The sequence below is a fragment of the Ceratotherium simum genome, chromosome 18, assembly GCF_057802395.1.
Source record: "Ceratotherium simum simum isolate JZ-2026a chromosome 18, ASM5780239v1, whole genome shotgun sequence".
NCBI lineage: Eukaryota > Metazoa > Chordata > Mammalia > Perissodactyla > Rhinocerotidae > Ceratotherium > Ceratotherium simum.
Window position 1 is genome coordinate 9,273,162 of NC_141917.1, and position 1,153,433 is coordinate 10,426,594.

The 1,153,433-nt window shown below is 38.6% G+C and overlaps 1 protein-coding gene across 12 annotated transcripts; it reads right to left on the reverse strand.

Moving 5' to 3' along the window:
* Window positions 1-36,187: 36,187 nt before the first annotated feature.
* On the reverse strand, window positions 36,188-915,280 carry CTNND2 (catenin delta 2). Of its 12 annotated transcripts, XM_087443130.1 has the most exons (24): window positions 914,792-915,280; window positions 907,649-907,929; window positions 752,616-752,752; window positions 582,620-582,732; window positions 436,196-436,230; window positions 435,690-435,806; window positions 421,099-421,271; window positions 408,058-408,625; window positions 383,809-384,003; window positions 372,113-372,368; window positions 272,019-272,151; window positions 240,541-240,754; window positions 198,484-198,667; window positions 163,591-163,708; window positions 158,227-158,412; window positions 146,211-146,384; window positions 131,268-131,342; window positions 129,897-130,047; window positions 82,166-82,376; window positions 76,801-76,885; window positions 54,320-54,446; window positions 50,170-50,301; window positions 44,695-44,768; window positions 36,188-37,354 (listed from the first exon to the last, which is right to left on the reverse strand). In XM_087443130.1, exons 3-24 carry the CDS (start codon window positions 752,745-752,747, stop codon window positions 37,094-37,096), a joined length of 3,714 nt encoding a protein of 1,237 aa, XP_087299256.1. In that variant the 5' UTR covers window positions 752,748-752,752; window positions 907,649-907,929; window positions 914,792-915,280; the 3' UTR covers window positions 36,188-37,093. The 12 variants fall into 12 exon arrangements, with proteins under 12 accessions (XP_087299256.1, XP_087299253.1, XP_087299251.1 ...); XM_087443127.1 differs by lacking the exon at window positions 907,649-907,929; XM_087443125.1 differs by lacking the exons at window positions 907,649-907,929; window positions 914,792-915,280 and adding an exon at window positions 894,039-894,114.
* Between the last annotated feature and the right edge of the window lie 238,153 nt (window positions 915,281-1,153,433).

Consider the following 1,153,433-nt stretch of genomic DNA (forward strand, 5'->3'; position numbering starts at 1 on the left):
TCCAGGTGAAGTCACAGCTCTACAACAGTTGTTACTCTTGCAGTAACTTGAAGGCAGCTGTAATTATTAACTAATTAGGGGGTGGAAATGGAAACTTGTCATTTTCATTATTCTGCTGGTACATGTTGTTCATCATTTTTTGGCATTTGGCATAGTGATAAAGAGTACTTCAGTCATGGTTTAAAATGGGAGTGCATCTTGGAGGTAGATTAAATCAAGGTTTAGTTTTTTTGCCTCAACAGTGATATGTGTCATCTTCAAGCAAGGCTCATGACCAGGGACGGGGTTTATGATCATCTCTATAGTGTGGTCGACTATATGCCAGATACCATTCTAAGCTCCGGGCACAGCAGCAGCAAATCAAATGGATGAGTTCCTACTTTCCTGAAGGTCCTATTCAAGTGAAAATGCTCCAGGAATGTTAACTAATACGATGTGGTTGACATTGGACAGGTGGGAGGTGTCAGAAGTCCAGGGATGAAAGGCCATTCTGTGCTGGGTTCTAGTCTGCTGAGTTGGCACTCACAGGTAGCCCCAACTAGGTGGCTCCACGACCGTGGCATTTGTAGTTGTGGAACCTCAGTCACTCCTCCAAATACACTCAGTTATTTCTGGGAGCAAATTCCTTGAAGTGCCTCTCATGTGTCTGCACAGATTTTCAGCAGCCAGCCCCATGCCATCTTTACACTGTTCTTACTTTCTTATTACGGCCCAGTGTTCCCAGCTGCCCATGCCATGGCCCAGCAAATCCTAGGAAAAGCTGCACTCTTGCCCCACCATTCAGTCCTTGACAAGATGGGGTAGGGGGCTGGGGTGGTGGTGGTAGAGGGGATATGATCTCTCCTGAAGTTTTGGTACTGAACCTCTTAACCTCAAATTTGTGTGCCCAATGTGCAATAAGCCAATCACTGAGACATCGGTGCCTGGAGATGGAGAAAGTTTTATTAAAATTGGCCAAAACAAGAAGGCAGGAGGATAGGTTCTCTCACATCCACCTTCTCATTTTCTGCCTTCTCGTTTCCCTGCAGAGGTGGTCCAGATGCAGAAACTGCTAGCTTCCTGCCCATATAATCTTTATACTTCCCATTCCAGAATATGCCAGTGGGGCCCCATGTGAACATGTGTGCCTTAGCCTGAAGGCTTTCTCTTGGCTCACCTGTGCAGGTCAGAGATTCTGGGAGTAGATGGCCCAGGGGCAGCTCTCAGTTGATGGTGGATGGGAGGGGAGGATAAATACCTCAGCTTCTTTGCTGCTTAGGTATTTTGCCCTGTAAATTCGAACTGCTCTGGATTCTTTGGACCCCAGCCTTGGTCTTCTCAACTCAGGGAGACTGCTGGGCTTATTTGGGTCCCATCTCCTATACTGCAGGCTGGAAACTTTCTAGGCAGTAAGCTGGCACGATTGTAGAGATACCTCATTTGTTTCCCTTCTCCCATGATCCCTGTCCTGAACTGCCTATTGTCTGTTGTCTCATTTATGTTGTCCAGTTTCCTAATTATTTAAGAGTAAAGCCATTCTCTATTACTCCATCATGGTTAGAAGTGGAAGTCCTCAGTGTCAACATAAGTCAGCGGAAAAACCAGAGTCTTTTCAACAAAAGGTGCGGGAACAACTGAATGTTCATATGGGAAAAGCTGAGCTTTGACTCCTACCTTCCATCATCAACCAACCAACCCCAAACAAGAAAACAACTTAAAATGGATCAAAAACCTAAATATAGTAGTTAAAACTATAAGACATTGAGAAGAAACAGAGAAAATCTATGCAGCTTTGGGGTAGGTAAAGATTTCTTGGGATACAAAAAACACTAATCATAAAGTGAAAAAATTGATAAATTTCACCAAATTAAAAAAATTTTGCTCTTCAAAAGACACTGTTAAAAAATGAAAAGACAAACCACAAACTTGGAAAAAAGATATTTGTAATATATTTATTATATGTAATATTATATATTAATAACTAATATATATTATTGCATATACATATTTATATATAAAAATATAATATATATATAGCAAAGTACACTCTTCCAGAATTTGTAAAGCACTCTTATGACTGACTCAATAACAAGAAAATAACCCAATAATGTCAAATATTTCATTAGTCACTTAAGAGGAAAAAAAGATATTATAAGAGCCAGTAAGTACATGAAAAGTTGCTCAACATCATTATTCACCAAAAAAGCAAATTAAAACCACATGAGATAGTACTATTCACCCACTAAAAAGGCTAAAATTTGAAAACTGATAATATCAAATGTTGATGAGGATACGGAACAGTTGGAACTCTCAGCTATTTCAGGTGGGTGAGTACACCGGCAACCTCTTTAGAAAACAGTTTGGGAGTTTTCCTATAAAGTTACACATGTACTTCCTATAAAACCTTGAAATTTCACCCCTAGGTATTTACCCAAAAGAAGAGAAAATATGTGTTCACCTGCCCTCTACTCACCCCCCCCAAAAAACCCCCTAGCATACAACGTTCAAAAATGTTTTATTCATAATGGCCCCAAACTGGAATCAACCCAAATGTCCATCAATAGGTGGGTGGATAAACAAATTGTGATATATCCATACAATGGAATACTAGTCAGCAACAAAAAGGAATGAAATACTCACACTTGTGTTAAAGAAAAACCAAAATGGAGGCCAAGTTTGAGTATACCCCTAAGCCAATCACCCATAGCCACATCACCAAAACTTAAACTGTCCTGATTTCCCCAAAATGCTGAGTCTGACTTTCAAAAAACTTAAACTTTCGTCATTTCAGCGTGACCTTGCAGCTTCCTGGCCAATTAGCTACAAACACGTAAGTTTATGCATTGCTACTACCCTGACAGGGATGTACATTTCTAGAAACCAATGATAACAAAAAACAATGCCCTTCCTCATTCGTGCTTTGTAAACTGGGCTGTAGCCCTGACAGCCAAGCTTTTACTACTTTCAGCTTTGAAGTTTCACTGCTAGCCAATAGGTTTTTTTTTGCTCAACAAAATATTCATATCAAGTAAAGCTCTCTGAATTTTCTTTTGACACATGTAACAACATGGGTGGATCTCAAAAACAGTAGGCTGAGCAAAGGACAGGAGGCAAAGAGTACATACTGTACAGTGTTATTTCTATGAAATTCTAGAACTGGCAAAACTAATCTTTAGTGTCAGATCAGTGGTTGCCTGGGGTTGGGGGTTAATGGCGGATGGATCATAAAGGAGCAGGATGGGTCCTTGGCTGGGGGGATATTTTGTATCTTAATTGGAGTAGCGATTACATGAGTGAATATATTTCCGGAAAGGTACTCAACTATACACTTAAAACAAGTACAATTTTATTGTATAAGAATTATACCTAAATAAAGTTAATTTTAAAATAAAATGTGTCCCTCTTTTTTTAATAAGCTCAAATAGTTTTATTTGTTAAAGATAGTTAACTATTTATCTACTGTTTACCAAGAGTTGGACGCTAGAGGTCTTACATTAATTATTGTATCTAGGATGTAAATAGAGAAACTGAGCCTTCAAGAGGCAAAGTAATGACAGAAACTAACCTGATGTCATTATCACAAGGGTGGGAGACAGGATTTGAGCATGGCCTTTCTAATTCCAAGGTCCTTGTTCTTGTCTGCTCTGTGAAGCAGACTCTTTTGTCACAAAGGTTGCAATTTTGCTTCCTTGATAAAATAAAAAAGAACTCACCTGTTTAGCTTCCCTGTTCTGGGGTGCTGGTGTGAGGGTCAGGTCATGGTGCAGCCTACTGGAGTGCATGACCCTTACTCAGAGTCCCGCAGGAGTGGACAGCCCACCTGTAGCCCAGGTGTCCCAATTGCTGGCCCTTCCTCTGGAGCAGGGGTGCTGGAGTTGGCCGGCCAGACAACTTGGACACAAACAGGACACACAGTTCTGACACTGCCTGAGCCAGCTGGAGGAGCCACAGGTCACTGCACCTGAAGGACCTCTTGGGCATCGATGCTCAGGTGTTCTTTTACACCTGAGTCGTCTCCTTCACCTTAGTGGCATCATTTCCTCACCTGTGGCCAAAGCTGCCCTGGACCATCCCTCAAGGTGGAGGTGGGATTGGCCTGCCATGCTGGTGGGAAGCTCAGTCTAGCGTTTGCAGGCTCTGCTTACTTCACTGATCTCCCTGTAAGGTCATGAGCCGGCAGGCAGTTGTCACTCCTGGGTGGAGAGATGGGACAAGATCTGGAGCGCTCTTCTCCTTGCCCACCCCAACTCCTACTTCCCATTCAGCCCATCCCCAAGGTGGGCCAGAGAGCAGCCACATTCTGCAGCCTGAAGACTGAGGCCTCCCCCGTTAACACCCATGAGGACCTGAGGGGTGATTTGAATTGAAATTTGGTTGGATATAGAAACACTGTCACCATTCTTGAACACCCAAGCCTATGGACAAAGTCATCCATCTCTAAATACTTAGTGGTCTGGTGTGCTGGCTTTGGATTTGGGTGGACAAGGGAGGGTCAGGCCTACTATGGTGCACTCTCCTTCTAGGTTCTGGAAGAGAAAATGGGGCAGGAGGATGTTGGCCCCTTGGATCCGTTACAATGTGGACTCTTGTGTGGCTATTTGCAATAGCTCTGAGCCCCACGCAGGGGAGACAGGGGAGGTCTAGAGGAAGCTCAGGGCTAGGGAGAGAAGATCAAAACTTCTTTAGTGACCCCCAGGGTGCACAGGTATTGTGTGTGCTCCCAAACCTGGAAGCTCGCCCTGCACCTAATTCAATGAGAGACACAACAAGGTATTCCGTAAATGGGGATCTAAGAGGATCTGACACAATTTTCCAATGTCTTTTGAACTGTTTTTCTGCATCCAACCTAATTTCAATTGAAAGCGCAATGTACTTCAAGTACACTAAGATAGAATTACTTCTAAGAGAATATTGGCTCCGACTGTTACTATTCCTCTCAAGGCAACGTTAATATGGGAAAATCCATGATAATTTACCTCTGCACCCCACCTCCCAACCTTCCACTTTGTATCACAAACAGTGATGGAAGAAGGAAGGGAATGAAGAATGAATTAAATGGTAGTTGAGTACAAAAGTGAAGGTTAGAAAGAGGAGAGAATGAAAGAGAAGAGAGATTTTTCTGGGATTGAGGGAGCCTGATGAAGAAGGCTGTGGTTTAAGAGGAACGAAATTGTGGTCTCTTCTGGTCTGCCTCGAAAGGGGTCATACGTTTCCCTCTTAGGTCCTTTTCCTGGCAACCCCTTCCATGCAAAACTCATTTGCATGGGCTCATGTTTTTTCCTTTTTTTTTTTAAGAGAACCACATAACTCTTCCATAATGGTAGAGGAAGAAGACAGGATTGCTATAGAGCTCTAACTGTTTAATTATCAGACCACTTCAGGTATTTCAGGGTTTCTGGTATCAGCAATTGTGAGTACATGTTGCTTTTCTCACCAGAAACTCTTTTTTAATTAAGTTAAAGTTGTCCACCGTCTCACAGTTGATTTTCATTTTTTTAGTCGTGCAAGACCTTCCTGTAAAGCAACTTCAGAATACCCTCTTTTCACATCTAAGGCGGCAGTAATTAGGCCCAGATTTGCTGAGGCTGTGGGAATCTTACGACCGAAGTGATCTTAATGGTGTTTTAATGTGTGAACTCTTCTGCTCTTATGTGTGAGGTTACCAATTGGATAAAAGAAATGGCTTTGACATCCTGGTGGTTATTGGAGTTTGGAAAATGCCCCTGAAGGATGGAAGGTTTGTGATTTTTCTTTACTAGGTGAGAAACAGTTAAACCACTGAACCTGTATGGGTACCCACAGTACATTAGGGTTTTTTTTGGTCTCTTCTTACTTTAGGTACATTGAGATATTCTTGGGTAATGCTTATGTCAGAGGAAATAAAGATCTTATGGATGACACTACCTTGTAAATCAGGAAACAGTAAAAAAGAAAAACAAGGAAACTTTCAATGGTCTCTAATAGGAGAGATGTTATGTCTTCAAAGGAGAGGTTTGTATCCTTCATATACAGGCACAGTAGTATTTTGGGCTTATTTGAGAAAACTTCACATATATTTATTACTTTATAGAGTCTTGTAAAACACTCAGCTCATAGAATAGAGATCGTTTTTTTTTTTTTTTTTTTTTGGTGAGGAAGATTGGCCCTGAACTAACATCTGGGCCAATCTTCCTCTATTTTGTATGTAGGACACCGCCACAGCATGGCTTGATGAGCAGTGTGTAGGCCTGTGCCCAGGATCCGAACCCATGAACCCCAGGCCACTGAAGCAGAGTATGTGAACTTATTCACTATGCCACCAAGCCAGCCCCAGAGGTAATTTTTATTGGTGTTACCTCCACATGTGACTTCTGATCAATATCTCAGTAAAATGGAGAATGCATCAAAAGGTATTAACCAAAGTATTAAATCATCATTTTTACAGACTGTTACCTTGCTTAAAATCTCTCCTATTTTATGGGCCCAAGAACTGTCCTCTAGACAATTTCCCTGTCAAATACTGCTCCCATTCCCTGCATCCTAGAGACTTCACTTTCAAGTCAATAATAATAAAATTCCCTGCAAGTTAGTTCCTTTGATATGTCCCAGCCTTTTCCAAGTGTGAGATGATTTCTGAACAGAGATCCACCTCACCATTTTTGTGTAACCAGTCCATTATCTCAATAACCTCCCCCCCGAGAATTACACAGCACATTTTTGTGTCACCACATTTATTGAGCACCTATTACATGCCAGACATTGTGCCAGGAGCTCAAGACCTCAAGACGCCCAGAATGGACCTCAAGCTTCCTTCTGTTTTGGAAACAGCAAAACAAACCAATGATTACGACACAGGATGGGGAGGACATAACAGAGGCATGCAGTAGGTACTGTGGGAGGTGAGGAGAGGAGTCCAAATCGGACCACGGCATCAGAGAATCCTTCCTAAAGGCAATGGTACTTAATCTGAGCCTTGAGGGATGCGTGGGAGTTGATTGGTGGCAATGTGCTTTTCAGATATAAAGGAAAGCAGGTATGAAGACTTTGTGTGATGGCCAATTGACTGGGATGGGAGGAAGGACAGGTAAGGTAGGAAGTTGCAGGAGCTACTGTGGAGGCAGTTTCTGATTGTGTAGAGTCTTGAAATTCAAACTTTACGCTGTAAGTTCTCAGAATGGAATTGAAGTAGGGCAGCAGTATGAGTGGATTTATGTCGCAAAAGGATAGATCTGGCTGAAGTACAGAATATAGGTTGGAGAGAGAACATTCTAGAGAAAAGGCAGCCGATGAGGATGCTGTTGCAGTATTCCAAGTGAGAAGCAATAAGGACTTAATAAAAGCAGAGACAGTGGGAAGAAAAGGAAAGTGTAGGACTGAGAAGTATCCAGGCAAGTGAATTGGTTACTGATACGGCAGAGGAGAGAGGAGGAAGGGTTTAGAATGACTCCCACTGCTGCATGGGCAGTGGGGCCATCCTCCAAGCTGGAAGATGGAGGAGGGGAGGTTTACAGGGGGTTTCAGGAAAATGAATCAAGGTGTACATGTAAGAGATTCATGGGAGAAGTTATGAAGGCAGCCGCACGTTGGAGTCTGGACCTTGGGGCACAGGTCTTGACTGGAGATATGGACCTGTGGGTACTCAGCCAACAGCTGATGGTTGAAATCATTGAGTTACATGAAGGGAGAGCACAGAGCAAGAAAAGAAGAGGTTTGAGGATGATCAACACTTAGGGAGTGAACGAAGGAAGAAGAATCCAAGGCGATACTAGGAAAGGAGTTGTCAGGGCGATGGAGTCAGGATTGTTCCAAAATCTTCACATTACACTCCAGATGGATCCTTGTGGAGTTAAAGTGCCTCTCCCCACTGCTGCCAGCTCCGTTTCCTTTCCTCTTGTGAGTTCCCCAAGAACAAGAGAAATATTTCCTTTCACTGTACAAGCCCCTACCTTTGGTTAACATTCTCTGTACTGACAGACCCTGTCTCTCAATGACCTAACAAATATGAAGCCCCATACACCCTTCCATCTTTTGGTTCTATGCCCTGAAGAAAGGCTACTACTGCTTCTTAGACTTGGGTATAATTACATTATATAACTAAAATTACTTTCTACAGGAACAAACTAGGCATACAAACTTCTGACACCAATAAATATTTTTAAAGAATGGAGCACAATTTAGAGAAAATTTGAACAAATAAAAACACTTGGGTACAGGTAGATATCTTTCCTTAACGTATAACTTTTCTCAGTCACTGCTCAGCATGATACTTATTTTCACACAAGTTTATGGAGAATTAATTCACTCTGATGTGATTTTATTCCTCAGCACTTGTCTTTTATTGAACAACCCTAAGCCGTTTTTTTCCAGGTGTCAATGCTCTTGGAACCTTTCTTTTGCTTTCATTTTGCCCCAATTTTTACTACATCAGGGAGCTCTGATTACTTTACATTGCAAGCTCCTTGAGAACAGGTATCATTCTTTTACTTCTTTGTACTTACCTAACCCTTTCTATGCAAATTATTGATGAATATATATTGACAAATTGATTGCTTACAGGGAAATGACCAGTTGGCCCTCCGAGATTCCAACTCTTTCTCTGCTAGTTTGTTCACTTTCAGACCCAGCAGAAATGGAAAAGAAATCATATGCCAATAAAATCATATGCTAAGATGTGCTAGTTTATATGACCATCTCGAGAGGGTCTCTTTCCAATAAGAAAGGAACCTCACACAAATTTCACTAATTGTTATAAGGTTTTTGTCTCTATATTAAAAAACTGTGCAATGTTGGCCTTCATCTTTGAAATCTATTTTTATGGGCTACATAGAGGACTAACTGACTTGGAGGCTGTCTTGTTTTAAAGATAGTTCCACTGTTTTCAGAAAACTTACTCTTCAAACATATTTAACCTGAACAGACCGAGTTAAATAAAAATATTCCCCATTATTACTCAGTGTCTTTTAACATCCACTAGGTAAATTATTAATTAAAATCAGCACGTGTGACAGAAGGAGATCTAGCGGGCCCAGATGGGATGGAGTCTATATTAGTTTCCTGTTGTTGCAGTAACAAACGACCACAAACTCAGGGGTTGAAAATAATACAAACTGATGAACTTACAGTTCTGGAGGTCAGAAGCCTGCAGTGAGTCTTACAGGGATGAAATGCATCAGTAGGATTGCGTTTCTTCTGGAGGGTTTAGGTGGTAATCCATTCCTTTTTCTAGCTTCTAGACACCAAGTACATTCTCCATCTCTGTCCTCTTCTGCGTTCTCCTTTTGCACATGCCCTAGTCTGACTCCAGTCATTGTAAAAGGACTGAAGCAGGAGTAATGATTATATACCTTTAATATATCAAGGGAATATACGGCCTGTACACGATAGCACGAGCTCTCAATTCTGGATGAGCTATGAGACAAGATAAGGGAGGATACACGGAATTGTGGCAGCCTGAAAAATGCCCCATTGTGCACTTGGCAGCAGGCGTAAGTAGCACAACGCTCCATCTCCATCGCAGTCCCAGAGCAAATGCATTTTATTGCTTTTTATGTTTAAAACTCTCATCTGTTCAAGTAGCATATTTAATGTTACAAGTACACTGAAATAAGTTAAAACTCCAACAGGCAAAAACGAGTCCTACAATATATTGAAAAAATTGTAGCAAACTGTGTAACTCTCTACAAGTTTATTTACAGATTAGGTGACTTAGTCATTATTCCTGTTTCTCCCATCTTTTAGTAAACAATATAAGTGCTCTGGTTCGATCTAAGGACAACCACTTTTAAAATCATACAACAGCTAGAGGCCAGGGAAACTTTCTTCCCACAGTGAATATTTGAAAGTGCCAATTCATTTATGAGAGTTTCTATTGGAATGGGAAAGAACTCTGTTAATAAAAGTTTTTTTTAAGTCATTTAAATTCAAATTGAGAGATGCTCATCCCATTACCAACAAGTATTTAAATCTCCATTCATCTACTATACCCAAAGATTGTTCTAATTTTAAAGTGTTTCACCACCTCCCCGTTTCCTGCTCTTTCTGACTGTTGCTCACCCTAATTCCCACTTCATCGGATGCCTACTGTTATTATGCAGTTCCCAGACTCTCGAAAGCCCCCTGATGCAGAGCCTCACCTGAGCTTTCCCTCCTTACTGCTCTACTCCCTTCCGGAATCTTCCATGAAGCTTTGAAGATCTTTTCCTGAGAACAGTGTCATCAGGTTTCTCCCAGTTATCATATGTCTGATAACCCAGTTCCTGCAAAGTTACCTTATTCTGTTATTCTCTCTCGGATGACCTGAAATACAATGTTTTTTTTTTTTTTAATTTTTTGTTTATTGCAGTAACATTGGTTTATAACATTGTATAAATTTCAGGTGTACATCATTGTACTTCTATTTCTGCATAGATTACATCATGTTCACCACCAAAATACTAATTACAACCCATCACCACACACATGTACCGAATTATCCCTTTCACCCTCCTCCCTCCCCCCTTCCCCTCTGGTAACCACCAATCCAATCTCTGTCCCTATGTGTTTGTTTATTGTTGTTATTATCTACTACTTAATGAAGGAAATCATACGGTATTTGACCTTTTCCCTCTGACTTATTTCACTTTGCATTATACCCTTAATGTCCATCCACGTTGTCACAAATGGCTGGATTTCATCGTTTCTTATGGCTGAGTAGTATTCCATTGTGTATATATACCACATCTTCTTTATCCATTCGTCCCTTGATGGGCACTTAGGTTAAATACAATGTTTTAATTAGAATTCTTTAGAACACAAGTTTTCTAGCACATAATAGTTGCCACGTGAAAAATATGTTCAATTGCCAAATAAACCTAGGAAATTCATAATGCATATTGGCATGTGTGAAAACAAAATACCCCAAATAACTTGTCTGATGTCCTTCAGTATTTCCCATCATATTGTCCACAGAACCAGGGATGACCTGAGACCCCACCCCTGCTAAAAGAAAGGATCTTTAAAAATGAGCTGTCTTCCTCAGTGATGGGCAGGCGGTAGAGCATTTGGGGAAAGAGCAGCACAAAGTGAATCAGAGAAGTTACTCGGCTGGTGTATCAGTTAGGAGGATTTTAATAGCAAGTACTGGAAGGCACAACTTAAACTTTGGCAGAAGAAGGGAGACTATGGGTTCATTCCTTAAAAAACTTAACAGTAGGTCTGCTTCAGGTGGGGCTTGGCCCTTCAAGTGATAGGAAAGTCAACTCAAACTTAAGCAGAAAGAGAGAAATTATTGGTTCATTTACTAAAAAACTCAAGGTGAGGCTTAGACAAGGCACTCCACCATGGTCGTTGGAGCTTGGTGTCTCTCCATCTCCTGGCTCTGACTTCAGCCTCTTTGACTGCATTCTCAGAATTCCATGAGATGGTCCTTGCCAGCAAACAACTCTTATCTTCCTTATTGCTAAGGAGTAGTCAGAAAAAGTCTTCTTGCATTTCATTGGTACTGATTGGATGACATCGTCATCTCTGAACCAATCACAGTGACCAGGGAGATACCATACTCTGATTGGTCAGAAATGAGTCCTGGGGCCAGGGGAAGGGCCAACTTCACCCAATGCATGGGTCAGAGGGTGGGGGAGGTAGTGGTGCCCCAGGGGAAAGTTGTGTCATTGTTACCGGAAGCAGAGTGAGTGGGTGCTTGGTGGCCAACAGATATCCACTTCAAGGAAAAGGAAAACATTAGCTGGCATGTGTCTTGGTCTCCATGTATTTAAAAACAATTCAATTTTATAGATGATTACAAAGTTGTTACTGAAAATCTCAAGAGTGGATTAGTAGGTTAGTGACGCAGATAGTCAAGATGTCTGCAGTTATCAGAAAATGCTAGAGAAAGAAGATGTTCCCAAGGTATGCAGGAAAAGTTGCCCTCTGAAAATATGACCATCCAATTTTCTCCTCATAGGATGTGAGTCAGAGCTCTGTTCCTTACTAGGCTGCTGTCCTTAAGGGTGAAGGAGGTTATTTTAATCTCTCCACCACTTAGCATAATGCTTGATGCAGAAGGGCTGATTAGAAGACCATTTTAGACTGGATTAATTAATACATTTGCAGAAGTAACTCAAAAGGTAATCTTTTTTTCCAGTATGTGCTGCGATGCTTGGGAAATGCCCATGTCCTGTCAAAAGGTTGTACTGTGTCTGGACCACTGTGCTAACTGAGGAATCTGTAGCCTAATAGCTGTTCCCTAACATGTCTGAAGATTGTGTGAGAATAAGGGTATTGGTCTAGGAGGAGTCTAGGAAGGGAGGAGAAGGGCAAGGACTTTTCAGTATCAATGGGAGAGGGGGACCTGTCCAACTTAATTCTGTGCAGCTTCTGTCTCTCCTGTATCTGTCCCATAAATTCCAGCCTCTTTGGCCTTCCCAAACTTCGAGCTTTCCTCAACTCAGCCAGGTTCTCTTCCCCTCTCTGCCCCCGGCAGTGTGCTGGTGCAATCGCTGGGCTCACCTTGTTGTTTCCTTCCTCTCATGGACCATAATCCTGTACAGGCTTTTGCTCAAACTTGTTGCATATATGTTGTCCAGTTTTCCAGGTGTTTAAGGTGGTAGTGGGGGTGGTAAATCCAGCCCTGTTAGTCCATCTTGGCCTTTGGCATTTGAATCCATTGCGTCTGGCTGGAGGTGAGGGTGGACCTAAGGAGGACATGTGGAATGGACAGAAGAAGCAAGAGGATCTGGCTACAGAGTTCTGACTGTTGGATGTCTTCCTCACAGATTCTCCTGGTTCTCTGATGAGTGACGACGGGTAAATGTAATTTTAATCCTTGAGGATGACCTAGTGGGCGTTTGTCATATTTTCTGGACATCATGTTTTCTTAGGACATCCTCGCTTGAACTTAGTATAAGTCCAGGCTTCCCAAGGCAGAGACCAGAACGTCTGGATCCTGAGCTGTCTTTGAGGCATCAATGCAGACACATGACCTGGGTTTAACCTGCCAGCCTCCACCATAGGATATTTCAGTTGGGAAGTGAGTGACTCAGGAGGAAGTTTCTGGGCAGAATCTATTCTCCCAGAGCAGGTGGTTGCACAGCTGTCTGGCAAGATCTTTCCTTGGTGCAGAAGTAGCACAGGTGGGTGACATTGGGGCTGTTTCCTTGTGCCCACAGGCAGCAGCAGAAGCACGGGTTCCTCGAGGAGAGGGAGTCAAGATGGCGGCGTAGGCAGACTCTGAACTCACCTCCTCCCGTGGACACAGCCAATTTACAACTACTCGTGGAAAAATTACCCCGAGACAGAGCTGAAAACTGGATAAGAGGAACTCCTGCAACAACGGACAATCCTAACTGGGGTGGAAGAGGCAGAGACTCCCTTCCGGAGAGGAAAAACGCCACCTTCACAAGCCGCCAGCTTCACGGCCGCCGGGAGCAGCTCACAGGTACGCAGCCTCCCTGGAGGCGCGGGGCTCTGAGCCGGGAGCCCCAGCACAATCGAGACCAGCGGCATAATATCTGACTTTGCTGCTACTAAAGCATTGGGTAGCATGCCGGTAGAAAACCCGGCTCACAAAGAAACTAAAACTGGCTCTTAAAGGGCCCGCGCACAAACTCACCCGTTCCAGAAAGCATCCTAAAATCACCAGAAAGAAAGGTGCACACTGCTTTGGTGACAAGAGACTCACCTAATAGGCCCTGAGTGCATCTCGGTGAGGGGTGAGACCTCTCCAGGGACTGGGACATTGGCGGCCATTGTTGTGGCCTGGTGTGGCGTGCTGACACAGGCGCCATTGGAGTTTTCCTGAGACCTGCTAGCCCAGGGTCTGCTCCACCGCTAGAGCACCCGATTTAATCCAGCTCAGCCAGGGCAGGCAGCCCACCTAGAACTGGCCCCACCCAACAGCAAGCCCTCAGGCAGCGTGTGGGCCTGCATAGATTGGTGACTGGATTTTCTGCAGCCTGGCAACTGAGCTGACTTGGCGGGGCAGGGTGTGCACAAGGAGCGGAGTGGAGGTGTGGGGTGGTGGCGAGTGTGTGGGGGCTCCGCCGTGGAGAGACTGGGTCGCTTAGGGAGGTCGGGCGCTCACAGGGCAGGACTGTGTTGACTGTGTGTGTGGACCTGTGGGCGGCAGGGCTTGTCAGCTGCAGAAGACTTGTGCTTCTCAAAGACCCACATAGGAGGTTTGCCCCACCTTCCAAAGCCTGGGAAACAATTGGGTGCTCCTGTGCCTGAAGGCCAGCCCCACCCAGCTGCAATCCTCAGAGAGCTGACAAGAGACCTAATAGGCTAGAGGTTTTACAGCAATTCTAAGGCCCTGAGCCTAACAACCTGCCACGCTGGGGGCCTACTCACTTAAAAGAAATGCTGCAACACAGATGTGGTATTAGAACTTGCAGCCAACTGTGCTGGGGCTCCTCACACCTGATAAAGAGACTGAAGGGCCCACAACAACTACAAGCAGCTGAGCATTACAACAGCTGGCCAGGAGCATAACTCAGCCTCCCTGGGCACCTATAGGGAGAGCTAACAGGCCACAATAGAAGCACACACGTAGCCCACATAGGGGCCACCCTGGAACATTGAGAACTGAGGAAGCACACTGGAAGCCTCCTAAGCCATCACTTACATAAGGTCACCTATCCAAGAGCAGGAGGCGTGGCTGACCTACCTAATACATAGACACAAGCACAGGAAAGAGGCAAAATGAGGAGGCAAAGAATACATTCCAAGTAAGGGAACAGGACAAAACCCCAGAAAGGAACTAAGTGAAACAGAAATGAGCAACCTACCCGACAGAGAGTTCAAACTAAGAGTGTTAAGGATGCTAACTGATCTGGGGAGAAGAATAGGTGAACTCAGTGAGAATGTCAACAAAGAAATGGAAGATATAAAAAGAACCAATCAGAAATAGAAGAATACAATACTGGAAATGAAAAAATTCATTAGAGGACTCAAAAAGCAGAGTAGAGGATACAGAAGAAGCGGATCTGTGAGCTGGAAGAAAGACTAGAAGAAATTACCCAAGGTGAACAGGTAAAAGAGAAAGAATTAAAGAGTGAGGACAGTCTAAGGGACCTCTGGGACAACATCAAGCGCACTAACATCCGTGTTATAGGTGTCCCCGGAAGGAGAAGAAGCGAGACAAGGGGGCAGAGAATCTATTTCAAGAAATAATAGATGAAACTTCCTAACCTAAGGAAGGAAACAGACATCCAGGTACAGGAGGGACAGAGAGCCCCAAACAAGATAAACCCAAAGAGGCCCACACCAAGACACATCATAATCAAAATGTCCAGAATTAAAGATAAAGAGAGAGTCCTAAAAACCACAAGAGAATGTCAAGTTACATACAAAGGAAACCCCATAAGGCTATCAGCTGACTTCTCAGCAGAAACCTTACAGGCTAGAAGAGAATGGCACGATATATTTAAAGTGCTAAAAGGAAAAAACTTACAGCCAAGAATACTCTACCCAGCAAGGTTATCGTTCAAAATGGAAGGAGAGATCAAAAATTTCCCAGACAAGCAAAAATTAAAGGAGTTTGTCACCAAGAAACCAGTGTTACAAGAAATGTTAAAGGGACTGATTTAAGGGAAAGAAGACCACAAATAGGAAAAATTATCTATTTCCACGATTAGAGCGTAATGGATACAAATGCACAAAAAAGAAGTTGGATATGATATCAAAAACATAAAAGGAGGAGGAGGGGAGTTAAAGAGTACAGCTTTCAGACAGAGGTCAAACTAAAGTGACCATCAATTCTGTATAGAAGAAGTAAGGAACAGAGAAGGACTACTAAAACACTGAGGGAAAAAAAAAAAAAAAAGTTAAAAAATGGCAGTAAGTACATACTTATCAATAGCTACTTTAAGCGTCAATGGACTAAATGCTCAATTAAAAGGCATAGGGTGGCTGACTGGATAAAAAAACAAGACCCATATATATGCTGCATACAAAGAGACACACTTCAGACCTAAAGACACTCACAAACTGAAAGTGAAGGGATGGAAAAAGATACTCCACGCAAATGGCAATGAAAAAGAAAGCAGGGAGTAGCAGTACTCATATCAGACAAAATAGACTTTAAAACAAAAACTGTAAAAGCAGAGACAAAGAAAGGGCATTACATAATGATCAAGGAACAATCCAACAAGAGGATATAACACTTGTAAATATCTCACACCCAATGTAGAAGTGCACCTAAATATATAAAGCAATTATTAACAGACATAAAAACAGAAATAGACAGTAACACAATAATAGTAGGGGACTTTAACACTCCACTACACCAACGGATAGATCATCCAAACAGAAGATCAATAAGGAAACATTGGCCTTAAAGCGACACACTAGAACAGATGGACCTAGGAGATATATACAGAGCATTCCATCCAAAAACCGAAGAATACACGTTCTTTTCAAATGCACATGGAACATTCTCCAGGATTGATCACATATTAGGCCACAAAACAAGTCTCCATAAATTTAAGAAGATTGAAATAATACCAACCATCTTTTCTGACCACAACGGTATGAAACTAGAAATCAACTATAGGAAGAAAATCAGAAAAGCCACAAATACATGGAGATTAAACAAAAATGCTACTGAACAACGATTGGGTTAACGAAGAAATCAAAAGAAGAAATCAAAAAATACCTGGAGACAAATGAAAATGAAAATCACGACATGCCAGAATTTATGGGATACAGCAAAAGCAGTTCTAAGAGGAAGTTTATAGCAATACAGGCCTATCTCAACAAACAAGAAAAATCTCAAATAAACAATCTAACAATGCACCTAAAGGAACTGGAAAAAGAAGAACAAACAAAGCCCAAAATCAGTAGAAGAAGGAAATAATAAAAATCAGAGCAGAAATAAGTGAAATAGAGACCAAAAAAACAATAGAAAAATTAATAAAACCAAGAGCTGGTTCTTTGAAAAGATAAACAAAATTGACAAACCTTTAGCTAGACTCACCAAGAAAAAAGAAAGGCACAAATAAGTAAAATCAGAAATGAAAGAGGAGAGGTTACAACAGACACCTCAGAAATACAAAAGATTATAAGAGAATACTATGAAAAACTATATGCCAACCAATTCGACAATCTGGAAGAAATGGATAAATTCTTAGAATCATACAACCTTCCAAAACTGGATCAAGAAGAAGTAGAGAATTTGAATAGACCAATCACCAGTAAGGAGATCGAAACAGTAATCAAAAACCTCCCCAAAAATAAAAGTCCAGGACCAGATGGCTTCCCTGGTGAATTCTACCAAACATTCAAAGAAGAGTTAATACCTATCCTTCTCAAACTCTTCCAGACAATTGAGGAGGGAGCTCCTAACTCATTCTCTGAAGCTGACATTACCCTGATACCAAAACCAGACAAGGACAACACAAAAAAGAAAATTACAGGCCAATATCACTGATGAACATCGATCTGAAAATCCTCAACAAAATACTAGCAAATCGCATACAACAATACGTTAAAAGATTATACACCATGATCAAGTGGGATTTATTCCAGGTATGCAGGGATGGTTTAACATTGCAAATCAATCAACGTAATACACCACATTAATAAAATGAAGAATAAAAATCACATGATCATCTCAATAGATGCAGAGAAAGCATTTGACAAGATACAGCATCCATTTATGATAAAAACTCTGAATAAAATGGGTATAGAAGGAAAGTACCTCAACATAATAAAGACCATATATGAGAAACCCACAGCTAATATCATCCTCAATGGTGAAAAACTGAAAGCTATCCCTCTAAGAACAGGAACCAGACAAGGATGCCCACTGTCACCACTCCTATTTAACATAGTATTGGAAGTCCTAGCCAGAGCAATCAGGCAAGAGAAAGAAATAAAAGGGATCCAAATTGGAAAGGAAGAAGTGAAACTGTCACTATTTGCAGATGACATGATTTTATATATAGAAAACCTAAAGAACCCACCAGAAAACTTTTAGAAGTAATAAACGACTATGGGAAAGTTGCAGGATACAAAATCAACATACAAAAATCAGTTGCATTTCTGTACACTAACAACGAAGTAGCAGAAAGAGAAATTAAGAATACCATCCCATTTACAATTGCAACAAAAGAATAAAATACCTAGGAATAAACTTAACCAAAGAGGTGAAAGATCTGTACACGAAAACTATAAAACATTGCTGAAAGAAATTGAAGAGGACACAAAGAAATGGAAAGATATTCCGTGCTCTTGGATTGGAAGAATTAACATAGTTAAGATGTCCATACTTCCTAAAGCCATCTATAGATTCAATGCAATCCCTATCAAAGTTCCAACAACATTTTCACAGAAATAGAACAAAGAATCCTAAAATTTATATGGAACAACAAAAGACCCCGAATAGCTAAAGGAATCCTGAGAAAAAAGAACAAAGCTGGAGGTATCACACTCCCTGATTTCAAAATATACTACAAAGCTATAGTAACCAAAACAGCATGGTACTGGCACAAAAACAGACACACAGATCAATGGAATAGAATCGAAAGCCCAGAAATAAACCCACACATCTATGGACAGCTAATCTTCGACAAAGGAGCCAAGAACATACAATGGGGAAAAGAAAGTCTCTTCAACAAATGGTGTTGGGAAAACTGGATAGCCACATGCAAAAAAATGAAAGTAGACCCTTACCTTACACCATACACAAAAATTAACTCCAAATGGATTAAAGACTTGAATGTAAGACCTGAAACTGTGAAACTTCTAGAAGAAAACATAGGCAGTACACGCTCTTCCACATCAGTCTTAGCAACATCTTTTCAAACACCACATCTGACCAGGCAAGAGAAACAATAGAAAAAAATAAACAAATGGGACTACATCAAACTAAAAGCTTCTGCACAGCAAAGGAAACCATCAACAAAACGAAAAGACAACCTAACAATTGGGAGAAGATATTTGCAAACCATACATCTGATAAGGGCTTAATCTCCAAAATATATAAAGAACTCATGCATCTCAACAACAAAAACTACCAACCCAATTAAAAAATGGGCAAAAGACCTGAACAGACATTTCTCCAAAGAAGATATACAGATGGCCAACAGACACATGAAAAGATGTTCAAAATCACTAACTATCAGGGAAATGCAAATCAAAACTACAATGAGATATCACCTCACGCCTGTCAGAATGGCTATAATTAACAAGACAGGAAACAACATGTGTTGGAGAGGTTGTGGAGAGAGAGCAACTCTCATACACTGCTGGTGGGAGTGCAAACTGGTGCAGCCACTATGGAAAACAGTATGGAGATTCCTCAAAAAATCAACGATAGAACTACCATATGATCCAGCTATTCCACTGTTGGGTATTTATCCAAAGAACTTGAAAACACCAATTTGCAAAGGTACATGCACCCCTGTGTTCATTGCAGCCTTATTCACGATAGCCAAGACTTGGAAGCAACCTAAGTGCCCATCAAGGGACGAATGGATAAAGAAGCTGTGGTATATATACACAATGGAATACTACTCAGCCATAAGAAACGACGAAATCCAGCCATTTGTGACAACATGGATGGACATTGAGGGTATAATGCAAAGTGAAATAAGTCAGAGGGACAAGGTCAAATACCGTATGATTTCCTTCATTAAGTAGTAGATAATAACAACAATAAACAAACACATAGGGACAGAGATTGGATTGGTGGTTACCAGAGGGGAAGGGGGGAGGGAGGAGGGTGAAAGGGATAATTCGGTACATGTGTGTGGTGATGGGTTGTAATTAGTATTTTGGTGGTGAACATGATGTAGTCCATGCAGAAATAGAAGTACAATGATGTACACCTGAAATTTTTACAATGTTATAAACCAATGTTACTGCAATAAACAAAAAATAAAACACAGAAAAAAAAAAAAAAAAAAAAAAAAAAAAGAAGCACGGGTTCCTCATCAGGCAGCTCTGTGGCCAGATTTTAGACATTGGGTCTGGACCCTCAGCCTCAATTCTGTTTCACTGGTCCTGTAAGTACCTCCTTCTTCTTTATCAGCCAGAGTTGGCTACTCTCATTTGGAAAACTCACTGTCTTTGTTGTATTATTATTTGATTGCATAGCAGATTATCACCAAGGATGTACATAAAAAATTGGACATCATTTTACCAAATAAAGAAAGGCTAAATTTAAATAGCTTCTTCCAAGTAGATCAGAGTCTTTACTTATATGCCATCTGTGTATGTCATGGACCGATGCTGAAGACTAGAAGAAGTGAAGGCATTAATTTTTCTGGGTCTTATCTCTTGCTATTGTCAATTGTATTAATTTTTCTGTTTGAAATAAAATCTCCTGTTAGTCAGTGATTGTTATTCGATATTTTAATGACCTGTGTCAGCAGTATACAAATCATAAATTTTCTGAACAAGTTTCCAGGCTTCATCAACATTTCCATAGATGGACATTTGTAATCAAAGTATAGGAGGTATTCAGTTGACAAATGGTATTCTCTAATAGGAGATTTGGAAACAGCATCTGGTTTCATTAATTTTGTAACTTCTCATTCCTTTACATTCATAAGCTAAACATGTACCCACTACACTTGTAATTCATTCTTTGGAAAGATAAGTATACATGGCATGGTGCAGAGGTGAGGGCCATTTTTATGGATAAATGCTCATCCTTTTAAAGCAGGATGCATAGTGGTGGCTTAAGTGGAACTCCTGATAGCTTCTTAAATGTGTCAGCTGAGCCAGGATGCTAGCAGAGAAAGCAGCTCCCAGGAGTCAACAAGACAAGATGTGGTCATGGAAGATAGGAAATACTGCTTTAATAAAGTATCATTGACTCTTTGTCTTTTTAACAGAAAATAACCTCTTCCTGGCCTGTAATCAAAAGCATATCACTTGGAGTTTCTGGTGGGAATTTCTTAGAGCAGAGGTATATATTCAAATGTCTGGATGGTATACTTCACTCATCACCAAGAATTACTCAGTGAGATGTTTATGGACAGGCGAGAAGCTCCTTTGTTGTGCAGACCTTTGAAAGGGGATGAGAGGAATGAAAAAATTGATAAGCAAATCAATGGATGGGCTATGAACGTAATAGGTGAGACATTGAACTAACTGTTGTTTATCCTTGCAGGAAATTGAGGGTGTTTTAAAAATAGTGTCTAAATTCAAAACCAAGCCATTATAACAAGAAGCAAAAGCTCTGTTGAACTTTTTGTTGTGTGAGAAGCAAAACCGTAGATATCAGAGAATAAATATGCTGGAAGGAACCTTAGATAGTTCATCTAGTACGATACTCTTATTTTGCTAATGGGGGAAACTGAGGCCCTGACAAGAAAGTGGCCTGCCCTTGGTCACTTATTAGGTAATAAGAGAGTGCAAGTTTAGAAGGCTGCCTCATTAAAGACAGACCTCTGTGACAGCTTGAAGACTAATACCTCTACGATGTGTCCATTGTGGTGAGCAAAAATCTGGGAGACATTTACAAGCTAGGGAGCACTTGGCTCCCCCATGCTGCAAACATCAAGTTGAATAATATCCTCTGCTGATAAAATTGCTTGACTCTGAAAAGTGCCTCGGTTTCCTTATACCGGAACAGGCTCTCTCCTACTGAACATGGGACCTGAATGAAGCCCTCCCAAGTCAGGCTCATTGCATTGACAGGAGTCTCAGTGCTGAATCAAGATGTAAAAAGGGAGGGTTGAAACAAACAAGATGGGGTCCAGATGCAGTTGAAAATATCAAGTACGTAGATGCGAGAAGAGAGGGCCCTGATAAAGGGAATTCATGTCTGCAAAAACGAAAACAAAGCCCCCCAAATAAAAAAGACCTAGAGTTTTCGTTGATTCAAGCTTAGGATGCACCAAGAGTGTGATGTGACTGTTGAATAAACTAAAAGAAAACTTAGGTTGAATTAATCGGGCTCAGTGTCCAAGAGACCAAAAGAAAGTACGTACAAGGGGAAGAGATGCAAGTTCAATATAAGATGGAACTTTCTTGCTACTTATTGTATTAGATTGGGCTGACTTCATTCGGTGTGTGTCCCTGCAAGGGTGTGAACATCTGGGTGAACGTCTGTCAGGGAGGCTGAAAACCTGATTTTGCTTTGGACTAGATGGCCCCCTATCCCCGCTATAAACTCAAGTGTACGAATCCAAAGGCCAGCATAACTCTCCAATTCCCACCACTTACTGTGTGACCTTAGACAAGTTATTTAACCTCTCTGAGTCTCTCTTTCCTTGGCTTAAAGATAAAATATTTTAAAATATCAGGATTTAAAAAAAAATCAATTTAAGAAATGTGCAACAAAGCCCCTTGTGTGGTGTTTGGTATGTGATAATTTTTTAAAAGTTCATGTCTTCAGAGCTTTCCATTCTTTGACCTATCATAACTCACTCAGGGATGAGCATGTGACCCCATAATGATTAATGAGATGCCCTGAGACTCGCTGAGGCTTCTTGGTGTTAGTATAGCTTAATAGTTTTAAAGCTGAGAGGACAAACATCCTGGAGATTTTATGACATCTGAACCTGGATATTACAGCCAGGACAACTGGAGACAGAGTTGAGAGATGGAGAGAAACAGGCCCAAGATAACTTTATCTGGCCCCTGAATCCAGCCATGCCTGAAGCCTGCTGACTTCCGGACTTTTCATTTATATGAGTAAATTAATTCCATTTTGCAAACTGCAGCCTGGGTCAGATTTTCAGTCACATGCAACAAAATAATCGTGACCGATGCAGTCCTCAAGAGACACACTCTCATGTCTTTACAAATTTATTGTTATTCCTTAATGTGAAGATTCAACCTGGCAGCTCGTCCTTTCTTCCATGTGTGGACCTATGGAGCCGTTGAGAGCACTGCTTTCCATCTCTGCTTAGAGCCCAGGGCAGCCGACTTTGATATGTCAAGGACATATTGACCTGAAAAGTTTACTTGTTGCTTTTGGCAACTCTCAGCTTAGAGAAGGTACCTTTAAAACCACAACTGCTGCTTCTTTAGTTCTCCCTCTACGTGCCAAAAGCCCAATCAATAGTGAATACCTAGAATGTCTTCACACTTAATTCAGCATCTGGCCTGAGGAGGTGAATGCCAACTCTGGTCTCATGGCAAGCAAAAGTTGGAACCAAAACAGAAATGTTGAGAAATGCCTAGTCACACAGATTCACATGAGTTTTTCTTTCTTTTTTTATGTTACGTTGCTGCCATCATCTGCTTGCTAATTATGTTGACCTTGTCAAAACCTGCTGAAAATTGGGTTAAGGCTGAAATGAGATGACACGGAATCTGTGGTGCCATGATTGGACAAGGTTGTCGGAGTCACTGTTCCAGTTCTTTTTGATGTCAGCTTGTCTTCATGACCTCTGGACTTCTTCTCATGAAGGTTGGGGAAAGAGGTGGGTCTGCCGATTGACTTGAATGTGAAGGTTGGTGGCCCAGGAGCTGGAGGAAGAGCCCTAGGGTCCTATTGGTTTCTGTAGAAGTCAGTCATTCAACACTGGTCTCTTTCCCAGAGGAGCCTCTTCCCTCTGTGAGTGTTGTCTAGTCCCCCCGCAAAAGCAGCAACGCCCCCAACCAAAATTTAGTTTGGATATTGAGGTTGATGACTCCCCGGGCACGAGAGAATTTGAAAGAAGGTTTATTAGTCACTCAAAGGACTTCTGGGGAGAGCTGGGCGGGCACAAGCAGGTCCAGGCTGAGTTGGGCAGAGCAGAGGGAGTGGGTTTATATAAGTGGCTAAGGGGTGGGACTGTGGAAAAGTTCCCAAGCAGGGGAGGTTTCAATTTTCCCTGGCTCTAAAGGAGGATGCCAGCTCAGGGTCTTCTTATCAACCTGTCTAGATGTAGGGCCGAAGGGGAAGGGAGGGCGAGACTAAAAGAAGTGGGCAGTGAAAGATCAAGAATGAGGTCAGACTCTTTATTGCAATCAGAAGTCATCTTATCTAAACAAAGTGTTTCCCAGAGCTGCAGTAACATAGTACCACAAATGGAGTGCCTTAAAACAGTAGAAAGGTATTCTCTCTCAGTTCTGGAGGCTAGAAGTCAGAAATCAAGGTGTCAGCAGGGTTGGTTTCTTCTGAACGCTCTGAGGGAGAATTTATTCCATGCATCTTAGCTTCTGGTGGCTGCTGGCAATCCTTGGTGTTCCTTGGCATGTGGATGCATCTCTCCAATCTCTGCCTACGTCTTCACATGGTCTTCTTCTCTGTGTTGTCTGTCTTTTAAAAGGTTGTGCTCATTGGATTTAGGGCCCACCCTAATTCTGTATGACCTCATTTCTATCCTTACTCTGAATTATATCTGCAAAGACCTTATTTCCAAATAAGGTCACATTCTGAGCTTCCAAGTAGACATGAATTTTGGGGACACTATTTAACTTGGTACACAAAGTTATCACATTTTAAAAATTACATTCTTTAATCACATTTATTAGATTGCTGAATTTGTGCTTACCCAAATGGGTCTGGAGAAAACCTTCACAGGCTCATGGGGTCTCCAGGAAAGGCATGATCCTTCAAGAGGACTGAAACCTAATGGAAGAGTTTGCTCAGAGGTGAGCAGAAAAAGAGAAGGGAAGGGATGGGGATGCTATCTGCTCAGCATTTGCCTGGGGCAGTGGGTGGAGAACATCATTGACCTGGCAGACCTGTTTCCTCAGCAGGAACAGGCTGAGTCAGGAAATGCAGTGACTTTTGGGGAAGGATAATGAAGCCCAGTTCGGGAAGAAGGGATATCTTTCTGTCGCTTGCTGAATGGCCTCAGGAAGAGTCATCACCAGTGCTTTTAAATACAGTTCTCACAGTGAGCGCCCCATCAAGACTAAGAGTTGTTTGCTGGCATGTTCGATTTAAACATTTTCCATAGGTTGATTGGCTTCCTATTGTTTGACCCCTGTAATACTCAGCTAGGGCTGCCCTAACGAAATCCCGCAGACTGTGGCTTAAACAACAGAAATTTATTTTCTCACAGTTCTAGAGGCTGGAATTTTGAGATCAGTGTCAGGATGGTTGGTTTCTTCTGAGGCCTCTCTCCTTGGCTTGTAGGTGTTGTCTTCTCCTGTATCTTCACATCACCTGTCTTCCGTCTGTGTGTGTCTGTGTCCTGATCTCCTTTGTTTTAAGGACACCAGTCATACTGAATTAGGGTCCACCCTAATGACCTCATTTAAACTTAATTATCTTTTTAATTATCCTGTCTCCAAATAAGTTTACCTTCTAAGGTACTGGAATTTAGGACTTCAATATATGAATTTGTAGGGGGATACATATTTTAGCCCCAAACAATCCATTTCACACTTTGGTGAAGCAAAGCATGTGCCTTTCTTTGTTTACAGATTTCTCCATCTGAAAGTTATGATTGTCTTTTTTTTTTTTTTTATTGATGTTTTAATGGTTTCTAACATTGTGAAATTTTGGGTTGTACATTTTTGTTTGTCCATCACCATATATATGTCTCTCTTCACCCCTTGTGCCCACCCCCCCACCCCCACTGCCCCTGGTAACCACAGTCCAGTTTTCTCTGTCCATGTGTTGGTTTATATTCCACATATGAGTGAGATCATACAGTGTTTGTCTTTCTCTTTCTGGCTTATTTCACTTAACATAATACACTCCAGGCCCATCCATGTTGTTGCAAATGGGACGATTTTGTCTTTTTTTACGGCCGAGTAGTATTCCATTGTATATATATACCACATTTTCTTAATCCAATCGTCAGTCGAGGGACACTTAGGTTGCTTACACTTCTTGGCTATGGTGAATAATGCTGCAATGAACATAAGGGTGCATAAGCCTCTTTGGATTGTTGATTTCAGGTGCGTTGGATAGATTCCCAGTAGTGGAATGGCTGGATCATAGGGCATCTCTATTTTTAATTCTTTGAGGAATCTCCATACCGTTTTCCATAGAGGCTGCACCAATTTGCATTCCCACCAGCTGTGTATGAGGGTTCCTGTTTCTCCACATGCTCTCCAACATTCGTTGTTTTTTGTCTTGGTGATTATAGCCATTCTAACGGGTGTGAGATGGTATCTTAGTGTTGTTTTGATTTGCATTTCCCTGATGATTAGTGATGTTGAGCATCTTTTCATGTGCCTATTGGCCATCTGTATATCTTCCTTGGAGAAGTGTCTGTTCATTTCCTCTGCCCGTTTTTTGATCGGGTTGTTTGTTTTTTTGTTGTTCAGTTGTGTGAGTTCTTTATATATTATGGAGATCAACCCCTTGTCAGAGGTATGTTTTGCAAATATTTTCTCCCAGCTGGTTGGTTGTCTGTTCATCTTGATTCTGGTTTCATTTGTCTTATAAAAGCTCTTTAATCTGATAAAGTCCCACTTGTTTATTTTTTCTTTAGTTTCCCTAGTCTGGGTAGGCATGTCATCCGAAAAGATTCCTTTAAAACTAATGTCAAGTAGTGTGTTGCCTATATTTTCTTCTATGAGTTTTATAGTTTCAGGTCTCACCTTCAGGTCTTTGATCCATTTTGAGTTAATTTTTGTGAATGGCGATAGCAGATGGTCCACTTTCATTCTTTTGCATGTGGCTGTCCAGTTTTCCCAACACCATTTGTTGAAGAGACTTTCCTTTCTCCATTGCATGTTCTTAGCACCTTTGTCGAAAATTAGCTGTCCGTATATGTGTGGTTTTATTTCTGGGCTTTCAATTCTGTTCCATTGATCTGTGTGTCTGTTTTTGTACCCGTACCATGCTGTTTTGATTACTATTGCTTTGTAGTATGTTTTGAAGTCAGGGATTGTGATGCCTCCTGCTTTGTTCTTTTTTTTAGGATTTCTTTAGCTATTCGGGGTCTTTTGTTGCCCCATATAAATTTTAGTATTCTTTTTTCTATTTCTGTGAAGAATGTCATTGGGATTCTGATTGGGATTGCATTGAATCTGTAGATTGCTTTAGGTAATATAGACATTTTAACTATGTTTATTCTTCCAATCCACGTGCATGGGATATCTTTCCATTTCTTTATGTCATCAAGGATTTCTTTCAATAATGTCTTGTAGTTCTCATTGTATAGGTCCTTCACCTCCTTGGTAAGATTTATTCCTGGGTATTTTATTCTTTTTGATGCAATTGTAAATGGTATTATCTTTTTGAGCTCTCTTTCTGTTAGTTCATTATTAGCATATAGAAATGTAACTGATTTTTGTAGATTGATTTTGTACCCTGCAACTTTGCTGTAGTTGTTGATTGTTTCTACTAGTTTTCCAACAGATTCTTTAGGGTTTTCTATATATACAATCATGTCATCTGCAAATAGTGAGAGTTTCACTTCTTTGTTACCCATTTGGATTCCTTTTATTCCTTTTTCTTGCCTAATTGCTCTGGCCAAAACCTCCAGTACTATGTTGAACAGGAGTGGTGAGAGTGGGCAGCCCTGCCTCGTTCCTGTTCTCAGAGGAATGGCTTTCAGTCTTTCCCTGTTGAGTATGATGTTGGCTGTGGATTTGTCATATACGGCCTTTATTATGTTGAGGTACTTTCCTTCTATTCCCATTTTATTGAGAGTTTTTATCATAAATGGATGTTGTATCTTGTCAAATGCCTTCTCTGCGTCTATTGAGATGATCATGTGGTTTTTATTCTTTGTTTTGTTGATGTGATGTATCACGTTGATTGATTTGCGGATGTTGAACCATCCCTGCAACCCTGGTATAAATCCCACTTCATCATGGTGTATGATCTTTTTAATGTATTATTGTATTCAGTTTGCCAATATTTTGTTGAGGATTTTTGCATCAATGTTCATCAGCGATATTGGCCTGTAATTTTCTTTCTTTGTATTGTCTTTGTCTGGTTTTGGTATCAGGGTGATGTTGGCCTCATAGAATGATTTAGGAAGTGTTCCATCTTCCTCTATTTTTTGGAATAGTTTGAGAAGGATGGGTATTAAATCTTCTTTGAATGTTTGGTAAAATTCACTGGAGAAACAATCTGGTCCTGGACTTTTATTTTTTGGGAGGTTTTTGATTACTATTTCAATCTCTTTACTTGTTATTGGTCTATTCAGATTCTCCATTTCTTCTTGGTTCAATTTTGGGAGGTTGTATAAGTCTAAGAATTTATCCATTTCTTCTAGATTGTCCAATTTGTTGGCATATAATTTCTCATAGTATTCTCTTATAATCTTCTGTATTTCCATGGTATCCATTGTAATTTCTCCTCTTTCATTTCTAATTTTATTTACTTGAGCCTTTTCTCTTTTTTTCTTAGTAAGCCTGGCTAAGGGTTTGTCGATTTTGTTTATCTTCTCGAAGAACCAACTCTTTGTTTCATTAATCCTTTCTACTGTTTTTTTGGTCTCAATTTCATTTATTTCTGCTCTGATTTTTATTATTTCTCTCCTTCTGCTGACTTTGGGCTTTGTTTGTTCTTCTTTTTCTAGTTCTGTTAGGTGTAATTTAAGGTTGCTTATTTCGGCTTTTTCTTGTTTGTTAAGGTGGGCTTGTATCGCTATGAGTTTCCCTCTCAGGACCGCTTTTGCTGCATCCCATATGGTTTGATATGGCATATTTTCATTTTCGCTTGTTTCCAGATAGTTTTTGATTTCTCCTTTAATTTCATCAATGATCCATTGGTTGTTCAGTAGCATGTTGTTTAATCTCCACATTTTTGTCACTTTCCCAGTTTTTTTTTCATGGTTCATTTCCAGTTTCATAGCCTTATTGTCTGAAAAGATGCTTGTTATGATTTCAATCTTCTTAAATTTATTGAGGCTTGCTTTGTTTCCCAACATATGGTCTATCCTAGAGAATGTTCCATGTGCACTTGAGAAGAATGTGTAGTCAGCTGTTTTTGGATGGAGTGCTCTGTATATGTCTACTAGGTCCATCTTGTCCAGTTTTTCATTTAAGTCTACTATTTCTTTATTGATTTTTTGTCTGGATGATTTATCCATTGCTGTAAGTGGGGTGTTAAGATCCCCTACTATTATTGTGTTGTTGTTGATTTCTCCTTTTAGGTTTGTTAATAGTTGCTTTATGTGCATTGGTTCTCCTATGTTGGGTGCATATATATTTATAAGTGATATGTCTTCTTGATGGAGTGTCCCTTTTATCATTATATATTTCCCTTCTTTGTCTTTCTTAACCTGTTTTATCTTGAAGTCTACTTTGTCTGATATGAGTATGGCAACACCTGCTTTCTTTTGTTTGCCATTAGCTTGGAGTATTGTCTTCCATCCTTTCACTCTGAGCCTGTGCTTGTCTTTAGAGCTGAGATGTGTTTCCTGGAGACAGCATATTGTTGTGTCTTGCTTTTTAATCCATCCTGCCACTCTGTATCTTTTGATTGGAGAGTTCAATCCATTTACATTTAGGGTAATTATTGATATATGAGGGCTTAATGTTGCTGTTTTGTCACTTATTTTCTGGTTCTTTTACATTTCCTTTGTTTCTTGTCCCATTTGTTTTGGACTGCCAATTCAGTTTGGTTGTTCTGTCTTATGACTCGTCTAGTTTTCTCTTTGTTTATCATATGTGGTTTTGTTTTGATTATTTGTTTAGTGGTTACCTTGAGGTTTGGGCAAAAAATCTTGTGTATGAGATAGTCCATTATCTGATGGCCTCCTATTTCCTTATACTAAGTCAATTCAGTCACTTTCCTCTTCCCCTTCTAAGTTGTTCTTGTTATACCTTATTCTATCTTGTGTTGTGGCTGTGTGTTTACAGTGATGAGGTTAAATTTATTTTTGGTGAATTTCTTCCTTTGATCTTTGAATTTAGTATTTAAGTGGTTGCTAACTTATTCTGGTAGAGATCTACTATTTTTTCTGAGTTTGTCTACCTACTTTTCTCCTTGCTCCAAGCTTTGTGTTCCCTTACTCTTCTTTTTTTCAGGCCTGAGGGCCTTCTTGAGTATTTCTTGTAGTTGGGGGTCTCGTGGCCATGAACTCCCTTAGCTTTTGTTTATCTGGGAGAGTTACTATTTCTCCATCATATTTGAAGGATATTTTTGCTGGATAGAGTATTCTTGGCTGAAAGTTTTTGTCTTTCAGTATTTTGAATATATCATTCCAGTCTCTTCTAGCCTGAAACGTTTCTGTTGAGAAATCCGCTGAGAGCCTGATGGGAGTTCCTTTGTACATTATTTTTTGTTTTTGTCTAGCTGCCCTTAATATTGTTTCTTTGTCATTGACCCTGGCTAGCCTTACCACTAGGTGTCGTGGTGAAGGCCTTTGTCTGTTAATATATATAGGTGTCCTGTTGGCTTTGCTTACTGTTATTTCCTGCTCCTTCCCCAGATTTGGGAAATTCTCAGCTATTATTTCCTTGAATAGGCTCTCTGTTCCTCTTTCCCTCTCCTCTCCCTCAGGAATACCTATAATTCTTATGTTACATTTTCTAATAGAGTCAGATATTTCTCGGAGTCTTTCTTCATTTCTTTTTAGTCTTAGTTCTCTCTCCTTTTCCATCTGGAGTATATCTGTATTCCTATCCTCTAAAGTACTAATTCTTTCCTCCATATTGTCAGCTCTGTTCTTTAAAGATTCCAGATTCTCCTTTATCTCCTCCATTGTGTTCTTCATCTCCATCAGCACTGATTGGTTTTTCTTTATGATTTCAATCTCTTTTGTGAAGAAACTCCTAATCTCATTGAATTGTTTGTCTGTGTTGTCTCGTATTTTGTTGAGTGTTTTTATGATAGCTATTTTGAAATCTCTGTCATTTAGTTTATGGATTTCTGTGTCTTCGGGGTTGATTTCTGGGTGCTTGTCATTTTGTTTCTGGTCTGGTGATTTCATATATTTTTGCATTGTGGTTCCTGTGTTGGTTTTGTTTTTCCTCATCCTGGAAATCTCTGGTTGCAATTTCCACCTGCCGCCACTGTCTGGTGGTAAAGGGCTGTGTAGTCTAAGCCGCCTGCACTCTGCCCCAGTTTTTCTGCTGCGATCCGCAGTTTTGTTTTTTTTTTCCTGCTGCGATCCACGGGTCCAGTCGTTTGATCAGGTCTGCCGCGGATCGCTTGGTCTGGTCTGTCACGGATCACTTGGTCTGGTCTGCCGCGGATCGCTAGGTCTGGTCTGGTCGGTTGAGCTGCAGAGTCCGGTTTGCGGGGAGGGGGGAGCTCTCTCTTTTGCCCTCTGGGTCCCTGACGTGGGAGGCTTCTCGTTTGCCCCTCTTTATCCGCTCTCTGGGGTGCTCAGATGTTGATGGTAGCCCTGTGGCTCCTCTGAGTCCTCTGTGCGGGAGTTTCCCACTGGTTGAGAGATTCCGAAGAGCCACGGTTTCCCCGCCAAGGGCCGCCCCTCCCCCCTCTCTGGGAGCCACTCGGACCGGGCTCGCTGATCTGATGGGGAGGGAGAGGAGTTCTCCTTGCCTCTCCCCACTTCCTCCGGGGGCCCAGCACGTTCCGCTCTCAGATGTGCGGCAGTGTGGATCCCTCCGCTCTAGCTTTTCACTGTCTGGGATTCCGTTGTTGGTCTGTGACTGTTCCTTTTGTTGTATCTTGTCGGGGGAAGAGTTCACGGGAAAGCTCACTCCGCCATGAAGCTGACGTCACTCCTCAAGTTATGATTGTCTTTTAAGGAAGTGTTTAGACAGGAGATGGCTGGGCCATGAGGCAAAGCCGGGATGAGCCCTAGAACCGTGACTCAGGTCAGATGTCATGGGCCTTCGTGAATGGTGAGGAGGGATTAGCAGGTGGTGCTGTAAGAGCAGCTCCTTGCCATCCTCCCTGAGAGAATCCTAGTCTCTAGGGATCCCCTTCTGGACCTTAATACCTTGACTTCCACCCACGCTGGGAACTTCTAGCCACCTCTGCAATCGACAGACCACATTGCAAATAAGCCTATTTCTTTGGGACTTAAAAATATAAGGACCTTATTATAATTGTAATTCCAGTTACAGGGCAGAATTTAATATAAGCTGGATTATTTTAGGGCCTTATTCTAGGAATTTAGATCTTGATACAGCAAGAAGCTATTTTAAGACTGTTTTTTGCATGGACTCTAGGATAACGATATAGCAAAAGCCAGGTGTGGTAGACAGAACAACAGCCCCCTTCCCCTAGGATGTCCACGTCCTAATCCCCAGAACTGGTGAATATGTTACCTTATGTGGCAAAAGGGATTTTGCAGATGTGATTAAATTAAAGAGTTTGAGTTGGGGAGATTATCAATGTAATCACAAGGGTCCTTTTAAGGGTTGGGGATGCTGTTAAGTATCCTACAATGCACAGGACATCATCTCACCCCTGCCTCCAAACAAAAAATTATCCAGACCCAAAAAGTCAATAGTGCATCGGTCGAGAAACCCTACACTAGAGCAGTATGTGTATCTTCTATCTTCTCTAACAATTGTTGTTACGGGGTCCTGTCTTTGTTATGAATGCTTGTTCTAGAACAGAGTACCAGGCATTTTCATAAAAGCTTTTGTCTTCATTTTATTGAGGAACCAAGCAATCAAATACTGTAAAAATTATTTCAATGTGTGATGTTAATGTGGTCCTGAAGTTTATGTCAAGAATTCCGTTGTCTTAACTGAGGCCCAAACCCTTGACTTAAAACCCCACTTTCACCATTTCCTACTGTGTCTGGGGAGTTGGGAGTGGAGTTTTTTTCCACTATATCCTCTGTGGCTGATGAAACATTAGATGCAGCCCAGTTTCTTATTACTGAACTGATGAGGAGACTGGGGGTCAAGTGCCTGCCTTGCCAGTTCTGAAGTGGGTATTTGTGTTAGAACATGGGTTTGGAAAACAACACAGGGTCATTGCTTGGGAGTGTTCTAGTCTGTAAGCAGCTGGACTTCTTGGTTTCCTGACTTCGTAAGGCCCAGGGCTGTCCAGCACACCCCAGCTTCTTCTTGCTATTTAATTCTACAGGTTACAAAACGATGTGCTGCGTTGAGAGGAGGTCATGAGCTTACCCCAAAGATCTTCTTGCCCGAAGAGCCCTCTTCGAGGGACAGAGACTGGCTGCACACTTTAATGAAGACCCTGACCTGAGACAGGCCACTTTCCCCCTAAAAGGACAAAATCACAGGGCAGGAAGGAAAGCGATTCTAAAAGCTGATTCTAACAAGGCCTTAGGAACTCACGAGTCAGTTCTCGTATCAAGCACTCACATACCAATTCCCTTGTATGAAACTCTTGAGGCAAAATGAACTCCGCAATTTTCAGATTTTACAAGGTAATTCAGGCGTGCACCGTAAATTACATAGAGCCCCCCACCCCAGCCGCGTCTGGGCAGCACCTGGTAACCGCATGCAGTATGTATGAGAAATGTCTGAGTAGTCACTCTAGGTGTGATCAATAAAGGTGACTAAGAGCTTTGTATCAGTCAGGTCAGGCTTTGCCATCATGTGAGTTCTGAAAGATCTTTTGGTTTTAGAGATTTTGCGATTTAGAGAGACCTAGGGTTACTAAGCTGGTGAGAAGATGGAGATCATTTTGGTCTTGATTAGATGGTCCTTCAATATGAGTTTCGGTCATAATGTGTCCTGACCACATTATGTGTCCTGACCACAGTCTGAAAACCGAATGTCAGGTGCTGAGGAGGCAGCAGGCTGAGCAGGGAACCTCTGAGTGGAAGCCCTGCTGGGAGTCAGCAGGCTTTGCTGTAGGACATGCAGATCTCCAGAACGCACTGTGCCTTCCCCCTTTGCTTGAGTTATGTTTTGCTCTTTGTCATACAGAAGTTTCAGAGTGGACCTGTGGTATTGAGAGAAAGGCTGGGCTGGTGAGGTCAGGTTTCCGTTAACCGACTGGCCACGGCCTCTCTTCTCCTTGTGCCAAGATGGGGATGAGCCGAGTTATCTCCAGTTCTCATGTTTGGTTGGTGAGAGACATCGGCAGCCTGGAAGGAACCTTTCGTAAACAGCAGTTTCTCAGACCAGAGTCACTTTCCTCCATTCCTGAGTGAAAACACTCAGTGTCTTCAGTTAGCCACGCCTGACTTCTCAGGGGTACAGTTCTCAAGGAGAGGGGACAGTATCAGACTCTAAATGGAGCTGAAGTAAGCGAAACAAACAGACCAAATAAATTGAGATATATATTTTTTTGCTGCTGAATTTAAACACTGCTTTTTTTAATAGCAGCTTTCCATAATGCATGAGTCTCATTAATATGAAATGGGTCATCATTGGTTAACTTTCACCTAGTTACCACCAAGTATGATATGACACCATGTGTCACCCTAATTCTTATAAGCCTGTCTGATATTTTATTGTCTAACTCATGATTGATAATGAGGATTGAAGCATTAATGTGTGGCATTAAAATTGAATCAATATTAAAAGATCTTATTTTTCAGTGTTAATATTGTTCAAGGTGGTATAGTTTAAGTGTTTTTTAACCCGTCCCTGGTCATCAAAACTCTCAAGTGAAAAAAAAATGGGTCTGTTTTTCATACATAATGTTTTGATTTTACATCTTAAATGCATTGGGTGTATGTATGGTCCACATAAGGACTGAGGGTAAAAAGAAATTTTCTAGTTTCTTTTCTTGCATCCTTGCATCTAAAAAACACCATTCCCATCTCAGTAGACAATCCAAGATCTGGAGGCTCTTGGAGACCCAAGAGGCAGCCACTTGGTGGGGGGGTCACACTTGGTCACTTCAGCACAATGAAAGCAGAAACAAATAAGGGTTTCCTGCAGCTTGGGGCTTTTATCCAATACATCCCATGTTATGAATGATAAATCACCTGCTGATCAACCTTTATTGGCAAGGGAGGCGGGGGGGCTTTAGGCCATTTCACAGTTCAAGTAAAACTTTATCTATATCTATCTGTCTGTCTATCATCTATCTATCTATCTATCTATCTATCTATCTATCTATCATCTATCTATCTATCTATCTATCTATCTATCTATCTATCTATCTCTCCTTCCTTACCTGTTTGTGTATATGAAAAGGATAAAAGGATTGGCTTGAATAACTAGGAACACTATTAATTTTCTTTCTCTTACCTCTACCCCTGATGCCAGAGGCTCCTGGCTGAATTAGTTCGCGGCACAACATGCTCTTAAAGAATCACAGGCAGCAGAGACATCCTTGGTTTTCACGGGTTGCGAATGTAAGGCATACATAGACACAAAAATGTAGAGGAAATATAAAGTTCCTGCTAGGAGGACTTTCTGACACATGCATTAATTTCCTCCTGCACAACTCAAGCCAGGGAGTGAGTCCTATTGTTTACCTTTGGAAAAGTTATGCCAGCTATTAGGTTATGGACAAGTCATGTCTATACCACAATCTCTGCCTCAATGAACTTTACTGTTTCATTCTATGACACAGATGAAGTGGAAACACTGTCCTCGGTGCTACGTATTTCTCTCTCTCTATAGGGGCTGGAGCATTCCTGGGACGGAACCCAGAAATGCGGAGTTCTTTAGTAAACAGCACAACAAGATCCAACTTGTATGTAATTTATAGGACAATTCATATGGACATTTCCATCTATTGCTCTATTCTGGAAATTAGCTTTTCATTTGCAAAAATATGCATGAACAAAGAATCTTTTGATTGTTGTTAAATTTGGAGAAGGAACCATTGATTTTAGACTTTGAGCTGAATTAAACTATGTAGAGTGAAGGGGAGCAAGTTTTAAAGGAAGATGGCAGCCAATTTCTTTTGTTATTTAATTTTTTATTTTTTCCAAGAACAATTAACATTTACTAGGCACCTATTGGCCTCAGTCACTTGCGTCTAAAGAGCAAAGCTAATTCACCCACAGCCTGTGTTCTTTTAAATGGTTAGCCTTATTTCTTAGCTCTGTTAACCACTATTCTAACATTCGATTCAAGTTCAATTTTAATAATCTAATCCATAATTGTCTACTGCTCCTTGCCACATGAACAAAAACGTTTGAGGGGGAATAAGGCGAGCAGTTTACATTTTCTGTGGATAATTCAAGTTAATGGCCCCAAAGTGAAATTATTGAGTTGGCTATGGTTTATCATGTTCAGAGGGCATAAAACACGGAGGGGAATGGACCTGTTGAAAGAGTTGGTATCTAAGAATGTGTGAATGTGTGAAAATCCTATAACTTCACTTCAACTGGCCTAATATCCTGAGTCACTAGATGGTCAGAATAGAATACGAAAGGAACAAACTGATGTACATTGATACTAAAAACCAAAACAAAGTTTGTACAGGATGAACAGCAAATGAAATAGCTTTTATCAAAATAAAATCTCACACAGGTCATTTTTATACATACATGGACACACACACACCCACACACGCACAGACACACGAGCAAGAATGTGTATTTTGTAAGATAGGTCCTTGGAAATAGACATTCTTAGCAAATATGGATGACAGATCAATTGTAATTTATTTTCTTTTAACACTGTATCATCATAAAGAAAACTGGTATAAATGAAAAAATCTATTTCAAATATCTACATCTAAAATTTTAGGCAGTGAAAAAGCACTTTGTTGACAAGGAGTGTGGAACGATGTATGTTAATTGTCAGAAACTGCTGAATGCCTTGCTTAGTTGCCACAAACAAATTCACATATCAGAACGAACAATACTGCTAAATATTCCTTTTTTTCCCATTTTTTTGTTAAAACATACTGGGAGAAAGAAAAGAAAAGAAAAACTGGAAATCCATACATCTTTCAAAAGTTTGAAATGGGAGCAATATTTAGAACCATAGATGAGGAAACACGGCAGCATTGGTGTAATATACACAATGCGCTTTTCTTCTTTAATCTGTAATGTACATCAAATACTTTACAACAATGCATTAACAAAAGGCAAGAAACATCTTGCTGTACAGAGGAACCCCAATGCAACTTGAAGCCTAGAATCACAACGGATGAAGAGAGTAAAGAAAGCGTGAGAAGCCGTCCCCCTAAAATGTGTGACCTATGCTGCTCTGTGCTTATAACCTCCACGCCCCACCACCCCGACCGTCTCCTCTGCTGCCTCCAGCCACATTCAATATAAAGCACTTTTTAATACTCTACAGCTCAAACTAGAAAGGTGCTGCACAATGTCAGATTTAGGATCACTTTAGCTCTCTATTGACTTTCAAGTTAACTTTCGATTCATTTAGCTTTCTAAAATAGCTCTTAATATTTCCTTACTGGTTATCACAGCCTTCCTATGGAACAGGCTTTAACAAACTAAATTTGTAGGGGGAAAAAAAAAAGCAATGTCTTGTGTATGCATGCACATGCACTGTTCCCGGAGCGCCTCGTGTTGCCCGCTCCTCACACCCAGGAGTCGGGGGAGGCGGGATAGTGGCTCGTTTCATAGTTCAGTTCACTGTAGGGACGGGCAGCTGAGTAGAAGTCGACATAGTTGCCGGTGGACTTGAGTCCCAGGTGCATGGTGTACTCGCTGGCGGGAGGGCGATGGTGGACCTGGTCCTCGAAAAAGGACTCGTCATAATTTCTTGTGGAATTCTGAAACGGCTGGTAGGTCTCGTAATCTTTTCTGCTGGGTTCCTGCGGGACTGGCTGTGCTGAAATCTGCAAAGGAAAGAAGATTCAGCTGGCTTAGTTCGTCTCCCTTGCTCATCCTCCCCCGCTGCCAAGGCACTCATCCCTCCCTCAAAGCAAAGGCTATGAACATCACCCAGTTATTGACCAGAGTGGCACTTCTCTGAATATTGCCAACTGCTGATTGACTTCCCTTTTTTAAATTGGTTCATGGGTCCACATGCCATCATTCTGGATAATGTTTTTAAAAAATTACTATTGTAAAATATACACAACATAAAATTTACCATTTTAACCACTTTTATGTGTATAATTCAGGGGCATTAAGTACATTCATAGTGCTGTGCAACCATCACCACTATCCATTTCCAGAACCTTTTCATCATCCCAAACAAAAACTCTGTACCCATTAAGTATAATATCCTATTCCCCCTTCCCCTAGCTTGTGGCGACCATGATTCTACTTTCTGTCTCTATGAATTTGACTAATCTAGATACCTCATACAAGTGGAATCATGCAATATTTCTCCTTTTGAATATGGCTTCTTTCATTTAGCATAATATCCACAAAGTTCATCCATGTTGTAGTATGTGACAGGATTTCCTTCTTTTTAAGGCTGAATAATATACCATTGTATGGATCTGCTACATTTGTTTATCCATCTGTTGATGGGCACTTGGGTTGTTTCCCCCTTTTGACTATTGTGAATAATGCTGCAATGAACATGGGTGTACCGGTATCTGTTTGAGTCCTTGCTTTCAATTTTTGGGGTACTTAGAGATGGAATTGCTGGATCTTATGGTAATTCTACGTTTAACTTTTCAAGGAATCATGAAACTGCTACAGCCAGTGCACCATTTTACTAGATAACCTTTTTAAATTGAAGAGGTCTACTCTAGAAGCTATAGAACACAAGTAGTTGATTTTCATCTTTCTTGCATTTTCTCTATTACCCCTAGGTGTTGCAGTCTCAGAAGAAGAGACAGTGAAGATGTACAAGGTCTAATGGTCACTCAGGCATCTTCCTGCCAGTGCGGAGGGCTGTGATCAATACCTCTCCGGAGGATTAAGGCTTCCTGGTGGTAGGGTCATTTCATCACACCTGCCTAAGTGACCGGGTACCACAGCCTTAGAAGGATACACAGAGAAGCACCTAATGAAAAGAGGGAATCCACTCCAAATATAACATACCCCAAAGGACCAAAATGTTTCCCAACTTGGTTCAATTCAGAATTGATGGAACTCAAGGATGCTGTGGGATTATGAAGTCTTTAATTAGGGGAGGGGTCTTCAGTATCATCTGGTGTCCCACAGCCCAGCTCATTGCTCCCTGTTCCCGCTCTTGTCCCCTGCAGGTTACTGTCTGATGTAGGGCCTTAACGGGTTAAAAGGATCACAGAGCCTTTGAGATATGGGAAGTCAAGAATTAGTTCCTTCTGCTTGGCTTTAAGGACAGTAAGACAAAGAGTGTTCAGGGCTGCTAATTAGCATTTGTATGTGGGGGTGTAGTTATCCCCTTCCCTCTGACTGCCTCTGGGGTCCCTTGCCAAGCACAATGCCCCTGAAGTGAGCAGAACCTCCCAAGGCATGAGGTGAGGGCCATCCCCACAGCCACTGCACGCAGGCACGCACAAAGCTTGCTCAGGTGCAGTAATCGGGGAGGAGGTCTGGTGTGAATGATAAAACACTCTTAAAGAAACACAGTTTGATCACTTTCCAGCAGATTCAGTAATTCCCAATTAATTTAACTAAGGTTCAGCATGGAAACATCCTGTAGAAATTTGTCTTTGTTAATAGATAATGATTTGTAATTAGCACTTTGTGTGTAAATGAATGCTTCTAATGGCCTGCACATAATTCTTCTCTCAAGTAAGTGAAACTCCCTCTTTTATATGTAATTGATTTACACTCAATCCACCTGTTCTTCAAAGAAGTGGTGAACTTTATCATAGCTGCCATCCAGTATGTCCCATACTTCTAGTTAGTGGTGGCTGAATGAATGAGGTTTCTGTCTACCTGTGAAAGTCCCTAGAGTGTAAACGTTTGTCAGCCATGGGAGGGGCATTTGGACCTAATCTGCAATATGTGCAATTAAAAGTTGCTAAGACCAGATCTACCAAATTGCGTTGATAGGCTAAGGAGCCCTATGCTGTTCTTTGAAGAGTTGTGTGCTATGTTGAACTTCTCCACTCCAACTCTGTGCTGTTGGTCCCCAAGCGCAGAGCAGACAAAGGCTTAGAGTTGGGAGGTTTGGGAAAATTACACAGGGAGGGGACTAGAATTTGCTGCTTCTATTTCAGTGGACACCATATTTAACATTTAATGAATTCTTCTTTGTTTAATCTTCAAACATATATGTATGTATGTCTATATCTATATACCTACCTACCTCTCCCTTCCTTGCTTCCTTGCTTTCTTCCTTCCTCCTTCCCTCCCTTCCCACCCACCTATCCACTCATCCCTCCATCCATTCATCCACCCATCTGATTCTCATTTTTTAGATGAAGAAACTAAAGCTCAGAGAAGATAAAAAAGTTCTCCAGGATGTCATGGCTAGTGGTGTTGTGAAGCTGGAATTTGAGCACATGTCTGGCTGACTCCAAAGTTGACGTTCTCTCCACCATACTAGCACAGTGTCAGTTGAGCCAAGGTGGCCAAACCACAGAGGGTCAGCCTCACTGAGCAGACTCCAGGCTCTATGATAAGGGAGGCCAGTGGACAAAGGGGACCAAGAAGATGTCTGACTTCTCTGCACTGGTCTCAGCGGCCAGAGGAAGCAGAGCTGGAGACAGGGAGGTCTTCAGGGGAAGTCACTCACAAGGCTTGTGGTTCTCCTCCATGGTGGCTGCTTCTTTCATTTTTTTGCACAACCTGTTTCAAATTTCTTACCGTTGCCATGTTCTCCCTGGTTGGTGGACATTTTGAGGTTGGGCACAAGCTTACTTTAGTCTCTTACCTTGGGGAATTACCTTCTTCAATTCATCTGCATTGTTCAGAAAGTCCCATATCTAAAGTTTAGTTTTGCAGTTCTGAGAGTGTGTGTAAACGAACTACCCAGGACGTGTGGCAGGTGGCACTGCTGGATTTGGAGGAACTGAATTTGCTCCCGGGCCTGGTGGTGTGGATATCAGTCAGCTGTGGATGAACATTCACAACAGAGGAATGTTGGCTCTATTTTATAATTTACTCTATGGGAATATCTGACAGTGTTCAAAATTAGGCAGATGAAATGCTCCTAAAGATAAGCCCTCCACACAGAGGAGCTAAAAATAAGTGCATTTTTTTATGTTACACAGTTTGCATAAACAAGACTTCTATGAAGGAAATAGAATGGTGTTCACATGTAGCAGTGGTGTATTCTGAATTCGAGCATCTGTTGTTGTCCAGAGAAGCCCTGGCACATCCAAGAGCCTGAGGCTGTTGCCTGCTTTGCCTTAAGGCAGTGTCCTCTGGGAAGGGGAGGTGCGACCAGCAAGCTCATGTGGGGATCACTGGGGCCCACACTCTTGGTGCCCTGTCCTGTGGCTCCTGCTCCCATACAGTCATCTTTGCTGAGCTTTTTCCTCAATAGTAGAATGTTTGGTTTAAATTAGAAAGGACAGTGCCACTTCTCCACTTTCCAATTTGTTAGCATAATGATGGAAGACTTTGTGTTTATTCCTCACCGAGTTTGCCCACAAACTGGATTTATTTCTAACACAAGGGAAATAGCTGCCCATAACAGATCTTCAAACTTTACTACATGGTGAAAGCTGAAGACTCAGGGTGTTAAATTACAATGAAGGAGGCCATGTGGTAAGGGTCAGTGGTTCTCAAAGTGTGGTCCCAAGACCAGCTACATCCGCATCACCTGGGAACGTGTTAGAGCTGTAAACTTTTTGGCCTCACCCTAGACTTACTGAATCAGAAATCTGGGAGTAGGGCTCAGTAATCTGTGTTTATCAGCCCTCCAGGGGATTCTGACTCATGCCAAATTTGAGAATCATTGGTATGAAGGAGGCAAATGAGTCAAGAAGACAGGAGAACCAGGTTTGAGTCTTTGCCTCTTCCTAGCTAGGTGACTGAAGGCAAACCCTTGTTCTCCTTGAACCTCAATGTCCACATCTCTGGGGCAGTTTTATCTGTCTTTCCTACCTTGTAGTGGGACTCAGGACACCAACTAGGAACTCACGATGCTGTTTATGTTGTCATCAGTAATGATTTGAATACTGGTCATTGAAGCACCAAACTCCTTTGTTTATAGTTTATGAACAAAAATTCTGTTGCCAGCTGGATATACAGTTAGGTATGATACTTTTCTTTATAAGTATGGGATGGACTGGTAGAAGCTGAATAGGACTTTTGGAGAGTTTAAGTAGTTAATTCTCAAAATGATGTCTGTGACCTTTTGACCCCAGACATAAAAACCAAGGATCACAAACCTTATTTCACACTAATGGTTGTTTCTTCTAGGAGGCCTTAAGCTCAGAATTTACTGAAAATGAGACTGGAGTCCCAGGTAGTCACATGAGGAGCGCCATAGCTGAGCAGGCACTTGGCTTCTTTTCCCCTGAGTCAGGGGAAGCCTGGCTCACGGCTATTGCCCCGGCTCCCAACCTCCCTTGGCTGTGCATCCAGGGCTGTTGCCTCACTCTCAGTTCTCATTGTCTTCTGCCTCCTCTCGGAGATCTACCTCAAACCAGTTTCCCTCAGTGAATCGCTTCTTCTCTGAGATGAGTTGCTGTCCAGCCTCCTCTGCGAAGCTCGTGAGGCCTAGCTGGTGACTGAGACACCCAGGAGATGGGACCGCTCAGCAGAGGACAAGCTTTGACACTAAAACTGAACGGACCCCGGCGCATCCCTCCTGTTTAAATTGTTCAAGCTGGGCTTTTACTAGCTGTGAGGATGAGAGGTCACTTTTGGTCCAGAAAAGTCCAAAAATGAAAACATTCCATCTGGAATAACCGGCCATGCCCACCTGGCCAGAGAATCTGAATCATGGATGCTGTTTACAAGGTCATCTCTAGAACCAACCAACTGGAAGAAAATCAAATTGTCTCCTCTTTCAAATGGTTAGGATGGTCATACCTTATTGAATTCCCAAGAGGGAAAGCTGAAAGTGGAGCCAAATTTTATTCCAATAACATAGTCCAAAGTAAGTAAAATGCTTCATTCTTTTCTCCCCAAGTTCACCGGAGTGTCATAGTGATTTCCTCAGAAATTTCTTGGGGGAAAAACAACTCTCTTTGGTGGACATTTAAAAATGTTGCTTGGTATCAGAATGGAGTTAACAATCCAGTAGCCCACCTCCCTTTGCTGGACCCGGTCAGGGAATAATGAAGGCACTGAGCTATCGCCACAGGACTCAGCTTTGCCCGTCGCCTGTCCGCAATGTCTCCCCTGTGCTGACAAGTGGCGCAGACTTTGCTCTCCATGCCAGCTGGGTTTCAGCAGCACTCTCGAGACACAGTGGCCTTGACATCCACACTGAGGCTGTGTTGAGTGCCTTCTGACGCATGCTGGCGGAGAGGCTACAGCTGGCTGTGCTCACTCTCGCAGGAGGAATGCCATCTTAGCGCATTAATTCTAATTTGCCTAAATGCTCAGAAGAGGCTTATGTGAAAAGAATGTGCCCCTAGAACCACTCTGTACTGTCCTCTAATCTATATTACAAGCAGATCTAGTCTGCAGCCACACTGAGATGCCAAGGACCCCTGGGCTAACAATAGCAGAATTCCCTGGAGAGAAAGGCCAGTGTAGAAGAAGCCAATTCTGGTGATGAGCTTCTCTCGACCTACAGAAACTAAAGACTAATCTTATGCTCTTGGATGCAAAATCAGGGTCCTATTACTTCATGACAAGTACCTTTGAGAGCTAGAGATATTTTGCTCACTGTACCTGGTACTTGCTAAAGGAAAAAGGGTTGATTTCCATAAACAGAGTTGGCATTTCCAATACATTTTGTTTCCATGTTCCTTTATGTTTGGGCAGGCATGTTGACATGTGAATAGTGGGGGGTCACCCCTGGTGATCTCTTCTCTAGAGCTCATGCCCCTCTTTATTTATTCATTGGCTTTTTTGCTTTGAGCAAAGACCAGAACTGAAGGAGGCCAAGTAGATGTTAGCAACGTGTCAGGCAGGCTGTGGGGCTTGGGCGTTCACCAGGGGCCTCAAACAACACAAGACATCTTCAGGAGTGGCTGCACATGGACTGGAAAATTGAGGGCAAAGAATAACTCCTCTACCCACTATCATTTCTCCTGTTGAAGGCCGATTAGAGAAAAAAGTAATTGAAGGTCAAGGAGATACCTTTCACATCTCCTCCTTGTTCTCTTGGAAATGGTCCTGCATAGGACATTCTACTTGCTAGAAGGGGGTCCTTCTCCTTTTCAAAGATGCTGCCCTGCTGGGTGTTGAGTGATGTTCAAAAACAACACATTTCTTTTCCAGGTTTACTTTTATCTGGTTATTGTGATCAAGCAAACAGCTTTCAGGTTTATCTTTTCAGCCCAACTTTTCTGACGTATGGCAAGAATCTAGAGCATCAGCAGAAGCCAGTTCCGGCAATGGTTATTAGCAGCCAACGGTTATGAGGAATGTCAGTCTTTTCATGATGACCAGACTGGGGGCCCTTTGCTTTTATACTTCTCTCAAAACCACAGAGCAAAGGAGCCTTCAATGAATGTTTGTCGAATAAAGTAAACACACACACAAACTTAGATCAGTTGTTTAAGTGTCTACTGTCCAGCACTCCTCAAACTTGAACATGCACATGAATCACCTAGACATCTTGATAAGATGCAACTGTGATGCAGAAGACCTTGGACGGGTTAGTGTTAGGGGCCAGAGAAGAATCTCTTCTGCATTTCTAACAAGCTCCCTGTGATGTTGATGCCGCATTCCCCAACTAGACTGGATAGCAAGGCATTCTACAATGCACTCTATTTAGCTGCTTATATTGAATGTGATGTGTCTATTTTATTGATAACTATCACGTATAATGAACGCTTTGTTCTGAATGAGAGTTGGCTGAGTTACAAGAGCTACTTAATCCCTGTCTAGCAATTAGACAATTTGTCTAGGAACTGGCATCTTACACTTGTAGAATTGGGCTTTCTTTTAGGTTTGCATCATAGCACAGAACTTGCTTTCTACCACCAGATGAGGCACGTGGTTGTAGTGAAATCAAAAACTATTTTCAAATTTGAGGCCGTTCTGACGACTGCCACCACAACATGTATGTTACGCATGAGTGGAGAGCAGCAGGGAACATTATTTTCTTTTTCAGTTATTTCTGCATGTAAGATAGAAGTTAACTTATTTTTTACAATTCCAGGAAATTTCACGAGTCAAAGGGGAAAACAACACCAACGTGCTGCATCTCCCTTACCTGGTTATGTTTGATGTCTTCAGCGGGCGCACCATATGAATTCCTATACAAAGTTGAAATTCCAGTACTTGGAGCTGAAAGCAAAAGGGGAAGAAAAGAATTAGCAAAGAAGGCAAGATTTCAAATGAGGAATACTGGTTACTGAGGTGAGTTCTTGCCCTAACAAAGCTTGGTTTCTCACGGACCATTCCAAGAGGAAAAAATTCTTTGGCCCTGAACACTTGATTTTACATAGAGATATTAAGAAAGAAGAAGAGTTATTCTATAACCCCCCCCAGCATGTTGGCCTCTTGCAACAATGTTCAGACTGTAGACAGGGTCAGGGCAGGTGCAGCAAACAGACGGTCATCTTGCCAGCTTTACTGCTTTCTTTTCTGGTGAAAACCAGAGGATAATAAAAGCTTGTCACCTGCACTGAAGCATGCAGGAATCTGTATCAGCAGCTTAGTTTTTAGCTGGAGAATGACAAGAATGAAATTTCTAATTTGAGGTCGCAGAAGTGCTTGATCATCTTTCAGACAGTGCATTTCTCAAAGGCCAGAGGATGGGCCGGAAGCACCAGGCATCTGCCCTGCACGACTGGGCGGCTAAGGCTTTGGAATCCTGCTGAACACAGGGACAGGTACCCCCCATCTGTCTTGTGACCAGCCTGTGGTATAGATGAAAGGAAGAAAGGTCTCCTCCAGTTGCCAGCAGCTTCCAAAGTCCTGGGAAGGGTGCCCATGTACCTGCTTCCTCACCTAGAACCCTCGAGGCTCATGCCACAGGCCCAGAGGAAGGGCCCAGGGCATCCCTCCCCTCATAGCTGCTAAAAGGTCATGGTTTAAGAAAGCTCTGGAAAATGTTATTGAGTGTCAGTGGGGGTATAAAACACTCTAGAAATAAAGAAGGGCTTATCATTTGCTTCCGATGTCTACAGGATAATGAAATAGGATGATACACCATACATACTCTCTCATAGATACAGGCCGCTCTAGACACAAAGTCAGAATAATCTGTTACTCCACTCATGATTATTACTAAAAGCACATAATAGCTGGGCAATAAACTCCTCTTGGGATATTTTGCTTAGAAAGTGAGAGCTGAGAGCCCATTTTCAATTTTAAAGATCACTCTGATATAGTCTCTGGTCGAATGCACATCACTCCTGTCTCTGTATTACTGTGAAAACCACCATCTCTTGCCTGGACCACTGCTACAGAATCCTCCTCAACAGCCCAGCTTTCACTCTGCCCGACCCCGCTCCTCCATCCATCCTGTTCCCAACAGCTGAGCGACTGTCCTGTTAGACAAGCTGGATCATGTCCCTTCCTCTGGTTATAATACACCAATGCCCTGCCCACTGTGATTATGGTGAAACCCGAGCTCTCCATTATGGTCTACGAGGCTCCGCATGATCTGGCCCCTGCCTAACTTTGTGCAGCATCTCCCACCCTCTTCCCTTGTTCAGGGAGCCCTAGCTATGCTGGCTCTCTTTCTTTGCTTGAGCATGCCAAGTTTGTTTTGCTTCAGGGATATTGTATTACTGATCCTTCTCCCTGTAACTTGCTTCCCCCAGACTCTGGACTGCCTCTCCTTGTTGGTGTTTAGGTTTTGGCTCAAACGTCTCTTCCTTGACCATGTTGGTTAAAGTAACCCCCGCCCACCTGGCACCCTCTGTCTCATTAACCCGTTCAATTTCTTCATCATACTTAGCACCATGTGGTAGTTACCTTGTTGGTGAGCTGCTTCTGTTGTTTACCTTGTGTATTATCTGCCTTTGCCTACCAGAGCAGAAACACAGAAGGCAGAGATCTGCCCTGGCGGGCAGAGATCAGCCTGTCCTGCCACCGTTGTAGATATCCCCAGCATCTGGGATGGTGCCTGGCCTTGGTGCACTCTCATAGAATGAGTGCTTTATTTGCTGAGCAAATGAATGAATGAGTGAACCTTAGAAAATCTGCCTTCAGAGCTATAATTTCCTGTTGGAAAATGTCACTGCAAGGACAAGGTGAAATTTTGTTTTTTTCTGTTACTCAGAATAAAATGTATTTTTTTTTTTTTAGAACATAAACTTTTATAGTGTTGGCCTCCCTGTCATGTTTGTGGCTTCTGAGCTAAAGAGGTTTCTACTGGAAGTTCCTTCCTCCTGCTCTTTGGCCCACTTCACCTGTTTAAAGGAGACTGTGTGGTTGAGATTGAACTTGTGGCTTTTGCAGACACATGAAGCAGATATCTTCGTGGATGCTCTGTCTGAGCTCAGAGCAGACTCGTAGGGAAATGCCTTTCTTTTTTTGTATAGGCCCCAATTTCCAACTGAATCAACATACTGATGATTAGAACAGCTATAAAAGGCATAAGAGAGACACTGACAAAAACGGAATAGAGCATTTGATGTAAAGGCATTTGGGAAGATCAGATGGGAGGGCAGAATCCCTTGCATGAATTTTAAAGTTAGGCCATGTAGCTGCTGGGATAACACAGCCCTCCTGTGATGCGTGCTTCTAAACACGTAACGCTCCTAGAGAATCATGACCATAAGAAATGGCTCCAACAGATCTGCATGCCTGGATGAATAGCTGCCTTTGGCTTTCTGAGGGCTCCTCAGTGGCAGAGAAACACTAAGGAGAGAGGACATTTTAAAAGATTCCATCTAAACTAGAAAATGAATCCAGAAAATGTGGGTGGGGGAGGCCTGGAATAAAAACCTAACTGGATCTGCATTTCTAAGAGCCCAGTAAAGGAGATTATAACCCACCAAGGAACTGCTTTCACTTTCCCATGTTGCATTTTAAGGGTGAAGCTTCCCATGGTTTTCCCACAGCAGAGGGAATGTTTCTTTTGGGGGAAATGGTAGGATGTCCTCTGATGCCTAAGAAACAAGGAAGATGGCAGTTTTTTAGATATTTTTCAATGCACCGTACTTCAAGTGTCCCCTGGATTTATTTGTGAATGAGAAAAAGTATTGCTCTTGATGTGGAGATCACAAGAAATCTGATCTGCAAGTAAACACTGGAATGATGGGCACTTGCTAAAGTGCTGTAGAGCAGGGATTGGCAATCCATCCTTTGCATCCCTGTATGAAATGTTGGCTCCTACCTGGCTTCGCTGGGGACTTATTCATACCACTATAGAACACTATAGAACGTGGCAAACACAACCACCAGGCTTACCACCACCACCAAACACTATTATCTCCACCACTCTCACTACCAATACCCCCACCATCACCACCTCCTCTGTCACCACCTGCACCATCACCTCCACCACCACCACCACCACCACCATGACCCACCATCACCACCTCCACCACCACCTCACCACCTCCTGCATGACCACCACCATCACCACCACCACCATCACCATCACCATCCCTGTGATATTAACAACTCTTACACAGTACTTGTTGGCTTAAAGGGAACCTTCTTGTATAAACATATTATTCAATAAAGATCTCACTGCTCTTCTAGGCTTGCTACATGATGGATAGTGTAGTTTTGAATTTCATTTTTAAGTTAGAGCAAAGCTGTTTAAGCCTTTAAATAAATTTGAAAAATTACACAAATCTCAATACCGGTGTTGTCAAAATCCCTGCATTTTCTAGGAAGATTAAACATCGGAAACACTGTAGATTTTATTATGTGTGCAGGGCATGATCATGTACCATTGGAACTATTTCAACATAAACACACCCACATTTAAAAGCCTTTTGAATGAGTTGACTGGGCAAGAGAGTTAAAGAGAAAAGTTAAATAACAATGCAGTCAATTTCACAATTATTCTTGTAATTATAATCCCAATTTGTCATCCTGGACTGCCATTGCTGTGGCTACCTAGGGCAATAGCAATAGCAAAACGAATGGGTCAGGTGAATTTGGTGTCATTTCTGCTCTGGAGTAAATCAGTACAAATTAGATTCTCCGAGGAATGTCTTGACTCTAGGGATTCAGCATTTAGATTCCTAACTTCCTTTGTTCTTGCTCATCTACAATGGTGGCAACATGTATGGGGACAAAAGAACCAGTGAATGAGAATAATAAGGGGTGTCCTATGTCCTGTGTAAGGAGTTCAGTTCTCCCATTCAGGAGACATTCAGGTGTGAGTGTGAGACATTCTCTTGTAGGGTCTGTACGTAGAGGCAGAGTACTGACTTGGGGTGAGGATCCTCAACATCTGTTTACTATGCTTTTCTTATGCAGCTGTGCAGCTACCATGGAAAACACTGCCTCTGGGGTAAATGCATTTACCATCAGAAAAATTTATCTTAGACTTCCTGGGTCTGGAAGGCATCTCAATAAATCATCCAATTTGTCTATTCTGCTTCTCTGCAGGTCTACACCTAAATCATATGAGAGAAATGAGCCTCATGCTTTTAAGATTCTTTTGATAAGAGGGTCTCAGTGTCTGCTTAGGATTTCGCCCTTCACATCCCAGTTTTATGAATGACCTAATCTGGCCCTGTTCTGTTAAAGATCTATTCCTCATGGCCTGTTTTCAGGAGGGACCCATCTCTGCATCCATGTGCAAAGAAGGGAGCGGAATCCCCTGTGAGAGATTCTGAAGGCTCTGGCAGCTCTGCTTACAAGGCATAATCCCCTCTACATCAATACCCCCAAGTCCTGCTTCTTGGAGGAGGGGTGAACTGGGACAGCGGGGAGTGTGTGGAGAGCCTGGAAGGGATGATGAATGGGAGCAGCAAGCCCTGCCCCAAGAAGAGTAGTACAGACTTAAAGGAGAGTTAAGGTCAAGGCTGTTTATTAGACAGGCTGGGAGGGCATGCTGGAGGGGTGGTGATGGACACCCATTTTGGCATCCACTGAGTCCCAGCTGATGAGAAAGGAGACACAATGGATGACTGGGGTAGTGAAGGATGAAGGCCATATAAGATCAATGCCTCCGTAGGGAAACTGTAAGATTTTAATGAATCTTGGGATTTTGTCATGATAAGAGGTTGGTTTCATGGCAAGAGGAGATGTCTCAATGGGAATTCTGTGGGTTTCCCTGAAATCCTCCTCCTTTGCTTGCATCCCCTTTACTCCCTCTCCTCCCCTTTCCTTCTTTTCTTATCCTCTTTCCCTTCCCTCCATTCCTAATGAGCAAAGCTTGGTTATACTGCATCCACCATCTTGGATCCCTACACCCTGGATTATGCCAACTAAGAAGAAATCTACAGTGACTTCTTTCTCCAATTTGAGGGAATGTTATGAGCTGAGCAAGAAAGAAGGAAAGGGGGAGGTAAAGAAGGACTGAGGATGAAATGTGTGTAGAGGACATTTTCTCTTAGCTATTTTCAGGAATAAGATGCTCAGTTTTTATACCTTTGGCTTAATCTCCTCATCTCCTGGGAATCTTTGTTGTCAAGCTCTCAAGTGACCCACTAGCTGCTAAGTCCTGCTGAGCTGCCAAGCTTGGCTTGAAATCTGATGTCCCAGCCCTCTGCCCTGTCCCAAATCCAGTCACCAGCTCTGAGGAGGAAATGCACAAAGCTGAGCTCACCTGTCATGGTGTCTTTCCTGGAAGTGTGTTCTCCTTTAGTGCCGTGGTAAGTGGCATTGCTGCCAGTGGACTCATAGTCTGTTTTCCTTTCTTTGAGGCTGATCATTTCCCGAGGAGAAGCTGGGGCACTTGCTACATAAAGAAATCAAAAGGATGACTTTCTGTGTGTCATTCCACAGCATGGATGGCTTTTCACACCAACAGCTAAGGTCATAAGGACACCTTAAAGCTCAACATATGTCAATCTGTGTGCGTGGACCTGGGGATTTTTTTGTTCTTTTTGCTCTTGTCTTTATCCTCTTCCCTTAACCTGTGTCATTTGGTGCTTTATAGTTCAGGGGACATGTGACTTGGAGGCAGGTAATTAAGGACTATATCCTGGGGCCATCTTCCTTAGAGAGACATCCTGGTGGGGACATGACCGCCCAAGGTGTATGGGACAGATTTAAGAATGAGGTTGGTCTTGATTTCTTTCTTCCTCTTTCTCTTCTCTTTTCCCTCCCTTTCTTCCTTCTTTCCTTCCTTTTTAAATTAGATGTATTTCAGAAGGGATATTACTGATATTGAAGAATCCCTTATTAAAATAAATGCAGTTTTACTTAAATATTGAGTCACCCAGAAACTGCCCTAAAGGCAGAGAAAGCAACTCTCCACCTAGGATGATTTGTGGGGCTGAAATAGCCCAAACCACAAGATCTTCTCCAACACTCTGCTGGGGTGGGCTGGGTGCAGGGCATGCGGAGAGCCCCTTTTTCCTGATGGGGCATCTTTGCTCCAGCTCTTTCAATGAACACTCCCAACAATCTCTCACCTACACATTACACTTCAGCCACACGCTGCCTATTGGACCCAGGGAGTGAATCCTGTTATCACTTTGTGTCTCCATTTCTACAATGATGGGTATAATTAAAGCGTTCCCCTGGGAATCCACAGTTCTTTAATAAACTGGTCCCAGAACAGAGGAAAGGCTGAATTTGGATATAAGGAAGCAAACAAAAAGAGGTTTAGTTTTCTTAAAAGATCAGATGGATTGAGAGCAACAGAACAGCGCTGTCAATACAGAGATGTGTTGGAAGAAGTGGAGTAATAAGTATGTGCGCTGATAATAAGGCAGCTAGCTGTGCTCCCCACCCTGTGGGCTGTCCTCATATTGATCTCCATGCTCCTCAAAGATGCCACTCATATTCAGAGCTTAGGCAATTGCATCTGACTCAATATGAGCTCAGCAAAGTACTCTTCTGCCCCAAAGCCTTCTCCAGCTTCCTATGCCAGAGGGCAGTGCTTTGTATACTTATTTAACCTTAAGACTCACCTGAGAATTTAGGGATTCCAGGACCCCAACCCAAACCTTGTGAATCTGAATTTTCAGTGGATGGGCCTAGAAATCCACATTTAATAAGCATGCTTGGTGATTACTAAGCCTTGAGGAAGTCTGGAGAACTCAGATTTTTAGGATAAAGTCCTCTTTCCTTGGCTAGCGTCCAAATCCCTCCCCAATAAAGCCTCAGTTTACCTTTCAGCTTATTGTTCATACCCTCTGCAGGATCCCTCAGCTCCAGCCCACTAGGTCTGCTTGCTCCCTGAACGTACCTCTCCTTTCATGGTCTGAGCCACTTGATTCAGTTCATCAAACTTAGTATCGTCTATGTGCAAATCCTTATGCTAGACACTGGGAGAAAGAAACATGAGTCATGTCTAGACTGTCTGAACTAGAGGAGCTCTCAATCAAGCCAGGAAATGGACGTGGAAATAAACCAGAAATAAGAGGCAGAGTGCTCGGTAGAAGTCATAGCCAGATGCTGGGAAGGTAAACAGAGGGATCCTGTGCTCATCCTCTCCTTGTCTCCTGAAAGGCCCCCCACCCACTTCTCAAGCCTATCAAAATAAAATTGAGGCTCACTGCCTAGCTCTTGAAACTCTCAGAGGATGCCAATGCTGGCTGCCCATTAGAATTAAATAGCTGGAATACTTCAAAAAATACTGATGCTTGAGCCCCACCCAATACCAGCTGGATCAGAATCTGTGGGTATAAATTCAATGGGAAGGCAGGGAAGCAAACCACGTTTGCTCTATGTAAATCAACTGGGCTCTGTGTCCAGTTACTGCGTGTTTTCAGAATGTCGACTGCTGCGTCTCACTCACCTCCTCTACCCTCTGCCCCTCTCTTCTCTCTTCTGCTCTCCATCTTTCTCTCCCAGGAGAGTCCCTGTTGTGCTCTTGCTCCTTTGCTTCTAGGTATTCTTGCATAAAGGCTAGCCTTTTATTAGTCACTGCCAGGCAATCACGAAGGGACAATGTTTTGGAGCCTCTCGACCAAAGCTTTCAAAATTAGAATCTAATATTGCACAGATGGTGGGGTTGATTAAACGACGTCAGGTGTGTAATTATCTCCTGAGACCTCACGCACAGTGGTCCGAGTCCCCGGTAAACCAGGATGACACTCCGGGAAAAATCAAATCATGCAAACAAGTGTTGATTAGGTGTCTTCTATGTGCCTCTCCCAGGAGATAATCAGGCAGCACTCTGGCCAAATGGCTGGGATGTGAACATCCTGAGGGAGTTCTGCTTCTCCCTCTGGGCACCTTTCAATCTATTACATCATTAGAGCTTTCACAAAGACACCATCCTTGTGCTTCCCAGACTCAATGCTCTTTATCTTCTTAAGGACTATGGAAATAAGACGTGTAAAAGGCCATCTCCGTGCTTCTGAGACAGGGAGAAGTTTCTCCTGATGAGGGGGTTCCTGATTCTCTCGTCTAGTGTGGGACCAAACGTTACAGCAATAACACCACACTAAAAATAAAAGCCTTCGTGGGTCTGGGAGAGAGTAATTTATTTCAGTCAAATATTCCCCATTCATTTCTGACTTTCCTCATCATTCTGACAGTAAAATGTGGTGTAAAGTTTTACGACAAACATCTTCAAGGGCAGAGGGGCCATTCTGCTGGGAGTGCTCTCTACCATACCCTCTGAGATCAGTTCCAGAAAATATTACTTCAACAGGAGGAGGGCAGCAAAGAGCAAGGAGAAACTTTCTTTAAATACAATTCTATATATATGGGGGGGGTGTGTGTGTGTGTATGTCTGCACTCATATCTAATTATTTATCCACCCTTCCTTCTCACAACAAAAACCAAATGCAGAATGTTTTACTTTGATTAAAACAACACTAAAATCTATGCCACTTATATACTAAATGATGTGCCCATATTTTGCCTTTAATTTTTTCTCTAATCTTTTATTTATTTTTAAATTTTATATAAATTTATATAATGTAGGTGTAAAAATAAGGGTGTAAAAGTAAAGGGTGTAAAATTAAAGTATCTTTACAAGTAAACAAGGGAAGCTAGTTCAAAATTTAAGCAATAAGGTGACAAAATTAGAAAAAAAGTAAATTGAATGACTTAAAAGTTACAGTTGGTTGTACTAAGAATTTATCAGTGATGTATCTGCTGATCTAATGGTAATAATAAAAAGCCAATCAGATAAGGAATAGTAATGAAGCCCTGGATGAGGTATTTCAAATGTATGTCATTCTAAAGGAAGAAACAGTACACCCTCTCTCCCCTCCTCTGTTATCCCAATTATCATCAATAAAATGCAACTCAAATACAGCATCTAGAAGGATGTGCAACTATGTCATGCAACTATCTACTGGGGCTTTGGGGAAAAAAAAGGGGGAGGATTGGCAATAGATGTTAGCTCAGAGCCGGTCTTCCTCAGCAAAAAGAGGAGGATTAGCATGGATGTTAGCTCAGGGCTGATCTTCCTCACCAAAAAAAAAAAAAAAAAAAGCAACTCAAACTATTTTGAGTTGGGAAAATGTGCATGGAAAAACCCTGATTTACAAACACTTGACAATTTTCTTTATACTTGTTCCTCACTGGATGTGGGTCCACGACGTGCATTGCATGCACATGACACCTATTAGAGATTTTTAGAAATCTGTTAGAAAGAGAGATTTGTTCTGAGTCTGTGTATATATAACACAAAGTCACCACAGCAATAAAACAGAAAACAAATTCATATGATATTTCTAGCAAACTTTGGAATCGGGATGGCTCTCTCACTGTAGGGGTCAGCTATGGGGCTGGGAAGGAGGGCTTTGTCTCCAAGGGAACAGGCCTGGCTGGCCCTGGGCATCTCTTACCTGAGCGGTTGTTGGGTGACACGCGCACAGGGGAGATGGAGGGCGTGCGGGAGGAGGAGTAGGGTCTTTGCCGATCCCTCTCGATGGTTGAAGATGAGGCTACAAAGTGATATTGTGACCATCCATCCTGCAATAGACAGCATGCTCCTATTAAGTGGGGGAAGGCAGAGCGATTCTTCATCTCCTGACACTTTGAAGTTCCAAGCATTTGAATTAGCAAAACATTTCTACAGTCTGTCAAAAGACATCATGAAGCTCTGTGCCATCATCAAGGTAAAAAGAGACGAGTGTGAATGGAGACTTATCTCCTGCTCCCTCCAGAAAGCCCCATGGGGGAGGGCCTGCTTTTAGTGCTTGCTTTCCTTCCAATATGTGGCATAAATGGTCTCTTTGCAAACCTGCTTTGGCCAGAAGCTTTCATTTAAATAAAAATATGATGCTCAAAATGTTGGGTGAGCCTGAAACTGTCTATTCTTTGCATACCTGGTTCCAGCTCTGTCTGGCCCTCTTTTCGACCACCTCAAAGGTTTACAAAAGTGTTCCCTCTTTTGTTCCCAGAACCAATCTGTTAGTGATCAGAATGCCGAGCAGCAGCCTCCCTTCCCATCTATCTCCCTTACGTTGTTTCAAACCTCCTTCTCTGCCACAAACACCCCCTCCCCACCTGCTCAAGGCCTTCAGCACATCTGGACTGGTATTTTCTCTGGTTTACCCCAGAAATTATATTTTTCAACTTAGAGCATATTGAAAATGCATCCTACCAATTAGTCCTTCATTAGCCTTCCAATATCTAGTTAACATAAGAAAAGCGCAAATACTATTTTTCATTATAAAAACCACATAAATACATTATGGATCATTTTGTGAATTTAGACAGCATAAAGAAGAAAATAAAAATAGCCAATAATTCCACCCTCTTCCTCCCCAGAGAACTCCTATTAAGATGTCATGGTATTTTCTTCCAGTCTTTTTTCTTTTTTAAATCAAGTTTATTTCCATCGAAGTAATACGTCAAATAGTACTGACATCATAACAAAGAAAACAGACACCAGCCTCAGCCCCACTCCCACTTCCTGCTTCACAGAGGCAACAATTTTCGACTCTTTAGCTTTTTCTTCTGAAATATTTAGACTTTTAAGGGACTCAATGCTCTACAAAGAATTGTTGCAAACATAAATAGATGAAAGTTAAGAACAGAAGTCATACTCATTTCAGTATTTGTGTTTTTGTTTATCTAATTCTCATTATTCCCGTTCTATTTGACTGGTAAGATAACGCCAAGATTAGAAATATGCTATTTTAACAGCTATTACCTAGCACTTATTGAGTGCTTACTACAAGGCAAGTTTTTCTCAACAATCCCATGGGCTGGATACTATTTTTATCCCCATTTGACAGAGGAGGAACCTGAGCCTGAGAGAGTTAATAGGCCACCCAAAGTCAAACAGGAGGCAAGTAAAGAAACATATTAATACAAAAATGTGGTATAATGGTAAGTACTTGAAAGGAAACATAAAGCAGGGTTAGGGGATGGAGGAACGCAGGTATGGAGTGCTGGTGTTGCTAGTTTATGGAGTGTGGTTGGGCAAGCACTCTGGGAACAGTTAGCATTGTGGCAGGGATCTGGTGGACGACAAGGAGCCAGACATTGAAGACATAGATGGGTTTTCCAAGCCATGGGAAGAGCAGATGTGAAAGCCCTGGGGTGGGAATGGGTTTGGCTCGTGTGACAGCAACAGAAAGTCCCTGTGACTAAAGAGGAGTGAGCAAGTGGGCACCAGGGAGACAAGAAGCCTTCTGAGTATCTAGGACAGTTTGGGGAGAGAATAGTAGAATCAGGGAGACCAGTTAAGAAGCTATTCCACTGGAGAGAGGGAGAGAGGACCCCGGCTTGGATGGGGGCTGGTGGCGAGCAACGGGCGGATTTGGCATTCATGTTGGAGGATCTGCTGATGACTCAGCTATTGGGTGTGCGAACCACCGGGCCTGGAGGTGCCATTTACATAGACAGGGAACACTGGGAAAGAAGTGGCTTTAGGAGGTGAAACCAATACTATCATTTGGGACATGCTGGGTTAGAGATGCCTATTGGACATGAAAGAGAAGATAGAGAATAAAGCAGAATCTGCAAATCGTGATTTCAGGAGTGATGTCCGTGCTAGAGATAAAATTTTGGAGTTCAGCATACAGATATTATTTAAAGCAAAGACAATGGATGGAAACCTTGCACGTGAATGCAAATAGAAGAAGCAGGGGACACAGGGTTGAGCCCTGGGACACTCCAATATTTAGAGGGTGTGAAAGTAGAAGATTCAAAGGAGACTGGGAAGGAACAGAGTGAGCTGGGAGGAGAACCAGAAGGGTGTGAGGTCAGGCAAGACTAGGAAAGAAGATGCATAAAGGAGGAGAAGGGGACCAACTGAATGATAAGGAGGACCAAGAACAGACTACTGGCCTTGGGAAGACGGAAGTCATTATGACTGGGACAAAAGTACTTTCTTCGGGCAGGTTGGTAAATGTCTAACTCAGGTGGGCTCAAAAGATAACAAGAATTGATGAAGGAGAAATGGTGAGTACAGACAGCCTTTGGCAAAGTTTTATTATTAAGGGGAGCAGAGAAATGGGGCTTGAAGAGATTGAGTGACCAAGAGATGTTCTAATATATCACCTGGAAGATACTGTAGCATTCCGTCTGCTGATGGGAATGACTCAACACAGAGGAGGAAAAAACTGGTGATGCAGGAGAGAGGGGGAAAAATTGCAAGACGAAAGTTCTCAAGAAAGGAGGGGTTGATAGGATTCAGGGAACAATGGGCTCATCGGCCACGGAAAGAGGAGGGAGGACAGACAGGCTGTATAGCTGCAGACGTGGCGAGGAGATGGGTAGATTTGGTGACGGGAAGATGAGGATGTTCTCTTGTTTTCTTACATTTTCTTGGGGTGGGGGATGAGAGTGAGGTCATCTGCTGAGAGTGAGAGGGAGTTGGAGTTTAGAGAATAGAACAGCAGAGAGGAAGGGAAGGGAGGAGAGAGGAAAGAGGAGAAGAAGAAGAAAAGAAGGTGTGAAACGGTACTTGAGGTAAGTAGGGAGCAGGTTGACTATGGCCTGGTGGTCGGGTGGCCAGGGTGCTGAGAGGTGACTTGAGGCGTGTGGCAATGAATTTAAAATAAGACAACTAGTCAGCATGGTTGCTTGTTTTTCTTCAGCCACGTTTAGCTGGCCTGGGCAGGTATGGAGCAGGTGGAATTGAATAGAAGTGGTCAGGAAAGTAACTTGGTGGGGGACAGGAACAAGGGAGTGCAAAGGGCATGTCACGGAAGCTCATGGAATCTAAGCCAGGAAGAGAGGAAAGTGAAGATGTGGTGGAGGAGATGGAGAGTGAAAACCATTCAGTGGATTGAAGATCTGAAAAGGGTCATGGACTGTTGGAGAGAAGGTAATTATTCACAGATGCCCGGGCTTTTCTTGAGGGAGGAGAGGGGAGAACTTTCTGGAAAGAGCAATGAGGAGCAAGGAGGATTCCTACTCCACCCCCAACTCTAGAGATGTGTGGGGAGAGGGATGGGAAATGAAAGTGCCACCACTTCAGAGAGCTGCGGCGGGGGAGGGGTAGGGGGTGGGGGTATCTCCTTAGGGACAGCCCAGTGTCGGAGCAAGAAGATTAAAGAAAAGAAGGGGCAGGTAATGCATACAGGAGATTTTGCTGATAGCAGACAGGTGGGTCAAAGTGGGAAAGGATGGGAAGTGGGTAGGAGAAAGGTGGAATATTAGGGCAGACTACTGGCTATTCAGAGCCTTTGAGTGACAAGAGTCCAGAAACAATGGATGACCCAGGAGGAGTCTTGGGCAATTGGTGGTGACTGAGGTAATGAGGGATGAAGGGCACACAGCACAAATCCTCCTCAAGGGAAGGTGGGAGTGTCATGGTCAGGGGCAGGTGTTAGGGCAGGAGGAGAAAATGTCTCCATGGGATTTCTGTGCATTTCCCTTCAATTCTCCGAGGGTTGTGGCAAGGACAGGGAAGGAGCCGTCTTACAAAAGCATGTGCAGGATGGAAAGTATTTCAAAAGTGCATGCACCATTACTCCTGTGTGGGAACAACTACAAAATCGTTTAAAAAAGATATTCCTTTCTTTTGAAGGCAATGCTTTGTGGACAGCAAAATCTTTAAATACGACCAAATAGAGGCAGATCATTTTATGCTTGTCTCAATTGCAATTTAGAAGATATACTTTGGGGTTCTAGGTAGAGGCTCAGGAAATTGCTTTCATCAAAACCTTGGTTTCTTTGGTGATGAATAAGTAATAATATTCTGTATGTCTTTAAAGGAGAGCAAGGTACTTCACAGTAAGACTGTTGGATACTATTTGATACGTTCTAAGACCAAAAGAGACACCAGACATAAATGTGGCACAGACTCTAGATTTGGTTTTACTTGGTGAGATAGCGACGGATTGCTTAGCATCTCTGTCTTCTGCAGGTGACTAGAAATATATTTTGCTCAGCAGTTCAGATTTCATGATGCTTAGATTACTTTGGGACTATGTAAGTATTTACATCTCCGGAAATGTCAGGGAAGTGGATGTAATAATAAAACTGCTTACGAAGGAATGAACTCGTATAACATACCAAAAAAGCTTTCAAATCCTTCATAAGACCCAATTCTGAGGATGCTAATGCAAGACAGAAATGTGATCTCACAGGTAACTTGGCCATGGGTGATGGGATTAGCTGATACCTGAGATGATGAAGAGCGTGTTAGAGGCTCCCAGAATGCCACCTCTCAGTCAGACACTGCATGTGGCCAGCAATTGTCTGCATGTGGAGCTTTGAATGGAGATCGGAGAGGGGGACTTTAGGGAACAGGGCAGAGTGGAAACCCAGTTAATGCTCTTGAGTGGAGCAGTTTTCCGAGCCACAGCCTGGGAACCCCTGAAGGAACAAGGAGAGGTGACCTGGCTACTGCTCCATCTCCATGGTCCCTCTCATTCACTGAAGCAAAATGAAAGGTGCGATGACCAAAGAAGAACCCCGACATCGCTGTGTTCAAAAATGCCTAGAAGGGACCTTACAGTTTTACTTCTTATGGTACATACTTCCAAATGTCATGGAACAGAGTAACATTGGATGCTAGATCAATCCACACTCATTTTAGTTATGCTGAAAAATTAATTACCTCGATAAATCTCATGACCCTCTGCATCTTTTATTGCATGAAATTTTTCATCATTCCATTGAAAAAAATGTTTTTTTTCCTCAAGAAGAAGGGAAATGAAGATATATTTTCTCTGGGAAAGTAATTGCCAAGCGAACACTCCTTTTATCCAAATAGTCATGTATATACTTGTTCTCTGGCCAGCTTGCAATCAATTTATTATTCATTTGCTTTCCACTGTCACTCAGAAAGGCTTGAAAGTGGTTTACATAAACACATACAACTTAGGCATGTAGCTTTTAAATCATTAGTTGCCTCTTTGATTACTCCTTTTTCTTCTTAAAATTTTAACTCACTGTAGACCAAAGGCTTTTTCCTGAATTCTATCCTGCTGGGTGCTTAACCATGGTCTCCCTTCAGGTCATCCCTTTGGCTTCTAGGCATTAGATAAGAAAGCTCAGGGAAGAAAAACAGAAGGAAGAATAGCCAGAATAACGAGGGAAGGCTGTTAATCCTTAACATCGATGATAAGGAGCTCATTTAATGTCTGTCGTTCACCTCCAGCAGAATGACTGAGAAGTTGTGCCCTTCAGCTCAAGACCCAGCCAAGCTGTCAAAAATGTGATATGACATCTACACTTCAAATTGGTTTTTATTTTTAACACATTAAACTTAAAATTGGAGGTTGTTAAATTGTTCCAAATGTATAGAGATAGAAATCCAAAAGAGAATAGGAGTTCAAAGTCATTGAACTTTAAATTGCCACCAGGAACAATCTGATTTTCTTTATCTTACCCTTTTACCGTCCTTCTACCAGTTTTAGCCTCTGTGTTCAAGTTCCTGACCTGTATGTTTATGAAACTGTATTATTCCCCAAAGCTACTATCATCCACATCGGTACTTTCAATGGCCCAGAATGCACGAGAATCAAGGTAACGTTCTTCTTCACAGCCTTGAGACCATTTGGTCTTCAGGGTATGTCTACATGGTGGTCACTATGTTTAGTTCCTACAGATCTCCTTAAGTATTTTGAGGTCCCTGAACATATAACAATCTCCATTTTGTACTTCTGACCTTCCTGTAAACAGCTCCAAGACTGTGTTACTGGAGAGACTTCCACTAACAGTGTTCAGAGGAAAGGACTAAGTGGCTTTCAGACTGGTCTACATAGGTTAGCATAACACACTCGCTCCATAGCTTCTTATTTTGGAAATTGTGCAGGACATTCAATTCAGATCACCACATGAATTTGTTAGGTTTGTGTGCAAAGGATGAGCGAGGGCTGTTTGTCAAGGCTCGGAACTGTGCTCACCTTGGGTCTGTCCATAGAGATGTGGAGTTAGGAAGCTGCCGGGTGTCAGCCGTTCCCTCCCAGAATACATTAGCATTATAATTACTGGTGAGCTCCGTCTCAGCTTTTTTCCCATAAATAAAGGGCAAAATGACTCAATCAGTTTCGGGAGTTTTAAAAATAGTAACACCTGGGCCTCAGTCCCTGAGATTCCGTTTAAATTGTTCTGAGTAGGGCCTGGGCATTGGTCTTTTCAAAAGCCCCCAGGTGATGTTAATGAACAGCATGGTTGCGGACCACTGGCTTGGCGTTTCTACGCAGCAGTGGTGGCAATGACTAATAGGGCTACAGAACGCATTTTAAAGTGCTAAATCTTAGGAGGCCCTTAAGTCTGCCACTCCATTTGGGAATGTCACATCAGGCATTCTCAAGGTTGACTTCTATAGGAACAAAAATAGGTCCCAACCTCAGAGCAGAGGTGCCCCCCACACACTGAGCCCCAATCACACCTGATTACCAGCATTCACTGGCTATGTGATTCAATTTCACACGCCTACACCTTTGATCAGGTAGCTCCATGACCTGGCATAGCACCTTTCCCTTTTTCTACTTGTTAAATCTTACTTTTGCTACTCAGTTCTGTGCTAGGTCAACAGGAGGCAGGCAATACTTGTTCATTAAATCACTATTGCTAAATGAAGTATGCCTCTGAGGTTGGGGGGAGCTCCTAGCAATGTTGATATGGTTTTCTTTGCCTGCTACAAACCAAATGTGATGATGTCATGCTCCAGACTATTGCAGTCCTGCCCATCGCCCCCACTGGGAGGCAGGGCTGGGGCCTTGTTTATTTCTGAAGCCCTGGCTCCTAGCATTGCATCTGCAGCACAGAGACACCTAATAAATGCTAGCTGGATTCAATGCTTTAAAGATGCTTGTATTCATTATTGCAAAATGAAATGATAATCAATGTTATGGGCTTTACAGCAGCCTCTACAGTCCTATACTTTATATTTTCTATAACAAATGAAGTTTATCAGAGCTTTCTGTTTTTTTATTTTAGCTTAGAGCAACCTCATCAGTATCATCTTCTTCTGCTGGCATATCTGCCTTTTATGACATACTTGCAGCTAGGCTGAAGGCAGTGTTAGTTTAGGTAAAATGGTACCTAAAAAAAAAAAAAAAAGTAGTGGTCTACGGCTTGCCTGCTCCATTCTAAATGATAATTGCTCTCAGCTACCCATGTTTCAATGTGAGGTATATAAAACCGCATCGTCTTTAACCAGTCTTGTAGATAATTTGGAAGTATTATTATACCTGCCACATCTGGCCCTGGATGGGTGCTGATTCTGTACGTAACTCTCAGAGCACGTACTTCGCCCAGCACCACTGCCCCATCTCTACTGCTTCTTGCATCCTGCAGCTCAGAAAACACAAGCACCTGTCCATACACTGTGGACACAGCAAAATTAGCTGTATACACAGCAAACACACTCAGTTCTCCCCAAACACAAAACCTTAGGAGAGCCAGGAAAAAAGGAGTAGTAGGGAGACAGCATCGATTTCTCATTAGATATGCTCCAATTTCTTTTAGGGTTGGGTACAGGAGCCCACACCTACTGCTGGAATGTGCCCCCCAGACTGAAGAGGCTGGTTTCCCAACGGGTCACCTTGTGGGAACACTACTGGGCAGGGAACAATGATGACCAGAGTTCTGTGCGTGCCCACGTGAAGAGTGTAGAGCACTTAGGTGTGATGGAATGACACTGAGCCACGCGGGAGTGTTCACAGACTTCCTCTTCTCCTGACTCCCAGAGAGCATCCTGTCGCTGCCAGCTGAGCCATGGAGTGCACTCTCCCCCCTCAATGCTGAATCAGAGAAGGAATGGAGGACACTGCTGATGGAGGAGGAGGGGAAGGAATTAGGGAGAGATGATGCTCAATGTGTATAATAAAGACCTTAGAGAGACGGTGGAAAGAAAAACTAAATATCTCAAGGGCTGTTCAGAGAATCTGGTGATTAGGGAGAGAGAAAAAGCAGTTAAATACCAAATCCTTATTAGCTGCTTCAGGAGATGAGATTAGCAGGGAATGGAATTGTACTTACATTGTGATCTCTGACTCTGGAAGAGGGCGCCCTTTCCGGACTAGATAACAGTGGGGTGGAAGGTGACAAAGTTAGTGAATATCCACAGCTGTGGCGATAAGTTAAATGGTGACATTCCCATTAACAGCTCTGTTTCCAGGTGAGTTTTAGAAATTTTATCTTTTATACTTAGAATTTAGATTTACCAAATCTTTGCTAATGACAAGTGACATTTCTTTCTTTCTTTTTTTTTTTTTTGTGAGGAAGATTAGCCCTGAGCTAACATCTATCACCAATCCTCCTGTTTTTGCTGAGGAAGATTGGCCCTGGGCTAACATCTGTGCCCATCTTCCTCTACTTTATATGTGGGACGCCTGCCACAGCATGGCTTGATAAGCAGTGTGTAGGTCCCTGCCTGGGATCCGATGGCCCTGGGCTAACATCTGTGCCCATCTTCCTCTACTTTATATGTGGGATGCCTGCCACAGCATGGCTTGATAAGCGGTGTGTAGGTCCATGCCTGGGATCCGAACCTGCAAACCCCGGTCCCTCGAAGAGGAGTGTGCGAACTTAACCACTACGCCACTGGGCCAGCCCCACAAGTGACATTTCTGAATCGGACAAAAGCTTCAACAAATAATTAACTTTGAAAATGGAGAATAGTTGTTTATTTCCACTGGGGATACAGTTGGAACCCAAAATATATACTAGGACACTGTGAGTCAGTGTATAGTCACTGGCGTTTTTTCCTCCCCTTTTTAAAACAGCTCAGGAACTTCCTTAATCTGATAAGATTTAGTTGGCCACTAGACAAGTATTTCTCAGTAGGCATACAGAGACTATTCGGTTGTAAGTAACAAATACGGGTTTTTTTGCCTTAGTGTCATTGAAGGCTCTCAGCCCATAAAGCTTGTCAATTCTAATTTGTTTTGAGTGACTTGAGATACAAAGAAAATGTGGTGAAAATCCTTTGGGCTTTTAGCAACCCACTCATTCAACCTAGAACACTTACAGCTTGTTACTTGCATTCACTAACCGGACTTCTTCATCAGGAAACTATATTTCTTGTTTTTTTCTTTTTTTTTTTTGGTGAGGAAGATCAGCCCTGAGCTAACATCTGCCAATCCTCCTCATTTTGCTGAGGAAGACTGGCTCTGGGCTAATATCTGTGCCCATCTTCCTCCACTTTATATGGGATGCCGCCACAGCATGGCTTGCCAAGTGGTGCATCGGTGAGTGCCTGGGATCCAAACCAGCACACCCCGGGCCGCTGCAGTGGAGCGTGCTCACCTAACCACTTGCGCCACCGGGCCGGCCCCAGGAACCTATGTTTCAAATGAAAGTCAAAACAAGAATTATTGCCATCATCTGAAAAAAGTAACCAGCTATGATGTTACTGCTCACTTATGAAGAACTTGATTGCTCAAAATTTTGCCGGTTCTCCAGTCATTTTTAAGTGGCAGCAACCTATTAATGTAATCACATGAAGCAGAGAAAGAACATTCCAAATTAGTGGTAGTTATATATAAAATCTCCTTATTTCAATAAAAGGTATTAGGTAGAAAACATTGAAGTAGCAGAGTCATACTTGTGATTGAAGACCAAGCCAGATTTTGCATGTCAATGAAACCTCAGCTCCTCTTTGCTGAATAAAACAAGGTTTCATTTATTTTTAAGGTAAACTGTTTGTTAAAGATTCATTAAAACTAATTCCATCAACAATTCCAAAAGCTATTAGAGTTAAATATTTAAACTAAATCTTAAGGGCCAAAAGGGAGTATTTACAGTTTAATGCAGAAATAAATACCACCTGACATACCAGTTGCTTTCATTAGTTTGTTTCAGCTCTGGTGCTTCTAATGAAATTTAATTAAATTGATTTGGATACTTAAAGGTACAGTATATATGAGAAGAAGGATCTTCTGCAGTACCACCTTTTAAAAGGAAATACCAAGTAAATCCATTTCAGGAATTCAGTTTACTGCCACTGGCCTAATTCTAAAAAACCAATATCACCAAGAAGATTTGACAAGTTGGAAAGAAACTTATATAATTTAGTCCAAGAAAGTATACCATTATTAACTACTAGTAGTTAATTGGTACCAATGGAATGCAGAAAACAGCTTGAAAAGTTGAAATAAGACCACTTCAGTCCTCTTGTTTTCCTGGTGTCACTTTTGAGGCCTTAAAACAAAGATCTGACTATCTTTAACAATGGCCTTTGTGTTCCAATTAGTGCTGCAAAGTTAAATTCGGAGAGAAACTGAACAAAGTCTAGTCTTCAGGTTTACAAAACCAAATGTCTAGCTTCCAGTATGGAAGCCATTCTGACATCTGAAAAGCCAGGTATTTTATGTAAATACTCTGCCAGTGGTCAATAACTTCAAAATTCACCCCGGATGCCAACCTTGAGGTCTCCACATTCCATCCATATTCAAAACGCTTCAGATTATGGAAGTGGAAGCAGTCATTGAATGCACCTTCTGCTAAGCTTACATTCTGGGGTGGTTACATTGTTGCATTTATTTAATAAACATTAATAAGTACCTCACACTGTGCTGGGCACAGAGGCGAGAACAGACAGGTAGGCATGGCTCCTGAGGGTGAGATGGAGGGGAGATACATGTTTAAAAATGATCACATCAGGGCCGGCCCCGCGCAGAGGTTAAGTTCACGTGCTCTGCTTCGGTGGCCTGTGGTTCGCTGGTTCGGATCCTGGGCGCGGACCGATGCACTGCTTATCAAGCCATGCTGAGGTGGCGTCTGACATAGAGCAACTAGAAGGATGCACAACTATGACATGCAGCTATCTACTGGGCCTTTGGGGAGAAAAAAGGAAAAAAGGAGGAAGATTGGCAGCAGATGTTAGCTCAGGACCAATCTTCCTCAAAAAAAAAAAAAAAAACTACTCTAAAATGATCACATCATATCACATTTCTGTAACAGCCATGAAGGAAAAGTACAGGTTATTATGAGGGATGGAGAGCTGAAGAGAGTCAGGGAAGTTTCCTTGAGGAAGTGACAGTTAAACTGAGATGGAAATAGCCATGCTTGGTGGGAGAGGAGGGAAGCCATTCTTGGCTGAGGAATAACCTTTGCCCATGCAGTGCAAAGGCACTGTGGCTGGCACAGCCTTGTACCTGCAAGGAAGAGCAAGGAGGAACTAGGGGGCCAGTGTGGCTGAAACAAAGTGATTGAGGGGAGGGTAGAGGAAGGTGAGGTTAGAGAGAAGGATAGGATGTTATCCTGAGAGAAACTGGAAGCTACTGAAAAGTTTTAATCAGGAGACTGACAAGGTTAGATTTGGATTTATAAAAGTGTATCCTGAATGCTTAAGGGAAAACAGATTGAAGATAGCAGATTGCACACAACCAATCAGGTAGCAACTGCACCAGGACTAGGGACAGATGATGGTGGAAGTAAAGATGGGAGAAGGAGTTGGATTTGAGAGGTATTTAGAAAACAGAATCAACAGGGCTTGGTGCTAAATACAGTGGAGATAAGGAAGAAGGGAGTATTAATTGGATAAGTCCTGGATAGTCTGGAAAGAACAACCAGGTGGGTTAGGTGCTCTTTACTGAGATGGGCAACAATGGAGGAAGAATAGATTTGGGGAAGATATCGAGAGCTGCCTGTTGGATGTGTGGACAGTTAGAGCTTGTGAGCTACCTAAGTGGACATGTCACACAGGTAGTTGTCTACATAGGCCAAGAGTTCAGGGGTGAAGATCATATAGAGAAATCAATGTGGATGCCAGTGGCTTTAAACTGTATTTAAAAACCATGGGAGCAGATGAGAGCCTCTGTACTAGAAGGTCCAGGGTGAAAAGCAGAGATGCCTCAGGGAAGACCAGGAGTCTTCGAAAAGGACTGAGAGGGAGTGCTTTGCAAGGTCAGAGAAAAACCAGGAGAGAGTGATGGCGGAGAAGCCCGAGAGAGATCATGTAAGGGAAGATGTGGCAGGGACTGCGAATTGGTCTCCCAAATCCATTTCCTTTTCTTCTGAACATGCACCTAGACCACAAGTCCCAGCCTCCCTTGCAGTTTTGTATGGCCATGTGATGGAGATCCAGCCAATAGGGTGTGAGGTGATGGGGATGTACCATTGCCAGGGATGGTGGTAGGCCTTACAGCATGGTGGAGCCACAGGTGGAAGGAGTCAGCTCCTGAATGTGCCCCTGGAGAAGAGCTGACCTGCCCACCCGAACTCCTGTCCAGGGTGGTTGCATAAGCAGGAAAATAAACTTCTATTGAGTGGGATCGTTAGATATTTAGATCTGCTTGCTACAGCTGGGAGCCCTCCCTGACTCATACAGAAAATGGGACTGGTTGAATGCTGCATTTAGGAGCAATTTCAACAGAGGTATGAGGACAGATGCTGTGTCTGACTGCAGGCAGTTGAAGCATAAACTGGAAAGTGAGAAAACAGGCACGGTGCATGAACTCCAAACTTTCTAGAAACTTAACTGTGAAGGGTGGGAAATGTGAGGGCAGAAAGAAGATGGAGGAGGGTGGTTGGGAGAGGACATTTCTTTTTTTAAGTAGAAGCACAAAGAGAACGTGTATCTATAGAGGAAGAATGACCAGTAGGAGAGGTGAAGAAACAAGAGGAAAACTGACATCATAAGGTTCTTGCTCAAAGAGAAAAACTTTACAAGAAACTTGGATGATTAATAGGAAAAAATATATATTTATATTTTAGAATAGAACCCAATAAAGATAAGTATGAAATACAACAACCAAGAAATAACTGTTAAAATGGCCATTATGTATTTGGGAAAGGTAATCCAATATGTAGATAGTCACTTCTGTATTTGCAGTACCTAAAATGAAGCCAAGGATATAGTAGGTACTCAAGAAACGTGTCGATTTAAATGAATGAATGAAGTAACTAGGAATGGCTATTTGCTAATTAAGATTAAGAGGATGGTTCCAAGAAAAATCACATGCTATTAAGCAAGGAGAGTGAGAAAATGGGAGTATTATAGTATAGACTGGCATAGAAGAAAAGCCCAATTGATGTGCATTTTATATTTTCAATGCTACGTATTCTACCAGTGGTAAATCTGTCATCTGGGTAAACGGGTCACTTCTGGTGAGCACAGTGTGACTGGCTCTCAGTGGAGTCATGGGTACTGTGAATTTGTCAAGCTTCATCCCCGGGAACTACGGACAGCCTGCTATGGGCACAGAGCTATGCCAGGACAAGGAGCTACAATAAGATTCTCCTAGTGTCTCCACATTCTATAACCTCCTCACTTCTTCCCTTGGGGGCTGCAAATGTTCTTGATATTGCTCAAGCTACAAAAAGTAGTCTGAAAACTTAACAGTCCTTCCTCTTTCCCCACTGAACTGGCCTCTCTCCATAGGACTAAGGAGTCACGGACTTTGGACAGTTTTCAAAATTGAAGCTAAGTGGTAATTCCTGTAGAAGCATTTTCAATCACATGCAAGCACTGTGGGATCTCTCAAGAATGTGGCTTTTATAAAAACTGAGCATAGATATCAAAAGGAATACTGGTGGTGGTGTGTACCTAACATGAACGTTGTGGGCATAAACATCTTGGTAACCTCTTTCATTTCTCCAGAAACTCTGTTTTCCAATTAGGCCCATTTCTCAGCTCCCCTGTGGAAGATCTGGCCACGTGACTGAGACCTGGAAGTATGTACAAAGGCTTGCCCCTGAAATAAAAAGGCTTGCCCTCCCCTGCCCTGTTCCTGTCCAGTTGCCTAGAATGTGGACGGATTCAGGGCCAACGTGGAGTATGCAGACGAGGGCAACTCTCCAAAGGTGGTGAGAATCGAGTCAGAAGGAGCCAAGTCCCTGGTCTGGGAGGCATGATATCAGACCTGGACGATTACACTCTGAGTCTCATGTGAGAGGGAGTGTTTGGCTGAATAATGGTCCCCCGAAGATATCCATGTCCCAATCCCCGGAACCTGTGAATATGTTACTTTACATGGCAAAAAGGACTTTGCAGATGTGCTTAAGTTAAAGATCTTGAAAGGGGGAGATTATTCCAAACTCTCTGGGTGGACCCAATGTAATCACAAGGGTTCTTATAAGAGAGATGCAGGAGGGTTGCAGTTAGAGAAGGTGACGTGACCCTGGAAGCAGAGAAAGAGATTCAAAGATGCTATGCTGCTGGCCTAGAAGATGGAGGAAGGGGCCACTGGCTAAGGAGAGTGGCAGCTTCTTGAAGCTGGAAAAGGCAAGGAAATGGATTCTCTAGACAGCTTCTGGAGGGAGCACACCCATGTCAAGACTTTGATTTCAGCCCCGTGAGACCCATTTTGGACTTCTGACTTGTAGAACTGTAAGATCATGACTTTGTGTTTTTTAAGCCACTAAGTTTATCGCGATTTGTTACCACAGCAACATAAAACTAATACAGAGGGTAAAAAATTTCTAATTTTTTTAAAGCCATATTTACTTTGGGTTTACTAGACAAAATTGATTAGAATTTTGGACAACTTGTAGATGATTACATGCCTATAATAAGGTACTATGACAGGACATTAATGTGATTTTTCCCTATTGTCTCCATTTTGGCTGAGGTCCCAAGGCAGGGAGTAATAGATGCCCCACTGCTCCACATTCTGGAAGTAAAGTATCAGGTCATTCATTCACAGCTGCGAAGGCGGAGGACAAAATGTTCTGCAGTATTAGCACACGACCCATCTCTAGGTTACATAAGATTAGGCTGAGAATTCACTAGAGGGTAAAAGAGGCTGGTGGTGAGAGCTTCCCTGGACGTAGTCAATGGGCTGGGCATTCCCCATCCACCCCTCCTGAAGCCCAGGGAGGGAACTACTTATTCAGCTTAACCATAGGCTCTCTGGAGTTTAGGGGTTGCAGGGACTGCTGTCTTCAGTGACATTAGCAGGACGATACACAGACTCAGTGTCAGAGGTGGACTGACCACGGACCTCCAGAAGCTTCAGTTTCAGGCCTGTCCACTGCGTGAGCCCCTTCCAAAGCCTGTACAGAATTTTATATTCATAAAGTGGACTCTTCTTCTTAAACAGGACTTCCAAAACCGCCTAAGCTACAAGGGCACAGGATCTGCATCCACCCTGGTCTATGTGCAATGGAGTAGCAGAAGCCTGAGGCTGATGGAGAGTTCCGAGCAGTTGGCTGGAGGAGGTCAGGTCCAAGTCAGGGGTCCTCAGGTTGGGGATGATACCTCTGAGCAAACCACACCACTGCCTCCACGAGAGAAGGAGCTGGAACGTGGGCATCTCCCACAGGCAGAATGGACCAAGGCCAGGCTACAACTGCATTCTGCATTGGCCAGGCTCTGCTCGGCTTTTGTCTCATCCCCTTTCCCTGCCAGAGCCTGGTGGGTGGGGGGTGTTGAGACAAGGGAAGGAACAGCTTATGAGAGGGGGAAGGGATGGAAATGGGAAGAGAGAAGAAACTGAACACTCTCTTTTTGCCCAAGCAAATTAAGGCTCTCACAGATGTAATATCATCCCATCTACTGGGATCCACTGAAAAAGGAAGGGTATGTTTGATTTAATTACCCAAAGTAAGTAACAAGAATGGTGACTTACATTAAACTTACTGAGTTTTCTAGTTCCTAATACAAACCCTTTTCCCTGATTTCGTCTCTGGGATATTTTTGTAGGTTTTGATTGAAAATGTTATGGGTAAAGCCTTGTGAAAGAGTGAAGGTACAGAGGAAGCATTTAGTCTGGCCACTGACTGCGCTGTAGGATTTTCCCTGACTTGGGGATCCGTCCCAGCAATAGCCATAACTTAGTCACTTCTTGTTTAGCAGCTGCCATGTGCATCGATTTCCACTTTTGCACAATTGATTTTTGCTTCTGTTCCCATTTGTGCCTTTGTTTTTGGACAGATATCATATGATGAGTGCCTGAGAATTGTCTCAGAGAGGTTAGGGGACCTCATGAAGGAAGATCTTATTTGTCAATACAAACATCAATGAGTGAATGCCCAGATTTACGGAGGAGACAGTATCATAGCTGAATTTAACCTCAGCTTTTTTTTGTTTTCTACTTCAACTTGACATCAAGTGATTTAGAAAAGAAAGAACTTGAGGAACTACAATTGCAAGTCCTGAGGACATTAGACTTGGAGTTGTTTTAGAATCTGGCAAAAAGTCCTTACGTCCTTCCAGTCATCTCTTGGTGAAGAATTTTCCAGCACAGTAGAAAGATAAATAAATTCCTGGTAAGCAATTTTCTTGATAAAATGACAGCTCTACATTCAGTAGTTTAAATTTATTTCTATAGAGGATTTACTGCTTTTCCATCACCATCTTAGATACTCACAAAGTAAAAATCTATCAATTCTCAAAACAGCAACATGCTAAGGCAAGTATTAAGTATTTCTTGCCTTTCTTACTACAATGCTTAAAGATCAAAATTTTGAATTTTGACCATGTTGTTTTTCTTGATAATATTTAAAAATATCTTTTAAGTTCTCATTGGAATCCAGTATTGATTTTTAAATGTCCAGCAGATGAGGGTGATGAAGGGATGTTAAGCATGAACCCATGACTTCTGTTTGCAGGACTTCTGGCTCATCTATGTACAGTGTCCAGTCTCTCGAAAGCAGTGAAAGACAGTATGAGGGCTATGTCCACTCTCTCATCCACTATGGTTTGGCCATTTGAGGAAATCTGCAGGCATCCCTTACCTATCCATAATTACTTATTGATTTCTTGTTTTGTGAGTGCGATGGTGGAAAGAGCCAATGAAATGGATACAACAGCAGTAAGAAAAGAGAGCCCCGTGTGAGACAGGCCATGAAGGGCATGACACCACTTCTATCAAAGCTCATTATTCACTGGCTGAAGGGTATGCGCAATCTGAGAGTCTATCTTCCTGACAATAAAAGGAAGGACATTTAAAGATGAGTTTTATGTTTTGCTTCTCTCATCAAAATGGCAATAGTGAATAAATATCTCTATCCAGAGAAACAGGGCAGTATTCAGTTTCAAGCACAGGCAGTTTGGCATTTTTTGAGACACCAGCTCGTTGTGCAAGATACTGACGTTTCACACGGCGGGTGGGAGGGTGAGGGACACTATAGGAACACAACTGTGAAAACACAAGGCCATGAATATTGGTAGGGGAGAATCAGTCTCATTTCTAACCCGGATGATTGTCAACAAGAGTTTGATTCTGACATTTGATCTGTTTTTGATTTGATCCCTGCATTTATGAATGAAGGATTTTAATTCACTCATAGAGATGTTACAGCATTTACTTCATGGGTGAGAAAACCAAGGGACAGGGAGGGGACTGACAGAGAGATGCCCGCAGTCTCCACAAAAGGATGTGAGGGTTCTTTGATACAAGGGTTCAGGAAAGTTCCAGACTCTGACACACAAAGCAGAAGGAAGGCAGGATGGAGGCCCAGGCCTCCCAAACCTCTAGGGCTGTGAAGGCATGTCCAACCGACTAGAGAGAACATTCTGCCAGGTAAGAGAATGGCTATGGACCATTTTAAGAGGTTACTTACTTTTCTGGAGACTCTGTGTTAGGAATGTCTACTCACCAGGTTCAGATAACTGGATACAATACAACCCCAGCCCATCTCTGAGTGTTGACTGTGAGACCTGGTGAATGGAAGCTCTAATTACTGCCCCTCAGCAGGAGCGGGCCACAGATCCACTGTAAGGTCAGTTCTTACACTGATGGGCAGGGGTCTCAAGTCACTTGCCCAAGGTCAGGCTGCTAGTAAGGGCAGGCTGTGCCTTTAATCTCTCGCCATTTGATGTTACATCCTATGCTCTTTGTACTTCACCAAATAGTATGATGAAACTCTCAGGCACTATTATGCTCTCAAGTTTTATTAGAAGTTGCATGCCCAGCACCAGGGAAGCATAATCTCACTCTCTTTCTTCTGCTCCAAATAACCTTGGAGGACTATATTCATTTTGGGGTGCTACATTACAGAAGGGATGCTGAGAAATTTGCACGCATGTGGAAAAAAGTGACAGCAATGGTGAAGGGTATGGAAACGCTGATATATTTAGAACTGAGCACGTCTGGCCTGAGAAGGGATGACCTTGTGGAGACATGACAGCTAGCTTCAAGAATGAGAAGACTATCACAGAGAAGAGAAATTGGACTTTTCCAGAATGGTGCTGGAGGGCAGAAGTTGCAGATAAAGAGATTTTTGCTTAATGCAGGTAAGAAGTTCTGAATGATCACAGCCACCCTAAAATGGAACAATATGCCTCATTAGGTAGTGACTGCAATTGATATTAAGGTATTTGAAGAAAAGGAAATGACTATTGGAGCTGATCTGCCTTTCGTTTTTTGGTAAAATAACTACCTTCCTCCTGCCACAAAGGTTTAGCAGAGATCATGGCTGCCCAATTTTCCTGTTCTCCCTTGCAGCTGGGTGTGGCCATACAACTGAATTCTTGGTCCTGCGATGTGAGCAGGCAACTTTTGCATCACTTCCTGGAATGAGAGGGGAAAAGCCAGGGAGCTTTGCCCACACAGGCAAGGACAATACTTGAGTGCAAGGCAAAACAAGATGGGTCCTGGGATCACTTGCTGGCCCTGGGCCACCTGCCTGACCAGGTACAGTTCCATGAGAGGGAAAGAGACACCTGTTTAACTTGAGCTTCTGTATTTTTGAGTCTCTCTGTTAGAGTGGCTTAGCCTGTGTCCCAACCAATATAACTATTTCTTGGAGATGTGCAGATTATTAAGGTATTATATAAAGATTTGTAAGCAATGATTTCTATCTTATAATTCTACATCCCAACCCCCCTAAAATTTATCTCCTTTCTTCCAAAACCAGCTGTCCCAACAGTCCCCACCATAGTCAAACATAAGCACTCTATTATGTTGGTGACCTTGTTTTTTAAAGTACCAAGGTTGAAAAAGTCAAGAACTTTTGATCTGCTTCTCTTTTATCCCTTTATCAAGTCTGATCCTAAGGCTCACCTGCTTTTCCTTCAGAAAAACATCCTGTGCAATGATACGGATGGTAAAGAAATTTTAAAGTTCTACTTGTGGTTATCAAAACTTAAGGATTGGTTAAAAATAAAGGTGATCCGTTATTTAGCCTGCATGTGATAACATTCTCCTGCAACTGTTTATTTTCCCTTAGGGGAGAAAACCAGAAGTCCAGGCCTCACTGAAGTTGAAGGTTCAGATAATACAAATATGTTTTGGCTCAAAATGTATCAGGAATCAAATATAATTTCGTATTGGTCAACACACCCAGCCAGAAGAATATTTTGATTTATTAAATGTGTCTCTCTCTAAATAAAATAAAGTGGTTGAGCTAATGAAATGAGATTCTGCCTTCTGTGCCTGGGTTCTAGGAGGAAATAAGCCAATGACAGATAGACCTTTATTTCTGTCCCATAGATATGCCACTTTCATTTCAATTTCTCTCTCTCTAGTCATGTTTGTCCTCTGATCCATAATGCCCTTACCTCTTACCTCCTAATTTATGCAAACTCTATACATGCTTCAAGATTTTGCTCTGTAATTTTCTTCTCTTAATTCATCCAGTAAATCTTTAGTATATAATTCCAAACCAAATGAGGTTTCCGATAATTGTTCCATATTGCATTTTTACCCACCGGAGCTGCTCCCTATGTCTTATGTTTTCTCTGGAACTCTTTCTTTTCTAAGCCTAAAATGATGTTTAATAAATAGATTTGAAGCATGGATAATTAAAAGATATGTATCAGACATTTTTTCATCGATATGTAAATTGTGAGTGAAGACCAAAACAGAAATCTATTTCCCCGCTGATTAAAAACAATTCATAAGGATGAATGAGTTTGGTTTTCTCACAAAATGACTTTTCAAAAAGAAAAGCTTTTGTCAATTTTGAGCTTTGCTATTAGCAGCACTTATGATATTGAGCATAAAGGCCCTCATTTCATTTCACAATGGCATAATTTGGAAATTATTAAGAACAGCTCTTTCTCAATATTTTTTAATCATGAGTCAACTAAAAACATCACCGTCGGTTTCTCCAGTGGATCCTTCCTGAATCTCCTCACATGAAACACATTTTAAACCACCTTTAGCTCTTGAGTTTTAGCTCCATTAAATTCTTGTCAGCACATTCTTTTTTTTTTCATGGAAATAGACGATTACATGTTTTGAACTCTACTACCAACATAGAAAAAAACTAAGATGGAAAACTCATACCACTATTCAACAAATAACTTGTAGAGTCTCTAAACGCAGTTTCCCTTCAATGCACAGAAGTATGAGAAGGTGTATTTCAGCAAAGAAATGTTCAGGATCTGAGGGGAAGTGGAGCTTATTGGAGGCAGTAATATTTCATTGAGTTTCTGGAGCCACTGATTCAGAACAACCAGCTCCTTTCTAATTTATAGCGTGTTCTTTACGTCCAGCTGCCTGTTTAGCTGAAAGATCCTGTCCTGGGAGAGAATTCATTTGGCTCTTGGAGGAGTCCAAGGAGGACTGGGGTGCTGGGATATGAATTTCAAGCAAGACAAAATGGAACCCAAAAACTTTTTAGATGAAGGGCTTGTACTAACGTGCAAAATACTTAGAAAAGGATATAATTAATCTAGAACGCTCCTCTAACAGTTAATTTTCCAATCTCTGTTTCAATTTAAAAATACTTCCTCTTAGGGAACAGGAAAATCTTGAAAGAAAAATATATAGGTTATACTTTATAAACTTAAAGTGCAAAGTAATGAATGCTTACGGGAAATAGGAAGGCCTTGGGGAAATCTAGAAATAGGCTATAACTTAGTAGAGCCAGTTATTAAATATTTACTTTTTCCTATTGGCTTAGAAAAAGACAAATTTTCCCTCTGCCAAGGTGGGTCTCACTCCCTCTGATATGAGCCTCTGCCTGCAGCCCCACACCCACACCCCAAGACTGAGAGGCTGGGCTTGAAGGCAGCAATGACTTTGGCTCCCTCTCCCCTTCCATGCAGGTAGCCAACACGCTGCAACAGGTGCTTGGAGCAGTTGTTGATGGAAGCCCATGCTCCCTCCCCCAGCCCTGTTTATGCTTTCTGAGTCCCTACTGACATCAATGCCTAAGCTATCCTCCTTGTGTGTCAATGATGTTCTCTACCCCTATTTATTAACTTAAATCTATCGTGGGATCACCAATTGTTTAAACTACCCACATTTGCTGGTCTGGTAACAACAAAACAACAACTTCTGGGAGATACTGTTAAAGAATTTTCCCCTCCTAACCAAAAAAGAAAAGTTATGCATCCTTTATTTAGCAGCACTTGGAAATAAGGTATAGAATCTAAATTTCTAGATGTGACATTTTTCTCTAAGGTTTTATTTTTAAACTATTTTGGGAATGAAGATTCCTTTGATGTGTTTGACGTAAATTCCTGCCGGCTTCAGGAGAGTCTGCTGAACGTATGCCCAGCCTCTTCCTCATGATCTATGATCAACATGAGGAACATCAGCCCTTTCACCCTCTGCAGTAACTCAGCGAGAGTCTTGGGCTAGTTAACCCGAGTCAGGCTTTGGGTCTTCTACTCAATGTTCCTGGGCTGCAATACTTTTCAATTTCCTGATTTTTTTCTGTCTCTCTCCTCTCCACAATTACTTCAATTACCTGTTGACATTTTTTGAGCCTTTTTTTTTTTTTGGCAAAAGCCCTCAGTTCATTAATTTTTAGTCCATTGTACAATATGGAAGCTCAGGAAAACAAGCTTCTTTTCTTTTCTATAAGATGTTCTAGGGTAAGGCCTGATGAGTGTGGCTCTATCCAGTCCAGCAGTTCATGGCTCTTAAGTGTATATTCAGAGGACACTTAGTGACCCCTTTCTTCTGCTTCTTCATCGATTCTCTTATTGCAGTTGTGTTTCAGTTACTCAGACTGTTGGACAAGTGCCCTCCATATCCATGATGCATCTTGTTATGACCAAATACTGTGTCTTTGGGCTCAGGGCCCGTGTGTAGCTCATGAGCCAAGACGGCAAAGCAATCCTTACCTTTTTGTAGAGACTCCTCAGATCTCGGTACTGCCACATGCTGTTTAGGACCTGAGATGCGGCCTTGACCACTTTTGGAGAGTGTCTGAAAAAGAAAAGACAGGACATTCAAGAGGGTGAGCGGGGCAGCTGGGCTTCAAATTGACACTGACTTGGCAGGAAAACAGCAAGAATAAACATCCTCATGGGGTTTCTAGCTCTTTTCCTCTCAGCCCGGGGAGTGCAAGGGATGGTTCTACCAGTCTCTAACCTCGTTCTCATCAACACACCCATGAGGGTGACAGACAGGAACGCGTCCCATTTTGGCAAAGAATTTTCAAAATGCAAACCAAAGAGCAGTGCATTGAGTCAGAATGCATATTTAACGTTTGACTACAAAATAGGACAGAAAGAAGACAAAAATAGCAATTAAGAAGGGCCAGATTCAGGGTTTTTAATGGTAGTGTTGTGCAACACCTGTGTAGTGAGAAGAAAAAATATATTCATTTTCTCAACTGAAGCATGAGAGCATATACCGTGCTGGCTCTGCGTGCCTGCGTGCTTACAGGGAGCTGCTCTCTGCTTGCTGCTGGTGCCAAGCTCAAGAGACTGGCAGTGAAGGCAGACGTGTGCACACACTGGCACACACACTCTCTTACATTTATATAGAGGAATGAATAAGCATCTATAAATAAAGTCCTTCATACAATTAAAGTCCCATCCTCTGGACCATAGTGAGAAACTAAGGTCACATAAACCTTTGGACTAGTGGTTTTTAACATTTTTTTGAGTCATGGCTTTGAAATCCCTATGAAACAATAGCTCCATATTTTGCCTTGTGGTTCAGCGCCAAGCTGCATATCAAAACAGACACCAGGTCAATAAATCCGTGTTGTTTAATTCAATCAAATTCTTGGAAGTCACTTTGACTAGTGGTGAGGGAAAATATTAACTACCTGCAGATCCTTTGTTTCAACGGGCTGGTTCCACAGCCGGCTGCACAACTCCAGTGGCTGCCACCGATACTGTGCCTAACTCAGCGGCTGGCACGCTTTTTCTATAAAGGGGCAGGTAATAAATATTCTTGGCTTTGGGCCATATGGTCTCCATCGTAGCCACTCAACTCTGTCAATTGTAGGATGAGAGGGGTCATACATAATACATAAACGAATGGCTGTGGCTGTGTTCCAATCAAATGTTATTCACAAAAGCAGGGAGCAGGTGGGATTTGGCCGGTGGCTGTAGTTTGCTGAGCCCTGGTCTATGGGAATGGTGACTCCTGGAGCTGTGCAGGACATAACGATTCACGAAGATGCCAATGTGAAGTCCACGCCTGAAGCTGACCGGTGGTGCAGTGGCCCATAGATCCCCTAAGAGAACATCTGAATTGAGACCAAAAATGCTTTTGAAGTAAAATGGCCTTTGAAATAGAAAGTGACAGATGGTTAGATGAGATCAGGTTGAGGCTGAATTTGAGAGACAGAGTAAATGAATGTTTCAAGAGCACGCATTTTGTAATGAAATTATGGGATGCTAATACATGGTCAATTAGATGTCAGCTATTTCCTGGGTCTTCATGTTTGCAATTTAGACCAACTAAGTTTAAGGTTTCTTCATCCGTTTATTTACTGGTAACAGTAATAGTCACTTCCTATTATTATTACTGAGATGGAATTCAATTTGTGTTTGAAATCTATTAGTTATATCATGTACTTCTAAAAGAAGTGTGAAAGATGAGCTATATTTAAGCAACATACATATTTTCTTTTTCTAAAATAGGCAGTTGCTAAATAATTTCACAATTTATGTTAGCATCATGCCTAAATGTAATATTACATTTCTTTGACTTAAAGACAGAATTTTAGATCTTTACATGGATATAGATCAGGTACATTTTATTCTTATATAATCAATGCTGAACAAAGATTAAGTGCTATGTTTTGCTGTATTTTATCATTGTTAGCTAGATATATGGCCATGGCAATAGTCAAGCAACTCTAGAGTACATATATTAATATTCAGGTAGTGACAATGTAGTTGAAACATATTTAGTAAGCAAAAGTTCCTCTGACACACTGTAATTTTTTGTTTCTACTTCTGGCTTAGTTACAAAATAGAAAGAGACTGTGAATGTGTAATGAGTAGCAGGTTTGAACGTCTCAATTAAAATGCCAATACATCACAGTGTTATAATAACATGTGAAGGTCAAAGAAACATTGCTTTCTTTTTAGACTTTAATTTTGATCCATACACTAGACTGGTACCATAGCAACTTCTATTTGAAAAACTATAACTATTGATTGAAGGACTTGAACAATTGAGGTTTCTAATGTGACCAGTCATTATAACCTAAGCCACAATACACTGTTCCTTACTGACAAGTAACAGTTGAGACTGTTAATGGCTTTTCTGTCTTCTGACAAAATACAGTGACACATTCAACACTATTTTCTATATAACTGTTAAAATTAGAAAAAAACCCAAACAAACTTTTGAAACAGATGGACGTGACAGAATGACCATAATGGATGTTTAAAATGATGTGATGTGAAAAGACTTATATAAGTTATCAAGACTTCAAAATGGTAAGTATAAGACTCCTATAAGAGTCATTAATGATTACACAATGTCTGATCTTCACTGGAGTTGTCAAATTAGGGATGGCTGAAGATTTCAGTTGGTGCAATTCATTTTGGGTGTTCAGCACAGCCATTCCATTCAGCAGGACCACAGAACATCAGTCCCAGTGGTTGTGTTAGCAAGACACGGTGAATTATACAATTCAAACAGACTGTGAATGGTAACTTGACAGTCTGACCAATTAATAATATGGCATATTTAAGCTTATGCATATTTAGATGTATACATATATAAAATGTATAAATACATAAAATGGAGAATCATAGCTAGGCACATTTTTCCATCTGTGTTTTCCCATGCTACCTCATATTTAAAAATCAGATTTGAACTAAACTTATTTCTGTAAATACTTTTTTAAGGACAATTTAGGGAGGGCAGATTTGCAAGCATTACATAAATTAACCAGAGTGAATTGATATTCCTCCATTTTCCAATTATTAAATCATCCCTAATTCCAAAAATTCTATTTTTAATAAAGAATTTCTATTTATTAAAACATGTCTAGAAGGCCATGGGAATCCCAGTGCCTACTGTTATAATAGAATTGAGTGATAAATGGCAAGTTTATTGCTAAGATTCAAAGCAATTCTCCTAGATTCATTTTGTTTTAAAAGCAGTGAGAAGCATAACCAAATTGAAGTGTAGGTGGCAGATGAGTATATCTATAGTTATAAAAACCTCGTTTTGATCCTCGAATTAGTCACTATATAAAAAAGAAATAAACTACATGAAAGAATGGATGAGACAGACTAAGCAGGAGAACTATAACTGGGAGGATGCTTGACTCAACCCAATTCAACACATTGTATTAAACAGGTAAATCCAGACCTTTACATTAGAAAAAAAGATAAAGGAACTATGAGATGAAAACAAGTGATTATTCCTCAAAGAAATTTTCAATCAAATTAGAGGACATTTATGAGATCATTTGCAGTGAAAGAAACTTCCCATTAACAATAATCAAGATCGGATCAGACCTAACAGGACCATTTTCTGGATTGGCAAAGTAAATGTATACTATTTCAAAGATGGCTTCCTTAAACGATTTTTTAACTGGTTTGGCCAAATAATTTTCTTTGACCATAGGACTGATAAGAGCATCTTTTCTCTTGAAGGCCCATTTACTGATGCTTATTGCTATAAGGATGCTCACACAGTTGGAAGGAATGAATATAGGCCAAACTACCCCCAAAGTTCTCTAGTCTTACAATTTAGAAAAAATACTTGAATCTTTGAATGTCTCCTGGTTATAGACAAATATGCCAGAGTGTTTTTGTGAGCTATGGTTTTACTCTGTGTGTATGTGTATTTGCTTAAAAAAGCATTAACATATTAAGCTCATAATGCTTAAAACAGGTAAGCATTTCAATGAGAGAGTCCAAGGGTCTACTGAAGCTGTATGAAGAAGAAAACCATGTGGCTTTCTGCCTATGTAGAATAGCACTTTATTGTAAGTACAGTAAAATAAGGTATAATTCAAGCCAACCATCCACATTGCAGAATAATTACCTGAGTCCAACAGGGCTTCTCTACTTGATGTAGGAAAGTATTCAAATCCTAATACTGAATTCTTGATTGAACCTATTTGGAGGTCTCAGGGTGCTTAAACAGAAAACCTGAAACTTCTTTTATAATACAATGGTAATATCCTGAATTAAATGAAATAATGAGAGAATTTCCAAAATGTCTCCAAGTGCATCCCTCACAGCCTTTAATAACAAAAGAAAAATTATTTAGCATTTAGATGTAAAGGAATGGGGGAGGGCAGAGAATGAAAAGTCAAGAAGCAGACCTTTCATAACAAAAGGTTTACCCTTTTAATCTTATTTGATTACATTGAGGGACTTCCAGGAGGAGAAATTTAATTAAGGTTAGTGAGTGTTTCTGTAAAACTCACAGCTCGCTGATACACTGACACTCTGGCTTGTGAAGATATTTTTCGGTTGCACACAGTAAGATACCATTGATTCTTAAATCAAACTGGGGACATTCCTATCTGTGGTGGTGCAGTTGCTTTCACACGGAGCCTCCTCTCTTTTTATTCCATTCACATAAAAGCTTTCCTTCCTCGCCACCATCTTGTCTGCTGGGAAATTTCTATTCGTCCTTTAAGATTTGGTTATCATTTCTTTCAGGGAGTCCATTATGACAGCCCCTGTCTTAGTTTCAGATTGGAAAGTACAGGCATAGTGACTTGTTAAATTAAATAATTTGCCCCAAATCCACAGCTAGTAAGGGAGGGTGCTGGATTAGCACTGAGTTCACTCTGGCTCTATCACACTCTATTTTCTCCCCCATCCTCCCTGCACAATGACTTGCTAGGCAGCGTGGAAGAGGCACAGAGAAAAGGATGTGACTACATCATCAACACTTGGACGTGCAGCCACAGAGGAATGACCACAAAATACCTGACTGTATCCAGGTGAAGCTGACTGTCTCTTCCCTGTTGGAGGAACACACTAGTGTACGCACGCTGGATTGTCAAGTTTATCTTACCAATATCAAGGTAGTCACCAAGTCATGAGTTAGTCATCAAATTGAAATTCCCAGTAACATCAGCTTTCATTATGGGGTAGGAAGACTGGAAACCATTTGCTGTTTCCTTGCTCTTTCCTTCTCTTGATTATCAGAGACAGATGCAGTGACATTCAACCGTGCTACCCATCGCCAGGGGTGAAGGGCACACTTAGAACAGATTCTACCAACACCAGTTCTACGTTGATACCAAGTCATCATCTGACTTACTTATCTCCTTTGCTTTTGGAGATGCCAACCAACTTCTCGATGCCGCCAGCATCTCGTAAGGCCTTGGCGTTCTCCATGTTCTTGGTGATCACTTCATGCAGGGTGCAGCAGACGGCTGTCACCGTGTCATCCGACATGGCCTTGCTGGCTGTGTTGTTGCTGTTGTTCCCGCCTGGAAGCCTGTGGACGAGGTCTCGCATGGCATATTTGCCTTTGGAAAAGAAAATGAAAGAAAGAGTCAAAATGAGGCCAAAATGGAGGAATAAAGCAGAGGAGATGTAGGGCAGGGGAGAAAAAGCAAACACAAGAGGCCACATTAATGCAATGTTGTCTGTTTCCCATCACTGAATAGCCTTTATTGGGTAATTCTGAACATATATACAGAGAAAACAGTATGTCATCATGGCGAATGCATAGACTTGGATGCTACATGGATGTGGAAGTGAATCTCTGGGCAAGTTATGTCATGCCTCTAAGCCTTAGCCTTTTTAATCCATAAAGCAAGAACAATAATGGTACCTATCTAACAAGTTGCTGTAAAGATTAAATGAGTAACTGTGTGAAAAGCATTTAACATACGAGGATTCCCGAGGATGTAGGATTCAATAGATGTTAGCTATCAGTGGATTCCTGCTTAGTATTCACAGAAGTCAAGAAAACATGGTAATGGTAATTCTAACGTAACCTCAAAAATGCCTTGCCAGGAGCTATGTTGGGACCCGTATTGTTTAACAAGTTAGAGTCAAACCACAAATATGTGGAGAACATGATCATATAGATGACTTCTGAGTTCTGGCCCCTGTAAAGCAAAGAGAAACATTTAAAGCAGGAGAGAGAAGCTTTACGAACAATATATAACTAGGTGTCCTTTGAACTAGGGTAAATGGATGATCTGCTTGTCTCTGATGGGATTTTATTGTATGGTTCTACCATATAACACTTACTAATTTGACATATTTGTCTTTGTGTAAAAAAAGTAAAATCCAACTTTGCTCCCTAATTCCCTTTATCATTATTAATCTTGCTACTCCCAATGATAAAGCTACTTATAATGACATCTTTATGGAGTCCTTTTAGTTTACAAAGCACTTCAGGCATTACCAATAACCCTGCAGGACAATTAATTCATCCCACCTGCAGCTTTCGAGTCTGTTCCATTAATTTACTCTGGAACTAAGTAAATGAGAGCCTGTAGCAAACTTGGCTGTTCTTAAATTCTTCGGATGGAACTGGCATGTGTCCAAAGTTACATCCCTTCCTTGTGTCCCATCCGCCAATTAGATATATTTAGCTAGCTCCCAAAAGCCATATGAAATATTTTTCCTCCACACAAGTCTCTAAAGTATAGCCTCTTTGGCTGTTTAATTATCTAGTGCTTGGTGCCTGGGGGTAGAAAAAGGAACCCCCTGGGAAGAGGTGATGATATCTTAATTCCAGACAGTAATAAATAAAACATAGACCCTGGTAATTTTGGTATCTGCTCTTATCCTATGTTTATGTGGCTTATTTTAGCTTGGACAAAAAAATGCTGATGTCTAAATTACTGAAATAGGAAAGTGTCTTCATCACTTGATGGCAGCTGAAAATGTTTGATAAAAATGGTTTGCCTGAGAACCCCCAAATGTAGCATATTTATTTTCTAATGACAGCACTTAAAATAGAAGAAGATCCTTTGTACATGGGTAGTCCTCTGAGCAACTTGCTTTATTTATTTATCATTAAATTGCTCTCAACTCTAGCTAAGAGTTTACTTTTGTTGAGATCAGGACGCTGGTGATTTTATCAGTTCACTAACCCCCCAAAACCATTGTAAGACAAACTTGAGTTCCATAGAAGAGAGAAGATGGACTTTTCTTATAAGGTAAGTGATGGAGGAAGGAAACAAAACTATTTCAATCATTGTGCCTACAGGGACATTCACACTCCTGATCCCGTACGAAAGATTGATTTTGTGACCTTGGACAGCGTCAAGGTTGAAAGCAAAAACGAGGAGAGGGGGAAGATTTGGCGGCAGCATTTTTTAGTTTTTGTAATCATCATTTTAAAAATTATGACAGACAAATTTGAAGATTTGGTCTCTTTCTGCATGGCTTCCCAACCCATGAGCCCTGAGTGAGATACAGGATGTCCCCACAGGTTGCAGGAACAACCACGTCTCCCGGGAGCAGCCTCTTCGACTTGCCCCAGTGTGCTACAAAAGTATCATTTTCCATGTGCTCCACGGGGTGGAAAAGAGCAGGAGTCACTGCCATATATAACCTACAACAACCTGTTGAGGAAAGTCATTGGAATAATTTTATTTTATTTCTAATATTTCCAATATAGTTCACTGACATTTTAGTAAGCAAGTGGGGATTTTTCATGTAGTCTATTTATCAGCCTATTTGGAGGGATACATTTTAGTCAATATTTTTGACCATCCAAGTGGAAAAACAAATCAAGTAAAAGTATTCCATAGAGCAGAAGACCTGTGGGCAAAGTGTGTTAATTCTATTAAGGGTATACAATTGTTTTAGCCTTTGATTATGTTGCTGAGAAAAGCTGCCTTCTCACACTGGAACTTGAATCCTATCTTCACGTGATATTTGAGTTGCAAGAATAGATTTTTAGGTCTTTCTTGTGTTTAGAAACTTTGAGGCTAATTGGGGGGTAAAAACAAAATATGGAACATAGAATAATTACAGCCACAAGCAACCTCATGTTGGATGCTAATAACAGAAGTTCAGGGGCCGGCCCCGTGGCTTAGCGGTTAAGTGTGCGCGCTCCGTTACTGGCGGCCCGAGTTCGGATCCCGGGCGCGCACCGATGCACCGCTTCTCCGGCCATGCTGAGGCTGCGTCCCACATACAGCAACTAGAAGGATGTGTAACTATGACATACAACTATCTACTGGGGCTTTGGGGAAAAAACAAAAACAAAAACAAAAAAACCAGAAGTTCAGGGAAGAGAGAAATCTGATTAGACTGGGGTTGTAATGGAAGGCTTGATATGGGAAGTAGACATTTAGGATTTGTTCTATAGGTAAGGGGAACCTAAAATCAAGCTGATATTTTACAAAGAGAATTCTGGGGCATCAAGAAGAAGGAAGGTTTCAGAATAGTAAGATTGAAGGTGGGAGAAACACATAGTCTTTTTCTTGACAATAAAGCGCTCTCTCTCTGAACTTCTAATTATAAGCATTACAACTCAAGGTAGCTTGTGCCTATAATTGTTCTATGTTCCATATTTTCTTTTTTCCCTAAGTTTCTAAACAATAAAAAGAACAAAAAAGCTATTCTTGCTGCCCAATAAGAGGACTCTTGGCACCCCCCCCCCTCAGGTTTTTGAGTCCTTGAGGTCTGAGATTTCTTCGGAGACGAAAAGAGTTAACCTCCTTTTGGAGGAAATTCTCTTTTTGTGTCACAGTGGTGATGACAAAAAGTTGCAAGGTGGGTGGGTCAAACTTTAATTTTCACAGCCTAACATCATCAAGGCGATCAAATTGTTTTTTTGTTTTCTTTTGTTTTCAGAGAAAGAAATAGATGGAGGTAGGGTTCTTCTTGGGCTAAGGAGTGGAGTGGCTGGACCACCAGGTGGACGCTGTCTCTTTAGGAACGTGGAGGAGGAACAAGTTGGAGGTTCTGCACGGGCCCAGGGACAGCAAGGGCACCTGGAGCTCAGCAGTGCCCCTGTGGTGCATTGGGACACTACGTGGATGCAGGAGAGATCGTAAGAACACTCACTCTGCAGCTGAGCCTGGCATGAGGTAGAGGAGCTTCCTGTCTTAGAATAAACAGCTGAGGCTCGCAAAAGGGACTGTGGCACCAGCAACCACTGCAGACTGCAGACTGCTCCTCCTTCTGATGCTGGCCCTGATACCAGTTCCCCTACATTAAGCCCAGCATATATGGGTTAAAACCAAAGGCACTCATCCTCTATCCCTGTTTCTCTAAGTTACATTCATATGAAAATATCAGTTTTTTAAACCTTTGTACCCCTGAACTTCACAAGGCAGGTAGAAGTTCCAAATTGTTAAAAGCCCAGGTGGCCTCAAGCTGGGCTCACACTGAAGTTTTGGCTAATGATCAGTTCTTGAGGTTTGTTACAGGAAAATTGATATTAAGAAGCTAAAGCTTCTCAGACCTCAACTCCTTGGCTTCCCGGCGCCTGAATCCACCATCTACCAGGGAGACAAAGACGGTTGAAGGACACCCAACTGCAATTCCCTTATCTCGCCATCCTCCTCCCTGCCAGCAGCCTCACGAGGCCAAACGTAGGCTGATGAGAAAGTGCTGACCAGCAAGGCCACAGGCTCCCCCTCCCTATAAGCAGCCACATTTCTCACAACCTTTTTTGTTTTGTTTTGTTTTCTAACGAGCTTTTATTTTATTTTATTTTTTATTATTTTTTTATTTTTTGTTTATTGCGGTAACATTGGTTTATAACATTGTATAAATTTCAGAACCTTTAAAATCCTTGCCTCCCATCTTTCAGGGAGACGGGACAAAACTTTGACATCATCTCCCAGCAGACGGCACCCGAAATAAAAACTCTTTCCTTGCCATAAGCCAGGTGTTCTAGTTTTATTTGGTCCCTCTTGTGTGGTGGGTAAAGAACCCGGGTATGTGTCCATGTCTCCGGTAAAACTTTCTCTAGATTTCATTTGGTTTAAAAGTAAGTAAATGCTATGACACTGAAATGTCAGACAGCAATTCACAGAGCAATTCATGCTGATGATACCACTTAGCAGGCAACAGTAATACTTCAGGACAAAAACAACCAGGTCTTGTGACCATAAAGAGGCAGCTTTGGGGGGCTGGGTGTTAGGGACAGGAGAGCAGCCATGATGGAGATTCCTAGGGTGAAACTGACAAAGTTGGAGTCCAGTGAAATGTTGGGAGTAATGGAGGGAAAGAGGATTCAGAAATTTCTAGCTGAGACAATGTGGTGGATGGTGAAAACCAAGTGAATTTAAAAATTTAATAATAGTGACAAGTTGGATTTCTATTTTATTTTTTCACACAAAGAAAAACATGCAAAATTAGTAAACGTTATATGAGAGAGCCATAAAGCACAATCCCATCAGAAAGACAAGGTCATCAGGTTCAAAACACACCCAGATTTGTGAAAGCAAAATGGATACCTTGCCCCACCTCCATCTAAAATAGATGTGCTTCCCATTATCCACTATCATGGAATCACATGTTAAACAAGAAAAGCATATGGCTCCCTCAGATTGAAACAAAATGAAACACAACTCTGCCACCACCACCACCACCAACAAACAGGTCACTTTGTTTTGCTCAAGTTCCCAATAGAAACGAATCCTTGGGCCATTTCTTCAAAGTTACTTAGTCTCTAATGAAAATGACTTTGTCTCTGACTTTTGCAATACTGATATGAGATGACTATCGGAGGTATTATAATTGTGTACAAAAACTATCATGTTTCCATTAACGATTAAGTGTAATCTTGTAACTTTGCTACCCTTTCCTCTGTGTATGCGTGTATATCCCTTAAATACTTTTATGTAATATTTGTTGAACCAGTTTTCTAAATTCAGAATCTCTGAAAAATTGCAAGTAAAAATTATTTTCGCTTTATAATGCTTCTATGTGGGAGTCTTCTGTTTAGAGTGGTTGGGCACATGAAGGTGCCTAGATGGACTCAGGAGACCTACCAAATTCTATTGCCCAAGAAGGGCACTCCTTGCAGAGTTCTTGTACAGACAAGACCCAGTGGGAATTTCACGGTGGGGTAACAGAGCTTTGCTCTTGCTGACTGCTTCTGTTTCTGTGTTGTTTGTTTGTTTGTTTACGACTCTATTTCTATTTCTACTTCAGGACTAAGCCTATTTTTGGTATTGATTTGTGCACTACCACTTAGTTTCCCCATTGGTGGCAGCAGTATTGAGTAGTGGTTTTACGGTCTAACCACCTGTGCTCTGTAAGGTGGCAGACAACAGAGAGGTCACTTGAGTCCCTTCCTATACCAATTATGTATCTCTTTTGATCATTGATAGAGTCCTCTGTATAGCTCGTCTTTGTGATGCACCATTATAAACTCAAATCTATCAAACCAAGTTTAAAGAAAATATATTAAAAAAAAAAATGTCAGCTGGAATGGAGAGCAGCCCTGGATCAGGAACATATGACTCCTTTGTCTCTGAAGTCTTCAAACCTCTTTGGTTTCCCTGTTTCTGGAGCTGCTAAAACTGACCCGTGATTTTTCACTAAGATGCTCTAAATTTACTTCTTTTTTCCTCCATTTTTTTATTGTAGTAAAATATACATAACATAAAAATTACCATCTTATCCATTTTTAAGTGTACAGTTCAGGGATATTAAGTAAATTCATATTGTTGTGCAACTGTCGCCATCATCCATCTCCAGAACTCTTTTCGTCTTGCAAAACTGAAATTCTATTCCATTAAACAATAACTTCCCATCCGCCAACCCTAACAACAAACATTCTACTTTCTATCTCTTTGATTTTGACTACTCTAAGTACCTCATATAAGTGGAATCATACAGTATATGTCTTTATGTGACTGATTTATTTTGCTTAGCATAATGTCCTCAAGCTTCATCTATGTTGTAGCATGTATCAGAATTTCCTTTCTAAGTCTGAAATATTCCATTGTATGGATAGACCACATTTTTCTTAACCATTCGTCTGCTGGTGGACACCTGGGTTGCTTCCACATTTTAGTTATTGTGAATAATGCTACTATGAACATAAGTGTACAAAAATCCTTTCACTTTCAACCTATTTATGTCTTTGGATCTATAATGAGTCTCTTGTAGAAAGCATATAGTGGGATCATGTTCTTTTCTTTAACCTACTCTGCCAATATCTGTCTTTTGATTGAAGAATTTAATCCATTTATATTAAAAATAATTACTGATAAGGGACTTCCTTGTGTTATTTGCTATTTGTTTTCTATATACATGGTAGCTTTCCCCCCCTCATTTCCTACATTACTGTCTCTTTTGTGTTTATTTGATTTCTTGTAGTGAAACATTTGAATTCCCTTCTTATTTCCTTTTGTGTATTTTCTATAACTATTCTCTTTGTTGTTACCACAGGGATTACACTGAATATTCTAGAGTTACAACAGTCTAATTTAAATTTATACCAGCTTAACTTCAATGACATACAAAAACTCTGCTCATTTATAGCTCCATCCCTACCCATTTCAGTTATGGATATCACAAAATTACATCTTTGTATATTGTGTTTCCAAAAATATAAAATTATAATTTTTTTTTAATGCATCAGTCTCTTAAATCATGTAGAAAACAAAAAGTGGAGTTACAAAGTGTTGTTACAGTACTAGCTTTTATAATTACTCATGTATTTACCTTTACTGAGATCAAACTGCAGGATTATCTTTACTTGGAGGGCAGGTCTAGTAATAACAAAGTCCCTCAGCTTTTGTTTACCTGGGAATGTCTTAATTTCTTCTTCACTTTTAAAGGACAGTTTGGCCAAATACAGGATTCTTGGATGACAGATTTTTTCTTTTAGCACTTTGAAAATACAGCCCATTGCTTTATGATCTCCGAAGTTTTTGATGAGAAATCTGCTCATAATCTTATTGAGGATCCCTTTTATTTGATGAGTCACTTTTCTTTTTCTGCTTTCAAGATTCTCTTTGTCTTTGGACAGTTTGGTTATGTGTGTCTCAGTGTGGGTCTCTCTGCTTTATCCTACTTGGAGTTTGTTGAGCTTCTTGGATGTTTATATTCACGCTTTTATCAAATTTGGGAAGTCTTCAGGCATTATTTCCTCAAATAATCTCTGCCCCCTTCTCTCTCTCTTCTCCTTCTGGGGCTTCCACTATGTGTATGTTGGTCCACCTACCAATGACCAACAGATCCCTTAGGCTCTGTGCATTTTTCTTCAGTCTTTTCCTTTTCTGTTCCATGGACTTGATAATTTCAATTGCTCTGTTTTCAAGTTCACTGATTATTCTGCTTGCTCAAATCTGCCTTTGAATCTCTCTAGTGAATTTTTCATTTTAATTACTGTAATTTTCTTTTTTGTTTCCATTTATGTTATCTATCTCTTTAATGATATTTCCATTTTATTCATACATCATTTGCTTTTTTCCACATCTTCTTTTAGTTCTTTAGCATCTTTAAGACAATTGATTAAAGTCTTTGTCTAGTAGGTTTGCCATCTGATCTTTCTCAGGGACAGTTTTTGTTGGTTTATTTATTTCCTTTGAATGGGCCATACTTCCCTGTTTCTTTGTATTCCTTGTGATTTTTGTTGCTGTTGAAAATTGGACATTGGAATCTTACAATGTAGTAACCCTGGAAATCAGATTCTTCCCCTTCCCCAGGTTTGCTATTTTTCATTTTTTATTGTGGCAGGACATCTCTGTGCTGAAGATCATCCTGAGGCGTAAACTTAAGGTCTTCTTGGGTCTTTTCTGAACTTGTGCCTTTCCCTGGGCATGCATAGTGACATTCTAATTTCCTCCATATATGCATTTGCTTTTGCATGTCCTAGTCTTTAATGTCTGGCTTCCAAAGGGGGAAAAAGAGAAAAATGAAGGGGGAGTGAAGGGCACCAACCCTTTAAGTCCCCTGGAAGTCACTTCAGCTGGAGTGGGAGTGGCTTGCAACAATAAGAGGTATGCAAAAATGGCTGCCTCTGTGTCTGCAACTCCAGGATCAGTAGCAGCAATCAGAACACAGATCTCCAATATTTGGAGGACAGAGTCCTTATTGCCCCTCCTGGTTCCCACCAACTGCATGCAAGCTGCTCCATGAACACATGCATAGCTGCCTGTCAAGAGGCTGGGGGTAAGGGATGGGTAGGTGCTACCGTGCTAAGAGCTAAAATAACCAAAATTAACCATAATTTGCCATTAAAGCTCTCCCCTGAAAGTTGCAAGCCTTCATTAGACTCCAGAGTTCCAAAATAGTTACATCAGACAGATTCTGCCAATGCTATTGCTGTCTCTGTGAGGGGACAGTTTCCTACCCATCATCTTCCCCAAATCCTCTCCCCACTCTGAATTTACTTTGATCAGTGGTTGAAGACATAAAAGTGAGGTGCTGATTTCCTTGTGATCGTGTGTCTATAGGTGAATGTGAAAACAGCCTTTCCTTCCTTTGCCAAAAGAAGGTCATTAGTCTTTACAAACGGTCAGCAGTACAATGCTCTGTTGGTCATCATAGCTCTTTCTGTAATGTGCCTAGAACCTTTTCTCTTTCCTTTGTCTTTTGGGAAATGTTAGGAGCTGAATGTATCATAAATATCTGCAATTGTGGACACTTTAAAGACATCTAATATAAACCGACAGTTTATCATGCAAGGAATGAGAGCATATGCAAAAAAGTCTATATTTTGAAACTAGTTTATGTGGCTTACAGACCAAAGAGGTGAAGCCTTCGAGATGGTATTGTTTGGTTATTGAAGAAGTCTGGATGCTTGTTTACATGGGAAAGTTCTGAACCAAGCTGCAGTTATTTCTTGTCTTTAGGCACTGAGGACTTATACTCATATCTTGTGTCCCCTGATAACTCTTTTTGAAATTGCCTTCTCTAAATCTATACCCCATCGTCAAACTAATAAAACGTAAAAAATTGTCTTTTACATCAAAACCATCTTTGGGGTTTCCAGATTGCTACTGGGTAACATCAAAGAGTTTTCTTCCTCACCTTATGAAATAAGGGATGCTAGAAATAATTAGGTATGCTTGGCATTCTGCAGGCTTTTATTTGGTTTAACACTATCGTGAAAGCTGTCCTGTTTACCCAATATAAAAAGACCTGGCAAAGGAAAAAAAGAGAACCTCTACTTAATCAAGACAAGTAATATGATTAGGCTTCAGCAGTTACGAACCTTTCAGTTTGGTTAGAAGCATGCTTCCTGCGGAAATTAATTAAAAAAACCTTAACTAGGGGCCGGCCCCGTGGCTTGGTGGTTAAGTGAGCGCGCTCCACTGCTGGCGACCCGGGTTCGGATCCCGGGCTCGCACCGACGCGCTGCTTCTCTGGCCATGCTGAGGCCGCGTCCCACATACAGCAACTAGAAGGATGTGCAGCTATGACACACAACTATCTACTGGGGCTTTGGGGGAAAAAATAAATAAATAAAATCTTTAAAAAAAAAACCTTAACTAAATTGGAGTCAGAACAGCCTGTAGGGGGAGCTCTCACACCCTATCATACATCATCAATTACTCCAAACAGGAAGAGACTTATGCTTGCAACTTGGACAGGAAGTAAAACTACTTTACCACTGAGGGAAGATTTCTCTCCCCACCCAGCAACAGGCCAGCCAATGAGAAATGCTGCAGTTCAGCCAATGAGAAGCCTTTGCCACCCTGAACTGTTACTTTCCCCCAATGGACTTTCCTTTAGAAGAGCCCCTTCATATTCCTCTATAAAAGTAAGCTCCCCTCCTTTGTTTTCTGGATTTGCCTATGGTTTGCCATAGCATGCACATGCTGAATTGCAATTCTTTTGGCTATTCCTGAATAAACTCATTTTGAGGGTAAAATAATAGGCGAATTTGCTTTTTAAGTTGACTTCTCTTTCATGTAAAGGAATGGCACAATGATGGTCAACAAGTTTTTAAAAGAAAAATTCTGTTTCTAGGTTTAAGAGCCCTTTCAGTTGGTGGTAATCCTAACACACTCTATGTGGTAAATGAAAAGATCCTGGAGATTTTTAGTGCCCTCACTGTCCATACCATGTACTTACTTTCATGGCAGTCACTGACTAACTCCTTATAAAACTAAATTTATCTCAATTTTGATATTACTGGTTGTGGTGAGTAAATAAGCAGAGCTATTCAGCCTTATCATCAACAGGTGGTTTCTGATTTTCTCTCAAACTCGCTTAAAGACCCCTGCCAGAGACACAGATCAGTAATCGGGTCTGTTGAAAGAAACATCAAAATAGCCTGATTAAAGAACCCTAACAGGTACTCTTAACAGTTGTCACAAGGAAAATAGGCTCTTGGTTATAGGCACCCTGTAAAGGTGATATCATCACAAATGAACATCTCTCAGACTACCAAGGGACTGAGTCAGGATTTCCAGACCTCATTCACTTTGAGAAACTGGACTGCTAAGTAATCCAAGATCAACAGAACAAGGATTAAATACCTAGACTAAATGAAACAAATTTAATTGTGGTTAACATTCTATTTTGAATTGGGTGTGTTATAAAAGCGTTTTCTTTCTACTTCCTCTGTCTTTAATGCCTGATTCAACAGGTTATGTTTATAAACACTAGAATGAAACCTTCTATAAGTAGAATCTTGTTCTAGCTAATCCTTCAGAATTCAGAAAAAAGAACTTGAAAATTCTTAAAATAGATAAGATTAACTATCAGGAAAATAATAATAATAATAATCCTGTAATTATAACAGTATATTTTGATTGGTCTTATTTATACAACTTAAACAATAGTTAAATAATATTAAAAAATGCCTTGACTAATCTGCTTACTTTCTTTGACCATAGGTTTTCATAGATTGAACTAGAATGCGTCCTTCTTTCTAGTAGAACATAATTGAAAAAGTCAAATCTTTATCTATGACCATGCCAGAGATGTCACGTTTAAAGGCAAATATAATTTAATTAGGCATGACATACACATTAAAAAACAAGTGCATTTCATATGTAGAATTGATGTCTACAGCATCCTCCCAGGACACTGGCTTGGCTCGTGCTGTATGGCTTCAGGAATCCCAGGCCTACAGGTAGCATGGCCAGGAGCACTGAAAAGTTGGAGCTCAGAGAGATGGAATAATCCTTGAGTTAGAGGTAATGGACGTGGAGCCTGGCAGAAATGACTCCGACAGTCCTGGGTTACTGATCCCAGTAGATTAGATGAAAACAAATAAAATATTTCTGCTACATGAAGGGACCAAAATTACAATCCTAGGAGCTATACAGACAACAAAAGTTTACTCTCAAGGTTTATTATCATATAGGTCTAATTTTGATAACTGTGAAAAGAGGTCTTTGTATATGAATCCACACAGCTTGCCATATCTATGTCTGTACAACTGGTCAAATAAGGTAAACCATTAAATTAGTGGTCACAAATAAGAAAACTGCTAAACAAACATCTGGGATTAAATCTGCATCTTAGGGGCAGGACTTCAGCATTAGGAAGGGTCATGAAGGAAAACTGGTATCTTGTTCTACCTTCATCATGATTGTGTGCACATCGTGTGCTTGTCACAGCAAAGAGTCAGAGAAACAGAACGAAACAAAAAATCAGCCCAGGGAAACAAATCAAAAAAAGAAAAAAAAGAAAAAGAAACACAGGATTGCCCTTCTAGCCCTAGTCCTAAATAATGAATCTTTGAATCATTCCCTGGCAGTTGCTGACTCCCCAAGCAACTTTATCACTGATATTTACAATACTGACATGGGACAGAAAACGTGATTGTCTTGTGAGAAAAAGGCTGTTTGTCCGTCATGAATGGATGAAACGTAATCCTACAAACCATGGTAAAATTGTGCTTTTTTATTTTAAATGTGGAAGGCTGGTTCTTTGTAAGTCTGGATCCCTTGCAACAATTTGTAAGTAAAAATCCCTTTCTCTTGATGCTTTTGTCTGTCTTCCTTTCTCAGATTGGAAAATGGTTGGGGCCACAGCAACTCTCTGGTCAATCATGCCAGCCCCTTTCTCCCAGAATGGGACCCACTCATCTCCACATCTGCCCCTTTGCTCCTGCTGGATTAGAATAAATATTTAATGAGATGCACTGACTTTTTAAAAAATGAACCTTCTCCTATATATCTGCCAGTTGCTTTAATTGATTAAAGATTTATCCAAATAGAGAGAGACAAGAAAAAAGGAATAGTAAGAAGGAATTAGCTGGAGGCAAGGAATCAGTGGTTGCTGTGGGCAGAGGTTGAGACAAATTCTAGAAGGAACACCAAACTTTCTTATGCTTTTTTCTAATAACTATGATTTTCAAAAACAAGGACAGACTTATAACACATACAGGAACCTATTTCACATGCTGGAATCGGTAAGCAGTTGGTCTAAGAAAATGATTCAAACGGTAACTCAGCTCTCTGAAGAGAAATAATACTGAACAAAGCAGAATCTTACAGCTTCATGGTATATGGTTTGCAGTTCTTTAAGAGTTATTACTTCTAAATAAATAATCTATTCCATCTGTTTGGAAGACAAAAAGAATTGTATTTTTCAGCACCTTGAGATCTTATCCAGAGGATTTCACTGAATTAGATTTTGAGAAATTCTCACATTGTTGAAGTGTCAAGAAGTAAGGTAATGAGTAAAAATACAGACAAGAAGGTGGCTAAGACATGCATATTTAATTTGTATAAGAATCACTCTAAAAATAAAAATGGCAGTTAATTAGCAGGAGGTTTGCTGAAGTACCTTTTTGAACTAGAAATAAATTGACTTTTGGAAATATTGAAAATGAGGCAAGCAACCAATATGATACATTTTAACAGGGTTTAAATAATTTGATTAAATATTAAGCATGACAGACAAAAAAAAATTATCATCTCAATTCATTGCCTACTTTTAGCAGAGAGGAAATAAAGGTGAAAATTTAAACTTACTGATTCTAGCTTCAGGGGAGAACCCGAGGGAAGCTTTTTCCTTTTTAGGTCACCATTGCTATCTAACAAAGACCCAAGAACTCTTATGTGATGAAAATTTCAGAAGACAATAGTGTGTCTGAGACAAGATGAGATCAGTATTTCTATAAGAAAAGTTTGTTTTCAGAATAGAAGCTGAGGTTAGTCCTCTGAGCCGATATTTGCACACTGGGATAACAGTAATATACTGATTAATGCAAGTAGTCTAATGATGAATTATAACATTGCCTTCCCTTGTTCTTGCTTTCTCAAATTGATCTACCCCTCTGCCAAAACAGAAATCAGTCTCAATAAAGGGCACAAAGAGAGAGAATCAGCTGTAGGTTTTCTTCATATGCTATTACTCATGGATTACATTATAGAGTGGTTTAACTTTTCAAGAAAAGTTACTTCTACTGTTTCAGTTTCTGCTTTGCACCTCCCTAGGGGTATAAAAAATGGCAGGTACAGGGCCAGCCTGGTGGCTTAGCGGTTGAGTGCGTGCGCTCCACTACTGGCGGGCGGGGTTCGGATCCCGGGCGCGCACCGACGCACCGCTTCTCCGGCCATGCTGAGGCCGCGTCCCACACACAGCAACTAGAAGGATGTGCAGCTATGACATACAACTATCTACTGGGGCTTTGGGAAAGAAAAACAGGAGGAGGATTGGTAATAGATGTTAGCTCAGAGCTGGTCTTCCTCAGCAAAAAGAGGAGGATTAGCCCTGATGTTAGCTCAGGGCTGATCTCCGTCACACACACACAAAAAAAAGCAGGTACAATTTCCAACTTGCACAGAAGACAAATGCAGTCCAAAGAGATTAAATGACGTGTGTAAGGCTGCAGAGGCAACTGTCTCCAGGCTTTGGTACTTTTCTGTGAGTCTCTTGGTCAGAAACTCCTCTCTCCAACCAGCCCTCCTCACCCCCTCCTCTGAGCTCTTTTCACAGTTTAATCCTTACCCCCGTAAGGCACCTACACTGTAACTCATTTATTGTCAGTCGTTCTAGACATTCACTGAAGTTGCATCTAGTTAGCTTACATATGTAATTGATCTTTCCAACAACATAAACTGAGGACAAGATGACATCCAAGAACCTTATATTTACTGATAAGTCCATAAACAATTTACATGGGCTCTTTGACCACACAATGTAAGAAGATGCAACAACAGCACTTGGATAAGAATTGCTTTGACATTTATCCTGCTGCTATTGTTACCTTCCTCTAGGACAGATTCCTGGAATATTAGTTCTACAGGATGCTGTGTTCTAACAAGGGTTTCACTGTAGCATAAGTGTAGGAACTGCTGTACTTGATACTCAATTTAGAGATTTGCAATGTATATTAGCAGAGTAAAGGCTCTGTGTGGTCCTGCAGTTAGACAAAATGAAACCACTTGGTGAACTTAGTTTAACCTAGAGTTTCCCAAATTTATCTGAATAGGGAAACTTTTTTGTGCATGACACCCATTCCCTTCCCAGAGAACTGGCATTCTAGGGACTCACTTCGGGTGGCCCTGCTGAATAAGGGCAGCTATGTTACTGTCCCTCTTATTACGCTTATAGGTCACGGGTACCCATAGATCTTTACCGTCAAAGAAATCTTAATTTCATAACAACTTGATTTAATGTTGATAAAGATCGCTTTGACTCTGCAAAAGGGATGGCCAGAGAGAATGTACAGTAGTATATTTTAAGCACTGGCTGATGGGAGTAGCTCGCCCTAAGTACACCTTGTTCCTAAATGCATGTCTTGTTCTGATTTCACACACACCCCACCCCTATACTTTGTTCACAGAGGACTTCATAAAACAGAGAGATAAATGTCACAGAAGAAGGATATACAGTTATTTGCCTACTATTCCACCTTCCTCTCTAACCAATGAGCTGCTTGTGGAGGAATTCCCAGCGCAGGTTCTCAAATAGAGAAAATTCATTGATTGAAACTCACTTAATTTTGTTTCCCAAGTTGATTTCCTTCCTAGTACCTACCAGGCAAGCCAAACACTGGTTTCCACTAGGCAATTCTAATTCTAATTTAAATTACTGAACTGAGCTTTGGAGGCCAATGTGTCTTACCTGGCTTTGGGTGACTGGTTCCCCAGCGTCTGATTTTGCTTAGACAAAACCTGGACATGGAGGATCTACCCTCACAGCTGAAATAAACCTCAGACGTTACGTAACTCTAGGCAGCTTGCGGCTGTCTGGACCATCAATCCCTATCCTTGTAACACACATCGTGGGGCTCTAAATTATATGCCAGGGGCCTGAACTTGTTCGAGATCTTATAACATCCCTGTATCCCTTATGCTTAGGAGATAATCTCCTTCCCTAGATACAAGAGGATTTACAGCACTCCTTACTAACAAAAATAATAATACCTTTTCTTTAAAAAACAAAAAAACAAAAAAACTTCTCATTATTTGTCCTCACTTTGAGATTGATTTTTAATAGTATTAGTTTATAAAACTTGATGTCTAGGTCAGAGCTTATTTTTTAGTTTCTGTCCATGGATTTTTACATTTTTTCAGAATAAAGAAATGTGGCATATTTTGTATTTTTTTTTTTTTTTTTGTGAGGAAGACCAGCCCTGAGCTAACATCTGATGCCAATCCTCCTCTTTTCTTCTGAGGAAGATTGGCCCTGGGCTAACATCCATGCCCATCTTCCTCTGCTTTATATGGGACACCGCCACAGCAGGGCTCGACAAGCAGTGCGTCGGTGCGCGCCCGGGATCCGAACCGGCAAACCCCGGGCCGCCGCAGTGGAGCGCGCACACTTAACGGCTTGCGCCACCGGGCCGGCCCCAATGTGGCATGTTTTGTGTTTTTATAGTACACAGAACTCCAATTCAAAGACAAAGAACATCAGAACCCAAAGATATGACAAATTATTTTAACAAAAATTGGGTTGTGTTTTAGATATTTCTTTAAATTCCCTAGCTAGTGAAAACATTCCTCTTATGAACTGTAAAAATATCTCAGGCTATATAATATTGCCTGTTATTAATTAACCACAGTGGATATTTCATATGGAATTGTTGGCATTATTAATGTATCCAGAATTCCAGTGTTTATATTGTAGGCTTGCTGAGTGTTAAGACTAAAACTTAATAGGATTTATATTTTGATGAGTTTAAAACATTGGTGAGTAAGTTTATGCGATACTAAAAAAATCAAAAACTGTTAAAATTATATGGACTAATCACAAGATGATAGATAGAAAAAAGATAAGGCATGAAGGTAAAGCATAAAAAGCGACCAAGCAGATACAAAGGCAGAAGCAAAAAATGAGCCTACAAGGCCAAAAATAGACCAAAGTTTATTTCCGCGAATCCCACTCAATCAAAACGACTAAATATTAGATCTGAGCCTGGCTGATGATACATTTATTACAAGCAACACTTAATACTGCAAAATTCTAGGAAAAGAAAAAAGCTAGACAGTCCTTTGGCAATTTCTTTATTGTAATGGGATTTCACTTGTAGCAAAGGAGAAAGATACAATGAATGGAAGAGATTGCTTGGAAGATTAGAAAAAGAAGAAAAATATTAGACACAGAGTTTCTGTAGATCAGTTGCCCTAAAGCCCAGCAAAGTGGCTGGTGTTTAAGTTTTATCTAAACAGTGCAGTTTTTGAAAACTTCTAGGTATGTATTGGTCTTGCACACTATGGAGCCCAGACAGTGGAGAGAGGCTGTCGTGCACGTTTGTCTGAGAGTGACCAGTGTGTAGGCACCGGCCCTGCATTGTCTTGCTGGTTGTACAGTGAGATCTCTTATGCAATGTGATTTTCCTGGCTGTCTGCTCCCACTGCAGTGAGGTTTGGTGACGAGAAGGTCCATTCCCTTGGTAAGGATGACTTCTTATGAGTGTCATCTTCTAAAACGAGACACCGAGCGTGCACTGCAGGCTCTGTCCTGGCACTCCATTGAGCCTGATTCAGCACAATCTAAAAGGATCACCCCAGAGCCTACACACTGGTCCACTAACAGTTTAATTATTATTATGCAATGATCGTGGTCAGCACCATCAAACCAAACCAAACCAATCCATACCACGCAAATCCAAACCGAGCATCAAGCAAAAACAATTAGGAGTCTTCATATTATAGAAATGCTTTCCATGTACCTCTTGTAATCCAGTATAAGCAGTCCCTGCTACCTTATTTTCAAAGTTGACAGAAACTTCGAATGTACTTCCAAGAATTAAGGGGCTGCTAGTTTGTTTGAAAGCGTGAAGACTCAGTGGTGTCCGTTTGGCCTGACATAGTTCCACTACCTACGTGGAAGTCTCACAGCAAGTGCTCTCCTGCCAGTGACAAATTGCAAAGGTCAAGTACAAGAGCTGAGAGGTGGCAGGGACTGAAATAAATAGTGATGCTCAAGGAAGGGAAACCACGGCTTGGGAAAGGGCACAGAATCATCTGGTGGTTCTGCCCTTCCTCAAGGAGGTGGGGCCTGACCAAAGCTGCAGAGGAATTCAAGACTTCAGGGTGGTGCCCCCTCAGTCCCCGTTGGTGACACTCAGGGTCCCTGCAAATGGTGATTTTTTTCTTTCCTTCTGCATTAGTTTCCTGTACCTGTTGTTCAAAATGACCACAAACTGGCTGGCTTTAAAAACAAGGAATTTATTTTCTCACAGTTCTTGAGGCCAGCAGTCTGAAATCAAGGTGTCAGCAGGGCTGGGCTCCCTCTGAGGGCTCTAAGAGAGAAGCCTCTTCCAGCTTCTGGTGGCTTCTGGCATTTACTGACTTGGGGCTGCATCACTCCTATCTCTGCCTCCCACTTCGCATGACCTTCTCTGTGTGTCTGTGTCATCTCCGATTCTGTGTCTTACAAGGACACTTGTCATTGGATTTAGGGCCCACCTGGGTAATCTGGGATGATCTCATCTCAAGATCCTTAACTTAATTAACACCTGCAAAGACTCTTTTTCCAAATAAGGTCACATTCACACGTTTCAGGGATTTGAACGTAGACATATCTCTTTGGGGGCCACCATTCAACTCACTATACCTTCCTTCCCTTCTCCCTGCCCTTCATTTTTCTTAGAGTGTTCCCTTTCCCCTTTCAGTCTTCTCTCCTTTCCTTCTTCTCTTTAGTCGGAGACTCAGGATGTCATCCTTGCTGGTTTTAGCCAGAAAAATTAAGTGGCAGACCCGCATCCTGTGGTGAAGGGCAGAGTGGCTGCTTGCTTAGCAGTTGACAGGGCTACTTGGGGTGGAATGGGGTGAAAATGGAAATGCTGCTGTTTACAGGTAGAACTGTGCCCCTAATTCATATGCTGAAGTCCTAGACCCCATTACCTCAGAATGTGGCCTTATTTGGAAATGAGGTCATTGCAGATGTCATTGGTTAAGGTGAGGTCATACTGGAGCAATGTAGGTCCCTAATCCAACATGACTGGCATCCTTCTAAGAAGGAGAAATTTGGAGACAGGGATACATACAAGGAGAACACCATGTGAAGATGAAGGCAGAGATTAAGGTGATGTTTCTGCAAGCCAAGGAACACCAAAGATTACCAGCAAACCACCAGAAACTAGGGGAGAGCATGGAACATTCTCCCTCACAGCCTCTGAACGAACCAACTCTACCAACACCCTCTAGCCTCCAGAACTGTGAGACACTAAATATCTATTGTTTAATCCACTCAGTTAGTGGTGCTTTGTTACGGCAGCCCTAACAAAGCGACACACTGCTCAATCCTTGGGTTTAGGTCTAAGTTTAGACCAGCTACTTTGAAGAGGAGACAACAAATAACAGTTAACTATCTTTTGTTTTATTTGACAAATATTCATGTATTATCAGTCACATAGAATTCCATGTAATTTGTCACTCCACTTGTAAGCACACTTGGAAATCTCCTTGAAAGACATCCCCACCTTCTAGGTCTCTAAGAGTAGTGTTTAAGACAAATTAAGCAAAAGCAAATATTACTTAAATAAAAATGATGATGTTTCAGCCCATAACATTGGCTGTGATCATTGGTGTCATTACCACTGGATTCTCCTTTGTCCTAGTCCCTTAAAAAGAAAATTCACTCTGAATTCCCTGGAGTCAACTACGCACAGACCCAGCACTGACCAATTTCTCTAGAAAGTCCTAAACAGTAACATAAAGCCCAGGTGTTTTCATCAGGATAATCTCTAACATTATTGGAAACAGAAAATGAAGTTTAAAATTCTGTCCTAAGTTACTCCTCTCAACTGAGTCTCCTCATGAAATTCAGGAGGGTTAATTAGATGGGTTTCATTACCGCTAATACCTCTGTCAGGAAGGCTGTGATTCTCTCAGGGAAGTGAGTGAATGCACAGGATCTCTACTTTGGAAATGAAAGATTACTTGCATGCAATGCTCTATATGCTCCAGAGAAGCTGAGGAAACTGACAGGACACACCTCTACCTGTCCAGGAAGATGATGTCACAGGAAGAGGGCTGAGACTTTGATTCTGAAGGAACAGAGGAAATACATCACGTCACATATAGTCTCCCACCAATAGCAATGATAAAAAAAATTGCTTTCTGTGTGTTTCCATGTAAAAGGCATTGTTCTGGGCTCCGGGTTTACAACTAGGCAACCAATTATCCACCAAGGTGCTTCTTGTCTACTGGAAGGAGGAACAGAATATATGTATATTTAGGCATATGGAGAGTACGGAAGCATACATAAATACTGTGACTTTCATTGGGAGGTCAGTAAAAACAGAAAAATCAATCTATTTCATTGCTTGATATTGTGGTATAGCTCTGGAGGTGCCTTAATAAATGCAAATCAATTATATTTTCACCCTAGCAGAACTAAACTGGGAGCACGCAGGCCACTCTCCTGCTGACCACGTATGTGGCCCCTCTGGCTTACCAGATAGAACACATGCTCTTTGGGACTGGCCAACAGGACCCCTGCAGGTCCCAGGAGTCTCTCTCCTCCTACCAGGCAGCCCTGCTTGTATTTTGTGAATATTGCACCGGAGTTGGGGTGCTGGGGTTTAACTCCTGTTGTTCTTGCTTCCTCCATTGTTCGATCCTTTGTCCGGTTAACTCTGATTTCTCCAGGCTCAGCTCAGGGGTCACATCATTTAGGAAGGTGCTCCTATATCCTCTTCTCCTGAAGCTGCTTTAGCTGCACCCCCGTGCCCCAATCCAGGCCTATCTCTGGCAAAGCGCGAGGGTCTGTTCACCTCAATAACCTCTTTGAGGTCAAGGGTGCTTATCACCTGAGCTCCTAATACCTGGGACTGGCCTGGATCAAGGTAGGTATTCCACAAACACTGCACTAAACGATGCATCATCCAGTCTCTACTTCTCAAAAGTAGCCCTGAACAAACAAACCAGAACCCCACCCAACCCGAACCACTGAAAACATCAGTCAGGCACCCCAAGACGGTATTTAAAACTGAAGCATAAGCTATTCCCCAAGTCAAGGTAGCTGCTTTCAGAGATATGAGTGATCTCAAATGTTAGCCCTAAATTCTTGTTTTATTTTCACCATAAAATCTTGCATGCATATATTTTTTGGTAATGCATTTAGTTGCCTGGGAAACCAAAAGTGTCTATGCAGAGTGAGAGAAATGGTTTGGAGACCAGCCACAGAAGTGTTTCTGGACTATTCTCTCACAGTGCAATCATCCGCCCCACAGATGCACATTGTACACAGTAGAGTTGCTGGAACTCCTCCACACTGCCTGGCTCCTGTGGGGGGCTGACAGGGAGAGGAAGGTGTGGTGATTCAAGCACGGATGAGAGGACACAGCACCCTCATTTGTAGGGGGTCACACCTGTGCTATTTCCAGCTCATGTCATCTGGCCCACCAAGTAGTGCTTTGATGGGTTTCCTAGATGTGTTGGTTTTTAGAATCACTAGAAAAAGATAGGAAATCATAATACTATTGGAGAGAGACGAGATTTTTCAGGTTTCCAGGGCTTCTTGGGAAATGTCTGTACAGAATCTGGAGAAGGGGTCCTTTGGCACTGTTGATATTTTGGGTTGGACCATGCTTTGTTGTGGGAGGCTGTCTGTGGGACAGTTAGCAGCATCCCTGGCTTCTACACACCATATGCCAGTAGCAAGCCCACTATACCAAGAAAAACTGTCTCCAGACATTGCCAAATACCTACTGGGGGGCTAAATTGCCCCTGGTTGAGAGCAGTGCTCTAGAGATTCACAGTGAGGGAAGACCAAGTGTCCTAGTCATCTCGGGCTGCTATAGCAAAATACCACAGACTAGGTGGCTTAAATAATAGGCATTTGCTTCTCCTAGTACTGGAGGATGGAAAGTCCAAGATCAAGGTGCTGGTGGACTGGGTTCCTGGTGTTCCAGGCTTGTGACAGCATTTTCACTGTGTGTGGCCTTTCCTTGGTGCACATGTGTTCTCTTCTTATAAGGGCACTAATCCCATCATGAGGGTCTCATCCTCAAGACCTAATCTAAACATAATCACCTCCCAAAGGCCCCACCTCCAAACACCATCACATTGGGGGTTAGGGATTCAATATATGACTTTTGGGGGGACACAAACATTTACCTCATATCACCAAGGGACTAATAAAAATGGGTGAAGGTAACTCACTTTCTGAAAGTCATGGGACAGTTGTATCAAAGAGCTGAAGGGAAGTTTCTTTTTGCTAGTCTCCCATGTCTATTCTGTACTTCTCTCTTCACCTCAGTAACCTCCTAAACTCCTGGAACTTCACGCCTCATAGGCTTTGTGAGGCTTTTGTGTGATTAGAGGGACAGACAAGGGATGTGATTTGGTGTAACTGACATAGTACAAATTGCCTGTCAAATTTCCTCTCTCACTTCTCTGCAGAGTGCAATGGGGGGAACATGCACGCAGAGAAAAATAAATGTCTAAACATGCATTGGCATGGGTGGTGTACTAACTTTCAACCTGACAAATGAAAATGTAAGACTTGTCAAATGTGTTATGATAACTCCCTTGCTCACCGGCGGCAAGGAAATAGCACCCTCCTCAAGCAGACCCTGGGGACCCCTTGAGTATATACCACTCATGAGGCGTATTTACCATCGGCCAATGCATTGCAGATGGATGTGTCTATCCCTTACCTACAAGGCTTCCCAAAATTCTTTCAAGTCTGGAAATACTTTCCATCCCAACCAACCCAGTCCCTTGTGCATGGTATGCTTTAAATAAATAATTGGTTTCAATACCACTTATGCAAAAGTAACATAAAGAGTGCTTTTTCCTTAAGGAGGAAATATTTCACCAGTTATATTTCTCGGTAGTTAGTCATTTCATTTAAATACTAAATTTGTAAGCCACAAGAAATTCACTGTCTTAGTGAAGATATATACTGTTTTCCCCCATGTGTTTACAGGCTATTGTTAACAAATAATAATGGAGATATTTGCAGTTCCAGGCTCATAGTAGGGCCCAACAAATGTTCATGAGAGAGTCTAGCAAGTTGAATAAAGCGCCACTTCAATAATCTATTCTTAGCAATTTGTTTTTTAAATGGTTTAGATGATAGAATTCTGTATGTGTTATTTAGCGCATGGAATTTTAACTAGATGCTCTTTCTTCTTCCCTCCTCACCAATCTCTGATATACTTTCCTTCTTCTTTCAAGTCATGTTCTTTTTCCACCCAGGTCTGTTGGTCCCTGTACCTTTAGAGCAAGAGTTCATGAACACTTCCTTGCAAGAAACACACTTAAGGGTGCCCACCAACTGAGATCCAAATGGAAAATAGATCCAAGGAGACACTGAGTTCTGTTAAATATCTCCCATTGGCTAATTCCCTAGTTCTTATATTTCCACGATGCTTTCCTTTACAATGAGTGCCCACTGCTACAGACTGGCCTATATACTTAATACCAAAGAGAGAAAAACCTAGATAGATAATTTTTAATTTCTCCAAATTACCTAGCTATGTTGAGTTTTATTACAACTGTAACTAAAAACTAATTTAAGATAAAGTACTTTTTAGAATTAGAGCTCTGTTATATTTTAACTTTCACATATATCCCCATGGAGAGACTGAATACACAAATGGACAATGGCCAGACCATGTATAAAAATGGAACGTTGACTCACAACCTCTGTGACCTGCCTGGGAAACCAGGCCCTTATCTACAACAAACCCAAGAAGCCAGTCTGCTTTAAGTCAGACTTGTAGGAAGCCAGATTGCTACCTCTAGTGACAATCCAGGAAGCTAAACAATAACTTCTTTAACAATTGGCCCCAAATGGCCGGGACTTGCTTACTAACTGGCAGCTTCCCTAATTTAGGGGAGCAATTTAGGACCAACCAGAAAAAGCCAAATATGTACTCCTAACCAATCACAGTAGGGTGTCTCGCTTCTAGTTAGCCCTTCTCCAGCTTCCCCAGGCCAACAGCCTCCAATCAGGGCACACCTGAGCCTTTCTCTTCTCCACTATGAATCATTTACTCTCTCCTGTCTGCCTTGGAGTCTCCGCCAAATGCAAGTGATGGTGGCTGACTCCCTTGCTATAGGAAGCTCAGAATCGACAGCCTTTGCTTTTTTCATTTAGTTGGTCTTTGTTTATTCACCCACCATCCATCCCATTAGCATGAGAGTGTGTGCATTCTTAAGTAAATTGCCCAGATTGGCTGGTGGCTTTCCTTCTCCGGGGTCTCAAGGAGGCTCTTTAGTAAAAAATGCTGCCATCTCTAGGATAGAGCACAGCATCTGCCCAATGGGTAAGAGCACCAGTGGGCACCCATGAAGAACAGAACACGCAGAGAGATACAAGAGCTAATGGAAATTTAAGAGAATTCTGGATGGGGGACAAGTGATCAGCCATACTGGGATTTGGCCTGGGCAAAACTTCTCTTGGTCATGTCTACCTCTAGTAGAAAAAAAGCAAGAAATAGAGAAATATAGACATTTGACACTAATAAATAAGTTTGTGGGATATATGAAAATGTTCTTCTAATAACTGGGAAATCAGAATTGCAAACGATTCATTTTATGAGAATTGAGACATTTCCCCCCACTTTTTTAGAATTAGATTTTTTTTTAGCTATAGACCCTGTAATGTCTGTTCTTTATGAACTTAAAGCATGAATACAACTGTTTGCTCATTGAACAAATATTTATTGATAGTCTGAGATTTTGATGGCCTTGGACTTATTTGAAAGGCAAATAGGAGTGAGATGGTAAGATCTGTGTCCCAAAGCAACTGAGAATAAACTGCAAAGTAAATTTTGACTTTAAAAATATTCAATTTTTGCTTATTGTGTCTATACTGATTAAAGCTATGCACTTAATAAGCAATGTCACCCTATTACGTTTTTCTTCTGTGACCTCCCACAGCACTTAAAGTGTGCACTGTAATCTGAACGTCTGTGGACCCCTAAGTGTGGTTTCAAATGGGCCAGTGCTTGGTCTCCAGCTGAATGACCCAGTCCGAGAGCAGAGGTCCCCTGTCACACTTTTCATGTCAAATTGGGAGGGAGTAATTGAGCGTGGGCGGAGAGGTGGGGACACTGGAAATGAATTTTGGATAACCGATAGATTTGCATTACCTGTGCATCTATTTCCTCTCAATGTCCCCTGGCTATCTGTCCACGACGAAACAGAGCAGTTTTCCAGATGCATGTCTCCTTTCAGGCCAAGGAGAACTGAAACCCTCTATCCCCAAATCTCCACCCCCTCCCCCAAATTTGGACAAGAAGGATACAAGCACAGTTTACTCTTGTTATTAACATCACTTTATTGGCCTCATGTCCAGGAGATTCTTGCCCAGGCCAATAACTTGACTGTGCAATACAGAAACTTGTGGAAAGACCCATTAAGTCTTCAGCGGAAAACATTAACAGACAGTTTGTGCCCTACGACTGTAAATCCCTGTTTCTACCAATCCTGAACTGTGGCAAGTGCCAGCATTGAAAGACTCGCCTTAAACCAGACTTCAAGTTCTCAACAAAATTTGATGTCACCTCGCCCCTATAAGTCACTGACAGAGCTCCGCTGGGTGGTGGTGTCCCTCACCACGGTGGGCAATAAACTCAGCTGTGTTTTAGCAACAGGTTGTGCTGATAGTATCTCGGAAGTCAGCATTGGACACCATTGAGGACCATTTTTTCTCACTAGGAATTCAAGTAGATAAGTGCATTTGAGGCAACTAGACTTTTGTGCTTGCCCATCATTAGATATGCTATAAAAATTATTGTATAGCACTTAAGGTTTATATATTTTAATTAATATATTAGTTTTGGTCCATGCCTATAATGCCATTTTTTCCATGGGCTAATTTATTTCTTCTTATTTACAATGAACAAGACTCAAATAGGGCAATGGCCAGTTTAGTTGTAGATTTAATCAGCCCCTCTTAAAGATATGACTGAACGTAGGCAGTTAACTGAAAGTTTCAAAGAGAAATTAGAATAAAAAAAGGATGATCGACATGACTTGCTGTAAGCTCACTGCCAGGCCAACTTAATCTTGGATGACTAATCAATTTAGTCTCATCTGAAGCTTAAACTAAAGGTGCTTTTCTTTTTTCTCTTCTAGTAATTTCTTTCCAGGCTTTGATGTTTTCATAAGTGGAGGCAAGCTTATCAGAGAAGTTTCAGAGGAGGGAAAAAAAGCTTAAATGGTGCCATGAGTGAAATAGATGAATTTCACTGTCTGTAGGAAGACGTTGAATTCTTCATTATAAAGCAAAGCATATTCAACACCAAGGAAGGAATTCAACTACACTGGGTAATGGACTCAAATCCTACTTGAGAATCCTCATCTCAAAGGATTTGCCTAAAAATGTACTTTTTACCTGAGATTTTTCATGGTTCACTGGAGACACCGTGAGATGGCTCCTTTTGGTGCACCGTTTAGACAGTGCAGTGTTAGTGGCATATCAAAGAGAGACACGGTTACCTCGAAAGATAGAACCCCATGGAGGGAGTACATGTACCGGGTCGCAAAACGTATTTGATCTTCTACTTTGTGTTCGTGTGTCTGAATTCGTTTCAGGCAAGCTTGTTCTGGTAATTAAAGCCTAGAGTTCTTGGCAGTTTCTTCCTCTTGAAATTAAGGAATAATAAAACAGGCTCTTTCTTTTTATCAAACTCTGCACATGTGGAGGGGATAATTATAGGTACTTGATTGCAGCTACTTGTGTCATTCGCAGACAGCTCTTTATTGCCAACACGTCCCTCATTGTTCCATTATTTACCAATGGGCTTCTCAGAAGAATAGAGATATGATGCCCAAATATAAAGTCTTGGTGAAAGAAGTACATTTCTTATTGAGGAAATTTTTAAGCATCTGCATAAAAAGGATTTGTGCCTGCAATAAAATGAAAAATGGGCTTTGGGGAAAAGGCCTCATCACAATAGGCTTGAGATACTTTAAATATATTGGAAGGTTTTAATCTCTTTCTCACAGAACAGAGGCACTGAATGACCTTTGCCTGGGAGCCTCCACTGAACCGAGAGAAATCCATGCAGGAGAAGAAGAAAGTAAGAAACTACTACCAGAACTAGTTCTGCTACTATTGCCGTGAAGCGTAAAAGTTAAGGACAGCAGTGAGCATGAACTCAGGGCCTGCCATGTTCCAAGTATTGTTCTAAGGACTCTGTGTGTCTTCATTTATTTCTCACGACAGTTCTATGAGGTCAACATTATTATTATCTCCATTTCAAACAAGAGGAAACAAAGGCACAGAGAAGGTAAGTAACTTGCCCAAGGGATTCAAACTAGAAAATACAACACCACCCATCACTGAGCCAGAAATAAAAGATAAGCAAGGGGAAAAGAAACTAAAAGGAATATCAGAGAGCCCAAGGATGGGGCTAAGAAATACATTTCCCATTACCTTCATCAGTGGTTCCCTGCAAACCCACCTCATAGTTCTGCCCACTTATGTCTACTCTCAGCCTCAACCCTACAGCTCATCCCCATCCTTGACTCCCACCCCATGAACCACATCTCCAGCTTCTCCGTGAGGAGAGCACTTGCCCTTTGCCTAGCACTGCTGTAAGTGAAGTTTTAGAGCATTTTCTCTATAAAAGTTGGCGTCTTGCTATAGAGTAGATATAATTTAACATTTTCTTGATGACTCAGGGACTTTGTTGGGAGGGGCGTCGATCATTTTTCTGTATTATAATAATATTCCCATGAAGAGCTGTTTGCCCCACACTAAGTGGTCCCAGACAGTTCTATGCTTATAGGTATATGAAGAGTGGTTACATTTCCATCTTCTAATATGGCCTATTTCTGGTTTATTACTTTTTTTATTTTTGAGAGGAAGATCAGCTCTGAGCTAACATCAGTTGCCAATCCTTCTCTTTTTGCTGAGGAAGATTGGCCCTGGGCTAACATCTGTGCCCATCTTCCTCTACTTTATATGGGATGCTGCCATGGCATGGCTTGACAAGCGGTGTGTCGGTGCATGCCCGGGACCCGAACCTGCGAACCCCGGGCAGCCGAAGCAGAGCGCGTGTACTTAACTGCTACGCCACTGGGCCGGCCCCTGGTTTATTACTTTTAATATACTCTTTAATGTTTAGCAGTAGACTGAGAGCCTTGATGTGCTTTCTGAGAACAACATATGGGCTTCACGACAGCTATTTGTCTGTCTGGCTGCAGCTTAGCAATGCGGAGGGTCCTATTGTCCACCTGTCAGATGAATGCTTGCTGGAGGTCTGGCAACACCTAAATCTTTTCTTTTATACCATAGGCTTGATTAAGAAATGAGGGAAGTAAAAAGTCTGAGAAAAGAGGGTTAAGGTCATAGGAACTGTAGTCATAAGCAAGACTAAACCAGTACTCCTCGATCTTGAAGGGACTCAACAAAATGACATAAAGATTACTTTAAACTCAAGACATTTGAGATACAGCAGATGCAGAAAGTCTTTTCTGAGCTTCCCTTATCTGATTAAAGGCAGAGCTTTCTGAGAGCGAAGCTGCCATAAATCCTCTCTCTGGGGAGCTTCCAGCCAAGGAGACTGCCCATTAGTACGGGGATGAGAAATTACATAAATAAACTTTATAGAAGCTGCCATTCCCTCCATTTGTTTCCCCTAGAAGCCCTGTCTATCCCCCCACCCCCACCTTCCTCTATTAAGCTTATATATAAACCATTACTCCTAGCTGTTCAGCGTATTACTCATATTATTGAGTATCCCGCACGTGTGTGAATAAACTTTGTCTTTTCCCCTGTTAATCTGTCTATTGTCAATTAATTTGAAAACCCCCCAACCCCCCGGTCACGGGGACTCAAGTTGGTATCTCAACAATCTGAAGCCAGGAGCTGAGAGTGCCAGGGCATGCACTGGTCAAGGTAGCCAGTGCTGGGTTGTTTTAGAGATAACCTGTGCTTGGTGGTACTGTGCTATGTGGTCTTTGGCTTTACAGAGAGAAAACACATGTAGGGAAAAGCAAAGGACAGATTGAACCTCTACTGGCCTACACTTGAGATTTTTGTCGTTGGTGATGTGTGACAGGAACCACAGTGGGGAGTGCCACAAGCCACATGGCCAGACAGGGTTGGCTCATGGTGGGATATCTGCATGTGGTGAAGACAGGGGCGGTCCACCTGCAATACCAAGTTGGGTTTGAGCTGGTTTCCTGGCTGCAGAAAGAAGTTGGCTCCCATGATCACAGCCCACTTGGTGGTCTTAGATACCCACTCATGAGGACTGAGTTCTATGGTGGGACCCTGAACCATGCAGGTGGAGCAGGAGTGTCTCCTACGATTAAGCCTTTGCTAGATACACACTTGAATCAGAATTACGTGTTTGAACAACGGCTTTCATTTCTGAGAATAAGTCCTCCACATCTCAATACTATTAGTGAGTCTTCTCTTAAGAATCTAAACAAACACCCATCATTGAATCACAGCACCTAACATGATGCCTTGAATATGGTAATCACTCCACTATGTTCACTGACTGAATTATCTAGGATTATTACTAAAGAAATATTGACAAACGAGATGTAGAATAAATGAATTTAAATGAATCCGGAAAAAATTTAGTTTTATCTCTCTTTTTAGTGTATAATAGAACCTGATATAGTTCGTATAGCTTACTTTAAAATAATGACATCGTTTCCTCTCCAAGTAGCTTATATATTTTAAATTCACGGATTCATTGCACAATCTTAGTGGCACTTGACTTAGGTCTTTTGAAGGTGCTAGAACTCTGTGGAAATAATAATTGAGAGCTCAGTAAGAAGTAGCCCAGTAAGAGTGAAAAGGGCAGTATGCGTGCATAAGAGGAAATGGCTAACCTGGTAAGAACCAACACGATACAATATATATGATGCTCAGCGTCGACTGTGTCTCAGAATCAGCTGTGAAGCTTTGGAGAGAGAGAGATGCTCAGGCCCCATGCCAAAGACTCAGACTCAGGAGGTTTGAGGTCAGGCAGGACATGTGTTGTTTTGAATATTTCCGAAGGTGATTCCCTGCTGAACATTTTTCACTTAATCACTGTGTGTGGAATCCCTGCCTTGTGCTATATTGCTGTGACATATGTCTATCTATTTAATTATTACTGTCCTTTAATCTGTATTCTAGAAAGTCACATACCTTCATCAACATTCCTCCTCCAGCTCTTGCTTCTAAGTATAGAACAGCTGTCCCAGGACTGGCATCCTGGGCTATCAAAACCAAAAAACAGCCTCTTTGATGGAGCAGCTAGGAAACCAGAGGAAACAGGAAGCTCACAGGGGGGATATTGATTGTTTAATGGGGTGGGTTGTGTAGATCATCAATACTACAGAGCCGGGTCTCAGTTATGAGCCAACAAATGTAAGACGTCTGCTGGGAATTTGAAGGCAGAACCACCACAATTTTTCATTTTGCATGAGTCACATAAATCTTTAAAAATGGCTTGGGACAAAAATCACATTGCTTACAAAAACTCTGCTGGCATACAAGGATCCAGTTATATATAATATTAAGAAAATCATTCACTCATATCCAACTAAAATTCAAATGAATGAAAAACAGTATTCAACTTATAGGAAACAGTATCACAGAAATTGTTCTTATATCTATATCTATATATCTATATCTATAGTTACTGAAATGGAAAAAGAAATAGAATTGTAATTTTGTTGAGCCCTACCTAGGATTGAAAAAGGAGGAAGCAAAATATTTTTTTCCTACAAAATAAGGCAAGTTTAACTACAAGATGTCTCTAATGGTCCTCTATCAATTAGATTTATACCTCCTGGAAGCATTTGTCTCACCTCAGGCTATTCTCACTTTAAAATGTTTGACAAAGTCTCCTGCCAAGACCTGCACGCAGCTGAAAAATGGAAGATAGGTTCACTAGCAGAGCATTTGTATGAGTGGTGTGGAGGGGAGGTAGCTACCCCTGCTGCGTGTATTTATAAATGTACTAGCAAAGAAGCTCCTCCATTCATTTTCATTATAGTATATTCCATGGATAAATAACTTGGCACGTCACATAGAGACCCCTAACACAATTTCTGCCACATGGAAAATTGAACAAGACAGAATGACCAGACATGCTGTTCTGTTCAGAGGGATTCATCAATTCCCAGAAACACTACAACAAGAGATGAGTACACACACACACAAATTACTTGACAGGTGAAAATTTCACTAGTAAAATGGGACCATGTAGAATAATGAGCCTAAGGAAATAAAAGTAAAACCAATAACGCCCAACAACAAAGTCTAGACCAGTGGATGGAAATCCAGACTGCTCATCAGTCACAACTGATTGATTCTCCCCCCACCCCATCCCCATATTTTCTCCTGGGGCAGATCAACAGGCATGATGCCTCAACTGTAGTGTATGAATAGGCTGCTGTTAAGCGCTGTACTTAAACAAGTAAGACAAACTTAAAAGTGCTTCACAATATGACCTATAGATAATTCTAAAATTGTCTGAACATATGTGGTCTTACATTTTCAGTAGCACTCACACAAAGAAAGTACATTATCTCTTGTCTGCTTTATTCAAAGGAAAAAAAAAGAATAAAATTATATAAGAAACATATCTTTGGTTAATGAGCCAAGAAATGCTTCTCTACCTGTGGCTAGGCATTTTATTTTAAGATTAAGCTTCCTGCAGCTGTTTCTGTATTTAGAGAATTAAAATAATTGGACCATGCCATAACTTTAAATATCTTTTTTGTTCATGGATGATGCACCAACTAATATCTCAGTCTTGAGCCTCAAACCATTATTTCCAACTTCCTACTGGGCATCTCCCCTTTAATATCTAATAAACATTTCAAACTTCCAGTCTCAAACCAAACTCCTGATTCTACCAGCCCTTCTCTTCTGTCTTTTTCCAATTTGTAGAGTTCTGTACTCCACCCACCAGCAAGTCCTGCTGGCTACACCTTCAAAATACTTTTCCCACCACCTCTGCTACAGCTCTGGTCCAGCACAGCATGATCTCCTTCCCAGATCCCTGAAATCAAGCCTTCAGTGGCCTTCCTGCTCCCCTACAGTTTAGTCTCAAGCCAGCAGCTAAAGAGGACTTTAAATAACATAAATACCGTCATGCTGTCCCTAGCCAAAACCTTCAGATTCCTTATCCAGGCTTAAAGGCTTCTCTCTCCACCACTGTCTCCTACCTTTCCTGCCTTGTTGGCCAGCTGCAACAACAGTGACCTTATCAACATTTCTGCCACATGCCAAGCTCCCTCCTGCACCAGCATTATTGCTCTGGCTGCTCCTTTTGCCCAGAAAGCTCTTTTTCCAAATGGCTTAATGTCTGGCTCTTGTCCATCACTCAGGATTCGCTTGGATGTCACCACCTCCCAAAGGCCTTTCCTGACCACTACATTCAACATTTCTCTCCTCTGGTCGCTCTCTAATCCCTTAAACTATTTTATTTACATCCAAAGCAGAAAGGACATATTGTTTGCTTCCTTTTGAAACTGTTTCTACCACGAGACCATAAGCTCCATGAAGCAGAAACTTTGATGCTCTACTAGGATTGGTACACAGTAGGCACTCTATAAATATTGGTCAAATGAACGAATGAATGAATGAGGAGATAATTAATTCCACATCTTCAAAGTCAACAGACAAGGGGAGAATTATGCTAACCCCTTGAAATCTCCAGCTATTTCTTACTACGATGTCTTGGCAACTGTATTAAGCAATCACATTAGACTTTTATGGTATGAGAACTGAATTGTGGAGCTTCCTGTCTGAAAGCTGGACTTCTTTATATTTAATTAGTCCCCAAGAAGTTTTAAATACTCTACTCATTGTCTCAATAATGACACTTTATATGTAGATAAGAAATTATGATCTAGCATAAAATTCATACTGTAGTCTTAATTAGCTTCAAATGTAATCCTTAAATCTTGCCTAGTGTTTCTCACCATGCAGTTGGCTGCATTTCTCTATGTAGTAAGCTCCCTCTGGGGAACTGCAGCTCAAAAATGGTACATGTGGAAATGGCTTGTGGAAACACAGCTAATCCATCAGAGAAGCACGTTCATTCTTCTAACATAAACCCCCGGCCATGGGGGAACAATGTGAAGGTCGTAGCTAGAGTTCCATCAAGGTCAGATCACCCAGGGGCAGCGGTCTCCAAACTGGGCACTGTGTGCCCTGGGGCTACATGACTACTTTCCAGTGGGAATGTAGGCTTGGCGTTTTAAGGGAATCTATTCTCAGATCCTCAATTTCCCTATGCACTCATACGACAAAACATGCCTGTGTGCACTTTCACAGCCTCCCTTCTCTCATCGTACTAAACTAAGTCAATTCCCTCACTGCTCCAGAATGGCAAACGTTCTCTGAGACCCAACGAATGGTTTTACAAATTGTTAGTGTCTGGGTTAAGAAGGAAACAACTCTAACAACGGGCAGTTCATTTTTTTTTTCCAACAAGGTAGTTTCCAATTCTTAACCTTCTCCAACACTGAAGGAGAAGCTAATCAAGTCGTCAATTGATAGATAATTAAAAATAACTTCTGATGATGGATCCCAATGAGATTTTGAAACAAAATGCATAAGAAGTTCACAGAATCAAGTGATATTGCTATAAGGAAAGATCTTCTACTCCCTTCACTGTATATATGTGAGTGATGTTTCTCAGTATTTAAATCTATAAAAACAAAAAAAAATGAGAATAGAATGATGCTGAATCCTATTCATTTAAGCAACAAAAGTAATTTTAATTTTTGAATATATGAATTGACTGGGGGGAAAAAAGGACTCACCCATCTGAGGAATACATTTCCAACACAATTTTGCTTTTTATACAAAAAATGTTAATCAAGATGTAGGATACAGATGTTGTTTTGATCAATTTGCATTCTACTAATAACTACAGTAATAACTTAATCCATAAGACAATTTTAACTTAAAGCCTAATACCATATGAAATATTTAAGAACTAAATTTTAATTTTTATGTATCTTATTTGCAGAAAGAATGATCAATAAGAGACTTTTTTTGTGTGTGAGGAAGATCAGCCCTGAGCTAACATCCATGCTAATCCTCTTCTTTTTGCTGAGGAAGACCAGCTCTGAGCTAACATCTATTGCCAATCCTCCTCCTTTTTTTTCCCCCAAAGCCCCAGTAGATAGTTGTATGTCATAGTTGCACATCCTTCTAGTTGCTGTATGTGAGATGCGGCCTCAGCATGGCTGGAGAAGCGGTGCGTCGGTGCATGCCCGGGATCCGAACTCGGGCCACCAGTAGCGGAGCGCACGCACTTAATCGCTAAGCCACGGGGCCGGCCCCTATAAGAGACTTTTAAGCATAAAATACATCAATTAGGGTAAAACTCTTGAAGAATGTGGAATGACCACATGTTCAAGGAGCAAAGGAATGATGTACAATTTTTAACCTTAATGAAGAACCTACTCACGTATTATTAGAAAGGATGATGGTGGATATTAAACCACTATGGTATTCATTTCTTAGATATATTTAAAAGAAGGATTTGTCAGTTTTGTTTTTAAAATGCCACACAGGAAACTACATCCTTGGCAACAATTTAAAAGTGTGAGAGGGGGTAAATAGTTGTCCAAAAGTTTTTTAGAAAGTTCACAAGCAAAAATAAATAGCAGACCCCTGCTCTCAATAATTCTAGTAATGATTTACAATTATTGATTTTATCAATAAACTGACAGAGACCTCCTCCAGGTCCTGTAGGATCAATCCTTCTATCAAGGAGACCACCAGGCAGGCGGGTAGACCAGACTCAGGAAACACCATGCCAGTAGGAAACAGGTAGCAGCAAAGAACAGTATCTTGGGAAGTCATAAGTAGCTTTAGTTCAAGACAAGTAGCTCTCAGAAAGGTAATGCTAAGACCTTAGTATTTCTGAAGGATGGTTGTGAGGCAATGTTATATCTCAAAGCATTAAATTGCGTATTTTCTGTTTATCTTTCTTCTCCTTTGCTTGCTCACTGGTACTCTGAGGGCATTTTTTTTCCTTCCCTAACCCACATCTAGGCAGAGACACAACCTCAAAGAAGCCATGGGCCTATGTAGGAGAGGGAACATCTGGATGCTGCTTGAAGGAGCAGAATTTCAGGATACGAAGACTCATGAAGACTGGAGCCAAGGGGAGGTGGTACTACAGAGGAGAGACACTTGCTTCCCAAGTGGTGGGGAACTCAGACACCCTGAGTGGGGAAGGATGGTGTCGGGGAAACCCTGTCCCCATCAGAAGAACTGAGACACTCCCTGTAGCCTTCTCAGCACTGAACTCTACTGTCAGTCTTACACTCGCATTTGATGTTTTCAACAAGCTTTTTACATTCATCCTCTTGATTAAATTCGTCTTTAAACATAAGGGGCTTTATTAGATGGAAAGGTAAAGTTAGACTCCTTCGCCAAACTGAAGAGGCTCACGATATGTTTATCTAAGTGTGCGTTATGAAGGATTATATTAAAATAAGGGACTAGTATCCACTTGATATTCCTACTATATATATATGTTTGCGACAATTTATGCTTTGTTTTTACTCTAGATATCAATACCGATAGTGGCAATGTTAACTGAAACTGGCTACTTCAAAACCATTATCCGTTACATACAATAACGTAAGGAGGAACTTCGGATCAGAATAATTTCTGGAGAAAATTTTTGCGACTGTTCCAATCAAAGAAATAGAATGTTTTAGAGAAAAATACTTAGGTTTAGACTGTCATTATAAAATATTTCAAAATTGGAAGAAGACAGTTTTCCAGATTAGCAGGCTGTTTTTATTTATGATGGGTCTTAGAGAACCCTAAAGCAGTCGTTCTCAATCTTGACTATATATTACAATCCCCCAGGGAGCCTCAAAATAAGTGCTAATCCCTGAGCGTCTCTGGGGATGGGCTCTGGTGATTCCAATGTACAAACGAGATAATAAATCATGTTCTAAAACAGTGCTTTTCATCTGCTTTAGTTTGCAATATAAAAATAAGGCATGCTGCTCTATTTTGAGGGGCACAGTGGTGGTGTGTTTGAGGTGAGGAAGGTGAGTGAAGATAGGCAGGTCTTGACTGTCAAAGATGCTGTGGTGTAGTTTATAACTGCAAACCAATTTTGAATAATTAGGAAAATCTACATATGACAATGGGAATTTGGTGTAAGAAACCACAATACTATGATTTCAATCTATTACGCATTCAAATAAAACTTAATAAGTATCTACCAGATGCTGGACGGCACTGTTCTGGGGGTTCTAGCAGCAAACAAGGAAGATACTATTCCTGCTCCCATGGAGCTCATGTTCTGGTAGAACGATGCAACACCTCCCTGTGGCTGTCATCACATTCACACAATGCTAGGCATTGTCAGGACTTTCAAAAGAAGCGTAAAAAGAGAAAACAGAGAAGATGTTTTTCTTGTTCCTAGAGAACTATCAGCTTGGCCTAGGAGATGACACTACTACCTCTGAAGTGTTATGCACTAATACGAGCCTTGTACACAGCGTTCCTTATATGATAAATTTGGGGGGTGAAGAGATAAACATGAAAGAGTTCAAATAAGGCAAAAACTTAAACACAGAGTTCTCAGGGAAGCTTTGGGGAAGGGGCGGAACCTGAACGTGTCTTGGAAGATGGGGAGGAGTGGATAGGAAAGAAGGTGAAACAGCACCTAGAGTGGGAAAGAGAAGAGCTGAAGCGATGGGGTTGGAACAAGAACAGTAAGAGCAGGGACAGTAGGGAGAGCGCCCAACGGGAAGCAAGGCTGTGAACTTAGGCACAATAAGTACTGAGGTTGGACAGAGACAGTGAGAGTAAAACTATCTGAGAAATGTAGGCAGTGCAATGATCCAAATGGTTGGCAGCTGAGCTTCACAGGAGAGAGAGAGGGAAGGAGAGAGGGAGAGGGAGGGAGGGAGAGAGAAAGAGAGAGCTCTTCTGATTCCGAAAACTGATGACTGGGCTCTAATGCATAGAGAAATCTCTGGACTCTGTAGGTGATCAGCTTCCAAGCTCAACCGTAGATTAAATACTGATCATGCTGTTGAAACATTTGAACTCAGTGGTAGAAACTGAATTTAACTAAAGCTGCAACTAAGCTGAATTTAACTAAAGCCCAGATAGAGTTAAAATACATACTAGATTAACTCAGCCTCCTACTTTAGCAACCTGATAGAAGAAATGGGGTGTTCCTTTTTTGGAAGCATGCATTATCTACTTCAGTCTATTCTAATATTTTAACACACTATGTCTGGCATAAGTAACAAATCACAAGAGATGCACAGAAGCAGACAATGTTGCCAAAAATTAAGAGATAAGATGGTCAAATAGGCAAATCCACTAATAAACCCAGATGTTAGAATAAGCAGACAAGGACTTTATCTGTGATACATACGTTAAACTAGTGGGAAAATGGACAACACGCATGAAAAACAAAAGGACAAATTCAGCAGAGAAATGGAGACTATAAGAAAGAGCCAAATGGAACTTCTAGAACTGAAATATAAAATATCAGAAATAAAGAATTTGTATGATGGGCTTTACAGAAGATTGAAAGAGGCTTGAGGTAGAGTGGAGGAGAAAAAGACAAAAGAAAAAACAAAAAAGAAGCACGAAAACTAGGAAAATTTTATCTCAGATACCAAGCTATATGAAAATGTCAAATGCTGCTGGAAGGTTCCAGCAAGATTAGAAGAGGTTCATGCCCATACTAGGAAGCATGGACACTCTTGCGGGCCTTAATAAAAACTTTTATTGAAAAAAAAATCAGGCAGCAGAGTTCATTTTGTGTCATTTACATCACAGAAACACTGACTATCCTTAACTGGAGTACTTTACAAAGGCCAGGGTGGCAACAGTGATGTGGTGGCAGGATTTTAGAAGGGTGAGGGGGCAAAGTGACCCAGGTAGGAAGCCACAGGTGTGCACTGGACTTGCCATACTATAGGCTGAAATTGAAAGGTGAGATGCACACGAAAAGCAAAAAGAATTCAAGAGACTTCCTGAAGAAGTATCAACAAGACATCACGATGGATGTACTGTATAAGGATAAAAAAAAAAAGGAAGAAAAAAAAAACAACCAAAATTTCTAACCATTTCTATCACTGGAAAAGTGGAGGCAAGTAAAAAGCTAAGGTTTGGGTTAGTATTTGAGGAGTAAATGAGATGATGACTTGAATGTTCAACGTTTTGAGTTCCAGATAGAGTGACTGAGTGAAGATGTCTCCTACTGGGGCATGCAGGTGGGAGGCCTGTCTTGGGCAGGCCTAAATTGCTTCCTTGGCATGGCACACAGCACAAATAGTAAGACCTGTAAGGTGTCTGGAGTTAAGAGCTGCGCCCTGTTGGGGGCTATAGATCCAGGGGCTTGGGCAGACTCAGGTGCTCCCCAGACCTTCCTGAGGGCTGAGGGTGTCAAAATTTCAGCACACTTGTGACCCATACATGGCGCACTGTGTGGGGAATTCCAGTCTACAGGCACGAGTTGAGGCCGTGTTCACTCATTATCCCCGGTGGTTCCAGCACACAGTGGCCCTCCATAACTATCTGCAGATGGGAGAAGCCTGCTGGTCATCTCTCACACACACCCTGGATTCTAACATTTTAAGAGTAACAAGGTCACTCTTACAAGGGACCTGAATAGCGCTAGGCAGACGCTAGACAGTATTAGTCTGTGCAGTTAATATTCAATTAAAAATTTTAACATCACCACTTTCATTCCATGGCTATCACACTCCTTTCTGATGAGTAATTAAACTGTTCAAATCTCAAGGTGAAGACCGTGGGAATGTTTTATCTTTTGATCTGTCTTTCACATTGAATGCCCTCTCATGTTGATGCTGGAATATTAGTAACTCCTAATTAAAAGCAACACATTGCACATTATATATGCTTGCATCAGCCTAGTTTGTACTGTCTCAAGTTCTGTTGCCTATATTAAATTATAAGGACGATAAAATTTGGGATCCAAAGGATATTATGTGACTTAGGAAACAAGCCACTTGTCTTTTATCATTCCACTCCAAAGACATTCATTATACCTGACATTGTTCAAAGACATTAAAATACACAAAACTGAATAGGGAAATTCCATTTTAAATTTTAAAAAACAGGCTTTTCCGATAGTAAATTTTCATGAAACTTCTTGGTTATGAGAGAAGAAATCTTTGAATTTCAACTAAGTTTCTTGAAGGAACTTTCAGGACATTTCGATGAAGAGTTGTTGAGCATTGCCTGATACTTCATCTCTCCTCTCCTCTTACCAAATATCCCTTTGAGCCCAGTCTGGCATCTCAAGAAGTAGCTTGCTTCCTCTCAAGGAGCAAAATCGGCTCTTGCTGCTTATGCCATTTCACAGACCAGCACCCCAGGTCCCGGCCTCAGGCTGCCCAGATGCCAGTGGGGCTGCAGCTCCAGTCTTCTACCTGCCTCCCCGGTCCCTGGCCTCTTGCCTGGGACTTGTGTGTCCTTCTTCCTGGGAGGGCTGCCTCACCTCGCTACAGTGTGCACCTTCTTCTCTTACTGCCTTAGGCACTCTCAAGAGCAGAACCACTGGTCCATCTGATTTATGGCGCCAGCCTACATTCTTTATTTTAGCAGAACCCCCAATTATGGCTGTCCTTGCCTGCTCTGCAATTCCTCAAGATCCAGCATAACAATACAATCAAACAGAAGCCCAGATGGCTACAAGGGGATTCATCTTTAAACTTTTAAACTATTTTCTAATCCATTATTTTTAGTATTAGAGAGTAAAAATAAATAAAAAAAATTCTTTCAACATGATTAAAACCTTTTTGGGGGCAAGGGGAAAATATGGCAGTCAACATGTAGAAGGAACACAATTTAAAACCATTATCCTGCTAAAATCCTCTTTTCTATTTTTAGCTTCTCAAGATTTGAGGTATTTGAGAAGAGCTATTTCATTTCGCATGCATTTTCTTCTCTAAAGCTTTTCTCCTGAAATTCTTTGGCCAGGCATAAAATGAATACCTAGCCAATCAAAATAAAATTAGGTGGGTTTTTTTTTTTTTTTTCCTTTTCTTTGAAGTGTTTAAGCAGAGGTCCTGAATTTGAATCAACTGGAAATTTCTCAGTTTTGCCTTTTCCCCACATGGAGTATTTCCAAGGCGAGAATCATTACATCTTGTTTAATAAAATAATTATTGGTTCTTCCATTTATTTACAACTCCTCTTCCAAAGAATTCTTATCTGCCAGATCCAGCTGCCAAAATTCCCCAACAGGTGTCCAAAGTTAATTAACAAAGAACCTATGGCTCTGCTGGAAAGGGAGGCAGCATTCATGAGATTAGGCTCTGGAATTTGGGAGATGAGCGCTCTAGCACAGGGCACCTCATCTGAAGATACAGAGTTGTGGCCAAAGCACAGAGCTTTCCTGCTACCTGGAATTTGCCTTGTGAAATCAAATCGTTAAAGTGAGCCAGCAAAGAGTGCTCCTCCAATAAACCACCTTGTCTGGGAAATCAGGCTTCTTTTTAAAATACTAATTGAAATTGCATGCGTTTTAATTAAAACAACATCTGCCATGGTCTGAACAAACATATTTTGAAAAGCAGAGAAAGTGTGTCTCTAAAACATCCTTAAACTCGCTTAATAAAGTGAAGCTCACACATTCCAAAGAACAAAAAGAACACATTGCTTCCCTAGGTTGCACTGAGGTTTCCAGAGCCTCAGTCTGTCCACGGGTGCAGGTGGGATTGATTCCCCAGGGTCAAGAAAATAGGTCAAGAAGATGCCCACAGTGCTCTGTGATGAATGACCTGTGAGGGGTCTGCTCTCCATAATGGGGTGCCCATATCCCAGAGGGTCCTGCCACATGCAAGCCATTGGCATGAGATGAGAAAATAATGACACACACACACGTGTATATTTTAACTGATGGGTGTGCCATACAGTTTTGGAGCCCTCTGTTCTCCAGTTTACTAGGAGACACTTGAGCTCCACTATGTGGGTGCAGAGCACTATCCTAAGGACAGAGAGGATGGTGACCAGGATGTGTTTCAATCCTAGGCCAAAGAATTTAGAGAAACTTGGAGGAATGACCTTCTGAGTAGCGTTTGGAATGCCTCTTCATGGAGATGGAGACACACCTTCACGTATCTCTTTATTCCCCAGAGAACATGCTCTCATGATTAGAGAATTGGGCAAAAACGGACCAAAAGTTTGGATGAAGATCATTATTGCCATGTCTAGAATTCCAAGGATACACATCTCAAAAATTCAGCTCCAAGATCACTACATAAAAAGCAAATGTTTACAAAGACTCCTTCAGGACAGTATGGATATAACGAAGATTTTTTCCTTCCATTCTCCAAAGAAAAATACATTTTTCCTGTCGTGGGGGCCGGGGCGGGGGGGTGGTGTGTGGTGACTGTCATTCTATCAGCAACAGTACTTTATTCAGTCTTTATTGTCACTTCAAGATAGAACATTTTTATGTTGTCCTTTAAATATAACCAGCAAACCATTGTCTAGAAACAGTCATTATAAACAGACAAAATCTTTTATCTGAATATTTAAAACAGATTGTAGCAAGAAAAGAAAGCTAAGAAGGGAATACCCTCCTCCCACCCCCAGAATGAATCAAAGGATGGCCTGAAAACCCCGTGCAGGGAGGGAAATAGCACTGGATTTACTGCTTAAATCATAATGAACTCCCAGGTAAGAAACTACCCTTATTTTGTTCATGATTTCACTATAGTGTGGAAAGTATGAGATGTGCAGTGCTAGGTACACCTGGAGGTCTGGGGCTCCTTTCTCTTCCATCTCTCCTGGGGGATAGCTGTATTTGGGAGCCAGCAGACTCCCCTAGAAAATGGCTCCTTCCTGACCCCGAGAGAGTCGGAGGCAGTCTGATGCTCCCTTTGAGGGTGGAACAGATTGAAAGAGTGTTCCCTGGATAGAAGCAGCACAGCTAGTTGACAAGGTGAAAGGAAGGTCAGCAGAGTGCAAAGAATGGATCATATAATATGAACATGCGGGGGCATCAGCCAAAGATACTTACAGATCATTTCAAGTGTGGTGACCCAACCACCCAGATGAGAATAGTGTGCAGGGAAAGGGTCATGCAAAGCAGAGAGGATGAGGCAAAAGGACCGAGGTGAACTGGATGGGCCAGGTTCACAAAGCAGTGGAAGGTCCTTCTCTTCAGTCCAGGGAGCAGCACAGGGGAGCCAGGAAGATGCTTCCAGCATCCTAGACCTGGCTCGCCTGCAAAAAAGTGTGGCAAGCAGCCATCACCCAGGGAAGCGAAGGGAGGGTGCTCTGTTAGCTCTGCCAATACTACCCGCAGGGGTGCAGCGGCTCTGCCAACTTTGGAAATGATCGAAGCACACACAGAAAGCGTCACTATCTCCTACCCAACCTCAAACCTCTTCCAAAGTGGCAGCAGAATGAGTTGACTAGAGTCCTGGATTTGAGGGAGCATCTAAGCTGTCTGTCTTTCCTCTATTCCCTGGATGCTGTGGGAAGAGGCTGAAAGAGACATCACCTCGATGTCTTCCTCTCTCTATTTGGGATTCCCCAAACCTCCTCTAGATCTGTTCTTCAGCATAAATATCCATCAGTTAATTAGTTCAGCAAATATGTACTGAGTGCCTGTTATGGGCATAGCAAAGAGCTATGCATTATAGGACATAAAAATAAATATTTTACCTGATCTGGGCTAATCATCTCATTGGGGGAAGATGCAACGCGTACACACAAAAAAGTAAAAGACAATACAGGAATAAAATTGCAGAATGGAAATCTAAGATAAATTAAAAGACTTCTTATCAAGTAGGTGCTACCCACCTCCACTCTCAGTTCAAGGAGTAGCCTTCAAAACAGCTTGGGTGAAGGTTTGTAAGTGGGAATGATGGTACGTAAACTGGTATGGCTGAAGAATTCATGAAAAAGAGCAGCGAGAGATAAGAGGCAGTATGAGATGAACAAGAGCAGGGCTTCCAATGAGACCCCAAGGCATTCCCAGAACAGAGAATCCTGCACGTTGGGAAACTTACTCGCAGTGCCCATGTCATACTTAGTGACTGTTTTGATATAGTCTTTTCATTTTCTATGCTGTCTGCAAATGCAGCAAAAAAAAAAAAAAAAAAAAAAAAAAAAAATAGCACGTGTGATGAAATTACTCTCTTTAGGATTATTTTCCATGGATGGGTAGCAATGAGTTAACAACTAATGTTTGCCAAGTGGTAGATCTCTCTCTTGTTTAGTGTTTATGTGTGCTTTAAGTTTTTTATTTTGTTGGAATTTTGTTTGTTTATTTGCTGACAAAGAGAGTAGAGATTTGGCTAAAATAAATATCTGCCACCTTCATCAGGAACTGTCGACTTGCTGAAATGGATGGCATTTTGCTAATTTGTGAAAGCAATACAATACAATATTGTTTGCTCAATAAAATACTGTTGGCTCTGAAGCTATTTATTAACACTCTCTTTTTTTAAAACAAAAAAAAAAACCTTTCTAAATGATGAAATAACACTTTACTCTGAAGGCTAAGTAACATTTTTGGAAGGTTGAGAAGAAATGTATAGATGTTCATCAACCCGGACGACTGTACCACGTCATTCAGAAGAACACAAAGATCTATAGCAGACTTATTGCCCAATGGCAGAGACATATACAGAGCCATGGAAATTGAAATGAAAGACACAGGAGAGGCAGAGTATGTGACACTCCTTTTAGTGCCACTACACGATCCTCATTACAGCTGATGGGGCAAGGTGATTGTTGTTCAACAGCCTATTGGGAGTTTTCTCGATAATGGAGCCCAAGGAAGATGAACCATTCCTTAACCAGAGTGTGGTAGCTGCTCCTCCCCTACCCCTAACTAAAAGAATGATCTAAGAAGAGATGTAATTTAAACTGAAATCCCAGAACCAACGATGGAAAAAAAACTGGATTCCTTCTGAAATTCTGAGTGTCTGCATACCTGCAATAAATTTTAGGAGGAAAATGAGCTGGCTTTCTGATGATAATATTTTATTTAATTTGCTTACATAATGTTTAGCTAATTTGGAGTTCATTTTAAGACAAGATAAAAATTTAGTTCAGTCATTCATTCGGCAAATATTTCTGAAGTCTCTACTATGGACCAGGTGCTGTTCTAGGTACAGGGGCACTGTCAGTGAACAAAGAGAGAAACTCCTGCCCTTCATGGGCTTACTTTCCAGTGGTGGAGATGGACAAGAAATAAGATAAATAAGTACAATGTTGTATATGAGAAGGTGGCCTGTGCTGTGGAGAAAATAAAGCAGCGAAGGAGGTAGAATTTTAAGATTGGTGGCCAGAAAGGGTTCTATTGGGAAATTAACACTGAGTAAAGACCTGAGAGGGGTGAGGTTTGAGGAGCATGGACACCTGGAGGAAGAAGATTTCAGGCAGAGGGAGCAGCAGGTTCAAAGGCCCTGAGGTAGGATTGTGGCTCATGTGATAAAAGAACCACAGTTAACCAGTGGCTACAGCAAAGTTAGTGACGGTGAGAGAGGAGAAGGTGAGGCTGGAGAGGGAACAGATAGCTAGATCGTATGGAGCCATGTCAGCCCTGCACAGACTTCATTTTACACTGAGAGAGATAAGGAGCTGTCAGAGGGTTTCGAGTGGAGAAATGACATCCTCTGACTAAGGTTTCAACAGGATCTCTCTGGCTTCTGCATTGAAAGTAGACTGTAGGGATGAGGGTAGAAGCAGGGAGACCAGGTAGGTAGCCCTGGTAATAACCCAGGTGAGAGATGACGGGAGTTTGGGAGAAAAAGCAATGAAGATGAGAACTGTCAGATTCAGGGAAAATTCAGAAGGAAGACCAGATTTGTTGATGAACTGGAATGAGGGCTGAGGAGTCAAGACTGCAAGTGCCTGCTCTGGACCACTGCAAGGACAAACTGCCATTTGCTGTTGTGGGGAAGGACTGGATTTGGGGGAGAAGACAAGGGACTCAGGTCTGGACATGGTATATTTGACATGCCTGTTAGACATCCAGCAGAGATGTTGGACAGAGAGTTGGACACAGAGATCTGAGCTCCATACCAGACATATATATTTGGGAGTTGTCAACATATATATGATCTTTAACACCATGAAACCATATGAGGTCACCGAAGCTTTGAGTGAGAGTTGATAGAAAGGAGAAGTCCAAGTTTAATTTTTTTTCATTCTTGGTTCAAGGTCATTGCAGCTTTCTTTTCAATATATAAAGTTCTATATAGCCTTTTCCTGTAAAAATCACTACTTTGATACAATATTTAAAGTAAAAGGGTTAGCAAAGGCCATGTTTCTTTTCTCCTAGATAGAACAGAATGGTATGGGTTTTTTGTTAAATTCTGCTTTTCTCATTCAAGAAAAAAGTTATTAACTCCATAAAGCCCATGACTTAGATATTTTCACTTCTACTTTTAAACAATTGGCTCCCTTTCCTGTCTGGTGACATTTGCTAGTAAAGGCTTAATTTAACATGGGCAGGACGGAGCTCCAAATGTCTCTGCCTCAAAGTACTAGATAACGGGCTTCCGAGAAAGAAGAGATGCCTAGAAGCTAGAAAACCAATCAATAGTTCCCTATTTTGTTATATTTTAATCCACCAAAAGAAGTAAAACACACAAACACACTGTACCTAGTAATTAGTATCCAGGCAGCAGACTGATTATCTATTGATTTTTCCTGCATTTTCTAGAAGAGCAACAGGATTTTATTGGAAGCTCTATCTTGTCTGAAACAACTGCAGAAGGAAAAGGAAATCAGATATGGAGAAGGTGTCTTGACCTTTTAGCTAATGGTCTAGTTTAAATACATGAAATCCACAAACAACATTTAAATTAAATTCAAACTAAGTATAAATATCAAATTGTGAGTTATTTCATGCCTTATAACGTATTGTGAGTATAACAAATAACTGCATTTATTGGATACAGCTTTGCTGGTTTCCTGTGAATAAATACACGGCTGGAGACCAAAACCTTTGGTTTTTATTGGAGGATATGATGGGTTTTGTGAATGGCAGGAGGAAGAGTGGCTGGTTCCCAGATCACAAACAGCTTAGTACGTCACGCTCAGGAATGTGGATAGCAGGAACAGACCCATGTATCTATGAAAATTTATGTATGAAATTTGGACTCACACCTGGTATTCCAGCTGCCCCAGGAATGGAATCTTGCCCCGTTGCCCACTCTTGCCTCCTTTCTCCCCTTTCCCCAGGGGCTACATAACATGAACCTTTGCCAGAGTGGGCAGTCCGGCTTCCTGCCGCTTGACCTCCACTGACACCTGTTACCTACAGTCAGGCTTGACAGGCTTCATGCTGCAATGACTGACCAACAACCCTCCTGGAGTCAGTCATCACTTTCATCTCAGATACCGACCCAGTAGGACAATGGTCTGTGGGTGGCTTGTGCTTCTCCCCGGGCAGGTCCCTATGGTTCATCCGTTCTCCAGGCATCCATCAGCCTTGGCCTGGGCATCTTCCCACCCAGAGAGGGAGAAACCAGGAGGGCTCCTCCACCTGGGCTCCCAGCACTCACTCTGTGCCAGGCACAGGAGGCCCTTTGAAGGCCTCGAACCCACTGGTTCGCTTCCAGCTCCCTGTCCAGGGGGCCGTCTGAGGGGCTGCTCCTTCAGCTTAGACGTTCTTCCCCCCAAATATCTATGTGGCCCACTCTCACCTCCTTCAAGTCTTTGCTCAAATGTTCCCAATAACTCCTATCTTGACCTTGACCTCCTACATTTAAAATTACAACTCCCTATGCCAAGTGAAAGAAGCCAGACACAAAGACACAAAAGCTCACATATGATATGATTCCATTTATATGAAATTTCCTAAATAGAAAAATCCATAGAAACAAAACACATATTGATGGCTGCAAGAGGCTGGGAGGAGGGGGAAACAGGGGGTGACTACTTAATGGGTGCAGGGTTTTCCTTAGGGTGATGAAAATGTTTCGGAACTTGATTATAGGTGGTGGTTGTATTACAACATCATAAAAATGCTAAATGCCCACTGAAATGGTATGCTTTAAAATGGTTAATTTTATATTATGTGAATTTTGCCTCAATTAAAAAAAACTGCGACCTCACTAATTACACTCTCCTTTACTCAGCTCCACTTTCCCTGCAGAACGTTTCTGACACATCATGAGATTCATGTGTGTCCTTTGTTGATTGTCCATCTCCCCTCTCCCGAATGTAAACTCCACAAGGGCAAGGCTTCCAGTCTGTTTTGCTCATTGGTATAATCTCTAGATTATATCTAGAACAGGCCTGGGACAAGATAGGTCATAAATAAATATTTGTTGAATAAATAAACGAATGTATGACCTCTTTAATGCTTCATTAACAGAACACCCTCCTAATTTCTTGAATACCAAATTAAAGGGAAATTATTCTTTAAAAGACAGGATTAAAGAGCCAGAATAGTCTAATCCAAAACAAATTTTAAATTTTAAAACAGAGAGGCGTGAATCCCATGAGAATTCCAATTCATCAAGTGGAAAGCAAACAGTCTGACAGGGATTTAGCGGATCAGGACGATGGTATCCAGTGATGAGCATTGTGGTCATTTTTAATTTGCAAGGATTAGAAATGTCAACAAACATCGCATTTTCCTCTAAATTCTAAAAGATAAATCAGCGCATTGGATTTACACTAGAAGGAGGGCTGGAAAAACGAGGCCTCTGATACATGCACGGGCATTTGCTCTGCATATGGATTCAACCACACACACCATGCCAGGAAATATTTTCGTTTAAAAACTGAGAGGCTGTGAATCAGAGAGAACGTACCAATGAGCTCCTTATTTCTGACGTCCAAGGCCATGTTCCGGAGCGCCGTGGCCACCGCGCACACCACACGGTCGTTGTCTATTCGGAGCAGCTCCACGAGGATGGGCAGGCCTTTTTCTTTTCGGACAGCAGCTCGGATATATACTGACCACTGCAGAAAGAGGGACGGCAAAGACGTTAGAAGCAGAGGCAGAAAACCCTACAAGCAAACAGCACGTGTGGGTTTTCAGACTGCTGTCTACAGGAGCCAGAAAGGTTGAATTATCAAGACCTAGCTGTAGCGTGGGTTGAATATGTTAGACAAGTATTTAATGTTTTAACTTTATTTTTTGCCTTCAGCATATGATAAAGGTTTCAATCAACTGGATTTCATTTCTCTGGTGCCAGCGTTTTTAGTCGTTCAGTTGGAAAGCCATTTGCATGATGTGTAAACCAGATGCTGTAAGATATAGAGGCGTGGGACAGGAAGGGCTGGCTATTGACACCACGAGGAATAATAAAAGAACCCTGGAAAAAATTAGAAAATGATAAAAGGTTGAGTGTGGGTGATTTTTTTAAAAGAGATTTGAATTTGGAGGTGGGGCATAGCAATGAGTTACCTAATAAACTGTTAGTAAATTGTCTGCTGAATAATAGAGATTAAGTGAGTTAGAAAAAGGTAGGGGTGAGGAGAGGTAAATATGACATTGAAAATCCACAGTAAAATTGTAAAAACAATTTTTTTAAAAAACATTAAGGTCAAAATGTATTACACCTAGGGCCATAATTTTTTTTTTAAACCTTCAGTGCCTAGTTGTGTATCCTAGTTGTTAGTTTTAATTCTCTGTGTGAGCCGCCACCACAGTATGACAACTGACAGACGGGTGGTGTGGTTCCACAGCCCGGAAACAAACCCGGGCCACAGCAGTGAGAGCGCCTGATCTTAGCCACTAAACCACCAGGGCTGGCTCTAGGGCCATAATTTATAAGGTAACTAATACAATTTGTTTTGGGTTGACGGTTGTTGGTCTTAATGAAACACACCTAATGCTTACTATCAAAATGTACTTGCAATATCAGAATGATAAAGCATTCAGATTCAACAGAATGCAGGTAGGCCCAGATTTTTCAGACATTTGCATATATACTTTATATTCTTGTACGGTGTTCCAAAGAGTATGCATTATAAAAATCAACCAATGTAAGGGTTTAATCTGTTACAATTTCGTTTACTATGTAACAAAATGACATTCATGACACAAAGTTTTGGATTCTTGTGGTAGAGTCCTCCTGGGGACCACCAAAGGTGGAGCAAAATCCCCATCCCTTCCCCGCCGGGCCCCTCCACCCCCCCTTCCCCATTGGGGCAGGCACCCCAGAGCTGGCTCTCACCTGTGGCAGGCAGGGAGCCCCCTCTGGCAGTGAACGTAGGGCATATGCCATGCCTGCCACATCCTCAGCCCAGCCCTGCATGAAATACGAGATTAAGAAAACACACAACTTCATCCTGTCCTATGTTAGAAGTCACATTCACATAGTTTCTTATCACCATCAACTCATACTGTTGGCTTTCCTCCTGCCTTCACTCTGTGCCTCCAGCTCCAGGGAGCCTGAGGGGGTGGGGAAGCAGACAGAACTCACTAGAGCATCCCTTGATTGTGATGAACTATTTCACAGCCCTGCCCTCAGGGAGCAAAGAAATGGATGGTCAGGGAGTCTTAGACATGGAGATACATTGAGGTTTGGAAGCTGCTCATTGGAATCTAGATGTGTGGATGTCATACCCCTTCCCAGGGAGGGAGGTGCTTCTTGAAAACGATACAAAACCTCCTTTATGTCCATTGGACATTTCATTTGCAATTTGTCATGCTGAGACATGATTTTCATCTACCTCCTCTACTACTTGTGAATCTTCTGGTCTCCAGTGCCCAGAAAAGACTGGAAACCTGAGCTTATGCAGCCCATTCATTGTTGGGTTCTTCCCTAAAACTAAGGAGGGAAGCTAGAAAATGGAAAAGAATGGAAACCAGAGTGTGGGGTCAAGGTTTACAAATTGTAAGACGAATATCAACAAGAAATTTTAACACTGGGGAGGTATTCTGGATCTTGTGAGAGACTGTAGGAAATGTTCTTGGAAACTTGGGCAGGCTGAAGCATGGGCCCTAAAGATGACCTCTTTTCCCAGTACCACCTCATTCCAGGTTTGTACATTAGTGATCTCTTCTAATTCCCCAAGGTCCTGAGGTCAGCATTAGTATTCTTATTTTATAGATGAGGAAACCTAGACACAAAGATGTTGAATAACCTGCCCACAGAGGTCACCTGTGCCCCTGACTTACAGTCCTGTTACTTCAAATATTCTCTTTGTGATGCTGACAGTATCATCATTTCATTCTCTTTCCCCTAATCCTCTCTGCTCAGTTTCCCAGACACTGCCTTGCCCACCCCTCCATCCTCCCAAACATTGACAGAGGAGAATCTGGCCCTACCTGAAATGAGCCAAGAAGGGAAGGATATGACTTTGTTTTTCTTTCTTAGGATTCCAGCTATTATATCCCTCCCATGTTAGATGAAAATATGATTTGGTGTTTGAAAAATAATGAGAGACCTTCAGCTTTGCTGGGAACTGATTTGAGAGTAAAAAAAAAAAAGGCTATGTATGGCCAAAAATATGTATGAGTTATAGATACACATTTTTGGTAGGAGAATATGGCAAACAGAGAGATGCTCTCCCTAAGATAACCAGACAACAGATTTGATCTTATATTATTGATGTGTAGAAAATAACTTTTATTTTGAAACTTTTAGGTGTGTGTGTGTATGGAAAATTCCCAGTATTAGCTTAGCATATGACAACTTAGAATAAATAATTTACATTTCACTCAAGAGATGTTGCAAGTTTCACAAGTTTTATGGACATGCAAAGATACGTGATAGTGATGTTTTTTAAGTAGCAGCCGACCAATTGACCAGTCTTTGAGTAGTTACACGTAACCCACGTGTGAAAGCTATGTGTAACCCAACAAGAAGGAGTAAAAGACAGAAGTTGAAAGGAGGAAGGCATGATACAAAGTTATTTGGAAAATCAGGAATGTTTCCCAGGTGCATTCAACACAGGAACATGAGGCTCATACAGAGTTTTTCCAAAAGAGAAGTGAGTTGCGCTGGAGAGCAGAGCAGCTTCTGTGGTGGTTAGCAAGGTGTATGGGTTGCCAAGAGTTTTGTAATCAAAACAAACGTAGCTGTATCACTGGCATAAAAACAGAGGAACAAGAGAGAAAAGTGTACCATAACTCATCGTGGTTGAGGAAATCTTTGGATGGAACTTGACTTTTGCAGACAGAATGAGAGCACCATGCACCAGAGAGGGAAGGGACAAAAGGCATGGATCAGGATGCCTTTAAGACGAATGGGCCATGAGCTGAAGAGAGGATGCTTGATGATTCAAAATGAGGACAAGGAAGACAAAGAAGAGGAGCAGGAAAGCGGGAGGATGACAAAGAGGAGGAGGAGGAGCTGGAGGAGGATCAGGTCCAGGAGAAAACAGCACAGAGACGTGACCCAAACTGTTCCTGGTGACGTGCTTTTCCAATGGGGACCTCAGGAGAGTTATGAGCCCTCAAAACAATCTCAGTTAAAACAAACCTAACGCTTAAACCAAATGCCAGGCACTGTTCTAATTTTTTTTTTACAAGTATTAACTCATTTAGTCCTCATCTCAACCCTATGTGGTAGATATTATTGTTACTCGCATTTTACGGATGAGAAAAGACAGGCACAGCAAGGTCACACAGCCTGCAGATGCTTGACCAGGTCTTGAACCCAGGCAGCATGCCCCAGAGTTGGTGTGCCCGACCACCATTCTCTTCCATCTCTTCGAAAGACAGTATAAGTTATACACATCTGCACTCATAGTGGATACAATCCCTTGCAAATTCATCAATTAACCTTGGCCTCATACTTCATGTTGTTATTTTAGGCTTCCAATAACCCATCTGGCACTCCTCTGAACTCCTGAGTTAAAGACCCTTGAGTACTGTCAAAGGAGCTACTGGACATTCCAATCTAGTCCTGAGAACAACCTTTCCAGGTTTAGCAGACCTGATTAGCAAGAAGTTAGCAAGAAGTCGTGTCTAACTGAAATCTCAAAGAGAATAGCCTTGTTTGTGTCAGGAAAGGATGGCTGCTATTTGGGACAATTCGAAATAGTGAATGCTGTTCCTTCTCCTCCTTCTGACCCATGGCTCTTCCTGGGGAGAGGCTCCACCATTATTTGGCTGCGGACAGAGCACAAAGCAGCAAACCTTTAGTGTTTAACGCTAGAGGGTGCAGATGCAAGTGAAAGATGGGATATACTTGACAGGGGATGAGAATGGGCAGAGAAAAATTTGCCTTCTCGGAGTCAACACAGAGCCTTGGAGCTGGAGACAGAAAGGATCCAGGCTGGAGAGGAAGCAGGAGGTGTGAAAGCATCATAGGGGGCTGCCACCTGAAGTGCCCCTGGACAAGTCCACCTCTGTGTGAGATGCTGATGATAAAATCCCCCTTGAAGACGGCAGAATGGAGAGTTGACAGAAGCTCTGCTGCCCTTCATGGACCTTAGCAGAGTCTATGTAAGACTCAGGGAAGTCTCCTGCGCCATCATGGAGCAGGGGCCACACAGTAGAAATGGCAACATGGCTTTCTGGTTGGGAGAGGGTTCTAGCGTGGCATGGGGTAGCCCCTGAGCATTTCTGTGGTCTTGAGTGAGTGGGCTGTGTAAGTTAGCTGAGGAGGAAAGGCTAAGGACCCAGGGCTGTAGAGGGGTTACTTGACCAGAAGGCGGGGGACACATCAAAATGGCAGGTGTGGATGATGCCTGTCTGGGTTAAGGAGGGGATGTGGCTGCATCTCAGGGGAGATCAACAGTGAGGAGAGGCAGGTGTGGGCCAGGAGAGCACCTTAGACCAGAGACAGTCCAATTACCAATCACCAGGTCCCAGCTGAGAACCCAGCAGGACGAGGAGGTTCGTCCTGGGCAAGAGGCAGCATAGGACAAAAATGACACCAGACTGAGGAAATGGACACCCTGTCCCCACCCCTGCAGGGACATGCCTGTAAGACCCCCAGGTTTAGCATCAACTGCAGGGGGCGGGAGAGGATGAAGCCTGACAAACATAAATGTGGTCAAATTTTAAGCCTGAAGGGACTGGGAAATACTTGAATTTGATTGAGGTTACCTAGAGATGTTTAGGTGCAATTTTTTTTCTTTTTTTCCTCTTTTGCGTCAGGCAAAATGAGGGCTCAGAATGAAACTAAATTGAATTACACAAAACAAAGTTACTTGCACACGAGTTTGTGTCCAATAATGTTTTTCACTGTCTGTATTGAGGGTTTGGTAATATAGTGAAGGCAATAACTTTTTAACTCTTTCGACCCAGGCTACCTCATTACAGCTGTACCTCATCTTCCAGTGTGGATTCCCAGGGACTTAACTTTTAAAGACCCCAGTCCAGCATAAATAGGATTGATGGCTATAATTTTTCCAAAATTTCTCCCCTTCTTAAACTAAGGTGATTCCATTAAGGATGATTTATGTTCCTAAAAGGAGATTAATACTGTAATTTAACTAGCTTTTCTCTCTTGAAATGCTAATAATTTGTTAAATAATCAGAACGGTCTCTTTTAAGTACTAAATATTCTATTATGAGGCTGAACCCATTGTAGTGCTAAAATTCTGAATTTGTTGATTAATATCTCTAGACTTTAAAAGTTCTGTTGCTTTAGAAGGATAGTCTGTGATTAAATGGTTTTGTTACTTGATTGTTTTCCCACTGACTTCTTTTATCAAATTAGCCATTGCCCTACTCTTTGTTTGATATGGTAAAGAAAAGTTACATTTTCAAACCAAACTCTTCCAAATATAATTTCATCTTTCAGGAGCATTTTAGCATCTTATAGTGTCACGGGACCACAATGTACGCAAATCCTACAGCTGTAAAATGAGTGATACATTGCAATGAATTTAGTACAGATTGCACAAGATGCTGAAACTGGTTTTGGAATTCATTTACAATGCCATGTTATTTACGATGGTATCTCATTCTCATGATAAGAGGGCAGAAATTACCACAAAAAAAAAAAAAAGCCTACTTATTCAGTCTTATTTTAACTGGTGGTTTACTTTTAAAAAAATGTTTAAAATATTCAGGAACTGTGTGGCTTTCGCTGCATGCCTCCATTATTTTGTCTAGCATGGATTATTATCTGAATTACCAAGTTCATCCAGTCACAGAAAACTGGTTGATGACTGCCCGATGATTTATAAAGAACCGGACAGTGTCAGCACAAGGCCCTTCAAATGCTGGGGTTCCTTTGCAACAGACATAGGATTTAGGTGTCAGCTCTTTAAATTCAGAGCTATGTTATAGGATTATATATTTTTGTTTTCAAAATCTATTTTGAAAAGTGGTATCTCTAATCAAGAGGACTAGTGAAGAATTCCCTTATGTTAGTAAAGCAATACATCAATTTAGTAAATAAAAATTTAGTTAAGGTAAGCGCAGCTATTGCACGTTTAAAGTGTTTTCCTGTTTGTATTTTTGAAATGTGAGTCAGGTAGTGCAAAGATGGAATTTTACTGCATCTGTTCATGCAATGCCGAAAATTTTAATGTCCAAGCCAGAGAATTTCCTGGGGGAAAAAGCATCTACACTTTTGTGGTAAGAACAAATAAAAAAGGTCAAAGCTCAAGTAAAAGTGACATAGAGGATGCATGCACTAAATAAGTGGTAACAAGTACACCTGTCCCCCAGCTCTCAGGCTAGCTCAAGGATCAGTAATTTTCAATGACCAAACATGCCTTTAAAAATGAACCTCTCTGAACACAGATTTTTTTTATTGTGAATGTTATCCAATATTAGAGATGTCATCACTGTAAGCGATTAGCATTTAGAATTGCTTTCTGGGGAACCACATATGACCCTGTTAGATCACAGGCATGCATGGTCTGAGATGAGGGCTGTGATAGGTCGTCTTCTGAGGCTCCTGCGTGTTCCCCAGTGACGGGGCTGGTAAACGTCCCACTGAGAAGGGAGACTGACAAGAATGAAGGTTCAAAATGAAACTGTTGACCCCTCTGCCCTCTAGACAATGAGGATGGTGATCAAGAAGAGCAGGCATAGCACATTCAGTGATCCTTTATTCAATATAAGAAATGAAAGTAATTCAGTTGTTTTTGTTCTCACTTATTAGACACCAAGTCAGAAAACTTCTCCTTTAATATATACCCCCTTTTTTAATTTTTTAAACATGATGCTTCATGGGGAGAGGGGACCAGACCTCCTATTTTTCTTTTGGAGCCAGAAAATATTCCACTTTGGGCACATTAAGCAATTTCTTCCTTTTGGTGATGGGGGGTGGGAATCTGAAATTAGTCTTTAGGGAAGAGTCTGGAGGGTCCATGTTGATATGAGCCCTTTCAGTCGTGCAAGTATAAGACAGGTTTTGTTGAAGCCTTGGGTAGTAAGCAAACTCAAGTGCCATTACTTTTTACTAAGATATTAAGCATTTTATTTGTAACATAAATTGAATATATTAGCAAATCTTTGTCCCCTTAGAATAGAAAATTTTATTTTCTTGAAACTAGATTTAGATTACCTCATGCTCACAAATTATTATCCATTGTTGGTGGTGTATGAGTTTATGGAAGCATTTATCTACTGAGGCTGGGAGCTGAGCCCAGATTGTGTAAAAGGGACACATATGTGTGATCTTGACTTTCATAAGAGAATATTTCTGGTTGAGGATTTGTGTTCCTTTTCTGCTTCCTGCTGGTGGATGGTGACCACAAGAGTAGCCTGGGAAGTCACATGTTGAGGATGGCAGAACAGCTGACAGCCTGGGTGAATTAATTCATGGAGGAGGGCTTCCCTCCTCACACACCTGCCCTTACCTGTTACATCAGGAGAAAATAACCTCTATCTTGTTGAGCCCATGCACATTTGGGGGTCTCTGCTATAGCAGCTAGCGTTCCTCTAAATAATGAGATATGTTAGTGTATTAAAATGAACTCTCATCATTGACTCCTAGCCCTAAGGTTTTAACTAGTAATGCCGGAAATGTGCTTCCTAATCCCTGGCCTCTTCCTTGTAAAAACGATCCCTTGGATGTCCTTGTGCCTTGTGTATACATACACCCTTGTGTATATACTCCTATCATAGCATCTATATTGGTTTTTGAACTTTTTGTTTACATGTTTATTATACTGGAAGGTACCTGAGGGAAGGTACCAAGTTATGTTCATCTCTTTATGTCATTGTCTTCCAATTTATGGCTCACAATTGGAGATTAAAAAATGTTTAGTTGATGAAAGAAAATGTCAGATTGATTTCTAGCATCAAGTGCTTATTAAGAACAGTCTTTGCCATTGAATGGAACTCTGCAAAAACGATCAAAGCCACTGCAATTTTTGATAGGGCCAGCAAGTTCTAACCACTTCCACAAAAGTGCTGTTAGGGTTTAAAGTGATCACAGCTCCTTTGCTAGTTTTTCCTAAAGCCAAACTCATCCTTTAATTCTGTGGTCCCTGTGTGGGATGCTAGAACTTTTGATGCAGGGCTTAAGAATACTTGCTTGTCCTCAGGACTAGAAGAACAGAATACTCAGGGTCATGTCCTGGGCCACCATACTTCTGATCATGCTGGCACAGTTAAACTGAAGTTTTTATGTTAGAATTCCTCTTTGACCTCACTGCTCAGGTAATTAACCATGCCAGTTCTCAGGTTAGCCCGTGTCTTAAACTGGGCTCCGAAAAGTTTCTTCTACAGATAGTTTTACAACTGCTTTAAGTATAATTGGTGTCCTGGGAGTTTCCTTCACGGACAGGTCGGCCCTGCTAGACACCAAGCAAAACCAACTTTGTACACAACTGGGCCCAGCAGATTCAGTTGTTTCTCTCAATGTTTCAAGATCTTGCCTCACTGTCTTCTCACTGGCTGTGCCGCTGGTGAGAAATGAGCTGTCATCCTTATCTTTGTTCCTCTGGTTGCTTTTAAGATTTTCTCTTTATTACTGATTTTGAGCAATTTGATTATGATGCACCTTGGTATAGTTTCTTCATTTTTCTGGTACTTGGGGTTTCTTGAGCTGCTAGGATCTGTGAGTTTATGGTTTTCATTAAATTTAAAGAATTTTAAACCATTATTTCTTCAAATATTGTTTATATTCTCTTTCTTTTTGTTTTCTCTCCTCTCCTTCAGGGACTCTAAGTACACATAAATCAGGCCACTTGAGGCTCACTGATAATCTGTACTTTCTTTTCTTTATTCTCTGTGTTTCATTCTGTATAGTTTCCATTACTGCCTTAAAGTTCATTAATCTCTTCTGTAATGTTTAATCTGCCTTTAATCCCATCCCATACATTTTTCATTTCAGACGTTGTATTTTCAACACCAGAAATTTTATTTGGGTCTTGTATGTATTTCCCATGTTTCTACTTAACTTTTTGAACACATGGAAGACAGAATAACTGTGCGTCTGCTGACTTTAACATCTGTTGGTTTTTAATGATTGATTTTTTCTCCACATTATGAATTGTATTTTCCCGTGTATTTGCTTTTAGGTTTATTTTCAGTCGGATGTCAGACATTCTTAATTTTAATTTGTTGGGTGCTGGATATTTTTCTGTTCGTATAGATATTTTTAAGCTTTGTTCAAGGATGTAGTGAATTTACTTGGTAACTATTGATCCTTTTGGGTCTTACTTTTAAGATCTGATAGGAAAGACTAGATCATATTTAGTCCAGGGCTAATTATGCCTCAGTACTGAGGCAAGACCCTCCTAAGTACTCTTCCCAAGGGCCCATGCAGTTTTCCTGTCTGGCACTTGGGAATGCACACTATATCCACACTTCTGTGAGTGCCAAGTTTCGTTTTCTCTAGTAATTTCAGGAGATTCTTTCCTCAGCCTTGGGTATTTCTCTCATATGCGTGCACTGATAGTTCTCTGCTGAATATTCCCAGGGGGACTCTCTGCAGATCTCTAGGGTTCTCTGTATGTGTGGCTTTCCCCTTTTTGGTACTCTGGCCTATGAACTCTAGTTGCCTTGGCCTCCCCAGATTCCCAGCTCCATCTTCTTAGCTCAGAGAGTCTGCCAAGCTCCTCCTGGGTTCCCAATCCTTGTGCCACAGTGAGCTGGGGCAATCATGGGGCTTACCTTTTTGTTTCCTATCTCTCAGAGATCAGTGTCCTTCACTGACTAGTGCTTAGTGTCTTAAAAACCACTGTTTCAGATATTTCTCTCTTTATTGTTGTTGTTCCTTAAAGGAAGGTAAATCCTTTGGGACCTTGTCACTCCATCTTGGCTCGAAGTGGAAGTCCCTCAGGTTTAGCTGTTTCTACAGCTTCATAATGGAGTTCTGTAACTTAGGGCTTTGGAAACCAGATCACTCAATGACAATGATGAAAGTAATGCCGAACTATCAAAAAACGGGTTTACTCCACAGTCGATTTGGACACTTATGGCATTTACAACACAGGTGTAGCCCTTGCTATCAGTACTACTCACTGGGGTCTTAGAAGAAGTCAATAAGTCATGTGTGATTAGGGTCCGTGACTTGGTTAGGACCCTGCTCCTCTCCATCTCCTTCTCCTTAGGTTGAGCCTATCCTTGTCCTGCCTCAAGCTAGTCATCATGTCCAACTGAATGCATGTCTCTAGGAGCCTGCTGATTGGGCAGAGTCCTCAGATAACCTCTGTGTTTATGCTGGGCCAATTTCTAACCCATTAGGCATCATGCTTCATGCCCCATTTTCATCATAATCTTTCAAAACTCTGTTTCTTTGCATTTAAACCTTATGCTTTACATCACACCATTAACTAGGGCAAAGACAATTCCTTTTGTCTTAGATGTCAAATAACGATTTTACTTTTATTTGTTGCACTCCATTAATCTGCCCTGGTGCACTTTTACACGATACACTAACTGTTAAGCTACACTAAATTCAGTGCCCTTCTCAGAGCTGTTGTCCCTGTCTCTAGGGACAAGTCTCAAATTTCTCAGTTCTCTTATTTTTTATTCATTTGGGCCACATGGCCAGAGATTCCGTTTCTTTCTTCACTACATCTATGTTGCTATCATGTTACCTTATTAAATATTAACAGATTAATGTCCAACTATCTCTTTATTCTATCTTATCTTAAAAATAAATGGCCAAATAACAGACTCTTTAAGAATTGTCACATTTAAGGAGGAAAATTGACTATACAAAGATATCTAAAATGTTTAGCTTAATAGCAAGTACAGATAATATTTCTATAGTTCAAACTCTGGGGTCTCACAAAGTTCAATTACAATAGAAATAACCCATAAATGGGAGTTGAAAGAGCATTCCCTCACATTTTGGAAATCGTCAACCTACTATATACAATTGTTTTAATATTTTGTGACAAACAAAATCACTGTACTTAAATGAGAAAAAGGTAATTGAAGCCCATGTTGGCTATGAAAAATATTTATCACTTTGCTTCTGCCATAATACCATTATGTTTTTTGATGCTCATAAACCAAGTAATGAGTGTTTTAAAGTTTAATAAGTGTTTGGGACCATTATGAGATCTCTTGCTAGTCAATTTGTCACAGAAAAAGAGTGTGCACGATCTTCTCATAAAGAGAAGTTATGATTTCAGATGATGATGTCTATAAAAAGCTGTCTCCATGCAAAATTCTGGTGTTTTACTTCCACATTTTTGCTTTTGTTTGGGTCATAAAAAGTTAAGGACACTAAAAAACAAATGCTACTAAATTTCAACAGTTGCTATAAAAACACATTCTTAGAACTCTAGATTTCAGATGGTAACACATCCAGACGAAACTTGATGCTGTTGTGTATCCTAAGTCAATCTTTTAATTATTCAAGAGTTTTTCTCAAATCAGTTTCTGTGTGTGTGTGTGCGAGGAAGATTGGCACCTGAGCTCTGTTGCCAATCTTCCTCTTTTTGCTGAGGAAGACTAGCCCTGAGCTAACATTCATGCTCATCTTCCTCTATTTTGTATGTGGGATGCCACCACAGCATGGCTTGATGAGCAGTGCGTAGGTCCACTCCTGGGATCTGAACCTGCAAACCCTGGGCCGTTGAAGAGTGCATGTGAACTTAACCACTATGCCACCGGGCCGGCCCCAAATCAGTTTTTTTTTTTTTAAGTAAGGATTTCTCTGTTCGTTTTTTTGTACAAGTAATTCTCAATCTCTCAAAAATTATAACAATTTATCAGTGTTTGGCTTAAAAATGATCTTCTCAAATCATCCTTATGGATTGGCTATGTTCCTTTCCCACATAGTCCCTTACCATTTAATATGGTAAATTAATAAATTATACAATAGATGATAATAATGTGATTGACTTTTATGCTTGCTTGTGTATTTGTATTTTGATAAGAAAACTCTTATATAAGTATTTATATTTATAGCTACACACAAATATTCCTTAGTGGCCCCCTGCCCTGACTGAGGATTATTTCATTTGTCTTGGGTTATTAGGAAGGCTAGTGCTTCTTATAAGTAAGGTTGATATCCTGACAGTCAAAATTCTACTTTAGCCATTAGGATAGAAATCTTTCTAAAATGTTTTCTGTCTTCTAAAATTATTAGTAATAGTTTAACCTTTTCTTGATGACAGAGGGTCAGTATTATGATCACCAGTTATTAAAATATAGGAAACAGCTAAAATGTTGAATGGCCTCTGACAGTTTTTCTTTCTTGCATCCCAGTATTTACTTTTCCTAACTCTTCTATCTTTTCTCTTTGCCATCAGGGTATCTACCCTCCCTTCTTACAGCAGATCTATGTGCCTGCTTATAAGAGGCACTTCTTGCATTTTTTAATTTGTTGCTTGAAATCTGATGTGGACTGGGAAATCCGATGGTCATAGTCATTAAACTTTGTCTAAAATACAGAACAGCTTTCGTGACATCGACTTCAGCTGTTCCAGACCCTCTGCCTCCTTCTTGGTAGTCTCTACTCTATTAGTAATGTAAAAATTTACCAAATTAATGCCTTCTAGATATGTAGACATAAATTTTACACTGGAGATAACTGTGCTGAACTAATGTACAGGTTTATGCGCTGAAAACAGTCAGCAAGACGTTATTGTCAGAAATCATTGAGAACTTTTATCATACTTCTTCCATGATTCTCATATAATCCAAAAGTAGGAGAGAATTTTTGATTACCAACATAGTATGAATTAGTATAAAATAAATTAGTAAGAAGTAGTATAAATTATAACCTATAATTTTATTACTCCAAATGCCTAAAGAGCCAGACATATCTCAGCAGCTCTCCCAGCTGACCTGGTTACCTCTGAGACACAGAGCCTCATAATTTAAACAGAAAGTTCAACACTAGGAATTGTGGAAGTGGGCAAAGCTATCAAAACCTGCAGCCTGCAAAGCATTAATGAGTCTGGAAACAGAAAAGAAAACAGTTCTCCTATAATTCCTTTCTATCAATTTTATATTATATTAACCACATATTCCAATCTGAATCAAAGAACCAAATGAAGAATCATAAAATGTGACCATCTGAACACGGCCTGGTCATAAGATGTGCTTTTAATCTCTTAGTGACTGATAGATGTATATAAATATGAAAGATTGCTATCCACAGGAAAGACATGTGGCTATAGATGCTATGTCAGTTAAATGCTTGTGTTTGAGTGTTTTCACTCAGCCAAGCACAGGGCTGAGCAGTGGGGTACAAAGAAATAAATGGGACTGGGCTTCTGTCCTCAAAGGGCTTACAGACCAGATTCTCTTCCAGAGGACATTCTTAGTAGCTCAGAAAGGACTCGTACAAATAAATGAATAATTGGTGACACTGATCCTTAAACTTGGTGTTTAGATGTGGTGCAGTTCTTGCTATAGAACATGTCTTTTTTCCTCTGGCTGCTTTTAAGATTTTCTCTTTACTACTGATGTCGAGCAATCTGATTATAATGTACCTTGGTATAGTTTCTTCATGTTTCCTGTGCCTAGGGTTCCTTGAGCTCCTTGGATCTGTGAGTTTATGCTTTTTCACTAAATCTGAAAAGTTTTCAACCATTATATCTTCAAATATTTTTTTCTGTTCTCTTCCTCTTTTCTCTCTTCTCTCATTTAGGGACTCCACACATACATCAGGCCACTCGAAGCTCCCTGATGCACTGTAAATTTTTTTCTTTTTTCTCTGTGTATCATTTTGTATAGTTTTCACTGCTGTCGTCCAGTTCACTAATCTTAATTCCACAACGTCTAATATGCTGTTAATCTCATTTCCATGTATTTTTTGTTTTAAACATTGGACTTTAAACTCTAGAAGTTTTATTTGGGTCTTTAATATGTTTTCCATGTTTCTGATTAACTTTTTGAACATATAGAATATAGAGTTTAACGTTTAAAGTAAAAGTTGTGGTCTTACATTTAAAATCTTCTAGGGCTCAAAGACATTTCTCCAGTTTTAAATTGTTATGATAAGAATCTAAGTATTTCTCAAGGAAAATAATAATTCACTAAAAAATCACATTTTAAGATGGCAAAGTTGATTTGCCACCATCTAGATGGCGCTGTGCCTCAGGTCAGACTCATGCAGTGGGCCTGCAGCCCAGAGCCCACTTTCCCAGGCCCATCTAATCAGTCCTCCAAGTCAGGGGAGCTCGGTAGGGACTTGCAGCAACACAGTACTCTTGGCCATATATAGCAACAACCTCTTGGCCTATGACATCCCACTTCCATCTTTGCATCCAGTGTTGTGATTGATCTGCATGATGTGATATGAAGCAGCCACAATATTCTCTGTTTTAAGATGACACATCTGAGACATATGAGGTGCTATAATTTGCCCAGGGTCAAGAAGCTCAGGAATGGTAGAGCCTGGGTTTGAATCATGATTTGAGTCAAACCTCCTAAATTTAGAGGGAGATAAGATCTAAGGATTAGTTCACGGAAGTGATATCCATTATTATCTCTTTCCTAGTCATGCACGGCTATTGTCTGGAATTCTGCCTGGTGTGAGTCTACTTTTGAAGCTTTTCTCTGGTTGAAAGCAACAGACAACTTCACTTCAAGCCTAGTCCAACCCGAATTCTTTCAGTACATTAGGGATACCTATGGGCAGGGGAGGAAGGGGACAATTATGCTCATTCCTAAGACTCTCTAAAGAAGGGGTGGGCTGGCCCATGCATCAGTAGCCAACTCCTGAGAAGTAGTGTCAGGGATTGGGCCCCAAGAGCTGGGATGTCACACTCGAGAAAGAAGGCAGTGCTGCAGCTGGGACTGTAGCAGTGGAAACAAATGATAACAGAGAGAGAGAGAGGTAACAAGAAGGCAGATATTGAAAGGTATAATAAGAAGGGAGGGTATAGTTACAAGATAATACTGAAGCCAGTACATATGGTACCTATGGTACTGAGATTCCGAGAATTATCTGTAGCAATGCGTCTATATTAACACTGGTTTGAAGAAAATGAATGTTAAAGAAAAGAGTGATTTATGCATATCTCAAACCCCAGGCTCTGATAAAATGAATGGAAAGTGGATGGTATAGGTCCAAACTTCCTCTCCTGATATTTTCTCTATACGCTCCCATTCTTCTAAGAGGTTACACTTTTTTATGCAATGAGGCAAGTTAGTTCCTGTAACTATTAGCAACCAAACTCAAGAATTCTTTGCTATGGTCAATCCCTTTCTACACAAAATGAGGGTCATGGAAATTTTCTGTGAAAACCCATAAGTGGAACAGTGTGTGTTTATAAAGACTCAGAGAAAAAGGCCCTCCTAACCTCCTTCCCAATCATACATTTGCTTTACCGTAACATTTTTGCCAAAGATGACTAGCAATACTAGTCTTCTCTGTAAGCCCATAATTTAAAAACGCAAGAGGTTCTTTTCCTTTGGAGACAGGATGAGCTACAACATTATAGGGATTCACACGGGTTTTTATATAAAGTGTTTAGGTATTAGCTCCCTTAACAGTCAATGATAGCGCTTTGAAAAGCATCAACATGTCACAATTTCCCTTGAAAACTAAGTACCTCAGCTATACAAACAGAATGGAAAGCATATCACAGCATTTTCATTGACTATACTTACATCTCTTCACCTGTGTTTTGTAATGATCTTCAAGGACCCCTGAGCCCTTAAGCAGAATTTAAAAAAAAAAAATACCTTTCTAAGTCCAACAGTTCAATGTAACTGGTCTTTCTCTGATGTCCTCAAAAACTTGATTAGAACTGCATTTCTCAAAATTGGACTTGTATTACTTTCTAAGAATGTGCTCATAATTCTAGATTTCTCTTTTATTGTAACAAACTAGTCATACCTTCCAGCTCCCTGCAGCCAAGTTCTGCAGGGCGCCTGCCGCCCCTTCCAGCGTGTCTGCATTTGAGCACTCAGAGAGCAGTGTGAGGTAGGGTTTGACTATTGATGGGTGCCACAGCATCTGGATCCCTTTTGGTGGTTCTGCACAGTCTGGAAGAGGTCCTACTCCATCCCACTGGTGGAAGAAAAATGAGAGAGTAAACATCTTTAACATCATTACACTCCCCGGTACTGCCTTCTGCAACAGTACAGACGAAAACAAAAGCAGCGAGTCCTAACATTTGGTGAACATCTACTGCATGTAGGTAATGCATTAGTTGTCCAGGGGCCACTAAAAATAGGAGAGCCATTCCCGCCCACTGAGAGCTTATGATGGAGGGTGGAGTATATACGTAAGTGAATGTAACTGACAGTAGAATGGATAAGCTCTCTGAGCATGATTCTAGCACATTGCTATAGGAAGGAAGGAGAAAAGATGGATTAATTTTGATTGGGCAGGGTGGAAGAAGGCTAAACAAGGTAGCATATTTTACAGTTGGCATACTATTGGCATAACACAGTAGTTAGTAACAAATGTCCTCGCTTCTTACGCATAAGTGTTAAATGTTATAAATTCGTATATAACTTATAAAATACATATTTGTTTGATTTTGAGTACTATTGTTGCATCTATGGGCATCAAATAAATGACAGAATGGGCAAAAGAGAGAAAATTGCTATAGTTTATTAGATTCATTGACACAAGCTATAGGCAAATCTAGACTTCCAGCAATTCTCTTAAGTTTGCTTTGAAGTAAATCTAACGAATAACAGGAAAATGTGTAATTAAAAATTAATTAGATAATTTAAAAATTATGGATTATATGCACAAAAGAATATCAGTAGACTATTAAAAATGATAATTGTGAAGATTGTGTAGTGACTTGGACAAATTATTATGATAAAAGTTAAATGAACAAAGTAGGATGCAAAGTGGTATATGGGGTTTGTGCTTTATACCAAGTAAAATGCATCACAAAAAACCTGCAATGATAATAAAAACTTATTAACAGAATGTTTATATCTTTCATTTTGTTCTATATTTCAAATTTTCTGTTGTGTTACTCATAATTTAAAAAATATTAAAAATTGTAATAATGATTCTGATCTTTGATCACACACAGCCTTTATCTTTTATGAAAAATAAAAACAATGAGTATAAGGAGGGTAGAAACGAAGTAAACTGTATGTTTAGAAAAAATATTCCCATATTCACTTTTGAGGAAAATCACAGCAAAACAAAACAATTCCTTTCTAATTCCTTTAGTACTAAGTTATTTAACTGCTTATTTGTGTTTAATAATGATTGTTTAAAATAAATACAATCTAAATGACATACACTAAGCTTTCTCACAGATATTCTATGTATATGCATATGTATGTGTATATATACGTATAAATAGAAAACAAAACTACATTTCAGAATCTGTGTAAGTTCCTTTGTTCTGAAAATTTTACTGGAAGAAAACACAGGCTTACTTTGTATCCTTGTAACGTAAAAGTGGAAGTGTTGTTAGACATAATATAAAGTTATTTAACTGTAACAAATAATTTCAAGAATTTCATCATTCATTTTCCAAAAGAAAAATTAAAAACTCATGCCTTCTTTTTCTCAATTATGATATAGCTCAGTTTAAGTCAAGGCTAAAGCTCAGAGATGAATGACACCCCGTGGATGGACATGGGACATCCCATTAAAGGTCATTTTCAATGAGAGTGTCACTCAATTTCAACTTTATAACAAAGACACTCAGTGTGGGAATCTTCTTGTGCTTTTAACCAAAGCCACTTCTAAACCGTTCAAAGATGACTTTGCACCTGTGCACAGCCTGTCAATGAAAGCAGTACATCTCTTCTCAACACACGAAAAAACAAAATTAAAAGTGAAGCAGGCTTGTCACATTGCTCTGGTTCATTATTTGAGACTGGCTCACTGCACTGGATAGAAAGACGGCACTAGAAAAAGAGAACAGTCATTTTGTAGGTTTGCTGACTTCAAACATGAAGCAGGGGAAATACTGGCTTCTCAAGGAAACCAGCTTGGGGTACTGAATCTTACTGCTAGTGCAATAGGAAATGGAAAATTATTTCATTTGTTTTTTTTTTTCATTTTTTTATTTTATCATCTCCTTAAAACTTTTATGCTATCATTTTCATAAAAAGATTTAACAATATTCAGAAAAATCAGACTATGAAATTTAGAACCCAACATGGATGAAATTTCCCTCTCATATGTGAGCTAACAGAACAGCGGGAGGTATATAGAAGCAGTATTTGCATGCTCATTACAAAATGTGACAGCCAAACTATAAAAAGAGCAGAAAGCAGCTGTGTTATCATTTGCTGGGTTTCATCTTGCTCTCCTTTTCTAACTTCTGTGCAATAAAACAGGATAAATGGCTAAATCAGTAGACAATTTTCTTCTGCTCTGACATGTGATCTATGTAGTTCTTAAATACCTTTTATTACAATCCTTTTTTAATGGCTACAGAGAAAATCTGAAGGAAATAAAAGGAAAACTGATGTGAATACTGATAATCTTTGATGGCAAGTAAAAATGGGGTTCAAAGGAGATTCTCTGCTATTTCAGGACGTTGACAGCACCTGGCGTGTCAATACCGAAGAAAAAGAACTATTTCAAAGCCAGCTAATGTATTTGGCCTTGATCTGGCTACTTCATTCAAACTTTTATTGAGTTAATGGGGAAAGAAATATCAATTGTCCATTAAAAAATATATTTTCATCCCCTATAAAAAGACCAGAAGTCTTCTTTAAGAGTTGTGCTAACATACTAGACGTATGTTGCCTAGGAAATCAACATCAGCAGGAGTACATGACAATGGTGACATCAGGACCAGAATGAAGCTGTGAAACAGTCCTGTACATGCAAATTTCAATGCAAACCTTCTTCTACAGTGAGGATCCACGAGAGGCCATGGGATACGCAACTCTTTTACCAAAGTGGGAATACGTCATTTATAAATTTAACAATAACATGCATCTACCCTGAAATTTCTACAGAACTGCAATGGACTGGAGGCAAGCAGTGGCTCAATCTTTAACACAGAACACTGATCATCCAGCTCTTCAGTCCTAAGAACACAGGACTAAATTTACAAGCCTTACGAAAATCGTATTTGTTTTGGACTGTTCCCAGATTGTGACATACACATACACAAACATGTAAGTGTGCATTTATATATCTTCATTCATCAAGTTGAAGTTTAAAAATCAAGCAGAGATTAGATAAAGGGAAAGGAGAAGAAAAAGGAGAAACACATTTGTAGTTTAAAAAAGTTTTATTCCAGCTTGGGGGAAATTGTCAGTGAAAATATCCCTTCCTCCTCATGCTTACAAAAGTTCTAGCAGGTCTTGATTCCTAAAGGTATTACTTAAGTGTTCAAATTATACTTTGTGCAAGTCATTCACATGTTGTTAAATAGAAAAAAATGCCAGAGAACATATTTCTAGTGTTAAAGCTCATCTTATTCATTGTCTTGTTTATAGGAATTTAGAATTTTACATATATATTTAGAGTTCATGAAGCTAAGGATTGAGTGGGTTATACTAGAGTTCTTAAGGTTTTTTTTATGGATAATACTATGGATTAAATGTTTGTGTCTCCCCAAAATTCATATGTTGAAGCTCTAATCCCCAATGTGATGGTATTTGGGGGGGGACTTTTGGGAGGTAATTAGGTTTAGATGAGGTCATAAAGGTAGAGACCCCATTATGTGTTTAGTGCCCTTATAAAGAGATAAAGGGATCAGAGCTTTCTCTTTCCCCCAAGTAAAGACAGAGCAAGAAGGCGGACATCTGTGAACCAGGAAGAGGCCCTCAACAGACACCGATCTTTGCCAGCCCCTTGATCTTGGACTTCCAGCCTCCAGAACTATGAGAAATAAATGCTTAACACCCAGTCTATGGTATTTTGTTATAGTACCCAGACTACAGCAGACTAAGACGGTAATCACAGGGAGGACTAAGACAACTCAGTGTTAGTGGGGCCTTCTAGCTACATGACTTTTCGGCCATGGCACTCTCTTGGGGACAGGCTGGCAGCAAAGCAAGGAGAGTGTGGCAGGATTATGTTGACAGTAGGTCACAGAGAAAACCAACAGATTGATTTGTCAGCCCAGATAGCGCCACACTCAATAACATATCAGACATTCATAACAGAACATAACATTTCTTTACTAACTTTAAATGAATGACTGTATGAATAATGTCAATAAGCAAATCAGTGAATAATTTATACCATTCATTTTTTAAAATTGTGTAAAATTTAAAATATATATTCTCTCTCCAAGAACGTAATGCTCAAACCTTCTTGAAAAGGAAGTGAATAACACGTTCCCATGTTAGAAGCCAACGGGCTGCTGAAATTTGGACAGGATGCTTTTTGATACCGTCACGGTCAGGGAAGAAGAGATACATGGGCCACTGTAAGAAATGCCTGCTTAGAAAGAAAATCACATAGATGTGGGAATGTGTTCAATGTGTAGGATAAAAAAAAAGAAAAAAAAGCCTTTCTTTGGACTTGTTTTTAATACTTTTGCTTCCCCATAGCGCTTAAATTCTATTTAAAAGATTTCTATCTTAGTTGACTTGAGGATGGAATAGTGGAAGCCATTTGCTCCTTAAATGAAGAGAAAGATGTGCCTTAGGGCTAAAAATCAGAAAGTTAAAAAACCAGAACGTAAAGATGTCCATACGTTTTACAAAGAGACTTTGTAAACGTGGGGTTCTTTAAGGGATGGTGGCTCACAAGACTACTCTGATTATTACACTCATAAAAGACCCTACTGAATGAGAAGTTAACAAGAGACTTCAGCTCTGCCCCTCTGTAGGGGCATACAAGTGCCCCAGTCTCCATCTCCAAGGCAATGGGCTGGGTACCATGGAGATGCGAACAAGAAGTGCTCGCCTAAGGGGAGAAATATTTACATTTCAGGATAAGTGCTAAAATATGCCACTGTTCCTCTGATATATGTCACAGCCATCCATGTTTATGTAAAGAAAAGAGCTTTTACTGCTGGGCTGTATCTTCAGAACACAAATAGAAAAGGCCTCTTCACCAGCGGAATGCATCTCTTTTGCCTAGATATCTCCCCCAAGGAGGGGGCATCACAGTCATTACACATGTGCAAGCTTTTCTTTTTAAGGGAGTTCAGTGAAATAAACAACAGTCCAGAGATACTGCAAGATAAAGGGAGTGGACCTGCGGTGACAGGGAAACATCTTGATTTTAAAATCCCCCTCCTCCCGCTCAGCTGAAGTCACATGTCACAAAATGCAGGAAGAGAAGACAGCTTTAAGATGTTTCCAAGAAGGTAAACTGTCAGGGATGTTCTCTCATGCAGCGTTTGGTTTAATTAGGTTGCAGCCAGTACTTTAAAAAGCAACAACCTGGGGGCTGGCCTTGGGGCATAGTGGTTAGGTTTGGCGTGCTCAGCTTCAGCGGCGTGGGTTAGAGGGTTGGGATCCCGGGCGCAGACCTACACCACTCATCAGCCATGCTGTGGGAGCAACCAACATACAAAATAGAGGAAGACTGGCACAGGTGTTAGCTCAAGGTGAATCTTCTTCAAGCAAAAAAGAGAAAGATAGGCAACAGATGTGAGCTCAGGGCGAATCTTCCTCAGCAAAAAAAAAAAAAGCAGCAACCTAACCACAAGTCCATCCACTGTCTGTCATTTTTGCTTGACTTGGTTTGAACAGCAGAGTCACTAATTGATTTTCCCTTTACAGCGTTTCATTATCACTTCCAGCTTTTGGGGAAATGGGTAAGGGAAGTGGAGAATAGAAGTGGTGTTTATTTAAAAACTCCAAACAACTGTAAAAACCCAGAAGAGAAATGATTACTGTGTTGACATTTGGGGAATTCAAAGCAAAGGGTAGCTCAGCTTTCTGAATTCCCCTGGAAGCTGCTCAGAAGACACTGACTACAGGGGGTATGAGCTGTGCAAAGAGCAGCAGAGGATGAAGGCAAGAGGTGATGGCCAATTAGCTGCATGTGTGTGCCACACATTGTCTCCAGGTTCTCCTTGCAGAAGATATGAGGGGTTTTGCATTTGAGAGATTAGAAACCCGTATTAAAGCAGGGGCAGGGTATGGTGTTTTCCGAACAAAGCATCAGAGCAGAAGGCATTCAGGGACAGGCTTGCTGATTCACCTCCATGGGTGTGGGACCAAGGGGCTGTGCGGGCACACATCCTTTAGGAAGAGGTCAGAGGGAGGCTGGTGGTGCTGCCTACTCCAGAGATTGGCAAAATGAGGCCGCTGTGCTGTACCCCACAGAGGAGCGTTATCAAGGCTGGTCCACATCACCAGGCTGGCCTGTCCCTTCCCCAAGTCATCGTGATGGAACCTAACTTTCATCTAGAAGTCTCTCTGCTCCTAACTTCCCATCCACCTGGGCCATGACTTCCCCATTACCCGCCTTTTAAAGGGAGGTCTGTCCCTGACATGCCAACCTCCTTCAGGTAATCCTGTAGTTTTGTTTGTTTGTTTATATCTTTGGTAATACATCCCTCAGAGATAGTCTAGTATAGTCAGTCTCAGCTGGGGCAACTTTCCCACCCAAGGGGACAATTAGCAAGGCTGGAGACATTTTTGTTTGTCACAAGTGGGGGAGGGGACCCTATTGGGATCTACCGGGTAGAGGCTAGGGATGCTGATAAACATCCTATAATGCACAGGCCTGCCCCCACAACAGAGAACTATTCAGCTCAAAATGTCAACAGTGCTAAGGTTGAGAAACCCTGGCCTAGTAGTACAAAACACAGAGTATTTATTAACGGTGTGGTGTACTGAATACTAAAATGTAAATAAGGAAACTAAGTGAGACACCTAAAATAGAGTTTTAAGTCTGTAAACTTGCCAAAAGCAGAAGAGCAGCATTTTAGGTGATGGGATATATTTTATACGAGAGGTGTATAAGAAATAGGAGAAGAATCTCATTCATTTATGGGTAGTGGCAAAGGAGAGTCATTACATAAAAATGTGCAGCCGTGATCATTGCAGGCTCACGTGATTTATTGCTTTGAGGACAGTAAATAGCATGTCTTGAGTCACCAAGCTCCTGGCATATGGTGAGGTGAAGGCAGAGGGAGACTATACCGGAATCAGCTGTGAGGAACGAACGGCAGCTGAAATAAGCAGATGGTTAGAAAGGAAATGGTACTAACCAGCAAAAGAAAAAGTATGGTTACTATTAAGAAAATGAAAACTGTCTGGAAGAAAGAAAAACAACCTGTGATATTAGGAAATGAGAACTCAAAAGCATCAAGAATAATAAAGGGCAGATCCATCAAGTGATAATAAATCAAATTAAAATGTGCTTAAACTGTCATCAGCATCTAGGGTGATTAAGATACATTTTGGCTTATGTATCCAAAGCTTGAAAAACATTCTTCTGGTCTAGATATTTCACTTCTATGAATTCATCCTTGAAACGTGATTAAGGACGTAGGGGAGATTTAACTGCACAGATGTTTACTACAATTTACATTAGTTAAAATTTGGAAGCAACCTAATTTTCTGATAATTGATATTGTTCACACATCACAGTATACCCTTACAATGGAATTCTTGGTAGCCCTTCCACATTCCAGTGTAAACGACTATTTACTGCCAAGAAAAGAGGTCATGCTGAGTCAAGAGATAATAACTGTGTACAACAGCGTGCAGAGTGAGGCAGAGTGGGCAATGTGCCCACACCTGTTCTTCCCTACAGTGCTGTGCCAAGGCGGGCAGTGGGTGCAGTCACCTGGGTGCAGGTAAGCAGGTGCTGCACTGTTTGCAGAGAATTTCCAAACAGTGAGATGAATAAAAGTCAGTCTTCTTTTAACTACTATGTGCAGACGATTCTAAACAATTTCAGTGATAAACTATCCCCCCTCCAGGGACCGAGAGCTCCTACTGCACCCCCTTAGAATGCCAGTGCACCCTTTTTTCCTTTAGCTAAGAAAATGTCCAAAGTTCACCTAGGGTCTTGGTTGCCCCACAAAAACACTGCATTTCCCAGCCTCCCTTGCAGCACAAATGCTAACGTGACCCATTCAGAGCAAAGGGGTGTGAGCAACAGATGTGTGTGACTTTTTGGGTGGGCCCTAAAGGAAAGAGCACCGCCCGCCCCCTGGTCTTCTTTGCCCCATTTCTGCTCCTGGACTGTAGATGTGAAGAGCCTCACGTTTCTCCTGGTAAACTCTTTGGTTCCTCTGTCCTGGGAAGTATCTGTTGTGGATTAGATCTTTTCATTTTACACTGCTCGTTATGCCTTTCTCAGAGGCATCTTACATTTAAGAGAAGAAAACATACATTTTTATAAGCAAACATTGACTTAGTGCCTTTTTGAATATTATTTTCTAAATGGCATTTGAAAAGATTACAAATGCATGTCCCTTGTAGAAAATCTGTAAATACATAAATACAAAAAATGAATCATCTTCTGTCTTTGATGTTACCTCGCTTTTTCTAGAAACACATACATTTTTATATATGCATATATTTTATATTTGCATATGACACATATTTTACAAAACTGGCCAGGTTTTATCTACATTCTATCTGTATCTATATACACACCTGTTTTTATATTTCTTTCTTCACTTTACTTTGTATTATATATTTTCTCTAATCACCACAATTTCTTTAAAAACCTGACTTTATGAGCAATTCCAGGGGAAGGATGATATCTGACCATTTTTAAAGCTATAAACCTAGAACTCTCTGGAAGCTTCTAGATGAGTTAAGTCAGTTTGCAGGCTCGGAAGGTAACCTGTTGTTCTGGTGTTAGCAGAGATGCGGATGCTTTGTCCTAGAGAGGTCCAGGAACATTTCTCACCTTGCTGCAACCTGTTTACAGTAGGGTCTTGGCTCCTCCTCTCACTTGAGGACTTGAAATCCTTTAGACTCCTTGGACTGGCAGCCTGCTTTCCTCAGAAGCAAAGTACTTAAGGAAATCCTCAGGGTGAAGCACTTTTTCCCTGCTGAGACCCCAGGGATGGGCTGGCTCAGATGCCCATCTTTCCCAGCAGGTGGTGCCATCTTAACTCAGTTATCTCCCTGGGACTGACCGCCAAGCCAGGAGGCCCACTGGATTGGTGGTGCCTTCCTGTTCCTCCTCTTCTTCATTTCATCTTATATTCCAACTTTGTTCTCCCTTCTGCCTCCAGGCCTTTCAGCTTTGCCTCCCTTCTATCAGTCTTCAAATGCAAGATATTTTGAATATCTTGACTTTTTTGACTTTTAAATATTTTGACTTAAATATTTTGAACTTGACAAAACATACTAAATAGCTTTTCGAACAAGCGTTAATTGTTATCTGTTTACATCCTTAATAAGCTTGATAGTGAATTTTTTGGCACTTCAGAATATTTTTGTACTATATGAGAGCCCAGTTAAAACACTTTTTAAAAAACTGTCATTTGGTTGAAATCATAACTTTGAAGTTTCTTTATAAACAACAACATTCAATTGTGTTTTAACTCATGGTAGCTTCAGCAAAACTTTCTTAAAGAAATTCTTTTTATTTTCCCCTTAAAGAATACTGTAAAAGAAATGGGACAAATGAACCATATAAATTTTCATTAAGACTTTGGCAAAAATCATAAAATGCTATTAATCACTTCATCTTACTCAACTTAAGAAAGAGCTCATCGAAGTCATAAAATATGGTTCAAAGTACAGTGTTCTAAGCCTGGAAAACCTCTCACCAGAAAGTTTCAAGGAGGCAGCTAACACCATGAAAGAAGGCCTATATCTTGGGGTGAAGTTCATGAATCTTCTCTTCTGACCCCTGACTTCTCTGGACCCAATCACCCCTCATCTCACCTGGAACTTGGAAGACTTCAAGCCACATGAGTGCACCTTGGCAGAGTTGGAGAAAGGGTTTAGAGCAGAATCTTACAAAATGAGACATCAGTGAGAGGCACAGGGGCCATCAGAAGGATGTGTTTCAGAATCTGAGCAACAGATTGGAGAGAAAACCTTGAAATCAGAGTGAATTCAATCTCAGCTTAAAGTGTTGTAGCCAAGGCTAATGTTGTATAGATGCAATTTCCAAATCTGTCTTCCAAAGTGGCCTGGGGCCCATCCAGGAGGTTCTGAGTCCTTAGGTGGGGGGTGAGACCAGGGGATTATGATTGGGCAGATTGGAAAGCACTGTATTCCTGCCCAAATGTTGTTCTTCTTCTCAACCTTCATTATGTTGGCTCATTTCCCAGGATAAATCAGTGTAGGGACAGGGCCCCATGGTATATAATGCTGCAAAACGAAACCATGAGAAGAACCCATTATACCTTTGTTAGGCCATGTTTAATTTATTTGATATTGAAAATGTGCAGAACCCACAATGGTTTGGCCCCCTTAAGTACTGGGTAGGAAACCTGAGTTATCTGACATCACTTAGTATAATGCCTGGCACGTAGCAGGTTCAATAAATACCTGCTGGCTGACCACTACATTCCCCTGGTGGGATGGTTTTAAGTGGCTAAATTAAGAACCACAGCTCAATCCTCTTAAAAGGCTACTCAGATTCAGGGAGAGGACAGGAGACGCAGAGCGGAGACTCACAACAGGAGAGAATGCAGGGCTGGGAATCTAGTTCTCAGAGCGGGAGGTCGCCATCAAAGAGGCAATGAGCATGGATCTCCTAAATTACAGGCATGTTTAAGCAGGAACAGACAGATCTAAATGTTGTAGAAGTATCTGGGGCAGCCCTCAGGGGCAACGAACAGCTAGAAAGCCAGAACCTACAAAAAGTGCTAACACTGACGCAGTCAAGTTAAATTTAGAAATTGTATTTAAGAATGCATTCCCATTAATCCTTACTCTAAATAAAATAGTTCCTTTAACCCTTACTTGAAGTAAAACTATTTCTAACACAGTTTAGAAAATAGTGTCCTATGATCTAAACAGATACTTTTGCATTTTTACTTTGAATTAAAAACCTGGCAAGAGAGAGTGTTGTGGGCTCTGTCCCTCTTTCTCAGTCATCCACTCCTGAGGACAGTCAGACCTGGGGTCTGTACGACCCTCAGCAGCTGGAGATAGGTCCAGTGTCCAGGGGAAGGCTGGACACACGACCACAGAGTCCAGGGGAAGGCTGGACGGGTGACAAGTGTCCAGGGGAGACGGGAAAACCTCAGTGGCAGGGTTTCTGGCCGGCGGCAGGATGAACACTTCTTTACCTTACTCCCTTCCCTGGGGGTCCGGTGGGTGAGGGGTTCTGCCTCCCAGAGGCTCCCGGGGAGAGGGGTGGAGGTTGTTCTGATTCTGCCAAGGCTGAGAGTCGCTGCCTGTTGGCCTTTACATCCCTGCAGGGTAACCTATGTACAGTTGCTCAAAGTAAAGTCCTTTCCATCCTGAAGAGGCCTCCTCAGCTGGACAGCTTTCTGAATTCATCGAGATTGTCCCCCAAGGCCAAGCTTCTAATGGCATTCTGTTGGAAGGGCTGTGACTCTCAGACTGCTACTCCTATTTCCAACAATAAGTGCAAGACTGCATATTCAAACATTTCAAAATGTGCCATAAAATACATGTTGGATTTTTGTGCATCTCTCCTCGGCTTTCCTTCTTAGACAACACCTATTCTGTGCACCTGCATGACCTGCAAGGCACCCCACCTGAACCCCACAAGGACCTCGATAAACGTGTGAATCAACCCACAGAAGAAGCAGCAACCGGCTCTGACTCGACTCTACCAGCTGGTACCTTACAGCTTGCCCGGGACTCAAGTGGCTCTTTCTCTTTTGGAAATTTCCTATCTTGGCTCAGCTGCGGGACATGGGGGGAGTCACTTAATTTTCCACCGTCTCAGCTGTGCAATTCCCACAGGAAAGCTGTGCAGATGCGTGAGTGATTTTACCGCGCGTTGAAAATGCAGAGCCCTGTACCTATATATACAGACGAGATATTAATGCTGTCATTAGGGAAGGGGATAATTGCATGCAGCTGCGAGTCGCCCGCATCACCTGATCTTGGGATTTCTTTTTCTTCTTCTTCTTGCCCCAGCACCCGGAGCTCTCTGTGTCTTTGCCATTGGCCTCACCACAGAGCAGCCCGTCAAGCTCATCTGTGCCCATGTGCTGTCCCTGAGACGTTTCTGCTGCCAGCCGGTACGAGAGGTTCCTTAAGATGCACACACAGTTTTCAACGGTCTGGAGAACCCAAAAAAAAAAAAAGAGGAAACAGAGGAGGAATGAATAAAAACTAACAAGCTCTCCTCCACCCAGAAAGGCAATCAATCTCCACGTACACATTTCTCTTTGGATGCATTCAGCTGCTGGCTCCTCAAGGGTCCCTTGGCAGCCACAGTGGAGAGAATTTAAAGAAGCTTGGAACGGTCATCAGACCGTTTCTCCCCCCAAAGAAACAACTTATCAACAATAGTTACTTCTATAAACAGCTGTCATTGTTGATTGAAATTCACTTATGAGTAGAGAAGAACCTATAACCACAAGAGGTTCCAGATGTCGTCCACCTACTTAGAGACAACTCCCACTTGGGGACTGGGGCTCAGAATCACCAAGAGCACGGATAACTGGATTTCCGTCAGCCTTGGGAAGGTGACATTAATATTCACCAACCACCAGAGCACTTTCTGGGAGTAAAATGGGGCAAGAGGTACAAACCAGGGTTGTCCCAGGCAAGCCAGGCGCTATGGTCACCTGGGACCATGAATATCTCCATGTTACTGATTTTCTTTGAGATGGCTGGCACTCTTGTTTTCTTAGCATGGGGGTTAAACCATGGTTAAGGACACACAGTGTAGAGCTGGACCCCTGTAGAACCCTAGGTCTCTGACTATTGGCTGTGTGACTTGGACAACGCACCCAACATCTCATGACTCAATATCCTCCCCTGCAACGTGGTCCTAATAGTATCCACATCTTAGCTTCCTGTGTAGATTAGGTGACCTAGAGTATGTATGTGTGGTAGGCAGAATAATGCCCTCCCAAGATGTCCAGATCTTAATCTCTGGAACCTATGAATATGTTAGATTATGTGGTGGGAGGAACTGAGGTTTCAGATAGAATTAAGGTCGCTCATCAGCTGACCTTCAGATGGGGAGATTATCCTGGATTATCTAGGTGGGCCCATGTAATCATGAGCATCCTATAAGTGAAAGAGGGAGGCAGAAGAGTGAAGCCGTGTGGAAAGGACATGACCCACCATCAGTGGCTTTAGAGATGGAGGAAGGGGCCAAGAGTCAAGGAACATGGGAAGGCTCTAGAAGCTGGAAAAGGCAAGGAAATGGATTCTCCCTTAGAGCCTTCAGAAAGGGATGAAGCCTTGTTGACACTTGGATTTTAGCCTAACGAGACCTTTTTTGGACTCCTGATCTCTAAAATGGTAAGATAATAAATTTGTGTTGTTTTAAGCCGTCATGTTTGTGGCAACTTGTTACAGCAGCAATGGGAAACTAACACGGTATGTAAGTACTGAGAAGAGTGCCCGGCACATGGGAAATGCTATAAGAGGGTTCATATCATAAACAATGGCAGAGACAGCACTGCCTGGAGGTCCGGAACATGTGACCTAGAGCCGGTCAGTCTGGCTTCAAATCCTGACTCTGCCATTTAATGAGCTGTGTGACCTTGCTGGGTGCAAAGTGCTTAATCTCTCTGTGCTTCTATTTCCTCCCCAAGGCCCCACCTCCAAACATCATCACATTGGAGATCAGGTTTCACATAGGAATTTTAGGGGGACGTAAACATTCAACCTTTTGACCTTTGTTCTGGATTTGTGGAACTCTGAGAAGAGGAAAAAAAATACCCAATTTTAAAAAGGGACAAAATAATGATGGAAAAAAATGGAACTGAGTTAAGTTTTATTTTTAAAAGCATGCCACCTTGGCTATCATTTTACAGACACCTAGAGTGTGACTGCCACTGCTCAAGGCAGGGAACATCATTCCATTTTACCGATGAAGGAAATGAGATCCGAAGCTGTAGGTAACTCATACCAGATTGTGTCACTTCCCTCTACGCCTAGGTTGGGACCGGAAGGGGCAGGGGCTGCCAGGGTTCCAATCCTGCACTGCTCCCCACCTATGACTGGAATCTGGTAAAAGGCAGCATATCTTTTACTTGACTAGTGGGGGCATGAAAATCAGCTAGGAAAACCAGTTTTCAGGATAGATCTCTGGAGCCTTTGCTATTCCAGACCTTTCTTGTCAGCTTTTCAAGGTTTCAGGGGCTGCTAATCCCACAGGCTTTGAGTCAACTTGATTTTCTATTTCAAGCATCCTCTCAGCATCAAAAAAGGAACCACATGAAAGCAGGTAAACACAAGACGAGGCATGAGAGGGAGAAAAGTCTCTCCCTGAAAGGAAAATGTTATGGCATAAGTCAGAACGATTTTTAAATCATCTCAAACTGATTTTTCTTACATCAAAGGCGGGGGAGAATAAACTCTTCCTCATCCCGCTGTTCGTCTTCCCTGGGGGCAACTCCAAGACTCTACTGAACAAACGACTACTGGGGAGTAAATCTGCAGTTTGGAGAAACGCTTTATAACCTACCTGTGGCTGGGGAGAAGCTGGACGGGAGCGAGAAGGTGGGGATGAGGAGAGTGGGGAGCGGAGCGGGAGGAGGCGTAGAGGGAAGCATGGGGCAAGGGAGGTCCCAGGGATTGAACTGGGTTATGCTTGGTTTGGGAGGGTGACCAATTTAAGCACTTTTCTCTTGAGGGGGTGGAAAAAGAAAAAAAAAAAAAAGGCAGCCACTGCCCTTCTTTGGGACACCAGCAGAAGGCGTGTGGCAGCTGGTGGCTTTGCGTTTCACATCCCTTGCTGTCAACAGCGCTTTCAGCACTTCCTCTTGGTCACCAGGGTCATTTTGACTCCTTATTTTCTATTAGAAAGGGCTAATTTGGAAGTCGCCCCTAGACTGCTCTACCATATGTTACCCCTTCAACAAACTGTCCCAGTTATAGCAGCTGAGCTGAGAGCTTGCATGGAATCCAGGCTCTCTTGTTCACCAACTTCACTGACTTGAAAGAGAATGTGTACTCATTTTTTTTCCCTTCTAACTTGTCACTGTGAAAACTTGGAAGTGGCCAAGCAGAGGGCTGCATGGAAAATTATGGGACAAAAATCATATGTTAAAACTCAATAGCACATTCTGTCCAGCAAATCACTGCTGAGTAATTTATCACATCTGAACTTTTCATCAGCGATGATGGGCCTCTGTGCCACAAAGCTGACATCACTGGGCGTGGTCCACTAGTCAGTGGGAGGTGGAGGTGGCATGTCCACTAGCGTGCCCTGATGCCAAGGTCAGTGCTCTTCTATTCCATCAGGAATATCTGAGTCTTCTGACTCTAGCCATAAACAGGCCCAAATAGTCCAATTTCCTCTTTTGAGGGAAATGTGGAAATTAAGAGAGATGATCCCTAAGGTCTCCCAAAAGTTTGAGAAGTCTAGCCATTGGATACATCAGCAGAAGACATGGGTGCCTCGCAGCACTCATGGTGGGATCCCACTCCTGAGGCTGCCTTACCCACTACAATGTGCCATGGGCACCTGGCCAAGGCAAGAGGCTATTGACTTATTTTATTTTCAACTGCAAGGCCCACACAGTATTAAAGCTCTTCTGGTATCCGTTAGAGTAAGAGACTTAGTGTCCCAATGCCTTAGTCTTTACTGCTCTGAATATTGAGATCCTGGGCAGTGTGGCTTCAGAGAATTACCTTCGGCAGCTCTTCGAAAAAAATCATGTGTCTATTATGTTAACAGGCATCTGTAAATACTCAAGACATCTTGACTGGTCACTTCTTTAGGGATGTAATTTTCCTGTCAATGATATTAAAAGGTCTAAAATGGCTGTCAAGGGCATTTACAAGAGGGGATGATTAAATCTTGATTACACCATAGTCCATCTTTGAAATTGATAACACCACATAGTAAATGAATGGATGCAAACACAACTGAGTGGCAGTGATAAGGTGACAAACAGTGTTTATAACTGGAGTCAAGTAGTACTCAAAGGGCTGAAGTCCCAGAAGATATCATGGATCCATGACTTTAGTGAGTAGGGCTCAGGCATCAGTAATTTTCTCAATTTCTCAGTCACTCTCATGTGTGGTCAAGGCTGAGAAGCTCTATGCTAAATCACCCCCCATGCCAATTAGTAACTAAATGGATAAAATCACTCATATTTGTTCTTTATCTGACTTGATGACTAAATTACACTATACCATATTCCTGATTAGAGTCCATTTCAAAGCCGTATGTACTAAGGTGGGCTCACCTGATGAATTTTTAAGGCTACAAAAAACAAAGACCACAGTTAGACATTCAGCTTCAGAGGGTGATGTTGGGGTCTAGTCATATGTGTTTATTAAATGCTCCAAAGGCAATTCTGAAGGAGAGTCAGTGTTGAAAACCATGGGATTAAGGTTGTGGTTCACAACCAGGGCCAATTTTGCTCCCTGTGGGAACAAGTTTGGCAATGTCTGGAGACATTTCTGTTTGTAATGACTAGTGTGTGGGTGAGATGCTACTGGCATCTGGTGAGTAAAGGCCAGGGATGCTGCTTAACATCCGACAATGCACAGGACAGCCCCACAACAAAAAATTAATTGGCTCAAAATGTCAATAGTGTGGCTCTTGAGAAACCCTTATGAAGGTATCATATTTATCACACGTATTACTTTAAAAGCATCAGTAAAGTCTGCATTTATATCAAGAAATTATGAAATTACCTTATGAATTTATATTTAGAGTGAATCAAAACTAGTCAAAAGACAAATTAAGATGAAACAAAATAGGTCAAACACTGGAAAAGCCCACCCAATTCTATTTTTGTCTGTGAACTAAAACACGGACTAGACACTGATGATTAATGTGTTGACAGCCTCATTTATTTAGCATTTTGACAGCATTTAATTAGACTTCATCGGGCATTTTTTTAAATGGCATTTGATACAATTAACAGTTGTTGAAAAGCTAACTTGTAAGAATATAGGATTATTCAAATCTCAGGTAGTTTTAACACTTTTTTTTCTTTTGCAAGTGGATTTTATAAAATAAAACCAGAAGCTTGTGGGTAATGTGATATGCCAAAATTTACACACTTATCTGGAACACCTGTGGTTTGAGTAACTTAAAAATCTAAATTTTTACTCATTACTAATCAAGACTTAGGTGTCTAGTTCTACGCTAGGATTAGAAGCCCTCTCTAGAAAACGCTGGATTCATACAAGGAAACCAACATAGACTTCAGAGTGAAAGTATTAAACTTCGTATTAGCTCCCCATCGTCGTTAGCCACTGTTCAGTCCCTTGCGTGTCTTTATTCTCTAACATGCTTAATCTACGCAAATACAACAAACCTTGCTATCGATCTCACTACTCCCCAGCGCAGACTGGATCACGTAGAGCAGCGCATCGGTGAGCCCATCGCATTCCCGCATCCTCCTGCGGGCCTCCTCTCCCGCCGAACTAACATTCCTGCAAAGCAAAAGGACCCGTCAGCAACCTTCACCGTGGTCACCCAAAGAACGTTCTTCCACGCCAACCTCCTCTCATAGTTTTAAAGAAAACATCTGCTTGCCTTTTCAGATTGTTTACCAAGAATATAGCTCTATTGAGTACGGATGGCTCCAACAAATGCATCCTAGCATTGGGTAAGTCACAGATTTCTGTAACCCAACTCCAGAAGTGGAGAATGCAGAATTCCGAACAGGTGATCTGTGATGATCCCATGACGGCTGAGAATGAGTGACTTTCCAAAAGTCTTCAAAGTTTACTTCATTGACAATCGACGAGGGAATTGGAATCTCTTTGATTCAAAGGATTCTTCTTCTTTGAGAAGTTTGAAACATTTTTCAAAGACAGAGCTTCCAACTTACTGAAATATTTTAGAGATCTAATTTCACCTGCTTCAGAAATATAACTACTTTGGCTCAGTCAGAAGTAAACTTCTAGAAATTTATTCTAAGAACATAGTTAGGAATTTCTTTGAAGATTTAGCCATTAGGATGCCCATGATACCTTTTATGGGCAGGAATTGCCCAAGACCCTCCTGTACTGGCATGTGCTGACCTAACACCAGCAGAAGGGGCCTCTTGTAATGGAATGCACAGCTGGGAAATAAAGAGATCTTCCAGATCTACCAAAGACGAGAGATAATCCTAGTTGAAGGTTAATCTTTGGGATCTTTTTAGTTACTCTATCACCTGAGAGTGTGTCCTTCCTAACCATGGCTAGGATTTGGTTCCAGGAGAGAATTTCTGCAGTGACTGACTCACGGGCAACACAGGCTTTTGGAGGGATGCTGGAGGAGGTGAGTTCATGGAAGGTACAAAGGGACTGAAAGAATTTAGAAACAGTGGGGAAGAGGGATGGAAAGAGAGAATAATCTAGGTAGCCCAATGGCTCTCACACCTTGGCTAGCATCAGAATTACCTGGCAGGCATGTTCAGGTAGGGCCCCACCCTGGGGTCTCTGGTGGAGTCAGATAATTTGCATATTTGATGGTGCTGATGTTGAGAATTGTGCTCTGGATCTAGCTCTAGAGGAAGGGTTTGGGTAGGGAGGGTAGCAGTCTTTGCTGACTGCTGGGGGCAGCCACGTGGCAGATCCCAAGAATCTGTGGCCCCGGACAGAGCCTACAGGAGAAGTTGAATAGAATGAATCTCCATGCCCGCACTGTAATTGACAGAGGTATTCTCATTTCATTTTCACAACATCCTTCACTGTTACACTTCATTCTATTTTACAGATGAGAAAACAGGCTCAGAGAGGTTGTCCACAGCCACATGGGCAGTAAGCAGAGAAGCTGGAACAAAACCCAAGTCTGTGAAGGAGAGGAAAACAAGGGCTTGATGTATAATATGGATAGACTATTTTTTTTTTTTAGGAATTAGAATAAAATTGGCCTAATGCTAAATTGCTACTGAACATAAAATTTTTTTTGATATCTAAAAAGTTCTGTGGAATGTGTTTAAATAGGATCTATCAGCATTTTAATGTGACATTGAGAAAGGTTATTCAATTCAAATTAGTATTTTTGGCATTTGCTGATCTTAAAATATAAACAAAATTCTTCAGTTCCTTAGACAATATAACTGGGCAAATATTGACAGCATTTTAATGTAAAGTGCTATAGATTCTGCCTTAGAGTGGCCAACCCTCGTTTCTGACAGGATCCCTGGGAGGGAAGAAGAACTAACTTTCTGCTAGGGAAAGAGTGGTGAGAGGCATACTGGTCTGACTCTACACTAGAAGCGTGGCCTTTGTAAGAGAGCATTTTTAGACCACTTCTTGAAACGATTTTCACCAGGTCGAGCTTTGAGCTTTAGAGTAATAGGTTTGTCAAAAATTCCAATCAGATCTCTTTGGCCAGGAGAATGCTGAGTGCAATGTGTGATTGTGTACATCTTGCCTCTTTGTACTTTGATGAGGTTGTGTTTCCAAAGAAAGAATGAAGGAATTCAGACTTGAAAGAGCCTTAAGGATAGTTCATGTACACCTTAGTATGAGATATCCTCTACACTCTTCACTTAGTGATGAATGCTCAGTCTTTCCTTTGAGTAGCTTTATGATGGGGGCGGGCTGCCTCCTGATGCACAAAGAAACTTCATAATGATCTGCCCCATTTTCATTGGTGATCAATGAATGGGCAGGACCAACCAATGGAAAGATCAGGAATTAACAGCTCTGTCAACATTATAAGATGTCAATACTAATCTGAGCACTTCTCTTTATTCTAGTTTCTGTTCAATTCTAGTCTAGTCTCTTCCAAAATTAAAAAAAAAGTTATTAACTGGCTACTATATTAAAATGTGTGAGATATTGAGAAATGAGAAAGACTGATAAGTTAAGGTCCCAGGATGGAAGAGGCAGTGACTGGGACACACACACACACACACACACACACACACACACCCCTACAATCCAGAGGGGAGAAGTGATTTACTACAGTGTCTGCAGGTATGATGAGGCTCAATATATATATATATTTTTTTTATTTGTTTTTTTTTTTTTAATTTTTTGTTTATTGCGGTAACGTTGGTTTATAACATTGTAAAAATTTCAGGTGTACATCATTGTACTTCTATTTCTGCATGGACTACATCATGTTCACCACCAAAATACTAATTACAACCCATCACCACACACATGTACCGAATTATCCCTTTCACCCTCCTCCCTCCCCCCTTCCCCTCTGGTAACCACCAATCCAATCTCTGTCCCTATGTGTTTGTTTATTGTTGTTATTATCTACTACTTAATGAAGGAAATCATACGGTATTTGACCTTCTCCCTCTGACTTATTTCACTTTGCATTATACCCTCAATGTCCATCCATGTTGTCACAAATGGCTGGATTTCATCGTTTCTTATGGCTGAGTAGTATTCCATTGTGTATATATACCACAAGGCTCAATATATATTTTTAAACAGGTTGAGGTGTGTGCATGTCTCTTTTTCAATGGCTAACCATGTCCTATAAGCCCTTGGGGTTGGGTTTCCACTTTTAATTGACTATTCCTAAATGAAACACATCACAAGAGTACCTTTGGTTTTCCCCTCTGGAGGAGAGGAGGGTTTCCCTTTCCTCCGTTTTCCCCCCAAACACAAGATCTCCTATACTGTGCATGTTTCACTGTTTAAAAATAAAAAACACAGTAACCTTGTGTGTTGGTCACTGCACAGTTAGTTGTAATTATGTAAGTGTTTGACAATGAGCCAACGTCCAACCTACAAAGTTCTTCTCTCCTATTGTACTTAAACCATCTTCTGCCCATCTTGAGGGAGGTGATTTCCATGTCTGGCTAGAAACTGGTGCAGCAAAATTCCATGCATAACCATAACACTAAAACAAATACTTGTACATTATTTACAAAAAGCACAAAGGTGATATAATATCTATTCCTTAGAAATAATCTTTATAATCCTGATTGAATTGTCAGTTGATATGTCATTTGGAAATTTCTGCTTAAAATAGATTCTATAACCTTTTTATCTAATACGTAAAAAAGAAACACTATTTTTATATCTTACGATTAAAAGATATAAAATCTCTTACAATCTCTTTTATTCAAATGCAACTAGTTAAACTCCTATATTTCCTCTACCTTCAGAGCTGTTTGACATCTCATTTCTCTGAGCCTCCCTCACTGCGCTTATTTAAAACAAATTCAATGTACAGTGCTCTCATAGGATCCCAAGCGGCACTTACACTGTATGGTGAAATGAATGACTATAGCATATCACACGAAAGACTTCATTTTACGTGTCTCCATTTCAGATGGTCAGGATATGGGAGACCAAATCACAGAGAAAACCAGAGACTTTTAGCAATCAATCTATTTGAAATTAGCCTTGCCCTTCACCACACTCCCTTAGCTCTTTGAAACTCTGTTATTGGTCACCATTGATTTTGTATTGGAATTATTTAGGCTGTGACTCTATTGCTGCACGGGGACCTTCTGGAGGGTAGAAGGCATGTCATCGTTATTTGTACACCCAGCACTCAGCTGAGCACCAGATACATCGTACGTGCTCAATCAAGTTGGCTGCTACATGTGCATTCAGCTCTTCAGTGAATTGGGAATCACACGTAGTCCATGACTGATTTGCCTCTGTGCTCTCTACTCATTGGATAAGTACCAGATGTCTGTTACGCCATTCAAATGCAGGCTTCTTATGCTATGGTTTGTATTCTGCCACTACAACCCCCAACATGGATTTTCCAAGGAAGTCTCAATTTTCAAAGAAAGAAAAAGCAATTGAATATAGGGTATAATATGGGGACTAAACTGTTTAGTTGAGATATGAACTTCCTTATGATTGATGATAATATTGATTATACATGTTGTGTGCTGGAGAGAGCTGCATAATTTTGTTGCCTGGAGCCAATTAACGTATTCCCCAGTGTCACACCAATCTTCACCTCAGGCTTGTAGGAAGAGTTTTCTGGTTTGGGACTAGTTTGTCTTCCTGTGCTCTCTGTTACCTCCTCTCCTCTCCCCCCAACCTGCTCCTTGGCCTTTATGCTGTGGCCTCCATTGGGGTCATCTCAGACCAGGCTCACTCCATCCTCTTGAGCCCTGGGTTCCAGCCCTGCTCCAGTTCCTTACAGTCCTTCCTGCTGGCCCAGCCCTGCACATCTCTGGGCTGGTGCTTACTGGGCTCCTTTGTCTCGTCTCTCAATTTATTATCAGCAAAGCCCAGAAGCTGGGTCTCTGCAGGACCTGGGCTGGGTTCCTGAGACTATATACCAGTGTGAGGAGTGGGGTGGGGCTGCCAGTGGGCTTCAAAGAGCAGAGCTGAGATTATTTCAAGAAATACAGGTAGTCCTGAGGCAAAGGTGAAATAGGAGGCCAAGTGCTCAGTAAGGCCTTGATGCCAACCCAGGAGGGAAGGCAGAGGGAGAGGCAAAATCCACCACAGATGTCAGCACAAGGCAGACCAGGGGTGCCAGACCCAGGCCCCTAGGGGTCACAAGCCTCCATCCCCTCAACCACAGAGAAGGAGACGCTGTCCAGGGTGCTGAAGTTGCACTGACCCCTCTGCCTGGAATGTCTTCCTTCTACATCTACGCCCATTGACTCTGAGAGTCACAGCTACCAAGGCTCAGTCAGAGCTCTGTCTCACCCACCTTCTAGCCTGGTCTCAGAGCCTCCACTCTCTCCTTTGTAGCTCCAGGCACAAGCTCTCTTAAGGCACCTGTAACACCTGAGGCTCAAGGCTGGTCCTTCCAAGACATGGGGGTGGGGTGGGAGCATCATGCTATTTTGTTGTCTGCTCCTTACCCCCCACTGTACAGCACTTAGGAGAAACTCAGTGAATAATTCCTGAATGAGACACTGTACAATTGTTTTCAGGTCTGTCTCCTTCTCTACTAGTGGTGTTTAACTGGAGTGATTTTGTCCCCAGGGAACATTTGCCAATGTCTGGGTGTCTGGGGTCATTTTGGTTGTCACAACTGCAGAGGGAGGGGATGTTGCTGGCATCCAGTGGGTGGAGGCAGCCAGGGCTACTACTAAATATCCTACAATGCTCAGGACAGGCCCTGCAACAAAGAACACCAACAGTGTGGAGGCTAAGGAACCCACTCTAGACAGCTGGGCTCCTTAAGGGCCTAATTTGCAGGTGTATGCTCCCCCTACACCAAACACATGCTTAGCCCAAGGGTCCTCAAACCTCTGCTGCATCCGAATCATGTTTGGAACTTAATAAAAATGCAAAGGTCCAGGCCTTTCCCCTACTTGGATGAGCCTGGGCCTCGGTGTGTTCTATTAGCTCTCTGGTGATGCCAATACACACCAGAGTTGAGAACCACTCCCTTAGCCCACAGCAGGAAATTCAACAGCAGGAAATTGAAATATTTATTGAATGACCATGCAATTGTCTACTGTGAGCTAATGACATACAGCCTGTTAACAACTCGTGGTCATCTCTTTCTAACAGGGCAGAGGCATCGTGGTCCCCACACCCAGCAGCGATGCATTTGGACCAATCACCAGAGGCTCCTAACAGGCAACCTGTGAAAATCTAGAAACAACACTAAACTAGTGAGGGGAAATCTAAGTAGCATACAAATGTAGATCATCTTTATTTCCTGACTATGTAATTACCCACTCAGAAACCAGTGAAATTAGTAGCTTATCATACATTATCTGATCTGAGTAAGCGTGGGAATGGGAAATTACACCAATCATGCTCAGGCCTTTCTCCCATAAAGTGGCTTGTTTTGCTTTAGTTAAAAACACTAAATTTTAAAGAGGTCTTTCTATCTGTGAACATCTAAATCAGGGGTCGGGAACTTTTTCTGTAAATGGCCAGAGAGTAAATATTTTAGGGTTTTGGGGCCACATAGAGTCTCTGTCACTTATTCTCTTCCTCCTCCTCCTTCTTCTTTTAACAACATTTTAAAACATAAAACCCATTCTCATCTGCAGCCATACAAAATAGGTCACTGGTGGGATTCGGCCCATGGGCCATAGTTTGCCGACCTCTGACTTATATTCTCCTTTGAAGTCTGGTTATAGGCTTCAGGCGGGCTCTCTGAACCCCTGATATTTTGCTCAGAGTTTTATGTATATATATACATATTTTTTTTTCTTTTTGAGGAAGCTTGTCCCTGAGTTAACATCTGTGCCAATCTTCCTCTATGTTGTATATGGGATGCCGCCACAGCCTGGTGTGATGAGTGGTGTATAGGTCCATACCTGGGATTTGAACCTGCAAACCCTGAGCCACCGAAGCGGAGCATGTGAACTTAACCACTACACCACCAGGCCGGCCCCTGAAGTTTTATATATTTTTATGTGTATGTTATGGGTATTTTTTCTTACAATAAAGGTACAGAACTTTCATCATATTCTGAGGCCGGGACCCAAAAACGTCTAAGAACCTCCAATCAAAATCAGCAGTGCTCGTGGTCTAAGCAGAACATGGTTCTCCTAAATCGTGCTTTAGGAATCAGATGTACCGCCTCTTTAGTAAACAGCAGCTATGCCTTGTGCTCTCCCATGAAAGACCTTGGGAGAGCTTGTCTGTCAGTTCCAAAAAACTCGAATTGGCCAAAAAACTTGAATCTTTGCCTCCATGTGGGAAGGTCCTCCTCTTCAGGTGAGTGTGCAGCGTCGGGGAGGAAGAGGTCTTCTACCCAGCCAGTGGGGCCAATGCAGTGACAGCTGTCCAGCAAGATCTCCTCACTCCAGGTGCAGTGGTTGTACGGTCTGGGGGCAGCACGAGCCCTGCCAAGTCCATTGTTGTCCCCTTTTCCTTCATTCAGAGAAGCTACCACCGCAAAAACCATGAGGGCTCATCCTTTTGATTTGTAGCTTCTCTGTGGAAAGAGAGCAGCTCGTTTCCTTCTTATCATTGGATAACTTCAACAAAGATGGATTCTGCTGTGTACCTGGCATGGTGCTCACAACTAGGGCTACCAACGTGTGAAGGCACGTCTTGCCTCAGTCTCCTCATTGGTGACGTGCCAATGGGGATGGTGTGACATCACCGGATCGTGCAGTAAATGTGCACGATTGTGCACCCAGCCAGGTGCTCAGGGCCTGGCATGGAGTCTTTGCAGTAAATGTTAACTGCTCCAGCTGCTTCTCACCCAGAGAGAGACTCCTGTCCAAGAGGGAAAGAGACACCAGGCGGGGAACTGCCATGCCATGTGGAAGGTGTGTGACCCAAGTGTGCAGAGAGGGAAAGGGGTGCACAAGGGAAAGAATGGAAAGTTTCACAGCATCACTGACAATCTCATCTCGCTTTTAACTTTTATCACTGATTTTTTACAAATATAGAACTAATGTAAAAATACTAAAACAATGGGGGAAATGAACACACAAGTAAAAGTGAACATCTCCTCAGTCTAAGAAAATCACTGTGACCATCTGGTGTTTATCATTCAAGATGATTTTCTTCTCACACAAACAAACTGAGTAGGCATGTTTCTGCCTTTTACCACAGTGGATCCTCAGGCAACTTGCTTTTATCTCTCAAAAGTGTATTGTTGCCTCTTTTCACGACAGTACCTACCGATCTACCTGATTCACAGAATGATTTTGGATATTCCATGTATAAATATATCACAGTTCATAATTTTAAAAATTATTACCCTCTTCATGGACGTCCAGGTTACTTCTAATTTTTACTGTAAGAAGGAATGTTGAGCGGAAATTTGGAGGAGTTACTGGTTTTGCCAGAGGGACCCTGCAGAACCATTCTAGAAAGAAAGGGTTACAGATACATCAGTTCAAACCAACAAACCAGCCGATCTGGACCGGGCTCCTACTCTGTTCCACACCCAATGCCAAGTCTTGGGATAAAAAGAAGAGGATCCCTGGCTCTTGACCTTAGGAGCTCACAGTCCAGCAAGGTAAATGTTAACTGATATTATCTAAATCTGACATCATCAGCACCAACTAGCAGTATGAAGAATTTGGGAACCAATCTCCCTTGGAAGCAACGCCTGGATGTGCCTAGAAAATAAGCACAGGCTGAAACAGGTGGGACTTTCACTATTCACCTGTTTCAGTAACATCTTTGCTTAAGTTGTAATTCTTTAAATTTGGATATCAATTGTTTTCCTTAATCTTTATAGCAACAAGTCATGAGTTGTGACTTAAGAACAGAACACAGAGGACAATAAACATGTTCTTAGCAAGAAAGCATTTCATGCAAATTCAGTGGACAGTACCTTCAAATTTGAAGGGCAAGGCATAAACCACAAATATGGGTTTGGAGACAGTTCCACGTGAACAGCCTACGTAAACACCAACCATGCAGAGTTGGGGTCTCCAGGTCACCCTTGGCATTAACAGAGGATAGGACCTGGCAAGGAGAGGTGGCATTCTGTGGCAAATGCCAATTCTGGCACATATTTCTCCATTTTCACTAAGCCTGGCATCCTAAGCCAGCCCCTTTTGTCTACTAAAACCATGGAGGGTTCATGGTTCACCAGGGTACATCTTGTTGGTTCTTTTTTACCAAACCGCATTACCAGGGCTGAGTCCTTGCTGACATGCAGCTAAAGGGCAGCCCAGGCGGGTTGCATGAATGTCAGGTAGGACATCACCAGAGGGTCTCCTCCTGCCTACTGTGGCTCTGCAGGAATGTGCAGGTGAACATTTATGATATTTGAGCAACAACCAAGAAGGAACTGAGGCGAGGCTCCCCCCACCCACCTGGGGAATTCAAGTCATTCAAGAGGCACCTCCAATGTTGCCTCTTCCTGCTGACTTATATAGAGGGCAGAGCCAAGGATAAAAGCGGATAAGTCCCTGGCCTTCAGATCTAATGGGGTTTGCTGGGCTGGATTTCCAAGCTGCTTGGACCAGTACTCCATTTTATTTTCTATTTCTCCCCTTCTTGAACTGGAATGTCTATAACTGTAATCCTGTGCCTGTCTCACCACTGTATATTGGGAGCAGATAATCGTTTCTTTAGTTTTATAGGTCCCCAAGTGGAGAGGAAAAGAGCTGTCCTTCATGGAGTACTCATCCACACATGATTTAGAATATTCTGATTTTGAACTTTTGAGCTAAAGAGATTTAGGACTTTTCAGTTGATACTGTAATGGGATGAAAACTTTGGGGGCCTGTATGGGATGGGATGAAAGTATGTGGGATGGATGTGAATTTTGGGGACCAGAGAGAAGATTGTGGTAGGCCAAATAATAGCCCCCCAAAACGTCTATGTCCTAATCCCTGGAACCTGTGAATAGGTTACCTTGCATGAAAAAAAGACTTTGCAGATGGAATTTAGATTATAGGCTTTAAAATAGGGAGATTGTCCTGGATGATCCCTGTGGGCCCAATTTAATCACATGAGCCTTAAAAGCAGAGAACATTCTCTGGCTGGAGTCAGAGAGATGCAGCAGAAGGGAAAGTCAGAGACATCTCAAGCATGAGGACTCAACTCCGCATTGCTGGTTCTGACATATAGGGACCATGTGCAAAGATGAGAGAGAGGCTGCTAGCTCTCAGCTGACCACCAGCAAGGAAACAGAGATCTCAGTTCCACAGCCACAAGGAATCAGATTCTGGTTCCAACCTGAAGGAACTTGGAAGCAGATTCTCCCAATAGCCATTAGTAAGAAACACAACCCTGCCAACACCTTGATTTTAAACGGGTGAGACCAGTGTCAGACTTCTAACCCACAGAAACCGTAGGATAATAAATTTGTGTTGTTCTAAGTCACTGTTTGTGGTAATTTGTTGCAGCAGCAATGGGAAACTCATTTACAGCCTTTAGCTTGTGTTAGCTAAGGGTAAATGGAATTCTTATAAACATCATCCCTAAATGTTTCACACCCAACCCCTTCCCTGGCAAGCTGCTTATCTGCACAGTGGGCTCATGCAGGTTTCAAGAAGATATTTCTAGATGATCAAATAACTGTGTTGATTTGATCAAGACCAAAATGCCACATATTTAAGAAAACCAAAACTCTTCCTAGGGGCGTGTGTGTAAGAGAGGGGGAGGGGAGGGGAGGGTGGCAAATAAAGCACGTGCCCTCAACTATGCAAGGTCAGGCCACTGCTCAACGTGACTCAGAGCACCCTCTGCATAACGAACATGGATGTGACGTGACGACGCACTTTTCGAGGCAAAAGTATATTGCTTTCATTTATTTTGGCCCGTCCCTGATCTGCTGAGCCACAAGAGTGCCACTGAATTTGTGGGGGTCAGCTTGGTCCAGATTGCTCTCCTGCTTGGGTGACATCTTTCACTTCTGCCAGTCCTCTTTCTAGCAGAAGGGGCCCCTGAAAACCTGTCTTCACAGCTTCCAGTGAACACAAATGCAGCGGCTGGTATTCGGTATCTGGGTGGGAAATGAGGACGCTGGATTATAAGGGAGAGAAAGGAGGCAGCTTCCTAGCTCTGCTTCAGTGAAATCTGTAGTGCGGCCTCATTACTTCAAGTGAATTTCCGGAACATTATCTGAAACGCCAACCATAAGTACCCAATGGTATGAACAGTCACTAGGATTAGCCACACCTCCATAAACTTTTATTGGATACAAATGATGGAAGGCTGAATTTACTTGAAAAGCTCTTGACTTCTCTCTTTACGTATCTGCTTTTAAAGCTGGTGCTTCATCACAGCCCAGTCAGAACAATTTCTAGAGAAGTAAATTTCCCTTTTTTTTTTTTTTAACATTAGCACAGTCTTGCTGTTTGGATTCCTGCTATGTACCTTACTGTCTTCTCCCAAGGAAGGCAATTTCTTTATAAATCAGGACAGTGATGGCTTGATAATTACTTTGCTGAGCTGCAGGGATGGAATGCTTCAGTGGCCTAAAGAGCAACTGCCCAGCAGGCCGGCAGTGAACACTGCTGCCATGCTGTCCTCAGAGCATAGCCCCTACGCTGACATCCCCACCTCACTCACAAATGTAAACCAGCAGAGAGAGACGGATAAGCTCCGCTGTTGTTGACACTTGGACGCTGCCCCTTGTAAGACTGTCTAGATCCGTGCCTTCTGGAGTTAGCCATGTATTAGGACACATTGTTCCAGAAAGCCCAGAGCAGAACCAGAAATACCTGAGTTAAAAGACAACCTATGGCTGTCAAGTACTACCTAGGGATTTAGCGACACGATTCCAATTAAAATTGATGGACACCACAGAGTTAACTACTCTGTGAAATGTCTGCTGAAAGTTTCCCGTTGGGCTAAATTACAAGCAAATCACAGGAAAAAAAGGTGAATACTGCGTGGCTAAAACATTAACTGTGAACCTAATTGTGCCTGTGGTCCTTTGTGCTCCATGCACATCCACCATTGTTTTTTCCTGACTTGTGGTACTCGGGAGTGAGCTGTACTCACCGCGCCTTGAGTTTTTAGTTACCAGACCACATCTCGAGCTTGGAGCAGTGCCATGTGGCTGAATCCCCTCCTACCCTGCATTCTACTAACGCCCGAAACATTTCACTCTGGCACATATGTGGTGGGCTTTTCTTTCTTCTGTGCTGACTCGGCATCACAGTGCATCTCATGTTGGCAGCTGCCGTATCCAATCTCAGTCCCGGCACCTCAGCTTCCTGCCCAGGTGGCTTCCCAAAAAACCTACCCACTACCACCACCACTGCAGCAAGCATTGCCACAGAACAAAACCATCTGCCAGCCAGGGCCCAATTACAAATGCAACAACGGCAAAAAGCAAGTGTTACAGGTCAAAATGCAAATTAAGTTAAAAAATGAATAAAAAACCGTGTTTTCTTCCTTCTTGACTAAACTAATTTATTTCTTGTCAACCAGACACATTGTAATGTACATCACAAAACTTGAGCTTTAAAATACATATAATACATTGATATGCTAGGAAAGATTGAAACATAGAAATGCAACATTCACTTCACTAAACAGGTGCTTCCAGGAAAACAAGCATCATGGTTAAACAAATACTAAGCAACGTCGAGGCCATCCAATTCCTTGTATTTTGAGTCCTCTGTCTTGAAGTAGGACAACAAAGCTGACTAATAAGGGATTATAGGTAATTGGCCACTTGCCTTTTAAATTTCAGGTTGTGGACTTGAAGACTTTCAAGATTTGGCATTATGTTGTGGATTATTAACAGCTATTATTAAAAAAGCCCTTCTACTTCCATTTCAATTCATCACCTAATTCCCCATATGCAGTCATGCAACCTTTCAATTTATTTACTTGCAGGAAATTTTAACAAATCGTACTTCAAAGACTTATTAAAGCTGGGAATCAATGTGACTTTTAAAAGCTCACCTATCCAGATGATAAGCTTTCCTCGAGGTGCATATCTTGTTGTCCTGATGGCTTTGATTGTTCACTGATACCTCACTGAGTACCAATAATGACCGCTAAAAACTGAAAGTATCTTCGGAGAAGCAACTACATGTACTCTATGTCCTGTCCCTTCTCTCTGCTCTACCCCATCATGCTCTGGGAAATTCCCCAGCACCTCCCAAATGTGGTTTTATTCTGGGTATTCATGTTGGACTGCTGCCACCAGCATTTCCCTAAGCTGACCACTCAATGACCTTGCCCACCATGGTGTGGTTAAGTGACTAGAATAGGTAGCCACCAGGTGGTGAAGGAGGAAGAAGAAATCCCTATTCTTCCACTGCTCCAGGCCAGCTGCCTGCTGATAACCATTCTTCTCTGATTTTTTTTGGTCCTCTTACATTTCTTCCTTGGGAAAAGTCTCCCTAAATTTGTGGCAAAAATGATAAAAAAATAGTCCCTGGGTCAAAACAGGTTAAGCCCCACGTCCAAATAGGAAGGAAGTGATTAAAAATAAAGACTGTCTTTCCTTTAATCTCTTAACAATGGACCCATCTCTCCTAATTGGTATCTCATGAACTTAGAAGTTTTGACGACTCACTTATTCATTTTTCAATTGGGCCAAAGAATATGATAAAGGATAAAAAATCCAGATTCCAGTTAATTTAGCCAGCGACTATTGTGTAGTTCTAGCTAAGTAAAACAAACAAACAAAGCCAATCTTTGTTTGGCCAAAGATTAATTCAAACTGCAGAGGGCGTCTCTGGACCACTCTCTTCTCTTCTTGTTTTAGAATGGAGATATCCATCCCATTTGCAACAACATGGATGGACCTTGAGGGTATGATGTTAAGCAAAATAAACCAAACAGAGAAAGACAAACACTGCATGATTTCACTCATACATGGAAGATAAACAAACACACGGATAAAGAGAACAGATTAGTGGTTAACAGAGAGAAGGGGGTTGGGTGGTGGGAGAAAGGGATAAATGGGCACATATGTATGGTGACAGATAAAAATTACACTATTGGTGGTGAGCATGATGTAGTCTATATAGAAACTGACAAATAATAATGTACACTTGAAATTACACAATGCTATAAAGCATTATGACCTCAATAAAATATTTGAAAAAAAAAAGAATGGAGATATCTAGTGTAGGGGTGACAGGTGACAGGAAAAAGGAAGAGAAACTATATAAATACATATATACTCTGTATAAGAAAAAAATATACAGAAAATAGTAAAAGTAAGATCACTTGGCCTTTTTTTCCTGAAAGGAAGAAGAATATACATTTAATCTTAATTATTGAAATATATTTTTACATTTCTGGAAGAAACTTCTGAAAGAATTATTAAAAGAAAGCAGGAGCCGGCCTTTGTAAAGAGAAGTGTCAACGTGGTCTTTTAGGTTTAGGCATTGGTCTTAATTGCAATTGAGGAATAATGTTGGAAAAGTCGGTATCAAGCAGTTCAAAGGGTCTCTTTGCATTTTAAAATCAAGGCTGCTTTAGCACCTATATAGTTTAATTGTCTGCCTCCATTATTGTCATGACTGGACTTTTTCTTATTTGTTCTGGGAGGGAGAAGTCAAAAGATGTCCCTTCAAGATTCCTGTCCCCTGGTTGTTCGAACACTCATCTAGGCACCGCTGTGAAGGGGCTGTGCAGATGGAATTAAGGTTACTAATTAGCCGACCTTAAGACAGGGAAATGATCCTGGATTATCCTTCTGGGCCCAATGTAGTCACATGAGCCTTTAAAAGCAGAAGAGGAAGCGGGGTGGCCCTGTGGCTTAGCGGTTAAGTGTGCGTGTTCCGCTGTCTGCAGCCTGGAGTTCGGATCCCCGGTGCACACTGATGCACCCCTCCTCAAACCACGATGTGGCGGCGTCCCAAGTAAAGTAGAGGAGGATGGGCACAGATGTTAGCCCAGGGCCAGACTTCCTCAGCAGAAAGAGGAGGATTGGCATGGATGCTAGCACAGGGCTGATCTTCCTCACAAAAAAAGAAAAAATAAAAAAAATTAAAAAACAAATAAATAAAAAAGCAGAAGAGGAAGGCAGAAGAGTCAGTCTGAGAGATGTGGCTGAAGAGGGAGCAAGAGAGATGAGGAAAGATGAAGGAAGAGGGCCTGGCATTGCGGGCTTTGTAGGATGAAGGATGGGGGCCACAAACCAGCACATGTGGTGGCCCGTAGAAGCTGAGAACAACTCTCAAACTACAGCCAGCAAGGAAATGAGGCCCTCACTCTACAACTGCAAGGACACGAATTTGGTCAACAACCTGAATGAGCCAGGAAGCAGATTCTTCCCAGAGCTTCCTAATAAAAGCCTGCTGGGGGACACCTTGATTTTAGACTTGTGAGACCCCAAGCAGAGAAACCAGCCAAGCCCCCTGGACTTCTGATGTACACCACTCTGAGATAGTAAATTTGTGCTGTTCTAACCCATTAAGTTAGTGGTAATTTGTTACGGCAGCAATGGAAAAACTACTACATTCCCACATCCACGTAAGACAAAAAAAAATCTCTAAAAAACTCAGCATAATATTTTTCATAAATGTTCATTTTAATATTTGTGCTAAAGTATTTCAAAACTTTTACATAAAGTTTTTGCATCTTCAGTTGGAGGCATTTTAAATGCTCTGAATAACAACATGAGATGTAGTCATTAGGATTTTTAGATGCCTCTTGTTGCAGGCATGGTAAGCTAAATGAGATTCTCACCAACTCTAGGTAACCTAAGAGTGACTGTTCTTGCTTTACTGCCACCAGATGGTGGGCACTCAATATGAGTATAGGATAATGGCACCACTGGGTGTACAATTTCCTTTGACTGCTTTTAGCTGAGGGGAGCAATGCTTCAAAAATCCAAGAATTATAACGCTGCATAGAAAGGTCACAGAGCAAGGACACTTGGAGGAGCCACAGAGCATCATTAACAACAGGTCACAAATTGATTATGAAGAGTTGAGTTTCATTGTCTACCCTCATCACACTAATCAAAGAAATTCTCATCTGTTATGGTTCTCGTGTCACTCTCTCAATGTTGAGTGAGTGGTAAGGTTTTATTTAAAAACTATACACTTAACCAGGCCACCCTGAGAATAACCAGAAAACAAGACAGAAGATGCCTTCCACCATCAGCTCAGGGCACACCTGCCTTTCTGGTTTCACTGCTCTCTGTAAATGATATGGTTCTGGGAACTCTGGCACAAACTACATAAAGTTACTTCTAGGGAAAAATGTTCAGGAACCAATGCACCATAAAAATAATCTAGAAAACATAATCCAGAAACTCAAGTTTTTTCTGAAGCTCATAGTAATACAATTACTCTTATTTTCAATCCTTTGTATGTGCTAATATGGAAAGGTTTTGAGATCTATTCAACAGTAAAGAAAAAAGTTACAGAAAATACAGAATGATTTGATTTTTGTACAAAAGGAAAGCAGGGAGAGGATCCTTATATATTATAGAAATACAACCACTATTAGACCAGTAGATCCAGTGATCAAATCCAATAGTTCCAGTAATCCAATATTTCCCTAAAATTCCCCAATAAACACAAGGTACTATTTTAGTCACAAATACTCACTATGGAATATGTGTTAGAGGATGTGCTAAAAATCAAATATATAGTTTTAGTTTATTCCAATGCCAAAGAAATTTAGAATTGCTGCAGTCTTAGAATACAGTTCCCTCTTTTTTTCCCACGTGGACACACCTCAAGGATAGCATGCCCATGACTGTCACTCTCCCATCAGCACGCCACTCGCATTGCGGTGAGATGTGGTGGGCTGTGGGTTACAAGCAGTTACGAGCCAGCCAGCCACAGCCCTGCCCTGCTGTCCATCTGGTCTGCATCACAGTGGGTGGGTGGAGACACCTCTAAATTAGTGTTGGTTAGTTTTTTTTGTTGGGTTTCAATTCTGAATTTCCCTTACCATGGAGACCCTGAATTGCATCGGGGATGAACAGAATAGGAAGAATGAGGGTGACAATGGACCTTTACAAAGCATATTTGTGGTCGGGGTGATCAAGAGAAGTGAATAAGAAGAAAATCTAAAAAGGAAAGACAAAAAAAAGTGAAATGGTGAAAAAAAAAAAAAAAAGAAATGCTAACTGGAACCTGCTTCGGGGGTTTCCCTAAAGGCTATTTTGTTGTGCATCAAAACACTTTAACTCGATGGATAAATATGGTGTTGCTCATCCTTGACTCCTGTCTTTTCCACACACCTACATCCAATCAGTCAGCATATGGAGTCAGCTCCAACTTCAAAGCATCTCCAGAATCCTCCTCCATGGCCACTGCCAGGTCCACACCCCACTCACCATCTCTTGTCTCTTAATTGGTCTCTCTGCTTCTGCCCTCATTCCACCACCTCCCTAGAAAGCTCCTGTGATTCTTCTAAAATGTAGATCAGAGTGCGAGTCCTCCTCTCCAAGACTCTCCATTACACTCGGTCAAACTCAAAGTCCCGGCCACGGCACACGCCTGGGACATTCTTCCTTCTTGTCCACTTGGCCAACTCCTACTCATCTTTCAAGTCTTTTTCACAGGAAGGCTCTCCCTACTCCCTTAAGCAGGTTAAATCCCTTTGTTCCATGCTTTTTCAAGGTTCTCTTTCATATTCTCACTCACTTCCATGACTGGCTTACTGCTCACCTGCATCCTGCACTCAGGTCACCGAGCATCACTCGGCTTCGAGGAGGAGCTACAGAATGGACAGCTGGCCTGCAAGAAGGCAAGCTGTGGGAAGGATGGGCAGCCATGTGAACTGACAAAGTGAGGACAAACTCTAATTAGGGTTAGGAGACACCAGACAGGTGCCCTGGGCCAGCTGTGTCGGCACTCAGAAGCCCAGGCTGGCAGCAGGCAGCACTCAGCGGTTCCACATCTCCATCCAGGGCCAATTCTGGTCTGTGACTAAATATGCATGATGCTTGTCGTTGATTTCTTTGCTTGTCAAATAGATGATAACTTGCTAGAATGGAAAGGAGACAGAAGGACTAAGTGACACCAATACTAATGTCCTCTAGCCACAGAAAGGAAATAAAATCGAAAGCCAGCAAGAGAACAGCCTCCTATTGCCTGCTCCTTTTCTAGCCCTATTCCATACAGAGTTTAGAGACAGACCAGATGACATTCTTATCTCAAGTATGTTAAAGGAATTTCAAGCAAGAGACTGCAGTTGAAGGCAATGGCCATTCTTGAAGAGCCTGGGAGAAGGATATGAACAGTGAAAGGAACAAACCAAGAATACCTCCACACCCCTACCTTAGCAGATCCTGATTTGTGTAATATACTATTTGTGAATATTGGCATTCATTTGTAAAGAAGGGAAGTATTTTATTCTCCAAAAGACAGTCTAGGGCAGTAGAAAAGCTCTGATATTATCTGCCTGGTCTTGGGCAACACATTTAACTTCTCTGACCCTCAGTTTCTCCATCTGTAAAGTGGGCAAATGTTTTGAGAGGATTAGATGAGGCAGTCTGTGAGATACCTAGGAGCCTGAAGGGGCCCAATGCTTAGCCCCTCACTCTCCCTTGATCATTCCCAGTGGCTCCCAAGACTTCCATTACAATTGTGTGATGGCCATAGCAGAAAGACTGTGGTCCAGAGTCAGCAGCCATCAGTTAAAGTGAGTTTCCTGTGGGCCAGGCCCTGTGCCAAGCAATGTATGTGCATGACCACAGGGCAGCATGAGGGTAAGATGAGCAAGGCCTTCACTCAGGTCAAAATTTAAAGGGGGGCCAAAAAACCCATTAATCATCAAAAATAATAGATATGTTTCAATTGTTGTAAAAAATGTACGTGACAAAATTTACCATCTTAACCATTTCTCAGTGTACAGTTCAGTAGTGTTAAGTACCTTCACACTGTTGTGCTAAATAATATTTTAAAGTAATTTTTCATCAAAATTAATGCAAAAAATCCGTGACGAACAAAATATCAAAATTTTATATAAAGGCAGATCTGACCCTGCACAGCTCAGTCTCACTAGCCTCACCCCCGTCTCAACCCTGCATCACCGCCACCATCGCTATTTACAGATGGAGAAACTGAGGCTTGGAGAGGCTACCTCAGTTACCTGAGATCATACAACTAGTGGGTTTCCACTCAGATCTGGATTTGAAGGCCAGCTCCTCTTGGTTTGGATTTTACACTCACAATGACATCCCATAATAACATCACACTCACCTCAAAGACAGTGTGTCTGGAGCTTCTAGTGCAATGTCTGGACACAGTCCAGACTCAGTAAATGGAGCCAGTGCTATCACGGCTTCCACCTGCCCCGCTGCCGGCTCTGCTACCTCCTCCCCTCTGTCTCTCCTCCATCCCTCTAATCCAGCCTCTGACCAGAGGGTGCGGCTGCATCTCTCTGCCTGTTTACCAAGCTTCTGTGGTTCCACGTAGCCTACAAAAATAAAGAAACCTCCAAGAAATGACCTTCTTTCCCCAACACTCTTAACAGTCAGCTCCCAATAGATCTTTCCCCTCACAGGGACCTCTCAGGTCCCTCCCCACCAACCACGTCCTGGCTAGCCACACTGAGTCACTTGTCCATCCCCAAAAGTGCCTCGTGGTGCTCCTGCATATGAATCCTTTGGCTTGGACAACATGTCTCCTCTGCCCTTCACCTGTAAACTCTCACTCATTCCAGGGCAGGCCTCTGGGCGGTCTTCTTTCAGTCTTTCAAGTGGAATCCATGATTCCTTCACTCGGAGGCCTTCTAGCAATTCTGCGTGGACTTTAAAATGACCCTAAGCATTAGGCACCATGGCTCAGATAACCCTCTCTCCTTTTAAGCCATAAGTATCATGTCTTACTCATGTTTGTTTCTCTGGTACCTAGCAGAGTCCTGAGCACATACTAGAAGTTCAATATATGTTTGTGTGAAACAAGAGATGTCATCCATTTTATCTAAGCTGTTGATTTAGCACTTGGCCAAGGAGGAGACGACGAGATGGTTGTGGCTGTTCTAATTATTTTTTTAATGAAAGAAAATAAAGGGTAGGGGACGAAAGGATGGGGAGGTGGGGGTCAGGTAGAGTCACAATAGAGTCCCCTTGGTTAGAGGGAGGCATTTTTGCTGATAGTCAGATTGACCCCTGGGCCAAATTAATCTGATCTTTGCAGTTCATTGTGTTTCTCCGCCTAAGGCTTCACTTAAATGAAAGCCCTCAAAATATAAACTGGTTCTAAAGAAAGAGGAGGAAGTTTACAGGCCCTGAGAGGTGAGAGGTAAGAACCCCCCATTCTCCAACAGCGTTCCTGTCTCAGTGGCCACGTGGGTGCTTTGGACCCACAGCTCTGCCTTTCTGAGCTGTTGCCTCCTGCGGGCCTCTGTGGGAGGATGCTCAGACAGTCGTCTTCCGAAGGTCTCTGTCTAAGCTTGCGGAAGATCCTGGCTGGGTGCTTGAGAGGAAACAGGAGGATAATCTGTCTCAATTATCTCCCCTCAAATAGGAATGAGCCCTGAAAAATCATAATAAACCCCAGCTTCAGTTCCTTTGTGAGCCTATTACTGCAGGTCCCGGCTGAGGACACTGTGCTCCATCTGATTCTGAAAGCACCAGCCTCTTAATCTATTTCAGCTGCTTAGAAGTGACAGGGGTCAAGGACAAATGACATTTAATCATGTTTGCTAGTCAGGGTGACAGTGCTGCCTGCGGAGGAGAAATAAAGTTCCTTTATGCTCTAGGAAGAACTTATCAGCACTGCTTTCATACATGCTAAGGAGAAATACTGCCCTTCAAGTCCTGTCAAGATTCTTAGCAAAGGACTGAAACCAGTTTCCTCCAAAACATGCGAGCACTCGCTCCATGCAACAGACCACAAGCCAGGCTTCCTGGCAGGGCTTAAAAAGACATGATGTTTTTTCTTACTTGAAATAATTATTTTTTGCAGTAAGCTTCATTGGCTTCAACCACTTGACCCAAACTTGTGCAAAATAGAGAGCTCGTAGAGCAGTAAGTACCAATCATGGTGATAATGCTTTCATTTAGCAGGACCCTCGTTTGTTTATATAAATTAGCCCGCAATTACCAATTACATTGTTGGTCCAAAATAAGGTCAGGCCAAATGTAACCCTGGGAAGAACAATGGTGTGGACTTGAAAGTCCAGACAGGACTATTATGGAGAATTATAGGGGATGATTAATCAGCTGGCCACTTCCTGGGTAATGCCACTCACATAAAACCTTTGTGCTAACACAGCTACTTTCCAGTAATAAGTTACCTTAAGAGAAATGTCATTCGTTGTTGGGACTCATTAGCTCCAGTCAGTGCATCCACGGCACAGCATCCTCCTTGATAGACGAACGCTTGTTAATGGGGAATAATAATGTATCTGTCCCTCTACAGGACAATAATGAAGGACGTCGGGTTAATCTGAAGTCCCGGCATGTCTGTCCTTTTACTTAGCAGACTGAGAAAGTGAAAATGAATTTATGACACAGGCAGAAAAGCACGGTGTCCTGAAAATCCAGTCTTGAAGGCTGCCAATCCATTAGCACTTGTTATTACTAAATATTGCTTCTTTTGCTCAAACCTTTCAGAGGCAAGAAAATGTAGACTATGCATGAAATCTAGACAGAGCTGCACTCCCTTTGGCTCTTCCTTGCTTAGGGAAAACATTTTAGTTGGTACTTCCAGAAGGTTCTGCCAGCTCAGACTCTCTAATAAGAACTAAGGAATAATGATTTTTACTTTCAGTAGCTTCTCCAATTCTCTGTTTCCAGAACGAGCAACTTTCTATGAGATGATGAAGATCCCTTCACAGGGAGGCAACCAGGAGCTCCGTGATGCAGTGCAGGGATTCAAGTGGTGATTCTCTCTATTCACCCCACCTGCTCCTCTGCTTCCTATGATCTCCACGACACAGTAGCTCTCAGAGTTCAGAGGCTCCATTTCTCCATCCTCCCTATAACAGCTCCAAGAGGCAATGGAGAGGAACCTAGGGGAACTGGACACTCCAATCAGCCTTCACCTGCAGCTGTCCGTCAAACGCCCTAAAGAAAATAGTCTTGGATGTCTCTACATACCTGCACAGCAACATAAGTCAGGAAAGGGGGTCGGTGAGACTAGAATGGCGATCAAACTGTTTCTACTCTTTTATTTCAAATATTCTTGATCAACTAAGGAACAAATGATTCTTGGTGAATTAAGCAACAACTAGACAAGAAAAAGAAGAATGAAGGGAGTAACAGAATTAAGAGACAGACTGCACAGAGCAGAGCTGTGCATCTGGCTCTTCACTGGGAATTCACAAGATGGTGGGAAGGAGGCGTGATCTCTGAATTGGTGCCTTTGGAGAATGTTATCTGGAGCTCTCATTGATTATGTTTCTCTTTCCTCCAAGGGCAATCATAACTGCATGCTGGAGATCTTCATTGAAGGTTACCGAACGTGGGTTAGCCTCCAGGCGTGTTCTGCTTGTCCTTCTTGAGGTGTAATCATCTCACTGGTTGGTTTGTCCCAACTCTGGTAAATGCTGGCTTTGTTTATTTTAAACTAAGTGCTGCTTTGAAAAGGGAAAGCAGAAATGTTCTGAAAATAGATGTGTTAAAATATTGGAGAGGCTTAGTATGTAAGCAATAAGTGAAACTGTGTGGCGAGCTCTTTCTTCTTCAATTTATGGTTAATAGACTTGCTTCTTTGCTTCTCCTCCAGGGAAGCTCCTTCTGATGCAGTGTAATATAATTTGGGAGGCAGCAAGAGGAAAAATTATATTTTTAATATCAAGAAGTTATGAAAGATTTTAAAAATGAACCAGCTCTTGCAACTTGCTTTTTATTTATTGGGGAACTAATACTCTATAACCCAATGTTTTATAGAGATAAATCATAAACACCATTGTCTACCAATTGGGAATTAACTAAACTTTTTCATTTAATCTTTTGTTAAAGGAAGTAATTTGTCTGTACTAATGGAAAGATTTGAATATTCATATTCTAATAGGAAGAATAACTACTCATACTGAAAAGATAAAATTTAATATTTGTTTGTCCTTTTAAAGAAGCCCATATTTGCAACCAAATTATAGAGTAAATAATTTAAAGCAAGTTTTAGTCAGATCCTGTAAATTTTCATAATTAAGTAGATCAAATTTTGCAGAAATAAGTGATGGAAATTATAAGAAGGAATAGCATGATGGGGTATTTTATATTAATCATTTATATTTAAGGTGAAATCATTATACTCTCACTTTTTCTAGCTTACGGAAACAAAATAATGTTTGGGAGAAATGATACCTATTACTACTTCATGGTACATAAATGCCAGGAGGAACTTTGCGAAATTACAGTTAATCCTCCTCAGGGATAGAAAGGCCTTATGAAAGAATTGAACAATACAATTTTTTCAGACTTTTCCTAATAGAAAAGATAAGAGAAATGCAAAATTCTGAAGCGATAGAAAGCTTCAGGGCTACAAGATGTAAAAGTAAACCAATTTAAGGTAAAAAGCTTTTTGTATGTAAAGAAAGAATGTTATCGGTAAGAGGGAGGTTGGTCAGCCCTGAAAATATTGAAAAAAAGGAATATGGCCTTCTGAGCCATCATTTATGAAAAGCACACTCCGACTTGTCTAGTCTTGAGGCAACCTAATGGGACCTAGAGGCATCAGGCTGTCTTAATGACATTATGCATTGCTTTCGACTGCAAATTCCATAGACTGTGTCTATTTGCTCTTCATTAAAGTCCTCACACCTACCACAGGGCCTAGCACATAGTAAGGACTCAAAAAACAGATGTTGAGAGAATGAAACTTTCAGTCAATATAACTATCCCCCTTTTTGGATTCCATACCACCAAGTGATTTTTGTTACAATGTGGCTTTTTAGTGCCTAACCTATAGAGAATGAAAGGGCTGGGAAAAGATTAGGCTGTGTCATTGACTGGCGGTCCAGCTCCTGTGCACTGAAATCCATCACTGTGTTCGCCTTCATGCCGAAGTCTCGTTTCCCATGGAGGCTCCCAGCCAGCGACTGAGCTCGGCAGCAGTGATAAGGCTAGCCCGTTCCTGGGAGATGCAGGATTCCTTGGAAGGATGACTCAGGCTCAAGAATTCTCCAGCAGTCTTGCTGAACTCCCTTAGGGTCTAAGACATTTTCAACCAACCAACCAACCTTCCTTCCCTCCTTCCTTCCTTCACTTGGGGTCAGATCTGTGTCATGGTTTGATGGCTCTCCCAGTTCCTCTGGTCTTTTCCCAGGTGTTGCCCCTAATTAAATATTTTGCATAGATTCTAATTCCATCTTGATATCTGCTTCTCATAGGATCCCAATAAGTCAGCATTCTTTCCTCACTGTAAATAAACATAAGAGTTCTTGGGCTGCTTCTCATCTCTGTCTTACGGAACATGGTGGAGTGGGAGGAACACAGCTGTGGCATCACACAACCTGGGATTTACATCACCTTCCTTCTCTCACTAGCTATGATGTGGGGCAGGTCATTCTTGCCCTTATGAGTATCAGTTTCCTGATCTGTAAAATGGGACAGGAACTCCTACCTCACTAGATTATTTGGACAATTGTACTAAACAGCATGCACATTAAAGAAGCATAGCATTATAATAGACTTTTAGTAGGTGGTAAACCAAGAGCTGATTTCCTCCTGATGATCTTGCAGCTTTAAGTCAAGTTTCTTACCAGGTAAGGTGAGGCCCTAGAGCCTGTGGTAGTCAAGGGTGATAGCCCACTTGGGGATGCCTCATTTGAGGATCCCAACTTGAGGTCAGCTAGCAAATACCCTAACCATGCTTCACATTTTCTTTTACATCTCATCAAGGACATCTAGGCCAAATCTGTCCTTTACAGCTGTGGAACTTGAGGCCAACATAATGTAGCCTAGTTTCCCTCAGGACAATGGATAAGATGGAACAATGTTGGGGCTCAAATGCAGATCTCTTGATTCCAAATCAAAGGTCATTTCACATACATTCAATAATTAGGATTTAAGACAAATTTGTGTAAAGATTTTCTAAGATCCCTCTTTGATAGTTAAGTCAAGTTATTGATTTCATCCAAGTACAAGAATTTAATACAGTTAACTACGTAAACTCCAATCCAAGAACAAATTCATTAATTGGCTTTTATAAATTCTTATGTTGCTATATAGAGAATTTCCTGAAGTTCCATTGGTGACTATTTCTCCTTGGAGGTAAGAAATGGAAAGTGTCAGCCTGTAGAATATTTTTATGATTACTTCCACTTGACCCTGCTGGAAGAATGTTTTAATTTATTAACAATTATTTTCCAAGGTGAGAACAAACAGTGCAAGCCAACTATTATAGTATTATTATGGGCTAAATTGTGTCCCCCGCAAATTCAAATGTTAGGTCCTAACCCCGAGTACCTCAGAATGTGATTGTATTTGGAAATAGTGTTTTTAAAGAGGTCATTAAAGTAAAATGAAGTGTTTATCGTGGGCTCTAATCCAACATGACTGGTGTCCTTATAAGAAGAGGAGGTAGGACACAGACAGAAAGAAGGAAGACCACATGAGGACATGGCGAGAAGGTGGCCACCTGCAAGTTAAGGAGAGAGGCCTCTTAGGACCAGCCCTGCCAACATCTTGATCACAGAGTTCTAACTTCCAGAATTGTGAGACAACAAATTTCTGTTATTTAAGTTACCATGTCTGTGGTATTTTGTTACGACAGCCCTAGACAGTATAAACCATCACCTCCTTCTGACTAAGCAGGAGGAAGTGAGCTAGAAGCATTGGGGTGCACTAAGGAAATTGGAACCCTTGCCACCAATGGAGCTGCTGAGATGGGCAGCCCAATCATCCTCTCTGATGGGGTCCTATGACCCCCCTACTCCTTCTGTCATCCCCCCCTTCAACCTCTCTGTCCCCTTCCTTCAAAGAAGACTTTCATTCCTAGTCATGACCCAAGGAAACTATTCACTTTGCATCTGTATTAGACACAGTGACAAGGAGTGGAGAACGGCTCAGGTGAGAAGCATCCTCTGCTTTAGGGTGGGTGAGGGAAAAGGGGGGTGTGAGTGGGGTGAGTGGTGTCTCATTTGCTCACAGCATCCACATAGACTAGGTCCTTCGCTTTTTAAGTACCTGAAAGAAGAGTGCTCAATTCAGCTGCAACACAAGGCTGGGATAAATCCAGAGCTCATTAGACAAGACTTAAAAAATACTTCTAAAAAAAGATTCTTCTTAATAGATGAATGATATTGCAACCAACTGAACTTACAATGAAAATAATAATAATTCCTCTTCTTACCTGTGGCTAAGGCACAAGCAAAGCAGATAAAATAAATGTCCTCGGAGCTTTCCAGCCAGAGTGTGATGATCACTAGTATTACTTTGTGACGGGGTTTTCTCAAGGTGACTCTAGAATTAGTGGCACCGTGGGACTAAGCGCTCATCCATTATATGGGTTAAAATGACTAATTGAGGGTCTGAGTTTAATTACACTCATAAGCAAAGGCACAGTGCAGCTCCTTTGATGGGCTGAATAACATTCTCATGTACACAAAGATGGATGGAAAAAATTAGGGTTGTATATTGTTGTCCTTCAGGACAGATGCTGAAGTGGGAATAGAATAATAAAAATAAATAAATGACTCAGCGGCACCAGGAAATGAGCTGTGGAAGTTAGCAAGGCCAGCCCTACGCAAATACTTCAGCTGGAGACCAAGTCTTAAGTATGCATGACTAGATGTACCACAGCTACACAGTAATGTAGATCAGAGTCGTCTTAATGAGCTGGCAGATTAAAGGTAAAAAAAGGATACTCAGCAAGATTTCACCTACAGTTCACTCCGAAATGATGATAATGGCTATGACAAGGATCTTTAGGGTATTGATGTGTGATATTTTAAGTGGGAAACACAGTCATGTTTTACACTAAATCCAGAAAGCATTCATTCTGTACGCAGCTGCTGGGGCCAACTTCCTTAAATGGTACTTATGTCACGTGCCCTGCTTGAGAACCTAGAATGACTTCTGGCTGTCCATAGTATCAAGCAAATCCACGCAACTTTCAGAAGCGAGTTCAAAGTCAGGAGGGAAAGGACAGCATCATAAACAGGAGCAGAAAACACAGAAACCGGATCTGCACATGGAAGATGCTTATTTAACAGACACCCAGTCCAGAGGTTGGATTTGAACCTTCTTTGGCTGAGGCAGCCACATCTGCCTCAATCCTGCTACAGGGGATGTTCTCCCCTGCACCTGAGCTATGGAGGTGAACAGCCTTGTGCATAGAGAAAAACAGCTCCCTGTCTGGATGGTTTGTTCCAGTGTGTGGGCACTGGTTGGGGTCAGGCAGACAGTGTTATTTGCCCCTTTTTCTCCCTGTGCTGTGTCTTCTGGTGGCTCCCTGGCATTGTAGGTCCCCACTCAGTTTCTTTTTTTTGGTGAGGAAGATTGGCCTTGAGCTAACATCTGTTGCCAATCCTCCTCTTTTTGCTTGAGGAAGATGGTTGCTGAGCTAACATCTGTGCCCATCTTCCTCCACTTTATATGTGGGAAGCCACCATAGCATGGCTTGATGAGCAGTGCGCAGGTCCTTGCCTGGGATCCAAACCCGCGGACCCTGGGCCGCCAAAGTGGAGTGCGAGAACTTAACCACCATGCCACTGGGCCGGGCCCTCCCACTTGGTTTCTTAGTAGGGTCACTGTACGAGGTTCCTATGGCTGCCAGAACAACATACCACAAACTAGGTGGCTTAAAACAACAGTGATTTATTCTCTCATAGTTCTGGAGGTTCGAATTCCAAAATCAAGGTGTCAGCAGTGGCATGTTCTCTCTGAAGGTTCTAGGGAAGAAGCCTTCTTTGCCTTTTTCTAGCTTCTAGTGGCTTCCAACAATCCTTCGCATTCCTTGGTTTATAGCTGCGTCACTCCAATCTCTCCCTCTGTTTTCACATGGCCTTCTCCTTGTGTATTTGTGTGCGTGTAAGTCCTCCTCTTCTAAGGACCCACTCTAATCCAGTATGACCTCTTCTTAACTAATTATACCTGCAATGACTCTATTTCCAAATAGGGTCACATTCTGAGGTTCCAGGTGAACATGAATTTTTGAGGGACACTTCTTCAACTCACTAGACTGACCTCAGCCAAAATGAGCTTGTCCGCAGGTGGAGCCAGTCCGACCTTCCCTAGTGAGCATTCAGGCTGTGGCTGGTCAATACGGTAGGTAAAAGTAAACTGATGGTGAAGATGATGGTGAAGGTGATGATTCAGTCGAAGGTGACGATTATTCCGGGCAAGGGTTAAGAAAGGTATTTGATTACATGTTGTGCAATGACACAATGAGCACAAAACTGAATCTCTTTCAAGGTCTGAGTTGCCTGACATAGGCCATAGGAGAGTGGTCTCCCTGGAGGACTCCTTAATCACAAAATGAAGAAGAAAATACTAACACATCAACTTCACGCATACTTGCATCCTGAGCCTTGCTAACATTTTGCCACATTTATTTTAGGCCATGCTTTAAAATGGTTTTCATTAAAAATTAAAGCTTTAATTGGGCATAATTGGAGCAAAGAACAAACTAGAAAAGGAGAAGAAATGAGGAAGAAGGTGAATATTAGCGAGTGTCTGGGGTGGGGGAGGGAGGGCGTGGGCAGGAGGAGGAAGAATACAGAGATGAAGGTCCCCTGCTAATCACCCCCAGCTCTGACTTCCACCTTCCCCACCTGCCACTGCTGCCTGGAATCCTACAGTCTAGCTGCCATCATTCTTATCAACTCACTCCTCCAACAAAATGTAAGAGAGTTTTATTTTCATTTCTGTCCTCTCTCTTCAGTGACAGATAGATACTTCAGGAACAAATAGATATATGTGCTTTTGAAAAATTCCATTTCCTACCCCAAAATGAATTTTAAATGGAAAAGGACTAAGGGCATTAACTTTCATTTTATATTTCATAGGTGCTTAAATTTTTGCTATGTCAATATGATATGACATCTTCTCATGAAGATTTACCATGCCTTTTTAGAGAAGGCAAAGGCAAGAGGCTCTTCTCTTTAGAATGCTCCCGTGAGTGTGCCCTGTGCTCGAGGCTGGCACGGGGGCCTCACCATTGATATTGGTCCAACTGCCAAAGGAAGGCTTAAGAAACTGGACAGAGTCTATTAAGAACGTGTGAATGAACTGTCTGAAGATTGGACAGTGTTAGCATTCCGGGTTTTAGCTTACTAAGACTTAGGCCTTTTTTCTAACTTAAATTTCACTATAATAAGCTTTTGAAACTCTTATAAGAGTGGTACAATTTGCATTTATAACATTTTTTTTCTTTCTGAAAAATAAAAGGTGATCTCCTTTAAGATAGTAATTGCTTAAATTCTTAACCTCGGCTTCCCACCCCGAAATGCCGTAAACAAATTTGAATCCTGCTAGGAACAAAAATTAAGAATAATGATCTCCAATAATAATCTGATCAATTTATTTTTACCTACCATAAGCTCCTATTGGAGTTTTGAGCAACACTGGGCTAGGAAATATTGTCCTAGGAAAAAAGTGGAGCCATCAGTAAAAGAAAACTAAGTCATCAGTAAAAAAAGTGGAGGAATCTGAGTACTAGAAAAATGTCAACTTTATTAGCTGGGATATGCCTTAAAATATAGTCTTATCTTAAAAAAAAAAAAGCACCCATTGCTCTGACTGATTGTCTAAATTAAGATTTAAGATGGAGGTGGACAGAAGGGACTTACATGGGGCTACATGACTAACTGTCCCACTCCACACCTGAGGCCTTAGAAGAGAAGAATGGCAAGTAAGGAAGGAGGCGGAGGGAGAGGACACCTGGCAGTTAAAGGAAAAGGGATGTTGGCCAAGTGGATGCCATTCAGCAAATGTTGAGAAGCAAATTAAAGGAACCAACACAAAGGAGAATGCTGTCCATTTTTTGGTTGGCTGGTTGGGTGGTCGTGTTATTCTAAGCACAGAGCTGTTCGTCTCATCTCACATGACACTGTATTGCCTCTCTGTGTGACAGAGTGGGAATGAATGGTTTGGATCAGGAGTTAGGATGTGGGTGCAAGTACTGGCTTCCTGACTTACTAAACATGAGCTATTGAACTTACAATAAATCAAGAACAAACAATGTATTTGAAGCTGAACTTTCTGGTCCTTAGAAGACAGAGATTTTATGAATAAAAATACTCATTTTAATTTTGTTTAAAAATCTTGTCTCCATTGACAATGTACAAAATGATTTAATGAACATCCATTATGTTGCCAGGTCATACCTTGGAATGAATGAATGAATGAACAAATGAACGAACACGCACACACCCACACACCCACACCCCCACACACACACAGCTCCATTCTTCAATTTCTCTACAATTCTTGAGAAAGGAGTTTCCATTCCAACTCAATATTAGGGAAAACATCACCTGAGGACAGACACTGAATCCAATGTAACTGACATCTCACATATTAAAATATATTTAAATAGTGACCTCATGCTACTTTGCTGCTTGTAATTTTTTTCATCCAAAGTTAATGAATCGTAATGCATAAATCAAATTTTATAATGTATAATTTATAATGTATAAATCAAATTTATAAAATATATAATTATGGCAAGGACTGAATTTTATTTAACTCCTAGCACTTAAAGGCTATGGACAATTTCTGTAAGTTGAAGTATAGAAATGGAAATAATTGAAAAGAATTTTAATACAACAGAATGGTCCTCAACAATAGTCTTAGTTTTTAAAATGCTTTCCTAATAAAGAATAAGATCTAAAAAAGGAACAAAAGTTTGCTAGTAAGAAATGTTTTGTACATATTTTATTTCATTTTTTTTGAAGTTACTATTTTTCTTTGCCTCGACACAGTGGAATATCCATAAATCACACCAAGGGAAATGAATTGTTTGCTATTTGTGACACTTAGTTTATTCTGAACTAGTCAATTATCTCCAGAGTTTTCTGTAGAATTCCTTAAACACACACACACACAGGCACACACACAAGCACACACACAGACACAGTTGAAGGCCAAATGCGATTTATTGTCTCTGTTACCAACTAAACAAGGTCCTGAATCAAATGCTTATGTTTTAGCCTGATTTCATGGAATATGATAGTCGTGGTTATGATACATTCGAAAAAATTATAACATGTATATTTGGCATTTTTACACAATTTAGGTAACTTTCAAGAGTAAAGCCATAAATTAACGGAGCAGATCAAAGCATGCAGATGTTACACAAACTCACTATATCATCTTGTACAAATTCACTACATCATTTTTTATATATCATACGCATTTAGTACATAAAAATTACTAGAAGAACAATTGCCGTGATCTTTTTCTGTTGTAAGAAGAACCGAAACACCAAATTCTTTCTAAATATTTTGACAGAAAAAAATGTTCCTTGCAAAGGTATAAGCCCAGATCTGATTTACAAATTGAGACGATCTGGTTGTTAATTTACATTTTAAGGACTACATTCAAATCAACTTCTGCAATTCCAGGAGGACTTTTCTGAGTCTATTGCAATATCCATAATCGAGCACAGTGATGTGTGCTTGATACCCTCGTGCTTTGGAGGATTTGATTTATTGAACCTCAGTTGCATAAAAATAATGATTTGTGCCATGAAACTAGTCTAAATAATTGAATAAGATATTGAAACTATCATTTCAATAAGAATATTATGATTGAAAAGAAAAGAAAATTCCAAAATGAAAAGCAGAACTAAAATGTAAACAGCTATGGAAATAGTTTACATAGCTTCGAATTAGTGACAGTTAAATTTAATCGAATGGAACAAAATATTGATATTTACTGCTGTCCACAGGAGGTATCTTAAAAACGAGGGCATCCCTGGTAAATTCACAGCTCCACTCTTCATGTCGCTTCTCCTCTCCCCGCCTGCCTCCACTCTATCTCCTACAATTGCTCCCAGATACGGCTGACCATTGTGTTCTCTTGGTCAAAGATTCACCATAGCTCTCTACTCCTTACAGACTCAAATCTATTCTCCTTAGCTCAGTTTTGAAGACCCTTCATCATCTGGAATGGAACAACTCTGCAAGCTGCATTTCCTGAAGTCTCCTAGGGTTGTAGACCATGTACAGATCCTGGAGTTCTCTCATGTCTGTGTCAGAGCACGGCTGCCACTCTTTCTGGCCATAATGCACACTCTCCCACTGCATTGATTGGTGAAGTCCTTTCTTTGCTTAGCCCCAATCTCTTCTGATCCCTGAAGTTTTTTGTGACCTTACTGGCTGAGTTAGCCACTCGCTCCCCAGTTTTTCCTTCTGTACCATCCTGATCATTACATTAAAAAGCCACTGAAATATAATACTAGGGCTAAGTATTATGGGTACCATTTTCTTCTACTAGATTATGAGTTTCTGAAGGACAGAGGCTGCCATGTTTATGTCTGCCTCCCTGTTCCCTCCCTGGCACATAGCAGGCACTCAGCAAATGCTCAGGGATAAAACTGTTGAAAGGCAGGAGCAACATATGCAGTAATTTCTTTAATGTAAATAAAGATTTAAGCTTTAATGGAAAAAATCAAGCATATAAATAACCTCACATTCTAAAATCTAGAATCTTCTATCAGGATATAAACATTTGTGACTCTTTTGTTGTGTTGTCAACATTGGTTCTAAGTAAGTGGCAAATGACAGTAGAAATTTCTTGAAACCTTTCATCCACTGAGTCTTTATTTGATAAATTCCTTTTAGCTCCTTCCCAGGGCTGTTTTCTTCCTCTCTTAGTCCAATCTGCTCATTAACGTGGAATGATTCATAAACACATTAGAATAAGACAACAGAAATTATATTTCTTTCCGTAGAAGGGCAGGAGTTTAATGAAATAGGGAGGAATTAAATATTCACATATATATTGATGGGTTTTGCTTTGTCACTCACATGATAAACGCGGAAAAGCGGGAAAACCATAAACCTGGTTGTGTCTTGACTAAGGAAACCTAATTTGGCTACATAAAACTCTTTCTAAGTCAGATGTCCCCCTTTTCTATTTCCTATGGTGTGGTCACTCCTGGACAGCCCCAGAAGCATGGATCAAGCCTGTGTGTGTGAAAAGAGAGGGATGGGTAGTCATCCTGGTCTGACCCAACTTGGCTCTATGTCATGCCCCAGACTTTAAACTCAGCCAGATCACCTACAAAGGGGACCTGTGAACCTGGTCTGGCTTCTTCATCTGACTTTTCATCAAATGATGTTGAATGTACACTCATAATGATGGTGGCCTATATCCTGAAGTCAAACATCATGAATATATAATTATGCTACTATATTATTCAGAGAGAAATTTTTTTTTTTTTTTTGGTGAGGAGGATTGGCCCTGAGCTAACATCTGCCAACCCTCCTCTTTTTGCTGGGGAAGACTGGCCCTGGGCTAACATCCATGCCCATCTTCCTCCACTTTATATGGGCCGGCACCACAGCATGGCTCAACAAGCAATGCGTCCGTGCGCACCCGGGATCCGAACCGGCGAACCCCGGGCTGCCGCAGCGGAGCGCATGCACCCAACAGCTCGCGCCACCGGGCTGGCCCCCAGAGAGAACTTTTAATGGACAGAGCTAATCAGGTCATTACTGGCTATACTTCTACAATTGATTCTGGCACTTCCACAATCTTCGTTAGGAATGCTGACACTCTATACAAGTCAAGGAGGCTAAAAGGGGAAAAACTATTTGTAAATAACTGAAATAGAGAAATCAGGTAAAAAGGGTCAGAAGTGCCTACAGTTTTAGCTTTGGAAGAGTTATATTTCTTCTGGTGGGGCAGGAGGTTTCAGAGGGATAATAGAATTTAAGAGGCTATAAAATGGATGTCTCAATAGGGGATTTTGGAGAACTGTAAATTTGGCTTATGGTAGAGTCTATCCAGAGAAATCATGTCAAAAGATCATTATTTCATGACCTTGAGAAAAATCAAAATCGTCAAAGGATTTCCTATTCCTTCCTGTGTGTGCACATCGATATTTATGGAGGCTGACTCTTTATCTCCTTCTGCGCACACATATTCACAGAAACACACACACCCCTCTCAAGACTGGAGGCTAAGAGCATTGTTATAAATATTCATGAGATAATTATTATTAATGTCACTGAGGTGATTTTGTTCCTTCTCAATAGAGACTGGTTTTTGTACCTAGAAACTTATCAACTGTAGGAGAAATAGCAGCTTTGAGGCAGCCCAGCTAAAGCAATCCTGTACATTTTATTTTGGAAATATAGATTATTTGACTAGGTATTTTAAGTCACCCTTTTGCCCCCATCCCATGATTAAAGTTTATCCAGTAGAGATTTCCAACTTTGGTACACAATACAACATCCTCGAGAACACAGTTTCTAGAGTTTGAAAGAACTATTCCTTGATTATTATGTTCTTTTCTAAGAGTAAAAATTAAACAAAACCTAAAGATGATTCTCAGACATCTCAAGAGATTTCTGGGGGATGATTTTTGTATACATGCACTGGGAGATAACTACAACACATTTGCTACTTTTATTATTCAAAAAAACATTTCATACCACAAGCCTTATTAATAAAAGAGCTATTTCTAAGAATTGTAGGCTCTTGCAGTCACACAGAAAACTTGTAAAAACCAAAAAAAATAAAAATAGCTTCTGGTGACAGTGAATTAGATCCCTATGTATCTGTCATAGACTCTCCCCTACCAACTGGCCTGCCTGGTTATTCTATGTGCATGATACAACATAATATGGGAAATTACTGTGAACTATTGTTTTCCATCAAAGAAAGCTAATTATTTTTGTTTGGAATGAAAATGTTTATTTTTTGCCTAAGACCTAAGAAAACAGGTTAAATAAGTCAAATACCGCTGTAGGTACAGGATAGTGGAAGAGGCCTGTATCTCTTCAGTATCTCATTAGAAATGGTTTTGGCTAGCTTCTTGCACTCCATTGCCATATCAACACTCATCTTTCAGAACACTTTAGTAAAACAGCAATTAAAGACACAGAAAGAGAGAGTTCATAATGATAGGAGGAGGCGGCAGTGACATAGGACTCACCTTAGGCAACCAGTGGCATTTCGCAGCACCTGTGAGGAATGCAGCTGTATTTTCCGATCGTCCTGAAGCGGTGAATTTTCCCAGCCCGAGTGGGGGATAATCACGGCGTTAGTCAACACTGCCAGGGTGTCCTGGATGATGGGCATTTTGAGTGCATCGCAAGACGAGAGGTTCCAAAGGACTCCTGTAAATGACAGAGAGCAGTACAAAGTGGAAGGCATGTCTACAATGGACAAAGCATAACTCACTGATTTGGTAAAGCAAAAGCAAAATTTTTTAGGACAGATGGAATGTTTCAGGCTTTTAAATATTTTTAACAAGACTGTAAAATGGAATTAATTTTAGAAAAGGTCGTAAGTATTGCATATATGTTATAATACCATTTGAAAATGCTTTTAAAATAATTATTCTTTTTGTTGTTCAGAACAGTATACATAAAGGCAAAAGAAACAGAGAACAATATTTTATTTTCTTATGAAAGAAAGACAGTATTTCCCCTCAAGACTAACCTAAATAGACATCATCCCTGCAGATATTGGGCATAAAGTACCTTAGTTGTCTTCAGAAACACAACTTCCAGCTTACTTGGTTAACAAACTTTCAATATATTTTAAGATGTGATTGTGTTTCAGCTATTGTGCTATGAATAGAATAAACAGAACACACTTATTTCTGAAATTTGTTTTATTAGTTTCTCGCATTGCTCATGTTGAACAATCCAAGGGCATTAATATTACTAATCTGAAAGTCGACAATGTTTGATTAATAACTAAAGTGACTAACAGTTTTAAATCAGCTCTATAAAAATGTGACTATAGAGACAAACTCTTCCCACTGTCTTTCAAAACAACATTTACTGGGAATTTCATTTAAGTAAATGCAAAGGAAACAAAATGCTTTTGGTGCCCAGTATGTATAAATCGATCCTTTAGTGCAAGGGGTTGGCTTGAGGGCAAATTCTGCCTGCCTGTTTTTGTAAATAAAGTTTTATTGGAACATAGCCCTGCATGTTCATTTACATATTGTCTATGGCTGCTTTTGTCCTACAAGGGAAGAGTTGAGTGTGACGGAGACTATATGGTCCACAAAGCCAAAACAATTTACCATCTGGCCCTTTACAGAAAAATTTTGCCCACCTCTGATTTAGCACATCAACCATTCTCTATTCACCTCTGTGTGCATGTCTGAATTGCTATTAGCATCCAAAATTGAGAACACAAAATATGCTCAATGGTACACAGAAGGGTGCTCAAAAATATATTCCGATTTGGATGAATTTGAAATGCTAGGAATATTATCAGATGCATTTATCTTGTCTTAAATAATATGCAAACCTGTTTATTTATCTCATTAAGAAATGTTTTACTAAACTTTGGATAATCTAAATAATCAAAACTGCTACCTCCAGTCATTTGCAGTCTTGCAAAAATATCCTTTTTTCTAGTAAAATAATTATTTTTTCAGTTTTGAAAAGCACATTAAAGTGAAATTAATATCTACCCTAGTATTTGAGAATAACTTTTAAGAGTATCACATTAAGACATCTGTTCTTTTAAGTATACAATGCAAGTATACGGAAACAAAACATGAACTTTTTCATTCTCAGTCCTTGATTTGAAAATATCAATACATGAAAATTGAGGTTTGTAAATGTTTTAAAATATGAGTGATAGGTTTTGCTGTAAAATATATTTCCTATAAAAGCTAAATAGCAAGAGAGAGACTTTTGTATTTTTACATGCAATAAATCTAAAAGACTCTAAAGGCATTCTACGATAATAAAGGAATTTTTACTGTTTTTAAACAAACAGAAAAGAGGTCAGGAAAGGGGAAAACCACAGCAAAGGTAAAGGCCTCATATAATATCTGAAGGATGGAAGGTTGGGAAAGGAGATGCCATCTCTTTACTGGACTGTTCTCTCCTTTCCTTTCTCATTAATTCATTAATTAGAGTAAGCTAATTCAGAATTGTGCTCAGACAGAAGTTTCCTAGTTCACATTCATTCCACCTCTCCAGGCTGGCTCCACCTGTTCTTCACATTTCAATGAACATATCACCGTGCTTGATCCATATCTCTGAACTTTCTGTCTTAATTTATACCTGCAACCCACAGTGCTTCCTGAACTGATGACACCTACAGTGGATCTCTGATCAGGGACGGCTCCACCACCTCTGTTTGGATGAGGACTTGGCAAAGTGGATGTAATGTGGCAGAATTTCTTTTGGGGGAATTCAGCAGCCACTTGCAGGGGGCTCTCAAAACTGTGAGTTTTGGTTAGAGTATCTGGACAGAGACGAACTCGAGTGTACTGAGTGTAGAATCAGCAGTCTCTGGGGACATTTGAGATAAAGATTGATATATCTGGCAGCAGTCAAAAGTGGGGAACAGCTGGGGACTCTACATCTGTCTTGCTACAGACACACACACACATACACTCATACACACACGCACACTCACATACACACGCATATCCATTAGATCTTGGCTGAAGGGAGAGAGATTAGTGGAGAAAAATGGACGTATCTAGACATTCTCTGTGAACAAATGAGCAATGGGTGTTCTGCTCAAATTTCGCTTCATTTCTTCCTCTCTTTCTTCTGTGGTGGTTTAAGGTATGTCCACACATTTTTTGACAATTCCCATCAAACGGTGGAGCCCAAACCTTCTCTCCACGAGTGACTTGCTTCTGACCAACAGAATATGGTGGCAGTGACTGTGAGTAACTTTTGATACCAAGTCATAAAAAAGGTACTGTGGCTTCCTCCAAGCTCTCTGTCTTAGATTGCTTGTTTGAGGGGAAGCCTGTGTTATGCTGTGAGGACCCTCAAGCAGTACTATAAAGAGCCCATGTGGTGAAGAACTGAGGCCTCCAGCCAACAGCCATGTGAGTGAGCCATCTTGAAAGTGGATCCAGTCAAACCTTCAAATGACTGCAGCATCATGAGGGACCCTGAGCCAGAACTACCCAAATTTGCCATTCCTGGATTCCTGACACTCACACACCATGTGAGATAAATGTTTGTTGTTTTAAGCTGCTAAATTTTGGGGTAATTTGTTATGCAGCAACAGGTAATTCATGTCCTTTCCCTCTCAACCTCCCACTCTCTTTTTTCCTTTCTCCTCCCCTTCTCTTCCCTCTCCTTTCCGTTTGTCTACTGGACTCATTTCTTCCCCTGACAACACTGTTTTCTTAGCTACTCCTCTCATTCTAACTTAGATCCACTTGTCCTCCTATTCCCTACAACTCTCTTATCCTCTTACATTAGTAAGTCTATTGTGAGAGTACAGAAGATTCAGGAAGAAGGATCCAGCTAAACTTTGTAACTAAATTTAAAATGCACTTTAATTTACATTACAAATGGTATTTAATTTTAAAAAATGTATCATTCTTCATGTTTGCAACTTATTAAATGGCCAAACACTTTCTTTAATTTAGAATAATCTTGTATTAGTTTCCTATTGCTGCTGTAAAAAGTTACCATAGAAGTAGTGCTTAAAACACCACACATTTATATACAGATCTGGAGGTCTGAAGTCTAAAGCGGATAAGCAGGGCTAGACTCCTTTTGGAGGCTCTAGGGGAGAATTTTCTTGACTTTTAAGCTTCTAGAGGCTGCCTGCATTCCTTGGTTTGAGCTCACATCACTCTGACCTCAGCATCTCTTGTCACATCTCCTTCTCTGATTCTGATCCTCCTGCCTCTCTGTTATAAGGACACCTGTGGTTACACTGAGCCCACCTGGATAATCCAGGATAATCTCCCCATCTCAAAATCCTTAACTTAATCCCATTTGCAAAGTTCCCTTTACCATGTAAAATGATATTCACAGGCTCCAAGAATTAGGAAGTGGATATCTTTGGGGGGCCATTATTCAGTCTACCACACATCCCCTTAAAATATTCTATGTTTAAGATAAAATTAAACATCTCATTGTAGCTTCATGATCAAGCCTTTCCCTAAATCTCTAAATTCACCCTGAATCAGATCCTTTCATTCATTCATTTATTTACTCCATACATATTGAGGACCAGTTACTATGTGCCAGGTTCTATTTGATACAGTGAATACATTAGTCAATATAACAAGAAGTCCCTGCCCTCACGGCTTTCCCATTATTGTAGCTCTGTAATTATGCTCCAGCCATCATGGCCTTATTTCTTTTCCTTGAACACACAAGCTTATTTGTAACTCAGATCTCTTGGATTTATTGCTCTCTTAGTCTAGAACATTCTTCCTCAGACCTTTCCAAGACTGGTCCTTCTTTCCACTTACATGGCACCTTAAATGTGCTAAACTCAGACAAGCTTTTCTGGATCAGTCTAAACTACCTTCCCAGACACTTGCTATCAGATCTCCTATTTTGACTCCCAGCAGAGACCTTATCACCTAACTCATATTTCCCATGCTTTTTCATTACTTGTTGATTTTCTCTCATTTGCTCACTATTTCTGCCCACAACAAGTTTCCAGCTGTGAAATGAAGGCAGTGACCCCGTCTGGGTGCTCACAGCACACAGAACACATACAGCACACAGAAGATGCTCTGACACACATGAGGTGCGCACCAAACAGGTGCTAAATAAATACAAGAATTAATAACTGGATGATATGACCCTTATAGGATGATGTGTGTTCTAAGCACCAAACATTTTTTAAGTATCATAGTGCTAGCAAAATGAAGTAATGATTTGAAAGGATCAAATAGACACAAGATATAATGTTACAAATAACAAATCCAACTGAGAACACAAAAATGTTATTTAAATAGGATTATAACCCTTGACTCTACAGAAATTCTACTTTTAGCTAATATAGAAAATTTATATTACTAAAAAACGTTAATCGGTTTAGCATTAGAAGGCTTATCTCCAGTGCTTCATTTGGGTAATTTTCTTATATTAACTCCCTGGTAATCCTAAATTAGCCAAGGTAATACTGAAATTTCAATCCGTGGAAAAAATGTGGAATAAACTGAATTCACAATGGTATTCAACATCTGTAACAAACTACCCCATTTATTCCTATCTGAAAGTAATGTAAAAATGTTTTAGTATTTTGGTTGATGGTCACCAGCAAATTTTAATTTACTTCATGAAAATATGCTAATTTCTTCCAGATTATAATCTGTAATAAAATTGTTTTATAGCATCTCTCCTTTAATTGTGTATATTCAATTGCTTTCCTTTATCAGAATAAAATTGCTGCTGTTCCAAATATTATTGTGACAGCAGGTTTAGTTGAGAAGACATTTAAATAAATAATTATGTATACTAAATATATTTAAAATATAGTTTATTTTTATTTCAGGCTCTTTTCCGTGAGATTATCCATTTTTATGAGCGGTAATCGGTTTATTAAAATTTCTTTAATAAAATCTTAATTACTTTCATTGGACCTTGACTTTGTTTTAATAGAGAGTAATTGTGGTTTTTTTTTTTCCCTAAAAGAGATGAAGACTATCTAGAAAAAAAGAAACTCAGATTGACAAAAAAAAAGCATTTTAATAATCACAAGTCTTAAATCATGATAAAATCAACCACTGCTTGTGTTTATGCAAGACTTTCCTATGATCCACTCATTTGCTTTTAATCTTAGACCTAAAACACAATCCCCGAGAAAGAGAGATTTTGGCCATTAACTTTCTAAAAGTAATTAATAGAATTAGATATTTACTTTAGAATTAAAATACAAATCAAGCCAAAAAAAAACCCACAATCCCCGAACATAAGTGAGGCTCAAACCAAAGAAATGTTGGGCTGAATTCATTTTAAATGAACGCTTTTAAAATTTATTTTAAATTAATCAATTAATTAAAAATTAACTTAATGCATATATGAATATTTATTTTAAACAAATCTATCATTATCTTATTCTGTGAGTGAAAATTTGTGCATCTGGGGAAGAGAGAGAAGAACAGAGAAGAATGGGGGCAAACAAGTTTATCTTACAAAAAAGTCAAGAGCAGGCCTGTTGGGGGGTGGGGATGGGATGGGGACTGGTAGATGCCCATCACTACCTTCTCCACACCACCCATTCACACCTTGAGTTGTGAGTGGGTGGAAGGTGGCTGATGAAAATCTGGAGGTCTGTGACATTCTTGACTTGTGCTGTGTGCATGTTTGTGTAAGCATTTGTGTGTGCATATGCACGACTGTGTGCACATATGCATGTGTGTATGCATCTGTGTGCGCACACGTATGCCTGTGTGCATACATGAATATGTGTGTCTGCATGTGTGCATGCACACTGTACATGTAAGTATTTGGGTGCATCATATAAACACTTTCAATTTGTCCCTGAGAAGTCATGACCCTCAAGGTGCAATTGTGAATTAGGATTGTTTTAAGAGTCCTTTGGATGGTACGTGTGATAGCCTCAAAAAGATTTGCACACCACACTCTTTAATGCTTTTAAAAATAAAAGCATTGATCTTGAGTTGATGCTAAAATTTACCAAAATGTTGCTATAATAATGGGTAGTTCAAAGCAAAAATCAACAAGTGGAAATACATCAAGCTAAAAAGCTTCTGCACAGCAAAAGAAACAATCAACAAAATGAAAAGGCAACCTACAAAACGGGAGAAAATATTTGGAAAGCCATAGATTGGATAAGCGGTTAACATTCAAAATATATAAGGAACTCATACAACTCAATATCAAAAAAATAAACAATCCACTTAAAAAATGGGCAGAGGGGGCCGGCCCCGTGGCTTAGTGGTTAAGTGAGTGCGCTCCACTGCTGGCGACCCGGGTTCGGATCCCGGGCTCGCACCGACGCACCGCTTCTCCGGCCATGCTGAGGCCGCGTCCCACATACAGCAACTAGAAGGATGTGCAGCTATGACGTGCAACTATCTACTGGGGCTTTGGGGGAAAAAAATAAATAAATAAAATCTTTAAAAAAAAAAAAATGGGCAGAGGAACTGAATAGGCATTTTTCCAAAGGAGACACCCAATGGCCAAGAGGAACATGAAAAGATGATCGACAACACTAATCATCAGGGAAATGCAAGTGAAAACCACAATGAGATACCATGTCACATCTGTTAGAATGGCTATCATTAAGAAAACAAGAGATAACAAGTGTTGGTGAGGATGTAGAGAAAAGGAAACCCTTGTGCAATGCTGGAAGGAATGTAAATAGGTTCAGCTACTACAGAAAACAGCATGGAGATTCATCAAAAGTTTAAAAATAGAACTACCATAAGATCCAGCAATCCCACTTCTGGGTATATATCCAAAGGAAATGAAAACAGGATATCGAAAAGATATTTGCACTTGCAGGTTCATTGTGGCATTATTCACAATAGCCAAAATATGGAAACAACCTAAGTGTCTGTCAATAGAGGAATGGATAATGAAGATGTGGTATACATCTTGGTATACATCTACAATGAAATGGTATTCAGTCATGAGAAAGAAGGAAATCCTGCCATTTGCAACAACATGGATATGCCTTGAGAGCATTACGCTAAGTGAGCTAAGTCAGACAGAGGAAGACAAATACTGTATGATATCACTTATATGTGGAATCTAAAAAAGCCAAACTCATAAAAACAGAGAGTAGGATGGCAGTTACCAGGGCCTGGGGAGTGGGATAATCGGGCAGATGTTGTTTAAGGGTACAAACTTGCAACTAGCAGATAAACTGGAGATCTAATGCACAACACAGTGATTACAGTCAACAATACTGTATTATAAACTTCAAAGTAGCTAAGAGACTAGATCTTAATTGTTCTCACCACAAAAAAGAAATAATTATGTGACGTGATAGAGGTGTTAGCTAATGCTATGGTGGTAATCCATTTGCAATATATAAATATTGTACACCTTACAGTTATGCAATGTTATATGTCAATAAAAAATAAAAATTATTAAAACAAGAATGCTACAGGCATGCTACTTTGAGAAAAGTGTTATTTCAGAGAATGGATGTGACAGCCATTCTGTAATGCATGCAGAGAAGTGTTTAAAAACACATGTAATACAGACGGTTATAAGAGGGCTAAAAAAATTTATTTTAATACTTAGTGTCTTGCATCATAGGAAATTTTTAAAATAATTGTTTATATTATTGTTTTAGAAAATTAAGATCAGATGATGGATACTGTGACAGAGCCTTAATGGATTTTACCAATAGAATATCAGTATTTCCAGCATATATGTGGGGAAAAAATTCTGTGTTAAGATTTGAAGCTCTGCCTTACTTTTGTAAATCTTCCCTCAAGACTAATTCATTCTTTGACAATAAGTGATCCCATCACTCAATTTACAACGAATCTAAATTGAGACCATTACAAAATAATACTAATAAAAAATTTTAAAAAGGTGTTGGGAAAACTGGATAGCCATATGCAAAAAAATGAAAGTACACCCTTACCTTACACCATACACAAAAATTAACTCAAATGGATTAAAGACTTGAATGTAAGACCTGAAACTATGGAACTTCTAGAAGAAAACATAGGCAGTACGCTCTTCGACATCGGTCTTAGCAACATATTTTCAAGCACCATGTCTGACCGGGCAAGAGAAACAATAGAAAAAATAAACAAATGGGACTACATCAAACTAAAAAGCTTCTGCACAGCAAAGGAAACCATCAACAAAACAAAAAGATAACCTAACAATTGGGAGAAGATATTTGCAAACCATACATCTGATAAGGGGTTAATCTCCAAAATATATAAAGAACTCATGCATCTCAACGACAAAAAACTAACCACCCAATTAAAAAATGGGCAAAAGATTCCTGTACCAGGAATAGGAAGCCTCTTAACAATTCTTATCAATGGAGAAGGCACCCACTTAAATCTGCATAACCAATCTTACTAAACAACCCTTGTTTAGCATCCTTTTCCTAGTCACCTTTCCATAGCTTGTCTCCCCACCCCTCAGAAGCCCAGAGCCCTTTTCTTTGTTTAGCCAGGATGGTAGAGAAACCCAAGTTCTAACCACCTCTTTGAGTTACTCATCACTGGGTGCTCTCATGTGTATGCACCATGCACATGTGAATAAACTTCTGTTTTTCTCTTGTTAATCTGCCTTTTGCCCATCTAAATTACAGGACCCCAGCTGGAGAACCTAAGATTGGTAGAGGAAAAATATATTTTTTTCCTCCCCTACAGATGTCAATGTCTGATAGTAACCATCTGTGAAAGTCATGGGTTCATGTTTGATCACAGCATTTTCTGAATGAACCATAGAATTCTATATTTCTCAATTCCCAAGAGATCAAGAGTTAGGAGTATAAAATTAAGCTTGCTTGAAACTATAGCCATCATCAATGACCTTGGATACGTCAGAACCTTGAAAAAATGTCACCAAATCAACGAGGCTGATTTTTATAATCTCTGGAAACTGGTCCTGGACCTTTTTTCCTAAAAGTGACAGCAGTTAAAGATTAAAGATTAAATGTTCTAAATCTTTAAATTTAAAGATTATGTCCTTTTATCTGACAATTGTCATATTCTTATATGCGCTAGTAAAAATGATGTTTTATATTTTGGTTGTGTTTCTCGGCAGTTTTTTCTCCCTAAATTACAAGTATTCGATAGAGTAACTTAAGTTTGTCCCTTTCATAAATGATTGAGGGAGAGAGAGAAAGAGAGAGAGATTCAAAGACAAACACCCCCAATATATAATGATTAAAAAAAAGAGGGGGGCAGGAGGTAAAACCACTATAATTTCTGACCCTGGGTTACACGATACTGGGACACACTTATCTAACTGCTTCCTCCAGGAAGCACTTGCCTCTGGAAGTTCAGACTGTGAACTGATCAGTTTGCAGACCAAAAGTAATAGTTCGCTCTGCAAAACTCATTTTAAGACCCTCACTTCACTGTGCCACCAGTCCAAAGTTATTATATTGTAAACTCTGCCCAATCCCAATTGTTTCCCACTTTGCAATACCCACCTTAAAATCACCCAGCCAAGGACCTAAGGCCATGTAAATTTGTTGTTGTTATGTGTCATCAAGTCGGCTCCAACTCCTGGCAACCCTATGAATGAGTGATGTCCACAATGTCCTGTCCTCAGCAGCCTTACACAGCTTCTGTAGACTCATGCCTATGGCTTCCTTTATGGAGTCAATCCATCTCATATTTGGTCTTTCATTTTCCTGCTGCCTTCTACTTTTTCCAGCATTGTTATCTTTTCCAAAGAATCCTGCCTTCTCATCATGTGCCCAAAGGAAGACATCCTCAATTTTATCATTTTTGCCTCCAGTGATAGTTCAGTCTTAATTTGCTCTAGGACCCACTTGTTCATCTTTCTGGCAGTCCAGGGTATCCGCAGAGCTCTCCTCCAACTCCATATTTCAAATGAATCAATTTTTTTCCTGTCAGCCTTCTTTACTATCCAGCTTTCTCACTGGTACAACGTATTTGGGAATACGAGGGTGTGGATAATCTTGGCCTTTGTCTCTAATGACACTTCCTTACACTTGATGATCTTTCCTAATTCTTTCATTGCTGCCCTTCTAGTCTCAGTCTTCCCTTGGCTGTAGTCTCCCTTTAAATTGATGACTGAAACAAGGTAAACAAAATCTTTAACAATTTCAATGTCTTCATTGTCTACCTTAAAGCTGTGTAATTCTTCTGTTGTCATGATTTTTGTCTTCTTGATGTTCAAATGCTGTCCTGCTTTGGCACTTTCTTCTTTCATTTACATCTGAGGTCCTTTCAAGTCATTGCTGCTTTCTGCCAGTAAGAGGGTGTCATCTGCATATCTTAGATTGTTATTTCTTCCACCAATTTTCACTCCTCCTTCATCTGAGTCTAGTTCAGTTTTTTGTACGATATGTTCTGCATACAGATTAAACAGATGGGAGATAAAATGCACCCTTGTCTGACACCTTCGCCTATAGGAAACCATTCTGTCTCTCCATTTTCTGTCCTGACAGTGGCTTCTTGTCCACAATACAGGTTACACATCAGGACAATCAAGTGCTGAGGCACGTCCATTTCTTTCAGAGCAGCCCATAGCTTTTCATGATCAATGCAGTCAAAGGCTTTACTGTTATCGGTAAAACATAGACTAACCTTCTTCTGAAATTTTTTGGAGCACTTTGGTAGCCCAAGAATAACTGCAATTAGATCTTGTGTGCCTCTCCCTTTTAGAAATCCAGCTTGGACATCAGGTATCTCTTGCTCCATATAAGGTAAAGACCTTTGCTGCAACGCCTTGAGCATCACTTTACTTGCATGGAAAATTAGAGCAATGGTCCTATAGTCACTGCACTCCTTGGCATCTCCTTTCTTGGGGAGTGGGATGTATATTGAGCATTTCCAGTCTGTAGGCCATTGTTTTGTTTTCCATATTTGTTGGCATATTCTTGTTAGGATTTTGACAGATTCATTCTCTGTGGTTTGACATAATTCTATCGATATCCCATCTACTCTTGGTGACTTACTTCTTCCCAGTACTTTCAGGGCAGTTTTCACTTCCCTCTCTAAAATTATGGGTTCTTCCTCATAGGAATCTTCTTCAAAGGAATCTGCCATCCTTTTGTGTCTTCTGTATAGATCTTTAGTACACTGTTTCCACCTTCCCCCTATTTTCTCCTGGTCAGACAGTGTGCTTCCCTGTTGGTGATTCAGCATCCCTGATCTAGGCTTAAATTTCCCTTTGATTTCTTGAATCTTCTGGAAGAGACCTTTTGTTCTTCCTTTTTTGTTGTTTTCTTCTCTCTCCATATTGGCCATTATAGTGGTTCTCTTTATCTCTACATGATAAGGCCATATAAATATCCTGCCTCATTTCCCCTTTTGACTCTTGCAAGGTAGTGTCCTCCCTTACTGTAGTAACTCTAACAAACTTAGTTTTGCTTGATCAACAGGTTTTTCTGGTGGTTTTTGGGGGAGCTGACAGTTGACAAACCAGGTGAATTTCTGAAAATGAGTAGATAGCTAGTTTCATCTTTGGTAAGCAGAGACCCTGGCAAATTCCCGAAATTGCAGGGCATCCACCAACTGTTAAGTCATGACTTTATCTGTGTGGATGACAATGGGTGTTAAGCTGTTTGCAGCTCTATTAAGTTCTATAACCTAGAAATTAAATAGTCCCCACACTTCTTGGCAGGGTCCCAGGCTGCCATTTCAAACTCTCTGGGCCTAGGGTGAGGAGGCAAATATGAAATTACATAACCTCGTACAAAGATGGGGTGGTTAGCCAATTGAGGATTTCTTTTTTACACTACAGGTGGCAAATCCCCCTCATTCCTCCTGCAAGAATCAACATAAGGAGTTAAACTGAGTTTGTGGGAGCATCCTTAGCTAAGAATCCCTGGAAGGAGGACAGCTGGGGAGACTCGTCTACACTGGGGCCATTTTAAAGCAAACACTTGGTTCCTATGGCTCTCAAAAAAAAAGCAGCCTTGATGAAGACATATGGTAGAGTGAAAACAGTGACAGTTGGAAATCAGAGACTGAGCTTTTAATTCAGCTCTCACACAATCAGGATTAAAAAGAGTTTAGCTGTCAGTAGGCCCTCAATAGGTGCCTACTGAATGGGTGAATAATTGAGTGAATGACGTTGATGAGTCATGATGATGCTAAAGTACAAGGATCTCAAATTTTCACAGAGCATGGCTGAGCTAGGCATCCACAATAAAATCACATTGAAAAAACACAAAGAAAAAGAGACAAAGATACCTACATTTTTGAGTTCTTGTTATACACTATGGTCTTTGCTAATCACCTTGCATGTATTAACTCATGTAAACCTTCCACCAATTCCATTTTACAGATGAGGAAACTGAGACAGAGAAGTTGAGTCACTCAACTAATGGCATTACACTTGTAAGTGAAAATGAAGGTCCAATAAGTCTGATTGTGATGTATATGAAAAATCAGACAAATGTCAGGCACGTAAATTAGCTACTTGAAATTGGAGAGAAGTGATGTGGCTTGCAGTCCTTTGAAGCAGAATACATGAACACAAGAGAATGTTCTGCTTTTCATCTTTTGCCAGTTTCTTTTTAGCCTCAGGTCATGTTGCTTGAGAAATTTCAACAAGTCATTTGAGTTCATAGAACGGAGAACATTCGGTTTTGAAACAACTTTTACAAACAATTTTTCTTGCAAATAGTTAATTCTGCTGACCTCTACTAAAAAAATATACAGCTACAATATTCCATGGAAAATACTGGACAAAAACCAGATTGAGATGAAGAGTAATTTTAAAACACAATACTTTCTCTGTCCACCACACTAATTTTAAAACTAGGTCTTATTTTCAGTTAAATCAAAACTGTCTGATACTGTCGTTCCATTATCACAATACTAATGGTAATCATAAGCACTTATTTATTGAGCCACACATGTCACATGCACTGTTTTATTAAATTCTTAGCCCAACTCTGGGAGAGAAGCACTTCTACTGATTTCATTTTACAGATTCATAACTAAAGATTTAAGAGGTTACAAAATCCCCCAAGGACAGGTAACAAACAAGAGAGACAGAGCTGGGATATAAATGCAGGCTCTCATACGCCAAATTATCTTGACTCTTAGACACTCCATTCAGAGGTTATTTTTCATAGAAAATATGAAGAAAGTACATAAGAACATTAAGACTCAACTATAACCTCTGCTGATCATTCTTTTTTTTTTTTTTTTTTTTGTGAGGAATATTGGCCCTGAGCTAACATCTGCCAATCCTCCTCTGTTTTTTGCTTAGGAAGACTGGCCGTGGGCTAACATCCATGCCCATCGTCCTCCACTTTATATGGGATGCCACCACAGCATGGCTTGACAAGCAGTACATCGGTGCGCGCCTGGGATCCGAACCGGCAAACCCCGGGCCGCTGCAGCGGAGTGCACGCACTTAACCGCTTGCGCCACCGGGCCAGCCTGTTGATCATTCTTGAATTTATATTTCTGAGTTTCATTTCCATAACTTCAAATTTGAACATTTATTATTGCAGATTTTCCTCCAAACATATTTTCTTCCCCCTCATATTCCCCAAGCTAATCTACTACCTAAATTAGAGATTGGGGGAAACCTGCACATCCTTGTGCCATGTCTACGGTTTTAATTTTTCAGCAGATATTTTTGTGAGTGCCTCTGAAAACAAAGTATTGCTAGATACTCTTGGAAATATATAGTAAATTAAGCAGAGTCTACTTGGAGAGATAAAACGTGCACTTGCCCAATGAAAAATGAAATTTATGCTATGAGGCTGTATGTGATAAAATCCATTAACTGTTGGGATTGGTTTGCCCTGAGATTTCGGGTAATAACAGATCACCGAGGGAGGGGATCACAGAAGGCTATATGGGAGAGGGGGTCTTGACCGGCTCTTGACGGATAAGAATTAGCCAGGGAAAGAGAGTGAGGCATCCAGGTGTCCAGAGAGAGCAAAGCCTTGCAGATATGAACGGGTAACGGATAATAGTCTTAATGTCCACAGGCCTAATTGTATAGTAGATGCCCACTAAAATGTCAATTGAATAAAACAATACATTTATCAACAATCAAACACTCATCATTTATACAATCATAGTCTTACACTAGAATAGTAGTTCTCATCCTATCCACCATAGAGAAATGAATAAAAATATCAATGCACAGGCTCCATCTCTGGAAATTCTAATGTAAATGGTCTTGGGTGGGCCCTGCCACTAGCATTTTTTTCAAGAGTAGCCAGAGTCAAGAACCACTGGGAGTTATGATATCTTAGCCCTGGTTAATTTAACTGAGTTAAGGTCAGTTTCTTCCGTTACGACTTCTCTGTGATGAACACAGAAAAACTACCAGTTATGGCTAAAGGAAAGTGATTAGTGAGCTTCACGATTCGAGATCTTTGTACTTTAATGTTATCATGACCCAACAGCTTCATTCAATCCTTTATTTGTTCATTTGATTATTTGTCCATTCAATAAAGAATATTCTTTGTCCAGCAGAACTGTTTCAAGCCTTAGAGCAAGCAAGCTACCTAAGATTTCGATTCCACCAACGTTCAGCAATTTGGGTGCAGTTCCTCTGCAGAGCTGGGGAGATAGTGATGAAAAAGGGACAGCAGTGGTCTCAAGCGTCAAGGAGCTTTGGTGGAGCTACTGAGACCAGGATGTCAAAAGGTCTTGTAAAAGTCAAATCGGGCAGAGAGAACGTCCTATTTAGGAAATATAAAAAAAGACAGTGTTTGAAGTAGTATAACGGGCACTCTGCTTGCTCTCTCCACACTTGGCTGAATTTTCAGCAAGGAGTATATAGTTGAAGTTAAGACTTCAAGAAGAGAGCAAGGTATAGGTATTCAGTGTTTTGGACCCAAAGGAAACACTTCTGCTTTTGTTTCTAGATGTCTAGATAGGAAAACTGATGTTCAATTATAAATTCAAGGCATTTGATATTCAGTTTCCTACCAACCCCATGTCTACAGCACTGTGATGTCACTAACACCATCTCTAGTCAGGACTCACACTGCCCTTTAAAGAAAAACAACTGTGCCCTTGGGCTGAATTTCCCAGGCACCCAAGCCTTCAGGCTTGCAGTTGAGATCAGCCAATGGAGGAATCTGTGGGAGATCAGATCATGAGGAGAGAGCTGGGATGTATCTGCTCCCCTGGTTCCCACTCCTCAGTTATGCCCATAGGACTGAGACCCTTTGTGGCCAGAGCACCCCTCTCCATGGCTCCTGACCTCCTGGGCTCTGGAAACACTGTCTCCTCCCACTGCTTCCACTGAAGACAGTCACTAGCTGCCTGACCACCTCTGGCTTAGTCCTTTAGCCATGCCAACACCTTGGAAAAGAGTCCCTTCATTAAATTCAGCTAGAATTCTAGCTGTGTGTGTTCCAGCAGCCTTTTGTGTCCTGCTAGATCCCTGATGGGAGCGGGTTAGCAGGGGGCACACCCTAAAAAGGGCCTCAGAGGCCACAGTAAGAAGTTTCTGTTTTATCCACAACGCTGTGGGGCATCATGAATCAGGTAACTGTCATAACATGTTTTATAATGTTTCATTCCTTCCTGGTGCACTGACAGCACTGAAAAACACAGTACCAGATAAATTCCCCACTGGTCACCCAGCTACAAGGGTAATTTTTTTGATCTTTTTTTAAATTAAGATGAAATTTACATAACATACAATTTACCATTTTAAAATGTATAAATCAGTGCCATTTAGTACACTTACAATGATGTGCAACCATCCTTCTATCTAGCTCTGAAACATTTCCATTACCTCAAAAGGATAGTTGGTTTTTAAAGACACCCTTCTGGAGGCTTTCAGCAGAGAACGAGCTGAAACGAAGTAAGAAGTGAGGAGACCAGTTAGAAGGCCACTTCAGAATTCAGGGGAGAGACTGCTTCTCAGCCTTTTGGCTAAGATCTAGTGCAGAATTCAGGGGAGAATGACGAGGTCAGCAGAGATGGAGGTGGTCAAGCATGACATGCAATGTCTGGTCTGGCAGATAGAAGGGATGCAGGGGTAGAGGGAAATGAAGAAGTTCCAGCCTTGAACAGCAGAGGTGAGGAGGACAGAAGGAGAAAGAGGTCTGCAGGGAAATCGGGGATTGTAGTTTTGGATGTGCTAACTCTGAGATGCCAATTAGACAGCCAATGGAGATGTCAAGAGGCAGCTGGATGCGTGAGTCTGGAGCAGAGCACTAGAGATATAAATTTAGAGTCCTCTGCATTTAGGTGGTATTTAAAGCTGTGGGACAGGATAAAGTCACAGAAATAGAGTTCAAATAAAGAACCAAAAGGCCTGGACTGGTCCTAAGCACGCCTACATCTAAAGTCTGGTGGTGAAGGCAGTTTGGCATAAAGAAGAAAAGCACTGTAAAAAATTTAGTAGAATAAACTGCTAACCTTGGGAAACGTTGTTCCTCTGAGCTGATGCCTGTCAGTTGCTGAGGTTTTATATATATATATATATATATATATATCCCAGGTCATCTGAAAATTCAAGGTCTCCTTTTACTATGCACGTTCATGAAAAACTGAGCTGCAGTTCTCATTTAAAAGCATCTGTTTTTGGCCCATAAGTGGGTTGAGTGAGGACAAATGAAAATGAGTTATCCAGTTGATCATTATGGCACGTATTCAGTGACCACAAGCAGTACAAATGACATGAAAGGATAAAATCACTTATTTTAGGTATTTCCCGAATCAAAGTAGCAACATAACCAGAGCTTGGCGGAACACGCATAACGGCAAAGCCTCTATTATGATTGGAATGTAAAGTGTAATAGAATTTTCAGAAAACAATTTAGGAAAAGTGACAATCTTGCTTATTTAAATGCTATGTGACATTTGGCATTACTCCTTCAGGTAAAATTACAAAATTGATAAAAATGACTTTTAGAGATATTGTTGAATATGCTGAACACATGTAACACATTTATCTGTTGACTAACCCTTAGGTTAGTATAAAAACTATGTTGTTTCCTGATTGAAGGCGACTTTTACTGAATCATTATGTCAAAACTTTGAAATTTCTATGCTGTGTCTATTTCAAACCAAATTTTAGAATGCATCTATTTTTTGATATCAGTAATTTCTCTGTACGGATATACAGAGTATAAAACAAATTCCCTTTTACATTATAGTTAATTTTTATCAAATTTTAAGTTTCCCCAAAGTGCATGTTTTTGGCATATATTTTAAAGTTTTCTAAAATAATAATAGTGTTTTTTTCCCCAATTATACAATTAACCAATGGTAACCTTAAAAATATCAGTCTATTAAAAGAGACAAAATAGAGGAAGATTGGCACAGATGTTAGCTCAGGGCTAATCTTCCTCAAGCAAAAAAAGAGAAAGATTGGCAACAGATGTTAGCTCAGGGCAAATCTTCCTCAGAAAAAAAAAAAAAGAGAGAGAGAGAGAGACAAAGCATAAAGTAACCAAAAAAAGAAAAAGAAATCCACCCAGAGATAATCAGATTTGGGGGAACATGCTTTTGTACATCTCTCTTTGCTTATCATGCACTCACCTGTGTCATTTTACAGAAATAGAACCACAGCACACACTGTTTAACTTGCTTTTTGCATTCAACATATATATGTTAAGGATATATTTTGATATGAACAATAGCTAGCCACACCTTAATTTTTAATGCCTGGAGTTTTCTATTTGATGGACTGTTTTCATCCAATAGTGTACTGATGGACATTTAGGTTATTTCTAATTTTTTTTTTTTTTTGCTGGGAAGGATTCGCCCTCAGCTAACATCTGTTGCCAATCTTCCTCTTTTTTTTTTTTTCTCTCCAAAGCTCCAGTGCATAGTTGTATATCCTAGTTGTAAGCCCTTCTAGTTCTTCTATGTGAGCCACCACCACAGCATGGCTACTGACAGATGAGTGGTGTGGTCCCACGACCAAGAAACAAATTCGGGCTGCTGAAGTAGTGAGTGCCAAACTTTAACCACTAGGTCAGCAGGGCTGGCGCATATTTCTAACTTTTTTTTGCTGACATTGGCTCTTACTGTGTGCCAGAGAATGCTTTAAATGCTTTCCATATATTAACTCATTTGATTTAAAGGTTTTTCTTAATTGCTCCTCAATATAAATTTATAAAACTTGAATTGCTGGGTAAAGAGTCTGCACATTTTAATTATCGAGGCATATTGCCAAAAGGCTCTCCAGAAAGATTGTACTCATGACACTTTCACCAAGGGTGTCCGCCTTGCTGCCTTTAGCCAACGCTGCACGCCAGTAATCAGTTTCATCTTTGGAGATCTAATACCAGACACGGTGTCTCCTTCCCATTGGCATTCCTTTTAATTAAACTTCTTCTTAGGAGCATATTAGGTGCCTGCATGTTGTTTTATGAAATGTCAATTCATATTCTTTGTTACTTATTTCCCAATTGGGTCACGCATGGGACCCACATAAAATAAAAAAAAAAAAACACATAAAATAAAGCTACTAAAAGTCTTAAAGTTGTGAAGACCCTGAAGAATTTAGAAGCCATCAGAACTAGGATTGATGCCCATAGTCATTATTTACTTATCCTACTTCTAATCTTCATTTTGTGTGACCCTTAGTCTACTGATACCTACATTTCTCTTTTAATGGAATCTTGCAGTTCATTTGTTTTCTATGACTAATCCTTCTTTTTAAAATCAGGTGACATTTGTCTTTGCTGTTTCCCACTGACATAATTCTTCTACCTTGTGTCCTGGTAGAAGTAAGCTTAAATAATTATAAACAGAATGTGTAAAAAGGCTTTGGGAACCTGCAGTCAACAGACATATAGATTATTGTCAGTGGATATTAACATTTACACACTGTTTCAATGGCAAACTCTTTTCTCTGTTGCCAGACTCTAAGGGCATAAAGCTCCAGCCATTCACTATGGTAAGTACATCCGTCATACTGTGTTTGTAGGCTGAAGGTGGTAGCACTGACGTGGTTGAAGAGCAGGACGAACTCACTCACGGCATGGGCTCCTACTCATCTCTCTAGTAATTTCTACCCCTTTCTCCATACTACATTACTTGTGATGCACAGTCTCCTTACCCCAACTTGCAATAATGGGAACTCAGGATCCAGTATCTTCCTAACTGGACTCTATTTTCATGATTCTGATTCATTGTTTCCAGCTTAAAACACCACATCATTTCTAGCTTGAAATAGCACAATAATATAACTGTTCTCACAACCTCTGTTTATCCCAAACCAGGCTATCTATTCCAATCCATCATGTCATTGCTGTCAGATTAATGTTCCTACCCTGCAGCAGGGATTCAAGTCACTGCCCTACTCAACAACCATCTGTTTGTCCGCATCACCAATAGATTTAATAACAAATGACAAAATAGAGAGCAAATGACATAATAAAAGACCAAGGTGGTAGGAATTGCTGAAATGTTTTTCATACAAGCTTCTTAGATAATCTCTTAATAAGAGTAAAGATAATAACATTAAAATATAATCTTTCTTCTGGGGTCTGAGCTAATGAGGTTCAAGTACACAATCTTGTGATAGAATGTTATAAACAGATGGCATTTATAAACATCAGTGAAGATGGATGAGTATTAAACCCCTTAGCTAACCTCAACAAATCCCCAAATACTTAGATTTTCAGCAGACTAAGTCCAAGTTAGGGTTCTAGGAAGAGAGTGAGTGGCAGACATTCTGCGCCTCAGACTGAAGGTTTGGTTGTGCTTTGGTTTTTAGGTGTCTAGAGAGCAAAACTGATGTTCAATTACAAAATTCAAGGCAGTTGATTTTCAGTTTTCTACCAACTCTATGTCTGCAATATGGTGCTAAGTAACACATTATCCATAGTTAGGACTCATATTTTTATTAAAAAATAAAAAAGGAAAACAGCAAAAAATTCTTGGTCTACTCAAGGATCTAAGGCACTACTTATTTGAGACTCCAGAGTTTTTTAACAGAAAAATTAACCAAAATATATGTACAAATATATGTACAAAATACATGCACTGCAAATGATTAAGAACAGCTTTTACCTATCATCTCCTGGAGACAAAAAAAAAAACAAAAACTAGTGGCAGTGAGATTTTGAGGGGCATAATTTCTTTTCCTTTTGCTCAGAGCTATTAGACCTACAACATGCCCTCATTAAACTACATGAAATTAACTATTAAATGCAGATGTTTGTCTCATCCATTTAAACTCTGAAAAATATCTTGCAAAAACAGTGTTTGTGTTCTTTGCTATTAAGTTGTTCTTTACGGCAATAATTAGACAGGATTGTCAATTATTTCTTCAGGTGAACTATGGGTTTTGATGATAAAATCATATCATTAGATGGAAAGTATCCTCAATTCTCTAACAGGAAAACATGCATCAATTAATTTAAAAACTATGTCAAGTTGTTTATATCAGATAAACGTACATAAGGTAAGACATCGATTCCTGGTAGTTACTGGTACACTGGTGGTGGAGGTGGTAGAGGCGGTGATGGTGGTGGTGGCGGTAGAGATAGCGATGGTGGTAGTGGTAGAGGTGGTGGAGGTGGTGATGGTGGAGGTGGAGGTGGTGATGGTGGTGGTGATGGCAGTGGTGGTGGTGGTGGTAATGGTGGTGGAGGTGGTAATGGTGGAGGTAGAGGTGATGGCGGTGGTGGTGATGGTGGTGGTGGTAGAGATAGTGACGGTGGTAGTGGTAGAGGTGGTGGAGGTGGTGATGGTGGAGGTGGAGGTGATGGTGGTGGTGACGGCAGTGGTGGAGGTGGTGGTAATGCTGGTGGAGGTGGTGGTGGTGGTGGTGAAGGTAATGAAGTAGAAAAGGAACAGTTGAAAAAGACAAAAAGTTGGCCTATAATTCAAGCTAGGTTTGAGAGGGTAATGAGATCTCTCATTGCCCATTCCAATCCTTGCAATTGTGTTCTGGTATTCTCTACAGAAGCACTAACATACTGTCACCTAGGACAACTCACAGAGGAAGCTCTCACTATGAAATCAGAGACAGAGGAGCAGGCGGTGAACAGGAGCAAGTCTGCCACTGTTCTAATCCTCTCTCTCGGGAAGCTAAAAGGAGGACAGAACAGTGGTTATTAGCTGAGGAGTATGTCTGAGACCTAGCTATGCAGCTCAAGAAGGGGAAAACCGGAATAGAGTTTCCAACAAATTAATCCAGGAGGGATTTATTGAGCTCCAACTATGTGCTGGGTTGAGCACTGGGGATACAAAGCTGGCTGTGACATTGTCCCCGCCCTCAAAGAGCTTATGGGTTAATGTTCACGATAGAGGGAGATGATATTCAATACATGCTATAAAACGTGAATGGGAAATCTGTCCTGTCAGCACTGGTGGAGGAAGTATGATTAATAACGCCTCAGGATGGGAGATGGTACAACAAAATGAAGGGCAAATGAGGAAGCCTGGAATATTTGAGATGAGAGAAGTCAGTAGAGCTTAGCAGAATTTTACTATTTTTAAAAGTGTATGTAAAATTAGAAATTTATAGTATATACATTTTTTTCATTAAAATTAATTAGACCCATAGGAATCACAACATTTAATCATTTCAACCTGGGAAAGAATATAATGATTGTTAGCAATTTAGTGTACAAGGAAGAGAGGTGCAATATATTGTAGATCTTATATTTAATTTAGCTGTTAGAAAGACATATGTCTTATAAAAAAAAAAAAAAAAAAACAAAGACCTATGTCTTACCGGTCTTTTTGAGACTACATAATTACAATAGTTCATAATTCAAAAATTCTTATCTAAAATTATCCCACCAAGATGACTTAACTCATATATTTTATAATTACTTATTAATTATGGAGTTGGTATATTCAGTAATAAGCAATTTTTCATAGCTTGATTAAATTTTCTCAATTTCAGATGGCCACATTTTCCTGGATGGAAACATTTCAAGATAAATCACATGGACTTTTTTGTGTGTGTGTGTGAGGAAGTTCAGCCCTGAGCTAACATCCATGCTAATCCTCCTCTTTTTGCTGAGGAAGACCGGCTCTGAGCTAACATCTATTGCCAATCCTCCTCCTTTTTTTTCCCCAAAGCCCCAGTAGATAGTTGCATGTCATAGTTGCACATCCTTCTAGTTGCTGTATGTGGGACGCAGCCTCAGCATGGCCGGAGAGGCGGTACATCGGTGTGCGCCCGGGATCTGAACCCAGGCCACCAGTAGCGGAGCGCGCGCACTTAACCGCTAAGCCATGGGGCCAGCCCTCACATGGACATTTTTAAAGATAAAAGCAGAGCACTGTACTATATTTTCTAAAACAAGGCTATCATTTAAATATGGACTATGCCTTTAAATATACGTGTTTACATATACATCACACTGACAATCTATAATACCTCCAATTCTTTTCACAAAGGGATGTTTTGTTACAGGAGATGTGGTTTTAAAAAATCATATTCTGATCTCCACTTCTAAAAGTTAGAAAGTTTGAGGTCTGTGGACATTTCATTTAATTTACACCCTCCCATTAAAGGCTGAAATTATTCCCAGAATAAGTACGCCTGGATAATCTCTAACATATATATACATATATATATGTGTACGTATGTAATTGACTTGGAGAAAGCATGTATTTGAATTCTAAACTGATTCTGCTTCAAAAAGGAAGAACTTTTGGTTTGGGACACATGATGTTAGCGTTTTGATGTTTCCTTCTCATCCCAAAGTGGGGACGATGACAACCACACACTTTTCACTTGCTGGGAATAACGAACTAAGGACACTGCTCTTTGAGGAAGTAACTTACAACATTGACCTTCACGGAAAGAAGGCTGAGCCTAGAGCACTAACTCTGTTACTAGCAAAGAAAGTAGGAAAATGTGGGCTTAAAACGTAACACCTTTATTTTGAAGCTAGAATTCCAGGTTAATATTTAAAGCATTAAAAGAGAAAAAGATAGGGGCCGGCCCCGTGGCGTAGTGGTTAAGTGCACGCGCTCCGCTGCTGGCGGCCTGGGTGCGGATCCCGGGCGTGCACCTAGCCACCGCTTGTCAGGCCATGCTGTGGTGGTGTCCCATATACAGTGGAGGAAGATGGGCACGGATGTTAGCCCAGGGCCAGTCTTTCTCAGCAAAAAGAGGAGGATTGGCATGGATGTTAGCTCAGGGCTGATCTTCCTCACAAAAGAAAAATAATAATAAAAGAGGAAAAAATAACTGTGATTGGTCGAAAACTCACTTTTAAATTTTACACACTGAAGCATAATTGATGCTCGTGTGCCTCACATATTGTAGAATCTCCGCATCATGGTGCCTGCAAGGAGGCAGGCTGACATGTCGATGCCCTGACCTTCAAGGCAGGTACCACCAGTCCCTTCTTCACTTTTGCCCGGGTCTCAGCTGGGCAAGACCTTCTTGGTCCTGCTACTCCATAGCAAACATGGAAATGTGAGCTGGTTCCTCAAAGAATCACACTGAAATATGCACACGTGTAATGATATAAACTGGCAATTGCCATAAAGGATTCATGTGTAGCAGGGATGCCGGCTCAAATCTGAGCTAATATTTCTGTCCACTACTGAGTTCAGACAGGACTGAGCATTCCTGGCAGCCTGGAGACATGGGGCTGGTAGAGTCTTTAGTATGGGAGCCCAGGAGCTTCTGGGGGAGAACTCAAGCCCTGTGTACTGTGGGGACCTGGACATATCTGGGGAGGTCAGGCAAGCTAGGCAGTGACTGACAAGTGCTCCTAGGAAAGCCTTCTGGGAGAGAACTGATTTGAGTGAAAACCAGCCACCAGGTACCATGAGCAGGATGCAGTGATGGGGAGTGTGGACTCAAGGACCAGACTAGAAGCCATTATTTGAATCTGTCCCCAGCCCAGCAGTCAGAAAGGCATGGAGATAAAGATGGAAAAAAGCTACTTTTGCAATGCCTCGGGCATAAGAAACACTGTTGAGGGATTCCAGAACAAACTGTAATGCAAGGGGCAGTGGCCCATTCTTCCTCTCTGGGTCACATACTACCTCCTAGCTCCAGCCTCCTGGGGGCTCAGGGCAGACACCTGTGGGGGCACTTTGCCCAGAGAGCAGCAGGTAAGACTGTGACAACCAGCAGAGCAGTGCACGCCTTGCCCAGGGGAGCAGCAGTGACCAGCAGGGGAGAACTGCAAAGCCCTGTTGGAGCACTATGGAGGGTCCAGCCAAGCACAATGTATAAAATAGATATACACAAAGGAAGCTGGGGACAGCAGTCCCTCTAACGCAGAACAGCACCTCGCAGAGCGGCGGATAGGTCTGTGTGAGGGGCGTAAATGTGCAACAACTACAGGGGCTCCTCGCATGATGTGTGCGTGTGAGCATGCAAGTGTGTGTGTGTGCGTGCCAACGTGTGCGTGTCTGTGTGGGCACGCCTGCATTGCACAGGCATGCTTGCATGTGTGTGTGCATGCCTGCATGCGCAGTCCGGTGCCTTTTATTTTTTGGAGGAGAGAGATGAACGAGAGACAGCTGGCATTTTAAGTAGATTTGCCTTGACTTCAGCCTCTCTTCCCGCATCCATGTCTAAGTAGCTTGATTCTTCCACAACCCACAGATGCCTGCAAAACTCTTACCGCAGGTGATTGCCCTCAGCTTACTGACTGCAACTCTTACTGTTGGTGACCTCTCCCAAGGATTCAATGGTATTTGTATAAAACAGATACAGCAAAAGAAATTGGGGACAGTTAAAGAGGAGACACAATGCCAAGAGTAGCTGTGGGCTAGAGTCTTTGCAAATTTCATATGTCAGACAGACTTTCTGTGGCCTACCGATTTTTTAAAAAGTAATTTGCATAGATACAGCTGTTTCCATAGCAACTCAGATAATGTTACATTACATCGAGGCCCTAATGGAAGCTTTAGCAAAGCTACCTAGAGATGGCGAGGGGACTCCCTAGAGGTAAAAGGACTTTTAATAGGACCGTGGTGTTTGGAGGTTGATCAGCAAACTGTAGAGAGGTATTCCTTTCCTTTTACTGCTGGTGTGACTTATTTAATCAGACGTAGTGCTCACTTTTGGGAGAGTTCCCATCCTGGGAACACAGGATCATTTCTTTCTTTTCAATCCCATTTTCATTAGGTTCAAGTTATAAATATCAAGTTGTGCTCAATGTGAAGTTTATACATGACAATAAGATTTTATGTGTGTGTTTACATACTCCAGTAACTAAGTTAATAAGAGGGCAGTTTTGCAGAAAATTATTAAATTGATAAACTGTTTGAAAATCCTAAATGATCCACGTTCATCTCATAACCACAATGTGTGTAAAATACACACATTAACTTTCTGTTAATTTAACAAAGCATTAGGAAATCTCCTGAAAATGGCATGGAAGGTAAAGCAAATTAACATCATCCTGCCCGTAAATGTCCTCAAGGAAGGATGCACGTGATCAGGTGGGTATAAGTGACCACACATATCAGAAAACGCCTCCAGGGTCAAAATTGAAGAGAAAAGCATGGAGGCTCACCCTCTCTCCAGGAAAGACACCCCAAAGGTGAAGTTTCACTGCCAGAGAAAAGCAAACGGACTGAGTTTTCTTCTAATTCTGTCTTTTCTTTCATTGCCCAGAGCATGCTTGGAACCAATACAAAATTACACGTCTGCTCCATCCAGACTCGAAAATCACTTAAAAAGCAAAGAAAGAACTGAAGCCAAACAGAAACTGCTACAGTTAATATCCAAGACCTCTTTTTATTAATAAAAGTGTTTTCTGACTGCTCTGGAATCTATATTCCTCAGCCTTACATTTCCAAGCTTATTGTTGCCTCTCACTGACTTTGGAGGGAAAGAGTTTTTTTTTTTTTTTTTTTTTTTGTGAGGAGATCAGCCCTGTGCTAACATCCGCCAATCAGCCCTGTGCTAACATCCGCCAATCCTCCTCTTTTTTTTGCAGAGGAAGACGGCCCTGGGCTAACATCCGTGCCCATCCTCCTCCACTTTATATGGGACGCCGCCACAGCATGGCTTGCCAAAGCAGTGCGTCGGTGCGCGCCCCGGATCCGAACCAGCAAACCCCGGGCCGCCTCAGCGGAGCGCGCGCACCCAACCGCTTGCGCCACCGGGCCGGCCCCTGAATGAAGAATAAAAGATGGAGGATAACGTTTTTTAATCTAAAAAAACTCAAAAAAGAAGGAATGGAAGTAGCCTTTTTACTTCTGGTACTTGTGAATGCACAATATGGTTAACTGTGAACTCTGCCTGGAAACCAGATTAGGGCACATGCTCATGTTTGCTTTTAATTAAGTAACTGCACAGATAAGCTTCGAAACTATATTTGTGAACAGAGCCACTTGAAAATGGAATTGAGTTTATGAATCGAAATCCATTTTCTCAAAAAAAAGTCTAATATGCATGAAAGCCAAATGGAATGCAGGGCAAGTGGCTCTCTTAGCTAATGTGTATCATTATTTTAAGTAATAAATGTGTTTGTTATGGGACTGCTGTAGGTGAAGCACTGAATGCTTTAGTGCTCAAGTTTCCATGTTTTTAAAATTATTATTTGAAAAAATTTCCAAACTTTGAAGTCGGACAACTGCCATTTGCACAGTAAATTAATCCTGTTCGCTCTTGTGAATTAATAGTATGTGCAAGATTTTTCTCATGGAAGAGGACAATGCTGAGCCTTGGAGTACTCGCAGCAATAGTTGTGTGAAGTGAATCAAGTTATGTAGAGAATTATAAAATCTCTACAGAGAATTATAAATTCTCTACATAAATTCTGTAAAGGAATCATTATCCTCATGATTCCTTTCCCTCAAAAGGTGCTTGGCTTCTAGAAGAGGATTAGATTAAAATGCAGATATGGGGGCCGGCCCAGTGGTGCAAGTGGTTAAGTGCGCGCGCTCGGCTGCGGCAGCCCAGGATTCACCGGTTCGCATCCCGGGCGCGCACCGACGCACCACTTAAGCCATACTGTGGCGGCATCCCATATAAAGTGGAGGAAGATGGGCAGGGATGGTAGCCCAGGGCCAGTCTTCCTCAGCAAAAAGAGGAGGATTGGCACTGGATGTTAGCTCAGGGCTGGTCTTCCTCACCAAAAAAAAAAAAAAAGAAAGTCAGATATGGACGGAGAGAGAAGACCCAAACTATTTGAAGCAGGCAGTGTTGGGCCTTGATGAAAGGAAGCTGTCAGCAGCAGCTATGCAGAAGGGACGTACTTTGCATGGGAGTGTGTGTGCACGTGTTTGAGGGTGTGTGCACGAGTGCACATGCTCCCCCATGCATGCATAGGGGCAACACAATTAAATTCATTTTTATTAAAGAAGAGATTCTCTGAGTGTGTAGTGGGGACTTTACCATCACCACTTTCTTGATTCATGTTTTATTCTCTTACTACCATTATCTGAAAGCCAAACTCGTGTCCATCTTTAAAACCCATTACAAACAATACTTTCTTCATGAAGTCTTACTTGATCTCAATTGAGGATTCCCTTTCCTCCTCTAAGCTCTTCTGGACCCTGTCTCAGTGCTTTCTTTGTAGAACAGTTATCCATGGGTACCCTCTCTCATACTTGATTGACAACTCCTGGGGACAGAGCTCATGTCTACATCATTTTTATATTTTATAGGTCCACTGCATTTTGCACATAGTGTTGCTCAGACATATAGTGGAGAACACAGGAAAGAATGAAGGCTGACAGGAAGGCGAGCTGCTAAGGACAATTTCTCTGGAATTACAGGTCTCTGTGATACAGGTCCCTTTGTTAAGAAATCATTTCCTAGAAACTCTTCTTATGGGCATCCCCTTGGGAGGGCACCTGGTTGTTGGCACACAGCTGCTGTGATGGCAAATCTGCCATCAGTCACAATGGCAGCCCGTTGGAAGAGTGAGTAGCTAGGTGAAAATAGCTTAGCACACGCAAGACAAAACTGAAGCTTCTCCCCAACCAGGCTGAGTTTCATCCTCTAAGGGACAACCAGGAAGGAAGTTTACTTTGAACATTTCATTCGGAATAACAAATAAAAACATCTGTTTGGAAGGAAAACAGGTGTTGGGCAGGGGATGCAGACAGTCTTTATTTCTCCCCTCTCCTCCAGGATCCGGTGGGGATTTTGATGCTGTGTTCGCTAACACTAGTTAATGTAATTTTTGTGATAATTGTAGAGCAAATAGAGCAAACTCTCAAATATAATTAGAGAAAAGTGCTTCTAATTAACTTGTAACTCATGAGTGGCAAAGTAGAGCCACAAATCAGTTATGCATTGTCAGACCTAACAACTAAAATGCACTGTTCATTTCCATCTGGACTAATAAACAAAACAAAACAAAACACCCCTGGCAATACTTTCCTTTGAACTTCTACAACATTTCGGCATGCTTTGAAACTTAATTGTAGATAAGCACAGGTACGTTTCACATCACCAGCACGGGTGATCATGGAGATGAAAAACGAAGACAACTTCAGACAGTCCAGGAACATTCGACATGTCACCTCCACGATGTGTAAAATGGATGACACTCATGCAGTACGCGCAAATGGGGATACAGAGGTTCTGATGAAATCCCAAGAGGTTTTGTAGGGAAGTCAAAGACTGTGATAGTTGCAAGCCCCACCCCGGCTAACAGAACCATCAATAACAGCTGCTCACTGCTGACTGTAAGGGGGCTGTTACAGGCAATTTCTGCTACATTTGCTAGAACTCACTCCACTTTGCAAGCACATTGGAATAAGAGGTAACCTCAAATTCATTCTAATTTGCAAAAATGATAAATGAGCCACATATTTTCTTTGGATAATTTGCTACTCTTAGCAATAAATTATTTTGGCATCTTTCAAAACACATTCATGCCTCCTGACCCCCCACCAGTCTGCTGCCCACTGTAGTAATTGCTGGCTGGAGAGAGTAGAAAGTGATGTTCCTCAAGCATGCATGATCATGAGAATTGCCAGAGAGTCTTGTTAAAAATGTGGATTCCCAGGTTATTACCATAGAGATTTTGGGCCCGGAAATCTGTATTTGACTGGGGGAATTGGGAAATCATTGGTGTAAAGCAGACAGGGTTTGGGACCAGAGGACTAGGAATGTACCCCACCCAGCTGTGACTCTGAGCAAAGTCTCTTAAATCTGACCTCAGGGGACCACTGGGCATATTCAGGGCACCCAGCACAATGACTGGTAAGTGGTGGGTATTCAGGAATATTAGTTTATCCCTTCTTGGGCTACAAAAGTGGAGAGAATATCTTGATTCTCAAGTTAGACACATTGAGAAGCAGCAAGAATGTACAACATAGGAAATAATGTGACATATCAGTTCTAGAAATAGCCACCAGTGTCCTACTCTGTGGCACAGCTAATAAGGCAGCGATACAAGATTGATTAACACAGTCAACAAGTCTATATCTTATCACAGCATACACAACAACTCCTTTAAAAACACTTTATATCAAAATGTCTTGCTCACTGGAACACAGGTGCCACCATCTCGTCATTAATAAGAGAATCACACCCTAGAGAAGGATGATCTATGACTGGAAGGAGCCTGGGTTTCTGAAGTTGCCATGGGATAGACCTGCATTGTCATCCTGAAACACTTAAACTTCCAGACTTCATTTATGGGAGAGAGAAAGAAACTCACATCTAAGTTAACACACCATTATTTGGGGCTTTCATTTCTTTAAGCTGAGCTTCATTCTAAGTAATAAACCTCCATCACTCTCTAATCTCTTTAACATGCTTTATTTCTCATCATAACACTTGCCACTCCCCGAAATGATACGTTTATTGTCTGTCTTGTCCACCACAACACAAGCTCTATGAGGGCAAGTCTTTGAGCTTTAAGCTTGAAACATTCCGCAATGGTTCTGTTAATGGATATTGAAATCACACGTAAAGTCTTGATATAGTTCACCACATATAAATCAATTGAAATCCAAGAGCCCTTCCAACTGTGCCCTTTCTTTCTCCCTTCCTCCACCTGGCTCCCTGGAACACAAGCACCACCATCTTGGTCATTAGGAAGAGTGTCACACCCTAGAGATGGTCTATGGCTAGAAGGTACTTGGGTATTCACTGCTGTATCCCAAGAACCTAAACCTCACTGCCACATAGTAGACACTCAACAAACATTTGTTTAATGAATGAATTAGATCTGCAGCCTACTGAGCTGCTTCAATCTCTAAGACTAACAGTGGGAGTGGGCAGGAAGTTAATGATGTGAATTTTCTAATTTGATTAGACTTGCCCTGGTTGGGAAGGAAATTAGAAATCAGAACTAGGGACAAGGGTTATAAGTTTTTGCTCTTTGCCTTTGGATATAACTGGGCTATCTGCTATAGAGAGATAATCCTAAAATGGTTAAAATGACAGGAGATCAGAGCAGATATTTCTATGAAGAATGTGTGAGATACAAAGCTAGTTAGAAGATGAGTTGAGGTCAAGAGGCAGACCAAGCACAAACACATCTCTTCTCCCCTTCGGGGACGCATTAGAATTAGCAGCAATGGATTGGTGGGGAACGATTCTTCCCCAGGCCTGCTGTTTCCTTCCTATTAATGGAGCACAATTAATGTCTCCCTCTCCCTCACTCGTTCTTCCCCTGGGAGGTGGCGGGCCTTATCCAAGTAATCAGCGGGCGTGCCTGGCTTGGCCCAGCTCTGTCCTTCCTCCTCTTGGGAATGAGAGATCACAGGGAACTCTGGTTCCCCTGGTCTCCACGAGATGTGTCCCAGGGAGCTGGCAGAGGAGGAAGAAGGCTTCCCTGAGCTGCTGCCTGTGCATTGGTGGATGTGTCTGCCCAACTCCAGGCTTCTGTACTGGCAAACCCACTTGGCAAATGGGCCTAGAGCCTGACCTCTAACAGTAATGAGTAGATAATGTGGTTTCCGTCTTTATTTTGCTCAGAACTTGGCTATGGAAGAGAGTGTGAAATAGAGGGTTCTATAAACTATGGCCTGAGGGCCAGCCACCTGCTTTTATACATAAAGTTTTACTGAAACACACCCACATCCATTTGTTTACATGCTTTCATCTACGACTGCTTTCATCCAGTATGGGTAGAACCGAGAAGTTGTAACAGAGACCCTATGGCATACAAGGTCCTTTACAGAAAAAGTCTGCCAATCATGTTCTGGAATCCGGAGGAATGTGAGAAAAGCATGTTGCAGCTAGAGCAATGGTTCAAGAGCAAAGGAAAAGCAAAGGGAAGGCAGGACTCAATTCCAGCAAACACCGGTATCCCTATAGACACTAAAAAGCAGAGTGTCCAACTGAAGAAGCAGGTTCAACAGGTGGAAACTCAACGAAGCCTTCCCCAAAGTTGCAGGGGACTGGTAGAGGGAATGAATCACAGAAGCGCATCCCACCACAGCAGTAAAAAGAGGAGACAGGAAGACACGGACCTCAGGGCCTGGAACACGAGCAAGCTGAGACAGTGACTTGAGGAGCACAGAGCAGAGATGCTCCTGGATATGTGCGTTTCAGCAACATCAAGAGCAGCTTCAGTTTGGGAATCTGTTGATGGTGATTCTGCAGCCTTTGTGGAGATAGGAGATCTCATGATTCCAGAGTACAGAGCAGAGAAATAGCTGTTGTGGCCCAGGATTGAGGGATGTCTGTTAACAAGTGATAGCAGAAGGCGTGTCATCAGATAGCATGCACACCCTCCATGTGGCACTGCAGAAGCAAGAAACCCGACTCCCAAAGAGGAAAATAAAAATCAAAGGTTTCAGATACACAGGAAGGGAAAGAAGTCACCTCCGATATGACCCCATGTGGTGGGTTTGCGCTGCGTGACCCTAGCTGAGCTGGAACTTTGCCTCCCAGAATTCCCTTCCCTGCGAGGTTCCAGGTTAAGGATGTCCACAGGAGAGATGTGCAGGCAACCTGTTAGGCATGAGGGAAGCAGCAGGCGTGAGCTCTGAAGGCTGCAGGCCCAGGGCATCAGGTTCTGCTGCAGCTTGGGTGCATTTTTGCTGGGCGCCTGCTTCACCTTCAGAGTGTGGGGCAGCAGCTGAGCCGCAGCTCCGCCAGCTCCCACCACTTCTCCTCTTTCAGCCTCTCCTCGCTCTGGAGCAGGCACGTGTGGGGCGCTGTGGCAAAGCGCTTTTATGTGTCTCTCATGCAGCCAATATGCAGCCAATGAGAGGCAGAAGAAGGCGCCAGTCTATCCTCACAGGAGCCAGCTGGTCCGTGCTCTCCCCTGCCTCGTATCCTGCTTTTCTTCCTGATCTCTGCGTGCTGACCTACGTCAACTTCAGGCCCAGTACCAGACGCAGAGGCAAAGCCTTCCTTAAACTTCTTCCCCAGCTCCCACCACAAGGTCAGGTCTCATCCTGATAATAAGTCCCTTTTCCATATCACTCATACTGCTCAAGCTTCTCTGCTCAAACCACAGCTAATATCCCTGGTGATGGGGTTACCTCCACTGCTAGCATCTAAATGTTGCAAGACGGCAGAATGTTTACAATTCTACTTCCCCAAAGAGACAACATGCATGAATGGATTCATCTTCCCTTCAACTGGAAAATGCATAATACCAAAATTAACCTTTTGCTAGGATTTTTTCTCCTGATTCAATCTAAATTCACGGATTGTGGACTCTGGAGCCAGGCACCACTGGACTGGCCTCACCTGACTGACTAAATCCAAAGAGATCATTTACTCATCTTCCCTCTGATATTGTGGTTGGCAGAATAATGGCCCTTTAAAAATGTCCACATCCTAATCCCCAGAACCTGGGAATATGTTACCTTATATGGCAAAGGAGACTTTGAAGATGTGATTGATTTAAGGATCTTGAGATGGGGAGATTATCCTGGAAAGTCTCCTGGATTATCCAGGTGGGCACAATATAATCACATGGGTGCCTAAAAACAGAGAACCATTCATGGTGGCAGTCAGAGGGAAATGGGACTATGGAGGACTTCATCAGAGATGTGACGTTGCTGGCTTTGAAAAGAGTGGAAGTGGGTCACCAGACAAGGAAGGTGGGCAGCCTCTAGAAGCTGGAAAAGGCAAAGACTATCCCCTAATGTATCCAGAAAGGAACTTTTGTTGATACCTTGATTTTCACCCAGTAAGACTTTTGTTGGACTTCTAACCTCCAGAACTGGAAGATAATAAATTTGCATTGTGTTTTAAGCAGCTGAAGTTGTGGAAATTTGTTGTAGCCACAATAGGTAACCAATACAGACTTCACTGAGTGGGTGTCATGGCCTCAGCTAGGGCTGGTCTCTGGGTACACACCTGTGTCTGGGATACCTGCTCTTAGGGCTTGGGTTGGCTTCTTTTCTACAGGTGATGGGCAGAGGCCAGGGGTCACACCCTTGAACAGTGGGCATTGACACTGAAATAATGCATCTTCTGAGACTCTGAAAGTATGTCACCAATTCCACTGTGAGGCAGCCGCAGTTTCTGAAGAAACCAGACCCCAAAGAGGCTAGGGAGAATCCTTATGTTGGAGACTATGTAGAATTAAAAAGTTGAGGAGGACGGTTTTTACACTTTAGTTAACATAAGAATTGTGGACTTTGAACTTTAGCACACAATAGCAAGAGATATTGATTTTTAGACTTCAATTCCTTTGAACTTGAATGTCTTTGGACTTCAACATAAAAGTGGATTTAACCTTTGATTTTTAATTTCTCCTTGGGAATTTGATATTTGGTGGGGTTTATATTAAAATTCGAAGCATCTCTACATTGCTGGCATTTCATTACTGGAATGTCTCTATTCATTTTTACCTCTATGATGCTGTTTAATCTTATTTCAGAACCGCTGATATGCTATGTTGGACAACAAGGCTGGACATTATTTGGGATAAGAAATAAATCTGAGACTTAATATAAAATCTTGGGAACAGAGTGACCCTGGATTTGACTTAAATAATGTGCTATTCTGACCCATTTCAGCACTTCTTGGTATAATATAGAAAATGCCCACCAGGAGTCCCACATGATCACCAAAAAGCCCCATGAAGATGGAGGAAAGGCTGTCTTGACAAGACGCTTGCTCCTGCTTTGGAGAGATGAGCCCTGCCTCTGGGTGATCACAGCAAATAGCATAAGAGAAAAAACCAGGCTGGAGGATGTTAGTGGGGAAAATGCTTCCCCTCTGTTCCAGTGTCTCCTTCCATGATGGATGTTTAATTAATGTTACATCCCAGACTTCTGTTGAAATAGTAAGCTCACTTGGCTAACAGACCTAAAGTAATGTTTCCAACCTGGCTTCTGTCAGCAGTAGAGACAATATTTAGTAATATTTACACTTTGTCTTATTTATCAAAGTGTTTAGAATGCATGCAGGGAAGAAGATGTTATTTATTAGGGACATCATGGAATAAAGAAGAGAATGACAGGAGTAACTCAACAGATAAAAATTTCATCACATTTCTGCAGGCTGTAAAACAGATGGAGGTAAATTGGCCGGTGAAGTTGAAGGAGAAGCCAGCACAGCCCAGGATGTGCACAGAGGGGACTCCAACCCGATGACCCAATGAGGTGGCTGACTGTCCTGGTGGAACCCTAGGAAAGAATCATGCTCAGAGAAGGCAGGCATATGGGATGTAGAAATGAGAAGGGAGGCTACAACAGGGTGATGGATTGAAAGGAAACAGTTGCTTGCCCTCTCATTCTCCACTCCTACCTAGGTGAAGAGAACATCCAGCAGCCAGAAAATTACTGACTCCTCCCTCAAGACCAGACAAATAAACAAAACAAACAAACAACTCATAAGAATATTCTCCAAAGAGACTAATTGCACTGGGGGAGAACTAAAAGCTAATACGGATGTCTGAGCCTTAGAGAAGAGCCCTCCTCATTAAGATACTTAAAAGACTCCCCACACAACAGCTCACCCTACCTGCTCACCTGATGTCAAGCTCACAGTTAACGAGCTTCACCAATGTGCACAGAGCTCAGACAAACTCTCTACTCTTTCCATCTTAAAAACAAGCAGAGGGGCCGGCCCTGTGGCTTGGTGGTTAAGTGCGCACGCTGCGATACTGGTGGCCCGGGTTCGGATCCCGGGTGCGCATCGAGGCACCACTTCTCTGTTCATTCTGAGGCCGAGTCCCACATACAGCAACTAGAAGGATGTGCAGCTACAACATACAACTATCCATTGGGGCTTTGGGGGGAAAAAATAAAAAATAAATAAAATAAAATCTTTAAAAAAAAAAAAAAACAAGCAGAGAACTGAAGGTCTCCACACATTTAAAGTAAGCCTGTAAAATCAAAGAGAAAGACTCCCATAGAAACAAAGAGAAAGAAATGACACCAGAGAAAAGTGAGATGATTCCTGATAAGAGAAAACAAACCTAAGTTCTAAATAATATCCTTAGAGAAATTTGAAAATAGTTTACATTCATAAAACAAGAATAGAGGTTATAAAAAAAAAACCCAAAAGAGAGTTCTTAGAATTAAAATAATAATAGTAATATCTCCTTAGATCCTTGCAAAAAAAAAAAAAAAACCCTCATAGATAGACTGAGAGAAATGTTGGATACTGGAGAAATCTCTCAGAATGTATGACAAAAAGGCAGAGAGTTACAAATTATATAACAAAATATAAGGCAGAGGAAAAATCCAAGAGGTTCAAAATCTGACTAATAATAAATCCAGAAAAAGAGGACAAAGAAAATGGGTAAATTAAAAAAGAAAAAAATAACAAGATAATTTTCTGGCACTGAAGAAGGTCATAAGTCTTTAAATTGGAAGTGTCCAATACCACTGAATTAAAAAAAAAGGCACATACCTAGGTATATCATCACATACTTTTATAGTATCAAGGACAAAATTAAATTACAGAAAATATCCCTGGGAAAAATAATTTTCTATCCATCCAAATCTAGTAAATATCAATCATGTATGAGGATTAATACTGACATTTTTTCAGAATTTCATCTCTTAAATATCTTCTTATAAGAAAGTATCTACTTATAAGAAAGTAAACCAAGGAAGAGGAGAGCATGGGATCTAGGAGACAGAAGCTCCAACCCAGGAGAGCTATGCAGTAGGTCTAGAGAGCAATCATCCAAATCTGCCCCAGAGATGGAGGATTCTGGTAGTGAGATCTTTGGAAAACTAGGGAATTAATGATGATTGAAATTATGGACAAAGTTGAGTTGGTGGGCATCGTAGCTGATGGAGGATCCATTCAGATATGATGCTAGAAATGTACCCTTTGACAAGGATCCTTGCTTTGGACCTACGGGGAAATAAGTGTGATTGTAGGGCACCACATGGGTCAGCTCTTCCATCGTAATGCAAAAGCTGATCTCTGGCTTTCAACTTTTTGAATCAAGCCATAGAAAACTCGAAAGATTGACTATGGTTAAGAATAGATTGCAAACATATTTAACCTCGACAATGTAAAAGTCAGGTATGATGACAGAGGCTGTGAAGGAGAAGGATGAAGACTTAGAAGCACTAACATCCTTATCTTACAAAATCGGTGATAAGAGATAACGCCTGTGTTAGACTAAAGAAGTGGAAGCTTAACTTTGAAGTTACCGATTGAATTTGCAGAGGAACCAAGAATAATGATCTCACCACTCTAGAAAGAAGGAAGAGAAGGCATGAATGGTGAAAATGCAAAAAGTCCTCCTCTATGCTAATAGAAAATTGATAACTGATTGATAGAGTGAAATAAGCATATTATTTAAAGGCATGGAATAACCATGAAAAAGCTAAAATCAAGGCAAACCAAAGCAAAAGTTAAGGCTGAATGCCTCTGAGGGACTGGGAGGAGGATAGATGAGGCCGGGGACTATTGTTTTCATTATGAGCATTTTCATACTATTCTATTTTTTGACCATATACATCTATTACTTTGATTGAAAAAATTAAAAGACAATGCATTTAATTATCATCCTTGCCACTTCCCATCCTTCACAAGAAGATGCATTAAAAAATCAGGCCAATAGGGTCCTATTTATTTTAAACACAGCAACACTATTTAGCCCTCATGGTTCTGCATTTATTTGCCTTGCTTTATTTCCCTGACCAACAAATGTGTTTGCTCACACCTGGGAAAAGGTGAAGGACAGCATGGATTTGGGTACTAGTTTCCTGGGACTGCCATAACAAAGCACCATAGACTGAGTGGCTTAAACAACAGAAACTTATTGTCTCACAGTTCTGGAAGCTAGAAATCCAAGATCAAGGTGTCACCAGGATTGGTTCCTTCGGAGGCTGTGAGGAAAAACCTGTGTACTAACGCTCTCCCCTAGCTTCTGGTGGTTTGCTGGCAATCTTGGGCATTCCTTGCCTTGCAGAAGCATCACCCTGATCTCTCTCTGCCTTAATCTTCACATGGCCTTCTCCCTATGTGCGTTTGGGTCTAAATTTCTCCTTTTCACAAGGACACCACCTATATTGGACTAAAGGCCCATTCTACTCTAGTATCCTAACTTAACTAATTACATCTGAGACACTTTTTGTGGGAAAATAGGTTAAGATTTCAACATACGAATTTTGGGGGGACATAAGTCAAAAAATAGAGTCCTTTAGAGACTAGGCATTAAATCAACTGACCTAATGCTTATAAGTAAAATAGCTAAACTGAGGCCTGTCTCATTAATTGAAAGGAAAGACTATTTGAGTATTTGAAGCCTAAGAGGAAAGGACATACTCTGCCCTTGGAGACGTAGAACTCCTAAGGACACTTGCTTTCAATCGAAATAAAACTTATTTATTAAGTTTTATGGTTTAATAAAAACTGTTTTATTATGATTTGTAAAGCATTCTGAAATCTTTACTTGGGCATTTCAAAATTTAGGTTGATTATTTCCATATTTAGAGAGAGAAAAATTATATTCGTCAAGCCCAAAGGACATACAGCGTTTCTAATCAAAGTTTATTTGCTTAAGAGCATTTCAAGTAATGGCTAGCATATAATAGCTTCAACTGGATTTAAATAAAATTCTGATCATCATCTCACAGTAATTATGGCATAGGAAGGAAATTATTTATTGCAAGGCCCAACAGGCAGTGGCAAAAGATATTCTGCTGTGAAGAGATACTGTGGTGCAAACACGCAGCTGTTTTTTTAAGCATGCGTGTTTATGTGTTGAATGTAAATGCATGTAAATACCTCAATTTTAACATTTTATTATTGTTCAAATAGTTTGCCAAGGAATACTCAGTAAATAATTTAACGCTCTGCAAGATCATTTCTTTCTTTTAGTGTTTTATTGTTCATAATTTGGTGCTCTAGATCCTTCTGGATATGTAGCCAAGGTCTAATCTAAAATCTGGTTTATAAACATGCTTTATTGTTTTTTAATTACTAAAATGGTTCTTTCGAATATTTGTTTACAAAACATCCTAGTTTGTAAACATCTAGAGAAGAATTCAAAGGGTTCATCACCGTCCCCATAATTTTTTTTCAACACCCTTGTGTTTTCATGCATTTGCCTTTAAGGCAGGAAAGAGACGGCAACAAAAAAAAAAACCCTTCTGTGTACTGGGGGGGCTCCTGAGTTGTTACCCCTTGCCAAACTCTGTATTAGGTCCGTTGAAGAATTACAAACGAAGGAAAAGCCATAGTTGTTATGTTTAATTCACTGTTTTATTTATTCATGCATGAATACCTAACGTAATCCCAAAAAAGATTTGAGGAGCGTCCTTGTGACAATGGAAGTGAAGTGAGCCTTTTATGCTTACACTCTACTCCACCCTCCTGAGCCATCAACCTCCTTGTTGCTCACCTAGTTAAGTTTCTAAAATATGGACATGTTTGTCAGGGATGTTTCTTTTAATTTTTAGCAGCCAGTAACGCACGGGTGTGACAATTCAGGATAGGGCCCCAACCACGGCAGTGGTGTAAACATCAATGCAGCTGTGCCATGTGGGTCAACTGATCACCAGCCCTGCATATGCAGATGTCCAAGGCTTAGCACCCACCTGGCACCTGTAGAAATTCAAAATCACTTGAGAAATGAAGGAGTAAGGAAATGAATGAAGAGCCTGGACTCACATAGAGTAGTAAAGAGTTCATCAGACTTGGGCAGAGACAAGAAACTCAGAGGAGGAGTGGAAAGAGAATAACCGATAAGAGAAATGAAGGATTTGATGACCTTGAGGTTAAATCCAGTTAGCTGTACTAAAAGACTGGACTCCCGAAGGCAATGGAGTCAGCTTTGGCTAGATTTGCATCATTGATATTCTGTCTAAACAGAAGTCAGCAGAGCCTTTCAGGTTTCCAGGCACCCTCAGATTTCTGCCAGCAGGGAAATTTAGAAGGTTTTGTTACTACAGACTGGGTCTACACCAGCAATTCCTTCCATGCTGGCATGTTCTCGTAGATGCTTGCTTCCAGTTTCCTTTTCTAGAGTGGTAGCTTGGCCCAGGTGCTTGTTGTTTTTCAATAGTATCCATCATGGCAACTCCAGAAACCATGAACTGCATACAGTCAAAATGTTCTGACATGTTTTTCTTTGAAAAAGGTGAAATTCATGCCTGAAGTGCCTCAAGCCAAGCACAATAAGACGCTGCCTCTGTAAAGGCAGGAAACATCTACTGAGGTAGCAACCACTGTCACCTGAATGGATTTGGCTCTGATGGCTTGGACGGCGTCATGGCAGACGACAGCATTCCTTCTAGGAGAGGAGGTGGAGAGTCTCGGCCACCAGCACATGCTGATGAAGAAACATTAAGTCATGACATGACCATGGGGGCAAACCTGCATTCTTCTCAAAAGGAGCAGAGTAAGAGGTATATGTACTCTCTCTATATCAAGTACTAGCATCTTTCCTACAAAGTTTCACCAGGAAAGGAAACTTCTTGACATTCTGAAAAAGTTATTTGCCTTTGTTGTTTCCAAACAAGGCTCACATAGAAATTTTTGATGTTGCCCAGCTGCATATAATGGGTGACACCCAGCATCTGTCAGAAGCAGTGCTAAAGGCGAGGGAGTAGCCGGCTGTCAGTTCCTTCATAGCAGCTTCAAGTATCAGAAGAAGCACGGGCAAGCAGCACTGGACGATGTCGTGGGACAGAGGCACTGCTGTCATTTCTTCTCTAGTTTAAGCCATCAATCACCTCAACCTTTTCATGCTGCTGAGTTTCCTTGGCAATGAGATAAGCCATCACAGAAGGTGCTTCTAGACAAGGGTTTTGTGTTGGGGAAAATCCAAATTTTAGTAAATTCTGATTCTTTTTAAATCATGAAATGGATGCATAAGGTATACAGCAGAAGGTGTTCCTTTAGTTCAGTTGGCCTCATGCACCCACTGGCAAGGTCTTAATGCACAGAAGCACCATGATGTTTGTTTTCTGTCACATGCATTGAGTCCTTTCTCTTGCAGGTATTTCCGATTTAAACACGACTCATGAAAATAAAGATGGGTTCATAACTATAATGGCAGGGTATATTTTCAGTTATTATTATATTAACTGAGTTATTATTATTTTAACTCATCCTAAAACTATCCTACACATCATAATCTGTGCATAATAATAGTTTTACCTTAACTGACCCCTGTCACGCCATGTTAGTTGAGTGTGAAACATTACTTTAATAACGTTGTAACCCTTAACCACTATTTTATTTTTTTCTACAAAGACAATTCTCCACTTAGAGAAAGAAAAAAACAAAGGAAAAACAATGAGGTCTGATACTAATTTCGCTAAGAGTGTGAAAGAGATGTGACAATAGTCTTAAAGGGTGTAAATTCAAGAAAATACACTGAAGCTGAGAGTATTGACCCAAGACTGAACAAATATTTATGCCTTTCTAGCTAGAGTCATGTATTCTCTTAAATAAACAAGTTCACACACACTTCATCAGCATAGCTACAAGGAAATTTTAGAGTTCAGACAGCTGGTTAGCAGAATCATGGATAATGAAAAGATCCTTTTTTGAGAGGCAACCTTGCAACCCCTTTCCCAAACACTTGCTTGAAGGGGTACTTTGATGAACCCAGACCCAAACACCACCTAGAACAGCAATGTGTATAATCAAGAAGAGTAATTTGAAATCCCATATTGAGGCCACTTCTGTTGTTAGGACGCCAACCAGTAAAACTGCACACTTAAAAAATGAGGGACGAGAGTGGCTAATATTTCCTGTGTTTGCACATATTGCAAAAAAGCATGTGCTAAATGCTTTACATGTTCTCATTCATTAAATCCTCACAGCTCTATGAGGTAGGGACTATAATTATCTCCATTTCACAAAACTCAACAGTTCTATGTTCATGGAAAGGCTTTCTCTCATGTTTGCTTTGAAAAATTCCCTAATATGTAATTCTATAACCTGGGGACTTTTAGTAGGCATAAACATTTAGAAATTAATCGTTAAATATGATAAGATAGATCTCTGTTGTTAACCACACTATAAACCAGAATATACACCTTATTAACAATAACTCACATACCTTGTCCTTTCATCATTATTAATGCCATTCTAATGATGCCCCGTGGGTATGGTAAGATGCTGAGCTACTTCTAAATCAAATGCAAAAACTGAAATATGGTCATAGAACTTTAGTGAGGGTTAGGTTTATTGGATTCTAATTATTTAATTCAATTAATTCACGTGTGTTACATTTGATACCCTTTTATTCATGTGTTTAGTCATTTGGAAACACGTATGGGGCCTGCCTATGTTATTAGCCCTCTGAAAGGCCTGGACTGTAATACTTCATGAGCACATCTGAAACCATGCTGGATAACGGAAATTTTATCTTGAGAGTCAGTCGTGCTGTTCATAAGGGTTCTAACCTGTGACCAGCTCCCGGATCTCCAGGTCGGTGGTCTTGCGGAGTAACCTCACCAGCGCTGGGATGCCGCCGCAGTTTTTCAGGGCAATTTTATTATCATCGTTGGCCTTCCCATACACCAAGTTTCTCAAGGCTCCACAGGCACTGCGGTGGACTTCCGTCATCCGATGATCCAGCAGGTCCACCAGGAGCTGAATGCCTCCTTGTCGCCTTATCTGAAAAAGCAAAGGACACACCTTTTGCCTTAGAGAGGAAGTTTTCACTATTTAAACCAAAACAGGTTTCTCATATGAAGTAGCTGCAACAATCAATTGCACTGAACTGAATTAAGGCATACAAAGGGAAAAGAAAACAAATTAGCGTTCTGCTTAGATTTTATTGCCTTTACTTGCTTTAATATCCTACCAATAAAAATTCAGATGCATTTCCTTTCAAGCTACGGAATTTTGGAGAGGTAATTTTAACTTCCTAATGGGTGTCTCAGACATTTCTCTCTATACAAACATGCCACACTCTCATGGCATGAAGCAGATGGGGGAGCAAAAGAATGCTTCTCACTCCTAAGACTTATTAAATTTAACCACTGTCTTAAAGGGCTGCAGGATTGATGTACAAAATTACATTAAATTGTGGTATTGTTTTTACCCAAAGAAAATTTTGATTTTTTAAATAAGTGAATGGAAAAAAGCCTTGCAATATGTTTCTAGATGTGTGTTCTCCTTGCTGTCCTTAAATTTTTAGACCAATTTTAAAATTCAAACTGCAAACAAATTGGCTAGTTAACATACAGACCATTTCATGGAATTTTCATTAGCAAAGCCGTATTTGAATATTTCTGCATTAACATGGAAATATAACACGATTCGTTAGTAATATTCTTTTCTTTTTTTAATTTCAATGTCCCTCAGGGATCAAAGGATTATAATTTGGTATGAAAGATTATAATTTGGTACCTTCCCTACTTAGTTTTCCTATTACGGAAAATGCATTTACTCCACTGATGTGCTGGGGCACGTGGCTAAATCCCCCAACTCTTCCAAGGGATTCAAATGCCAGTTTCCCTATGAGGCTGCTCCAACCACACTATTTAAAATTGCAATCTGACCCACACCTCTTCCCCAGTGCAGCTACGATAAAGATAATTAATCTGTTACAGAATTCTTCATAGCATTTGTCATTTCCACCTGCTTTATGAATGCTTATTGTTACTGTCTGTCTTCCACTAGAAGGTACGCTCTTGGAGGGCAAGTCTCTTTGCTTGTTCACTGACATATCCCTGTCCCTATCCCCAGGGCAATGCTGGGCACAGAGTAAATGTGCAACAAACATGTGTTGAGTCAACGGGGAGGGAGAGTGTACTACTTGTTACAGTTGTGTTACTCAGATTAGCTAACACTCAGCTTTTCAGAATTGAGTAATATCCTTCTTTAAAGGGAAAAAAACAAAACCTTTTGTGAACAGCTAAGAGTGTTTCCAGGGGGCTACAGCAGCTCTTCCCACAGTAGCTTACAAATAAAATAAGGGCATGCATCATTCATATAAGGCGGGACACCTGATGATTCAGAATATGCCTCTTGGAATTATTTTCATCCATCAACAAAATGCAAAGAGAAGAAGTGAAATCCTCACAAAACTCACGGACTCTGAGTCTCTATTTGGAAAACATGAATGTGGTGTTTGCAGATGGCACCTCCTGGGAGAATAGCACCAGAGAAGGAAGAGGGAAGGACACAGAGGGACAGGGTTGTTGAGCAGGGCGGTCACTTCCCCAAGGTGCCTGCGTAGCCTGCGGAGGTAAGAGAGCCCAGAAGGTGGCTAAAGGGATTATTGGGTCAATTTAAAAAAGTGAGAAAGGATTGGAAAATAACTTTTGCCCAATTTACAGTTTTACCCTGCTTGGCACCCATCCAAGAGAGATAAAGTTTGTATCACTATATACGTGTGTCCCGTACGTACATCTGGGTTATAACCACATCCACTTTATTATAATACTGCAGAAGAGACATTCCATTTGCACAAAAAGGTTAAACTATGAATGTCATTTTCTCTATGTGTGTGTATTTGCATGTATGTGCTTTACCTTAAAATTCTCTGGGTTTAATTATTTTAGTGATGATGAAACCATTAAAAAAGAGGTAATAAAGCCATTCTTACAGTTCTCTGATTGGTTATATGTTAAAAGAAGATGGTATAGGGCTGGCCCTGTGGCTTAGCAGTTAAGTGCCTGTGCTCCGCTGCTGGCGGCCCATGTTGGATCCCGGGTGTGCACCGACGCACCACTTCTCCGGCCATGCTGAGGCCATGTCCCACATACAGCAACTAGAAGGAAATGCAGCTATGACATACAACTATCTACTGGGGCTTTGGGGGAAAAAATAAATAAATAAAATTTATAAAAAAAAAAAGAAATGGTATAGTAAATCTATCTATCTACCTATCTTCCTATCTATCTATCCAAGTATTTTATCTATATCTATATATTTTAGCTGTATTGTATATTATAATTAATATTTCTAATTTATGATAATATATTTCCCATTCAAAGAACTTAATGAATGAAGCTATTAAAATATTATTGCAAAGCATTAAGAGGGAAAATGAATTCAAAATGAATGCAATATCAATTCTTAATGGTATAATGAGAACACAATATTTTCAGTGTGATCCTAATTAATGCCATATATGCAAATTTATAAGGAAATCTTAAGTTCTATTTTAATCTATTTAGAGAAACACAAATAAGAAAATAAACTTTTTCTTCTGCCCTTATTTTGGGGTCACTGGATCATCTATATTAAAAACTTTTGTTTTCTTGAGGTTGAATTTTATCTAACAATGTTAGACAATCCTACTTCAGTTTTCTGAGGCCAAACATTAGCAGAGTTGATATTTAAACATTCACAGATGTGAAGTGTGAGGGTCAGGTCCTTGGCTCCTCCTCCTCCCGTTACCTCCCCTCTCCCAACAGGACCAGAGGGAAGCTGTGAGGTGGACTTTCAATTCTCTTGTAGGGTCTTTATTCTGGGTGGCTGAGGATGGGTCCCAACGCCGTCCTCTTCACTTCCGCTCTGCTTTTCTCCTAGATCCTCCCCCGCTTCAACTTCTGCTTACACCCAATTCTTCCAGTTTCTTCTTGTATCCAATCTTAAATTCTTATAAGACTCCAAACAAACTTATTTTAAACATTAATAACGTACAACTTCTCTTTGAAAAACTACCAGGGGAGACTCTCTTCTCTGAAATGGCACCTTTACTGTCTCTTCCACTAAATGGCCAGCCATCTATTTTCCATGTACACTCCCTGTTGGTCACTCCACACCCAAAAGGGGGAGCCCTTGTTTCAGCCCACACACTGTAAGTTTAGGCCAGTTTACTCTCTCTCCTATTCCCTTTACCATCTTCATGCAGAATTCTTCAAAAGTCAAATCTTAAAAGATTCTAGGTTTAACATTATTAAAACAAAGTTAATAAAATGCCACATAATATTGTATCTAATATATGTAAAATATAATAAAATGCCCTAGAAGAATGTCTGTCACATGGTAGTAAATTAATAAATATCAGATGAATAGAATGTGGTGCAGTTGGTTGTCACGCGTTAGGTTCTTTCTCTAGCTCTCTTTTTTACTATTTTAAAATAGACATTACTTTTTAGAGCAGTTTTACTTTCACAGCAAAATTGAACAAAAAGTACAGAGAGTTCCCATATACCGCTGCCCTCACACAAGCATAGCCTCCCCCTTTATCAACATCTCCTTCATAGTGGGACATTTGTTATAATCGATGAACCTACATTGACATGTCATGATAACCCAAAGTCCATAGTTTACATTATGGTTCACTCGATGTCGTACATTCTGTGGGTCGTGACAAATGTAGAATAACACATAGCCACCATTACAGTACCATACAGAATAGTTTCACTGCCCTAAAAATCCTCTGTGCCCCACCTATTCATTCCTCTCTCCCCCCAACCCCTGGCAACCACTGACGTTTTTACTGTCTCCATAGTTTTACTTCTTTCCAGAATGTCATAGAGTTGGAATTATATGGTATGTAGCCTTTATAGATTGGCTTCTTTCACTTAGTAATATGCACTTAGGGTTCCTCTATGTCTTTTCATGGCTTGATAGCACATTTCTTTTTAGCACTGAATAATATTCCATTGTATGTATATAGCACAGTTTATTTATCCATTCACCTACAAAGACCATCTTTGTTGCTTCCGAGTTTTGGTAATTATGGATAAAGCTGCTATAAACATCAGTGAGCAGGTTGTTGTGTAGACATTAAGTTTTCAAAACCTTTGGTAAATACCAAGGAGCACAACTACTGGATTGTATGGCACGAGTATGTTTAGTTTTGTAAGAAACCAGCACACAGTCCTCCAAAGCGGCTGTACCATTTTGCACTCCCACCAGCAGTGAATGGGAGTTCCTCTTGTTCCTCCTGCTCGCCAGGATTTGGTGTTGTCAGTGTTTTGGATTTCGGCCATTCTAATAGGTTGTAGTGGTATCTCATTGCGTTTTCTTCTCTTTTAAGAGTGTGTGATTCAGATTTATTTACATTAACACACATCATTGAATAAAAACAATGTTGAAATACATATAGGAAAGACAATAGCTTGAATTGGATCTGGACTGAACAAATCTCATATCTGCTACTTTGCTGAACTTGATAGAATCAGGAATGACTGGAAAGGGCTTTTCATACATAACCTGAATAGACAGTCTCAAATTCATTTACTAATGATTCTTTGATAGATGGTCTACTTTAGTCAATTGTTCCTATGTCAATAGCTCACTTTTATTTTTCTGCTCAGCTGTGAATTTCTGGGATCTAGATGGAGAGAGTAGTCTACAAGAAGTAAGGAAGGTGGGGGCTGATGAACCTCACACCCCGGGGAAATAAAAAAATGGATTAACTAATCAAACAAAACAAAACTATGCCCTACTGCCTGTCCTCTTAGGTTGTTTACAGAGAGGGCGTTCTTTAACCTGATGTGGACAGTCTCCTGGGGATGGAGGCTGGGATGCGTGTGCACAGAATCAGTGAAGCTCACTCAGTTTGTGTCAAAGGAGAATGAAAATGGCTTCCACACCTTTGCCATACAACCTACTGTTTTAAAGTGATTTTACAATTTAAACTCTAGAACTAAAGGTATCTAAAAATCATTCACGAGTAGGATGCAATGATTTTCTTCCTTGCCCTTTCATTACAAGGCAGAATATATATAAGCTTCTTAAACCAGAAAACAAATGGATGGGCAATTAAATTAAACACAAGAGAAATGCAAGTAATGCAATATTACCCATTGCAAAAATGGGGCCTGACCACTTAATGGATCTCTTACTCTTAACATTATCTGCATTTATGGAGAGAGAATAAAATATATTTACCAATGAGTTAGCTATTATCATTAAATTGATATCAACATCATAAATAATTTAGAACATATCCAATTACAGCAGTGTGCATATGTTCATATCAGCTTTCATGAAATTATAATGATAACGATGATGTATGGTGGGTTAAAAAATTAACAAGGAATAGAATTCTCTTCAGGAGGTACCTGAATTCATATAGAAAAATACTATGAAAAGTTGCTTTGAGAATAATGAGACCCTGAGAGCATGGGCTATAGGTGTTCTTTGCAATAAAAGAGATTGCTCACCTGCTCTGCCTCTGAAAGGGGCAAGAGTTTGGAGCTTGAGGGGGTGAGGTTGGGGGAGAAGCTGGAGTAGCCTATTGTTAACACACTGTTGATGATATAAGGACCTCAAACAGCTAAGTACCTGGGTATACATTCTATACCTCTCGAGGGTTTATATACATAAATGGCTATGCCTTTGGGCTTCTGATTTAGTCTAAAAGAAACTAGACTGGACCTAAAGTCGAGGTATGTTTAACAATAAATTTAATAATAGTCTGCAGGACTAATAATATACAGTACTTCCTTTTGCTCTAGACATTTATGAACAATCAAGTCACAACTTCTGAGAAGTAATTTAGAGAAAGCTGACTACAAGGTACTTTGGATTCAGTGATTTTAGTAAATTTCTGAATAACTTATTTTTCAAGGGTGCTGGTTTGAAAAAAATAAAAAAATAGAAACAGTTGTTTTATATTCCTTACTAATGATTAAAAATTAAATAATTTTCTCTGTTTAAAAAGCTCCTGGATGATACAAAGTTTGCGGATCAAAAACCAGAGGTTTAATCGGAAGTAACTGAATCTCACTGTTGAACTTTAATGTAGAACCTGCAAAGTCATCAGTTTGTAAAATACATATTTTACTTCACTGAATTCCATCCTTTACCCTTATAGTAAGGCCAGTTAAACAATCAATGTTTCCATATAATTTGAATTTATGTGTGTACATGTAGTTGCCTCTGAGTAAAATAGAAGTACAATTCATAAAGGCCAAAATCTTTTTTAGTTTTATGGTAGAAATTACTTTTGAGAATTTTGAGAGAAAAATCTCTTTCTCTCTACAGTTGTGCAAAATGATCTACTTTCTCCATTTAGTGGGTGAACCAAGATGGATTATGTTTCTTTTAAAATTATGTTTTAGAGACGGGGTATATTGTAGTGTTTAGGGATGCTGGCTTTGAAGCCAGAGCAACTGGGTTACGGTCATTCCTCTTTCTCTTAAAACCTGTGTCCCCTCAGGCAAGTTACTTAAATGTCTGTAAATTATGAACAAAATGTAAACCTGCCTCATAGGGTTGTTTTTAGAATTAAATGAAATTTCAAATGTGAATTGTTTAACAAAGTGCTCAATAAATATTATCTCATGGAATTACTCAGTATATTGACTTGTTAAAGGATATTCTTAATTGACTTATTACCTGGTCAATATGTGAATTATCTTAATAATATGCTGATATAACACATGATAGAGTCAGTGAAAGGTATAAAATTCAGAGTTATAATGTCATAAATTTTATTTAGTGTGTAAACTGTATATTACCTAATAGATCATTAATCCAATCTGGTATATAACTAATAAGATTAAATAAGGGATATATTTATTCTAGAATGAACTGTATGGATTGTATTAGTCATTTAAAAAATATCAAAGTGTGCTGTATCAATATTGCACCCATGAAATATTTTGCTAGATATATTTCCAAGGCAAGTACAGTAAATTAATTAATCTATATTTTTAAAAGGACAGGAATGTAATGGTTTTTATTGTTATGTTAACTTAATTGACTGAAAAAAAGGTATTTAAAAATAATTTTGAGGTGATACTAGTTCTTGGAAAAAGAGAAAATGGTTTTTTGAAATATAGAGAGAGTTATCAGGCAAAAAGAGAAAAGAACAATGTTTTGATTTTATTAAAAACTTAGCTTCTAATAAACAGACGAAAAAATGCAACTATTAGCAAATGATGCAACCAGTAACAAAAGGTATAACCAGTAACAAGTTAAATGACTCAGAAGGTTCTAGTCTCATGTAGATTTTCCAGATGCTACTCATGTGTCATGATGTAACACGTGTAGGGGTTTTGGTTCCATCTTTGCGTCTAGCAGAAAGCTATTGAGTTTTTGAAAATCATATGGAAAAGATAAAGAGTAATATGTTACTATTATCATTATTTGAATTCCCTTATTCTTTCCAGTCTAAAAGCCCCCACATTCCTAGAATCTTGTCACCCTGCAAAAATTTCCAAATCCAGCCCCCCCACCATGCAACATGTCCTCAGCTGGCACTGAAGACCATCACAGAGGTCACTGCATGGACATATAACAAAATGAACTTCTTAAAGGTGAGAATCTGAACATTTTTTTCTTTTTTTACTATCCTCAATTTAAGAGAAGTAGCTAGTATTGTACTAGTTAGGTATTGGCAATAGGATCCTGTCCTGTCCATATCTCTGGTTAAAGAAAACCATTTCCCATGAAAATCTCTGAAGTGATCTATTTTACAGCACTTGGAACTTTCAAGTTCTCATCACTCTCGTGATCTCACCATTTAAGGAGATAAAGATAAGAAGGGAAAAGCCCCTTATTTTGGTCTGAATGTAAATCATTATTCCACGCAGCGATGCATTTTCCAAGACGCTTTAAAAGGAACAAAGCATCTGAAAAGTCACAAATTACATAGACCACCATCCTTGGCCCTTGCCATTCCCCTCTTGCTAACTGTGATCGTGAGCAGTGAACTTTCTAGACGCTCAGAATGAAATTCCATCAGTCTGAGTGGAAGAATGGCAGGCAGTAGGATTCACTATTGAAAATCTTGTGCCTCCCAACAAAGCCAGCGCGGAGGCCAAGGGGGCCTCAGAGCTGTCCATCTGGAGGCCGGGGGCTGACACCCTCCGAAAACACTCCTCAGCACTCAGAATTGAAGCACACCAAATGCTGGTTTCAACACCACTCTTTGCGAGCACCCAGAAAAGGCCCCCTCTTTTCTTTTTTTAACAAGAAAGAATGTCAAGTGATTCCATAAATTCCTTTTTCTAAAAACACCACTCAGACACACTCATCGTTTTCCAAACAACTGTCATGGTTTCCATTATCTGGCGTAAGTTTTGAGCTGTTCTTGTAGACACAGAATACAAAATCACAGAGTAGTGACAATCACACAGAATGTCTCCAATAAAAGTCTCCCTTACTGTGTTCCAAACTGAACTCAATCTGACATATTTGTGTGTGGCAAAGCTAAACTCATATACCATTCAGCATCTCAAAGAGAATTTTAGGTGAGCGCACATAAATTTTGGAAACACAGATCCCGTAAGACAGATATATAACTGAACGATTTGAAAATTATTAAAATATCTCAGAATGCCCACAAATATTACCCCAAAAGCTTTCATTGTTGTATGGATTGGACAGTCCTTCATTGACTAATGTTTATGGATGCTTAGTCTGTTCAGGCTAAGCTGGGCTCAGAGGCAGATGAGATTGACCAAGCTCCTCTCTTAAAGGAGTCCACATACCTGTAGAGGAGCCAGAAATTAAGTAAAGAAACCAGCAAAGAAGCCAATAGGACCATTTCAAAAGTGAAAAACAGAGGCAGCTTTATCTGGAGGAAGACCTAGCAATTTTCTAGTTATAATTTGGATCCTTTAAGAGGATCCATCAAACTGTGCAAAACTTAAGCCCCTCAAAACCCAGATCCTCCCCAATAATAAGAACCACGGAGAAGATACAGCAGGAAAAAAGGATATAGCTTGTGGGATGATGGTGCAGACAGGGTGTCAGGGTATCATGGTCAGGGAACATGTGAATAGAGATCAAATGCTATGAGGGAGTAATCGAGGGTCCCAAGGAAGAGCAAGGAGGCCAGAGTGGCTGGAGCAGAGAGAAGGAGAGGAAGGAGAGGAGAGTGACTGCGAGGTGGCACAGGGCTGGAGCTGTGGCTTCTAGCCACTACGAAGGCAATGGGTTTACTCTCAGGAATATGGGATTGAAAGTTGACCTAACACACTTGTTTAAAGACGGCTGTAAGTGCCACACGGAGAACAGACTGCAGAGACACCAGTAAGGGACACTGAGATTGTCTAGGTGCGAGAAATGTGGTAGCTTTAGATCAGACTGATGGGCACCCAAGTGCTGGAAATGGCCAAATTCTAGATCTGTTTTTCAGGTAGTACAGAAAATATGACTGAAAAAAAGAAATCACGAGTGACTAAGATTTTTGGCCTTTCATTTTTAATAAACAAGTGCATTGATAATCATCACGATAGTAGGTTTTGGTTGACTGACAGATGGTAAAGCGTTTATGAAAGACACAGCCCTCATTTAAATTTCGATTTCATTGGCATTATGAAAGCACACATTTTAAAAATTGCTCTTCTTTTGTTATTGCAAAGTGAAAAATAATATCTTTCTAAAACATAAAATTATGCTAAATACAGACATAGAAATAATAGAGAAATTGTCTTGTATCTTAGATAGCCCATGGTTATTACAAATAAAGCGTATTAAAGTAAAGGTAATATATATTCCACCAAAAGGAGTTATGATAGATATGTAGGAAAAACTTTCCTATGCATTTATTTTAAAGTTAAATATCTAAATTTTTAAAAATTTAAACTATCAAGACTATCATTATACCTATAAAATTGTACAGAATATAAAATTTGCCGGTGCGTTTTCTTGTTATGCATACATCTTTTTTCCTATTTTTTTATTTTTATTTTTGGTGAGGAAGATTGGTCCTGAGCTAACATCTGTGCCAACCTTCCTCTATTGTATATGTGGGACGCCACGACAGCATGGCTTGATGAGTGGTGTGCAGGTCCGCGCCCAGGATCTGAACCCGAGAACCCCAGGCTGCCAAAGTGGAGCACGTGAACTTAACCACTACACCACCAGGCTGGCCTCCTTTATTTCCTATTTTAGGTTATGAAGTTACCTATACGTTCTGAAGATCTATCTGCCCACACACTCTTTTGTGGTAGTAATAGCCAATATTAACTGGACCAAACACTAGTTGAGAAAAGAATTTCAGTTTTGTTCAGTTCCACTGCTCTTTAGTAAGCACTGTTCTGTGTTCCTTGAGGATCTCCTAGACTACTAAAGAAGAAACTCACAGGAACAAATGAGGTGCGATGAAGCCCACAGGAATGTCATGAAACCAGCATCCTTGTGAAGTGGAGTAGGGTGATTAGTTCTGGAAGAAATTACAACTGAACTGATTTTAAGAAGTTTAAAAACTGGTGAGCCATACAATGTAGAATATTATTAAATTCTAAAATGTTTGGGGTGCAGTAGGTCCGTGGTTTTTAAAGTGGGGTACACATCTGGTAGGGTTGGGAGGAAAGAGTAGGCATCAGTGTTTTAGACAGTGGTATATCTTCTTGGCTCTTAAATTTACCCAAAGATTGGGGTAGAGAGAGGCATCATTATTATTATTTTTTTTTTTAATAATCAGACGTGGACACTTTAAGGAGTAGAATATAAAATTTGTGAGACTTTAAAGAAAAAGCACAGAATTTAAGGGAATGTTTGTAGAAAGCTTCTTTGGCCAACAGCCCCCAACTGCTGCTGCCCATGTGGATGATGGCTCTGAAAAGGGATCAGCAGTGAGAAGTTGGAGAGGATAGGAGGCACATGGAGAGGGGCATCTGCCTACATAGGGCGCCTCCCAGAGGCAGGGCGCAGGGAGTGCTGTGGGATGCTGGGAAGAAACCAGAATGGGGCTGGCACTGAAAAGCACGCAAACAAGGAAATATTTGAGGCAATAGGGCTTGGGGACCCACTCATGGTTTCCGAGCAGAAGAATGACATGGGAAGTTATAGCAATGAGGCAAGAGAAATAATTTGAGAGACAGTACAAAAGAAGACATGGGTCATGTGGAAGTATATCTTAGGTATGAAACATTCTCGACCATTTTCCTGGCATCTGGGAATTTATAAATAGTATAACATGCATGTGAAGTCTTCCACATCTCTCAATCCTTTGTTTAAATTAACTTTGGTTTCTTATTCCGACAGCTCTGTGCTCTGAGCCCCAGTAAGATAACTGGTGAAGCCCATCTTGTGATTCTCCAGTTATCTCTGCCCCCAGGATCACAGGTTAGAGGCTGCAGGTGGTCCCAGAAGCTGAGCAAAAGGGAAAACCATAAGTTCCACCACTCAGAGCTCCCTGGAGCTCCCCACAGACGCCTGTCAGATCCAACCACTGTGACCAGCTCTTTTGAGAATCCACAAAGTGGAACATGTCAACCTTATTTTCCCACATGTTTCTGTTGAACCCAAAGAAAGCTGCTACCAGGGAAATCCGTCTGCAACATGGCATCTTGAAATATGAGTTATTCAGTGGTACTGCTCAGCTGATTAAACGTTATTCACTCCTCATTTTGTCCATCAGCCCAAGCAGAACGCTTGGATCTTGGTATAATAAGAAACTACACTTGTTTGTGTATCCGTGACCTCTGAAATTTTGAAAATTATGTTCTATGAAATTCCATCAAGTGCAATGCAGTGCATCCTAAACCTGTGTGTTGTCCTTAATGGAGAAGGAAACTGTATTCTAGGCGTCACGTGGACAGTAATCTCAGAAAGTCTGACGGCAGAACAACTCTCTTAGTAATTTTAGTAAGCTACTAGGACTAAATCACACACATGCCTAACTTTATATGCACATGTACTGTAATGTTATACATATATAATAGCATATAATAAACATATGTATAAATATATATGTATAAAGAGATAAATGTTTATACAAACATACATGCGCACATTTAAAAGAGAAAGCAATTAAGAAATGTCTCTTCCCCCTTTGCCAACCAAAATGAGAGGCATTCGGTTCTTCCAATTATTTTGTTCCAATTTAAATTTTGTAGCATTAATTTTCTTTTTTCTTATAACTCATCGCCTGTGGGTTCAAAGGACCTGCCCTGTAGGCATTCTGCCTCCCAATAAATAAAATAGCCATAGAAATCGAGAAGATAGTTATTTGTTTAAATTAATCATTTCAGTTCAAAGATCTTCAGTTCTGGAGTGTACCAGATTAAATGGCTGGGACCCCAATTATAAATAACAAAATGCTCTGATTTCACTCTATTTTCAGACTCTAGCTCTCAGAATAGTTTATCACTTACACTCTTTTAAAAAATCTTCAATGTATGAAATCTCAGGTTAAAAAAACCAAGTCTCCTTATTTTCTGTATTATTTATTGATTTTCTAATTATGCATTTAAAAGAATACTGGATACATTAAATGCCTTGGTTTGCATTTTTAATTCTTTGAGAATTTTCAAATGAGTGTGTTATTGCATAAAACTTTTTTCCAGACTAGAATGAAGGCAATGGTTACACCCTCAGTTTTTAACAGGCTGGTAAATGTTGAGGACTGATAACAAAGCAGGAACTTAGGGAAGAACTCTGTTGTTTTTAAATTCTGATTGTTTTTTAAACAAACATAATCGATCATGTCACTCCTGCTCATAATCCTCTAATGAGCCCCATCACGTTCAGAAGATCCTTAACCTTGGCCTTCCATCCTGCATGACCTGCCCCTGTCTTCTCTCTGCCTTCACTGCTCATCATTCTCTCTTACTCACTTTTGGCTCCAGTTCCTCCGGGTTTCTGGAAGTTCCTGAGCAGCCAGACATGTTCTCCTGTTCTCTGTAGAGTGGCTTCCCTTCCATCACCCAGGGGTCCACTCAACCTGCTTAACCATGAAAAATAGCACATCCACCCTGCACCCCTTCCCGTCCTCTCTCGGTCCCCTCCCCTTCTCTGGATTTCTCCTTTGCTCCCTTTTACCATTTGATATATCTCATATACTTATTTGTTGATTTTCTGCCCCACTCCCACCCAGAGGGATTATAAGCGCTGTGAGAGCAGAGATCTTGCTTGACTTGTCTCAATGCTGAATCCCCAGGGCCGAGAAGTGTACCTGACACACAGCAGGTGCTCCATATTATTTTTTGAGAGAATGCAGTTTTGACCATGAACTTTGAAATTTTGAAATAAAGCCAATTTTCACATTCCACCCTTCAGGAGAAATGTCATATGCCAAACAAATTAGTATTTAAGAACAAAGACTTCTGATGCCTAAGAAGAGATCTTAGAACCTTAGAATATTATACAACTCTGAATATGATACTAGTCCAGCAAACTTCATGCACATTTTAAAAATGTTTTTCTATAACTTTATCTTTTCATTTCAAGAAGTGAGAGTAATTTTTCCCACAAATGAAAGCCAATACTATGTACAAAATGCTTCTGCACTACATGCATCTGTATCTTGTTTATAGGAGACAATGCTGAATATATTAGCTAATTATAGATATGCAGATGTCTTGTTTTCCTTAATGCAAAAAATATATGAAAACATGTGAAGTGGTATAGTCCTCAGGCCCATGGTGGAATATCCAATTTCCATTAGATCAACTTGGGCTAAATGGTAAAAAGATACATGGAAGTCAGAACAATAAGGAAGATTATTCATAATTCAAAATCGTCACATTCTGCTATCACTCTTCAGGGTTTAAGACACTAAAATGGAAAAATCTAAATTGTAAAATAAATTATCATCTATTGATTCATTTCTTAGGGTGTTTATTGCAGAAAAATTAAATCTAGATCCTAGGAGACTAGCAAAAAGGGGGAAAACATCAGTTTTGGAAACTCTGCGAGATAATATGATAAACTGTGAGGTATTTATTAATATAGATATCCATGCTTCCAGGGGTGGGGAAATGGCAAATCTAAATGACAAAATGAAGGAAATTATCATTTACTTTGAAAATTTTGAAAGGGGATTTTCATAATTAGAGTTGGCACTTGCCCAACATATGATCAATACACTTGCTTTCGAGATCATGAGGTCATCAAGGTGGGATGGACTGATGTAATAAAGCCAACAACTAATCAGGGGAACAATCCTCTGCTGGTGGAAAGAATCCAGAACCTTCTCTGCAGGCAGACAGCTCCACAGAGTAGGAGGTAACGTGGCGTCCTTCGGTCAGAGGTGCAGCTGTCCAGGGGTCCTAAGTGCTGAGAGAGAATTTTCCTTGTTCTAACGGGCTGTACAGGCAGAATAATGCCCCCACCCCAACCCAAAGATGCCCATGCTTAGTCTCTGAAGCCTGTGACATGTATGTTACATGCTGAAGGGGAATTAAGGTTGCAGATAGAATCAAGGCTGCTAATCAGCTGACCTTAAAATAGGGTGGGCCCAGTGTCATCATGAAGTTCTTTTAGAGATGGAAGAGGGAGACCAAAAAGTCAGAATCAGAAAGACAGCAGTGTGAGAAAGACTCACCCAGCTATCATTGGCTTTGAAGGTTGGAGGAGCCATGAACCAAAGAATGTGGGAAGCCTCTAGAAACTGGAAAAGGCAAGAAAATGAATTCTCCCCTAGAGGCTCCAGAAAAGAACACAGTCCTAGATTTTAGCCCAGTGACACCAATTTTAGACATCTGAGCTCCAGAGCTATAAGATAACAAATTTATGTTATATTAAGCCACTGTTTGCGGTAATTTGTTACAGCGGCAATAGGAAGCTCACACATAGGTAGACTCAGTCATCTATTGTCAGGTTATGTGTTCACGAGCAGCCTTCCAGGCTTCGCTGGATAACAAGGCAGCTGCTCTTATCAGCCCACTTGTGGAAAGCAGAGACTTAATAATATCCCCAAATATGAGATATGATTTCCCCAGGACCCAAGGAGTTCAGCTAAGTATTATGTTTTTTATTCATTACAGGACGGCATCAGGAGAATAGTTTTCATCAGTTGAGAAATATCCCTGATTATTCAGCTTTTCCTTTTTGGGTCACTCCTTATAATTCTGCAGAACTTACAAGCCAGCCTCACTTTTGTCAGAGTCACATTAGTTTCAACTCTGTCGGCCTGCTCTTTTGTAAGTCTGATAATCATTACACCATCCAAGTCGTGTATCAGAGTATCTTTCATCATCAGTAAATTTGAGTCCCTTCACAGGAATTTTGGACATGAGTAAGGGAATTAACATATCCTTGTGTGAGAACTGTTAAAATAGATTGTATGGTCTCTCAGGTAAAGACAAATCGAGATTGGCTTTTTCTCAGAAATTGGGATTGGGAAAAAAAAGTTTCCAGATCAATGACAGCTCTGAAATCTCCAGTGTGTATCGAGCTTCCCTATTAGCTTGAACTGTATGGATGCTGTCAAAGCCATAGGGAGAACCACTCTATTTAGACCCTGACAATCTATATAGTCTACCTGGAAAAGCTGACTGCTTTGGTCAAATAAGTCTTTTGTAGAAGGAGGTGTCGTGAGCCAGGGGACCAGTCTCTACTACCGCCTTTGTTAATATAGATATTGTCAGCACCTCCCTTGGAAATCTATCTTGTTCTAGTTTTGAGAATGTTGGATCTTGGCTGGCCGAGGGGCTCTCACTTAGTTTACACAATCATAACTGGCTTATGCCACCATTGTCACCATAACCCTTCCTCTCAAGTGTTAGGGGAGCATAAAGCTCACTTATGGCCTGCACATGTGGTGTGTCTGGGACAGTTAGATATGAAAAATTACCTTTTGTTTTTGGACAGCTATCTTTCCATTCTCTCTCCAAGCAACCTCCAATTCTTTAGTACAATGGCCAGGTAGAATTACATTGGTTAAGTCCAGAAATATGGTTTCCCAGCCTATTGCCCATCAAATAAGCCTCAGCATTTGGCTTCAGCTCTCCTACTGGGAGTGTTACAAGAGTAACCCAGCAACGCCCCCAAGTCCCCCTCAACACAAGCAGTGGGGTCACCAGGCCACTGCTCCTCACCCTAGTCACACCACAATTCCTCCCGCCCGTATCTGCTCCTTCCACTATTACATGAGTTGAATCAAAACCTTTTTCCAAGATCTCTGTGTCTCATCTCTTTCTGAGCCTCCATCACAGTCTTTTTCATATCGGTGAAGTTAGGCATAAATACTTTAAATTTTCTAGAACGTTGTAGGGGAGGGGAAAACATCAATTCTAATGTTTTTTCTTCCAAGTTATTTAAGTTTTTCTTTCCAGTGGACAAGGACTTACACGGTAGGCTGAATAATTCCCCTCCCCCAAAGATGTCCACATCCAAATCTCTGAAACTTGTGAATATATTACCTTACATAGCAAAAGGGATTTAGCTGCTGTGGTTAGATTAAGAAATTTGAAACTGGATTATCTAGCTGGGCCCAATGTAATCCCAAGAGTCTTTATAAGAGGGAGGCATGTGTGTCAGAGTCAGAGAGAGGAGATGTGATGATGGATGCAGAGGTTGGAATGATGAACTTGGAAGATGGAGGAAGAGGCCATGAGCCAAGGTGCCCTCTAGAAGCTGGGTGCCCTCTAGAAGCTGGAAAAGGCAAGAGAACAGATTCTCCCCAAGAGCACAGCCCTGCTGACACCTTGACTTTAGGCCAGTGAAACTGCTTTCACACTTCTGACTTTCAGAAGTGTGAGACAATAATCCTGTGTTGTATTAAGCCGCTAAGTTTGTAGTACTTTGTTACAGCAGTAAGAGGAAACTAACAACCTATATTCAGTGTCCTCTGACCAACTGTTTTTCCATTTCTTCCTTTAATGACCATACAAACACCTCCCTAATCTAATCTGTCCTGGGCTGCCCTACCCCATTTTTGTCCAGCCTTTCCATGGCCTGTGACTCCCCATTTTCTCATGGCTGTTTGCGCCAGCTTAACCACAGAATCCACAAACCCCACTTACGGCAAGTCAGGCAAAAGTGCCCTCACTTCCTCTTGGACATTTTCAGCTAATTATACAATTAAGAAATATGAGGGTCCTCTCAGAGAGAGCTCCCCAAATCACCATACCATCCATTGTTTGAGTCAAAAAGATATTTGGTCCCATTCGATTAGGGGCACAGTCACAGATCAATCCAAGTTGGTGTCAGCTCTCAATATTGCCACTCTTCAGAGGCAACTGAAAGGGTTGGAGGTGATATAGATAATTCTACCTTTTGGGGTCAGCCTTACACACCATGTTTTTAACTTAGGCCAGAGGGACATAGCCTTGGATTAGAGGCAAAAGTGTTAGACTGCATAGCTACTATCTGTGATCAATTCTTACTCTACATAACCCTGATATCACTATTATTCACTGGGGACTTCTAGTCTTTGGATCATTCTATCTCAATATCCCTAGTAATAATTTTTACCTGAATCCTTGCCTATATTCATTGGAAAAATTGCCCAGTTCTTTTGCCCCTAAACCTCTACAGTCCCACGTCCATGGCCCTCTGGACATGTCTAGTTATTACAAACGAGACTAAAGGAAGACAGATTACTCTTTGAAGAGAACATTCTACCAAGAGGCAAGTTCACCCATTACATCTCTGCCCCACCTGTCTGCAATGCAGATATTGGCATTCCAAGTTCAGTTTTCATACTTTTTATATGTCAGAGTTTATTTCATTGTTAAAAGCTTCAGTTGTCTCTGCTTATTTGGTGAAAGCCAACGGAAGTAACCCTTTTTTTTTGTGGATTATATTTCTACACAATATAATCCAATTACAAATCACCCTGAACCAAGGGGATAATGGGCATATTCCTTTCTTTTACGTAAAGTTGCGTATCGCACCAAGAATCGTCTTGCCACAAAATAGTTTTACAGAATCATCTCCACCCCTTTCAGTTTCTATATGTTTGCCCCAAGCCATCTTAAGAAACTGAGTGTGGGGTCTGTGTGTCAGATGGCTTTTGGACACCTATCTGCATGGTTGATATTAACAGTGCTGTATGTTCCCATGAGAAACTGAAATGCTGGGAAGCTTAGGAACAATCACCACCCCCTAGAGGTGAGACACGTTCTTCTACTCTGTATAGCAAGTTTCTCTGTAAATTAAAGTAGATGGCAAGGGGTTTGAGCCTAGATGGTGTAACTTCTGTTCCTTAGATATATTTGGGCATGTAAAACAAGCTTTGGGGGCTAGATTCCAGAAATTTGTTTGTAGGAGGAATTGAGAGACGGGAGAGCCGGGTAGCTAGACCTAGTAGCAATGACTTAATGGTTAGGAAGAAGAATAAATCTGGGTAGAGCATGGTTTTTAATTCTTGGATCAATTGGTCTCCTTTGGAGTCCTATACAGACCATGCAAAATGTGGAGGCTATAGGAAAATAGGTGGTATCTGCTTTATTTTGTCATTTTTTTGATCCATGTGAAAAATAGAAACATTAAACCAGGAGTGGTACAAAGGCATTCTCAGCACTTTCACCATGCTTCAGGCTTTGAAAAATCTAACACATGCATGGTAGGAGTGACAGCTGATGCAAGGAGATGGTGGTACACATTAGAAAGGGCAACAGTGCTTAACAAAGGCGGCAGAGCTTGGTGAAATACAGCGATGGAGAGTGTTAGATGTGCTTGGCAGGCCAAGTCAGGAGGAAACAGTTGGAATAATGATAACAGCCAAGGGTGGCTTGCTTGTGGGCACCACCATTGCCTCCTGTGGGCATCACACACCCTCTCTGTGTAGCCATCAGCAGCAAGAGAGGAAGGAAATGGTACCCCCTATGCCTGAGCTGACAGGCATGTTTCTGAACAGAGATACCTTCCAGGTGACCACTGGAAATAACTGGATGTGTATGTGGGGGAAGAGAGGTGACTCTGGAGTATCTTTATCAACAGAAAGAGGAAATAGCCTTAGAAAGAGCAGAAAAGGGGATAGCAGAAAGAGGAAACATGAATTCAGATACATCTTTTACTAAAAGAGCTTTGATGAAACTTCAGAGTCTCTGTTGATAGCGAGTTCTTTCTCCTGTGACCTAATTTCAGTATCTTTTAGAATAGGGTAGGGTTATTCCAGCCTGCAAATACAGGGCCCACTTCTCACCCCACTTGCCTGGCTCCAACCTGCTTCTCACCAGGAGTCCCCCAAACAGCTCCATCTTGAAAGGAGAACTCTATGGGACAACCTGAGGGAAACTTTCTGCTCAAATGTACAAGCCACCATTTTACATTTATATGTGACGTTATTTGCATCTTCAAAAGGTAAGAGAAAAATAGAAGGGTGATATTTATGAGGGAAACATTTTATTCCTGGTATGCTTCTCCATCACCTATGAAGGCAGTAAAAATCTATATAAAACATCAAAATTGAGTGTATTTGCACTACATACAAAAGAAGAGGGGACAGATCGGAAGATAACCCTATTCTTCCCTAGTGGACCAGGAAAGAGAGAAATTGGCTTAAAAACTACAGGTGGTAGCAATAGAAAGGACAGTAGTTAAAGTAGAATTAAATGAAGGGACTGTCAGGGAGTTGGTGAGGTCTGGAGAGTTCCATTGGGATTAACGGTAATACAGATAGGAGCTTCCACTCTCACATGTTTTTATTTTCCAACTTCCTCCAATCTAATTTCTGACCTTCATCTCCTAGACCTCCTTCATTCAGTCCACAAGTGGAGTCTCAAAGCGTACCCACCCCTCCCAATAATGGCACTGTCACTGTCTCCTTGCTCCCTTTCATCTATCTGTAGTTTTCTTGAGCCCCTGCCCCAGACAGCAGATTCCATCACTTGTGGTTTGTAGCAAGGATGGTTTCCACTCCCACCCAAAGCCCACAGGGAAGGTATGGGGAATACTGCCTTCCAAGCAGTAGAATGCTGGAGGTGAGTTCCCAGCATTCCAACTGGTACACTCTTTGCTGTTCCCCATGAATACAAAGACACTGGATATTACAGTATTATTCACCCACTGCTATAGTTTCTCCCACTGCTATAATTTCAGGGACCTTTTGGGTTAATTAGCTGTCCTGGGGAGCCTGGTCTCCTTATGTACCACTGTTTCCGGGGAAAATACATTTTCAATCATAAGATTGTTTCAAACAATCTTTGGAAATTGAAGCCTGTATGGATCCAAAGGAAATGCAGAAATTGGTCCATATATATAATTAAATACAAATAACAAAACAGTTAATGCCTACCCAGTGTTTTACTTTTTATTCAAGAGGCAAATTAATTAAGAAAGATTGTAAATGCAGAAGAGGAATTTGAATTTTCAAGAGCTCTTAACAAAACAGATTCTTTTTCTTTCATTTTTACTAGCGGTTGGTTAAAAAGTGCACTGGGGCTAACAAACAAGAATAGTCATCATATAATTATCATCTATAGCTTTCCTAGAAACATTTAAAAAACATTTGTCATAATGGAGTGCAGCTAATGGGGAAGAGATGTGACAAAACATCTCTGGGATAGTTTTGGTATAAAGACACATTTCTTCCAATAAGAATCTGATTTTGAATGCCTAAAGTGTGGCTGAACTAGAAATTTGCATACACTTAAGTCAATTGAGGCTCTTGTTCAAGTCAGGGAGGCTCTTGTCCTCCATGCTATCCAGTTCCATTGGTGGTAAGAGGTTCCAAGATGGCGCAGGCAAGCACAGACAGCAAGGTCATTAATGCATTTATAAGTGCCATCGGGTTAGGAGGTCTAAAACTTTGGATTTAGAACGAAATGGAACAATAACCTTGGTGAAGATGGAAAAGTAGTCAGAGGCTCAAAAGGGGTAAGTGCAAGATCATTTGCTTAGAGTGGATTAACGAAACAGAGATTGTGGAAATATAGGAAAGCACGGAACTGCAATGAAATCAGAGAAAGAAGTGTGCATTATCATCTATGTACGGACAGAACATGATATGGAGGCCTCTTGTGCTGTTTCTATCAGTATTTTCACAAAATGTTCTCTCTAATTCTGTGTGCCAGGAAAACCTAGAGAGTGTTTGGAAGGGAAAAATCAAAAGGATGACAGACAAACAAGATGCCTCTTCCTTGGCTCAACAATTTAGAGATTTCTCACTTGGAAACAAGGCCTAATGGTGGTGAATGGGAAGCCGTTTTAGCAGGAGGATGGAGGCCAGGGTTTTTCTGCCTTCTCTCCCAAAGATAAAGAAAAAGAAATGTGTAAATGCTAGCTGAAGAAGTTTAGGTTGGATATAAAGTTGGATTGTGTCCCTGAAGGAGGAATTAGCTCTTCAGGGATAGGTCTTCCTTTCTAAAATATGCTCTGGGAGCTCTCATGCAGAAATGTGTTAAGAAAACAAAGCACGGTGAGAAATCTCTAGGTTAGAACCAGGGTCCCTCCACCTGTGATACAAATGCAAATGGACTGACATTTAGATAGGTCATTTGTTTCTTTCGTTAATTATTGGAAAGAACACAAACCATTTCAGGGAGTGGGCAGATAAAAAGATAACCCATTGAAATAGAAGGATAACATGGCCCCAAGAAGAAATAAAGTTAAAATAACCCAAACTGAGTTTTAGTGAACCCAGCAAAGAAACTTCAAAGAGATTAGAAGAACGCCTGCTGCATCATTGTTCCCGAGTCCTGATTCACTTTCAGAGACTGCTTTTTGACTCATCACTGTCTTGCAAAGAGAATCTTCTGTACCTGGTGGTTTTAATCAAGACACTGCTGCAGGGTGGCTACATTTCAATCCAATATCAGTCTGATTCCTTGACTTGCATTTACTTTTGGTTATTAAAATGGTCTCATTCCAGTTACAAAGAATGAAGTCTGTCCATGTTACAACTTCAGTCCTTGCCTCCTTTGCATCCTTCAACATCCCACCCTCCTGGAACAGGCTGGAGGTAAGTTCCAGCAACTTGGTGTGTTCTTCTCACCCTCCGCCTTCCTCCTTGTTCTTTCTCCTTTGCTGTTGAGGTGGGAGGAAGAAGAGATGTTTCCTCACACAAAGGCAGGCCCCAAGCCTGTCTGTGACTGTTGGTTTTTTCTCTACCAGTATGGCTCTTGGTTCTGGAAGTGGTGCAGCCAGGTGGCTATAGTTCTCTGCTGCCCCAAGCTGCATCTACCAATGCCCACACAGTCCCATGGGAACATGTCTACATCTTCTACACCATGAGTCTCTTCTCTCCTGCCATGGTCCATCTGCCTTGAAAAGATCTCAAACTTGAGGGAATACAGTCCTTGCTCATTAAGTCTGACTGTACCTCTTTTCTCTCTCTCCCTTGAGTTCTTGCAGCACAAAGCAAGTCACCAGCTCAGAAGCTCAGCTGACAGCCAGTCTGGGAAGGAGATGGCAGTCTTCCTTTTCTGCTGCCACCTACAAACTATAGGCTGATCCTATCCTTATGTCCAGTTTTCCCCAACACGATTTCCTTCTCTCTCCCAGTGCTCCTGTTAAACGTCTCAATGGAAGAGGCCATCAATCCAGTGAGGTCACTATGGCTTCTAGGAAGACTAGAGTCTTCTATCAAGAACTAGGCCCTTTTTGAACTTGGTCCTGGTAATGATCAATTCATTTCCTCCTGGAGAGCTATATCTGCCGAAGTCTCTATTCAGTGACCTCCGGGGCCAGGAGGAAGCACTTACTTGGTACATCACACAAAAGTGTCAGGCTGACATCTGATCCTCCCCAGAGGCCTTTGCCAGAAAAGCCCTCAGTCTCTTTAGCCCAAGGCCAGGACAAGCCTCTGGATGGCTAATGGATGCCATGATAGGCCCAGGTTTAGGAAGGAAAAGAGAGAAGAGCTAAAAGGGCAGGAGATGGAGACAGAAGGGCAGAGAGGTGTAACAGCAAAATGTGGAAGAAAGAGATGTATATGGCAGGGAGAGACAGAGTGTCACTAAGGCCCAGGCATCCCTGCCATTTCATCAGTCTGGTTTACCCTTAGGTAATAAAGGCTGCCGAGGGGCAGGCCCGGTGGCGTAGTGGTTAAGTTCACACGCTCCGCTTTGGCTACCCGAGGTTTGCAGGTTCAGATCTTGGGCATGGACCTACGCACTGCTTATCAAGCTATGCTGAGGTGGGCGTCCCACATAGAAAATAGAGGAAGATGGACACAGATGTTAGCTCAGGGCTAATCTTCCTCACCAAAAAAAAAAAAAAAAAAGGCCGCCAAATCATCACCATGTGGTGTCTCTGGATGCCTTTATCTTTGCTTCTTTCTCCATATTCCCAAAGACCGTGATTCTGATTCCCCCTCCCATGCATGGGAATAGAGCCGCCAGGTTGATATATACTCAGTGGAATCAAACTTGCTCTTTTTAGTTGTAATTCTGTCCCAGCCTGTTAGCACCATTGCCCACTTATTATCTCCTCCGCTGAGGATGACTCATGGCCCTTTCTGCTGCAAGCACTGGTCCAATAACTCTCTATTCTGCCTCTTCCATCATCTTTCATGCCTGAAAGACCAAGCCTTCATGAAAGTAAAAAAAATATATATATATTGGGCCATCTTCTTCATTCGTTCAGTTTTAGCTTCCGGTTGTAATGGAGTTCAGTGTGGATCACATATAGCATCTCTCCTGTGTTCATAAAGGTTGTATTCCCCGAGAAGCCTTAACTTCTCCATGGAGCCAAAAACTCCCCCAGACCTAGAACCAACCTCCCTCCTCCAACCAGTAGTCCTGGCCCTTATCACGCTCCACACTCTTCCTTCTGCCCTGGGGATTTAAACATGATGAGATCACATAACATTCTGGAATATGAGTCTTACAGCTGTTTGTTAAAGTCACTGTCTTCCTCTTTTTCTTTATGCAGACCTAACTGTCACTGTCACCAGCTGTTTCCTATGCACATGGACATTACTATCTTCCTAGTCACCAATCTCAGAGGAGAGCTCCCTCATCTGCCTCCTGGCTCCTGGTCACTTCTCCACAGCATGTCCTGGAAGGTTCTCAGTCAAAGCCTCTCCCTCCCCTCCCACTTACAGAGATTCTCTCATTTCTGAGTCTTTCTCCTTTACCTCAGAATCTTTCCAAATGCCTCCACGTCCTCTCAGAAACTACCCACATTTCCCTCATATTCAACAGCCACTCGGTTTTTATCTTGCATTCTCAATCACTTTGGGATCACCACAAGAGACTACCGAGGTCACGTGCCTTCCTTTTTTGGTTTCTTCTCAGAGTGTACCCTTTTACATTTTCCAGGGCAACGCTACTCACTTCATTTCTCTATTCACCTTCTCCTCAGGGCTTCTCCCATCTTCTTTCATATCAACAGCTACTCTCTCCTTTGACCGTTTAATGGATTCCAAAATCTCTCTAAGCATTCTTTCTTGAAATGTGCTACTTCCCAAACCACCTTGCCAAGGAGCAAGCCCAGATTTCTCTTCTCTGAAGATAAGAACTTTGGCCTGCGAAGCCTACACAACCCAACCCTGGACACTTACCTCTCTGATCTCATCTTCTACTCCTCTCCCTCTCATTAGCTAGGTCCCAGCCACCCTGCTATGGGTTGAATTGTGCCCTCCCAAAAGATATATTGAAATCCTAACCTCAGGTACCTATGAATGTGAACTTATTTTGAAACAGGGTCTTCGCAGATGTAATCAAATTACGATCAGGTCACTAGGGTGGGCCATCATCCAATATGACTGGTGTCCTTATAAGAAGAGGAGAAGAGACACAGAGAGAGACACATAAGGAGGAGAAGCCCACGTGATGTCAGAGGCAGGGATTGGGGTGATGCATCTATAAGCCAAGGAACGCCAAGGATTGAGGGCCACACCAAAAGCTAGGAAGAGGTAAGGAAGCATCCTCTCTGAGTCTCAAAGGGAGCCGGCCCTGCTAGTACCTTGACCTTGGACTTCTGGCCTCCAGAATTGTGAAAGAATAAACTTGTCTCATTTCAAGCCACCCAGTTTTGGTACTTTGTTACAGCAGCCCCAGGAAACTAACACATTACTGGAGCACAAAAGCAGCACACCCCTGTTTCAGGCTTGTTTGTTGCCTTGGGCATGGGAACACTCCTCCTATGAGAACTGACTATGGCTCTCTCTCACTGCCTTCAGGCTCTGCTCAAACGCTGCTTCTCAGAGACGACTTTCCTGACCAACCGTATGTAAGATAGCAGTTGATCCCTACCCCCCACACACTCATCACTCTCTACCCCCATTACCATGCTGTGTTTTCTTCATGGCCAGGATCACTATCATCTGACACAGGATAGATTTATGACATAGGATAGATTTATGTCTTTATTTGTTTACTGTTGCCTCCTTCCTATTCATCTGTGTCTAGTTTATTCACTGCTATATCATCAGGGTGAAGAACACAGCCTAGAACTTTTTGGCTAATCCATGACTATCTGTTGAATGAATATATCCATTAGTTCTGCTTTCACCTAATATCAGTGTATTAAGCATTTGGACGTGTTTATATATGTGTTCTTTTATGTTGGCAGGTGCCAATGGTTCTTTGATTCTAACTTCCTAAAGGCAGTGGGTGAATCTGCTTGTTTCAACAATGGCTCAGCATAGAGCCACACATAGCACGTGCTTTCAATGCCTGCTATAGCTGATAATAGATTTCAAAATGTGAATGATGAACAAGTAAAGCAGAATACGTACAATTTCCTTAACTTATATTTTCAACATATACTAACAATAACCACACTTCTTAACCATTTCCTCTGGCTGGCAGTCTACGTGCATTATCTCTGCAGTGATGTGAATTCTCCTGCCATTTTAAAGTCTGGGAGATTGAGGCTCAGAGAGGTTAAGAAACTTGCCCAAGATCATGGAGCAAGAAAGCAGTAGAGCAACCAGCCTGGCTCCAGAGCCCGTGCCATAAGCTCAATGGTATACTGTCTACTGATGTCTAGCAACTAATATAGGCTCTTTTTCAAAAAATATGGAACAATTTATGATGAAGGAAAGAGGTAATCAACTGAAAAGATGGATAGTACCTTCTCTTGAACTATATGAGGTAGAAAGAAGCAAGAATAAAATAGAAATTATGAAACACTTTAAGTGTAGTAGACAGGAACAAATCTGAATTTTTTTGAACATGTGGAATGCTCTAAATCAGTCTGAGTAAAATAAAAATTATGGGGGAGGGCAAAAGTATACATATTTTAATACACAGCGGTCAATTTCTATGTTCTAGTTAGCATCACTAAAGAATGATAATGCCAATTTGGAAAAAAAAAATTAGTGTAAATGGTACAAATATATTGAAACTATGTGGACATGTTCACAGACACACACACAGAACCTCCAAAGGACTGGTATTCTGAAATCTGAGTCCTCTTCCCTCAATTCTAAGTGAGTATGGATTAGGCTATATTTTTCTGGGAACTTCAACTTAAAATTCAACAGTCATCACCTGAGGAAGCAGGAAGCTTTCTCTGACTCTGCAGGCTGGGCTTTAAGCATTTTGTAAGCACTGTCACAGACTGGGGCCTTGCCCTTCCATGGTGCTTACCACATGGAGTCACATTGCCCTGTTTACATACTGTCTGCCCAGGAGGTCGTGGATTCCTTAAAGGTAAGATCTGTATATATTATTAATACCTGATTCTCCTACTAACACAAAACAGGCTGTCGATAAACTCTTGTTTCCACTAGAACTAAAGATTCCATTTCTTTAAAAACAAAAAAATGTTTTATTGGAGTTAGATGGTAAGGCAATTGGGAAGAGGCTTGTCAGGAGTTAGGAAAATAAAATCAGTGTTGGTTTCTCAGAGAAATTGTTGTTATCTTCAAACTGCATAAGTTTACTGTATAAGATCTTCAAACACTTTGGTTGCATATTTGATAGCCGAAAAAGAGGCAATCAGGCCAAAATCGAAACTAAATCTTCACCAGCTATTTCCATCATAGGGAAGTGAATACAAGTCGGTCCTTCTCACAGGTAACATTAAAGTTTGAGTTTTTTAAAAAGGCATGCTATTTAAGTGTCTGGTCCAATGTTTAAAAAAATATATTTTAAAATTATTTAAAAATTTTAAATTTAAATTTTTTATTAAATTAATTTAAAACTTTATTAAATTTAATTTATTAATGTATAATGAAATGAATTAAAATATTAAAAATTTTACATTTTAAAAATAATCACTTCTTATCACTTGAAAATGTGCAAATACTTTTTAATCTCCAGGCGAGACATTACCTTAAATGCCACCATATAGCGTACACATGCATATATATGCTCCTGTTTGTGTATGACTGTCCAGGTGTGAATATGAGGTGTCCACCTGAATATTAGTGCCTACTCTAATGTGTGCATGAGAAGAAATGGCAGCAAATGCAGGAGGGAGGAGCATAAATAAACTCAAGTCATCACAACCCATGAAAAGCACTTGGTCTTATCCCCAAATCAATATGGTGTTCTTAATATTCTTAACTGAGGAGGAGTTCCTGGAAAGAATAAAGAAAAGATTTATGAAAAAGTACTGAGAAGTTATCAACATTTAAGCATCTCCTAAAAGATGCCTGTAGTACACACACATGAGCTAATTTTCATGTCTAATAACTCTCTAGATCATCTAAAGCTCAATTTATTGTGACATTCCCAACAATCTAGGAGACAGTGTAGATGGCAGACATAGTTCAAATGTTACTGACACCCATTCATGCCAATCACGCCTCTGCCCTTTAAAGCAAGGGGACCCACCTACATATCAGATATTCATTAGTCCATGAAAAGGAGCTGCACAAAGTTGGTGTGTTTGCATCAATGACCCAGACCCTCTCCTTATGCTTTCTCCCTCCCCCGTCTTCTTTAACTTTTCCTCCATTGCTTTTCTTCTGATCTCATCTCAGTCTGGCTCTGAACTCTGAACCTCATATCTCAATGTTTGGACACTTGCTGGTCTTCAAAGTATTCTGCCCCAGATCAGGGCACCCCATGGATTGCAGACTCTATCTTAGTCACTGGTGGTTGCCCAACTGACCACACCCAACCTCCCCCCTCATTTCCACCTCTCTGCTGGAAGGGGAACCAGGAGACTGCCTTAAATCCAAGTTCACTGGGCCAGGAGGAAGAGTGAGGGACAGGGCTTTCAAATCAGCCGAGGTATGGAAGTGAATTCTCAACTTTGTATCTCTAAGATCTGGCATCATTTTGAACAAAACTGAATTTCTTGGTTTCATTATATGAAAACTGTACAAAGCACTGTAATAAGGAATGAGAAAGGTATGATTTATGACCCTCCACATATAGGAGATTTAATTCTGCCTTTTGCTCAATGGCCTAGCCGTTGTGTGAACAAAGTCAATACCAATAATGAAATGTAGACTGAAGGGCTAAATCAATTCAATAAAATGCAATAGAAAGACTAGAAGACTGAGCAAATTTGCAAAGGCTAGTGCCTGCAAGATTAGTATTTGGACAACAGGTAATTACAAAAATCAATACCTGTATATGAAAACATGACAGGAAGCCATCAGTCACAAAGGGAGAACCATTACTAAAGGTCTGGGCCCTGAGTTAGGATGAGAGAACAAAACAGTTCTGTGCAAAATCCCTATCAGAGGTTACAAGTCTGTGCGTGTCTGTGTATGTGTATGCATGTGCGCTCCCTGTGTGACTGAAGGAGAGAGAAAGGGAAAGTCCAGATGGCTCACTTTGTATTTTATTTAAGCCTTTTGCACTTTCTCTGTTCCATTGGCTTTTACCAACTTTGATCTCCTTTTGTCAACCTGGTTTCAGGCTGTGCCCTACATCACCCCTCCTTCTCACCCCAGCCTCGCAGGAACCAGGCGAACATTATCATGAGGTCCTGGCAGTGTTTGGAGCCTTTAGGAGGTGGAGCAGAGGAAGGATGTCTGTAATATGAACACTGCTCGAAGAGCCAGCTGTTGGAAGAATCTCCAAGCAGCGAGAGGTGATATAGGCAACCCTGAGGGCAACCACAGCAAAATAAAAAAATAAGCACATGTACTCACAGATGTGGGCATACACACATAAGATAAAATAGTAACTTGAGTGTCTTAACTGTGTTCCTGGCCAAAACAGAATATAAATGAATGACTATGTCACTGCTAAACGTTTTCCGTACATTAAGTCATTTATTCCCTACATAGACTCTACACTGGACGTATCAGCATCTCTATTTTAAAGGCAGGAAAAGAGGCTTGAGAGGTCAATCAGTTCATTCAAGGAGACACAGCTGGTGAGCAGGGAAGCGGCATCAGAAGATGCACCTGTGACACTGATGGGTGTGCTGGTCATCCTTCCATTGCACCACCTTGTCTACCACAGGGCACTGGGGGTGTTTCTGATGTGGCCACATACAAGTCTCTAGCCCGCTGTTGGGCGTCATTGCTACTGAGAGGCTTCAAGGCCAGTCCCTGGATCACGTAGACAGAGCCAGTTAGACTAGTGACTTCAAACCTCCCCAGGCCGTGATGTCTGTACTGCCTGACCGCATGACTCCTTATAATAAAGAGTTTGACTCCATTTTTTGATGTTTGGCTTCTGACAGCTTTTAAGACTCAGCCTCCCTCTTCCCCTCTGCCCACATCTGAGCAAGCTGATAACAAAACTCGGTGCCTCTTCCATTGGCACCAGTAGGAAGTTCAAACCATGCAAGCCCCTGGCCACTTGTGACAACCTCGCCAGCCCTACCCCCTAACGACCATAAAATCCTCAAGACAGTCTTCTTTCCTGCTCTCTCAAGCCATGGTCAGTCCTGCTTGGGAGCCACACTGCTCACCTTCATAAGCCTCATTATGAGAGTATTCCATCTTTTCACCCTCTCCTAGGGTGTGTATGGTGTCATCAGTCTTGACATCAGAACAAATTTTGGGTAGGAGTCCATCCTGCTTTTGTGGGGGTACCACAACACTTCTGAATCAACTTTATGCCAATAATGTAATGCAATGCTTTCATGGCCTTTAGAGAAACCCTCAAAGTTATAATCTTCAAAAAATGACAGGGTGGGATTCCCCTAATCAGAAATCTGTCCTTCATTTTGAATGGCTATTTTCTTTTCTGTTAAAGGCAGAGAATGATGAAGATAATTTCCATTTGGGACAGGAGCCATATAACTTTAATTTCTTTTTAGATCATTTTAATAGTATTTTTTGACATTTTTAAATTTATCGTAGATGGACAATATTTTTCTCTATCTCAGCCTTGGCACTATTGATATTTGGGACTGGATAACTCTTTGTTGTGGGGGTTGCCCTGTGCATTATAGGATATTTTTCAGCATTTCTGACCACTACCTACTAGATGCTAATGGTGCCACCACCACCTTCTCCAGCTGTGACAACCAAAAATACCTCCAGATGCTGCCAACTGTCCCTTGAGAGGCAAAATTACACCTGGCTGAGAACCACTGCTCTATATTCATTCTACAAAACAATATGACTTTTCTAAGAACAAGCATGGATCAAGTCCTCTGTAGTCCCAGTGGCAGAGAGACAGAAAAAATGATGAAAAGCTGCTAGGCTATATACATCCCAGTGCAAGTAAGCAAAATCTATAATAAATTGCAATTATATCTTCAAATCTCTTCTTTCCACTCTTAAACTAATTTACACTCATCCTCAAAATTGCTTACATGATATGGAGATGACTCTTTATAGCTTATAAAATCTTTTTTAAAAATTTGATTACTCAGCTGCTTATATGCAAATGCTTGTCTGTTGTCTAAAAAATCAGAGTTAGCTGTGCTGACCAATGTGATTTTCCAGAAATATCACACACCACAATGTACGCACTTTAAAGTATTCCAAAACACAGAGTTTGTTAACAATTGTTGACATGATGGACACAGACAATAATCTCTTTAATAAAACACATATATCCATATTATACCCAGTGGTATCTTTGTAAATGGCTCAGAATGCTTGGTTTTAACGCACAGCTGGCTTACTGCCTAAAGTTCCCATCTTATCAATGAGTTTTCCAGGAAGGACAAATGATACCATATACTGACTATAGTAACCTTGTAATTTCAGGAGACAACAAAAGATGCTTTGTATTTCTTTAGGCTTTAGGGGCAGAGATGACTCCTGAGATGGAATTGGGAAGAGAAAGGCAAATCACACCAAAAGTACAGCATCTGACAATCTTGCCTCTGTTGATACTGGCACGTACTCTTGGTCATCTATTCTTCAGTACTCAAATATTAAAAAACAAGAATGTACGCATAGGCATGCCACATGCCAATTAATTAGATGAAAAGTGCTATGTTTCAGTCTTAAATATGGATCTAAATTTTGACAACATAACTTTAATTTTCCTATTTCTTTCCCCTTTCAAGATTATTCTAAAAATCTAAGAGATGATGAATTTGACACCAGTCATTTGAGAATCCAAGTAGCACTTACCTCAGCTTTAATTTTATTGTCTCCAAAACAGAGGTGTTGTAAATAGGCTGCAGCATTAGACTGGACCGAAGGAAACTGATGTTGCAACATCTGAATCACTTCAGGCAGTTCTGGGTCTCTCCATCCAAATTCTCTGAACAAAAGGAAGGCGGGAGAACGTGAGAGAGAAATCCTGCCACACTGTTGACATACGGTTAACTCATTTATGAAATGCACTTAAGAGTTTACCTGGGACTATTTCACAATCGGTTGTTCTGGTTTTCTTACACATGTACTCACTTAAAAAAAGATCTGAAAAGATTTCCTTGAGTAAATGGTTTGGAAGTACATACGTGTATACATAAACATATATACACATGTATACATATATAATTTTAAATCTGTCAGCTGAAGTTACATGTTTATGAAGACTATGAAAAAAATGACAAATGGCACATGATTTTATTAATATATACATTTTTCATTTGGGCTTAAATGGATAATTTATAAGGTCGCATTTATTTTCTAATACATTGTTTCAACAGTCTAAGTACAGCATTTAGCTAAATTACCAGACAAGAGAAAATATAATCGGGTGAGTCCAATCCAAAATGTCATAATAGCAGTTGATGTCATCATCTTTATTATTTTTATAATTATTATTGTTGTTATTATTATCATAACCTCTTCTTTAAAAATAGACAGAGTCCCTAAACGATTCTCTAGGGATACAAGTATAGCAACAAGAAGACATTATAAAAGAAAATCATTTATTTAAAGAGTTAGGTTTAATTTCATTTATAGACCAAAAATAAATAAGCTATATAAGTGTTAAAAAAAAAGAGTTAGGTTTATTCATACGATGTTAATAAATTTTATGCATTGTACCTTCTTTTCCCGTAACCTCCTTTTTTACATCTGAGCTACTCTAAGAAGCTGGTTGTTTACTTAATTTTAAGAACTATGCTCTAAGATATTTAAATCCATTCTAAAACATAAGGTTGATGGTACCATTATGCAAATGAATATTCTTTTACGAAATCAATCAGCTCAACCAGTAAGAACATGGAGTGAACAAGGCCAACTGTATGGATTCTGTTCCTGTAGCAGGGAACCAATTTTTAACAGAGAAATAAAAAAAGCAGCCTCTGAGACCACAGATAAAAACTTGACCCCACGAGCCACAAAAGGCTACTATTTACTCAAAGGACAGGATGGAAGAGAAGTGAGAAGGCTCTCTAACAAGCACTCAACTGCTGGAAAACAACTCAGACGCGTACATCCTATTGATGCCAGGCCAGTACTGTCACTTGAGAAGAGGAGTCATGACAAATGAGAGAGGGAAGGAACAGACAAAGGTTAAAAGTTTCCTCATAGATGCTAACCTATTCTCTTTATCTTTCCTTTATCACAACTGGCGGAGGTTGTCAAGCAAACCTCAAACCATCTTGGTGCTTCCCTCATAGCCATTGAAGACAATAGGACTCCTTTTGAGTTGGCTTAGTTTTTATTAGAAAGATAACACATTCAATTTAATGTGAGTTAAGTATTTAATAAATGTACCTAATATCTTAGGCAGACTCACACATTTTCAAAAGGACATATATAGTACAGTAATACATTTGCTACAAAACACCTAAATGATTGCTGATAATGGACAAACTATTGAATTCTTCTTGGCTATGTGATCACAGCAGAAAACAATTATGGATTAAAACACAGGATGCCTGTTTTTCTTTTTAATTTAATTTCCTTTTGTTGCATGATTCTAAACCACCTCTGCAACACTGAGATAGCACAGTCCCTCTTCCTTTAACAGCAGCCTCCTAAAATTATATTCTTTGTACAAATTAAATCAAAATCTACAGAACACCTGTAAATTAAAATTAAAAGTGTTATGTAAAGACTGGATGGCTAAGATGAATTCAGGGAAGCCCATGCTATTGGAAAGTGATTAGTAAAGAATTCATTTCAGCCTATTTTATTAACCGGATGGTAATTGCTCTATTAGGCTTACATGGCACCTATCAAAAACATTTTTGGGAAATGGAAAGATATTCCATGCTCTTGGATTGGAAGAATTAACATAGTTAAGATGTCCATACTTCCTAAAGCAATCTATAGATTCAGTGCAATCCCTATCAAAGTTCCAACAACATTTTTCAAAGAAATAGAACAAAGAATCCTAAAATTTATATGGAACAACAAAAGACCCCAAATAGCTAAAGGAATCCTGAGAAAAAAGAACAAAGCTGGAGGTATCACACTCCCTGATTTCAAAATATACTACAAAGCTATAGTAACCAAAACAGCATGGTACTGGCACAAAAACAGACACACAGATCAATGGAATAGAATCGAAAGCCCAGAAATAAACCCACACATCTATGGACAGCTAATCTTCGACAAAGGAGCCAAGAACATACAATGGAGAAAAGAAAGTCTCTTCAACAAATGGTGGTGGGAAAACTGGATAGCCACATGCAAAAAAATGAAAGTAGACCCTTACCTTACACCATACACAAAAATTAACTCCAAATGGATTAAAGACTTGAATGTAAGACCTGAAACTATGAAACTTCTAGAAGAAAATATAGGCAGTACGCTCTTCGACATCGGTCTTAGCAACGTATTTTCAAGCACCATGTCTGAGCGGGCAAGAGAAACAGTAGAAAAAATAAACAAATGGGACTACATCAAACTAAAAAGCTTCTACACAGCAAAGGAAACCATCAACAAAACGAAAAGACAACCTAAAAATTGGGAGAAGATATTTGCAAACCGTACATCTGATAAGGGCTTAATCTCCAAAATATATAAAGAACTCATGCATCTCAACAACAAAAAAACTAACAACCCAATTCAAAAATGGGTAAAAGACCTGAACAGACACTTCTCCAAAGAAGATATACAGATGGCCAACAGACACATGAAAAGATGTTCAGAATCATTAACTATCAGGGAAATGCAAATCAAAACTACGAGATATCACCTCACGCCTGTCAGAATAGCTATAATTAACAAGACAGAAAACAACATGTGTTGGAGAGGATGTGGAGAGAAGGGAACTCTTATACACTGCTGGTGGGAGTGCAAACTGCTGCAGCCACTATGGAAAACGGTATGGAGATTCCTCAAAAAATCAAGGATAGAACTACCATATGATCCAGCTATTCCGCTGTTGGGTATTTATTCAAAGAACTTGAAAACACCAATGCGTAAAGATATATGCACCTCTGTGTTCATTGCAGCATTATTCACAATAGCCAAGACTTGCAAGCAACCTAAGTGCCCATCAAGGGACAAATGGATAAAGAAGATGTGGTATATATACACAATGGAATACTACTCAGCCATAAGAAACGATGAAATCCAGGCATTTGTGACAACATGGATGGACATTGAGGGTATAATGCAAAGTGAAATAAGTCAGAGGGAGAAGGTCAAATACCGTATGATTTCCTTCATTAAGTAGTAGATAATAACAACAATAAACAAACACATAGAGATAGAGATTGGATTGGTGGTTACCAGAGGGGAAGGGGGGAGGGAGGAGGGCGAAAGGGATAATCGGCATATGTGTGTGGTGATGGGTTGTAATTAGTATTTGGGTGGTGAACACGATGTAATCTATGCAGAAATAGAAGTATAATGATGTACACCTGAAATTTATACAATGTTATAATCCAATGTTACTGCAATAAACAAAACATCTTTGGAACAAGAGCTCTAGAGGAACAGTCTTAGGGACTCTGTACACATGCATGCACATGTGCGTGCATGCACACACACACACACACACACAGAGCCCAAACTCAGAACAGATGGACTTTCCAAAGAATCATGAATCTGGGAGGAATCTAAGCTCTTCACTCTTAGGTCAAAAGAAAGGTTATTGTCAGTTTCTCCCTGAAACTTCTGGAATTGCAAACATCCCCTCCATCGCCACTACTGTCCTCCTAGACCTAGTTTCTCACCTTTCACCCTGCTGACCATGCTAGTCACCTCCCACCTCACCATTCTTCCTACTTAAATCATCTAGATATGCAAACATGCAAAAACAATTGTGCCACTGTCTTGCTTAAGACCCTCAGTAGTTCCCACTGTCCTTGGGATAAAGACCAGGATATTCCTATGGCCCTCGAGGCCTTGCTGGACTTGCCATCTCCTACCTCGCCAGCCTCATGTCATACCGCCTTCCCCTGGCTCTCAGCACTGGTCATACCGGTGGACGGGCGGGCAGTGCTCTCTCCTGCCTCTGTTCCTGCCACCTGGAACGGTCCTGGCCCAGTGGCCTCTCACTCAAACTTGGGGCCTTGGGTTCTCTGAGACTTCCTCAGTGAAGCCCTCCTGGATTCCCATCCATGCAGTGCTGAATCAGAAATGACACCATTATGCTGTGGACTGCGACCGATTACCAGCTCCCTCTCCACTCTATGGTAAGTTCTGTGAGGCCAGGGCCATGACTCTTTTGGTCATCTTTGTTACCTGGCACATACAACACTCCCTGGTACATAATAGACACTATGTAAATGTGTTTTAAAAGAATGAAGGCGTGAAGGAATGAGTGAAGGAAGCATCTTGGCAGGGGGAGTGTTTCCTCAATTCTACTGGTGACTATAGGAAAAGCAAGGGTCATTGCTGTGGCCAATCAGTCATTCCTAAAGTGCCCCCCGCCCCCGACACACAAACAGACACAGATATGCACAGACACACAGTCATTCTCCATGCTGCCAACCTGAGCAGTCTTTTCTATGCATCAATCTTGTAACCCTATGGCTTAAACCCTCCAGTGGCTTCCCACTCCACTTCAAAAAGATCCAACTCCTCAACTCTGCTAGTGAGGCCCCACAAATACGACTCTGGGCTATTTCTGTGCCTCTCACTCCAACCTCCTTGACCTGCTTCCTTCCTCTTGAAAACAGTACCCCTGTTTCCATCTCAAGATTTGGTACTTCCAAGAAGGCTTTTCCCTCCTGCCTCTGCATGGGGATCTCTTGTCTTCAGTAGGTCTCAGTTCAAATGTCTCTGAGGGGATCTCCTTGTAGCTTCTAACCAAAGATGCCCCACCCCAAGTCATCTCTACCCTACTGCCCTGTTTTATCCACAGTACTTATGACTATCTGAAGTTCTCTTCTACTGCTTTTATTATTATTATTTATTGTTACCTGTCTCCCCCCAACATACTCCCCCCACTCTAAGCTCCATGGGGGAAAGGACACTCCCCACAGCGTGAAAGAAAGCCTGGAGCCACCATGACCCAATCCTCATTTGATGCAGTGAAAACCCGTGAGGGTGGGGCGCTGGGTGGGGGGGACTACTCTGGGACAGAGTGAAAGGGGGTGAAAGAGATCAGAAAGCCAGATAAGGCCAAAGATAAAAGTAAGTTAGTATTTAAAATGACTCAGTTGTCTCCAGGATTGGGTAGGAGGGGACTGTGTGTCCAGGCAGTTGACTTCTGGTTGCCCTAACTGCATTCCTCCAGGACTCAGCCACGGTGGCAGTTACCCTCTCAGAGAGTACCGATGTTTTCAAATGCTCTCCTCAATTTCACAAGATAGATGCTAAAGGAGCACCACGCCCCGCCCCCCAACAGAAAGTTTGAGGGAATGATTTATATCCAAGTCTCTTTTTCTAGAAGAGCTCTATATCACTTAAATGAGATTCTGTTTGGATTTTTTGCTGGCCATGGAGATGGACTCCATCTTGCTGAAGGCCTAGAGGAAATAACCTGTCCCTCTCATTTGGGCCAGAATTCAGTATATGGTCTGGCTTCTTCATATAAGGTCTTAATCCTTAAGGACGAGGAGTGGCTCACAAGGCAAAAATCTTCTGGAAAAGACAAATACAAGCGAGGGAACAGGACTTGTGAAGGTATGGGGTCATTGGAGGGGTTGATATATTTGGGAAAGGTGTACATTCAGCATGGTTCGGGTAAGTCTGTGGAGCAGGAGGCTGCGGGGAGAAGGGCTGCCTGGGAATGGGGGACGGTGGAGACAGGGCTGGAAAGCAAGTTTGGGATGAGATCATGAAGGGCCTTTCACTCAAATACAAAAAAGTCTGGGCCTGGTCTGTGGTCAGTATTGAGGAAAAGAAATCTAAGGAAATTTAGATTTGTTTAGGCTTAAAGAACAGGCAGAAAAATAATCTTAAGTAATAAAGTGAGCGTGTACTAAAAGTCAGTTGTCAAGTTTCGCTATTAACATACTTGAATTCTTTAATCCCTAACTAGCCTTATGTACTTTATTTTCATTTTACAGAGGAGAAAACTTAGACTTAGAGATGGTAACAAGCCTGAGTGGTGGAGCCAAAATAAAACTCTAGCTGTCTGCTTTGGAAGAGATAAATTTGACCATGTAACTATGTTGCCTGCTGTAAACCTTGTCTTGAAATAATGCGTAAAACAGTGATATTTTAGACAATATGTCTAAAACAGTGTCCTCCCCAGGGGACATTTGGTAACACCTGAAGACATTTTTGGTTGTCACAACCAGAAGATGTCACTGGCGTTCAGCAAGCAGAGGCCCGGGATGCTGCTCAACATCCTGCAATACACGGAACAGTCCTCTACAACAGAATTATCTGTTCCAAAATGTCATCAGAGCCAGCGTGCAGAAACCCTGGTCTAAACATGGACTGGATTTGATCGTTTTTGTTGAGCAAGCATGTTATAAACTTTTCACTCCTTGATTATTGTAGTAGAATGGGCACTGGATTGGGCATTGGAATAATTGGGAAGGAGGTCAGAAGTTGAACATCTGGCTTTCTCCCCTTTAGCCTGTAAATATAGGACAGTCCCTTAGCGTTTGCTGGCCTTGGTTCCACGGATCAAATATAGAATAATGCCACTTATTTCATGGGATTTCTTTTTGAATGACAACATAAAATAATACACATGAAAGCACTTGGTAAACTATGAAGAGCTAGATATATACTAGTAATTGTTACTCTAAGACTGCTATAAGGAATATATACATATGTATTTAATATATGTAATACCATTTTTTAAAATAACCTTTTACTGATGTGTTTTCAATTGGCTCTTATACTTATTTGAAGGAATATAAGTATAAGGAGAGATATTGCTTTAGCTTGTAGTAAAAATTATGTGTTAAAATTTGCCATTATAAAATGATTTCCTTTCCCCCATCCCCCTTCAGAGGCCGAGTGCTATAGTGGGCAAAGTGCTTTTGATGCAGTCAGAGCTGGTTCAAATCCTGCTCCACCACGAACTCTCTCTGCAGCCTTGGGCTCCTTCTGTGTCTTGTCTGCTGCTGAATCTCCACTGGCTGGTATGCGAGGTGTTCTTGGAGTACATGTTCATTGAGTCCATCCGTCACATTGAGATAATAATTCCTACCTTGGAGTATTATTGGGATGATGAGAAACAATATATATGAGCCCCTTAGAGCAATGTCTGGCACATAGTATGGGCCATCAAGAAATTTCAGGGATCATCTATAACTAGACGAAGAGAAGAATAAGAAATAAGAACCGTCTATGATTTCCCACAGAAGCCCAACTCATAACTCTTATTTGTACTGGGGCTTCACTTTAGAAATGTTAAAGGAATTGGAGAATATGCAAATGTAACCTTTTCACCATTAAAACTTGTCACACAGACCAACAATATTGTGACTAAATCTTCACTCTTATAGGGACTATCTGAGTTAAAATTACAACGTGTTCAGCACACAGCTAAATAGCAAACAGTTTGAACTTCGTTACTACGTTATGCTGGCACCGAAACCTAAGAGTTGATTTACTGTCACAACATTTTATCAAGTTTACTTCTGCACTGAAAAGAGCCCCAGGACAACCAGAGCCCTCAGGAATGCAAAATCTGATTTTTAGCAAAGCTTTATGTCAGAGGGATATTGCTTACTTTGATTGCTACCTCAATAATTTCCATTGGGGGCAGGCCTCTATGAACATTTTTTAAACATATGAAAATCTCAATCATTTATAAACTTTTGAACTCCAACTAAAAGTTTTAAAGATTATATTGGCTTTAATTTTTACATCCAGGGCCATGAGGTGGACTGTTTTGTCTCTGATTTGGTCTTGTTGATAGGGTTACAAGGATGCAGAGGCAGTGGTCATAAGAAAGTTATATAGAAGGATTTCTTTTTTTAATGACAAAATGGAGAATTTTAATTCTTGTTGACCAATGAGAGTTTATCCAATGATAAACACACAGGAGGAGCATTAATGTCTTAATTCTCATTCCTTGATAGTTTGTAACTCAAACAAAAAGCTGACCTATATGGTTAATCACATTTAAAAAAATCTTTGCTTTTATATAAACAGTTGCACTAGAATTATGACTATCTAGAGAGCAAGTTCAATTGTTATAGTTTTTAGAAATGGCTTTCTCCAAGCTTTACATTTTGAGAAGACGTAATTCCCAAAACTATATCATAAACATTAATTCACCCAACTATGACTTCTCTACCTGTCTCCTGATGGGGCAGCCACAGTGCTCCCCAGCAATGCGTTCAGCTCATGGGGACTAGAAGTGCTCTGGGACCACCCAGCCAGCAGCTCTTCCCTCCCATCAATGATGCTCTTCTCATCTGAAATCTGGACTATTAATTATATCCTCTCTTTTCACAAAAGATTGAGGCAGCTTGCACAAACTACCTCTGATGATATGATAAAACTGAAATGAAAAATCAAGTACACAAAAGGAAAATTCAAATATTATGACATAAGTTCAGCATACTTGCTTAATTTGTTTCATATTTGACTCTTTCCTTACAAATAGCCCTGCCAATAGGAGATAAATTAATAGAGGAGAGAAGGGGCCATTTCTGTTAGTTAAGTGAAAAGACAGAAAGCCTACCACTTCCTGCACTGGGAAATCAGGAGGGAAGAATCTGGGACTCTCTATACCTGTCCCAATATTTGTGGCAATCTCTGGTTAGGATACTGAGGGAAGCTGAATAACAGCCCCCAAAGGTATCCAGGTCCTAATTCTTGGAACCTGTGAATGTTACCTTATATGGCAAAATGGACTTTGCGAGAATGAGAAGGCAACACAACACTGAAATAAGATGATATGCTGCTGTCTTTGAAGACAGAGGGAGGGGCCATGAGCCAAGGAATGCAAGGAAGGCAGCTCTAGAAGCTTGCAAAAGCAAGGTAAAGGATTTTTTCTCTAGAACCTCTGGAGGTAGCGTGGCACTACTGACACCTTGATTACAGTCCAGTGAACCTGTTTTCAGACTTCTGGCCTTCAGAACCATAAAAGAATAAATATGTCTTGCTTTAAATCATCAACTTTGTGTTAATTTATTATAGCAGCCACAGGAAACAAATGCAGAGGCCCATCTGACCACAAGATACGACCCTTTTAAGCCTGGAAGAGACCACCTCATTGGGGCAAAGAGGTGGAGAGAGCTGCTTGGAATATTCCAAGAGGCACCACCTCCACAATTCACGCCTCTGGGAGTCCTCTCTGTGACTTCTGATTATCAGGCAGACTCCTCTATTACTTGACTCTGACTTCCCAATCACCTCTTGTTGATCTATCCGTCTAACTGCAACTTCTCTGACCTTCGGCTTATCTCAGTAAGGCCTAGGAGCCTTCACTTCTCACCATATTCCTGCAGGCTGCCTGCTTTATCTTAGGATTCAGTCATGAACCACTCACTCCTCCAGCCAGTGTTCACCAAATGGCCACTGTGCGTCCAGCCACTAGGGCTATGATATTGAACAGAGCAAAGGTCCCTGTCCTCAGGGAACTTGCTTTCTAATGGTAATAGGCAATTAATTATTAAAAGAGCAAAATATATCATTTGTCAGTTAGTGATAAGTGTGTATTGGGTTGAATAGTGTCCTCCCAAAATCACGTCCACTTGGACCCTTAGAATGTAACCTTATTTGAAATAGGGTCTTTTCAGGTATAATTAAGGATCAAGATGAGACTTTACTGGATTAGGGTGGGGCATAAATCCAATGAGAGTGTCCTCATAGGAGACAGAAAAGGACACAGAGACACAGAGAGAAGAAGGCAATGTGCAGATGGAGGCAGAGATTGGAGCAACGTGGCTACAAGCCAAGGGATGCCATGGATTGCTGGTAACCACCAGAAGCAAGGAGAAAGTCACGGGATGGTTTCTCCTTCAGAGCCTCTGGAAGGAATCAACTCTGCTGATACCTTGATTTCGGACTTCTGATCTCTTGAACTCTTAGAGAATAAACTTCTGTTGTTTTAAGCCACCTAGTTTGTGGTACTTTGTTACAACAGCCACAGGAAACTAATACAAGTTGTGATGGGAAAAATAAAGCAGAGTAGACATAGGCAACACCAGTGTATGTGTGTGTGTGCATGTGTGTGTGTGTGGTGTGAGTTGGGGGATTGTTACTGTAAATACAGCGGCTATGGAAGACCTCCCTGAGAAGGTGACCTCGGAGCAGAGACCTAAATGTGGTTCTGGGTGGAGCAGATGTTCCAGAAAGGGAGAACAGTGACAAGACGTTGAGGCAAGAGTGTTCTTGGCAGGTCAGACAAGAAGTGAGAAGCCCAGTGGGTGAAGTGGAGTGAGTCCCGGGGACCATGTTGAGAGAGGGAACACGGGCCCAGATTACACAAGATTTGTCAGCCATGGCAGGCCTGATGCTTCTACTTTGAGATATGGGAGTCATCAGAATGTCGTGATCTGATTCACATTTTTAAAGAATCACTTTGATAGTGGTTACATGGTATACATCTGTCAAAACTCATACATTGTAGGCCTAAATTGGCGCATTTATTGGATATAAATTATACCTTGATAAAGCTGAGTTTACAAAAGGGTTCCCTCTGGCTACAGTGTTGAGAACAGACTCTAGGGTGCAGGATGGAGCAGAGGACTGGTTAGGAAGCTCCTGCAGGGATCCTGGTGAGGATGATGGTGGCTGAGCAGAGGGTGCTGAGACGCTGAGAGAGTCTGATGCATTTTGAAGGCAGAGCCAGCAGCATTTCCTGATGGGTTGCATATGAAGTGTGTGAATGAGGGATGCTCAGTGAATTCTTCTGATAAGTCCCCTCTACCCCTCTCACTCAATGCTCTACATTGACTGGTGGCTCCTGTCACCTCATCTCTCAGGTCCAGCCTGGGGCTGGTGAGGTGGATTGGTCAGGCTAGGAGCCCCTTTGGGGGACTGGAATCTATTGTTTCAGAAGAAGGAGTAGTAATTTCAACTAACAAGTTTTCTACTGGCTGCTGAAGCAGAGAGAGAGAAACAGTAAAATAATGAGAAAATTCGTTATTTCTGAACTATTATGGGCACTGGGTGCCTAAAATAAATCTTAGCCAAGCAATGGGCTTCTTCTCTGAATTCAATCATTAGGAGTTGAGGGGAGAACATAATGTAAAATGATTAGCCAAAATTTATGCTACTATTTATCATTTTTAATCAAACGTAGTTTAAGTGCCAGTGAATTTCTACTTCTATTGAAGATCTAAATATTCTAACAGATCATTAGATTACAAAGAATATTATTTATTATATTGTAATACCTATGCAGTATCAATTAACTTTAAAATACTGTTTATTTATTAATGCAACTAGACTTTTTCAATAAAAATATGCTCCACAATGAAAACGTAACTTCATACACATAAGCATTTAGTTGGCTCTGTTTGTGATAATAGCCCAAGGGAAAAAACGACAAATTAGTACTCACAAACTTTTCCTTGTACGCCATAATGACTTTATGGAAAATGTTTATATTCTATGACAGTGCACCCATTTTAAAATTAACAGCCCATGATGCTTCTCAGAAAATCACCTGGACCCGTAAACCTTGAGTGTGAACAAGAGGGAAAGGATTTGATGCCCAAGATCCGGGTTAGTAGTGCAAGATTCAAGTGTGTTAAATCAACAGTTTTTACCTTGTTGATACCAGAAGATCAGGATTTTGCCTCAGGATTAGGTTAAGAATTTGACAAACAGCCACAAAGGCCTTGATCACCTTCAAGAGGTTTTATTATACACTTATTTTACATATATTTATGTGTGTGTCCATCTATACACATATATTATATATATACTTATATATATATTAAAGGGAACTTAATATTAAATAATAGTAAGCAATAGACTAGAAATACACTGTGTGTAAATCATAGAATGGAGCACACTTTCTTATAAATTGGGCAACTATATATTCTGACTATTCTCTGTGAAAAAATTAAAAGAGCACTTTCAATGATTCTTCTCATGAAAACTTCTGAACTTGTGATAGAAGCCACAGCTACATAGGTAGATGCATCCTAAACACAACAAAACCATCTCTTCAGATTCCACGCTAGGCTCCATGTTTCCTGAAGTGAGAACCTGTCCCATGGCACCTGTCATGGTGTCTTAACAATGTAAGCTGTGAGCATATTCTGGAGGCCTGACTGCTACCAAGAGTCCAGTGTTGACTATAGCAAGCACTTAATGATATGCATTGCTGATCTTAGTCCTACAAACGTTTTGTAGCATGTTTAACACATACAATTTCACCTTCGTCACCTTAGTTCTCCAAAGGATCACAACTCAATTGATTTCAGATAACACTGAATAGAGATACTTCCTTTAAAGAAAATCTTAATAGAATCTAACAAAATTTGGTTCAGAAAGGTACCAAGTGAGAAAGCTGTTTGAAGATATTCTTTAAAATGAGGTAACAATGTCTGAAAATAGCACCCATGCATTGTCTCCTTCCAGGAGTATTTGAGAGGGCTTTAACGAATCAGGAAAAGTTCTGGGTCTTGGGTATACAAATATTGAGTCCTGACTTCAAACTGCTTATACTTATCGGAGGAGACAGACCATAAATAGGTAATGACCATCCACTGAGTAAGAGATATTATTAAAAAATGCTAGAGCTGCATTTAAAAGCCTGTCTAAATGATCTCTTTCCTTTTGGATAGTGCTGGATTCAAATGAATCTAAAGGATGGCAGAAATAATTATTACTAACAACAATAGATAATTATACCCTTGTGAATACTCATAATAATGGCTTATAATTTCCAGAATTTTTACGTATGCATCTTTATTTGATTTTCTTTACATTTTAGAACTGGAGGGCACCTTAGCCAGCATTTCCCACACGTATCGTGTAGACTGGGAAACTCAGATCAGACAGTTTAGTGACTTGACCAAGGTCACAAGTAAGTTAATGTGTGGAACCTGGCAGCCAACTGTCAAGGTTCAAAGCTTATTCTCAGTTACATTTAGCCAAGACACCTCACCATCAGTCTGTGCTGTGATGCACTCAATCTCTAGTTCGAAACATTAGGTTCTTGCCTCTGGATTATAGTGGGCAATAATGTGGGAACAGAATTATCTAGTGGAAAAAGCATGTTATGTAAGAAGGAAGAGAATACTGCTTCTTATGGTTTTATGGATTAATTTCCTGATGGACATAGGGTCATGTGGTCTAAGGGGGTGGTATTCAGGGAGAGTAAACTTCAACAAGCAAGTTGCTAGCCATGTCAATGCCATCTAGCCAAGACCACCAAGATCACATGGTGGTTGAACAAAGTTGGGCTTCTCACTCCTATAAGAAGAAAGAACCCACAGCATGGGACGGTGGGGTATTTCAATAAGGTGGTGTTCGGGTAGACTAGGATTTGGGCTTGTGTTAGGAGCTTTGGGGCAGATTAGAGGGAGCAAGGCTTTGTTCTGGATTGGTTGCTGCCAGGATGTGGGGGAAATTCTGTGACTGAGTAGCTTAAAGATTCTTATCTAGAAGGAGGGACAAATAAAGCAAGATTCAAACCATGATTGGTGAAGAAACAGCAGTCAGTCCAATTAGTCAGGCTAGGTGGCTGGTTTCATGTATTGTGGTTTGGATAACACGCATGTTTGTCTGTGTTTAGACATGAATACAGAGGGATCTTGATTCTGTCTTGACCCTTCATGGTCAGAGTGGTCTTGTGTGATGTTGATATTCTGTGAAATTGTGTATGCTCAAAAGAAGAACACCCAGGCCTAGCTGTGGATGCCTGTCTAGCTCTCAGTTGCCAGGGGCTACTCTTTCTTGGCCACAAGGCCTGGGGCTCCCCAGTGAGAAGACCCAGGAAGTCACAGAAAGGGAAGGGAAGGTGCTAAAGACAAATGTTCCTTTCTGACATGTCAATCTGGGATTAAAATGGTGTTCTTAAGCTCTGTCAATATGACACCAAAACTACACGTGAAAAGGAAAGGAAAGGAAAGAAAAGATAAGAAACCAGTTGCTCTGTCTCCATGAAGCCACACGTTAACTCTTTTTTTGTATCACTGACTGGTTATTTTAAAATCTTGTAGACAGCAAGTCTGATACTTGAATATAACTACTGATGAACAACTTCATGGATTATGTCTCTTAGAATTTTGTTGTTGTTGTTACCTGAAATGCGTCAGGAATGGGAGGAAAGCTGTTGTCAATTAGCTGCTAGAAAAGGAAAACAAACAGACAAACTATAGACATTTAGTTAGGTCTATAGTTACTGGTGCCCATGGCAAAAAACACACCTATCTAGGTCTATTATTTCACTTTCCCTTAAAGGGACTCTAAAGAAGCTATGAATACTTGGGGCACACTCTTACTATTAGAAAAAAAGAACTAAGTGTCCAAGTGGCCATTCATAACTATTTCTCACTACTAGACATTAGAAAGGAATTCCATCCATAGGTTTTTTTCTTTTATCATATTCCACAGTACTTTTCCTACAAAACTATTAATTTACCTCCATTTCTGGTGTCTGGATTTTTCTAAATTTTAAGATGTAGAGGATATAGTCACCCTTCATTTTGAGTAAAATAACTAACAATGGATATTTATTAGTAGTCCTTTAGATCATGGGCAAAAGGAGTATAGACAAGCCAGCCGTATACCATTATAGTGGAAGATTCCATATCTGTGCAACTGAATACATTACCAAGCTTCTTTTTAAAGTGCCAATAATAAAAAAAAGAAGGCATTCCCTTCAAGATAATAGTGTTCATTTACCTTTAATTTCTAGCCACTGATAAAGTCTTAGACTAGCCTTTTATTACCTCTGTATCTGCTTAACTCTCAGCAGAATGACCACTAATTTGAAAATTAATTGAAAAGTTTGCAATGAGTTTAAAGATATTTTCTGTTACTGCTCCCATAGACCTGCATAATCTAAAACTGGGTAAATATGTGGGCAGGGCAGATGAAATAGATTTGATTACAGGAAAAAGAATAAGTGGCAGATAAATATAGTTTTATTTATGCAAATAATAAAAGCATACAGTTTTTAAAATCTTTTTCATTAATTAGTAATTATGATTTCTTCATTAAATATTTCTTTATTCACTAGAAAAATGTGATTTTAGGTTCTGTCTCCACAGCAGTGAGCTGAAGCCACAAGGAAACAAATAATTTGGATCTTTAAGAATACCGATATAATATTTAATTGTACAAATTTATTTTTTTTTTCTTTTATTTATTTATTTTTTTGGTGAGGAAATTGTCCCTGAGCTAACATCTGTGCCAATCTTCCTCTGTTTTGTATGTGGGATGCTGCCACAGCATGGCTTGATGAGTGGTGTGTAGGTCTGCACCTGGGATCTGAACCCAGGCCACTGAAACGGAGCGTGCAAACTTAACGAATGTGCCACCAGGCCAGCCTCCAAATTTATTTTTTAAAAATCAAATATTTTTTTCCCTGTGAGAAGTGACGGAAGGCAATAAATGGGCAGAACTTGATTGTATATAACTGCAGAGGTTCCCAAACTTTATCGACTCACAGGGACTTTTGTGTCCACAAAGTTTTTCACAGTGCCCCTGGGCAAATGAAATGCCTGACAGTTCCATTTATTAAGTAGTTAGGTCCAAACAACTTAGGAATTAGCTATATCCTACCCAGTTAGCACTTTTGGGCACTAAATGACCTCTCAAATCTTGCAATCAGACATTGTCGTCTTTAGTTTCTCTCGTACTGAATTTCAGATGGTACTTGCTTTTATGACAGAAACCTCTAAAAATCCAGGTTTGCAATGTTATGACATTATCAAAAGGAATGTGACAACTGAATTTTGAAACTGAACTAACTTGAGCTCATGTTTCTCTTGGTGTCCGAGAGATGTGTTTCCCTCAAAAACCTAAGCTATCCTGAGGAGCCCCTCTGCTGTGTCACCCTGGGGCACCTTGGAACACAGTTGGGAACAGTGGTAAATGAATGGTCCTTCCAATAGTTATGACCTAAATCTAAATAAAGAACTTTAGCATAATGAACAATTATTTCAGGAACGGGAGATCATGCGTATAGGAATAGGAAGTTTATCTTGTTAGATTTAAATTTAGAATTTCCACTAAGTGACGCGGTGGATAAGTTCAATGAACATAAATACTTGTCATTTGGGAAAATATTCTTACTCATTTGTAACAATTTTTCCTTTTGTAAATGTTTTGAAATGTTTTATTTTATGACTTTTAAAGACCTAAGTCACTGCATTCCTTAACAGTTGTTTATATATTTAAAAGATGCTTTCAACAGAATGTGGGGAAGATACCAACATTTGAAATTGCCTTCTCTTCTTTTTATCTTAGCAAGAGTACAGTACAATGGAATCACGCAATGCTCACGATAAAAATATCACTTTAGTGGCAGTGGCATTACTGAAAACACATTAAATGTGCCTGCTCTTCACTGTTTCAAATTGCTGTTCAAGTTTCCATTCTCGTCCTTGATTTCGAGGGACCTCCTTCATACCCATTTCCTGCCCTTTCTCCAGGGTCTTTGTTGGGCTCTATGGACTTAGATTAAAAAGAAGAAATCACATGAGGGACAGGGGAGCCACCAAAAGCAAACGAGTTCAGTGACGTGAAAACTCAGCTCTCAGTTGAATGTAACAGGCTATCTTTCTAGATTGGACTGCACTGGAGTGATCAGAAATTGTACGGAGATAATACTTTATCCACCACCTCTAGAGACAATTATAGATTCAATAATCAGAGAGAATACCTCCTTATGTAACATGACTTTACAATAAGCACCGACATGACTTTTGTTCCTACAAGTAGAAGTCAACGGAGTAAGAGCTCACATATAGTGACCATGTCCTTTGTGCTAGGCTCTGGGTGTCTTACCCACTTCACACCCCCCACATTCCCATCAGGGCAGTACCATTAATATCCCTATTTTATAGAGGTAGCAACTGTGGCACAGAGGGCCTCAGCAACTTGCCTGCAGTCCCAGAGACAATCAAGTGATAGAGCCAGAATTAAAATCCAGATGAACTCGCTTCAGAGCCCACACTCTTAACCAGGATGCTACATTGTCTAACCAAACTTTTTTCATTATTATTTTTGCAAACAAATAGAAGTTACAATGCATGTATATCCCTCAGAAATTTCATTAGGATAAGGTAAAATTCACCTAATTTAGGACTAACATCATGTCTCTCATGATTTTTCAATCGCAATTGCTTTCTCTCTTTAAATCAAGACTTGTAACTTGTATAATTTTAAAATTATCGATAACTCCCATGAAGACATTTAATGACACTGACTTTTATAAAGCAATGACATTATTTTTAAACAAGCATCTCTGTTACGCTTTCTCCACTTATAATTTCAGGCAATCTCATTCTAAGGATTCCAGGACCTAGAGTCAGGTGATGGGACAGAGAATGAAAGGTCTTACCTGGAGAACCATCAATGCTCTAAACCAGCTCTTACACACTATCCTTTTCTTTTCTTTCATGAGCGGGTCTTTAAATTTTACTTGGCTACACACTGGGCCCATTCCTCCAAATTCCTTCCAAATTTGTTAAGTTCTGCATTTCTCTGACTTTTGCAAGCCATGTGGGATTCATTCAATTAATGACTATGATGTCAAAAACAACAGACCTTCTAGATATCTGCTCCCATAAAGAAGTACGTTATTTGTGGTGCAATAAATAACATCTTCCAGATATAATAGATTTTCCTAATTTATATTATTCTATTAATCTTAGTGTTTTCCTGTTTTAAATCTTCCATAAGGGGTTTGCTATGCCAATCAAAATCGGCTGGTTGGAATTCAAAACAGGTATTTTCTTTAAGCAAGATCTGATATAGAACACTTATCTTTCTGGACTCTCAGTATATTCATTTATTTATATTTATATTTATATTAATTTACTTGGTGTAACATATTACCTTGTCCCAAAACCATTTACTATTTTCTATTAAAATCCACTATGATGGCCAATAAAATGCTTTCTATTGAGTGGATATTCAGAAAATGACTGTCTAAGTCTAATAAACTAACATCTTGACTGGATTTTTAAAATTTACATAAATCATCCCAATTTTAATATATTCAGCTTAGCAGAGTGATAGGCCTTAGTAGTTGCTCAATAAATGCTAGCAGTCAATTAAGTTTTCTTCCCAACAACTCTGGGAGTAGGGTCTATGATTATCTTTACTTTATAGATGAGGAGACTGAGGTCCAGAGAGCTTAAGTGACTTGCCCAAAGTTGGTAAAAGGAAGCCCCAAGAGACACCCTTGGTTTCAGTGAGTCCATACCCTGTGCTCGCTGCATGAAGCAAAACACACCCCATCCATGGCTGTGGTTCACGGGGATGGTTAAGGAAGCTGGAATTTGTCTGGGCACAAAGGAGGGATTTAGTCATAGGTAGTGCAAAGAACACTGTTGCTATTTTGCATGATAGAATTGAGCACACTCAAATTTTCCAGTGCTCCTCAGGGGGTATTTGACTTCCACCTGAATAAGTATCAGAGCTGCAGGCCATGCTCAGAGGCGAGGTCTCAAAGAAGGCTTTCTTCCACTAGGTCATAGGAAATGCACATCTCTTCTAGTTATGAGAGCACTCAGATTCATTCTACGCCAGTGGACGTAAAAATAAGAAAGCAGAAGATTTGGCCTAGATTTTTTTTAAACTGCTAATAGAAGTGTATAAGATCTATAAAATATTTCTCTGAGTTGGGGGAAGCAGGTATCATCCTCCTCTGCAGATTTGAAAATATTTATGATTGATTAAAATATTATACACACTGTGGAAGGCACCACTTTAAGTGAAAAATACTGACAATAAGCTGAGTATCTTCATTTTTCATAGTGCTGCCAAGTGGTTTCGGTGGTTGTTATTTAAAATTTGTATTCTGGATGATGCCAGAGCTAAAGTTTAGGGATAAGTTCTAAACACCTTGCCTTCATCCCCTATTATGTATGTGTCATCTATGAGTTTTTCTAAATATGTGGTGACCTATTTATGTTCCGACTCTCCGCAATATTTGAGACTTTAAGTTTACCGTCTATTGTATGATTTAATGCTTCCTTTGTGGTTAAATAGAAGGGGGGAAAGAGGCTTGAGTTAGCCACATGGGGGCGGGTCAAAACTAAACCTTACTGTATGGAAAATGTGGGCCACGCCAACTGCAGCCAGGACTGCCAGGTCTGGGCTCCTTTCTGCTACACTTGGACCTCCAGCTATTTCAGAACATGGTTCCCGTAAAGCAGACTTTGTATTTGCTGGTTTTACACACAAACTCAACTCAACCAGACCTTTAGGCAGGCAACTGTGTGACAAAGAAGCATCTCTGGATCCCAGTATTTTTCGTGTTCTTTTAGCAGCAGGGAAGGTATCAAATATTTTGGGAAAAAGACTCTTAGAACTAAAGTCACTATAATATTATAATGTCAGGAAAAATTCAGTCTTGTTTCATTTTCTTTGAAATGCAAAATCCATAAACTCGCCATGAACATAAGGCTACCCAGATTAGTAGGATGCTGATGAAGGAAAGGGCAGGCATCATTATCCTGGAAGAACATAAATATTTATGAAGGACTGTTTCTTCACTAACGTTGGGAAAAAATATTGCTGCACATAAACGAGTGGATTTTAAGCTCCTCCCTCTCCCTCAACACGCAGCATCCAATCACACGTGAGGACTGTAAATTCAATTTCCATAAGAGTCCCACGGCTGGAGTCATGGCCCACGGCCTCACTATCTCTCGCGTTGAAAACTGTGATGTTTCCTGATGGGTTCCCTCATTCCAGGCTGGAACCCCTCAGAGTATATCCCGCACGTCACCACCACTGCAATGCTTCTAAAGCAAACCTGGGCATCTTTATGACCTTTTAGAGACTCGCTCCTTGTGCTCTGTCACTCACAGGACTTTGCTCCAGAATGGCCCCCATATGCTGCCCCCCACCTCCTCCCTTAGCTGTGCTGCCTGTTCTGTGTGTCTGCAGTTCCCCACACAGAGTCGCTTCCTCCATTGCTAACTTGGCCCATCCCCCATCTGCCCGGCACATACTATTCTGCTCACACATTAGCACCTGTCAAAGCCCTTTCCTTGTGACATAGAAGTTGATAATAGCCACAGGCGATATTAGTTTGTTAACACAGATACTTAAAATATCATTTGTGGGTCACCTCACTCTGGAGAATAATGCTGTTTAGATCTTGACACTATAAAAATTTCCCTGGCCTCTCTTCTAGGAAGCAAGCAGAATCTGTAGCACTTGTCACACTGAAATTTTACACTTCTCTTTGTAATTGGTTAATGATGGTTTTCTCCCTTAGAGAAGCAAACTCCAGTGAGCTGAGGTCATGCTATTTTTAACTCATTATAATGCTCCCAGTGCTTAGCACACTGGCTTATATACAGTAAGCATCAGACAACAAATGAAACTATTCCAAGGTAAAAACATCCCAAAGATAAAAACAACAATGATAGAACGCATATGTATGGAAATATGGTATAAGTGCTAACTTATAGTTACTTGCTCCCTTGCTTACCAAAGCTCCCTCACCCCATTCATTTATTCATTCACTGAATATTTACTGAGTGTCAATGAGACAGAGCGAATAATGTAAGATCACTGGCCCCCAGGAGCTTCTGTCTGGGAGGTAGAGGGTGGAGTTAAGAGGAAGAGACACATGAGTGAGGGCAGGTCTCTTAACTTTGGCACTATGGATGTTTTGAGTAGGATAATTCTTGGCTGGAGAAGGGGGTACTTCCCCACATTGTAAGATGTTTAGCAACATCCCTGGCCTCTACCAACTAAATGCCAACAGCATCCCCCTTCCAGTTGTTACAACCAAAAACATCTCCAGATATTGCCAAATATCCCCTGGTGGACGGGGGGACAAAATCACCCCCGGTTGAGAATCACTGGCGTAAGAAATATTTCTGATGCTGCCAGAGAAAGGTCATAGGAAACTAATCAGCTCTGGTCATATTACACAGACCTCTGCTGACTCTCTTCCTGCTGGTAATGTTGCCAAAAGCTGGAGTCAGTTTCCTCTCTTAGATTTCAGTGAGTTCTGGTCTAGGATTATGAGTATGAAGGGAAGAGTGGGAGAGGGTATACAGTAGTTACCTCTGGTTCCCTCTGGTTCGGGAATCTAAGTGAATGAAGAGCCATCAGCCCAGCAGGAGGCACAGAGAACCACATATGACCAGGGGGCAGGTTGAGTGGGGATATTCCAGGAGTTCATCAGCCATCCTAGCAGCAGCCTGATGGCTGCCAGGCCTTCTATGGCACGTCGTGCCTTCTTAGTGCTTGATAAAGCTTTTGGGCGAATGCATGACTATTTTATGCTGCTTCCTTATGGGTAGCCCTGAAGTCTGTGCACATATTTGCAAGAAAAGGTATCTGGGAGTCCCTGTACTAAATAACTCTTCTCATGCATTTTAACATCATTATCACTCTCCTATTACCCTGCCAGACACTTTTCCATCAAGGAACAGAGCTGGTGTAGCATTTTCAATCATTATATTCCTGGGGTGAATGATGCTCTTCAACTGATCTGGTGTTTCAATCAAACTTAGATTTCACTGAAAGTCAGATCCTTTCGGCGCTGCTTCCATGAGCACTGTGACGGCAGGAAGCCCGCCTCATACCTCAGGCTTAATGGCTTTCCTCTAATAAACCCCAGACATCAGAGTGGCGCAAAACCCTTCCCATCAGGGGATCCAGCATATGGTGCACTGTAACAAGGTCCACAGGCTAGGCAGGCGACAGACATTTGGTCCAGAGGGGCTGGAAAGCTGGCAGAGCTGACAGCGCTTGGAGGGGCTGGCTGGGACCCTGCTCTCCTCTCCTTTCTCTCCCCAGAAAGATAGCGGCTTCCATCTGGTCTCCCAAAAACCCCTTAAAACATTAACTCGTCAACATTGCAAAACAAGCGTATGCTTGGGCACCAACTGGGCAGGCAAATTATTCAAGGTCACACAGAAAAATCTTCAAGGAGCTGAAAAAGACTTTCATGTTCCAATTCCGCCTCCAAGGCAAGAGAATCTGGTAATCACTTCATCCTTATGAAAATAAAATGACCCAAATCTTAGTAAGTTCTGCTTTTGTCTACTCTTTTCACTTTTGCACATTAAGTTTTTTCTTTCTTTTAGTTAAAGAGTTTACAAAAAACACTAAGTAGCTTTTTCATCTTTGGAGTGGAAGAAGGTCATTGCATCTGAGACAAAGATTACAGAAAGAAGGAAGATAATCTTCGCCATGATCAAGAGAAAAAGGAGTCATGTTTCTAAAGTTAGGGAAATTCAAATAATAAAATACCCAAGAATTTTAAGTTACTTTTAACAGCATCCCTATTTTTAGATTTCATAAAGTTTTGACCAAGGTGCATTTATTAAACAGAAAAGGTCTGTACATTCTCTATAAGCTTTTCATTTTTTTCTATTTTTATTTCTGATTTCCCTCGGCATACAAAAGATCAGCCAGTTAGAAGATTCTTGTGTCTGTCTCCTTCATCCATCTCTACTATATGAACCAGTGCATCCTTTTTATAGACCAATGTGATGGTTAGTTTTTTTATTTAATCAAACACTAATCTAGGCGTTGCCTGGAAGGTATTTTGTAGATGTGGCTAATGTCTACAATCAGTTGACTTTAAGTAAAGGAGACTACCCTCAATAACATGGGTGGGCCTCATCCAATCAGTTGAAAGTCCATCAAAGCAAAACTGAGGTTTCCAGAAAAAATTCTGTCTCAGAACTGCAGTATCAACTCCTGCCTGAGTTTCCAGACTACTAGCTTGTCCTACAGATTTCAGACTTGCTCACCCCCACAACTGCATGAGATACTTTCTGAAAATCTCTCTCTCTCTCTCAGTGTGTGTACATGTGTATCAAGTATACATGTATGTATACATGCACACATATACATACACATATACACACACATTGACACATATATATAAAGATTAAAAGAAAAAATCAAGAGAAAATAGGAACCCTCTATTTCAGATCTCAAATGATGGCTCACTCATGCAGAGAGGGTTAAAAGTACAAAATGATACTTCCTGGTGTTTAGACCTCTTTGGAAGGTTTGGCCCATAAGACGCTATTAAATAACAAATTACCCCTATAAAGTATAAACTGACACATATTTTAAAATTGTTACATCTAATGGATCTAACTTATATACTAAGAAAAGGGGCTTAAAAAAACCAGTCTTAAGTGAAAACCCAATGAGAAAACAATACAATTAATTTTTTGTAATATAAAAATATTTTAAAATGTGTAATTTGGATTTTTAATGTGTAAAAAGCGGTCAATAATATGAAAAAAAAAGCAAGATGACAAAGATTATTATGTTACTGGCAACCATTAAGGAAGTAACATTAAATTTAGCAACACTGGCAAGTATAATAGATGAGTTAGTGGGTAAAGAATTAATCCATATAAAGGTTGCTGAATTAATTCTGACATATCCCTAATCACGACTAGCCCAAGAGCCGGATGCTCAAGATTTTAACTGTCAATGGCTCGCTCATCTTGGAGGGCCGAGTCTGGCTCCATGTGCAGGCTGATGCAGGCAGGGATGGACATTTTCTGCATGATTCAAGCCACAGTCATGTGTGTGCATGTATGTACTTACACTTCCCCTCGGCCCAGAAGGATTTAGGGATTTATTCTTTCCCTCTAACAAAAAATAAGAAATTAAAATTAGAGCTCTAAATATGGAGGCAAAATGACCCAGTAAGCATTAGAAACAGGGCCATGGGCTCGCCATCAATCCCGGTCTTTTACGGATCCAGGCCGTGTCTCCTGGTTTTGCCCCAAAGTAAGACAAGGGGGCAGGCTTGAGCCTCTTTATGTTCTAGGAGTTCCTTCCTCCAGAACCTGCTGACAGAATACCTCATTTGTTATTTGTTGCATGCTGACACTGTGCTTAGGATCTGGCAAGCTACCCAGTGTCTGCCCTGGGGGTTTGCAATGGAGACTGACAAATACCCAGTTATAAAACCCACCAGCTGAAAAGGCAGTTAACTCCCCCAAGGACAGAGTCACTTAGCATTTTTATTTGGCCTCTGTCTCAGACATTAAAGCAGCCTATCAGGATCCTGCTGAACAAACCAAGGGTCATTTGTTCTCTGTCTCTGGAGAGTGGGCTGCCCTAAGGGCAACTCTTGTGGGCTCCACCCACCCTAAGGTGGATATAGAATGTGTAGGGACCTCCTGCAGGCATTGGTCTTTCCAACAACAACAACTAGTATTGGTAAATGCGAGAGAAAGGGAAAGCGTGGAATCCAATGGCTTTTGTAGCTATATCTGCAAGTGAATGGGTTCACAGTGTTCCTTCCTAAAAGCCAACTTGAAGTTGAAATAGTACTAGGATTATGTACCATAAAACAACTCAGTGACTACCCAGACCAGCAATGTTAGATAACTATTTAAAGTAAATATATTATGTCAAAGGTCTAAGTTAACGAATCAATCAAAGAGTTTTAAAACTTATCCCATGTGTTAGTTATTTAAATCATGGTTCATCTGTGAAAGATGTCAAGAGTTTCACAGGCACATTTTGTGTGTGTGTGTGTGTGAGGAAGATCAGCCCTGTGCTAACATCTGCCAATCCTCCTCTTTTGTTGCTGAGGAAGACTGGCCCTGGGCTAATATCCATGCCCATCTTCCCCGACTTTATATGGGACGCCACCACAGCATGGCTTGTCAAGCGGTGCATTGGTGCGCGCCCGGGATCCGAACCGGCGAACCCCAGGCCACCGCAGCAGAGCACGCGCACTTAACCGCTTGTGCCACCGGGCCGTCCCCCTCATAAGCACATTTTACACTCATAGGCTGATTTTCTGGATCCCTCCAACTCCTTTCAACAACATAGGGCTTTAAAAACCCTTCCTTGAAAAAAGGCTTTCCTGTCAGTCATTTAATTTACTTATATATGGCCTACCATGTTCCAGAAGGAATTTCCGATGGCTCTTACAAAAACACTAATTTCTGAGGTGAAAGAAATCTTGATGCCCATGTAGTCCAATTTTCACCTGATATGTGAATTCAGATTGTAGAATAATTTTAAGTACGTGTGTATGACATGAGAATACCTCTTCCAGTTGGCCCACTTCCATTTGAGGATGACTCTACTCTCAATTTTCTTTTTACATTGATCCCATATCTATGTCTCAATCCATTTAGCTTTACCCTTGACTTCTGAAACCTTTCAAGATATCTAAAATCTCTTTTCTATGATGACCCGTTTAGTATTTAAAATATAGCAAGCAAGAAGAATGGATAAAGAATGCTATATCCGTAGAGTAGAATATTTAAAATCAGTAAAAATTATGTTTAAACTATATATACATATGGTATAAAATGCAAAAATGTTCATGAAATGATACTCAATGAAAAATAACCAGGATACAAATCTATATAGGAAATATCACAAATGTGAGTGTGCATTGTGTGTGTGTATGTAGGAGGGTGGGCGGTGGTGAAAGAGGAGAGAGAGAGAAAGAATGGACAAGAAAACTAAGAATTTTAAAAGACTGGGAGAACAAATGAACATGTGAACTGTGTTATCGATGGCAGCATCATGAGTCACTTTTAAAATACTTCCCTGTATTTTCCAATATAAGCCTTGAATTCAGACCCTTATAATTATTGCATGCCTTTCTGCTCTCACACCCACGCCACACTCTTCATATCTACTTTCATCAAATATTCCTCATCTGGCTTGATTTTGAGTATTTTGCCCTCTCCTCTGAACACACACCTGCTTGTGCATATGCCTCTTTCAGGAACTTCCAACAGCTGGGCACGTTGTCCTAGGTGTGGTGTGACTAGCTCAGGTAGAGTGGATAAGGTCTCTCCTGCCCTTGACAAGGTCTTTCTAACCGTGCATCTGAAATCACGTTCTCTCTGAGAACGTGAAATACCATGTTTACCTCTGAATCAACTAAACATAGATGTTCTTTTAAAAAATGTGTTGCTAACAGCATTTTGATCAGCCTTTATTCTTAGTTTCAGTCATCGAAATGACAGACCAGCTGAAATATTTGTTTCAATCATTTGTTTTGATCAATACACACATTTATATTCATAAAATATTTATATTGTTTTGAGCCAATAGAAATACAAGGAGAATTATCAATTTTCCAAAGGATAGTTACTTGATATTATGGGTTGAATACATTTTTTAGTAAGATATGTTGATATGTTGAAGTCTTAACCCCCAGAACCTATGAGCATGACCTTATTTGGAAATAGGGTCTTTGCAGATATAATATAGCTATGAGGTCACACTGGATTAGGGTGGGCTCTAATCCAATGACTGGTAGCCTTACAACAAGAGAGAAATTTGGACACAGAGGTACTCATAGATAGAAGGCCATGTGAAGACAGACACAGGGAGACACTACATGACTACAGAGGCAGGGAGTGGAGTAATGTGCCTACAAGCCAAGGAACACTAAGGACTGTAACCACCAGAAGCTAGGAAGAGGCAAGGAAACACCCTCCCCCAGACCCTTCGGAGAAAGCATGGCTCTGCTCACACCTTGATCTTGAATTTCTAGCCTCCAGAACTATGAGACAATAAATTTCTGATGTTTTAAGCTACCCAAGTTGGTGGTAATTTTGTATGGCAGCTCTAGGAAATTAACACATTTGGAAAAGTCTATGATATATATTCTTATAATCAACATCTGCTTAAATTACAAACAAAGCCTTTAGTTTAGTAAATACTTTTAAAGAAAAATATTTTAATTATGATTAATTTGAAGGCTTAATGCTATCTTATCTGTCCTTTTTTTTTTTTTTTTTTGCAGGGAAAGATTCTCCCTGAGCTAACATGTGTGCCAATCTTCCTCTTTTTTTTCCCTCCCCAAAGCCCCAGTGCATGTTTGCATATCCTAGTTGTAAGTCTTTCTAGTTCTATGTGAGCCGCTGCCACAGCATGGCTACTGACAGACAGGTGGTGTGGTTCCATAACCGGGAAATGAACCTGGCATGCCCAAGCTGTGAGAGCACCAAACTTTAACTACTAGGCCATCAGGGCTGGCTCCTAATGTCATTTTTATAAGTAATTTTCTAACAATGTAGTAAAACTGGATTTAACAAAATAATGTTTAAAATTGTCAACATACATTGAATGTTTGCAATGTGCCAAGCATTATGCTAAAACCTTTATATACATAATACATATGTATATTCATACACATACATATAGGTCTCATATTATACACATGGATGTTTTATATATGTTTTATACACAAACACACAAATTTAATATTCTAATCTAGGGATCAGCAAACCTTTTCTGTTAAGAGACAGAAAATAAAACATTTTAGGCTTTGCTGGCCACACAGTCTCTGTTGCAACTACTCAACTCTGTGGCTATAGCTCAAAAGCAGCCATAGACGAAATGTAAAAAAAAGAGGGTATGGCTATGTTCCAATAAAACTTCATTTACGAAAACAGGTGGTGGTCCAGATTTGGCCGGCAGGCTATAATTTGCTGGTCCCTGCTATAACCCTTTGAGGAAAATAATAATGTTTTCACTGGTTCACAGGTGAGGCAACTGAGGCTGAAAGTTAAAAATCTTGTGCAAAGTCACACAGTTAATATGAGGAAGCTCTGGAGTTCAATCTGGCACCAAATCTCCAGAAACCATGGTCGTGGTCATTCAGCGACACTGTCTCATCTCACAGGCAAGAACAATTTTGTACTTTCCTCAAAAGCATATTAATTAAATAATGTGCTTTAAGAAACTTTCCAATGCCAATAGTATCTTGGCAAAAGAAATGTAATGACGTGTTAGAAACCAAACAAAGACAGGCTAAATTGTATTAAGTCAAAAAAGAAATTATCAGTGTTCTAAAGAACATATACATATATCAGAAAAAATTTAGGAAATTCCAATTAAAATTCCTGGTTATGGATTCTTGGTGTCTCCAACAATCTATGGGTAAGACCACAGCAATAATGTAAATGAGAGAATAGAGAAAATAGAAATTTAGGGGAATCAGTAAAAGCTCGACGCACATCTCAACATTTTTGTTGATTTTCTACCTGAGAAAAGCAACTGCAGGGATTTTTTAAAGTTCCCTGGAAACACAGAAAAAATAGTGAGGGAGCCAGACAGTCACAACCTCTGTAAAGGATGTCTCTACACCATACTCTTTTAACACGTAGTGCTTTCCTGGATCTTTATGTTTCCAAACTCTTTAGTAGTGTTCAATAGGGTGTCAAACCATTCTGCTCAGAAGACGTGTAAACATGAAATTTACTGAAATTAGTTGAAAAATCACCCAGCATCACTGTATGTATTCTCTATGTTTAAAAAAGATACCTTTCATTTAGCTGGTTCCGGTGGCTTTGATCAATGAACACGGGAAATCTATCTTACTAGTAGATTTTAGAGCTCTTTAGCTGAAAGGATTAAATGACTAACTTTTTCTTCACATAACCACATGACTATATCTCTTAGATTCTTTGAAGTGATCACTTTGGGACAAAAGGCATATGACTACCACTTGAGCTTGTTTTAATGTTAAGTAAAAAGAATTTATTTCCCAGACAACAGCTTTAATTGAGCATGGCAAAATCACATTGGGACGATGGATCCTTGCCTCATTTTCATAATTATCATAAATGCACACAAAAGCATAAATAAAGAATAGAGAATGAACTCCAGAAATATACTTGGAATAGGACATAAAGCTGCAGTATCACCGCATTTAACTCTCTGCTGTAATAAACGCCACAGACAAATAGAGTTAAACGGATTAATTAGTCACCGGTGGCTATCTTAATTGCAGTATTGAAAAGCAGAGACAAATGCTAGAAGAATTCTCATTACAGGGTTACCTGGGCTTTAAAGGGAGAGTTCGCCTGGGATGGCGGCACCTCTAAAACATCGCACAACTGATTACCTCCCTTCCTCTCCTTTACCTTTTATAATTAGCTGTACACTATTAAGTTAATGCACATTTATCTACAACAATTCAATTCAGACTGCAAAGAATCTTTCTAGTCTATAATTACACTCTAGCTTAATTAGCATAATTTCCACTGCACATATTTTAATAAAGAAGCTGCCGTTATGGGTTGGCTTCCCATGTGGAAATTCTTCCAGAAAACATCACAAGGAGATAGAAATGTCCCCTACTCATGAACTGCCACAGATGCACGGAGATGATCTGAAGCCGACTTTCAATGAATGATGAATGTTGGGAAGGGCATGCATCTCAAGGAGGGGACCTGATGGAATCTCTCAAACTGCCATAGTCCACAGAGGGCATGAGCAGCAGAGGGCTCATCCTCCATAATGACAGAGGGTTGGGTCATGGTTGACTGGTCAATTGTGCCACGTGGTGCTGCAGTTTGACCTCATTAGTCTATAAATATCTGGGTTGAGGTGTGAAAACATCTCTGGTTTATTTTGGATCTATATTCCCAGGGAATGGCCATTTGAGTGCCTCAAATCTAGCCACCACTAGATGTCATCAGTTATTAACTGGGACACAGACAAATGAGACCTTTAAGAGATTTTTATTAACTTGAAAGACCCTAAGCAACACAGTCCCTCCCCTAAAGCTCCTTTGTGGGAGACCAACTAACAATGAGAGGGAGCCATCCTACTCGTCCGGCACTGAAATGGCAAATACCCACCGTGTAATTTAATAGGGCCGCACATATTTTGCAAGTACTGCAAATTTGTCCTAATAAAAACCAAAAATTGTCTGATTTAAAGGAAAATCTTCAGTTCTAGTAGCTCATATTTTGCATGAATATTTATTAAAATGACTTAACAAAAGGGGGTTTGCCAACATTTTTGGTGTTAACATTTTAACCAAGCCCGTCATTGTTTCTATTTGTTACTCAGAGGAAAGAGGGAGGCAAATGCTCAAATGAGGCAAAATTGTTTCCTCTGGGTTTGCAATGTTGAAAGGGAAGTGACAGTGTCACACAAGAGATAAGAGGATGAGCCTTGAAGGGAGTGAGAAATTATTGCTGTTGTGCAGAAAAACTTGAAATAAAAAAACTACAAAGGAAGCAGATGGATCAAACCAATGATAGCAAAACCCAAGAAAACACTGCTTCTAATGAGAAAGTGCCAATGGCAGGTGTGATTCAGGGATCTTGTATGAAGCAGGGGTTTTTAGAGATGCCTGACATCAGCATCATTTCTGGAAAACCCAGGTAGCTTCCATGAGACACAGGACATGTGTCTCTTCTGTCTCAAATATTTCCATATTTCCTTTTTCCAGATGCATTTTAGAAACTTACAGCATTTATTTAGAAGAAAAATTCTGAGTAAGCTTAACGAGTCATTTCAGTAAGGTACCTATTTACTTTCTCAATTGCCAAAAGTACAACTTAAAATTAACATAACGAACACCTATAAAGAATTATCACAGTATTTACACTAAATGGAATAAAAATATAATGAAGGCTCATTTATGTCATCACAATCTATTTTTTTGTAGTGACACTTTTCAACCATTTAGAGCTCATGTGTCTGTGAATAGTTAGTTAAATTTGTACTTATTTCTTCAAAATTATGGGTAAGTTTTTTTTCTTTTAAAATCAGATTTCCATAGCAGTAAGCAATGTGCACACTGACCCTTTTACACTTTTGTAATGTTGCAAAGCTTTTCCCATAGTATTCACATAAGTGTCTGCAGAGGTACAGGATGTACCAACAAGCTGAACTGGTCTCATTTCAACCATGGTATTAATGCTCTGTTCCTTTTCTTTCTTTTATCAAAACATTTCATTTAAAAATACAACAACCTGGCTAAGAGCGTGTCTCTGGAGGCAACCTGCCTTGTTTTGGGCCCAGCTCCTCTACTTATTGGCTGTGAGACCGTGGGCAAGGTCCATGGGCTCTGTGGGACTTAGTTTGCTCACTGGCAACATGGGGAGATACCAGCATCTAGCCTACAGGGTTGCAGGGAAGTGAAGGATGCACGGCAGAGAAAGGGCTCAGAGTAACGCTCACCCCAGCAAGTGATACTGACCCACTCATCTTCCATTGTTCCCTAGCCTTAAGAAATATAAGAGAACTGCTTTATAACACTTTGGGGTCCTTAAATCTGAAAAACCTCTCATTTGAAATTTATTCTGGGCTAGTATCACGGAAATGCTAGAAAACTGTTTTCTCTGATTTATTGATCTTAACCAAAATAGATATAGTCTTCAGTTTAAAAAAGTAAGCCATTTCTTCACTTAAGAATTTCAACCTAAATTTATATTGTGTACACATATTCAACTGGACTGCAGCACATATTTAACTCAATATTATTGTCATAGGGCCAAAGGAAGTGACATGGATTTGCATGTTTAATATAAAAAAAAAAGTGCTTCTGGTCTCAACAAAAACTACATGTACGTGCAGTTCACAGTATACGTTTGGCATAAATGTAAATACTTACAAAAAAGGTGCCTCTTTTTGAAATTGCTGCCAGAGTTCCCCTCTAGACTTGCAGTTTGGAACCGTGCAGAATGATTTTTACAGGATTAAGCCCTCCCCCTCAGAATATGCAGGACATCACCAATATCTACATTCACACAACATAAACCAAAAGGCAGACATGTTCACCAAGTTAGATGTCTATCTCTGAACTACAGAATGCAAAAATGATACTAGTAATTGAAAATTGTAAAACATGGAGCCTTGAATTTCAGGATTATGTTAACCCTGGGACTATTAATCATATAGAGATTAATTTTTCAAAAGCCAACATGTTTGTAAAACATCGACATTCACAAACATTATATTTCACCACTTCTGAATTCCAAGTCACAAACACAATCTTCATGATGAATTTGAATAAAATTGGCATCTAAACCCTCCATTTCTAGTTTACTTTCCAGTAATGTTGCATTTTACAAGAATTTGTTCCTTCCAGAAGAACTTTCCCAACATGGAGCTGTTTTTATTTTTATTTTGCTCACAAACAAAAAGTGCAAGCATCGTAGGATTTTTCCCTCTATCTTATTTCTAAAGTTCTAACAAGCAACCACTAATTTATACAGAGACCCACACATTAAGTAATGTATTTATATGTAGTTAAAATATATTGGCTAATAACAATTGGTGAAATACCACACATAACAACTATACAACTTGTCAAGTGCATTATTGTATTTCTATAAGCCTATTCTTTGTAGACACTCAAAGGAAAATAGTATAGGGGAAAAAATCCAGCCACTGTCATATTTAGCCTGAGAGAATTCTCAAGCTTCTGCAGTGTCAGATTTCTGGCTGGATTGATTTTTATTCAACAGGGAGACAATAGATTATGTAATGCTCATGAAAAATACAGATCCCTCTTTCAACACATGGTGCCATCAGAAGCAGTATTAGAGAGGATCAAGCTCTTTTCTCCCTAAATCAATGTTCAACATTATACTTCTAGGCTATGTCTCTTAATACTTTCTTTGGTTGACATGATTGGATTATTACAACCCAATCCTTAGCCTTATTATTGCAAGAAAGCCTAAAATAGCAGATAAGAAACCTACAATAACCAGCAGATAGAAAAAGCTAACCAAATAATAGTTAGTTTGTGTGAACGCCATGTGGCACCAAACATAAGAATATTTATCTAAATTAAATTGTATGATGCATTTCCAGGAAGTAATCTACTAATTATTATGCTTTGGCACTTGACAATGACAAACAAAATATCTAGGGGAATAAAAGGAACATGTTAATCATTGCTGTCACTATGACTTTAGCACTATTTTTCAAAATTTTATAGCAATGAGCAACAATATGAAATATTTAACTGCAACTCAGTTCATGCACACCCAAGAACACATATAAATGCATGCATAATTAAGTGGAAAAAAGGTATCCTACCAAGGTAGATGCATTTTGATAGGTTTTTTTCTGCTATGTTCTATTCTATTCTACTTCTGCTCTAGTCCGTTAAATTATGTTCAAAACACTATTCATGACCAATAAAAGCATTTTACTACCCACTAAGGGGTGACAATCTGCAGTTAAAAAACTTAATATGTATGTACATACATATATGTATATATCCATATATGAGTATATGTACATATGTATATGTATGTATTAATACATGAAAGCCAGATAATCACACATACCCACTTATCACGTATAAAGTATTGCATATAAAATATTAATTGTTTGACAATATGGGTAATAATTAGCTTTAAAGGCTAAAATATACCAGGGGGAAAAAGAGCTTTCTTTTATGATTTTAATTTTATTTAAATTCCTGGTTTACTCAGCATTTTCCCCCTTCCCCTCCTCCACACATATGATACACTTTTCAGAGACATATGAAGATGATGAGAGTAGCAATGATACTGATAATATTGTCCACATCCATTTGGACACTAATCTCAACTCTCAGGTGGGCCTCACTGCCCTCATGAAATACCCTATATTTAAATGAAGAGGGAACACTGGGCTTAGATGATCCATGGGGAAGGATCGTGTTGTCCGTTTGAGTATCTCATGTCATCAGCATACCTGGCTCCAATTACCAGGTGCGTCCCTACCAAGGGCTGGCTGAGTGAGAAATGAATGGAAAGTTGAAATAAAAAGAGAGAAAGACAAGACTTCATTCTGAGATATGAACCATCCCACTCAACATAAAGAGAAAACAACTTGTACTAGAGAGGAGACAAATTGTGTAAAATACAATTCCTAAGCTGTTTTCATAATGCAAACTATCATAAAAATATTTTCTTTACAACTACAATTTCCATTTTTCTAATAAAGATATGTAGTCATAATTTTAAAAATATCAATTCTGACAGAGAAAGAGTTTAGATTATTTTTGCCCTAAAATTTGTGGATTAATTCAGAAAACAATTATCGCAATATGAGATTGTTTCCCGACAGAATTATGTCATTTCTTCATCTGATCACTCACCATCTACTGTGCAACACACCACTCCATACCCACTCAAGTTTTTTTATGCCCATCAATTATGACGTAATTTATTAGCATGGAATAACTGGAGGCGTTTGATAATGTTACTCTGCCAGCATCTAGGAGATTTTGTTGTTGCTGCTATTTTGGGAAAGATAAATACTTCTCAGTGTTTTGCATGTATTTTGCATCAAGATCCACAGTGAAAATATAACTTAGACCCACACATGTACACACACACACAAGACTGACACCCCTTTTCTGAAACACCAAACAAAACTTTCCTTACTATGGGCATCATAATTATTCTATTCTATTCTATTCTACTCAATCTTTTAAATGCTGGTCAAACTCTAAATTGATTTTACTACTCACTCACAGGTGGTCCCCAGTTAGAAAACAAAATTGTACTAATCCAATCAAGCCATGGGCTTCTTAATTCTATCTATGAGACAAGTAGAATGCATCTATTTCATAAAAGTATTATATCATTTTAATCACTTAGATTCAAAGGGCAACCTTACTAAAACATATTTGGGCAAAAGTATCCACTTTTATATTTCAGAGAATAGTAAAATTATACTCATGAGGACATAAAATCAATGCTAGGTGAAAGCAAGTCTGGCCCTGGGCCAAATACAGGCCACATACTGTTTCCGTATGGACAGCCTATAAGCTGAAATGGTTTTTACTGATGAGCATTTACAATAGATTTGAGGATAGGGAACACTAACTTTCAACCCCAATTAGGCAAAATGTTATTCCCCCCAAATAATCCCATTCTTATTGATGGATTTGTATTCCAAAACATTATTATTATCAACATTTTATTACATTTTGCATTTCATTAATAATAATTTTTTGGAAATTTTTTTTCTCTACTGGCATATAAGTATCTACATAATATTCTTGATTTGCATCTTGGCCCACAAAGCCTAAAATATTTACTATCTGACCCTTTACAGAAAGTTTGCTGACCCAATGCATTAGAGCATCATTTTTAAATTGTTATGATTATTAATATAGACACCTGTCAACTCAGACAGTGATCTGGCTGCAAACTTAACCACACTCTGGGGCCCAGGTGAGCACATAAGTGATGTACGCAGCAGGTGTATGACTGACTAAGTGTAGGAACCCCGCCCCCCGCCCATGCTCCAGGTGCAAAACTGTCCCCTTGGTTCTAAGGAAAATCATTCTTCTGAAAAGGAGTCCCTCTCTTGAGCCAAGGAAACTCAGATGCCTTTGTTAAAAATAACTTTGCTTTGTTTTATTAAGAGCCATAAGCTCAAAGGAAAATTGGGCTTTTCCTTCAATGAGATTGCTTTTCACCTAAGTCCTGCGATGTCGTGGGAAGGTGCACAGAGTTGCAGTGGGAGACATTCCACTTAATAAGCATCTCAGTAAAATGAGTAGTTCCGTCTTCCTTGCAACAGCAATTCTGAATAACTGCCACTTACAGGCCCAGATAAATGGTGTTATTGAGCAACCTCATGTTTATTACATTTAAGAAATTCTCATTTGTTTTTAGGTTGACATGAAGCAGCATGGTTTAGCTCCTTCCCTAGTGTATATTTTCCACTAGAAAAAAAAAAAAAGTATTACTCTATACTAATACACAGTAAGTTTCCCTAAAAAATGTTTTCCTCTTTTGAGTATTAAGATTTTAAAATTTAGCACTGGAAAAACAGAATTTGAATGAAAATATAGATTTTCTGGGGAGTACTTATGTTTTCAGCTTTTAATTTTTACCATGTTTTACCTTGACTGCTTCCTGCTTCGCTCTCTCCTCCTTCCCACTGTCATAAATACTCTTTAGAACATGATTAACAGAAAACCTGAAACAACAGTCCCCATCAGGTATTCATCACTCGTTCTCATATTAACTAGGAGATGAGCCAAGGTACATCTCATCAGTATAATCACTGATGGTTTTACTTACCCCATAGGCAATATTTTACAACGTTATGAAACCTTACTTAACTTTCATATGACATATATTGATCAAAGCCTTGTTCTGAAGACCTTTGGGTTTATGAATGCATGGTAATTTGTATGACAGCTTTGAGCCCTTAGTACATTTCTGTTGATTGTATGTCTGTTTTAGCAATAACTAATAACATTTTTTATGAAACTACCATCTTATTAAATTCCCATTTCTCCTGAACACACAGTGAGGTTCATCAGTAAAAATATTAGACAAGTCCAAGGTAGGAAAACAATATGTTCAATATCAAATTAAAAACATAAGTTGGAGAGTAATTAGAAAAGAAACATGAAGAAACAAAACAATTTGCACAAAAAAGCTAGTTGATAAAAAGAGATAGTAACAAAACACGTTAAAAATTTTCCTGGAACAAGATTTATTCAAGGTTTATTTTACATGGTCTTGCCACATAGATTAACTAAAATATGATCTATCTGGAAATCGATTATAAACCCAAATAATCAAGTCTAATAATAAATGATTATTTTCTCCTTGCATAAAATGTTATAGCTAATTTTTGCTCTTAAGCCTTTGATGAAAATAATGGTTTTTTCCAAATAAACATTTCTTTGTTTTTGAGCAAAGAGCTGTTTTTCAAGGACAAAGAATGAGGCAGGTCTAGAACTACAGATATACGAGACAGTTCTAAAAATAAAATTAAATATTTCTTTGTCAATAGCTAATGTACACTTCAAAAATCTTTCTATTGGGAAAAAACAGTACATTTTGGCCTTAACTGGCATTTGGTCCTCGTGGGGCATTTCACCACTGTTAGTACCCTCACTATGGCATCGGGGTGCAGGGAGAGCTGAAATGGCCAACTCTTACTCTCTGCATAAAGGAATGTACACAGGGTAAGATGACAGTGGGGATAGGTGTCCTTAACAGGGTTTCCTAAGTGCCAGGCACTGTGACAAGTGCTTTATGTATAAGTCACTCCATTTAATCCTCACACAACCCTATGAGGTAGGTGCTAATATCACTCCCACTTTACAGGTGGGGAAACTGAGGCACACAGACCCAAGTAAGTGAGCCAGGGTCACACAGCTTGCAAGCAGCAGAGGCAGGATTTAAATCCCAGAATCTTGTGCCAGAGGTGGTGCTCTTCACAATTTCACAGCACGGCCTCTTGATCGGTGCTCGGGAGCCACAGCTGGTTAGTGGTGAAGTCAGAACAGGAACCTGGCTCTCTGACTTCTGCACCCACTGTCTTCACACTCAAGCCAGTGACATGAGCACACTGAGACAAGATGGGACAGATGCACTGGGTTCAAATCCTGCCTCTGTTGATTCCTCGCTGTGCCCTGGGCCGTTTTATGTACACATCCTGCTTCTCAGTCACTTTGACAATAAGACAGGTAAGATCCAGTCCATCTCTCTGGGTTGCTCTCCTAATGAACGTATTCCATTGATTCCAATGAGATTCCAGACTTTTAATCAAGTAGATGCTTAATAAACATCATTTCCCTGCCTTCTACCACATATCTTAAACTTTTCTTTCTTCCCTGCTTATTCATAAACTCCTACAGCTCTATATTCAAGGGAGACAATCATTTGAAACAACTAGAATTAAAATTTGACATGACTTCAAATTAATCAGGATTCTCTTTTGTGCCAATCCATGGGGAATGCACTGAACAAAATGTATTTGTTCAAAAGACTTTTTACTAATTGTGTTTTCTAGTCGATTTAAGGTCAGCGAGAGAAACATACAATTTGTAGATTGCTGAATATCTGCTTTTAATTCCCACGTCATCCATTACTTGTACACGATCCAGAAAACAGAATGAAGGAATGGTCTTAGTTGTTTCTTCGAAACTCAAAACAACTTTATTTATTTATATAACTATTTTAAGCGATGCAACTTTCCAGAACCCAAAATAATGGTGAACACAAAAAGTAAATCACACCTCAAATTACAAACCTACTTGTAGTTGGTTGCTAAGTAGCCCCTAAAAAGATATGTCCAAGTCCTAACCTCCACTACCTGTGAAATGTGACTCTATTTGAAATAGGATCTTTGCAGATGTAATTAAGTTAAGGGTCTCAAGATGAAATCATCCTGGATGATCCTGGGCCCTCCATCCCATGATCAGCGTCCTTATAAGAGAAAGGAGAGAGGAATTTGAGACATAAAGACACGCAAGGAAGAAGGAGATGTGACGATGGAGGCAGAGATTGGAGTGATGCAGCCACAAGCCACGGAACACTCGGATCCATCAGAAACCGGAAGACGCAAGGAAGGACGCTCCCCTAGAGCTTTTGGAGGGAGTGCAGCCCTGCTGACATGTTGGTTTCAGATTTCTGGCCTCCAGAATTGTGAGAGGATCAAGTTCTGTTGCTTTAAGCTATGGATTCTGTGGTAATTTGATACAGCAGCCCTAGGAAACTAATACAATATGTTTTTGTGGAGAAAAAGCACGGAATGAAAATGCTCTTTAATGTCTAGAACAACTTGACAGTGCCCCCTGCCATTTTCCTTCCTGGAGCAGTGAGAGAAAAGATTCTAACAATAATCCTAAGAGCATAATCTAAGCATACAATTCAATAGAAATTTTGGTTCTATAACATTATTTAAGAAAATGTAAGCATTTAAAACTATCATTTTTATTAAGAACAACAGAAATTACTGTTATTTCCTGATTCTATAATTTCCTTCAAGGCAGAGTAAATAATTGACTTAGAAAACATTTTGAGCTTATTTGTTAATTTAAAAACATGAAAGGAATGTAGACAGCATTAGTCTCAGAAGAAGACATGAAAAGGTCCAGTTCCCCAGTGCTGCTTTAGAACGTGGTGCGGTTGCTCTGGTCCTTTCTCCTTCGATGCTGTCTGACCTGGGAGACAGCCACTCCCAAGAACATCCTCCTCCCCAGACACTCGACCTCACCAAAGCTCCTCTCTCTTGCCGCAAATGCCCATATCTACAACTGTGTTGCAGAGCCTCTCCTCCTCACTCTCTGCATCTCACCCTGTTCACCTCTTTTCTTACCAACTTCACCTCCACTCCAACGCCTTCTGTTCTGCTCCAGCATCTTCTCAAAAAGCCCCCACACCGCCCCCACTGTCTCTTCCACTGTGATGTGCTCCTTAACTTCTCGCAAGCCCAGTTCTGCTGGCGCCATGCCACCCAGACCTCTCCATTAGTGGTCAGGAGGGACATTCAGATCCAGCGCTTCCTTTCAGTCCTCCTTCTACTCCATCTCTGCAACACCCATGAGCTTTCCCTCTGTCGAGTGTCTGCCCTTCACCTATCCTTGTCTCCCTCCTGCCTCTGACTGCCCACTGGGCTTCCTTCACAGGTCCTGCTTCCTTTTCATGCATTCATTTATTTAACAAATATTCATGCAGCACCTATTATGTGCCAGGTGCAGAAATAAATAAAGAAAAAGTCCTTCCTTCCTGGAGCTCGCAATCTATGGGGAAGGCAGGCAGTAAGGAGAACAGAAAAGTGTGTTTGGTAGTCGTAAGTGCTAAAGAGAACGAGCAGGGAAGTGAAATAGGAAAAGGAGGTGATGCAAAAGCTAGTGTCTAGGGGATATTTTGATGAGGAGGTGACATGTGAGAAATGTCATGGCTTTGTCATGAGAGGAGATGGGCAGGGGAATGGATTAGGAAGCTCAAGATATATACATTCAAGTCATTGCAATACAGACTGTAATTAAAGCCTTGAGTCTGGATGAGCTCAGTAGGGAAATGAATGAAGATGGACAGAGAAGAGGCCCAAGGACTGTGCCTGGGGTGCCCCTACACTGATCATCTTTCTTGATACACTCCCTTCATGTGGCTTCCAGGATCCCACCCTCTCCTGGTTGCCTTCTGCTTCACAGGCCCTTTCTCTGTCTCCTTTGCTGGTTCTCTCTCATTGCTTAACTTCTACGTCATGGCAGCCCCAGGGCTCATCCTAGTCCTCCTCTCTTCTTCACCTTCACCCACTTCATGACTTGAATCAGACCAGGGTGTAGACTAAGTGGCAATATAATTTGTTGTCAAAATGGGGACATTTCTGAGACTGAGATGGGGTGACATAGATAATTACATTGGGGAAAAAAGGAAGACATTGGATGTCTTGGGCATATGAGAATGTATGGTTGCTTGATTCTATATACAAAAGCCTATCAATATTATCTGCCAATCTAGAACTCCTCTCTGTCTTCCAGAATAGTCTCTCTGAGCCTCTGTGATTCTCCACTCAGATGTCTATGTGACATTTCAAATGTAACATGACCAAACTACAACTGTGACATCACCTCCAGAACCCTTCCTCTCACCATCTCCAGCATCTTAATTAATGACAACTCCAGTCACGCCGTGGCCTGGGCCTAGAGCCTACACTGAGATGTCAACAAAGTCTGTCTCCTCCACCTTCAAATTATATCTGTAATCTGACCACTCCTTACTTCCATCCCTGCACCACACTGGCCCAGGCCACCAGTATCTCTAACCCGGGTCACAGCAGCAGCCTCCTCATGGTCTCCCTCCTTGGAATCTTGCCCCATTGAGTCTACTTTCAAGAAAGCAGCCAGAGTAGTCCATTTCAGAGCTAAGTAAGATCCTGCCACTCCTGTGCTTAACTCTTGCGCCTCCTCATCTAACTCAGAGCAAGAGTCAAAGTCTGTGCCCTGGCCACACTCAATTTAAAAGTCTGATGTCTTCAATTATATAATTTATTTCTGCTTTTTTCCCCTTCATCTTTATAAGCAGCATTTATTGTGAATTTCAGAATACTTAAAACCCAGCAATATCTTATCACAAGTGGAAAGGGACACAGGCTAGCAGGTATTAACACCAATTTACTAAAAGCAGACCAGTTATCAATGTGGTGGAATAAGAGATGTCTTAGTCTACTTGGGTTCCCATAACAAAGTTCCATAGATTTGGTGACTTAAACAACAGACATAATTTGCCACAGTTCTGGAGGCTGGGAAGTCCAGGATCAGGATGCCAGCATGATTGGGTTCTGAGGAGAGCTCTCTTCCTGGCTTGCAGACAGCCGCCTTCTTGCTGTGTCCTCACCTGGCAGGGAGAGAGAGTTCTGGTGTCTCCTCCTCTTTTATAAGGACACCAGTACTATCAGATCAGGGGTCTTCTCTATGACCTTGTTTAACATAATCACTTCTTCAAAGACTCAGTCTCCAAATAGAGTCACATGGTGGTGGTTAGCACTTCAACATATACACTTTGGGGAGACATGATTCAGTTCATAGCAATAGATTAAAGTGTTTACTTGCACATTTCTCTCTTACACACTCGGTTGCAATCAACAATGCTTTCAGCTATGCCCCTTGGACCTCTTTTCCCCCTAGTTTTTCCCTGAAGGTTTCATTCTGCCTCAGCCTCAAAGACTATTAACCAGCCCTCTCTCTTCCTCCTGCAGACACCCCTCCTGCAATTGTGTGTCTTCAACTCCCTGGACACAACAAGGAGTGAATGAGGAGGGATGTGAACGGCAGAGCATGGAGAAATGTTCCCTCCTAACCAAGGTGGGAGCAGGTACAAGAGCTTGGCATTGCACACAGACTGGAGGGAAAAGAAGAAAAAATGAAAAAGAAAAAGCCAAAAAAAAAAAATCAGGACTGACTTTCTTTGTAATAGTACATAACATGTTCACCACATATGAAATCCTCAAGATAAATCAGAATTAATGAACATGTAGGTAGTCAATTGCAAAAAATATTGTATCAACATTTATCTTTTTGGCCTTTTAACGGCAACTCTTTGCTCTTTGGGGCAAATGTTTTCTTCACCCTTCAGAAATAATTACACAAGCCCAGTAAATTCCAGAGGAGGTAAGTTCACTGAAAGGAAGGAAAGGTCATGTATGTTTGTTTCCACTGCTAACTAAAAGAGGTTTGGGAAGCTATGTTTTGGGAGAAGTTCATGAAATCTATCTGCTTTGTTCCTTTAACTGACTGACATTATTATCCCCATGAAAAGTGTCAGTGCTACTGAAATCAGATGATCACCGGAAAGAGTATTCCACGAAGCAATGGGATGTGAATGGCCAACAGCAGAAACTTGAAGGATTGTACAGAATAAAGTCAACACTTGGAGACTGAATCTGTTTTCCTATCGTGTGTATTAGTCAGCTTGCGCAGCCATAATGAAATACCATAGAGTGGATGGCTGAAACAATAGCTATTTGCTTTTTCACAGTTCTGGAGGCTGGAAGTCCATGATCAAGGTGTCGGCAAGTTTGGTTTCTTCTGAGACCTCTCTCCTTGGCTTATAGATGGTCATCCTCTCACTATGTCCTCACATGGCCTTTCTTCTGTGCACGTGCATCCCTGGTGTCTTTTTCTCTTCTTATAAGGACGCCAGTCATATTGGATTAAGGCCCACTCTATGACCTCATTTAAACTTAATCACCCATTTAAAGGCCTTATTTCCAAACAGTCACATTCTGAGGTACCAGGGGTTAAGGCTTTAAATTAAGAATTTTGTGAGGACACAATTCAGCCCATAATATAGTGTCTAAAACTACTTCAAAACTTAGTAGCTTAAAACAACAATCATTTATTTTGCTCACAAATCTAATTGGGGCAAGGGTCAGCAGGGATAGCTCATCTTGGCTCTAGGCTGTATCATGTGGGGAGACTGAGCTGGGGATGGAGAACCTTCTCTCAAGGTGGTTCATTACCGCGGCTGCAAGTTGGTGTGGCTGGTTGTCAGCTGGGCACTCAGAGAGTGTGGGAGGGTTATAGGCTAAGGATCTCAGTCCCCATCAGCATCATCAGTCAACGTTCCTGGGGGCTCAAAAAGAGGCAATTCAAGTGTCTTGCCTGATGTTTCCAACCTTTCTACCCCAACACCTAGCAGAGTGACTGGCATGAAGCAGATCTCCTAAACAAATACTAAATTTTTGTTTTTGTTTTTTTTAATAGACTGCATTTTTTAGAGCAGTTTTATGTTCATAGCAAAATTGAATGGGAGGTACAGAGATTTCCCATATGCCCCTGCCCCCACACATGCGTAGCCTCCCCCATTATCAACAGCCCCACCAGAGTGGTACATCTGTTATAAATGATGAACCTACACTGACACACCATAATCACCCAAGTCCACTGTTTACATTAGGGCTCACTCTTGGTGATGTACAATCTACGGATTTGGACAAATGTATAACGACATGTACCTACTAGTACAGTATCATACAGAGCAGTTTCACTGCCCTAAAAATACTGGTTTTTAAATGACCAAAGAAGGTATACTTAATAGGGAGACTCAAGAAGGTTGAGCATTGATATACTCTCCCCTCTAGAAAGAAAGATCTGATTTCAGGGATGGTATGAGCCAGAGAATCAGGTGTCCTTTCAAAAAGCACACTTTTAAAAAGTGGTTCTGATAAGCTCCAAGCTGCCATGACGAAGAACGCTGTGGCCTTGGTTTACGGAGGCCCAGCGGCCACCTGAGAGCAGCACTCAGACGAGCACACTGCTAAGGTGATTGCTGCGTCTTTCCATACGCGCTAGGAATTAACTTTTACTTCGGTCATCCAGGTGAGTATGATTTACATCTGTTTTTTGAATTAATTAATTGTGATAAAAATCAGGCTTTTATAAGTAAATTTAAGTCTTGCATTTACTATTTAGAGAACAATGAACCATGAGTAAATTTAATACTTATAAATTATTACTTTTTTACCTTTAATTGTTACATAGGTTTAACTACAACCTTAACTAACAATAATTAATGTCCCCGCTACTGTGCCACCCACATAATAATATATCTTTGCCAGAGAACTTTTACGCTTAACTCAAGAACTCCATGTTAAAACTTGCCCCAATCTGGCACTCCCTCTTCCTCAGACCATTTTAAGATGAAAGAGTGATAAATTAAGGCCCTAGAGCCAACCTAACCAGTTCACCTGACCTAATCGTCAACAGCTTGTCTTAAAATCCTCCCAAAACGCTGTTACCTTTACCATTGTTATTTGCATTTTCACCACAGCCCCTACTCTTTACCATATTTACTTGAGAAATTCTGGAATGATTTTTAACCAGACTGCTTAAGGCATTAGTTCATTTTTGGAAAAACCTTGCGATTTTAGTAAGATAAAATACAGATTTTGTTCCTCTCCTGTATTGGACTTGAAATAGCTTGCCCATGCCTAGTGCACAATAAAGAAACTTTTGGTATTGTCTACGGTATAAGAAGTGTTATTAAACCAAAGAGGCGTATCAATTTCCCTGCTACTGGAAACACAGGAGAAAAAAGAGAGAAGGGAATCAATAAATTCGGAATTCAAAATAAGTCAATTTAAAGAAAGACATCTCAGGTTATTCAGAAATTTCTAGAAAATAGAAAATAATTAATTCACACATAAAAAATTCAATATTTCTATGAAACTGAGGAAAATTAATTCCTCAGATTAAACTGTGGCAGTCGTGCAATACTGGCCTCATAGATCTGTTTACCTCCTCTGCTTAGCATGGAATTGTTTTCCCTGTCCAATATACTTGTAATAAAATTTTCAGAATGTAGGCTATTAGGAACTGTTCCTCTAACATGGAGGTGGTCATTTTACAGAGAAGACCCCGCAGGTTCCTGCTGCCACAGAGCAGGGCATGGCAGCCAGCCTGGGCTCCACTCTCCTCCCCTATGGGTAACGTCAGTCTGGGATGCATCAGGCATTCTGGTTGTGCAGGAATTCTTCAGCCCCATGGTGAGCATGTGGCACATGGTTTGCCCTTCATACAATCTGATGGTATAAAGGGCCAGGGCAGAGCTGTTAGCACTGGTGTGTGGGGTCTGTGGTGGTGGACTGGTGGCCGTGACAGTTACACAGGGAGATCTCACTTCCAAGCTTCGGCTTATAGGCATGTGTGTGCTCTTGGCTGGAACTCTGCCCCTCTCTGACTCAACTGAGAACTGAGGAGAGTCGACAGCAGAAACTAGAAATGTACTTATTTTGAGTCATGAAGGTCTGCGGCCTGACAAAGACTCTCTTCTTGGCCAAACTTTAGTCAGGCTCCTTTGAGCCCTCTTCTCAACTGGGACTTGACCTTGGCCCCCGCCCTTGCTGAGTCCAGTCTGGGCAAGAATCCTGCTAAGTCAGTTTAGAGAGAACCCCCACCCTTGATATCTGACCACATTCCTCAGCCCCTACCAGCTCCCAGGAGGTATTTGATCGCCCTGGCCTGCCTTCAACAAGAATCCTCTCAAGTCAGTTTAGCAGAAGCCTCCCTACCCTAGATGTCTCCTCTTAGTAATTTTCCATCTACTGACCCCTCAATTCTACCTCCTTGGCCATAAATCCCCACTTGTCTTTGCTGTACTCAGAACTGAGCTCTGTTCTACACTGAGGCCTCCTTTCCCCCGTGGCAATGGTTTCTGAATAAAATAGGTTTTTACCGTTTTAACTCCAGTCCTGCTCGGTTTCTCTTCCACAGGCCCCGGTCTAAAATTTTTCCTGAACAAGAACATAGGAAGACCAGAGCTCCAGGGTGCATCTAACTCTTACTCCAATCTCACCACACACTTATTGAACACCCGCACATGGACATCCTCCCTGTGTCCACCCACCGAATGTGGGAGGAACGCCTTCTACTTGGTGAGTTGTACAGCTACAGACTTCATGTATCTGTCTCCTATGAACTTCACAATATTCCTTTGAAAAAGGAATTACTATTCTTACTGGTGTTTCCTTTTGTTTTTAATGTATGTGGCAGAAGAAAAAATTAAATTGGGCCTAAAAACAACTACTTGAAGTATAAAGTGGCTGTTGATATGCGTGGATTAAATCAGAAGATACGATTTCAGAATTAGTTTGTAATGATTAGAATCAGAAAGCCACATAATGTGTAATGATTCTTTTAGTCTGATTCTTTATTAAATAAAATCTACATTGTTTCTAATGCTCTTCTAGTATGCTTCTTTTCCCTTTGCAATGTATTCTTATGAGTGTCATTATTATTTAATTTCAGGGTAATTTGCATTAGCTATCCCTGAGTTTTAGCAAATATTAGGAAATACTGGAAATATTACGGAAATAATAAGATATTTAAGAACTTTAGGAAATACTGCAAGGCAGGTGCTTAAGAGCATTAGGGAAGAACACAGCTCACACCCTTTGTGTAATGTAAGCTCACATCCGCTTTGGGTTTCAAAGGAGAGTTTTTGAAGTGGAGACACCAGTCTGACAGCTAAAGTGTATTCACTGGAAGAAGAGCTCTGACAGAAAAAAGGCTTTTATAATTCTAAAGAAAAGCTTGGCTTTGCAAATCTAACATGGAGCCTGGTTTAGTTACCAAGAGGCACAGAACTGGGAGGAATGCAAGCTGCTATCAGGCTCGGAGAAGACCAGAACTCTCTCTGGACCAGGGAGAAGAGTTCTGGGAAAAACTAGAGGAGACAAGAGTATATGGATGCTAGTGTGAGGTGCTAGTCCATATTTTCTGCCCCCTTAAATTTAGGGACCTAAAAAGAGGGGGATTTTTCCCTTTTCCCTTCAGAGAGAAGACAGGTTGCCGCTCTGTGACAACCCAGCATGAGAGCAGTAGAACTAAATAAAACAATGGTGCCTTTGGGCAGAGGGGGCCTGAGATAAAGCTCTCTCCTCTTGCTTCAACCCTCTCCTCCCCTCATCTCCTCTCTCAGCCTGAGTCCTCCTTGGATCCTATAAAGCCTGGGCCCTTTCCTGCTATGAACAGGAGTGTAGAAAAGGTAGCTGAGAATTGAAAGCCAGGGGTGTATTTCTCGGAGTTGGGCGGGGGGACCTGCACATATATATCAAACACAGTGTGATTTTAAAAACATTAAGGACACACATCCCATAATGTAAGTGTGTTTAAGATAGCATAAGTGGATGCAGATAAACAATGATGCCACATCATAAAGGAAGAAGTAATATTACAAATCAGAGGGGCAAAGGTGCTGGAAAAACAAGAACTTTTCCAGCAACTGATAGTCATTAAAAAAAAAAAAAAAAACTCATGTCCCTACCTCACACTACACAACAATAAGTTCAAGATACATTAGAGAACAAATCTGAAGGGTTAAATCTTAAATATTTTAATAAGAAAATAAAGGAGAATGATACTATGAACGTAGCACAGGAAATGATTTCTTAAACAGGACATATAAAGAACAAAATTTGAATACACTAAAATTTAAAAGTGAAAAAATACAAGTTATGAGACATGTCACAGATAGGGAGAATATATTAGAATCTAAGTAACATTAATATATAAATATCTCCTATGTATATTAATAATGGCTGTCATTTATTTAACCAATCCATTTAAGTACTGTATATGTATTACTTTTTAAGAATTTACAAGGTAGATAATTGTATTATTCTCATTTTAAGGATTAAAAGAAACTATAGATAATAAAGATTAAATGTGTACAAGATCACATGACTATTAGATGTGGGATCTGTAGCCAGGCAGCCTGTTTCCAGCACCCTCACCCATAATCCAATAGTAAAATGGGAAAGGGTATGAACAGGCAATTCACAGGCAACTAACAATTCTGAACACATGCTAAACTTCAGAGACAACTGGGGAAATGCAAATTGAAACAACAGACCCATCACACTGGCAAAGACTCAAAAGGCTGAGAATACTAAGAGTAGGCACATTCGGGATGAAACAGGAGCTGTCATAAACAGAGAGTAGGAGTGTAAATTGGCACAGCCATTTTAGACAACAAAGGAAAGGTAACTCTTAAATTTGAAGATGCACATCCCTCTGGTTCAGCAATTTTAATGTCCCACATTTGTCCAAAGACACATATACAAGGACAGTCTTTACTTGCTAAATGTCTACCAAGAAGAGCATGGAAACCATCTACTAAATATCTATCATTCAGAGAACAGATAAATACATTGTGATCTATGCATGCAATGGGATACTACAAAGCAGAAAAAATGCATAAAATATGCATCCATACATCTATATGGATAAATCTCAACAACAATGTTGAGTCAAAAGAGCAAATTTTAAGTGTATCTATATCTATATCCATATCTATATATATGTAGTATGATGCTGTTATAATTAATTTTATGTGTGAACTTGGCTAGGCCTTGACACTCAGATATTTGACCAAACATTACTCTAGATGTTTCTGTGGAGGTATTTTTTTAGAAGAGATTAACATTTAAATCAGTAGACTTCGAGTAAAGCAGATTGCTCTCCATAATGTGGGTGGGCCTCATCTAACCGATTGAAGGCCTGAATAGAAAAAGACTAACTTTCCAGGAAGAAGAGGGAATTCTGCCAGCAGACTGCCTTCAGACTCAAACCACAACTCTTCCCTGAGTCTTCAGCCTGATGACCTACCCTGCAGACTTTGGACTTGCCAACACTTCACAATTGCATGAGGCAATCCAGAAATAAATCTCTCTCTTTATCTACACATCCTGTAGGCTCTGTTTCTCTGGAGAAACCTGACTAATAGAGATGCTGTTGATGTAAATGTTTAAAACACACAAAGCAGCTTATAGGCACTCACATATGTGAATGACATCCCCAGAGCTGCGCAAGATGGTGTCCTGCTTAATTCTCAGTATGCATAAGCAGTAGTCCATATACAACCTTCATAGACTGCAAAGATGGCTTAAAACATTGTATTAACATGCCAAGAAGTGCTGACTTAGACAATTCTGAGAGTTGCATTTAAAGTGAGTTTCATTTTTCAAGAAAGTGAATATGCCTCATCTTCTAGCATAAGAAGATGAGTTGATTTTCCTCAATTATAATTTGAATCACTGGACCAGTTCTGAAAAACTATACAGAAGTGTTATATCAGAATAAAAACTCCACATCAGTCAGTTCATACAATAAATACAAATTAACTATTTTCCTGGGCTGTTGTTTTTATTTTTATTTTGTGACAGAAAATAATTTATATTCTGATGTGTATTATAGTTTACAATGTGTTTTTTCATTAAGAATTAGAGAAAAATATGCTGTACTGGTTTCTGGACCATGTCAGACATCATTCAGGTATGACACAAATAATTCAATGCATTTTAAGTTATTATGCTACTGTAAACAGATCTATGGCTGCAGGTTATTTCTCCTTTTGCATGAAATATTATACCAATATTTTAAGGTGATGTGGCATGGGAATTGCCTGCTGTATATTTAAAGTCCTATGAGATCAGGATTTCAAAAATACACAAACACTAAATGACACTAATATATTGAAAATCATCTACATTCATATTCTTCTTTTTGAACAGAAATGGCTCATAAAATGTTTTCTACTGTGCCTTCAAGTAATTTCTTTAAAGATGACTTGGGAAAAACAATCGCTAATTAATTTTAACACCATGTCAATTATGCTAATAAAATTCCAATTAAAATCCTTGTGACGTAAATCAGTCTTTCTTTGTGTGCTCTATGTGTGTACCTGTGTTAAATATTATATAGGCTTTCAGCCATCAGATACTTATTAACTTTGTCATGAACCTATACAGTGGGCTTGGCTGTATACAGATCTTTTGACATATCTAGTTCTGCCTGCCATAAGCATTGGGCAAATTAATGGAGTCAGCCTAATATGTAAGGCATTATGGAGGTAAGCTAATTGATGCTCATTATGGAAATGAAATAACTCAAAGGCAGGAATGCACTGAGGGTTAAGAACTAGTTTTTTTAAAGGAATACGGAACAGGGGATAGGGCATTTTGGACATCATCATATTTCAGGTTGACTATATGCGATTACACACTGAAAAAGTATATAAAATTACAGCAGCTTCTATGCTATAAGATATAAGGTTCCTTGGGAGTGTCCAGGATGTTTTAACTTCAATTGCTGCTAGATGTGGAAACCCCAGCAAAGCAAATATGTCCATTTCAGTCCCTACTACTTGCCTGGCCCTGTGCTAGGTTCTGGGGATGTCACTAAACAAGACACAGACCTTGCCTTAAAGCAGGATGCCTGCCTGGCAGGGATAGAGGCAGTAAGCCAGAAAGTGTATACAGAGTGTGTTGGGCTGTGATGGGGCACTTCATGCAGGCTGAGAACCAGGGACGACTTCCTGGAAGAGGCAGCATTTGAGCACAGTCCTAAATGTCACGTGAGTATACAAATGGGGGTCGGGAAGGCATTTCACGTAGGGGAGCAGCGTGCCTAAAGGCTCCTACATGAGAGAGAGCAGGTTTATAGGGGAACTCATACCCACTGTGTGGCTGGAGCTTAGCCTTGGGTGGGGAGGCATTCATAAAAGGGGAGGCTGGCGAGAGGAAAGAGGAACAAGATCTTGACTGGGCTTGAAACTCATCATCAAGAGTGAGGATTTTATGTTGCAAGTTCTCCTTTTTTATTTGCAAGTGAATTTGCACGGCAGAAATGGCTCTTGCATGGTAGAAAAGCAACACCTGGTTTCATGCTCCTAAGTTGCCACCCTCACGCTATAGGAAGAGAACAGAATGGGAAGATAGCCTGGTGCCTCTCAAAGCAAACCCTTATTCCGATGATCGAGTATCTAAATGCATGGCAGAAGTGCTTATTTTTACATCCACAACAAAAATCAGTGCAAGACATCAGCTCGTCACCAGTCCCAGGAGACATGGAGCTTAATTAGGATACGAAAACTCCCCTGTTTCTCCCTTACACGTGTGCAATTAGTGCACCAATCTACGTCTAAAAAAGTGAGCCCTGGAAAACAACACCCGGCACATATTTGCTCATAAATCTGAAGGGTCTATAATTAGGATTTTGCCACTTCTAAATTCCACCGAGGGAAGAAGAAAACGCTGAAACCTAATCAAAAGCAGAGGCAGCTCCTGCGGCACTAAATCTTCTCTACGCTCACGAGAACACTTGTGTCTGAGTTCTCACTTCCCAAGCAGACAAGCCTGACGGATGCGCGCTCGGGAAAGGCCCATCTGAACTCGGCCTCTTCCGAATGAAGGACTGGAGCCCTGGTGATTCATCCTTCCATCGTCAGCGTACCTAATTTCCAGGCTGCCTTCACCACCGGAATCCTGAAGTGATCCGTTATGAGAAGCCGGGATGTAAACGAAGCTTTAGGTTCCACATTTTTCAAAGAAAAATAAATAATTCAAATGAGATAGAAAGAATGGTTTTTCTGTGTAGAAAACAAATAATTTTCACTTGTAAATACAGTTTTCTAGACGACGCAATGTGGACACTCAAGAGAATACCAGATAAATTAGTCTAACGAAAGAAGAATAAGCCAAAAATGTATTAAACTAAAATCTGTGGTGGCGGTAGTGGGCGAGAGTGGAAGGAGGAGGCTGGGTTAGGATTTGGGGTCCGGATTCCACTTCCGGCTTTGTTATTTCATGAGAGGGAAAGTAGTAAAGTCCAAATTGTGTGACAGGCATTATGAGGACCATAGCGGGCAGAGCAGAAGCTTTTTAGTGCCTCAAGCCCACCTATAATTTCAGCCCCCACTGCAGGGAATGTTTTCCTGTGAGCTCAGATGGACACTTGAGTACTTGCCATGGTCTTATAGCTTTCCTCCCAGGACCTTCACCCAAAACATGCCAGCCCAGAAGTGCAGGGAAGAGAATGTCCCCAGGCAACCAACAACCACTGGAAGCTGGTGGATAAACCGCCCACCTCCCTGGACCACTAGGGGAGGCATTGCTCACGCTTCTTAGAAGGACTAGCAGATGAGCCCCTCACTTAGTGCCTAGGGCAATGACCTCGATGATGGACCCTTAGGTTATTTTTCCCTCCTTCCCTGCCTTACTCTCTCTGCTTTTTGGCATCACCTCCCAAATACACCCTTGTCTCAGGTTCTGCTTGTCCAAACTTAGGACAGAGCTAGAGATGAGAGATCACCAAAATCAGTCTGCAAGGCTGCGTGGTGAAGCTGGGGGAGATGGAAGAAGCAGCGAGGAAAGGAAGCAGCGTGAGGGGAGGCTGGGTGATGGGGAGGTGAGCGATGGGCCTATGAGGTAAGGATGTGTTGGCTAGAAGGCAATCAGGAGGGGCCAGCCTGGTGGCGTAGTGGTTAAGTTCACGCACTCCGCTTTGCCGGCCCGGGATTTGCACGTTTGGATCTCGGGCGTGGACCTATACCACTCGCCACGTCATGCTGTGGTGGCATCCCACATATAAAATGGAGGAAGACTGGCACAGATGCTAGCTCAGGGACAATCTTCCTCACACACAAAAATAATAAGGCGGCAATCAGGATTCACCATGGGCCTGAGCATCAGCCTGGACTCCTGAGAATCCTGGTGCTTCGCAAGCAGCTGAGCGGTCAGCTGACCACACTTCCTCTGGCACTCTGGCCACAGCACCCAGATCATCAGTTTTTTCCCCCAGTCTTTTTCTTGCAACCTGTAGTAAGAAATATATTTTACCTGGCAGCCAGAGCACATGTACATGTACACATATACAAACGTATACCTATAATTATTAGATATTTATTGGATACATAAAGGAAGAGAAAGGTCACAAAACTTTATTCTTACTACACGTGATGCAATCTGACATCTTCCATTCTGTCATTCTCTTTCTCTCTCTCAACACTCATTGTGTTTTACAAAATGGATTTCGCAACCCTTACTAATAGGTTGTAATCTGCAATTTAAAAATCCCTACTCTAGACTCGTTTTCCTAGGACCTTGAAGAAGCCATCCCTCCTCTCTGTGCCTCACCATTTTACTTGGTGAAATACTGAAGAGGAGATGAAATGACGATGGAAGGCCTTTCTGCCTTTCAAAGAATTTTATGATTCTATGTCAAATTCTTAATAAAATGTCAAATCACATACTCCATATTTCATTAATTTTAGCAGTTAACAGAAGACACAATTTAAATAAAAAACTAGGTGTTGTGTTACATTTTTTTCCATAAAATACGTTAATTAAGATGTATATCATTTTAGTAATATTATACTTTTATATTCAGAATTAGAATATAAATAAAAAGTCACAAAATAGTTGCAAAGATAGAGCTTTCATTTAATTTCTTTATCTCTTATGTACGATAGGCTTTTTCTTCAAAATCATCAGTTCTGCTTTTCACATCATTCTTCTCACTCTATTGCCCTGAAAGTAACCCCCTGCCTTTGTACTTAATGGTCCTGTTGTCCACCTATGGACATCCTGCCAGTCTCAGCTCTGACGTCTCCCTCTCACATAAGCCTCCTCCAGTCTGCCCTCCTGCCTGGCCGTGTCCCCAGGCCACTGTCTGCACACTCGAGCACAGGTCACATCAGATCGTTGTGCTGGCTTTTGTTTAAGTGGCTGTGAGCGCCTCAAGAATGGAACCTGTGTTATTCTTCTCAGTGTCCAGAGCACTGAACACAGCACCCGGCACAGGGGATGACTGGATGTCATGATAGGAATGAAATATATCCTGTCAGGAGCTCGTAGGTGCCCATATCCTGACCTCTGGCTCCGATGCCATTTCCCAATGAAACAACAACTGTTTAGAAGCACAAATGAAAGCATTCTACACTTTCTAATTAGACTGCGTACAACATCTTCTCTTATCAAATTGAAGTTGGCCAAAAGAACACCAGTTGAGCATTGGGAAAGTGATTCATAGTCTACTCACAAGGGAGCAACTCCTCACCCTCAAAATAGTGCTCTGCATCATGAGTACAGATGCATCCTCCTGCAGACCAAATTCCTGACGTGTTCCTCTGCATCAGTCAGAATCCTTTGGATGCAAGTGACAACGCAAGAGGGAAAAACAACAAGCAAGCAAGCAGACAACAGTGGCTCTCTGCGCCAGGGGAGGTTATCATTAGGCTTCTGTAACTTCTGGAAGAGCTGGCTCAGAAGGAGCCTCAGGGCCCCTTTCCCAGGTCCCCATCACTGGTTCTCTCGCTGCCCCTCATTTCTTCCAAGGCCACTCTTGGCTCCAGGTCCTCAACCTTCACCACCAGAGATAAAAGCAGATCACCTTTTTTGGTCCCAAGTCCAAAAGCTCCAGGGAAGGGCTCTCCTGGGCTCTGCCTGGGTAAGGTGCTGAATCCTGGAGCAGTCACTGCCACCAGGTGGGACGCTACGATTGGTCACCTCTGGAAAAATCACCATGTCCATGAAGGCTAGGACAACGCCGCTCCCCTTGCAACCACATGGATAGAGTATGGAGAAACACATTTTCCAGAAGAAAAGAAACACATCCCTCTGGACACATAAACTGAGGAATGTCTCTGTACGCTCCTAGAGAATTTCTATCTCCATTTTTACATGGTTTTACAATATTAATTTGTAGCAATTTTCTCCCTCTCATGAGCAAAGATCCACTTTCTTACTACATAAGTCTCTTTAAGTAATTTAAATTTGCATCCTCTTAAACTAAATTTTTAGCTATATGAGAACAAAGTAGGCTTTAAATTCTGTTTAGAACTACCTATGGGTATCTAACAGGACGCTCATTGTACAAGAAGAGCTACACGGAGCGCACACCTGATTGTATCTTATGTGATCGTGTCTTTCTTCTCAGCGCTTTCGATTTGCTGCTCACATAGTCAATGATGGCGCATTCTGCACTCACCTTCGGTTTTTTTTTTTTTTCCCCAAAGCCCCAGTAGATAGTTGTATGTCGTAGTTGCACATCCTTCTAGTTGCTGTATGTGGGACGCGGCCTCAGCATGGCCGGAGAAGCGGTGCGTGGGTGTGTGCCCGGGATCCGAACCCGGGCCGCCAGTAGCGGAGCGCACGCACTTAACCATTAAGCCATGGGGCCGGACCATCACCTTCAGTTTTAACAATAAAAATGACTGCTTGTCTTTTACCATTTCTACTTCCACCATCTTTATTCCTTTAAATAACTACCACTTTTATATTGGGAATTATATTTTATCCACATATGAATGACCTCATATGAGTAAACACTCCTAATTTCATGGTGTCAGATGAACTAATGATCCTGAATGCAAATGATAATTGACCTTCAGAGAGGGCTTTTAAAAAACTATAAAAGGATTACATAAAAGGATATATTTCACTGAGAACATCTGTTTTACCCATTATTGGTCCTTCTACGTGATCTCTGAAGTCAACCAGGGGGCTTTGGTCTGAGTCTCATGCTCAGAACCCTCTTTTACACTAAAAGAGATGAATCAAAATCTGAATCTTTTTAAAAGATCCTTACGGGTTTAAGAGAAATTTACCTTAGCTGTTTCTTTAACTTAATATAGTAAAGCAGGATACACTGGGTCCCTAAGAAGGGACATACGATGGCAGCTGATTTTGCGAAGCTTAATTAAATTGTTGATTTTAGCAGAGTCCTGGGGAATTAATATTTCGCCCACATGAGTCTTGACAGACGAAGTTAAGCTACTGGAGAGAGAGAAGTCGGATACAGGTAGAGAAGCTAAGATAAAGCGATCGTGTGCCAACCATCTTCAGGGAATGGCGTGTTTACTGGCTGGTGCCAGGTGCTCTCCTGACATTGCTGTGGCTGCTCCTGACCCAGGTCCAGCTCCACGTGGGATTCCTTCACCAGCCTGTGCTGTCAACTGAAGGCAAGCTATCTAAACCTGAGGGCCACTTCTTCCCACAAATCCGTCTCCCCTCTGAATTTCCCTTTCTTTATCTTTTTCAGTAACGCCATATTTTCCCATTATCCTAGGCTAGAAATTCTGGAGTAAATTTGTTTGCCTTCTCACTGTTTATGCTCAGTCTCCAAATACCAGCATGATTTCTTCCACGGGTTTTCTCCTGTTCATTGGTCCCAAGTTACCCATGGGTCATCTGAGTTAGCTGTGCCCATGCCCACCACTTCCAATCCGTTACACAATTATTTCCAGATTAGTCTTCCTAAAGTACAGCCTTGCACATGCCAGTTTCCTGCTCAAAGCCCTCACTGGTCTCCCATTGCCTTTAGGAAAAAATGAACTAAACTTAAAGAGAAAAAAATCTGGTCCTCCTCTACCTGGCACCAACCTATCTCTCCAGATGAATCTCGTGAATCCCCCGGTGGCCATTGTTAAACTAGCTATTCATTTTGCTCCAAACACGTCTCTAGTTTATGCCTTGTCAGCGCCCCAAATATCCCAAATACCTGATAACTTAGAACAAAAATTACCTGAGTGCTTGGTACAAAACAGGCAGTTGATAAATGTCTGTGGAATGAATGAAAGCACATGTATGTAATATACAGACAAAACTCTTATTTTCTGATGACTGGCAAAACTGTATTTTAATACTGCATACAGGTTTGCATTTACAATTTTTACTTGATACACCAGATATACAAAGTTTCCCTAAATTAATAAAAAATCCATACCCCGGCTTATTCTTCCCTTACCCTGAAACCCTGCTCCTCCTTTTGAGTTTCTGTCTCAGTTCATGGCAGCGTATGTTTTAGCGAGTTGTCAAAGCAAGAAACCTGAGAATTGTCCTTAGTTCTAACTTCTCCTCCTCATCGTCTGAGTTATCTGCATTGCAATATAACAACAAAATGACAATAACAAAACCTTACATTTATCGAGGGTTTACTAAGTGTTACGGGTTGAGTTCTTTCCTCCCCAAATTCATATGTGAAGTCCTAAGCCCCAGTACTTCAGAATGTGTCCTCATTTGGAAATAGGATATCACTGCAAACATAATCATCTGAGACAAGGCCATCCTGGAGTAAGGTGGACCCCTAACCAAATAGAACTAAACGGAGTCCTTATACTAAGGGGAAATTTGGGCACAGAGATGCACACAGGCAGAATGCCACGTGAAGTTTGGAGTTATGCTGCCACAAGCCAAGGAACTACCAGAAGCTACATGAAAGGCCCAGAACAGATGTTCCCTTAGGCCCTTCACAGAAGGGGCGTGAAATTGCCAACACCTTGATCTGACTTCCAGCCTCCAGAACTGTGAGACAGTAAGTTTCTATTGTTTAAGCCATTCAGTTCATGGTTCTTTGCTTTGGCAGCACTAGCAAACTAATATACTGAGTACGGCCAACAGGCTAAAACTCCTTCCAGACTTACAGTCATTCAATGCTCACAGTAGCCATGGAGTCATCTAGAGTTAGGGGTTCAAACAACCATTACCCCATTTTACAGCTGTGGAAACAAAGGCCGTGGTCATCCAGATAATAAATAGCAGAGCAACCCAAAATGTCCATGATTTCAAAACCCAAGTTCACAACCACTCTCTTCCCAGCCTTTGGAAGACCTCTCTTGACACCTTTCCAGGCTGGGACAAGGTCACAGACGGCCTTTACACAAGTCCAGTGCACTATACTACAGAGTTTCCACTTAGGAAATTCCTTAAGGTACTCCACGGAAATAGAAACTTAAATAAAATAACTCATTTTATTTTAGACAAGACCATGTTCACAAAAAGGTCTCAAAAGGGACCTTATTTTTATCTAATTTATCAGTACGCTATTTAAAATAAAATGACTCATAAACAAATCTAACATGCCTGGCTGCACATTTTTTACTGTTTCTTTTATAACGCAAACATAGTATAAAAGAAATTAAAATCATAGCATCATGCTGTCCACAAATAATGAAAATTAAATTCTGAAAACACTTCAAAGTTTATATTTATTCTTAATGTGTAATGTGCAACTGAATGAAAAAGCAACCAACAACTCAAACATTTCCTTGCTATTCAGAGAGGGATTATGTAAACTACTGAACACAGACCACAACTTTTTTCTTTAAGCATTAACCAAAGGTAAACACGACTCAAAGAAACGTGTGCTGTTTTTTAAAAAATAGTATTTCCTAGGGCAGAATTGTGAGTTGTTCTATAAAATTCTCCTTGTACCTGAATCAGTCACTGAACCAGCACAGACCAGGGCTAATCTAGAGAGTAGTTCTTAAAGGTTGGTCCAGGAACCCCTGGACTCCTTTCCAGACATCTACAAGGTTAAGACTGTTTTCATAATGATGTTACGATAATGTTCGCACTTTCGTTTGTCGCCACTGAAGCTGCAGAAGCAATGGTGGGTGAAATGGCTGGTGCCTTAGCAGGAATCAAGACAGTGACATCAAACTGTTGTTGCAGCCGTTCTATTCTTCACTGTCACACACTTGCAGTAAAAAAAAGCCAGGTCCAATTAAGAATGTCTGTGACGTAGCAGTAAAAATGATTAATCTTTTTAAATCTTGACCCTTGATTGCACATCTTTTTAATATTCTGGGTGATAAACTGGAAAACACACATTGAGCCCTCCTGCTTTATGATGGTTCTCTCCCTGAAAAGCATTTACTTGTGTGTTGAGTTGTGAAATGAACTAGCTGCTTTTTTCATGGGACACTTATTTTACTTGAAAGAAAGACTGACAGACAAATTATGGTTATTTAGTCTTGATTGTTTGCAGACATTTTCTTAGGGACCACAATGGACAAAGTGAGATGCTCACCTCAAGGAAAATAACTACAGTATTTGTAGCCGATGGTCAAGTGTGAACTTTCATGAAAACATTAGAATATGGGAAAACTTGGATCCGCCACCTTGTACTTAAAAATTTCCGAGTGCTTAAAGATTTTCTGATAAGATTGTTGGGAACACTAACAAATGTGACTTAAAAAGTGACTATAAAAAATATACTGTATAATGAAATATATCAACATCGAGAATATCTGCATAGCTCAGTGTAACACCAACGTCACACATGGGTAAAGATCCAGTGAAGGCATTCAAGATCCATTCAAAACACAGCAATGGATTTTAAGTTACGCAGTACAAAAAGTTCATTGTTATATTTTTAAATTCCTTATTTCAACTAAACTTTATGAAAATACAACTTGTAGAGTTTTCTTGCAGTATCAAAGAATATTCACAATTATCTAAAAATTATGAAAATACTCCTCCCTTTTCCAACTATATATTTGTGTGAGGCCAGATTTTCTTCATATACTTCAAACAAAACATATTACAGAGTAAACAGATTGAACAAAGAAGCAGATATGAGAATACAGCTGTCTTCTAATAAGTCAAACATTAGAGAGATTTGCAGAATTATAAAAGAATGACATATTTGGAAAAATATATATTTATTTAAAATGGAATATTTATATCAATATATAATGGGTTTATTATGATTTTAAAATGAATTCTTAATATACTAAATTTAATATTTTAAAATTTTTCAATTTCAATATCTGATACAGTAAATATTAATAGATATAACTCACAAAGACAAAAACTCTTTGAGTTCTTCTGTAATTTTTAAGTGTGTAAGAGGAGAGCAGGAGGCCAAAAAGTTTGAGAACCGCTGTCCCACAGGATTTGAGTGGGAGAATTCGGGACGATGAAACAATAGGCCAGAGTATGCATGAGTTTGGATTTTATCCCAGGATGCAGAAATTTATTCCACCTACCATCATGGATGAAATTTCCAAGGGATCATATTTTTACTTATTTTCACCTCAAAATTCACAGTGATAATTGGGACAAAATGAAAACACCATCATCTTAATGTTAAAATACCAATTACAACCTTACACACTGGACAAGTGAGCTGACAAAATACAATGATGGTGAGCACAGCCCTACAATGTCTTCCTTCTTTCCTTTCTCCAAATGACATCACATTCCAAAGCCAGTAAATTTCCTATAAGGAACTACACCACCGGAGCTGTATCCAGTCATCAAAACTTCATGCCTTACCAAAGCACGACAATCTTTAAATCATAAGGAATTCCTCAGGAAATGAATGACTGTCTTTTTTTCCATAACTAGATGCTAAAGCTTGGAAATCGATGTGTAAATCTGAACAGTAAAATTCCTTTTCTCCTAAACTCTTTATACTTCATTTTTAAAATGTCTAAATAATTGGATTGTCTTTCATTTAGCCATGTTTCTCATTGAGCTAGTTCTATTAATTCTATAATCTCTGTTTCTGGCACGTTCTACAAACACGTTCCTTAAGGGGAATCTTTAAACTGCTTAAGCACTGCATATCTGCACAGTCAGTATAGACATGTGCTTCAGGGCACGGGCTATAACAGGAACCCAGCTCCACCATGTACAGTCTGGTGATGGTGAGCGGGTTACATACGTGTCTGTGCCTCAGTTTCATCAGCTGTGGAATGCGGCTAATGACAGTACGTGACAGAGTTTTGTGGGAATTAAAATGAGTTATATTCGGTGAACACTTCAGAACAGTGCCTGGTGTGTGGTGGTCACTTATTATAATACAGTTGATAAACATATTTACTTGGATTATCTATTTCCAGGGTGCAGAAACTCCTGTGGTACAAATGTATAAACACTCACTCTAGATATGAGTTGAGGAGAGTCTCTTTAGTGAATTATTTGATTAGAGGATAAAATGATAGTGACGTATATTAGTCAACTGTTCAGATCGTCTTTCTACCTGCTTCCTTTCTTAACTTTGTTAAGTATCTATTTTATTTACCAGTAACTCTTAGGGTTTGCACTGACTTCTCTTTTAGCAAAGTGAAGTCACAAGGTTCAAAGCAGCAGAGGCAAGACAGAACTCGAGCTTTCTGACTCCCAATTCCACACATGCCAAGGAAGCACGTTTGCGGTGATGGTACTCCTGAAGAGCAACAGTCATTCCCACTGTCACCTCTCACGGTCCTTCTGCGGATGTTTCTAGTCTATGCGCTTATCATCATGAGAGAAACTTCTTGAGAAGCTATCATAACCTACTAGCAGGATCTGTGGCTTGTCCAGCATAGAAACACCTGTCATGTCCATGTTATTTCTCCCCTCTGTGAACATTCCTCTGCTGAGATGTGTCTGATCCCTTGCTGAGGATGTTTCCAGACTAAGGCCACTGAGGGAGGAAGACAACTGCAAAGCCATGGTAGAGAGAATGCTAGGAGCCTTGGCCAGACATGAAGAGACTTTGGCATTTGCAAATAGCTTGGATCCTTAAATAACCGTGGGGCCGGTGAGGGAGATTCAGCAAGGTATCACCAGTGCATCTCCTTACTCTGATGCACCACGTAAAAACAGTGACCATGTATGTCTGCTGATTGATGGGTATGAAACATATACATATGAAAACTTTTCACAGGATGCTTTCAAAAGAAATAATCAGCTTTCCTGGCTGTTGTGGTTCATTTGTGTACTTCTACGTTTGATAATCTTAAGTGCTATGGAGTCTGTGGTCTCTGGGGGAATTCTATCTCCTTTCAGGAGGGATCTCAATTGCCCATGCCCATGACACTGTGAATCCTGTGGATTCACTCAGATTCCTTGAATGAGGAAAATACATAAGATTTCTTGTTCTTGTGAGAAGCGATTAGGTTCAGTTTCTAGCAGAAGGGAGCAAGATGGTGGTCCTGGAGAAGGGAATGTAGGTGGGAACCATCCTCGCTTCCTCTGCAAGGTAGAGTAGGTGGAGGAAGCAGAAGGCTACACAGCAGCCGGGAAGGTTTAAGCAGAGGAGGCTATTCTGGTGCCCTCTGGTCCTTAGTCGTCACTAGCAACCTCAGAGATACCACTATCCATACCTTCATGATCCCTTGGGTCTGGTCAGCCTCCCTACCTGCTCCAGCCGTCCCCCTGGAGGTTCCCAGGGTGAGGACCAGGCTTGGGGCTCCACAGACTACAGAACCCCCAGTCATCCACACCCTCCCCTTGCCCAGAGTTTCCAGCTTTAGCAAATAAAAATACACGATGCCCAATTAAACTTGAATTTTATATAAACAAGTTTTTAGTATAAGTATGCCCCATGCAATATTTGGGACATAGTTATACTAAAATGTATCTGTTGTTTATCTGAAATTCAAATTTAACTGGACATCCTGTATTTCATCTGGCAGCCCCAGCCCTGCCCACTATCTGCTCAGCCTCTCCTCCTCTGAGCAGCCCCACCTGCCCATCCTATCCCCTCAAGGGAGCAGGCTTTTGGAAATGGGGACTAGGAAATGTCCTTAGACAACATGGGCCTGCAGCCCAATTGGCCCCTGGGATTAAAGAGCACAAAACATGCTGGTGGGGGGAGAAAATGAAACAGAACTAAAATCTTAGCACAGGATCCTCTCATATCTGCTTCCTTGTCTAGAGTCCAGCAAATAGGAGACAGCTTTGATCCCCTCAACTGGAGTAGCTGAAAGAAACTGGGAGATAAAGGAGATTCACAAAGCAGATTCCAAAGCGTGTGGTTCCAAGACTACGTGGTGAGGTGTGGACCACAAAGGGTTTGTAATATCATTTTTAAAATTTAATGCAAACAACCATAAATGGCTTGTTTGCAAAGGGCTTCCTCAAACTTTACAATCTTTCCCTCTTTTTGCTCCTCTCTAACCTCTCAAAAAATATAAAAGAGTATTATTTTTTTCTGAAGATTCAGCATTGAGATAGAAGAAATCACAACATTTCTAAATCCTTGCTCTTTGCTCAGCACTGCAATCAAGGACAGCTCGCAAGCAGACATGGAGTGGGTTAAAACACTTCTGTTTTAATCCTAAAATGTAAATTTTTATATTAAAATCTCATACTACGTGTCTATCACAAACATTGGAAGCTTTACCCTTTTTTGCCCCCTCCTACCCCAGGGAAAAAGCAAAGATCCCATTCCTTGGAAACTCAATTGCCCTGGATTTTCCTATCATCTCTCCTATGGAAACGACAGCTCCTGCAACACGTTGACACTTTACTGTTCCAGTATGTTCTATTCTGGGTTGGTTTCAACCTGAATGACTGAATATGTCCTCAGGAAAACTGGGCAAATGAGTAGAGGGCAGGGAAGGTCCTAAGTAGGAACATGGGCAGTCGGGAGCCAGATCATTGGAGCACCCGGAGCTGGAGCTGGTATGGGAATTAGATCACTGTCAAATGAGAAACTTGTGCTAAATTCACTTTCCTAGGCTTGTGCTTCTGGGTTTTGCCTTGTAATTAACTGGTATCTGCTCTCCATGGTTTTGGATAAAATTCTTCCTTCAAAGGTGGGCCTGTCTCACCTGTTCTGAGAGGGGTGAAGGGAAGGGGGGCTGTATTTCTCAGGGTAAGTGGTACTCTGCTAGTAGCTGGATATGACTGTAACCCCTAATCAGACGGCAGACCACAGGCATAAGGAAAAGTCAACAGGACAGAGAATGTTGTTCCTATGGCGCCTTCCCCCACCTGGAGATCTTGCCCTGGAGATCCTCCTGGCTGAAATCTTGAGGCGTGTGAGCTTGTTTCAACACAGGAAGTTGCTCTCTTACACTCAACAGTCCACTCCTTGTGCTACGTATTTATGTGGGGCCATGGGAGAGAGAAAGGAAAGGCGCACATCCTTATTAGGGGCAATGCTGGAGGTTGCAACAAATCCCATAAATACTGAATGTGGGATCAAGAATGGGGCTCAGCAGCTTCAGGGTAACTTAGAGAAAGGCAGCAAAGGAAAAAAAGACTCCCAGCTTCTCTGATGATACCTCACCTGCTCGCTACTGACAGCTAATGGAGAAGAAACCACGCTGAGGAGTCACCACGTGATTACAAATGTGGCCTGTGCTTCTCAGCAAAGCCGCCCTGAACTATTGACAGCAGCGGGGTGGAAACGACCTCCTGGACAAATGGAGGATGTAACAGTGCCCCGCATACGCCACTGTGTCATGAGGCATCACCTGACAGGTTTCACAAACGTAGAGAGAAGTTAGGAAGGCCACTTCAGATGCTCTTTCTCCTCCAGAAACCCCCAGTCCCTCCTCCTCGTTGCCTACAGCCCCCAAGAGCAGGTACACACCTGCAGGGACAGAGAGACTTGGAGCCCTAGTGGAACTTGCTGGCTTGGTCACTCAATCTTCAGCTCGTGGTGCCTCGTGTTACTACGTTTCATGTGTGTCTTTTCTCTTCAAGACTGTGAACATCCCCAGGGCATGGGCTGCCCCAGAAACTTCCTTTCTTCTCCTTGCAATGCTTAGTTCACTACCTGGCATTTAGCAGATTCTCAAAAATCCAGCCGACCTGAATTTTAGTTTGGTGTTAGAGATATAAAGTGGGAATCGGGTGGGTAGAAGGACTATTACTCTTGACCTCAGCATAAAGTTAATCCCCGATTATTCAATCTTGTTGGTACAATTTGCTCCTGGAACCCATCAGCCCAGGGGCAGCCTGACATGGTGGTTATGAGTGTGGGCTCGGGAAGCAGACAGCCTCGCTGAATTACAGAACTCTTTCCCCTAGCTTTGCGGCCCTGGGCAAGTCACCCATGGGCTAGAGCCTCAGTTCCCTCCTCCTATAAAACATGGATGATAAAATTATACTTTTTCCTGGGTTGTTGGGAGGACTTAGTGATGTAATAAATGCAAATTGCTGAAAGGGATGCCTGGCACAGAGTAAGCCTTCAATGGATGTTAGCCATTAGTCTGCTGGACACAATATGGTGATTACCACTCCTTCTCATTCAGGAACATATTCCGAGACAGCATTTCTCTTGGTGCTTCTTAATTTCCAGCAGGAGGAAGTATGTGGCAATGGGAAACCAATCTCACTTTGCATTCTGTTTCCAATTTGCACAATAACCTTGAGTTAGTTACTCAGGATATCTTTAGTCTCAGTCTTCTTTACAAAATGGGGATAACAGTACCTGACCTACTGGTTGCTTAGGATCAATACTTTACTAAAATACTTTGTGAAATGTTGCACAACAAGCAATTTTAGTTTTTTTTAATTGGCCTTCCTCCCAAATGCATGTGTGTGTGCACACACACAGATGCCCCATGCACACCACCACCTCCTTGCCATAGCAGGCTTATCTTCCTTCTTTACTCCCTCAATGCTGCTCAGCAGAGCATTTCTCATCTCCAGATAAATCCAGGTTTTTGTGGACCTCAAATGTATATGATAAATTTCAGGTCCCGCTATAAGAAATATAAAACTACAAATACAAAATTAGTTTTTTTTAAAAGGATATTTATTTAAAATGAGAACAGTGGCAAGGAGTAGTGGTGGGAGGGAGGTTCCTTACAAGAGAAGGGCAGCAGTTTCAGCTCTAAATCTACCCCTGTTCACCCCTCATCAACAGGGAGCAAATTCACCACATGGTGATGTCACCTCTTTTCCTCCAGCCCCTCCCTGTCCTTACTCAATTCTGCTCATGGTAGGCGAATTTGTCTCCACTGTTCACTGGGGTCAGAGATCAGTCAACTTTCTGTCCCTCTTTTTCAACATGTTTCATGCATCCAGCCACTCTCTCTATCTGCAGGACGTCTCTACGCTTTCCCCATGAGTCCAAACTCAATGAACATAAGAACCGAGTTGAGGAACCTCTGTATCCTCAGTTCCTTGCAGCATGCTGGGGATTGGGTTTGTTGAATGAATGAGTGAATGAATGAATGAGTCTCAGCATCCTGTCCACTCAGCCACCAGTCAGCAGTCCTGGAAGCATCTCTGGTCCCTGTGATTGCTTTCCCTGGTCACCTGCCTCCCTCACTTCTTTGCTCCCTTTCAGAGCTGGTGATTCGAACACACCCTGTTGTAGCTCTTACTACGGACAGAGCATTGTTCTGAGTGCCTTTCAAACACTAACTCCTTTAATCTTCATAACCACCCGATGGGGCAGGTACTATCATTATCATCTCCATTGGACAGATGAGGAACTTGGTGCACACAGCATTTAAGGGGATTCACAGCTAGGAAGGAGCAGAGACAGGACGCAAAGATAGCATCTAGTTACCAGTGCTGGCCTTTAACAGCTGTGCTCTGTGCCTTCTCCCTCCCCACTTCCAGCACCCTAGGTTAGCTGTTCCCATTTTCAGGCTAATGTTGTACTTGCCTCTCAAGTGTGCCCCCCACAATGCCTTCCCTGCAGCCACTTCCCCAGGCAGGGTTCCATGTGCCCTCATTGGTCTAGGCAGCTCATTTATCACATCCTACTGTTTATTATTTTTGCATCTTTCTCACACTCATCGGTGTCTCTCCCACCCTTCCTTCTTCCAAAAATGTTTCTCAGTGTCCACCATGAGCAGGGTACAGACTTTCATGATGGAGATGCTGTGGGCCATCCCCATCTGACATCAACAAGGAGCACACACATCTAACGCAGAGTTAAAAATTATGTTAAGTGTCAAGAAGGAAAGGTTAAGGATGTCTTAGGAGGGCTTTTAATAAAGAACCCGATTTAGACGGGCAAGTGGTGGTGAGGGTCAAGAACAGGGTTCTCTTGGGCACACCTAAGAGACAAGTAGGCTTGGCCAAGTGAGAGGGGTGGGGCGTGTCCAAGGCAGAGGGATGCGCCCATGGGAAGGCCTGGAGGTGGAAACCAGGCTGGCCCATTCCAGGCACTGAAAGAAGGCCTCTGAGGATTATTCATAATGTGCAGGATGAAGCGGGATATGACATGAGGATGAGACGCAAGCCAGGCAGGCTAGATCATGCATAATCCTGACTCTATTAAGTTATTTTTTCAAGACTTCAGACTTGATCTTAAATGTAATAGGAAGACAATGAAGGGTTTAAGCAGGAGGGTGCATGCTGATTTCCATACCTGAAAAACAAATAGTCTGTCTGCCGTGAGAAGAATGGAGTAGAAGGGAGCAAGAGCAGGAGTGCAGAGAAGCCAGCTCAGAGGCTGCGGCAGTAGTACAGGCAGGAGATGATGCCAGCCTTGGGTAGCGACATGGAGGTGCAGTTGAAGACAAATGAATGGATTCGAGATACAGTGGGGGGGGGGAGATGTGAGCAAACAGCTATTCTCAACAAATATTTGCTATGTGAATTAAAGATGGTCTCTTGGCCTCATCTCCTTCTTTTATCCATCATGCCCCTAGTTTCTATTTCTAAAATTGTCTTATATCACTGCCTGCAAGATAACACTCACATTTCCTAGAATGATCATCTCTAAAACCTCAACAATCTCCTGCAACTTCCCTGTCCTTCTTTCCTACCACAGTACCAAGCCACAGTTGGTTAGCACTCCTCAGATAGACCCTTTGCGGGCACCACTGAGCTTCTTTCTCACTCCACGTCTGCTGGGACTGCATTCCCCTGCCTCTTTGCCTTCAAATTCTACTCATCCTTCAAGGCTTGCTGGAAATATCTGATCTGTAGTCTTTCTGAATCCTCACTGTGAATTAATCACTCTTTCTCCTCTTTGCTCCATCAGCATATTTTCTCAAGAATATATAAACTGATTGAGTAAGTCATTGGAACCAACATCATACAATTAGTATGATAACGTTGGTTATCACATTATCTCTATATTTTTTCTGTCTTCATTTTTTTTTTTTTGCAACAGATCAGAAGCTGGATGCTGCTTCCATCAATGTTGTTAGGGCATATTCTGCGAAGACTATCAGGAAGATAGGCTCCTTGGGCCTCCAAGGGATGGATCCAGGGATGTCTGTTTTCCTACAGTCATTTTCTAATTGAAAATGTACTAAAATCATCATTTTACCCATTGGATTAAGAATCAAGCTATTTGTCAGTCGGTTGCCTTGGAAACAGAAAGAATTTAGCTTTTTTGATCTGCTGTCTTTTCAGAACACACAGGTTCACCTTGGGCCCTGTTATGCAAGGCACAGCTATCTTTAAAATGTATGCGTGTGCTTTTATAGCCACACGTGTGCACAGGACTGTTTGATGCTTTCATCTTTTACCATGTTGCTGAGTCAAAATGCCAAAATGCCTCAAAGGTTTGGCTTGCATTGTGCCCAAATGAAAAGGCACAGAGAATCAAGTTTGATCCTAAATTCACACAATCCAGTCTTCTGTCCTTAGTGACAGCTCCCACATTCTGCCTAAAAACTGAGGCCTGCCACCTTCCCCGGACTGTTTCCCTTTTGTATGCCACTTCGGGAGAATGCACGGGGTCTGAGCGCAAGGCTCACCTCTGCAGCCTGGAGTGGAGTTTTAACCAGCATTCTGGGAGGCGCACACTGAAATGACTACTGTCCTTCAGAGTGGCCCCCTGGGGGGCCATGTGCTTAGTTAAATGAGGCTGCTTTGCGGAAGTGTGATCTCAAAGCTTTTGTTCTGAATTGCCTCCAGAGTCATTTATCAATCCCCAAGGTCAAATTAGTCTTTATGGCTATAGTAATTCTTTCCACAGTCCACACTCAGAAGTTTTTTCACTCCTTCTTTCTCTGCTTTTGAGTCAGTAATAAAGTGAGAGTAGATTCGAGGCCTACGCCCCTGAGATAACACGCAAACCACAAACCACATGTGTGTGTGTGCACACATGCATGTGCCCTGTGTGTGTGTGGTTGCATCCATACATGGAGAGTGCAAAGCAGAGAGACCAACTCTGGGAGGTAACCTGATAGAAGGAAAGGCTTCTTATTTCCAGTACGAGACAGACCACGTGAGATCCGCTTCTGCAACATGTTTTAAAAAAAATAACAGGGGCCCAGGGGCTGAGGGAAGCTCCACTAGTCAAGCGCTGCCTATATTTTTTAATATGTTCTCACTAATAACAATTTGCATTATATTAACTCATTGTCTAATGGGATCATTTTACGCTCATTTTAACTGGTGCTCACTAGGCAATTTTCTAGGAAAAAATTCATGGTTCCATAAGAAAATAATCAGTAGTTTGGTCTAACTATGTAACAAGTGTGACTTATAGAAGATTTTTCAGACTAAGCGAAATTTATTACTTTTAAGTATACTCATTACATTGGACTCATAGTGTTGCCTATTAAAAGCCTTGCTTTAATTACTTCATGTAGCGATGTTGTGTAATTAGTGCTTTAAATTGTATGCCTAAGTAACATCATCCTCCGCTTAGATTACAATTATGTATTTTTTTGAAGCAAGTTATCAATCTATTGCATTTGTAAACCTGCTCTTAACTTATCACATCTTGGTTTAGAAGCAGGGGTCAGCAACCTTTTGCTATAAAGCACCTAACAGTAATATTTGAGACTTTGCAGGACAGTCTCTCACAAGTACTCAGCTCTTCTGTTGCAGCGCAAAAGCAGCCACAGACAATACACAAACAAATGAGTAACACTGTGTTACAATAAAGCTTTACTTACAAAACAAGTCGTGGGCCAGATCTGACCTGCAGGCTGTCATTCGCCAATCCTGGTTCAGGGAATGTAGGCTCACTGCCCCCCAGGCTCCACTACTCACAAACTCAAAATCAGTGATTGACTACACGCAATGTGAAGTCTATGTTAATTTTTTAAATATGTTTTGGTTTCTTTTTTATTTTGAAAAATAAATTTAGCTTCATTCAAGGCAAAAGTCATCAGAAGCAATTAATATTGATGCAAAGCCAGGCAACATTTTTAATGGCTCAAATCGTTCCATTTGGATGTACCACAGTCTGTTTATATCTATCTTTATTCATTAACAAATATTTGAGGCCCTCCAACGGGCTAGGAACTGTGCTAGGCAGTGGCTACACAGAAATAAACTAAACTAATCCCTCATAGGGTTCCTGCCCGCATGGAGTCCCAATGCTGTCAGTGTCTTGTTCATTACAACTCCAGTGCTGAGCCAGGCCTGGCACTTAGTAGGTGGTCAGAACATCTCTGTTGATTGACTGAACTGCTATATCATTTTTGACACATCTAAAATGAATCCTTATCTTACCCTCAAACTTAACTTCTCCTTCTGCCTTCATTGCTTCTATTTATAACATTGTTTTCTCAAGTTTAAAACCCCAAAGCCATCTTTTGTGACAGCTTGCAGATTCATCGCCCCACTCCGTCCTACACGTTATAATGACTGTAATCTTCCTACAACTCAGTTCTGATTCTGTCAATCCTCATTCATAACACCTGGGGAGTTGTCCTTTACTTTGAAAATCAAGGGCCTCTCTGCTCTGCCATATTGGAATCATCCTTCGGGTCCAGATTTACCTGTCCTTGTTCTCTGACTTTCCCCTGTGACTTGTCCCAGCAGGCTCCCCTCTCACGGCCCTCCTACCCTATGAGACACACACACACACACACAATGGCACACTCATACACACTCAAATCCTCCCACACTACTCTGGACAACTTGTCTCTGTGTATTTTCTAAATGAATTTTTGCTTGGCGTTTTATTCTTCCAGAATACCTTTATCTCCATTTCAAAACACCATTAAAATCAATTTCACCTCCACTTCCTGGGTGGAGAATTACAGGCTCTGACAGTGCCTGTGGTTTAGAGCTCCTTTGGTCCTTATCGCATCCCGCTGGAGCAGGTTGAAATCTAAATGTTACTAATCTTTGGTGCAGCAATGTGATGCCTTCTTTTCCTCTAAATAAACTCCCATTCGTTCCAGAGCTTCTATTTGCTTGGGCCTGACACTTTCTTCCATCTTGTAGAGAATCTAGTGCTTTTCCAGTTAGAGTCAACACTTATAGACATGTCTGCTTTCAACTGTGTCACCAGGAGGGAAATCCTCACATTGTTCAGAGTGTCTTGCCCTCCCTCTTCCTTCTCCCTGAGTAGGACCTGGGTCATCAGCAGGAAGCAGGACCAGGGTCTCGCTGGCCTTGGCAGGGCCCCCTGAGCTGCACGGTGCTCGGGTCCAGAGGCCACCCTAGGCTCCGGAGACAAGGTCCACACCCCTCCCGGCCTTTTGGTCCTGAGACCCTCTTCTAAGCCCCTGATACTCTGAACTCTTCTGCAGGGATCCTGTGGAAACATCTGGAATTCCTGCAGGCTGAGGGGAAATGGAGGCCCCACCAGGCTATGCTGCCTTCCTACCCAACTGCTTAGTGCTAGTTCCTGGGAGGATGGGTCCTCCTAGAATTCCACATGGAAGCAACCCCTTCTGGGATTTCTAATGTCTCAACTCTTACCCACCCTTCATAAGGGTCCCACACAGTAGCATAACCATAACTCCAGACTCATCCCCTCTGAATTTCTTGACTTTCTGATTCCTGCCTGATCTTTCAAGTTCTTTCTAAAATTCAGGAAATCTGCTCTTGTGTTCTTTCTGGATTCCTGCGTGCTCTCTGGGCAGCCTGCAAGCTATAGTCTGGGAACCCCATAAGTCTTCTTATTCCATACACATTGCAGACTGGCTTTTTAAAATCAAAGACTGTTGCTGGCATACTCAAATCTGGCTAAGCATTTTTAAATGTGTGTTTGAAACTTAAAGCAATGAGCTGGTTCTTGGTTTCCTCTCCCCCTGAAGAAATGAACGCCCTGGCTGCAATGTGGAAGGAGGCAGCGAGGTGTGGCTGGTACGGTTGCCAGATAAAATATAGGATGCTGAGGTAAATTAGAATTTCAGATAAGGAAGTGATAAATTTTTAGTATGTCCAAAATATTACGTGGATCATACTATACTAAAAATAATTGATTGTTTATCTGAAATTTGAATTTAGCTGGGTGGCATGTATTTTAACTTACTAACAAAAATAATTATTAACTCTAATTTCCCAGGTTTTCTATTAGATTGTGGTAACAATAAGAATTCTAAATGAAAACAGATGGTGCTAGTAGCTGAGGGTTCACCAGGAATGAAATACTTCAGTTTAATGTTTTCAAAATTATTATCCTCTTTATACTACATTGAACTATAAAAAGTGGAGCAGATAAAGGAATAATTCAATGTGGCAATCTCTTTAATAGAGAAGTATAGCTTTCTGCTATCATTTTCTTAGTTTAAAGATGATACAATTTAGAGATTAGTGGAGACCTTAAATTATTTTATACTCTATTTTTCTAAAAATTAAAGTAATTTATAAATAATTCTATACTGGTCACTGTTTTTGTATTTTACTAACTTATAGTAAAAATTAATATCAAGGCAGTTTTTCTTTTAGAATTCTCATTGTTTGCACAAATGAACAGAATAACTAGAAAATTATAATTAGTAATATTTTATTTAAAATACATTTTTAATATACACATATATGAGGATATATATTTATGGTAAACACAGAAAATTCAGGGATCAATTGATTTTTGCAGCTAGGTAATGGAAATACACAGCTTTTCAACTTCTCCTGTCAGTAATTCTGAGAACTAATTAATTTTGTAGAATACATTGGAGTTCTGTCATTAAAAACTTCAGTTTTCAGTGTTCTAGTTCAATGATATAGTCATTGGTCCCGACGGGTAGGCTCTGCATTGGCCGTGGAAATGGATGGTTAAAATTCCTAATCTTCTTTAATTGGTCCTACACAATAAGCCTGACAGCAGAGACTGATTTGAATGCATTTATAAATAACACCAGGCTGGAACACTCAGATGTCTTAGAGGCAGTAGACAGAAATTAATTTCAGATAATACCTTGAGCAGTTACTAAAAAAGACAACTTTTGGCCATTACCAACCCGGAGTAATGTGCCTCCAGAGACCAAGAGGTCAAAGGTATTTGATATCTCATTAATTATGATTTCTTTCTACAGTAGATTTTACTAATAAGGCTTCTAAATGTTAAAGCTAATTCCGAACCTCAAATAAAAGGTTATAACTGAAAAAAAAAAAATGCTATCTCTGGAATATATAATTAGGTTAATTTTTTTTAAAAAGTTGAAAATCAAGATCAACAGTTACCATTCACTGAACACATTAGCTGCCAGATATTTCCTAAGCACTTTAGATTTCATTATCTCTTTTAATCCTTAAAAAAGCACCATGAGGTAGGTACTATTATTTTACCCCCTTTTTACAGGTTAAGAAACTGAGACTTAGTGAGGTTTATTACATGGCCCAGGGTCACACAGCCAATTAGTAGTGAACGAGGATTTGAACTCAGTCTCAGCCTGGATTCCACAGTGTTAACTGCCCTACACCATTTACTGCAGCCTCTCTTCACTGATAACAGCTCCTTGGTGACTCTGTAGTAGAGTCAGCAGACAAATAACACTTCAATACTCAGAAAGCACACTTAGGTAGGTACATTCTTGCATAATTTCTAAATATCATTACTTCCCATTTCACTTTTCCCTAAAATAGATTCCATATTACCCACAAGGTTGAATTCTGAACATCTTATAAACCTTTCTGCATTCTCATAGGGTACTTTGTCCTTTGAAAGTATAGTTCTTGAGCTAATTATAAGTACTTTTAAATTATCCTTTAATTTCAACTAATTCCTTTTAGCAAAGAGAGTATCTTCTACATAAAGCACTTTCAAATTCTGAATATCACCATTTCTTTACATCCAAATTATGATTATTCTTTTATTATATGTCATCTGTAATGCAGAATTTTACAGCAAGGGTTCTCAACCTGGGCTTCCTAGGTCCATGGATGGAATTCCTCAGCCGTCCAGTAACACTGGGATTATATACGGAATTTTGCCAGTATATTTGAATATATGCAAAGCTGATAACGTTCAGATGCACATAGCTGTCATCAGATTTTTTAAAGAGCACATGACCTCAAATGTAATACCAAATGGATTATGATACTAAACGACTGTCTCGATTTTGATGCTTCTTTGTACTGGAGCCCCTGCTGAAAGTGAGCAAAATTCCCGGGTTCAGAGTTGGACTAAGCCCGAGACACAGGCCAGGGGCACCTGCGGCATGCTTGGAGGGGCTCAGAGGCGCTCAGAGGGACTTGGGGAACCCTCTGTCATTCCCTGTGGAACTTCAGGATTTGAGCTTCATGACACCCAACTTTGGTAGACTCAAGGAATCTGTAATTTCTTTGCCAACACAGAGGAACCTCCAATACGTGGACTCTCCCACCTTGTCACTATCCAACACCTATGCGATGCCCCATACTCTGGCTCTCCCCACTGGCCTACATTCAGAGTCCAGCTGCAATCACCCCCATGTTCCTCTGTCCCTCCACTATAGTCACCTGGCAAAACCCTTAGCTTGGTGACATCCGACTCAATGCTCATTCTGCCCTGGCTCCTGAAAGTGATGGAAGGGAAAAAACGCCAAACCACATTGTTGGGCTTCCCTTTAATTCATGACTACTCACCTCAGGTGGGCTCTCAGCCTTGCCCCGAAACCCTACACCTGTCCTCCATGCCATGCACCTCCCTGCTCCTTGACCGCAGCCCCCTCCTCATGCTCAACTGAGAACTTGGCTTTTTTCTCAGCGAGAAAACAAAAGCAGTCGCCCTCTCTTCACCAGATTTTCCAACCCAGCTATGTCTGTACTCATCCACTCTGCCTTTCCTTTCATTAAAGTGGACAGTGTCCCAGTTCCCTTTGATACCACTAAATCTATCCCTTCTCCCATATGCAAGAACCGCACCTACAATGATCCCCCCTCTCCTGCACCACTAATTTTTAATCCTTCTTCTGGGGCATTCCCACCAGCATTAAAACATGCAGTAAAATCTCTTCTCTAAAAGAAAACACAGCAAGTAAACACAAACACACACATACACACTTGACCTCACACTCCCCTCTAGGTACTGCCTCATTTTCCTTTCTCTGCCCTCCTTTAGAAAAAATTTCCTAGAAATGCCTATAAATAATAATACCAACAATAATGTATTAATAATGACAGCAAATACCTATATAATGACAGGCACTGTTTTAAGTCTTCTGCACGTGTTAACTTAATTACTCCATACGACAATCCTGTCATTGTTAATAAAAAAGTAAGGGCTGTTCTTATCCTCATTTTACATTTAACCAAACCACGTCACAGAGCAGTTAAATGACTGGTCCAAGGTCACGTCAGCCAGGACCCCAATGAGCTAAGATTTGAACCAAAGAATCTTCATCTTCTTAACCACATACTGTACTGTCTCTCTGAACTTTATCTACTCTTGATGTTTACATTTCCTCACCCTTATTCTGGTGGATCCACTATATCAGGGTTTTAGCACCCATCCCCCCAACCTCATGCTGTGAAATCCAGTGGTTGATTCTCAATCCTCATCATACTGGTCCTGTCAGCAGCACGTGGCACTCAGGATTACTTCCTCTTTCTTTAGCTACTTTCTTCTCTTGCCTTCCAGAACATGGCACTCTCCTGGGCCTGCTACCTCACTGTGGGCACCACTTCAGTTTCCTCTGCAGGATCCTCCTCTCCTCAGAACCTTTACAACTGTGAGGGCTCCTGAACATCTTCTCTTTTACACTAGAAGATTCCAATCTCTTGGTATTTACATGCTTAAGACTCCCAAAGTTTTCTCTCCCTGCCCAACCTACCCCCTGAGCTCCAATTTCCCATCTCCACTTGGATATAAAACACCATTTCAAAATGGACAAGCCCCAAACTATTTCCACCTACCTCCTCCTCCTGCCTCCCCACTTGCATATCTCCTGGAATTTCCCATCTCAGGAAATGGAAGCCTGTTCTTCTCAGCCACTCAGGACAAAACCACTGCAGTAGTCCTTGCCTCCTCCTTTTTTCTAAAACCAAAAATTCAATTCACCAGAAAATCCTGTGGGCTCCATCTTCAATATACTTTAATTCACACACACCAACCGGGTTTGTGCCTCAGGGCCCTTGCACTTCCAGTTCCTTCCAGCTCAAAGCCTCTTCTCCTAGACATCTGCTAAGTGACACCCACCTCTTACTTTGGTCTCTATTCAAATGTCACTTCCATAGAAAAGCTTTATCCTATCACCTCATGTAAAGTAGCATACCTCTTCATTCTCTATCTCCTTATCTTGCTTTATTTTCTTCAGAGTATTCTATGTACTTGTGATTATATTTCTTTGTTTAATGCCTCTTTCCTCTGACTACTACGTAAGCTCCAACAGAAGAGAAACTGTGTCTGTTTTCCAATACGTAGAACAATGCCAGGTCCAGGGTTGATGCTCAATAAGTATCTGTCAAATAAAGAATGTTAAACACCAACACCATGATTTTGTGTATTATAGCTATTTATACAAGAACACAAAATAAATATTTGTAAATTAAAATGTATATTCAATGGACATACTATTTAAAGCAATCCTGTCAAGTCATTTGTAAATTTTTTTTGCATAACAAATCACAGAATAAGTCCACAGTTATATTCAATTTTTCATATGTGGATTTTCTTTAACTGATGAAAGATGATGAGAATATTTTGGTATATCATATTTTACTCTGAAATGAAGAGTATGTTTCCTATTTCCATGAAGCTGTCAGGTCTGAAGCCTCATAAATCGAAGCTGCACACGCACATGCACCGACCTGATATTTTAGGCATCACAACTCACATCTGAAATGGAGATGATGCCGAGTGGCTTGTCCCATTTTACATGGAGTTTACATTCGAGCTCATTAGTCACAGGCATCGCTAAATCACATTCAATGGGCATAGTGGGCTCACAAGAGAAGCCAATATCAAAAGGAAATTAAACTGACGTTCGAAGACAACATTTTGTGTAACTCTCTTTTTTCTTTAGTTTTTGTAAATTCAGGTGACAGGTTTTGGCAGGAGAAGAGTTCTTTGGGAATATTAATATATTTCACTTTCACTCACATAAGTATAGTTGCTGTAGTTTTCCCTTTTTTGTTTATTTTAGTGTGTTTTTGTTTATCTAAACATTAGTGCCCTCAGACAAACCAATAACTAAGTTATGGTTTTAAAAAACCTCTGTGGGTGAGGAAACAGTACAGAATACGAAACGCTAAACGGTGCAAGAATTGAAAAGGAAAAGTATCTTAAAGCAAAACTAAAAAAGGTACTCTTTAATTTTCAAAAATTTTGAAAATTGACACAAATTCTTAACATTAAAGAAACAGAACTTAACATAGCTTATGTAATATATATTTCAGCTGGATAAATATGAAGATGTCTTTAAAATCTTATGTAATAAATTATATCTTCTATGTTGAAAATTCACATGCATTATCCTTTTTTTCTCAAATAAATGCAGAGCTTAATGCACTCAAAATCAATTTTATCATCTTTCTAATATATGTAACATAAAACTAAAATGGTAATGGATCCACCACCAAGCAACAGAGAATGAAAACAGTTTGAGCTATCAGAAAAATTGACATAAAAATGCATAATATTTGACAAAATAGTGATTTTCTATACTTGTATGTTGCTGCATTGAAAAAGTATTTACTCTTTCATTTTTGTTACTTGCAGACATTGTATATGATAATAAAGATTATTATATCAAATCAATATTACACTCCATAGAACACTCACTGTGTTCTACACTATGGATGCTGGCCCATTGTTCTGGGTTCATCTCTGTACTTTGCCCAGGTGACAGTAGGTCAGGGCACAGGTTTAAAGGTTCAAACAATAGTCATCAAGCCAGAGACAAATAGCTCAGATCTACTACTAACATTACGCCTTTCTCCATCATGCCTGCATGTACTGCCATTTAAGAAAGTTCTGTAATCACTGCAAAAACCATCCTAAATTATGGCCTAATGAACATAAGACATTTTGATAACGATGTGATAAAAATGTGAAGTTGGAATTGTGAGAAGTTCATAAAAACTGGAAAATAATACAGTTGAAAGAGAAAGATGGGAAATGTGGGAGGGAACAGATTGCCTTGTAGCAAAAGAGATTGGAGAAATACAGAACACACACACACACAGATGAAATGAAAAGGCACTAGGTCAAGATATGGTCATTGGTGAGGAGATTTTGAACATGGAAGACTGGCTCACAGCACTATCCTCTCACGTCTGATCCTAAAGCAGACGCCTGTTTCCTAAGTCCAGCCCCATTTTCCCGCCTCTTGTGGCCTTCATTTGAGACACAATGATGAAATCTGATTATACCGTCTACCACTCCAAGCCCTTCTGAACAACATTAAAGCTCACACACACACACACACACACACACACACACACACACAGTGTGCCCCCGGTGGTGCCTTGTCCTGCTCCTCCCATCCATACATCTGCATCTCCCATGCTGGATAATTTTCCCTCCCTACAGGCACCATACTTTTCCTTTCACATGAAACTCATCATGAACCCATGAATCTGACTTAGGAATTGCCTCTTCTCCAATCATCTTATGCAGTTTGACCTGGAAAGCCTTCCCCACCTCCTGTTATTAAATGCTCTTGTTCTGACTTGAATAGCATCGTGCTTAGCACTTTCATAGCACGTGTGACAAGACTGAAACAGTAGATCTGTCATTTTTCCACAGACATCCCAAAGTTTCTTGAAGACGCGAATGCATCTTACTCATCACTGTAACTTTAATGTTATCACAGTATTTGCTGCAGAGAATCTCTGTTGACACAATGAAGGCATAATAATATTATGTAATAAGCATTTATGAATTGCCTCCAAAAAGATTAGTGACATAAATAAATGCACTATCCCACATGAAAGTTTCATTGAAGTGCCATTTCTGTATACAAAAAAGCCACAAAGTTACATTGGGGTAATTCGTGTTTTTAATATTTTATGGAATCGCACAATACTGTGTGTTTTGAGTGGCCTTTTGAATGTATTTTCTATGTAAGCTCTTTACATTTTGACAGCTATAGGACAAAAAGGTATTTCATTACAAGCCAGAGACTTAAAAAATGTGTATGGTATAGAACAAAAGGTATTCAAAGTCAAAATACATGTCTATCAAAGTATGAGTGCTCTCCTTTGGCAGGTAACAAAGCAAGTGTACGTATTTTTTTTTTTTTAATGAATTAAATACTTTGAAAAAGCTCACATGTGCACATACTCTGCGTATGGAGATATTGCACTCAAGAGCAGGCTACAGAGCATTTTCTTGAAAGAGATATGTGTAAACTTAGAGATTAGAGGGCAAAAAGTAACATGGTCTTCAGTTCTGGGGAGAGATGGGATCATTTGTCAACATTGTGTCCGCGGCATAGTTTATTTCATGAATATGTGAGACATCACTTTAGCACATGTGATATATTTCTGATTGTTTTTCACACACTCTGACTCTCAAATTCAAAGCATCTTGAAAGTCAGTGAGTCACATGATCTATGAAGATGAACTGGTGGAGACGGGTAAGTGACCACGCTGCCGCTACACAGCAGCAGCAACCAGGTCAGTCACTCTGTGCTGTCCTTCCCTCCAAGTGGTACCATTCTGAAAGGACTTGGAATGAATCTCCCTGTTTTTGAACTAGCCCCCCAGAGAAGGAAACATCACATCCTGACAACTCACTGAGAGCAACTAGTAAGGCTCCTGGTTGATACCTTCGTTTCACGTTTCGTCCAAATATTTCACGCTTTTTACGCTTACTTTTTCCTTATCTTTAGGATAGCTTTAAAAGATGTTAGACAACAAAGAAAATTCTCTTTATAGTCAAAGACTTTAAAATCACCACTCCGTTTTTCTTCTCTACTAGATATATCTGTTTCACAAAGGTCTCTTTTGTTAACTTTGACTCTGGGGATGAAATGCTTCAGTGTCTTTTCATACTTGCCATGCCTAGTAAACCATGTAAGTTTAGAGGAGATTCACCTTTTCTCTATATTATTTTATTGTTAAAAATTATGAATGTTGTCAAATGGAAGATTAATACAAGTGAAGTCAGAAAGAAGCTATCAAGTTGCCTGTACCATTAGTAAATGGACTCAGACAGTGGCAAGAAAATTCCTGTAGGAGACAGTGGTAGTTTGAAGAATATAATATAGACTCTTGAATTATATAAACTGTGGTCTAGTAGTTAAGCTTCGGGCCTCTCACCGCCACAGCCCGGGTTAGTTTTCCAGTCAGGGAACCACACCACCGATCTGTCGGTTGTCATCCTGTGGCAGCTGCGTGTTGCTGTGATGTTGAAAGCTCTGCTACCGGTATTTCAAATACCAGCAGGGTCACCCATGGTGGACAGGTTTCAGCGGAGCTTCCAAACTAAGACATACTAGGAAGAAGGACCTGGCCACCCACTTCTGAAAAAATTGGCCATGAAAACCCTAGGAACAGCACCAGAACACTGTCCGATACAGCGCCAGAAGTTGAGAGGATGGTGCAAAATGACCTAGCAGGGTTCTGCTCTGCTGTACACAGGGGAGCTAAGAGTCGGAACAGACTTGTGGACACTAACAACAAAATCAACCAGTGTATCATCTTCTTTACAATAACATAAAAATTGTTTCAGACTTTTTTTTTTGAAATAAACATATATCATATCTATGAATAGCCCCTAATGTTTAAATCTAATAATTTCATTAAAACCTAAATGACATTAGCTTGGCATTACTCAATCTCAGTAAAAATATGGTGGTCTTTATTGGTCCCTACTTTCTTTTCAATGTGCTGACAAACATTCTTATTAATATTTTTTTGAATTTTTTCCCTAAAAGATAAATCTCAAGACTATTGGTCTCTAGTTGCAGAATGAAACTGTGTGTGTGTGCGTGTGTGTGTGTGTGCGCGCGCGCATGTGAAAACTGAGCATTTGCCAAGGTTCCATTCCTCTGGAACATCTTTTTCGCTTCAAAATTTCTCAAATTAGGTAGGCTCTGTTTTTTTCTTTTTCCCTTCCCTTCATCCCTTCCCTTCTTTAGAAAGATCTGCAGGTTTCTGCAGACCCTCCAGGGGGAGCACAGAGAGAAGCAAAAGAGATCAGACTTGAACTTGGTAGAATGATTAGAATTTTCCAGAAGTAAAAAGGGGAAAGGGGCTTTCAAGTTGAGAGAAAAGCAGGTGAAAAAGCATAGAAACCTGAAAGGGTGTGGCATCTCCTATAACGGGAGTACCCTGGATCACATGGACAGACTGGATGGAGGGGAATGGTAGGGACAGGGTCGGAGACTCAAGGTGGGACAAAATTGTAAAGAGTCTTTTATTTCAGAGTGTGGATTTGGATTTTATTCTGTAGACAACAGAGCATGAGTAGAAGCTACTAAGAGGGGGAATGACATGATCCAGTTAGTTCTGAAGATGGTGTTTCCGGTGGCAGGGAAGAGGATGTCTAGAACTGAGAGAGCTGGGGTCAGTGGGACCAGGTGAGAGGTTTCGCATCTTTCCAGGTACATGATGACAAGGGTTTGCACTAAGGGAAAAGCAAGGGGGGATGGAGCAGGAACTGTAGATGAGTGAGATATTACAGAAATAAAGTCAAAGGCCAACTTTGTGATTTGTGAGGAGGAGGAGGGCTTGAAGACTTGGCCGAGGTTTTTAGCTTAGAAAGTAGAAGGCTGCAGAGGGCACAGACTCAAGGAAGCAGAACAGATTTAGGGTCTTTGAGATAAGATATAATGCTTTTGAGGTGTCTGGAACAATTATCCAATAGATGCAAATATGGCACTCAGGACAGGAACCTGGCACTGGAGATATAAACTGGACAGGTGGGCAATGGGCAGATGAGCAGATGGCAGCAGGGACTTCAGACCAGCAACGAGCAAGATCCTAGCCAAGGATAGGTCCAGCCCCCAGGAAGGAATAGGAATCACCAGAGCAGTAAGCACCCTGCCTTAGGGGCATTGAGGTGCCTAGCTGTGTTTTCAAAGTAGGGCTCAGGCCCAGGGAAGCATGCCTGGTCTGGGGAGTAGGGGACAAGATGGAAACTGGCAATCCAGAAGAGGCCATGTTCTAGGTGACAGGTGGACCAGCATGAGCTAGATGTTGGGTCCTTGGAATACAACCGACACTGTCTTCATGTTTTCTGACTATGGTCTGGGTTGACCCCAGCGCCTGGAGGGCACTAAACCTGCCAAGGGGGCAGAGGGACTCTGGGCAAGCCAAGGGAATCTTTTTCTTACATTTTTATGCCAAATACCAAAATGATCCAAAACAACAACAAAGATTAACACCCAAAGCATTTTACAGGTAACGCTCCTCGTCAGATTGAAATCCTACTGCCTAAAACCAACGTACAACACTCTTCCCGCACGTGGTAGACTGTTTTCCAAGTTACAGCCTGCATATCATTCTCCAAGTGTTACCACTTGAAACTGAGCAGGGAAAGCACATATTAGAAAGTAATCACATGCTCTTTTTCCGTTGTTGAAACTTACCAGAGAGACTTTTCCTATCAATTGCAACGATTATGGAAAGAAGGCACACCATCCTCTTGCATTAACAACCTAGGAAGTATTTGAGAATATTTCCCTTTGCTTCTCTTTTTCTAATTTGACAAAAAAACTAACTGGTGTCTCTCCTAACAGGGTCAGGGGCACCTCAGGTTACTGGCAGGAGAATTCTGGCTTTCTTGAAAGATGAAATGCCCAAGGCTTCTCAGCCTGAGGGCAGCTTGCCATCTCTGCGACACTGTGTCATTGACTGTGGAGAGGGGAACAGGATGGGAAAAAGTATAGTTGGCCCATTGTTTAAAGGGACTCCAGACATCCTCATTTGGTGTGTATTAATTGAAAGAAACCATTTGTTTTGTGGCTAAAATGGTTTGCTTCTGAAATTTGCTATGAAATGGCTGCTGAATTCTCAGAAAACTCAAGGCCAAGTTAAATTTTTCCAGCTTTCAACCTAATGCATTATCCTTCTTTTCTAAAGAGTGAAAGCCTTAAATGGAAATCAAAGTCTGAAGCACAAGAACGAACCCTCTTTGCCTGAACTGATGTTTAACAAGAGCCGACACTATGCATTTCCTTTCTTCTGAGAAACTGGTTCAGAGGTCAAGCTAATAGAAGGCTCCAAAAGTTTTATTTTCCTTTGCAGGCTTAATGAAAGGCTCAGAGCTTGACCCAATAAAACTGAGATTATGAAGCAATATCAGTTGTTGAAGGAACTCCATGGTTTTTCCCTTTAAATTAATCATATATGGGAGATGAAAAGAAAGTGACTTGATATTTATTAAAACAATACATAAACATGTCCATATGTATACGTATATCCTTACATCCTTTATTTCCCATGACCATAAAGATCTGTTATTTTTTTCTTTTGGATTGAGTTATTGCCATGAGTGTTATTAGTATACAACTGATCAAAACATATATGATTATTAAAGCTTACAAAATCTGATACACCATTATTAAACATAAAACATAATTTTACTGAAAATGCATCCCTTACTGAGATAAATGCGAAGTTTTAAATAATTAGTTTCTGTATCTATGAATGAATGTTATTTCTTGCCAGAATGAGACAGATCAGTACCAATCTTTCTATATTTGGCTTTTATAGATCCAAGTATTGAGAAACTTTGTTCACAAAAATATGCAGCGAGGCTCAGGATGTGGGCGAGGTTGGCCTATATTTGTAAAGAAGACGAAGAGAAACTGTGACAGAGAGGTGGAAAGGACACTGAGTGGAGGGCAGATAGATATTGGCGAAGATGAGCTGCTTGAAATTGATGGCCTTGGAAGGCTCAGTGACCCCACCCTCGGGACACGCCACCTCAGCCTGAAAACCACCAGCCCAGAATTTAGAGGGTACAACTCCTATTCCAAACCTCAGAAAACATCGTGACAACAGAGATGGCATTACTGCTGCCTTCAAGATGTGTCTTACTTTCTCTTTCCTCACTCCAAAGGGCTCCAATTAGCTGTGTCGCCCCACCCCCCAAATCCTCATGCTCCCTGACGTCTTAGCCTCAGATTCTTCTTTGGGGTTGCAAACTCCACAATAATGTGTAAGAAATACTAGGTACTTTTTTCAGTGAGGCAGAAGGAAAATGGTTGGGCAACACTTGCCTCCAGATCAGGGCTTTTTAAACTTTAACATGAAATGAATCACTGGGAGATCTTGTTAAAATGCAGATTTTGGTCAGTAGGTCAGGGATTCTGCATTTCTAAAGGGCTCTAAGCTGCAAAGTGATGCTGAGGCATCCCTTGGGATTCGCTCTGGATGTAGAGAATGGTCCTGCATTCGTCTCCATGCTGGCAGGGTGTGCGTGGTCAAGTGTATGCGGGAGCGACCACATGATTTGTAAGGAACATGCACAAGGCACCATCAAAGTCATTACTGAATCACAACAGAGCACAAAGTGCCTAGGTCCATGCTGAGGGGTCTCAGGCTAGAGGGAGATGCTACGGGCTGAAGTTAACCAAGGAGACTGGATGTGGCTGAGCACGACACTGGGTCTGATGGAGGTCAAGGGCAGGCAGGTAAGAGCACAGAGAGAAGAACGAATAAGGCTTTGAGTAAGTCTAAGCAATTCTGGCACGATTCGTTCAGATGACCTCAGCTAGCTGAGAAAGGCTCAATAGGAGAAAAAAGAGACATTAGGAGGATTAGCTGGGGATAGGGCAGGGGAAGGAATTGTTGGAAATCTTTGACAGGCAAGTTGAAAATTTTGATGTTTTAAAGGGAATAGCATCATCTCATAAATTCCAATACTTGGATAATAAATAATCAAAGAAAAGGGTTCCCTGAAAAGAGCACTTGAAAACAATCCATGAGAGAATAATTAAGTAAATCGTGTTACCTCTATACTATGGCTGCAGTGGTTAAATGAACTAAGTCTATAAATTTTGACAGAAAAGATCACCAAGACAGATTACGTGAATAAAAGAAAGTTGCAGAATAATAAACATATGATATAATGATTGCAAAAAAGAAAAAAAAGGGAATGGATATTGTGAGAAAATTTTAAAAGGGAAATTATGTCTTCATAAATCCATACTGCAACATTTTGAAAAGTGAGTTTAAATTTTGCCGATCACATTATCAACTATATTGAACACCTGGGTTCCTAAATTCAGACTTTTGATCAAATGAGAGAAAACTCGAAGACTGCAAAAGTCAAATGATCCTAATGCCTTGTTATGCCTCTCATATTACAATATAATAAAAAGCACATGTGCACAGTCAAATATGATCAACATCATAACATCATAGCTTGATTTCTAACTTCTGCAATAAGCTAGATGTGGTATTTGAGAGAAGTTTCTCCCTGAATATCAGTGATTCACACTTTAAGGTGCATAGAAATCATCTTGGAGTCTTGTTAAGATGCAGAGTCTCACGTAGTAACTGCATTTCTACCCAGCATCCAGGTCCTGGACCACACTTTGGAGAGCAAGGCTCTAGATAAGGTGCTAGAAAGTTTAAGTTATGGTCATTCTAGCGTTTCTACTTTTTTTAAATACAAAGATATATTTTAATATAAAATTCAAAATGTGGTAGACTGAATACTTTATTTCAGTGATTTTAAAACTGAAGTAATGAAACGGTAGACAGTGATTCTTATTTTGTAGAAATCATTCCATTTTCCTAAGTGGGTACGTCCAATTTATCAAAGTACTAGTGATTTATTATATTAGGTTGATTTATTCATATGTTTAATGATTTATGTGTAAAACTAGTAAAACTACTCTTTTCTTTTGGAATCTCATTTTCTCTAACCTACACAGATCTTTTCAAATTTAAAGATAAACGTATATATGTTGACTTGCATGTTATAGTTTAAACATTATACAAAATTCATATTCAGAAAAGTTACATCTATGTGAGAAAAATGACTGGCCAGCTAACCTGCCTCCCTTTGGGCCTTCTGAGAGCTGCCATCACACCACCAAAGGCTCTCCTTTGAGGACACATGTGCATAGATTATTGTAGAATACTAACACAGCTGAATGCCATTGGGATTCCCACTGATCCAAATGCAGTTCTGCCTAGAAGGGCGGCAGATGAGGCCACTCATCATCTGAGCTCTGTCCAGCATGTTTTATCCTGGACACTCACTTGTGTCTTAAAACCTAGCCTCTTGTATTAGTCTGCGAGGGCTGCCCTAACAAAAGACCACAGGCTGGAAATTTATTTTCTCACAGTTCTGGAGGCTAGAAATCCAAGATCAAGGTGTTGGCAGATTTGGTTTTTCCCGAGGCCTCTCTCCTTGGCTTGCAGATAGCCGCCTTCTCACTGTGTCCTCACATGGCCTTTTCTCTTATAAGGACACCAGTCCAGTCGTATTGGATTAGGGCCCCACCCGGAGGCACTCATTTTAACTTAATCACCTCTGTAAAGACTTTCTCTCCAAATACGGTACATTCTGAGGTACTGGGGGTTAGGACTTCAACATATGAATTTGGGGGGATACACTTCAGCCCATAACAGCTCTCTTGAGCAAGTTTGAATTCAAGGTACGGTAGAGTGACACACAACTGGAGAGAGATGCAGAGAGATGACAGGGGCAGAAGCTGGCAGAAACAGCAGCCCTGGCAGTCAGTGCTAAGAGACAAGAAGGAGAGGAGAAGGAGGTCAGAGGAAAGCAGGGGGCAGGGGCAAAGTGGCCGAGACCCCACACCGCAAAGCCCTACACAAGGGCCCTGCAAACACTTATTTCTCAGCGCCATGCTCAGAGTTCCTGCCATGGCCCCAAAGCAGCTTTTGTATCCAGGACCGTGATCTGGTTTTCAATGAGACCTGCCTGGCTGGGGCTGCTGAAACAGCTTCCTGTCTCTTTCATACTCCGCTGGAAACTTACAACAAGCTCCTATTGACTGAGATAACCAGAGTGCATTTTTATCCCTTGCAGTTTGTAAGTTCTTATTGCAGTGAATGAGAGAATGTTGCGTGTTACATATAAGCGCTTCAGGAGATGGTATGGCTTGAATGACAGGTGCATCCTATGTGGATGTCCGTAAGGGTCCTGTTGTATGTTACGTGCTTTCCCTTCACTTTCATTAACGCAACCGTGGAGGGTAATCAAACAGAAACTCCTTGCCTTTCTAATGGACACAAATGAAAATTTAAAGTCGCCAAGTGTTTGCAGTCACTTAAACAGAGCAGGTCTAGCCTGTGTGTGTGTGCTTACCTGTGCATGCACACCGCTTAGCAGGCACGCTCAGGGTTTGTGTTTGCAACGGCCACTTTCATAATATTAGCAATATTGCCTGTTACTTTCAAGCTGATTTACAGTAGATTTAAATCTGTTAATGTTTCAGTAATCTTCAAAACAAAGCACAGGAAATATCTTGTAAGACCCCCTGCAGAAACATTTTAGTTTATCTAAAAGAGCCCATGTTTTATATTTTCTTCTCTAATGTCAGAAGCACTTTTACTGCAGTATAGATGTTAACTGCCACTTATCTTAATGAGTTCCTTTCTAATATAAAATAGCCTGGCTTGAAATACAGCAGACTTCTTTGTCAAGAAGAGGTAGGAATAGGAGTTCTGTTGGTTCCTGAGAGAAATAGGATGCTTTGTTTTTTCCTGTTTGCTTTCTTTGTGCTGGTTGAAAGCTTTCTGATTTAGGGCCTGTGAGGTATGAGTTACTGCCTTCATCTTCAGTGTGAGGGAAAATTAACCCCAATAGAAGTACGAAATAGAACTTTGGCTCTGAAAGCAAAAAGCACAGTAGGAGTGCTTGAGGTTATTAAAATAGAATTATGTGGTAGCTGGTATAATCAGTTACTAAGGACAATTTTTAATAAAAATGTGGCAGATAGTTTTTATTTAAATTTGATTTAAGTTTATATGATGTTAAATGAGACTATTTTCTATTTATTTCCTAGTTAATATTCCTACCTCATCTCTCCTATCCAAAAGTTTCTAGTGTCCGGAATAGGGCTCGGCTGGCTGCTGGTACTCAAGAAATATTTGTTCAATGAATGAATGGATGAGTGAAAATATTTTAAACTGATTATCATACGGCAGTATTTCTCAAATAACATTAATAACCATTTTTATTCCATGGAATAATACTGCACCATCTAATTTAAAAGCTACTTCATTTTAACTGAGAATTATAGCTAATATATTAGGTAATATATTATTATTTTTATTTAATCATAAGAAAATGTAGGCAAGAGATTGAAGAACTTATTTAGGTAACATATTTGGCAAGTAATAAATGGGACAGGATACTCTATCTGCTGTACTTAAAATGGGCTTTAGAGCTTTTTACAAAGCAGTGGAAGGCGCTGTTTTGCAACGGGTCATGCTTAAGGTCCACGGAGCCACTTCCATTCACTCTCACTCTCGGTGGCTCCCATCTGCTGCTCCTCCCTACGGCCTGGGTTTCTGTCGATAAGTAGTGCCTGGGCAGCTTTTAGCTGGCTGTTTTCTTTTCTTTCCTTTTTATCATGGTAAAATATACATAACATAAAGTTTACCATTTTACCCATTTTTAGGTATACAGTTCAGTGGCATTAAGTACATTCGCATTGCTGTGCAACCATCACCAACTTCCCTGTCTAAAACTTTTTCATCAACCCAAACAGAAACTCTATCCATTAAACACTAACTCCCCAATTTCCCCCTCCTCCTAGCCCCTGGTAACCACTATTCTAATGTCTGCCTCTATGCTTCTGACTACTCTAGGGACCACATATAAATGGAATCACACAGTATTTGTCTTTTTGTGACTGGCTTATTTCACTTAGCATAATGTCTTCAAGGTTCATCCATGTTTTAACATGTGTCAGAATTTCATTCCTTTTTAAGGCTGAATAACATTCCATTGCGTGTATAGACAACATTTTGCTTATCCCTTCGTCTGTTGATGAATGTTTGTGTTGTTTTCACTTTTTGGCTTTTTCTTTTAAACAAGAAAAGGGGGAAGGGAGTTTCACAGAAGATATTGGAAGGAAAAGCTGATACCTTTGGTGAGATGACCAGTCAGACTAGGCATAACAAGTCATCCCACAACTCAATGGCTGAAAACAATAATCATCATTTATTACCTCACTGTTTCTTTGAGCAAGAATTCAAGACAGGGAGCATCAGGGTGATCTGTCTCTGTCCACAATATCTGGGATCTAAGCTGGAAGACCCAAAGGCTTGACTGGCACTGGGGCATCTGCTTTGAAGGTGGCTTCCTCACATGGCGGATAAGTTGGTTCCTCACCATGCCGGCCTCTCCACTGGGTTGCCTGGGTGCCTCAGGTTGTGGAACTGGCTTCCCTACCTTCAGAAGTCACACACTGTCACTCCTGCATTGTTCTACTGGTCACAGAGGCCAGCTCTGATTTAGTATGGGAGGCGACCATGCAAAGGTGTAAACCCAAGAGGTGATTGGGGCCATCTTGGATATTGGCTATTACAAACCTTATTACTGTTAATTATGTAAAGTACGCTAGTTATTTGGAGATTTTTCAGAAGTGATTAATAATTTAGAGTGTTATGGCTGCTTCAACAAACTTGAATATATTCAGAAGAAATGTATAATTCTAGTCATTCATTCATTTAGAAAATACATTCAAAATAGTATATACAGGCAAAGAAAATAAGGTAAAAGCCGGGCATTTCTTTTCCATATTCATTAGGACATTTGTGAACATCTTAAGCTAACTTTACATTACTCACTTGTTCCGGGATTTCTGCCATAATGTGGCTTCTAAGCCAGCAGTTTCCAAATATCTATCTGAAATCAACGTTGATTTTTTCATAAGGCCTCTTTTATGCAATTGAAAAGACTGTCCTATATTCCAAGGTTATTTCATGTCTGCCTTTCCTGTGTATTAAGAAGTGGTTGGCGGAGACTATTTTCAAAGTAAAAGACTGGGCACTCTATGCCAGCAGCCCAAATGTCTTTTGAAATGGAACTAGTGACTGAAATCTAAAAATGTTGGGAATCACTGTGCTAAGTATCAAAGTCACGGAGAACCACCCTGGGGTCTCACTGTAGCATCCTTCAGTATAGTGCAGCTGAGGATAGACTGAGGCTCTTACTTTTGGGGCCTCTCTGCAAATGGTCCAGTTACCAAATGCAATCAGAGTTTTCTTGGTGTGGTGGCTTCATCTCTAAAGAAACTTCCAAAATGGGTGGCCCATGGGCATGTTCTAGAATGAAATTTTAAGAAATAGACATATTAAGAGAGCAAAGCATATACTGAAATGTTCCTAGAAAACTTAGAAGGTAAAATATGAAAAAAGTGAGGATCTATGATTCATCTCACTCGATGAGATGCATTTCAGTACATATAACATTCTGTGTTGCAGCAACATTTCCCACTGAACTTTCCACTCAATGTCTTCTCTTTCATCTCTTCCTTCTCTTTCTACTCTTCCCCCTCTTCACCCTTCTACTATTCCTAATAGAATTAAGTGGACCCTAGAACACACTTAGTTCAGCAACCCAGTTAAGGTAGTTGAACACGATCTTTAGCAGATGAAAGAATTTGAGTTACTAGATACGTAATGTATCATGAGCAATGGAAATTTCAGTTCAAAGTGTATTTTTCTTACCATAAAAGGTTATTTTTTTCTGTATAGATGTCAGTATCTCCAAATTAATGCCACTACTAGCTGCGAAACCTCTCAAGAAGCAATGAAAATTAATTTCCATCAGTTACAAACCGACAGTCACCTACCACCTGCCTTGTGAGACAATAAGAGTTTTGAATGCTCCATTTTTGTCCTCAATTAAATGTTCAAGGTAGATGGTAAAGTTACTTATGACATCAAGAAAAATATGAAAACTCGTTTGTTGAAATGACCCAAGGAGATTTCAGATTTTCACTTGTGGTGGAATAAGCAAGGAGGGCTTTGAGGATGGATTAATTGAGATATGCTAAAAATGAAAGAGGCTTTCCATAGTTACAGTAGCAGAAGTTGAAGAATAAAGATAAGCAGTTCTTTTAATTAAGAAATCGTCAAGTTCTCTGGGAAGCATAGTTTAAATAGAACATAATTTCAAAAGGCTTAGCGTAGCCACATGGGTACTCTTAAATACATAAACAAACAATCAGAATGTGTTCTTCAATGTTCTCATCGCTACTGTGACAGATCTATATTTCTCTAAGGGAAACACCGTCTGTTTCTCTAGTTTTGTGAATTTATATTTTAAGTTTTTAACAATCTATCAACATTGATTTAAAGAATGGAACATTTTTAGAATGACTTTTTTTTTAAAAAAGTGGTAAAACAAAATAAAAACAAGGCACAAGGGTTGGGAAAGTAGACCCATAGATAAACAGACAAGAAGGAAAATCAGTAGCTTGTTATTGTGTGTCTTTTGTCATGTTAATAAGTTGTTTACTTACACAAGTTTTAAAGGTCTTATCTTTGGATAAATGTGTGCAGAGCCAGTAAACAAACAGAAAGATTATTTATTTATATATCCATACAAACACATAATAAATGTATATATACGCATAATCTAGGTGGCATATATGTAGGTGCCCCTTTCCTTAATAAAATCAAATCTAGGGCTGCCAAGGTTCCCCCTAGAAGAAGTAAGCACTTGAGGAATGACTGATCAAGTGATCCAATTCTGTCACCCTGAATTCTCTTGGTTTCTCCTCCTGGTGAGGGCTCTGGCTCATGGGAACCAATGTTGAGGAGGAGGGATGCTGTCATCCATTTTCATAATCTTATTCAATACTGGACCCACAAAACTTTCCTTTGATTCCTTTTGAAGCACAAAACAAAACGTTCTTTTGATTCCTTCAAACCACCTCCCAGACTCTAAAAGGTATCAAGTGGGAAGAAATGTGGAGCACTCTGACGTGAAATAGAGGCAGTGCACCAAAATGGAGCGTCTGGATTTTGGAGCTTCCTCTCTGGGTCTGCAGGCCTCTCGAATTCTCCATGAGATTCGAAGGAAAGAGGCTCCCTCATTTTTGGGTCTCAGCTTGTTTCCAAGGGGCACTGTTTTTAATATTCACATTCCTTCTGTGCTCCTAAATATTCTGATCTTTTCTTTCACTATGAGGATGAAGAGAGAGAGATTTACTTCCTCTCTCGTTTGTAGCTTCCTGTCTTAGAGCTCTGCTCCATCCTAAATGATTGTTACAAAGGGTAACTTCACCTGCAAGGTCCCACTCCCTTTTCAGTATGAGGATATCTAAACCCAATAGATAACACACACACATCACACACAACAAACCTGGTAATCAGTGAGAAAACAGAGATTAACCATGAAGCAGGACACAATATGAATTACTAGTTAAAATAACACACTTATAGCATAACACTGCAAAATAATTACTTGTTTTACTTTGTAATTCAATACACTATTCCTTTAAACCACAATTACTTTTATTTTTATGTTTATCATTGTATTTATCATTATTAGGGACCTTAAAATTCAGACTAAAGATGCTTGACGTTTCATAGAGTTCTGACTTCTAGGGATCCAAGACGCCCTGATGCTGGATGGTGTCACCAAATTTAGTCTCTCCTATAAGACTATCTGGTAAAGATTGCATGATAGTTTAATTATTGTATAGAACTTTTCAGTTGCTTTGAATTGGGGGAAAGACAGTATCTCTGTCCTGGGACAGTGAGTGTAGTTGGCTTTAGGTAGAAGGGTTAAAAGAAAATTCTGGAATGACTGTATAAGCATTTGTGATGGATGCAATGGTAAATCATTAGAGACACAAATCAAGTGAGCAAGGACAAATATTCCTGGCTTCATAATGGAGACGAAACCTAAGACCACCACGGCCACCGTCAGAGAGGATGGGCAGGGGAGGGGGAACTCTACTGAGAAGGAGGACAGGGTGTACAATTCACTTTTGCTCCTATATATTGACTCTAAGTAGCTTGGATTTGGCTTTTGGCCCCAAATGATGTAGGCAAGTCCAGAATGCACACAGCCCATTTTAGAAAGCTGGGACTTGGATTTCTTAGACTCCTCTGCACGCCTGTAGGCCTGGCGAGTGGGCACGGCCCCTGCGGGTAGTCAGCTCTTGGGCCAGGTGTGAGCTACATGCACACCTTCTGAACTTGGGGTAGAGTCTGTTTTACTGAAAGCACATGGACTGAGGAGAAAGAAGGGATTGGTTCTCAAGAGGAAAGTTTGCATACCAGAAAAGCACAAAACAAAGATTTCCACCTTCTTATTTGTTGGACTCTCTGCTAACAATTAATTAACTAACTAATTAGTACTCTGGGTATACTTACTCATCAGTCATGCCTGCCTATGTTCCATCACTCTTAACTATGGAACGTCACGGAGGTCCCTATGCGAGAACCTGCTGTAGTATAAATGAGGTGGGGGCTGTAGAATTAGACATGGGTCGCTATTTTAGAAGTGCGATTGTTTACGCCTACAAGTGATTTTGACGACGGGAAGCAAAATGAGTATTCTGGGCGATGGGAAAATCAATATAGGCACAGACAAGTATTGTGTGTTAATACTGCTTTCCTTTAAACTGATAAAAGAAATCCTGAAAAGGAGGCTTTTGTAAAACAAAACAAAACGAAATCCTTTTGCAGTGAAGTCTTCCCTTCCATCTTCCAATTCTATTTCCTGGCCATGCAGAGCTCTCAATTATTCCTCCTCCCTTCTCCCTGCTGGCCCATGCTCTGGCCTCACAAGATCTCCTCCCACCATGGCCTCCAGCCGGGCATCCCCTGGGGGTCTGCTCCTAGGCCTCTCTTTCTCTTTCCAACCAGACAGCTCATGGCCTCTCTGCCTTCAGCCATTTCTCCGCTGTCTCTGACTCCCAAGTGCCATTCTCAGCCCGAACTTCTGTCTGCAGGTGTTCCTGATGGCAGGAGCAGTGGTTGCAGCAGCAAGGCAGTGGTGCTAACTGCAGCTAACAACAGGCCCTTCTCTTTGCAAGGAAATATCCCAAGAATTTGTTTTAACACATTTCATCTTCACAAGTACTTTATGAGGAAGGTTCTTCTTTATTACTATTTTACATACACGGACATGGAGGGCAGAGCAGATGGGCATCATGCCCCAGAATCACGATCTGCTAAGAATCCCTTTCCCTTCGTAGTGGATGCTCGTCACAACCCAGGCCTCCTCTACTATCCCCGTGTGGGGTGAGAGCATGCACTGTAGGGCTGCACAAGATCATCCATTGGGATGGGGGGAGATCATTTGAATTTCTACTCATTTATTTAACTATACAAAATAAAGAAATGAAGAACTATCATATTTACTCTATGGCTCGGCACTGTCCCTCTCATGGGCCCACATTTCAGATGGCATGTCTCGTATTGGAAGCTACACCATGGCAGAGTTGCTTATTCGAGCACCTCACCTAGGGCTTCTTACTGCTCCTGATGTGTATTAGTCCATGTGAAGTTTTGGATTATATTCTCTAGCTTTAAACTAACCCTCACATTATGAACAAGGTAGCACAAATAATTCTAGCATGTCCAAAAGCCAAGAAAAAGGCCAACCTCACCCCTTCGGCTATACCTGGAGCAATGAACACCAGCCACGTTAACCAGAAAAAACAGTGATAATATCCTCAGATCTAACATAGTCAACCATATTCCTCTTTCTAAAGAAAGGTTTTTATGATTAAAAATGAAAACTGAAATAAAAACTTTTAATTATGTTGTTTTATCTTTAATATACCGTTTTAAGTTCTATCGTTAGTGTACATCTATTTTATAGTGTAAATAGTACACTAAAGCATGTTAGTCGGTTCAATAGTGTCCCCCCAAAAATCCACGTATACTCAGAAACTCAGAATGTGACCTCATTTGGAAACAGGGTCTTTGCAGATGTAAATAAGTTAAGACGAGGTCATCCTGGATTAGGGTGGACCCTGGTACGATGACTGGTGTCTTCATAAGAAGAAAAGCAGCATCATAGAGAAGAAAGTCACGTGAAGACGGAGGCAGAGACTGAAGAGACACCGCCACAAGCCCAGGAATGGCTGGGGCCACCAAAGATGGAAGAGGCACGGACAGATCCTCCCCTAGAGCCTGTGGAGGGAACGCGGCCCTGCTGACACCATGATTGCAGACACTGGCTTCCAGAACCGGGAGAGAACAATTTTTGTTGATTTAAGCCACCCAGTTTGTGGTAATTTGTTATGGCAGCCCTAGGAAATTAACGCACTATGTTTATAATTTATAAGTCAAAAAAATCCACATGTGGAGGTGCAAGCTAACACTTTATGCTAATTGGGTGGGTGGACAGGAACGTTCAGAGACGGCTGCCCTCTGGATACCCCATGTCCCAGCCCAGCCAGGCCTGAGGGCTTCAAACAGGCCCTGCCCCTCCATCTCCAGCCCTCTTTTCTCTGCCTCGAAAGCTTTCTTCCCCATTTTTTCACATGTAAATATCATCCATTCCTCATGGTCTGTGCCAACCACTCAATCCCTCCTCGGTACTTCTCTAATCACATCTGTCTTGTCTACCCACTGATTACAGTCATTTGTGGACATGCCTTTCTCTCTCACCTAACTTCGAGAGCTCCTTAAAGAATGAAGCTGTTTTCATGCCGTCATCACACATGCGGAGCTCACCCTAGAATAGTCCACAGAAAAGTCACCTAGAACATATTTGTGCCTTCGGATGGACCTGGAGGGAGGAGTCTGGAGGAATGAGAACCACAGGCTCTGTCCCCGGGCCAGCTCTGCTCACGTCTTGATAAAACCTCGCTGACGACATACATATATGCCTTTCAGATTTGCCAGTGACCTGGAGCAGTGAGTTATAGTAATCATACTGGATGACAAAATTAGGACCCAGAAAAGGTTTCTCAAGTATCAAATAATGGAATTACCTAACAAGAAGTGAATGTAAAGCCCCTCATTTAAATTAAAAAGAAAATTAAAAATTCAAGGTAAGAAAAATTAATTGATAGCTTTGCAGAAGTCACATGTGAAAAGACTCAGCATTTTATTTGACTGTACAATTAACATTGATATCAATATTCATAGTAGTTAGAAACATAGGATTAGAAGGCAGACAGGTACAGGTTTAATCTCAGCTCGCTGAACGTAAGGTTCTCCATGTGTAAAATGGGCACCATAAAAAGTCATGTCATACGGATTTGGGGAGGATTAAGTTAAATAATGAGTATAAAAAGTTTAACACTGAGCGTGGACTATATTACTTAATTAATTTTAATTATCATTGTTAGCATCATCACTGTTATAAACATTATTCTCATCTAACTGTCAAGAAAACCTACTATGAACCCAGGTTGTCCCAAGGTAACACTTGTTCTCTTCCCGCACGTCTGGTGATGGGAGACAGACCTCGGAAGGAGACTGGCCACTGTCGGGCTCCTAGAGGGGAGCCCTAGAAATGGCAGCTCAGAGAATGACCACAGCTAGCAGGGGAGCAGGAGGCCTGGGCACTGGCAGGAGGAATAATAACTGTCTTCGAGGGCTGTCCTTGGAAGAAGGGCTAGGCATAGTCTCACGTCATTTCAAAGGTCAGAAACAAGATCAGGGAATGAACTGTTTCAATATAAATTAGTTTATAAGGCTTGAATTATTCAAAGAATTAATAAATGCTTCAAGAGATGGGTGAGTGGCCCGTTGCTAGAGGCATTCAAGCAGAGACTGAATGGCCAGTTGTTAGGCTTGCTTTTAGCCTAGCAGAATAAATGACTTCCAAGTGCTCTTCACACTCGGAGGCTCTTTAAACTGTGAATGCTGTATTTTCCCGTCTGACATCGTCCCAGTTAAATAAATGATTTTTGAGCATTTGAAGTGAAAAGCAAACTCTTCAGAGATCCACCACCCAAGAGAACTGGACTATGGAGAATATTATATAACTGTTTTATTGCAAACACCTCAGACATGTTACTTAAGTTACATAATAATAGTGCTTTAAACTTTAATAAAGATTTAAAAAATATTTTTTGAATCTTTACCTTTTAAAAAGCTTTCTTGTAGTGTATTTTATATGCAATTCACTATATGTGATATGTGTGGTTTGTAGTGGGCAGGGAAACAATGAAAAAATAGCATTTGGAAAGCATTCTTAACCTAGGTTTACCTAATGAAAAGATATTTATAAGCAGTATTACCTAATAATATCTACTAACATCCAATAATAAAGTAATTTTAGTAATATCTTAAAAGTAGCAGATAAAATATAGTAGAAATGCACTAAGTAATTCCTTAAAAGTGTATATTTTTATATTATTGGACAAATATTCTGTCTTGAAACAAAACATAGAGTACAAGTTTGATAGAGGCAACTGAAAATGCAGTTGCTAATTTAGGCCCAAATTCAGCACTAAAGATATGTCATTGTACTTATTTCTCTGTTATGTTGAATAACAAAAGATAAAGCTTTATTGTAAATCATGTTTACAAAAAGTTAGATTCTTTCAGCATGTTCGAAAAATCGCTGTTGAGATAGTGTACATCGAGGATTACAATATCTTGGAAAGGGATTAATCAAACATGATTAAAAGATGCTACTCCTGCTACAACCTACACGTTAAGTTATGGCAAGAAATGTCTCAGCCATACGTCTTCCTCTTCTATAGACAAGAACGTTTATAGTACCGTTAGTGTACCCAGGCCTACCAGTCTTGCTTTATTTTTTTCTAGTTATTTCATCTATCACATTTCCAAAATAAGGATGCTGTGATCTATCACTCCCACTGAAACCTCCTTCCTATAATTTAATTTTAAGATTTATATTTGACCCACATGTTTAAAAACAACAGTACATAAAACTCAATATTTGGGGTGGCATCAAAAATGTAGTAGCTGTATCAACAATCCTTAAGAGATTCACATATTACGGAAGATAACATGCAATTAAAAAAACAACTTCTCAGTAAATGTGGATGTAAAGTAAATTATATATCTCAGTGATTGTTGCCTTTAAAAAGAAAATTAGATTCTACCATCTCTTTGTATGAAAGGTTTCTGTGCATTCTTTGTTGGAGTACATGATGGGGGCAGTTAAAAGGGAGAAAGACCCAAGTTTGCCCTGCTCTATATGACTCAGCCAAGCAAGCTAGAAAAATCCAAGTCTTCAGAACCAATCTTTTGGTCTCCTAGGGTTTAGAAGAATTAAAAGCTCACTGGCAGTCTCAGGTTGCTAGTCTAATGACTGAATCAGGGCTTTCTTGACTTCAAATTCTTATTTTAAAATGCACGATTTGCTTGAAAACTCATTGAATCATACTAAATCATACTAAAACTCTTTAATAGAGAAAAGACACTGGTCTGCGATAAGATGAATAAGGCAGATACTGGAAAAGAAAAGAAATGAAAAAATAAAACAAAGACCACACATCCCATAGGCAATTATCGAAGAGACGAGATGTACTTAGACGTTCTGTATCATTTCCTTCTTTCTTTCCAATTCCTACACACAGACACCCAGTACCACCATTCACTCATCCTCCAAAAAAGATCATAAGAGATATGAGTATATTCTTTCCTTTTCCTTTTTATTTTTTATAAGGAAATAAAGATGTCCACGCCAGTATGTGCCACAATGTCCTATAAGTGTGGATTCTAGCCCCTTACCCACGTCTCAGCAATGTGATCTCAATAAGTCATTTAACACTCCAATTCTCCATTTATTTAAAGTCCGAAATATGGGGATATCAGTTTCCTCCCACAAAGGAGAATTACATCAGAGACGTAAGTAAAAGTGCTTTGAGAATTGTAATATGCTATAAACGTGCATTTGTAACGGTAAAGAGGTTTACAAGATCTGGTATTTAATGATAAACAAAACTTGAAGAAATTCTCTTTAAAAACGTATGTATAGAAGCTTGAAAGAAGTCTAAAGATTGAAAAAGTTTAAATCATAAGCCATAATGCCAAAATAAACCATTTTGAACCCTAGAAGATAAACATTTAGTTCTAGTAATATTCACCTGGGAAGAATCAAAATTCATTATTTGAAGGAAGATGCATAAATCTTGTATAAAATAAGCATTAGATTTTGGACTTGAGTTTTAGATTTGGGATGTCTCTCAATTAAATCTGAACACATCGACATATTCTTTTATTTAAAAAAAACTACGAGACAGGCATTATTGTAACGTATACTCCATCCATTTTGCATGATGCCAGGTTATTAGTTACTTTTATACTAAACCACAACAATCCAGTTCTGGTTCTAGATCTGGTTCTGTTTATTTTGCTTGTATATCTGAGCTTAGGATGGTGGTATGATTTTAAGGCCAGTGCTCAGCATTTTTGAAAATAACATAGTGAACTTATAATACATATAACACTGATCTTCATATAAATTTTACACATACAAAAGATTAGTGGCCAATATTCTCTTATTCATTCTAATATTTCTTATTGATGTTTCTCTTTTTTGGTTTATATTGGGCCTTCAATAAATATAAGTGACATAATCCATAACTTGAAAAGGCAAAAGCCATGATAATATACCGAAAGAAGAAAAAAGGTTATAAAAGTGACAGTAATATAAAATAGAAAAGATATGCCATTTTATAAAATAAAATGCATTTAATGCACAGTATAAAATAAAGAAGCTAAGCTGTAGCTAGAGAAACATAAATTTGATTTCTTATTAAGCCAAATTCCCCTCATATGAAAATTTAAAATGTTTCCTTTGGAGGTAAAACATTTATCCTCAATTTAAATATACAATGTTAAATAAAGTAATGCCAATTCAATCATATTTTTTTCTATTTAGCATTTCTTAAGAGTTCACTATTAATCTATTTCTATATGTTTTCAGTAGCATGTCAAGAAAAAATATTCAAAAATAGAGAGGGTTGAAGTGTTATCTGAAGAACATTCTATCCACACATGCCAAGAATATTTAAGGATTTGGGGCAGATTTCAGGACCAAGACTATAGAGATTGCTGTTGAGACTGAAAAACCGCATAAGCAGGACGTTGCACAACATAAATATAAATAAACTTCTTATTTCTAGTAGTTAACAGTGAACATTTATTACAATTCACTTTTACAGTGAAGGTTCTATCAAATATAATATTTGTCATGGATCCTCCAAACAGGTTAGAATTGTGCCAAAGTAGCTACCTCAAACAGTACCATAAAATGGTTCCATTCTGACTTTTACATTTGTAGAAGTGGTCTCTTTTTACAAAAGAATCTATGCAAACCCCTCAATACAATACATATGCACTTGCATGCTCTATCAGAGAAAATTCCTTGAGACGAATTTTAAGTACACCACCAGAGTCAAGTCAGATGCCCTGCTATAAAGAAATACCAGCAATCTGACACATCTATAGTATTCACAGATGCATATATATATTTATGGGACTCTATCCACATAAATCAAATGGCTATGAATAAAACATCACTTAACTCCACAGGAATTCAATTCTAACTTCAGAAGCAGAGCATCACTGAATCCCTTGTCACTTTTGAAAAAAAGAAAGTAAAAAAGAAACACATCTCAATAACACAATTTCTCTAATACATTACGCTCAAGTTTTTATCAATGCCCAAACAACTTCAACCTAATGTCTATTTTCAGACACAGAAAAATGAAGGTAATGTGGATTTTCTAAATTTTCAATTTTTAGGATAAGCAGTAGGCGTACTACTTTACACTCTGATAAATAGAAACACACACGGTGACAAAGCATGCTTCCATTGAGACAATAAAATACCTAGACCATAATATCTGAAGTCAAATGATATAATGCCAATCCTCAGTTTCCATTGTGTTAAAGAGAGCTGTTCTAGAGCTTAGCAAACAGCTGAAACCTCATGCATCTACAGATGTTCTGATCAAAAGATCATCTTTATTATCGGCTGTTGAACCACAGAGGATCCTAGGAATCCACAATCAACACCTGTACTCCACATAAAACAAAAGATAATAAAACCCAACCAAAGTCAACCCTTTAATACTCAGCCAGAGACGTGAAGGCAATAATGTGACGTAAAAGAAATAAAGCCATAACAATGCCTGGTTAGAAGAAAAAGGTTTGTACCCACCTGGGATCTTTCTGAATGCTATCAATGGACGGGGATCGGGCCAAGGTGCCTTCAGGTGGGAGAGCAGGGCCGGATTTGCTGTATGGAGACTCAACAGAGGGACAATACTGCAGCTGTCGGTAGGGGTCTGCGTAATTGGAGGCTGGGCCGGCGGCGTAGCTGGCCCTCTGGAAGGTGGCCGCGGCGGCATTCTGTGGGCCATGCTGGCTGCCTGTGCGCTGCAAGGGGACGGAGTCGACACCGGGGGAAGATGGGGCTACGACAGGAAAGTAGGGACAAAGTAAAAAATTGAGGACCTGCTCACAGAAACGGTTAACCAGGTCTAGGCGGGGGAAAAATTACACACATAAAAAAAAAAGGGTTTGAAAGAATAAAAAAAAATCTGTCATATTTGAACCAATATATTCAATGTTATCCAATAAAACGATAATTAGCATGCTATTTCAGAAATAAACCTTTCAGCTATAGTGGAAAACACATCTGTGGTGTGTTTATTGCTTACCAACATCCAAGGGAATATTCGTTAATCTGAAATGTAAACTCTGTGCGAAACTAAAACCCAGAAGAAATATAGGAAATATTTTATAAGGAATCATAGACGGTTAGTTCTTTATTGTTCAAGTTGAGAAAATTCAGGAAGTGTTCACTCAGGTGATGTTACATTAATTTTATTAAGGGTGTAAAATAAATTTAGTAATGTAGTTAATTTTCCTAACAAAAGAAAATAAGAAAAAGCGAGAGGGAGTGTGTACATGGGGTGGAGGGGGAGATAGGTGGGGCTCGTATTTCTATAATTAGTACCACAGCATTGAATGCAGGGCTGTTCTACTCTAGTTTCTGCACAACTCCCAAAAGATCTTTATATGCCTCTTTCTCAACGAAAACTGTCACAGTAACAAATAAATTTGGTGAAAGGAAGGCGAGTGGGAGAAGGTGAAGACCAGCCTAACTGTAACAGACAAAATAACCAGCTGACTTGGCTTTTCCAGAAGTATTTGTATCTTTTCAATATGTCTAAATTGTTTTGAGAAGAATTCACACCAGTTACTACAGTCAGTTGGACTATTTCCAAACTGAATTTCAATTTTTTGCTTCCCTCCTGGGATCTTTTTAGTTATTCATGTCATTATTTTTATCTGGTCCTCAAAAATATTTGAAGTCTAAGGTTCAGTTGACATATACAATGAAAATATAGCATCTTTCATATTAACAGAATGTGACCAATTATTAAGGGTTGCAACAAATGTCAGCTATAATCAATATTAGACAGCACATTTACTTTCTGGCATTGTAGATTAGAATATATCCAAAATAGAGCCAGTGTCAGGCATGACCATTTATACCAGGGGGGCTCTATATGGAATAAGGTGCCAATTATAAATGACACCGCACAACTCTGATTTCCTGAGCGCTTCTCAGTGGATGATGATAAAGCTTATTTTATCCTCTCTCCCATTAAGGAACGAATCAAACACAAAGGAATTATGTCACATTGAGAAAACAATCTGTTAAAAGAAGTTAAGAAAGTCATGTTAAAATGACAAAAAAAGTTGCAAAGTGAATTGGAGAAATACATTCTAACACTGAGAACTGATTTTTAATTAAGAGTTTAGAACTTCTCATTTCCAATGAACTTGTAATACTTAATCTCATAATAACCAAAATTAAAAGAATAGGCACTGTGACATGGTGAAAACTAGGAAAATATTTAAGAAAAACTTCCTAAACAAAAAGTGTGTATATTTCCAGAGGAGTAGTGTTTTGAAATGATAAAGGTTGCTCTGATGGAGCTAATCATTTCAAAACAATTAGATGAGACAGATAAACATGAAGCTCACAACCAGGAAGTCTGTCTTACGTCTGTATGCAAATTTCTGGAGGATTTATATTTTCTCCAAAATATTACAAACATGTCTAATTAAAATACAGGTTTTAAAATTCACGAACAATAAGCTTTATATTATAAGGACAAGGATTTAAAATTTATGCCAGGCTCAACCTTGCTCTTGGAAAAACAAATGCATAGAAGTAAGAAAAATTTCATTTTCTAGAAGAGTTGTGGTAAGCGAGCCAGCAAATCAAGGGCCAAAGGCAAAAACTAAGTACACCTGACATTCCTCAAAGAAATGCACTTTTTGTTCAGGAAACTAAATTTCTACCTTTAAGCTTGCTGAAAATGGTTACTAATATCAGAAAAGAAATCCTTTTCTATACCAAATTATTCATTATTAATACAATAAATATGATGACTAACAGGAAGAGAGGACAAAATGGTAGGGATCAGGAAAAAATATTGAAATCTAAAGAAACACGCTTATTTAAAAAAACTCAATAGGATAGGAGAAGCAAACAACTTGATTAGCCATATCAAAAAACTCGCAAAGGACAAAAAATTAAAAGAGACTATAACAGAAGAGTTTAAGAAAAATACTCCCAGCAGCAGACAAAAAAGGGAGATTGGGTCAAAATGTGAAAATAGGGTGTGAAATGCAGTTAATTAAGCAGACACAGGAAGGCAACAGCTCAGTATATGAGGAGAAAGAAAGAGTGCAGGAGTTTGTGAATATTATTAGACACTATTTGTATTTTACTTTGGCCTGTTTTTTTGGAAATGTCATGGAAATCATTCAGAGCTTGGCTTCTGAAGTTAGAGAATTGGGTTCACACTTGGGCCTTTTGATCAACTCTTGGTACTGAACAAGTTTCTGAGCTCTCTAAGCTTTAGTTTCCTGATCATAAAGTGAAGAGAACAAAATGGCCTCATGGGATTGTTGTTTGCTTTAAATGGATGAAAAGCATTAGATATCTAACATGTAGAAAATATTAAACAAATGAGCAATTATTATTATTACCATCCATAATGTTGAAATCAACTCACGTTAGAAAGGGGGATGGTACATATCGCATGGGGATAAAAGGCCCATGCCACTGGGCATCAGACTTTATAGGTCCTGTAAGGGCTTTATTTGTGTGGACTCATATTTCCTCCAACAGTCCTGTAAGAGTAAACATGTCATTCTCACTTTACAGATGGGAAACTGAGGCACAGAGAGATTACATAACTTGTCCGGGTTTGCCTGATAATCTAGTAGAGAAGGAATTCAAGCCCTGCTTCCAGAGTTTATGCTTACAACCACCACTGCAAACTGGACCAGGTTTAAGACCTCAAAGATGCACATTACTGAATTACCTGACATGGTGAGAAAACTTAAAAAACGATGAGAGACCTAAAATTAAGGGATTCTTACTAAAAATACAAAGAGGAGTTTATAATAGGAATTAACAACCTGATTATATTGAAAAAATTATTACAAATTGGTGTAACTAATTTACACCATTTCTCATCAAGTGAGTTTATTGAGCTATGCAGAAAAAATATACCGAAAAATTCTTTATGCAGAAAAACTAACTTTGTTCATTTCTAGGAAAATCAAAGAGGAATACATATAGTTATCTTAATTTTATTTTAAAGTGTTTTGAGTCTTAGTTTAATCAGCAATATCACTAAATTAAGAAAGAAAGAGGGTGGGCTATTAAATCTAAGATGGGTAGACAACTTTCAGAAAGATCATACTAAAAAAAAATCACAACTACATTTGTGGCACTTGACGAATAGCACTTCATTCAGAAGTCTCATTCCTGAATCTATAGCTTAACTTCTTTTAGGTCACAATAAATAAGATAGCTGATAACAATTTCAGAATATAAAATCATAATTCAAATTGGTACTGCCAAATTGAAATAAAGATGGATCAATGTAATGAAAATAATGTAAAATACCAATATAAATGGGGAGAAAAATACACTATATTAAAGGACAGGTTATAAGATCATCTAGAAAAAAACATGTGAGAATTTGACAGATCTCAAACTAACCATTAGTAATGTAACAACGTAATGCCTTATAATTTTGTGTGTGCGTGTGAGGAAGATCAGCCCTGAGCTAACATCCGTGCTAATCCTCCTCCTTTTGCTGAGGAAGACCGGCTCTGAGCTAACATCTATTGCCAATCCTCCTCCTTTTTTGCCCCAAAGCCCCAGTAGATAGTTGTATGTCATAGCTGCACATCCTTCTAGTTGCTGTATGTGGGACGCGGCCTCAGCATGGCCTGAGAAGCGGTGCGTCGGTGCGCGCCCGGGATCTGAACCCGGGCTGCCAGCAGCAGAGCGCGAGCACTTAACCGCTAAGCCACGGGGTCAGCCCTGCCTTATATTTTTTTAAGTATGACATAAAAAGTGACTTCAACATGTAAAGATTAAATCCCCCCATTTTGCCCTACCTGTTCAGACATTGGTGTTTGGCTCATGCAAACCATGGCTCTCCATTGGTGTGGAGAGGCCAATATTGGTCGCACCATTGAAAGACTTTCTCTTAATACCATTTTCTCCTTAATTTCTGTCCTGTTATACATTTTCTCTTATTTGAGTTTTAGAGCTCCATTGACCAAATCACTCGTCTTGTAGGATTCTTCCATTCAACTGAGCCTTCTTATGACAAACATTTGAAGTAGAAGGTGCTTCGTCAGTTCTGTAAACACTCCTCTCTCTCCTCACGTGCTCTGCAAACAGCCCCCTCTCCCCTCAATAAGCTCTTAGAACTCAATGAACCTACTGCTGGTCTCTTTGGGGAGATTCTACACATAGCCTCTTCAGCAGTTGACTCCATACTTCACCTGACATCTATGCCCTTCATGAAATTATCTGTTTTCTGTAGCACTACACACATAAAGGTCTAACATGTGAAAGGGGGAAAAAAAAGATGTTTTCTGTGCTACATTTGTTTGAAAGAGTGGAAGAGGGATCCCGTTAAATAAAATCAAACTTTCCACTTTGATGATGGAAGATGGTTACATGCATTATTTACTGACAAAGGGAAAAAAGGAGAACAGAATAAAATACAAGAATCTGGCACATGAAGAAACTTGGCGGCGGGGAATATAAAGTAAGGTTCAACAAAAGGAAGAAAAAACAGTTACTTTTGGTTTTGTTGTATTTATCTTTGCTTTTATGTATATTTGTATGTACACAAATATGAAAACATAAAATACATTTGCACATGTTAAATGCAAAATAAGCATACAATAAGCTAATTAAATAATATTGCCTCTGCAAGTTCAGAAAATAAAGATGGCTTAAGTGACAATGGGTCCAAGAACACAGCCTACACATTCTTAAAGAGAATTCAATTCTATTATTTTAGGGATGAGGAACCTTTAGCATCCAATCCACTATATTCCCAACAGGGTTATCATCTAGAACTGAATGGTCAAGGTCTTCCAATTTTCTGTACTCGGCCCAGGGTGATCCATGCTAAACTCAATGGAAAAAACATTCAATAAAAAATAAAATAATCTTTTAACTTCACCTATTATTATCTTTGTGGGGAGAGGCATTTAATGCAGGATTTTTAGCAGTAATGGCATCACTATCGGTGTTGATGATAATTATTGGTGTTGATGTTTTATTTTTATTGACATTGATATTGAATTTTATCAATGAACTGTTCTACTAGCAAACATTCTTGTCTTCCTTCAGCTGTAACTACGCTTTTTATTTACATCATTTTAGGTGAAATAGCATCTGGAAGCTCTTCTTGGTTTTAAGATGATATTTACCATTAGGCTCATTAAAAGTTTCCAATTGGGTAATAACATGCCCCTGACTTTTTAGACTTAAAAAAAAGCAAAAACTTTAAGAGGTTATGGAGGATCTAACTGGACCTACTCTAATGGGGAGCAATCATTTTTACAGTTTGAAGTAACAGCATCTAATAAATAATAAACTGCTAATATTCCACATTTCTGTGGACTGAAATGATGATTTTAATTGAAAATGTTATTTATATATTATTGAAGAAGAGTAACAAAATTTTATGAACATGAAGGTTCTATGCAATCTCTCTAAAACTTTATTAAGCACTGGCTATTATTGCAGAGAATTAAGGTTTTTATAAAATATTTTCTCCACATGTGTAGATATTTTCACCACAATCTTTTTTCTTTTTATGTTGCAATACTTGTCAACCTCATAAAGATATTTATCAGATTTTCTCCTTGCTATGTACCTATGATAATTTATTCTTTATTACAAGCTGACATGTTGATCATGAAAGCTTGTTTACTCCCCTCACTTAGAATCCCATTTATCCACAAGGAAACTCATGTGACTATCATCCCAGCAGATGCTGGCCATGTTCACTAGATTAGAAAGACGTGTTTGGGTGGTTGTCAGAGTCAACTGTTTGTGTTAATCAAACGACTCCTAAGTTGACAGTCATGGATATGTATGAGTTTGAAATAAAAATGTGTATGATTTAGTTTCTACTTAATAGATTTTACCATGAGCAAATCCATGAGAATCACATATTCCTTATCTGGCTCTCCTCCTTAATATGTAAGGTCTGGTTTTGAGAAGCCTTATCCCAGATGAAAGGTATGTTTTATTTAAACAGACACCATAGTTAAAAGTGTGCCTCTTTAAATTTTCAACACGCAAGAAGTAAAGCCCCAGATGTTGGGTTGATTGTCCTCCAAAAGCAGGTGGGGATATTCAGGCCATCTTTCCACTTGCTGGCCTGCCTTTTCTGCTGCAATTCACACGATCCTGCCTCCTGCCAGGAACAGAACACTGATGGTGTGTGTGTCTCTCTTTATGGTGTGTTTCTCTCTCTTTATCTCCCCCTCATTTACTGGCTCCACAAGAAAGGACTGGCTGTCATGTCTGGTGAGAGGGAATTCTCTGGGGAGCCCTGTTGACCAGGGACCACTACTGATTCAGTAAGTGACCCTTTTTACCTTCTCTCAGGCTGCCAGATCTTTGGGGCCGTGTGCTGGCTTCTGTCTCAATCCTGTCCTCAGGCACGAGGGCAGCTGCTCTAGTTTCTCTCTGCCTCCCTACTAAGAGGATATCTGGGCCCAAGGGGGCCGGTGGGCCATCTTCAGAGCCGGCTCCCTTCTGCTGGGACTGGTTTCAGGGAAAGGTCTGTGGTTCTTGTCTTGCAGTAGCTGGGGTGCCTGAGTATTGAGTGTCAGAGTTAGGCCCGGGGTGGAGTCAGAAGACCCTCTTCAGACCATGTTCTCTGTCACAGCTGTGGCTGATAGAGTGCCCGCTCAGCTGAATAAAATCCTATCAATTTCCTGTGTGAGTAGTGACTGGTCTGTATGTTTCACCATCCACAAGCCTGGAGCGGAAGACAGGTGAGGAGTAGGATTTTTGCACCCTGATCCTCCAACATGTACATGAATGTACATAAATACACAGACGTAAGGTCTCTAATGTTATCGTTAGGTAGCTTTATGGATTAGGAAAGCCTAGAGGACCTTTTTAGAAGTCCCAAAGGTAGACCGTGGTCTTTCTCTGAGTTGGTGTCTGAGTTTAAATTAGTCTTCATGATAAAGTCATGGGGTGAGTGGCTTACTATGGCAGCTGAGAATAAGAGATGGAGAAGGAAGGCCGAGAGGAGGGATGGAAAGAGATGGTGGTAGGTTGAGCCTAAGGGCAAAAGCTAACTGAGAAATCCCCTCTGGTGGGGAAGTGTAGGGAGCTTTAACATGTCTCATCTTCAATGTCTACAGTTGTTCCCTGGTCTTCTCTGTGCAGTCATCTCCCTGCGCATCTCTCAGCTCTAGAAAAGTCTATTACTCAGGATAGCCTTAGTATTGTTTAGGGGCAAAGGAGGTCCAGGGATGGGATCAGCACTGGGCCAAGCAGGGCAAGGAGAGGAGAGGGGCCACAGAGACAAGAGTAGCGCCCGGGAACCCAAGCTGGTAGGGAACATGGTTGCAGCACTGAATGACCAAGGGTGGACATGGATGAAAAACACACACCTTCCCATACCCCCCTCCCCACCGAGAAACTAGAGGAAGGCTGCCTTGGGGGGATGGGCGAGGATTGCGTATAATACAGTCTTGAGTTACATGTTATCTAGGAAAGACAAGACACTATGTGTTGTTTGGTGTTTTTATTAATACTCTGTCTCCAATTTTATCAGGAATATTCATTTAGCCGTTAAGGTATTACCTTCCATTACCAGTTAATTTTTCATATGCTTACGTGCTTCTCTGAAACTAAACTAAGCATGCGTAAGGACAACGAGTAGATTTACTCTTCTTTGGATCTGCCAGTGCATCTAGCACATGGTGCGTCTTCAACAGATATTGTTTGATTAACAAGATATACAAAACGATGAAGCTCTACAGGTGAAAATGGGTGTATATTTATTTTGTTTTTAAATGATAATTTTTACAAATGCAGCATCAACCAAGATGACTGTTAAGAGTCCAGGTTTTAGGGCAAGATTGCCTGGGTGTGAAGGTTTAAAGATTGGCTCCATACCACCTGTGACCTTGGGCTGATTACTCAATGTCTCTGTGCCTCAGTATTCTGATCTGTAAAGTGAGCATCATAATAGTACCTCCTTCATTGGGGGGTTCCAGAGATTTGTAAATATATTCAAAGCATTAAGAACAGTCCCTGAAAGTAGGGACGTGCTATTTGCTTTTGTCATCCTGTCTCACCTGCTTGAGACTATGGCACCGTCTGGTACTTCTCTAATTGTTTAGGCAAGTACGCTTGTCTTCCTTCCCAAGTGTTGACTCCTTGAAGAGGGGCAATTGGCCTTCCATTCCCCTGTCCCACTCTCTGGACATATCATCTGGAAATGCTTTAGTGATCGAACTGAAGGAAGACCAGCCAGTGACCAGTTACTTAAAGGCAGAGAGATGAGACTGGTTGCTCAAGTCACATCAGCCAATAAACTGAACCAAGAGCCAGTGACCCCTGAGTACCTCATGTCTAACAGACCTCATAATAACCTGTCTTCTTCTCTCAAGGAATTAGGGTATTTGCTCTGGCCCTGGATGCCTCTAAAAAGTCTGTACCAGTGGTCCCCGGTGTGGAGTGTGTACAACACAGGGGATGTGAAAAATGACCCCCTGGGATATGGGAAAGCAATCTTAGAATTTTTTTTACATCAATGTTTAATCTTGACTTTTACTAGATATAATTTAATAATATTGTATAATATGTACATAATTTATAAGCAAAAGATATATACCCGTATGAAAGGCATTTTCTCAAACATACAGGTTCTGATATGTTTGAGTTGCAGTATTAGCTGGGAAAGTGTGAGGATTTGAAGTGAAATGAATTAAGTGTAGAAATAGGGAGGAACCTAGGCAGGTGCAGGGGAAAGAGAGATTGTGCTTTATGCTTAGGAGCTGGAAATAGGTGGCTTCTCCCCCCACCCCCTACCCCGTCATTCCAAGAGGCCATCCATGCACTTCTGGAAATTTCTGTAGTGTTGTGTAAATCAGCATATTTCCTCAAAAGTGCCTCAAGTTCTGGGGCTGGCCTGGTGGTGCAAGTGGTTAACTGTGCGCGCTCCGCTGCGGTGGCCCGGGGTTCGCCAGTTCGGATCCCGGGAGCGCACCGACGCACTGCTTGGCAAGCCATGTTGTGGTGGCGTCCCATATAAAGTGGAGGAAGATGGGCATGGATGTTAGCCCAGGGCCAGTCTTTCTCAGCAAAAAGAGGAGGATTGGCAAATGTTAGCTCAGGGCCGATGTTCCTCACAAAAACAAAAAAAAGTGCTTCAAGTTCAAAGGTGCAGGCTGGGATGTGGTCTTGGACACCTGGAGATCACAACCTCAGCAGATCTCTGCCAGGGCAGAGATGACCATTACTGGGAAAAGCTGGGGCAAAGTGCCCTTTGAAGCACTTAGAGGACACTGCCCCCTTCCCTCATAAAGAGGGGCAAAAGAAAAACGCTGGTTCATTCATTCAGCACAGTTCTCCACAGATGGCTTAGAGAAGGGGTTGGCAAACTTTTTCTGTAAAGGGCCAGAAAGTAAATATTCTCAGCTTGAGCAACGATACGGTCTCTGTCACAATGACTCAACCTGGTCGTTGCAGCGGGAGAGCAACCATACATGACAAATAAGTGAATGGCGTGGCTATATTCCAATCACTTTATTTATGGACACTGAAATTTGAATTTATATAATTTTTAAATATCACAAAATATTACCCATCTTTTGATTGTATACCATTTAAAAATATAACAAAGTTTCTTAGCTCATGAGCGCGACTAAGACAGGTAGCCAGCTAGACGTGGCTCATGAACCACAGTTTGTAGACCTCCGGTTTAGAGAAGATCCTACGGTATTATTTCTTTTTTTAAGTGTGAACATCTTCACCTGTCTTAATTTGATATAGATGAATGAAGGATCTTTTTCTTATTGTAGCTCATTTTTCATTAAATCCCTGGAAGTTTATTAACAGGAGCGGATGAATATGGAACAGAGAATCAACATAATCCCTTTTGTTGTCAGTTTTTATTCAAATTAGATCTTGAACAACGTCACTGAGGTTATCTGCATCTTTATAAGGGGTGCGCGAAAATAAAATTACCTTAGTTAATAATATGCAACAAACTAAATCTTAAAATAGCCCAACCACAGACAGGAGTGGATCTAGCAGACTGCAGGCGAGAGAAATTCTGACACAAGAAAAATTAATAGGTATTCTTTCTCATCTAAACCAAGATGTGTATTATTAACATTGGACAGCATTTACAACGTCAAAAATAAAATAGAGTATTTTGTGCCTTTCTTCCTATGATGCAGTGAAATATTGAAATGTAAATATCAATAATCAACTATGAGAGCAGCTTAGCTTGCCTGGATTTCAAAACGTGTAATTTAGTATCATAATGCAGTTTAACAAAATTGCTATGCTCTACTTCGAGGTAACTAGAAGTTACAATCATCTGAGGATGCGGAGCCCTGTGTGCCAAGGTCTGGACCAGAGTTTCAGCTTTCCCACGCCTCAGCCCCCGTCGGGGGTAATGTGTATCATTAGAAATGAAGGAGAGCTCTACTGTCTGCAAATCAGCAACATAATATTTTCTAAGTTTACTTAGCAATAGGAGGCTTTATAATAAGTGCAATTCTCAACATCTTAATTATATCGATTTTATAGTTAAGTGTTCTTTAGCACATTTAATCATGACATTTGGCCAGTTATTTTGCAAATGGCTACATATTCTGGAAAATGCTTGTCTGTCTTCATGCAGCCTGTAAGTGTTCAATTCACAATATATATTTAATCCAGGAAAGCTATACAGTTGACTGAACCATATGCAATTGCCAATAATTGACCTTTAAATAATAATTTCATATGATTCAGCTGAATAGTGTGTATGAAATAAATTCTGTTTGCCTTACAAAATATGCTACATTTTTAGTAAATATGTTTTTTCCCCAAGCTTGTCAAATAGGTAGACTATATCATTAAAAAATACTTACCAGCATTAGACATGTGCCTTTTATGTCCAGAATAATGACTGTGCTTTCTTGAAGTATTTATATTCACTAAATACATTAATAATTATGTACAAAAAATTAGTACCACTTCCTTCAACTTGCCTGTTTGATAAAACAAGCTTACAACCCCATTGAACTTATTTCACTGACAATATAGTCAGGCAGCTAAACTGGAGTCATATCTGGTTTCTTTCATCGTGATCACAGATATTAACGAGAGAAGCAGGTCATACTGCTTGTGAGAGAGAGGACACACACATACACACACACACACACACACACACACCCCTTTCACAAGGGAGTATTCTTTATGCTCCCAAGCAGACCCACTTCACTGTGGACAGACCACCGAGCGGGGTCCTGAATACACACCTGTGCTCGTGCGGTAGGTGCCGGTGTGTGCTGGCGGCAGAGGGTCCCCCTGGCTCTGGCTGAGACTCCTCATAGGGGGCTTCTGATAGACGCGGTCTTCATAGATGGGGTCTATGTGGTGCTCTGGGGACTGCAGGGCCCGCAGCTCCGGGCCCAGGTGGCCGTGCTGGCTGCTGTACGAGGCCCGGGACCCAGCTGAAATAAATAACAGGGACATTAAGACTTGACCAACATTCAAACAGAATTTGTTTCATCAAAAACATTTTCAAAATTTTTTTGGACAGAAATGTTGAAATCTGCAGAAAATCAAATGAATAACATGAAATGGCAGCAATATGTCAAGCTAATCAGCTTATCGGCATCACCCAGCTGCCTTGCTTTGCTCCCAAACCTGATCTTACAAAGATGATAATGATTCTGAGATAAATCCACATGGAACAGGGTCAGTGAAACATCATTTTTCTCAGCTAATGAATGTAGCTAGTTTCCTCACTAAAAGAATCAGGCAGACAAACCTAAAAACCTCTTATTATCCCGTAGTCCTTGCATCTTAAATTTTACAACAGAAATTATTATTTAAAATGATGAGCAAATGAATAAGCCAGGACAGCAAGACATCTTGACGTGGTTCCTGAAAAGTGAACAAGAATTTGTTCTCATCAGCAGTTTTTTCCTGGACAATGAATGAACCCAAATGTTCGTACTTAACAATAGTCTAAACCCCTGAGAGAAGCAGATTTTAAAGAAAAAGGTTTTGAAGTTACATTTTCCTTTACTCTCACCCTCCAAATTGAAGCATCTGCATTTAGTCTTCCTTCCTCTGAAAAAGGTACAGTTGTCACTCATGGGCTTAATTTATAAATTGGGGCTACACATCACTCGCCTTGCAGTGTTTTTAAATATTATTTGTGTCATTTTGTTGCGTTGTCTGGGAAGAGATGTGGCTTTGAAGCAATGCTGTGGACCAGGGAACCTCTGCACATGAGGAAATAGAGTTTTCTGAGGGCTAGGAGGTTGAGTTGACACACAGAAAAGAAGAGGCTGATGGAGAGCCCACATTTCATCTGAGGTACAGTCAGAACCGCAGGAGCAGAAGTACAAGGAGAATCGTCTCCCCTGGGGCAGACAGGCTGGAGGACACCCAGAGACAATGAAGGATGCGGGGCATCAAGGAGAGACGGTTATCTAATGATGGTTAGTAGAGAACACACACAAGAACCAAATGAGGCTACAGCTGATTTTAAGAAAGACCTGTTAGCTAAATCCCCAAAATTCATACCCATGTGACATGCTGGGATTTAACTGTCAACTGCCTTGGGAACAGCCCAAATCAGAAGCTCCCCATTCTAGCCTAAAGCAACAGGGTGTTGGAATTCCTTGATTTGGGTGGTGACTGTGGACAGCTCTCCCTCTGTTCTGCTCGTCCAGGGCCTTCACCAGGGGCCACTTTATAGCCAAAATCTTCAATGCTCAATGGGCTACTTCTTCAGCATTATGTAACCCCAGGGACTTTTAATGTCTCACCTAGTATATTAAAGGAAAAAGTTATTCAAAAGTTTTGAAATTGCCAAAAGATAAATAAATGTTTTACTGGTATATTTTATACAGGCTGCTTTAAATTTAAACAAGCAGAAAACAGAGCATTTTGGAATGATTGGGGCAATGCTGAAATTCTATGAATTCAGTGTTCATAAAAATCACTGAATGTTTTGAGGAAAGCGAAAGAATAGGGCAGACAAGTTCTTTACCTTTCCCTTTGCTAGCAATTAAATAAATTCTGATTTAGATAGCATTCAGATGAATGCTAGATCCAAAATAACTGTTTTGAATAATTAGGTTCATTGCATCTGATTTATCAAATGCCAACATCACACTGAATATTACCTCATGCTCATACTTTCCAGGAATATATTTAAGTACGATATGCCTTGAGTTCCTGCTGTCAATTCTTCCTACTTCTGGAGATTTTGATAATATTGCGAAGGACTTACAAGTGTAAAAAACAAGGAAACAGTCATTAAATCCAAATGCTTCATAGTTAGATAAAAGTTATCCATCACTGGTAGATTTAGAGTTGTAACTTTATCACCATTCCTTGATTCTATGCCTCTAAAAACATCCAATGATGAGCAATAAAACGACCTGCTGGTCTTTTAAGTGATGAGGTGATCTGAGGGCATGGGTGAAAATCCTCTTATGATAAGCATTTACTGGGCATTAGGAAATTTTTATTAGTACCATGAATTAGAAATTAATGACCAAGGGTCCTAGCAAGGAACAAGAATCTTAAGATTCGGTCTACCTCTGTGAATATCAGACTTTCTATGTGCTGCTATTAAGAAAAATATAATAATAAAATTAGTAAATATTTGAATAGTATACTATACTTTTTTATTAGCACACTCTTGATAAAACTATAAGTTCATAGTGTTTCCCTGTGGAAACATTTACACAAAGTACATTTGCATATTTAAGCATTATGCGTGGCACTAAATGAGATAAAGCATTTTGAAAGGAGCATTGTTTACACTCCTTTTTATCCATTGTGATGAGGTTTCAGTTATTCATGGGTGGGCACAGTTATTGGCAAGAGAGACAGAGAGAACTAGGAGAAAGAGTCAAGGAACCAAAGGTTAAAAGTACAACTTCTAGAATTCATGCCTTCTACCATTCTTGCTCAAGAAAGAATGTACCAGACTAACAAAGCCTATTTTATTTTCGGCAATTTCGAGAAAAAGATTCTCACACAACCTCTTCTGGGAATATGCTCAAAAATCTCATGAGATGGTGTATATGTTTGCTGATTCAAAGAAAATGTAATTTTCTTTAGTAGTAATTTTCTCTCACCATTACTTTCTATTTGACAGTGAGTCTTCAGCATTACATTGGACTCATTAGTAAGCATTTACATCTTTAGAAACATTAGTAAGCATTTACGTCCTTGCCAGGAACTGGCATTAGTGACCATTAGTAAGTACTGCATCTTTGCCAGGAATTGGAATGATGTTACTATAACAAGAAAAAATTCTGGAGAAACTTTGACTTTGTCCAAAATGTCAGAGATGTCAAGGCCAATGATGTTGGTGCAGAATAATTCTGAGAGCCTCACCTTGACCAAACTGAGGGTTCAGAACTTCAGCTTGACAAAGTGTAATGGAAACAAGGATGGGCCAAAGAGAAAAGGGAGAGGAGAACCCACAGACCAGACCGACTGCAGCAACAGTTTCCCCCCGCCACTGTGGACACAGGTCATGAGTATAATGCCTGTGTCCATAAGGCACTTTATGACCAATTTCTGCAACAATGTTTACATCATCCCGTGTTAACATCAATGCTATCATATGGTTTTACTCTTCCTACTTGTCCTCTCCACAGGACAAAGTTTGGGTCTAGAGAGCTCAGGCATTGGCAATTTTCGTAAATAATGTGTTTCTGAAAATGAGTCTGAAGACTCATGTCTGAAACGTGAATGCTCGCCTTCAGGCTGAGAGGTTATGATCCAGGAGGACTAAAGGATACTGTAACAGCCCCATGGGTGCTCTGTGCAGGCCATGCCTCCTCCACGTCCAGGAGCCCTGGAGGACTGGGGAGAACCTGCAAATTGATGTAGGACTGGGCTGACAGCTGCTGCACAAGAGCTATCACTTGTCACAGGGCCTCAGTCACCTCCTTACTGCTGCTGGGGCTGACATGAATGGATGCTCAGGCAGCTCAGAACCCAAGTCACTCCTGTCCACGCAGCTGTGGTGCTGATGGTGGGAAGAGAGAGGAAAGGGTTTGGTTCTGTGGCAGAAGGGGAGGTATGGGCTCCAGGGGCTCAGAGGGGTGGACAGACTGGACTACAGGAGAGTGGAGGGGACACCCCTGCTTCTCTGTAGGCACCTCCACTCCAGCGCTGTCATTTACATGAGCAACTCCTATGTAGAAACCTGAAATCATGGCTCACCATCAAATTCTGCATGTGAAAGGTGGGGTTAGGAGTGTAGATGTATAATGTTCAACAGTTTCAAGTAAAGAGAAATAGCATCTAAAGTAGTAATTCTACTGCTGTTTCTTGTGTCAATTTTGCCCAAACAACCCGAAATAAGAAGACATTTTAGGGCCCCAAATCTGTGTCTAACCAGCTGGGTGAATCAAGGCAAGTCACTGAACCTTGCTGAGCCCCGGTTTCCTCAAGTGTAAAAATACAGATAATAATACATGCATTTGTATGGCATGGGATTCTGGAGGATCAAGATGAGAGAGATCACGTGAGAAAGTGCTCTGCAATTGATAAAGCAACATAAAAATAGGTATTCACGTGTCATTTGATCTTAGAATCAAGAAATTATATCATCTCATGAAAATATATCTTTTGATTTGAAAAAACACACCTTTTAACACAAACTATCAAAAACTTAGAGATTTAATTTTTAAATACAAATGGCAAAATTTTTGATAATTTTGTGAAATATCGCAAAATGTAAATCTCATGGTTTTATTTTCTTTTCTTAAACAAACATTAGTGTTGCTTTTTAATAGACAATTGCAAAGAATGCAGGAATGAAGGAAGTCCAAAAGGGAAAGAAATACTGAAATGAGTAAGAAAAGGCGGAATCCTTTTCAGAAAGGGATATGGCATAAATTAAACCTGCAAACTGAAGATAACAAACATTTGCTGATCCAGGAGGAAGTCAGCAGCAGATCTGAAGGGAGTTTTTGACACGGAAAATAATTATGAAGCTGAAAGGACTCACCTTTCCCTTACTGCCTTGCTTGTCTCACTCCCCCACTGAATGTGACTGCACGTGAAATGCGACTCCACATTTTCCTGGGTCACAGAATCCAACAGGCTCTGTTTTCATTCGACCAGCAGTGTGAAACATTTCTCATTTTAGAGTGATTTGCAAATAAATTTCTATGTACCAGATTTTACATATATCGTTTATATGTCCCAGTTAATTGACATTGATGGATATACTCATTCAGCCAACACATATTTACTGAGTGCCTGGGCAACTTCTAGGAGTTGAGACCCCATGGAGCTTACGAGAGACAAGGCTCCTGGCCTTGAAAATAAGTAAGCCATCGTTTTCAGGCAGCTATGGAGATAAAGATACTAAAGAAAGATAAAGTAGGGTAGACAACGTGTCCGGCGTATCCTGTTTTGATATGATGGTCAAGAATGATCTTTTTGAGCATCTGAAATTTCAGCAGAGAATTTCATAAGGCCAGAGAAGAGGCCAAACTGGAGAAAGATCCATGTATTTCTCTGACAGAGGGAAACAGCAGTGAGAGCGGAGGCCCTCTGTAGCAGATTCATTTCATAATATATATAGGAGGGACTTTATTAGTATCTATTTAATCCATATTGACTTTTAAAAGAAACACCAGCTACTTTATGAACTCTTTTTGAGTCCGTACTACAATCGAGTGTAAGAACTGAACAGATATTTTTTAATGCAAAATTTCACAATCACACTAACCACATTTTTATCAAAAGGATTTGAAATATTCAACGGAGGATAACACATAACAAAGTCATGAAAATTACACCACCGAAGAGTCAGCTCAAATATATATATATTTTTTGCATTTGAGTTTTCATTCCTTAGAACATGATTAATTCTCAAATCTTGGCTTATTCCCCCAAAGAATCATCTGGGGGACTCTGAAATGCTGATTCCTGGACACAACCCCCAAAAGATTTGAACTCGGTTTATCCAAGAGGGGGTGACAATGTGCACCGTTACACCTCGTGATTCCACTGCAGGGATCACACTGAGAGCCACCCTGTCCCAGATGGAGAGAGAGGGCACAGGCATATTTAAAAGAAAGAAATAAATACCTAACATGTTACAACCCTCATTTTATCATTTCTTGCTTTCTTCAAATAATATCATTTACTACTATGTTACGCCAATTACTTTATTGAGCAGAATGAAACAGATTCATTCTGCTTTTCATTGGGACCCACTCACATTCTTTTATTTCTATACTATATAATTTATGATTCTCTAATGCAAATTCACTCGCTTTTGCAAAGAAATAAATGTTTGCATGCTTTCATTTGGAAATATCAATATTAAGTTCTTAAGGACATACTGCCATTGGTCTGTTCTCTTCAAATTTGGGAGTCAGTTTCAAATGCTCATTTGCAAAGAAATGGAAGGACAAAATGAAGGGCCTAAATGACACAGCCGTCAGTGGGCCAGAACAAGCTGCCTCAATGTGTTTGCGAACAGGTGGCTGAGATAGGCGCTTCTACTTCTGAGATAAAGAGCCGACTTCAAGGAAAAGCTATAAACTTCTTGTGCCATGAAGGAAAGTCCAAAGGAAAATCTAGGAATTCAGGTTTTTAAAAAATTGTGCAATCAGTTCATGCATCAATATTGATTAGTGAAGCCACATCTTTGAAGGGCAAAACAGAACTTGTATAAAGAAGTGTGGAGCCTGGAAGAGAAGCAGATTTTCCTTTGCAAATCCCCAGTGCACCTCTTCCTCGCTCAACACTCTGATTTGAGGGGTGTGTTCCCTGCCAATGCACTGGCATCATTAAGCAACGTGGCCAGGCAGCATGGCCTGTGCAGGTAGGTAGCCTTCGCTCTGTGATAGTTTATGGCTTTGAAATAGTGATTTTGTGACTTTGAACCTCTTAAATAGTCTGGCTTGATATCTGTCAGCATAAACTCAAGAGGGAAAAGTGACATCAGCAAATAAGCACTTCTAGAAACACAAAAGGTAACATAACTGTGGTTAACATTATTATATCACAAACGTGTGCTAAGTAAATTGCTGAGAGATGCAAATATTACATCTCAGACCTGAGGAATACCTTGTCATAATAAAGATTTACATGTCTTACTCTTGATTTTTGCTTTTAACTCAAATCGAAATTCCAAAATCTACTTCCTACTCCTATGCTAACTAACTCATGAATTAATTTCAGTATTTAAAGGACCCAAAATATTTCCTGTGCATCCTGAGTCAAATCCATGTGCTAAATTTCATTTGCAAATGATCATTAAGTCATTGAATTAGTTTGACATCTTATTTCATGTTGTTATAAATGTTAAAATATATGGACACATTTCCTATATAGGCTATGAGCCATATTTCAGACTGATGTTTGGGAGGGACATCATTAATTCAGATGTATTCCATGATAAAATTGCACTGAAGCCTAATAATTTCAATGTAACAGGCCATCCGATGATTTAAAATGATTCTATGGTAAGTCTGTTTTGAAAAGCAAAAAGTGCCCCCCTGTTTTAATTATTTCATAAATCCTAGATTTTCAAATATTATACTAACTTAATACAGTTTTGCTGTGATCACAAATAACTTGAATGCTCACACAGTCTCTGCCAAGTTACAAAATACAAAAAGATCTGTTCTTATAACTTTCTTGATGAGGTTTCCAATACAACTTATTGCAATTATGAAACCTCACCTCAGCTTTAGCAAATGAACAGTGTAATCTATTGGGACTCAAATACTTTCCAGTGAGAATAATTTAAAGGTCAAAATCACTGGTCAGGACACAATCAGGATCATGTGATCTTATCCCTTATGAAAGCACATGCCCCTTGTTCTTGTATTTTCTCTCTAACCACAAGCATTTCTTCCCAAGCTGTTAGGAAAAAAGGCTTCTTTTGTTCAACTCCTTTTGTGACAGGCGGACATGTGGAAAGTAATGAGATGGTGGTGACGGAATATAAAGAGTAATGTGGAGTCTGATATCTTTGCATTCTTAGGAGGGGCCATTTGCATTTTTGTCTTCAGTCAAAGGTCGTGTGGCTTCCGCGGCTACAGTGAAGTGTATGATGCACTATGTCACAACTCACGCCCAGCTCCAAGTTAAGGACAAGCCTGTGGAAACCTACCTGTCTAAGGCAGTACTACTACTAGTGAAACACACTAGGTCAACAGCAGTGGTTTGGCACCTGCTTCTGGTTTGTCTCAGGGTGGGTAGAGAGTGGCTACGAATGTCCTCGCCATGCACTTCAGTGTTTCTCAAAATGCCCTGTGCCTATGAGTCCCCTGATTAAGGTTCAGGTTCTGACTCAGTAGGTTTGGGGAAGGGCCTGAGGTTCTGCATTTTTAACAAGTTCTCAGGCACTGTCACTGCCGCTGGTCCGCCGACCAGCCTTTGAGAAGCCAAGACATGCTGGTTTAGCTGTAGACACGTATCTTGGTTGCTAAAGGCCTTTAACTTCGTCATCCTTCTGGAGTCCTGGAGTCAGACACATCAATGCCTTATTAAGCAAACACGGGTGCCTCAACAAAGGCACAGGCCAAGGGTGTAGCTGGATGCTGGCCATGCTGATGGGGCCTCACTTACCCGGGTCCAGCATGTAACTGTGCTGGCCACCACTTGTGAGCACTGTATCGGCTCCCACGGGCTGCCCTGGCCAGTGGGTCAGACTACAGCATGCAGGCTGCTGCAGAGCGATTGTCCTTAGCTCTAGGCGACTGGGCCCCACGGGACACCAAGGGGCATGCAAAGGCCTTCATGAGCAGACTAGCTGGGGCAAGAGTCATTTCAAGGGGAAAAAAAAAAACATTTCTGCATATGCAGCATGGACTTTTTAGATATGGGTAGACTGGAACATTTTTGCTGCTATCACTGTTTCTTGGCTGATTCTCAGAAAGCAAGTATCTACATTCCCTGCATTGCCACAGCACATACACATGTTAGGGTTCAGCTCAGTGCTTCTCAACCCTGGGAGAACATATATGGTGTTCACCAGGAAGACTTTTTAAACAGTATTGATGCTGGGCGCTCACTCCAGACCACTGAATCAGGACCTCAGGGGATGGGCCCAGGGAAGGGAAGAGTTCAAACACTCCCCAGGTGTCTCTAAGAAGGAATCTGGCTCTGGATGGTCAGGGGCAGGCCTGGTAGATTGGGGGCCTATGTAGGGTCTTGAGGAGTGCATGTCAAGGCTTGGTCCTTGGTCTTGGATGGAGATTGATATTTCCATGGAAACAATCTAGAACAAGATGCTGCTGACCCATCTTTTTTTGGTATATTGAGATACAAAGCAGGACAGACAGATAGACTTCAGCTTCAAGGGACCAGAAGTCTTCATTCTACTTTCTGAAATGTTCCTGCTGTAGGAACTGAAGCTAAGTTCATTTTTGTGTATGTGGTTTTTGCCTATCAAAGGGCACAGATGAAACATCCACAGAGACCTCCATTCTCAAATGTAGGGGGTGGGTAACTTTCCCTTGGAGGGAAGTGTAGTTTCTGAACTTGGCAGGAAGACAGCGATACCTTTGAGACTAGGGAGAGTAGGACATGGTTTTTGCTCCAGGCCTGCTATACACTGCGCTGCACTGAACTTCTTGCTGGGAAATCCCCAAGTTCACAGTGTAGACATGCAGAGATTGCATGACATTTCCTGCCTCTCCCAGTCCCCCCATTTCTGTGAGTTTCCAGAAAATGTCTTTGGGCTGGACCAAGTGTGATTTCTGGGAAGGTACATTTGTGAGGAGTAACTGCTCTTGGGCTGGGGGTTGCCTGATTTTCTATATTAGGTGAGGGTGGGGTCATGGCGGTGACAATCGTGCCCTGTGAACTCTTAGGAGTCTTTCTAGAAATAACTTCAGTGTAACCACAACCATTCCAGTGAGAGTCCTGACTGAAGCTAGTGAAAGGACCCCCAGAAAGACTCGACCAGGCACCCCAAATCCTTGTCAGCTGAGACTGGGCAGAGCAAGAAATTGGTAGGGGGTGAACTTTGAATTGTAATATCTTTGTACAAAAGGGCAACATAATTTGAGTTTAGACTTGAACTTAAAGTCTTCTGACATTAACTTGTGAAGACGTTTAATCTGTGAATGTTAATTTTCACCTGAGAGGGGTCTCCTATTTAAAATTTGCTTCCAATGCCGTCTGTCTCCTCCCGGGGAGCAGCTTTTGGCAGCAGCGTGCTGGGTAGAACGGACCAGGAGCTCGGCTCACTGCTGCCCTATTGTCCTAATTAACTAGTAAAGCAGAGTGATCTACGATTTGGTGCTTTATTAATTAGTCACTCACCAGTTTTTAAAGGCTAGTCTCATATTCACACAGATACTCTCCTTTATCAACAAGGTGGATATAATTCAATAAATGTCATTTTACTGGTCTACAGCTGCTTCTCAATACCCCAACAGTGCAACGTCCGCACAGTACATCTGAAGTCTGGCTTCCAGACCTAATTGCTATGGATAATTACGGATATTTCCATGGAAACAATCTAGAACAAGATGCTGCTGACCCATCTTTTTTCGGTATATTGAGATACAAAGCAGGACAGACAGACAGACTTCAGCTTCAAGGGACCAGAAGTCTTCATTTTACTTTCTGAAATGTTCCTGCTGTAGGAACTGAAGCTAAGTTCATTTTTGTGTATGTGGTTTTTGCCCATCAAAGGGCACAGATGAAATTCTCAATGGACAATGGACAAGGAGAAGGGTTTTATCGGACAAAAGTAGGCTTAAGTATGCAGTTTTCTTCATAAATTGGTTTAAATATTTTTAAAAATATGTGAACTAAGATAGTTTGCATCTCAGCATCTTAAACACAGGTCTTTTTACTCAGAATGTGTTAAATATATCATAGATAGGCTGTACAAATTCCTTTTCAAAAATCAGATATTTAGCTTCTAAAACGCAGACTTAAAATGTATTCTCTCTGTATCATTTTTCGACTGCTTTCTATGTTTCACCAACACCCACAGAATGGCCTTGGTGATAATTCCAGAAGAAAAAGACACTGTTAACTCTCAACATAATTTATAGGGGAAAAAGAGCAAATAAAGTGCTTCCTAGATTAGTCATTCCCTATATTTACATTTTATAAATTCTTTATATCAACATCTTATTAAATTTTCATTATTTTACTCAACATAATATTTGGCATACAAAAAAAGAGTTTGAAAAGAGAGTAATTATGTTGTGCAATAAACAGTTCTGGGGAGCACTCAAATTTTTCCTTGATTCTTTTCTAGTTAAAAGCTTTCATATTTATATGTGTGTGTTTTAGAATCCAATTAGTAACTGAATTATATATGAATAATTATTATTTGAATACCACTTCTATTTACCACAACATTAATTCCCTCATACACTGCACCGTTGATGGGACCTATGTATAATTATAACTCTTCCACTCCAGTTTTCATCTGTGGTCTTTATTGAAAGAACTTACTACAAAACCACCAATTGGTATGGTATGGTAGTGATGTTGGTGATGTTCTTCTATTACAGAAATTGATTTGTGTTGACTCTTCCAGTGCAAGACAAACATAGTTTCCAGAAGGCTGTCAAGGTGAAGGGGTCTGTTTGTGGCCACGTCAACAACCACCAACAGCTAACTGACTCAGCCATGGCGGGGACTGTGGCGTTATCTGCTCTAACCAGCTGAGCTTAAGACCTGAATGAATACTTGTGTATGTGTGTATATTTTTTCATTCTAAAGGGAAATGTATACAGACTTCCCTTTTCTATACCAATTATTAAAATGAAGCTGACTTCCTAACAGAGGTTTTGACTTTATCACGTTGCTAGCCCATTCAAGAAGAGTAAAGATTGAAGCCAGAAACATCAGGAAAAGCAGACACCATTCAAGGTTCAGTATGGGCTGCACCTCTGTCATGGCAGAGCACCTGTGGGCCCAGGTCCCATCTAGTGAGCCAAACAGGAAAAATCAATGCTATCAAGTCTGTTTGAAGATACTTACAGAGCAAGCAGAAATTCAAGGGGCTGCTCATGTCCACTCAGTCAAAATCACTAATGGGAAGTTTAGGTTCCCTTTGATGCCAAGTCTCTACCTGCAGTTTCCTGGGCAGTCCTCAGTATACAGACACCACAGGAAAGGCGTTGTCTGTTTTTATGATCTCTTACTTCTCTAGAGCTACACCCGGAGAGCTGCTAGCACTACAGGTGAGCCTATGACATTCCACGGACTGCTGTCTAGGCCTCTATTAATACTGCAACTGAGACCTAAGAAATACCAGAAGCCACTTTCCGAAGAATTGAGAAGCTCAGAGGTGAGGAAGCAGGCACTTTATCTTACAGATTTTCAATACCCATTGAACCAAGCCTTTCTGGTAGCTGTTGGTCATTTTTTAATGTTTCACTCACTTTGGAGAAAACCTGGTATCTCTTTGTGTTCACGCCTCTCTCTGTACTGAGGATGACTTCCGGTTATCAATGGGACACAACACTCACCCACTAGCTAGCTTTACAACAGTCATTCAAAAATATTTTTGAATATGTACTAGACGAGGCGTGATGAGGAGTTCTGAAATATGCGGGGTCTCATTAGCTGCCCTCAGGAAGCCCATATGCCCACTATTCAAATGCTCGGCCTCTTTTGATTGTGGGAAAATTCAGGATACTTTCTTCTTTGTATCACAGTCAGTGTTTTGGTAACACACAGCAAAATAAATACATAAAGATCCATTTGGGATCAGCCTTTAGAGATTTTAGATATTTCACTTCAGCTATTTCATAGTAAATGCAAAGTTTTATACACATATATAAAATACATATATATACACATAAATGTGTGTGTATATATGTACATATATATAAATGTGTGTGCATATTAATTTTTGTCATATGTTTAGAATATATATAATAAGCAGAAATTATATGCATTATACATTCTATATATATTCTGTATATCACTGACTAAATATATGACAATTTTTTTGTGTGTGTGTGAGGAAGATTAGCCCTGAGCTAACATCCACTGCCAAACCTCTTTTTGCTGAAGAAGACAGGCCCTGGGCTAACATTCGTGCCCATCTCCCTCTACTTTATATGGGACACAGCCACAGCGTGCCTTGATCAGTGGTGCATCGGTCCACGCCCGGGGTCTGAACCCACCACCCCCGGGCTGCTGAGCAGAACGTGCCATCTAAACCACTACGCCACAGGGCCAGCCCACGACAAATTTTTAAAAATTACAAAATGTACCTTGGTTAAATACAGTGGTGGGAGGGATTTTGATACAGGCTGGGTTGCAAATTAACTCCATTTTGAGAGATTTTACGTTATTAATTCTTTAAGATTATTTGTGCATCTACTAAAACAGTTGGTCTCCATATAAGCCCTGCTGCTTAGATAAAAAGAAAAAAAAGTATTTAAAAGCATCATATTTATTAAGGCAGAGATACTGGTTAACTATAATCATTGAACTGATGCTAACACTTGAATTAGTGGCTAGCATAGATGCCCGTGTGTCCAAATTAATTAACACCGGTGACTGAAAAGAGACCCAGGAATATATTCCCCTCAATGCCCCACTGACTTTAAGTTCAGAGGCATAGAATCTGAAGAGTGGGAGAAACCCACACCATGGGGTCAGAATCAGCCAGGCTTTCTCCATTGTTGGCTGCAAGGGACACAGCTAGGAAGCCAGTCCGGGGGGCCAACAATGTCATTTCCTTTTCTGACTGGATACTGTATCTGAAAGCATTTTCCCAGAAGACTCCTACTTTAACCAGTCATCTACCTGATCTGCAGAACTGGAGAAATAAGATGGATTCTGAATTCAGTACCAGCAAAACATCTGGCTGCACATTACCTGGCCCACTTCTCAACGAGGGAAAAGGGAATTGCCTGTGAGTTGGCTCACTAATGGGGGCCCAGAACTCGTCCCACGTTAATTGGTTCCTCTTCCAACTTCTCACACACTCATCTTGCCTCCACTCTCTAATGTCTCAAATATTCACACACTCCTGGGATTCTAACCCCAAGTGAAAAGAAGCTTATAGGGCCTTCTAGGTATTTATTCTTTCCAAAAAAATCTCATGGCCCCTTATTAAAAAAAACAAAGTGGATAAAAATCTCTACTCAGGAAAATGGTCACTAGTTCCCCAGTGCCTCCTCAGAGTCAGCTCAGGAGAGCAGACCTCAGACCAAGTGCAGCCTTAATCTCAGGTATATCCCCAGTGCCCCAAGCTCTACCTTAAACCTGCCAGGGCTCACGGCACCACTGGACAAGTATGCATAACTACTATGTTATCTGACCCTCCCCAGCTATACGCCTCTTCTCCTCCTGGCACTTGTCACAGTTGCACTTTGTAAACCCAACCTCAAATGCTGCCTCTGTCAAGAACCCTTTCCTGATCCTCCATCCTGGATGGGCCTTTCCCTCTTGGGATGCCCCCAGCTGTTGGTCCACTCTCATGGCTCATATCCTAATTACAAGCTACTTCTGAACTGATGTCATTCCTTCCCTCCTTCCAGTCAAACAAGACCCCTGGAGTTATGGCTTCCACCTTATTTACATTTGAATTCCCAGTAGAGCTTGGCTGGTATCATGATTCTCCATAGTAACAACAGTTATAATTTACTGGGTCCTTTTAATGTGTGAGTACACTAATAAACAACTGACAGGCATGATCTCAATCTCAAATGATCTTTGCAATGACTCCATATAATTGCTGTGGTATTGTTATTCCCACCACAGGATAAGTAAACAACCTCAGAGAAGCCCTGTTTTGTTCCCTAAACAGGCCAAGCATGATTTCACCTCAGGACCCTTGCACTGCCTGCTCCCTCCACCTGGGATATTCTTCCCCAGATATGCACATGGCTCCCTCCCTCGTTGCTTCAGGTGTTTGCTCAGTGGACACCTTATCATGGAGAGCTTCCCGGCCACTCTGCCCCTCGGACATCCCTACTTCCCTCAGTCTCTCCCCATGGCTCTTCTCACCATCTAACATCCTATCTACATTAGGTTCTGTTGTTCACAGGTGTGTGCCTCACACCTAGAAGAGTACCTAGCACAAAAGAGGTGCTCAATAAATACTTGTTGAATTGAACCCAACTGTCCAAGGTCACAGAGCTAGAAAGTGACGGAACCAACGACAGCACTCTAGCCCCTCAATCCATGCTCTTAACTACTGCCTCTTGTATTTGTGGAACTCGATGGAATGCAACAATTCTTTCTTTTCCATCTGCAATTAAACTCACTATTCTCACCCATTCTTTTACTCGTTGAGTCCTTAGATATTAAAATCACTCAGACTCTTGGGGACTTAACGCCAAAATTCACGACTATCAAGATCACGTGTTGAGGCCCAGCTTTCTTTGCCTGCTAGCTTGCTGCCCAGATGTCTTTTTCTCCCCCTGGGACTTCTCTTTATTGCCCTTCCAAACAGTATACATTGTTTCCTGAGTACCATTTTGCCCTCTTGTTTTATGCCCTTATTTAGCTGGAATAATACATCCTCCAAGTGCCACAGCTTTCCAGGAAAGGGTACATAGGAGATAGATTTTATGAATACTTGCAAGTCTGAAAATATTTGATTCTCCCTTTATAGATGATGGATAATTTGGCTTTGTATAGATTTTAGGTTGAAAATTACTTCCCCCAGAACGTTGAGAGCATCACCTGATCGATTTTTTATCATCCCTTATCTCTGCTGCAAGTCAGGTGGCATCTAACTGTTTTATTTCTCTCCAGAGGCTTTATGGTCTTTTAATGTTGGTGCTTTGAAATTTCATGATGCAAAATATGGAATATGTTCTATTCCAAGCAGAAGGCATTTCCTATGAAGCCACAGGTCCCTCAGCTCTGAGGAATTGCTCTGTATCACTCCTTTGAAAACTTGCTTCTCTCCATTCTCTTTCTGGGACTTTAGTAACGTCTCCTGGATTTGTCCTTTATGGCTATTATTGCATTATGCTCATAATTTGTGTCTCTTTCCCTTTATGTTCTACCTTCCCAGTCGTTTCTTTGACTATTTTCCAGTCATTCTATCAAATGTTTAATTTGAGTAGTTTCATTTTTATGGCCTAGAAAGATTTTCTTGTTCTTTGATCCTTTCACATATCATCCAGCTCTTACTCAATAAACATAAGATCTTCTTAAATCCTTCTCAGTACTGAACTAAAGGTTTTGCTTGTTTCTTTTAATCTCTTTTATTCTGTAAATTATCACTGTTTCTTTCGAGAGAGAGTTCATTTTTCTATTTTTATTTTATGCCACTAATTCTCCCAAATTCCTTAGTAATCGTTGCTAATTTATCATATCTGGGGGAAAAAAACCCAGTGGCAGCTTCTTCTGCTACAATGCAAATAGAAGTGTTTCCCACTATGTGTCCTGAGATAGAATTTATGATGGGGAGGGTGGGGCATACGGGCTGCCAGTCTTCCTTCAGAAGGAGAGGGTCGGGGAGCAGCCTTGAGCCCGCTGCCAGCCCACCACCCCACATGCCTGTATGAAATGAACTTTATCTAAGCCATGGGCAGCCATAACTGAGGTCTAACTGTCTCAGTTTGCTCAGTTTCTTCAAGAGACCACTCCTGTTCTTCACCTTGGAGTAAGCACTGGCTAAGGGTTGCCATCTTGGTAGGAGAGAGGGGATGTGAGGGGGAGGAGGGGTCAACTTAGAATTGTCTCAAGCACTGACTTTCAATGAATCCCTGCATCTTCACCCTCACTTCTCTCCCCAGCCCCCTGGCTCAACTCAGATGCCTGAGCCTGTCCAAGAATTCACCGAAGACGGCCAGTCCACCTCCGCCATGCTAACGGAGCAGATTCTTGGGAGAAACTTCTCCATTTTAATTGCTTGTCACTCTTATCCAGTTTGCTTTCTAGAAAATTCCTAATATAGTTTACTTGGTGACACCCACCTGCTGGCCTCTGTGTTCTTGTCTCTTTTGTGACTTCATTCCTCATTGTAATTCTGTATTTTATTTCTCAGAGGGTCTGAGACATAGAGGAGGCAAATGAGTGGAGAGAGTAAGCCATCTTGAACCATTGTCCAAGATACATTTTCATTTTTTTAATTTACATTTTCCCAGTTAAATTAAAGCATGATCAAAATCATGAAAGTATCAATAATATTGGAAAGGCTTTGACAGAATTCTATATAAAGATGCCACTTTCCTATAAAAGAACAGAAAAGACCTGTTTACCCCATTTTAACTAGCAACAAGGTTGCCATGTGGTAGAAGGGTAGGAGAAGTATTAACTTCTGTGAATCAGCAAGAAAGACAGACATCAGGAAGGCCTTTTGGGCCACTAGCATCCCAAACATTTAGTTCCAGACCCCAGCACTAACTTACAGTAACAGGATGTTAAAATGGACTCTCCCTGCTATAGTCTGACCTGGACATCAACTGGACAGAATTCAGATACCAATGTAAGTGCCATCAGATGCCACATAAAGCGACTTTACAAAGGAATGTCAGATCGCCATGTCTGTGAGTCCCGGGCCTCTAGGCAGATGGAGGCTGTTAGACAGGCACCAGCAAGTACAGAGGAAGTTTGCTGAAGAGATTTCAGCATCCGCCCCCCTGGGAGGGAAAGCCTGGAGGGAGTGGGCTTCCATGGGACCATCCAGATGCAGGTTCTCTGCTGTAAAGTGGGGTCCCAGAATTCTAGAGGGCAAATGGCTCACTGAATAATCACTTTGTTGGCGGAAGCAGGAGAGGGTCAATGTATGGGAATCAGCCCACACTCCTCAAGTTTGTTGGGGTGCACAATGCCAGAATGCACTGTGCAGGAGAGAGATCCATTTTACATTCTCGCCCAGAAGACAGCCTGGGCTCTGAGAGCTAGAGCTTCTGAGAAGCGGCTGGGGCTTAGGGCCATGGCCAGTGAGGAATGCAGTGGAGCTCCTGTGGTTGGGTAGGGGTTCCCAGCGAGGTCTAGTTCTAAAGAACCCCTGCAAGTTGTGGTTGAGAGTCAGCCACAGCCATCTTTGAAAGAAGATTAAAGCACTGACTGATATCACAGGCTGATCACATTCTAATTAGTAAATCTAAAGGAGGATGTTTTTACTTAAGGGTGAGCCCACGGTTCACATGAATTGTTCAAGTGTCTGTCCACAGGCAGGGAAAGATCACCTTCAGAAAATGCAATTTTAAAGGAGCAGCAGCGGCCAGCTATCACGTTGCATTTTGACCATATCCCAAGTGTTGTATGATAAAAAAAAAAACTTGCTCATTGCCTGAGTAGATTTCACATTTCCTTTGACAACCTGACAGCAGAGACTGCAAAATTTTTATCTAGGATTAGGCTATTTTTCTTTTTCTTTCTTACAACAGGTGCACCTGGAAGCATTAACAAGTCAGGGAATGGATCTGAAATCTCCAAACATGCGGAATTTGGAGTTTATGAAGTGAGATCCACTCTAACTAGTGAGTTTTATGTCCATTTGGTGGGGGCACAAGATGGATGTGCCTTGACCAAATTCCCCTCCATATTAGGTCACTTTGACTGCAATCATTGGTTAAGAATCTGCATTTAATTCATTTCATTTTTACCTCAAAATAAGCTTCTGATGTTTGACAACTTTAATACATATTTACAACTGAGATTTCTATTTTTAACGGGATTAATCTTGCTCTAAACCAGAAAATGAAAGGATCATGCTATTTACAAAGGCGAAAATCGGTACTGTTGAAGTCATATTCAACAGGATGTTGACACATTTTTGAGATATTTTTGCTTTCTTCAAAATCCCTAGTCATTTAAATAAGTTGAAAACTTACACTGTATTTCTACATTCTTGGTGTTTTTTTCCAATTACACAAAATATACGACCTCTATTCAGATACTATGTACATTTAAGAGTATAGAGAAGCTGGACTCAAAGTGATCTAGGTTCAAATCACATCGTTGTCATTTCCAAACAAGAAACTTATCATTGATAAGCCTCAGTTTCTGAATCTGTAGAATGGGAGTAAAAATCACAGGGATCCGTTCAGTCGTTGGAGACTACATGAGATATAGATTGCAAAGTGTCTGGCACAATGCCTGGCATATAGCAAATGCTTTATATTGCAATCTGGGTTTTTTAACATAATTTTATTCATCATGCATAGAATGAATAAATTTAACTTTTTTTTTTTTTTTGGTGAGGAAGATTAGCTCTGAGCTAACATCCAATGCCAAGCCTCCTCTTTTTGCTGAGGAAGATTGGCCCTGGGCTAACATCTGTGCCCATTTTCCTCTATTATATATGGGATGCCGCCACAGCATGGCTTGACAGGGGGTGTGTCCGTCCACGCCCGGGATCCAAACCTGTGAACCCTGGGCCGCCGAAGTGGAAGGCGTGCTCTTAACTGCTGCGCCACCAGGCTGGCCCCTAAATTTAACTTTTAAATTATAAAAAATAAAATTAAGCAATCTATTTGTCAGAAAAATGTAAAAACTAGGTTATGTCATTTATTTAGACTTCCTCTTCCTCTACTATTCATGAGTGATAATCTTTGAGATGTCCCATTTCAAAGCAAGTAGGGGAAAGTTTTGATAACTAGATCTGGGAGTAGGGAAGGACTATTCCAAAGCGTTTCCCTGCCTATTTTTTTCTTTGTAAATCCATCCTCCACACAGCCCCCAGAATGAAGTTTTTAGCATGCAAAAATGATCATGTCACCCCTCTGCTTGAAGGATGAAATTATAAGCCCTATGACTCATCTCCTTCTCCCTCATCTCTCACGATCCCCCTCATTTCTCACTCAAGAAACAGTGATCTACTGGTAGTCTCTACCCTCTCCCACCGCTCACTCTTCACCATATCTCTTCTCTACTCTTTGACTTTGTTTCAGCTACCATTTCTCACTAGTTCCGTCTATACTGCCTAGCTCTGGAGCCACCACACTAAGGAAGCATCCATGGCGCACATCTGATCCCCACTGTAACGTGCTCCTCTGGCATGCTCCCATAGTAACCAGCCTCTGTCTCACCCTAGCATGGATTTAAAATTGTCCATTCTTATACCTGTTCCCAACTAGGTTTCTTGAGGGCAAGGATTATCCCTCACTCATCTTTGTATACCCAACACAGAAACTGGCATGTTTGGGGACTCAAAAGACCTTTGTGTTTGAAGTAAAAGCAAATGACTTCTTCCTTGCACATCCAAGTTGTATCGTAGGTATTATTAAATAATACAAGTTAACTTTTAGTGAGCCAGTCAGTGTGCCAGTATTTTATATACATTACCTTATTTATGTCTGAAAGTATAAGAGTAGATAGATATTACTGCGATCCCCTGCATGAGGGAAAAATTTCAAGCAGGTGAGTATTGCACCTAACATTAGGGACCTCCAATAAGGCAGAGCTGGCTTTCCACCCAGACACCACTATACAGTGAAAAGAGATACGATTAAAAAGAAAAAAAAGAAATAATGGAAAAGTTCTAAGAGCTCTTTGGACTCGGATGACATTATCATCTGAGAAATTACACTAGGTTCTAGGCTTAATCTGAATTGCGGTGTTTTCCCGGATAGCTAGAACTCTGAGATCTGCAGGCAGATTTTATAATGTTTGGCCATTGAGAAGATCTAGTGAAAAATGTGAATGTATGTTCCTTATCAAATGCTCACTACAACTGAAGACCTGAAATCCTCAGAATTTCTAAATTTCTTAAATGTTTGTAGCTAACAAGAAAAACTCCTTGAAAATGTAATGCATGTTTTTGGTCTCTAGTTTTTGTCCTCCCATTCTCTCTTAGACACTTCCTCCCAGTAGGTCTTTACCACCACCCTTCACTAAAACTGCTCTTCCAAGGTCACCAATGTCACACCGCTAAACCAATGCCATCGAGTAGTCTTCCTTTGTCTTGACTTCTTAATTGCCCTGGACGTAGCTTATTGATCTATCTTGAGACATGCCCTTCTCTTGGCTTCTAAGAAATGACACTGACCTACACTTCTGGCTTAACTCTTTCTTTTTTGGTTCCTTTTCAACTCCCAGACCCCTATATTTGTGGGAGCCACCAGTGTTCAGTCCTTGGACCTCTTCTCTCTGTACTTAATTCCTAGGTAATCTCTTCTAGACTCATGGTCTTAAATACCTTCTGTCTGCTGATGACTCCCTAATTTTTATCTCCAGCCTGGGCTTCTCCCCTGAACTCTGACCTGCATATCCAACTATCTACTTCACATGTGCATTTTGATTCTGACAGACAGATATGACCTGTCCAAAACCAAGATCTTAATATTTACCAGCACTGTCCTCAAACCCAACCATATCTCTCTGTAGCCTGCCTCATCTCAGTCAATAGCGATGCCATTCTTCCAGTTGTTGGGTTGGTGGCATCCTTGAGTCCTCTTTCTCTTACCATCATCACTCAGTCCATGAGATAATCTGGTCAGCTCTACCATATACATACACCCAGAATTATACTAATTTTAATAACCTGCAATGCTACCAATAATAGCCCAAGCCACAATCATCTCTTGCTTAGATTACTGCAATAACCTCCCAATTGGTATTCTTGCTTTTGTCTTTGATCCCTCACAGTGTATTTTCCACACAGTCACCAGAGTGACCCTATTACAAACTAAGTCAGATTGTGTCACTTCTCTGCTCAAATCCTCAATAGCTCCCATGGACTTAGCACAGTCCTCATCAAGACTTACAAGGCCCTCCCTGATCTGGCCTCCCACCCACCTCGCTGGTCACTTCACTGACCTCAGGTCACTTCTTTGTCCTCCTTCTCTCTGATCCACCCTCACTGGACTACTTACTGTTCTGCAAACGTATCAGACACACTCCCGTTTACCAGTCTATGAACTAGCTGCTCCTTCTGTTCCAAATGCCCTACCCCAGATATTAACATGGCCAGCTTCCTCACTTCATTCATGACTGACTCAAAAGTCGCCTTCTAATTACAGCTTTCCCTGGCTACTCTACCAAAAGTATTTATCTTGATGATTTTCTGTCTTCTCCGTTTGAAACGAGCCAGGGATTTTGGTTGATACAATCACTACTGTATTCTCCTGGGTCTAAATCAGTGTCAGTACATAAGAAGTGCTTAATAAATAATTATTGAATGGATTAAACATTCAGTAGTGGAAGTCGCTACCCATCCCATATTCATACTTCCTAGTTATCAGTGATAAATCTCCAAAATCAGAACCCTGAAAACCCAAAAGCTATTTTTCAGTCTTGACTGTAACTGTGCTTTCAATTAGCAAACCAGGTGGCTCCAAACTTTACGACGCCTGGAATGCTATCAAGCACACAGATTTAGGTATGGAGTCCAAAAGCTCCAATATTTCTGATCTCTCGCAAACGTTGCGTCTGCATCCCCACCTTTCCTGGGCCATAGCTTGCTAATTTCTAAATGGGATGTATGATCTCATGCAACGCAAGTATTTATGCAGAGTTATAGAATAATTTTAAACTCAAAAACCGCCAGCAGTAATTTGCATGAAAAAAATCTTTAAATGAATATTTCAAAGTATGCATTTTCAACAAAGTAATTCAAACATTAAAAGTGTTCATTGGAGCTCTAAAATTAAGAATCTTCAATGGCACGTTGATTTTTTTTCTATCAGGTAACAAAAATGAAACATGGTCAGAGAATTTTGTGGAACAGGTGGAACCAGGGAGGGAAGTAAAGGCACATGGAATTGTGCTGATCAACTGAAGTTCTCCTCTTTCTGGCCAAAGCCTCCCTACCCCCAAATAGACACAAACACACACACACACACACACACACACACACACACACCCAAACCCTCAGAAACATTCATTCCAGATATTAGAGTACAAGCAATTTTCACAACATATTTACTTTTAAAACCTCTTCCCAAATTCAAGAAAACAACGAGCTGTTAGGCTCTCTTCAGCCCCATTTCCACTCCCCAACCTCTCCACCAGACCCACACTCCCTATTTTTACTAAAATGATACAGTGGAACACGCACAAGTTTAGCATGTATAATCAGCGGGAGAAAGAGTTGGAAGCTAATACTTCTGGTCTCTGTCCCCAGGTCTGTGCAGGAAATGAAACCGCCTTTAGTAAGTCACCTGGACTCTCTGGGACTCAGTTTCCTCCTCTCTATGGTGCCCGGGAAAGGTGTCAAGTGGCTTTAGTCTCCCACAAATTCCACCAATTCCCTGCTCCTTGACATGACCTAGTAACTTATTTTACAAACTTACAAAACAAAGTTTCCATACTTTGTTGTTGTTCCAGACTTTCCATATGCCTCCCAGCCCCCTCTTCCAACCAGCTTGCTACTCCTGAGTCCCTACATTATAGATATTTTGGTACTGGCACTGGGTTGGCATTAATGATTGTCTACCTCCAAAATTCTATTAAAGAGAGAGAAGGAGTGAGCTAGAGAGACTATTTTCATTTCAGTAAATATACCTAGCATAATTTGGGGCAGCAGAATTCCAGTCTGCGTCCTTTTATACCAGGCCAGTCCACACTGGCAATTACTGTGCCGAATTAAAGAAGCCATTGGACACCTGCCTTGCGAACACAACAGGTTCCTTTTTTTATCCTATTTATCTTCACAGTTATCTATTTATGTCAAGAAAGAAAACATACGAACGCAGCATCTGTTACTAGAGTGACACAATTACCAAATACTTTCATAAGGGGGAAAAAACCGACAACAAATCCAGGTTAGCTGTCAGGTGTTTTAGGAGACAAAACATTAGTCTTTCAATCATAGTGTCTTGTTTAAGCTGAACATATGGTGCTATCGGCAGAGAATCACCAGCTCAGCCCGGTCTTTGATGGGCATACCGACCATAGAAATGTCACCTCCTCTGAAACGGCAAAGAAAAGTAGATTTCCCTACCAAGGCCAGTCCAGCCCAGCCCCTCCATCCCTCTAATAAGCAGGTAACAAATTCAAGGGACTTCATAATTGGTTAGTTTTCCCCCATTGTTGGAATCTATGTAAATTCAATGACAGATATGGAGGAGTCCTTTACTTTTCCCAGGGACTAAATTTAGACAAAATATAACAAATTCCAGCCATAACAAAGTAGTAAAAATTCAAGGCAATTTATCATTGGTTACTTTGTCACTACTATTGAAATTTATGTAAATTGAATGTCTGCTTTGGGAAAATTCCCTACTTTTTTCTACAACTAAATGTAGATAACTACAGCTGATCATATAAACACTGTGATTTTTATTTGCTTTGCTCTTTTTCCAGATACAATCAACAGGTCTATGTGATTCTTTATTAAATTTGATTTAATTTTATGGATGTCTTAGTCTTCAGATGGGGAGGGGGGAAAGACAGAGAGAGAGGGAGAAAGAGAAACTGGAGTTTGAGAGATTGCACTATCTCCAAAAAGAAGTAACTGTCATATTTTAGTTTGGATACTAACAACTTATTCCTGGCATTCTCTATACCCCGCAGCTGCCGAACACTGGCCCATAGACACGCCCAGCTGGAGTTTGCTCCAGCCCAGCTGTTTGCCTCCATCCTGCACCGTACCCCACCATGCGCCTAGGTGCCCCCGTGGTGGAGCCGCGGAAGGTGGGCAGCGAGCCGTTTACCTGCCAGGCTGCCCGGCCTCTGGAGGGTGGCCGTGGCATACAGCTCCTGCGAGTGCTTGCTGTACTGCTCGGACGCGTGGACCAGGCGCTTGGTGGGCGACAGGGTGGCGTACGTGCCGATGGTGGAGCTCAGCTGGTGGATGGGCGAGGAGGAGATGGTGGACTGCACGGTGGGGGGCGAGGTCACGCGGATCGGGGACAGGCCGGCCGAGGACACGACGATGTTGATGGGCGAGCTGGTGCTGTAGGACTTGGCCAGGCGGCTGGGCGACTGCTTGGGCGAGGAGCCGCGCGGCGCGGCATAGGCGGCGCCCTCGGGGGCCGAGCCGCCGCGCTGCAGCTTGGTGGGCGAGCCGCCCTGGGGCGCGGCCAGCGGGGAGCCCCCGCGCGGCGGCGCGGGCAGCGTGGAGCTCGAGTAGTAGAGCGCGGCGGCGGCGGCGGCGGCGGGCGGCGCGTCGGGCAGGTGGAAGGCGCTGCCCAGGCTGGGCGCGAACGGCTCCCGCGGCGGCGGCGGCGGCGGCGGCGCGGGCTCGGGCCCCGCCAGGTGCCCCGCGCGGCTCGTGGTGCCCTGTGCGCGGGAGAGGAGAGAACACGCGCGCTTAGCCAGCGGGAAGCAAAAGGCCCCACCCGCACAGCCCGCCCCGGCGAGGGAGGGAAACCTGGGCGCTCGGGGGCCTGGAGAGCAAAACTGCGCGTTGCATCGAGACGCAGACGCCCCCCGATCTTCTTTCCTTCCCTACAGAAAGAAAAAGCAGCTCGCAAAAAGGCCGGCTGACAGTGGGATGGGAATCACGTCTGGCGAATGGGACAGTATCCCGCTTACATATCTAAGATGTGTAATAGCAGAGTGATCGCATTAGTCACATAAAGATTTTAAAAGGCCACCCAACAGGGCCATCATGATCTACTTGAATGCAATCACGATCTGTTAGATTTAAAGAGAAATTCAGGCGTTAGATCTTTTTCTCCCCCCACCCCCACGGTCATTTCATTGGATACAGTTTCTACTTCCAAAATGGCCTAGTTGCATACTTATCTGGAGAACATCAAGAATAAACATACTTCGTAGAATTTATTCTGTTCTATTGTTGCGTTGATTCTTCTTTTTGGACAAGAAAAGTTAAAAGGAGGGGAAAATATTAAGTCGGGATAAATACGCTTGGTCTTACAGTATTTAAAAAAAGCCTCTCTAGAGGAATCAGAGCAACTGTAAATGCAAAGACTAAAAAAGCCTCTTTTCTAGATTTTAATGCTGGGCTCCAAATCTTTCAGCATCTCTCTCTCTAGCTTGCTTTTAAGAGCCCCCTGCAGCTGTGTCTTCAAATTGAAAGCCAGTCGCCTCTCATCTATTTACAAGAACACAAAAGACAACAGGGGCTGGGGTGGAGCTGGAGAGACAGTTGGAGGGGAAAGCACTTTCCTTGAATCTTGTCCAGAGACGAATTTGCATTCGAATGAAAACACTACATTGTCAACCACTTCTGGGCAGGAGGTCTGGGATCTTCCAGGCTTTCCCGGAGGAGCAGAGATGTTTTTGAGAGCAGGCTGGTGTGAAAAGGGAGTAGGATTTTACACACACACACACACACACACACACACACACACACACGCAGAAGCCGGGAAAGAAGGTTGTGAAATTAGGGATGGGAATTGGGTGGGGAGGAGGCAGCACATGAGGTGGAGGGAAGAGGGAGAGAGACTGAACAGATGCTACCCATTAAAAGTTTCAACTCTTCCTCTCCACCCGTTTTGGAATGGCAATTGGCAAATAACAGACTGGGCACTTTTCATCCGCACATACACAGCATTCCAAATTTCATCTGGGAAGTCAGGTTCATGTGAAGACCTGAGGGAGTTAATTGAGCAACATCAAAATCCGGTCCGGAACAAAAGGGAGACAACAATTTGTTGAAAGACATTCTCTGTGTGAGGGGTGTGTGTGTGCATGTATATGTGTTTATATATGATGTATATATTTTATATATTTGCATATGTGTGTATAAATACATATATATATATTATCAATCCACTGACAAAGATTAGTTCCTTAACCAAACTCTAATCAGGCTCCTCTGAACTCTCTTCTCAATCACTAGGCCCTGATTTTTGGGCTTCTGTGTTCATCTCTGCGTCATCCAGTTTTAGCAAGAATCCTGCTAAGTCACTTTAGCCAGAATCCCCACTCTTGATGTCTGACCACTCTCCATATCTGCTCTAGTTCCTCATCCTCCACTGTCCCCCAGGAGATGTCTGATCACCCTGGCCTGGCTTCAGCAAGAATCTTGTTAGGTCTCTGTAGCTGGAATCTCCCTGATTCCTGATGTTTCCTCTTACTCATTTTCCATCCACTGACCCCACCCTGACTCCTTGGCTATAAATTCCCACTTTTCCTTGCTGTATTTGGAATTGAGCCCCAGTTTTATACTGAGGTTTCTTTTCCCCTATTGCGATAGTTTTTTTCCTGAATAAAATCTGTATTTACCACTTTAACCACTGTCTAGCTCTGTTTTTCCTTTAACACCACAGAGCAATTATTTTGAGTTTAACATAGGTGTGAGAGTAAAATGTAAGCTCCATGATTCTGTTCAATGATGTGCCTCCATTAGCTACAGCAAGGTCTCTTCATAGCAGAGACGCTGTGAATATTTGTGGAATGAATGAAGGAGTGGCTAATAAACCTGGTCCCAAGGCTTTGGTAGTGAGGATTTTCATGTGTAGAAGATGATGGAGAAGCTCGGTAGAACTGGTGTGTTCACCCTGAACCCTAGAGATATATTCTAGCATCATCCAGAATCATAGGGGTTGCTGCTTAGATCCAATTTTGCTTCCCCCCCAGTAGAAGTTCTGACTATGAAATATATATAGGCTGGGCGTCTCAAATCTGGCTACATATTATAATCTCCAGGGGGAGCTTTTAAAAAAATCTTAGGACCCATGTTCTACACTAGCCATTTAACTCAGAATCTCTGGAAGGGGGACTCAAGCATCAGGCTTTTAGGAAGCTCACCAGGTGGTTCCAATGTGCAACCAACTAGGAGGACAAGTGAGAGCAGTGGTTTCCAAGTGTGGTCCCTGTCCTCCATCAGAATCAGAATCAGCATTGTCACACCTTTAATGAATTGGAAACTCTGGGAGAGAGGCCCAGGGAGTTGTTTTAACAAGTTCTCAAGGTAATTATGGGGCTGCCTCAAGTTTGCAAGCCACTGATCTGGAAGAGATTCTGATTCAGGGGCCTGAGAGTCTGCATTTCTAACAATCTCCACGGGAGGCAGATGTTGTGGTCTGAGAACTCCTGCTGAGCTGCAGACAGGCACCTTCTTCCTTCTCTTTTCTTCTGAGCCTCTGCTGGGGCCTCAGCAACATTTAGCTGTGCAGAACCCCGCTGGTAAGTGGCAGAAAAGCCTCAGACAGGAATTTCTGTAAATCCTCCCCACAGGAGCATAAGAGGAGAAAGAACCCCAGAGGGTCTAAGAAGAGCCCCCTGCTTACAACAGAACAAATGCTTTTTGTTACGTCTTGGATATATAACATTAATAATAACCCTATGTGACATTAATGACGCTATTACCAAGTAGCGTAATTTTTAATAAAATAAACACTAAAGCATACCAATATAAATTTAAAAATATTATGTAGTATTCTAGTATTTAAATATTAGAGTGGCGTGGCTACCAGGAAAATGTTGAATACATTTTGCAAACATTTTGTTTGCCTTTTAATCTGCTGGAACTTCTAGTCTCAGGAGTGCTAACTCTGCTGAATGTTATTGTCTCAACAGATTCTTTAAATGGCCCCCAAATCTGTAGAAATTTTGAGATCTGCCACACTAGCTCCAGGCTATAGTAGCCTATTTGGAATTCTTTTAAATATTTTAGGGTCTTGGTGAAATTTGGCCAATATTTTTACATGAAAAAATATAAACATAAACAATAAAAATTTATATACTCCTTAAGATTGGTATTGTTCATGTTGGAAATGTTCTATGTCTGCTCTGTCCAATCTGGTAGCTGCTGGACACATGGGCCTATTGGACACTTGAAATATGCACTGGATTTGAACACACATTTAATTTGAATTAATTTTAATTTAAATAGGCAAATGGGGCTAGTGGCTACCTGACTGGACTGCGCAGTTGTATAAGGCTTTCTGCAGTTTACAATAAATAATCCACGGGTGTTATATTCCATTCCGATGGCCTCTGGAGTATTAAGTGCCTAAGAATGATTCTTTGGCTAAACAGAGAAATCTGTTTTTTAGCACCGATTGGACAAAAACAGTAATCTTTTAGGAGTTCCACTCTTCTGTTTATGTTTTGTTTCATTATGTAATTTCATAATTAGCAACTTTTCCCCAGTTAAAGATACAAAACCCTATATCTCAAGCCTACTGCAAAATTCATGGGATGGTTTATTACTACCTAGGTCATTGTATTAAAAATAATAAACACATCTCAACCCACATAGAATTTCTCCCACTTTACTGTCATGGAAGCTCAATTCTACCTTAAAAGTATGTTAACGCTATATGGGCCGGCCCTGTGGCTTAGCGGTTAGGTGCGTGCACTCTGCTACTGGCGGCCCGGGTTCGGATCCCGGGCGCACACAGACGCACCGCTTCTCCCGCCACGCTGAGGCAGCATCCCACATACAGCAACTAGAAGGATGTGTAACCATGACATACAACTATCTACTGGGGCTTTGGGGAGAAAAAGGGAAAAAAAGGAGGAGGATGGGCAATAGATGTTAGCTCAGAGCTGGTCTTCCTCAGCAAAAAGAGGAGGATTGGCAAGGATGTTAGCTCAGGGCTGATCTTCCTCACAAACACACACACACACACACAAAATGTATGTTAACACTACAAAACTGTGAATCCAATTTTAAAGTTAGAATTACAAATCTTCACTTTTTTTTTTTAACTAATAACTAGTATACCCTTCCTCCCTAAGGATATTTGGAAATGTGTGTGTACATGTACTGAGAATTGAAATAATTTTTTTTTATTGATGATCAGACCCTTAAAAGAAAAATAACAATATAAATATTTTTAGAAATACTTGGAGAAGATTGGGCCGAAATACTGTCCTGAATCACTATGGGCTATTGACAGGGACAATTTCTGCTGGTGTCTTCATTCTCAGCTCTTTCGATCAGACTCAACCCAAAGGACTACTTTATTTGTTTTTCCTCTCCTCCAAAATGGGGGACCCATCTAGGTGAAATTAACAAGGAAGGAGAACATTGTCAAGTAGACACGCTGGTTAAATAGTTTTTAACAGGTAGAGTTTGGTGCACATTAAATGTCATTCCTTTCTTGCCTCTCATTATGGGAAATTCATCAAGAGAAAAATGACACATTACTTCCAATTTCTATGGACACTTTATGTACATTATACCTCCAAAAAAACCTGTAGGAATTTTTTTTTAATGAGACAAGCAATATACATAACTCATCAAAGCTCTTATAAATTAAATATTTCATCTGCATTATAGTTTATATATAAGTTTCAGATGGGTCAGATTTAGGATATACTACAGTTGTGATTTTTATACTATATATTTGCATGCATATACTTAGTGGTACACTTTGGCCTCCTGTGTAATTGCAGAGTGTGTTTATAGTTCTATTTTATAGAAGTGTTTTAGGGGAGGATATTTTTCAAAGTGTGGTAGAAAGAATATCGAAATGGGAATTTAGGCAATACATACATTATTCCCAACACTCACTAACTAACAGTACTCGAGTTCCATGTATTAAGTCACTCATTCATTCAGTAAACCATTCACTAGAATCTACTATTCCATGTACCACTGAGGAGTTTGTTCTTGAAGGTCTCTCTGCAATCCTCTTACAAGGAGTATTTTACCTTGACATTATATTAGAGATCTGTCATTGTCGTATTTTTGTTTGTACAGAAAACTCTCTGGTTCACAATTATGACATTGTTCTTTTGGGGAAGTTTGAGCCCCTGAAAATATGGCACTCTTGGATCGGAGTGTGGCATCAGCCTCAATACCAAGCATAGTTCTTTCCCATCACTTCACATTGTATCTTCTGTAGAGGGGATAGGGATGGCATGGGGTGACAAGGGGAAAACATTCTCGGAACTTGGAAACTTATTTAATCCTCATTCTTTGGGGATTTGGCAGTACAAAAAATCAAAACAAAAACCCGCAATGCTTACAGCCAGTTAACAAAAGACTTGACAGCCTGGACTCTCTCAGGAATCTTGACTTCAAATCATGAGTAAGCAGTGTCACTGAGGAAAACCATATTTTGTAAAGCAGATCCATGATTTACGGGCAGTCCTTGTAAAGATGCATTTAGACCTGCCAAGTTTCCTGGAGACTGTCAGCGAGGCCCCTAACTCTGGGTCAGGAGGAATATTTGCCCAGAATGCTGGGCAGCCAGGTCGACAATGTCAGGAATGGGGAAATGGAGTCCCTGTTTCGTGGCTTCCCAGGGGGCAGCCTAATGACTCTGGATCAGCAGTCTGCTCTCCCATCAGCCGTATTCATCACTTTTCATTTTCCGGGATTACCATCAGACCGGCGAACCTCAGAATTCACGGTGTCTCCCTTCTGCAGATAATCCTGGTTGTGGTGACTAAGGTCACTGCTGGGACTAGTGCTCCCGGCCAAAAAAAAGCGTCATGAGAGGCAAAGTTGGAGAACACATTTCAAAGGAAGGCAGAGGCAACAGGGCCAGGGCCACAGAAGATCCACAACACAAGGACATGATGATGGATTTGGTGAGGGAGGAGTTGGGGCTGGTGTCTGAGGGAATGAGGTACAGACAAGAGTAAGTGGTGACTGGGCAGTGACAATAAAAGCAATGACCGAAGAACATTCTTCCAAAGAGTTAAGAAGCCTTAATAACTTTTAAACACTGAAAAACAGAACATGGCTTTAAGATGACGTCTTTGAAGAAATCCATTTCTAAACCAGATTGTTCTGGTAACATGATGTAGTAATACCAGCTACACACTGCTGATTAAAACGTCTGAGAATTTGCTGGACTTTGCAAGGGTAAGTTTGCAGAGGGCATTAGGCTCACACATGCATATGGACACAGCTATTTACTCTCACAGCCTGGAAACCAGAAGAAATCACCGACTCCAAAAGGCAGTCTTATTTTGGTATCATACAAAATGTTCCTATAATATAATGCAATTAAAATGAATCTGCATCCCCAAACAAGTTTTGTGCCCTTGCACTTACTCCCTGAGAGGAAATTAATTTGCTTGAACACTACTACCATTACTCCCCCAAAATCTGACAACTTCTCTTTTGAAATTGTCTTCAGAAGGAATGTCACTCTTTAAAATAATTCCCAAGGTAGAAAATCCTGGTACTGTGAGAAAGGTTTGATTTTGGAAATAGCCAAATAAAATCATCAAGCACTTTTCCAGCAATTCCCTTAAGGAGTGCTGGTTTTGGTAAAAACTAATATGCAACACAGAGTAAAGAGACAGCTGCTGTGAGCAGTTTGCACCCCGTCCCTGGAGTCATCATGGCTGAGATGAGGAAATATGAGCTGGGTTTACCTGGTGGTGGTATTGCGCTAACACAGAAGGGTGGTGCCCAGAGCACATGAAACTTAAGTAACTGGAAAAGGAAAGCACTTGGAAGGAATTCCTTCCTCGGATAAGAATATCTCAATTAAAAGGACCAAAAGAGCATCTACAACCTTGGGGATAACAATGGAGACCACCCCCTCTGCTTTCTCTTCGCATGAGGGTCCAAAATAATGGAGGCGGGGAAGGGGGTGAGAGAGACAGAGAGAGAGAGAAATCTTGCAAACCATATTGTCCCTGTCACTGCAGCTAGTAGGAAGTGACAGTGGATACATTTTCCCAAGACCTCTAAGCCACCAGTACAAACAGGGAGGTGCAGATTTTTGCATTCTAAATACTGTTGTTCCTTCCCTCTGACCTCCCTTTAATAAAAGTATTATCAGGGTCATTATGGATAAATATTCTGAAAAGTATTTCATATGGCCATGAAAAGAGTCTACCAATGGAAAGGAAATAGAGAAAAAAAACTAAAACAATGACCTAAGTGTCTTATTTAAATTTATCTTAAGGAATATGTAAGGAGGGATTTCTTGATGGCAACTCTTTCTAAAAAACTACATGAACCTTGGCAAAAATATACTACATAAAACTTTTATTTCAGCAAGAGGCTTATTTGGTGTAACTTTAATACCAAAATATTTCCTCAGAAGGGGAAATGTTATAGTAAAACACATACATCCCTGCAATGAGAAATGTTTCAGTTATTGAAGCCAGATTAAATATATTTACACTGGAAAGAGATAAGAGAAGAAGATTTTAAAGCAGAGCAATGAACAGGGATTTCCAATAGGTAGTCATCTGAAAACCATCTTAAAAACAAATAAACTGCCAATTTCCCACAAATATGCCAAGGAAAGTAAACAAAATGACATGATTTCTCCTCTAAATGCCACATAAAGTATATTTTCTACACTAAACATATCTCTGCAATTTTGTGTTGTCCAATTTTATTAGTGACTTTTCTCTTTACCTAATAACCACTTCTTTAATAATTAAGCAAACTGGAGTGATGTCACACTAGCTGTCTGTATAACCCTTTGCATTCAATGATCATTAAACAGGTGTTTATTGGGGATTTGCTCTTCCTTTGCACCCTGCGGGTCTCTGTGTCCACCCCGCCACCACCCACAGAGTTCTCCATCCCCTTGACCTTCACATCTACCTGATGTGAAAATGCACCAATAAGCAATGTTCCAAACTCAATGAACACATCGGCAGAAGTGAGCAGATGGTGTATTTATAATTATGATATAGCATAAATGAGATCTTTTAAGACATAAAAGTCTGTGCAACATTAAATAGAGAGGCCAGATCCAAAAGAAACGGCAATTTTGCTTCTCAAAAAGCTTACTGCTTTTCTAGAGCATCCACTATTGTTCAGTTTTATTTTATAGAACTATCACACAATTCTTAATTTCCTGCAGCAAGCAGGCATCTCCCTGGGGTTATGAATGTGCACATCCTTTCTTCAGTTCCGCTGGAGAACATGAGAGTGAGCTTAAAATCTTTACAGCCCTGCACTACTTTGTACTACATCCCTGTACTTCAGACAGATGTATACTTTCATGTTTCTCGTATATTTTATTTCTTTGAGGGACAAAATGCTTGCTGAGGCTACTTTATGTTTGGACATGGAGACAAACCAACATTCTTAGAGTGACTTCTCTGTGCCAGAAGTTGTTTATTCAGCATTTCGTGTAATCCATAGGAAATTTTATGTGAGTGGAAGCAGGCAAAACTTGGAGGAGAATCAACTTCTTTATCCTCTCACCATGCACAGCCTTTGCAGTATGATTATAAAGAACAAGGCTGGGGTTTGAGGAGCTGACGAACATTTGATGAACCCTGGGCCAGTGACTCTGGATGTGGAGCTTAATTTTGTATGGTATCCACTCTTGCAGCAAGGCAATCTGAGGGGAAGAAACAGACTAACCTGCACCTAACTATAGGGTATTATTTGTGAAATGACAAAATGATGCTTTCAACACATACATCAGGCTGTGTTCCTTGCTCAAAATTCTCTACTGGCTCCTCACTTCACTCCAAGTAAAAGACAAGATCCTCACTATGATCGACTTGGTCTTCCATCCCCTTGAAACTCCTGCTCTAGCCACCTCGGCCTCCATGCTGTTCCGTCAACATGCCAAGCCACCTCTTCCCGGAGCCACTGCATTTATTGTCCCCTAGACAGCTCCCTCCCTCTTCTCCTTCATGTCTTTGTCCATCACCTTCTCCACAAGGCTCCATAGGCCACATTCCATCCTGCACTTGGGATCCTGCTTATCCTAGTCTACATTCATTTCTTCCTCACAGAAATCATCACCTTCTAACAAACTATGCAATTTATTTATTCACTGTGTTGATTTTCTGAGTCTCTATCACTGATTCTAGAATAGTTCCTTGAGGGCAGGGATCATGTTTGTTTTCTTTACTGCTCCATCCCAAGCAGATGCACCAGCTCATGGCATATAGTAGGCACTCTATAAACATCTTGAATGCGTTAAAGTATGACACAGAGATATACAAATGGACTGCAAGAGCAGCTCTAGTTTGACTGGGGTACCTCACAAGAGCCACACAAAGGCCAAGGTTGACTTGGAGGAGGAAGAAAGGGATGGAGGCCAAACCCACACAGACTGTTTAGAGGCTGGGGTGGGGAGCCTGCAGGGCAGCTGAGCAGACTGCTGGGGGTGGGAAAAAAAGTAGCTATAAATCGGCTCATGTCACTTCCCAGAAAGGCCTTGGGGTCTGATGGGAAGGATCTTACATTCTCTCTCCTCCAGCCCAGCCCCAGGAACTCAGCCTAGAGTCTAAAGAGAACGACTTTCAAGGATTTTAGTCAGGGTAATGCCAGAGAAGTAATATTTTATGGCAATTTTGGTGACACACAGTTTTCCTTTCAGACTGATATGATGGGGCGATACAGGCTATACGTGTATCACCAGGGCATGACATACAGCCTGGTGATGCTCACTCAACAAACGTTTACTATCTTGAATAAGCTAGAGTTTTTTAAAAATTGAAATTAGAATCTTTGAACACTTATGATACTCTTTTGAGACTGCATTCTGATATGATTTACGAGCTAGACAGAAAATCCTTTGCTTTACTTTTTTTGATTACACATTTCCTTTTTGACAAAAAGATGAAATGTGTTTGTGGTGATTGATTATTGACCTTATTACCTTGGTCTGGCATCTGTTAGCCATAATTTGAACTTCACTAGCCTTTTTGACACTTTCTGGCTACAGGATATTCTAAAAATTAATCTAGCCTTGAAGGAATGAGTTCTAACACCATTCAGAATATTGGAAAGAATATGTCACAGGCTCTGCAAAACCAGTGGAATAGTGGGGTTCCCAAGAAAATCTGAACAAAGGAGATGTTATAGGAATGGGATGTGGCCTCTCTACTTTCAAGGGTTTAATGCTGAATGCAAAGTAAAAATACTAGTTACTTGTTCATCATTTCTCTGACATTATTTTGAAGTCACAGGTCCTGTAGGGTGTTCAATGGAACATGCTTTTCATACTGCAGCACTAAAGTTAAAATTAAATCATGGTACTGATATTTACCACTTAGCTGAAATAAAGAAGATTAGATATTCACAAACAGCCTCAATCCTGTTAATCGAGTGGATTAGAACAACACCCTGGTCTGATTATTCAGACATCTTCATCCACCTACTTGTCAGGTGAATGAGTATGCTGGTAACCTCTGCCTCAACTTAAGTTATTACCATGAACACACATCTGTGGATGCCTTCAAACTATAACTCGGATGACCTCTAATACATAGCTTCAATATCTTTACCACTGAGTTACACTTTCTGATTAAACTTTAAAGCAGACTTTTAATGTGAGGCGCAATCCCGTCACTTTGAGCTTCCACTGATTTACTCCCATGGCAATTAGCAGATGATAGAATTAACTCCAACAAGTGGAACTCCAACAACATGGAAGTAGATAAACCGCCATAATGCCTGTCCACATTTATACACCACTTCATAGCTTCAAGCTATAGATACATTTAATTGAAATGGTCAATATATAAAAGGAAATCTATGAAATGCTCCCTCTTGGAATGATTAGATTTCAATTCAGTCAAGATCCTGTTCCCATTCTTACGGTTGCTACCTTAAAATGGTGCATGACAACTTCTCTAAATGTGACGAGCTTGAGTTTTCTCATCTCTAAAATGTGGATGGTAATACAGCCCTGTTGTGGGGATTAAATAAGAGGATGGATATAAAACAGATTACTTCTGGGTGCTCAGTAAATGGTAGCTATTAATTTCATACGTAAGAAAGCTTTGATTTAACAGCTAGTCATTACATAGCTATGTGTGAACTGGGCTTACAAGATGCTAACAGGTAAGTGATAAGTTAACTGATTTTTCATTTTATATTGATATTTCCATTTTTCATAATGCTCAGCTATGGGAATACTGATTTTTCATTTTTTTTTAATTGACTCAGTCTTTTCAACTAGAATTACAGGGGTCTTAGATATTTGTGAGAAAAAGCCAAAGCATGAATACTAAATGAGTTCAAGATAAAAATAAAAAAAGGTAGAAATGTATTGTTTTACTAGCTATATGTCTTAAAAGTCTTAGGAGATTGGTAAAAGCTAAATTCATAGCTTTCATAGGTTAATTTATGTATAAAATATTCCTTACTTCTGAATGTGGCCCCTTGGACCTACAAGTACAGCCAGATACAAGGGTACAAGAAGGGCTGTAATCCACTTGATTTGCTTCCAAAGAATTAAAAATTGAGTGTATTCCACCACGATCAGTGTATCATGGTGAATATTACAACATTTACATCTTTCTTGAAAAAAATTCAGATTAGTAGCCACTTCTTTTTACCAAGAGATGTTTTTAATTGCTGCTAATAAATCTGTGCAGTGAAACTATGAGAACAAGTGCACACCTTAAAGAAAGATTCAAGAGCACATTTCAAAATAAAACTTGACAAAGTATAACTATTCCTAAACTAATCACAACTATCCTCAGAATAGTTCTGTATACTTGATTATGCATTTATACCGTGTTCCCTTATACAATTAACCCCAACGAATGATTTCATGCTTATTTTTTCAGGAGAAAAAATTTGTTCCAGGTGCATGCACAAACTCAAAACTTCCGTATGTCATATTTATATCACATACAGACTCAGGAATAGTAACTAGACACATATTTGCATATTCACACAGATAAATATATACAATATAGATATAGCATGAGAAAATCACTGATATTCCTAAAGAAAACGTTTATAATTCAGTGTTACTCTATTTTATTATTCATCTCCTTCACTCACAGCACCAAAGGCATCTTTCGTAATTTGTGGGACGTGCCTAAGAAAGGCAGGAGGAAGCACCATGGCCATCTCACAGCCCTGCTCCCTGCCTGTTCCCTTGGAGCCCATGGACGAACACGGCAGAGGGCCCCCTTCCCACACGTACCTGGCTGAAGCTCTGGCCCGTACCGCGGGCTTGTGTGCTGCGGGCAGGGAGCTGCGAAGGGGCTGTTTCACCCAGGGCCAGGGTCTGGTTGCTATGGTAGCTGGCTGGATACTGGAAGGACCCTTCAGGTTTGGAATTGAGCTGAAGTGCACTCTGGGAGAGCAGGCTGGGCCCTGCATTGAAAGTCATTTAGAGCAGTAAGTGACAGCCTCAGTGAAGCAGAAATGACATGTATTATTTATTGAGAGTAGCCTAGAATTATCACACGCTCATGATTCCAGCCATCTATGCTTTGAATTCTGAGAACTAAAATGACCATATAATTCGACTCCAGCTCTTAAATGAGATTTTTTTTTTTTGGCAGTTTAAACGTTCTCAAAAGAGTAGATTTTTTCAAATGATCTCATCTTGACCTATATAGACTCAGTTCTTATGAGACAAATTAGTTAATCAAGTAGTTATTTTTGGATCAGACAATACCAGAAACATTTGAAATAATTTAGAAGTCTGCCTTTTGGTACATGGTAATTGTGGTAATATAATTACATCTTCTATTAATTATCAGGATGCTAAAACACTCCAAAGCTTCCAATCAGTGGCAAATTCTTCTGTACAAATAGTGATGTAATACCTCAATGTCTGAAGGGTAGACAGTGTTTAAAATATTAATAGCTCTTCATACAATGTAGAATTCACCCTGATCTCACATGATCTCTGACGGTTAGTTATCTTTGCCATCACAGCAATGCACGGTAGCAGAACAAAGAGAGGATACGGTGCTAAAATTGGTGCTGCAAATGTGGCTGATATTAAGAGCGATGGAGAAATGAGAATCAGTTCCTGGCCTTATTATTTAATTATATTGTGTATAAGAAATTGTGTTTTATTTTCCTATGTTCTATTTAGTTGGGATCTTTTTAAGAAGGTAACTATATACACATAGACTATGGTATAATCATTATCCCATCCTTAATCTCCCTCTTTTGCTGTTTTAGACGATAGTATCATTTCTAATAAGTGTGAGCAAATTTCAAATTCCTTATTTCTTTCTTTTTAAGAATAGAACATGACTTTCTATTTCAAATGAGATCATGGATTTGACATCACGTGGGCCATTCTTTGCATAAAAATGTGTCCTTTCTTAAAAAGCATTGTTTCACATAACCTCTGCCATTTAAGACCTTCCTCTTCCCTCTAATTCCCTGATAGAACTAAACAATGCAAAACTACTTTTTCATCATTGGATGTTGAATAATAAGCCAATTAACTAATATTGGTATTTTGGAATCTGTGCAGTTTCCGGAAAAAAGTCAAGCAAGGAAATAAAAATGTTTCCATCCATCCCCAATTTCATCATGAAGGGCATAACAAAAGTACAATTGTAATCCTTTCTCTTGTAATTTAGAAAATAGAGTCCCAAGAAAACCGTATATACCAGATGGTGAAGTTTGCAATAGCCTGCAAAAAATCATTTAATCCATACTGATGGTGTAATAGGGCTAATCACCAGAAATATGATGTCTCTATGGGGAGTGCATTCAGAGTTCCATCCATTATGGATGCCAGGAATATACTGTCCCCATTGCTGCTGTGGAAACTGCCAGGCACAAAGACAGAGCCAAGGGGTGGTCTCTGAGGTCCAGGCCATGGGCAGGGTGAGATATGCGAGAGCCTCTGGAAGTGAAGGAGACCCCTGATGGGGGCAGAGGCAGATGGGGACTAACCGCAAGGAGGAGGAGAAAGAGGTAGGTACTGGGAGGACAGTGACGAATTGTGACCAAGGGCTTTCCCCTTGGTGTCTACCTTCTTGAAGCTCCACGGAGGAGAGTGAGCTACGGTGGAAAAGCAAAGGCCCTTAAGGTAGTGGTCACCATTCTACCTGACGACTGGCGGTTTCCCACTGAGACTTCCTTTGCTTATTTCTTTCGGGACAGTCTACCCAGACACAATGGATTGTACTCGCCATGCCCCCTCCCCCATGATAAAGCATCTCCAGGGCAATGAAAATTGAAACAGATACAACAGCGCACAGACCTTTGGAAATGTCAAAAATGAAATAAGATAAAATCTTTAATTTCATGTAAACAGTTTAACATAATCTATAAAGCAAAAGAGTTGCAAGTTGCATGTCCTGGTGATTTGCCTTTTAAAGAGATTGTGTGACTTTGCTCTGATGAACTTTCTTGCATATGCAGTTAGCAAGTCAAACAAGTTTGTAAATTCTGAATAGAGTCATAAAATTATCTCTAGAAACCTACAAATTACTCTCCATGCAGAATCTGAAGGCGGCAATTTAAAGTCCCCTTACAAAGGAATTTCAATTAAAAATATGATTTATGTGCTTCTGAAATATATATCATGAAATTATCAAATCTGGTCATCCTTTATAGAATCAGTCGTGTATTTGATCATTACTCAATGAAAACAAACCAAGATTTTCTATTTCATTTCTTTGTTCACACATCACAAGCATGAAACCTAGATGTACTCTGACAGAGGTAATTGCAACAATGAGCAATATATCATAATATTACAACACTGACACATCACCTGGCAAGGACAAAATGGGGCAAGAGCCAAAACACTGCATGCATTTTAGAATGATTTTTCCCTTGCTGACTAAATTTCAAATGAATGGCATTTATTCATTCCAATTTTAGAGAGTGCAGATATACGAGCATATAAAAAAGGCTAAAATCAGAGGACAATTCTTAATTAATTTATCATGGAAGTAAAGTTTACATATAACTAGTTCTTGATCAGCTTTATTAACATCACTGTGCATTGAGGTAGAAGATACAAATTTTCCAGAGATTTCAAAAGCATTTATAATTTTAGGGCTTTAAATTATTATTTTTTTTTCCCCAAAACTTTGGACTTTCCATCAAGTCTTGCTTGGGCTAGAGGTAGAATTAGGCTGCAGTCCTAAGGACATGAAGTGTATCCACTGGGGTATGGGGACGATGTGACAGGATTTCTTGGGGTGATGGGAGGCAGAGGAAGAGATGACCTTAAAATGTCACCTAGGGAAATGAAATGTTGCCTTTAATGCAATTAATTGCTCCAAGAAACTTGAACTATGAACAACAGTGGATCACAATGTCCTATTAGGTCACAGAAAGCAGAAGCCACCCTCTGGTATGTATGCTTCCAGGACATTGACCTAAGGGGTCACAGTGACTTATTTGACTATTCTGAACCTTCCTCATTTTGGGACAGTCCTCAAAGCTGAATCCAGGGGTCTGCTCAAAACGACTCAGCCCTGGGGGCCAGGAAGAGGAGGTGAAACTGTTTTCTGAGAAATTGATAAAACTCAAGAGAGTATGTGTCCTTGATTTGATCAAAACATATTATTCCCAACTGGACAGAGGGGAGAAATTCCAAGGGAACCACAGAGTTGAGGGACGTGGAACCTGCCCTTGATCCTAGGAAGACATTTGGAGCAAAGCAGCTTGAGTGTAATACCGATATCTCAATATGTTTTCAAATACATGAATTGACTGGAGACTACACAGCAGCCTGTGAAAAAAATTGTCCCTGTGTCTTTTTCATTATTCTTAGAAACGTAAACAGAGGTGTGGAGAGGTTAAGAGGTCAGCCAGTGCCATACACTCGGTAAAATGAAGATGAGACTCGGATCCTCGTCTTCTATCTCCAAGTCCAGGAGTTGTTGTTGTTCAACATCAAAGCACTATTTAAATCATATATACATATGAACATTTTAAGGTTGAAAAATTCTTCCCTAAATAGAAGTCAATTTGTTTGCAGGAGACATCTTCACGCCTCAGACTGTGGTACTTCCCCAACAAACCTCTCCTTAGAGATTCCAAATATTGGCCAGTGGAAGCTTGCTGTCCACCATCGGTGGGACAGAGATCAACCTTGGCAGATGGAAAGGGTGAAATGTTAATTTTATGCATAAAAATTCAGACTCACTTATTGGTCCTATAACACATACACTACAATAATTAGTTTCTTCTTAAATGTACTAGATATTTTAGAGTTTTCATGATCATGTGCACTCATTCTGCTTGCACAGGTATAAAAAGGCTTCATCTGGAATTGCTAAGTGTTGCCTGCTTTAGCCAAATATCAGTCCCAGAAAACAGTGAAACAATTAAACTATATACTTTGCAATAACACAGAAAAGAATAGAGGCCCATAATGTGGCATTCCTAAATTGTTATTTAGGTCACAGTCATGCCAGTGGAGTGGGTGAGTGTGTGTTGGGAAAAAATCCAGGACTAGAACTCAGCAGACGTGGGCTCTAGTCCACCTTCATGTTTACGAAAGCGTAGATGATGATGACGATAAGGATGATGATAGTAATCCCCGCTAACCTTCACCTGGTACTGACTAAGTTCCTGGGCACTAACTGTCCTGAGCAGTGTACATCTATCAGTCCATTGAATCTTAACAAGATCTCAGTGAGGAAGGTACCATCATCCCCGTTTACGTCAACAGAACTGCAGGTCACACTAACTGAGACCACACAGTTGGCAGTGGTGGGCCTGGGTGCAGGCAAGGCAGGCTGGCTTCAGAGCATGTGTTCTCCACCACGCTTCTTTAGTCTGTCTCTCCAAATTTCAGTGTCTGCAAATTTGAGCACCTAAGGAGATAATGGATGTGCAAGTGCTTGGAAAAATGTAAACTGCAATAGCACTGTCAGTTATTAGTACTATTATCTAATTCTCTAATTACATAGCCACACGGTCTGATAATAAAGTCTTGATTGGGATTTGTTTGTCCTGAAAAACTAATTACAGTGCTGTCCCCTATATCACTTAAAGTTTTCTTTCAACACCCCATGAGCTTTCATTTTACAAATGAGACATTCAAGGCACAGATCATAAAAATGGCCTGCTTGAAATTAAAAAAACAAACAAACAAAAGCTCGCGTCAGAGCCAAGAGATGAGAAAGAAAAAGTTCCCTCAGCCTGAACTTCCTTTCTCTGTCAACCTCCAAACTCATTCTTAAAGTGCTGTTTAAACATCACCTCCCCCATGCAGCCTGCCCTGATGCCTGATTGTCCAGGGAAAGTTAACCCTACCCCCACCATGCTACCCTAACCCTCTGGACAGACCAGACTCGGAGGAATTTTAATTGTTTAACAGAGGGATTTGTACAGTATTATGCAGCAACAGGTTCTCTAGAAGAAGGGTAATAAGACAAAAGCAGACATTCTGAACATTACGGTGAAGGCAGCAGGACTGTGTGTTTAGACACTGGAGAGACCAGGACCAGGAATTTCCTGCAGTGCAGAGAAAGGAAACCTGCACTAATTGATGAAATCTTAACTAGGGTAGTGGGTACAATAGGAAGGGAGAGAAAGGGGCACATTTAAGAGACATTTTAAAAGAAAAGCTCATGGGGACTTAGTGACCAAGTGGACAGGAAGTGATGGAGAGCCACAAATGACCGGACACTCTTCAACTGGTCCCTGGAAGGATAATACCACCAACTCTGCAATGGGTGCATGGGAGTTTCCCACAATGCAGAGTTAAGTCCTTCACAGAAAACCCAGCAGACAGTACAGCACTGTCATAATCAGATGCACACCTTCTGCTTCTATAGGTTTTAAGGTGATTTATTGGGAGTTGCTAATTCTGGTCTGCTTTAGTTGAACATCTGCCCGAGAACACAACAAATATTAACTAAATGAGTGTGGAAAAGCAGAAACGCCCACCATGTGGCATTCCTGAGGGAAGGATGGGCAGGAGACACGTGTGCTGAGGCCTGGATGTTCTGGGGAAGCACGTACTTAATTTTTAAATTACAGAGTTGGAGGAGATGGTGGGAATTGATGTAGGTAGAAAGGGAATCTGGGCTTGATTTTAACACTGGCTCTAACAGAGCCTGACTAACTTATTCTAGGTCTTAAATAATTTCCAAAATCAAATTTTGATTATATGTAAATGAAATTTTAGGATGGAGCCGTAGCTATCAAAGTCATTAGGAGTGGATGCTGCGGCAGCAAACACAAGACAAGGTCTCTAGGGGGTAATTAAGTTATCAATTTAATTCCAAAGGATTATTTTACCATTAAAAGAAAAGTGTTATTAACAAGAATGCACTAAAATAAACAGCTACTAAAGTCAGGCAATGTCTTGAATAGGTGCTCAATGAATGTTTTGTGGGGCTGTTAATTCAGGATAATCAAAGGAATAATAAAGACACAAGTTGAGATAGACAAGTGCAGGACTGGACTCCTGACAGTGCAGCTTTGTTTAGATTTACGTTTGTCGGGAGTTTCAGAAACATTTTTTTACTCTTAGGTTAAACTGATTCTTTCAAAATGATATAAAAACTTATCTTTATGTAGACCACGGAAAATAACGCCAAACAAGATTCATACACATCTATCACTCACAGAGCATCTGCATCCATATCCATTCCCTTGCTATCTCATCTTTGTGGAAGGTGAAGAATGGTTTGAAGGTTAAGTATTATTTTAAATGAGAGGAAATTCTTAGAGCAATATCAAATAAAGAGAAAGGGGAAATCTCTTTGTAGAAAATATTAAGTAAGAATAAAGGAAATAGGTGGTGGAAATTATATATATACAGAAGGGCTGTTATAAATTACAAAATCAATGAGAACAATTGTCAATTATTTGTAAGATTATTGAATTGATTTAAATCAGGCTCAAAGCACTTTAGTCATATCTAAAACTACAAGTTAACTATAGAGTAAAAATATCGACTTTTGCTTAAATTGTACTACTTCGTTTCACTTATAGCAGTGGTGTCTTCTGTATGGATTCTGGATGAACTTGTCAATTTACAAATTTACTTGGAATAAGAGGTAGCTAGAGGTGATAAACTGTTTGTTTTCTTCTAATCTTCACTAGTAACCTAAAAAGATCATACATAAAAGTTTCACTGAGGAGTTTACCTGAAAATAGTGGTTCTGCCCATCTACCATTCCTAAAATCAACTGAGGGAAAAAGGTCTAGGGGCTTGTTATGCAAGGAAGCTCAGAGTGATGTGGTTGTTCTGTGGGCAATGTTTTTAAACCTCATTTCTAAATCTCTAGCTCCAGAATATCAATTTCATCTGGTCAGCTGCTTTCAATGTGTAATGTTTTATGTGAAAATTAAAACCGTAATGGTCCCAGGAATAGAGAAGTACTCATTTAGTTTTTGAACTGATCTAGATTCAACCAATGTTATTGGCTTAATTAGTATGCTTTTTGAAGTTTGACAATTTTATATGGATAAATTGAAGATTGGTAAATCATTGGCACTACGCAATAACTCACTTAGTTTCCTTAAGTCTGTATACAATGGAGAGAAATGGGCAAAACAATATTTATCACAAAAAATAAACTTCAAGTGTATAACCTTAATTTATGTATAGCTTGAGAATTTTATTGTGCATGGGATTTTACATGATGTTATAATCCTGGATTGGTATTTTTTTATAGCTCACTCCAATTTCCAACTATTTCCTTGTAAAGGTTTACCTTCAGATTATTTACCTTTTAAAAAAAATAATATAGCACAAAAAGAGGGAAAGCATTGTACATATTCTTTATGAATAAATAGTCTCAAGATAATAGATTCACATTTCTCATTATCAATAATTGTGAAAAAAGAAAATTAATACAAATCTTTAGAAGAAAACAAAATTTAAAAGCTAAATTCTGAAAATACTATAATTTAATCATGGAATTATACTAGCTTAAAAAATCAGTTCTTGATTTGCCACAAATCACAGACTTTCCTTAGCTATCCTCATGGCTTGCTTGTGCATTTTATTCAGGTCCCTGATGAAATATCTTCTTGTAATGGAGGATGTCCTCGCCCTTCCGTCATTCTCTCAAAACTAGAGCGGTTCTCAAACTTTCTGGTCTCCTAACCCTTTCACACTCTTAAAAATTACTGAGGACTCCAAACAGCATTTATTTATATGGCTGACATAGAATGCTGACTATTGTATTAAAACTGGAAAAGGTTTAAAACAGAAGGATACCTCGCACACCTTCCATGAGCCGTCAGAGCAATGACGCTATGATGTGCCATGCAGCCTCTGGAAAGTTCCACTGAACTCTTGTCGTGTGAGACTCTTATTCTCACTCTCATTGTGTTAGAATGAGCATGGAAAGGCAAATACCATTGTAGGATTATTGCGAAAATTGGTGCCTTTACAGACCCCCTGAAAGGCTCTCGGAGACCCCAGGATTCCCAACTACACTCTGAGAACCCTACCCTACCCCTTACCGGCTTTGTCATCACTTGTAGCAATTGTCTACCTGAGCTTACAGCATTTAGATGGCTTGATTTCTGCCTTTCCTGACTAAAATGTAAATGCCACAAGGGCAGAGACTCTGTGCTGCCATTAGTAAGTGCTTAATACATACATTTAAAAATTGAATGACTATAACACCTACCTGTGCCTATAGTGATACAATAAAATCCCATCATATCAAGATTTGATTGCATGTGAAGTTTTGATTGCTGTTGAAGTGAATTATTATTTAATCAGTTGCAGTTACAATGTTTTAATTTCTAGGGGAATCCCACAAGATGTCTCCATAAAGTATTGCCGGGAGTCCCCTCCTTCCACTGTCCTGAGAGGAAGAGTCTGCTTATTCTGACTTTCTCATGGGAACTGAAGCCTCTCTACTTTTTCTCATACTCAAGCCAGTTCTGATACTACCTCACTTTCATCAGCTTTCATTTGATCCTCCTCATATTTGTGTCTTGGGCACCTATGGTGCCTTGACAATTTCAAAACTCAATTACAGTTTCATTAAAAATTTCCACTAGGCTCTAAACTTTGTGGTCGATCACAGGAGACCCTGATAACATAGGTGAGAGTGATGTTTTTAAGGAGAAATTTGCATTGTTCCCTCTTGCTTAGGGAATGGATAAAGAGCATTTGGTTCTTTATGTCTTTGTCTATCCTTTTGATGCCTAGGTTTGCCTCTGAGCGAGGGACCTCTTTGGAGAAGGTATAACATGCTTCTTAAATGTCTATGTGATAGAAGGAAATCAAAGAAAAAGAACTTGAACACTAGCTGAACAAAAGGTAGAGACAGCGTCTGGAAGGGAAGATAATTATAGCTTCCTGGAGGATATTACTACACTCTGTGTGCCGCCTGGCTGTTTTCCCTCGACTTTGGCTCGCACCTTCCATTTCTGCCACTGAAAACTTCTCATTGGCTCTACAACACCACAGGTAGTGTGGGGAGTGGGTGAGAGCGAATTTCGAAGTGAAACAAATGGATGCAAGTGGTATCTAAAGATAACTTTAGACTTGGAACCATGACAAACTTCTGGAAAGGAGACTGTCTCCTTTGTATGTCAAAAACTTGGACCAAAGGGCATATGATGAAGTGACTACATAGAGAATAAACAATCTGAGGATGAACCCAACTAACTTGAATAAATGCATTTCCAAGAAAGGACTTGGGGGTCTCCAGAGTCCAGGTGACAGTCCTCAACCACTGCCGGAGTAAGGGGAGCATAGGACTTGAATCTGGGTTTTCTGGCTACAAAGGCAGGATGGGCTACCTCATACCCCCACCCAAAGGCTCTCTACCCTGTTGGGTCTAACTGAGGATCTGGTTTCCACCATAATAGAAAATAAAACAAACCAGTCCTCTTTCCATAAGCATGACATCAATATTCCAAGCCACGTGATTAATATGTTTATCTTTTTGATTATTTAGTTACTATAAAAACCTTATACTCCTAAATCACTTCTGCATCTTTTAGTGCCTTGCTTACCAGGAATTATGAAAATATCCACTTCATAAGGATGTCTCTCACCTTTATTATTACTATTGCATAAGAATATATGGAATTATCTTTTATAGCATTTTAATAACCTAATCTCTCAACAATTCTCTCATCCCATAGACTCAAGTATATTCACAGTAATTAAATGAAAATGACAGACTGTAAATCAACAGTAAATAATACATTCACCTCTGTCAAGTTATATATGATTATTCTATTTGGATTCCACCTATCCAGAATGGTAACATATACAATTGACTCTTGATTTTTTGAATATATTCTGATTTGAAAACTCAGAATAAGACAACATTTCTTTCTTTGCTATAATATTCAGAATATATTAAGTTCCTAAGATTTTCCTCCTACCAAATGCTTGGATTTTCTAGAATACGGTAGAATTCCAATTTGTGCATATGCTACAGAAAAAAATTACTATTTCAAAATATAACATTTAAACAAATTAACAATCTTTATAAACATATAAGTCATTTTCTCCCAAGTTGTCCATTCTATTTGTAATTTTGACTGACAAATATTTTCGTTATTTTTTGGCTGAGATATAATTACCCTTACCTCTGAGTTTATGTCTCCAAGGATGGATGGGCTAAATAAGGTACTTGGGCCAGGGCAGCTCCGGTCAGCTGTACATTATGTGAGAAGCTAATGGCCCCGAGCTTCTGTCAGTAACTTTTTTTTTTTTCCAGTAAAGCAACAGCAATTCTTCTAGTAACTCCGTGACACGTATTTGTTAGAATTGAAATTACACAGCCAGCAGTCACGAAATAGTGGTGAGGTGGCAAAGGTTGTACACAAAATTTACATATTGTTTAGGATAGCATTTTTTTAAAAATGCAAAGTGTTGGAAAACACTGATGACTGTATGACACTATACTCAATATAATAGAGCAGTTATTGCTTGCCTTAGGGCCAGGGAGATGGGTTTACTAAGATTCAAATTTTATTTTAATCAACCCTTGGAAAGAAAAACAACAAAAGCTTTTAAACACAATGAATTAAGTACTATGAGCTTAGGTGTTGAGATTGGTTGCCATTTTGGTACTATTTCAAGCTGGTTTTAGACCGTTTTTAGTCTTGTTTTAGACTCTTGAGTTAGGACTAAGAGACTGGCTCCGAAGGGCAGTGTGCCAGGTCCAATTTAGCATTAGCTATTTCATGTCTGCTGTAGCTAATGAATCCATTGATTGACTAATCACAAAAACAAGGGGCTAGAAGAATCTGACGGCTTGAGCTAATTATATGAAATGTGTCAAAGAGCCACTACGTGTCTATTTGTTAAGTTTATATATCAACAACATAAGCGTGGTATGCTGTTCTACTATTTAACAGAATATTGTGCTGATTATTCTCTTGGTTCGCTGTGTTCATTCTCCACCATTTTGTCCACATAGACTATATCACAGGGATCTCTTGCCCTTTGGTTTAGGGTTGGATTTGGCCGATGGGAGGCACAAGCAGGACATCCGAAGGCAGGAGGAGAGAAAGGTTAGGATATTCATTCATCTGCTCCAGCAGAGCCTCTTGACTCTGCTGGACTAGTCCCTCGACTTTTCCTTCAGGACTAAGGGTAGTCAGGGCTTCCATCTGTTGCTACTCCCTGGGTGCCTCAGCAGGCATTGTCTGTTTCCTTAATCTAGCCCACTCCTTGTAAATAGTTACTTAATTAAATTCTCAGATTCTTTGAGTAGAATGTGTTTCCCATCTGGACCCTGATACAAACCCAAAAGCAATTGAGATTTTTATTTTACGACCCTCTAAACATTTAAAATCAGCAATAACTGATCCCCCAAATGATAGTTATCCACTCAGTATTTTAAAATTAATCTTCTAAATTTTACTCAATTATTTTCAGTCTCAAAGTGACTCTGAAAATGTTAAGAACCAAAGTTTCTTAAGAATAACAATATCTGCATTTCACTGTGGTTCAGATGCTTTGGCATGAAACTTCTGAGTGGTGCTTTCATCACCTGTTTTTTTGGTTGGTTTTGCTTTGTTTCTTTTCCTATCTTCAAGTAAAGAAGCAAGGGCTTACAAAAAGAACAATCAACTAAAATCCTAAGAGTCTTCAACTAAATATATTCCAAAAAAACCCACTGGAGTATTTAACTTGCCTGTAATAAAGATACATCTTTTGTAGGTAATTTTCAAACACACATTGCAGGAAAACAAAAGTGAACACTAAAAATTCTTTCCATTTCTTATGTGTGTAGTAAAGTGTCTCAAGTAAGGAAGCTCAGGATTATTAGTTGACCTAAAGCTAAAAAAAGCTCATATATTCATCCCTTCTGTTATTTTATTTATTTATCTCTTCTACCATTTTATTTTATATTACTTTACCTCTGTGTTGCTTTTATTATTTCCATCTTCCCAGTTTCTTTTGGTTTGTTTAGCTCTTTTTAAGGTTTCCCAAAAATGAGTACAACATTCTTTTATTTTGTCTTTTATTTTTAATAATAAAGTTAAGATTTTCTCTGAGTGCAGTTTTTTTTCCATGCCCCTATGTTTTCATTATAAAATGTCGATATTTTATTTGCTTTTTAAATAGTATGTAATTTTCTTTGTTGCTTCCATTTTGATTCAGTAGATCCAAAAGTATGTTTCTTATTGTGGATATATTTTTGCTTCTCATTTTATTGCTTACTTTTAATTTTATTTGATTATTATCAAAGGATGTAGCTTGTTTTAATTTTTAGGATTGTCTTTACTGTCCAATAGCTGATCAAGTTTTGTAAATTTTCCCTGGACATATATAACAAATGTATATTAACATTCAATGGATTTAACTTTTTAAATTTATTTAATACACTGGTTGGTTAATTATTTGTTCCAACTTTCTGTGGCTTTTTCCTCTAGCATTCTGTCTGATTCTGAGAAATGTGCATTGAAATGTTCACAATCATATTTTTCACCAACTTCTTTCATTTAATAGTTTTTGTTTTACTATTCAGATGCTATGTTCTTTGGAGCATATATGTAGGCTTATTGGATTTTAGTATGAATTTATAGCATCTTCATAAGTAAAGACATTTTCACTACATAATTCCTCTTTGACCCTACTTAGTGCTTCTGTATTAAATTCTACTTCATCTCACATTATTCTTCACCATCTCACTGTTTGTGTTTGTTGTATTTGCTGTCACTACTTTGTCTATTCCTTTTTTTTCAAAGCTTCAGTACATAGTTGTAAGTCCTTCTAGTTCTTCTATGTGAGCCACTGCCACAGTATGAAACTGACAGATGGGTGGTGTGGTTCCACACCGGAAAACAATCCTAGGCCACAGTGGTGAGAGGGCTGAACCTTACCATCAGGGCTGGCTCTGTCTATTCCTTTAATTTCAGCATTTATTTCATTAATGTAAGTGTTTCTCTTATAAACATCACATAATTATTTTATCTTTGTTTATTACAAGCTTGAATTTTTATTCTTTTCAAAGAATTCAGTGTGCTTACTTGCAGTGCTAGAGTGATATACTTGATTTATCCCTTCTATTTTAATTTGTTTGCCTCTTATTTTACTTTTTTTTTGCACTTTCCATGTATTAATGGTTATCTCGTCTCCTAAACCCACAATCAAACATGTTTCGCTATTATAATATGAAAAATGAGATATCCAATATCATCTCCCCTCCCAAAACATACTATTTTAGCTCTGCTTTCCTGACTTTCTAATAAAGTGAGTACATGTGTGTCAAATATTAATTAAATAGAGTTCTAACTACAACTACCCCTGCAAGAGAAATATATTTATTGACTCAGAGAGAAGAGATAACAATTATACTTTTTAAAATATAAAATACAAAAAACAAGGATAACACAAATCATGCATCTTACTTTAGAAGTTTCATTCAGGGCATGCTATGAGTTTAAATAAATCTGGATATTCATGATGATGTTATCCTAAGAGCTGTAGCATTATAAAGATTATAGAGAAAGTGAACTAATATGTAAATTAAATGGTTTCAAGATCAGTATGCTATCTTATTCTTATATCTTCCTTTTATATGGCAAGCCTTGATGGGTATTCAAGGAAATTTTATTTTTTTAAATTAAGGGATAAAATGCTCCACTGATTTCTGATGTAGAAATTATCAGGGTAATCTATCTTTTAATGATTTAATTTTTAGCTTTCTGTGGGATTTTATTAAAATAAGTCAAGAGAATTTTACGATTTATTAAAGTGAGGCTCGTTTCAACTCATAGCACTTTTATTTCTAAGCCTCAACCACTCTGGTTGAAAAATATACAATTAAATGGAGATAAAGAAATTTTTAGATATTCTATTGAGATTAATATAGCAATGCAAGATAGCTAAATATAGAAATGTAAGGAGTTATTGTTTATTACTATAGCATAGTACTAAATAGTTAGTACTGAATACATTATACCAATTTTTTTCTATTTTGTTATATAATTGTTGTACTGTTTAAGATCTCTACCAAGAATAATCTGTATGAGTAAAGCATTGGCGATTAATTTTAAAATAGACACTGTGTTGATTAAACAAATATATGATGAGTTCATATGAGGTACTAGTCTAGATGCCAGAAAGGATATCAGAGAATTTGTGAGAATCAACACCACGTCAGTAATTGGTGAGAAATCTAGATGCCAGTTACTGACGTAAGAGAGTTTATAATCTAATGTGAGTTGGGGTGGGCTAATGTGGGAAAGAAGTAGATGAAATTGGAGTAAAATGGATAAAACAAGTATAAACATATGTTGAAGTCCTATTAGATATGGCTCATGATGTTAATTATACTAGGAAAAGGAATGGCATGATACTCTTATATTTTAATTCTCTTCAAGCATGATTGTCATTTGACTTACTTTCACCTGTTGAATAATCCTGTGGGTCAAGTATTCCTGATTCCTGCAGCGATCTAATACAGGAGTCCACCAGCTCAAGACCTGTTGTAAGTTCATCTTCGATATCTTTTTGACCATCTGAAATACAATATTTTAAAGTGATGAACAAACATGTGATAATGTTAACATTAAAGCTTTAGGTTATCATTTAATAATGGAAAGTATCCTAACCAAAGATATTACCTCCATGAAGTTCTCATTAGATATCACACTGTAACCCTTGGTCAGCCAGTATTAAAAGCCAAGGCCAACCAATTCCATGTATCCACGAAGAACATAAAAGTTACTAGGAAATTGAGAGAACTTAACTCTCATGAAATCATGAGCTATCACAACAACTTCACTTAATTTTAGTGTCACAGCGTTATATTCATTTCTATAGTCTTTTTCTAAGTTCACAAGAAAATTAATCAAGAGAGATACATGTAGAAACAAGTGTAAGTGTTCATCAAGAAGCTGTCTTTTACCTTGTGATTGCCAGTGAAACTGCTCTTCTGCTGAACTGTAAAAAAGAGAATACACAGGTATAATGCACTGGTTAGAAATGAAAGGACCCTAGACTATAAGACACAAAGGCACATTAGAGTAGTAATGGTGGCTCCATGGCACATCCTTTAATTTCTTACTAGAAAAAGGATCCCATTTTGATACAATCTTAACTTTAACCCATTTAATGTATACTTCTTTTGATTCACAGGTATTAGTATGTTATAAATGGACATTGTTCAGCAATTTTCAGAGAACAGCTCATTTTTTACAGTGCCCACCTTATGGTACTCATTCCTTATAACAGCTCCTATATACATGTGGTTCTACCAAATTTTAGTTATTTTAAAATACAAGTCTGAATAGTTCATGTAGACTTTGTCAGGTAGTCTAATAAGGAAATAATTTTCTCCTTTTTTCATTATAAAGAAGATAAAATAAATCTATACTTCCTTCTAGACATACTGTATGAGCAGTTCCTTCCAGGTGATTATTAGCTTAAATTAAGTAATTTAAAAATTATAACACTTTACCACCAGCTGAATACACAGTTACCAAATTCTCATTTTATATATACATCTTATAAAAGGACTCAGGTAGAAAGTGTTGTTCACATACGTGATATGCCAAAGACGTGTGCAGAATGCATCTATGTAGGCAACACAGATTTCTTTTGAATGATTTATTAAATATGTAAATAAATTTAAAATTTCTAAATATGAACAACTGTTTCATTATACATGCAAATCCTTCCTACATGGCCCTTTTTTATGTGTCAATAATTGGTGAGAAATCTAGATGCCAATTACTGACAGGTATCATTTTGAGAACAATTTTCTACACTATTTCACTAAATCTTTTACTCAGCTTCTATGAATAGCTCATCAGTTTCACAGCAGCAAGTGGATTTTAGACCTTTGATCTGTACCTTAGTGGTGGTTTCTGAATACATTTATGGGGCATGTTCACTTAGTAAGTGGCATTTTATATATGGGTAGAAAATGCTTTCATATTTGTAGTGTGTTGAATGGTGCCCCTCACCCCCCCAAAAAATATGTCCACATCAAATCCCTAGAAACTGTAAATGGTTGCTTATTAGAAAAAGGGTTTTTGCAGAATTAATTAAGTTAAAGATCTTCAGATGAGACCATCCTAAATCAAATGATAAATGTCCTTATAAGAGATAGAAGAGGAGAGAGAGACAGAGGAGAAGACCATACGAAGTTGGAGGCAGAGATTGGAATTATGCATCTACAAGCCAAGGAACGCCTGGACCCATCAGAACCTGGAAGAGATAAGGAAGTATCCTCCCCCTGAGCCTTCATAGGGAACATAGCCCTGCAGGCCCCTTGATTTTGAACTTCTGGCCTGCAAAACTGTGAGAGAATAAATTTCTTTGTTTTAAGCCACTCAGCTGTGGTAATTTGTTACAGCAGCCCCAAGAAACTGGTACAATATTTTTCTGATACAACAAAAATATTCTCATGTTATACTCTCCAGGATTTACTACTATCTCTATGCTACTGCATTTGTTTTACCAGTACGGCCCTTTACTAAGCACTTACTGTATACCAAAGCTCTGCTAATCCATAATAACCACAAATCTCTTTGGAGGATGAGGAATAACAGGCTTATTGATGTTGACTTGACCACACAGATCATAAGGAACTCAGCAGCAACTCAAACTAATCTGTCTAACTCCAAAGGTCACATTCTTAACTCAAAATCAAAAGTTGTGGAGGGAAGCACACTTAAGTTACTTCCCTCTTGAAGCAGTAAGAGTCAGTCAGTGGAAGCCTCTCCCAGGGCTCAAAGTCCCACCCTCCACTCCGTTCAGGCACATTGAAGACCACACTTCCCCACCTCTTGCACATAGATGGGGTCACGCCAAAGTCTGTGAGAGGAAGTGACAAGTGCCACCTCCTGCCCCAAGCACAGAAGGGCAGGCATGAGATCTTCATGCTCTGTTTTCCTAAGCCCTCTGTTGAGATGGGTCCCTGAGTGTGTGGCGGGAAGATTTCTGCCAGCCCAGAGAAGACCCAGCATGAGGGAGAAATAAATCACTGTTGTGTTAAAACTCCAAAGTTAGAGGGTTGTTTGTTTCTATAGAATAAATGTCACACTGAATAATACACAAGTGTGCCATGATTTGAGTTTGTAAGGCATTTCTTGCTTCTCTACCTTCCATTTCCACAGTATAGAGCTGGAAGGAAATGTCTTGGGTCATTCCAGCACAAAAAAGGTCTACCACAGCTTTTACCCATCCTTTGAGATTTATCCACTCACCTACGATAATGGGCGATTACAATAACACTATTATATAACATTTACTTTTCCTTCATCTCTTTCAAAACTGTTTCAATTTTATGATGCAACAGAAACAAGAAGAAACATTTCTTTTCAACCACAATTGAAAAAAGTGCCATTGGCAGTGGATATGAAACTACTCTCTCAAAGCAGAGGTACCCTTCCTTTGGGGCACAGAGCTTTAATCACTTAAATGGTTTCTTGATTCCTTTAGCACAGTTAAAACGCATTAAAAGTATGACTGATCGCAGAAAATAGAAGTCCCAAGAGAAACTGGGTTTGGATTTTATTTCCTTTAAGCGCCCACTTTACTTTCTCCGTTAGGCGAGTCTACACAATTGCATATTTCACACACTTGATTCCTTCTCTTAAAAACTGCTCTAAAGTAGATGCTTTTAAAAAAAGCAAACAAACTATTTATTCATTCGATAAACACGGATCATGCCTGTGTCTCAGACACCCTTATTTCAGGTGTGTAGCAATTACTCATGGCGAACTCTCTCCCAATTATATCGATCAATTTCATAGAATACAAAAGTCATTTTTGAAGCTGTTGTAACCTTCATGCATGTTCAATTTCAGAAAATAAAGTTTGCTTTCATTATCAAAATGCTATTTCTTGAAATAGAAATAATCTCTAATGAATTAAATTTAATAAAAATATATATAATTTGGATCAGTTTGTATGCATTTAAATATAACTATGTATAAGTTCCAGAACCCAACTACTACAAAAAAAAAACATTTGTAACAAAGACTATAGTAAGTAATTCAACCTTTAAACATATACATAAATATGTACATAAATCAGTGATGCTAGGAAAGAGTTTTAATAAATATATATTAAAAGGATAATCCTAGTAGCTAACACTTAGATAGCTCTCCCTTTACACCAGGCAACACTCTAACTGATTTACAGTTAACCTTCATGAGAAAACTTTTGAGAGAGGTGATATTTTCCTAATCTACAGATAATGAAACTGAGGTAAAACGATGCTAAGGAACTTGCTGGAGGTCCCATAGCCAGCGGCTGGTGGAGCCAAGGTTATGACTCTGGGCATCTGGTTCTAGAGGCTGCATTCTGAACTACCATAGTCACACATTTGGCTGCCCTGAAATTAAAGTCCTATGAGATAAAAACAAAAATATAAACACCGTAAACCAAGTTGAAAAAACAAGCCACGTCCTGGGAGAAGATACTTGCAACACTATAACTTTCAAAGGGTTAGTTTCCAGAACATATAAATAACTCCTTCAAATCAATAAAATAGAGATTAAACAATCAAATAGAAGACAGGGCAATAAATATATTTAGAGCTGATGCATAGCAGAAAAATCAAGAATGTTTGGTCACTGAACACATTAAAAGATACTCAACTCTGTTAGGAATTGAAAGGATAAAAATTAAACACAAGATACCTCTTTATACTCCACAGGCTATCAAACAATTAGGAAGCTTGACAGTACTAAGTGTTGGAGAGGAGATGTGAAATAAGAACTCTCAATCACTGTAGGTAAGACAGCAAATTAGTGAAACCGTTGGGTGAGCTATGAGGCAATACCTGGTAATGTTTTATATGCAAACACCCGATCACCCAGCGGTTCTGCTCCCAGGTAGAGCTTCCAGGGAAACCTGTGCACCTGTGTCCAGGAGACTTGTACAAGACTGTTCATGCCTATATGTTGGCAGTGGCAAAACAATGGAAACAACCTAAGTGGTCATCAATGGGGGAATGGACAAATATAACAATATAACTACATATTACGTATGACATACATATGGAATAAATACTATATGGCAGCTGAAATAAATTAGCCAGATACATAATGTTTCAACATGGGTAGCTCTCAAAAGGAAAATATAGAGTGGAAAATGCCAATTGCACATAAGATTATGTACTGCATGATCCGAATTATGTAAATTTTTAAAAAATTGACTAAACAATATTGTGTTTAAATATACACATACAGACACACATATATACATATATATACACAGAAAAAAGCTATTATTTGGTTTAAACTAGTTTTTAAATTATGTATACATAGAGAGAGAGAGAGAAGGAAAGAGAGAGATCATATAAACATATGGTTTAAAAAGGTACACCCAAATTCATGATGGTGGTCGCCTCTGAGGGAGAACAGAGAGAAATAAGTCTGAGGAGGGGTAAAAAGGGAATTTCACTTTTATCTCTAATGTTTTACTTAATGAAAAATGAGGGGAAAAGGTTAACATTAATTTAAGAATGCCTTTGATACTTGGAATAGGAAAAGTCATGATTCTTACATTTAGAAACATGTTTAGTTAAATGCTTAGATAAATTCTTGTGATTCAATTCTATATAATATTCTCATCCTTGTCAGAATCACTCATAGTTGAAATTCAAATGATGCAAAACAATTCTGAAATATAAAAACACAAACAAAAGAGGAAATAACGGTTTTAGAAATATAACTACTTTTTTCCTCTATTTTGCATAAGAGAAAAAAGACAGTATCCCTTTTACTATGTTTCAAGTTTATATGGCTTGAACATTTTAAGCAAGCAACCAATAACTTTTAAGTTCAGGGCATGACATGGGAGAAAAATGAGTTTAAACCAAACAATAACCTGTGAGTTCCTTGAGAAGTGATTTTCATCCTTATCATTTCCAGCATGATAGTCTCCTTACCCACCTCCTGGTCATTTCCAATAAAAAAATATACATCTGTGAAAGTGCAGCAAGTTTTCTTAATGTCAGGAAATGACACAAAGCAAACCATTACTACAGCTAGTCTGTCTGTTACGCACCTGCTCAAATACACTTTCTTACTTTCTTTTTCAACTTTTTGATGCCCAGAGCATCAACCCCTACACTGTATCATGCGGTGTATTATTGCTCACAATGTGGTTCAAAACGAAATACAGGTAAGGAACTACGAGTTTTTGTTATTTTGCTTTCAAGTTAAGCAGTGTACCTAGAACATAAGCCAGATAAACTATTATGAAATAAATTGCTTTAGAAGTGACATTTGATTCTAGCCTACAGGAACACAGGGCCTTACATGTATGATGTCCACATGACATAAATCATATTCTGACATAAAGTACTTTTTAGTATATGGTTTTGTAGGCAGCCACATCACAAAGCATTGGTTGCAAAATACAATGACCTTAGTCAAAAGTTTCAAACCCTGTGGAAATGTAGCATATTCAGTAAAAACGGTGAGAAGTGATACCCCATGGAGCTCTGTCAGGCTGCTGTTGTCCTTGTCCATTAGGACACTGTATCAAGTCCTTATTAGTTTGGGTTGGTGAGTAACCCCGCTTCCCCTAGAAGTTTCTGTGGAACTGATTTCCCTTCAGTCTATTGCTTATGGTCTCTATCCGTATCTGTGATATATTCCCAAACGAATGTCACAACATCGCTGCCGTGCAATAAGAAGGTTTATTTCTTTCTTAGATCACACATCTTCTTTCTCCTTTAACCATTTTCATCAAATATATAACTTTACAGCTACTGTAAAAATGTTTACAGGGCTACAATGGATAGCTATAGGACCACAAAGCTTCTAAAGTAGGAGGCCGTGTGCATAGCAGCCAAATGTGTGGGCTCGAAAGCCAGACTACCTGATACTGGAGCCCAGCTCTGATACTTACAATCGAGGACACTTTGGGTGAGTTACTTAGACAATCTGGGCCTAAATGGAGACATTTTGAGGTTAAATAAATTAAGTTATATCAAGTGATTTAAATATCAGGTGATCAGGGCCTGGCACATCTTGAGCAGCTATGGAATTGCTTCCTTTTTTATTGTACATTGCTAAAATGGTTTATATGGCTTGTAGGTTATGGTTTAATCTATTTTATCCCTTAGAGAACACTGCAGTCCTCTGTGGGAGGATCAAAATGGGGACAGACATGGGAAAATGGGAACACTGGACATTAAGGAAATACCCAGGCATAGTGGTATCTATGCCAAAGCTATCGATCACAACCAGTCCTGCAGAAAATGATAAAACAAAGTCACCACAAACTCTGGTGAATGCTTACCATGGCTTTGGAGATGCAGAAGAGAGAGACACAGCGCCAGCTCCCCATGACTTTGCCGTGTGAGAGGGGCATGGGTAAATAAGGGCACAGAACTGGGAGAACTGTTATACAAAGAGGTGTGTTCAAGGCACTGCTCCACACAGGTCCACGGGACCTTGAGCACATCATTTATTCTCTCTAGGCCTCAGTTTCCCCATTTTACAAATGACCCTGGGGCCCTAGAATTTTTCCCATAGGAATCTGTGCAAATTAAGTGTGTAATATAAAACCCATTGAACAGTGCTTGGAACGTAAGAGGCATTAAAAAAAAAATCAAGCTATCATTATCACATGCAGAACAGAGGCCTGAGAAAGTACAGCCAACTCATGGCACCGGAAGTTCAAAAGGTCAATCATGTGGAATTCAACTTGTTTATGTTTGGGGCCAATAAATATTGTCACACAAATATGGAACAGGCTTTGCAGAATCTAAATTGTCTTTTTTGCCCACACTAGACAGGGGAAGAAAAAAGGCAGTCTGCGATTTCCAAAGAAAGATGATTTGCTTTTAAACCATAAGTCTTCCAACCAGTCCTGCACAGGATGCCTCTCCTGACAACTGCTACTGTTCTCGCTGTAGTAAAAACCTTAACTTGCTATTTTCAAAACCTGGGAAGAAAATAAATCAGACCCAAATTGCTATTATTAATTTCTTTTTAGTTTGAGGCAGGGGAAATTCATATTCCTAAGCTAATTTTGTTGGGGTTGGTGACTGACAAATTATCCAGGCAACTGATACCACAAAGCAGGAAGGGCTCCCATGGTGTAGCCTGGATGCACGTGGCTCCAGTGTTTATCAGAGTATTACAACACCATCAGGTTTCTGAGCCGGCCAGGGCTAAACAAGGGAGAATTAACATGAATTCTGTTTTGTCTTAATTCCTTTAAAACACATACTCCAGTTTCCAGCAACCACAAAGAATTAGCTCTTGGCTCAGTCACCCTAAATGTGCTTTCTACACAAAAGCCAAGCTCTTACCATGGGAAAGACATGCATTCAAGTTTCTCTTCTAATGCTTTTACAGTTTTGGAGTTGATTGTAGTTATATTACAAGAGACATATTATGTATAAAATTCAACATCGGAAGAAGGAAGAAATGGTGAATTATAAACTAGAAAATTCCCACATTTTATCTCCGTTTGTAGTTTTCTGGGAGACTTCTCATGCATGGGCTAGGTATTTTTTTAAATTCTTATGCTAGCACACCAGAATTTTGCAGTAGTTGAAGCAAAATTTCTGAATACCAGCCACGTTAGACAATGAAGTACCATAATATCTTTGTGGGCATTCCATAAATTGGAATGTAGTAAATTGCACTGAAAATGATGAGGGATATTGTTAACCAAATGACTCTGAGATCTTATAATATTTTGAAATGCCTTCCAAACCATCAAAAATTGAATAGTTTCTGTAGTTTATGTACTAAGTGTATACTACTGCATTATACATGGCTATATCTATAATCTTCTTTGGTATTCACTGTAACTCACACAGAAAGCTTACTGTATTTTGCAGTTTGATGTTTCATAACTGATTTCTTAGACAGGAGAAGAGTGCTTGTTGTGTTTGTTGACAGAGGTGGTGCCTACATCAAGGTTCTCAGATGTTCCAAGTTTCAGCTTTTTTTTTTTTTTTTTTGTGAGGAAGATCAGCCCTGAGCTAACATCTGTGCTAATCCTCCTCTTTTTGCTGAGGAAGACCGGCTCTGAGCTAATATCTATTGCCAATTCTCCTCCTTTTTTTTTTTCCCCAAAGCCCCAGTAGATAGCTGTATGTCACAGCTGCACATCCTTCTAGTTGCTGTATGTGGGACGTGGCCTCAGCATGGCCGGAGAAGCGGTGCGCGCCCAGGATCCGAACCGGGGCCGCCAGTAGCGGAGTGCGGGCACTTAACCGCTAAGCCACGGGGCCAGCCACAAGTTTCAGCTTTTTATGTTCAGTATCCCAGAATTATCCCTGTTGTGAGGGTCCTCTCAGTAAAGAAACTCCTTAACCTTGGGGACATCTCTGGGCAAAAGGAGGGGTCAGCTTATGTTTTCCTACCTTCCTGCAATCATGTGTGTGTGTGAGTGGGTGAGAAGCGTGTTTATGTGTGGGAGTGTGTGTGAACATGCATAGGTGTATGGGGTATCCCATTCTTCTGTTCCTCTAAAACACACTGATTTGCTCACAGCTTTTCTTTCGCCTGCTCTTGCTTCATGAGTGGGTTGTCTATTACAGATCTGTCACACGCTGAGTATTGAATTTGACTGAAATTGATAAGATTTTATTAATATAAGTGAAGCTAACACCTCTTAGATACTTAGTGGAAATTTATGCAAATAACCTTTGCCTGTTTCACAGGAAAGAGAAAACTGGATCTTCTGTTTTGTGGCTTTGAGAACCAACAGATGATCTACAAAAATAAATTTCAAGTTAGTGCCCTTATAGAGCAGAAACCATGTAATACTCATGAACAACTCTCCTGGGATTAGAGATTCTTACTTCCTTATGAGCAGTAGCGAGTGGTCTTTAAACCATTTGAAGATTCTGTTCAAATGTTTAATAGGTGCACAAATGTTCATAACCGTTTATTCATAATTGCCAAAAACTAGAAAGAAGCAAATGTCCTGTAACAGATGAATGGTTAAACAAGCTGATACATCCATGCCGAGGACACACACACAGCAATAAAAAAGAATCGATTGTTGCTTTATGCACAAGTGGCAACTTGGAGGGATCTCAAGGGCGTGATGCTGAGTGAAAAAGATAAATAATATTCTTGAAATAACAAAATTATAGAAGTGGAAAACAGAATAGTGGTTTCTAGGGCTTTGGGATGGAAGATGAATGCAGGTGCGGCTATAAAGGGGTAGCATGAGGGGGCCTTGTGGTGATGGAACAGTCCTGCATTTGACGGTGGTGGTGGTTACACAAAGCTACTTATGTGATAAGATTGCATAGAACTAAACACACACCCCTGCAAAAACGAGTGCACGTAAAACTGAGGAAATCTGTAAACTGTACCAACGTCAGTTTTCTGGTTGTGATATTGCACTATATAGTTATGCGTGATGTTGCCATTGGCAGGACTGGGAGAAGTTATAGGACACTTCTCTGTGTATTTTAGTCTGCAACTTCCTACGAATCTATAATCATTTCAAAATAAAAAGGTACAAAATAATTGAGTGGGGTATGGTTTGGTATGCTTCATTTTCTTTGCCCTGAACTGGTTTTCCTATACGCAATGTGCTACTCAATTATTCCCATATACTAATAATTAAACTAGAATTGAAAAAAGATTGGGAATAATGAAGTAAAGAGAAAGGAAGGAAGGAAGGAAAGAGGAAGAAAAAAGAAATCAATGCTTACTCCTGATTATCCTTTTTGTTCTTCATTCTTAGCAGGCAGAGCTCAGGTGACCTTGCCCTGGGCTCATTTCTGCTTTGTTCTGTGAATGAAGGCGTTCTCCCTGGAGCATAATATACCAATCATACTGCCTATTGCCAATCAGGTGCAAGGAACTGTGCTGCTTCTGAACAAAAACTCATCCATTACATCTAAGATCCCTGCTCATCAGGCCCCCGTATTCACTTCTACTGCCAAATGTTTTCCAGGAAAATTAAAAATGGTATTTTGGCTGACAGTGGTAGAGCAAAGTATAAGTCTTAATGCAGTCCATGTGAGTCCAAGAGAGCTCCCGTGATATAATTCATTGGCTCTCTGGAAGCATATTATTAAAGTTGGCTTTCACCCGGCAGAAATGCTTTGTTCCTCCTGCTAATTCGCAGGGGAGCTAGTGCAATGCCAATCTACTTCCACGATCCCCTCCCCACTATCCCGACTCTTGGAAACTGGTCTACTGGATTACATCTGTCTGTTTCTTTCCACATTTACTGCAGTGGGAAAAAAATCATATATTAAAAAAATCACTTTCTTTCCAACATTTAATATTTGATATTTGAAACTGAAAAGCTGGATCAGCCTCCCCATGTTACCATCACGTGGTGGCTGTGTCTGTCCTGAAGTTCTCCTTCTAAGAAAGAATGAGGATTTGAATGTGAGGTCTCACTAAACAATTGTACTGCCAGCCAAATGTATAAAATCATTTACAAATCCATGAATTAAAATAACTACTGTTCTTAAGATATTTAAAGCGTATATTCCCAAACATCATCTTTGAGATCCTTAGCATCTGCCTATGCATTCCTCATTGTAAATGTCCCTTCAAACCCACTCCCCTTAATTGCTGTGGTTGGGGCTTTCTGTTCCCTCTTGCCTGGTGATATAAAGACTTCTGTGCCTGAGGAGAGGAATAACTCTTCCCGTGGACAAAGATTCTCTCCTTGACCAAACTTTGGTTAGGCTCTTCTGAGCTCTCTCTCTCTCTTTTTTTTCAATTTAATTATTTTCTTGAGGTCATATTGGCTTATAACATTGTGTAATTTCAGGTGTATATTATTATATATCAGTTTCTGTATAGACTGCATCGTATTCACCGTCAATAATCTACTTTTTATCTATCACCATATATATATGCCCTTTACCCCTTTTCGCCCTCCCCCCGACTCTCTTCCCTTCTGGTAACCACTAATATGTTCTCCTTATCCTCGTGTTTGTTTATTTTCCACATATGAGTGAAATGATACGGTGTTTGTCTTTCTCTGTCTGGCTTATTTTGCTTAGCATAACACCCTCCAGGTCCATTGATGTTGTCGCAAATGGCTGAGCTCTCTTTTTGACTAGGCCCAACTTGGGATCCCATGCCCTTCCTTGTAGAGTCTAGTTCTAGCAAGCATCCTGCTACGTCAATTTAACCAGAAACCCCCATGCTCGGTATCTGATCACCCTTGATATCTGATGGAGTTCCTCATCCTCCACCATCCCCCAAGGGATGTCTGATCACTCTGGCCTGCCTTCAGCAAGAATCCCGTTAGGTCAGTTTAGCCAGAACTTCCCCTTACCCCTGATGTTTCCTCTTAGTAATTTTCTATTCACTGACTCTCACCCTGCTCCTTGGCTATAAATTCCCGTTTTTCCTTGTGGTATTCGGAGTTGAGCTCAATCTCTCTTTCCTACTGCAAAATCCCATTGCAGTAGCCCTCCCTGAATAAAGTCCAGCATACTGTTCTTTAAAAAGTGTCATTGAATAATTTTTTCTTTAACATCATCACAGATTTCCCACTGCCTGAGAGGGACACGGATGAAGTCACATCCCCTGCCTAACCTCAGTCTCCTCATATGTACTGAGACAACATGATCAGGGCCAGCTTCACGTTGTGAGACCTGTGCAGTTGCTCAGGGTCCCATGCTCAGAGGGCCCCTAGCTTGGTTTAATGCTCTACTGTCGCTGTCTTGAAACCCTTAATAATTCTGTCTTTGAACTTATATTTTGCAAGTGAAATCCAACAGGACAATGGAACATGTGCATGAGTGGAGAAGATATGCACAATATGCATGTCCTCTGCTCCTCTCTGCCTGCTTGACATATAGCATTTGCAATGCCCTGCTGGACCCATGATGTGTTGTGGGAGTTGAGCAAGACTGAAGGCAAGTACAAGGTAAGTGTGCTAGGTTTATGACTGAACAAGCAGGAATGTGGTCCCTTGGAACCAGAACTTGCTTTGAATGAAGAAGGCAATGATGTTCTAAGAAACATAAATGATCAAGGAATCCTATCATATCCCTTCTTACTCATGTTACTCCCCTGTTAGCCGACTATTTATGCTGAAAATGATGACCCAGAAGGAAAGAGAAAGATATGACAACCCACAGTTCTATTTCCTTTCAGTCCTTCCTTTTTCTTCAGTAAGAGAATGTTGGTAGAATATGTGCATATTGAGGAGTAAAATAAAAGCAGATAAGGTAAGTTTGTGCAGTGTTTCTACTATTCTGGTAAGAATGAAATACATATGCATGCATGGGCTATGAAATATGAATTGTACAATTTCAGTGATTCTGTATACATGTTAAACGCTCTGATATTTGCATTTAAATCTGGCATTGCACAATATAAAGATAAATGGTAAAATTCATGCTAACGATTTAAAATTATAATTTTTTTCTTACAATGACATTAATTAGTAAATAAAAAACATCATGACAAGTCAAGAGACAGAGAGAGAGAGACTCTGGAAGAAAGGAAAAAGCTTTAGCATCTTTTTAGTATGTTTAATGACATTGCTCCCCACCACGTCCTTTTTGAACAACAAACTCCCTATTTTAATTTTGCACTGGGCAGATTATGTAGCTGCCTCTGAGCATGAGCCACCTCAGATTGCTATTGTAGGGATTAAATGACAATGTACATGAAAGTCCCAGGCACAAACAGAATATCAACCAGTCCTCCCTCCCTCTTCCCCAATTCACTCCACCCAGCCGCTTCTCTCTATCCTTCACGCCTGCAGTCTTCTCTTGCTCTAATCGATTATCCCCCATGCCACTGAAATCAACATCCTAAAGCAGAAATCTGATCATGGAAACCCCTAGTTCAAAAGCCTTCAGTGGTTTTCCGTTTCCTGTGAGATCAAACCCAAGCTCCTCTGCAGAGCATGCTGGGTCTGTGAGGACCCCCTTGACCCACCTTGAGGACCCAGTCTCAGCCGCCTGACTTAGATGTCTAGGCTGATTGAGGCTCTGCATCATCTGAGACCTCAGAGCAGCTTTATCACTTATCAAATCATGCTACGATGATTTGTTTTTTCAATATTTGTCTTTGCCGGACTGTGAGCTCCTTGAGGACAGAAACCAAATAGCATTCATCTTTGTACTCCACAGCGTGAAGCTCTATGCCTGGAACTCATAAACATGTGTTCACAAATGGAGATCAGCAGTAGGTATAAGGCAGGATTTCCGCTTCATATTCTAAGTGTACCTTTTATTTCTTTTGCTGAATTTTGTCTTCCTTAGAAATGCACTGTGACAAAAAGGGACTATAACATTCCTATTATACTTCTGTCATAAAGCATCACTGGAATAAGTAATCCACTGAGTGAATGTTTCAATTTGTACAACCTCAACTGGAATAAAAACACTCACTAATCAGCTGCTTAGCTAACAATTACCTACATATTAAATACTTCAGGTGTACATATTATTTAATGGTGTACCACGACAAATCCTTTTATAAAAACAATGAAAGCTTAGTTACATGTTTATACATCTAAATTTACATATTACCATTTTTTTTTCTTAAATTCAGTATATATCTTGCTTCAAGAGAATGCCATAGTGGGCAAAATAACTCCTCTGTGGGGGAGGGGGTGAGAGTGGTGTTCACATACATAAGGAAAATCCATCCTTTTCACGTAGCACTATATTTTATGCCACTATAGAGTAATCTCTCTCTCTCTTTTTTTTTAGTTGTTAAATTCTGCTCATCCTATAGACTTGAACAAACTAATTTTCCTCTCCTTAATTAAGCCCATTGCCATATTTCATTCACTCATGCTTCTCATTAAATGAAACATTATTTTCACTTATAAATGTTCCATGATGTGTTCCTAGTGGTTTCTAATTGGGGACAATTATAAGAAGATAAATCAGAACTCATCAGTGGCAGTTGTCATTAGTGCATCCCTGTTCGGCTTCTGATGCCTACATGTTGGTTTAAGGCAATAGGGCAAAGCAGGACCCCAGAGGGAGCCTCGGTGGAGAAACTCAGGAAATTTGCAGGCAGTGAGGGCATCCTTCATTTTTAATTTGTTGGTTTAATCTGGCTAGAGAGGAACTGATAAAATCTTCATCACCTAATGTGCTTAATGGTCTAAATGAAAAGAGCTGGTGGTATTGGTTTAGTTCCTATTAGAACCATTTCTAAGTCACACAAGCCCCCAATAAATTACTCTAATGAGCCCTTCTCACGGAAAATGTACCACGGAAACTAGACTTTGGTATTTTGTATAGATTTTCCAAAAGCATCAAAAAAGTGGTATGATGAAAGAATCTCTAGAAACTGGGTCATCATGCCCCTCGAAGCATAGGTCATTCTCAACCTCGGAGAGAACAATACCGCAAGCAGAGGAGAGATTTCCTCACTTCCTTTGCCTATTCACAAAGAGACAACCAGGAAAGCAAATGTAATTTTTGTTTTGTTTTATTTGTAATTGGTGGGGTTGATCTGCATTTTCACTACTGAATAATACACTGACTACTTTTTTTACGATTCTGAGTTAATATAAAAAAAGAGTTAATATTAAAAAAACATGAAAAAGAGTAAAATGTTGGAATGGAGCATAAAATAGAATAAACTGATTCCTCCAGAATCAAGGAAGACATACTTCTCTTGCTTTATTATATAAATGGTTAATAGTTTAAAAATAATAGCACAGGTAAGGACAATTTGAAATGTTTTTAAAAAGAGGCTTCAAGTCAAAACAAGAATAAAAATCATACTTCTTTTCCTTTGTCTTTCTTGACCTTCAAAATATAGGAAAATATCAAAAAATCAAATTCCCCCCTAAATTTGGGATTTTATGTAATTAATGCACCCCCCTGGGAAATGACTATTTTCCCCCATAGTGACTGGACAAGCCAGACTCAGAGTGTCAATTTGGTAAACTGATGTAAATATATGCTTGTTGATTTTGCCATCATCTACTTAGACCCCCTTTCCCTTTAACATAGTCATATAAGTGTGCACGCACACACACACACACACACACACACACACATGCTCCACACCACCACTACCACCAACACCACCAACATTCTTTTTGTCCTAATTGGGAAGTTGGGACAGTATTTTGTGTTAGGGAATAGAGAACAGAAGTGTCAGCATGTAACCTTAGGGTTAATAAAAGGAAAATTTAACTTTTGTATAAAATAAACTAAGCGTATGGGTCATACTTTATATCTCCTTTTCTTTTCCTTTCCTGGAGATGCAACTAAGAACTCTAGCCGGTCATGCTATAAATTTGGACTGTGTATTTCAAAGGGGTTGAGCAGTTTACTGTGCCTGGGTCCTTGAAAGGTATCATCACTCTTTGAAAAAAAATAATAAACATATACTACCTATTGAGAATTGGTCAGTGGAAATATCTTATATAACATAAAATAGTATTAGGTAGGTATTCTTTAGTGAGCTTAGGTCATTTAGTAGAGGATTTTTGTGGAATTCCTTCATCTTTTTCCTGAGCCCTCTTTTGGTGGAAAGCATTGTATTGCTTGCATGTCCCAAGAATGTGTTCTGCAAGTTGAAGTGAAAGGTGACAAAGAGCTCTTGAAGGGAAACTCAGCTCAGACCACCATAAGTCCACAGAGAGGTCGGAAATCAACCTGTAGCTTTCAGACTAATACCCTACCACTCCAACACAGCAGCTAATCCTGGTTAAACAGCTCTAGCCAGTTAACCTAGACATACTTACATCAGGAAGTTGTGTGATGGATTCAAGTTAGCTGCAAATTCTTACCACTTCATCCGTTGAGAAGTGATGTCTATTTCGCTCCCTCCCCTTGAATCTGGAATGGCCATGACCTGTTTAGATCATTAAAAAGCAGCAGAAGTGATGCTTTCTAACTTTCTAACTTCTTAAGCTTGGGCCTTAAGAGATCTACAGGTGTAGATCCCTTCATGAGAGAATGGAAGCCAGCCTCTATATAAGAAGTTTGACTACTCGGTGACAACTATGCTTGGAGGAAACCCAAGCAAGCCACTTGACGAGAAAGGGAACACGTGGAAGGGCACTGGGGTGCCAGACACATGAGTGAAGCCATCTTGGACCCTCAGTAGAGTGGATGACTTCAGTTAATGCTACATGTAATAGAAGAACTACAGAGATGAACCCTGCCTGGATTCCTGACCCAGAGGATTGTGAACAAGCAAAATGATGTTTGTTGTTAAAGCCACTAATAAGGTTTGGGTTAGTTTGCTAAAGGTAATAGCTAACCAAAACAATGTGCATAGCACAGGACACTCCTTGTCAGCGAACAATAGTAAAGGAAACTGATCTAACGATTGACTTTTAATTTTTTTTTTTTTTTTTTTTTTTATTTTTCCCCCAAAGCCCCAGTAGATAGTTGTATGTCATAGTTGCACATCCTTCTAGTTGCTGTATGTGGGACGCAGCCTCAGCATGGCCGGAGAAGTGGTGTGTCGGTGCGTGCCCGGGATCTGAACCCGGGCCGCCAGCAGCGGTTAAGCGGTTAAGAGCGCACGCACTTAACCACTAAGCCATGGGGCCGGCCCATAACGATTGACTTTTAAATTTACAAGGGATAATGTATTTTATTTTGATGAGAAAGACACTTGCAGAAATACAGGGCTAAACATTTAACTATCTGCTTCATTGTATCCTAAGTAAACTCATCTTTTATTTTATTTAATTCTTCAGTGAATTAAAGTGAATATACACTAGATGTACTCCATGTGAGTTTCTGGGGTTGAGATTTTAATAAAAGGTAAAATACTTAAGGCCCATTACCTTAAAGAAAAAATACAGTTTGAAATAGAAATCACGTATAAAACTATAAATTATTAGTGGGTAACATAGAAAGCATTGAAAGTTAGCATAAACCGGGCATGTGATAACATGAACCAGAAAAAAAAAAGAGACTCAAAAGAAGTGAATTTCACCACAGAAGATATTTGGGCAGAAACATGGTTAGAAGTAGTTTTTAAAAGAAATGATGGGATAAAACTGGACAGTAGAAGGGAGGAGAATTCCACGGGACTATTGACATGGCAATTTCTAACACGAGTTAAAGATGAAAGAAAAATAAAAATCAATAACCTATTTAAGTTAGTTTAACATTTCTAGACAACACCCTCCCTGAGGTCTGCAGGATGTAATTCAGCCTGAGAAATATTTCTTCCAATGCTATCGTGGTGGTGAAAGGGAAGTATGAGGATGCAACTGACAATGTCACTTGAACAGTGATATTTGGGATCCATTAGAAGGAGAGAGTGTGAGAGGACAAGCCAAATAAAATGATGAGCGAAAACCAAAATAAAACACACAAAAAATCTCAACGACAAAGAAATGAGAAACTACTGCAGGGGCACCTTGCTTTGGACTTATTACTATAATTTCATGTGTGTGTGTATTTTGCAACAGCAAATATGTTAATATCTTGGGGTCTCTGAAAGAAGGGGGTTGAGATGAGTTATATAATGAAATTTTATAGCAAAAAAAACCTGCTGTAAAACAAATAGAAAGTGTGTGTGCATTTTCCCCACATCAAGTTTTTTTATAGGAGTTTTATTTCAAGACTGCTGGACTAGCAGTAAATACTCATGTTAAAATTATCTGCAATAAAATTAAAAATGTTCAACATCATTGGTCATCAGAGAAATGCAAATTAAAACCAAAATGAGATACTACTTCATATCCACTCGATTGGCTATTTTTAAAATATTGTCACTACCAAATGTTGGCAAGGCTGTGAAGCAACTGAAATTTTTGATATGTTGTGGGAGTGTAAAATTGTACAACCACTATGAGGAAAGGTCAGCCAGTTTCTTATAAAACTATACACATACCTACCCAGTGATCCAAGGATTCCAATCCTAGATATTTTCCCGAGAAATATAAAACATATATATCTACAAAAAAGACTTGTACGAGAATGTTTTCAGCAGCTTTACAATAGCCCCAAACTGGAAAGAGCCTGGATGCTCAACAATAGGAGGACGGATAAATAATCTGTGGCACATTCATACAAGGAATGTTGCTAAGCAGTGAGAAGGGAAGAACTATTGATACATGCAGCAGCATGGAGGAATCCAAAAGCTTCATGCCCAGCAAAAGATGACACACAAAATAACACATACTCTTGGTTCCACTTAATATGGAATTTCCGAACAGCCAAAACTATTCTACGGTAGAAAAAGAAAAACCGAGCAGTAGCTGCCTTTGAGAAGTAGGGTGGAGATTTACTGAGAAGGAGCGTGAATTAGCTTCCTGGAGTGATGGGCAATGTCTGTATCTTGACAGAGGTGCGGGTTACAAATTTGTGCTCATTTGTTAAAACTTGGTGAATGGGACACTTAAGATTTGTCCATTTCCGTGTATGTAAATTGTACTTCAAAGTGAAAAATAGGAATTGGAAATAAATATTAAACTCCAGTTATTAATACGCATGTTGATGTATTTGGGGGGGGGATGTGTAGTGATGTCTGTGATGTTTTTGAAATGCATCAATAAGTGACATTTGCTATTTAACAAATAGCACTTATTAATTAACAAATAGCATTTGTGTAGAGAGATGGTAGAGGAATACATATGTGATCAATCAAGTATATTAAACTTTAGTGGTAGGATGTAAGTGGTGGATATATGGATGCTCACTGCAAAATTCTTTCAACTTTTCCATATGTTTAAATTTTTTTCGTAATTAAATGTTAAAAGAGAATTACCTACAGTATGAGCAATTGGGAAAAGAATGAATCCCATATTCCTGGCTCAAACATGTTCTGTGGTACACCTGAGAGGAAAAAGCAAATTCCCCAAGTGAGAAGATTAATAATCTAATCTAACTGGAGAGCTGCATAGAAAATATAGCATGCACCCATGTAACATACACAAACAAGAACTGACAAAGTGCTAGAACTGGTTTTCTCCAGTACGAATAGAAAATAAGAAATTATATTTTACTACAGAAACATGTGAGATATATTCAGTGTTATGAGAGGAATGTCTGTTTTGATTGTTATTTTATTTAGGGGTAGGCAAACCATCTCTGTAAAGAGCCAGATGTTTCAGGCTTTGTGGGTCATATGGTCTTTACTGTAGTTCCTCAACTCTGGGGTTATAGTGCAGAAGCCACCATCAACAACACCTAAATGACTGGGCATCGCTATGTTCCCATAAAGCTTTATTTACAAAAACAGGCTGCTTGTCATAGTAGACTCAGGCTTTTACAGAGCTCCTAGTAGGTGCTGGGGAGCTGGGAGAACCAACCACCACCAAGACCTAGTTCCTGCCCTTCAGGAGCTCATGCTATTGGTGAACTTGTGGGAATAGGACCAATGGGCAACAGGCGAATGGGAGTAAAAGTTACCCATTATAAAGACCTTTCTATAAGTAGAGCTGAGTTGAATTTTATACCTGAGACAGAGGAAGCTCACCGTTCCTGGAAGTAATCAAGGAGAAGCAAATGATCTCCAGTCAGATATGTTTATTAGAGCAATGCCTCAATTAGAAGAACTGAATCTTGATTCTGATGTATAAGGTCACAATTTACAAATTCGATTTCTTAGTGGAAGACAGAAAATATCAGATTACACTTAGTAACAGGGTCTTGTTAGTGATTGTGCACAATATTTTAAAATATTTTTACCTGTACCTATTTTTTCTTTATCTAGAATTCAGCAGACTGCAAGGGTCAGTCCCCTTCCAAAGACGATCATTAAATTTTCCTTAGGTTTGATTAATTTAAGAACAGAATGAAACATTTGTAAACCACCTGTCTCTTTATCTCAAATTATGGGTTAAAATGCAAGCTATTTCATTTAGAAAATATAACAAAATTTTACCCATTATTTTTGGCTGACAATTTCAAAATGACACAAATGAGACTGATTGCTTTTAAGTTCTTTTAGTTTCCTGATATTAAATCTTTTACGAATTGAGAGATAAAAGTAATAGAAATTAAGTAACTATAACACCTCACTTGACACTGTATTTTATTTATTAGTTCATTATTCATGCCTTAAAATGTTAACTTACAGGTGGAAATGACAGATATCTATAAATAATGGCTAGCCCATGACACTAAACTAGGCTTCTGAAGCCAAACATTTTCCTAATATTTTGAAATAAATTCACCAGTTTGTAAAGAATGTTCTGGAGTACCAAGTAGAAACATTGAAGCACTTTAAAAACCTAATAATGCACTTGTCACTATATGCAAGGGTAAATTTTACTGAGTTATTATTATGTATTTTAGCCCTTTTAAGACTGTGCCAATTAAACTCCTTCCTTATATTTGTTTTATTGAACTCTGAGTTTCAGTGGCCCTGTGTGTTCATGACAGCAATTCTCAATTCCTTGTATAAGAAATCAAGTTGGACTTAAAGAGATTCATGACTGTCCCCTGAGAGTGTGTTTTCTGAAGAGGGAACAAATAAGAGTTCATATCATCTAGCATCATCTTAATGTGCCTAATCTGTGCCCACCACTGTGCCAGGCACTGGAAGGAAAAGATAACAAACAGCACTCCTGAGGTTCATGGGATTCAGTGGTGAGGGCAGGCTTGCAGTGGGTACCAAGTCTAAGATATGGCAGGATCAGAAGCACAGTGCTGGGAAGGATTGCGTGTGAAGGAGGAAATGGTAGAAACACAAAAGGAGAGATGGTGTGTGGCTGGACTGTACAGGTTGAGGGGGATTTTTGATAAACAAATAATGGGCGTGTGATTATAGTTGGGTTGGGCGCATTGAGGGAAAAAGCATTTCGGGGGAAGAAATGAATGCGAACACAAAGGGTAAGTTTGGAGCACAGACAGTATCCTGGTATGCCTGGAGCAAAGGAGCTGCTTTCAAGAAGGAAGAGAAGGGGTGTACTAGGAGATGGTCCCAGATGATAAATTGGGGCCAGTTTGTGAGAGACCCCAAATGCCAAGATTTGGCATTTATTCTGGAAGGACATAGGTAGCATTGGAGGTTTCCGAGCAAATAATGGCCTGATCAAAGAAGATGGTCTGAAGAATTTCCCACAAACACCTTCACATAAGCATCACAAGCTTAGGGGTGGCTGGGCCTCGTCTGAGGATCAGGATCTCAAAATTAGCACCGGTGTGGCTCCCCGCAGGTTCAGTACAGGCTGTTACACAGTATCTCAACTCAGCAGTCTCAGGCTGCTCAGCCTGAGCCACGTGTATGACACGTGGAGGAAGACCCCACCCTACCATAACTGATGTTGATAAGAGTTTTGGTTGGGGAGGAACATTAAGAGGATCTCAAAAGCACACAAAAATAACCAGCTGCTTCCTGTTGAACTGGATGTACCAAACTGGGAGAACGGGATCTTCATCGTCAAAGGGCTTTCAGTATGGTGAAGGCAATCCCATAGAGAATATACAACTACAGAAGTACATTCAATTATGTTTTTTTAATTTCATTCATTCGTTAAATGAACAAATATGTATGAGTATCCACAATGGACCAGGTACTCTTTAGGAGGCTGATGATTCAATGGTGAACAAGGAGGTGCCACTGTGAATACAGAATCAACATGGATGGACAGGGTGAGCTGTCTGGGAAAGGTTCCAAGAGGAGTTACAGAGTTTCCAAGTTCTAATATATGAACTACACAGGGTGCTGAGAAAAACATATGGTCTCATATTAAAAATGTGTGCCTAATTTCACAATCATGCTTATAAAGGGTTCTGAGTTAACAAGATTTACAGAATGTAAGAAGAAGCAAATTACTGAGAATGAACACAATAGTTAATCTTAGTGATGTACAGTTTATAAAGGGAGAATATTTGGATGGTCTCATATATAAGATAAGTGATTTCTTTGCATTATCACCGATGTCCTTATTACATACTCCAGTTGAGACTGATGATTTAATCAGTGTCTAGAAAAACATGATTTAGTTCTCTCCAAAAGACATACTTCAATTTTAACTTTATAAGAGATACAGTACATAGTTTTGCTTAAGGGACTTGCTTCTTTTATGGGAAGTCTAATCTACATGTAATTCTTCTCTTTACTCTTTATTCCCTTCCCTGCAGCAAGGGAACATAGCTGCTAAAAAGTGATTACACCTAAAAGTTACACATGTTCAATGACTTAAAATAGCTTTGAATGAAATATCTAGTGTTGATTTTGAGAAGTAAAGCACACCACCATGATGCTGTGTACCTACAACTAGCAGCAGACACGCCTTTTCCTACATAGGGAATTTACCTGGCAGAGAGGGCAGCCAGCTCAATAATGATGTCTCAATTCCTGTGCTAGCCAAGCTTGGGCCCCAAAGCACGGGTTTCTCAGGTCTCTGCGACCAGCCCCACATTTTCGCACTGTTGAACTTGAAGGCCAAGCCATATGATGCTTTTCCCAGTCAACATTCAGTATGCTTAAAATGGCATCAAATCATTCCTTAAGGACAGGCCTAGACAGCACAGAGGATTCCTAGGGGGTGGCGGGGGAGTGGACAGGGTCCCCATAGACTTTAACAGTTGCAAAGATTGGATCTCTGTCCATGAATTGGCCAGAAGCTCTGTTAGCTAAAAAGGGGAAATCAAACACTCTTTCCCTTGTATTCCTTTAATTTCTTCTTAATGGGCTTCATGGAAGAAGATAGGATAAATAAATGTGAATAGTTCCCCACGAATAGTTTGGTTTATGGTCCAAATTGGGGCATTTTTTTAGAGAGAAAGATGTGAGTGAGGGTCTATCAGTAGCTATGCCAGGACAACTGGCATAAACTAGACTGTTTTGGGGAAACCACCAGGAATAGGGTTTCCTCCCCATAATTAACCAGAAATTCAAGGAACCCATTGTTATATTCAAGTAAAAATATTATTTAGATGATTATTTGCTGAAGCTAACGTATTTCTCTTCATCTTTACATATTCTTTCATTAATTTTGATGTATACTGAATAGCGACATTGCAACTATTCTAGTTGATGGAGATCTTGGTTCACTTCGTCTAAATTCCCTGTGATTAATGCTTCATCTTAACTCAAACTCAAAAAGAAGTTATGTAGGTTTTTATTCTCCTCAAGCTCCATTTCTACTTTCCCAGCCAAGTGGCAACATAGAGCTTTAACTGTGATAAGTCTTGATGTGTGTGGGTTTTAAAAATCATTTAATAAGACAGGCAACTTACCTTAAGAATATTGGAATTCCTATGAAAGCCTCTGAGCCAATAAAACTTATTTCCACATTCTTATGTACTATGATTGGACGAGAACATGTTGACTGCAGAAAATCCCCAATGAGAAATACCGGGAAATAATCTGGCCTTAAATTCAGAAATTGAGAAGACTAAAGGGTATTTTGATCTGCAACTACTATTTGAAAATGCTCACAATACCAGCATTATAAAATACATGTACCAATACTCAATGTTAGAATGACGTTAGAGGGCCAATATGTATATTTTTACGTATTTATGATAAAGTAAGTATATGTTGGGAAAGTATAATACACAATCAGATATATTCCATCCCAAAATTAAAATTTAACTTCAAAATAGCATGGATAGAGTTATTGCTGAAGTTGTGTTATCTATAAACTTGTCAAACTATATTTTTGCTTTTATATGCAGAGCACATCCACATGTAAACAAATATAATGTGAATAGAATCATGTAGGCAGGGGAAATATATTTGTCAATGCCTGATTGTCTTTCACGAAAAGATATCAACTATATAGAAAATATCCATAGTTGCTAGAAAGACAGAGTTTTGGATTCAGAAGAATATATTTTTTGTTCATTTAAAGAGCTGAAAACATAATGTATAACAATTACATTGATTTTTTTTTTAAAGGATGATAGTTTTCCTGTAAGGCAAAGTTAAAAAAATGCTACATCGGGATCATGTTTGGTAATTAATTTGTGTTTGTTACTGAAATGTGTGTCATAGCATTAATAACAAATAAACGTGATATTTTAGAATTTTTCTTACAACTATGTATAATCTTGCAACATATAATTTCACTTGCATAGAGCAGAGTTGATATAAAGGTAAAAACTGCACATCAAGCCTTTTTATTATTAAGCTCATTATATTTATAATTAAAAACAAAAAAATTGTTCAAAGCTCCACTGAGGGATGGGAGCCGTCTCTAACTGAGCTGGGGGATGCTACTGACCAATATCTCAGCTCCATTACCATGTCTGGGGGGAAGTACATCAGTCAAACTGTCTTCTCTCTTAATCACCAGTTAATGTGACTATTAATAAGATATTTTTTCCAATATGTGCTTCCATTAGCATAATGCTGGGCCCTAATTACCTTATGCTTTTTTTCATCTTTAAATATCTGACACAAAAATTGCAGTAGCAAAGAGGCCCATGTGGCTTTGTAATCTAGTTCTAATCTAGGGATAACGTTCTTTTGTGTGCCTTTTAATCCAGCTTCCTTTGATTATTAAGTACTACATATTTACGGTAAAAATTTAGAAATTCATTGAAGTTAAGAAAAATTAAAATCACTTTTAATTCCATTAGAGATAATCATTGTGAAGATTTCATTGCATTTTCTTCTACTATTATCCATTAACATCTATTTATTTTTTACTTTATTGTTTTACAAAATTAAAGTCATACTATTTTTCACTTGCCACTGTTTTGTTAGCATTTCTCCCAGGCTTTATTCCTTGAAGTACATTATGGATGTACACTATATATATATATATATATTTTTTTTTTGTGAGGAGATCAGCCCTGTGCTAACATCTGCCAATCCTCCTCTTTTTTTTGCTGAGGAAGACTGGCCCTGGGCTAACATCTGTGCCCATCTTCCTCCACTTTATATGGGACGCCGCCACAGCATGGCTTGCCAAGCAGTGCGTCGGTGCGCGCCCGGGGTTCCGAACCGGCGAACCACGGGCCGCTGCAGTGGAGCGCGTGCACTTAACCGCTTGTGCCACCGGGCTGGCCCCCATGTACACAATATTTTAAAGCTACCTTATCTTTGATAATTTTGTATCTCCAATTTATTATGATTATATATTTATTGTAATAAATGCTATATATATCACTATATATGTATAAACATATATTTTGCTGTAATAAATATCTTCATAAAATGTTGGCTGTTTTCTTTGAACAGATTTTTACACGTGGATTGTGGGGACAAACAATGAAACTATTTTAGTGTTCTTGTAATTCTACAAATTCTTTTCTAAATAATACTGTTTACAGTTAGTTTGACATAGGTTCAGGTATAAGTCATGTAAGGCTTTTTACAAAACATCTGAATTTAATACTAAACTTTAATTACACAATCAAATACAAACTGGAAATTCTCAATAAATCAACTTGCTAATTGCATAGAAGATACGAATATATAAGATCAATAAGTCACACACAGATTAAGTCCAAACAGATTAGAATTTTGAAAAAACACTCTGCCCTTTATAAAGCACACAATAAATCTACTTTTTGTTATTCATATTTGCCTCAAGACAACAATTAAAGCAATTCTCCCAAATATTAAAACCCCACACATTTGTATATAATTGGCTTAATGTGTTTTGTTCTGATGAAATTCAACTTAATTCAGCAAGAGAGAATAACTGAATTTTTCAGTGGGTTATTGTTTCCTTCTTTATAATAATGCTTACAGGTGAAATTTGACATAGTTCCATAAATTGTTCAATCTCATGTTTTTATAATTATAATATCTCAAATTTGAATCCAGATTTTATGAGTATAAAAACCCCATCAATCTCATCTTTTATTTAATAACAGCTTGATTTTTTTATTTAAATAAAGAGAGATCCACGCAACACTCTGTTATAGTTTCCAAAAAATAACCACGAAAAAGATGCTATATATCTACCAAACAGATACGTTATGTATAGGCACCAGCACTTCTGTCTAACAGAATGTGGAAAAAGAACACTCGTATGTTATTAAAATAGTTAGTGTATTGATTTTTTTCTCTAATTTTTGTATAAAAAGTGTGTAGATGTAGATACAGATATATGTTGACAAATTAGAATCCCTTTGCATACACAAAAGAGTTATCTAAGCAGTTTGTGGAAGATTTGTCTTAGAGGATCAGATTATGAAAACACAACTAACATTGACACTGAAAAAATGAGTACGGAAAATCAACTGTGTTAATACTGATTGGAAATATTTGACGCAATAACTAAAAAATTATTCATTCACCTATGGTAGAGAAAAGAAGAGTTAATTTGGAGAAACTTCAAGATTTCATTATTGTGACTACTCAATAGTTTTGGGAAATGTGTTTTTCTTTGCTGAAGGGTCTTTCAATGTTCCTGGGGTGAACATAGGATAAATACACATGTGTTGTGTTCTGGCTTTGAACTGAAATCATTTCTGAAGTTGAAGGAAAGAAAGGGACTTGAATCAGCGTGATAGTGAGCGAGAAATATATTCCATTTTATGGGATTACAATCATGATATACACCATGAAGTATATATTTAAAGAATATTTTGGTTTTTATCAGCATTTTACCACAACAAGAACACTTGAAGAAAAGTCACTGATGTGACGCAATGAAAATAAACTGGTACTATGGCACTGGTATACAACGCAGGCCACTTTTGTTTTATAACAACAAATCCAGACTTTGACTTCAGTCTCCGAATATATATATATATATATATGCATGCACATATGTGCCTTTATATAAGCACGTGCAGATATATACAGATTAATTTAAATTCTCTAGTTAAACATTCTCTTCCAAATTTTTATCTTTATTTTCCTATTTTGATGTTCTATTTTCTTACTTGTCTTCACATTCTCTTAAGTTATATACTGTTAACTCTGAGAAAAACTAAACCAAACATGACATTTACCAGCACTCTAAGCAATGAGAAAACTAGTATAGAGGACACATTTTTCATTTGGAAATCACATAAAATCAAGTTCAAATTCAATCTGTTATTTCTCAGCAGTGTAAACCTGAGTAAGATTTTTAAATACTCTGTGAGTTTCTGCTTTCTTTTCCAAGATAGCATTATAATATCAATCTGATTGTGTGGGCATAACAAAAAGTATACATTGGATAAACACTAGCTTCCTTCCGCTTAATCCATTTATTCCTTGTTGACACCAACTGTTTATTGGCCGTTTAACTATGGCACAATTTCATTTACACATATAGATAAAGGAAATGATTGATTACTCTTTATCGGTAGTTCAGAATATCGTCTTTGTTTAACTCAGTTTAGAAACAGTAACTAGAAAAAGCTAACAACTGGTCTACCCTGACGTTGACTTAATGCCAGAATTCAGGAGAATTAAGAAACTTAGAAGTAAGTAACAGACAACTCAACAACTGATCTAATGCACTATGGAAGTGACATGGGTTCTAAACAAATTACTGGGCTACTGGGAAACTGGGATTGATGTGGAGAATACACAAAACATTTTCTCTTCTTCAGAACTATGTACACTGAAAAGTGTTCGCTCACCAAAAATATGGTTTTTTCCACAATTGCCTTAAATGACCCAAGTCAAAAACAGGAGAAAATTGTGGATCCTCCTACAGACAAAGCAATTCTCTTTGGTCATTGAAATGCTCAAAAAGTGTTAAATTCAGCTGTTTTAAGGCACCGGTGGCTGTGCTAAGAGCAGTGGGAAAATAAAGAAGTGTAAGATGGGGGCTAGTCATGGATTTAAAACAGAGTAAATACAAGCAATTGAAGCTGGGAATCTGGTGGCTGGCAGGGTCCCTGCTTTTATCCTCTCCTGATTGGGGTGGTCACTGGGACCTATGGACAGCAAAGCATGGGTAAAGCCTTGAGCTGCACTGAGGTCCTATGGACAGCGCTGGTACTCAGGGGCATGGACTGGATGGACTGGGGTGTGCAAATATGGGAAGAACTGTCAAGCATAGATCTGCTGAGAGTAGAGAAGGGCCATTCAACCCCAAGTGAGGGCAAGGGGTCTGCTTGCCCCAAAAAGCCAAAAGGGATCTGTCTGAGTTTCCTAAGGTTGATGTAACAAAGTATCACAAACTGAGTAGCTGATAACAATAGAGATTAATTTTCTCAGAGTTTTGGAGGCTAGAAGTCTTAAATCCAGGTGTCAGAAGGACCACGTTCTCTCTGAAGACTCTAGAGGGGGATTCTTTCTCTTCTCTTCTAGTTGCTCGTAGTTGCTGGCAATCCTCGCCATTCTTCAGCTTATAGAAGTACCACTCCAATCTTTGCCTCCTGTCATCACACAGCATTGTGTGTGTGTGTGTGTCCAATTTTCCCTCTTCTTATAAATACACCAGTCGTATTGGATTCTGGCCCACTCTCATCCAGGATGACCTCATCTTCACTTGATTACATATGCAAAGACCCTATTTCCAAATAAGGTCACACACAGTTTCTGGGGGCTAGGACTCCAACATATCTTTTTGGGGGGACACAATTGAACCCACAACAGGAATTGAATGGCAGGCTGAATCTTCCCTTCCCTTGTGGCTGTGAGACCGTTGGGGGTCTCCCAATGGTCTCAGAAGCAAAGAGGAGCAAGGAGGCTTCTCCTAGATGCCTCGGGGGGGCTGCAGCCTGGCTTTGCCACATAGGCTGTGTTGGCTTTTCTTCACCCATTCCTAGGATCCCCACGTCGATGATACCCAAACAATAAGACTGAAGCCCAGAGAACCAACAGAAAAAACAATATTAATAAAGACCTACTTATGAGATCCTTGAAGTCAGGGGGAGGGAATTTTGGCAAAAAAATCAAAACACAGGGCTGGTGAGGTGGAAGTTCTGGGAGACAGAGTTGAAAACCAGGAAGTGAGTATTCCACAATACATGTAGGTTTTTTTGTTAGTCAGTAAATTCTATAAATAATAACAAGAAAACCAATTTTCTACAACAAAATGTCAGTTTGAAATGCAGTCATTCTCAACAATTAAATGTAAATGTAACAGAGTGCTTAAAGGGAATTTGGGCCCTGACATAAGACAGCGCGTATCAGATGCCAAAGTGAAGAGAAAACTCAGATGCAAATTTTCAATGAGCCCAGTTCCATGATTTGTGTCTTCATTAGCGATGCTAACAAGTATTCCAGTCCTCCTCTCAGGCACACAGGAGGGTTGGGATTTCCTACCCCAACAGGGTTAAGAGCAGTCACATGACACCCTTTGGCCAATGACATGGGGGTAGGGATGTTGTTTGCAACAGGAAGAAGCTTTAAGAGCCAGTGTACAATTTGCCATGCTCACAGTCCTGGCAGATGGGTCTGCATGCCTTCAAGTCTGTGGAGACTATTTGAGGGGAAACAAAAGACTCATATTCTAACTCTGAACTGAAAAAGCTAAAAAGGGCAAGAGATAGGCAGTCTGGCTGCTGACTGATGGTCTGAAGCAGAGGTGCCTGCACAGGGATCAAGCTGGACTTCAGAGCCTGCTGGGAAATGATGTGGATTCCTTGGACCTGATGTGGGTGACACAAGAGTGAGTCACGGATGAGAGGCATCTCGATAGGTGGACCTTCGCAGAGAAGGGCAAAAGTGCAGGAAAGAACATCACCTGCAGAAAGGGAATTGCAGGTGAGAGTTCTTCAGAGATAGTGTTGCTGGCAGGGGGTGCTGATGTTGGGAAGCCAACTTACACCAGCGCCAGCTGTGTAAGAACTTTCCTCCACCTCTCAACTCTCTGAGGTCCTTTCCTCTCTATTTCCCCCACCTTAATCACACACATTCACACTCAATCCCTCATGCACACACATATCCCTGGAGGGGCCCATCACCCCCTTCCCAGGTAGCTGGAAGAAAGCCTTTTCTATAGGACATCTTATCTGGAGCGAGGGCGACTAGCTGTAACTGAATAACACTGAGAGCTTTGATTATCATAAGGGAGTAGGTACTATAAGTACCAAATTGAGAATCTGTTTTAAAAACTCAAGTAACTTTTAAAAATATTTATTACCCAAATATTCAAAATACGCAGTTAACAACCAGTATGGCGTGGGCACCAATCACTGAGAATGGGCACCGGCAATGTTGGAGCAGAGCCCTGGGGGCCATCTGTTGTGCCTTTTAGCTCCTGAGACATGGAGAGTTGGCGGGGGCGGGGGGGGGGTGGTTACAGGGAAGTCAGGGTGGCCTGTCAGTGGCTGGCAATGGATGGGTGAGGTGTATTCAAGGCAGATGGCTGTGATCAACCCATACAGACATGTATTCATATTTTAACAACCCACCTGGCTGACAAGGCTGCCTGAAAAGCATGGGCCAAGCAAAGAGTTCTCCCACTGAATACATTTTAAAGTGGGGACCAAATAAAATTGCTTTGTGATTGCATCCCGTGAATCTTGATTGTCTGATGTACTAGTTATTTATATTAACTAAGCTGTTTAGAGGTGGTCTGATATACACAACTATACCATATTCAATTTTCCTGAGGATGAGGCTGCAGAAATAGGGAGGTGAAACTAGCCCCCAGATCAAGCCTTGGGCAAGTGTTCTGGGAAGGGAAGGAGAGAGAGGCAGAATCTTCTGAATGGTGGTATAGAAGGTGATGGATTAGTCCCCACGTGGAATCACAACATTGCAAATTTATCCTAGCTGTGCTCATTCAAGGATTAGTCATGCTGTTCAATTGTTACTGTAGATGATATTGTTCATATCAAATGATTTACACATAACTAATAATAATGAATAACTCTAACAACATTTGATATGTGACCTAGAATATCATCAGTCCGAATACTGAATTCATGGATTTATAATGTGCTAAGTTTATTAAATAGTTTAAATTATTTAAAAATTTGTTAAAATTATTTTTAAAAAAATCAGTAGACAAAAGGTGGGCTACATCTGTCCTTACCTATGAGCCAAGAAAAAAACAATCAGACAATATCATCATATTTCAGTCCCTTCAGAGAAGATAGATTTCATTGCTTTATTAGCATTTTATTAGTGTTTTGCTTTGTTTTTGTTTTTTAAGTAAAAGAATTAGGTTCTGGTACAAGTGCTACTATAAAAATGCAAGTAAAAGGATCTAATTTAAATTTTTAACCTTTTTATTTCACACACTAAACCCTCTTTGAAAGGTAGAAAATGCTTGTCCACACATTCTTATCTTGCCTGAAACATAACTTTTAATCCTAGGATTTGGGCTCTGATGCTGATAAAGCCCAAGGGATAAAGAAGAAAAACACAATTGTCTAGGTATCTAAACTTTTCACTTAAAGTTAACTCTAATCAAAACACAAATAATTCATTTTTCTGGCTTATTGTGAGGTCAAACAAATATTTTCAATGCTATTATAAAAATACTATTTGTTTATTTTAAGGTTATTTACAGATATAGTATGATTATTTATAAGAGAAACCTATGCTTTGTCTCACTAGTATTTCATTATCCCTGTATTTGAAAGCAAATTAATTGATCAACTGTTTCAAATGAATAGTGAATTCATGGAAGAATTCTGCATCTTTAGGCTTTGTCAATAAGCACATGTGTCTACAGTATCCCAGCCAAAAACCACATTGTTATTGGCCATTGTGAAGCCAACAAGATTTGGATCAGCTCTGCATCAAGAAGCTAGTCTCTCCCATCTAACATGGACAAACAGCAGGTGGCCTTACAGAGGCCAGGAGCCATCTGGAGGCCATGTGGTGGAGGTGTGGGTTGTGCATTTATAGGCTAAAGACAATATGGAGCACAGAAAAGCAGACTCTGAAAACATTTGGTCCCTAATGACTCTGCTGAGGGACAAGCAGCCCTGATTGTCACTTCAAGAGAAGTGAGATACTAAATTAATTCGTTGTGTTGGTTTCTCTGTTACTTGCAGCTGAAAGCATCCTAACTGATATGGTACTATTATTCTTTTTCAGATGTCCCTTAGTTCTATATGAAATTACGTTATTTATTGCTCATTTGCCTATTACCTGTTTCCTTCGCTAGAATACACTCTCCTCATGAATGAAGATAGTTTCTTTTCTTTTCTTTTTTTTGTGAGGAAGATCAGCCCTGAGCTAACATTCTATGCCAATCCTCCTCTTTTTTGCTGAGAAAGATTGGCCCTGGGCTAAGATCCGTGCCCATCTTCCTTTACTTTACATGGGACGCCGCCACAGCATGGCTTAACAAGCGGTGTGTGGGTGCATGCCCAGGATCCGAACCTGCGAACTCTGGGCCGCCAAAGCGAGCATGCGCACTTAACCACTGTGCCTCCGGGCCAGCCCTGAAGATAGTTTCTATCCCATTCACTGCTGTTTAACTATTATCTACTCCACATGTGGCGCACAGTCATGCAATAAATGTTGACTGAACTAAGATAGCTTTCATTGGATCCACTGAACATAACGTCATTCCAAAGAATTCACCATCTTTACAGTTGCCAGATAGGATGGTCTGCTACAATTTTATTCCGAGAGATTTGGAAAGAGCCCTTCCTTTTATAGAATTAGCATAAGTTGAGTGATAGAAAAGCTCTTCACAGACTTAGAAAAGGGCTGGTTTGTCTACACTGAACTGCATATCTCCTCACGTCCTCATCCCTTGCCCTCTGCAAATCTTGGCTTCAACAGTTCTCTCAACCTACATATCATTTTTATAAAATGAGTTCTTCTTACATTTCTGTGACATGAATTGCAAATTTTACTAGCAAGATTCTTTCCTTGGGCCACTATACATGTCCAATATGGATCAGTCAAAGGTGCTATTGGCAAGTTCTATCATAAAATCCATAGAAGACATTATTCCACGTCACCTAAAAATTTCTAGACTAGAGTGCTGGGCTGTATGTCACGCTCTGCATTGGAACAGTCAGGCCTCCAGTGATGGTGTCAATGGGTAAAACTTAAAGCTCTTAGAAATGACTAACACTGTTGGAGAGAGTTATATTGTCAATTATCACATCCATTCATCCAATACATTAGTACAGGGAAGCGAAGCCAGCAGATCCCCAGGTTTATTCCACTAATGCCCAGCACACAGCAGTCTTCTTCGCAGGGTCTTGTGTTGTCAGAGCTTCAAGAGAAAACATGAGTTTCTGGAAAGAGATTTAATTCAAACTTAAAAATATCTTCCAAAGTAGCCATTTTATGAACAGGTTCTTTCATATTTTTAGACAAAAAATGTGTTTAATCATTTGTCAATATTAAGGAGTGAATTTTGTTTCGATTGTCCCTTTTTTCCAGATTATCAAATCCATATATGCTTTTGTTGAAATTTTAGAAACAATAAATTTATATTTAAGATAAAAATTGACCACATTCCAGGACAAAGAGATATAAGCATAAAATTATATTAATATACAACTTAACCAGAGATATCTTATTTTTCATATGTGTATTATAATTGGCATATGTATTGTCCCTTAACATTATTGTCAACATTTTTCCTATATCATCACATTAAAAATTAATGGCTGCGTAATGCTCTGATCAATGGATGCATTGTAATTTTTTAACTATTCTCCTTTTACTGGAGGGATAGCATTGTATTTTTTTATTAAATTAAATATTTTAAATTTCTTGCATAGTCTTTTTATTTTTTTAAAATTTCCTTAGGATTGATTTCTGCAAATTGAATTAAATGGTCAGTGGTTGTAACCTATTTTTTTTTTTTTTTTTTTTTGGTGAGGAAGATTGTCCCTGAGCTAACATCTGTGCCAGTCTTCCTCTATTTTGTATGTGGGTTGCTGCCACAGCATGGCTTGATGAGTGGTGTGTAGGTCCACTCCTGGGATCCAAGCCCACAAACTCCGGGCCTCTGGAGCAGAGCATGTGAACTTGATCACTATGCCACCAGGCCAGCCCCATGGTTGTAACCATTTTTAAGGGTGCCATACATATTGCCACTTTTTAAAAGGAAAATTGAGACAATTTTCTGTCCCTGCCTGCAGTTTATGAGTGTTACAGGAGTCATTGTGCTCAACCCAGCACTGAATATTAGAAAACATGTGCTTCTCAATTTTGTAGGTAAAAGTTGTATATCTTCTTGTCTTAGTCTGTTTGGGCTGCTAAAACAGAATATCATAGACTAGGTGGTTTATAAACAACAGAAATTTATTTCTCACAATTCTGGAGGCTGGAAATCCAAGATCAGGGTGCCAGCATGGTCTGGCTCTGGTAAGAACCATATTCCTCATTGCCGAGAACCATTTTCTTATATCCTCACATGGCAGAGAGAGGGCTGGAGAGCTCTTTGTGGTCCCATTTACAAGGGCACTAACCCCATTCATGAGGGCTCCACCCTCATGACCTAATCACCTCTCAAAGGCTCCACCTCCCAATACCATCGCATTGGAGGTTAGGACTGCAATCTTTGAATTTTGGAGGGACACAAATATTTAGTCCACAACACTTCTTTTAATTTTGGTTTCTTTGATTTTTAACAAGCTTGACTCCACTTTTACATATCTTGTAAATATTTACTCTTTTTTTGGTAATTATGTTCAAGTCCTTTGCACACTTTTCCACTAGGATTTTTGTATTTTTCTTTTCTTATTTGTAAGGACTCTTTCTTTATTAATCATATTAACAGTACATTATCTCCTTTCAAAGGTCTAGCTTCTCTTTAATACACTATTCTCATTGCTACAAGTTGTCACATAGGGTAGACATAAGAAAGCGACATAGAAGTAGTCTTTAATACAAAAGAGTATTTTATTGTTGCAAAATTTCTGTGGTTTATAGAAAATTAAAAAAAAAGGACAAAAATATTAACTTTAGACCAGAGTTTCCTGTATAACACAGGTTAGGCTTATATATATCATACATAACCATTTCTGAATTAGTAATATACCTCAAGTGTAATAATCACAGACTTGAAGTATATAAGCTTTTAATCTGATCAAAAAAAAAAAAAGGCTTTGTATCTCATCTAATACAAAAGCCATATTTAATATTAGAGTTGATGGGGCTGGCCTGGTGGCATAGTGGTTAAGTTTGCATGCTGCACTTCAGTGGCCCATGGTTTGCAGGTTCGGATCCCAAGGACAAACCTATGCACCGTTTATCAAGCCATGCTCTGGCAGGCATCCCACATTTAAAGTAGAGGAAGATGGGCGAGGATGTTAGCCCAGGGCCAATCTTCCTCAGCAAAAAGAGCAGTGGCAATGTATGTTAGCTCAGGGCTAGCCTTCCTTACACACAAATACACAAAATTTATAATAGTTGAAGGCTGGAGGCTTTATATAACCTCAAACCACCCTCTTTTGTTGCAGAGTCAGAACTAGAACCAGGGGCTTTAGAAACATACCAAGTACAGCATAATTCTTGTCTCCCCAACTGTGTGTGCCAAAGACACATGCAAGCCTTGTACTCTGAAAATTTTCCATCACCATTATCTTATGAATGGTAATATTACAGTAGCATCAGACTAAAATAATAAGTTCTAATGGTACATTATTTATTATGAAAGGCATTTTCAACATTATTTTATTTACATAGTTCACACACTAAAGATCTAATATGTTTGCCTAAATCCCATAGTATGCCTATTTTAAATTCGAAACGGAAAACTGATTAAGATTTATTCAGACTGAACAATACATGTGAATAACACATTCTTTCATTAAAAAAAAATTAATGTAATGACATTCCTTCCACTAAGCATTATCTTTTTGTCATTTATACCCACATAAATACACTGGCAACCAGAGCATTCCGAAGATCGCTTTCTTCTGTTGTTTGCCCCAATAGTGACTTTCCATGGTGATGACAAGCATAATCCCAGGCATAATTGTAAATTCTAAGGCTAAGTATGCTTCAGGAAGAAATTTTAAAAATAAAGGATTAGCTTATTTTCATGATGTTACATGTTTGCATGGATGAGAACTATTACATGCCTCTGGGCTAAGTACTTACTGCTGGCATAGAGAGGATGAGAAGCCAGGGTATAGAACATCAATAAAAAGAGCAGAGGAATTCAATATTTGCGCTTTTTTTTTATCCTAGTCTTTCAACTATTATGGCTGAATCAGTTTTAATGCAAATCTCTGAATTAATGAAGAGGATATATTGGTAAATAGAACTAAATTTCATGCTCTGAAAAGGGAAATTGAGTTGCTACGGAAAAATATACCCCAAAATAAAGATAAAATGTTATGTTTTTTTTTTTAAACCCAAAACAAAAAACTGATATCATTTAAACCTTTTTAAAATGCCAGGAAGTCTCAAGTTTTTCAGAAATGCAAATATTTTAGGTTATATAATTTTAACAATTTTACTACAGAATTCCAAAAAACATATATGTGACTGGAAACACTGAAGTTTAGGGGGAAGCTGGGAAATTGCTGTAAAGTCGCTCTTTCCCACAGGAAATTCACTTTTTACAGCTCAACTCTGCTAAAACTTAAGGGCTTTGTTTTGGGTTTTGGTAGTGAATACCATTGGATAACAATATCTAGTATACATATTTTTTAAAAAAGAAAAATATGGCTAGATGCTGAGTGACATGAGATTATCCAGGGTTCTATTCATTCTGTCTATTCATTCTCTGTAGCTTGTCACACCAACAAGCATTTTGATCTGTATCTGGTAATATATACAATATTGGCTGGTTTCGGGAAAAAGAAAGCTCGGGCATGAAACCTAAACTTCTTTTGAAATAGTTCATATAAATGAAAATTTGAAGAATTTTGTAGTTTGAAACACACAGAATACACGCATATATTTGTTTGAAGTGCACGTGTTTGAAATCCATCACACTATATATATATTACACTGATTAACTTTAGGTGGAAGAAAGAAGTTCCTGGAGGAAAATCTTACTCATCAACAGCTACCAGCGATGAGTCCCTGCATGTTTTAGGCGCTTTACATAAGCAATTCGACTCTGTCAACTACCTGGGAAGGTACGTGGCATCATCTCCATTTTACACGCTAGGGAACTGAAGTGACTCGCCAAAGGCCATAGAGCTAGACAGTGGCAAATGAATCTGGAATTTAAATCCAGATCTCTGTGACATCAAATCTTGTGCACTCTCTTCTACGCCTCTCTCCCAAAACACCGCTTCTTATTTATAACAGACACAACTAGTCTACTAATATATCTTTAACACCACCACAAGTTAACGTGCCAATGTCGGTGCTAGAAATCACTAAAAACTGTTTTCAATAGAACATCAGCAGCCACAGCACTATACACTGCCCAAATATTTTGCAAAACATTTTAGCTCTCTTTGGAGAAAGGACACTGCAAGAATGTGAAACTATGTCATTTCTAGATTTATTGAGACCTAATCACAATTTCATTCCCATTGTCTTGCAATCCTCTCATCACTGGAAAATTTGCCATTGCTTATTGTAAATCATGTGCAGTTTGAACCAAAAAGACTAGACTCAGAGTGTCAGGGAGCCCAAGAATTATTTATAACAAGCAGGAAGAGTTTTCCATCTATGCAAGGCTCTATTCCGGTTCTAGTATATTGAAAGACTATATAACCTAGTATTACCAGCTATGACATACTCTTTCCCTCAAAAAAAAGAAAAAAGTCATTAAAAACAAATCCAAAATGCATGTGTGTAACTTACACATTTTGTTTTACATCAGGTAAAGATATAACACGATTCTCTTTTTTTTCTTCCATGCATACTTGCACTCTTCCTTTTGAAGTTCATTCATTTCTGCTAGATATATATTATTCTGCATGAAAGTCATTTAACACATGATAAAATGTAACTTTTTTAAATAAGTAGAGATAGGATTGTTTTATGGAGAATTGAGATCCGTTTTCCTACATAGTACTATTATAAATAAAAATTTACTTTTATCAATATTAACACTTGATAGGCTTTAACATATTTAAGAGGAGCTACAGGCAGAATCAAATGGCTAGTAGCAAATTATTTACTGTGTTCCTCTCCATATGGCTTTTCCTATATTGCTAGATGACATTAGAATTCTACTTGTAAAAATATAATAAATAGATAAAATGTGATTAGCATCATATTTATTTTGTTTTTATATGTTCTAAACCAATTTCATTTATATTCAAATCAAATGTATTCTTTGTTTAGAGGAATATTCTGTTATCTCTATGCTATGCATTTTTAAGATATAATGTAACAGAATATCTATAACAGAAAGTATTTTTTTTGAGAAGAGTAATCTTTTGGATTCTTTCTTACAAAAAGCTGAAAAAAAGAATAGAAAGGCTCTTTACGAATCAATATGCAAAGATGTCTAAGATCTACTAAGTTAAAAAAAACGGGGTACAGAACAGTGTGCATAATAAGCTATGTTTTGTGTTACAAAGAGGGAAACAATCTATATTTGTGTTGACTTGTATATATATACATGTGACACTTCAAAAGAAACTAAAAACATTTCCCTAGAGATGGAATCAAAGACTGGAAGGACATTCATTAAAATGTTCGAGGCTTTCATAAATGGTAGGAACATGGGTGGTTAAAGAAACGATAGGAATTAAAAAAAAAATTCTGAGTACTGGGAAACTGAATGCTAGCAAATAATTTAACTCCCCTTTTGCATCATGACATTGAAGTTAGAAGTACTTAACCTGTTCTAAGTCTAAGCTGGACAGGGTAGGCATGAACTTCTGGTTTTTGTTTGTTTTTTTGGTTGGCTTAGGCAGAATGCAAGGCACCAGGTTCTGTAAACCATTCAAACACTGGTAGTGAAAAAGGCCAAGTGTAGGACTGTGAAATGAAACTGAGGTGCATTTGAAAGCTGCTTTATTCAGATGCAAAAGAGAAGGAAGAGAAGATTGGTATTACTTTCCCTGTTTGTTTCCCAGATGAAGCAGGGTGCAGAGAACTGTTTGTTTAGCCAGGCATAATGATGATAATATTGTTTCCTAGACCCCTTCCAATTTTTTTCTAGTTCACTTTATCTCAGGGTACATATGTTATGACCACAATCCTCCCACTGTTAGTGAATATAATTGATCCAAACCATGTATACTTGCGTGAAGCACAATGCCTCACACAGAGGTGGCATGCCCCTACTCTCTCCTGATGACATTGATCTCCATTTAGATTTCCCAGTATTCACTGGGAATTTCAAATTAAATGGCAAGAGGTGACCTTTAAAGAGTCTTTTCAGAGATAGCTTAGAAAGTTCTGTGGGAATCATTCCCTCCTCCTCGCTCCTTTTTGCCTTTCAGTCTTTGATGTGTTGGTTTAATATCAATCATTTTGTCATTCAAGAAGGGATCGCACATGTCTAACAGGAGAGAAAATAAGGGCATGAGAAAAGATGACTTTTAACTTTAAATAATGGTAACTAATGCTTATCAAGGAAGCTTTGTTCTGCTCAGAATTAAAGTGATCATACATAATAGGAGTTGAGCATTTTGCTTTCCATCCAAACTAAGACTGTTTGCTCAAGCGCCTTTGAGAAACAACACAAGATTACTTACACTATTAGATTCTGTCAGCATAAACTTCCACAGTGGCAACGGAAATTTATTTATTTATTTATTTAAAATCTTTCATATACCAGGAGAATGAATGCTACTAAATTAATATAATTAAAGGCAATGGAACTTTTATCCACTGTTATGAATTAGTCTTTGCACAGCATAGCATCCACAAGACTGCAAATTATATTTCAGTCTTTACCCACTTGAGCAAATGCACACTTATTATCATCACTCATTTAGACTCTAATTCAATCATCTGGGCAATAGATTTTAATGGGTTCTGCTACTTCTTGATGTGCCTCAAGGGTAGAAGGATTGTATTTAGTTTTCCTCCCTGCATCATGGAAACAGTGTTGGTTTTACCCGTGTGTAAAAGTTTGCTTGCTCTGCATGCTTGCTCTGCAAAATAGGGCGTGGTAAGCATGTAATAGAGACTCATTTGAAGGAAACCTTCCTGCTTTACCCGATAGTCTATTTATAGCAACAGGAAGTTATGCCCAGATTTATAGTCTCACATCAGTGTCTAGATACAAGTGCTGTGACCCAGCAGAGAGCTGTATCACACGTGAGTAGAGAAAATTCTTTTCAGGCAGTTAGTTGCATACTTCCCCATTTCAACCCCAATACCTTGGGAGGGCAGCATCAAATATGTTGTTAATTAAAAATTTTATCATAAATATCTTTTCCAAAAATATTACCCAGAGTAACGGTGTAGGAACTATTTTGTACAGATAATCACAAAACTCAAAATTTTCTAGAAGCAGAACTGCTATATATGTAGCTCCACAAGGGAGAAACAATATGAATTCACCACATTATATTTGCATGACAATTGACATGTCATCACATTCATTCATATGACACCCTCTGTAGTGTTATCCACATTTTTAAGATCAAAAGAGGTGACATCATTTGCTCCAGGTCACAGAGCTAGTTCATGGTGATGCTAGGACTCTTGATTCTACAGTTGGCATTCTTGCCACTTTATCTTCTTAAGAAATCAGAATACTCATTGATTCTTCATTGGTAAGGAAGAGGTAATGTATCTGTAGCTCCTAAGGGTCTACCTTGATTATTCCCCAAATACAGGCACTTTTGGACACCTCTCTATTCATGCTCAGGATATTCCTTCATAACATCCTTCAGAACAGATTGTTCCCATGGTTCTAAGTGACTCCAAAACCCCAAAACACAGCCCTGCAGCTTCTCGCCTGTCTCTATTGCTGGGACATCTGCTTCCATCCCCTTTCATCTGTCTCCTGGAGCCCACTGTTAGCTCTCTGACTGTAATCCCTTATATTCCTGACTCCTTTAGAAATTTGACAATCCTGTTAACTGATAAGAGGTAAAACAGCACGGTGCTACTTGGGTGGGCTCTGGAATCCGACCCTGGACTTTAGCCCAGTTCCTGTTCTGTTATTTACTAGCTGAGCAAGTTTTCATGTCATGATAAGAGTCCGGACTTAAAAGAGCTGTTAAGATTACATGAGTTAATACATGTAAAGAGCCAAACAGTCTGGCATTTAGTTAGTGCTTAATAAATAGTATCTTATTAAGTCCTGCAACCTTTGATCCCTTCATTCTCTCCAATCTTCACCAATGTGTATACTCAAGAAAATCCCCGAGAATTTGCTTACTTCAAAGCTCAAAAAATGTGACTGTGGATTTGTGAGAGAATGACAGAGCGTCTCTGTGGAAACCTATTGGGTAACTTCTACGAGAGCTGTTCCGTCACCCAATGCAGAGGCGTGGATGGAAGCATAGAGGGAAGAGTTTATACATACAGGGAAGGGAGCAAAGTCTCAACTAGCTGTTGGATTCTGAGTGACATGAGAAAACTGGGAACATGGTGACCCCAGAAATTATAAGCAGCCGATGAAGTTGTCCTAAAGTGCATTTCCACACAAGCATCGTGCCTGGGGGACTTCCAGGAGGATCTGTGAATGTGAAATTCCCTCAACAAAAACTTCAGTATCTGAGCAGACCCAGGTGAAGAGACCGGGAAGAGAACTAGAGAGAGAGCAAATCCTGCCTCTCTAGTTCATTATTTCTCCGACTGGGACCAGGGGAACGGTATTCTGCAGGACATTCATAGTTGCTCCCTGATATGGCCATGTGCATTTGTGAAACACCAAAGGTTCCACTTTCCTCTTGGAGACCCATAAGGCACAGTAACACATTGAAGTTTCTTAGAATTCCTACTGCAAAGCAGTGGGTTTAATAGTGGTTAAAGCTGGATCTCCTCTTCCTAACTTTCATTTATCTTAGTTTCATCTTATCTTCACCTAAATCCAGGAGATCACACCTGAGATTTTCACCGTGGAGAGGATAAAGTAAAGGATGTGACAAGACCACGTTAAAAAAAAAGACCATGTTAACAAAAACTACCAGAGTGCACAATTCTAGGAACTTCAGTTTTGCAGAGATCATTTGGATTCAGTGATTCACGTGCATAATGGAAAAACTCTGAGTTCTTTGATTCCTAAAACTAGCTCTTTACCCAAATGACCAGGGCATGAAACTCCTTAACTGCCCCATCTCATCTTTTCATCTATAAAGTAGAGATTACAGTGCTGGTCTTACTCAAAGATTTGTTATAAGAAAGAAAGAAAGAAAGTGAAAATTAAATGAGACAATACATGGAAAGTGCTTTGTAGAGGGTTTGACAGGGTATGTGGCTCTTACAAGTTTTGTTGTTATTTTACTACACAGTTTACAGAGTTAAAAAGTTTAAACTATTTAGTACAACAATGCTGTTGGTGATAGAAAGAACTCTGTCTTCAAAATATGATGAGCAGAGTCCTCGATTTTCATTTAAATCTCATCTCTGTAAACGTGTCAGTCTTAAATTTGCCACTTTATGTAGAGAAATAAATAGTAGCCTTAAGTATGAAAACCCCACTGTAATAAGTTCTACTTGGCAGCGGTCAATGGAAAGGTATTGCTTTGTCTTATTAGTAACAATATTTTGAAAGATAAAGATATTCATCTTTTTTGCACTTTTTAAAAACCAAGAAGACAAACAACAAATAAGGTGACAGACATAAAGTTGCCCAACCTTCATGTGCTTTGTCGGCATACACTGCTAAACACCTCTGCTCTCAGAATGGAAAATGTTTCTGGATAGTTCTTTTATTTTTCTACCAGACCAGGAAAGCACCTTTCTCCACATATCATGAATCCCAAAACTTGGAGAAAGATATTACAAGATACTTCATTTAAAACTTCACAATAAATGACAATAAAACCTTTCTAATATAATTTCTAACCTCTGCTCTCAGAATGGAAAATGTTTCTGGATAGTTCTTTTATTTTTCTACCAGACCAGGAAAGCACCTTTCTCCACATATCATGAATCCCAAAACTTGGAGAAAGATATTACAAGATACTTCATTTAAAACTTCACAATAAATGACAATAAAACCTTTCTAATATAATTTCTAACCTACGTGGAAGGAGTTGTGTGTATAGTTGCCAGAGTGTATTTGGTTGATACTGTATTTCTGTTTAATATTTTATGATTTTACATATACACTTAGGTCAATATCATGTTGCAAGTACCCGCAAATGAATTCAGAGTCCACATTTTTTCCATCACATCTCACCAACCTTGTGGTCTGTGTACTGATAAAGGGTCCAGTGGTTAATGCCTTAAGTAATTTGATAAAAAGATATTCTTATATTGCAAAGTTCACACTTGGAATTTTGATGAAGCTGAACTTTTCTCAAACGATAATATTTACCCATCATTTTGACAAGATTACCTAACTGGAATGGACAGAACTCTTGGGCCCTCTGACAACAGATTTAATGGTCTTGCTTCCAGTACATTCTGCCCCCAACAATCCATTCTACAAACACAGTCAGAAGGAACCTCCAAAGTAGGTCAGATGCTGGCATTTCTCACCCATAGCCTGCTAATGGCTGTCCATCTCCCTCAGAGCATGGGGCTTTCTCAGGAAACAATACTCTAAGAAGGAAAAGAAAATGGCTGACCTCAGGAAGAAACTCGGTGGAAGAAATGCAAAGAGTAAAGCTTGGAATTTATGTCTAATATTTGCCATCCGTTTCCTTAATTGACCAGCCAATTTCTGAATTTTATTTACATCTGAATAACCTAAATGTTGAGACACTAGATTTCACTCATATTTTGATATTGAGTAATGTGTTTGTCTGTGAGAACACAAAACGTGTACTTTCTATGGTTTTCTACTCTTCTGTCCCCATTAACTGATTAAAGTTCTACCCCCGAAGGGGGCCCCTCTGCATTCCCCCCTGTCCCTGGATCTAGCCCTTTCTCAGGCCATTCCAGCCTGGCTGGTCTCTTGAAAGTCCCTGAGGGCCTTTGCACTAGCTACTCCTGGTACTTTTCCCTTAGACCTGGGTCCACCCTCTCCTTTTCCTGCAGGGCTCTGCTCAAATATCATTTTACCACACCTGACTATTCTGTATGTAAAACAGCACCCCTCCCTTCACTCTTTTCCCCTTCTGCTTCATTGCTTTTTATGGTTCTTCACTTTCTTTCTCCCGTCACTGGGTGTGAACTTCATGGAGGTGGGGACTTTGCTTGTTTTGTTTACTGCTGAATCTCAAGCCCCTACAAGTCTGTGGAACAAAAGTGCCAATAAGTAAATATGTGTTGGATGGATATACATGAATAAATAAGTGAAGTATTTTCAAATCTCCTCTGCACATACCCTTGGATATGCATACAGGGTGCAGAAGGCACAGCAGCCCCAATCTGAGGCCACACCCACCCCTTTGACAAGAACCTGAGACTAAATGTACAAATAAACCTGAGTGAGAAATAGGCTAAGTGGGAAGAGTTCCACCAAGATTTAGAATCAGAGATTGCTCACGATCCTCTCAGCTATTAGAACTAGGCATGTCTCTAGCTTCTAGCTTTGAGAATTCTGTGATTAACTTTTCCTTGAGGTGGACTAGGCCCAGAGACAACAGCCCAGGTCACTGTGAAATCAGTTACCCTGCCCTTTCAATGTGGTTGACCTAACTCATCTTGAGCATATTCTAGCACCAATGAACAAGTATTATAAAATCACTGAATTTCAAAGCTGGAATGGATTTTTGCATAGTTGAGCCAAGAGTCCTCATACGTAAAGAAACTATAGAGTGACAATTTTCAAAAATTCAAATGTTTGCACTTAAGGTTTGGGGAAATTATTTTCAAAAGAATAATTTTAGATTAGAAAGAAATAAGGACTGAGTCATTGCTTTTGAGAGATGCTGTGTAGCAGCTACATAAATTCTGGGTAAAGTTTAAAAATTTACACAGCAATAATGTAATATTAGTATCGCTGTTTCATTGTTATTTGATACCCAGGTTATATTGAGTCCTGTGGTCTGAACTGAATTAACAAAAGGTAACAGAGGAAAACAATAGTAGGAGGTGACTGACACCCAAGGTGGATAACCAGACTGTGGCAGTTTCTTAGTCCGTTCGGGCTGCTATAACAAAAATACCATAGACGGTGTGGCTTATAAACAATAAAAATTTACTTCTCACAGTTCTGGAGGTAGAAGTCTGAGACCAGGTTGCCAGCACGGTCAGGTGAGGAACCTCTTCCAGGTTGCAGACTTCTCATGGTATCCTCACATGGCAGAAGGAGTGAGGGAGCTCTCTGGGGTCTTTTCTGTAAGAGCATTAATCCCATGGATGAAGGCTCCACTCTCATGACATAAGCATCTCCCAAAGGCCATACCTCATAATACCATCATATTGGGGGTTAGGATTTCAACATACGAATTTTGGGGGGACTCAAACATTCAGACCATAGAGGGCAGTTTTAAGATCTCCATAGAGGGTCAGAGATTCCTTGCTGAGGAATAAATGCCCCTCTCCTCACTACAATCCAGTGATATCTAAACACACCTCTGCAAATTATGCCCATTTATACCAAACAGAGGGCATAATTCCTGGCCAAGAGCAAAGAGCTGAGGTCTAGAGAGATCACAGTTCCAAGTTTTTTCTTAATTTTTAAAATTAAATTTTTAAAAAAATTTTTATTGAGGTACCATTGATTTACAACATTGTATAAATTTCAGGTGTACATCATAAGATTTTGTCTTCTGTATAGAAGTTGCCCAACAAAAGTTTAATTGCCATCCATCATTGTACACAGTTCTAATTTTACAGTCTAGGTTATTTATACTTCGCTTTCAATGACTTCTCAGGCAGAGGACTAAGGCGATCTGCCTCCCCACCTTCAGGCCTGGCCTAAAGGCTTCCTGGCATTCACTTTGGATTTTATCTACTGCAAAGCACTGATATCCGCCAGACATCTCCTCTCAAACTGAGTCCTGGTCTTGGTGTCTCCTGGATTCCCTGTTTTTAACTGCTCATTTCCTGGTGTGGCAGTGGACAGTGGTCACCATTTGTGGCCTCAGGCTTCAGTCTTGGGATACTATAGGTGTATTTATGAAAGAAATATTCCACTTATTTTTTTTCTTCAGAACCATAAGCTAGATATTGAAATAGTTTATGATGAGAAAAAATATCAACATGAAAACTGAAGCAAAACAGTTAAAATAAAAAGTAAAGTTACAAGTATAAATGAGAAATAAACTCCATTACTGGGATCTTGGAAAGCAACTAACTTTTACATTATGTAGTGTTTTGTTTAAATAATTACAGATGTCAACAAAGAAATGAGCTGCTATAGTTCCAATCTACGTGTTTCTAAACTTTGGTGTACAGCAAATAAACGACCACAGGGTAAAGAAACAAGCAAAAGGACAACAAAATCAACCATCCAGAAACTGCCTCTGTCCCATGTGGACTTTGCATGGATGCCCTCCTTCCCTGCATTTGCATACTCCTCAGTCTTGACACCGAGTGTGGACTATCCATCAATCTTAGTCCCACATTTAAAACTCATTAAAAATCTGTTTGTCATTCCTCTCAGAGATTAATCACATAAGTTCAACACAATAGCTTTGCCAATTTAAATGCTCCTGCTTTAACATTTCATTTCAAATGTATTGTAATTATATTATATTGCTTCTGGCCAAGTTAGAAAATGTATTCAAATAATAATCCTATTTTTGGCATATGATGCACTATTAGGGCTATTCCTCATGTTAATTATGCACAAAACTTGAAAATATACTTATAAGTGTCTACAGAAGTTGTTAGTGCCATTGAGTTGATTCCGACTCCTAGCAATCCTGTGTACAGCAGAGCGGAACCCTGCCCTTTTTGCGCCCTCCTCTCATTCTCCTGTGCTGCATGAGACAATGCTCTGCTGCTTCTCACAGAGTTTTCATGGAAGTGAGTGGCCAGCTCCTTTGTCCTAGTCTGTCTTAGTCTGGAAGCTCCACTGAAATCTGTCCACCATGGGCGACCCTGCTGGTATTTGAAATACTGGTGGCATAGCTTTAACATCACAGCAACATGCTGCCACCACAGTATGACAACTGACAGACTGGTGGTGTGGTTCCTGACTGGGAAAAGAATCTGGACCTCAGTGGTGAGAGCACTAGATATTAATCACTAGGCCACCAAGGCTGGAATCTATCTATGTATCTATGTATCTATCTATCCATTCATCCACCCATCCATCCATCCACCCATCCATCCATCCATCCATCCATCCATCCATCCATCCATCCATCCATCTTTTAAATTGTGCAGTTATGTAAATATTCATAAATCCATAATGGGAGCTAATTGTGTATTCTTTGGGTATTTTGGCTTTTTGGACAACCATGTTTCTATCTTTCACTTGCGTTTTTAATAAAAAATTTGCACCAGAGATCTCAGTCATTAGCTTGCTCAGGCTTATAAGGAGGTGCATAATGGGAATGTAGCTCCCAGTTATGTGTTTTGGGAATCACTTGTGGTCATCCAATCCTAGTATGCTTGAGAGGGAAGCACTTCCCGGCATCATTCTCCACTTTCCCAATTTTGGACTTCCTCTTTGCCAGGATGAAGTCAGAGCACAAGCCCCTTGCCATAGCTGTACTAGATACTCAAGAAAGTATATACGAACGTGTTTGCAATCTAAAAAATACGTATTTTGGGGCCGGCCCCGTGGCTTAGCGGTTAAGTGCGCACGCTCCTCTACTGGCGGCCCGCGTTCGGATCCCGGGCGTGCACCGATGCACCACTTCTCCCGCCATGCTGAGGTGGCGTCCCACATACAGCAACTAGAAGGATGTGCAACTATGACATACAACTATCTAGTGGGGCTTTGGGGGAACAAAAAAGGAGGAGGATTGGCAATAGATGTTAACTCAGAGCCGGTCTTCCTCAGCAAAAAGAGGAGGATTAGCACGGATGTTAGCTCAGGGTTGATCTTCCTCAAAAAAAAAAAAATGTATTTTAAGGACTTTTTTTTCTTTGTCATGCAAAGAGAAAACATTGGCTCAATTTCTTGGTTTTGTTTTTGTTTTTGTTTTTAATGAATTGGAAAGCACTGGGCAAATGAGGCAGGTGCTTATGAACTACAGGTCCAGCTAAGCTTTGGCAGCTGGGAAAGTGTTCCTTATAAACATGATTTTATTTGTAAATGAGAGAGACAGATTTCTGGTTTTCTTTTCCATCCTCAACTGATTGGTGAGGGAAGTTCTAGAGAGATTGCCAAAATTAGTATTAGTTTAGAAGCAATTTTAATCAGTTATTTTGGGTTAACTTTGTTAACTAGTGATGACCCAGAACTAATATTCACTTTTGAGATTACATCTAAATGATATGATTAAAAACTAAATGGTAAACACGTTGGATATTTCATTCACTCATTCATCAGATATTTACTGATTCTCTACAATGTACCCAGGCCACTTTAGGCACTGTGAAATTCAGTAGTTAACCAAACAGAGAAAAATTCCTTCATTTGTAGCTGAGAAAGATAATAAACAAAATACATAAGTAAATAAATAAATATAGTATGTTAGAAGGTGATATAAAAGGAAACACACTGTCAAGAGTTACATACTGCCAAGAGTTCAGTTCTAAATAGAGAATTGGAGGGTCTTCACTGAGCAGGTGACTAGAGGGAGCAGGTGATGAGATGTGAGAAGAGAGTCCCAGACAGAGGGAAGAGTATCATCAATGTCCCCCAGGGGAGAAAGCATCCCAAGGGTAGTATGCCTGCAGCCCAGGGAGGAGCTGAGCATCTGAAGATGAACTTGGTGGGGTAAAAGAGCTCTGGCCAGTTAGGGCATGGTCTGTCATTATAGGGACTTTGATGTTTACTCTGAATATCCTGAGAGGCAATAGGAAGTATTTGAACTAGGTAGTGAAATGATCTGATTTATGCTTTTAAGGATCACACTGACTTTTGTGTTGAGAACAGAGTGTTGGTGAACTGAAGATGGGAGGCCAGTAATGCAGCAAGGGTAACTTATTCAGGTACAATGGGCCAGTGGACCAGGCAGGTAAGAAGGTGATGAGAAGTGGTTGATCTTGGCTAGATTATGAAAGTAAGGTGGCAGGATTGCTACTGGGTAGAATATGCGGTTTAAGAGATAAAAAGAGCCAAGACTGACTCATATACTTTATTGACTAAAATTCTAGGAATATTCAATCATGGATTTGATGTAGGTGTTCAGTCATTGTGACCATATTTACTATGAATTCCTAACAACATGAAAAAGAAAATACTTTCTCTAGTTACCTTGAGTACAGGTAGAAATCCCCAAACGATCTCTCTGTACGTGCCTTCCCCACCCCCAATTTTTTCTTTAGATTTTATAATCATCATAATTTTTTTCTGTCTTTTAGAAGACACATTTTTCTTAAATAATTTGTTAAAAATGACTGAAAATATTTTATATTTTCATGTTACTGTTCACTTTGTTATTAATCTGCATGAATTTTCCCATTAAGTAGTATTAAAATATTTTCCAAAAAAACTCAGTCTTTTACTATAAAGATTCATTCAGAGTTTTTCTTGAAACAGTACAAAATATCCAAAACTAGACTGTTCTTTTTCTGCATTCTCTTCCAGTCTGTTGCTACTTTCACAAAGTGAGTACAGTTAACGGGCTGCTTTCAGTTACTGTGGATGGATATGTATGTTTTAGCAAATGGTAAAAATTCGAATAAATAAATGTAGCAACTGTGCACCAGGGCATTCTCACATGATCTCTGTCCCAATTTTGAAATGCAAGAATAAAGCAAACAAAAGTGAGACGGCTTTCCTGTCACCTTTATTTTTGCCAAAGTGACTCAAATGAAGATTACTTTTGACTGTGTGGTTCCTGATCTGTAATTATTTCAGCAGCAGCTCCTGAAAAACTCATAGCTATCACACAACATCTGTTTCTCCTTCCAAAATGGTTCAGACCCTGAAAATATTAAAACCGATTAAGGCGATTAAATAAATTTAGCAGGCTGGTCCAGTTTGGCCTCTCCAAAAATACTGGTGAGAAGATGACCAAATCCATCTGGAGTTTGTTGTTATTTCTTAGAATTTCATTACAAAAATGTGGGTGCTGTCACAGCATACGGTGGCTTACTTACAGCAGAATGCAGTCGAAGATAGTCAACTTCAATCCATCAGTGCAGATGGCCACTTTTGGATAACCTTCTCTAATGACAGACTTTATGGAAACAGACTAGGAGTACAACTAAAAATGAAATTCATGGAATATTTTTTCTAATTTAAAAAGATAAAACAATTTTTTAAAGAAGACTGCTCTGTCCTACAGCCATTCGCCTGGAAGGTAGCTCATTTGGAAGAGCTACTGATCATCTAGAAAGGGTTCTAGACCTTTCATCATATCCTGATGTTCTTCTTTCAGTTTAATGAGTTCCTTCCGATCCATTGTCTTTGGGAAAAAATTGAAGAGAATACGGCAAAATGGACTAGCTAGTGTCTTCCAAATTCTACAGTCAAATCAACACTAGAGTATGATGCATCACGTTTAAAGGAACCTACAGATTCCAAAGTAAAAAAATACTAAGAACGATAAGAAAATTTGATCTCCTTTCTCTCCCTTTTCCCATGTGTTAAATATTGTCAGCTACTCTCTTCCATTCTAATGTGAAGCTCTTAAAAAAAATCATGCCTCTAAAAACGACAGTCAAAAAATTACTTGCTAAAGAGCATACCTATCCCCAGACTCCTGAGAAACTGATAAGAGGACAACATTTCCAAGGCCCCTGTTAGTTGTGGTTCTGTAAGACCATCAGTATGAAAGTGACGGATGCCTCTCATCCACTTCCTTTCCCCCTACCACCCAAGCAATTCCTCATGACAACCTCATTTTTGGGGGGAAAGATGTTCTACGTGGTGGTCAGGTTTCCACACATGCATATACTGTAATAGAAATGTTATACAGGTAGAATTAACAATGAAAGAAAACTGTGCTATGCCAATCATTCTAGGGTACCAGATATCCTGACTGTGGCCTAGAGTGTGGTGGGGGCCTGACACAGCAAAGGCACAGAGCTCAGGACAGGGCCCACTGCCCAGGGTCCAGGGTGGTTATTGCTCACAAGGGTTCTCACTGAAACCATATAAAGACCACGGCAGAAGCCGATCCACGAGGCTGGTGCCCACACCATTGCCTGTAGGAGGTCTGCAACATAGCCCAGATGTGCAGAAATTGTCCATGGATCCAGCGCAGGCTGTGGCCTGCATCAGGAAGGTGAGGAGACCCAGGGTCTCCCAGGCTTGCCTGCCCTTAGCCTGGACATGACAGGCTGGCTAGACCATGTGATTGCTTCCTCCTTCACGTCCCACCTTCCTCTTCCTGTGTGGTTTCTACTTGGCCTGGCTTTATTTGAAATGAGCTGGCCCTGAGATGCCCCTCTCTCCTTCTCCCCTGTTGGGGCCAGTACCCGTCTAAGGTCCTGACACTTGTGAGAGTCTCTGGGGTGAGTGGTGACTGTGTCAGGTCCTGTTCCCTATGTTGGGCTGGTGCCTGCCCCTACCCAGAATATTCATGAGGGTAAATAATTTGTAACATGGTCTGGTCTTGAAAATATAATTTGGTTTGTTTTCTCTGTGTGTGTATGTATGTATAAAAATAAATAAGTAGAGGGCCGGCCCTGTGGCTTGGCAGGTTGAGTGCGTGTGCTCCGCTGCTGGCGGCCCGGGTTCGGATCCCGGGTGCGCACCGACGCACCGCTTCTCTGGCCATGCTGAGGCCGCGTCCCACGTACAGCAACTGGAGGGATGTGCAGCTGTGACATACAACTATCTACTGGGGCTTTGGGGGGAAAAATAATTAAACAAAGTCTTTAAAAATAAATAAATAAGTAGACTAAACATACAAGTATGTTTTTACTAGATTTTTTTAAAAAAGGTGTTTGGGCTCCTGGGAATATCTTTGTACCTATAGAAATTTTAATATTATTTAAGCAGCAACTATTGGGGATTTAATCCCCATGAATTCTGACCAATTAGTTGTATTGTGCAACTAATATTCCATTTTTTAGACATATAGAAGTATTTAAAACTTTTAATATGTGTCTTTAAGCATCTAACATATACATAGTACTTTTATGAAGCATAAAGATGAATAAGAAAACTTCTTGCCTTTAAATTTAGTTCATGATAGAATAGGATTAAAAGTATGTATTAGCTTTTAGTGATACTGTGCCATTCTTTCTCTTTTAGCTGAAGTATCTGTAAGTTTCTTTTTCTTCTTTTATTAATTCAAATTGGAGAGTTAAAAATGTGTCAGTGTAAAATGACAAGTTGGAATCATTAATCTACACCAAGAAATGGCAAAGGCAGCAGGAAGAATGAAACAAGGCTCAATTAACAATAAGAGAAAACTGTATTGTTGCGATATTTCCAGGGTGCCAGGTATGTGGGGGTCAAGGTGGTCCCCAGCCCGTGGAAGAGGGAATCATAGCGACCTAATAGATAATATGATCCTTTGGAATCAGAGTCCCTAAGTATCAGTCAGGTCTTCTGGCCAATGGAAAGTGAGATGAGAAAAGTGCTTTTTTCATTGTGTGATCATAAAATAGGAAATCATTAAAATAAATAATAAATGCACTTACGATACTTTTGGTATTGAAAAAGGGATTATGAAGTACTTTTCAATCAAAACAAACTCAGAATATAAATTTGGGGAGATAATGAAGCCATCTCAATGGTCCCATGGTGTAAACCACAGGAAGTGATGACCCATCAAAAGAACAGCAAGTTTTCAGATCACAGTATCCAAGACACAGTATCCAAGATGTTTGTCAGGCCCTCGACTGCTTTCCCGAAATCTCCGAGGAGCGTATGAACAATACTTGGGTTACTCACACATTCTCATGAATCTTTAATTTTAGTGACTATACTTGTTCATTTCTAGAAATTCTATTTGGTCTTTTTTCAAATTTCATAGTCTCTTATTTTATTGTTTCTTTCAGCTTGTTCTAGTAGCTCAAATTCCTGGATTGTTAATCATTCTGTTTGTTGAAATTGCTGACCCCTTCATGGTGACTCATTCGTCTTTACACTTGACATTTTTAACTTGGAGCTCATTTTCAGTGGGGTTTCTCTTCTTTCCTGTGGGATTCTTGCATGATCTGCTTTGTGGAAGGGCCCTCCAGAGAAGTGCTACATTTGCCTATACTGGGGTCCAAAGGGTTTCTGAATAAGTCTTCAGTTGAATCTTTTCAGCTGGGGTTTCTGCGTGATGTACATGGTGTAAAATCAGACCCTACTCTTAAGCAGGTCTGGAGTTTGGGTTTCTCAAGGGAGAAACTTTTCTCCACTCAAGGCCTCTGAGCGGGCAAGCTGCTGTGTTGATCCCAAAGTAGTGGTCAGAGAGTTTCTAGCTCTTTCCACAGTTGGTGTTCCCTTTCAGTCTACAGGCATTGTGCAGAGACCTCATTCCAGCTCTGTCCTCACCTAGCCAAAACTATGTCTTTCTCTCTGGGTGGTATCTTAGTCTGTTAGGGTTGCTATAACAAAGTACCATATGAACTGAATGGCTTACAAACAACAGAAAGTTATTTCTCACAGTTCTAGAAGCTGAAAGTCCAAGATCAGAGGCTGGCATGGCTGGATTCTGCTGAGAACCTTCTTTCTGGCTTGCAGACTGCCAAATTCTCATAGTACCTCACATGGCAGAAGGAGGAAGCTATCTCTCTGGGGTCTCTTTTATGAAAGCACTAATCCCGTTTATGAAGGTTCCACACTCGTGACCTAATCACCACCCAAAGAGGTCCCAGCCCCAAATACCATATTGGGGATTAGGTTTCAACATATGAATTCTGGGGTGACACAAACATTCAGTCTATAGCAGTGAGTCTTTAGCATCTGGTCCTCTTCCCTCAACATGTTGAGTTTTAAGTTGCATCAGCTTTGATTTTGCCATTTTTGGTGCCTGGAGATCTCCCTTTCTTTCCTTGGAGATAAGCTATGTATTAAATTTTTTTTTTTGGTCATATTTTATTGATGATTTCAAAGAGTTTTCAGTATGCAGGAAGAAGGCCAGCCAGCAACAGCTCGGTCAGCCATGTTGTTGGAAGTCAGATAAATAGATATTGAAGTAAGCACACTAAACCCAGGATCCTCTTAATTCACTTTCAGCACAGAAAGGTGTGAAACTGCTGCATTTACTGGAACAAGAGGGCACTGAAACCTGGATTCATTTTAAGAGAAGTCAGTCAATCCACTGACACCGCTTGCTACAAACAGAAATTATCACATCACGGTGGCTGACAAATGACAGCCTTGAAGTCTGGTTAAGACCGAAACCCCACAGCTACACATTTAAGGCCAGTTCCTTGGAAAATTCTCCACCTTTGCAGAATTCCATGCATAACTTTCTCATCAGATTTTTTTCTTAGTGTTTTAAATACTTAATTAGACCATTTTCCTTTCTTTTGTAAACTTTTCCCAACCTTCCATTTTCTGCTTGAAAACCACCTGGGTAGACTTTTCTCTCCTTTCACCACCCCAGCCCATTTAATCAGGGATTAAGTGCTATTAATTCCGATGCTTTTTAATCCTAACTCCGGCCTCCTATTCCTTCTCATTGCTATTGCATTGGTCCAGGCACTTAGCCTTGTCTCATCTAGCTTTTGAAAGTGCGCTACCTGACCTACTGCTCCTTTTGCACATGAGCCTTCTCAGAGCTCCTAGAATTCATACCTTACTTACAACTCAATCCTTCAGAGGCTCCCAAAGACTATTAAAATACATTCCAAATTGCTTAGTACAGGATACAATAATTCTATGTTATCCCACTCCACTCTTTCCCTCCACTTATTTGTGACACACTATATTTTTTAGAATAGTTTTAGCTTTACAGAAAAATTAAGAAAACAGTATAAAGTTCCCATATACCTCACATCCAATTTTCCCCCTATTATTGACACTTTATATTAGTATGGTATATTTATCACAATTATTAAACCAAGATTGATACATTATCATTAACTGAAGTCCATGGTTTATTCAGATTTCCTTAGTTTTTATCTAATGTCTTTTTTCTGTCCTAGAAACCATCCAGAATTCCATACTACCTAAGTTGCCATGTCTCCTTAGGCTCCTCTTGGCTGTGACAGCTTCTCAGACTTCTCTTGTTTTTGATGACCTTGACAGTTTTGATATGTGCTGGTCAGATGTTCTGTAGAATGTCCCATTATTGGGATTTGTCTTACTTTTTTTAAGACTGGGATTACGGGTTTGGGGAGGAAGACCACAGAAGGAAATGACAATTTCATCACATCATGACAACGGTACATGCCATCAACATGACTTATCACCGTTGATGCTGACCTTGATCACCTGGCTGAAGTTGTGTTGGTCAGATTTCTTCCCTTTTCAGGACTTCTGGTGCACCGACTTGCATTTGTCACCCATTTGTTCATGGCACACACTTAAGAAGGCTTTCTGCAAGGTCTCTCTTGTTAAATTTTATTTTATTATTTTTTCCCTTCATCCACTATCCCATACCCATTCCTGCCGCACCTACCCCAACACACTATCTCTAATATATAAAATATGTAACTATCGTATTTATCTTCTCTACGTTTATTAGCTAAAAGGCGGTATTTTTGCATGTGTAACTTTAAAAACACATACATGTTATAACATCTTTTATAAAAAACTTTTTTCAAACAACATTATCTTTTGGGGAACCATCCAGTTCATTACTTCTGACTGCTGCCTAACAGTCATTTGGGTGCATCAATCATATTTTCTTTTATCCATGACTCAAATGATGGCGACTAGGATGCCTCCAGCTCCTGTGTCCACACCAAATGCTGCAGTTAATTCCTGGGTTGAGACTCTTTGTGGTCCTGTGGGAGACTTTCTCCCTGGTACATACCCAGGGGTAGAAACGCTGGGTCCTGGGGCCATCTATAATCTGGCTCCAGAGTGGCTGCACCTGTTTACATGGGATTTGAGCACCTCTTTGCCCACATTCTCACCAGGATTGAATATTATTTGACTTTCAAATATTCCCCACATTGATGGGTATAAAGCGGTATATCCTTATTGTTTTAACTTGTAGTTTTGATTATTAGTGTATTAGTCAGAATTCTCTCACCCTGTGGCCACATAAAAGTAACCATCACAATTAGTAAGGTCTAACTAATTTTTACAGGTCTTGGTATTTGTTTTCCTCCTACTGTGAATTGCCTAATAATATTCTTTGTCCATTTTTATTTTGTATTTTGTGGTTTTTGCCCTTCCAGTGGATATACAAAACTTCTTTTTGTACCCTGGATATGAATCTTTTGTCAGTTTTACATGTTGCAATTACCTTGTCCTAGCTTTCACCTTTATGATGTTCTTACTTAAACCAGTAATCTTTTATTTTGACATTGTTAAATACATCAAATTCTCCACTTATAGTTTGGCCTTTGGATATCTTGTTTAAGAAGTATTTATCTTCCTCAGGGTCACCAATATACTATTTTAGATTATAAAGTTATAGGATTTGATACAGAGATAAAACTAATCTTTCTCCACATAGTGAGTCAATTTTCAACATCATGAACTAAACTGCTCATCCTCTAGCCTGTGATTCATGATGCCAAGACCACCAAATACATGGTTTCCTTAAGAATCCAGGTCTGATATTGGACTCTAGTTTGTTTGCTGGGTTGTTTAACTATTTACTCATGAATATTCATCATACTCAATGCAGGTCCTAATAAAAACCATAATTATATGTTACAGTTATATGGGCTTGCGTTTTACCCCTATCTCTATATCCATATTTGCCTTTCAAAATCCAACCTCTCTGTGGATTCTTCTTAATTACCCATTTTAATTTAATTAATTTATTGCATGTTCAAGCTCCCCATCTCCTCTGCAACACTGAACCCAGGAAAGCTAGCAAGCAGAGAGAAGAGGGCAAGGACTCGGACCTCAGATACCCGGGTTAAATCTTTCCCACTTACTGGCTGCATGACCACTGGCAACTTATATACCCCATCAGAGCCATGGTTTCCTCTGCTTATGGTGCAAAATAAAACAACGGTACTAACTAACATTTACTGCACGTCCTCAATGTAGCCCTAGGAAGTAGTTAAGATTATTACCTCCATTTCATAGACAAAAATTGGAAGCTTGTCCAAACTTGCACAGTTAATAAGTAAGTGGGAGGGTAGGGGTTTGAACCGTGATGTCTAAAGACAAAACGTGTGTTCCTCCTATTATGCTATATGCCCTAATTAGGACTGTGGAGGGAAACAAAGTGAAATCTATGAGGTGTCTAATTTAATGATCAGTAATTATTATTTGCTCAACTCCTGAACTATGGAATAGAGAACAATATATCTCACAACCTCAGCTTGGCCTGGTGGCTGTGTGACAGTTGGCATAGATGGAACACTCCACATAGGAAATTCTTTGCCTTTATCTGGAGGAAAGCATTAAAAAAAATAATAGTTCCCCAGTACTGAGGGCTGAAATTTTTTTTGCAAGGCACTATGCTAAGCACTTGGATTCTTTAGCTCATTTAACGCTCATATCTTTTGGAAGGGGTTGATACTTATATCGCCAATAACTGACATTTGGCTGCATGAAAACTCTTCCCCAAATTACACAGCTAGTATGGGCAGAGCAGGGCTTCAACCCAGATTTCTCAGTCTCCAAATCTTTTTATTTTAACTACCATTTGGTACAAAGTCTATAATTTTAATGCATTTTCTAGCTTTTAATTTAGTTTTTATTTTCATTTTATACCATTTTAATACATATTTTCTACTCTAAGAAGTGAAATTAAACACACTTAAATGTTTTTCTACTGCATTAAAGTGCCTTCCATTTTTTTTTCCTTTAACAAGGAGAAACAAGGACTGATTATACTCACAATGCATTGCTTCCTACTGTCTTTAAAGCACAGTTAGTGATGTTATCGACGTCTGTAAATAAGAAATTCCAGGAAGAGAATATTGCTTTGGATGAAGGTATTTACCGACAGTAAATGCTAAACAAATCGGGAGCACATGTTACTAATTAGCGGGTCCCTCTCTCTCTGACAGACACATATTGACCGTGACTTTTAAAAGCTCAGACAACTCATTCCATAAAGGCCAAAAACTCGTCTATTAAATATCGTGCCAAAATCATTCTGAGAAAAATTGATATGCGAACTTCCTGTCATTGTAAAGACTTAATTTCCAAGTAGGAGTTACCAATGCCAAAAAGAATAAATACCACTGTCAAGAAGAGGAGGAATTAGGTTTAATATAACATTAGTTCCCAAAGTAAAGCCAAAAGGTACTGGAATTTGGTACTATTTAAATATTAAAATTGTTAAGGTGAATAAATCTATGTCTGATTCCATTTTGTCCATAATATGGGCTGACAAAGCCACTCGTCCCTCCAGTTACCATATGTAAAACAATTCAGTCTTTATTTTCTGGAGCTAACATTATAATATCCAAAAATATCCCCAAAACCTGCTAAATTTCTTGCTTTTAAGATTAAGTGCTGAAGACACAAAAGGTGGCACTGTGTGAGGCTCTCGTTTTTTATAAGCATTTATTCATCCTGGGGTCTTTTTTTAGGGTAAATTCTCATTTACTCCTTAAGATTGTTGGAAAACACCGAACTTAATAGAACCTTTACTAACATGTTAATTCTTACTAAAGTAAGCTGATAGGATAACCAGCAATATCTTTCAGTTGAATTCTCTCATGAGTTGCCGCAGCTTTGTATAATACTCTTGGCACCAGTACCATACAGGTCTAATTACTTTAGCTGTTTGCTTTATAATTGAGGGAAATCTGACCTTTCATTACTCTTTTCCTAAAATTTTTTAGCTTCACTCATTGATTTTTCCAGATAAACTTTAGATTAATTTTTCCTTCCTAGATTCTTGCCTCATCCCTAATGAATCATTTTTTAACCAGAATTGTATTCAATCTATATGTGTATTTGGGAAGAACTTACATCTTTTTGCTGTTTAATATCTACATAAAGTCTCTCAATTGATTACACTTTTATCACTTCTGTGAGTTTCTGCATTAGATTCTAAGCATTTTTGGTTGAAATAACTTGTAAGAATATTACACTTTTGCTGCCACTGAATTTGAAATCTTGTACTATTAAATTTTCTAACAGGTCCTTACAGATAGTTAGGACTGCTATTGATTTTTATATTATAGTATATTTTCTAATCTGGAAAGTGGTACAGTATGAAAGTGTTGGACTGACCAGCAATTATGTGACATCAAGTTCAGGACAGATAGTGAAATGGATAAAAGCAAAATGCTTCCTAGTCTCATCTAAGATGAGAGACCTTTACTGATTAAATTTTAGCAGTGTTACCTGTTCTCAAAATTTAGTGGCAAGTCAAAATCTTCAGCAGAAAATACAAAACAGATTGCCAGACCTCAAGAGCTAACGTAATGGCATTTATTTTATAGCCAGATCCTTTGAGTACAGTAAGGAGAATGGATGACAATTACATTCTCAAAGGTTTTATGGCACCCAACAGAGGCAAGCCAATGGCAGGGGTGGGGGAGGAGAGCAAGTGCAAAATCAATAAGAAGCAACTGTGACTTGTAGCATCTTGTAGCCCACTCCTGGCATTGAATGTCCATGTAGTTTATTGTAAGTAATATAGCTTTCTTTAGACCAAGTAATAAAGACATAAGCAACACCTGCCATCCCAAGGGCATCCAATCAATAGAGAAGGGGATACTGAGTTCTGTGTGGGGCAGCATTGCCAGTGGCTTCCAGAGCAAAGGACGGAGCCAAAGCAGGTTTGCTCTCACTGCTGTTGAGAAGAATTCAGTGCTACACTCAACAACAGGGGGGAATGGCTCCATCACAACTCTCAGGGAAAACACTCATATCAAGGGATACTTGAAAGCCGCTCCTGGAGCACAACGGAGAGGACACAGCAGGTATGTGCACAGTTAACATACTGTTAGAAGACCAACAACTGAGTCAGAAACTGAGAAGAAAGTTAGCAAGGACAATCGTGAATAGCAGGACAAGGTCTTAGATCAGAGTATTTAAGAAGAGTCTCTGTAGGACCCACAGGTATTCCAGTGGGGATGCTGGGCATATCCCTCAGGGTGCAAAGGAGTCAATAATAATGCAAGATAGGTATTATTATTCGTGTTTTTCAAGTGAGGAAATGAAGGGCCCAGATGGATAAGGAAATTTTCCAGTGATCCCATTGCCAGATGGAGGTAAAACTGAACACAAACATGGATAATTCCATACCACTTTCACAAATTAAAAACTCCACACACCCACACACCCAACAATCTTTCCCATAACGGCTTCCCATAAGTTTCTTTTCCTCTAAATAATAACATACATTTCCTATCCAGTACAGGGATACACCTGGAGGGTGTTATTTCTGGGGAGAGCAAGAGATATACACAAACTCACATGATTATTGTTAAAATTAAATTAATGTATAGCCCAAAACACTTTAAAAATGTAAAGTGCTATATAAATGTAAGGTTTTAACACTCTTTATAATACAAAACTAATAGTAGACAATTGTGCGCTGTTGAAGTAACAGTTGTATTATTAGAGTTATTTCTGTGCTTGCCTTTTCCTTCCAACTAAATTATAATATTTTACAGGAACGAAACGGCCTGATAAGTTAGTTAACTTTGAATGGCCTGAAATGCAATTTCTCCTTTTTATATAAGGGTCTCATTTTAACATAGAACATTGGTGGATTCACATTTAAGAATATTTGACTAAGGAAATAATTGGTCTTCAGTCATGTTTTTCCTGACTTGACTGGAATAAGTTGAATGTCAAGAAAAATGAGATTGTGTTGAATGACTACTTCGTGGATTTGGTCTCATTGCTTTACAAGCACATCTCTTATATCTTATTGTTTTATTAGCAGGTCATGATTTATACCACAATTATCATGATAATTAACTCTCATGAGCCATTATTAACTCTCAACTCTACAGGATCTATTCTTTGAAAGTCAAGTTTGTTTTTTTTAACAACCTAACAACTATATGAGGGTAATCTTGGACAGAGTAGACCTAATACACCTGTTAGGAAGGTAGACTCAACCCAAGAGAAAATGTTTATGAGTTGAATACACATTACCTATCTTGACACTACCACAAAACCACAGCTTACAAGTTCATCTTTCCACTATGGTTACAATGGTCTATGAGGAATTTCTTCTCATTACGTCACGCTTTCACTTTTCCTTAGGAAATTTGGGTGGGGATAAAGAAGAAAACATTGGTACAAATGCTGAACCACTGGCAATTAACTCCTGTACTGTCTGTCTGACCTTTAGATATTTAAGATCAAGCAACTAAATATGACTGATGTCAAATAGCGAGACATTACCCTAAATCACCCAGTTTCGGGTGACAGAGTTTTATCTCGAATTAACTCAATCAAAAAAACAATATGACTGGCAAAAATTAACTTTCTCTAGTTAACAAGTCTACTAGAATTATTTTTCATTACCTGCCTATACTAGACTTTCATACTAGACTTTCTCTCTCATATGTATGGATGGTGGGATATATGAATGTGTGTGTACATATTTTTTTCTTCTATTTCAAAGAAGACTGTAATTTCCTTTAAATTTCTCCCACTCTATTTTATCAATTTGTATCCATTTTATCATGGGCCCCTTGCCTTTGCTGTGTTAGGGGGACCTCTGAATTTGATATCTGTTTTACCAAAGCAGTTTTTATAACACAGCTGATTGAATGTAAAATCCTGCATTTTACCCATGGCTCTGAAATTGCCCATGCCCCTTGCACTTTCATAAACTGCTTTCCTTTCCTGCATGAGACCTGTGAAATCTGGTGGTGGGAATCGCAGGAGCAGTGGCTTTTCAGCCTTTTAAGCACTGTGTCTTTGGAGCACTTTGTCAAAACACATCATACCAGCCACGTCTGTTCATTTATTTGAACCAGAGAAAACAGCTTTTCTTTTAAGATCTTCTTAAATCAGGCGTATTGCTGCTGCTTGGTTACTTCCCAAAGGTATATGCCATTATTCCCCTGGATGGGCTGAACTTATCCTTGGCCTGCGATAATTATGTATTTTATTCCACAGTCCTTTGAAATTTGCACTGGTCTTTGAGAACTCTGGCTTCCTGAAAGCAATGTTAGTCATCACCACTGCAATTAATTTTGAACATGGAACTGCTTAACACAGTTGATCTGCTAAGCTTAAATCTGAATGTAAAGAAATGCATGCATGGTTAGATCCAAGGTTAGGAGATGTTAGATGGAGACTCTATGCTCCATGTCCACCTCGCTTAAAATCTTGCTGTTGTCATAAGAAGTTTAACAATCACAGCATTTAAAAAATACTGGAGGATATTCTATTACACTAAACACCAGAGGGGGGAAATACTTGGAATTTTAATTTACCAATGCCACTCTGAGGAACCTCAGGCAGGGTATGTGATTTAAGATTTTCACTAGCAAAGCACAGACCACATTAAGTTTGTATCCCCTGTGTTATCATTTCAAGGCACTGATTATTGAACTTTCTTCTCTCACATGCTAATCCCCTGATGTAAGCTGGATGCTTAGATAAAAACACTGAAAACTTCCTTCAGACTCCCAGTATATTATGTCTAATGCCAATTCGGTAATAGCTTTTCATTCTGATGCAATTACTTAGTCATGTTTCTGTCAAGTAAATCCAAAATAAAATGTGCTTTCTCTATGACTTAAAAATATGTGTGATGTGTGTTTAAATGTATATATAGTTGGATAAATTATATATATATTAAAAAAAAAAAAAACCTTGGAAAAGAAGAAGTTACACAGACTCCCAGGCAGGTAAATAGTTTCCCGTCGGGTAGGGTGGGCTGTCTAGAAGATGGTGGGAGGGGAAGATGTTGACGTCAGATGAACTCCCCACGCTGGTAGAAGCCACAGATCCTAGGAACGCAAGTAATATACTAAGGCTGTTTTTTTTTTTTTCCAATCAGCAGTATGGGAAATAAATGTGACAAGTCAACCAGCTGGAGTCTGAGGGAAAACGAGAAATGAACCCTTATATCCATCACCAAGATACACTCATATTTTGAACCAAGTGGTAAAAGTTAATAAAAGTTCTACAGTCAAAACGCAGGACTATAAAACCCCATGCTGCCCAATCTTTTGCATGCCATCGTCAACCCTCATAAACCCACCAGGCGGGGACACATCACCCACCGTAAAGGACACAATAACGTAAAATGTCATAAAACACACAACTGCCTGTCTTTATTTAAAATCTCCAAATCTTACTCATCATGGGTTGTTTGCCTTAATTTGGATTTTTAAAAATATCAACTTAAAATAGTATTTTTCTTGATTGACTGCGTTTTTGGCTCTGTTAGCCAGCGTTACAGAAATAGTAATAATAAAATAAAAGAGAACAACCAGGAATTATCCAGGGGCCTCACACATAGGAAGCTTGAGTCTTATTTATTTTTAGCAGTCATACTTGTGTGGACAGGGCTTGGTTATAAATGTATTACTTTCTGCAGTCACAGACAGACAAGCTAGAAAGACACTGACCAAAATCAGACACAGGAATCACTGACATGAGCAGCCTGTGTGAGCCTCAGAATGCACTGTTTGGAAAGTTTTTAATTATGCTGTTTCTTTCTGAATTCCTTTGCACAGTCTTTTGAATGTAAGGGGTAAAGAAAAGCACACAGCCTCGGGGGGTAGGGGAAGTGCCTGACCTCCTGCCATTGCTTCCCTGGGTCTGAGGAACAGGTCTTTGTACCACTTCAAAAGGTATTGTAAAGTGCAACTCTCTCCCACCACTGAAGCCCAGACTCATCCATGAACTTGGTTGTGCTCTGGCCCCTATGGCACTGACCTCCAGACTGCAGGAATTGGCGTCGTGTGGTTTCCCAGGACCCTTCCTCTGCATCCGGCTGTACATCACATCTTTCTGGCAGCTCCTCAGTCTGGGGTTTGTATCTCTAATACATAATGTCTCTATGGATAGGAGTCTGGAGAGCAAGGTCCGTTTGTGAAATGCTGCCCCCTACCCCACACATAACATTTGAATGGGAAGTATTCTCAGCACTGACCCTAAGAATATTCAAGATTCAGTGAATAGAAATCTTCCTGAATGCACTCATTTATTCATTCATTAAACAAAGAATTATTAAGTGCCTTTTGTGTGTCAGATACTGTTATAGATGCTGGGAATGAAGCAGTGAATAAAAAGACCCAAAATCCCTGCCGTCAAGGTGCTAAAATTTCAGTGGTGGAAGGTGCCAATGAGCAGATACATAAGTAAAATAGATGGTGAGCCGGAGGAAAAGAGTGCTGGAGAGGAAAGTGAAGCAGAGATGGGGGTAGAGACTGCCCTGGGTGAGCGGATGTCATTTTATGTTGTCATAAAAAATGTCTGAGAGGGTAACATTTGAAGAAAGACTTGAAGGAGGTGAGGACTCGAATGAGTGGATAACAGGGTTTGGGGGAAAAGTTCTAGCAAATGCGAAGTCCTTGATGCTGGAGTGTGGCTGGAAGACTCATCATCAGCAGGGAACCCAAAGTGCTCAAATAAAAGGGGATGAGGAGTGTAGTGAGTGGGATGGGCTGAGAAGAAGGGGTTAATGGGAAAAGGGAGAAAGCAGACTGTGTATATAGGGTCTTTTAGGCCACTGTAAGGATATAGAGTTTTCTCTAAGATGAGAAACCATAAAGAGGTGTGGATCAGAGGGAGGAAATAGTTTGACTTATGTTTATAGTCCCTCTGGCTGCTACTGAGATGAGTTTGCTGGGGGACAAAGGCAGAAATAGGTAGAGAGCAGTGGTGGCTGGGACAAAGGTGGCAGCAGATGAGCAGAAAGAATTGCCTGAATTCTGGATAACTTTTGAAGTTAGAGCCAATAGGTCTAATGAATTGAATATTCAATGTGATAAAATGTTCGAGTCAAAGATAACCCCCGAGTTTTCATACCTGAGCAGCTATAAGTATGGAATTGCTCTTTCCTGACTTGGAGAAGATGGTGCAGAAAGAGCAGGTTTGGGATGGGTGACATAGAAAGTTCTCTTTTGGGCATGGTGGGTGTGAGGTGCCTGTTAGACATCCAAGTGGCCATGAGAGTTAGGAGCTTGGAGTTCAAGGAATTCAGAGTTCAAGGGAGAATTCTGGGCTGTTTGGAGTTCAAGGGAGAATTCTGGGCTGGAGATAGATATCTGGCAGTTGGCAGAGAACAGATGGCATTTGAAATTGGAGTGGACCCAACTGGCAGACTTGGTTCATTGGGCTGCTCAGTGTTTCAAAAAACGGAATTTGTGTGCCGTTAGATGGAGCATGTAACCTCTGATATTCTACACTCACCATCACGATATTCTAGACTCACCACCACTCTCTTTTGCTTTATATCTGTCCTGCTTCACTTGTATATGACGTCTGTGGTTCCCTGTAAGCTCCTCAAGAGCAAGGATCTTGCTCTTTATGGTTCAGTGATGTGTATTCTTGGCATGGAGTCAATTCTCAGTAAATGTCTGGCAAACAGATGAATGATTTCTGGTACAGAAAATTGAAAGTGCTCAACAAAGGTTAAAGGAAAGTCAGCTCCTAGGAGTATGCTGAAAGACTAGAAAGTGAGGCAGGAAGCAGACTTGGAAGAAAGAAATATCTCAGAATAGACCTTTCCCTGCTAGGCAGACCTAGGGGAAGGAAAACTTGGTTGTCAACACAAGTGATTCAAGAGAGGGGAATTGACAAAGGCAATTAAACACAGGCAAAGAACTAGAGATCAGGATCAGTCTGGGTCAACATGGCGGTACAAATTTGTTGGCATCACCAACTGGCTCTCCCCAGCCAGGCTTTCTCCAGTTGCAACTCAGTCACACCCTCCATGTTCTTGTAACCAAACTGAGGACCACTCCACATTCCACAAAGGCACCAAGTTCTTTCATGCCTCCTTGGTTCTGACTGTGCTCTTCTCCTTGCCCTTCCTCTAACTGCTCAACCTGTGGATTCCCACTCACTATACAAAGCTTCCACTGAGAGTCTTGATTCTGTGACAACATCTCCCATCATTGCTTTATGCAAACTTTAGAATCTATTATATGGTGTTGCGCAGAGTTGACTTCAGGTCAGAATCCATCATTTGGCTCATGTATGCCAAAGTATACACAGTATACTGTGCACAGGCAGTAGCACAATGCCTGTGTAAGAACTAGCAAACGTGTGTTGAATTTGATGTAGTACAGGACCTAGAAACAGAGGGCTGACAAATAAGAAAGGGTCAGTCTTTCATGGGAATGTGCTATATCCAAAGGGAACCGATATTTACTCACTAGGAAAGGCAGCATTGGGCCGGCCCCGTGGCTTAGCGGTTAAGTGCGTGCGCTCTGCTCCTGGCGGCCCAGGTTCGGGTCTGGGTGCACACCGACGCACCGCTTCTCCGGCCATGCCGAGGCCGCGTCCCACGTACAGCAACTAGAAGGATGTGCAACTATGACATACAACTATCTACTGGGGCTTTGGGGGAAAAAAAAAAGGAGGAGCATTGGCAAAAGATGCTGGCTCAGAGCTGGTCTTCCTCAGCAAAAAGAGGAGGATTAGCATGGATGTTAGCTCAGGGCTGATCTTCCTCACAAAAAAATAAATAAATAAATAAAACTGTAAAAAAAAAAAAAGAAAGAAAGGCAGCATTTACACCCTGCAGAGAGCAGTCCATGAATCCCTTGACATGATGGATGATACGTCACCCAAGACCAATTATTTCCTGCTCCCATGTTTGGTGTGGTTTTGTTTTTGAATTTCATGTTCATAAAGCAATCTTTCTGTTATTAATTGAACTTCTCATGCCTGACACTATAAAATGATCATCTTTGAGGATAAATATATACTCAAAAAATATACTCTCCATTTCTAAAAGGTATTTAAGGCATTTGAGTTATGGTTTAAAAATTAGCTTTCTGGTTTTGCTTAGTGTAGTAGAGTTCACCAGAGTCTACTGATGTTTGGCAAATGAATAAAATGTGCTGTACCAGCAAAATTAAGAACATAACCTGAAAAAGAAATGAGGAAAAAAAGAGTAAGAAAGTTCTGAAATTCAATTAATGAGACAACATATTGCATGCCTCCCCTGTAGGTTACAAGTTTCAGGGGATTCAAAATAAATATAGGATGCTCAAGATTTTTATAATCTAATTCAGAACATTAAGACTGATGGATACGGAATAGTAGGTCAGACTATAGGGGGTGTGTTACCAAAGAGACATGTGAGAGTAGTTCAGAAATTAGATATTATTGTTATGTGCACTTCAGAGACTACGAAACGGTCACTTAGAGAGACTGGGTAAAATGCACAAGCTCAAAGGGAGAGTCAATGGCAGACGTGAAATTTAAACCCAGATCTGCCTCCAGGCTATATGCTCTTAACCATTCTAGTTCCCTGAGGAAATTCCATATTCCAGGCACTTTAGTTACCCATCATGTTTCTACATATGACTTTCTGTGGTTTTAACCATTCCAGAGCATAGAGAATGATAGAGACTACCTGTATGTATTATATGGAGCAAACCTGCACTCACAAAAACAGACAAATAAAAACGATCTTATTTATGAAAAGCAAAGATTCTAGTTAAAATAGTAGCAAACCAAATGCAGCAGTTTATAAAATGAGGAGCACAATGTATACTAGAGGCATGCTCATAAAGTCGGCAACCCTGACCTTCACCAGGGGTGTTCAACCCTGTCCTGGAGGGCCTACCAACACTTTCTAAAAGAGGTGTAATAGGAAAAATACAAAACCCTCACTATTTACACTTAATTTTCTCACATACTTAGGAGAGTCAAAAGAATCAGCTGAAAAAAATTTTAGTAACCACCCCTCCCCCCACAAAAAATCAGTTTAATGCCAGGTTACATGATATACACCAAAAATCAGTAGCTTTTCTATATGTTGGCAAAAGCACAACATAATGCACAACATTATTGGATAGGAGTGGGGGTGAAATTCACCATGGTATCAAATTATAAAAAGTCCAGAAACAGATTTAACAGAAAAGGCAAAAGAAATATAAAAACAAAATTCTAAAATTTCACTGAAGGAGTGAAAACAAAAAGGAAACCTTTTAAGAAATTGAAAAAAAGTCATATTCTGAGATGAGAAGAGAGAGTATTTTTAAAATGCCACTTCTCACCAGAATATATATATCTTCAATGCAATCCCCCCCAAATCTATTTGGATCCTTTCTTTACTTGAAAAATCAAATCTAGATTCACCTGAAAGAATTTCTGCATAAAACCAGGAAACTCAGTTTTGAAAAAGAAGACCTATCCATTATCAAAATATACTCAAAAAAGACAAAATTCAAATAGGTTGTTACTAGTACAGATATAGAGAAACATATCCATTGGGACATAATTATGTGTCCAGAAGAACCCATAGAATATAAGCATTTAGGTAAATAATATTTTTTAGTGAACACTAGGTGTTCGGAATGTTATATGCTTATTTTGGAAAGAAAAAATGGGTCCCCGTCTCATATTACACTAAAAATATATCCCAGTTAGATTGATTGACATTTGAAACAAACATAACCCCAAACTAGAAAACAAATAACTATGAAAGTAGTTGAAGAAACACAAGGCCATTATTTTTATTTTATAATCTTGTATTGAGGAAGGTCTTCCTAAACAAGATGCAAAAGGCAGAAGTTATGAATGAGTAAATCAAATTAAAATTTCAGTAAGTACAAGGATGCCATAAACAATTTAAAATACAAAAGAAGGCTGTGAAAAATTTCTGCAAAGTATATAATTAATGAGGAGTTAATAAAAATAATATAAGAAGAAGCCCACTCAATCAAGAAGAAAGAGACAAATGCCCAATAGAAAAATGGTCAAAATATATAAGCAGGCAATTCACTAAAGGAGAAGAAATAGAAATTGCTTACAGATAGAAGGAAACATGCTCAATCTCAGTAGTGATCAGGAAAATACAAATTTATATAAGAATGAGATATTATTGATTGATAATATCCAGTGTCATCTGCATGGCAGAGGATGGGACACTGTCGAACACAATATAGGTTTAAGTTGGCAAAACACTTGAGGAAATCGATTTGTCAGCAACTACCGCAACATAAAGTGGGTATACTGTTTGATCTAGAAATTCCTTTCCCAGGATGGAAGGGAAGAAGGTAGGAAGAAACAAAGGGAGGACGGAAGGGAGGGAGGGACGAAGAAAGAGAGAGACAAAGGGAAGGAGAGAAGGAAGGAAGGAGAGGGGAGAGGGTGGGAGGGTAGAGAAGATGTGGAGGAGGAGGAGGGAGGAAGAAGGAGGAAGAGGAGGTGATGAAGGACAGACTGAGAAAAAAGCAATTCAACAATTATCTCCAGTGATACCAAAACTAAATTGTCTTCATAGTATTATGACAATCTGAAACTATCCTTTTTTCATCCCTAACTTCAGAAAATCTTACCAAGGGTGTGTACCAAATAATTTAAAATTTAGTATAAATAACCAACCACTGATTAGCTATCTTTTTCATACATACCGGTTGCTTATTAATAGTTCTAAATCTTGTTTATAATCCCCATAGTTCATTTGGAAGCAGCTGACATACATAGTAATAACCTAAAGCTTTGGACAATATGTGAAATTGCTCAATTATTTTAATGTCCATACTTATGTTCACATGAAAACAATTTTTTACTTGGTTTAGTGAAAATATGAAACCAGTTAAATATTTTTATTCACTTATATGTTAATAAGATTTTATTTTCTTTATTGAAACATCCATTACTGAACATGGAATAAAGGAGGAATAAATTGTCATATCAAAAATAATTTAAAATAGATAAACTGAGACAAAACATTTATTTGAATTTCTTCTTACCTATACTATTAGTTTTTATTTTGTAAAATTTAAAACTAGGTTTCTCCTGCTTGTTCTGTATTTTAGAGTTTAACTTTCTAACACATGCACACAGACACAGTTATTTTTAAACAATGGAAATTTTCAGTATAATGTTTTCGTCTTTTTTCAGAAAAAAACTATGTTTACTGTAACTTAATCTGACTATACGGTCATTTCTTATAACCTTTTCATTCCTACCGCATATGATCTCAAAAGCTAGTTATCTCAGAAAATACTCACCTGCTCAGTATTTCTTAAATTTCAGTCAATTTTCTTGGCTATCTTTGAAGCATCCATTATTTATATAATTTTTTAAACGTCTTTAAGATATTCTGCCATTTTACAGTTAGCCTACTTTTAAACAACACTATCCACAAAATTATGGATCTGACATGCTATTTATGTTTTTTAAATACTCACTGAAATAAATGTATAACTGTTAAGATGAAAGTCTTCACCTGCAACCATCCCATAAGGCACCACCTCACTCTCTCTGCTTAAAAAGCGCTGAGATGTATTTCTATTTCATGAAGTCAGTAAAGAACACACTAACCAAAAACATAATTTCATTACATATTTTAAAGTTTTCAAAATTGCCATTGATTTGACCTTTTCCATATGTGACTTGAACTTCTTAAGCAGCTTAGCTATAAATACGCTAACCTGTGAATTTAAAAAATATTTTTAAATTACCATACAATAAAATTGGTATTTGTTTCTTGTGGTCTATAGTTTTGTGAATTTTCACATATATATAGATTCATGTGACTAGTAGGATAATCAGGGTACAGAACAGTTCCATCACCCTAAAAATGTCCCTCATGCAATTCTTTTAGACACTCCCTCCCCCACCCTTAGCCCCTGATAGTCAGTGATCTGTTTTCCGTCTTTATGACTTTGTCTTTGGAGAACATCATGGATTTTCTCACTCAGCAAATGTCTTTGGATTCCTTGAAGTTGTTGCATATATCTATAATTTGTTCTTTTTTACTGCTGGGTAGTATTCAATGGTATGGATATACCAAAGTTAGTTTCAGCATTCACCTGTTGAAAGACATTTGGGTTGTTTTCAGCTTTTGACTATCACAAATAAAGTTAGTATGAACACTCATATGAAATTTTGGTATGAACCTAAGTTTTCATTTCTCTGGGGTAAATACTCAAAAGTTTGATTCTCAGCCATATGGTACGTATATATTTAACTTGACAAGAAACTGCCAAACAGTTTTCCAGAGTCTGTAGCATTTTGCATTCCTTCCTGCAACGTTCCAGTCCCTCCACATTCTCACCAGAACCTGGTATTGTCAGGGGTTTTGTTTGTTTGTTATTAAATTTTAGCCATTCTGATAAGTTTGCAGTGATATCTCATTATGGTTTTCATTTGCATCCCCCGAAGTTTAATGATGTTGAACATCTTTCCAAGTGCTTATCTGCCATCCTTATATCCTCCTTAGTGAGGTGTCTGTTTAACTCCTCTGTATACTCTTTCATTTTAAACTACAGAGATACTTCTTCATCATCATTTTTCTAGATAAAATCTATAGGCTATAAAAATATCACTGGATTAGGCAATCCATTTGAATTGCTTATGCTGTCAACTCATTTTTCTTTTATAAATTCAATACATGTGCTCTGAAAATCATTGAATAAGAATAAACATGCGAATAGAGGAGGTTTTCAACACACAGTTTTACTTCCTTGGAGTGAAATGAAAACAGAATGAGTTGGGAGATACATTCCGGATAATGTAACCAAATATGCGAAGAACAAGGTTCATGAGTAACAGCTGCCCACATAACTTTTACATTTACATGCATTTTCTCTCTATGCTTGCTCACTGAGGTGTCCTAACACACATTCGATTGTTATTCATTTGATTTATAGTTTTTTTTTAAAACTAGATTTGTTATTAGGAAAGCATTTTTGTCATCTGCAGGCACAGCTGTACGTGAAATGACAACTTAGTGAATGCATACGAGGCAGTCTCTGCAAATTTTGTTCTAGGTTTATTGTGTTTATTCCAATGCCTCCTGGCTCTACCTGCTCTAGTAATGGCTCTGATTCATATTCTAGAAAGCGCTTTCCAGCCAGCCCAGTATCAACCCCAGCCCACAGTGAAGGTGCATAAAGTCCCTGATGCGAATTCCTGCTAGTGGTGGTGCAAGCAAATCTCAAAATAAAGCAAAATTTAACTTCTACTTAGAGTTTCCTGTTCTATCTTTATTGTGTTCACATTCGACGTATTGCTATACAGAGCTTGCAAAAGCATCTTTTAAAATCTCCGGTCTATGAGATTTTCAAATTTTCCGCATGAAAAAATAATGATGGATGCATTTTTGAAGCCAGATATTAACAGTCAAAGAATGGGAAAATGGTTCACAATTGTGTTTTACCTATTCAAAATGAAATACATTTTGAGAAATATGTTGAGTTTTATCCTTTATTTGCTATTTATAAAACAGAAACACTAAAACAAAATATAGATTTAGCTTCCACAGCTTCCATTTCTTCCGTAGTTTTTGAAATTAAATGCACATTTATCACACATTTACTCTGGGAAAATAAGATCCACAAATGCCAGACAAATTTAATGAGGACTACTTAAATATCTCAAGCCTTTTCATTTTGAGTTTTATACTCCAATTTTTGTGACAACAAATGCTGGCTTTAAGAAACAAAATAGAACATATGCGTGTACGGACACATACACTTCATGTTTTAATTTTGTTTTTTCATTGCTTAGATAACCTGCAGCCTCACACTCTTTAATGTTAATAAATACATCAGGATGCATGAACACAGTTAACCATAAGCCTTGAATAATTTCTAGGAAATGCCCTCCTTGAAATAAAATATGTAAAAGAACACATTAGAATAAAAACACGAGAGACTGCTTATGATGGAAACTGTAACCGTTGTTAAGAAATCAAAAAATAAGATGAATGTGACTATTAATTTCCAGATTTTTGGAAAGGTAGAAAGAATGAATTTTTAGAAGGCCTGAAGCTTTTTAAATTCCATGGTACTACAAAATTCTGATGATGATTACTGCCTAGGACCCACCTGTCCTGATACTATGCTGCTTCTGTAGTGGTACATGGCAACCTCCAGGTTCTCTTGGGAGAGGTCGCCAGTTTCATGGTAATGGCAGGATTTGGAATGTGTAATGTGATGGATCATTTATTATAACAAGTGCAAACAGTTAAATAGCACTTACTGGGCACCAGGCACTATTCTAAGTGCTTTCTGCATATTATCTCAATCAATCCTCTCAACCACACTAGGAGGTGGGCACATTATTCATACTGTCCCCAATTTATGGATGTACAAACTAAAGCATGGAGAAGTTAAGTAGTTTATTCAGGTTCCCAGAGCTAGGAAGAGGCAGAGCTGGGATTCCAACCCAGGCAGTCTGGCTCCAGAGTCCACAGTCTTAACCCTACCCTCTTTACTAGGAAGACAGAAATGCAGAACACCCTCCTAAGAATAACAGATGCTGCTTCTACAGTGGATGCTCTGGAAAGACTGAAACCTCTCTCGAACCATCACTACATTAACACCCTCCTCTTAGCAAGCGCTCTGGTTCCCTGTCAGAGTGCGGGACCCTTGAAGCAGTTGCTGATGCCAAAATGGAAAGATGCTAAAGTGACAAGTCTGATTTCCAAGCAGTTACCCACCCAGTCAGTGTTTTAAATAACATATTTCAGACAGAATCCAGTGACTCAGCAACTACTTGTGACGCATTCTTTCTAATTACCGTTGAACATTTGGTTCTCTCTAGACACTCTGCTGTCACTAAAGCACTGCTATTTCATGCATGAAAACTTGCTTAGCAAAAATATTTTCAAAAAGAACAAGGACAGCTGTCAAAAATGATCATAACCTTTGCAATGTGAGGAATCATGAAATAAGCTGTTGGGTATCTTTAGGTGTAAAATAGAAACCGGGTATAGCACTTAGATATTCACCTCAAATCTCCTAACACATAATACTATCTTGCACACATCCATATATTGCTTTACAATGTTAGCAAAACATGCTTGCCAGGGTTATTTCACATGATCCCTACAACCACCATGTAGGGTAGATAAATAGGTATTTTTACTTGCTTTTTCTCAGAAAAGGCCTTCAAGGCTTGAAGAGCTTTAAACAATCTAGTCTTACTACAATGTGGTGAACCAGCTTCTAGACTAGTGTTCTTCTCTTTACAGAATGCTGTCCATTCTTCACTGCTTGATGTCTTGGTGCTAGGCAAGTTTTATTCAATGGTGTGGGTGTGTCTTACACATAGTGATAAGTATGTGTAAATACCAGAAAATATAAATATGTACATATACATATGCCTATATATATGCTTTCTGTAAATTGATTTTCAGATATCTATACCTATATCTATGTCTACAGATTTATCTATATCTATACCTATATGTATGTCCATAGATCTATATCTATGTCTATAGATCTATACCTATATCTATACTTTCTCTCTTTCTCCTACCAGCCTTTTATTGGCTAAAAAAGGAAATGGACTAATATAAAATATAGTAAAATAATATGATCTATATTTTTTTATTCATACAATTATTATTACAATTATTGGGTTTGAATTAATGACCTCCTTGGCTTTGAACCATTTGCTTAGATGATCGCATCGTGACTTGCCATTGGGAAAACAAAAGGATTGGGTTAAGGCATTGGACTACTTCAGTGCCTTTCAACCTGAGGTCTGCAGAGTTTCAAGTCCCCAGGTTTCCAGTCTCAGGGTGACTAGGTGAAGGGGAAGGAAGTGAGACTCTAGGCTCCACACCCACTAAGCAACAAAACTCTACGTCTCTGGGTTGATTTATAGATGGGACTTCTAGAAATTTGTGATCAAAACATATGTGAAAATCTCTGTTCTTTAAAGCCCCTTACAGTTGTACATTTGTGTCATTTAATTCCTTTAAAAGACACATTGATGTTAAAATTATGGCTCGTTTGTAGAGAATGGCATCTTCACTCTCTATACATCTGTGCAAAACACAAAAAAGTCTCATATTGCTGCTTTAATGGAGCTGACAAGCTAATTGTCTAGAAGTCATTTACACCTATCTATAATTTATATATCAAAGCGAGACTCTGACAGGAGCTGTTGCCTTACCTAGCTTAATTTAGGTTAACTATAAGTGCTCAATAGTAATGAATTTCCATTAAACAGAATGCTAATTAATCTTCAAACTTTATTTTATCTGAATCAATGAAGTTTTACATAACGTTATTTCAGAAGAGCAAACTATTATTTTAAGAAAAATTTTGAATCTGACTTTGCTAATTTTCTGTATAAGACTTTAGTGTATGAAAAACGTTAAGAATCTGAAAAAGGTTAATCTAGGATAAATGTAGATTTGTGGTCAGGATAATTTAGAATCATGAATGTCTGAATTATTTTTAAAAAACAATTTTAAAAACTTAATATTAAAGGGGTGTCGGGCCGGCTCCGTGGCTTAGTGGTTAAGTGCGTGCGCTCTGATGCTGACGGCCCGGGTTCGGATCCCGGGCGCGCCCCGAGGCACCACTTCTCCGTCCAACGTGAGGCCGAGACCCACGTACAGCAACTAGAAGGATGTGAACCTATGACATACAACTATCTACTGGGGCTTTGGGGGGAAAAAAAATGAATAAATAAAATCTTTAAAAAAAATATTAAAGGGGTGTCAAATATCACTGTGATTAAAAACTTTTTATGAAAAAATTTGGTAGAAACTGTGCTTAAGGAAAAATATTTAGATTTCAAGGATTGTTTATTCAATGTCCATCCCTCAGGAATAAAAGATATATTTGTGGTCCTTAGGAATATACTAGTTTTCACAATATCCTAACAAGTAAGATTCTAAACCTTCCAGTGGATAATCAATACAGTCATCTCTAATGACTAGGTAACTCCATGAGCATTTTCTGACTCTGAAGACGGAGTGGGTTTGTTGCTACATCATCAAATGCGATGGACCATTTGGCTAAAGAGAAGGACAAGTCTTCATTGGAAGTAAACATTTTTTGAAGCTCAATTTTATCAGTAGTTATTACTGGGTTCATTTTATTTGTAAAGGAAGGGAGCTTTCTGATCTATAAATGCCTATAATAACACGGCTCATTGTTTTTGAAAAAAATGTTGACATAAACATAATTTTCAAAGAGGTGCTGCCTCCTGTTGGTTGCTCTCCCGTGAAGCATACACTCATTCCTGAAAGCTTGCCAAGTCACGAGAAACACTCAATGAAAGGCCTGTGAACATTTCAGTACCATAAGCGATTCCATTATGCCAGTATTTCTTATTTAGGTGGTTCCCACTATTTTTGATAGGTTTCAGAGAGACTCTTTGATATGAAGTAAGTTTCCAAATGTTAATATAGCAGTAGGAAAGATCCATTTCAGAAATGGAGAAATGTTCCATGTTTTATTGAGGTCAGGCATATCAATGCTATGTCTATAATACCAATCGAGGCAATAAAAAGTAATTTTTATTGTACTGAACAAAAGACCAGAAAAGATCACTTGCACTTTCTGTTCTCAGCATTCCATTTAGACTCCATGTCCCATTTCATCACTGATTATTTCTTATATTTGTGAACATCTTTTTACTAATCCCACTTTCTAAATATAGTAGAGATCAAGTCTCTCTTCTCTGCTTTTTTAATAAGTTCTTTAAAATTTCTTTCATTCCTAAGGAATTAATTTGCCTTAGGATTGGAGAAACAGTTGCCCCTAAGGAAATAATTTACCCACTCTAGTCACTGCAGTTGCTGTCTGATCAATAATTATAATAAGAACGGGTCTTACGATTTTTTAACGACTTCATTTAACTTACTCTGACTTGAAATTGGAAATCTTTTTCGAGTCAAATGATTATCTTTATTATTTATCAAAATACTATAACAAATTGAAATATTAATTGTGGTATACTAAATGCCAATTATTTCACTTTAAAAACTGGACAGTTGGGCCCGGCCCTGTGGCCGAGTGGTTCAAGTTCAACATGCTCCGTTTTGGCAGCCCAAGTTTGCAGGTTCAGATCCCGGGCACGGACCTACTCCACTCATCAGCCATGCTGTGGAGGCATCCCACATACAAAAAATAGAGGAAGACTGCACAGATGTTAGCTCAGGGCTAATCTTCCTCAAGAAAATAACAACAAATGGACAGTTGTCTTAAGGATTATTCAGCAGCATTCATGATATTTACAGTATTTTTTCAATCTCATTAAAATAATTACTTATTCAAATCAATGACTTCGTATGCCAAAGATTTAAAGAGTTTCCTAAATTCACCTGCAGCCTAAAGAAATAGTTCAACCATGTGAGGCACAGGCTAATTCCAAAGGACTCAAGGACGCTGAGATTTAATCCAGTTTTTTCATACCAGCATTAACGCTGGACTGCCCTTCAGTGTACAGCCCAGATGTAGGCTGAGATCATCACTGCCCCTGGAGGTCTGCAAGGAGTGCTTTGCATCCTTTTATTGCACTTGGGTGGGTGGACGCCCAAGGCATTCCCTGGATATTGAGCATTCCAGGAGTCAGGGCAGAGCTTACGGCCCTGGTCCCACTCCCTCTTGGACTTCCGTGTTCATGCTGCCGCCTCTCTCCCACCCCTCGCAGACCAAGGCATGAAGATCAAACCTTAAGTGACTTTTGCAACAGAAACTCACCCAAATTCTGACTCCAGCAGCCCTTGCTGGGGCCTGAGGAGGGTAAGGACACACAGACCCCATTCCCCACCTCCTTCTCTGCGCCCCAAGGCCCACACACCTACTCCATGGCCCCTCAACCCAGCGGCCTCAAAGATGCTTCTCCCCCGAGAGGAACTGTGCGGCCAGCGGTGTCTCAGGTCATTTCCTACGATATTATTACAATTCCTGTCCTCTCCTCAGCCCATATCCTGCCTCATGGCTCTTCCTTATTAATTCACTTACTCAGCATCCTCCATCATGTTATTCTGAATTGAGAGTGCTATATTAAATGATCCTCTAAATGCCTCTCCGTTTGTCTCTCCTCACCTGGTTAAAGTAGCCATGTGGATATTCTGCCACGGCTATTTTTAAAGTTTATTTATCTATTGTTGTTCTCATAAGGCATGAAAAAACAGTGGGACCATGAAAGCATGTGTGTGAACCTCAGGACCATCAGGAATGAATATGTTTCAGAAGGACCAAGCCAGATGCAACTGTCTTAATTCTCTGTCAGGCACATACTGGGCACCCCAGGTTATCAAAGATTCATGGTCAGAACTGTCACACTGAGAACACATTTGGTTTTCATCCGAGGCATGATTCAGGTCATCAACGTTTTATTGTAAGATTTCTTCACGGGGCTAGTACAATTACAGCTGTTCTTTAGGCACATGAGGCAGAAAACAGGGCTGCCCTGGGGAAGCAGCCACGAATTATGTTGCATTCCATCAGAAAATGCTTTCTGGGTTTTCAGAGCCCCTCCCCACGTTCTAAGTTAGGAACTTGGATGAAATACTACGCAAGTACATGATAAACTTGGGAGAGGTCCATGTAATCTGAGGTGACACAGAATTCCCTCATTATCATCAGTAAAGGGAACTCACCATGAACAGAAGCCTGTTTATGTCCTATATTTTCAGCCAGTTGTGTTGAATTCCAAATTCATTTTCCCATGGAAACAGTGTTATACATGACCATCAGTTCCACGTTCCGCTCATAACATTGCTTTACTGTAGTATCTAAGCACACTATGTGGACTATACTAAGCAGAAAGCGTGCAAGGGCTCTGAAGTGCTGGCGACTCAGTAAGAAAGTGGGACAGGCTCCACCCTCGGGGGAGGAAGAAGAGGCACCCCCATCCTGGATTCTGGAATTGTCACTGCCCCTAGAATGGCCCAGGAACTCTGTGTCCACTATCTCACCCCTCCTTAAACACGTGGTCAGAGGGAAGGAGTACATGGGTAGTGAACACAGCACAGAGAGGTGAAGTCCTTGGGGAAGGACAGAGGCCTAGTTAACCATGACAGCTGGGGCTCCAACTCATCCTTGTGTGTCTGTGCATCTCCAAACTTACAAACTCAGTACATTTGAAAACAAGAAATTCTCCCTCCAGGGTTCCAATTGCTTTCACTCATTCATTCACAGCTATCTTTTTGAACATGAGGCTGGGTGCTTCCAATGCAAAGGGGAACAAAGATGTCACTTCCACATCAATGGTACTTTTGGTCTAATGTGAAAGGTGGATGTGATCACATAAAGAACTATGTAAACTGAAATCATGAAGGGATATGAAGATAGGGTGCTCTGAGCATAATAGGGGCTATAGTAGATTAAGTGGTCAGTCAAGACCACTTTGGGAGTGACACTTACACCGAGACAGGAAGGATAAGTAGACATCGATGAGGCAAAGAATTATAGGTAGAGGGGAAAGTATGTGCAAAGACCCTGAGGCACAAAAGAGCTTGGTGCATTTTAAAGAACTGGAAGTCCTGCTGGAGGTAGAGAGTGAGGGAAGAGTGGCAAGGGGAGAGTTTGTACAAACAGGCAGGGGTGAGATAAGGAATATCTTGAAAGAGCAGAAGAATTTTACATTAGGAAATAAAAGGTGACCCACATTGGATCCAAGGCTTTATTTATTGGACATTGTTTTATATGTGTGAGTCACCAGTAAATCTAGCATTTTTAAGTCAGAAATTACCCATAAATTGAGCAAGAAAAATTAATTGCATCCTTGTGTAGTACTGTATTGAAATGGTTTTGTGATAAATTGGATTATCTTTCTGCAAATCTGTACTCCTCCTCTCCCCACTGTGGTGGAATAGGCTTCTGTGCCACACTCACTTTGGGCTTGATCAAGTGACTTGATTCAGCCAATAGGATGGGAGAGTATGTGATGTGAGCATCAGAGGGTGTGGCAATCCACTGAGAAAAGTACATGCACCTTCATCCTGGGCCCAGACAGACCACAAGTCAAACTGATCTGAACCTTGTCTGCAGCCTGGAGGCAGTCCAGCCAGCAAACTATACAAACCAGGGCCCTCCAGCCAAGAACTGACAAACCCTGGTTCATAAACTGATGTGCACAACTGTGAGTGTGCGAATAAATGTTTGGCATTACCGGTCACTGAGTTTTGGGGTGGTTTATTCCTCAATTTTGTTGCAGAAATAGCTAACATTAACATTAAAAATTGCTCTCATTACCCGCCCCCTCAACATACATGCACTTATGCACTTGCAAACACATATGCACACATACAGACACACACATATTTGCTCTGCTCTGGCTCATTGCAGGCTTGACAACAGCAGGAAGAAACAGGAAAGTAATGGCCAGGAGCCCAGGCAGCATACGAACCATCATCAAGTTTCCTGGAGAGGATGGCTAGCTAGGCCACGACTATGTAATTGAATTGAATTAAACCAGTCTGCTACTACTGACTGCACTGCTCTAGGCTTCATTATAAGCCCATTATACAGAACAGTTCAGATTTTCTGTGAAATTATTTCACTCAAAAAAAAAAGGTCAGATATCAGTAAAATGCAACGGCAAAAAAGAACTGCACTGAGCAGCCAGCTTCCAGCTTAGGCAAATCTCCGTCTTTTCTAGCACGTTTCTTTATAGCCAATAAGATGCTGGCGCTTAAAGCTATTTCATTGCTCCCTTGTGTATAGCTGGGGGATTTTTATGTTGCTTTAATGCTTCCCACTTCTTAAGGGTTCTTTTTTTTGAAGCTGATCTTTTAACAGTGAGGTTTTACTGCACAGACTCCGGGATGACATTGGAAGGCATCTAAAAGAGAGAAAATTGCATTGATATATTTGGCCATTGTGTTAATGGCTGGAGTCTAAGATCTAGATGTGATTTTTTAAAAATGTATCTGATGGCTCTTAAACATTCTCATATCCTAAGAATTTAAATACATTAAAACGCAGAGTTCATGAAATCTAGAGTCCTTTGCACTGTGCAGGGAGTTCTTAAAATAGGACAATTAAATTTCTTGTTCTTAGATATATGGGTTTATAAAATTTTAAAGCTGAAATAAGGTTCAGAACTCCTGTAATCTAGTATAACCAACTTTGTGGGTCATGAGTGCCTTTAAGGATCTAGTGAAACCTATGAAATACCTCCCCAGGAAAAATTCCCAAACAAAATTTGGTATATACACAGAGGGAGTTCAGATCATTCTGAATCTCATCTACGGACCCCTTATGAGTTCTTGGTCTCCTGAATAAGAGCTCTGATCTTGTCCATATTCTAAAGGAGAATCATTTTTCCTGTCCTATGTATCTAATTCTCCATTGCCCTGCAGGCTCAGTGGCAGCCGAAAGCAACGCGAGAGGCCAGACTAACTGCAGGATTACTGTTTATCAACTTGCTTCTGGTTTATTTCAAACATCCATAAGTATTTAGAGAGAAGTGTACTGAACTTCAATATATCCGTCACCCAGCTTTCAATAATTGTCAACATTTTGGCCACCCTGTTTCATCTATTCCTCCTCCCTCACTTTTTCAGCTGAAATATTTTAAAACAAATCCAAGACCTCCTATTATTTCACCCATGAAAGCTGCAATGTGCATTCCTAAATGATAAGGATATGTCATTATCCCAATTAGTAGAAATTCCCAGGCCAATTCATAAAAATCTCTCAAATCATCTACCAAATTCATATTAAAATTTCTCTTGTCTTGAAGATTTTAACAGTTGGTTTGTTCAAATCAAGATCCAAATAAAACCATTTGTATATTTAACTTGCTTGTTATATCTCTTAAGTCTCTTCTATTTAATAGTCCCTTCCTGAATTCTCCTTTTATTGATTTCTTTTAAAAAGGAGTTTTTATTTTTTTCTAGAAGAAAAAAAATCTCCTACATTCTGGGTTTGGTCAATAACTTCCTTGTACTATCATTGAATTTCTTCTTCCATCCTATCACGCCCTAAAATCTGGGAATTAGAGATAGGTGATCTTTAGTTTTCACTCTATTACATTTGATGTAAAAAGGGAGAAAGAGTCTATGAGAATCCCCTCTGTCCATGGAGAGTGAGATCAATGGAAGACAAATTTTATCTTTCAATCCGAACTTCCCTCAGCTCTTCTGTAACATGAGTTCTTTCATTATTTTGCTGATTTCTTTCTCTTCTAAGGAACCGGCATTTCTTGACAAAGGGAGTCTCCTTTTCCTGTATATATTCCTATTCTGAAGAGTAGGTAGGCTGTAATAAAGTATATTCCAAACCTTACTCTGAGACAGTACCCATGGAAGCATCTGGTGTAATCTCTAGCAAATGGCAAGGTCTTAAATGTTGGTTGAAGCTGAATTGAAATAAATCTCATTCACTCACTCAAAATAATTGTATATCAGTTATTAAAATAAATAATCGGTTTCTGGATTGAAGTAAACTCATCACAATATAAACTAAGATATTCTCTGCATTGGCAATGGTGTATGAATACTCCATCTTATTCGTTGTCACAGACAGTGTCAACTTTTAGAGAATTTTCTGCTTATCTGGTACCCCAAAACTGATCATCAAAAACAAACAAACAACAACAAAAATACCCAGTCAAAAGACTGAAGACTCAGAATACAATTTAGGAAGGTGAAATAAGTATCTTAGTCAGTTCATGGAAAAATTTTCCTTATGGCTGCAGGAAAAATGTATACTGTATGTAATTATTACCAGTCTGTCACTGCACATATTGACCAGTTTATTACTCCAATAGCTAGACATTCTAAAATATCTACTGAACATCAGGCTGTGAAGTACGTAATGTTACATGCATCTCAGAGTAGATTATGATCTTATCTAAAGACCATAAATAGAATTGACTTTTTTTTTTCATACTTTCTCAGGTAGAATCAAAATCTGCTACTTGGAGAAAACCAAGGATTATTATTATTACTTATATAGACAAACCTAAAGAACACTGATGTAAAGATTACATTTGGCAGAACATAAGCACGTTAGTCATCAGCACCTCTTAGTTTGCAATTAATCAACAACTGCCTCGTAATATCTCTTATACTGAATTTTCTTATTTAACTTTTTGTGCTTCTCAAGCATATTTTGAAACTCCTTGAAAGCAGACTACTCTAGCAGAGTCACTTAAGGAAGACAGGGGTTATCTGATCATTCATTTTTCATTGGACAACTTGTTAAAGCACTATGGTCATAAGCTCAGCTAACACCAGAATAAAGGATGAAAAGGCACAGTCCTTGTCCTCAACAGACGTGCTTCTTTGAACCCTTCTTCATCCCATTCCTGGGAGCTGAAGAGAAGCTCCAGAGCTTCATGTGCTCTAAGAACGAGGCGGGGCCTACAAGATGGACTTCCTCTAGATAAGACTCTGATTGCCCCAGAATGAGAAGGATGCTCTAGAACTCTGTGTGCTCCTGGCAAGACCTCACACCCCTTGCCAATGGAGAATGACTGTCTGGTCTCTCAGCCGACCAAGGATCACTCAAGCATGCCAAAGGCAGAAGCCACTGAAGCCCTGCCTATGAACACTAAGAGGGCCTTCTAACATAGTTTGAAAGTCACTATCACACTCGTAGGTTCAATCCAATTCAACAAATATTGATTATGCAACTACTATGTGCCAGTCACTTTTCTAGGTATGGCCATACAGTGCTGAACAAAATGATACCTTTTTTCAAAGGAAATACAAGGGATCGAGTACAGGAAATGCAAATGCAAAGTGCATTTCACACTAAGGGAATACAATGAACGGAGCACTGGAAGTACAAAGGCATGTATAAGTGTATGATTTGTACTTTAATATCAAATATGAGCTCTAATGGAAGTTTTAATAACGTTCATAGTTAGCAGATGGAAATTTAATTGTCACTTAGATTATTATGTTCACGTTAGAAACAGTATCAATGAATGAAACTGTACATAGCAACAGAAATAAGCCTAAAAATTGCAGGGAGGGAGTATTTAAGACTTCATAGGGGTCAGCCTACATCTGCTCCCTCAGCATCTTCAGATTGCCGTCTGTCCCCTCAGCAATCACACAACGGCAGCCTGCAAATGCACATGCCATGCATGGGGAACACAGCTTCTCACAGCTCTGTGCTATCAAGTGTCTGAACAAGGTAAGGATATATTTTCATGTTTAATAGGAGTTGCAAGTCTTAGTTTCTCGGCATACACTATTCTGACCAAAACAAACTGTGACTATAAGCTCTTTACTTCTTCTGGACTATTGCATTTAGCTTGGGAATACTGCTGTCAGTTGAAAGATCAATTGCCTAGGTGACCCCCAAATGTCACAGGTGACTTCTTTGAGGTTTTCATATTGTTATGTTAAATTTTTGCTTTCAACTTTTATTTTGGACAACTTCATAAGGTATCAACCTTGTGGTAAAATGCTTTCAAAAACAGGCAGATAAATGCATCTTCGTTGGGGATTCAAATGGCATAAGGAGGTAGCTTATGATATTGTTTGTATTGGGTCTGTGCAGATGTATTAACCTCACACAGAGACAGCTGTAGTCATGAGAGTGAAGACACAAAACGCATTCACCCAAACTCTAGGCAAGCCAAACAGAGTTGAAGATCTCAACTTACTTTGCAATTAGATTCGGCATTATTTTTCTTTCTGTCAACTGTCTTACAATGCTTGTACCTCCACGATGCCTTGTACATAAATTGTGATGATTATTTATGGAACAAATAAGGATGCTATAATGAATAGGAGGTAGAATATATATCTAAACCTCAGTACGTTCTCCTTATACCTCCTTTCCAATCTCTGATTTTGGGAGTGGGAGCCACTCAGAGAGAGCAGTGCAACATGGAAATCACTCACAGACTAAAAGCTTTGCCTGAATTATATCAAATCAGTATTTCCATTTAAATGACTTTACTATTACCTCATCCTGAGAGATAATTATCAAAGCACAAAAGACATGAATGAGAGCGCAAAAGAATCATTACATTTATAATCAACGTTTTCTGGAAGCTAAACTAAATTTTTGGTCACTATTTGTAACCTTTACATGTGAATAGGAAAACTACAAAGAATACAAACAGAGCATTTGATTCTCCCAGGCAAACCCCTACCCTCTCTGTGGGGGGCCACTTCTGCTCCTTGGATAAAATCCTGGGCAGGTGGACACTGTCTTCTCCTTTTCCCCCTCCTTCGCCCCCTCCTCACCTACTTCCTTTCCCTCCTTCTTCTTCTCCTTCCCCTCACCCTCCTCCTCCTCCTCTTTCTTCTTCGTATTCCTATTCTTATTCTTTTGTTTTTTGCTTTTTTGCAGAAAAAGATTTGCCCTGAGCCAACATCTGTTGCCAATCTTCCTCTTTTTTTTTCCTCCCCAAAGCCCCAGTGCATGTTTGTATATGCCAGTTGTAAGTCCTTCCAGGTCTATGCGACCTACCACCACAGCATGGCAACTGACAGACGGGTGGTGTGGTTCCGTGACTGGGAAACGAACCAGGGCCACTGAAGCAGTGAGAGTGCTGAACTTGAACCACTAGGCTATTGGGGCTGGCTCTCTTTCTCTTATTCTTATTATCCTATTTTGATTACTCAGATCATAATTTTAGAAGTCCTTTGGTTACTATTAATCAAAAAAGCAAGATAATTTCAGTAACTAAAATGTCCAGTCTCTTTTAAGAGTCAAAATTTCAAAATATATATAAAATTTCATCAAGGCTCTTCTCCAGTTAGGACCTGCTTCCATTGGGAAGCCTCCGGAAGTAAAGTGGCGGTGGGCTTGACTTCTCATCGATTTCTTGGCCTTGCATTTCTTTCCCTTCACACCCTGAGCTTGCCGGCTGGGGTTTCCCAATGTGGGGGGGGGGTGCGTGTGTGAGTGTTGGGGATGTGAGAGGCTGACTTGTGGGGCAGTGTTGTTGCCTGGTCTTGATGCTCTCGTTGGGGAAAGATGTTCCACAGGGAACATCTGAAGGCGACTGCCTGGCATGGGACGTGGGCAACACCTCTCTGCTGTTCCTCTGCTAAGATCTACCCCAAGCCCAGCACCAGCAGCTGACAGTGCCCCTGCAGCCTTCTTTGCTGAGGTTTCCTGCTCACAGTGGGTCCCTTGAGTGGGCTTTGTTCCCAGGTGATCTGGCAAGACTCCCACCCCCAGAACCCACATCTGGCCCTCTTTTCGCCCTGTAGCCAGAAGGGCCATTTGCTCTCCCACGGCCCCCACTCTGCGGCTATGGGCCATGTAGGTCAGTTTCCCACCTGGAGGCCGGTGTAGGCTTGCATCATAAGACAATGTGGTAAAATATTTCTGTAAAAAGAGTTGACGTTTCTATGAAAACTAAGTTGACTGCTCTGCAAAGGCATTATCAAAAATTGTTGAATTACTTGTGAAAAAGAAAATGGCAGAAGATGGTAAGAATCATAAAAAAAAAACATCAGTCAAGAAGGTGCCTGTATTCCAACTGCTTCATAGGTAACTCTAAGTGCCCTTCTCTTTAGAGAAACCTGAGCTGGAAGGGGCAGAGGCTGTATCAGAGGTGCAGTTTGTGAAGGATGGACCGAGAGGAAATGGAATCAGCAGGCCAATATGCGCAGGAAAAGCCCAGCTCCTCAGCAAAAAGTTAGCAAAAAAATCAACGTTTACATGGTTTATGCTAAAACAAAATGCTTAGTGTACTCACATATCATATATATGATTTTCTCTTTGAACCAGATTTTTCAAGTGCCTGACCGTCTACCCACCACTGCTGACTTTGTAAGAACAGAGTGCTTCCATTTTGCCAAATCGTCTCCTTCCCTCAGAAAAACCAAAAAAAAAAAAAAGAGGCGGAGTCAAGATGGCGGCGTAGGCAGACTCTGAACTCACCTCCTCCCGTGGACACAGCCAATTTACAACTACTCATGGAAAAATTACCCCTGAGACAGAACTGAAAACTGGATAAGAGGAACTCCTGCAACAACGGACAATCCTAACTGGGGTAGAAGAGGCAGAGACTCCCTTCCGGAGAGGAAAAACGCCGCCTTCACAAGCCGCCAGCTTCACGGCCGCCGGGAGCAGCTCACAGGTACGCAGCCTCCCTGGAGGCGCGGGGCCCTGAGCCGGGGAGCGCCCCCGCGGTGGGCATTTTGTGGACCCAGCACAATTGAGACCAGCAGCATAATATCTGACTTTGCCTGCTACTAAAGCATTGGGGAGCACCCCCAGAAAACCTGGTTCACAAAGAAACTAAAACTGGCTCTTAAAGGGCCCACGCACAAGCTCACCCGTTCCAGAAAGCATCCTAAAATCACCAGAAAGAAAGGTGCACAGTGCTTCGGTGACAAGAGACTCACCTAATAGGCCCTGAGTGCATCTCGGTGAGGGGTGAGACCTCTCCAGGGACTGGGACATTGGCGGCGGCCATTGTTGTGGCCTGGTGTGAGCGTGCTGACACAGACGCCATTGGAGTTCTCCCTGAGACCTGCTAGCCCAGGGTCTGCTCCACCCGCTAGAGCGCTGATTTAATCCAGCTCAGCCAGGGCAGGCAGCCCACCCTAGAGACTGGCCCCACCCAACAACAAGCCCTCAGGCAACGTGTGGGCCTGCATAGATTGGTGACTGGAATCTCTGCAGCCTGGCAACTGAGCTGACTTGAGCGGGGCAGGGTGTGCACAAGGAGCGGGTGGAGAGTGTGGGGTGGTGGCAGAGTGTGTGGGGCTCCCGCCATGGAGAGACTGGGTCCAATTGGGGAGGTCGGGGCGCTCACACGGGGCAGGACTGTGTTGACTGTGTGTGTGGACCTGTGGGCGGCAGGGCTTCTCAGCCACAGAAGACTTGTACTTCTCAAAGACCCACATAGGAGGTTTGCTCCACCTTCCAAAACCTGAAACAATTGGGCGCTCCTGTGCCTGAGGCCAGCCCCACCCAGCTGCAATCCTCAGAGAGCTGACAAGAGACCTAATAGGCTAGAGGCTTACAGCAATTGTAAGGCCCTGAGCCTAACAACCTGCCACGGTGGGGGCCTACTCACTTAAAAGAAATACTGCAACACAAATGTGGTATTAGAACTTGCAGCCAACTGTGCTGGGGCTCCCCACAGCTGATAAAGAGACTGAAGGGCCCACAACAACTACAAGCAGCTGAGCATTACAACAGCTGGCCAGGAGCATAACTCAGCCTCCCTGGGCGCCTACAGGGAGAGCAAACAGGCCACAACAGAAGGATACACGTAGCCCACATAGGGGTCACCCCTGGAACATTGAGAACTGAGGGAAGCACACTGGAAGCCTCCTAAGCCATCACTTACATAAGGTCACCTATCCAAGAGCAGGAGACGTAGCTGACCTACCTAATACGTAGACACAAGCACAGGGAAAGAGGCAAAATGAAGAGGCAAAAGAATACATTCCAAGTAAGGGAACAGGACAAAACCCCAGAAAAGGAACTTAGTGAAACAGAAATGAGCAACCTACCCGACAGAGAGTTCAAACTAAGAGTGTTAAGGATGCTCACTGATCTGGGGAGAAGAATAAATGGACTCAGTGAGAATGTCAACAAAGAAATGGAAGACATAAAAAAGAACCAATCAGAAATGAAGAATACAATACTGGAAATGAAAAACTCATTAGAGGGACTCAAAAGCAGAGTAGAGGATACAGAAGAACGGATCTGTGAGCTGGAAGAAAGACTAGAAGAAATTACCCAAGGTGAACAGGTAAAAGAGAAAAGAATTAAAAAGAGTGAGGACAGTCTAAGGGACCTCTGGGACAACATCAAGCGCACTAACATCCGTGTTATAGGTGTCCCGGAAGGAGAAGAGCGAGACAAGGGGGCAGAGAATCTATTTCAAGAAATAATAGATGAAAACTTCCCTAACCTAAGGAAGGAAACAGACATCCAGGTACAGGAGGCACAGAGAGCCCCAAACAAGATAAACCCAAAGAGGCCCACACCAAGACACATCATAATCAGAATGTCCAGAATTAAAGATAAAGAGAGAATCCTAAAAGCCGCAAGAGAATGTCAAGTTACATACAAAGGAAACCCCATAAGGCTATCAGCTGACTTCTCAGCAGAAACCTTACAGGCTAGAAGAGAATGGCATGATATATTTAAAGTGCTAAAAGGAAAAAACTTACAGCCAAGAATACTCTACCCAGCAAGGTTATCGTTCAAAATGGAAGGAGAGATCAAAATTTTCCCAGATAAGCAAAAATTAAAGGAGTTTGTCACCAAGAAACCAGTGTTACAAGAAATGTTAAAGGGATTGATTTAAGGGGAAAAGAGAAGACCACAAATAGGAAAAATTATCTATTTCCACGATTAGAACGTAATGGATACAAATGCACAAAAAAGAGGTTGGATATGATATCAAAAACATAAAAGGAGGGAGGAGGGTAGTTAAAGAGTACAGCTTTCAGACAGAGGTCAAACTAAAGTGACCATCAATTCTGTATAGAAGAAGAAAGGAACAGAGAAGGACTACTAAAACACTGAGGAAAAAAAAAAGTTAAAAATGGCAGTAAGTACATACTTATCAATAGCTACTTTAAACGTCAATGGACTAAATGCTCCAATTAAAAGGCATAGGGTGGCTGACTGGATAAAAACAAGACCCATATATATGCTGCATACAAGAGACACACTTCAGACCTAAAGACACTCACAAACTGAAAGTGAAGGGATGGAAAAAGATACTCCACGCAAATGGCAATGAAAAGAAAGCTGGGGTAGCAGTACTCTATCAGACAAAATAGACTTTAAAACAAAAACTGTAAAACGAGACAAAGAAGGGCATTACATAATGATCAAGGGAACAATCCAACAAGAGGATATAACACTTGTAAATATCTACGCACCCAATGTAGGTGCACCTAAATATATAAAGCAATTATTAACAGACATCAAAACAGAAATAGACAGTAACACAATAATAGTAGGGGACTTTAACACTCCACTTACACCAACGGATAGATCATCCAAACAGAAGATCAATAAGGAAACATTGGCCTTAAACAACACACTAGAACAGATGGACCTAGTAGATATATACAGAGCATTCCATCCAAAAACCGAAGAATACACGTTCTTTTCAAATGCACATGGAACGTTCTCCAGGATTGATCACATATTAGGCCACAAAACAAGTCTCCATAAATTTAAGAAGATTGAAATAATACCAAGCATCTTTTCTGACCACAAAGGCATGAAACTAGAAATCAACTATAGGAAGACAATCAGAAAAGCCACAAATACATGGAGATTAAACAAAATGCTACTGAACAACGACTGGGTCAACGAAGAAATCAAAGAAGAAATCAAAAAATACCTGGAGACAAATGAAAATGAAAATACGACATGCCAGAATTTATGGGATACAGCAAAAGCGGTTCTAAGAGGGAAGTTTATAGCAATACAGGCCTATCTCAACAAACAAGAAAAATCTCAAATAAACAATCTAACAATGCACCTAAAGGAACTGGAAAAAGAAGAACAAACAAAGCCCAAAATCAGTAGAAGAAGGGAAATAATAAAAATCAGAGCAAAAACAAATGGAACAGAGACCAAAAAAACAAAAGAAAAAATTAATAAAACCAAGAGCTGGTTCTTTGAAAAGATCAACAAAATAGACAAACCTTTAGCTAGACTCACCAAGAAAAATGAGAGAAGGCACAAATAAGTAAAATCAGAAATGAAAGAGGAGAGGTTACAACAGACACCTCAGAAATACAAAAGATTATAAGAGAATACTATGAAAAACTATATGCCAACCAATTCGACAATCTGGAAGAAATGGATAAATTCTTAGAATCATACAACCTTCCAAAACTGGATCAAGAAGAAGTGGAGAATTTGAATAGACCAATCACCAGTAAGGAGATCGAAACAGTAATCAAAAACCTCCCCAAAAATAAAAGTCCAGGACCAGACGGCTTCCCTGGTGAATTCTACCAAACATTCAAAGAAGACTTAATACCTATCCTTCTCAAACTCTTCCAAAACATTGAGGAGGGGGGGAAGCTCCCTAACTCATTCTACGAAGCTGACATTACCCTGATACCAAAACCAGACAAGGACAACACAAAAAAGAAAATTACAGGCCAATATCACTGATGAACATCGATGCGAAAATCCTCAACAAAATACTAGCAAATCGCATACAACAATACGTTAAAAAGATTATACACCATGATCAAGTGGGATTTATTCCAGGTATGCAGGGATGGTTTAACATTCGCAAATCAATCAACGTAATACACCACATTAATAAAATGAAGAACAAAAATCACATGATCATCTCAATAGATGCAGAGAAAGCATTTGACAAGATCCAGCATCCATTTATGATAAAAACTCTGAATAAAATGGGTATAGAAGGAAAGTACCTCAACATAATAAAGACCATATATGAGAAACCCACAGCTAATATCATCCTCAATGGTGAAAAACTGAAAGCTATCCCTCTAAGAACAGGAACCAGACAAGGATGCCCACTCTCACCACTCCTATTTAACATAGTATTGGAAGTCCTAGCCAGAGCAATCAGGCAAGAGAAAGAAATAAAAGGGATCCAAATTGGAAAGGAAGAAGTGAAACTGTCACTATTTGCAGATGACATGATATTATATATAGAAAACCCTAAAGAATCCACCAGAAAACTTTTAGAAGTAATAAACGAATATGGTAAAGTTGCAGGATACAAAATCAACATACAAAAATCAGTTGCATTTCTGTACACTAACAACGAAGTAGCAGAAAGAGAAATTAAGAATACTATCCCATTTACAATTGCAACAAAAAAGAATAAAATACCTAGGAATAAACTTAACCAAAGAGGTGAAAGATCTGTACACCGAAAACTATAAAACATTTCTGAAAGAAATTGAAGAAGACACAAAGAAATGGAAAGATATTCCGTGCTCTTGGATTGGAAGAATTAACATAGTTAAGATGTCCATACTTCCTAAAGCCATCTATAGATTCAATGCAATCCCTATCAAAGTTCCAACAACATTTTTCACAGAAATAGAACAAAGAATCCTAAAATTTATATGGAACAACAAAAGACCCCGAATAGCTAAAGGAATCCTGAGAAAAAAGAACAAAGCTGGAGGTATCACACTCCCTGATTTCAAAATATACTACAAAGCTATAGTAACCAAAACAGCATGGTACTGGCACAAAAACAGACACAGATCAATGGAATAGAATCAAAAGCCCAGAAATAAACCCACACATCTATGGACAGCTAATCTTTGACAAAGGAGCCAAGAACATACAATGGGGAAAAGAAAGTCTCTTCAACAAATGGTGTTGGGAAAACTGGATAGCCATATGCAAAAAAATGAAAGTAGACTCTTACCTTACACCATACACAAAAATTAACTCCAAATGGATTAAAGACTTGAATGTAAGACCTGAAACTGTGAAAGTTCTAGAAGAAAACATAGGCAGTACGCTCTTCGACATCAGTCTTAGCAACATCTTTTCAAACACCACGTCTGACCGGGCAAGAGAAACAATAGAAAAAATAAACAAATGGGACTACATCAAACTAAAAAGCTTCTGCACAGCAAAGGAAACCATCAACAAAACGAAAAGACAACCTAACAATTGGGAGAAGATATTTGCAAACCATACATCTGATAAGGGCTTAATCTCCAAAATATATAAAGAACTCATGCATCTCAACAACACAAAAACTACCAACCCAATTAAAAAATGGGCAAAAGACCTGAACAGACATTTCTCCAAAGAAGATATACAGATGGCCAACAGACACATGAAAAGATGTTCAAAATCACTAACTATCAGGGAAATGCAAATCAAAACTACAATGAGATATCACCTCACGCCCGTCAGAATGGCTATAATTAACAAGACAGGAAACAACATGTGTTGGAGAGGATGTGGAGAGAAGGGAACTCTCATACACTGCTGGTGGAAGTGCAAACTGGTGCAGCCACTATGGAAAACAGTATGGAGATTCCTCAAAAAATCAACGATAGAACTACCATATGATCCAGCTATTCCACTGTTGGGTATTTATCCAAAGAACTTGAAAACACCAATTTGCAAAGGTACATGCACCCCTGTGTTCATTGCAGCCTTATTCACGATAGCCAAGACTTGGAAGCAACCTAAGTGCCCATCAAGGGACGAATGGATAAAGAAGCTGTGGTATATATACACAATGGAATACTACTCAGCCATAAGAAACGATGAAATCCAGCCATTTGTGACAACATGGATGGACATTGAGGGCATGATGCAAAGTGAAATAAGTCAGAGGGAGAAGGTCAAATACCGTATGATTTCCTTCATTAAGTAGTAGATAATAACAACAATAAACAAACACATAGGGACAGAGATTGGATTGGTGGTTACCAGAGGGGAAGGGGGGAGGGAGGAGGGTGAAAGGGATAATTGGGTACATGTGTGTGGTGATGGGTTGTAATTAGTATTTTGGTGGTGAACATGATGTCATCTATGCAGAAATAGAAGTACAATGATGTACACCTGAAATTTTTACAATGTTATAAACCAATGTTACTGCAATAAACAAAAAATTTAAAAAAAAAAGAAAAAAAAAAAAAAAGAAATCCCTGTAGCTACTATTTGACTTTTCTAACAGTTAACATCTTTTTTTTTTTTAATATCAGAAATCTAAGTGATCAATACTCTTGTTTAATGAGTTTGTCTATCGGGTCACTTTGTTTTGTAAATTCTTTGAAGAGAAGTTGGTGCAATCCTAGCATTTCCATGAATTAAGGCACCTCATTCAGACATGTTGATAATCTACAAAGTAACTGGGGACATATCTTGTATCAGGTTTAGATTGTCAACAAATTAAACCAGAGAGTTATCTAAAGGAGTTCTGATCTAGTCTATTTCTCTTTCTCTCTCTTTTTTTTTTTTTTTTGGTGAGGGAGACTAGCCCTGAGCTAACATCCATTGCCAATCCTCCTCCTTTTGCTGAGAAAGATTGGCCCTGGACTAAAACCCGTACCCATCTTCCTCTACTTTATATTTGGGACACCTGCCACGGCACCACCTGATAAGCAGTGCATAGGTGTGGGCCCAGAATCCAAATCCGCAAACCGCGGCCGCCAAAGTGGAGTGCGCAAACTTAACCACTACGCCACCAGGCCGGCCCTCTGTCTTTCTCCTTTTCTTTGAAGGATTGAAAAGTTCAGGAAACTCAAAAGGGAATAAGTAAAGAAATAAATATTGAAATCTCTTGAGGCAGCCAGATGTGACCTGGAAAAACAACCTCTAGAATGTTTGTCAGTGCAAAGGGGAAGGAGGTAACAGTCTTGGTATTTACAGACCTCTGGCGCTCATTTCACCTCCGGGAACTTTATAGACATAAGATGCCAGTCTTCCAACAGTCAGGGCTGCCTGGTTAAGAGTTGGGTCTCATTATCTCCTGGTTAACAACTCACATTTTAAAAATGGAAGACCCAGACTCAAACATAATCCCATCTTCAGGCTTGAAGAGAAGTAAAATGCTATTTAAAAAAAAAAAAAAAAAAAGAAAAAAAAAATCCGAGGCAGAAAACAAAAACAAAACCCTTTTCTCAATTTGTCTTCTCCCTTAAGTCATCCTCCCATATCTGTTTTTTTGTTCATGCTCAAAATTTTAAATATATCAGTCTACTTATATCTCCCTGTGTGCACTTCACAATCCCTCAAAAAGTCACCACAGACTGGTTTCCACCAAGAGAATTAACATCCCCAAATTATAAAACTCAACAGCTCCTGACAGTCTTCTTTCAGCTAGTTTTTTTCTGGAGTATTGACACAGGTGCCCATCTTTTGCTATCTGGATTGAGTTTTCTTCCTATTTCTCTGACTACTTATTTTTCCTCCTCTTCAATGGCGTCTTCATTGGCCCAAACCGAGATCCTTTGCTTTAACTTAGTCTCTCCCTCTCACTCACAACTCCTTAATTCAAGCCCATTATTTCAACTCACGCTTCTGGGTTGGTGCCAATGGTGTGTGAGTGCCCACAGCTCAGAGCTCTGCACTTGGCCACCATAAGGGTTTCAAAAAGTCTGTGAATAAATGGCTGACTTCCAAACCTACATTGTTAGCCTTGACTTCTCCCCAGCCTCCAAATCTACATAATCAGGCTATCACAGGGCAGTGGCCAGTAGGGTGGGACACAGGATCACACACTGGCTCCAATGTTAGCAAGTTGTGTGGCTTAGGGAAAGACTCTCTTCCTTTATCTACGATACAGAAGCGATAATAAAATATCAGCGATGATAATCAAATGAGAAACATTGTAGTATAAACAATATGATGCCTGTCAAGGACAGCAAAGAGCCCAGAACAAAGCCGGCCCCCTCTGCAACTGGTAGCTGTGTTTAACTGCTTGCTAGATGTCACTGCGCTTATGTCACCTCAAATTTGTCCGAAACTTAATCACTTACCTTCAATTCAAAAAGTGTTTCTCCTCCTCCGTGCCCTACTTAAGTAACAAAATTACCACAGCTTTAGTCACTGAGACTAGTAATCAGTTTCTGAGTCGTGTTTACTTCTTTCTCAACCCTCATGTCCAATCGGTTGCCAAATCCTGGCTCTCCCTCCCTACCTCAAAATCTACAAATTACATCTTAAAGCTGAGCTGTGTCCTTTCTTTTCACAGTCACCAACCTACTTTGGGCCCTCACCACCTTTCATCTGGACCCCTGCAGTTGGCTCCCCACTGGGATGTTGTGCATGGATTGCCTTGTAGAGTACTAGCCCATAATAGTTCCCCTTTGCATCTAAAACACCCTTATAAGGTTGGTAATTATGTTCCTAATAATAATGTCTTTAAACGGCTCAGGAACTTTCAATGGCTCTCTACTACCTAAAGAATCGAGTGCAGGTTTCTAAGCTCTGAATGATCTGACCTCAACCCACCTTCCCAGTCTCCTCTCCCAGGTGCAGGTCGGCAGGCACCTGTGACTCCTGTATGCAGTACTTTCTCACATTTGCAGCACTGCAGTCATTGTATTGCCTCGGTGTAGAATAGATTTTGCTTCCGTTTCTAACCATAAAAGTCCTACCTGTGTATTTCGAGGACCATCACTTTCCTGATGTTCTCCTTAATAAACCTTTTTGGAATTAAGAGCTTCCTTCTCCAACTTTCCATACTATTTCCTCAAAACTATCATAAAACACATATTTTTTCCATGATTAATAATAATTTGTATATATACAGATATATCTACATTATATCTACCTACATATTTATGAGTATAGATATCTGCTTCTTCTAACAGACTGTATGCTCACTGAGAATTTTACTTACCTTGATTTTACCTAACACGGTGGTGGAGGGGTTCAAAAAAGGAATGAATAAATGTATGAATGTATTCTACTATATACAAATGTAACTATGAGTAATAGCATTTTGAAATGTGTTATAAAATATGTGTCAGGAAGTACATATTTTTCCAAATCATAAAATAAATCCTAAAAGTTGTTAGCCAACACTGGCTTATGTATTATCTATTTTAAATTTATCATAATCTTTTTTTTTTTTAAAGATTTTATTTATTTATTTTTCCCCCCAAAGCCCCAGTAGATAGTTGTATGTCATAGCTGCACATCCTTCTAGTTGCTGTATGTGGGACGCGGCCTCAGCATGGCCGGAGAAGCGGTGCGTCGGTGCACGCCTGGGATCCGAACCCGGGCCACCAGCAGCGGAGCGCGTGCACTTAACCGCTAAGCGACCGGGCCGGCCCAAATTTATCATAATCTAAATAAACTTTTTGGTTGAAAAATCAAGATCAGACTTCAAATGCATTTGTCTTAGGCTCATTCTCTGTTAGATTATTCACTTATTCCTGTTACAGGAGCAGAAGTCATGTACAATATCCTAGTGCCTACTAGAGAATTATTCTGTGTCCCCTCATCCCTCTACTTTGAACATTCATTGTCTTAGGACTTTCAGTCCTATTGGGTTTCTGAGAGTTTCCTCCTCTCTGTGGAAGCCTTCAGGTACACAGTCTGGGGATGACCAGCTTGGCACTTTTATTTGGCTTTTCCTTTAGATGTATCCCCTTGTTTCCACACACTGAATTCCTAAGACAAGCAGATTCTGCCAACCCAAATTTCCAGAGACCAGTTTCTCTCCTGGAACTTGATATCTTTCCTTAACAGTTGCCTGCAGTCTGTTAACCTGATATAAGTCCCTGGTGAGAGACTCTATAGCCTGGTGTTTGGAAATTATCTCCCTTTCATATACAACAAGGGATAACAGGATTAGAAAGCCACTTGGAGAAGGAAAAAATAAGCAATGTTCAGATTATTTGCTTACCAAAAGCCATGAAGAAAACAGGTGTCTAAAGTATCACTGAAAAGAGATCTTTGCAGCAGAAAGGTGTACCATGGTTTGTGTCCACGGTTCAGTAAACATTCAATAACTCATTAGAGTATACGGATATATATAATGTTTAGATTCTCCATTTCTACCCATTCTTTTGATGCACACCAGGGTACCCTGGAGTCGGCATGGTGCTAATAGTGCTATCTGGAGAACTTGTACCTTCCAACACACACATCAGACAGCGTCTCCCAAAGGCCATCTCCAACCTACCCTGATGCTCCTCTCACTGCTTTATTTCACATCTTTACTTTAATATTTACCACCTTGTTATGCATTAACCATCTGACTCTCTCCATCCCTGGGACATTTGAGTGCTTCAAGGATAGAAACTATTTTTATTTTAACTTTGCGTATCTTTTACTGCTATTAAAATCCCCAGCACTTAAATGTTTGTGGAATGACTGCCTGAAAGAATGAAGGGTTTGAGTCCGTCTAAATGACTACATTTCAAGGCAGAAAATAACTGCCTATTCTTTATCCTGACAATTGTTCCAGAATCGCCAAATGGCTGATTCACATGTGGGGGACAAGTTACATGCCTTTGGAAAAAGCAGTCATCTTCCTGCTGTGGCTAACTAATATCCTGAGTTAATTATGGTGTTCTGGTTCCATTATGATGGGAGTTCTGCTGGGGAAAAGATCTCGGAATTTTTGAAGCTGGAATGGTGCTAGTTTAAGTATTGCAGGTCCTGCATTTGATACTGACGAGTGGAATCTGCCTTTGCAATAGGCTTCCCTCTTGGGTGGGGTATCATTGTGGGAGCCCCTTCCATCATGCAGATGGTAAGTATGAACCCAGCAAGTGCTTCAGCTGAGACTTTATGTGTTGTTTAGCAACACGAATTGAACTTATTTTTAGCTGGATTATGCCTATGCAGAGGCAGGGAAGTGCTCTATGCCTGTGTTTGAGAAAAGTCCATTATTACTCCAAACAGTCCTCAGAAAATCCAGGGCAGGGGGTAGGGGGCAGAGTGCGTATCAGGGGTGATCCGATCCTCTCTTGAACTCCCATTAAAGGAAAACCTGTGACTGGAAATAGGACTGAGTTTGGTCCCAGTAACCTGGATTAGACTATTGGAGCCCCATGAGGTTAAGGTGAGGATCGGCCAAATAGAAATTACCACCATGTACTGTGATGGTCTTTGCAATGGACTAAATGTCTGTGCCCCGCAAATTCATATATTGAAATTCTAACCCTCAATGTGGTGGTATTTGGAGGTAGGGATTTAGGGAGGTGCCCTCGTAAAAGGGATCTCTCTCATCCTCTCTGCCACGCGAGGATACAATGAGAAAACTGCCCTCCACAACCAGGAAGGAGGCCTTCACCAAAACCCGACGTGCTGACACCCTGATCTCGGACTTCCAACCTTCAGAACTGTGAGAAATAAATTTCTGTTTTTATTAGCCAGTCAGCCTGTGGTACTTTGTTATAGCAGCCCAAATGGGACTAAGAGAGTCTTGTTCAGGCTATAGAGTCCAGAGTGTACCTTGTAGAGGTGGGCAGTGGGATTCCACTCAGAGTGGAGAATGTCCCACCTCCATCACCCAGAGGCAGAAAAGGAGCTGGGCACTTGAGTGAAGGGACTCCTCTTCTTCAGTGGCACAAAGGTGGCGCCACACGGGCTGGGGGTGTGGCAGTGAGGCATATGGTGTCCCCATCACCACCACGAGGCTGCTGAGAAGCCTGGCATGGGCTCACGGCCAGCCAGCAGCCAGGTCTGAGAGCAGCTGTACGCCCTTTCCTCATGGGGTCTCCCAAGTCTTTACACCAATCGGTGCTGTGGGAACTGGATGGCGGGGGTCCTACCCACAGTTGAAGTTGCCCAGATCACACACCTCTGAGGGTTATCAGCTGCAACAGAGGCCTGGGGACAAGAGGAGTAGAAGGGAAAGCAATAAGGACAGGTTCCACAGCTCAGGCACAGAGGGGCCACGTGCAACGCTCCGGAATACTTAGAGCAAGTGAGTGAGCTGACCACCAGCAAATAAGAATAGGTAAGTCTTATGCCCGGATGCTTGGGACATATAAAGAAGCGGAATTTTATTTTGTCAGCATTAGCTGCTGAGGAAGGTGGCATTATTTACCGTAGCTCTTTGTCTTGAGGTCCTCAATCTTACGTTATGGCTGTTAAGATTTAGAATTGCTTTAAGTATATGAAATAATATTCTCCTATCTCTGAGGAGTTATTCTAGGGAGATAATTCAGCTACTAGAAATAACCATTCTCTCTTCTGACCAGAAGAACTTTGCTTATAAACATTTCCTTTGCTTAGGGACAAAACTGGGAGTCTGTTTTGCAGCCGGGGCTCTCTCTTCCACGCGTGTATTTAAATACAAAGCTTTAGGCAGACTTTTTCCCTTGTATTTATGTTGATGGTCTGCTAAGCAAACAATTACTGCGTTGCTGAGACTTCAGGTTGAAACAACAGATGTAGCCCTGGAGAGGAAGGTGTTTCCCTTCTGCTTCTGATGTGATAATGCAAAGGAGAAAATTGGTTTTCTTTAATGTAGCCCCAAACACTATATATCAACACATTATCAAGTGCAATAATCTCTTTTATGTTGCACTCTGAAAAGTTTTAATATTCGTGCGGAAATAAAAAACGCTTAGAGTTAGAAAAAAATAAATGTAACATAAAAAATTTCTCCAGGATGCAGCAGTTTCTAAGTTGTCACTGAAACTACAGAACAGTAACATGTCAGAATTAGAAGAATTACTAAAAATATCACTAAGTTCGGGTGACTTTAACGTGATATTAACACAATTTGCCTTGGATATAGTTAACTTATTGACCTTTCGATTTTTTTAAGACAAAATCATTCAATTGCTTTAAAATACAAACGAGTATCATGAAGATCAAATAACTAAGTGTTAATAAAAAAGACCACAATCCAGTAACTCCAAAGTCTGGCATTCTGTTGGTTTCCCTAAGGCATTGCATCTGTGAACAGATTTGAGTTTTATTGGCTAAAGGGAACAATTCTCTGTAAATATACACATTTAGACTTATAAAAGGTACTTATAAAACAGATAGAGGATGCCAGAAATCACACACATTGTGGAAGTATAAAATAAACTATTTAAGAAGCCTTCCCATAGGATGTTCTATAACATTTATCCAGTTCGAAACAGCTTTATACTTCCCCTGATTCATCCATTTAATAGTAGACTTTTGGGGGAAAAAGGATAAGAAAGTAAATAATGGAAAATAGTCAGAAAAGTGTGCAAGTTAAAGAATAGAGCATATAAAAGGATCTGGAAAGCAAGAAGAAATTTAGAATTACAGGGTGGAGAAATGGAGCAGGTGGGAAAAGCCGCCACAAAGAGTTTCAAAGTAAAATAAAAGGTAAAAAATAAGAAACGAGTGTTCTGTTTTTGTTTTTTTTTTAAGGAGTTTTTTTGTGTGTGTGAGGAAGATCAGCCCTGAGCTAACATCCATGCTAATCCTCCTCTTTTTGCTGAGGAAGACCGGCTCTGAGCTAACATCTATTGCCAATCCTCCTCCTTTTTTTTCCCCAAAGCCTCAGTAGATAGTTGTATGTCATAGGTGCACATCCTTCTAGTTGCTGTATGTGGGACACGGCCTCAGCATGGCCAGAGAAGCGGTGCGTCGGCGCGCGCCCAGATCCGAACCCGGGCTGCCAGTAGCGGAGCACACTTAACTGCTAAGCCACGGGGCCGGCCCCTGAGTGTTCTGTTTATTTTTTAAAAATGTACAACTCATGCAGAATCTCTGAGGGAGGAAAAATCTTGAAAGCAGATCTAATAGTCCTTTATCTTTCTTTAGACAGAAATGCATTTAAGTTTTAGCACAGATGTAGCTTTTCCACACAGGCGTTGCTGGGAGTGTGGTTAAACTTCTCACCTTCTCTGGAGAGGGCTCCTCTCCTGACCAAGGAAGAAATGCTTTTCTTAACTTTTAGGAACAGAATCAAAGCTTCACAAGGTACGAAAAAGAAAATTAAAAAAAAAAAAAAAATCCTGCATTTTGCCCTAAGACCTAAATCCTTGCCTTTGATCCTAGCAATATGAGAATCACCTAAGAGCTTGTTAAAAATGCTGAATCTCAGGCCCCAACCTCAAATTACTCAGTCCGACTCTGCATTTAGCAAGATCCTCGATTCCTATGATCATTAGTTTAAGAAGCACTAGTCTAAATAATTGTTATGAGATAAATTGAGTTTGTTTAGGTTATCATTTAGGACAACTGTACCTGTGGTTTTGTTTGTATAATTAAATAACCTTACTTTTCTTTTATTAATTATTAATAGGACTCTATAATTGTATGTATTTGTGACTAGCATTAAAAATTATGTAAGAAACAGAATTCAAAGTAATGAAAAAGTAAAGAGACTCATATTAAAGCGCATCTGCATAGAAATTCTGTCTCTAGCTTTCATCATCATACCATGAAAGAGGAACACGTAGCAGAGTTTCTACATGACAAAAATAGGAAACTTTGATAATGTGGTACCATGTCCAAGAATTTGAACTTTATGATAAGGCCTCGTACAGTAAAAGCCCTGTGGCATTTCATGTTATCTTGCTGAGAGTTGATTGGAATTATTCTTTAAAGAAATCATTACTCTCAGCATTTCTGTCAAGTTTTCTCAGAAAATGCTAAAGGTCATTTCACTTTTTTAAGAAGAAATATCGAACATTTAATGAGTCACAGACGTATCATTCTATTTGGTTTCTATCTGTAGTAGGCAAAGATCAAAACCAAAGTTTTAACCCAAGATGTGTCAGGAAATTCAAATAACTGATCCAGAGCCATGTCTGCAGGGAAGATTAGAGATGGCAGGAATCCTACACTGCTGCTGAGGTTGTATCCAGGAGGAAGTGCAGGCTGGCAAAGGTGAATGATGGACCCAAGGTTAGTGAGGGAGGAGTCAAAATAAAAACCCTAACTCCAAGAATTTCCCAATCCCTTCAATTTTCCCCAAATTTGGGGGGTCAAGAACAAGCCTATTTGGAGACATTTGGTGGACGGATTGTCTAATTTCTAGAAATGAAGTGAAAAGTGGCATCTTGTCCCAAATAATTATTTCATCTTTCATTTTTCTCCTGCCCATTAATTTCCCTTTTATATGCCAAGCACTGAGCTTGAGGCTGGAATACGGAGAAGAAAAGACATCTTAAGAAGCCCTCCCCCATTTTGAATTTTGGTGTCCCACAGACTTCAGCCCTTGGTCACCCTGACGCATTCTGTTCTCCTGAGGGGATCATATAACACCTCTATGTTGCTAACACTTAGCTCTCTATTTCAAGATTTCACCTCTCTCTGAGCTCCAGATGCATACTTCTGACTGCCCCCGGACATTACCAAAGAATTTTTTTGAAGTCAGCTCAAAATCATAAGGACAAATTTAATTTGCATCCTCATGAAGCAGATTTTCTTTCTGACTCAAGTCTCAGTTAAAGGGCCAACGGCACCTTCATTCATTCAAACATAAACACAGAAGCATCCTGGATTTATCTCACCTCTCACTTATTCCCCAGCCAGGGCCGGCTTCGTGGCACACTACCTGTGCAATCGCTCAGGGTCCCGTGCTTTGAAGAACACTGTGCTTGGTTTAATGCTCTGCTGTCGCCATCTTAAAATCTTAACCATTTTTGTACAACAGACATTGCATGTTCATTTTTTATTAAGCCCTGTGAATTGTAAGACTGGCTTTTTCCCCAAATCCTATAAATTCTGCCCTTAGTCCTGCTTCTCTAATCTGTCTCTACACGCTGCAGCTGCTCAAATCTAGGCAGTTAGCACCTCCATTAATTTTTTTTAAGGCTAAAATTCTGCTTTCTATCAATTTTCCAAAGAGTAAAGTTAAAACAAGTATCTTCAGGCCTTGACAGCAATTAATTTGCCAGCGTAAATTCCCGGGCATCTTTACCTCGACCCACAGGGGGCACCCTGCTCTGGCTTTCATGTGTCTATGTCAATATCCCATGGACTTGAAGCCACTTCCTCCTTTCTATATTTGACACACTCTACTCATCCTTCAAGATTGAATTTTACTAATGTGATGCATGGCTCTTCACCTTTCACCACCCTCTCTGGGTAGACCCCACACCCCTGGTCAGCGGTATTGGCATGGGAAGTGACTACTTAGGGCTTCAGGAGAATGAGGTACAACTCTCTTCCAGTCCATGATTTCTTCTGGCAGCATGGCTGATGATGAGAACAGGGGAGACAACATGGGCGTGTAATCGAACAGTTCACTAATTACATTGGCTTTGACCAAAGTCAGTGGGAGAAAAACAGATATGCTCCCAAAACTACGTGTTCTCTCAGTGCACAGGTTCAAGCTAGTCTTTTCATACAAATCCTAAGTTGTTCCTTTCTTGACTTCATTCCTTCTCTGCACCACAAACTCTCCCATACTCCTTTCTAGATCTTCCTGAAGGTGGTGCTAACTCATCCACTTCTAATCCCAGCCAACCTCAATTTTGTGGCTGTTTTTCTTCATAAAGCTGCTAGTCTGCACAGGAACCCCCATTACCAGGCATCAAGGAGTAGGTATATGGGACACATGCAGACCATATCAAGATGAGTCTAGCTCCACGAGGTTACGCTCCAGCTGTGTGCATGACTTACCTCATCCCTTCCGTGGACTGCCAAACTGTCAATGATCCAAAATTCCCTCTCCTTTTTTCCCTTTTCTCTCTGTAAGGAATCAGGGCCCTGAACATGTGTCCCTGAATTCATGACCTCATACCATGCTTGTTCTACAAACTAGTCCCAACTGATAACAAATAGTGAAATCCTTGACAGCTGGGGCCATGTCTGCTATTTCTGAATCTTTTGACATCTATTTCATAAGATAGGCTGGGAAACATTTGGTCAATGTGATCAAGAAAGGATTCTCATTTACTTCCATTCTCGTGTCCCTATCCTCACTTAACTTCACTCAACTTTTCTGCATCTCACCATTTAACTCAAAAATTATGATTTTTCACTATTAAATTAAAGACCATCTCTATTAGAGAAAAGATAGAAGATCACCAAATAGGTATCAATGATGTAAATATCTTTTTGAATTTGATTTGCCAGCAATTTAGTTCTATAGTCTTTAAAATCTCTTCAACGATATCTTAATTTCCAAATATGCCAAACTATAAATTTGAATCATTCATTTAACAGATATTTATTAAGTCCATACTGTCTACTACGCTTGGTTCAGAGACACATAACTCAATAATCTAAAGAGAGAGAGAAATATTAACAAATATATTGTAAGACAATAGAAAGTATGTAAAAGTCTCAAATATACTAAAGACAAACATACCTTTGACCCAGCAATTCCATTTCCATGAACTGACATTTAGCTATAATAGTTTTGATTGACGTATATTAAAAGATTTGACATAAAACCTACTACTTGGCTATCCATGCAAGATAATCCAGCCTTTAAAAATGATGTTATATAAATATGTCTTGTTCTGGAAAGAAGTAATTTATATTCTTTCCCTGACAGCTGGCTGTATTCACATGATAGATTTTGAGTTATTAATATGTTTAAGAGCATGAACATAACACAAATATTTTAAATGGTTTTCTCTCTATATAATTGCACAACACATTTCAAGGACGATCAGCTGTCAAGCTTAGTTTACTGTGTCCTTTAAACTGTCTACAATATAAAAATGTTCTCACCTTTAAATGTCACAGTGTGACCTCAAAAAGCAACGCTGCATGAATGTGCAGTGACAGTTATGCCTAGGAGTTGGCATTTTAGGCAAAGCACAGGAAATATTAAAACAAACCTCTCAAGTACCCATTTTCTTAGACTCTGACCTTACTTTTGCATAAGACGCAAACATATATGCACACACACACCTCAACATATCACACGCAATGATATTTCCACAGAATACGTTCAAATACTTTTCACACTGTGGAAATGAAAAGAATATGTTTTAACATTTGAGTCACAAAACGAGAATATAAAAAGAAATGAATCAAGTTTTCTTAAAGGCAAGTCCAACAAACAAACAAAGAACATGCATCCCATGAATTCACACCAATAAAATCAATTCCCTAATGAAAGGGGATGCTTTTTTGCGCTGAAGTGTCGTGGTCATCGCGCTCTGAAAGTGTATTTTCTCAGCATGGGGAATACTGCAGTGCTTTTCCTCAAATATTAGTCCATTTATTTTCCTTGTATAATAAAAATGACACTAGCCGGTTAATGATGTGAAACCCTGCACACAAAATGAAGCTACTATCCTCTTTCTGCTGACAAGACCATAGTAATGCAATACAAAAAATTAGAAAAGAGAGGAATTGCGTCTCAGATGGAAATTCAGTTTATGATGTATTTTAACCAGCAGGGTCTCCACTTTACTAGGTAGCACATAGAAGTGCATGCAGTTAATTGATGGTTAGGAGGATTAAGATGTTATAATCAAGGAGCTAACTAGGTTGAGTTTTAACATAGTCTATACCATAACATATCTTTGAGTTTCTTTATATTTGGTAACCCTGGACAGAAAAATGAACACAAATTTGCAATTACATAATTTTTACAACACTATGTCTTTTTATGAACATAGCACCACACTGGGCTTTAAAATAATACTCACGTTTGAATTTCAGCATAAGAGCATGTGTTAATTACATGGGAAATCTAAATATTCAAAAGTACAGTTTTCTGTGAAAAGACTCTAGACTAGTTACAGAATATATAATAAAATCTTTCAGCATAGTTAATAGAAAATTTGTTGATAGTTCAATTCAAGTAAAAAATACTTAACTTATTAAGTACAGCAATTTCATTATCATTAACAAAAGAGTGAATAAGAGTAACCAAATTTTCAGTGTCCCTGCCAATATATATCTCTTTATAAGGAATCACATCTTAAAACAAATAATAATCCCTAAAATCAAGAACAAGACAAGGATGTCCACTATGGCACTTCTACTCAACAGGATAATGGAGGTCATGGCCAGGGCAACTAGGCAAGAAAAAGAAATCAAAGGCATCCAGATAGGAACTGAAGAAATAACGCTATCTCTGCTCACAGATGATATGATCTTGCATAAAGAAAATCTTAAGAATTCGTAAAACAACTTCTAAAACTGATATCAAGTTCAGCAAGGTTACAGGGCACAAGATCAATATATGAAAATCACTTGCATTTTTACACACTAGCAACGGACAATCTGAAAATGAAATTAAGAACAAACTTCCTCTTATAATAGCATCGAAATATAAAACCCTTAGTATTAAAGTTAACAAAAGGAGTGCCAAACTTATACTGTGAAAATGAAAAAAACTGTTAAAAGAAATCAAGGAAGCTCTAAATAAATGCAAAGACATTCCACGTTCACAGATTGGAAATTTTAATATTGTTGAAATGGCAAGATTCCCCAAATTAATCTAGATTCATTACAATCTCTATCAAAATCTCAGATGTTTTTTCTTTTTTGCAGAAATTGACAAGCTGATCCTAAAATTCATATGAAAATGCAAGGACATGGAATAGTCAAACCTTGAAAAAGAACAAATTTGGAGAACTCACACTTCCCAATTTCAAAACTTACTAAAAGGCTACAGTAATTGTGACAGTGCCAGACTGACATAGGGTAGATGTATAGATCAGTGGAACAGAATTGAGAATCCAGAAATAAATCCTTAGATATAAAGTCAACTGATTTCTACAATGCTGACAAGACAAATTAATGGTGAAATAATAGTCTTTTCAACAACTGGATATCCTCTTGCAAAAGAATGAAGTTGGACCTGTAACCTCACACTGCATATAAAAATTAACTCAAAATAGATTATGTATAGACCTACATGTAAGGGCTAAAACTACAAAACTAACAGATACTAAAAAGTGTTGCCAAGAATGCTGAGAAATTTGAACCTTCATTCACTGCTGTTGAGAACGTGAAATGTTGTCGTCACTTTGGAAAACAGTCTAGCAGTCCTCAAATTTTTAAAGATGGAGTTAACATATGACCCAGTAATCCAACTCCTAGGTATGTGTTCATGATAAAAGCATACCTCCACATAAAAACTTGCACATAAATTTCCTTGTAGCATTATTCATATTAGCCAAAAAGTAAAAACAAAGCAAATGTCTATCAACTGATGAATGAATAAACAATATGAGGTATACCCAAACAATGGAATATTATTCAGCCATATATGAAAATGAAGAAGTACCAATACATGTTACAAAATGAGTAAACCTTGAAAACATTATGCTAAGTTAAAGAAGCCAGTTACAAAAGATCACCAATTGTATGATTCTATTGTTTTTTTATTTTATTTATTTTTTTTTTTGTGAGGAAGATCAGCCCTGAGCTAACGTCCATGTCAACCCTCCTCTTTTTGCTGAGGAAGACCGGCTCTGAGCTAACATCTATTGCCAATCCTCCTCCTTTTTTTCCCCAAAGCCCCAGTAGATAGTTGCATGTCATAGTTGCACATCCTTCTAGTTACTGTATGTGGGATGCTGCCTCAGCATGGCTGGAGAAGTGGTGCGTCAGTGCACGCCTGGGATCCGAACCCTGGCCGCCAGTAGTGGAGCGCGCACACTCAACCACTAAGCCACGGGGCTGGCCCTGTATGATTCTATTTATATGAAAGGTCCAGAATAGGGAAAGATATAGTGACAGAAAGTAGATTAGTGGCTGCCAGGGGTAGGAGGAGAGGACAATGAGGAGCGATAGGTAGTGGGTACAGGATTTCTTTTGGGATGAATGAAAATGTTCTAATACTAAATAGTGGTGATAATTGCAGAACTGTGTAAATATACTAAACCTCGCTGAAGCATACACTTTACAGTGTGGATCTTATAGCATATAAATTTAATCTCAACAAAACTGTTATTAAAAAATGATTTTACAGTCACAGAACCACATCCTATTTGGCATGGTGGAATGGGTACCTACAGACAAAATACAGTACTCATCTTCCACTCATTGAAGAACTGTGCAAGTTGAGCCAGAGATGTTTCGGTGGCCATTAGAAAGTACTTAGAATGAAGACCATTACTTGCACAATAGTGTGACCTGTGTTTGACATTTTCCTGCTTGCACAGTATTATAACCTAATCACGCTGAAGCTTCACTAGATACAAAAGTACCATGCTGATCATCAGAAGGTCTTGCTTTTAATCATTTGTCTACTAGCAAATGACCACACCAAGTAACCTAAGCCTTTCCATTTGGAAAGTCGGGATTTTCCTTTATGATTCCTACCTCATAAAGATGCTGTGAATTTAAAACAAGATCTACTTAGAGGCATTGCACTCATATATAACTACAGTTATTAATGGTTATGCAGTTGTCAATGTTTACATTGTTACCACCTAAAATAAATCTGGTATATGAAATACACATTTCTTGGGCAAGTATATTATAATAATTACTTTACAATATCAAAAGTAATTTCAATATTCCAGATATCAGGAAGTTCTAGTTTCTGAGTCAGCAACACGTGACCACTGTGTATAAGTCCATGTGAGATCTGTGAAGTGCACACTGCTAAGAACCCAGCACAAAATACACTCAAATCCCGTGATTATCCGCTTATCCCTTAAATAACTGGCTTTAATTTGATCTTCCATAATTTTACATCTACTTTAACTACTCTAACACATATACTTATTAATAAATCGAAGAAGAAATATAAAAAAGTCAAGCCTTTACATCTATCCCCATTGAAACTAAACTACTTGCACACGAAATCAAGTTAAAGTAATTCTCCATATGTCTAAAGTCTTCTCTCTAGGATAGGGTAACACTAATTTAAGTGATTATGCTACTTAAGTAATTTTAAGATAATATAATTTCACCCCCAGAACACCTATTCCTCCTTCTTCTTTCTTTTTTTTTCTATACCCACTCCTTATCTCCAAACACAAACAAATGTAGGTATATTAAAAGAAACAGAGAAAATATTTACCCCACATGTCCTTCCTTAATAGGCATTATTAAAATCATTGTACAGATGAAGTAACTGAGGCTCAGTAAAGCTAAGCAACCAGTCCATTGTAACATGGCTGGCCAACACTGGAGCCAGAATTCAGCTCAGACTAATTTTATAGACCACACACTTGACCATTACATTCTTAACAGCAACCATTTACCGCTTCTTTTTATAGCAAAACTTTTCAAAAAGCTTCCAGTTCTTTAGGTACCATTCACCTACCTTAATTGGACTTTCATGCCCACCATTTCACTGAAATCGATCTTGCCAAGGTCACCAATGGCTTCCATGCTGGCATATCTCACAGTTACTAATCGTGATTCATCTTACACATCTAAGCAGCACTGAACATGTCGGACAGCCTCCTTCTTGAAATCTTCTCTTTTTGGCAGCTGTGAGTTAAAAGTTCTTATGGTTTACTTTTCATTCTCTTTTGTGGGCTCTTTCCTCTTCCTCAACTGCTAAATATCAGGATGCTTCAGTCCTAGACCACTGGCACCTTGGCTTCTGCATCTGCGCTTTCAGGAGTAGACACAAGATACTGTTTGAAATTACTTGGATTTTATTTCCTTGTTTGGTTTATTGTCTTCCCACACTAACACGCAAGCTTCATGAGTCATGACACATAGGAAGTATTTAATAAATATTTTCTGGATGGAAGGATAGATGGACAGAAGGAAGGAAGGAAGAGAGTGTGGTATGGGCATAAACTTTAATCCCTTCTTCCTGGAAAAAACTGAGACCTGATCTGGTAAGGAGTGACCATAGAATATCTCTACGTCCTGGCTCTCTTTTCTGACAAAACGTGGGTCGGCTTTGTCTGCGATTTGCATCCCCCTGCATCCCACTTCCTAGGCCAATCTGCATCAGAATTGTTGAATCCAAGTATTATCATGACCCTGCCCCTACAGAATCCTAAAATTAACCTAGATTAAAGAGAAGGACCAAGTCTGTTTGTGATACTTGCTGAGTATACATCCTCCAGAGGGGAACTAAGTTATGCTGGACTTAACCACCCTCTCATCAAGCAGAGATGCCAAAAATCAGAGGCAGAGTGAGGCTTGTACTAGGCCTAAAGAGATTAAGCTCATAGTAGCAGGATCCCTTTTACAGGTCTTTCTGAGAAACCTCCAGTTTAGCATCAGGCCTTGATTTCAGTCATAGTAAGTTGTCACCCGCAGGACTTTTCCTCCAGGGCCTTCTTTAATTTCCTTTGAGTCCTGTCTGATACTCTCAACGTGTGGCCCTCCTAGTTTTGACTGCCTTCATCCAGTGCCAACTCATCAACAACCGCGCCTCCTGCTTTCCCCAGGCAGATGGGCGCCCTGATCTCCAGCTGATCCTCAGCAGCTTTTGTGGAGAATCTGTGTCATTTCATCGACCATATGCCAGAGCTCAGCACCTAGCAGTTTGCGAAAAATAGACTTAATATAGCCAGGATTTCTGTTTAGGAGAAATGTTAATGACAATAATGATTTACATTTCACAGTGAAACAGTGTGATTTTATGAACCTAAAGAAAGAAATGAAAAAATGATTGTGCTATTTGGTTTATAATTTACTTAATGCAATTTTCCTATTTTCTATATTTCTTATTTTAATTCATGGAGAAGTAGAGGAGTAATTTGAATGTTCAAGCAGATGATGAACTTATTATCACTTAGAAATACAATAAACATTCGTATCAAGGGAAAATTGGCCATTCCAGAAAAATGACATAGTCAAAGACTTTTTTTTGAAATTAAAATGGCCATATATTTTCTAATGCTATTTACCTTTCAATTTTGCCCCCTCCCCAGCAATCACAATGTCCAATGAATCCTATCTTAACATCAAGGCACATGTCAGACGACTCTTCTCTCTAACTCAGCCTGCCTTGATTAACCTCAAACAATTTATTTAATCTATCTCAGCCTCTATTTGCTCATCATCATTCTTACAAAGGAATAATATAACTCTCCCTTAAAGAGTTGTTCTGAAGATTGAATGAAACAATCCAGGTAAAATATTTAGTACAACACTTGGCTCACAGTAACTGCTCAGTGCATGTTTGTCATCATCATACTCATTACCATCACAGTTATACAAATATATAACACTTACTTTGAATTTTCTTAGCATTCTTCAAAATAGTCTGCCGCACATTATTCGTATCCAAGTCCTAACGCAGTATTTGGCAGACATTAAGCATTTAGTAAATGTATATTGAGTGTTGGTCACGAATTATCCCCTTTTGTAGTTCCACTGAAGCAAAGATCATGTTGCATCCCTTCTGAGGATGGACATAGAATTAGGGACAACAAACACAACGGATGCTCACTGAATGAACAGTGCATAGCCAATGATAATATCCATTAGGAAATGATCAGAGAGCTACGTATTCCATTACAATGACAAGTGACACCAAACCCACTCCCAACCAGAATAACTTATAAACTCTCCTTTCTTGCCCTTTACTGATAACTGATTACATGTATAAAGAACATTACTGTAACCTGTAGAGTCTATCCAGCTGTATGAGACCAACTTCATACAGCAATGTTTAAAGTACGATGAAGAAAGAGATCCATCTCAAATCAAGTAGGCATACTGCATGACTACTGGCTATTACTTCTGGCATCAAAGAGTGTGAGAATTAAAGATATTAAATATTAAATAGATAAATGTTAAATAGAGAATAATCTATTTAATATTGTCACTTAAACAGATTTTTGAGTCTGTGTCTGTTGGAGTAAAGATTATAAATTTTGCACGATAGACATGATGGAGGTAGTTTATTACTCAATCTTCATGCTGTGTGGTTTAGTGGAAAGGGCCATGGACTGGAAGTCCCAAGATTCCAGCTGTATAGTATTGACTTCATGATTTTGGACAAGTCACCTTACATCCAAGACTAATTTTCACCTGAAACCTGTCAGTGCCCTTCCAATTGTAACACTCTAAGTTTCCAATAATAAACCCATCACCCCAATCTGGTGTCTTGTTAGTATTAGCCTCCAGAAGCACTCCTGCAGACTACAATCAACTCTCTTTTCCATGTTAGAATTCAACATTATATCCAGGCTCTATCTGCAGGGAGACAATATCAAATCAGCGCTCACAAAGAGGATTCAGTGCAGCCAGCCAACTCTTTCTCTATGTGAATGAGACTCTCTCATGTAGTCCAAAGACAGCATACACCAGTATATCCCATTCATTCTAATCACAGCCTAACTCATGACAAGACGGCAGACAGGGCCATAGCAGGTATCAGATCCCATTTATTCAGGATGCAATCCTGTTATCCCATAGGGACACAGGGACCATTTTTGGATAATAAAGGAGCAGACGGAAATTTTTGGACATAGGAAAAATGTAATACAATTAATACTGTCTCTATAAGTTACACATACACATATATTTTGGTGCAGAAGCACATATACATTTTAATTACTTTTAAAATCAAGTTTCTGAGGGAAAACTAGTACATTTCAACATATATCATCCAATATTTCTGATATCAAAAAGTTATAGTGGACCTGCTTGGCATGATTACATGAAATGGGTTGGCTTCCCCATGTCATTTGCCATTGAATCTGTAGATTTTTTTAAAAAACTTTCCATAACTGTACTAATTTCACACTTAATCCACAATACTGGCCATGTTCAAAGGTTAATATATCACACAATTATGAAGGATAACAATTAGGTTTTCTCCAAGGCTTGTTCCAGCTCTAAAGCAAATCATTCTACAATATCTGTAGTAATATGTGGATGTGTAATATTACTATTTTCAAATCACATCAGATTATGTTTTAAGATTCTTATAGTTTCTGACTTAGAGTTGTTTCTATGCCTTTAAAAAATAATTTTCCAGTAGACATAAATGCATAGAGTTGTATAACCATCAAGTCTCTCAACAATTACTGATCCTAAACTTCAGCACACAGAACAGGAACCTTCGATCCTGTACTTATATTATATGACATTATACGAAGATAACCCGAAATCTGCAAAGGAGCGTTTCTCCGGCGTCCACAGATTTAGTGGTTCAGGTACAGAGCACCGCAGGCTGGAGGCTACATCTCTTAAGAGAGGAACTTTGGGTAAACACACAAAAGCGACTATCTTAGGTCATCACCAACTGGAATATAATGAGAAGAATGGACTGGTCCATTCACTGATATCTGAAAAGATCCAACACACAGAGGGCTTCCTGCATCTGCTCTCTCTCTTCTCTGGCTAGAGTGCTTCCTCTCCACATATCCAAATCCTGCCCACTCTTTTCAGCCAGGTCCACTTACTCCTGCTCTGATCAGCCCTCCTTGGACACGGGCAGCACGTCCTGGTCTCTCCTTGCTGTGAATGGGGTCCACAGCTCGCCTCCACCTCTCATTTCCCTTTTCCCAGTGCAACATCTGAGCATAGGCCAGGCTTCCACTCACGGCCCTGGGTCCCGGTACTTTATCTACATTATTGTCGAAGTGATTCCTCAGCTAATTAATCCCCTGGTTATACAAGTTCAACCATGTTTAAAAAGTGATCCTCATAAATCATGACGGACAGAAATGCTTGTTCAGAAAAAATCCCTTAAGGGTCAGCTCCTTTTGAAACTTTGTCAATTGAAGGCAAGATGACAGAGAGGAGAAGCCATAAAGCCCCTTGCTGGAAACTCTCATCCCTTCACTGTCCTGGCATCCCACCCTTCATGTACCCCACCCTCCATCTCCACCTTCCCACCCCCCCTTCTGCCCGACTTCCACTCCCATTTGAGCACTCAGTCACAACACGTTCCCCTTCACCTCCTAACAAAACAGAGTCATTTTAATGGGCTCCTTGACTTATTACATCCTGACTTCAACACAAACACACTAAAGCATTAAACCAAAAGTGTTTTTGTTGCAAGCTGTGGAATGAAAAGCTTTTGTTCTTGGCTAACAGAATTTCAAGCATCAGCAAACAGGATTTTTATTGTTGTTTTGGGTCTAGAAGGAGCCATGAAGGGACACTCCAGTCCTTGCTGCTTTAATGGTAGGCTGAGGAAGGGCTGCCACACATGGAGAACCCTGTGCTTACAACAAAGCCCTCTCCAAAAGGAATTTAGGCAATTTGAAGATTGGTGCTAGAGACAAACGGGGGAGAAGAGCTTCTGTGTGTTCCTTAACAAATTCCTCTCTCTAAAAAAATCCACCTTTCCTTTTTCCAACAAAGCACCTACACACTTCAACAAAATTATTGCCCATAATAAAATAAATGTAGTATGAATGTTTTCTGATGGCAATATACACTAAAACTTGTATCATACATCAAATTATGTATGTAAAATCAACTCATTTGCAAAACTTGTCTTTGTTTCCCATTATGTGAAGGAAGCAAATGTATAAAAAAAAAAAACTATAATGTTGTCCTTTTACCTGAATCCTTTATATGCTGTGTTCATTGATCCATCGCTTCCTTACAATTCTCAAGGTTCTTTGTATGATATTATTTGACACAGAAATTTAAACATAATATTTACCTAATTTAGAAAAGCAGGTTGTCTAAGGAAGCTGAAAGTGGTGTTTGTGTTTCTTATAGTGTGATGTTTCCCCAGTGAAAGTGAGCAACACATCATGGTACTAACTTCCTCGTGAAAAATACACTAGTGCCTTTTAGCTATGGTCAAACATCCACACTAGAGTTACGTATCAAAGGAGAGTTTTCATATTTAGCCCAACTCGTAGCATTCAGAGAGCAATTATCAACAAGAAATGGTTATTGAATGATCAGTTATCAATAACTGTTGAATTATCAACAGGAAACACCTCTCTGGATAGCCTCCTCCACTAGGAGGCTCTTGCCAACATATGTGACATCTCAGAGTTGAACTTACATACTGCACAACTGGATACAGTGTCTTTTTATACTATGAATAAAATTTTCAAATTAAAAACATATAATCGTATTTGAGTTTCCAAAGAATTTAGGAAGAGGTTCAATTTAAACATTTTTGTGTGTGTGTGTGTGAGGAAGACCAGCCCTGTGCTAACATCTGCCAATCCTCCTCTTTTTTTGTTGAGGAAGACTGGCCCTGTGCTAATATCCATGCCCATCTTCCTCCACTTTATATGGGACGCCACCACAGCATGGCTTGACAAGCGTTGCGTTGGTGCATGCCTGGGATCTGAACCTGTGAATCCCGGGCCGCCGCAGCAGAGCGCGCTCACTTAACCACTGGTGCCACCGAGCCGGCCCCAATTTAAACATTTTGATCTAAGATCTCAGGCTTTGTAGGTAAGGATACCCAATATTCCATCACCTACTTGTGAGACACCAGAAACATCAAAGGCTGGAGGAAGAACAGTACTGTCATGAAGTGCACACATCTCAGAAGGACGGCCCAACACTACAAGCAGCTGCATGCCACCTTGTTGGTAAAAGCGTTGATGTTCAGACCTCACCGTCAGGTGCTAGCCATGCAGGCTGCACAAGGCTGTGTCTTCAGATAAAATCAACCAGCCAACACTTACCTATAGCTTGCCATATGCCAGCTCTCCTCTAAACACGTCTGAACACTTCATGTACGCTAACATGTAATCCTCACAACAGCCCTGCTGATCAGGAACTATTATCACCCTCTTTTATACATAAGAAAACTAAGGTGCAAAGTTACACACAGAATACCATTTGAACCAGCTATTCCCACTTCCAGGTATATTCCCCAAAGAATTGACAGCAGGGACTCAAACTGATAACTGTACACCCATGTTCACAACAGCATTATTCACAGTAGCGAAAAGGTGGAAACAACCCAAGCATCCATCAGCAGATGAATGGATAAACAAAAGCTGGTCTATCCATATAGTGGAATCTTATTCAGCCTTAAAAAGGAATGAAATTCTGATATACGCTACAACATGGATGAACCTTGAAGACATTATGCTAAGTGAATAAGCCAGACACAGCAGGACAAATATTGTATGATTACATTTACATGAGGTCCCTAGAAGAGTCAAATTCATAGAGATAGAAAGTAGAATAGAGGTTACCAGGGGCTGAGAAAGGGGGGATGGGGAATTATTGTTTAATGGGCACAGAGTTTCAGTTTTAGAAGATGAAAGATTCTAGAAATGGATAGTGGTGATGGTTCTACACCATTGTGAAAGAAGCGGAATGTCATGCTCCAAATCATTGAGCCTGTAAATGGCAGAGCTTGTCCTAGAGCTCTAGTGCAATCTAGCACCAGAGGCCACATTCTTAGCTATGTGCCAGCAGGACGCACATGCCTGCACCCACGTCTGCCATCAGTGCTAGTTGCGGCGATGAGTTGAACCAACGAACTCATGCACAAGGCACATCATGGCGGACTATAATTCACACTGGTACACCTGCCAGGCCTTCACGAGACCCCCAACAAGGCTGTCTGCAAGCCTGCTCCTGGCTCCCACCCTCCCTCCCACACACCTCCAAGTGTGGATCAGACTCTACGTCTCTCTGAACTTGCCCTTCCTCGGCTAACCCCTCCGCCTCCACTCCCTTTATCTCCAGGTTCTTAAGTTCACCTTTCCTATTTCCTGCATGTTTCATTTTGGATTGATAGAAGCACAGATGGAGTCAGTGGCTATTCCACCAACATCTCCTTCTAAGACATTCCAGTATGCATCTCTGGGACTTTTTATTATTTGTTCCTCTAGTTATAGTTTCTCACCAAGAACTCTGTCACCAGATGACATTCTCCTAAGCTACAATGTCACTATATTTAACATTTCATATAAACCTGTCTTCTAAATTTTACTGTGTACTCTTAAAGAAGAGAGGGTGATCTTACACTTTATTTTCCCCTCGGCACTTAATAGAGAACAGCAGACAAAGAGACGCACAATAAACATTTGCGTAAGGAATGTCTTCCTGACAGGTACTCTAGGGAGTCATCTAGATAATGGCAACAGTTTATGACTTGGACACTGAGATGCATTACAAGTCTACAGTGTTTTTCTAAACAGATTTCTTTAGAAAAGTAAATAAACTAGAATAATATAATAACACAACAATATTAACAGTTTCAGTTAAAACAAAACAACCACCTCACGCAGTATAAGCATACATACAAAGAGAGGCACATTTAAAAGTTCCCAGGGGACTTATCAATCGATGTCATTTTTCATCATCAGTCTCTAAGCCCAGGCATCTCATACAGGGTTCAGAAAGAATGAACATATTGTTACTCATGCAATTGTACTTGGTGTCAAAAGACAACATCATCCATCAAAGAGGCATCACGGTAAATTCAAGCCAAGCCTGCCTAGGGCTGCACGCACAGATGCTTTTCGGAACACTGGTTTTCTCGGAGTCTCAAAGCCATGCTCTTAAAAAATGATTGGCCGGCTTTTCATTTGTGTACTTACTTTGAGGCATCAAGTAAAACACAGTAACTCATGAAATGAAGAGTTTTTATTCCCAATGGTTCAGTTAAAAGATGAAATTTCTTATTATTTATATTCAAGAGTTAGTCTTCCACCTCATTGGAGATTTTAGAAAGTCAAAGTAATTAAAATAGATCAGAGGATTTGGGACAGCCCTGACTGGAATAGGAAATGATTTCTCTGAAACCACCAAAAGGGAGGTGCAGAATGTGGAGCTGGTGACAGGAACTTCTGAGCAGAGCCAAGGTCTTCAGGGAGCTCTGTCCCAAATGTCCAGCTACACACGATGCCCAACCTCACTCCACTCAGCCTGAGCCTGCATCGGGGAAGATGACCGAGGAGAACTGAACATGCTGGCCACGGCCAGCTGGACTTTTGGGGCAGAGTCTGAACTGGGCTCACACAGGAAGTGAGCATGGACATACCTGCTGAACAGAAGGCACTTAGGTGTGGCAGGCATTTTTTTGAATGAATCCTGATCTGCTCTGATTTTAATGGGGACATCAGGTTACCATCAGTAGCAAGGTGGCCCCAGCAGCAGTGTTTGGGGTTGGCAGGTTGTGTTTTCGGCTTCAGAGACACACCTGAGTTTCTGATCCTCTGACAGGAGACAGCAGACCTGTGTTGACAAGAGTGGGGTGATGAAAATATTTGAGAAGAGAAACCCCAGGCTCACGCTGTGCTAACTTGAGCAGATTGGTACTTGCAGTAAATGACAAAGTGGAGAACAAGGATGCTTGGCCACATTTGCAGTCACTTGTTGTGAGATCTGAGGAGGTAAGGGTTGCTTACCCTCTGGCCAGAAGGAGATGGAAATCAAGACTTGACCCAAAGGCAGTCCTGTTTCCATCCTACCAAGTGGTCTTCTCAAGCGAAAGTGGGAACGCTAATTATGCACACACCAGCAAACGAGGGAACAATGCTTAGCCTGAAAGTTTTATCAACAGTAAAATGTGTAAAAAACAGATTTTTTTTTTAAACAGAGATATTGTTATGTTTGGGAATGCTAGTAAACTGATTATCTAATTTCTGTTAAAAAAATCAAATGCTCTGTAAAGCCAAAGCCTTTTTTTTTTTTTTTTTGTGAGGAAGATCAGCCCTGAGCTAACATCCATGCCAATCCTCCTCTTTTTGCTGAGGAAGACCGGCCCTGAGCTAACATCTACTGCCAATCCTCCTCCTTTTTTTTTTCCTCCAAAGCCCCAGTAGATAGTTGTATGTCGTAGTTGCACATCCTTCTAGTTGCTGTATGTGGGACGCGGCCGCAGCATGGCCGGAGAAGCTGTGCGTCGGTGCGCGCCCAGGATCCGAAACCCGGGCTGTCAGTTGTGGAGCGCCTGCACTTAACCGCTAAGCCATGGGGCCGGCCCCACCAAAGCCTTTTTTTAATGAAGTCCATTTTACATGTAGATATTCAGAAGAGGAGACAAAAAAGAAGAGAAATTATTTACAGTTCATAAATAAGAAATACACACTATGGTTCTACATAACTTGAGCCTTCTCTGATCTATTTTTAACTCTGCTTTGATGCTCAAGAGAAACTCCCAGGGAAAAAATGATTCAATAAAAAGCAATATCCTCGTGGGAGCATAATCAAATAAAGCTTAGTTTGGAAACTGGTTTTGTAGTCTCCTAAATACAAAGCATGCAATGGATTTACTAGATCTTTAGCAAAACCATGAATATGAATGGGGACTTCAGAGTTAACCCAAGATTATGCAGATAACTTAAGCTTTATTCAGAACAAAATTTCAAATAGATTTAGAAATATTTTCATAAAAAAGGGCTGTAAAGAGATTAATGGTATTTTCAAACAATCTAAAATCGTGGATTTGAAAGATCTTGCTTTGGTTTATTGTCTTTTTAAAACTACTCAGAACAATATGCACTTAGGTATTTAGAACAGAATTATTAAAATCCTTTTGTACTGATAACTCCATCATTCCTATATTACTTAGAAACAGTAATTCATCTTGAAAATTACATACTATATGAAGTAAGATTGCTTTTATAAGCTGTACTTTTTCCTGAGCTTTAAGCTATACTGTACCCTGTACTTGGCTTAGTTTCAGATACCAAAATGCTTCTATCAAATGGGCATCCTAGATTCTCTTTGAGTACAATTGTTTCTTTGGCTTTAACTCCCTAAATGCTCACCTCAAAGTTTTCACGATCAAAGAAGTTGGTACAATTCTAGCTGGGAAGCAAGTGTGAGAAGAGGACTCTAGAATGGCTTATAGTGTCTAAATACATAATGAAAATACCAGTTGAAAGATTCTTTTGATAAATATCAATATCCTTAGATGGTCAGAAATGAGTGGGAGATGAATAATCCTCTCCCTACAACTATCATGTGGTTTAAAAGAATCCAGTTTTAGACCTAGTTTGGGCTTATGTCCAAGTATTCTTGCCCAGCAGATGCAAAAGTCACAGAGCCTGGGGGCCGGCTGCTCCGGTTCGCGTGCTCCGCTTTGGCAGCCCAGGGTTCACGGGTTCGGATTCCAGGTGTGAGCCTGTGCACCGCTTATTAAGCCTTGTTGTGGCGGTGTCCCATATAAAGTAGAGGAAGATGGGCACGGATGTTAGCCCAGGGCCAATCTTCCTCAGCAAAAAGGAGGAGGATTGGCAACAGATGTTAGCTCAGGGCTAATCTTCCTCAAAAAAAAAAGTCACAGAGCCTGTGTTTGTGGCTTGGGGGAGTTCCCCTCTCTGCATCCAGGCCCTGGGGCCAGCACCTTACAAGAGAGAAGAGAGGTTCATTCCAAAATGGACAAAGCAGCATTTCCATGGCAGAAATGGCCAATCTCCAAGCCAGTTCAGGTGACCGAATCCTTGGGAGCGGGGGAGTTGTGGGACCCACAAGGCTCAGACCTCAAGCCCTGAGCAGCGTACTCAAAATTCTAGAGTGCAAAATTTTCCAGAATCTGACACTCCACTCACACAAGGGTGGCAGGGCCCTGCCAACACTTCTAACCACATATATATCTTGACACTGCTCATCTCATCCATGACTACATGTCTCCAGCACCCCTTTGCATTGGCAAAACCCATTGGTATGGATCTTGGTACCCGGTTTTTAAGAGCCCAATGATCATACCTAGATTACTGACTTCTGATTGGGGTTCTCAACTGCTTATTATCCATCTCTAGAGTGAAAAATAATGTTAGTTTGCAAACACACACATACAGCACTCTGTTTATACCGAAGTATCTCTAAAATAAATTATTCTATAGACAAAATAACATGGCTTTCTCGCTTGCAAACATAACCATCATTACCAATTTACTCCACTGGTGGGAGAGGAAGTGATGGGAAAATTGATACCTTGTTACAACTGCTCTTTTCGAATTTACAAAAAGGATCTAATCCAGTGGGGTCAGGCGAGGGTAGATGATACAACTGTCTCCAAAAAAGCAAGGTTGGCCAAAGAAAATGGGAATAGGGCCATGGCAACATGTCATGTGTAGGAACAAACGAGAGGACACTAAATGAACTAATCAAATCTATGTAGGTGAGGGATGAGGAAGTGAGGGATGGCAGGGGACACTGGCCCCAGGGTGAATTCAAAAAGTTAGGGTGAGCCACTGCCATGGGGGATTATTACCATAAGATAGTAAATATTAATTATTACCATGGGACAATTCAGAAAAGAATAAAGAATGAAATTAAAACCACCCAAAGATCACATTCATCATTTTGATATATGCTTTTCCAGGCTTCTTTTCTATGAATATTTTACACAGTTGATATACCGCACATAGAAATTTATATTCTGCTATTTTCACCAAAGATTACAATTAATGTCATTTAACAATGATTTTGATCATCGATTTGGTTTGTCTGCTAAATAAAGTTCAGTAACGTTATTTAAAATATGTCATGAAATCAGTGAAAGTAATGAGAAGTAAGAAAACTAGTGTGTATAAAAATATTTTGTTCTATCATTTCAAATTATTTCTACAGGCTCAAAATAGCAAAACAAAAATCATGAGGGGGCTTGGAGAAAATGAACATCTGGGAGCTCAGGAAACAAAATTTAAAATATTTCACAGAATAAATTTTTATATTATCAAGGAAAAGTCAGACGCTGAAGCAAAAGGCTTCTTACAGCCACCCCAGGTTTGCTTACTGTTTCTCCACTGACATAATAAAAAAGAGAGATGGGGATGGAAAAGCAGTTGAAGTAGTCACTTTACATAAAAGGAGTATGCAATTCAGAGGAAATTATGTGAGCAATTAATGCCTCTTTATGAAATGATAAGGCAATTAGTGGAAACTTTAACACCAGCCACTAGTGTTCACGAGAAGTGGCAGCCCCAGGGGGCCGAGAAGGAGAAAGGAGGAAATGCAAGTTCACAGAGACACTTGGAGCTAAGAGGAGTCAAGAGGAGCTCATATTCACGTGCATAAGAGGTCACCCATCTTTTCTAAAAATATGGAATTGACATTAATTCTTGCATCAAATGCAAGACTTTTAATGCCTAAATAGATAAACATTTTAATAGGAAGCAACATGATAGGCTCTGTTTATATTTCTGAGTCATCAGTTAACAGCCTTCAATAGCCTTGTACAATAAACCATACTCAGGAACACTATCTGAAGTCTTAATGGGACACGACCTATGACTCCTTCCACCTGGTTGGGACTTGGTAGCCCACAGCTGCTGTCCCAGGGAGAAAATGTTTTCCCAGCAGATCTGTTGGGAATCATGAGCACAAGCCACTGGGACTTCAGGCAGTGAGCACCCTTTGGCCTTGACCACACTGTGGAGGTCCAGATGGAGCGGGAGGCACCAGGGTGGCCTGGCCTCAGCTAAGCCCTTACATCTAGCCCAACTCCACCTCTCCCACGAAGCTTCCTTTCCCGGCAAAGGCCTGCCGTCAAACATCAACATCTTCACCTAAGGCAGCTCCACCTCTTCGGCTTCATGGAGGCCACTGGTCTTTACAATCAGTGGGCCGCTCAAGGCAGCTTCTTTCAAATCCTGATGTGTATTCTGTGTGTCTAACAAGCTTCCAGGTGATGCTGATATTCCTGGTCTTGGCACCTCACTTTGAGAAGCCAGGATTTAGTAACCTAGACTGTAAAAGGAGGGGACGCTGACACATCATTACCGAGAGCTTCCTGCCTTTGCCCTGCCTGCAAGAATGAATGCATTCACAGCACTCCAGCTCCTGCACAGGAGTGAATTTTACAGGATCATCTTACCCAAAGAGTTGTCCCTCTTAGTAGCCCCTCCCCCCCAAAATCAACATCCATTCTTTTCTTCTCAAATGGCAGGAATACAAAAACAGCCTTTCCTCTTCCACTTTTATATTGTTTCCATTTGGTAAGCCATTTCACCTTCCTTAATTAATTTGATGAGTAGGAACATCTTGTGGAAAAATTGAAAACCCCAAGGTTGTTGCAAATAACTGCATACTCCCACAGCTTCCCAGGCTTGTCGTGGGCACTAGAGTCCCACGTTCTTGGAGGGAAACCTAGGGAACAGTGCAGCTCATAGGGGTAGGAGGCAGAGATCCTAGGGCTGATTCTCTGCCTTGGGTTCTGGCAACATCCATTTAAAATCTGAGCCTCAGACTCCTTGTCTGAAAATGGGAGTGATGCCTCCTTCTTCAGAGTGTTGTTATCAGAATAAAATGAATTGAAGTATGGGGACCCGTTAGTGAGCTAAATATTCTAAGAAACGCATAAGCTAGCTTCTCCTCAAAGACTTTTCTGTCAACTCACTGTCTCTGCTCTTTTGTTCTTAAAATACTTTAAAAAATAAAAATAACTACATATGCTTCTTATAGAACACTAATTAATCTATGCTAATTTAAAATACAAAAGGAATTCTAATAAAATACTTGCCTTTCTCACTCTACTCAACTATATGTGTTGTCAAAGAACAGCCTGCAATATGGCATAAAATGTGCTTCAAAATACTCCCAAATAATATATAACACTCTCTTGTGTGTATGTTAGCATTATGGTATATTTTCTTCTCAAATCTGTTGGTTTCCTATACATGATTTTTTCCCATAGGTAGTTACGATGCTGAGTGTGAAATTTCTTGCCCTGCTTTTTTCATTCTCCATTATAATGAACCTTTTTTACAAGTGTAATTTCGTAAGAGGCAGCTTTATTCCTTGTTTATTTCTTGAGTATTTACAGATTGAAGGAAAACTAAAAGTATTATTGCATCTGTAATCTCACAGAATATTATAAAAAATATGGTATTTCCATGTTTGACACATCTCAGAAAAATGGAATTGAAATATGAAAAATGTGCAGTGGGAAAATTATAAAATTAGTAAAATATATGAAAGGATTGATTTACAAAGATTACTTTTCTCCTGTTGTTACAAGCATGAACTCTGGACCTCCATTAGCAGGTTCAAATCCCAGATCTGCCACTTACTGGCTAGTGACTCAGAAAAGAATCCTAAACTCTGTGACCTTCCATTTCCCCATCGGTAAAACAGGGCTAAAGCCAGACCTCCCTCCCAGGCTTTTTGTAAGAATTAAATGCAATTCTAGATGCAAAGAGCTTAGAAGAACCCTTGATCCACAGTAAGCACTCAATAAGTATTAGCTCTTTTTATTTCAAAGTACATTTAACAGGTCAGAGCAGTGGTTTTCAAAGTGTGGTCTCCAGACCCGCTGTATCAGCATCACCTGGGAACTTAAAAATACAAGCTCTCGGGCCTGATCCAAGACCAAGTGAATGAGAAGCTGGTGGGGTGGGCAGAGGGGGACAGCAATAGTCTTTAATAAGCTCTCCAGGTCATTCTGATGCACTCTCAAGATTGTGAACCACTGGGATAAAGGCAGAATATATCGCTGGCCCCTTTTTATAGATATGAATTCCCAATAGTTTTCCAGTTTTGTTTTATGTATTAATTCATTTGAGCTGGTGAGGGAAAGGTTGGTTAACAGCTATTAAGCACTCTTAGAGATGACCCAGGTATCTTTAACGTTAGTTCATGATCTTTATGATACTTAGGCATTCTGAAACAAAATTCGTCCTCAGAGTAATAAATTAAATATCTGAAAAATAATGTTGAAATTATCCTTTTTATTATAACTCCATACAAAATCGAGGGCAAATATTGGCATTAAAAACTTTAATCAAAAAACATTATAGGATTGAATAGAACTTATATACATTGTACAACTCATAGTTCTGAAAATCCATTCAGTCTCAGATATTATATGATTCTTTTGAGTTGAGCATTAGTATACTACAGACACAGAATAAAGAGATTACCTTAAAAATGTTTTTTTCGATTCTGATTTGACATGGAAAAGGAAAGCAAAGACCAAGTGATAAAGATACTCACTCTTAGGTTGGGAGAATGGGCACTCTTGTAGCCTGGTATTCAAAAGAGGGTACTCTTCCCAAGAGCAGGAAGAAGGGAGGGATATATACTTAAAGTATGGTACTAGCTTTAGTAAAAAGAATTATGAAAAGCATATATTAAAATCCTATATAAAAATAAAGTAAAAGCAAACTCTTTAAAATACATACTCATAAACTTTTATAAATTTTTCTTCATGATATTCTCTTAGAAAATAATATTACAGACTGTGGAATCATAAGTGTTACTTTTGAACTCATTAATCACCAATTTAAGACTCTCTATAGCCACCCACAATGTTCCTAGAATATTCTGAAGTAATTCATGAGCCCATCTACCATTTGTTGGATTCACTGTGAACTGAATCTGAAGAAAATCTTCCCGCATGGGCACATTTTGGAGCAGATTATCCATGCTCATACTGGTTTATTCCAAACAGCAAACCAGCAGTGTGCCCATAAGCCAACTCCTTCCCCCAGACTGGCAGACTGACCATGCCTCAAATTCCATAAGAATTAGATAGATTCCCTTTCCAATTTTATTATAATAGTTTAGAAGTCGGGATTTTCATCTAACAGAAGAGTGGGAGAAAGAAAGAAAAATGCATGGATCTTTGTAGGACACTCAGGAAAGCACACACATCTATGCCTTTCCATCAACAAGCAAGGCTCATCCAAAGGAAGCACAGCTGTAATTCTTACCCATTTCAACACTTTCATCAACATAATAGTTTGCTCGTTTAACCAACTGCCACTATCTTTAATAGTATTCTTAGCGTATTAAAGCAAGGAATGCTGTATAAACAGGGCAAAGAGATTTATTATAATATTTTTTTTCCTGATCTTAATTTCAAAGATTAATTGCTGTCGCTAATAATGCTGCTTCTGCTATTTTCGTAACACTTTCTGGATGCTAAGAAACTCAGCAATGTGCAGCTGAGCAACTTTATTCTATATATTCCACCATTACTCAGTGCCATTCTACTTGAGATATGGATGCTTAATGAAGAGAAATGTAAGTAATCTATTTCTAGGTGTCTTGTTATTTTTTCTGAAGAGCACTTTCCTAACCAGACTGGCTGGGAACACTTAGGCTGATGCATTCTGCTTTGTAGTGCTCTCCAACAATTCACAGGATGCTATTTTTAATGACAAAGTTCTCATAAACAATTCTCATTAGTTTTCCGGTAGGCTAATAAGATTCTTCACCTGGCTGTCTATAATAAGAGTTAAATGGAATCAACAAAAGCCATAAGTAATGCTTATAAAAATGATGCACAGCATGTACACTGAACTTTTTTAAATCCCTAAGTTACTGTTATTAAGATTAATTACAATTATTGCTATTAATTGTTGCTTCCTGGATGAGTGGTGTATACTTCAGGTCAATTCAGCTTACAAGTCTACAATGCCCCTTGGTGTCCTATGTTCAGATTGGAGAGGAATTCAAAGATGAAAACATCAGGATCACTGCTCTTAAGGTGCACCCCATGGCAGACGTGAGATACGAGACTCGTCAAACATTGCATCCATGTGAAGACTGGTCTTTCACTTGAAAGTTACTCTGGCTGATGGAGTGTGTCCACATTTGAGTTCTTACCCCTTCCCAGTGATTGGTACCTGATGCCCAGGGCCCAACCCATGGTCTGCCTTCTTGGTTCAGTTTGGTAAGTCTTGCCCACACTCCCTGAAGCTGCAAGCTCTCAGCCCTAATGAAGCACTGTCTTCACCTGTCTTCTGATCACCTATTTTAACTTGTTAGTCACAAGTGGCTTAGTGGTATCTGAGTCACTCCATGTTGTTGCTGTTTGGGGGACCATCAGTACAGGTCTGTGGTCTACATGAGCAAGTCACTCAGTTGCAAGAATTGCCTCGATGCAATTAGCAAGCCATGGATGACGCCAATGGCCAGTGGAAGTCTCAGGCCTTCTCCAGCTGATGCTATCCCATCAGTGTCCAAGGGAATCTCGCAGCACTGTCACTTGCTAGTCTCTCTACCAAGATTGCCCTCTCTCATAGGTTGAACCTTATGAAATTGTTATGGCTGTAGGGTCAAATGGTTGAATATTAACAATTTCATGTGTTTGACTTAATATTTCTACAAATATACAACCTATAAAAAATGCCTCCAGTTTAAAATGAACTGCATTCAAACCTACGGTCTTGCTGCTCACTTCAACTGCAAGAAATCTCTCCCTCCTCCAAAATCTCTCTTTAGGGCACTTGCAAGTTGCCAGCATAGCTCTTTATGACAAGCACCTCCCTATGGAGCACGAGTCTTCCTGAGAGTGGCACCTGTTCCCCTTCACTTTGGTATCTTACAGATCCCCTTGCTCCTTGTATGTGAGTGCATGATAAATATTGGCCAGAACCACTGGAAATCCCAGAGGAAGTAGAAAAAACTTTTATGATCTGGGCCTGCGGTCATAATGCCCATGTTTAAATCTCAATGTAATTCTTTCCTAGTGGTTTACCTCTACCTAAAAATGGAAACAGTAATAGTTTATACTTACCTCATACTTTGGTATGAGAATTAAATAAGTTAACTCATCCAAAAGTGCTTAGAACAGGCAAGGGTTCAACGGATATTAGCTATTATTACAGTTATTATTATTTCAAAATGACAAACGCTGCAGACTAGTCTCATAGACTCAGATTCCAGACCTTTCACAGGGATAGTGAGGACTAGATTATAAAATACAAAGCTCTTGGTCTAATCCAAAGCCCAGTGTGTATGGTGGTGGACGTCATCAATGAAGGAGAGAGGCTGCTTTAGGACAGAAAGCAGAGGCTGATGCCCCTGTCTGTACGTGGTGCCCTTTAAAAGCTGTGGATCCCTAGGCTCCTTGTAGACCAATTAAGACAGAGTCCCTGAGGTGGGGGCCCAGGCATCAGTTTTTCAGGTTTTTTTGTTTTTTTTCAAAAACGTCTGCCAATCCTCCTCTTTTTGATTGAGGAGATTCGCCCTGAGCTAACATCTGTCACAAATCTTCCTCTATTTCCTATGTGGGCTGCTGCCACATCCTGGCCACTGACCAGTGGTATAGGTCCGTGCCTGGGAATGAAACTGGGCCACTGAAGCAGAGCGCACCAAACTTAACCACTAGGCCACCAGGGCTGGCCCTCAGGTATCAGTGTTTTTAAAAGTTTCCTAGGTGACTCTAATAGCACAGCCAGGCTTGAGAACCACTAACGTAAAACACTCTTGGGCCAAGCTTAACTATTACTTATAGTAATTTGGTTCTGGTTTCTAGGATAATGGTATATAAACATACAGAAAGTCATTCAAAGTAAAGGTTCTTTTCCAAGGTCATCACACCCCAATTAGGAAAGTATTGCCATTTCTGTTTCTTTTACTTCCTCAAACCACGGCTGCCACCATAAAAAGGACATCAAAGAATGGAACACATTTCCCAAATTAAACTCAGTGACTGAAACTTAGTGACAAGAGTTTAGGGATCAGGAAAAAAGCGGAACTCAGCTGCTAGCCTTAGAGAATTAAAACCAAACTTGCATTTTTCCATAAAGGGCTATAGATAAGGAACAGAAATAGTTTCCTTATCACTGATAAAGGAACATTTGGATATGACACCTAAACTAAATTGATTCTATTATTTGACCACAATAAACTTTGAATATGAATCCAAATGCATATCAGGCCCCAGCAGTTACATTCTATATGAGACAAATGTCCACAACCCCATAAGCCATATTTGACCACATTTTTTCATTATTGGCCCCATAAAGAGTCTTTTCAGACTCTTTTCCCAACCCCACGCAATTTTAACACCATAGATATACTGTGTATCTGTCTATGTACTGTGGCCTTCGGAGGACCACAAACCACTATAATATCTAGTTTTTTGGCCCTCCCCAACAAAAAACAATTTTTGCTCCCTTGGGAACATCATAGTCCCCCCTATTGAGAATGCACACAGTAACTTAAATGGCTCTATCTGCCAAGAGCATGAGCTGTGGGGGTTGCTTCAGAGGCAACCCAAGAGGTTACTCTCAAATCTTAGAATCAGTAAATATTCACAATCAATAAACAAATTGTGGTAAATTCTAACCCCTCGCCCTGTATTCTGCTGCAGAGACCCACTGTCTGGTGAAAACAACATTCTTTTGAGGGCAAGGTAAACATAGATAATTGTAAAATAAAGAATGACTCTACTTATTAATTATTTCAAATGTCCTTTTAACTAACATTCCAGACTTTTCTGCTCATTTTCTGACTAAACTCTCAAAATGAGAATTCTGGGTATTAACTTTGTTTCATTTTAAAATAAGCGATTTGATGGCTACAGCTGCCAAGATAAGTTGGTGATATGTATATTATTATATATTTTGCTAGTAATGCAAAATATTTTATTACTAACCATAACAACTTTCATTTACATTGTGCTCCACCATTTAAAAATGATTTTGGACACATTATCTTATTTAAATAACGGGAAGATGATGAAATGATTATGTATTTAACAATAAACTTAAGAAGGCATAAAATCCAGTCAAGTTATTATAATTACGCTTTTGAAAGAAACAAAAAGGTCCCTATATAACTTTTAACTCGGGCAATTTCTCAACAAACTTATGAAAGACATTGGTTTCCATTTTTACTCTTTAATTATCTATGAATCAAAACTCCATGCCTCTTCTGGAATATCACAAAGCCTCGATAAAGCATCATCATACCTCCAATTTATGTGGGTACTGCAACGTCAACAGCAATGGGAATGGGGGATGAGAGATTTGGGGTGGGGGCAAAGTGCTCCCTGCACTTCATTTCCGAATTCTAGTGCTCTCATTTATTAACAGTGAATTTTCACACCAAAATTTCAGGATAAGCAAGATATATAATTTTCTGGCATCTGTAGGACTCGATAATCACGTGCATACCTCCTCTAAATGTGTTCTGGGGCTGCAAGCAGGTATTGCAAGTAACTGGAATCAACTTTCGCCTATAAGACTGCTCAACCAACTGCAGTCAAAATCATTGAATTCTTTTCAGGCCTAACTTTGAAAACCATTCAGGGACAGCCCAAAACAGGCAGGGCTCTCTTTTTATTGTCTATGTAGATTAAGTACACAAACATTCCAGGCTCATAAAAATGCTTCTTCGTGTTGAAATGTAACAGGAATTGATCAGAAAGGTGAAGAGGTGTGTTTTCTACTCAAGGGAAGTGTTCTCCACACATATCGGCATTCCATGACGTAAGGAAGACACAGCAGTACAACAGAGTTTAGGGCAGAAGATATTTCTTTTAACTGAATACTCACAAATAAACACCAGCCCTATATTACTTGTACAATTCAGGTCAACTAGATACTTTGAGGGTTTATTGTTGTCTTGTTTTTTTTTGTTTTATTTTGTTGTGTTTTACTCATTCATTGATAAAAAGAAGGATGACATCAACAACTGCTGTTTAAAACCATAAGAGTGTCCCTGAGCAATCGAAAGAAGTATGGCATGCATCCTTTACCAGCTCAATCCCAAAATAAAGGAGAATCATAAGCATTTCAAAATATAAGAGTCTTTATCATGTGTTTTTAATGCCATGTTTATATTACTTATGATTCTCTCTCCAAATTCAGCCCAATAATTCAATTTAAAGTGATCTTAAGTTAGTAGGGCTCTCCTGTACTTGGCAGGAGAAACGACACATCCTCCTTGGAAGACCACACTTTAAACTCAAACCTCAAATAATTCCCATATATAAGCTCCAAGGAGCATGGATCCACAATCAGAAGTTTCAAACACAAGAGAAAATAAGTCCCCGTGAGCAAGATTCATGAGAAACAAATAAACAGAAGAATCAAATTCGCAAAGATTTAAGATAGTGGAATTATCAGATTTAGAATATGAAAAAAGCATGTTTAATTTGTTTAAAGATATAAAGGGGATTTTGAAATTAAAACTAAGAAGATCATCTAATATTCCAAAACAGATTTGAATAAGAACAAATTGAACTTATAGAAATGAAAAATATAGCTTAAATTAGCATATTAGAAACAGCTTAATAGAACTTTCATATGCTGCTGGTAGGATTGGAAAATGGTCCAACTACTTTGGGGTACAGTTTGGCACTCTCTTGAAAAGTTAAACATACACCTGCCATATGACCCAGCCACTCCACATGTAGATAGTCACCCAAATGAAAAGAAAGTATATGTCATACAAAGACTTGTATACAAGACTTGTTCATAGCAGCTTCATTTGTAAATAGTAAAAAACTATAAATAATTCAAAATCCATCAACAAGTGAATGAATACACAAATTATGGTATAGCCATACAATGGAATACTATTCAGTAACAAAAAGGAATGAGCTACCGAAAACTGTAACAACTAAAATTTAATAATTCTTTATAATGAAACACGTAGCAAATTAGGAATTAAAAGGAATGACCTTAACTAGATAAAATAAATCTATAAAAAACTACATTAAGCATAGAGTAATCCAGCAATCCCAATTATAGCTATATACCCAAGAGAAATGAAAACATGCATGCACAAAAAACTTGTACGTAAATGTTCATAGCAGCACTACTCATAATCGCCAAAATAGGAAACAACCAAAATGTCCAACAACTGATTAATGGATAAATAAAGTATGGCATATCCATACAATTGAATATTATTGGGCAATAAAAAGAAATGAAGTATTAATATATAGTACAATATAGATGAAATTTGAAAACATTATCCTAAGTGAAAGGAGCCAATCATAAAAGACCTCATATTGTATGATTCCATTTACATGAAATGCCCAGAAAAGGCAAATCCATAGTGCTGTGAAGGGTATGGGGCTTCTTTGGGGGGGTGATAAAAATGTTCTAAAATTGATTGTGGCAATGGTTGCAAGACTCTATAAATATACTAAAAACCATTAAAATTTACACTTTAAATGAGTGAATTGAAAGGTATATGAATTATATCTCAATAAAGTTGTTATTTAAGAAACCGTGCAGCAGTTCTCATAGTGATAAATATGAAAGGAATTCCATTAAATTAAAAAGGTCACATTCTCTCCCCCACTTCTTACCAACACAAAACAAAACAAAACAAAATGAAAGTTAAAAGATTTTTGAAGCAGACATAATACAGTAATCTTCATGGACTACTCACATAAAAACTCTAAAGGAATCTACAACAAATTACAGAGGCAATGAAAGAGTTTAGCAAGTTTGCTCGGTATCAGATCAATATATAAAAATCAATGGCATTTTTATATAAAAAAGAAACTCTTAGCAGATGCACTTTATAAAAAGATAACATTTCTAACAGCAACAAAAACTCTAAGGAGCCTGAGAATGAACTAAACAAAGAACAGTGCAAGGTCTTTAAGAAGAAATGTATAAACTTCATCGAAAGATGTTAAATAAAATGGGCTGACATCAAGTTCATGAATAGGAAGACTCAAAACAATAAAGCTGTAATTCGCCTCCAATTTCCCAGAAGTAGACTACACATGTGAAAATTTGAGCCATGATAGAGATGGCATTGTAGCTTACGGGAAAACTGATGATCTACTCAATAGCAGGTATTGAGACAATCACTTATTTATATGGAAAAACAGAAAATTGAAGCTCTACCTTCTGCCGTGCTGAAAAAAAAAATCAATTACAAATGAATTAAAGACTAATGTAAAAAGGTATAAATTCACCATTATTAAAAGAAAACATAGGAAATTGTTTTAATGTTGTTTTAGCAGGTAAGATTTCTTAAACACGATTTCAAAAAGCATGAATCCTAAAGAAAACAGACTGATCAACCTAACAACACTAAAATAAGCACTTCTGTTCATCAGAGGACACCATAAAAAAGTGAAAAAACACAAACTGGGAGAACTTGGTTTGTAACACATTCAACTAACAAAAGATTAGTATCCAAATACATTGTGAATTAAAATAACTAAGAAAAAGGAAAACCACCAATAGAAAAATGTGCAAAAGACATGAATAGGCTTTTAACAGAAAAATAAACATGAATATCTAATAAATGTATAAAAAGTTCTGTTAGTACAGGAGTCAGAGGGATGTAAACTTCAAACCCACCAGATTTGCAACAACAGCACCAGCAAAAACTTAGAAAATAGCAAGTATTGCTGAGTTACATGGACCAACAAATTATTCATTGCTGATGGGAATGTAAGTTTGTACAGCAACTTTTGAAAGGTCTTTGGCACTATAGAGGAAGTAGAAGATGTTCAAATCCTACAAGCGAGCCACTGCTCTTCTATGTACGCCCAAGAGAAAAAGTTGCACACCCACACCAGGAGTCCCATATCATTAAGTCCCAAGCCATATGTTTCCAAAAGCAAAACCTGCAAACTCTGCAAATGCTCTTCTCAGGAGAAAAGATAAATGCATTTTGCATTATTCAAATGATGAACTAGGAGGCATCAGTGAAAAAAATGCATGAACTGTTAGCACCCATATCGCCACAGATAAATCTGAAAAAATTACAGTTGAGTAAAAAAAGCAAGTTGCACTCAACAACAAAAAAACTACCAACCCAATTAAAAAATGGGCAAAAGTCCTGAACAGACATTTCTCCAAAGAAGATATACAGATGGCCAACAGACACATGAAAAGATGTTCAAAATCACTAACTATCAGGGAAATGCAAATCAAAACTACAATGAGATATCACCTCACGCCCGTCAGAATGGCTATAATTAACAAGACAGGAAACAACATGTGTTGGAGAGGATGTGGAGAGAAGGGCACTCTCATACACTGCTGGTGGGAGTGCAAACTGGTGCAGCCACTATGGAAAACAGTATGGAGATTCCTCAAAAAATCAACGATAGAACTACCATATGATCCAGCTATTCCACTGTTGGGTATTTATCCAAAGAACTTGAAAACACCAATTTGCAAAGGTACATGCACCCCTGTGTTCATTGCAGCCTTATTCACGATAGCCAAGACTTGGAAGCAACCTAAGTGCCCATCAAGGGACGAATGGATAAAGAAGCTGTGGTATATATACACAATGGAATACTACTCAGCCATAAGAAACGACGAAATCCAGCCATTTGTGACAACATGGATGGACATTGAGGGTATAATGCAAAGTGAAATAAGTCAGAGGGAGAAGGTCAAATACCGTATGATTTCCTTCATTAAGTAGTAGATAATAATAACAATAAACAAACACATAGGGACAAAGATTGGATTGGTGGTTACCAGAGGGGAAGGGGGGAGGGAGGAGGGTGAAAGGGATAATTCGGTACATGTGTGTGGTGATGGGTTGTAATTAGTATTTTGGTGGTGAACATGATGTAGTCCATGCAGAAATAGAAGTACAATGATGTACACCTGAAATTTTTACAATGTTATAAACCAATGTTACTGCAATAAACAAAAAATTTAAAAAAAAAAAAAAAAAAAAAGCAAGTTGCAAAGAATACGTAACATAATTATGTAAGATTCAAAACCAGGCAAACCGAATAACATTTTGCATATTTGGATGCATACTTGTGGGAAAATATAAAATCCAAGAAAATGAATACACACAAAATTCAGTGAAGTGTTTATCTCTGAGATAGGGAGAGATATAATGTGAAAGGGCAGAGAAGAGTCTCCAATAACTATGGGTCAAATTCTACTTCCTCAGCCAGGCTGTGGCATTTTTTAAACAATGCATATAAAAATACCTTGTATTCTCCAATGAACATATCATGTACTTCATTATACTATATATGCCACTATCTTAAAATCTAAGATTTATTTCTGAAAATTATGTTTGTATAGGATGTTCTCATAAAAATTCTCTTCACTTCATAACTAAAGCCCTATTAATAAATGATAACATTTTTTAAATAGGCTATCAATCAATTTTAATAGAATACTTTTATTTGGAAGCATCTTATTTTATCATTTCATTCAATTAGCATTTCAGAGTTTTATTTGGTTTTGTACTTTTCTGACTTAAAATGAAAGAATTCTCCCTGGGAATAATGATGCAAGTTAAATCTTCTGTGAAAAAAACGGCAAATCCAATTCCCTGACAGAAACACCACCAGTTCCTTTATATCTTATTTCCTAAAATTCCCTTATTTTGAAGTTTTTACTATTTCTACAAAAGCTTTCAAATATTCTATGGAGCTTCATTTCTTCATTAGTTTATTATTCCTTTGTCCTGACTCCACGAGTTTCACATGTAACTGAGTTTTCTCCCTCTGGAATGCTAGTTCATTAGCCAAACATAATAACTGTCTGAAATGGTCAAGTTTAAGCTCAAAATACACTTCTGTATCCCCACCCCAAAGGGTAGTTTAAATAGAATTTAGCTAATTTAATTCTCTCTTCAATTTTGATCCTGCATTTGCTGTGTTATCTTAGTATTACGTGGTCGATCATGCACATCAAAGTTAGCTTGACATACATTTTGTTACAAACACTAAGGAGAACAGTTTTAACCAGGGAAAGATCTTGTTATCATCCGTACTAAGTAAAGTAACATCTTTAGGGCAGCATGAAGATTATAGGTTACTTGAGGGCAGGCAGTTTGCTTTCCTTAACCAGAGCTATACTCCCAGTGTCTATTACATTGTGTGACACATAGTAGGTCCATGATTTATATGTGTTGAACAAATGAATGAATAAATGAATGGCTGAATGAGATCTTGCACTCCTTCCTGTCATAATGGAGGACTTCACAAACCCATGTTCCTATAGATTTGCCCATGTTTTGCTGACCCCAGCAATCCTCTGACACAGCTGTGGGCAACGCTTCTCTGAATTAGGAACCAGACAGGCCGACTTCAGCTTTTAGAAACCAGTCCCAGAGGGACATCATTAGCTTCCACAATCGCTCAAAGACCCTCAAGGCTTTAAAAGAATGCTAACAACTCCACTGTTTAGCTAAAGTCGAGGATTTTCTATATTCTCACCTTCATCTCTTTGGTAAAATTCTTTTCTTGTACCAGGTTACAAAGGCATTAAATGAAGTTTATTAATAGCGGGACATAGCCGCTCAAAATTACAGCAACCTTGAGCAACTATCCACCTGAGAGGGAACACAGTTTTCATGGTGATGAGACTGTGTCCTCAACAGTGTGATGTTTCAGTGTATCATGGTTATATTATCAGGTACATATTACTCACACATTAACTTAAGAACATCACTTTACTGCAGTGTTTTCTGGCAGAGAACGGTAGTAGTTAGAATGCTCTGTCTTCAGCTAATTTGACATCACAATCACCCGCTAAATAAAAGAAAAAGAAGGGAAAGTATAAATAAATAATATTTCTCTGTGAAAATGAGGACATTTCTTATCTACCTGTGTATGTGAGAAGTGACAATTGTAATATTATCAAAATCAATTAGTAAATTAAGAAGAGGGCCTGCCTACATATATGGAATATTTCCTCAGTGAGAAACATTATGCTAATTGTTTTAAACACATTTTCACATTCAATCCTTACAACAAACTTCTAAGGTAACTATTATTCTCCCCAATTTACAGATAGGTAAATAGAGTTTCTAGAGGACCAGCATAGTTCCCAGTGTCATACAGTTAGCAAGATGCAGAGCTGAGATTCAAATCAAAAACTTACTGGTTCCAAATTGAATTATCCTAACCAATACCCTATGCCACCTCCCTAAATTAGAGCTTCAGTATTTGTTAGGCATTTAGGATATGACAGGCAATAAAGACAGAATGAAACTCTTTACCTTAAACAAGGAATGTCAAAATGACAGTGAATTCTCAACAGGTGGATACCACCATCCACAATTAGAGAGAGAAGGTTAATTGCTAAATTTTGAGTAAAGTTGGCAGTCAATTCCTTGGACAGATCTTTTCAATAAAATCTTGCTGAGAGTTACATTCTCAAATAAGTGCATAAGACTAAGTGACAACGTGTGACAATTTCTAAACTTCCTCAGCTCTTGAGGTAGTAAACAAACAGATGTTTGAGAAGACTATGGCTTATGAATACAGCTTTACTGTCAACAAATTAGGCAACATCTTTGCTCCTGCTGCTAACGCAGCAATCTCTGAAATTCAAAATTCTACGATAGTTTCCCCTGGATAAAAGGGAATTAGAATACATTCACATACCATGAAATAAAAAAATCAAAGGTTCCTTTTTGAAAATGGGCACTGCTTACGGTACAAGCTAAGCTCACAGTGTTGGCTTAGCCTACCAAATGTCTAAATTTTTTAAAAAATAAATGGTAATTTTGCAATCCTACTCCATCTCCATAGACAGAAGTGAATCCGCAGACACTCCCAACTCTAACTCGGAAACTGCTCATGACCTTGGTTTAAGTCTTATGACCCAACTTATGGACAACGGCTACCATCTCTAACTTTTGCCACTGTCACCAGCCTCCACGGGCTTCAATCCATTCTCTACACAGCTGGCAGAACCAAAGCTGATCACATCACTTCCTTAGGTAAAACCGTCTTCATGTTCTATTGCCCACTCAAGAAAACGCAGTCTCTTGCTTGACTTAATACGGCTGCTCACAGAATGATCAGGTCCACCTGCACCCTTATCCAACACCAGGCTACCCCATTGGCTCGCTACTCCAACCACACTGATTCCAAAGTGACGCTTGTCTTTCTGACTTTGCACTTGTCCTCTGAGCAGAGCCTTTATCCCACTTCCTTTCCTGCCAATGTTTCACACCCTTGATACATAATATCCCTTTGTGAAACCGTCCTTGGTGCCACTACCTGTTCTTTTCATGGCACCAATGTATTTGATCACGTTTTATCATGTTATCTCTTTGTATTTGATAGTAATCTCCTGGAGGCCAGGAGCTGTATCATATTCACCTTTGAAGCACAAGGAGTGATTGCTAGCATTTTGGGCCCTTGGAAGTACTTCGAAGCATTTTTTTAATGGAACCAACAATTATTTCTCAAAAGGCCCCCTGCACGTGATCTCTCCGTGTTCTGAACGCTGTTCCAGTTCCCTATCTTTATCCCAGTTGTTAGCCAAACTTCAAAACATCTAGACCATCTGAGGCAGTTTATGATATACTTACAAACTTCTTTTAGACTGTGTTTTCCAAAATATAAAGTCCATTCCTTGACCTAACTGGAGATTCCTATATTGAAAAAACTATTTACACAAACACAGAGACATCTATCTGCCTTGCTCTGAAGCACCAAATCTATTTGGTAACATCTTGCTATCCTCATGACTTAATTACTTTGATTTATTACTCAAGTTCAAGTAATATCCCCATAGTAAAACATTCAGATGTGACTTACTGCCTACAATGAAAGCTTTGAATGAGATGAAGAGCACAAAACGAGAGCCAGAACAAACCTAGGCACTCATTGTTTCTATTTCACAAGTGAGGCCCGGAGGCCCAGGAAACCCAATCGACTTGCCCCAAGTCACATCTTGAGTGCACTGGTGCCAAGACCATGATCTCCTCACACTTACTACAACATTCTTCCTGCTATACCCCTGCTGCCTTTTCTATCTTAATAATTTGAACACACAATGTTCATGGTGTTTAGCAAGCTGTCATCATCTCTCAGTGTGGACCACTGAAGTTCTTTCTTCTTAAATGGATCAAATGCTTATTGTTATTTTGTCAGTTGAAATATCACTGGTTTCCAATCCTCTGAAATGGGCATAAACAAACAAACAAATACAAATATAAGTAACTCGGTAAAAGCCTTTGGACCCTCAGCATCTTAGTGAAGGCAGAATGGACATGAAGGACATGCAAATGCTTTCATCAACAGGCACTTCTACTTATCATCATATTTATACAACCTGGGAGAGAAATGAGCATGCATCTTTTGGTCAATGTGTTCATCTCCTGCTGTTCTCTATTTGAAAAATATCTATTCAAAAAGTCACTGGTTTCTATATCTTAATTTATTGAGCATTTCCTATCATACATATGTTATCCCTGCACTATTGTTCTTCTTTTTACAACCACACAATATCAAAAGTCCCATCTCCAGCTCCAGCTCAAAAGTCCGGAGACATATTAAGTTGCACCATGTGAAAGGGAAATTGATTTGAGCTTTCTTCCATTTCATCGTGTCAATTTCTGTGTGGTCGTCTGGTCTATGTTATGAAGCAGACAAATGCGGTGGTGTCCTGATATATCATTTTAGCCCACAGTGAGAGGAACCATTTTATAATCTTTTGTAGAAAAATTAGGAAGGAGACTTCAATGAAAAGATTATCTGCATATTCATCAAGAAGGAAAAACATATATGATTCACTAGTAACAGTGTGCAAGATGGTGTGTGGGATGCTTTACTTATATTTATCCTTTAATCTTTACAAAATCACAGAAGAGCATTATCCCCATTTGTGTAGAAGAGATTAGCAAAGGTAGGCAATACCATAAAAACACAACGGTGATATTTAGCTCTAATTTATGGAAATACAAAATTCACCTTTCAGATCTGTGAGTTAAAAAAAAATGCTATCAGAATGAGAGAGAATATGAAGAATATACCAGACCAATTAAATTTATATAAAGATTTTCAGTTCTCTACCAATCAGAATATTACATTTCAAAATACATTAAAGTTAGTTTTCCTAAAACATTTGTTTTTCAATGCAAAATTGCTAAATAAAATTTGGTAAATTGATTATTTTTAGATGTAAAATTAATATTATTTTTTTGATATAAGTTATTTTGGAAAGAAGTCAGGCTTCAAAACTGATGCAAAACTGTTAAAATAAAGTAGGTGACATAAGAAATGAATCAAATAATTATAAGTATAAAGTATTCAACCTTTTTTAGGACCTACATCAAATTCTTAAGATAGTTGACTATGTGTTATCCCACAGAAATCTAGAACAACATGTTTAATATGTGCTATAGACTGAATGTTTGTGTCCCCCCAAAATTCATATGTTATATGTTGAAACCTAATCCCCAAATTGATGATATTTGGGGGCAGAACCTCTGGGAGATGATTAGGTCATGAGGATGGAGCCCTCATGAATGGGATTAGTGCCTTTATAAAGGAGACCCCAAAGAGCTCCTTTGCCCCTTCTATCACGTGAGGACACACTCAAAGACAGTGCAAAGACAGGAAGTGGGCTCTCACCAGACACTGAATTTACCTGCACCTTGATCTTGTACTTTCCAGCCTCCAGAAATGTGAGAAATAAATATATGTTGTTTATAAGCCACCCAACCTATGGTAGTCTGTTATAGCAGCCTGAGCAGACTAAGACAATATAATAACTAATATTTTACAAACATAAATATTAGTACAATTTGTCCACTGGCAGTTTGCAAGAGAACTCTGAACAGTTACTATGGATGTATTTAAAAGCAATGATAACGTATATTATTAACACTCTTTACCTCATTTGTGTGTGAATGAATCTCAGAAACATATTCAGATGAAGAATTCCAAAATAGCTATAATCATGGGGATGGTGGAGGAGAAAAAAGAAGCAGAAAATCAGTTGAAACACGTTTGTATCCCTAGGACGAAAATGGACTGGAAATGTTTAGACGGTTATTTACAACATAATTCAAGACACCACTTAAGACTGAATAATAGTCTTCATGGTGAAGCATTTTAACATGTATAATTGGGGGATAAAGATAACTGGGTTCAAAAATCAATGTCTGGTCATTCGCTCTTGGATATTGCGGATATTAAAAATATTTAATATTGTGCCTGGCCTATGGAAATTGCTCAATAAATATTACCATTAATATTATTAAAATTATAATTATTATTAGTATTGTCATCACTATTATCATCATCTTCCTAAGATCAGAATGAAAGTATGAGACTAAGTCAACACAGTTCTACACACACAACACATCAAACCAAATGGCCCTGGAATCCAGCATACTATTTAACATGAAAACTACCTGGAATGAATATTGAAATGTAATATTCTGATTTGGCAAGGTCAGAATAATATATAACATTTGATAGGTATTATATATATATATAAACTACATGTATTCTGGAATATATAGAGATGGGAATATTTATAGATTAATAAGACTGGTGATTTTGCCAAAACAACAGTGATGAGAATACAAACAGTAATAAAAGTACCGCATACTCATTTATTCATTTATTCATTCAGCATTGATTGACAGTTATCCTGTGCCGGCCACTGCTTTTGTATATACTCCTAGTCCTTGCCCTTGGGGAATTACTTAGAGACTAGAGAAAACAGGAGAGACAGCACCTACTTCTAGTGGTTGAGAAGGCTCAGCAAAGTCTCAGTGTAGAGGAGGCGGAGACAGCAGTTTTAACCCAGGTTGTAAATTTTACTGCAGGATTGGGAGTTCAAAGGACACTAGGGCATTACATAGAGATAGCTCGGAATAGTGACCTTGGACTCTAGGCAGGATGGAAAAGGCTCAAAGGGCTGATGGCCAGGGAAAAAAGAAGAGGACTACAGGAATAGGTGCTTCTTGGTTAAAGGAGCAACAGCTATAAATGCTCCTGCTCTTTCTGGTGGAGAAAGAGATCTACGTGGAGACCTGAGCAAAAGTTTGATACTTTACTGCTAACTAATTTAACCAGAAACCAGTATTTTCTCTAAAATAAGCCTGACTTCTTTGTAGATATGGAAAGGATTTTTAGACTCTATTTATAGAATTGTTGGCATTTGGGCTCACAGAAGTTAGTTAATAAAGAGAATGACCTTTGATAACATTTATAACATTAATTCTTTTTGTATCCCACTCTCCAAACATATGGCAGACTTTCATGGAAACTTGTTTGCAAGAAATTAGAGAGTTCATCTGTGGGAAAGAAAGAGCATCTTCTTATGTGGAGCAAGCAATTTATATATATATATATTACATTTTGTCTCTTTAACTATACATAACTCCAATCAGAGTCTTGTGTATCTATACTATAAAAATGGCTAGGCTAAAGATGATTGCTTTATTTAGTTGTCCTACTCGGCAGTAAATAATGACTCTACTCCACATTCAAATACCACCACTTCTTAGAATCAAAGCTACAGATTATTTTAATATGTGAATCCAAAGGCATGCATATATGCATGAAAAATAAAATCGGCTATACAAATTTTAAACTTTTGAATCACACATAGATGGTCACAGAATAAAATTTATTTTCTCTAAAACACTTTCATAATTCAGCATGTTGTAATATATTTCTACAAGAGCAATATTTGTTTTCTATTACTGCATAACCAATTACCACCAACTGAGAGGCTTAAAACAACATCTATTTTTTTAGCTAACAGTTTTGTAAATTTATAAACTTCAGGCATGGCATGGTGGGGTTCTCTGTTCAGGGTCTTACAAGGTTATCATCAGAGTTTCTGCTGGGCTACTTTCCTTTCTGGAGGTTCTGGAGAATAATCTGCTTCCAACTTCTTTCAAGCTGTGAGCTAATTTCAACTCCTCTTGGTTCTAGGACTAAGGTCCTCTTCTCCTTGCTGGCTGTCAGTTGGGGACATTCTCAGCATCTAGAAGCCATGTGCCTTGCTAGCTACACAGCCCCTTCCATCTTTAAAGCTAGCAACGGAGAATTTATCCTGTGTCAAATCTCTCTAGCTTTGAAATTTTGATTTCTTTTGTTTCTGAGCTCTAGACCAATGACGTAAAGCATCAGCATCATCATCAGTCTTTCAAGAGTCAGGTTTCCTTCAGGAGGAGTCCATAAGATAGGTCTAACTATGATTTGAATTTCATTTCTCTCCCATTATGTTCCCGCTGCCTGTGGGATCAAGAGGTATGATTAGACATCTATTTTGTAGTCCTTAAATTTTCAGTCGCACTTGAGAAAATCCCCACACATCCTTTGACTGAAGGTTAAAACATTCTTCGACAGGCAACTTCTAGAAGGGTCAACAGAGTCTCATCTCCAATGCTTTAAGTTCTAATGACTACCAAGGAAGAGACACCTGGCCCAGTTTGGACTGATCAAGAAGACATTCATAAGAGTGTAAGCCTCAGCTGGGTAACTTGCATCCACAGGAGGAGGTGACCAGGCCAAAGAGGAAGGATGTTCTTGGTAGAAGGGATCACATGATCTTAAGCACTGAGATGGGAAAGAGTGGTGTATTTATGGCACTGCAGAAGTGGGAAAGGGTGCTTCTCAGACATGGTTCTGATTTATGTATTATACAGATCAATCTCACACCATGTGGAGGACAGATTTGGGCAGACTGCAGGCAGAAAAATGAGTTAGAATGTTATTATGGGGGTCTATGGAGATTATGACAAGGCCTGGATACAGGCAGGTCCTCAGACCATGGGGCTTACAACAGCAACACAGGGCCCCCAGCCTGGAAAGTACTGGATGGCTCACTGGGTTGCCAGACCAAGATCTCATTGAAAGGCCTTGGCCTGAGGGATGGGCATGAGCCAGTGGGTGGGAGTGGGCTGCTAGCAGGAGGGATTTGATCATGACTCTAAATAAAGGGCATCATCAAAGGGCATAAATAATGTTCTTGCCTCTGGTCTGGATGGTTTTGAGGAATCAGGGAGAAGGTACAGAACCAAACTCTCTAGATGTAGGAAGGGAGAAGGATCCAACAGCTTGGAAAGGTTTTGCCTGGATACAGAGTGAGGAAAACCAAAATAGCAAGGAGATAAAGTACATGGTAGAACTGTAGCTACCATAAGAAGCACCAATAATTCCTTTGTATAAGATTGATAACACTTAGATAACTACTAATTGATCTGAATTCTGGAAGCTATGATATGCATTTGGATGTTTAGAAAAGTCTGTGAAGAGTTTAAGAGATCATAATGTTCCTATTTGTAGCTACTTATACCCTTATATACTTGGATGCAGAAGCTCACATGCTGCAACAGCAAATAACTCCAGATTCTCCCTTCTCCAAATTCTCAGTGTTTTCATTTATGATTTGATTGACTACTATAAAGTTGACTGCTATAAATGCATACTAATAACAATTTTCAATAAGTTTAAACTATTGATGTGACGACCTAGAAAGAGGTCTTAGGAATTAGAAGGAGCTATTTCCTATCACCATTAAAGTCAGAGCAAAACCAAACTATATTTATTAGTCATTTTCACCATTCATATAATAGTCTGAAAAAATTCGATTTTGTTTCATTTCCTCTAAGAAACTCTCTTATCCCTCCCAAGGGAAGTATGAAACAACATCTAAATTATCACAGAATTCTTTACCTGTTCTCCTTTTTAAAAAATTGTTTATATTCTATTTTTTTTTAAGTTTTAAATGTCCCTTTTGTTGTGCTAACTAGGTTAGTCTATCACCCTTAACAAAGACTTGAATTTCAAAAGGTGCATTTCTGAAGCCGAGCAGACAACTAGGTTATGACAAAAAAAGAACAGTGGAAGCTATGTATTGGTTTTTCTCCAGTGAATATCAGTAAATTGCTTGTATTATTCAAATGAAGATTCATATGAGAGTTCCAAAATACAAAATAATTGAGCTTGATGAATACTGATATGATATAGCTATACGACAAGGGGAAATAATCAGGCAGTGTCATGTGCACTCAACACCATTATTTAATACAAATTTAATGCAGAATTGTTGATTATGAGTCATGGGCTGAGCTAAGGATACAAGATATGGTGTAAAGAACCAAAGTTGTCATGGGATAATTTTTCTGTCTTCTTTGGTAATTCAGTGACGTGTTCTATTCAAGACACTTTGGACCTAAGAAAAGAAACCAGCTCAAATCAAAACAGGGAGGAGGAAAGTTTTAGAAAATAATCTCATAGACGCAACATCTGAAATGAAGCCAGTCCTAATGATAACTAATAGTCTCTTTGACTTTCAGGAACAATATGGTCTCTCTCTGTTGGACTGCTCTCTGTTGGACTGCTCTCTGTCACCACTGATTCCCACACTAGAACACAATCCATTTGGCCAACACTCACTAGCACCCACCACTGGATGTCACAGATTTGGGGTCACTTATTTCACATTCTCAAGAGTAAGAGCCCAATTTCTCACAGGCTGGTCACTGGATGAATCACCCTTGGGTCAGATATCCATTTCTAATCCAATCAGAAGTTGGGAATTGAGGCACAGCATACAACATGGTCCCACAGACCTGCTCCTACCAGCAGCTGGGAGTGGGTAAAACAAAATGAAAGATGTATAGTATGCAAAAATATCACAGAAAGATTAGGAATACGCATTGAAAAGGTAATCTGACCAATAGTGAAACAATGGGTTTCAAAGCAAAATAGATGTTGTTTAATGGTGTGTATGGAACTAAAACACCTGACAGTCTTAGCTATGTTTGCCATTAACAAAAAGCTCTTCAAATAGGTATGACTACGTGTACTAAGTCAAATATACACTTATAAATATTATTTTTCTTCCTACCTTAGATTCACCACCTTCAACCAGTCAACCTTCTGTAAACAATTTTAAGTGGATACAATTCACTTTTCCTTTTTCTTGTCCATCCTGCTTTGGTTCATTTGAGAGTTCAGACAAGTCTGTGATGAGTTTAAGAGATCACAATGTACCTATTTGCAGCTACTTATAGGCTAGGTACTTGGATACAAAAGCAGATATGCTTCCACATATCCTAAATAAGGCTTTGCAATTGAAAATGATATTCCATCTAAGTAATCTAGTCTAAAACAAGAGGTGCAATGATTTCCATTTAAAGGTTTACCACTGTTTGACAAAGAACAATATTAAAAGACCAATGGCAGATGTCTCTAATAGGAAACATTCCGACTACAAATTTACTCTTACAATGATAAAACGTTTTAGAGCAATGGATACAATGATGTTTTAATTCTTTTGTGGCAGCAGGCAGCTAAGAGACCACCACACTCATGCTCCTGCTTCCTGATCAGAGTGGCTGTAGACCTTAGGTCTAAGAATCCTTGCCCCACTTCCATCTATGAGAGGCCACGTGACTGGTTCTCACCAATGGACTGCAGGTGCAGAGATGCAATTGACAATGCAATTGACGATGAGGCCATAGAGGATGGCAGGGCTCTCAAGAAAGAAGCTGAGACCTTAATCACTGCATGGAGGGGAAGCTGAGAAGCAGCCCCTGACCAGCATCCTCCGCCTCTATCTGTTGCAAGAATAAGAAACAAACTTCTATCGTGTTAAGTCACCATAATGTTGGAGTTTATTTGCGCCAGCAGCTTTCATTTCCTTAACCAAGACACTTCCCTAAAAGTATAGAGTGTCAAAAACACAACAGAACAAGATGACGGAAAGTACAACGCATTTTTGGGAAATGAAAGCTAAATCTTGTAGAGTTTTATTTATGTTTCTTTCACACACGCAGTCACACACTAACACACAGTCACACACATTTATATTTTTAAATGTGAAAACATGGTCCTGAGGCAGATAATTTATTGTGTGGTCAAGTGACTAAGTTTTGTTTTGTTTTGTTTTTTAAACATTTCATAATCACAAACTGACGCCAAATGAATAATTGTTCTATCTACGAATTTGAAATATTTTTACGCATGGGGAATTGCAAGTGTGGTTGATATTTGAGGAGCAATTTCATAATTTAGCATAATATATTAGCAAACAATATAGGTTACATCAAAATGTTCTTTCTTTCATTTCTGGAAACTGCAACTCTGGATCATTTACCAAAAAAAAAAAAAAAAATCCAAACTGGGAGATTGTGATATGGCATCTCCTGATTTCCAACAAGTTAAGTGAATACAAAGCCTCCCTTTGTGTAAAATTTGCATAATTTGCATTCAGGGCAGGCGTTAATTTTGTTAAAAGAGTTTCAAGTACAAATCAGGCCATTTAGGATACTTTTTGAACATCTTAAATCAGGTCGGTTATAATTCCCTTCCAACATCTGACTGAATGTTCCAACTCCACTGCCAGGTTTGTAAGGAGAAGATAAACACCACAATTGACTTTCACTGGCAACTCAAAGCACAGACCTGCGAAGAGCAGTGTGCCCAGTACCTGATGCTGCTCATGCTGCCCGTCTCCGATCCAAGCTTGCATCGCTCCAGTTGGCTGGCTACGATCTGGCGTTCTGCCTCCAGCTCTCGGGTCAGTCTTTCAAACTGTAATTCCTGAAATAAAACCACCAAAAAGATTAATTCTATCTTCTATTTGAAAAGTGGAATTCAGCTCAAAACGACAGGATGATGGAGGGGAAAAAATCTGATTTACCAAGATGCCAAATTTGAGAAGTGGAGGATGTTGATGCGGAATCAAAGAAAGATCTGCAGTTGAGACAGATCTGAGTTTAGACCATAGTCCTGGGACCCACCGGCTGCAGGGCCTTGAATAAGTTATTTAATCTTTGTAAATATCAGTTTCATCATCTGTAAAAGGAGTTTACAATACTTATTTCATAAAGTTGAGGTGAGGATTAAATGAGACATTGTCCTTGAAAAATTACCCCCTGCCATGTTTGGCAGATGGCCAGTGTCCAACAGATATTACTACTCCTGTCACCAAAAGTGTAAAATTTAATAAAGAAACAATTCATTTTTCTATCATTTGGAATATTGTGTTTATTCTCTATTGGGCTTCTAGGTGCCTCTATATCCTAATTTGATTCTCATATTACACACTGTAGGCTGAAGGAAAATAATGCTCAAATCCACACTTCTTAATGCTTTAAATTCCAGCAGAACGGCAGGGATACTGACTCTACACAGCCTAATTACTAAGTGAATACCCTTTGAGATATTTGCTATATCACCTTAAAAAACAGCCAGTTGAGGGGCCGGCCCAATGGCATAGTGGTTAAGTTCAGCGGACTCCACTTTGGCAGCCCAGGGTTCACGGGTTCGGATTCCAGGTGTGGACCTACACCACTCATCAAGCCATGCTGTGGCAGCGACCCGCACACAAAATAGAGGAAGACTGGCATTGATGTTAGGTCAGGGCCAATCTTCCTCAAGCAAAAAGAGGAGGATTGGCAACAGGTGTTAGCTCAGGGCCAATCTTCCTCACCAAAAAATAATAATAGGAAGAAGAAATAGCCAGTTGAACCAATGAAAAATGCTCCTATGGAGCTGTCTGAAATCCTGGTAAAGGATTAACTTTAAAGAAAAAGGGTTCAATCAGTACATTAAGGATCTTAGCTGTTCCAACTACAGGATTTTTGCACCATATTTTAATCTTTATATTTTATTTTTCCATACACTTAAGTTTTTTAATAAACATAGTTATAGCAAATCATGTATTTTAACTAAAAAGTTCTAGAAAAGGTTTTATAATGTCACATTTAACCTCTTTTAAAGGACAAATTATCTGCACAGTTATGTTTCGGGGTGGGAAAACAGGAATGCTGAAAAATACTGCAGAATAAGGAAGCGGTCAGTTTAGAATTAAAACTGTCAATATTGCAGGGATCTGTCTTCCCAGAAAAGATGAGTTTATTGTATGTGTTACCCAGGGACACTCTTGGGTGAGACCTTTAAAAAGTAGGATCTGGTGTGTCTTCTATATATATTAATAATACCCTTGCTCTTTTCCACAAGAGCCGATTTTTTTTTCCTGTTGATATTATTTCGGGGATCTAAGTGAGAGACACTTTACAAATTAGAGCTGAACTTTTCCCTTTAAAATGCTAAAACTGAGGAAGCATGTTGTTGTTGGAGATCAAATTTTTATTCTTATATATTCTGAAGGACAGTAAAGATTATTCGTAAGGAATGAATACCAAGACCTCTGGTGAATGCATTTTGTGCATCAAACCTTCCCTTCTATTCCCTGCAAGTTCTACTGCCTTTTTTTTTTTTTTTTGGCAGTTCCTTTCCACAAAAATATGCAAGTTCTAGGATATTTTTCATTTCCAGGCTTTATAATATATTTTATCTTAAATCTGTCTGTGTAACAGGAAATCACCTCATACCTTTGAGTTGATAACACCTTAAAAACATAATACTTAAAGATCATATAGAACTGCTCACAGGTAGATGGAAATTCATTACTTGTATTATCTAAAGTACTTTAATTTGCTGCATGTTTGCATACATTACAAGTAGTCAAATATGGCAAGACAGTGCAGAAATCTGAGTCGGGATTCATAAACCTTCTTGGGCTTCTGCTAGAACAGACATTGCTCTTGGGTGTGTTTGCTGAAGGCTGTGGTCTCACTATATGTTTTTTTCACATCAGTTTTATGGGAAGGAGGTGACAGGAGACACTTTTTCATGCAAGCTGCCTTCTAAACATATAGTCACAATTCCCAGTGCTCTTTATCACTCTGTGTAGATCTATATTTCCATCTGGCATAATTTTCCTTCTGTCTGAAAGACTCCCTTTAGTATTTCTTTTTTTGTGGTTCTTTTGATGATGAATTCTTTTGGCTTTACATACCTAACAACAATCTTTATTTTGCCCTCATTTTTGAAAGGTATTTTTGCTCCACTGTCCTCTCATTTGCATTGTATCTGACAAAAAAACCTATGGCATTCCTTGTCTTCGCTTCTTTGTATATACAGTGTCTTTTTTCCTCTGCCTCCTTTTAAGATTTTCTCTTTATCACTGGTGCTGAACAACTTGATGGAAAGTTCCTTGGTGTACTTTTCTTCATGGATCTTATGCTTCGTGGTCATTGGGCTTCTTGGATCTGTGAATTTATAGTTTCCATCAAATTTGGAAATTTTTCAGCCATTAACTCTTCAAAAAACTTTTTCTCTTCACCACTATCTCCTCTCCTTCCGTGACTACAATTAAGTGTATATTAAGTCACTTAGAATTATCCCACAGTTCATGAATTCTTTTCCATTTTAAAAATTATTTTTTTCTCTTTGTGTTTCATTTTGGATAGTTTCTATTGGTGTCTTCGACTTAACCAATCTTTTCTTCTGCAATGTCTAATCTACCCTCAATCCCATCAAGTGTACATTTATCTCAGACATTGATAAATCAAATATCTCTAAAAGTTTCATTTGAGTCTTTTTTATATCCTCAATGTCTCTATTTAACTTTTTGAACATATGGAATACACACATAAAATTGTTTTAATGTCTTGATTAGCTAATTCTAGCAATTGTGTCAGTTATAACTGATTGATTTTTCTTCTTAGTTTGAGCCATATTTCTCCTCTGTATGTGTCACAGTGATCTTTGACTGAACATAAAAGATTTTGAAGTTTATCTTGTTGTGTTCTGGGTATCTTCATATCCCTACAAATATCTTAAGCTCTGTTCTAGGGCACAGTTAAGTTACTTGGAAGTAACGTGATACATTTGAGTCTTGTATTTAAATTCGATAGAAGCAACAGAATAGTATTTAGTCTAGGGCTAATTACTCTACACTCCCTAGGCAGACCCTTCTGAGTACTCTATGTTGTATGAATTAAGGGGTTTCCCAGCTTGGTTGATGGGTATAAGCATATACTTCTGGCTCTGGTGTGAGCACCAGCTACTATTTCCTCCCATCCTTGCAGATGGTTCTTTCCCTGCTCCCTGGTGGTTTCCTTATATACATGGCTGCTCAGCTCTCTGCTGAATAGTAGAAGGGGACCCTCTGCAGATCTCAAAAGTTCTCTCTATGAGCAGTGATCACCTTTCTCCTATTTTGCCCTGCAAATTCTAGCCACCTTTACCTCCCTGGACACTCAGCTCTGTCTCCCCAGCTCAGGGAGTCCTCAGTGCTCTTCTACACTGTTGTGGGGAAACTCTCTCAAGGCAGTAAGCTGGGAAATTGTAGGGCTCACCTTATTTGCTTGGTATCTCTTAAGAATCACGGTCCTTCATTGCCTGAAGTTCAGTGTCTTGAAAACTGGTGTTTCATATTTTTTGTCTGTATGTTTTTTTTGTTGCTCTTTCAGGTAGGAAGGTATTTCTGGGCCCTCTTACTTTATCTCGGCTGAAAACTGGAAGTTTTTCAAGAATTAACAATATTTCCCCCCATGGTTGATTTGTAAACACATATTTTCCACTGTATTTAAAAATGCACACTAAATGCACTACTAACCAGCTAAGTACTCAGTTTTTACACATTTTCTTTAATGTTGTTCACAACTAGGGTATTAAAAATAGAGGCTACTTTGGGTTACTTGTTGCTTTTATTTGCACGATGATTTTTTAATCGAATTGACATTTTCTTTATTAAGGAAACTGAATCAGCATGTTGCCTTTTTAAAATGTCCATTCAATAAATGTTTACTTTTCGTCGTGTATATGAAACAAGCAAGTAATTAAGTGAATTTTCCCTCTTTGCTTCACTAAGGAGTACATAGTAAATGTCAAGGTCCTCAAGGAACAAGGAAGTTTCTCCTTTTCATCTAAAATTCTGTATTTTATTGATATAATAACACAAAACATAATAAAATTGGAGGCTAAAATTTTTATTCAGCACTTACTATTGAGAGCTTAATTACTAGGACAGCATATCAGGTGGAGACTTTCCCTGCTGGGTTGCCACTGTGTCTAGTGTCTAGAGCAGCCCTGGCACACAGTAGGTGCTCAATAAATATCTGTTAAATGAATGTATCTGCACTGAGCTCAGTGCTTGACATGTATTACCTTGTGTAAACAGCATCAAACTGCTTTTTCCTAGGTTCTGTTTTTTCTTCACTTTACAAAAATGTTAAGATAAATAAGGTGAAAGGATTAGCCTTGGTCAGGAAAGAAATTCTTCCTTCAAAAGTAGGAAAGAAAATGAGATCAAGGATGGTGTTTTAGGAGAACTGGACATAGAGAAGGGGGATGTTGAAGGAATTCATTAATATGGGATGGACTAAATAGTCCCAATATTTTCAATTCTTTTGTTTTAGAAACCATAGCAGTCCATTAACATAGAGGACATATGATGCCAATGTAAAATAGGAAGATCACTAGCATTCATATTAAGACTCATTATTTAAATAATCTTTATTTCTATGAACTCTGGAGACCAGGTTCTGACATGCCTTACTCAGCCATTTCCTACCTTACCCTAACATAAAGGACTGAGGCTCATAGGGAGGGCTGTGTTTGCCACAGCACATCCTTGGGGGCAGGAACCCTCAGGACCTAAGCTGGTCCTCTTGCGGTTTTATGCTTGGAATTGAAAACTGACCATGGAATTGGGAACTAGAAGAGCTGCAATTGAGATTGTCCAACTGCAGGTGCTCCTGTGGCCTAAAGGCTCCACAGTATCCTCTAGGGCATCGTCACAACAGTGAATGAGCTTCTAGGATTTTAGATGAAGAGAAACTTCCTTGTTCCTTGAGGAGTACGTAAACGGTGGTGTGCATGAAAAGATGACATTCTCCAGTTTTAATTCAGGTTGATGTTTGGAGAGGACAGACTTCTCAGGACTGAATAATTCCCTAGGCTTCTTAAAGACTTTGACATGGAAAAGCATTAAAGAGAGGGATGTTGCTAATAAGGCCAGGTGGGTATCCAAGAAATCAATTGGAAAAATAAAAGTGTGTGGATATATTTAGTGAAATTTGTAATACTGTTTCAAAGTGAATATGTGGTATTAAATTAATTCAGTGAAGGTGAGACTATAAAGAAATATGAGAAGAAGAGTGAAGAAAGATCTTTGAAGTTTATCTGAATTTGGAGAGCAGAAGGAACAAGAGAAGCCAATAAAATGGAAGAATAATCACAGGTCAAAAAACCACTAGTACGGCCTTCTGGGCAGTTTCAGTGGAGAAGTGGTGATGTAAATCAGAGTATAAAAAGGGATATGACTCCAAGAGCACAGGAAACAAAAGCAAAAATGGACAAGTAGGACTACATCAAACTAAGAAGCTTCCTTTCCTTTCTGCAAAGGAAACAGCCAACAGAGTGAAAAGGTAACCTATGGAAGGGGAAAGAATATTTAAAGGAGTTAATTTCCAAAATAAATAAGGAACTCATACAACTCAAAAGTAAAAGCAAACAAGCAAAAATTTAAAAATGGGCAAGGTGCTTGCATAGACATTTCTCCAAAGAAGACATACAAATGGATGGCACGGATATAAAAAGGTGCTCGACACCACTAATCATCAGGGAAATGCAAAATCAAAATCACCTCACACCTGCTAGGATGGTTATTATATATTTAAAAAAACAGATAATTATTGGCAAGGATGTGGAGAAACTGGAACCCTTGGGCAATGTTGGTGGAAATGTAAAATGGTGCAACCACTATGTAAAACAGAATGGAGGTTCCTCAAAAAATTAAAAATAGAACTACTATATGATCTAGCAATCCCACTCTTGGGTATATATCCAAAAGAATTGAAATCAGGATCTAGAAGAGATATCTGCACTCCCTTGCTCATTATAACATTATTCACAATAGCCAAGACATGGAAACAATTTAAATGTCTAACAGACAAATGGATAAAGAAAATGTGGTATAACCATACACTGGAATGTTATTCAGCCTTAGAAAAGAAGGAAATTGTAACATTTGCGACAACGTGGAAGGACCTGAAAGACATTATGCTAAGTGAAATAAGTCAGGACAAAAATTGCATGATTCCACTTATATGAGGTATCTAAAACAGTCAAACTTACAAGAAGCAGAAAATAGGATAGTGGTTGCCATGGGCTAGGGAGTGGTGCAAATGGGGAGTTTGTTGTTCAATGGGTAAAAAGTTTCAGTTATTTAAGATGAACAAGTTCTAGAGATGTGTCATACAACAGAATGTCTACAGTTAACAACACTGTGCTGTGTGCTTATAAATTTGTTAAGGGCCGGGCCCGTGGCTTAGCGGTTAAGTGCGCGTGCCTCGCTACCGCCAGCCCGGGTTCGGATCCCGGGCGTGCACTGATGCACCACTTCTCCGGCCATGGTGAGGCCGCATCCCACATACAGCAACTAGAAGGATGTGCAACTATGACATACAACTATCTACTGGTGCTTTGGGGGAAAAAAAAAAGGAGGAGTATTGGTGATAGATGTTAGCTCAGAGCGGGTCTTCTTCAGCAAAAAGAGGAGGATTAGCATGGATGTTAGCTCAGGGCTGATCTTCCTCACACACACAAAAAAAATTTGTTAAGAGGGTAGATCTCATATTAAGTGTTCTTATCACCAAAAGAAAAAAAGCAAAGGGACACAAGGAAACTTTTGGAAGTTATGGATATATTTATTACCTTGATTGTGGTGACGGTATTGTGGGTGTATGTATCTGTCCGAACTCATCAAGTGGTATACATTAAATATAGGCAGTTTTTTGTATATCAATCATACTTAAATGAAATTGTTAAAAAAAAAAAATACTGCCAAAACATGGTTCAGAAACCTTCCAGAGAAATTAGGATTTCATGGAAATTAAGAATAGTGTGTGGATTAGAGAAGACACCTTGTGGTAAAGGAAGTTTTAAGAAAAATAAAAGTAGTGTTAGAGAACCTAAATCTCCCCACTATATGGAAATTATGTTTTAGAGATCATAAAAATTTATAAAAGTAGCAGATATATGATGCCAAAGTTCATTAAAATTTACTAACAGCCAGATTTAAATGATTTTCACTCCTAGAATAATAGCACATCGTTGAGTCAGATAAAACATTAGGATTATAAGAAAAATTATCATACAGTTTTACAACTTTTTCCTAAAGAGTCTAAATTAATAATTAATTTGGCTTAACTAAATGGAGTTTATTGCATGTTTTTAAATGGATAAAAGCATATAAAGTCTCTTGAGGGGGCTTAGCTAACTCAGTATAAAAACTGAAATCAGAAAACACATACTTATAGTTTCATTAATTCCTTCAAATAAATATTTTATTTAACATTGTGGCATGGTATCAGTTGGGATCATACAAGCTAGATTTGAGGAAGTAGAAGACTTTAGACTGAATAGTGAATTAAGTAAGGATAGATTTGCCACGATTTTACTAATATGAGAAGATGGAAAGTACTGGACAGAAGTGGAGAATGGAGACAATGGATGAGATGCTAGATAGTGGAAGACAAGGTGTTTTCTACGGCGTAGATCTGGTTGCTAGAATCCAATGACTTGGGATTCAAAGTGACCATGTCAGCTAGAAAAAGTGGGAAGGTGGACCCAAAACATATTCTGAGACTGTGTGTGGACTATACATGCTCAGGCATCAAGACTTCTTTATCAATCTCCTCTCCTGTAGGAGAAAAGTACATTGATGACAGGCACTCCCCCAGAGACAAAGTGGTGGTCCTGTGCAAAGTCTTCGTGTATGCTAACGGAACAGAGGTAGGCATGAGGGAGAAGAGTAGAAAGGAGCATGGGATTTGATAGGTTTAGCCAAGGCAGTGAAGCCTCCAGGGTTCTCCTTAATGAGGCCTCAAAGAAAACTTGCTGCTCCTGCTGGGTCAAGCTAGATAAGAAAGGAAAACCCAATAATGAGCAACAGAAGGTCTAAGTTCCTTTCATGGCCAGCTATTCTATTCTCCACTCCTCAAGAGTGTCTAATACTATTACTTGTGGTCCAATGCTAATCAGTTTACAGCTTTGTTCTTGTACTTTCCGTATTTTATCATGATTATCTGTTCAAGTGTTTGTATCCTACTAGACTGTGAATTTCTGAAGGAAGGGATTAGATCCTAAGTTATCATTTTATCTGTGAGCAAAATTCCTGATATATAACTGGAACTAGGTAAATGTTTATGAATGAGTGACGGAAGATCCTGGTATCAAGCTTCCTGGAAGGGAATGGACAAGTTGTTTGTTATGAAATAATTTTTATTTAAAGAAGGTATTTCACGATCACAAGTGAATATGAGAATATTCCTGTAGGACTTCAAGAAAATCAATAGTTCTATGAAATTTCTTCATAATCATGTTATGCTCAGAATTCAGTATGCTGATCAATTGTAAGAATAAAAACATGCAACACATTTCAAAGGGTTTTAAAAGGTTTATCTAGGTGCTGTTTCTTTTGTTTAAATTTCCTCTTCTTTGCTTCTCCTCCTTCTAATCAGTGCCTCGCTGAATATATATATAAAATATATAAAGTATAAAATACATAAATATATAAAATTATATATATAATTTAATAGACATCTATATTTCTAACTGTATAAGGAAAAATATTGTCATTGTTCTTTTTAAATTAAATGGTACATCCACAAATTGAAGTGGGTCAAATATTTGTCAAGTTTATTTGAAAAACAGCAGCAACCCCTACCTTCTCATTTCCTCTTCTTCAGAAGTAAGCGCTTTTAACTCTGTGTCTGATTTATATATCCATCTCTATTAACTTTCTGACAGTTACTCCTGAATTTTCAGTGATAGGCCTCATCAGTTGATGTCCCACAATGGAAGATGAGGATTCATCTCCATCTCCCCATCTGCCATCACAGATACACATCTCCCATCTTCTCCCATGTTCCCCACATAGTCAAACTGCAATTTTAGGTGGAACAACATGATGAGGTAAATGCTGTTTATAGTATTATTTCTTTAACATCAATATACAATTCGTTTTTCCTAAGTGAATAGCTTGTCTTTTTTGTTGTCAATGCTCATTTGTTCAGTTGTCTATGTACCTACCATGAATCCAACCAAACACTTCCCTCGATTTGTATAAACTTTTCTCAACACAATCAAACACAGGAAATCATATGTCAGTTTCATCTTCTGAGGAAATCGCATCTGGTTCCTTCCAACCTACTCTAATCTGGCCTGGCTGCCCCCTTTGTACAGCTGTTGTTCTGGGACCTTCCTTTACATCCATGCTAGGGATTTCCTCTGTTCCTCTCTTATGTGGGATTTCTTCTTTCCTGGACCTGTCATCCTCTTCATTTTCCTACATTATTTCCTTTTCTGGTGGAAAATGTCTTTGGAGAGGGAGAGAATGGGAGGCAGTTTTTTGAGACTTTGCATGTCTAATGTTTTTATTCTACTCTCACACTTAGTCCTATGGCTGGGTACAGAAGTGGAGAATTCTAAGTTGGAAATAATTTTCCCTTAGAGTTTTGAGATAGTGCTTTATTATCTTCTGCCTCTCATTGTTGCTGTTGAGAAGTGCGAAACATTCTAAGTTTTTATTATTTTTGTATGAAATCTGCTTTCCTTTCTTCCGGAAAACTTGTTGCATCTTCTCTTGGTCCCTAGTGTTCTAAAATTTTATTGTGACGTATCTTGATATAAATCTATTTTTAGATATTTTCTGGACCTTTACTGGGACCTTTCAATCTAGCAACTTACATTGCTCAGTTCTAGGCAATTCTATAATTCTATTGAAAAAAATTTATCCTTTTCTGCCTTTTGTTTTTTAAAATTTTCTTGTTTTTTTAACTCATCAGTCAGATCCTAAAATCTCCATTAGTTCCTTAAGTTTCCTCTTTAAATTTTTTCCTCGTCCAGTTTTTCATCTCTCTATCTTTTAATTTTACTTTCTGGAACGTTTCCTCAATTTAATTATATAGGTCTCTAACAATGGTTCACTGTTGTTATTATACTTATAATTTCTAAGACTTGGTTTTTGTTCTCTGAATATTCCTTTTAATTCTCACCTGATATTTCTTTTACGGATGTGAAATCATCTCTTCTCTTTCAATGATGTTAATGTTATGAATTCTTCTCTCTGCAAAGTTCCTATTTTATAATGATTTTCCGTTTGTTTTAGAATCTATCTTTCATCTTATAGGCTTTTTGAAACATCTCAAGTTCCCTGGCAGTCTGTTCCTACTGAGTGGGGATAGAATGCTGATCAGACTCTTGATATCAGTGGGGCTTGTTAGCTGTACTTTCCAGGAGAATCACTGGGTGTGTCCATGCAGAACTCCCAGAGAAGATTCTCGCAAGCTCCAGCTGTGAGCATCAACATTCAGGGTTTGGAAAATCCTGTAGTGGTAGAGGCTGGAGGCAGAGTGAAGGGGAGGGGCTCAAAATTTGGTAAGTAAAATTTCATTTACTCCCACTCTCAACTTTCAATACCCCACTTTTACTACTTTACCTTGTGGGGCTGAGTTAAGAGACTCTAATTTCATCCCCTCCAGAGAATAAACCTCTAGACTTCACCAGTATAGAGCAAGAGCAGTCCTCTAGCTGTGTGTGGTGGGGTCAGAGATTTGAGGGTCGAACTGATATTTAAGCAGATTTTCAGCCAGATTCTCCTGCTTGCAACTGTACTTCGTGTCTCGTGTCCCCACTCTTACAAATCTTTGAAAGATTTTTGTTGTTAAGTTAGACTATGTTTTTACTTCTCCTACAGCTTAAAATTCCATTTTCTTGGGTGTGATGAGTCATTTACCACTTTTTCTATCTACTTGATAAGTATATCAAGTATATCAAATTTTATCAGTTCTAAGACACATTTTTTCACACTGTAATATTTCTGGGTTTACTATCTCTCAAACTGGGATGACTTACATTTGATAGCATGTGATAGTTTAATTAGAAATGTTGTTTTCTTCATAGTACATGAAGTATTAACAACTGATGACCTCTCAAATTGGATAAAATACGATTCTTTATTCACCTATTTGATAGGTTCATGGGGTTATGCCTTTTCAAAAGTCATATTGCCATGGTGGCAAGGGAGCAGGGGTTAATGCAAGGGCTGAATTCACCTTCTTTATTTGGAGGTCAGGTCATCTTCTAAAAGAACTTGGAAACCTCAGAGCAAAGGAGGACATACCAGAGTAACGCTGAACCTAAAATGCCCCTGTTCTTTGTACCATCTGCAGAAAGTCCTGAGCTAGAATACTCTAATTTGCACAGGTTGGTCCCCCTGCTTTCCTTCCAAGCACAACCACATCCCATACCCAGGTGCTGGTCTTGTTCCAAGTTAGGAATGTGTAAAGAATACTTGAAGTTTGATATTTCAAGATTTCATCAACTTTCCTGCTGTACCTCTATTTCTAGAATTTGGGTCCATACCTAGTTTTATTTTGAGCAAATTCCTGGGTGATAAAGAGCAATCATTGTCTAGGCCCGGGACCTTTACAGGAGCGTTTTGTTAACAACTCGACCTTCTTGGGGACAAATGACTCATGTCTCTATACCATTCTATATCACTACCTGCTCATTCATTTGACGGTTGCTTGGCCTATCTGATGAGCCATCCACCTGATATATATCTCTGCTCTACCCTGACCTCTTCCCTCCCCCCGCCTAAGATTGCTTGTTACCTAACATCTCCCTGCTGGAGTCTCAGCACATCGTCTATTTCCTCCAGAGCGTGCTACAGCCTCCATATCGCTTTCACTCCCCACGGGTCTTGACCATCCTGTCTGCAATTGAGACCTGGTTCTTAGAAGCACCAATGTCAATACAATCGATGTTAGTTCTATGTAAAATGAAAGAATGGAAGGTCATTGCTTTTTCTCTTCTGACTCTAAGATTCAATAATTTTAGGAAATCTGACTTAGTGACTCTGCTTGCAATCTTGGAGCAAAATGACTATTCAGGTGTTTTGAAATACTTTATTATAAACTGAATTATGGTCATTATCATTGTATAAACGTTGCCCTCAGATGTTCTTCTACCTGGGAGAGGATCAGAGCTCAGGAATGGTTCTCTGTCCTCTGGCTTGAGTCTCTGCAGGAAACATGAAAGACTAGCTTTCCATTGTGTAGACAAGTTTTTGCTCCCTCATTTCTGCAGCCATCAAGGATTTGCATTATCAAGTAATCCTGGGCAACCTTTTTTCTCACATCACTTTTTTTTTTTGGTGAGGAAGATCAGCCGTGAGCTAACATCTGCCAATCCTCCTCTTTTTTCCTAAGGAAAAAAGGGACTAACATCCTTCCCTGGACTAACATCCATGCCCATCTTCCTCTACTTTATATGGGACGCCGCCACAGCATGGCTCAACAAGCGGTGCGTCGGTGCGCGCCCGGGATCTGAACCTGCGAACCCCAGGCCGCCCCAGCAGAGCGCACGCACTTAACCACTTGCGCGAACGGGCCGCACCCTCTCACATTACTTTTAATTCCCATTTCACATGAATGTGTTGACTTCATAGCTACAAACTCTTGGCAACGTTAATTTCATCCCACTGAGACACATTGTGAAACCAAATCTGAAGGGAAAGTAGTACAAATGACAGGGTAATAACAGGAAGTCTATAGCAAAGTGTCCAACAAATCTGGAAAGAACAAGCCATAATGTCAAGATGGAATGGAACAAATCACTGTCAACTGAAAAGCTATGTAGACCTCATTGATGAGTCCAAAACTATGGCAAAGAGCTGTCTGCAGAAGTTTACAAAGCTGACAGATTAATGTTTTAAACAACCACGATGTCATCCTGGGTCACCTAGCAAGACAGCACATGACAGGAATCAGCATCCAGAAGTGGAATCATAGGCATCTTTCCAGAACTGTTTCAATAAAATAAAAATATAACGAAAAACCTCTTTCTGACCAATTCCTTCAATATGTTGGATTCCAACTGCTTTGTTCTTGCTGAATGCCTTGTTATCCAAATAAAGCATGTTTACCATAATTTATTTAATTCATCTAAATGGCAGGACTCCATGAAATAAAGAAAGCCACATTTCTTGGTAGTTTAAAATGATGTAAAAATCCAGATAAAAAATTTAGTGATACTACCACATTGGTGACTCTTAACTACAGCAAGATAATCTCTAGAACATTTTTTAATGCCTGGTACATAATCCAGAACTAGAGAATAAAAATTTACAGGTGATGGGGTCCTGACATTTATATTTTGAAAATTTTCTACTAGTGATTTTTATGCCCATACTTGCTTAGGGATGACTATTTTATTTATGACAATAGCTGCTAATAATGGCAGTCAATATTTTAAGTATTTACTTACTATGTATCATACTCTGCTAAATGCTTTGCATGCATTAACTTATTCATTCCTCACAGTGACCTAATAAGGCAAGCATTTTATTTTCTGAGACATCTCAAATTTAAAGATGTTAAGTAGCTTCCCCAAAGATTAGCAGAGACTAGAACTAGCAGTCTAACTCAAACTGTTCAAAACCCCATTGCCTCAAACCTCTACAACTGTTTATTCTCACTGTTTTAATGGAGGCTATAGAACCAGGAAGAATGTAGCCAAAATAATAACACAAATGTCCTTAATAAGGAATGTCTACAGCTCGCCATTTCATGGGCTCTTTTACTGTAGTTCTCCTTTCCTTCCTAGAAATAAAATATTGTAATTATTATGTCCAATCATAGGAAGAATTATACTCATTGTACTGTTCAAGTTCACACTACAACTGAAATATTTCTTTCTAATAATGGCCCTTAACTTTTAGGAGAGCCACTGCCAAAATCAGAAACTCCTAATGAGGGCAATGACGATGGTGAGGAGTTCAGCTTCAACATCCTTGCCTGTGTTTACACACTAGTGGAGAAACCAGCCTTCCAATGTTTAAAGGCTGAAAGAAGTACCAGATCTCTAGGCTCAGCCAAGGTTGATGACTTGCATTCCCTCAAATGGACTTTGCATGTGCTCACTCTGCACCCACTGCTCCGAATATTCACTTCCTCTTCCCCGCTCTTCCCCTGTTCCTCAAGTCTAGGGAAAATGTTCTTGCCTTTCAATTTGATGGTGACCTCAACAATCCCAACACTCCCTAATTACCACCTGTTCTGTACGAGTACATTCCTGACCTCACCCTCACTCTCCCTGCACAGGAGAAGAAATGACCACCACTCTCATAGCACTAACAATGCTGTACTGAATTCATTTAATTACACGTCTGTCTTCTCTCTTAGAACATACATGCCTTGATGGCAGGGACCATGCCCTTGCATTGTCACCTTATTCTCACCTAGCACAGAGTGCACTCAGTAAATGATGAATGGATGGATGGGTGGATGATTTAATGTATGACCTCAACAAATAATGTTTGGATCAATATGAGAAAGTGTGCAATAGTGTATATGCATAGAGCAAACTCACTAACACATCTGATAAAATATAAAAGATGAGGTTAAATTACTTTTGTGGCACTTCCAATACAAAATTTCTATGATCTTTTTCCATGAATTGCTGTCTCTCTCTAGCCTCTTATATGTCTTTTCTATAATTAACTTGAATTATAGGAAGAATTCTATTCAGAACAGAAACGTCTGAGTGACAAAAGGCCAATGTTTATCCTTTCTCACTCAATGCTCTTTGTGGAAATTTAAATAGCTAAATATTCACACCAGTGGAATAATTATATATGCTCTCACCGCCAAACACCATCAGTATTTTACCTGACCTACTGCCAGCATTTTCTTTTGTTGGCCTCTCATTCCTTCCTGGAACAAACTCTTCTTATGGTTTTCCATACAGCCCTCTCCTGCTTTCCTTTCCACCTCTGGTTGCCCTTATTCTCTGTGGGCGTCTCACATTCTCTTAAACCACCATTCTCCTTGGCATTATTTTAAATTTCTATTTTCTTACACTTTCTCTGAATAATCTCATCCATTCCCACAGCTTCAATAACCAAAAATGGTATATATCCAACTCTCCACTGACATCCATTCTGGAGAATCCAGAAGTTCATGTCAAAAATTGAAATCACAGCATTCACTCTGCAAACCTGCTCACACTGCTTTGTTTTCCTATCTCAGTAAATGACACCATCAAGTTGCCTAATTCCCAAATTTGTGTATCATTCTGAACTTTGTCCTCTCCAGATACACACAAAAAAATCATTAAATACCACCATGGTATTGTTTTTTTTTTAAGTGCTTTTTTTTTTTTTTTTTTTTTGGTGAGGAAGATCAGCCCTGAGCTAACATCCGTGCTAATCCTCCTCTTTTTGGTGAGGAAGACTGGCTCTGAGCTAACATCTATTGCCAATCCTCCTCCTTTTTTTTACCCCCAAAGCCCCAGTAGATAGTTGTATGTCATAGTTGCACCCCCTTCTAGTTGCTGTATGTGGGACGCGGCCTCAGCATGGCCGGAGAAGCAGTGCGTCGGTGCGCGCCCGGGATCCGAACCCCAGGCCGCCAGTAGCGGAGCACGCGCACTTAACCGCTAAGCCACGGGGCTGGCCCCCCAGTGATATTGTGATTTATAGTGACAAGAGATTTTCACATATTCAGGTATATGGGGTAACTATTTGGGTTCAAAACTGATTCGGCTTGAACTAAAAAACCTAACTTATGGCATATCAAACATACATTGTACATCTGTGTAACCATTAAAGAATGCACTCTCTTAAGATAAGAATGCATACTTTCCCGCCTATATCCTGTTGGTAACACCCAGATTAGTCCCTTTCCCAACATCAGGGTCATGTTAACCTGCTAATTTGCAACTGAATACCTCTTTGAAACTTTGATGAAAATATATCCTGGGTGCGTTTAATGTACATCCTTTGTTCTAACAAGATATGACTCTACTGAAAACCATGCTTTTCTGGAATGCTTTCTAAGGCCTTCCCGGGTTATAATCCTCATTCTGGCTCAAGTAAAACTCACCTTATTTCTCTTACCCGTATAATGGTTATTGGTTATTTTGCGTCGACAATAGTAAGAAATATATAGTTGGTCTTTATCCTCTTTTCTGTCACAAAGCTCCTAAAACCCTTGGAATTTCCTAAGTGATGAGAGTGACAAAGGTGTCTTTTGTTATGTTAATGAGGTGACTTTAGGAAAGCACCTAGGGATGGGGGCTGGTTGTCAGGAGAACCAACCAAGTGATTAGAGGATTGGAACTTTCAGTCCTATCTCCCTGACCTCTGGGGAGGGGAAATGGGCTGGAGGTTGAATCAATTGCCAGTAGCCAATGATTTAATCAATCACGCCTATGTAATGAATTCTCCATAAAAATCCAAAACGACATGGTTCAGAGAGATCCCAGGTTGGTGAACACGTGGAGATTCAGGGAGAGTGGGGTGTTAGGAGAGAGTATAGAAGCTCTATGCCCTTTCCCCTTACTTTGCCCTGTGCATCTTTTCCATCTGGCTCTTTCTGAGTTATATCTTTTTATAATAAACCAGTAATCTAGTAAGTAAAACGTTTCTCTGAGTTCTGTGAGCTGCTCTAGGAAATTAATCAAACCCAAGGAGGGGGTCGCTGGAACCTTCAGTCTATAGCCAGAGGGTTGGTTAGAAGCAAAGGTGACAACCTGGAATTGCCACTGGAATCAGAAGTGTGTGTTTGCAGGAAGTCTTGTAAGACTGAGCCCTTAACCTGTGAGATTCGACTTCATCTCCAGGTAGACAGTGTCAGAATCGAGTTGCATTGTAGGACACCCAGCCGGTGTCAGAGAAGTGCTTGGTGTGGGAAGAAAACTCAAGATGGAATTGAGAATAGTCTTAACCACCAGTTCTAGCTCTCTGATCTCTCCACTATCTCCACCGACACCACTCCAATTCTGGGACCAATACTGATACCGGCTCAAGACAAGGTTGACATAAGAGAAGCCATATTGTAGAAAAGAAAAACTCTGTTGTAACTTTGAATGACCTCTGACAAACTAACCCAGCTGGATATGCACCCTTCAGGAGATCTAACTGCTCTGTAGATTTTATGACCCCTGCTTGTGCGTGTACCTCCCAGCAGCGATAAGATGATAACTAGTTTTTTGAGTTCCTTAGGAATGTGATGACCCCTGAACAGAGAATCTATGCTAATAGCCATCATCAAGGAAAACTGACAGATCTGGTGTGGCGACTCCCAGTCTGTAACACCAGAAGGTCAACATTCCTAACCCCCTCCCCAATAACCCAATGGCCTATATAACTGCTATAAGATTTCATGCCCCCTTAAGATGGTTCTTTTGGACATGAGTAGGCGATCATCCCTCTTGCTAGCAGGTTGTAACAAAACAGTCCTTTTTCTCCTACCACCTTGCCTCTTGACTATTGGCATGTCTGGCAGCAAGCAGAAGGCCCCACGTTGGGCGGTAACAATATCTCTTGCCCAGAGGCCTGAACTCATTATCCTAATTAGAGTGTCTGCCTTTGTTCATGCCTGCTTTCAATCTGTTCTTCATAATATAGCCAAAAGTTATCTTTAAAAACTTAACACACATGATTCCATTATTCATCTACTTAGAACCTTTCAGTGACTCCTTATTTTCTAAGGATAAATACTAATCATTCTGAAAATTTAACCCTTCAATGGCTCAACACTTTACAACATTAAAGGAAATATCTATTAACAACAAGCATCATGATGTTTCTCTTGAGTCTGATATTAATTTGAGGAATTGAATGTGCTGAGCAAATCTGATTGGTTGTTCCTACTCATATTTTCCTTTTGTTTATACAAAAACATAGATTTTGCAAGTTAATATATAGTGTTATTAATTTGAAATTATAGACATAACCTTAAAAAATTAACTAAAACTTAATCCTTTCACATTTTCTTCCAAACTTGATTATTGTTTAATTACAATTAAATAATATGTGTGCTAATTACAACCCAGTTACTCTTATGTTCAAAGATATTCTCCCTTTGCTCGGCCACCAAGAAATGTATGTAAGACTTTTCAGAGCAAGGAAGAACACTTCTCTGATTTTGAGAAAAGCATCAGGAGATATTTGCTTTCTAATGACCTAGCCCCCAAACATCTTGCCAAACTGTGAAATTCACATTTTAAAAGAACTCAATTGTAAAACTAACATTTTCATATGCTTTTATGCTATATCATTTTCATGGCAGAATAATCAATTTTCCCAATGATTTATCATTTTCCTAACGTAAAATCCTCTAATGAATTTTACTGGTAGCTCTTTGAGAGCTTAGTGTCTGTCAGTTTTTCAGGACTAGGAGATATCTCAAGTCTCTTCAGTGGCTCCAAAATTCCTAGAGAGTTCTCTCATTAGAGCTCTAGAAATCAAAATTTGTCCCCAACAAAAGCAAACATTGTTGCTTAATTTCTCCTCAGTACTACAATATCAGATTTCTCTGGTACATAAAGGAATGCAAAAGGAACATCACCTTCTCACTAACAGCATAGGTGGGGATTGAGCCATCCATGCTTACTTGCCTAGCAGCAAACCACAAGTTCCAATCATTTTGAAGGTATTATTCTTATTATGTTTGATTCCAAGGCAAGGACAATGCTAACTTTTTCATCCAAATCTCTAGCACCTACCACACAGTAGATGCCAAATAAACATTTATGGAATGAATGAATAAAATGACAGTAGGGAAACAGATATTTATGTGCAAAGCATTCTGCAAGGTCCTGAATGACACAGATAGGAGAGGCATGGGTACAAAATTAGTTCAGGTATAGATCCTATGATGGTCAATTTCATGTGTCAACTTGACTGAACTAAGGGATGGCAGACAGCTGGTAAAATATTATTTCTCAGTATGTCTTTGCGGTATTTCTGGAAGAGTTTAGCATTTGAATCAGTAGACTAAGAAGATCAGTCTCACCAATGCAGGTGGGCATCATTCAACCCACTGAGAGCCTGAATAGAACAAAAGACAGAGGAAGGAAGAATTTGCTTTCTCTGTTTGAGCTGGCACATGCATCTTCTCCTGCCTCAGACATTGGCACTCCTGGTTCTCCAGGACTTTGGACTCAGACCTTTGGACTTAGACTAGAACTTACACCATTGACTCCTGTGGTTTTCAGATCTTTGAGTTTGTACTGAACTAAAGCAGCAGCTTTCCCGGGCCTCAGCTTACAGTTGGCAGATTGTGGGACTTCTCAACCCCTGTAATCGCCTGACACTGACCTCATAATAAATCTCTTTTCATACATCTATTTATATATCCTGCTGGTTCTGTATCTCTGGAGAACTCTAATATAGATCCTGTTGATAGTTTTAAGTCTAGTGAAAGAGCTGAAATCTGTACACAATTAACTAGAATACAAAGTAAAATGCTAAATTGTGATGAGAGAGATATAAATGAATTTCAAAGACAACATCCAGTTAGGGAAGATAGAAGGGGGTGGGGAGATGGAAGAAGTCAAGGACAATGGCATGTGCAGAGGTAGCATCTGAGATGAACAATGGGAGGTTACTGTCTGACCATGTGAAAGGAGGAAAAGCATCATAGGTGGAAAGAACAGCATGAGTTAAGGCATAGAATTAGGCAAATACTGAATGTGTGTCTGTGTTTCAGGGAGTAATTAGAGTTCAGTTTGATTGCAGTGTAGGGCCAGACTGGATATCAGGCAAATTAGACAGGAAGTTTTGACTTAAGTAAAAGGTTAATATTCAACAATGATTCTGATTTTCTTCATTCACCGAATGTGATGCACCATCTCATCTACTTCCATACTCCAAGTAAGAAACCCTCTGAAATTTTATTGAGCTCATTTGTCTCACTGACAAGAAAATACCTAATAAAATTTAACTGTTTTTTTGACATCTGAAAGTCGATAGTGTTAACATGGATCTTGTACTGCATTACAAGGATATTGCACTGCAAGGATGTCAGTTTGCCTGTCCCTAAATGTCCCTGTCAACTGCAGCTTTTTCATAATTAGGTGAACACAGACAAGTCCTCTGGGGTTGTAGAGACAGACAGCTATTGGCTCCTACAACCAAAGAAACAGTCTCATTTCTCTGCTTCATTTATATTGTTGACATTTCTTTCCGGTGATTTTTTTGTGTATCTTTCAGAGGCCCTATGCCTCATTGCCTCCACAGTGGTTTTTAATTGCTACTGTCACATCTACTGTTGATTGAGGGGCCTGAGGTTAGCATAGGGCTGACATCAGGTAAGAGGGAGTTATTATTATAATCGTACACTAATATAACAGGATAATGGTTTTACTATTTGTAATAATAACAGTTGTATTGTTACTCTAATAATTTTACCTTCAAATGACCCAGTGAAGGAATTATATGATGGATTTGGAATATAACAGATGAAATATAATCCATTTGTGTAAAGAAGAGGGAACTGACAATCAGAGAGGTTAGGTGAATAATTCAAGATTACTCAGCTGGTGGTATAGCAGAGACGATAACACAGTGACAGTTAGCCCAGTGGTCTTTCCTATTCCTGATAAGGTATGCAATATGCACATGCATGTCAACTCTTTTGTTTCATCTGTGAAATATATTTCCACACTGCTTAGGTAGTAATATATTCAAAACATGAACATTCTTATATTAACTTGTTTCAATCCAAATGGGACAACAGGATCTGAATCTACTTTTCATTTCTTATAATACTATGCATTCGATTAAAAAAACACCTTCTTTACTAAAGTAGCTTCACGACTTGAACATTTCAGTGGGATCCATTCTCAGATCAACTTCAAAAGACTGAATTTAAACCTATATTCAAGCTGTGAAAGTTTTACTTTCTTTTCCTTTTATTCTTTTTTTCCTTTTTAAAATTCCTTTTCTGGGAATGAATTAAGTACAGCCTAACAAGTAATATATCCATATTTGCATCCTGATAATCAAACAAGAACTTGTAGGAATGTAGCGTTGATGAATGTACCACTGTTGAAATAGTTTATGTATGTTGGAGCAAAATGAACTGTGACCAACAAATTCCTTCCATAGTCGAGATCCTTCCACATCTCCCCAGTATAGAGAAGTGTCTTAATGGATGTACATTATCAAGTTTGTAGGCTTATTCTCAGTCATAAAGAATAGTGTACCAGCAGCATCTGGTACACTGAATTTGTCACACTATAGACAAGCTAATATCATTATGTGAGACCACAGGGGAAAAAATAAAAGATTCACATTTAATCCATATTAACTACCAGGAGACCCATCAAGGCAGTTGGGCTAGCTCATGATACAGCAGCTTCTAGCAAATTAGCAGCCCATAACAACTTAGTTATAATGAGCTGCAAGATCTTCCACCATAAGCTCAACACCATTAAAGTGAATTCAAGTACATGAATTCATGTACAGAGTATAACCTTAACATCTGTTTGTACTTAGCCAATATTTTGTTTATGCCTTTTTAGGAATAGCCAAATTATCCTCGTGTCCCCTGAAACTAGGGACTGTAATTTCCATCAACTGCAGTTTTACCTGATTGAGAGGGCAGAGCTCATCAACATCAGCCTCTCTGTCTGCAGAGCTGGGCAGCAAGGTGTTCATGATTCCAGTAGCTGTTTTGTACATATTAGGCCAATTTTCTCCCAAACAATCTTCCCTTGCTATTCAGGTGGGGAGAGCAATAGTCTAGTCAGAAATTAAATAGCCAACAAGACATGCGTATCTAATAAATATTGTAGAACTTGTATTTAGTTAAGCCAAATGCATTGAATCATATCCTACTAAACTTAGCATGGAGAATCTTTCTAATTTAATAAACTTAGGCCCTTTTTCCCACTATAAAAGCAATGTCCTCCTTCTCTTCCCATAGTGGAGTGAATACCCTTCAGGGATTCAGGAAATAATATTAATAATATCACTATTATAATAATTATTATTTCTGTTTTGCATATGAGGAAACAGAAGAATAGATTACTCATGGTTGTTTGCCAAGTGAAGAAAATGGACACTCAATATATAGTTTAAGGCATTTCCATAGAGCTTTATGTATAGGATGAATAAATACTTATGTGAATAATATAACTTCCCTATTCTTGTTGTGTCTTAAACTGCTGGTGTATGTGAATTACTTGGGCAGTGTTTTCAAAATTCACAACCCTCCTCCTACCTCCAGAAACTTTAGCACACAGAAAAATGGGCGTTGCAAACATCATTATGGGTTTTCTAGATTTTACACACCCAAACTGCATCTAGTTCTAATCAATCTAGATACAGTGCCTTAAAATCTCATAGAATTTCATATGTGGATGGGATCAAGGTTATTTAGTTCATCATCCATCCTTCTTGAAGAGTCAGCCTCTCAGACAGTCCCTGCCTGAAAGCTACCGGGGAGAGCAGCTCAAACTCAGATGCACACCATTCCATTGAAGGATAGCTCTGGTTGTCAAAACCATAATACGCCTTCTTATAAAAATCTAGTAATTGATTCTGATCCTGACTTCTGAACTAGTTCTGTCTGCTGAGTCACCAAAGCATTACACTGACATTTTCAATGATATGATACACCACCCCATATTTGAAAACCCCATGTTTTCTTCCGTGATTTAAACAGGGGCAGTTCGGAGGTCTCATCTCTGTTTTTAGAGATCTCATCATGCTGGCCACACCTCTGCATTCTCTCGCATTTGTTGATGTCCCACCCCAACCTTAATTCAAAATACACAACATTTCACACACGATCCCAAATACAGTCTGAAAAGTGTCGTGTACTTAAGAAGCATCACTTGTCTTGTAGCGTTGAAATTGACTTCCATTAATGTAACCTAAGATTACATTAGCTTTCTTAACCTTGTCAAAGAGTTGCCTTACATGAAATTTGAATTCCACTAAACCTCTAGTACTTTTTTTCTAAGCTGCTGCCAAACCAGCCTTCCATACATAATGTACCTCTGCAGTTGATACATTTGAACCCACAGACAAGACTAGACATGTATCCCAAATTTGCAACTTTTTGTTTTTATCTCATATTTTTTCAGCATTTTAGGTTCATCTTGAAATCTATTTCTGTATCAAACTTATGCATATTTTCTTAGCCTTATATAACCTGCAAATTCTTTAAGCTTGCTTTGAAGACATTAGCCCCAATCTTTGATTACAGTTTTGAATAGAAAGAACAAAGCTCATGCTTCTTCACCACAGACTCTTTTTCATGTTGATAATGATCTGCTAAACAGTGTATCCAAAGGGATATATAAACACATGCCTAATACATGTCACCGGCATACAGAGATCAGCATAAGCCTTGGACTGTATTCTAGTACTTGGAGGGGACTGTGATGTTAACACTGTATTACTGGCCCCCATCTGCAGAACGCAGAATACCTGGTGGTTATTACACACTCATTTGCAAATGATAATTATTTACGATTGTATGATTTTCTTCATCAGTGATCCCCAAATCTGGTTATAATCAAGACAGAGGGTCTTACAAGGACAGATAGCTGAGCTTAACAAATGTACCTATTTCTCATATCTCAGGTTCTGAATTTGAATTTGCTTAACTTCTTGACATTGCTGAGGTATGTGGCTCAGTGGCAGTAGCAGTTGTTTCTGAAGTAGGGTACACAAGACAATCCAGTGGAGTAGGGGAAGTAAAGGTTTGAACTCATATTTTAAATTGTTGTTCTCATCTTTTTTTGGTTAGGAAGATCAGCCCTGAGCTAACATCTGCCAATCCTCCTCTTTTTGCTGAGGAAGGCTGGCCCTGAGCTAACATCCATGCCGATCTTCCTCCACTTTATGTGGGATGCCACCACAGCATGGCCTAACAAGCAGTGCGTCGGTGCACGCCAGGGATCCGAACCCGGGCCACCAGCAGCGGAGCACGCGCACTTAACCATTATGCCACGGGGCCGGGCCCTGTTCTCATCTTTTAAAATGAGATTTTTATCATATTTTCTAACATAAATTTTGGTACAGTAGTACATTTATATCACGTACAAGTAAATGAGCACATAATGGATGTTCTTGCTCAAAAGACTTTTACTGATCGTGGAGTAAAATTAACAAAGGCTAGAGACCCCTGGATGAGAGATCCAGACAGGCTAGGCCAGGGACCCAGGTGAGACCCCACCTTAGCCAACCGGCTCTGCTCCACAGCTAAACGGTGATGGTGTACCCATAACTCAGCACCAGGAAGCCCGTGTAGGAGAGATAATAAAATCCCTTGGAAAGGGATCATAGAATTGAAGTCTTTAATTTTGCAGGTATGGAAACTGAGGTGCAGAGGGATTAAGGGACTAGACTGAGCAGTTTCAAAGCCCTTTGGGGACATACCAGGGAAAGGAAAAGGAAATGAAAGTTAATATCAGAGCTGGACCTGATTCCACTCCATTGCTCTTTCTCAAAATATATTACCCCAATAAGGAAGTAAACAAACAAACAAACCAAAATCCAAAACAACAACAAAGAAAGAAAAGAAAAAGAAAGAAGCAGAGGGTGACAGTCACTTAACTACATCTTTTGGTATCACACTGTTGACCAATTTTGCAGTGAGAGCATTAAGCACAGTGAAGCAACACCAGCAGTGAACTTTCTGAAGGTCGGTGCGTTCCTCAGGGCAGCACAGTCATCTTCTAACTTTAAACCCCTTTAGAACTCTGCCTTCAAAAGTTGTGAACTTCCACACTGTTCAAAGATGAATGACACATTACCAAAAAACAAATAAAGGTATACAGTACAAGAACATCCACTTCTAATGTTGATCCAGTAAAATGTTCTCCTACAGATGGAAGATGAAGTCACCATACACTTTATAAATGATATCACATTGTACCTGTACCACAACGATAAGAATGCCACTGTTCTTGGGACCGGCCCTGTGGTCCTGTGGCCCAGTGGTTAAAAGTTCCACACGCTCTGCTTCGGCAGCTAGGTTCTCGGGTGTGGATCCCAGATGCGGACATACACCATTCGTCAGCCATGCTGTGGTGACGAGGCACATACAAAATAGAGGAAGACTGATACATATGTTAGCTCAGGGCTAATCTTCCTCAGTAAAAAAAAAAAAAAAAAAGAATGTCACTCATCTTATGGAGAGAAAGTTAGGCACAAAGCATGTCCACATTTTCTTAAAATCCTACAATTGGAGTGCACTGGGGCCAACATATAAAACCAAGCATCTGACCTCCTGGCCCATTTTTTTCCCCACTACACCACAGCTAAGAAGCCTATTTCATACTCTTAGTTAAATTCTTAAGTACACTAAGAATTTTGTCTCCAATGAAAACACATATTCTCAAAGTTTACCAAAAACATCAATATTACTCGCAAACAAGGATGATAAAAAAAGTCACCCTGGCTTCCTCTTAAAAATAAAAGTAAAGAGTGAGGTCTTACAGGATATTGATAGTGATAAACTTGTTGGGTCTCATTAGGATGGGCATAGCCTCTGTCACCACAACACACTTGACTCCTAGATTGATGTTCTTTTCAAAGGAGGAGGAGTGACAGCAATAATAGTGATTGATTTATCTTCTGGTCCCTACTAGAATGACAGCTCCCTGAAGGCAGTGGCTTTGCATTTCTTTATTCCTAGCTTTTAGAACAGGGACTGGCAAGTACTAGAAGCTCAGTGAATAGTGTTGTAATAATAACTATGCTATGCCATTTAATTTAAAACATTCTTATGAGATGCTTTGGAAATATTAGCATCCCTAGACTTATTAAAGAGAGTAAAATGATACACAAGGCTGCACAGTAAAAAACTAGCAACAGAATGGCTGTGAGTGAGGGTGGTGAGGAGAGAAGGAAGAAGTGGACCGAGGAGTGGGGAGGACATCGTCAGAGCAGGCCTTGACCAGCGTGTCTAGTGTTCACCTTGTTAGCATTGAATGGCCCATCTTGCGTCCAGGCTAACAGTACTTTCTGTCCCTCTGCCTATCTCCCTCTCTCTTTATCTTATGTGTGCATGCACAAATACAGCTTGGCAGAGAATAGGCCCGGAAAAGTAAAGATCGAGATTAATCCCATGCCATTGACCTCTCCAATCTCTTATCCCCTTAAACCTGTCACCTGCATGAGACTCCACTGTGGTAGATAGCACCGCTCTAATCTCTATCCTGCCCCCACTTCTCTGCAGAGAACTCTCAGATCACCCCTGAACTTGTCCCTCCACCTCCCTCACAGCCAGTTTCTGCATCTGTAAAATCAGAGAGGTGGTTCTCAAATGCTCCTGGGTCTAGCAGTTCTCCAGGGAACCTATTAGAAATGCAGATGGCCAACCCCAACCTTCGACTTTTTTTGTGTGTGTGTGAGGCAGACTAGCCCTGAGCTAACATCTGATGCCAATCCTCCTCTGTTTGCTAAGGAAGATTGGCCCTGGGCTAACATCCACGCCCATCTTCCTCCACAGCATGGCTTGACGAGTGGTGTGTCAGTCTGCAGCTGGGATCCGAACCTGCGAACCCCGGGCCACCGAAGCGGAGCACACACACCTAACCGCTGTGCCTCCGGGCCAGCCCCCAACCCCAGCCTTTGAGATGCTGAGTCAGGCAGCTGCATTTATCACAGTTGCTTAAACTGATTCCGATATGAGTATTCCACAGCACCCATTACCAATCCCTGAGCTCCAGGCCCTCCAGGATTCCAAGTAGGAACATGCTGATTCGTGGTCAAATAGTTTACAGTAAATGAGAGAACAGCCTGAAGCAGCTGGCTGGAGGTGACAGTAAAGAAAAACAGAGGGAGGGACATGCAACTGGGCGATTGGGGGGTGGGGTCTACGAACAGACAAAAATCTAAGTGAGATGGTTAAATTGAGCAGTGCCATTGGATGGAAGGCTGAAGGACAGTGAGCTGCTGAGTTAAGCAGACATGGGTTCAAAATCTTGCACTAATTTATTTCTGTGATCCTAGACATACCACATAATAAAATAATTACTCAGCTTAAAGTTTCTCCTCTATAGTACAGGATAATAGCTAACACATAGGGTTTTTGCGAGGATTTAATGAGATACTGTAAGTAAATAATCAAGAACACACTGGATGTGCTCAGTAAGTGTATCAATTATTATTTCAGAGCAATAACAAAATAAAATGAAGGGTCAGGTTTATGAATTTTTAAATGAAGACATGCAAAGTTCCTGTTTAATTCCATATACCTAGAGATTCAATAAGTCCCTAAATGGGAAAGCTATGACGTTTAGTCAATATCTGTGCACTACATTTGCCAAAAATATGCCAGAATGTGCCAGAGTCCACAATCTAGTGTCAGGTCCACAGCAGCACTGAGCTATAGTGGCAGCTCCCTGTGCTGCAAACAGCCGGCGAGCAGCAGGGCCACTGGCCCAACAACCCTAGAACCTGTGATGATGTGGACACAGCCCTACAGCTGACTCTAAGTTCTCTCTTTAAGTCTTTTTCATCTTCACCTCTACTTCTAATTTTTGGCAGAAGTGCTCCATGCTAACAATGAGGGTACAGTTAATCCCGAACCTCGGCACCTAAATTTAATTACCTTTAACATTTCAACACTGAACATAGTATCTCTCGCAGAAATTCTATTAATGCTGATGAAAATTACCAGACATTGGTTCAGAAGAGCATGAGGGCTTGAAATGGACTGAAGCAGCTGAAATTCATGAAGAAGGGATGTGTGAATAATGTGGAGGCTATGCAATAAATAATCATATTCGGAGTTACTCTCGTTGGAGGAATATGTACTCCAACGTTACCCTCTAAATGCAAATAGCAGCTGAGGCTTTCAGGATACAGAAAGGTTCTAATCATCTATTTGCTCGTACTGAAACAATCACACAGTTGACCAACACTTAAAATTAGTTTTTCTTCTTTAAAAATGAGCTAGTACCGTTGGAAGCCACAGACTAATTCAATACTTTTATTCCTAGAAGAAGTAACCCTCACATCTTTGAGAAAAAATTATACACCAGAGAAGGTCACTATATAATTAGCCACATTGTAGTATTTATTAAATTCCTAGAGCTTGCAGAGTTTACTTTTAAAACCACAAGTGCTGAGTTTAATTAAACTTGTCAAATGTAGGATGAACTTGATGGGATAGAGGCAGGTGATTTGATCCACAAATAACAAAAATATACCCACTGTTATTATGCTTTCCAGGTGAGCCAGTGTTAGATATGGCCAAATTATATGAGATACCACTATGGACATGATTAATACTGACTGGTAATTCTTAGGATCCTAAGGATATATTTTGTGTTTTGAGTAGAACTTTATTTAATGGAGCTGCTGACTGAATATGATCATATAAATAATCCAGGGCATTGAATCTATTTTCTCCTGTTAATGGATGTTAGAAACATGAAGAAATACATGATTTAACATTTTAGAGATTGTATATACTTCTTTGTGTGTTCTTTATAAAAAATACTTTGGAGAATATGCAGATAAATCACAGAACCTTAGGGAGAGCTGGAATATTATAGGAACAATCACGGCTTTTATGGTAGAAGCAATAGACGGCTACAGAAGCTGAAGGCATTGGTCAAGTTTCCACAGCTAGAGGGTGGGAAGATGGGAGAAGACACTGGGTTTGTCACTGAGTCGATCTAATGCCATAGACCGTGCTATAGAAGGGAAATTCTCAACGCCTATCCTGTAATGATACAGAAGACTTGGCCAATAGTGTTGTTGCATAAGTAATTATGAATCTGCTGCCAGTATTTGAACAATTTCTCTCACACTTAAGCTAGAATAATGGGTTGCAAGTGATAACTTTGAATATTCTCTATTTTATTCTTAAAAATATAACAACAGCAATAAAGTAGAACACTGTATATTTGGTGTCAGGAAATCTATATTCAGATCTTCGTTTATTCATTCAGCAAATAAGGCAGGCATGGGTGTAGGTGCTGGGAATGCATCAAGGAAAAAAATCAGACAAAACTCCCTGCCCTCATGGAGTTTACATTCTAGTGGAGAAAACAGATGTTGAACAAAATGGACCAGTGGATCACACAGAGTGCCATCTGCGGTAAAGGCAATGGAGAAAAATAATGCAGGGAAAGAAGACGGGGGAGGGTTATCAAGAACAGACTCATTGACAAGGTGAGATCTGAGCAAAGACCTGAAAGGCAGGAGGGAGTGAGGCAAGTGTATATCTGGGCTGGGATGGGGGCGGCGAGGTAGTGTTTTAGGCAGAGGTAAATGGCAAATGCAGAGGCTGTGTGCTGGGAGCATGTTTTAGGAGAAGCAAGGAGTTTTGTGTGCTGGAACTGAGTGAGCAAGAGGGAAAGAAGAGAGATGGAGGTGGCAGGTAGCAGATCAAGGAGGGGCTTGTTGGCTGCTGTATGGGCTTTGCCTTTTACTTTGCAGGGAGTAGTAACACGATAGGATTGACATTTTCATAAGATTTCTCTTGCTACTGTCTGGAGATTGTCTTTACAGTCATTCATTAATAGTTATTTTGTGCAAGTCACTAAACCTTTCTTCATCTCAGTTAGGTTAAGAGAACCAAATAAACATATTTTAATGCACCATATAAACTGTAGCGCTGTTTCATGCTCTCCTTGGCCACATCTCCATTAGAGCAATTATTTTACTGCATTACAGTTACTAGTTCTCACATCTGCATCCCTACCAGATTTTTCAGTTCTTGGACCCTAGAGAGTACCTCTCTCTATTTTTGTACGTGGCACCTCATACAATCTTTAGCACATAGGAGGGACTCAACAAAGATTTGCTGAATATAAGGTATTGCAAGAAACATAAACACAAATCTTTGTTCCTATACCGTTCCAACTGGAACTTTTGGTGAGACTTATTTGCTGTAATTCTGCAGTTTGACAATATAATTAGCTGAGTTGGACCAAATCTGAGATTGTCAAGGTAAATATATATATTTTTTTAAATTGAAACTATTTTTCTTAATTGTGTACATAAAACTTATGAGTAAAATAGCCCAGAAAAGATTCTGCAACTTGGCATTTGGAAATCCTCGGAACGTATATTTCTTTTAAATCACATTTTGTTTGACTCTCTGCTTATGTTTTAGAATGGCACCTGAATGACCTATTTAGTATGTCTTCAGATGTACCCACAGGATATAAATACCTGGATTGAAAAACAAACAAACACACTTGAAAATAGTTTAAATTTCCTTGCCATGTAAAATACTTATATCTGGCAATGTGAGGTAATGGGCAATCATACCATCTAGTTAGTTAACTTTTTATTTTTTGAAAAGATCTTTATTTGGATCACATGCATTATCACGTGCCCCATAGTTTGAAGACTTAATGTCACTTGAACCCATTCACTGATGTTACACACAGTGTGAAGGCCTAGACACTTTATTCCTAAAGTAAAGCATCACAATCATTTACCTTTATATTTAGGCAATGTTCTTAAATAATAGTTAACGTATAGACAACACTCTCAAAGGTCAAAGTTCTCTTAAATTACTATTCTCACTCTATACCATTGAGGTTTACTTTCATTTCTTTTTTTTTTTTTTTTTTAAAGATTTTATTTATTTATTTTTCCCCCAAAGCCCCAGTACATAGTTGTCTGTCATAGCTGCACATCCTTCTAGTTGCTGTATGTGGGACACGGCCTCAGCATGGCTGGAGGAGTGGTGCCTCGGTGCGCACCCGGGATCCGAACCCGGGCCGCCGGCAGCGGAGAGCACGCACTTAACCGCTAAGCCACGGGGCCGGCCCTACTTTCATTTCTTAAAAACGAAAAAATGTCTTAGCCTTAATATGATTAGCCTTAATATGATAAACTTTTAACTTCTAATTAATGGAAATGAAATATTTACTAAGAGGTACCCCCAGGGTACAAATAAGCCTTCTTTTGTTAGCTTTTTCAAAATAAAGCATTAAGCTATTAACATTCTATTTTAAATATTCACATTAGGCAATTAAATTCTAAAATTTGTGACAATACATTTCTGATAAAAATAAATCATTTTTTTATGTCAATATGGTCATTATTTGTACTTAGTATCTGAGTTACAAAGTCATTCCAATTTCAAATAATATTAATCAAGTAGAAATTTTATCTTATGATTGTCTTAAGTTGAAAATCATTCTCTGACACTATTATCATTCATTTGAAAACATTCTAAAAAACCTAAAGACTTTCTGAGGCATTCCATTTTACTTTACTCACAATTCTACAATGTACACCTATCTGACAAATATATAACAATGTAATACACAATTCTCATAGATAGACTGTCATCTTGTTAAATCACCAGCTTTCTGAAATCAATTTGTTTCTCTAATCTGTTGAGCATCACAAACATTTTAACTATAGTGGCGACACAGGTGATATCTATAAAGTCATTATAAATTTTGGTCAATGATTCTCTCAGTGAGTTATCTGAACACAAGCAATCTGGAAACACTTGTATGGTAAAGGTTTTCTATAATTATGAGGTGTGTGCATCCCATTTACACCTGCACCATTTAGGATGATCAAAACATGTAATTACTGTATTCCAGTTCTCGTATAAAGCTCATCATTGAGAACTAAATAATCTCTAAGAAAGGGAATGCAATGCAACAAGTTAGCTGTCCAATATATTGAATTTTTACAATTACCTTACATAGTGACACTGGCTGGGTGATTTTTATGCCTTTAGTCTCTATGAATAATTTCTTTCCGGGTGAGGTTATTCATTTAATTGTGTATGGAAGGAAAAAAAAGGCCCACAATTTCCAAATCAACTTTTAATTACTTAATTCTCACTTAATTATAAATGGCTATTTACCTGGATAATCATAACTTTCATAAAACCTAAAGTATGTATCTATGACAAACCAAGTTTTATTAAAAGCAATGATTAAGCAGTTATAATGGTTAGTTAGTAGGGAAATAGCACATCGGTCCTTACAGCTGCTTTCTGCTTAACTCGGTTATTTGGCTTTTACAGTTTCTACATTAATTCACTGAATAAACTGACTGACAACCGTGAGGCCAGAAATAAATTCTACATATGTAACGACACATAACTCTCAACCTGCAGTTTTAAAACTTGAGCGAAAATCACCACAAAAACAACATTAATAATGAAAGCATTTAAAGAAACAAATACGTTTAGTTTTCACTTTTTCTCTTTTACCTTTGGAAACAAACGGTCCTTAAATACTTCAAAACTGTAGTCTAGGCAAACAAGTCGACTAGTCACAAAGATGAGGGGTTACTTTTCCCTCCTTCCCAGGCAGCGCTGCAGGCGGTTCCCGGCGTTCTCCCACCTGCTCCTCCCTCCCCGCACCAGGGCTAAAAGGAACCCCAGAGGAGCTCAGAAAATCTCGAATGGAGTGGAAGAACAGCCTCGAAAAAGTCAGGAGGCCAAATCATCATAGTTTAATTTCTGCTTTCACTCACAAACAGTTTAAGAAAAAGCAAAGCAAGACGCATCAGACACACCACAAGCCTAGTAGATGCCTTCTTAAAAGAGAAAAGAATTGAATTCAGCCAGGCACAAAGGTCTCCATGGCAACAGTGAATTTAGACCCCCATCGGCATTATTTATGCAACATTTCCTCACAAAAGGACCCTCCCACTAGCCTGCCTTGCAAATTCTAGTTTTCTCATCTTCCATTCCTTTGCCCTGAATTTGTATCTGAATCTTCAGCTATCTGTATCTCAGCATTAAAAAAAAAAAAAAAAAAAAAAAAAAATATCCCACAGAATCATAAAATTATTCGCAAGCTGAATCTAGACTTTGTTTCCTTGGTGCATTCAAAGGCAAGGGATCGATTCAAGATTGTTTGGAGTTCATATTCAAAGCCACTCTAGTTTTCGTTTCAAAGACGGACAGTTTGACAAGCAAGTTTATTTTTTTGAAATGAGATTGTAATTCAAAAAAAGTATAAAATGTGGCAAAATCTAACCAAACCAGAAGGCTCACAGAAAAGAGAACTTGTCTGGATGCTGACTTTGAAGTTAAATTTTATATACTGTTACCCACCCCCAGCTATTATAGTACTCCAAACAACTTCTTTTGAGTCTTTTACCTGATTCTCTCTATTCTAGCCACAACTTCCGAAAACATAAATTCAGTAAAGCATTTTAAACACTTTTTGCTGAACTGTGTACCAAATGGACTCTAGGTCGCACTTTATATTTAGATGATGTGGGGCAAGTTATCTAAAAGAGAGATAACACCCCTATGTGATTAGGTTACTATAAATATTAACAAGATGATACCTTTTTGAAGAAATACTTTCTTCAATTCTAAAACAATACACAACTATAATTGTTGGGATAATATTTGATGATGTTGAAAGGAAACACTACTAGTCCTTATTTGAAAAGGATCATATTTAGCATTAATTCAAACAAAAACTAAACAAGGTGATTTTTAAAAATTGTTTCTATTTTTAAAACAATACAAACTTATTATTAAAAATGCCAACAGTACATACTTTTATAAAGGGTAGTTCTCATTCCACACACTCCCAACACCAGTCCTACTCTTCTTTCATACATTTGTATGTCTAGACCTAAATCATGCTGCATGATTTAGGTCTTGATTAACTGTATGTTGTCTTTTTTTTTTTTTTTTGAGGAAGACTGGCACTGTGCTAAGATCTGTTACCAATCTTCCTCTTTTTTTTTTTTTCCTTTTTCTCCCCAAAGCCCTAGTACATAGTTGTGTATCACAGCTGTAGAGTTGTAGCTCTTCCATATGGGATACCACCTCAGCAAGGCTCCATGAGCAGTGAGTAGGTCTGCACCCAGGATCCGAACCAGCGTACCCCAGGCCGCCAAAGCAGAACGCGTGGACTTAACCACTGCGCCACCGGGCCAGCCCGCGTATGTTGTCGTTAAGAACATTTTGCAAGAACGGTTCATGGGTGCTTGTATTTCTTGTTAATGCATAGTTCATAAGATTTTCTGTTGCCTACAAGGCAGGCAAATATCCTTGTTTTGTAACCCCAGGACACGACATTCATCTAGAACTGGGTGTTCATGATGCTCCAGAGCACAACTCACTTTCACTTTCTTGAGTTCTTGATGGTTATATGATTTTTTGTGAATAAATCATTCAGATACTTTCTGATACTGAAATTTGAAGAAGAGAACTACAAGTCCAGGCTGATATTACTCTCTTTTAAGAAAATTACTTTCCTAGGTGAGAACAACAACAACCCCTACATCAGTTCCCAGTACTCTCTCTTCCATATCTACTGCCTTCTCTTTAGTTGCTTTACATCTTTTTATCCTCTCTTCTGTTTTATTTCCCCATACCAGTCTTCCTTATTTCTACACTATCTATTCTTCTTGATTCTAATGTGGTTTCATTTCAGAAATGGCTTTATTTTTCCTATTTTCCATGAGCATTGCCAGCTCACTGCTACGCCTTTAATGCCTTCTTTGTCTTATCATCATCTCTTCGACGGCACTTTTTTTTCATGATTTTAAATGTCTTTAGGCTATGAAAAAGAGTATGGCTAACTTTCTCTTATGTTACTTGGGGGTAATTTTATTTTTCTGGAGTTAGACTTTCTCTGCCTTTTGTATATTATTGTTGTGTTACTTTCTCCTCTTTCTGATTTCTTTGTTTCTTACTTTTTTTTTTGATAGTGTTAACCCACTGTCTTATATTTAAACCCTTCCGGTTATTATATATTTTTTAATTATGGCAACTTTATCTTGGTCTGACTGTTGCTTAATAACAGATTGGGGAGGAGAGGGGTGCTGAGTATGAGGGAAGTGAAAACTAAAAATGTAGATTTTGTAACAGCCCCCTCAACATTCTCCCCTCTTGTTGGAGCTTGCCCTCCACAGGCTCCTTGTCTCTCCTGTGTCCCCTCACGTCTTCAGGGCTCAGTGTTCCAGTGAAGGACTCTGAGTCATGGCCCTGCCTTCCTCTACCCCTCCCTCCCTCCCTTCCTTCCCTCTTTCCCTCTTCTTTCTTCTTTTTTTAAATGAAATGTGCACACTCTATGATATCTGAAAAGCGATGTCTAAACTCTGTATACCTCCTTTTTATGAGTCGGTGTCTGATTCTGTTCCTAGTATCATTGTAAATGGAATTGAATTTCTAATGTCTTATATTTTTGGTACGTTTTAGTGTTTCCAGCAAAGAAGTAGAATAAACTGAACATTGTGGGATATCCATAATAATAGTTTAAACTAAATACTAAAGAGGTATGAATACTTGTTTTTCACAAAATTCAACAGTCATTAGTAATTAAAAAAACAATTTTTTGAAACTAGGAATAGAGAGGAATCTCTTCAATTTGATAATGAAAAAACCTACCAAAAAATGAGAGCCAGGGTTAAATATTGAAAACTTCTCCTTAGATATGAATGAGATGTCATTCATTGCTATCATCACTTCTACTTAACATTGTACTGGAGGTCTTGGGTGATAAAGTGAAAACAAAAAGCCAATGTACAAAAACATCAATTTTCTTTCTGTGTATCAGCAATAAAGAAATTAAAACAACAATAGTATTTATAAATATCATAGAAAAACATCCAATACCTAGGGATAAATCTGTGAGGGTGGTGTAAGATCTCACTAAACACTACACAACACTATTGAAATTAAAGCAGACCTAAATGATTGGAGGGAAATAACATGTTGATGGATTGGCAGATTTAATATTGCAAAGATTTCAGTCTCGTTGGATTAACTGACAGATTTAACACAATTCCAATCCAAACCTCGGCATACTGTTTTTTTCAGGGCTGGCAGAAGCTGAGATAATGGAGAGTGGATTCTAAAATTTACATGCAAATGCAAAGTGCCAAAAAGAACAAGTAGTCTTGAAGGAAAGAAACAAATGTAGAAGCCTGAATCTACCAGATAAGAAGGCACATCACGAAGCTGCAGTAATTAAGACCATGTGGTGTCCACGTAAGCAGAGACAAACAGAACAGTGGAACGGGAGAGAATCCAGACACCAAGCCACACATATATCTAATTTAGGAGAATCAATACACTGCTATGCGGTGGGAAAGATGGTTCTTCCATCTGGATATCTATATTGCGAAAGAATGCACCTTGATGCCCATTTCAAAAAACACACAAAAATCAATTCCAAATGGAGGGCAGGTCTAGATGCGAAAGACTAAACAATAAAACTTTAAGGGTAAAATATAGAACATATGCATGACCTGAGAGTAGCCAAGGCTTTCTTAAGTAGGAAACAAAAGTGCTACCCATAAAAGGAATTAAAAAAGCATAAATTGGACCTTGTTACTTGGGAAATTCTGTTTATCAGACACCATTGAGAAAGTGAAGGGGGGTTAGTGGAAGAAAATATTTTTATTCTGTGTGTGTGTGTATATATATGTACATGTGTGTATATATATATATATTTCAAAATACCTGAAAAAGTACTTCACAAAAGAGGATAGCCACATAGCTAATAAACAAATGAAAAGATGATCCACTTCACTCCTCATAAGGAATACACAAATTTAAATCTCCAAGGGATACCAATACACACCCATCAGAATGGTTAAAACAAAAGAGAGAGGAGAGACAATGCCCAATATTGGTGAGTATTGGGTGTTTTCAGAACTTTCATAGACTGTGAGTGGGAATGTAAAATGGTAAAAGAAACTTGATGTTTGTCAATCTTTTAAAGCTCTTTATATGCATATCCTATGTCTCAGCAATTCTGCTCCTAGGTATACAGTCAACAGAAATGTGCACATAAATACACCAGAAGGCATCTACTGTGATGCTCATACCAACAATATTCCTATCAGCCCCGACAGACACTACTGAAATGCTCAATAACGAGAATGGATATCTATATAGTGTGTGTGTGTACATGCACAATGAAATACTATTCAGCAAAGAAAATAAATGGATAACCAAACGCAGTATTATAGCTGAGTCTCACACACATAATCTGGAGCAAGCTATACTTGATGACCTATGTACTTTTCTGCACATGTATCACACTTAAAAAATAAAGTCCTAAATTATTTTCAATTCTAGATTTTTAGAAGTTATAACAGGCATGCACAAAAATAGGAACATTATTTACTGACTAAATGCTCTTAATTTTTTTTAAAAAAATACCATTTTAACTTTAGAAGTTCCAGCCAATTTTATTTTAAAAGAAAATAGAGGACTTTTAAGTCTTAAAAAATAAAAGTAGAACTAAAGGATGAAGAAATTACTATTTGTGTGGTATCATCAATTCTAAAATAATCCATTTTGTGGCCCTTATGGACAAATAATCCAATTTCTTGGACCAAAAAAAAAAAAGCAAGAAACTGCATTTTAATGTCCCGGCCATTTTTATCTACTAACACTGACAGCAAAGTGTAAGAATAAGTAGCACTAATATAGAAAAACTTTAAACATTATAAATAACAGACTTGGTAGTAATTTCCAAATAAGCTTGCTGCAAATAGTTTATATTTTTATTTTAATAAAACGATCTTTAGAACAGACTTTTAACAGACTTGACTCTTTCTGAAATTTTGTCTTTTCATTTTCTTAGACTCGGCATTCCAGTGTAAAACCGTAATTCTATTTATTATCCCTTCAGACGCTTAGGTACAAAATTACAAATGATTGACAGCCAAATTACAGAGCCTGCCTGCCTTCCAGGGGGCATGTTGAAGCTGCAGCACCAAGGTTCTTCTGCAATGAAATAGTTGCGAGGAATAATATTTTTAGGGCCAGCTCAGCTTTTCATTTGTAGTCCCCGGTTATCTCTGCTGTCCAAGGCCAGAATAGATTCCAGGACATGGGACAGGAAACAAGAGGAGAAAGGGAAGAGGAAGGAAGTCAAACAAACAATGCTGGACTTTTGCCTGGGGCCCTGGTAGTGACAGCTACTCCAATAAAACCGAAACCCCAGGCTGCCTACTGCTGCTAAACTCTCCTGACCTGGTGTCAGACACACTCAGAAATACAACGCTCGGTACTAAGAGGCTGGAAGTACTAAGAGGCTGGAAATACAAGACATCACACACTAGATCATGTTCGTGAATCAGTGTAAATTTGAACCCTGTAACTAGGAGTATAGGCTATATATACTAAATCCCATCAATAAAATATATTTTGGGTATGATTTGCCCTATCAGGGTACTAACTTCTTATTTGGGACTTTTTACACTGGGCAAGTCTCATGCCTTCCTTCACTCTATGCCTTAAGTTAAAGCTCATGCAATGAGAGATTAAGAAGCTAAGGGATTTCAGGGGCAGCGGTCTACCCTGGCATGAAATTAACTTCACTGTGTTCAAAGCACCCTCGGTTTCTCAAATAGGATGTGTAGTTGACTGTTTGGTAATAGTTCAGCAAATCCCTCGGCATTCCTGACGTTGTAAATTATCAATCCATGAAATTCATATGAATTTATATTTTGGGCATGAACAAAGCTTGAAGACAGGAATCCCCAGATACTGTATACATGATTGCAGTAACTGCAAGAGAATGAATTTAGAACACGGGTTTTTAAATGCATTAATTAATTAGAGGTAAAAACACATCTGCTCTATAGAATCCTCCTAAAACGCCACAATGCACCAGTTTTACTCTGACTATATGCTCTTTCCATATAATATTAATAACAAATGCAGAATTCTCATTTTTAAAGCATTCTATCTCTCACACACACACACAAACAGACACACACGGGTGTGTGCCTTGGCAGAACGCAAAATTTTACATTACAAAGGAGGGTTTCCTTATGGCAGAACTTGGATGGAACGTATCTATCATATTTTACTCTTTTCCATACCTCAGGCATATATGTAAGGCACTATCTTCTAAGAAATAACTCAATTTATCTGAGTACTAAGAATATTGCACCTTAATCTCCCAGAACTAAGAGTAGCATTTCCTTTGATTTTTTGCATAATTGGCTCGTGTCTTTATTTGATATTCTTTAACATTTATGTAAAGTGGTGATCATGAATAATACTCTGTCAAAACAGAGTGGGCCCTGTTTCTTTGGCTGGGTTTAGGGATTATGTCATTGCCCTAGGCCGAGGCGCCTAAGGAATACCAATAAGAAAACGCACATGACTAAGCATTTTAAGTTCTTCCCACAATGTGTGTGGTAAGACACTAGCCAAAGAGAATACTTTAAAAATATTTCTTTGCAAAAAAATACTAAAATTCAAAGAAATTGGAAGGGTGCATGTAAAACAAACATGAGTAAATTCTTAAAAACATACATTTCAAACATCAAATTCTAACTACATAAATATTTTTGTATAATTATTCCCGGTAGGATACATTCTCCTTGGGGGTTAGTACAATTTTTATATTTAGCCTGGAACATTCCGTCCTCTAACTTTTAAGATTTAACTTATGTTTTGGGACGTTAAGATACAGAGGACAGTGGCTACCGGTGATCTGTCATGGAGACACAGAATTACAGATGGATGAACAGGCTCAATATGGCTGACATTCCCATAACTCTAGAATCTAGTGTTCTCTTTGTGCTTTTTGTTTGACTGCCAGCATTTTTTTTTTTTTTAAATTGAGAGCAGTATTTAAATATCTGGTCAACAATCTTCCATGAATTATAGTATACTTGATCCATCTCCTCTTGAATGCCTGACAACAACCTCTAAGTTCATTCTTTGTCCTGTGGTGGGGTTGGAAGTATGTGGAGCAGGGTAGAGAGTCAGCCTAAACAAGGCCAACTGATCTTTAATGAAAGGACTTTGCTTGCAGATATTGTAACACTGTATATTAAACAGATGTGAATCACAGCAAGATCAGTGCCTTATCATTTGTCAAAATATTACATTCTCTTTTAAGAAATTTGAAGACTTCTCTACTAGATGTTTTGAATACACCTCTCTCTATTTCTGAACATTTCCCAAATATGGTCTCCAAAAGATGGAGGCCTTGACTGTGTGATACAACTTAAGTTGGTTCTAGAATCAATACTGCATATTTGAAATTAGTGTTTGTTTAGATGCCTATAGGCTTTGCTGTCGTTGTTAGTGCCAGGGAGGGGATTCCAACTCCCAGGGACCCTATGTAAGCACAGTGGAACCCTGCCTGGTCTTTTTGCGCCATCCTCTCACCTTCTAGCGCTTATCAGACAACGCTCTGCTGCTATTCATAGGGTTTTCATGGCCAGTTTTTTTGGAAGTGGGTGGCCAGGTCCTTCTTCCTAGCCTGTCTTAGTCTGGAAGCTCCACTGAAACCTGCTGGTATTTGAAATACCAGTGGCATAGTTTTCAGCATCACAGCAACACACAGCCACCACAGTATGACAACCAACGGACAGGTGGTGTGCTTCCCTGACCAGGAAACAAAGCTGCAGAGGTAAGAGCACCAAATCTTAACCACTAGACCGCCAGGGCTGGCCAGGGTTTGCTTACAGCTCTTTAAATCTCCTAAATACTGTGTTGCTCTCTTCATAACTGCAGTCCATCTGGAAAGAAATGATTCCATGGCATTTTCAAAACTTCTTACATCATCCAATGGACTGGGTGAAAAATTAGGGCTCCCTTAGCTCTGTAGATTTATGCTATGTGCCTGATTTCTTTCTCTAAATTCACAATTTGGCCTCTGACAATAACGTGCTTTCCTTAATTCACAATTGAGCAAACTGTACCAGGAAATATGAAAAAATAAAGAAGAGAAGAAGAGTTGATATTTCATTGGGTAAGTAACTCACCATGGATCACAAGGAAAACTCACTTCCCACACTCCTGAAGTGGCCTCTGTCCACATCCTCAAGGGAAAAGAAATAGCTGCATTTTTTTGTTGTACTTAAAAGCAGCTTAGGCATAGAATGGAATTTTACCACTGTTTCTGCAAATATCCAAATAGAGCGAGTTATCATCTCATTTACAGATGAAGAAAGAGATGCAGAGAGATTAAAAAATTTGCCCAAATCCCAGAGATTTTAAGTAGTGGAACCAGTATTTGAACTTAAGCAGTTTGACTGGTCTTCCTAACCACTGGAGATACCTATAATCAGCTACAAGGTTTTAAGTTTGTCTTCTGGAGCCATGCATAAAAGCCACAACAACATCACTTTCTTTGGGGGTTTGTATAAAAATGAAGAATCAGATTATCCACCTCCCACACCAAGGAAGAAAGTTCTGACAAGGAGAAATTCCAGTTCCCTAAGAACTAGCCAGGTTCCTAGGGGAGCCAGTACCCAAAGCTGTCCCCCATTCAATCTACCTACTAAGTAATCCTTCACCAACTATGGTTTTGCCAACCATTTTAAAGGCAATTAAGGTCGATAGTGTACATAGAAATTTTTAAATCCTTTATCTGCTTATATTTGAACGATTTAATTGTGCATCGTGAAATAAAAGAATACAACACTTTCCCCTTCACTCAGCCTCCTATGGGAAGGTTTGTAAGCTGAGAAGGGAGAGAAAGTGTCTATTACTCACAGACTTTTAATACATGGATTGAAGACCAAGAGCTGAAAAAACATATCTTCAGTCATCATGATAATTTAGGAAAAGTACAGGATTTGACCAAAACATTTTACCAATAAGTGTAAGTGTAAAACTTTAATATTCATTCAAGTTGATATTCTTTAAGGACTGACTCAGAAATATCAAAAATAAGTACAGTGCCTATAACAACAAAAATGTATGGGGCAATCTGCTTTAGTAGATCATGATGCCACAGTGATATTTCCTGGAAAACTGAAAGAAGTAAACAGTGTTAAAGGAGATAAACTATCATAGCAAGTTTTATCTCAAACAGGTATTTTATTTCTAATAGATTTTTTCAGAAGCTTGCTCATTCTAGAACTTTTTTGTAGGTATCAGTATATTTAGGTCTACTTATTTAACGACTTTTTGCAGTTTTTTTCCATTAACCCCTATCATGTATGAAATCTTGAACTTGCCAACAGTAGTTTTTACCAAATATAGTATTTTTCCTCAAATATGATATCGGTGGTAGGCAAAGGATTTTTTGCTTTTTGTTTTATTTTTCCTAGTTCCTAAAATCGAAAAAGGTTGGAAACTCTACTTATCTATGAGGTCAGTGTGGATCAAAGGTGAGATTTATACCTGGGAGTGCAATTCAGTGATGAATCAGGACAATGGAAAAAGGATTAATGAAATATAGTGTAGACTTTTCATTGGGGTTCACAGGCCACAAGGTTTATTACTTTGATGATGAGAAATGGCACATAGATATGGCTAACCAATTTCTTGAGGGTCTTATTATATACCTGGGAACCTCAAAGGTACAAGTTTCTTCTTATAGTCTAATGGCATTCTATTGCCATTGAATTGATACTTGAGTTACATGCTAAGGAATTTCAGGGTTAAGGAGTGGCTCAAAAATGCATCAATGTACCTACTTTCAGGAAATTCCAAATATCGGGACCATAAATGTTTGTTTTCCAATTCTGAAGCACAGATATAAATAGGAATCTGTAAGTAAACGACTCACCATTCAAGTATGTGACTCCAACTTCTACTTCGATATCCTCTATGTCTTCCTCATCTGACATTGTTGCATGTCCAAGGCAATCACTGAGGTATTTATCTACTTGGAGGATTACATATCTACATTAAAATATCAATATGTGGGCACATTGTTTTTTTGTATCAGTGTGTAAAAAGCATTTGCTAACACCTAAATTCTAAGCAATACTTGGGGCATCCTGAAGCTACAAAAAATATCTATGTAGAATATGCACCAAATATTTTCTACAGATATATTAAGAGCATTGTGTGTTTTATTTTTCTAAGTTGAAAAAATGTGTCAACAATTGAAATATATATGCATATCTTTTAAAATGAAGACTAGCGCAGAAAATTGCACTTCAAAATTATTGGGCAGAACATTTCCAGACAATGATGTTGGTAATGAAAGGTTTGATCTGGAAAGAAATGTCAGCAATTAGTTCAGCTGTAATAGCGCAGAAGTCGAAGGTAATGAGAGTGTTGGTGATAAAAATGCAATAGGAATAACACTGTGAAGGCATCATGAGCGCCTGTCTACTGGTGAGACGCAAGCTCACAGATAAATAGCTGAATTCAATGAAAAGAATGGAAATTATTCTAAATCTAACAAATACTGTAATTTCACTCATATAAAGCAGCAAGGACATATCTTTATGAGCGATACACTATTTTAGTAACACTCTATATGGATGTAGAAATATTTTAGGATATTTCATCTCCAAAATGAAAGAATGACAAGAATATGTGAATATGTATTTGTACTGATATATGTGTGAACAAGAACATGCATACATACATTTCCCATATGCATAACGTTGAGCAACATATTATTTGAGAACTATGGGAATCTAGTAACACAAGTATTTTGCTTCCTTTTGTTCATAGCATAATTTCCATTTTTTTTCTGTTTGTGACCTAACTGAAAAGATCAGATTCCATTTCTCTCCTTTTTGCAAACTCTTATGATACCATGGAAAATGGTTTCTATTTTTTTTTATATAATTTTATTTATTTATTTTTTCCCCCAAAGCCCCAGTAGATAGTTGTATGTCATAGCTGCACATCCTTCTAGTTGCTGTATGTGGGACGCTCCCTCAGCATGGCGGGAGAAGTGGTACGTCGGTGCGCGCCCGTGATCTGAACCCGGGCCGCCAGCAGTGGAGCGCGTGCACCTAACTGCTAAGCCATGGGGCCGGCACTGGCAAGTGGTTTCTATATCTACATTCCAATATATATGTATGGAATATATATGAATTTGATTTTCTTCTGCAAAAAATTTCCCTGAAAGGAAGAGGCATCATAATAAGCCATAAATAATTGGAACAGATTTAATCCAGGTCATTAAAAATAAAATTTAGATCTCTATATTCTAATATGGTCTTTTTGAAAATCCTTAGTCATTGTAAATTTATTGAAATTTTTTATTAGATTTAATCCTTAATATTTAATTGCTCATTTCTCACAACTCATTAAGATTTTAATAACTCATACTTTTCTAAATGAGAAAATATATCATAATGATAACCACATAAATATATCTCTTGCCTTATAGTTTACAAAATGGTTTTACATAAATTATCACTTTTGATCTTTGTAATAATCTTTCAATTAGATATTAATATCTAAAATCAGAAAGATATTATGAATTTAATAACAAAAGCTAATTTACATAAAAATTCTTATTAAGGAAGTTAAATTACCAAGCTAATTGCCAAAATACTCAGGCACATATTAAAATATATGTAGGTACTGCTCATTAAAGAAATCACTTAGTGCTCTGTTTCAAAACATTCACCTGAACCCCTTCAACTCCCATCTCTCTAGAAAGTTTTCTCAGGTGGCAAAAAGTGACCCCCTCCATACTTTGTTCCCAAGGCTCAGGCAGGCAGGAACATTCCTCCAAGGGGGTGGTAATTAAGTCCCCTTAATAATAAAGACATGTAAAGCACTATGAGATTCAGTTTCTCTTTTTATGGAAATTAATGATAGAATTTTTTATCTATTTTATTATTGTAAAGTACCCTATCATAATAATTTAATTTTTAACATTGCAAGTAGCCCAAAATAATACCTTAGCATCACCAATTCAATATTAATATTATCATAATCAGAAAATTATAGGTAGAGATACATTAGAGCTATTTTTTTTTTTTTTTTCGTTGTTGGCACCAAGAATAACTCCATGATTTTTGTCATCTGGGAAGATTTGAGAATCCAAAGCAGCACAAATGAATATTTCTTTTCCAGCAAGTTCCCCATGGACATGTGTCAGTATGCATAATAAACACGATGACATTAGATAGTGCTATTCAAACACTTTCTTGGCAGTCGCAGCAAGAAACAAGGGCATTGCCCTTTGGCCATGGAGACCAGAGCGTCTCATCCAGTGTCTGTCCAGATGGAGGAGTGACACACTGAGCCAGTGGGGGCACTAATGGAATAACCTTACAACATTCAGGTTTGAAAAGGGCAGAAACCAAGAGACAGTTTCACTTTCTCTTTAAATATTAACCAAAAAAAATCAGCAATCTAGAATACTGCTTTCAATTTTTCAAGGTAATAAAATTAATGTATAATGGTAGATTGAGGCAATCCTTGTTGCAGAATTCTCCTGTGCCAGTGGTAGCCTAACATCAACGAGGGGATAAGTCCAGCACATTACAACACTGTGAGATGAATTACTAAAATATTTTGATAAATATTACATAAATTAATCATTTGGTAATTTATAACTAAAGATGCTCCTTACATTATTCTCTACCCTATTACAGAGTAAAGAGGCATTTAGATGAGGGTACTTCACGATGGGCATCCTAATAACAACAAAACGGTTGACTCTTTATGCCTTTACCTCCAAAATGCAACATGTACTCACTATTAGCACATAAGTATAAATGTCATAGTTTTAGAAATCTATTGAACAAACTTCAATCTGCATTTAATATATTAAAAAGGTGGCCACCGGCTTTTGCAATATGAAAATCATCAACTCTGGTTTCAAAATAGATTCTAAGTATATGCATTTAACATGAACCACACCGTGAAACAAACATAATTAGTTTATCCACATTAGAATTTTAAATATCATAGTTGCAGCAGCTGATGGTTCTCAACTTGACTATCCCTTGTTGATGTTACTGTCAGGACTTCATGCGCCACGCTAGGACTCCTGAAAAATCCCACCTGTTCTGAAATAACCAAGATTACTCTGTCACATACTTTCTTTCAAAGTGAAATAGACTGGAATCCAGAATAAATGGCTAATTACAGAGTTGCTGCATTCAGCTTTATTATCATATTATTTTAATGTAAGATATAAAATCTAGGAAAATTATTGTCCCTAAAAATAAAAGGCACGTAGATGGACAGAGGTTGAATTTATGACAGATAAATATTGCAGGGAAGTCTATTACATAGCCCAACAAATTATTAGTTTGAGAAGTGTATTGTTTTATCATTCATTCTTCATTCATTTAGCAAATAGTTATTAAACGCCTATTTTGTTCTGGGTACTATTCTGAAGGGCAGCAAAATAGATAGATGCAGCCCCGTCCTGCATAGTTTACAGTCCACCTTTATTTTGGAAACACTTAATATCTGACATCTGTTCCTGTTTCTTCTAGAAACTCAATTTTATCTCTTTTAAACAAACCAGTTGACTTATTCCTATAGTGACTCACACAAAGTAAGCATTTAGTCATGGCCTGACAGATTGATTTGCATTTTTCTTTATAATTGATGTATGTATGGTATTAAGGGATATCTTGAAATTCTAGAGTTGTTACTTTACTACAACAGACAGGGGGGAAATAAGAACACAGAAATTTACTACTGCATGTTTGGTGAGCATTCATAATCATAAACTGGTTCTCCACTGAAGTCTCTCTTGCTGGAATGTGGTCTATGGAGGTCAGATTTTGGAATAAAGGCAGTATTTCACTTATGCAGCATTCAGCTGAGGCAACTTGTATCCCCATGTCCTCATAACCATCTAGTTGGCCTGGAAAATTTACAAACATGCTACTTGTTACCACGAGTTGGATAGTAACCATGATTTAGACATCATGCAACGTTTTTACTTATATCCACAGCTTTCACCACTGCAAATAAAGTGCTATTTTCCTCTTTTAAAGATGAGAGAGATTCAAGAATGGGAGTGACTTGCGTCAGGCACCAAGCTGGTATATCGTGGAGTGTAGGTCTGAGCACAAGTCTGGCTCGCAAGCCTTGAGTCTTCCCTTGCAGCGTGTGATCCCTAAGTTTTGCAAGTCTCCCCGCCTCTTCTGTATGCAGTCTTCATTCTCCTGCCCCCTGCTTTGATGTTCTCTGGCTTTCCAAATCTTAGTTCTTCCTCTCTCCCCTAGAAAGCCAGGGGATCACCTTCTCCAGATGAGTCCAGTGCTCTAAAAGTACCTGGACCCCAACTAAACACATGTGTTTCAAGATCTCAGAAAGTACCTCCTTACAACAGTTGCTTTGGTATTATCACATTGAGTGGGAAATTAAATGAGCATTTATAATCTCAAGTACATCAGTGGAGTGATGAGAGGGAGATTTTCATGAGCATTTTCACTTTCATCAGCTTTTGGTTTTAGAGTTTGGAGATCTATTTGCACATTTGTTCCTACAGGGACTAGGAAATGTGTAACAGGAGATACAGGAGCCACAGTCAGGCCTGGGTCCCAAGTAGTAAAGGAATGAATACTTGCTTCCTCTTGGCTTCATGGGTGGAGTGAAGAAAGGAATGACCAGGCTTAGGTGCCAACCCCAAACTCTTCAGCAGACCATCTCCTCTTTCTAACATTTCTTCTTTCTTGCCCTGGAAAAGATTTCTTTTGCATGGCCTTACATGGTCAGTCATTTTCCATATAATTTAATATTTGACCGTAATAAAAATGTCAAAGAGAAGACATTAAACAATAATATGAAGATGATACATATTCACTTTTGGAAAAAAATATTGACTAACTTATTTACCAGTGTTTCAAGAAAACTGGGATAAATTACAAGGCTGGTATGACTCAGAAAAGAATCTGGAGTAGGAATAATTGCTTGGAGTTCTAGTCACAGCACCAGGTTTCCTTGGGAAAGTTACTCAACTTGTTTTAAATGAAATTCCTTTATTTATAAAATTAGAATGAAATTTGAACAGCCTAGTTCAATTAAAGGTTATAGAAATACAATGAGATTACAGTTACAAGTTCTTTGGGGTCAAGGGTTTGTCTAACACATATTTATACTCCTCAAAGTTTCTAGGGGAACCCTTCATCAGGAAGGGTTCTTTTCACCATTTTGAGAAGAGGGTATCCAGCGCAATGACACCTTCACAGCAGAAAGGTACATGCTATGGTGTACATAAGTACATATGAGTACATAAGAAAGCAACTTAAATTCTACAGGGATAAAAACATGTAGAATGATCACAGTATCAATGTATTGTAGGAGCTGAAGATTTGATGCCGAAGAAACCAGACAAAAGTCTTAATTCTACAGAGAATCACAGACAATTAACATCCACAATAAATGAAAAAGGTGGCCTCTCATGATGATAAGTGATTGAAGAAAATATAATAGTCTGGGGAAGTGATCGAGCCTTCCTGGGAGTAAACAGGGCCTTGTAGAACATTTTAAGGTTTGGATTTTATTCCAAAGGAAGCCATTGGAGGGACCTAGGTGACGTGATCTGACAGGCATTGTTTTTAAAAAGATCAACTTAATCTATTATGCTAAATTTAATGTGAAATTACCTGGAACAACATGAGTTATGAAGAAATAGTCCCGTTTGGATCTGACAAACCGGGATTCATAGAAATCATGTAGGGTGACCAGTGAGGAGGATTTGCTAATAATCCAGAAATGGGGGCTGGGAATACGGTGGTAGTGGTGGAAGAGAAAAGCAAAAGTGTCCTGAAATGGAGCTAACAGGACATGGTAGTTGTGACAGAAAGAATTCTAAAGATGCCTCTCTCCCCCAAGATTCCTGGTTATTCAATCAAACATTCATCTAAGTTCTACTGTGGAGGGACTTTGAAGATGGATTTAAGGTTATACATGAGTTGAGCTAAAAATATAGAGACTATCCTGGATTTTCCAGGTTGGTCCAATTTAGTCAATGAACCCTTAAAAGCCCAGAATTTTCTCCAGGTAGAGCCAGAGAGATAGGGTAGAAGAGGCAAGAGATGAGGTATCAACAGAGGTCAGAGAGATTCAAAGCAACTGTTGCTGGCTTTGAAGATGAAAGAAGAGAGCCATGAGCCAAGGAATACAGGTGAACTCAAGACGCTGAGAATGACTTGCAGCCACCAGCCAGGAAAGAAATGGAAACCTCAACCCTGGGAGTGCAGGGAACTGAATTTGCTCAACAACTTGAATAAACTTGGAAGCAGATTCTTTCCTAGGGCCTCCAGAAAGGAATGCAGCCCTGATGACACCTTGATTTTAGCCCAATGAGACCCATATCGGACTTTGGAGACAGTAAGATAAATAAATTTGTGTTGTTTTAAGCCACTAAGTTTTGGTAATTTGTTACAGCAGCAATACAAAACTAATACAATTGTAGAATAGATAATAGAAGGGAATAAGGGGAGGAGATGTCAGGATGATTCAGCTCTTTGGACAGAGCTTAGGGGAAAGGAGGGACCATTTACTGAGATGGAAAAGAATAATGGAAGAACATTTGAGAAGGGAGACAGAAAATAAAAATTGTGTTCTGAACAAGTTAAGCTGGAGATGTCTATTGTTCATCCAGTTGAAGATGACAAGAAGGCAGATGGAAATACAAATTTGGATCTCAGAGAAGTGGTCAGGGCTGGAGATGTAAATCAGCTTCATAAACATGTCAGAAATATATAAACGTGACTACATGTGTGCTTTAGGAATATACATAGATAAAGAGATTTAGAACATCTTCAGGATTTGTTCATTAACAATGACTAAGGAAAATTAGGAACGTTAGGAAGGAAAGGAGATTACATACTTTTATGAGTTGAATTGTATTTGCCCAAAAAGATATATTGGCATCCCAATCCCCAGAACATGTGAATGTGACCATAACGGGAGACAGAGTCTTTAGAAATGTAATCAAGTTAAAATGAGGTCATTAGGGTGGTCCCTAATCCAAAATGATTGATGTCTTTATAAAAAGGGGAAATTGGGACAGAGACAAGCACAGAGGGAAAACGTCACTGAAGATAAAGGCAGAGGTCAGGACAATGCATCTACAAGCCAAGGAAAACCAAACATTGTCAGCCAACCACCAGAAGGTAGGGGAGAGCGTGGAACGGATTCTCTCCACAGCCCTCAGAAGAACTGACACCTTGATCTTGGACTTCTGTCCTCCAGTACTGAGTGAGTGACAATACATTTCTGTTGTTTAAGCCATCCAGTTTGTGGTACTTCATTACACCAGCCCCGACTAACTAATTCACACATGTGATACTGTGAAGTTGACCCCTGAGGCAGCTGCACAGATACATTTTGAGCAGCACAGTCTCCATATCTGGCATATATAATATTATCACCCATTTTAAGATAAGTAAAATAGATGAAACCATGGCAAGAAAAAATAATCTATTAAAATAATTGCAATAGTAACCATACAATTTTAATCACTCAGGTTTTTAAGAAACAGCAAACGTATTAATTATCAAGCACAAATTTACTTACAAGTTAAAGTTTCTTTTATTAGATGATATTAAAATCTATTGTAATTCAATTGATACAAATTACTATTCTTTGAATATTAATCCTCCATGAAAAATTAAGGAAAGAAAGGTGCTCAACTGTCTTACTTATGAACCCACTTCTCCATGATGTTCCTTGTGTTTATTCAAATACTGTTTTATTTAACTTAGATGTGTTAAAAATGTCAAACTGTCAACATCCCAAGTGGAAGAAACTCAAAATTGGGCTGAATGTCTATGAACACGGCAGATATCAAACCCCCTCCAACTTTAAAAGGAGCACGCCTTCTGCTCTAAGCAGAAATTTATACATAATTAGGCCCCGTGCAAGGAATGTGCTTAAGGTTGACACTACGCATTATAAGAAATTCCCAAGTTCATTAACAACCGTAAATAAAGAACCTAGGAAAAAAAATACTCTTATAAAATATAGCACTTGTGAATTTTATCAACAATTTTCAACAAACCTAGAAATAGGAGCTGCCAACTTAATGTAATGTGAACTTACCCAGAGCAATGGAAGCTATAACGAGTTCTGTTAAATTCTGAAAACCTATGATTCATAGAAATCCAGAAAACATAAGACTGGAAGGACAAAATTAACAGTGTTATCTTATCCAGGCCCAAGGCATTAAACATCATCTATATGCTGATGATTCTCAATGTTTTCATCTCCAGCTCTGCCCTTCCCACTGAGCTCATTATCATCTTCCATTATTCCCATCCCATCACTCCCAACCATTCCTCATCTCTGTAAGTGGGACCACCATCAATACAGTCCTCAGGGATGAAAACATAGAGATTCTGGACCAGCCTCTTTTTCTTATGGCCCCACAAAAAGACATCGGTGCGTTTCTGTTGGTTCTGCCCTCCCATAAACTGTATTCTGAACTCTTCCACTTCACATCATCCCTACTGATGCCAATGAGTCCATCTTCTCTAGTCTGAACTTTGGCAATAGCATCTTATCTGGTTTCCCTGTTTCCTTTCTTGCCCTACACTCCACTGCCTCCAGAGTCTCATTTTCCACAGAGCAGCCAGAGAGTTTTTCCAATTTTTAATCACAGGATTTCACTCTTTTGCTGAAAATGTTCAAATGGCTTCCCATGTAATCATCATCATCACCATCATCATCATCATCATCATCATTATCATCATCCTCATCCTCATCTCATCCATAGAGTACCTGGATTTGATCCTTGCCTACTTCTCTGACTTCATCTGCTTCCACTCTTCCCCCTTTGCACTAAGCTCCAAACATATTGCATTTTTTATTCTTCAGACCCCTGAAGCAATCCCTTTAGCCCAGACCATTCTTTCCCCAGACCCTCACCTGGCTACCTCCTGCTTTTTGAGACTTAGCACAGATGTTGTTTATCCAGAGAAGTCTTCCTTCAGCTAATCTTGCTGAATTCTCCCCCAACCAGTCTCAATTTCATTGTGTTTTATTTTCTTCATGCCACTGACTACTAACTGAAACTATATGTATTGCTTATTTAATTTTTATCTTTTATTGTTGTTTTTGCTTACACATTTATTGTCTCCCCCAGTAAGTCAATATGGTTTAGTTCTGTTTACTTTTCAGACACATGAGGGTTTTTTCTTTTGATTAATTATAAATCATTGACCTAAGGTTACAGCTATTTTTTTTCTACTGAACACAGAAAATCTGTGCTCTTTAAGAGCATGAATTTCTTTCCAAATCAGATCTCAGTTGACCCTCTGTCACTATGACATCAGTCTTAACTGAGGGGGAATTATTTATCACTCACTGACACTCTAATGGGAGAAAGCATGTCTTTGAGAACAATAGTCTATTTTATAATACTGATAACGGACAAAATTTTGAAACTTATTTTTTGGTCCAGTAGAAACTGATAATGCCCAACACTAACCAGTGAAATAAGATGAAGGAATGCCTTGTCTGTCGGTCTGTGTTCTAGTCCTGGGAAGATGTGTCTAGACAAAGCCTGGCCTGGACCCAGGTGTCCTTAGGTTTGAAGCCAACTGCCAAGGTGAGGCTTGAACCTGAGAGCCCCCCACCCCCATGCCCAAGGTTGAGATCTTGACCTCACAACTCAATGATGATAAACTTTCTCCATTTGGCCAGACTCTGTGAAGCTTTTATCATTTTAGTTTCTCCCTAACAAAATCACATCGAGAATCTTTTAACCTACACAATGACCTCCTTTAAACATGAGGAGAAATTTAGAACTGATTTATTTGACAGCAATTTGGTTTGAGTCCTAGTATTTGTTATGTTGATTTATGACAACAATATAAGTGCTGATGACAAAGAGTTTTATGACTAGTTCTGGACACAAAGATGGACTTCAGCTCCCCACACACTGTGTTGCCTCTAAGGTCACACACCAAAGTCGCTAGGCCATTCCACTGGAGTGGAGCTGAGTGATGCCTGGCCAGCCCGAGGAAAGTAATGGCCTTCAAAAATGGATCCTAAGCAAAAACCCAATGCCTAGTTTAGATTGGGAAGGACGAACATTTGGTTTGTATCATCAAGGAAATGACATTCAAAAACTTCATCTTGTTTTGCATACAGTATCTTAAAATACTAAAAATTTCAAACTCTTTAGTTGAAAAGATGAAGAATTTATTTATAAGAATAGCTGAACATTTTAAAATACTTTAAAAGATAAGCCTGTGATAATCTAATGTGGTATTCACCACAACCCTGTAAGGCATGTGAGAGAGTAACAGTATTCCCATTTCAGAGGGGAGAAACTGAGGCCTAGAGAAATGAAGTGAGATCCCCAGGTTTATAAACCACTAAATTTTAATGCCAGAGGGCTGTCTTGAATTTTATTCTCCGTCCAGGGTACCCATCTTCCAATAAGCCACTTTTCTTCCTCTGCTTATGAAAGCAAACCCTTTGGGTTCTCGCTAATTGTCCATAACTTCTAAGCAATAGAGTATTATTATCATGAATGTCACCTAAATCAATCTTAGCAAAAACATGTTGATCCAAAAATATCATCCAGAGTTCTATGTATCTCAAAAAATTGTGATAGGGGCCGGCCCGGTGGCTTAGCGGTTAAGCTCGCACACTCTGTTTCAGCAGCCTGGGGTTTGCAGGTTCGGATCCTGGGCACGGACCTACGTACTGCTTACCACGTACTGCTGTGGTGACATCCCACATGTAAAGTAGAGGAAGATGGGCACAGATGTTAGCTCAGGGCCAATCTTCCTCAGAAAAAAGAGGAGGATTGGAAACAGATGTTAGCTCAGGGCTAATCTTCCTCACACACAAAAAAAGTGTGATAAATTCATATTTCTAGTATGAATGACACATTATAGATTTGGCTACACTGTTGTCTTGTTGAACTTTACCTGCATACAAGTTTCAGGAAAAAATGCTATTGCAAGCTATCGAAGGAAGCTCTTGTCTGCTGAAATAAGAAGACACTTTACCTAAGGCAAATAGATTAGAGGTAGACTGAAATTTGGAGCGTAGAGTTAGGATACAAATCTAGGGTCTAAGTCAGTAGAGAAACTGGCTCTAACAGCAAAACCTGTCAATGCTACAACCTCCAAATTCTCATTTTAAGTAAGATTTAGGACCACTATTTGTTAGTCTGCACTTAACCATGTGTTTTCAGTCTATACAATGTTTATCAGGATGCAATGATAAAGATCGTCTTGAACCCAGAAAAGATGAGGTGGACACCTGGACCAGGTCTTCTCTTCCTGTGCCCTACTCAGTACGCAGGCTCTGAGGACCCAGCATGTCCTACACTGATAGTATCACCTGCACAACACTCAGCCCTGATTTGCAGGTGTGGTTCCTTTGACTGGAATCCCCCACCAATTGCCACTCTCCCTTGCCAAACCTTTGCTCATCTAGTTCAAGGGTCAACTGCCGCATGAAGCTCTCCTTGCTCCTCCCAAGGAAAGGGTCACCACATGCTCACATGCACCAGGCAGATGTTCAATTCCAACTCTCCCTCCAATGTGTGAGAAACATCTGTTTCTCATCTCCAGACTCTGAGCTCTTTGAGGACAAGGACTGTATCTCATTGCTAGTTGTGTTCCTGATACAAATAAGTGACCAAGAAATATTTGACATTAAAAGCAAAACTTCATATCCTTTTCATTTCTATTGACATAAGTCCCAATACTGTGTATTCACCAAGCCTAGACTATAAGAGAAAGTCACAAAAGGTGGAGAGAACACAGAATTCTAAACCTAGCAATGGGTATATGTATATGAGCATGTCTGACAGGAAATCCCAAATACCAGAGTGGGCACTCTGTTCTATCATTTCAATGGTGTTGACTTTGAGAATTAAGACATGAAATTTTACAAAAGGAATATTTGAAAGTGAAATTTTTTATTTGATTATAATCCCTATCTTTCAGTATATTATTACTCAGGCCTTCTGAGTTGGAAGTTTGTCTTTACAGAAACTAAAAATTTTCAGAAGCAATAATCCTTTTCTAAAAATAATATTAAACAATTCAGGGCTGAAATGCATTTAAATTACTAATGACCTAAATAAGCAGAATTATACCAAGACAACCGAATCCCAGTTATGTACCTTCCTATTTTTTCAAGGTACATGTTATACAATAAATATGAATATAAAGGAAAACTATTCATAGAAAGCATGGTTTTAAAAAGGTTATGGTTTAATAAGACTAAGGTGCATCCTATTTCTAAAAACAAAAACAAAAATAAAAAACTGTCAGCATTCTCTAAGGGTCAATTAACAACAGCTTACGTGAACTGCCATATTTACTGCAGTCACAGAATTTCTGCCTTGGGAATGGCATTAGTTTCTTGAGCACACCTTTTCTCCTGTGAACTGAATGATGCTGTCAAGGACATACATGTGGAATGCAGTACCAATCTACTTCTTTGTGACATTTTCTAATAAATTTTTGCCAATGTCAAGATTTCTTTATCACATTCCATTTTGCTTTGGCGTTATTTTTATTTTAGTGTCAAGATGGCATTCATATAGCAATTACCCTGTTTAGAGTAGCTTGTGTAAGTAGTAATGAGACCATCGATTAACTTGTTTCCTTCCTACAACTGTGTAGACACATGCGTGTATGTGTATGTCATTTGTTGAAGCTTAAATTAAAATAATCTTTTGAGTCCTTCTTGTTAAAAATTCTTATGACATTTATGAAAGATGTAAGCAAACTCTGATGCTTCCTTCAAAATGATAATAAAATATCACCAAACTCATCATGGTCTACAGAATCCAGGAGATAAAACACTGCTAGGAACTAAGTAGCTTACCAAACCTGAGGTCCGATCAGGGCATTCAAAAATATCCTAATTGACATGTTCCGAATATAAGTTTTATATATTAATTTGATCTTCCTGCTTCAGGCAATTTACCGCTTCAGGGTTGAATTAAATACTGGCATGTGCACATTTCCCACAGATAACCATATGTTAAAAGCCCATAGAATGAGGCTCTGTTGCCTCCTGAAGTCTCAGATCACGTCACCTCTTTCCCACCAGGTCTCCTATTCTCCACAGCCTGGGTAGGACCAAGATTGGGAGTAGATCTTAACCTGTGTTTCCTTAGTTAATGCCCATCTGTCTATGGGCTTAATAGCTTAATATCAGCTATTAAGTAGCTGATAATAGCTAACCTCAGCTTAATATAGCTTGATATCAGCTGACCCCACCTCTTCTTCCGACTCTCCAACAAAATCCCCATTTTCCACTTTATTAGATTTATCAACTCCTTTAAGTCTTGTTCATCTTTGCATCAATAGTGACTCACCAGACTATACTTAAAATTTACATGTATTTGTGTAGAGTAAACAAGATGCATGCCAGTTGAAAAAGTTTGGGGGCCGGCCCCGTGGCTTAGCAGGTAAGTGCGTGCGCTCCGCTACTGGTGGCCCGGGTTCGGATCCTGGGCACGCACCGACGCACCGCTTGTCTGGCCATGCTGAGGCCGCGTCCCACATACAGCAACTAGAAGGATGTGCAACTATGACATACAACTATCTTCTGGGGCTTTGGGGAGAAAAAGGGAAAAAAAAAAAAAAGGAGGAGTATTGGCAATAAATGTTAGCTCAGGGCCGGTCTTCCTCAGCAAAAAGAGGAGGATTGGCATGGATGTTAGCTCAGGGCTGATCTTCCTCACAAAAAAAAAAAAGAAAGAAAGAAAGAAAGAAAAAGTTTGACTATTTCAATAAGAAGTTTGGATAATTTCTTGCTTGATGATGGACCTTTTTCTCATACTTTTGTTTTTAAAGGACAGTGTAATTACTTTGAAGGTAACTTGCTTCTTATTGAGAGTACAATTATACACTTCCAATTACTTGCATGCCATTCACATTTTTAGAGAACTTATACTGATTGCCTATTATGTAGCAACCATGTTTAACAGTTTAAATAAAATATCTTTAATTTACAAAAGTACATAATGATGTTCAGAAAGGTTAAAAATTGTGCCTGAGCAATTTCACTTCTGGGTATATACCAAAAGGAAATCAAAACAGGATTTTGAAGAGATAGCTGCATTCCTATGTTTATCTCAGCATTATTCACAATAGCTAAGATATGGAAACAACCCAAATGACCATCAACAAATGAATGGACAAAAAAAGATGGGTATATATACACGACAGAATAATATTCAACTATGAGAAAGAAAGATATCCTCCCATTTGCGACAACACGGATGGACCTTGAGCGCATTATGCTAAGCGAGATAAGTCAGACAGAGAAAGACACATACTGTACGATATCACTTATACGTGGACTCTAAAAAAGTTAAACCTGCCAAAAACAGAGAGTAAAATGTGGTTACCAGGGAATGGGTGGGGGCAGATATGAGTGATGGTGTTAAAGGGCGCAAACTTTTAGTGAGTAGCAAATAAGCCATAGAGATCTAATGCACAGTAGAATGGATATAAACAATAATATAGTACCATAATTATGTGAAAAATATCACTACATTGGCAATCATATTACAATATATAAATGTATCAAAGTAACGCATTGTACACCTTAAGCTTATACAATATTACATGTCAAATTTATTCAATTAAAAAAAAATTGTGCTTGCGGTATGACTTCTGATAAGTCTGAAGGAATAAGATTTCAAACACAGAAAGTGCTGTTGATTCTAAAGTTCTATTTTCTCTCTGTACCAAATACTGCCTCCCTTTTTCCCACCTGATAAATTATTTCCACTTCAGTCTATCAAGTGAAGAAACCCAAGGATGCAGAAAATGCGAATCAACAGAATCTCTTCTATTGCTGATGGGACTATAATTTACAAAAACACTTTGGGAAACACCTTGGCATTAATTTATTAAGATGAACTTTGACTCCTGGGTATATACAAAGAGAAACTCTTGGAATATGTAAAGCCAGAGTCATGTACAAGATTGTTCATGGCAGTACTATTCATAACAGCAAAAACTCGGAAAAAATCCAAAAGCCCATCAAGGGGAAAGGGATGAATTGTGGTACAGTCACGTGATGGAATATCCTAGAGCAGCGAATTCCATGAACCACAGCTGGGCACAGCATACAGGCATCTACATCTGTGTTTCATCATTTTGTCTCAGCATAACATGAGGCTGAGAGTCCAGATGGAGGAGCCAGACCAGCTCTGGCACTAATATCAGCGCGACCATGGAAAATTCTATAAACTCTTTGTTCCTCAGTTTTCTCATCTCTAGAGTGACAATAATGGTACCTGGCTCATAAGGTCATTGTGAGAACTTATGAGTATACACACACACACACACACACACACAGCAATTAGAAAGGGCAATGACACTACATATGTGTTTGCTCTCAGCATCTGAATATCATTTACTAGAATATATAGGATTTGAGTAAAAATTCAAATATATTTAATGTTTATATGCATTAAACACATGCAGAAGAGATCATTTCTATTTCTTATAGCATAACTATTTACTCTATTTAACATACTAAAAAGTTTGGATACATTTACTTAACTGGAACAACAGCAGCTATTAAATGTTGCAGGACAGTATTTATTACTATGTATCCTCAGTCACTTAAAAAAACATGTAGATACTCAATATAAAGTATTTTCCAATCCTAACTGAATTTATATTTAAAACACTCTCTGATCTTAAAAATAATGTAAGGCCACTCATCAAACAAGCACTTTGCAGGACTATAAATTTTTAAATTTAATACTGAAATCAGAAATAATAGAGATATTTCTTAGAAATAGAAAAAAAATTCCAAACTGGAGTAAATTCTTGAAATCATCTATTTAAAAGCCTTTGATGTTTCAAATGAGGAAAACTGAGACGCAGAAAAGTTAACAAATAATTTAAAAAATCACACAAATTGAGAACGGGACAACAACTAGAAACCATATGTTTTGACTGCTAGTCAGTTTTCTCTCTAGTATGTCATATAAATGCGTTTTAAATAAATATACCAGGTAATACAATAGCTGTGCAAGCTAATTCTGAGACCACTGACCTGATCCATGACCTGGTGCTGTGTGGTTGATGGTTGGGTGTACCAATATCTTGGAGAAGGGAGTTAGTCTTGTGAATATCTCTGGGAGGAACTTCTTAGGTAGCAAGTCCAGCCTACCAAAGGCCCTGAGGTGGGGCTATTTCTGACTGGGTTGAGCAACACCTCCAGTCTCTTTGAGACCTAACTGCCTCCCCAACCTCCACTCTCTCCAATCTCACCTCTGCTTTTAACAGATGATCAAGTCTCAGCAGCAATTTTTACTACCCCATGTTTCAAAATCCATTTGGGTCTTCAGGCAGCCTCCCCAACTTTCCTCCTACAGCCAAGACTTTTCTCCTCCCTCTGTCTGGGCTCATGCTTACATTGCTGCTGGCCTCCTCTTGTGCTTGGCTTGCTGAGTTAACCCCTATCTTTTCTTTCATATTTAATCTCACTAGCTCCACTGGGTCATTCTCTCACTACAAAAATGCTCACTTTTTACAGTTTTACTTAGTCTTTTTTGTTAAGACACTTTCTCTGACTTTTTGTCAAGTGTCTCAAAATATTTTCTTCTATTGCTCTCATCCATCCATATCTTAGTCCACTACAAGAGAGCCATTCTACAGAAATGCTTTGCCAAACATGACCAAAGGTTTCCTAATTCCTAATACGGCTGTCTTCCCGAGACACTTAATTGCACATCTGTGGTATCTCACTGTTGACAATCCATCCTTCTTTACACAGTTCACATACCTTGGCTTTGATGTTAACACAATTTTAATTTCTGCTTCTATGCTGTTTCTTTCTGCCCATCTTTTTGTCCCCTCTTGCTTCCGTCTATACATAGCCATTCTCCTAGCTTCTGCCTATAAGGTTTAATTCTTCTTCATACATTTTCTTCCATTATTTTGTCTGCTCCCAAAGCATCATCCATCATATCTATGTGTATCAGCCTTCTGGCCATCTCTTGTTCCAAATTTTCTATGAAGTCCTAGGAATACATTTCTAACTGTCTGTTACCTTCATGGATTACCAAGGGGTTACTAAAACTCATGTTCATAACAATATTTTTCTCCCTTACACAAATGCTCTTATCTCTAGCTTCCCTATCTTGGTTTATAACATTACATTCTTCCTGTCACCCATGCTTAAAACAATGATGTTAGCTCCAACTCTTCTTGTTCATTTGCCTCCTACATTTATTTTCAAGTTCAAGAGTGTCTGTCAAATATGACCCTTTATTTACGTCCAGTGATATTATCTTCATTATTTCTCACCCCTGGAGAGAAATTCTTGGGGATTTCTCACTAGCTGGATCCCTGGTACCATTTCATTTTCATCTTATCTAACACCCACAAGGCATTTGATCTCATAGTCCCTAAACTTGATTCATGTTTTGCCTTCTATACTGCCATTTTTTTAGCTCATCCACCATTCATTCATCATCTATGGAGTATGTATACTGTAACATGTACTTTGGTAAGAATTTTTTCATGTGTTTTGAAACACATGAAACATTTGAAACATTTTTCAAATGTTTCAACAAACATTTACTGTGCAGCTGTTATTCTGGGTTCTTTTTTAGGTCAGGAGTAAATTAATATGAAAATGAATAAAATATGGCTCTCGATCTTAGTTTCTGTATAATACGGGTATGCTGAGGAATATGAGCCATTTCCCAAAATGTCTTCTAGGAAACAATATTTTCACAAGTGTTATGGGGAAATAGTTCTGACACATACTGGGTCAAAGTTAAACAAGGGGGTTTATTATGTGATTCTTAGAGCCATTAATATGGACATTGTAAATTTCCTAGAAAAGGAAGAGGGATACAGGACCACTAACTTATTATACTAGACAAAGGTTTCTGTCTCTGGCACAAGGAAACAACTCAGACTGGTAAAGTAGGTATGGCTGCCCCTGCTTTACGGATGGGGAAACTGATGTTCACGGAACTTAAGTAATAATAGTAATAGGCTGTAAAATGATGGCTAATGTCTGCTAAAGTTTTTCTCTTTTGTTTTGCACATATTTAGCACTTTGACAACCTGCCCTATACTTTCACCTTCCTCCTTGCCCATCTCTACTTAAAACCTATCAGGGGGCCGGCCCCGTGGCTTAGCGGTTAAGTGCGGACACTCCACTACTGGCAGCCCGGGTTCGGATCCCCGGGCGCGCACAGACGCACCGCTTGTCTGGCCATGCTGAGGCCGCGTCCCACATACAGCAACTAGAAAGATGTGCAACTATGATATATAACTATCTACTGGGGCTTTGGGGGAAAAAAAGGGGGAAGATTGGCAATAGATGTTAGCTCAGAGCTGGTCTTCCTCAGCAAAAAGAGGAGGATTAGCATGGACATTAGCTCAGGGCTGAACTTCCTCACAAAAAAAAAAAAAGTTTCTACAAAAATATGTGTGCCTACTCACATTTAGTGGGATTAGTAACACTATACATAGTCTCATGTTAATCTGAGGTAGGTTTAGATTAAAAAACCCAAAAAGTTTTTGGTCACTTCTCTCCTTAACCCCTTGCTGACAATATACTGCTAATTGTTCCTAGGAAACATTTGCACAACACATCATCCACCGTACATACGTTCACACACACCCCTCATAGATTCTGGACTTAAATGATAATAAATGTCATTTGGTAAAATTACTACCTAAGCCTCTCATCTTTTCCATCCTTCTGACAATCTGATATATTGCCAAGAAATAATTCTCATTCAGTGGCACAATTTACAATAAAGAGATTTTTTTTCAAAATCAAACCATTATAGCTTATTCTAGTTAAAAGAAACATTACGATTATCACCCAAGCAATCTTTCAGGAGTCAGATCAGCCTCTACATAGATTTGGCATCATTTGCATCTTCATTGCATCAGTATATTATTTTATCTCTCCAACATTCACTTTTTTTGCTAAAAATAAAATAAATTCTAGTAAACATATTGTTGATTAACTATAAACTATGTTTCCCTCCAATTTTTTTTAGTAAATTGTGTAATTTTAGGAGATCTGTGGATTGAAATAAGAATTTTGCAAAATTAATAGACAATCATTTAAAAAAGCCAGTATCTTCTTTCTGGAGTTTTCTGGTGTATGACTTTTATTTATATGCACTACACACTTAAGAATCTTAAAAATGAAAACAATACAAAATATATTCTCAATATATTTCTCTTCCTTTGCCTTGCCATGTATGAGTCTGAAAGTACAGCTGATTTGTGGTCCTGGTGGGTTATTCATTATTTAGTCGTTTTTAATCCCATGTGTAAGAGTCTCTGCTGATCAGAACCTGTTTGTACTCTTGATGTGGGTCATCATTAACATGTTTTAAATTTCTGAACCTGTTTCCATGACAGCAGAGTTCAGAGTTCAGATAAACATTCCAAATAGAAGGTGCAAGCATTTTGGCTTAGGCAAGTATATAAAAATGACATTATCCAAAATATCCCAGTCTCCTACTGCTGCACAAGTAGCTGAGAACCTCGGATTCCCTTACTGATCTCAGCCAGAGTCATAACCCTTCTCCATTAACTACTGGTGCCATCTGTTGGTACCTAAGGAACGGGCATCCAAATTTGAGGGTATTTGGATATTCCATGGAAGAAAAATCACAACTCATCTTATTATCTGAATTTTGAAGTTATCATCATACTGTACTTTTCAATTTTTTACATCTCTACATTGTCTTACAAGGCATGACTCATTTCTTGTTGATGCACTCTCTTTGGTGTCCCAGCTCATTTCCAGTTTACATTAATTTGAATTTGAAGCCAAACATTGAGCTTTACATTTGTTTTTAAATAAATTTTCAAGAAATGTTTAAAATAATGTATCAAATGCATTTTAATATCGACAAAAAGAAAATTTTAATGATATTTTGCATTTCTAGATTTTAATTACTAGATTTTCTAGTAATTCTAGATCTAGAAAATTCTAGATTTTCATTACTCTTAAGTAAAAACTTTGAAAGTAGTAGCTTCTAATGTTATTGTTATTCTTCTCAAGAGTAATACGTATCATAGGCGTATTAATCATGTCTTTATATTTTCTATACTTCAGGTGCTTTGACATCTTGGGCCCGTGTTGACACTGGAGAGACTGCCCCTCCCAGGGTTAGCACATTCCTAGTGATAGTAAGTGACTTTCCCTGGAGCGTGCCTTTCATATGCAAACTAACCAATCCAGAGCCCACACACCCCACCACCTCCTCTATTAGGCTCTCACACTCAGGACCAATATTCCCTTGCCTTAATCACTCCAGGGCCAGGAACCAGACAACTTGGGACAGCCCCTACACCCCAGAGCCCAGTGACATATTATTCTAGATGCTAGCCAATCCTAAACCTGCTTACCTGCCTCGCCTGTTCCTTCCAGGGAAACCACAACAAAGGCTCCTGCCAGCATTTACCCACTAGCTTCCACTGCCTCCTGACTGACCCCTGCCTTTCCCTGTAAGGCTCTGCAAGGAATGGCACACCCCCACCTCTTCAGAACTGTGAGCAACTATTTTTTCAATGACATCCATCTCCCAATCTTTTTGCCTTACCATAACTGAGTAATAATAAAACCTATATTTTAAAACAATCGGTTACTGGGCCGAGGTCTTAGTATCTGTTTCTAAGTCACTAAGTTTGTAATCTATGACATCCCCAGCCTGTCTATATCTGGAGCCTGTAGTTCTTCCTAGTTCCAGGCACAAGTGCCAGATGACACTCAGCCCAGCGCTGACACCTACCCCCAGCATTTTTCAACGCCAAATGCCTGAACCGTCTATTTGGTGCTCAGGGCACGCTAACCCCAATACGGCTATGATGCAGCTATTTATGGCTACAGAAAACATGACCTGTTAGCCAACGCTTGGTCTGCTTGACACTGTATGTCTTGTGCCAGAGATCAGTTCCAGCTCTAGGTCCTGGCTCATCTCTATTTATTCTGCCCCTCTCAAGTCCCATGGATGAGTGCCTGCATGTGTGTATACATCCACACATTCATATACACACACTTACACTCACATAGATCTTTCTAAAATAATTCTACTATATGTAAACATGTAAAACCAATATTAAGGAAATTACGTTAAATAAGTGTCAGATTTTGGACTACCATACAGGTATTTGCACTTCTTAGAAAATAATTTTGTAATATATATGTATATATATACATTGGTGGGTAGTTACTGGTAATTATATTATTTTGGTAATGGAAAAAATCTGTTAAATACAAATTTCGTGTTGATTATATTAATCAGTATACTTTGCTTGAAAGTAGCTTTAAATTATAAGACACGGGCCAGCCCTGTGGCTTAGCGGTTAAGTGCGCGCGCTCCAATGCTGGCGACCAGGGTTCGGATCCCGGGCGTGCACCGACGCACCGCTTCTCCGGCCATGCTGAGGCCGCGTCCCACGTACAGCAACTAGAAGGATGTGCAACTATGACATACAACTATCTACTGGGGCTTTGGGGGAAATAAATAAATAAATAAATTATAAGACAAATGTAAATATTTTGCTTTCCCAGTAGCCTGCTTGTTGATTTCACTATTGAGAATTAATGTGGGATTTGTTCCAGATTTTTCATTTATATATTTAGAGATTATTCTTAGATATTAGTAGATTTCCTTGAATCTGGAATTTATCTTTTTGTTGTAGAGGAAAAAAACTTGTGTGAACAGCACATATTTGTAGTTTATATAAATATACATAATGTAAAAACATGATAAATATCTTTCGAACACAATACGGTAGTTTATTTTATTTAGACGTGTAGAGATGATGTATCAACGCACACCTAGTCTCCTTCACGCAACAAAAGAGAACTTGGTAGAATACCTGACTCAGAACAGGAAGCAGCTTGGCAATTACTTAGCATTTATGAAAAGATTCTGCTATAATTGTTATGTGATGTTTCCCACCCCCGAGAATCTGAGCTATTTCCTAATACTGAGGATTGCTTCATTAAATATATGAAAGTTTACCTGCCATAGTTGGCTTGTTCCCTAAGCTGCTTTAAGCATCTTTCCTTCTTTTATCCCAAAGCCTTTGTGGTTTCACAAATAATCTACAGACAAAATATACTATTTTAAAAATGAAATATTTATCATCATTTCAAAATAAAACTAAATTCAAATTTGTCAAATGGATCCTTTAAAATCCAATACTCTCTAATATGAGTAACTGGGCTCCAAATATTAGATTTATATCATTAGACTCATTTAGAAAAAGAGAAAAGAACAATCCTTGTTGAGGATTTACCAACATAACATAACATAAAATCCTGGGAAGGAATCCTGTAACTTGTTCCTCAAGCTCTCAATATACTTTAAAATTATGATTTTATATAGGAATTTATATTGAATAGATTCTATTTCCCAAGTGAAGATTTACTTTAAATGAAGACCAAAAGTTAAATGAACTTATTTTCTTACCAACATAAAACATGATGAATATACCATTAATTGGGGGTAAAAGACTAGCCAGCTTAATATAAAACATCAATAGAAAGCAAATACAGCTAACAAATTTTGCCATAAATACAATAATAATATAAGATAGGTTTGACTATTTCTTGAAAAGAGTCCTTATCTGAAATAGAGATCTCAGTTGTATTCATGTTGGCTCATAAATCGAACAGTTTTTGTTGATTTGGTTTTATTCTAACCATCCTAAATGACACAATAGATTGGATTGACCATGCAGTTAAAGTGGCTAAAATGATAATATTGACCATGGCTTTGTCCAGTGCTTTCTAGAAAAACATGCCCTTGATGAAGGCAAAATTGTCCCCACAAAAGAAAGAATGGCTCTGAAATCTTTCCCACTTTCATACAACAATATCTTCTTAAGCATTTATTTATATCCTGTCTACTTCAAAATGGAGTTGAGACAGCTATATCAAGGGAGAAAAAAACTCTAAAAGGATAAAAAAGCAAACTAGAAAATAACACTAATATCTTTCACATTAACTTCAGGATGATTAAAACAGCCATTCTACCCCAAAACACGTAAGATTTCCACTTCTTAAAATCTTCTTTTTTCATTGTTGATATTTTTAGTTTACTAAGACTATGTCCTTCAAAGTAACATTAACAAAATGGTAGGTTTATTTTTGGCACCATAAGGAGAATATTTACTGGCAAATTGCTCCCAAACTGAATGCGAATGAGAAACTTAAAATACCCTGTAGGTCTCTGAAAATTTGCCAGTGGAAATATTCCTGCCTCCATACAGTGTATAATACTTTTAACTTCCAGGCAGACTGTTCTTTATTTTATAGGGAAAAGTGTCAAATTAGGAGAAGCATGCATTCATGAATTTGCACTGGATTATTTTTATTTCCTTATTGGCAGAAAGCAGTAATGTCTTGAAATGACGTCTGAGGAAAGTCAGAGAAGAAAGAATCAAAGCAGGACTGCATTTGAACATCAAGAAGACAAAAATCATGACTACAGAAGAACTACACAACTTTAACGTAACGATGAAGACATTGAAATTAGTAAAGATTTTGTTTATCTTGGTTCAGTCATCAATTTAAATGGAGACTGCAGTCAAGAAATCAAGGGAAGACTGAGACTCAGAAGTGCACCAATGAAAGAATTAGGAAAGATCATCAAGTGTAAGGAAGCGTCATTAGAGACTAAGGCCAAGATTATCCACACCCTCGTATTCCCAAATACCTGTATGAGTGAGAAAGCTGGATAGTAAAGAAGGCTGACAGGAAAAAATTGATTCATTTGAAATATGGTGTTGGAGGAGAGCTCTACAGATACTCTGAACTGCCAGAAAGACAAACGAGTGGGTCCTGGAGCAAATTAAGCCTGAACTATCTCTGGAGGCAAAAATGATAAAACTGAGGCTGTCCTACTTTGGGCACATCACGAGAAGGCAGGATTCTTTGGAAAAGACAGTAATGCTGGGAAAAGTAGAAAGCAGCAGGAAAAGAGGAAGACCAAATATGAGATGGACTGACTCCATAAAGGAAGCTCTAGGCATGAGTTTGCAGAAGTTGAGTAGAGCTGTTGAGGACAGGGCATTGTGGACATCACTCATTCATAGGGTTGCCAGAAGTCGGAGCCAACTTGACTGCACTTAACAATAACAGAGGCTGGTAAAGAAGTAAAAATTAAGGGCAGGCAAACTTTCATGCATTGAGTATTTCCTGTGTGCTAGATACAGTGCTAAGGGCTTAATGAGATAAGATCTCATTGGGTCCTCAGAGCGGGTCTATTCTTCTCTCTTTTTTACAGACAAAGATACTAAAGTTCAGAAAGTTTATATGTCTTTCCTTTTAATTCATTAATTAATACTTATTAAACCTTTGCAATGTGTTTGCCACAATTCTAGGTGGTGAGGCTTCAAACCAAGAAAGGAAATTGTCCCTGCCTTCCATTTTATTGGAAGAGACAGAGAATAACAATTACGTACAGTTTTAAAATTACACATTTGAACAACCACGTGGAGAAAGTCATTAAGTCACTGTGATCTAAAATAACAAGAGGATCTATTCTAGTAGAGTCTTTTGAAGAGTTAGCATTTAAGCTGAGATTTAAAGGATGAGAAGGAGTAAGTATATTGCTTAATTCCCATCAGTTTAGAACTGGATGAGTTCTCTTCATGCAAAATTATGTTTACTCATATGTTTGTGTGTGTGCACGCGCGCTCGCGCATGTATATAGGGATAATAAGGATGAGATTTACAATAGGAATTGGGTTCAGGAATGAATTCAAACAAAAAAAGCTTGGCGTTCAGGAGATTGAAAGAAAACATAATAAAGAATAATAAAAAGTACATATATTTGGAATATAATCTTGTGATAAATCAGGTAGGAATGGTATGGAGGAATATTATGTCAACAATTCCTAGAATAAGAAAAAAGATCATGTCTTAACCAAGACTGAACACTCAGAAATATGGGAACTCTCAGGCCCTCTTCTTTATTCTAAAGAAATAGCTCACATCAACTGGCTTGTTGAGGGGAAAGAGCCACAAATGTGAAATGCATCTCTAGGGATAAGTATAAAGAGCCAATAACCCTACTGGTTTCATTTACATAAGATAACATGGAATTCCTTTTAAAACTTGGTGACAATGGTGTCAATTTATTCATTGACAATAATCAGTCAGAATATACTGTGTAGGTTGTATTTTGTTAAAGAGATTTAATTTCAGACACGATTTTGTTAAACAGATTTAATTTCAGATTCAATTCTGTTAAACAGATGTAACTTGAAATACAAAATTAAAAAGAGACTTGAAAGAAATGGAGCAGTAAAATTCATAAAAATTGAATTTTTTAAAGGTGGTTTTTGTGATTTTGGTTTATAAGATGTAAGAAAAAGAATATAAAACAAAATGATTCTTTTCCAGTTAAGGAAAATTAACAGTAGCATGTTCCTCAAAGAGGATACAATGATAGCTCATTTCGCTCCCCCAAATTGTAGGTGTTCTAAATTTTTACAAAAAATAATTCAAAAATAAAATTCAATGATATAACTACCATTGCTAAAACTTCATCAATTTTGCATTCATTCAACAGATATTTATTTAGAGTCTATCGCACGCCAGGTGTCATACTTAAAGCTGCATGTAATCTACTACAACTTTTGGTCTATTTTTTAGAAGTAGTCATCTGCAAAACAAAAACAAACAAAATATGCAGCAATAACAACAGCAACAACAAAAAACAAAATTACAATAAACTTCAGCAAAATGCACTGCAAATAGCATACAGAGAAATGACCACATGGCTGAAATTGTTAGAGCATACAAGGAGATAAAAATATTTAATCAATGACATTCTACAAAATAGCTAGGAATCAATATGTCTTTTGTTTCTTGCTTCTAGTGTTCATAAGAAAAGGACTTTGTCCTCAAAAATTCATTCCATCAACTTTTTTGTTAGAATGATTGAGGGAAAACATTTTGTTTAAAACTTATAATAGAATACCACATACCCACGGTCAATTGATTTTCCACAAAGGGTCATCCCAATTCAATGGCAAAAGGATGATGTTTTCAACATATGGTGCTGGAACAAATGGGAACCATATGCAAAAATAAAAAAGGAAAAATAATAAATCTCTACCCTACCTGTATTTCACACCATTAAAAAAATAACTTTAAATGAATCACAACTTAAATGTAGAACCTAAAACTATAAAACTTCTACAGGAAAATATTACAGAAAATCTTCGTAATGATGGGTTAGACAAAGATTTCTTTAAAATGACATATACACATGAACTATGCAATAAAAATATGCATAGACTGGAATTCATCAAAATTACAAACTTTTGGTCTTCAAAAGACCTTGTTAAAACAATGAAAAGGGGAGCCACAGACTGGAAGGACATATTTGTAAAACACACGTCTGATATAGGACTTGTCCCCAGAATATATAAAGAACTCTTATGACTCAATAATGATAAGACAAACATGGGCAAACGATTTGAATGTGCATTTCAAAAAATAAGATACACAGATGATAAAGATGCACATGAAGAGTCACAGAATATTTGGTCATTAGAGAAATGTAAATTAAAACCACAATGAGATATCACAACAAACCCCTAGAATTGCTAAAATGGAAAAGCTTGATAATATCAAGTGTTGGTGAGGATGTGGAACAACGGAAGCTTTCATATTGCCCGTGCGAAAGCAAAAGGGGAGAGCCACTTTGGAGAACAGTTTGATAGTTTCCTACAAAAAGCATACATTAGCCTATGACCCAGCAATTCTACCTCTAGGCATCAACCCAAGCAAAGGAAGACATATGTCCACACTAAGACTTGTACTTGAATGTTCATAACAGCTTTATTTATAATCACAAACAAGGAAATAATTGGTGATTGGATAAACAAATACAAGAAAATATTATTCAAAAAATAAAAAGGAATACATCACTGACACACTCAATAACATGGATGAATCTCAAAAGCATGATGCTGACTAAAAAAATCAGACACAAAAGACTAAATACTCTGAGTCAATTTAGAGGAAATTCTAGTGACAGAAAATAGATCAATGGTGGTCAGGGAGTGGTAGAAGGAGGGGACTGATTACACAGGGGCAAAGGGAACGTTTTAGGGTTACAGGAAGATTTCCTATCATGATTGATGGTGGTTACATAACTGAATACATTTGTCAAAATTCATCGAATTATACCCTTAAAAGTGATCAGTTTTATGATTTGTAAATTATACTTGAATAAAGCCAATGAAAAATTTTAATAGCATAGGTGTTTGCTATGGAGTTTAGAAACAGACGATAAATTAATCTTTAAACTTTAACTAAAATTACAAGCTTATTCTTTTCACTCCAACTATATATTCCAGAGTAGTACAAGGAATGCAGTTTAATGCATTCTGGGTAAAACACTGTCATTTGTGTAAATATAAGCATGATCATCTATATTCTCCTAGGACATGTACTTCCTTTGTGAAAGTATCTTCTAGTCAGTCAGCTACCACCAAAGGAAGGAGGGCAATATGAAAAGTTAATGCAGCCTCTTTCAGCAATATAGAATATGGGGGGGGAGGAAAAATATTAGGAGGAGTAGGAATCAGTCCCCTTGCAGTAATTAGCCTCAGATATATAGTCTAGCCATAGCATGGAAAGAGATGAGTATGTGGACCACCTGGGAATCAGTAGACTCACACCCATGCGGGGTGAAGGTCAACAGCAGGGTCACAGGTAAGGACTTGAGAGGCAGTTTAGAATTCTGTGGTTCTGTAGGAGGACGCGGATCAACAATGAGGACAGTGAGAAGACTGGTGAGATAACCTCAGGAATGAGATTTAGAAAAACTTCACAATAGGACCTTACTAGTCTCTGACTGATATTGGCGTCCATCTCTTGATGGGTCTGCTTGAAGAACTGGTATCTCTAGGTTTCCATCTTTAGAGTTCAAGGTCTTGCTCACAACATCATGAAAGGAAGAACTGTCCTCACCTCTACTCAGGAGAGTCAATCTATCTTTCTCAGGCTCTCTTCATTTGAGGAAGCTTCCATTGCAGAAGCCAACTAGCCAGTCTAAGAAACTTTTGAAATAAGACAAACTAATCCCATTTAGCAATTTTTGCTACCAGCCTACTGCTCTGAGAATTTTATTTGGATCACACTCAAAATCCTAGATACAATACAAAAATGCCGAGCAGTCAAAACAGATCTCACAAAAACCCAGCCATATGTGATATGTAAGCCTTAGACCAACCCATGACACACCCACCACAAACAGCACTTTTTTTATAGACACAATTCCAAGAAGTTCAGTCATCTGGGACCAGCACTACAGATGACCAGGGTGCTTAGAGTCATTGACTCTTATAGCAAGAAGGAATGTGTGATATCAAGAAAGAAAAAAATATGAGTGCAAAACCTAGTAATACAGAACAACATGAAGCCAAAGGATGACCAGACAAATACTCTAAATTTTTAAAAAAGTATTCTGCTGACTAGCATAGAATGGTATTATCAGCCTCTTTAAAAGACTGAGTACCAAGTACTAGGTATATTAGATACTTAATGTGAAATAAACCTCGAGGCCATAATGGAAACGCAATCCAAGTAAAATCTAAGAATGCGTTGGCTGTGGAGCTTTCCATCGCAAGCGCAGCAGGACACTTTTCCTCCACCCAAGCCTTTTGTTAAATGTTGATACCAACTTGTCTGCCTTCCCCCAAACACTCCGAAGTGTTTACCTGTTATTCCATGTGATTGTATATTTCAGGCTGATTGCTTGTTGTGGCCTCCTGATTACTTCATTTAAAGTTTTTAATTGCATTGTCTTAAAAGTGAACACTACAGCATGTGTGATATTTAGTAATGAGGTAAAAAAGAAAACATAAGCTTACAGGTAAGACATTTACATAATTCATTGAGATTATATATAACACTATCATATTAGGAATGTACACACTGCTAATTACAAAATTATATTCCATCAACCACCACAAATTGAAGAGTCAGGGTGTTTAAGTCACTTAACATGCTAAGTGGTTGGATCTTGGAATGTGTATTCACTTCTGCTAGACTCTCTGACTTTGTCTCTGGTCGCTGCTGCTGTGTAATTAATGTTCTCTCTCTTTAAAGTAGCAAAGACAGCAAGATTAACACTACCTCAGATATAGGAAGCTATGAAACCACATACCCCGCCCACAAAAATACGCTGGCTCATGCTTTTTATAAAATATAATATGTGCTTGAGACTATGCATTAAGCTTTACATGCGAATAGGAAACTAAATACATGAGAAGAGTTTTACACACACAACATTGAAGAACCAATCCATTGTTGTTTTAATTCTAAGTTTTAAAAATTGTGCCAAATTGTCCCTTATTTGGGGTGCTGGAGGCTTTTTTACTATTTTTGCTAAGCCAGCAGCCTGTTTCATCTATTTTTAGCTGCCGGGTAGAGGATAGATCATGAATAAAATTTGAGTTAATCTGCAGAGGTGTTTGGAAAGTATTTGAAAAATTACTAGTGATCGCTAGGCTCCAAAACTGGGTCATGAAGAGCAAGTCTCATAAGACAGATCTTTTGTCTTTTTGATAGATTTATCAGCACCGGAGAAACGAGGGGATTCTGTGAAAACAATGCTTCTCGACTTCAGTTAAGCATCTGAGAAGGCTGTTCACAGTATCCTGGAATGCTCTTCTAACTCTCATCATTTCTGATCGTTCTTCAAGACCTACCCACATGTCACCAACTCTGCAGACCCCAGTTAATCCAGGGAGAGTGACCAGAAGCTGTTCAGTAGTTCCATAAAACAGACATTCTCTGTTGTTCCCTTTTATCAGGTGTATATCACAGTACTTCTAACAATTTCTTTTAATATCAGCCTCCTCTACTAGAATGATCCATAATATAACATAATGTTTAGCCTGCAATAGGTACCATAAATATTTGACGAGAGCTGTAGATGAAGTCCTGCAGACAAAATGAAAAAGAACCTTACTATGCGTAACAGTAGGTATAGGTAGAAACTTAATGACAACATAGAAATAGTGTTTATTATTTCAAATGACAGGGAGTTATCTTACAGCATTCAACTAACTTTCTTATTGAATTCGTGATTTGGATAGAGGTAGCTGTCATTTAGATGACAGAAAGAATTCAAGAGTTTTCACACATTGGTGGAACAATGTGTTAAATCCTAAAAGATAAAATGCAATCAAGACAAATAAAAAGTCCTAATTTCAGGTTAAAATATTTTATAGTCTAGGATCAAAACACTGAAGCTTAGTACCATAACGTGCATAGAAGATCACAAATTCATGGAAAATATTTATTGAGCAGTTCTTATGCGTTAGTTTAAACGCTAAGCATTTTACAAGTATCACTTAGCTCAGCCCTCATAACACTGCAAGGTAGTGACATCCAAATTTATAAGTAAAAGATGAGGCCATTGAAACTGGGGCCCAGGTTACACTAAGTAACACCCAAGGTCACACAAATAATATAACACAACATGGAGTGGGATCCTTGGCTCTCTAGGTCTAAAGCCCCATGCTCTTGACGTACATGCTATACTGATTCTCAAAAACATCTAGGTATGTCTTGGTCCCTACAGACTAATAAGATTTTATGCTGCATTAGTAGATGTTTTATGTTAAGGGGGGTTGATTGTTCTTCATCTTTTTTGTACTTTTTAATAAATTTATAGTTGTTCAAATTATAGCATCTCCAGGGTGGCAAAGGGTCCAAAAAGAAAGAATGGTTCTAACTTTTTTGTGTGTGTGTGTGAGGAAGATCGGCCCTGAGCTAACATCTGCCAATCCTCCCCCTTTTGCTGAGGAAGACGCCCTGGGCTAACATCCATGCCCATCTTCCTCCACTTTACATGGGACGCCGCCACAGCATGGCTTAGACAAGCGGTGCATTGGTGCACGCCTGGGATCTGAACCGGTGAACCCCGGGCCTCCGCAGCGGAGCGCGCACACTTAACCGCTCGCACCACCAGGCCGGCCCCAGAATGGTTATAACTTTTGAGAAGACTTAGAAGGACACGACTGCCATCTTGAAATGTCCTGAGAACTTTCATTTGCAAATTGGACTTTTACTTTTTGACATGGCTCCCATGGGACAACAGCCAATGGGAAAAACGAGTTAGCAATGACAAATGTCCGAAAATAGAACTGGATAATTTGTGAGATCAGAAATTCCTCTACGCAGGAGAGTGTTCGTTTGGAAGGTGGACAGTGCAAGTTCAGGGAGCTGGACCAGGCCAGCAGATCTGACCAGGTTACCAAGAAGTTCCCTTCCCACTCTAGGTATCTATAATTCTATATTTATCAATGACCTAGTCAGCAGAACAAATGAAAATGTTAAAAAGCTATGATTCAAAAACTAAGATTCATGTCAATGTTTTTGAAAAATGCATATTAAGCATTTCTTTGAATTACTGAACATTAGCTATACTCCCACTGCCTCACCCGGAAAAGTAAAAAACTCATGTGAGAGTCAATAAGCCTGAAGTCAACAAAGACACAAAAGGAGATGGGACAAATCTCTTTGGTGCATAATGTAACAGGTGTTCTCCAACGGTGGTTCAGGAATCACTGGCACCTTGTTAAAATTCTCTAGGGTGTTCACATCACTAAGAGTGATAATGGTATTTGTTTAGAAAGACTATAAGTATTTCCACTTCTAAGAGAACATATAAAACAAAAACTAGCAGCAATTAGGAGAGACCATGACATAGTGACCAAGCACCAAGTAACACCACTGGCTCTTTTGGCCCATTTTCAGTGTTATTCATTTTACATTTTATTTGTAGGCACATGTTGTTTATATCTAAACTCTTGTTCGATTTCTACTTTAATATATAGTTGGTCTCAAAATCAAACAGGCTATGATATGTCATGCTTAACTGTTGAAAAAAAGCTAATTACAATTCATTGAATATTAAAATATCTCATTTTTTTATAGGAGAAAAAGTAGAAATTTGTCTGTGTATTTCCCCACCAGTTAAACTCTTATTGTTGGTCTATGAAAGGTCACTCTTTTTATGGTCGCTCTTGTTTGTTTTGGTCATCCTCCTCTTCATCTCCTACCCTCAATTCAATCCCCTTTCCCTCATAGTAACTCACCCCAGTGTATTTAATATATACATTCTTCTAATCCATTTTCCATATGGTTATCTACTTATATGTGTATCTTTGAATAAGATATATTGTGCCTTTTAATTCTAACTCTGTTTCCTATCTTTTTTTCACCCAACATTATACTTCTGAATTCCTGTGCCTGCAGAGAGATATAATTCATCACACTGGGCAACATGCAGACTGAATTTCATCCAGTTCAGGCCCTCTGGTTTCCAGAGGGACTGACTAGCACACACTCCAACATGTGGGATTCTGTTTTCCCCATTCTTGGACAGGGAGGAGTGCATGTGGGATTCTGTTTCCCCCATTCTTGACAGCCTTTGAAATCATCTGAACTTTGCCAAATTGACTAGTATAAAGAGGCAATCTTTTTCTTAAATTGTATGCACAAATTACTAAGAAGGTTTCTGGTATCTACTTTGACAACTTGTCCAGTTACATGCCTTGCCCATTCCCTACTAGGACAAGCTGTTCCTTTTTAAATTTTGCTTATATTGTTTCCGTATATATTCTAGGCATTAATTCTCTGCTGGTAAATGATCATGTCTTTTCCCAGTCACCTATTTCATACATCTCTTAACTTTCTCCATGTTGTCTTTCACTCAATAGAAATATTAATTTTGATGCAGTCTTATAATGTCAATTTTGTCCCTTATGACTTTTGCTTTTTAGACAAAAAAAGTTTGTGTAAGAAAACTTTTCCTATCCTGATATCATTAAGATATTCTCCAACATTTTTTCGTATACATTTTATAGGATTATCTTTCACATTTAGATCATCAGAAGTTCTTTAAACCATCTTTAAATCATCAGAAGTTTTACATGCTCTTCCCATAGTTACGATAAGGTTCCTTGTAAGTTATACTATTTGTATCACATATCAAGGTCACATATATTCAGGGGGATCTTTTCTGCAGCAATGATCTGCAGCAATGACCTGTTTGTTTTTTCCTGAACAAGTATACATGGATTTTATTATTATGAAATTGTTATTATTATATAATAAAGAGAGGTCTTACTATTTTAATTACATATTGAAAATAAAATACTTAACTTCAAAACATTCCATTCTATATTTTACAACATTGAATGAAAATATTAAGTTCTTGATAATTCAAACTAGATTAACTTGATGATTCAAACTAGATTAAGGAACACATTGTTAAGTTACCACAAAGACATCCACGTATTATCATTAAGACTCTGTTCACTATGTTTATGCAGAGAATAAATGTTTATTTTTAATATAAGGGAAAGTTTTTTAAGACTCAAGGTCTTTTACAACTAAGATCTGATGCCAAGCCACAGTTTTCTCATTTCTAAAATAAAATGAATGGACAAGATGATGTTGAAGGTCTGCTTGAGCTCTAAAATTTTTATGAGCCTATAAAAATCACCCAAATAGATATTTCAGTGAAAAAAGGCAATTTCCATGTCTCTATTTCTGGACAAATTTCCTAGAAGGTATGCTTCACTTGTGCATCCACCTTCACGCTTTATCTCAAACATAAGATCATATGTAGACCAACTGAAGACACAGAAACATCCTTTGTTCCAAAGTAGGTTACTTGAAATTAAATAGCAAAAACAATACAGAACAGGGGCAAGCCCAGTGGCGTAAGCGCTTAAGCGTATGCGCTCCGCTGCGGCGGCCCGGGGTCCGCCGGTTCGGATCCCGGGTACATATCGATGCACCGCTTGTCAAGCCGTGCTGTGGCAGCGTCCCATATAAAGTGGAGGAAGATGGGCATGGATGTTAGCCCACGGCCAGTCTTCCTCAGCAAAAAGAGGAGGATTGGCAGATGTTAGCTCAGGGCCGATCTTCCTCACACACACAAAAAAATACAGAACAATGAAATTTTATGCTAAATTAATACCTACTAATGCAGCATGCTTCATGACTGAAGATGAACAATTTTATAAAAAATATGAGCTAAAAGGATTAGACATACCTCATCAAACAAAATAGGTATTTCTAAAATGTTATTGTCCAAATATGTTCTTAAGAATCAATTCTATGTAAGGACAAAAAGACACTCTCCTATGTCTAAACATTATAGAACATTTTATTGAAATATTTATTGAAATAGAAGAAAAATGCATATCTCAGAAGGAGAATGGTACATCATTTTTAGTACACGTAGTTATTTTAATAATATTATATGTAATATCACTTGATAATACTGGTAACATAATTATGCCAGTTTTCCCCTTAGACAAAATTTAATTTCTTTAGATATTTTAGAGGAAATCTATTGTAATTTTTTAAAATGTAAAAGATTTTACTTAGGGCCATTTAAATAACTTTTTCATTCTGACAATTTTAAAATGAGACAACATTACACACTTCTCAGAGTGACTGCAATAAAGCCAGATAATAACAAATGCTGTCTAGAATATGGAAAAACTGTAACACACATACATTGCTGGTGGGAATGTACAATGACACAGGCACTTTGAAAAACAATTTGGCAGTTGCTTAAAAGTTAACTCACCATAACACAAAAATTATACTCCTATGTGTCCATCCATGAAAAGGGAAAATTTATGTCCACACAAAGACATGTGTGCAAAATGTTCACAGAAGCATTATTCATAATAGCCCAAAACTAGAAACAATACAAATGTTCATCAACTGGGAAATGGGTAAACAAAATGTGGACTAACCATACAATGGAATACTGTTCAGCAATGAAAAGGAATGAACTACTGATACATGCTAAAACATGGGTGACTCTCAAAAGCATTATGATAAGTGAAAGAAGCCAGAGGCAAAAGATTACATATTATATGATTGCATTTTTATGAAATGCTTAGAAAAGGTATAGAGTCAGAAAGCAGATTAGCAGTTGCCCAAAGCTAAGGTTGAGAACAGGGATTAACTGGAAAAGGGCATAAGGGAACTTTTTAGGCTAATGGAGATTCTAAAACTGGGTTGTGGTAGGGAAGCACTACCAAGAATGGAATTATGAGGAGCCCCCAAGGATGCTTTCCTCAATGAAACCAACACTACCAGTAATAATGATTCAATGACAACAACAACCATGTAAAGTCTGGAAATTATCTTGAGGGAATATAGCAAAAGGAGAAACATTTACTCAAGATAATTGACTAAATCTCAGTAAGAAGAGAGTCTACAGCATTTGAGCCACAGCACACTCCCCTCCTTGCCAATAAATGTGAAGGAACCTCTACTCTGAGTGGCTGGGACAGGAAGATGGGGCTCCCTCTCTCACCGCCTCCAAGTTTAGTGTTACTTTTTCTTCTTAGGAGAGGCAAACTACCAGCATTTCTTATCCTCTGCAGCTCCATGTTACAGAAGCTCTATTTCAGGCAAACGTGACCAAGAGGTCTAGGGCACCCTTCCTTCACCCAGCCCCCCATGTGTGGGGTTGGAGCTCTATCTCAGCTGCAGTAAGCTGACAATATTTAGCTCTGATTGGCCTTGTTCCAGCTTGCTAACCTTCAAGGAGGAGGTTCCATGCTGGGAAGGGCATGCTAAGAAGAGGAGGATTACCATCCAAGCTCAGTGCCCTACTCATAGGACAGGAGTATCACTTCAAAAAAAGTGGGCCTTTGTCCTAGTCCCCACCTCCAGAGCAGTGGTGCAGATTCTCTGCACAAGGGGATAGACAAGGTATAAGAACAGAGAGCTCCAGTGCTCTTTCTAATGGGATTGATTATATTTGAAACAGAGCACGGGGAAGTTCAAGCCTAAGGGTTTACTGAAAACAATGAAGATCTCAGTTAAGAGAAGGTTAGCAGCTCATGGTAGCAATAAATGAACTGGTAGACCAGTTAGAAGTTTACCAGAGTGAATCAAGAAAAGAGACAGCCATGGAGACACCTCCTAGGGTTGGAGCAAATCTCAAAGACCAGGGAAAGCAGAGAAAGAGACAGTGAAAGAGAGCCTGGCTAAAACCACAGTCTACCTTCAGGTGAAGGAAGGCATTAAGGGAGACTTGTACATGCCTAAGGATGCATCCTCTGAGGAGTGACATCAGATACTAACCAGGGAAAACAAACTACACTGAATTAGTCCAGCCAAGTTACTAAAGAAATAAACAAGCAAACAACAGAAACAACAAGTCCAAGTGTGTGTGGGGGGAGGGATCAGTATCCAGAATTGCTGCAATATACTACTAAAATGTCAAGATTTCAACAAGAAAGTTATGAGACATCCAAAGAAACAGGAAAACATGACCCATGCAAAGGACAAAAAAAGCAGACATTTTAGAAACTGCCTTTGAAGGGGCCCAGATGGTAAATTCAGCAGACTAGGATTGCAAAGCAGCTGTTATAAATATGTTCAAATCATGCTTAAAGAATAAAAGGAATTTATGAACAATGACTAATCCAATACAGAACATCAATAGATAAAAATTATCAAAAAGAACCAAATGGAGATTCTGGAGTTGAAAAGCACAACAACTGAAATGAAAAATTCACTTGAGGGGATCCTATAGTAGATCTGAGCCGGCAGAAGAAAGATAAAGTAAACCTGAAGACAGACCAGTAGAGATTATGCAACTTGAAGATCAGAGAGACAAAAGAATGAAGAAAACTGAACAGTTCCTCAGAGAAATGTGGAACACCATTATGCATACCATCATACATGTAAAGGGAGTGCCAGAAGGACAGGAGAGAGAGAAATGGAAAAATATCAGATAAATAATGGTTGTAAACTTCCCAAATTCAATGGAAAACATTAATCTACATATCCCAAAAGCTCAATAAACTTCCAGTAGGATAAACACAAAGAGATTCACATCAAAACACATCATAGTTACACATTAAAAGAAAAAGATGGTGAGAAATCTTAAAAACAGTAAGGGAAAAATGACTCCTTATTTACAAGGGAAGATCAACAAAATTAACAGTTGACTTCTCACTCGACACAATGGCAGCAAGAAAGCAGTGGAATTAAATATTCAAAGTACTGAGAGAAAAATAAATTGTCAATGAGGAATCTCATATTCAGCAAACCTATCTTTGAAAAATGAAGGTGAAATAAATAGGTTCTCAAATAAACAAATGCTGAAAGATTTATTGCTAGCATACCCATCTTACAAGAAATACTAAGGAAAGTTCTTCAAGCTGTAAGTATGTGACACTAGACATTCATGCAAATCAACATGAAAAAACAAAGAGCACCAGTTAAGGTAATTATGTACTTATGAAAGTGTAAAGGCTTATTTCTTCCCCTTTGTTCTCTTAATTGATTTTAATAACAATTGCATAAAACAATATGTATATTATGTAATACTGCTCTTAAAGCATATATAAGTATAATATATTTGACAAAAATAGTGCAAAGGAAGTAGATGAGAGGAAAGCATTATTAGAGTAAGGAATGCCACCAGATGGTAAAAAGAATACTCAGAAACAAATGAAGAGAACCAGAACTGGTTAAAAAAAAAAAAAGAAAGAAAATGTTTTTATAACAAAACCTATAAATATATTCTTGCCCCTCTTTCTTCTCTCAGTTTCTTTTAAAGACTTAAAGTTATATAAAGTATAACTATAACAATTTATACTGTTGGTTTTGTAATGAAACATAGATGAAATATATATGACAATAATAGCACAAAAAGTGGGAAGAGGGAAATGAGCTATATAAGAATAACTTTTATATAGCCCACGGGAATTAAGTTAGTATAAATTTGGTAAGTTAATATGTATATTTAGGCCCTAAAGCAACCACTAAGAAAATAAATAAAAAAATGTAGTAAAAACTCATTGAAGAAATTAAAATTTTATACTAGAAAAATATTCACTTAACGGAAAAGAATACAGGGAAGATGAATAGAGAAATAAAAAAAAGGAGACAGAAAACAAAAAAAATGACAGACATAAATTCAACTATAACAAACATTGAATGTATACGAAATAAACAATCCAACCAAAGAGCACAAATTGTCGTACTTGCCCCCAAACCCCCCAAGATCCAACTATATGCTGTCTAGAGGAGACATCCTTTGGATTCAAAGATATAAACAGATTGAAAGCAAATGGATGTGAAAAGATATACTCTGCAGAAAGAAAAAAATGAGAACTGGAGTAAGTATCCTAATATCAGACAAAATAGACAAAAAACGTCACTAGAGATATAGAGGGGCATTTTTAATGATAAAAGGGTCAATCTATCAGGAGGATATAAAATTTGTAAACATACATGCAACTAACTACAGAGCCCAAAAATACACAAAGCAAAGACTGAGAGAATTGAAGCCAGACACAAACAATTCAGCAATATTAATTGGAGATTTCAATATCCCATTTACAGTAATGGATAGAACAACTTGATAGAAATATAGATCAGTAGAATAGAATTGAAAGTCCGGAAATAAACCTGTACATTCATGACTAACACCGGAATTCTTTATAACTCCCTTTTCTGTTGGGTGCAGGCTTTCTTAAAGTATTTCAGTCTGATTACATAACTTTCTAGTTAATGTTAGATTATTAAAAACAGTGTCTTTCAGCTTAAGACTTTGTTCTATCCATTTGTTTAAAATCTTCATTTGGAATCAAATAACTTCCTTCCTCCAATGAGGGCTAGATTTGAGGCTTCAGGGATTTTGAGTGGATGGAGTGTAGTCCATCTTCTAATATCTGATCTTTCTCCTTGGGTATTGGCCAGGGATAGGGGGAGAGGGAGGTTTCTTTATGGGGCTATCATTGAAAGTGGGTAATTATTTGTAAATACAAGAACAATTCTACCATGGTAGTGGATGATGGATACCCCCCTTGTGCTGGACATCATGGCACATCTAGCAACTTGAGAAATGTCTTTGTGTGAGTTGGTGGGAGCTGAGAGCTCATGAGAGACATGGGGCCAAGCAGCACCCACTGGGAGTGCCTCATGAAATTTGGTTACGTTCTTAGACCAATACCAACTGACAGAATCAGGCTCACGCGTCTGATGCACACAACACTTTGTCCTGTGTCTTGGCAGTCCTCAATCTCATTAATCCTCCTTTTCCCAATTCTTGGGCCTTTGGCCACAATGGGATCCATCCTCTCTATCTTCAAGGAACCATACACTCATCAGAAGAAGAGGACTTTACCCTCTCTATATCTGGTTGTACATAGCACTATATCTTTCCAATATTCTTTTTCAGCCCCAGGGGAACCAAAGCAAGACCACAGGTTCACACACACCCAGCCATGGAGAACGGTAACTGTCTTCCCTTCCTGAGGGCACTCATAAACTTCACAACTGATTCTTTTGAGAATTAACATCTTGGGACTTTGGGTAGCAGAAAGCCGATAAGCACCACCTAAGGGAAACTTCTGCTCCATGGCGATGTAAAGGGTATGGATGGTCTCCCGTCTTTCTTCTCAATCTAAATCATATGCACTACCTCTTCAGTTCTTCTGCTACTCTTCAGCAGGGGAGGTGACAAACCAGGATTCTCTCATAAGAGAATCTGTGTTCTCCATAGGTTGCTGTTTCTATGCAATCCCACACTGAATTGTGAAGGATAGATCAGGAAAGTTGAATAATTTACTGTTTTAGGTAGGTGGTAGTTGAACACAAGAGAAGATGAAATGGTCCAGAAAGTATGGAAGTGTGACAGGAGGATTCAGAGTAGAATTACAGGGTATTGTAATATTTAAGGGAAAGATGGAAGAAAATGAGCCAATGACGGAAATGAAAAGAATCTTAGAAAAGAGAGAGAACAAGAACAATGGTGCTAGACAATCTGGGGTGGAAAACAGTTTCCTAAGTGTGCAGTCCACAGTATCAGATGCTATGGATACGTCAAATAGGATAAGAAACAAAAAGAGGCTATTATATTGGCAGCCTGGAGATCATGAGCCTTTAGAGCAACTGTAATGTCATATTGTGAGCATAAGCTAGAGTCAATAGGTTGAAAGATCAATAGGAAATGAGGAATTAGAGGTAAAGAGTATACAGCACTTTCAAGACATTTGGTGGCAATGGCAAGGAAAGGACAGCTTGAAAGAGGAAAAGAATAAGCAAAGAGTTTTTTTTCCCCTGTAAATTTAGGATAGAGGGAATGATTTGGGTATGTTTTTAGGCAAAGAATATGGAGCAGTGGGAAGAGAGTTATTAAAAATTTGAGAAACTGATAAGAACAGATACTACAGTTGATCTTAGCCAAAAGGCTGAGCCAGGCCTGAGGACCTACTGGTTAAAGTTCTGCACTCTGCCCTTCAGTGGCCTGGAGTTCTGTTCCTGAGCGAGGAACCACACCACTTGTCTATCAGTAGCCATGCTGTGGCGGCAGCTCACACAGAAGAACTAGAAGGACTTATAACTAGAATACACAGCTATGTACTGGGGCTTTGGGAAGGAAAAATAAATTAAGAAAGAGAATGAGTTATGAAGCAAGACTCATAAGAATATGAAATAAAAAAGAGTGTGGTGGAGTATCGTTAAAAGCTATCTTTATAAAGAAGAGGGCACCATCCCTGAAAGAGGAGTGATGATTGGACAGAAGGGTGAGAAATTGGAGTCTTAGGGTCACCTCCTAAACATGAGGGAAATAAAAGGGGTAGGAAGCTTGAGGATGGTAGGACCTGAAGGAGGAGAAATGGAACTCACCAGGAATCTTGTTTATTATTTCCTGCAATAATTTCATAGGGGCTTGAAGAGATCAGTTGAGATTGGAAAGGATGGAAATCCATAATTTCTGAAGGGATGTTAGGAATAACACATTTCTATTATTAACTTCTATAGCTCTCCAAATGGATCTGGATGCTCTTTCAGAATTGCCACAACTTCTCAACCGTATCTCCGTACTCTAACATGCAAATCTTATTCCTAACATGCATTTTTTCCTGTTTTTATGACTGTACTTTAGTAAATCAGTCCTTTGCATTCCTCACAGGAAAGAGTGTCATTATTTTTCTTGTAACGTAGATAGGCTATTTTTTTAACCCCTTGTTCTCAGGCCCCTTTTCAGTCTCGCCTTGCAGACATCCTGCTTGGGACCTGAAGCCTCTCCAGGTTCTGCCAGCAGATCAGCTCCCACTCCTTCCTACTCTTCTATGCCAGCTTCTTTCAGGTATTCTGAGTTTCTTTTTCCTCTACTTTATATTGTAAATCAAAGCTCTTCCATTAATTTGCAGTCTTCTAGAAATGTGTTCAAATCCCTCATGTTCCGAGGCCCTCCAGGCATTAACAGTTTAATCCCCATCTATTCATAATTCTGCTATCACTTTAATACATTTTTAGAGGGGATGAAAGAAAAATGATAAAATTCTGCCCCTTACATGAACACTACAAATGATCCTTTGAAAGATACTCTATTTAGCATGTATATTGTACTTCCAATGGAAATTAAACACACACACAATCAAACTGTTTATAAGTTGGCTATAGAATATTTCATAACTGTAAGTACTGCCAAACTCAAATCTATTCTTGCCTGAGGATCATTCTATAGGGAATATCAGCTTTGTCTTTCCCTTCTTCCCATTCCTGGATAAAATATCTATCAAAGAAGGAAGTAATTGTGTGAAGGAGTATAGTGGTTTGCTATATCCATCCAGATCCTGGTCATAGCAGAGACTTAATGTCTTCAGTAACTATGGAAATAAAACTTTCACTAGAAAGGGAATACAGACTTGGGATGGGGGAAGTTTACAAATGGCTAATATACACTAATAACAGGCAGTTATGATAGCACATGCAAACTTCAGTGAGTATTTCTACTCCCTCTTGGTTATTTCCCACCCTCCAGTACAATTTGGCAAGCTACGTCGACTGCCTGAAAAAGTGGAATGCTGTTAATCAAAGGAAATCAGGCCCAATGTTCGAGTCTGGAAGATACTTCTGAAACATTATAAAGTGTGTCATCTTGGCAACCAGCTGGAGTGCAACCATTCGGAGCAGATCTATTTATCAATATGCGCAGAGAGCAAGCTTAAGACTTGCACATTGGTGGTGAATGGAGCATGACGAAAGAGCAGTGGAGAACACATAAATATTAAGCAATGACCTTCCGTTTGGAAGTTGAAGGCAATTCCTCACACGGGCTTTTATGCATTTAGAATTTATTTCTCTGGGTTCCAAGGTGCAGCCGGATTGTACTAGGAATAAATAATATCATGATCCAGAAAACCAAGGAAAAAAAAAAAGAGTTACCAGCAGGAAAAGGAGTCGCTACCTCAGATGGCAATTTCAGAATAATAAGATAGCCATTTTATTTAGCAGTTTAAAGTTCTAAAAGAAAAACCTTCAAAATACAATCAAGACCTTGGAAAATATTTACTTAATTTGTTCTATTCCTAAATGCCCAGTGAGTGTTTAAATAACTAATAGAGGGAAAGTGTGTGCTCCAGAATAGACCAAGTTCTTGTCAATGAACCATTTTCATAGAACATGCAACTCAAGGGTATAGAGATGTATTAAAAGGCCGTCTTGCTAACAGCTCCCTTGAAAAAATAAGTACAAATGTCCAAAAGCAGTTCAGAAGTTGGTTTTTGCTCAAATATAAGGTGCTTTAGAATATTTTCATCTTGAGAATATGCAAATGAGTACCTTGCACTGAATCTTCCCCCATTTACCTTTCCTGCAAAATTTTATATGACAAGTTGCCCTTATTTGAATTGCTTCTTATTTGTTTATCAAAATCTCTTAGTACAGAATTCCACCTCTTTAGCCTCAGGACAATACTACTAAAAATTAGACTGGCACACCCATAACATTCCATAGTATCGATTTCTAACTCACAGGAACGTCTCAGTCCTTATTTTTAAAATTATAATAAGGACATTTATATTTTGCTAACAACATAAAAAAATGACATACCTTAAAAATCAGCTCATCAATCTATTCACCCAAAAATAACTGTTCGTAAAGTATATACATTTATTTTTCTTAACTATTATTTGATTCATTTTTCAAACCCACTTTGATTTCTCTTCCCTTCATCCAAAGCCTGTTACAGAATTACTGAAATACATTGTCTTGAAACTGGAGGAGATCATAGAGATCATCTAATCTAAAGCCTCGCTTTATGCCCAAGGACACTGGGGCCCAGAGAAATAATAGAAATTGGATATAGCTTTAATCTGCTTGAGAAAGTAATACCTTATAACAAGTCAAATGTAAAATCTAATGTAAAGAACTGGTCTCCAAAGTCTTTGATTTTAATGAGAAAAGATAATAGCCTTTTTTTTCCTTTTTGTCAAATGAATTAGTTTCAGATTTATTAAAGATTTGTTTCTACATTTTAGAACTTTAGTTCAGCCAGATGAGGTGGTAGCCTTTTCCTGTCACTAGCTGCCCCTCCAGGAGATCAATGGCTTGTGTCCAGCCCCGGGGACAGTACCTCTCTTCTCAATGGCGCTATAATGCATATGCCTCCAGACTGAGTGATCCATTCCCAAACATTTGTCCCACGGCTCTCTCATTGGAGAATTCAGCTCTTCAGAAAGCTAGCAACACTTATTTTTGGCATTTTATTTTATGTTTGCTAATCTTTTTTGTTATGCCTTATTTCTATTTTCACTTAAAAAATTATGAAGAAGCTCTAGCATTAATCTAAGAAATAACTGATACTTCAGTAATAGACTGGATGATTTAATTCTTGTCAGCTCTGCATGAGCCCTTAAATTCTCCGAAGCCCATTTCATTCTCTGGTTCTAGGAAGTTATGTTCCTTGGAAAAAAGTCAGTAAGTGCACACCAACTATCCCTAAAACTGAACACAACCATGGGCACCCACTACTCTCTTCCCATAACCCCAATTTGAAACAAGGCTAGTTTTTTATTGCTTTATAAGAAGAAATTTCCATGATCTATGACAATTTAAATATCCTCTGGTTTGGGCCAATCATTTCCATTGGAACTGAGAAGGAATACTTGAGAAATCAAAGAGACAGAACATCTCAATACAAACCACTTTAATCAGTGGTTTTCAAAAGGGGGAGATTCTATCTCCAAGGGACATGTGGCAATGTCCGGAGACACTTTTGGTTCTCACAACAGGGGTGAGGAGGTGCTACCTAGAGCCATGTGGTGGGTAGAGGCCAGCAATGTGCTGAACATCCTACAATGCACAGGACACCACGCAACAAAGAATTATCCAGTCCCCCATGTCCACAGTGCCAAGGCCGAGAATGCTGACCTAAATTCTGCTACTCAGAGTGTGGTCTTCGTACCGGCAGCTTTGGCCTCCTCCAGGAGCTTGTTAGAAACTTAAGCCCCATCACAGACCTACAGAATCAATCTATATTAACAAGACGGCCAGGTGATTCATGTGGACGGTCAAGTCTGAGAAGCACTGATTATACAACACTTAGGCAATCCTTAAGTGTTCTAAAAGATCATCCGTCTTAGAGCCAAAAAGAATACCCTTAACTAAATAACAGGCACACTGTTACAGCATCCTGTCTCTAATGCAATATTACCGTTATTACCACCAGTTCTGCTGGGTATTAGTACTTGTTACATACAAAACAATCCATTGCTCAATAATACGGAAAACTGTATATAGGGCAAACAAATGCATTGGAACCTCTAACAGGCTACTGCACCTTAAGAATCTCCCAGAAAGGGCTATCATATGTACCATTTTCCCAAATTATTTAACTATAGGATCTATTTTTCCTCAGAGCATTTACTAGGCCTGAGGTTTCACAGAACACATTTTTCTTTTCTCAGCACGGAAACAAAAGAGAAACTGATTCAAGTTCAGATCTCTCTCAGTAAAGTCTTAAACACATTATTATCTAAGATACATGTTGCTTCAACAACAGACAAAGCCCAAGGCCTGCCCTGACAATGAGAGTCTTGCTGGAATCTCGCAGAACCTCAACAGGAGAAAACCTTTATCAAGTCTTAACCACGCCCAAGTAGAATCACCCAGAGAGAATTTCTTACATAGAAAAATCCAGAAAAATCTCTTCAATACTGTTGCATGTTGAAAGGATAAAGTTTAGGCCTGGAGATAAATTCTCCTCATTCAGAAATCATCTTAAAAAGATGCATGCTTTTCTCACGTTATCTGACTGTCATAGTGATATAATACTTTCTTCGGTATGTAGTAGGAAAAAAATCATTTAACAAGCAATTCTTGGGAACAAATTGCAAAAGAGAAGGAAAAAAACGTAAATAATTCGATGTCAATGGTGACTTTATTACGCATGTAAATTACATGCAGTCACAGACTGTCTCTCTTCATCACTAATTACATTAAAGGTTATTTAAGATTCACTTAATGAATGGTATCACTATGGTGTGGGCAGCTTTGCAAAACCGTGAACATTTCCTTAGCCATTAACAATTCCTTAGGGTTGCCACAGACGGGGTTCGAGTCCCTAGCATTTAATGCTGATCTGTAGACATGTATAATTAGGTAGTGTTACATTATCAATAAATTTAAAAAAGGGCATCTTTATAACTGTGATTAATAATTAAGAGATGGTACACCTGAAATTTACATGTTATAAGTCCTTATGACCTCAATAAAATAATTTTAAAAACAACAATAAGTAAGAGACAGGATTTGGAGTCAAATATATCTGGGTTCATACCTCAACAGCCCCCCTTATTGAGATCTGCAAATCTCCCGAGACCAGTGTGCCCAGAAACACAAAGGCAAGGGCTGTACCTTCCTCTGCACACACTCCTGTGGAAAGTGGCACGAGATACATGTGAAAAACAGAGCATGGGGTCTTGTACATAATAAGGCATCACTCTGACAGCAATCACTATCGTTATATTTAATATCTATGTATTTAAGGCTGTGTAGCTACTCAGACGTCATTGGGTGAAAAACAGTCATTTCAGTTTATCAAAGTCATTGTCTTGGAAAGAGCCTCTGAAGGAATAATGAGTCCAGTCACCTCTGCCAATCAACCAAGGGTGTGATAAAGGAATAAGGGGCCCAATCAATTCTATTGATCAATGGAGTGATAAATGCCAGAGTCACTTAGCATTTAAAAGCACTTAATTTTTTACTGAGTGTAGCATTAATTCAGCAAAAAACAAAAAAAGTTAAAATTAAAAAGCTCGAGTGTTTACTGTGAAACAAGTGGTGAGTTCAAGGTGTCAGGAAGAGGTTTTCTAAAGGTTGCCATGCATCTATTCAAGGCATTTGGATTTTGGACAAGCTGAGCTATCTTCACCTTTTATGATTCCATGTGAAATTATGGAATAGTTCATTTCCTTAATGGTGCAGAATCATCGGAGAGGTGCATTTTAATTCTCTCAGCCATTTTGCTCTAATGCTTGCAATGCATGCATTAAATACATCACTGGAAACATCACCGGTCCAGGCACAAGATAAAACTCAATGTACTCCAATCTCAGTTCCTCACTGTGACTATCCACGTCCCATTAGAAAAGCCACTTAATCTTTTAGCATCTATTTCCTTTAGAACAAGAGTAAAAGGAATTTTTTTTTTTTTTTTGCCTTGCTCACAAGGTTATTGAAAGAATTCATTTAGGTAATACAAAACAATTTATATGTTTAAAAATGATAAAGCTCTTCATTGATTCCATTACATTCCCGATAGCCTTTTCTTTATGGTGCATAACATAATCACATCTTTCTCCCATAGGCTTAGGTTAATTGTTGTTTGTTGTTCTCAGTGAATATTAAATTGTACGAGCTTGACATGTAAAATCAGGGAAATTGTCTCTTAAAAGCGAAAAAAAAGACACAAAGTTTTGAAAACAACCTTGTACTCCAATTACACATAGCAAAAATCTAGGTGTAGCTATTGCACAAATATTGATTGAGCATCCATCACGTGGCAGGTACTGCCCAGGTGTTTGGAATACATCAGTGATGAAACACACAAAAATTTCTGTCCTCACAGAACTTAGATTCTAGCAGCAGGGGGCAGAAAATAAATTTACATGATTATTATAATAAATTAACAAATTATATATTCTGTTGGAAGATGCTAAACATGTATTTTAAAAAAGCATAATAGAGTGTGAGAGAGAGGCTACAAATGGAAACAGGATAGTCAAAGGAAGCGTCCTTGACAAGGTGACACTGAGCAGAGTTGGAGGGGTAAGGAAGCCAGCCACATGGGCTTCTGAGGGATGAACTTTCCAGACAGAGGAAGGAGCAGTGCAAAGTCCCCAAGGTGGAATAAAATGGTGTACACAGGTGTGCACGAGGCAGCAGTGAAGCTGGGCAAAGTGAGCGAGGAAGAGGGGATGGGAGGTGAGAGTCAAGAGGGGACAGGAGGTCTGTTGTCACTGCCAGGTCTTAAAGGAAGAGGAAGCAGGGTGCCCATGGGAGGGGCATTGGGGGCAGAGTCCCTGGGCACAAGCAAGGGTACCCTTTGTCCATGGAGAATTTAATTATAATAATAAGCCAACTGGAATTCAGTCTGCTTTTCTTTTCCACCATGGGCCAGCAACTTTAAGCAATGTCACAGATAAAATACTCCTCAACCCCTTAATTTTTCTATTGATCTAAGTTCTAAATAATTGCTGTGGTTACTGTAAAATTTTAATTGTATGTAATATATTTACTATAACTTCCTGCTATACAATCAACCCCTAAAAATCTGTGGACTCAGCTACATGCATCCTTCGCAAGAGGAAGTTTGTAAGAGTCCAGATTGTTTGAATTTGCGGTCTCTACCTCCAATCTCTTGTGGTATCACAGAGTTCTGCCTTTAGATTCAAAGTCAGGCTATTACAGTGATTATAATGGCAAAGAAAAAAATCTTGAGTTACCTTCTATGTAAGCACTTGGCATTTTATTTGTGTTCCAAATTTAAAACAGCAAAATAGATTGCAAACCGTAAAGTATAATTCTGTCTGTGCGTGCAAATTTTAGTTCATACATGTAGTATTCTACTTATTTTCAATTACAACTTTAGAACACAAAGTTATTTTTAAATTGTTATTCTTCTTATATAACTGTAAGTAATTCTTATTAAACTGTAATGTTTTACTCATTACAGTGACACCAAAAAGTATTTTTTCTAATTTTTTGCCCCCAAAATGCCTTAATGTAACTAAGAAATATTAAGCCATTATTTATTTCCCTTTTTTTTACTGTAATATTTGTTGGTTGGTTTGTTTTACCAGCCAGAAGACACATACAAAGTGCAATCAAAGGAAATTTCATTTTTACCTTTTTTTCTAGTCAAATTATTAATTTGATTTCATAATTATTATTGAAAATAACATTTTGTTTAGAGGAGGGAATGTTAAAAAATTACCTATTCCAGTTGTCAAAACACAATGACCAGAAGCAACCCCTTGATTTTGCTTCTTAAATATTCAGTGAACGAAGCACAATAAAATCACTTAGTCCGGAGACCGACTTTATTACTTTGGGCCGTTCTTCTCCACAGTAGGAACACTTCATGAACAGCTGAATCAATAAATGGATCAATAGGAAAAAGTGAAAACAACCTAGATAATAGGATTTGAAAGGCTGATAGGAACATGCCATGCCAGATACAGGAGACAGATACCAAAGCGTCACTTTACGTAATATGCGTGGCAATAAATTAATCTATATTCTTGCTTTAAACATCTAGATCATGTTTTAAACAACCGTAATTGTTATTTCTAACTAAAGTAACAATTAAATCGTGTAAATGATATCCAGTAATGTATTTTTTTTAATTCTGCTGGTTTTATAAAAACATAACAGAAGAGGAAATCAGTCATGATTGTCCATCAAATAATTAATATATTGGCCCCTTCAAGCATACAATTAGACAATTGATGCTTGTCACCTATAAATCAAACAGAATAAATATTAAAATAAACCCATTTTAATGGATACTTTTTATCAAGTAGAGATATGAGAGAAGTAATTTAATTTGATGGCAGAAACCTAATAGATGTGTTCTAAAACCACCAAGTAGCAAACTGTTAATTTCCTCTGATATACAAACTTCAAGCTATGATTCCTTCTACATATTTATTATATTATGACCCAACATATTATATTACGACCCCAAAAATATAATTTATTATATTATACAAAACAGGTGTATATAATGCAAAACTATATCTCAGAAATTTTGATCATTTTCATAGCACTTTTTAAAAGAAGAGACATTAAAATCATTTTCTGTAGTTATTTATAATAAGTTAAATCATACTTTAACAATTCTTAGTGAGATATTTGAATATGTCAATACTCATTATAGCCTTTCAACCATTTGGGACCCATCTTTGGTGCAATAATTAAGAAAGAGTGAATAGCACATCTAGAAATTTTCTATATTACTTGTGCACTTGTAGTTGTTTCCTTTTAAAAAACGGGAAAATAAAATTTCTGGTGCTCACTGCTCATCTAAGTATTACCTCCTTACTGTAAAATGTTCACAAAAATGAACAATATAAAGAAGAAAATAATCATCACATCACCTGTGGAAAAAATACAGTAAACAGCTTCATCTGTATCTGTATTTTTATTTTATAAAAATTAATAATGTTCAAATTTTAAACAAAAATGGTATACTATTTCTCTATTTTTATAATCTGCTTTGTAAAATTTAAAAACCTATCTTCCACAATTGTTCTTGTCAATAGGCAAAATATGATTCTAGGGCCGGCCCCGTGGCTTAGCGGTTAAGTGCTTGCGCTCCGCTGCTGGCGGCCGGGGTTCGGATCCCCAGTGCGCACAGATGCACCACTTCTCCAGCCATGCTGAGGCCACGTCCCACATACAGCAACTAGAAGGATGTGCAGCTATGACAGACAACTATCTACTGGGGCTTTGGGGAAAAATAAATAAATAAAATCTTTAAAAAAAATTGTATAAAAAAAATATGATTCTGATTGCTACACAGTATTCCATTTTATGGATATACTGTATTTTATTTCACCAGTTGGCTGTGATTGATTTTCCTCTCCTCCCCTTCCCTTCTCTCATTCCTTTTTCTCACTTCTTCCCCTTTCCATCCCACTCTGCTTTTTTTTTCTTTTATAGCGTGATTAAAATGCACTAAGCACTTACCATGTTAGGTTCTAGCTTCTGTGTTGAGTTTTACGTGTATCATCAACAGTTCCTCTCACAACTTTCTAAGTAGTCATTACTAGTGCACCCATTTTACAGATAATGAAATCGAGGCTTGGAGAGATGTAGGAATTGCCCAACATCATCAAGAATAGTAGATGGCAAAGCTGAAATCCAAGTTCAGGAGGGTCAGTTTCTAGAGCCTTAACTATTTCACTGTAATAGACCCCGAAACACACATTCTTAAGTAGGTGGCCTATTCTTGCCCAAACCTTTCCTTAGAATAAAATTTCCATCAATGGAACTACCCATGTGCTAATTTAAATTTTTTGATATATATTTTCAAACTCTTTTCAATTAACATTTTACCAATGATACATGGAAATTCTTGGCTTTCCACTTCTTAGGACTCAATTTTGTTTATTCCATATTTTAAAATATTTTTTGTTCAACTTGTCTTTTGTTTCTTTCTGCTAAGGTAGGAACCCTCTCCCCCATCTAACATTTCTGGAGGAACAAGCCTTCTGACCCAGGCTTCTTGAGGATGTCTGAGGATAGTGAGTTTCCTTAAGCTGCCTGACCTCCTACTGCAGTCAAAGCCCTCAGATGGGAAAGGTGCATCCTGGTCCAGGGGGCTGTTGCCCAATGCTCACAAAGCTGTTGGCACCTGGGGTATCTTCAGTCCTTATGCACACTGGCGTTCTCCTCCTTAGAACTGCACATCTCTCTCAATCAGCCTCACAATGTTTCTAGGACACCAAATGCAGCATGTGCCCAGGCCACAAAGTCTCAAAGGGATCCTCGTAAAAATGGCTTCCTCTTCTGTCCTGTTCCATTTCAGCCTTGTACCATCCAGCACTTCCATTATGTCTAGTAAAATTATTCTTGTATTCATGGGGTACTTGACCTGTGACCACTACCCTGTCTGATCACCATTTCTGCTCATCCAGCAATCTCCAGAGCTCTTCACTCCTGTCCTTCCTTAGCTGGACTCCACGCTGCAGTATAAAACGCAGCCAGCTTTTCTCAAGTACCCCAACGCCTTTGTCCATTCTCCTTTCATGACTAGTCTGGCAAAAGATCCAATTAGGCTGTCTGCCTTCTCCATGTCTGAGTTCCAACAGAATGACTTCTGCTGGAAAAAATAGCCTAACTAAACACACTGCTGCTCTTGAGAATCTGTGCTGCATGGAGTCCAACCTCAACTCTACTGACAGCATTTCTACTCCCCTAGTCACTCGGACCTCTGCTCTCCACCAATCACACTGGCCACTGTAGTTTGGCTTCCACACAAACCACTGCTGGTGGAGCCCTCACACCATCCCATCCGTCTGCTCATCAAGATGATCTCACTTCACCTCTCCTGTACAACTGAAATCACCTTCCACTGGTTTCCATGACACCTCACTCTCCTTGTGTTGTCCTAATAGGATTTTTTCCCTTTCTCACTCTACTTTCTGGGTTTCTCTGCCTGCCCGATAACTGTTGGTGATCCTCAGGTTACTGCATTAGGACCTGTGCTAACTCTACGCTGTCCCTTGACAATCTCTTCTCAAGTGTTTTCCATCACTAGCTGCTTGCTTGATGATACCCTGATTCTACACATCCAGCCATGATCTTGCTCCTGAATCTGAGCCTATATATCTAATTGTTTATTTGTCCATTTCCTTAGAAGTTTAGGTTTCTGTCTTCATCACTTGGATAAAATAGAGTCATGTTTACAAACAGACATAGGAAGAGGAGCAGGCGTGCTTGGCTACATCTTACTTAACTTTTAGATCTTATCCTATTTATTGTTTTCTCTGGGAAGCCTTCTACAAGTGCTAAATCTGGATTAAGTGCCCGTCTTATCTTTTGGCACCTTGAACTTCTGTCATATTGCTTAGCACAGTGTATTATAATTTCCTGCCTCTCTCAGTTGACTATAAGCTGGCTCCATGAGGACAGAAAAAACACTGATATTTTTCACTACCATATTTACAACACTTTGCCCAGTGTACACAGTAGGTACTCATGAGCTGAGGTGAACTGAACTGAATGAAATTAAATTCTGCCTGGGTTCTCTCTCCATATATAGGCCACCAAAGTTAGGCTGTTTTGTCCTGCCCTGTTAATCTCCGTGTCTCAGCTGTCACTTTTTAGGGATGGTTGCACAGACATCTTCCTCAAAAGCCCCTTTCTCCAGGCTTATCAACTCTTGCTAATTGATGCCGATGAAACCACTGACCCCTCCATTTTTCAGAGAAGAGGAATCTACAGATCCATCTGGGCTCAGCTTTACACTTTGCTACACCTTGAAAAGTCCTCCCCATGATTATTTTACCCTCCATTTATTTAGATTTATTTAGCATACTGAAATCTTTAATCGACCTGGAATTTGTTTTCCTAGAATGTAATGATATATATCTTTTCCAATTGGTTGGTTGTCCTAGTACTATTTATTATATTCTTCAGTGATCTAAAATTTCAACTCTATAAACAGTAACATCTCCTAGTGCCATGGAGAAGAGTGTGGACTCTGGAGCCAGCTGCCCAGATCCAATCTCACGCTGTCACTCAATGTGACCACTACACTGTCTGATCACCATTTCTGCTCATCTAGCAATCGCTAGTGCTCTTCCCTCCCGTCCTACTTTAACCTTCCTGTGCCTCTGTAATTCAGGAGTCACAACAGTCACTATTGTTCAGGCTTCCGGTTAATTTGTACGTCGCATGCTTAAAGGAGTATGAGAGAGAGCAGATCTTTCTGTGCTACTGTGGATTATCACTGTCGTCTGTTTTTATACTTTATCTTCAGCTCCATTCACCTTCCCACTGTTGAATCTGTGCCACATTGCTCTAATTGCTGAAGAAGGATGACCCATTTTCATGTCTAGAAGAATAATCCTTCTGAGTCATCATCCCTTTCCTCTCTTTCTCGTATTTAAAAATATCACGTTGCTACTCTCGTTCAATTATTTCTTTAGTAAAATCCTTTTTTCCAAAAATATCAATAACAACAGTTCACTACTACTTATGGATTGCTTTCTATAGGTCAGGCACTGTGTTAAAGGCTTTATTGACATGGAAAATCAAATTTAATCCGATGAGGTATGCTTTATGATTATATTTGCTTTACAGATTAGGAGAATGAAGACTGGATCCATTAAGTAAGGAACCCAGGCTGTCTGATTCTGAAACTTGTGTCCTACATGACTACAGGCACACTTCCATTATAAAAAGTCTTGTTGGGATTGGGCTCAGATTTAGATTAAATCTATATATTTATTTGGGGAGAATTGACAGTGTTGAATACTAAGTCTTCCTGTTCAATATTATGATTGTTCTTTATTCAATTATTTGTTTATGTTCTTGATTAAAGTTTTATATTGTTAATATAACTAATATTTATAGAGTACTTACTACATTACAGGCACTAGTTTGAATGGCTTACAAATATTAACTAATTTAATTCTCATCATGACCCTATGGCATTGGCATTATTATTATTATTTTCATTTCACAGATAGAGAACTAAGGTACAGAGATGTCTCTTTAAATTAAATGACTTCATATCACATAGCCAATGAGTGACAATGCTGATGTTTTTATTACACTCTCTTGGCTCCAGAACCCATGACTTTTGGTCACTAAGTTCTCAGACTACCTCTCAAATCATGGATAAGGAATATTTCTATTCATTCATATATTACTGATACTTGTGAGTGGGAACTTTTCTCATCCCATTTTTACCCTGTTAGTCTACAGGAAAGCATTGGTTTTTGTATATTATCTTGCGACCCTACTGAAATGTTATAAATTCTGGTTGTTTATCAATCAGTCGATGGTCCTGGATTATTTAGGGAGATTATCAAAATAAATCTAGGTTTTGTTTCTCAATATCCAAAATATATCATTTTATATTGTTTTAAAACAATGTTATTGTTAGCACTTCCTGAAAAATTTTAAATAAATAGATTTTGCATTAGACATACTTGTCATATTCCCCTTTAGTGGAAATGCTTCTAGTTTTTCACTAATAAGAGAATTTCTGTTATTTTGCTTTTTTTCAGGTGGGTACTGTCTAACCTGTTAAGAAAACACTGGGCATTGAAATTCTTACATTCAGCCAGTTACTGATTATCATTTCCTGGATCTTTTATTATGAAAGGGTACCAGAGCTCCTCCGCAAAACAGGCTAAACACTCAATAGAGAGGACAGCTGTGTATCACCCAGTAGAACTCTGCTTTCTACAATATAAACATACAATTGGTTTTGTAAATAAAAAGGAGAGGCCCGAGGAGGGAGTTATTTCCCTTATTCCTGTCGTGATTAACCCTTCCAAGTTCACTTAAAATCATTCCACAATCAATTATATTAATAGGTCATTTTTAAGGAAGACGTGCATTGTTTAGCTAAAGGTAATGTATTTTTTAAATAAATCACAATCCAAATGGCAGAAAGTTTTGCCTATATTAATTGATTATTTTCATTCATGGCTTAAGAATCAAATGAGATCAATGTAAATGCATGAGAAGCAGCCCTAAGTAGCTTTCACACATTTCTTGTACAGTTACCCAGGAAGTAAACATTACGCACACTCATGGTTCTAGTAATTGAAATGGTTGCTAATGTGGCTCCAAGGTTCCCAAGTTTCTGGGGTTTTTTATTTAAATGATGACACACATTCATTTGGTTTTTAATATGAGAGATACTGAGTCAATAACCTTTGACTCATTTCCATAACAGAATTGTAAAGGCAGTACCTGTAGCAGGTTACTCTTGCTGATAATATGATCAGCAAGATGAAAAATGATAAAAATATATCATTTTAGCTTTAAAGTAGCTCTAAATCATTCCATTCCAAAATTTTTTCAGGATTTTAGAACTTTGTGAACACCTATAAATTGGCACATGACTACAAATTGAAGTCAAAGAAGACCAACATATCAAGCAAGATGAATCTGGATCTTTTAAACCTATATTTAGGTATTTTTTTAGTTTTAATTCATATATGTGTTATGCAGAAATAAAATCAATAAGTGGTTTTACATTTCTGCTCTTTCCCTAATTCTGTTTGCAACATCACCCTTTGCAATGGTCTTGTAAAACATTCAGGAAAGTAACAGCAGTGAAGGCCTTTAGAGACTTTCTTTCGAAGATTGTTCTATAAAACCTCCACCTTTGATCAGCCCAACCCTACGCCACCTCTGCTTCTATATTCTCTGCTAAGTGCTGCCAGAGAAAAATTCCATACTAATGGTGCCAAGAGCAATTACACAACCTCACTTTGGTCCTCAGAGACTTTGTTGAAGCTTCTCTGTTTTCCAGATTCTCTGTCCAGTCACCACAGAGGTTATTCCAAACCTACATCATGCTCTCACCATCAATAAACCCACCAGATCTCCAGCTCAGGAGACAACTTTTGCTCCTTCTGATCCATGAACTGTGGAAATCTACAGATGAGAAAGCTTTCAACCTCTCTCCTACCCAAATGAGCTTTAGGGCAGAGTCCCATAAAATAAACAATTAACATCTTTGAATTTAACTGTACAAGCTCAATCACAGTGACAAAAAGAAGTGAATGATAACAATTCTGAGATGCATACTTTTTCACATTTTAACCCTCTCTGGAAATGAGAATGCATCTTACAGCCAGTAGCTTTTTACACCGCCTCTCTGCCAGATCGTGGTCATGGCACTGTTCTCAAGCCCTGCACGTGGTGGAAATTGGCCCCTCTGTGTTTCATTCAAAAAACTCTTGAAGGACTTTGAGGAAGGAAAATCGATTCTGGCTGTGGTCTGAAAACCTTCCAGAGACATTTTCTGGCGAGATCAAGAAAACCAAACTTACAGAATGTGTCCCAACAGCTAGAACAACAATCACAGAAGCAACTGTGGAACACTTCTTAAAAATGTTCTGTACCCTCACCACTTTTAATGTCACCGAGAATGGTAGTGGGGAGCAAACTAAGATGCTGATGATACAGTATCAAAGTGAATCAGAAGAGAAAGACTGTGGAAAAGTTTTGGGAGTAAACTACAAGAGCTTTTCCAATAGTATAAAACAAAATTTTAAGTAACAAAAAAGCTTTGTGTCCTAGTTTGCATCCTAATTTTTCTCTCTCTCTCCTTTCCTACCTTCCTCACTCCCTCCCTCCCTCTCTCTCTCTCTCTCACTCCCTCCTCTCCTTCCTCTTCCCCCTTTCTTCATCTTTCCTTCCTTCTCTCCTTTTTTTTTTTCTTCCTTCCTTCTTTTCATCCTATCTTTCTCTCTAAGTGGTATATAAAATAATGGTGTGTTTAACTTGAAAGTGTCTCAGATTTTCTGAAATGTGGCAATTAATTTAAATAGTATGGGTGTTCTGACAATTAGTCACACAATTAGTGACAATGAGTCTAAAGAATAACAATACAAGAAGCAATTTTCAGATTAATATGTTTTCATAAGTACATTTTAAATAGCATACTAATCAAAATATTTTTAAAAAATCATTTTGATAAGCCTATTGCACATACAATTAAAATGCTCATAAATTTAACACTTTATATGTTAAATGACATAAAAACCTGGGTTGTTTCTGATTAACCCCATGACTTTTGTTTTATAGATGTTTATAATTATCTTTACAGTAGTTGAATATCATCTTCTCAAAATCATCGTCTCGGAGAATCTTATTTTTATTACTAAAGTAAACTTATTTTTCAAAAAATTACTACATTCACCTTTTCTCATTTATTAGTTAACACAACAAATGTTTTCTGAATGTCTATATCCACAAATTACAGTAAACTTCCTCTTCAAGTTTTATAGGGATTGTGAAACTTGCATTAGTATCTCTTTTTCACCAAATGAAAATAACATATATTTTCTGAAAATATCTCGTATGCATATTATGTGTGTTCATACTGACACAAGTCTTTGCTACACGAGCTTGGTTCAACAAACCTTCCATGGATAACAAAGAAAACGATCACTGGGCGCAGAGGTCAGGCACAAGAGCAAAAAGAAGAAATACATATGCATTAAGGAAAGCCTGTCTGATCATCAGGAATATTACAGGACCTTGACGGTGGTGGTGTCCTCTGAGTTCATCTGCTATTCTAGAATGGATCAGAAGGAGTCAAGACAAATTACTGACAACCAACAAATAAATAGAATCCTTTATTGGAAAGCTCTTATTCCCTGACTCCCTACGCTCTTCTGTATTGCTGTATGCAGTGGGCAACTCACTAAAACGAAAAAGCTGACATCCCTCATCTTTGTCAAGGCCCTAAAAACGTTACAGTGATGTCCTGAAGTCACTTAAGCCCATTGGCTCTGTGCACTCAGCTTGTAAGCTTTCCATAAATGACAGCCGATTGCTGATGGGAGGAAGTGACACATTAGCGAATTAAAAATTTACACTGGGCTACATGAATACATTTCCTGACAATTAGCATTATTGACTGCTAAAATGTGTTTCAAAAAGAGGTACAGAACTTGAAATTTTATAAATCGAGGTTTTGTGTAATAAAAACAAGTCACATTTTTATTTAGTTTACAAAGGATAAGTGAAAAGAATTTAGAGATCTAAAATGAATTAAATATTATCATAGAACAGTGAGTATAACTAGATAGAATTTAGGAATCATTTAACATTTTAATAAAGGTTTAAAAATTCATTTCAGTAGATTTTGCACAAATGGTAGGCTATTTTCTTGCAAATATTCATAATAGAGTATAAGCTATTAGAATGAATGCTTAACTCCTGTAGAAGAATGAGCTTAGGTGTGGACTGTAGCCATCTAAGCCTCATTCTCACCCTCGTCTAGTGCATTACAGCTTTCCAGGGTTAGCACATACATTGATGCAAGAGCACCAGCCAGTAAATGGCTCTACAGCCAGAAATGGAACAGGGAAAATGGGGATAAGGACTCTCGATGCCTCTTCAGTGAGCTCTCCCTTCACAGGTGTAATAGATCTTCCAAAATATCAAGCTTAGGACATGTGAAGGCCAAATGCAGCTATGATCAAGGCCATCATTTCCTGAGTTAAAGCTTGATGTGTTAGTGCTTTTTTTTTCTCTCTCTATCTAACGTTTGTTTCTTCTCATTGCCATTCTGAAATAATGGCTGCCTGATTCTACAATTTTGACCCTGTGTTCCAGTTTCAACACTCACCCTAGGGTTCAGCCTTACTGTGACTCAACTAAATTGTTCAGTTCCTTGAATGCATCACACTTTTTTCCTTTGGGGCCTTTCCACATGTCCTTCTCTTGCCAGAAACACTCCTCTTGCAGGTATGAGCTGGAGTCGTATGTAATTGCCATTTCTGTAGGTCAAATATGGTGGCACCTCAGCAATATTGTAAGGTTGTAAGGTTTACCCTAATATTCTTTCTTCAAGTCTCAATTTAAAGGTCCCTCCCTCCAGGGTATTCCCCTAGTCTGCTTCTTTTAACCTTATATAGCATTTGGTACTTGTCTAAATTTTTGTAAGTTACTTATTCAAGTTGTTTGACTTGAACATCAACTGAGATCCTTGAAGTCATGAAACATATTTTATTGTACATCATTGTTATCCTTAACGCCTGAGAACATTTTATTGAGTATTGTAGGTAATACTTTCATTTTTGTCAAATAAATGTTGAGGGTTAAGTTCTAGTAATAGATTCATTCAGTGAGCAAATTCATTCAAAATAAAAATAGCCTTGAAGACCAAGACAGTATCTTTTCTTCTTAGATTCTACAACACTCAGCCCAATGCCTGGTTCAATTATTTTTCTTGAATGAAAAGGTAAATTATTTGCCTTAAGCTGTGTACATTTATATTTGTAGATATATAATTTACACAAATAGCTGTGGGGCACAATAATTTCTGATAGTTGCTATATGAATGCACACATCTACATTTAGGGTAATTCCTGGAAAAGCCATCTGAAATGGGCTTGGAAGATTGGTAGAATTTAAAAATGAGAGAAAATAAATTAGAAAGAATAAGAAAACAAAAAAGAAGCGGAACTCTAAGATATTTTTTCTCATTTCTTTTTTTTTTTCCAGGTCAAATTGAATTTATTGAAGTATTTATTTATTGTTTTTGAAAATTTGAGATAAAATTTGCCTAAAGTGAAATGCACAGATCTTAAGTATATAATTTGATACATTGCTATGCATATACAACTGGGTAATTCATAACCAAATTAAGATTTAGAACATTTCCATCACCTCTCAAAGCATCCTCACGCTCTTTTGTACTCAAACGTCAACCACTATCTGATTCCTGTCACCACAGAGTAGTTTGCTTGTCCTTGAATTTTATATAAATGGAATCATAAATAAATTGTGTACAAGGTCTTCTGCTCAGAAAAATACTTTTTTGAGATTCACCCATGTTGTAGTATGTTTCAGAAGTATATATATATTCCATTCTATGGCTCTACCACAATGTGCTTATCTGTCACAGGTATTTTGGCTGTTTTCAGTTTGTGGCTATTATTACAAGGCTACTCTGACATTCTGGTACAAATCTCCTTTTAGACATATGTTTCCATTTCTCTTGCGTAAATATCTAGAAGGAGAATTGCTGGGTCATGTGGTAGATGTATGGCTAAGTTTATAACAGAGTACCAAAATTTTCTTCAAAATCATTATACCATTTTACACTCCCACCAGTAATATATGAAAAGTCCAGTTGCAGCTTTATCCTTGTATAAGAGAATATTTTTGCAATGTTGGACTAGGGATGGATTTCTTAGAGAGAATAGGAAAGCTTTGAGTACAAATTTTTAAAAAGCCAACTTAGATTTCATTAATTTTTTAAAAATCTGCATATTAAAAGGCACTTAAGAAAATCAGTAGAAAAGCTACAAAAACCTTGTACTTTTAGCTTTAACATTTCAAAGTATGATTCATATAGAATTAATTTTAGTGTATGGTGTGAGGTATGAGTCAAATCAATTTTTTCCTGTACAAACATCCAATTTTTCCTCCACCATCTGTTGCAAAGATTTTGACATCTTCATCATATTACCTTGGTGCCTTTTTTGTGTTTGTGTCTGAGGAAGATTCGCCCTGAACTAACATCTGTTGCCAATCTTCCTCTTTTTGCTGAGGAAGATTGGCCCTGGGCTAACATCTGTGCCCATCTTCCTCTACTTTATATGTGGGACGCCACCACAGCATGGCTTGATAAGCGGTGCATAGGCCTACACCCAGGATCCAAACCTGCAAACCCCAGGCCGCCGAAGCAGAGCATGCGAACTTAACCACTATGCCACCAGGCTGCCCCCCTTGGTGCCTTTTTTTGAAATCAATTAACTATGAAAGTAGGGTTGGTTTCTCATCATCATTATGTTCCATTGATCTATTGTCCTTAAACCAAAACCACACTGGTTGTTCATATCTTCTACATACATATTGATTTCATACATTAGTTACTGAGAGAAAGGTGTGGAAATCTCCAACTCTGACTGCATTTTCTATTTCTCACTTTTGTTCTATCAGTTTTTGTTTCATATATTTTGAAGTTCTGTTATTAGGTGCATAAACATTAGGATTGTTATGTCTTTATGTCTCTATGTAAAGATCTTCTTAATCTCTATTAATTCTTGTTGCCTCAAAGTCTACTTTGTCTATCAACAATTAATCAATCCATTATTTAAATTAATTATCTGACTCCAGCTTTTTACACTTATTGTTTGCATTATATAACTTTTTCAACTTACTTTCAAAATATCTGTGACTTTATATTTAAAGTGCAACTCTTGCAGACAGCATATAGTTGAGTTTTGTTTTTATCCAATATGACAATTTCTGGCTTTAAAATAAATGTCTAGTCCATTTACACTTAATGTAATTTTTAATAAGGTTGAATTAAATCTACTGTATTTCTACATTTTCCTATTTGTTGATGATTCATTGTAGGGAGTGTGGGTTATGTTTTTCCTCTATAAAGTGTATTAACTTTTTCTCTAATTGATAGTTGAATTACAAGTGGAACATCTTGATTCTCTCAGTGTGGTATAATGGAAAACATATTTGGTATTTGTCCCAGGTTCCTGATACAGAGCTCCTAACATCCTTGGAATTTTCTGAGTGATAAAGGTGATAGACTGTCTTTTGTTCTAATCAGGCAACCCTTGACCAGCTCCTAGATAGCTTCAGGATAGGGGCCAGTTGCCATAAAGACCAAGCTTGGAGTTTTAGCCCCATACTCCAACCTTGCAGCTGGGTGAGGGAGCAAAGAGGTGCTGGAGGTTGAGTTAATCACCAGTTGCCAAGGATTTACTCAATTATGCCTATGTAATGAAACATCCATAAAACCATCTAAGCCCCTAAATGATGGACTTCAGAGATCTTCTGGATTGGTGAACACAATGAAGTGCTGGGAGGGTGGTGCACCCAGAGAGGGCATGGAAGCTCTGCACCCCTCCCCCCACCATACCTTGCGCTATGCATCTCTTCCATTTGGCTGTTCCTGAGTTGTATCATTTATAATAAACCAGTATCAGCAAGTAAAGCATTTTCCTGATTTCTGTGAGTCATTCTAGCTAATTATCAAACCTGAGGAGGGGGTTGCGGTAACCCCCAATTTATAGCCGGTTGGTCAGAAGCACAGGTGGTTCCTGGGATTTGCAAATGGCATCTGAAGTGAGGGGGGGTCTTGTCTTAAGGGACTGAGCTCTTAACCCGTGGGGTCTACGCTAACCCTGGGTAGTTAGTGTCAGAATCGAATTGTCGAACACTCAGTTGGTATCCAGAGAATCAGAGAATTGGTTGTTGGGGTTAGAAAACACCCTGGAGTTAGGCTTGATTTTATGCTTTGATAGTGTCAGTATATTCTGTTTTTCTTCTTAGTACTAGGACATCACTTTTACTCTAGGCTGTGGTTATTATTTCCAAAATGTGGCTTTTCTGGAGTCTCAGTTGAATGTCCCAGATGCTCAGCAAGGCTGTTTCATTCTGGATGGACTAGAACTCCAACATCACTCAGGACAGCATGACCTCTGTTCTCTCCATCAACTTTTAGTTCCACAGCAGCCCTTCTACCCAAAGCCTTTTGGAATCTCATCCTATGCATGAGCACTCAGCCCTCAGCCAAAGACGTGAAAGACCTTCACAGGCAAATTTTATACTTTACTCTTCTCTGGTACCCTGCTGTTCAAATTCTAGTTTCTTCAGCAGCACCAAACTCTGATATCTGCTCCTTACCTCACAGAGACCTCCACTTTCTCTCCTTGTGTCACTGTTGGGAAACTACCCTTAGGCAGAAAGTTGAGACAAAAGTGAGACTCACCTCATATCCTTCTTTTCTCTCAAGAATCAAGTCCTGCACAACCTGTCCAAAGCGTGAAGACAATCACTTCATATATCTGTTCAGTGTTATAGCTGCTTATGCCACAAGTGTCTATCTTCTATCACTTACTTCTTTATGGCCAGAAGCAGAATTCCAGTCAAATATATGTTAAAAATAACTGTCACTGTTGTAGTGATAATATGAAACTAACATAAATGAACACTATCAGGTGAATAGTAAACGTTAAACAGGTAAGAATATTGGGTACTTGTACTGAAGTACTAAAAAGATTGATAGAATCTGATTTTAGACTTCTTTATCTGCCAATAAGGAGTCTTAGGCAAAGGGGAAGCTTTGAAGAATTCTGACCAGATGGGATGAGATCAGAAGTGTGTGCTTGAAGAAGTTTAATCTGGCTGAGCTTCAGCAGGTGACTGGGAATGGGAGGAGGTCTGCGTAGAGAGACCAGTCAAGATGCTGCTACCTAAAGTGGTAAGGCCATGAACGAGGACAGAGGCAGAGAGGAATTTAATGCAAGGATAGTAGTAAGCTACGTTCAAGAACGTCCACTACTAGATTAGTGTGGTGCAAGGAAAATATAAGTCAAAGAGCCATCAAAATTTTGAGCCTGCCTGATTTGGGGGTAGGGGGAAGTGCAATCACTAAAAATAAGGAATTTCCGGAGAATAGCTGATTTCAGGAACAATTACATTACTCTATTGTTTCGAGTGTGACGGCTAGTAAGATAGCAATATAGAACAGGAGATACCCAGATGGAAATGACCAGTAGAAAGCTGAAAATATGGGTCTAGAGCCTCTAGATAGGGCTAAAGTCCAGGTATTAATTTGAAACTATCTGTATATATGTAGGAGATGAGTGAGTTACATAAGAAGAGAAAATGAGTCACTAATATAAGATAGAATTTGGGAAAGAATCCAAATTCAGAAAGAGAAGATGGCATTATTTACATTGTTTCAATTATTCATACTTTGTCTAGGACCATTAGAAGTATTTACATATTTAAAGAATTAGTCTAGTTTTTGTGTTTGTGTATGCACACGTGTGTGTGCGTGTGTGTGTGCGTGTGTTGCAAGTTGCCACATTAAACCTTAAAACTGTTTTGGTTGTAATGACACAAAATTATCCAGGTAATTGGATTGAAAATGTGGCTGAATTTCCAAAACATGTGCAGTCAACTCCTGGATTAGACAATTATTCAAGTAACATTTACTTACTAACAGTGATAACTTTTCCCATGAAATATATAAAGTAAGAAGAAAATATAAAAAGAAAAGTCAGTGTCACTTGTCTGAAAAATAAACTCTTAGGGCTAGAAATACAAGTATATGATGACTAGGGATTGTTTTGTTTTGTTTTGCTTTGTTTTTTTAAATAAAGCCAAGAAAGCAGTTGTTACTAAGAAATCAGTGATTTATTTATTTTTTATTTTTTTTTCCCCCTAAGCCCCAGTAGATAGTTGTATGTCATAGCTGCACATCCTTCTAGTTGCTGTATGTGGGATGCGGCCTCAGCATGGCTGGAGAAGCGGTGTGTCGGTGCGCGCCCGGGGTTCCGAACCCGGGCCGCCAGCAGCGGAGCGTGTGCACCGAACCGCTAAGCCATGGGGCCGGCCCTGAAATCAGTGATTTTTAAAAAATTGATTATAATTATAGTAAGGAGTTAAATATGTGTAGGAGCCTCTAGATTTAAAAAGAATACTAGACAAAGACTAGAAAATTATTTTGCCACATGAATCCTAAGATGTTACTTAGAAGACATTTTAGAGATCACTCATTCTAGAGATGAAAATCTGAAGTTCAGAAAGGTAAGGAGATTTTGCAAAAGTTTGCTCTGAAAAAAGTAGCAGAACTGGAACTACAACTCTCACTTTTTACTAACCTCCTGGGACCGCTTAGAAACTTAGTCTCCTGATTTGTTAAATGAAGACACTGGGTCTTGTGGAATTCTTTGCCTAAGTACCTCTTGAAATGTCAACCTATTTGAATTGTGTGACTTTCTTTAATGTGATTTCTTCAGAAGTTTATATTTCTCAAAATTTATTTTCCTAAAACCTAATTATTGTCTCAAAATTATTTTAATGTGTTGTTAAAAATATGTAGAGAAGAGAGGGGCAGCCCAGTGGTGCAGTGGTTAAGTGTGTGTGCTCCGCTTTGGTGGCCCGGGGTTCGCAGGTTCAGATCCCGGGCGTGCACTGACGCACCGCTTGTCAAGCCACGCTGTGGCGGCGTCCCATATAAAGTGGAGGAAGACGGGCATGGATGTTAGCCCAGGGCCAATCTTCCTCAGCAAAAAAGAGGAGGATTGGCATCAGATGTTAGCTCAGGGCTGGTCTTCCTCATCAAAAGAAAAAAATATATATAGAGAAGAGAGTTTTATAAAAGTCGATAAGTGAAGTTTCTGGAAAATTTTATCTTTGTTAGGCCATTGAGATAGCCACTCATTGCAGATACTAAAAATTGAAAGAGAGCTATTTCCCCCCTCTTTAGAAAGCAATGACTTCTTTCTGATTGGAAAGACCAAACAAGAAAGAATTTTAGATTTCTAGTTCAGAAATGGAAATAAATACTTTTTATTTTCCTTATTACCATTTGGAGACAGAAATAAGTTCAGATATATGGTTTGCAAAGATCTCCCAATTATTAAGTTGTTTTTTCGTTTTGTTGATGGTTTCCTTTGCTGTGCAGAAGCTGTTTAGTTTGATGAAGTCCCATTTGTTTATTATTTCTTTTGTTTCCTTTGCCCTGTCAGACATGGTATTTGAAAATATGCTGCTAAGATCAATGTCGAAGAGTGTACTGCCTATGTATTCTTCTAGAAGTTTTATGGTTTCAAGTCTTACACTCAAGTCTTTAATCCATTTAGAGTTAATTTTGGTGTATAGTTTAAGATAATGGTCTACTTTCATTCTTTTGCATGTGGCTGTCCAGTTTTCCCAACACCATTTATTTAAGAGACTTTCTTTTCTCTATCGTATGTTCTTGGCTTCCTTGTCAAAAATTAGCTATCCATAAATGTGTGGGTTTATTTCTGGGCTCTCAATTCTGTTCTATTGATCTGTGTGTCTGTTTTTGTGCCAGTACCATGTTGTTTTGATTACTATAGCTTTGCAGTATATTTTGAAATCGAGGAGAGTGATACCTCCAGCTTTGTTCTTTTTTCTCAGGATTGTTTTGGCTATTTGGGGTCTTTTGTCATTCCATAAAAATTTTAGGGTTCTTTGTTCTACTTCTGTGAATAATGTTCTTAGAACTTGGATAGGGATTGCATTGAATCTGTAGATTGCTTTAGGAAGTATGGACATTTTAACTACATTAATTCTTTCAACCCAAAGGAATACCTTTCCATTTCTTTGTGCCTTCTTCAATTTCTTTCACAATGTTTTACAGTTCTCAGTGTACAGGTCTTTCAGCTCTTTGGTTAAATTTATTCCTAGGTATTTTATCTGAAAAGGAGTTAATATCCAAAATATATGAAGAACTCGTACATCTCAACAACAAAAAAACAAACAACCCGATTAAAAAGTGGTCAAAGGTCTGACCATATGTTTTTCCAAAGAAGATATACAGATGGCTAACAGGCACATGAAAAGACGTTCAACATCACTAATTATTAGGGAAATGCATATCAAAACTACAATGAGGGGTCGGCCCCGTGGCCTAGTGGTTAAGTTCAGTGCACTCCACTTCGGCTGCCTCGGTTCATGGGTTCGGATTCTGGGCATGGACCTACACCACTCAGCAGCCATGCTGTGCCAGCGACCCACATATAAAGTAGATGAAGACTCGCACAGATGTTAGCTCAGGGTTAATCTTCCTCAATGAAAAAAAAAAACTACAATGACATATCATCACCTCACACCCCTCAGAATGCCTATAATTAACAAGACAAGAAATAACAAGTGTTGGAGAGGATATGGAGAAAAGGTAACTCTCATACACTGCTGCTGGGAATGGAAAGTGGTGCAGCCACTATGGAAAACAGTATGGAGATTCCTCAAAAAATTAAGCACAGAACTACCATATGATCCAGCTATTCCACTGCTGGGTATTTATCTAAAGAACACAAAAATACAAATGCATAAAGAGATATGCACCCTTATGTTCACTGCAGCGTTATTCACAATAGCCAAGTTATGGAAACAACTTAAGTGCCCATCAAGGGATGAATGGATAAAGAAGACACGGTGTATATACACAATGGAATACTACTCAGCTATAAAAAAAAAGAGGAAATCTTGCCATTTGTGACAACATGGATGGACCTTGAGGGTATTATGCTAAGTGAAATAAATCAGACAGAGAAAGTCAAATACTATATGATCTCACTCATAAGTCGAAGATAAAAACAACAACAACAAACAACACATAGATACAGAGAGTAGATTGGTGGTTACCAGAAGGGAAGGGAGGAGGGAAGAAGGTGAAAGAGGTGACAGGGCACATGTATATGATGAAGGATGGTAATTAGTCTCTGGGTGGTAAACATGATGTAGTCTACAGAGAAATAGAAATAGAATGATGTACACCTGAAATTTATATAATGTTACAAACCAATTTCACCTCAATTAAAAAAAAAGATGTAAGTTCACAGTGAAGAGTAAGTCTTTGTAGGGGCCGGCCCAGTGGCATAGTGGTTAAATGTGCGCGGTCCGCTTCAGCGGCCCGGGGTTTGCAGGTGTGGATCCGGGTGTGCACTAACGCACCGCTGCTCAAGCCATGCTGTGGCAGTGTCCCACATAAAATAGAGGAGGATGGGCACAGATGTTAGCCCAGGGCCAGTTTTCCTCAGCAAAAAGAGGAGGATTGGCAATGGATGTTAGCTCAGGGCTGATCTTCCTCACAAAAAAAAAAAAAAAAGTCTTTCTAATAGATGTAAATAATGAGAAAAGCAAATGAAGTTTTTATTTTAATTCTTTCTACAAGCCTAAACATGATTATTAAACAGTTGCTTAGACAAAAGCCACTGGTGAACACATAAAGTAACCAAAATGTCTTCAGTCTGCACTCACTTGAGAAAGAAAACACCAGAGCATCATGTGAAGACCAGGATTGTATTAAGTTATATGTTAAAGGGGGTTATGGGAGTGAGGAAGGCACCAAATTGCTCCTAGCTATTTTTAAGATTTTTTTAAAGAAATGCCTTGAATCTGGGTCTTAATGAAGGCAAGACTCAAACACAGCATCTACTAAGTCACTGCAGATGGCCTTCCATGCATTTGGACTCTCTGGAGATAAAATGGCCATGGTATCGTAGAAAATGTGTCTGCATAATTGTATTGAAACATAAACGTTTAATAAAAAATAAAATTATCCTGATGAGCTCTACTTGTCTATGGATCGATCTATAAAGAATAAAGAATAACATTTTCCCATTAAAAAGGGAATAGTCAATCATTAACTTGAGTTTCCACTTCTGTCTGCAATTGACATTTTAATATATATAAGCTGTCAATATACGCAGTGGAAAATAGAGTCAAATTAACTATCAAGGTGCTTATTAACAAGTAGGATGGAGATATTCCTGGAAGAAAAGATATCTATTCCTGGAAAATCAAATGGTCTTTTTCTTCAAAATAACAAGCAGAAAAACCATGAACTATGATGTACTCTTAACACCATGAATTAGTATCACATATGTGTGTGTACAAAACGTATGTGTTTTCAATTAACACAGAATAAAAATTCTTCTTGATCAATTACGACACTAAAATACCATATTCTAGTGCGGTATTAGAAATGGGAGACTAACAAAGCCAACTTTTAAACTCGGTATACAAAGTCTTAAAACATGTTTATTCAATTCAAAGAATTTGTATAAATCAAAGATTATTTCTAATAAAATAATCCAGAAAGGAGTCAGAATTTGACCTAAGAAGAATAAGAAAATAACTATAAGATGTTAGATACCTAAAATAATAATATTTGAAGATATTTTTTATTTTACCACTGCATTCATTGCTAATAGCATTAAGTAACTTAAGTTATTATGTCCTTGAATTACATTAGTTTTGTGGAATTAATTTTAATGATGGTAGAAGGGATTTGATTGGCAACACTCCAAAGTAGCATTTCTTGGTGAGCCAAGAAAGTAGAAACCATGTCAGAACCAGATGCTACTCTATCTTCAAATTCCATTAGCTGCCAACATATCTCAAAGCCACAGAGTAGTTAATTAAAAAGGTTTAGTCTTGAAATCCATTCAGATCTGAACACCTCAGTTGAAGCTGCTAATGAAAATCCTGTTCTATAATAATAGAAATTGGTTGCCAACACTGACATCTTTATTCAAAATGTCGTATGTCTATCAAATACTTATGCACATACCATATTATTATCAAAAGAGCATTTACAAAAAAAGATGACCTCTATGTCCTAATTTGAGAAAAATAAAAAAAGAATTTTCAGGACTGATTGTATTAAGGAGATCTTTAAAAACTAAAATAGATATCTTTAAATTTCATAACATAAATTCATGAAAGTATTAAAATAATTTATCACAGAAAAACATTTGCTCATTTCCTGAGTCTCAGACGGCTGAGATCATTTTCATCCAAATTATCAGCTCTAATTCACTTGACTTGCTATTTACCCCCATGGATACTTATCGGGGAAAGCTGGAATTGACGACTTAGTTTTCCATTCTCCACAGAGTGAACTGCTCCAATAGATCTTGTTCAGGGAATGAAGTATGAAGTCCCTCTTCATTGTAGGATTAAGTATGTATTTGTAGAATGAAAGTTTAAGGAAAATAGTAAAATTTGGTGGCTCACATAAGTGAGAAGTTCAGAGTATGTAAGTTTCTGACACAGCTGGCTCCAGGAACCAAGGTGAGAGGTGTGTGTGGTCCTCACTACCATTTCTTTTCTTTACTGGCCTATGGTCACATTGACAGATACACATATTCTACACAGTGGCAAGATGGACACCAATAGTTCTAGGGTTACGTCATTCTAAAAGTTTGAGATCCCAGAGGAAGAAAGGGCATCTTCATCCATTCAGGCTGCTATACCAAAATATCACAGACTGGGTAGTTTATAAACCAAAGGAATGTATTTCTCACAGTTCTGGAGGCTGGGATGTTCAACATCAAAGCGTTGGCAGATCTAGTGTCTCATGAGGACCTGCTTCCTGGTTCATAGAAAGCCATCTTCTCTCTGTGTCCTCACATGGTGGAAGGAGTGAGGGATCTCTCTGGGTCTCTTTTACAAGGGCAGGAACTCCATTCATGAGAGTTCCACCCTCATGGCCTAATCACCTCCCAAAGGCCTCATCTCCAAATACTACCCTATTGAGGATTAGGTTTCAACATATGAATTTGGGGGGGACACAAACATCAGCCTATAGTAGAGGGACTTTGATTTCTCAGCATCCTTATATCCATATTCCATGGAGGGACTCTGATTGGCCCTTCCTGGAATGATGCCCACCCAGGAACCAATCACTGTGACCAGGAAGATGAAGTCCTGGATTGGCTAGCCATGAGTCACATCCCTATACTTGAGGACTAGAATCAACCACCCCAATAGAGCCACACGGAATGAGTAGTTACCTAAATAAAAAGACTGCACACACATCATATGTCTACTACAGACACATTATTTTTTCAATCCATTCAAATAGTATTTATTGAGTACCTCATTTGGGCCAGACCTAGTGCTAAGCCCTATAAAGCCAGAAACATGGAAATTAAAACTGATGCTGCTTCCTATTTCTATCACACTTAAAGTATTGTAATTAATTGCAATCTCATTTTCATACCATTTTTAGGTCTATTACGCTGAATCATATTATTAGTGGGTATCTCTGAAACAAAGTCTGTAATAAACTCAAGAAATTTTCATCCAGGCTGGATATCACTCTCTCAGGTGCTAATAATATTAACCACAACCCAAAGCTTTAGTGCTTGACTTTGAAATAATTGCTTCACCAGCTGCGATCAAATAGGCTAATTCGGCAGTCCCTTTCTTTCCCTACACTCATCAGCCTCTTTGCTTCCTATATCCTGATATGTTCAAGACTCTCACATACTATTCCTTAAACGTACCAGGAAACAGACAGGCAAACCCAACTCCACAAAATATATCTTTCTTAAGCTGGTGTCATGTTTCTTTCAATCTTACCTTCACTGTCAAACATTTTGAACCAACAGTGACTAGTCATTGTTTTCAAGACCTTGCCTCTCTTTAACTTGATTTCTTTTCCCTACCTATTCATTGAAATTTCTTTATGAATGTTTAATGTTTCTTTAATGTTAATGATAACCTTCTCATCACCTTATCTTGCACCATTTCTGTAGTATTTGGTACCGTTGAACAGCTTTTTGAAACTCCCTTGTCTTTTTTGATCAACCAATGTGTTTGTACTTTTCTTAGTTGACTTTTTTCCCACACTTCCTTAACTTGTCCCTCTTCTTCCACCTTCTTCCTAAACATCACCATGCCCTGAGAAGACAGCGTTGGCAGTCTACCAGACACCCACTCCTCTCCGGGACTAGGAATTTGGTCAGGAGTCTACTCCTCCTCCACACAGTCAGTGTGTGTTGAAGGGAGTAGTCAGAAGAGTGGAGGGGGTAGATCACGATGGCTCTTCCAAGCAATCATGGTCATTCTGGTCAATTTGACAGTGCCTGGTTGAGGGATGCACCAGTTTGAAACTCGAGGGCAGATACAGGAGGGGTGGGTGGTGCTTCTGTGATATGTTATCTTTGTGCTAAGAAAGAGATCTCTGAAGATCCAGCTCCTTATCCGTCTGGAGATTGTCATGTCTAGATGTACTGCAGTCTGCTTCCCACCTGCCTGAATATTGAATCAACAAGCAGAGGAGAGCAGGGCTAAAAGAACGGTGGAGAAGCAAGACTTAGGATCCAACCTATCTCTATGTTAATTGCCTTGGGGAAGAATACCTTATCCTGTTGTTTAAGCCAGTTTGAGGTGAGATTTCCTGTTCTTGCAGCCTAAACCATCCTGTGACTTACCGTAAACCCTTATGACTGCTATTTACTGCTCCTTTTCTCAGCTCCCATCTCCTTGGCAATCTCACCCACCTTCCAGGGTTTCACTTATTAACTCTCTAGATGCAGGATCCCCAGGTTGTGGCTCTCTGAACAGGAGCTGCCATTTCTTACTTATAGTTGGATATCTGTCCCTGCACGTCCCATGCATAAGCCAAACTCATTCAATAGTCACCATCATAACCCCCAAACTAGCTCTTTCCTCTGACATCCCATTTCTCATATGGAAATCCCTATTTGTTGTCAGCATCAATTCCTTTGTTCCCCTGACCTTCCATTACACCGTTGTGGTTCTCACTTCCAAAATGTCTCTCAAGATGTTCCTTTGGTTTTTGTTTCCTCTGCTACCACCCTTAGTCATGGTCTAGTTATCTCTAACCTAGACTCATAAGACACTTACTTTGTTTTTCTGCCTCCAGTCTCTCTCTAACCAAGTACACGCTATAGGATGATAGAGCTCTACTCTCTAAAGCAGAGCTCTATCATCTCACTCACTGGTCAAAAACTTCAGTGATTTCTCATGGGTTTCTGAACAATGTGAATAACTGGATAGCTGTCAGTCAAGATCCTTTGTCATCTGTCACAGCCTATCTTACCAAACTCACGTCATTGAGTTAATTTCAATGCATTCAACACTCAAGGTAAACTAGACCTTTCCCCAAAAGCACTTCATACTTTTAATCCTCCTTCTCTCATGCAAGCTATTTCTATTTCCAGAACTTTCCTCACCTCATCTCTGTGCATCCGAACTGCATATGTCCTTCTATGCTCCCTTAAATTGCAAATGTTCTAATAAACCTTTCTTGATCTTTCTAACAGGATACTGCCATTCCTTCCTTTGTACCAAAGAGCATATTCTTTATATTTCAACTATGATCCATTTACCTTGTCCTATAATTATGTGTATATTTTAACTTACTAGATTATAAAGTCTTTGATGCCAAAACTTTCTTCTCCCTATAGATCCTGTCACCGCTAGAATTTTGCTTTGCTTGATGTATTAGTTGCTATTGCTGCTGTAATAAATTGCCACAGACTTAATGGCTTAACATGCTACAAGTCCTGGAGGTCGTAAATCCAAAAATCAGTTTCACTGAGCTAATGTCAAAGTATCTGCAGGGCTGGCTCCTAGAGGCTTGAGGGAAGACTGTTTCCTTGCCTTTTCTTGTTTCCGAAGGTTGCCTGCATTTCTTGGCTCGTGGCCCATTCCTCCATCTTTCCAGCCAGCAGTGTAACATCTTTCTTCCATTCTCATTATCTTCTTCTGTAGTCAAATCTCCTCCATACTGTTAGTACCATTGAGTCAATTCTGACTCCCAGCAACCCTGTGTACTGCAGAGCAGAGCAGAACCCTGCCCGGTCTTTTTGCGCCACCCTCTCACCTTCCAGTGCTGTATCAGACAATGCTCCGCTGCTGTTCATAGGGTTTTCATGGCCAATTTTGTTTGAAGTGGGTGGCCAGGTCCTTCTTCTTAGTCTGTCTTAATCTGGAAGCTCTGCTGAAAACTGTCCACCATGGGTGACCCTGCTGGTATTTGAAATACTGGTGGCATAGCTTTCAGCATCACAGCAACACACAGCCACCACAGTACGACAACTGATAGATGGGTGGTGTGGTTTCCTGACGGGGAAAGGAACATGGACTATGGCAGTGAGAGCACCGAATCTTAGCCACTAGACCACCAAGGCTGGCTAATTTCTTATATGGACAGTTTGTGATAATCCAGATAATCCAGAATAATCTCCTATCTCAAGATCCTTAATTTAATCACATCTATAAAGTCTCTTTTGCCATACAAGGTAATATTCATAGTTTTGAGGATTAGGGTGTGGATATCTTTGGGGGAGCTATTCCGTCTACCACAGTTGATAATGATCTGTTGAATTCGACTCAACAATACTTAGAACACACTCTGTTCTTGGCACTAGTGAAACAAGAAAGACCAGGTCCTGCACTCATGGATCTCACATTCTAGTGAAGGAGACAGAAATTAAACAGCTACACATTAATTATTTAAATAAATTGTGAAGAATGTACATAAGTACAATTACAGGGTTAATAAAAGAGTATAATCTAAGTACAGGACTTATTTTGGAAGGTTAGAGAAAGTTTTTTTTTTTTTTTTTGAGAAAGTGATGTTAGAAGTGTAACGTGAAGGAAACAGAGGATTACGGAGGACAAAGAGAATGGGGGTAGAAGACTGATCCAGACAAAGGAAATAGCCTAAGGAAACATTCTTAAATGTAAAGACCATGGTATGCTGAGAAGAAGTGAGGAGGCCAGAGTGGGAAAAGCGAGGGGGTGGCATGAAATAAATTTGATGAGCCAAGGCAGGGATTAGATAATGCAAGGACCTAGAGTTATGTTAATGATTTTGCTCTTTATCCCTAGAGAAGTGGTTTTTAACCAGAGTGATTTTGCCACAACCCCTCCCTTTTCCCCTCCCCACTCCAGGACATTTGTTATGAAATGGAGACATTTTTGATTGTCACAACTGTAGGGGTGGGAGTGCTACCGACATCCAGTGTCAGGGATGCTGCTAAACATCTTACAATGCACAGGACAGCCCCACAAAAAAGAGTTGTCTGGTCTGATTGTCAATAGTGTCGAAGTTAAGAAACCCTGCCTTAAAGCAATGGGAAGACCTAGAAGCATTTTAAGCAGAGAAGTACCATGTTAAAATATACACAATATGCACTTCAAACAACCAAAATACTGGAGATGCTACTAGGAAAATGAATAGGACAGCAAGAGTAGATGTGGGGATGTCAAACAGGAGGGCTGGACAGGAATGAGGGCCCAGACGAGTATGGTGGCTGCAGAGGTGGATAGCATGGGCATATTCAAGAAACGTCATGGAGCAAAACCCAACAAGCTTGCTCATAAATGGCCATGGGGGGCAAGGAAAGAGAATGTTCCAAGAACGACTCCAGTGGTTTTAGCTTTGCAGTTGGGTAGGTAGAGATTCCACTCACTAATAAGGGGAATGCTTTAAGAGAACCAGCTTTTGGAGAGAAAACCACACATTCAGTCTTAGACATGTTGAAACTGAGGTGCCTAGGAAACAGTAAAGTGGAGATTTAGAGGAAGTAGAAAAGGCTGAGTTGATGTAATCTAGAGATGTCAATGATGGACATGAACGAGCTCATCCAGAAAGGATAGACTGAGATACGAAGAAAGGCTCCAGCTGAGCCTTGAGGAATTCCATTCCACGTTTAAAACTAAGTTAGGGAAGAATAAGCTGGCAAAGAAAACAGAAGGAACAGCCAGAGAAGTAAGAAGAAAACCAGAGAAGAATAAAATTTTGTACTCAATGAAGAACGTATTTCAAGAAGGATGGAGTGTTCAGCAGTACAGAAGAGAGTCTGGAGATGAAGCAAACTGAGAACGGAACCATGTCCACAGTTGAAACTCAAAAAGTGTTCAAATGAATGAATCTAAATGTTGCAGATTAAAGACTTTGGAATTTTGTTTTTGTTTTGTTTGTTTGTTTGTTTTTGTTTAAACTCAAAAGCTTGTGTCTGCACTGACATGAGTCCCGCCTTTTCAGGTTACCATTCTCTTTCTTGGTTTGGCTTCTTAAACAAACCTGATCTTGTGACCTATTCCACATGGCTTCTACTGTGCACCTGCGAAGGGACTCTCTCTAAGCAATCTTGGCTCTTGAGGAAACACAACAATTCTCTTTCCATTTCCAACATGGAAAGTTAATGAAGGGAGAATAAATGCAACAGAAAATATAAAGACAAATTTATTTGTATATGCCAACACTTTTTATTACTACATAGTAATCTTAATTATAGAGTCATTTATCACAAGGTACTTACCACTGACCATTTCATGTAGATACATGTTATAATTTTATGCAGAATTCCTTAAAACAAATTAGTTTACACCCATCGGAATGGCTGACCCTGCCAGCTACCTGCAAGTTTACTAATTACCTGTTAGAAAAACCTACTGACCTATCAGGAAAGGGTTAATTTTTCTCAGCACCATTCCCATGGCCGCCCTTTGAAGTAATTACCACAATACAGTAGGAAACAGACAAGCTGTCTACACGTGAGATGACTGGAGCAGTTTGCCGTCCTTCTGTGCAGGTATGTGCACTGCTTGTTCTGCCCCAGGTACCTGGGAACAGCACACAGGCTTATCTGTAACTTCCTGCCATCGAGTCACAGCACAAAGTCATGTAGCATGTGAACTCTGTCTGGTTTCTACAGAGAAGACATGCAGAGGCTGCGCTCTGGTTTAATGTATGGTAGTTTCACATTCTCTTTCTAGACACTCAGATCTTTATATTAAAGTTATTCTCTGTACCTGAAGCCCTGGGCACTTCTACTGGGCTGGGGACAATATTTATTAGAAACCAACAGATGGAAGCAAGACGACAGAGACAGGCCCAGGTGTTGAGGATTGCCCTTGTACCCTAACATGCAATATTCCATAGACGATCCAAACACAGTTACTCAGAACCATTGGCACCTTATACCGACATCTGGATACACTCATAAAAATGTGAGAATGTCTATTCTGGATGGTGAACGTGTCCAAAATAAAAGGATTCCATGGAATGTATACTGGAAGGACATTTCTTTACAAATTTGGAGAAAAAATGAGGGTCCTCCTTTAATTTCTTTCTGAATAATCCTTTTGCTATATTTATAGAGGTCAACAAATTTGGCGTTATGTAAATCCTAATGCATTTAACGATAAACAGAAGGTGAACAGTATAAGAAGACAGTTATTGCACTCAATAGCACCATGAAATTATCGAACATCTGAAATGCACCAGGAACTGCATTAAGTGCAGGTAATACAAAGGGTCCTTGTTCTTGGATAGAAATGCAACAAATAACCAGACCAAGAAGCTAAATACGTTGGCATATTGTCTGCTGTTCAGAATGGGATTAAAAAATAACAACAAAAACAACCCTGTGCCACTTGAAACATCCGAGAAATAAACATCTATGAATGAACGGGAAAAGAAAGAAAGAGGGAATTAGAATTTACAAACTAAATATGTGGAAAACATAATAATTAAATAAGGATAATTATTAAATTTCTTGGAACAGAATACGTAGCCCCACGATACAATTTAAATCACATTTCCCACATTGTTTATTTGCCAGTCAATCATACATCATTTTATAATATCACCCGGATTTTCTTATGGTTCAGTTTGCACTGATAATGTATCACGTGCTTATAGGTTATCTCTATAACTAGTTTCTCACATACCTTACTTCTCCTTCTCTGCATATCACTTAGAAATCTCCACACACATAGTGGAGACTCAAGACATTTAAACCTTCCTTTAAACGCAGTGTATTAAACAGAACATTAAGCTTCCATGTCGAAATGTAAACTCTAATGAGATGATAAAAATTTCACCAAGATAATTTTAGGTATTCTGAGCATTGTACAAACTATTTATCAAACGGCAGCAGACAACGAACAGGTTTCATTTGCTTCTAGCATTTACTTTCTCCTCAGTCCCATATTTAAACTTTGATTTATAGTCCAGGATAAAATCATCAATAGAATACTTATAATCCAGTATAAAGATGGTGATTTTTTTTCCGAAACTCATATTTATTCCTTTCAATGGTTCACAGCACAACCTAAGTTAATGGTCCCATAATTAGTGAAGACTGCCTTTGCATTTACAGGGTGCTTGGCCAATAATTAATATTCTTCCTTTCTTTTCTACAAGACTGCTCTTGATAAAGTGCTCAGAGAGAGAAGGAATGTATATCTTCCTAAACTTTTAATTGAAGGTAAATATATCCTGGGAAGTGGAAATGTCATGGCTAAAAAGGTCCAGGGGAGAGATCACTGTACTCAGCTACAACGAATTTTCAATCTCTCTCCTTCAAAAAGCCACTTGAAATCACAGAAGGTAAACTAGTAATCTCTGTTGAGACTCCATGGAGAAACAACATAGCTCCAGGCAGCATGACAGTGTACTTCCATCATGGTGATTGAGTGACAGACCCCAGGACAAAGCTCCAAGTCACTATATCCTGCCTGTGTCTCCGTTTCCTCATGTGTAACATGAAGGGTTTGGAGGAAAGAAACTGAGCTCTCGATGGTTTTAAAATGTTATGACCATAAAAGTGCTAGGGTTGCGTGATTTCAGGGAAGAGAATGACAAATTTTTAGCAGGTTTCTGCAGCTGTGCCACCTCTGGGAAAAAAGCATAGGCAAAGGTTATTGGCTTTCTTTGTTTTTGTTTGATTATTTTCACATTGACCTGTGTTCAACACACTCAAAAGCCTATCCCAAGGCACGATGGGCTTTTCATGACAATTTCTCTTTCAGAGAGAAGTTGTGATCTTAGAGTCTGTGTTTTATGCCAACAGAACTTTAATTCTTAGACAGATAGGGTATTTTTTTTTTCCCCAGAAAGATCCTTTTTAATTATAAACGTCAAACTGGCTTTTAAAACCACAGTTACGTTTGCTATACTGACCCAGGAGATCAGGAGGAGTGACAACAACTTTTTGATACAGTCACGGTTTTGATTTCGCTTAGCGGGACATCAGAACAGAAAGATAGAATGAAGACTGGAGGAGACCTCCTAGTAAAGAACCACAAACTACCTAAAGACAAAAAAGAAGGAACAACATGTTAGGCTTATTATAAATATCGAGTTAAAACAATCAAAGTGGGCTATAAAAAGGCTTGATGTTGCAGAGTATAACAGTACTGTAGTACTTTCTTACTGTAGTACTCTTATGTGATCCGCCGATTGCTCCTATAATTATCGTGTGTTTGGACAATCACTTTGGTGAGGCATATCACCTGTACTTCTCAAGATTTTTATGTGAATCGTCTCCTTATTTAACTGCTTTAAGGATAGGAAGATTTACCCCATTTCTGAAACTCCTTGAACTTCCTTCCTTATAAGACTTCCTTCTATCTATAGCCAAACAAGTAGGAACAAAGAATGGTCCACTCCTTCTTCCTTCTTCCCTGTTAAATGATGGCCTACTCATTACCCTCATGAAACTATCATTAGACTGGTGTTTTGTAGCTTATTACCCTCATCTCTTGAGTGATAGAACCTAATAAAAGTGCCATTTTGTGGGTCTAGTATCAGCAATTTCATTTGGTCCCACATAAGTGGACTGTTATTTTTAAAAAAGTAGATTATTACAAAAACCAGATGATAGTGTACAGGGATATCAATACTGTGCTGATCCCTAAGACATTTTACTTCACCATACCTGGAGACACACATTCAAATGAGGGGCAGCAGATGAAGCGTATGTGAGAAACTGATAAGCATAAAAACTAAGTGAGTCATGGAACCAAAGTAGCCGGAAGCACCCAAGTTCAGCCAAAACTGGTTCAGTTTCTTAAAAAATGAAATAAAAATGGTAGCCATCACAATAAACACATGGACAGTTCACAATCCCATCTCTCATGACTTTCTTACAACAAATTTATAATTACTTGAGCTTTCTGGTTATTCAAATGCCAGGCAATATCTGATTGTATGTAAACAATCCAACTAGGATCGTAATGGCCTACCAGTTGTTGCAACATTGGGTTTTAGATGTAAGAATTAATTCAAATACAGCAATTTCTTCTAATTATGGCTTACTTTACCAAACAAAGACTATATTCTTAAACTCAATCATTTACTTCTTTTTTTTTTTTTTGTGAGGAAGACCAGCCCTGGGCTAACATCCGTGCCCATCTTCCTCTACTTTATATGGGACGCTGCCACAGCATGGCCTGACAAGCGGTACGTTGGGGCGTGCCCGGGATCCAAACCTGCAAACCCTGGGCCACCGAAGCGGAGCGCACGCAGTCAACCACTGCGCCACCGGGACGGCCCCCTCAACTGTTTACTTCTTAGTATGGAAACTCTAAAGACAGCAAGCTTTGCATGTAGACACTGAAAGGTTTTTCTAGGTTAAATTACATCAATACATAATACAATAATCATGTTAGCAATAATACCAATCCTGTTACTACTAATTGCTATTTGATGAACACTTGCAATATTATTGATCTGTTCCGAGAAACTCTACAAACATTATCTCATGTAATTCCCATACATCAAACCTACCTATGTGGGAGTTATGTTCTCTAGTTTAGGAATGAGGCAATGAAGATCAGAGGTGTTTATCCTTAAATCCTCACATTCCCTAAAAAGAAGTTCCCTTAATATTCACATCCATTATGTAAACAAGCTTAATGAATTACAAAAAAAAAAAAAACAACTCCTGTGAAGTACTGCACTTGGGAAAATTCTTCTGTAGGTCAAGATGGCGGCGTAAGTAGACTCTGAACTCACCTCCTCCCCCAGACACAGCCAATTTACAACTACTCATGGAAAAATTACCCCTGAGACAGAACTGAAAACTGGATGAGAGGAACTCCTGCAACAACGGACAATCCTAACTGAGGTGGAAGAGGCAGAAACTCCCTTCTGGAGAGAAAAAACGCCCCCTTCACAAGCCACCAGCTTCACGGCCGCCCAGGAGCAGCCCAAAGGTACACAGCCTTCCCTGGAGGCGTGGGGCCCTGAGCCAGGGAGTGCTCCTGCTGTGGGCATTTTGTGGACCCAGCACAGTCCAGACGAGTGGCATAATATCTGACTTTGCCTGCTACTAAAACATTGGGGAGTACCCCCAGAAAAGCTGGTTCACAAAGAAATTAAAACCGGCTCATAAAGGGCCCCTACGCAAACTCACCCGTTTCAGAAAGCATCCTAAAATCACCAGAAAGAAAAGTGCACAGTGCTTTGGTGAAAAGAGACTCACCTAATAGGGCCTGAGTGCATCTTGGTGAGAGGTGAGACCTCTCCAGGGACTGAGACATTGGCAGCTGCCATTGTTGTGGCCTGGTGTGGGAGTGCTGACACAGACGCCATTGGAGTTCTCCCTGGGGCCTGCTAGCCCAGGTCTGCCCCACCCACTAGAGTACTGATTTAATCCAGCTCAGCCAGGGCAGGCAGCCCACCCTAGAGACGGCCCCACCCAACAACAAGCCCTCACGCAACTTGTGGGCCTACATAGATTGGTGACTGGATTCTCTGCAGCCTGGCAACTGAGCCGAATTCAGTGGGGCAGGGCATGCACAAGGAGCAGGTGGAGAGTGTGGGGCAGTGGTGGAGTGTGTGGGGCTCCTGGTCAGGAGAGACTGGGTCCACTTCAGGAGGTCAGGGCGCGCACACAGGGCAGGACTGTGTTGACTGTGTGTGTGGACCTGTGGGTGGCAGGGCTTGTCAGCTGCAGAAGACTTGTGCTTCTCAAAGACCCACATAGGGGGTTTGCCCCACCTTCCAAAGCATGAAACAATTGGGCGCTCCTGTGCCTGAGGCCAGCCCCACCCAGCTGCAGTCCTCAGAGAGCTGCCAAGAGACCTAAAGGCTGGAGGCTTACAGCAATTGTAAGGCCCTGAGCCTAACAACCTGCCATGCTGGGGGCCTACTCACTTAAAAGAAATACTGCAACACAAATGTGGTATTAGAACTTGCAGCCGACTGTGCTGGGGCTCCCCACACCTGAGAAAGAGACTGAATGGCCCACAACAACTACAAACAGCTGAGCATTACAACAGCTGACCAGGAGCATAACTCGGCCTACCTGGGTGCCTACAGGGAGAGCAAACAGGCCACAACAGAAAGACACACGTAGCCAACACAGGGGTCACCGCTGGAACATTGAGAACTGAGGGAAGCACACGGAAGGCCTCTTAAGGCATCACTTGTATAAGGTCACCTATCCAAGAGCAGGAGACGTAGCTGACCTACCTAATACGTAGACACAAGCACAGAGAAAGAGGCAAAATGAGGAGGCAAAGGAATACATTCCAAGTAAGGGAACAAGACAAAACCCCAGAAAAGGAACTAAGTGAAACAGAAATGAGCAACCTACCTGACAGAGAGATCAAACTAAGAGTGTTAAGGATGCTCACTGATCTGGGGAGAAGAATACAGGAACTCAGTGAGAATGTCAACAAAGAAATGGAAGATATAAAAAAGAACCAATCAGAAATGAAGAATACAATACTGGAAATGAAAAATTCGCTAGAGGGACTCAAAAGCAGAGTAGAGGATACAGAAGAACGGATCTGCGAGCTGGATGAAAGACTAGAAGAAATTACCCAAGCTGAACAGGTAAAAGACAAAAGAATTAAAAAGACTGAGGACAGTCTAAGGGACCTCTGGGACAACATCAAGTCCACTAACATCCGTGTTATAGGTGTCCTGGAAGGAGAAGAGCGAGACAAGGGGGCAGAGAATCTATTTCAAGAAATAATAGATGAAAATTTCCCTAACCTAAGGAAGAAAGCAGACATACAGGTACAGGAAGCAAAGAGAGCCCCAAACAAGATAAACACAACGAGGTCCACACCAAGACACATGATAATCAAAATGTCTAGAATTAAAGATAAACAGAGAATCCTAAAAGCTGCCAGAGAAAGACAAGTTACATACAAAGGAAACCCCATAATGCTATCAGCTGACTTCTCAGCAGAAATCTTACAGGCTAGAAGAGAGTGGCATGACATATTTAAAGTGCTAAAAGGAAAAAACTTACAGCCAAGAATACTCTACCCAGCAAGGTTATCATTCAAAATGGAAGGAGAGATAAAAAATTTCCCAGAAAAGCAAAAGTTAAAGGAGTTTGTCACCAAGAAACCAGTGCTACAAGAAATGTTAAAGGGAGTGATTTAAGGGGAAAAGAGAAGACCACAAATAGGAAAAATTATCTATTTCCATGATAAGAGGGCAATGGATGCAAATGCACAAAAAAGAGGTTAGATATGACATCAAAAATATAAAATGAGGGAGGAGGGGAGTTAAAGAGTAGAGCTTTCAGACAGAGGTCAAACTAAAGAGACCATCAATTCTGTACAGAAGGAGAAAGGAACAGAGAAGGACTACTAAAACACTGAGAAAAAAAGTTAAAAAATGGCAGTAAGTACATACTTATCAATAGCTACTTTAAACGTCAATGGACTACATGCCTCAATTAAAAGACATAGGGAGGCTGATCGGATAAAATACCAAGACCCATATATATGCTGCATACAAGAGACACACTTCAGACCTAAAGACACTCACAAACTGAAAGTGAAGGGACAGAAAAAGATACTCCATGCAAATGGCAATGAAAAGAAAGCTGGAGTAGCAGTACTCATATCAGACCAAATAGACTTTAAAACAAAAACTGTAACAAGAGACAAAGAAGGGCATTACATAATGATCAAGGGAACAATCCAACAAGAGTATATAACACTTGTAAATATCTACGCACCCAATGTAGGTGCACCTAAATACATAAAGCAATTATTAACAGACATAAAAAGAGAAATAGACAGTAACACAATAATAGTAGGGAACTTTAACACTCCACTTACACCAATGGATAGATCATCCAAACAGAAGTTCAATAAGGAAACATTGGCCTTAAATGACACACTAGAACAGATGGACCTAGTAGATAAACAGAGCATTCCATCCAAAAACCGAAGAATACACGTTCTTTTCAAATGCACATGGAACATTCTCCAGGATTGATCACATATTAGGCCACAAAACAAGTCTCCATAAATTTAAGAAGATGGAAATAATATCAAGCATCTTTTCTGACCACAATGGTATGAAACTAGAAATCAACTATAGGAAGAAAATCAGAAAAGCCACAAATACGTGGAGATTAAACAAAATGCTACTGAACAACGACTGGATCAATGCAGAAATCAAAGAAGAAATCAAAAAATACCTGGAGACAAATGAAAATGAAAATACGACATGCCAGAATTTATGGGATACAGCAAAAGTGGTTCTAAGAGGGAAGTTTGTAGCAATACAGGCCTATCTCAACAAACAAGAAAAATCTCAAATAAACAATCTAACAATGCACCTAAAGGAACTGGAAAAAGAAGAACAAACAAAGCCCAAAATTAGTAGAAGAAGGGAAATAATAAAAATCAGAGCAGAAATAAAGGAAATAGAGACTAAGAAAACAATAGAAAAAAGTAATAAAACCAAGTGCTGGTTCTTTGAAAAGATCAACAAAATAGACAAACCTTTAGCTAGACTCACCAAGAAAAAAAGAGAGAAGGCACAAATAAGTAAAATCAGAAATGAAAGAGGAGAAATTACAACAGACACCTCAGAAATACAAAAGATTATAAGAGAATACTATGAAAAGCTATATGCCAACCAATTCGACAATCAGGAAAAAATGGACAAATTCTTAGACTCATACAAACTTCCAAAACTGGAGCAAGAAGAAGTAGAGAATTTGAATAGATCAATCACCAGTAAGGAGATCGAAACAGTAATCAAAAACCTCCCCAAAAATAAAAGTCCAGGACCACACGGCTTCCCCGGTGAATTCTACCAAACACTCAAAGAAGACTTAATACCGATCCTTCTGAAACTCTTCCAAAAAATTGAGTAGCGGGGGAAGCTCCCTAACTCATTCTATGAAGCCTACATCACCCTGATACCAAAACCAGACAAGGACAACACAAAAAAAGAAAATTACAGGCCAATATCACTGATGCAAATTGATGCAAAAATCCTCAACAAAATACTAGCAAATCGCATAAAACAATACGTTAAAAAGATTATACAACATGATCAAGTGGGATTTATTCCAGGTATGCAGGGATGGTTTAACATTCCAAATCAATCAACGTAATACACCACATTAATAAAATGAAGAATAAAAATCACATGATTATCTCAATAGATGCAGAGAAAGCATTTGAAAAGATACAGCAATCACTTATGCTAAAAACTCTGAATAAAATGTGTATAGAAGGAAAGTACATCAACATAATAAAGGCCATATATGAGAAACCCACAGCTAATATCATCCTCAATGGTGAAAAACTGAAAGCTATCCCTCTAAGAACAGGAACCAGACAAGGATGCCCACTGTCACCACTCCTATTTAACATAGTACTGGAAGTCCTAGCCAGAGCAATCAGGCAAGAAAAAGAAATAAAAGGGATCCAAATTGGAAAGGAAGAAGTGAAACTGTCACCACTTGCAGATGACGTGATTTTATATATAGAAAACCCTAAAGAATCCATTAGAAACTTTAGAAGTAATAAACGAATACTGTAAAGTTGCAGGATACAAAATCAACATACAAAAATCAGTTGCATTTCTATACACTAACAATGAAGTAGCAGAAAGAGAAATTAAGAATACAATCCCATTTACAATGGCAAAAAAAAGAATAAAATACCTAGGAATAAACTTAACCAAAGAGGTGAAAGATCTGTACACCGAAAACTATACAACATTGTTGAAAGAAACTGAAGAAGACACAAAGAAATGGAAGATATTCTGTGCTCTTGGATTGGAAGAATTAACATAGTTAAGATGTACACACTTCCTAAAGCAATCTAGAGATTCAATGCAATCCCTATCAAAGTTCCAACAACATTTTTCACAGAAATAGAACAAAGAATCCTAAAATTTATATGGAACAACAAAAGACCCCGAATAGCTAAAGGAATCCTGAGAAAAAAGAACAAAGCTAGAGGTATCACACTCCCTGATTTCAAAATATACCACAAAGCTATAGTAACCAAAACAGCATGGTACTGGCACAAAAACAGACACACAGATCAATGGAATAGAATTGAAAGCCCAGAAATAAACCCACACATCTATGGACAGCTAATCTTTGACAAAGGAGCCAAGAACATACAATGGAGAAAAGAAAGTCTCTTCAACAAATCGTGTTGGGAAAACTGGATAGCCATATGCAAAAAAATGAAAGTAGATCCTTACCTTACACCATACACAAAAATTAACTCCAAATGGATTAAAGACTTGAATGTAAGACCCGAAACTGTGAAACTTCTATAAGAAAATATAGGCAGTACGCTCTTCGACATCAGTCATAGCAACATATTTTCAAGCACCATGTCTGACCAGGCAAGAGAAACAATAGAAAAAATAAAAAAATGGGACTACATCAAACTAAAAAGCTTCTGCACGGCAAAGGAAACCATCAACAAAACGAAAAGACAACCTAACAATTGGGAGAAGATATTTGCAAACCATACATCTTTTAAGGGGTTAATCCCCAAAATATATAAAGAACTCATGCATCTCAACAAAAAAAAACTAACAACCCAATTAAAAAATGGGCAAAAGACCTGAACAGACATTTCTCCAAAGAAGATATACAGATGGCCAACAGACACATGAAAAGATGTTCAAAATTATTAACTATCAGGGAAATGCAAATCAAAACTACAATGAGATACCACCTCACGCCCGTCAGAATGGCTATAATTAACAAGACAGGAAGCAACATGTGTTGGAGAGGATGTGGAGAGAAGAGAACTCTCATACACTGCTGGTGGGAGTGCAAACTAGTGCAGCCACTATGGAAAACAGTATGGAGATTCCTCAAAAAATCAAGGATAGAACTACCATATGATCCAGCTATTCCGCTGTTGGGTATTTATCCAAAGAACTTGAAAACACCAATGCAGAAAGATACATGCACCCATGTGTTCATTGCAGCGTTATTCACAATAGCCAAGACTTGGAAGCAACCTAAGTGTCCATCAAGGGACGAATGGATAAAGCAGATGTGGTATATATACACAATGGAATACCACTCAGCCATAAGAAATGGTGAAATCCAGCCATTTGTGACAACATGGATGAACATTGAGGGTATTATGCAAAGTGAAATAAGTCAGAGGGAGAAGGTCAAATACCATATGATTTCCTTCATTAAGTAGTAGATAATAACAACAATAAACAAACACATAGAGACAGAGATTGGATTGGTGGTTACCAGAGGGGAAGGGGGGAGGGAGGAGGGCGAAAGGGATAATTTGGCACATGTGTGTGGTGATGGGTTGTAATTAGTATTTGGGTGGTGAACATGATGTAATCTATGCAGAAATAGAAGTATAATGATGTACACCTGAAATTTATACAATGTTATAAACCAACGTTACTGCAATAAACAAAATAATTAAAAAAAAAAAAAAAAAGAAAGTTCTTCTGTAGTACAAAAGATCCAGTATGTAACAAGAGACCATGGATTACCTTGCCGGGCATAAAGAGAGAACCTGCCAACACCAGGCCACTGTATCTGCTATCAGCAGCAGCAACCTTCATTTCAGTAATCTTTCTTTTCCAGGCAGAGTTAAGAAGGCAGTCTTTTGGAGGGTTGAGTTGTTAGTTGATGGGGAGTGGATGGGCAGGATGTGCTATTAAAATTATACAATAATAATGATAATACTATTACCAATGAATAAACTTTATTTATTTTTTATTTTTACCATATTCAACGGGCTCTCCCAGGAGCATTTATGAGTGTCAGACAGGAGTTCCCCAGTGCCAGTATATATACATATATATATAAGTTATATATAATATAGTAACATATATTTTTATATTTTTATAATAGAGAAAAGTAGATAATTTAGTCAAGAAGTTAAGAAAAGGGAACTTTTCATCTCCCATTCCTCCTAGAAATATGCCAACCTGGATTCTCTCTCTCTCACATGTTTTTCATATTGCTTTTATTACAATTCAGTCCATTTTGCCTTCAAACGTCTTTGGAACTCACCCTCTCTCCCTATTTCCACTTCCATTCACCTGCTTAAGTTCTTTGTCAATTTTTTTGCTTGGGCTATCGTGATAACCTCCTAACTGGCTTCCCAAACACCACCCTGATTCCTTCCAATTTCTTCTTCATGCTATACCAGAGTGATTTTTCTGAACACAAGTCTGATCGCATGACCTCCTACTTAGGATCCTTCAATAACTGTCACGTATAGAAACCAAACTACATCACAAAGCCAACAAAGGGCCTTTACCGTTGGCCTCCTGCCCATTCCCCCAGCCTCAATTCCTGGCAGCCGTCATGCCAATCATAGTAAGCTATTCCCAGTGCCCTCAAGACACAGTGTTCGCTTTTCTGTCCAGATTCAACAGTAAAGATTCAGCATGTGGGCTCTTGCAGTAGTCTACCAAGATCCAAAACCTACTTCTACCCCTCACTAGCTGAGGTATGGGGCAAGCTACTACATCTTATCAAGTTGTGGTTTCTGCTTTAACATTGAGGAGGTGTTGTACCTAACTCAGAACTTAGCTGTAAGGATCAAAGGAGATAATGCACATAAAGCTTTCCATACAGTTCTTGGCTCATGAAACTTTAATATCTGTAGGGCCTTATTCTGAGAGCCAAGAATGCATTACACTTCACAGAACAAGGGAGAAAAACCCCAGTCCTCATAGAGCACATACTCCAGTGGAGATAGAAAAAAATTTTTTTTAAATGATGAATATATTATATAGGTGCTGGAAGTAAAAACTCCTATGAAGAAAACTAAAGCAGGACTAGCCAGGAGTGTCACTTTAGGGAGAGCAGGCAAGGAAGACCTTACTGAGAAAGCAGCATTTGACCAAAGACACAAAGGAGTTGAGATGAGCCACATGGACATCTGGGGAAGAACATTCCAGGAAAGGAAAAGAGAAGGCAAAGACCCTGAGGTGGGAATGTGCCTGGTGAGTTTGGGGACCAGCAAGGAGACCAGTGACGCTAAAGCCAAGTTTGCTTGTGTGAGTGTCAGAACGAAATCAGACAGAAAAGTAGGGGTGATGCATATTGTGTAGCGGGTTGGGGGCCATCTTAAGGATGCTGGCTTTTACACTAAGTGAAATGGAAAAGTATATGACTGCTGCTGCCTTTTATCACTTATTAATCTTCCTGGGAACTTTTACCCAAATCTTCCAAGCTAGGTCATAAGCTCTTTCGTTCTGCTTCCGTAGGGCACTTGGTACCTCCATCACGGCATTTATGACAGCAGCCCTCCCAACTCCAACTAAACTCATGGAGAACAAGTCTCCCTTATTCATCTCAGTATCCTCAGTGATTTGCGGGGTGCTCAGCATGTAGGAACGGTTCAATAATAAACAAATGAATAAATGTTGAAGGAACAAATGAAAAATAAGTAATGAATGCACTTTTAGAACACCAACAAAAAGCGTCGATGCCATAGTGCATTGAGTATAGCATATAAGATTCTGAAAATCACGATGGAAAATAAGCACATGCCTTTCACTGACATCATGTTTGAATTTTTGGCAATTTCAGCAATAAGGTTCAGAGATGCTAGACTAATTCGCTAAAATTATTTCGTTTTATTTTCAAAATTCTTGCATGCGTTATTTAAATCTGTCTCAAAAATAATTCTGTGCTTTTCGGATTTAAGTATCTCTATTTTCCAAATGAGGAAATTGAGGACCAAAATATCAAGCGACTAGTGGCAGACTCAGTCCTAGAGTTCAGGATTCCAAGTCCTCTGAGAAGGGCCCTACTTGTATCAAATAGCTCGGCTTCTTACAGCACAGAGAATGTGGTGCAACATCCATATCACTATGGCTACAGCATAGCGAGATGAGGTGAGGCAGAAAAACTGCAAGAACAGGCTGAGATAACGAAACAAGACTTGGGAATGAGGGGGAAGAACATGAGCAGGAAATAATTCCATCCTGCATTCACTAATCACAGAGTCACCCTTTTGATGAATGAGACAGTGTGGACCACAAAACAAGAGGTGCTGCCAAGGAGACTTGAACGAACAGTATTTACACCAAAGTTACTACCAACGGCGTCTAGTTTCCACATTGCTGCATTACTATATTGTATTTTCGTCAAATTCTGATGCTTATGTAGCAGCACCACTTATAATATACAATGTAAAGCAGCTACTGCACCAATCTAAGACTAATGGACACCGTGCTTGGACCCAGGAGAGACTCTGCATTTACTACATATGAGATCTTAGACATGCTTACTGATTTAATTCTAGGACTCAGTTTTTTAAATGGATATGACAATGTCTATTTTAAAGCTTTGTTACAGGATAATATGTATGGTAGAATATTAAAAATGATGAAGTACTCTATGAAGGTAAGAGATAACAAAAATCTCTCCACGTATATTTGTGGATTAACTGTGTTGTCTTAAAATTATACGATATTTTATTAAGATTTTATTTTATTATGAAATATATATTAGAGAATTTTTCTACCATCTAAATAACTAGCTAACTACTATCTACATAATAATTGGCACCTAAAAACAAAACCACACTCTATACCCATTCTTATCTTAATGTCACTTTTGAGTAAATGAATCAATTTATGAATGCCATTGTAGAGAATACTGAGACTTACTATTTTTTTCCACACATCGTCTGCCACAGTTTCAAGCAGCTAACAATCATTGTATTGCAGAAATAGTCCAAAAGGCATTTATTCAGCAATACCACTTCTATATTTTATGATGATGATATTGTGATATTTGATAAGGAGAAGCTGTAAGAGTCTGTGATCAAAAAATTAAGGGGTCAGTTGCATCAAATTACCTGGGAAGCTAAAGTAAGGAAATCTATTTCCTTTGTCACAGCAGCATTACAATCCCTGGCCTTGAGTCTAGGATAGGAAATGAGCAACATGAATGAATCACCATTCTTCTTCCTTCCTACACAAAATTGTGAAGAATATTTAGCGCTAAAACATCAGGGGGAAATCTGTCTTGTTTTTTTAAAAATAATAACCTAAGTTTTAAAAGATTATCATTCCAAGTTGGGCAATTTTCAAATTGCCTCAATTGTAAGATGACTTAAAAGAAAGTGACAAAGTCAAAGAAAATTGCACTTTGATGGGGAAATAAAATCAGCACCAGGAGTGAGCTAAAGAGACTGGAATCCAATGTATCAGCCCACTGGCATATGGCTTCAACATTGTGTAACTGTTGACAAATATTTACACAGCAACACAGCAGCTTAAACGTACAACTAAACATAAAAAAAAAAAATCTGTCAAACAATGTTACAAATGAATCAGGGAGCATATTTATTGAAACTGCAAGGTCCTGGAAAGCTGCTTCACTTTTACAGTAACACCCGCAAGTGAAACAGAGTGAACAAGTACAAATGACTCCACAGCCCTTCTTACTCAGTCAAGAAGTGGGGGCTCTGACTTAAGAAATCTGTGCTCTCAACAGTAAGCTGTCCAAACAATAAGCTTGATCGTTTATAATTATGATATAAAACATTGCTGTATGCACTACGGGTTAATATGAAATTAATAACTGCACATAGAACACTCGCAGCATACAAACCTGAAAACGTTGAAAAGAAAAAGTAAACCTTTAGTTAACAAAACGTAATAATTCTGACCATGACAACAGCTGCATTGTTTTGATTTTTTTTAATACATCAGACAGTGGGTCTCCACAAGATAAGGACAAAGAAATGTGAATAAAGTAAATATCTTGAAAGAAATGATATGTTTGGCTAATGGATCACAAAATGCGGTATTTAGTGTGAGTTTTGAAAATTACAGTTTCCCCAAACACACAAGTACTCAACAGAGGCATCAAGGTTGTGTGTGTGTTAAAACAAAACTAGCCAGAGGCACAACGAGGCAGACCGCTGCCACAAATATCTGGCTTTGCTGAAATCTCATTGTCTAGACTTTGCCTGATCAGGTAGCCAACAAACCAAATGTTGGCAAGAGGACACGAGGACTGAGGAGGGTCCTGAGGATGTGGAATGGTTCCAGAGGAGCCTGGGGGCATGTGAGAGAGAGAAAAAGACATTGAAATTGAAATGATAATTGCCATTAGGTAAAATGGAGAAAACTAGGCAGATGTTGAAAAAAGAGTTTTAGAAAGTTTAACTGTGAGATATTTCATAAAAATCTCTTCTTCTTATCACCCCAAAACTTTAGTAAAAATCTCCATCTCTCTTCACAGTTTAATTCCAAAAAAGTCTGGGTTGTCCATTTTCATATATGGCTACACGTAAGCTCACAGAGTCCAGAAAACAAGAACATTTAAAAAAGCTAACTGCAATTTCCAAAGAAGAGCAAGATGATAATCTACAAAAGGCAAAACAAAATTAGTACCATGATGTAATATTCACCTAAATTACTGAATTTGAAAAACTATTATTCTGTAGCATTGAATACACGAAACTTAAATATTCAGTAGTCATGTGGATTTTCTATGACTATATTCTCAGCATATCATTTTAGGTAATTTAAAAATAAATAGTGAAATAGCAGCATAGTATTTAAGAACACAGACTGTTCACATCAACTTGGGTTTGAAGCCCAGTTTTGTAGATACTGTTTTATCTTGGGCAACTCATTTAAATTATTTGTATTATAGTTTACTTTATTTGAGATAGGGCTAAAAATACCTGCTCCATAGCATTGCTGAAAGGATTATACTATAAACATGAAGTGCTCAGCAGAGGCCCTCAGAAATCAATAAATATTAACTGTAATGGAAGTTCAACGAAGGCAGGGATATTTGCGTCTTTGGATAACTGCTGCACATCTAGCACACAGAAATGCTCAATAAATATTTGTTGAATGAAAGAATAACTATTGTTATTATCAATAATTATTCTAAGAATTTTCCCTAAACATAACACAGTAGATTCTCATTATTCACAATAGTTATGTTCTACAAAGTCAACGTGAGCACTGAATTAGTGAAAAATGAACCATTGCTCCTAGGAGAAGTAAAGGGTTAGGTGCCTGTGAACCTCTGGTCACAACATTTTCATCAACCTATCAACATATAACCTTGTTTACATGTGTTTCTGTTTAAAGACACCATATTTGATACATATTGTTGATTCATTAACAGCGACCTCATGGTCAACAGCGCTATAACTCACGCTCGAATGAAGCTTACCTAACACACGTATTTTCTCCAGAAGGCACATCACAGCCTTCTTGCATTAGTAACATTAGACAGCACTTGAGCACTATACCCGAGGGCCATTTTAAACAGCAAAATCACACACAAGAAAACTCAAAAGTGAAACAAAGGGCACTAAGTAGACTGAAAAAAGGACACGTTTACAGTACGAGAGCTGGAACAAGAAGGCAGAGTGTCACCTTGTTTGACCTCAGATGGGAATGTGCATGTCAGGTGGCTAAAACATGTCACCCCTCTGTGCAAGTCCTGTCAATGACTGCAAAGAAAAACACGAATATTGATTTTCAGGTTACAAATAAACTTTAGCATAGCAAGCAGGCAAATTCACAAATATGGAATCTACAAATAATGAAGATTGACTTCCATCTAACAGGCAACATAAGATACTCATGTAAGGATTACACTCTCTAATTCTGCACATCTCCTCCCCTCCCTCTGTTCAACAATATCTTGAATAGTGCTTTTCAAGAATAAACACCCAGTCAGTGCTTACTGAATAGGAAAATGAGCAGACGTTTTGGGGATTTTCAGTCCAATGGAAATTAAATACACAACAGGACTAAGAACCTCACAACTTTGCTTGTCATCTTAAATATATATGGTAGTCATGCAAAAAATATCATATATACAGCAGGTCATTTTGAAAGATATTACCTACAGAGGTATGACCTTAAATGAACATTATTGCGTTGTAGAACAGCTGGAAGAAACTGCAATGTGTTAGACAAGGTTGAGTAAACAGAAAGTTGAAAGAAAATCACTAGCTTCAGTCCAGGACTATAGGAGGTTATAATCATAAAAAGGTCAGATTAGGAAGAAGCAGCCTTGAAGAAGAGGGACTGCACAAAGGAGGTGTTGGTTTATATAGCATATTATTAAAAATGCCAATTCTGTCATATCCCATCACATCATTTATTGTTAAAGACAAGCGTCTAGCAACTGGCCTTAGAGGAAATTAATATCCAGCATAATCTATCCAAGCTGTTGTTTAGTGGCAAGCAATGAGGGGAAAAGATTTTTTGTCTTGACAGCTCTGTGTCCTGTGTATGGGTTTAGCACTTCTCATTCCACTGAAGCTCAAGAGAAGAAATATTCTCTATAGAACAATAAAGAACTAGGGACAGAGCGCCACCATTTCTCTTTCTTCTTTGATAATGGACAAATAACAAGAGATTCAGAGGTGTTTTTCTATTTATGCATCATAACAATGCTTTCCTATCTCTTGAGAATGAATGGAATATTTTTATTCCCTAACAATGCCACATTCATGCTTACTTCACTAATGAAGACTATGCAACCTTCCTTCTACTTAGCTTTGGCATGAGTTTGATTTTCTATAGTATGTCTTGTTATTTTAAAATTGACGCAGGCTTATTTAGAATAAATATAGGCTTATTTAGGCAATAAATGCAGAAAAATAAAACACTGTGATACAAAATCCCTTAATCTGCTCCATTGCTTTCTCACTATAAACATATGTAAGATTACATATACATACGTTAAATATTAAAATGGCGATCACATTATATATGTAGTCTAGCATTGTTTTTAATCATTTAATATATAATAAGTATGTCCAATATCACTAAACAGTCTTCCAAAACAGTTCACATTACCTGGAAAGGCTAAATTATTTAAACATTTGCCACATGTATTATAAATATTTTTATACTTTTTATGAATATCTATAATTGACTTTAAAATATTGAGCATGGGGGCCTGCCCCGTGGCTTAGTAGTTAAGCGTGCGCGCTCCGCTACTGGTGGCCCGGGTTTGGATCCCAGGCGCGCACCGACGCACCGCTTCTCCAGCCATGCTGAGGCCGCGTCCCACATACAGCAACTAGAAGGATGTGCAGCTATAACATACAACTATCTACTGGGGCTTTGGGGGAAAAAATAAATAAATAAAATTATAAAAATATATATATATAGAGAGAGAGCATGGATAGTGTGATATGCCCAGGTGTTAGTATAAGCCAGGGCCAACAAACTCTTTCTGTAAAGAGCCAAACAGTAAGTATTTTTGGATTTGTGGGTCTTAAGGTCCCTGTCCCAACTACTCATCTCTGTCATGGTAATGCCAAAGCTTTGGTACACAGTGCACAAATGAATGGTTGTGCTGTGTTCCAATAAAACTTTATTTATAGATGCTAAAATTTGAATTTTATATAATTTTCACGTCACAGAATATTATTGTTCTTGTGAAATTTTTCCAATTATTTAAAAATGTGAAAATCATTCTTTGTTCATAAGCCATAGAAAAACATAATGCAGATTATTTATTTTTGTAAAACCTAAGCTTTAGAGAATTTATAAATATATTGCATCCTTTATTCTAAATTATAAATATTATAAGTATTCAAGCATAATTTATATCAACAGACACATTTCCCATCCTTTACCTCTTGCCACAATATTATTCTGTGCTATTATTAAAAGTGATTAAAATATATTACAATTTATGTTTTAGTCAGCTACATATGTATGTGTATCTATATATATGATATGCACACACACATATACAATTATACCTAGCTAATCATTCTTTTACTTTTTTAAGACTATTTTTTAGAGCCGTTTCAGATTTACAATAAAATTGAGAGGGAGGTACAGAGATTTCCTATATACTTCCCCCCACACATGCATAGCCTCCTTCATTATCATTATCAACATCACTCACCAGAATGGTACATTTTTTTCCATAGGGAAATTCCCGGAGGAAGCATTCAGGGGCCCTAAGGGCAAATTCCCACAGGATCAAGCGAGGTAATGCACATGAGTGCAGTGGGCTGGCTGGAGCTAGAGTTGACTGGAATCTGCAAGCTCCATCCAAAGTGGGTAAAAGCTACTCAAACCCTAGTCAATCCTTCCCAAGAAGAAGATAGTTTCAACCTTCCAAATTTTCAAAAGAAATAAAAACATGCAGTCAGCAACTAATTTTTAAAAATTCTTACATGGTCCAAACAAAATAAATATCTAGGCTACAGTTTTGCTACCTTTGAATCGGGAGATGGCAACTAACTGGAGGAGCTTGATCTATTTGGTGGATTTTTCCAGCAGGAAAAGTGTCTTTACAACCAGGAAACCTGTATGGTACTGAACCATGCTACATATTAGAGCAACATGCTCCCATCTTGCCTTGAACTGGGTTTCGCAGAGTCAAGGGTGTGGCACAGAGGCACTCCCTGGCTACACGGGCACATCTGCGTTGTCCCTGGAGAGTTACATCTCCTGCCAACATCCGTATATCTCGAAATAACATGTTAACCCTCATTCTAATGTTTATTGAGCAAATTCTATGTCAAGGTACTGCTTTAGTTGTCTCAAGGATTTAGAGTGAACAAAACATTGTCTCTGCCCTCAGGGAGAAGACAGATAACTGCACAGGAGTATTTAGTAAATAAATAAACATAAGACCCTCAATTTTTTGTGTCTGATAAAAGTAATTTTTAAAAAGGCTAGATTTGATTTATTTATCTGGATATCTTGTATGTTTGCCAAAGAATTAGAATTTGGAATAAAGATACAATATATTTTGATTAGAACCAAGTGTCTTTGATCAGAACCAACTGGTAACTGAAATACTTAAGAAGGAGCAAAGGAATATTATCCTGAAGGGAGGAAATTAAAAGAATCATCTCTTGTCTGAGGAATCCTTGTGGAATTTTAAAAGACAATATATAGTGTCTTAGTACTTGTACTGGAATCTTCATCCCAAAGCATCATTAGTCCTCAATCCTACAATTTTTGCATCTTTCATGAGGAAGATAGAAAAGAAGAAAGGAAATGACTTTTGAAATAAAAATTTGAAATCGCTGTTTTAATAGCAATGACTAGAAGACTAGATGTAGTCAAACTCCTTTGAAATTAATTATCTAAGAAGGCTCAATAGCACTCATCCCATCAATCTTGTTCGGGCTTGACCTCAAAGGACCACCTACAAAGGTGTGAAGACAGTTCACACTTCAGAACAATTCCATGCATGGCCTTGGCCGACACTCACTACATGAAGATTAATTAAGAAGTCTTCTCAGAATACAGATGCCTACCTAATGAGAATTGAAGTGACACATACCATTTTTCACTTAGGTCAAGAAACAGATGACAGAGAGTAGCAGATGGTTAATTTTAACATGGGCCTGATGAAAATATGAGTGAGTGCCTCTCAGTTCTCATGCGGTAGAGTGTTAAAGGCACCTCAGTCTCACAGAGGGATCCTGGACCCAAGCCCTGAGTGTCAGGGATACAGCTTAAGTTCTGGTTTCCAGGTGACAGCAGACATTAGTGAAAGTCACTTAGGTTTAGAACTGAACGTGTTGGTCCTAGAGGAATCCATTTATATCAGTTCTAATGGATTCATCCTAACCTTTAACCCACAATGAGGCAAATACATTTAAGCTCACATCTAAGTGAAGATATATTCATCTTGTTCCTTTGGAGACCCTCTGTCCACCCTAATTATGATATAGTTTTTGCAGTTGATTTGTGGCTCAGAGTTAGGAAAGGGGAAAAGCTGCCTCAGAAAATTACATTTACTTGGCCTCCTTCTCTAAAGCCTGCTGGATGAAGGAAAATAATTAATATAATTACAAATAATAAAAGGACAAAATATCTACAACACAAATGCAAATCCAGTGAAACTCAACTGAGGATACACAAAGCCAACATGTTTCTCTCCAGAGCTCGAGCACAAGGCAGATTTCTCTGGAATTAAGTGAGAGAATCCTCAGTGTCTCAACCAATGATATATTTTCTGACAATTAAACTAGAGAAACCGTCTGGAGATGAAGCCAGAGGGGGAAGAAAGAGAAAACAGCTCCGAGCATTGGAAGAACTAATATTTGTCAATGGTACAGGAATAAATCAACTCCAAAGAGCTAATCAAACACCTGTGAGGGGCAAATACCACACTGACTCTTTGCCAGGATGATCTGTTTCCTTGCCTGGAGATATGTCTCCTGTCCAAAGGATGCTAGAGAAACAGAATGTGTCTGAGCAGTATACCAGCCAAAATTACTTCCCCCACCCAACTACCTTCTTGAGTAAATCGTGTGCCAGATCTCAATTTAAAGAAGAATGTTAAGAATAACTATTAGAAAAAGAAGAGATGAAAGTAATATAAAATGGAAAAACCAAAAGGCAGATGAGAAAAATCACTCAATAAGCTGCAAAAGTGTATATATAGCCACACCCCATTTATGTAAAATATACGTGCATGTAGGCATGTAAATAACATAATATCTGGGATGAAACATCTGAAAATGTAAACAGTAGATATCTGAGTAATGAATTAGAGGAAGGAAGGCGAAATTTCTACTCTTTATTCATATATGTTCATTTTGATCTTCTTGAAATATCATTAAAGGAAGATCTGAGTTGAGCTTAGTCTCTGGAGAGAGTGGACATCTCTCCAGGGGAGTATTACAATGTGGTGTCAAATTTGGACATTTGCCCTACCCATTCCCTGCCAAATCCTCATCCTCACATGCTCAGCATTTCCCTGATCCTGACCCAGCTCCCATTCTCACCTCCCCCCATTTCCTACCCACTTCCACCATGCCCTGAACTGCTCCACTATAGTAACCAGCAAGCTCCCCTATATCCTCCCCCTGACTGTGGTGGACAGACTTTAGGGTGCTCCCCACAAAATGTCTGTTTCCTGGTGTTCACACCTTTGCATAATTTTCCTCTTTTGAGTGTGGGCAGGACCTCTGATTTGCTTCTAACCAACAGAATATGGCAAAGTGAAGGGATGTCATATTTATGATTACATACATTATGTAAGACTTTGTCTTGTTAACAGACTAGCTTGAGAGACTCTTGGATGGCTTGATGAGGTAACCAGCCATGTGGAGAAAGCTCACATGACTGGGAACTGTGAGCAATCTCTAGGAAACATGGGCAGCTGAGGGCAGCCTTCGGCCTTTAACTAGCAAGTAGCCTGGGCCCTCAGAACTATAGGTGCAAGGAAATAATTCCACCAAAAACCTGAGTGAACAGCGAAGCAGATTCTTCCTCAGTTGAGCCTTCAGATGAGAACCCAACCCAGCCTATACCTTGATTGCAGTCATGTGAAATCCTGAGCAGAGCCCCCAGCTCAAACTCTGCCTGGACTTCTGACCCACAGAAACTATGAAATAATAAATGTGTGCTGTTTTAGGCCAAAGACAAAATAAAAACAAAACCCTGAAAATCATTTCCATTGGTGTGATCTGAATCATGGTGGTAAAATCATGGGCAGGCCAGAGGAAAGGGCTAGGAGGCCTTCTCAAAACCTGTGTTCTCCAAATATCTTTTAAAAGTTAAATTTGAGGTAAAATTTATATTCATTACAATTCATGCTTCTCAGTTATAAAGTTTACCAGATTATGACAAATGTAAGCAGTCATGTAAGCACCACCACAATCAAGATACGAAATACTTTTATCACCCCAAAGAATACCCTCCTGCCTCTTTGTTGTCAATCCTTTGCTGACCCCCAGGTATCCACTGATAAGATTTCTGTCTGTGGTTTTGTCTTTTTGTGAATGCCTTATAAGTGGAATCATATATTATGTAGCCTCTTATGTCTGTCTTCTTTCACTTAACATGATGATTTTGAGATTCATTCAGTTGTTGCATGTATTGGTCATTGGTTCCTTTTCATTTCTGAACTTACTCACCAGGGAAGCTACTATAGTAAGAAGGTGAAAACCAGGCATCCCATCGCTGTGACTTTTGACAACTTGTGACTTCAGAAACAGAGCAGGCCTGCTAGAACCATCCTCCTCTGGATATGCGCAAACCTAATGATGCTCCTGCAGAAAATCCCCCATCTCCATTCAGAGATGACCATTCAGTGATAACCTCTCTCTCATTCTGCCTTCTTAATCTCGCGCAAGTGATCCAACTGGTAAAACCTCAAACAAATCCAAAAGTCTACACGACAAGGAGTCTGGGAAATGTATCTTTACCTTTCCAGCCTCTGTAGTTGAGGAAGATATTCCAGAAAAAGGCTATAATAGATGATGGGTGACAGTCAACCATGACCCAAACCGGGAACAAAAGGACATGTGACTGCCACAGTATGTACTACCTGTTAAAAGTTCAATTATTTTTTAGATTAAAACTAAATGTAAATAGAAATTTTAATGTTTTCTTCCCACTCCCTCTGTTGTGAAAATCAGATTTTATAAGCCAATATTTTAGACTAGCAACAACTTACGATTACACAATCTGTAAATTAAAAAGGAACCCCCTCCAAAAAAAAAGAAAAAGAAGAAAAGCTTCATAGAAGCCTTCATAAAAGTCTTCAAGTGCCACCATTGTAGATAACTCTGTTTGACTTTCATTAACCTCTTAGAGCTTCCATATCTACATCTTTAAAGTAAAGAGACAGAGTTAAATACTTCTGAGAACTTTCCAACTCTCAATTTCTGTGTTTTGCTAATTCTAGGACATCAGTCATAACACTAAATGGTAACTCATATATGTCCAGAGAAAATATATTAACAAGTTTAAAAATATGTTTTAAAAGGTGTTTTTCTTTTTAACCTAAGGACTAATTGAGTAAATTCATCAGTGGTAAAATATGAAATATGAAAATATCCAGTGGAGAGTAATCAGCTGTACTTCATTTTTAGAATAATATAAAATCTGCCTCAGCTGATTAAGAAAAGAAAGACATTAAACATGACCAAAGGAGGCTGAAAAATCTCCTACAGTGAAAGCCTTTAAGTAAGAAAAGATTACATTCGTCTACAAGGGTTTAATTGTGGTTTTCTACAGACATGAGAGAGACTCTAGTTTTTCTAATAATTATAACACTAAAAATGACTCTTTTATTTACATACTACTGTATCTGCTAGGATGTGCCCATCCGTACAATCTGAATAACAATGTCTAAAAACTAGAAGTTTATTTTTCTTGCATGCTGAGTCTGGAGGTGTTTAGCCCAGGTCTTCTTCAGTACGGCTCAAGGAGGCTGAATACCCAGGCTCCATCTTTCTTGACGCTTCTCCATCCTAGATGTGTTGCTGGCCAACTCAGGGCATGAGCTGCTGTAGTAGTTCCAGGTATCAGTCCACATTTGAGGCAGGGATAATAGGGAAGGGCGGTGCATTGACCGTTTTCAGGAAAGCAAGAACTGTCTCAAAAAACTCAGTAGCTTTCTGCTTTATTTGTCAGATCTGTGCCTCAGGACACACCTGGCTACAGAAGAGGCTGGAAGATAAAATTCAGCTTTCCCATTTTTAGAGCAGAGGCTGGAAAGCGAGGAAGTGGTTGAACTTGGCTGATCTGCAGTGCCTGGAAGAGACTTTACAAGTTCAAAGTGCTTTTATATCCATTACTCTTGCAGGATATTAGCAGCTAGAGTTAACTCCCAGGCCTAGTTATACAGAGGTGTGAATTTTCTCTTATTCAGTGATTACTGATGCTGGGAAAATTCTCAACTACACTGTGACAGGATGTGTGTGTATTTCTTAGTATAATTTAATCATGTAAAAGCATCTTTCCTCCCTGATCTGTTAAGACACTTGTCAAAACGTGAGATAAAATAAGATGATGAGCTAATACTGTATTCTAAAACTGTACACAATAATGCCAAGCACTTTCTGAGTTACCTTTATTTTTCCTGCTTACTAAGAACATATGGTGAACTGCAGAACCAATATACAAAGTTAAAAGTTATGCAGAAAGCAAAAAATAACAGCACAGAGAGAATTGCCTCTGTCATTTTTGAAATGGTAGACAAAGTACGAGATAATGTAAGGAGAATGCAAATGATGTCAATAAGTGTAAGATTGGGCTCTTGTTAATACGGAAAGGTTTTGTAAAGAACAATATCTTAATATTCAACTCATGTTTTGTTAGCTAAAACAATCTATATGAAAGTGTCATCTAAGTATATTTTAAAAATAGAAAATACGCTCATTTAAATAAAATTAAATGGAGATAGTATAAAAATCATATTGGTAGATTACTACCAAGAGGTAGTTATTTAGGAAAATGCCTGTAGTGCTTCACTTAAAATCCATGAATGCTATGTATTCTGTGATATATGCAATATAAAATTATTTTCATTCTAGAGATTAACCTAAACACACAGAGATCTTTCAATTTAGTTAGGGAGAGGAGACATACACAGAAAACTCTAATAGCAGTTAGAAAGCACTGAGGGTCCCAAGAGAGGCACAGGCAAAGGAGAGATGACTATTCCCTGCGGAAGCTTTAGGGAGCCAACAATTAATTTAGATCTCGACCTGCTTCACTTTGTCTCCACTTCCTAAATCACATGAAGGTTTATTCTAGAAGGATGCACTGACTCTTGCCTGTGACTGTCAATATCCAACCAGCGACCAAATCTCGTCACCTTCAGCTCTCTCAAATCCCTCTCCGTTCCCCGGCCTACCTCCTTGCGTCAGGCTATTGTTTTTTCTCTCCTGGAGTTTTGCAAAAGCTCCTAACCTCTTGATTTGATTCTCAACAAGGCTGCTAGGGTCATAGTTTTCCCAAACGATAATCTGATTCTAGCATTTCCCTGCTTTAAAACACAACCACTGCCATCATAACCACCACCAACCACCACCTCTAAATGTGCTTTTCACGGTCTACAGAACAAAATCAAAACTCATTTTTGAACACATTGTCTTTCACTATTACTAGAGGAGAGGCCCACTTGTCAAGTCGGAGTGATAGAGAGGGTGACCCAGAAAACTAAGATACAAAAATGGATGGGTGGTGGAACTGAGCCCTCTGTTCCTGGGTAATCTCATCTCTCTGGTCCTCATGCCTGCTGTGACACCATGCAACACTGTAGTGGCGTTGCCTGGTCCCCAAATTCCCCTGATGCTGAGAGCGAACTCCCCCACCACATCCGCTGGCAACTTCAGATGGATTGCTCACTCTGCGGGGACTACAGACTTCATCCTTAGATGTCCAGTCTGTGAGTTCACCTCATTGGCTCTGGAGGCCAGACACTGCAGCCTTAATGACTAGACAGTGACAAGAAGAGACAGTTATTTGAGGAAACTTTCATAGTTAACCGATTCTATTTCAAGGGGGATATTATCCATCAGTGACACGTTGGATTCACTGTTTTAATAGGTTCACTTATAGGTAAAAGTAATAAACGTTCTCTTGAATAGTATTGTTAGGATTATTTCTTTGATTTCAGCAAAACCATACAGAAGAAAACCCAATCTATATAATGACTAGAGGGGAAACAAATCAGGAAGCTTCCTTGGCTACTTCGTCCCTGGTCTTCACTTACTTTTTGCTTCTATTTAGTCTTCAAGGCTCAGATCCCATGATGGCACTCTCTTCTCCTCATCTATCCAGGCTAGGATTAACCATTTCCCTTTCTACGTTATCACATAGCACATTTGTCATAGTGTTTATCCTACAATGTTGTCAGTCATTACATACTTTCCTGCTCTACTATTTACACTTCTTGAAAGAGGCACAATTTTTCATTTATCTTTGCAGTTCTGGCATATAAGAGCTCAATAAATGTTTGTCGATTGGGTAAATTTATATATAGCTTGATGAACAAATGAATGAATTTTCTCAAAACTCTACTGTATACTTAACTTGCTGTCCCTTTTCCTATACTATGTAAATGGTCTCATTTAGTATGTTTTTTACAAAGCTCCTTGGTTGACACCCTCAAATCCCAGCCCAGTAAATCAGAGGAGATACAGGGGTTAAGTTTAATTTCAACTGCGTATGTCTTCAATAGTTCTAAGGAATATATTCCCAGTCTTGAGATAGGAATCCAAGGCGGTGTCTATGTGATAAACTAAATACTTCTTGGAAGTTTAAAAAAAAAGGGAGTTGATTCAATAGTTGCGAAGAAGCCTAAAATAGTTTTCCTGCAAATTGATCTCAGATACAGAAAATACAACAGGAAGGATGTCCAAACTTTCTCCTTCATTGGCTTATTCATGGAAATCCTCGAGGGTAGGTCTGGGAAAAAGGAACTGATGATCAATCATAAACTTGAACTCTATGCATCTAGCCTTCTCATTAAACACCTTAGCCTGCTCTCTTCTCCAGCACCTACAAGCTGCTAAGTTCAGGACAGTGGACTACCACAGCAGCACTGTCAGTGGACAGGAGAAGGTTAGGGTCGAGCTCACTACCAGCATTAAAATTTTTGCTAAATTACACTTTATTCTTTGTTATAGAAAAACAAAATACAATGCAATCTTATCCCCTGCCTATTAACATTATCCATACTTTATCTTCAAATGTCTTTCTTACTGACTCAATTCTCAAAGTGGTGTCATTGAGATTCACATTCTTCTTACCTATGACTGGTCCTATTTTGGTGACCTTGTTTTTAGTTTAATTGGCATAGTCCTAATTCTAACATGTAGGGCACTTTATGTCACTTACATATGGAAATGTATTTCTGTCAGTTTCAATTGGTTTAATACCAAACTATATTACATAAATGTTCAGGCTTTACTATTGCCTTGTAAATAAAAAATAAGCAGATATTCTTAGGCTAATATCACATAAAATAATAGCTAATATTTATTGTGTGTTTACTACGTATCATGCACTGTTCTAAGCTCTTTACATATATTGACTTTGAAATTCTCACAACCCTATAAGGTAGATAGTATAATTAACTCTACATTAACAGATGAGGAAATTGCTGCATAGCAAGGTTAAATAATGTAATAAAATATATTTTATAACACTTTCAGTTATGGATAAACTTCACATCTGAGCATTCATGCTTTGCCACATACTAGCCCCATGGCACTAGGCAAGTTAATGTATCTCATTAAACCTCAGTTTACTTATGTGTCAGACTGGCACTGCAATTGTAGATGCTTCTTTGTGGGGAGGATTAATAAGTTAATGCATGTGGCACAGCTGCCTGGCTCAGAGTAAGTCCTCAATGACTTTTAGTTAATATTTTTATTACGAGGAATTCAAACATGGGCTTCTAGTCTTAGATCTGGAGCTCATAGTTTGTGTAATGTTGGAGAAGACACTTAACCTAGTGCTTCCCCAGTTTTTTCTCCTATTTTCTCCAGTTTACCTCCATAGGAGCTAGTCTTGCTCCTATGGAGCGAGATTAGCTAAATGTCCCCTGCCGACCACATCATGTAGTGCAAGATCAAATCAAACATGCTTGCAGAAGTAGTCGGCAAACTGTGAAGAACTATACATATACAAACTATCACTTTTGTTAAATCAACTGGGAGAAAATTGCTTTGACCTTTTATTCTGCAATTACCATTTCAGAAAGTTTCAGAGTCCCTGAGCTCACACAGCTAAATGTTTTCACCACATTTTTTTATGACAAAGTGGTAGATGATTTCAAAAAAACAGCTTTCAGGAATATATTCAACAAAGCAACTTTCAGAGATTTTCTTGAGATACAGACTCGTCTCTCTGAAGTTTCACAGCCCTTGCTTCTATAATTATGGATGAAATTCAGTAAATTTAGAATTCCCACTAACAATAACAAGACATCAAGAAAATGCTGAAAGTGTTTGTTCTTAATTCACCAAAGGACATACAGCAATGCTAAGAAAAAAAAATAATTTATAAAGATAATTTAAATGAAAATATCGTGCTAATAAAGGTCAAACTCTAATTAAATGTAAATTCTCTTATTTATTTGAAATCTTCATCTTCCAATGATGCTGAGTATATGGGTATAATTTAAATAATATTTTTATAAATTGGAGTTATAAAGATTGCTCTTGTCTCTGGCAAACAGACGGGAAAATAACACTTAACAGTAGTCCATTCTAGAAATTGGAGTTTAGTAAGTTTCCATGGTTATGATACTCAATGGCTTAAAATAGGTTAACAAAAAAAATAAACTAGTTTGAGAAGGAAAGTTTGTAAAATGTTAATTTTTTTATCAATTATATGCCACAGTGAAAAAGGGGAAAATGGTACTGAACAGCAGCATATGAAAGTAAGGTTATTTCTTGATAATAGAGTCTTCTCTATGAGCCTAGGGGTAATGCTGAAGACAAATAAAAATAAAGTTATGATACCATTCTCTGCAAAAATGGTACATACACAGGGTTGTAAATTGGGTAGAAGAAGGAAGAGATGAGAACTTAAGATATTTATTTGTTCCCATAAAAAATAATATTGACTATGACCAGACAGAAATGGTGAATATAGTTAGCATTTTATTTTCTTATTTTAGGATGAAATAAATGAACATGAATAGGATATCTCACCAACACCATTTGTTGTTGTTATTATTACTATTGTTGTTATTATAAAGGCTGGGTTAAAGATTATTTCTTTTTGTGGAGATATTTAGCATCTAGCTACATAAGAAATGCAAATATGCACATACACAGAACAGTTCTTCTAGTACTTTCATGAGGAAGATAAGACTTCTACACCAACAACCTCAACGTCATTAGAATATTTAAAAATCAGCTCCATTTAAATAGAGAGAAATAAAATTTAACATAGAGCTACAATTCTACGTCTTTCTTAGGGTACAAATTACAAGAAAACTTGTGATGGATTTGAAAGTTAAAATAAGTGGTTTGAAAAAAATCAATCAATAAAATCTAAACCTGCCATCTTGACCTACTGTTCTAAGATGTGGCAAAGGAGACCCAGGGACACCCTAAAGATTCCAAGTTACACCCAGTCAAACACGTCAGGTCTGTAATAAGCCTGTAGCTTTGACAGCAAGTTAAACATTAGCTTAATTGTAAATTACCCTCTCTATTTAATTTTGTTACACAAGGAGTGTATGTTTGCTGTGAGTGATGGCTTAATTTATTTTTAAAGATAACTTGAAAGATTTTTCTTTCAAAGGTATTTGAAAACAAAGCGAACGAATCTGATGGAAGAAGTCCTCCTGTGGAGCCACAACTGGTAGAAAATGAAAAAGGGAGACTCCAGCAAAAATTGAGAGGAGTCAATCTTCCAGATAGAGAAACAAACGCCTCCACAAATCTTTAAATGTTTTTATCTTCCTAGGGATAACGACAAGTTTTTTATGAAAAACTCCATATTTTTCTAACGATCGTTGCCTGATTTTCTCTCTCTCCTCTCTAATACCTTATTCAGGTAAAGTTACAGAGCATAATATTTGTTGTCTTGATCACTTATTTCATTTACATACATTTATAGAGTAGTGTGGAAGCAAACTCACTTTAAAAGCAAAGAACTTCAGGTTCCAGGGTCACTCTGAAATTTAATGACCCTGAGCAAGTTGCAAAATCTTTCTCAGTCTCGTCTTCATTTTAGCATGGGGATAATACAACTTTCCTCATATTAAGTTGTAAGGATTCAGGAAGATAAAGGATGAAAACTTGTTTGTATGGTGGCACATGATTCTTAGCTGTTCTTACATGGTTATTATTAAGAGCAACAATAGTAGTCAGGTAAAAATAAAGTATCTTAAGCTTTTGGGAGATAAGACTTTTGTCTTAGATTGAACTTTCCCCCACTTCCTTAAGCCCAGGCAGATTGATTAAAAAAAAAAAAAAAAAAAAAGCCTCAATTTAACATCCAGTACTCTGTGCAAGAGCTCATTTCCATGGCCAGGGCAAATGTCAACTCTACTATCATGCGTAAACTCCTCATTTACCTATTTCACACAAGAATATCACAAGAGACTGTCAAAGGCTTTATTGAAACCAGGAAGCATTACATCTTCAGATTTTCACTGCTCTTATCTGTATGGTAATCTACTTTAAAAAAAGAAAAATGAAAAAAAAAAAAAACAAGGCAGTTTGTAATGGTTCCTTTATAGTAAACCTTGACTGGCTCCTTTTGATGACTTTTTTTACAAGTATTCACAAATAATTGACTTAATAGTTAATTCCAGTACTCTCACGTTAGTCAATCAACGTCTTTTCACCTAACGAAAAGATCCTTTAACCAACTACAGAATGTCGTCCAAATCACAATTGCACGTGGAAAGCAGATTTCTCCATCCTGCTCTTTACTGAAAATCAGTTTTGGGAGGTCTTCCAGGAGTCAATATTCTGGAGTGCTTCAACTCATTAATAGCTTTTTAAAAGCATCTTATATGTGTCTTAAGATAGAAAAGAAAAAGTCATGGGTCCACCTTTAGAAGGCTTACTCATCAAGTCCCAAATATATGATTAAACCAGGACTCATTTGGCTGTAAGTGACAGAAGCTCAATGTGAACTAGTTTAAGCAACAAACAATGATAAAAAACAAACAACAGAAAAGAATTTATTAGAAAAATACTGAGATAGCTTACTAAATCTTTCAAAAAATTGAACAACCAAGCATTCTGGCTTTCTTCACAGGGCAGAAAACAAGGCCTCCAATTATCCAAACTTCACACATTAGACCATCAGACTCCACACAATACATACTGCTGGGACAAAAAGACTCAGAGAAATGTGCTGATGTGCCCACATCCATTCAAGTTATCACCACGAGGCCATCAATCCTCGGTGGCCAACAGAAACACTGGGTATCGGGGATTGTACAAAGAGTGGGGCTTAGGGTGAGCCTGGCAGCCAGTCCTAAGGTGTTGCATCTCCTGTAGTACACTTCTGGATTGCTTACTACCAGGCTTGAAGGGACACTGCACCGTTATAAAGTCGTAATGCTTAAAAAAATGTAAATCCTAGCAACAAAAAGAGTAGCAATTCAGTTCCGCACACAGCTAACTAGTTTAAACAATGAAATCATAAGTGAGGGAAATTAAGAAAGTGAAAATGTAATTTGGCATTCATTTCTTTACGTGAACGGGATCAAAAAGGTAAAATTTAAGCAAATAACCAGGAATTTCACATTATTGTGAATAGGGAAGATGATTTACTTAGGTTAAACTATTTTAAAATTAAATATGAAGTAATATTGCTATTGAAATAGTCACGTGACCTTGCAACTCTGGACTCTATCTAAATATATTAAATTTCATCTACTTATTTTCTCTCTACATACAATTCCTAACAGTTGTTGTTTAATTAATTATTCATTCAACCTAATATTGAATTACCACCAGTTATGAAATTGTCAAGTACTGGAGTATTGATACTAGGAATTTTGTTATCAAATAGATATTTTTGGAAGAGGCATAAAATGAGTTTCACTAAATTCACTATTAACACTTTCTTAAATATTCATGTTTTCTTAAAATTCAACAATTGGAATAAAATGGGTGGATTAACAGTCCATTAGCAATAAAACATGAGAACTCCCAGAATGGATTTTATACAATCAATTCAACCTCAGTGGTTAGAAGTGAAATTTATTACTATTATTACTCGTATTATTAACAAAATGTCATTTTCTTAATTGTAACTACTGTGCAAAGAGCAGCTTCCAAACTCCAGGCACTATGAAAGGCCCTTCCTGTAGTATACCAAAGAAGGAGGATGCATCAAAGGGACACAGGAGCATCCCTCATAGCATAATTCACCTAGCGGGTAACGTCCTTGAGATTTAATTAGGACTACCTGGGGTCTCCTATCTCACATTTTTCAAGAACTCAATTGGCCCAAGACTTCTGCAAACCCCAGGCCCTCATGTTCTTCCAAGTCATCTCTGGCTCTGAGCTCCTTATTTTCTAGGAAAGATCTCCCTCTTTTCTCAAATACAACTGTCCCATATGCAGCCCAAGATGAGGAATGCAACGTGCTTTCCTTGATTTTCCCCCAGACACTGGTATCTGCTGGGACTTGATCACACTCTTGTGGTTTCAAAGGATTTTAAATCACAGCAACACAAATGACCTGATTATCGAGGGTTCTAGACACCTAGTTTCTTTATTGCTTTATGAAGAATTTAATTAAGAAAAGTGAGAGAAAGAATGATCTACATATTCTCTCAGAAAGCTGAAATTTAACACAGTTAAGTGTATTCAAGGAGCTTCAAAACTCCTCCCACACTCTCTCTTCAGCATTATATTTATAGATCATCTCATGTAATAATTTGACAGCAAGTAAAATTCTAAAAGCTAATTTATTATTGTTTTTTCTCAGTCAAATATCCTCTTCCTCTCTCCCAATTTCCTAAGTAACTAAAGAAATTTCAGATTTATCTCTGGGTTTCACGAACTCATCCAAAGTTTGAGATAGCATATACGTTTAATTGTCTAAGAAAGACTGGTGAAGAGTAATTCATCAAGCTGATATAAACTAATTAGGGAGCATACATTTCCATGGGATTGCAGTAAACTAATTAACTAACATGTGTTTGTACAATTTGTATTATAATTTGCATATATTCCATCATGACTCTGAGATATGATTGTCTTCATTTTACTGGATAATCAAACCCAGTTTTGGAGAGATGTTATATACCTTAACCACGGTTATTCAGTAAGAAAATGCTGGAGGAATTTAAATCAGATCTACTGACACCAAATATATCACTTTTCTCACCATACCAAATATTGACTCAAACCCCACATCTACTTACAAATAAACCCTTAAAATACGACGATACACTTACCTTCAGGAGCTGCTACAAACTTATTCTGTGCCATGCAGAAGCTCTGAAAATCTAACTTGTCCTTGAAACCGGAAGAAACATTTTCAGCCCAGTAATGCCAGGTAATTTTTCCCTTAATTATCAAAGGTTCATCAATGCCTTAGCTCAAGTCTTTAAATGGACTCGCTATGGAGGCAACAGTTTTTCACGCTACATAATAACTACTGGTATGTTGACAGATACCAAATATTTAGAAGTTATGAATATCTCAGACCACTGAGAAAAGACTCTTAGCAGGTATGAAAAATCTGCATATATTTAAACTTTGAAAATATTAAAAAATAATTTGCAATATTTATCTTTAGTGATTGAATACTAATAAATACATTTTATTTACTAATAAGTCGAATGTCAGACTTCAAAAATATTTAACATTTGGAGGAGATCTGAGTTCATTTAATTAACTCTTTCATCTAATGTGAGTCTTTGACAGATACTCATTCAGATTCTCTTCGCTTAATTCTAATGACTGTAAATTCACTATTTCTTTCTTTGAATTTATGAGTAGCACTGGGTTTTTTTGGTTGTTGTTGTTGTTAGGTAATGCTACAGCACCTATCCTTCCCAACTTTTTCATATCTTAGTATCCTAGGATTTTCATATCCTAGTTTTATATCCAAGTCAGAAAAAGAGTAATATTTTTGAGCAACCTGTGGAAAGGCAATGGATGAAACTGCAGCAAAGGGTCCACCCAGCCCCATCCAGGGCTGCAGGGATCACAAATCAGCACATTTATAGGCAGCCATGGTACATTTCTGTGCTGCCACCCACTGGTCAAAAGGTCTGCCATTGATCATTGCTTGTTAGTGAATTTCCAGAAGAGACAGCAGTAACCAGCTGTACTTTTTGGTACTTTCCTAAATTTGTCTTTTGCCAGCATCTTTGAGAACATTTCTTCCATGTTTGAAAATTTCTACCTTTTGATCCCATCCCCAAGGTAGACTTGCAATAAAACTAGTCATTGTATTTAGCAATATGAACCTCAAGCCTGACTATTAGGACCTTTGGAATATTTCATGAGTTACCTAAGTCTTTAGGTTATTCCTTTTCAGCTTAAAGTTGCCTAAGTTTGCAACTAAAAATCATATCTGATACAAAGCTGAAAACTGCCTCCCTGAGATTTTGATCCTTTATCCTAATTCTCTTCTAAGTTGTATAACAGCAGTCCAATAGAAGTTGACTACTTTTTTTTCCATAACAAATATTTGAAGACACCTCTTATAGCCTTCCTTCCCATTCCACCCTACCACCATAGTTTGCAAGCCAAACATCATTGTTCTTTGACCTGAAACTCACGTAACTTGGCTTCTAGACTCTTCACAGGCATGGGTATGCTACCCCAGGAATACTGTGGCTTACAAGAACTCATGTTTGGGAGCTTATTTTGTCTACTGCACAAATATTATTATTATTTTGTTTTTTGTGAGGAAGATCAGCCCTGAGCTAACATCTATGCCAATCCTCCTCTTTTTACTGAGGAAGACTGGCCCTGGGCTAACATCCATGCCCATCTTCCTCCACCTTATATGTGACGCCGCCACAGCATGGCTTGCCAAGTGGTGCGTCGGTGCGCACCCGGGATCAGAACCAGCGAACCCCGGGCCGCCACAGAGGACATGCACTTAACCGCTTGTGCCACTGGGCCAGACCCACAAATATTGTTTTTAAATATAATATTTAAATATCTAAAAATGTGTGATCAATCTGCCGTACAATTGTTTGGTGTATGTTCTTAGGCTCTGGTCTAGCAGTTCATTTCAAAAAGTTACCTCAGCCCATGAAGATGGCTATAATCAAAAAGACAGACAAGAATTAAGTGTTGCTGAGGTTGTGAAGAAATTAGAATCCTCATAGGTACAATCTCTTTGCAAAACAGTTTGGCAAGTCCTCTAAATGTTAAACCTAGAGTTATATGACCCAGCATTTCCACTCCTAGGTATTTAACCAAGAGAAATAAAAACATATGTCCACAGAAATCGTTTACACAACTATTCACAGCAACATTATTCCCAATGGCCAAAAAGTAGAAACAACCCAAAAGCCGATCAATAGATGAATGGATAAATGAAATGAGATATAGCCATACAATGGATTGTTATTTGGAAATAAAAAGGAATGAGACGATGTATACTACAACATGGACGAACCTTGAAACATTATGAGAAGTGAAAGAAGCTACTCATAAAAGACCATATCCTTATATTCCATTTATATAAAATGGCCAGAATAGGAAAATCTATAGAAACGGAAAGCATGTTAGTTGTTTCCTAGGGCTGTGAGGTTTGGGGAGAATGGAGAGTGACTGTTAATGGGCACAGGGTTTCTTTTTGAGGGGAAAAAAAGTGTTTCAAAATTAGATTGTGGTGACGGCTTCACATCTGTGTGAATATATTGAAAACCATTGAAATGGGTGAATTGTCTGGTATGTGAGTTGTATTTCAATAAGTTGGTTTTTAAAAAGTTAACTCAGGATGTATACAAATCATAAGACTTAGAAGTAGAGAAAACTATAGGGATGGTCTAAGACAAGTGATTTTTTATAAACATGGAAAAATGAGTGAATCAGTTATCCACTGCTACGTAACAAACTACCTCAAAACTTACTGGCTTAAAACTACAATAATTGTTTATTCTGGTCATCAATCTACAAATATCAGTGGGGACCGATTGTCTTTGCTCTAGATGACATCAGCTAGGGCCACTTGACTGGGGGCTCAACTGCACATGGCTCATTGAAAAGGCTGGCGAGTTGGTGGGGAGTCAGCTGGGCGTTCAGATGGTGCCATGCGCTCACGGACTGAGTGTCTTTCCACAAAGGTCTTACTACAAGCTGCTTGAGCATCTTATCTTCATGGTGGCCAACTTCTAAGAATGAGCATCCCAAGAGAACCAGACAGAAAGTGTACTGCCCTCCATGCCCTAGTCTTAAAAGTCACATGGTGTCACTTCTGCCATAGTCTCAAGCCACCTAAAGTGAAGAGAGGGAATGCAGAGCCCATCTATCAATGGGAAAGTCTCAGACACATCATAAGGAGGACACGAGAAATGGGAAATAACACTGTGGCCACTTTTCAACAATATAACTGCCACAGTGAGTATCAGGATAAATATATTGTCAAAATTCACCTGTTCCAATTTACCATACAGCAACATTTGATTAGGATCCACATTCCAACAAAAACACCCTGTTCACTTCCTGTGTTGACATGAAAGAGTATTCATACTTTATGTTTTAGTGGCACAGCTTCAATAATAGGCTGTTTTAAGACACCATCTTCATTTTGTAGAGTTTTCTTCTAAGAAAATACTGCAAAATAAACCCTCAAATGAGCTGGGGACATAATACAGGATTTGTTCAGTAGAGCTTATAATTATTCAACAGAAATCCTTATAGCATTTTTATATGACTCTATTTCCTGTAATCTGCAGATAAGATGGAAATGATTCTTGTATACTTGTGGAGAAGTAAGCTTTCTTTCTTTTTTTTTTTTTTCTTTTTTGTGAGGAAGCTCGGCCCTGAGCTAACATCTGCCAATCCTCCTTTTTTTGCTGAGGAAGACTGGCCCTGGGCTAACATCCATGCCCATCTTCCTCCACTTTATATGGGACACCGCCACAGCATGGCTTGACAAGTGGTGAGTCTGTGCACGCCTGGGATCCAAACCGGCGAACCCCGGGCCACCGCAGCGGAGCGTGCGCACTTAGCTACCTGCGCCACTGGGCCGGCCCCAGAAGTAAGCTTTCTATCTGTGAAGAATCTTCCACATAAATATAGTCATGTGCTGCATAATGATATTTTGGTCAACAACAAATCACATATAAGACAGTGGTCACATAAGATTGGTAACATATAGCCTAGGGGTGTAGTAGGCTATATCATCTAGGTTTGTGCAAGTACTGTAGAGGAGGAAGAAATTTTCCTTTATCCTTCTAGGTTCTTCTGGCTGGGCTAAGAACTAAAGTGACATGAGACAGACTGACAGCAGAAAAACCAACAAAAGTTTAATTACATGCATACATGGGAGAAACTCAGGCAAAATGAGTAACTTGCCAAAATGACTGAAGCTCCCACCTTAAAGATCATCCTCTTTAAGGTGACAGCTAAGGACAGAAGAAGATATTGGGGGTGGGGAGAGCCAGGGACTTCAAAGGGAAGGAAGGCAACTCATAAGTAAGTGAAAAGGAGCAAACATTGGGAAAACAAGTGTTTGGCCACACAGAAACAGAAGAACACTGAGGAGAGCCCAACAAACAGGCTTTTCTAGGTTCCTCCCTGTCTACCACCTAGTTCATGTTATGCTAAAGTGATAGCTCCCTTCCTGAGATAGGTTTTTTTAATCTGAATTCTTTTAGGCAGTTAACAGGGAAGTAACAAGAAAAACTTTCTGAGTCTTTTGTTTCTTAAAAATAATCAGCCTAAAATAGTCCTCATGTTAAAGAGACACATGATGGTTTGCAACTTTTGTTCCCCTTCAGTATGCTGTATGATGTTTGCATAATGACGAAATCACCTAAAAACACATTTCTCAGAACCTAGCCTGGTCATTAAGCAATGTATGACTTTATACTCAAGATGTACCTTGTTACAAAAAAAGCCAACAACAACAACAAAAATCCATATGTATATAACACATACATCACACCACCATTAAACAAACATATAAATAAATAGCAACTATAGAAATACTTTCTTCAAAATCTGTAATAATTAGGAGATTTTAATATGACAATATTAAGAGTTTCGTCAAGCACAAATATGTGGAAAATCTCCCAAACACAAAGGAAATACAAGATAAGCAAATAATACTACGCAAATAGTTGGATGGGTCTAAAGTCTAGGGAAAGGTATGTTTTCAAAGATAAGTTAGAAATTGTTGAAAGAGATATTTAACAAATATTGGGTATCTGTGTGATTTTTGTGTGTGAAGTTGCTGATTCATGTATTAACATGGTAGTTTTTCTTCTTTTAGCTGAAATAAGGCACACAGTGTAGTTCAAGAAAAAAAAACACCTATATATTTTATTAATAAAAGATATGTTTAAGTTAATATGCCTCATTTTAAATCTAAAATATCTCATTCCACCTGATTCAATGAGTTTCAATTTGGGTTGTTTATGAGGAAATTGCAATTTGGGGGCCTGGGGATTCATCAAAGTAAATGGGCTAATTCTGAAACGATATGCAGGTAGCTCACGGGGAAAGACACAGATCCAATATAACCGTTACAATAAGGCTAAAAGGATGTGATCAATATAACCATAGAGATGAGACCCTTGTGCCACCAGCTACACTAAGGATTCTCATCACTATTAAGCAAAGCATTTACTTTTGAGCTAAAATAGAACAGGAAACCACAGTAAGTTCATTCATGAACTCATACCCTCAACACAAATATATTGAACATGTCTTCCTCATCCCGCACTGCTCCGGGGGCTAGAGACACAACAGTACAGAGGGGAGACCTGGCCACAACCCTATTCCATAAATTAATCAATAAAGTTAGGTGTTTTTGCAGAAAAAGTCGTTACAGTTGTTATTAATTATTATTACTAGCAATAGTAGCATTTAGTACTAAATCTAGTACTAAAATGTTTCATTTATGTTAAATCAAGCGACAACAGTGTGGGGAAAGTTTTCAGTATCAGGTTTCCATACACTCCAGAAAAGCTCCCAGAATGGTAATTTCTTACCTCAAGTCCCCATAAAAGTGGAGTCATCATATTACTGCAGCATTATTAAAGCCACGTTTTTGGAAGGCATTTCCATGGAGGGCTGAGATGCTGTTCCTGATATAAGCAGAGTCCCCAAAATAGGGACAATTTATACTCTAGATTATTAATTTTAAGAATAAGTTTCCTCTGGCTTTTGACAGAGGGTCTATAGCAGGCAATTTAGGTCTCTGACAAGTACTCAGAGTGCATGGTATTATTTACTAAAAGTACCTGCATTAGCCAATAGGTGGGCTGGGTACAAAGCTGATCTTTTGTTTGCATAGGGGGCTTCTCCTCTTTTGTGGAGGTGGTGGATGCAAGGATGACAACAGGGCTACAATTGTACTACAAAAGCTTGGAATCAACTCAAAGATTTAAACACCCTTGGTTGATACCTCAGAGTTTTACTTCCCAGGATAGAAGAGACAGCAGGGTCAGGATTGTGCCTGGAATTGCTTGTACTTGCCTTACAACTAAGGAATAACTTAGACTGACTTTTATGTCATTTTAGTTTTTAATTTGGAACATAACTTCTTCATCCAGAAGACCTTCCAGAATGTGTAAGCTGCAAAATGCATCCCTACATAACTAAATCTATTGATTTCGTAAATGGACTTATTTAGTGTTAGCTACCTAAATGCTGAAGATTACCCATCAAAAGTGATTTGTGTTTGTTTTGGTCTTGTTGATGCTGAGTTCTTCTTTTTCCTAGTAATTAGGCAAGTGGTCCAGCTGCTTCTGCAGACCATGAGTAGAATGTGAAAGACAGAACTTGTCATTAGTCAAAAGGGAGGATGCTGATCTTCACTTTTCTATGGCAGCAGGCCACATAGCCGGCTCATGCAGAACCCAGGGCATGAACTTGCACATTCCTTTAACGACTGCAGCCGAGTGACAGCAACTTGAACATGATTGATGGGCTGCCTCAAGCAAGTTTACTGTGTCGCTGATGCATGCTGGGGATAACTTCCGTCCCAGCCACTGACTCTCAAAAACAGGAATGTTCCAGGAAAGCAATGTGGTGGTATTTAACCCACACTATTGCCTTCATACCACAATTTCTCTATAGACAAGGAGGTGCATAAGTTCCTTGAATTCTTTTTGTTTGGAGTCTCATTAATGATTCCTTCAGATTCCAAAAATATATTGCAGATTGAATTGATGGAAAGTTACCTGCCTCCCTTTTCCTAGTTAAATAAGAGTTAGACAAGCAGGGACACCATTTAACTTGACCTCAGCAAAACTTCGGTCATAGAGAAATTTTTCTCTTGAGAAAAATATTAGATAATATATTGTAAACCCATTATTATAATTATGAGACAGTGTAGAATAATGAAAAGAGCACTGGATTCAGAGGAAAACCTTCTCATTTCTCATTTCAACTGTACAGCAATTTTCTATATGGCTTTGGGCAGGTAAACTGAATATGTTTCAAAGTCTGAGTTTCTTTGGTCATAAATAGAAAATACGTAAAAAAAAATAATTACTGGCCGGCCCCGTGGCATAGTGGTTAAGTTCAGCATGCTCCGCTTTGGTGGCCCAGGTTTGGTTCCCTGGTGTGGACCTACACGACTCATTGGCAGCCATGCTGTGGTAGTGACTTACATACAAAACAGAGGAAGATTGGCACAGATGTTAGTTCAGGGTGAATCTTCCTCAAGCAAAAAAAATTATAATAATTACTAAAGAAAAAGGTCATTATTTAATTATATATCTGACAAAGTAAGTTTTAGATATAGATTTTAGATATATATGTAATATATATTTCGTTAAAATACACAAATTTTAAAGAAATTTAATATGTGTCCTTCTTAAAAATATTTTTGTTATTTTGAGATACTATTTAACACTGTTTCCTCATTCTATGATAACTCCTGTGTTTATTTTGACTATTCCTACTGTATTGGTTCAGTTTCTCTGAATATTAAACATGCTTTCCCCATTTACTCCCTCTAGAATATTGTATTTCATTTTCTATTCTGTGAAAACCTTGTACAGGGCACTGACTATCCTGCTTCATATGTCCTGCCTACGGCTCTTATCAGTAACTAATTATGACATATTTTCCCAGTGAATTTGTAAGGGTTTTTAAATAATCAAAACTTTACTACAGGCAGCCTCTGTCAAAGTAGACCCAGTGATTTATGTACAAGAAAGTACATGTCTTTTTTTTCATTCTGAGAAAATTAAATCAACCTAAGAGATCAACAAATATGGAAAAGTTAAATAAAATTAAACAATTTACAGTGTATATAGCCGTTAAAAATGTTTTAAAATAATATTTAGTGATATGAAAAAATATTCTTGACATAATGTTATATGTACAAAGAAGTATGAAATATTTATAAAGGAAAACAGAAATTTTATATAACTAATTATATATTCATATAAAGATCTTAGAAGGAAGTCTTTCCAAATATTTGCAACAACCTCTAGTTGCAGTGTTATTCTCAAATAAAATTTTCATCTTTATTCCTTTCTGAGTTTTTAAACTTTTCCACAATGTGCATGAATTATTTTATAATGGAAAGTTCATAAAAATTATTAAAACATAACATTTAAAATATTCAATGTGATTTCATATGTGAATATTTAACAATAAATTCTAATGATAAATATGAAAGAGGCATTAGAAATGCACTATAATGTCATGTTACAAAACCCCATGTATTAAAAGCTTATCTTCTAACTTAGCGTATAAAAGCTTAGTCCGTTTTTACTTTTCCCATGATACCCTCCAGTCTCCTTACACCCCAACAACTAACACCTTCAAAGAAGACAGAGAAGACAGCAACCAGACGAATTAATTATTAGAATCGATTTGGGGGTTATTACAAAGATGAATAAAAGTGTATGTGTCTTGAGAAGAGTTACAAACTAAAATTTTAAGGGAAAAATTGTTTTAGGAAAAAAACTAAAATATCTTATAGGCAAGAATAGAACAGACATAAAGGAGGACGGGGTGGGGGTGGGGGAGGGGGAGGGAGATGATCTATCCACACTGCCAGAATTATCCACCCACGACTAGAACTCCTAGCATTAATTCTCAAGATCTTAATACAAGTGGTTTATGAACCTTGTTTCTCCTTGCTTACTAGTTTCAACCAACGTTTTCGTGATGCAAAAGATCCACAGAGAAACAGACCCACTTCAAACCCAGCTGGTCCCATCAGTCTGGCGCCACATGACCAGTCTAATCACTCAGTTTGGTCAGTCTATCCACACCTGCTCCCCATCCTGTGTATATGATATTCACAAGGCTTTCTGATCCTTGCTGACTCTGGCTCTGCCCCCTCCTTGTTATGAACTATATCATCTACCAGGACCCAGTTCTACAGACTCCTAGCTTGTACCTTCATATCTCAATCCACATCTTGAAACAGATAGTCACTGCTCCTAATATAGCCTGTGTTCTAGTAATGAAAATTATGGGAAAAATATATTTTTTCTCATTTTTAATGCATGTCTGGCTTGTAACAAGAAATAAATTCAAAAATCATCAATCAAGTAATACTCATTTTAATTTTGATATACGGAGAAAGTTCAATTTGTGGCACTATGATACGTACAATTTTTTCTTCTCTGACTAAATGAACATCAAGTTCACTAGTCTTTGCAGATAATCCCTCTCTATCCTCCTGACCTTTCCTAAGGGTGTTTTAATTTCCTCTTTCTCATGGATGATAATTTTGTCATTACTTTCACAAAATGCTTTTCCAAAATATACTTGGCAAACTGATTAATAGTTATAGGTTATTTTCCACATTGTGTTATCGGAAACTATTGTTGCACGTTATAGTGTCACTAATAATGCTGAAAGATTTTGCAATGATATGTGGCACTGGAAGAACACTAATTAAGGGAGAATTTTATAATGTGCTCCTTCCCAATAACATTATACAAAGCTAATGTACTTTTAAAATTATAAATGTAAGAAGCAAAATAAAAATAAGGGCATGCTATCCTCACACGAGTCAATGTAAAAGATCAAGATTTCCTCAAGATGTCATGTAAGATGAATCTTTTTAAATGCTTTCTTAGTGTCTCCATATGACATAACATATGTGAGGGACTCTGCAGTAGTTTTGCTCACAGCGGGAGCTCAGAAATGCCTTTACTCCTGCTTTCCTCTATTAACTATAATAACAAAAATGATTAAAGGCGAGAGCACTTCTGTTTTGCTACCTAGAAACCATCAATATCCAAAATAATGGTACTAAAAATTCCTTCTAAAATCAGAATACGATTTACAATCCTCGTGGAATTTAAAGAACAAGATAAATCACTGTAGCAATGGAGCGTCTAGAGCTATAAATGCTGTCAATTTTAAGGAATGTGTTTATCTGTATAAAGCATTTGGAGTTTAATACTAAATTGACTCGAGAGTTTTCTTAAAAGGGCATCTACAATTTTTTAATATTTTATAACTTTAAATACGTGTTTGTTTTATATTTTTAACTTCATTGCTAACTACTTGAAGGCAAATTCCAAATCTGTACATCACCCAGGGGAAGCACAGTTCTATGCACACAGTAGACGCTTGATAAACACTATTGAATAAATGCAATGAAATGACACATTTGCAGAAACTGTTACATACCTAGAAATTTTCTATTTTATCCACTTATTATTAAATGTACTTGGCTGGTAGAATTATTACAAAAAAACACATTTTTCTGAGCCATAATAATTTACAAAGATCAATGAACTATATGAGCTCTAAACATTTTAAAAATGCCCCAGTAACTTTTCTAGTTTATGTAAGAAGACCCTTTAGATGCCAACTTTGGAAGCATGTGATGATCAAATGAAACACTGATTAACCGAAGGTAAAAACATATTAGTTTGAAACAAGTATATTTTTACGAAAGTCACGGTTTTCTTAAGAGCAAAGTAGTACACGTACCTATGTAAGATAAATTACAAAGACCAACATTACATAGCATGAGTGAATGGAAATTATTGTCTAATAGTCTAGACCAATATTATATCAATTTTTTAAAAAACGAAAACATACAAATGAAGATCAGGATGACTACTCTCAGGCAAATCACAAGCAAACATGTTTGCACCTCTCACAGTCAAGCAACCTTCGGTCTCTCCTCCCCATTGGTGGGCGATTTGAGCCACCCTCTCTCTCTCTTTCTTATCACCACTGTTCTGTCATCGTCATCACTCTCACACCACCTTTCAGAATCCACAACAAGCTTTCTCTCTCTTTTCTTGTTTTGATCTCATTTCCCAGAGTCATAACCCCGGTCTTGACATTAATAATAATTACTTTCAAATTCTTCATTTCAAATGTTTCATTTTAAGCACTCGGTTCTCAAGCTATCTCCATCTATACATATTCACTCTGTGAATCCATCGTCTCCACCAATTTTTCTCTTTACCCACTTTTATTCAGTGTTGGTTCCAAGATCTATCATTACAATCACTCTCTTGCATCTCTCATCTCCAATGCCTTCCCCTTTCCACCTCAGCTCAGTCCAACTCTCCGCAGACTCCAAACAGACTACAATTCAAAGCAAGCTGACTATGCCTATCTGATGACAGCAGAGAGAAATACCACACATTTCCAGCACCAAGCCATCAGCCTGCCTGCCACCGTGTACTGTGCCTTTATCCTGATCTCATGGATGAAATGGCTCTGTTCCAAAACCCATTCTCTCCACGGGTACACTGGATCCTGTTCACTCTCACCTACTTGGTGACTTTTCCTCTGAAATTACTCCTCCTCTCTCAAGCATTAATTTCTTCTCTTATGGGTCATTGCACATCATCGTAAGACTATCTCCCATTCTTAAAAAAGAATCCCTTGACCCTTCTCACCCCTTTAGCCACCACATCATTTTGACTCCTCTTTGTGAGGCATGGTTGTCAATCACCTCTCTTGATTATTTGTTCAAATTATGTGACTGGAATCATCACATGCCCGACGTTTGTCCACCCCTCCTCTTCTGGTGAAGGACATCCACTTACAGGAGAGGAAATGGAACTGGTGAGCCCCAAAGGACAAGAGACTTGATAACTGTTGGAAATGAGACAGATGTGTCTGAAATGCAGAAAATTACTCACAGAGTGCAGTATAAAATCATGGTTCTATTTATGTTAATATAAAAGTGTAAAACTCACCAGTTAAAAAGCAATCAAGAAGGGAAATTAGAACAAAGAACAAAATCAATGAACATCTTTTCATTGAGCAATCCATGGCTGCTGTGTTCAAGGACTCTAGGGCTCAGCTTATAAACATCTGTCATGCCATACATGCTACACGGGACACATCTCATGATTTAGGGTTTGGCATGACTTAAGTTTTATTCTACAGTTATAAACTAGAATTTATTTCTATGCAATGTTAACTACCTGCCTAAGAACTTATGTTCTTAGTCTCAACAACAACTTATTCCAATGAACTCTATCAGGCCGAGTTTTCTTTATATACACATTTCCTTTATTATTCTTTATTGTGCTTTGCCTATATAAGGTGCCTAATATGTTTAATGAACGAGTAAATAAATTGTGTAACTTATTCCATGGCAGTCGGCTCAGAATATATGCCTGCTATGATAAAAGAAGGACTTCTCTCCTGCAGAACTGATGTCCAAGGAGACAGGACTAGAGCAGTACATAAGTGTGATGCCATAAAATTCCTTACTTGAAATTCTCTAGGTTAATAAAATAGGATTTTTAGTCAAGAAAGTTACTTCTCATTAGCACCTAAAGAGGACCAGGCAAATAATACTCTTTAAGTGAAAAAATGTATAAATATATTATGCATATAATTATTAAGAATCATAGAAAGTAATAACTTTTGTTTTGTTTTGTTTTAGTGATGACGATTTGCCCTGAGCTAACATCTGTTGACAATCTTCTATTTTTTGTATGTGGGACACGCTGCCACAGCACAGCCTGATGAGCAGTGTGTAGGTCCACACCCAGGATCCAAACCCATGAACCCTGGGCCACCGAAGCGGAGTACACGAACTCAACAACTATGCCACTGGGCCGGCCCCAAAAGTATTAACTTTTACAGTCACTTTTTCTTAATCTCAGATAATACTTTTAACAAATATACTGAACTTAGTTTTAACTCCATATAGATGATAGTCTATACTTGAGAAAAAGAAAGGAAGGAGACCTTAAGAATAATTTAGGACAAAAATCTCCCAGTGAAGGAAGAGACTAGCTGTTTGCATCTGGCCACACCAAGGAAGTCCATGGGTTTCGCTGCTTGTTAATTTCTGCCTTCACATGGGCAGACACCACACACAGGACCCAATGCCCAAGCGTCTGATTTGGGTGCTTCACTCTGCTCTATCTCAGCTTCCCAGGGCAGATTTCATTCCTCCTCACATTACTTATTTGCCACAAAGAATCTCACCTTTGCTGCCCAAAAATGAACAATGAATTTATTTTAATTATTAGAAAAAAACTCTTCTGAATTAAATTTTTATTAAATTCTCAACAAGGATTCAGAGAGGCCATTTTATTTACAGTAACGTATTTTCCCTTTAAGCAGCTTAGTCACTTTCTCAACTACGGGCATCACTATTTCAATGGAAGGAATATTTTCTATTATCCAAACCCAACTAATATTTATTCCAGTTTCTCAATTGTTTTTCACATTTTTGATTCTCTTCTTGATCCTCTGCCCATTCCCACCTCCATCTAATTGTAAACACATATGATAAATAATGCTAATAGTTTGATTGATTTCATTCTATACTTTTCTAGAAGGTCATAAACAGCTACCAACAAAAACATATTTATTATTTTGCTTTTTAAAAAACAGCATAATATAATACTATGTCATTTCCTTTCTAAAATCCTCATGGATTTTTTTCAAAGGTTAGATATATAGCTCCAACTCCTTTTTATTAATAATTATGTAGAAAGGATATATCTTTTATATAAAGGATATATTATTTTTTCAACTCTTCATCAATCAATATTGTTTCATTTTTTTACTATCCCAAATAATTTTGCAATAAACACGCTTATACATAAAATCTTATGTTCTAGGCCACTCATTTCTATACGACATTTGTCTAACCATGACTATCAAAGGCCATGGAACATTTCAAATGTCAATTCATAGAAACATATCGTTTTACACACAGATTACAGCAATGCACAATCCCATTTGGAATGAAAACGAGTGTGAATTCCTCAAACTTTAACCCCTAGCTAGCTTACAATATATACTATTTTTTAACGTTTGTCTACTTGGCACCTTAAAGAAAATCATATTTTGATTTTGAATTCTATGTCTCTGATTAGTACATTAGGGTGAAAAACATTTCCATATATTCATTGGTTGTTTGCATTTTTCTTCTATGAATTGCCTGTTCATATTTTTTGTCTAGTTTTCCATTCTTTTGTTTCTCTTTTCTCATCAACATTAGGAAGTCTTAATATATTAATTATATTAGCACCTTGTCATATTTGTGACACATATTTTCTCTTGGCCTATTTTTCTACCTCTTTTTTGCTGAATTTTTCATCGCTATTATTGTTGGTATTCACACTGCCAACTGCACCAACCATTCATGTATGGCTTCTGAGTTTCCTGTCATACTTAAAAGCCTTCCCCACCTGTAATTTACATGAACATTTTCTCAATGTTTCTTCTAATATGGATATAGTTTTATTTTTACAGTTACATTGCTTTCCCTTTGAGATATATTTCGGTATATATTGTGAATTAAAGGCTTTAATTTTCTTCCAGATGGTTAGCCAGTTATGTTAACATCATTTAAACTACTGCTTTTTTGTTGTTGTTGTTGTTGAGGAAGATCAGCCCTGAGCTAATATCTGTTGCCAATCCTCCTCTTTTTTGCTGAGGAAGATTAGCCCTGAGCTAACATCCATGCCCATCTTCCTCTACTTTATATGTGGGATGCCTGCCACAGCATGGCTTGATAAGTGGCGCATAGGTCCGTGCCCAAGATCTGAACCTGTGAACCCCAGGCCGCCGAAGCAGAGAGTGCAAACTTAACCACTAGGCCACTGGGCCTTTGTACTAAACTGAAGTACTTTAAATGAATGAGGACCCTACATATCTTTGAATCTCTCCTGAACCCTCAGTTATGTCCTAAAGAGATCATTCTATTTTGGGCCAGTTGGACACTACTGTGATTAGTATGTTTGGTAAGGTAAAATCTCTCTATCAAAATTTTCCTTACAACTCTCATATATTTATGCTTTCATATGATCTTTAAAATGGGTTTGGACCGGGCAAGAGAAACAATAGAAAAAATAAACAAATGGGACTACATCAAACTAAAAAGCTTCTGCACAGCAAAGGAAACCATCAACAAAACGAAAAGACAACCTAACAATTGGGAGAAGATATTTGCAAACCATACATCTGATAAGGGCTTAATCTCCAAAATATATAAAGAACTCATGCATCTCAACAACAAAAAAACTACCAACCCAATTAAAAAATGGGCAAAAGACCTGAACAGACATTTCTCCAAAGAAGATATACAGATGGCCAACAGACACATGAAAAGATGTTCAAAATCACTAACTATCAGGGAAATGCAAATCAAAACTACAATGAGATATCACCTCACGCCCGTCAGAATGGCTATAATTAACAAGACAGGAAACAACATGTGTTGGAGAGGTTGTGGAGAGAAGGGAACTCTCATACACTGCTGGTGGGAGTGCAAACTGGTGCAGCCACTATGGAAAACAGTATGGAGATTCCTCAAAAATCAACGATAGAACTACCATATGATCCAGCTATTCCACTGTTGGGTATTTATCCAAAGAACTTGAAAACACCAATTTGCAAAGGTACATGCACCCCTGTGTTCATTGCAGCCTTATTCACAATAGCCAAGACTTGGAAGCAACCTAAGTGCCCATCAAGGGACGAATGGATAAAAAAGCTGTGGTATATATACACAATGGAATACTACTCAGCCATAAGAAACGATGAAATCCAGCCATTTGTGACAACATGGATGGACATTGAGGGCATGATGCAAAGTGAAATAAGTCAGAGGGAGAAGGTCAAATACCGTATGATTTCCTTCAGTAAGTAGTAGATAATAACAACAATAAACAAACACATAGGGACAGAGATTGGATTGGTGGTTACCAGAGGGGAAGGGGGGAGGGAGGAGGGTGAAAGGGATAATTGGTTACATGTGTGTGGTGATGGGTTGTAATTAGTATTTTGGTGGTGAACATGATGTAATCTATGCAGAAATAGAGGTACAATGATGTACACCTGAAATTTTTACAATGTTATAAACCAATGTTACTGCAATAAACAAAAAATTTAAAAAAAAAAAAAATAAATAAAATAAAATAAAATGGGTTTGATCCAGTTTGCCAAGGAAGCAAACAATCAGCCACAGGATCCTAATTACAACTGCCTAAATCTTATATGTTAGTTTGGGAGAGAGTCATGTTGCTATGATATCAAGCTTCGCTACACAGGACCACGGCATGTCTTTTCATTTATTCTGAATTATTTTATGTCCTTTGACAAAATGTTACAGTTTTCATCAGACAGGTGTTGTAGTTTTCTTGTCAAATTTATTCCTCGTGTTTTATATTTTGTCACTACTCTAAAGGTAGTGGCCAGGCAAGGCTTTCAAATCATACCAGAATATGAACCCATGACATAACCATCTATAACAAAGCAGTACCTTGAGTATGGGGAATGGCATGGACTTTTGCTCTCCTTTTCCATCACTCCTTAAAAATAATCAGAAAACTCTCATGGGTGGGCCTTTGGAACCAAACTCTTCAAGCAATACAGCCTATGCCTCCACCCAATTTCCTGCTTACTGACCATTTTCACAAACTAGATGACCCAATCAATCTATTCCACTTTCCTTTGTGACCTACGTAGCTGCACACTTCCTGACCTGGTGGCACATTTTTGCCTGACAGCATCACGGATCTCTTCTGTCAGTGGATCTTCCCTCAGCTACTCTGTTGATAGCTTGACCATCTAGGTGGTTTCCCACCTTTACCTAAATCAGTCCCCATTCATTAAACAAAACCAGTGTCCTCTAGGAAATCTAGAGTCCTTCTTTTTGAGTAACTGTCCTTCATTGGCCCATTCAGACTATTGCTCTGTTGAGATGTTCCTGGAGGTAAGTAATGTGACTCTCGCCCAACCACTGTTGCTAATTCAGCACCCCCCAATCATTTAATTCAAACACAGAATGCTCTTTCACTTTTTTAAAAAAGATACTGATTTACTCTATCACAGGCTAAAAGAAGTGAATAAAAAAATCTTTATTTGCCAGCTTTCTTTAATTGTTTACCACTTTTTATTTACAAGAAGCATGACTTTTATGAAACAATTTTTTTAAGACTAAGACTTCAGATTTTATTTACTTATCTATTTTTATAATAAAATAATGTTGGAGCAGGAATCATTCTGACTTTGATTAGTTTTAAAGGGAAAGTTCTGAAATGCTTTCTACCAGATCCATCTCAGAAACACTGGGAAGACCAACTGCCTTGACCCAATGTGATATTCATTTGTTGTCACATATACTAACTTTTTCGCCCAGTGGATAGATTTTGACAGTTTATTAGACTTTATATTTTCTAAAGACCAATTATTTGGCTTCATGCATTTAACAGCATTAAAAGTCAGGTCTGTTATGGAATCTGCCAAAACTTCACCTATAGGAAATTTTGACTATAAAGTTTTCTTTTTCCTATGACATATTTTTTCAGGAAAAGTTGCCTCAATTGTGAATAAAAACATGGAGTCAAAAGCAATTATAATCATATTTTAATATTAATTTTATAATGAATGCCAACATTCTGCTAGAAAATCATGATTTTTTTCCAACATAATAGAATCATCATTGTTCATCAGGAAAGAACATTTTAAAAATGTCGCCATACACATGTCACAAAAGTGGAACGTTTCTACCTGTTCTTTGACCGAGGCGAGGATGGCAGAAGTGGTTTCTGTTTCTGAGCCATCCCCATTGGAGGTGGCCAGGCCAGGGCTCAGGGAGCTCGTCTTCTCTGAGGCTGATGAAGGCTGGTCTGGGACAGGCATAGCTCCTGCAATGCAAGAGGACACACTCAATGCCACTGATGTTGTCACTATAAACAGACATAACTATCACACAATTTTAAGCAGCACACTTTGGCAAAATGAAAATTATGAACTACAGAGAAAGAACATGACATAATTATAGGAGGGGAAACAATACAAGTAAATAGAATGGTTTCTCCTACATCAACCCCAAACAAATTTCAGAATACATTCACAACTTTGTGCTTTATCTTTGAGGTAAGTGGAGGAAGAAATGATGAGACAGAAAAGGAATTAAAATTATAAGAAAGAGTAAAGAGATAAAGAAGTATTGAATCTAAAAGCTAGTCAAACTACCATTTTATACTTGTTTCAGATCCATTTATTACTTGTGCATTGGTGTATTTCCAGCTCAATAGAAAACCTATTAGATATTCCCCTTTACATAGAAATCACACAAAATAAATGATCAATAACTTATAATTCAGGAAATACCTGAATTAACATGAGAAGCTTAGTTGGTATTGTGAAATACAGTAAATAACTAGCCCACTGCACAAATATTTACCGAGTTTCTACTCTGTGACCAACAGCAGACAAAATCTCCTTCAAGCTGGCAAGGCTCATTTCCCCAGTTTATTTTGTCTGAGTTCGTTTATGAAAGAAAGCAGAAACTCAAATAACATCAGCTCAATTCATAAGTGGACACACATGTGCAGGTTAAAAACAGGATTCCCAAAAGTTATTTTGTTCCATTGTATTTGTCTTTCTTGAACACATAAGCCCAAAGTAGTTACATATATTACCTAGCAATGCTCATCAGCAGAGGAAATAATAATTAACTGAGGACAGTTTTTACCAAAGCCCTACAAAATCACTATTCAAATAAAAGGCTGTGAGTAAATAAAGGTTATTTTCTTGCCTAAACCTATCACATTACATGTCCCTCCAGGAAGCAGTGCTGTGTGAATGTTAAAAGGTATTTCCTATTATACTGTAACTGAGCATCCTGGGTTTTACACTAAGGGACATGATTTTCATAGCAGCAGTTGCACTATGTCATTAGCTACATTTAGTTAATAATTTAGGGCTATGCAACCCCAAAAGGGTGTCATTACAGAATTTTCCTTAGAATATATGATTTAAAAAGTGGCCGTCTAATTTTCTGATAGGACATTGCAACTTAGTTTTGATTTGTTTTAATTTTTTGAAGTAAGATCCTTCTAATATTACCAGAGAGGGTTAGAATAGCATTAGAAAAATAAATCTGTTACAAACAAAGAATATATGGGAGGGTTTAGGGAAATAATATTAGAAAGCAGAATTTGAGCGAAAAGTAAGGATCAAATTAAATATGATTTGGCAACATGCAACCATGGCTAAGAAGTTGAAAGTATTTTAGGCGATGGATACCAAAAGGATGAAAGTCAGAGATTTAAGTAATTATGGTGGTAGGATTGGGAAGACAATAATAAGGTACATTTGTGTATTCAACTTGCTTTCATATGTGGTTTTCTTATTTGATCAGGCCTTCTAATTATAAACAGATCAGCAAATGTTGTGCCCAGGTAAAACAGCCTGAAGGCCATGCCCCTCTATTTGGGAGAAGTTTGGGAGATGGGGGAAGGGGGCAGGAGCAGAAAAGAAGAAGAAAGGAAAATGGCAGCTCTTGTGTGCAAAGTCACCTCTGGTCAGCAGGAGACACACCCTTGACCTTGCGTCTCCTCCTATATCCTCGTCAGCAGCTTCCAAAAGGGACTCTATATAAGGAAAGCCTGAAGCTGAGAAAGGAGGACTCTTACATATTTCAAGTTGTTATTTTAATTTCTGTGTCTTCTACATTTTATTGGGCCTATGTGAATTCAGGCTCTGGGCCAGTATTATTACCAACATATTTTTAAGTGAAATAAGTGAGCCTAGAACTCAGGTTTTCTCCCTTTTTATTCCTTTTTTAGTGTCCTTTGATGTGTCAGCCTATTTCCCATAACCTGTACTGCCTCCTAAATGCTAGTCTACACACCAATTTTTATCAAATGTAACTCTTAAAAGTGTGACAGTAACCTGTCATAATAAAATATGGGATTTAATAGGCAATGAATCAAGGTATACCCTTAGGCAGTTGACAACTTTGACCCACACAATATAAGGAAATTTTGGTCTGTTTATCTACCACTTTCTCCTTGCAGCGATACTGGAAAGAGAAGTGGAATCTTCAAGGCTTATCCCACCACACAGAGCTACCGCTACCCATGCCTGAATGGAAATGACCTGGAATAACTTCCATGGTTTATAATGTTTAACACCCAGATTTAATTTAACCATTGGTCATCACTACGTATGGATAGCGAAGACTGACAGCCTCTGCTCCCAATCTTCTTAGCTCAGAGCGTACAGAAGAGAGGGAGGACGGTGTAAAAGAATGGCAGAGCCAAGCTGAGCATTACCTAATGGTAAGAATAAAAAGCCTGAAGCCTTCCATCTTTGCAGTCTATGGTTAAGTACTTTAGTCTTTAATTAGAGCTAATCCACTAAAATTTAGTAGTTAATCTGTGCTAAATCCGGTAAATTTGGAAAATGTAGGGAGACAAAAAGAAGAAAACAAAGGAAGCGCAATAATCACTAATTCTGCCATCCTAGATAAGCATATTTACTTTGACCGGTATTTTGGTATAGGATTTCCTGACAAAATTTTTTTTTCTGATTTAACTCATTCTGCATAATAACTTTTACATAATGGAGTATTAATGTAACATTTTTGACTTTTTAAAAATCTTTTGCTCAGCAACATATCAGGAACTATTTCTTACGTCAACAAAAATTATTGTACAGCTTAATGATGTAATGAATACTTAGTACTCAATAACTGTATGTGATAGTTGATTGTAGTATTCAATAATTCATAAATTACCTATCTTTGGTTTGTAATTTTTAGCCCATTTTTACATTTATGACACTTTCAATAGATAAATTCCCAGAAATAGTATTGATGGAATGAGGACCTTGTGCTTGTCTCAGACTTTTGAGAGCCAAAACCAAACTGTCCTGCTGCCAGGCTGGTCCAACATATCTGCCCACCAGCAGTGTCATGAGAATGTCCCCTCCCCACAATGTTAACAACAATGGTCTTTATTATCCTCTCCTGCTTCTACCTACTTGCTATGGAAAAACGCATGTCTTTGATTTTGTTGTTATTTGACGACAAGCACAGTGGTCATTTTCCCACAGATTTATTCATCCCACATACAACACCTCTTCACACCCTTTATACAATTACTGCGTGAGAAGTCTTTCTATATATAGTTGAATTATAATCTACAAATACCCAAACTGCATTTTAGACAGATCCATCTGAGACAGGAGAAAAAGAGACAATAAGGAGGGAAGAATAGTGTCAGATTTTAGGTAGGTTCATTCTCTAGCAGAACTTGCTACTAACGAGTTCTATGTCAAGAAAATACAAAACAACAAAACTAGCCATTCCTCGGTCCAAGTCATGCTGCTCTACGCCCTCACATGCAGGAGCCGTGTTACGGGCTGAATTGTGTTACCCTCACCCACCTCCACCCCCCACCCCTGCCCCATCCTCAGTTCTCAAATCCATTATGTTGAAGCCCTAACTCCTAATGTGACTGTATTTGGAGCCAGGGCCTTTAGTGAGGTAATTAAAGTTAAATGAGGCCATAAGGTTGGGATCCTAATCTGATAGGACTGCTGTCCTTCTAAGAAGAGGAGGAGACACCAGAGCTTTTTCTCTCCACCATGTGAGGACAGAGAGAGAAGGTGGCTGCCAAGAAGAGGGTCCTTACCAAGAACCTACACTGCCGGTACCTTGATCTTGGACTTCTGGCCTTCAGATCTTAGACTTCTGGTCTCCAGGACTGTGACGAAATAAATGTCTGTTAAGTCACCCAGTCTGTGATATCTTGTTATGGCAGTCCAGGCAGCCTAACACAAGCAGAGTTAGATTGCTCTCAGCTTTCTTTCCCTTAATTCCCCCAGGAGGTGGGCATGGGAGGCTTGGGAACTGATGGCTGCAGGGTGGTCCTATTTAGTATAGCTCTTTGTTAACACCTTCATCCGAGATGAGCTACAGGTGTCAGGAAAAGGCATGTGCGGCTTCAAACCAGCACAGCTGGATAAACCAAAACTAACAAAAGGATGCGCCCCATTGGTGTGCAATAAGACTGGAGAACAAAGCACTATCTTAAGAACATCCATAGTACTACCACTTTCATAGATCATGCAGTAAGAGATTCAGAAAAATTGGCTGGGATGACAATAACAGCAAAAGCGGGTAGCCCTCATATAAAGAGACTCCTTTTCAATCTGAAGCCTTACATCCATATGTAATAAGATTTTATGAGGTCCATACGAATATTCTACATTTTTATTTCCCAAACATGAGTCACTATAAATTTACATTATACTTGGTGAAATGTTAAAATCTCATTTGTCCTTTGGAAGGCCAAACTCTCTTGCTCTTAATTCAAGGACCACATTCAATATTATACTTTATTGACCTCCATCACACAGAAACAAAATAAAATTCTTACTTTATATTTCAATATTCAAACTTGTTCCTTCTTTAGCCACCTCTGCCCAGCAACTGATGACTTTGACATCAAGATATGGCCATCTTCAAAAGAATACCAGTCACACAATCATCCAATTCAGTGACCCACCCAGCATTCTCGTGCTACCATTCCTTGATCTCCTCCTCTTCGATTCAGCAACGATTTCCTTTGGTCATAATATGGTCTTTGCTCTTCTTGAGCTGCCCACCCCAAATCTGTAGCCCATGACCTCTTAACCTTTCAACTCTCCTCTCATTCTGTTACTCCTAGGGTCCTCACCCTCTGTTGTCACAGAGACCTATTTCTTTTTCCTCCCAGGTTAGGAGGTCCTATCTGCTTCAAATTCCAGTATCTCCAAATTCCTTGCTTGCTATGGGACTCAATAAATATTTCATTAGTGAGACTTGCACTGTCCAATATGGTAGCCCCTAGAAACATGTGGCTATGTAAATTTTAACAACATCAACAATAAAAAATCATTAGTTGCATTATTTACATTTCAAGTGCTCACTAGCGACATGTGGCCAGTGGCTACTCTATTGGACAGTGAAAAAGATTTCCATCATTGCAGAAAGTTCTATTGATGGCCCTGATCTATACCCAATAGTCAACTCCTTGATGTAATCTTTCATCAGCAGCTTTAATCCTGGGCAGCAGAGATCATGAGAAGTGGTCAGATTATAAAGATAAATTGAAGGAAGAACTGTCACATTGCTGATGGATTTCAAGTAGTATGCGGGACAAAGAGAGTCCAGATGATTCCAAGGTTTGGTCTGAGTGAGTGGCCATGAGCCAAGAAGTCAACATTGTGGATGGAACAGATTTGCGGAGGGGAAGGTGGCCGGGCTTGTAAACCTGTGACCCAAAATATATCTATCTACCTGTGACTCTTCTTTGCTGATAACATCTGGGCAGCTGATAGCAGCTCTAGCCAGAAACCAAACCCTGATGTGAACTGGGGAATGTAAAGATTGATAATTTCTAAACACTGCTTGTCAAATCTTTTTTCTCCTCCTTTCCTTTTCTTTAGGCAAGTCTCTCTTTATCTTTTAGTTTACAGTTGCTAGAAGCTTCTAGAACTCTTCTCTTCTTCCCTTACTTTAGCCAATGGCTTTAATTCGAGACTCTCTGATGTTAACTTCCTTGACTTTCTGTCCCTCACACCAAATCAGCAAGCAAACCCCGTGCTGCCAACCTAGCCTTACTTCCTTCTCTCATGTGTCCCACCCTCTTCAAGACAATACTCTTTCCTGTTCTTAGTCCTATGTTTTAAAACACAAAAATTTTAGCGCAATAGACAGACTATTAGCTTTACTCCCATCATTAGGCATCACTTTCATATTCTGTCATCACCTTATGTCCAAGTGAATAATGAAATTGGCCACTAGAATACTCCAAATATTGTCACTTATATATATATATATATATATATATATATGCAATTTAATGTTTTAAAATTGAATACAGTGTAACATATTGCATTTTTATAACCTTCCACTCCAGAGGTAACATTTTTAAAACTATGGTTATGTAAAATTGAAAAATAAGTATAAACACCTTATTAATATTAGAGTGCAGAGAATGTGTAGACTAATATAAACTAGTGACATGAACAACAATATTGAACACTTCATTTGTGTAATCACTCTGATCACCAAAATTGCAATTCTGTATTTGTAACTGGTATGTCACTACCAAGACAAAGAGGCACAGCATCATTCTCTCTCAGATGCACTCTGCACACACAAACATATATCCATCCTTGCCTCTTCCTTTTAAACAGAAATTTAAAATTACAGCTTGTCTTAATAATATAAACAGTATAATAATTAATAGTTGTCCAAACTCAATACAACTAGGGCAGAAACTCAATCTGTCTTGGTCTATGTTCAATTTCTCACACCTAGTTCAGCATCTAACATATAGCAGCCAGTTAATAAATATTTGGTATGAAACAATAGTGTAAAATCAATAATTGTTGCTTAGTAGAGCATGTAACATAAGTAAAATGGGCTTTGCATTAGAAGCATTTCTCTGAATGATATTTGAAATGACATCTTTTTATTTCGATTCAAGAAAGCTGTTCTTCTGAAATCTTAGGACTAGCGTAAGGCTTTTGCCTCAGTTCACTGCCCAAGAATGTATACCCTGGGTCCCTGGCTTCTAAGGTAAGACCATCAGTCAAGCAGACTCTAGGGCTTCTAGGATTTGATACTTGCAACTTGCAACTCACAAACAGAATCTGGCAAAATTTATGGAGAACACCAGGCAAGGACAGGAAGAAGCAGCACTGAGCCATATTCAGAACATGCAACTAAAAGGGCACCAGCAGGCAAAGCCAGGAGGTAGAGAAATGTCCAATTCTACCTGATAAGTTGGGAGCGAGGTGTCAGATATTATCCATGAAGTCAGAGACTCAAGGTCATTTGTTGCTGTGGTGGAAGATATAACAGTAGAGAGCTGTTGGGATCTGAGCGTTGAGTTCACAAGTCAAACATAAGGGGATGATTGTTCTACCTGTGTGTTCAGAGAAGTGGGAATGGTAGGAGGTTGAACACAACATGGAAGGTCAGGAAATCCATTTTGTGTCATTGAGTGAGCTATTAATCGTTGAGGAAGATGGGGCCAAGGTAAATATCACCAGAGACTTAAGGCCCACCTGAATTATTATTCTTGGTGACATAAATTATGTCTGAAGGTAAAAAGGAAGCTTCTGTGGGGACTACAGAGCAAGGCGAAACGGAAGCGTTCACACTTGGGAGAGGTGCATGAGCAGGCAAGTTCTAGCACAATGAGGTCAGTGGGGATAGGAGAGGGTTGTCCCTTGGCTATCTTCTCTTGGTGTCTCACAGCCCTGTCTCCTAAAGCATCATCTCACACATTTTCATTTTAACTAATATTATGTCAACAATCTATCTATCTTAAATAAATATTGAATAGGTGGTGCTTTTGAAAAAATAGCCAGCAGATGAGGGTGAGCAGTTGTCCCGCCTGAGTCCTGCCCCAGCCAAACGTATAACCTGAGACACCAGAGCCCACACAGAGGTGAAACAAGGGGCATGTACTTCAGCCACCTAGAGGTGGCTTACCCAATGCTGGGTAAGATTCTGATAGTGGGATCAGACGGACTCCTCAGCCGCAATCAGGGTCCCCTCAGAACCTAATGAGGGGAAAAGCTGAAAGAAGATAGGGGCTTGATTGGTCGACACTCGAAAGGCAGAGGATTGCTGGCAGAGAGGAAAGGATCAGAATAAATCTATCAAGTGAGATGAGAGGAGCAGGAAAGGTGAACAACTGGGTGGGGATTCAGGCAGCATTGCCGTGAGCCTGGAAACACCGAGAGGGAGCGAAATTGTGGGAAGCTGCTGTGCTGTTGAGAGATCCTTGAAAAGGATTGTAAGAAGTTTGGTGATGACCTTGAATTTGTTGATGATCTTGAACTCAAAATTGTTAATTTTAGAAAATAAATTATTTGTAACATTTATTATATTATTAACAAATGAGACATTTTCCACAGCTGTTTGTGGAATCTCAGCAGGCCAGTACACTGAGGTTGAAAACCATTGCCTCACATGTGAGTTTCCAAAGGTTTCACACCTTCCATCTCCTCTCACTGAACACTGTCCGTATGTCTCTCTGGCAAAGCCAAGCACACTTGAGATTGGATGTGCAAATAATGACCCAGACGTTTACCTCCAGCTCGAATCTCATAGTTGATATCCAAATATGCCACTACCTGTTACAAATGGCTCCCTGAGAACCCCACAAATGCACCAGATTCCACATGACCTCTCATCCCTTGCCTGGACAGTCACAAAAACTTCCCAGACCTACCTCTCTTGACTGCAATAGTGCCTCCTCCAATCAATTCTTTGCACTATTTATTGGGAGAGTCAACTTTCTTACCATCAAACTATGACACCCCTTTTTTCTAAATTTATTTGAATGGATCTCAACATCTAGAACAGAGGTTTCCAGAAAATTAGGAAATGCATTTTACATCGTGACTCACATATTTTAACTGAAACAAAATTTCATGAAATATAAATCCTTAAAACATGTGATGCACTACATTTCTACTCTATTTTATTCAATTTCATTTAGAAATGTTAGTGGTCACCCACTAAATTGAAGGTTGAAAAACAGTCTGGAAATCATTGACACAGAGGATGTAGTGCCATCTGCTCTGCATGATGCATGAGGCTGTTCTTGCCCTGGTCCATGCTTACATCTTCATTCTCAAGTCTTGTTGCTTCTCCTCTCATACCTTACAATGTAGATACAACAGGTTTCTTGTAGTTCCAAATACATCTTATTGAATCAGATTTTGCACACACAGACTTGTCTCCCTGAATGCTTTTATCATCTCCAAGGCTGTGTTTGGCTGTCAATTTTTTTTTTCCTCTTTCTTTGTCCCACACATGCATTTCTTCTTCTCTGCAGCCTTTCTAAACATTTGACGTTATAAATCACTTTCTCCTCATTGTTACCTATGTAACTTGAACCTTCCTCAAGCAGTGCATTTATCATGATGAACTGTAACGATGTTAGTTGTTCCAGGATTTTTAGAATCTTTCAATGTTTTTGAAATTCAGATACTTCTTAATCTGACTGTCGGTCCCCTTTTCCTTTAAGCCGTTTGGTACGGGTTTTCTGTCATTTGCAACTAAAAGTGCTATTAAATCAATGCTGTACTACCCAACATCTTAGATTTATGGAAACATCATATATTTTACATTATATGTATCCTAATTAGTTCATGAATTCTTTGAGTACAGAAATTGTCTTATTCATATTTATAACTTCAGTGCCTAGAATAGTGCCTGGTACAGAGTTAGCATCATTAAATGCTTTTCAAATAAGTTAAAATGAAAGAACATTTATAATTCATCATCAGCCCTATTTAGAATTGTCAAGGAATTTTACACTTACTAGAGGGATTGGTACATTAATATCCTATAAATCTTCCCAGCTTTATAAAATAGAAATATTCAAATTAATAACTTTGGGAAATATATAATATTAAAGTAGCCAACCCATATATATTTCTACTAATCACACCCTTGTCTGATTTTATAGTAGAAATATATCTGAATGAAACTAATGATTACAATAAAAGCAATACAAAATTTCAGGGCTCATCTTCACTAAAAAAACACGGAGTGACCCACCTCTGGAATCAATAACATCCTAACTCCCTCAGATACCACAAATATGTGTCAACAGCTGATTTCATGGGTTTACTAAGCTGTATGGACATTTCTCCTTATGCCAGAGAAATAAACTCTGAGATTCTGCAATTGCAGATCCATTACAATAACAGTAAGTTGAAGAGAAATGGAACAAGGCCTAATACCTTAAATTTTGACTCTCTCTGAAAAGGAGGGGAAGTTCTAATACATTCTAGCCTAAAAGAGGCTCAGCAGTAGACTGACTATTTTTTCGGCTGAAACTTCAAGGAAGCACGCTGAACATAGCTCCTAATATAGTGCTTGTCACCCATTGTGACTTCACAGAACACACCATCACTGCCAAAGGTCCCAGGTGCTGGACTTTATCTGCGCACAGCTTCTAAAGACTGACCACCCGTCTCCTACCTTGTGAACAACAGTGTCTAAGTTTTCAGGTGAAAAACAACCTGTCTTCCCAAATATTCTCCCTAATAATATTTTAAACAAATACGCAGTCTTCCATTTTTTAGCTTTCTACTTAATCATAGCTTGACATAATAAAATCTAGTACAAAAAAATATACCATGGTCTAAAGCCAGTCCACAACAATTTAACTATTGTGAAGTACCAACTCTGACTGTCACAATCTATTAAACAGAAAGTCCCCAAATGCCAGCCACACACTGGCCTGCAACATGTTCTCACTTCATTGTACTTAAATGTGTCCACTCAAATTATGGCAATTTGCCCTTCATATTGATTCCAAATATGTATCTGCCATTTCAAAATTTCTCAAGATACTGGAGCTCAACCACACATTTTTTTTTCTCTTTTTCCGGAACTGCTATCAATGGGCAATCAAGGACAAAATCTCACACTGTAAATAAATATATGCACTCCTTAGCCAATATGTTTAACCCATGGCAGCAGGGAAATTGTCAATCAGTGTTCTAAATTTAATTACAGAACACAGAGTTTCAACTACTCCTATGCAACTGTATTTGCTAGCAGTGACTTGGAAAATTTTTAAATAAATATCTCTACTGGCCTTAAAAAAACAAAAATAAAACAAAAACTGAAAAGAGCCATAATAATTTTTAATAGTTGCCAAAATATGTTGACATTTTTTACCCCAGACAAGAAATTTTGAAATTTTAAGCGACATAATGAGCTTATTACAACATACAACTTCAAGAAAAAAGTAAAGCTTTGCTCAGAGAGTTAAATCTAAATTACATATACAAGAGTTTTATTGTACTTGTGAAAGTCATATAGCAAAGAACCTGTCTTATTTTTTTGTGTATATATAGTCATTAAATATTATATGTTGGGGGTTCAAATATCCTAGAATGTAACCAATAAATAATTTTAAGTAGATGAATGACTGGATATTATGAAAAGGTGATTATCAATCCTAACTCTAATTTTGCCAACTTGTTTTCTGTTTTCTAGTCTCTGTTTCTACGAGTTCAGCTTTTTTATATTCCACATTTAAGTGATATTATATAATATTCGTCTTTGTCTGACTTATTTCACTTAGCATAATACTTTCAAGGTCCATCCATGTTGTCACAAATGGCAGGATTTCCTTCTTTCTCATGGCTGAATAATATTTCATTACATATATATATCACATCTTCTTTATCCATTCATCCATTGATGGATACTTAGGTTGTTTTCATATCTTGCCTATCATGAATAATGCTGCAATGAACATGGGAGTGATAGTGCAGATATCTCTTTGATATCCTGTTTTCATTTCTTTTGTACATATACCCAGAAGTGGGATTGCTGGATCATATAGTAGTTCTATTTTTAATTTTTTGAGGAACCTCCATACTGTCTTCCATAGTGGCTGCACCAAATTACATTCCCACCAACAGTGCACAAGAGTTCCTTTTTTTCCACATTGTCACCATCATTTGTTATCTCTGGTCTTTTTGATGACAGCCATCCTAATGAGTGTGAGATGATATTTCATTGTGGTTTAAATTTGCATTTCCCTGATGATTAGTGATGTTGTGCACATTTTCATGTACCTGCCAGCTATTTATATGTCTTCTGTGGAAAAAATGTGTATTGAGCACTTCTGCCCATAAAATGACATTTTAAACTGTGGAATACAGCAGACAAAAAGCTGATTCCAATCACAGAGAAACACGAGTCAAGTTTCACTCTGTTATATTTCTCTTATAGCACTTTATCCACTGGACTGTGATTACAGATAAAAATCCTCTGACCCTCACATCAAATGTATAAGATAATGACTAATAACTTCATTGTACAAATGATGAACAATGAAACTCAGAAAAAATAAATAGCAAATCTAGTCTCAGAAGTCAGAACTCAACATATTGTCACATAGCATTTTGATTAGACTTCAGGATTCTTAACTATTACATTCTCTGTAGAGAATTACAAATCTGATACCAAAACAACACTCATCAGTTTCAGGGAAGATTATTTTTTGGAATTTTAGATAAATTTTCAGGTTTTGTCACTAAGATACTAATTGCTCTTGAGATCTTGAAGATAGGATGTCATCTTTTTAAGTCATCATGATGTCAACATCTTTTTAATGTGTTCAAATCACCCAAGGCAAATTTCAGCAAAGCTGGTCGAAAAGAAATTTCTCCATATGTTTCCAGTTATTGTGTGCAATCACATAATATTTTAAATCTCAGATATGAGTAAATAGGTTTGGTTATGATGATACCTATATGAGTAAATAGGTCTGGTTTAAAAATGATAATATTTAACATTTTAAAATTCATTTGTACCGTTTTTCTGCATTTGTAAAAATAATTTCTTTCATAATTAAATTATTCTATGTATGGGAAAAAGTCTCTTTCTAGCACTAGGTTTCCCACTTTCTACTTTCTTCTTTCTCCTTTCTCTAAATATTTACAATATTTCCCATGATCAGCAATTACCACTCTCTAATACACAAATTATTCCTGAATAAAATGCCATTATTCCTGAATAAGATGCCAAATATTTTAATACTTAGTTGTTATAAAATCAATTATAAGAGTTCAAATATATATACAAATTTAAAGAAAATAAATATAACCCTTATAAAAAGAAATTGTGGTTTTATGTCCAGACAGAAAAATAAAACTTCTGCCAAATAAGTAGGAAGCTCATACTTTTTATGTGCCAGTATTTTGGTGTTATTATTGATCTTTCTGGAGGGAGAGGTCCAAGAGTAAACTTGATTATAATCTACCTTTTTATGTCTCTATTTTGTTGACAAATTTTCACTACCTCTAAAAGATGACTGATACATGAAATTTCCATCAGGGATGATATTTTTAAAAAAGGGAAAAAGACAGGTTTTCAGTTCTAGCTAATGTGAAAACCTTATTAACCTTCAGGGGTTATTAAAAGCATACTAACAAGCACTTGAAATTGAACTTGTTTTTTAATACAAATTTCCAAGGGTCTTAAGGAAACACTACCCAAAGATAAATCAACATGATATTTATTAAAAATATCAACTATGTAAACACTGTAGGTATGTAAATTTTGTTTAGAAAAACCATAAATATTCAACTACAAAAATTTTCTCTTCTACTTATCTTTCCTATAATCAGGTTTCCTATCATTTAATTTCTGTATTTCTTAGAAGAAAAAGCAATAAAAAATGCATATCAGTGTCATATTGTCCCAGCAGACATACAAAAAGCAATAAAAAATGCATATCAGTCATACCAGTCCCAACAGACAAAAGAATATTATCTATAAATGGGTGGTTGTGCAAATGAGGAAATAGCTGTGAAGTTATATTTAAAATTTTAAGTTACAAAATTGAACAAATACTTTTTTACAAGACAATATAATAATAATAATAATATGTACTTACTATGTACTAGGCACTCTTCTAAGGTCTTCACCATTACTGACTCAATTACTATACTGCACTTCTATTATCATCCCCATTTTCCAGATGATGAAACTGAGGTCCAGAGAGGTTAAGCCCCTAAGGTAGCAAGGGAAGAGTTATTGTGTAAAGCCACACAGCCTATGGTTCTCAGTTACTATACTGTGCTGCTAATCTATAGGATGCCTCAATACTGACACCAATTTAGAAAATATTTCATTAATTTAAAAATAATTCATTGACCCCAGAGTGTGCCAGGTCCAGTACAAGGCATTGAGGGATTGGATGTAAAAGATAAATAGGAAATGGTCTCTTCTCACTGAGGAGATGCCCCAGGGAAAAATAATGAATATAGAGATTAGATCTAAAGTGTGGATCTTTGTTGTAAAGAGAGAAAGTTTACAAGTTGGACTGTCTTCAGAAGACATTCTTTTAGTGCCTGAGTGCCTAGCACAATGACCAGCATATATTCTAGAAGCTCTTTTAACTGGCTCCATTATGTTACCCTTGGTGACCAGGCCCCACTGCACCTGTAGTCAGTTGTCCACAACACAGCAGACTGGGGCCCTCCTGCCCTCACTAGTTAAGGAGCAGCTTACTAGGAGCTAGCTGTGTTGCTTCCAAATTCATTCACTCCAATTTAACTCATAGTTATACTATTTAATTAAATGAGCAAATCAGTGAGATATAATTGCATCAAGAATAAGAGTTTTTGTTTCTTTATGAATGCTTTGGTGAAATACATTTAAGATAACCCACTTAAAAATGCTGTGGAATTAATTATTGATGAGATGATTATAGAGGGCTAGGGAAACATTACAAGCATCTAGAAGGATTCTTCCTTCAAAATGCCACTTAAGTGTCTTAGATTCCTTACGTTAAAAAAGTGGAAATTGGTGGGGCCGGCCCAGTGGCGCAAGCGGTTGGGTGAGTGCACTCCGCTGCAGCAGCCCCGGAGTTCGCGGGTTCGGATCCCGGGTGTGCACCGACGCACCACTTGTCAAGCCGTGCTGCAGTGGCGTCCCATATAAAGTGGAGGAAGATGGGCATGGATGTTAGCCCAGGGCCAGTCTTCCTCAGCAAAAAGAGGAGGATTGGCAGATGTTAGCTCAGGGCCGATCCTCCTCAAAAAAAAAAAAAAAAAAATAGGAGACCACTCCCTTTAAAAAAAAAAAAAAAGTGGAAATTGGAAATCACAGAGGATGCAATGAGGGGAAACTAGGGTGAGGGAGAGGTCTGTGAGAATGTTTATTTGGTGCTCTTATGAGCAGACCCATATTTAAATAAATGACCTCGGTTATATAAGACTAGTGAACACAGGTATGATTAAGTTAAAATCAAATGAATATATCTTTTACGTATTTTTTAACAACTTTCTAATTTTAAATGACTTCTCTGTCCTAACGGGTCCCAATCTCTTGTTAAGAGTTTTTTTATTTTTCATATTCCCAAACAGTGCCTCAATTCTTACTTGTTTGAATGAATGAACGAAAGAATAAGCGGAGTAGCAAGAGAATTGATAATGTTTAACCTATTCTGTCTGTTATGTGATAATTTAGTTGGTCTTTTCATTGTATGAGCACTTCTTTGGCCTGGAATCATTTACTTACCAGATCAATTAGTCATTTATTAACTTAATTAGGAAACAAGTGGCTACTGGTACTTGTTGATGTCAATAACTCCACTAAGGAAAATGATGTCAGGTTTTGAAAGAACCTTTTGTTTCACTGGATTCCTTCTCTGTCCCCTGTGACTTTGTCTCTGTACACAGCATCCACATGAGGTGATGCCATCTGACAGACTGCTTTTATGAAACAGTAATTACTCGGAGGACGATGCTACATTTAAATCGTACAAGTGACTGAATTTCAATTTAGAATAACAAATGAACACATCATCTTATTGGAAAACCATTATCTAATTTCTGTGTATCACACATATAATTTGCACAACTGGGAAAAAACATCTCTTAATTAACTGTTTTTTAAAACATCTCTCTGAACTTTGAACACAGGTTTAAAGTTCCATTGATACACCAAACAAATTGAACAAACAGGGGAAGGAACGAAAGTCAGAAATTAATTTGTAGATTTTATTTTCAAGATCCTCTATACCTCGTCATGATTTAATCATTATATAGGTACCTAGAGAAAACTGAATAATAAAGTATGGTATTTTAATTTATATATTGAAATTTGTATCATACCACACACATACATTATTAAATTCAAGTTGTTAGAATTACTAATGATTTAGGAACAAACCACCTCAGAACAGATGATGAGCCTAGTCGGAATATGAGAAACTCTGCTTTGGCTGCATAAAACCTCATCTAGTTGCCATTTAGCATGCACAGGATCTAAAACCAATGTTCCCAACATACAGGATTTTACACCAAAAAAAAAAAAATGTATAGCTTATATTGGTCACCAAGAAAACTTCCAATTTAAAATTTAAATTGACCCACTGGTTAACATACTAAGTACATTTGGAAAACTGGACTCTATCCTGATTAGAAAAATGTGAGAATTAAAAAATCAAGAGATGGAATCACATGTAGAGTAAGTAGCATTGGTCGAATTAGTAAGAGGAAAAACTATGTCATCCACATACATACGTAATTTCAAATATGTTTAGCTTTTAAGTTATGTGGAAGATAAATTGCACCTTTAAATATGAAAAATATATTTGTTGGTATAATTAGGTGAAATCTCAATAGCACTTCATCAATCCTAGAGTCCCCTACGCTGATGACATTCATTCTATATGTTTCTTCTTGGCACAGAGCAAAAAGTACAGAAGCACATGAGCAGCCCTGAGGCAAGCAGCCTGGGAGAGCAAGGATTCTCTGCAGGTACATTTTATAAATGGGAAAGTAATGAGGCATAAAGGAATTAAGTAACATTGTCAAGGTCATACTTTGAGTCTTTAATAGAGCAGAGAATAAAACCATAAGTTTTGGCTATTAGATACATACTGTAATGTCTAGAGCAAGCTTCCAATCTTGCACTCTTGCACAATGAACCAAAAGGAAGAACCTGGCACAAGACAATCCTCTTATGTGTAATATGAAACACTTGCTTATCCAAGAAAAAAAGCGACCCACTAAAGAATTATTTCAAATAGCAAATGAAAGATGAAATTAAGGTGTATTACAATTTCCAAATGAGAGCTTGCTTTAAGATAAATGACAGAGTTCAAACATATTTCTCATTTGCTTGTTTTTATGCATGTACTTGCAATGACCTTATGAGTTTAATCTAGGGCATCGTGAATTATGAGTTTAGCTGTTTTGGAAAGGCCAGAAGTAATCCCATACAGGAAGTTCATCTTCTGTAGGGCCAGTCAACCCCAAACACTGTCCTCTGTCCTGTTTTCTCTCACTTATCTGTGGGTTTGAATCTGAAACCACACATTCGACTTTGCAAAAGAAAGAGAATGCATCAACTGAGTCTTGCCTGGACAACTATTCTTAATCTAGGGAACAATACCCCTTTCCACTTGCTGTTAAGTAAAGGTTTGTAAAAGGTAATAGAAATAGGAGAAACATACACTTTTACTCAGAGCTGTTACATTCTGCCCAGTTGCCCAAGCTAACACAATCCTAGGAAAACACGTAAAATGACTAAAAATCCTCTAGGCCATTTCACTGTAAGATGGTGACCCTTTCTGTAGCAGTCATTTGGCTCTTAGTGTTCCACTTGCCTATGCTTCAACCAACTAGCGCAATTCTTTTGTAGAAGAAATGCAGATTTGGCTTTAATTATCTGCCAAACTGGGCCAATTGGCATTACAAGAGCTTCCAAAGTGAGTAATAAAGAGGGAAATGGCTTACTTGAATGCTATTTTAAACATTTCATATTGGAAAATTCACTCACCTAACTTAAGGTGTCCTTACTGGAAGAAGAAACATCTTTAGAAACACACTTTTTAGTGCTAAAAATGGACAATATGAACTTCAACATGTGCAGTGGAAATCTGTTGTTTCTGACTGATCTGTAGCCCTTCTCCCTGCTTTTGTTAATTGATCTTTCATTTTCCTGGAGAGAGTTATCGCTCTTAGGGTGCATGAAGTGTCTCGGGCTCACAATCAAGGGTTCCCATCTATGGTGGACAGAATAATGGCCCCCAAAGATGTCCATGTCCTGTCCCTGGGACTTGTGAGTATATTATGCTGCATGGCAAAGGGGAATTAGTGCAGATGGAAGTAAGGTTGCTAGTTAGCTGCCCTCAATTGGGATGGTTATCCTGGATTATCTGGGTGGGCTGAATGTAATTACAAGAATCCTTATTAGTGGAAGAGGAGGCAAGAGGGTCAGAGTCAGAGGAGCAGATGTGACAATGGAAGAAGAAGACGGAGTGATGCGATTGCTGGCTTTGAAGGTGGAAGGGGGCCAGGAGCAAGGAACATGGGCAGCCTCTAGAATTCGGAAACGGCAAGAAAATGGATTCTCCTCCAGAGCTCCCAGAAGCACTACAGCCCTATCAACACCTTGATTTTAACCTAGAGAAACTCATTTCAGACTCCTGACCTCCAGAATTAAAAAACAATAAAGTTGTGTTGTTTTAAGCCACTAAATTTGTGGTAATTTATTACAGCAGCCATAGGAAACTAACACATTATGGGGCCAACCGTGGGCCAGTCTCTAACCAAATAGGCTCCTCTTGGGATCTAAATCTTAAGGAAAACAACACAAGGAGAAAAAACAGTTGAATTTGATTCTGCTGATGGTGACACCCCAAAGTCTCTGCTGCTTATATCCCTGGAGTTCTCCTGGATCCTGCCCTTCCTAAACTCTGGCTTTTGGACATGTTCTTTGCTTTCATGATTATCTCAGATTGTTCCAACCAATACCTTTTCCCCCTTAAGCAAATCAGTGGTTGTTTGAATTCTAACAAAAGACCCTAACATAGTGTTCATTCAGTACATTCCGATACAGCTCAGAAGATACAGTTCATCGATACGGTTCATTCAGTCGGCTATTTAACCTATTGTAGTGATCCCACTGGTTGATCATGCCATTAAACATTTATTTTCCAAGGGCCAGACACTGTGCTAGGCACTGAGAGGCAAGAAGTTAACAAGAAAAGCAGTTTCTACTATGAAGTGCTACTATGAAGCCAATATTGCAGATCCAATTCAGAGGAATAAAAGTTACACTCATACCAAGAAAAATATGTCCAGATAAAAAGCAAGGCATATCATCTAACTGGCACAAACTCAGACTGCAAATTTGTCGTGATTCTGTTGGCCAGGGGGCACTGCAAATATCGTAGATCTATCCTCAAAAAGGGAGTCGCTAATTCTGACTTCAGGTAGGGCCCTTCCTTTCTTCCTTCCTTCTACCTTCCTTCAATTTTCTCACACAGCACGGGTTCATGAAACTCCTATTTTTTGCACTGAGCACTGGGAATACCAGGCAGAGAAGCAAAGTCAAAGAATCTTGCAGTTCTGTGGTCCTGGGTGGGGGGTAGATGAATACGATGCTGAGCTGAGTCCTGCAGGACGGGTAGAGTCAGTCAGCGGGAGGGTGGAGGGGAGGGAGTTCCAGGTACGGAGAGCACGTGTGCCGGTCTGAGGCGGTAATTCACACAGCAAGATTCCAAACTGCCAAATGGATCAGAAAAGTGGACTGAAGAGCCAAAGAAAAGAATCTTAGAAGATGCGACTGAAAAGAAAGGAAGGGCCAGGCCAGAGAGGGTCTAGTGTCCATACATGTGAATTTGCATTCCTTAGATACCTTGAAGAACCTGGCCATGAATTAAAAGATTTCATACATGGGATAATGACCTTTGAGATTAAGATTTTAATATTTTAAAAATTTTATTCTAAATGCAGGCTGAAAATCATTTTGACAAAAGGTGTAGGACTTGCAGCACAGCCCAGTCATAAGGATCTTGTGGTGATCCGTGCGTGCAACGGGCTCAAATAAGAAGGTGGGGAGAAGGGCAAAGATGGGAGATGCCAGGAATCAACATCAAGAAGCCCATTTGATGGGCATGGGATCTTCAAAATGACACAAAACTACTTAGGATCAGATCATGATCTAAATAATTTATTAATAATGTTACTAAAATATTTATTAAAATATTTCAATTAAAACAATTATCAAATAGTAAAATGTCATCTGTTCATTACAGGAGAATAGATCCATTATATATTGTGGATTTTGCATGATTTTATTAATAGAGTCATCATAAAGATAGAAAACAAAAGCTTGGATTTTTGAAAAGACGTACCATGAAGCCAGCACCATAACATTCAATTTTGGGAAATCCCATGGGATATATACCAGGCATTTTAACTATTTCACTCCTGTAATGAGATCAAATTATACATGACTTTCATTTTTCCATTAAATTTACATTCAATAACTAGATCACATTCCAGTAATAAATTATTTACACATATTTGTGTATTCAACATGTCATTGTCTGGCTGAGTGAATACACATCCCATAGAGAGAATAAATGAAAGCATTACATATAGTAATAATAATAATGCAAGTTACAATGATATTAGTGGTAGTGGTTTGAAGCTATTTGACGTTCAGAATGGGAAGTCTGGGGGCCACTTAATTGACCCTTGGTTCAGACCAGGGTATTGTTGGGAGCCCCATACAAGTCATGGCGGGAAGCTGTTGAGTCCTGCCGCCCACAGACTGATGTGCTATAAACTCTATTTCTCTTCTTTTCTTCTTACTTTTAAAGTATGGTAACATAAAATTTCAAACCTGCCCTGTAGGTTAGGGCAACATTTGTGAGTCAGAAGTATTTACAGTAACAAGCACCAGGCGTGAGAAGAACCAAGAAATCGTCTGATCTCTGTAGCATGCAGCTGTGGCCAGGAGTGTGGTGTCTCACTTGTGCCTAGCTCAGCCTTACCACACAACTCTGGGGGGTATCACCCACATTGTTATCTAGGTACTCATTACTCAAAGCAGTCAATACTCCAGTAGCACTGACTATCACCCAGGAGCTGAATGGAATCACCATTGTAACAAGACTGTAAGCATATCTGAGGAGCACAGATGTATATGAATAGCATCCCCTAGAGTTGTACAATGTACATCCTATGGCAGCCTCAATACCACCACTGCTTCAATACTGCTTTGATGGCAGGAAAACCATTGGCTACTCAGTGTCTGTTAATTAATAAGGTGCCATACGATTGCAGGTGTGAGTGTGTGTGTGCTGTGTCTATGTCTCTGTCAGTTCATATACACCCACTGAATTTCTCCAATTCCACTTCCAGAAATGCAGAGTTCATGCCTGAGCACATCTGTCTCTAAGACAAAAGACCATTGCATATATGCTACACTCAAGAGATGATTTAGAAGTGAGCCACAAACAAGAATCATGTTCCCTCTGAAGAGTGAGTCAGATGAATGTTCCTTTTTACCTTAACATCTTTTGATAAACCTCCAGCATAACGTTTTTAGCCTCTCTTTAAGATATTGAAAATGGATTCCCAGAGAATGCATGTCAAGGCAGACTGCTATAAGGCACAACTCTCCCTGAGTCTGCAATAGTTTCCCACTGACCAGGCACCAAGGGCCACTTTTGAAGGAGGGCAGAAAACGGCGGGAAGCAACCTTGTTATTTGGCAAACATCTGATAAACAGTACTGTGAGTTCTGTTGACAGAGTCTTCATTGCTGTACCCCTGGCCATTTCACTGTACATGCTTGGGATAATATTGGTCAAATTAAGTACAAAAAAAAATATATGACAGATACAAATATCATGCATAATAACCCATAACTTTACTGGTCAATTAAGAGAATATTCCAACAATGTTTCACGAAATTCTTAACTAAAATATAAAAATTCTGGGTTGAATTTTTATAGACATGAAGAATTTCCTTATAGAAATGAAGGCAGACTCCTTCGTTCCTATTAATAACCCAAAGTGGGGGTTGACATGCCTTGTCATGCCATATTATTTTTTCTAATTACAGTACTAAGCATGAAAAAGTTCTTGCATGAGGCTTCACAAAACTAAATGAACCAGGCTGTCTGTGGTCTCTCAATTACTCTAGTGCCTTTCTGACAACCACCATGCTATACTGAAATACTAAATCACAGGCAGTGAGTGCCACCCAGAACCCCAAGAGCCTCCTCTTCAGTCAGGGTATTAGTAAAGAGCCAAGGTATCTGGGACCCTAAGAGACATTTCTGAAGTTCATATAACCAATGAGTGACTCAGCTAAGCCCAGCATCCAGGTCGCCTGACTGGGCATTTAGCGTTTTCAGCAGACACCACCCTGCACCTTGCAAACACTATCTCAAGCTGATTGATAAAAACTATCTGCAGTCATTTCTGAGACAAACCAGTGCCACCGATGAATCACTGAGATGCCCCCAAGAGAAATGGACTGTTCCTAAAGGCCCTGATTCCCCGGGTCTTCAGGATCCTGGGGCCCTTTCTCTGCCCTTCAGACATTTGAAGAATTCAGTAATGGAATGCTGCATGGAGTTACTCTGCCCGGATTTCTGTTTCAGTAGGAAAGAGCTCACTCAGCTATCATAATAAAGTTATTTTCTCTTAAAGGGGAAAGAAGAGTGTTTTCTTATGCTTTGACTTCCATACATTATATAATAGATGTCTCCCCCTCTGAATCAAATCAGTGGGTCTCAAACTCCAATATGCAGCAGAATCTGCTGGGAATGTTGGTAAAAATGTAGAATTCTAGGCAGCATACCAGAAAATCTGATTTATAAGCTCTGGAATTCCTTCAGGGATCCAGTCCTGGGTCACTGCAGGGACCACCTGCCCTGCATCTCACTTTGAGCACAGACACAGAAACTGCAGTGAGGCTGTCTCTGCTGCAACTTTGTAGGGGGCAGCAGTGGGGCCTCCAGAGTGTCTCTCTGAAGGCTGATGTCACCCAGTCCCAATGATATTAAAAGAAAATGACGTGAATAACACACTTATATTTATAATGAACTACAACAAAAACATATGAACAGAAGACAACCATTTCGCATTTATGATTGCAAAACTAAATCCTTAAAGGAACTTAGATAATATGATCTTTGAACAATTCTCACAATGTACTTAAAGTGTATATCATGCATAAATATTAAAATATTACAAAGCATAGCATTCTTCTAGAGCTTAAAATGGCAATTTATTTTACAATTATTTTACATAGTATCTAGTTGCCTATAGAAATGAAGTAGACACTTAATTGCCTAGAATCTGAATTATATTAATAAAAGTTTAAAAATCTAATGAGATGGTACCTAGAGATACCATGCAGTGGACAGTACATATGTATGAGATCACACGCACATAAAACACCTGCCCTGGGATAAGGCATTCAATTGAAAGCATTACCTTATAAATGACTGATAATTATATTTTCAAATTCCAGCAATAAGATGATTTGGCCATTCATAAATATGTATAATTCTTCTGTACCAACACTGTCGACACAAAATTTGTTTTCCAACCCCACTGATTTTCTCCAGACAGATGTATCATTTTCCAATTACGAAATTAAACATTCGATTTGAAAATACGTTGGCAGTCTAATTCCAGGTTTAATAACTTTCTGTATATTTTTAGGACTATATTCCGCTAGAACTCCAGAGAAAATTATGAAATTCAAAATAGCTAATAAATTTAAAAGAGTGTAATCAGCCTGTGAGAACTATTCAAGTAAACTAGCACCACGGGTTAAATTGGGAAGAGCAGCCTGGGCTTTTAGGGTTGGACGAGTTTTGGGAAAGGAGAAGCCGCAGTCAGGCGCTAAAGAGGAAGAAACAGAGACTCCTTGGAGCTTAGGAGACCTCCCCAGCATCACAGACTTGGAGAGAGACAGAAGCAGCACTGAAACCTGGTCTCCATATTTTTCCAAACACAGAACTAGTATTCATGGAATTTGATAGCAATTTATTAATCCAATCTTAATCTGAAAGCTCAGTACTGAATTAATACTAAATGAAGTAAATGTAATTACAGTATACAAGGATCTTGCAATACTAGTGAAGATTCAGATATAGTTTGTCAGGTGTTATGCAAAAAAAAAAAAAAAGACTGTTCAATATGGTGGACACTTTTTTTTTTTTTGGTGAGGAAGATTCACTCTGCCCTAACATCTGTTGGCAAGCTTCCCCTTTTTTTGCTTGAGGAAGATTAGCCCTGAGCTAACATCTGTGGCAATCTTCCTCTATTTTGTATATGGGTTGTCGCCACAGTATGGCTGACAAGCTGCATTAATTCATAGGTTCATGCCGGGGATCCGAACCCGCAACCCCCAGGCTCCCGAAGCAGAGCACACCGGACTTCACCACTATGCCATGGGACCGGCCCCTGGATACATTTTTAATTCATTGAATTTTCCCCAATATTCAGGGAACTACTCATGCATGCACTGTGATCTACAGGAATAAGAGGGAGCTGACATGTCCCATACCATGCAGTATCCCTCCCCCAGAGCCAACTGTCGGGCCATGGGCATCTGACACAGAGAGCCTGACCTGGGACTGCCAGATTTGGGACTCAGTGTGGGGGTTAACCCGTCTCTCTCCAATGACCACAGCTGTAAGACGTAACCTACTCACCAAGTAGATCAAAAAAGGAGAGAGAAATGGAGAGAGAGAGATTGACAGAGATGGAGAGAGAAGCAGGGAGAGAGAAACACACAGCCAGTGCCCAAAGAGGAGCAGAGAGGTGACCTGATTCTTGAGACTTAGCCATGTTCCTCCTGGGTTATGGGAGACACAACTGTAGCCTTATAAAACAAAAACCACTTCTTTTCTTAAACGTGTATGAGCTGGGTTCTGTCAGAATTGAATATTTCTACTAATTTACTCTTCAAATCACTACATACATATGTGAACCTATATATGAAATCACATATATATATATATATATGTGAAATTAAAAGCTTTACCGTATGAAAAGGAAAAGGGTCCAGATTTCATATCATCCTGGAAATATTTATATTTTTCATAGATCCACATTTTCAGCACTATTTTTAGAATTTGATATGAACTTTCTTAAATTTAAATTTATCCCATTAATGTAGGACTAAATCAGAAAACAGAAAATACAGACAAGCAACATAATTAAAAAAGAGTTAAAATACCTAAACACTACCATTTAGAGAAAACCAATATTAATATGTTGATATATAGCTGATATTCTTCACAAACACAAACAGAATTCTATAGTTACTTTGAAACATGTAATCTTCAATTAATATCTTCTCCTGGCCCCTTACATATCAGTAATCATTTATACAGTGTCATTTTAATGACTCCATCATATCAAATTAGCTGATGTATTATAATTTAGCCACTCCATCTGCTGTTTTGAATATTTAAGTTGTCTCCAATTTTGCACTATTAAAAGAGATTGCAACGGAAACCTTTGCTTATTTGTGCATTTCCTTAAGTTCTTTGGGATGGGATTACTGCCTCAAGCCCTGTACCATTTTAGGGTTTTTGAAACATATTGACAAATTTCACTTTAGGCAGTTTGTCCCATTTATGGGCTCAGCAGCCACATCAAAATGCCATGCTGGGTACCAGGATTTTCCTGTCAAGTTTGCTGATCTGAAGAACAAATAGTTATCTCATAGTTTTAATTATTAGGGAAAATGAACATTTTCCCCCCTCTTGACCATTTTTATTTCTGATTTTACAATTGGCACATTCATGGTCTTTGCCCATTTTTCTACCGTGGCCATAGTGATTTTCTTATAGATTGTTCCTTATATAGGAGAGAGATGAACTCTCTAACTAGCATATGTATGTATCAAGTCATTTTTTCTTAGTTGTCATATATAGTACATTTCACAATGATTTTCCTATTTAGAAATTTGAAGTTTTATTTTTGATTCAATCTTTGACTCTTTCTCTTTATTATCTGTGCCTTTGATTTCCTGATATTTTATAAGTACTTTGATTTTCTCTTAACTATTTCTAAAGTTCTATTTTTAGACTTAAAATTACAACTCTATGGAATTCATTTTGGTCAAGTGGTACAGCTTTTTGTCTCAGGTACAATTAGGTACAATTCTATTGGTAGAATTAATAATAATATTAATAATATAAAATTTAGATAAGAGTTCTTACTGGGGTCCAAGGAAGAGCTGACAGAGGATTTTGAATACTTTAAATTGTCCTTGAAAAGTTGGATGTCTATGCACTTGTGAATTTCACTAAGCAGACTCAAAGCTTATATAAAATTCTCCAAGAAGTATATGAACCCTAAAAGGTGAAGAACTTTGCTTTAAAGAGTAAAATATAGATTCAGTACACAGTGGTCCTTTTTTTTAAAAAGGTGGTAAATCCCTTTCAGAAGAGCAGACATACTCATCTGATCTTTTGGCCACTGAATCCTTTGTTCCAATGAAATGTCACACAAAGTCCAACAGGTAACAGCTAAGTTTTTCTTTTAAAGCAGGAGTTGTTAGCTGGGAAATCTGAAGCAGAATCTGAAAATATTGTATTAGAATATGGTTCACAGGGGCAAAATACATGTCATATGAACTTATCTTCTACCTCTTCCAAAAGAAGTTCTCAGATGGACTCATCATAACTCAAATTTATGACAGTTATAGAATCTAAAATAAATGATGTAGTGGACTAGTTAAGGGAGATGCACTCTTTCCTCAAAGAGCTGAATATAAGATGATCCAAGCTGTCATCCTGTATCGGACTGTCTGGCATCAGTGCAAAGTGGGATTGACAATATCACAGAGGGAGCTTTTTGTGCTGAATAGTGACTGCCCACCGTGAAATCAACCTCAAATACCAATGGAGGCCCCTGAACACCCCAACTTCCTCTCAGTAATCTGTTCGAGTTCACTCACCCATTTCAGAAAGTGACAGAAAGAAATGCATCCACACGTAAATTTAAATATGTCTATAAGTCCACACAAATGTAATGATTTTTTCAAGCAATAAAATTCAGTTTTTTCAACTTTCTTATTTTGTGCAATACTAATAATAATGCTCAGAACAGTTAGTTTTTATTTAATGAACAATATAGCCAATTGATTTGGAAACTATTGCAAGGCAGAATTAGTTATGCCAAACTTAGCTTCAGCCTCAGATGCTGTTTAAGGACAGAACTCTGATAATTTCGTTTTGCTTTCCAACTAGTTTCCATATACCAGGACCTAATAAAAAAGCATATGAAAAACATGCAAATTTATACTTAATCAATTTTACAAAGAAATCACCATGAAGAAGCCACTAAATTCTTTTTTTAGTACTAAGAGAATGAACAATAGGGTTGATCCATAGACATTATCTTTTAAATTGTGCACTTGCTGTTCTGAACAATTTGTTAGAAGAGATAAAACACTGAGCATGTTGTCAATCAAGAAGAGATAGTGCATTAATCTGTAGGATTGAAACTGGTTATCAAATAATATTGAGCAGAAGGAAATTCTAGTATTAGTTTTAAAAAGCTGAATAAAACAACATTACTATGTCATTTATTATTAATAAATACACAGAATAGTTCACTGGAATATATTTCAAGCCTAAATTAATTTGCTTATTTGTTGATAGAGAACAAAATAATGCTGGCTTTGTCTGAAACACTGGTTTATATGCTAGTCAAGCTGATTATTAGAGTCACTTAAATTCTCATTTGCAAAATGGAAATAATATGTATCTCAGTCTGGATCTAAGGAGTGTATTTTTTCAATTACAGAATATTACTATTTTGTGTTACCTTATATGCTTTTCTGCATATAGAAGAGACAATCCTCAACAAGTAACTTTAAACGCTGGCAATTTTCCAACTACAACACTGTTCAGCTGGAAATGCAGTCACCAGCTCCTCACTTCTTACATCCAAATTCTTCCTAATTTTCCTTCTGTCTCTCACATGCACATCTTGTCTGACTTTTAAGTAGTAGTCAGGAAGGGTTTTTATCAAAGACAGTGAAATAAAGAGGATGAAGAGGACATATGTGGGTACTAAATACCTCTCTCAAAGGGTGGGAGAAGGTAGCATTGTTACCACATTGTCTTTTCAGGAATTATTCCACCATTCTGACTTCACATAAGGAAAGATGATAGAAATTCAGTGGGCAGTTAAAAGAGAAAAAGAAATATCCTAAATTCTTGGACCACAGGGAAGAACTTGGATGTCTGATTTGGAGAAAACTGGACATAAAATTCTCCTCCACCATGTCTAAGCTATAGGACTGTGGAGAGGTCATGTAACTTAAATGCTCATTTCCTCATCTGTAAAACTGAGATAACACTATCTCGTGGTGAGATGAGATAAGCACAGGAGGGTTGAGATCATCATACCAGTGAACATTCAATAACTGTTATGATGTCCCTTCATGGCATTTTCCCCAACTCGCTTGCTATTTGATAGCACTTTCTCGTGGAGAATATCTCCCTGTGGAGAATTTACAGCTTGTAATATTTTACCAAATGAGTTGACATGGATAATACCACAAGGAAAACTTGGCCTCTTCCCTTCCTACAGGATTTCATGGAGGGCAATGGGTTGTTCTCATGGGTGCTGCTGCTTGCTGAGGAGTCAAAGGGGCAAAGCATGTGAGAGACCCTGGTTTCCAAAAGGGACTAGAGATGAAACATATGTCTGAAGCCTTGGGGTACTGGTTTGAATAGTGTCCTCCAAAACTTATGTCAACCTGGAACCTGTGAATGAGACCTTATTTGTGAAAAGGGTCCTTGCAGATGTAATCAAGTTAAGATGAGGTCATATTGGATTGGGGTGGGAGCTAATCTAATGACTGGTGTCCTTATAAGAGGAAAATTTGGAAACAGACACACAGAGGGAACACGGCCATGTGATGATGGAGGCAGATAATGAAGTATGCTGCCACATGCCAAGGAATGCCAAGGACTGCTGGCAATCAATTGAAGCTAGAAGGGGCAAGGAAAGATTCTTCCCTAGAGCCTTTGGAGGAAGCATGGCTGGCCCTTCTGACATGTTGATTTAAGACTTCTAGACTCCAGAACTGTGAAAGAATAAATTTCTATTGCTTTAAGTCACTCAGTTTGTGACAATTTGTTACCGCAGCCTTAGAAAACAAATACACCTGGGGAGCAGGAAGGGCGCCCAAATCTTGGTTTTGCTGTGTGATGGTTTTGCTGTGTATGAGGATACAGGGCAGAAGGTTTGGGAGCAGAGGGGGAGAACTTTCACCTCATCAGCCAGTGAGCAATAAAAAGGATGTTGAAACATTGGGATTTGAAGTTGTCAACTTTCATTCTACCAACAATGCACTTTAAAGAATATTTTCTGTTAATTTAATTCCTAATCATACACTTCTGCTGAGAACGCAAATGTTTCCATAAGGACAAGGATGGGGAAAAGCAACAGATGCAATCTAGGAGATTCTGAAACAGCTACCATTATTTGAATACATACTATATGGCAGGCTTATTGCATATATTATTTTTATCTGCAGAAGCAAAAATGTAACATTGAAAATCCCACTTACTTCATAGATGGGAAAACTGAGACTTAGAAGGATTAATTAACATACTCAACCTCACAAACAGCTGATGAGTGAATGATCCGAGATTTCCTGCAACATGTAGCTGATTGTAGCTATTATATGATGCTTTATCCCAAGAAGCTGTTCCCAAGTTAATCATGTAGCAAACAAAAATTGCATGTTGTTTTTTATTTTTATTTTATTTATTTGTTTTTTTCCCCCAAAGCCCCAGTAGATAGTTGTATGTCACAGCTGCACATCCTTCTAGTTGCTGTATGTGGGACACGGCCTCAGCATGGCTGGAGAAGCGGTGCGTCGGTGCGCGCCCGGGATCCGAACCCTGGCCGCCAGCAGCGGAGCGCGCGCACTTAACCGCTAAGCCACGGGGCCGGCCCGGCATGTTCTTTTTTTAAAAAAAAGGCATAATCTTGAACACTGGAGGATAGAAATATTTTATTTTCAAACATTTGGTAGTCACAATTCCTTAATAATAATGATCGAAATAATTGAATAATTGAGAACTAGGAAGCATCCCATAATAAAAAATTAAGTTATACTACTGGCTATCAGCACTTCCAATCAAAACAGCATATAAAATCCAGATTATCAAAAAGGATAATCTAGGGGATGATTGCTTGTTAAAAAGCATTCATCTTCATTAAGTAACTCTCAGCCCCTATGTAATAGTCATGACATATATAGGTGTGGCATAGCTTTGTTATTTCAAAAAATTAATTGTATAAGCACATCCTCACTTTCAATTACTTTGTTTTAATATATTCAATGAATTGTTTAAATAAATTACCATAATTGACCTTCACATAAGCAAAATGTCAAGAAACATCTCTTGGCATGTGAATTTGCCTCTCAACTACAGATGAATCACCTTTCTCTTCAATAAACAGGGCTTTTGTACACAATTACTTTAACAATAGCCCTCTATCATTAGTCCAAAGATGGCATTTTGCCCATGACTAGATAATAGTCAGTTCATTGACTATTGATTACAAAACACTTCTTGAGTCAAGTTTACCTTGGCATTTCATAGGTCAACGATCAATACAATGAATTTATTAGATGCCACGTTTAATATTCATATTTCCGACTCACATGCTTAACTCCAGTTAATGAGGATGACTTGGTTCATGTTTCTAGCCTAGATCAAGTTCTGAGATGGGGAAAATGGAGTTGGTTAATTGGCCAGGATTGGGTCAAAACTTTGCTCCTGAACCTTAGACAGAGGCCACTATAAATACTGGGAATGGTGGGCTTCTCTAAGTATTGGGGATTGTGTCTGAAGTAGGATACTGGATGCTTGGTAGGATAAAAAACAATGGGAATGATGCACAGCAAAATTATCCTGCGTCCAACGTTTTTATTTTTAGTTCTCAAACATCAGTTATACCAGAATTCACCTGAAAACACGTGGTAAAAAATACAATGCCCAAGCCCTGGCTCTCTCAGTGGCCCTAGGCCCCCAAGCGTTCTTTATTAGTTCTCCTGGGTGATTCTGATATATCTAAGTATATGAAAACCACTGGTCTACACCATAAACTTGTAAGTTTCAGCACCTGGGTCTAAGAATAAAAGAATTTCAGAGCCCAAAGATCTTAATCATATACTCACTGCATGCCAATCCTTACACTATTTGTGATAACCACGTGTCATCTATATCTTTTAATTTTGGAATCAAAATCTCCAGACCCAAGGACGTGAATGGTCAGTGAGTTCTCCACGTGATTCTGTGCAGCACCCCAGCCAGTGGATGAAGGTCAACATCAACAGAGATAAGTCATGTTGACAGTACATAACCTTAATATTATGTGATGGGAACGGCCCTTTATCTCTGGGGTCTTCCTCCCCAAACCTATAACCCCAGTCCAATTATGAGAAAAACATCAGACAATCCCAATAGAGGGATATTCTAAAAAATACCTAACCAGTACTCCTCAAAAGTGTCAAGGTCATCAAAAATAAGGAAAGTGAGAGATACTGCATAGCCCAGAGGATCCTAAGAAGACATGACAACTAAATGTAACATCATATCCTGGATGGGATCCTGGAATAGAAAAATAACATTAGGGAAAAACTTAAGAAATCTGAATAAATGATAGACTAGTTAGTCATAATGTATCAATATTGGTTCATTGTGAGAAACATAATATAGGAATGTAAGATGTTAATAATAGGGAAAATTGGGTGTGAGGCATATGGAAACATTATGTACTATCTTCACAACAATTCTGTAAATCTAAAACTGTTCTTTTTTTTTTTTTTTTTTAAAGATTTTATTTATTTTATTTTTTGCCCCCAAAGCCCCAGTAGATAGTTGTATGCCATAGCTGCACACCCTTCTAGTTGCTGTATGTGGGACTCGGCCTCAGGATGGACAGAGAAGTGGTGCCTCGATGCGCATCCGGGATCCGAACCCGGGCCGCCAGCATCGCAGCACGCGCACTTAACCACCAAGCCACAGGGCCGGCCCTAAAACTGTTCTAAAACAAGAAAGTTTACTAAAAATATGCAACAAAATTAAAGCAAAAAAAATTGACAAAAATTGATACATCCTTTGATTTTTTTAAGCTTAGAATATAGTATATACTCAATCTCCCATCTTTTCACGGCAGGACAGGCTCTTTTTGGGACTGGGCCTCAGATCAGAAGTCCAAAGTATCATCACTCATGATATGTGACACATGGTGCATCCTCTATGATCTCACGTTTCAGTTAATTCAAAGAGGTGGAAGGAGTTAAAAAACAAAACTGTGAAACAGATGTTTACGATTTTTTTCACCATACTTTTTACTGCTTTCTCACATACTCTCATCCAACAGATATCTTTTTCTTCTCACCTTCCAGCATGTATCATAGCTTTCATTGAGACAATGGCTGTCTTTCACTACGCCCTCTCATCCCATTGGTTTAGATACTATTTAGCTAAATGGCCTATTTATGATAACACAACAGGCACAAACAGGTGTGGAAACAAGCCCTCTTGACTCCAATTCACCTTGTGGGGGGAGAATCCTAGGCTGCCTTGTAGAGAGAGCTCCCAGCAAGCTGCTGGTATCAGTCCAAATACACCCCAAGTTATAACATGGGTTATAACATTATGAGTTGGTAGACCTGGCAAGTCACTTACATGAATGTCAGCTGTTATCACAGCTCCTCTTGGACTTAAAATATCTCCCTTAGTTATATGAGGAGTCGCCACTTGTTGATGTATAAATATCAAATGGTTTTATTTTTTCCAGTAACTTCTACCTGCTGTGATTTGTCAATCTTCCCTTTCCTGCTGGTGGCTGGTTTCCTTAAAGATAGCTCAGTCCAATTCATTAAATTTTCAGTGACTTGGTTACTAAAACAGTCTCATTTCAGTTAATAGGACTTGAACGCTTGTCGATTTTAAGATTCCTACATCATTCTCAAGTCAATCTCCCCCTCCCTAGTATACGGAGGATGGAGCCTCACTCCACAACCTATCTCCTCTCTCTCTTCCTCTTGTAGGATTTGGGACAGGACAAGGGAAGAATAAAAAAAGGGGCCTTCATGTGATTTCCCCTGTTGAGTGTGATGCATCCTTCCTGGAAGGGGCACCACTCATCTAGCTCCTGGAAAGACAAAGCTCTCCTATGCCGTGTGAAAGGAGCTCATTGGACCGCAGCATCTGCCCTGGGCATCAGGAGACCCTTTGGAGGTAGGGCCAAGTCCCCCACATGACTCCCCTGTGACCCTCAAGTCACATGCCTGGGAGCACCAGACCACAGTGCCCCTGGGGAGCCCAGAGCTCCCATCCCATCTGTCCTTTGCAGCCCAATTCTGAGCCATCTCCAAGTCCAGAGAAGAGAAGATCCCATCTAGCACACCCAACTCCAGTTATACAGACATTCTCTCACTGGATCCTATAAGGAGAGGGATGAGGAGAGTGAGAGAGGCTGGCACACGTTTTTCTATGGAGCAATGAAGGCACAGAAAGCTGAAGCTAGAGATGCTTAAACAGGAGATGCCTTCCTTCCCAATAAGTTCAGCAAGGTTAGCGCAAGGCCAGCCCTGCAAGGAGAGAAGCCAGGGCAGTGACATCACCAGTGATGCAAGGAGTCCACCCCAAGCTGGCCACTGATTTCGGTGTTGGGTGGAGAATAAGAAAAGTAACATGTCTGGGGCCATGGATTTCTACAAGAATTTCTTTAAGCAATAAAGCGCTCTCCATTTCCTTCAAATTTAGCGGGGGGCCCCAAGAAGCGAGGGTGGCGCCCCCAAGCTCCTTCCCCAGGAACTACACTGGCATATGATCAAGCCGCCATAGACTTGAACTGTGTCTGTGAGCACCTGGACTTATCTCAATTTATTTTGGCAGGTTATTTTTTGGATCTGGGAACTCTCAAAATTTGTTTCCACATAAATTAATGATAATTGCTCCTTTGCTTTATGCCATTTCGGCTTATGAAAGATTTCACAGGAATGCTGTACTTTTGGATAGTGGGGGGAAAATTGTACTTGGAATTCCCTTTTTAAGAAATGAAATTGAAGACTAATTAGCTCTAAATCATCCACTTACAAGGGCAATAAAATGATCATGGTAGACTCATTACCTATACTTTCTATCCAAGCATACCCTGTGTCTAGATGGAAGCATAAACACAAGCCTACATATAAGTGTGTTTTTCTTATACAATTTCATCTTTTGTTATCTACTGCTCGAACATTTTACTAAGGGTTACATACCACTGCTAAAAATTTATTTCAAGCAACATTTTAAAAAGAATCATTTGCTTGGGCCTAATTTAACCTTTTTCATTTTCAAACTGTCAAGGTTCACCATGAAGGGCTCAATATCTTTCACATATTTCATTATCATAGTCCATTATGATATTAGGATTTTATTTCTCTTCTACATGTTGATTTTTCTTATGATTATAACCAATTCCCCAACATCTATGATGTTAGTATTTTAGGAGCCTGAGTAAACTGCACTCATGTTTAGTGCCCAAGATTAGAACCAAAGAACGGATTGATGCGATTCAGGCAAATGGACATAAAAAATTCATTTTTTTGTGCTGGTCTAGTGGACTTTGGGGAATGTGGCTTATAGCTGTGGACCAGAAGGAATCCTAGTACTGAAGCACAAACATAGCTAGACGGACTGAGGTTGCCTTTGGGCAACTTAACGAATTAAGAAGCAGAGCAACGGAGGGGCAGATCCCAAAGAGAAGAGAGAGAGAGGGGTGGGATTCTACATGCCCAGTTCCTTCTCCCAGGCTCCCTAGTCACCCAAGGGAGACGAGAGAGGGGGTTGAGAGAAGTTGGGAAGATTTCTCCAGTTGGTGTGCCTCCATGTGGCAAGAGAAAGCCAGGAAAAAGAAGCATCCCCCACATGGCATACACACATTAAGTATCCTGCAGACCTGGTCACGATCTCCTCTAGTAACTGCCAAACACACACTATTATTTCATCTTGGCAGCCCTTGCCATTTGCCATCTGCAATTATGTCATCTGCTCTGTTTCTTAAAAAAAAAGCATTATCTTGCCCTACAGCTCAGAGAAGTCCTAGTCCCCGCCCCCCCCAGGGCCACCAGGAGGAGTTAAGGCCCACCACCAGGGCTGTAGTCCCATTTCCTAGGAATCCATGGGTGATGGGTCTCCAGGATGCCCTGGGGAGAGACACTCGGGGAGAAGCTAGACGAGTCAGGGAGGAGACCTGTAGAGCCACTTCCACAGCAGGGCACCGCAGCCATGTTCACTAGATGGACTACATTCTGCATCCACAAAGCTCTGCTTATGCACAACAGAGCAGAACAAAACAACAACAACTGTCTACAAAAACCACCAGGATTGAATAAGTAGACTTTCTGTTGAGATCAACAGACAAATATGAAGCTGATATTTTAAAATTTATTGTTGCCTCCTTGAAAATGACATAAGCTGTGGCAAAATTATAACAATAGTTGATACACTCAAAAATATACAGGACATCCAACAAATGTTCACGGAAGCCAAATGGACAATGGAAAAATAAAACAGAAATGTAAAATGTGTAACATTTAAAATTTTTGTGAAAAATAACTTGATTTTAAGTGCTTAATAAATGAAAATAATGCAGGTTCTATCACATACTAGGGACTCAAAGAATGTCAGCGGTAACTGAATTTGGGAGGTTTTTCTGGGAGAGGCAGATATGGTAGGCAGAACTCTAAAATTACCCCCACCCTTGTGTTATGCCCTCTTCTTCAGTGTGGGTAAGATTTGTAAATATGATGGATGTCACTCCAGTGATTAGGTTACATTAAATGGCAAAGGTGAAGGGCTTTTTTTTCAGGTAGAATTAAGGTTCCTAATCAACTGACTTCCAGTTAATCAAAAGAGAGATTATCCTGGTGGGCCTGACCTAATCAGATGAGCTCTTTAAAAGCAGGTCTAGAGGCGAGATGCTTGAAGCAGCAGACTACTTTCTCTGTTATTGGCTGTGAAGAGGCAAGCCCCACGGATTCTACAACTGAAAGGAAATAAATTCTGCCAACAATCTGAAAAAACTTGGAAGTGGAATATTCCCTAGTCGAGCCTGCAGATGAGATTGCAGTCTGGCCAATGCCTTGATTTCAGCCTGGTGACATGCTATGTTGAGGACCAGCTAAGCCATGGCTGGACCTCTGACCTACAGAAATTGTGAGATAATAGATGGGTGTTGTATTAAGTGATTAACTTTGTGCTAATTTGTTATGCAGCAATAGAAATATCCCAAAACTAATACAGGAATAATTTGTACCACACTTTTCTTCTAATGTAGATGCAAATTAAGTGACTACATGTATGTCTCTCTTGCTCACATGTACACACAAAGTAAAAATAAAAAAATCCTCTTTATTATAGTGTTTTATCTAATTGCAACATTTTATGCATAGATTTTTCCCTCCCAACAAAACATAAACGTTACAGTGTATATTGAGAATTATAACACACTGAAACATAACTAATGTATCCCAATATTATAGTCTTTACATATACCTAGAAAAAGATTATGATAGTGTGTGGATCAAAACTAGTCACTAATTATTTTGCAAGCCATCTCACTGGAAGTAGGACGAGTAGAGATTTTTAAGAGAAATATCATATATAATAACGGCTGAAGTAAAGAAAGGCTAATCAATGTGGTTTTTAACAACATAACCATTCTTAAATAGTTTTCAGTAACTTGAATATCAAATATTAAAAGCTAGTTTTAAAAAATTTAAGTTCCAGTTTAAAGTGAATACAATATGAATTAGCTGCTTAATGTATGTTCTATCAAAATACATCTATACTGTTTAACACAGTCAAACGAAGAAGGGAAACAAAGATATGCTAATAACATACTGTTAACAGGGAACAAAAGGAAACTGTAAAATAGAATGTATAAGAGTATCCCAAACAGGTTATCTTGTGAAAAAAAACCTTAACAGCCAGTATCAGAATTTATCTTGCAGAAGGAAGTGGGTTGGTTGAATTTCAGGGATGGACGATTAGCGTCTTACCCAAGAGAACGCCTTCCCGCACCCTCCTCCCCCATAGAGGAAGGAGGGACACGCTGGGAAGACCAGGACGGGCTGTTTGGACTTGAGCCCCTTCTTGCCTATCAGCTAGCAGACATGGAGGAGAACTGTTCCTGCAGCATGAACAGCCTCTCAGGCTGAATAGTAAGGTGCTCTGGGCAGTCCTGGATGGACGTCCCGCTGCTGTCACCCCTAGCAACTGTGCTCCCTGGAGTGTCTGCAGTGTGCCCAGCTCAGTGCTGCATGTCTGGCCCACCTTACCCTACTTAACCAGGATCCATTCTGGAAGTGTCATGAGCACCACGCGAGCACCAAGGCAGAGCCCTTGGTGCCAGGCCAGCTCCTGGACCACAGGGGCTGTTTTTTCTTTCTCAATAATCACGAGCCACTTCCACAGCTGTCAGAATTCTATTTTTAAAAAGTAAAGTGTAAGATAGCCCTCTCAGGAGAGAATTCTTTAATTTGCATATTTCCTAGAGACTTCTTTCTGTTACTCTATTAATTTATTAACACTGTTTAAAGTGACGCAGCTTCTCAGGGTGCTATGCCATAAATCATTGAGGTGGTTATAAATAAAGCATTACACCTTAAGTCCCTCAGTACCCAGACCAGAAAAGCAAATGCCACCAATTTTCCAGAGAGATGTTATGAAAAGTAATTGATGTTGAAAATTCACTTCTTTCCTAAAGTTATGAAGGGCTAGATCAACATGGACAGATAAAATATTTTCAGATGCTAGACAGAACAAAAATGAAATGACAATGTGAAACTATCCTAGGATCATTAAAGCAAATTATTTTGGACTAAAGAAACTGAACTGAAGTAAAAAAATGAAGGACTTTTCTCAAAATCTCTCTCCTTCTAAATTTGGCATTTTTTTCCTTAATAACACCATGAATAAACATTTATCTTCAATTGTCCAAAGTTCTCACATTGTGCTCACTAATATACTGAGCTTGTGATTCCCAGAGATATTTTAGGGTTTACCCACATTTTTATTTTATTATTGCACAAAAGTTTCATGTTCTCTAGGTATTAGAATAGAGTTGAGGGCCACAAGTCAGATCATCAAGATGCCAAAGGAAGGGAATCTTTACTTTCCTAAGGCTTGGCCACCACAAAGATGCAAAACTGTATAACAATAAAGTCACATCATAGCAACAACTTAGATGCCCTCCAGAGCAGATATTAGCTCTCTGTTTGTCATATGCTATGGACAGAATGATCTCACAACCCTGATGTAGGACTTCTGGACTATGCAACAGTGGGAAAGCTATTAAAGACCCCGAATTTTTTTAAAAATGCAAGTATTTATTAATAGTAGTAAATTTTCTTAACTTAAACCATGGTATCTTTATACAATATTATGGTTAAATAGAGCAAAGCAAAATTGTTTTGAATATGTACACCTAGAATGAAAAGTCTGTTCGTAATCAAGACATACTAAATGTTTCCAACTATAGGAGTCAAGATGGCGGCGTAGGCAGACTCTGAACTCACCTCCTCCCGTGGACACAGCCAATTTACAACTACTCGTGGAAAAATTACCCCTGAGACAGAACTGAAAACTGGATAAGAGGAACTCCTGCAACAACGGACAATCCTAACTGGGGTAGAAGAGGCAGAGACTCCCTTCTGGAGAGGAAAAACGCCGCCTTCACAAGCCGCCAGCTTCACGGCCGCCGGGAGCAGCTCACAGGATTATTCACTATAGCCAAGAAGCGGAAGCAACCCAAGTGTCCCTCGACTGATGATTGGATCAAGAAGATGTGGTGTATATATATATATACAATGGAATAGTACTCAGCCATAAAAAAAGACAAAATTGTCTCATTTGCGACAACATAGATGAACCTGGAGGGTATTATGTTAAGTGAAATAAACCAGAGAGAGAAAGACAAACACCATATGATCTCACTCATACGTGGAATATAAACCAACACATTGACAGAAAAAACTGTATTATGGTAACCAGGGGCAAAGGGGTGGGCGGATGGGCACAAGGGGTGAAGGGAGACATGTATGTGGTGATTGACAAACAAAAATGTACAACCAAAATTTCACAATATTATAAACTATTAAGACATCAATAAAAAAAGTGAAAACCTTAGGAGAAATTTTAGGTTAACATATGTATAATCCAAGGATTAGAGGGGACATTTTTACTTGTGACAGGAAAACTAGAGTCTATAAAAAAAAAATCATGTTTTACTACATAAAAAAAATAAATAAATAAATGTTTCCAACTATATTACCGATTCAGAAAAAGATCTGAGAACATAAATCATAGATAACATAAATGCAACAATACTAATAACTGTCATTCAGGATTTAGTAAACACCATATTTCAGCCATTTTTCAAAGGAAAAGTTTATATCCCACCCTTTAGCCACCATGGCCACACCATGAAATAGGTTCTCCAGTTATGACTACTCTAATCTTATCTACCATTGGTCTTCTTATGTAATATATTTGTAAAGTTTACTTTTTAATTTCTTAGTAGGCTGGATTTGGATGATTTTAAGATTCTTAATTAATAGAAAGGTTATTGGAACTCCATTTGAAATTTTTGTCTGTTTATATTAGAAATCGTTGGACTTTGCACAAACTCCCATCACTTCATAAAGGGATCTTGGTGCATGTGTATGTGTGTGTGTGCATGCTTGAACAATATGGATTCTAGATTTAAGATGAGTTACAAAGGATTATTTCGAGGAAGACTATTTTATACAGGTATTTTTAGAGTTTCAATAAGGAGGGTGAAAGGAAATCCCAAAATACACTTGCATTTAGTTGGGGGAACATTTCTACTTCCTATTGAGAATGTGTTCAATTTTTAATATATTTTTACATGGAACTGTAAAGAAATTAATATGTATTAATAGAGCTCTATAAATTAATAAGACTGATCGCCCAACAAATACACAGCAGGTATTCATCTGTAGAACATCACTCCCTTTAAGTCAACTGCTTTTGGAGAACATGTGCTAAAAATCCAACGATATTTCTCTTGGTCAAACCCTATTTCAAAATATTTTCAGGATATTTCAAAGCTGAAGTCATTACCTGAATGGCTACATCTAATTTTTAACTCTAGTTGGTTTTGCTCAACTTGATTATCCACCTTTTTAAACAATTTAAATTTTAAACAACTTAGCACGGTACTTAGGACTTTCATGGTCTAGTTATTAAAGTTATTCTTGCACATTAAATCAACCTAAACTCTATGCTCAAGACAGCGCTAAGGACTCAGCACTCTGCTCAAATCTATAAGAGGACTGCCTTCAACTCCAGCAAAGATCAAGCCTTGGAAACTACCTTAAGATGCAGTGAATACCTGCCAAAATAGATGAAAAATCAATGTAGGAAGGCCTTGCAATATCAACAGGGCATTAAATACAGACACCCTATAGACAAACTTCTCAACCCCTCAGAATTGACTCATCTTGTAAAAAACCCAGTGCCTGGGCCCCTCACCCCAAGTTTCTGATTCAGTAGTCTTGGGGTTGGGTCCCAAACAAGTCTGATGCACAGCCAGGGCTGAGAATCACAAGTTTATAATTTAGTGATAAAAACTTCCTAAAACCAAGAGATTTCATCAGTTGCTGACCAGCCTTCCACTAGAGGAAAGAAAGCTGTGGTAATTTCCCCTGGAAGCTATATTTTTTTTCACTTTCCTGCCTTTGCTTGTACCTAGAATGCTCTCTGTTTCCTCCTGGCCAATCCTACTTCTCCTGGAAGCTTCGCTTGCTACCCTTCTCCTTCCAGCTCATCAGATAAGCCATATGGTCCCAGAATCTCTCCATCACTGCACTTACCAGTATGTTGTATTAACTGTTTCCTCCCTAGATTGCTAGTTCTTTGAGAGAAGGGATTATATTTTACTCACCTTAGGTATTCCAGTTCCCAGCAAGTGTTTGTCGAAAATTTGAATGAATGAAATAAACTTTATGAAAAAATGATTATTGCATCGTATAGCACATGTGCATGAAACAAGGTGTTCTGAAGCCCTGACAGGTTGCCATGGCTGCTGTGAACCAGCTCCTTGAACTGGACTTAGGCACAGGACAGCGATGCCCTTTCAACAACTTCCATAAAGTCAGCCGAAGTGACAGAAGACATGAGTACGATAAGCAAAGAAGGGAGAAGGAAGCTTTTGGAAGCAGAATTGGTACAGAATTACTAGGAATTACCACTGAAGAGGGTGGCAGACAGAGAGAGAGCTGAACTGAAAAGGAGAAAACCATGCAGCAGTCAGAGATGAGCTGCTCCTGTTTGCACATGGTTGATCAATTGCATTTGTAATTGATTAAAGTTAATTATTGTTAAATTATTATTATGCTATATTTTGTTGAACTTGAGGTAGTAATTTTGTATTTCCACTGCTGTTGTCCAATTGTTTCATGTTATTTTTGAACAACAAGGGCCCAAATTCCAATAAAACAATCAAAAATATTTAGAACATTTTTCAGGTTTTCTTAGGTGAGAAAATATGAAAAAATACATGAAGGCTTATATGATTTTAGCAACAGAATCACATAATGGTCCTTCAAACATTCCAGACTCTTTCAAAGATTCAAAATACTCTTTCCAGAGCAGAATGCATTTATAAAAGCAGTTAATTTACTCTTCACTTTTAAAGGCCACCTTTAAATATCCACTTTTAAAAATGCGTTTTCTTTTCAAATGTGTTTTCAAATATGTAGCATATCGCTGACAGCCACCTGTCATCACAGGAAAATTTGGAACATTTTTCTTTGGTAAATTTGAAGTTTGCAACTTTTTCATCAGCAATAGTTTAACTTGTAAACATCTATCTGATACAATTTTTTTTTTTTTACCCTCACTAGCCATTACAAAGTATCCTCAAATTTCTGTGATATTAAAGGAACATGTTCTATGAAAACATCTAAACTGAATAAACTGAAGGCAACAAACAATCACCAAGGCACATTATTGCATTATATTTCCAACTCTTGCCTCAGTTTATCACATGTACTACGAATACCATATGACCATCTGATACACAGAACAAGCAAAGGCCCCTGTGTCAGTCTATAATTAAAACTAGTAAAGTTCAATGTTTTCTTGTTTAGGGATTTAAAAACTGCATAAAATCTAACATATTCTCCAAGAGCCCATCATGTACTCTATGGTGTGGGGCATACCCCAATTTGGAGGCCACGCCAGACATGGTCCACTTGGCAATGTTGGTTCTATGTGATCTACACTGACTAGTCACTCTCAGTAAGGCCTTTTGTTGTTCATTTTAATTTACATACATAATATGTAATACTTTCTCCTTTGTAACAAATGGAGTAATTTCAGTTAAGACTCAAGTCTTATCTGAAGCACTGACATAAAAGGTTATTCTCCATGTCCTGGTCTGTAGCTTGCTGTGTTGACAACAATATATCTTGGCATGGCAAGGCACATAGATCTATCCCATCTTTTCTTAACTATAGCGTAGTGCTCCATTGCATGGCTTTGTCTTCCCTTATTATCTCTCTAATAAATGGCCCTAACAGTGCTTGTCAAATTTCGGCATTTGGATTACCAAGAGGGTCTGCTGAACCCTAACTGCTGATTGGATATACCTGGGCTAGAGCCGACAACTCTGAATTTCTAACATATTCCCAGGTGATGCTGGTGCTGCTGGAATGTGGATACACTTTTAGAATTACTGATCTAGGGAAGAGACAAAAACAGAGAATTGCTGGAGAATGAGTGATGCAGATGTTAAATTTAAAGTAATAAATCAATACTTTAAACTTCTTGCCCATTTCATGTTTAACGTCCATAAGGATACTAAATATATAAAGTTAATAAACATTTCCATAACTTCACCTAATATTTTATACTTTTAAAAGATTTAGGCCTTTAATCAATCTGGAATTTATGTTTGCTTACAGTGTGCAAATAGAAATCTAATTTAACTTCATTTTTCCATATACACAGCCAATGATACAACACTCAGAAAACAGCACTGATTGAAAAAGTCTCTTATCTCCCTCTCATATATGAAATCTACATATACGCAGGAGTCTATTTCTTGTCCTTATACTATCGTTTTAAGGACTTAATAATGTAATTCATGTGAAAAAAAAAACAGTATAATACCTGTGTATACTTTATCTTATCATTATTATGATTATTTTGTTAATTGTCTTGGATTATTTTGTTCATTTATATTTAGATGTGATTTTTTGAATCAATTTTTTGCCACTCCTGAAAAATCTTGTTAGAAGTTTGAGTGGAAAAACATTAAATTTATATATTAGGAAGAGTTCTCTCCTTTATATGCAAGGCTTCTATAGTGAGCTTTCTCTTTTACGAACCTGGTGCATGTCTTATTTTTCTCTGGCCTTCTTTATGGGCTTCTATAAAACTTTATAATTTTCTCCCAAAAAGTTTTGCATATTTTTGTTTGGATTTTACCCTTGTATCTTATCATTGTATTGTTCTTATGAATGGGATTGTATTTTTTACATTTTCTAGTTACTTATGGCTGGTGTTTAGGAAAGCTATTGATTTTTGTGTTTTGAGATTGGATCTGGATATCTTAATGGACTTACTTTATTAGTTATAAGAGCTTGTCAGCTATTCCCTGGTGTTTTCTGGGCATACAATTGTAAACTCTACAAATAATGGCACGTCTCTGGCTTCCCCACCTTTTATCCCTTATGTTTAGGATTGCCTATGTCTCAAGTATAAAGTCAAATATTACAAGTGATATAAGGCAATATATTCCAGATTTTAATGGAAGTGCTTCTAATATTGCACTCCTAAATATGATATTACTGATCGGTAACCCCTTAACAAGTTGAAGAATGTTTCTTCTATGTTATTCTCCTAAGAGAATTATTTTTTAATTATCATTGCATATTATACTTTATGAAATGTATTTTGAGCATATGTGGAGATGGACATAAGCTTTTCTTACAATATTAATGTACTAGATTTCATTAATTAGTTTTCTCATGTTAAGCCATCTTTGTATATCTGAAATAAAACTCACTTTCCTATGATTATTTTTACATCTACATGATTTAATTTTATTTAGGGTGTTTGCTCCAATGCTTAAAAGTGAGGTTGACTTATAATTTCATTTACCATGTTCTATTTCTGATTTGGATACAAGGGTCCTGTATTGCTTATATAAAATTAAATTTCTCTAAAATAATCTTACCTTGGTTAACCAACTCGAATTACATCATGTCACTGGTTTGTCAGCCTTTGCATTCTCCCCCACCCAGATTATGTTCCACCCACTTAGTGCCCACCATATGCTTGTCACTGCTTGCTCGAAGATCATTTTAATATACAGTCCTAGAGCCCTCTGGGTTGAGTGGCAGTTTCATACAGCTGTAGAACGAGCACTAGCTTTCGAGTCAGATCTGACGTGGCCCATTACTGTGCGAATAGAAACCTATGTTTTTCTCTGTAAAATGGATGTGATACCAATGCTGCATGCTGCCAAAAGGGCTGAATAAGTTAATGCTCACAGAGTATCTGGCATATATAAAGTTTTCTATAAATAATGACGGTGATGATTTTTCTTGATGAACATGGACATAAACAGTTGTTTCTTTGACTATGTCAACCTCGGTCTCTGCATGTCGAGGGATGCAGAGTCTACAAAAGAAACACAAAAATATCACTCTGAAAGAAAGGCTTATTTGTACTCTTGTGAGAAGAGGTGCCAGAAATTAAATACAGATCCTGGGACATCCGATAATGGAGGGAATGAAAACCATGCTGTAGGGTTAGGAGACCAGGTAGGCAATTGTTCTGGCCTGAAATGTGTCCCCCCAAATATGTTGAGGGCCTACACCCCAGAACCTGTGAATGTGACCTTATTTAGAAATAGGATCGTTGCAGATGTAATTAGTTAAGATTAGGTCACAGTGAAGTAAGATGGGCTGTTAATTCAACTGGTGTCCTTATAAACAGAGGGAAGATAATGTGAAGACATGGGCACACAGGGCGAATGCCAGATGATGACAGAGGCAGAGATTGGAGGGATGTATCTACAAGCCAAGGAACACCTGGGGCTACCAAAAGCTGGAAAAGGCCAGGAAGGATCCTCCCCTAGAGGTTTTGAAGAGAACATGGCTCTGTCAACACCCTGATTTCAGACTTCTAGCTTCCAGAAAGGTAAGATAATAAATTTCAGTTGTTTTAAACCACACAGTTGGTTACGGCAGCCCCAGGGGAGTCTAATGGATCAGAACTAGGGAATGGCCTGAAGGTTCAGGTTGTCAGTGGAGCAAACCAAGAGGAAGATGGTGCAGCGCCAGCAACAAGAAAACACTGATATTAAGTGAAATGTTATCTGAGCTAGGATGAAAGTAGGAACATGTTCTGAACTGTGCACCAACCAGAACAAATAAGGGAAATGGCTGGAAGGCGGCAGAGAATACGACCATTCGTGCCATAATGATGAATTGTGGTAAAGAGTTACTAAAATTATATCAGATGCTCATTAATTCATTGGGTAATTGGCGCAATTTTAACTGCTAGAATATATTCAATAACGTGTTTAGCAAGTGTGGCCATAGAAACATAATTTCTTGGGGCACAGTAACACTAAACAGGTCTTAATCTCCGATGTAATTTTGCCACAAAAGTGGTTAATGAAAAAGGATCTTGGGCACTGAGACTCTCTCTTGCCTTGTAATTCACATTTGTTATATCAATCCATTACTGTCAAACTTTTGGATCCATAACCTTTCTTGGATAGTGCCAATCTCATTCTTCAGAATTTCATCTTCCTCATCACTCCCTATTTTCTGATTGATAACTAAAGCTAAGTTGATCATTACTATATCTGATCAGATACTCCAGGCAAGTAAAATGCCATCATGCTGGTTTCACTCTGGTCACACAGGATCAAAGATGTGGATGCCACACCAAGAAAGTGGGTGACTGCATTTAACATTCTACAAATAGAATTAATTGACTTGCTCTCCAAGTCATATGATGGAGCTATTCTAAATCTGGGAATGAAACCAGAATTTCTCACCATCAATTCTCTTTTCTCTTCTGTAGGCCATGCAGTCTCAAAGTTTTTATTCTCTGATGATAATCAGTTTAAATGAGAGAACTCCTGCCAAACTGAATTCTCTAATTACATAGCTAGGAAGGAGTGATAATAATTATTGCAATGTTCTACCCTCAAAAATTATCAGGCAATGCTCATTGATTTAGATATCAAGATCCAATTTTCTTTAAAACATATATGCACAACTTTTAATTGTCTAAATGTGTATATATTTTAAAAATCCATCATTAATGATTATTATAGTTCTCATGCTTATGTGTTTCTTTCCATTTTCAAATAATTCAAAAATATTGCTTAAATCAATGAATACATGAATATTTTATTATCACATGGTCTGCTACTATAAAAGAGAGAAAAAGTCCTGAGACACCTCTTCCCTGTATCTTTTTGTGCAAAGCGTGAAAGGTTTCAGAAATTTAAATACGATTACAGCGGAGGTCTAAGAGGAAGCATATCAAGGCCAATGAATTGAGTGTTTGAGATATTATTCATGCTTGACATGGCTTTTTATAAAATTCTCACTCGTGTCGCCTAGAATTTTGCTTATTCTTTCTTTTAATTATCAAATTCCATGGTTACTTCCACCAATAAAACAGCAATGTCCTCTTAAAAGAAAAATATTCTAGCAGTGCACAATGCCTCTATTCTGCTTCCATTTCCTCATTCCCTAAGGAAAGCTTCCTTGCCAGATCCCATTCACAGCCAATAAACACATGCCAACAAAGACTTGAAATGATAAACTAACTTAGGGTTAAAATGCATAAGCTGCATTTATTTAGGAAAAAAAATAGTCCACATTTGCAGAACTCTTTAACAGATGTCATGATCAACCTGTGATGCACTTTAAGAAAAATTATAAATGTTATGGATGGTTAAAAAATTTTGCATGCAATCAACATCATTATTTTTTTTATTATTTTATTATTTTTTATTTTTTGTGAGGAAGATCAGCTCTGAGCTAACATCCATGCTAATCCTCCTCTTTTTGCTGAGGAAGACCGGCTCTGAGCTAACATCTATTGCCAATCCTCCTCCTTTTTTTCCCCCAAAGCTCCAGTAGATAGTTGTATGTCGTAGTTGCACATCCTTCTAGTTGCTGTATGTTGGATGCGGCCTCAGCATGGCCAGGGAAGCGGTGCATCGGTGCGTGCCCGGGATCGGAACCAGGGCCACCAGTAGCGAAGCGTGTGCACTTAATCGCTAAACCATGGGGCCGGCCCAACATCATTATTTTTTTACACAGGCATTGAGTTATCGATATAAATTTCAAGAGATAGAGAATTAGATGAATATTTTGATATTTACTGTTGATTGGTTTATGGGACCCTGATCCTCACTCTAAACAGACACTTTCACATGAGCCCATTATATCAGTCTTTCCAGGGCCCCACCATATCTGATTTTCCCCAACCACCTGTTCCTCTCAGTTTCCGGTTTTCATCAAATGAGAATTCCTTCTTTTAGTTGCCCAGTCCAAAAATCCCAGACTCAGTCTTTACTTGTTTCTTATTTTCACACACAGTATTTACCCTGCATTAAATTGTGTCCCCCCAAAATTCATACGTTGAGGTCCTAACCCCGAAAGCTCAGAATCGGGCCTTATTTGGAAATAGGGTCATTGCAGATGTAATTAGTGAATATGAGGTCATACCGGAGTGGTGTGAGCCCCTAATCCAACATGACTGGGGTCCTTAAGAAAAGGGGAAATCAGACACAGACACACACACAGGGAGAATACCATATGAACACTGGAGTTATGCTGCCACCAGCCAAGGAACTACCAGAAGCTGGGAGGCCTGGGACAGATCCTTCCCTAGGGCCTTCAGAGGGACCACGGCCCTGCTGATACCTTGATTTCAAATTTATAGCCTCCAGATGTGTGAGAAAATAAATTTCTGTTGTTCAAAACCACCTAGTTTGTGCTACTTTGTTACAGCAGCCCTAGCAAACTAATACAGTGTTCAAGCCAGCAACCCATCCTATTGGCTCTGTACCTATGAAATTACTTGCAAATGCTCTTCTTCTAACACTAGAGTTATTCCTAGATTTTACTTCCTGTGAGCGAATTTTGGAGAAATAGTACTAGTTTCACCTTGACTCCAACAATTACGGCGTGCAATTATTTTAAATTGGTAAGAAATACTGTAAAAGGTGCAAAGCTTGTTGTTTTGCTGTTTCCTCCACCCTGGCTGGCTGATGACAGGGAAGCCTGTCCACCTGCTGCAGGTTAACGCACTGGGTGATCCCACCTGGGGGAGGCTGTGCCTTCATTAGTTCAACTCGAGATTGTAGTCCTCTTTATTCACAGCCAAGCTTTCAATATTAATTCTGTTTCTGAAAGAATTTTCCTTCTGGAAGAGGGATGAGCAAACAAGCCAAATGAAGTTCGCAAAGTTACTGAGCACTGTCATTTCTCACTATATTTTAATATATCCATTGGGTTTATATTTTTTCTATCAGTCTGTTGAAATTTTAATAACTAAGCTAAACTTGGGAAAACCAGTTCGTGAACCTGAAACGCAATAGCCACTGATACAAGGCACTGGTGCAACGAGCTGCCCAATTATGCACACAGATGTCACACGTTGGAAGAGATCAGAGGAGCCTGAGACCAAGGAGAGTGCACCAGAGGGCTGGAGTCCTGCTGTGTGAGTATGTGCTTCTCTCTTTGGTCTGCTTTGTCATCTGTAGATTCATCTCTTTTTGGGATATTTTAAAAGTATTTAGAATTAATTTACAATGTGCAAGCATACATAAACGTCTTTGTCCACAGGGGACGCTGATTTTTCAACAGGACGGAAAGATGATAACTTGTAGACCAGGAGGGAGAGCAAGAACTATAAACACGAGCCACGGACAACATTAGATTTTATACCATCTTTTCTGCAGTGTATGAGTGACTGACAGGAAATGAAATAAAGGCTTAGGACACAAGCAGATGGGTTTTTCCCTTGCATGGCTCCAAGCCTTTCTGTGTAAGGAAAATCTACAGATGTCCTTTTGCATCTGCAACGGTTTAAACTTTTGTATTAATAGTAGGCTCAATAGAGAAAAATTCATATTATTAGCCCCACTGCAATTGGGTGAAGAAACAACAAATTATAATACTTTTCAGGATAATAAATATTCATTTATTTTTTTATTAACTCATTCGATTTTAAACATATACAGCGTGATCCTACTGTGCTAGGTCACCTACTAGGGCTGTGAATCCAGTGGTGTCCAGGTAAACCTCATGCCCACCATTGCAGGGAATTAGACAGATGTAACGAATGTCAAGGCCATCTTTATCTAGAAGGTCAAGGAAGGTCTCTGAAGGAAGTGACATTTAAGTTGAGCACTGAAGGAAAAAGAGTCGTCACCAAACTAACAGGTGAGGATACAAACCACAGAGAAGGAAGGAAAGCCTGGAAGCAAGATTTCCCAAGCTTGAAGGAGATGCAATTTTATCCTATGAGTGATGAGAAACCACTGGAGTTTTTACCGAAGAGAACTGACACAGTCAACTCTGATTTAAGGCTCTGTGACTCCCGATTGAAAGGGTGAGAGAAGGTAGGAGTGAAACTGGATAAGGGAGACCAGTTAGGAGGTGGCTTCAAGGATCTAAGCTAGAAGTGAAAGGGCAGGGACAGAAAGGTGACCAAGGGGGTGGACAAAACCAAACCGATCTGAGACAGACTTAGCATGTGGAGTGACAAGACAACAGTGGTTGATGGCACCCGATGGTGGAGGAAGAAGGAGGCAAAGATGTCTCTGGAAGGAGAATGTGATTTCTTAAGGGGCCAGCCCAGTGGCGTAGCGGTTAAGTTTGCACGCTCCGCTTCAGCGGCCCGGGGTTCACAGTTTTGGATCCTAGGCGTGGACCTATACACGCTCATCAAGCCATGCTGATGTAGAGGTCTTTCCTCTACAAAATAGAGGAAGATTGGCACAAATATTAGCTCAAGGCCAATCCTTCTCACCAAAAAAAAAAAAAAAAAAAAAAAAAAAAAAATCCAAAATGGTATTCCTTTACAAGAAGTAACCATTCAACAGGGAAGGTCTGAAGATTCCACCTTGCCCTATTAGTTTTCCACTGCTGATAGAAAAATTACCAGATTCAGTGGCTTAAACAAACACAAAGTTACTACGTTACAGCTCTTTAGCTGAAGTCCAGGACAGGTCTCAGCAGGCTAAATCAAGCTGCCAGCAAGGCTGCATTCTTTTCCAGAAGCTCTAAGTGGGAATCTCGTTCCTTGCCTTTTCCAGCTCCTAGAGGCTGCCCACATTCCTTGGTTCATGGTCCCTTCCTTCATCTTCAAAGCCAGCAATGGCAGGTCAAGTCCTTCTCTGGCGTTTCTTCTATTGTCACCTCTTTCTCTGACCACAGCCAAGAAAGGTTCTCAGCTTTTAGGCATTCATGTGATTACATTTGCCCACCAGGATAATCCAGGTTCCTCTTGTATCTCACGATCAGCTGTCTCCTCTCAGTCAGTCATTTAGCAACATTAATTCCATCCACAACCGTAAACCCCTTTGCCATGTAACAGCACATATTCACAGTTCCCCAGGATTAAGACGTGGATATCTTTGGGGGCCATTCTTCTGCCAACCACACTTATGCGGCATTTCTGCCTGCACATCCTAGTTCATATCCAGTGCAGTTCCTTCCTTAGAAATTATTTCTACATTATTTTGTTCTGAACAGAGCATATTGTGGGCTATATTCTTCCCTTTGAGCCTTGACTGAGACACTTTCATTTGCAGTAATATTTCAGCATAATCCCTACCAAAAATAATTCCACATTATATATTTGGTATATAATACCAAATAACACACACTTTGTCTTTCTGTATCTACAACAACGCTAAACCCCTGTCTCATCCTGTGAATTGCTTAATTTACTTCTTACATCTTTCCTTCATGGGCACATAACATTTTTAAGCATAAACATTTGCCAGTTTTCAAAGTAATGGGCCCAACCTGTTGAAAAAAATGAAACAATGTACTTAAAATTATATGCATTAGGGCCCTTTGTGGGATGTTTTAGTTCTTGAAATAGTTAAGTGCCACAAAAATCCCTATGAAAACTAAACACTGATTCATAGAGTGCATTTGCTTATATTTTTGTAACAAAACAGTTCAATGAAAAAACAAATTGCTGCTAAAATTTAAGAGCTACAGAAATCATTGAAAGCTTCTAGCAAAAGAACTGACTTAGTGGTACTTCATTTGGTGAAATTTAAAGAGCAAACTATCAAAGAGTAGTATGTAATTATTATAATTCTTTGTCTTAGACTTGGCACAAGACTGAAGTCTTTTACAGAATCAACACCCACACACACTGGATTGTGTTGGTATTTATCTCATTACTAACAGTCATCAAAAAGCAAATAAACCAGGAAAAGAGCCATTAAAGATCCTAAAAAGGACAAAATTAACTGGGAAAAAATTTTTTCTTTTAATTTAGATTGATTTTGCAAATATTTTTCCTAAATGAGCTCTTTTGATGAAACAACTGTGAAAAGACTATAAAAAGTCTATTCACCTCCATTCATGGCAATTCCATAAAAGATCGTTGATCATGTCAGTGACAGTAGTCTGACTGCAGACACAGGGCATCAGGGACACTTAGCATTCCTGTCATCGTCACAGCGCTGCACTGGCAGCATCTCACCATGGGCTGGAGAACGGTCCTGGCTCCCAGCCAGAGCTACCAAAATGGGGCAAGGATAAGAAGGATTCTTTTTTTCCTCCATTGTGAATGTATCCCAAGATTTAGAGTTCAGTGGTACCATTACTATAGGAAGAATTTATGATCAAAGATAAAATGCATATTTTATTTAATAATCACTTGTGAACATAATACCCCAAATTAAATGTTCAGTATTAAATATGTTATTCTCAAGTAACTCATCTCTAAACTCATGTCTCCACATTATTTATCTGAATAATTTAAATATAAATGCATATAGTTATATTTCGGTATGTGGAATTTTTATACAAGAACAATTAGAAAAATAATAGACTGTTTTAAAACACGCTTGGCAACAAATATTAGCATCCTAGAAATGTAAGATTATGTAACTTTTAGATTTAAATTTCAATTGTTTTCCTATATCTATACATTTTAGTAGTTTACATTTATAGCACAGTTGCCAGACCTTACTTATAAAAAGATAGTGTCGTAAGTTGTCTTTCCCCCTCAGCAATCATGCAATAATGCAATATTTTATTTTTTCTGTATGTTTATAAGTAACTTTTATTAAAGACTTTGGATGTAGTTTATATGTACCATAAAGCAAAAGTGAAAAGGGAAAGTGTTTTAATAACTTACGTTTCTTCAAACCAAGATATTAATTTACCTCTTTTATTTTTTATTTTTTTATTTTTTTTGGTGAGAAAGATTAGCCCTGAGCTAACATCCATTGCCAATCCTCCTCTTTTTCTGGAGGAGGATTGCCCTGAGCTAAGAGCTGTGCCCATCTCCCTCTATTTTTTTATACGTGGGACGTCTGCCACAGCATGGCTTGATAAGCAGTGCATAGGTGTGCACCTGGGATCCAAACCTACAAATCCTGGGCCACCGAAGTGGAGCACGCAAACTTAACCACTACGCCACTGGGGTGGCCGCCATAATTCTCTAAATATTTTAAACGCTATTTTATTTTACTGGAAACTATTTTTTTGTATGTTAGAATCATTCTGTTCTTTGTGTGTTTGTGTGTGTGTGTATGTGTGTAAAGTAACACCACATGCTTTAATGACATTTTCAAATATAGAGGATTTAGATGGTTGCAAACATCTTTCTGAAGTAAGTATTCAGCAGAAAGTTTTGCGTTAAAAAGTTTGCATTAAAACATACTGAACTTACTCTATGCAGCGTATAATATATAGCATATAAATCAGGGTTAGAAATGTTCATACCTCTCATGGTATATACCATCATTATTTTAATCTGCAGCATGAAAGGGAGGTAAAAAGCAGCTTCATTCGTAGGTAAGCATGCTGTCTCAGGAATCTGAAATACCTGAGGCTGAATCTTGCTTTTTCAATATTTTTTTCCTTGCTGAGTGTTCTTTGAGTAAGTTAACCTCTATAAACCCCAATTTACTCATTTGTAAAATCTTCAATGTATTAGCATTTATTTATAAATTTGAATAATAATGTAAAACTATTCCAAGGGAGTATTTCTAGGTAATATGAATTATGAAATATGGTATCCTAATATATTCAATTAAATAGAAAATTATGTTAAATAATATCCTAAGTATGCATGCTAATTAAAATATGACTAACAACCATGGGCATCGAAACTTTGTATGCAGATTCAAATGGCAAATGGGTATAGGCTAGAATATAAATGATTGGCCCAGAAGAATCTGGATAAGCTATTTATTTTAAAGTATAGGATTTTAGAGAATAACTCAAGAGAAAGAAAATAAATTTAAAAAATACTTTTATTCAACAAAATCAACAGAAGTAGTCTTCAATTTATGATAGATATTCCTGAGAAATTAAGACAACAGATATTCAAACTGACTAATATTTTAGAAATGCATTGCCACAGAAAAATAATCTTATCCTGAAAAAAGTTTTTTAAAAACCAATATACCGTTATTGAAAACAAACTTTCTCGAAAAACACCAATAGTAGCATTCAAATATAAGCTTGTTAGCTTCTCCTCAGGCATTTAATTTTTATCATTGTTCCCTGAGGAACTTAGCAGTATACACATTGAGACTATTATTGCATATTTCAGGTTGATTACATTAATAGTAAAGTTGCAATTCTTCCCTAAGAAACAAGCCTTGGTTTCAACATAATTCATGCTGTAAAATTTAAATATGCGAGATGTCCATTTTGTATCACTTTCCTAAACAGAAGTACTTATAATTTTTATCATTATTATTAAGGAGTATAATTCACTAGCGACTACAATAACCAGTTCTTGAATTAACTAAATGTGTGCTACAAGTAAATGTGCTCCAAGGGGGCTGGCCCCGTGGCGTAGCAGTTAAGTGCGCGCACACCGCTGCTGGCAGCCCGTGTTCGGATCCTGGCGCGCACCGACGCACTGCTTGTTAGCCCATGCTGTGGCCGCGTCCCACATAAAGTGGAGGAAGATGGGCACGGATGTTAGCTCAGGGCCAGCCTTCCTCAGCAAAAAGAGGAGGATTGGCATAGATGTTAGCTCAGGGCTGATCTTCCTCACACACACAAAAAAAAATTTGCTCCAAGGAGTTAAAAGATGGCTCACCCCATGTAGTTTGGAGTAGAAACATATCCATAGACGAGATGGGTCTTGAATTAGAGCCTTCATTCAGTCAGTCAAGAAATATTTCTGAGCACAAGATTCTACCTTTCTTCAAGGCACATAATAGGAGCACAGTACATCTGAGCACAAGTACAAAAGGTATAGATCACCAGAAAAACATTACTAAACAAAAAAAAATACATGTATTATCAAATAATTTTTCTTGGTTTTCTTTACGTAAACCACGTCTCACTGCATTCAAATGTATTACCAGGTACTTCATATTTTAGTGCCTATGATGAATGAGTCATCTTTCCTCCTTTCACAGATAATACCTCTAATAATTCACCACATGACTTTATAGTTGATCATGCAGAAGTTGTATGTTTGTTTTATGCCATTATCAAATCCCTTTTGGTGACTGTCTTACTCAATTTGGGCTGCTATAACAAAATATCATAGACTGGGTGGCTTCAACAATAAACATTTATTTCCCACAGTTCTGGAGGCTGGAAGTCCAAGATCAAGGGACCAGCAGATCTGGTGTCTGGTAAGAACCCAGTTCCTGGCTTGTAGATGGCCATCTTCTTGTTGTATCCTCACACGGTGAAGAGCATAGAGGGAGCAAGCTCTCTCATGACTCTTATAAGGGCAATAATCCCATTCATGAGGGCTCTGCCTCATGGCCTTATCTAATCCTAATCACCACCCAAAGGCCGCACCTCCTAATACAATCACATTGGAGAGTAGGTTTCAACCTATGAATTTTGGGAGAGTCACAAACATTCTGCCCATAACATGTTGGATTTTCATCTTTTTTTTTTTCTTATGATGAAACTGACTTACTGTTGCATTAACATTTAAGAAATTGCTAAATTATTAGCAATAATTTTTGTTTTTGTTTTGTTTGTTAAGTATTTCACCTGTTCCCCTAGGTGTTTGTATAATAGATGGTATCTTTATAAAAGCTGTCCAGGTGACTAAATGTCATCATTCATACATTTCCACAGCAACATCATAGCCTTCCATTCAAGAATAAAAGTGGCCCTGATTATGTGGAGAAACATTTAGGAGAATTTTTCATTTTGATGATATCAATTTATTTCAGTAAAATAATATTGGAATATATTATTTATACATACATACATATACACATATCTGTGTATATGTTATTTATATATACATATGTACATATATATACCACATTATTACTTATATGTGTATATATTAATTATATACATAATGCATGCATATATATATATATAAAAATATACACATTTATAATGTAATATATAACACCCTTCAGTTAATAGGGGAAACATCCAAAATAGGTGATTTATACACATTGCACACTTTTCAATTTATACCATATACTAATGTTCCCCTAATGTTTATAAACTTTATGAAAAATTCTCTTTGTATTGATTTGTGTCTTTTATTTTTCTCTTGGGAGTCTATAACGCTTCTCCAACTGAAAACTCAATCCTCTTTCAACTTTGGAAGTATTTAGTGATTTAGTATGTGCTATGTGTTCTGTGACTTTGGAAACTAGCATACCCAGTTGGGCCTTCTGTGCTTTTTCCTTTAGGTCCTACATCATCTGTCACATACTTGTTTATCTTTTTAACAAGTTTTTCCACATTCTCCAGTTGCGTCATGACTTCATCTTCTATTTCATTGATTTAATTTCCCATTCTGTGTCTCTATCTTTAATTTCTAGAGTAGTTTTATTTCACTGGTGATGTTTTTAATCTCTTACTGTTTCTGTTTACTGCATGCTTTGTTTTTGTTTTTTTTTTTTTAATCTCTTGGAGTGAAGATTTGGATTCTTTGCTGGTTTCTATGTCTTTGTTTTGTGGCAGACTTTCATGGCTTAGAGGTAATCTCTACACTTTTACTGCTTTTTTCCACTTTGAGATGTGTGTTTTCAAAACATTTAATCATCTAATATTGCTTTTTATAAACATCTACTCTCCCTTTAAAGTTACATTATTTTCAATGCACTTATTTTCTTTCATGCAATTTATAGACATTTATGTAGAATTTAATGAGAGAAGACATGAGATGTTATTGTACCTCTACTATAAAATATTCTCCATTTCTCTGTCCAAATCTTGACTTGGATAAAGATAGTGCTGTTCAATGTTGTATATGTGTTGGTAATACTTTATAAGAAACAATGTTCTAAAAGTATAGATAATAATAGATGCTATTTACATGACACTTAAATTGTGTCAGATGAAGAAAATGAGGATGGAAAAGTTTATGTAGTTTACTCAAAGTCATAGAACGAACAAACAGCAACACAGGCATTCAGACTCATGTCAAAACTTTGCATGCATTTCTCACCACACAAAACTCCCTCTTAAATTATCTCAAGAAGTAATAGACTAGAGTGATCGAGTCTGACATTACCGAATCTTGGACTGGCTGCCCACTCAGCTACTTACTACATCAATGGAATTAATTTATCTTAACCTCAGTAGTACTGTCCCCAAAATAAGAGTGATAATATCACCTTCGTGGGTCACTGAGACAACTAAATGAAATAAAGTATGTGAAAAAGCCTGATACGTAACAGATGTGGAGTAAACGTTGTGGAATGGACGTTAGATCTTAAAACAGCTACTCACATTACAAAGTATCAGTTTTGGCTTTCCATGTGTAGTCACCTATTAGCAGATACAGAACTCTTGCGAGGAGCTGAAGGCAAAGATGATTCAGTATGGTATGGCATAAAGATAACTGGGCTCCTAGCATTGGATACTGTGTGATTTAAAATGCTTAATGACATAAACACCTGGAGACATACACTTCAACATTCAATATGGATATGATATACACTCAGTATTGTGGTCATGGAATCATATAATATATATTAAGGATGTTATTGAGCCTGATGATCTAACTACCAGAACTAATAACAAGAAAATTAACAGCATAAACAGAAAAAAAATCAGCCATGTGTCAGACACGTGTTATGGTCCTATTGTGTGCCAGGCACTCTGCTGGTACCTGGGTGATAATGGAGAAAATGGCATACGCTTCAGTCTACTAAACAAGCTTTTATAACAATATTTTCATTTGACTCTTCTGCAATTTATGAAATAATGATTGATAAAAATGGAATCAATTGAGATAATCAGGCAGAAACAATTCCTTTTAGCAGAATAGCATTTTGCAATAATATCTTCAGCTAATGGGAAACCTGATCATTCTCATTTAAAATTGAATATTATATTTAAAGCCCAAAAATAAAGCAGTAGATACTTTACAGTATTTATAAATCATAAAATACTTTTTGGAATTCCCTTTTCATACTTCCATGACTTTCGGAAAATGCTATTGATGACTAGGAGTAACATACTAATTACCTAATGACGAGGTGCATACAGTGTTTCATGACTGTTTTTCATGAGAGTGTTCTTTGCATCTATCAGAGCTAAAAGAAACCAAGTATTTAAGAAGCTAATTTCCTACAGGAATAATATAGGGTTTAGACACTTTTGGGGGTGTTCTTCCATAATTATCTTTTACAATTTTATCTTCCAAAATGAATACATTCTTTTGTTGTTGTTCCCTGAGTTCAATAGCACACTGGCAAAACGTATTGGTAGCTGATAGGTACCAGTTAAGCATGGAGCTTTTGTATAAGTCTGCACAGTGGTTTTATTTTCTGAGCCAATACAGAACAAATGTAATAATGAGCAAACTTATTCACCTGGGGTGAGTAACAGTGATAACCGCATTTACGAAGTGCAAAGCATTGAAACTGATACAGCTGCTTTTGGATCTCTTAACTCTCACGTCTGTTTTTGGATGTGTATTTAATAACAAAACCTGGGCTTTTGCTCAGTTGTGGATGCCCTACTTTGAGGAGGCACAGACATCTGTAAAGTCAGTGCTGGCTTTTTCTTACTTACGATAATTCAACAATTACAGTTTCCATTTTTGCAATGCTTCTGGGGGGACGTCGTATCTAACAGCATTTGAAATGAGAATGGCTAGCACATTCTAGCTATATAACTCGGGGATTTCCATAGGTAGCAACTGTTTCTTGATTTTTTTTTTTTATTGCATCTGCTTACATACTCTTAGCTATACTGTATTCTTTAGAATTGAAACTTTTATTCTATGTACATAAGTATAAAACGAGCACTTTTCTGTTGTCAAAGTTAAAAGTAATGCTACAATATCAAATCACTAGAAAATAATCAGTTATTTTGAGCTGAACATAGTGATCTAAATAACAAAAATATAATTTATAATGAATTTTGAAAAGATAATCCATGATTAATTATAGAATGTTTAGAAAATACAGAAAAAGCAAAAAAAATAAAAGAATCCTGACACTCACAAGATGTTAACGTTTAGATACATTTTATCCAAACTCATCTCTATGTCCATATGTGTCTGATATTGAAATTACACTACATAAACTGCTTTATTTATTGTTTGTTGCAGTGCCAGGTTGGATACAATCCAAATATGATTTTAATAGTCCACTATATGGCTCCCAATTTATTTAAAAATTTCCTACTATTATCTATTTGGGTAATTTTACTTTTTATTATTCATTGCATTCTAATGACCATCATTTTATCAAATATGTATTCATTCATCTAATAACCTTTGAGCCTTTTGTATGAACAATTACATAATAAATATAATCTTGGCTCTCAAAAACTTATAGTCTAGTGGCCTAGATTTGCCCTGAAACAACAAATACCAGGGCTATTGACACATTTCAAGATACCTAGAGCATAAAGAGAAGCGAGAGGGAATCTTGATGGATGAAAGGTTTATTAAGAAAAGGATGAGTTCACACAAAGCTTTTAACCAAATTAAGAAGTTCCAACATTCACAGGAAGAGGAGCCATCAAGAAATTTAACTTTGTGTTTTTGAAAGGTTATTTTAGTTCCAATGGGGGATCTGAAGTGTACGAGATTGAGTAGAACATGCTGTTTTGCCGTCATCCAGTTATGATTGCGCCACATAAATTAGGGAGCTTTAGTGATATTGCAGAGGCTGACTCAATAGCACTTCTTGGTGATTCAGTGAATGGCAGTTAGAGAAAGACAAGAGCCACTGAATTAAAGGCTAGTGACCTATTAAGAAAATTAACCCTTTTCCTGCCCTATGTGACTCACAGCTCATTCTCCAGGGTTTTGCAGACTGTCACTGTCTAGTATGAAATGAATGTACCTTCTATTACACAGTCTGTTTTTCTTACTGTTTCAAAGGGAGATCCCAGGACTCATAATTTCATACCACTCCTTCTAGAATTCAATGTTTTATCACCAGTGTCTACCTTCCCCATATCTGGTCCTGCTATATTGTTATGCCTGTTTTTTCTTTTTTTACTCATTTTTTTCTGCTACCATATAATCAGTAACAAATCTTACTAAATTCTAACTGCTGGTCTTTATTCTGAGGATTCATATGATTTTCCACTTTTTCAAAGTGTTTTTATTTTCTGAAGTAAGATTTGCAAAGACTGTGATTCAGAGACATCTAGGTAGATGCTATTTCAAGTGGAAGTCATGGTTTCTTTTTAAAAATACGTTACACATTAAAATAAATATGAGATACCACTACACATACATTAGAATGACTTAAAAAAAACAAACCCTGACAATACCAATTGCTGTCAAGGATACAGAACAAAAGTAACTCACATTCATTGCTGAGGGGAATGTAAAATAGTACAACCAGTTTGGAAGACAATTTGTCAGCTCAGTACAGTCTACCCTACTATCCAGCAATTATACTTCTAGGTATTTACCTAACTTATTTGAAACCAAGTCCAAATAATCATGTTGTATACATTAACCTATACAATGTTAAGTGTCTATTATACTTAATAAAGCCGGGGGAAAAAGTTGCATGTGAATGTTTAGCTTTATTCATTATTACCAAAACTGGAACAGCAACCAAGATTTCCTTCAGTAGGTGAATGGATAAACAAACTGCGGTACATCCACAAAATGGCATATTATTCAGCAATAAAAAGAAATGAGCTGTCATGCCATGAAAAGACATGGATGAGTCTTAAACGCCTATTGTCAAATGAAAGAAGCTAGTCTGAAAAGGCTACATACTACATGATTTCAAGTATATGATATCCTGGAAAAGGCAAAACTGTACGGATGGTAAAAAGATCAGTGGTTTCCAGGGATTCAGAGGGGAAAAAAAGGGTTGAATATTGAAGCATAGAGGATGTTTTAGGTCAGTGAAACGATTCAGTATGAAATGGTAATGGTGGAGACATGACACTACGCATTTTTCAAAACCCACAGAACTTTACAGCACAAAGAGTGAAGCTTAACGTATGCAATTGTTAAAAAATTATTTAGAAGATCAGGGAATCCAAGGATGGAATGAAGAATGTGGAAAGTAATCTAACTGTATTACAAATGAACGAAATAATCTCACTGAAGGGAGTAGCATAAAGAGATGGTGACCTAAGTAACTTTGGAAATGACTGGAGACTGCAAGACTAAAGGGGAAATTAACTGTTCTTAAGCATTGTAATCTAGTTGATGTTGTTTTCCACAGGGGTAAAAGCTAACAGTTCTGCTCCTGCTATACATGCAAACTGTAACTGAACAATTAAGTAAATGGATGGCCGATGGTTTGAAGGATTTCTCATGTTTGGTGTGGGAAGCTAAATATAAGCAAGAGGAGGCAGCTAGAACGATCGATGTGATAAGGGACTAGAGTTGGAGACATCAAATGAACTCATGAATAGCTTCATATAGGTACAAGACAGTTACATATAGAAACATTTATAGACAGGTGTATACATTCAGTATACACACATACATTTCCTTGCTCTGTTAGCTGAGAGAGCCTAAAAGCAAGGAGACTCCAGTAGGAACGAGCACACCTAGCACCATTGGTTTCTCACACCATTCTCCAGTAAAAGGAACCAGGGCTCTTTGGAGAAATGGCTGATTCTGTGACTGCGGCAAGGAAAATACAAGATGAGCCTGGAGTATCTTGTAGTCCCAGATAGTAAGGGGGTGCTCAAAAAGAAAAAAAAATAGGGGTATGTCAAAGGGATGCAGGAGCCCCTTTGACCAAAGATGGAACAATCTGAGCAACAAAATAAATAAAGTCACATCAGATTAGCCAGCCCTGGTGGTCTAGTGGTTAAGATTCAATGCTCTCACCACCACAGCCTGGGTTCATTTCCTGCTCAGAGAACCACACCACTCATCTGTCGGTTGTCATACTGTGGCAGCTGTCTGTTGTTGTGATGCTGACAGCTATGCTACTGGTATTTGAAATACCAGCAGAGTCACCCACGGTGGACAGGTTTCAGCGGAGCTTCTGGACTAAGTCACCCTAGGAAGAAGGACCTGGACACCCACTTCCAAAAAAAAATTTGGCTATGAAAACCCTCTGAATACCAGTGGGGCCTTGTCTGATATACTACCAGAAGGGGAGAGGATGGCACAAAAAGACCAGGCAGTGTTCCACTCTGCTGTACACAGGGTCACCAGGAGTCCGAGTTGACTCCAGGGCACTAACAACAAAGGACTGGATTATAACCCAAAGTACAAAATAAATATACATGTGTCCAGACTAATATAAATAAAAGATTGAATGAATAAATATGTAAATGGAGGAGAAAAGGCAAATCTCTCAATCAGAAGAATTCCAAATAATTCATATAGATACACCAGCCTCAATAGAGCATAAACCTCCCTCCCAGGTGATCAGCTCAACCAATGAGAAGTCACATTAACAACATATACACTACCACTAGTCTATGCATGAGAAAAACATCAGATAAATCGCAGTAGAGGGGCGTCCTACAATACACCTGACCAGTACTCCTCAAGACTGTCAACATCAGTAAAAGCAAGAGAAGTCTGAGAAACTTGCACAGCCAAGAGGAGTCTAAATGTAATGTGGTATCCTGGATGGGATCCTGGAAATGAAAATGGGCGTTAGGTGAAACCCAAGGAAATATGAATAAAGCACAGACTTCAGTTAATAACAATGTATCAATACTGACTCTAAATGTAATAAATACGCCTTATTAATGCAGGATGTTCATAATAGGGGGAACTGGTGGTGGGGCAGAGAGGAACACTTTGTACTATCTTCTGAACTTTTCTTTAGATCTAAAACTGTTCTAAAACTTTAAAAATATATTTTAAAAAACACATTACACCTCTAACAATTGACAGCAAATACAAGCAATAGGAACTGATAACCAGAGTCCATATTATACTCTGAATACAGAATGAATACCTACTATCATCTGCTTCCCAATTTTTGGTACTTATAACTTTATGTCCCTGTATCGGTTACGTTTTTAAATTTAAATAATATTCATAAGCTTCAATATCCTTTGCCATCAATGTTCCCCAGTACTAATTCAGGAAATATGGTATTAAGATCACCAAGTCCAGAGGAATGAGAGTATATAACATATAGTCCAGAGTTGTGATCTACATAGTAGAATTTATTGGCAATCCAGAAAAATGCAGATAATTTCTAATATAACTTTAGAATTGTTAACTGTGCTATCAGTATAGATTTGGGTTTGTAAAGCCAACTGGAAAACATTGCGTATTTCCCCTGGGGACTTTGTCTGCAATCTGCATGCACCAAGACCCATGAACAGAGGCATACCAGTTACGCGTGTTCCCATAGGCTTACTTAACCAAAAGAGAATGCATGCCATGGTTTTTCTATGAAATATACATTAAAACAGCCATTATGAGTAGAACTGCTAAGCCTGTAAGTTAACCTGTGTTATTCATGATTGTGTTTGAGTAAGTTATGTGCTGTTTGTTAAGGCGGTTGTCACCCTTATTTTTCACGTTAGTACAAAGGAAAAATAGGAAATATTCCATCAGTAATAGTGGCTCCTTACAATAGGAACTCGCATCAGATGGAGGGTACCATGACATGTTAGAATTTGGATGGGATGGCATAAGCACTGTAATTTGAAAATAAGTCCCACTTCTGTGTCCAAAGGGATTCTAGAAGCATGTGGCTACTTCTTTCCCCCTCCCTTACTCTACCACACCACAATTAAACATCGCAGAGTTAAAACATAGTGTGCAGACTTACAGTCACTGGAGCAAAACTAAACATACTTTATTCATTTATTGCCAAATATTTAATGAACACCCACTACCCGGCAGGCCATGTGCCAGGAGCTGGGAACCCCTCCCTCAACAATATAGACAGAAACCAGAAACAATGACTATATATAACTGTGCATCAGTACATGTCAAACTATGCTCACAGATCTTATGTCTAGAGTGGGGTACAGAGACACAAACAGGCAATAACAATACAGTGCAATAAGTATTAAGATCAACCATTACTTAAACTAACCCTCACTTCCACTGGGAATTCCTTAATTTAGAATGAGATCCTCTCAGGGCTTTTCTGTAGCTCTGGGCTTTGAAGCAGTTTCATGCCAACTGTTCTATGGTGCTTTCTGTAGCTGCCAGAAGTTGATTCTGTTACAACTAGATGGTTTCTACTTTAATATTTTCCCCTTTTAGTTGGTCTGTCCAGCACCCTGGTCTCACCTGCATCTGGATTCTTTCATTTCTCTGTTCCAGGCACCAACACTAAGGAAAATATAAATCCCAGTCCTCCACTGCAGAGTTAGCAACATGAACCAACATTTTTCTGCATTTTCCTAACCATGGCAACATTTCTCTACGCCTGATCATGACCCTATCATTTTCTTGTAAAAACAATTATTAACCTTTATCGTTTTCAGGCCCTCCAGTTGGTTATCTGAATCCTTAGAATCATAAGCATTTCCATGTTCAAATTCTTTTGGATTTAGAACTATGCATCTACCATTTTTATATAATACCCCCAGCAGCACTAGGGGTAGTACTCATAAGCAATATGTTGAGATCTCTGAGGCAAAAATATGAATATTAATATTAAGTTGGATAAACAATGACTACATATAACTGTGCATCAGTCCAGGTCAGATTTTGCCCCCAGTGACTTTTCTAGGAACACACGAAAGAGCTTTTGGTTTTCAGAGCCTGTTCATCTCCGAATTGCAGGTAAGACATGAGGATGTCCACATGCCACACTATTTGGCCCCTGAACAATCATCTAAATGTCAAATCTGACATCGAGATTTCTTCTTTAAAATTTTATCCTTCTTAAGAAGTTATTTATTCCAATCCATCAGAAAATGGTTTAAAAACATTTCAGTAGAACTAATTTGTACTGAAATACAGAACACATTTTCATCACAATATTCATGTGACCAGAAGCTCAGTGGTTATAAATAAATTTCATTATATGTATTATTACAAAAGATGTTGAAAGTGGAAATGAGAGTATTGACCACTACCAATAAAACATCCGAGTAGATACTAAGGAAATTAACTTGAACCACTAATGGTGCAAATCCAATAAGAAGGGAAAGCTGCCAGAATTATCACCACTGAGACTGCTTGAAGATACTCAAGCTGTGGTTACTGCGGAAAGAAGATTCCTGGAATTTAATTCCCTGGGAATGATGCAGGTTGAGAACTGAGCTAAATTCTAAATATTTATGTAAAATGTGAAAGCACAAACTTTTCTGTGATACGGGTGGGGAATCTGGATATTTTCATAATCACGTTTTTAACTATGGCAACCTTACTTTAAGCCTCTTAGAAGAACTGAATTCTAAATGGGCTATGCTTTTATTCCAGCATTCCATGGACTTACATCACTTTCAAACTGATGTAAGGTCACACATAACATAAGAGAACATAAAAATGAATTCTGAGGGACTATTACAGAGTTTTCAGGCTCCAAATTCTAAAAGTATATGTGTGTCAAATAAATTGACAGGATTCTAACTTAGTCATCTTTTCTTAGACTCTATACTGACAAGGTTACAAAAATCAGGAAACATGCTCACAAAAACATGAATTGACTCACCTCCATTGGGCACCCTTAAAGCATGCATATAACACATGATAAAGAAAGAGTGGGCCACGGTAGAAATTCCCATGTTCTGCCAGGGAAAGGAGTGACTGAGTCAGCGTGGACTCACAGGTCTCCAGCATCAAGTGGCACTTTCTCATCATCACGAAATATGGACTTATCACCAGGTGTGCAGGGTGTACAGGGACAAGGTAAAGCTCTGTTCTACACCAAGACACAGGAATGGGTCACAGCTCATAGAACTCTCACAATTTAGTTGGGGAGAAGGAAAAACCCTGTAAACAGCAATTAATGGTATCTTTTGTCAAATGCATGGTGCAATTATAAATGGTTAAAGGGTGCAGGGGATGAGGGAGGTCACTGGAGCCCTACTGTAAAAAGTCACTGTCTCAGGAGGGGGGACTCGCACTAGTTCTCAAGGGAAGAGCAGAGCTTAAGAAACAATAGCAGCTACAAATGATGGCCTTCAGGATGCAGTCAACGCATCAAAGCGAGTGTCAGTCTCTGAAGCAAAAGCATGGAAACTGACAATATCCTACTTTTTAAATATTGAGAAAACCACGTGCTCAGACAGAGCAACTTGGCATCCTAAATATAAGAACTAAATGTAAGAGCATATACACCCAGGTTGAACTTCCTCTTAAATATGTAAAATATTTGCATATAATATGCTATGTTTTATCAAGAAAATCCATATCTGGTACTTAGCATACTAGTTTTAAATGGTGTTATGTACATTTCCTGAGCATTTGCTAAAGTTGCCATCTGAGCTATCATGTTAATTGGAGTTAAACTGCTAAGATTATGACATAAGCTTAAAAAGCAATTAACGGTAACTATGACACTGACGATGAAAACGAAGACAGGCTTTCATTAAGGATGGCTGTGGAGTTTGGATGATTTCATAATTTTCTCAAGTATCTCCTATAGCAAATTAATTTTTCAGCTTAATCTTTGAAAGCAATCTGAAAAATTATAAGAAATGTCAAACCATTGTCTCAGGCAATGTTTTGAAAATTAAATGTGCATTGCATTAAATTTTTAAATGTGGATTACTACCTTTAACAAACCTTGATTTCTAAATTAAAAATGAGCATATTTTCCACTTACCATAAAATATAATTTGCAATTACATCAATTGTGTTGTGTCAGAAAAATCATTAACGTGAAAAACAGCTTTGTTTCTAATGCTTATTATAAGGCATGATTGTAATTTGGAGAGCAACCAAATTACTGGTGTGCGTATGTGGGTGTATGTGTGTATACAGGTATGCTATTGATTAAAATGAAAAGCAACGAACCTCTTAAATCAGCTAATTAAGTATTGTCATACCACTTTAAGTGTGAGTTTAAAAATCCTCCAGTAAATTAGTCAACACCTGGAGTCAGTACTTAAGGACCTATTTTTAAAGAAAGACACACTTTGTGATATGCAACGGTGGAAATGGTTCTTATATTTATATCCATCAAACTATATTTTGTCTGGATCATCTGAACTTGACTATAGTTTGTGTTATGAGTTAGATACGCTCATTATACTTTAAGCCATTAAGAAATCATCTTAAAAATGAAAAGTTTGTAATAAAAAAACATTACTAGAAATATATGAAGATTTTACTTTCAGCCAACAAATATTTATTGGATTTCCTAGAACTAGGCACTCTTGGGGTCTGTAAGAGATCTGAGGAAATTGAGCCTGATGGAATTGACTGCATCACTTGCACAAACTTCCTTACCCAGCCCATAGATGAGCTAAAATCTGACCTTGGCCTTCCAACTCCTAATGCTACACTCTCTCCACAGCACAACACTGCCGCTTAATTGAGAACTGGGTAGATAGTGTTAACTACAGAGAAGGTAGTTAAATACTGCCTTGGAAATCTGAAGCACCAACTTCAGGGCTCAGTTTAACGGGTCAGTATACTTGCTGACAGGATTGGGCTATTTCACTGACATCTTGATTTCCCTGACTTAGTGAACTTATGTAACACAACTGACTAATCCTAGATTAGAGTTTTTTAAAAAGACTGTCATGAAATAAGATTACGTATTAACACAAATAAACCTAATAGGCTATCGGAAGTTCTCTTCGCATAAGTCAAGATGTAAAGTGGCAAAAGTTTCCTTTCTGTGCATTTAAAAGCTAGATCCACTCAATTTTAACGTGTATTAGACAGGGTCCAATTGATGCCCTAGTTTTATATGATGCATTACTTAAGCGCTAAAAAGTGAATTAAGCTTCTGATCTATTTTCATTTTGGCATTTAAAGATAAAGGGAAACAACTATTCATGAATTCCTCACTTCAATAATGGGAGGATCCGATTAGTAAAATCACATGATATTGAGTTCCACCATCACTTTATAATTTAAGGCTTGGTAGTCCAGCCTCTTTCTAGACACTGATCTACAGGTAAGCTGTCTGTTATCGACTGAATGTTTGTCCCTCTCTCAACTCCTAATTCACATGTGAAGCCCTAACCCCCAGTGTGGCTATATTTAGAAGAAAGAAGTAACCAAGCTTAAATGAGGGCACAAGAATGGGGCCCTGACCTGACAGGATTAGTGTCCTTATAAGAAGAGACACCAGGGAGCTAGCTCAAGCTCTCTTTTTGTATGCATTGAGGACAGGCCATGTGAGGACACAGCAAGAAGGCGGCCGTCTGCAAGCCAGGAAGAGAGTCCTCACCAGAAACTGAATTGGCCAGAACCTTGATCTTGGACTTCTAGTCTCCCGAACTGTGAGAAAATAAATTTCTGTTGTTTAAGCTACCTAGTCTGTGGTATTTTGTTACCACAGCCTAAGATGACTAATACACTGTTCTTGGCTGAACAGAGGAAGTTGACAATGTCTTAGGGAAGGAACACCATCAGACAGGGCATCCTGAGAAACAATGTGAGTGCTTTTCTATTCAGTCAACTTCTTTAAAAATCTTTACTAAAATGGATATCCTCAGAAACTTCAAGTGCTACTGTAACATAATATAAGGATACATGGTAACATATCCATCAAGCATTAATTAAACACCTACCAAATGGAAGCACTCTTCCATTCAATATTCAAAACAGTCCCAAATCTCTGCCCTCATAGAGCTTATCTTCTAGAGAGAAATAAACACTAAACACTGAAATAAACTGGCACATTACAGATGTCCAGTTGTGTAGGAGAAATCAAGCAGAGCAAGTGAGTAGGAATTGCTGGGTGAGATGCTGCTCTTTGAAACAGAGTGGATCGGGTGTCCTCCCAGAGAACACTGACATCTGAACAAAGATGAGAAGGCACCTGAGGGGCAGTGATCAAATTGATTATATTAATTACAATCTTTTATCATTACCATTACTCTGTATTTGCAATCCTTGATATTCTAGCCCTATTTTTATTCTTAGGTTATAGTAGAACATTTTTTAAATTGTATGAAAAACATATTCTTTAGTTATGAGATCAGTTCAGAAGTAGGTCCAAACCCCTTCTGTCCTTTTATAACTGCAAGTCTGGAAACTAGCCTGAGACTGACATGACACGGCCCCTATTAATCCTTTCAGCTTCCTATTCCGCATTCTCCCCAAGACACCAGGAGGTTCTCCTCAGGATTTATTTCTTTTCTATCCTGTTTTTCAGTGGCCATGGCTTTTGTGCTGAATTGACTTGATCATCACCTTGAGACAAAATTTGAGGTAGTGGTGGGTCGGGATCCCAGGTTTAAGCTAATCCAAGAAGGTCATTCCACTAACCTCAGTGGATAATTCAGATGCAGGCAAAACCCAAGATAGGATAATAAGAGCAAAACTGAGCACTTTTGTTTGGTGATCAAGTAAAAGAAGGTTTGTTTCTCCAGTTGACGTATTTGTAAATGCAACACCCAGAACTTGTTGTAGCCTTTGTTTTATGATAATGGAAGACAGAAAATGGAATCAACCTGCCTCTTAGGAGAGGACAAAGTGAAGGCAATCACATAGACATGTTATGGAGCCCTGATCAAACCATGCTTGAAGCCCACAATACCAGTAGACTTTTCAGATATGTCAAACAATAAATTCCTATGATTATTTTTTTTCCTGCTTTATGGGATCAAAGCAACCTGAACTACCACCTCCCCACAGACACAAAAATGTACACACATAATCAGATATACACCTTCACGAAGCCATATAATTGAACTTTTTTATAACCTTATTTGTAATACATTCTTCCAGAATAGAGTGAAACAGCATAGCTCTGCCTCAGCCATCCAAACCCTGGAATGCCTTGACAATCTGAGGTGTTCTCTGTTCATTTATCATTTTAATAGCTTGAATAACTCTCATTCCCCACCACTTGTTACAGAAGTGTATTCAACTATTTCTGCTCTTAATTGGGTCTTGTATGAACTGACATGCATATTCAAGCATTCCCTAGCAACTGATATTTTTGGTGATACATATATCTCATTTTGTGTCAGCACCCACTTTCTAAAATAGTCCACATCTGTTTTAGAACAAACATTTTAATAAGCATTTTAACTGAAATATTAACAAGGCTTTAAAACGAAGCTATAAGTTTCATGCTTTACCACAAGTCATTGATGGGCACACTTACTCACCGCTCCAGGTAAATCTCGTAAGAATTTGCATAATTATTGGAGAAGTACAATCTATTACAGCTACCATAAAATAGTTAATAGGATTAGCTATTATTTTAATCGTGGATTTTTAAATTTATGCCTGCTTATGTATTAGACATATATTTTCATCATCTACATAGTTTGTTTATTTTATTATTAAAACTGTTTATTATATCTATTATTTTCAGAATGTCATTTTAACAATGAAAGTCAAATATTTCAAAGTTCAATTAGGTGGCACCTAAAACATTTTAAATCACGCCAATACAGATTTTAAAATGAGGATAAAATGTGTCTGTACTTTGAAACAAAATGCAATTTTTGTGTACCTACAAAGAGCAATCAGGAATCTCATATATAAAACTGAAGACATCTTGACACTGCAGAACACTGAGTTCCCAGTGGACATGCATTTAATTAAAAGATGTGTAGACGGTGGCCGTTGAAGTCCATGTGGGTGGGATATCATTGATGGATGTATTAACACTGTAATGGATTGCTAATTTAAATAGTTCTATGACAGTAAGGCAGATCTGTCTAAAATCTATCTTAAAATTTGCAAGCAATAGTGACAGAATGTGGGCTGATGGGATGGAGAGCTGCACGGTACGTATGGAAAAGAAAAGTGAATGGTACCCGGCCAGTTGAAAAGGGAGAGCTACACAGCCCATGATGAGCTACTGCTGGTTAAGGCTAAGCTACTCTGAAGCACATCCAAGCTGCAGTTTTAATGGGCAAATGTCAAGGATCTTGCTAGAAATCTCCAGGTCTCCTTCTAAAAAAAGACTATGCAATGTCACCCAAATTTACAGAGCTTTTTCCACTTGATCAAATAAAATAAAACATCAAATAAAAGTACAGCAGAAATAACACCATAATTCTAGTGGTGAGGTTACAATATACATTTATGTTTAAGATTTCTAAACAAAATAAGTGAGTTGGTATTTCCATTATTATGATCAACTAGAGTTAAGTTATAATTGACCAGGGCAGATTTAATAGATTTATATTATAAAAAGTAAACACCATTTGAAGAACTTATTTCAAGCTCTTCTCTCATGTAGGATTCTCATTAATGAGAATTTTGTGGATGCCAGGATCCTACTTGCTAAAGGAATTATATCTACAAACCCAAATCCCTACAAAATGCAGGTTCATGAAGAGAGGACAGATATCACCAGGAAGTGATATAAAATGCCAGATATAAAAATGACATGAATCTTGCCACGAATTAAATGAAAATGAAAATAAAGAAATTTAAATTAATTCAAAACCACAGAGAAATGTGAAGTTTCTGTACCAATGAATTAAAATGAACATTAAATGTTAATTAAAACCAACATTAACGTAGAACTTTCACCTGTATTATTTTACTTACCTTACATACTGAACTTGGAGGAAATATTGCCATCATTACGCCTACTGTCATAATTATACTAGCAATAGCAAATGCTTAACTGAAAGATGTCATTAGACAAATTCTGTTTTAACCAACTCATAGCAATTAATGAGTTTTATCTTATAAAATCCTTATGAGACTCAAACTGAGTTCTTCTGATTACATCCATTGTTCTTTATGCTATATAACAAACCTTACCTGGATTATGATCTGAAGTTTTTTTTTTAATCTAATTCTGTTAAATGGTAAATACACAACTTACATGAAAGCAGTGGTAGTTAGTGACAGATTTGGTCAAATCAAGATGCCATTCAGGTAACAGGGCTTGTGCCAGCAACTTGTTAGTATAACAGGATGAAGAATGGAGTTCTTTCTGCTGTCTGGGCACGTCAGCAGAAGCCCAAACCAGATTCACATCCTAAGGAGAGCAGCTGAGAGGAGCTGCCATCAGCCTCCTCCAAGACTTGCTAAGAAGTGGGGGGTCTGGTCCTAACTTGGGAGATCAGAGAAGAAAGCTCTGCTCCCACCCCTCATGCCACTGATGAGGTCTCCAAGATACCCACCGACATATAAGGAGGTATCTGTGAGGAGGGGAGATAGCTTCTCATTGCCTCCTGCTTGCTGGCTGAGCTGCAGAACCCAGGAACCCACACAGGTACCCAGCACAGAGCACAGAGTGCTCTTATGAAGGCCTGGCAGGTGTCCTTGGGCCTGGGGGCCACACATGCACCTGGGGGCTGGAGAAATCTGAAAACAGATGCAGAATGGAGCAGCCATCAGGGGCAGGGTAAGGAGAGAGGGCGAGATTCGTTTAAGTCTGCTTGTCCTGTCTTTGGTGAGATAACTAAGTGTGAAGTTCCCATAGGCTGCCTGGACAACACAAGAGTTAACTGAGCCTGAGCCTTTTGGTGGTATCTTGCCCCAAAGGGCTGCCTGCTGGGGCAAGGAGCCCACAGAAGTAAGATGTGGTTGGGGGGTCATTTGCGCATAGGAGCATTTTTGAAGAGGGAATCCCAGTGTTTGAGTATATCACCCATGAAAGCTACACGAATCAGAGGTCCATGTGGAAGCAGCATTTGGGGTGCCTGTCATAACGGAGGCCAGTGGTTGGCAGGTATTAATACAACTAACAGCTTTCCCTCTAAGACCTTCTCCCCTTGGCCCAGCACTGGAGAAGCCAAGAGCAGCAGAGAGAGTGAGAAGGAAGGGAAACATCCAGCAGGGCTAATGATTCACCAATACAACTCCATTCCTCCATCCCCCCATCCCTCCATCCCTTCATCCTGTAGGTCAGGTGGAGGGGAGCCAAAGGGATGGAGGGGAGAGAGGGGAGGGGAGAAAGGGCTTTGACTTATAGCTGTGGTAGAAATTCTGAATCAAACTGGACTTAATACATGAAAATTGTGTGTGGTTATTAAAATCACACTGCTTCTATATCTGAAAGGGACCAGAAGGGCTATGTCTCCACAAGAGAGGGAAGGGGGATTCTACAGACCCTGCTGCAAGTCAGAGGCTTCTAGAGATGTCCCCTGGTGCCTGAGGGATTTGTGTCCATTCATTACACTGCATGTGAAGATTCGGCTCACGCAGGGCTAGGATTTTATGCAGAATAGCAGTTGAAACACATTCATTACACTTAAAAGGACTATTATAAAATAAGAAAATTAATGCTTGGGAAGAAGCATATAATCTGAATATAGAAACTGAGGATACAGACTAAATTATAACTTCGTTCAAGAAATCTCTTGGGAGTTTCAAAATTTGATTAAGGGAAGATATTTACTATGTGGCTTTCTTTTTTTTTTCATTCCTCCTCTATTTAATATTGAAACCCTACATCATGTTTCCTGTCAAAGCATAGAAGTGTCACGAATTTGGTAGGCAATTATGGTTCTCAAACATGTGGGTACTAATTAAACAACATGGAAATCAATTATCAATAATAAAAAAAGTAAGGAGGGAAGGATGAACAGAAAGATGAAAAGAAATAAATGTATCGATTACTATGTGTCCGGACAGTATTGTAAGGGCTTTAACATTAATATAATAATACTCATAAATTTATTAATTCATTAACTAAGTGTATTAATTTATTTAAGAGTGATATGAGCCCCATGAGTCACAGTGTTTAGTTCACACAACTAGAAAGTTGTGCGAAAGCCCTCAGGGGGATCTCATTTGAAGCAGGCCAACTGGCTGCAGTATCTGCATTCTTAACCCCTACGTCCTGTTGCATTGAAGTGGCAAGGAAATATTGGAATAAGCAAGTTTAACAAAATAAGAATGTGCCAAAGAGATACACATATATATTTCATACATATATATAAGAAAGCATATTATACATATCCAAAAGGGAAAGCTCATAGGCCAACTAAAATTAAGCCTTAAGTGTGAGTAATATACACAGTCAACTTACAAATGCAAATGCCAGGTATTTAATTATAGCACATTTTCTCTCCTTAGCAGGAAATTATGGCTGTGTAGGTGATGGGTAGAGGGAAAGAGACAAAACTTGTCTCAAAGACTAACTGTTAAGAGGCTTAATTTTTTTCCTTCCTCTTAGACAACTGGTTCCCCATGAGCAAGGGCTGTGCATACTCTGAGAGCCTATTTAAAACAATACCTGTATAGTAGGAATTCAGTCAATATTTAATTAACACTGTTAAACCAGGCTTTGTGACTATGAGATAAAAGAAGGCATATAGAATTTAAAAGAAAAAAAGCTTTTGTTTATTTCCTTAATGGAAAAAAATAATAACTGCAAAACTGCAAGTAATTTTCTTTCGTGATACTTCTGGGGAACTATCCTAGTTCTGGTGGGTCCACCTCTGTTCAGGATGCTGCAGCTACAGACTGAGTTGAGACAGCAGCAAGTAATAAGTCTCCATTATTTTCCTCTCCATTTGGGTCTTCCCAAAGACATAGGAGTGGGAGGAGGTAAAGCAAGGAATTCAAAAGGATTTGCCTTGTTTCTTATGGACTTTGGGTGTATATATATAAATATAATATACTGACTATGGTTTTTATCACAATGCAATGAATATAGTTTTGAATAATTTAACTACAAAAATGACAAAGTAAGAAAAATACTAGAGTGAGGTCTCAGGTGTATTCACACTTACATGCCAGCATAAAAAATATATATCTCCTATTTCTCCACAACAATTTTGATTTTCCTAAGCTGAACTCACCAGTTGGTGGAAAATTAAATTTTACCGCAATGAGGTGACCCTAGTCAGAGGCAATAATTTAAACGGTCTAATGCAGCCTTTACCTGTACGTCTGGAATCAGTGCTCAGTGTTTCAGAGTTAGCCTTCTCCTGATCCTTCCCAAGATGACACCCAATTCTTATGTGACCCAAATGCAAGGTAGGGAGATAGGTTCTCTAAACTCTGTGACGGTCTCTGTTCCGGGCCGTTCATCAGCTGGGAAATGAAGGGTCACTGGAGCTCTCCCTCGTATTCTGTCGGGTTTTGCTACAGGCTGAGGGCTGGTGAAACTTCACAGTCTCTTCTCACTCTTTGGTTGGGCAGGGTCAATTCAGCTTTGCTGAAAGTGAGTCAACAGGTACTCTTGATGCCCCAGAAGTTTGGATAAATCCAGGCCAAAGCAAATCTTTGCTGCATCCTTGACTGCATGGTCCCCTTGCCCTGGCCTTGGCAATACCTCTGGCAAACTTTCCAGGAAGTGTCTCATCAGACTCCTGGGCCCAGTCATGGCAGCTTATGACTTATTCCCTGCTAAAGGGATCTCATGGTGGCATGAGAGAGCTAAATATAAGCTACACTCTGAAAATAGCCTCAGAAATTACTTTGATGAGTCTGTTCTTACTAGGCAGCATGCAAAGCAAGCTCTTCCCTGATTGCTAAGTGAAGAGCCCTCAGTAGCCCTCAGCCTTTGGCTTTCTCCTACATTTATCTAATACACTTCCTTCTTTCAGAACTTTTGTTTGGAAGAGGAGACAGGGCCACATGTCTGACTGCCTGCTTCCCTTAGATTTGCCTCCCTTCATTCCAACACCCACAGTGGGGGCAGATACATGAGCTCTCACCTTCTTCTCATTTGATTTGGACTCAGATATGAAACTCGACAGTCTAAGTTGCCATTCTGGTTACTGATGTAGTATATAGGAGGTAAATAAATATTGAAAACCCTCTCTTGTCTATATATCCCATGGCATTCATGACTCTGTCATGTTAAAAGGTCAAGAAAGCCAACTTGAGATTGAAAGCTGCCTCTCCATGCTAGGTAATATCTAATATGTCCTTCCCTAGGACTGTAAAACTTAAGGCCCAAGTGTAGGAGAATGGTGCAGTGGAACAAGTCTGCAGGTAGCAATTAAAATGGATTACTTTAATACTTGCAAAATATTATCCATTCTACACTAGTTTCTGCTCCAAAATTAATAGCACAGCCTGCATTCACATAACTATGGTATATTGGTTTAATGACAACAGTCTCAACATGCAAACTAAGTGCTCAGAAAGAGTTTTACATATTCAAGTGAAATTCTCCTGGCCATTTACCCTACATACACGATTTATCTTCTCACAGTTTATAGAATGGCTCCAATTCAGATTATTCTATATGGTCTGTAAATTAATGTGCTACTTTGATAGAAGGTCTTCTGTCAATGGGGCACTCACCAAGACAGTTGCTCTATTTCTGTTCAACAAGTTGAGTAAATTCCTCCAAACTCAGGAAGTCCTCAGGCAGTGTGGGTTTTAAAGGATGTTTACTCTCTGCACTTGCAGTAAATGCCAGGTTCAGTGGATTCCACAGGCTAATTGGCAGTAGTCTGGTAGCCCCAGGATTATCACAGTATCAGAAATTATCCTCAATGTTAAATTAAGCTTTCAGAAGGATGTACAAATCACAAATTAACTACCATTTATTGATCAAACTACTAATGTAAATGGCGTTCTGTAGCAATGTCTTCCATATATTATAAAAATAAAACTTCTATTTATATCATTAATTCATACGGATTTTTTTGTGGTTAATATAATTTTGGCCAGTTGTCAAAATACCATTCTCTGTTATTTTCACACTGATTTTTAAAGATATATCACATGTAAGCTAAGGTATAAAATTCATCTGTCAGAACTTAATGAATGGTACACATAAGTTTATTCACAACATTTTCTGTAAATTTTACCTCAAAAAGAACCATAAAGAAATACTGAGTTCTAGTGGATGGTACACAACTAGCATTAAATACTAGTTGACAAGTATTTAAATATATAGTGTACTTAATGTCCACAACTAACTTGTTAAATTTCTAATTACTTTATTATTTCATTTTGTCTCTATTCACTGTAACAGATTTTAGAAAAGATGGTTATGTCTAAGTTAAACTTTCTCTTTTTCTATATATGCCTCTTTTTTCTGTGGTGAGAACACTTAAGATCTACTATCTTAGTAAATTTCAAATATATAATACATTATTATTAACTATGGTCACCATGCTGTACGTTAGATCTCCAGAACTTCTTCATCTTATAACTGAAAGTTTGTACCCTTTGACCAACATCCCTCCAGTTCTCCCTCCCCCTAGCCTTTGGAAACCACCATTCTACTCTCAGTTTCTATGAGTTTGACTTTTTTAGATTCCACATATAAATGAGAACATGCAGTGTTTGTCTTTCTGTGTTTGGCTTATTTCACTTGGCATGATGTCCTCTGGGTTCAACCATGTTATCACAAATGGCAGGATTTCCTTATTTTTTAAGACTGAATAATATTCCATTATGTATATGTATATATAATCATATTTTCTTTATTCATTCATCTGTCGATGGACACTTAGGTTGTTTCCATATCTTAGTTATTGTGAACAATGCTGCAATGAGCACGGGAGTGAAGATATCTTTTCAAGATACCAGTTTCAATTCCTTTGCATATATATACCCAGAAGTGGACTTGCTGGATCATATGGTAGCCCTACTTTTAATTTTTTGAGGAACCTCCATACTGTGTTCCATAGTGCCTAAACGAATTTACATTTCCACCAACAGTGCACAAGGATTCCCTTTTCACCACATCCTTGCCAACGCTTTGGTTATGTTTTGACTTTTTGATGATAGCTATTCTAACAGGTGTGAGGTGATATCTCATTGTGGTTTAGATTTGCATTCCCCTGATGATTAGTGATTTTGAGCACCTTTTCATGTACCTGTTGGCCATTTGTACGTCTTCTTTATGAAAATGTTTCTTCAGGTCCTTTGCCCATTTTTTAATCAGGCTATTTATTTTTTTGCTATTGAATTGTAAGAGTTCTTTATATATTTTGGCTATTAGCCACCTGTCAGATATATGGTTTGTAAATATTTTCTCCCATTCCACAGAGTGCCTTTTCATTTTGTTGATTGTTTCCTTTGCTGGGCAGAAACTTTTTAATTTGATGTAGTCTCACTTGTTCATCTTTGCTTTTGTTGCTTGTGCTTTTGATGTCATATCCAAAAAGTCACTGCCAAGACCAATGTCAAGGAGCTTTTTCTCTATGTTTTCTTCTAGGAGTTTTATGGTTTCAGGTCTTAAATTTAAGTCTTTAACACACTTTGAGTTGATCTCTGTGTTTAGTGTAAGTTAGTGGTACAATTTCATTCTTCTGCATGTGGATATCTAGTTTTCCCAACACCTTTTATTGAAGAGACTATCCTTTCCCCATTGTCTATTGTTGGCACCTTTGTTTAGAATTAGTTGACTTTATATGTGTGAGTTTATTTCTGGGCTCTCTATTCAGTTCCATTTGTCTATTTGTCTGTTTTTATGCCAGTACCATACTGTTTTGATTACTAAAGCTTTGTAATAGAGTTAGAAATCAGGTAGCATGATGCCTCCATCATTTTCTTCCTTCTCAAGATGGCTGTGGTTATTCAGTGTCTTTTGTGGTTCTACACAAATTTCGGGATTATTTTTTCTGTGTGAAAAATGCCACCAGAATTTTGATAGAGGTTGCATTAAATCTGCAGGTCCTTTGGATAATATGGACATTTTAACAATATTAAATTTGGATATATGACTACAGTGATTTATCTCAGGAAGCCTCTCAATAAAACACGGCTCCTTGGTAGTCCACAATCCAGTTACTGATTAACAGTCAATCATTTAAGTTAAATATTTAAAAATTTTCATTTAAATACCACTTTAAATAAACCATCTTACCAGCAAAAGTGTCCCAAAATAAGCAAACAACAAATTCAGTTTACTAATGATGAGCTGATAGTTTTCCACCAATAGGATAGGATTCTTCATTCTTTAAGTGATGATATGCACAATAGTGATAAAGCCCATTTATGTAGCAAGTAATGTGCACCAGTATTATATTAAGTGCTTCGTTTTTATTATCTTATGTAAACTGTAAAAACTATCAAATAGGATGTCATTGTTACCTCCATTTGCAAAGAAGAAATGAGTCTCTGAGATATGTAGTAAATGGCAGGAAAAGAATTTGAATAAAACTAGACCTTTATGTTACACGTCTTCCACTAAGTTCCTAATAACATCTTGGTCTGTATTTTAAACACAATGTTTTGGAGAGTTGTCATAAATTATAGCACAATTTGAACTGAGAAATTTGGTTGATAAGAAATTTTGGTGACATGGTAAGAAAAATGATGAACAGTGTACGAGTTTCAAATTCTTCAAAGCAACTTAATGCTAGGATAAAGAATTTCAGTTAGTCTAACAAAAGATTAAAACAGTACCTGGTTTATGTAACAAATGATTATGTCAATGTGGTAGGCAGCCTCTACGATGGGCCCCAGCAATCCCCACATCCTGGTATTCATGGCCTTGTGTAATTCCTTCCTTATGAATAACTTCCCTTGAACCAATAACAGGTGACATTGATGGGATGTCATGTCCGTGATTAGGTTAAAAATTGTGACTTTGTATTGCTAGTAGACTCTATTGCTTCTTTGCTTGCACACTGTGACGAAGTGAGCTGCCATACCAAAGAGGCCAACATGGCAAGGAACTGAAGGAAGCTTCTGGCCAAAGCCAATGAGGATACGAAGACTTCAGTCTGATAATTTGAGAGGAACTCAATGCTGCCAACAACAACTGAGTGAGCATGGAAGTGGATCCTGGCCCAGGCAGACCTTCAGATGAGACTGCAGATCTTGATTCAGGTTTTATGAGAGACTATGAAACAGAGGACCCATCTAAGCTATGCCAACTCCTTGCCCACAGAAACCATAAGACGATGAATGTATATTGCTTTAAGCTGCTAAGTTTTGCAGTGTTATTTTTGTTACAAAATAATAGATAATGATACATTCAATATTGCCATGTTAAACGATTCGATTATTCTAAGCACTGATAATTTGTATTTAATTATAATTTCCTTAAATCCATATTCTGAGCATAATTTTAATGCTTGTGTCAACAATTCAAATATATATTGAACTAAATTAATGGGAATTATGTTCAGAAGTAAAACATTGATTAAAATGAAAAGGATTAAAGAGCTACACATGGTGAAGATTTCAAACTTTGACACTTAGTGCCCTCCAAAAAGAAGATGAAAAGATCAAATTAAGGAAAACCACTAATGATGCATGCAATTTTTTTCCAATTACTTTGTTTTCAAATTTAGGCTGGGTTGCATTGAGAGGATTATTACAGTCAATCAGGAATATTACTGACTCAATTTTGTCCTCAAATATTTTCAAAGAAAACATCTCATTTTTCAGCTTGGTTCTAAAAGCATTACAGCCACAGTTACAGAAACACACTAATGCCTACCCAAATTATTAATCACTGAGCATATTTTCATATCCGCAGAGAATGATGATTAAAGTATATATATCAGTCATTGTAAAACCATTGAATTGTTAGCTGTTTGTTGTATAGTTCATTTTCATTAACCAAAATGATGTTACATATATTTTTTACATGACAAAAATTTCATAAGGTAGAACAATGTTCTCATATTAGTGATAAATTTGGGGGAATATTATTCACGATAATACATAAAAGGTTTCTAGGCTATTAGGTACCACTTTAGTGCCATATTACACTGTGGTACTTGAAAAATTAAATCTTTAGTAGAAATTATGAATGACATCCAGGGAAATGCTTACATTAAAAGTATAATACACAATGTGAGGCACTGCTAATCAGTAAATTCCAAAGGTTATGCAGTTACACTCTGTCACCATACTCTTATCAGAGACCTCTTTATTAGTATTGGATACACACATGAACAGAACCTTAAACAATTTAAGTAGAATAAAGATAGTTTTTGCTCTCTTAAGCACTTGTCAAAATGGCGTCAATAGGAAAATAAAGCATTATTAGTAATTTAATAAATTTTGATATCCTCAAAAAGGAAATTACTAAGCTGTCAAGCACTCCTGTCCCAATCTGGATACTCAACAAAACAAGCTAAGTGTACAGTCCCTCTACTTAATACATTTATAGAGAGGCATTAGCGAGTTAATTTGTATAGTTTGATTGTTTGCTTGTTTTAGATAGTTAACTGTTGATTCATAATTATTATCTCTGAATACAGCAAGTAAGACTAAATGGATTACAATAATTCTTAAAAGGATAGAAATTTTTAAAAGATTGATTATGTTGATAGGGAGGTACATGAACACTTTCTAACGCTGCTGCATCAGAGAAGTAAAAATTACATCACGTTAGCTTGGTGGAAGGTTGGGAACAGGTAAGGAAGGGAAAGAAGCCATGTAACTTCAAGGAAGCGTTTACAGTGTCCTTACACACAGGGAAATATAGATGCTCAGATGATACATACCATTTCATTGTAAGTTTTAATTATCTTTCAAAATATGTATAATGTCACATATATATATTTGGAGTTTTAGAAAACATATTTATAAATATTCATAAATTTTTTTTAAATTAAAAAACTATTATGAGATAGATGCTCTTTTGACTAGGTCCCTCAGAATCCATCCAGCCTCGATCAGAATTGAGTTATACATAAATACTGTTTCTGCCAATGAGAAGTCATTTCATAAACGTCCATAGTACCACAGTTAAAAATTCAATCAACAGGCATAAAACACAACCCTCTTCCTCAGACTCTTCTCCCAGAGGAAGCAAAAGCATTGAAAGAGGGTCAGCAAAAGCTTTCACTCCAGGCCTGATGGAGGTGGTGATGGCAGGGGTAGCAGAAGCAAAAGGTGCCTGTCTCTTGAGGAGGTAACCCTCAGTCCTATCACCTGCAGGAAGCAGCAGAAGAAAAAGCACTCGACCAAATTCAACATCATAACAAAAACTCTCTGCAAACAAGAACAGAAGCGAACAATCTCAACCTGACAAAGACAATCCAGAAAAAACTTAAAGCTAAAATCACTCTTAATGACTAAAGACTTAATGATTTCCCCTAAGAGTGAATATACACTAAGGATGTGCTCTCTCACCACTTCTATTTAATATTGTCCTGGAGATTCTAGTCAATAAAATAAAAGAAGGAAAATAAGTAAAAGATGCATTGTTTGTAAAGACAGAAATGAAACAGTAATTTTTCACAGCCAACATAATTGGTTATGTACCAAATCCCAAGGAATCTACATAAAGGTTATCAGAACTAGTAAATTGCCTCAGCAAGACTTCAGGACACAGATCAATATAGAAAAATCTATTTATATATATACTGAGTGAGTTTCACCCAAGCCTAGCAGGCACTTCTGCTCCCAGCCTGGCCTGGGGCCCATGAGGCGGCAAACTCACCCACTAGAGAGGGAGAGGGATGGATTAAACAAGGCCTGAGCACTGGAGGGTTCAGTGTCTGGGCGGTGAGGCCCAACGAGTGCCGGGAACAGCTAGAGAACAGTCCAGCGGGTGTCACTGGGGCTTTGCTTTGAGGCAGGGGAGGCCTGGCTCACCCCGCTCTGATGCCAACGCCCAGCATCATTGTCTGGCCCAGAGCGGGCGTCAGGATGTGCGTGCTGAATGAACAATGAACAAATTGCAATGAACAATTTGACATTGATATAAAACAATTCTGTGTATAATATCAAAGCATATAAAATACGTAGGCAAAAATTCAAGATTTATGCAGTGAAAATTATAAAGAAATCATGTGAGAAATTAAAGGAAAGTTATATATTTTTTTCACGGATTGGAAGACTGAATATTATTAAGATGTCTCCAAATTAATCTTTAAATTCAATGCAATCCTAAGCGAAATCCCAGCAGTTATTTCTGTAGGAATTGACAGGGTGATACTAAATTTTGCATGGTAAAGAGAGAACCAAGAATAATAAAAATGTTTGAAAAAGAAGAAGAAAGTTGGAGGACTGACACTACCTCATTCATGGCCTAATGTGAAGATAGAGTAATCAAGGTGGTGCCTTTTTGACATAAGAATAGACATATAGAATGAGGGAAGAGAAGAAAATTCAGAAATATACCCACTCATATATGGGGGTCAACCATTTTTTGACAAATGTGCCAACATAATTCACTGGAGATAGGGAAGTGTTCCCAACAACTGATGCTAGAACTAGACATATTTTTGGACATATGTATAAAAAGAAACACACCATACACAAAAAAATCAAGCTAAAAGGATCACAGACCTAATGTAAAACTCAATGCATAAAAACTCTGGAAGAAAATATATGAGAAAGCCTTTATAACCCTCAGTTAGGCAAAGATTTCACATGTACAACGCAAAAGGTATGAGTTATCAAAGAGAAAAATTAAAACATAGAACTTCATTAAAATATAAAAGTTCTGTTCTTTGAAATATATTGTCAAGAAAATGAAAAGACAAACCACCTATTGGGAGAAGATAATTTCCAAAACACATATCTGATAAATGACTTGTATCTAGGAGATAGAAAAAACTCTTACTACTCCAAAAAGTAGAACCACTCAACGAAAAAACTGGCAAAATACTTGAAGAGACGCTTGGCCAAAGAAGAAATACAGATGGCAAACATGACATTAAAAACTGTTCCATATCAGCAGCTATTAGGGAAATGCAAAATAAAACCACAACAAAATACCACTACTCACCTACAAAAGTAGACACAACAGAAATATATTGAAATTACATAGTGCTGACAAGGATGTGGAGAAACTGGAACCCTTATACATTCGTGGTAGGAATGCAAAAGTGCATAGCGACATTTGAAAAGAGTTTGGTGGTTTTTAAAAACTTAAACATACACTAAAAAAATGTGACCCAGCAATCCCACTCCTAGGCATCTATTCGAGAAATGAAAACTTACGTACAATATCTATAAGCAAATTTTTACAGCAAATTTATTCCTAATAGCTAATAACCGGAAACAATGTAAAAGGTCATTAACTGGTGGATGGATATACAAATTGTGATATGCAATCACTTTTTATTGCACTATTGATGCAACATACAACACATTGGAACTCAAATACATTACGCTGAGTGAAAGAAGCCAGACACAAAAGGCTACATACAGTATGAAGCTCTTATGTGACATTCTGAAAAAAGCAAAATTATAGGGACAGAAATCAGATGGGGTTGCCAGAGGTTGGGAATATTTAGAGAGGGGATGACTACAATGAGGCATGACAGAGCTTTGTGGAAGGATAGAACTGTTCCATATCTTACTTTGGGTGGCGCTTACAAGACTACATGTTTGTCAAAACTCATTGGATTTAAACCTCAAAGTTTGAGTTTTATTATATGTATATTACACACAAAATCCACAATGTATCCTGAAACAAACTTGAATTTTAAAAAATGTTAATGACATGACAGAAATCAAAAGGACTAATATCATGACAAATTAAACATTTGTGGGAGAGGCAGGTGAGCCCTGAGGAAGGGAGAGAGGAGTTTGCTCTCAGAGCAGCCAGGGAGTAGCTAGAGGTAAAATGGAAGAAAAAGAGGGATTTGGGGAATAAAATGAAAGCACACACCCACTAACAAAGAGCAAACACTCTTAATAATTGCACCATCAAAATGCTTGCAAAAATAATAAGACAGCCCCCTTAGTAAACCTAGGCATTTGAAAATGAATGCTTTACAAAATATCACGATCTCTGCCTCTGCTTCTCTCTCCTCTTCCATCCATGTTTACTTTCATCTCCAACACATGCAACCCCTGGTATATACAGGATTTTTCCCACGCGTTCTAATTTTTCTTCCCTAGATAACACGAGAAGCCAAAACAAGTAACTGCACAGTGCTGATTTCTGAATATAAAAATAAGATAAACGGTGATCTGAAAGCACTTGGTGAAATGAAATATATGAACACCTGTATCCTACAGCGTCTTGGGCTGCACACAATTGTGAATGACCTTCCATTACATCATAGACAGAGGAATAAATTCTGACTTCCACACTGGAGTAACCAGAACTACAAATACAAGTAGCAAGACCTTCCAAATCTCCTAATTTCCCGTCTTTTAACACGCCCCCTTTTCAAGGTGAGATCCCTCATAGGAAACACAGGGCTACAGAACATTTTAAAACTGATGGAGGAAGAAAGGAAGAGAACAAAAATGTACTGAGTGCCTTCTCTGTCCCAGGCTCATGACTTATCCTACCCTATGTACAGTATCACACACCCTTAACCACCTCCCCAAGCCTCCTCGCTGTCATATGAGGCTACAATGCTTACAGAATCTACACAAAACACAGTATACATGAAACATAATAAATGGCAATTTAATAACTGATAATAACGAAAAGATACCACCACCACTGGAAGATAAATTAATTCACCCATTTAAAACAATTCATTTCCAACCAATCGTTCTGACATAGAATCTAACAGGGGCTCATTTCAATTAAATTAAGTTAATATAATATTTAAGATAGAAATCAGTGAAGAATAGCTTGTGTACTTATGCAGAAGTAAAATCAAAACCAGTTGCTCAAGGGGCTGGCCCTGTGGCGCAAGCGGTTAAGTGCGCGCGCTCCGCTGCGGCGGCCCGGGGTTCGCCGGTTCGGATCCCGGGCGCACACCAACGCACCGCTTGTCAAGCCATGCTGTGGCGGCGTCCCATATAAAAGTGGAGGAAGATGGGCACGGATGTTAGCCCAGGGCCAGTCTTCCTCAGCAAAAAAGAGGAGGATTGGCATTGGATGTTAGCTCAGGGCTGGTCCTCCTCACACAAAAACAAAACAAAACAAAACAAAATAAAAACCAGGCGCTCGAGTTTCTGCAGCACTTCTTCTTTGTATTGTCCCTCTTTATTAGAATTTTTGTATGATTATCACGTAACAGCACACAATTCATGCCACAGACTCATTCCTAGAAACAACATATAAACCATATTTATTCATGGAGCATGTGATCATGTCAGAAGTGTTATGAGATGTTTCTTTAGAAGATATTGATTGTAAAATTTTCAATTTCAAGAGTTACCATTTTCATCAACTGTAACTCAACTATAAAAATATAACATACATATATATGTATGGCTGTGTGTGCACACACATATATATACACAAATATATATATGCACACATGTCATATATATATATATGATATACTATTTTTGTGAGTCTAGAGAAGAAGTTTGGAAATCCATTGTTGCAGGTTTTTCCCACATCCTTATCCTCTCTATGGCATAAGGGTTTACGTAGCCATTGCCTTAAGTCCATCTTCTTCCTTACTTTTAGGTTTCACATTTTTAAATTATTTTTCAAATTAACATACAGTAAATTAAGTTTTCATGTACAGTTCTATAAATTTCAACACATGTACAAGTTTGTGTAACCACCACCACAATAAAGACACAGAACATATCCACCACCCAAAAAACTCCCTCATCCTCTGTAGTATACCTACCTCAGTCCCTTCCACCACTGGCAACTGCTGATCTGTTCTCTGTCACTTATAGTTGTATCCTTTCATAAATACCACATAAATGGAACCATAAAATATGTAACCTTTTGAGATTGGCTTCTTTCTAAAATGCTTTGTAAATAGTAAATATGTAATAAGGACATTTTTGCCAGTGGTCAATATTTGAGGAATAGAATTGATAAGGTCTCATGACCTTGGAGCTTTTATGGAATTTTTAGCAAATTGCATTATTTATTTTTTGCTTGAATCAGCATATGATAAGGCAGGGAAGACTAGTCAAGGGCAGGGAAGACTAGTCACTGCAGGAGGTGGCAATCTGGAATCTCAATTCATAGCTGGACAGTTACGCCAGTGCCCTAGCTATTGGGTTTTAGGTAACTGGTCTGTACGTGTTTCTCATCTTTTTTAGTATGAGTATCCTTGGGGACCAATCAGATCCTTTGGACAAGAGGTTTGAAGGTTTTGTTTTTCCACGCCCAAAGACTTTTTCATCTTTTCTTGAATCTGTTTTTTCAGCTCAAAGAATCAAGCACATGTTCTAGAGTGAGAAAATGATGTACACAATTTCTGGTCACGAATATCCACAAAGTAGTTGGCTATTGGAAATTTGGGTCATATTTTGAGAAGAAATCAATTCTGAAAACATTCAAATGTAAATGCTTTTTCTGTTATTAATATTTCCAGTCTCTTTACTCTTCTCCACTGCAATAACCACTAGCCCACGACAAGCTCTCATTACCTTCAGCATGGAGCGGCACCAGGCACTTCTCATGATCTTCCTGACTCCAGTCTCCCGCCGCGTCGGGACAATCCATGTTATACACAACTTCTGTTCTGAAAACACCACTCGTGTTCTCTGTGCTTCCTCTCCTTCGTATCCTCATGTTCCCTTCTCAGAGAACCTGCCCTTCCCAACATCCCAGACAGAGCCTCATTTCTCATGTATTTTCTTCTTTCCATAAAGGAATTTCCTAATTCTCCACAACTTAAGCCTTTTGCTTCCGCTAAACATCACAATTCCTGGATTTACTTATACCTGTTGGAATTCCTTTCCTTCAGCTCTACATTTTTAGACGATCCCAGCTGTCTTTTAAAGATTTCAAAGACACCAGGTACATTTATTTTGCATTTTCTCTGCCATATGTGAAGGTAAGTATGTTCCAGAGTAACAGTTCTCAAACTTCGGTGTGTATGAGAATCAGCTGGGAGATTTGGTAAAAACACAGAGGCCCCAGCCCTCTGCTTAAATGAATGTCAGCTCCTTTATGATGTATTAGCTCTCCCAGTAAGGCTTCTGATACACACGGACATTTGAAAGATCCTGTTGTGGATCTGAGGTAATAAGATTCAGCTGCCCTAGACAGGTTCGGTCTTTAGTAACTGACTATTTCAGTTCTATATCTTAGAATGAAGTCAAGCCCTGGAACAGATTCACCCAACTCATGCCCCACTCCCTGAAGCCTATCTTGAAACTTTTTTATTTTTAATATTATTCACTAGAATAAAAGAGTATCAGGATTAAATATTATATTGCATCCATTTATGAGATACACGTTTTCACAATTTAATGTCTTGATATTGGATTATGTCTTAAAATCTGCATCTTAAAAATATTTGTCAGCACCTTTTCTTTCACATTAGCACCCAATATAATGGTGCCTCTTAAACTTAAAATTTAAAGATAAGGGGCTGGCCCAGTGGCGCAAGCAGTTAAGTGCACGTATTCCACTGCGGCAGCCTGGGGTTCGCCAGTTCGGATCCCGGGCGCACACTGACACACCACTTGGCAAGCCATGCTGTGGCAGGGTCCCATATAAAGTGGAGGAAGATGAGCACGGATGTTAGCCCCAGGCCAGTCTTCCTCAGCAAAAAAAGAGGAGCATTGGCAGAAGTTAGCACAGGGCTGATCTTCCTCACCAAAATAAAAAAAAAAAAATTTAAAGATAAGAAAAATTCTACTCTAACTCAATGTCAAACGAGAAGCTGTAACTTTACGATTCAATTTATATTATGGAAATAAGGTGGTAGAATGATGCAATATTAAAATTATTAATTTAATTCCATCTAGAATATTTACAGATGAAAGTATAAAAGAGGAATTGATATCATGGTGATCTAGTATCTGATCATCTGGAGAACTGAAGTCTTTCCTTCCAAGAGTCAATTTGGTCTGTTAGGAGCCATGAAAGGGTGAGGCTTGAACCACATTCCAGTTTTGGATGTCTTGACTTGTGGTCACCAAACTCAGGCTTATTATAAGAACCTTTTAGAAAACAGAGTGTTCCAGAGTTGTCTATTTCTATGGAACAAACTACCCAAGAATTAGTGGTATAAAGCAACGACAATTTTTTTAAATTATTGCTATCTATCATGGCTCCAAGTGTTACTTGGGCTCAGCTAAGTGGGGTTCATTTGAGGTCTTACATGTGGTTGCAGGCAGATCATGAGTGACTGGGGCTAGAGGCATCTCACATATCTGATGCCTGGGATGGGAAGATGCAAACAGCTGGGGGCTGGAACATCTGGGCTCTGAGGGCATCTCTCGCCATCTCTATTGGCCTGTTCATGAGGCCTTTCTAAGATGCTGTCTTCAGGGTAGTCAGATTTCTTACACGCAGGTTCAGGGCTCCAAAGTTGAGTGTCTCCAGAGAGAGAAAGAGAAAGAAAGAGACAGAGAGAGAAAGACAGAGACAGAGAGAACCTATGGAAACTGCTTAGCTCTCTATGACCTAGCCTAGGCATAGTCTGCTGCATCATATTTGTTAGAACTGAGTCAATAAAGCCAGTCTATATTCAAGGCAAAGATAACTGAATTTATGGATCTGTTTTAAAACTTCCACAAAGAAGCATTTTAAATATAAGTGATCATTCTCTGAATAGTAAAGTCAAGTTTTCCATTTTAAATAATGTCTACTGGGAAAGTTAATCACTGAAAAATCTGATTTTTTTAATTCTTAAAAAATGTTATAAAAGTTACTGCAATATATTTGATTAGCAGGAAAAAATCATAACTACATATAAATACTCTACTGGGGCAAAAAGAATTCTAAACAACCTAAAAAAAAAAAAAAAAACATGAAACCAACCACCCACAGATATACAATGCATGTCTTTCCTAAATACAAACTGGATCAATACAAAATCTCTCAACAAAATCGCTTAAAATACCATAAATAATGTTTCTTTATGAAATATTCATTGCTTACTACCATGTGTTGAAGATCATTTTTTAAATGCATTATAAAAGGATATGTGTCCTTCAAAATTAATTATCTCAGGTTAGTGGAGGACTTTATTTCCTATCTATGAACTGCATCCAGAGAAATGTGAAGCCTACTGACCTGAATAATCAAAACAATAAATATGCTCTTAATATTTTTCAATGAAATAAACATTAAATGGACAGATGCTCATTCTCTGTGATTTGCACTCACCTTGCAAGACTTGCACATTTGGATCCAAATCCTACAAACTGAACCCATCAAAATAACCCTGTAATACTTCATATTATTTAAAAATCATGAGTGCCTGTGCTTAAGAAGCCACACTGTTTAAAAAGTCTTCAGAATTAGCATTCTGAGGTTAGTTTTCAATGGGAAGTAGGCACAAGGGAAAATTATAGGTTTAATAGGAAGTAAAGTTGGTAAATAATATAGTCACCCTTAAAACAAGAAACACCCAAAATGTGTTTGTCCATATGCTATGGGTTAAAGTGATTTAGCAACTTCTCTTTTTAATATACATACCTATCCCATAATATAATATAATATAATATAATCCTAAATATATAATATATATACCTATCCTAACAGGCAGCCACTGACAAACTTTAAAAATATGTTTTCAATGTAATAGAGAAAATGATTACACAAAATATTTAAGATATTTTAATGTTAATGGTATTAATATAACAAACTTTATTTTAAACACCATCCTGAGTCCCTGAAATACATTACATCATTGAATTCCCACTAGAAACCTATAAGGCCAATGATATCTTCTCAGTTTTAGATCTGAGAAACCTACTTTACAAATCACCTAATTTTCTACAAATGCTCAAGAAATCATTTCAATTCCTCACAACAAACAGCAAGGAAAGAAAAGCAAAATAACTTTCCAGCATGCAATCTTCACCCTCTCATTTCTTGCTAGTCCATTTTAGAAAACCTCTTTGTTGTCACGCCAGTCCCTTATGGAATTTCAGTATTACCATCAGCGGTATAGGACATCTAACTCCCAAATGAGCAATTAATTAATCCAAGACAAAAGAACAACAACAAAAAACTAATGAGACACTGCACTGACGCTGGCCTCATAAGTCACTGCAGTTAAAGAATTAAACTTAAAATATGGATCACTAAATTAACCCTTAAATTGATTAAGTCAGTAAAAATATTCACTGACCGGACACTGTGTGCCAGGTACCGGGATAAAACAGAACAACAAATGGCTCTTCTCTTGGAACTTCCATTCCAGAGGGTGAGACAGACAGAAAACACAGCAAAGTAAAGACATAGTGGTAAGAAAGAAAAATGAAGCAGGGTAAGGCGTGTAGAGAGAGACCCTGGCAGGGAAGCCCTCTCTGGGGTGGTGACATTTCAGCAGAGGTGACATTACACATCACAGCTTGTCTAGAAACTGGCTGGCTTTCCTGGACAAATCACAAATCACAAATCACCAGGTTTCCTGATCTGTAAAATGAGGGGTTGGACTAGATTGGCATTTAATGGACCTTCAAGCTCTGAAGTACTATGACTGAGACTTTCAATCAAAAGAAAGCCTTACAGTGAAGAGTTTGCTCTACTGGCTTCTCTAAAGACCCTCTCATTCCCAGTGGAACAAAGAACAGCAATCTATCCCCATGTTGCGTTCTCTTATGAACCTTTTCCCTCTAGAGGAAAGGTCTGCTCTCTTCTTCTTAATCTAAGAAGGCTGTTTAACTAGTAAATATCGCTGTGCAATAGACAATATTTTTTTACATCCCCATGATTTATTTATTTTCTAACTAGAGGTTTGTACCTTTTGACCCCCTTCACCCATTTTTGCCCACCCCCCAAGCCCCCACCTCTGGCAACTACCAATCTGTTGTCTTTATCTATGAGCTTGGGTTGTTTTTTTTTTTTTTTTTTAGGTTACACATAGAAGAGATATCACACAGTATTTGTATTTCTCTGTCTGACCTATTTCACTTATCATGATGCCTTCAAGGTCCATCCATGTTGTTGCAAACAGTGAGATTGCATTCTTTTTTATGGCTAAATAATATTCCAGTGTATACATATACCACACTTTCTTTATCCATTCATCTATCCATAGATACTTAAGTTGCTTCCATATTTTGGCAATAAAAATGTTGCAATGAATATGTGAGTGCATATATCTTTTTAAATTAGTGTTTTCATTTTATTCGGATAAATACCCAGAAGTGGAATTGCTGGATCATATGATAGTTCTATTTTTAATTTTTTGAGGAAACTCCATACTGTATTCCATAGTGGCTGAACCAATTTACATTTCCACCAACAGTGCACAAATGTTCCCTTTTCTCCACATCCTTGCTAACACTTTTTATTTCTTGTCTTTTTGATAATAGTCATTCTAACAGGTGTGAGGTCATATCTTATTGTAGTTTTGATTTGTATTTCCCTGACGATTAGTGATGATGAGAATCTTTTCATGTACTTTTCGGCCATCTGTATGTCTTCTTTGGAAAAACGTCTATTCAGATCCGCCCATTTTTCAGTTGGATTGTTTGGGTTTTTTGCTATTGAGCTGTGGGTGTTCTTTATATATATTTTGGATATTAACCCCTTATTAGATACATGATTTGCAAATATTTTCTCTCATTCAGTAGGTTGCTTTTCATTTTGTTGATGGTTTCCTTTGCTGTGTAGAAGCTTTTTAGTTTAATGTAGTCCCAATTATTTATTTTTGCTTTTGTTGCCTTGCTTTTGGAGTCAGATGCAAAATATCATCACTAAGACCAATGTCAAGGAGCTCACTGCTTATGTTTTTTTCTAGGAGTTTTATGGTTTCAGGTCTTACATTCACATCTTTAATCCATTTTGAGTTAATTTTTGTGTATGACGTAAGACAGTGGCCAGTTTCATTCTTTTGCATGTGGCTGTCCAGTTTTCCCAATGCCATTTATTGAAGAGACACAACATTTCTGAACATCAGCAAGGAATTTTCAGGATTCCACATTGGCTTATCTTGTTACTGGATAGAGATATCTAATTTGGTGAACTATTTACTGCCCAAATTCTCATAACCTGAAAAATACCAATTAATGAAATCAGTTTAAATGCAGAAACCCTGACTTTTTTTTTTTAATGAAATGAAGGATGATATTAAGTAAATGACATCAGGAGTAGGGATTACATAAAGGGAGGAAGCGATTCTGAATACACCATTTCAAGAACTAGCATCCACAGTGACCTCTTAAGCCCAGTTTGATGGGTTGAATTTAGTAAGATTTACCAATAACAAATGCAAAATTCTATACTAGAGCTTAGAATACCAAATGCAAAATTCTATACTAGAGCTTAGAATATCAGATGAACAAGAACAGCACGGAGAGGCTTGGTAGCAACACATATGAAGAAAATCTCCTTAGGAGTTTTAGCAATAACAAGCATAAGTTGGAATAATCATAATTAAGAGGTTCCTCCAAATAGTCACCCTAGGCTTTTGCTACATAAAGTGTGGTCTCTAGACCAGCCACATCAGTATCATCTGGGAGCTGGTTAGAAATGCAAAATCTTGGGATCCACCCCAGACGTACAGAGACTTTGCAGATTAAAAAGATTCCCAGGTGATTTTGCATGCATCAAGTTTGGGAAGCACCACCCCAGGCTCTTAACCTGGTCAGACCAAGTGAAGCCCTAGTTTAGCCCAGACAGATCACACCTGCAATACAGGACTACCTGTAATCACACATTAATGAGATGTAGATCAGATACACAACCACAAGAGACAAACTCAAACTTCTAAACCTATCAAGTTTATTCAAAGGCACTGAGGATGTTCAGTTTAGAATGTGCTATACAATACACAATAACCACTAGCCAGCAACATGCAAATATTTAGCACTTAAAATGAGGGTAGTCCAAATGAAGAGGTTCAATAAGCATAAAATACACTCCTGACTGCAGAGACTTAGTAAGAAAAAAACGAATGTGAAGTATCTCTAATAATTTTTATACTGAATATGTTGAAATAATACGTTAGATGTGTTGGTTTAGCTTTAACATATTACTAAAATTAATTTCACCTATTTCTACTTGCATTTTTTTTAAGGAAAATTAGCCCTGAGCTACCATCTGTTGTCAATCCCCCTCTTTTTGCTGAGGAAGACTGGCCCTGGGCTAACATCCCTGCCCATCTTCCTCCACTTTATGTGGGATGCCTGCCATAGCCTGGCTTGATGAGAGGTGCGTAGGTCCGTGCCCGGGATCTGAACCTGTGGACCCCACACCGCCAAAGCGGAGCGCGCCAACTTAACAACTATGCCACTGGTTCAGCCCCTCTATTTGCGTTTTTTAACACGGCTACTGGGAAATTTTAAATTGCCAGTGTGGCTCCCATTTTATCTCCAGTGAACAGTGCTGCTTTACAGACAACCATGAGTAGGCGTGGGGTCCCTTTCAAACACGTGCAGCACCGCTGTATGGAAGGAATAGCACCCTGTATGGAAGTAATAGTACCCTGTATGGAAGGAATAGTACCCTGTATGGAAGGAATAGCACCCTGTATGGAAGGAATAGCACCCTGTATGGAAGGAATAGTACCCTGTATGGAAGGAATAGTACCCTGTATGGAAGGAATAGCACCGCTGTATGGAAGGAATAGTACCCTGTATGGAAGGAATAGTACCCTGTATGGAAGGAACCAAATATTAGAACCAGGCCTTAACATTGTTACATGATTAAGGGCAGGTAAAGAATCTTTTCTTGTTTTCCAAAAATTCCCAGTGGGGAATGTCATCCCACAGATTCATTGCTGAATCCGAGAGTCATGAAAAGGTTGCATTTCTCATCCTACAAAGTAATCTGAAAATACAGCAATGAAAAAGAAACAAGAAAACCTAACTACTTATCAAAACACACTGCTTGATGAGCAGTTCCCAACGCACACTCTTTCTAACTCCAGAGAAGAATTATAACAACTCATTTTGTTTTCTCTGTGTCAAATGACTGGTGGAAGTCCAGGCAGGCAACAGCATGATCAGAGGAACTGACATTCATGCTGCCAGACAAACATTTTCCTGAAGATGCCACTTACCCTTGCTAAACGTCCTCATGGATAAATTACATGTCATTAGAGAAAATATTGCCTTGTTGAGACTGTCAAGCTTCCCAGCCAGCCTGCTTCAATATTGCAAGGCGAAAAAAATAAAAAAATAACTAAAGCCTCCCTGTTTACATAAACCTGATGTCAACAAAATATAATCAATACTGTCAACAGAGTTTCACAAGAAATATCTATCTCTCCATTGTGATATTGAAGATAACACCAAAGAAAATAACTATCTCATCTTGATTCCAAGATAAAGCTAAAAAATTTTGACTCATATTTCACTAGTTCTAAGTAGTTCATCTTCTAGACGCTTACTAAAAATGCTAAATGATTATTTATGGTCCTAAGAGACTGACTCTGACCCTATTTGGATCAATCAAATCTCAAAAAGTAAATTTTTTTCAAGGGTTGTTTGTTTGGCTTTAACTGAACCAGGCTTTTAGAGGGACGATAAAAGATTATATTATTTGATTTGGCATGGAGAATCTTAAGAGTAGTTTGATCTATCTACATATTATGAAATATTAGTAGCCCAAAGTGGTTCAAACACTGCTGTCTGATTTTGATTTAGATTTAGATTCAAGAGAATTCAGTTTGAGTCCTTGTTCTCATCATGGTCGAATTATTGAGATTTCAGTTTGCTCAGCACTTAATGAGGGCATGGGCTGTGGTACTACACCATTCTCCCCAGCTCTAACTTTCCATATTCCATATTTCCAGGTAAATGGAAGGGAAAAACAGGACTTCTTATTTAACCAAAGAAAACCTATATTTATCCAAATAAAACCTAGGTGATATTTAAGAATGAATATCCTTACAGAAATATTTTTAGTATGTATTTCCAAGAAGGATGTGTAATAGCTCCCCAAAGACTTTTTAAAATTTATAAAGCCATCTATCTTGAATGCATTATGAATACTCCTAAGCAAGGGATGGATAGACTGAAATACACATACACATACACATATACACACACACACACACACACACACACCATTCCTTGACAGATTTTAAAGTCTAATAATGCAACTCCTAAAGCAAATTAGAATTTGCATCTGCAGATTCCCATTAAAATGAAAGCAATCTTCCAGCTATAATTATTTCACTCATTCTGCAAATTGGGGGATCTGTTATAGCATAAAGTAGCATAGCCCAGAACATCTATATCACTCTGTTTTTAATTATAGAACTGATGGATTCATGGAACACCTGTTGTTTACTTTAATCTCAACTCTTTTTAGAGACGCCATGTTTATCCTGTTGCCCGCATTTTGATGCAATCGTGGTTTTTTAAACATCTCAATAACTAGGTCCTTTTTCTTATTAATCACTACATTCACCCAGGAAACTACTTTTTTACTACTAAACCTCATGTGAGAAAGTCTTGTTAGTGTCTTTCATCAAGCTTCATGGAGAGCGCCTGAGTCAAATTTGCATGTCACAAGACTGGCTATAAGTAACAGGGGGAGGGTGTCACTGACTGCGTGCCCAAGGAGCCATCGTCTTAGTGAACAGGACCTGGAATGTACGCAGAACTGGGTCACCTAATGTAACATGGCAAAGGACCTAACTGCACAGTGGCTCTATGGCTGAGGACTGACCAGGGAGCCATAGCTGTGTTAGGAGAGCATTTCCCAAGCGCAAAGCAGCTTTCCTTCTGTCATCAACTTTTACGTTGAAAAGCCAGGGGCGTCAACATAGGTCTTATCACCATTATGAGTATGACCTGCCAGTCAGCTTTATAACATCAGGGCCTTAACACGTCTTTCTTTTTTTTTTTTAAATAACTTCTGTATCATTGATCTCTAGCACAGTGCTACCATTTAGTAGGTACATAATAAATATTTGTTAAATGAATAAATGACTCTCATCCACTCCATCCATGGTGATTGTTATGAGTTGAATTGCGTTCCCCCCAAAATTCCTATGTTGAAGTCCGAATTCTCAGTACCTCAGAATGTGACCTTATTTGGAAACAGGTTGCAGATGTAATTAGTTAAGATGAGGCCATCCTGGAGTAGGGTGAGCCTCTAAATGCAATGTGACTGGTATCCTTCAAAAAGGAACACCATTTGAAGAGATGACCTGCATACAGGCAGAACAGCATGTGAGGATGAAGGTAGACTGAGGAGATGCAGTAGAAGCCAAGGAACACCAAAGTGCCAGCAACCACAGAAGCCAGGAGAGGTGTGGAACAGATCCCCCTCACAGCCTCAGAAGGACCTTGATCTAGGACTTGCAGCCTCCAGAAGTGTGAGACGATAAATTTCTGCTATCGAAGCCCCCCAGTCTGTGGTAATTTGTTACAGCAGCCCTAGCAAACGAATACAGTAATCAAGACAACCTATGACTTGATATTTATAAACAAAAATGGAAAGCTTAAATTCAAATAAAATTAATAGTATATGAAAGCTAAGCTAAGATTTTCAAGGGGTGTGTATCACCATATTAACATTTGATCTCTAAAAATTACACCTAGTCTACATTTAGAAAAGCATAAATACATCAACTAAGTTAAATAAGAACATCCAAAACATAAGACCTTTGAAAATAGAAACTTTCATTTGTATATTGACACATCTCCAGTATCTAAAATACATACAGCCTAGTATATTATGGCCGTAAACCATAATGATTTGTTTAATGAATGAATGAAAGGCTAGCACAGAGTAATATAATTCAAAATACAGGAGCAAATGGGTGAACTTGCTTAATAAAATGCTAAAAACTAAAATTTCAAACCAGAAATACGTTTATATAAAACGCAATTGTTTCTTTACCATTCCTACTTGAAGAATTTTGTGATTTTTTTTAATATCAAGTGTATGCCAGTCACTAAAAAAGAAATTCTAGTAGAAAAATTAGAAATATGCCATATGTTGTCAGCCTGAGAAAAATACAAGTACAATGACATTTTCAACATTTCAAAGAATTATTTATCAAATTTTTGCCTCATGCTGTGCAGACTGCAAAGTCGCTGTGTTTTTAAGAGGCGATTAGAAATAAACAAGGTGGAAATAGACACTGACATTTTTAAATGAAAAGCATAACTATGTCAATACATCCATAGATACCTTGTTTAATGAATTACTTGTGGATTACATTGATAAGGGGAATATAAAAAAATATCTTTCAATAACAATAGTAATTATATTAAAATTTGGCCATTGGTGGGCCGGCCCCATGGCGTACCAGTTAAGTGGGCGCGCTCCACTACTGGTGGCCCGGGTTCAGATCCCAGGCGCGCACCAATGCACCACTTGTCCGGCCATGCTGAGGCAGCGTCCCACATACAGCAACTAGAAGGATGTGCAACTATGACATACAACTATCTATTGGGGCTTTGGGGAGAAAAAGGGGAAAAAAAAAAGGAAGATTGGCAATAGATGTTAGCTCAGGGCCGGTTTTCCTCAGCAAAAAGAGGAGGATTGGCATGGATGTTAGCTCAGAGCTGATCTTTCTCACAAAAAAAAAAAAAAAAAAAGAGTTGGCCATTGTTCAGAATCCTGTAAAAATGTTATTTAATGCTTATCTTTAATATATTGTAAAATGCCAAAGAGAATCCAAGATTCTTACATAATGAGGACTTTTCTACACTTCACATAATTTTCACAGATTTCATCCTGTGCAAAGCAAAATTTTGCCCTCTTTTTTTCTGCTTTTAATTTCCTTTGGTCAAAAATAAACAGTAAACTATTTACCAAATTGCTTCCTTGTGTTCAAACACTGCTAGGTTCTGTGGGAGAAAAAAACAAAACTGGTCTAATCAAGAAAAAAAAAGGACATCCAGTTTTAAATTACTTTTATTGTAAAAAGTTACCTAAGCAAAGATAAATATACAATTAGGCTAAGAGTTCTTAAATTTGCAGCAATTACACACATAAACTTTAAAGTTATAAAATAAATATAAACTATTATCAAATAAATATAATTCAACTTAGCATCAATACAATGTGTTTGATGATGCTGCTTAGGAAAATAAATTACCACTCACACCATGAATTTGGCACTGACTGGTAGGGTGTGAATATTTTTGAATTTGGTGTCAGAGGATGACTCAATTTTTCCCCTACTTTATTCACACAATGGCAAATTTTACCTCCTACAGACATGACAGGCTTCACGTTCACATAAACTCTTCACGGATGTACTAGGCCCATCCTTGTTCTTGCCACAACAAATGCTAGCCTACTACAAATGTAATTGTGCTGGTGATTTTAAACACTGATGCAAACACAGGGCGTGAATTTCTGCTCAGCCCACTCCTGTCTGGCTTCCCTGGACACCACTTCACCAGGATGATGATGATGACACTATTCAGCACTATGTCACTAAACCTAATACACACATTTTAATCCTCTCCATGCTCCTCCTGGCAGCTATAGATGTCCCCAAAACACCCCCCTTGAAACACTCTCTCCTTGGGTTCAAGGGTATGCCCCATTCTACTGGTTCTCTTCATCTTTCCTCTCTGGTCTTACTTTCTTATTCTTTGCCAGCTTATCTTTCCCTATCTGATCTTCGAGTACTGAAATATCTCACCATGCCATGCTTCACAATCCTTGCTCAGGCCACCTCTTCCACACCCAAAGCTTCTGTTATAGCTTCCATATCTATGTCTCCACCTGTAATGAACCCAGGTGCTGCAAGGGACATATGGTATACGTGGTGTCCATGTGGTGAGAGTAGAATCCCAACCCAAGCCTGCTCAGTCAGAATATTTCATCCTCTTAGCCAGGATGATTCCCATGAGACCTAAGCTGGACCAAGTACAGTCAATCCTTAGAGTCTTCTGGAACCACCAGGAGAAAGTACACTCTTTTCCTAGTGGTTGTTCAACTCCTAGAATATAAAGTTAGAACTCCCACTGGCATATTGACACTACATATAAAGAATCAGCTAAAGACAATAAAGAAGAAGGCAGAATTAAGAGATGGAAAGAGAGAGCCATGTACGAGCAGTAGGGTGCCTGGACATAATCAAACCCTCAGAATTTTCACTTAGGAGAGTCAATAAATCCCCTTAATTGCCCATTGAGCCAGTTTAACTTGGTTTTCTGTGTTTTTCAAAGAAAGTCCCAACTAACCAGAAACCCACCCCCAGCAGTCAGTGACATGCCCAGAAACTCAGACCTGGTTGATCTGGGGCCAGGGTGGACGTATTGAAGATGCTTTGTCCTTGACTGGAAAGGAAGGGATTCACTCTCTGTTAGCAAGGCAGCTATCAAACTCCTGTCTGGGTGCTTCAGACCTCGGGCTGGAGGTTCAGATGACCTGATGGGGTGTGCTGGATACTTCTCACCGCCTTTAGTAAAGTCCTCCATGGAACAGGCAATCATATGTCCAGACTGGTGCATTGGGAAACAGACAGAGAAGAAAATAAACTTCTGACCCCAGGGCCACATTCTGTCCACGGCCAGCAACCAGGGTGGCCGAGTCAGAAAACCATGAGCATCGCAGAGTCGGAAAAGCCAAATCTAGGCCAAGCGTCACATTTCTTTTTCTCCAAAAGTCTGGCTGCAAGATATAAGTTTTAAAATATACTGAGCAGCTGAGGGGAAGGGATTATTGGGACAAAGATGAGTTAAGGTGCTAATACAGAGTTCTTATTTACCCTCTATGTCCAAAGACAAGAGAATATCAACATGACAGACGTTTCACTCCACTTTGCCAAAAACTCCAAGGAAATGAGAAATATTAGTGGAAAAAGTTGGCTTAAGTTTTGGGTCAAATTAAAAATGATGAACATATTTTGTTTTGTAAAGACAAATATATTCCCTAGATGCGAAATTCTAAGGTAATAGATTGGTAATAAAACAGCTACTAACAATCAACTTCTCATTTATACAGAAAGCATGAATTCTTTCATATTATCTATACCAAATATATAGCTTTATGCCCTTTCTGAATAGTAATATTATTCCTACTGTACATTTTAAATAAATGATTAAATTGACAGAAGAAACTAGATTGGGAATGAAAAAGGCGGCCAATATTATTAATGTGGAAACAATTTTTTCTAAAAATAATGAGAATTCTTTTGTAATTGTTCATTTATTTTCAAATCCATTCTGCTATTGAGCACTAATAAAGATAATAGTGCCAGGGGTGTAAATCTAAAATCATAGTATTTCACTCACATACATTTGCATCTCATTAGTGAAGAATAAAAGTTTCTACTATAAATAGATATAATCCTTTGTACTATCTGAGATAAACATCCTTAAACATATTTCAAACATACTATTTATAAAGTAAATAAATACCTAAAGCTTCCCAATTTACTGTGGTTAATCTTGTGTGTCAACTTAGCTAGGCTCTGGTGCCTAGTTTTTTGGTCAAGCATTAGCATAGCTCTCACTGTGAAGGTATGTGTGGATGTTACTAAACATCTACAATCAGCTGACTTTAAGTAAAGCAGGTTACCTTCATGATGTGGGTGGGCCTCATCCAACCAGTTGAAGGCCTTACGAGAAAAGACTGAGGTTTCTCAAAGAAGGAATTCAGCCTCAAGACTACAACATAGAAACCCTGCCTGAGAACCTGACCTACTAGCCTGCTATGCAGATTTTCAACTTAAGACTGAAACTGCTATGGTCTGAATCTTTATGTGATCCCAACATTCATATGTTGAAATCCTAATCTCCAATCTGATGGTATTAGGAGGTGGGGCCTCTGGAAGGTAATAAGGTCATGAGAGTGGAGCCCTCGTGAATGAGATTAGTTCCCTTAGAAAACAGGTCTGAGAGAGCCCCTTTGCTGCTTCCATCGTGTGAGGATACAAGGAAAAGTCTGCAACTGGGAAGAGGGTCCTCACCTGACCATGCTGATGCCCTGATCCTAGACTTTCAGCCTCCAAAACTGTGAGAAATAAATTTCTGTTGTTGCTAAGCTACCCAGTCTGTAGATAGCAGCCCAAACAGACTAAGACAGCAACATCAGCATCAACTCTTAGCTAAATTTCCAGTCTGCCAACCTACCCTACATATTTTGGACTTGTTAGTCCCCACAATCGTGTGAGCCAATTCCTTAAAATACATTTAGATAGATAGACAGATAGATAGATAGATAGATAGATAGATAGATAGATAGATAGATAGATGTAGATCGATATATCTCCTACTGATTCTGTTTCTCAGAAGAACCCTAATATATTTACTAATGACAATGTACATCTTTAAGGATAAAATATAACAGAATATCTGTACACATGGTTTACCATGGAGTGGATTTATTTTATTTGAATATTTAAATGTCTTCAAAAAGATCTTGGCTTAAACTCTACCTTTCAGGAGAAGAAAAGTCTTTTTTTTTTTTTTTTTTTTTTGCTTAAAACAGCACACATTTATTACATCACAGTTTCTGCACACAGTGTAGCTGGTCCTTTGCTTCATGGTCCCATGTAAGAGTATAATCACGGGTTGATGCCTCACCTGAAGGCTTGACTGGGGCAGGATCCCCTTTGAAGCTCATATACATGGTTGCTGGCAGGATTCAGTTTTTTTTTTTTTTAATTTTTTGTTTATTGCAGTAACATTGGTTTATAACATTGTATAAATTTCAGGTGTACATCATCATACTTCTATTTCTGCATAGATTACATCATGTTCACCACCCAAATACTAATTACAACCCATCACCACACACATGTGCCCAATTATCCCTTTTGCCCTCCTCCCTTCCCCTCTGGTAACCACCAATCCAATCTCTGTCTCAATGTGTTTGTTTATTGTTGTTATTATCTACTACTTAATGAAGGAAATCATACGGTATTTGACCTTCTCCCTCAAATATATTAAGAACTCATGCATCTCAACAACAAAAAAACTACCAACCCAATTAAAAAATAGGCAAAAGACCTGAATAGACATTTCTCCAAAGAAGATATACAGATAGCCAACAGACACATGAAAAGATGTTCAAAATCATTAACTATCAGGGAAATGCAAATCAAAACTACAATGAGATATCACCTCACGCCCGTCAGAATGGCTATAATTAACAAGACAGGAAACAACACATGTTGGAGAGGATTTGGAGAGAAGGGAACTCTCATACACTGCTGGTGGGAGTGTAAACTGGTGCAGCCACTGTGGAAAACAGTATGGAGATTCCTCAAAAAATCAAGGATAGAACTACCATATGACCCAGCTATTCCATTGTTGGGTATTTATCTAAAGAACTTGAAAACACCAATTTGTAAAGGTACATGCACCCCTGTGTTCATTGCAGGGTTATTCACAATAGCCAAGACTTGGAAGCAACCTAAGAAGAAAAGTCTTTACTCTGCATGATTGAAAGAAATGGTGCTCTATGTTCTCAGTTCTAGTTATTTCTTAAAGGAATTTCCTGACTCTACTCCGGGGCCTGAGAGTAATTGGCTTCACCCATCCACAGGCAATAAGAGCAGTTGGCTTTCAGCTGCCTTGTTAATCAACACAGGGCTTCTTAAGTGATCGTACTTTTAAAGTCATCCAACAGAGTCTAACCAGGAGCTTCTCACAGAAGTGCCACATTCTGCTTGTAGTACTGAGTCAACCAGCAATAGTGTTTATATTTCTGCGAGTTTGCTTGGCCTTTGTGTTGCTGCCAAGTCTCCATTTTGGCAAAGGACAATTTCATTTGTGATTTTGGTAAACACAATATGCTTCATAAGGTGCCAGTGATAAAAGTAACCCCCAAAATCTAAGTCTTGATATCCAAAAACCTAGCTAGAACAAGCTATTTATATTCTAATCAGTGGTAGACAAATTGGTTAGGACAGAGGGCAGTTGAATGCATTCCATGCTTTCCAGAAAGGACAAGTAAAAAATTTTGAGTGAGTACAATTTCCGGTCAAACAGTCATGGTGTATTTTCTCCTATCTCAAGTCAGCCACAAGCTTTCTCTCCCTCTCCATCTCCGTCTGTTCTCCCTCTCCTCATTAAGAATTAGCTCATATATCTTAACTTTGCTTCCTCCTTAACTGTATCCAATATTATTCACTGTTTATTTCCCTTTCCTTTCCCTTTTTGATTCATTAGCCTTCAGTTGCCCACATGGACAATGGCCCTGTGCTCAGCTCAAGAATGTCACCCAGCAACCAGCCTCAAAATGCTGATTGTAAAGGCATTCATTGTAATCAAAGGTGATTTTTGAAAGTTCAAAAGAGGTTAAAAAGTGCATTCTTCAAATTAGAAAAAAATAATAATGGAATCCCTGTTTAATAGTAATAGACAAAACTAGGTGAGTACAATTCTGAACCATTATTTTCCTCCCTTGACGCTATGTGACGGTCTAATGGCAGTAAAGAACAATAACAAGAATTGATAAAGAACTGAGGAAGGTTTTGTGAGAAAACTTATTTGAGTCAACATGAGGCACTTCCCTGTGTAGAGCATCGTGCAAAGGAAATCACTGTCAGCTCCCTTTCCTGAAAGGAGACTGCGACAATGTCACTGGTCAGAGAAACTACATTAGACGCTCTATGTACCACTGGGGTGATCCAAATATACCAAGTTCAAAAATGCACTTCTAGAGAAACGATATTGTATATTTAAATTTTAAAATCTCAAAATTTTTGTTTAAGTGGGTTTGAAAATAGTCTTTCCTATATCTTAGAATTACGCTGACCCTTTGGAAATAGCTTATGGTTTACATGTGAAACATAAGCAGGTAAGAAATGTAATGAGGGCTAAAAATCATGTATTTGAATTACTTGTTCACAGAAGATCCAATTAATTATTCATCAGAAAGAAAAGGGGCAGCTGGAAATGAACGAGAGGAAACTGGTTTGATAATGTGTCTGCCCTTAACATGTGCACTTGCACAGCTGAAAGTCCCCCGTGATCTCTCTGAGTCACTCTTTCTGTCGCATCTCTCCTTTCTTTCTCCTCTTTTTCTTACCTGTTTTTCTGTATCTCTCTTTCAATGTTTTCTTTTCCCTTTTTGAACCTCCCCCAAATGATCAAACTGTATTCCAATCAGGGAAACCTAATCAAAGCATCTCAAAATTGAGAACTGTGTAAAGTTCTGTGAAGAATCCACTTGTTCCCCAACCTCTTTCTGAGTCTTCCATTCTATGGGAAACTCACTCCATTCAGTTTTTGCTCCCATCACTCCACTAAAACTGCTTTGTCGGGGTCCCATTAATCATCCCTTTGCTAAACTCATGGCCAATTCTCAGGCCTTCCTTCTTTTATCTCCCTACAGCATTTGCAGGTTTCATTATCAAAGTCTTGACTAATCTTGTTCGGCTTCATGGACATCATACTCTGCTAGTTTTCCTCCTACTTCACTACCACTTCTTCTCACTCTTCTGCTGTTGTCTCCTCTCCCTGATGTCCCAGTAACACTGGGCTCAGTGGTCCTACATCCTCTTCTCTATTTACACTCACTTCCTTGGAGATCTAAACCTGGCGGCTTTAAATACCATGCACATGCTGATGAATCTCGAGTCACTATGTCCAGCCTGGACTCAGACTCCTCTATCCTCCTGCCTACTCAACACTGACATATGGATGCCCAAGAGACCTTTTAACTCAAAACTGATCTCTTAAGCTCCACCCACACTCTTCTACTTCTCATGTGGTGCCAGCTGCATCCTTCACAGTGGCTCAAGCCAAAATCTTGGGAATCATTCTTGACTTTTTCTCTCTCATCCTATGCCCAATCCATCAGGTCATTCAGTTGCCTCTACCTCCCAGATACATTCAGCATTTGGTTACCTCTCACCACCTCCATTGTTCTCTCTCCCTAGTCTGAGCCCCCATCTCATCTTGATGACACAGTCTCTTAACTGCTCTCCCTGCTTCCACCATTGCTTCCCTACAGTCTGTTCTTTACAAAGCCATCACCTGATCTAAGTCTACATTGGACCACATCACTCCTTAGTTCAACACCCTCAATGGTACACAAGGCCCTAGAAAATCTGGCTGAGCATCAGTTCTCTAAAGCATTCCCCTAGTATTCTCCCCAAGGTCACACTGTCCTTCTTGCTAGTCTAAATCCCACTCCCATGTGGCCCTTTGTCCGGCTGCTCTCTGTACCTGGACCAGTCTTCTCTCAGACAGTTTCACGGCTCCCTCCCTTTACTTCTTGCTTAACTGTCACTTCTACCTAACTACCCAATGTAAAATTTCATCATCCCCTTGCCCACTCTCCCTTTCTTTTCTTTTCCATAGCACTTGTCAGCTTCTACCATATAATATAGTTTACTCACTTACGTTTACTGCGTATTGTCAACCTCCCATCATTACACTGTAAACCGCACAGTAACAAGTGTCTCTGTGTTTTATTCACTAATATATTCCAAGCACCTAGAAGACTTCCTGGCTCAAAGAAGAGGCTCAGAAAACTCTTGTTGAATAGATAAATCTAACTTAAAACTGTATTCGATATTTGCAAAATCTTCCCTAAAGTTTACAAAAGGTATGTATCTCAACTTAAGGTAAATTCCTAATACGTAGTGAAACTGACACTGAACTGACAATTTAACACCTGGAGCCGAGCCTGGATTCTGTTCTGATGATTTGGCCTTGAATTTCTTCAACCTCCCTGAGCCTCAGTTCCTTCTCTGTAAAATCAAGATAATGTTTTGCGAGAGGAGTCAAGATGGCGGCGTAAGCAGACTCGGAACTCACCTCCTCCCGTGGACACAGCCAATTTACAACCACTCGTGGAAAAATTACCCCTGAGACAGAACTGAAAACTGGATGAGAGGAACTCCTGCAACAACGGACAATCCTAACTGAGGTGGAAGAGGCAGAGACTCCCTTCTGGAGAGAAAACGCCGCCTTCACAAGCCGCCAGCGTCACAGCCGCCGGGAGCAGCTCACAGGTACGTAGCCTCCCTGGAGGCGCGGGGCCCTGAGCCGGGGAGCGCCCCCGCGGTGGGCATTTTGTGGACCCAGCACAATCGAGACCAGCGGCATAACATCTGACTGTGCCTGCTACTAAAACACTGGGGAGCACCCCCAGAAAACCCGGTTCACAAAGAAACTACAACTGGCTCTTAAAGGGCCCGCGCGCAAACTAACCCGTTTCAGGAAGCACCCTAAAATCACCAGAAAGAAAGGTGCACAGTGCTTTGGTGACAAGAGACTCACCTAATAGGCCCTGTGTGCATCTCGGTGAGGGGTGAGATCTCCAGGGACTGGGACATTGGCGGTGGCCATTGTTGTGGCCTGGTGTGGGCGTGCTGACACACACGCCATTAGAGTTCTCCCTGAGGCCTGCTAGCCCAGGGTCTGCCCCACCCACTAGAGCACCGATTTAATCCAGCTCAGCCAGGGCAGGCAGCCCACCCTAGAGACTGTCCCACCCAACAACAAGCCCTCAGGCAACGTGTGGGCCTGCATAGATTGGTAACTGGATTCTCTGCAGCCTGGCAACTGAGCCGACTTGAGCAGGGCAGGGTGGGCAGAAGGAGCAGGTGGAGAGTGTGGGGCAGTGGCGGAGTGTGTGGGGCTCCCGCCGTGGAGAGACTGGGTCCTTTTGGGGAGGTCGGGGCACTCATACGGGGCAGGACTGTGTTGACTGTGTGTGTGGACCTGTGGGCGGCAGGACTTCTCAGCCACAGAAGACTTGTACTTCTCAAAGACCCACATAGGAGGTTTGCTCCACCTCCCAAACCTGAAACAATTGGGTGCTCCTGTGCCTAAGGGCAGCCCCACCCAGCTGCAATCCTCAGAGAGCTGACAAGAGACCTAATAGGCTAGAGGCTTACAGCAATTATAAGGGCCTGAGCCTAACAACCTGCCACACTGGGGCCTACTCACTTAAAAGAAATACTGCAACACAAATGTGGTATTAGAACTTGCAGCCAACTGTGCTGGGGATCCCCACACCTGATAAAGAGACTGAAGGGCCCACAACAACTACAAGCAGCTGAGCATTACAACAGCTGGCCAGGAGCCTAACTCAGCCTCCCTGGGCGCCTACAGGGAGAGCAAACAGGCCACAGCAGAAGGATACATGTAGCCCACATAGGGGTCACCCCTGGAACATTGAGAACTGAGGGAAGCACACTGGAAGCCTCCTAAGCCATCACTTACACAAGGTCACCTATCCAAGAGCAGGAGACGTAGCTGACCTACCTAATACATAGACACAAGCACAGGGAAACAGGCAAAATGAAGAGGCAAAAGAATACATTCCAAGTAAGGGAACAGGACAAAACCCCAGAAAAGGAACTAAGTGAAACAGAAATGAGCAACCTACCTGACAGAGAGTTCAAACTAAGAGTGTTAAGGATGCTCACTGATCTGGGGAGAAGAATAGATGAACTCAGTGAGAATGTCAACAAAGAAATGGAAGATATAAAAAAGAACCAATCAGAAATGAAGAATACAATACTGGAAATGAAAAATTCATTAGAGGGACTCAAAAGCAGAGTAGAGGATACAGAAGAACGGATCTGTGAGCTGGACGAAAGACTAGAAGAAATTACCCAAGGTGAACAGGTAAAAGAGAAAAGAATTAAAAAGAGTGAGGACAGTCTAAGGGACCTCTGGGACAACATCAAGCGCACTAACATCCGTGTTATAGGTGTCCCGGAAGGAGAAGAGCGAGACAAGGGGGCAGAGAATCTATTTCAAGAAATAATAGATGAAAACTTCCCTAACCTAAGGAAGGAAACAGACATCCAGGTACAGGAAGCACAGAGAGCCCCAAACAAAATAAACCCAAAGAGGCCCACACCAAGACACATCATAATCAAAATGTCCAGAATTAAAGATAAAGAGAGAATCCTAAAAGCCGCAAGAGAATGTCAAGTTACTTACAAAGGAAACCCCATAAGGCTATCAGCTGACTTCTCTGCAGAAACCTTACAGGCTAGAAGAGAATGGCACGATATATTTAAAGTGCTAAAAGGAAAAAACTTACAGCCCAGAATACTCTACCCAGCAAGGTTATCATTCAAAATGGAAGGAGAGATCAAAATTTTCCCAGATAAGCAAAAATTAAAGGAGTTTGTCACGAAGAAACCAGTGCTACAAGAAATGTTAAAGGGACTGATTTAAGGGGAAAAGAGAAGACCACAAATAGGAAAAATTATCTATTTCCATGATTAGAACGTAATGGATACAAATGCACAACAAAGAGGTTAGATATGATATCAAAAACATGAGGGAGGAGGGGAGTTAAAGAGTACAGCTTTCAGACAGAAGTCAAACTAAAGTAACCATCAATTCTGTATAGAAGAAGAAAGGAACAGAGAAGGACTAATAAAACACTGAGAAAAAAAAAAAAGTTAAGAAATGGCAGTAAGTACATACTTATCAATAGCTACTTTAAACGTCAATGGACTAAATGCTCCAATTGAAAGGCACAGGGTGGCTGACTGGATAAAAAAACAAGACCCATATATATGCTGCATACAAGAGACACACTTCAGACCTAAAGACACTCACAAACTGAAAGTGAAGGGATGGAAAAAGATACTCCATGCAAATGGCAATGAAAAGAAAGCTGGGGTAGCAGTACTCATATCAGACAAAATAGACTTTAAAACAAAAACTGTAAAAAGAGACAAAGAAGGGCATTACATAATAATCAAGGGAACAATCCAACAAGAGGATATAACACTTGTAAATGTCTACGCACCTAATGTAGGTGCACCTAAATATATAAAGCAATTATTAACAGACATAAAAACAGAAATAGACAGTAACACAATAATAGTAGGGGACTTTAACACTCCACTTACACCAACGGATAGATCATCCAAACAGAAGATCAATAAGGAAACATTGGCCTTAAACGACACACTAGAACAGATGGACCTAGTAGATATATACAGAGCATTCCATCCAAAAACCGAAGAATACACGTTCTTTTCAAATGCACATGGAACATTCTCCAGGATTGATCACATATTAGGCCACAAAACAAGTCTCCATAAATTTAAGAAGATTGAAATAATACCAAGCATCTTTTCTGACCACAACGGTATGAAACTAGAAATCAACTATAGGAAGAAAATCAGAAAAGCCACAAATACGTGGAGATTAAACAAAATGCTACTGAACAACGACTGGGTTAACGAAGAAATCAAAGAAGAAATCAAAAAATCCCTGGAGACAAATGAAAATGAAAATACGACATGCCAGAATTTATGGGATACAGCAAAAGCGGTTCTAAGAGGGAAGTTTATAGCGATACAGGCCTATCTCAACAAACAAGAAAAATCTCAAATAAACAATCTAACAATGCACCTAAAGGGACTGGAAAAAGAAGAACAAACAAAGCCCAAAATCAGTAGAAGAAGGGAAATAATAAAAATCAGAGCAGAAATAAATGAAATAGAGACCAAAAAAATAGAAAAATTAATAAAACCAAGAGCTGGTTCTTTGAAAAGATCAACAAAATTGACAAACCTTTAGCTAGACTCACCAAGAAAAAAGAGAGAAGGCACAAATAAGTAAAATCAGAAATGAAAGAGGAGAGGTTACAACAGACACCTCAGAAATACAAAAGATTATAAGAGAATACTATGAAAAGCTATATGCCAACAAATTCGACAATCTGGAAGAAATGGATAAATTCTTAGACTCATACAACCTTCCAAAACTGGATCAAGAAGAAGTAGAGAATTTGAATAGACCAATCACCAGTAAGGAGATCGAAACAGTAATCAAAAACCTCCCCAAAAATAAAAGTCCAGGACCAGACGGCTTCCCTGGTGAATTCTACCACACATTCAAAGAAGACTTAATACCTATCCTTCTCAAACTCTTCCAAAAAATTGAGGAGGGGGGGAAGCTCCCTAACTCATTCTACGAAGCTGACATTACCCTGATACCAAAACCAGACAAGGACAACACAAAAAAAGAAAATTACAGGCCAATATCACTGATGAACATCGATGCAAAAATCCTCAATAAAATACTAGCAAATCGCATACAACAATACGTTAAAAAGATTATACACCGTGATCAAGTGGGATTTATTCCAGGGATGCAGGGATGGTTTAACATTCGCAAATCAATCAACGGAATACAGCACATTAATAAAATGAAGAATAAAAATCACATGATCATCTCAATAGATGCAGAGAAAGCATTTGACAAGATACAGCATCCATTTATGATAAAAACTCTGAATAAAATGGGTATAGAAGGAAAGTACCTCAACATAATAAAGACCATATATGAGAAACCCACAGCCAATATCATTCTGAATGGTGAAAAACTGAAAGCCATCCCTCTAAGAACAGGAACCAGACAACGATGCCCACTGTCACCACTCCTATTTAACATAGTACTGGAAGTCCTAGCCAGAGCAATCAGGCAAGAGAAAGAAATAAAAGGGATCCAAATTGGAAAGGAAGAAGTGAAACTGTCACTATTTGCAGATGACATGATTTTATATATAGAAAACCCCGAAGAATCCACCAGAAAACTTTTAGAAGTAATAAACGAATATGGTAAAGTTGCAGGATACAAAATCAACATACAAAAAATCAGTTGCATTTCTGTACACTAACAACGAAGTAGCAGAAAGAGAAATTAAGAATACCATCCCATTTACAATTGCAACAAAAAGAATTAAATACCTAGGAATAAACTTAACCAAAGAGGTGAAAGATCTGTACACCGAAAACTATAAAACATTTCTGAAAGAAATTGAAGAAGACACAAAGAAATGGAAAGATATTCCGTGCTCTTGGATTGGAAGAATTAACATAGTTAAGATGTCCGTACTTCCTAAAGCCATCTATAGATTCAGTGCAATCCCTATCAAAGTTCCAACAACATTTTTCACAGAAATAGAACAAAGAATCCTAAAATTTATATGGAACAACAAAAGACCCCGAATAGCTAAAGGAATCCTGAGAAAAAAGAACAAAGCTGGAGGTATCACACTCCCTGATTTCAAAATATACTACAAAGCTGTAGTAACCAAAACAGCATGGTACTGGCACAAAAACAGACACACAGATCAATGGAATAGAATCGAAAGCCCAGAAATAAACCCACACATCTATGGACAGCTAATCTTTGACAAAGGAGCCAAGAACATACAATGGGGAAAAGAAAGTCTCTTCAACAAATGGTGTTGGGAAAACTGGATAGCCATATGCAAAAAAATGAAAGTAGACCCTTACCTTACACCATACACAAAAATTAACTCCAAATGGATTAAAGACTTGAATGTAAGACCTGAAACTGTGAAACTTCTAGAAGAAAACATAGGCAGTACGCTCTTCGACATCAGTCTTAGCAACATCTTCTCAAACACCACGTCTGACCGGGCAAGAGAAACAATACAAAAAATAAACAAATGGGACTACATCAAACTAAAAAGCTTCTGCACAGCAAAGGAAACCATCAACAAAACGAAAAGACAACCTAACAATTGGGAGAAGATATTTGCAAACCATACATCTGATAAGGGCTTAATCCCCAAAATATATAAAGAACTCATGCATCTCAACAACAAAAAAACTACCAACCCAATTAAAAAATGGGCAAAAGACCTGAACAGACATTTCTCCAAAGAAGATATACAGATGGCCAACAGACACATGAAAAGATGTTCAAAATCACTAATTATCAGGGAAATGCAAATCAAAACTACAATGAGATATCACCTCACGCCCGTCAGAATGGCTATAATTAACAAGACAGGAAACAACATGTGTTGGAGAGGATGTGGAGAGAAGGGAACTCTCATACACTGCTGGTTGGAGTGCAAACTAGTGCAGCCACTATGGAAAACAGTATGGAGATTCCTCAAAAAATCAAGGATAGAACTACCATATGATCCAGCCATCCCACTGCTGGGTATTTATCCAAAGAACTTGAAAACACCAATTTGTAAAGGTACATGCACCCATGTGTTCATTGCAGCGTTATTCACAATAGCCAAGACTTGGAGGCAACCTAAGTGCCCATCAAGGGACGAATGGATAAAGAAGCTGTGGTATATATACACAATGGAATACTACTCAGCCATAAGAAACGATGAAATCCAGCCATTTGTGACATCATGGATGGACATTGAGGGTATAATGCAAAGTGAAATAAGTCAGAGGGAGAAGGTCAAATACCGCATGATTTCCTTCATTAAGTAGTAGATAATAACAACAATAAACAAACACATAGGGACAGAGATTGGATTGGTGGTTACCAGAGGGGAAGGGGGGAGGGAGGAGGGTGAAAGGGATAATTCGGTACATGTGTGTGGTGATGGGTTGTAATTAGTATTTTGGTGGTGAACATGATGTAATCTATGCAGAAATAGAAGTACAATGATGTACACCTGAAATTTTTACAATGTTATAAACCAATGTTACTGCAATAAACAAAAAATTTAAAAAAAAAGATAATGTTTTGCAGTTTTTTGTTGTTTTTACGTTTAAGACCAAATATGATGATGCATGCACAACAATAAATTCAAAAGTGCAAGATCGTATGCTAAGAGGACCCCCTACTCCCTTTGAACAGGGCCATTCGCCATGTGCTGTCATTTTATATAAAGCAAGTGATAAAAATATACTGTAATTGTAACGTGCAGCTTCACTCACAGACCAAAATAAATCTGATTAAGACAGTTCCTTAAAGAGTGATGGTTACTTGGGTTTTCCCATTCAAGCATAGAAATCCTGTGATGCCCAGAAGGCAGCCTTAAACCAGAGATTAACTGGAGATGCCAAAAGGATTTGTGGAGAAGGCATCAAGCCACAGGATGAAACAAGGACAACAGCAGCTTATTTCACCTAGAGAGAAACCAGAGGAGAGCGGTGAGGAGCCTGGGTCCAGAGCCACACTTCCTGGGTTCAACCCCTGGTTCACCAACCTTTACTGTGTGCATGGCCTTGGACCAATTGCTAACCTCCCCTCATCTGAAAAATGGAGACGATCCCTAGGCTTACCGTGAGGCTTAAATGAGCTACCACCTGTGGAGCACTTAGAAGACCTGTGCTCAAAAGAAATTCTTTTGGGCAACCAAGCATGGGGAAACAAACAAAACACAGTTCTATCTATGCATCCAGCAGGTTAAAGCATTTTCCCTGCCAATGAGGTAAAGCCAGTGGAGAAGAGGTGGGGAAGCATCTGCTCATCAGGTGGAGAAACAAAGAAACTCTAAAGCTAAAGGGGACACCAGAAATATACACAACTTGATGCTATGTGTGACTTTAATGTTAAGATTATCCACAGAGTGAGCGTTCTCCGACTCAGTAATTCTACAACAGAGTACCCAGTGACTCCTGGTCACCCTAAACCTGAGGTTCTCTCAGTGGGGTTCTGGGGCAGCAGCATCCGTATCTCCTGGCAACCAGTGAGATATGCACACTCTTGGTCTTCAGCCCAGACCCAATGAAATCAGAAACTGTGGGTGTGGGACTCAGCAATCTGAGTTATAACAAGCCCCCAGATGATGGGGGACATGAGCCAAACTCTAAGAACACTGCCTGAAGCCTCTGAAGAGAGGAGAAAAGATATGGATGGGGAATCCAATCTGACTCTTCACTGCTTTATCCAAGTGACTAGAGTGTTTACTTGCAAAAAAAGCAATCTTTAGAACACTGAGTAAATACAGTATTCACTGAGAAATTGTATTTGGTTTGGCAGCACACAAAATCTTCAGCTCACAAATATCTACCTAGCAACAACTACGTGTCAGCCACCAAGCTATAAACCAGAAGAGACAAGAAGAATAAAACACGGAACTTGGTCCCTAGGAGTTTATAATATTATGAGGTATTCAGACCTTGAAAGACTAACAAAAATGGAAAGCCAAATGGAGCTCCCGCTGTCACAAATAAGAAGAAAGTGAGCAAAGCTCTGCAAGGTTGAACATGCAAGGAATGATCACAACAGCAGTTTGTCAGGCATGGTGGGAGGGAAGGAGGTCACAAGGGAAGTTGTTGGAGGGGAGGCTGGACGTGTCCATGTCACCCTGAGGAGTTTGGCATTTATTACATTTTCAGGACAATGCTATTGAAGGTTTTGGAGAAAGGTTGTGTTTCTCTAGATCCACCAAACTCGGCTCAGGATGATGGTTTAGCAGCAATTTGTCTCAGAGAGGAAAGAGGCTAGACAGAGACCAGAAGAACAGACAACTGTGCGGAAAAGAGAGGTGATGAAGATGAAGATGAAACAGAAGTAAAAATTGCAAAGCAGAGTTAGGACAGAATATAAAATTGCATCAGTGACTAGGTCCACAGGATGAATTACTGGGTGAGTCAAATATAATCTCAGGTCCAAAAAAAGAAAACCAAAAAATATATCTTCCTTCAATATGTATGTGGTATGGGATAAGACACATTTCCTGATAAAGTGGCTGAAACTATGCTATGTGTAATATGTTTGAAAAGTCTATTTGGACTGGAATACATTTGAGCTTTATATGATGAGTTATTGTCACAAGAAACAAAACCAGAATCACAGAACTTTAGAGTGTCAAGCCAAAATGGAAACACGACTATGGAAATCCCTGTAATATTATGTAAGACTGTTTATTATGAAATTTATCAAATTCCCAAACAACTCGCTCATATCGTTGAAATTAGTCAGTAAGTAAAGACATATCAAGATCCAATTAGTTGATTTGAGAATGTGCATGTTTAGAATTTCACATCCTTCATTAGATATCTGTACTTAAAAACCATTCCTACACTACTAACATCAGGACTAGATTCCTAAATTCTAAAAATTCTAAATATTAAAATTTCGGTTTTCATATTTCAATGTTCTCTACTTTCACATGATTAATTTAAATCTTCTGTAAGAAAACAGACATAGAAATGGGCCTTCCTATGGGATAGAGCCCAAGATGATATGGACGAATCAGCTGTATCAAGGTATGAAGTTCTGTCAAACAGGGAGAACATGCAGCAGAAGCAAAGGCACTGAGGCAGGGACACGCCTAGCCTGAGCTGGAAACAGGGAAACGCCAAGTGTGGCTGAGACATAGCAGTCAAAGGGGCATGTCATTGCAGACCATGGTAAAGATGCTCTGCCTGATACACAGAATTGCCAGGAGAGTGGTAAGCAGAAGAATAATATGCCGAGTTTACACTTGTGTTCTTATGAGTAATGCAAATCTTGTCATCTGGACCCAGAATAATGTAAAAAGCTCTTGACTCATAAGGGTATCTTTGATCTTTGGGGTCAATAAGCATAAGAGTTAATATACATTAAGTGTGGGTTAACCTACTTAGTGTCATAGTTAATAAATTTGAGCTAAGCCACAAATGTGCATATTTAATTACTGAATACATATGCTAGTAGAGACAAAAATATCATCTCTATACAAGGGAAATTATGCCTGTCTGCTCTCTTAAGTGTTTTGAGATAGTACATAAGCATACAGGAAAAAGAAGACTACACAATGTAATATATTACGATTTCAACACAAATCTTCAACCAGGAGCCACAAAGGGCTGACAAGGGCTGCTTGTGGTCAGCACAATGCTGAAAGGGAGAGAGAACTTCTCTGCTGGAGACAGTAACATGTATGTACCTCGTGGGTTCCTTAGGAACACTCGCTTGGGGCCCACAGCAAGTCAGGGGCTCTTTATATCAAGTGCTTGGTGGCTGGACTTACTCCCCGAAAACGACTGTGATAGAACGAAATCACAGCGCGGCTCGAACCCAGTTATGTACCATTTTTTAAAGTAACTTTATACTGGAATTGCTCATGCTTGTTTTCCACTTTTGTTTCCCTCCAGATTTAATTTGATTTTTCTTGTTACCAATTCACCACCAAAAGCCTTCTTAAACACTTTCTAGAAAAACCTTGGACTCTATCTAATAACAACATAAATAGGTGGGATGGTTGGGTTTATTGAATACCTCCTTATAATGATGTCAATATAGATGCACATGAAGAAAGCCCCATAATTTTACAGGTAGTTAAATATCCGTTTGATAGGAGTGGCGTGAGGGGGCAGAGGGTTGAGTGACATTCAGAACTGGAAGTGTTTGTTGAGTGAATAAATCCAGAATTCCTGTTTGCAAGTGTAAGGTTACAATATAAGCAATAAAATATTAATATTTGTCCTATTTTTCTAATCTTATGTATTAATAGGGCTCTAGACTAATCCTGTACACAGCTTACTCTTGTATTTATCATGGGTACATATTCTTAGCTCCAAAGCACTAATTACTCTGTGCCTGTCCACCCTTCTTGTTACCAACTTAGTCAAATAACAATAAAAGTAGTGGGAGCAACAATGACAGCTAATATTTCAGCAAGCTTAGATACGCCAACCTGGGTTACATGCTTTACATGTATTAACTCATTTATTAGAAAAACCTAATGAAGTGGGCTCTACAATGGTCCCATTTCACAGTTAAGACTTAGAGTGTCTCCGAGGTTGAAAAAGCTAATAGATGCTGGAATTCAGCCTGATGCTAGACCCACACTCGGAACTACTGCAGCAGCATCTCCCTTCAGGACTGTCTGCTAAGACGCAACCCAAGCTGCAGTCCTGTACAGAATCTTTGCTTTCCTTTGACACTGAGTTCTCTTCTACAAATGATGGAAGCAGTTCATTTCTGTGCCATACATATTACACTTAACACATACTGCCAGTACTGCAATTCACACTACCTCTGCATAAGTTCCACACTTCATAGAATCACAGGTCTGAAAGAACAGAAAAAAACAAGAGATATTAAACAACAATGATGACAATAATAATTAAAACATCTTTGCGTCAATCATCAGACCCAGTGATCATGAAATTATTATGAGAAGAATAAATTCCCAGTTCTTAGAAGAAAACAAGGTCTTGAAAGATCTGGCCCCCCCGAATCTCTACACAGACCTGGAGGGCCTCTGTTGGTCACCATCCTGCTTCTTACTGGCCTTTCAATTCAGGGAAGGGTCCAAGCTTTTTCTTGTCCCAGAGTCCTTGCACACACTCTCTCCAGAACTCTCTATCTCAGACTCACCCTTGATAATTATTGTTCGTCCTTTAGACACACTTACATGACTATTACTCATTACACCTCACACAACATTACCCTTTGCCCCAATACTGTCTCTCCTGGCATCCTGTTTTTTTCCCACTTCGCCTTTTTCTCAGCATAAGATTTCCTCCTCATAAGACCAGGCATCATGAGGGCAGGTAGCATATCTATTCTGTACTAAGCACTCTGTCCTCAATACCTACTCTTGTCAATATAAGCACAGTGTAGACACTACCAGAAATAGACAAGCAGATTTTCCCCCAGTCCTTTATTTGCCATATATGCAAGAAACTGTCACAATAATTAAAAAAAAAAAATCTGGTTTGAATTGCTGTACTATTTTTATACAAGTGTCAATCATATGTTGGTTCATCATATGAATCACAATCAACCAGGTTAAATCTCTAAAATATTTCTGGTTCAATAGGATTACACTACAATAAACAATGTAAAAGCTTGGGGCCGGCTGGGCAGCGCAAGCGCTTACGTGTGTGTGCTCTGCTTTGGCAGCCCAGGGTTCGCAGGTTTGGACCCCGGAAATGCACCGACGCACCACTTGTCAAGCCATGCTGTGGCGGTGTCCCACATAAAGTAGAGGAAGATGGGCACAGATGTTAGCCCAGGGCCAATCTTCCTCAGCAAAAAAAGAGGAAGACTGGCATCGGATGTTAGCTCAGGGCTGATCTTCCTCAGACACACACACACACACACACACACACAAATGTAAAAGCTTAACAACTTTATTGGACAGTAAATCTGAAGTACAAAATTCATTCAAAAACTGGACTCTGCTTTATACATCCTGGGGTTCTAATCTGCCAGGAAATGCCAGAGGAACAGTGATTCTATCAGTATTTCAGCACTTCTACTTCAATTTCCCATGAAAATAGAAATTGCAGAAGTCCTGAAAATGAAAAAATTGCCACTTCTTGCAAGCAATTCTAGCTCTAAAGCTTATTTTTTTAAACAGTGTTCTTACTCTATTATACTTGCTCACTCACACTGGAATTAACTAGCAAGTGATTTCATTAAGTATTATGGAGTATTATGATGCTTTTGAATCCTTAGAGAATAGGAATGTATAGATAGCGTATTTGTAATAATACACTAAGATTTTTTTAAATAGGGATGCTTTGTAACCAAGGCTTACTGGCTATAAAAAACATTTCAATCTCATTTCAATTCTTCTGTTAGGAAGTGTTACATATTCTAAGCAAAATAGCACTCACACTTCCCTCTACACAATCAGTTTTTGCAGATTTATTAATGTTTCAACCGCTAGTCAATTCTGTAATTACATTTGCTGAAGAACTCCCTTCTTAGTAAATTTTTGAGATCAGTTGTGAATGCTATTGTTTTAATATTGTGCTTTGTAACATTTCAAAAGATACATGATCAGTAATATTTACCCCAGAGGTTTGTAACCAATTCTCTATTAGAGCTAAGTACTTCTAAGCTCATCTGTAAATTTTACTGTTTTAGCATCTGAATTGGATTGCCTGTAATTGTATCTAAAATTCTACAATGTACATAAGATGTGTTCCAGTTACAAAATAGGAAAAAGTAAAAAACATACACACAACTCTACTGCCTGTAACAATTACATCCTACAGAAGCCAGAGGTCGGCTGGTTATTTTTTTAACAAGTGCTATAATCTACCTTGCAACACATTTATAATGAAGCTAAACCAGGAGATGTAGATACCAATTAGAACTTTTAATTTGCTTTAGTTTAAGAAGTGACCTCAGCTACTGTGTTGTGGCATTTAAACATAATAGTTTTTGAAGAAAACTGGCAAATCTCCATTAATCCAAGATCTCGTGTAGAATATTACATCTCTATAAGTATTATAAGTACAGAGCATAGTACAGTCTGCCTAAACTGTCATCTATGTTTTATGACTATAGTAGAGTTTTCTCTCAATAAAACATGAGGTTTCTTTTTGTTGTAAAGGGTAAGATTCTTCAGCAATCTCTCTATTGCAAATCATAATCTAAATAGCAGAGTTAAATTGTAGTGTTCTAAAAGGTACTGGAATGTTCTTCCTGTTACTGCCCTCTAATTGTAGACTATAGAAAATGACTTGAACAGAAAACAAACCATACACACATAGTCCACTTTTATGTCCATATAATATGATTACTTATTATATGCTTTCATATTTTAGATTCCCACTTAGCCCTCTCCGCTCACCTCCAGACTTGTATAATCTACTGCCTATTGGACACCTCCACTTAGATATCTGATAAACCACTGCCATATAGCATACCGTAACACGACGTAACATAACTGCAACATAATAACGTAACAGAAGTGATCTACTGAACACCCCCCATAAAGTTCACTCTCTCTCCTCTCATTGGATGGCAACTCTATCCTTCCACTTGCTATGTCGAAAATCTGGAGTCATCTTTTATCCCTCTGTTTCTTACACCCCTGTCCAATTTGCCAGAAAATCCTTTGACATTCAGGACATATCCAAAATATGATCGCTTCTCTCACCATCTCTACACCACTGTCCAAATCAACATGTCTTGTCTGGATCCCTGCAAAAGGCTCCTAACTGAGCTCACTGCTTGCACCCTCACCCCCAGACAATTGTGCAAGGCAGTCAGAGAATTCTTTTAAGACACGAATTGGATCAGGTCACTTCTCTTCTCAAAACTCTGCAGAGTGAAAGCCACAGGGCCCTCACAGTCGCTGGATTTGTCCTGGCATTACCACTCTGATGTCATGACTACATTTCCTATGAGTTATCACTCCTGTGCTCCACGCACCATTGGCGTCCTGGTTACTCCTTGAGTACATTAGGCATTCTCACACCTGGGGACCTCACTGACTCTTTCCTTGCTCTTCACTCAGATATCCATATGGCTAACTTCCCCACCTTCTTGAAACTTTAGCTCAGATGACCTTCCCAAGGTAGCCTACCCTGACTACCCCAGTTAGAATTTCAAATAATGCATGCCATCTTTTCATACCCAATCCCTCCAACCTTACTCTATGTTTTTTCATAGCATTTATCACCTTCTACTCTAATTGGGTGAAATGGAATTAAATGAAAAACGAAAATCAAGACTTCTTCCAACTGCTGATTTAACCAAATATCCACATTTATATTATATAAATATGGCCCACTTGTCATGAAACTTTTCTCAAAGACTGTTCTGTTTCAACCAATATAAACTAGTAAATATGAAGGTATTTGCTATACTAATTCATGTTTGCTATAGTATGTTAAGGACAGTTGGTCAAATTTTGAGGATGTTTCATTCAAATGAGGGAATTTTTCCAAGTATTCACTAACATGACCTTTTTCTACTTTGATGGCACTATGGTTTTGAAATAAACTTACATTCCATCTATTCAAAGAGCTCACCCCAAAGGTGCATTTGTATAGTACGGCATTAGGAAACTAAAAAAAAACTGATGCATTTCTTAGCATTAGTACTAAAAAAGAAGTTTACCTTTAAGGTAGAAGTGTTACCTTATAATCCTAAAAAGTTGACAATTTGAAGAGTTACTAATAAAATAATAATCAAACTACCACCATTTCATCTTTTTTCTCACTCCCCACCCTTCCCTCAAAAAGGGAATTTTATCACAATTATTCATTTTATCATTTTATCACAATTATTAGAACATTATTTCTTGGTTATACTTCAATCTGTTTCCTTTGACACATGGCCAACTCTCCTGCTTTTAGTCTTCTGACAGTTCTCAAACTCCTTCAGATTTATTGTCAATCATTTTTGAATACATATAAGGTGATACAAACAAGGGTAATATTAAATCAAGTATCAAAATCGAATATGAATGAAATAGAGTGAATATCATTTGAAGACACAAGATAAAAATAAAAAGTCTGGGGCCGGCCCGTTGGCACAGCAGTTTAGTGTGCGTGCTCCGCATTGGCAGCCCAAGGGTTCGCAGGTTCGGATCCCGGGCACGCACCAATGCACTGCTTGTCAAGCCATGTTGTGGCGGCGTCCCATATAAAGTAGAAGAAGATGGGCACAGATGTTAGCCCAGGGCCAATCTTCCTCAGCAAAAAAGAGGAGGATTGGCATCGGATGTTAGCTCAAGGCTGATCTTCGTCACAAAAGAAAAATAAATAAAAAATAAAAAGTCTTCTGTATCCCATTCAATAGAAAAATTAGGGCTAAAATACAACATAAAGACTAGTTAGACTTCAAGACTCAGTTGAGCAGCTCAGATATATTTGGAGGCTCTGAATTGCCCAGCACTTTTCATTTCAGCAATGCAATCCGATCACAGCTATTTTGTCATATTTCATTTAACCCTTAAACTTATATGAAAATGTTCATGTGTTTAAATCATGTCTTCCTAATAAAGTTGGAAGCTTTCTCTTAAAGAGAATAAATAATATATTGATGTTCATAGGCATTCTCTGTGGTACCCAGCACATTGTTATATAAATAAACATTCAATAATAAAACTGTTGATTGCCAAACAATTGTTGTTTCTTAGTATAAATTAAAAATCCTGAAAAACACTGTTTTTCAGAACTTAAGGGCTATAGATCTCAAAGGATTTTACTCAATGAGAATAAATCAAATTATGGGGCCAGATATATCACAACAGGATCCCACGCACAAAAGCATCCCTAGCTTCCAAACCAATTATTTTTGATTGGTAAAAGCATTGCATGGAAGGATGCTACAGGACAATGAAATTATTAATAACTTCCAGCAGTAAATTCAATTATTAGGACAATTGGTGCTTGTGTATGTGTTACATGGGCAAAGCAGGAGGCGAGAGAAGTTCTTTCTTTTTAGTACTGATTTTTATGAAAATAATAAAATTTAAGCACTGAACTCAACAATTGCTAGGTAAATATCAGTGTGCTACAAGTACATAATCAGCATAAAATTGTAATCACCAGCCATACTTTGCTGCTTCTATCAAAGCACCACTTGCGTCCACATTAAATTTGAGAATATTATCTCTGCATTTTTGAAGGCAGTATAGTTTATGGAAGATGATACATAATTAAGAATAGTCTGGTTTATGTTGTCTGAGACAAAGGGATGGTTTTGCATCTCCAAATTCTAGAATTCTCTTCAACATTCTCAATGAAATAGGTATGAGAGGTATGTGAAATCAGCAGAGGTATACCTAAGGCAAACTTCCACTTATCTAAGGTCTAATTTATGGTCTACCTAAAACAGATCTCTCAGTTCTTTCAATGGTTTGGGCCTTCTCTATTGGTTTGCCATAACTGGATCATCAATACGGGCTAAATTTTATTGCGTTGTTCAGGTCAGCGTTTCCATTCCCTAATTATTCCTTGACTTGATTTGTCTTCATGAATCACAGGAAGACACTCCTCCCCAATGAGAGGTATGGCTCCAGGAGCTGACCAAGGGATGCTACCAGCAAAGGCCTTCATTGACCTCCCATTCAAGAGAAAAAGGTTTAGTTCACAGAGGCAAATAGTCATTTAATTTTAAAAGGAGACAAATGATGCTGCTCTTAGAAATGTCTTTTGCAGTTATTTAGCAGAAATCATCATTGTACTACCAAGAAATGTGGAAGCCATACCAAACACAGGCAAAACATTGCATCTTGGATATTTACAAATCCTCTGAACATGATTCATGAAAAACAAATACAATGATCTTACAATCAAGAAAAGTTGAAACTTTATCCAAAAGTATCACCTTTCTTCTCTGGAATGATAGCTCAGCATACTGGTCTCAGCCCCCGCATGGCAGACCTGGTGCACTTTCCTAGATGCGCCATGTAGCCGTACAGTCTACGGCAGAGTTTCTCAACCACTGGACTGCTAACATGATGGGGCAGATAACTCTTTGTTGCAGAGGATCTCCTGTGCATCGAAGGATGTCACCAGCATCCCTTGACTCTACAAACTACCACCACCACCCCGCCCTGAGTTATGACAAGCAAAATAATGTGTTAGTCAGTGCCAAGTGTCCCCTGGGGGCAAAATCACCCCCAGGTGAGAACCACTGGTCTATGGTGAATCACAAGGTTCCTTTCAGGACGAATACTCATTGTTCTGAAATTCTTTTTTTGCTTTATTTGGTGGCCAATCTGTTACTGAGAGAAAGAGATTTCGGGGGGCCTGAGATGGAAAGAACCATCTGGTTTGAGGAAGGAGGGGAATTTACTAATAACTCCAGAGAGAAAGGGAAAAATAGAAAGAGGGAGAAAGGTGGTATAGTCATTAACGTCTTTAGCCCTCAATCAACTGAATAAACTCCTGATATAAGTGATTCATTAATTTATTAATAGAGACTAGGAAAGGAGTCAGATTTTCACTTCCAGGTTGAATCGCTATGGGAGGCAAAACAATATCCCTCAGAGATGTCTACATCCTAATCCCTGTACCTGTAGATATTTTATGTTACATGCAAAAAGGAGTTAAGGTTGCAGATAGAATTAAGGCTGCTAATCAGCTGACCTTGAAATAGGGAAATTATCCTGGATTATCCCAATGAGATCATAACGGTCATGGAAAGTGAACAAAGGAGGCAGAAGAGGAGGATGAAGGGATGTGATGTGAGAAGGACTAAACCTGCTGTCGCCAGCTTTGAAGATACAGGAAGTGGCCATGAGCCAAAGAACGCAGGTAGCCTCTAGAAGCAAGAAGAGGCAAGAAACGGATTCTCCCCTGGAACCTCCAGAAAAGGAACAAAGCCCTGCTGACACCTTGATTTTAGCCAAGTGAGACCCATGCTGGACTTCTAACCTAAAGAACTGTAAGAGAATAGATTCGTGTTGCTTTCAGCCACTAAGCTTATGGTAATTTGTTACAGCAGCAATAGAAAACTAATACAGTCAGTGATAACTGATACAGCAAAAGAGGGCACAGGGCTTGGCTACAGGGAAGCCTGAGCAAGTGAACTATCAGGAATTTACAGAAACTGTACAGTGGAAGATGCCCATATCTCAACAGCCATATAAATGGGGATATAAGCCAAGGTTAACCATCTATGAAAATCAGGAGGCCCTAGCTGACACCTATGATACAGGAAATTAAAAAAAGAAATCCATCTCAGAGACTCATTGGGAGAATGTAAGTAGATTTTGTATATAAAATGTGCAGCACAGTGCCTGGCACATCCTAAGTGTTAAACAAATGTTTATCGTGGGTATTCTACTGCATTCTCCCTGTGGACAAATAGAAAAGATTTTGCCACAATGGAATAATCTTTCCTTTGTTTGCCTAATAACAAGTTACACTACTGATTACACAAAATGCACAGGGAGAGAGAGAAATCACGTGCCATTAGGCCTCTCTTAGAATCCTTAGAATGATCAATAACTGTGTGCTATTCTCTGTGGTCTCAATCAATACACGATTCCAGTCATCATGAACTCACTCCAAGCCTCTGCCTCCCTGACACCTTATCAGGAGCAAGAGATAAGCTGTAACAATTTTTCTGGATCTGAAAGCACATCTATCATTGTGACAAATGCATGTTATGGCATTATATTTTCTCCACCTAGCCTCGTTTTAATATCACAAGTCTGTACATAATATCACACGATTCTGACTCAAGCTCACATTGTAATGCCTTCTGGACTGCCAAGCCATAATGACCTTGCCTAGAATATCCAGCTGGTTGGCTGATACAAAATATAGGGTGAAGCCAGGATTTTCAACAAGCCAAGTTATTCCAGAAAAGCATGAACTCACTAGAGGCTGCAGTGCTAATTTTATATCATGTTAATTCTAGCCAGGAAAACTGCCCTTTGCTCAGACTTTGGTATCAGAAAAAAGTCCAGTAATTATTTGAGGCAAGAAATAATTGCTGTTTTTGTTTTTATTTAGGAGAATACAAAATCACAGAGAACATTACAGATGAAGAGGAACATCTCAGATTATTATAATCAGCCAATCAGAACTTTAATGAGTTGTTTAAGATTTTCTCTCTCTCCTCCATGGAGATGGCAGTTCTGTTCCATTAATAGGATGCTCCATCACACTGGCAGAAAACTTGGAGATTACTCTGAGAGATAACGATCACCACTTTTAGCATTATTGTTTATTAGAGCTGACAGTAACCTGAAAGAGTGATCACTTTTGCCCTTAGTTAGAGATAGGGAGACACTTCATTTATTCATTCATTCAACATACCTATGCTCTGTAAGGCCTGTGCAGGTCTCAAACAATCAGACGTGGACCCCTGTATCATCCAGCAAATCAGTGGCAAAGCTGTGATCCCAAGCTAAGAACTTTCACAGAACAGAGCAATCAATATACCTATTAAAATGCCAACTTATATTGTGACTAAAGAAAATAATCTACTATTTATAAATTGTAAGAATATATTAAAAATAGAAGTAGAATCTAAGCAGTGCTGGAAATCTAAAATTTCTCGTCGTTTCATGACCTAATCCACATCAGATTCCTTTCTCCAACCATCATGGAGTTGGTGCCACATGTAGGGCCTCACTGCCATCTTTAATCAACTAAGAAAAACCAGCTGTGCAGAAGCAGCAGCACCAACAGAGTCCCAAGATGGAGACTGGCTCAGATATTTACAATCACTTGTGACCTCTGGCAAATCCCCTCCCCATTCTTATCTTCATCTTTCTCATCAATATAATAGGGCTGCCTCCGTTCTCACAAGATTCCTAGGTGGCTTTATTGGGTTTTTGTATTTAAAAACTGTGACACCTTCACATTCACGAGAAATGATTAGGATGGACCTCTATCTTAGTTGAGTTTTCACTATAAAATGGAAAATGGATCCTACCATTCACGTCAAGACTCGCCATGCGGTTCTGTACACCGTCACAGAGAACTGGGTTCACGGGAGAAGGGGATGCGGGAAAACCCCCCCGATCTAAACAAAGGCTAGATGTCAACTGTAGACACAGCCACAGTGAGACATGAAGTATGTGTCACAGGTGTCCCTGGCCTCACTTACAGCCACTCTCCCTGCAGGCTGCTTTATGATCACATTGGCCACCACCAAGACCTGGGGCTGGTCTGCTTGTCAGGACAGCCTTCGCGTGTTCCAGTGTGATCTGATTCTGGTGTGCGTTCCCACCTCAGGGCAGTCTCATGTGGTAAACATTAACAATAGGACAGAGCTACAAGTGTGAGCACTATGTTACTTTTAAATGAGGGATGAAACTCATATAAACTAAATGAACCAAACTAATGACCTTTGATGTTAAATAACTAGATCTTCAGAATCAAGATAATCACAGAATTCATTGGTTCTTTAAAAGTATCCAACTCAACAACAACAATAACAACTTCAAAAATGGGCAAAGGACTTGAGTAGATATCTCTCCAAAGAAGATATACAAATGGCCAATTAGCACACAAAAAGGTGCTCAATATCATTAGTCATTAGGGAAATGCAAATCAAAACCACAATGAGATATCATTTCATACCCATTAAGATGGCTATAATTTTAAAAAGTGGGAAATAACAAGTGTTGGTGAGAACGTGGAGAAACTGTTAACTCGCATGCATTGCTGATGGGAACGTAAAATGGTGCAGCTACTGTGGAAAACAGTATAGCAGTTCCTCAAAAAGTTAAATATAGAATTGTCATATGACCCAGCAATTCCACTCCTAGGTATATACACAAAAGAACTGAAAGCAGGGACTCAAAGAGATGCTTATACACTATTGTTCACAGCAGCATTATTCACAACAGCCAAAGGTGGAAACAAGCCAAATGTCCATTAACAGATGAATGTATAAACAAAATATGGTATATCCATACAACGGCATATTATTCAGCCATAAAAGGGAATGAAATTCTGATACATGCCATAACATGGGTGAACCTGGAAAGCATCATGCTAAGTGAAATAAGTCATATACAAAAGGACAAACATTATATGATTCCATTTATATGAAGTACCTAAAATAGCCAAATTCATAGAGGAAGAAAGTAGAATGATGGCTGTCAGGGGCTGAGGGGAGAGTGGGAACGAAGAATTATTATTTAATGGGTACAGAGCTTCTATTTAGAATGATGAAAAAGTTCTGGAAATGCATAGTGGCGATGGTCCCAAAACATTGTAAATGTATGTAATGCCACTGAATTATATATTTAAAAATGGTTAAAATGGTATATTGTATGTTATTTATGTTATGTATATTTTGCCACAATAAAAAACATACCTATTTTTAAAAAGTGTTTTGCCTAAGAGGTGCACCAGAGGGTGAGGAGACAAAGCAACATGGGCCAAATACAAGCATTTTTCCTTTTCTAGTGCCTGAATAGGGGCACTGAGGTATTAGGAACAAAATGAGAAAAAAATAAGGAAGCAGGAAATTGGTTTAATTCCCTTGACATAGCAGCTAATCAGTATTAGGATGAAAATCTCAAGATTCCTGCACTTTGAGAATGCTGAGGAGACCCTGATGGGCATAACCACTCGGCAAATACACACACACAGAGTGACACTGAGGGGAAAGTGGTCATGTTGGAGTCCACTGCACCCATCATAACGGCCTCATGAGGAGAGCCAAAAGGGCAAGTGGGGGGCTGCTGAGGGGGACAGGTCCATTAGATGCCTCTTTTGATCTACATCACGGTTTCCATCCAGGGGTGATTTTTCCCCCCACCCCCAGCAGACATTTGGCAATCGCTAGAGACATTTTGGCCGTCACAACTAGGGGGTGGGATACTACTGGCATCCAGTGGGTAGTGGCCAGAGCTTCTGCTAAACATCCTACAATGCAGAGGACAGCCCCACAACCAAGAGTTACCTGGCCCATGATGCAAATAGTGCTGAGGTAGAGAAACCCAGCTTCAAGTGAAAGCTGACCCTGCTCAGTGGTCAGTCTAATAAAATGGAGAGACAGTGACACTCACGACCTAGCTGTGCAGGCAGAAATATTGGAGACCCAGCTCTACTAAACAAGAACACGCTTTTGCAAAGTTCCCTGACTTAAGTACACTTGATGATAAACAAAAATTCCCTTAGCTCAATTCCCTGTAAAAAAGAAGAGCTAAGAATGCATCAAGTGCTCGGCTGGCTTTTGCAGAGCAGAGCAAAAAAATATGTCATCTCCACATCTCTCTGAGAGGCAGAGGATGTTTCTCCCCACCTGTTGCTATCTACTACTTTGATGACTCCATCCAGTCATGGAGAATTGGCCCCAGGACGTGCTAGTACAAGAACTGGCAGGAAAATGGGAGTTAGCACCAGGAGGGAAACATCCACAAATTCTGAGTCAGGTACAGAGGTCAAATATACTACTGAATGATCAAGACATACTTTGTAACATCGATTTGTGGCAAATTAACCTTTGGTGGAAACTCACAAATGAGGCTTCCATTTAAGCCACCAACAATGGACTGAATCTTTGCATCACCCCAAAACACATACATTGAAATTCTAACCCCCAGTGTGAAGGCATTTGGAGGGAGGGCCTTTGGGAGGCGATCAGGTCATGAGGGTGGAGCCTTCATGAATGGGGCTTATAAAGGAAACCCCAGAGAGCTCCTGCACCCCTTTGGCCATGTGAAGACACAGCGAGAAGATGGCTGTCTATGAACCAGGAAACTGGCTCTCACCAGACACCAGATTTCTGGAACCTTGATCTTAAACTTCCTAGACTCTAGAAGTGTGAGAAATAAATGTCTTCTGTTTACGCCACTCAGTCTACGGTAACATGTTATAACAGCCTGACCTAAGACACCAATTCTCGTATTTATACGGCTTGGTGTATAGTGTGGTGTCTAGAAGACATCGCATAGAGGTAGACATGTTGCTTAGCCTCTCTATGCCTCAGTTTCCTCATCTGTCCAATAGACGAAAATAGTACCTACCTCGTAGGTTGTTAGGGGGATTCAAGGCGTTAATTATTTACATAATTAACTCAAAATAATACTGGCACATCAGAAGTGCTACATCTGTATTGATAAAATAAAGACTGTAAATGGCCCTTAATTTTAGAGGCAGCCAACTGCACCATTTTAGAGAGAAGGAATCCAAGGCTCAGAAAAGTTAAAAGTGATGCCCAAGTTCCTATAGATTATCCGTAGCCAATATTAAAATGGAAATGCTGGGTAGCCAGAAACTGAACACTGAAGACTACATTCAAAATGTTCTTGCCAAGAAGAAAAAAAATATTTGGAGACATGGAGGAGGAAATATTTTAACATTAAAAATGTTCTTCACTTTGTATCAAAAATATTAATATTGTATGTAATATATAAGCAGGGCTAAGCCCACAGTAATTTGAAATAATTACCTAAACTTGTCAACGTCAAACAAATATATCTAAAGTTTATGGCCAAATAATAGTTTTTATTCTCAAATCCACAAGTAAAGTGGATGTGACACTATAAAGAAATAGGAGTAGACTAAGTCAGTCATTTCATTGTGGTATTGGTTTCATGACTGGTGACATTTACATTCAAAACATCGAAGTAGCTCACGCCTTGAGCTTTGAGGTATTGCTCTGAAGCAAACCTACAAAACACATTCAATGACGGCTTATTTCATGGATTCCTTCTTTTCTGTTTACCGTTTCATTTCTTTCAGAACTATTAGATTTATAACAATCTGTATTTTAAAAAAAGAAAAGATTGTGAAATCTTTAGAAACTTAACTGACAGTTTACCAAGTTCTCATAAACTGTACCAAAGACAGACTTTCTGGCACCCTCTACAGGCTTCACTTGTGTCTCTAAATGATCTCCACCGATATATGTGCTTCCTCCTTGTGATGCTGTTAATGTCTTTGTAACTTAAAACGAAGCAATTCTTTACAATTCATTTTCAGACCAGAGATTGGATAAGAATAAGAGACAATTCTGGTAGTAAGAGTTTCACTGGCAAATTTCCTGTTCTATTACTGGGAAGGAGAAAGGACGAAACCTTTTTTGGAGGGTGGGTAAAATAATAGTATGATTGGATTTGATAATTTCTGGATATTTCCTGTGAAAACCTATTCACTCCTAAATAGTTATTCGATAGTTTCTTGCATATCTGTCCAAAACTCCTACATAATAATAAAAAAAGAGCAAAATGTAGTTCTAAGATGTTTACAGTGTTTAAGGCAGAGCACACTCATGCACAAGTATTTAAAAGTTAATCAATATCATGATACTACCTGATTTGACACTATAAGATGGAAACAGCTATTCTAAAGCAGGACCATCGTTTCCAAGCCAAACAAGGCAGCCAGCAGGTGAACGAGCTACAGCGCCTCTGCTCCCACCACCAGGGCATGGTCAGAGATGTGTCATGCGAGGGCTGAGCTTTTTTCTCACTAACCCCTACATATTCATCTTGCCAGATGAACTGGGTCACAAGGAGATTTTACTGTCCATCAGTTTATCACTTTATCATAAAGTTAAAATCAATATAAACATATTACATATAAGTCACCTCTCCATTCTGAACCAATTAAGAAAAACTGGATGGAATTCAAACGATAGCATCACTTTATTACTGGGGGGGCTGAATTATCAGCTTGGACTGGAAGGCAAAGCAGCCACTGCGCGACTTCACTTTCTAAGTGGAGTCGTCCCAACTGGGCAAGGAGACGGAACAGAGGCCACCCCTGGGACAGCTGCCCAAGGACGAGGTGATGAGAAGGATGGTATGTGCAGTTTGACAATAGAGTACTGACCTTAAACACACTCATTCCACTAGAGGGGTGACACGTCCCCACTGGTGGCAAAGACAATAAACACCGAGGGAGAGACCATCTAATATTACCACATCTGGGGAGTGGAGAGGATGGGGAACCAACATAGACTTAAGATATTCTTTCTTTTTTAAAGCTATTTATTTGAAGATTGCTGAAGAAATATCTCACTAATTTAGGTTTAAGAATATAAAAGTTTTTTATTATTTTTGATAGAGTGTATATTACATGCAGGGAAGAGACATGATAACAATAACTAGTCTGGACCCTTAAATTTGATATTCAAGTTAAAGTCTTCAACAGGGATTGGATGCATTAATTATTTTAAATTAATATGTATGTGAAAATAATTTTATTTCATATATTTCATGTGTTTTTTTTATAAACTGCTAGTTTCACCTTTGCTAACATCCAAGGCGCAAACTGTTACCCAGTTTGATTACCTTATATCTCACTTTCCCTCCCCGTTATTTTGTGACAACGCAATGAGAGTCTTCTCTTTACAGGAAAATACTTTCACAGCCAATGTGTAAGAATGACATAAAAGATTTCATATTTCTCATTTCATTTGTCATTGTGATTTTCTTCTAAATATAAAAAATAGGCTTCTTGTATTTTCTTTTTTGTGGATGATATCTGGGTCCCAGAGAGAACAGCTTTAATATCTTTTTCCTACTTGTGGGAAAAGTATTAAAAGTTTGGTTAAATTGTCTTGGTTGTCTATAAATGTATAAATTCTCCATTTTCATAACAGCCATATCATGACTGACTAACGAATCAGACTTGCTTTGAAGGAAAAGAGAAAAAGAATGCAAACTTTGAAACTCATTAACCATACACTGAGGCTCTATCCTATTTCTAAGTTAAAACAGCAATCTTTAATGATAAAGTTCTCTCATTCTTGTGACCTCTTTGTGAAAAACTTATCATAACTTTAACACTGCACAAAAACATGGTATTAATATCAAATGTCATTGAGCCAGTGAAATGTAATAACATTTACCTTAGGAAATTAGCACCATAATCCCTCACCCAGATAATCTGTACTAAGTCAAGGTAAATCCCATCATTAATTTTCAAAGGAAAATATAACCCAGACACCTTTTAAGTTAGATATGAAAGAATGGACATGTACTGGTGATTAAGTTGATAATGTCAAACAATTTTGAAAAAATTAAATTATCTAATCTAAAATTGGTTTGTACAAGTGGAAAACAAATAAGATTTTTAATGTTTTACCCTATTCATGACTATATTTTTCATTTTTGTAATTCAGAAATAATTTTCCTATAAAACCACAAAGGTTTAGGAACAAAGCTTTCCAAATTGTTGAGTCATTCTAGTGGACACCTGTGTTCTACTGAGTGTCACACACTAGCAGGACACTAGCTATTAGTCTATTGTCGTACCCAGTTCTCCAGCTTCACAATTACTCCCTTACCACGCAGCCTCAATTTTCGCTTCCTAACTTCCAATTCACCCTTCAACTTGTGCAAGTACACTGCGCCTTATGGTTGTTACTCTAAGAATACATAACTCAATAAAAACATCTTCTTACCCTAGCAAAGAAAAAACGCTGCCCAAAGCACCTTGGCACTTGGGATTAGTGACCTGAATAGACTCTGGATTTTGCTAGAAAGATTCACTAGCACATGGAGTTTCCAACCCATGTACACCAGCAAGACAGCAGTCAAGGTCATCAAAGCCAAATGCCGGCTCTCCATCAGGAATGTTTTTGCTTCCACAACAGTCTTAAGGGAGAATCCTTGATAAGGAATTAAATAGACTAAGTCACGAAGAAAGTGTGTAAATTCTCCACTTTCATAACAGCTATATCATGACTGAATAAGTCACATAAGATATTTAATTTGTGCTATTCACATAAAGAAGCAGAAGACAAGGTCCACTCCCCGTTTCTATTCCCATAGGAGAACAGGAAGACCATGTCGTATATGGTTTTATCTATGTATGTATGATTTTCCATATAAATTATACATTGTGTATATAATCTTTCATCAAGGTGACTTTGGTCACAAATGCATTTCATAGAGAAGAATTCCATCTAAAAGTCTACAAGTTTTACACTTAATCACAGAACTACAAATAATACAATCTTCCTTCAACAAACTCACTCTGTGTGTGTGTGTACATACACACACATACATAAAATTAAAAAGCATTTAAACATTTAAACAAAATAGAAAGATAACTTCACATGGAAAGTGAGGCTGGAAGAAATAGTCTAAGAGCCTGATTTGAATAAAAGGTAATCTTAAAAACACATGACATATTCATGAGCATATGCTATATTGAAACAAGTTCAAAGCTAACATTGTTTTGCTTTGCACTTTTGTTGTTTTAATTGACAGTGAGTTATAAACATTTTCTAAGGTTTATTACAATGTCTCAAATTTAAATTTTAGAAATAAAGTTATTTGAATTATCATTATAAATCAAGCATGAAAGAAATAAGCCATATTTAACATGCTGATATTTAATCCAGAAAATCTGCTGAATTCTCTTTGTACTTTTAATAGTTAATCCTTAGATTCCTTTGGGATTTGTAAGTAAACATTCATATTACCTGAAAATAATTTTTAAACATTTTTCTTCTTTCCAACCATTTGCTTCTTATGTCTGTTCTTGTCTTATTGTGATGGCTGAGGTCAAAGAAGGGGTTAGAGCAGATATTCTTTTGTTTTCATGATTAAAATGGTATTATAAACCAAGGGTTTCAGTATTATTAGGTTAAGAATATTCTCTTTAATTCCTAGTTTACTAAGAATTATTAACTATGACTTGGTATTGAAATTTATCATCTTTGAAACGTTGATTGAAATGACCATCGGTTTTCCTCCTCCATTAGTTAATATGGTGAATTACAGTATTTGTTGGCTGGTTCCTTCCTTGTGTCCTCAGATCCACCCCTCTACCTTCCTGGCTCTGTCCTCCATCATGGGGTTGCCCTGCAGGCAGTTTTCTGTACATATGCAACAGCAGGCTTCCAGCTGAGTTTAGCCAATGGGAGGCCTTGACAGGAGGCTGGATGGGAGGACGGAGGAGGCAGAATATTACTCTCCTCTCCTCTCTGCCTCTCACAGCCTCTCTGATCTGCTGCATCTCCTCCATGACTCTAAGTCCCGCTGGATGGAATTCTCCCTCTGAGAAATCCAGGCCTTAGGTTCTGGTAGCACTGCCTTCCCCTATCTCTCTAGACCATAGTTTCTCAGTCTCAGCACTATTGACATTTTGGGGCCAGATAATTCTTTGTTGTGGGGACTATCCTGTGCATTGTAGAATATATAGCAATTTCCTGGCCTCTACACACTAGATACCAGTAGCACTCCTCATCCAGTCATGACAACTAAAATGTCTCCAATGGTTGCCGAGGGTCTCCTGGGTGGGAAGAGGGGCCACAACGCCCCTGGTTGAGAAACATAGCTCTAGGCTAAAAGGAGTCATGGCTTCCTGAAGCTAGTCTCTGAGTTACTTCTCCTACCCCTTGCTTGACTTCTCAGCTTTGCTCTCAACTATGTAACCAATCCCCTACATTAAATTTCCTTTGTTGTAAATACTGAAGTGGTCCATGACTGATAAAACAAATTTCTATTATGAAATCATACTTAGATTTATTTTTATTTTTTTTTTTTGGTGAGGAAGATCAGCCCAGAGCTAACATCTGTGCCCATCTGCCTCCACTTTATATGGGATGCCGCCACAGCATGGCGTGACAAGTGGTGCATCGGTGCGTGCCCAGGATCCGAACCTGAGAACCCCGGGCCGTGGAGGCAGAGCGCGTGCACCTAACCGCTTGAGCCACCAGGCCGGCCCCCATACTTAGACTCTTAGGAATGACTGTAGCATGCATATTTGTAATAACTGGCTTTTATCTGCTTTCTTCCATTTTACTCCCTTGTCTTTTTTTCCTAATTTCTTGAGATGAACACTTAGCTCATTAATTACCAATTTATTCTTCTTTTTCAATATGTACATTAAAGGCTATAAGTTGCTACACTAATTACATTCTTTGAGTTTTGCTATTTGCTGTTTTAATTGGCATTCAGTTGCAAACATTTCTAAAATTCATTATGATGTCTCACAGCTAACTTTTGAAAGTAATTTTGAATTTTCATTATAAATCAAGAATATAAGAAATAGCCATATTTAATTTGTGAAAGAAGCATTTTTCAAAAGATAAGGAAACAACTTTTCAACTGTATTGCCAATATTTGAATATTCTTGGAGATAATGCCCAATGTTTAAGGTATCTATTATCGAGAAGCTTTTATTTTATATTACTGCCCAATCCACAGGTAGAAAATAAAGATTTGGAAAAAAATTTCCTCACTTTCAATAATAATCATAATTATCACTACCACCATCAACTTCATCATATTCTGTTTGGGAGCATCACTGATCTTTAAGACAAAGACATAAGAAAATTAAATGTAAAAAGTGCTCTAGTACAAAGGGAAGATACAATTGAAATATAATTTCAAATTATAAACATCAAATTCTATAAAACTACATATAAATCCACTAAATAACTAAACATATGTAAGCACAAAGAGCAATATGCAAAATTTTGAGAATTTCTGTATGGCAGAATCAAATAAATGAAACTCGTGTATAAGAAAAGAAATGCAGAACACAATTATCTTCTATTCAAGCTTTCTTCTTTTAAAAGTGCTTTATAGAATAGCTTAACGATTTTATACACATACACAGAGGCACACACAAAGAAACAGAAATTTTGGAAGCAATCAGAGACACACTCAAAAATGCAATTATATCTTTTCTGAATTGTTTTTCATTTTATCCTTGAAAAACTACATCAGTGTGTATTAACAAACGTGGTATAACAGAGTTATTAAAAAAAAAAACTCTATTGTAAATATTGCACATTTTCCTCAGTTCTGTTCCCTAAAGAATTTCTTCTCTGTCATCTTTGCTCTCTCCTACGAATATGTGTTATTTCTTCTAAAAGTTCGCTCAAGTGTCTCTGGGATGGGCTCCTCAGAGAACAGGTCAGGACCAAGAAAGGCAGCATTTAGAGGAGCCCAAAATACAAACGGCATTTGTACTTCCGTTTACTTCCTGTCTTCAGGGTATATCAATGCTTAGAGTAAAGAGGAGAAGCAAATGTTTGGCAGTGTTCTATCTCCCAGATCTCAAACTGAGTACAATTACATCAGAAAACTCCTCTAAAGCTTGTACACCTGCTAAAGTGACTAAACGTTACTTCCAGAACCCTGAGCTCAAGTTTGTAGCTTAAGATCTACTGACCACAAAATTGAGTGTCTATATCTTTTTCAGATTATTATTTCATAAGAGCCACGGCAGTCTCCCGTACATGAGCAGCCGCCCAGCACAGAGACTCTCTCCTGCCCAACCTGGACTCTGCCCTCCCCAAATTTCCTCAGACTCCAACAGAGAACACTTGCCCAAGCGAGCAGGAAGCACATGGACATGGGAGCACCACGTCTGCAAGATGCAAAGAGAGATGGGCCTCTCTGGAGTTTCGCTACCATCTAGCCTGGATGTCTCAAATTAATAACATTTTTCATTTCTGTCTCTGCAATTACACTGGAAGCTTTTTCCGGGGCTCTTCAAGACCTCCTCGCTCTTTGATTGCCTCTGCCAGCTCCAGCCACCCCGCACAGCAGAGCTGCCTGCAGAGCAGCCTGCAGTTTCCATGGAGACAGTGCCAGCTCGGAGGGGGAGGGCAAGGCAGATGCCAAGTGGAGCAGGCGAACCTGGCCACATCACCACTGACTCCTGAGGTCCTCAGGACAGACCCTTAAGCAGCAAGGACAGGAAGACGGGGGAATTGACAGGGCAGCAGAACTGGGTGTAGAACAAACTGAGATGAGAAAGAGAGAGCTTTAAAATTGGCAAGTATCTCTGGATCTGATGCACTGTTTCTACCAAAATGAAATGTAAAAATCAGGTCTTCAAGTTTATTTTTAAAAAACTATATATATGCATGCATGTGCATGTCTGTGTGTGTATATATACATATATATATCCTGTATATATATAGGAAAAGTTTGATCTGCCTTCTCTTAACATCTGGAAATAGCATTTCTAGAAAAGCTAATTTTTATGGAAATATCAAAAAACAGCAAGACAGCTTTGGAGTGTGCTACCATTTTATTTGAGCACATTATCATAATATTTATTCCCAATCATGATTCACGCCCTATTCTGTGCCATTAATGAGACTTTGACATTTTTTCTTACTTTTATACAAAATCCTCAGTTTTTACTTTACGTACAAGAATTTTGAAGCAAGATTTGTTTTACTAATAGAAACTGTAGGCTCACAAAGTAACTCCTAAAGTTAAAGTATATCTAAGCTGTCCAACTCTCATTCAGATATTCTATCAACATTCTTTTTCTATGACGTGTTTAGAGCTATTCACCAGTATCTGCGTTCTCTTTGTCCTCTGGGCATATAGTCGGACTGGGCTTCCCTCTCCCTTTAAAATTGAGGATGGCCACGTAACTCGCTCTGCCTAATGAAACAGGATTGAGTGATATATCTGACCCAGTTTTCCGCTTCCCTTTCCCTACCTCAGTAGTCATGGAAGAATGTACTAAGATGTAGGATCCATTGGCCTCGGTCCCAGAATGACTAGGATTATCCGAGTCTCCATTCCCATCTTTCACCAACACATGCTGAAGATGTACTGACTTTGACTCTTTTAAGCTGCTGAAATTTGAGGGCTGTTTGTTAAAGCAGCATAACCTAGCTCATCCTAATGGATACACAACCTCCTCACTCAATCATAAAATATTTTAATTAAGACATTATGCTCATTTGTATGAGGTGCCCAGAAAATTATGACAGATTCTCTCTTCAAAGTCACAGTCTGACAAGTTAGCAGATGATTAATATAAAAGGCAATACATGAAATACTCCACAGTAAACAAAAAACAAAATTTCTGTAGGAGTTCACTTTGAGCTGAGGTTAAGACTGAAAGGCTTAGCACAAGAAAGTGGCATTTAAGATAGTGATGTTGAAGAATTAGTAAACCAAGAAGATCACCTTCTACCACAAGTTAGGTGTGGCAGCCTATGACATACAATAAAGCCTCAACAATTATTATCACTAGTATCACTATTAAAGCGAGAAAGCTGCAGGTTCTATTGTGCTCTAGAAACTCTGCATGGATAGGTCTAGTTGAATTTGAATTGCAGAAAAATAAGAAATAATTTTTCAGTATAAGTGTGTCCCATGCAGTATTTGGGACATACTCATACTGAAGCAAAAAAAAATCTGTTGTTTATCTGCAATTCGAACTTAACTAGGTGTCCTGTATTTTCATTTGCTAAATCTAGCAACCCTATCCATGAGTACAGCCTGGGATGGCATAGGTTACGTAAGAGGGCTAGTGATGAGGCGTTAAAGTTATCAGTAAGATGATTCATAAAATAAAGACTAATTACATTTTTTGGTTCTGTAAACGGAAGAAAGATGCCCACTCATTTGTTAAAATATTCTCAAAATAAATGACAACAATGCCCTTTGCTTTTATAAAAGCCACACACTAAACAAAATACATACATTAAGTGAGAAATTTTGCAAATTTTGAATTATACATGTCTTATGATGGTACACATCATCAAACAAAAAAAGTTTTCTTTTTTATTGCTTTTTTTGTAATTTTGAGAAATTATTCTCCCTTTCCTCACCTTAACCCTAAATCCAGGATATGGATGATAAAAAATAGTTTATGCTGATTTACAATTTAATAATTAATAAATAAATTTGAATAAAAATTCTAAAATATTAGGACACAGTCCAAGCCTATTAAAATCAAACAAAAATGTCCTTTCCTTTATTGATAGCTTTAAAAACTTTGAGCAGGCATTTTAAAAACTTCTAGTGTTAAAAATTAGATTTCAAAAATAAATAACCTTTATCTTTTAGGATATTTTTAGGTTTACAGAATAATCGCAAAGATGATACAGAAAGTTCCCATATACCCTACACCCCATTTCCTTTATTAAGAACATCTTACATGAGCATGAAATATTTGTTACAATTAATGAACCAGTGTTGATACATTATTATTTACTAAAGTTCATAGTTTATTCAGATTTACTTAATTTTTCCCTAATGTCCTTTAACTGTTCCAGGATACCATACTGCATTTAGTTGTCATGTATCCGTGGGCTCCTCTTAGCTCTGACAGTTTCTCAGACTGTCCTTGTTTTTGATGACCTTGAAAGTTCTGAGGAGTACTGATCAGATATTTTGTAGAATTTCTCTTATTTGGGATTTGCTTGATGTTTCTTTTATGATTAGACTGGGGCTATATATTTTGGGGAGGAAGTCACAAAAGTCAACTGCCATTTTCAACATATCTAGATTCTTTAACTGACTATTTTTATGACATGTTCATTTATATTCTTGGAAACTAAATTATATTTGAAAGCCTCCAACTTAATATTACCAGAATATCCAGTCTAAAGTAAAAATTTGGACAAGACTCAGAAGCTTCAATTAGATAAATGAATGGCATTCTAATAGGATTCTAATATTGTTTAGAATGATCACATAACATTTTCAAGTGCAAAAACAAAAAATCGTTGAAACTTAGAAAAGTCTCATGAAACTATTAGAACATTACATTTACTTGTCCTTTAAATAAATCCTATCTAATTGAAAGACTAAAGTTACAACCTTATAATGAGGCTAAAAGAAACAGGAAAGATAGAATCAGTGATGAAGATAAGAAGAGCAGCTCCTATGGCAGAGTGCCAGCCTGCACCCCACTCCCCAGGGCCAAACATACCTGCTGGCAGTTCTTTAAGTTTCTTGGGGACCTCAGTCAATTCTTTCCAGCCTTGCCAACCTAAATCCAAACAATGGTTGCCCCCATGACCCAAGAGCTGGCACATCTCCCTTAGTACTTGAAAATATAAGAGAATTTGAATCTCTTATTATTAACCCACCAAATGGTGAATTCTAGGAGAAAAAAGGATAAGTTATTTTGCAATTATTAATTAGCTCCTTAACTAATGAGACTAATGATTAGGTTTAAATTGCCATTTTTATAGGTCAAATACGGTTGCATGTCAGTAATTTCACATGGTCCTACCTAATACAGTCATGCGTCACTTAACGACAGAGATATGTTCTGAGAAACGCATTGTTAGGTGATTGCTTCATTGTGTGAACATCACAGAGCGTACTTACGCTATACCATAGCCTACAGCACACCTAGGCTATACGGTACTAAACTTACGGGACCACTGTCATATATGTGGTCTATTGTTGACTGAAATGTCATTATGCAGCACGTGACTATACTCTCAACAATATAGTGATGTCAGCCTGGATCTGTATTTTTCAAATTTCCAGAATGATCCTTAAACAAACACCTTTTCAAGACATTTACTACCATTGGTAAACAATCAGCTAAGGGTCCCATTTCCCTCTTTGCATAAGACTCAAAGCCAAATGCTGAAATTATTGGACAACACGCTGCATGTCAACAGTGCAGTTGAATGTTGTGATAAGGAGCCAGAACACTGCCTTCCACTGAGCTCATGAGGTGAGCGGCATCTGGGCACGCACACAGATGACACGTTTTCAGTTACAAACCCTGAAAATGCTCTCCAAGACTAAACTGTGTCAGTGATTTTAAGACATGATTTACAGATAGATTCAAAAGATAAAGATTCAGAAATATGTAGCCAATACAATGCTCCAACAGAGAAACAATGTAATCCAAATTATTGCTTCAGTGGATAGCAACAATTTAAACATCAAAAGGAGCCACCTTAGAGTACTCTTGTTATGTAAGAGGAACCTCTCCAATCTAATGACAATAGTTTCATAACTTCAAGCATCTTCTATGTGCAGGTTTCATATTTGAAAGACATAATTTAACTAAAGACATAGCTAATTTAAATAAAAAGGGGATTTTGTGATAGCAGAGTCCAAACATGAGATATGCAAGTTTATAACAGCAAATACTTCTTTTTCTGTTAATATTAACTCTGAGTTATAGATATTTCCTGTATGAGATGAAATAAAAGTAAACATGCAATTACTAAAATACCACACTTGAAGTCACATCAATTGGCTTCTGACATTTTATTATGTAGTAGTTAAAAAAACCCACATCCTTGACAGATTAACATTTAGTCTTTATAAAACAAATCACTACATTTCCAACATATATCACTCAAGGTCTTATGCCAAGATTATATTTGGATAACTTTTTAGTAATTTAAAATAATTTACTTTTCTTTCAGTTGACAATATTCCAAATCATAGATGGTATCTTCAATTTAAATATGAGAAATGGAGAGAGAGAAGTCAAGATGGTGGCGTAAGCAGACCCTGAACTCACCTCCTCCTGTGGACACAGCCAATTTACAACTACTCGTGGAAAAACTACCCCTGAGACAGAACTGAAAAGTGGATAAGAGGAACTCCTGCAACAAAGGACAATCATAATCGAGGTGGAAGAGGCAGAAACTCCCTTCTGGAGAGGAAAAACGCCGCCGTCACAAGCCGCCAGCTTCACGGCCGCCCGGGAGCAGCCCAGAGGTACGCAGCCTCCCTGGAGGAGCGGGGCCCTGAGCTGCGGAGCGCCCCCGCTGTAGGCATTTTGTGGACCCAGCACAATTGAGACGAGTGGCATAACATCTAACTTTGCCTGGTACTAAAACATTGGGGAGTACCGCCAGAGAAGCTGGTTCACAAAGAAATTAAAACCGGATCTTAAAGGGCCCACACGCAAACTCACCCGTTTCAGAAAGCAAGAGAAAATCACCAGAAAGAAAGGTGCACAGTGCTTTGGTGAAAAGAGACTCACGTGATAGGCCCTGAGTGCATCTCGGTGAGAGGTGAGACCTCTCCAGGGACTGGGACATTGGCGGCGGCCACTGTTGTGGCCTGGTGTGACCATGCTGACACAGAAGCCATTGGAGTTCTCCCTGGGGCCTGCTAGCCCAGGTCTGCCCCACACACTAGAGCACTGATTTAATCCAGCTCAACCAGGGCAGGCAGCCCAGCCTAGAGACTGGCCCCACCCAACAACAAGCCCTCAGGCAACTTGGTGACTGGATTCTCTGCAGCCTGGCAACAGCCCACTTCAGTGGGGCAGGGCGAGCACAAGGAGTGGGTGGAGAGTGTGGGGGGGTGGTGAAGTGTGTGGGGCTCCCACCGTGGAGAGACTGGGTCCACTTCAGGAGGTTGGGGCACACACACAGGGCAGGAGTGTGTTGACTGTGTGTGTGGACCTGTGGGTGGCAGGGCTTGTCAGCTGCAGAAGACTTGTGCTTCTCAAAGACCCACATAGGGGGTTTGCCCCACCTTCCAAAGCCTGAAACAATTGGGTGCTCCTGTGCCTGAGGCCAGCCCCACCCAGCTGCAATCCTCAGAGAGCTGACAAGAGACCTACATGCTGGGGGCTTATAGCAATTGTAAGCCCCTTAGCCTAACAACCTGCCACACTGGGGCCTACTCACTTAAAAGAAATACTGCAACACAAATGTGGTATTAGAACTTGCAGCCAACTGTGCTGGGGCTCCCCAAACCTGATAAAGAGACTGAAAGGCACACAACAACTACAAGCAGCTGAGCATTACAACAGCTGGCCAGGAGCATAACTCGGCCTCCAAGGGCACCTACAGGGAGAGCAAGCAGGCCACAACAAAAGGACACATGTAGCCCACATAGGGGTCACCCCTGGAACATTGAGAACTGAGGGAAACACACTGCAGACCTCCTAAGGCATCACTTACATAAGGCCACCTATGCAAGAGCAGGAGACGTAGCTGACCTACCTAATATGTAGACACAAGCACAGGGAAAGAGGCAAAATGAGGAGGCAAAGGAATACATTCCAAGTAAGGGAACAGGACAAAAACCCAGAAAAGGAACTAAGTGAAACAGAAATGAGCAACCTACCTGACAGAGAGTTCAAACAAAGAGTGTTAAGGATGCTCACTGATCTGGGGAGAAGAATAGATGAACCAAGGGAGAATGTCAACAAAGAAATGGAAGATATAAAAAAGAACCAATCAGAAATGATGAATACAATACTGGAAATGAAAAATTCACTAGAGGGACTCAAAAGCAGAGTAGAAGATACAGAAGAACGGATCTGCGAGCTGGATGAAAGACTAGATTACCCAAGCTGAACGGTAAAAGAGAAAAGAATTAAAAAGAGTGAGGACAGTCTAAGGGACCTCTGGGACAACACAAAGCACACTAATATCAGTGTTATAGCTGTCCCGGAAGGAGAAGACGGAGACAAAGGGGCAGAAAATCTATCTGAAGAAATAATACATGAAAACTTCCCTAACCTAAGGAAGGAAACAGTCATCCAGGTACAGGAATCACAGAGAACCCCAAACAAAATAAACCCAAAGAGGTCCACACCAAGACACATCATAATCAAAATGTCCAGAATTAAAGATAAAGAGAGAATCCTAAAAGCTGCAACAGAAAGACAAGTTACATACAAAGGAAACCCCATAAGGCTATCAGCTGACTTCTCAGCGGAAACCTTACAGGCTAGAAAAGAGTGGCACGATATACTTAAAGTGCTAAAAGGAAAACGCTTACAGCCAAGAATACTCTACCCAGCAAGGTTATCATTCAAAATGGAAGGAGAGATCAAAAATTTCCCAGACAAGCAAAAATTAAAGGAATTTGTCAACAAGAACCAGTGCTACAAGAAATGTTAAAGGGACTAATTTAAGGGGAAAAAAGAAGACTGCAAATAGGAAAAATTATCTGTTTCCAGGATAAGAGGGTAATGGATACAAATACACAAAAAAGAGGATAGACATGATATCAAAAACATAAAATGAGGGAGGAGGGGAGTTAAAGAGTAGAGCTTTCAGACTGAGGTCAAACTAAAGAAACTATCAATTCTGTATAGAAGGAGAAAGGAACAGAAAAGGACTACTAAAACACTGAGAAAAAAAATTAAAAAATGGCAGTAAGTACATACTTATCAATAGCTACTTTAAACGTCAATGGACTAAATGCTCCAATTAAAAGGCACAGGGTGGCTGATTGGATAAAACAACAAGACCCATATATATATGCTGCATACAAGAGACACACTTCAGACCTAAAAACAATCACAAACTGAAAGTGAAGGGACGGAAAAAGATACTCCACGCAAATGGCAATGAAAAGAAAGCTGAGGTAGCAATACTCATATCAGACAAAATAGATTTTAAAACAAAAACTGTAAAAAGAAACAAAGAAGGACATTACATAATGATCAAGGGAACAATCCAACAAGAAGATATAACACTTGTAAATATCTACGCACCCAATGTAGGTGCACCTAAATATATAAAGCAATTATTAACAGACATAAAAAGAGAAGTAGACAGTAACACAATAATAGTAGGGGAATTTAACACTCCACTTACACCAATGGATAGATCATCCAAACAGAATATTAATAAGGAAACATTGGCCTTAAATGACACACTAGAAGAGATGGACCTAGTAGATATACACACAACATTCCATCCAAAAACTGAAGAATACACGTTCTTTTCAAATGCACATGGAACATTCTCTAGGATTGATCACACATTAGGCCACATACAAGTCTCCATAAATTTAAGAAGATTGAAATAATACCAAGCATCTTTTCTGACCACAACGGTATGAAACTAGAAATCAGCTACAGGAAGAAAATCAGAAAAGCCACAAATACGTGGAGATTAAACAAAATGCTACTGAACAATGATTGGGTCAATGAAGAAATCAAAGAAGAAATCAAAAAATACCTGGAGACAATTAAAATGAAAATACGACATGCCAAAATTTATGGGATACAGCAAAGGCGGTTGTAAGAGGGAAGTTTATAGCAATACAGGCCTATCTCAACAAACAAGAAAAATCTCAAACAATCTAACAATGCACCTAAAGGAACTGGAAAAAGAAGAACAAACAAAGCCCAAAATCAGTAGATGAAGGGACATAATAAAAATCAGAGCAGAAATAAATGAAATACAGACTAAAAAAACAACAGAAAAAATTAATAAAACCAAGAGCTGGTTCTTTGAAAAGATCAACAAAATTGGCAAATCTTTAGCTAGACTCACCAAGAAAAAAAGACAGAAGGCACAAATAAGTAAAATCAGAAATGAAAGAGGAGAAATTATAACAGACACCTCAGAAATACAAAAGATTATAAGAGAATACTATGAAAAGCTATACGCCAACCAATTTGACAATCTGGAAGAAATGGATAAATTCTTAGAATCATACAACCTTCCAAAACTGGATCAAGAAGAAACAGAGAATTTGAATAGACAAATCGCCAGTAAGGAGATCGAAAAAGTAATCAAAAACCTCCCCAAAAATAAAAGTCCAGGACCACACAGCTTCCCTGGTGAATTCTACCAAACATTCAAAGAAGACTTAATACCTATCGTTCTCAAACTCTTCCAAAAAATTCAGGAGTAGGGGAAGCTCCCTAACTCATTCTATGAAGCCCACCTTACCCTGATACCAAAACCAGACAAGGACAACACAAAAAAAGAAAATTACAGGCCAATATCACTGATGAACATCGATGCAAAAATCCTCAACAAAATACCAGCAAATCGCATACAACAATACATTACAAAGGTTATACACCATGATCAAGTGGGATTTATTCCAGGTACGCAGGAATGGTTCAACATTCACAAATCAATCAACGTAATGCACCACATTAAAAAAATGAAGTATAAAAATCATATGATCATCTTAATAGATGCAGAGAAAGCATTTGAGAAGATACTGCATCCATTTATGATAAAAACTCTGAATAAAATGGGTATAGAAGGAAAGTACCTCAACATAATAAAGGCCATATATGACAAACCTACAGCTAACATCATCCTCAATGGTGAAAAACTGAAAGCTATCCTAAGAACAGGAACCAGACAAGGATGCCCACTGTAACCACTCCTATTTAACATAGTACAGGAAGTCCTAGCGAGAGCAATCAGGCAAGAAAAAGAAATAAAAGGGATCCAAATTGGAACGGAAGAAGTGAAACTCCTATTATTTGAAGATGACATGATTTTATATATAGAAAACCCTAAAGAATCCACCAAAAAAACTTTTAGAAGTAATAAACGAATACAGTAAAGTTGCCCGATACAAAATCAACATTCAAAAATCAGTTGCATTTCTATACACTAACAATGAAGTAGCAGAAAGAAAAATTAAGAATACAATCCCATTTACAATTGCCACGAAAAGAATAAAATACCTAGGAATAAACTCAACCAAAGAGATGAAAGATCTGTACACCGAAAACTATACAACGTTGCTGAAAGAAACTGAAGAAGACACAAAGAAATGGAAAGATATTCTGTGCTCTTGGATTGGAAGAATTAACATAGTTAAGATGTCCATAGTTCCTAAAGCAATCTATAGATTCAATGCAATCCCTATCAAAGTTCCAACAACATTTTTCACAGAAATACAACAAAGAATCCTAAAATTTATATGGAACAACAAAACACCCCAAATAGCTAAAGGAATCCCGAGAAAAAAGAACAAAGCTGGGGGTATCACACTCCCTGATTTCAAAATATACTACAAAGCTATAGTAACCAAAACAGCATGGTACGGGCACAAAAACAGACACACAGATCAATGGAATAGAATCGAAAGCCCAGAAATAAACCCACACAACTATGGACAGCTAATCGTTGACAAAGGAGCCAAGAACATACAATGGAGGAAAGAAAGTCTCTTCAACAAATGGTGTTGGGAAAACTGGATAGCCACATGCAAAAAAATGAAAGTAGACCCTTACCTTACACCATACACAAAAATTAACTCCAAATGGATTAAAGACTTGAATGTAAGACCTGAAACTGTGAAACTACTAGAAGAAAACATAGGCAGTATGCTCTTCGACATCAGTCTTAGCAACATCTTTTCAAACACCACGTCTGACCGGGCAAGAGAAACAATACAAAAAATAAACAAATGGGACTACATCAAACTAAAAAGCTTCTGCACAGCACAAGAAACCATCAACAAAACGAAAAGACAACCTAACAATTGGGAGACGATATTTGCAAACCATACATCTGATAAGGGCTTAATCTCCAAAATATATAAAGAACTCATGCATCTCAACAACAAAAAAACTAACAACCCAATTAAAAAATGGGCAAAAGACCTGAACAGACATTTCTCCATAGAAGATATACAGATGGCCGACAGACACATGAAAAGATGTTCAAAATCATTAACTATCAGGGAAATGCAAATCAAAACTACAACGAGATATCACCTCACGGCCGTCAGAATGGCTATAATTAACAAGACAGGAAACAACATGAGTTGGAAAGGTTGCGGAGAGAAAGGAACTCTCATACACTGCTGGTGGGAGTGCAAACTGGTGCAGCCACTATGGAAAACAGTATGGAGATTCCTCAAAAAATTAAGGATAGAACTACCATATGATCCAGCTATTCCACCGTTGGGTATTTATCCAAAGAACTTGAAAACACCAATGCAGAAAGATACATGCACCCATGTGTTCATTGCAGCGTTATTCACAATAGCCAAGACTTGGAAGCAACCTAAGTGCCCATCAAGGGACGAATGGATAAAGAAGATGTGGTATATATACACAATGGAATACTACTTAGCCATAAGAAACGATGAAATCCAGCCATTGTGACAACATTGATGGACATTGAGGGTATTATGCAAAGTGAAATAAGTCAGATGGAGAAGGTCAAATACTGTATGATTTCCCTCATTAAGTAGTAGATAATAACAACAACAAACAAACACATAGAGACAGAGATTGGATTGGTGGTTACCAGAGAGGAAGAGGGGAGGGAGGAGGGCGAAAGGGATAATTCGGCACATGTGTGTGGTGATGGGTTGTAATTAGTATTTGGGTGGTGAACATGATATAATCTATGCAGAAATAGAAGTATAATGATGTACACCTGAAATTTACACAATGCTATAAACCAATGTTACTGCAATAAACAAAAAATTAAAAATAAATAAATAAATATTAGAAATGTAATACAAATTCACCCTTAGAACATAAATCCACTTCTGATCATTATATATGATAATTTTACCCAATTTGCCTATACTCACCACTACTTTCTCTTAATATAATGTCTTCATGAAAGAATATCCTGCAAGTTGTCATCTAAATCAGCATTTTCCTGTTTTCATAGTCCTCTACTTTTCTTTGAGAAGATGACTATTGTTCCATGGAAACATAAATTTGGTTCAGCTCTATTTTTTGTCCTTAAAGTAAGTTTAATATCCTCCTGCAGCAAAATTACTGGCATATTTGTGTTCCAATGATTTCGAGATAATCTGCCTTTGAAAAACAACCTGCTATCCTTGAGGATGCCAGGAAACCACATGATGGCTGACTTGATAGGTGAAAGCATATATTAGCTCTGCACATGGAAACACAGGCAGCTCTTACTAACTCATCATCATATTGATCTCTGACATCCATTCAGTGATAGATTATCTGTCTTCTGTTTTGTCTTCCCATTTCAACGTATATCTGTGATATGATTCAACGATTATTGTATATTAAAAATTTATCCTACATAAGGCATCTACTCAGAAGCCAGGCATGCATTATTGCTCGTGAGTTCCTATCTGTACTGTATCAGTATAGGATGAATTTTAAAGTCATTTTAATGACCAACCTTCAAGGAGGTTGCATTCTTTTTTTTTTTTTTTCCATGAGGAAGATGGGCCCTGAGCTAACACCTGCCAATCCTCCTCTTTTTTTGCTGAGGAAGACTGGCCCTGGGCTAACATCCATGCCCATCTTCCTCTACTTTATATGGGACGCCGCCACAGCATAGCTTGCCAAGCGGTGCGTCGGTGCGCGCCCGGGATCTGAACCAGCGAACCCCGGGCCGCCACAGCAGGGCATGCGTACTTTACTGCTTGTGCCACTGGGCTGGCCCCATGGGAGGTTGCATTCTAACGGGGGCAGACATGAAAATAAACATGCAAACCAATAAATAAATGAGATGATTTCTGGTTCTCATACATGTCATAAAGAAGGTAAAACAGGATAATTGTTAGGAGACATACGAAGAGGGGATCTGCCATAGCAAGATGATCAGGAGAGAGAGAGATGGCCAGAGTAGCTGCAGCCTAATAAACCAGGGGGAGAGAGGGGCAGATGACATAAGACAGGAAGAGGTTGGACTTTTTCTGTTTGCCATTGCCAGGGATATAAGCAAATGCAAGATGTGATCTGATTTAGAGGGAGCCCTCTGGCTGCTGTGAGGATGACAAGTTGCAGTGAGGCAGAGGAAAGGCAGGTGGCCCGCCAGGAGCCTGCAGCAGAAATTCTGGTGAGCGATAATGGCGGCTTGGATCGGTATGATCAGAAGTGGGAGGTTCAACCAAGATCAGAAGCATCCATGTAATTTTGAAAAATACTCATAAAAGAGAACTTTGGTATTCCAAAGTTAATATTTAAATTATTATTTAGTATTCCAAAGAATAATTTAAAATACCTTAAAGAATGACCCACATTATCGATTAGTAATTCCCACTCATTTAGGGACTAATTCAATACCAAATACCCCAAATCTTCCACTAGAGGTGGTCTTTCCTCAGCACTAGGACCTTGCTGGTTTTACCCTGTGGTTTTTGTTATGGACTAAATGTTTGTGTCCCCGGAAATCCATATGTTGAAGCCCAAACCCTTAATGTGATAGTATTTAGAGATGAGGCCTTTGGTAGGTAATTAGGTTGAAATGAGGTCTTGAGGGTGGGGCCCTCATGACGGGATTAGTGGCCTTATAAGAAGAGGAAGAGAGAGAGATGCACACACCAAGGAAAGGCCATGTGAGGACATAGAAAGAGGGCAACCGTCTGCAAGCAGAAAGAGAGCTCTCACCAGGAACCTAATCAGCTGGCACCTTGATCTTGGACTTTCCAGCCTCCAAAACTGTGAGAAATAAATGTCTGTTGTTTAAGCCACCCAGCCTACGGTATTTTGTTATGGCAGCCAGAGCTGACCAAGACAGTCTCTTACAGTGTTTTCATTTAGTCAAGTCCTTCCAAAGTCAGGCTGCACTATCACAACAGACATGCCATAGTACAGGCTTTCCCTAACTTCTGTGATTGAGGGGAACATGGCATGTTCTTAAGTTCAGATTTAGGTAATATTTACACCATAAAGCTTGGTACTCAATTATCCTGTCAGTAGTACAGAGTAATATACAGACCTGTTGTCAAAATGTTCTACCATCTTTTCCTGGTGATCTACAAACAGCTTCACAAATTCTTCTGACACCATGGTATTCTCTGCAGTATCAAACATCTGCACATCACGACACCTGAAATCTCACATTGTATCTATATTTTTTAGCTTAATATGCATGTGCAGCTTAGCTTTTTGATATAATGACAGGAAACTTTTCCACGTGGTGACAGTATCATGGCAAAGGGTTGAGTACCACGTGTATATATTGGAATGACCCACTTGCCTTGAATGTCCTTCTCAGGGCCTTGTAATGGATGAAGAAGCAGCCTTTCCTTGCACCAAATGCCCAGTGATATCTGTCTTCAAAGACACATTAGCAGTAAACATATAGGTAATAATGCTTTACTTACATGGAAAATATTCAGCAGAACAATTAAAGTTATTCCTATAGTATATGAGCAGCTATTTAATGTAAATCAAGGGCATATATATTGAAAACTAATAAGGTACAACAAATAAGAAATAAAATTTTCCCTCATAGTCCACAAAGCAATCTGCTCTAAATAGTAAGAAGAAGAAGAAGAAGGAAAGGCAATGGGCACCAAATAACAGCTGTGTAAACATAAAAGACATTGAGAGAAACTGCAAAAATAGCTGAGTTAGAGAGCGTCTTCTTTGGGTCAGAGATAAAAAAAAAGTGTTACCTAACCACCAAATCCTGGAACTGTCACGTCTCAATTAACTAAAATGATGAATAACTGCGAGGAACAGCACATATATTTAAACTCGGGTGAATATCACCTAAGGAGCTTCTGAGAATGAGCGAACATGACAAAATCTACTATTGGTTCAAAAATCTATGTTGCTTTTTAAAATTCTTATTCTCACTTTCAAAAGATAAAATATGGGAAAGCACTTGTAATGATGAACATGCTATAAAACTCAGAGGAATAACTTTGCTTACATTTCCTCCCACACCCTGTTCAACTCAAGATAGCACTTTATCAGGCTGTCACCCTGCTCTCCCACTTGCAGCACTGTAACACCTGCCATTCCATAGGTATAACAAATACTGTAAAATGCATAATTTGTCAGGCCACCAGGAAGCCATATAAACTCATATTACTACACTGTGTAAATGTAAAGTATTTATGTTTAGTACTGAAAGGGCCAGAGTCCTAGTAGCAATTAATGCATTTTAATGAACTGGCACACACAGGAGAAAGGGAAGCATTTCAGAGATGTGACAGTAAATAAGGCTGCGTGGCCACCGGAGTTTGAAATTCAAGTTTGAAAAGAATAGAAGTAGCTACTCTTCAACTAGAGAAACTGGCTAACCCACTCAGAGGAGGGCAGATTATCCGGCTCTGGAGCAGAATGTTGTTTGCTACTATTTATAACTTATTGCTACAAAATTTACATTCAGCACAGTTTGTTGACTGAATGGATTAATCAATGAACAATCGACCAGCTCATTTAAAAAGTTCTGCTGCCAAAACTAGTTTAAGCTACCTGCTCCTTCTCATGTCTTCGCATTTCCACACTTCTTCCCTGGTGTTACCCAACTCCCACCTCCTCTATCAGAGCTCACCAGAACATAGTCTTCGGTGTCCACAGTCTGTATTTCTGGAGGAACAAGGGACGTCACCCGAGCATCAATTTCCCCCAGCCATGGTCTGGCCCCATCCTCTCACATTCTGTTACTTTCTGGGGTTCACATGTACAAGCTATGAGCAACCCATGAATCCTCTCCACTGCTGAAACAGGAAATATGGAATCACCATACAATTATCACACAACCTGCCCTAAGCTGAAGAAAGAAAACTTGAGATTTGTAAGAAAAAAGGACCATATCTGAAACCGCTACAAGCAGTGAGCAAAACCATGATTAGTGTCTCCTCTTGAGTACCTAAAACTTTGCTGCTCACTGAAACATACTCATTGAGCGATATTAACTTCCCTTCTGTACTTCCTTCAAAAGTTTGAGAATAGGGGAGCCAGCTCTGAGTGCCTAGTGGTTAAAGTTCGGTGCTCTCACTGCTTCGGCTGCACAGGTTTGTTTCCCAGTCACAGAACCATACCAACCATCTGTTAGTGGCCATCCTGTGGCAGTGGCTCACATAGAAGAACTAAAAGGACTTACAACTAGAATATACAACCATGCACTGGGGCTTTAGGGAGGAAAAAAAAAGTTTGAGAATAGAGAAGGAATTAGAATTTTTTTTCATAACTTACACATGATTTCTTCCTATTGACAGTTAGAGTGATAAGAATTCACTGAAATTCTGTTCAAAGTATTTAAGGAAATATGCTCAAAAAATGGAAGCCAGCTACGGTTCACACTTCTAAAACTGTTCTGATAAAGCCTTCCAGGCGCCAGACTCAGCAGCCCACCAGGAGAGAAATAATATTCTGGGACATGTGTACAGATTTCAATCTCTGAGCAACAATAGGGCTTCATTCTACTTCCCTTTTAAGCAGCAAATATCTGTGCAAAAAGAAAAACATAGAGGGAACTTTTTGGAGCCAATTTTGTATGATATAATTTTTGAAGCAGTATAAAGAAATAACAGGAATTACTTCCACTGATGGATACAGGAAAATTCCTCCTTTAGGCAATACCCAATGGTGCGGAATGCAGCAATATCTTTACCACCATTAGGGAATTGGGCATTTTATAACCATATTAGTAATAGAGGTCAGAGATTTAGTTTTACAGACAAGAAAATCTTTTGACTTCAACTCATACCAAAAAATTTAGCCTATTTTTGAAGCACATCAAAAGTTCCAGGGAATATATTTTATATTTGAATGCTTGTTATGATTATGCTTCCCAAAGCATTTTCATATAAATTATCATATCACATTCAAAAAAATTATGTGAGTTTTGATTCCGATGAGCAAATGACCAAATAGTAACAGATGCAAGGTCACAAGAGAAAGCTAGTGTCAAGCAGGATTTGGATCCTAGAACTCAGAATCCTAATCCAGTGTTCCCTCCAGAGTGCCACAGTGCCCAGCACCCAAAATGAACCAAAAAGAAACTGAACAAACTTTAGTTCATAAGCCATTTTTGACAATGAAAACGAAAGTGTACATACAGCCCACAATGATTAACAATGTTTACTATGTGCCAATTATTGTGCTAGGATTTGACGATCGATTATTAAAAAAAAGATAGATTACCAATATGGGGTGGGGGTGGGGAGAGGCATGGTCCTGTGTGACCAGAGAAAAAGGTATATACCTGGGGGGGGTGGTATAGAAAATCATATATGTGCCTAAATGTCATCCTCACTTATTCTTCCCAATGAACATGAAACACACAGTGAGGTGACTATAGCATATACACAGAGCTTCTACCTGTGAGCCCCAGACTGTCACAGGTACCTTGCCTTTAACAAACAGATCCCTGAGCCTGCTCAGATGCCTAATTATGCTTTATGTGCAGAAAGCAAAACCCAGAATTAGAGAAAAGAATATGTCATCTTGATTATTTAACAGTAGAAATAGCTAAGGTGTTTGAGGTTCACTAACATGCTAGGTTTTCTGCTATATCTTGTAGGACCATGGTCTCTTAATTTGCCCTTACAACAACCTGAAGACATAGGAATTATTTCCCCTCCATCAACAATGACATTCAGTAGTAACTTATTCACTTGCTAAAAAGAAATGGAAAAGTTGAGATATGAACTCAGTCAAGTTGGGATACAACTATTAAGTATTCCCTCCACCATTTGCTCCACTGCCATACCTACTACTGAGACACACAAAATCTGGGAGCCAGAGAATGCTCCCTTAAAGAAGAACCCCCCTAGGAAAAGGGGATACATTTAACTAGAATTATGCTTTAAAAATAAGAATTAATAAAATGGGGAATAAACTAATAAAACATGATGAAGGGTAATGTAATTACTATAGATAAACAATACAAATTAGTAAGAAACACAGCAAAGAGACCAACTGAGAAATGTGCAGAGGATCTGGGAAGACAATTCACAAAAGAATTAGGAATGCATCATAAACTTATGTAATATTTAACCTCAGCTATATTCAAAGAGAAGCAAATTAAATCACAGATGAACACAATTTTTCCCCTAATTGGAATCTGTGTTTTTTTTTAAATTATAAAACCCAGTGTTGTTGAAATCCTGGGGAAACTGGCACACTCTTGCCTTGCTGAAAGAAATATAAATTATCTAACGTTTCTGAAGGACAATTTGACAACATATATCAACAGCCTTGAAAACATCCAGTTCTATGATGTAATCTAGAGAAAATAACCAAATGAAAACTATTTAGGTTTAAACACAGCATCACAGATACTGCCAAAAAAATAAAAATGCCATCAATCTCCAAAAATAGTGAGCTATTTATGTAAATGATGTTACATCAAAGTACAAAAAACAGACACTAAAAATGAATACCAATTAAAAGCCTCCTTACATATTAAAAAGTAACAAAGCAGAATATGAGAAATCTTCTAAATTTAAAAATGTGTATGGATTAGCATTTGTGCTAAAAATACAGTCATTCTGGGGCTTAGGATCATGTATGAACTTTAGTTTCTTTTTATCATTTCTCTATTTTCAAACTTTTAATGATCAGGCAGTACTTCTGAAAACAGAATAAAATAATAAAACATTACTTGAAAAAGAGAAAAATACTTCATTAATACACTACAGAGTTCTCAAGAAGACACTAACTTGCTAAACCTACCCAATACATCTCAAATTCAAAGGAGAGAAACTCTAGGTATGACACTCATAAGAATATGTGTAATATATACTCCATGAAGAATGAACCCTGTTAACTTTGTCATGTATTCAGCTAATTAACGAAATTCATCCCAAAGCAAATATACAAAATTCTTTTCAAAAATTTAAAGGCATAATTTTTTGTTCTGTGTAGTGAGGTAATATACAGCAAACTATGATATATTTGGTGGAAAGATAATATATAAAAAATAAAACACTTGAAACCTTGCCATAAACACTATGGTGTTGCGTGTGTATGGGTATGTGTGCTGGGTATCAAATTCAATATAGTTTTTTCCCTTGAGTTTCTTGTTAGCCTTCAGGATCATGAATACTTCCCATATGATTAACTATTCTTTGAAAAGATAACTCATAGCTGCATAATGTTCCTTCGGATAGAGTTGCCATAATATATCTATGCACTTACAATGGATTTAACATTATTATTCTTTTCCAACTCACCTCAAGCCAAATAGTCTGATGCATATGCTACAAGCTCCAGCCCTGATGCACCACTCGCCATATCTTGGGTAAATATGACACGATTTCTACTATCTCTGAGACTTTTCAGATGATACCCATTTCTCTTGTCAGCCTTTCTGGAGAACTCCTGCACCTCCTCATCCGGTGACTCCAAAAAAACCACGCTCCGCACCAGCGAGGATTATGTTCGAGACAAGAGAATCAATTTTGGCTTTTTTATATTTGGGAGACTTGGTTTGCTGCCACTGAAGTTGCTCCTCCTGGAAATTAAACGATTGTGTTACTGAAGGTAATGACTGCTATGCTACTCTCATGTTTGAAAGCCCAAATAAAATATTTGAGAAAGAAGAATAAAATTTATTTTAAGAAGTGAGATTTTTTTTAGGTTGAGTAGTCATGCTTGGAGTCAAATAAAACATCACGTCTATTTGGAAATTCAATTTTTTCTTCTTTCTTGACTGTGTCCATTATTGTTCCTATTACAAGTTAAAACATTAAACGACAGCAAAACTCTAATTATCTACACTGAGGAAGAAAGTGCTAGGGATAATAGGTAGCATGGAACATCATTTATATATGGTTTGGGAAGTCAGATTTTGACACTGTCATTTTTATGCCCAATTCTCACCACTTACAAGGCCATCCAATTATCGGCAAAGTCTAACATGAGGAGTAGGAAAGAAATACTGAGAATGAGTTATTTTAAAGTTGGCAACACATAAATCAGCTGAATTTCATGGACCATACTCTCTATAAATCAGCCAGGGCATTAGACACTCCCCCAGTGATTCCTGATATAGTGTCAAAATATCATAAAATATTTAAAGAGCTCAACTACTAAGCAAAACACTGTGAAAGCTACTATATCCAGAATTCTATAACCAGAATTCTTTAGAAACCACATCGGTGAGGAACACTTCTACTCTACTTTGGATATTTCCTTCTAGGTGAAAGGAACTTAATTAATGTAACGCTTCTGGTCTCTCTCCAGCCCTTCACTTTCTCTGCCTCTGAAGAACAAAGGAAGCAGCTTGGCTAGGTCCTTCCTTCTTCCTCTGGAAATCTCCCTGCCTGCAGAAAGCAAGGCTTGGGCTCTAGGGTTCAGAGACAGCTCTGTCCCTGGGGGAAGGTGGGGGCGGAGGAAGGCCAAGGTCCTGGGATGTTATTCAGCATCACATCGAGCTATATCTAATTAGAACCGATATTTCACCTGTGGTCCCACTACTTTATCATTTCTTTCTTCCAACATCCCAACTTTTTCAGACTCTGGGAGGGTTGGAGGGGAGGGGTGATATTTATCTGTCGGTTCCTTAAAGACACCACCAATCCACATTTCTGCACATTTTGTCATTTAAGGTAAACATATACCTTTCTATGATTTATGTTGTTTCATATTTAAATGAGAAAAGATTACAATAAGTATTATAAGATTATGAATAGGTTCCTAAACCAAAAGAATAAATTATATAGACCATGTGTACAAAATGCATTTTTCTTAATACATATCTATGGGATCAAATTTCTAATGACAGTTGTGATAATCACATCTACTAAGCAAAAAATGTTATTACTGAGAAAACTCCAGCCCTTACCTATGCAGGATAAATGTATTTACTAATTTCAATGATAGAATTAACGGTTCCCCATCATTTAATGCTATAAACTAAACATCCCATTTAGTAATACATTCTGTGTCATTCAAAACTTATAGAAACGCTGACACTTACAGTTATTTAACCAAACATAATTGGCTCACTCACTTATTTGATCCAAAAACCAGAACAGTCTTTTACTATAACATGTATTTTACTCCGGTAACTTATAATTGGCAGTTCTCACAACAACACATAAATTTGAATATAAATAACCACATTTATTGTCAAAATGTCTTTCTGACTGAAGATAAATTAGTCTCTGGTTATACAGGTCACATTCTGTAACAAATTCTATGATACATCCAAGCATTATTATCGTAAAAATTATGTTGCTGAAGATCACAGTTCTACCTCACAGGAGCTGGGCATAATCAAACCCAGAGGAGTTGGGCACTTCACTGCAGCTATTAAGAGGAAAACAGACAAGTAAAAATGACCATTTATTTTCAAAAAGGTACCAGTGCACACACTTTTTTTTCCAAGAACTTGATTTTAGTTGAGGATGGAGTGGGGGGGGGGGTCTTCTCTTTATGTAACAAATGTAGCTGTTTAAGTTTCTTTTTTCTTTGTCACAATGATAGTATGATGGGATTCATGCTTTATGGTTCTAAACAAAGCAGATGTTTAATATTTCACCTCACTGAGAGTGATGCTTATTACACTGTTTATAATATTCTTTGTACAATATTAATCCTGATAGAAAATTGGATCTTAATCAGGTGAATAACGCTAATAAAGAGTATCAAAGTTTTGCAATTTCTGACTATTAGATTAGAATCTTTTTTTAAATAATGGTGCTGGGAGATATAATTTACTTCTCTTTTAGCTTAACTATCATATATTTTAATACGTAAAGGAATGGTACGTTGTAGAGTAAAAAACGACATTTTTTATATGCAAATCTACATAAGAATTATTACAACAGGAGTAGGAAGAGAATACATCCATTTAACAGCCTTTGTTAGAGAGGGTGGTGGCCTATATAACGCATTTAATAGTACATAAATGAAGCATAAGTATCCATCTTAACATGTAGATATATATCTCTTGTGTTTGTACAATTTACAAGCCATTCAGGCATTTAGTTACTTTATCCTAAAATCATTCTTTTGAGATATTCTGTCTTATTGCACCCATTTTACAGCTGAAAAAATTGCTAAAATCTGAGGATCAAATAAATGGCCAGGACACATAGCTAAGAAGAGACAGAGATGGGATTCACTTAAAGCCAGTGCTCTCTCCACATCTCTGCACTTACCCGAAGCAGAATCCAAAATAGCATTATACTATAATACATATTCCAATATTTTATATATATATATATTTTTTTTTCATTGTGAGGCAGAGCCCAACTTTTCCTCTAGAAGTACATTTCTGATCTGAAATACCAGTTAATGGAATAATAAGTTTCAATATATGTAACTCACGTTACAGATAACTTTTCAGGAATCTCACTAAGGGACACAGGTGAATATTTGTGTAACATGGAAAGTTTCTAGCAAGCATTGTTTCACATATTTAGTCATTATCTCCAATTTGTCAAAAGCTAATTGATACAGAGTATAACTTCAATATCCTAATATAGCTAAGACATTTCCTACAAATCAATTAACCATGATACGGAGCTTGAAATTATACTTAACTGCTATGTGATCAAAAGACAAACCACCGGAGGTGTCATAACTACACATTTTGTTATGAGTCTTAACATTTCTAATAGACTAAAAGCACAGTATGATCCAATATTTCTGTGAGTTTCCTGTGTCAGAGGCACTGTTTGTGAATATAATTGGCTTCATTAAACCCAACCAGGCAGTTTATTAATCAGTAGGCTAGATTGGCAGAGAATGTGATAGAAACTATTTATCTACGACATGTTTAATATTTTACATTAATATAAAAAGCTGCTGCTTTGGCATATAATCAGATAAACTTGAAGCAAGCAACAAGTATCATGAACTGTTCCCGCTTGAATTAACTTTTCACCCATATCCACATAACAAGTATCACAAAGCCATCAAATCAAAGGACTGTGGCCCTGAGAACACCTTCCGAATATGGATGATGAAAACCATTATGGAGGCCAACTGAAGAATTTGCCTTCAAAGCGTATTTTTTTGTTTTGTTTTGTTTGTTTTGTTTTTTGTGAGGAGGACTAGCCCTGAGCTAACATCCGATGCCTACCCGCCCTTTTTTTCTTGAGGAAGATTGGCCCTGGGCTAACATACGTGCCCATCTTCCTCTGCTTTGTATGGAACACCACCACAGCATGGCTTAACAAGCGGTGTGTCAGTGCGGGCCTGGGATCCGGAACCAGCGAACCCAGCACACGCACTTAACCACTGAGCCACCAGGCCAGCCCCTCAAAGCGTATTTTTGACTTGTAAATCATCCAGAAAAGACCCATTGCACCACACCTTCAACAGAAGTACTAGATTTAAAAATACCTGGTGATCTTCTTTTGGAATTTGTTCACCCCCTGAATGATGGTGTTCCAGCTTAAGTCCTCTTAACTATGTGGCATCTTTTAAAAATAAAAATCTTTACAGAAAAAATAAAAACTTTTAGGAAGAGTGATACTAGCATCACCAATTCTCCACTAAAGAAATGAAAATAATGTTCACAAAGAGAGACAACCAAAAATGAGTGTTCATATCTTCTGTGGATAATCATCAGGAGAAAAAGAACACTTTTGGCAGTCAAAATGCAACAGTGCCTATTTTAGTTCAATTGGCTTGTTACAACCAGATACATTGGTCCATACAAAGTATATGTGACTTTATGGACAAATAACAATAAATTATTTTAAATGTAACTTTAATGTCTTCTTATGTAAGGACAATCTGATGACATTACTGTGAAGAACTTTTCAACAATTCCACACCAATGCATACCATATAAAAGAGAACTCTGATAAAGCACAACAGAAACCAGCAAGTTCTATAACATTTTCAGGAAAAGTACTGCATATTCAATTATATGTCAAAAGTAATGTTATATGTGAGAATATTATAACTTCATTTTTAATTTTAAAGGTCATTATGAAAGTGATATTATCCTTAGAAATTATTTAACAAAACTATAAATTGCATTTTCCAACTAATCTCATTTGAATTTCATTTTTCTCCCTGCTGAACCATTTCACTGGGAGAAAGAATTGGCTTGTATTCTGTTGTGAAAGATATGAAGTTGATGGAAAATATTGTAATTTGACAGTGCATGACTTTTATTACGAACAAGGAAAACATTAGTGACATCTATCATGATTAGGTTATACATCTACACAAACATACACCAAATTAAATAACTCCTTTCAGAAAAACTATGACAATTTTATTAGAGCAACAACCTCATATACTTACTACAATTGCCATTCAATCAAGGACTATCATTTTCAATCCACAATATAACATAAAACTCACAGATACAATACATGTAGTCTTTCCCACACCCATCAGCTGCTCTCTGTGTGTACACACAGGCACAGAGCAGTATCTAATCCTTTATGAATCATGTTTAAACTGAAACAGATTCAAAAGGAAAAGTGAAAAGAGAAAAATGCATGTCTACTTCACCATGCTTTGTGAAAGAAATTTTATATTAAAACAATGCAAGGAGCGCAAGAGTGTGTTTGAAGTGCTCTTGGAAAGTTCTCTGAATGTAAATAAGGTGAAACTAAAGCAATATTGGTAAAACTAATCACACTGTTCAGCTAACTTGAGCCATATAGACCTTGCTAGTCATTCGGCAATGCTGAGATTTGTTAGCTGTGTAATTACAGGCCTCTCAAATTTCAACAGCTAACTCCAAATGCAATCATCTTCATTCAAGCCCTGAGATCTTGTAACCCACAGACCAGTAAGGATACCACTTAACAATTTCCCCAAAACACTAAAAATGGATTCTGCATGTGGTAAAAGAGATTATATGGTAGTTTAAAGCATCTAGTCCATAGGTGAGGATGTCTATCCCTATGTGTCACACTTCTCATACAGATAGAACCCGAAATCATGCACAGGTTCATCCCTGAATTCGATATGAGTCATATCAAACACTTCTCCATGGGATTTTAGAAGTGGTGCGGCTCTAAAGCCTTTTAATCCTGTAGGTGAATTACTAACAGCAAAGAGATGAACTGAACTACCATCAGTACCTACCGATGGAAGGATGCACAATGAGATAACTCCTAGGTAGTTTTAGCACCCCCTTATTTTCATGGAAGTCGTTGCAGAAAATTCCAAGCCTCTTAAATATTGGTCACATAGTTCCTAAAAGTGAAAATCTATGCATGTCAGGCTCGATACTACACTTAAAACCTATTCCTTTTCTAAGCCAACATATTTTTTGGATAACATTAGCCGTGCCTGTGGGTAACACCTTTCAGAGCTACAGCAAACTAAACCAGTTCAACTGAAGCACGTTAAGGGGGAAAAAGCACTTCGGAGCCACAACCTGCCCCTCGTTTTCTCTTTTCCCATACCCTTCATTACCCCAACATTTACAGAGAAACACAACTTTAGGCATTTTGGAAGTAACTGCTCTTTGTGGAAACGACACATACACATCCCCAAATCCCTAAGACTGTTTTCCCAGCACACAGACCTGGGAGGCTGCACCACCTCTCGAGTGACTTAATTCTGAACGTAGTGGCTCGAACCAGCTGAGTAGCAAGCGATGGAAATACACTGCACACCAGAATAAGAGGAAGGGTGGCGAAAAAGGAGAGCAGCTTTGCTTTCAGCCATTAATTACGGATCACTCAAATATCGCATCGCAATCTCCCATACACACGCACAGATTTCCAAACCTGGGTTTTAGGCGGCGCTTTCCAGAGCCTTGCTATCTATTGTCAGGACGCAGAAGCCCCCGAAACCTGTGAATTGAGCTGAAAATGATTCCTCTGGAACCGCTAAATATAGACTAAAGGGACTCTGGATCCGGCAAGCAGCGAGAGACTAAAGAAATGGCCATGGACGCATATGACTAAGTATTTCCATTTTGTTCTAACCAAACATCGTAATGACATTGAACATAAGGGCAAAAGACTGGAGGGAAGTCCTCCCCACCCCCACCCCGTCTTCTCCCGTATATTAGGGACGTCATGAATGCAACAGGGATGTTCTTGAGGGTGGCGAGGAGCAGTATTGTTGGTGTTGCCCTATATACGCCTCCTCCGGGGGAGATGGGTGGCAGGGAGGGGGAGCACGCAGAGAAGCCACTTGGTAACCGCTCCAAGAAAGGCACTAACCCTGGCCCCCATTCCAGGAGAGCCGTCTTCTGAGAGGGCACCCGGCGCGATCGCGGTCCTCCCCCGGCTGGCAGGACGCGCAGCAGCCGCCGCCGCCAGCCGGCCGAGAGCCGAGGACCAACCCCCACCGGCGGCGAGGAGGAGGAGGGCGAGGAGGAGGACGACGCCGAGAAGGAGGATGCGCCTGGCCCCAGCAGCAGCCCAGCGAAGGCAACTCACCGAACGGCGCGGCGCCCGATTGCTTCCTCGCGAACATGCACCCGCCACCAGCTACAGCTCCTCAGTCCGGGGAAAGGCGTGCGCGCCGCCGCCCGGCTTCAGGGCAAGGTCCTGACCTTGCCCAACTGCAGCATCTTCCGCTTTTGTTGTCTGAGCGCGGCCGCGGGACAAGCGATGCTGGCGGGGAGCAGGGGCGAGCGCCGCGGGGGAGAGGCGGCTCCCGACGCGAGTGCGCTGCGCCCGACCCGGCGGCCCCTCCGAGCGCGGCGAGCGCAGCGCCCCCTGCCCGGCTCCACGGGCTCCGCGGGATCGGGGCTCCTCGGGGCTCCTCCGGACTCCGGGCTCCGCCGCCGCCGCCGCCGGCCGGGCTGGGAGAGCAGCCGCCGCCGCGCCCGCCGCTCCGCTCGGCCGGCTGCGGCCGCGGGCGCGAGCCTAGGGCCGCCGCCGTGCGGCGCCCCGCGCACGGCCCGCGCCACCTGTGCCGCCGCCGCCGCCGCCGCGGGCGAGGCTCCTCCCGCGGCGCGCGGCAGCCTCAGCCTCCACCTATGCCTCGGCGGCCGGCTCGGGCGCCTGGCTAGTGAGGAAGCGTCCGCCCCGCCGCCCAAACCTGCCCTGGGTGCCGAGCATGCCCAGTGCCGCCGCGAGAGCGCGGCGCTTCGCCGTGCGCATTCCACTTCTCCTGGTTTTCGCGGCAGCAGCAGCAGCAGGAGAGAGGGGAGGAGGCCGCGGGTTGGGAGAGGGCCGAGCATCCTTGGGAACGCACACCCTGGCCCTGAGATGGGTGGATGTTCGGGAACTAGGGGAAAGCTGGAAGGGATCCGGAAAGGCCTGGAACCCCGGGTTGGACCGGTTCTCAAAGGGCTGGATCCTTCATTCACGTGCAAGATGCTCATAGTTTATTGTGCTGGGGCAGATGTCAGCCTGCAAACAAAGGCGCAGGGTGGAGGGCTTCTAGAATAGCTTGTGTGTGCACTGGGGGCGGGGGACAGGCTGAATGTGCATGCTTCTGGATGGAGGTGGATGTGGTTCTAGAGCAAAGAAGGCAGGACATCCATCTGAGGTCTTCCCACAGCGCCTGTCCAATCTTACCACCTCTTCCAGTGCTTAGATTAGACATGCCTCGCGCGGGTGGAAAGACTTTCTTCCTAACAAAAGAGGAAAGTGGTTTTGAATTTGGAATGTATGTAAACTTCCGGCAAGAAAGACCCTTGTCCAGTCTGGAACTTGAATAGATTGCAATGATAAATTCTCCTCCTCCTCCTGCGCCTCCTCTTCCTTCTTCCTACTTCAACACCTCTGCCACCTTCTCCAACTCCTCCCCTTCCCCCTCTCCCAGGCTGAAATGGAAAGCCTCACCCATGTCTCCCTCAATAGTTTTCCTATACACCCTGCGTTGTTCTGTTCATTTTCAGATTGGCTTTCTGTATCACTGCGTGGTTTGACAGCTCATTGACTCCATCGGGACTTCACTATGCCTCTCTTGCTGTGAAATACATACAGCAAGTAGAATCACCGTAGCGAAGGGTGAAAGTCTTGTTAGAAAACAAGAACCATGTCATGTGCCGAGGAAGTCCTCCGGGCCTTCACCTGTGTCCCTCTGTTTCAGAAGTCATGTCGGGGCCCACCCCTACTGCAGTTACAAGTCATGGGCAGGCAGAGTACAGCCTGCCCAGGGGCCAGGGCCAATGCTTCTGCTAATGATGCCACAGCGCCCCATCCCTGACGCTGTAGATCCCAGACTGTCTGAGGTTGTGATCTTTTCCACTCCACCCTCCTCAGAGCTGAGACACAGACAAGCATGGCCAAATACAGGAAATTGTAGTCAGAGGGATTTGGGGGCTTATGATTTTCAGTAACAAAGTATTTCTCTTTTGTGCCAGAAGAGATTATCCAAAAATTAAATGAATATTTATCTGAGGCTATTCTGTATTATACTTTGGAGTAAGTTAAAATATAATTTGAAGTAAGAGCAAAGGAGAACAATTTTAGACAGATTAAATAGGTAGAAATAAATGCAAGGAGCAGCAGATTAAGCAAAGACTTTTGACAACAGTACCGATGTTCGTTTTTAATCCTCCTACTCCAGGGCTGGACGTACATATACAGGCTTGGTCTCACCTGCAAAAGTAGTTGTCCAGCCTGGCTCCAAGTTTTAAAGCTGGCTCCATATTAAAATATTCCTGATTCCTGTGAGGGAGGACACTGCAGGGCCATTTTTCAGCATATGTTGAACTATATCTTAGTTCTCAGAAAGGCAATTCAATTACCGCGGTGTACTTGGTACAAGACGAATTAGCAGCACTGTATCCATTAGGCCACATTATATTTTAAAGGATGCTCTTCGTTTTCACCCTAGCTTTGGTCATATTTTTTATTTTTTTAATTTTTTACTTGTAAGCCTCTTTGCATATTTCAACTCAAGAAGTCATTTGCGGTGTGAGGGGGCGGATGCTGAGGCGAGGTCAATTACACTTTGAATTAAATTTGGAGTAGGTGCATAGATACGATCCAGATCAATATACGTGTCTTTTATGACTATATAGAATGAGTTAAGAAAATAATTTTCTAGGGGCCAGCCTGGTGGCCCAGTGGTTAAGTGTGCGCGATCCCCTTCCGCCGCCTGGGGTTTGCAGGTTCAGATGCCTGGTGCTCACCATCGCACGGCTTGTCAAGCCATGCTGTGGCAGCGTCCCATATAAAGTAGAGGAAGATGGGCACGGATGTTAGCCCAGGGCCCATCTTCCTCAGCAAAAAAGAGGAGGATTGGCATCGGGTGTTAGCTCAGGGCTGATCTTCCTCACAAAAAAAAGAAAGAAAAAGAAAAGAATTTTCTAAAGTTTTTAGAATTTTTTTTGAGATGAGCAGTGGCAAACCTTATTCACTAATTGTTTGCCTTGGAAATGGCCCATAGGCCGTCCCCATAGACTTCTTTAGAAGACAGCCAAGGTGGGTATGCAAGGAAAGCAGTGATGCCCTGAATGCTTTGATTTAATCTGCACTGTGCCCGATTGGATTGGGACATTTATGGTTTCTATTCTTCTAAAATAATGTTTACTTAAGATATTATTAAATGCACAGTTAGATAATATTGAAAAATAAAGTAAAAAGACGACGTGTAGTGTTAGATCTTGGAACGACTCACTGCTGCCATCTTTTGCCTCCTGCTTCTGATCATTCCTGTAAAAAGGAATATTCTGAATTCCCTAATTTAGTAGAAGACCAGAAAATTATTACTTTATTATTTTCAAATTATGGTACTCAATGCTAAATGAGAAATCTTTGTTGTTTCTTCTGTTTATGTGTCAATAGAGTTATGTGATACAGAAATCACATCTAAATATTAAGTGCCGTATTTCTTGATTTTTCAAATAGCTTTTCAAAATGTTAACCAAATAGATTTTTATATGGAAGTTTTACTTAATTTTTAGAAATAAAACCAAATGATTAAAAATATTTTCATAAGTTCATGTATCATATTTTATAGTTAAAATATGCCAATTTTAGGAGAATAATACCCTTGATCTGATTCAAAGCAATATAAATATAGCACCATATCTTGCTATTGAGGTTCAAATAGAAGATAATATTCCTGTAATTTTTAAAGTGAATTACTTATTGATAAACAAATGGAAATTTCTCAAGTTGGGAAATTAAACCATGTGAGTGATTGTTGTTGCTCTCCAGCATTTAAATAGGGAGAGTAATGACATTTCTTCAAAATTTACAATTTAAATTTTAAATCAAATTCTCTAGAATAGTAACCCAGTAGTGTCATAATAACTATATATGTGTGTGTATATATATATATATATATACACACACATATATATTTGAGGGGCTAATAAACACTGTTATTGGTCACAAAAGATATGCATTTGTTACCGGAAAATGTTACTCTGTTTTTAAAGATTTTCAAAGTAGTTAGCTAATTTTAATTAACCATTTTAGTTAAGATCAATTTATGGGTCATGTCACTATTTGGTTCGAAACTTCACAATTTCACACAAACAACCTTTTACCACAGCTACTGCTCATGTGATGGTGTCCTGCATTCACTCATTCATTCACCAGCAAATATTTATTGCCCATCTACTGTGGTTCAGACCCTGGGCAAAATTTGGAGACTCAATAGCAAACAATAGACAAGAAGACAAAATCCATATCTTCGTGGAGTTTAATTGTAAATCAGGGTTATTGGATGATGGAAGAAAAGGAAGCACACTGAGCAGGTAACCACACTCAAATATCCTCATTTCTTTCTAATTGTCTATAAGCTTTAGGGTGTTGGTGATTCTTTTATTCAATTCCTTTTTTTCCATGTTCTTTCATTGTTTTTGCCTCTTCAAGGGATTTTTGTTTATTATGCCAGGGCGTAGGTAGTACAATGAGGAAATAGGACCTACAGTGCTGAAGGAAAGCAAAGAGAGGGATAGAGAGAACATGTTCCATAATGGCTGAGGTTCCTGGAGATAGAGCGGAACCAGGAATGTTCTCAATGAAGGAATCAGAGAGCAGTGAGGTATCTAGTGAAGGCCCCTACGTGTGTCAAAAGTCACAACCTGGTGCTAAAATGTCTAAATTCAATGTAGGCTGGTCAGGCATAGAGAAGGTGAAGCATTATTGATCAACATGGACAGTGGGTCAGAAGTCTAGGTCAACAGGCATTGAAGAATTACATGTACAGAAAGAAGACATCAAATTATGAAGTGTGAAGCCGGGCACAGAATCCGAATAACAGGCACTGGCAGCAAAGTAAACTTTATGCTACGATTTCTCAGCAATGCTTATAGATTTCGTGGGTTTCTAGAGGATGAAGGAATTGACTCCCCAAGTTGACTGGCCTGATGCCTACAGACAAGACTAAGAAGGAGCAACTGCATGGAATAAGATACAAAGAGTAGAACAGGGGAGTTCTTGACAAGGTTCATCCTGACTTTCCACATAAACTTTAAAGATTTTATTTATTTTATTTTTTTCCCCCCCAAAGCTCCAGTGGATAGTTGTTTGTCGTAGCTGCACATCCTTCTAGTTGCTGTATGTGGGACTCGGCCTCAGGATGAACGGAGAAGTGGTGCCTCGATGCGCACCCGGGATCCGAACCCAGGCCGCCAGCATCGCAGCGCGCGCACTTAACCACCAAGCCACAGGGCCGGCCCCTCCACATAAACTTTAAGGCAGAGTTGATTTAGTACAAAAATTTCATCAACAAAATTTCAGCTTTTACACCAAACATCTAGGTCAATGGCTCTTAATGGAAGCATTACTGCCTCCCCAGGAGATATTTTAGAAGTGTGTGAGAGGGCATTTTCTTGTTGATACTAGTATTTAATGGTCCCAAGCCACACATTTTAAACATTCTGCAAGATATGGGACAATCCCACAGGAGGGAGAATTGCCTGTATCCTTTACCACTTTCAAGGGTCCCACCAAGCATCCACGGCTGTTAAGGACCTGTTCACAAGTATCTAACTCTACAACATTACTCCATTTTACATATAAGCAAAAAGCATTTTTGCATGGTTTTAATGTACATTGAATTTTGCAGGAATGCCACTAAAATATAAATTACAAAAAGATTTTACACTATTTCGCTCAGAAATTTCCCAAGATTTCTTCATAAGATTAAGAGCAGCATCATCAGTAGTATAAACTAGCAAAGGAACACTCCTGTATCCACCTGTTTTTTTTAGCCGTTACTATTACCGTGTTTCTAAGTATAAGGGCACGTATTGGTGTATTTGGTTAGCTCTTCTAGCCTAGTTGTGGCTAAGCATTTACACAAAGAAAAACACAGTTATTTTATTTTAAGTAATTTTCCTTTTATTTCTCATTTATATGTATATTTATGTCATGGTATTGTGTAGATCCTTAAAAATCAGCTAATATTTTCAGGGTAGCAAAGTGAGCATTACACAATATTTGTTATAAAAATGGGGCATTGAGTTTCAATAGGTTTGAGAATGAAATAGCTAAGTGATTCACTTAAGAAAATCAATAGCATCTGTTATGATCACATATAGCTCCAGGAAGGGAAGCTGGGTTCATTAACAAGTTTGGACTCCAACACCAAACCTTTAGAATCAGGTTAGTCTGTAAAAAATAATAATAAGTAATGATTAATCACATATGTAGGCCTCAAAATTGGCCTGCATGAAGAGGAAGAATCCACAATTCAATGCTGATTTTTCCTCAGTCTTACAGCCTCAAGTTCAGCTTCTTCCCTTAATCCCAAATATTTGTCCACATCACCATTTTATTGTGTTGTTTAGCTTTAACTTTGATACGGCCTTTTAGATTCATTTATCTTCTAGTGTCTCAGTTCACTCTTCAGATTAAGCCAAAACGTTCTGATTAAGCCCAACTCGCTGCTGGTTGCCTTCCCAATATCCATCCTCCCCAACTTACTTTTGCACAGGATCCAAATATTGTTCGGAGCAGCATGTCACCACCTATAAAACAACATTTCGCAGTCTCTCTTGCTGCTACATGTAATCTGTCAGTGAGACAAACGCGAGAGACTAATGGCGTCTTCAGAGAGCAGTTTGCTTTTGTGAAAGGGAAACTTGCTGTTGCTGTTTGTTCCTTCCTTCTCCTACAGATGCATTCTCCTGAAATGCAGACTGCAGGCTGGACTGGGACCCGCCACATTGCAACTGTGAGTTGTCCACGAGAATGAGAGCTACAGACCAAATATGGCTGAGCCTAAGATAGAAGGAGCCCAGGATACTGAAAGTTTCCTGGAGCCACTGCACCTGCTTTGGACTTCTGCTCCCTGGGCTTCTTATTATGGAAGAAAAATTAGCCTTTATTTGGTTAAGCCATGGCAGTTTTCTTCTACTAGTTGCAGCCAAACATAATCTCTGATTTATATGTTCTGTAATCTCTCCCCTCTGCTTACTATAGTTGTATCACTTTAAGTATCACTTAAGTAATCCCTCCCAATATATTTTCTATGAAAATTTAAAAAAAAAATCAATGAAATGAGTACATGAGTATGTCTGAAATCACATGTATGAGAAGATAAATCAATGAATGATATGAGATTTTTGTCATTGACCAATAAATGAAGTCACGTTTAAAGTTTTACATAATGAGCCCACCCTACAGCACCCAATGATTTTTACACCATCTCCCAAAATGAATAACTTATTTTCCATCACTGGCCTTCTTAATGTTTTCCACCCATTCCAATGTTACTCTCAAGGTTGTATAGGGTACACATTCTGAAATCAATTTACTCATTAAAATCCTTGAAGCTCCCATTTTATCACCTATAAGATAAGTAAAATCTTGCCTCTTAGATTGTTGTGAGGATTAAATGAATGAGTCAGCCTATGGTGAACAAATGACACCATATCTGGCACGTAGTGAGCAACTAATAAATTACGGCTAATATTAGTGATGACATCAAAATGCCCTTATACTTCTTTTGTTTTAGTCGCTATGCTAAAGCACATATATTATGTGATTGCGCCTATCTTATTCAGTCATCAAGACACAGAGGGGATACCACCTTCTCAATGAACACTTTTCATATTCATTTTTTCCTAATAAGCATTAACTGAATTTCTTCCACATGCAGATAATTATGTCTTATAGAATAATGATAAGAGTTCTCACTGATCTTTATTTTGTAAACTGGTTGTGTTTATTGCTTTCACTGAATTTTTAGAAATTCAAAAATGAGTGACATCCAGACCAGAGTCAAGTGGCTTTCCTATTTGTTATATTTCATAATAATATATATCTTTATATGCTTTAATTGGCTGTTCCTTACAATTTGTCACTTTAGTTTTTCTGTTGATAAGTATGATGTCAAATAGTTCCCATAATCTCTAAGTTTTGTCTGTGTACATGGAATACATACGTGACTAGTAGGATTTTATATTTCTTGTGGTCACATTCATTTTATTAAATATATACATGTATTTTTTATTTATTCATATTATATATATATTATAAATATATATATATATATATATATATATAAACGTTTTATCCTTGCAGAATTGTCAGGGGTAAAGACTTCTTAATGAATTTTCCAAATAATTGAACATTAAGTTTGTGTAAATATTTTGTTGAACATTTAATTTTGCTTATTATAAAAGTAACAAATTCTCATTAAAAATACATTAGAAAATTATGAAAAAGAAAAAAATCATAATCTCATGACCCAGAACTAAAACAGTTTGGTTTAACTATAGTCCACAAATGTGCATCCTCTTATTCAGTTAAAATTATATTTCTGTAATTTTCCCATTCCATTTTTTATGACTGTTCTTTACTATTCTAAGGTTAGATCATTCTTTATATAGCCAATTTTCTATCTTAGACATTTTGGCTGTTATTACATGATTTCTCCCAAGATAATCAAGTTTCAATTAAGATTGTTTTCTCAAATTGTTTGAAATGATAAAAGCTCCAAATGAAAAATAGACCAAACTTCTATTTCTGGATAAGGTGGAATCCCAATGCTTCTGTTGAAAATAATTAGAATTCTTAAATAAAAAACAAAAATATTCCTTTAAAGTATCAGAAATCTGGTGAAGCAAAAAGGACCAGCGAAACCAAGGTTGTAGACAGAGGAGAATGTGGACAGCTGAACTGATGCTGTACATCTGCTTTCCCTAGAAAACTTCGCCAATTCTGGATGCAGTGAAAGAGGCTGAGTTTTGAGACTTTTCCTGGGCAGAGGGCCATATCTGAGACACAGATGCAAGTAGAAGTTTTGCTGGTCTCACAGGGCTTCAAATTAAAACCTAATGAAGATGCCAGCAAGAAAGGAGGAACAGCGAATTGAGGCTGAAACATGGATGGTTTTCCCTTCAAAACTTTTTCTAATTCCTGAAGCTGCACAGAGCGAAAAAGCTAAGGAAAAAGCTTCTGAAGATCAGAACATAATTTTAACAGTCTTGCTGTGCAGAGGAGAAAAGTATTTGCATTCAGGACCTTTCTGAGACAGTGGCCTTGGGAAACACATCAGGTTCTCAGTTTAAATCCCTAGAAGGTTGCTCCCTGAGAGCTAGGGATAGCAGAGGTAGATGGACACTGATCAGTACTGTGGCCCCAACTCAATTCAGCTAGGTCCGTGATTGGATCAGAGATGACTGGGTCATCTATTTGCCTAACAAAGGAAAGAGTGAACCCTTTCAGGCAAACTTCTAAAATTTTTTAATATACAATGTCCAACCTTCAGTAAAATTTATTATGCAAGGATAAGAAAAAACTACCAATAACCAATCAACAAAAGTATAATAGAAATAGACCCATAGGTGATATAGATATTGGAGCTAACAGATAAGATATTTACAATAATAATGATCAATATGTTCATTGATATAGGAACGTAGAGTACACAAATGTAGGAAAAGATAGTGAAAAAACATGAAAAGATGGAGAAATTCACCTGAGAATCAGAATCTATGAGAAAGAATCCACTGGGAATTCTAGAACTTAAAGATAAAATAAATGAAATTTAACAATAAATTTTATTTAACCCATTCTATACTAAGTATTATCAAGTTCACATGTAACATTTGATAAAATCAACCATATGCTGGACTATAAAGCAAGTCACAACAAATTTGAAATGATTGGAATCATTCAGAGTATATTCTCAGACAATAGTGGAATTAAGTCAGAATTCAGTAACTAAAAAGAAATAGAAAATAGAAAATTCTCCATGTTAGGAACTTAATCTATACTGCTTCAGAATAAATCTATTTAAGAAAGTTGAATTATTTTCACATAAATTGTAAATGATGTATGTATATCAAAACCTGAGTTTTGTGAGATGCAACTAAAATGATATTTATAGTATCTATAAAATCTATTATGTCATGTATGAAATATATGAACTACAGCAAGTTACAGGCATTGACTGCAGCCAGTGTAAGGCCACTATTTTTGAGAGAGAGGAGGGATACAAAGGATTCCCTCCTTTTATCCAGGCTGTCACCCTAGGAGCATTTTCTGAGGTGTGGTACAGTTATATAGAATGTAAGGAAGAGCAGTAGTTTCACTGCTAAGAGAAGGCAGAGATTAGAGTTTGGGGTTACTAAGGTGGCTGTGATTTAGGAGAGAGGGTACCAAAGAAGGAGGATCCATGGAAAGGGAAATCCAGAAGTTTCCATAGAGACCCCACTTGGGTCTCTTGACCACATCTTGCATTCATGGAAGTGGAACAAGACTCTAAGAAGCTAGGTAGAGAGCAACTGCTGGGAGGCAGTGAGCTGAGCAGAGATTCTGGAACTTGTTCAGTGCTGTGGAGACTTTGATGGTCAGGCCCAACCAGAGTGGAGAGTCATTATAAATAAGTCAAAGACTGAATTGAGATACCAGAAAGGCCATCTGATAAGAGTGTGTGGACTGAATTGTGTTCCCTTAAAATTCATATGATGAAATCCTCACCCCCTGTGTGACTATATTTAAAGGTAGGGCCTTTAAAAAAAGTAATTAAGGTTAAATGAGCTCATGGGGATAGGGCCCTAATCTAATAGGACTGGTGTCCTTATAAGAAGAGTAAGAGAAACCAAGGATGTGTGCACACTGCGAAAAGACCATGTGAGGACCTAGCAAGACGGTAACCATCTAAAAGCCTAGAAGAGAAACCTACTGACAGCTTGATCTTGGACTTCTGGCCTCCAGAACTATGAAAAAATAAATTTCTATTGTTTAAGCTACCCAATCTGTCAGGTTCTGTTATGGCAGCCCTAGCAAACTAAAGTACATGTAGCTACACTTTGGGATTGAGGGTTACAACTAGAAGTATGAAAAAAACTGTAATAGACCTCTGTGAAGAAAGCCTAAAACCAAGGTCTGGCAGATAAATATATTCCATTGGTCCTTCACTGTCTGCCAACATAAATCCCAATACTATTTGAGGAAAATTAATGTAACTCAGTGCCTCTTCAAAATATTATCTGAAATTTTCAGAATACATTAAAAAACATTAGGTATGGAAAGAAGAAAGAGAAATAACCATGCAAAGAAAGAAGGAAAAGGACTTATCATGATAAATTTGTTGAAAACTAAAGATTTGAAAAGAAAACTTTAAGCAGCTAGAGAAAAACAACACATTACAAACAGGAAAACAACAATTGGGAAAATCCATAGATTTCTCAAATGAGGTTATGGAAGCATAAAACAATGGAACAAAATCTTTAAAAGGCAGAAATAAAAGAATATCAACTCAAAGTTTGAAATCTATTGAAAATATCCTTCAGGCATGATGGCAAAATAAAGATATCTTCAAATGAAAGAAAACAAGTAGAATTCATTGCTAGCAGCCTTGCTGTAACAGAAAAACTGAAGGAGGTTCTTCAGGCTGATAGGAAATGATACCAGAGGAAAACTAGGAATTTTAGGAAGTAAGGAAAAGCAACACAAATAGTAAATATCTGGATAAATATAAAAGACTATTTTCTCTTCTTAAGTTTGGTTAGATACACATGGGTGTTAAAAACAAAAATTTTAGGGGCCAGCCCCATGGCATAGTGGTTGGGTGCGCACGCTCCACTGCTGGCGGCCCGGGTTCAGATCCCAGGCACGCACTGATGCACCGCTTGTCAGGCCATGCTGTGGTGGCGTCCTGTATAAGGTGGAGGAAGATAGGCACAGATGTTAGCCCAGGGCCAGTCTTCCTCAGCAAAAAAAAAAAAAAAGGAGGATTTGCGTGGATGTTAGCTCAGGGCTGATCTCCCTCACAAAGGAAGGAAGATCCCCTTCCTTTAACATTTTCTGTTGTGGTTTTTGATTTACATAGATACAACATATTTAACAACTATAACATGAATGTCAGTTGTCTGTAGAGTAAAGAGACTTACGTGGTTGCAAGGCTTCTATATCTTCACTGAAGTGGTGCATTATTTCCTCTAGCAACTACTCATAAAAGAAATGCAAAGAGATATAGCTAGAAACAAAATATACACATTTGAAATAGACTATTAAAAATATTCAAGAAATCCAAAACAAGGCAGGCAAAAGGAAACAGAGGAATGAAAAAGAAGGGACAAATAGAAAAATAAAAAATAGGTAGATCTAAATCCAGCCATATTAATAATTATGTTAAATGTTAATGGTTTAAGCACTCCATTTAATTTTTTTTTTCTCCCTAAAGCCCCAGTACATAGTTGTATATTCTAGTTGCAGGTCCTTCTAGTTATCCTATGTGGGACGCCACCTCAGCATGGCTTGATGAGTGGTGTATAGGTCCATGCCCAGCATCTGAACTGGCGAACCCCGGGCGACTGAAGCGGAGTGCGCAAACTTAACCGCTATGCCACCAGATCGGCCCTTAAACACTGCATTTAAAGGGCAGAGATTAACAGAGTGAATAACAAGGAAGATCCAACTGCATGATGCCTACTAGAGGCTAAATACAAAACCACAAATATATTGAAAGTAAAGGGTGGAAAAAGATCTACCACGCAAAAGTAAGCAGAAGAACCCTAGAGCGGCTAAATTAATATCAGATAAAATAAATTTTAAGACAAAGGGAATTTACTGACATAAAGAGGGACATTGCATAATGATAAAAAAGATTAGGATTGAATGAGTGAAATGACTTTCTTTTGTAAGGTTGGCAAAGGGGGAAATTTGGAAAGGGGAATAAGGAAGGAAACTCTCCTCTTATATCACAGTCATGTTATGGGGGATAAATATTTTAGGAAAAAAGAATATATAGAAATTTATCATATGGAAAGTGACTTCCTTAAATTGAATTGTGCACTAGGAAAGTCAGTGTATGCTACCAGGACTAAAAGCGTCCCAGTTTAGGGCTACTGGTTTACCCAGGGAGCCTCCATTGCCTTTTTCAGGTCCCAATTCCTAAACTGGTTGGTGAGTAGTTGGACGTTTGTTATTTTATTCTTTTTAACTTATAAATAAGCTATCTCTTGATTTAATCTTAAAATTACTGATTTGCATGTGGTAATGGAATATTTATAGTACCTACATATAAGTATGTAAAATACATAAAAATATAAAAATGTAATCATATAAATGAATTCAGTAATAATAGACACAGCAATTAAAACAAGCTTTGCAATGTCATTATTCCCCTATCAAATTTGCTAAGTCTTCTTCACTCATAATATTCAGCGTTGGTTAGAATGGTGAAATGCTAATGAAATGCACATTGTCGTAACTGTTTTAGTGGTTAGTTTGCAATATATGTCAAGATTCTGAAAAGCATTTCACTTAGTCTGTTATGTAAAATATTTTTGAAAGATGCATTTTCGTTTTATTAAGCAGAGCATGGGAAACACAGTTAAACCTTTCTTTGAAAGTTCAGAGCAATAGTATAAATTAAGATACCATGACAGTCTCAAGTGTCATTTCCTCTTGCCCCATACTAAATGACCGTGGTCTCAAAACATTTAGCTATAACCAAGCAAGAGCTTGTCTATATAGGTTACTCGAGCGCCTCTGCCTTCACGCTGCACTCACGCACACACACACACGCACACACACACACAGAGAACATCAAGATAGCTATCTCCTTTTTTAACACAGTCCTTGCACTGGTATAAATCAGGAGACTTCCTTAAAGCTTTTCTAGCTTTATTTAACAGGACATATAGTAAAATATTTTGCAGAACAGTTCCCGACAAAAAGAATGAAAAGTATTGAGCGGATGATTTTGCTGTGAAACAGATTTCTAGGGCTGTTTGGTGGATAGATGTCAACCTGAAAAGAGGCATCTTAGTGATTGTAAGTGGCCTTGCCTTGCTTCATACTGTAAGCTGATAAATTTAAATGAAGGCACGGAAAGCATAATGTCAGGTTGGACATGCAAGAAAAGGTCAAAGAATTGAAAACAGCATGAAGTCTCAAAACACTTCAGGAGATGAGCATAGGGCTCTAAAATTAACAAAATGAAATTCAATGGAGAGAAACATAAAGTCCTTCCCTTAGGTTACAACAGTGGCATGGACAAGTCCAGCTGGGAGCCTGCAGATTCCGGAAAGTGATCCCTTGTACCAGGCCTGCACTGGCTGCTCCCAGGCCTTGGAACATGAGTGTTCCTGGAATCAATTGCTTCCCACTCCGTTTGATCTGCTTAGGGAAATTTCCTTCCAGTGTCTTCAAGGGAAGATTGGGTTTCCTAACTATTGCAAGCTGTTGCTAATTCTATTCAGAGGAGCATCAGTGATACCCGCTAATCTAATTCCCCAAGTGCCTAGAAAGCCATCTTCATCCTAGTATCGCTGGACATGAAAATTAAGCACCAATTATAGTCTACTATGCCTCTGAGACCTCTGACACCACCTGGAAGCCTATTTAGAGTCACCCTAGTTGTGACTGTCAGCACTGCCGTCCCCAACTGCCACCTAAAATTCAAGCCCTCTGATCACTTTGCTTCTCATCGTCACCTTCTCACAATCCTGTGTATTCTTCTGGAATTTTTGGCTTCACACAATTAAATCTCCCTAAATTATTATTTTTTAATCAGTTGTAGTTTTATTATTAAGATTCATTAATTTGTACCAATTTTTAAGAGACTTCTTTGACATAGATCCATTAAGCTCAAGTTTTATAATTCTCACTCTTTCCATATGATTTATCATTACTCTTCATTAAGCATAAATTACTCTTATTGTCTATACTGTTTAACTATCAATATACTAAAGTCTTGGAAAAAAATTAATTTCAACTTTAATAGATAAATTTACAGTAGCTGTTGCTCTAAATCAGGAATATTCAGCCAAATTGTTTTTATTTAACTCAGTCCACTTTATTTAAAGGTAAAATCTGTTCTAGCTCTTAGCAAAATTTAACAATAGGTAATTCATATGCCTTTTACCTAGAAACTTATATTACATGTATTTCTGGATAAAATTTTGTCAGAAATTTGATTTTCCTAATTTATTAAAAAAGTTTTTCAGGCAAGATTTTAAATTTTGAATCAGCTTGCTTAATGCACTGAACAGTAGTTCCTTCATCTATTTTTACTGTGTTCACCTCTGTGTTTCTAAGTAAGGTTCTTTACTACTAACTCTTCATTTATCCACTTTAGCTACCATCTATTGATTGCTTGTAACGATAATCGAGGGTTTAGTTCTCTTTCAGCCAGTCACTCTCCAATTTCACTCCATTGGACTGCTAATTCATTCCTTCATTCATTAGCTCATCAAATATTTACTAAATGCCAATTCAGTGACAGGCCATGTCCTAGGTACTGAGGATACAGCAATATTACTTACCTCATAGAACTGATATTTAGGAGAGAAAGAAAGACAGTAAACACAGAAATTCATTTTTCCATGTTATATCATCAGTTTGTAAGTGGTAGGATCTTTGAGGAAAAATAGAGAAGGAATCGGTGCTAGAGATTTAGAGGGCTGCTTATGAAGGAGTGTTCAGGAGACACTTCTCTAAGTAGTTGACATTTGAAAGCAGATTTGAACACAGTGAGAGAAATAGCTTTATGAGTATCTAGAATGTGTGTGCCTGCCTAGAGGCAGCGGGCAAAGCAACAATAAAAGCCTTAAGGAAGAGTGTCCTTAGCAAATGTAAAGAATGGCAAGAAAGCCACCGTGGCAGCCAGGGGTGAGACAATGAAGAGCATTTAGGTCATGGAAAGTGTTAGAGCAGGTCTTCGAGAGGATGTGACCACCAGTTGACCCTTGAGCTGGACCCAGATAATCAGAGGCTCCTCATCCCCTACTCCTGTCCTCAGAATGTGCATTCTACCCACATTAGGAGCTGTTTCAAGGGCACAGCCTTGATAGAGTAAGGTGTTGTTGAAACCATCCTGATGGTATATATGACTGAACCCCGTTAAGGCCTCTTTATAAACTTTTAAGATTCTGGTGGGCGGATGTGGAGATCTACTCATCTTGCATCTGCCCAAGACAAGCCTTCCTTATTAAACCTGCCACCTACCAATCTAGAGGGGTATGCCTCTTTCTTTGGTTTCTCCTTGGTGTCTGTGTATGGGAGCTAGTTTCAGATTTCACCCAGAAAATTCCCAAGGTTGTGAACCAACAGAAAGGCCTTTGTCGTTTCAGTGTGGTGGGAAGCCATTGGAGAATTTTGACCCGGAGAATGATGTAATTTAAAAGTTAAATGGTGGCCAGCCCTGGAGGCCTAGTGGTTAAGTTCAGCATGCTCCACTTTGGCAGCCCCAGTTCAGTTCCCAGGCTCTGACTACACCATTAGTCTATCAGTGGCCACGCTGTGACGGCAGCTCACCTACAAAATAGAGGAAGATTGGCAACAGATGTTAGCTCAGGATGAATCTTCCTCAGCATAAAAAACAGTTAGAGAATTCCGGTCACTCTGTGAAGAATAGGTTACAGGGAGGCAAGAATGGTAACAGGATGCTCTTACACCAGGGTAGAGATGATGGTGTGGATGAGAGTGCTACAGATGTAGGTAGGGGTGTGAGAAGTGCCAGATTTAGGAATCCCCAGTGAACACAAATGGCATTTGATGGTGTCTTCAAAAGTGTGCCAGGAATTAATGTAAGCATAGGGGCTGCAATGGACTTAATGTTTGTGTCTCCCCAAAATTCGTGTGTTGAACCTTAATTTTACACAATGTTATATGTCAATTGTATCTCAGTATAGCTGGAAAAAATTCGTATGTCGAAATTTTAATGAGAATGTGATGGTATTTGGAGGGAGGATCTTTGCGAGTAAAAAGATCATGAGGGTAGAGCCTTCCTGAATAAGAAGGGGCTAGAGAGCTAGCTAGCTTTCCTTCTACCATGTGAGGACACAGTGAGAAGACAGTCTATAACTGGGAAAAGGGCACTCACCAAAAACACAACCATGCTGGCACCATGATCTCGGACTTCCAGCCTAAAGAACTGTGAGAAATAAATGTTTGTTGCTTAAGGCCCCCAAACTATGGTAATTTGTTATAGTAGCCTGAACTGACCAAGACAGTGGCCATGTTAGATCTACTCCTTGTGTTGTAGCAGTAGATTAGAGCTCAAAACTCTTCTTTGTGTGGGGAAACAACATAAGCTAAACTGACTAAATGTGGGCAAATGTAGAAGTGGTGACAAACATGCTGGAATCACACTATGGGTTCAGTAAGGTGATGCTACTTCATGACCTTACGATGTTTCCAGTCATTGTCTGCGGCTGGTGGTAATATGGGGACGCATTTCTGCTGGGACACAGTTCTCCATGAATCTGCACATGTTTCTGCACAATCAGGGCTTTCTGAACAAAAGCTGCTGGCAAGCTGGGTTAAAGGATGTTTGAATGGAAAACATACCTTGGAAGTTAAAGATTTGGTATTGCCCCAGAGCCCTTTGCTTACATTCCAGGTTAGAGACCTTCTCCTCCTCTCCCCAGAGAAAATTTGTTTACATTCCAGAGCCAAAGCATCTCTCTCTTTCTCTGGAGAGAAGATGTGGTAAGATAACCACCCTATATGTATTCTGAGTTTCATAACTTTGAGGTTCCTGCACGTGAGGTGATATCAGCCAATCTTGCATTGCCCTAGGAGGAATTGGGGCGTGGGGAACCAGCACTAAAATTACTTTGTTTTCTGATTCAGAGACCTTGTATTTCTTGTCAGGACAAATAAATAAAGAAATAAAAACATAACAAATTCATATAGTGATTCATCTGAATTAAAATGTCTCCAAAACATCAAACTTTGAAACTTGAAGACAAATTCAGTTTAGCTAATCTGGACGGACAGTGATGAATGGTCATTGAGGATCACCCTCAATGCAAAATATTTATGATATATTAGTTGTACATTGGGCATAGGTTTGGGATTAGTAAGATGCATAATCACTGTTGGTTCTTTTCCAGAGGTTATGAGCAAATCATACTGGGAAACATCCAGCAAACCAGAAAGTGAAGTGTGCAGCATATGTAGGAATCAGTCAACAAGATGACAATCTATGACAACTTCATGTACAATGTCAGACTTTTGGGGGATGCTTGCTGAAATGTGCCCACCCCAGCCCTCCTAACCCTCCAAATTCATATGTTGAAGTCCTAAATGCCAGTAACTCAGAATGTGATTGTATTTGGAGATAGGGTCTAAAGAGGTCACTAAAGTTAAAATGAAGTCATTAGGGTGGACCCCAATCTAATATGACTAGAGTCTTTATAAGAAGAGGAGATTAAGACACAGACACACAGGGGAAAGACCGTGTGAAGATACAGGAGGATATGGTTATTTGCAGGTTAAGGAGAGAAGTCTCAGAAGAATACAAACCTGCTGACATCTTGATCTCAGACTTCCAGCCTCCAAGATTGTGAGAAAATACATTTCTGTTGTTTAAGCCCCCCAGTCTGTGGTACTTTGTTACCACAGCCCTAGTAAACCAATACGGTATATATGAGAATATATTGTACACAAATCTAATTATGTTTTCTCTGTTGTTGGCCACTGAACCCTAAAGAAAGGGCCAGGGATTCTGAACCTCATGCACAGAGAGAAGCTTGGGCCTCCTGAAATAAGGCAGGTCATCACTCGATGATGGAGACTGAGTGTGAATTTTTTATATAAGACTGTTCTCCACATTGATTATTCTTAAGCCCAGGCTGTCATTCACCTGATTGGAACATTCTGATAAACTCATGTGATTAGAACAGATCCTGTTGAATGTGGGACAGTACTGCCCACTGAGGAAGGGTACGTGCTGCAGTTCTGTCAAGTCGAATCTGGACTAGAGTGTTTCCTTCCCCACTTGCAGTGAAATGTAGAGTTTGCAGAGCAGTGGTCACTGGTGAGAACCCCATTAACAAACTCTATCTGGTACAAGATACAAGGTAGAAACTGTTGGGAAAGTCAAGTAAATGATGCACGTATTTTTATAAATTGGGGCATGATAATTTCACCTTTATGTAAGAGAAAAATGGATTCATAAATCCCACAAATGGTTACCTGATGTACAGAAAGTGAGAGTAGTGGTGATATCCAAATAGAAATCTATATGGGAAAATTGAGCTCTAGCTACCAGATAACGTGGTGAGGAGGGAAAATAGTACTGAGGGAGGAGTAGAATTAGAAGACGGAATGTGACGGAGAACCACAGATCAAACAGTAACAGCATGGGACAGCAACCGGGCTAAATTCTCTAAGTGGTTCTAATAGTTAGTTATGGACTTTTCCTTTGGCTTTTCTAAGTAGACAGTTGTATTGTTAACAAACAATCACATTTTGATATCTTCCCTTTTGAATCTTATACATTTTTTAAAAATCTCATTGCACTGGATATTAATGCTTCTAAAATTTTACCGTAAAGTATGATGTTCCACATAAGATTTTCCTATCAGATTTTGCATTATGGGGTCACAGTTTTCCATTTCCTTTCTTCATCATCTCTCTTTGTGTAGAAATTATGCCTGGGCCAACACCTATGCTTCTTTAGGATCCAAGCCAAATTTCTATTTTTTTTTCCTTTTGGAAAAAGTATTTCTTGATGCCTTCAGGAAAATCCAACATTTTAACAAACTAAAAACGTTAACAAATTTTTTATGTATATATTTAAGATTTTTAACAATATGCTCCATGTATTTATATTTGTGTTCCTGGAATCTCAAAAAGTCCCAGAGTACAATAATCAACCTACTTTTTCTTGTTGAGTGAAGGTAATGAGGAATTTGTGCACAGCAATGCACGTTGGGAGTGAGGGGTACAATACTCAAGGTAATTAGATTTTCTGCTTCATGGTGAGCAGGACTTTGAAACATGACCTTGGTTCTTTTTGCTTTTGTTTTTTTGGGCTTGAAAAATAAAACTCTGGGTTTTCAGAGTTGGGGGAAAAAAAGCCTATGCATTCTCTAGTCACCACTAACTCTCCTCACACTTTTTTCTACAAAATCGCTTTAAAGAAATTTCACTCTTCAAACCTTAGTTATATCTGGCCCCTGTGAGTAATCACGGGGCAAGATAATACTGATTAGACTGCTCATAAGAGTGACTGCTTATAAGACTGACTGCTTCTAAGACTAACTTGTAGGTGAACTGGCTCTAGTGCTTTGCAGTGGAAGGGGTTTTGTTTCATGGCTACATTGAAGACTGTCAGAACATCACAAATATGACCAGTGCCAGAGCATATTCACATTATTTTGGAGATATTGGGGTCAGGTAACTTGTTGACAAGGCTCCTGTTTGTGATCAAAGGGGAGTGTATTTATTGCACCCAAATTCATAGTTGTGCCAGTGTAAGAGGATGAACTTGTAATGCTTTCCCTTATCTTAGTAGAAGTATTATCTGGAAGCCTGACCCCATATGTGTATGCAGTTTTTAACACCAATTCTCTGTAATCTTGAGAATGGCTTTTGCAGGCTCTACCAGTATGAAATATGAGCCTCCTGCCTTGAAATATTATGTGCCGCTAGAGTAAACACCATATGGGTTACCAAGATGATTTAGAAGGACAAAGTTGTGCTTTTCTTACATAATCCTGGAAATTAGACTTTCCTTTAAGCTAACAAATTTTTCCAATGACTTTGTGAAAACTCATAGACCTGGACCCCCAAAATTAATTTTACTGAATATAAACTATGCCTTAAGAAAAAAATACAGAGTGAAATATATCTGAGAAAATATCAATATTAAAGTATTAATAAAATCAAAGCTTACATATTTAGAGATTTCCTACTATTTATTATGTTCCTCCCTACTCCCACTGCATAACACATCTCCTAACTCTCCTAATGATGGAAGTCAATGGCCCCTGCCAGAGTAGTGACTCCTGGTAGTGGGTGAATAGCATCCCCCAAATGTTCATGGCCACCTGGAAGCTCAGAATGTGACCTTATTTGGAAATGGAGTCTTTGTGGATGTAAGCAGTGAACTTAAGATGAGGTCAGACTGGGTTTGGATGCGCCCTAAATCCAATGGTTAGTGTCTATAATTTATAACGGGAAAGAACACACAGACACACTCAAGGAAGAGGTCATGGGAAGATGGAGCCAGAGCTTAGAGAGACACAGCTACAAGCTCAGGATTGCATGGAACCATTAGAAGCTAGGAAGAGGCAAGGAGAGATTCTTCCCTAGAGCCTTCAGAGGGAGCAAAGCCCTGCTGACACCTTGATTTCAGACTTCTAGACTCCAGAACTTTGAGAGGCTACATTTCTGCTGTTTTAAAGCCACCAGGTATGTGGTAATCTGTTACGGCAAACCTAGGAAATTAATACACTTCTCTTCTTGCCCAAAGGGCCTGGGAGACAGTGACAACTGAATATGTCCCCTGGTGGAAGTGTTCCCTCTTTGGGACCAGGGCTTCTAAACCTGCAGAGCCCAGCGCTACAGGGACAGAAAGCACAATTTGTGAAATGAGACTATCTTGTTTTTACTCCTTGTGTTCTGACCCATACATTCTTCTTCCCCAGAACACAGCAATATATAGAAGCCTTTGACTCAAAGTCTATACTGTGTGCTGGGAGAACAGCACCTATGTTTGGGGTATTTCACCTCTGAGCTGGCACTCCCGCTGTGCCTCCACCAAGCCATTCTATTACTCTCTCTGACCAGCCACCTCTGGCTGGTGAGGAATGCGATAAAACTAGTCAATCCCATGGAAATGGACCTATTTCTGCACCTCCTTTGTTACAAAGTGGACCCCGTGGTAAGACACTATGTTCTGCAGGATTGCAGGCTGCTACAGTGGTACTGGCTGAAGCTCAGCAAGGATGGCAAAAAGCCAGAATGAAGCATTTATATTAAAGTATTATTTTCATCAATATTAATTTAAATTAAAATAATAATATGATTTTTATAGAATATGTTTTCGCTGACTTTTGACAACAAATATAAGACTTGTGTATTATGACTTTAGTTGTCTTATTATATTGTGCCTATGTTTACGCCCTCTTCTTGTCCCGCTGTTAGAACTATCATTATCTTTAGTATAATAATCACCTAAGAGTTTGATCTGATCACAATGTATGGGGTACACTCTAGTCTATGCTTGTGAAATGAAATTTGCTTTAATTCAAGTCAGTCAACATTTATTAAGTAACAGTGGTATGGGGGGGTGGGGAATTATACGCTTAAAAAGTTCTATCACTGAAGAAAATAAAATAAGTTGTATTAGTTATCTTTTCCTCTATAGCAAATTGTCACAATATTTTGTCGCTTAAAACAACAGTAATCCTTTGTTGATCTGTTATAGTTTCTGCAGGTGAGGAATTGAAGGAGACTCAGTGAGGACAGCTTGTCTCTGCTCCAGGCATTGAGCCTCTGAAGGAAGATGTGAAGCTTGTGGGTCCAAACAGTTTGAGGCTTATTCACCCACGGATCTGGGTTTGATGCTGGCTGTTCATTGAAACTTTAGCTGGCACCGTCAGCTGGGACACCTCCACGTGGTCTCTCTGTGTGGCTTGAGCTTCCTCACAAGATGGTGGCTTGTTCTCTGATCGAGTGAGAGTGAGAGCACGAGAGAGAAAGAGTGCACACTTGAGAGAGCCAGGAAGAGGCTGTGTCCTTTGAATGACCTTGCCTCAGAAGGTAAATGGCGTCGCTTTGGCCACATTCTATTGGTCTGGAGAGTCAGAGCCCCTGCAGTTTCAGAGGGAGGAAACAGACCACTCTTGTCTGGGGGAGGAGTGCCTGTCCCAGTGTAAGAAGAGGTGTGGGGATAGGACAAAATATTTTTGTGGCCGTCTTGGAAAAACCACTGTGCCACAGGGATGAAGGGACCCACCTCCATGTGCGTGTACTGTGTTCCTGACACTGTGCTGTGTGTTTTAAGCATATTTCTTGTGGGATCCTGACAGCACCTCTGTGAGACAAATACTATCATCCTTTTTCTACCCCTGCATTTAGGCAAAATTACATGTAAAGATATACTTACATAAAAATAGCTGAAGTTGCCAAATATTTTGCGTTCCAATCCTCTTACCCAATGCTGATAAGAAGGGAGCCACTGGAGCCCAACCCCTTCCCAATTCCTGTTCACACCATGAAGAGCCAAGACACATACATTGCAAGTGTGTTTCTGATCGATCCTTATTTTTCTGTTTTAGACTGACATTTTTATTAAATTCAATATGTGTGTGTGGTGAGGGATTGTGTTTATGATTTTTTTTTTTTGAAAGGGAAGAGGAGTTGAATTAAAAATCACATTTTTGGCAGGGATGTCATTAAACAGAAGAATTTTTTATGTGAGTCTGATTAAATTGTTTGTTGCCGGAAGGAAATTAGTGTTTAATTTCACACGATTATCCTAGAATGTTTTATCTTAAAAGGATGTTATAAATCATTGGGGTAAACTCCCTTATTTTGCATCTGAAGCCTGAAGAGGAGTAATTTGTCCAAGGTCACAAGTTAGGATGAAACCTCATACCCAAAGTTATGCTTGAATTACATCTTGTTTTTAATTAAAATAATTTTAGATAAATGCAAGTACACTTTAAGAATACCATTGATACTGACATAGTCCCCATTATTTTAGATCCACTATTGAGTAATAGAGGGCACTTGTTGAATAACATTATCTGTCATCAGTCAAAAAGCTTATGCAAAATTTTTAAATGTGGAGCTTAAGCTTATGCAAAAATTTTACTATGGAGATAATAATGATTTGCTGTTAATATTGTAAGTTTCAGCAGGAGATTTGATGCATCAACATCGTATTTAAAAACCAGAGTGTCGCTGGAAGTTCTGTAAATAGTAAGTGGTCTAAATTTGTTGAAAAAAGGAAAGCACACGCATAAACAGATATTTCTGAATATTGGTGCAGCTTCCGCAGAGCCAGTTTGTCTTGATTATCAAGCAGCAATTGAGTAGACATTTTCTCCATATCCGACATGATTTATTTTTGCAAATATAATGTTTTCCACAGGACACAGCAAATTCTAATGGTCATTTTTATTGCCATACTAAAAAAAGTAAAATAAGAACACATTGATTACAATTCTGAATGATAAGCAGTGTGCAAAACAATCAAGTAGGTATGTACTTCACACATCAGAAAAAATATGGGATAATAGGGGATATTATTGACAACTTCATAAAATAGCCATCTTGCAAATCTTGCGATTTTAAAAATTCAAAATTAATACTAGTCATGGAAATATTCACTTTCTTTATCTTATTTATCTTATTATCCCAGCTTTATTGAGGTATAATTAACATATAAAAATTGTATATATTTAAGACGAACAATGTGATGATTTAATATACATACCCATTGTGAAACAATTATCACAATCAAGTTAATTAACCCATCCACTACCTCACATAGTTACCTTTTTGTGTGTGTGTAGTGAGAACACTTATGATCTACTCTTAGCAAATTTCAAGTATACATTACAGTAATGTTATACAGTAATATTAACTCTATTGCACATTAGATCCCCAGAACTTATTCATGTTATAACTACAAGTTAGTACCCTTTGACCAATATCTCCCCATTTTCCCCACCTCTCAGTCCCTGCCAATCACCATTTTACTCTCTGGTTCTGAGTTTGACTTTTTTAGATTCCACATACATATAAGTGGGATGGTACAATCTTTTCCTTTCTGTGTCTGGCTTCTTTCACTTAGTATAATGTTCTCCAGGTTCATCCATGTTGTCACAAAAGGCAGAATTTTATTCTTTTTTTATGGCTGAATAATATTCCATTGTATGTATCTGCCATACCTTCTTTGTCCATTCATCTGTTGATGGACACTTAAGTTGTTTCCATATCTTGTCTATTGTGAATAATGTTCCAATGAAAACGGGAGTGAAGATACCTCTTCGAGATACTAATTTCATTTCCTTTGCATATCACTAGAGTGGGATTGCTGGATGATATGATAGTTCTATTTTGAATTTTTTGAGGAAACTATTTTCCATAACGGCTGCTCCAATTTACATTCCTGCCAACAGTGCACAAGGGTTCCCTTTTCTCCATACTGTACCCTACACTTGTTATCTCTTTTCTTTTTGATAATAACTATCTTAACAGGTGTAAGGTGATATCTCATTGTGGTTTTGATTTGCATTTCCCAGATGAATAGTGATGAGCACTAGCACCCGTTGGCCATTCATATGTCGTCTTTGGAAAAATGTCTGTTCAGGTCCTTTGCTCATTTTTCAATCAGGTGTTTTTTTTTTTTTTTGGTATTGAGTTGCATGAGTTCCTTATATGTTTTGGATATTAACCCCTTATCAGATAGGTGGCTTACAAATATTTTCTTCCATTCTGTAGGTTTCCTTCTCATTTTGTTGATTGTTTTCCTTACTGTTCAGAAGCTTTTTAGTTTGATGTAGTCCCAATACTCTCTCTCTTAAACTAGTCAAACATACCTGATGTGAAACACAAAATATGCAAAAGGAGATTTTTTTTTAAATTCTATCAGATGATCTGTTAGAAATTAGTTTATTTTAATTAAACAATAAATAAAATCCTGGTTTTAAAAATTGATTACCGAGAAATGCTGATGTTGGTTTATGAATACTAATGTATCAGCATGCATGAAAGTCTCGTTAATTAGGTAACCAGGGCATAGATAGAGTGTGTAGATGGCTACTATGTACAACACTGATGTTATGTGATCAAAAAAATTGAAAACTTACAACTTGAGTTCACGTATAATGACCCACAACTTCTTGGGTTTTGTTACGGACTAAATTGTGTCCCCTTCCCCAAGTCATATGTTGAAGCTCTAACCCCATGTGATGGTGCTTGAAGATAGGGCCTTTAGGGAGGTAATTAAGGTTAAACGAGGTCATAAAGGTGAGGGCCCTGACTGATCTATGGCCTTATAAGAGGAGGAGACACCAGAGAGCTCTCTCCCTCTCTCTCTCTCCTCTCTCTTGTATGCATGCACACTTGCACAGGAACAGAAGAAAGGCCATGAGAGGATACAGCAAGAAAGTGGCCATCTGTAATCCAGGAAGAGGGCTTTCACCAGGAACCAACTCCTCTGGACCATGGTCTGGGACTTCCAGCCTCTAGAATGTGAGAAAATAAGTTTCTGCTGTTTCAGCTGCCCAGCCTGTGGTATTTTGTTATGGCAGCCCAAGCAGACTAATATAGGTTTCCTTTCAGGCTAGTCAGAATAACTGGGCAATTGGACCAACAATCTCTCATTTATGGGAGAAACATCAGTCTTTGTTTTAAGTATAATTTTCTCATACTTAGAATTCATGAATTCCATTCATATATTATGTAACAATAACTAGACAAATAGGAACGGAGGTTGAAACAGGAAAATAAAGTTAAAGAGGATAGTGAACAGAAATAGGGTTTTGCAGCACACCGCAGGAGAGAGGAAGAAAAGTTAAAAACATCAGTGACTTGGAGTTGCATTTTCAACTAACAAGTAAGTGAAGGGATTTAAAAGAGAAGCTTATCATTTAAAAACCTGTCTATTGTTGCTGGAAATTCAAATTGGATGGCATGGTTATATAATTTATTTATTGACCTGCTACCTATGTAGTGAATTTATTAACATACTGACGCACTTTACTAACTCCTCACCCGTGATCTAACCACTTTCCACTGTCCAGGTGTACCTTGTCCTCAGCAGACAATATTCTCTGAGTGAGGCTTGGCAACCAATGATGGACAAGCTCCAACTTTGAGGTGTGGCCTCCCCCGCTCAAGCTTTGCTGCGCCACGCCCACTACAGAGCTAATAGAATCCACTGTTATTCCAGTTCATCCCACAGTTGATTGGCAGGCTGGTCATTCTCAGCCCGCTGAAGCATGTGAGCAGGAACGGATTGTGAGCTGGCTAAAGAGAACAATGGCATAATCATCGATTAATATAAAAGCACATATAATATAAGAGAATGAGGAAGAATTCAACGTCACGAAGTTGTTATTTTCATTAGAATAAGTAACAAATGGAATTTAGGAGTTGGGATATTGTTTAGGTGACAGAGTAAAGTTAGGAATTGTGCTTTTAACTTAATATTTTAAAATATATCACAAACTATAAATGCAACATCTAATGTCTATTTTGTGTGTAAAGAAACATAAAATTAACACATTTGTTGTTGAAGTATAAGACTATATTTATTTAATTTCTATTGAGTTATTTCTCTTCTATTCCTTTCATCTCATAAAACAAACTACCCATCACATCCATAAGTACATGCCCGTGGCGTACACACACACACACTCACTCACTGACACATTTCTTGTATCCAGTATGTGGTAACAGAGTTACTATATGCTCTAGCAATTCAGTCCCTAGGCCTAGGATTCTAGACAAGAGGACCAGCTCCTGGGCATTCAAGAGAAATGAAAATATATGTCCACACAAAAACCTATATACACATATTCATAGCAGCATTCTTCATGGTAGTTAAAAAGTGGAAATACCCGAATGTCCATAATCTGACAAAATGCAGTGTATACACACAACAGAATATTATTCAGCAATAAAAAGGAATGAAGCGCTGATACAGGTTGCAACATGGATGGATCATGAAAACATGTTAGGTGAAACAAGCCAAACACAAAAGAGCACATGTTGTATGATTCCACTTTTTGAAACGGGAGGAATAGGCAAATCCACAAAGACAGAAAGTAGATTAGTGTCCGCCTAAGCTGGGAGGGTGGGTGCAGGGAAGGACAAGGGGAAGTGATTGCTACAAGTTTTCTTTTTGGGGTGATGAAGTTTTCTGAATATACTGAAAATCATTGAACTGTAAATGTTAAATGTATATTTTATGGTTTGTCAATTATATCGCAATAAAGCTGTTTTTTTAAAAAATAGTATAACACCAGGGCTGCGATAGTACATCTCAATAGACCTGTATTGAAAGAGGATTTTAATATCTATGGCCTAGATACCAATGATTCCGTTAAATTACCCCTTCCCTTTCCCGTGTCTGCAGTTCCCAATGAGCATCTTTTGCCCAGTGAACATTAACAAGATCGAGATCCAGATTCTCCCAAGTGCAGCCTTGGTCTGTGCTCCAGCTGCTTCCCCATGGGCAATTCCATCTCCCAGGTGAGAGGCAGTTGGGAATTTTTAATACGGGTCCCTGAGAAGCAGAATGGAAGGTGGTACATAAAGAAGCTGTGTTAAAAATTGGAGATGATTATGGCTTTATATCAACTGCTATAATTATGGAATTGCAAATGAATATTTCAAAATTGTTTCCATAATCTATTATTTCACTATGGCTAATGATTCTCCTGGACAATGGGAGATCAAATGGGCAACCTATAATGAAAAGAAAAATTCCTTTCCCATATCAGGAGATGTTTATGTTGAAATCTAAAACATTATAGCACTCTTGTAGGAATTTAATATTACAACTAAATTATATTTTGTGTTTCATATGTAACAGGTGCTATTTAAAGCAAATTATATGCATTAACACTCTATAACTCAAAGAAATCATTTTCCTCATTGGGTGTAGCATAATAAGAAATTATCTTGTGCCTTTGTTACTATTTATAAACATATCTTATAGATTTTAATACAAAGTGTTTGCAACTGAGAAGTAACTTTAGAAATTGTCTATTTGAGTGTTTTTATTTTTATTTTTAATAATGGGGAAATTGAGTGAGTTTCAGGGAAAGGTGAAAGCCCCAAGGTCATCAGAGCTAAATAAGTAGTAAAAAAAGTACAAATACAGTTTTCCTAATTCCATTCCATCAGGATATTTTCTTTTAAACCTAAAATGAACTAGTCTACAAAGATATGACTGATGTTCTAATTCTATATGGGTCTCTTAATACTTGTGGCTGACAAACATATTCAAACTGAATCGAACTTTCCTAATTTTTATAATACTTCATCTAATTGATATGGTTTTTTGTGAGGCTCGAATTGAATTATACAGATAAATGTGCTTCACAATAGAGATACTAGGTATTGCCCTTAAATCTACTGTTACCGAGGCTGACATCTGGGCTCTACCGTGTAGACCAGCCGCATGACCACAGGTAACTTGCTAAAATAATCTTGTTGGACCTCAATTTCCTCATTTTTCAGAGTATGACAATAGTGTCTACCTGATCACATCATGCTGTGAGGATTCAGTGACAGTAGAACGCTTTGAACAGTGCTTTATATTAAGTGCCATTTACATTGTTTTAAAAGTTATCAATAACATTACTATCACTATCAAGGAATTAATGTGTTTATTGGCTTCTATATGTTTTTGCGTATAAATTAGCTTGGGATTAAGAATTTAAAGATGATCAAAAATTTGTGGGAATCTGAAAGATCGTACTTTACATTCATATATTTGAAACTGATATTGATATAAATGCAAATTAGGTTAGATCATATTTAGTAATTTTAGAAAAATGGTTGTATGAGGAAATATTAAAAAAAAAATAGACTTACATATGCTTTGGGGTTAGATGAAAAGAATCCAACCAGTAAAAGAAAAGCTGTTGAGTTTCAGTATTTTTTTTAATTAGTATAAATTACCACAAAAAGCAACATTAACAAAAGGAACACTTGGAACAAATTGTCAGTGAGTTAGGACTGTACTTTTGCTGTCAATTCTACAGCAAAATATCTGACACAGACTTTCGTTATCAACATGGATACTAAACCAAGGTTTGTAGAACTATGACAGTTTTTAAATGGATTTTTTTCACATGAAATTATTTTCAGCTTTTATTCAGTTTTATGGTTCCAGTGTACATTGGTAAAAGTAGTTACAATAACTGAAAATGAGTACTTAGTGACACCATATCTTTCACAAGAGATTTTTACAATCCTTAACACCAGTGAACAATAAATGGTAAAAATTGACACTTACATAATGCCTGTGGATAACTACCAAGCCACAAGCTTATTTTAATAAATACAATTTCAATATCAATCTGATAATTGTGTTATAAACCCATATTTAAAGTTAATTTATTAGTATAAAGACAGTAGCATTCAAATATCATTATGCTAGGTTTATTTGGCAGAAATGCATCTGACTCCAGCTTATCTTTTTAGATCTAATAGGAAATATTCAGCAGAGAATCAATTTTTTCTTTTATCTGAGCTACCTGTGCTGATGGAAGCCCTAGCTCTTTTGAAATCCTTGGTATAGAGGTTCATCTTTTCCTGTTTTAACCAAGAAGGTTATGTGAGTTGCAAAAGCCTGATTAATGGGTCAGCAGTCAGAATTATAAGTTGCCAAGTGATAGAAAGTTTGTAAGAAAACGTGCTGGCAATGTAGGTTGGGAGTGGTGGTGTTTTGGCTTAGGCCCATCATCTGTGCTGTCTTTAGGCTCATATATCCCAAGTTTTTTATTTTACAGGTGAAAAAAAATAGAGGCCCAGGGAAGGAAGGAATTTCCCCAGAAACAAGGAGGTAGTTAGCGAGAGAACTTGGAGTCCTGTGCTCCAGTGCGGTGTCTTTCTGCTATACCATCTTATGAAAGCCCATCATCTATGACTGGGATAAATTTGGGAGAAGTATGTAGAGTTAAGCCACTAGCTGTTTTTTTTTTTTTTAATTTTTTGTTTATTGCAGTAACATTGGTTTATACCATTGTAAAAATTTCAGGTGTACATCGTACTTCTATTTCTGCATAGATTACATCATGTTCACCACCAAAATACTAATTACAACCCATCACCACACACATGTACCGAATTATCCCTTTCACCCTCCTCCCTCCCCCCTTCCCCTCTGGTAACCACCAATCCAATCTCTGTCTCTATGTGTTTGTTTATTGTTGTTATTATCTACTACTTAATGAAGGAAATCATACGGTATTTGACCTTCTCCCTCTGACTTATTTCACTTTGCATTATACCCTCAATGTCCATCCATGTTGTCACAAATGGCTGGATTTCATCGTTTCTTATGGCTGAGTAGTATTCCATTGTGTATATATACCACATCTGCTTTGTCTATTCGTCCCTTGATGGGCACTTAGGTTGCTTCCAAGTCTTGGCTATTGTGAATAACGCTGCAATGAATAACGCTGCAATGAACACAGGGGTGCATGTACTTTTGCAAATTGGTGTTTTCAAGTTCTTTGGATAAATACTCAACAATGGAATAGCTGGACCATATGGTAGTTCTATCCTTGATTTTTTGAGGAATCTCCATACTGTTTTCCATAGTGGCTGCACCAGTTTGCACTCCCACCAGCAGTGTATGAGAGTTCCCTTTTCTCCACATCATCTCCAACACATGTTGTTTCCTGTCTTGTTAATTATAGCCATTCTGATGGGTGTGAGGTGATATCTCATTGTAGTTTTGATTTGCATTTCCCTGATAGTTAGTGATTTTGAACATCTTTTCATGTGTCTGTTGGCCATCTGCATATCTTCTTTGGAGAAATGCCTGTTCAGGTCTTTTGCCCATTTTTTAATTGGGTGGTTAGTTTTTTTGTCGTTGAGATGCATGAGTTCTTTATATATTTTGGAGATTAAGCCCTTATCAGATGTATGGTTTGCAAATATCTTCTCCCAATTGTTAGGTTGTGTTTTTGTTTTGTTGATGGTTTCCTTTGCTGTGCAGATGCTTTTTAGTTTGATGTAGTCCCATTTTTTTATTTTTTCTATTGTTTCTCTTGCCCAGTCAGACATGGTGTTTGCAAACATGTTGCTAAGACCGATGTCAAAGAGCGTACTGCCTATGTTTTCTTCTAGAAGTTTCATAGTTTCAGGTCTTACATTCAAGTCTTTAATCCATTTGGAGTTAACTCTTGTGTATGGTGTAAGGTAAGGGACTACTTTCATTTTTTTGCATGTGGCTATCCAGTTTTCCCAACACCATTTGTTGAAGAGACTTTCTTTTCCCCATTGTATGTTCTTGGCTCCTTTGTCAAAGATTAGCTGTCCATAGATGTGTGGGTTTATTTCTGGGCTTTCGATTCTATTCCATTGATCTGTGTGTCTGTTTTTGTGCCAGTACCATGCTGTTTTGGTTACTATAGCTTTGTAGTATTTTTTGAAATCAGGGAGTGTGATACCTCCAGCTTTGTTCTTTTTTCTCAGGATTCCTTTAGCTATTCGGGGTCTTGTGTTGTTCCATATAAATTTTAGGATTCTTTGTTCTATTTCTGTGAAAAATGTTGTTGGAACTTTGATAGGGATTGCATTGAATCTATAGATAGCTTTAGGAAGTATGGACATCTTAACTATGTTAATTCTTCCAATCCAAGAGCACGGAATACCTTTCCATTTCTTTGTGTCTTCTTCAATTTCTTTCAGCAATGTTGTATAGTTTTCGGTGTACAGATCTTTCACCTCTTTGGTTAAGTTTATTCCTAGGTATTTTATTCTTTTTGTTGCAATTGTAAATGGGATGGTATTCTTAATTTCTCTTTCTGCTACTTCATTGTTAGTGTGCAGAAATGCAACTGATTTTTGTATGTTGATTTTGTATCCTGCAACTTGACCATATTCGTTTATTACTTCTCAAAGTTTTCTGGTGGATTCTTTAGGGTTTTCTATATATAAAATCATGTCATCTGCAAATAGTGACAGTTTCACTTCTTCCTTTCCAATTTGGATCCCTTTTATTTCTTTCTCTTGCCTGATTGCTCTGGCTAGGACTTCCAATACTATGTTAAATAGGAGTGGTGACAGTGGGCATCCTTGTCTGGTTCCTGTTCTTAGAGGGATGGCTTTCAGTTTTTCACCATTGAGGATGATATTAGCTGTGGGTTTCTCATATATGGTCTTTATTATGTTGAGGTACTTTCCTTCTATACCCATTTTATTCAGAGTTTTTATCATAAATGGATGCTGTATCTTGTCAAATGCTTTCTCTGCATCTATTGAGATGATCATGTGATTTTTGTTCTTCATTTTATTGATGTGGTGTATTACGTTGATTGATTTGCGAATGTTAAACCATCCCTGCATCCCTGGAATAAATCCCACTTGATCACGGTGTATAATCTTTTTAACGTATTGTTGTATGCGATTTGCTAGTATTTTGTTGAGGATTTTTGCATCGATGTTCATCAGTGATATTGGCCTGTAATTTTCCTTTTTTGTGTTGTCCTTGTCTGGTTTTGGTATCAGGGTAATGTCAGCTTCGTAGAATGAGTTAGGGAGCTTCCCCCCCTCCTCAATGTTTTGGAAGAGTTTGAGAAGGATAGGTATTAAGTCTTCTTTGAATGTTTGGTAGAATTCACCAGGGAAGCCACCTGGTCCTGGACTTTTATTTTTGGGGAGGTTTGTGATTACTGTTTCGATCTCCTTACTGGTGATTGGTCTATTCAAATTCTCTACTTCTTCTTGATCCAGTTTTGGAAGGTTGTATGAGTCTAAGAATTTATCCATTTCTTCCAGATTGTCGAATTGGTTGGCATATAGCTTTTCATAGTATTCTCTTATAATCTTTTGTATTTCTGAGGTGTCTGTTGTAACCTCTCCTCTTTCATTTCTGATTTTACTTATTTGTGCCTTCTCTCTTTTTTCTTGGTGAGTCTAGCTAAAGGTTTGTCAATTTTGTTGATCTTTTCAAATAACCAGCTCTTGGTTTTATTAATTTTTCTATTGTTTTTGGTCTCTATTTCATTTATTTCTGCTCTGATTTTTATTATTTCCCTTCTTCTACTGATTTTGGGCTTTGTTTGTTCTTCTTTTTCCAGTTCCTTTAGGTGCATTGTTAGATTGTTTATTTGAGATTTTTCTTGTTTGTTGAGATAGGCCTGTATCGCTATAAACTTCCCTCTTAGAACCGCTTTTGCTGTATCCCATAAATTCTGGCATGTCGTATTTTCATTTTCATTTGTCTCCAGGTATTTTTGATTTCTTCTTTGATTTCTTCGTTAACCCAGTCGTTGTTCAGTAGCATTTTGTTTAATCTCCATGTATTTGTGGCTTTTCTGATTTTCTTCCTATAGTTGATTTCTAGTTTCATACCGTTGTGGTCAGAAAAGATGCTTGGTATTATTTCAATCTTCTTAAATTTATGGAGACTTGTTTTGTGGCCTAATATGTGATCAATCCTGGAGAATGTTCCATGTGCATTTGAAAAGAACGTGTATTCTTCGGTTTTTGGATGGAATGCTCTGTATATATCTACTAGGTCCATCTGTTCTAGTGTGTCGTTTAAGGCCAATGTTTCCTTATTGATCTTCTGTTTGGATGATCTATCCGTTGGTGTAAGTGGAGTGTTAAAGTCCCCTACTATTATTGTGTTACTGTCTATTTCTGTTTTTATGTCTGTTAATAATTGCTTTATATATTTAGGTGCACCTACATTGGAGTGCGTAGATATTTACAAGTCTTATATCCTCTTGTTGGATTGTTCCCTTGATCATTATGTAATGCCCTTCTTTGTCTCTTTTTACAGTTTTTGTTTTAAAGTCTATTTTGTCTGATATGAGTACTGCTACCCCAGCTTTCTTTTCATTGCCATTTGCATGGAGTATCTTTTTCCATCCCTTCACTTTCAGTTTGTGAGTGTCTTTAGGTCTGAAGTGTGGCTCTTGCATGCAGCATATATATGGGTCTTGTTTTTATCCAGTCAGCCACCCTATGCCTTTTTAATTGGAGCATTTAGTCCATTGACATTTAAAGTAGTTATTGTTAAGTATGTCCTTACCTGCCATTTTTTACTTTTGTTTTTCCTCAGTGTTTTAGTAGTCCTTCTCTGTTCCTTTCTTCTTCTATACAGAATTGATGGTCACTTTAGTTTGACCTCTGTCTGAAAGCTGTACTCTTTAACTCCCCTCCTCCATCCTTTTATGTTTTTGATGTCATATCTAAACTCTTTTTGTGCATTTGTATCCATTATGTTCTAATCATGGAAATAGATAATTTTTCCTATTTGTGGTCTTCTCTTTTCCCCTTAAATCAGTCCCTTTAACATTTCTTGTAGCACTGGTTTCTTCATGACAAACTCCTTTAATTTTTGCTTATCTGGGAAAATTTTGATCTCTCCTTCCATTTGAATGATAACCTTGCTGGGTAGAGTATTCTTGGCTGTAAGTTTTTTCCTTTTAGCACTTTAAATATATTGTGCCATTCTCTTCTAGCCTGTAGGGTTTCTGCTGAGAAGTCAGCTGACAGCCTTATGGGGTTTCCTTTGTATGTAACTTGACATTCTCTTGCGGCTTTTAGGATTCTCTCTTTATCTTTAATTCTGGACATTTTGATTATGATGTGTCTTGGTGTGGGCCTCTTTGGGTTTATTTTGTTTGGGGCTGTCTGTGCTTCTTGTACCTGGATGTCTGTTTCCTTCCTTAGGTTAGGGGAGTTTTCATCTATTATTTCTTGAAATAGATTCTCTGCCCCCTTGTCTCACTCTTCTCCTTCCGTGACACCTATAACACGGATGTTAGTGTGCTTGATGTTGTCCCAGAGGTCCCTTAGACTGTCCTCACTCTTTTTAATTCTTTTCTCTTTTACCTGTTCACCTTGGGTAATTTCTTCTAGTCTTTCATCCAGCTCACAGATCCGTTCTTCTGTATCCTCTACTCTGCTTTTGAGTCCCTCTAATGAATTTTTCATTTCCAGTATTGTATTCTTCATTTCTGATTGGTTCTTTTTTATATCTTCCATTTCTTTGTTGACATTCTCACTGAGTTCATCTATTCTTCTCCCCAGATCAGTGAGCATCCTTAACACTCTTAGTTTGAACTCTCTGCCGGGTAGGTTGCTCATTTCTGTTTCACATAGTTCGTTTTCTGGGGTTTTGTCCTGTTCCCTTACTTGAATGTATTCTTTTGCGTCCTCATTTTGCCTCTTTCCCTGTGCTTGTGTCTATGTCTTAGGTAGGTCAGCTACGTCTCCTGCTCTTGGATAGGTGACGTTATGTGAGTGATGCCTTAGGAGGCTTCCAGTGTGCTTCCCTCAGTTCTCAATGTTCCAGGGGTGGCCCCTATGTGGGCTACGTGTGTCCTTCTATTGTGGCCTGTTAGCTCTCCCTATAGGCGCCCAGGGAGGCTGAGTTATGCTCCTGGCCAGCTGTTGTAATGCTCAGCTGCTTGTGGTTGTTGTGGGCCCTTCAGTCTCTTTATCAGGTGTGGGGAGCCCCAGCACAGTTGGCTGTAAGTTCTAATACCACATTTGTGTTGCAGTATTTCTTTTAACTGAGTAGTCCCCCAGCGTGGCAGGTTGTTAGGCTCAGGGCCTTACAATTGCTGCAAGCCTCTAGCCTATTAGGTCTCTTGTCAGCTCTCTGAGGATTGCAGCTGGGTGGGGCTCGCCTCAGGCACAGGAGCACCCAATTGTTTCAGGCTTTGGAAGGTGGGGCAAACCCCCTATGTGGGTCTTTGAGAAGCACAAGTCTTCTGCAGCTGACAAGCCCTGTTGCCCACAGGTCCACACACACAGTCAACACAGTCCTGCCCTGTGTGAGCGCCCCGACCTCCCCAAGCGGACCCAGTCTCTCCACGGCAGGAGCCCCACACTCTCCACCAGCTCCTTGTGCACACCCTGCCCCGCTAAAGTCGGCTCAGTTGCCAGGCTGCAGAGAATCCAGTCACCAATCTATGCAGGCCCACACGTTGCCTGAGGGCTTGTTGTTGGGTGGGGCAAGTCTCTAGGGTGGGCTGGCCGCCCTGGCTGAGCTGGATTAAATCGGTGCTCTAGCAGGTGGAGCAGACCCTGGGCTAGCAGGCCTCAGGGAGAACTCCAATGGCCTCTGTGTCAGCACGCCCACACCGGGCCACAACAATGGCTGCTGCCAATGTCCAAGTCCCTGGAGAGGTCTCACCCCTCACCAAGATGCACTCAGGGCCTATTAGGTGAGTCTCCTGTCACCAAAGCACTGTGCGCCTTTCTTTCTGGTGATTTTAGGATGCTTCCTGGAATGGGTGAGTTTGCGCGCGGGCCCTTTAAGAGCCAGTTTTGGTTTCTTTGTGAACCGGGTTTTCTGGGGGTGCTCCCCAGTGTTTTAGTAGCAGGCAAAGTCAGATATTACGCCGCTGGTGTCGATTGTGCTGGGTCCACAAAATGCCCACAGCGGGGGCGCTCCCGGCTCTGGGCCCGGCGCCTCCAGGGCGGCTGCGTACCTGTGAGCTGCTCTGGCTGCCGTGAAGCTGGCGGCTTGTGAAGGCGGCGTTTTCTCTCCAGAAGGGAGTCTCTGCCTCTTCCACCTCAGTTAGGATTGTCCGTTGTTGCAGGAGTTCCTCTCATCCAGTTTTCAGTTCTGTCTCAGGGGTAATTTTTCCACGAGTAGTTGTAAATTGGCTGTGTCCGCGGGGGGAGGTGAGTTCAGAGTCTGCCTACGCCGCCATCTTGACTCCCTCCGCCACTAGGTGTTTTATCTCCTAATAGGACAAACATTATTGAATCAAAAGAAATTAATGTGACATTAATTTTTACATTACATACTTATTATAAATTATATATAATTTTATGTTATATATTATATATTACATAAATTTAATTTAATAAAATATATGAAAATAAATATTTATTATATATACATATATGTTATATAATTATAATTTTTATATTATTTATATATTATAAAATGTGAGGAATCTGAGCAGAATAAAGACTTCTTGAGTAGCGTGCACAATGATGCATAGAACCAATATGCATTGATGATGTAATAAATAAATATCTTTGTAAGTGGACACATTAGCATGGAATTAAACCAAACTGGATTGTTAAATCAAATAATTTAGCTTTAAAATTACAGGTCTTGCACATTGCTAAAAAGTTAGAAATATTTTAAAAGAGAATCGCTCATTTGTTATTTTTATTTATATCATAAATCCTTACAAAAATGTTAATTGCAGAAAAATGAGAGATACCTGAACTCAGTTATACAGAAGCATAAAATATAAGGATGGCGAGAACTGTGATTTAGATTTCTAATGCAATGACACTGAGTACAATACCACATGTTTAAGAGCACTCTGCACCCAGACTATCTGGATGCAACCTTTTCAGTTACTACCAGCATGAACCAGGACAAATTTAAGCTATCTTTGTTTCAGAAAAGGAGGATAATAACAGTACTCACCGCATAGGCTTTTGTGAGAATGAAACAAACCTACGCGCGCGCACACACGCACACACACACACATTTTGTAGGGTTTATGGCAATCTCGAAAATGTACCTTGTGTTAGTTTGCTAGAGCTGCCATAACAAAATACCATGGACTGAGTGGCCTAAACAACAGAAGTGTATTTCTCACCGTTTTGGAGACTGGAAGTCTAAGTTCAAAACCTTGGCAAGTTTGGTTTCTCCTGAGGCCTCTCTCCTTGGCTCACAGATGGCCGCCTTCTCCCTGTGTCCTCACGTGGATGTTTTTCTGTGCACATGCATTCCTAGGGTCTATTCTTATAAGGACCCCGATTGCATGGGATTAGGGCTCCATCCTAATGGCCTCCTCCTAACTTAATCACCTCTTTAAAGGCCCTATCTCCAAACACAGTTGCATTCTAAGGCACTGGGGGTTGGGATTTCAAAACGAATTTTGGGGGGACACAATTCAGCCCATAACACACCTCTGGGATCATCTACCTTGTGAAGCATAATTGGCCAAAGGCTCAAGCCTCTGCACTCTGAAATCCAAAATACCTCCACTCTGAAGTCACACTTTCCGCAGGCGGGCTCCTCCTGGCCAATGACTAAGCATGACAGGAGCACACAAGGCCATTGCTTCAAGCCTTGAAGACTCCACTTGCCTTTACCAAAATTTTCTTAAAACTGCACTCACTGTTGCCTTCTAAGTTCCTCCTTCCTTCCTCTTTCCTGCACAGAGCCCAGACCAGTATCAGTGTCTGAGAGCTTTCCCAGCCTTCTCCAGATCTGTTCCCATTTTTACACACAGGTGTTTCCCCCAGTAAATCTCTTTCATGTCTAATCCCGTTTTGGCACCTTCTTCTCAGAGGGCCTGGACTAACTCAATGCATAAAATAACGCCTGGCCCATGTTACATATTCGGCATTTGGCAGAGACTCAAAGTCAGGGAGGGGAGTTGGAAAGCTGTAGTGGAAAAGGGAAGGCTTCAGGTGTGCTCTGACTGGAGGTGTAGGCATGGGTGAAGTTGGAGATGAGCTAACCAGGAGTAATTGGTCCTGAGTTAGAGGTGGAGGCAGAAAATAGGGAAGCTGGCAGTCATTGAACAAGTCCTGACCATTCTAGGCTGATTGCTTCAGAGGTTGTGGTTGGCTTCCTGGACTGGCAGCTGCAGAGGTTGTGGGTCAGAGTTCTATCATCGCATATGGTCTAGTCATTGTCTGTTTGTATATTTAATTATCCATTTAAATATCCAATCTCCTTTTTTGGTTACTCTCTTGCTTGTGAGAAGTTGACCAATTCAGGTAAGGCTAAAGATCTAGATCATTACTGCTTGGGGGTTGTCCATTTGTCTCCTTAGTGAACTGTATTTCAAGATCTCCTTGACCTTTTTTTTTTTGTTGTATCATCATGGTGATCATCTGGCAAAAGAGCAACTACACATAAAACTTTAAATTTCTTGGATAGAATGCAACAGACCAGCATCATGACCACTATGACAAAAACAAGAACAAATAACATTCCCTGTAAGATGCTTTGGAACTAATCACTCCATTTGCTGAACCCAGGCCAAGAGAACAAATCCCATAGGGCATGAGGATCAGTCTTAGAGAGCCAAGTAGCTTTTTCCTTAAGGCAATGTATAACCTGTTATACCTCCCCTATTTCATTGATCTAAATAACAACACAAAGATTAGTAATGGCCCAGACACCACCATGACTAGCCAACAAGAAAGAGCATTGTAATTGTCCATCATGACTTTTACCAACAAGTTGAGACTGATATGTATTCCATCTATGGCAAAATGTGATCATTAATAAAATTTGCCAGAGTTAGTGATAAGTTTATTACAGTCTTTTCTCTTTGTGTTATTGGGAACACTGCTCTGATTGTTCACATAAACAGCAAACCACTATTTCTCCCAGGTAGATCACCTCAATAATCAAGACTGGCTTTGTTTTGAAGCTCACATCTGAGTGGGGATCTCCAGCCTGGTTATTTATGGGGTTAGCCTCTTGGTGTGCAGAAAAATCTTGAAATACTACCCTAAAGTTCAAGAGGTTTTAGTCCAAGACAAACAGGTCCAGGTATCCTGATCACAGAAGAAGTAGCATGTGGTAGGGGCACGTGGAGATCCATGAAAAAAGATGTTTATTACACAAGGTCAGAACCAAATCCTTACACTAGCTAGTTTACATATTTGAATCTCTATTAGTGTCTTCTGGATGGCAAGTAATCAGCTCATTGTCCTATTAAGTTTGTTCAATTCAAATTTAGAATTACCTAGGGTCTAATAAATAGATTGTAATAAGTGGCTCTTTTTCTGGTTATAGATGGATTTGTTTAAGGTCATTTCCCCATGGAGGTGCACATGGAAATGCCATCAGCTGTAATTCCCTATGGTCTCATTTAATGAGACAATAATTGCCCAGAGGCAATTTATCGTGTTGATCTGGTGATGGACGGCTCATCCGGCAGTCTGTAAGATTGACGGTGGTGGATCTCTGAGAATCCTCAGTGTGGGGTCCCCTATTGAAATAGTCTCCAAATTGTGCGAAATTCTGAATTGATTCTTTAATTGTGAAATGTGAATCTAAGGATTGACTCCCTGGAGTTTCACTGCTGTATTTGTTGTAAACAGTACCTGATAAGTTACAATAACTAAAACATATTCAAATCCCATGGAGAATGGAAGGTGGATAAAATCCATCTGAAGGTTTTCAAAGGTCTCTTTCAATGAGGTTCAAGAGCAGTTTTTCCCTGATGTCTTTTCCAATATATGAAATCTCCTGGTTGACGTTTATGAAGAAGCTCTTTAGGAAGATGTTATGGGAAGGTGATCTTGTCCTGTTGGTTGATAGGACTGGGTATAGTATACGAGTTCCTTGCAATATTTTTCCATGTCTTCATGAAGCAAGGAAGAGTCCAGTATTGGAGGTGAAATCTCTAAATACATGGGTCTCTCAGTTACCAGTTCATAGGGAGATAATTGATGTGGCTCCAAGGGAGTGAACCATAGGGTCATAGGGCTAGTGGGAGTTCCTCTGGATAAGGGAGCTCAAGGGTTTGTGAAAGCTTTGCTAATTCTAATGTAAAGATATCATTTGTTCTTTCAGATTTCCCAGAAGATTGTAAATAATCAGGGCAGTTTTTGAGTAAGTGTTTATGCCTTACAGAGTTGTTTTACAATGGGTCCTGTAAAGTGTGTGTTTCAGTCACTTGATATAAAAGTTGGTATGCCTCTGGTTGGAAACAAAATCAGGCAGCTTTTTAGCAACTGTAATTGCCGTAGATCTTCATAAATAAAAAATTTTCAACCCATCTTGAAAGTAGATATGTAATTACTAAAATGTATTCAAATCCCATGGAGAATGGAACCTGGATAAAAATCCATCTGAAGGTGTTCAAACCGACCTTGAATCTTTGGTTCCTGGTCATGTGTCACCTTTACAGTTATGTTGTTGACAGTTGACACATGCCATGACAATAACTCTGCTGTCTTTTTAAAGTTTCTTCACTAATGTTGATTTAAGATAGTAATCATTTTGTTTGTCCCATGATGGGTAGTTTCATGTAGAAATTTAGCTAATATCCATTTTAAAATCATCTGGTACCACCAACTGTCTTTTGTAGGAGTGCCAGAGATTATATGAGTAGTGTACAACCAGATCATCTCATTCTTCCTTTTCAAAATCAGAGACTAAACACTATATTTTATAATGGCCTCTTTGAGTCCCTTCAGAGATTTATCCTTTGAAGGGTTAGATAGAATCGTAACCTTAGTTAAGACTACCTGTTTGGCATAATCATCTACTATAGAATTTCTTTTAGTTTCCATATTATCTCTTTATATGGGTCTGATGCTTTATAATAGCCATCTCTCTAGAAGTAGGAGTACACCTAAAAGTTTCTTAACTTGCAGTCCATTTTTATTTTTGATGAATGTTCCTGCTAATGAGAAACTCCTTTGTCCCAAGTATCCCAAAGTCACGTACTACTCCAAAAGCACCCCTGCTATGGGTATGTGTGATCCTCTCTGAACTTGGGCTAGTTGAAAAACTCTAGCAAGTGCAGTAAGTTCCACCATCTGGGCTGATTTTCTCTCTGGTAGAGGACTGTATCTAAAGGAGAACTTAAATTAGTGACTGCATATCCTGCTTGATAACCTTCAGTTTCTGTTTTGAGGTATGATCCCTCAATAAGTAGTATTAGATCACTGTTCTCAATGGGAGCCTCTAATACATTTGAGTGAGGTACCCAAAGTTCCCTAAGTGACATAAGATAACCCCGAGGTTATCTTATCTTCTTCAGACAGGGGCTTAAGAGTGACAAGATTCAAGGTGTTGTAGGGTGAATAGTAAGTAATGTGGGAGGGAGAGAGTAACAGAATCTCAGCCATGTAATTAGCTGGCTGAAAAGTGTTTTGTGTTCTCAGTCAATAGTCTGACTGAGAACCATGAGATCAAGTATGGAGCCTAGAACCAGTTCAGAAGGAGTATTGGCAGGTTTTTCAGTGGTAGCTATTGCCCTAAGATGGGGGGATAAGATTTTGCAACTGGATAAAAGATAAGGCTGTAGTAAGTGGTGGATTTTTGATGGTGCCCATAAACCATCAAAAGGGCAGAAGGGCTTATCCAAATCACTCATGCACAAATAGACAAAAGAGCATTTTACAGTTAAGGAAGCTTTTGAAGAAATTTCTTCAGGTTCCAGAAAACCTGTTCATGTTTGGATTCCAAAATCAAAGGGTTTCTTACTGAGGACTTAGTCAATTCATAAAGGGGGTTGCTATCTCAGAAAAATTTGGCCCGCATTGACTACAACACAAAGTTATACCTAGAAATCCTCTCAATTATTGTTTTGCAAGAGTTCTAGGAAAAGTGTAGACAGGATTTAGTCTATCGAGAGAGTGGTTTTTTCCCTCCATAGATAGGTCATGGCCTAAATAATGGACTGTGTTTTGGTAAAATTGTAATTTATCTTTTGCAGCTTTATGTCCTTTTATTCTAAGGCTGAAAGCAAGTAAATGGAATCCTTTTTGTAGGCTTCCTTGTTCTCTCAACACAGTAGGAGAACATCTACTTATTGTATCAGAACTGAATCACAAAGGAAATTTAGATTTTTTAAGTCTTAGTTGAGGACTGGGGAAAAACAGGAGGGGTCTTCGGTGAACTCCTGGAATATAATTGTCCAGGTATATTGCTGTCCTCCCCAGGTGAAGGATAAAAGATCTTGACTGTCCTGATCTACTGACCCACTGAAAAAACTACACTCCACTACAACGAATTAAATAGCTCTGGAGAAATTGACGATAGGATGATATTTGCGTTAGGTACTACCAGGAAGTGAGGGATAACAATTTTGTTGATGGCCTTGATCGAACAAATCAATATCCTCAGTCTTTTTTTTTACTGGGAGGACAATCTTTATTCCAGTATGCCTCTGTTACAATATTTACAAGCATCCTGAGAAGAGTTGAGCCCAACACAAACAGAGCAGATTTCAGACCTGGTGCTGACTTACTGTGTTGATGCAGACTTAACAAGCCATGAGTAGCAAGACACAAGGGGATTCCCTGGGTCCTGCACCTGCTTGAAGGCTGGAGTCAAAGGAGGAGTGGGGCAGATCGTTTCTCCAGGAAAATTCTGGAAATAAGTGAAGCCCACAAAATGAGAAAAGCAGAAGCTATTTATTCAGAGTTTGCTAAGTGAAGGGAGTCAGCCACCATCACTTGGATTTGACAGACACTCAAAGGCAGGTAGGGGAGTGGGTTTATAGTGAAGAAGGGGGAGGCTCAGGTGTGCTCTAACTGAAGGTCTTGGCTTGGGTAAGCTGGAGACAGATTAACTAGAAGTGGGGCATCTCATATAATTGGTTTTGGGAACATATTTGTTTTTCTCTAGTTGATCCTGAGTGGGAAGCAGGGGCAAAAATTAAGAAAGCTGGTAGTCATTGACCAAGTCCTGATCTTTGTGGATCTAATGCTGCAGAGGTTGATGTTTGGCTTCCTGAGTTGGTTGCTGCAGAGATTGTGATTCAGAGTTCTATTGTCATACATGGGCTGGCCACTGTCCATTTGTGTATTTAGCCTCTCAGTCACCATTATGAGTAATATAATCAACAAGATATTATGTTGCAAAGAAAGAAGTTTTGTTACAAAGAAACAAGCGAATAATGGAGCAGAAAATTCTGGAGTACATAATCCACTCCTCTTAATTTGCCCTATAATGACATACATAAAACCCTTGGTACAGATTTTGAAATGATTAAATATCATAAATAATCATAAATATGTCTTGAAAGTCTGCCTATAAAAATCTCTCAAAAGACAATACTATGTGTCCCTACCATCCAGGAGTTCAGCCCAGGGGTAATCATAACTCACTATAAATTCTCCTGTAAGAATCACCTGCAAAAGGAAGGATGTCTTTGGTTCACTTTGTCTTTCTTTCTGTACTTTCCCTAGAAGTTTCATTATATCATTATTTCACATAGCTCTACGCGGATTTTAAATTCCTGCTCGTATTTTGTGAGGGAATTGTATGCATGTCTCCTGAAATTTGCAAGTGTCTTACTAATCTTCAGTCTTGAGTGTCCCATCTGAAATTGCCGTCTTTTCCAGACTAGGTTTCTTTTGTGTGTCTGATTCCTTTTCCCAGAAACTTTTCAATCATTCAGTTCCCAAAATTTGTGGACACCATTGATTCCTACCCCTACCTCTGATCCCTCATCCTCAGTGTCTGGGTGCAGCTAAACTTACCTTTAAAATATATCTTGAATCTACTTCTTCTTACTTTCACGGACACTTCCTTGATTTAGGATCTTATTAAATTTCACATAGGATAGTGCTCTCCCACATTTCAGCCATTCGCAGTTTGATTCAATATAACCATGGCTGTCAGGTTAATTTTCGTTAAGGTTATACCTGGCCATTTAACTTTCCCATGGAAAAACTTCTCTTATTCCTTATATTTTACAGAGTAAAGCCCAAACTTCTAGCAACATGATACAGTGTACTCTTCATCATCTTCTGATACCCCCTTTCCCATGTATAAACTCTTATAACTCTTAATTTAGGCCTCTCATGTTAATTTATATGCTCAGTTCCACATCAAAGAAAGACATCTATGTACATGTCCAATCGTTCATGTTGAACAGAAAGATTTATGAGTAGCATATTCATGTCTGACTCATCTTTTCTTCTTTACAGCATTTAGAATAATTGATGACACTTGTTAAAGAATAAAAATTGAATAACTGGGTCAATAAACAAATCCATACGTAGAAATCATAAAAAATACAATGATGATAGTGGCAAAATTCAAAATTTGATAAATGCTATGATTGTAGCAAAATTGTATGGTCTGGTATCACAGTGGTTAATTTCTATAGTGAAATTGTTGAACAGAGTTTGGATTTGAGGTGAATCGTGAATGAATTATCGGATTTTCTACACAGAAATAAGGGAAAACACCATGCTAGCGAAAGGAAATAACTTGAGGAAAATTTTTGGTGTTCGGTTACAGTGAGCATGTTAATCTAGTTAGATAATAGAGAATCTTGAGTATCGTTGAATTAATCCCTATTTCTCTGCCAAGCATTGTTTTCTTCTAAAGTATTAAAATGGGTGCAGGAAAAACCAATGCTGTGGAGAATAAATGATAAATTAAGTGGTACAATAATTTAAATTTAAATATTTTGCACTAAATGTGATAAATATTAGTAATTAAAGTTGTAAAAAATAACTTTAACTCTCCAGTGATGGAAAGAGAATAAAGCAGGATCTAATACATATGTTTCTTCCTGAGCTGAGTTCAAGAATAGAGTAAAAACTTGTCTAATGAGATCTGTGTTTTACCTTAGCATAAGCAAAATACATATGCAAGATTGGCCCCATCTTCTTTCTTTTTTAATTTAGCAAGTAGGAAAGGTTCCAAAGGGTTTTTTAGCTAAACCATGACTAACCAGACTACTACTTTGAAAATGGGCAAGCTTATATCACCATGAAAATAAGAGAATTTTCAGCCTTCCTAACGACACTTGCTTTCTCTTGTATTCTGGAAACCTTTGTTACTGTGCCCTGTAATGATTTTGAATACTGCTGGCTCAAGGGAGAGATGAGAAGCCAGTTGGATCAATATCTGGAGAGGATGCTCTTAGGTAAAAACAAAATGCATTGGTGTGATATCTTGGATTGTTTTTCCATCTTGGGAATTTTTAACCAGTGGAATCACATTCCAGGAAGTGTGGAAATGGCTATGACTCACATGAACCCAGACAGCATTTAGCCAGGTGGCTCCATTTATTTTATGAAAATGTGGTCACTTTTCCTAGAGGTAAAAAGTGGTTCTAAGCCATGGAATTTGAAATCATTCTCACTTTTGTCTCAAGGAGGGTCAAATAGTAGAGCATCTCAGGAGGACTGAGCAATCTTTTGGCCTCTTTCAACAAAAGGATACTATGTTATTTTAGTTTTTTTTGTGAGGAAGATCAGCCCTGAGCTAACATCCATGCCAATCCTCCTCTTTTTGCTGAGGAAGACTGGCTCTGAGCTAACATCTGTGCCCATCTTCCTCCACTTTATATGGGACACCACCACAGCATGGCCTGACAAGCGGTGCGTCGGATCCCCTGGGATCCGAACCCAGGCCACCAGCAGCGGAGCGTGCGCACTTAACCGCTACGCCACGGGGCCGGCCCCAGGGTACCATATTATTTATCACTATACTCCCAATGGCTTGAGAATGGTAACTATGCATCCTTCCTGAGATTAATGTCTCAATCCTTTGTCATAATAGCCTGGAACAGAGAGGTATACAGGTCTTAGAGATGTCTTTCCACCTTGCCCTGGATCAGAAAACACATTGGCATAAATTTGTCTTGTCCAGATATCTTTGCGATTCCCCTAGAAGGATAAAAGTCAGATGAAATGTTCCTTTTTTTTTATTAAATGTTCCCCGGCTACTTCAGCGAGGAGTGATTTAAGTGGCTATAACTGTCCAGCATGGTTTGCCCCACTTTTAGGATATTAATAACTTCACCTTGAAGTCATTACCTGTGAACCTCCTCACTAAATCTCTTGGCAGGTAGAGTTCTGTTTTTAACTTTAAGGTGACTGCATCACCGGCACCCAGTAGTGCTTTGCACATGATAGGCACTCTCTCTGTTTTCTCTGCATGGATTACAAAAACTTGATTCTTGTGATTTCTCTCACAACTCTCCAGAATACCATTTATATTGATATAATCAGTATATGTTTGCTGATATATTTTATGGTGTGCATTTTCAGAATGGTTTTATTAATTCTACATATTTATTTGGATATTCTGAGGCAATCTGTCTTGAGTGCCCTATCTTTTTTTCATGATTGGCCATTACTGAGCTATCTATGTTGTGATGGCTATTCCCTCAAGGCTGAAGTGTTGGGAGCTCATGTGTTTAAGGAGGTCCAGGATCATGAACAATCCTCAGAGGGAAAATGGGATAATGGACCAATAATTGCAGCTGATTGCGAAAATAGATTTTCACCCTTTGGTGAGATAAAAGAGAGTGTTGTTTAATTGCTGTAAATGCGTTCTATCCCTTCAGGAATTGGAATCAGAAGATATTGCAGCGTTACACCTGGGAATCTAAATATGGTTTTGTGCTGATTGCCAGTTATTATTTTTAGATCTCTGTAACATCCTGTCTTAATGTGCTACTATATGAATACTCTGATCTGATAATAGCATGAAACAATCCCATTAATTCTGTTAACGTTATGCCAGTATTCATGAAATGGGTCAGCATGTTTGGTGCACTTAAAATTTTATTTTAAAGGAAGGTTACACAGCCTGGTACATAAAAAGGAGTTAACACATAGATTAATGAGACAGAAACAATGTTTGTTTTAATGGTCTTTGCATCTATTATTGTATGCAATCTCAATAAAACAATGATACAATCCACTGAAAGCAAATCTGGCAAATGAGGTTCTTGCACAGTGGAGACGTTAAACAAAAAAATAATTTTATATACAGTAACACTATTTTATAGATAGCTTAGAATTAAATTTCTTTTTAAGAGATCTAAGTTGTAATTCTTACCTGAATCCTTAGTTATTGTTGACCTTTTCCTGCAATTTCTCCCTGCCCTATTTTTTCCATCTCTGACATTAGAAAATCTACATTTTCTTTTCAAGGATGTTCATGAAGTACTTTGAAGCAAAAACGAACACAAAAGGTAAATAGCATGAAACAAATTATGATGACTATTCTCTTAATACTTATCAACCAGTACTTAACCAAAATAGCAAGTATTTCTTTGGTAGCATACATTTTATCATTGAACAGTAAGGTGAAAATTGTACTAGAAATATATTATAATTCAGTCTCTGTTAGTAGCTATCTGGGTACACGTTCAAGTCATTTAATGTCTATGCCTCAGTTTTCTATCAATGAAATAATGACTTTAGATTATTTTGAGGGCAACATTTTCTATTCATGTATCTATACATATGGTGTTTGTGTGTGAATGTGTGTTTGTGTTTTAATAGAAAATCAGAGCTGATAGCAAATAATTTAATTAGGTTACTTGATTAGCTGAAAGGACATTTCTTAAAAAACTTCAATCTGCTATTGAAATAAACAAGTAAAAATGATCTCTAAACAAATATCACAGAAATTTTTGTCTTTGGAGGTAAACAGTATTTTCTATTTAAGAACCATACTTAAAACATCAGCAACATCCATTTCAGTTGGAGTCATTTCTGAAAAGTCATTTAGGTATTTCATATATGGCTCTGAATCCATTTCCATTGTGTTATTTCCTCTCAACAGAAATTGTGGAATTTAAAAATGTTTTCTTGCAAATACTATTAAAGGTGAAATTTCAATATTGCTAATGTTCACACGTTTATAAAGGAAAATATCAGGACTTAAATAATTCACAGAAAACTAAACAATCCCAATCCATGATTGCGTGAATAGTGTTAGTTTTATGAAGAATGAGAATCCAAATAACACAAAATTTGCATGTGAAATATGTCATTTTTTTCTACATGGAAGTCACAATTTGCTTTATTTTGGTGATTTCATCTTTGGCATCTAATTAGGTGGGAAAATGGCTTTCATTTACCCCTCCTTTCTTAATAAGGGAATGTGTAAAGCTGTATGCCAAATTTCACTGACAGGAAAGGGGAAATTACTTAAAAACAGCCCTGGGGCAGAAATGTCAGACACTTGCAAGTCTGATGCTATCTGGTAATCAGATTAAATTCTCTCACATGAAACCCTGCACAAGGAGGTTTTTTGATAGCTTTCCTTCTAATGCCACTGCTCAAAAGAAGGAAACAAATATATAAATCTCACACCCAAGCTCTCAGTAGAAAGACAATACTCCACAACCTCCATTTCATTTCTTTCCACAAAAGAAGCATCAGGGAAAACATTAAATATCTAAGTTTTATACTCTTCTGGATGGTTTTTTTTCCCCCCAATTTTTTCTTTGAAGCTTCACTTTAAAAATACCTGCGGGAAGAGTATTTTTAAGGTTTGTATTTGAATAAAATTATTGAGAAAATTAACTGTATCCTTGAAATGATGGAGGCTTTTACACTTAAAATCTTTTTCAGAAAATTCGCTTAAACTATGTACTTCCAAAGAGAGAAGATTTCTCATTATGGACTCCTTAGAGAAAACCGTGGATTTAGGCTGGTTTTTCACAGAGGAGAAAAGATCAATTAAGTCGTAATCACTGAAGCAGTATATGTTTTGGAAGGCTAAAGTAGGCACTCCTTTCTTTGTTTCAACAAATTGATTCCTGTTTTTGAGTTGTAACAAAGGAACTCTTGCTTGTCATAGATGCGGGGCGGTCACATAGAGACTGCTCACCCAAAAGAGTCACGAAGCACAGACGTGAATCCGAAGAGTTGTCACAGGAATCTGAACACCAGTAAGGTGCGTTGGGACGTGGGGGAGCATGTCGTTTTGTCCCAGATAGCTAACCAAAGTGAAATTTTAGTTATCATTTTGGCGTGTTTTATACCTATTCTGCTTAATAATTTTTTACTATAATATTCTAGAGATGTCAACTTGTTAAAAGTGTCTTTTTCTGTAATATCATCAAAACATAATATAACATCACTCCAAGTTTTAAAAGATGTGACTAACCCTCTCCCCACAGAGCTTATAATTCTCTTTGTTTTACAATCTCTCAATTTCCATCTCAGCTCATCCATCAGAATCATATATGTGTTTACTTCTGTACTGTTCTCTATACTGTTATAAAAATGTTGTCATTAAAATAATAATACCTGTCCTTAGGTTTATTATAGCATTTTAATTTGATCATTTAACAGAATATCATGTTTTACAATTGGAATTTTTAATGTCTTTGTAAATACTAAGCTTTAGTATTTTTTTAAAAATCCCAGGCTTATTTTAATATAATTCGGCACAGATGTGAGAAGATTAATGAATAATTCATGAAATAATATATTAGAATGTTAAGACAAACCACCATTTTTCAAGTGCGGATGAAACTTTTCCTTCACATTTTTCATGTGAAGATTCGTGGAAGAATCTTCACAAGATTTTTCAGGATTGAAGATTGAAGCATCGTCATAAGATTCATTTTCTTCAGGATCATCTATACATATAATAGTCCATCATCTTTTAATATACCTTCCATCTGATTATAATTGTTTTTAATTAATATTCTAGGGAAGCTATAAGCTTCCTCTTGAGTGACTTCATATCATTTTGATGTTTGCACGCCACGGCCAACTTCTTTGGATTGCACTACACTTGGAAGTCACCATTTTTAGATTTTTAGGATATGAATGTTCTGAAATTTAAGATTTATGATTTATAAAAATATCTTAGAATATTTTCTTTCTACTGTCATAAAAAAGTGACACATAACAGAATAGAATATATCATAGGTATCATCTTATCTCAAGAGAATCGTGTTCCTTTATGTCTTTTCTTGAGAAATCCAAAGTTGCCTCTAAATTAAAAATCAAATCAGAGGACTATAAAACCAATAGAGTAAGTATAAATTGACCAGAATTATTTTTAAAGTATTCATCGTTTATGTGCACTTAGCTGTCACTATTATTTCAAATTATTTGTAGAGGAAAAAAAGTAAATCTTTTAAGAAAAAGCTTTATTTTCCATGGCCTCAAAAATAATATTCACAGGATTAGGAAAACTGAACGTAAACATTTTGAGGAAGAGCATTTGAGACTAATGAACTCTTGTACAATTTGGCATCAATATCTTATTTAGGGTAGAAGCACATTAAGACACCATCGGGCAAGATCACACAGGGGTTTTGAAAAGTAATTTATGTAAATATAAAAGTCAATCATCCAACTCTTTCTTGCGTATTCACCATTCTGAACATTTTTTGAAAGAGTCTTTTTGAGAGACTTCTCTTTTTTATTTTATTGTTATTTTTCTTTTGGTGAGGAAGATTGGCCCTGAACTAACATCTGCCTCTAATCTTCCTCTTTTTGCTTGAGGAAGATGGTTGCTGAGCTAATATCTGTGCCAATCTTCCTCCATTTTTCATGTGGGATGCCACCACAGCATGGCTTGATGAGCAGTGTGTAGGTCCGTGCCCAGGATCTGAACCTGTGAAATCTGGGCTGCTGAAGCTGAGTGCGAGAATGCAACCACTATGCAACCCAGCTGGCTTCTCATTTTTTGAGAGACTTCTTTGTTCAAAAATTTAGATGTGATAACGGTGAAGAGTGAATTCATTCTTTTCTAGAAACAACAAGAAAATCAACTCTAACTATAAATGGCTATTCTTTTTGAAGAGGTTCAAAATTGGTTTGAAATAATTTGAAAATATCCTGCCTTACCACACATTAAATTTTCATGATCTCTTAGTGTAAAGAGCTGCATTAATATTCATGTGTGTGAATAAATGTATGTGCATATGAACTTTGTTTTCTAGTTTATGTTATATTTAAGTCTAAACATTAATTTTGTATTTGGTAGAATTGCAAGTATATAGACCTGTAAAAACCCCATTTCCAACGAAAAAGTTCCTGGATTTTCATTGAAACGTTTAATTTGGACTATTAGAAACTGGAGGCATCACTGGTCTAAAAGCACAGTGAGATTATGTTGTTTTTTCTTTGTATTTCATTTATTTCACTTTCTATTGTATCTTATTATTTATTTATTTATTTATTTTGTGAGGAAGATCAGCCTGAGCTAACATCCATGCTAATCCTCCTCTTTTCGCTGAGGAAGACTGGCTCTGAGCTAACATCTATTTTTTTTTTCTCCAAAGTCCCAGTAGATAGTTGTATGTCATAGTTGCACATCCTTCTAGTTGCTGTATGTGGGACGTGGCCTCAGCATGGCCGGAGAAGCGATGCGTCAGTGCGTGGCCGGGATCCGAACCTGGGCCGCCAGTAGTGGAGCACGCGCACTTAACTGCTAAGCCATGGGGCTGGCCCTATCTTATTATTTATGATTATCCAGTCAACCAGAGTATCTATTTCTCCTTAGTTAATTTGGGTGAGAAATTTTGCAAGGGATAGCAGGAATACGGCTGAGGAACAATTTTCTCAGGAGAGACCCCGTAGGTGAATGGTTTGCAGACCTCGGCAAGTTCTGTTGGTGAAGGAGCCTCTTGGGATTTTGTCTGTCCTCCATCACCTCCAAAGCCTTCTGTTAGCTGAATTTGGTGATCTAAATATCTCAATCATCCTCAGGAAACAATTTAGTATGGATGGCAATCTTGGGATTGACTTTATTCTAGATATTTTAATTCTATGATAAATTATTATTATTATTATTTTTTGTGAGGAAGATCAGCCCTGAGCTAACATTCATGCTAATTCTCCTCTTTTCGCTGAGGAAGACCGGCTCTGAGCTAACATCTATTGCCAATCCTCCTCCTTTTTTCCCCCAAAGCCCCAGTAGATAGTTGTATGTCGTAGTTGCACATCCTTCTAGTTGCTGTATGTGGGACGCGGCCTCAGCATGGCCTGAGAAGCGGTGCGTCGGTGTGTGCCCGGGATCCGCACCTGGGCCGCCAATAGCGGAGCACACGCACCCAACCGCTAAGCCATGGGGCCGGCCCTATGATAAATTATTTTAGTCCAAGTTAACTTTTGACCTAAGACTATCACAGTTCTGTATGCAGATTCATGAGTTCTTTCTGCAGCAAAGTATTATTTTACAAATAAGCACACCTTGGTTTCAATGAAATGTAAACAAATAAATATTAGATAAATAATTAAATTAAAAAATCAATGGTGACTCAAAAATAATGTATTTAAAAAATTACACTCAGCAGAAGTGGAGAATTTCCTACTTGCTTCCAACAGGAAGCACTCTGAAAATATTTGTTGACCCGGAGTGACATTACCCATCCAAAGTACTGTCTCTTTAAAGTAGCCACCTTTGAATCCTGTGCTTTTAATCCAATGGTTAACACCTCTCTTCATACGTTTTCCCTGAAAATCCTCTATAAAGCCTAAGTACCGAGGACTGGTGAAGTTTTCTTCCTTAAGCATGGAATTCAATTTGGAGACAGCAGTTCTTACAGAGAAAGTTGTGAAGCCCTACAGAGCAGTAGCCAAGATGCCAACCAGCATACCCTGGGGAAATCTAGGGTTTTGGAGCTTTGTATAAAAAAAGAAAGGAAGAGAGAAAAAAGTAAAGCACAGAAAATTTTTAAAAAGGAGGACAGAATTGCGTACACTCCACTTGTATGCTGTAGATAAAGCCAACATCACAAGAGACGTTGGTCTGACTGGGAAAATTCAGGATATGAGCCTGAAGGGCAACTGAAATTACGGCCAACAGGATTGCCTGCCAGCAGAAAACATTTTGCAGAGTCTTTGGGCTACTTTTAAAGTCCTTTATCTCTGCCACCTATAAATTAAATAACACTTTTCATATTTAAATCTATATATTACATATATATTAGACAATATATTAACTTGTTACCTCGAGAGTACTGCTATTTTCAATCTTAGAACATCCTTAATTTTCTTTTTTTTTAAAGATTTTATTTATTTATTTTCTCCCCCCAAAGCCCCAGTAGATAGTTGTATGTCATAGCTGCACATCCTTCTAGTTGCTGTATGTGGGACTCGGCCTCAGGATGGATGGAGAAGTGGTGCCTCGGTGCGCGCCCGGGATCCGAACCCCGGGCCACCAGCATCGGAGCGCGTGCACTTAACCACCAAGCCATGAGGCCGGCCCAGAACATCCTTAATTTTCAAAGAGCAGTCAACACGGTTAAAATGTTGGATATTAGCACCAACAGCTACTTAAAAGCTAACTCAAAATGTGCAGTATGGTTTTTAAATAGACAGTTTCTAATTCTAAGAACACACAACAGAATAGTATAAAATTTGATGTTATATTCATCCTTATTTATGTCTGGACTTTAAAATTTCTTCCATGGAAGTTTTATACATCATTTGTTAAGATTTACAATTACGTACTTTCTATTTTATGTTGCTATTGGAATGGAATTTTATTTTATTGAATAAATTTTGTAATTCTTGCAGTTGTTTCATCAAAAGCTACCTATTTTTACCTATTGATCTTGTAACTAGTGACACTGTTGAAATTTATGTTTAATCTAGATTGGCTCTCATGCTCTCCTCAATATATTTTTTTTCTTGACAATGACCTTTTTACTTTTTCTTTCCAATCTCAAATATTTTATCTTTTTGTTTATTTGATTGCACAGGATAGTCTTCATTATCTTTTTATGTTGATACTATCATCCAGAGTGGTCTCCTTTATTTTGGTCCTGACTTTAAAATAAATTCTTCAAACGATTCCGCATTCACTATGGTGTTGGCTGTAGATTTTTTTTTTTTTTTTGATGAGGAAGATTGGCCCTGAGCCAACATCTGTGCCCATCTTCCTCTATTTTGTATATGGGATGCCACCACAGCAGGGCTTGATGAGTGGTGCTTAGGTCTGCGCCCAGGATCCAAACCTGCGAACCCCAGGCCGCCAAAGTGGAGCGCGGGAACTTAACCACTATGCCACCAGGCTGGCCCCATTGGCTGTAAATTTTTAATGAACATACTTATTATTAGGCGGTTTCTTAGTTTCTTCACTTGCAACTTATCGTAAATGTATGTTGAGTATATCCAAGTAATTTTCCCACCGCTCATGTGAGTTTTATTATTATTATTTTCATGAGTTTTTTCTATTTAATAAATAGATTTTTAATGAACATATTTATTATTAGGTAGTTTCTTAGTTTCTTCCTTTGCAACGTATCATAAATGTATCTTGAGTATATCCAAGTAATTTTCCCACCTCTCATGGGAGTTGTATCATTGTTTTCATGAGTTTTTTCTATTTAATGTATTAATATGACAAATTGCATTAATAGATTGCTAAATGTTTAGCTTCTTTTGCCTTCCTGGAATAAACTTTAAGTTGTTCATACGATTTTTAAAGTATATTGCTGGATTTAGCTTCCTGATTTTAATTTATATTTCTTGAATATATGTGTATATATGAAAATTGACTATAATTTGTGAATTTATATTTGTTTTTCTTTTGAGCAAATTCTTGGTTAGTTATCTTCTATTTTCTTTTATTGTTTGATTTGAAAGAAATGGCCATCAGATTTTTGTACTGTTCTTACTAAACATTTTTTAGTTTTCTACTATTTTCTGCTTTAATCTTTACTAATTCATTCCTTATGGTTTTTGCAGGTTTAGTTTGTGGTTCTGTTTCTGACTTTTCAGACTAAATGCTCAAGTTAATTTAATTCGCTTTTACCAAGTGATGAATGCATTTTTGGTTCTGAATATTTCTCTGAGCATTGCTTTGTTGATATTCCATAATTTCTAAGAGGTAATGTTTTCATCATTATTTTCTATATATTATGAAAATGTGGTTTGATTTCTCTTTGGCCTTAGAGTTCCTTAATTATCATTTAAGTATCTCTAAGTGGCACAGTAATTCATTTTTCACATTTTTCTTAGTTTCCTGCTTTATTGAAGAATACAATGAAGTTTTGTTTTTGGCTTAATGGTAAGCTTTCAAAATGTTCTGTGGGTAATTGCTAGGAAGTTGTACAAATGAATATAAATAGAGTGGTTAATATAAATGCAACAATTAGATTTGTGTAAGTAATTATTTTATATGGCTTATTTGTTTTTCCCCCACTTATTCTAGGCTAATAAAAATGATATAAAGTTTCTTATCTCTTTATGTTACCTTCTCCTTATACTTCCTAAAGTTTCTACTTTACGAAAAATAATGTTATCTAGTTTAATAAATAATACTTATTTCTGTTAGATTTTCATTGTAGAGCATCATATTTATCATTGTAAAGTTTGTTTCCATGTCTGTTTAATGCCTTTGTGCTACGTACAACCTCAGCTACTATTAACATGCCCACCCCTACTTTCTTAGGAAAAAAAAGAGTTACCCCAAGAACGTTATACCCAGCTACTCTTTATTATCCATAAAAACTTTCATCAACACATCATCACTTTGGGGGTATATGAATGTAGTCCAGAAAAAAGGAGAGGTCTTGGCTCACTGTGGAATACGTTAAGCCTCATTCTGGGTGTGTGTGTATGTGTGGGTGTCTGTGCGTGTGTGTGTGGTGGTGGAGCCTTACTCCTCTTTAGCTAACCCAAATTATTAGCCACAGGAACCCAATTTCTCTCTCCACGTGGATACATCAATAGCCTTGTTTAAAAGTGCAATATCTGTTTGTTTCTTATTCAACTCCACATTCCCCAGCTCCTGCATAGAGTCAGAAAGCCACCACAGAGAGCACCTGTCCAAGGGCTATCTTCCACAGTTTTTAAGTGACACGAAAATTAAGACGTGAAGAGGTCAGCATGGTCTTTTGGTATGCTTGCTTACTCTATTCCAAATGGGCACTGGGAAGACTTCAAAATAAAAAATTAATAGTGCTTCCTAGTTACCTGGACTATAGCTTTCCTTTTCTATTTAACAAACTCTTTGTTGCTCTCCTTTGTTTTGGAGAGAAGAGTGGAAATGTCTGTACTTACTAAATTAATCTGAAGTTATCAATATTTTTTGAAGAGGTCACAATTGTGGAGATAAGTATGTCTAAAAATTAAATCTACAAAGTAATTTACACAAGATTTTTTTCCACATATAAAAAGTATGTACTATGCTTAGTAAATATTTACTGGTGAGGGAATGTTCTATGGGGTATTATGTGCCCCACATTTTAATAATAATTCAAAAGATTTGAATTGATAAACTTTTAAAATAGGATATTGTGTTACATGAATCAATTTGGAATAATAAATGTTTTATTGCAAAAGATAAAAGTGAATGTATGTTATCAAAATTATTTGAAATTGAGAATATGCATATTGTATATGGGTTTTTTTTTTTAAAATTTCTAGATATTGTCAAATTGGTCCTCAAAGATCATGAACCAATTAATACATCCAACAGTAGTTATGAAGAATCTGATTGTTTATATCCTCACTAACACGTGTTATCTTTGGACTTGATCTTTGCCAATCTGTGTAGCATTAAACTGTAATGTTCTCTGGTTTTAATTTGTTTGTCTTTGGTTCCTAAGGGGTGGAACAACTTTTCAAATGTTTATTGGTCATTTGGATTTTCTTTTTCTGTGAACTGCCTGATTATATATTTTGTCTATCCATTTTTCTATTGGATTGACTGATTATTTTTTCCCTTTTGGGAGTTCTATATTATTTTGAAAAATAAATTATTTATTGAAGTAAATATTACACAGATATATTTGTCTGAAAGTTCCTTTTTCATATTTTTAAAAACTGTCTTTTCAGGCCAGGCCCGGTGGCCTAGTGGTTAAGTTTGGCATGCTCCACTTCAGCAGCCCGAGTTCGCTTCCTGGGTGAGGACCTATACCACTCGTCTGTCAGTGGCCATGCTGTGGCGGTGGCTCATATACAAAAAGAGGAAGATTGGCAGCGGATGTTAGCTCAGAGTGACTCTTCCTCAGCAAAAAAAACAAAAACATCTTTTTAGGCAAAGACGTTTTTAATTTTACTGTTATTATTCATGTTTTGCTGTGTCTTCTTTAAAAAATATTTCCTAACTAAAGGCCATAAAATATTTTCTATATTCATTTAATTTTTTCAGAAATTGTCTATAATTATGAATCAATTTGTGTTTGACTGACATCTTAACAAATGTTAGTATTCCAATCTATGCATATGGCAATCTTTCGATTCATTTAGTACCTTTAAGATGTGTAACTTATCTCCATATAATTCAGGCAAATTTTTTATGTTTATTCTCATATGTTTCAGGTTTTATTGCTGTTCTAAGTGGCATTCTAAAAAATTATTTTTCTATTTATTCTAAAAATTATATTATTTTTATACTTTTCTAATTTTTCTTCCGGGTTATGAATCGGCTATGACTTTTAGCATATTTGTCTTTTAACCAACAATCTTGCTCAATTATCTTACTAATTTTATTTATTTTTAGAAATTCTCAGATTTTCTGTGTAGACAGCTTTATAGTCAAACATCTGCAAATAATGGTGATTTGTTGCTTCAGTTTCATTTTTCTCACTTTTCTTTCATTTGTTTTTCCCTCTAACTTCACCTCTTAGGATCGTAAGAACCGTGCTGAATAGAAGTGGTAATAATGTGTACTTTCAAAATTTTAAATGTATTTCTTCTAAACTTTTATCTCTCCTTATTTTTGTGTTGTTCTTCTCAGCGGGAGTCAGGAATAGAGATGAGATTACACCAGCAGAGACACTGCCATTTTGAACTAAAGGGAACAGAGAAAGTGGAACAAAATGGAGAAAGGCTGTTGGACTTGGATTCCACAAGATGAGACCACAGATCTATTTGGCTGTGAACTTCTCTTCTCCTCATGAGAATGGAAGAATGATGCTGAAGATGATTCACAGATCAGCAGGTCTGCCATTCCCAACACAGGCCCAGGGCGCGGGGCTGGTTCTTCCTTGGTTTCAAAGAGTGAGGCTGCCTCTCTGGTTTTGGGATTTTGGTGGACCAGGACGTCCCCGCCCAGTGCCTCAGGGGCAAGGCACTCACAGAGACACAGGGGTGGCACCTTGTTGAGCTGCAGGGACAGGGCAGCCCTGCAGAGATGTGGGGGAGATGTTGCTGACCCAGTGGGCCTGGAGCGCAAAGCATGAACCAAAGAGGTGTATTCTTGAGCCCTAAGATCTAATTAATCTAATAAATTTGCCTTGCTGGGTTTTGGACTTGCTTGGAACCCATCACCCCTTCCTTCTTTGATATTTCTCCCTTTTGGAGTGGGAATGTCTTTCTTATGCCTGGCCCACGGCTGTATTTTGGAAGGATATAACTTGCCCATTTTCACAGGTTCACAGCTGGAGAGAAATTTTGCCTCAGGATAAATCACACTTCGAGTCTCATCCATACCTGATTTAGATGATATTTAGATGCAACTTTGGACTTGAGAGTGTAGAGTTGATGCTGGATTGAGTTAAGTACTATAGCAAACATTTGCTCAATTTTTCACAACTCCAATAATATATTATTTTTTAACATTTTTTGTTTCTGTTTTTCAACTTCTGAAAACGTTTTTCCATATTTACTTTATATTTAATATCTGAAAATTTCATCATCTGAAGTTTTGGTGGGGGGATGTCTGATTCTGTTCTTTATTGTTTCCACTGATTCTCCTTGATGGCTCATTTCATTTTTCTTTTATTATTTATTTTTATTGTGATCTTATATGCGGTGGGGTTTCACCTATGGGAATTCTGTGTGGCCAAAATTTAATGTGTCCCTCCAGGAGAGACTTGTTTGGCTCTCCACACATTCGGGGTACTGCCAAGCTGCATCAGGTGTTCACATCGATGTGAGAGAGCACCTATGATTAGGAAGTCTCAGAGAAAACTCTATTTTGTTTTTCTACTAAGTTAGAAAAATATCTTATCTCCCTTTCTGAAAGCTTGACTTCTTTTCCTTCCTGAAACCCATCTGAGGATATAGTTCCCTGAGAGAACGAACTTTATGTGGCATTATAGTTCCAAGCCCTCATTTTGCATGCCCAAGGATATGTCACCTACATTCTGAGGCAATTTGAATTCCAGCTTTTTACTTATGAAGTCACAGAATCCCAGCAGCAGTAACATCATCCTCAGGTTTCCACTTCCGGTTTCTGGTTCCCTATGCATTTTTGGTACGTGATAGTTTCTTCTACTTCCTTAGCTATGTGATTAAAATCATGTTGAATATATCATCCAGCATGTCAGGAAAGGATTTTCTGGATATTTTACCTGCCACGTTGCTAGAAATAGAAGTTCTATATTACACTTATGTAGGAAGCATTCTTTACATTAAAACACTAGAGCTGGGCCTGCCCCGTGGCTTAGCGGTTAAGTGCGCACGCTCCGCTACTGGTGGCCGGGTTCGGATCTCAGCGCGCACTGACGCACTGCTTCTCCAGCCATGCTGAGGCGGCGTCCCACACACAGCAACTAGAAGGATGTGCAACTATGACATACAGCTATCTACTGGGGCTTTGGGGTATGAAAAGGAGGAAGATTGGCAATAGATGTTACCTCAGAGCTGATTTTCCTTAGCAAAAAGAGGAGGATTAGCACGGATGTTAGCTCAGGGCTGATCTTCCTCACACACACAAAAAAAAGTTAAAACACTAGAGCCTATTGAAATTAAAGTAATTTTAAATTAATATCAAATTAATATGAGGAAAATACTTTGAAATGGCTTTACTGTTTATATCTAGTAACATTTTTTCTTAAAGGTACATATGTGTTGGTTTTGTGCCCACTTCATTATTCCTTATATATTAGCTACCAAATAAATCTTTGAAAATGTTACCCATAGAATAAAGTAAGATATTCTTTGTATAAATTTTGGAAATTATGGAAAAAATTTATAAATGAATTTTAAAAGTAACTATAAATTGTTTAACTTTGTGTTGTTTTTATATTGTGACTTATTTGCTAAATATTTTGCCTTTGGTATGTGCCTTATCTTAGGTATATGCATTTTTATGCTGTTAATTCAATCAATCCTTTTATTAATTAATTGAATCTGTGCCCCTTAGTTGCTAAGAATATTCTATAAGTGAAAAAAATTTAAGTGTAATTAAAAGTCTTTACTTAGTCATATGCCCTTGTAGCCAGGTGAGCACACCCAACCTACGAGAGAATTAATATCTAGACTGGGATTGTCCAGAAGGAAGAGTGTCAGACATATTTTTTGTTTGTTTGTTATTGCAGTGTTGCTGAAAATAGATTTTTTAAAAAACATATACCATCCTACACTTCCTTCTGTAGCTATATCCTCTAGATATGATGCCAGATTTCAGTGGTTGGCACTACAAAAAGTGTGTGTTTATTTTTATAAAACCCTTTTCAAAATACTATGTATAAAAATCTAAAATTGTATAATGCATGGTGCTAATCATTAATTTAAAAAGCAAACTCTGTATTCTAGAATCAACATAAATTGATACTTAAAAATATAGCATATCTGCAGGGTTTTTTTTTTTATTATATGAATTATTGCCCCAAATGCCTGGCGTATAACAGCCGGCATTGGCTAAACACATTATATTTAACCATTGTTTTAACCTGATTGAGCCTGAAAGGAGAAAAATAGCTTAAAAGGAAATTATCCAAATGAGGCTTCATGTATTTCAGTGGCACATATCAAGTCTCACCTCATTTTTAATGTCAGATCATTTAAAATGTCCCAAATAAACTTCATCTTGCACTTTACTCTGGATATGAAGATTTAATTCTATGAGGCTTCTCATTAGTCTCTATTCTCTGATAAATAGGAGGAAGTAATTGGCCCTGTAGGACCCAGGTGGAGGTGGGGAATGTGAGATGTTTCTGCGTGTAGGGCTGGGAATGGCAGAAACTGCTTTCCCAGAGGCTGGCCTACTGACTCAAGGAGGGGCAGCCAGGGGAGCATATGATGGGGGTGCTGGTCCTGGGTAACGTCCAGTCTGAACATAAGAGGGCCTCCAAGAAGACCAGAGAGAAGGAAATCAGCCCGTGTCTGCCATGTTCAGAGGGCACAGCTTGGGCTTGTACCTGCGTCTGACCCTCACCCCTCCTCCCTTCCTCCGCACCATCCTCCGCACAAGGAATTCAGAGGCACTTTAGTCAATGAGGAGGACAGGAAAATGAGCAAGCCTTGGAGAGGGGAAGGAGGCCCACTCTTGCCCCCTCTGCAGCACTCTTCTCACCCCACTGTAGACTCCCAAGGCTGAAGCTGGCCTCGGCTGGGCTGGGAGAGTGAAGGAGATGCAAATGGGAAAACAGTGTGGAATTAACTCAGTGTGACTTTGGACTGGGAATTTAAATTCAGAAACAACAGTGAAGCTTGTCTGAAAATGACCTGAGGCCTTTTTATTATCTGAGAGTGACTGGAAAAGTTATGAAGACCTGTTCAAGCTTTCATTCAAAGATTGGGGGAGAAATAGCCCACATTATTGGTTGAAGGAACAAGGAAAAGAAAATAAAATATCTTATTGATAGCACACTATTGAGTAAAGCTTTTTCAATACATAGTTAATAGACTGCTCTGCGTTTAACTTGAAGATCTGGGAGATCAGATATACAGATCTTTTTCCTTAAAAAAATAAAGTAACCAACACCTCTGTGTGATATTATATAAGATACAATTGATTATTTAATGGACATTTGTTCTTAGCTTTTGCTATATAAACAATGCTACAATTGATTGACTGATCTGTTCATTGATTCATTGATTTTATGAAATATTGAGCACTGAGTATGTGCCAGATTCTCCTAGGACCTCAGTAGGGAATAAACAGACTGCTTGCTCATGGAGTTTCTGCTTTTAGGAAGTAAACATCCTTAGGGTACTGCTGAAAGTGGAAAACACTGTAAATTCCTAGCAGGGAAATTGTTGAAAGAAAGAAGATGTGGTTTTGAAATTCTGCTAGATGCTGTTAGATTGCCCTCCAAAATGGTCACCCCTGATGACAATCCCATCCGCCATATTAGGAATTGCTGTTTCCCAGCACCTCACCCACACCATGATTTATGCATCTTTTTTTAACCTTGGCCAATTTGATTCCTAAAACTAGTGTCTCAGTGCTATTTTAATTTGCATTTATTTAACTATGAGTGAATTTGAACATCACTTCATAAGTTTATTTGCCATGTTAATTCTTCTGTGATACACCTATTCAGAGCCTTTCACCTTATGTTTATCTCGTATTGGGCTACTCTGTTTTCTCCGATAGTCTTTCATTTCATTTCTTTCATTTTATTTGTTTTCCATATTTTCTGTTTTCTTTTTCTTTCTTGCTTAAAAATTTATTTATAAATTTCTCACATTTATAAATACTTCTTGTAATTACAGTTAGTTTTGTAAGTTTAAATCCTATAGTAACTAATATTTTTTTTCTTTTCTGAACAGCAAATACATTTTCTAAACACCGTGAAATAATCATTTCTCCCAATGATTTGAATGCCATTTTCATCATATTCTCAATTTCCATTTGTGTTTGAATTTGTTTCCATTCCATTGTTCTCTCTGCTTATTCTTACCTAGTTCCAAGTGTAAATACACTGTAGCCTCATAATACGCGTATATATATTTTTCTCCCAACATTTTTTCAAAACAGGGCCATCTTCAAACTTTATTTTGAAGGAATTTCAGACTTACAAAAAAGTTGCAGAAATAATGCAAAAATTTATACTCTTCACCTCGCTTTCCAAAATGTTAAAATCGTACCTAACCATAGTATGATTAAGAAAACCAGAAAATTAACATTGATACAATGCTTCTAACTAATCTGTATACTTTATTGAAGTTTTGACCCTTGTCCCACTCATATAAGTTTCCTGGTGCAGTCCTATCAAAGATCCGGGCTTGCGTTTATCTGTCCTATCTCTTTGGTCTCTCCCAATGACAGCTGTTTCTTCGTTTTTGTCTTTCATGATCTTGACACTTTTGTAGAATATTGGTTAATTATAAGATGTCTGTAAATTCCTATTTCTATGATACTTTCTTATAATTAAATTCAGATTATGCATTTTTGGCCTGAATGCCACACAGTGATGTCTCTTCTCAGTGCATATCAAGAAGAACATGATGTCGCTATGTCATATTACTGATGTTACCTTTTATCACTTCGTGGTGTCTGCTAAATTTAACCACTGTAACAAAATAGTTTTTTCTTTCTAATTAATAAGGATCTGTGGGACAATACTTTGAGACTATGTAAATATTCTGCTTCTCATAATATTTTAACTTGCCAATTTTAGCATCCATTGTTATTGCTTGCAACAGTGATTACTTTAGCATTTGTTAAAGGGTGGTAATTTTATCAGAATTGTGTTAAATTTAAAAAGTACTGGCATCTTTATTATATTGAAACATCCCATCCAAGAACTATCCATACTTCTCTAAAGTCAACTTTTATGTTTTTCTTATGTGTCTTAAAGTTTATTAGCACATTTCTTGTTAAGTGTGATATTCTCTTTTGGTTTTGTAAATGGAGTTTACTCTATGCTTATATCTCCTAACTTATTATTTGTACATATGAATTCTATTGATTTCTATATATTAATTTTTATACCTGCTACCTTATTAAATTCTTTTATTTTTTATTTAGTTTTATTTTTTCTTCTCTGGAGTTTTCTTCTCTAGAGTTTTGTCTATAAAACAGTGAATAGAAGTAGTTTTACTTCTCCATTGTTGATTCTTATGCCTCTAATGGATTTCTCTTGTCTAACTGTCATGGCTAATATTTTTAGTAAAATGTTGAGTGGTGGTAGTGATAATGGACATTCTTGCCTTGTTCTTGATCTTAGCGGAAGTGCCTCTAGTTTTCCCCATTGAGTAACATAATGGCTTTTTTTAGCCTTTCCGAGCTATTTTGTCTTAGGTGTGTCTCTTGTTATATAGCCTGTATAGTTGGGTCTTCGTTTGTAAGCCAAATTGAAAATCTTTTTCTTTTAATAGATGAATTAATCTCCTTCATATTTATTGATATGTTGCATATATATGATCTCAACTGTGTCATTATAGTTTATAATGACATGTGTCATGTCATAGTTGCTATGTTTCTTTCTCTATGAGATGTAAATTATTTGCATTTTACTGTTTTACCATCTGGGTTAACAGTATTTAATGATGTTCTTTGACACACAGTATTTCTTGTACAACATTCAGTTATCATATTTTTATTTCCTCTTTCTTCCTTACTTCTATTCCCATTTTTGGTTCCATTATTACTACACTTTGTCACCACATGCTACTTTTGTGTGCTAGTTTTCCACCGTCATACCGCTTTTTCAATCTTATATACATGTAAATTAAATTGCTCACTATCAGGTTTTGCTGAAGTTTCCTTGTTATATCTTGGTTGGATGAAGCTCATTATCTCATAGATTCCTCAAGGAGGACTCATGGGTGTAGAATTCCTTATGTTCTTGAATGTTTAAAATAGTTTTTCTGTAGGCCGCATTTTTTTAATATATTTTTTATTATAGTAAGACAGATAACATAAGATCTGCTCTCAACAAATTTTTAGGTACGTACTATTGTATTGTTGTCTATAAGCACAATATTGTACAGCAGATATCTAGAACTTATCTTTATAACTGAAACTTTACGCATTGAACAAATCCCCATTTCCCCCTCCCCCACCCCCTGGCACTATCATTTTACTCTCTGCTTCTGTGAGTTTGACTATTTTAGATACTCCATATAAGTAGAATCATTCAGTATTTGTCCTTCTGTGACTGGCTTATCTCATTTAACATAATGTTCTCAAGGTACCTGCATGTTGTCCATAAGGCAAAGATCTCCTTATCTCTTATGGCTGAATAATATTCCATTGTATGTGTATGCCACATTTTCTTTATCCATTCATCCATTCACATACATTTACGTCTTTTCCACATCTTGGCTATTGTGAATAATACTGCAATGGACACGGAGTGCAGTATCCATTTGGGATCCTGATTTCAATTCTTTTGGGTAAATACTCAGAAGTGGGATTGTTGGATCATATGGTAGTTCTATATTTAATATTTTGAGGAAACTCTATATGGTTTTCCATAGTGACTATACCACGTCTAGTTATCTTACACCCACCAACAGTGTATAAGGATTCCAATTTCTTTACTTCATTGGCAATATTTATCTTTTGTTTTTTTGATAATGATATCCCAACAGGTAGGAGATGATATCTCATGTAGTTTTGATTTGTATTTTCCTGATAATTAGTGATATTGAGCACCTTTTCATATACTTGTTGGCTATTCATATGTCTTCTTTGGAAAAAATGTCTATTCAAGTCCTTTGCCCATTGTTTAATCAGGTTACTTGTTTTTTTTGCTTTTGAGTTGTAAGAGTTCCTTATATATTTTGGATATTACCCCCTGATCAGTTATATGGTTTGCAATTATTTTTTCCCATTCCATATGTTGCCTTTGCACTCTGTTAATTGTTTTCCTTGCTGTGCAGAAGCTTTTTAGTTTGATGTGATCTCATTTGTCTATTGTTGCCTTTGTTGCCTGTGCTTTTATATGCAAGAAATCATTGCCAAGACCTATGTCATGACATTTTTCTCTTCTGTTTTTTTCTAGGAGTTTTACAGTTTCAGGTGTTACCTTTAAGTCTTTAATCCATTTTGAAGTGATTTTTGTGTATAGTGTAAGATAAAGATCTAACACCATTTGTTGAAGAGACTGTCCTTTCCCCATTGTGTAACTTGGCACCCCTGTCAAAGCCTTGGGTCTTGAAGGAAAACTTGACTGGTATAAAGTCTTTGGTTTATACTCTATTTTATTGAGTTTCGTGAAGAAGCTGCTCCATTGTTGCTCTGTTCTGTGTGTTGTTTGTGAAAAGACTGATGTCACTATACTTCTTTTGCCCTTGTAAGTTATTTTATGTTGCCTGGAAGTCTTAAAGATTTAATTTTATAATCTTATTGTTCTATTAGGAGATGTCTCAGAGTTGATCTTTGTGACTTGCTGGGTAGGCCAGTTCAGTATTTAGATTTTAATCATCTTTTATTTTGGAAAATGTTCTTGGCTCATAGTTTAAATATTAGTCTGTTCCATTGTTTTGAGTTTCTTCCCAGGAACATCAATAATATGAATATTATTCCTTCCTTGCCTTTCCACTTTGGCACCACTTATTTTTTGACTTTTTTTTAACTTCATTTTTCTTAAAATCTCATTTTCATTCTTCTAGTTATTTTACAGTATTTTTCAATGGTTCTTATTATATTTCATTTAAGTCCACTTTGCCTTGCAAACTTTATGGTTTAGGCTTCATTTCTCAGATTATTTTACCTTTTTTTTCTTTCAGTTTCTCTCCTAAATAAATCAACTCTTCTTTTCCTTTGTTACTTTTTAAAAATTTTTCTATTCTTAGTTTAAAAATTTTTGATTCATGGGATTTTTCCCTATCCCCAAATGTTTGTTTGCATATATTTAATTAGGTTTAGAATATTATCTTAGAGTTTCTTCTACTTCATGTTTGCTGTTAACTGAAGGAATTTTCTTCAGTTGAAGCAAGGAACAAGTAGGGACTGATTTGGGTTAAGCAATTAACAGTGTCTACAAGAGAAATGCTGTTACCATAGTGAGGATATGGAGGCTCCATACTCTTCCCTCTATGTGGAGCTGCTTAGAGGTGTTATGCATATTATCTAAGGTGTGAATATATTTCTCTACAATCTAAATTCACTGCCTTTTACCACCAAAACCACAATGGAATAGCTTTTCTTATCATTCATTTTGAGCTCTTTGATTATGCTTCTCATTAGCTCAATCAGATTGCATAGCATTTGATTACTGAATGAAACAATGTTGAGATGTTCTCAGTGTTCATAGTTGGCTTCTTATATTTTGTACAACAATAACAATGAAGAAAAAAACAGAATCTGAGAATATTGTTTGTCGTGCAATTTTGTTTGCTGGGCAAATCCATGCCAGTAAATGTCAGATTTCAGATTGTATGAATAAACACATACAAAACCTCAAAGACTTCAAAGATTATGTCAGTGACATCTTCAAAAGACCTTTTTTTTTTTTGCAATTAAGCTTCCTGGATAAGGGTAAATTGATACTAAAGATAATTTTGGAATCTGGAGTTATTTGGGGGTTATACATATTTTTGATTTATGTAAATGTGGCTAGTGGATTACTTTCAGATTTGAGCATCTAACTGATATGTTCAAACTCTCAGAAAAAACCTTGTTGATATCATTCTTCCACCTTAAAAGTGGAATTCTAGATTGAAAAATAATTGAAAATATGTTCTGAAAAACTTACCACACATCAAAAATGTGTCAACCACTTTTCTTTGTATCTACAATAGACTGTTAGATGAAAAAAGTTATGAACTTTTAGATCTGTCATCTGTATAATTTACTTGTGCTTTATTGGCTTAAAAAAGTCTGCTAAGCAGGAACTGCCAGTCTGAAACTTAAATACACACTTCAAATCTAATTATTTGTCAGAACAACTTTGCAAAATGTTAGTTTTTGAACATCATCCAAAATCTTCTGTCTCAAATATATTTCTCTTAGAATTTTACTGAGATAAAAGATGAGTTTGGGTACATTTGCAGAATATTATGCAAAGAGAAAGAAAATGAGATATTTAGGTTAATGAAAGAAGAGACTAAGCAAATGACAATAAGATAGACTTTCTTTGAGAAAACTCTTAGTTTTCTATGACTCCTTTCTTATCCTCTCCACATAAAATAATCTAGTTTGTATCCCAACAGTAATGTGGTATATCTGAGTATTATTATCTTAAAATAACAAGGGTGTTAGTGCCTTATTTTTTGCACAATTAACCTTATACATTTATAAATAAGTTGTCTAATATTCTGAATAATTTTTAATTTTTTCTTGGTCCCCATGGAACAAAGTCCCCCCTGCCTCACTGTGGACGTGCAGCATGAGTGAGATTTAAACCTGTCATGTGTTAGTGTGCTGATATTTTGGGTTTCTCTGTGATAAGAGGATCAGTCTAACCTTCTCTGATTAACAGGTACTAAACTTTTTCCCCTCTCTCCTATCAAAACTCGCTTTCCCTAGACTAGAAATCCAGAAGTGAGGCTGCTGGATGAAAGGTACGTGTATGTTAGGTTCTACATTTTGCTAGAACACTTGGAAACAGAAGGTGTAGGAATTCACAGGCACAAAATCAACAAATACCCCAGTGTAAAAGTGGTTCATTCACTCAGTGAACTATTAAAACATCTACAAAGAGGAAAGGTTTACATTAGGAGTTCTCAAATGTTCTGTCTCAGGATCACTTTACACTTTTAAAAATTATTGAGAACCCAAAGAGCTTTTATTTAAATGGGTTATACCTGTCAATGTTTACCATGTAAGCAATAAGGCTGAGAAAATATCAAAATCATTAATTATGTAATTTATTTAAATATAATGATAATAAATCCATTATATGTTAACATAAATAATATTTTTTTAGAAAACAATTATGTTTTCCAAAATGAAAAATACCAGCAAGAAGAGTGGCATTGTTTTCATTTTGAAGATCTCTTTAATGCTTGCCTTAATAGAAGATACCTAGATTGTCACATCTGCTTCTACTTTAATCTGTTGTGATATCACACTTTATGCAGCTTCTGGAAAACTCCACTATGTGCTTGTGAGAAAATGAGAGTGAATAAAGCAATTAAAGTCTTAGTATTATTATGAAAATATTTTTGACATTGCTGTCAACTACCCACAAAATTTAGAGAACTACTAGTTTAGATTATTAGCTACGGACTTGTGGAATAGCCAGGCTGCAATAAATGAGGAAACAATCCTAAGAGATAAATAAAAAAATAATTAAATATATATTTATTTATATAATATATTGTCATATATGTGTATATATGTATTCATGTGTGTGTATGTATGTGTATATATATATATACACACACATATGCATGTGTGTAATAGTACTACATATTGTTAAATATACTGTGAAAAAAATCCAAAAAGACAAAACTACTATAAAAATGCTTATTTTTGTATAAGATTGTCTTAACACCAAAGAATCTCCACGGTGAATTTGTCTCAGGAGGCTAACATTGATTACCTGAGTATACTTGTTTTTGTTGCTGCATAACAAATTACCACAAACTAAGTGGTTTAAAGCGACACCCATTTATCATCTCACAGTCTATAAGTCAGAAGTCTGGCACAATGTGAGTTGGTTCTTGGCTGAGACTATCTCAAGGTTGAAATCAATGTGTTGGCTGAGTTAAGTTGTCATATAGAGGCTCTGGGGAAGTATCTGCTTCAAAGCTCATTCTTGTTGTTGGAAGAATTCATTTCCTTGTGGCCATAAAGGTGTGGCCATCCTCACCTCTTGCTGGCTGTGAGCCTGAGGCTCCTTTCATCTCCTAGAGGCTGCTCTCTGTCCCTTTCCTTGTGGCCCCCTCCATCTTCAAAGTCAACAATGAATAATCCCCTTTGCTTTGAATCCCTCTCAAACTTCTACTCTCTGACTTCCTCTTCCTCCAGCAAATGAAGAAAACTCTTTGCTTTTAAAGGGCTCATGTGATTCATATAGTTCCAAGCAGATAATATCCCTTTCTTATAGTCAACTCTTTCATATAACGTAATGTAATCACCAGATTGGTATCTCATCATATTCACAGGTTCTATCTATACTCAAAGAGGAGGAGGTTTACAGGCCTTGAGGTCATTTTGGTTTTCATCTACTACATGGAGTCAGGGAATCAGTGGTTAAATGTGATGTGGTAGGCAGCCCCTAAGATGGAGCCCAGTGATCTCCATCTCTTGATATTCATGTCCTTGTGTAATCTCTTTCCCTCAAGCGTGAGCTGGACCTAGTGACTCACTTCTAACAATTAGAATATGGAAAAAAAGATAGAGTGTTCTGAGATCAGGTTATAAAGAGACTTCTTGCACACTCTCTCTTGCTCATTTACTTACTCACTCTGATGGAAGGTAGTTGCCATGTTGTGAATTTCCCTATGTAGTGTTCCACAGACAAGGAGGGAGACCTCCAGTCAACAGCCAGTGACAAACTAAGACACTTAGTCCAAAACCCAAAAGAAAATGAATCTTGCCAACAATTGCGTGACTGAGCTTAGAAGTGAATCCTTTCCCAGTTGAGACTTCAGATGAGATTGCAGTCCTGGCTAATACACCTTGATTGCAGCCTTGTGAAAGAGCTTGAGCCAGTGGCACCCAGATAAACTGTGACCAGATCTCTGACCCACAGAGACTATGATATAAGAAGTATTTGTTGCTTTAGGCTGCTAAGTTTTATGGTAATTTGTTATGCAGCAATAGATAACTAACATAGGTGACAAAAAATAAATAAAATTACTACAAAATGGAATAATATTCATGGCGTATAGTTAAATACATGTAGATTATGAAATTTGACTTACCATATTATGGAACACTGAATAAAAATTTGTACAGTGACTCAAAGTTCACAGGGACAATGAACATTTAAAAACATCATTCTGTACAGGAAATTCTGGTTATATGGTGGCAGTACTGGTCTTTGTCCCATTATCTAAATTGGACTAAATATTTATCACGTACTCACCTACACAGTGGCTGGCCATTATTGTCAATGCAGAGCATCAAGGAGGGACTGGAGGGGCCGGCCTGGTGGCGTAGCAGTTAAGCGTGCACACTCTGCTGCAGCGGCCCAGGGTTCGGATGTCAAGCCGTGCTGTGGTGGCATCCCGTATAAAGTCCCATCTGGAGGTATATGGGCATGGATGTTAGCCCAGGGCCAGTCTTCCTCAGTAAAAGGAGGAGGATTGATGACAGATGTTAGCTGAGGGCTAATCTTCCTCACCAAAAAAAAAAAGAAGAAGAAGAGACTGGATGCTCTAGGGCTGAAACAGGAAATGCAACAGGAGTGGAAATGTAGTTGTCAGCACAGAAAAAAAAAGATAAAACATATTTAGGGTGGAGATGGAACTTGGGGATGAGGAAAGTGGTAAGAACACAGGAATTATAAAAACAGAGGTAGGTATACTTTCTGTGTTTTAGTTATTGAAAATTGGCAATCTGAACGTTAAGGATGGCTGTTCTCAATTAAGAAAGTCTATGGATTTTATTTACTGACAATGCTGAACCAAAGCGATAACATAGTCATGGATTTCTCTTCAGATTCCTCAGCATTAAATTAATAAGAACAGCTGCATAGTGCCTTTATATACATTTCCTAAGTCTTCCTGAAAATGCTGAGGAGTGATTTTTTTGCTTTAAAAATTTGTATTGTGTGGTGAAATCTAGAATTAAATATCTAACTTGAGATTGGATTTAATAAAAAAGAAGAGTAGCAGAGTTTCAGATATACTCGATTGTATATTAGAAAATTTTATTTTATTTGCTTTTGTATATCTCTGTCTTATGAAACCTGACTTTTTAAAAATTAAACTCAGATTCCAAACTATGAGACCAGACACAGCGTATTTTGTTTCCTTGCTTCTTTGCTTCTATTACTCCCCAGGGCCCCCTTTGTTTCTTCCCTAGTAAGCCAACTTCCATTGCTGGCCAAAATATGATATGTCAAAATTTACCATCTTTCTGTGCTATTACTTAGCTTCATTGCTCTATTCATGTTTAGAAGCTCCCACCAAACCCTCCTCTTTTTATATTTTTATGCTTCTCTTCTCCTGAGGCTACTTTTTCTCTTTCCTATGTGTTATGCTGAATTTTTATTTTGAAAAAAGAAAATCCCTTCTGTATTTTTCTCAACAAGGAGTAAAATGGAACTTTAATATATATTCTAAAGTGTTGTCAGTTGAATTTACTAATCTCTGAAAACTATCCACTGGTTATTGCCTCTATATCATTGTCTCCTGAACAATGAGATCATTGCCTGATGCTCTTTCTGAGAATAGTCAGTATTTGATGGTTTAATTGGATTGTGGAATTCTTCTGAGAGTCCCTTCTTAGGCTCAGAACTTTAGAGTTATAAGTTTCCTAAGATTTTAAACCATTAGAGTTGGACATCATTTTGTATTTCCTCATCTAATGTCTGTGTGATGAAAGCTTTCCCTATATTCTTATTTTCTCATAGTGCTTGTATTCTCCGCATGGTTTCATGAAGGATCTATGCAATGTTAATATTCATTAGATCTGATGATTTTAGATATGGGGATGATCCAAAATATTTAATGCCACATGTCTGCAAAGACCTTGATGCTTGTAGTGAAGGTCATTAAATGCTAGGAGATCATAAGAAGTTTGGGGAGACATTTCCAGGAAAAGAGGCAGGTGTTACAGAACCAAGATGATTTATTCTATCTTTCTTATAGAGCTCTTCCAAATGACGCCCTATCTCCCACCCAAGGACGATAATATGGCTTTGAAATGAAGATAAATTGATGATGACTTATTTAATTTACAAGCACCAATTATATAGGCTTTGGGCACTCCAATGAGCAAAATAACATCTTTAAATTACTGTCAGACCATTGGTCTAAGTCTTTCATCTTGCAGATAACTCAGAACTCTACTGCACTGTGACTGTGGACTTATTTAATTACATGCACCAATTATACAGGCTTTGGGGACTCCAACAAACAAAATAACTTCTTTAAATTACTGTCAGACCATTGGTCTAAGTCTTCTGTTTTGCAGATAACTCAGAGCTGTACTGGACTGTGTTTATGGAAAGGGGGATCCTGGAAAGAGTGACAGATAATTATATTTTGCCAAGTGTGCTTTGGAATGCACCTATATTAATTCTTATGATTGGTTCAAGCTATGGTTTAATACAGACTATTTGATTTTCTTGCTTATTTCCCTCTTTCCTTCTTATCTAGACCAAGCACCAGGCCCCATACCTGACACTGCTGATTTAAGTCGGATGTGGAAGTGGGTGTTTTATGTTGGAGGAACCTGATTATATTGCATAATGTCTTGACAGTTAAGTGTTAGCTAAGTGTTAATACAGAAAATGGTGCCATATTATGAAAGACAACTGAAAAATGACACATGACAAGCTTGGTAGTGCAACTATAGTGGAGCAGCTCCTGATAAGCTTTGGAAAGTAGCAGAGAGATGACAGGCAGAGAGAGCAAATTTATGTATATATTTACCTCATGGTTCAGACTTTCTGTTATTCATATGGGAAAGTAAAATCAAAGTGATATGTATGCAACTTTTTAAGAACATAGTGATCCTTATGGAAAAATAATATGGAAAGTAAAACTTAAAAAGAAATCACTAAGGTAAAGACATAAATGGTTTTGTTTTCAGACAAATTGAAGATGACTGTGGTTCCTAGCTTAATCAAATTAAAAGTCGAATAATGCTGTATAATTAATAAGTTTCACTATGGGTCATAAGTTAGAAGTAAAGTATGATTTCCACTAGTTTATCTTAATATAAATCTAATCATCATTGTCTGATACCTTGACTCATATTGTATGTCAAAGTATGGAAAAATATAAAATATTTTTAAGGGGGAAATCTTTCCCCCTATTAATATGAAGAAGACAATGGCCAATGGATAGTTGGAAGAAAAATTATCATTATCCACATATTTCATGTGCTGCCTTAAGCAGTGGGATTTCCTTTGGAGAGGAAGGTAAAGCCATTGGCAACTCAGAATACAGGGAAAAAAAAACAAGGCAAACAAGCAAATGATAATTTCTGGGATCAAAGAGATGAAAAACTTCTGGGATTTATCAAAAGACTATGTATTCTTGGTTTTGTAGGGAAGTAGGCAATTTTTAGTTGGTGGGCTGACTTGGGAAATTAGAGGTAGGATGGCTGCTAAGAAACAAGTGTGATATTGTATGGGACCAATTTTGCGTATTCTTATGCCACTGAGCAAACAATGCAGTCCAAAGAAAAGTTCAGCCATGGAAAACTGTTATAGGAGGGAAGAAGTGGTTGAGTGAATATCTATATGGAATTTTTAGCCAATAGCCAAATTCTAACCCAAAAGTATGAAAATCAGACAAAAGAGTTTAGTCCCAGGCTCCAGGCAATGAGAAGAAGCAGTTGATACTTTTCGTACAGAGAAATGTCATCAGTAATATGTTTCATAATAATTGTGAATACAGTGGGGTTCTCAACATGATAATTATGACCTGATGGCACATCACAAGTAATTTGTTATTAATAATATATGACACAATAACATTTTTAAGTAATATATTAATAAATTGGTGGGACCAAGAGAATTCCTAAATTTTGGTGATATTTATTGAGGGGGCAAAACAATTGTGGAGTGATAGTTTTTGTGTAATTTCACAAGATTCATATCCATGGAAGTGTGTAGTTTGGGTTAACATTATATGTCATTTGTTGTGCAGAAGAAGCTTAGAGCTCACTGATGAACAAGTCCCGGAAATCCTACATTCAGGGAGTGTGATTTATAGCATGTTAAAATTATTCACGTGTGAGGTTTTGAGAGTTAAGGGGAAAGGAATCTGGGTAAGAATTGAGGAGAAAAGAGACACATCAGAGGGAAAAATAGAGGTTTTAGTATTTCTGCAAGATGTATGTAAGGAGGAACTGATGTGGTTGTGCCTTTAAAGGGAAGAAAATTGCCTTCTCCTTTCCCTCTTTGTCCACTCCTGTGTGCAGGAGTGTAGACATGATGTTGAGGAACTTTGAATCATGTGGACGACACTAAAGGTTGCAGAGCATCCCTATGTCAGAAGGAACCAGGGTCCTTTGATGACCAAGAAAGCAGTACTGCTGCGTTGCCCTGGACTGCAAAATTTATGGAGGAGACAGATAAACTTTTACGTAGTTTAGACCATTGTTAACTTGGGTTTCTGTTATAGCAGGATCTGAACCTATATCTTAACTAATGCAGCATTTATATATTAAACAGTTCCAGGATTTTGTCTCTTTCTAATATTTATGGCTTTCCTGAGGACACAGGTTATAGAGAGAAGGATTTCGTCCAGCTGTAGGCAGCTTTATTGTCCCCTTATTGCTAGCTGAAGAAAGAATGTAAAGGAAGGCCAGCAGAAAGAGAAAACATCCTTCAAAAGTTTAACTCCCTCTTCAAACTACTGTTTGGAAGCCCTCTTTTGCATCACCATGAAAATTCTAGTGATAAGAAATGGAGTATTATTGAAGACACATGAGGATGGACATGGCAAATATAACATTTGAACCAACTTAGGTGTGAAAGGAGGGCTCAATTACTGGCGAACTGGAAATAGAAGGAGATCAACATTGTAGTTGGATTGTGAATCTATGAGATTGGCTAAGCTTTCTAAGATAGATACTGAAGAGAAAAGAGCAGACATGTAGGCATGAGCCCTTCAGAATGTACAGGATTTTTAGACAGAAGAAATAAGAAAAGCAAATTGAAAAGAAAGAGGTTGTCAAAAATCCAGAAACAGTAAAAATTAGAATCAGATAAGTAAAATAGTATTTAGTAAGAGTTTATTGCGAGTAAAAGAACAGTTCGTGAACTGGGATTCTTCAAATCCAAAACTGAGATGAAACTCAGAGGCACGATGTTACAAGATGGCTTATAAAGTGAAAATGAGGAAGTTGTTGAATCTTTGCAGTGATTGGTTACTGCAATGGGGGTTTCCAGATGGCAAGGGATTTGTTAAAAGTGATTATCTTATACCATTTTAGGAAGATGACTTAAGTTTCTTTTATGATTATTAGAGGCATTTATAAGAAATAATCAAAGGTAAGTTTTGCTTTTGTTCATGAATTAAGTTAGGTATTGTTTTGCTTATGTGGCTTAAATGGTTTTGTCTGCTTAGGGGATTTTCAAACATGCTCTCCATTTTATTTTATTTTAACAAGGTGTTTTGGGGAGCTCTGGAATCACACAATCTGGGAAGAATATTGAAGAATGAGAAGCACAGAGACAAAGAGAAAGAAATGGAAAAGAGATGTGGATAGGTAATAAAGTTATTGAAATGTCATGATTTTGTAAAAATGATTGGTCTATATAAAATTTAGCATGTTTGGTAATGAGTACACCTAATGCCCAGATCTTGGTTTCTAAAGACATTCTGCAATACAAGAGAGAAGAGCTTCCTGGAGAAATAGGGTTGAGGCAGAGAAAATACTAGATGAGCCTGAGTGTCTTGTAGTACCAGAAAGTAAGGAAGTGCTTAAAAATAAAGTAAGAAAAAGGGCCGGCCCGGTGGCGCAAGTGGTTAGGTGCGCGCACTCCTCTGGGGCAGCCCGGGGTTTGGCGGTTCCAATCCCTGGCGCGCACCGACGCACCGCTTGTCAAGCCATGCTGTGGTGGCATCCCATACAAAGTGGAGGAAGATGGGCATGGATGTTAGCCCAGGGCCAGTCTTCCTCAGCAAAAAGAGGAGGATTGGCAGATGTTAGCTCACGGCAGATCTTGCTCACAAAAAAAAAAAAAAAAAAAGAGAGAAAAATAAAGATGCACGTGTCCAAAGGACATAAGAAAAAACTTGAAAGAGCTGTCAATGGCTAAATCTGGAACATTTTGAGCAACAAAAGAGATAATGATAGTATTTGGATTTTAACCTCCTCAAATAAAATAAATATCCATAATTCTTTACTGATATAAATCAATGATTGAATGAATAAATAAAGAAATAAATAGAGGAGAAGGAATAACTCTTCCTTGAAGAAGAATTCCATTCAATAAATGTAGAAGAAATAAGGGAAGTAGAAATCACCATGAGAATATCACAATAATAATTGCAGCAGGCAAGATCCACTGATGAATGCCAAAATTATTAGGCTAATTTTTAAGGAGAAACAAGATATTTGCATAGTCTCAAAGTTTCTTTCCCTAAATGTTTGTTAATTTCTGTGATGGTTTTATTATATGTCACAGATACTTCCAGGAAGTGGAGCTTAATTACTCTCCCCTTGAGTGTAGGCTGGGTTTAGAGACTTACTTCCAATTAATAGAGCAGGGAAAGTAAAAAATATTAATTTCACAGTGGAACTGGCACACATTACCTTTACCAAGTGATCAATATTAACATCACCAGAAATAAGGTACATTGATGTCATGTACCCCTCACATAAAGTGATGAAAAGGGCACGTCACTTCTGTGGTATTCTTTCCCCAAATCTATAACCTCAGTCTCATTATGAGAAAACATCAGACAAACCCAGACATTTTGTAAAATACTTGAAAGACAAGGAAAGACTCAGGAACTGCACAGATTGGAGAAGACCAAGAAGAAATGACAACTAAAGGCAATGTGATATTCTGCCTTGAATCCTGGAATGGAAAAAGGACGTTCGTGGAAAATCTGGGGGAATCTGAATGAAGTCAATAGTTTAGTTAATAATGTTGTGTCAATGTTTATTTCTTCAATAATTATAACATAGTGTAAGCTGATACCTGAGCAGAATCTGAGTAAGGGGTATATAGGAAATCTCTGTACTATCTTTGCAACTATTTTGTAAGCCTAAAATTATTTCAAATGAGAAGTTTATAAAAAGAAACATTTTAAAAAATAACTATGGAACTAGTGTCAAATGCATAGTCTCTCCACATTATATGAATCTTTAATTCCCACCCATAAATTGCATGTGAGGAGGTAATGGAATAGAATTGAAAAAAAAAATGATGCCAGTTATGTAATTCAATAACATAAGGATTGAGTCCAGGACTTAAAATAGTACCTAATTAAAGTATGTATAAATGGTACAAGGAAAAGACAAAAGATCTGTAAAAAAGACAAATAGTACTCTGATTGAATATTAATGAATTGTTACAGGCCAAAAAATAATTACATGTAGGCAACAGTAATTTTAATTAATTTCTGAATTTGATAGATACTATGTTCTTACATTCCAAGGTAAAACATTACTTTAACAGAGGAATTTATTACATTTGAGCACAAATTCTATGGGACATGCTGGTTTAGGTGCATCATGTAGAGAGTAAAATTTAAGAGAAAGGGAGGAAATGGAATTCAAGATGAAAACATAGCAGAGTAATTTTTAGAGTAGAATGTTTTCATTTTCATTTATGATGGCATCATGGGAAACTATGAATATTGTCATAGAATACCTCAATCTCTAGAGTTTATCTTCTCTGAAGACAGCAGCCATGAATATCCCTGAAATGACATTGAATATTGAGTTGAAACTTCTGACTTCACACCTTCAGAGACTACTCTGAAGAGCAGATATGATGAGAAGATGTGATGAGTAGATGTGGTGACAAGACTACTCATCACAAGCTTCAGAGACTCCTCGTAGGTTGAATTGCGGTCCTCAATACTTCATTCTTCTCTTTTTCCATGTGACTTTGCTGTTCCTCCCATTAGAGGGGGAGATATTATAATTCCCTGCTTAAGACTTTCTTTGGCCAATTTAATGTTAAAAACCATTACATGAGCAAAGGCTTGAAATGTGCTTTGAGCATTTGGGTTTGCTTCTCTGCACTTTTGCCATGGTCATGGCAAGAACATGCCCCAGCTGGTCCGCTGGTCCCAAGAGGTTGTGAGACACATGGAACAGACTTGGCCTCTACCTGGAACTTACAGCCCAGCCTCGAGGAGTCCAGCAAAAATCAGCCAAACCCCAGCCAGCTTGCACACATAAATGAGAATAGCATTATTATATTAAGTTCTATTGTTGTGTGGTGGTTTGTAATGTAGCTTTATTATGGTGACAGGTGACTGATACAGTAAGTTAGAATTGGTCTCTTCTTGCTTTAGTTTTGGCTTAGGTTAAATAAGAAAGAGAATAGATCCCGAAGTGTATGAGATAAAAGTCACCATAGGGAGACATTATTATAAAAACAAAATCAAATGTGTCTCAGGACGCTTGAACACCTGTAATGCATATATGTATATAATATGTATATACAGTATATATATATAATATATTAGTATATGCTAATAGACATTATAATATACACATATATTTAAAATAGTGGAGAGTGGAGATTTTGTAAGGAGATCTTCAGAGGAAACTGTGCCGTGAGCCCCACTCCTTTGTTCCTTGCAGTTCTGTCTGCTCAAACCCAATGGAGCAGCTTTTCATGGGGCTAACTGAAGTAATATAAGACACATAGTGATGTCTAAGGTTCTGTAAAATAGTTTCCTCAAAGGACACTGGTCAGAGGACCCTGGCATCACACTCAGGCAGAAGGCTGTGTTGCAGAGGGTTGTGGAAAGATTTCTAGACAGTCCCTGGAGTAGAGAGATGATCACTTGGAATAAAGATGTAACTGCCCAGGTCAAGAGATCTTCAGGGGTCTGGCTGAACTGCAAGCTGAAGGTGGCTATAAGAAGGAGGTGAGGCAAACGGAGAAGGCAACACCAAATATAACCCAGCTGCCTCCGTTTCTCAAGATTTTCAGCCTGAAGCTGGCCAATTTCTGGAGTGGGTGGGAGAAGACTTAAAGCTTCCCCGTAGCCCTGTCTTATTAATGTGTTGAGATAAACCTTGTAGTTACTGAAGAGAGACTGTACTAGTAACTGAAAGTGACCACAGTATGATCTACTCCCTAATGGTGAACATAATTGCCATAGGGTCCTGGTAAGTTTTCATCTACAAGCAGAGGCAAACTATATTCAATGCACACATTTTATTTATTTATTTTGCTGAGGAAGATTAGCCTTGAGCTAACATCTGTGCTGATCTTCCTTCGCTTTATGTATGAGTCGCCACCACAGCATGGCTGATGAGTGGTGTAGGTCCTTGCCAGGGATCTGAACCTGCAAACCTGGGCCACTCAAACAAAGCGCACTGGACTTAACCACTACGCCACAGGGCCGGACCTCAATGCACACGTTTTAAATGGGCAGTGGAAGACAAAAAGCAAGAAAAAAAGACAACAAAAAATGTGTTTTTATGATTATAGCTGTTGTTTTGCTTGTTCAACCTGCTGGTTATTTATCACTGGCTGAATCACACAAGCACAAATATGAATTATTACCATCACATTGGATTTTGTTGAGTGTGTATACAAATCAGCTTGAGACTGCTTCTGACTCTTTCCAGAATAAAACTTCAAAAATATCTTCACTACTTTTTGGATTAATTTTCCCACACATTTTCTTTCTAACTTGAGAGTAGATAAGACTCACTTTTTCAACATGAAATATTCTACTAATACTATTCTATTCTATTCTATTATTCTATTAATAGTGAAAATTAGTTTAAGAAGCAAGTGAAATTAATATAATTCTATCTCTAAATTCACTAAGAATACTATTTTAAAGGTGTATAACATGCTTTCCTATGTTACTACATATGTCCAACTGATTATTTTTCATATATCATTCCCAAATAAAATAACCACGGTAAAAAAAATCTATCTTGTTTCTTGGAGTTTTGACATTTCAATTAAAAATTGTATTATATTGGAATAATTCAATAAATTACTTCATTTCTTTTGTATTTGAAAAATAAAAAAGCATGAAAGCAAATATTCACTTTTTTGACATTGAAAAATGCTCATAGTGTGCTTTCTTTAAAAACATCTGTTGGATATATTTTTGAAAGCTAAGTGGCTTCAGTCAGTTATATAAATGCCACTTTAATTTTTTTCAAGGATAATAGAGTACTTGAAAAAAATCTATTTATTCACGTGTTAGCCAGTCCAAAATTGCAGTGCTTTAACAAATATTGAATGAAAAGTTAAGTGGTTAAATATAATGAATTTCTATTGTTTGATCACACATTCTTTTCAATATAAAAATAAAACTAACATAACCATTTTTTACAATAAGAATAAACATTTTATTCCATATAACCATGGTGTTTTTTGCTGAAGAGCTATATGTATGCAGGGATATCATGAATACAACTGAATACAAACTGCTCTATTTTACATATTTTATTTATAGCTCTGTGAAACAATAGATATTTAGAATATCCTAAAATAGATTAAAATGATGCACTGGAATAATGACATTTTTGGAAGCGACCAAGAGAACTTAGAGCTCATTTAGTCCATTTAAAAATTTTACATTGTACTGATGAGGACTTTTGAGCCTGAAAGAAAAAAAAGGATGAAGTGGAAGAGACATTTTTAAGGTTATGTGGAGAGTTTATATGCTTTGTCTTTTTTCATTATACTATTCAGTATTGTATAACATATTAATTATTCCCAAGAGTAATTTTTTTTAAAAGGATGCCTATTCCACTGATAGTTTATAACACACTGGGTTACACTAAAGTAAATGATTCATTATTAGTAAAAATAGTTGGATAGATATCAGTTTGAAATAACAGACCAAGTTCTAAGCATCGGTCATATTTAAGCTGTGTTATTTAAATAAAGATACATACATAAAGTGTACATAAGTACATACATAAATGTATGATAAAATATTCCACTGTTGCTTTTGCATACATTATTAAAATTCCAACAATTATTTAAATTCATTACTAAATATTATCTATAAATTCTCAAGAAATAAAAAACAATACAATTTTGTTGTTTTCCTTTATATTTGCAAGAAATAAAACTAAGCATATTCCTGGAAAAATAATATGCATAATTCTGGTGTCAGATAGTTTCTCTGAATTTGCTATTTTTTGATTTTATAATAGTTTATAGAGCGGCTGCAAACACGACCCAGTGTACTATAAGAGAACCTCAGTAAAGGGTGATTTTTTTCTTTTCCACTATTATGATACCATTGCTTACAAATAACTTCCAATATATTTACCAGATACAGTTCTTTATATTTTTCAGTGGTCTTTTCAAAGCGATATGCAATAGACCTTGATTGTGAAGCCAGTTTCAGAGAGGTAAATCTTTGGGTTTCTTCTTGTACTTAGGGCCCACCTGTGCGCCACTTAACTGAATCAGGGACTTGCTGCTAGGTCTTTCCGCGCCATCCTCTCACCTTCCAGGGCCATCCTCTCACCTTCCAGGGCCATCCTCTCACCTTCCAGGGCCATCCTCTCACCTTCCAGGGCCATCCTCTCACCTTCCAGGGCTGTATGAGACGATGCTCCGCTGATTTTAATACAGTTTTTATGGCCATTTTTTTCGGAAGTGGGTGTCCAGGTACTTCTTCCTGTCTTAGGCTGGAAGCTCTGCTGAAACCTGTTTACCATGAGTGACCCTGCTGGTATTTGAAATACCAATAGCATAGTTTTCAGCATCACAGCAACACACAACCGCCACAGTATGACAACTGACAGACGGGCGGTGCGGTTCCCTAAGCAGGACACGAACCCAGGCCACAGTGTTGAGAGCCCAGAATCTTAACCACTAGACCCCAGGGGTGGCTAGGCACTTACAATACCTGTAATTAATTGGAGCATAGAAAGAAAAACAGGCAAGACTTTTTATTCACAACCTGTGTAAGTAAATCTTGGGCTATGAAAAAAGTCGTGAACAGCTCCGCTGCACTGCAAACTCCCCAGCATCTGTGCCCTAGGAAGACGGAAACAAAAAGGACAAAGAGGAGAAAACAGAAGGTAAAGTAAAAGGATGAAAGAAAAGGAATGTGTTCAAGAGAAGGGTGTTCTTGTTCAGAGGAGGAACAAAATTTGCCAGAAGTAAATTAGATTTCCCTCCACTCCTACTGCCTTGAAGTCATAAAGTAAAAAGCAAAAAAAAAAAAAAAAAAAACAATAGTTTTGGGTTTGCTTTTTATGATTAATTCATGATTACCCAAGGTTGGATTTTATTTTATTTTAATTTAATTTTTTTTTTTGTGAGGAGGACTAGCCTTGAGCTAACATCTGATGCCAATCCTCCCCCTTTTTTCTTGAGGAAGATTGGCCCTAAGCTAACATCCATGGCAATCTTCCTCCACTTTATATGGGATGCCGCCACAGCATGGCTTGACAAGCGTTGTGTCAGTGCGCGCCCGGGATCTGAACCTGCGATCGCCTGGGGCCCGAACCGCTTGCGCCACAAGGCCGGCCCCCAGGGTTAGATTTTAAACAGATCTGGTAACATGATCATGAATTTAAGGAAAATTTAGACATGTTAGAAATATTTACAAATCTCTTAAACAAATACAAAATCATTTCTATAAATAATTTTATATGATTTATGTAAAATATATAAATGAGATTTAGTACAGGCTAAATTATGGCACCATGTAACAAGTCTCTTTGGGCTGGATTTCTGGTCATTACCAATGACAATTCTGGAAAGGCTGTTGAAGAGAATGATCGAGGTCAATAAGCATCCTGTCATCTGTGATCTATTAAAATTTCCAAGGAAACAATAGAACATCCTCGTAACTGTGTTTTAGGAAGAGGTAAGGGAGGTGAAGTCTTCAGAGAACGACTAATTTTAAGTGTAATTCTCCTCAAATACTTAAGGAATAAGACAAGTGGATCCTTGAATGTAGAGATTCATTTGGTGTATTGCTATGTGCTCCATTATATTGCTCTTGGTTTGTTCCATATGAGTTAATTTTGAGGTCAGAGACCTCCTGAGTATTGGTTTTCCTGGCATGGACATGCTCCTTAATGGTATAATTGAGTTGATGCTAAGAAGCTGCCTGGATCAAAATATTAACCTCTGCCTCTTTTTGTATTATTTTAGCTTCATTCCTTCAGGTTGTCAAGGCAATATCATCTTCAAAAATCTCCTCATTAAAACGTACTCTTGGGAGATGCTTAACCATCAACTAACTTGGAAGTTAACTTGAATACTTCTAAAATAGATTGCTAGACAGAGGGAGTTACTCGAAGGGAGGACAAAAGAACAAGGACCATCCTTACCTGCTTAGGTTTTCTAAAGCAGCGGTGTCTCAGGTGGGGCTCCCCGGAAAGTAGGTTCTGAGACAAAGTAGTGAGCAAGGGGGAAGGTGTTTATTAGGGAGTGCCTTTAGGTTCAAGATCACTTAGGCAGGGCTAGGAAGCAGGGTTGGGCAGAGGGAAAAGTAAAGGTGCAGTGGAGACTGACAAAAGCTTGGCTACTCTCGCAGGTAGCTCTGGGGCTGAAGAGTTGTTCCATGTTAAATGAAATGGTCCAGTCTTTATAGCCCTGCTTCATAAGTTTTTGGATACAGACCAGCCCACCAAGGCCAAAATCTTGGGATAGGAGGCTCTCTGCAGCTGAGGCAATCCTTGTAGCAGCTCTCAGCTTTGCCAAAACAGCATTAGGGGAAAGAAGTCCTTCCTTTTTTTTTTTTTTTTTGTGAGGGAGATCAGCCCTGAGCTAACATCTGTGCTAATCCTCCTCTTTTTGCTGAGGAAGATCGGCTCTGAGCTAACATCTATTGCCCAACCTCCTCCTTTTTTTTTTTCCCCCCAAAGCCCCAGTAGATAGTTGTGTGTCATAGCTGCACATCCTTCTAGTTGCTGTATGTGGGACGTGCCCTCAGCATGGCTGGAGAAGCAGTGCGTTGGTGCGCGCCCGGGATCCGAACCTGGGCCGCCAGAAGCGGAGCACACGCACTTAACCGCTAAGCCAGGGGCCTGCCGGAAAGAAGTCCTTCCTTGATAAGGAGTCTGGATCGCACATCAGAATGTCCTACCACAAACACAAACGTTACTTGTCTTGTGTCCTGGTAAGTTTCAAAATCTTGAAAACACAGAGAATGTTCAAAAAATTATTGCAAAATAATTGATTATCAAAGGAAATGAGGTATAAATTAATGTGTTTAGAAGACAGGGGCAGGGATCCAGAGAGAAATCCAAGATGGCAGACTACATTGGAAATTTTCCAATCCTGAAGGCATAAGGATAAAATCCCACTGTGAGATAGGAAGGAGGCCACTATGGTAGTTACTCTACAATTGGGAGATCTATTGCTTCTCAAAGATTACCAATTTTTGTATCATTGTCCAGTTTCCAAGTGGCTCATGTTCAATGCGAGCCCATTTCCTATGACTGAATTCTGTTCCCTGGAAAGAACCTTAATTAAATTCACTCATTGTTGATGTCCATTTATTCAGCTGTTCTGATAGTAAAGTTGGCAATGCATATTCAATTCTATTTCCAAATGAGTATCTTTCATCGTTTTCACCTGTATTTTTCAGTTTTTTCTTATGATGAAAAAGTTAGTTTCTGATCTGATAAATTATTGCTCTCTCAGGAAAAATATTCTTTCAAAAGTATACTCTATCCTAATGGTATATTTACAGTTAGAAAAAACTCAACTGGTTAAATACTAGGGGGGTGTGTGTGTGTGTGTGTGCACCTTGTTTTTTACAAAAATAACTGGCTGAATATAGCTTTTAATTAATGGAATTAAAAAAGTGAAAGTTGCTGTATCAGTGTTTGCTTACCCACTCATTTCTTTACGAGATGCTTAGAATTTTGGCATCATAGTCAGTAAATATTGCTGCAAAGGAATAATAAAAATGCACATTTAATTTTACTTCAGAAAGTTTCATTACATAAGCATGTCGCCTTATCTCATATTTTGAAGGTATTCTGTGCTTATTCATTTTATTTGTATTCTTGGAAGGCAGTACTGCTAAAACGGTTTTTGGCAGGAAATTACTGAGTCAAAATTTTCAAAGAAAGATATTGCATCATTTACTTTATGAACTTTGCATTCTAAAAGTTCAGTATCATTTTGGATTTCTTTGAAAATCATGCAAATGCTTCTACAACATCTAAGGACTCTTTAAATTAATGAATAAGTTAAAATATCTGTTTAAATTTAAAGATGGATGGTAAATAAACTGAAGTAATTTGCCAATGTCAGATGGCTAAAGCCATCTCTTTCCTCTCCTTGTTTCTCGTGTCACAAGTGTTAAATATAGATGCTATTGCTAATCAAATGCACTCAGTGTTCCCTAGTGGCTTGCTGCTTCTTCCTTCTTCCCTGTATCCAAGATAAATACATATTTTCATGAATTTTTTAATTCCAAAATGGGGCTAAAAAGAAGCAAGACGTGTTTATTTTTTGGCAATTCCAGAGTCATATCCCTTGGAACCCAGAAAGATTATTTTCTGCATGGATTTAATATAATAAAAAATTACTTAAGTAGTGTCTGTGTCTAATTAAACCCAGAAAATGCATTGTTTATTGGCAATAGCCTGGGTATTGCTATTCTTTCTTTTTGTTTTGTTTTGTTTTGATCCTGGTAAGCTGACTAATGTTTGGGTAATGTCATGAAAAGCATATGGGTACAAAGGGGGTCTTGCTATAGGAAATAAGGTAATGTTATGGAATAATACACTGAAAAATGTCCAGGTCACCAAAGGGTGTTGTTGAAATGTGGATTCTGATCCAGCAGTTTTGGAGTGGGGCTGGAGGTTCTGCATTTCTAAGTTCCCAGGTGATGTGGATGCAGGAGGACCATAGAGGATGGAAGTAGAATTAGATATCTTCTAAGGCAGGGGTTCTTACTCATTTTTTAAAAAATATGTGTCATAGGCTCCTGTGACAAGTTTATGAAGCCTATGGACATTTCTCAAAATAGTGTAATAAAATTCATAAAATAAATAAGATTACAAAACGAGCAATTATAAATACCAGTATCAAACTATTGTAAAACAGTTTGCTATGTGGTAATAGGTGTGTTTCATTATTAATACATTAGATATCAAGGCCTAACTAACATTGGGTCTAATATCTTCTATAATTTCAAAATAATGATATTTTGAAATGTCTGAAGTCCATATTAAGATATGACAATATCTGTGATTTCTATTTGTGACAGTCACAGGTAGTACTGATAGCACTGCACTTTGTTGCCCTCGTTCATAAGTGAAGGAAATGGCATATTTTAGATAGCGGCTAATGAAAATAAAGACGTCAATTTCTTCTAGGCAAATGCTCCACTCCTTTCGTAGCATTCAAATTTCATGACTTGTAACCAACACAAACATCTGATTGTCTTTATGTAATAATCTCTGAATTGCTAATAGGCAAAGCTCAATCTATTTATACCATTTCATCAATGACCTTTCACTCCTGCTGTTCTATTTTTTCATGATTTATTTTTGTAAATATTTATTGAATATATGACTGTATAACTTTTTAAATGTGTCACATTTGGGAAATCACAATATGAAGGAGTCAGAACATACATGAGATTTAAAAAAATTTAGAGGTAGGGGCCGGCCCCGTGGCTTATCGGTTGTGTGTGTGCGCTTCGCTGCTGGTGGCCCGGGGTTCGGATCCTGGGCGTGCACGGACGCACCACTTCTCCGGCCATGCTGAGGCTGAGTCCCACATACAGCAACTAGAAGGATGTGGAACTATGACATACAACTATCTACTGAGGCTTTGGGGGGAAAAATAAATAAATAAAGTTAAAAAAAAAATTTAGAGGTAATTCATGTTTAAAAGAATTACTTATAAAAAACTAGCCATATGTTTATATAAGTTTTAATTGTTGGAGTGTATATTATTCATAACAATAAAATCAATACTAATAAAATTCTAAAATAAAGGAAATAAAGTACAAAGATTATAGTTGATAATAGCCTTCCTCTGCCTCTGGGAGTGCCTTGCTGTCTATAGCTCACCTTCACACATGATCTCATTTGATTTGACTCCAAACGATGCTGGAGTGTAAGGAGAGCGGGATCATTGACCCCACCTTAAAAATGAGAAAATTCAATTTTGCACATTTGGTAATTAACTCACATGTGTAGCTGTGAAGTCAGGGCTCAAATCCAGGACATTTTTATACAGCTGTTTATTTAGCACCTATTCTTTGCTAGTCACAGTAATAAAAAAAAAATACAAAATGTTCTTGCCCCTTATAGCCACTGTTCTGGTGGAGCAAAGACAGAACTTGATCACTATTGCATATATTATTATATTTATAATGTGCGAGGGCCCCACCCAGCCTGCTGGCGGGGGTGTAGGTATCAGATTCAAAGGCTCTTTAAATCATCTAGAAGGTGGTAGAGCTTGTGTTTTGGGAATTAACTTTACAGTTAATTAAAATTCGTACTATGCAGGCTTGACTGAGTCGGTACCTTCTTTCAAACTCCTTGTCTTGATCTCCTTCATCCTGGAAAAAACAACTCTTCAGCACCAGCTGAGCAAAACGTCCTAGAATAAGAATCGGCCTGAGCATTTGGGATTCCAAATCTCTCCTTGTTTTATGCACAGAGTGGAGCGATTTGAGAAACTAGCTTTTTATTTATTTCGGCTTTCTTTAATGTCATTCAGTAAAGTTTTATTATCTTCTCCATAGAGTTCTTGCATATCTTTTATTCAATTTATCCTTAACTTCCTTTTCCTTTGCTATTATTAAGTATAATATATGCTGGAGATTTTTTTTTTTTGATCAGTAGAAAAGTTTCTTTGTGTTTCTAGTTCCTGGAATATTTTTGTTTTCATTGTATTTTATTTTTCATCATAAAAAGATTTCCACTTAGCAATTTCTGGTATGAAAAAATAACAGAGTAATGTTTAAAATTCTGAGGGGAAGAAAATATGACTCCAAAATATTTTATCCAGCTAAGACAAAATAAAGATGGAAAATTTTATTTTTATCCAAGCCAAGATGTTAGTCAAATACAATGTATGCACTAAGTAGATTCTTTGAAACGTAAAGGAACTCAGACTATCAACGGACCCTCCTTGACACAACAAACAAACAGGAGCAAAAAAAAAAAAAGAAAAGAAAGCAACATTAACCACAACCACAATAACAAAAAAATTCTGTGGATCGTTACGTCCACCAATTAAAAGTTGTTTTAAAAAAAATCCAGAGTCAATAAAACATGGTGGGAGCATCACTAAATTTGTTTAAATATAGACACAAATTAAACAATTTTGAAAGTATGGTTTCAGGAAAGAATTTAAAGTAATAAACATTGACAGTGATTTCATTTTATTTAGCTCTATATCCCATGATTTTTATGTAATGCACTCACATTTAAAACAGCTCAGTTATTTCTAAGCACGCTGATAAATCATCCCAAAGGCAATCCCAATCTATTTAATCCTTTATTCGCTTAGTTCCAGCATATACTGTTATCCTGTGTTCACTTTTATTTACAACTTAAAAAGACAAAGTGGAAATCTATTTTAAACTTCTACCTTATGCGAGCTAAAAAAAAGTGTAATGAGCAAATCGTCCTTGTGTAAAACTTTCTAATAAATCAAAGTGAGCAGAATCTGTTCAACTTTAATAAACAAAAGCTAGAAGTTTGCATGATTATAAAGGATGACTGTGTTACAATTAGCATTTTATAATCAGTACAGAAAATTCCCCCTTTTTCCTTCTGTTGAAATGTATTCTTCCTTGATTTGTTAGGTTTGTCAGTAGCTTGAATGTGGAATAACATAACAGAAGAAAATGAAATGGTATTTCTTTAAAATGGGTCATATCATTTTATAATTTAAAGTTTGGACATCATTTAAAAGTTCCAATTTCTTTCACTTGACTTTGGTTCATTCATCTGCAAAAATAGACAATTTATCTCAGTTCAATGATTGCTAATTCTAAAATGGACAATTCAATAAATGAAAAGATAAGGAGGACCCACTCTGGGTCTAAAAATTCAGCAGCGATAATATGCTTTTTATTCTACTTTCTAAGAAATTAGCATATCTTCAAATTGTCTTTGAAAAATTTATGCTGCATTAAGCTTTTTTTATTTACTCTTAAAGAAGATTTTAAATTGAAAGTAACCCTGATGTCACAGGCAGATTTTACTATTTTTTTTTTAATGATAGCTTTATTGGGATACACTACACATACCATAAAATTCGGTCTTTTAAAATGTACAATTTGGTGGTTTTTTAGTATGTTCATAGACATGTGTAATCATCACTACTCTCTGTTTTCAGAACATTTTCAACACCCTAAAAGAAATTTCATATCCATTACGGTCACTTTTCATCTTCCACTGTACCCAGTCCCTCAGAACCACTAATCTATATTCTGTCTCTAAAGATTTGCCTTCTCTGGACATTTCATAAAAAAGGAATCATACCATATGTGGTCTTTTGTGACTGGCTTCTTTTACATAGCATAATGTTTTTAAGGTTCATCTGTATTGCAACATGTATCAGTACTTCATTTTTTACTGCCAAATAATACTCCAATATGTGAATATACCACATTTTGTTTATCCATTTATCAGTTGAGGAACATTTGGGTTTTTCCATTTTTTGGCTATTATGAATAACACTTCTATGAACAATTGTATACATGTTTTTTGCGAGGGCATAATGTATTAAACTTTCTTGGTTATATATCTGGGAGTGAGATTGCTGGGTCATACAATAACGCTATGTTTAGCATTTTGAGAAACTACCAAACTGTTTCCCAAAGCAACTTTACCATTTTACATCCCCATTAGGAGTGTATGAGCATTCTAAATTCTCCTCACCTTGTCAACACTTATTATTGTTTGTCTTTTTATTTTAACCACCCTAGAGGGTGGTAGGTGGTTTCTCATTGTGGATCTGATTTGCATTTCTCTAGTGAAGAAAGATGTCGAGCATATTTTTTGTGTTTATTAGCCTTTCTAGATCTTTTTTGAAGAAAAGTCTATTCAAATCCTTGCCCATTTAAAAAAACTGGGTTATTTGTTTTGTTTTGTTTTTGGTGAGGAGGATTAGCCCTGAGCCAATATCTGTTGCCAATCCTCCTCTTTTTGCTGAGGCAGATTGGCCCTGGGCTAATATCCATGCCCGTCTTCCTCTATTTTATATGTGGGATGCCACCACAGCATGGCTTGATAAGCGGTGCACAGGTCAGTGCCCAGGACCTGAACTTGTGAAACCCAGGCAGCCAAAGCAGAGTGTGTGAACTTAACCACTATGCCACCCGGCTGGCCTGACTATTTTTTTTTTTATTGTTGAATATTAGGAGTTTTTTATATATTCTGGATATGTCTTTTTTTTTTTTTTTTTTTTTTTAAAGATTTTATTTATTCCCCCCAAAGCCCCAGTAGATAGTTGTATGTCATAGCTGCACATCCTTCAGTTGCTGTATGTGGGACTCGGCCTCAGGATGGAGGGAGAGGTGGTGCCTCGATGCGCACCCGGGATCCGAACCCGGGCCACCAGCATTGCAGCGCGCACACTTAACCACCAAGCCACAGGGCCGGCCCTGGATATGTCTTTAATATGATATATGATGTGTAAATATATTCTACCACTATGTTTTTTTTTTTTCACTTTCTTGTCCATGTTTTTAATTTTGATGAAGTCTAATTTACCTTTTGGTGGCATATCTAAGAAACCTTGTCTAAGCCAAGATCATAAAGATAGATTATCATGATTTCTTTTAAGAGTTTTATCATTTTAGCTCTTGTATTTAGACTGATGATCCATTTTGTGTTAATTTGTATATGGTGTGAGAAAGTGGTCCAATTTCATTCTTTTTAATGTGAATATTCAGTTGCCCCAACACCATTTTTTGAAAAAAACATTCTTTTCCCGTTGAGATGTCTTGGCATCCTTGTCAAAAATTAATTGACCACATATCTAAGAATTTGTTTCTGGATTCTCAATTCTATTCTACTTATCTGTACGTCTAGACTAATGCTGGTATCACACTCTCTTGACTTACTGTAGCCTTGTAGTAAGTTTTCAAATTGGGGGTTGTGAGTTCTTCAACTTTGTTCTTTCTTTTCAAGTTTGTGTTGGTTATTCTGGGTCCCTTGTATTTCAGTATGAATTCTAATTGACAAGATCAGCTTGTCAATTTATGCAAAAAAGCCACCCAGGATTTAGATATCTGTAGGTCAGTTTGGGAAATGTTGCCATCTTTATATCCTATCTTGCAATCCATAAACATGGGATATTTTCCCATTTATTTAGGTATTCTTTATTTCTTTTAACAACGTTTTATAGTTTTTAGTGTAGAGGTCTTGCAGGGTTCTTTTGTTGTTGTTAAATTTAGTCCTAATATTTTATTCTTTTTCATGCTATTTTAAGTGGAATTATTTTCTTAATTTTATTTTTGGATTGTTCATTGGGAATGTATAGAAATACAATTGACTTTTGTACATTGGTCTTGTGTCCTGCAACCTTACTGAACTTGATTATTGGTTCTAATAGTTCGTGGGTGTGGGTGTGTGGATTCCACAGGTATGGTATCTCTCTATGTGCATGTATGGGGGCTATGTGTGTGTGTATTTTACTTTTTTTCTTAAAATATATGTGCAATCCTTCATGAATTTTTTGAAATTTTTGATAACTTTTCCTTCGTTACAATTCAACACGGATTTTTGCAATCCATCCATTTTAATATGTGTAGTGGAATTTATTTTCATTGTTGTATTTTATATTGTCAATACTATGAAAACACCACAATTTATTTAGTTTTACTTGTTCACAGAATTTGTTTTTTTTCCGATACTATTATCATGAAAAATGCTTATATTAGTGTCTCAGTCTACAAAAGTTAGTTTCTTTTTCTTTCTTTCTCTCTCCCTCTCTCCTTCCCCCTCTTCTTCCTTCCCTCCCTCCCTCCTTCCCTCCTTCCCTCCTTCCCTCCTTCCTTCCTTCCCTCCCTCCCTCCTTCCTTCCTTCCTTCCTTCCTTCCTTCCTTCCTTCCTTCCTTCCTTTCTTCCTTCCTTCCTTCCTTTTTGCTGGTTTATAGTTAGGAATGCAATCTCTGAGTCATAAATTATATGCTCCTTTATCTTTAAAAGAGAATGCCAAACTGTTTTCCTAGTGGTTGAAACAATTTATGCTTCAACTTATACTACATTAATAGTTCCTCTTTTTATGCCAATATGGCAAGTATAAAATGCTATCTACCCATTTCAAAGGGGATCATTTGTAGGGTGATGGATGGAAACTAGACTTTTGGTGGTGAATACAATGTAGTATATACAGAAGTTGAATTATAATGATGTATATCTGAAATCTATATAATGTTATAAGCCAATGTTACCTCAATTAAAAAAAAAAAACAGAGGGGGCTGGCCCTGTGGCATAGTGGTTAAGTTTGAGCTCTCTGCTTTGGTGGCCCAGGGTTTGCCAGTTTGGATCTTGGACGCAGAGTTACTCACCGCTCATCAAGCCATGCTGAGGTGGCATCCCACATTGAAGAACTACAGCTCTACAGCTATGATACACACTACGTACTGGGGCTTTGGGGAGGAAAAAAAAGAAAAAGAGGAAGATTGGCAAAAAATGTTAGTGCAGGGCCAATCTTCCTCAAATTAAAAAAAACAAAACAGATAACTAAGAGGGGGAAAATGCCATCTAATTGATGTCTTAATCTGTATTTTCCTAATTGCTAATGAGTTTAAGGAACTTTTATATATTTATTGGAATTTTCTTTTCTTTTTTACTTCTGGGACTAGTGTGTTGTGTCTTTTGCTGATTTTTTATGTTATTTCTTTTGTGTTTTTCTTAACAATTTGCAAGATTTTTATGTATGCTGCATACTAATCTTAATCAGTTATCTGTGTTGAAAATTTCATCTCCTAGAGTGTGGCTTGTCGTTGTACTTTTCTTTTTTACGATGTTCCAAGTTGAGAAAACATTTTTTTAAATTAATGTAGTAAAAATATATTATTATTTTACTTTATGGTTAACCCTTCTTAGTATTATTTTAAAAAATCTTAACCTAACCCATGAACATAAAATACTCTCCTACATTGTCTCTTATTAGATCTGCATTTTAGCTTGTAACATCTAAGTCTAATCCAATTGAACTTAATTTTTATGTGTGAATGAGAAAGACTTCCAAGTTGACTTTTGTTTTATATGGAAGACAAATGGTTCTAGCACTGTTTATTGTATAGTCTTTCACTTCCTTGTGTAATTGCAATGCTAGATCTCTCTTATATCAAGTTTCTATATTTCCTGTTTTTTTTTCTGTACTCTGTTATTATTTGTTTATTCATGCACCACAGATTTATAATCTGTCTTAGTACCTGACATGCAAATAGACCTAGCTCTCTTTCCTTAGGAGTATCTAGGCCATTTGTGGGCTTTTGCACATTCATATCCATTTTAGAACTAGCTGTTTAAGTTTCAATTCAGACTTGAGTTGAAATTGCTTCCAATCCACAGATCAGAATGGTTAACACATTTTGAGTCTTATTTTTAAAATCTCAGTCTAACCTCTGATCATGAAGATCTTCTGTTTTTTGGTCTTTTTAAAGTTATTATATAGAATCTTTGGCCAACTTCCATTTGATGTTTTCCTAAGAACACTGTATTTTTGTTGCTGTGGTAAAAGAGCATTCTCTTTTTCTTTTTTAATGACAGTATTTTTTTTTTTTTTTTCCGAGGCAGACTCTCCCTGAGCTAACATCTGTTGCAAATCTTCCTCTTTTTGTATGTGAGCCACTGCTACAGCATGGCCACTGACAGATGAGTGGTATAGGTCCATGCCTGGAAACCGATCCCAGGCCACCAAAGCAGAGTACTCCAAACTTAACCACTAGACCACCGGGGTTGGCCCAAGAGCATTCTTAATTAGATTGTTTGTAACTTTGTAGAGAAATACCATTTTTTATTGAAATTCTATCCAATCAACATTATTCATAATATTTTGTAGATAGATTCTCTTAGATTTTCTATGTAGGGAGTCATTTTATCTGCAAATAAAACAATTTTGTTTTTCCTTTTTCAATCTTTGCCTTTTTAATTTTATTTTTTCTGCAGTTTATTGGTTCAAAGAAATCAGGTTGTTTTTGCTATAAACTTTACCACAATCTGGATTTGCCTATGATTTTGTGTAGCTTGTTCTTCTGTTCCCTGAATTTCCTATCCCTAGATTAGTAGTTAGCTCTAGAGACTTGATCAGATTTTTATTTCATTTTTATGGTATTGATTAGGTTGTATTGTATACTTCTGCTAGGAGGCCCATAATGTTTATTTGTTTCATTTTTTGAGATGTTAGCTATAACTGATGATCATCGCCTAGAACTAATTGATGGATTTCAAAAAATGGCCGCAGATTCCTCTCATCCCTGTTAACCCTGCTTTCTTTGCAATGGACTTTCCCATTCCTCCTGTTAAGAGATGAGATTCACTTCCTGACCTCTTGACTCCGGGCTGGTAGTGTCACTTTCTTTGATTGACATAATTCAGTAGACATGAATTTGGAAGTTTGATGCTTGGACTCATGGGAAGCATCATTCTTGCCCTCTTGCTGCACTGTAACCACTAATAAAGAAGTTCAAGGTAGCCTCTTTAAGTATGAGAGGTGATCTGTAGAGAGTGACGCCAAACTGGTAGTCAGTACCAACTGACAGATGTGCGAGCCCTTCTTAGACCAGCACATCTGACTGATTCCATGTGCATCATCCAGGAGAAATCAGCACGAGATCTACCCATTTGAGTCCTATATTCACATAAATTCCTGTCCAAAAAATTGTGGACTAACATATAACTGTTGTTTTAAACCACTATGTTTTGAGACAATTTATTATATAATAATGTTTAACTGGTACAATTTTCTAATTAATTTTGGGTTACTAAATGATGATATTCTAAGTCTATCAATACTTTACTTATCATCTGGAATACTTCTATAATAAGGAACTTCCCCACATCAACTATTTGGTTACCTTAAGGTACAGTTCACATGGGAAAGGAAAAAAATATGGAAAAATAAACTAATTTCCTTCCTTTATCAACCAGTTTTGAAATTAATTAGTTGGTTTCTTAATACACTTTAAAGATACGCAATGAATTTTCCCCTATCATTATGAACACATGGATTTAAACATATTTAGTTCATCTGTGCTTCAAGAGACATCCTAACTTTCAATCAGTTAAAGTTTGCACATGGGATCCTATAGCTCTTGATTTGCACTTCCCCAATCAATTTATTAGTAACAGAAGTTGACTTCAAAGATCCTCAAATGTCAAAGCTGTTTCTTGGTAATGACGAATTAAAGAACAACTGCCCTTTGCCTTAAAGTTGGCAGCTTTAAAATAACTTGTTTGTTGGCCTCAACATGCCTGAACATTAATTTCAGAAAAGCTTAACCACTTTCTACCTCTGTGATCTAGAGCAAATCTTAGTTTTTCTGAGCCTCTCTTTACTCATCTTTAAATGAGAAAATTATACCTAATAAAATATTTATAAAAATTAAGTTGGATCTCATTTGGAAAAGTTCCTCTCTGGTCCATAGTAGGCATCCAGAAAACCTTAAGTCTTTTTATATTCTACCTTCTTTTCTATCCTCTTCCAATTTTTGGTAAAAATTGCCATAATTCCTTTAATAGTACCAGACTAGCTGATTTGACCAATATTCAAGCATCATTCCAGAAGAAAAGAGATGGAATGTGTTTTAGTTTTGCTTTAATTTTTTACATAACCTAATCATATCAAAATCTTTGTAATTTAATATATTCCTAGTGGCCAGTTTAGTGTGGTACACATTAATTTTTAAAAATTATATGTTAACAAATGATATTTTTTGTTGCCCAATTTACTCTGTTAATTAAATATTCTTGAGTACAGTCATTATATTTTTGATCTGATTATAAAGTTTAAAGAATGTAAAAGAACTGGTGCCCTCCTTCTCTTTCCTCCCTTGCCCACAAGCTGTGCCCTTTCTACTGTGCCCTTGAGTATTATATCATGCAGTGACAAGTGGAAAGAGAATATGGAGGTCAAATCACTAATTTTACTGCTCAGTTTTAGAGCTGGCCTCAATTTCAAGATGAGAGAAGTTGAATATAAGAGCTTAAATGAGACCTCATGAGTATCTTTTGGTTTTTTATTATCTCTGATTTGATTAATGCTCTGAATTTTCAGTGGAAAAAACCCCACAACACTCTGGTTCTTTCCTGGCTCTCAAAATTTCCTTTGATATTTTAGATCTGGTTAACATATTAGACATTTAGAAACCAGCCTAGAAAAATCCTCTTCAGATTAGCTGCTGAGAATACCATCAAACTCTTTGTGATCAAATAGAAAGATTTCGAAAAGGCTGGGGAAAAGAGCAAGGATATTAGCCAAGCCCCTGAGCCCGTGCAAGACTGAACTTGACACGTCAGGGGATTCCAGATGCGTCTAATGTGGGATTAATACCAATAATCTCTCTTCTTGGCCTCCTCCAGCACTAGATTTTTAGCTTCTCATTTTTGGAGAATGTCCTTTCTTCCTTCTAGTCTTCTCTCCTAACATCTCTATTCCTACAGCATAATGCCAATATCTTGCTATCTAATAGATGCTTTAAGTTTTTCCCTTAAGTTGTCTCTATAAGAATAACCCATTGAGTAGAAAAATTTGGATTTCAAAAATATATGCCCTGTTGGGACTTTGCAAACTAGTTTATGAATTCCCTCATCCTAATATAGTCACAAATTCTCCTTTTCCTCTGTTTATTTGTCATTGTTGCAATTCATACAAACAAGTAAAATGGACTCACAAAAGCTATTATATTACATTGCACAAAAGCCTGATACATAATAGGTAATCAATGGGTATTTTTGTATGATTAAAACAAATATGTTTACTATATGTTAATATGCCTAGGTGAATTTATTTATTGCTGGAACTTGTTTTATGAATTTCCAAGTACATGAATATACACACATGTTACAACCAAAATCTTATCTAGCTAAATATTCTATAGTTGGGAAAAAATAAAAGATTTGTGCTTTCAATTTTGAAAATTGTGTATTACTATAAGAAGCAAGTCATAACATGAACTATGTTTTGATTTCACTCTCTATATTTAAATTTCATAACATAAACCCAAGCTCAGTCAATTCTTATATTTATCACATTTATTAAGGTTAAATTTAAACTAATTTCACTTATATTTAGGGCTAAATTATAAATAGTTTTCTACTTTATTCCTTTAGCTATTTTACCTTAAACCGTATGCCATCTCTTTGAGCCCCTCTAAGAGAGTCTGTTGTTAGGTGAATTTTGATTATAGCAATAATAACAACTATAGTCTCAATTTCCACATTGTAAAAAGGGTGCTTTTTGGGGTTTAACTGAGATACAGCATTTGATATAGAAGCAATGGATAAATAACAGCTAGGATTATATACGCAATGTATTTTCACAGGGATATATAACACAGTTATACATGAGTTATTTATCTCTAGTAAAACAAACAGATGCTAATTAATGTTGAAATTTTTTCCCCACAAGAAGAAAGACCCTCTTGAGCTAGCTCAAGAAAATTGAGGAGGGGGCTTATTGAAAGGATTCGATAGCAATCTGACTCACAGACATAAAGAAAGTGAGGAGAGTGTTTCTGAGCCTGATGCCTGGGATCTTTGGGCTTAACGCAGCTTTCTCTCATCATTAAGGCATTGATAGTCTCTTTCAATTTTGCTTTTGTTTGTTTGTTTTTGAATGTCTGCTCCATATTTTCTCTTATGCTCAGATTTTTCTGATGCTTAATGTAGAGACAATTTCTTTGACTCTGGAAGAAGTTGAATAAAAAAGTCCTTGCAAAGCAGCACTCCAGGCAGCTCATAGATTAATAGATTTTATCTCCATAACTTTTTCTCGTGACTTTTCCCTTTCTCTGTGCATCTGCTACTTTTTGTCTGTCTCTCCTTAACAGTCATGTCTGGGCATTTACATTCTCCCCACTTTCCTGTGCCCATTGCTCCATGAAACCTACCCCATCCTCAGAGCTCCGTGACCTATTTGCACAAGTCCTCACCCCCAAATTATCTTCCTCTTGGGTTCAGATTCTCAAGATAGAGAATATAATGATCTCGGCTTAACTGTGTGAAACAGGTCACATATCATTGATGGACAGTACTTTCTTCCCAAGAGCCCACTTCTGGCCCAGTTGACTAGGGTTCACAGAGTATTGACCATAGGCCCCTCTGTGGGTGTACCCCCATAGCAAAGCTAGGGATACACCCGAAAGAGGACATGAGAAGGGTAAGGAATGATTGGTAACCCTGAGAGAAAAAGTGTGGATCCCAATTTCTGAGGGAAATAATCAGGCTATCCTGGATAAACTTTTAAAAATATAATAATATAAAAATCATCTGAAATTATATAAAATAAATAAAATAGATTTAACTGTCAGTAGGCAGATTTGCATAACTTATAGTCCAATTCTTCACCAAAGAACACAACCTGGAACTGTCTCTGTGTAGCATTATCATAGGATGATCTGAGAGAAGTTGTAGTTATGGATATCTGTGGAAGACCAAGCTGATCCTCTATCCCTCGGGATTTCGTTGTTAATTAAGTCCAGTCACTTGAGAACTGCATCCGGGACCATTTGGTCCTGAATGCTTGCAGAATTGCAGCTGCACTGGGGCAGCTTTTCCACTGATTCTCACGAAGGGCTGCTCCAGGGCATAGCACTATGTAAGAACTTACTGAATGGTCTGCAGGGAAGCACATCACTCCCCTCAGTATGTCCTATGTGAGACCCACCATGAGAATGTTGTATCACAGACAATATCCAGGGAAAGTTTTACTTCTCAAGGAAGACGTTTTCTCATCAATGACAATGAGAATTAAACCAGTGTAACCATCCACAGCTCTTTCATTTTGCATCCAGGAAACTCAGAACCAAAATGTGGACTTTTCTCAGATTTTCAACCCTTCAAACTCCCTTATTTATCTTTAACCTCTTCCTTCCTGCCTTGCAACATCAAAGTTATAGCCTGTTATTTTAATACATACTTTCGTTCCAGCATTATAGTTAGAATACTTTACCTTTTAATTCTTACAGCTGTAGCTAGGTGGTTGTACATGTACATAACATGAGGCTCCAGAGTCACCCAAAGAGAACCATCATAGGGTCCAAGCCAGATATATTTCTCTACAATATCAATTCCATTATGTCCCTCTCCTGAAAAAAAGCCTTCATACTCTCTTGGCTTACTGCAGAATGCCTCAATTATTGATCAACATTGTCCCCTATTGTACCTATAAATTCTTACCTCTGTGTGCTTCCTAATGTGATTCCATTTCTAGAGAAATGGATGATTTTGTCTTTTACCTTATAATGTACATTTATGCAGAATATCACATGCTAGTTCGTTCTGTTTTATGCTTCCTTAAATTCGTTTACCCTCCACCCATGCTTCAAAATCCAAATAGAAACCTGAGATTTAACCCAGGTGGCCAAGGAAAAAATAATTACTGACTTCAAAATTATTTATTAACTGCATCATGGATTTTAGCATGAATTCATTGTGGTACAAAGCTCTCTTTTGAAAGGCTATCTAGATCAAAAGGGTTTTTAGTTTTGTTAATCAAGTTGTTTCCTTACATGTATTTATCTCCCTTATCACCTGTGCAGGAAGGAGTTAACATAGCAGGACTGCATTTTAAAAGGTCCTGATTGCAGGGCTGGCCTGCAGTTGGCATCTGAGAACTTGGCTCTCAGAGTGGTCTCTCTGTTCCTAACTGATAAGTTTGTTTTGCTGTGCCTTGTTTGTTTGTACAAATAATGTGATTTATAGTGAACACGTGGGCAGAAGTGCTTACGTGACCAGCTCCCAGCAAAAATCCCTGCACTCTGACACTTCTACGGGCTTCCTTGGGCAGAAGCAATGCACACGTGTTTATGCATTTTCGCTGCTGGAGAAGACACACTTGGTGTGACCCCTTTCAGGCTGGAGGGAAGAGAGCATAGGGATCCTGTGTATGGATTTTTCCAGCCTGTGTGATGTTTTTGTTGGTTCACAAACCTCAGGAGCTTCCTGGATGAGATCTGAAACTGGCCCCTGTGCACGGAGGACAAGAAGAATCCGAAGAAAGATGCAGACCATTCCAGATTGGTAGGTGGCAGGTTTTTTTTTTTTTTTTTTTTGATGTTTTAATAGTTTATAACATTGTGAAATCTTGGGTTGTACATTTTTGTTTGTCCATCACCATATATATGTCTCCTTTCACCCCTTGTGCCACCCCCCACCCCCATAGCCCCTGGTAACCACAATAAAGTTTTCTCTGTCCATGTGTTGGTTTATATTCCACATATGGGTGAGATCATACAGTGTTTGTCATTCTATTTTTGGCTTATCTCACTTAACATAATACCCTCCGGGCCCATCCATGTTGTTGCAAATGGGACAATTTTGTCTTTTTTTATGGCTGAGTAGTATTCCATTGTATATATATACCATATCTTCTTGATCCAATCGTCAGTCGTGGGACGCTTGGGTTGCTTCCACTTCTTGGCTATGGTGAATAACGCTGCAATGAACATAGGAGTGCATAAGCCTCTTTGGATTGTTGATTTCAGGTTTGTTGGATAGATTCCCAGTAGTGGGATAGCTGGATCATAGGGCATCTCTATTTTTAATTCTTTGAGGAATCTCCATACCGTTTTCCATAGAGGCTGCACCAGTTTGCATTCCCACCAGCTGTGTATGAGGGTTCCCCTTTCTCCACATCCTCTCCAACATTTGTTGTTTTTTGTCTGGGTGATTATAGCCATTCTAATGGGTGTGAGGTGATATCTTACTGTGGTTTTGATTTGCATTTCCCTGATGATTAGTGATGTTGAACATCTTTTCATGTGCCTATTGGCCATCTGTATATCTTCTTTGGAGAAGTTTCTGTTCATTTGGTAGGTGGCAGTTTTAATAAGCAAAGGAACTTACATACGAGGTTTGTCTTGCACGGCTGCAAGATGAGTAGATCTCCACACCCATCCACCAGAATCTTCAAAGTTTATATAGAGGCCTTAATGGGGTTAAGTCACACGTACCATCCAGATGGTTTCAACAACACATTGTTCTCTCAACGCTGTTTCCTTGAAAACAGCTCTTGCTGTGGGGATGGTGAGCAGAGTGTACGTTGCAAGGACAGGAGAGGGGGTGAGGAGCCTCCGATTGACCAGGTCAACCGAAGGTCATGTTCTCTCAATGATCTTCTCCAACAGTTTCTTTTTCCTTTGCTGATGCTGCTGTGTATTCTTTTCACGGTAATAAACTATAGCTGTGACGACAAAGGACAACAGTCCTGTGAGTTCTTTTAGTGAATCACCCAACGTGAGGCTGATCTCTGGGATGTCGAGCACCACCTGAAATGCTGTTAAACTGACAGTCAAGGTATAAACTAGATATAATTTCAACATGACAACAAAGGGGATGAGAGTGGAACATTAGCGGAAGAGCAAGATGAAGCTACTTGTGGCAGGAGGAAAGTGCAGATGGATGGTCGCTTACGAAGCCTGGGGAGAAAGCTCGGTGCAGAGCAAGGCAAGAGTCGACGCCAGTGCCAATCCCACTGCAACCCCCAAAAGCTCAGATTGGCAAGTGCCAGGTACCAGAGGCAGGAATGACAGAAGTGCCTGGAGGAGAAATTGAGGAGAAGAAGTACGGCCCACTGGTTCTCCAGCCCAGAACCTTCATAAACACCAGAGATAAGATGACTACCCTCAGGGAAAAAAAAAAGAATACTTCCAGGTAGAGACATCGATAGTTGTGATCCTGCAACTTTGCAACTATCTCCCTGGCATTTGAAAAATCCCGCCCAGTTACCACGAGTTTCTACGCATCATTTGATCCCTTCATTCATATATGTGACTTCATAATCCAGACATATCAGGCATCTGACCAAAATTCATCACACGTGAGATCTATACAAAAACATCACTTAAAAAGTTGACACTTCCAGTTTTTAGTAAACTCGCTCTCCCTCCAATATAGTGGAGGCCACACCGGCAGCCTCTGTACACCCTGAACCCAGCTGCATGCAGAGTTGACTTCTCCAAGCTCCTCAAGTAGAATATTGTCCTCAAGCTTCCCGTCCGTCTACATCTGTAAGTTTGGCAATGGAGAGAACATTTGTTTCTATCTTCCACATGGCAGGGGGGAAAAAAAGAAGCAAGCCTGATGAAGAAGGAGATTAAATAAACGGAGCTGAGAGGAGGAACATCAGAGAGGATTCCAGTTCCTCTTTTCAGTCCCTTCCAGAAGCAGAGCTACCTCCCTCCTGTTGAGTCCTGGGGACACCTCAGTCTCCTCTTAATATGTTCCCCTGTCTCCCCTTAATATGTTCTGGTTAGGCTAGCTCCAGTGAGAGGGCTGAGATCATTATATACTGCCTTGCTTTTCTTCTCAAATGGATTACAATTAGATTCAATCTCAGACATATACATTCGAAATGCAGGTTTTCATTTTAAAGTCATCAGAATCTAGCACATTACTATGTACGCAGCAGGTTTTCTCTCTCTGTCTTAATATAATATATTTAATTCCATAAGTTAAGAATTAACATTTTCATTTTTGCTGGCCTCAGTTTCTGTCTGCCCTCTGAGGGTCTCATAAATTGTTCACTCTGTCCCTAAAGCCCAGAGCCAGGGCAAGGTGCAATGGTTCTTTTGCACTCTCACATTATTCACAGGCTTTGTCCCACAGCACCTCTCCACATGAGTCCCATGAGTCCACTCTGACTTATTCTACACACAACACCCTGACCTGCTGCCTGTCTCAGCAGCTGGACTCCTTCTGCCCTTACTGCTTCTTGTTGCCTGTTAGACGCGATGCAGGGCATTAGCCCCCTCCTACTACATAGGCTCTCTGTCTTTTGAGCTTCTCTCTGGTCATACCCCTAATTGCCTGCTCTAGGTCCATACCTTACACCATAAGACCTAGCTCTGACTCCTCCTGAACTCAACCACAGCCCCTGCTCCTCCTTCTTCCCCCAGCCTTCTGCTAGCTTCATCTTAGCCCCACCAATAGAGCCCAGAGAAACTTCTCAGCCTTAAAATTGACTTAGCAAAACCAACACTGCTCTGCATGCAAGAATGTTGCAGAGATAAAACTGAACAGGTAAATATATGTGAATACATTTATTTTAGATAGCACAACATGTAACATTGGCATGTATTGTGATAATAAGTTTTAAAAATGCATGCTACGGTATACAAAGTCACCCTTTCAGTAAAATTTAGCCTGGAGAGTGATGATTAAACATAAGTAATGGGTCAGTTCAGAGGAGAAAATATTAAAATTTTGCCAGAGGAAGAAAAAATATGAATATTCTTAACAACTCAGATAGTATTTGAAAAGATAAAAGGTGTTCCCAGCACAAGATGTTAATTTTGGCTCCTATTCACAGTGAGAAATAAAATGAATCTGACATATCTTTTTCTTTCTGAGGCAGTGTTGCTTGTTCCCTGGTACCTTGCTCCCATCCAGGTGTTTTAAAACTGACATTTTTAATTCAAATTTCTTATGCACAAGTATATAAATAAGTTGAGCTTTCCAGTGCATACCGTATCATCTTTTTCTTTCCTTTTCAACTAGAATTACCGCATTGACTCTTTTATAATATCTAGGCATCTTGCCCATCTTTCAAATTCTTAAAATTATGGCTAGAAGCCTTGCAGTGACTTTTGCCAACACCCTAAGTAACTTATTAATTGGGTTTGAAAAATTGTATCTAGACTGAACATTCAATTCATTCAATTAAAATTAATGAGTATCCATGGGGCTGCTAGTTCAGAGTTGAGTTCCTGCCAACCCATCTCTAACTAAAAGTAAAATATTCTCCCTTTTGGACAAAGATTCTGTCACAATCAGCAAATGATTGGAGAGCTCTTCATCACCATTACTCAACACCATTTCCCACTATTCCCCACTACTGCCCCATGGAATTGGTGAAAATGAGTAATCATTTCTTGCACGTTGGTTTTGACACATCTGATGGTATATTTCAGGGTGCCATGATGCCTGTTCCTCTTGCAGATGATGAAATAGTTCTGGGATAGTTGGAAAGATTTGTTGGAAATTGTAGTAAAAACATTGTTTTTTTTTTTTTTAAAAAAAACAATGTTTAAAAGGGTGTATCAGAGAACAAGTTTGGAACATTTTTTATTGCTCTTTTTGATATTTAGAATCTAATCCTCACTATTTAGAAATTATTTCTTTGGTTCTAACTGAAGTCATGGTTGTACTATAAAGGAAAATATTGAAAAGAAAAAATTTAATTCTGAGCACTAATAATGTAATTGTGATGGCATTGAATTCTTAGCTCTCTAAGTAATAACGATTTTCTACTCCTATTTGGCATAGCAACAATGTCTATGTAGGTTTCAAGAGGGTGTAAATGCTTTTTAAAAAAGGAAAGAAATGTACACCATGGCATTCTTTCTTACTGGACTATAAAACAACTTGGACATCAAGACTGTGTCTTATATTTTTCTTTCCCCCATGGCTTCTATTTTAATTCTTTGCACTGGGATGTTGGCCATTCAAATGTTGCTCAAATAAATGACATGAAAAAAATGAGTTAGAATTCATCATTATACCTATGGATGGAATCACACAGAAACCAATGTATTCCCATCCCTGAAATTCTGAGTGTCACAAATTTAAAGCACATTGAGATACACATTTTCGACTCTATGTAGTCTTGGAGCTGACTCCACAACCAAAGTGGAATCGTTATGGGTGCAGTTGGGGGAATGCCATTTATCACAGTCTAGAATTCCTTCTATTCTGAAACAAATACCCAGACATTATTTTTAGCTTATATGATACATAACTTGCAAAGAGCTGTACTTGGATACCTACCAGATGAAAAATGTAAGCATAACTATAGAAACACTCTTTCTGCTTCTGAAGAATAAAGGCATATCATCAAAATTAAATAGAATTACATGGTTTTAACTAATTATGGTTTAACTAGTACAAGCAGATTTGTAGAACAAGGGTAATTTTACTTTGCGTGCCTTTCAAATATGCTGAAAAATAGATAACACACATTAATAAGTTTGTAATATTTGGTGTAAAATTTGTTGAAGAAAAAGTTGGCCAGTCCCACCCATGTCCTTACAGTGCTTGGTTACGTGGAACAACACACTGAGCTCTCTGGCTCTTAGTTTTTTTTATCATAACAAGTAGGAGTTGAACTAGCTGACTTTCCATGGATTACATTCTATGATTTTTTTGTTCTATCTTATTCAGATGTTATCATGATATTATTTTCAATTGGCTAAACACAGATTAAAATAACTAAACAAGAATCTAATTAGCTGTATGAGAAAATGTGTATGATTTCACAGTAGCAAGGATCTTCCAGCAAGCATTATTTCATCATTTTTCTTTTTTAATCATCCTCCGCTACCACCTCCTCTCATGTGTATGGACCATTTGGTACTCCTAGATCACCTCTCACTTTCTAATGAGCAACTTTCAACGTACCTTCTCTTCCCAACACTGTTTTCAAAATTCTCCACACATATATCTTTATTTTTGCCACACCATTATTACCCTCAGTTGCCATAATCTTCTACCACTCTGTGACATTTGATGCTGTTACACACATTATTCACTAGATGCTTTCAAGTATCTCATTATTTTTCAGCTTATTTACCTCTTTTCTACTTTCCAATCGTAAAGTGGTCCAGCGGTATCTTTTTCTTTTTAAAATGAGACACAATAATCCAAATCTCTTACAAAAGTGAATTCTTCCTTCTCTGCTTAAAATGCTTACACTTGCTAACTTTATTTATCCAGCAATATTTGCTGAGCACCTACTATGAGCTTGCATTGAGCAAGAGTCTCTAGACACAATAATGAGAAAATAGATGTCAGTCTTGCTTTTTATGTGGCTTCCAGTCTAGTGAGCAAGACACATTGATAGACGTAACAGTCGTATGATCCATGTTTATAGATAGGTACTCCTAAGGGGAAGGGGTCTCAGTTCTATGTCAGCCCATCCAAAAGGAGCCTGACCCAGATGCAGGGCAATTTCATTCCACATGAGCAAGCAGTATGTGAGAAGGGTCTGTGGTCGAAAGTAATGTTTCTATGTTTTAGAAACTGAGAAAAAAAGAATTCGTAGGTATAGAAAAGGGAAAACTGTAAGATATGTGTGTATTAAATTATGATTCTCTGAGTGAAGTATTAGGCAGCTGGACTTACTGTGGGATATGACGTCCACTCGTATGTCTATTGAGAGAATGATTCAAACAAGTCTCTGAAGTTACCCTTGGCTAGGGCATTTCGTCATCAGGGTAGACAAATGTCTCTCCCATACCCCATTTGTTCTTATAAATATGGACCATTGGAGAGATGAGTCACCAGCACTTATAAGATAAGGATAAAGCCTTTGGCTTGGCAATTCCACAAGTTTCAAATATCTATCTATCTATCTATCTAACTATCTATCCACCTACCTATCTACCTATCTATCAATCACCTATCTAAATGTTAGTGTAATCTCTCTCTCTCTCTCTCTCTCTCTGTGTGTGTGTGTGTGTGTGTGTGCATGTTTAGGAGATTGAGGAATCCTAGATTAGACAAGTATATAGATAAACTGATAGACAGATAAATTAGGTATTACTAATATCCTCACAACTACTGATGATGTTTGGTTAAGCACAGAAATAGTATTTTCCGTTCGTCTGAGGAAAACAGATCTGAATGGGCATTCAGAAGACACAGGGAAGCCATGGTTGTCTGGGAGAAGAGGTACTGAAAGAGCTTAAAGGTTATTCAGCACTTCTTTTTCTACACTGGTCTGTCAGGAGGGACTTAGCTCTTGATGATGCTTGTCCTGTAATGACCCTCCAGAGGGAGATAAGAATGGCTTTTCCACATTTGCATTGCTTTCTTCAGAGACTATAGATTTAAGGCATCCATGTCTTTCGTTCCTTAAGGAAGTTCCAAGGAACATATATATATGTAGTGATTCTGAATATTAATCGTTGTAATATTGGCCAGGATTTTCTTATCAGTAAATTGATAGTAGCAAAATTTTCCTTGAGTGAAAATGTGAAACTCACCTATTCAGAAAATAAAATTTATCTTAAAAAGGTAAATATTAATGTATCTAAGGAGTCTTGTACTTTATCTAAGCATATTATCAACACTGTTACTTCTGACCCATTAAATCAATCCATCGGTATTCAGGCAAAACTCTGAAACATGAAAATATGATTTCCACGAAACAAATAAAAGTTATAGTGGTGCTATAAATAATGATCTGCCCTCTACATGTCAATGTAAAATTTTCATTCAAAATTATCTTTCTAAACAATTTCCCCAGATGATGGAATATGCAAAAGAGTTTTTATCATGTCAGTTTTAATTCCTGTATATATTCCCAATTAATTATATATCCCTAATATTTATACAGCACTTTACCACTTACAAAGTATTTTCACACTTACACATTTATTATCTCATTTCAAATTAACAATACTTCTTGGTAAGATGAGTGGGTATTATAATTTCACTTTGAGGGATGAAGAAGAGATTCAAAGAAGTCAATAAGTTGCCCAACATTGAATAAAAAGTGATTTCCAGAGCTAATAAGAGTCATCAGCATTTGCTAGGTAACAAACACATCCTAGTCATTAAGATAGGTGCCCTATAGACATTTACTTGTAATGCTAGCATCACCCTTCCAAGGAGGTAGTGTTGCTACCAATTAATTAATATGAAAACTGAGGTTCACCCAGCTAAGTGGCAGAGCCTAGAACTAAACCAAGTGCATTTCACTGTGCATCATAAAGATTTTCCCTCATTCCCATTAGCTTCTTTTCTCCTCATTTAATAGCTCGTACCAATGAATTTTTTATGGTAGCAGAATAATTTGGGTTCATATTTTTCAAGTCAAATGATTAAATATAAAATAATTTATACTTGTTTCCTGGAGATTTCTGTAGACATTATCTTTTTTAAAGGAACTATTTTGAATAGTAATTTTCTGTCAAATGACCAATTTCTACTCCTCCCTGCAGAGCACTTTAATAGGAGAGTCAACGCATAGCAGTGTTGGTTTAGGTGCTGCTACATAAGCTAGCTGGAAATGTTTAACTCACAATCATGCTTATTTCAATTTTTTTTCAGATATTCTTCTTTTTTTTTTTTTTTTTTTTTTTTTTAGGGGAGACAGGGATTTTTATTACAGCTTGCTAGCAAGGGGGAAGATGGCTGACTAATGTCTGAAAAAAAAATATCTTACAGAACAAAGATTACAGGCCAGTTGTACAGGGGGCTGGTCTCCGGGTGAAGGAGGCAACAGATATTCTTCTTAGTCAAAATTTAAATAATGGACTAGAGAAGAAATCTTATGGAAGCTTCACCATCATCACCATCATAATCATCAAATATTTATTTCTAAGAACTTTACAAAATAATGAAGATACAATTCCTTCTTCCTAAATCTGAAGTCTGAAAAGAGGGCAGTCTAAAGACCAAACATCCAGAATGAAGTCTTTTTCAATAATTCATTATAATTATGTTTACAAAAAAAAAATCAAATAAGTTTTAAAGGAATATTGAAGAAATATTGTGGAAATGTTTGAAGGTAAACATTCTACTCAAGTTGATATGTATTGAAGTTATGTAATTGACAAATTAGCATAGCAGTTTTTAGGTGCTGATTTGATCAATATATAGAGTAAAAACAAATAAACTATATACAGCAGAAAAGAGTAGATGTTATTTCCCCTAAGGTTCAGACACTGATTACAGCTCCTGGTTTTTTAAAGTAAGGTGCTCACATGCTGAAAAAGATCTTTATGTTATTATTTTAGTATCTTTGAGAAAGAGGTTTATTAGGAAATATTACTGCAATTTTTTTGGTGCTAGGATATTGATGTCCTCATAAAATATATAGTGAAGTAAAACTGGGTCATGAATTTAGGATTTTTGATTCAAAAGAATGAACCACTTGCTGTGGAGATTCAACCAGAGTAAAAGCTTCAATAGCTAGAGTTTTACATCATACCAAATTATGATGTCATCCAGAATATTAGTTTTCGAGGACTTTACCTATCTTGATTCTAGTTAGCAGGAGCAAAATAAAAGATAATTTATATGTTTTCTAATACTCTTGAATATTAATTTTGAAAAACTAATTTCTGATTCTCACGAACATTTCTATTTGACCTGTTATTTGAAAACACCTCTGTCACTCATATTAAACACTAGGATTAGTGTTATCAGTGCTGCCAAAGCTCTGTAGTTATTGCTTAGCTATATATACGCACATCCCGCTTCTCCATATCTCTACTGTCGCTTATTTCCTTTGGATTTGATTCTATGTTTCAAGAAGCAAAATTGAGTTATTCTAGGCACAGGAGTTAATGTGGTCATTCATTCACAAACTCTGGAAGATCCTAGTGATATATTGGTTTCCGTATGTAGCACTGCCCTCTACTGGGTAAAGGAAAATCTGATGTTATTAATGGATTTCTAATTACTTAAGAGCAGCTTGGTAGAGAATATATGAAAAGATAATTCAAATTTAACTACACTGATATTTTTAAGTTGAAGGGATTGAGGAATGTTATCATAGAATATAAGAATCTTTGACTTCTTCATATAGACAAATTTACTTCTTTATGTTCTTGTTTTGAATAAATGTGTTCTTTGATTTGAACGTAAGAAGTCCTAGATTTGACCTTAGATTCTTTTGAGACTTAAACATATAAGAGATAACTGGCATACTGTGTTATAAACTAGTTAAGTAATAATGAAATTAAAGTCAGTTTGGCATTAATTTCAAGGGTTTTTTTGTTTGAGCTGGTGCTTGGGAGGCAAGTAGAGAGTAATATTATCTTTTATTTAATTTATAACTATTTTGTCCATAACTTGAGTTATATTTATGATCAGCTTGTATTTGGATGGTGACAGAATGTTGTTTGCTTTTAGGTAAACTTTCCATAAGATATCAATGAAGGACTGTGAAATATATTTCTTCTCTTTTTCTCCTTACTCTTTCACAATGTAGGGTTGGGGTTTTAGAAATTAACACCATATTAGATTAGGTTAATTACCTCTTAATCCAAAAGGCAAATGTTCAATACCAATATCAGTGTGCTCATACACATAAACTCGTAGTAATATGGAATACTATTGAAAAATATGATTAGTTATATCAGTAAACTAAAAAAAAATGATTTAGAACAAACTAGGAGGAGATATGGTTAGCGTTATGTGTCAGAACATTCAAAGCCGGTAAAAAACATCTATAAAAGATATTTTTCTATGTAGTTTCCATGATCTAAAATCTAATAAAGTCCATGCCTTTATTAATCTTGTGTATCATATTTATATCTTTTTCTCAACCAAACTTTTAAGAGATGCAGAATGACCACCAGTTTTATATCATATTCCTTTATAGATACCCATAATGATATTCCATAGTACTTGTTAGGCGCTGAACAAATTTTAAAAAATTAGTTAAACTAAGGTAGAATTGACACCCACTTATGAAAACTGAGGCTACAACAAAGGTAGCCTCCAGCTAGGAGCAAAGGAAGACCTAAAGTCACGGGCAAGATTCTTCTCTGAGAACAGATTTAGTTGACTCTCTTTTCGGTTAAATAAATTCCTTAGTCTAAAGGTGGAAGCTCATGCTGTGTTCATTGAGGAATTTTTCCCTGCAAGGATTTTTTTGAATAATGTCAATCCAATAAAGTTGTATCATAAGTAGAGCTATCTTCACAAAAATTCCAAAGGGATTGGACTATTAACTGTATCAGTTTCTTTTAAAACTCGTGAGACTGGTAGGGGTGTGTTGGAAATGCCTTAAATTTTCACCTGGAGAAAATTCCATCTACTGAGCTTTCCTGGGGCTTTGGACATTTATCCTACCTTCAGAGATCTTTCTACAAGTAAAGAATCCATCATGACGTCACACACACAGTCGCTCATGTCCAATGACTGAACCATATCAAACTGTCTTCTATTTCTCTAAAACAGGAATTCTTTACTTAGTGTTCACAAGGGGCCCTGGAGAGAACTTAGAGGATCTATATTAAACGTATCTTTTTCTGAAATTTAGCATTTATTTCATTTATAAGTGTAAGTAGAAAACCATAAGAATGATGAGACTTTATCACCAGTAGAAATCATATTTTTATATAATATTTGTTGTGGATACTTAAATTATCATGATACTCATCATTACCTTAAATTTATAGTGGTTATTAGAGCCAATACTAGATCTTGTTATTTAATGCATTAGTAATAAAGCACATACTTTGCCATATCATATTTTTAAAAGTGATTTGACAATTATGTTTATAACTGATTTTCTTTGTCATCAAATTTTCTTAGATCTTGAATTTTAAAATATTAATATTTAATTAATTTAATTATTGTTTTAATGTTGTTCTTTAAAGAGTTGACTTTTGTTTCAGTCCAGAATAAGAATAAAGACAGAGGGTCCTGCCCTGTGGTGTAGTGGTTAAGTTCAGTGCACTCCACTTTGGTGGCCCAGGTTTGCCGGTTCAGATCCTGGGTGCAGACATATACCACTCATTAGCCATGATGAGGCAGCAACTCACATACAAAATAGAGGAAGAATGACTTGGATGTTGGGTCAGGGCTAATCTTATTCAAGCAGGAAAGGAGGAAGATTGGCAACAGATGTTAGCTCAGGGCAAATCTTCCTCACTGAAAAAAAAAAAAGAATAAAGACAGAAAGCAGATTTGTGGTTGCCTGGAGTTGGAGGTGGGAATGTAGACGGACACAAATAGGCATGACATTTCTTTTTGGAATGATGGAAATGTTCCATAATTGGATTGTGGAGATGGTTGTGTAATTCTATAATTTAATAAAAATCATTGAATCGTACATGTAAAACGAGAGAATTTTGTGGCATGTAAATTACTCCTCAATAAAGCTGTTTAACAAAAGAAAGTCAGCTAGAGAGTCTAAAAACACACAAAATTTTAAAAATTACATATATATTTAAATCAAAAAAGATGCAAAAAACCCTAAATCTACCAGCTTATCACATTGATAATAACATCTCAGAAAAGAAATACAGAACTAATCCAGTAACTTTTGAATCGTCCATACTTTCAGTCATATATAGCTTCAGAGGAATATACTCTGAAGACAAAAGAAAAAAAAAATCAGAAGTCTTTAGAATTTATTTAGTAAGTTTTTGTTATTAATGACATGGAAGTAGAAATTCTGAAACATTATATGTGGAGTACAATCAAGTAAATGAGTAACTATATAAATCTTTGGTAACCAGAGTTTTCACTATTGGAGCAGGAGTTTACATATGTGGACTGAGGTAAGAAAGAGAGATTCTGTGTTGTTGCATTGCATTGGAATTAGATGCATTCGTATATATATGGTTGAGGTTCTGTTGTTTAACCAGCTTTTTCCAACTGGTAGGGTGAAGTGACACTCATCCCAGGTTTGTGCACAACATTAGTCAAAGAAGAACTGGAAATCAGAGACACCTTCAAAAGAAGCTCTAAAGTAGTATTAAAGTGGATAAAGTAATAAAAGAAGGAACAGCTGTTTTATTTATATCTATTGCTAAATGAAAATCTACCCCTCCTCCAAATTAGTGTCTCAAAACAACATTTTATTTTGTTTATGATTCTGTGGGTTGAAAATTTAAGAAGAGTTTAAGGTGAGCAATATTCATCTCTGATCCACAGTGAAGGGCTGGGGCTGGAAGATCCACATCCAACACAGCCCTGTGCTGGGAGGTCTGGCTCCCTGGAGCTGGTTGGCTTCTCTCTGTTTCTGCCTCCCCTCCGGGTACATGGTGTCCCAGCTTCCAGGCTCCTCCAGGGTAGGCACACATCTGATATGGCAGCTAGCTTCCAAGAAGGAGCTTCCCAAATGGCTATCTTTGGACTTTGGGAAACACAGCCTGCCACAGCAGGTAGGACAGCAGATTCCACCCAGGAAAACAGAGAACTAGCAAAATGTGTGTAGTGCAAGCATAAAAAGAGTTAGAAAACAGGAAACTTAACATGCTAAAGGAAAATCGAGAGGGGATGAGCAGTGTTGCCTTATGTCAACTGGGAATTTCAGAAGGAGAAAATGTTAAAACTTTAGGAGAGAGTACTCAAGAGATAAAACTCTAATTTTCTTCATATGGGAAAAAGAACTTGATGCTCTTGATCAAAGGAGTGCTTTGAACATTGAGCAAGACAAATTAAAAAAAAATCCATACCTAGATACTACATAAATAACTAGGTGAAACTACAACATATCAAAGACAGAGACATTAAATTAGGCAGAAAATTCAAATTACCTACAAAGAAATTACAATGTGTTATACGTTATGGTTCTCAGAAAAAGAGAGATTAGAGGCTGCTGGAATATCCACAATAGATTTCCTAGAAGAAATGGGAGCTGACCAGTCTTTAAAATATCAGATTTCAATAATGATTAAAAAAAATTTACACCACCTGGGCACACATTCTCCAAGTATATCATTTGAACATGATAGAGTTATATTATTTTAATAAAGGTAATAATAATTATAATTAATATTTATACCTTGTTTTAGGTACAAGATTTTTGTAAGGGGCTTTACAGATATTAGATTATTTAATCCCTAAATCAGTGTTGTGAGATGGCTGTTATTTTCCTCATTTTATAGACAAAAAAGCAATTTAACTGTCAAAGGTAATAGAAGAATCAGCATTAAACCCTTGGTATGTTTCTCACTAAATTCCAAGGTCTTAATGGCCAACAATACTCCTCTAAATAGCTCAAGAATTACACCTTTTCGTAACATCTATACCATGCCTACTTTCCACGAGGTTGGCCAGAGTTTACTGTATGTGAATATGCACATGGGGAATGAGATTTCTCCTGAAATACAACTGTGTTTGTAGAACAGCAAGAACTTTTATAATGGGGTGTAAGGGGAGTTTTGCTTCTTACCTTGCTTTCCTAATAACAGAAATCCTCTAAAACATAAATCTCAAATGAAATTTTCTTTATGGAACAGAAAGTATCTTGCCTTACTATATTAAAGCTGGTAAAAGAAGGTTAATGTTTTTGCCTCTTAGTTTTATTGACTCTTCTTTCTACACTCTTTAAAAAATAGTGGGTATAAAAAATTGTTTTAACACTTCAGACTAACCCAAATTGTAGTCTTTGCAACCAATAGTACCTTCTCACCAATTATGCACTTTGCAGTGGAAACTTTGGAATTCTGCTCTGTCTTGCAGATCAACAATTTATACATACTCTTAAATCTATCCCCATGGATTGGATTTTAAACTCTTACACAAGGGAAATTAATTTTTGAAGTATTTTAACCTTATTGAAAATATGTGCTCCTACTTATGATGAAATAATGTAACAGATTTGTAGCCATGCTCTTATACCCTGCAGAGGCTGGGCAAGCATTCAGGTACAGTGTATTGCCAAAATTTCCCTTAACGTACTCATAGCTGGTCATAATGGTTCAAAACATTTATACACTTTTGTCTCTTGACTGGTATGCAATCCATACCGAGTCAGATGAGACAGAAACCTCGAAGTCTTTTAAAACGTGTCTCCTCCCTTGCACTTGTTTAACATCTTATTTCTTCTTTGAGGGCTTAGATCCACTCTGTCTCTACTCTCACTCGCGTGATTTGGAAACTCACTTGCTCTGTGTCTGGTGTGGGGTACTCACTCCTGGCTCCATCGCAGGAGGGTTATAATAGGTCTTTGACCTTTTCAGAAGGAATCAGCTATAAGAAGAACCATTCGCTGGCATTACTTCATCCATTAGAATATAATGCATCACTAATATTGTTCACCATTTTACATCATTTGTCTTTTCCTCCTGGCACATAGATAGAAATCAATAAACAATTCATAAATGAATGAAAATATTGTAGTGTAGGATATGCATTTTACTTTTATATATATGTAGAGTGGAGGGGAAAATGTAAATCAGACTTCTGGAAGGAATATTAGAGTGGGAAGAAAAGAAGTAGATTTTGGTCCTATCTCTATGCCTGACAAGCTGGCTGTGTGAAGGTAGGCGATTGCCGGTCCCTGGGATTTCATGCATCTCCTCTATGGAAGTAAAATGTAATAACAAAGCAGCTAGTGTTATTGACTTCTTACTGTGTTCCAGGCACAATTCAGACTGTCACATACATTAACATATTTCATGGTAATCACAATCATATGAAGTAGTAATAAAATTGCTAGAAATAATATAATCAATTATACGATTTGAGACACCTGAGACAGACAGTTAAATAACTTCGCAAATCATACAAGCTTTAAGGAAGGATTGAACCCAGGGAGCCTAGCTTAGAGCCAAGACTCTTAACCTCTATGTCACAATTGCTTCCCTTGAAGTGGTAGGAGTGGGTGAGAAAACCACACAATCCCTAAATTCCTTCCTGTTCTAACATGGCATAATTCTTAATTTCCTTGAATAAGTAGAATAATAGGGAAGAAAGGGGAATCTCTAAAAGATAAAACGCTAAAAACGCAGAATGTCTAGCTACGACAAATCTGAAATGAATATCTGGTAGAGATAGTACACTTTTCAAAATAAAAACAATTTTAATAATTAAGAAATAGTACTAGAGTCTACAATGCCAACAGTTGATACTTCAACCTCGTGTATTCAAGTAATATCCATCTGCTAACATTCTTTCTTTTTTAACAGCAAGCATATCAAGTGCAGCGTCAATTAGGAAATATAAACGAAGCATGGATAACAACCATGGTTCTTTTTTGGTGGGTTAAACCCTAGTCTAGTGCTGGCGGAGTCACAAATTTGTTAGTTCCCAAATAAGTAACAGATCTTCTTTACCTCTCTTTAGTATTCTCTGTCTCCAAGCTTGGCACCCTCATTTGCATATTTCTTCAAGCAAGAGCATTGAAGTCATCCATCACACATCTCTTTCCCTCACCAAACAAATCCAACCAACCACTGTGTCTGTCTTGCCTCCTAAATATCTATTATGTCCATTCATTTCTCTCAGTGTCCATCACCACCTCGTTAGTGCCAGCTGCCTTCACCCTTCACCTGACTGATTTTCCTAATGCTTTCCTCAAATTTACACTTGGCCATCTGCAGACAGTCATAGTGATATTTTAAAACTGCACTTCTTCTTTAAACCCCTCCAAGGGAAGAAGTACAAGTTGAAGGGAGTTGTCCCCCAGATATAAAGACATGAAGTTTTGTAATTCAGCAAATTTGGTATTGGCCCGGCAATGGGCAAATTGATCAAAGAAATGTAACACAGACACTGAAAGTGGCACAGATATACAGAAATTTGATACATGACAGATTTAGCCATACAGATCAGCCGGGAAAGAATGGGTTATTCAACAAAGAGTGCTGGGACAATTAGTAATCCATGTGTAAAAAGTGAAGGCATCCAATTGGATGGCATCCTTCCTTATATATGAAAAAATATGAAAAAAATACACTATATGTACAAAAATAGATTTCAGGTAATTCAAATATAAAAAGCTTAAATAATTTTAGGTAAAATAGGAGAATCCATTCTTGACTTTAGTTTATGGGAGAATTTTTTGAGCCGGTAACAAAAAGCAAAACAGTGAAGACAATGTTGATTACTATTAATTAACCACATTAAAATGAATCACCCTTCCCCCAAAAAACACAAAAAGTAAAAGAAACTTGCTATTCACCAAAAAAAGAAAACATGTAAAAAGTGAAACAATAGACCACAGTTCGGAAAATAATATTTGCAAAACATCAGTGCAGTAAACAATATTCATAAGATAGAAAGATCTAAATATAAATAAAAATATACAAGTAACTCAATAGAAAAACAGGAGACATAAATGAACAAGTAAAATAAAAGAGAGAATATAAGAATGGCCAACGAATATATGAAAGATTCTCAAATGCTTAGTTAGTCAGGGAGATGCAAACCATAAATAAATACCACTTCATGCTTACCAGACAGGCAAAAAATTAAAAATTGGATAGTATCAAGTATCAATGATGATGTGGAACCATGGAAATGATTGTGGAAATGTAAATTGCACTGTGGAAATGTAAATGTAAATTGGAACATAGACTATGGAAAATAATTTGGCAAAATCCAGTAAATGTGAAAATATACATAGCCTTAAACCCTGAAATGGCACCCCTAGGTACATTACCTGCAGTGATGCTCTGGCATCTACAGGGAAAGGTGTACAACATGTTCACACCTTCACTGGTGGTGATAAGGTAAAAATCAAGTAAATAACCTCATCTTTCCACTCTCCCATCTAACATCCCTTTCAGATGGGAATCCTTCCTGAGCTACGCAAAAGAGGCATGTCTCCGTTTAATAAACATTTACGACCTCAGGCACTTTATATTCCTGGTAGTTACAACATGCAATTTTTTATTCATTTGGGTGATTGTTTTACTATTTTTTCTGACTCCTTGTAAAATAAGCTCATGAGTATGAAAAGTCTCATGGATAGATTTGCCTTGTACATTAACACCGTCAAATCACTGATATTTTTTGTAGTTTCACACAGTATTTCTCCAGTGTTTTTCTTTTCTGCCTTTTGTTTTAAAAAATATTTGTAATAACTCTAGGAACTGATATACTCCAGAGAAAGGTGAAGAAATACTGACTTTGCTATGCTTAATTTAGAGGAAAAGTAAATTATTCAAGTGAAAGTGACTTGTAAGTCTTATTTATTTATTTTTAAACAGCAGACTTAACTGTAGCAAATGCTTTAGTTGCACATTGTAACTTTTTCTTTTTTGTCCCATGTTTAGTTCAAATTCTCGGTGGAATGAATCACAGTAATAGTAAGAAAAACAACCGATTAATAAGAAAAGAAAAAGCTGTGAGGCAAGTCTTAGGAAGTATACTTATTTCATGTCAGAAATTTATATACTTTGCAGTTAATATTTGAGGAAAATATTTATCTTTCAATTTTTGAAAGAATTCATGAATTTTACAAGGTACTCCTTATAAATAGACTGAAGAGCATCTGTTTAAACAATTACAGTTACATTGTCTTGTAAGAAAACCTGAAAGTGTATCACTTGGTGGAGGATAAGGAGATGCCTCGTTAAACTCCTGCATTTTGCATTCTCATTGCATGGTTTTCTGTTGTCCTTGAGAAGTGAAGGTGAATCCAAGGTCAAATATATTGTGTATTTTTTTATGGCAAGCAATATCTGAATTGCAGTGCATTGATGTTCTTATCTTTTCCCCTAAATTCTCAATAAGTTCTTTACTCTCCATCTATATACTTAAATATTTATTGTTCATATCCAGCTGATAGTTCTAGAAATTATTTTAGTTCATAAGAAATATTCAGTAATATTCTTGAATAAATGAATATCTATAACTGCCATTATAATGTACTTATTTAGCTGAGAAAAGGAATACTGATTCAGTATTAACAAAAAATCTCATGAATAAACTTGTAATTTATGAGATTTATTTCTCTAAATTTAAATTACATTTATGTGAATAATTATCATCTCAAACCTTAAAATTAATAGTATTAATTCTTCTCAGAAGGAAAATATCATTATTATTGAGAGATACCATCAAAATAATTTCTTCCAAAGTTATAATTTGTTATATATGAATAAAGGACAGCATAATTCATTCTACCTTTTGGAAGAGAATAATAAATAGTGTAGGCACAATAAGACATGACATGTTAGGGCAACACCACCTAGAGCATCGTGCAGTAGCTCAGACTCAGAAGACAGGCGGCCTGGAATCCAACCTCAGCAAATATAATAACAATGCGACGTCAGGCAAGCAAATTAGACTTTCCAAACTTCATTTTTTCGTCTGAAAAAAGGTGGATACAAATATTGCCTACTTCATAGCATCCTCGTGAATCCATATGTCAAGTGCTTAGAACTAGCAAAGGATACGTGATATATGTTAACTATAATAATAATATCATTATCATTACTGGTACAGCACACTGCCTTACCAATAGTGAGAATTTAACATTAATTGGCTTAATTGGCACTTGTTTGTGGCAGATATGTCTATCTGGTATACATAACAGTTTATTGCATTATTAACTCAATATAAATTACAAAGAATGCATCCAAAGTTTTCATTACAATATCATTTAAGGTTCTAATTAATGAAAGTTGTTTTGTAGCTTTGGACAGTTATTTCAAGCGCTTGCATTTTTATTGATATTATCCTCCTTTGTCAACATTCTGTTCAGTGCATTTCAGGATTTCTGAATTCTCAGTACTGATATGTCCTTGACTCCTATTGTGACTGAAGTTGTACAATGCCAAATGGAGAATCTGGAAGTACCACCTACTTGCTGTTCACTATTAATGCTTTTTAAAAACTGAAACTTTATTGTAAACTTATAAAGTACAGTTAAACTGAAACAACGTTAAAGATGGACTTGGACAGAAACTGGAGAACATGAATTTTAAGGTTGACATTGTATAAAGACCTGCTATGGAATCATATTAAATTATATTTGTTCAAATAGTAAAATGATTGTCAATTTGAGTTTCTTTTTAAAAATTATTAGCTTTATTTATTTCAAATGCAGACTTCATCAATTCTAAAAAAAAATAAAAAGATTTCTAAGAACCAAGAACCTAATATTTCATTATATGCAATTAGAGAAATCTAAAAGATAAGACTTCTTTGTTACCCACTAGCATACAGGTATCTGTCTCCTGATATGAGGCTGATTTTAGCTGCTGTAGGAGAACGAGAAAGAACATTTCACCCCAAGGCTCATTGCACAGGGCCCACCTAGGTCTGAACCTGGATTACAAGAATCTGGAAACCCCATCTTTCTGCACCAAGGACATGCAACAGTCATTTTCTTTCCTTGTCTTCTCTTCACATTTCCTATATTTCTTTTCCATTCCTTCTCTTTGCTACTTATCTTGCTTCTTGGTAAATTGCACAGTTATCTTGCCAGTCATATGTTGAAACTTTGAACACGTTGCTGGTTGATATGTAAAAATCCACAAGATGATCTCTCCTCAGCCAGCAGAGGCCAGGGAACTGGACTTATGGCTGAAAGGCCTGTGCAATGATGTTTACTCACAGGAAATAATGAGTCACCTTGATGGCATTTTCAGCCTGACTGCAACTTCAAGCCAGAAAGGTGGTGTCCTGGAAAGAAGATTCCTTTGCTATTGTTAAAGCAGAATGGAGGAATACGGAAAGGTGTGAGCTCTTTCTTTTCCTCCTTTTATCTTCATATGATTTAATTTTACTCATTGTTCTGCAGGATAGATATTACAGGGGGGTTTGGGTTTCAGACCCCAGGCACGGGACTTTTGGAGGAAAGGAGGTTGAGTGTGTGGGGCCTGATAGAAAGAGACCACAAAACATATGAGAAGCTGGAGTAGATATACAGATGGATGCTGGTGTGTGTAGTTTCCCAACACTCATCCTACAATAGCATCTGCATCTACTTGGAAAAGTCCAGCAGGTTCTATCTCTGGACAGCGGTATCTATATCATTTCCTGTTCTTGCTTTTCAGCCATACTGTTTCAATTTATATTTTTTTCTCCTATCACTTGCACAATCTTTCTACCCCTCTCTTGCTGTACCTTTTCCACCAACTCCAGCCATACCGGACCATTTACTAAGACTGGCCATACTTTACTTAGCCACTTTGCCATTTTTCCTGCTATTTTTCCATCTCCGAATGCTCTGCCACCCCATCCCCATCTTGACAGTATGATCTTGCTTCATCTCAAATGCACCTTCGCCATTAAGTCATTTCTGATCCCAATAGTCAGAGTTAAAATCTGTCCTCTATGCTGCTCCAGCAAGTTTCCTGGTGCTCAATTGTACTTAGAAGCCATTAAGCAAGTCATTATGTCTGTCTGCCTCTCTAGAGTTCGTGCTTCTTGATAGGAAATTACTCTTTTCTTTCATTTTCTTCTCCCTAGGGCCTAACATTGTAGATTTCATAAAATATTAGTTCAACACTTTCTTGATATCAGTTCATCAGCAAAACTTAGAATAAAAATCTTTCCCTTCCCCTCGCCCAAAGGATAATTTATTTTGAAGTAGATAATAAACATGTGGCTTTGTGAAGTTGGTACAAAAATCAGTATTAATAAATCAAATATACGAGTTGAGGCCATGTTCCTCAAGCAATTGAATGATAATTCTCCAACTCTATTTTTCCAAGCCATTCTCTACTGCAAAGAATTGGAGAGCCTTTAAAATTTAGGTCATTTACCTTCTGCTCAGCAGGAGTGCAATTGCAATGTTTAGTAACTTGCAGAACAAAAACACTCTCACATTTTCTTTAGGAGACCTTAGATTATAAACTTTTATACTTTCCAATTTGTGGTTGGAATCCCATTTTCTTTTGTTACGGTTTAAATCTCTCTCCTGCTTTGCCATCTTTTTTCTAAAATGTTTTTTTTTTTGGAAACAAAAGTTATATAAATGTTTATAAGTGATATTACCAGTTTAAGGGATGTTAATTGAGTACTCGCTACGTACAAAAGTAATAAGAAAACACAAATGTAAAGTTAGAAAAATACTAATATTTAAAACTTCATTATTATTAAATCACTTTTATTCATTTAGATGTCTCACATTTTCATTCAGCTACTTCCACAAATGTGTTTTATCATTCAAACTGCAGAAAATGGAATCATTGTTCCAGTTTATCACATTTTCATACAAAAAAGGAGGAAGTATATTTCAATATGTTTGAAATGCAGCTAATTTCATGTGTCCATTTATAAAATTAAAATTCCATAGCAGTTAAAACTTCTATATGCTGAAAGGGAATCTGATTTATATTTCCTGCTAATAAAATGCAGGTACTCAGTAATGTTTTTATAAGTAATGCGAACTATTTCACCCTAAACAGACTTCCTTAGCTGAACAATAAGAATCAGATTTAAAAAGATAATAAAGCGCTTAGTGATATAGAATGATTGCTTGAACATTTTAACTTCACAGCTTGTTTTGAAGATGTTGATGGGGAAAAGGCACAACATGCCAAAGATGTGGCTTTTAATTTCGAGGAAGGACGTGACAAATTAAATGACCGGCTGTACCTTGGTCCTCTAGAAGGTCATCCATGATGTAGCATCAATAATTGTGACACCTTCGAGCATTTAGTTTTTCTCATGAAATTGGAAGTATGTTTAAAGTTTTCTTAAGTATAAATTTCATACAAGTTAGTATTTGGCTATTTCATAAAGAAAAATTGATTAAAAGAATAACATATGGAATAAAGACACAGTCTCACTTTGATTTTTTAAGAATTGGGCAAGCATACTTGTGCTCTAATTAGAGTATTCTGCAAATTCTCATATATGTAGAGGACACACATTTATAAAACCCAGAGATCAGTGGATTTTATCAAACCATAGTAATTTTGTTTTTGAATTAACACCCCTTTCTACTTAATGTATTATTTAATAAATTGAATAATCTCCATGAGTACCTAAATACTTGATTTAGTCTTAAGTAATAACTTACACAATAATATATGCTATTGAGTTTGGTAAAGAATTTGGAAATTATGCATTTTACTATACAATTTTCCAGCATAAACTGAGAGTCACAAGCATTGATTAAGCTTAGTTTGAAATAATTGCTATAAGAATTCCAAAAACTTTTTAAAAATTAGGGTGACTTTTTAACTTTTTATTATATGAGCGATGTAATCCCTTATGTATGATTGTTTGCCTGAAAACATATCAAGATTAGCAACCTGTTCACAAACATTCCTTGAGCCTCTAGATATAGAGTCCATCAAAGTGGTTTCCAGTTCCAATGCAACACCACCACAGTGGATCTACCCTCTTGAACATGTTAGCTTTCACCCTATATCACGCCACTCAAGACCTCTGTATATGCAGAGTGGACAATACCTAGAACGCATCTCCAAGTCCACCTGAAGCTATGCTGATGCACGTCAAATGCTACATGGATATCTACTAATATGAAACCTGAATCACTGGTGTTACTGGTGGCAGGAGTGTCAAAGAGGAGAGTGAATAAAAATCAGATTACAAACAAAACAAAAACAATCTTATAGATACAGAGAGCAGATTGACGGTTACCAGAGGGGAAGGGGGTTACCAGAGGGGAAGGGGGTTGGGAGGAGAGTGAAATGGAGGAAGGGGGTGAATTGTATGGTGAGGGATGGAAAGTAGACTTTGGTGATGATCACTTTATAATGTATAAAGTTGTTGAATTATAGTGTTGTACACTGAAACATATAATATCATATACCAATTTTACCTCAAAAAATCAGATTACAATGGATAGAAGGTGATTAGTGAACATAAAACACTTTTTCAAAAATGTCAGTGGTAGTAGAGAAAGGGGGAGGGTAGTTTGAAGATCAAGGAAAATTGTTATTTTTTTGTATATTTTCAAGGCTAGAAGATGGGATAAAGAATCTCTGGAATGGTAAGCACTATGAGACACAGAGGATATAACTGACTTTATTCATCAGTTATTGAATTTTTTGGTGGCAAAATGTTGGATGTTTTGGGAGATAGCTACTTACACTTTATCTTCACATCCAAGGCTTAAAAGCTAATAGCACTGCTTGTTTAAAGGTCCTCTCTGTATTTTACATGGAAAGCAAGGTTGTTTTCTATCATTTTTAAATAAATATTCATTCTAAAGGAGTGACTCCAGATCCACATGCTATATAAATTATACAAAAGATGTATTTTCATTATTTACACCAAGCTAAGTTTTGCTCCATGTACCATTAAATGTTTAATCACGATTTTTCGCTCTGCGATATAATTTTGTGGACAGTTTACGGAAGAAAAGCATGATCTCAATGGCCTTGTCAAAAGTGACTTTTGTGCATTTCCGAAAATCAGGTTTAATTTAGGTATAATAATAATGATGTTTAGATTTATTAAATATACGTTTAACAAGAAATGTTAACAGGTATTTAAGGAAAGTTATGATTCTTCCAATATATTTGATGAACATTAAATTCAACAGAGGAAACCAGTTTATTTACTGCATATATTAGTTTCATATTGCTGCTGTAACAAATTACTGCAAAAATGGTGTAAAATAACACATATTTATTGTCTTACAGTTCTGGAGGTCAAAGGTCTAGAGTGGGTCTCAATGGCCTAAAACCAAGGGGTCTGCAGGGCTGTGTTCCTTCTGGAGGCTCTAGGGGAGAATCCATTCTTTACATTTTCAAGCTTCTAGAGGTCACCTGCATTCCAGGGCCCTTGGCCCCTTCCCGCATCTTCAAAGCCAGCAGAGTAGCAAGCAGAGAGTCTTCTTCTGACTGTAAACTTCTCTTCCGCCTTCCTATTTGACTTTAAAGGACCCTTGTGATTACATTGGGCCTATCTGGGTAATCCAATATAATCTATTTGATGATCAATTGATTAGCAACCTTAATTCCATCTGTAACTCTAAATCCCCCTCACTGTCTAATATAGCATATCCATAATGTCCAGGAATTAGTGTGTGAATCTTTTTTTTTTTTTTTTTTTGTGAGGAGGACCAGCCCTGAGCTAACATCCAATGCCGATCCTCCTCTTTTTTGCTGAGGAAGACTGGCCCTGGGCTAACATCCATGCCCATCTTCCTCCACTTTATATGGGACGCCGCCACAGCATGGCTTAACAAGCGGTGCGTCGGTGCACACCCGGGATCCGAACCGGTGAACCCCGGGCCGCCGCAGCGGAACGTGCGCACTTAACCGCTTGCGCCACCGGACTGGCCCCAGTGTGTGAATCTTTTATAGGGGCTTTTAAAAAAAAATTTAGGTCCTTTAATATGCTTATATCAATCTCTAAGTATTTTTTGTGGGAGGATTATATTATGTAATGTTTCTCAAGAGTATTTGATTAGGAAAGCTATTTCTTTTTGTTCTTATTCTCTTCTTCTTTTTTTAAAACTAGAGGTCGTTTCTTAAGACTTTCAGAAAAGATGAATTAAACCAGTATAAAAAGCATTCCATGTTCAAGCTGTTCCTCTGGTTCACAGGAACTACATCTTGAAGCTCCAAGTCTCCTGCCTTCATTAACAGGGTTTGCTCAGCAATACCTCCATAGTTATTCACTCACACCATATTTATTGAAAGCCGTGTTAGTTCAGCTTCCCCAGAAGCGAAATTTGAGAGGTGGATTCTTTTTTAAGTGATTTATTCAGGGAGTGCTCTCAGAAGGAGAATGAGGGGAATAAAATAGTGCGGCAGAGAGGGAGCCAAGCAAGAATGTGGTCTCAGCTGGAGACTGGCTTTACTCTAATCCCACAGAGAAGCTCTGAAGCACAAACTGGATTGAAGTGTTCATCCACATAGGTTGGTACAAGGTGGCCCGACTTTTGTACTCCGTGTCAGTCATCATTGGCCAATGTAGTAAGGAGTGTGTAGACTCCTGAGAGTGATGGAGCTCCTCAGAGAAGGCAGCTTTTATCAGCCAACACTCACTTCAGTTGGGGCATGGGTGCACTTGCCAGAAGAGAGAATGGAGCAGGTCACTACTGGCTTCCTCTGTAGGCCCCTTGGAGAAACCAAGCGCTGTTCAAGGCATTGGGTATTTAATAAAGAGCACAGCAAATAAGTTGCTGCCATCTTGGAGCCCGCTATCTAGAGGTAAGACAGCAAATAAATACAAAAAGAAATAATGTAATTTCGGGCAACAATAATGGCCCTGGGAAAATGAAGCAGGGTAACAGGAGAGTGATGGCACAGAAGCTGAGAGAGTATTTTTTTCATAAGTTGGTTATGGACAACCTATCTGTAAAGAGAGCATTTGAGCAAAGACTTGAAGGATGAAAAAGCTTCCAGCTCTGGGGAGACGTGAGGGAAAGGGTATGTTATAGAGTTTGCAGCAACTGTAAAGGCCTTGAGGTGGTGATGGGCATGCCCTATTGATTTATCATGAGAGAGGTCGAGAGTGTTAGAAGACAGATCTGTGGGGTTAGCAGGTATAGGTGCTGTGGGACTTGGTTGGCCACGAGTATGTGTTTAGATTTTATTTCAAATATAATGTTGTGTATAAGAGAAAGCCATTCAAGAGTTACAAGCAGGGGGATTGCATGTATGAGGTATAATTTACAATTTAGAATGTTCCCTTCAGTGATTGTATAGAGACTGGACTATAGCGATTTAAGGGTGGGGAAAAGGAAGGAGGCTGCTAGAATCAGCCACGTGACAGGTGGTGGGCCTTGGACCTGTGTGGACCAACTTGGCAAGGTGACAAGTGTTCAAGTGAGGATGTATTTTGAAGGCAGAGCATTCTGATGTTTTGGGTTGTGGGAGAAGAGGAGTTAAAAATTCAAGTTATTGGAATAACCTAACTAGTTCAATTATATTTCATTTAACAAGAAGCCGAAACTGAGGGTGAGCAGGTTTGGTGAGCAAGGCTGGGAACACAGTATGTGTCACAGTATACATCAACTCATATATAAAATATACATATTTAACTTAATACATTTAATTATCTGTAAATATATACATAGGCATAATTGAGAAAGAATGACTGAGGTTATATTGAATTTCCTAGGAAATGAAGAATAAAAACAGATACCTTAACAAAAGAATTCACAGTTTAGATTTTGGATTATCTGAACTGTTTTGCTTTCATCACAGTCTCAATATTCACCCTTGACTCCAAGATACTGCATCCTGTAGGCCGTCAATCTAAGGTTCTAAAAAGCAACAGCTAAGTTAAAAATTGAAAGTATCAGCAATCTAAGATTTTACCACTTCTCATACACAAAGTTAATTAAATGTGGCAGCACAGACACCTCAATAATGAATTAATTCTACGTTAAGAATTAGCTGTCTGTGTCTCCAGAATTTATTAAACAAGAGGCAATTTGGTAAAGAGGAAAGAATACTTCATTTGAAGTTCAAAGAACCAAGTTTGAGCACTGTTTCTGGAAATTACAACCTTGGCAAGTGAGTGAGCCTCAGTTTCTTCATCATTAATTAGAGATGAGAATATCTGCATTATTTAGCTCAATGTGAAATACTTTATGATGGTAGATGTGATAAAAATTATTCTTCTAGTCCATGTACACATGCCATTTTATGATGCATCCCCTAACTAAGCAGTTGTAGGAGAGCCCAGGGAGACCTGGACCAGTCTAACTTCTCTCTTTGCGTGACTTTTTCTTGCCCCATACAACTGTCCTTTGCGTTTCCAGTAAGACTCCAAGACGGATTGGTTCCCAGGGTGCCGGGTTCTTGGCGATGTCTGCTGTTTCTTGAATTGTCTCCTTCACCTTCTCAGGCCACTGGGTAAACAAACCTTCCTTGGGATGCTTTCTCATTAACTGCCCCCAAAGTATCCTTAATGGTTGTAATTTGATATGCATTTTTGCCTTAAGCTCTACCTCCAGAGTGTCAATATCAAACAGCATTCACAGATTGATACAGAAATATATCTACATCAAAATTCAAGGTGAGTTTTCCTTAGTGGTATCCTGTAGTCTTAAAGAGGGAGGACTCTAGATTCAGACTGCCAAGGTCCAAATCCTAGCTCCATTAATAATTACTGATCTTGGTAAAACTTTCTGTAATTCATTGTGCTCTTCTGTAAAATGTAAAGCTCAAACATAAAGCATAAAATAAATGATTCTTTTTAAAAATAGAAGCAGAAAAGCATATACAACTGGAAATATAAATGAAAACTTCACCAGGGTGGTAAATAGAGGCCAGCTCATGAGCAACCTGTAGGAAATGTTGCATTTTAATATATATAATTTTCATGACGTGCCAAAGCATTTTATTGAAATCCAATAGTTGTTTTTTATTACTAAAATTGAGAAGTCATTCATTTCCTTAGATGTCCCAGGGAAATGACATTGGATTATGTTTGTTTTATTTTGTTTTAAATGAGTTGTTAATTAGAGTTTGTGTTACTTAGCCTAGTTCAGATGACTGTAACTTGTCAGTAATTACTTTGGCTTAACAATTACTATTTTAAAAAGCTTGTGAGAAAAAACATGTTAAAGATGAATATATATTTCCATATCTATATCTAATCTATCTATCTATGTATCTCCTATGTATCTATGTATCTATCTATCCATCCATACACATACATGAGATAATTTTAACTCAAATTTGATAACTTTACTGTTTTTATTCAATTTATTTACCATTTACCATTACTAGCATATAATTAAAGAACATACTACAAAAAGCCAAATAAAATGTTCACTTTACAATTTCATCTATGTATGAATATTGTCACTCGTGATTTTTTCCTTTTTTTAAAAAAATCTAGGTATAATTGAGATGCTGTACACTTCAGCCTTTTTAGTTTAATTTTTTTGACAGTTTTGACAGTCATGAAACCACACCATAATCAAGGTATAGAACATTCTCGTTACAGCAAAAATTTCCCTTATGCCCTTTTTAACCATTCTACTAGGTGTATGTTGGTATTACATTATGGTTTTAATTTGCATTTCCCTAGTAACTAATGATGTTGAACATGTTTTCATGTACTTTTAGCCATTTTTTATTGGATAGCTTGTTTTTTGATTATTGAATTTAGAGAGTTCTTTATATATTCTTTATGCAAGTCCTCCATCAGATATGTGATTTGCTAGTATTTTCTCCAATCTGTGGCTTCTCTGTACATTTTCTTTGTAGTGTCATATTTTTTAAATAAATTGATCAATTTTACTATTATGGATTGTGGTTTTTGTATCATATCTAAGAAATCTCTGCCTTCCCATGGTAGATGTTCTTCTGTGTTTTATTTTAAAAGTTTTATAGTTTTAAGTTTTATGTTTATGTCTATAAAACAGTTTGTGTTAATTTTTGTATAATATATGAGGTAAGGATGAATGTGCACTTTTTTGTCGTATGGATATTTTATTGTGTCAGCACCACTTGTTGAAAACACTATTTTTTCTTCATTGAATTGGTTTGGCCTTGGTCAACATCAATGTGTGGGTCTATTTTTGGATACCTTCTTTTCTCCAGGACTTGGTCAGAAGTGAGCCATCACTCAATTCAGGCCAATCAGGATTCTTCACTGGTGCTATGGTCTGTACATGTTTGTGTTCCCCCAAAATTCATAGTTGAAATTCTAATCCCCAAAGTGATGGTATTAGGAGGTAGGGCTTTTGGGAGGTGATTAGGTCATGAGGGTGGAGCCCTCTTATTTGTGATTAGTACCCTGATAAAAAGAGACCCCAGAGATCTCCCTAACTTCTTCCACCATGTGAGGACACAGCCAGAAGTTGGCAGTCTGCAACCCTGAAGAGGTCTTCACCAGAACGTGACCACGTTCTTGATCTTGGCCCCTTATTCTTGGACTTTCCAGCCTCAAGAACTGTAAGAAATAAATTTCTGTTGTTTAAAAGTCACCCAGTCTGTGGTATTTTGTCATAGCTGTTCCAACAAACTAATATACATGAGATTTCCAAATGGACATGTGACTGGAGACTTTTCTTTCCTTTCTAGTGGAAATGTGAAGGTGAGCCTGGAGCTGCTGATGGCCATGGTTCCTGAGATGGGAAATGTTGCAACATAGAATGCAGGCTAAATCAAACCCCAAAACATTTATAACTGTGAAGTATACATGAAAGTTAAATAACATTATTTTATCCCGTGTATTTGCATTTATATGAATTTCTAGAATAAGTGAAACTAATTATTTTGATGGAAAGTAGAACTGTGATTTTTTTTTTTTTTTTTTTTTTTTTAGTGAGGAAGATCAGCCCTGAGCTAATGTCCATGCCAATCCTCCTCTTTTTGTTGAGGAAGACTGGCCCTTAGCTAACATCCGTGCAGATCTTCCTCCACTTTGTGTAGGATGCCGCCACAGCACGGCCTGACAAGTGGTGCATCAGTGTGCGCCCGGGAACCGAACGTGGGCCGCCAGCAGTGGAGCACGTGCACTTAACCTCTACGCCATGGGGCAGACCCCCAGAACTGTGATTTCTTGAAGGGTTGACTAGCAATGGACACACATGCAGAAAAGATTTAGCACAACAGGCCTGACACTCTGACCTTTAGCAAGGCCTGCTTGCAAGGTGGCCCCTACCTGGCATCTGGGAATTTGTATTTCAGGAGGATTTGCACCACTCTCTGATAAGAATGCTTCACTGGCCTAAACTGTTTACGCAAATAATTGGTTTATGTTGAACATCTACTTTCTTTCTCAGAGTTTGAAATTTTCATACATTCGAGGCAGATTGTGTCTATGTGATCAATCCCAATAAAAACCATGGGCACCAAGTTTCCAATGAGCCCCCTTGGTAGACAGCATTCTACATATTTCATTGCAACTTGCTGCTGGGGGAATGAAGCTCGTCCAGTGCTACTCCACCAGTTGAGGACTCTTGGAAGCTTGTGCTTGGTTTCTTACAGTCATTGCTGTATGTACCTTTTCCCTTTGCTGATTTTGCTTGGTATCCTTTTGCTGTAATAAATCACTGCCGTGAGTATGACTATGTGCTGAGTTCTGGGATGCTCCTAGTAAATTACCAAACCTGGGAGACTGGTCTTGGGGACCACTGGCACAGCATAAAATAACTTTTAATCTTTTTTTTTTTTTAAAGATTTTTTTAATTTATTTATTTTTTCCCCCCAAAGCCCCAGTAGACAGCTGCGTGTCACAGCTGCACATCCTTCCAGTTGCTGTATGTGGGACGCGGCCTCAGCATGGCCAGAGAAGCAGCGCGTCGGTGGGAGCCCGGGATCCGAACCCGGGTCGCCAGCAGTGGAGCGCGCTCACTCAACCACCAAGCCACGGGGCCGGCCCTAATCTTTATAGTGTGGTTTATATGTGTGTATTCATTTGGCAAAACTAATTGAATGGTACATTTGAGATCTGCTTATTATACCCAATAAAATTATCATGTGGAAAAAATGATCAATACAAAATTTAAAATTATAAAGTTATGTTAGATTTTACTCTTTAGTTGCATGCTCCATCAGAGGAAGTACTGTGATGGCATTACACAAAGGACAATGCCACTGTCAATAATGACAAAGACAGACAATTCTGTCATCTGTAGAATAAAGTAAGTAGCTCTGGAAGGATCTCTGCTGTTTTTCAACCCACCAAATCCATGGAAATGGTGACACTCTAGTAGTCCTGTTGGACTTACTATTCCACTTGGCCATATGGTTATTCAGAAAGACAGTTACTTAGCATTACCTTTGAATAAAGGGCATTGTCAATGATTTTTTTAGTTGAGAGAGGAGAGGGGTTAGGGGTTGAAAGACATGACCTGATTTCATTCATACTTTTCATATCAGTTTTCCAGCTGCCAGATGGTGGGTATTTCATTACTTCTCAGCATATTGTCTTAGGCCAACTCTTCAAGTGGACAGGAATTTGGTGTTGCATGAGGGGATATTTAGCAGATCAGTGAATATTCTAGGATGTGTTGCACAAGAGTTTGTTCTTCTAATAGGTATTTTAGTGGGGAAAAAAAGGTTCTATTATCAAAGAAAACAAGAATGTTTACTGCAGCAATTCTCAGAGACATTAATATGTTAGCATGAAATGTGAGCATTCAAGATAGAGAAAAGAATTTAGTGTTTACCAAACCTTATTTGTGGATAAAATGTCTTTTTTTCCCCAGGAAATATTTCTCAAGTACAGAGTTATGTGGGGCCGTGTTTGGAATATTTTTCTTGAAGAAGAGATAACACATTCCTAAAGGGAAAAATAATTGGCCTTATTTCTGGTTTTATTAAAACTCAGCCTAAAATAGCATATATTTGAATAAAACGTTGTATATTGAATTTAATAATTACATGATAAAATTAGTATGCAAACTGTGGTGTATTGTTGTACATTAAAAAATTAGAAAGTGTATTTAGTACTAACTTTTAAAAGTAAAGCAAGGCAGTTGAGAGTTTACATTTAACACATAGTGGATTTCTCATTTCCCTGGCTTGCCTTAGATTTAGCAGTGAAGGGTAGAGGTAGGCTTTGCTAATGCTAAAACCTTCTTCTCATTGGTATGTGTAGTTTAATGAGGAATTTGCAGGTGTCAGATGGGTTAGCAGTAAGGAGATCTTTCCTGCTGTGTTTGCTTAATTAGGGTTGGTACCTTTATCTACTGGGATGTAAGAAGTTTCACACAACACTGAGAGAGAACATGAGTTTTACAGCATTCATTACCTGATGTATTATCTTCCCCCCAAATTGTTATACAGAACATTGTTTCAGTATTTTACCAAACGGAAATATCTAGAACCCAATAATTTTCTATAAACCCACAGAAAAAAATTACTAGTCAAAAAACCACCTGATCATCCACTGTACCAATTGATGTTTGAAAGAAGCCTCATAAAAACTCAGAGTTAGAGTTGTATATTAGACAGACAGAATAAATCAAGAGGAAAAATAATTTTTTCTTCCTCATAAAGCATCAAAAATTAATGAGAAATGATGGTCTTCATTAGAAACCTAAGAACTTAGAGGTGTCCTGCAAGTAACGGCTATAACCTGTCATGTCTTAACATCATATTTTTAAAGTCTTAGGAACTTCTATGATCTCGTGATAAAAGGAAATGGACCACATTACTTCCAAGTAAATTGCTTATTTTATGATGCAGTATATATTTTGAGCATAGTAATATCACAAATCTATTTTAATAATCATATTCGTATAATTCCTAAAATTTCAAAGAGGTGTAGGTTTCATATTTTATTACTACCTTTTAACTTCCAAAAGATAAGTTTACATAAATTTTCATCCAGGCAAGAGCTGTGGATTTCCAGGGATTTGTAGAATGATTAGTTAAGTGGATTTTAATGGTCATGAAAGGAGGAAGTGATGTGTAAAGTAATCAAAATGTACCAATTTGGAGCTTACAGAAAACCATAGAATCTGTAATACATAGATATCATGCTTTCCATTCAATTTACTAATTCTTTCTAGAAACATGTTGTTGCCTGGGTGACACAAGCCGTTGGCCTCATCTTTAATGCATTGAAATGCCTGGAACTGATGATCCAGACACTTTGCCTATGCAATGCTTAACTCCATTTAATAATTATGCATTGAAAAGTGATTATGCAATTTAGCGATTATGGAAATTAAGCTATCTTTTTTTTTTAATTTTTTGTTTATTGCAGTAACATTGGTTTATAACATTGTAAAAATTTCAGGTGTACATCATTGTACCTCTATTTCTGCATAGATTACATCATGTTCACCACCAAAATACTAATTACAACCGTAGCCAAGACTTGGAAGCAACCTAAGTGCCCATCAAGGGACGAATGGATAAAGAAGATGTGGTATATATACACAATGGAATACTACTCAGCCATAAGAAACGATGAAATCCAGCCATTTGTGACAACATGGAAATTAAGCTATCTTAATGATGAGACAGGTGATGGATGATTTTGGGTGACAGACTCATTATATTATTGCCTAGTTTATAACTGCCTGTAGACAGGCACAACTTCTCAACATGTTATTCATCAGTTTCTTTTTCAAGCAATAAAATTTGCCATGTACTTCTGCAGTTGGTTAGACGTAAACTAAAACCCACATGAGAAGGTAGACAATCTCTCTTGGATTCTCAATACGGAAATCAGGTTGTATTGTCTTTTATTAATTGTGGGAGAAATTCTTTCATGGAACATTCCATTTATTTGATAAATTACCGTCATATCTACGGGCCTAGAGTAGACTTTCTGCTACTTGGTGAAAACATCTCTACTACCCATTGGAAGTGTGTCCTGGAGGTAGTCACTGCATTGGCAAACTTACAAGATTACAACTCCCCCAAAACTAAATGAGAATCCTCTTCTGCCTGAATGGTACCTATGATGGGTTTCAATTCAGTCAGAAGATCCTAGCCTAAAGAAGGGAAACTATGTTTGGAATTACTTTATATCATATTAATTAACTACACTATGTGGCTATAGGTACATAAAAATCTTTTTTAAGAATGATATAGTTAGTTGAGTGTCTTTGTGTCCAAACAAGAATTTAAGACAATACATCAAATATTCTGACGTCAGCAAATTGGATTACACCAGTGATGAAATGTCTTTACTCAAAATCTATGTAGCTATCCTCATCAGGGACAGTGACACATTGAAATGTCCACAAAAGTGTTCTTGTGCACACACACACCTGGATGAAACTTACAGATTGTTCAAGTGCCAACTTCTCTGTAAAGGTGCATTTTTCTTTGTGCTCTCATATTATGTGATGCATAACTTTAGGTATAAGACTTATTACACCAAATTTTGATTGTTGGTTTTGCTGTTTTTCTCCACAACCACATTGTGGATTATTGGAGAGAGATTGACTTTTAATGTTTTTTTTTTTAGCAACTAACACAGAGCCTGGCACAACATAGAGTGTGATGATTCTATGTAAATGAGCAAAAAGGAAAGATGGATGGACAATGATAAAGGTTCAGTTGTCAATAGCAATCATAAATGTGTAAGCAGCTAATAACAGAGCTTTCAAAAAATGTGTGGTAAATAAACAGGATTAAAGGAGGAAATAGATGATAGATTGAAAATTACTTAGCATAATATTAGCAAACTGAACTCAGCAATATGTAAAAAATGTTCATAACATCATGACCAAATAAGTATGGTTTATCATAGGAATGCAAGTTTGAGTTAACATTTGAAAATCAATTAATGCAATTTTCCTCATTAAGAAAATAAAGGCAAGAAATCATAAAATCATTTCCGTAAATGTACAAAAGCGTTTGAAAAAAAAATCCCATACCGATTCATGATAAAACTATAAGTTAGTGAGGAATAGACAAAAACTTCCTCAATCTAATAAAGGGCATCAACAACAACAAAAAAAACCCGATATCTAACATCCATTAACAATAGTGAAGTATTTCCCACACGCCCTTCAGATCAGGACAAAGGCAAATACTCCTTCTTACCACTTAGGTTCAATATTGTACTGGGGTCTTAGCCACTGCAATAAGTCAAATAAAAGAAAGAAAAGTTAGAATGATGAAAAGGAAGAAGTAAAACTGTTTATTTCATTTGACACAATTGTTTTTGTGGAAAAATTTCTAAGGAATCTACAAATTAATTATTAGAACTAAGTAATTAATTTAATAAAGTTGCAGGGTACAAGGCTAGTATACAAAAAGAAAAAGCTTTATTTATTTTTTAGCGTCAGAAAATTAGAAAATAAAATTAAACAAGCAGTTGCAAATACAATAGTATCAAAAACATAAATACTCAAGGAATAAATTTGACAGTGATGTGAAAGACCTCCACAATGAAAGCAACGTAACACTGCTGATAGGAACATTAAAAAGAACTGAAAAAAAAAAAAAAAAGATAAACTGTGTTCACAGATCGAAGACTCAAGGTTGTTAGCACGCCAGTTGTCCACAATTTGGCTGATAGATTCAATGCAATTTCAACCATAATAGCAACGGCTTTTTTTTTTTTTTTAGTTATTGACGATCTAATTCTAAAGTTAATACAGAAAATCAAAAGACCTAAATATCCAAAGCAATTTTGAAAAAAAAAAAAAAGAATATATTTGAAGGGCTTCCAGTAGGTGACCTCACGCTTAGTTTGAAACTAAAATAATCAAGACTGTTCTACTGACATAACTGACAAATAAGTGAAACAGGCAAGAGAGCTCAGAAATAGACCCCAGACTTATCAGGTCATTTTTTAAAAAATATAAAGATGCCAAAGCAATTCAATGGGGGGATGAATATCTATTAAACAACTTTTGCTGGATATCTATACAGAAAAAATGAACATCAAATCCTACCTTGCACAATACACAAAAATACAGGAATACACAATAAACAAACAATAACCATTCAAGATGGTTCATAAACCAAAACATATAAGCTAAAATCAGAAAGCTTTAAAATAATAAATTAGACTTCATCAAAATTATTATAATTCATAATAAATTATTAATAAAAGACACTGTTAGAGGAAGAAAGAGGCGAGCCACAGAGAAAATTGTTGCAAATCACTTTTGTGACAAGGGAATGGTATCCAGAATAATAAAGAACTCTACGACCCAACAAAATGAGTTAAAAAAATTCAATAAAATTGGTGAATGATTTTAACAGATATGTTACAACAGAAGATCTATTAATGGAAAATAAACACATGAAAAAATGCTCAAAATTCATAGTCATCAGGGAACTGAAAATTAAAGTCAAGATTTTATACTCACCAGAATTAATTAAATTCAAAAGACTGACACCACCAAATGTTGTCAAATAGAAATCTCATACATTGTTGGTTGGAATTAAAAATGATACAATCACTTTGGAAAATATTTGGAAGTTTTTTTATAAATCAAAAAATGTACCTACCTTTCTAGATTTTTATCCAAGAGAAATTAAAACACATGTTCACAAAATTTTTGTAAATAAGGTTCATAACAACCTTATTCATAATAAATTCTTTTTTTTTTTTTGTGAGGAAGATCAGCCATGAGCTAACATCTGTGCTAATCCTCCTCTTTTTGCTGAGGAAGACTGGCTCTGAGCTAACATCTATTGCCAATCCTCCTCCTTTTTTTCCCCCAAAGCCCCAGTAGATAGTTGTCTGTCATAGTTGCACATCCTTCTAGTTGCTGTATGTGGGACGCGGCCTCAGCATGGCCAGAGAAGCGGTGTGTCGGTGCGTGCCTGGGATCCGAACCTGGGCCGCCAGTAGCGGAGCACGCGCACTTAACTGTTGAGCCACGGGGGCTGGCCCCCATAATAAATTCTTAATAATCAAAACTGGAAACATCTCAGGCATTCATCCACAGGAAAATGGATAAACAAACTGTAGTATATTCATACAATGGAGCATTACTCTGCAATAAAAAAGAATGAATTTCTAATACATGCTACAACTTGGATGGATCTATGAAATATTTTGCTGAAAATAAGAAACTTTACAGAAAATGATATATTTTGTCAGATTGCATTTGTGTTGCAGTCCTATAGCAGGCAAAACTAATCTGTGATATAAAAAAATCAGAACAGTGGTTGCCTCTGGGCATGAGTGAGGGCAGGGCTTGATTTGGAAGGGGTTTGTGACCCTAACATTCTACATCTCAATAGGAGTTTGGTTACACAGATTTATCAAAATGCAATGAATGAACAATTGAGATTTTTTGCACGTCATTGGATGTAAGTTTTCCATCTATAGGAGGTTTGCGGGGAGAAACACCTTGTAAGCAAACCAAAACCTAGCCTGGAACCACTGTTTTTTTTTATTTTTCTTTTTCTGCAGCCTTTTTTTTGTGTGTGTGAAGAAGATTGGCCCTGAGCTAATGTCTGCTGTCAATTTTCCTCTTTTTTGCTTGAGGAAGATTGTCTCTGAGCTAACATCTGTGCCAATCTTCCTCTACTTTGCAATATGAGATGCCACCACAGCATGGCTTGATGAGCAGTGTGTAGGTCCACGCCCGGGATCTGAACCCATGAACCCTGGGCCACCGAAGCAGAGTGCACGAACTTAACAACTATGCCACTGGGCTGGCATAGTTGCCAGTCTGCAACCACTGTTTTTAATTTTCTTAATCTCTTGTTCAGTTGGTTTTACAAATGCAGGAATTGTGGGCGGTACAAGAATGAGTAAGATATTGTCCCCACTCTCAGTAACTCCCAATGTACAGAATAGAACCACTCAACTATTTTTCTTAGGCCAAATTCATCCCTTCCTGGCTTCCTCATCTTTGACCCAGCATCCTTGGACTCCCTCACTTTCTGCCTGGCATGGGGTCTAATCTGTGCGGCTGATTCCGGCGATGTGATCATGCAGGCACTCCCTGCCGGAGGTGTACACTGCATCTGCATGTTTTGAGTGTTGCCCTGAGGATGCCACAGGGTGCCTTTATATTTTGGGTTCTGTCTGCTTATTTACTTTGTTTCTCATCCCTCACCCCACATCATATGATCCAGGTTGGCTGCTGGGAGGTGGAAGAGGATCTTTTCACCACCCTCGAATAAAGACAAATTTTATAGAAGCAAAAGTCTCCTGCCTGAATCAGCATTTCTCTGCTATATAAACTTTAAATGGGCTTCCTTAAGGTGGTTGATACCACCCTAGATGACAGTTCTCAGAAAGGAAGATATGGCTGAAGATGTTTTGTTGCATTTAATTAAAAACTAGTTGTACTGAGAGTAATACTTTTGTGTGTGCCAATTTCAGAGTATCCTATCAGATTAAGAACAGATTTGTTGGGTATACGCAACACCACCAGTTTTAAGAAAACATAATTCTTAAAATTTGGTTTGATTCTGAATTTTTATTAATATTTTTTACATTTAACAATTTCTGCTACTTCTTTTTCTTATTGTCTCCAGCTCTTCCGAATGCTTTCATTATTATGATGCACATAAATGAACAAACAAAAAAAACCCCAAACCCTTTAGTTTCATAAATCAGTATAACAGAATGCAAAATATCGATTCTGTTTGTAAAGAAAATTTCTCTGTTGTCTAAAATAATTCTTATGAAAAGCTTTTAGCACTTACTATTTCATCATTATTCAAAATTCATTCCATGTTAAGAAATTTAAGCTCAGTTGGTCACACAGAAGGCAGAACTGTTGATTCTCAAAGTCATTGCCAATCAGTATCAACCAAAATTTCAGATAAGAGAAATCATATGTAAGATGATTGGACTGAAATACGTCTAATACTCTAGAAGATTTAAAACATAATCCTATATCAAACCAGATTAAAAAAGAGAGTAATAGGACAATTTCTTCTTGCATTCCTTTTGTCCCTTACAAAAAAATACAAAGACACAGACACACGCACCCACATATCCACACATGCAAGTGCACACACCCAGAATTGCTTTTACTGTATTATGGTTGAGTGTAAAACCATGAATTTATGCTAAATTTTGGTGCACTTTATTATTGGCTCTAATTTGAGGCTATTTTTAAGGACAGCACTTGTAATTGAACCAATTTTTTTGTTGCTGTCACTGTAGAGAAGGCATGGTTCTAGGCATGTGATATTCCTCAATGATCAAGACAAAGTCCCAGTCCCTATGAAGCACGTGTTCTTTATTAATCCATGTGTCTGGAGAAAGATCTCCAGTTATGGTAAACATACTATATATTGTCCAAATTGGTACAATTTTGAGAGTTATGTTGGGCACTAATAATAATGTTGGAGTAGCTGGTGTTCACTGGGATATGAAATTGCATCACCTCTAGGCACTATTTCATGATAGGTAAGTAGGTCTCGGGTCAGACTGCCTGGGTTAATATCTCTATTCTGCTAATTAATAGCTGTTTTCCCATGAGCAAGTTACAAATCCTAATTAATCCTCGATTTTCTCATATAAAGTGAGAATAAGATAGTACCTTAAGTTTTGTGAAGATTGAAGGAGATGGTACATGTAACATGGCACAGTACCTATGACACATTAAGAGTTCCATGATTGTGAGTGATGATTATCTAAGTAGAAATCATAGTTTTACTGGCAAGCAGTCATTATTTGTTTTGGGTTTTGTTCTAACAGATATTGTGAATTTATACTGCATCCATATTTGATATAAGCTCATTTGTTCTTCTTTTAAGTTTTCCTTGTCCTCCTTATAGAAATGTAAATCATTTCTACATTTTGTCCCCTAATTAACACTTTATAAAAGGAAATATTTCATAAATAGGTACTTTCCGGCTTTGCATAAATATTTTTATGTAGCTATAGGAAATATTTCATTGTGTAAAGACCTAATTCTCTACATTATATTTATTAAATATTTGATTAGTTACCACCACCACATGTTCTCTTAATATTCATTAATATTTTAATTATCTACAATTATTTTGATTACTCAAATTGTGGTCATGTTGCAGAAAACAATAACTCTTTTTCCTCACCTCAGAATTTCTGCTCTTCAATCAAATGCCACCTTCTGGGAGAGCCCTCACTATATCTCTCCATATCTGTCTGTCTAACTATCTCTCTATCTATCTATCTACCTACCCACCTACCTACCTATCTAACTACATGTTGTTCCCACCAGAATGTCAACTCTCTGACTTAAGATAATTTGTCTCTTGTCCACAGCTATAACTCTTAGAAGAGTGCTTGATATCTAGGAGGAGTTGAATAATATTTGTTAAGTGGATATTGAATAAATGGTAATTCACTTTTCTCTGTCTTTCATCTCAGTGAACAATTTGTTATTCTCAACTCTTCATTGTGTGAAACATAATTTTTTACATAATACGGAAAGTTAAACACTATTGTGTATTTTAAAAATGTATGTAAACGACGACACAATGTTTCCAGAAATTATTAAAGGTAGTATTACATAATAAATTTCAACTTCTCTTAGTATCTATCTCATGCTCGTTCATAACTTTATCAACAACACAACCAAAGTGTCTCTTTGATCACAAAAACACAGCTAACTCTAGTTATCCAAGATAATGAGATATGAGAGTAGAATGAATTAAAATTCACATGTAATTCCCTAGTCACACTTTGGTCAGTATATTAAATGTCTCTACTTCCTAACTTTTAACTAGAGCTGCTGGCAGACAAGTGTCCCGCTTCTCTACGTGCCTCCATCGTGGAGAAGCTGAGAGACCATGAAATGTCTAAATGGAAAATGGGAGGAAGAGGTGTAACAAGGGCATTGCTCATCCATAGAAAGTCCCTAAATAATTAAATATGCAACTTTGAGTGAAAAAATGTATGTCATTAAACTGTATTTACAACTACATTGTATTTCCTACAGTTTGCTACAGACCTTAGCATACTCTTTATCATTTATTGTTTTCATACATATTGTTTATTTTCTACCCAGTTAGATTATAAGTACTTTGAAAAAAATATATAAAATATGAGAAGATAGGGAACACATATATATTTACATGTATGTAAATTTACAAATATGTGTACATATACATATATATATTCCCTACCTTCTTCCCTATAGTATATGTTTGTTTATAGAATTTAATATGTGACATATAATAAGGTGATAAATACTAAATAAATAGATAATACATTAATAAATTAAATACCACATAAATAGATATCCTTCTCTGTTTCATAAACATATAACACTTCGATGAACAGGAATTGACATTTCTATTGTCAAGTGAAAAGATTCTCTTTGTTCACTTCTTCTGCCATTTTTCACACGAGTGAGCTGGTGTTGCAGATGCCAAGAGAAACAGCAGACAGATGCCACTTTGAAGACTCTCCTAGTCGGCAGAGTGTGAGTTTCAGATGGTGGGGACTTTGGCTCTTCACTTCTCTAGCCGAAGCGTGTGAGTCAGTGTCTGGTACAGAATAGAATGAATGAATTCAATGTCTAAATCTATTTTAAAATACAGCATGATAGGTAAAACAATAGAATTATATGCACATTTAGAGAGGAAAAATTGATTACTGCTATCTTTAAGGAGAGTTGGGAAAAATCTCATACAAGAGATTATGCGGAGCAAGATTATGAAGGAATAATAAAATACACATCAGTCAAAAAATTGTAGATTTGATCTTCCAAAAATGGGGTCTCATATATGTGTAAAATTACAGAAACATTAAATAGGAAGGCATATTCTCTTCTTATTCACGACAAAGAGTATCTGGATGTTTCTGGGTAGGTTCAAGGTGGAGAATGATGTCATTGTTGAGCTGCATGAGCTCAATGAGAGTTGCTTTTCGTTGATTTGTTTGATTTTATTTTGTTTTCATGATAGAAAGTCACAATATTGGATGCTCACTTTCTCACATTTTTTTCTTTTTCCTTCTAAAATTCTTTCAGTTATTTTATTATATTTACATTGTTGTGGTTTATAACATGTACTTTCTGTCTTATAGTCATAATTCCCTCAGTGATGCCTAAACATTACATTTAAGTAGAACTGAACTTACTGTCAGTTAATGAAAACACATTTCTACTTATTTCTTGTTTGGGGAATATTGTCCTTAATAGTTTTTTACAAACTTACTTATGATAACCATAGTTCCTGAGTTAATATATGCCTGGAAATACCTGCTTTTTGCCAAATACTTTAAGATTTCTAGCTCTAATTTAGAAATACAGGAAATTCATGAAACACATTTTTTCGCTAAAGTGACTGCAGGCTGTAGTCCACTGTTTGTACAGTTGGATGGTGGTGCAAGAAGCATAGAGCCAGTCTGATTTTTATCCTGTTGTAGATTATTTAACCTTGTTTTTATTTTATTGCTTTGAGAGTCATAACGATTTTTATTTTACTTTTGATGTCTGGCAACTATCATAAGAAATAACTCAATAGATAACTGCATCAATTTTGTGAGGGATGTTGGAGTACTTTTCAACTTGTAGAGTCAACATTTCTTTTATTTTCAGAAAGTTTCTTTGAATTATTTCTTTTTTTGTCTTGTTTATCTTTTATTCATTAAGGATTCAGTTAAACACATATTGCATCTGTTTTATTTGTGCATTTCTTTGCATTTCACTTACTTTCTTATTCTCCTCTGCCATGTTTTTTTTTTTTTTTTTTTTTTTTTTTGGTGAGGAAGATCAGCCCTGAGCTAACATCTGTGCTAATCCTCCTCTTTTTGCTGAGGAAGACCGGCTCTGAGCTAACATCCATTTCCAATCCTCCTCCTTTTTTTTTCCCCCAAAGCCCCCCAGTAGATAGTTGTACATCACAGTTGCACATCCTTCTGGTTGCTATATGAGGGACACAGCCTCAGCATGGCTGGAGAAGTGGTGCATCGGTGTGCGCCCGGGATCTGAACCCGTGCTGCCAGTAGCGGAGTGCATGCACTTAACCGCCAAGCCATGGGGCCGGCCCCGCCAGGTGTTTTTTTTAATGAAGTGACCATTCTCCATGCAGCTGCTTCCAATGTGGCTAAGAGTTTTCTGATGGCTTTATCTTTTGATTAGACCTCTTTCCTGAGCTCTGGGTGTTTATTTTTTAAATCCCTTTATATTGTTTTATAATTTCCTACTTGAGACTTTGTTTTGAGCTCTATTTACAGATGCCATTTTTATTATATATTTTTTGACTCCATGAAGAATTGATTAATCACTCTTTTTTGGCTTCATGACAAAATGTGTTTTTCCCTAAAATGTGTCTTCATTTTTATTTTTTCTGTTCATCATCACTTTTTTTCCTTACAGCATATTTATAGATCCTATATCTATTTCCTGTTTCATTATTTGTATTTGAATGGCACGAGTTCTTATGGGAACAGATATTTAAAGAATGATGATGTACAGGAATACCTGCAGGAAGATCCCACACCTTTCATTAAAACCCAGTATAATGTGAGCGTGTGCATGTGTGTGTGTGTATAGGGGAGGAGAAGGGAGAGCAAGCAAAGAGGCAGAGATATTTGTCTGCTGTATTCATTCATGTCACTCAAAAGACTAATGCTTGGCACACAATGCGCAGTCAATGACTTATGTATTGAGTGGACAATGAAGTGAGTTAGCTCTGATAAATCTTGGCTGACCAAGATTAGGAGGGCAGTGCTGCGCACCAACAACTGGTGGCCTCCTTGCCCTGTGTTTTGCAAAAGTTGGCTTGCCAAGAGATTTCTAGACTCATACTGACCTCCCTAAACATGCCACACTATCCAACAGGGTTCAGGGAAGCTCCCACAGCATTCTTTGTATTCATCATGTTTCAAACGAAAGGTCTTTGTTTTTGTTCCTCAGATGAGGATGGGGCCACCTACTGGAGAGCTCTCTTCTCTGAGATTCTATTAGATTCTGCAGGCCAGGGGATCCTTTCACATTTTCAATGATCTTGGCAGTCCTTCTACACAGATATTGTAGTTTCAGTTACAAGTTTCCCTCTTTTTCATTTTCTCATCATTTTCATACAGAAGAAAGGTAAATAGATATATGTTCTTTATTATCTTAAGGTTATCATATCTCCTCTCTCTCTTCTACATTCTTTCTGGCATGTATCTTTATCATTTGAAAATAACTTGGGGTCATGTGGTTGTATGCCCCAGTTTTATATGGATTAGAAAGATAAATGCTATTGTATATGTTGGTAAAAGAAGGACCTCAGTAAATAAATGACTTTATCTAAATATTTTCAGCAAGAATGAATTACCTTCAACTAACCCCAGAACAACAGCATTGTAAAAGTTGCCCCACATTTCTTACTTTAGGTCTAGGTTAAGTACATTTGCATAGTTGTCAAGTGAATTACACTGGTGACTTGTTCTTGGAGCTACAGTGAACAAAATCAGAACCTAAATGAGATCATTAATGAGATTTTTCTAGTACCAGGTCTCTTGACAGGGAACATTTGCTGGAAAGTTTTCTAGGTCCAAATGCTCTAAGTAGTGATGTCAGGTGTGAAACCGTAGGGATTTCAGTCATGGTTCAGTTTGTATGAAGCCAGAAAGGTCATCTCTATATTGCACTACATGAGGAGGGTAGGGGTTCATCTACTTATCTGAAAATCTTGGTTACAGTTCTTAATTACTGGCAAAATAATTCCAACCTTAATAACTATACTCCCTTGTGACATTTAATATATAAGAAATTGTCCTTAATCAGCAACACTGATGATCTTTGCCCCATGTCCTTCAAAGAGAACATGATTTTTACCCTATACTCTAAATTCTGTCAAAGTGTATTAAAAAAATGTTGAGAAAATTACTGTTTCTGTGTGAGTGTGTTTGAGAAAGTATTTAGGGAAAGCCAGAAGTCAGATTCTAAAGAGCCACACATAATAGTTCGAGGTTAAATATTTTCTGAGGGCAATAGAAAGTTAATAGACAGTTTGAGGCAGTCTTTTAAATGACAGATTGGCATCTTAGAAATGGGTTGAAATGAAAGAGGTTTGTGGGCTGGATTGGAGGAGAGCGAAAATAAGATGTAAATGAAGGAGAGGCTACGGTGGACACCTGAAAAACACATACTGTGCTCTTGAGCTAAGGAGGGCAATAATGATGGCAAAGAAAAAAGAATAGATACGAGATGATTAGACAAGAAGGAAAATCCAGAGGTTTTGGTGGTTGGGTGAATAAAGGAAGTTAGAAAGGTGAAGACTTTGGAATGATTTCCAAGTGTTTGGCTTTGGTTACTAAAAACATAGTGGTACCAACAACAGCAGTAATTACATGGAGAAGGGTGGTGAACTCAGATTTAGGCTTGTTAACTTTGTGTTGGCCTTGGAACATTCGGGAGGAACTCTGCAACAACCAGGCAAATATAGGGATCTGAGGCTCCTGGGAAATGTCAGAGATGACATGGAGATGGACCCTCTGGGAGTCAGTAAGAATCCAGAGAGATTGCAGAGAGAGAGGAGGAAAGGGTCTAATGGTGGAACTGAAAGGAACCTGAATATCTTGGGGGAAAAAACTCTTGCTTGGTATTACTATTTTCTAAAATAAAATTAAAAAAATGTCTGCTATTTACTAAAATCTGACCTCAAGCAGTTTATAAGCAAGTAACTCTGGTAAAGTTGGTTTATAAGTATTCATAAATACAATGGATTTTCAGAGGATGATATGACATTTCGGTGAACCCGCCTGGCAAACATTGGGAAAGAAACAAGTATTTTTGGTGGAGGGAAGAGTGGGAGCAAATAAACACATGCAGGAAGTTTTGCAACTTGTCCCAGGATGCATAATATTTCAGTTGATTGTAGGTTTGCTAGAATACATAAAAGGGAAAAGGAGATAAAGATGGAAAAACAGATTTGGACAAACCAATGTAATTTGAACTTTGTTATTTAGATATTAATTAAACAATAAAGATTTTTTGCTACATATTATAAATTCAGATACTTGCATAACTTGTCTTGACAATTACTTTAACCATTGCTTCACACGTAGAAGCAGAAAACTCTTTTTAGCATGCTATTCATTTCCATTTTAATGCCACTATTTAAAAATCTTGAAAGTGAATTATAATCTAAATTCAGTTACTCAGAAATCTTATTTTGTCCAATATCATTATATTTATATTCAAAGGAGCATTATGAATAGAGTTTTATTCCCTAGAGATCCATTGAGTTAGCATGGTAGATGATATTTTATCTATCTATCTCAAAAGCAATTGAGCATATTTAAGACACTGATGATTAAAACACAAAATATAATATATCTTGGCTAGTTATTCATTGTTTAACATTGAAATGTGTGTTACTTTTATGAACTCCTTACACATTATGTTTTAAAAATGCAATTCTTTGTGAGTATACCTTAAAAATTGCTTACACATTTAGGGAAAGAATAATCAGAATTCAAAAGGTGTCATATTTCCATTCTTGAAGCATTGAATTGAGAGGCTTCTTTATCCATTCGTCCCTTGATGGGCACTTAGGTTGCTTCCAAGTCTTGGCTATTGTGAATAACGCTGCAACGAACACGGGGGTGCATGTACCTTTACAAATTGGTGTTTTCAAGTTCTTTGGATAAATACCCAACAGTGGAATAGCTGGATCATATGGTAGTTCTATCCTTGATTTTTTGAGGAATCTCCATACTGTTTTCCATAGTGGCTGCACCAGTTTGCACTCCCACCAGCAGTGTATGAGAGTTCCCTTCTCTCCATATCCTCTCCAACACACAATGGAATACTACTCAGCCATAAGAAGCGATGAAATCCAGCCATTTGTGACAACATGGATGGACATTGAGGGCATGATGCAAAGTGAAATAAGTCAGAGGGAGAAGGTCAAATACCGTATGATTTCCTTCATTAAGTAGTAGATAATAACAACAATAAACAAACACATAGGGACAGAGATTGGATTGGTGGTTACCAGAGGGGAAGGGGGGAGGGAGGAGGGTGAAAGGGATAATTCGGTACATGTGTGTGGTGATGGGTTGTAATTAGTATTTTGGTGGTGAACATGATGTAATCTATGCAGAAATAGAAGTATAATGATGTACACCTGAAATTTTTACAATGTTATAAACCAATGTTACTGCAATAAACAAAAAATTAAAAAAGAGAGGCTTGATAGAATAAGTTTTTAAGGCTCAAAAAGCTCTTGTTATCTGAACTACAAAGATAATTCAGAAAAAGTTCAGATAACTATGTCGTCTGAAAAAGCGTGCTATTTAGCACAAAATATTAGACGGGCAGTATATTTGCACATTAAATCTTACAAGATCTGGAACAAAACCTAAGGCACAACACTTTCGGAAAAAGGTACAATTGAACTGAATTGGGTAAAAGTATTAAATGGATATTGACATGCATTTTGAGTTGCATTAATATTTAATTTTAGATAACATCTGTAAAATGAATGGAAAATAATGTAAAATACTTAGAATTTTTGGTCAACAGTTTATTACTTAAGATGTGTAATACGAACTGTTCATTGCAGCCACATGTATATGTACAATAAACGAGATAGAAAATTAAATACTTCTGATAATTTTCAAAAAATATTGGCAGGATAGTCTCAAAATGATAGTGTCCCATAGGATAAAATTGTGTGTGTATAAATTAACTCATTTTCATAAAACAGTTGGTAATAACCCAACAGAAAAACGCAGACATTTCTACTAAGGTCAGGAACAGGAAATTGTGCCTGATACCTATTATTATTATTTAATAACAATATTTTAATTAAACATTATTAAATTAAATAAACATTATTAAATTAAAAGGTATTATTTAACAATATTATTGGAGATATTAGGCAATATAATAAAGTTAGAGGAAGATATAAGATGTAAAAGATTAAAATGAAATTAGTGTAAGTGATATATAATCAAGAAAATCATAAAAATCAATAAATTTTACAAAATACTAACAATAAGAAGGTTCACTAGGGGCCAGCCCTGTGGCCCAGTGGTTAAGTGTGCGTGCTCCACTTCTGCAGCCCAGGGTTCGCAGATTCGGAAACCGCGCGCACACTGATGCATTGCTTGTCGAGCCATGCTGTGGCGGTGTCCCATATAAAGTAGAGGAAGATGGGCATGGATGTTAGCCCAGGGCCAATCTTCCTCAGCAAAAAGAGGAGAATTGGCATCAGACGTTAGCTCAGGGCTGATCTTCCTCACAAACAAAAAAAAAAGAAAGTTCACTAGATATGTGGACTTATATTTATATTTTTATATAATTTTATTTAGATTTGATATTTTTATCCTGGAAATAACCAATAATGCAATAACGTTTTTGTTTCTAAGCCTATTCTCCACTGAGTGGTCTCTTGACATATGTGCAAAACATTTGTGCATGTGCTTCCTGCTGAAAATATATAATGTAATAGAAGACTTTAAAGAAGATGGGAAGATGTATCATTTTAAAGATGTATATCTTTACAGATGAATCTAGAAATTAAATGCAACTTTTAGCAAAATCACAATAGGACATTTTGTGTCACTTGAAAAATTGATTCTAAAATTCGTTGGAAATCGTCATGAATATGGGTATGTGGGGGCCGTAGAGGTTATCGTTTCAAGTTGGAAAGCATATTGTGAATCTGTAATGGCTGAAATAGAGTGGATTCAAAAAGATACAGATAGATATATTAACCAAATATAAACTACATAAAAAAATCCATGCGTGTATGTGAACTTCACATTTGACAGAAGTAGTTTTACAAATCGGTGGGAAAGGATCACCTGTTTAACAACTGATATGGGAATAATTTACTATGTACGTGAGAAAAATTAAACTAGATTTTTACTTTACCCATATACATACAAAACAGTTCAGACTGAAAAGATATCTAACATTTAAAATATCTTGAAGAAAATGTAGGGGAATATATATATATTTTTAATCTCAAGGCTCTAAATATTTCCTAAACACAGCATATAAAGCATAAATTTTAAAGGAAACGTTTGATATATTTGAGTTAAACCAAATAGAACGTCTGTATGTGACATTGATTGTAAAATTTTTGTGACAACACCACCAAAAAATGGAAATAGACCAAATGGTCTTTAATATGGGAAAGGATACAGATATGTAGTGGTGCTATATTAACAGAAAGGAAGATTGCACAGTAGGGAGCATGAATGAACATATATATAATCCAGGGCATATCACAAAAATATATTTAGTAAAAACGGGTAAGTTACAGAATGATGCAAATTGTAGGATAGCATTTATATAATGTAGGAACAAAAATGATAAATATTTTTTAATTTTTATATTTCTGTGTTTGTAAGTATATAAACTTGGACTGGGAAGTTTGCATCTACAATGTGGGAAACAAAATGAAACTGATGATTGGGCATAAAACGGCCTCATCTTTATCTGTAAGGTTTTCTATAAAAAACTTTAAGAGGTTTTTCTCTTAAAAAAAAGATAATATAACAAAATGTGAACAAATACAAATTTGGGATTGTAGGTATATAGGATTTTTATGCTCTTTTTGTGCTAGGTAGTAGATTTCTTATTTTCTCAAAACAAAATCTCATGAAATTGTTAGAAATAACAGATGAATAAAGAGATGCTGATGATTCCTAGAGCAGGAAACAGGGCATACTGTTGAGCAGCAACAAGTATGCTCAAAAGAAACCCTCATCGGTCAGATGACAGCAAATAATGCCAATAGTGATGGATTAAAAACCAAAAATGCAACCACCACACACACAGCATGCTGCTTCTCAGTTGTTAGGTCTTCCAGAACTTTGATAGGATGGGAAGAATATAAGTTGACTAAAATTATGTCCCCTCCACTCTATAAGATAGGGATCAAAACAGAACTTAAATTCCATTACAGAAAATTATAAAATAATATTTTTGTAGAGATAAGTTTGTGCATTAATATTTATATCCGTTGTAATTTATATCCTTCCCCCTGCCCCCAGTTTTATTACAAGTTGGTTTAGCTGTAACTTGGCTAGTTTATCTCAATTCTTAGACAATCAGGAGAAGGTTAATTATCATGACTGAAATTTTATGTGTGTATATACATGTATGACATCATATGTATATCATACATATAGGATAGTTTGCTTCTTCTCAAACTAGAGATGAAATGTATTTAGATAACATTTTATCTTTGTTCGACCTAAAATCTGCTTCTTCACTGAGAGGTATTTATAGTGAAGTACAGCCAACATTTCATTGTGTGAACTACAATTTTCATCTTTCAAGGTCATACTTATAATAGAAATACTAATTAATAGCTAGAATTTATGGGCTTTTTTATCTTCTAAGTACTTTACCAACAATTAATTTAATGCTCACAAGAACCATGGGTACCCTAATTTCTGTAGGATAAAAGAACGGTTATACTGGGCTCTTTAGGAAGGAAATTAGATGAGAATATGTCTTCATATATATTTACAATATTCATCAACATAGGTAGGGAACATAAAAGGGAAAAACATATAATTCAGCTTATTGTGAAGTTGTTGATTTCTAGAAAAAGAATGCCCTATTTTCCTTTTTCTAAAATAAGGTACAATAAATTAAACTTTAATAAAGTGTGGAATTTACTTGTTTGCAGTGACTCACTGAAGGAAATTCGTAAGTAGAGTATAAATCTACTTATACACTGTAGGAGGTCATAATTGTTTACGATATGTACATTTTATTTCAAGATTATTCCATATTCCATCTGTAAAGCTGGAGACAGTTGAGGTCTTTTGAAGCACAACCTGTCATATTATTAATAATTTTTTGGTGATGGTTGTTGTGAGCACTGAGATCATTGTGGCACTTTGCTATGATATAAATTTCACATTATTCTGTTATAATCTGGAACATTCTGGCTATTTGCAATTAATTAAAACTAAACATTTCATACTACAGATGTAGGCAAGAAAATGACTCACCATGGTTTGTCTCTCAATTAATATCGTGCCTACAAAATTTGATAAAGTGGTGTGCTTGGGGAAAATGCTACTTGTGAAAAATTGTATTTATTGTCCTTTTAAAAATTTTTTACTTTTAAGTGATCTGAAAGACCTGTCATTTTTACCTTTGATTATGTACTTGAAAGATATTTCTGTTTTAGCAGTGTTGATAGAGCCCCACGGTTTATATAGTAAATGCAGAGAAATGACTCGCCTGAACATTTTGCCTGAATTCACCTCCAAAATTAACTTGGCATGTGAATAATATGAGAAAAATGTTTCTCTGCTTAATCAGTAGAGTTGTCTACCAATCTCACAGTAATTGGCATTCTTCTCTGGGAATTTGGCTGCCTAAAGTTATTAAAGATGCCATCATTGCTTTGAAAGGCAGGTGACTGGGCTCTTGGAGGATTCCAGTTTAGTTAATTACATGATCAGAAGCATCTCTTTCTTTTTTTCTTCCTTCCTCCCCGTCTCTTCTCTTCTTCCTCTTCCTCCTTCTTCTTCCTCTTTTTCCTCTTCCTCCTCTTCTTTTAAACAGCTATGACTGTTTAGTTGATCAGCCCCCAGTTCCACCACACAATTGTTTTGCAGGTGTATCATAGGACCCTGCATAGATAGCTTCAAAAAGTACTTTATACAGAGCCTGCATCTATAAATGTGAACCTCTTAACTAACCGGGGAAAAGTTCAGTGTGTCTTGCTAAAGCTGTGCCTATGTGAGAAAGCGAAGAGGTGTAGCTAATCTAGGAAAAATAACTATTTTGAAAAGAAAATTCTTTTTCTCTTGGAATAATTATTTATAGTTATCAAGAGTCTTAATTCGCTACATAATTTTCTAACCGTTCAAATACTTCACTTTAAGGCATATAAGTATATGGAATAAACATCTTTTATCTCTCACTCATCCACACAGTCAAATATTATAATTAGTTGATAGTTTAATTTAAAAAAAACCTGAGTAATCAGGCTTCTGCCATTGATCTATTTATTCAAAAGCCTAGTTTACCCCTCAGTCTTTGTTATTATTTGGCTACTTTTGCCCAGCATTTAGGGCTTATTGTTTCAATAATAGGATGGTTACATGTCAATAATGAGTTCACTAATGAATAGCGTCAGAGATCAATGTTAGCATTCTCTTAATGTAGTTTAAAAGTCCCTCCCAAGGGTTTGTCTAGGAAACGATTCACGGATAAATAATCTACTATTTTCTGGACAAAAGTTGCTTCTAGTGAGGGTACAGGTTCAATAAATTATTGACATAAACCAGAGGAAACATTTTCCAACATTACCAATGCTGTTGAGAACTAATGGGGACAGAGATGGTTCAACATCCTATTGGTTTAGAGATTTTAGGGAATTCTAACTGCATTTTCTAACCTGTTCATCAGAAATAATCTCAGCATTTCTATGGTAGACTAAATAATAACCTCAAAGATATCCACATCCTAGTCCTTGAAACCTGCAAAAGTTATCTTTTGCGACAAAAGGGATTTCATAGATGCGATTAAGTATCTTGAAATGGGGCAATTATCCTGGATTATCCAAGTGGACTCTAAATGCCATCACAAGTGTCCTTAAAAGAGAGCCAGAGGGACATATGACTACAGTGAAGGAGAAGGCAATGTGACTATGGAAACAGAGATTGGAGTCATGCAGCGAGGAGCTGAGGAATGTAGGCAGCTCTAGAAATGGAAGAAGCCAGGAACAGATTCTCCTCTGGAGCCTCTAGACAGAACTAGCCTTGTCGAGACCTTGGCTTTACCCCAGTGAAACTGATTTCAGACTTCTGGACTCAAGAACTGTCAGAGAGTAAATTTATGTTGTTTTAAGCCTCTAAGTTTGTGGTAATCTATTACAGCATCTATAAGAAACTAGTACAATATCCCTTTAAGCCCCTTTCCCACTAATAGGTTACACAAGTAACTAGTCTAAGCCAGTGCATAACTCGTCACACATGTATAGAACACTTGCCTCTAATTATATGTCTACACTTTGTTTATATTGATAATTTTTGGTTTACTGCTTCCTTGTTTAGTGCACTTAGATTTTTTTGACTTGCATTTATTTCCTTTATAATTTTCACAAAGTGATCACCAACACTTTTATCTACTGGCAATGCAAACAACTCACCTGGTTTTTAAGCATAATTCATTTTCTAAGTGACTCTGTAGAGTTAAAATTATTTTAGTAATCTATTTGTAACTAAGACATTGGGCTCCATAACAATGAATCCTCTTCTGCTTTGCAGATAGAATACTTAAAAATTGAGAGAAGAGACATCTCCGTTTTAAAATTTGCTTGACATTTCACTATCCATACTCGACTGGGTAAATTGCAGTAAGTTGAAAAAAAGATACAAGCCTTGTAAGCCCCAAGGTACCATCTTGAGAGCAGATTGCACAGGAAATCTCTGATCACACTTATTGAAAACTACTGTATTAACACTTTTGTCTCCAGATTCATGGGCTCAAAGTGTACATACATCAAAAACATATTCATAAAACAATTTAATAATTATATAGAGCATAGCAATGTGTATGACTCAGTCTAAATGTGTACCTAATCTTGTTTTATAAACATTACTGACTAGTCATGGAAAAGAGGATCAGATATCCTAGATTTAATTCCAATTGAACCGAGTAACCTCAGTCTCTGAGCTTCTGTCATTTCCTATAAAGTGGGAAGACTGGGCTGCATTACCCCTCTCGGCTATAAAGATACAGTGGATTTTATGGTCAAATTAATAAAAAAAAAAACCTCTCTTTGTGACTGTTACCTCCAAACCCTGGTGCCGGCCATGTAAGGTTGGTTTGAATCAGCAAAGAACTGCTCAGTTGGTTCCTTTGGTTAGTTCCACAACTAACAAATACAGCCAGCCCGTTATTCTCAGAAACATGGGTTAACAGTGTCTTTCTTTTTAATTACACATCCAGTTAGTTATTCTCAAAGAGATGGTTAATATATTTTTTAAATGACACAAGAAATAGAAGCAAATTCTTTTAAGTGGGCATGTCTATATAAATGACTTGCAGGTATGATTAAGAAAAATGCACACGTTTCTTAACGACCCACGAGTGTCCTCATGGGGTTATGGAGACCCTTGTGATTTACCTGTGTACAATCCATGTACACATGTACATGTGTAAGGATTGCATGTATTATGCAATCCTTAGTGCTTTCATTCTCTAGGTAAAATTCAAACAAGTTTCATGTGTGTACATGTATGTGCATGTATGTGTGTGTTTATGTGTGTGCACGTGTGTGTGCATGCAGGGTGTGAGGTAGAGGTGGGGATGGTTGTCTATGAAAGGATGTATGGAAAGCTGGCCTCATATCCACAAATATATGCCAGGAACTCTGACCTACATTTTCTCTTAGATTTATGTGTTGGATTTTATTTCTGATTACGTGAGCATTTCAAGTCAAAGCATAATTGTTTCTTGGGATTTTTTACACTTAATGCAAGTCAACACTCACACAGAATTTTAAGAAGTAAGTTGGGCAGAGGGCCAAAGGGTATGAGAGGAAAGAGAGAAGAATTGGATACAGGGAATTGGATTTCAAAGATTACGGAGACCTGAAAAGATAAGAGGCTGACTACTTTCCCACAAAGTGTCACATGAAAACATTAGAGAGGGGGCAATTTAAGGTGGGCCCTTCACCATGGCAGCTAGTAATGCTGCCCCTGCATGTTGGTTGTCTCTGGTGGAGTCAGGTCCTCTGAAAAGTTAAAAGGATCTCCTGTACCTTCTACTCTATTTCCTTCCTCTCTAAACTGAACATTTCTTCTCTCATGCCAGAGGCCACTGTAGCAACCGAATCTGGTATCATTTATACTAGGACTCTTAAAACTGTATCACTAAATTGTGGAGCCCTTATTTTTCCCTTTTGAGTTGTTCCAACCTAAAAGCCTTTAACTGAGATGGGGAAGAGGGCTATGGTAAATTGTTCCAATCCAACAACCTATGATTTTGCATGCAGCCCTTGCAGGCAGATAAGAAATACAAAGCTGCATTGTTGTGCCCTTACAGTCTAAAAGAGCTCATATAGTTCACCTCTTCCAGTGCCCAGTATCTGAGTGTGTGGCCCACTAATGGAGGCAATTTGGGCTTGGTGTAAGTGGAAATGACTCAAACATGGCTGCTATCAGGCATGTGAAGCCCCATAACATGTATATTGAGCAGTTGTGATAAGAGATGCAATCAAAGTGAAACTTTATTTATTTTTCTTATTCAGTAGTGACATCTTCCCCCTCCAAAGGATGGAAACTCATGTAGGCACTCTCACCTGTCTGCTCCCTCTTCAGTAATAAGAAGTCCAATGATCACTTTATATCACAAATACAGTCACATGTCATACTTAGAATGTTCATTCCAAGATATTAACAACCATAAACTTGATTCCACATTTTGTTATATCTTTGCCAGCTCTAGTCACCTGAGTGTGGACTCCAGCACAGGGAAGGGGCATGGTTGGTCTCATCTTTATTATTCTACCTGTTGGTGTGCTTTACCCTCCACCTCATAACAGTCCAAATATTATAACAAAAAATTTGTAATAGACACAAACTGTATATATTCAGGTTGTACAGTGTGATGTTTGGATACACATATACATTGCTAAATGATTAGCTAATTAACATATCCATCACCTCACATAGTTATCTTTTTTGCATGCGTGAGAACACTTGAGATATCCTTTCTTAGCAAATTTCAAATATACAATATAATATTATTAACTATAGTCACCATGCTGTACGTTAGAGCTCCAGAACCTATGTATCTTATAACAGAAAGTTTTTATCTTTGACCAACATCTCTCCATTCCTCCACCCACCCCCAGCCCCTGGTAACCACCATTTTACTCTCTGTTACTGTGAGTTCAACTTTTTTTTTTTTTGGATTCCACATATAAGTGAGATCATGTACATTTTGTCTTTCTGTGTCTGGCTTATTTCACTTAGCATAATGTCCTCCAGGTACATCCACATTGTCGCAAATGGCAGGACTTCCTTATTTTTTATGGCTGAATAATATTACTATATATGCGTTCTACATACAGTAATATGTATATATATATATGTATATATATATATATCTCATTTTCTTTATCCATTCATGCTTCAATGCACACTTAGGTTGTTTCCATATCTTGACTACTGTGAATAATGCTGCAAAGAACATGGGCATGCAGCTTTCTCTTCGAGATAATTGTTTCATTTCTCTTGGATAAGCATTAAGAAGTGGAATTGCTGGATCATATGGTAGTTCTATTTTTAATTTGTTAAGGAAACTCCATACTGTTTTCCATAATGGCTGTGCCAATTACATTCCCACCAACAGTCTATAAGATTTCATTTTTCTCCACATCCTCGTGAACATCTATCTTTTGACTTTTTGATAATAGCCATTCTAACAGGTGTGAAGTGATATCTCATTATGGTTTTAATTTGCGTTTCCCTGATTATTAGAGATGGTCAGCATGTTTTCATATACCTGTTGACCATTTGTATGTCTTCTTTGGAAAAATGTCTATGCATATCCTTTGCTCTTTTTTTAATCCGGTTTTTTTTTGCTACTCAGTTGTATGAGCTCCCTATATATTTTGGATATTAACCCCTAATTGGATATATGGTTTGTGAATATTTTCTCCAATTCCATAGGTTGCTTGTCACTCTGCTGATTATTTTCTTCACTGTGAGAAACTTTTTAGTTTGATATGGTCTCCCTTGTCTATTTTTGCTTTTATTGCCTGTGTTTTTGGTGTCAAATCCAAAAAATCCTTGCCAAGTCCAATGCCAAGAAGTTTTCGTCTGCATTTTCTTCTAGGAGTTTATGCTTTCAGGTCTTACGTTTAAGTTTTTAATCCATTTTCAGTTGATTATTGTATAATGTGTAAGCTAGGGGTCCAATTTCATTCTTTTGCATGTGGCTGTCTAGTTGCCTCAACATTATTTATTGAAGAGACTATCCTTTCCCCACTGTGTATTGTTGGCATGACTGTCAAAGATTAGTTGATGGCAAATGTGTGGGTTAACATTTTAAGTAGGGGGATATAATAAAAATCTATGTTTTGGGAAGGTTAATGTGGCTGCAGAGTCTAGGATGAGCATACACAGACACACACACATACACAACTAGGCTTTTAAGTTTTGTAAAGGAGAGAAAAAAATGTATCATTTGACTTTGTTTTTCCAGAACTTTGGCTATAAGCATGGAGTAGGTGCCAAACATATTTGTTAAAATATTAAATGACTGGATGGAGATAGGAGGCCTTGAAACAAGTCAGTCAAAAATCATTATTATAGTACAGGAGATATATAGTGAAATTTGGAAATAAGATAGGAAGAGATTTTAAATGTACACTCTTTATGAATTAGCAACTAAATATACACCAAGAGAAAGAAACAATGCCTCAAAGTGGATCAAAATTCCCTAACTTTGGATGTTTCTGACATTATTATGAGAAATGAGAAAGCCAGAAGGAAGGCTCTATTTGGATTGGAAGGGGTGTAAGCTTTATGACTGTTTACACATTCATGAGATTAGTTTCTTGAATTAGTTTGAGATCATGCTAGAAAAAGAGTGGGCTTGGCAAGGTCAGACAACAGATGTGTAAAATGGGATGATGAGGAAAAAGACGACCATGTTTAGAGTATTGTGTTTCCAGTGGAGTTGGGGTTTGGGTCAGAGTGAAGGGATCTCAAAGAAAAGCCTTCTTTACACAGTTTATTGTCTTCACCAGACTTGATGCTAAGAATAGCAATAAAAGGTGAAGCTAGATGTGTACAGGCTCTTGTCAGAAAAAAATCAATCATTTGTCTGAGGCTAGAAGGAATCAAGCATTGGTATTTAAAATTGTCTTTAAACAAGAATGAGCCATGATAGATGGAGGGAGACTTGACTAGCAGAAAAATAAAATGAATAGAACTAATACTGGGTAGCAGGAATAAATACAAAGTGATTAATTCTGAACACATCGTAGAGGAATAGACATCATTATTTCCCATGCTCTGATCATGACAAAGGATGGGAGGAAGGCAGGCAAGGCTGACAGTGTTATAGTCCAGAAAGACAGGGAGGCGGATGAGTAGATTTTTAGTAGGTAAGAAATCCTTTTATAAATGGGACAAAGTTAAGTGAAATTTAAAAATTCTTAAATCACGGAGAGTACTTTGATTTTATTTTGCACTATTCCAATATGGTAGACGAGGTTGTGCACCAAAAGCTCCAGGAAGATCCTACATCTGTCTTAGCACCACAAGTAGTCATGGGGACAAGTTCCAAGGCTAGACTGCCTGGGCTTTATTCTAACGTGCTAGATGACCTGGAGGCAATTGCCCAAACTCTCTGTTCTTCACATTTGTAATCTGTAACATTGGAATGGAGTGGTACTTACCTTAACCATGTGATAACCAAGTTTGTTCTTACCTGTAAATCACTTAGAACAGTGCCTGTATAGTCTGTGTTAAACAAACATAAATAAGATGCATCATGGGAAAAAGCAGGATTCCAAATTCAAAGCATAAATTTCAGTGTAAAGAGGCATCAACAAGGACTCTCCATCTTATGTAGAAATAACGTCAGTCCTGAGAGCACCCCAATGCACTCACTTTTCTTAGACTTTTCATCTTCTTGAGAGTTCCTGAAGCCCAGAGAAATCAGGATTGAAACTCAGGGACAGGATGGGTTTCCTAGCTTAGTTTTAATTTTTCCAAGCTCCTTAACATGGCACCTGGAGCTCCATTCCTGCCCAAAACAAAAGAAATAGAAAAAATAATTAATAAAAAAGTGACATAATTTTTGGGTATATGCTACCATAATTTCTCTAGTCCAAAATTCTTTGCATGTCTCTCTTACAAGCAAAGAAGATTTTGTTTTAAATTGGATCCTAAGGGTTAAATAAAATTAATAAGAAACTTCAGAGTGCAGAGAACTTAAATTACCAATATTCTCCGGGACAATGAAATTTATCACTATGTCTACCCTAGAGTGGAATTTGTATGATTAGAAATTATCAAAAAAACATAAATTGTGAAGATCCATTCCACAGAGACGTATACTGATCTCATTTTCAAAAATTCAAAGATTCTTGGAGGCAAAATGCAAGGTAAAAATTTCCTCAAAATACAGACATGAGATGACTATGGTGATTTGGGAAGGTATATAATTTTACAAGTATTAAGGGCATATAGTTCTACGAAGAAGACCTTAAGGTAGCATTCAGTCCCTAAAAAATATAACACACACAGTCATTTGGGTTTTCACTAGGGTTTGCTATTCAGTATAGTTAAGTGTTAAGTGTCCTTGATCTAAACTCAATACTCACACCTTGGTGCTTACACATACATCCACTTTGATCTTCATATTTGTAAGTGTGACCCAGAACAAGTTTTATGATTCCAGGCTTATTATAGGGCAAGATGATTTATAGTTAATCAGAGTCTTTTATTTCCTAAGTGAAATTTCTCCACCAGCCACATCTCCAAAGAAACCTTAATAGGGGAAAAAACCTAAAGGGGGGAAAACAATGAGGAAGTGATCCAGACAAATTGGATGGTACTAAATAAATAATCACTACATGAAAACATCGTTTTTATTTTAAGAGTTCCTATGGATGAAGACTCCCGTCTAACTGCAGACTATCTGCTTTGTCTGTGATTTGGTCCATTTTCTCTGCTTTCAGTAGATTATTATCTGAGTTAATAGCTTGTTAATATTGATAAGCTAATAATTATAGTATGCTTTAAAGTTCTTACTGTTGAAAATGCCTTTTCCTTACACAAAGCTTGCATATGTTAATGCATTCAGCTGACTAAATGCTGTGTCTTATCTTAAGAATGAGAGGCAGGTGGTCAGAAAACATGGGTTGAAGAGTTGGCTGGACTACGTACCATCTTGAGGATGTTAGGCTGGTAAATGTACGTCTCCCTGTGTATCGAAAGGTGGCAATAATATCTCCTCTCAGAGTTGCTTAGGAATTAAATGAGAAAAAAAACACAAAAACACGTGAAACATGTAGACCGTGCAAAGATGCGATTGGTAACTTGGAGGAGGAAATTGTGCCTTACCAAGATTAAGGGACTTTTGAAAAGTCGCACAGGGGTGAGGGTCAGGCCAGGCTGAGTCACTAGGCTTGTCTCACTTCTGGCTACACTTTTCTAAATGCACAAGACATTACAAAATTTGACTTGTTATTCTGACTTTGGACAAGTCACAACTTCTTGTCTTTGATTTCTCAACTATAATATAATGACACATTGCAGATTTGGGACTCAGATTTGATTAATGCTGAACTAACTGCTCTTCTTGGCCATTTCTGAAGAGCTGGTGAGGTGAACAGATACACATGAAACTATGAGATCAATAACTCCTGATCAGTGCCTAACTAGTGAAGACTTATTGGCAAATACAAGCATTCATGGCATTGTATATATTGATGTCAAAGTATGCATATTTCTTGAGGCAATATATGTTTCATTTGTGAAAACATGATATTCAAATGGTGTGAGGATAGTAATGCATGGAAGGGTTATGATTTAATACAAATAATTTTAATGAATTTCTGGTGAATACTTTTAATTATTAAAATTATTTATCATTAAAATGAAAAAAAAAACCCCAGAAAAGTATAATGAAGGAAATAAAATTCACTCATAACTCCACCAACCATAAATTACTATTTTGAATTCTTTGGGATGTTTTGTATTGCATTAAAGCTCCCCCATGTCTTGCTTTCTTCCCTAGTGGTAAATCCTACTATAAAATGATGCTATCATTCCTAGATATCATTTTGTAATTTGTATTACTATTAACAATATAGAGTATTGTTGTGTGCTTTTCAAACTTACATAAGCAGTACGGTAATGTACATATCCTTTTGCAGGTTTTAAACTTAAGATCACATTTTAGTTATTTATCCATGTTGGTACGTATAGGTCCAATTTATTTCTTTTTTGCTGCCATAGATTAGTACATTGTTTAAAAAAATTATAGTGACAGTAATTCCTGAGACGGGATTATGCATGTTTCTTGCTTTGCTCTAAGAGTGCTGTGGTGAAGATGCTTGGATGTGTCTCCTCAGGCAAATGCGTGAGCGTTTCTCTAGGCTATATCACTGAATTGCTTAGTCTCAGGGTGTTTGCCTCTTCAGCTTTACGAACTGTTGTCAAATTGCTCCTTGAGGAGGTTTTATCAACTAATATTTTCACCATCTGTATGTTGGTGTTCCCTTTTCCTCACCCCCACCAAGTGGTTAGGTATTGGATGTTAGTAGTGATGGGATAACTCATTTTCCTGTTAATTCGTGTTTTTCTCATAATTGAAGGTCAGGAACTGTACATGTAGCAGTTCGTGAGAAGTGTTCAGTGCTCTTCATTTCAGTGAATGACATCACTGTCCAGCCAGAAATCTAGAAGTCTTTCTTGGCGCTTCTGTCTCTCTCACTGGTCATCAGTCTCTTTTGATTCTTCCTTTTAAATATGTTTCACTGCTCACTTACTGACATCTTGACCAGCATCCTGGTCCAAGCCATCACCCTTGGTCTATATACATCTATAGCAGACACCTAATCAGTCTGCTAGCACCCAGTATTGCCTCTGTACCTTGCATTACCTACCCACACATCAACTAGGATAATCACCTAGAGAGGAAATTATAAACCTAAATTAACTTTTTAGTTGAGCCATTAAAATGAGCAGTCAATATATAATTCTGTCTCTCATACATGCACACGCAGATATTTGCCAACAGACCTAAACAGTTTGATTTTTCTAAGCCTCAGTTTAATTAATCCTCTTGTTCAAAATCTAGCAGTATTTCTGCACATCAATAAATTATTAACATAAGGCTTGGTTGTTGTGATATAATATTTCTTCATCTAAAATAAGATTCTCTTCTATAAAGTTAAACACAATCACTTAAAAGTCTGAAGATCTTACTTCTAGTCCTTACTTATTATCTACCAGCCATTTGACTTCCAGTAAATTAAAGTCTAAGAGTATCTAACTTGGAATCTAAACACCAAACACATTCCTACGATTTAATGTTATAAAATGATCATCCATTAAAAAAATTCCACTTGTCTTAGTATTTTTTCCTCGAAGAGTTGTCTAAAATTGCAATGTGAAATTCATCTTTTCATGTGATTTGTTGTAAATAAAATCATGGGTCAGATAGTATTTTCCTGCTTGTAAATCTCTGGTCATGAACCCATTAAATGCATTCTCATAGAAGTCCAAGGCTAGATAGCACATTTCAGTTAATTTAAGTCAGATTATTTGCACAGTTGCTTTTTACAAAGGATTGTATTTTATACAATTTAATTCTTTTGTGTAATTTAAAGTGTTTTTTAAACCCTTTTAAAAGGGCTAGAATACCATTTTCCTCGTCCATGTTAAAGTATTGCGAGCTGAGAATACTTCTGTGCAGATGATAACATAAGAATATATAACCTTGGTATGTAGCATGTCTGACAAATTATTGCTGAGCTAAAGATATCGGCTCAGCTGTTTAAAGGCTTATTTACATCAGTGCATATTTTAAATATTAAGAGATGCTGTGTATTGGGAATGCCGAAGCCACTAGTTTGAGATCTAAATTTGAAATATTTTGGTTTAGGCTTAGGAATAATCTATATGTAGGAACCTTTGAATTTTTCGTGTGGATATTACCTTTAGAAAAAACTCGAGTTACTGTATTTCATATCTCTTCTATATATTTTCAAGGGAGAAGATGTTGAAGTCTCCGGTATTTTTAATTGCATTAATTGCACAAAGAGAATATTTTTTTCCCGTAAATATCATCATCATAGCAGGCCAAATATACACCAAATTATTTCATGTTCTTTGGTTAATACTTCAAATACACGAAATAACCTCTGTGGAGATGAGATGAGGGGCCATCAGTTTTCTGCCACCCCTTGCTAATCGTTTGTGTCCTTATGGGGTTCACAGAAGTCCTAGAAATCTGCCTTAATTCCTAGAGGAGACGGGAGGAGTAGTACATGGTCAGCCATTCCTATTCCTAATGGAGGGAAATGTACTGAATGTCATCTTTGACCACTTAGTGCAAAGTCTCTATGAGCTTACTTGCAAGTGGTTCATGCATCAGACTATAAACTCCCTAATATATTCACAATTAAGAGCTAAGGACTGTGATGTAAGTGTTGAGTCCATCATTCAAATAAAAATTCCTTTAACAATCTGTTGATTCAGTCAAGAAATTATGTTTTCTAATATTATTCTGGAAACCTGATTTTTGAAGAAGGATTATTCTAAATATTAGGTCAGTGATGAATTATTTGGAATGGTATATTACTTTCCTAAGGCTGTCATAAAGTACCACAAACTGGTAGTTTAAGACAACAGCAATTTATCCTTCCACAGTTCTGCAGGCTAGAAGTCCAGACTCAAGGTGTTGGTTGAGCCATGCTCCCTCCGTATCCTCTAGGGGAGGACCTTTCCCTGAATCCTCCAGCTTCCGGTATTCTCAGGCATTCCTTGGTTTGTGGCAGCATGACTCCAATCTCTGCTTTAGTCTTCATATGGCCTTCTCTTGTGTGTGTGTGTCTTCACGTGGTGTTCTCCTGTGTGTGCATGAGTGTGTGTGTCCAAATTTCCCTCTTAAAGGACACCAGTCATGTTGGATTAAGGGCCCCCTGTACTCCAGTATGAACTCATCTTAACTTAGCTAATTATTTCTGCAAGGACCCTTTTCCCAAACAACGTCACATTCTAAGGTAAGAGGGGTTAGAATTTCAACATATCTTTTTGGGGGACACAGTTCAACCATAACAGATGACTATCTAAAAATATTAAATATTGCTAATTGCTGCATATGGAAGGTCTATCATAATGCAAGTTTCATGAAGAGTGGAAATAAATTGGTTATTTCTGTAAACTAGAAATTCATAGCGTGTGTAAATGTGTGCTCAATTTAACTGAATAATTGTGTGTTATGCACAGTTTGCAAGTAAAATTCCTCTGTCATATTCATCAACTCAGGGAAATGTGCCTATAAAATTACTCTCACTCAATGGTCAGCTATCATTATTCTGTAGTAATTTGTTGCTATGATGTCCCTTAATTGTTAAAATGAAATAAGCTTGATGGCTATGCATAGCACAGTATTATTTTACTGTGCTATATAGAATGCTCTAAAAGGTTAAGAGCAGAATTCTGGAGACATACTCATAATTTGGAATCCAAGCTTTGTCACTTACCAGCAATATGACCTTGGGAAATTTGTTTAACATCTCTCTCCTTCCTTTACTTTAACTGTACAGTAAGGACAATCATACTAGCTACTTGATGAGGTTGTTTTGAAATAAGGCAAATCTAAAGTATATAGAAAAGAGTCTGGCAAATAGAAATTTCTTAATAAATATTTTCTATTTTGGTTATTTTAAAAATACCCAATCCTTATTTGATATATGAAATAATTATTACCTTTTAGACAAATAAAACATAACTAATTATATTTTAAAAAAACCTAGAACAGTTTAGTTCTAGCTTCCATACTCCTTAACCAACTCCTTAACCAACCATCCTTGCCTTTCCCAGTTGGGATTGCTTTTAGCTTGGACATCTTCCAGATGTGCATGTTCTTTCATCTTTCTCATATATTTGACAATATATATATCATGGTTTAATGAATATAGTAATTCCTTCATTATTGAAATAAGACCATACTCTTGGCAATTTGTATTCACTCACCCACCCCCACCACCATCACACCAGGTCTTCATAAAAATTTTCATAACTGAACATTTTTTTAAAATCCTGGCAAAATAGTGCACACTATGAAATTAGCAGTGTATTTAGAATCCTCTTATATATGTGTATATGAGTGGCTTCTACTCTTACATATAAATCTGCTATAAGAAACTCTGTATGTGCCTTCTCACGTACATGTGCACATTTTTACTGGTGTAAATTTCTGCAAGTAAATTTTCTGGGTTACAAGTTATGTGATTTTTTAATGGTGCAGACACTGTTAAATTGGTGTCTAAAATAGTTATTTTTCTTTATGGTCTGATGCCTTTGCAGCATCTGCTAATATTCATTTCTGAACATCCTCACATATACTCGATATTCTCAAAATTTTAATATTTGAAATATTATGTTAGGACATGCTATCTTATTATTTTTATTTTATATTAATGTAAATACTAATCATGCTAGGAATCACTTTCTATTTTAATTATTCATTATATTCTTTCTTTTGTGAATTGCCTGATCAAAGTGTTTGCTAATTTTTTCTAGTCTTTCTCTCTCTCTGTCTCTCTGATTGGTTTGTAGGTTTTAATGGGCATTCATTATTTTTTCTATAACATATGTTACTCTTTGTTTTATTCTAACTATCTTTTAATTTTTTTCTAATATCTCATTTTATAGATAGCCTATAACTCAAATATGAATATATTGCTGATTTCCATGTTAATACAAATCTCCCACAACAATAAATCACAAGTGTATCTTCCTATAATTTCATTTAATCTCTTTTTCTAGGATCTATTTATGCATATAGATCTTTAATCTATCTGAAAATAATTTTGGAGGGTTTGAGGAATTGCTTTAATAGGTTTTCAGAATGGAAAGCTTATTGTTTAAACAATATTTAGTTAATAATCCATCTATTGTTTGTTACATATGAATACACGACGTTTTTAAGACATATAGATAAGTCACGTTTTTAAATCGTGCCTTGGTTTTATTCAATATAGTCGGTCACAATTAGATAAGAAACTTACTACAAGTTACATCCTTATTGTCTCATACCCTCTCTCCTCTTTTCCTATTTTGATGTTATTTATATGAAATTTAATGCTAGATAGTTATTTTCACAAATAACATTTATATGATTTAACAAAGTTATATAATTAATTGAAAATCTTTGCTTGTTGAATCAAAATTCATCAACTGACTTTATTTCCTTCTTACTGGGGTTACAACCTATGGAAATTACTCCAGAGATAATCTAACGGCAGTATTTTCTTAGTGCTTGCATTCATGAAAATGTGTTCCTTTTATTTTCCTACTTGAATTATTACTTCTCCATGTATATAATTGTATTTTCTAATTTATTTTCTTCCAGCATAGATGAATTTAATATATAAATTGTTTCTCCCATATATGTAATAACCTGTGTGTATACGTATTCAGGTATATGCAAATTTAAGATATAGTTCAGTTCAGTAGGACAAAAAACCCACAAATAAACCCATTTATTTGCTTTATTAAATAATTATTGCTAATACAAGAGACTTACCATTCACAGAAGATAAAATTGTATTTCTATCTTACATCATGGAAAAAAAATAAGTCCAAATGAATTAGAGATTTAGATGCAGCATATAAGATAGTACAAACTTCAGCTAAAAGGTGTTTAAAATATATTATAGAGGCCAGTCTGGTTGCATAGTGGTTAAGTTCCCGTGCTCTGCTTCGGCTACCTGGAGTTCGCATCAGATCCCAGGCAGGACCTACGCACCCCTTATCAAGCCATGCTGTGGCAGGCATCCCACATAGAAAAGTAGAGGAAGATGGGTGCCGGATGCTAGCCCAGGGCCAGGCTTTCTCAGCAAAAAGAGGAGGATTGGCAACAGATGTTAGCTCAGGGCTAATCTTCCTCACCAAAAAAAAAAATATATATATCTGTATTTTAGACTAGAGATTACGAAACTTCTTAATCACAAAAGGAAACTTATAATCTATACAACTTGAAATCAATTTGATAATTTAAAACTAAAACAAATAATCCATAAACAAAATCAATGAATAAAATGTCGATTGAGAATGATATTTGAGGCACTTGTTGATATCAGTTTAAAGGCTGGACTATACAAAGATCTTGTCCAATTTGAGTAACAATTAAAAAAGCAAATGGGCAAAGAATGGACAAAAGATAAGAATAGATAGTTCAAAGATAAGAAAATCCAAGTGGGCAATAAATATTTGAAAAGATACTGTGCTATTAATGAAAATGCAAATTGGATTAATAATAACATAACACTTTATACCAGTTAGATTAATAATTGAAAAATAACAAACAGCTGGTTGGCAGAAAGGGAATAATGTACTTTCATACACTGCAGATGAAAGTGCAATGGCTTAATGAAAATAGTCATGAGAATTTATCCCAATAGTTCAGAAAAATAATGATTTGTTGGCATTGATTTTTGTGCACCAGAATTTGTAGTAACAAAAACAAACAAATGGATATGGAGCAATGCACCACCATAGTGAAAATGGAATAAATTGTAATGTATATTACTAACACATATATTACTAAGATCATAAAAGTAATACATTAACAATTCCATTTCTGACAGTAGCAGACTAAGCTGTTTCTCAACAAGACTCCCAATATCAGTAATTAAAGCAGATTCAAATGAGAAAACGTATTTGAAGGCAAAGGGCAGTTAAAAAGACAATTAAGAGAGCATATGTCAAGAATGGAAACCTAAAGAGGTGTCATATGGGCACTGCTATTCCCTGTTAGACGTTTGTAGATTATAACTTTTGAAGCTGGAATGGGCAAAAATTGGAGTTCATATTTGGCAAAATGGAGGAGGCTTGATACCCATCACAGGCTTTCAGGCAGGATGCTGAAGCACGATGCTCTAGGGTGAGTATGAACTAATGATAGACAAATGCTCACTAACACTGATGTCCAAGGCAGAATTAAGTTAATCTCAGATTGGATTAAAAAAGCAAATGAAAATCCTCTGTGAGGAGGTCATAAAGAGCTGCACATTTCCTCTATGATAGTTAATAGATGCTGTCTAATCAATAAAAAAATGTTTGATTCTATTAGAAGACAATACTTGACCAAAAATCAGGAGTAAACAACATAAAATAGACATAAAACCATAGAAGTTCTGGAAAATGGAAGTGCCAGACATAGATCTCTTTTTAAGACTTTTTAAAGAACAGTTTTAGGGTTACAGCAAAATTGAGGGGAAGGTACAGAGATTTCCCATATTCCCTGTGCCCACACATGCATAGCCTCCCCCATTATCAATATTCCCCACCAGGGTGGTACATTTGTTTTAACTGATGAATCTATAGTGGTACATCATAATCACCCAGAGTCCATAGTTTCTGTTGTGATTCACTCTGGTGTTGTACATTCTATGGGTTTGGACACATGTATAATGACATGTATCCACTGCTATAGTATCATACATGGTATTTACACCGCCCTAAAAATCCTCTGTGCTCTGCCTATTCATCCTTCCCTCTCTCAGACATAGACTTTTAAACAATATAATTAAAATGTTCAAAAAATTTTTAAAAATCAGCAAAGAACTGGAAACTATACAAAATATCTAATTTATAGAATTGAAACCTACAATTTCTGAAAGTTAAGAATTTACTGAGTGAGTTTCACAACAGATTAGACTCATTAAGAGAGAATTGGTGACCTCAAAATTAGTTCCAAAGAAAATATTCCAGATTAAAGCACAGAGATGCAAAATAAGTGAAAACCTTGTAAAAAGAGCATAAGAGATACATTCAGGGAAAGTACTAACATACATGTAATTCAAGTGACAAAGATAGAATAGAGAGGTAATATGGCAGAAGAAATATTTGATGCTGTAATTACTAAAAATTTTCGAAAACAGGAGACAAAAATCAAGAAGTTATTTAAAATCCAAATATAATTGATGCTCTAAAATCACTCTGGGGGTACACCATAGTGTAACCACTAAAAACTAATATGAGAAATGTGAACTTAAAGCACCGAGAAGATGAAGAGAAAAAAAAAGTTGCATTACCTTCACAAAAGCAATAATAAGATTGATGGCTGATGTCTCAACTAAATCAAAGAAATCCAGAGACAATGGAATGATATCTTGAAAACATTGAACAAATAAATACAAGTGCCAACCTTCTATACCCAGCAAAAATATATTTTAAACGTGAAGGTGTGATGAAGAATCTTCAAAAAAGCAAACCCTGATATAACTGATCACTATCAAAACCACAATAAAGGAAATACAAAGGGTGCTCTTGAGACAAAAAGGCAATACTCACAGAAGACATTATAGAAAATAAGGAAAAATAAAGAACAACAAAAGGTAAATATGTGGAATTCTACTTGAATATGACTACATAAAGCAATAACCATAATATCTTGTTAAAATACCTATGGAATTAAAATAACCTGAATAATATGATGTAAGATAGCAATGCATGAATTAAATTCTCTCTTTTGATGGGAAGTGGTAAAAAAGAGTAATATAAATATTAGACATTGATACATCAGTTCAATTTGTAACCTCTAGAGCTGGAAGTCCAATATGGTAGCCATTGGCCATATGTGTCTATTTAATTTTAACTAATTTAAATTAGTTTATACAATGTTATAAACCAATGTTACTGCAATAAACAAACAAACAAATAAATAAAATTAAATTAAATTAAAAAAAATTAAATAACAAATTATGTTCTTTAGTCATTCTAGCCACATTTTAAGTGCTCAAGAAGCTTATGTGGCTAGTGGCTACTATTTTGGACAACACAGATGTAGAATTTTTTCATTATTGCAAAAATTTCTATTGAACAGTACTGCTTTAGAATAACCACTATAGGAATAGCAAAATAGTCATTAACAAACAAATAAAAGGGTAATTGAATCATAAAAAGTTAATAACTAATTCTAAAGAAGAGAAGAAGAAATAAAACGAGTATATAAAACAGTTGTTAGTCTAATAGAATGTAAAAAGTAAATTTGTAGATTTAAAATAATATTAATAATTATAATAAACATAAATAACCAGGTAATCAAATAAAAAGAAACCAATTATTGGAATAGATTAAAACATGGCTATTTAAATGAGATTTACCTTTAAAATAAGTACACAAAAAGATTAAAATTCAAAGAATGGAAAAAGTTACACTTGCAAAAGAAAGAAAGAATAGTCATACTAATATAATACAAAGCAGACATAAACAGAAGCAGCAACGGGGACATTTCATACTGTTAAAGTATTATACTCCCAAGGAAGAGAATGGAATTCCAAATTTGTATGAACCAAATAAACATAGCTTCAAATATATAAATAAAAGCTGACAGAAATAAAAGAGAACTAGATAAACCTAAAAATAATATTAACATACTTTCCCAATAATTCGTGGAACAAACAGTCAAAACTCTGCAAGAATGCTGAAGATTTGTAACAATATTTGTAAATGTGATAAAATTGGCACATGTAGAACACTTTCCCCAACAATTGTACAATATGCCATCTTTTCAACTGTACATGGAACATTTACCAAGATTTACCACATAATGGGGCATAAAGTACTGCTTGAAAATTTTGAAGCCTTAAAACCATACAGAATATGTTCCTTGATCACAGTGGAATTAAGCTAAAAATCCATGATAAACAGATAATTTGAAAATTGCCCTGTGTAAGGAAATTATGCAAAGATACTTCTAAAATCTATCCAAAGAAGAGCCAAAGAAGATCATAAATGGTAATCCAAAATATTTTGAACTGAATTATAATGGCAGTACCATCTATCAAAAGGTTTGAAATGGGTGCAGTAGGATACAGCAGGGCACGGTTGGCCATAATTCCTGCTGTAACAATTAGAGAAAAATAAAAGGATAAAATATAAAAATAATATTTTTGAAGACATGAAGAACTATAGAAACAATGAACAGTAGATGAATTAATAAAATTCTCTAGAGAGAAAGCCCTTTTAAGATGAAATGATAGTTGCTGTTGTTTTGGTTCTTGGTAGCATTTGGCAATTTTGAATGTGGGCTGAGGACGAGACTTGGCTCAAGCAAAGTCTCCACTGGGGGAAGAGAAACCAGAGGACTTTCGGCAGTTGTGTGGAGCTGGACTGAAATCAAAAAGAACTCCAAAGGCAAGATTGGTTTTTCCCATGGAACATTTCTGAAGGTCTGGAATGGGGAAGGAGGCAAGGCCTGAGCTGAAAGCAGAGGGAAGTATTTCATAGTCTTGCATTGCTGAAGAATCAAAGACCTGTTATAGGAAGAATCTGCCATAAGCCTGCAGCCCATCACTCCTTAAGATATCCACCAGAGTTTGAATGTTCATCAGGCAGAGGGCAGAAGACTGAAGATCACAGCTTTGAAAAGTCAGAACTTAGGGAACAGAGGTTCTCATGAAATCAATCAAAAACCTGATAAGGCCATGCGTGAAGAACAAAGGTGATACAGATGTGGACTGAATCCTAAGAAAAATTCTATACGTATTTGACCCAGCTTGATACTTGATTGGATTGAAATGATAATCCCTTTAACCTGTCTACATAAGAGAAGAAAGATGGACCCCTCTGGAGAAAAGTATCATCTCGAGCTACTTTATGATTATGTTATAATAATGTCCAGCACGTAATAAAAATTTACTAGACATGTAAAGAGACAAAAAAATGTGACCAATAATCAAAAGAACATAGCAGAGCTTAAGATACATAAGAGGAGAAAATATTCAAAGATCTAGTGTTCATTTGGTCTGGAATTTGAGAAGAGGAGAGAGAGTTGGGAGGAAGAATTTGCTGAGATAAAGACTGAGAATTTTCCTGAACTGATGAAAGACATTAACCAAACAATATAACGAATAGACATATTGTTTTACATTCATGCAATGGGACACTGTATAGCAATAACAATAAATAAACCATTGCTGCACACAACAATGTGAATGAATCTCACAAATATAATATTGAGTGAAAGAAGTCAGACACAAAAGAATAAACAGTATGATTCTATTATATAAATTTCAAAACTATAGAATACTAATTATATTGTTAGAAATGGGAATAATTGTCACCTTTGGGAGGAGGAAGTGGATATTAATTGGGAAAGTACATTTGGGATTTTCTGGAGTATAGTTTTAGTTGGACAGTTTGCTGCCCTCTAAAATATGAGGATGATGTTAGTATGAAAATTGGGAAGAATGGATTTCAAATAGATAATACTGTAGTCTCTGCCACAAGCCCCAAAATCTTGACTTTGGTTTGGCTGTTTCACTGTACTGAGTGAAAATCCTGGTGCTATAAAGGTATAAAACAGGTATGGATATGAATTATATGTTTGTTTCAGGAAATCATTGCCCAGGAAGACATTAAACCAATTTAAATAAGAAAAAAATTCACTTTTTGATTCAGGAAGTTCTTGAAATCCAATTTATCTGGGCAAAGAGTCAGCTCATCTGGGCCAACAGCTCTCATATGAACTTAAAAGATGTTCACCTGGGCAAACAGTTCAGTAACCAAACAACAGTCAGAGCTTGCTGCAAGAGCCTAGCCTCACTGTGTTTACCACTCCTACATTATTAGGTCACAAATACGGCCCAGCCACAATCTGTTCCCCACCTTGAAAATGCTGCCTTAAACCACTAAAGCCCAGACCCGAAAAATGTGTAAATAGCTCTCCACTGACATTCCCCTTGTCAGACACTACTGATATCTGTCAATATGGTGTTCTGTTTTACTGCAGTAAGTCGAATGAACTTGACTTTATGATACACACACACACACACACACACACACACAGATATCAAGATATAAATATGAATGTATATATGTATGTGTGTGTATATGTATATTATTTTGGTGAGTCATCAGTCCAAAGTGTTATATTCTAGAAGGGTCAGAGGCTCCTATTAGCATAATAGGCCTCTATGTGCAAAGCACGTATGATTTTAGACAGCGCTTTTCTTTTGCGTATCCAAGAAATTTAAGAAACTCTCCTCATTCACTTTACCCTGAAAAATCAAGAACTTAGATGAAATGGACAAAATAAACTTCTTAAGAATCTGATAGCATTCTTGTAGTACAAGGTAAACCTTTCTTTAGAGGAGTGTCAGGTTTATATAGATGCAACTGGAGAAGGGCATTGATGGCCTCTGGTGACTCTTTTCTTTCCTCTTATGCTGTCTTCCTTTACTAGTATGGGAAGACAGAGCCTGATGGGGATTTCCTATTCTTAGGAAGCTCTGAGCACATAAAGGCATGTGGGGGTAGTAGTCCCCCCAAATAGACGCACAGATACCCTGCTCACCCCTTAAATTAAAAAGGTGAGGAGACATTTGATGTTCATATATGATCCAGGCTAGTTGACTAAAGGAGGAGACTAGGCTGCCTGCTAATAAAACTCTCCTTACCCAGTAGCGTTCTTTTTACTGATACTCTTCAGGACCTGAGCATCACTAAGAATTCCTGATCATAGCTGCCGATTCATAGGAGTGGCCCTGAGGCTTTGACTCACTTTATGTGAAGTGCCAGTTACTTGACAAGTCATGGTAATTAGCAGTGAACTTTCAAATTATTAAATTATTCAAGTGTAGGAAATTATAAGTTCTCAAATTACCAATTGATCCAAATATTTTTTTCTACTAAGAGAATCATTTCTGCACTAAAGGGCTATTCCTCACTGTGGTCACACCATGTAGGCTTTAGCAGATATTTGGTCAAGACTTGTATATATTCAGAAGAGCCATTTGAAAGTACCAGACTTCAGCGGCTATTTTATAGTTGAAGCAAATACAAACCTACACGTAAAGAGAATACATAGTCACAATGGACGTCCCTTTGGAGCATTGCTTTTCATAATTGAAAGAGTGATTGTCATTAGAGCTGACAATTCTGATTATCTGACACAGTATATCACAACAGGAATACCTTAACACCCATAAGATTGTTGTGTGTTGAGTATCATAAAATTCAGCTATAGTCAACTAAATTTCTAACTGGAACTCCTAGAAATAGAAAGTCATGTCATACTTATTCAAAATTTTTGTCATTTTTATTTTCAAATCTGTTTTAACATCCAGATTTTAAGTCCACATGGATATTATACATTATGCATTTTATTCTTTCTAATCTCATAGAATTTCCAGAAGATTAAAACATCTTTTGGCTCATCCCCAAACAAATAAGGCAAAGGTGAAAAATGAGTTTGATATTGTTTTGAATCTACTTGCTGATCGGTTCTTGAGCTAATATGGTTCCATAAGCTAAATATAAAGTATGTTTTGATATACTATAGCATACAATTCTTAGAATAATGAGGAAATTTTATTTAATAAATAACGCAAAGTCAAAATTTCTTTTAAGTCATTATGACTATGTAACTCTTATAACTGGGACTTTAAAACTTCACTAAAGTGGAATATTTAGAAGAATATAAATGGTATATGCCCTTATTCAAATGGCAGTTTCCACAAAGTGATGATGATGAAGATAAATATGACAAGATATGGTTCTCCTTGGCTACTCTATCAGGTGTAGGTCTCAGACTGTGGTTGTTCAGTTTCTACCCATCACAAAGACACCTGGCAAGCCCATTGTGGTCAATGGGAGGTGAAATCCATAACACAATCTGCAGACCAAGCCAGGCAACATAGCTCCAGGTAACATCAGCCTGGAAGAAGGGATTTGCTGTTAGTGGCCTGGAATCGATTCCAACTCCTAATGACCCTGTGTCCAGCAAAGCGGAACGCTGCCTAGTTTTTTTGCACCATCCTCTCACCTTCTGGCCCTGTATCAGATGATGCTCCACTGCTATTCATAGGGTTTTCATGGCGAACTTTTTAGGAAGTGGGTGGCCAGGTCCTTCTTCCTAGTCTGTCTTAGTCTGGAAACTCAGCTGAAACTTGTTCACCAGGAGGGACCCTGCTGGTATTTGAAATGCGGGTGGCATAGCTTTCAGCATCTCAGCAACATGCAGCTGCCACAGTTTGACAACTGACAGAGAGGTAGTGTGGTTCCCTGACAGGTAAATGAACTCAGGCCGTGGGTTCCAGAGCTGGCCTGAAGAAGGGATACCCTTGTGAAACTGCAGGAGTGGCCCTAAGGATAAGCATTAACCTACCCATCACTGAGTGTTTGGCCTTGAATTAGAGAAGGAGGTGAGTTTAAGACTATAATTTATGGAGTAATGGGAAGGCACAAAGTCATCAAAAGGGTTTATTACATTCTCTGAAAAGCTTCTCTTTCATCTATTTATTAAAGAAACAATTTCCTAATATAAGTGATACGCATTGAAGGACATATTATTGAATACTAAATGATCTTTGTCCTCAAACAAATTACAGTCCAGCTAAGATAACAGCACATTTTTTCACAGTTTTGGTGAATCTTGCCTCACAGGTATAAACTCAGGGCTTGGGAACACACGACGGGGAGAAAACACTTCGTGTTGCAGACATACCTGAAGGTGGCATATAGGATTAGGTGTGGTTAGGCAGATGAGTTATAAAATTAAGAGACAGACAGGTCTTTTGAAATGTGCAGAATAACTAAAACCTGGATATGGTAGTAAGCAAAGGGCTGATGTCAACTGGAGAAAGATTGATTGGTGCTCCTGGTTGATAATAATTGTTGGAGCTGGAATTGGTCCAGGCAGGAAGGACTGGATGCATTTTACAGTTAGGTACTCATTGTAGTAGATAAATTCCCTCTTTTCAAATGCACTGGTTAAACATACGTATGTCAAATATCTTAATGTTAGATAAGTTAACAAATGAAACTTGAGCACATGGTAGGAATTTGGGAAAATTTTCTTGACTTTTATCTAAAAGCAATGCTTCTCAACCCAGAGTGATGTTGCCCTCCAGGAGACTTATGCAAATGATTGGAGACATTTTGTTTGTCTGAAATGGGGAAGGGGCACTACTGTCATCTTAACAGGTAGAGGCTGAGGATGATGCTGTTTCCTTAATTTAACAAAATCTCATTTAGATGTATCTGCGAATTCTGTGAAGTCTTTATTCATTTTAATGGAACTGTTCTTTAGATCCCAGAGTTCACTAGTAACCTTTCTGAATTTGTAATCATTACACAAAAAAGCCCTTAACATTTAGATAAGAGATTCAGTAACTGCTTCATGATGACTGCACATATACTTATGTTTTAACTCTAATTCATCATTTCCTGATCAATGGTTTTTTACATAATTGAAGTATCAACATTTCTCTGAATTTAATATTAACTAATAATATGGCTCTGCTCTTTGAAAATGTGCATGTCAGTGATCTCCTTTGCTTTTCTGTAATATTGTTGGAAATTCCTACCAGATAGTTCGTGCTTCTAAACTGATGCCCAAAACTGAAAAGTTTATTGAGATTAATATAATTTAATTCTTTAATTGAGCCAGGCACACAAAATCTAAAAACTGAGCCGAGAGAGGGGAAAAATAGATTATTTTTAAATAATGAATAAATTGTACTCTTAAACTTTACATTTACTATTTTGGATTAAGGATGCCTCTTTTCAGGGAAACAATTTTGGAAACAAACTTTAGATTTTTATGCTTACCTGAAAGGAATATTTATGGCATAACATACACAGTGTCTAAATCTAGAAAGAGTCCTCTAATTCTCTGAGGCCTAAATCCTTACTCTGCCAAGCATTGTGCCCCTAAATTTTGCTGGAATTTTAACCCAGATGGTAAGTTGATTATCTATGAAAAAGCTACAGTATATGGGGTAAACTAGGATGAATAGATTGGAAAACCCATTTAAGTTATAGCAGTTTAGAATATGGCCCTAAAGAGACAGAAACAGTAAGAGAGAGAGTCGTTTAAAAAAGGACAGCTATACAGAAAATCATTGTGGATGGCTCTCAGCTGGAGATTGATATGCCAACTATTCCAGTTACTGTAGTGAAATCAATGGTTAGAAAATAATCACTCTTAGGAACATTCTGGAAGCTGTCATAAAGCTGGCAATCAGAGACATCAAGAGAGTCAGAGACTAACAGACATTAGGAGCTAAGAATTTAGAAGAAAAAATTTTTACATATAGGGATATGATGATATTGTTACTATTATACCTTAGTTTAATATTTGCTTATTGGACCTATTATTTATTATAGAGGAAAGCCTAGCATTGAATATAGATGTAGTAAATGGTAAAACTTTAAAGTTTACGCTTGGGTCAACTCTGTAGTTCTGTGTTTTGTATATCTAATTATTTTCTTTGTATTTGACCAATATATATAAATTGTATAAATGTGTTAATAAATTATATTTAATAAATGTTTTCTCTCTATGTTTAAGTCCAACATGCTGAAGTGACTATGCTGTACAGTGACACTTTAAGCTGGCTCTTACATGTCCTTTATACTGGAGAAGCTAATGCTTATGGTGGAATTCTCAGAAAAACTTTTAAACATTTAGAAGAAACTAACACACAACCACACGGATGTGAGTGCTCACCTACATAACACAGCGTACTGAGGATACAGAGGAAAGCCAGACCATCAACACACTCAAAATCCCCTCCCTTCCTTGCCCAGTGGTTAGTGACAAACATCCTGCAGTGACTTGGATGTTTCATATGTTAATTGTTGTGTAATCATAGACTTCAGTTATAGCTATATAGAAGACGTATGTGGATTGCTTATATTTAATTAAAAATAAGTTATCAAAAATGACCAGAATTTGTAATAAACATGCCAGAAAAAGAAAGCATACCTTTTGATTTATTCGATGGATTTTATTTGAGGAAATGTTCAGTACATTTCATTTGAGAGGAGCCTTGAATAGGGATAATCATTGTTGACATAAATAATACAATGTTCTGCTGAGATTCTCTTCATAGATTAATAAAGACAAGAAGAGTAGAAAATATATGTGGTCTAGTGGCCAGAGGAAAACACGAAGGAAAGCACTGTCAGAAATCAGCCTGCTGCGTCACGGGTACCTTTTAAATTCGTCAGTGTCTCATGACAGCAGGTTGAGCTCTCTAATATAGTGAAAACAGGCTGGAGTCTTTCCAAGAATTAACTAAAAAGCTTTGGTCTACTCTCACAAAAATTAACTATTAATTAGAAAGCATATACTCAAGATTTGTAAACATGTTTGTTCTCAAAAGAAGCCAGAGAAAAAAGACACAGTACCATCAAAGGAACAACAGCAAGACTTCAACTGACTTCCCTCCAGAAGCAAGGGAAGCCAGGGGCCAGCAGAACGACATCTTCAAAGGGTGGAAAGCAGATATCTGCCAACTTAGAATTCCAAGTCCATCAAAACGTCACTCTAAAAGCAAAGATTAAAAAAAAAAAGACTTTTTCAGAAAAATAAAACTGAAGAGGATTTGTCACCAGCAGAACTATGTTAAAGAACTATATTTTTTTAGGGACAAGGACAATAATCCTGGATGAAAGGTTAAAGATGCAAGTTTGAAAGAAGAGCATTGGAAATGGCAAGATAGCAATAAATATGAATGAATATTGTCTGTTAAAAACTACGTTCACAGTGACTTGTGGGGGTTCAAATGAAGAGAGTTAAATCATATGACAAAGGTAGAACATGAGTCAGGAGGAGGACAAGAGAAATTAACATCGTCGAAGACCATTGTCTGCTATGGGAAGTGGCATGAGTACTGAACTTTGATAAGTCAAGGATGTGTGTTATCATTTCTGGGTAATCACTAAAAAGCGCAGTAAGAGAATCGTGTAATCTTATAAATTTTGTAAACCTACCAAGCTAATAGGAGAGTAAAATAGAGTAATAAAAAATAATGAAACCAAGAGAAATCAAAGAACAGAGAAAAGGAGAAGAGAAAGGCAAGACTAAGAGAGAAACAGGTGAATTATATCCAAATAAGAAGTCAGTTAAATACAAATGGACCAGATGCTCTAATTAAAGGACAACCTTATCAGATTAGAGGCACACATCCAGAAAGCAGAGAATAAGAAATTTGTGACAACATGGATGGACATTGAGGGTATAACGCAAAGTGAAATAAGTCAGAGGGAGAAGGTCAAATACCGTATGATTTCCTTCATTAAGTAGTAGATAATAACAACAATAAACAAACACATAGGGACAGAGATTGGATTGGTGGTTACCAGAGGGGAAGGGGGGAGGGAGGAGGGTGAAAGGGATAATTCAGTACATGTGTGGTGATGGGTTGTAATTGGTATTTTGGTGGTGAACATGATGTAGTCCATGCAGAAATTGAAGTACAATGATGTACACCTGAAATTTTTACAATGTTATAAACCAATGTTACTGCAATAAACAAAAAATTTATATTAAAAAAAAAATAGTAAAAAAAAAAAAAAAGAAATTTGGAAATATTAGACAGTACAGATCTAGACTTTAAGACATGATAGCTTTGATAAAAATCTATTCGTAGCTCTATAACTAAAGGATGGGTACACAAATATTTCTAAAATTTGTTCAAAAAGCATTTGTGAGCTCTTACTGCATACTCTCTCCAAAATTATAGAGTTTGGACAATTATATGTTACATTCTAGATAAATCTACAGCAGTTTACCAGAAATATCAAATTTCATCTTCCATTTGAATTCAAAATTTTCAGGCTAAATTACCCTCCTCTTCCCATTTCTAATCTGGCTCTCTGGCATTCTCTATATCTTTTAATGGCATCATTCTCCCAGTTACCAAAGCTAGAAACTTGAGTGCAGTAAGAAATATATCCTTTTTCCTCTAGCCACCTCACTCCCTTGAAACCACTTAAAATGAATCCCCAGCCTATTGATCTTGCCTGGAATTATTTGAATTAGGGAAGTGTCACAACAGCTTTGAGTCTCTAAAGGAAAGAGATGTGGGCCTCAATCTGTTCACTACCTAGGCAACATTTCCATCCTTCACTTGCAGTATTTGAATTCTGTATGCCACAAAGTATGGATAGTGGAAAGGCCTTTGTCAAGTTAAAAACTTATCCCCAAATATTTAGTTTGGGGAGCTATGTTTCTTTTAATGAGGATTTAAAGTTATATGAACCTGAAATATAAAATATGCAACTATATTTTCTTGATTTTACAGTGACAAGATGTACTGTGTTGTATGTGTATACACATAAATACAAGCGTGTGTACAAATCTTATGAAAGAATTTCAAAGACATCAAAATGAGAAAAAAATGAGTCTTAGAATCAAAGAAATGTGTTGGTATACTAAAAACGAATTACTCACCTCAACAGAAATTTGATCCATGGAAAAGAAATTCCATGAAAGCAATACCTCTAGGAGCTGTTCCACTCATTATTTCTAAGACTACGACTAGGTGGATTCCCAGTGGAGGCTTTCGTCTGCTTCTCATCCACATGCATATACTAGCCTGTCTGATCTGCCTACTTTGCTGTTTAGTAAAACGCAAATAAACTGAATGAGCCCAACATCACATTAATACTCCCCTCTATTCACCAGTCCAATTCCATGCCCGAGTAGACTCTTAGGCACATCCACATTGCTACATCCCACTCATTCACACTGCAGGAATTATGTCGGCTTCCACCCCATGGCCAGTGTCTAGTCAGTCTTAGGAACACAGTTATTTTGTGCATCTGCTGCCCTCACAAAATTATGTTTTTGAGAACCTGGTAGGATTGATACCGACATATATGATGTACATTTTAGGTAATTGAAGTAGATTGAATAAAATTATATAATATGAAATTTTCAGGCTAAAAATAAAAATGGTCATTTTTTTACCATAAAACTTGCTGGTACTCCTCCACTTTCAAATCTGCTCTCAATTCATGAGACATGAGAGGATTCTTTCATTATACTGGCCCCATTCTTTGAGAATGAACATTCAATATCTAAGTCAAATCTTTCTCTCTCTCTCTGTCTCCCTCCCCTCCCCACCTAAGAACACACACACACACACACACACACACACACACACACACACAGAAAGAGAGAGAGAGAATCACAAGGAATTTTAATGAAGCAAATCTAGTATTATGGTGAACACCATAAAAAAAGAAATAATACGAAACAATTAAAGAATCTAGGGTAACGAAAGAAAGGCAGATGTAGAAAAAAGTAAAATATTATCATATCTTTCTTTCTTCTACCCTCTTTCTTTGTCCTCTCCATTATAATTATATCTGCAAATATCCATTATATTAATTCATTAGATTTAATGAGCTAGATAACTTTTAATTTTAGAGAAACAATTATGCCATAAATACACCTTTTGAATAGCCATATTACATGATCATGAATACAAAATTAATTCCTTTCATTGATATTAGCACTGAAAACACTTAGTGTACAAATTACAACTCCACTTTTAGAAATATCATCATTGTAATTATTAGACTAATGCATTTCTTATATAACCTGTAATTCAGGGGTGACTGAAAGAGGTTGTGTTTTAGAAAAGTAGATATACAACAAATTCCTAGAGAGGTTAAGCTTGTATTCTTTCTTTCCGTTTCTTTCTTTCTCTCTCTCTGTCTCTCTTTCTTTCTTTCTTTCTCTTTGAACTTTCTTGATTAAAACATGGCTACATTTCCTGACTTAGACTGGCAAAGTGTCAGAGTCTTGGTGATGAATTATATAAGTTTTCAGATACGCTTGCAATATAAATATAAGGAAACACAGAAACACTTGGGAAACCTGAATGTCTTCTTGAATTACTAAGTAATGCTGCAGCCATGTTACAAAAAGGATATAGAAAGAAAAGATATGAAATCTTTGACTCTAATAGAAGTAATTACTTGAAAAATCAGTAACGGTGGAAGCTGCTAAAAAATGAATACTTTATATGCAATAAACAGTCCTCCAGATCACATGTGTAGTCAACCAAAGACTGCTAAAACAGTTTGCAGATTGAAATATAGTCACCTCTGGAGTAGAATTGAGACAGGATTTGAGGCTAGTATATCAAATAAGTCTTGCAAGGTGGAGGGTAAATCTCTGTAGCTTTGGAAATTACTGTAACGGTTTAGTTGTTATAAAGTTCCTACTGCAGTGAGCACTGGGGCAACTGATCTACTCGCATGTACATCCTTCAGGTTACGAAAAAAGTAAAATGATTTATCGTTTTAAAATTGGTTCACTTAAATTTCCCAGTCAATTTCTCCCGTAAAATTTGAATACAGCAATACACTAAGGAGTGCTTAGTAAATGTCAAGATGCAATGCTAACATTTGATTGCAGTTATTATAATTACTTCTCAAACTCGGGAATGGGAGAGACTTCTATTACCAGTGAGAATTATTGTTAACAGTATGCAAATATAAGGGAAAGTTAAATAATTACACTGTTTTTCATGACCTTGATATGCTTTATTTCTTTTGGTGGCAAATAAACATCATTTCACTTTATCAGGTTACGTATGCATGTATATCTGATACAGTGTTTTAAGCCTTGTGTGGAAAATTGCACACTATGGAAAGTATAGTACATGGAACAGTATACTGTGTACACTGAAATTTCTACTAAGATTCACAGGGGAAACATTTCATCTGACATTGGTTGGGTTTCTTTTATTTTAAGAAATTCAGAGTCTTCAAGTTACCTAGTTTTCCATAATTACTGTAAATATTTCAGCATATTACCTTGAAATATTAATCAAGTTTCCTCATTCGATATTGTTGCATCCCGGGCTTTTTGTTTCATTCAAATAATTGGAGTTTTCTACCTTCATCATCTCAGAGAAGGGATGACATAGCAGAATATAGAGCCAATTCTTATAAGCCTTTGCTTTAAAATCCTGATGTCCAAGGAGGAGGGAGTTAGGGACAAGTTTCTGGGCTTAGATAACATATTTTAGGGAATACTTGATGAAGCCTTCCTGTTCCTGGGTCAAGAAGATGATCCCCTGATTTGGCAGGACTGAGATTGGGTAGAAAGTTGTGAATATTGAAAAGACATGGTGGTTTTCTGGAAAGAGAGACTAAGCTCTCTGTCCCCCACTCCCTGCCCCCATGGAGGGGTCAAGCCTAGGTTTGGTGGGGTGGGGGAGAAGTCAAATGCATTTACATGTTTGGAGAATCCAAAAGCAGAAGGAAAATGCGCCATGTCTCCAGTGTAGAGGCTCAATAATATAGAAAGACTCTAATGACAAATCACTTATGGTGTATCTAAGCAGCATGACCTTCGATACCCCAGGGCTTGAGGGCTTGTGTATACATACGCACATGCACACATACATGTATATCAGCAGAAGTCAGTGAAGATGGGATCCCACCCACCCATTCACTGTTATCATTCACACACTTGTACACAGTGCTGCCAAATTTTTTGCCCAACATAAGCCTCCTAGAATTTGACACAACCCCAGAGAAAGAGTGGGAGTGAGGATTAGAAATTGACCTACTTTAAATTTCCACCATCCAACTAAATGGAGGCTAGAAATAGAAATAAACTTCAGTTATTTATCAATAATTAAGAATGCTATTTGAGTTTGTGTTCTAAGCTGCATATTTGTTAGCAAGAATAAAGATAGTGGAGACAGGAATCCATCTCAGCAGCCTCACAGAGAGCCTTGCGGAACATGGTGCCATCATCCAGTATAGAGTAGCTGACAATAATCCAGCAGAGACTCTGGTAACATGAAGACAGCTCTAGAAGCTACTTCTTCAGCTGCAAGGCTCTCCCACTCTGTGCTCTAGTGTTTCAACCTCCTGGTAACTCAACTCTCCAATTTCTGCTTTGATAGCTTTCACCAGTCATTGTGACTCTTATCGTGTCTCTGTCTCATGATCTACTTACTGCTTTGCTTATGGTCATCCTTTTGCTGCTTCTGTATTTTACCTTCTCCATCTTTTTTTCTCCATTTGTTTGACATTCAACATTTCTTAGAAATCAGGTTGGCCAGGCTCCATTCAGTATAGGTTTCTTCTATTGCGATAGCATTCCTTCCCTGAGCCAAGTTCCTTTCTTTGACTAATCGTGCAGTGGCATATGCCTTTTGCTTATGTGATACCAAGGCAGGTGCACTCTGCATAGGGAAACCTTAGGCTGTGTTGTGAGCAGGGCAGAGGCTTTGCAGAAGAGGAGAGTTTAGCTGTCAGACAGCTGTCATGGTCTACATATACATGCTAACTCTTGTCTTCCAGGCAGCAAGATGAAACAGCTTCAGAGAAGGTTCCGCAGATTAATCCAGGAACAGGGACATCCTCATCCTTACTCACCCTCACCCCAAAGGGTTAATAATCCCGAGTTACCTTTAGGTATTATATCCAGAGGTGAAGCAGAATAGGCGCTATACAGGCTGCTTGCCCTGGGCCAGACTCCACAATTTCTATGTTAATTAACTCATTTATCCATTTATCCAACTCTGAGTCTTTGGGTATGTCAATGATCTGAAATAAACATCCTGACCCTATGCATTACATTTTAGCACGAGAAGATGGAAAACACACAATAAACACAATAAATAACAAAATACACAGCCAGAGGCCAGTATGTGCTAAGGAAAATAGAAAATGTATAAGTCAAGAGACACAAGAGTTGCCATTTATAAATAGGATGATCAGTATAAGCTTCATAGAGAAGATGGCATTTGAATTCTCCTCTAGTTCTATTTTGACCCTGCCTAGTGACCTCTGCAACAATTACCCTATTTAGGAGAGGAGGAGGTGATGATAAACAAGAACCTCTATGCCTGATTTTTGAGGAAATTGGCCTCTGCTTCAGAGCATATGTAACAAGCTATGAAAAAAAAAAAAAAGGCAGACTATCCTGGCAGGATGTGTTTGTTCCCCTGAAACTTTCCAATCCTTGGTAGATGAAGGGTCAGACCAATCTGGCATTTGTTTAGCTTCTTGGTGGCATGAAAGCATAACTAGGGCTCTAAAATATCACTGGAAATGTTGGGAGAAATAGAAAATGTATTTGACATCACTCCTTTCATGATGAGTCTGTGCTTTTTAATATGATGTATTCTGACAAACTGGAGACGTCAGTAGTCTCACCAGATTTCAGCTGGTGAGGTCAGAGTTCTCAGGTAACAATGAAGGATGCTATATTGCCTTTTAAAGAGGTGGATCCAGGATACTGCAGGTGTTTAGTTTTGCTGAGTGAGGTTTTCAACTTTGTGGCCAGTCTGTGTATCTAGGGGAATGTATGAGTTTGCTGTTGCTCCTACTGGTGTAGCAAATAACCACAAACTTGGTGACTTAAAACAGTACAGATTTATTATCTTACTGTTCTAGAAATTAGAAGTCTAAAATTGGTTGGCAGAGCTGTGTTATTTCTGGAGGGTTTGACTATTGGCTGGAGGATAATCTGTTTCCTAGCCTTCTCCAGTTTCTAGAGGCCAGCGTTGGCATCATTCCAACCTCTGCTCCATCATCGCTTCTCTTTCCATGCTTCTGTTGTCACATCACATTCTCTGACTCTGACACTCCTGCCTCCCTCTTATAATCTGTGATTATATTGTGATTACATTGAGTCCATCTGAATCATTAAGGATAATCTTAAAATCCTTAACTTAGATAGATCTGCAAAATCTCTTTTGCCATGTAAGATAACATACCCACATGTTGCAGAGATTAGGACATGGACATTTTTGGGAGGATGTTATTCAGTCTACCACAGGAAGACAGAGACCAAGAGGTTCCTCTTTCTTTGTCCTTTTCCAATTCATCACTCAATTTACATTCTAAATAACTGTTGAACAATATTTTGAAATATTGGTTTAAATGAGGTATCTAATGTGGTCAAACTTATAGAAACACAAGGTAAGAAAGCTGGTTGCTGGGCCGGCCCCATGGCGTAGTGGTTAGGTGCATGTGCTCTGATGCTGGCCGCCCGGGGTTCGGATCCCAGGCACGCAGCGACACACTGCTTGTCAGGCCATGCTGTGGCGGCGTCCCACATAAAGTGCAAGAAGATGGGCACGGATCGTAGCTCAGGGCCAGTCTTCCTCAGCAAAAAGAGGAGGATTGGCATGGATGTTAGCTCAGGGCTGATCTTCCTTACAAAAAAAAAAATAAGAAAAAAAGAAAGCTGGTTGCTGGAGGCTATGGGGAGAAGGAAATGATTCAATGGATACAGAGTTTCAGTCATGCAAGATGAAAAAGTTCTAGAGATGTGATATACAATATTGTTCTTATGGTTAACAATACTGTACTGTACACTTAAAAATTCGTGAAGAGACTAGATGTGATGTTTTGTGGGGTTTTTTTTCCACAATAATTAAAAAAAGAGCACCATATTAATGGCCTGTTGAGAAAACCTGCATGTCCTACTCTGGAGCAGGAGTAATGAGCTCCTTGAACCTCAGCTCAATGTCCTACTTATTTGGCCTTGAAGGATGAGTTCCTTGGTCTCTTAACCTCATTGGCTAAGGTTCTGCTGATCAGAAGGATCTCATGTAAGGAGGCAAGATGCGGTAACTTTCCAGTTCTGCAGGAAACCCAGGTCTCTCAATTTCTTTAACTCCTTGGCTCTTAGGTCCTAGCTTTGTCTGAGCACCTGACACTCAGGCTACTTTGGTTTAAATCAGACAGAGATTCCAGTAAGGCAGGAACTTCTTCGGGGAGACTGAGGACTTTATGAATATTCAGTCTTGCCCTGGAAGACAGTGTTCGTTTGTTTTGATTTTTTAATATCTGCTGCCAGTGCCTGTCGACTCAACAGCTCCTAGATTCAACCATCAATACTTTGCCAATAATGGTGATTAGTGTGATTATTACTTCTGCTGTGGGTTAGAAAAGACAAACAAGAGAGCTGCTTTTTAAAATCCTCCTAGATCCTCCCTAAGTAGGATGAATACACATGTAGTTTATCCAAATAGTCTTGGTTTACAATTGTCTACCTGGCATAATTATAAATAGTTCCCTTTTCACCCACTTAAGGATCCTGATGGACGATAAGTTATGTGGTCACCTTATTTATCAGTCTACTCATACTATTTGGAAATAAGGAATAAAGTTATGACCAGAGCATGGAAAATACTACAAAGAAACTCCAATCTGATGGTATTTTCAGTTTGCAGTCTTCGAAATTCTTAATATTATGCTTAAGAATAGTCTGATTCTTTAACTACTTTCAAGGGCCAGAACTAACTGAATTGAATTTTCTATCAACTAATATATCAAGCTAAACCCTCAATCAGTTAACCTTCGATTTGACCTTTGCAAAAAGCATTCACCCCTCCAGCCACCACCAAAGGAATTAATTCAGCATGATGTTAGTTTATACTATGTGATATTTGTCTAGGAAGCCTTAAAATTCATGACCAACCGACCAACATGTTGATAATTTTAAATTTGATTTTATTTGGTTTGACAATAATTGTATATTCTGAGTCTCATAATAGTTGTTAGGCAAAAGCATAAAACCAAATAATTTAAATTATTCAGTGACAGAGGAGACTCTAATAGTTTGGTTTGACCTAAATGAAGATTTTGAAATTAACTCTATCATCTTTTTCCTCCATTAAAAATCCATTGATTTTTTAAAAAAACATTTCACAAACTACCACACTCAACAAAACAGACCTCCATGCCTATTCACTTCTAATTGTTTCCTTTTGATTTGCGTTCAGAAAGGAGAGTCCACAGTATAATCAACTTGGACAATTCCTTAAGGAAAACAGCTTAAACAATTCATCAGAGGCTTCCTAAGTAACTAGATGCAAGTAACAGAAGTTTGATCAGGCACCTCATCTGAGAGGAGTTTGCTTATAACCAAGCAGTGGTTCTCTTGTCTTGTCTCTGAGGCTGAGTGTCAGACACTTCTTGTGTGCCACCTCGCTTCTGCTCAGTCCACTGTGCAGTGCACCCTTCACTGCGTCAACCGGCTTCACAAAGATAACCCACAGCATCTTTCTCAGCCACACCATGTGTCAATAGCTCTCTGTCCTGGAACTTCTGTGATGCTGCAGCCTGGGCTCTCTAGGATCCAGCTTGGCAGTGACCCATGCGAGTGTCTGGAGGTGTGAGGAGTTAACACCCATGAAACGGCCCTTGGTCAACGGGAGGCTATAGTGGCTACTGATGGGTAAATACTCACTTGTCTGTCCCATCACTAGCGAATTCTGTGATGTAGTCTACATGGCTACTCAAAGTGTCCCCCAGTTGCCCTCAGCACTGATCAGCTCATAAGACAAACTATTAGATTAGTTTTTGTACTGAGTGTCTCTTAATCTTCCCAGTTTCCTATTTCAATTCCTTGGTATCAACTCCCAAAGTAAATTACTCATACACAAACCTTTGTCTCAGGCTTTGGTTTTGGGGGAAAACCAGACTTAGGCACTCATTATCTGTGTTTCTTTCCAGTTATCTTCTTTTGTGTCTTACTAATTCTTTTCATATTTTCATACTTTTAAAAATTTCCTTAAAATGTTTTTCTTTCATTTTCATTTTGACATCCTCCTTTTGGGAGGAAGCAAAATGATTTGCAGTTATAAAAGGGCAGCACGAGGGGTCCTTATGATGATGGAACTGTTCTGTATTTTGACTGTGGTGGTGGATATGTAGATCTACACGTGATAAAATTAAACAGAACTAAACACACACACACATACACAAATACAGGCAAAATTTGAATAACATCTGTGGATTGCATCAATGTCTATATCATGGTTGTGATGTTATATCACAGTTTTGTAAGATGTTGCCATGGGAGGAGACTGGTAAAGGATACATGAGGTCTCTCTCTATTGTTACTTACAACTGCATGTGAATCTACAGTTACCTCAAAATAAAAAGTTTACTTAAAGGAAAAACAATTTGCTTTTCTTCAACAGTAGCCCCTTAATTTACACACACATATGAATTACATTCTTTTAGTGAGTTAATAACCAGGTTAAATATATACTTATATATACATTTGTAAGAGCATCTCACTTAAATTATGAACTCATATTCAAAAGCCTATTTGGATTTTAAATAAAAGCCTTCTGTGAGACTTCTGTGCTTTGAACAATTTGGGATCTAGTAAAAAAACTTACATTTTCTAGACATGATTAAATTAAATTGAAAGAGCCTGCTCATTTAGTGCTTTTAATATTTATTAAGAAGGAAAGCACTCCTAGACTATTTGATTTGTGCTAACAAATATACCTGTTATAAAGGAAGCTGTATAACATATGTTTAATTTATAGCTTTTTATTTTCTGTTTTTTTTTTTTTTTTTTTTTTTCTTTGTGAGGGAGATCAGCCCTGAGCTAACATCCGTGCTAATCCTCCTCTTTTTGCTGAGGAAGACCGGCTCTGAGCTAACATCTATTGCCAATACTCCTCCTTTTTTTCCCCAAAGCCCCAGTAGATAGTTGTATGTCATAGTTGCACATCCTCCTAGTTGCTGTATGTGGGACGCGGCCTCAGCATGGCCGGAGAAGCAGTGTGTCGGTGCGCGCCTGGGATCCGAACCCGGGCCGCCAGTAGCGGAGCGCGTGCACTTAACGGCTAAGCCACGGGGCCGGCCCTCTCTTTTTTTTTAAGAACATCTGTACTCAGTTAAATCCATTAGAATGGTTTTTCAAGGGAAGATATCAGAGAGCATTTACTTTAGGGAAAAAATGGTGTCATCAGATGGATCAGCTACTTACCTGTTTCCTAAGAGTCCAGTCTAGACACCAATTTGTATGTAAAAATTACCATTTCCCCCCCGCTTAGAAGCTAGTTAAGCATATGACTAAAACAAAAATTCTACATGAAATGCATTATAATTTTAAGGATGTTCTTTCTTTGGAATTATTTGTAGAAACCGAGGGCAACTTCAGGAATGAAGAAAATGAAAAAATAAACTGGCCCAAGGCTTTCCCCTGTTCTATCCATTTAGAAGAAGGCCTGTTATACTTTCCTGTAAATGCCTCCCACTCCCCACCCCAACACGTCTAATCCACAAAGTTTGCATTCGTCTACATCTTGCTCAAGTGCCCCCTTTCCCTGTTTTAGTTACCCTTGGCCTATACCTTGACCTTCTGCTGCCTGTCTCAATAAATTCAGAACACAAGCATTTACCTGCAGCAAATGTGAATGGTTCTCCCAGAAATATAGCATCCAATAAAAACCAAAGCCAAAGGAAATAGAAAGGTGAGATCAGGTGTAATTTTTCTCATCACAGCCTCCCTCGCTTTTTCCTTTTGGCCTTAGACACTCTGTTGACCTCTGTCTATTTTTATGGCTAGATTAATTCTGCTATTTCAATGAGTCTGAATTTTCAGAATCACATGGTTGGAATGACCTTAAAAAATGCTAACCTCTAAAAAGATTATGTGAAAAAAATGACAGAAACATGGAAAAAAAAATTGAGCACTGCAGACCAAGAAAATGCCTTAGAGATGATCTTATTCAACCTTCTAATTTTATAAAGAGGAAAGGAGAGAAAGAACAGTTGAATGATGTTATGTGAGGCTTGTATCCCTCCAACGTTGGCTTTTAAATCCCCTAAGCCATGCTTCAGCAGCACTGCAGACTCAAGGCCAATCGTAGCCCAAGTCAGCAGAAGTATGAGAAATCCTGGACTAAGTACTGTATAATTCAAATTAAAATCAGAATTTCTAATGCTGAAACTGAATATCCATCCACTGGCAGCTGAGTGTTGGGATTTTAACCTGTTGCCAGGTCCCTGCTTTTGCAATAGTCAGTAACGGGGTCACTTTTGCCCCTGTTACCTAAATCCTTTCCTAGTTTCCTTGCATAATGTCCTTCAGCACTTCTCTTCTCATAAAATTCCTATGGCCTGTGGCAGGACCCATGATTCTTATCCCCCATGGAGGAAACATACCACTTGTCCCTAGACTCTTAGATGTTGACACCTAATCAACTGCTCTGACAGCTCATTCTTTTTCTAAGAAGGACTTTCCACCTCTGTGGATCTGTATGGGGCCAGGTCTAGCCATCCTGGAAATGGATGTGGCTCTCCATTACCAGCTAAGGGGATTCCGTAAATGACTTACCATCTAGGAACATTTATCTTTGAGAAATTTATCTTTGAGTTTGCATATCTGCCTGAAAGATGTTTTCTATGATTGTCTAACTTAATAGGTCTCCTTCTGCCCATATCATGTTCAAATTGAACCTCAAAGTCCTTTTGTGGGGATTGTGAGGGAGGAGCAGGGGATAAGAAAAGCTGGTATGTGAAAGTGACATTTTGAAAATGGAGAAAGAGAATTAAAGCCATTGCACAAACAGGACAATTGTGTGCTCCCGATTTGATTACTTCCTTCTCTTACCCCTCCACTTCCAGGACGCCTTAGTCATATTCAGCTCCCAAAACTATCTTCCTTAAGCACAAAAACTGTAATAGTGAGTATTATTTTGTGGCTGCTGATGTTCGCTTTTTAACACATCACACTATAGTTAGCATTGTACAAGATACGTAAGGGGTACTGAAGAAATAACTGCCCTTTCTGAGTTCTATGGAATATAAATGAAAAAAATATAAAAATGCTATATTATTTCTCAAGCATCATGCAAATGTAAAATATAAAACCTCCTTATACTGAAGAGCATAGACATAACGCAAACTAAAGAATGTTACAAATTTGAAATGTAATTATTTTGGATATAGCAATCTTAATATTTACTATGAAGGATGGTTAACCAATATTTTCTATTTTTTCTTTCATGCTACATTGTTGTCTATAATTCTCACTAGTAATCAAAAGACAAACAGAAAACATTCTAGAAAAACAGTGGCACATAGTGGAGAATGCAATCAATTTTTATTTTTTATTTAAAAAACTTGCCAATTAGCATATACATTTACATTGTCACAGAGCATATTCACATAGAACAAAATATACTTATTATATGTAAGCTATATTGATTTTCAACTCTTAAAAAAAGCCTGCATAATTAAAATACTAATCAGCAGTGAGGATGCTCTGTAACTACATACACCAAGATAGGCAAATATCATCAACCTAATGCTGAACAAAAGAAACCAAACACAAAAGTGGACATACATTATGATTCCGCTTATGAGAAGGTCAAAAGCACACAAGACTTGTCTGGGATTGTAGAAGTTAAGATAGTGGTTTCCTTGTGGGTGAAACTCATGCCTGGAAGGAAAAGTGTGTGTCTGGAATTGTGATAACATTCTGTTTCTTGACCTGGGTGCTGGTTTTACGGGTGTGTTTACTTTGTCAAAATTGGTTGAGCTCCAGTCGTGTGATATACACACAGATGTCCCACTAGATGTCTAGCTAGTTTGCTTATGGTTTTCAAGTAGAATCCTGAGTAACGGGAAGTGTATTTTTGGTAAGGGCATACTATATGATTTGGCTATATGTGAGTTATCATTTTAAGCTTTACTAGAACTAAAACAGACTGGTTTTGTACTTTACTTATTGGAAGCAAGCAGATTCTGTGAATTCATGAATCATTGTCTGAGTTGAGTGAATTGTTTTAAGTGAATACAACCTTGCGATTGTTATAAATGTCTTCATGTTTTGAATGAGATGCTAAGAGTTGGAATGGTGCTACAAGCAGTCATTTCTAACGGTTAACAAGAAACCACATTTTGTACTTCTTAAATACTGCTGAACTTGCTGTGTCATACTTTTTTGGCCCATAACTTAATTGAAAGATAATAGCCATAATGTTATAGTTAAAGTCCCTAAACACATTAGCTGCTGTGTGTAAAAAACAACTCTGACAATTAATCACCTACCTAGAGCTGTAATTTCAATAGAATCATGGCATAAATATTGTTTATGGAACGCCTCATGCATCTCTTGGAAAATTGAGAAAAGAGAAAACATTTAAATTTTTTTTCTTTTTCCATCATTTCTCCCTGCCTGTTAAAAGCAATAACAACAACAGCAACAACAAAAAAAAAAAAAAAAGGAAAGAAAGAAAAGAAAAGGGGAATAAAAGAAAAAAGACAAAAAGAAATGACTTTTTTTTGTTTTCATGATTTCTTAAATGGCGAAACAAAATCAGTCAGCATAGCAGCCAACAGCATTTTCATTTCTTGAAATGTCTTTCAGTCTTACAAAATGTGGCTTAGTGCTGGTGAAAATGAAAAATTCAAAGCGATGACTAATGGAAAAAATTTTTTTGCAGGCTGTTCTTCTATTACCGTAGAAGAATATTGCCTAGTGTTTGAAAGCTCATATATTGCAACTTTATGGTGAACCGTTGTAAACTTTTTATCTTTAAATGAACCATAATCTTAACCCCCAAACCTAAAATAAGTAGTTGGCCATAAGTAAGCTTTCAGAGCGCTGACAGAAAATACAATACTGAGATTACCTTCAGCGACTGCTTTTCTCTAAAGGTTTAAGTAAAAATAGATTTCTCAGAAAGACTTTTCCTAATCCAAAATTTCATTATGTAGATTCACAGTGGACAGTCACCTACCATGTTAATGCAATAATTTAGGCATTTAGAGATGAATGAAATGTCATCAGGTTAATTCTATTAGTGAAACTTAAGAGAGTAGTAATATTTATTGAGAGAAACTGTAAGGCAGTGGTAAAAATGGATGTACGTAACAAGGAATATCCTTGATTTTTACCTAAATGGATAGAATAAATTCCTCATGCAATATATTATTTGTATCCTTTTGGGGGGAAGATGACTAATAAAGAATTTGATTAAATAATAAATTGACCAAAAAAGGTATTCAAAAAAACCCCACAACTCCGGCATTATGTTGTAGTGGGGAACTTTTAAATGGGTGAAATGAATGCTATTTCCAACTGCCCACTGTGTGGCCTTTTAGAGCTCAGGTGATTTTCTGGATCTCAGATTGCTCATCTGTGATATTAGAAATAAGGACCAAATTATAAGGTTCTCTCCAGTTCCAAAAGTCTAAAATGCAATTTCATTATTTTCTTATTTTTAATCAATTTTGACAGAATATATGATTGACCACACAGAGTAGCTTACAACATATTCTTTGGTAGCAAAGAAAATGTTAAGTGTTTTCTCTCTGTGTTCATATGATGTTTTAAAGAAGAGGATGGATGAAGAGTATACAACAGAAAAAAGCATGTCTGTAACCATACAGGCGAGTGGTACTTGTAATAATTCAACTCTCCTGTTATGTTGCTGCCATCTGATTATCCCTCTTTGGCCTTACAGCAAAAACTACCATCTATGAATGAAGTTACTTATTACATATTAATGTTTTATGTTTAAAAATATCATATTTTCACTGTTTTCCCTTGACCAATTTAACCCTACCATTTTTTTAAAAACAGCTTTATTGAAGTATAAATGACATACACTAAACTATACTATTTTGAGTATACAATTTGATAAGTTTTTGGTACGTTCACTGCCTCAATTGTGCTGACGGTTTCACAGGTGTAAATGTATTTCAAAACTGGATCTCCTCTATCCTGAGTTGATTCAGCGTTCTATCTGCTATAACAGTCTGCCTCCTTGATTCACTCAGCATACTTGATTTTGTAAGGTTTATTAAGAAAAATAGCCAGTTTAATAAATCCACATTGGAAATGTACATAATCAATAGGCAAATCAAGGTTATCCATTTAAAGTTATTATGTTTATTCATTTATTATTTGATTTATTCAATAAATATTTATTTCATTATGAGCCAGGAACTCTGCTTGGCATTAGAGATATTACTAAACTATTACTAAACTGAATGAGAAGAGGCTGTATTCTCTGAGACCTTATAGTTTAGTTGGTGATACAGGTAAGGACACAATAGAGTGGAAGATGTGATGTAAGATAAACACAAGATGCTCTGGCGGTGACATGAGGGTCAATACTCAATCTTGTGTACTAAGGAAGACTTCCTGGAGGGAATGATGTCTGAAAACAAGTAAGATTTATCCAAGGAAAGGAGGAGTACATGAGAGTGTTCTAGCAAGAAAGAAGCGAATTTGCAAGATCCCCAAGGGGAGATAGAATATCGAACTTGCAAGCAGCTCCGCATCGTCCCTGGACCAGAGAGTTGAGAGTTTATCAGGACTGGGAACATGCAGGGCCTGGTGGTCTATGTTAAGACACTTAATCCACTGGTCTCAAAATGACAGGATTCAGATTTGGTTAAGATAATAGCCAGTGATCATTTTGAGAGTTGTGGCTTGAGTCTTGATGTGATACGATTTTAGCCTAAAGTAGATTGATGAAATTCTGAAGCAGGTAAGTTTGCGAAGTGTTTATGAGATAGTAGTGGCAGGACTTAGAGAAGATGGAAGAGGAAGGAGGGCTCTGATGAAAAACTAGTCAAGGCTACTGCCCAAGGCTACTGGTTTGAACAAAGGGATAGAGCCTCATGTTACTCATAGAATTAAGGCCTATGGGAAAGGGGAGGGTTTAGTTTGTTTGATCCATAGTGTATTCAAATTGACATGTCTGGTAGGTAATTAGATACTTGAGTTTAAAACTCAGTAAGGAGGTTGGAGCTGGGTTGATAATTTGTCGTTTTAAAATTGAGATATAACTGACATACAACATTGTGTAAGTTTAAGGTGTATAACATGTTGATTTGATACGTTTCTATATTGCAATATAATTACCACCATAGCCTTAGATAACACCTCTATCATGCCACATAACGATCACTTCTTTTTTTTGGTGGGAACAATTAAGATCTAGTCTCAGCAACTTTGAATTTTATAATACAGTACTGTTGATTGCAATCACTATGCTGTGCATTAGCTCTCCAGGACTCATTTATCTAGTAGTTGCAATTTTGTACTCAAACAATATCTCCCCAATTCCCCCATCCCCAACCCCTAGTAATGACCACTCTACTCTCTGTTTCTAGAAGTTCAGCTTTTTTAGATTCCACATATAAGTGATATAATTACAGTCTTTTACTATATGCTCTATGATTCTATGACAGAAGCCTTGAGAATAACTTAAATGCAGTGTAACATTTTCTACAGTTATACATTTATTCTTTCATACATGTTTCTGAATTTGCCAAATTTGAACAGAAATATCTAGTTTGGAGTCTTTGCACTTTAAAACTTTCAATCTTAAAAACTTTGCTAAGGCCCTTGAATCTCTGTCCTCTTTAGCAAAAAGAAGAAAAGATGCATCATGATTTATTTTAAAAACAAAAAGACTCATGCAGGGAATTAATCAAATTAATATTGAAGTCCCCATGCAGTACAACGTAAATGTGATTTTTTTTTAGTCTGTGAGATAAAATGCATGACCCAAGTGGAACTATGTTGTCTTTTTTAAATTAGTAATATGTATGGTGACATTTATGTATAAGAAAAAGGGATTTTCCACACCTTTATTTATAGACAGTAGTATTTTAATAGAAATATTATTAATCTTCAAATAGTTTAACACTACAGATAATGAAATAGCTTTATAAATCATGGATATTGATCTCAATAAGTCACTCATCCAGGAGATTAAAAAGAAAAAGCTGAATGAAACAGTAGAACAAAACTAGTGTTTCAGTTTTTCAGTTTTATTGATGACAAAGCCGGGCAATCAAAGGAGGAGATACATTTTCAATCACATTTGTGAGTCTAAATATAACTTTACAAGCAAATTGGATACCAGATAGCAAGATAAAAAATAGGTATTGATATGTACTTATGTTCTTATAAAGTTCTTTTATTATGACACTATTATTTTTATGTGAATATAAAACCCTGAGGTAGTGACAACTACTTGTCACAAAATAATCTGACAACAATGTTCCCAAGAAAAAGAATAATGATATTGTACAGTTTTTAACCTAGTTTAGATACTGGTTTGTACTGATTCTTTTATTTGTTATTCTATGTAAAGTATTTAAATTTCATAATTTTGTTCCTCGCTGAATTTGTCTGGTCCCTATTCTAAGGTAAGGAGATATTTTTCTTCTCCTTTTAAAATTCTGTATTGTTTTGTGCCACTTAACTATAGTTGAATAATAAATCACCCCAAACTTAGTGGTTCCAAACAATAAAAAGGTATTATTTCACGTGTCTAGGTTGATTTGATAGTTTTACGATTGGGCTGGGCTTGTCGTGCATCTGTTGTCAGATTTCTGGGAGCTAACTGTTCTGGGAGAGCTAGAATGGGTCAACTAGACTGCTCAGCTCCACATGGTTCCTCATGCTCCAGAAGGTTAGCCCAGGCTGGTTTCTTACTGTGGGCAAGGCTCCTCCAAGAGAGAAGCAGAAGTGAGCATCCAAAGGCTAAGTCCAAGTCCCAGGGTCAGTCCAGATTCAAAGGGAAGAATTGCAAAGTCATGTTGCAAAGGGTGATTGGGCAGAGAAAAGGCTGAAGAATAGGGATCATTTTTTGACATCAATCTAACACAAATTGTATGCTTTATTTATTTAATTGATTGTAAGTCATTCAGGTGTTGAGACGGGATTTTTTTTCTTAAAAGATAGTAGCCATTGGTATTGAAGAAGACCCAACAAAACTAATATTTTTGTTTTTATTAGTCCTCGTTGCCAGTTGCAAAGTATACAATGTCTTTTAAGTATTTTATTTTATTCTTTGTTTTCATATATTGATATTCTATTTGTTTTTGAGCACCTGTAATGTAATATACTTTACAGACACAAAGATGAGGCATCATCTACTTTACATTTAGTAAGTTCAATTTATCAAGGAGACAGTAAAGACAAGAAAAAATTATATCACGGTTTTCTAAATGCTATGTAAAATTCACTGTGGCAATCATGGATGAAGGAACATCTAGGCCTTTGTGTGGGAGCTAGGGAACATTTCCTACAGACGGGAAGACTTGATTTCCAGCTGAAGAGATGAACAGAAGTTCATCATATAGAAGGGGAAGGACAAGATGTGCTTCACCAGGGAGGCCTGAGGAACATGTTACACATGGGGACCAGGAAATGAATCAGTGCAGGCAGCAGTCAGAAAAAGAGGGCTGAGGCTGACGTCGGAAAGTTGGTAGGGACTAGATGGTGAATGGCTTTGTAGGCCCTCGTCAGGACTTAGGAGAATTAGTAAAACCTTTGAATCCATAAGACATTCAAACTCTGCTTTTGAATATCTTGTGGATTGACAGATTCCTATTTACATCCAGAAAGTATATCTTTTCGTATTCCACCACGCCTCTACCCTGCTTTTTTTCCTCCCAAGGATTAGCTGATTTGACTAGAGACTCTAAGAAAGTGATTGGGCCATTTTCCTCCTTCCCTTCCCTTCCCTTCCCTTCCCTTCCCTTCCCTTCCCTTCCCTTCCCTTCCCTTCCCTTCCCTTCCCTTCCCTTTCCCTCTCCCTTCCTTTCCTTTCCCTCTCCCTTCCTCCTTCCTTCCTTCCTTCTGGAAACACTACCAGTTTGGCAGATACCCGTGGCTTCACTCTCCTATCTGTCACAACCAGTCAAGCAGCAAGATGGGTCAATGAACTCACTTATGACCTGTGAACTTCACTGCTTCAGTCTCTTATGTCATGCTACTGGCCAGAAGGCAGTAAGTCCCAGTTTGGATTTGGGTTTCAGATATTAAGCAAAGGCCATTTTAGGTCTATAAATGTATTCCACACTGTATAATTCAGCTTTTTGCCAGAGCCTAAAACTGGAGTTTCGGCGTTAATAGAAAGTGCTAACTTGCTCCCAATTTGACATTTCTTTGGTGTGAATAACTCTAAGACTCTTATACTGCAAGGGTGCTCACACTGAGGCAGAAGTGAGAACCCTGGGCCCTGGGATATTACATCTAATGTCTCCCTCAACACCATCATTACCCCCAAACACATGAATTAGCGGGATTTTAGAGCTAGAACAGCTATTATCTCTAGATTGTGAGCTGCCTGATACCAAGAGTGTGGTCTTGTTTATTTATTTATTTATTATTATTATTTTAGCTCCAGGTTTATTGTTTGGTTCGCAATTAGTGCTCAGACAATGACTATCACATGAATCTAGTTCACCTCTCTTATGTTATCAGAAAGGAAAAGCTGGTTAATATCAAGGTCACAATTTTACCATAATGTCATCTGTTGAGGTATAATTGCTATAATTTTTCCTGGACATGTTTTCTCAAGTTCATTTGTAACTTTATCCTTCTTTTCTCTACTATCATGAATATTCTGATGTTCTAATCTTAGTCGGTGATATCATTTATGTCTCACTATTTTCCAAAGCTTTTTGTAATCCCAAAATAAAAAATTAAGGCAATGTAGTATAGTCCATCCATACATATTTTCAGAATTAGAACATTTACTTTGGAGATCACAACAGAACCCCTCACTGAATTGTAAAATAAATTAGCTCAATTGGTTTAGATTGGTAAACCAGGCATCTCTTTTCTATCCTACATTTACTTTATTAATTTTAGTAGAGAAGCTGATAATTGTTTCCCTTTGTAGAAAATACCCCCTTTGTAGATAATCTGCAGCCAACTGAAGTTCCAATCATCTTTTTTTTTTTTTTTGTAGCATGCAGTTTCTTTAATACCATAACAGGAGTGGAGTTTTGACCCAAGGAATCTAATCTATGTGCTGAGATGAGTGAATCTTTCTGATTCTGTAAGGATTTGAACTAGAAACCTTAGAGTCTAGGCTAATTAGATTATGCTAGGTGTTGAAGTTGAGTGGTCATTTGGATGTAAAGCCAGAATGGATGATAGGACATGCTAAAACCATTGGAGATTAGACAACCCATAACTCATTAACAAATTTGTGTCTGAAGAGGAGTAGGAGAGTGCATTAGATAATGCAGTGAGAAGCAGAAATGAAAAGAAGGGATAGCTTCAGTTTCTAACTTTCCAATTCCAGATCCGTGTACCTTGAATGTGCATTTTTTCTAGTTCTACAAATATTCATAAGATCATCTATGTGCTTTAATGAAATAAACTCCTATACATATATCAACATGAATGTCTTTCTGTTTTTGCAATTAAATAATAATGAACACATTACAGTTTTTGAAGCTTCTGAGTTAAGTGACATTAGAAATACATTTTCTGAAATATCTTCCAAAAATATTTCTTTCTAAATTTTTTTCTATATCCTTTTGTAGCTAGGATTAGTACTACTGGAGATGACTTTCTTCAAGCCACTCTATTTTCCAGTTCTTAATTTGACCTTTGGTTACAAAGGGCACCTGCTCCATCAGACTCTGAAATATTGATACGGAGCACTGTCTAGCTCATGAACCACCAAGCATCACTAGGCAAGTGCTTGAAAGCAGACTTCCTGTTCAATTTTCCATTCTGCAAATGTGTGTTGGCTTTAAAGGTCAAGAATGGTACCACAGGGATTTTTGATTGCATTATCCTGATTTCTCAGCTATGAATCACCTTCTTTCCAAAGCTATAGAAGCAGAGGCTCTAAAACAAATTTTGTCATTACCCTTTATGATATTACCTCCACTTCTTTGCCCATCTGGCAAAATGCCTTCTGTTGGCTCACATTGGAAAAGAACTTTTCAATTATGCCTTGGAAGAAAGAGAAAGAGAAAATCAGATAAACAAAATACAATGGGCTTCAAAATACTCCTTTCTATTTTTAATTGCTAGTGACTGATTTTCTAGAACATTGATTACACCTGCTTAAAAAGGTCATATCAAAGCTCCTGTACCATTTAATCTGTTAATTAATCAGTTCATTTATTCCTTTATTAAGGGGCAGTTAGCATTGAAATATTTCATTCTTTATTCAGGATAAATAATTTCTTTGCTATTAAGAAACTTATATTTTATTGTAGGAAATATATAAACCTATCCCAAAAATATCAAAACACATGCCTGTGTATAATATAAAATAGTTATTAGAACTATCGGCAGTGTTTAGTTAACTTTAAAGAAAGTAAGACAGACAACCATGGCTAAGATATAAGTAATTTTTCCATTTTGCATTCACAAAAATATATTTGTTTCTTTTGCTGTATGCACTCATCATGAGTTTAACTCCTCATGTAAAATCCGCACCTTCCATTGACTTTCTTTTTTCAAAGAAGCCTATTCACAATTTTATCCAAGTTACTTTCATATTTTAATATTAATCCCTAGATCCTGGGTTCCCTTCTTGTATACAAACATATTATTTTCCATGATATCTTTCTAGGCATATATTTTTTACTAGCTTTACTATCCTTTTCCTTGTTCCAATAATATCTTAATTTCAATGGGATCTGTCGTGGTCACACAATGCTCTTGCCTGCCCACTATCTCTTTCCCTTTGTCTTTTATGGCTATCGTGCTATCCCCTTACAAAAAGTCCTCTTCATGTATTCCTGGTAGGAGAATCAACAACGATGCTCCCTGCCCCCTGACCGAGGGATAGGCACCTATTTCAAGCCCAGCAAATGGTTTGAAAATAGGAATTTGAAATGAATTTTGAGAAATAAAATGACAGAAAGCAGCAGTTCAGTAATCCCACAGTGTTTTATTTGCTTTCAATTATTAGGAGACTCCACACCATTTTTGATGCAATTTTAATGCATTTATAGTCAATTTCATTTTTAATTTAAAGGTGCCTCTGTGGCTCATGGTTTTGAGAAACTTGTGAATTCACTGGTTGGGTTTCAATTGTAGTAGAGACAGGGGTGCGGGCATGTATCTCACACACATGCCTTCCTCTCCCTGGATATTTCCTAGGGTTGTGTTTTAGGAAGAGAGAACGAAAAATAATGCTACTCATGATGTGAATTGAATACTCTCTTCTTATTGGTTTTCTTCTGAGCCATTGTTATGCTTCATGAAAAGTCTCAAGTCAGGACTTTGAAATGAAAGAGAACAAGTCTAACTCAACACAATATCCTGGCCCCCACCCACCCATGGAAGGGAAGAGGAGAAAAGACGATGGGAGGCCAAAACGCATTGCAAACTCTTCATTCTCAAATAAGGGAGTCCATACTTTCCTCCTGCCCTCACAACCCTCTTCATAAAAAAGTCAGGACCTCTGTTTCTCAACCTTGTGTGCTTTGCTATATTAAATATTTTGAGTTACCCTGCATATTAAAACAAGTAATGTGCTACATAAGATACATTAAAAAAAGAAGCATGTATTGATGAATGGACATGAAAATAAGGAATCCTCAGATCCCCAAAATATAGCAAAAGCAGAATCCTTGGGAGGAAAACAAGTGCCAGGACTAATTTTCACTCAGAGTGTTTCTGAAAGCCTTGGAAACCTTGAATTTTGACTTTAATGACCAATTGCACCATATATATATGACAGCTGACAACATTTAGGGTTTCCCTAATGTGTTAAAGTTAATAGGATGAATAAGAATTAGACCCTGCCACCCAGCACCGTGATCTGGATCCATCCAGAATGATCTAGATAAACAAGAGAGTGAAGAAGCTGAGATTTCAGAACAATATAAATAAAAAATATTCCCAGCCTGGACACATTCCAGAGAAACTGTAGATCTCCAAAGCAAAAGAGAAGACCTCAACAGTGGTGGATAAGTTTGGAGAGGTGGTCATCTTCAGAGTAAGGATAAACTAACAGCCTCTCAATCGCAGCAACGAAGGTAGAACATAATGGAATTACATCTGTGTTGACTTAGAGAAAAAATGCCTGTTAACCTAGAATTCTATTCCTGACAAATAAGAAAGAACACAAATAAGGTCATTTTTAGACAACAAAACAAAGTTTACTATTAACCGCTCTCTCCACACAGGAGAGAAAATGGATAGTCTCCAACAAAGAGAAGAAAGGTAAACAAAGATATTTGTAAAAATGAGTGTAAAACTTAGCAAATATTGATTGCATAAAAGCAAGAAAAAAAGATAGATAAAACCCTAATTTGGTTTAAGTTAAATTTAAAAAATTGTGTGCTAAATAGGTAGAGTAATTGTAAAGAAATAGAGCATGTGACACCTCAAAAAGTAGAATAGAAAAGGGTAATGTTTGAACAACACTCAATTGATATAAAGATTGGGAAAGGTGAGGAAGATGAGGTGGAGTTTTTATCACTGGTCCTCCTGAAGTAACAGGTATTACCAAGTCCCTAGAGAGCTGTTAGGTACAATCAGCTGGTCCTTTGAAATCAGAATATGGGTTAATTGACACTTTAGAACTCAGCTGTTAACCTCTTCTTGTCAATTCCAGGAAAACAAATGACTTACATTACCATTCTTCAGAATTAATTGGGAAGGGGCAGAGTTCACCTAGGAATGAGCTTTTTTTAGGGGGGAGGTCGTTAGTATTAATACAGGTGGATCTGATGTGAAGCTAGGGCTGTGAACCAGTCTTTATTAGCTGTAACTCGCATGTTTTCTTTGGTACAAAATGTGGAGACTGATTTTGTTTTTGAATCAAAAATCATTTCATGTTGTAATGATGTATAACATCAGGTTATTCTATTCTAAGAAAAATTGCAGAATTCTTTTCCTGTACTGTATATAAGTCAAATATCCTGTAGTGTAAATTACAAAGACTGTTTCAGTATGTTTCAATTTTATTTTCCTTAAAATCAAGGGAAACAGTGCAAATACTGGCCTTTTTCTCAGAATTCGTTTTTATCTTAGGTGTTATTATTTTTAAATGTGGATTCTCCAAATGTTAGCAAAATATATCAGGGCCAAAAAGAATAAGAAAGAGTCATTTCTCTCAATAATTTAGACTTTAAATACATAATTCTGCTTTCTTAGAAAAATTTCTAATTTTCATTTAATGAACACGTGATAATGTATTTAAGGAAATGAGCTTACTAAAATGTTCTTTCATATTTATTTGTATTGCAGACAGGTGACATTAATTGAATAGATAATGAAAAATCTACTTTATAATTTAAGGGTCTAATCAAAGTAGTTAGAGCTCTGAGTGATTCAATTATTTGATTTGATTAATCTGATGCAGTATAATGTTTTTTATTTAGAGAAACCAAAAAGTTTGGGTGAAACTCTATATGTGAGATGCAGGATGTCAAAAAGTAAAGCTTAATTTTTAGGGATGTGGAATACTAAAATATCTTACCTCTGGATATTACATTAGAATTTTCCAAACTTTCTAGTATGTTGAATTATATAAAGAATGAGGATTGTGTCTGTGGGTGATATTTTTAATTAAATTAATTTTTTTCTTTATAAACTGAATTCTCTTCTAAGTCTGCTAGCTTTCTTGTTTGGCCTTATAAATAATTATTGTTTTTTGATCATGTTCAGTGTGAGTAATTTTTCTCTACATATGAAACCTTACATTAAGAAATATATCTGGTTAATTTTAGCGTGTTTAAGAAACATGTTGTCATATGCTGTTTGCCTTAGATTAATTTTCATTCATTTTAAGCCCCTGATTTTCTGACTTAATTATCAATTATATTGCTATGTCTTTGATGATCAAAGAGACAGTAACAACTTCCTTTTAAAAACTATTGATTTCACTTCTTATTGCAGTCTCCAAAGAGCCTCCGGCTCACTCAGTGAGTGAGTGCGTTATTTATATCCTTCTGATATCCAGGCCCTAACGTCTTAGCTTCTTCTTTGACTGTGAGCCTCAATAAGAAAACGCTTTGTTACAACTAAAATAAATTAAATTTTAGTCTGAATGTACAAAATATTATGCTTTAATTAAAGATATATAGTACACAAAGAATTTTTCTTCCTCAAAACAATTTTTATCTAAGTTCTGCTAACCAGCGTATTTTCTTACCAGGTAAGAATGGTTTATGCTTGCATTTATAATTACAAAGGTCTTTAAATGCTATTTGCCTGTCAGGAATCTGGAAGAACTACTCAGCTGGCGTTATATGGCAACTAAACCTTTATATTCCCAAATGAGCATAAACACAGAATATCACAAGGCAGAGAAAGATTACTCTGTGAGCATACACAGAACAAAAAAACAAGGCCATCCCACAGCCACAGAAATGTCCAAAAATCTCCCTCCTCTCTGACACAAGTGATGTTTGCCTTATTACCAACGACAATGCTAACCCCACTTTATGCCTTTCGTGTCCTAGATAAATATTATTTATATTTATTTGTATTAATAATATTATGTTAATAATTAATCATATAATACTAATTTTATATTTTATAATACACATAATATATAATTATATAATACTAATGTTATGTTTATATGTTCTAATACATATTGTATACACAATATAATACACATTATAAGATAAGAAATATATAATTTTATTTAAATAATTGTAATTGTATGTTTATATTATATAATTATATTTATAATGTATTTATATACATTCATATAATCAATTAATATAATAAATAATTAATAATACTACTATAATTTGTGCTATTATTGTTGTAATATTGCCCTCTTTTTTGACAGCATCTAATCCAGGACTGGCCCCTGCTTCCTTGAGTCATTCTCCTTAGGATTATTCAGCATAGGCTCAAATTTCCTATAAATCCCTTTCCAAGTCCCTCTTACTGACATGGCCTATAGTTATTCTGGAGCATGCTCACCCTTGCTGTACCAAAATAAATAAACCTGACTTTGTTTATGTATTCGTTTTAGGTTTTACTACAGGTGTAACATCATTCAGTTCATCACAGTCTGTAGATGAGCATCGTCTTGAACGTGTCTTTACTTTCGTGTATCCTCAGGTAGGCGCTTACTGAAACCACAATGAATACAATGTCAATGACTTCATTTGTATTGCTCTGAGGATCAAATGAGAAGATAATTGTTTACGAATTATAAAATGATATTTAAATTTTAGTTGTTAATGTTATGATATTCCATTATCCTATTATTTAGGCAAAATTCCATTTCTGCTCGCCCACTGCCCACTGAGGCCTGGCGTTTTGTACTAGCTGTCACTGAGAGCAAACACTACCCTCTGCACTGCTACCTAGAGCTAAGTCTGATTCCCTAATATGTGTCATCAGTGCTTTACTAATTAAAGAGGCAGTGCTCAAAAATAAATTGCTGTATTTTCTCTACATACCTCCAAGACTTTTGTGGTTGATGTTTTTTGGTCAACTCCATTGACCCTGATTGTAAATAGTTTATATGAAACAGAGTACAATAGGCAAGTTCTCCAATAATAAGGGTGTTTCCTGAATTTCAAGGGAAAAAAAGTCATGAGGAAATGTTAAAGTATTTCTTACAAAAAAGTGACATAAAGAATTATTCAGTTGTGATTTATGACGTATGTAGTAAACTGATTACAGAAATGGCCCACATTGTCCAACACTCTTTGTGTCCGTGCACTTAGTACATTTTTTGCTCCCCCAAAAAACTGTTACGAAAAATCTTTCAGTTGTAATTTCTAACATCTATGGTAGATTGAGCACAAAAGTCCTCCAATTCTCCACTTCTCCCTCCATTCTGAACTGAAGTATTGAGAGGTGGTTCATGTTTCTGCTGTCTCTCAGATCCCTGCTGAACAATGAGAAGAATGGTAGAGGATGAGAGACCATATTCAGGAGAATAAATTCAGGTGAGGTCATCCTTGCCCATCCATCCCCCAGCTGACCTGCCACGTGCCTGCAAATGCGTGAACAAGCTCACCGGAGATCCACAGATTTAGTCCAATTAGCTGACCTACAGACTCATGAGCAACAATAATGGTTATGGTTTTATGCCACTGAGTTTTCAGGTGGGTTTATTACACAGCAATACCTAATTAATACATCTGTATTAAAATTTAGAAATTAATTTCATATATAATCTAAATAGCTTATTGGAACAACAGTTGATACTAGAATTTGGCTCATATGCAAAATAAATCTCAATATATAATGCAATAAGTAGTTTTTCTCAAACTTTCTCAATTAGCCCTACTATGGTTTATATCAACTTTAAAAATTATCATTAACATAGAATAGGGATCAGAAAGCTTTTTTGTAAGGGGCCAGATGGTAAATATTTGAGGTTTTTCAGCCATACAGTCTGTCACAACTACTCAAGTCTGCCATTGTAGCACAAAAGCAGATGTAGGCAAACATAAATGAATGGGTATGGATGTGTTCCAATAAAAATTAATTTATCAAAACAAGCTCTGGCCTTAGTGTGCCAACCCCGGACATCGGATTTAATCTCTTGTTTTTACTGCCTATTGTTAAGAAATCTACATGTGGTAAAATTTTTGAGACCATATGAGGGCTTGGTATATAATACAGTACCTAAGAAATCACAGTGGCGGATCCCAGAATTTAAATATTCTTAGTGGCTTAGGATGCATATTTCATAGATTCTTCCTGAGAAGTACAGTTTTGTTTTGTTTTATTTTTCTGTTTCTTTGACATTTTAAATTATATTAAATCCAGTTTATTATTGTAATTGCAAAATAAATTTATTATCTAGCAGACAGAAGTGTAGTTATTTACGAATACTTCTCAGTGTGAGCTAATTTAGTCATAAGCAAAACAGATCTTTTATAAGCATTATTTGTTCATCCTATAATCACTCAAATGAGTTATTTTTATGGGTAGTGCCACTTCAGCATTAAATATTGACCTAAATGTTAATCTTTCATCATACTTGAAATATTTTAAAATAGTACACTGTGACATAGGGTTAGAGCATGTAAATATTATATCACTTGTCAATTTTTATACTTTCTCATTTGAAAATATCATCATTAAGAAAATGATAAAGCAAAATTAATATCTTTTCCTTTGCCTCATGCATTTGAACTATATTTGTATGTCATTTGATCCAGAAAATACAATTCTAAAAACCTTGCATTCTGATATGTCACAAACAAGAGGTTTCTGAAGGTCTGAATAACAGGAGCATCCTAAAAGCTGTGCATTTTGAAATGTGCTATGATAAATAGTAAGAATTGGTTTTTAATGAAACTAACATTATCCAATCAGGAATTTTAATTGCCATACAAGAATTTCAATGATAGATAATGCCTTTCTTTTCTATTCTGGAAGCCAGTAGCTCTTTAAATTGGACTCCTTTGTATACGCCTTATTATTGCAAGTAGAAATTTCACTTATCATTATTAATATTTTTCTCTTATAGAAAAGTTGGCGGTCTCACCAAGATCACCCACATGGTATTCACCCATCAGATCTAACAAAAATACTCTTTGGATATGATAATACAGAGGCATGTACTTGCCATTGACTACCAGAAATTAATATGCAGAATTAAGCTCCAATGACTCAGAGTAAAACCTGGCTTGATAAAGCAAAATTTAGTAATTGCCTTCCCTTGCCTGTATTGTTGGTTTGCAGCCTCGGAGTTCCTGGGGTGAAATTTGAAACTGGCTCCATACACAGAGGGTCAGGAGATAATGAAGAAGGAGGCAGACCACTCCAGATTGGTGGGTGGCAGGATTAATAAGCAAAAGAACTTACATATGAGGCTTGTCTTGGGCAGCCTCAAGATGAGTAGATCTCTGCACCTGCTCTCCAGATTTTGAAAAGTTTATATAGAAACCTTGCCTTGGTTTAGTCACATATTCAGTCCAGATGGTCTCAACAACACATTGCTCTCTCAAGACTGCATTTTTGAAAATGGCTCCCACTTTGGGAATGGTGGCCAGAACATACATCCCAGGACAATCCAATTGCCCAGGTCAGCTCACAGGTCGACCAGTGGTCATGTCCTCTGAGAGGACCTCCCCCAACATGTATCACTCCTCAACCTCCTGCTCCTGTTTCTTTCACCTTCCAAATAAACTACTCGACCTTCCGTCTTCATCTGGGCATCTGAGGAATTCAGTCACAATGCAAAATTGGTAAGTGTCATCCCTCTGACAATTGTTTTATCAACAGTGATTGTGTAACTCTGAGATATCAAACCAAAATATAATTTCCAACATTTGGATTGTTTTAAGTTAAGTTGATTAACAAATAAACTTTGATTATTTGGACACTTTCTAAGGGAAATTAAAATCTATAAAGAGAGAAAACCAGAGTCCTTAGTCATAAAGCAATGTTTTGTTTATTTTTTTCTTGTCTATATAAAAACATAGTAAATTATAAATAAGAGCGTAAACTCAATGTCATATGTGAGTTACTTATAATATGCTTAAAATTAGTGTTTTTCAAAAATGTTATGTTTTGTTACATATTTATTTATATATTTTAAGAACATTCACATGAATATTGTCATTATTAATCAGAGCAACTTATAAATAATGAAGAGGAATAAAACACTAACTCAGAAGAAAATTGTTCTTAAGAGACAGTACATGTCAGTGTGTCCTGCCTAGAAAACAGACGTTCTCAGCAGAACACTCTTATTTCCTAAGACCCTGTTAACTTATTGTGCTTTTCATATAATTTTGTCATGTTCTTGCATTGTTTTTAGTAAAAGTTCCAACTTTTACAAAAGATAAAATTTATAAAATTGTTGATTTTCTTCATTTGAAGAATATCGTCTAGATTAATTATGTAAACAAGACTACAACTCTTTCTTGTCCTGAGATACCTATGACTTATGCTTATCTATTGATATAATAATGTCTCCTCTGATAAGTCTTTTTAACATTGTCTTTCTAAAATCAGGCCCTGAATTAAAAGTGGCTGCTGGGTAGTGCCAAAGGCTCGCTGGAGAAACTTGTAACTGTGAGGCATGGAATCAAGAGTAAGGAGGGATGCTAAAATAAGCAGGTATGGAAAACATTTATATTTTCTGTGTTTTTAATTAGCTCGATAAGGCAATGCAAAGTCTTTTTTATCAAGACCATAATTTTAATATAAATACGTTTCAACTATATTATATTTTACAATTGATATAAATATATTCTAATCATTATTCACATGAAAACTCTAGCACGGTATTTGTTAGCAAACTGAGTTTTAAGAAAATTTTGTTTCTAGGAATAAAATAAAGTTGTCAATGTTCAAAATCTGAACACATGCTCTGTAAGATAGATTAGAAAGTCTGGGAAATTTGCAAATGCCCTCACTGGTCTCAATATCTTCTGACTCTCAGGGTAACCGTTAACTGACTCCCTATGATGTAGTTGTGTTTTATGCCCCAATAAGGAGTTCTATTTTCCTCCATTGTGATCTTCTATTAATAGGTTGCCAGCATTATTCTCTTGTTATTGCTTAAAAGCTACAAGTTACAAAGCTGCAAGTTACAAAGAAGAAGTTAAATCTCCTGGGAGAAACAACAAACAAGACCAGTGTCTCAGAATGTTGGCAGAAAAGGTCATAACAAGTACTGTTGATGGTTGATAGAGAAAGTAGGGCCAGAGGCTCAGGCTCTCAGCACCAGGTGACTTGGCTTCTGGAGCCGACATCTCACCTACAGGGACCGAGTCAGGGTTTCCAGGTTTATTGCTGAAGCAGATGATTTCATGAGATGAACTGCTGACTCAAGATCAAAAGAACAAGAACTAGTGATGTAGGTCTGCATGGAACTGAAGGAGAAAGTTTAACTGTAGTCATTTGCCTTGAAATATGGTTGATGTGTTGTGGTAATATCCTGTTTTGGCGTGGGACTGTAAGAAAACCTTTCTTTTTTTATCTAGCCATCCATTTGAAAGGACTTACTTGGGAAAACTGCAATGATGCAACTTTTGAATGGTGGCTTCTTCTGACTTATCTCTTAGAATTCATGAAAAAAATACCTTATGGGTAATTGCATATGTATTATAAATTAATGAAGAGTAACTAAAGAAGATGATTCTTTTGGAAACATGGAATATGTTGATAATTCTTGGGTGAAAAAATGATTAACTATTGATCTAAGTGATTTTTGAGTCCTTTAATTTTATGGCAAAATAATTATTGGATAGGGAAAACAAAAACCAAATTTTCAACCATGGCCATGCCAGACATGTAACGTTTAAAGGAAAATGCCATTTGCTTAGATATGACATTCCACAATTAAGAAAATAAAGGCTATGCTTCGTACATGGAGGTTATGTCTCCAAATTCCCCTTATCAAACAAGTTTATTGCTGCTCTGGGCTTACAGGATCCAGCCTTACAAGTAATATAGAATGCTATTTCATGGCAGGTACATGGGTGAACTTGGAGATTCTGGTTTCCAGCCTTGGAATGGATGACAAGAAAGGGGCAATGAAATTATGTTTCACATGAGAAATATGGCGAGAAAATAACTCTAGGTGCTTTACAAAGCCTACAGGTTTAGTATTTTATAGTTCTACTTTTGTTAACCATACCACAAGGTTATCATTATATATCAATCAACATCACCAGCTGTCCCTATGTAAATAAAAAGGGCAAAATGGAACAGATTATTGAATTGATGGCTCTGAATAAGAAAAATCACTATTTGATCAAATCCATGTTGTAGTGGATGACCACCACAAAGTACTGGGAAAGTAAGCTATCTGGCCCTTATCTCCACCACACATTTGGGCTGTAAGAGAACAAAAAGTAGGTGAAAAAGAGCTTATATTCCTCAAAATCTGAGCTAAACAATCAATTATAGGAACTTCTTGAAGGCCATGAAAATTAAAGCATTCCCAAGTCCTGAATTTTGAGATTGGCCTTGTGACAGATGCATTTTTTCCACTAAAATTGACTCAAGCTTATCCAAATGGAATTATATCTGACTATATAGTAATTTGAACCATAAATACTGCTTTAATCCTTTATTCCAGGAGACAGTTATTCTGAAAGTCAGACTCCCTTGCATGTGTTTTCCTATTACTAGAAAACTTTCACTCAGTGCTCAAAAGTTGTCTACAAATTGTTTCTTTGAAAACACACAATACACTCTCACATACCAGATAGTAGAAACTGACAAATACCTGAGACAGATCACAGAATTTTCGAACCCCAGGAAAACTTTCAAACCTGTGAAAATCTTATGCCTATGGAAGGATTCTCACATACTACCCTCCTTAACACCTGTTAGAGGCTTAATTTCACTTGATAGAGGTAAATTGGACTCTGATTATGTTCCGATAATCTGTTATTCAATGAAGGAGGTAGAGGAAGAAAATCCTGTTCTATCAAGTAGGAAATTCAAAGGAAACACTACTTTTCTCTTCATTCAAGAAGGTCAATTGATATCTTTATATTTATATCTGACAGTGAATATCATTGGCTTACTTTTAAATGGATATTTGCTTTATTTAACAGTGTACTTGCATATAAAATTTATTGCATTTTGATTATTCAGCAAATTTTTGCTGTGTCAATTACGTGCCTAGCATGGTTTTGGTGATGGTGACATAGCCATGAACTAAGCAGACAAACATCCCTGCTCTTCAAGAGCTTGAACTTCAGCAGTTTGGAGTGAATGGAAGCAACAAAGAATAATAATCCTGATAAATATGCAAACTATGCAAACCTAATAAATATGCAAAATATGCAAATACAGTATGTTATTCAGTGAAATGATATTGAAAAAAAGTGGAGCAACAAAAATGGGATGAGAGTGCAGTGTGCATTGGAAGGTGGAAAGTGGCACTATTAAGAAGAATGATCTGGATAAGCCTCATTGAGAAAGTAACATTTGAACAAAAATTGGAAGGAGGTAAGGGATTTAACCACGTGGCTACCTGAATGCCAAATAATTCAAGCAAAAGAAATAGCTAGTCTAAATTAGGAACATGATAGGAGTTTTCAATGAGTAGCCAGGTCACCTGGCTGGAGTAATGTAAGCAAGAGGGAGCTTACTCAGAGAGGAGGTCAGAGACATCTCCAAGAAGCAAGTTTGTACTCTGAGAGAAACAGAGAGTCACATTTCACTGATGTCTTAAAGGGATCATTCCAGCTGATATGTTAAGAAAATACCAGGAGGGTAAGGGCAGAGCAGGAAGAACTTTTAAGAGACAATTCAGTAATCTAGGTGATGAGTGATGCAGTATGAACCACGATGGGGGCATTGGAAGTGGGAAAAGCAATATATATATATGTATATATAAATAAAAACATGTATTTTATGTATAATATACATAGGTATAATACATATGTATTTATATTACATATATCTATCTATACTTACACACACATACACATACATATATAATTTGAACATCAGTAATATAAAATATACTTCTTAAAATTGCAGATAGAATATAATTTGCTATAGAACTCAGACACATGCACACACACACATATGCGTGCATAAATTCTTTTAAAAAATAAAAGTAATATACAAACAAGCTTGGGTTGAAGAAGGAAAAAAAACAAAATTAAAGATTTTTTCCAAAATGGTGAAATGACACCCCTCAAATCTATGGATCTCAGTTAAAACATTTTCTCAGTAAAGGTTATAGCAACAGTTGCCTATATTAATAAAAAATTTAAGCATGAAAATTACTGAATAACACACTCAACTCAAAATGATAGAAAATGAGTACCAAAGTAAACCAAAAAAAGCAGATAAAAGGAATTAATAAAAATAAAACAATTTTTTCCAGCTTTAATGAGGCAAAATTGACAAAATTATAAGATATTTAAAGTGTACAATGTAGTGATTTGCTATGCATATACATTGTGAAAGGCTTTCTCCCATTGAGTTAACACATCTCCCACCTTACATATTTACCTTTTTTTTTTGAAGGGAGGGGAGAACATTTAAGTTCTGTTGTCCTAGAAAATTTCAATCATTTAGCAATTTGGAAAATAGAAAAAAAAAAAAGAGTAGAACTAATAAGCCTATAAACTCGTTGTTTGGGAAAAATCAACAAAATGGGCAAAATATCAGTTAACTTAAGTAAATTTAAAATCTAAAAATCTAAACCCCAGAAAGAAACAGATTACTTTTATAGAAGAAATAAAGAAGTTAATGCATAACGAGAGGAACTAATTACAAAGCTTGCCCATAAAAAAGTTTCAGACACGGACAAATTTGTGGAAGAAGTCTAGCAAAGATCAAATAATTGTAATGCAACATATGTTATCCCAGGGTATAGACTAAGAAGGAAAATATCCACATTTGATTTATGAAGCTAAAATCACTTGAATCCTTCAACCCATCAAAGATTGCACTAAACAGAAAAGCTACAGGCTGATCTTAATTATGACTATTAATGCAGAAATCTTGTGTAAAATACTAGCAAACAGAATTCAACAGTTCATTTAAAATAGAAGGCATCAGGACTAAATGGGATTTATTCCAGGGATACAAGGATGGTTTCAACATTAGGAAACCCAAAAGTGAAATCCACTCTATTAACAGCTCTAAGGAGAAAAAATATAGGATTATCTCCATAAATGCAAAAAAGGTGTGAGACAAAATCCAGCAAGCTTCGGGATTAAAAAAAAAAACAACAACAAACATACAGCTTAATAATAGAGAAAATCATAGATTCTTCTTTGATACAAAGTATATGTACAGAGGCCAATGGGTGAGCATGAATTTGTGTTAAGGAACTAATACGTAGCTAGTATAGTTGGAGCTTAGGATGTGAATGTGAAGAAACGAGGTTAATTAAGGGATAAAGGGTTTGCACGATGTGTTGAGAGTATTTTATTTTATTTTGATGATATTAGAAAACCATTAAATATGGTCAGGAGGGAATTCGAATGATCAACTTTGGATTTTGTGAAGATCACTGTTTTCCATGTGTGTAGAGAGAACGAACGAAAGTGAGGCAAGGAGACAGATGGCGAAGTTGGTGCTTTCATGTTGATCCGAACAGTGGGGATCTGTGGGCAATGGGGTGTGGGGAGAACACAGAGCACATAGTAGGACCTTGATAAATGCAGTACTTAATTCACGGACATAACAAAATAACCAAAATACAGTTTGTTCATCTGATTCTACTTAAAAATCTTCCAAGATCTTGCAATAACTTGAAGTCAATGTTATTGATTGCAAAAATTATTTCACAAAGACAGAAACTAATAGAATACTAAGTAATAGGGAGCTTACTTCACGACTTCTATCTTTTCTGTTATTGGAGTCTAAGCTGTGGATTTCTTTTTTGTTAACACTGCTTCCTTTTTCTAATATTTATAATGTTTTGTTTGATTTTTTATTTGTAGAATTTAAATAGCTGCAAAAACAACATATAAAAGAAGCTCTTTTAACAAAACAAACAAAGCCTATTGCACTCAGATATGCAAAAAACAAAATTTATAAAATGTAAGAAAAACTTCTCAGGGGCACGAACTATGTGACATGATTTTTCTCTAGCGTCTGTACAGTGTCATTTTCTACATCCTGTATTTAATGACATGAGAGAAAGGAATCACATTTGCAGCTGCATATATTTACATTTTTGAAACTATCCTTACAAGAGTTAGTGTGTTGTCACTCTCCACTAGATAAAGTCTCTTGTTTTCCTGTGATTATGAACAATGTACATAATTTAAACTTCAAGTTTCTCATCATCTCAGTGGTTTCTACTATCATCAAAATCTTTACAGAATGCACTTAGAGACAAATACAAGAAAGTATGCTATGAATTGTTAAATGATGAAAAGTATAGTAGAATTTTAAGAGGGAAACCATTGGGTTTATAGCGGTGAGGAAGTTATACTGTGTCTTGAAAGATGTGAGGGGATCTCGAGTCAAGATGGCGGCGTAGGCAGACTCTGAACTCTCCTCCTCCCATGGACACAGCCAATTTACAACTACTCGTGGAAAAATTACCCCTGAGACAGAACTGAAAACTGGATGAGAGGAACTCCTGCAACAAGGGACAATCCTAACTGAGGTGGAAGAGGCAGAGGCTCCCTTGTGGAGAGGAAAAACGCCGCCTTCACAAGCCGCCAGCTTCACGGCCGCCTGGAGCAGCTCACAGGTACGCAGCCTCCCTGGAGGCGCGGGGCCCTGAGCCGGGAGCGCCCCTGCTGGGGGCATTTTGTGGACCCAGCACAATCGACACCAGCGGCATAATATCGGACTTTGCTGCTACTAAAACATTAGGGAGTAGCCCCAGAAAACCCGGTTCACAAAGAAACCAAAACCGGCTCTTAAAGGGCCCGCGCACAAACTCACCCATTCAAGAAAGCATCCTAAAATCACCAGAAAGAAAGGTGCACAGTGCTTTGGTGACAAGAGACTCACCTAATAGGCCCTGTGTGCATCTCGGTGAGGGGTGAGATCTCCAGGGACTGGGACATTGGCGGCGGCCATTGTTGTGGCCTGGTGTGGGCGTGCTGACACACACGCCATTAGAGTTCTCCCTGAGGCCTGCTAGCCCAGGGTCTGCCCCACCCACTAGAGCACCGATTTAATCCAGCTCAGCCAGGGCAGGCAGCCCACCCTAGAGACTGTCCCACCCAACAACAAGCCCTCAGGCAACGTGTGGGCCTGCATAGATTGGTGACTGGATTCTCTGCAGCCTGGCAACTGAGCCGTCTTTAGTGGGGCAGGGTGTGCACAAGGAGCGGGTGGAGAGTGTGGGGCGGTGGCGGAGTGTGTGGGGCTCCCGCCGTGGAGAGACTGGGTCCGCTTGGGGAGGTCGGGGTGCTCACATGGGGCGGGACTGTGTTGACTGTGTGCTTGGACCTGTGGGCGGCAGGGCTTGTCAGCTGCAGAAGACTTGTGCTTCTCAAAGATCCACATAGGGGGTTTGCCCCACCTTCCAAGGCCTGAAACAATTGGGTGCTCCTGTGCCTGAGGCCAGCCCCACCCAGCTGCAATCCTAAGAGAGCTGACAAGAGACCAAATAGGCTAGAGGCTTACAGCAATTGTAAGGCCCTGAGCCTACAACCTGCCACGCTGGGGGCCTACTCACTTAAAAGAAATACTGCAACACAAATGTGGTATTAGAACTTGCAGCCAACTGTGCTGGGGCTCCCCACACCTCATAAAGAGACTGAAGGGCCCACAACAACTACAAGCAGCAGAGCATTACAACAGCTGGCCAGGAGCATAACTCGGCCTCCCTGGGTGCCTACAGGGAGAACAAACAGGCCACAACAGAAGGACACACGTAGCCCACATAGGGGTCACCCCTGGAACATTGAGAACTGAGGGAAGTACACTGGAAGCCTCCTAAGGCATCACTTACATAAGGTCACCTATCCAAGATCAGGAGACATAGCTGACCTACCTAATATGTAGACACAAGCACAGGGAAAGAGGCAAAATGAGGAGGCAAAGGAATACATTCCAAGTAAGGGAACAGGACAAAACCCCAGAAAAGGAACGAAGTGAAACAGAAATGAGCAACCTACCTGACAGAGAGTTCAAACTAAGAGTGTTAAGGATGCTCACTGATCTGGGGAGAAGAATAGATGAACTCAGTGAGAATGTCAACAAAGAAATGGAAGATATAAAAAAGAACCAATCAGAAATGAAGAATACACTACTGGAAATGAAAAATTCATTAGAGGGACTCAAAAGCAGAGTAGAGGATACAGAAGAACGGAACTGTGAGCTGGATGAAAGACTAGAAGAAATTACCCAAGGTGAACAGGTAAAAGAGAAAAGAATTAAAAAGAGTGAGGACAGTCTAAGGGACCTCTGGGACAACATCAAGCACACTAACACCCGTGTTATAGGTGTCCGGGAAGGAGAAGAGCGAGACAAGGGGTCAGAGAATCTATTTCAAGAAATAATAGATGAAAACTTCCTTAACCTAAGGAAGGAAACAGACATCCAGGTACAGGAAGCACAGAGAGCCCCAAACAAGATAAACCCAAAGAGGCCCACACCAAGACACATCATAATCAAAATGTCCAGAATTAAAGATGAAGAGAGAATTCTAAAAGCCACAAGAGAATGTCAAGTCACATACAAAGGAAACCCCATAAGGCTATCAGCTGACTTCTCAGAAGAAACCTTACAGGCTAGAAGAGAATGGCACGATATATTTAAAGTGCTAAAAGGAAAAAACTTACAGCCAAGAATACTCTACCCAGCAAGGTTATCATTCAAAATGGAAGGAGAGATAAAAAATTCCCCAGAAAAGCAAAAATTGAAGGAGTTTGTCACCAAGAAACCAGTGCTACAAGAATTTTAAAGGGACTGATTTAAGGGGAAAAGAGAAGACCACAAACAGGAAAAATTATCTATTTCCATGATTAGAATATAATGGATACAAATACACAAAAAAGAGTTTAGATATGACATCAAAAACATAAAAGGATGGAGGAGGGGACTTAAAGAGTACAGCTTTCAGACAGAGGTCAAACTAAAGTGACCATCAATTCTGTATAGAAGAAGAAAGGAACAGAGAAGGACTACTAAAACACTGAGGAAAAAAAAAAAGTTAAAAAATGGCAGTAAGTACATACTTATCAATAGCTACTTTAAATGTCAATGGACTAAATGCTCCAATTAAAAGGCATAGGGTGGCTGACTGGATAAAAAAACAAGACCCATATATACACTGCATACAAGAGACACACTTCAGACCTAAAGACACTCACAAACTGAAAGTGAAGGGATGGAAAAAGATACTCCATGCAAATGGCAATGAAAAGAAAGCTGGGGTAGCAGTACTCATATCAGACAAAATAGACTTTAAAACAAAAACTGTAAAAAGAGACAAAGAAGGGCATTACATAACGATCAAGGGAACAATCCAACAAGAGGATATAACACTTGTAAATATCTACGCACCCAATGTAGGTGCACCTAAATATATAAAGCAATTATTAACAGACATAAAAACAGAAATAGACAGTAACACAATAATAGTAGGGGACGTTAACACTCCACTTACACCAACGGATAGATCATCCAAACAGAAGATCAATAAGGAAACATTGGCCTTAAACGACACACTAGAACAGATGGACCTAGTAGATATATACAGAGCATTCCATCCAAAAACCGAAGAATACACGTTCTTTTCAAATGCACATGGAACATTCTCCAGGATTGATCACATATTAGGCCACAAAACAAGTCTCCATAAATTTAAGAAGATTGAAATAATACCAAGCATCTTTTCTGACCACAACGGTATGAAACAAGAAATCAAGTATAGGAAGAAAATCAGAAAAGCCATAAACACGTGGAGATTAAACAAAATGCTACTGAACAACGACTGGGTTAATGAAGAAATCAAAGAAGAAATCAAAAAATACCTGGAGACAAATGAAAATGAAAATACGACATGCCAGAATTTATGGCATACAGCAAATGTGGTTCTAAGAGGGAAGTTTATAGCGATAGAGGCCTATCTCAACAAACAAGAAAAATCTCAAATAAACAATCTAACAATGCACCTAAAGGAACTGGAAAAAGAAGAACAAACAAAGCCCAAAATCAGTAGAAGAAGGGAAATAATAAAAATCAGAGCAGAAATAAATGAAATAGAGACCAAAAAAACAATAGAAAAATTAATAAAACCAAGAGCTGGTTCTTTGAAAAGATCAACAAAATTGACAAACCTTTAGCTAGACTCACCAAGAAAAAAAGAGAGAAGACACAAATAAGTAAAATCAGAAATGAAAGAGGAGAGGTTACAACAGACACCTCAGAAGTACAAAAGATTATAAGAGAATACTATGAAAAGCTATTGCCAACCAATTCGACAATCTGGAAGAAATGGATAAATTCTTAGAATCATACAACCTTCCAAAACTGGATCAAGAAGAAGTAGAGAATTTGAATAGACCAATCACCAGTAAGGAGATCGAAACAGTAATCGCAAACCTCCTCAAAAATAAAAGTCCAGGACCAGACGGCTTCCCGGGTGAATTCTACCAAACATTCAAAGAAGACTTAATACCTATCCTTCTCAAACTCTTCCAAAAAATTGAGGAGGGGGGGAAGCTCCCTAACTCATTCTACGAAGCTGACATTACCCTGATACCAAAACCAGACAAGGACAACACAAAAAAAGAAAATTACAGGCCAATATCACTGATGAATATGGATGCAAAAATCCTCAACAAAATACTAGCAAACTGCATACAACAAAACGTTAAAAAGATTATACACCATGATCAAGTGGGATTTATTCCAGGTATGCAGGGATGGTTTAACATTCGCAAATCAATCAACGTGATACACCACATTAATAAAATGTGGAATAAAAATCACATGATCATCTCAATAGATGCAGAGAAAGCATTTGACAAGATACAGCATCCATTTATGATAAAAACTCCGAATAAAATGGGTATAGAAGGAAAGTACCTCAACATAATAAAGACCATATATGACAAACCCACAGCTAATATCATCCTCAATGGTGAAAAACTGAAAGCTATCCCTCTAAGAACAGGAACCAGACAAGGATGCCCACTGTCACCACTCCTATTTAACATAGTACTGGAAGTCCTAGCCAGAGCAATCAGGCAAGAGAAAGAAATAAAAGGGATCCAAATTGGAAAGGAAGAAGTGAAACTGTCACTATTTGCAGATGACATGATTTTATATATAGAAAACCCTAAAGAATCCACCAGAAAACTTTTAGAAGTAATAAACGAATATGGTAAAGTTGCAGGATACAAAATCAACATACACAAATCAGTTGCATTTCTGTACACTAACAACGAAGTAGCAGAAAGAGAAATTAAGAATACCATCCCATTTACAATTGCAACAAAAAGAATAAAATACCTAGGAATAAACTTAACCAAAGAGGTGAAAGATCTGTACACCGAAGACTATAAAACATTGCTGAAAGAAACTGAAGAAGACACAAAGAAATGGAAAGATATTCCGTGCCCTTGGATTGGAAGAATTAACATAGTTAAGATGTCCATACTCCCTAAAGCCATCTATAGATTCAATGCAATCCCTATCAAAGTTCCAACAACATTTTTCACAGAAATACAACAAAGAATCCTAAAATTTATATGGAACAACAAAAGACCCCTAATAGCTAAAGGAATCCTGAGAAAAAAGAAGAAAGCTGGAGGTATCACACTTCCTGATTTCAAAATATACTACAAAGCTACAGTAAACCAAAATAGCATGGTACTGGCACAAAAACAGACACACAGATCAATGGAATAGAATCGAAAGCCCAGAAATAAACCCACACATCTATGGACAGCTAATCTTTGACAAAGGAGCCAAGAACATACAATGGGGAAAAGAAAGTCTCTTCAACAAATGGTGTTGGGAAAACTGGATAGCCACATGCAAAAAAATGAAAGTAGACCCTTACCTTACACCATACACAAAAATTAACTCAAAATGGATTAAAGACTTGAATGTAAGACCTGAAACTGTGAAACTTCTAGAAGAAAACATAGGCAGTACGCTCTTCGACATCGGTCTTAGCAACATCTTTTCAAACACCACGTCTGACCGGGCAAGAGAAACAATAGAAAAAATAAACAAATGGGACTACATCAAACTAAAAAGCTTCTGCACAGCAAAGGAAACCATCAACAAAACGAAAAGACAACCTAACAATTGGGAGAAGATATTTGCAAACCATACATCTGATAAGGGCTTAATCTCCAAAATATATAAAGAACTCATGCATCTCAACAACAAAAAAACTACCAACCCAATTAAAAAATGGGCAAAAGACCTGAACAGACATTTCTCCAAAGAAGATATACAGATGGCCAACAGACACATGAAAAGATGTTCAAAATCACTAATTATCAGGGAAATGCAAATCAAAACTACAATGAGATATCACCTCACGCCCGTCAGAATGGCTATAATTAACAAGACAGGAAACAACATGTGTTGGAGAGGATGTGGAGAGAAGGGAACTCTCATACACTGCTGGTGGGAGTACAAACTGGTGCAGCCACTATGGAAAACAGTATGGAGATTCCTCAAAAAATCAAGGATAGAACTACCTTATGATCCAGCTATCCCACTGTTGGGTATTTATCCAAAGAACTTGAAAACACCAATTTGCAAAGGTACATGCACCCCTGTGTTCATTGCAGCGTTATTCACAATAGCCAAGACTTGGAAGCAACCTAAGTGCCCATCAAGGGACGAATGGATAAAGAAGATGTGGTACATATACACAATGGAATACTACTCAGCCATAAGAAACGATGAAATCCAGCCATTTGTGACAACATGGATGGACATTGAGGGTATAATGCAAAGTGAAATAAGTCAGAGGGAGAAGGTCAAATACCGTATGATTTCCTTCATTAAGTAGTAGATAACAACAACAATAAACAAACACATAGGGACAGAGATTGGATTGGTGGTTACCAGAGGGGAAGGGGGGAGGGAGGAGGCTGAAAGGGATAATTCGGTACATGTGTGTGGTGATGGGTTGTAATTAGTATTTTGGTGGTGAACATGATGTAATCTATGCAGAAATAGAAGTACAATGATGTACACCTGAAATTTTTACAATGTTATAAACCAATGTTACTGCTATAACCAAAAAATTAAAGAAAAAAAAAAGAAAGATGTGAAAAATTTAGCTACGCAGAGATTAAGTGAATTCCAAACCTTTAGTTCAGATCCGGCATATTCCAAAAAACAGAAGATTTATTTTAAATTAACATGCTAGTAGGGATCCCATTTTCAAGTGAATACTACTGATAGGGAATTTTTACCATCTGTGTAATGTCGAGCACCAAAATATTAACTGCTTATTTTTATATAAATTTATTTTGAATGCTTGGGCCTTGTTACTACTGAATTACATTTTATATGTAAAGGCTCATCTCCTTGTTATCATTCCTTCTTCATGAAGTAAATAAATATGGTTTTGAGTTCTGTCAAAATGTAGAGACCATCTAGTTCATCCAGCTGGTGTTTATAGAGGAAAGGAGGTTTCTAGAACAGAGTGGGTGGTTTAACCTGAAATTTCCAGTTTATTGAGTCAGAGCTGAGGATCGAGCTGAGAAGACAACCAGAGGCTCTGGATTCTAACGAGGCACCCTCTTCTTTTTCATTAGCCATCCATTTAGGCAGACACCAGTATTTCCTCTGAGATTTTAAATATTGATCATAACTGTGAAAGAAGTCTGAAATAGTGCAAAAGCTATGAATTTTTTAAAACTAATAACTATGAGTTAGCAGTGGTTCGTATCTGGCACAAAGTTGGCATTAAAAAATGTACTTTGAAACCTAATTTTATTGTTTTTAAATATGGCTTTTTGTGCTAGGTCTTGTTTTAGTGAAGAAATATTTTGTAATTGGCAAATTGAAATTCAAGCTTAAGTAGTTTTTCTTGGCCAATATTAATATGAAATTGTATGTGAATGCAAATTTTTAAGGAGCTAAAATTTGGTGTCCGAATTATAAATAACACCTTTCAACAAACACTTAAAATATACTTTTAAATATAGAGTCTCATTGACTCTTGAAATTTTCCTACAAAAATGGCATGATTTAAGCTTCATTTTGAAGATAAAGCAATTGAAGCCAGAGTAATCATGGAAATTACCCAAGATAATGTAGTCCAGTAGTGACAGACCTAGATTCCAAATCCACCTGTTGTGGATCTCAGGTAAGTGTTGTCCTCGTTAATATTTCCTCCCTCGCCTTCTTAAATTAAATCTCACCCTTGCCTCTGTGGATTGATATTGAAGTTCAGCTTGCCTTTGTCTAAATAAAGTAAAAATGTCAAATCAATGAAAACTCAATTGATGAACTAGATTATTTTGTAAATGTATGTATTCTAAATTTTCCGCCTGAAGGAGCTAGAAGGTATGATACGTCTTAAGGGAACTTATGGAACAATGGGGAAAAAATTGTAATTCCATTTATTTGCAAGGCTATTGCCCTAATATCTGAATCACAGCTTACCATGACAGTATAAAAACTTGCATTCTCAAAATTTTCAATTTAGTTTTTCCTATGGAGTTTAAGATATGATTGTCATTCTTATTTTCCCAAAGCTTTGTATCATTTTACTACAGTAAAACTTGAGGTATTATGAACACTAATAATGAAAATACTAATATTTCCAGCACACCCTAGGAATTGTCTGGATATATCATTTGTATGGTTGACTGATTTTAAACAGGAAGCTAAAAATTCATTTAGATACTCTCAATGAACATCTCAGTGATTTACTTAGTGAAGGGAAAATCTTTTTCTAAGCGATATAACTACAAATTTTAGTTAATCAACAGTTGCTAGTTGAGCTCCACTTATAATAAAAATAACCTCCATTTCTATAATATTTAACAGTTCAGATGCTGTTGTATAGACACTACCTTGTTAAAGCATCACACCAACTCTTGGAATTACTGAGATGAGTACATTTGACAAGAGAAAAACATCGTGGGGATGACCAAAGTTACATATCTGTGGTCTTTTCATTCCAAACCAATTTGGTTTTTTTCCCCCCACTTATTACATCACGGTATAATTCCACACTAGCCTTACCATTGTGATGAAAGTCGCTAACTTCAAGATGTTTTTTGGTCCAATAAGTGAGTTAAGTCTACCACACACAAAACAATAAAGTAAAAAGAAGAGATTTCCCTAGTGATTGCACTGGCCAGGGAAGGCTTAATATAAGGTGCAAAGTTTTAGGCTGTGTATGCCCTATACACTTTCAAAGGAATCTTTGGAGGTTCATCCAGCTCAGATTAATCTTACTTTCCACCATACCACTGCATTATATTATTTGAACTTTAACATTGCGCTCCTCATGGCTCACCTTCTCTGTAAGTTATACATGATGTGATTGGTTCTTATCTTGAAATCGTGAAGCTTCCAGAAGGTCACAGCCATTATATATTTCATCCCTATATCTCCTATAATACCTGTCAGAGTGGTCCTCAACAAATTTTTGTTGAACTAAAAAATATATAGAAGGTAGATAGGCAGGTTTTGTCCCAATTTCAATGGGGGAAGGAAATTAATATGTTTGAGCACCTATTGTGTGCCAGGCACTTGAAAAAGCACTTTTCCATCCCTTAAGATAGAAATCACTTAAGATAGATACTACAGTCATTAGCATATTTTAAAATGAGGAATCTGAAGCTCTACAACATTAAGAAGATTTTCTGTAGATTATAAGTGACAAAGTCAGGAAGCAGTCCAGTTTTATCTGTCTCCAAACCACCTGCTGCTTTCTTCTTCCTGCTAGTGACTTCCATTAGAGATGTCCTTCAGTAACAAATGGTAAGCCATATTCCAAGTGGGACTATCATATTTGTAATTCTGGTTAAGAGTGTAGGAATCTCGTATAAACTGTGTTCACACAATTCTGGGCTTGACTCAGGTTTCCACTTTTTAGGATTTTCTTCAGAATTTCACACCAAGTTCAGCAACAAATCATCCTGTCTTTAAGAAATGAATTTCCCTCCATGCATTCACGACAGCCCGGCTCTCAATTTCGCTAGGCTAAGGAATATGTCCTGAGTGCCCTGGGCATAGTCTTAGAGAATGACTCCAATTAATCAATTAGCTAAATAGATAATGGAAAGCCAAGTTCGTTCTTTCTTCCTCCCTCCCTCCCTTCCTCGTATCCTTCCTTACTTCCTTCTTTCCTTTTTTTCTTTTGGTGAAAGATATGATTGTCAGGCAGAGTCACCCACATAGTGCTCCAAATGCAGTACAGAATCTTGAGAAGTCAGTGAATCAGAAGGAAACTTGATTAAAACAATAATTTGGAATTGTTTTCCATATGTACATTCATAAGCATTCATTAAATACCTATTGTGTGCCAGGCAAGTTACTTAGACATGGAGAATCAAGCTGAGAGACACTGACTGCCCTGGGCAGCTCACAATCTAGTCAAGCTGCAGTTATGTAAACAAAATTGTTCATAATACAATTGTAACCAAGAAGAACAGAAGAATTACAAAGTATTTAACGGCATCAAGCTTTTTGCTTGCCTAAAATATTCTTCCTCCCAACCACGTTAAAACTACTCCCTCATCAGTGCCTCTGTGAATATCATATGACTATGCTTCTATTGATGACAAACAGCTCTTGTAATTCAGAGGTGTTTTCTGGCATGTGGCAGGTGTTCAATAAACGTGTTCACCAGGTCTGTTACAGATGTCAAATGGACTTAGAGGGGGTTGGTTGATTTGAAGAAAGGAACTTAATTTGAATAAGAGAGGAAAGTGAAATGAGGCTAAGGGAAATGTAGACAATTCTTGCTTTATTCAGCTTTATCAATGAGTTCACACAATGCAACTTACTAAACACCTAAAACACACTTTGTACAACCTTTGCACACTTGTCAAGAGTTCCAATGGGTTCTGAACCAAAAAGCGTGTATACATTAATTTCTACAACTACGTGTATTAATTACTTTCTCTAATGGCTTCAGCTACTGTAGCAGTAAAAATGTTAACCACCCCTTCTTTAGTAACCAGGGGAAGCCATTTAGAGGAAAATTTTGATTTTCTTTTAGTAGAAAATCCAAAAACAAATGGCAGTGAAAAGTGAAGAAATTTTCATGTTTCTCTCCAGTGATGACGTAAGAGAGACGGGTGATAGAGAGGATTTCATTCTGTAAGAGCTGGCACACACATAAGTGGGAAATAAAGTGCAGTCTCCGGGTTTAAGATTCTTGAGACTATATATGTTTTCTTTTTTCCTTCTTTTTTAAAAAAATATTCCAGATCACTTAATATACTTTCTTGCATATTTTAAACACTCAAGAGCAAAGGTACAGTTTGTGAAGACAAATAAGAAGACTCACGTTGACATCTTGCTTTTTGAAATAACAGATTATTGACTTCAGGCATCTCAGGGCATCCCTCTTGGAATCTTTTAGAAATAATTAAAGTAATATTTCTTTTGGTGATTGAATGGCACAAATCTTTGTGCATAGAACTGTGCCTCTCATTGCAGGATGTTTATCATTCCTGGGACTTCCGCAGATTCCACCCCATGAAACACTAAATACCAATGGCACCTGCCCTCCATAATTACGGTGACCACCGAAAATGTTGCTCCTCCCATTCATACACCCCTAGGAGCCCAGTCATTCTCCTTGTTGAAAACACTTTGAGTAGAGAAAAGGGGTTGGATGGAAAGAAAAAGACTGAGTCCCATCTTAATTCAGGTTTTCTTGGTGGTGGTAGATTGTTTTAATTCATTGCATTATATTTTGTTTTGTTTTGTTTTCCCACTCAAGCAACAAAACTCAACTCTGGCTACCTGAGGGGAAAAAATAATGAAAAGGTATTTATCAGAAGAACTATTGGAGTCACCTAAAAACTTGAAGGGGATTTAGAAATCAATGTCGCACTAGAATTTTTGGACCTCCTTACTATTTTCGTTGCTGCTTTGTAAGATGATTTGTCCCCAACAAACTGGGTATTGGAGTATCTCTTATGATATTTCAAATCCCCAGCAGAGAGAGTGGTTGGTCCAGTATTTTTTTTTTTTTTGAGGAAGATTAGCCCTGAGCTAACATCTGTTGCCAATCCTCCTCTTTTTTTTACTGAGGAAGATTGGCCCTGGGCTAACATCCATGCCCATCTTCTTCTACTTTATATGGGACACCGCCACAGCATAGCCTGATAAGCAGTGCATAGGTCCACACCCGGGATCTGAACCTACAAACCCTGGCCGCTGAAGCAAAGCACGCAAACTTAACCGCTATGCCACCAGGCCAGCCCTGGTTGGTCCAGTCTCTTACTCAGGGGTCTCTCAGCTAACCGAATCAGGAGGTTAGCTCAGGATGGACCCCTGGGGAAGTACCGCAGTGCATATTGCCTTATAACTAATTCAGGTCATCGACAACTAGATATATTTTATTAAGCCGTCCCACTAAATTTTAAGTTGTTTGACTTAGATGTCAACAGTTAAAAATGAGAAGATTCCAAGTAAACAGTTGGACACGACTTGAACGGTCAATAATCAAGCAACATGGAGTCTTAATTTCCATATGTCCACAAACGTCTGAAGCCAAGAGGAGTTGCCCTTCGGATTGGGGTACCCACTTCATGTGAGCCGATAATGAACTCCAGACTCTTAAGTTACTTACCTGGTCCTGCCAACAGCTGAGTGTAGGACTCCCACATGTGTTAGTGAAGTGGTTCTTAGAAGTGTCGTTCTCCTGAGATGGACAAGTGAGCTCTCTAAGAGAAACTAATTGTAAATTTCATATTAAGATCAATGTAAATTAAGAAAAGTAAAAAATTACATGCAACTATGATGTATAAAACATGTAGCTTTAAGCTTTTCCATGTTACCATTATTTCTCTATATAGAAACAAATCTAACAATTTTTTCTAAATGTAGAAGGAAAAGCAAAATATGTTGATTTTGAAGAAACAGCCATGCTCTATTTATAATGCCTTTTAAAAGGCAAGTGAGTTTCTGGAATGTGCTGACTACTCTGTTTTTGCCAACTTCTCTTCTGCTCATTAGCTATTTCACATCAAGTAACATGAGAGTCCCAGCTGTACCTATTAATTCATTAGAGAGCTGATTGAATTTTCATCTTCACCTTTTTGAGCTATCAGATGCATATTGATTCCTCATAAAAATGTCTTCACTTGCCTGCTTCTCTTTCACTTTTTATTTTAAACAAAAATACTGATTTGTTCCCTTTTGGATGCATTTTAACTTGGTATTTGCTCGAATCAGCAAAATAGTATAGTTTTTGCTGTTCTTTTTTATTGAGTTCAAACAGTTTATGAAGATATTTCTTCTGAAAAAGGGAACAACTTGTCTTTGGATATTTCTATTTCCAAATGAAATAGAAATTCTTGAAAATTTACCCTGCAATTCAAAAGAATCAGTATGATAAGATGTTTGTTAAATCTATAACAACTAGATTTAATAAAGATTTTCTTAAAGATAAAAATAACAGTTGCCTTGATTTTCAATATGAAGACATATTACAATTAGAGGTAGGAAAAGGGAAGTAAAATTGACATCTAAATTTGCTATCCTCCCCCTGGAAATCTGACTTGGCTCACTATATGAAAGTTTTCTCAAGTGAATGCATAGTCATAGTACTCATTTATCTCAGCACAGTTTTCAAATTGCAACAATATGCTGAACCCAGGAAGAATGCTATTGTTTAAACCAGTTGATAACAATATTGATGAAATAATAACACAATCATATTACATAGTTTTTGGAAATGAAATAATGGGAACTATGATTAGAACTTTTTTTTCTTCTGTATCATTTATCGATACAGAATTGATTATGCCCATAAAATTCTTTTGTCTACTCCTAATCAATATTAAGAATTCACTTCATGTCAAACAGTGGGCACTTAAGATAATCCCAGACAGCTTGGTGAGCAGGAAAATACACCAAACATGCCAGGACCTTGAAACAGCGCTGACTTTGATTTCTGGTTGGTAAGAGTTCTTTTTCTATGAAATCTTGCAATGAGTTTCTATTAATCCTTCAATCGCTCAAGTGACATTAATACAGTTTAATGATTAGTATAAAATGAACTTTCTGTTTGTATTAGTTACCTATTTTTGCATAACAAATCACTACAACCCTAGTGACTTAAAACTACACACGTGCATGGGTCAAAATCCAGGCATGGCTTTGCTTCATCCACTGTTTTGGGTCTCGCACGAGACTGCAGTCAAAGTGTCAGCCGGGATTGGGAGTATATTCTGAAGACTCAGTTGGAGAAGGATCTATTTCCAAGTTCACATGGTACTAGCAGATTTCATTTCCTTTTTGGTTATTGGAATTTCATTTCCTGTTTGGGCTGTCGGCCTGAGGCCTCTCTCAGTTCCTTGCCAAATGGGCCTTCCCAACATGAAAACTTGCTACATCTAAGCTAGAAAGAGGGAGAGTAGGATAGCAGTATAGAAGTTACAATTCTGTGTATCATAATCATGGAAGCAACATCCCACACCTTTGCTATATTCTATTGGTTAGGAGTCTATTGATTAGGTCCTGCCCATAGTCAAGGGGAAGAGAGTATATGAGGCATGAATACCAAGAAATTGGGACCATTGGGAACTATCTTAGAGTCTACCTGCCACACTGTTGTACATACTAAGTGATTCAGTCCTTTGTACATCATCAATCTATTGCATCATTCAAGATAAAATTTTCTAGTGCAAAAATAATGCATTTTTTATGTTATTAAAATTTACACTAAATAAATATAATAGTGCACTGAATCAAATATGCTATTAGCTTTGACGTTATAATTTATTTGAGTAATGCTGCATTTGAACTCCATGAATATGGGTAACTATGATGCTGGTAATCATATCTCAAACACTGTGAGATGTAAAATTTATCCATAAACTTCTTTGTGACAATGTCCATAGTGTTCCTGAGAAAAAAATGTATAAAATATTTTCCAATTTATGCACAGATTTATAGATATTAGAGTTAATAATTTTGTTCAAAGAAGGGAAGATGACAGCTGCCCAACCTCCAAATTGCAGGAGTGTGCTCAGAAAGTTGGGAATCTCATTGCAATGTGAGGTAAATTAGGATGCCATATATCATCGCTTTGGTGACATCTTCAGAAAGGTATGAGCTTTAAAAGAGGCACTTCTGATTTCCAAAGGGAAAAGCTACTTTATGGGGATTAAATTAAGTATCATCATTTAAGGGAGAAATCAACTAAAGCTGAATGAAGAGAATTAAAAACTCTTTCTACCCAGTAGATAACTTTGGTTGGCATGTTATTTCGTATAATATAGTGAATATAAGCTCTAATCGAAAGCAATAGCAAATCCTGATTATATAAATTAATCCTTTCTGAAAACATGTTGTAATCTTGTTTTAAATGTTATTAGATTAGGTACTGCGCAGATCACAAATTTTCACATTTATGAAATCTCCTGTTTAAATAATGAGCTCTGCCAACCAAGTGATATTTGCTCTTGGAGGCACTTCCAAAAGAAGCATTTCCTCCCATGAACTGGAATTTTAACAGTTTGCTCCACATATTTGCCTGATTCTTTTATTTGAAATAACCTGAATTTATATAACCTATTGTGTTGTCAACTTTATACTCTTGAGGCTCATTTATTCAGTTTTTAAGGTTCATTTTAATGAAAAATAGGTGATTTACAGGTGAATTCTTCCTAGCTTTCTGATCAAGTTTATTGTTATCGTATCCAAGGTTAACTCTATTTTATGGAAAAATTGCTAAAAATTGAAGAGCTAACTTGATACAATATGGGACTAGTAATACAATTCTTAATTCGTAGGACATTCTACTGCATAAAGTGTTTGGACTCTTTCGAAAGTACTTTTCTATCAATTACAGGTGTTTTTTACCCTTAGTAAGATGTACAATTTTTCTATTTATAATTTCTTTACGTGTACTACTACAGTCATATGTGATTTAAATAGTACACACTCACACTTCTATATAAAATACTGAATGAGAAATTTCTAGAGGATGAGGTAACCATGAACAGACGTTCCAAAATTTTCTCTCCTTACTCTACTGTAGTGTTTTTTAAACCTATTTTTAGGAATCTATATAGCAGCAGTGTAATAGTAACTGTTGATATAGATCAATGGTGTAAAATATTGGCTCAAATGGATGTATTAAAAATAAAAGTGGGCAATTAATAATTTCATTCAAGGTAATGGAGAACAGAGTGAAATCGATTGATACTATCCTATCTATACATTCTAAACCTATCTTTGCTCACTTTCTTTGAAAATGATAATTAGAAAACAATCATGAGAAAAATTCAATCTTTTATGTGCAACTTAAGAACTATTTAAAGAAGTGACTAGAAATTATTGGTTTATGTGTTTGTAATAAATATACTATGGTATTTAATTTTTACATAAATTCAATCACTTAAGAAATAGGTAAAAGTCAGTTGTAAGAAAGCTAAAGATTTACTTTAGAAATTTTGCTTAATAGCGTTTAAACTTTGAAAAATAGAAATATAATGTAAATAAAATATAATTTTTATTTTTTATGTAAAATATAAAGTAGTTATTAAAAATGTTTAGCTGATTTCTATAAAAATGCTTTCTAAATTATAGATTAGTTCTGCTATTCAAAACGAAAGCCACTACACAGAAGAGTATTTTAAATCATATTAGTACGATTGAATACGGTTGGTTGGCACATTGAGTTGGTTGGCTCATCTTTTCCCATGGTCGTTAACTTCAAGTTATGCCTCGTGCCAGCTCTCTTTTCAGCCTGTGCTTTCATTCTCCATGTGAATGCATTTACATTAGTCTAAAACTATCTCCTCTTAAAGTTCCAACTGAAGTTATACATTTTCCTTTAGTTATTATCCACATTGTTTAAAACTCTTGCTCTACTCAAAATTACTGTCGGTCATTTTAGGATTAACATATATGCTACCTTGCTCTGAAATATATACTGCCTATACTCATTAATCTAAAACTATCTCCTCTTAAAGTTCCAACTGAATTTATATGTTTTCCTTCAGTTCTTATCCACATTGTTTAAAATTCTTGTTCTACTCAAAATTATTGTCAGTGATTTTGGGGTTGAAATATATGCTGCCTTGCTCTGAGATATGTTTTTATAGGTACATGCAGTAAACTACTAGAACCATAAGGAATATAATGTCATCTTTGATTGATTCAGGTCCTAAAAGATCTTGTAATATAAACATCATTATATAGAACATTTATTATTACACTCCTGTTACAAAGAATGCTAATTCTGGCATGTGCTTTACCAGACGCAGAGTATTATTCAAAGCTGTAAACATGGCTGCCATGGAATTGACCTACCTCACTTGCTGGCTCAGGTGTGACCAGTGTCAATCAGAAACTCTCTACTATTAGGTAAGACTAGCTTTTCCCAATGAAATATAAAGATAATACATTAAGATTATTAATTATTCTTTTTGGGGGTTAAATTAGTTTGATGAATCCTTTTTAGAGGCTGAGTTTTGAAAACAGGGCCACTTGAGCAGGTGAATTGCACTGGGTGTATGGGATACAGTACTAGGTATCACAAAGGTTTAACAACAGGCCGGAAAAGGAGGAGAATAGCATGCCAAATACATAGTTTTAATGTAAACTCATAGGGCCGGCCCCATGGCTTAGCGGTTAAGTGTGCACACTCCGCTACTGGTGGCCCGGGTTCGGATCCCGGGCACGCACCGATGCACCGCTTCTCCGGCCATGCTGAGGCCACATCCCACATACAGCAACTAAGAAGGATGTGCAACTATGACACACAACTATCTACTGGGGCTTTGGGGGGAAAAAAAAAAGGAGGAGGATTGGCAATAGATGTTAGCTCAGAGCCGGTCTTCCTCAGCAAAAAGAGGAGGATTAGCATGGATGTTAGCTCAGGGCTGATCTTCCTCACAAAAAAAAAAAAAAAAAGTTCTAATGTAAACTCATAAACATGTGAATAACTGATACTCTTTCACTTAAAAAATCGCTTCACTTGGTAACATAGTGTCACAGATGAATACATTTCTCTCTCTGAGAAATTCACATTCTTCCTTTCTGAATAGAGTTTAGTCCTTTAGATTTGCTTGATAATGAACAAAGTTGAGCAATGATAAATGAGTTAGAGTAATCTATAACACCCATGAGTTTTGAAACTATATGAGTTACTTAGTATATATATATATGTTAATAATTGTAAAAAGGAAATTTAGGTGTATAATGCTAGATGACAGTTCACAAAATTGGTTTTCTTATCTGGTGAATTTTAAATAGCTCTCTAAGCTTGGGTATCTTTTTTCTTTCGGGGAAGCAAAGAATTTGATTCAGTACAATGGAGTCCAGGCTTTTAATGGCAACCCAAATTACCAGTTGATATTTAATTGAATCCAAGATTGAATCAGAGGTAGGAGAGTTATAGGTACTTGGGCGATGCTTCGTATCAGTGGCTATTAATTTATTCTTCATATTTGGAAAAAAAAATCCTCTTATGTATGCAGGAAAGGTTAACAAATTTGCATTTCATAGGTTATTTGCCTTGTTGCAAAAATAGTGATTTAAATACCATGGGAAAATTTTAAAAATGAGTTTTGACCAATTAGAAAATTCACAGTAGGTTTGCTTCATGATAATTTACCTATTACACAATCTGGCATGCCTTTCCATTTTTTTTATGAAATCAGAATTCATTGTTATTTGGACTTTCAGTTGTAGTCCAGACTGGAATAAAAAATTTCAAAGATCTTTACACTTAAAAAAATAAAAATATATATCCAAGAGAAGGAACCTTTCACTTGTGGACATACCTAGCAATGAAGGCACAATTTAGGCAGAAATTATGCCTTTAATTTTATACACGTTTGTCCTTGCAAGCTAGATGTTTGGCTGAAATTTGTTTGACAAATACAAGGTAATACTTTGATGGTGTCATGCTTGGGGTGATTGACTCTATGCAGTGAGAATAGTCTCCCCATCTTTCAGCATATAATAATTCAGGGTCATGACCCACATTTAACAATCAAGACATTATTTAAATAAAAATTTTCCCTCTTAATTCAATTTATATGTTTAACAGTAGAGTCCTACGACCTAGGTCTCATGTAAATAAATTGTAAAATACATATGTTTGCTATTTCAAGGCTGATTTATGTATTTTTTAAATGTCAGATGCACCTAGTTTACTGTGATTAAGTGAAATATTCATATAGGCTGAAGAATGTAGTTATAAAAAATGCAGATAAAGCACTGCCACTTAACACATCACTACACAGGTTAAACTTTGCAACATTAATCAAAGCATATTAAGCATGAAATTTGGAGTGTGTAGAAGAACAAAAGCAATCTCTGCAAGTTGATAGAAAGGAAAAGAGTCTAGCACTGGAGACCTGTAATCACAGTGGCTCATGCTGCAAGATGCTGATCATTGCCATGGCAACAGACTGTGTTTTGTTACATCATGAAAATAAGGAGTGTGAGAGATATGAGTGCAACATGCCACTGAGGGGACAAATACAAACCCATTATAGGAAAGAGTAACATAAGATGTAGTCACAGGTAAAGATGAGCGTTTTGAAAAAGGTAATAACAAAAGCACGTGAAGATAGAGGAGCAGCTCATGAAAATTCGATTCTATTTTTATACTGGGCCTTTCATTTGTAACCATTCTTAATCACTGTTATCACTGGCTTATTTTCTTTCCCTCCCTCCCTCCCTCCCTCCCTCCTTCCCTTCCTTCCTTCCTTCCTTCCTTCCTTCCTTCCTTCCTTCCTTCCTTTCTTCCTTCCTGTCTTTCTCTTTCTCACTCTCTTTCTTTCAATAAGACACAATAGAGTGCAGTTTCAAAAAGAAAGTTCAAATTTTTACCTATTTTAATTCCTGAGACACTATATACTACTTTCAATTTGAAGAAAAAAGAAAAGATTTAATTTTATGTATTGTAGAGATTACTCTCTTTTTCAAATTTTAGACTATATCTATAATGGGGGAAATTATATCATATTCTAAATATATATGTTCCCATCGTATGTACACGCATTCCAATATTATGAAGCATATCACTCTCAAATGTGTTGATATACCAAGTACAGTGTTCCTTTGTATAAAAAACCTAGATTTGTTTAAAACTTTAGTATATTCAGAATTGCACTTCCAGTGCTCAGTGCTGGAGGTACTGGAAGTACAGTACTCAGTACTGGCTGAGTACGGTCCGGGTGGACTGGTGTCGCTGCAGAGAGCAGTGAGAAACTCTGGACATAATACAATAAACAGCTGCCTGAAGGCACCGGGAAGGGAAGAGCAGCAGGCAGGTGTGGAGCACGGATTCCGAGAGAAGGTGTACGGCGTTAGTTCTCCATTTTTAGTCCCTCGGAAGCAGTGAGCACATAGGGAGCTGGCGAGTGGAGGGTGGTGGAAGGACCACAGTCATTCTGGCCTCAAGAACCTCGTTTAGGAGTTAGGGTAACTCAGCCACATTGAAGATAGGGCAAGGTACTTATGATAACATCCTGTGTTTTCCCAGAAAAGGCCGGAAAAGGGACCTCAGACTTCTGTCTGACCACATCTTTGGCGATCCTTGAACCGTGCCCAAATGGAGCAGACTCAGAGAAACTCAGAGACAGATCTGAACTGCGATTGGAGCTCCTGTCCGAAAAACAATTTTCATTTTGTGATCAACCAAGTTAATTGTCTGCTAAAACGAAGCAAAACAAAACAAAACATTACTTATAGAGAAAAATAACAGATTTCAGAGTTTCCACGTTTTATTATTCAAAGTACCTAGGACACTGTCAAAGATAATTTTCAAAAATAAAAAGGTAAAACTATGAGCCTCATACAGATATAAAAATGAACATGTGTAACATTTTATTCTGTTCATTTATCAAGAAAGGGCCCTGATAGATGTTGTAACAAGTTCAAAAGACATGTATCAGGAATATTGAAACGAGTCTTCAAATGGAAGCAAAATTGTTTTTTCTACAGCAAGGAGGGAAGCCAATTGAACTTTTACCAGATAGGACAGAATTTGCAGATCTATAAGTTACCTACAACTTACCAAGTTATAAAATAACTCACTGATGAAAAACTAACTCAGATAACCTGGAGATTATGTTCTAGACAATGCATAGTTTTCCATTGAAATACAATTTTGTTTTCTAAACACGATCCAAAATTTCTTAACATAAAAAGGACCAGGAAATCGGGTAGCATTCTCAATTAAAAATACAATTAGATGAGATAAATCTCCAGATGATCTAGAGGTTGGAGTTAGGAAATCAGGATTTCGAGAGCAGTGATAAATATACTCAGAAAGGTAGAGGAAAATTAGCTTTCAAAAATTTTTCTAAAATAGGAAGTCTCTTTTATCAGAGAAAGAGAAATAATAAAAAAGGAACAAAAGAAATTCTAGAACTAAAAACTATAATAACTGAAATTGAAAGAAAAATAAAAGTTAACTAGACAAATTTAACAGCTGAAGGGGAACAAGAGAGAAAAAAAAATCAGTATGTGTTCTGAATACAGAGGTCTTAAATTAGAAATAAAACAATAATAAATCTAGATAAACACCAAAATGTCTGTAAATTAAAAACACACTTTTGCATAATGAAATGTTCAACTAAAAATGTTTTCAACTAATTGAAAATAACAAAATTTGTGATATTCAGCTAAAACAGTGTTGAGAGATAAATTTATAGCTTTAAATATTTATATTTAAAAACAAGAAAAATCTCAAATAATGATCTAAGTTTTCAGCTAAAAAAAACTTGGAAAAGGACAGTTAATACTAAAGAAAGTTGAAGGAAGGAAATAATAAAAATAATATCTGAAATCAAATAAAAAAGTGAGCAAATAATGTGGAAAATCAAAGAAATACAAAATTATGAAAGATCAATAAAATTGAAAAATTTATAGCCAGACTGACTATGAGAAAAAGAGAGAAAGCACAAATTACAATATCAAATTTTGGGTTGTGGATATCATGACATCACTTATATTCCTACAGACATTAAGATGATAGTAAGGTAATATTATTAACAACATTATGACAACAAATTTGACAACTTAGATTCAATAGAACAAACAATTTGGAGCACACAAATCACCAAAATGGAACCTTGAAAAAAATAAAAATGTGAATTGACCTATATAAATTTTAAAAATGGAATATGTAACTAAACACTTTCCACAAGGAAACTTCAGGTCCAGGTGGCTTCACTGATAGTTCTACGAAAAGTTTCAAGAATAAATAGTACCAATCTTACACAAATTCTTTTGGAAAACAGAAGAGGAAGAAACACTTCACAATTGATTTTAAAAATAAATAAAAAGGCATACAGATAGGAAAGGAAGAGGTAAATTGTCTATATTAGCAGATGACATGATTATGTTTATAAAATTCTACAGAGTCTACAAAGAAAACCTACTATAACTAGTAAATTAATTGAACAAAGTTTTAAGATACAAAGTCAATATGTAAATCAATTCTATTTCTAGATATTAGCTATAAACAATTGAAATATGAAATTAAAAACATCATTACAATGGCATAAAAATAAATTTAATAAAAATGTAGAAGAGCTATATTTTGAAAATTACAAATTACTGCTGAGGAAAATTAAGGAAAACCTAAATAAATCAAAAGATATATCATTTTCAGGGATAGAAATACTCAATTAGGGTGACAATTTTCCCCAAAATAATTTAATCACAGAAAAAATACTAACAGTCACTTTTAAAGAATTTGACAGACTATTTATAAAATTACCTGGCAAGGTAAAGGACTTAGAATGGTCACAAAACTTTTAAAAAAGGAAAATAATATTAGATGTTTTAGCCTACTTGATTTCAAGACTTACTATGAAGCTAACTAAGCAATGATATCCATCTTCTATCTACGTATCTATCTAGACATAGGTATATATGTTTACATCTAGATATGCATACATATGCATATGCACACATATATGTATATTTATGCATATCTACATGCATATATAATTTCACTGAAACATTATAGAGTTTAGAGATAGACCCAGGCACATACGCTCAATTGATTTTTAGCAAAGGTGACAAAGTTACTCAATGGAGATAAGATAGTATATTCATGAAATGGCTCTTGAAGAATTAGATATACCTATGCAAATATTTCTTAAGACACAAAAGCACAAATCATAAAGAAAAATACATAAAATGTGAAAGTGACTTCATCAATATTAAAACCTGCTTTTTGGAAAACACAATTAAGAAAATAGAAAGTCAAACCAAAGACTGGAAGAATATGTTTGCAAAA

What these genes read in the sequence shown, in the direction of transcription:
- CTNND2 (XM_087443125.1), bottom strand. Translation starts at nt 894,096, where the DNA reads ATGTCCCAGTCCCTGGAGAGGTCTCACCTCTCACCGAGATGCACTCAG. An exon ending in GAGGCCGGGCAGCCTGGCAG is followed by an intron (nt 384,004 to 408,057) that starts GTAAACGGCTCG and finishes TATTTATTTCAG; the next exon opens with CTGGGTCCCGGGCCTCGTAC. An exon ending in AAGACATCAAACATAACCAG is followed by an intron (nt 37,355 to 44,694) that starts GTAAGGGAGATG and finishes TTTCCTTTGCAG; the next exon opens with ATTTCAGCACAGCCAGTCCC.